The 1,042,393-nt window shown below is 42.1% G+C and overlaps 4 protein-coding genes across 9 annotated transcripts; 2 read left to right on the top strand and 2 right to left on the bottom strand.

Annotated features, from left to right (window-relative positions):
* Positions 1 to 4,237: 4,237 nt before the first annotated feature.
* ublcp1 (ubiquitin-like domain containing CTD phosphatase 1) lies at positions 4,238 to 36,922 on the top strand. 2 transcript variants are annotated; one of them, XM_052014848.1, is made up of 11 exons: positions 4,238 to 4,513; positions 9,507 to 9,684; positions 15,525 to 15,616; positions 20,414 to 20,499; positions 21,049 to 21,164; positions 24,532 to 24,630; positions 26,327 to 26,364; positions 27,959 to 28,057; positions 30,594 to 30,710; positions 31,231 to 31,358; positions 34,217 to 36,922. In XM_052014848.1, the coding sequence occupies exons 2-11, from the start codon at positions 9,531 to 9,533 to the stop codon at positions 34,242 to 34,244; spliced, it is 957 nt and encodes a 318-aa protein (XP_051870808.1). In that variant the 5' UTR covers positions 4,238 to 4,513; positions 9,507 to 9,530; the 3' UTR covers positions 34,245 to 36,922. The 2 variants fall into 2 exon arrangements, with proteins under 2 accessions (XP_051870808.1, XP_051870809.1); XM_052014849.1 differs by lacking the exon at positions 24,532 to 24,630.
* Positions 36,923 to 70,269: 33,347 nt separating this feature from the next.
* Positions 70,270 to 96,461, bottom strand: LOC127569630 (matrix metalloproteinase-21-like). The gene is made up of 7 exons (XM_052014432.1): positions 96,303 to 96,461; positions 91,787 to 92,465; positions 85,922 to 86,061; positions 83,269 to 83,410; positions 75,634 to 75,909; positions 72,307 to 72,479; positions 70,270 to 70,578 (listed from the first exon to the last, which is right to left on the bottom strand). The coding sequence occupies exons 1-7, from the start codon at positions 96,459 to 96,461 to the stop codon at positions 70,270 to 70,272; spliced, it is 1,878 nt and encodes a 625-aa protein (XP_051870392.1).
* Positions 96,462 to 390,343: 293,882 nt separating this feature from the next.
* On the top strand, positions 390,344 to 919,172 carry LOC127569055 (dedicator of cytokinesis protein 2-like). Of its 2 annotated transcripts, none has more exons than XM_052013336.1 (52): positions 390,344 to 390,465; positions 446,379 to 446,462; positions 448,390 to 448,430; positions 449,933 to 449,988; positions 452,583 to 452,679; positions 464,445 to 464,593; positions 471,708 to 471,843; positions 473,472 to 473,626; positions 474,768 to 474,849; positions 478,409 to 478,544; positions 487,764 to 487,839; positions 491,224 to 491,303; positions 497,313 to 497,438; positions 503,220 to 503,344; positions 504,041 to 504,139; positions 511,363 to 511,435; positions 512,187 to 512,290; positions 521,402 to 521,582; positions 526,078 to 526,175; positions 529,762 to 529,851; positions 536,199 to 536,299; positions 541,947 to 542,081; positions 547,165 to 547,273; positions 550,630 to 550,700; positions 556,833 to 556,939; positions 603,611 to 603,750; positions 625,061 to 625,153; positions 738,662 to 738,760; positions 756,110 to 756,204; positions 788,488 to 788,566; positions 794,573 to 794,673; positions 801,164 to 801,222; positions 803,015 to 803,163; positions 807,320 to 807,405; positions 809,901 to 810,057; positions 816,563 to 816,603; positions 832,552 to 832,642; positions 836,059 to 836,178; positions 840,283 to 840,372; positions 842,978 to 843,082; positions 882,194 to 882,335; positions 890,116 to 890,197; positions 894,819 to 894,903; positions 895,586 to 895,672; positions 896,540 to 896,716; positions 902,181 to 902,264; positions 905,776 to 905,913; positions 906,596 to 906,723; positions 909,802 to 909,979; positions 912,084 to 912,201; positions 913,098 to 913,258; positions 918,664 to 919,172. In XM_052013336.1, the coding sequence occupies exons 1-52, from the start codon at positions 390,423 to 390,425 to the stop codon at positions 918,691 to 918,693; spliced, it is 5,469 nt and encodes a 1,822-aa protein (XP_051869296.1). In that variant the 5' UTR covers positions 390,344 to 390,422; the 3' UTR covers positions 918,694 to 919,172. The 2 variants fall into 2 exon arrangements, with proteins under 2 accessions (XP_051869296.1, XP_051869297.1); XM_052013337.1 differs by having other exon boundaries at positions 909,805 to 909,979; positions 918,664 to 919,162.
* Positions 635,684 to 706,313, bottom strand: LOC127569056 (protein INSYN2B-like). 4 transcript variants are annotated; one of them, XR_007956138.1, is made up of 5 exons: positions 705,700 to 706,313; positions 700,046 to 702,101; positions 686,198 to 686,271; positions 677,830 to 677,904; positions 652,374 to 652,450 (listed from the first exon to the last, which is right to left on the bottom strand). XR_007956138.1 is itself a non-coding variant. In XM_052013338.1 (4 exons), exons 2-4 carry the CDS (start codon positions 701,251 to 701,253, stop codon positions 639,510 to 639,512), a joined length of 1,470 nt encoding a protein of 489 aa, XP_051869298.1. In that variant the 5' UTR covers positions 701,254 to 702,101; positions 705,700 to 706,313; the 3' UTR covers positions 635,684 to 639,509. The 4 variants fall into 4 exon arrangements, 3 of the variants coding, with proteins under 3 accessions (XP_051869298.1, XP_051869299.1, XP_051869300.1); XM_052013338.1 differs by lacking the exons at positions 652,374 to 652,450; positions 686,198 to 686,271 and adding an exon at positions 635,684 to 639,696; XM_052013339.1 differs by lacking the exons at positions 652,374 to 652,450; positions 686,198 to 686,271 and adding an exon at positions 639,548 to 639,691.
* Positions 919,173 to 1,042,393: the final 123,221 nt, after the last annotated feature.

The following is a 1,042,393-nucleotide window of genomic DNA, read 5'->3' as shown; positions in this document are numbered from 1 at the left end:
ATGAGTCTACACCTGAGATATTTAAGTTTCCCTTTCCTGTTTGCCACTGCTAGGAAAACAAAAACAGAAAATGCTGGAAACACTCAGTGGTTCAGGCAGCATCTGTAGAAGGAGAAACAGAGTTAATGTTTCAGGTCTGACAAAGGACCTTCAACTTCAAACATTAACTCTTTTTCTCTTCACAGATGCCGTCTGACCTGCTGTGTGTTTCCAGAATTTTATGTTTTTATATCATATTTCCAATTTATTGATTTTCATTCGCTAAGAAAATACTTTTGTAATGGTCACTGAGTTCACGTTTATGTGAAGTAACAAAATAGGCTGAAAACCTTATCTCCTTAGTTTAATGTAGCTATTTTACCTTAAGCAAAGCTAAAAGTTTTTTTGTAACACATCTTAACTACACTTAAAATTAAAGAGGAATCTTGCCAGGAGGTGGAAGTGTTGGTTTAAAACTACACCGACTTTACTTGGTGAATATCATACATTGCATCATATTGTTTGAAGGTTACTTGAAAATTTAACTGTGTGAACGATGGCTTCAGGGAGTGCTCTGGCGCCATTTCAAACCCCTGAAATGATGTAGAAAAGGGAAGAATATTTGAGTTTACTTGGAGTAGTTAAGCCCTAGCAATGGAGATGGAGGAAAACCAGTCTAGGGAGCAACACTTCCCACAGTGGGGAAGTTTAATGAGATGAAGGGAAAATCAACAGCAAAACCAACACATCATCTTCTGTCTGGACATTTTGCAACCACCTAGACTCAATTGTGAATTCTACAACTTTGGGTACCATGTAGCATGGTGTCAAGACAACAACCTCTCCCTCAGTGTCAGCAAAACAAAAGAGCTGGTCATTAACTTCAGGAAGTGGGGTAGAGTGTATTACCATAATTCAATACCATAATTCCAAGCAATCTCATCACCAAACTCTGAAACCTGGAACTCAACACCTCCCTTTGCAACTGGATCCTTGACTTCCTGACCAATAGATTGCAAACAGTTAGGATAGGCAACAGCACCTCCGCCACGATTATTCCCAACACTGGAGCCCCACAAGGCTTCATCCTCAGTCTCCTGTTCTACTCCCCATACACTCATGATTGCGTGGCCAGATTCTGCTCTTAACTCCATCTACAAGTTTGCAGATAATACCACCGTAGTGGGCCGTATCTCAAATAATGATGAGTCAGAGTACAGGAAGGACTTAAAGAGCTTAGTGACATGGTGTCATGACAACAACCTTTCCCTCAATGTTAGCAAAACAAAAGAGCTGGTCACTGACTTCAGGAAAAGGGGTGGTACACGTGCTCCTGTCTACATCAACAGGGCTGAGGTCAAGAGGGTTGAGAGCTTCAAGTTCCTCAGAGTGAACATCACCAATAGCCTATCCTGGTCCAACCATATGCCACGGCCAAGAAAGCTCCCCAGTGCCTCTATTTCCTCAGGAGGTTAAAGAAATTTGGCATGTCCCCTTTGACGCTCACCAACTTTTATTGATGCACCATAGAAAGCATCCTATCTGGATGCATCACAGCTTGGTATGGCAACTGCTCTGCTTGGGACCACAAAAAACTGCAGAGAATTGTGGACACAGCTCAACATGTCATGGAAACCAGCCTCCCCTCCATAGACTCTGTCTATATTTCTCGCTCCCTTGGTAAAGCAGCCAGCATAATCAAAGACCCCACCCACCCCGGACATTCTCTCTTCTCCCCTCTCCCATCAGGCAGAAGGTACAAAAGCCTGAAAGCACGTACCACCAGGCTCAAGGACAGCTTCTATCCCACTGTTATAAGACCATTAAACGGTTCCCTAGTACGGTAAGATGGACTCTTGATCTCACAATCTACTTTGTTATGACCTTGTACCTTATTCTCTACCTGCACCGCACTTTCTCTGTAGCTGTGACCCTTTATTCTGCATTCTGTATTGTTTTACCTTGTACTACCTCAATGCACTGTGTAATGAATTGATCTGTATGAACTGTATGCAAGACAAGTTTTTCACTATACCTCAGTGCATGTAACTAATAAACCAATTCCAATTCCAATTCCATTAAGGTGGATAAATCCCTAGGGCCTGACTGAGTACATCCTCGGACTTTGTGGGAGGCTACAGAAGAAATTGCAGAAGCCCTTGTGGAGATATTTGGTTTGTTGTTAGCCACTGGTGAAGTTCCCGAAGACTGGAAGGTAGCTAACGTAAGAAGGGTAGCAAGGACTAGCCAGGAAATTACAGGCTGGTCAGCCTTACATTAATGGTGGGGAAGTTACTGGAGGGAATTCTGAGGGACAGGATCTACCAGCATTTGGATAGAGAGAGTCTGATTAGGAGGAGTCAGCATGGCTTTGTGTGTGGGAAATCAGGTTTGACAAATCTTTTAGAGTTCTTTGAAGAGGTGAACAAAAGGGTAGCTGAGGGTAGGCAGTAGATGTTGTCTATTTGGACCTCAGCAAAGCCTTCAACAAGGTCCCATGTGACAGGCTGGTCTGGAACGTTAAGTTCAATGGAATTCAGGAGGAGCATGTTAGGTGGTTTCAAAATTGGCTGGGAAGTAGGAAATGGTGGTTGAAGGTTGTTTCTCAGAACAGAGACTGGTGCAGCAGGGGTCAGTGATGGGACCCTTGTTATTTGTTATTTATATAAATGATTTGGACGTGAATGCAAAAGTTTGATCAGCAAGTTTGCAGATGAAACAAAATTATGTGGTGTTGTTGATAGTGAAGAAGGTTATCGGAGATTACGGGGAGATCTTGATCATTTAGGGAAGAGGGCCAAGGGGTGGCAAATGAATTTCAATACAGATAAGTGTGTAAATGCTATGATAATAGTATACTTATACCAGGAAGTGTAATGGAACAGAGGGACCTAGGAGTACAAGTGCATAGTTCATTGAAAGCAATGTCACAGGTAGACAGGATGGTGAAAAAGGCATTTAGCACGCTGGCATGGGCTATCAGTCAGGGCATTGAGTATAGGAGTTGAGATATTATGTTGCAGTTGTATAAGTTGTCGGTGAGGCTGCACTTGGAGTATTGTGTACAGATTTGGTCACCCTGTTACAGGAAAGACATGGTTAAACTGGAAAGAGTGCAGAAAAGATTTATGAAGATATTGCCAGGACTAGAGGGGCTGAGTTTTGGGGAGAGGTGGCCAGGCTAGGTCTTTATTCCTTGGAATGTAGGAGAATGAGGGGTGGTCTTATAGAAGTGTTTAACATTATGAGAGGCCTAGATAAGGTGGATGATAACAGTCTTTTCCCCAGAGCAGGGGAGTCTAAAACTAAGGGGCATAGATTTAGGGTGAGAGAGAGGGGAAATATTTAAAAGGAACCTGAGGGGCAACTTTTTCACCCAGAGGGTAGTGAGTATATGGAATGAGCTACCAGAGGAAGTGGTTGAGGCAGGTGCAATAGTATCATTTAAGAAACACTTGGATAGGTACATGGAGGGGAGGGGACTGGAAGGATATGCGCTGAACACAGGAAATTGGGACTAGCTATGTGGACAACATGGTCGGCATGGACTCATTGGGCTGAAGGGCCTGTATCTGTGCTCTATTGCTCTATGATCACTTGCTGGGAGTTGCACACAAAAAGTGCTGGAGGGACTCAGCAGGTCAGGCAGCATCTATGGAGGTAAATAAACAGTCAACGTTTCGGGCTGAGACCCTTCAGGACTGGAAAAGAAGAGCGCAGAAGCCAGAATAAGAAGATGGAGGGAGGAGCACACACAGGCAGGGGATAGGTGAGTTCAGGTGATGGGCAAGTCCAGGTGAGAGGGGTGGGGGAGGGGTTAAAGATGAACTAAGTTAAGAGAGGATAGGTAGAAGAGGCAAAGGGCTGAAGGAGGAAGAATCTGGTAGGAGAGGGCAGTGGAGCATGGAATAAAGGATGGAGGAGGGAAGGAGAGGAGAGGAGAGGAGATGGGCCCGTCACCAAGGTCATCATAGCAGAGTGGCACAGCGGAAGTGTGCTGGGCCCATAACTGAGAAGTTGATGGATCGAAACCATCCTCCACTATTTTCTCTGTTTTGCTAGGAGTTGCCACCCTTTCAGATCAAAACCCTGCAACAGACCTGAGGGTGGGGGAGGAAGATAATCAATATAAAGGGGAGGGGGAGGAGTGGTGAGTCAGGAGCCAGTCGGTGATTGGTGGATTGAGGAGAGGTGAAGAATGATGGGCAGTTGGGAGACAGGAGCAGGTAGATAATAGATGGAGGCAAACAAGGGCAATAAACGCAGGTGGAGCCAGAGTGAAGGTGGAGACAGCGGCTGGAGGATTGATAGGAAGTACACTTTAAATGTCGTTGCCATTGTCTAATTAAATTAAAACAGCCAGGAGATCTGAATAAATGAGAAGATTTGGACTGGGAAAGATTGTCCGAACGTCGGAACCTTAAACCGTAGAAAACAGCGGAGAGACTGGCGAGGGGGAGCGTTGTGGAGCCACGGACCCAGGAGCGGGAGGGAGTGGTGGGGACGGACGGAACTTCCGGCGGACACGCAGACGGTAAAATCCCAGGAATTAAATCAAATAAAGGAAAATGCTAAAGGGGGAGGAGGGAGCTGGAGGGAGTGGGGGTGTGAGGAGTCGGTGTCTGTGTGCACCGACACTCCACTCCCCAGGCTTTCATTAAACTAGCGCTTTTCAATGGGGCCTATCCACGGACCGGTCCGGGCGGTTGATGAAAGCCAGCGGCTCTCGGGGCCCCTCCCCGTTGCCGGATCCCATGCCCATTCCCCCCTCCCTTCTCCGCCCCCGTTACAAGGCACGACCCTTCCCCCTAACCCCACCTCAACCCAACTACCAACCACCCCCCCCCTCCCCCAACCAGCAGCCGGGGCTACGGCCCCTTCACCCCCTTGGCTGCAGGCTGGCCGGGCCGGGCCTCCCCTTTCCCTCGCCCCCCATCCTCCCCTACCCTCTTCCTTCAGCTCCACCTTCTCCTCTCCTCCCGTCCCTCCCTCACTCACTGATCCCACAATTTGGCAAAGTGTAAAGTTGCCCATTTTATTTTTAAGTACAAGTTTTTTTTAAAAAAGTACATTATCTAAATGTAACTGTCTGCTGGAGGAACACATGAAACAGCATCTATAGGAGTAAAGGGATTTGTCGACGTTTCGAGTTGAAACCCTGTATCAAGGCAATTCCTTTCCCCATAGAGATGCTGTTCAACCCACTGTGTTCCTTCAGCAGATTGTCTGTTGCTTCAGATTCCAGTATCTGCAGTCTCTTCTGTCACTATTATATGGTGAGAGATTAAAAAGGTCTGTGATCTGGTGCATGATTAGCAAAAGGCTAGTGTGCAGTACGACCAGTAATGAAAAAAAATGAAAATGTTACTGTTTGTTGGCAAGAGAACTGATTACAGAAGTAAAACCAGCAAATGCTGGAAAAACTCAGCAAGTCAGGCAGCATTTGTGAGAACAGAAGTTGTCAATATTTCGGGTCTGTGACCCTCTGCTTCTTGGCCTTTTGGCAAAGATCAAATGCATTATCTGTTCTTATCAGAATACAAAAGCAGGTAGGTTATGCTTTAGTTATATAGGCTACTGATGAGGCACATCTAGAGTACTGGGTAAGGGACTGGATGTAAGGAAGAATGTATCTGTTCCAGCTCAGTAGAATCAGAGGAGAATTTGATTGAAACATGAAAGATCCTGAGGGGTCTTGACGTGGTGAATGTGTTGCTTCTTGTGAGAAAATTTCGAACTAGGATTCTCTTTTTAGAGATGATGGTCACCCATTTATGACAGATGAGGTCATTTTTTTCCTGAGTGTTTGGAAGTGCAAAGACTGTTGAAAACAGCCTTTGAATTATTTTAAGGCGGACTTACTTTAAGCTGATAAGCAAGGAGGTGAAAGGTTACTGTGGAGCGAGATTATAGACAGTAATGTGGAGTTGAGGTAACAATCAGATCGGCCATGATTTCACTGAATGGAGAAGCAGACGAGGTGTCATGTGGCCTACTGCTAACTTGTGTATTTGTATGTTACTGAATTCCCAAAACACTTTTAACGTAAAGATGTGCAAGGTGTGAGATTTCTGTTGTACAGAGTCAGATGTTTAATAGTTCAAAGTAAATGCACATAGCTTTGTTTACTTCCTCCTTGCCACCACCCCTTCTACTGATTAGAACCAGGAGATTGCAGGATTTTGAGGAAATTGCTATGGGACCAATGGGATAACTCATTTTGAAGATCACGACCAAGGTCTGACACATTGTTGCTTACACCTTTCTGAAGGATTCAATGACTGTACAAATGAGCAGCACCCTCTGCTGTCTCCCAGATGCTCCACTATTTTCTCTTTGTTCCACTTTTATTAAACAACTGAAGTAGAATCAGAAGGTGCAGAAACTCTCTGGAGACAAATAGACATCCAAAAAAGAAAGCCGAGAAGAATAAGAATCCTTGCTCTTAGTAAGCACGTGTCTCTTCTCAGCAACTGATTAACAATTGGTTTAACAACAGTAGGGATGGCATGTTGTAGAGCTACTAAATTAAATAGAGCTGTTACTTTTGATCAGAAGTTAAAGAACAGAAAGATGCCGCATCTTTATTGTGCCTTCTAAGTCTTTCAAGTTCCTTTCTGTGTATCTTAAACTGCTTTACAGCCAGTAAAATACTTTTGTAACATGGAAATTCAGTGGCCAGTTTGCATATTCAAGCTTCCAGTACATTGTTGTGATAATAACCAGGCCATCTCCTCTGCTGCTGTTCAGTGAAGGATTAGTATTGCTCAGGATACCTTTCTGTTGTTTGAAATGATGCCATGGAATCAATTTTATGTACACCTGAGAGAGCCAGCATGGCATCAGTGTAACATCTAAACTGATTAAAATAGCATCCCTGAAGGTACACTATTCCCTCAGTGTCGGCCTAGATCTTTGAACAATGACCCGAATAGAACTTGAGTCCATGACCTTCTGGCTCACAACTTCTGAATGTGTAATTCCCTGGAAGTCTGAGTATTTAAAGCTATTGCTATGTTTTTTTAAAAGAAAAAAAATTCGGTTTCATAAGTAGTTGTGTGGAATATGTTCATAGATTTGAAAAGGGAAATGATTTTACTACAAATAGAAAATAATATGCAGTTGGTTTTGGGTACCATTTATAGACAGTGTATACAATCATAGTATTCCTGTTGTGTAGACTTATCAGAATGGAAGCAGGGTAAAGGGACCATAGCTACAAAGAGTGGTCTGATATGTTCAGAATATTGAATAGAAAAATCAATGAAGAGATATAATAGTCTTTTAAAATTAAGAAGAAAATACTGAATTTCTCTGAGAAGTAAAAAGTTATCAGTTTAAGAACTGCTGCTGCAGAAGTGAAGCTTGGGGGAGTGTATGCTGAGAGTTGTTGGAGCTTGGGACTCGTAAAGCAGACTCCAGTGGATGCCTGAAAGGAAAAGTGCTCATCTGTTTGAAACGGAATAGTGTGGGACTAGAAGGAGAGAGGAAGGCAGTGAGATCAGCTTTGGCTGCTTGTGGCAAAGATCTGACACCAATATAATGAGATACAACAGCCACAGTGTTTTGTTGAATATAGAGGATTGGTAATGAGTTTCTGGTTCACTAGAAAGGTGTACACCTTTACATATTTGGGAATCCTTGCATCCAAATAGTTTTTTATTCTCCCCACAATCGAGATTCTACCAGTGTACTGCTGCTCTTTGCTCCTTGGTGACTGTTCTTGACATCAAGCTAATATTGAATGTGTTGGCACATCTATCTAGAGAAGCCTTCATAGAAAAACTCCTTCTAACCTCTCCTTCCATTCCCAGCCATGATATTCACAGCAGGATCACTGGATATCATTCATATTCATTTTCACCTACCCTCACCTCATCACTGTCAGGATGTGGAGTGTAGTTGTAGCACCCATTGTAAGCCTGACTGAAATAAACTAAAAAGCAATCAAGAGGGTATTAGCATGATTAAAAGTATTGCAACATGTTAATCGTAAATTGTCCTGAAATGGAAGCCCTATTCCCTACATGAGATCCTGGTAATAGATTGAAGGATTAAGTTAGGACCAGTTCAACAATTTGAGTTGAGTTAATAATAATAGAGCATTGTCTTAGGTTCAATTTCGTGTGACTCCAATTGGTATTGTGTTTTTGTATGAGAGAAGGTACGTTTTTGCACTGTTCCAAAAGCAGACCACAGCTGCAAGTTTCAAATTGTTTATTTTAAGAAGAGTCTATTTGTGATTCAAGTTGCATTTGCGTCACAGCTCCACTGAAAAGTTTTATCGTGAATCAGTGAGGCACCGAACTGATTCTGAGCTGAGGGACATTGTGTCCTTGTCCAGTGAACTTTATTCTGCTTTGTGCTGTTTGGTGGGGTTCGGAGTTCAGACTTCAGGTTTAGCACCTTTAGGATCAATGTGAATGAAACAGCCTCATTGGTTTGTATTTACATTAGAACTGATGTTCCAAAAGTAGCTGTGCATTTATTCACCAGAACCATAGACATAAAAGTATGGAGACGATTGATACTCAGATTCTTTTGAAAATTCTTGATTTAGCAGGACTTTACCAGTAAAAGTTTAAAATAAAAATCAACACTTACCTTCTCATCTAGTCATTTCTATGATGAGATGCAACTTGGAAGTTCATTATGATGTGATTGTTTGTGCAATTTTGAAATATGAACTAAGTAAAATAACAAGTAGTATGTTTGCAAAATTGTCTTTCCCAAATTTGACTTGCATTTGAATTGAGTGTTTGGATAAAGACAGTTGTTTTGTACCCTTTGTGCAAAAAACATACACTTGTTGCATTGGACGTCAACTTTCCTCCTGTTATGAATTGACTACTTATTGCTTATTTCTGGTTTCCCTTCAAAGACTGTGTTCTTGGATTGCTGTAATCTGTGTACAAGGATACTCAGTCAATGGTGAATTGTGTTGGTTTGATTCCAACAGAAGGGCTAACTATGAAGGGCTAGCTAAATGAAGATCATACACATTGGTGTAGGATTGTCATATCCACACTAGACTGGGTAATAGTGGCGAGTTTCAATCCCCAACTGGGTTTTTAATCTAGATCCAACAACTTCACGTAAGCTCTACCAGTGCTAGATTTTAGATGTTTTAACCTGCATAATCATTGCATGGTTGGATTTGAACACACAATCCCTAATCCATCTATCAAATCACTGTCTTGCCCTATGCAATCTTTAAAAAGAAAAATTTTTTAAAGTCTTTTGAAGTCCTCAGATTCTTCATGTCATCACAATGAAATATCCTTGCGCTGTATGCCAATTACAGAATTCACCTACTATATTTCAGTTTAAGATTTAAGTACAAGGCATCTACTTATCCACAGACCATCTGTTGCATTTTTTAAAAATCAGTCCTCAAATCAACAGGCATTCTTCCAGGTGTTTGAAATTCTCTTTATTTTATTTGTTTTTAATAATATTCTTCTTATTGCAGCATTATGAATATTTATTAATTTTGATGCTAACAAACTACTTAATATTCTGTTTAGAGTACAACCACCTTACCTGTGAGGATGTCCATATCAATTATAATAAAGTGGAGTGGGCAAGAATATCCTGTGACAAAACTGACAGAAGAAGATACGGTTCTGGACTTGAAGGAGATGATTAAAACTCTAACTGGTGTGCTGCCAGAGCGACAGAAGTTACTTGGCCTGAAAATCAAAGGTAACATCTGTTAACATTAACTTGCAAACTCAGCTGGATTAGCTTGGGTAGATGTAAAGAAAGCTATTGCTTTCTTTGTCCTTCAATTGATTATTTTTTTTCTAAATCTGTTTGCTCTTTAAAAAAAAAACTATGAAATGAGTAGCAAAGTAGAGATTACCAAATATTTATTATTAATACTTTGGGTTCAGAGACATCATTAGCTCCAGTTAATGGTCTAAGCATTTTAATTGTATGTGAGTTGCTTCTTTCATGATAGTGTGAGGTCCTTGTGACCTGAATGTACATTCATATCTTTTGCACATTTACCTCTTCAGTTGCTCCACAGATTGACCAAGCATGTAGTTGGCGACACAAGTCTAAATGTAAACCAACCAGCTGCAATATTACATAGTAAGGCAAACGTAAAGCACAGCACCTGTGATCAAACTCACTGAATTCAACATTTATGATAAGATTTGTCTTGTTCAACCATTATAACTTATCCTTTCATGAGAACTCATTATTAATGGACTAAAGCATTCTTTTGCCTGAGGTTCAGCAGGGAACTGCTGGCTAGTTGCTGCTCTCAGCAACATATAAGCAGGAACAGCCTGATCTATGTAGAACTGTCAAGCAAGCTGCAGACTACTTCACTAGATTCGGCAATGATTCGTGAGGTAGAGTACAAGTGTACTAAACTGAGAATCTGATACACTTTGAGTCTGGCTCTCCAGTTTATGCCAGCAACCTAATTTATTTGAATAGGGTCACTGACATGGATGGCAAAGGTGTTTTTCTTTATTTTAATTTGTAATAATGTGTTCAATGTACGTTTTTTAAAAAATTAACTGTCTTCATTAAATTTCTACTTTTTTTCAATTATTTAAATCTATTTATCTTGTTTTAAAATGCTCTTGTTATCAGAGGTATTAAGAAATACTTGAAAAGCCATTGACAACACATGCTTGATATTTTTGGGGCTGCAAGAGGTTAATTCAGCCATGGGGATTGTACAAATAAACAAATTCAAAGTTGGAGGGAGGCACGCAGCCCCTCAAGCTTTCTGTGTCCTTCAGTGAAGTCATTGCTGGCCTGCCTGTAACCAGGACACCTTTCTATCTAGTCCTTGTAATGCTTCATCTTCTACTTCTGCTTTAAAAGTATACAACAATTCTTCTTTTATCACCCTTTGAGGAAGTGTTCTCAAAAGACTTGTATCCACCTGAGAGAAATTTTGCATTATCTCTTAGTTAAATGGGTGATCCCCTAGTTCTAGATTCTTTCACAAGTGGAAGCATCTCTCCATCTACATTCTGTGAAGAGCCCTTGGCATCTTGTATGTTTCAATCAAGTTCCCTGTCCTCCTTCTAAACTCCAGTAGATACAAGACTAGCCTGTCCAACCTTATAAGACAACCTGCCCATTCCAGGTATCAGTCTTGTAAACCTTTCCTGAATTGCTTCCAGTGCATTTACATGGTTTCTTCAAAACAGGAAACTAGTACTACATTGGGTACTTTAGACATGATCTCATTAATGCCAAATAACTGAAACATCAACTCCCTACTTTTATATTAAATTCCCCTCTCAATAAACAAAATTCTGTTTGCTTTTCTAGTAACTTTTAGTTTTATTTTTGTTATCTCAGCCTCATTGACAAGCCAGTATTTATTCCCCATCTTATTTGCCCCAGGAAGTGGTGATCAGCCACCTTCTCAAACTACTGCAGTCCTTCTGGTGAAGGTACTTCCATAGTGCTCTTGGCAAAGGAGATGCAGGATTTAAACCCAGTGAAGATTAAGAACAGGCGATATATTTCCAAGTCAGGATGGTGTGAGACTTAAAGAAGAACTTGCAAGTGGTGGTGTTCCCACGCACCTGCTGCCCTTTGTCCTTCTAGTTCAAAGAAGTCGCAGATTTGAGAGGTGCTGAAGGTTAACCTGTGCAAGTAACTTTTGCAGATGGTGCACACTGAAGTCACTGTGGCTGGTGGAGGAGAGAAAGAATGTTTAGGATAGTTGATAGGTGCTAATCAAGTGGGCTGTCTGTCCTGGATACTGCTGAGCTGCTTGAGAGTTGTTGGCATTGCACCTATCTGTGCAAGTGGAGAGTATTCCATCACATTTATGACCTGTGTCTTGTTCGCAGGCACGGTAGTGTAGCGGTTAGCGTAACACTTTACAGCGCCAGTGACCTGGGTTCAATTCCAGCCACTTTCTGTAAGGAGTTTGTACGTTCTCCCCATGCCTTGGTGGGTTTCCTCCAGGTGCTCTGGTTTCCTCCCACATTCCAAAGATGTATGGGTTAGGCGCTGTGGGCATGCTATGTCGGCACCAGAAGCGTGGCGACACTTGCAGGCTGTCCCCAGAACACTCTACGCAAAAGAAGTATTTCACTGTGTGTATCGATGTACATGTGACTAATAAAGCTAGCTTAGCTTGCCTTACCTTACCTAGATCTGGACAGGCTTGAAATGTCAGGTTTGTGAGTCACCTGCCACAGGATACAAGCCTTGGACTACTCTTGTATGGTGTTTAAGTCCTGATGAGTTTCGGGTCAATAGTGACCCACAAGATATCAATAGTAAGGGACTTGGTGATAGTGATGTCATTAAATGCCAAGGGTAGGTGGTTAGACTCTCTATTTTTGAAGAAGGTCATTGTTTGGCATTTTTGTGGTGTAAATGTTACTTGCCACTTATCAGACTATGCCTGAAAGCTGTCCAGGTCTGACTGCATTCAGGTATGGGCTGCTTCATGTACAGAATTAATTGCAAATGGAATTGAACGTTGTCCGATCATCAGTGAATATCCCCACATCTGACCTTCTGGTGGAACAAAGGCCATTGATCCAGCTGCTAAAGATGGTTGGACTTGGAACACTTTGAGGAATTCTTGGAGAGATGTTGGACTGGGAAGATTGATCTCCAACAACCCCAGCCATTTCCCTTGTGCAGTGTACAATTCTAATCACTGGAGTGTTTTCCTTTTTGATGCCCATTGACCTCTGTTTTACCAGGGCACCTAATGCCACATTTAAATGCTGCCATGATGTCAAAGGCAATTATTCTCCTTTTGCGTCTAGATGGGGTCTGGAGGCAAGTGTCCTATGAAACCCACCTGAGCATTGACTAGGTCATTGGTGGATAAATATTACTTGATAGTACTATTGGCGAAGGCTTCCATCACTTTGCTGATAATGGAAGGTAATTAGCTGTATTGAATTTGCCCTGCTTTTGGTGAATAGGATGTATCTTGGTAACTTTCCACATTGTTGGGTAGATGCCAGTGTTGTAACTGAACTGGAACAGCTTAGCTGGAGGCACAGCTAGCTCTGGAATGCAGGTCCTCGGTACTACAGCTGGAATGTTGTTTGGTCTCATAGCCTTTTGCCATGTTCGGTGCTCTCAGTTATTTCTTGATATCACATGTATTGAATTGAATTGACTGGAGACTGGCTTCCATGACAGTGTGGATGTCGGGAGGAGGCTGAGATGGATCATCCGCTCAGCTCTTCTAGCTAAACATGGTTGTGAATGCTCAGCCTTTTCTTGAGCTCCTGCATGCTGGACCTCGCATCGTTTGAGGATGGGGATATTCTTGAAGCCTCCTGCTCCCATTAGTTGTTTTATTCTCCACCACCATTGTGTGTAGATTTGGTAGGACTACAGAGCTTTCGATCTGACCCATTGGTTCTGAGATTGCTTACCTCTACCTATTATGTGCTGCTTTGGCTGTTTAGCACTCAGTATTCCTGTGCTGCATCTTCACTTGTCTGGCACTTCATTTCTATGTACCCCTGGTGCTGCCCTTGGCATGTCTTTCTGCATTCCTCATTGAGTCAGGCATGATCCCTGGATTGATGTGAGAGATGTGCCAGACCATAAGGCTACAGATTGTGCTGGTGTACATTTCTATCGCTGCTCATGTATTCCCAGTTTTGAGGTACCAGATATTTTGTATCTCATTTATCTCTTTTGTAGTGCTTAAAACATGATGGCTCCTTTGGTGTGAAGATAGGACTTTGTCTCCCCATGACTATGTAGTGGTCACTTCTACCAGTGCAGTCATGGATAGATGTATCTGCCATAAATTGGCAAAGAAGTTGGATAGGCTTATCCCTTGTGTTCATTCACTCATTACCTGTCACAGGACCAGTTAAGTAGCTATGTCCTTCAGAGTTGGTCTTTCTTAGTGATGAATCTCGAAGCCCCCACCCCATCCACAATACATTCTGTCTTCTTGTTACCTTCAGTGCTTCTTCCAAGTTTTGTTCTTTAGGGAAGAACATTGATCAGCTGAGGGAGGGCAGAAGGTGGTAATCAGTAAGTGGTTTCCTTGTCCATGTTTGACCTGATACCATGAAACTTCATTGAGTCCAGAGTCGATGTTGATGACTTAAAGGCCAATATGCCATTTAACTTCCTAACTACTTGCAGCACCAGCCTACCACCTTCTTGAAATTTGTGCACAAGAATGCTTGGATCCCTCTGTATTCCACTCACTTGTAGCCTCTTTCCATTTGGATAATATGACTTTTGACTCCTCTTGTAGGTGCATGAACTCTCACTTTCCCACAGTAAACTCAGTTTGTCAAGTTTTCACCCACTCACTCTATCTATATCCTGTTATAGCATCCAAATATCCTCATTGTAACATGCCCTCCCACCTTTTCTCATATCATCTGCACACTTTGATATCTTGCACTCCACCCACTTCAAGTCATTAATATGGACAGTAAGTGATTGAGGGCCAAGAACTGATCCTTGGGGCATTCCACTAGTTATAGATAAAAGCATAACTTGCATGAATCAGATTGTGGATCATATTAGTGGATAAATCTCAGAGGATAATAATAAAATCCTTTTCCAAACGTCAGCCTACAAAATTTGAACAAGACAAACCACCCAGCAAGAAATATTGGTCTCGAAATTGGATCCATTAACACTTGCTTTCTTTTTATGTACAAGTCAAGTATAAAAGCAATTGAACACTGGTTAAATTGCACTAGCAAATACATTTGCATTAAACTACCCTATTGGAAAACTGGCCAAGGAAATTCTGTGTGATATTCACAATAGCACATCATCCGTTACTGGAAGTACTGGTCTGGCATGACCAACTGCGTGGGGTAGGCCAGGGTTCACAGGGCCAGGATGCTTGCAGGAAAGATTTCCTCGAATGGTCCCAGGGCTGATGATTTTGACTAGATTAGTGGATGCTTCTTGGAGCAAAGTGATATGAGTGAAGGCTTGATAGATGTGTACGACATCGTGACAAGTTTAGAAAGGGTAAATGGAGCAAAACTGTTTCCACTAGCTAATGGTTCAAGAAATGGGGACACAGATTTAAAGTGGTGGGCCAAAGGAACAGGGTGTGTGTGAGAATAAATCTTTTTATGCAGAGAATTTTAATGATTTGAAGATCACTACTTGTAAGGATAGTGATAACAAGTTAATCAGGCCATTCAAAAGGGAATTGGATCAGCACTTGGGAGAGTAATCTTCAGGGAAATGGGGGAATCAGACTGACTGGCTTTGTACAAAGAATGGTCTCCTGCGATCCTGAAAGAGGTGGGGTTGAGTTGTGATTGGATGATTCTGTTTACATTTTAACAGCCTATGAATCTGTGGAGGTGGGGAATCTGCAGCAGTGAGGCTGGAAAATATTGAATTTAAGTGGGAAGTTTATACAAGATGCACAGCAGAAGATGACGATCACGTGGTATGCTATATTTGGCACTTAGGAAAGTTCAGGAAAATGCTGACCAAAGTAGTGCAGACGATGTTGAGAATGCTTCATTTTGTCAGTTTCTCCATTTGTAATAAATCTGAATGAATTCTGTTTTTTCTTGTTACAGGTAAAGCTGCAGAAGATGACGTTAAGCTGGGCATGCTTAAATTGAAACCAAATACTAAGATTATGATGATGGGCAGCAGGGAGGAGTGCCTGGTAGGAACCAAATATTCCAAATGTGATTGAATAGTGAAATAATAGTGATCAACATTAGTTGTTAAAAGATGAGTCTATTGGAAATCTGAAGTGCACCAGATTCATTCCTAGCATTTGGAATGGGTCTGGCAGGTTCTTGTATAGGAGAAGATAAGTTAGTGCTTTGACTGAATGAGTTTTGTTAGAACACATCCTTGGTTCAGACTAAACTGTTGACCTGCCTTTTCTTGACCCAATCTGCCCCAAAGCTTAAGAAATGACTGACTAAATTCTTGCCCTACAAGAATCTTTAATCATTTATAACAGAAATGTGAAATGGCAACAGAAAATGCTGGAAGCAATCAGCAGGTCAGACAGTGCCTGTGGAAGCATAAACATATCGGGCAGGATGCTTGCATATGTCATGCTAATTTCCATGTATGTATGATGACATCAGCAAATAGTACTGAGCTGCAATTGGGCACAATACTATTTTCTTAGCACTGCTGAGGAATTCTTTCCTGCTATAAAAAGGGATCATAATTGCTTGAAGGATAGTTGCTGATTTGTTTTCTATTCAGTGTTACAACAACTTCTAGTCTTTAGAGTTGATGTCTACAGGGAGTGGTGTGCAGTGCAGTCGGACATTATTGGAATTTGATTATAAACATTCTCCAATGGCATGCAGAAGCACGAGCAGAGGGACTACAGAGCAAGACAAGCCATGAGAAGAGGGAGGAGGAGGAGGCAGCCTAGAGGCTAGAGCTTAGAAGCTGCCTCAGCACCTTTTAGGCTAGGCTGTCCATTATCAACTTCTGCGACTCTGCCACCAACAAATAAAACCCCTAATCCCTCATTCCTCAGCAGATCCCATCTTGCCTTTCGTGTATTGCTGACCTTGACAGTGTCTGCTTCACTACAATGCCAAAATTAAAGATGACACAAAATAAACAGTCCAAAATAAAGTTGTAAGTCAACTTGTATCTAAATATCAACAAATGATTCTAGTGAATTTACTTAATGCCTGACTTCTGTATGTCTTGCCTATCCTAAAGCTCTGCTACCCCATTTTTAATATCATGGTAAGTGGAAGGTACTGACTTTCTTTGGAGGAGACTGCAGGTCTTGCATCATGACATGGAGTGATTGAGTCATGCAATTGGCAAACAGGCCATTGGGTGCCCCAAGGTTGACCATTAAGCATCTGTTTGCATTAATTCCACTTCCCCATCTGCTCCAACCACCCCACTCCCCAAGATTTTATCACTCACCTACACACTAGGGGTAAGTTACAGTGGCCAATTAACCACCAACCTGCTCATCCATGGCATGTGGGAGGAAGGCTATGCAGTCACAGAGGACATGCAAACTCCACACAGACAGCACTGGAGGTCAGTATTGAACCTGAATCACTGGAGTTATGAGGCAGCAGCTCTACCAGCTACATTACTGTGTGGATGCTGAATGTTAAAAGAAGTCAGGTCTTCATAGTCTTTTATTTCTTGCTGTTCTTTTCCTACTTGGCCATGGTGACATTCTAGTTTTCTTAGGAAGATAAAGCATGTGGTTGGAGTTGTGGATTAAAAGTAGGATATTAAATACTTGCACCATCTGCTGCTTGTAAATCAGAAGCATTTGTGGAATGAGGGAAAGGGGATAATGTTGGGTAGCTTTGGCCTCCTCCTTTTGAGGGAAGCTTATGCAGGCACTCCTGTCACCTACTGACTAACTGCTGATTGTTTGCTCACTTTGTTTTGAGGGAGAGTGAACGTGCTAATGAGCATACTTCGATGTTTCTGGGTGAGATTTCTTGCAGTGGTTGAATAACAAGAAGAAGGTACAAGATTTGGGTGTGAGGCTTGTATACAGTAGGTAATAGACTGAATGGATGGAGACCTATTTACTAATATTGTCTGCTGACATTTGATAGGTTATGGCATCCAAAGACACACTAACTGAGTCATTGAACTTCTTGTGGCATTACATGTGGATCCGAGAGGCTCAGTTCCTGAGTTAACTTCTACAGCTTTTTCTTGCAATGTTTTCTGAGTGTGTATCTGGAAGACCATGTGGCCCATTGCAGAAATGAGACAACTCTCCTCCTCCTCCTCCACTTCTCTGCACCTAGGCCTCCAGTACAGTATCCAAAAATCTTGGACTGTTCTCTCCTGTGAGTCTTTTAACAAGTTGTTACCACCCCCAAATGTGTTTCACTGTGGCTGCACTCCCAATGCACCTCCCATTTAAGGGATGCAGGCTGGGTTTAAGTACTGCTGGCTAGCTTTTAACTGGTACAACTGGGTTCTAGCTGATCGTGTGGTTAAAATTAAGCTAATCAACCACAGGGGTAGTAGTGCAAATATGTTGTGCCTCTACCGAGTTGAAAAGGGTCCTGATAATTGTGCATTGCAATCCCCTTGCTTGATTTTGGAGGTTATCCAAATTGGCTCCAATCTCGTATGTTTAACCATTATGTTCTGTAATAGATTTCTCTGATTATCATTTTCGTGTATCCTGTTACTGATCTGAAGATAATTCCCACACAGCTGCTTCTGTTCCTCAATTATAGCCTTACTGCTGCCTATTTATCCTTTCTGAGTCCTGCTTTCCAATATTGTAGTGTTGTTGATGGTCTTTTTCCAGTCCTTGCAAAGACCTAATAATACCAGCATCTTTCTTTCTTCACACTCACACTCATATCGTGTTTAATCTCCCCCGTCTTCCAACTAATCACTGGTCTTTTCCTTTTGTTCTCTCTTCTCCCTTCCTTTATCTGCATCTTAAACCCTGTTTACTTCTAACTTTTCCCAGGTCTGATGAAATGTCATTGACGTGAAATGCTAACTTATTACTTGTTTGCTGGTTTCTAAAATTAATGTAATTATTTAAAGTATGTGCTCTACTTGGTAGAGGGAGCTAATGATTTAAAATGTGTAAATTATTTGGCTAAAGATAAAATTCAATAAAGCAATTTAAACATGGATTGTTTTCCTCTCACTCAACAAGATTGCTTGGCTTAATGTAAGGAGTTTCACAGCTCTGAAATGTGATTCTTAAAAACAAGTTAGGGTTCTTTTCCTTTTTAAAAAATAAAAGCATAAATGCTGGAGATAGTCAGATTAGGCAACATTTGTGAAAAGATTCAAGGTTATTGAGTTGAAACATGCAAAAATTTTTACATGACTTGGTAGATGCAGGGATGATATTTTGCCTGGCTGGGGTGTCTAGGACCTGCTGAATATTTCCTGCCTTTTTCTGATTTTTATTTCACATTTGCAGCATCTGCAATATTTTACTTTTAGCATTTTATTAGAAATAAGATGATGAATATTTAAAAGACATTGGTTCCATTAGTCAGTCTGAATTAAGGACAAGTGATACAGTGAAATTAATAGTGATTGCAAGGAAAATTGCAATTTACTCTTCAGAAGGCTGTCAAAATATAAATAAGCTATGGTTGAGGCAGAGTCCATAAATTCTTTTAGGCAGGTAATTAGATTTTTCTTGGAAATATTGTAAGATATAAAGAATGAGATGAACATATTATTGAGTAGCCCTGATCTGATTTTTCCAATGTCACTGCACCTCCACACACCGCCCCACCCCCCATTGTCCAATTGTCTGCAAGCACTTGCTTTCGAGGTGGAGTAGCTAAATAGTTGCCAAGGGGAGGAATACTGGTTGATTCTTTCCATTCTGGATGCAGGGATGCAAAGATCGTTCATAGTACCCCTAATCCAGTGCAAATTTTGGAGAATATGATTAGCTATATATTCACTTGGTTCAGTTATTACAGTGAAGAAGATCTATGTCAGTGGCATTACTGAGCGAACCTTGGATCACGTTGGTGAATATTGACAGTCTATTTTGTTATTAGAGGTGTTGTGGGCAAACTATTGAGACCCTGTTATGCGCTATAGCCTGGCAGACATAAGTTGCTTGGTCATAGTTTACTGCCAATTATGATCTAAGCACAGAGACTGCAACATGGGATTATACAGATACTGGACTTTTTTTCTTATTTCCTTGCCTTCAGTGGATGAGTCTTGCTACAGCCTGGTGCCCTCCCCAATCGCACCTCGTCATTCAGGACTTTCCACATAGGGAACTATTGGTATGAACGTCTGATTATGATTGATTTCTGTTAGTAATTTACACAGCTAGTTCTATCAGGAAAGTACATTGGATTTTCTTTTGAGTAATGGATTTCTGTTCAATTATGCCTACATTTCTCTTTTGTTGTTTCATTTATTCCTCTGTAGTCATTGGGCACCTTGCCTAAATGTCAGTCTTCATATGAGCCTATTCCATAAGTGATAGGATGATCAGCTATATGGAGTCAGGCAAAAATGCAGTCTGTGGAGTAAAGGCAAAAAAATGTTGGAAACACCCAGCAAAATGAGAAGCATCTATGGTTAAAAAGAGACCTTTCATCAGCTTAAAACATTTACATTGTTTTTCTTCCTTCACAGATGTTGTGTAACCTGGTTAGTACTTCCAGCATTTTCTGTTTGCAATTTATCCTGCAAATACAAAATAAAGTTGGTTAAAAATAATTACTCAGTGGGGTTTACTGCACGTTACGCTGTATGTGGTACTGAAAGCTTTACATAGATCTCAAGACCAACATTATTCAACTTTAAAGGGAGGGGTTGTGGGATCTGCTGTCACAGCACCGAACAAGGTACAGCTGAACGTGACCTCTACATAGTTTGACTCAGCTGCATTAGAAGAGAGGAGCTTTTGAAGGTATAGGTTCCTGTTTTCCTTTCTGCTTGGGGTTGCCCATTTAATGTGTTTGTTTCCCAACTTGCTCAGGAGGAAGTACTGGCGCCACCCCCTGACAATGAAGATGTTATCAATGACTTTGATATTGAAGAGGATGTTATAGAAGTAGAGAACAGGTACTGACCTCCTTTAAATCGGCTTGTGTGGACAATGGTTATTCACTGGCAGAGTGATTGAATTGGTCACGGTGCCTTTTTTAGTTTAAGCTTGTGCTGATTGGTGTTTCACAAGGATTTGGTGCATCATACAATTTATGGAAACAAAGTTCCTTATTCTGTTTCTTTGTCTCTTGATCTAACGTTTATCTGTCAAATTGTGTGCGCTCCAAATGCCATTCTACCAGTGTGCAGCAGGCAATCTTGGGGTGGTGATGGGGTTGTTTGCTGGATGTGAACTGTGGAGGTGGGACTGGGAGAACTTGTACTGTTCTGAATTTGTTTGACATCTTAATTGTAAAAATCACTTGATTATACATTAGGTACATAATCTAGGTATGTAAACCATGTTCTCTGGGGAGAAAAGAGTGTGCGCGAAAGTAAGAGCTTAAGCAGTGGTTGCCTAATCTCCTACTTAATTGTGCTCTATTTGACTATGCATAGTAAACTTGCAGTCTTCTGTGGCTCTTGGTCCATTTGCAGTAATTAATTTTACTTATTTTACACTAGGGAAGAAAACTTGGCCAAAATTGCACGCAGAGTGAAGGAGTACAAAATAGAAATGCTGAACCAACCCCGGGAAGGGAAAAAGCTACTAGTTTTAGATGTCGATTACACATTATTTGGTAAGCACACTTACCAATTTTAAACAAATAGGCTGACTGTAAATTAATTTTCAGGGATTGCCTTACTTAGACACTTACCTGACTTTCTTTCCATCCTTCATTCTAATATCTTTTAACTTCTTGAAGAATGTTCAGAAAAAAATGTCATTGTACAGTCTGACGCTGTAATCTTCTGTAATCATTGAGGCTTATAGTTTTCAAAGGGTTAACGTAAAGTAGTTGAGTGATTTGAGGCTTGTTCTCTGGCCCATTCCTTCCTCAATTTTAAAATTGTGGAGGAAGTATTAGATGGTTCCTCAAGATTATCCCTCTTTGTTTATTCATCATTTTTGCATCTTACTCATTTTAAAACAAAACGACACTGAGTAGGTCCTTTTGAGGCACAAGAGACTGCAGATGCTGTAATCTGGAGCAAAAACAAAATGCTGGATGAACTTAGTGGGTCAGGCAGTATTTATGGAGACAAAGGGATAGTCAGCATTTCAGGTTGAGACATGTCCTGATTCAGCATCTTGACCTGAGATATCGACTATCTGTTGCCTCCACAAATGCCGCCTGACCCGCTGAGTTCCTCTAGCAGTTTGTATTTTACTTGCAGCAGGTCCCTTTGAGCCTGATCTACCATTCAACAAGGTTGATCTTCTAGCTCAATTCCATGGTGTCCTTTTTTTTCCTTATGTACGTAGCTGTACAAAAATCTGTTGATCACTGTTTTTGATGATCATCATTGAACTTTCCTTGAGCATCTCCTTCAGGTAGACTAAGATGATGGACAAGAACATTAACCCATCAAGCCTGAGCATCATTGCTAGACTCCCCCTATCCCATCCCCCACTGGTAGAGGAAAAATACCCAAGCTATTAAGAGCACTAAAGTGCTCTTGTATCAAAATAATCAGCCCAGAAGATGAAATTGACCATGACTGGCAATTTTTCTTCCCAGCAAAATGTTGACTATGGAAACAGAGGGTAAAGACCTGTTACATATATATGCAAATATTTAAATATTTCCCTGGCCCTCACTGACAGGCAGTATAAACAAGGAATTCTGGCAGTTTTCTAAACTTGAATAATTTCCTTTTTGCTTCCTTGGGAACACTGCAAACAGCTGAGCATCTCCACTGTTACCATGACCAAGGCTGCGTAACTCCTAGAAACGGGTGTCTTGCTGGTCAGCATATCTGAATGGGGAAAATGGGTCAAGCATTGTTTCTGAATACATTTATGAACATCGTTTTAGTATGTGATTGATCTCAATTATAAAGTACCACAAGACTGAAATAGCCTACTAATACCGACTTGCCTGAAAAACTTCTGGGTTTTGTTCCAGGCAGTCGGTACTCCTACCACGTTGTCAAGCCATTGGCTTGAGCCACACTCCATCCCTTGAGCACATGTTCTGGCAGATGTGCCAAAGCTATTTTGAGGGCTGTGTTGTTCCAATGAACTTGAAGTGGAGCTGATGGCTGCCTGTTGTAGTTGGAAGTAAAGATTGTAGCACTATTTGAAGAAGAGTAGGGAAATCTTTTCTGGGTAATAAGTCATCCATCAAAACAAAGTCATTTGTGGGTCATTCAACGAAGAAGGGGAGAAGGTTGCCCAGGAATATAGGTTAAGCGAGTGGGTAACACCCAAGTGTGGTTATAATGTGGGAAAATGGAAAATTGTCTGTTTTGGCAGGGAGTGTATATTTTAAGAAAAAAGCATATTATCTAACTGGGAAAGGATCTGTGTGGCCTAGTGCATGTTCTCAAATAGCCATTATACAAGTACCGTAAGTAATTAGGAAAGTTAATAGAATGTTATCCTTTATCGCTAGGGGAATTCAGTGGAGAAGTAGGACAGTTTGCTCCAGGACATCTTGTGTAGCATATTGGTCTACTTATGCAAGGAAGGATGTTAATACATTGGAAGCAGTTCAGAGAAGATTTACTAGACTGATACCTGGAATGGGTGGGATGTACGAAGAGCTTGTATCTGCCGGAATTTAGAAGAGCAAGAGGTGACATGATTGAAACATAAGATGCCGTGGGATCTTGACAGAGGGGATATGGAAGAATCTAGAAACAGAGGTCACTCTTTTAAAAAAAAGGTTACCCATTTGTCATGTGAGGTGAAATTTTGTTTTCCTAGAGGGTTGAGGCTTTGGGACTCTCTTTGAAGGAGAGTGGAAGCAGAGTCTTTGAATGTTTTTAAGGTAGAAGTAGATGGATCCTTTATAATTAAAGGCTAAAACATTATGGGCATAGGTGGGAGTGTGGAGTTGAGTTTGCAATTAGATCAGCCACTATTTTATTGAATGATGGAGCAGGCACAAGGGGCTAAGTTACTCACTCCTCTTAAGTCATATGCTCAGTGTTGAGGTGTTGCTATTTTATGTAACTGTTGCGTATGGCTATGCAATGGTTACTGCATACCTCAAAGTTATGTGGTCCATGTGAAAAATTTAAGATGCATAATAAAATTCTGTTTTCGTGACTATTTGGACCAATAAAAGCTTAATCTTCCATGAGATTTTTTTTTGCTTTTATGACTTTTTCTCCTGCGTATTCTGTAAATTTTCTTTGCAGAAATGATTATGACTCAAAGAAGGTTTTAACCCACGTGCCCTAGTGGTACTTCAGTTTTCTGAGCCAGATGAAACTCTCTTGGCATTAATTTTGGGCGGTTTAATATTGTGGATGCTAAGTATCTATTTGAAAATACCCAAGCTAGCATAATTTGGGAAGCAGTGGAGTATGGAAAGGTACATCATTACCTTCCTGTAGAGTAGACTCAATTTCTGTGACTCTGTCTCATTGGAAGTATAATATAGTCTAAAAGAAAACACACAACTGCGGATGCTGGAAATCTGAAATAGAAAATCCCAGAAACACGCAGCATCTGTGGAAAGAGAAACAATTTTAACATTTCAGGTTAAAGTCCCTTTGTCAGAATTGGAAAAAAGAGAAAAAGAATAAAGGCTGCAGGGTTCCATAGCAGCTAATATATATGACCTATATGCTTCAACTTCTGTGAGTTATGTTATTATGCAATCAGAGGAAGTACTGAACTTTTATTCATGCCATTTCTTGGAACACCCAGTCTGTCCTTAAAGCAGCAAAATTTGAATAAAGGTGGATAAATTTTCCCTGGTAATCTAGCCAATAATCCCTCAAGTGTCATCAAGGCCAAAGTAGGTTGTCTGGTCATTTATTTAATTACTGTCCATAAGTCGTCAAATTGTTTGCTGCATTTCTACATTGTAACGGGAACTATTCTTGAATGAAGCTGCAGGGTACTGTAAGATCAGGAAGGCACTACATAAATACAATCTTTTTCTTAAATCCTGCTTTGAAGACCATTGATTTTGTTGATCTTGATTTAAGACCATAGGTCCTGTGCTGAGAGTGGACTTGAACTAATGAGGCCATACCTGCATGAGTTCCTCACATCAGCATATGAAGATTATGACATTGTTATATGGTGTAAGTAATGAGGTAGAGTAAATTGATCTGATGCATAGTTCCATTTCTCTTTGGATGGTTATACAATAAATATATTTTGTATGAAAATATGGTTCAGTGTAAACTTGATAGGGAATGATGAAATTAGTTGTAGTAGGCGAAGAATTCTTTTGCGTATACAGGTGATCCTGCATTACACCAGTTTGGGTAATGAAAATTCGCCTTGAGAATTCAAAAATCGCTACCAAAAGATTTAAGATGCAGAATAAAAATTTACTCTTGTGGAATTTATGTGTATTTAAAACACACGCACACAATGTATACTTCCCAGCAGCAATCAAACAGACCCCATTGTCCTTGAATATTGCAGCTGCTGGTTCGCGAGGCGGGGGGCACCTACAGATTTGCTTTTGAAACTGACAAGGCAATCTCTTCTATTGATAATAAGATTAAATTAGTTAATTTCTTAATACTTTCTAGACCCCATCCACTTAGTTGAAATTGCCTCCAAGTGTGGAAAAAGATCATTACAAGTCTCCAGTTTCAGAATTTCTTTGCCTATAGACTGCATACCCACAGGGTCATTACAGTTGACAGAAAAACATTCTGTAGGAACACATCTCCACTTATAACATGGGGTTCAATGGAAAATTGGGGTTTGCATTACAGAAAATTGTGATACGTATAGTTTTCTATGGACACAATCCCCTTTCCCCATCCCCCTACGTAACATGGGGGTCCCCTATAGTTGTAATTTAAGGAAATTGCTTGTAATTCATAGCAACAAACAATCTGCTGGAGGAACTCAGTGGGTTGACCAGCATCAGTGGGAGGAAAGGAATTGTTGACGTTTCAGGTCAAAACCCTGCATCAGGACACCTGCATCTTGTAATTCATACCTAAGCATTCACCATCACTCATGGAAGTTGGATAATAAATAGCATTGTTGCAATTTTCATTAGTAACTGCAGTGGGATTTCTTTTCAAAGCACTATAGAGTCATAGACATATATAGCTGGGAAACGGACCCTTAGGCCCAAATCGTCCATGCCAGCTGAAGTGCCTAACTGGGAAACTTGCCTCTCAGTTCCCTTTTAAATCTTTAATCTCTCACCTTAAATCTATGCCTTCTAGTTATAAACTCCTCTACCCTGGGGATAAAGACTTTGACCATTCACCTTATCTATGCCTCTTATGATGTCATACATCTCCATCAGGTCTCCCCTCAGCCTCTTACACTCCAGGGTAAAAAAGGTCCTAGCCTATCCAGCCTCTGCTTGTAACTCAAACCTTCCAGTCCTCATAATGTCCCTATGAGTTTTTTCTGGATGCTTTCCAGCTTAATGACATCCTTCCTATAGCTAGGCGACCGGAACTGCTTGTAATATTCCAAGTTTGGTCATGCCAACCTCTTGTACAGTGTCCTAACTCCGTGTACTCGATGCCCTCATTGAGTACAAAGTCAGTGATGAAAATCTATTTCTCTCTCCGCAGATGCTGCCTGACGTGATGAGCATTCCCAGCAAGTTGCTTTTACTTCATATGTTGCTGCAGTTGCTATGTAAAATATTTCAGTGTAAATTTCATTAGTCTGGCTAATTTTAGAATTAATCAATGACAGAGCAGCTATTCCCATTTAGTCTGCTTTTGTTTGGCTTTGCAATTGGTATAGTATGTCAAGACTCAATACAGTTTGTTTTTTCAATTTTCTACACAGCTGCCACTAGTATGAAGTGGATTGAAGTAAAAATGAAAGTAAGTTGTGTCTGAGTATCATTCTGTTTTATTGCTGATAATGGTTATTGGTGACAGTGTCTGACGATTTATGGTCTGATTCGATTTGTAGCAGTGACAGTATAAAGCATCCCTTGAGATCATATGATACCAGTGATGGGTATCTTCATCTTGAACTGAGGGCAACATTTCAGACCCAAAGTGTATTGTGATAATGATTTTTTTTTTACTTTTATGTTGCATTCAGTTTTTCAAAGGAGGTGATTACTATTTTTTTTCCCTAAAAGCATACAGCTTTTCAAACATTTCTTTTGACGCAGGGACTGATGCTGTGTGCAGTGAGGCATTGATTCAGTAACTGGTCATGTATCCTTGTGGTAGAAAGTCATTTCATCTTTGCTCTGGGATGGAATTGCAACAGAACAACTGAATAATTGCAGTGTTATGTTGTTCAGTTTTTGCAAAACTTAGAGAAGCTAGTCTGTGCAAGTGCAGTAACATGTTACTGATTTGCTAGTTCCAGCTTTCATGTGGGTTGTGGGGAGGATGATTCTCCGAATGGTAAACCTTTGTTGGACAAAGGAAACTTCCCCTGCCTCAGCCCTAGAAAGCCTTGGTGCCACCCACAGCACTGGCAACTTGATTGCATCCATTAATGCAAGTCTCACCAGAAACACTGAATAAATAAATCATATTTTTAGATCTTCGGTTTTGAACTTTTTGCTTCTATCCCAGGTAACTGCAGGAATTGCCTACACCCTGTTCATAAGAGTAGTGAACCTTGTGTTGCTGTCTGTATCCAACACTTCACCATCCCTGAGCAGTTTCCCTGCAAGAAGTCACACTTCCTTTCTAGCTCTTTTGATTTGTTTGACCTGGAGGAAATAGCCAGGCCTTGCTGGGAATCCCAGGGTTCCAGGCTTGGAATGGCTTTTCTCCTTCGGTTGCTTTTAAGTGGGTGAAAAATGCATGTTCTGCTCTAGCCTTCTATTAGAAAAGACTGGTAACTCTCAGCAAGCATGCTTTGTATTGCTGGAAAGGAGCCCATTTTTTCAGAGGAAAATAATTCCCATTTATATTGTGGCTCTTAAAGTGCTTCATATCGATATATGAACGAGCATAAAGGTGGAGCAGAATTTGGGTTTATGGTCCTTTTTAAGTCTGCCCTACTGCTCAGCTCTATCTGTTTGTGTGTACTTTCCTTGCATCTGGATCCTGATAACATTCAAAAATCCAGCAGTCTCTGACTTGAATGCTTTTACTCTACAACACTCAGCAGTATAGAATTGCAAAGGTTAACAATCTTCTGAATGAAGAAATCTCCCCTCACCTTGATCTTGGCTGTTCTTCCCTTAACCACCATGGTGCTCAGTTTGCAACTCTGCAGCCGAGGAAGTGGCCTCACTGTAAACCATGTCAAACTGCCTTAAAAAGTAATTTCTGCATTTCAATTACCTCTCATTCTCATAAAACCTGAAGAACAGACCAATTGTGTTTTTCTTTGGAGGGGAGAAATTGGAAATATACTCAGAATTCTGTTCATTTTCATATTTTCAGGTGGTTATGCAGTTTTACGAAAGTGATTTATTTTGCTGAGCATTCGCATTTTTTTCAGGAACTGGGAGTCACGACACATGCTAACTACAAGATAACCTTCATGTTGGACAGTGCAGCAATGATCACAGTGCATACACCTAAGCGAGGAGTGGTAGAGGTGAGTGCAAAGTAGTTGTTTAGGAATAAACAATGACTCTTTCAATTTAGTGCAGAACTTGCAAAGAATTGGATCACAGATAATTAATACTATTGGGATTTGATCAAAGAATTATTTCTGAAAGCTTTCTTTTAGTGTGAATTTTGTGCTCATCAAGGGCGAAATATATAAAGAAAAGATATGCCTTACCTCGTGTTAGCTGAGCTGCTTGATCCCCATGTCCTCTGAATGCCTTAAAGACTACTGATCTTAGCCTGAGCTTATGTAACAACTGAGAACGTACAAGCCCTTGGAGAATGTACAGCCCCTTGAGGTGGAGAATTCCAAAGATTTACAACCATCTGCCTAGAACATTTAGTGGAAAACAAAATACTGGGCTCACTCCAGAGGAAGGGTCTCAACCTGAAACTTCAGCTGTCCATTTCCTTACTCAGGTGCTGCCTGACCCACTGAGTTCCTCCAGCACTTTGGTTTTCACTGCAGTTTCCAGCATTTGCAGCCTCTCGCGTCTGCCTAGAACAGTGTCTTCCTACCTTGGTCCTAACAGCCGGAACCTCTACCTTCATACTGTGACTCCCAGTTTAAGATCCTCTAACTAGAGGAAAGAGCCTGTCAGCATCCACCTTGTCAGTCTCTTTAAAAACCTTTAACAGTTCACATAGAATCTATGGAGAGAGGAATAGTTAACATTTCAGGCTGCAACATTGACTATTTCTCACATCACAGATACTGCCTGACCAGCTGAGTGTTTCCAGCATTTTCTGTTTTATTTCCGATTTCCAGCATCTGCAGTTTTTTCTTATTATTTTTCCTTAGAACTTTCAATGTCTCAGTGCTATCACCCTCCATTCTTCTGAACTTTAAGTGCAGGCTGTTGTTAATTTCTCCTTCTACAGGGCAAGCTCCTTGGCTGAGGAATGAACCTAGTGAATCCATGCTTTGCTGAATCCAAGGCAATTATATCCTCATGTATAGAGGCCATGGATGCACAGTCTGCTCTAAATAATGTGTCACCAAAGCCCTGTCAAACTCAGCAAAATGTCCTAACGTACTCCAAGAGCCTTGCGGGGGGGAGAGAGGTGGTTTAGCATACCATATACCCTTGCACTTGGTTACAGTAACTGCATATTTAGTTTCTGTATCTTGTGAACCAGCCTACCAAGATCCCTTTGTACACAAACATTTATTGCTTTATTCATTGTGTAAAAAAAAAAAGTTTTTCTGTTCTTATCGCCAAACTGCATAACCTCATGCTTTTCCACGTTGTATTCTAGCAGCTACTTTTGCCCACTTGTCTCTTGTATTTGGCTCCATCCATTTGCACTCTTTGTGTCTACCTCTCAGCTGATATTTCCCATCCAACTTTGTATCATCAGCAGACTTGATACTTCATTCTTTTTTTCCTTTGCGTCATTAGTACAAAATATGAATAGTTGAGGGCCCAGTACTGATACTGTGCACCCTGCTGGTAATGGTCTGCCAACCTAAAAAATATTCATTTCTTCTCATTTAAGCAATCCCATATCCATGCTAATACATTACCCCCAAGCCCCTTGAATCTTTGTTACATAACACCTTTCTGTGTGGTATGTTATCAAATACTTATTGAAAGTCTGGCTTTAAAACCATCCCCATATATGTGCATCTGCTGGTTTCTCCATTTGTATCATGTTAGTTATGTTCTCAGAAACTTGTATTTGTCGAGCATGATTTTCCATTTTATAATGCTGGAGAATTAGTTCTTGATTTAGGCATGCAGTAGCAATACCACACATTCCTGATTTAGGTTAGGTTCAGAATAAAGCCCTCTCAATACTGTCTGATGCAGAGGTGGAAAAACACCTATCCTCTTTTTTTTCCCTTCCCACCCACCGCCCCCCCCCCCCCCAACCAATCCAATAAACTGTCTTTGCATCCTTGATATATCAGTTTTGGTGCTTTCTTACATTTGCAAGACCAGTTCGAACTGTGGCCATTTCTATGTGATCACACTAGTTAAAGTTGAACTAAAACTAGCTTTGCTGTGGATCTACATCAGCAGAAAGGGATATGAGACAGAGTCAGGCTCACTTCACCAGCTCAATCTTTTTTTAAAACTGGACTGATGCCATTCATTTCTAGTGCAGCTGAAGCTCTCTCTACTCAAGATAGGTTTGCATCAGTATTGATAACTCAAGCTGCTTTAATTAAGATCATTCTCCTCCTACTTGTCATTTTCAAGCCTCCTGCTGCAAATGGAATCGTGTGCTAGTTTTTTTTAAATTTAAATTTTTAAAAAAAATTTTATTTACAGCATGGTAACAGGCCCTTCCGGCCAAATGAGTCTGCGCCGCCCATTTTAAACTCAAATTAACCTTTGGAATGTGGGAGGAAACCGGAGGAAACCCACGTAGACACGGGAGAACGTACAAACTCCTTACAGACAGCGGCGGGAATTGAACCTCGATTGCTGGCGCTGTAATAGCGTCGCGCTAACCGCTACGCTACTGTGCCGCCGTGTTGATGAAAGATATTTCACAAAGGCTTTTCCTCACAGGTCAAGCCGCTGGGAGTCATTTGGGATAAATTTCCTGAGTTCTACAGTAGAAAAAATACGATAATGTTTGATGATATTGGACGAAACTTTCTGATGAATCCACAAAATGGGCTAAAGGTAAGGGCAATCCTCTAGCAATACAAGTGTTCCGTGCACTGTGTCTTACAATGTTCTTTCTTTGATGTATGTTTTCCATGGTATAAGCCACCATTGACTGCTATCCTATTACCTACTTGTTTGACTACGTAACTTAGATGTAACCAAAGGTGCCTTTTATGATCTGTCAGATATTTGTGCCTTTTGAGCATATAATTTTTACTTTTGTGGCTTTCAACAGCAATGTTATTCAGCCTCTTTATTTCACAGAGAAAAAGCATAGTTATATTTAGATTCACTTACTGTAATCAGTGGAATTCAATACTTGCCCATGGTAAAAATGAAAGAAAGCACTGTATTTTCTCATATCTCAAAGGCAATTCCTTCACCTGCAATATTCCTATGTCAGTGGATTATCTGTTATGCCAGACAGGAAAAGACCAATGTGTCCATGTAGTATGCCCACTGTTTTTGAAATGAAGATTGTGCTAACTATCCTTGTGGGATGGCAAGATGTAAACTTATTGCAATTTATTTCCAGATTAGACCTTTCATGAAGGCTCATCTTAACCGAGATAAAGATATGGAACTGATGAAATTGTCGCAATACCTGAAGGAGATTGGCAAGTTAGAAGATTTCACGGAGCTTAATCATAAATACTGGGAAAGGTATGGATACTGCTTGCCCACCCCCTGTGCCCAATGACAAGGCTGTGCTTTAACTGTTGGTACTGCATGAATGTTCCAGCTGTTGAATGATAACGGTACAGCTGCTTCGGCAGGGAGATTTGAGAACGTGTTTCACTAAGAATAGATTCCAACTCTGCCACTTCACATCATGGTTCCAGAGAGTGAACAATGCTTATCACATAAGGACATAAGAAATGGAGCGGGAATCAGTCATGTGGCCCCTTAAATCTGCACTGCCATTCAGTAAGATTAAGGCTAGTGTGATTTTTTTTTTTTGGCCTTGACTCCATTTCTCCTCTCTGATTCCCATAAACTGTGATTGCCCTGTTGTCCAAACATCTATCTACCTCGTCCTTGAGTAAACAGTGACTCAACATCCATAGAGAATTCCAAAGGACATCAATACCCTAAGAGAAGAAATTTCTCCTCAAATCAATTTCAAGTATTTGACCCCTTTTCCTGAGAATGTGCCCCCTAGTTCTGGTCTCCCCATCCAGTGAAAACATCCTCATTTGTTTTGTCATGTTGTGCCTCCTCAAAACCTTGTACACTTCTTGTCTCTTGTTCTTCTAACCCCAAAGATCACTGGCTCATTCTGCTTAATATTACCTCATTTCCTCTCTTAGGCCTCTAAGTCAAGGATAACCTTCCTTAAATAATGAGGCCAAAACTGTGTGCTGTATCTTTGGAAGTGGTCTCAATACAACCCTGTACAGTTGTCGCAAGGCTTCCTTACTCTTACTCCATGCCCCTGCAATAATGGCTAACATTTTATTTTCCACCTTAACTGCTCACTGTACCTGCATGCTTCCATTTTGCTTTCCTTGCATGAGAATGGCCAGATCTCTGAACAGCAACACTTCTTTGTTTCACACCATTTGAATAATATTCTGTTTTTCTATCCTATGTACCAGAGAGGGTAACCTCACATTTTCCCTCCTGGTACTCAATCTGCCGTCTTTCTGCCCAGCCATTCAACTTGTATACACTTGGTATCTTCTTCACAACTTGCACATCTATCAATATATCATCAACAAACTTAGATAACTTGCACTCCGTCCCTTCATCTAAGACATTAATTTAGATTGTAAATGGCTGGGGCCTTGGCACTGATGGCTGGGGCACCCTGCTGCTCACAGTTTGAAAATGACCAGTTTTCTTTGTTCTTCCTTTAACCAAACTTCTATCCATTCTAATATCTTGCACTTTAAAATGTTATTTTCCACCTTCTCTCCTTCCTTTTGAACTCTGCTTGAATCTCTCCACCTGGTTACCTCTTCCCTGTACTATAAAAAGCCTTCTCAGAACTGCTCCCCTTGAGTATGGTTTTGGCTGCTCCTATTTCTGCTTCTGTGTGTGTGTTTGAATGTTTTCTTTGTGAAAGTTGAAGTATATTTACTATTACAATGAATTGTTGCAATCTGCAATTTGTTGCCTGAAAGAGTGGAGGTAACAGATTCAGTGGTAACTTTCAAAAAGGAGCTGGATCTTTGTTTGAAAAAGAGAGATCTGCTAGAAAGTAGAGAGGGAATCAGGCTAATTGTTAGCTCTCTCAGGGAGTAGGGCTGGCCAAGAACTACTTCCTGTGCTGAATCTTATTCTTCACATGGTTTGTACAGCCCATTTAAGCTCTGGGATCTCGGTTCAAATTCTGGCAGGCCTGGTGGTATGTGTATCTCCCTTGGATTTTATGGATTGCAGGTTGTGACCAGGTTCTGAGTGCAAAGTAAATATCAGTCTTGTCTAAAAACAAAGGATGGCTGATGTGGGTGGTTGTGCGTTAGGAGCTACTTTTCCAGATCTGGAGCTCAATCACATGATTGTGGATGGAGCAGACTGAGTTGTCCTTGGTATCCTTCAGTACCCATCTATGATACTGGATTGTGAAGTGGGACAATGTGCCATGTCTGAGCATTGATGCCCTTCTGAGAATGATACATGGATGCATTTGTTATTAATAGGAGGCCAAAAGTAGAATACAGTTAGCAGGTACCTTGTGCACTTGTTCTGTAGGCATGAGTCTATGTTTTTAGGCATTTTAAGCAAAACATTTCTTTACCAAAACAATTTTTATAGCTAATTTAATGGAATCATAGAAAATCTATGACATGGGAAACCATTTAACCCATCTGAGCTAGTCAAAAAAGAGCCACCAGCCTAAGCCCTTCAGGTCACCGCCCTACAGGTACTTCTTAAATGAAGTGAGAGTTTCAGGCAATGAGTTCCAGAGCCCTACCACCCTCTAGGTTTTTTTAAAAAAAACAATCTTTCCTCCTCTCGCCTCAAACCCTTCCATCAATTACTTTAAGTCCATTTTTTTGATCCCTCTCCTAGGGGAAATAGATCTTTCCCATCCACTCTATCTAGGCCCCTTATAATTTTATATAAGTTAGTCTCCCCTTAACTCTCTCTGTTCATCATTATTTTAGTTACCTTAGACAGGATAACTATCCATCCTGATAAAATATCACCAGGAAAAAGAATAGGAAACAAGCTGATTTATAAACCACAGTTTAGTTTTGGGTAACCCTAAGTCTGTAAATAGGTATTAAAATGGGAACTCTGAGGCATTCCAGTTTTGGAATTTCTGGGAAAGCACAAGCAGGTTTTTAACAGTGACTGAAGGAAGGTAAGTTCGGAGAAGAAATGGCCATAGAGGTGTTCATAAAAGTAGAAAAAGACATTTTAAAAAAGTGTCACAGCTGCCTCTGTGACAATGAAGAATTCAAAGTTTACTATCAAAATTTTTTTTATTCATTGTTTGTATTCTTGGAAATGTTCTCTTTTTCAGCATTAAATGCCATCCTTTTTAATTGATCATGTCACCTCTTCTGCAGATATCTTTCCAAGAAGCAAGGGCAATGAGCCCCATGTGGATCTTCCTGCCCTAGGATGTGTATACTTCAGAATTATGTGACAAAACTTTAACTGTGATTGAACTCAGAACAAGTGCTGAGCACTTCGACAGACAAAAACATTTAAAAAAAACACGCCAAAGGGACTTATCAACTGACATACTACCTGCAACTTTCTTTATCCTTTGGTCTTTCACTGTGGAAGAGTGAATTGAACAAAGGACAATATGCTTCAGCAAAATACTGTCACACTGTGTGAATTCATAGGAATGTATTCCAGCTGTGTCGTCATTAATCTACTGTATGTCTAAGTATGGCTTCCTTGCTTTGTTGTGAAGTTGGCAGAAAACAAAAGTGTGCTAATTGCAGGTTACTCTTGTATAGAGTAAGTTGCTTCCATTTGTTTTGTTAAGCAGTTCTTCCCTGTGCGCTGGGTTGGACTACATAAGTGATAAAATGTTCAATTCCCATATGAGCAATTTCAGTTTGACCAAGGTTTTAAGAGAGGGAACATTTTAAACTTGCCTCAGTGGAATTGGCTCCTGTGTATAAGCAGCAGACTGGCAGATGTACCATAGGCCTCCAGTCTTTTGGTCCACTGCAAGTTCCCCATTCCTAAGGAAGGAAGTACTTTCACTCAGTTAAATTGTATGAAAATGTAGAGTGCTTAAGCACCGATGTTGTCCCCAACTGGCTCAGAAGTTTGGATTGGACATTCAGACCAAAATTTTTCCATTCAGACCTGAAGGAACAGTTTTGCCTTCATTCTTGTTCATTCCACTGTCACGTCACATGCCATACGTTAGATTGACAATGTTGCCTGCTATGAGGTGCTACAGATTTCTCCCCAGAGGTTATTCAGGATGAACTGTACTGTAAACTCATTTTCTGGGTGCTATGTTTTATGTGTTTCTGAGATCCAGCTTAATGAATAATTGGCATGACATTAATTATACACTCCAGGGGAGCACTGGCAGTGGGTTCTCTCTGCACTGTAAGGTGCCTGAAGAAACCAGGCTAAAGTGAAAACTCTACATGGTGCAGAAACAAAATAAGCTTCAGCAAACACAGAGATGTGATCTTAAACTCTTATCTCCATATGGTTTCTTGCAGATAGTTTTTTTAAAAAAAAGCATGAATAGAAGTGTGGAAGGATCACTTGTTTCAGAATCTTATGACCTTTCAATTTTTTTTAAAGTTGCTTGCAAGGTATCAGAAGCTTGAGTCTTCTATTACTGACTGTTCCCAACAGTACAAAGGAGGTGGCCTTTGAAGCGTGTTCCAGGACCCAAGGAAGGCCTTCAGTGATGCAGGGAAAAAAAAGCCATCATGTTCCCTTTGTGCATGCTGTCATTGGGGGCACCCTGCAAATACTCAGATTGTAGTTCTTTAGTAATGCTCTTCTATCACCATGTTGCTTGGTGTTGAAGCTGGTATATCAGCATTTCTTGCAGTGAATCTACATGTCATGGTACATAAAACCTGCAAAGAAAATTAACCACCTCTTCCCCTCAATGCCCTGCCCCTCCACAACCTTTCCACAGCCTCTGCCCTAGTGGTGCACTATAGAGTTGGCAAATAAGTGTTTTCTTTAAGTCCACATAGGTTGCCCTGCTGGGAATTGAAGTCAAAACTAATTGGTTTACAGTTTAGTCTGGCTGACAGGACCAGAAATGTCCTGGAATTTTTATGTTGGTTTCTTCATGTTGTATGTTTCATTTGTTACTGCAGTGTGCTTCTCGTTCTTTTAAATAAATAAAACAGGCATTCCAGGTTGAATTCTGTATTTTTAAAAAAGGTTTTGTTTTTTGAGTGGAGCATATCAAAGGTGTAAATATCAAGTAAGGTACCTGTAGGGATTCTTTGGCCCAACATTTTTTTAAATGGCTTTTTATTATTTGAAGCTAATATACTATTTACTTTGAAAATCCAGAGCCAGGTGCCCATGATTGTGAATATAATTGAGGAATGTGTGCAGGGGAAAAAGAAACTTAAAACATGCTTGGGAGCTACCAACCTAATAACAATCCATATGGTTGCTGTTACACAAGTTCACCATTATGTGTTTCGAAAGTATGAGGATCTGCTCTAAATGCCCTCCACCATCTCCTTCACTTGGTATAGTGCTGCACCTTGCAGTCTAGGGAGGTTGCAGATTCCCTGTTGCTGTCGGTGGCTAGGCTGTCCCCAAATCTTTCACCTACAATCAGATATATATTGGAGGGTGATCAGTGACTGTCTTGACACTTGCCCCACTATTAACTACATTAATTTCATTTCCTTGCCATATTCACTTGAAAACCCTTAATTTTTGCTGTTATTAATCTTGATCTTGAATATACTTGTGCATTGACCATCCACCTGTGTTGTAGAAAATTACAAAGATTTTCAAATCGTTTAAAAAAAAATTCTCTTCAAAATGGCTGACGCTTTATCCTAAATCTAAAACTTCTAGTTCTAGACCTCCCAGCTTAGTGAAACAGCCTCTCAGCACCTGTAGTGTTGAGACAAGTATTTTCTATATTTCAATGAAATCTTTGATTCATTGAAATTCTGGAGAATCCATCCTACTCTTTTTGATCTTCCCACATAAGGCAGTTCATCCTGATAATCACTCTGGTGAAACTTCAGTGCACTTCCATTAGGGCAAGTATATCTTCCTTAGGAACAGCTGAAACAGAAGTAAGATGTTTCACCAATTGCATTAAGGCTTTCTTATTTTCAAAGTCCTTGCAATAAAGACTAACATTTATATTTCTAATTGTTTTTCATACCTGCATATTAACTGAATCCTATTCAAGAATGTCAGAAGTTCCTCTGCATAGTCCTTCACCTTGTTAAAACAACTTCTCTGCTTTCCCTACCACATTGGGTAATTTCATATTTCCCCACATTGTTTTTTTTTACACAGAGGGTGATGAGTGTGTGGAATGAGCTGCCAAAGGAAGTGGCTGAGGCAGGTACAATAACACCTTTTAAAAGTTATTTGGACAGGCACATGGATGGGAAAGGTTTAGAAGGTCATGGGCCAAACACAAGCAAATGAGACTTGCTTGGATGGACATCTTGGTTGGCATGGACTAGTTGGGCCAAAGTCCCTGTTTCCATCCTATATGATTCTAACTTGCTTCTTTCCATTTATCTGGAGTGCCACAGAGTGACAAAAGAGAAGCAGGCCCTTTGGCCCACTGAGTCTGCACAGACCACTAAACATCCAGATACACTAATACCATCAACTCCCCCAAGATTCTACTACTCACACTTGAGGTACTTAACAGTGGCCAATTAACCTATCAAAACACATGTATTTGTCATATGGGAGGAAGCAGGACCCAAAGGAAACCCATGTGGTTGCAGGGACAATGTGTAAATTCAACACAGCACCGGAGGTTAGGATTGAACCCAAGTTGCTGGAGCTGTGAGGTAGCCACTTTACTAGCTACGCCATCGTGGTATATGGATGTTGAGGTGCTGATAGCGCTTGATATAGATGGCATTTATGATGACAAAGCCCACCTGTGCTCAAATTGCAAATTAAGGTTTGTGTTATTAAATTAGGCTGGACTGCATTTAAAGTAATGTCCTTGAGTTAATTTTATGATGTTATAATAATTTATCAACTATATTACAATGGCTGGTGCCAAACCCATTAGATAAAGATGGTTATGGTTGGTTTCATGCCACTGATTGCTGAGTGGTCAAGGTGCAGATTGCAGCTACTGTGGCAGAAAAATAAACAAGAGTTGATAGGCATATAAGGGAGTATAAATTGCAGGACCACAGGGAAACAAGGCAAGGGAATGGGTCTGATGGGATTGCACTGTTGTGAGCCACCAGGGACCTGATAGTCCATCTGGCCTCCAGTATTGTAACAAATAAGTAATAACAACCTATATGCTTGAGGGTTGTGAACAGTCTTGCTCAGGTTTAGGTGATAGGGTGGGGTGTGGAATTGGTAACCACAGAATGGAGTTCAAGGTGGAGGTTGAAGATAATGCCTTTGATTTTCTTAGTACTTAACTGGAGGAATTAACAGCTCGCCCAGCATGCTATGTCATACTGGCAACATGATTACGCTGGAGGCAGTGCTCTGCAGAGGTGGTGAGGCAGTACTGGCTATTGCCACGGTGAATGTGGATGAAATCTTTCTGCTTATGGATAGACACTCAGGATTGAACATGGCAATTAAGACATAGGAGGGTATAAAGATAGATCCTTGAGGGACTCCAGGGGTAAATGTCTGGGGGCAAGAAACCACTGCAGCAGATTCTCTGATAGACTGGGTGGCAAAGAGCAAAACAGGTGAGAGTGATCCATTCTACCAGGATAACAAGGAGGTTGCCTCTTGGGGAAGTGATAGTATTGATAGGCTTAGGTAGCAGTAACCAGTGAGGTGTTGCACTTTGACAAGTTAAATCAGGGCAGGACTTAAACATTAAATGGCAGGGCCCTGGAGAGTGCTGTAGAACAGAGAGACCAAGGGGTACAGATGCATAATTGCTTGAAAGTGGAAACATAGGTAGACGTCTGGCACACTTGCCTTCATAAGTCAAGGCTTTGAATGCAGGACTTGGGAAGTCATGTTACAACTGTATAAGTCGTTGGTGAGACCACACTTTAGAGTATTGAGTGCTGTTCTGGTCACCCAACTATAGGAAGGATGTCATTGAGCTGGAAAGGTTACAGAAAAGATGCACAAGGATGTTACAGGCAACAGAGGGCTTGAGTTTTAAGGAGAGGTCAGATAGGCTAGGACTCTTTTCCCTGGAATGTAGGAAGCTGAGAGGTGACCTTATCAAGATATAAAACCATGAGGGGCGTAGATAAGGTGAATGGTCACAGTCTTTTTCCCAGGGTTAGTGGAGTCTAAAACCAGAGACCATAGATTTAAGTTGAGAGGGGAAAGATTTAAAGGGGACCTGAGAGGCAATTTTTTCACACAGACTGGTGGGTATTTGGAATGAGCTGCCAGAGGAAGCTGTAGAGATGGGTACAACTACATTGTTTAAAAGATATTTGGACAGGTACATGGATAGGAAAAGTTTAGAGGGATATTGGCCAAACTCAGGCAAATGAAACTAGCTCAAATAGCCAACTTGGTCGGCACGGACAAGTTGGGCCAAAGGGATTGTTTTCGGGCTGTATAACTTTATGACTCTTACAATGTTATGTACAGTTGTGTAAAACTCAACATTACCACCACCAGATGGCAGTCAGTGCAAGCTGATGGGGTCTCATTGATATCTCAGGGCAAGGATATGAAGGTTTAACATTGATGCTGAGTTGTTGAGCCTTGTGGAATGGATTCTGATTTGTTGGGAGTTATCTCAAGGCAACGGGCATAAAAAGTGCCAGATAGCCTTCAACATCTCATGCCTGAAAGAAGAAAATCAGCCAGAGCTCAGACTTGTTATAACCTGTGATCCTTATTGGAAAGTGGATGTTATGTGAGGACACCATCAGGCTGTGGAAATGCTCTTCCATAGCCAATCAGTATGTCCGTTCTCATCTCCTTGGTTCTCACTGACACACTGGATGCCTGCAAATGATTGTGTCCAAAATAGGAGCAACACCTTGGAGAGCAAGAAAAATGGTTTATTTTTGTTTTGAATATAAGCAAAGACTTAATGAGGAATCCACATGAGTTTCTACCTTTGAATATGTGAAAAAAAACCAAAGCCAGGTTCTGAGGAATTTTGAAATTAAGACTGTGCCTGGGATGTGTTGCTGAGTCTGGATAAGAAGTTGGCCATTGGGACAGGGCTGAAGAAAAATCTGTGAAGATGAATTCTCTACCTTGGAGAGCTGTGGAAGCTCAGTTATTGAGCATATTCATTCTGGTGATGGATAGGTTTTTAGATAATAAAGGACTTGGAGAATATAGGTGATGTGGTAATACTATGCATTACCATCTTCTAGAGAAAACAGATAAAGAGGGAGGAAAGCTTGTTGTGCTAAGGTCATTAGCTGAGAGAGAGATTGCTTTTTGCTGAAGATCTCACCAGTCATCTTCATGATGGATACACAGGGACTGTATTCTTAAGTGTTTAGTTGAATGAGAGGAGATCTCATTGAAACCAATAAAATTCTTAAAGAGCTTGACGGCTAGATGCAGGAAGGATATTTCTGCTAACTGGGGAGTCTTGGATCAGAGGGAACAGTTTGATAATAAGTGATTGGTCATATAGGATTCAGAAGAAGAGAAATTCCTTCTTCCAGAAGGTGGTGAATCTTTGGAATTCTCTGTGCTGGAGTGATGTGGAGGCTTAGTCATTGTGTTCATTCTAAACAGAGATAGATCTAGAGTCATAGAGTCATACAGCTTGGAAACAGGCCCTTCGGCCCAACTAGTCCACACTGACTAAGATTCCCATTTAAGCTAGTCCCATTTGCCCATGTTTAGCCCATATCCCTCTAAGCCTTTCCTATCCATGTACCTGTCCAAGTAGCTTTTAAATGTTAATGTACTGCCTCAAACACTCAACCATTTCTGGGCATTAAGAGAACTAAGGGATATGGATATAGTGCAGAGAAATGGTGTTGAGGTAGAAGATCAGCCATGATCTTGATGAATAGCAGAGCTGGCTCAATTGGATGAATAGGCCTAGTGTTGCTCCTATTATATTCTTATGACCTCTCTAATCTGATGCAATAACATATGAGGGCATGAGAATACGTGATCAGCAGTCATCGGACTCACTCCAACTCACCAACCACTCTTTCAACAGACTTCACAAACTCAGCTAGACTTCACAATACCACACAGAACTGCTCCTTCTTATTTCCAGATGTACTCATCATTGCTTAGCAACCATCTGACCCACCTTCATGCCAAGAGAGCTCACAGAAACCCTGAGCAAGAAAGGAAAAAAAGATATAGAATGTCTTAACGTGTGTTGAGGCACAAAACCTTACAATCACACTGAAAACCATTGAGATCATTTCTCTGGTTGCTCTTGCCTGAATCCATTCTAAACCCATTCTGCTGACCTTGCTTCTAAGCATATATTCTTCAATTTCCTTTTCAAAAGCCTTATACCACAAACTGCCAAATATATCCCCTTTTAAAAAAATCGTTGTGCCTTTCCATTGAGAAATTAGTGGAAAATTTTGTGTGATCTGACAATTGGTGACCTGAGCACTCCTCCTTGTTCATAGCCATCTTCAGACTATTCATTAAGACATTTAGGGGTGGGATTGGGTTAGGATCCAGTTGATTTCCAGCCTCGTACTGGAAGCCAGATTTGCAGTCTCCATAAGGCAGAATTGTATTATTAGAATAGGTTTTGAATATGGCCTTTTACTCAAAGGGTTTTTGGTATCAATAAACCAAAGGCGCTTTCCAGCAATTTGTGGTACAGTAGTCCATGCCCTTGTATTCCTGTGTAACAACACTCTAACTATCCCCATTCTTCTGTTGACGGTTCTGAGCCTACACTGCCCTATTCACAAATCAGTCACAACAAACTGCTGCCATCAACTTTCAAAGCTGTTGGGAGCTCTGGAAACCTTGAGGCCCCTCGATCACCTTTGGATCCAATGGGCCCCGGTGTTTTGAGATTTTCTCCATTATTAGTTCAAGCAATAAGTTGAAAGAGCTCAAACCATCATCTGTAAGATCCTTAGATTCCATATTCAACCCCATCTGAAAGATGGAGAGGGATCGGCCAAGCTGGAAGGACCATCCCTGCTATCAGGCTTCCTTCCCAGTGCAACTGGGAAGTAATGGAGGATGCTACCAAATCCCACATTCCTGTCTTGCAAAGGCCAATACGTGGCATAACCTTTTCTGGTGCTAGTGACGTGCTGCTTGACCTTTTGGGTGTTTCCAGCATTTTCTGTTTTTATTTTCAGTTTCTGTACCCGAGTGAGCTTTCTGAGCAGTTTGATAGAACATTCAGTCAGGGCTGGAACAAGCTGTACTGGAGGCTCGCACCCCATTTTCAATCCAGCAGCGCACACTTCCAGTAGGCGTGGATGGTGGGGGTGGAAATTTGGAAGAAAAGGATCAACAACCCAATCCCAAGGTTCATAGGACTAAAGTGGGAACGCAGGTAAGTCAGGGTAGCTGCTTCCCAGAGGAGCCTTACCAACCCTCAGCCAGTTTGTGAGTGGGCAAAGTTATGCCAAGACATTCACTGGGTCAATGCGGCCAAGTAAATAAAACAATGTTCACTTGTACTAACGTGGACCACAATGTCTACTGTTAAATTGAAACATTGCTTCAGGGTACCTCTGGTATTTCTAGTGAAACAAACAACCTGCTGGAAGAACTCAGTGGGTCAAGCAGCATCTGTGGGAGGAAAGGAATTGTCGACATTTTGGGTCAAACCCCTGCATCTGATATTTCTAGATTTGCCTATTAATGTTGAACAATTCCCCTGATGATTATGTCTCCCAAGCTGCTTTCTTTCTCTCTCTTGAGCTCACCAGATTGCTGGATGCTTGAAGCTCCTAAATCTTAGATATCCAAATCACTCCATGTACCTTCCATAACAGTTCAAGTGATTTAAAGGAGAGTGTTGCAGATTACTAATGCAGAACGTCATGCTCCAAGGATCTCCCTGACTCTTCATCTTGTCAAGTTTCAAGATCACTTAATATAAAACTAGTACGACTGCCTGTAGAGAGCTTCTATCCCCATCGCTCTCAATTATAAGGTACCAGCTGGTGATTCCCTGTTTACACCCTAACTGCTCATTGGTAATGGTCCCATCTTCATACAAATTCGCACCAAACTGTCACATAATATTTTCTAAAGTACCAGCCATATTGGGAGTCTTTAAAAGTTGATGTCGATTAGTTGTAGATAGACTGTACAGATTCATAGAGATACAGCGGGGAAACAGGACCTTCGGCTCACTGAGTCAGTGCTAAAAATCAACCACCCATGTACACAAATCTGTTCAAATTGGGTTTCTTCTACCTTGGTTCACCATTCCTACCCCCACCCCCATCTTGCTCTGTCTGCCCATCAAGATGACAAAAGTTACTGGGGGTGGGGTGGGGAGGTGTAGTTCCCTGCTCAACACCCACAGCCTCATCTTCCAGTAGAACAGAGGAGGAGAGAATAAGTGACTCAGAATATCAGGGGTTCCTGATGCTTGAACGTGGGGGTATTTAATGGGAATATGGAAAGGGGCAAGGAATTAAAAGATGTGTTGATGGAAAACAGCAGTAAATTAGAGGAGGTTTGTGTGAAACATAAACACTCTATTAGACCAGTTAGTCCAGATGGCCTGTTCCTCTTCTATAAAATTCTCCATTATGCTTTGTAATAAATCCCACAATTTGGATTTTATTTCTCTGCTTGATTAAAAGCTGCTTCTGATGAACCCTTGTTTACTTTTTGTGCTCCTTTGGATTAATTCCAAGGCGTGTGGTTTTTTTCCTCATTGACTCTTTGTGTTATTCTTTTACTAAAGCTAAGATTTCCAATCTGAGCTAATTTGACACCAAAGGGATTAAGGTGAAGAATTCTCGCTGGTGAGGCTATTTTAGTGGTTTTTGGATTTCGTTTTATATAATGTAGTTTTGGGATGTTGGAAGCACTAAGCTTTAATGTTTCAGACACCCAATGTCAGCATCAAGCAGACTTCTTGGAGTAAAGCTTCCTCTACCTTTGACATGTGGGTCAGGTATATTACTTTCAAATATGCATTTATGTAATGTTTTTATTAACTGTACAGAATAGGCCTAAAAGCAAAAGTAAATACTCACAGATGCTGGAAATCTGAAATAAAGCAGAAAATTTGGAAATACTCAGCAGGTCAGTCAACATCCGTGGAGAGGAAGGCAGTTGCGTTTCTGGTTGATGACCTCTTATCAGAACTGGGAAAAATGTGAAAACGTGTGTTTTAAGTTGCAGAGGACTGGAGGGATGAGGAGAACAGAGGAAATGTCTGTGATAGGGTGGGAGAATCCAGGTGGCAAAGAGAGAGGGTGGTGAAGTCTTGTTGGTTAGAGCTGAGCTTTGTGGAGGTGTAAATAGAGGGAGATGGAATGTGAAAGGGTGGAACCGTGAGATGTAGAACATAGTAGTTGTTGAAATCTGGAATAACAGAGAATGCTGGAAATAGTCAGCAGGTCAGGTAGCAATGCAGAGAGAGAATAACTGAGTTAATATTACAGGTTGATGACGTTCCATGGAAACTACCCAGTTCTCAGACAGACTGGAAAGGCTGGTTATTTGAAATTGTTGACTTCAGTGTTGAGTCCCGAGGGCTGCAACACATCAAAATGTAATTTCGATGATCCTGGTATGTTTGATAGGAAAACATTGCAAAAGTTTTTCTCTGCAAAGGTAACATACCTGCTTGATGCTGACCCTAGGTGCCTGAAATATTAAAGCTTTGCACTTTCACCTACTACTCATTTTCTTCATAAGAAACAAAAGTCCGATTGTCTCACTGGTTAGCATTCTTCAGTACACGACTATTTGCCCCAACAAACTCACGTTGGTTAGTTTGAGCTTGCTCCCACCTCTTACCATCTAATGAGAGGGATGATCTAATAATGGTCTCTCAAAGTGTGAGAGAAGACACAGAGAGTATTTTTCCACGTGGGGAAAAGCAAAACTAAAGCCCATTAATAGATAACATTCACCAAAACGTCAAAGGAATTTAGCACATAGAACAGCAAACACAGGAACAGCCCTTTGTCCCATGATGTCTGTGCCAAACATGATGCCAAATTAAAATAATCCCTTCTGCCTGCACATGACCCGTACCCCACCATTCTCTGCACATTCATGTGCCTATCTAAGAGTCTCTTAGATACTTCTATCATATCTGCCTCCTTCACTTCCCCTGGCAGCACATTCCAGGCACCTACCACTCTCTGTGTAAAAAAAAGTTGCGCTGCACATCTCCTTCAAACTTTTCTCCTCTCACCTTAAAGCTACGACCTCCAGTATTTGACATTTCCATCCTGGGAAAAAGCTTCTGATGGTCTACCCTATCTATGCCTCCCATAATTTTATAAATTTCGATCAGGTCTCCCCTCAGTGTCCGATGCTCCAGAGAAAACAATCCAAGTTTGTCCAACGTCTCTTTATAGCTAATACTCTCTAATCCAAGTAACATCCTGGCGAACCTCTTCTGCATCCTGTCCAAAGCCTCCACATCCTTTGGGTAATGGGGTGACCAGAACTGCATACAATAGTCCAGGTGCAATCTAATCAAAGATTCAAGGTGACTTTTTTACTCATATACGCAGTGCCCTGATTGATGAAGGCAAGCATGTCATACACCTTCTTTATTACCCCATCTACATGTGTGCCACTTTCAAAAAAAACTTTTAAAGACATTTCTTTAACCAAAGGGGTGAGAAAGGGGAATTCCCTCGTGCAGGGAGCAGTTGAAGTGAATAAGGACATAGAAATAAGGATGTAAGAAATGGAGGCAGGAGGAAGCCATTCATTCCCTCATGCCCATCCTAGCATTCAATATCAGAGCCAATGTTTTATCTCAGCACCATTTTCCTGCATGCACCCCTTATCCTGTGATTCTCTTACTGTAATATCCAAGAATCTATCAACATATATCTTGAATCTTCTCAATGACTGAATCTTCACCCTTTCTTCAGTAGAAAGAATCATCAACCTCTGGGAGAAGAAACCTCAGTCCTAATTGACCGATCCCTTGAGACTCACTGTGAGTTCTAGACATTCTGGCTAGGGGAAACATCAACTCTGCACCCACCCTGTCAACCTGTAAGAAGATGAATTTACGGAGAACATTGATAATGTTAAAAGGAGGAAGCAAATAGAGGGAATATCTGAAAGAGTTAGACACTGAAGGATGTGTTAAGACTTGAGTGAAGAATAAATGTTAGCATGTACTGTGCTGTCTGTGCCTTTTCACTTTATGTGTTATCATCCATCATTAAGGTGGCATCCATCACTAAGAACCCTCACCTTCCGGGACATGCTCTCTTCACGTTATTACCATCAGGGAGGAGGTACAGGAGCCTGAAGACCCACACTCAAAGATTCAGAAACAGCTTCTTCCCCTCCGCCATCAGATTTCTGAACGGTCCATGAACACTACCTTGGTATTCCTCTTTTACACTATTTATTTATTTTTATAACTGATAGTAATTTTTATGTCTTTATGTCTTGCACTGTCCTGCTACCACAGAACAACAAATTTCATGACATATGTCTGATAATAAACCTGATTCTGATTATCTAACTTAAGTTTCACATTTCATATTTCACATTCTAATCACACAATTTTGTTTTTTGAAATTTCCCATTGAATTTGCTTGTGGTTCTTTCATATTTATGGCTCTTTGCTCCTAAGTGGAAATATCAGGCAGAAAATTATTGGGGAATGTTGGCATTGAACTACTGGTATTTTTCCACATAAAGTACCACTAAGGTCAGGATTCCTCTCCCAATTCGGAAGTCCTGAACTTGCCTATTGCCAGTGATTACCTGAATGAACTTCAATGTGGGAGAAAAGCAGTGGAGTGTGAATTCCCTTTATTTTCTAGTAGTTACACTGGGGAATTTATCAGTTGAACCTGAACCAGATTAGAAATGAGAAGGAGCAATGAGCCCATTCACTGAGTGGAGAGGAATGGCTGTGAGGGATCTGGGTAAGTATTAACTGAGTTGAATTAATTTTCATATGTAGTTTTAATTGTTTTAAACTATTTTAAGTGTTACTTTTATTTTCAAAATATAATTTTTTAACATTTTTTGACTATTGATTTATTAAGTAATTTTGGAGTGTTTTGATGTGCCGCTGAATGGCAGGTAAGGGTAGTTCTGGATGGGCAATAAATGCTGGCTTTGCCCACGACACTTACATCTAAAAATGAATACAACTGATTGTGGGAACTGGCAGTCACTTTCACAATCAATGATCATACAGTAATTGAAAGATACTCCATTGACGGTGTATCTCTTTGGGCTGTACTACCATCATGAAAGATGCCTTGTAAATGCAAATTTATTAGCTCTTTCTGGGCAATGCACACAGGAACACAAGAAAATAGGAGCAGGAGTAGGTCACTCAGCCCCTCAAGTCTGCCCCACCTTTCAATATGATCATGACTGATCTGAGCTGAGCGTGGTCTCAACTTCTTCTCTGTGCTAGTTCCCCATTGCTCTCAATACCCTGATTTTTCAAAAATCTATCTACCTTCACATATGTTTCATGACATAGCCTCCACAACTCTGTGAGGTAGAGGACTTGAGAGATTCACCTTTCTTTGCCAAAAAGACATTTCTAAATACCTCAGTTTCAAAATTATCCACCGTAACCATTGTTCAGCAGCAAGGGGTTGATGTTGGTAGGTGTACAACAGGTTTGGATATGCACAGCTGTGACCATACCCTTCTTACTAAAGCAAAATGCTGCAGATGATGGAAGTCTGAGGTAAAATCACTCAGCCATTGTTGGAGAGAGAAATAGAGTTAATGCTATGGATGGTCAGAACCTTTCATCACAGCTGTGCTGCAGTACATGAGCTGAAAATATTTGTGTCAGGGTCAACTTAAGAAAGGGCCTGTGCCTGTAAGCTAAAAATTAAAAAATATATTGAAGCATATAAAATGCTTACCTAAGAGTGTTCAAAACAGGATGTAAGATCTAAGAATGAAAGGACACCAGCTCCCTTGTGTGAAAAGTAAGTGTACTGAGACACATTTCCTGAATGAAGTGCGAATGAGTTGTGATTGACTAATTTGCAGACATACCTTCTGCGCTGGATGAAAGCCAAGAATTAATTTAATTTTAGGAGATGATTTTAACCCTGCACCTCCAACTGTCTCAGTTTACTTTTTTCAGAAAGCCATGAGGATTCTTTGTCTCCAAGCTGAAGTTTTGGGTGTGGGAGACCAACATGGAGGTGGCCCGTGTGGAAATTGTTTGAGAAATCATAATAACAAAGGGTCTATCATGCAGGGGATTATCTCAGATAGCTTCTCTTAGTATGGAGTGTTCAGGCTTTGAATAGTTCTATACATTTGAATCAAAAGGACAGAACAGACCATACAGTCAGTGGATGCAGTCAGTGTATATGATCCAGATACTTATTTAGAACAGTGCTGGTTATCTTAGAAATCCTGGTTTCACACATTTGAATAAGATATAGAAAATGGATGGTACCCCAACTCCCAATCTTTTCGACCTTCAGCCCTCGGCTTTTTAACCTCCGGGTTCACCAATCCAATGAGTTCAACAAACCAATTTAAAGTTCTTAACCACCCACCACCTCCCCACCCCCCGGCCTCAACCATCTCTATCTCTGTAATCTCTTCAGGCCTACAGTTTTCTGAGTAGTTTATATTCCTCCATGGTAGGGCACTGGGGAGTGTTGTAGAACAGAGGGACTTTGGAGTTCAGGTACATGGTTCCCTGAAAGTGGAGTCACAGGTAGACAGGGTGGTGAAGAATGGCAGGCTGGCCTTCATCAGTCAGGGCATTGAGTATAGAAATTGGGAGGTTATGGTGCGGTTGTACAAGACGCTGGTGAGGCCACACTTGGAATATTGTGTTTTTTTTGTGACCCTGATAATAGGTAAGATATTATTAAACTGGAAAGAGTTCAGAACAGATTTACAAGGATGTTGTCAGGACTTGAGGGACTGAGCTATGGGGAGAAGTTGGACAGGCTAGGACTTTTTTTATTGGAGCGTAGGAGACTGAGAAGCAATCTTATAGAAGTGTATAAAATCATGAGGGGCATAGATAGGGGTGAATGCATTCAGACTTTTTTCCAGAGTTGGGGAATCAAGAACTAGAGGGCATAGGTTTAAGGTGAGAGGGGAAAGATTCAATAGGAACTTGAGGGACAACTTTATTTGACACAGAGGGTGTATGTGGAATAAGCTGCCAGAGGAAATGGTTGAGGCAGGTTTAAAAGACAGTTGGACAGGTACATGGATAGGAAAGGTTTAGAAGGTTATGGGCCAAATGGGGGCAAATGGGACTAGCTTGGATGGGTATCTTGGTCGGCATGGACCAGTTGGGCTGAAGAAGCCTGCTACCATGCTGTATGACTTTATGACTACAGATCTTGCTTCTTTCATTGCTGTTTCCTTGTTACTTATGTCTTTCCTTGTACCTGTTCCAAGCCCTGGAATTCTATTGTCTCTATACCTTTCTCTCATCTAAATTAACCTCTTTGAACATACCTGCCTCCTTCTTATACTCAGTGTTAATTTTTCTGCTAAACACCTTGAGCAATATAGTTATTATATAAATGGACTTTGTTGCGGTTTAGGGAAAATACTGTGGTTATATTTTGTTTGATGAGCCATACTTGAACCACACACAAGGTTAACCCTGTATTACACAAATATCTGCCTGCATTGGTTTAAAGGGCAGTGCAAGCATTTATTTTCCAGGACACATTTGACAGCTGTCCACTGTCACCAAGGAGAAAGTCACTGTTGCTGAATTGCTGGAAATGATTGGTGGAGCAATGTCCACAGCTGATGTTAAAGTTGTTGCCCTGGCCAGGCCAAATTTATCCCTCAACTGATATCTAACACAGATTATATGGTCTTTAACTCATTGCTCTGTGAAAACTGGCTGCTCTGTTCCTTGCATTATAAAAGTAACCTTACTTCAAAAAGGCTTCATTGGTGGTGAACCACTTTGGGGAGTCCTGATATTTTGAAGGACACTATATAATGGGGATGTCATTAAGCTGGAAAGGGGGCACGAAAAAAATCACAAGGATGATACCAGGACTGGAGGGCATGAGTTATACGGAGAGACTGGATAGGCTGTGGCTACTTTTCTTGAGTATAGGATGCTAAGGGGTGACCTTTCAGATGTATATAAAATCTCGAGGGGCCTAAACATGGCGAATGGACAGCCTTTTCCCAGGGTAGGGGAGTCTAAAACAAAAGGGCATAGATTTAAGTTGAGAGGGGAAAAACTTTAAAGGGGATCTGAGGGGCATTTTTTTCATACAGAGGATGGTGGGTGTGTGGAACAAGCTGCCAGAGGAAGTGGGAGAGATGGGTACAATTACAATGTTTAAAAGACATTTAGACAGGCACATGGATGGAAAAAGTTTAGAGGGAATGGGTTAAATGCAGGCAAATGGGACTAACTCAGGTAGGCAACCTGGTCGGCACGGACAAGTTGGGCCAAAGGGCCTCCTTCCATGCTGTATACTTCTATGATTCTCCATGATATAAATCAAATGTCTGGTTCCTCCACTGTCTAGGGAATCTCTTAATCTTATTACTTTTTGCTTAGATCATCCTCCAACCCTTAAAACCCAGGGTAATGCAAGAAAACTTCATGCATCTTGTCCTCAAACTGCAAATTTCTAAACCAAAACATCATTCGGTGACTTTGCACTGTACTCTCCAAAGGCTAAGGTATCTATTCTGAGGGATGGTGTTGGAACAGAGCTCAGTACTCCATTCCTGTTATGGTGCACCACCATTATGTCGCCAGTGGCCTGGCAGGATGGTAACCTTGGAGAAGTGTGACAGAAGCAGCAAGGAGTTGGAGGCTGCCTATTCTGAATCAGCTAGTTTTTCTGGAGAGGGGAAGGGAGCTTCCTCTGCTCCAGGTGAAATAGTGTGAATGAGCATCACTTTGATTCACCATCTTACTCCCACTCTGACTCTTCACTATGTTTCAACAAAGCTCACTGCAACCTCGTACCCCTACCAGCCACAGCACAGCCTTCTGTACTCTGTAATTACTTCAGAATATTCAGATTATCTCTATTTCCAGCATTTTTATTTCAGACTTCCAGCATTCACTTCACATTCCAGTGGCAATATCAAATAATTATCCTGCATTTACTTCAGAAGGCTGACCTTTTCCTTTAGTTGTCCTCTTAACACCCTCGTTCACCCCTTTTGTCATTTAGCCTCTAACTGTTCAAAATTTCAATGAAGTGTCATCAGCCTGAAGTGTTAACCCTCCTTCACTCTCCACAGATGCTGCCTGACTTGCTGAGCAGTTCCAGCACTTTCAGTTCTTATTCACGTATCTCGAGCTTTCCTTATAATCACAGCCAACTAGGTGTTGAGACAAAGACAAAAGAGACTGCAGATGCTGGAATGTGGAACAAAAAAAAAGAATGCTGGAAGAACTCAGCAGGTCAAGCAGCATCTGGGGAGGGAAAAGGTCTAAGTTGATGTTTTGGGTTGAGACCCTGCATCAGGAGTTCTTTGGTGACCAATGTTCAAAAATGAATGGGTGTTTGTTGTCTATCAGTGGATGGTCACTAGACCAACATCAATGCTGTCCTCATTAACATTGACACAGAGATCCTGACCGACTTACATGACCAGTAACAGAAGCTATGGTTGATCTTCACTTTTTTTTCCCCCTGAATCTCCCCCACTTTTGTAGAACTGGAGGAGATCGGGTGTACTTTCTGTAGGCAGGCTGATATCAATTGACTCAGACCTGACCGGGCATGACCTTTGTATGTTCTAGACTTTTGCAACTCTGGAGATGGGTGGTGGTTGCACTAGTGGGTAGATAATCCAAAGTCCTATAGCCTCAGTGACCTGGGTTCAATCTTGGAGACACAAGAGACTGCAGATGCTGGAATCTGGAGCAACACACAAGATGCTAGAGGAGCTCAGCAGGTCAGGCAGCATCTATGGAGGGGAATGGACAGTTGATATTCTGGGCTAAGCCCCTTCATCTGGACTGAAAATTGAGGAGAGATGGTATAGAAAAGTGGAGGAAAGGGGTGGAGCAAGAGCTGGTGACCATTAGGTGGATCCAGGTGAGGAGGCGGTGATAGGCAGATGGAGGAGGGGAGGTTGGAAATAACAACAGAGGCTGGGAGGTGATAAGTGGAGGCAACAAAGGGTCAAAGATGATGGAATCTGGTAGGAGAGGAATATGGAGCATGGAATCAAGGAAGGGAGGTGGGGAGGGCAGATGGGACCAGTGGGGGAGGGGACCCAGTGGGAGGAGTGTGTGGGTGATGGCCAGATGGAGACAGTGGAGGAGGGAGGGAAAGAAACAGGATGATGGGGGCTGGGGTGAGTGTAGGAAGAACTGCGTAGATCAGGAGGAGAGAGAAAAGGGACAGAGGGGGAGCAGTTTACCAGAAGTTGGAGAATTCAATGTTCATGCCATCGGGTTGTAGACTATCCAGGCAGGATATAAGGTGCTGTTCCTCTAGTTTGTGCTTAGCCTCATCCTGGCAGTGGAGGAGGCCAAGGACAGACATGTCAGTGTGGGAATGGGGAAGAGAATTAAAATGGCTAGTAACCATTCAATCTTGATATCTGGTGCTCCCTGTGACCACATGGGTTTTGTCTGAGTCCTCTGGATTTCTCCCATATCCCGTACACTGTTTGGTTGTTGTGGGTTGAAAGGTTAATTGACTGCTGTAAGTTACCCCTAGTGTGTAGGTGAATGGTAGAATCTGGAGGTAGTTGTTGGCAATGTGGGGAGAGTGTCACAATGTTGAGCAAAGAGCAAGATCACAGAGAACCTAAATGCAGCACACCGGTATGAGACTGGAGTCAGGATGCTGCCTTGGAACCAAACACAGGCTCGGGGCTCTGAGGCAAAGTCCTGACACAGAAACAGGATATCCTAGGGGAAACAGCAAAACCAGGACTGCTCTAGAGTTGACAGCACTAAGCAACCAGGAGACAAAGTATACCCAAAGGTTAACCAATACTCTGGCAACTAGTGCTAGTGAAACCAGGGATCTTATGCTAGTCTCCTGATGGGGCTCAGGTGTGTGTCGTTATGTGATTAGTAGTGCATGGAATCCATGTGCTGCACAACAAGGCACCATCAATGGAGTCAAATCGAGGGCCAGCACTCGGAACCATGACAGAGGGTGAAAAACGGATTACTGTAAAATGGGCAGTTGATAGTCAACATAGATTCGGCGGGCCGAAGGTCCTGTTTCCCTTCAGTGTGATTCCATACTTAAAAGGACACATGGAGGATTTGCAATCAGTTTTTATAATTATTTTCTATTGATAAAATTTAGCATGAAATTGTCGGATTGTTGTGAAAAATCTCAAGTGATTCACTAGCAGAAGTTTAGGGCATGAAATCAGCCCTTCTCATTCAGTATCTGACTCCATTCTCACACTGAGATGGCAGTCATTGCCTGCGGGATATTTATCGAGTCAGGTCTTCTTAACCACCTCTTTAAAAACAAAAGTCCACCATCTCAAGGCTACTAGGAGTGGCTATGTCCTTGGAATGAATGGAGGGCTGAGGTTTCCCCATTGGACGTACATTCATCCATTCAGTTCATTGGGTGCGATCACTGCAGATCATTTACCTGTGCTGGGAAGCAGCTTGTTTCCTCTGAGCTAACATGTGTTTTGGATCCCTCCTTCTGGGACCAGCAATACTTCTGAGCAGAGCACTAACTGAAAATTGGTAGACATGAGACTGCAGATGCTGGAATCTGGATCAAGACACAAAAATGGTGGAGGAACTCAGCGGGTCAGGCAGCATCTATGGAGGGAAATGAACAGTTGACATTTCAGGTCTGGACCCTTCATCTGTCCAGTCAATTGTCCACTTCCCTCCATCGTTACTCCCTGACCTGTTGAGTTCCTCCAGCTCTTTGTGTCTTGCAACCGATAATTGGTTTATTGGTAATTGGTAATTTATTGGTAATTGTTTACGATCTATGTTGATGATTTAGATGAAGGCATTGTGAATAACATTAGCAAGTTTGCTGATGATCCAAAGTTGGGTGGCGGTGCGACATGTGAAGAGGAAGTTAGGAGAATTCAAGGTGATTTGGATAGGTTGGGTAAGTGGGCAGATACTTGGCAGATGAAGTTTAATGTGGATAAGTGTGAGGTTATCCACTTTGGGAGCAGGAACAGGAAGGCGGATTATTATCTGAATGGTGTGGAGTTAGGTAAGGGGGAAATACAAAGGGATCTAGGAGTCCTTGTTCATCAGTCACTGAAAGTGAATGAGCAAGTGCAGCAGGCAGTGATGAAGGCTAATGGAATGTTGGCCTGTATTACAAGAGGAATTGAGAACAAAAGCAAAGAGATTCTTTTGCATTTGTACAGGGCCCTGGTGAGACCACTCCTGGAGTATTGTGTACAGTTTTGGTCTCCAGGGTTAAGGAAGGATATCCTGGCTATAGAGGGCGTGCAGCGTAGGTTTACGAGGTTAATTCTGGGGATGTCGGGACTGTCTTATGCTGAGAGGTTGGAGAGACTGGGATTGTACACGCTGGAATTGAGAAGGTTGAGAGGGGATCTGATTGAAACATACAGGATTATTAAGGGATTGGACAAGATAGAGACAGGAAATATGTTCCAGATGTTGGGGAAGTCCAGGACCAGGGGGCATGATTTAAGAATAAGGGCTAGGCCATTTAGGACAGAGGGGAGGAAAAACTTCTTTTCCCAGAGGGTTGTGAATTTGTGGAATGCACTGCCTCAGAGGGCAGCGGAGGCCAATTCTCTGGGCACTTTCAAGAAGGAGCTAGATAGGTTTCTTATAGATAGGGGAATCAAGGGATATGGGGACAAGGCAGGAACAGGATATTGATTGTTGAGGATCAGCCATGATCTCAAAATGGCGATGCAGACTCGAAGGGCTGAATGGTCTACTTCTGCTCCTATTGTCTGTTGTCTATTGTCTATTGTCTATTGTCACATGTACTGAGATACACTGAAAAGCTTTTGTTTGCATGCCATCCAGACAGATCATTCCATACGTAAGTATACTGAGGTACAAAAGGAAAACAGAATGCAGAATATAGTGTTACAGTAATAGAGAAAGTGCAGTGCAGATAGACAAATAAAATGCAAGGGCCATGATGAGGTAGATTGAGAGATCAAGAGTTCATCTTTATCCAATAAGAGGTTCGTTCAAGTGTCTTGTGACAGTGGAATAGAAACTGTTCTTGAGCCTGGTGGTGTTCTCAACTTTTGTATCTTCTGCCCGAAGGAAGGGGGCAGAAGAGAGAATGAATGGGGTGGGAGGGGCCCTTGACTATGTTGGCTGCTTTCCTGAGGCAGTGTGAAGTGTAGATGGAGTCACTGGAGGGGAGGCTGGTTTCCGTGACGGAATTTGCAGATTGCCTGCAGAGTGAGAGGGAGCACCTTGGAAACATGCACCTGAGAACAAGGCAGCTACACTCTCAGTGTGCATGAGGATTCCATTCACTTGGCTGAGCTTGTCTGTTGTGCTTTGGTTTTCGTACCTCACTGGCAGAGGAATCGGTCTTGCGTGCACACTAAGAGCCCACAGTTGGAGGTGTCGTCACCAAAAATCACTTGAAAACAGTGAACAAAAGAAGACTGAAAACTGTCTGGTACCAGGCGATAAAGCTGATTGAACCTCATAACGTGTCAATAACATAACGTGTTAAGAGGAATGTGAAACCATCCCTGGGGCAATGCTGTGTAATGCAAATCTAAAACCTACTGTAGATGAAAAACACTATGATGCTGGAGGAACTCAGCAGGCTAGGCAGCATCCGTGGAGAAAAGCAGGTGGTCAACGTTTCAGGTCAGGACCCTTCTTCAGGACTGAAGATAGGAAAAGGGGAAGCCCAATATATGGGAGGGAAAAGCAGGGCAGTGATAGGTGGACAAAAAAGGGGAGGCAGGGTGGACACAGGTGGTGATAGGTAGATGCAGGTAAGAGATAGTGATAGGCAGGTTCGGGGGAGGAGGGGAGAGCAGATTCACCGAGGTAAGGAGAGAAAGGGGGAAGAAAAAGGTAGAAGAAAGAGATAGGCTAGGAAAGGGAAGGAGAGAAGAAGCATGGTTGGGGGGAAGGGGGTTTGAGGAAGGGGGAGTGGGGATTACTTAAAGTGGGAGAATTCAATGTTCTAGATTGCAGCATCTGCAGTCCTCTCTAGTATACCTACCTTGGGATTGGCTTTCCTCAATCATTCAGTTGTCAGAAGACATGTCCATCCCAATATCCCATCTCCCATGTCAGGTAAGCACTGGTAAATGGTTTGCACATGAGTTACAGTCAATCCTGGTATCAGTGGGATAGATACAAGAGTATTCCTGATCCTTGTCAATAGATCCTTATTGGGTATCCTTACTGTGAGGTTCAATGTATGTGAAAGCCATTTGACCCATTTAATCAATGCCAGCTCTCAGATCAGATAATCAATTCCATTTGCCCATTAGTTTGCCTACAACCCGTTCTCCCTCACATGTCCATTAATGCCCCCCTATTGTTCCACCAGCTACTTACACCAGGAGTAATTTACAGTAGCTGAATAATCAATGTGTTTTTGGGTGGGCGGAACCTGTGGCAGCCAGGGGAAACCTTCACAGTCACAGAGTGTGTGTGAACTCCATACAAACAGCACGGGAGGTCAGGATTGAACAGATGGCTGGATATGTGAAACAGTAGCACTACCTGCTGCACCACTGTGCTGCCCAGAGGCAACAAGAACCTTTGTTCAAATCTCAGCTCTTTATATGCGGGATTTTCCTGAGGATTAACTACACTCACCAGTGAAGCATTGCCCCTCGTGAACAAGAAGCCTGCAGGTACTCAGCATCTCAGCACATGGAAGGATGGCCATGTGATCAAACAGCTGAATCCTATTGGCTGTAGCTGTGGAACTGCCACCCCCTTAATGTCCAACAGGTGAAGCAAGGGAAGAAATTGATCCAAGGATAAAAGAAAATAAAACTATATCCCAGTTATATCATTCACCATTCAAAATACAACAGACCATCACATCATGGTGTGAAAATACTCTGCATGGCACATTAATTGTGCCTTAACATAAATTAACTTGATATATTAGTACATGTTCTCAAAGTTAATTTCAGAATCATACAAGATATAGGGACACAGCTGACCTTGGCTCAGTAAAAGTGTGTAAACCATCAGTTCAAACTGCATTGTTTTAATAGGAATGTGAAGAGTCAGTTGAGAATATATAACAGACTGCCTCACTACTTCTGCACCTCCACTACAACAGCTACAGACACTTCAGAAAATGCCTCTTTGGCCTTAAGGTCCTTGAGGACAACCTGAGATTGTGAAAGGTGCCATAGCAAAACAAGTCCTCCTTCTCTTCTTCCTCCTTCCTCTCTTCCTTCTATCCTCTCTCCTCCCTCTCCTGACCACGATTGGTTCTTTCCACCCCCTTCCCCTTCCCCTTCTCCCTCTCCCTACCATGACTGATTCCTTCCTCTCTCTCTTCCTCCCTCTGTCCCCTTCCTCCCTCCCTCTTTCCCTTTCTTCCTCCTTCCATCATCTTTCTCTCCTCGCTTTGTCCCTCCCTCCCACAATCCTTCCCTCACAGCACCATGTGCCATTGACTGGGCACATAAGGGGAGAGAAAGTGGTTTGAGCAAAAAGGTGTTTAATAATGCTTCTATCTTTATGAGAGTCTGGGAAAAGAAGTATGTGTTTGCCAAAGTAGATGATCAGCTGGGTGTGTGAAGGAAAGCCGTGGTGGAATACTCAGGCAGAAACTCCTGTTGGAGTGAAATTGGTATTGGTATTGGTTTATTGTTGTCACTTGTACCGAGGTACAGTGAAAAACTTGTCTTGCATACCGATCATACAGATCAATTCATTACACAGTGCATTGAGGTAGTACAGGGTAAAAACAATAACAGAATACAGAGTAAAGTATCACAGCTACAGCGAAGTGCTTTGCAGGTAGACAATAAGGTGCAAGGTCATAACAAGGTAGATTGTGAGGTCAAGAGTCCATTACATCATATAAGGGAACTGTTCAATAGTCTCATCACAGTGAGATAGAAGCTGTCCTTGAGCCTGGTGGTACGTGCCTTCAGGCTCCTGCACCTTCTGCTTGATGGGAGAGTGGAGAAGAGAGAGTGACCTGGGTTGGTGGGATCTTTGATTATGCTGGCTGCTTCACCAAGGCAGAAAGAGATGTAAACAGAGTATATGGAGGGGAGACTGGTGTCTGTGATGTGCTGGGCTGTGTCCGCAACTCTCTGCAGTTTCTTTGGTCCTGGGCAGAGTAGGATAGCATTTTTACCATCTGAACTCCTTAGCATTCATGTATTAGCTTTGAGATTTCAAATAGAAGAGCTCTTTACTTATAAAGCCAATAATAATTGGAATCATTACCCTCTAACATGGAGCAGAAGGGTCCCAGGTCCAAGCCTGGTTGGTTCTGAGTTTGTCTGTCAATTGGTGGCTGGACCAATGTGACTCACTTCTGAATATCTGTGGAGAGAGAAGTAATCAGCCTAGTTTTCCTTTCACGTACGTTGAATGGTGATTTATAACGGAAAGCATTCTTGGATTTGAAGGAACAATGGGAAAAGCTTGCATATGGTTGACCTTTGCAGCTAGGTATTTGGATGAGGCTCGTGAAGGTTTAGCCTCCTGGATGAAGCACTAGTGAGCAGCTTGTCACCGATTAATAGGCCAGAGAATGCAGGAAACTTTTCCCCATATTAGAAGTAAGTAAAGGCAGAGGATATAGATTTAGGGTAAAGGATAAGAGATTTAGTGAAGATCTGAGGGGGACTTTTTATACGCAGAGAGTGGTGACTACCTGGAATACATTGCCTGAGAGAGTGGCGGAAGCAGAGTCACTGACAGCATTTAAGAAGTGTCTGGATAAGCACTTGAATTGCGGGCAAAGACAGCTGAGTGCTGAAAAACGGGATTAATACAGATGGGTGTCCACTGGTAGGCATGGACATGGTGGGCCGAATGGCCTGTTTCCATGCTGTGTGACTCAATGACTCTAATCATTTGAATTCATGGTGAGTGGGATTCATGACCAGACTGTGAAATCATTAAGTGAATCCACTCACTTGCTGAATGATCTTTTGGTGTTAAATGGGTGTGGTAACCAGGACTGGTTTATTAATGTCTCCCTGGGCCAAAAGCAACTTTTATTTCTGTTGTTGCTAAACAAGTTCATTGTCATCCTATTGCGCAACCAGCAACATGGGAGAAGGCCAACTTGTAAATGCTGGGCATGTTCAACAAGTCAGGCAGCTTCTGTGAAGAGAGAGAAGAATTAACGTTTTAGGTCAAAGACCTTCCCAGTTTCTAGCATTTGCTCTATTGTATTCTTGGACCTATTCTTTGTCATTTCCTGCATTCTTAATTCGCACATAAAGTGGACCAGAATTGTTCCTGGTTCCCCCATCAGCGAAATCTATAACTAGGTGTTTTATGGATGAGTTAGATAATTGATTGTGAATGATTATCAAGGGAGGAATTAGGGATAAACATGAGGGGTGAGGATTACCCTGTCTATACAGGGAGAATTGTCACTGTAACTGCAGAGTGAACAGGATTACACCCACATCTGACACACTCAAATACAGCTGTATTTAATGCCAACAGAAGCCCCACCAAAAAAATTCCCTGAGTCCAGGTTGAAATGGCATTAGGATGGTTTACTCCGAAACATTATCAATGAACCCACATAATGGGACCTCACTCAATGCTCCCTACACATCACTCTGTGGCAATCAGAGACAGGTGTTGGTCCTTAAAGGCAGACACAAGAGGCTACAGGTGCTGGAATCTGGAGCAACACACAAGATGCCGGAGGAACTCAGCGGGTCAGGCAGCATCTGTGGAGGGAAATGGACCGTCGATGTTTCATGTTGAGACCATCATCTGGACTGGGTCCATATGCCCTCCATAGATGCTGCCTGACCATTGAGTTCCTCTAGCATCTTGTGTGTTGGTCCTGAAAAGGCAGATTGCCCCTGGCAGTCAGATATCAGTAACAAACACCTTGGCTGAAGAGGGAGAAGAGGGAGTCTTCAGGGGAGAGAGAGAGGTCTCCCACACTCACTCTATGGGACATACACTTCCTGGTCAATGAGATACATAGCAGGAGTAAGGTGGTGTGTGCTGGGGTAGGGGGTTGTAGAGGAGATTGACTGACAACACCAAAAAATGGGCCTGGCTGGAGGTGGCTAGAAATCAAATCCCTCACAATGAAGCAGGGTGGAGAGGAATACCATGATCCCACAGGAAAGGTCAGCGTGACCGGCAGAGTGGAGATCCTCACGAGGAAAAGTATTTTATGCAGAGGTCTGAGGTGTTTAAGGCAGGTGCCAGTCATGAGGAAATACAGAGCTGGTACAGCAGGTCAGTAACGTAACTGGAGCCAGGCCTCACTCATTCACCTGCGGCATTCAGTGCAGGTGGGCCTGCAGGGCAGGATGTGAGGGGATGTTACGCAGCCCCTGGGCTCTCCTGGGTGAGTATTGGTGCATTGTGTTGCCAGTAAGGTCTGCAGTGTGGGGAAGGGACTTGGTCTGGTTTGGGGACCGTGATCCCACAGTCTCCTTGGCAGAAACCTCTCTGTCAGTGAGTCCCTGTATATCCTGTGCTGGCACTGTTCTCTCCCACACTCAGCGAGGAGTTGAGGCTGTGGGTGCTGAGCAGGGCCACCCCTCCTGATCCCCCGGTTTCCTCCTGCTTCCTCCTGCCCCCTTCCTCTGGCTCCTCTCCCGGCTCCACCTCATGGCCCTCAGGCTTTGTCTCCCCTTGGCTGCTGTCCTCGGTTTATGAGGTTGTGCAGCGCGAGGCACACGAGGGCAAAGTCTCCACATCCACTGGGCGTGAACTGCAGGGTCCCGCTGGACTGATGGGGTCCCATACCCAGGGGGCCATTGGCATTTCCCACTCCTACCACAGCTCATGAGGCTCTCCTACCTCAGCTGCTGTGGTTGGAGAGAGTCCCAGTGTGAGGAGCCTGGATAACTCATCTCCCCCAGAATCTTACCCTTTGGCTAAAAGAAGTCACTGATAATGTCTGGCAGTGCAGATCCCATCAGGATGAAGGAATCGTGTCAACTGCTGGGGAATATGGAATTGCCCATGAGGAAATCTCTCTCATGCTCCACAGACACTTGCACAGTGAAGGAGTGGAAACCTATCCTGTTCATAATAATGCCTGTGCCATTAGAGGAGGCCTTTATTGATGCATGAGTGCAGTCAATGGAAAGCCTGAGATGCCACTGAAATTAAAGTAGATGAACAGTTAACATAGAACTGCACAGCACAGGAACAGGCCCTATGGCCCATGATGTCTGTGGTGAACATGATCCCAAATTAAACTAATTCTCTTCTGCCTGCACGTGATCCATATCCCTCCATTCCCAGCATATTCATGTGTCCATTTAAAAGCCCTTTGAGCGCCACTACCATATCTGCTTGCACTACCTCCCCTGGCATCCAGCCACCTATCACTCTGTGTCAAAAATAAAATTGCCCTGCACGTCTCCTTTAAACTTTTGCAGCAACACAAGAGATACTGGAGGAACTCAAGCGGGTCAGGAAGCATCTGTGGAGGGAAATGGATAGGTGTCGTTTCCGGTTGAGATCCTTCATCTGGACTGAGGCTGAGGAATTTGGGCTCCTTTGTTGGGTAGCGCTCATTGCTAGATGGTCCCCCTCTAGTTTCCCCCATCCTGTGAACCAGCATCTTCTGTGTTGCTCCAGATTCTAGCATCTGCAGCCTCATGTCTCCTTTAAACTTTCCCCCTCTCACCTTAAATGCATGTCCTCAGGTGTCCTTGGGTGATACTAGATGCTGTGGTGAGCAGCAAATTGGGAGACACGGCAGAGCATCTGCTGTGGCCACTTGGGAGGATCCAGGAAGAGGAAGTTGAGAGCCAAGGTGACCTTAACCTCCAAGGAAAGAACAGTTTGGGTACAAGAGTGTGGTTGAATGTCCTCCCGCATAATGCCACATATTTCAGTGAAGACAGCCCAGGAAAACCTGAGCCTGTGAATCAAATGGTCATCAGAGAAATCCAGGTAGGGTGCCACATCTCTGAAGACTCTCTGGGAATAGCTTCTCAGTGATAGACAGGCCCTACCCAAGGTCTTCAACCCATTCGAAGAGACCAGCAATTGGCATAATGATGCCTGCAGTAACAGACAGCTGCCAGTAGTGTCACCACTGCACCACCCATTGAATCAGTACCTCAGCAGCTAAATAATGGAAAAGGTACTTCCTGTTACTTCAAGCAAGCTCTGTGGACTCTAAAGGTGTTTCTAAAGGTGCTCAGCTCACAGTCCCAATGTCAACTGAGTATCTCTTTAAATATCAAGGAAATTAATGAGCATCGTATGCTCCTGGTGCTACTGAGACCCGTTATAGTACTGAGCTTTCTGCTCTACTTTATGTCCGTATGTTCTGTGAATGATGATGTCATTTGATGTGTGCCTGACACCACATAATAATATGACGTGCTCAGTTCCAAGTTTACCTCTGTTACCAGTTCACCCAGAAACGGTCCGAATGACCGTCTACCTTGGGTAAAGAAATAGGATTGTGGTACACCTAAAAATTGGGTGCAACGTGTTAGCGTAATGAGCTTCTATTTGTGTATAAGTTCTTCAGGCTCTGTATTAGTGAGCTCCCTCTATCATTCTCCCAGTGAATTGCCTGTGTATGTGAGTTTACAATACCTCCACATAGCAAGGTTAGTTCCCAGTACTCACTCACTAGAAGTCTACTCTCTGATCCCGTCGGAACAATGCTACACCTGATATCTCTTGTGGCGTAAGGAAACTAAGCTTGCCTGCATTACAGAGGGCTTGTGATAGACGGAGATGAGAGTCTGGCGATTAGGCCCAGCTCAGGCATCGAACTGGAACCACACAAGTAGTGTGAGGAATTTGGGCTCCTTTGTTGGGTAGCACTCATTGCTAGATGGTCCCCCTCTAGTTTCCCCCATCCCATGAACCACCATTGGGTAGAACATGAAGCTTAGTGGTGAATAAAAGCGACTTAATATGGGCAAGATGGTGCTTGCTTTCATTTCTGGAAGGTAGGATGGCCTTTGCAAATTTGTACCAGGCACTGTTCACATCAGCACGCCAGATGTTTGCCCAGTTTCACATAAATCATTATCTCACCCAGATTTTATGCTTGACTGCACATAAAAAACAGACATTAATGGAACAAAAGTCCAGATTTATATTCTACTCAATGGTGCTTCATGGCATGGATGGAACTCGCTTTTTTAGTTGCATTTGCACTTATTTCTGGTGTGACTGACTATTAAAGGTAAAAGGCTTGTAACTCCAAACTGGTTATTACAGTTTAGCAGATTACGAGGACCATTGTGGGAGTAAGAAGAGTTGGAAATGAGATGGTTATTCTTTTGCCAGAGAAAATTGAATCTCTGGAATATATTTCTGATTGGTGTGTAGTGTGTGTGATACCTCTGTTTGCCTTCCAGAATGAACTAGATTAGTTCTTGACTTGGACAGAGATTGCATCTTACAGAAAGTAGTGTGATCACTTGGATTGATTTCAGTTGCCTGAGGAAGTTGGAGAGAAATTACCCTGGACATTTTCCCCAATGTTGGCTTCTCTGTTTCATTGCCTATCTCAGAGATTATCTGTCTGCAGGTTGGGGTGGGGGGGGGGGGGGGGTGGAAATAAGGGGTGTTGTGAAGGAGTGCAGTGGGAGGTGGTGTGGAGATGGGACACATAGGAAAATGTGTTCATGATAAGTCCAGCCATTATGATCTCAAACAGGCTTAATGGAACGTTCAATCTTTTCATAGAGTCATACAGCACAGAAACAGGCCCTTCAGCCCATCATGTCCCTGTGGACCATCAAGTACCTATCTATATTAATCCCATTTACTTTCTATGCACTGGTGATTCATTTCCTCATCTAGATACTTCTGTTGTTCCTGCCCATTTGCTGAGCAACAATGACATACCCAAGCCTAGTAAAGATTTGTGTGGTAAGTGGGGAATTAGAACTTGAAGATCATTGTCTACTCTTGACTTCATATCAAGAATGGAAGGATTATGCCAATGAAATCTATCAACCTCTCAGCCATTGTGTGCTTCATCATACCAAGCTTGGTATTGGGAGGTGGTGGATGTGTCTCATGATAATACTCACCCACCTTGTCTGTCTTAATTGTAAATTGTACTTGGAAGCATGCAACTTAATAGCCAAGATGTTGCAGTACTTAGACTGCTGTGCCAGTGGTCACTATTTGATGGAGATAGCCAATTGTCTCAGCCTTTGTTCTATCCTTTTCCCTTACTTAAGCAATTCCTTTTTTGAAACTATCTTTGAATCTGCTTCTAGCACCAGTCTCTCAATATAGCTTATGGTTTCATCTCCCATATCAGCTTGGAAAATCTCCTTTGCTTTCTGCCGAGGCTTTGACAGCCTTCTTAAGGCAAGGCGCCCTGAACTGGATGCAGTACTCATGTTGATGTCTAAACAGTTCAATGTTAAATTAAGAACAAGCAGAGAATACACACATAACTGTTTCCAGAGAAAAATATTTATAGAAGTCTACTGTACAAAACTTCCAGAGAGCATGACTGATATGTCATTTGTCAGAGAGAGAAATACATTGACCATCTAGCTTACCAAGTTCCTGAACTCAAAATTAATTTGCAGGTTAGAGTCTGGCTTGGTTTTTGTAAATCCTTCTCTCCTTCTCCTTAGAACAGGAGTCCAATGATTAACAGTTCCTCAGCCACTGCCTCACCCAGGAGAAAAATAGTGCCCTACATGATTTCCTCTCCACGGGTGCCTTCTTTCAGTATTCTGGTCACTGAATACTGATAAGAGGCTGATTGATTTAACCCTCCCTCTCCCTCGAGAACTGAACCCAAGTGCATTGCCGCAGCTGAGTATAACTAACAGGCTACAATGAATTCACCACTGCACAGGACAGTCTTTGGTTGATTGAGGGAAAGGGTATTTGGAGATCAAGACTTGGCACTAAACTCACGATCTACTGGGCAGCAGTGATCCCTGCCTTCTTATATGCTTCTGAGACCTGGACTACCTTCAGCAGGCATCTCAAGGCACTATACTATCAATACTGTGTCTGCAAAATCATTCAGATTTACTGGAAGGATAAGAGACTCAGTCAGTGTAATCTTGCAGTCCAACATGCCCAGTATTGAAGCCCTAGGTACGATGGGGAGGGTGTGTTATTCACCTGCCTGACAACATTCTTCTGAAACAGGCACTGTATTCTGAGCTCTATCAGAAGATGAGATTAGCAGGTGGACAGAGGAACAAAAATCAAGGATGCCCTCAAAGCCTCCTGGAAGAAATGCAACATCCCCACTGACCCATGGAGAACTTCTGGCTCAAACTGGAGAAGGATATTTCAGGGTGGTATTGAGAAGATCAAGGTCGTATATTGGGAGCACACAGAAGCCCTGCATAAGTAGCAGAAGGAGCGCATCACCTCACACTCTACAGTCTTCTCCATCAGCCACTTCCTGTCCCATCTGTGGAACAGTCTGTGGGTTCTCCCATTGGCTTCCTCGGCCACCTCAGAACAGAGGAATCAAATCATCCTTGAGACCAAGGCATTGTGTGAAAAGGAGAAGGTTGCTGAATTCCCTGAGACCAGATGTCCCAGTTACTCACAGTCTTATCCACCTTAGCTTTCAGGGAAGACATGTTTATGATATAAATACGTTAAATTTTAACTGGAATGATTAGCCAGCAAGTCAGAGTACAATTAAAGTAAAACTATCTTCTGAAGCATTACATGCCCTCAAATCCATAAATGGTGGAATCCAACTGAGAAAGCAAAAATTAAGAGAAAGAACATTGAACAAGACAAACCGTGATTTAAAAATAAATATCTATTCTTCTCGGCAATTATAAATAACTTCACATTTAGCAGAAGTGGTTGAAAGAAGCCACAAACCCACTGGCACTGCCAAGGATTGGTAGAAATCATTGAAACAATTGGCATCAGTAAGCCAACCAAACCTGTGTTCAACTCAGCACTTCTTTGAAAGAAGCAAAAGGGGAATTACTGGATATGCTATTAGAGGGATATTCATCCTTGCAAAATATTTGCCCCTTAAGCATTTTCTGTCCCTTTCTTTTCATGTTTATTTTTCCGGGCTCTGGGAATCACTGCCAAGACCAAAATTTATATCCATCCCTAATGGCCTCATAAGAAGGTGATGGTGAGCAACCTTCTTGAACTGTAGCAATCCAGCAAATGAAGGTATATCTGCAGTGTTATTGGGGGGGAGATTCCAAGGTTCAGACCCAGCAATGATGAAAGCGTAGAGACGTATTTCCAAGTCAGGATGGTGTGCAACTTGGAGGGAAAGCTGCAGGCGGTGATGTTGCTCTGCACATCCTCCCCTTGTCTTTCTAAGTGGGAGAAGTCATGGATTTAGGAAATGCTGTTGGAGTGGCTTGTATTTTGTAGATGGTATTCACTGCAGTCTCTGGGCACTGGTATTGATGGGATTGAATGTTTAGGGTGGTTGACAAGATGTCTATCAAGTGGACTGCCTTGTCCTGGGTGGTGTCTAACTTTCTGAGCTTTGTTGGAGCTGAACTTATTCAGGCAAGTGGAAAGTATGCCATCACACTCCTGATATGCCTTGTAAATGGCGGAAAGGCATTGGGGGTGTTAGTAGATGATTCACTCATTGCAACATAACCAGTCTCTGATCTGCCCTTGTTCCCAAAGCATTCATGTGGCTGGTCCAATTGGTGACCCCTGGGATGCCGATGGTGAGCAACTCAATGAAGGGCATGTCATTGAACATTAAGGAGCTCAATGCATGAAGTGGAGCATTGACCTCAAAAGAGAATAATGTGCCAAGATGTAACTATTCCAAGCACTTCTGCAATATGAAAAATAAGAGCTCTTTAATGCTTGAGACCAAGGGCAAATTCCTCATTCTCAGCAAGCCAGCCAATCTCCCGCCCTCACATTCCTGGATCTAAGTCACTGAGTTCCGCAGAGGTTCCACAAACCTCGCCCTCTGGTACATTCACTCTACAAACCCAATATCTTCATAAAGTAGTCTTTGGCTTTGCACTGATTGTAAGCTCAGGATGTGAAAATTGTCCTGAACTTGCTTCCAGAGAGAGACTAACCTTTTCAAGGAATTTTCCTTCCCTTTGTCTCGGTCGTAGGTCAGGAACTGCATCAGCACAGAATGTGAAAGTGCCATTCATAAGGGGATGGGAATTCTTGGAGATGCATGTTACTCCAAGGATATATGAAGTAATTCTCCTGAATGGATTCATCCCCTCTGTGCCATTAGAGGGAGAGAAAGACAATATTTAAGCTATGACTTTTATCACCTTAGGATGTTCCAAAATACTTTACAATCATTGAAGTGTAGTTGGTGTTGTAAAATAGCCAGTTTGGTAATATACGAATAGTTTACAAAGTGTGAATAAAAATCAGGAGGGGGTTAAATGGTTGAAGTGTTACGTAGTAAAACTTGAGAATAGGAAGTAAAGTTTAAGAAATATTTGGAGAAGTGTGAATGCTCAGGCGGTGGAAATAAAGGTGTTCAAACTTAAATCAAAAATTAGTGGAATTAGTGGAGGTGGAATTAGATTTAGGGTCAAACATAGGTCGACAACATAAGATGCAGATGGCTACCAGTACAGAAGGACACCAGCAGCAGCAGCAACCTTCCCCTTCCCCTGTCTGTCTCCCTAGAAGTGTGTCTGAACATTAATTGCCAACTCTCAAGAATGTCCTGATGCTTGCAATAATTAAGAGTTACTATTCCAAGCACTTCTGCAATATGAAAAATAAGAGATTTTTTTTTCAAATGTGGTATTCCTTTCCCGCTTACTTTGAGCCTTTTGATTATTAATTATATAAATTTGGAAGTGGCTGCTTGACTGATTTGGGCCCTCGGAACTGGGAAGAGATGAGATAGAAGGTCCATTGAACTAGATTTGCAAACCCTTAACGTGCTGAGGCAGGAGGAAGAGTGTGCAAGTTGGTATGTTTGGAGGAACACAAAGAACCTTTGGAGGACTTTGGGTAACAGTTCACTTGATAGATTAGAAAAGGCTCAAGAAATGGAACCTGAATTCTGTGATGCATTGGAGTGGTCAACACTTTCACCATGGACTGTCCACATCCGTTTGGGGGTGAAGAGGGAGTTGTCGATATCAAGGTCTGCCATTTGTGGCCTATGTGGGCCTGGCTGTGCCAATATTTCTCTTCACAGTGCCTTGTTCCTAGAGCTGTTAAGAAAAGAGAGTGTGTCCTCTTCTTAAGCCATAGGAAAAATGCCATTCAGAAACTGACTGCAGTTCAAGCTTGCTTTCCTTGGCTGTTTTGGTTTTCTCCAGCAGCGAGTCCAGCAGCTTCTGTAAATTATTACTTGATCTTGCTCAAGAAACTGTCCCCTATAATGGCACAGTTACTTACAGGACACAAGGGTGAGCATAGTGTGAGAAGGATATGCAGGTACTTTTCTGAGGCAACTAGTGACTATGCTCTTGTTACAGAATGGAGGTGGCTGTCTGAGGGCCACCTCATGGTCTGGTAGTTCAGACAATATGAAACAACACAAGGTCAACTCTCCTGCAGAAAACAGATAGAACATAGAACGGTACAGCACAAGAACTTGCCCTTTGGCCCACGATGTTGTGCCGAACTAATTAACCTAATGACAACTAATCCTTTCTACCTGCACATGGTCATATCTCTCCATTCTCTGCATTTAAGATGCCTCTTAAACGCTTCTATAGTAACTGCCTCCACCATCACCCCTGGCAGCGCATTCCAGGTACCAACCACACTCTGTGTAAACAAAAATCTTGCTCTGCACATCTCTTTTGAACTTGCCCCCTCTCACCTTAAATGCATGCCCTCAAATATTAGACATTTCTACCATGAGAAAAAGATACTGGCTGTCTACTCTATCTATGCCTCTCATAAACTTCTGTCAGGTCTCCCCTCAACCTCTGCCGTTCCAGAGAAAACAGCCCTAGTTTGTCCAATCTCTCCTTATAGCACATGCCTTCTAATCCAGGCAGCATCCTGCTAAATCTCTTCGGCACTCTCTCCATAGCTTCCACATCCTACCGTAATGGGGCGACCAGAACTGAATGCAATACTCCAGATGTGGCCTAACCAGAATTTTATAAATCTGCAACATAACTTCTTGACTCTTGAACTAAATGCCTCAACAAGTCCCGTGATACACTGTCATGATTTCCTGCAGCCTGTCTCAAGGGAAGGTAGAAAAAATATTAAAAAAAACAACCAAAGAATGGAAGTTTGAACTGCAATATTTTACCAGGTGCACAATTTGTTGGGATTATTCTGCTTCCAAGTGGCACAAAATAAGACTGTGCCCTCTTGATTCCTGGCTCTGGTAACAAGGTACAATGAAGAGTGTTGTTGACACAGACAGACCTACCCAAGGCCACAAATGACCCTCAAGGATCAAATAAATGGTTAAGGACATTAACAGCTCTCCCTACCCTTAAAAGGTAATGTACAGTGAGACCACTGGATCATTCTGTACTGAGATTGATGGATTTATATTGGGTAAATATCTCAAGTGATCAAGAATAAATTTGGGAAATGGGATTGAGTGGATGATCAGCCATAAACTGTTTTAAGGAATGGGCCTTAGAGGTTGATTGGAGGGGCCTACTCATTTCCTAATGTTTCTTTGTGACATGGATGACACATAAGTCCCTTGTCCCCAGTTTTAAGCAACACTGCCTTATCCTGCAAAGCAAAGAAAATAAAAACCTGGCAAAGGTCTAATCACTAGACTCTGTATGTAGATTGATTCACCATCAGAGTGGTTGAGATCAGCCCCAACAGAGTAGGCTGTTTTCAATAAACTCAAGTGCTTGAAGCATGCTGGAATTTTCTGTACAAAAATAAAATTTCTTTTTCAAAAAAGCAGTTTAACTTTCTCTTTTCCAGACAGTTTATTGCAGACTTAAGGTTTGTTCCTATCGTGAGCTGATGCTCATTAGAAAGCACCTCCATGTGGTAAGAGGAAGTAATGTTACTCTGTCCCACCCATGCACTACCTGTGCCACCAATGTTCAGCACCATCAAGTCTGCTCTTGGGACGGTCTTTTCAAGCCTCAGACACCCATTGCTAAATTCAAAGAGAACAGGAAACAGGACTGTGTTAAAATGCTCTTACCTGCCTGTTTAACTAAAATGCATTTAACAAGGGGTATCTAGTGCTAATGTTGGAATTCATTCATAAAACGCAGGTGCAATCCATTCAGTTGCCCACCCACATGACCCGCGCCCCTTTTCCTCACCCCTCCAGCCACCAGTACAGGGGTGACCGAGGACACGTAATGGTTAACCAGACGACAGGCTGAGCATCGATGAATGGACATCGCAGATGTCGAACCACTGCTCGGACACGCTGATGCGGCCGTGCAAGCCTCTGGCCGGCAGCGCGGGGTCAAGTTGGCGCTCCTCTTCGGTCACCACCTTCCAGGAGTACCGGTCCTTCATGAGGAAGAGCGCACGGTGAGTGTAGGAGTAAAAGGCGGCATCTAGGTTGCCCACAGGATGGTCACCGGCCACTGTCGATGGAAAGAAATCCACTATCTTTTTTGGAAAGCCGTTCACCTTCTGGTTAATATCGATGCTGAAGGCAGTCACCTGGAGTGAAAGGACATGTTTAATGAATCAGAATGATGCTTTTACACTGAGCTTGAGCTCACTATATTTCCCTTGTTTCCACTGACCCCAATGTTCCTAATTTCCTTATTTCCGGAAGGAGGTGATTTACTGATAGTGAAAACATTTTATCTGAAGCAACAGCATTTTTGGTTCCTAGTCACTATATTTTGTGTTCAAGACCTGGATATAAGCATGTAGATTCATAGAAAGACATCGGGAGTCTTTAAAGATGGTCTGTATAGAGGAATAGAGTCATGCAGCACAGAAACAGGCCCTTCATCTCACCGAGTAGATGCCGACCATCAAATGGCCATTTATGCTAATCCTTCACTAATCCAATCTTATTCTCCCCACAGTGTGGTTAACTTCCCTCCAGACTCTACCACTCACCTACACAGAAGGTACAATTTACAGTGGCCAATTAACCTACCAATCTGCACTCCTTTGGGATGTGGGAGGAAACCGGAGCACCCAGAGGAAACCCATGCAGTGACAGGGAGAATATGCAAGCTCCGCACAGACAGCACCTGAGGTCAGGGTCACACCTGGGTCACTAGAGCTGTGAGGTTCTGTCCCATAGCAGCTTCAAGCATCTCAGTGAGGAGAGTGATATCTTGTTAATACAAGAACAGTCTGGACACATTGAGGCCTCATTCTGCTGTTCCATCAAATCATGGCTGATTTGTGACTCAATTCTGTTTTCTTGCCTTTGGTCCACACCCATCTACCTGAGGTCAGGATTGAACCCGCGTCTCCAGTGTTGTGAGGAAGTAGCGTTACCAGCTGCTCCACGTCACATGATCTCAGCTAACACCTCAATGCCATACTGAGGAAGCATGCACCTTTAAATTGATTTGTGTTCTTACTCATCTGGGATGTAAAAGACCTCATTCACTATTTCTTGTGAGCAGATAAATAGAAAGAGGAATGGATAATTCATGAGGTAGTGGGTTAGACGATGAGGCAGGACTGTGACCTGGAAGTGGAGACTGGGAAATGCGATAGAGGGACTAAGAGTTGGGGAGTAAGTGTTTGAGAGAGGGGAAAAGCAAAGCCTGGTTCTACATATGGGGTACTTAATACTAAACAGTAGGGCAGATAACAGTGAGTTTGGGAGCAGGAAGACAGAAACCTTAGAGTAATGCACAATAGATAAGATGTCTTTATTAGTCACATGTACATCAAAACACACAGTGAGATGCATCTTTTGCATAGAGTGCTCTGGGGCAGCCCGCAAGTGTCACCATGCTTCCAGCACCAACATAGCATGCCCACAACTTCCTAACCTGTACTTCTTTGGACTGTGGGAGGAAACCGGAGGAAACCCACGCAGACACAGGGAGAATGTACAAATTCCTTACAGACAGTGGCTGGAATTGAACCCAGGTTGCTGGCACTGTAATAGCATTACGCTAACTGCTACACTACCGTGCCTGCCCTAAAATCATGTTCCTGCCCAGGATCAAACTGGGGACCTTTTGCGTGTGAGGCGAACTTGATAACCGCTACACAATAGCTGAGAGTTCAGGTCAGTACCTGACCAGGAGGACCTTAGTGATCTCTGATTTGTGTTTCAGTACCATCTAGTGCAATGGATGCTTCGGATTCTTTGCTATATTCTTGATTTTACGCATGGGCTTTTAAGTAAATTATACCTTCAACTGAACATTGACATGTAGGAATTGTAATTTAAACATGGCAGCTTACCTCATCGCCTTTGAAGAAATAAATGTTTCTGTCATTTCTGTCAAAATAAGCCGTGTCTATTGGGTTGGGGACATTGGGGAACCCTTCACTGATGGGCTTGGGATAGCTGTTGCCATGTGCGTCTTGAGTAAAAGCCACGTCATTAATGGGGTCATAGTGCCAGTACTGTGTCCCTATAAATGAAACGGGGGAATTAAAGACGTCTGATGCTCAAGTACTCCAAGATTCCTCCTCTCTCCAGTTGCACTGGTGAAGGGCCATGCACAAAGTCATACTACACAGAAACAGGCCCTTCAGCCTACTGGTTCCGACCTATTTGCACTCATCACTTTTTTCTAAAGTCCTCTGTACATTCCCATTAATTCCCCCCCAGGTTCTACCACTCACCTGCACACTAAGGAAGATTTAGGATGTTGGAGGAAACCGGAGGACCCAGGAGAAACCCACACAGTCACAGGAGAATGTGAAAGCTGCACACAGACAGGACCTGAAGTCAAGATCGAACCTGGGTCACTGGAGCTGTGAGGCAGTTGCTCTACCAGCTGCACCAACTGTCCCTTAGCAGTTTTGTCCATCTCAGTGAGGAGAGTGATGCCTTTTTAAATCAAGAACAGTTCAGACACATGGAGACCCCACTGAGTCTCTTGAGCCCATTCTGCTGTTCCATCAAATCATGGCTGATTTGTGTTTCAACTCTATTTTCTTGCATTTGGTCCACATCCATTAACATTGTAACCTACCAACGATCTAGCAATCTTTGTCTTGGAGCCTCCAATTGAACCTCACCAATCTCTATGGGGGGAACGGCTCTAGGTTTCCACTACTCTGTGTGAACAGGCGCTTCTGCCTTTGCTCTTAAAGGGTCTAGACCTGATTTTAAGATCATGTGGCCTCATTCTTGTATCTTCCTTCCCCTACAAAGCAGAGGATCCTCTGTAAGAGTCCTTTAATACACCTCAGATGGCCATTCACAAGGGAATAAAACCATTTATGTAATCTGTCATCATAAGTTATGATGGACACATCAACAGGAACTTTGGTGAAGGTTCAGAAACAGAAAATGCTAGAAACGGTCAGCAAGTCAGGCAGCATCTGTGGAAAGAGACGGTTATCAGTTGAGGTCAGAGACCCTTCATCAGAACTGGGAAAGAGAAAAATAACACACACAAAATGCTGGAGGAAATCAGCGGGTCAGGCAACATCTATGGAGGGAAATAAACAGTTGACCTCTGCCCCGTGTAATAATCTCTCTAGCTCCCCTTTTCCCCCTCTTTTGCACTCTATTTATTTATTTATTTATTTATTTATTTATTTATTTATTTATTTATTTATGGTAATTTACAGTAACTTTTGTGTCTTGCACTGTACTGTTGCTGCAAAGCGACAAATTTCATGACAAATGTCAGTGATGATAAATCTGATTCTGATTGCATGCTGTGGGATGCACCAAAGCTCAGTGTAGCCCCAGCAAAGGCCCAATGAGGCACAGCCACATTTGCAGACCTTCCCCCCACTAACCATTGAGGAGACACAAGAGATTCTACGGAAGCTGGAATCTGGTTTAATACACATACAATGCAGCAGGTCAGGCAGCATCTATGGAGGGAAATAAACATTCGACCTTTCGCATCGAGAGCCTTCATCGGGACTGGAAAGGAGGAGGGCTGAAGCCGGAATAGGAAGATCACAAGCAGGCAGGTGATAGGTGAGAGCACAAGCTGGCAGGTGATAGCAGAGAAAGGTAACAGATGCTGTCAAACCTGCAAAGTGTTTCTAGCAATTTTATTTCATATTTCCAGTATCTACATTTTTTATTGTAATTTACATCAGTAAAGGGGCCAGTTTAGCCAATCAGAGAGAATATCGCAGAAGGGTTTGACTTTGGCATCATCTCTTGAGCACAATTATACATTCCCAGCAAGGGCAATTCAATTTGCATTCAGTCCTGGATGTAGCCCAGTGGTAGGACTCTTGCCTGGAGGGAAAAACTGGTGGATTCAAGTCCCACTCCAGAGACTTCACCATATAATCTAGGTTAGACTCCACCTAAGAGAGTGCGGCTTTATTAAAGCAACTATCGTTTAGATAGGCATTAAGCCAACATGGGACAGAGTCTCAGGGTGTTATTCATTGTCGGATGCTGCTGTGCATAAAATGTCTGATTTGTTTCCACTTTGCACGTTACAATAACAAAAAGGTATTTATTGGCTGTACTTTGGCGCTTGTTGGGATCATAAAAGGCATTATATAAATGGAAACTCTTTGCTAATGATTAGGTACAGAAACTAAGACTCCTTGTTTTAACCTCAATACCCAGTGGCACTCTGGGTAATTCGTAGCAACTCTCTGAATTCAGCTAACTCTGCCCCACCTTGAAAATTCACTCATTCCCGGGGAGGATGTGCAAACTCCACACCAATAGCTCAGAGTTGAACCCTGGAGCAATGAGGCAGCACCACAATTTTGCCCCCTATGCCTTTAAGGCAACCGGGAAGGTGGGAAGCCTCACTGCCTCAGTGCTCCAGGGGACAGGATTCGATTCTGACCTCGGGTGACGTTTGCGTGGAGTTTGCACCTTCTCCCCATGACCATGTTGATTTCCTCCAGGAGTTCCACTCTCCTCCTATATCCCAAAAGATGTTTGGATTGGTAGGTTAATTGACTGCTGTAAATTACTACTTAGTGTATGTTAAAAGTGGAAGGAATCAAAGGGACGCTGATTGACAAATGTGAGGGAGAATTAGTTGAATGGAACACATGAGATTACTCCCCTGGGAGCTGGCATGGACATGATGGGTCAAACGGCTTTCTTTGGTGCAGTATAAAATGGAACATTGAATCTTTCTAGCTCAAATTTCACTCCTGGGAAACTTACTACTTGCAACACAGAAGGAGGCCAATCAGTCCATCAGATCAATGCTAGCTCCCATTACAGTAATCAGTCTCACTCCCCCTCTCATTCGCATGTAAACCCCCCACCCCTCCCCATCTCCAATATGCCCATCCTTTCCCATTTAATTCTTTTTGCCACTTACCTACACTAAGGAGTAACTCACTGTAGCCAGTTAACCAACCAGCACGCCTTTGGGATGAGAGACGAAACCGGAGGACCTGGAGGAAACCCATGCGGTCACAGGGAGAATTTACAAACTCCACGCAGACAGCACCCGAGGTCAGGATCGAACCCAGGTCATTGGAGCTGTGTGGCAGCAGCTCTACCAGCTGTGCCACTGTGCTACCTCATTTATCCTTAAGACAACTGGGGGCAAGTTATAATTCTCCCCTGTAATAAACCTTCCTATAAGCAGTGATTGGGTTATATTTTACCTTTGAAGAAGTACTGTACATCTCTCTTCTCCTCAAAATTTCTACTCCAGGCCCAGATATGAACAAAGGCATCTATATCTGATTCAGGAAGATTACGCCATCCAATGGAGATAGGAATTGGATCTCCATAGCGAGTCCTATTGCTCCTGTTTTCATATAGCCAGTACCAGCTCTTTCTGAAGAAGTATGTATTGAAGTGGTAAGTCACAGTGCCGTCTGAATTCTCACGCTGATAGACCCAGTCAAAAACCGTACTGAAGGCACCTTCACAAACACCTAAGAATTGAGGGAGGAACCACATGTTACCAATTCTGACTGCACATAACCAGGATGAGCTCCTTGTCACTGAATGCCGAACATGCCAATGCCTTATGAGGAATAGATCTCAGGTGTATGAGTTCTAACAATGCCTGTGGTGCAAGTTAAGTGGAATTCCAGTAAGGCTGCTCAGTATAAACTACAACACAAATATGTTTGGGAGAGTTCTTTCCTTGTCTGCACTTTTAGTGAGATTGTGAAATGGCAGTTTATTTTTTCAGCATTGTAAGGGATGTTGGCAAGGCTGACACATCCCTGGTAACCCTGAGAAGAGGTGGCTTTCTTCTTGAACTAATGAAAATTAAAACTTTGTTTTCTGAATTTACCTTCTTTGAATGAAAGTCCATCAACCTGCAACATTAATTCTTGTTTTTCTCTCGCCACAGATACTGACTGACCCGCTGAGTGTTTCTACCACTTTCTGATTTGATTTCAGCACCTGCAGTTTGTTGTTTTTCAAGATGGTGTTGGTCACAAATGGGTCAGACTTGGTATGGACAACAACTCTACCTCCTTCATGACATCTATAAACCAGTTGTATTTTTCAACAGTCCACTTGCTTTGTGGCCAGTTTTATTGTACTGATAAAAGCTTTTTTATTTTCAAGTGAATTTAATTTCTTGAACTGCTGTGGTGTATTTCTACCGAACATCCCTTGGATTATAAACTTGACAATATATCCACTACACCTACTGATGCTACATGATGTCATCTGAAATACTGAGAGCATTTCTTCCTAACCCCTCCCCAAGAGCTTTTAATGATTAAATTTCACATTCTGCTCTCTCAGGTATCAACATTTCAATTTACAGATTAGTTAAATGGGAATACTGCTTAGAAAATGACCTTAGAAAATGAAGGACTGAAATTCTTCTCTAGACAGGCACCGAAGCCAATTCACTAAACTAATGTCGCACAGGAGGAGTGCAACCAAAGTGATCCAAGTGTGCTTCTGTCATCAGATGAAACAATCCCAGAGAATACCTGAACCTAATTCCAGAGCAAGGGAAAATGACGTGTGAAAGGGAAAAATGAACAATGTAGATTCAAGGTTCTGATGGGAACAGCCCCAGCTTCTCCCGTCCATCTGTGTAAATAAAGTCCCTCATCCCCAGGACCATTATCAGAAATCTCTTCTGCACACCTTCTCTGAGGCATTCACGCCTTTCCTAAAGTGTGTTCTCCAGAATGGTACACAATATTCCAGGAGTGGCCAAACCTGTGTTTATTATAAACATGCATCATAGCTCCCTTTACCAGAATCATCAAGGTATAGGGGGCTATAGAATTAATGTAGGTGAATGGGATCAGTACAGATGTATGCAACGGTTGGCATGGATGTGGTGGTCCAAAGGACTTGTTTCTGTGCTGTAGCACTCTATGGCGAGATGACTCTAAAGAGTGAAATGGAAACTACAAATAATATCTTTTTATAGTGTTCTATTATTTTCAACACATCTTTCTATTATTTTATTCCTTTTCATTCTTCCCTCAGTAATTCTGGTCCATTTATTTTACGCTGCTATTAAAGCTCCAATAACAGTGGAAAAGAACCAGATTTACAGAAGTGCAAGACCACTTTACAAACTCTTGCTCACTGACTCACAACCCAGCCTGGGTCTAGCATTATTCAGTTGCTAGGCAGTGAAATGATAGAAGTAATGTTTAGGCAATCTGACTAGTGTGTGTAATTTCTGTCAAAAATAGAGCGTACCTTCTCATGCTTTCCAACCCAGACAAGGACTTCTTCTCTCACTCCTTTACTGTTATCCTCAACGATTTATCTTTGGTTTCTCCCTCCCTCCTGACCCTCACCACCTCATTTCTGAAAACCAAAAACTGCAGATGCTGAAAATTTGATATAAAAGCAGACAGTGGCAGAAATACTCTCAAGAAAATAGGAGCAGGAGTGGGACCTCAAGCTTGCCCCACCATTCAATATGGTCACAGCTGATCTATGTTGGCCTCAACTCCTCTTCTGCGCCAGTCCCCGTAACCCTCAGTTCCTCGAACTTTCAAATATTTATCCATCTCCAACTTAAATATATCTAATTATCTGGCCTCCCCCACCCTAAGGGGCAGAGAACTCCAAAGATTCACCACCATCTGAGAGAAGAAACTTCTACGCACCTCAGTTTTAAATGACCAATACCTTATTTCGTAGCTACGTCCCCCTTGTTTGTGACTCTCTCACTCGTGAGAACATCTCACCATCTACCCTGTCAAGCCCTCTTAGAATCTTATATGTATGAATAAGGACACCCTCATTCTTCTGAACTCAAAGGAAAACAGAATGAAATTGTCTAGCCTCTCTTGACAGGACAACCCTCTCATCCCGGATTTAGCCTGGTGAATTCTGTTTGTTCCAATGCTACTCTAGTCTTTTTTTAGATAAGGAGAGCAAAACAGTGTGCAGTCAGCAAAATAAGCAACATCTGGGGGAAGAGAAACCGAGTCAATGCATGAGGCCCAGCATATCACCACAGCAACCCTGGCCTCATCTTATCAGAGGAATTCCTTTTGTCCAGTCCATCCCATCCCTTCTCTGTAACTTACAACTAAATTTTCTTCTCTCTTTCCCAGTTCCGACAGCGGGTCTTTGACCTGAAATCTTAACCCTGTTTCTCTTTCCTCAGATGCTGCCTGACCTGTTTAGTCATAGAGTCATACATTATGGAAATACTGTAGGCGCTTTGGCCCAACTGGTCCAAGCTGATCAAGATTCCCATCAAAGCTAGTCCCACTTGTCTGCATTTGGCCCATATACTGCTAAACCTTTCCTATCCATGGACCTGTCCAAGTACCCTTAGTGTTTCCAGCACATTCTGGTTTCATGCCTCCAGTTTCTCATTGACACACTGCCCCTTAGTTTCAACATTTGAAGATGCACCCGACCTCACCTGATTATTCCCAGGTCTACCTCACCTTTCTTGGTCTGTCTGCTACCTCTGTATTTTCAGAAAGTTTATCTTGTCTTGGATGAATTGCAATTTGCGCTTGTGTGATATTGAGAAGATCAAATCCTTTGGCCTCTGTCATGAGCTTGGTTCCCTTGCATCCATTCTATCCTGGGCTGCTGTCTGAAAATTAACCAGGTTGTTCAAAACCTTTACCTCCCACTTCACTCCAAAATGAACTTCCGATCCCACGTCATAGAAAAGTTACAGGACTGAAGGAGACCATTTAAACCATTGTATTTTGTCCAGTTGAAATAGAGCCACCCACCTTAATCATACCTTTCAGCTCTGGGCCCATGTCCAGTAGGTCTTGACTCTTCAAGTCTATATCCAAGTACTGAGAATTTGTGTCTAGACCCACAAAGTGAGAAACTTTTTTTCTCATTTCCCCTTTAATCCTTCTACCAATTATTTCAGATCTCTTTCCCTTGTTTTTTGACCTCTCAATGAAGGGCAATATGTCCTTATTTACTCTGCCTGGGCCCCTCATTATTTTTTAGGCCTGATTTAATTCTCCCCTCAATGTCTTATATTCCAAGGAAAACTACCCTATCTTATCCAATCTTTTCTCATACGGTTTCCCAGTCCTGGCAACATCCTTGTAAATCTCCTCTGCACCCTCTCCAGTGCCATCACATCTTTCTATGATGTGGAGACCAGACCTGTACACAATACTCAAGCTGTGGCTTAAGCAATGTTGCATACAGTTCTGGCATAACCTCCTTTCTGTTATATTCTGTGTCTTGACCAATAAAGGACTGCATCTGATTTGCCTATTTAAGCATTGTTTTACTCTATGTTGCTACCTTTAAGGGTCTGTGGAGACACTCCTTCACACCACTCAATATCCTTTCCTTTACTGTATATTCCCTTGCCTGTTGCAACTTCCCAAATGCATTATCTCACACTTCTTCAGATTAAATTCCACTTATTGCAGTCTTGTCTATACCTTCTTGCAGCCTGAAGCTTTCCTTCTTACGACCAATTTTTGTATCATCTTGCTTATTTCTCTATTGTGCTGCTGCATTTAATCTAAATCATTAATATATGTTAGAAAAAACAAGGGGCTGAGTAATGAGCCCTGTTGAACTCCACTAGTAACAGCCTTCAAGTCACAAAAATACATATTAATCATTAACTCTTTACTTCCTGCCCTGATCACTGATATTGACTACCTTTCTATATTAATCCCATTTACTAGCACTTGGTCCATAGCCCTACGTGCCTTGGTATTCTAGTACTCATCTAGATATTTCCTAAATATTATGAGATTGCCTGCCTCCACCACCATCCCAGGCAGTGTGTTCCAGATTCCAAACACCCTTTGGTGAATAAGTTCCTTTCTCTTACTCCTTAACCTAATCCTATTCCCACTTGTTTAAGACACGGCCACTATAGGAAAAGGTTTCCTACTGTTGACCCTATCTGTGCCCCAGGTCCTTCCTCAATCCCAATGCAGGGTTTTGACCTGAAACATCAACGATTCCTTTCCACCCACAGATGCTGCTCATCCCGCTGAGTTCCTCCAGCGGACTGTTTGTTGCTCCTTCCTCAGCCATCTCTGTTCCAAGGAAAACAAACCCAGTCGACTTATCTATCTTCTATTCTCTGGATTTAGCAGTCCTACTCCTATGGGAACTTGAAGCCCCTTGAAGCTCCTCCCTAGGTTTCAGCTCACTGAAGATGCTGGTGCAATATTCAGTCTTCCAAGTCCTCCTCAGCTTTCACGCCTGTGCCTTACAGTGGCCCAGTTGAACCTAACTTCCTTATCTTTCTATTTAAATCCTTTCACAGTTTGTCTCTACCATGTCTCTGTAGCCCTCTCCAAACTCCACTGCTTGAGTCGTCTCTGGCTCACTCCCCTCCCTCACTCCCTCATCCCCATCATTCACAGCTGAGCCTTTAGCTGTCCCTCCTTCTTTCCTCTCCCCAAAGCCTGGCACTGCTTAAGTTTTAGTCATGGTAAGCACCTCATTCTTTGAGTAGCTGTTATGGTCCCATGAAGCACTTTAGAATGACAGTCTGTCATTAAAGTGTTGTATTAATGGAAGTTACCTATAGTTCTTGCTGAATGCGGAAAAGGCACTAACTCAAATTTTCAGATGCCAACTCAGTGAAAGACAGTGAAAATACCTTTATCAAAGGGGTAGGGCATCTCAGCAGCAAGTTTAGATTACAGCAGCCAATGAGTTAAATTAACTAGGCCGTGGGTGTGGAGACAAGCAAGTGAAGAATCTAAAGTTAATAACTTTTACTACCATAATGAAGCACCTTCTTTCCAAGATTACTCCAGGATTACATAGAGGATTTTAAATTATAAGGATCAACTGGGCATAGTCTTCAAATCTAACTTTTAATATCATAAAGAAACATCTTTTTTCAAATCTAATCTTGAGATGAGAATTACAAGGTGCATATTAAATCGTGAGGTCTAGTTCCCAAAAGGTTTGGGTGTGATGATTTCCCAGAGATTGGCCAGCTCTGTTTCTTCCTATGCATCAGTCTCCCACAGACTTCAGTGTCACTGCTTTGAGTGGAATAAGAAGTAAATGTACTGTCCTAGAACTGAGGAAGATCCCATTACATGGTCTTCCATAAACAACAACAAGAGCTAAATCTGGCTAGAATTTGTTTCTCGGTTTAATTGAAAAAGGAAGATGTAGACAATCTCAGTAAGAAAGACAACTTTTCATTTCTTCCTTTTGTCAAATGGAGTAGTGTGGAGGAATGGGGCCTGACGGAATATTCCCCATGCTGCTCTGTGAGGCGAGGGAGGAGATTGCTGAACGGTTGGCTAGGATCTTTGAGTCCTCGTTGTCCATGGGAATGGTACCGGAGGATTGGAGGGTGGCAAATGTTGTGCCCTTATTCAAAAAAGGTAGTAGGGATAGTCCAGGGAATTATAGACCAGTGAGCCTTACGTCTGTGGTGGGCAAGCTGTTGGAAAGGATTCTTAGAGATAGGATCTATGAGCATTTAGAGAATCTGGACTGATTAGGGACAGCCAGCATGGCTTTGTGAAGTGAAGATCATGTCTCACAAGCCTGATAGGATTCTTTGAGGAGGTGACCAGGGAGATTGATGAGGGTAGTGCAGTAGCTGTAGTCTACATGGATTTTAGTAAGGCATTTGACAACATTCCACATGGTAGGCTTCTTCAGAAAGTCAGAGGGCATGGGATCCGGGGAGGCTTGGCCATGTGGATTCAGAATTGGTTTGCCTGTAGAAAGCAGAGGGTTGTGGTGGAGGGAGTGCATTCAGATTGGAGGGCTGTGACTAGCGGTGTCCCACAAGGATCGGTTCTGGGACCTCTACTTTTCATAACATTTATTAATGACTTGGATGAGGGGGTAGAAGGATGGGTTAGCAAGTTTGCAGACAACAAAAAAGTCAGTGATGTTGTGGATAGTGTGGAGGACTGTCGAAGATTGCAGCGGGATATTGATAGGATGCAGATCTGGGCTGAGAAGTGGCAGATGGAGTTCAATCTGGAGAAGTGCAAGATGGTACACTTTGGAGGGACAAACTCCAAGGCGGAGTACAAGGTTAGTGGCAGGATTCTGGGTAGTGTGGAGGAGCAGAGGGATCTGGGGGTTCATATCCACAATCACTGAAGGTTGCCTCACAGGTGGATAGGGTAGTTAAGAAACCTTATGGGATGTTAGCTTTCATAAGTCGTGGGATCGAGTTTAAGAGCCACGAGGTAACGATGCAGCTCTACAAATCTCTGGTTAGACCACACTTGGAGTACTGTGCCCAGTTCTGGTCGCCTCATTATAGGAAGAATGTGGAAGCATTGGAAAGGGTGCAGAGGAGATTTACCGGGATGCTGCCTGGATTGGAGAGTATGGATTATGAGGAGAGACTAAGGGAGCTAAGGCTTTACTCTTTGGAGAGAAGGAGGATGAGGGGAGACATGATAGAGGTATACAAAATATTAAGAGGAATAGATAGAGTAGACAGCCAGCGCCTCTTTCCCAGGGCACCACTGCTCAATACAAGAGGGCATGGCTTTAAAGTAATGGGTGGGAAGTTCAAAGGAGATATCAGAGGGAGGTTTTTCACCCAGAGGGTGATTGGTGCATGGAATGCTCTGCCTGGGGTAGTGGTGGAGGCAGGTATGTTGGTCAAATTCAAGAGATTGTTAGATAAGCATATGGAGGAATTTAAAATAGGGGGATATGTTAGTATATATATAACATAGGAAGGGGTTAGATAGTCTTAGGCGTGGTTTGAAGGTCAGCACAACATGGTGGGCCGAAGGTCCTGTATTGTGCTGTATTGTTCTATAGTTCTATGGTTCTGTAGAGTAGTCCACTCTCACTGTAACAGGATCTCTGCTTCCAGTGCCTGTACTTACCATATAAGCGCTGCATAGCCTTCCTGTCTAACCAGTCCAGTTCAAAGTTTTCACCGTGCGTGTTGTAATTTGGGTGCATAACAGAGCCTGTTCGAAGGAGATGGGGCAAGCCGAGTGCATGGCCAATTTCATGGACAGCAACCTGTAGGGAAGAGTGCAAGGAAGCAGTCTGTGAGCATAAAGCTCCACAAGGAGATCAGTTTCTTGGTTACAATGTGTTTAGGTTACTTAAAAGGAGTAAAGTAACTCAATGAAGTTTACTTAAAGGTGCAAGATCCCTTTTCCTTTGGCTTTTTTGAAGGTTCACTGAGATGTTTAACAATGTAAAGGCACGTGATTTCTCCACTACTTCATTCATCTCACCCCAGCTGTCTGGTTGTAACTTTTCTAGTAAACTAATCTGTGCCTGATTATTTCCAAGAAAGTTGTGATTTCTCCCTGCAGGTTTTGAACAAGCAGTGATTATTACATTCGTGTGAAAAAGTACTGTGATTGCACATAATTGGTGGGTCCAGGTAGTAAGTACCATGAGAGCAAAGTGGGAGCTATTTATAGCTGTCACCTGACTCCAAATATTACATTACAGCTTCAAAGATCATTTTGTCTCTACTGTACTATGTTTTTCTTAACTGTTTGGCAGTTTTCTTCCCTTAACTACATCTGAAAGTACTGATTGTAATCAGAAGGCTATTCACTCTCAGAGGATATCAGAACTGGATAGATAACATTCAGGAGAGCTGGCTGATATTCTTTCTCTCTCTCTTTCTCTCTCTCTTTCTCTCTCTCTTTCTTTCTCCCTGACCCAGAGAGGTAACTGCTGGCTAACAATGTGCTGGCCTGCCTGAGGTTACTTCATGAGAATAAAGTGAGAACTGAACTTGGGATGTTCCCATGTGGTAACTCCATGACCAATTTCTCCAAGTGGGAGATCACCAGCAAAGCACTGTGTCACTCCACCAGCCTTCCATCAAAATGGCACGGCCATAAGAGATACGTCTTCATGTGTTCCAATGGGTGTTATCATTCCTCCAATGTTGTTCTGAACACCCGGGGAATTGATAATTAGTAATTGGTTTATTATTGTCACATGTGCCGAGGTGCAGTGAAAAACTTTGTTTTATGTGCTGTCCATATAGATCATTCCAAAACATGTATGTTGAGGTAGTACAAAGGAAAAGGCAATACCAGAATGCAGAATATAGTGGTTAACATTACAAAGAAAGTGCAGAGCAGGTAGACAAATAAGGTGTAAGGGCCATGACGAGGTAGATTGAGAGATCAAGCATTCACCTTTATTATACAAGAGGTCTGTTCAAGAGTCTTATAACAGTGGGATAGAAGGTGTCTTGAGCCTGTTGGTGTGTATTTTCAAGCTTTTGTATCTTCCGCCTGATGGAAATTGGGGAGGAGATAGAATGACCGGGGTGGGGGGGTCCTTGATTATACTGCCTGCTTTCCCGAGGCAGCGGGAAGTGTAGACAGAGTCAATAGAGGGGAGGCTGGTTTGTGTGATGGACTGAGCTGTGTCCACAACTCTCTACAACTTCTTGTGGCCTTGGGCAGAGCAGTTGCCGTACCAAGCTGTGATGCACCCAGATAGGATGCTTTCTATGGTGCATTGATAAAAATTAAGGATTATTATGCAGCACACTGCAAGTTATTTGGACATTAATAAGAATTATCTGCTTTTTAAAATTGTTTGATTATTTTTGGTTATTTGTTGCAGTTGGGAAATAGTCTGCCCGATTTACATTTGCAAAACATCTGATCGGGTCTGCTAACTTAATTGTCATCGGTAGGCAGATCCCTATGAGGAGAGAATAATGGGGGCAGTAGGGAAGTGGGACTGCTGGAGATGGAAGGCCTTGCAATAAAATCCCCAACAACCCTAGTTTTACCAATGTCCAACCAAAACGTATGACAAGGGTTCAGGGGGAATCCCTGTGTCGAGTCATAGAGTTATACAGCACAGAAACCGGCCCTTCAACCCAACTCGTCCATACCAACCAAGTTGCCTAACTGAACTAGTCCCATTTGCCTTCTAAACCCCTTCTGTCCATGTACCTATCCACATGCCTTTTAAATGTTACCCGCCTCTGTCACTTCCTCTGGCAGCTTGTTCCATCTACTCACCATGCTCTGTGTGAAAATGTTGCTCATCAGATCCCATTTAAATCCTTCCCCTCTCACTATAAACCTATGCCCTTTAGTTTTGCACTCCCCCACCCTGAGGAAAATACTTTGGCTATTCACTTTATCTATGCCCCACGTGATTTTAAAAGCCTCTGATAAGGTCACCTTGAACCTCCTACATTCCAAGGAAAAAAATTCCCAGCCTATCCAGCCTCTCCTTATAGCTCAAGGCCTCCAATCTGGGTAACATCCTTGTAAATCTTCTTCTGCACCCTCTCCATTTTAATGACATCCTTTAAGTCTGGATCAGGTGATACCCAAGCTGGTGTTTCCATTCACCACAAGGTCAATGGTGGCACTATTTTTTTTGTAAGGTTAAGTCTGTTTGGATTAACCATGACACCCATTATTCAAAGAGGTGCCATTTTCCCTAAGAGAGAGGAGGGAAAGAGAGAGATAGAAAGAGAGAGAGAGAGAGGGAGATTCATGGTTGCAGTGTAAACATGTAGATAAGAAGTACCGTAAGGAGACTAATGCCTTGACCATTGTTGGTGACAACAAAATGTTCAGCATCATCAAAATGGATATCTGCCAAATACCAGGCATGGGCGAAGATTTGTCCAGTCCCATCAAAGTCCTGAGAACAGCCAAGGTGTTGTCCTGGAACACAAGCACAAAACTACTCAATTAGAACATGGTTTCTAAACTTTTTCACATGGTGAATGTTTCCTGCTCCTGAATAATACACACTGCTAGAAATCCTCAGATCTATGATCAGAAGAGAAATAATAGAAACAATAATTGCAGAAAGCTTTATATAGCAACAGAAATGGGACTTGCTACATTAAAAGGTCAGGTTAAGAATGCTGAGCAAGGGCAGAAAACTATTTAAACTTCAACAGAACTGGCCATCTCTATTTTTGAACCATCCAAGTGTTAAAACCAATTGCATTGAGATCCAAGCTTTTGTGATGTTTAGAGTAATGTTTCCGCAGCAATTCCTATTCATGACTCAGCAGTAAGGCAAACAGAGAAATGTTTCAGTGCGATAAGTATTAGTGTGACCGAAAGGAATGAGTGACTTGAAGATTATCTGGAAAATGATTGAGGATTATAAGATTAATCAGAAATATTATTGGACATTTCCCAGAAACTGATGGTTCCTGAGCTGCAGGAAGATTGAGAAAGTCAGATAGAGAATAGGATGAAAATGCAACCAAAATGATCCCCTCTTTCTCTCTGCTTTCTAATGTCTCTATCCTGTCTATTTCTACCTCTACCTCTACACATGCACACAGGTGGGATAATGAGAAGTTGTTTCAGATTTATAGGATGAAACATCTTGGGCACAGCACATTAGTGGACTGGCATCTTGCCTCCAGCTTGTCTTGGACTTGTGGGTGGGAGTCCAGGGTGAGCTGAGCAGTACACTACAGATAGCACATGAACCATCAGCTCATGATAAATTCAATCTAGGACATGGCTATTCCAGATGTGAATGTCCTCCTAACTCTGTAAACTTCAGTTCCTCCAAAACTCAGTTGTACGTACCCAGCCCTCTTCTGCTAAACAATCGCCCTATTCTCATTCGTCCTTCTCTGCAATGTATCCAGCTAAAAGTCCTGGTGATAGTAATGGATGGATCTTGTGTGGAAGAGATTGCTTACCTCAGGCCTTTTCCTGGCAGGTTGAAGAATAGGCTTATATGTTTTCAATATAGACCCCCTTCTCTGTGAATGCCAAACTTCTTTTGTTAAGTCTCACCACTGTACCTCATCAGCTGTGTGGTGCTTAAGTAAAGGGGACGGTTTTAGGAATAGGGATCTCTAGGTCAGTTTTGGCTTGTGAGAAAGGGAAGCTGTGGAGCATGTTTGTCTGTAAAAGTGCAGGTGTTGCTGTAAATGTTCTGTCCCTTCTTATAGATTCTTCTTTCTGTTGTAGAAATCCCATCAAGTGTTCAACCTGAATCTGTTTGGAGAACATTGGGAGAGGTTACATTGTCTATCAAGAGTACAATACCTTTGCTACCAAGAAAGTAGGTTCAGAACGTAATTGAAAGCTCTTCAATGATTAATTTTAAATTTAGATGTGTGTGTCAGTCAGCAAGGCTCCCAGATACTCTTGCTTCCAGTTATAAGAGGGTAGACATTAACAATTATATAGACAATAACAAGACAGCCATCACGAACTGGCCCTCAGATTTTGGGATGATTGAAAACCCACTTTAGGCACAACTTGTCCGGGTCAAGATATTACAACACCCTCAGTAACAGTCCTGAAAGTTTTCCCAGTTGGATAAAACCCACTCTGGTGATGTTATTGTGTGCCTTTGCTGGCCAGTAGCCACTAGACAAACATTCAGCTGGCATCCATCCCAGGCTGGCTGGGATCCAACACCAAACCATCGACTCCTCATGTGGCAGAGTCAGCGTACCAAAGGTGGAGGATCCTGGTCCCACCTCATCCCAGAAGCCGATGGCCAGGTTAAACATTTTCCTTTAAGAATAAGCCCACCCTTCTATGGCAGACCCAGAAACAGATCACTGCTGATGTCTGTCTGCCAATTTTCAGCCTTTCAGCGAAGCAGCTTAAATCTCAAATGCATGCAAGTGGTCATCTTCAGAGGCTGTGTAGTTAAAAAGTGTTAGCACAATACAAGAGGCAATACAAATAAGGCTGTAGCACTGATGGAGTTAACATGCCCCATATTCTTCAATGATATAGGCTTACAAGGATTGTCAGTGGCTATCAGTCATGTAATATACAATGCTTTGAGAACTCTATGCCTCAAAAGGTTTGCAGGTGGAGTCAACCCATTCTAAAAGTATGCTCTCTCTCTCTCATATTTCCCTGCTTATTCTTTCTTTTGCCTTTTATCTTTTTCCATCACCACCAGTTGTTTAAACTGTAGAACGAGCTTTAGATGAGGATTGCAGACACAGGTGAAAGGTGTCACCTTGTATCCAGTGTGAGCTGTCTGCACAGCATCAGTGAAAGCCAGGCTGACACTCTGGTTCTCTCTGAGGGATCTGCATTTCTGGAGATGCCGAGTGGATCCCAGACACTGTCTTTTCTCTCGGGTCGATGTAATAATTCCCAAGGCTCTATTCGAAGAAGAGTAGTGGGTTGGCCCTGGTATCCTTGCTTTATTTATCTCTCCCTCAGCAATGTTAAAATTAGATTGGAGACTGCAGATGCTGGAAATCTGGAGCAATACACAAAGCACTGGAGGAACTCAGTAGGTTAGGCAGCATCTATGGATGGAAATGGACAGTTGATATTTCAGGTCAAGACCCTTCCAGGTCTTGATCATTTATCTCAGTTCCATTGTGAGTGCTTTCTGGGCTCATATTTGCTGCTGGATTTCCTACAGTACAACAGTACTTCGTTGATTGTGAACTGTTTGGGATGTCCTGAGGTGGTGAAAGATTCATTTATAAATTACTTTCTTATATACCGTTCAGTATAGTAGTATATATTTTTGAGCCATTGGTAAACCTTTAAGATGTGTGTGAAGGGTACTTTAAAGAGACAGCCTTGATCAGCAGTTAAAAATGCTGCTTGTACAACACTACAATTAACAATGGCACATCTGGTAGAGCTGCTGCCTCACTGTCCATGCTCCTGACCTTGGATGCTGTCTGTGTGGAGTTTGCATGTTGCTTCCTCCAGGTGCTCCTGTTTCCTCCCACATCTCAAAGACGTGTGGGTTGGTTGCTGTAAATTTGCCCTAGCATGTAGGTGAGTGGTAGAATCTGGGGGGAATTAACGGGAATGTGCAAACAATAAAATGGGTTTGGACGGGATTCATGTAAAAGTGGTCCTTGATGGTCAGCATGGACACAATGGGCTGAAGGGCCTGTTTTCATGCTGTGTCTCTCTGTGACTCTGTGATGTTAAACAGAACACTCAAACTTACATGCAAATATCCTTGTGGACTGGAAATCTAAAAGAATCTGACATTGTCCAATGGTTCTCTTTTAGAGGGAAACTTTATTTAGATATTCTTTGTGACATGCAGAGTGGGACAAAATATTCTAACAATGCTCTTCCGATAATAGACAGGCTTTTCACAAGAGTTGTTATTCTTTAAGAAGAAATTCATTGCTGGAAGGATTTTGATGCTCTCTAACACAAAAGACACAATCAGGCAAGAGTTAATTGCCTGTAATGTTGCAAAAAAAAACATGTTTAACTGCTAATCATGGCTGTCACTTTAAAGTCACTGTCTGAGTACTCCTCATGGGGATCCAGCCAATTGTAGTTGATAGTGAATAACTGAGATCTATTTCAGGTCAGATTAATCTGCTAGTTAATTTCAGACTGCAGATCAGGTGAATCCAAGCTAAAATGGCCTGGTATCTCTTTTTTTTATAAAGATTGTAACAAATGTGATATCTGGTGTCTGATGGGAAAATGTTAGTTGCGAGACTATTATCAAAGCACAATTATTATTATGCATCATTAAAAAGTTGTTTCATTGGCTATTTATATCTTTATTTGACTATAATCCAAAGCACCTTTACACCGCCATTACATTTTGGGAGATTGCCAGAGAACAAGTATGTATCGTGTGCCAAATTATAGGTAATGGGTGGGGCAGTGGATTAGACACTGGTTTTACACCTTGAGAAATTGAGTTGGAATCATGCCCAAACTAATAGGTTGTCATTCTTTTTTCATGAGGGAAGGGTCGTTCATCAAGATAGTTTAAGGCAGCTTCAAAAGCAGTCCCCAGATAGGCAGCCTTTGGCAGTACGATAAAAACTTCACAGTTGGCACTATTTTGACACCAATTTTCAGGAAGGATACAGAATAGTTGGTGCAGGAAGTGTTGAAGTCTCTGTCAGGGATGCTGTTCTGTGGTTACAGCAAAGTGAAGGAGCTTTGCCTTGTCTCCTAACTTTTAATGTTTGATCAGTTTAGCTGTATTAACACTGAAATGAAAGCAGGAGGAAGACAGTAGGAAATTTCAAACTCAATTTATTAATAACATGCTCTCATTTAAACAGGGCTTTCATTGCTGGGCCTTAACAGCCAAGGACTTTCAAAATTAAGAAATGCTTTGATAAGGTTGACAAAGAAAATGGCTCCAGTTGTAGGTGGGACCAAAGTCAGGAAACACATGCATAAGATGGTCACAAACAAATCCAATTTTCTTTACCCAAACAGTGGTTGGAATATAGAACTCACGAGAGAAATTGAGGTAAATTGTGCAATTTCACTTCAGCTGGTACATCATTCAAGAGAGAACAGAGTAGAAGGATAAGGCAAAAAGGGTGAAATGAGGCAGGGATGAAGGAAGTCAGTGAGCAGTGAGGTAAGTACGACTTGCCTCTGTGCAATTCCCGGTTATTGCCATTTAATTCCTTGAAGGAATATTATTGTGATAAGCTGACAGGGACTTCTACAGGCAGGAACATTTAGCTCTCTTTGTCCTTCTTTCACACTAGACAAGCACATTTATTTATGGAAAAAAATAACTGAATTTCAGTTTCCTTGGAAAAATAGATGATATTGAAGAATTCTAAGCATAAAAATCTGGAAAATAAGCTGGACTTCCATTTAATGTACTCATTGTAGAGTAGGGACTTTATGACTGCATTAAATTATATAGTGAGGATTCTGACGTTATTGCAACCTTAAACATCTCTCCTGATCCGAATTCAAACTGGTACCATAATATCATACACTAAATATCAAAAGTGCCCTGAGTCCCCCACTACCTGCCCCAGTGAACACACATATTCACATCTAAGCCCCAATACCATATGACCATAAGATATAAGAGCAGAATTAGGTCATTCGGCCCATCAAGTCTGCTCTGTCGTTGAATCATGGCTGTCTTTCTCCCCCATTGTTCCATCTTCTCCCTGTTACCCTTAACCCCTTTACAAATCAAGAACCCATCAATCTCTGTCTTAAATGCACACAATGACTTGGACTCTACAGCCCTCTGTGGCATCGAATTCCACAGATTCACCACCCTCTGGCTGAAGAAATTCCTCCTTATCTCAGTTTTAAAGGGGCGTCCCTATATTCTGAGGATGTGCCCTCAGATCCTAGACTCTCCCTACTAATTGGAAACATCCTCTCCACCTCCACTCTATCCAGTCTTTTCAGTATCCGGTAGGATGCTGAAATACTAAGGGTCAGTGGGAATTTGGTAGAATGTGGCTTTTCCAACAAGAACCCATTCACAATCATTTGTTGAGGGGTACTAACAGTAATTGGCACATTTTTCTAGCCCAGGCACTCTGACCCTTCTTCCAGTTCACATCTGGCTGTTCGGACTCACAGCATACAATGCAGATCAATAGTTTAATCTGGAACACTGTTTATAATTCACAAGCATGCACGTAAATGTGTGCGAGATTCTTTTTACCTGTTCCAAAGCCCAATTTGATGTCAATGTCAGCAGGAAGAGAAACCAAATCCTCCTCGAACTGCAGTGGGGTCACCTCGCTCCACATCCGGAAGGCCAATCCCAGGATATTTTTCTGCTGCTCGACGCTCATTTGGATGGTGAAAGCTTCATCCATTAGGCGCCACTTCAGCTTTCTCTTTGAGAAGCCCATGCTGGTGGACGCTCCTCCAAGGGCGTCCAGGCTGTCGCGCTTCTTTCTGGAGTGCTCCACCAGACTGGCAAGGAAACGCTTCTTCCTGATGGACCTCTGCTCTGTGGCAGGCTGGGTGCTCTCCAAGCTACTGTTGATGAACTCATTGCGTGATGTTCTGTTGGCCAGGGAGCTGTTTTCTAGCAGCATCTTATCGGGCACACCACAACGAGGCAGGTTCATTACCTCAAGGGTGGCGTTGTCAAGGACTCCAGTGGGAATCAGCCCGTTAGCTTCTTGGAAATCCTTGAGGTTCTGAATATAAGATGGATTGTTAGTGGATGCTTTCGGAGTATTCCCTGTGACTGCCTCTCCAGAAAGTCCTTCAGTCATGATCTGAGGCACTTCTTCGGGAAAAGAATGCTCCTCCTTTGGAGCCATATCCTTTCCAGTTACTTGTTGTTCCCAATCCACAGGCTGGCCCCAGCCAAACTTTTTCAAGTATTCCTGCAGGAACATTTATACAGTTAGTGGTGCTTAGCTCTCTAGACTGTTGTTAAAGTAAACAAAATGGTGGTGACAGCAAAGAGATAAAGATAACCAGGTCCTATCCTGGTTTGTACAAGGACATGTGTTTTGTTTACATGAAGCTCAGTACTGGGGCCATCATTAAGTGGCTTTTTGATAGATGCTTCTTTCCTGTCTTTTGCTGGTGGAATCAGAGGAGATTGCACATGGATGGGTTCAAATATTCTATCAAGTTCAAACCTTAGACAACTCAGTTACAAGTCACTTCTCATGGCCTCTGTGTGTCATAGAACAGTACAGCACAGGAACAGGCCCTTCTGCCCATGATATCTGTGCTGGCCATGCCAATTTTAACTAATCCCATCATCTACACATCACCCATATTCCTCCATTCCTTGCCTGTTCATGTGCTGTTCCAAATGCCTCTTTAACACCACTGCTGTATCTGCTTCCACCACTTCCACTGGCAGTGCGTTCCAGGCACCTATCAGTCTCTCCATAAAAATAACTTGCCTTGTAAATCTCCTTTAAACTACTCCTGATCACTTTGAACCTCTACAACACAGGAACAGGCCCTTCAGCCAATGATGTCTACACCGAACACAATGCTGAATTAAACTAAATCTTTTCTGCCTGTATATGACCCATATCCCTCCATTCCCTGCATATTCATGTGCCTATCTAACAGCCTCTTAAACACCACTATCGTAACTGCTTCTAACATTACCCTTGGCAGCCCATTCCGGGCACCTACCACTCTCTGTGTAAAAAACTTGCCCTGCACCCCTTCTTTAAGATAAGATATCTTTATTAGTCACATGTACATTGAAACGCACACTGATATGCATCTTTTGCGTAGAGTGTTCTGGGTGCAGCCTGCAAGTGTCGCCATGCTTCCAACACCAACATAGCATGCCCACAACTTCCTAACCCATACATCTTTTGAATGCGGGAGGAAACCGGAGCGACTGGAGGAAACCCACGCAGATATGGGGAGAACGTACAAACTCCTTACAGACAGCGGCCGGAATTGAACCCGGGTCGCTGACGCTGTAATAGCGTAACGCTAACCGCTACACTACTGTGCCTGCCCCTAAAGCTTCCCCCTTTCACTTCAATGCATGAGCTGTAGTATTTGATATTTTAGTCTCCTTATTTAGTCTCCTGAACAAACTGCTATGTAGTGACCCCTGATTTTCAAAGATTACTGGTAAAATTCCAAATAATTTATTGATCTCCTTTATTCCCAAGCAGAAGGGCATTTAGCTCCTCAGGCTTACTCTGCTATTTAATTGTTGTGGCTAATCTCATTTGCCTGTTTCAGCTCCACATTCCTTATAACCCACATCCATCTAAAACCTATCAATCCTAACTAAAGTTAGAAAACCTTGGAAACATTCAGTGGGTCAGGCAGTTTCTATGGACAGAGAAACAGTTAACTTCTCAGGTCTGAGACCCTTCATCAGAACTGGGAAAGAGACAAACGAAGAGGCATAAGAGACGGCAGCTGCTGGAGTCTGGGGCAACGAACAATCTGCTGGAGGAGCTCACTGGATCAGGTAGAATCTATGGAGGCAAATGGACAGTCGACGTTTCGTATTGATCTGAAATGTCAACTGTCCATTTCCTTCCATAGATGCTGCCTGATCTGTTGATTTCTTCCAGAACTTTGTGTGTTGCAAAGAGAGGAACAAGTTAGTTTAGGTAGTGGTGAAGCTGAGGGAGGGGGTGGGTGGAACAAAGGGAATAAGTCTGACAGGATGACTTAATGTGGCAGTAAAGGGGCAGTTAAAGATCAGAATAAGCTTCTTTTCTGTAATGCGTTGCTCATGGTAAGGCTGTGGGACATGCCCAGCAGGCCAATCTATATATAAGACAAGGAAGAGAAAAACTAAAAGAAAATGATGACGAGCAAAAGTTGCCAAAGAGAAAGAAGAAGTTGTCTAAAGTTGTAGAATCCTATATTGAGTCCTGTTGATCTTAGCCTGGAAAGCTTCAACTATCTAGGGTAAGGTGGCACAGTTGTTATTTTACCGGACCAGTATTACAATGGAGTTTTTCCAAATGCATTGAGTTCAAGTCCCACCTCTGCAGCTGGTGTTTTTAAATCCACGTTAATCTGGAATAATAGCTGCTATTAACATTGGTGATCATAAAACAACAGGATTGCTTTATAAACTAATCTGAGCTTTTAAGGAAGGAAGTCAGTCATTCATATCCAGTCTGACCCATTTCTGGCATAGACAAGTCCTCGGAAATGGTCTGGCAAGCTACTTAATTGTACCATTACCAATCAGGAATGGTAGTGGACAGTTAAGCAACTGTTCGGAGGATGAAGCTCGATGAATACGAACATCACCATCCTCAAAGATAGTGGAACGCAATGTGGGAAAGTGAAAAATAGGCTGAAGTAATTGCAATCATTGTACATCTTGGCCTTCACCTAGGATTCTCCTTATCAAAAAAGTCAGTCTTCAGCTAGTGAGGTGAGTTGACTTTACAAAATATGACTGAGTAGATTGCTAGACCCAAGTCTATTGGTCTCATCCACATCCCAGTGTTAAGTCTTTTCACCCTTGAATAGGTCTACAAGTCAATGCCACTGGAGATCCAAAGATCAACTTTTGGGTCACCCCTCTAGTTTATTGGGATAATTGCTCCGTCTGAGCTGGCATTGAACCATACAAGTCCAGATGGCCAAAGCTTTAAGGAGTCCTTATGCTGGAGTACTTGTTTGGGGCATTGCATTTCAGGATGGATTTATTCACCTTAGAAGAGGCATATTAACTAACCAATACAGGTGCTTAGAGGTTTGAATTATGAGAAATGTTTCCTTAAGTGGCTTGTATTCCTTCAATTATTATATTGAGATGACCTCTTTGAGGTGTTTGACATGTTTGACAGGGAATGGCTTTTTTCTGATGTTGGGGCTTACGCTGTTTAAGTTAGAACAAACAAACGTTAGATGTATAATGGGCATAAAGGTGCTCACAATGACTACATCCAAGGAAGGATAGATTGCCTGTCTCTGATTAATGAGTCGTTCTTGGCCAAATGGTTTTAGCGATCTGCCTTTGGACAAAGGGAACTGTCAGGTGGAGTCCAGGCTTCTAGTAACCTCTTGCTGAAATTTTACTACATTGGACATCAGGAGGTGATAGAAACAGTTTTTTCCCAGTGGCTGTCTTGCCAATGAACTTGACAGATGTCTATGAACCTGGACCCTAGCAGGAAAGGAAGCCAAGAATCCCTGAGGGTGGGGATCTTGCATTAAGGTCCTTTGAAATAAATGGGATTGCTACTTTGAAATCCACATCCAAAGTGTGTACGGAATCAAGATAAATTGTAAGGTAAGATTGACAAAGTGTTAGAGATCTCCTGAATCTTGCCAGTTGTTAGGAACTGATTGCAAATGGACACCTATGGGCACCACACTTTGATTTTGCCCCATACGCAACATAATTTCAGCCCGCTGCTCCTGACACTCTGGAGATCAACATCCTGCACTTAAAAGGGTGCTCGGTGGTTAGAATGGATACAGTGGGCCGAAAGGCCTGTTCCCGTGCTGTTTGACTCTACGATTAAAACAACATCTAGATGTCACCAAACTGGAAATGGTTGGATGCATTCACAGACCAACACCTTGCTAAATCAGGGGATGACAAGCAAAGAGCAGACAACAAAACAAATCGAGAAGACCAACGCCAAACTCAGCTTCATGAACAATTTTAAACAAATCGTTAGAGCTTGGCTTCTTGTGGGCTGAGTCATCTCCCATGAAACCAGGGTTGGGAGGAGTGGTCTCTCTTCTCTCACCTCTGCTGTTCGGATAGTGACAATGCGGGGAGCATGCCAGTTGTTCCGCTCCGCGTCGGAGTGATCCCTTTTACTGAAGACCGGCTCACCTCCGCCAGGGATCAGCACAGTGGAGTAAAACAAAACAGCCACAGGTGTGAGGGTGTTGGACAGCTGCATCCCTCTGGCCCCAAGGACTTCTTGTTCTCGCAACTTGTGGAGACGTCTCCTGGCAGCTGGCGTCTGGCTGACTTTTTAAGAATGATTCCGCACTCCCTCCTTCCCTCCCTCCTGGTGACGCTCTGTAAGACCCCACCCACAGTCTTGGACTGACAGGCAGGGATGATTAAAACTCGCAGACTAAAAGAAAAGTCCTTTAAAGCTCACCCTTCCTACTCATTCAAAGAAGAAACTCAATACTCATTCATTTCCAGGGGGTGATTTGGTTTAATTCTTTCTGTTGAAATCCAGCAAATTGCAATTGGATATTTTTTTAAATAATGTAGAACACAAGATGACTCGTTGCAAGCACCACAAGATGGCATAACTAAATCCTGCCCTCCAACAACAATAACTTATGTTGGTAAGGAATCTTTATTCTGGGGAAGGGCTTGAAGGGGGATTTATAGGTGTGGGAAGGGGCAGGAGCTGAGTAGGGTGTGAGGACTTGCAGTAGGTTGTTATAACAACAGACGGAAAGTGAAAGTTGCTTTTAAAGTAGATTTTGAGGTAGGGGTGATGTAGTGAGAGATTTAGAAAGAGCAGCAGAGTGTGAGGGGGTTGGGGCATGGGGAGTGGGTTGAAATAGTGACATTGTCGAAGGTTGCTGAGGGAGAAGGAGAGTGAAGGTTGTAGGGGGAGGGGGGTGTCCAGAGAGAACTAGAATAGAATGGCCAGAAGCTAAGCCTGGAGACAGGGAAAGAATTGCAGGGAAGTGTGGTGCTTTGACAGTGAGGAGGATTTCAAATCCTTTAGGAGTGTGCCATCAGAGAGGCTGGGAATGACAAGCATTGACAAGTCCAGTGAGATGGACCTAATGTGGTCTTCTGTATCAGAGTTAGAACTCTGCATGAATTGAAATCAATCCCTTCACTTCCTTAACACAGTAAAAATTAAGTAATATGGTTTAGTTCTACGCCACAGGATGAATCTCAACATATCCAGCATCATAGTTTCCAGGATTGGTTCTGATTTATGTAGGAGTGCCAAGGTCTGCACAGATTGTGTTTTAATCTTTGAAATGTGACTTCATAGAGTCGTAGAGTCGCACAGCACAGAGATAAGCCTTTTGGCCCATCAAGACCGTGCTGACCTCACTGCACTACTCCCATTTTAGCCTCCACACTCAAGGAGGATTACAGAGAGAAAAATTAACATTCTTTGAAAGTAAAGTCTTTAATATTGCAAAGCTCCAGAATTTTCTGGAGTGGCAGTGGGACTTCTCATGGCAGTCCTGATTAACTCAACACCCCTCAGTTTAAAGTTTAAGCATATTTTCCCCTGTAATCACCTGGAAGTGTGAGCTGCTAATGGAAAGACAAAGGCTGTCTGTGGCCTGCTGAGTGGTGGTGTAACTATGTATTTCCATAGCAAATTAGATGGATTTAGAGACCTAAAATGGGTGTGAAGTAAATTGGGTGAATTTAATTCCAAATCAAGAACAGAAAGAAAAAAGAAAAATAAAGTGGGGGAAAGAAAGATATAATTAAGAGAGAAAAACAGAATCGCCTTAATTTTACATGTTAAGATTTTAAAATAACACCCCACTTAAAATGATGTGTTAGTACCTTGATTGTTCATCTTCTGGGCTGGGGAGTTAATTGCTAGTTACTGACAATTATGGTTACTGTTGTTAAATGGAGATTACATTGGTAGCTATTAAAATTAACCTTCCATGACAACTTTAATTGACAATTAAGCGTGGCAACACTCTGAAATCCTTGAGGTGGTTAAAGGTGAGCTGCCGTTTTTATTTTTATTGGTTCCATGAGATAAAATCAAATGTTAATGGAAATATTAAAGTCTCTGAAAGGAGCATGGATGATGTTTTGAAAGATTATTTCAACTCAGGACCTCCTACCTGGTATTATTATATGGTTAAGTCATAACAATTCTCTCCAGTGTTAGTTAATTATTTTTCCTAGTTTAAACAAGAGCCCCAAGAACAATTTATATTTAAAGGGTCCCTTTAACATAATAAATCTTCCTAAGGTAATTATGGGATTCCCGTGAGAAGGGAATTCACACTGCATATTTAACTCAGCCACTAAGGAAGCTATTATTGTAAACTAGAAGCTTGAATTAGAAATAAGGAATTGGGCAAGGAGTTGTTGCTTCTGGGAAGGAATGGCAAGATCTTGTCATTGGTTCTGTTTGTCTGTCAGTCACACCATCAGGAGTGACAGAAAAGGTGTCGCCAATGAGGATGACCTCTCTGGAAGCATGGTTGGTTTTGGTTTATTATTGTCATGTGTCTGACGTACAGTGAAAAGCTTTCATTTTGCGTGCCGTCCAGACAGAACATGCCATACATAAGTATATCAAGGTAGTAAAAAGGTCACAGAATGCAGAATATAGTGTTACAGTTACAGAAAAAGTGCAGTGCAGGCAGACAAATAAAGTGCAAGGGCCACAATGAGGTAGACTGGGGATCAAGAGTTCATGAGTTCATCGTTATCGTATGAGAGGTGAATTCAAGATACTGATAACAATAGGATGAAAGCTGTCCTTGAGTCTGGTGGTTTGTGCTCTCAGGCTTTTGTATCTTCTGCCTGACGGGAAAGTGGAGAACAGAGAATGACAGGGGTGGGAGGGGTCCTTGATTATGTTGTTTGCTTCCCTGAGGCAGCGGGAAGTGTAGACGGTGTCGGTGGTGGGGAGGCTGCTTGTGTGGCGGACTGAGCCGCATTTGCAACTCTCTGCAATTTCTTGCGATCTTGGGCAGAACAGTTGCCATACCAAGCTGAGATAGGATGCTTTCTATGGTGCATCTATAAAAATTGACATGCAGAATTTCCTAAAGTCATCGGGGACATGCTGAATTTCCTGAAGGAAAGACCCTGGGAAGTGGTTGGGGCAAAATGAGAGGGGGGGTTCTAAACAGAGGTGCAGTTGACGGACAGGGTGTGTGGGTGAAAAGCAAGGCCAAAGAGGCTGGAAAAGAATTGGTTGTCTTTCTCTTCCGGGCTTCCTGCATTCCCAAGAGCTTGGAGAGCTCCAGCAATAGGCAGAAGATCCTGATCTGCCACTTGAGTTGATTAAATAGCTGAGCTACAGTCTATCAGTGTAGCATGTCAGAGAAAGTGCATATTTACAATGACTTGCACCACATCAGTTAATTATACCAATTTAATTTTAACATTCCAAGCCCAGCCAGTCAGCAGCGTTGATCCGGTCAATCATCACAACAGATAATTTGCTGTATTTCATTAGTTACAGACACACGATTCCTGTTCCACTTGTTCAAACTTGGTCATGACTACAACTTCTTATATACTTTCTCAGCTCGCACTGGTTTATCTCCTTGCAACATGCAAAAAAAAAAGTGGCAGCTTCCCATCCACACCCTCTCCATGACTATTGTACTGTGCATTTTTTTTGTTGCTTGTTTCCTTCTTGATAATGTTGTCCCGTCAATCATGGGGAAGGTGAGAAAGATCGGGGACATGTGCCCTCGCTATGCAGATGCACACTGATCACTAGTTTTGTTGTCCTGCAGGCATAACTTCTGAAGTTGTACTTAAATGTAGTTACTGGATTTCCCCAAAGCAGATTCCTTCGGCCGCTCCCTTGTGTCATTACTTCTGCCAATACTTCCACAATAGCTCGGTTGGGATATGGACTACTGATCATAGTAAGTGAGAAACTTGCCTTTATGTAGCATCTGTAATTCCCACATGACATCCCACAGTCAATGAAATAACATTTTTCAAACCAGGATCCCTGTTATGATGCAAGAACAAAATACACAATTTACACAGGAGCAGCAATGAAACATTAATGTAGGACTAATGTGAAATAGGTAGTTGATTGGTGTGGATTTGATGGGTCAAAGGGCCTGTTTCTGTGCTGTATCCCTCAATGACTCCTTGAACAGATACTATTCTGATATGGCCACCAGCACTAAATGACCACTCACTGCACTCGCCTTCCAGTTCCAATGAGTCTATTTTTCCCTTTTCCCATGTACTACCTCAATGCACTCATGGTTTGAAATGATCTGTGTGGATGGCATGCAAAACAGTTTTTTACTATATCTCAGTACATAAACTAATTACCAATTACTATTGAACGGTGCCAGGATATATGCGCTACACTTTTGGCAGACAATTTTGGCAGCACAGTGGTGCAGCAGTTAGCATTGCTGCTGCTCAGCTCCAGCAGCCTGGTTCAATCCTGAACTTGGGTGCTGTCTGTGTAGCGTTTGCACTTTCTTCCTGTGGGTTTCCTCCGGGTGCTCCGGTTTCCTCCCACATCCCAAAGTTGTGCTGGTTGATAGGTTAATTGACCCACTGTAAATGGCCCCTAGTGCAGTTGGGAGGCAGGAGAATCGAGGGAGAGTCGATGGATGTGTGAGAAAAACTAGGTATCAGGGAAATAAGTGAGACGTTGGGAATGATGGGATTACTCTGAACTGGCATAGGTTCTAGACTCAATCGGCTGAATGGGCTTCATGTCATAAGAAAACATGAAAAAATAAAACATCAGAAATAATTTTGCACCCATTTAGTGCTTGCAACCAAATATAAAATTCTCCCCTAATGCTGTTAGTGTTGATTCAAGAATTAATTTGACCAGGACATCAAAGAGATCTTCTCTGGTCTTAGTCCTAAGGTACTTTTTCTATCCACTTGAGAGACAGGATGGGATGTCAGTCTGACAACTCATTGAAACGATGGTACTTCTAGGAGTGCAGCTACTTCTGGGAGTGCAGCTGTCCAGCTGGGTTCTGCACTGAGTGCACATCTAGGTTATGTATCAGATCTGTGGAGTGTAAAGTGAATCCACAGTCACTGCGCCCTGGCTGCCCTCTCACTGAGGCAACCCCATTTGGAAGGTCCTCAGATCAAACAATACCTTTAACACTCAGGTAGTGGAGTTCACCCAGTCAACAGCCAGAACATTGGATAAGCTGGGCTTGTTTTCCAAGGAGCTGATAGAATTATATAAGATTACGAGAGGCATGGATAGGATAGATCATAAAAATCCTTTTTCCCATTGTAGGGTATCAAAAACAAGAGGGCGTAGTTTTAAGATGAAAACTAGGAGATTTAAAGAGGATCTTGGAGGTAATTTTGTTTTACACAGTGAGTGGTTGATATCTGGAACATGCTACCAGAAGAGGTGGTGGAATCAGGTACAATTACTACATTCAAGAAGCATTTAGAGAGGGACTTTAAGGAGCAAGCCATAGAAGGATATGGTCTTAATGTGGGCAAATGAGATACAGTAAGTGTAGATGAGGAGAAAGGCTGGCATGGACATGATGGGCTGAAGGGCTCATTTCTGTGCTGTACAACCTTGTGACTCTATTACACCACTGATGACTAGCAATCCCTCTCCAACAACCCTTTCTCAAAAATATGTGAACATTGTGAGCCTGTGACTGGCTCAGCTGAGGTTACTCCTAGCATTATATAAATAACTCCTTTGCTGCTTACCGTAACAAACATACTGCTGAAAACCTTGTGTTTAGATAGCACTGCCTCAGAGTTACTTTGAATCACTTTACATTCAATTACTTGACTGGAGGAACTGTTAATATCCGAGCAAAGGCAAGAATCCTTTTGTCTGTCACCAGCAATGAAATATACAAGCAGTGCATCTGGAAGTGTTTGGGACACTGCAGGAACTCTTAATTCTTTGAATGAAAATGTCATGAAGAGAAACTTCATCAGAAAAGATGGCAGCTACGCCAGCCCAGTGGTCCCATTGGAATGCCCAAAGTCTACACTCTCTGAATCACTACTGATGCAGCCATGACAATAGCTGCCCTCTGTTTGGGAGGGGTCAGTAAAATGATGATCATGAATTCAACTAGGATGGCTGCACACCCCGTACATTCTGCATGTTAATTCGCGAAAGGTAGTTCTTATATATAAACTAGTCATAGAATCATACAGCATGGAAATAGGCCCTTCGGCCCAGCTCGTCCATGCAGACCAAGATGCCCATCTAAGCTAGCCCCACTTATCCACATATGACCCATATCCCTCTAAACCTTTCCTATCCAATTTACTATAATGCATCATTTTGTTTTAATAAAAGGTTACTATTCAGCTTCTTATTTCAATTTACAAAGTGGAAGAGGAGAAGGGATCGTACTGTGAGATGCTTGGATATCAATATCTAGTATGATTATGAAAAAATAATAATAGTCTATGACTCATTGGGTTAGGAATTTGTTAAACACACATGTGGCAGTGTGTGCTTCTTGTGATTTGCTTCTTAAATTTTGTTTCATTAACTTCAGTGGAGCTGTGTGTTGGAAACTGTGTACCAAGTGCATATGCCACTAAATCAACTGTTAGCACAAGGGACCAAGGACGAGTTCCCTCTCCTCCCTGTCCCACTTACATACCATTCTGCATTGCAAAAAAACCGCAGTACAATCAGTTTTGCATTAATATTATTAGTAACTAAAGTACACTGTTTACATCAGTCTCTAGATGGTGCTGTGTTGTAGGCATATATTAATGGAAGATAGTGTTTGACTTTTAGGATATCCCAAAATGCTTCACAGGTAATGAAATACTTTTGAATTGTAGCCAGCATTGCAATGCAGGAAATAAAAACGTTGCAGCTCACACAACCAGGGCAGATCACGGTTAGTGATGTTGGTTGAGAAATAGAGATTGGTTCAGAAATAGAGAAGGGTTTCCCACCACACATAAGGTTATGGCACTTGTTACATCTGCCTGCAAGGGCAAGTACAGTTTCAGCTTTGAAAGAGAGCACCCCTGGCATCACAGCACCCTCTCAGTACTGCTCTGAAGTGTCAGCATTGTTTATGTTCTTAAATACCTGCTGAGGCAGTTGAGCCTCTAACTTAGAGGCAAGATTAATTCCACTTAGCCAAGCTGACACGTTTGCCACACAATGCATATTAAGTGGGCTTGATCATTCTTATCTTTTGTGAACAGAGCCATGTTGATAGTTTTTACACTATTCATATGATTCCTCTATACAGTTCAGACAAAGCATATTTCAGAGCCCATGGCTTTGTTCAAGATAAAAGCATGAATGTATTAAAATGCAATGTTTAATCTGCTGTGAATGTGGAGCTGGTTTTGTTAGACCAGCTCCTTTAAGGACTAATTGTTCTATTTGAGGATATCCCGACGTCCATGGGACAGTGATTGCTTCTTTGCGATTGGCTGTGGTTCTAAACTAAGGTCAGAAAAATACAGCAGAATGTGATTGATTTCCTTTCCCTTTTAAAAGGGGACACAAAGTCTGCATGTCTGGTAAACGATGATACCATATTTCAAAAGTTATTTATGTGGATAGATAGACATTGGAAAAGAAAGATGGTCAGATGTACGTGTGCATCTCTTTTGTGGATAGATATTCCCACTTTAATTTTCTATTATCTCTCCTGAAGGATCCACCTTGTGCAGTTTTAATGAAAGGTCTTCCACCTGAAATGTTAACTGTTTCACTTTCCACAGATGCTGCCTGACCAGAGTATTCCATTTTTACTAAAGTTCAAAAGGTTTTGTTGGAAAGTAACTGGAATAACATATAGTTTATGTTCTGTGTGTTGCCTGCATGCCTGTGATGCAGCTGCAAGCAAGTGTTTCATTGTACCTGTACCTCACTGTACTTGTGCACATGATAATAAACTGGACTTGACTTGATTTGGAAAATGCTGCTTGACCCATTGAGTTCCTTCAGCAGATTGTTTGTTGCTCCAGATTCCAGCATCTGCGGTCTCTTGTGCTGTCTAACTACGAAATGTGAAACGTTTTTCTGCATCATCTTTATTATTCAGAGCTACAGTGAAAACCAAACCCTGTCCTATATGGAAACTGTTCCAATCAGCTTGGATCCCAGTGCCTCATAATTTGTACATCCCTCTGACCAATGCTGTGGAAACAATTCTTGAAGGGCTGCTGCTCGTAATGGGAAATAGCATTGCTTTGTCAGGGCTGACTGCGGAGTAAAGAAGGCTGCTGGAGGAGGCACACAGCAAGCCTTCTGAGGGCAGGTTTCCACATTGACCATCTCAGAATTCACAAAACCAGACTGGAGATAAGTCATCCTTGATCCCAAAAGACTGCACCCTAAGAAGAATATATCCTGCACACAGTATCAAGGTACAGTTTAGGCCAGCCCCCTCCCTTCTCCATCTCCCTCCCTCCTCATTTAGAAATGCAAAGCACTCCTTCCAGATGAAAGAGTGATTTCCTTAAACTTCTTTTAATCTGACATGGGGGATTTTCACTGCTCATGAGAGAGTTTCCTCTACACTGATTTGGTGAACATTTTTATTCGTTTTTCCAGTATGATCCCAACATTTCAGCAGCCTGATATCTTCATCTTCCACCCATTGCCACTCTGACCTCTGTCACTGGACCCCTGCACTGTCTTGTGAAGTTCAGCGTATGTTTGAGGAAGATCTCCTCAGCTCCCATTGGACCCTTGTCAATCTTCCAGATCAGCACCTAGTCTAAGAAATTCAGATCCTTTTACTTTAGTTAGCAGCTTCAGGTAATGATTTTGAATTCCCATTTGCACTTCCTTTAGATTCAGTTTTTTGTCATTGCCATTACCAATTTTTTTACATTATCATCCGCTTTTTCCCACTGCTCTACACTTTAATAGGTTGTCATTTATGTTAGTTCCTCCTCGACCATCTATAAAGTCTGTTAACTTCTCTAACCTTGTCTAGGATATTCTGACAGCACCTCCAGAATCTGGGAAGTCTACCACCAAGAAGAAGAAGGGACAACAGGTGCAAGGGGACACCATCAGGTCACACACTATCCTTGCTTTAAATATAACGCTCGTCCTTTCTCATCACTGTGTCTAAATCCTGGAACTTTCTGCCCTGCTGCATTATTGAAACACTTTAACCAGAATGATAGCAACAGTTTAAGAAGGTGACTCCCCACTCTTTTCTCAAAGTCAGTTAAAGATGGGCAGAAAATGCTGGTCTTGCCAATCATTCTTTTAATGAGCACAAAAAAAGACAGCTGCGTAAGCAATTCGTCCGCTGTCCTGATAATTATGGAACATCTGCTAGACTCAGACTGTTGTGTCCATCATTGCTAAGTTATTATGATTTCAGATGATATCAGTGTCCTATGGAAAACACTATGTTAATTCAAAGGAAACGAGTCTTCCTGGTAGAGCCATAGGGTTGTACAGCATAAACACAGGTCCTCTGACAATTGACCTTATTTATGCCTCTTGTAATTTTATATACCCCTATCAGGTCACCCTTCAGCTTAACCTTTCCTCCAGGGAAAACAAGCCCAGCCTATCCAATTGCTCCCCGTAACTAAAGTCCTCCATCCCAAACAAGATGCCAGCAAATCTCTTCTGCATTCTCTCCAGCGCAACCACATCCTTCCAATAGGAACCTTGATAGAAGTAAGAATCAAGCTACTTCCATGCAATCCATTGACATTTACAAGCAGTGAATGGGTTTGAAATCATAAGCTGCAGCTGGGTAAACTAACAAACAGCACCAGCTACCATGTCACAGAGCAGGGAGCCATTTGACACAAGTGTGGAAATTGCTGCATATTTATAGAGACAATGTACGGCAGAGAGGGTCTTCAATTGCAAAAGCGTTTAATCATTTTAATGTGTTCATTAAAGCATGTTAATGATTTTAGAACATATGGGGCATATATATCTGAGATTGTGGAGTGCTTTGGAGCTTGTTACATAGGAGAGGGCCTTAGTGATTTCTGTGTTGTTATCCATGGGAAGTCTGTGGTTCAATCCCTCATTGACCTGAAATGTCCTTTTCCCTCCACAGATGCTGCCTGACTCACAGTTCCTCCAGTAGTTTGTTTTTTGCTCCAGATTGCAACATCTGCAATCTCCTCTGTCTCTTCACAAAAGTTAAAATTGTTAGTTAATCACGATAACACTCCCTGCCTGTGAAAAGCCTCCTTAATACACATCCGGCCCAAGATACAATTGGCCTTGAGAGTCTTCTCCTTGAAAATCTTCTCTTGTGACGCTTCCCTCCTTTGATTCTCCCCTTGGGTGATTCTCCTGTCCTTTGGTTCTCCCTTCCTGTGACCCTCTCTCCTGTAACTCTCATCTCCTGTAACATTCTCCCCCCCGTGATCCTTCCTCCCCCAGGTAATCCTCATCTGTACTGCTCCATCCCTCCTCAGATGGTCTTTGAGGCAGGCACAATAGTATAACTTAAGAAGCAAATTGGATAGGTACATGGAGGGGTGGGGCTTGTAGGGATATGGGCCAAATGCAGGAAATTGTGACCAGCTGGGTGGACAACATGGTCGGCATGGACTGGTTGAGCTAGAAGGCCTGTATCTGTGCTGTATTGCTCAATGACTCACGACTCTAACTGTGACACTGCCCCGCCGTAACAATCCGACATGGCCACAGTTAATGCCTGGATGGCACACAAACAAAAGCTTTTCACTGTATCTCTATACATGTGACAACAACAAAAATTATCAATTACATTAGGTGTGTACTGCACACACTAACGTAATTGGTAATTGGTAATGCACGTGCATTGCAGATTCCATGAAGACATGTAACAACCTTTCTCTCTATGGGTACTGCTTGTACACACACTGACTGACTCACCTTGCAATACTAATGCAAATGAAGAAAAGAATAGTTACAATGCAGAAAATTGTCCGGCCTTCCATCCTCCGTATGTTGGATCTCTGAAAGTACCCCTCCTCCGTTAATTCTCCATGGTCCTCTTCTTATTTTTTCCATTCCAAGTGTTATGGACTCAGTGAAAGTCCCTTTAAGATAGAGAGTGTGTGTGTATGTGTGTGTGGGGCGTGCTTACGTCAATAGAAGATAAAGGACGTAATGACGTTGTTGAAGAAGGAAGAAGAAGAAGGAGAGAGAGAGAAGGGAGAGAGACACCAGCCTGCTTGTTTTCTCTATCGATGGATGAGAAACAATAACTGTGTTTGCCACTGAAATCCATGTATGGAAGTTGGAAGTAATCCGGTGGAGTTCACTTTGTTGCTGACCTGTAGAAGGAAACAGGTATTTGTGTGTGGACGACCACAGTTCGGATGCTTTTCGGGGTGAGGAAGTCACTACTGAGTAAACACTGGAGTGTCGTTTGGGTTCCATCATGGAACATTTGGATTTCGTATGTACTCTCTCTATGTTTTTCTACATCTACGTCTTATCTTCAGACAACGGTGGTTGTTGAAGAAGCCCTTGCTCACGTTTCACCTTATGGCTTGCGGAACTGAACTTTAAGAACCATTCAGGAACTTGGAGTTTTGGACTTTGTCACACACACACACGACGAGTTTAGCTTTGGGGTTAACGTTCAAGGTTTAACATTTTTGAATTCTAACATACTAACATTTTTACTTTTATTTTACGTATTATCATAAGTAGTGATTAATAAAATAGTTTTTAACACTAAATCATGCTCAGTGTGTTTCTTTTGTTGCTGGTTCGTGACAAAATTGGGGGCTCGTCCGGGATAGTTCCCAAGGTTAACGAGTGTCGTCTGGGATCGTTTCCCAGATTGACAAGATTTGTTCGGGGTTCAATCCAAAGATTTTTGAGGGAGGTCTGATAAATTCTTTTTAATTGGCTTGTGTGTGTGGAAACCAGCAGCAATGGATATTAAGGCATTTTTGGAGTCACCAACCCAGAAGGGATTGGAGGTGGCGAAAAAGGATGATTTGATAAAGATTGCTACAAGGCTAAACCTTACAGAAGTAAAGCAGTCTATGAGAAAGGCAGATATTCAGAGACTGATAGCTGGCCATTATGTGGAAAAGAAGGTGTTTGAGAAGGAAGTGTTAAAACAGTTTCCTGGCAGTGAAATAGCAATTTCTGAGGCACAGGTGCAGCTGGCAAAGATAGAAGCTGAACGAGAACAAACCCAGTTAAAGATAGAAGCTGAACGAGAGCAAAAGAGATTAGAAGCTGAACGAGAACAAAAGAGATTAGAGGCCGAACAAGAACAGACCCAGTTAAAGATAGAGGCCGAACAAAAGCTAACTCAGATGAAGATAGAGGCTGATCTAGCAATGAAGCAGATGGAATTGAAGAGGATGGAGCTGGATAGTGAGGAGAAGGAGAAACAGAGGCAGCATGAGTTACAAATGAAGCAAGAGAGAGTTTGGAATCTGATTCTGATGATGGTTTTTCAGACAGCAGGGAGGTTCGATTAGTCCCTCCGTTTGAAGAAGATCAGGTTGATCAGTATTTCCAACATTTTGAAAAGGTTGCTGTGAGTTCAAACTGGCCAAGGAAAGGATGGGCTCTTATGGTACAGAGTGTGATTAAAGGTAAAGCTCAAAAAGCTTATTCTGCTTTGTCTGCTGAGGATGCAGCTGATTATACCAAGGTAAAACAAGCTATTTTGAAGGCCTATGAATTGGTCCCTGAGGCTTATAGACAAAAATTCAGAGACTTGAGGAAATCTGCAGATCAGACTTATATGGAATTTGCCAATGGAAAGAGAATATGTTTTGAACGATGGTGCCTGGCTAAAAATGTAGATGGGGATTATGATAAATTGACAGAATTGATACTGGTGGAAGACTTTAAAAGATGTGTTCCAGCTGAATTAACAACATATTTAAATGAAAAGGCAGTGGAAACTTTACAAGAAACTGCTAGGTTGGCAGATGATTATGCTTTAACCCATAAATCCAAATGGGGACAACCTAAAACCTTTCAAAAGAGTTACAAAGACAATCCAGGTAAACCGGAGATTAAATTGGGAGGTAATCAAAAAGGAAAAGATGAAAAGAAGCCAGGGCTGGAGAAACCTGTTGAGCGTACTTGTTATTACTGTAGGAAACCTGGCCACGTGATATCTAATTGTGCCCTTTTGAAGAAAAAGAAGGAAGCTGGGCCCAATGCTTGCTTTCAGGCAATTAAAAATCGAAAAGGTTTAGGAGATGCTGTTAAAGATCAGTCCTTGCAAGAGGTAAAAGCGGAAGAGTTGGAGGAGGTGAGACAGGAATTACGTTCTTATGTATCAGAGGGTTTTGTTTCACTGAATGATGAGTCACCCCAGGTGCCAGTGAAAATTCTTAGAGATACTGGGGCTAGTCAATCTCTCTTGCTGGACAGTGTTTTAAATTTTGGTGAAGAAAGTGACACTGGTGAAGTAAATCTAATACGAGGCGTTACAGGTGAGACCATGTCTGTCCCTTTTCACAGGGTGATTTTAAAGTCAAAGTTCATAGAAGGACCAGTCGAGATAGGGATAAGAGTTTGCCAGTGGAAGGAGTTTCTTTGTTATTGGGAAATGACCTTGCAGATGGAGAAAGTGATCCTGTGGTACGGTTAACGACCAAACCAAGGATTGATGAGTCTGAGAATGATTCAGATGTTTACCCATCATGTGCGGTGACTCGAGCTAGAGCTAAAGAATTAGCCAAGACAGACAGTCCGGTGCAGTCTGATGTAGTTCCTTGTGACAGTCCTAAACAGGAAGAAAATTATGATGCCTTATCTGAGACTTTTCTGTCTTCACTGGAGGATCAACATCCTTATAGTGAGCCTGAATTTAAAGATTTGTCTTTGTCGAGGAAGGATTTTATGGTGGAACAGACAAAGGACCCTGAATTGACAGAATTGAAAGAAAAAGCTCTCTCATGTGAGGAGATTGAAAAAGTGCCAACTGGATATTATGTCAAAAATGGAGTGTTAAGGAGGAAATGGAGACCTCCCCATGTCCAAAAATTTAAAACTCGGTTGGAGAGAGTCTGCCAGCTAGCGAGAGAGAATCTGAAAACAAGCCAGATAAGAATGAAGACATATTTTGATAGACGTGCTCAGCCTAGGACATTTGCAGTGGGGCAAAAGGTGTTGGTATTTTTCCCTAGCCAAAATAATCCCTTGCAAGCTCGTTTTTCTGGACCCTATGTTATTGAATCTCGAGTGACTGATCTAACATATATAATCAAAACACCAGATAGACGCAAGAAAACACAACTCTGTCATGTAAACATGCTAAAACCTTATTATGAGAGGGATTCAGTTGTGGCCTTGGTGGATGGTGTAAAGGTTGTTTCTAGAATGCCTGATGTTGATGTTGAGGAAGGCCAATTTAGACCAAATATTGTTCCATCGAAACTAAAAAACCAAAATATCATGGAGAACCTTGAAACGAAATTGGACCATTTACAAGTTTCACAAAAACAACAGATGAGAGAATTAATTTTAAAATTTAAAAATCTGTTCCCAGATGTTCCAAACAGAACATCGATAATTACCCATGATGTTGATGTTGGGGATGCAAAACCAATCAAACAACACCCATATCGAATGAATGTAGAAAAAAGTAAACTTGTTGATCAGGAAATAAAGTACATGTTGGAAAATGATATTATTAGACATTCTACTTCAAATTGGAGTTCGCCCTGTGTTATTGTACCTAAACCTGATGGAACTGTTAGATTTTGCACAGATTACAGGAAAGTGAATGCTGTAACAAAGTCAGATGCTTACCCTATTCCTAGGGTGGATGATTGCATAGACAGAGTGGGAAAGGCAAAATTTCTTACAAAGATTGACCTATTAAAAGGGTACTGGTGTGTTCCATTAACAGATAGAGGAAGGGAAATTTCAGCCTTTGTAACCCCTTCTGGATTGTATGAATACAATGTTTTGCCATTTGGAATGAAAAATGCTCTGGCAACATTTCAAAGAATGATTAATTCAGTGATTCATGGGTTAAAACATACAGATGCCTACATTGACGACTTAGTGACTGGGAATGATACATGGGAGGATCACATCTCTGCGTTAGAAAGGTTGTTTGAAAGACTTTCCAAGGCTAACCTTACAGTTAACTTGGCTAAAAGTGAATTTGGCCATGCCACTGTGACGTATCTTGGTTATGTTGTAGGTCAAGGCAAGCAAGCTCCTGTTCAGGCAAAAGTTCAAGCAATATCTGAGTTCCCTATTCCCACAGGTACGAGGACTGTTAGAAGATTTTTGGGAATGGTTGGATATTACCGAAAATTTTGTAAAAATTTTGCTGATATTGCTCTTCCCCTAACTAATCTTCTGAAGAAGGGAGTAAAGTTTGTCTGGACAGATTCTTGTCAAGAAGCATTTGATAAGCTGAAAGCCATTTTATGCTACCATCCTGTGCTCAAAACACCTGACTTTGAAAAGCCATTTTCATTAGCAGTAGATGCCAGTGATGAAGCTGCAGGAGCTGTGTTGTTGCAGAAGGGTGACCTTGATGATATTGACCATCCTGTAGCTTACTTTTCAAAGAAATTTAATGAGCATCAAAAGAATTATTCCACCATAGAGAAAGAATTACTGTCGCTTGTTTTAGCCTTGCAACATTTCAGTGTATATGTTTGCACCACTCAGAAACCATTGACTGTGTATACAGATCATAACCCATTGGTGTTTCTGAGCCGAGTCAAAAACAAGAACAGAAGGCTGTTAAACTGGAGTTTAATTTTGCAAGAGTTTGATCTCATGATAACTCACATTAAAGGCAAAGATAATGTGATTGCTGATTGTCTTTCCCGATGTTAAATGGGAAACATATATCTGTACTAATCTGATAGTCTGTAGTTGTGTAGCGTGATAATTATTAACATTACTAACTCTATGCGCGGTTAAGATTTTCTTGGGAAAATTTTTTTTTTTAGGTGGGAGGTGTTATGGACTCAGTGAAAGTCCCTTTAAGATAGAGAGTGTGTGTGTATGTGTGTGTGGGGCGTGCTTACGTCAATAGAAGATAAAGGACGTAATGACGTTGTTGAAGAAGGAAGAAGAAGAAGGAGAGAGAGAGAAGGGAGAGAGACACCAGCCTGCTTGTTTTCTCTATCGATGGATGAGAAACAATAACTGTGTTTGCCACTGAAATCCATGTATGGAAGTTGGAAGTAATCCGGTGGAGTTCACTTTGTTGCTGACCTGTAGAAGGAAACAGGTATTTGTGTGTGGACGACCACGGTTCGGATGCTTTTTGGGGTGAGGAAGTCACTACCGAGTAAACACTGGAGTGTCGTTTGGGTTCCATCATGGAACATTTGGATTTCGTATGTACTCTCTCTATGTTTTTCTACATCTACGTCTTATCTTCAGACAACGGTGGTTGTTGAAGAAGCCCTTGCTCACGTTTCACCTTATGGCTTGCGGAACTGAACTTTAAGAACCATTCAGGAACTTGGAGTTTTGGACTTTGTCACACACACACACGACGAGTTTAGTTTTGGGGTTAACGTTCAAGGTTTAACATTTTTGAATTCTAACATACTAACATTTTTACTTTTATTTTACGTATTATCATAAGTAGTGATTAATAAAATAGTTTTTAACACTAAATCATGCTCAGTGTGTTTCTTTTGTTGCTGGTTTGTGACACAAGTGTATGTTAAACTTTCTATTTAAAGTTAGTTTTTGCCTCTACCACCTTTTTATGCAAGTGGGTTTTATAGAACATCTGAAAGGAAATGAGGAAGTTGGAAGAATCTGGGGAGAAAATTTTAGATCTTAAAAGGTACTTGGACAGGTACATGGATAGGAAAGGTTTCGAGGGACATGGGCCAAATGCAGGCAAATGAGACTCGTTTAGATGGGAATCTTGGTCAGCATGGACCAGTTGGACTGAATGGCCTGTTTCCATGCTGTATGACATATGTTGTATGAGGTTGCAGATGCTGGAATCTGGAGCAAGAAACGAGATGCTGGAGGAACTCAATGGGTCAGGCAGCATCTGTGGATGGAAATGGACAGCCAATGTTTTGGGTCGAGATCCTTCATCTGGACTGAAAGATAGAGGGGAGATAGCTGGCAGTATAAAGAGGTGCAAGGGAAGGGGAGGGGGAGCAAGAGCTGGCAGACGATAGGCGGATCCAGGTGAGGAGGGGTGATGGGAAGATGGAGGAGGAAAAAATGGAAAAAGCATCAGAAGCTGGGAAGTGATAAGTGGAGGCAACTAAGGGCTGCAGATGATGGAATTTGATAGGAAACTAAGATGGAGCATGGAGTCAAATAAGGGAGGTGAGGTGAGCAGATGGGAATAGTGAGGGGAGGGGACCCATGGGAAGAGTGTGTGGGTGATAGAAGTTAGAAGGGGAAGGGGGAAAACAGAGTGATGGGGGCAGAGATGGGTGTGGGTAGGTTTTCACTCTGTCTATCCAAATCACCACTAAAAGCAGGTTAAATAGCCACTTGTCTTATTGCTACTGTATATGCAGGATCTTACTCAGAATTGACTGAATGTGCATTACATGGATATTTCTGGGAAGTGCTTTTGGACATTCTATGGATGGGAAAGGTGCCATGGTAGGATAGCCCTGTCTTATCAACCAGACGTTTTAAGTTTTTGCAAAAGTAGTGTGTGCAAATTATGTGGAAAGGCAGATTTATTTGGCTATAAAATATATAATTAGATCAGTGGGAAAACAAATTCACTCTGCTGATAAGAGTGAGAGAAAGCAAAACAACTCCAACTTTAGCCCATTATTAAGGCAGAAAGAAAAATAAACAGCCTGTGCTCCTTTGAGATGCTCATCAGTCACTGTATGCTCAGTGTCGCAAGCTGCGCATGGTTTAACATTGACAGGGTGAGTGAGTTCACTGTTTGCTGGCAGTAGGTGCCTTGGTTCACATGACAGGGGGAGTCAGTACAAGCACCTCGAACTAATTGAACCACTTGCTTGGAAAATGCGTTTTGCATGGGGGATTTTCACTGCTCATGAGATGGTTTCCTCGACATTGATTTGGTGAACATTTTCATTCATTTCTAGAGTATGGTTCTAACATTTCAGCTGCCTGATATCTTCATCCTCCACCCACTGCCACTGTGACCTGTCACTGGACCCCTGCACTGTCCTGTGAAGCTTAGTCTTCCATTTCAGCACCTTGTCCAAGAACTTCAGATCCTTTTACTTTAGTTAGCAGCTTCAGGTAATGATTTTGAATTCCCATTTGCACTTCCTTTAGATTCAGTTTTTTGTCATTGCCATTACCAATTTTTTTACATTATCATCCGCTTTTTCCCACTGCTCTACACTTTAATAGGTTGTCATTTATGTTAGTTCCTCCTCGACCATCTATAAAGTCTGTTAACTTCTCTAACCTTGTCTAGGATATTCTGACAGCACCTCCAGAATCTGGGAAGTCTACCACCAAGAAGAAGAAGGGACAACAGGTGCAAGGGGACACCATCAGGTCACACACTATCCTTGCTTTAAATATAACGCTCGTCCTTTCTCATCACTGTGTCTAAATCCTGGAACTTTCTGCCCTGCTGCATTATTGAAACACTTTAACCAGAATGATAGCAACAGTTTAAGAAGGTGACTCCCCACTCTTTTCTCAAAGTCAGTTAAAGATGGGCAGAAAATGCTGGTCTTGCCAATCATTCTTTTAATGAGCACAAAAAAAGACAGCTGCGTAAGCAATTCGTCCGCTGTCCTGATAATTATGGAACATCTGCTAGACTCAGACTGTTGTGTCCATCATTGCTAAGTTATTATGATTTCAGATGATATCAGTGTCCTATGGAAAACACTATGTTAATTCAAAGGAAACGAGTCTTCCTGGTAGAGCCATAGGGTTGTACAGCATAAACACAGGTCCTCTGACAATTGACCTTATTTATGCCTCTTGTAATTTTATATACCCCTATCAGGTCACCCTTCAGCTTAACCTTTCCTCCAGGGAAAACAAGCCCAGCCTATCCAATTGCTCCCCGTAACTAAAGTCCTCCATCCCAAACAAGATGCCAGCAAATCTCTTCTGCATTCTCTCCAGCGCAACCACATCCTTCCAATAGGAACCTTGATAGAAGTAAGAATCAAGCTACTTCCATGCAATCCATTGACATTTACAAGCAGTGAATGGGTTTGAAATCATAAGCTGCAGCTGGGTAAACTAACAAACAGCACCAGCTACCATGTCACAGAGCAGGGAGCCATTTGACACAAGTGTGGAAATTGCTGCATATTTATAGAGACAATGTACGGCAGAGAGGGTCTTCAATTGCAAAAGCATTTAATCATTTTAATGTGTTCATTAAAGCATGTTAATGATTTTAGAACATTATGGGGCATATTTATCTGAGATTGTGGAGTACTTTGGTTACATAGGAGAGGGCCTTAGTGATTTCTGTGTTGTTATCCATGGGAAGTCTGTGGTTCAATCCCTCATTGACCTGAAATGTCCTTTTCCCTCCACAGATGCTGCCTGACTCACAGTTCCTCCAGTAGTTTGTTTTTTGCTCCAGATTGCAACATCTGCAATCTCCTCTGTCTCTTCACAAAAGTTAAAATTGTTAGTTAATCACGATAACACTCCCTGCCTGTGAAAATCCTCCTTAATACACATCCGGCCCAAGATACAATTGGCCTTGAGAGTCTTCTCCTTGAAACTCTTCTCTTGTGACGCTTCCCTCCTTTGATTCTCCCCTTGGGTGATTCTCCTGTCCTTTGGTTCTCCCTTCCTGTGACCCTCTCTCCTGTAACTCTCATCTCCTGTAACATTCTCCCCCCATGATCCTTCCTCTCCTGGACAATCCTCATCTGTACTGCTCCATCCCTTCCCACAATTTTCAGATGATGGTTGAGGCAGGCGCAATAGTATAATTTAAGAAGCAAGTTGGATATGTACATGGTGGGGCTTGTAGGGATATGGGCCAAATGCAGGAAATTATGTCTAGCTGGGTGGACAACATGGTCGGCATGGACTGGTTGGGCCGGAGGGCCTGTATCTGTGCTATATTGCTCAGTGACTGACTGTGATACTGCCCCACCATGACATTTGGACATGGCCACAGTTAATGTCTGGATGGCACACAAACAAAAGCTTTTCACTGTATCTCAATACATGTGACAATAATAAGCCAATTACCAATTATATTAGGTGTGTACTGCATGTGTGTTGCAGCTTCCATGAACACACGTAACAACCTTTCTCTCTATGGGTACTGCTTGTACACACACTGACTGACTCACCTTGCAATACTAATGCAAATGAAGAAAAGAATCGTTACAACGCAGGAAGTTGTCCGTCCTTCCAGCCTCTGTACGTTGGATCTCTGAAAGTACCCCTCCTCCATTAATTCTCCATGGTCCTGCTCTTAGTTTTTCCTTTTGAAGTGTATATTAAACTTCCTTTTTAAAGTTAGACTTTGCCTCCACCACCTTTTTATGCAAGTGGGTTTTAAAGATCATCTGAAGGGAAATGAGGAAGTTGGAGGAATCCAGGGATAAAATTTCAGATCTTAAGAGGTACTTGGACAGGCACATGGATCAGAAAGGTTTGGAGGGACATGGATTAAATGCAGGCAAATGGGGCATGCTTAGATGGGAATCTTTTTCGGCATGGACTGGTTGGGCTGAAGGGCCCGCTTGTATGCTGTATGACTCTATGACTCTATCTTCCAGCTTAGAAAGCTTGAGGCATGGGCACCATTAATGGAGTGAAGGGGGTGATTGATTCACAGGAGATTAGAACTGGAGGAATCCTGAGCTCTGAGAGGATTGGATAGGTTGCAGAGATTGTGGGGGAAAGGTGTGAGATCCAAGGACATCAGAGAAACTGAACATCAGAATCTCAATTTGAAGTGTTAAGAGACTGCATGTTAATGTCAGAGAGAGGGTGATTTCTGGAATTTCAGAAAAGAAATGATTTGACAGCATTTAACCTCAAAATAATAGACTCAACTAAAATACACAGATAATTCTAGGAAGTGCTTTTGGACATTCTAGGGTTGGGAAAGATATAAAGATGTCCCCTTTTACCAGCAAGATACTCAAAGTTTTCACAAGAGTAGCCATGTGCAACCAATGTGGAAAGGCAGATTTATTTGGCTATAAAATATATAATTAGATCAGTGGGAAAATAAATTCACTCTGCTGATAAGAATGATGGAAAGCAAAACAACTCCAACTTTAGCCCATTACCAAGGCAGAAAGAAAACTAAACAACCTGTGCTCCTTTGAGATCCTCATCAGTCACTGTAAGCTTTGTCTCAAATGCTGTGCATGGTTTAACATTGGCAGGGTGAGTGAGTTCGTTTTATTTGGTGGAAATAAGAGTCCTGTTTCACATGATGGGGTGTCAGTGCAACCACCTCGAACTACTTGAACCAATTGCTTGGAAAACATGTTTTGCAAAATATATCAGTAGGAACAGCCAGTCAAAAAATGATAAAATACTGGCTGCATTTAAGTCAAATACTAGAGGACATGCATTTAAGGTGAGAGGGGGGAAATTTAAGGGAGAAATGCGGGGCAACTTTTTTACACAGGGAGTTGTAGGTGCCTGGAACGGGCTGCCAGAGGTAATGGTGAAAGCAGATACAATTGTGGTGTTTAGGAGGCTTTTAGACAGGCACATGTATTTGCAGGGAATGGAGGGATCAGAAGCAGATTTATTATCACTGACTTATATGATGTGAAATTTGTTATATGATGTGAAATTTGTTGTTTTGCAGAAGCAGTACAGTGCAGAGACTTAAAATTACTAACAGTTACAAAAATAAATAAATAGTGCTAAAAAATGGAATAAGGAGGTAGTGTTCATGGGTTCATGGAACCCTCAGAAATCTGATGGCGTAGGGGAGATGCTGTTTCTGAATCACTGAGTGTGGGTCTTCAGCCTGCTGTATCTCCTCCCTGATGGTAGTAATGAGAAGAGGGCATGTCCTGGATGGTGAGGGTCCCTAGTGATGGATGCTGCCTTCTTGAGGCACTGCCTCTTGAAGATGTCCTTGAAGGTGGGGAGGGTTGTACCTGTGATGGAGCTGGCTGAGTCGACAACCCTCTGCAGCATCTTGGGATCCTGTGCATTGGAGGCTCCATACCAGGCTGTGATGCAACCAGTTCGAATGCTCTCCACTGTACATCTATGGAAATTTGTAAGAGTCTTAGATGACATACCGAATCTCCTCAAACTCTGAATGAGGTAGAGCCGCTGGCTGTCTTCTTCATGATTGCATCAATGTGCTGGGACCAGGATAGATCCTCCAAGATGTTGACACCCAGGAACTTGAAGCTGCTCACCCTTTCCACTGCTGATCCCTCAATGAGGACCGGTATGTGTTCTCCTGACTTCGCCTTCCTGAAGTCCACAATCAGTTTCTTGGTCTTGCTAATGTTGAGTGCAAGGTTGTTGTTGCGACACCACTCAACCAGCCGATCTATCTCGCTCCTGGGATCATGTGCAGGCACAGACATTGTGGGCTGAAGGGCCTGTTGCTGTTCTGTACTGTTCTATGTTATTTGTTTTGACTGTTGGAAGAAGGGCCACAAGGTTTTTCTGTTTATTTCCCAGCCCTCTTGCCTCCTCCTTTCTTGATGGTATTGTATGCCCTTTGACTGCCTCAGAATGTACAAGGCTCAAAAATAGGGCTATTTGAGCCAGAAGACTTCATAATATTGCATTTCACTGCACTTTGTAGCAGTGAGCAGCGAATTGTAACTAGGAAAGGAAAGCTGATAGCATTGGTTGCCTGCAAGCTGGAGATAACTGTAGCAGTCTCAATGTTGTGCTGAGTAAGGTGGGACAACTCTGTGCAGATCTGGGACTCTCCTTTGGGCCATTTGCCTCTGAATCAGAGGATGTAAAGGAAGAACAATTTATATTATGGGCATGCTATGTCAGCGCCGGAAGCCTGGCAACACTTGCGGGCTGCCCCCAGAACACCCTATGCAAAAAAGATCACTGTGTGTTTTGATGTACCTGTGACAAACATGATACCTTATCTTATCTTATATAACACCTGTCACAACCTCACATTGTCACAAGATGTTTTACTGTCAATGGAGTATTTTTCAAGTGTGGAAATCAAAAATCAGTCACATAGCAACTCTGCTTCTCACAGTGCTCAACCCACATCCAGAGGCTTCTATAATTTGATACCCAAGCATGTTGGGAAGGAGAAACATAATTTTTCAGTCAATTAATTGCTGGAATTTGTCACAAACAGCATAGTGCTGGTTCAGCCTTCTAGCCCTGTTAATAGAAGTACAGCTGGACATTAGTGCACCAGGGTGAGGCTATATAAGGCATTGGTCAGATCTAAGGAAGAATGTGCTGACCCTGGAGACGGACCAGAGGAGGTTCACAAGAATGATCCTGGGAATGAAAGGCTTAATGTATGAGCAGCGTTTGATGGCTCTGGGCCTGTACTTGATGGAGTTCAGCAGGATAAGGGGGGAGCTCATTGAAATCAACTGAATACTGAAAGGCCTGGATAGAGTGGATGTGGAGAAGATGTTTCCATTAGTAGGAGAGTCTAGGATCCAAGGGCACAGCCTCAGAATAAAGGGATGTCTCTTTAAAACTGAGACGAGGAGGAATTTCTTCAGCCAGATTGAATCTGTGGAGTTCATTGCTACAGAGGGCTATGGAGGCCAAATCATTGGGTGTACTTAAGGCAAAGGTTGATAGGTTCTTGATTGGTAAAGGAGTTAAGGGTTACAGGGAGAAGGCAGGAGAATGGGGTTGAAAAAAAATCAGCCATGATTGAATGGCAGAACAGACTCAATGGACCGAATAGTCTGATTTTGCTCCTATATCTTATGGTCTTGTGGTCTTATGGGCAGAGAAGCCTTACAATTCACATTATATTCAGTGTTTTATGTATTGTGTATTGTCATGTAGTATTAACTAAAGCAATTATAAAAAGTGAATTGTTGGGGTAGATACTAAAGGTTTGATTAAGATCAGGAAACTATATATCAAGCTAGAACTGTAATGTGATTGAAATCTCTGAGTTAGTTATATAGAGTGACCAGTGAAACTGGTATTGTTGACCTTGAAGCAGCAATTATTATGGAAAAACTTAACAGAGGCACTCAAAATCTTGGGTTATAACCAAATGATGAAGATTTATGAAACTGGTAAAAGAACCATTGAGGAGAAGAACTATTTTACATTTTTTTAATAATCTGGAACACCCATTGCCTGAAAGTGTGATGGGAACAAATACAAACTGTAATTTTTATAAGGGAAATTATTAAATACTTGCCAGGCTATAAGGAAAGAATTGGATAGGAAGTAATTAGATAGCTGTTACAGGTATAATGGCTAACAGTAGGCACAATTCTATGAATAACTGTGCTTGGTTTGCTCATAAGTAAGTGTATGGTTAGTTCATTAATAATGCATGTGTGTTTTGTTACTGGACCCTTCATAAATCTGACATTTAATGCTGCAAACTTGATTGATATGTAGAGTAATTTATAAGTAAGAATATGTACACTTATCCCATCCCTGACAAGATCTTTCATGAACCCAATTCACCCTGTAACTGTGAATGGAAGAGAAAGAATGGGAACTGTAAATCTCTCATAGTAAGTATGCTATATTGTGTTCTCCCTCTGCCTTGCTCTGTTAAGTGTGCATTGTAGTTTATTTATCCAATACATCCCTATTCCCAATCTCGATACTCACATTGATGCCTGATGGAAGGGTTGTATGCTACAATACAGCCGACCCTGGGTTTCAAACGCCCGACTTATCGACGCCCATAGATACAAATAAGCTCTCATAATATTATTAATTTCAGAAGTCCGATATGCGTATACACGTTTATTCTTATGAATGGCAGAACTAGTTTCCTCTCTCTCCCCACTTTTAGTAATTGTTCTTTCTTATCAGTCTTAAGTGTTTTTGATGCCGTTCACTACAATACAGAGGAGGTACGGTTACTGTATCGAGTAATTTTTGTATATTTGCTGATGTGGACAAAGTGTCTGTAAAAATGTAACCCGTTCTTTACCCTGGGATGGCCTGTATTATGTTCTCACTAGGGTGAATAAAGTAATTAATGAACAACAGAAGGATTCAATGATAAAAAGATAATTGACTTCGGGAACATGAAACATTTAACTTATGAGTTAATTATTGCCATTGGAAAAGGAATAAAACAGCATTCATTGACTTTTCACAAGTATTCAGTGACAAACTACCCTCAACAAGGTTCACTCAGGCTGATGCAAGGCTACTCATCAGTCCAGATTCTGTGGTAGCATCCTTGACTTGGAGCTCAAAGGTTGTAGGGTCAACTTCTGGAAAATTCCAGTTCAGGCTGACTTGCCAGTGCAGTACTGAGGGAGTCCAGCAACATTGAAGTTGCTGTCCTTTGGATGAAAGACTCATCTGCCCCCTCAGATGACTGCACAAGGTTCCCAAGCCATCAGTACAACGAAGAGCAGTGATGCCATCATCTGAATCTAGGGCAACATTTATCTCTTAACCAATGTCAGCTGAAACAGAACATTTGGCCATATTGTAATGCCGTTTGTAAGAGCTTACATTTGGGAGCAGTTACACATGACACCAAAGCACACTGCCAGATTCATGAGTTCAGCTTAAAATGTAGCAGCACTGGGGTGAGCTCCACTGGATCCAGTCCAGTTTGTACAGGCGCTTGGGATTTTTTTAAAATGCTGATTATAACCTTGATCAATGCCACAAGTAGAAATTCTATGACAGAAACATGGACTTAAGCTGCCTTTACAGAACTTCTTTTTGCAAATTCCTAAAGTGAAAATTAATTACTGCAATTCCTACATTGCAAAGGAGACCACACGGTTTATATTCCCAGGTCACAGATTCTGTGGTGGTCAAAGTGAACAATACATAGATGCAATGAAGGGATATCTCAATAAGACAGTCATTGACATTATGAGCAGGTACCAGAGCCAGTCACCAACCCCTGGTAGGGTGGCTAGGGGGAGGAAGGGGGAGGTTCAAGCATGATTGGCTGAATGTTTCCTTCTGTGCCATGATCCCAAGTTAGTCCACTGTGCTGCTTTGGAATCTTGATGGTACTAAAAATGCCATCAAGTAGAAACCTGCTTCAAAGGGAAATGCCTCTCCTAAGGGATAGCTTATAAGAAGGAAAGGAAAAACAGCAGCAGCTGTCAACTGGTTCTCCCACACGGAACAATTGATGCTTTCTGTGAAGGGTTCAGTGGATCTGGGATGGGATTACCGAGTCATTGCAGGATCCACAGTGAACCATGGAAGAGCTCATCCTCAAAAGTCACTCTCAACAAAGTAGCTAGGTTGCAAACAGGTCTTGGCAAATGCATTTGAACAGGAAGCCAGTGTTAAGAAGTAGCCTATAATGCAGTAGTCACTTAATACAAAAAAGGACCAATCTTCAAACTGCATTCAAATGCAACCTACAAATAGTGATAGGTTTTGAAATTATAAGGACAGCTGCATAAACAAACAGCACCATCTGTGAAGAGAGTAGGCTTTCAGCTCATAGCAGGAGGCCACTTAGGAGATATGCTTTGGAAACTGACATGACCTTGAGACATTTTTATATGCATTGGCCAAATGTAAAGACAATGGGACTGTAAACTCTGCAATTGCAGCTATTCCCTATTTTTTTCCCTATCTTCCCTCTAATCCCCTACCAATTACTTTAAATCTATGCACCCCAATTATTGACTTCTCTAATGCAGAATAGGTTGTTCCTATTTACTCTACCTAGGTCTTTCATACACCTCAATTAAATCTCATCTCAGCATCTTCTGCTCCTGAGAAGACAATCCTGGTTCATCCAATCAGAGGTAAAATTTTCCACTCCTTCCTCTGCAGTTGGCTGTTGGAAATCAAACGTCAGTAGAAGCTAAGCTTAAACATTAGGCCTGCAGGAAAGCATGTTATATGAGTTTGTTGTAAAAGCTGGTAAAAATTGCTCGCTCAGTTATAACTTTTCATATGGAGATTACACTGAAGTCTGAACCATGAGGAATCATTTAACTAAATTAGAATTCCTTACAACACTACTGCAACATGTTTATGTCAGTCTAAGCAAAGGGGATATCAACCAAGTTTAGCATTTAACAATCTACGGAAGCTATGAAGTCCTCCCTGGAAGAATGCTGTCAGGAAAATCTCCCAGCTCATTCCTAGCTGCATTTCTTCCCTTTCAATCCAAATAACTCTGGCACCATAAAACATTACATAAAACTGTCATCAGGAACATTTTATTGGCAGCCAGCAATCAATGTGCCTGGAGGTTGCTGGGCAGAGATCCACCACCCGGCCCCAGCATAACATTGAATTACATAGAATTTGCAGCACAGAAACAGGCCATTCAGCCCTATTGGCCTATCCCAAAGTTTATCTTCCACATGAGCCCAATCGTACAGAATGCCTCAAGTACCACAGCATCATTGTTGCCAATGTCATAGAGTCATAGGGAAATAGAGCTGCAAACAGACCCCATGAGCCACTTGGTCCATGCCAACCATCAGCCACCCATTCACACCAATCCTACATTAACATCGTTTTTGTAACTTCTCCTCACTTTCTCATCAACTCCACCTAGATTCTACCACTCACCCACACACTGGGATCTATTTACTATGGCCAATTAACTTACCGCATGTCTTTAGGATGTGGGAGGAAACTGGAGCACCTGGAGGAAGCCCACACGATCACAGGGAGAACATGCAAACTCCACACAGACAGTACCCAAAGTCAGGATTGAACCTGGGTCTTTGGTGCTCTGACACAGTGGCTCTACTAGCTGTGCCACTGTGCCACCCCAAACCATCTGTCAAACCAAGCTGGCATTATGATGGATAGCTGTCAGCATTCTCATTGTAGGAACATTCCCAGCACTTCTGTGAGTCTCCCTCGTCCTCTTTATCCCTCAGCATGTCCTTTCATTCCTTTCTCCCTCACGTACTCATTTAACTTCCCAATGTCAGCTGACAACACACCGCATCACAATCTTTAAGTTGGCACTTGAGGAAGTGCTACGAGTTGTAATTCAAATGGAAAGTTAAATCAAGCCTCCAGTCCATCTTCTAAAGATCAGTAGGAAAGGCCTTGACTGTAAAGGGAGCGGGACCAGACTCTTGCAAGGAACATGCTCAACAAGAACAATCAGAAGTGAAAGCTGCATTGATGTGTTGTCGTCCTAATATTTACCACAGTACAGAGATCACCCGCAGCAGTTAAACAGTCAGGTGTAACGTCAAAGGAATGCGGACCTTAATGCCTCTGGGACTTGCTGTACTACTTTAATTTATTTCCGAGTGAAAGTGAATGGATTACTGGTTTTTCTGCATGGTTTTGTTTTCTCCCTGGCTGTTCTCTTGCCTCCCACATTGGGCCCCTATGTACTGGAGCACACCTTAACATGTACCATCAGATCCTGAAACCCAGTTATCAGCACTGCTAGATTCTGAAGTTCCATTCCTAATACTGACAGGATCTGGGCATTTGTCCATTGTTCCCAGGGCAATCTTCAGTGCTGCTCAATCAGCAGAACATTTTTGAAAAATTACAATGTTATTTCATAGACAGTGAGTTGTAGTGAACTAGATTGTATTACTTGACAGAATGGTTGAAATGGACCAGACCATAAGATATAGGAGCAGAATTTGGCCATTCAGCCCATCAAATCTTAATCAAACCTTTAGCATCTAACCCAACAATTCACTTTTTATAATTTGCTTCAGTTAATACACATGGCAATACACATTACATAATACACTGTATATAATATGAATTGTAAGGCTTCTCTGTCCACAAGACCATAAGATATAGAAGCAGAATTAGACCATTTGGCCCATTGAGTCTGCTCTGCCATTCAATCATGGTTGAATTTTTTTCAACCCCATTCTCCTGTCTTCTGCCTGAAACCGTTAACCACTTTACCAATCAAGAACCTATCAGTCTCTGTCTTAAATACACGCAATGACTTGGCCTCCTACAACCCTCTGTGCCAACAAATTCCACAGATCTGTAGAGAGATGTTTCAGGCAGGTTGTCCTTCCTCAGAGCAGACGAGAAATTATTTGTCCAAAACATTAACTCTGTTTCTCTCTCCACGAGCGTTGTCTGATCCACTGAATTTGTTCCATCATTTTCTGTTTTCTGTTTACACACAATGGCCTATTAGATAAATATTTGAAGAGAAAATAAGTTGTGAGTTTATGGGGAAAAAAGAAACAGGCAAATCATATGAATGAGATAACCCTACCAAAGAGTTAACGCAGCTATATAGAGTCAGTGCTGTATCATTTCATAATTCACTGATGTCAGAACAGGTTGCCCTGGAAAATATTGTATTTTGAATCCACTGCAAAATAACATTAACTTCCCTAAAGTACACCTCTTTATTTTTCATAAGCACTTCTTTCTGCTCTTATGCTGTCACATTTTTATGTCACAATGAATCTTACTTGCCAACCTGCGAGGTTGGCCTTCAAGCTTGGTGGAAATAGTTTCTTGTTAAGTGGTGGAATATGGATGTCACAGGCAATGCTGACAATTATTGTCCATCCTTTACTGCCCCCTAACCAAGGAGGCCATTAAAAGTCAACCACATTGGTGGTCTGAAATCACATGTATAGCAAACTAAGAATGACAGATTTCCTCTCCTTAAAGGATATTAGGAAAAATAGGTATGTTTTTACAAAATTATGGTAATGTTATGGTTATCGTTATGGACACTAGTTTTGTTTATTCATTTCAGATCTATTCAATTACTTGAATTTAATTTCTCCAGTTGCCACGGTGGGCTTTAAACTCATGCCTCTGCATCAGTGGTCCGAGCCCTTGGTCTTTTCTCATTGCTGAGGTCTCCCAGCTACATCTGCAAGATTGAAGTCAGTATTGGGTTGTTGTCTGCACTTGGTACCCATTCCCTTAGAGCTCCTACAGTTGTGCCACAGTTCCATGTTGTCTCTTGCTGCACTCGCCCGGTGTCCAATGACTGACTGAAGCTTGTGTCCCAAGGCCCAATGAAGTCAAGTTCCAAGATCTATCAATATTGATTCTGAAATGCTGGGAAGAATTTTGGATTAGGTTCTAGTTTAGGGCTAGGAATAAGGCTTTTGGCCATGGAGATGGGAAAATCACATGGTTCAAACTGACTTCCATGGTTTTTTTTCCAATATACAAACATATGGAAATGATGGGTTGGGAAGTCCAACTTGCCCATTGAATCCACTCCAGACTCATGGCACTTGCAACCTTAGGACTGGACAGAAGATACCAATTTCTCCATTTCTCATTCATCACATGCCTCTACCTCAACCCATCCTTTCAGAGTTTTCTTGGAGAAACAGGAAAGCGAGAAGAAACCCAGACTTAATGGAATCAAAATCCATCAAATTCCTTTCCAATGAGATCAGCTGATCAATCCCAGTCCTGAAGACCACAAGAATCGTGTGTACATTTACTCTTGATCTAATTACCTTCTGTAAGACCTGATGTCTTTCCCAGCCAAGAATGGGTCTGCCTTTATCTTGAAGATGATATTTTTCCCCACACACACTACACTAGTGCAGAATGTATTTCAGAGACAAAATAATTTCTGGGAGGAGGAAAAACATCTAATATCTGACCTGTTTCTGGCTTTACATAGTTTAAATACACACCCCAAGTCCTTCCTGATCTATTGAGCTTGAATTATCTTGTCCAACAGTTCCATTATATGATATACCTCTATCAGGTTGCCTCTAAACCTGAGCTGTCCAAAGCAGATCATCCCTTTTTTTTCAAGCTAAGTAACTAAGATCTATTATGCTTGGAATAACTGACATGAGAAATAAACTAGGAGCGGTAATTTGTAATTTATGCCCTAAATTATAAATCACCTTGTGTAATTATATGAAGAAAGGCTTCCCAAAATAGGCTGAATTAGTACATTGTCCCGTTGTCAGACAGCATCTTGGCTTGTGGCTGCCTTAGACTGATGGATAATCTGCCCTTCCTAAGTCTCAATATGAGTCAGCAGCTTCCAGTGATCCATTCTGAAAGGGGCACTGGGGCTCATCTGACATGCTAGACACATGTCAGCATGCACCCCGTGCCACAGCAAGAGCCTTTAAGAATGCACTCCACTTAGACCTAAAGTATGCACACTCCTCTTGCCAATTCTCAAAAAGTATTGACAGAAAGCAAAAACTTGTCTGGCTTGTTATGGCCAGAGGCAGTGTCCTTTCATCACTCATTCTAAGTCTTATTTTGAGCTTGAATAAGTGATGTGGGGGCTATGTCCTTTTAACAGCTGCATGTGGAATGCCTTGTGGTGATTCTGAATGATCTTGAAATGTAACCACAAACCATATCATTGCTGAAGTCTGCAGAAATACATGGCACAGTATTGTGGCTAGTGGAGCTGCTTCCTCCCAGCACCAGTGACCTGGGTTCAGTCCTGACCTCCGGTGTTATCACAGAGTCGTAGAGTGATACAAAACGGAGACAAGTTCTTTGCCCACTCATCAATCACCCATTTACACTAATCCTACATTAACAACATTTTTTTGTTCTCCCCACAACTCTCCCCAGATTCTACCACTCACCTACACAAGAGAGGCAATTTACAGTGGCCAACTAACTGACCAACCTGCACGTCTTAGGGATGTGGGAGGAAACTGGAGTACCTGGAAGAAACCCACGCAGTCACAAGGAGAACATGCAAACTCCACACAGACAGCACCAGAGGTTAGGATTAAACTTGGGTCACTGGCACTGTGAGGCAGCAGCTCTACCCACTGCACCACTGTTCTCCCTCTGTGTTCTCCTTGTGACTGTTTCCCCTGTTTCCCATAGGTTTCCTCTGGGTGCTCCTATTTCCTCCCGTATCCCAAAGATGTGTAGGTTGGTAGGTTAGTGGGCCACTGTAAGTTTCCTCTAGTGTGTAGGTGAGTGAAAGAATCTGAGGGGAGTTGATGGGAATGTGGAGAGAATAAAATGAGATCAGTGTGGATGAGTGTTTGATGGTTGCATGGACTTGTTAGGCCAAAGGGCCTGTTTCTATGCTGTATAACTCCATAGCTTTAAGGATATTGGGAAATCTGGGACTCACTCTCAAAATATCTTCTACATACATGGTGGATGCACGTGTATAGATCAGTTGTCTGTGTGCAATCCATTGCACCAGCATTTCTTTTCAATGTAATATCCAGTTAAATGGATTTTATAATTATGCAGAAAGTAATAAGGTAGTTACTTAACATGTCCCCAATCCAAGGAAACAGCCAGGTGATTTCTGAGCCACTTTTTTTACCTGTTAGAAGTGAATTTACTGACAAGAATGACTCTGTAATTTGACAGTCCCAATAGGAAGTAAAATTCCCATTAAATGGATCTCAAGGAATTGTGCACCTGCATTCTGTCATTTTCCTTCTATTACTTAGAAGAGCGTTCATCGATGTATTATAAAAACAGAAAATACTGGATATATTCAACAAGACAGGCTGCATCTGTGGGAAGAAAAACAGAGTTAAAGTTTCAGGTTGAGACCTGCATCAGAACTGGGAAGGAGGTAGGTCCAACAAGTAGTTAAGAAGGCAAATGGCCTGACAGTCTTTGTTGCAAAGGGGTTGGAGTTTAAGAATAGGGAGGTTTTGTTAAAGTTGTACAGGGTGTTGGTGAAACCACACCTAGAATAATGTTCTGGTCCAATTACCTAAAAAAGGATATAGTGGCATTGGAGGCCATCCAAAGGAGATTAATCAGGTTAATTTCTGGGATAAGAGAGCTGTCCTTTCAAGAGAGGCAAGGCAGTTTGGGTTTCTATTCCTTGGAGTTCCAAAGAAAGAGAGTGATCTTATTATAACATATAAGATCCTAAAGTGGACAGGGTAGATGTTGAGATGTTTCCATTAGTGGGAGGGTCACAAACAAGGAGACACAGTTACAAAATAAGATCTGATATCTTTATTAGTCACATGTACATTGAAACACACAGTGAAATGCATCTTTTTGTGTAGAGTGTTCTGGGGGCAGCCCGCAAGTGTTGCCAGGCTTCCGGCGCCAATATAGCATGCCCACAACTTCCTAACCCGTACATTTCTGGAATGTGGGAGGAAACCCACACAGACACAGGGAAGGGACTGCTCATTTAAAACTGAGGTGTGTAGAATTTCTTCTCTTAGAGAGTAGTGAATCTCTGGAATTTTCTGCCCCAGAGAATAGTGGAGGCCAGATCATTAGATATACTTAAGGTGGAGATCGATAAATATTTGAAAGATCAGGAATTGAGGGTTATGGGGAACTGGCACAGAAGAGGAGTTGAGGCCTGCATCCTCAAGAAGGTAACATCCATCATCAAAGATCCCCACCATCTGGCCATCGGGCAGGAGGTACAGAAGCCTGAAGTCCCACATCACCAGGTTGAAGAACAGCTACTTCCCTTCAACCAATCGGTTTTTGAACCAACCGGCACAACCCTAATCACTACAACACTATGACCACTTTGTACTAAAATGGACTTTATGTTTTGTTTTTTCTAATTGTGTTCTTTCTTGCAAAAAACTGGGTATAATTTATGTTCAATTTATGTTTTTCTTGTGAATGCTGCTTATGTGATGCTATGTGCCTGTGATGCTGCTGCAAGTAAGTTTTTCATTGCACCTGTGCATACATGAACTTGTGCATATGACAACAAACTCAACTTTGACATTGACTTTGATTCTAGCTGTTCCTTCTCTAGAATGTTCTGCAGCTGCCACTCAGTGATATCCCTCACCCTGGCACCACCAAGCAATGTACCATACTGGATTCATGTGTGCAGCTGAGAAACATCTAGCTCTTCCCCTAATTATAGGATTCCATAGTACTACTGCTTTCATGACATCTGCCTTCCATCCTCATCCAGCTGAGTCATCCATGGTGCTATATCCTTGGATCTGCCTGCATTCCCCAAGGAAAACCTCTCCTCTGTCAGCATTCAGAACCGAACACTAGCTTAAGAGCAGCATGCATTTGGGGGTTTCATGAACAATCGAACTGTGCTTTTTTGTCCATCATGTCATCACCCATTCTCTGTCTCTCTGCCTGCACTCTGTTGAACTGTGGGGTTACTGTTAAAAAGGCAAATCTGATAGCTGGAAGAATCACTGAATCAGTTGGCAGTTGACATATGGATAGAAGATTTGATCCATCAATCAGTTGGATAGATGAATCAATTGATGTAATTGATGGACAGATCAATGAATGGGAAAACAGATGAATTGATGAGAAGCATTTGATGTCTCTGGGCCTGTACTTGATGGAGTTCAGAAGGATGAAGGGGGATCTCATTGAATCCTATCGGATACTGAAAGGCCTGGATAGAGTGGACATGGAGAGGATGTTTCCATTAGTAGGAGAGTCTAGGATCCGAGGGCACAGCCTCAGAATAAAGGGATGTCCCTTTAAAACTGAGATGAGGAGGAATTTCTTCAGCCAGAGGGTGACGAAGCTGTGGAATTCGTTGCCACAGAGGTCTGTGGAGGCCAAATCATTGGGTGTATTCAAGGCAAAGATTGACAGGTTCTTGATTGGTAAAGGGGTTAAGGGTTACAGGGAGAAGGCAGGAGAATGGGGTTGAAAAAACATCAGCCATGATTGAATGGCAGAGCAGACTCAATGGGCCAAATGGCCTAATTCTGCTTCTATATCTTATGCTCTTATGGTCTTCCAAGGCTCTTCTGATGCAGTTTGCTGGGAAGAAAGAGAGAAACCACACAAAGGAAGATTCAATATAGGATGAAAACAGAATTAAGGTATTTTTAACTAAAAGTTATATAAGAATAATTATATAAGGTCAACGAACATATGACAATTTGGTGTTATGCTACCCAGAATACATAGTGTGAAATAACAATAACCACCATGGCCAAAGTTGAAAGCTTCCTTCTTATATTTATAATGGAGAAACATTTATATAATAAGAATATCATGCTTACTTTTGCAAAGAGAAAAGCTTCTGGTCTTTTTGGGACTGCCCAGTCATACAGTTAAGACCACCCAATTTCAGAATGCCAGTCATAGATTACTGCCCCCTGGACAATTGGATGGTTTTTCCAGTATCCAAACATGGATCTAGGCTGGGACCTTTGTTTGTAAAGAGCTTGACAGGGGATCAGTGTGTAGGCTGCCTCTCTAGACTTAAATGAGTAATAGCTGGTCTCATAACCAGAAGCAATCCTGCAAAGCCCCAATATCATAGCTGTGGTGAACAGAATGCAGGAATATATAAAAAGACTATGCAAATAACTGTGGCCCACAATCCAATTAGATTATGGTTGCACCTCAGCCTCTTTTGCCATCCTTTGCCCCATATCCCTTGGTAGCTCCATTCAATCAAAATGAAATAATCTCGGTCTTAAAGACTCCAATAGATTCCCAGCACCCAAAGACTCCTGTTGGAGAGAGTTGTTTTCTCTTTTGAATCGTTTCACTTCAACTTTAGGGAGCTGAAACCCAATTCTTGATACAGCTACCAGGGAAAAATAATGTCTCTTTGTTTACAACATACCATTATCATTTTGAACACAAACTTGGGTGCTTGGTTCCACAGTGTTAAAGGCACCCCTGTTGTGTCTGGGCTCACCAGTTCGAACTGGATGAAGTTCTGACTCCCCCATTACCAAATACTCTGCTCAATCAAACCCTAATTCATCCAGTGTTCTACTTCCGTATAATTGCAAGAATCTGAAGAAAACAATAAAAAGAACGTTGCAACAACACACAAAGCACTGGAAGAACTCAGCGGGTCAGGCAGCGTCTATGGAGGGAAATGGACAGTCGACATTTCGGTCAAGACCCTTCATGCTGTTCTGATTTTTCTGCTAGATTGCTTATAACAATGTATGTGGAAGCTGAAGCCCAATAGTGTGCCAAGTCTCTGTCTGAGAAAGGAAAGCCAGGATTGATTTTGTTAGCATGTAATAGGCTATATGGGCATATTGAGTACCTGAATAAACTTCAATAAACATTGCTACAAACTGAAGAAGGAACTTCTGTTAATATTTTAGCATTGTAATAGATGGTTCTAAAAATAAACTAATTTAAGTTGCAACAGGGATTTATTTTGGCTCAGTTCTTATATTAATTACTCTGACCTTCCTCAGATGCCAATGATGTTCACTCAAAGGAATTCTTGGAGGGCGGGTTGTCTGGCCCTGTGTTACAATTAATGATCTTCTATTGACTTTTTAACTGGTAGCCCCAGGCTCATTGGTGCATTAGCCTTTAGACATCAACTATACCTTTTGAAAGATGAAAAATGACATTTCCCATGGTGTTTATCACATAGTCTGGTTATGCCAGTCATGTGCAGGGTTTAATTGACCTATCCTAAGTAAACTGAAATAACTAAATAAATCAAGCAGATTGTGTCTCACATTGAATGGATGAATGGATTGATGAACATCATGAAGCAAAGACAATAAATAGAAGGAAAGAAGTATTAGAGCAAGAGAAAAAGAAAGAGATAAAATTATTTTAAAAATTTACAATTTTAACCTACCCTTGAAAAAAATTCTAACACGATTCCATGCTTGATTGGTTGATTTTTGAGTTCAGAGAGGTTGCTTGCCAGTATTAACATTAATAATTTTGTTAAAATGACACATATTTGTTGTGATATGACTTAAATTTCTGTAGCAAGTTTAACAATCAGTGCAGCACGTTCCTAAAAATACTGGGGTAGCTAAGGGTAAAGTGCTGATTTTGTGAAGTCAAAATATTGTGTGTAATATTTTGTGCTCATTCGTGTGACTTAACTTTTAGATATTCTGATTACCCATGAGTCTGTTCCCTTTCTACTATTTGTAACAATAGAAACCATTGGCTTTTCTGTTAATTTCACTGTAAATTCTGACCCTCTGTTTTCGTGATGTTTGTTGAGAGATAAATGTTTGCCCGGAATTTACTTTCCTGATCTTCCCTGAACAGATAAGATCTTTTACATCCACCTAAAAACACTGATAAGGCTTTGGTTTAATGTCTGATTTGAGAATGGTACCTGTTTTGGGTTTACCCTTGAGTATGGCATAGAAACAACAGCCTACATTTTGGCCTTGGTTCTCTGGAGTGGGAATTGAGTCGAAGTGCTTTTGATTCAATGGCAAGTGTACTCTAAGCTAACAGAGGTGTGAGTCAATCCAGACCCATTAACTGGCAGCAATCAGAGAAACTCTGGCCTGTATTAAATCCAAAAGCTGTAACATTTCATGCTGTTGTTTATACACAGCCTCTCTCCCTCCTACCTCCCCCGATTTCCCTCCATTTCTCCAGTTGACCACTACAGGATTCCTGATGTACAAAACCTGTACAGTGAGTGGAATGGAGGTACTCCTAGTCCAGCTGAAACCCTCCACTTCAATTCAGATGAGTCCAAAGTGATCCAATTTAGCAACAGGCAGAAAATTTTGAAATTGTCTGAATTAGAATAACTTGCAGGTCTGAATCTCCCCAGGTGACAGGCAGGGAGAAGAACAACACATCCTGCATGACTTAATGCCATGGCTTTTCAGTATTGCCCCTTTGTTTTTGTGGCATCTAAAATCACCCTGCAGATCAGATGGATTGCAGTCTTGCCGGTTTTAACACCTGCTGTGCCGTGTTGTGGCATCCTTTTTGCTCACTGGTCTATTCTGCTCTCCATTATCTCTGTAAAAATCACCATTCTCATGGATGGTAATTGGGTTACCAATTTCCCCAGGATCAGACTATGATCTGTAACTATTAACAACCAAGCTGTGCAAGGAACCAGAGAAGAAAAAGATTTGTGAATTGAAATGCTATTATCATTTATTTGAAATACTTTAGTTTATCATGTATAAAACTTTTAGAGACGTAATAAAGATGTTGTTCAACAACCAGGGATCATCTAACAAATTGTTGACATTATGATTGGTGTCCTGTGATGATGGGCTTTGAGTTACCCAGAGAAGAATCTTGGGTGGTAGGTGACAGGTGAAGGAGGGAGTCAGTGGGCTAGTGCTGTGTGATGGAAACGTCAAACACAAGCATTTCACAACACTAGTATATCACTAATTATTACTTCTAAACAGGTATTTAGTTTTTCTAACAAGGTTCAGTGACAACATAAATTGTAAAGTATATGAAGGACCAACGCATTTGTTTTGAGTTGTTCTCTCTGCCGTGTCAGAACTTGGGGCATAGACTGCAAAGGTGATTAGGTCCCATCCATTGAGCCAGTTCAACTGGCTTTGAAGATAATTTAAATGTTCTACGCTTTGGGTTGGCTTTGTTATTGACTTACAAGGTGACAAAATGTACCACTTTATCACTGCCTGAGGTCTCTGTGTTATAGCCAAGCTTCTGTCTCATTACAACAAAACAGCATCTTGTGTTCAAACCTATCTCTGTACCTGAGGACAATTGTTACTTGCAGCCAAAAAGATTTGTTATCACTCAGGTTTGCAGAGACTGCCAGTTTCACTGCTTTACAATTGTCTATATGCAAAACTGTGGAATCACAATAGCAAGAAACTCCATGTCTCATGCATAGAAAATCTCACAACTGCTTTTGTAGAAATTCACAAGGAATTAAAAGCGTGCATTTAATAACACCTTTAACAAAGGAAGATATTTAAGGTGCTCCATGGGTTAGGATGGGTGAACCAAAATTTTAGTCAATGAGTAAGAATGGAGGAATTGAGCCTGAGGATAAAGTGATGAAGATGCAGTAATGAGATTGGTAGAACTGCTGCCTCATAGTGACCCAGGTTCAATCCTGACCTCCAATGCTGTCTGTGTGGAGTTTGCATATTCTCCTTGTCATTGTGTAGGTTTCTACCAGTGGTCTGGTTTCCTCCTACAACCCAAAACTATAAGGGTTGGTATTCTATGGAGAAAAACTGGGGAACCAGCATCGGGAAGTCAGTGAAAACGATGAGAGTGAGCCCAGAGAGAAATCATAGGTAAACAATGGATACAGGCTGGAGAACGGGCAGCAAAGAGTCTTTGGGAAGGATAAATCAGAGTACATGCAGAATGAGCATCACTGACATTGAAACTCAAAAAATGTCAGCACTCTGAGGAACAAGTAGATTAGTGCATTAGTTTCATGGAGGTTATCAGCCAGCTTTTTTTTGGGGTATGCAAAGTGGCTGAGATTATGAATTGTCTGCTGGCTGGGTCATCAATTTCCCCAAACAATGAGCCTCCTGCATCTTGTATTCCAGGTGGTCTTCCAAACAATTGTTGACCACACCTGACTCTGCTTAACCAGGTAAGCGTGATAAGAAAGCTAATCCATTGCAACCCACAGCTCAGAGTCCCTGTGCCCTCGAGTGTCAGCAGAATGAGAAACTCATTAAGGGCAGCTCCAAGTACTTAAACAATAGTGTGGCAGAGAGTGGAGCATGGTAGGGTGTCTCTTAAAGGTTTAGACATCAATGAAGAGAGCAGAACAGAGGCAAAGGCAAACTCTAAGTGAATTGGTAAAGGAGGTACCACAGAATGGAAAGGCTCAAGAAAGTTATTCACTGTCACAATGTGAATGAAGGCAAATTGTGACAAATCAGCTTTGAGTCAAACACATTCCTGTGGGGCTGGAGTATCATATAGGCCAGACAAAGTAAGGATGGCAGATTTACTCACCTGAACACTAGCAGTGAACCAGATGGGTTATTACAACAATCCAAATAGTTATTACTATGGCTGGTTGATTTTGTTTTAAGTTACAGATTATTAAATGATTTGAACTCCAGTTTCTGCATTTTTAGGCCAGTAAGTTAACCATTACACCAGGCAGCTTCTTCATGCATTTTTAAAACAATCTAGAGAAAAATAATAGAACTTAATGCTCCATTTATAATGTTATTGTGGAAGGTTGACTGCTAGACCTATCATTGTACCTATACTTTGGAAGGGAGATTAAACATGCTCTGGAAACCATGGACCAGTCTGTTTAATATTGTTGGTAGAATTATGGAATCCCTAATAAAATAAATAAAAGAAGGTCAGCCAGAAACCAAATTCAATAATTCACACTCAGCAAGTACTTCAAAACGCAAAGTCTTGCTTGACCAACTTCTTTGAAGAGTTAACAATAGAAAGATAAGACGAGGTTAATGCAGTGGATTGATCTAGTTTTCCAAAACACCTTCAATATGATATTAGGTAGCAGGTCAAGAAAGAGGTTGGACTGTGGTACAGGTGGCAGAACTGTTATCTGATTGACTGAATGATGTGAAAGAGGGTAAGGTGGAAGAAGGTGGAAGGTGCAGTCCCACAAAAACAATATTGTTCACAATTGATGCTAAATTTGGAATTGAAACACATTTCTAGATATAGGAATGCACTCAATTTGGGTGGAAGGGTTGAAATTATTTGTATAGAGGAGGACTGCAACAAGCTACGGGAAAAGATATATACAACGGGCATAAGTCAATAAGTGAATTTCTACACAAGGTGAGTTATTATGTTTTGAAAAAGGAGGTTACTTATTGGTTGGAGAATAAGCATCTACATGTGGTCGATGAACAAAATGGATTTCAGGGTGCAAATACAAATATCAGCAAGGAGATTAATTAGGACAGGATAAAGGTAAACCAGGCACTAGGGTTTATTTTTAGAGTGTTAGATGTGACAAACAGAGAAGTTACAATATGCTGTTTACTGCACCTTTGATTTTTCAGACTTGATGTACTGTCAACAATTCTGGTGGTCAAATTATAAAAGGGATACAGAAGCACTGGGAGTATGCAGGGACATTGGAGAAGATAAAGAGATACTGGGAGGATAGAGGATTACGGGAAGGTATGGAGACTGGGGGGATATGGGATACTGGGGAGGATATGGAGACTGGGGGGAATTATGGTGGGACTGGGGAGGATATGGAGACACTGGGGAAGATGGAGGGGTACTGGGGAGGATATAGGGAAACAATGGAGGATATAGAGTCATTGGAGAAGATAGAGGCACTGGGATGATACAAGGGCACTGGGAAGGATATGGAGGAAATGGGGAGGATACAGGGGCACTGGGAGGATATAGGGACACAGGGAAAGGTGCAGACTCTTTATAAGTGTGGTGTCAGAAATATGAGGCTATATTTATCAGGAAAGGATATTCAGGCTGGATATTATTGAAAACAAAAATCAGAAGAATGATATAATGAAGGTCTCTAAAATTCTGACATGTTTTGACACATGGAGATATTTCCATGTGTTTGAAGGGCATTACTCGAGGTTATCCATATAGGACAGTAACCAAGACATCAAATAGGGAATTCAGACAAATTGGCTTTATCCTGAGAGAGTGAGTGGAGCTTGCTATCACAACTAGCTGTTGAGGCATACAGAACAGACACATTTAAGGGATGGATAGATAAGTCTTTGAAGGAGAAAGGAATAAAGGATCATCCCAGGATAATGAAATAAAGAAGCACAAGAGTAGGCTCAAATGGAGCATAACAAAACAGCAGGGACTGGCTGTGTTGAATGTGATGGTCTAAGGTGCATATTCTATGTAAAGGAAGTGGCACTTGAGTTTATACAAAGCTTTTCATGGCCCCAAAGCATTCGAGAGCCAATTACGTGTAACTGAATTGTGACAAGGATCGTGATGTGGAAAATGCAAAAGCAGCCTGCATTTACCAGGTTTCCATGAACATCAGTGTGTTAATCTGTTTTCATGATGTCTAATGAGGGACTCCAGTGAGAATTACCCTGCTCTGCCTCTGGGATCCTTTTAGTTACACCTAAAAGTGCAGACAGTGCCTCAGTTTAATGCCTCAGCCTAAGGACACTGATGGTGCAGAAAGGCATCTACACTGCATCAAAGAGCCATCCTCGACATTTGTTTTCCTCACTGAAGTTCACCTTGCACCCAGAACCTTTGAAATTAGAAGCAATGCCTCACGGCAAATAAGGAGGCAGTGAGGTGAAGGGGGTTAACATGAGAGTTTCCAGATCTTACAGTTTCTAAGGTCTCCTAGCCATCAATGTTACATGAATGTGCAAAGATCACAGAGTTTTCAGAAGAGCTTGAGAAAGTTACACGTTCACTACAAGACATTGCATGATGCCAAATCACTCTGCCCCAGTTCTACATTCTTCTCAAGAACCACGTTGATGGATTATAGGGCATCACCTATCCATCTTAACTGGGGAACCTTACACCTCCCAGCTATTGTGCCTTTCACACTTTATTATTTCAGTGTTATTGTTAGGATGTTGTACAAATAAAAGAAAGGCTCATATCACAAGATTTTATGATCTCACGTTTTTTGTTTGTGAGGTTAGTGTTGTAAAGGTGTAATTAAATATCAGTGTTTGTTTCTTGAACTGATAAAGTAATAAATCACCATATGGGACTATCCACCTTTAATGTCAGTCAAAGTCACGAATGATGTAGTACTCCATGAATGGTTATTTGTTGTTGACCTAAATGTGAAACAAGACCTATCATAAATGCTCTACGCATTTAGAGGTGGCTTATCTGGTTTGCCCCAGTTGCTCAGCAGAATAAATAAGTAAATAGCTAAATATGGTGGCAGAGGAAGGTCCCAAGACAGTTAATTTGCATCTGGGTTAGTAGGACAGGGCTGCAATTAAACATTTTATCCTGGATAAGCAAGAATAAACTTCAGTTGTGAAACATTACTCACTCGAATAGCCAAACTCAGTACTTAGTTTCATATATGCACGGCATTTGATGGAAGGCCATTGACTTGAAATGCTAACCCTCTATAGCTGCCGCCTGATATGTTTTCTGTTTTTATTTCACGGTTCTGGAGTCTGCAGTACTTTTTCCCTCTTTTTCAAAAAGAGGAGACATTTGACTGAGGTGCTGGAGGAAATCTTTAATAGTGGAACTGTTTTGTAGCTTAGTGAAAGCTGTGCCTTGCAGGTGTTAAGAAGCAATTTTATGAATTAAAGGAAGAAAATAATAGACAACCTGAGATGTTCTGATGTTGTGTTGTCTTAATAAGATATAAGCACCATGGTGATAGCTTGTACAATTTCCAGTGTGTTTCACCTGTGCTTTATCACCTTGTACCATTTTACTCCTAGGGGCATTCTTTAATTCACAGGGTTTGTTAAGCCTATATGAGTTCTCCACAAGAAAATATATGTGCAGACCATCCAAATCTTGACAAACTTATGTGACAGTCCAGATAAACAGTCTTGCCCTGAAACGTCGACTGTCCATTTTTCTCCATAGTTGCTGCCTGACCCCCTGAGTTCCTCCAGCATCTCATGTGTCACATGAAATGTGAGTAGTTATTATAATTATATTTCTCATCTTCAGAATATCACGTAGCAATTAATGGATAATGAAATACTTTTGAAACATAATCACTGTTGTAGGAAATGCAACAGCTAACTGGTACACAGCAGGACCATGTTGCCAGTAACAAAATACTAACATGACACCGAGGTTTCTAATCGCAATGATTGAGGATAAAGGTCAACCAAAGTTCACAAGGCAGCCAGAGCCCGATCTCTACCAAAAGAGTGCAGCTATCCTTCAGTTTTGGTGGTAGCTCAAATTACATACTCAACTCTCGACAGGGGAATATGAACCCACTGACGACCCAGAGGCATTCAGAGGTCATCAAGGTTTGTGAGTAATGATTTGCATCTTAGAGACATAGAGAAAGACCCTTCAGCCCATCATATCCTGTAGCACCTTTGGTAATGTATCCTCCAACATTTTATCCTCTTGTATTGTACTCTCTGGGTCAAAGTCATTTAGTTCTGTATCCTCCAGCATTGTGTTCTCTAAATCAGTTTCCTCTGGCACTGTGTCTCCTAGCACTGTGACTTCAGTTCTGTAGGACTGTGTCCTCTGCTCTTGTATCCTTTTGTGAACACTAGCCAAGTTCAATAGTCTGTGAGCTCTTGAGATTCTCAAGGCAGGGACAGAATTAATGTTCCTGGCAAATGGAGTGAATGTGAGTAGTGTGAGTGTGAGTAGAGAGTGAATCATTGTTCCCAATGGAAAGAGCGAATTAATCTTCCTAGCATGGGGAGAGATATGTTTGAAGGGAAAGAAAGAAGGGTGAGTAGAGAGGAATAAAGGTTAAGATTGGAATTTCAGAGTCTGGAACCTTGGCAGCTGAAGGCATGATTGCTTAAACTGAAGCAAAGGAAATTGAACAAAACTAGAGTGGAGAACTGAAGGAATATACACGTAGATGTTGGAAGATTGTAGGGAAGGTGGAAATGACACAGATAAGATGTGACCTGACCACAATTTAGGCATTTAAGAGTTGGACTGGAAACTTCTGTAGGTCATTGAGATGATGAACATACGTTTTCCTTAACAGCTATGGCTTTACTGCCGATGAGGAACAAGTGAAAGCCTTTAAACTGCAACTCAAAAAAGTAGTCCATGTGGTGACAGTACTCCCACAGTGCTGTTACAAAGAATGCTCCATAATTTTGAGTCAGGAATGTGTAGCTCAAACATATAAATTCTTACGGGGCTCAACAGATGCAGGGATGATGTTTCCCCTGGTTGAGGTCTCTACAACCCAGGGTCACAGTCACAAAGGGGTAGGTTGTTTGGGGCTGAGATGAGAAGACTTTCTGTTCACCCAGAGAGTAGTGACTTTTTGAAATTCTCTACGCAAGAAGGCTAAACCTATTCAAGACAGAGGTCAAGAGATGTTTGAATATTAGAAAAACAAGGGATAGGGTTTAGTGCAGAGAATGGTACTGAGACAAAATGCCATGATCTGACTGAATGGTGGGTCAGGCAAAAAGGGGTTGATTGGCCTCTTCCTCTTTCTGTTTATTAAGTTCTTATAGATGCCTTATCTTGCTAGATAAAGGAAAGAACCATTACTATAGATGTAGTGGGAAGTGAGATGATTGATGCACAGTATAGGGTGTAAGACTAGATACTTATGCTATTATCATCTTTTGTTAAGACTGTAATTCAGGGAGGAACTTTGTGAAGACACAAGAGACTGCAGATGCTGGAATCTGTCGCAGCAAATATGATGCTGGAGGAACTCTGGATTGAACAGCATCTGTGGAGGGAAATAGATGGTTGACGTTTTGGGTTGAGACCCTTCATCTGGACTGGAACTTTGTGAAACTACATTAAAGATATTTGGTGCTTTGTATCATGGTCTGTGGAAGGACTTTATTATACTCTTATTTGATATTTGTTCCAAATTGTTCATTTCAGGCAACAAACAAACCAAAAATATGATTCAGTTTCAGCGTAAATATCCTAATTCTATCCTGCCAATAAGGAGTTATGATCCAGTAATTTTATGTTGTGGAATTAGGGATTGTGGAATTTTTAGAGTGGATTCCCAGTTCTGTCATTAGAAGCGATAACTAGGCAGAAAGGGGGAAACATTCAATGATGTGTTGAAAGTGTCCTTGAAAATGTTGCAACATCCCTATTGAGTCCTGGGAATTTCTGGCCAAGGCCACATAAAGAGGAGAAGGAACATTCGGAATGGCTTTGAGAACCTCCAGTTCATACGTCATAGCACACAGAAGCCCTGGGTAAGGTGCAGTAAAGGCATGCATCTCACCTCCTGCCCCATCAGTGGAAGAGTTTGTAGTTTCCACATTGGTCTTATTAGCTATCTGAACCTACGGAACCAGAGAAGAAGTAAGTGACCCTCAGTTGCAAGGGATTGAAAAAGAAGAAGATAATCTTGTAAACTGGTCACAGTATGTTAGAAACACAGAAGCACAGAAGCTCTTTTATCATGTTGCCCAGAATCATATTAAGTTTTCGGTGTAAGCCAGAAATCGTGTTTTAAAAAGGAAACAATGCAATGTCATTAACATTTTGCATTATAATCAGTTGGATCCAGATCAAAGGATATTTAAGGAAGTATTAGTACCCTAAACACAACCATAAACAAACTTTGGAGATTAGGAAAGGATAAAGGAGGATAATCCAGTTGGCAGGATAACTACACATTACTTCAACAGCAAGATGTCCGATCATATTACTCATGGGCCTTGCAGGCACAAGTGAAATTTGCACTGACCTGAATTAGTATCAGTTGATCAAGCTTTTCTCATACTTTATAGCAACAATGAAACTTGTAGCTTCATCTGAGACTCCTTCAGAATCAACAAGATATTGGTCATTACGTTGTCCTGGTAAGGACACAATTATAGAATTCAATCATGAGTGTAATATCAATTTAATATCACTTTAGAATATCTGACCCTTTTTGTGATTGGAAAATGAAGCACAAGAAGGGTTTTGATGCAGAAATATTAACAATTCCTTCGCCCCCACAGATGCTGCTCAACCCGCTGAGTTCCTCCAGCAGTTTGTTTTTTGCACCAGAAGAGTTGATTTACAAATCCCTCTTCCTTCCCAGTCCTGATGAAGGGTCTAGGCCCTTAACGTCAACTGTTTACTTCGCTCCATTGATACTGCCTGACCTGCTGAGTTCCTCTAGCACTTTTTGTGTATTGCTCCAGTTTCCAGCATCGACAAAATTTCTTGTGTCTTGATTTACAGAGAAAGTTTTTATATTAGCAGAAGTGAGGTATTATTAAAATAAATCTCTCATTGGAGGACCAAACAGCCTTTGCAGAACTTGGCAGCAAACGAGTAGGGTTTGGCTTGTGTATTGCTGGATGACGGCTGTGGTTGTTGGAGACTAATCTTCTTATCCCTGGAACACTGCCACAATCAGGACAATGTCATGGCCCACCCTCCACCAACTGCAGCACCCAAGCTCTCCACTTTAAAATAAGGTCACAAGTGGGAATGTCCACTGTTTTTTACAATCAGAATCAGAATCAGGTTTATTATCCTAATGTCCAAAGTTTGTTTATGGTTGTGTGATGACATGAAATTTTTTGTTTTGCAGCAGCAGTACAGTGCAAAGACATAAAAATTACTATAAATTACAAAATAAATAAGTAGTGCAAAAGAAAAGATAGCATTCATGGATTCATGGACTGTTCAGAAATCTGATGGTATAGCTGTTCCTTAATCATTGAGTGTGGATCTTCAGGCTGCTGTACCTCGTCCCCGATGGTAGTAATGAGAAGAGAGCATGTCCTGGATGGTGAGGAACCTCAATGATGGATGCCACTATCTTGAGGCACTGCCTCATGAAGATGTCCTCGATGGTGGGAAGGGTTGTGCCCGTGATGGAGCTGGCTGAGTCTACAACCCTTTGCAGCCTCTTGTGATCCTGTGCATTGGAACCTCCATACCAGGCAGTGATTCAACCAGTCAGAATGCTCTCTACTGTACATCTGTAGAAATTTGCAGAAGTCTTTGGTGACATACCAAATGTCTTCAAACTCCTAATGAAGCAGAGCTGCTGTCGTGCCTTCTTCATAATTGCATCAATGTGGTGGGCCCAAGGTAGATCCTCTGAGCTGTTGATGCCCAGGAACTTGAAGCTGCTCATCCTTTCCACCACTGACCCCTCAATGAGGACTGGTGTGTGTTCTCCCAACCTCCCCTCTCTGAAGTCCACAATCAATTCCTTGGTCTTGCTGACGCTGTGTGCGAGGTTGTTGTTGTGACAGCCAATCTATCTCACTCCTGTATGCCTCTTCATTGCCATCTGAGAATGTGCCAACAACAATGGTGTCATCTGCAAATTTATAGATGGCATTTGAGCTGTGCTTAATCATACAGCCATGAGTGTAGAGAGAGTAGAGCAGTGGGCTAAGCACGCATCCTTGAGGTGCACCTGTGTTGATTGTCAGCGAGGAGGAGATGTGGTCTCCAGATAAGGAAGTTGAGGATCCAGTTGCAGAGGGAGGTTTTGAAACTTAGTGATTAATACTGAGGGGGGTGATGGTGTTGAACGCTGAGCTGCAATCAATAAACAGTAGCCTGTTGTATGTTTTGCTGCTGTCTAGGTGCTCCAAAGCAGAGTGGTGAGACAGTGAAATTGTGTCCGCTGTAGACCTGTTGTGGTGGTAGGCAAATTGCAGCGGGTCCAGGTCCTTGCTCAGGCAGCAGTTAATTCTAGCCATGACCAACCTCTCGAAGCACTTCATTACAGTAGGTTTGAGTGCTACCAGGTTATCGTCATTGAGGCAGCTCACCCTGCTCTTCTTGGGCACCGGTATGATTAGTGCTCTTTTGAAGCAGGTGGGAACCTCCAACTACAACGGTGAGAGGTTGAAGATGTCCTTGAACACTCCAGCCAGTTGGTTGGCACAGGTTTTTGGTACCCAGCCAGGTATACCATTGGAGCCTGACGCCTTGTGAAGGTTGTAGGAGTGCTTTGAAGGACATTCTGACATCGGCCTCCAAGACAGAGATCACAGGGTTGCCAGATACTGTGGGGATTTGCACAGGTGTAGTGTTATTCTTCCTTTCAAAGTGTGCATAAAAGGCATTGAGCTCATCAGGGAGTGAAGCATCACTGCCATTTATGCTGTTAGGTTTCATCTTATAGGAAGTAATGGCACACAAACCCTGCCACAGCTTCGTACATCCAACTGTGTCTCTAACTTCACACAGAATTGCCTTTTCGCTCCCACAATCACCTTCCCTAGGTCATACCTGGGCTTCTTGTAGGTGTCTGGATCACCAGTCTTGAACGCCACAGATCTAGCCCTCAGCAGACTGCGAATCTCCTACTTCATCCAGGGCTTCTGGTTTTGGAAAACTCAGTATGTTCTCGAAGGTACACACTCATCCACACAGGTCTTGATGAAGTCGGTGACGACCGTGTCATATTCATTTGGATCCAAAGACGAATCCCTGAATATGGTTCAGTCCACCGATTCAAAGTAGTGCGCTAAAGGTAAACGCTCCATACCTTTGCAGTCCTTACCACTGGTGCTGTGTTCCTCAGTCTCTGCCTAAACACTGGGAGTAGAAGTACAGTCATGTGATTGGACTTGCTGAAGTGTGGGTGCAGGACGGCACATTAACCGTTCTTGATGGTGATGTAGCAGTAATTGAGTCTGTTGGCTCTTCTTGTTCTGCAGGTGACAAATTGGTGGTAGTTGGTCAGAGACTTCTTCAAGCTAGCCTGGATGATGTCCCCACAATGATTGGGAAGGCATCAGGGTGCACAAAGTGTCCTGTTTCATTCATAGGCTTGAGCAAATGAATCAATTTATGCTATTGTGAATTGTGAGCTGTGCTGTGATCTGTGCTGATGATCACTCATCAGGCTTGGACTGATAAGTGGCAAATAATATTAATGCCACAAAAGTCTTGTAAGTAATTACACCTTACAGGAGTGTGTCTAACCACCTCTCTTGACATCCAATGGCATTACCATCAATGAATCCCCAGTCACTGAGGCACGACTGAAATTGCAAGATTTCACAATATCAGGTTTCTACCACAATGAGCCAGATCATCCAATTCGCTCACACTTCTGGGGTTTCTGGTCTACCTCTTGGCCGCTTTCAATAATAATAAACCAAACCAAACAGAATTTTACAAGAGAGACACAATTAAAACAAAAAAAAACCAAAGTCCATTGTAGTACAAAGTGATCAAAGTGGTCATAGTGTTGCTGTACTGAGGTAATGATTAGGGTTGTGCAAGTTGGTTCAAGAACTGCATGGTTGAAGGGAAATAGCTGTTCTTGAGCCTGGTGGTGTGGGACTTCAGGCTTCTGTACCTCCTGCCTGATGGTAGCTGCGAGAAGATGGCATGGCCCAGATGATGGGGATCTTTAATGATAGATATTACCTTCTTGAGGCAGCACCTCATGTAAATCTTTTTCAATCTTTTTATTAGTTTCCAAATTAATACAGATTAATATATAACATCGATGTTTGTACATGTAATACAAAGAGATCAGGAGAACAATCATGGCATAGATAATCATAAAGAATAATAAAATATAAAAAAAATCTGTAGATTCCACGATCTCTTAGTAAATGAATATAATATAAAAGAAAGGAAAGAAAAAGATTTATTGTGTATATAAAAGAAAAGAAAAAATCCCTAAATCAATAAGAAAAATTATAAACAATATATCAAACCAAACTAAAAAAGAAAAATTTCAAAAGAAGAAAAACAAAAAAAAAGAAAAAAGAAGTCTGGACTGAAATTTCTCAATAGAAACAGAGCAATATTATGTCGTCAACTCCGTTCCTCTAAATTGGAAAGTTATTGAAGAGGGATCTATATCATGTGAAAATATTGAATAAATGGACTTCAAATATCTTCAAATTTAAGTGAAGGATCAACAGTACCACTCCTAATTTTTCCAAGTTTAAACATGATATAGTTTGAGAGAACCATTGAAAAGTAGTAGGGGGTATTGGATCCTTCCACTTAAGCAAAATGGATCATTTGGCCATTAATGTAACAAAGGCAATCATATGGTAAGCGGAAGCAGATAAATGGCCAGACCCTATCCTTGGTAATCTAAAAATTGCAGTGATAGGGTGACGTTGTAAATCAATATTCAATACAGTTGAAGTAATGTTAAAAATGTCTTTCCAGTATTTTTCCAAAAGAGGACGGGACCAAAAACATATGTGTCAGAGAAGCCACATTTGATTTACATCTGTATGTAAATCCTACCGATGGTGGGGAGGGCTGTGCCCGTGATGTATTGGGCTGATTCCACTACTCTCTGCGGCTTCTTACGTTCCTGCACATTCAAAATGCTGCACCAAACCATGACACAACCATGCTCTGGGTGTAGGCTATGGTCATAAGAAACAGAATAGCTGAGGACAGTAAGGATTCAACAAACTTGTACATCTGGGATGTTTGTTTATTCACAGAGCCAGCCCTCACAGTGCTATCCTAAAATAAATATGTCTCAGCTTTGTCCCAAGGAGCTTCCAGAAACACTGATAGGAATTGTTAGTTCACACATGTCAAGGGTTTAATTTGGTTCAACAGCAGAAAGTAGGTACTAGGAAATTTAAAAGTTTTTAGTTCCTCATCAAAAATATGCCTCGCTGTAACTGTTGGAATTGCAGTAGATCACCTGGAATGTAATTTGAAATTACGACGTTATCACATTAACATTGTAACCATAGCCAAAACAGGTAAGAGGAAATAGCTGAAATATTGTTAGCTAAGACCATGAGGGGAGATGGGGGGCAATGGTCAAAGGGAAAACTATAATTTCTACTGTCTGTGGCAGTGGGATTTCACATTAAAAGTGGCACCTCTCAGCCAGTTACTGCAGTCAGAGAGAATTGCTCACTCCAAAAGACCACTGAGGTAAGGGTACTGTAGTCAAGAGAGGAGAACTTGTCACTCTCCAAAGGAGGTTGCCTGGGGACCACTGGGACTGGAGCTATGGTGAGGGAAATGAACTGGGGATCTCTGGTAAGTCATTTCTCATGAGATCATTCACGGATTGACCACCAGAATGGTTGTGAGCATGATTCAGACTTTAGCTCTTGGCAGCAAAGGGGCAGAGAGTAAAGAAATCCTCGTGTCCCAGTTATTACATTAAGTTTGCTACAATCTCTCAACCTCAATTCAAGACATTTCACCACAGAATAAGGAGTACTGGTTGGATGTCATTTACTAAAAAATTTATCCTTCCTGCATCTACCCTTCCAATAATTTTGTAAGTTTCAATGAGATCTCCTCTCATCCTTCCAACACTAGAGAACATTCTTCCACAATTTGCTTAATCTCTTCTGATTCAACAAACCTGCCATTCCGGGAATCAATCTGCTGAACGTTTCTTGTACTCCCTCTATCATAAGTATATCCCTCCCTAGGTTGGGCAACCAGCCTTGTATGCAATATCCCAGGTGCAGACCCACTAGAGACCTATGTGAATGCAGCAAAATATCTTTACTGGAGATACAAAAAACTGCAGATGCTGGAACCTGAAGCAAACCACAAGTTGCTGGAGGAACTCAGCAGGCCAGTCAGCATCAGTGGAGGGAAATAGACTGTCGATGTTTCGAGCCGAGACCCTTCATCTGGAGTAACAGAGAGGAAGGGTAACAGAGAGCCCAGTTATAGCAATGCAATGAGGGGGGTGGGTGGCGGGGAGAGAGAGGGTGGGGTATCCAGAGCCATATAGTGATAGGCAGGTGAGTAAATTAGACAAAGGCAGGGTGGAGACTAGAATAAGAGGCCAAAGACAGAGGTCAGTATGGGAGTGAGAAAGAGAATCAGGCTGGTAGGTGGAGTTCACCCTTGTGGACTGAGTGGAGGTCATTCAATCTGCATTCACTTTCTGCAGTGTGGGGATACCCATATCCTGAGCACAAAGCCACTAAATTGGAAGGAATACAAGCGAATCACTGCTTCACCTAGAAGGAATGTTTGGGTCCCTGGATGGTATGAAGGGGACTGGTGAAAGTAAAGGCACCTCCTTGTGATTGCTTGGAAAAAAGGAAGGTGGAAGGGTGAATCAGAGAGTGGTAGAGGGAATAGCCCCTTAAGGATGCTGAAAGGGGAGGGGGAGAAGGGGCAGCTCAATGGTGCAGTTACTAGAAATGCTGCCTCACAGCACCAGAGACGTGGATTCAATCCTGACCTCGGGTGCTGTCTGTGTCAAGTTTGCATGTTATCCCGGTGACTGCTTGGGTTCCTCCCACATCCCAACGATGTGTGGGTGCGTAGGTTAATTGGCCACAGTAAATTCCCCCTAGTGTATGGGTGAGTGGTAGAATCTAGGAGAGTTGATGAGAATGTGGGGCGAATAAAAATTCAATTAATGTAGGATTAGTGTAAAATGGATGGTTGATGGTCAGTGTGGCATGGATGGGTGAAAGGGCCTCTATCCATGCTATATCTCTTGATGACTCCATGACTCTAGCAGAAGATGGTTCTGGAGCAGATGGAGAATCCTATTCTGGCTTTGAGGGTGGTGGGGTGGGAAGGGGCAGAGGGCAAAGGAGGGCAAAAGTAGGAGAAATGGAAAAGATGTAGATGTAAGGCCCATTACCTACACTGGGGGCGGGGTGGGGGAAGCTATGGTTAAGGAAAAGGAAGACATCACAGAAGCACTGGGGTGGTAAGTGTCATTGTCAGAATGGACAGAGACCAAGAAACAGGGAGAATGGGACAGAGTCCTTACCACAGGCGGGGTCGGAGTGTGTGTAGCCAAGGCAACTGTGGAACTTTTACTGATGGGAAGGTATTGAGTACAAATTAACAGTCACCACCCACCTAATACCTCATGAAGGAGGTCTATAATAAACTAATTTTAAAATGATATTATTTTCCCATGTTTTCTAATTCTTTTTCCCATTTAGTACTGCTTGCAATCATCACTTAATATTTGCTTGTACAAAATCATTGCTGCTTCTGACTTTGCCTTTTATTATGATATGACATCCGCCATCTCAATAATTGCTACAGACAAAGTGTTGACAGCCAGGCAGCTTTGCCTAAGGACTATGTTCAAAAAGATGAATACATAATTGTAAGAAGAGTCAGTGATTCCCAAAATGACTCACTCCACTGGAAGCAATCATTGCTGTAACATTATACAGGCATATGTCTAACCCATTGCCAGACTGAAATATCTCATTATGGTTTGCACAATGAGGTGTTCTGAAATGCAATGTGTGTTTTATTCACTCCAGAACTGGGAGCTATCCTTCCTCTGTCAGGGCCTAAGCTTAGGAATTCCCTTCCTAAGTAACTCTGTCCCTCTAACTCCCTCTTCTCCATGGGCCTGAAGATGACTTAAAATGTAACTTTTTGACAAAGCAAAGAGAGCTAACATTTCAGGTCGATGGCCTTTCAGCAATTCTGATAAATAGCGCACAGTCCGTCCCCTGGTTATGAATGCCTGACTTATGGACACCCGGATATATGAATGAGCTCCCATAGTATTATTAAATTCAAAAGTCCGACGTATGTGCATACATTTGTTCCTACAAAAGCTAGAAGTACTTTCCTCTCTCTCTCCACTTTTAGGACTTGTTCTTTCTTATCAGTCTTATGTTCTTTTGATGCCATTCATTAAAATATTGTGGAAGTAGGGTTACTATATCAAATGATTTTTGTGTATTTTCCGACTTGCGGACAAAATCAACTTACAGACATCTGTAAAAATGGAATCTGTTTGTGACCTGAAGTGTTAACTATTGCTCCCTCCATAGACACTGCTTGACCTGCTGAGTACCCCCAGCATTTTCTGCTTTGTTCACATAGTCCAATTTTTGATTCCTAGGAGTAACTGGACCCGTAGCTTTAAGGTATGTTGTGCTTTCTGAATCTATGACCGTCGATATCATTTAGTGTAATATTATAGCTGCATTGACATAGGTCATGTATGCTTTCACACATCTCCTTTCCCTTTAATGGCAATTTAAATAGATGTAGGACGTATGTGCATTTTGTACTTGGAGACAATTTGGAAACAATGGTCCACATCAAGAGTATAGAAAGGTAAAACCATTTAACAGTAAAGCTGATAGTCAATTCTGTTCCATATTCCCTGATGCAGGGTCTTGACCCAAAATGTTACAATTCCTTTCCCCCCACAGGTATTGCTCGACCCACTGTATTCCTCTAGCAGTCTGTTTCTTAGCTCCAGATTCCATCATCTTGTATCTCCTGCAAAGCTCTCACCTAAACTAACAGATCTTTCACAGTAATAAATACAGATACATTGCACATCTTCATTACTCCACCATTACGAGTCATTCTTTTAGCTTCCTGGGCTTTAAACTCTGGAGTTTCCCTCCCTAAATCTTCAGTCTCCTTTTTAAGACTTTCTTTAAGTCCTTTGGCCAGGCCTTTGGTCATCTTCACCAACACCTCCAAAGCAGCTTGGTATTAAATTTTGCTTAATTGGTCTTTCTATGAAGCACTTTGCTGAGATATGAACATGTGCAGGTGTTGATGTAGGACTGAGGGGATTTCCTTACAAAGTGATTTCCTCTCAAGTCATTGTGAGGTAACCTGTATGATCACAGCTGAAACCCATACTGGTCATGCTTACAACAGGCTGGGTATACTGCAATAATTGACTCACCTCATTTTTTTGTATTTCAAAAACAAGCTTTATTCATAATAAAAATATATATAAAAGAATAAATACGGTGCAAAGCACTTTACATTCTTAGTGTTATTTGATCAGTACATATAGTTTTACAGGTTCTACACATAGGACCATTGCTTTGTACATAGCACCATTGCCACTCATGTGGTAGTCCCCAGGGTGATACACCCTTCTGTTGTTTGAGGGCCTTCCCCACTGGACTCAGCCCCTGAATGTCCAGTAGCAGAAGCACCCCAGACTGTGGTCCTTCCCCTCAGAGTCTTTGCATGGGCTGTGCCAAACTTCAGTGCATCCTTCAGCACATACTCCAAGAGCCTGGAATGTGCCTCGTGTTACCCCAACGTCTTCCATCATCTACAAGGCAGAAGTCAAGATTGTGATGAAGTACTCTTCACTTGTCTGGATCAAAGCAACTCCAACAACTCTTCAGAAACTAAACACCGTGCAGGACAAATCAGCTTACTTGATTGACATCCCATTCACCGTCCTATTCAATCCCTCCACCACCACTGTTGCAGTGTGCACCATTTACAAAATACACTGCCGTTACTTGCCCAGGCTGCTCCAACAACACCTCCCACACCTGTGACCTCTAGTGCCTAGTACAAGGACAGCTTTTGCATGGGAATGCTACCACCTGCAGGTTGCCTTCCAAGTTGCACACCATCTTGCTTTGGAAATATCCTGTTGTTTCTTTGTCTTCAATGGGTTAAAATCCTGAAACTCCCTTCCAAGCAGCACTTCACTTGAAGGACTGCAGTGATTCAAGATGGTTGCCTCATCGTCATCTTCTCAAGGGCAGTTATGAATGGGCAATGAAGTCTCATCTTGCCAGCACTGCCCAGATCCCAAAAAATAAACAAATTTAAAAAACATATCAACTTACTACTTTATTGTATGCTTAACTATCTCATATCTAATTCAAGAGAATATCCTGAACCAGGTGTATGTTAAGGACACATTGACACTTCTCTGACATGGGCATGTTCCTTTTGGAGGGACTATGCGTGTATGTAATTGGCTAGTATCTCAGATGTCAAAACTCTCCCTGACCTTTCCTCTGCAACTTCTTCTCATCCTGACAGTCAATGGTTGATGTTTGTTTTAACATTTCAACTGGTTATAATGAAGGGAAATGATAAAGAGATTAGATGGGGCAGATTTGCAAAGATTATGTGTCTTGCTGGATGAATACAGCAAAAGAGGAAATAATATTTTAAAATTAGAAGGGAAATGGTGAAGCACCTTTTCACACGGGGAGCAGAAGAAATCTGAAACCTGGCCCTCCAAATGGCTTTAGATGTTGGGCCAATTTGAGCTTTCAGAATGGAGATAGGCAGGACGAGTAAACCAATATCAGTGTCCTCTCTCAGACTAACATCCCCACCGGTGAGGAAGAAGGAATCATTTTTTAAGGGAAGTGTCATTTCTATCTTGAATGTATGCCTTACATCAACAACTATGTGTGTTCTTAACATAGCAAAATGCCCAAGGTACCTCATAGAAGCCTAATTAAGCAAAACTTAACACCAAACTGCAAAAGAACATATTGGTTTGAACGTTCAATAGCTTGGCCAAAGAGGAGGGACTTAAAGAGTGAAGTAGAGATGTGGTGAGTCTTAGGGAGGGATTTCAAGTTGATACTGAAGGGTAGGTTAAACTGTTTGCATTCTGGATAGCAGACTGCTGAAAAAGACACTCTGTTCTGAGCTCTGTCACAGTAAGGGATTGCCAGTTGGATAGAAGAAATTATTAAAGGATCTACTCAAAGCCTCCTTGAAAATAGGTAATATCACAACTGAATATAACATCCTAACTGCTCAAAATGGAAAAGGACTGTACAGGATGGCTCTGAGAACTTTAAGTTCCTTCATTGGGATGTCACAAAAGCCCATTATAAATGGCAGGAGTTTATCGAATCCCAAACTACCCACCTGTCCTTCCAAGGGTGGCAGCCTCACAGTGCCGCAGATTTGGGTTCAATCCTGACCTCAGGTGCTGCCTGTGTGGAGTTTGCACATTCTCTCTGTGTCTGTGTGGGTTTCCCCTGGGTGTTCCGGTTTCATCCCACATCCCTAAGGCATGCAGGCTGGTAGATTAATTAGCTGCTGTAAATTGCCCCAAGCATATGGATGTGTAGTAAAATCTGGAGGGAGTTGATGGGAGCGTGGGGAGAATTTAAATAAAATGGGATTAAGGTGGGGTTCATGTAAATGGGTGGTTGATGGTTAGTGCAGACTCGTTGGGCTGAAGAGCATGTTACCATGCTGTATCTCTCTATGTCTCTATATCTCTATGGGCTGTGGGTCCCACATCAGCCTGAATAGCTGCCACAGAACCCATAGAACTGGGATCATCTTCAATAAGGAAGAGTAAGGGCATTCAGTGATAAGGAGCAAATGCAAGAAAATGGAATAAGATGAGTCATTATCTTAAATGACCATTCTTGGAATAATAGAGTCATCATACAATTTTTACTCCTGTTCCAATATCCATTGGTCTGTCATATACCTTGAAACAAGTATATGAAACACAACTTGGATTGCAGAGTAACTATCTGACAGTGTCCCAATTTTTATATTTATGAGGAACAAAATCTGAAGCTGATCCTAAGATATGACAGTGTTCAGAATTCCTGGGTGTATTGATAATTGAAATGAGAGGGAATATTCAAAAGATACAAAGTTGTTTTGCATATCAAATTTGGCAAAGCTATGCTGGGAAAGGTAAATGTATTGGAATGAAACAAAAATAAAACGATAACCACACAAGTCAACTTCTGGAAAAATGTCATTCATTCAGACTAAATCTTAATCCATCTCACCTAACCACTCTGCCCTTCCTTCCATTGCCCCCCCCCCCCACCTCAAACTTCCCATCCGCACTCTTTAAAAGCATTTGGCTAAAATTAGATAGGAGTGATAATAGTACATTTTATCTAAACGTTACAGGAGGTAGAACAATTAAAGTGCCAAATGATTCCATACCTCTCACGAAAATTGCATTATGTTGTTTTGGTCTGATACAATAGTAAAGGTTAGAAACAATGAAAGAACTTTGAAAGGCAAATCTATCATTGATTTGTGTTAACACAACAAAATAACAAGTGCACATTAAAGGCTCACATTGAATCAATCATGTTCTGTAGACATATAATTACTCTGCTGCTCCCACAGACAACTAAATACATGGCCGTGAATTAAAATCACTGCCAAATATTGTTTCTGTCACCCACAAAATTGTTCAATTACTGGGCAGACATTAAGTAAATGTAGTAGCTTTACATGGCACATTCTAGATATGCACCAATTATAATCTTTATGGATAGATTTCTCCTCTAAGATTGTTTCTTTAAGGAAATTATCTGAGAGAGTGCAGACACAGTGCCTCAATCAATCTTCATAACTGAACTGTATGGTGTAATGGTGTATTATGTAATGGTCCAGTGAAGTTGACATTGGTGTGATGGCCAGAATATCCAACCCACCATTCACCAACCTCCTTCTCAGGAGTGAAATGGCTGACTGTCATTTGAATCTTAGACACCTGCTGGAGTTCAGCAGTATCTCCTTCTAGTGAATCTCATGGTATTCTTGTATCATGAACACATAGGAGAAGTCATAACCAGCCCTCCTGGATACTGGCTAAGGGTGCAATCCCCCTCCAAACAAAAACACGTTTCAATTTCACAGACAATGCTGAACGCCACTATATCCCACAAACACTGCGATCATTGCCCTGATAATGAAACTGCACAACATAAAGAAGATATTGGAGTCCAGATGAAGGGTCTCGACCCGAAATGTTGACTGTCCATTTCCCTCCATGGATGCTGCCTGACCTCTTGAGTTCCTCTAGCACTTTGTGTGTTGCTCCAAATTCTAATTTGAGTGAAGGTTTTCCTTAGTCTAAATCATTTTGAAATTTCTTTTTATTAGATTGCTTGACATTTGGCAATGCTGGAGGATTCTTATGAGAGTATGTGTCATGGTTATAATCATTTCTGTTTCTTGATGTGACCTGGTCAGAACACATAAGAAAGGTAAATGCTAGTGAGTGACATTCCAATTCAATTCTAAACTCTGTTAACCTTAGCAGAAGGGAAAACAATGCAATTTTAGATGTTTAACCTTGAGAGCATTGGGAAGCAGCGCCACTGGTAGTCTGCAAGTTAACTGAGTAAATATTGATTCACTGCAGATCAAGACTTTTGTTCTGATCTGTGGGCTCATTACATGTTCTTTTTTCCATTTATCCTAACCATCAATGCACCGTCCCATCCCCCTCCTTCCTTCCTGGGGTATCACTCCTAGAGAGCAGCTGCCAATCAGTGAACTGTATGCTCCAGAAGATCCTGTGGAGCTTGGATTTCCACCAGTGAAGGTTGTCCTCTGATGCAAAGGCTGAGAGGTTCCAGGTCCCAGTGACGTGGCAAGGAGTTGAGGAGAAATGAGGTCAGAAGGTCATAGACTCACCAGCTGGTGAAAAGTCTGGCTAGCTCCTATCCTGAAAAGTCATTACAGTAGTGATTGCCAGTGGGTAAGTTGGATGCCTGAGATCTGTGCAAGTATTCAGGAAGTCAGCAATTCGACAGTTCCCCACACACCAAGCAAGGAAGCCCTGGTTACGCTCAGTCAGCTACACTGGATGGGCCTTGTTGCTTGCCCACCTGATGCCATACTCCCAAAACAGGCACTTTATTTAGTGTTCTGCCACAGGAAGAGATCACCAGACAGGGAGAGTGGATGTGTTCAAAACCTCTTGAAGAATTGCAACATTCCCTACTGATTCCTTGGAAGTTCTGGTCAAAGTAGGAGCATTTGAAATCACACTGAGAAAAAAGGGTCCAAGCATCAGGAGCACACAGCAGTCCCGCATAAAAGGTGGAAGTTGCACACTCTCTCACAAACTATTCACCTGCCCACCTCATCGGGCACCTCCTGCCCCATCATAAGGAGAATACAAGAACACAAGAACATAGGAGCAGGAGGAGGCTGCTTGGCCCCTCATGCCTGCCCTATCATTCAATATAATCATGGCTGATCTATGCTGGTCTCAACTCCTCTTCTGTGCCAGTTCCCCATTACCCTCAATTCCTCGATCTATCAAATATTTACCTATCTCCACCTTAAATATATCTAAACTATCATATGATCTGACTCACCACACTCAGGGGCAGAGAATTCCAGAGATTCACTACCTTCTGAAGGAAGAAATTTCTACGTACCTTAATTTTAAATGACTGGCCAACCAATATGCATCTTGAACAAAGCAACAAGTACAGCTCTGGATTGTGTGATCTGTTCTGCTTCAGCAATTGTAGCTTGCAGGAATGAGTCTTCACCAGCTGGGAATGATTATAAGTGAAACCCTCCTAAGATGCAGGATTGATACTGAAATGCTTCTAGAATGATTTGAAGGACTCATTGCAACATGTTTTCCAACTTCACAGAGAGCTTTCTCTCCTTTCCCTTCCTCATTGGCAGTCATTCCTCTGACTCCCCGGAAATATGGCTTGCCCATCTGTGGTCTTATCAACAGAATGCAGATGTTTGAATGCCTGCTCGTGTTAAAACCTCAGTGTCAGGAATCTTACCTTGTATTCTTCAGACTGCCCATGTGAAAATGGTTCAGTTTTACAATATGGTGTTTGGGTACCATCTAGGTTTCGCATGCATACATCAGGACTGACAACTCAGTGGCTTTACAAACATTCAATATCGTTTGCTGACTGATACCTCTGTGCTCTCAGAGTATGTGAAAGCCACTGTTGCCTTGGCAACTCTGACATAATTTCACCATCAATATGGATGGCATCTAACAATGCACTGCTGAGAAAAGTGAATCTGTCTATTGCTTGGAGGCTTTGGTGATACAGCATGATGGACCAGTGTGCACAAGGGTTTCACTCTGCACACTGCACACTGCACTCTGGTCCACTGATCTTCTTGATCTACAGAGAGATCTTGGGGTCCAAGTCCATAGATCCCTGAAAGTGGACATGCAAGCAGATAGGGTGGTAAAGAAGACATATGGCATGCTTGCCTTTATTCGTCTAGGCATTGAGTAGAAGAGTCAAGGAGTCACGTTGCAGATGTATAAAACTATGGTTAGGCTGCACTTGGAGTATCGTGTGCAATTCTGGTTGCCCCGTTACAGGAAGGATGTGGAGGGTTTGGAAAGGGCACAGGAGAGGTTTACCAGGATGTTGCCTGGATTAAGGGGTACGAGCTATAAGGAGAAGTTGGATAAACGTGCTGTTTTCTCTGGACCATTGGACACCTGATAGATGTTTATAAGGTTATGAGAGGCATAGATAGGATAGACGGTCAGTACTTTCCCACAGTAGAAATGTCAAGTACTAACTGATATGAACTTAACGTGAGAAAGGGAAAGTTTAAAGGAGGTGTGCAGGGCAGGTTTTTGCACAGAGAGTAGTAGGTGCCTGGAACATGTTTCTAGAGGGAGCGGTGGAAGCAGACATAAAATGGTGCTTAATAGACTATTAGACACATTAATATTCAGGGAATGGAGGGATATGGATCATGTACAGGCAGAAGAGGTTTAGTTTAATTCGGCATCATGTTCGGTGCAGACATTGTGGGCTGAAGGGCCTGTTCCTGTGCTCTACTGTTCTACATTCTATATGTTCTGTGATGTGATTGTGAGACTGAAGCCAATGGAAAATGAAAAGAAGTAGTCAATACTGTGTTGCAGATTGACGTTGATGAAGTTGTCTTCAGAAAACAGCAGGCCGTGAACAGGCATTTCCTGTAACTTGTCCTCAAATTGAAGAGCATGCTGGCATAAGCAGCCATCTGATGCCATCACGCAAAGGATGTCACAGTGAAGAGCCAATATGTGATCGACAATGGTTCAGATGACTCACCACAAAGTACAATGTTAGTGAGCATTTCATTGGGGAACTGTCAAAGCATCATGATGAATTTGTCCACCCAACTATAACTATCTTCCAAAAGCTGACCGTGAGAAATGTTTCTGTCAGGATAACAGAAGGCACAAAGCTTAGAGTTTAGTTCCTGTTATTTCTCCTGTGCAATGAACTGCTCTCACGTTGTTTATTGTCTTCTGCTGAGGCCACGTTGATTCTTAGGCAGGAGCTCCTGTTCAATGTGTTGCACAGAGCCACTTGGAAGAATCCTGGCAAGGATTTTGTTATCTATTGACATGAAGGAGATGCCCTTGTGGTTGGCACAGGATTATCTGTCCTCACTATTTGTACAAGTGGATGGTAGATGTATCATGGTGCACCTGCGGTGTGGTTCCTTAACTCCACCTTGATAAGAAACGTTCAGCCTATTTCATTGCTAACACTACCTCGAACTATGTCGCATTTTCTCCCTCTCAATCTTGTACTAATGTCATTATGTTTATTTTTGTGGTTTATTTTTGTACACATGTAGGTTATGCATAATTTATGTTAATTCAAGTTTATGTTAACTTATGTTTGTCACGTTTGTAATGCACTGTTGCTGCAAACAGCTAATTTTCATGGCACTTATACCCTGTGTATGTCTGCCTATGATAACAATAACTTTGACTTGACTTAACTTGTTTTGTAGTAATACATGGAACAAGGTTTTTAAGGACGAACTTTAATTCCAGGAAATTCCAGGGTAATCCTGGAAAGTCGGCAACACTGTGGAGGCATGACACTGTTAATCAGATTATACTTTCATCTACTTTCCCTTCCACATATTGTGAATGTCAGCAGATAGCAACATGTCCATAGGTTAATGAAACTTATTCAGAGGACATGGAAACAAAAGGAAAAGGCAACCCCTTTTAGTGCTTTGATTTTCCAACAGTTTCAGATTTTCCTGAAAAAATACAGAACGAAGGGGTGGCAATTTTTTATGCAGTGAGTTACAGAAAAATGCAATTTTCATTTATTTGAAAAGGAAAATTGTGGAGCAAGAGGGAAGAAAAGAATCCTTTTTATTCATTTTTTGGTATCAGGGCATCCCCAGCAAGGCCAGAATTTATTGCCCATCCTTATTGCCCTTGAGAAGATAGTGGTGAGCTACTGTTTTGAACCACTGCAGTCTTCTGGTGAAGGAGTTCCCACAACGGAGGGGGTTCCAGGATTTTGACCCAGTGACAATGAAGGACTCACAATATATTTCCAAGTCGGGATGGTGTACAACTCAAAGGGGTTGGAGGGCTCCCATGCACTTATTACCCTTATCCTCCTTTGTAGTAGGTGTCAGGGGTTTGAGAGTGGTTGTTGGAGTAGTCCAGGTGAGAAACTGCAGTACATTTTCTAAATGGTACACACTGAGCACCTGTGGAATTAAAATATTGGGTGGCTGATGGGATACCAAATCATGTAGGTCACCTTGTCTGGATGGGGTCGAGCTTCATGAGAGTTGTTGGTGCTGCAGTCATCCAGGTAAGTGGAGAGTAGTCCATCAGACGAGATGAATTGAACAGATTTACATCAAAACTCTGGCACAAACTTAGTGTGCTGTATTACCTCCTGCTGTGCTGTAAGATTCTAGAGACGCATGCAACCCTCTTCATTGTCAGAAGACAGATTGGCAGGATAATTAGAAAACATAGTTATGGGGCTGGGGCTGGATTATGAGAGAGAAGCTTTCCGTGATTGCATTTAACGAGTTTCAATTCATTACTGTTGTTTTATTAATTGCAGCCTGACATTGTCCATCTGAGCTTGTAAAGATTCATCTGTAGGTTTTCTGCATTGCGTGCTTCATTCTTCCAGGTTTACACCAAAGAAACTACCCCAAGCTGTGCAGATTTAATAAGTACCTTGGTGTATCTGACAAAGAGAAACAGGGTAACACCTATAATCTTCGCTAATTCACCTTATTTCTAAATAGATCCAATAATTAAAGGGAGATTAGCCGTTCACTTTCAATTATGTTGCCTGTGGTAAATTATGTTTCTTAATCCTAGTGTTGGGTAAATCAATAGGCAGAAATCCCTTTTTGGCTGCCGTGAACTCAGTGCTATAATTAGAGCACCAAATGAGTTGATCCCAACAGCTAATTCATTATTAAATTTTAAACCAGTTCCTCTTTTCCACTCATTAATTTAGCTATAATCCTTGCCCTTTGGCTTTGCTGCTTGCACGGACTGAGGGGAACTTGTGCATTCTTAACCCAAAAGAACAAAGGTGCTAAATTGTTAAGCGCTGGAAAACAAGAGAGCTGGGATCACAGTATGGAATTAAATCCTACTCATTGAACACAGTGGAGGATGCACACAACATTCATGCTGTGTGCTCCCTTGCATGATTTCAGCAACTAATAATACCGCTTAAATAAAAACTGAAAATGCTGGAAATACTCATCAGGTCAGGCCACATTTGTGGGAAGGGAACCAGAGCTAATGCTTCAGGTCGAAGCCCTTTGTCAGAACATCTATTTGTCTTCCTACAGATGTGGCCAGACCTGCTGAGGACTTCGAGCATTTTCTGTTTTCCTTGCACCTTATTGCACTGCACTCTGTAGCTGCGACACTTTACTCTGTACTGTTATTGTTTTTACCTGTACTACATCAATGCACTCTATAATAACCCAATGTAACTGCACTGTGTAATGAATTGACCTGTACGATCGATATGCAAGACAAGTTTTTCACTGCACCTCAGTGCAAGTGACAATAATAAACCAATACCAATACCAATACCAATACTAAGATTACCAACGTCTGCAGTTTTTTTTGATTTTCACTTAATAACACTGCTTATTGACTTAGAGTCATAGAGTTGTACAGCTTAGACAACATCACCGGGCCTAGTTTTGTGAGTGGCTAGCACCAGTTCAAGCTACTCAGTACCAACTAAATCCAGCCTGCACCTCTTAAATCGGGATGTGTTTTGAGTTATGCACTTACATTGCCAAAAGACTTTGTTTATAGAATTCCCAGTTTTATCAGTTGCTCCCTGACAATTTGATTGTAAAGGGTCTCTCTGTCCCTATCACTTTCCTCTGCCTTCTCTGCCTCCTTCTTCTCCTCAGGTAGGTGTAGGGAAAGACCAAGCACACCTTATTTCCAGAATCTATAAGTTACAACAGACAATGAGAGGCCTGCAGTACACAGCAAGGAGTCTTCAAGGTAGTCCAGACAGCTTTCAGGCCCTGGTATTTTGCTCTATGATGTTCCAGGGGACAGCATGGCTCTTGATATTGGAGCATAAAGATTTCTAACTGGTCAGAGGGACAATACAGAGAGAATATCTGTTCCCCCAAAGTAGGCTCCCTTTGTTCTGGCTCTAAAATATAGGCCAAGTGGATTGTGACAGGATGAATTGCTCTCTGGCTATTGGACATTGGAAATGATCCCAGACCAACTATATTTGAGAGATACAGTATATAATCATTGTGTCTTAGAACATGGAAACAGGCTCTTTGGCCAAGTCACCTTCCATCCACAACAATTACATTTTATTCTCCTTACATTCCCATCAATTCCCCCTAGATTCTACCAATCAGCTCCACACCAGGGACAATTTACAGTGGTCAACTAATCTACCACCCACCATGTCTTTGAGAAACCGAAGCATCCAGAGGAAACCCATGTGGTCACAGGGAGAATGTGCAAACTCCACACACACTGCATCTGAGGTCAGGATTGAACCTGGACTATTGGAGTTGTGAGGCAGCAGCACTACTAGCTGTGCCACAGTGTCACACAAGGAGTATGATGCCCTGTGATTCCTGTATCTTTCCTGATTCCCATGTGGAGACCTCAAACCAAAATGAGTGAAGTTGCTGGATCCTTGCACCATTCTATAAGTCCCGTTCATCTGTCACTTGAAAACTACTGAGCACCAGGCTAAGCAATGTTTAAATTTAAATTCTCATCCTTGTATTCAAATTCCACCATAGCTGATCTTCTCCCTCCATCTATAACCTCCAGCTCTGCAACACTTCAACACTTGGCGTATTGTGGTCAGTTTTGGTTACCCTGCTAGAGGAAAGATGCTATTAAGCTGGAAATAGTCCAGAAAAGATTTATGAGGATATTGCCAGGTCTTTGTTATGGGGAGAGGTTGGGTAGGCTAAGACTTTGTTCCTTGGAACGTGAGAGACAGAGGGATGACTTTATAGATTTGTATAAAATCGTGAGGGGCATAGATAGGGTGAATGCACACTATCTTTTTCTCAGGGCTGGGGAATCATAACTAGAGAGCATAGGTTTAAGGTGAGAGGAGTAAGATTTAATTAGGCTGAAGGGCCTGTATGATTCTATGACTCTACAACTCTGTATCTCTGCTCTTCCAGATTCGGCCTTCAAATTAGCAGCTGCTAAGGCCCTAAATTCTAGGGATGTTTCCCCAAATCACTTACCCCTCTATTTCCCTCTCCTTTAACAAGCACCGTTACTACTATTTTCCAAAGCTTTTGGTGAATTCCCCTGATACCTTTTTTTTGGCTGGATGAAAATTTTGTTTAGTAACGCTCTTGAAACAAGCAAGTTAAGTGCAAAAGGTAAATGTAGCCTCAAAATTTCACAGCATTAACATTGACATCACTGTGTTGAAGGCAGGTCTGAGGAAGTTTACCAGACTAACACCTGGAATGGGCGGGTTGTTGAATGGGGAAAGGTTGGATGGGCCAGGTTTGTATCTGCTGGAGCTTAGAAGGGTGGATGGGGTGCTACTTGATTGAAACGTATTGGGTCCTGAAGGGTCTTGGTAGGATGAATCTGGAGATGACAACTCCTCTTGTGGGAGAATCTATAACTGTAGGGTCACTGCTTAAAAATAAGGGATTACACAGTCAGGACAGTAATGAGGCAAACTTTTTCTCTCAGAGAGTTATGAGTCTTTGGAACTCTCTTCCTCAAAGGCAGAGCGTGGTGGGAAAGGGTGGAAGCAGACTATCTGAATATTTTTAAGGCAGAGGGATATAGACGATTGGGGGGCAGTGAAATGTTATGGTAGGGAGGCGGGAATGCAGAGTTGAAGTTACATCCAGTTTGACCATAATGTCATTGAATGGCAGAGCAGCTGATGGGCCTACTCCTGCTCCTAGTTTGTAAGTTTGAACAAGAACATATTAAACCATAAGAAATAAGAACAGAAGTAGGCCATTTGGTCCTTCAAGCCTGTTGCTCCATTTGTCAAGATCAAGGCTGATATTCTATCTCACTTCCCTTATTTTTGAGATTCCTATATTCCTTGATTCCCTTATATCCAGAAATCTATTGCCTTCTGTTTTGAATGAACTCTAACTAAGCGTCTATGGCTCTCTGAGGTACTGAATTCCAGAAAATCACCACCCCAGAGTGAAGAAATGTCTTCTCAACTCAGTCCTAAATGGCCTCCCCCTTATGATGATCCTTGGTGTTACTTTCCAAGTTTTTGTTGTTGTCATTGTTGCAGTGCTTCTGTATTCAGGCCAAAGCTTTACTTTTCAACTTTGTTAATAATAAAAGGAACAACTGCAGACTAATGTCTGACCCTTGATCCTGAGCCTAACTAAATTATTTAAGGAGATCATGTGCCTTTGCTCCATTTACCTTCCTTGGTTCTGTCACTTAACAACCTCACAAAACAAAAATCTATCAATCACAGTTTTATGATTTTCAATGGAGCTTTAGCCTTAATAGTTGTTTAAGGTTTGAGTCTCTGAGCTCCACCACCCTTTGCATAAAGAAATGTTCTGTCAACAGCCCCAAAGCTTTAAGTGCATGCCTCTTATTCTGAATTTCCTTGGAAGTCAGTACCTCAGAGAGCCATAGACGCTTAGTTAGTGTTCCAGATCTGGTCTACAGAGCTTTTTATGACTATAGATGTCTTTTCCTTTTGTTTTTCGGACCCTTTGAGACAAATACCATCACACTAGTTGATGAGGACAAAATCTTTATTGTTTCTATCCATCAGCCTTTAGCATTTTCTGTACACAGTCTCTTAAGTCATATTGTTCCATTTAAGCACTTCATTATCCCTCGTAGCAGTCTCCCAACTCCCAATTGCCCGCTAAGGAAATGAGCAATTCCATACAGGTTCATTTTTGTTAGAGGTTTCCTGCATAGAATCTTATTGTACACATCCTGGAAATTCATACAGTTAAAATCCATAGACATTTGTTCATCCATTGTGCTCATTAACTCATGGAGTCATACAGCATGGAAACAGGCCCTTTGGCCCACTGTGACCACAGCGACCATTGCACCCATCTATATTTTACCAACGTTAGGTCCAAAGCCTTTTTTGCCTAGGCGATTCAAATGCTTGTCCAGATGCTTCTTAAATGTTATGAGAGTATTTGCCTCCACCTAATCCTCAGTCAATGCATTCCTGATTCCAACCACTCATCCTCTGTGTGAACAAATTCCCTCTCAGATCCCCTCTAAACCTCCTACCTCTGACCTTAAGGATATACGTTTTTGCCATTACGAAAATCAGCTCATTTTCTCATTACACACCAATGCTTGTTTTACTTGATTCAGAGTCACTGTCTCTACCAACAGATTCCTGCAGCAGTTATCAGACTTGGGCGTCTTTGATTTCCTGTCTTTTCTCTGGTTGGTCAAATAAGTAAAGTTTCATGGAGTCCTGGGGAGGGCAGGAAATTGGATCCAAAATTGGTTCAGTAGCAGGAAGCAAAGGGCAATGGTTGATGGGTGTTTTTGCAAACAGAAGCCTTTTACCATTGGGGTTCCACAGGGCCCAATGCTCTGTCCCTTCCCTTAGTGGCATATATTAATGATATAGATCTAAGTGTAGGGGGCATGATAAAGACCCTTGTAGATAAGGCAAAAATTGTCCATGTGGTTGACGGTGAAGAGGAAAGTCTTAGACTGCAATTGTAATAAAATGGGAAATGGAATTTAATCCAGAGATTTGTAAGGTAGTGCACTAGGGAAATACAACAGAGAAGAAAATATATAACAAATGGGAGGATATTGAGTGGTGCGGGGGAGCAGAGAGACCTTGGAGTGTACATGCACAAATCCTTAAAAGCAGCAGAATGGGTGAATAAGGTAATTAAAAAGGCATATGAGATTCCATTCCTTTCATAGCCAAGGCATAGAATATAGCAGAAAGGAGGTTAGTTTAGAACTGTATCCAATGCTGTTTAGGCCACAGCTTGAGTGCTCTGTACAGAACTGGAGAGGAAATATATGGCTTCCTCTCCAGTTAGAGAGGGTACAGAAGAGATTAACAAGGATGTTACCAGGACTGGAAATCTGTAGCCATGAAGAAAGATTGGATGAGTTAAGGTCATCTTCTTTGAAACAGAGGACCCTGAAGTGCGAATTAATTAAAGTGTATAAAATTAAAAGGGGCCTGGATGGAGTCCATGGGAAGATTCTACTTCCCTTAGCTGAGAGGTCAAAGCCCAGGAGTTGATAGAAGAAATTGGAAGTGAGGACCAAAGAAATTTCACCTAGAGGGTGGTAGGCCCCTAAAAGGATTTTAGAGACAAGAAATCCTCTTAATATTTAAACAATACTTGGGTGTATACTTGAAGAACCATACAGACCCAGTGCTGGAAGGTGGGATTAAGTTGGTTTGGTCTCTCTCGAAAGGTACAGAGATGATGAGGCAATCGCTTTCTTTCTTTCATAAATTATCTATAATTTTCTGTGATTCTAAATGATTTGAAATGATTCTAAATAATTGATGAGGGCAGTGTAGTAGATGTGGTCTACATGGATTTTAGTAAGGCGTTTGACAAGGTACCGCATGGTAGGCTTCTTCAGAAGGTCAGAGGCCAAGGGATCCAGGGAGGCTTGGCCCTGTAGATTCAGAATTGGCTTGCCTGTAGAAAGCGGAAGGTTGTGGTAGAGGGAGTGCATTTGGATTGGAGGGCTGTGACTAGTGGTGTCCCATAGGGCCTGTATTGTGCTGTATTGTTCTATGGTTCTACGGTTCTAGAGTAGCATTGGCAATTTTCCAGCCATAGGGAACAATATTTGAACCAAGGGAGTTTTTGAAGAATGCATCCTAAACATCAACAACTAAATATTAAATGACCTGTGATGGAAACTGTTAAGTCCTGGAGATCTGTCAATCCTCAGTCTCATTATTTGTTCCACCAATATTTTTGTTGTGCATTAAATCTATTACACTCCTCAAAGTATTTTAATCATTTTTCTTCTGCTGCTGGAATATGATGCAAAGTAATAAGGAGCTTCCCATCTACTTTACTATTTTTAATACACTCAATAAGACTTTTATTCTATCTTTCTCCTGTTGTTAAATGCTTAAGGATACGTAGTTGATGGATGTGTCTAATTAATAAGCATTAGTAGATCCTTTGGATTAGAAGGTCTAAACTCAATTCATTGTGCTCACTCACACCTCATTATCAAGGCACAGATTTCAGGAATATTCACATGGAGAAGGTATACGGTGCTTCGGGATAGGCTGAAATGATATTCCAGCACAGGGCGATCCCTTCATAGTATGAGATAAAAACTTGTATTTATACAGTGCCTTTCACAACCTCAGGGCAACCTGGAGTTGAAGTTCAAATTGAATGACCAGCTAATTTATTCCCCCTTGTGTTGGTTGAGGGAAAGCCATTGATCAAGCTAAATCAGTGGAGGGAATTTTAACTCCTTTACCTGAGGCAGTCAGATGAATAAAATAAATTCCCCTTCCACACACCTGCTACTTTAATTTACTTGACTTTTTTTAAAATGCTCAATCTGAACTGAAAGTCTCAGCCATCTTTATCCGTTGCCTGCAGCATGGTTGCAATAAGTCTCCATTAGCCCAGTCAGGAACTTTTTAAAATGTACTTTATAATCATTTCACTCTTGGTCTGACTGCTCTCTCAAACAGATGTAAATAATCTCATGGCACTGTTCCAGAGAAGAGCAGGGAAGTTTTCCTCAGCGTCCAGGCTAATAGTTATCTCTCAGTTGTTGTCATTAAAACAGACAATCTGATCTGGTTGTTGGGGGATCTTACTATGTGTGCATTTGCTACAAAGATAGCCCATGAACTTGATTTTCCCCACCACCCCCACACTAAGGGACAATCTACAGTGGCAAATTAGCCTAACAACCAGCATGATTTAGGAACATGAGAGGACACTGCAGCACCTGGGGTGAAACGCATGGTCACAAGGAGAACATGCAAATTCCACACAGTCGGCACCAGAGGTCAGAGTCGAACTTGGGCTGGTGGAGCTGTGAGGCAGCTGCACTACCTGCAGCATCACTGTGCCGTTCTAGTGCCACTGTGCTACACTTGGTGGTTTTGCTGGATTCTGTCTTTGGCTAATTTCATCTCACCTACATCTCCTAAAACCCCCCATTGGTGAGTTTGACAGTGAATTAATACACAATGCCTGATTGCTACCAGTAATCTGCTGGAAACTGCGGTTGTCAATCATAGGTTCAGCCTTGGTCATGATGCCTCTTAATGGATTATTAGCCTGGTTGAGCTTGTTAACCCTGGGGATTGTTAGAGGGAGGGAAATTGAGGGTGACGAGGAGTTTCATCATCTTGAGGCCCTGGGAAAGGATAAGCTATGAAGAGAGGATAAGCAATGATTTCAAAAAGGAGACTATTTCAGCTGACACTTTCTTAGCTTGGAAAGAAATGGTGTTAAAAAAAACATAGTGGAGCAATGAGCAGTAAAGAAGAACAAGAATAGTTTTGATGGAGAAAGATTAAAATATATGACAAAAAAATTCATGGTGGCTTATTGAAACAAATTCATACACTCCAGATAGTAGAAATTTCTCAACCTTATGTAACACTGCCACTAAAGACAGAAGAGATTGTATGTTAAAAATTTTGATGCATATAACAGGGTCTAACTCCTAAACTGGGATATGCGTGCTTCTTCCATTGTATGCAGCTTAGCAATACCCTTAAGTACATAATTACCACTACAGCAATAGGGAAAGAACGTATTTTAACAAGATGAAACTAGTGGCCAGGTAATTTTGTTCCACTTTGAACTAGTATTAACATTGAAGGCACATTGCATGTTATGAGAGTGTGTGACTCTGCTCCTTGATTAAGGTGTAAAAAAAATACAAGGTCCTATATTATATGAAACTGGATCATGCTTTAATTGTTATTAATGTTAAAGACTTTGAAAAGTTGATCTAAGATTGTCATTCATTAGCAGTGCAATTTGTGAGATTTATTTACAAGCTGTTGTTGAGGTAATTATGTTTACAAAGATTTTGATTTAACTTTGACTCTCAGCCTAGAGTATTTAACAGATCCCCACCAGGTTCCTCTTCAGTTGCTGTCTCAAGTAAAGCACGTAAGACAGAAAGGTATTGCACACTCACAACCCTTATTCACACTCTATAGTCTATATGGGAAAATAATCATTAGAAGAAGATGTGGAAGCCAACTCAAGCTCAGCAAACAGCAATGGAAATAATCACCAGATAATCAGTAATATGGTGTTGTTTGAGGAATAAATACTGTGCAGGAAAATTGGCAGAACCACTTCAAAATGGAGTGATGGACTCCTTTTCATCCATGAGACAGAGCCTCAGTGCATCTCAAAGTCACCACCCCAGAGGGTGAAACATTTCCTTTCTTTCTTTTTCAATCTTTTTATTAGTTTTCAAATTAATACAGATTAATATATCAATGTTTATACATGTAATACAAAGAGATCAAGAAAACAATCATGACATGAATAATCATAAAGAACAATAGAGTATAAAAAAACTGTAGATCCAATGATCCATTAGTGAATGAATATAATATAAAAGAAAAAGATTTATTATAAAATACAAAAAAAGAAAAAAAAACCCAAAACAATAAGAAAAATTATAAACAATATATCAAACCAAACTAAGCTAAAGAAAAAAAATTCAAAACAAAACAGAAAAAAAAAACTGGACTAAAATTTCTCAATGGAAACAGAGCAATATTATGTCATCAACTCCATTCCTCTAAATTGAAAGGTTATTACAAGGGGATCTATGTCATGTGAAAATATTGAATAAATGGACTCCAAACGTCCTCAAATTTAAGCGAAGGATCAACAGTACCACTCCTAATTTTTTCCAAGTTTAAACATGATATAGTTTGAGAGAACAATTGAAGAGTAGTAGGGGGTATTGGATCCTTCCATTTAAGCAAAATAGGTCGTTTGGCCATTAATGTAACAAAGGCAATCATACGGTTAGCGGAAGCAGATAAATGGCCAAGAAACATTTCCTTTGTATGGCACTGAACTCCAGCCTGGATTTTGCATTCATGTCTTGGACCCACAGGCATCTGACTTAGAAAGGACTAAGTGCACTAAAAAGCCACGTACACAAAGTTCATGGCTTGATTCTTATAGTTACAGAGGGATACAGCATGGAAACAGGTCCTTTGGTCCATGCCAACCATCACCCATTTACTTGAACCCTACATTAGTCCCACTTTATTCTCCCCACATTTCCATCAGCTTCCCCCCCACACAGATTCTACCACTCACCTACACACTCGATGTGGATGTGGGAGGAAGCCCACACAGTCACAGGGAGAATGTGCAGACTCCATGCAGGTAGGACTGAAGGTCAGGATTGAACCCAGGTCTCAGGCGCAGTGAGGCAGTAGCTCCACTAGCTGCTCTACTGTGCCATTCTCTGAGATTATTTTTTTCTTATCTGCCACTTATCCCATTCACAAAACAGTTTGCATTCATCTGTATTGGAAAGATTATCTGAGGGTAAAACAGCTGGTCTTTCTGAGAGACTTGGCTTGTCATTAAAAGATACATTTTGATTGAGTATACCCTTAAAGGAATTGGAGTACCTGGGGGGGGGAACCCATAGGGAGAACATCTAAACTACACAGCCAACAGCAGAGGTCAGGATTGAAGATGGGTCACTGGATCTATGAAGCAGCAGCTTTACCCTTGCACCACTCTCTCTTTCTCACTGCAAGAATTAAAATGTGTGTTCTAATCACATTTATAAACTGGGTTCTGCTACGCTACATATGTAGAAAATAACTTCTAGTTTCCTCACTTTCTCCTCATCCTAGGCAGAATTCGGCTCTTGTCTATCTAGCCTGATCTTTGTACTACAAGGCCCATGCAATAATGGGTCTTCTTTGTGTACAGCCTATGTTAGGGACTACTAACTATTGGCAGCGATCCTGGAAGCAAGAAAGCAGCATGAATTTGCTCTCCTCCCTGCATTGCAGTCAGCAGAACAGGTTAGTATTGTAACACAAACCCTTGGTTCATTTTCCAGATGTTATCCAAATTTAAGCTTCCTTTTTTGCTATGAGCCCAAGTTAAAAATTTTGTAAGACTGCTCAGATTGCACCATTTAGGTTATTGCATCCCCAGAAACTGGCTGTCTTTCTTTGTAAACTTTATTATTTCTCTATACCTCTTATAATTGGAACATTCCTTTGGTATATTTTTTCTTTAAGAGATATGCATTATTTCTGTCTCAGTCTATTTCTGTGTCAGCTACTTATTTGATACATCAATCTATATTTTACTCCATTTATCCACCAAGCATGTCAATTCAACTAGCCATGACCCAGCAATTCAGACTTAGCATTTTAGTATTCGGATCCTGGAACCATCCTTGAAGCACTATAACTGATTGGCATTGTTGTAAAGATGACCAAGATAATTTTGATGCAAATAATTATCAAGGCAGTTCTTTATTCATCTAATCAGAGGCCACTAAAATTAAAAAGTATCCCATCCTCTCCATCAAAAATTCAAACATTCAGAACCATTATAGTCTCATTTATAAATTTACCTCCAATAATTTCCTTTCCTTCCCAAAAATGAAAAAATCCACCACCCTGAAAATGATTCTCCTTCCAAAATCTCTGCAGTGAATAAAAATCAAAAATTTGCAGATACCCAGAATTTGAAATGAAAACAGGAAATGCTGGAAACTCTCAGTATGTTGGGCACCATCCATGGAGAGAGGTGCAGTGATAAAAGCTGTAAGTCCTAACCACATAAAACAACACCCCAAAGATGAAAATCCAATGCTATAGGGTTTGACCATCTTATAATAGGAGTTCACCCTTTGGTTCCCTTTTCATCAGTCAACTCGGTATCCTGACACCCCACTGACCCACTGTGTGACCAACGCTATGATCTTCATGTGGAGGAATTCATATAATGGGCTTGTACTTCAGGGTGACCACATCTCTTCCGAGCCCTATGCTTCCGAAACAATCCAACTGATAGCTAGGTGAGGGCCTGGAGGAAGGATGAGATAAAAGAGAAATATATTGAAATTGCATTCTGATAACAGGACACTTGGTCTAGGTAACCCCTACTGGTGCTTGCCTTCTGCATCTACAGATAGTTCTAATGGTGTTTACCCACCTGTTACACACCCCTCCAACACCTCTTCATCAAATGATCCAATCCAGTCTTGAACATTAATACTACTTCTGCCTCACCTACTAACCTTGCAACTAAACCCACAACCTCTGGGTGACGACAATTATCCAGATATCTTTTCCAAATCTTTTGGAATTAATCATCTTTTCTGGACCTCAAATATTAGGACTGGTGTGTTTCTATCTTTGCTCATCTGTTTGCAATTTTAAGTACACATTTATATTTTTAAAAACCTTCAGTTTCAAGGACATTCCTTATCTGATTATTTCTTCCTACCAGGCACCTCAGTGTGCACATGCGTAAAAACAGAAGGGTAGGAGAATGAAGAGAAGGGAGATGTTCTAATGAAAGGCCGTTGATAGATGCCGGCTGATGTGTTTCCTCTCTCTTACAAGGGATTACAAAGTAGCAGAGACTGATTAAGGGAGGAATGCTTTCATTTAATTTTTTTGCTTAATGAACATGTGATTAACACGGCTGCTTTTATATGGTGAAATAATACAAAATCTTCATGCTCTAAGATTTTCTCTTTGTTGTACACACACGCTATGTCCTTTATTTTGCCTGCAGAGCCTACCAACAGCAATGCTGAATCCTGAACAGGTGCAGGTATCATTGCCGGAGATTGATGGTTATTATTTGGAGCAGGGAGGCTTGTTCGCTCATGTCACTGGAGAGCAGAGAAAGTGACTCGAGAGATTCGGTGTCTGAGCCTGGTACTGATTACTAACTATTCATACACAATGGAACTGAGTGCACCTGAAAGACTCATTGCATGCAAGACACAAATCAAAGCCATTGACAAGTTAAGAAAACACTTTCAGCGGTCAGTAGACTGAGTCTCTTCTGAATGTTATCACCAAATCACTAACAACCTGTAAACAACAGTCAGCATACCCAACCTTACTATTGATTATGTCGCTTATGTCTTGCCTAGGTACAACAGCAGGCAACAATTCAGTCTGTTTTGCCATTCCATTATATCATGGCTGATCTGTATCACTTTGCTTCTACAGAACTTAATATCCTACATAACAAGGATCTATCAATCCATTTTATTCCTTTTTTTTCCTTTTAGTGTCACATGGAAGGTTTTCTTGGACTAACTAATACTTGACCATCTTTATATGGCTGTTGTCAATGTATACTTCAGGTTCTGTTGCAGTGATTATTTTTTGATGGATGCGGAAATGAAAACTTTGTAAAAACCTCCTCCTTTAAGTTGCTGTTTAAACCATATCTCTTTGCCCATGGTCCCCATGTCTTCTTTGGGTTGGGAGAGTTTTTGATTACAATATTGCAATGCACCTTTGAATCTTTTTACTACTTTAAAGGTAATACATGAAGTCTTAGAGTTACAAAGCATGGAAACAAACCCTTCCAATATGTACACTAATCCTATTTTCTCCCCCACGTTCCATCAACTGTCCCCAGTTTTGGCGCACACCTACACACTAAGGGCAATTTATAACGTTGAATTAACTTACCAACACCCACGTCTTTGGGATGTGCCAGGAAACTGAAGCACTTGGGGGAAACCCATGCAGTCACAAGGAGAACAGACAAACTTCACACAGACAACACCAGAAGTCAGGATTGAACCGCGGCACTGGAGCTGTGAGGCAGAAACTAGCTGTACTGCCCTGTACACTGTTGCAAAGCAGCCAAAAGCTGATTAGTACAATGACGATTGGATTATAACATTGATTTCCAGATTAGTTTTCAGTTAGGTCACTATCTCTTGTTTTTGGTGAAAATTAAATTCTCTACAACTCTAAGTTGCCTCAGAAAGGTTTATATGATGAAATATGTTAGAAAGGCAGTGACAGGTGTAATGCATCCAAAACACAACAGCCATTCTGTACCAGATAGTCAGTTACCACAGAACTAATGCCAACTACCACAGGCCATTACAGCACTGAAGGAGCCATAAGGTTCATTCTGCCCACACAATGAGTTCTACAGCTCTTTTCTCAGAGCTCCTTAATTTCTTTTCCTTTCAAAGTATATATCTAATTCCCTTTCAAATGTTACAGTTACACACTTCCTATTTACTTACAGTTCCTGCAGAATAGCCTTCTGTGAATCATGCATGAGAGCCCTCAGATCCGTCTGCATCTCAGAGCTCTGCAATGTCTCATTACTTAACGAAGTGGACAATTTCACTTTGTCTGTTTTTAATGACAGTTTCACAGTATTCCTTATCAGAATTAGTTGGACAGGTACATGGATAGGAAAGGTTTAGAAGGATCTGGGCCAAATGCAGGCAAATGGATTGGCATCTTGGTCGACATGGACCAGATGGGCTGAAGGGTCTGTTTCCGTCCTGTATGACTCTATGCTTCCGCTACTTTCAGGCAGTGCAAGAGATAAATAGTCTCACCTCCCCTCGAGTTCCTTTGTCTATTGTCTTAAATCAGTGCCCTGGGGCTATTAAGCCGCCTACCAATGGAAGCAGTTTCTCCTATTTAGTCTATGAAAACTCCTCATAATTTTGAATATTAAATCTGTTCTGTTACCCACTCTGCTCTAGGAAAAATACTCTGAGTTTTCATTTTCTCCACAGGCCCTTCTTCTTTGATGTTATTTTGGTAAATCATCGGTTTTATTGTTTTAAAGTCTTTAGTTGAGGGCTAAATATTGATCCAGACACCAGGAGAACTCCCTAATGTTATTTGGAAAATACAATTGGGCTAATTAATATCCATTTAATATAGCAGTTTAATTTTCATTTGAAGGATGGTTTCTCCAACTTGCATTCTTTCTGTACTTTGCTTGCATGGCAATCCATTTTATAAACATGTCCTGAAGGGGTTCATGTTCATGATCCTCAAGTTAAGGAGGCCAGAATAGTATCAATTAAACCAAATCAGTTTTCAAAGAATGTACTGTGTGAAGTAACTTTCAGGTAATCAGGATCATCTGAAATTCTTCACACCCATGAATCGCATCCCAATGAACAGTGACTATAACCAAACTAGTTTGTGTCTGTAATAATTCCACAAACAGTAATCAGATACTGATCAATCAATCTGTTTCGATGCTCTTGGTTGAAGGACTGGTGTGGCAGAACATTAAGAATTTCCCTACACTTGGTGCGGAGTTTTTCGCATCCAGCCAGAAGGCTAGGCAGGGCCTCAGTTTAATATTCACCTCCAGCATTGTAGCGTTTCTTCAGTGATGCATTGAAATATTGAATTTGAACGTATAAGCTTCAGCTCAGAAACAGGAGTTCTGCCAGCAATTCAGGTAACAGACCTGGACCTTCAGGTCTGTTCTGAACCTGAACAGGTTTAGGACCTTTTTCCATGCTGTGTGGCTCTATATGCTTCATATATGCTATTACTTTAAATAAGGTCCCGACTTCAGGTCCTGAACAGACTTTCAGGAAAGATCCCACCCACCCAGACATTCTCCCTTCTCCCCTCTCCCATTGGGTAGGAGATATAAAAGCCTGAAAGCACGTACCACCAGGCTTCTATCCCACTGTTATAAGACTATTGAATGGCTCTCTTGTTTGATAAGATGGACTCTTGACCTCATAATCTACCTTGTCATGGCCGTGCACCTTATTGTCTGCCTGCATTGTACTTTCTCTGTACCTGTAATACTCTGCATTCTGTTGTTGCTTTTCCCTTGTACTACCTTAATGCACTGATGTGACGTAATGATCTGTATGGATGGCAGGCAAAACAAAGCTTTTCTCTGTACCTCAGTACATGTGACAATAATAAACCAATTTACTAATAACATATATATCCCTCATTATCAAAATGATATATATCTGGCATTCTAATCAATTTTTCTGTACACAACCCTAAAGCACAAAATGGTGAACTATTGCAGGGATTGAGTCAGGGGATGGCAAGGTTATCTTGATCAGGTAGCCATTTCACAATATGAGCACAGTTTTCCCATCCTGTCCTTTATGAAAATGAAGCAATAGACTGCACCACAGATATGTCAATCTGCTCATCGAAACAGATTGCAGCAGAGTATGGGTACAAAGTGGGGTCAGGATAGAGAATAGGGTGAGGGCTGGGCTGGGTACAGTGGAGGGGACTGGGGACATATATAGGTTTAGGGTAGGCTATTTTGCCTCCACAGCTTGTTCTGTTTTCCCATTACATCCATGTATCCACCTTTGCTTTGTACTTTCTGTAATCCTTTCCTAACAATTTTCATTGATTCACAACCTTGTCATCTGACAGCCCCAAGCAAGGTACACCAATTGTACATTGTGATTGCAAAGGGACACATCAAATAGCAGACAATTACACAATATCACCAGAACAATACATCACATGGTGGAAAAGTCCTTCTTCAAATATATAAATGACAACTAACTTTTTACAGGCAATGTCCCAGACCCTCTGGCAAACCAGAGAATATTGGAAAAACTCCTGCTCATGTAACTACAAAATAAAATAGCATTCATCTCACAATGGTAATTGTCTGTCAATTGTACTTATTGGTCTTGAAGTATTTTAAGGCCCTGATGAAATGAATGTCACTGGATGCATCCAGTTTCATCTTGAGATGGTTTGCTTACGGATGGCTATGAAATCTATCAATAGAAAGAACAACATTAATCCAAAATATGTATCTCAAGTCCTATCTGCTTTCCCCACCTCCTTTATTTGGTTCCATGCTCCACCTTCCTCTCCTGTCAGATTCCATCATCTGCTGCCCTTTATTGCCTCCATCTATCACCTCCCAGCCTCTGTCGCTTTTTTCACTCTTCTCTCCTCCAATCACTCTCCTCACCTGGATCCACCTATCACTTGCCAGCTCTTGCTCCACCCCTTCCACTCACCTCTTCTTTCAGTCCAGATGACGAGTATCGACCTGAAATATCGAGAGTCCATTTCCCTCCACAGATGCTGCCTGACCCGCTGTATTCCTCCACCAGTTTGTTTTTAGCTTCAGATTCCAGAATCTGTGGTCACAAGATCACAAGACAAAGGAGCAGAAGTAGTCTGCTCCACCACTTCACCACGATCTGAACTACTGTCCCATCTAGCCCCAATTCCCAGCCTTTTCCTTATATCCCTTGATACCCTGACTCATTAGATACCTATCCATCTCCTCCTTAAACACCCCCAATGATCAGGCCTCCACAGCTGTATGTGGCAACAAATTCCATAAATCCACGACCCTCTGGCTAAAGAAATTTCTCCTCATCACTGTTCTAAATGGGTACCCTCTAATTCTAAGATTGTGCCCTCTTGTCCTGGATTCACCCACCAAGGCAAACAACTTAGCCACATCTACTCTGTCCAGTCCTTTCAACATTCGAAATGTTTCTATGAGGTCCCCTCTCATTCTTCTGTACTCCAATGAATACAGCCCAAGAGCCAACAAACGTTCCTCATTTGTAAGCCCTTGCATTCTGGGAATCATCCTCGTAAATCTTCTCTGAACCCTCTCCAACATCAGTACATCCTTCCTAAGATAAGGGGCTCAAAACTGCGCACAGTATTCCAAATGAGGTCTCACCAGTACCCCATAGAACTTCATCAACACATCCTTACTTTTATACGTTATTCCTCTCAAAATGAATGCCAACATAGCATTCACTTTCCTTATTGCCGATCCAACCTGGTGGTTAACCTTTAGGGTATCCTGCACAAGGACCCCCAAGTCCTTTTGCACTTCTGTACTTTGAATTTTCTCCCCATCTTGATAATAATCTGCCCATTTATTTCTTCTTTCAAAGGGTACAACCACACATTTTTCAACATTGTATTTCATCTGCCATTTTTTTGCCCATTCTCCTAAACTGTCCAAGTCTCTCTGCAACCTTTCTGTTTCTTCAACACTTCCTGCTCCTCCACCTATCTTGGTGTCATCTGCAAACTTAGCCACAAAACCATTTATTCCATAATCTAACTCATCGATATACAAAGTAAAAAGAAGCGGCCCCAACACTGACCCCTACGAAACACCACTAGTAACCGGCAGCCAACCAGAACAAGATCCCTTTATTCCTACCCTTTGCTTTCTGCCTATCAGCCAATGCTCCACCCAATCTAATATCTTTCCTTAATTCCATGGGCTCTCATCTTATTAAGCAGCCTCTTGTACGGCACCTTGTCGAAGGCCTTTTGAAAATCCAAATACACAACATCCACAGCCTTTCCCTTGTCCGTCCTACTCAAGATTAGCTCAAAAAATTCCAATAGGTTGGTCAGGTAGGATCTCCCCTTCATGAAACCATGCTGGCTTGGACCTATCTTGTTATGCACCTCTAGGTATTCCATAACATCGTCCTTGAGGATCGACTCCAATGACTTTCCAACCACTAATGTCAGACTAATAGGCCTGTAATTTTCCTTTTGCTGCTTCTCTCCTTTCTTAAACAGCGGAACTACATTTGCAACTTTTCAGTCCTCCGGAGCCATGCCGGAGTCTATTGATTCCCGGAAAATCATCTCCAATGCCTCCACAATCTCTAAAGCCACCTCCTTCAGAACCCAAGGGTGCACTTCATCCGGTCCGGGAGATTTATCTGTCCTTAGTCCATTTAGCTTCCTGAGCACCTTCTCTCTAGTAATCTTGACTGTACTCAATTCTATCCCCTAAGACCCCTGACTATCAGGTATATTGCTGATGTCTTCCACAGTGAAGACTGATGCAAAATACTCATTTAGTTCCTCTGCCATCTCTTTGTTACCCATTATAATTTCTCCAGCACTGTTTTCAATTTGTCCTATATCTACCCATGTCTCTCTTTTACTCTTCATATATTTAAAAAAATCTTAGTATCCTTTTGTATATTATCCTCCAACTTCATTTCATAATTCATCTTTTCTTTCCTAATGATATTCTTAGTTTCTTTCTGTAAGTTTTTAAAAGTTTCCCAGTCTTCTGTTTTCCCGCTAATTTTTGCTTCCTTGTATGCCCTCCCTTTTGCTTTTATTTTAGCCTTAACGTCTTTCATTAGCCACATTTGTGCCACTTTTCCATTTTTCCATTCATAATTTTCTTCTTTCTTGGAATATATCTATCCTGCACTTTCCTTGTTTCTTGTAGAAATTTTATCCATTTCTGCTCTGCTGTCCCTCCAACTGGCTTACTTTTCCAATCAATTTGGGCCAGTCCTCTCTCATGCCACTCTAATTTCCTTTGTTCCACTGAAATATTGACACACCTGATATCAGCTTCTCCTTTTCAAATTTGAAACTGAACTCAATCTCACTACTTCCTAAGGGTTCCTTTACCTTTAGTTTCCTAATCACCTCAGGTTCATTACACATCACCCAATCCAAAACAGCCTGGTGGGTTTATCAACAAGCTGCTCCAAAAAGCCATCCCGTAGACATTCCACAAACTCACTCTCTCCTGAGGTCCAGTACCTTCCTGACTTTCCCAATCCACTTTCATGTTAAAATCCCCCATAATTATCTTGACATTTTCTCTCTGACACGTTTTTTTCTATTTCCAGCTGTAACTTGTAGTCCACATCCCATCTGCTGTTAGGGGGCTTATATATAACTGCTATTAGAATCCTTTTACCCTTGCCATTTCTTAACTCAACCCATAAGTATTCTACCTCTCTGATCCTATGTCTCTTCTTTCTATTGATTTAATATTGTAGCTTACCATCATGGCCACGCCACCCCCTCTACCTACTCACCTATCTTTCCTATACACTGTGTACCCTTGGACATTCAGCTTTCAATCACATCCGCCATTAAGCCATGACTCAGTGATAGCCACAATGTCATATCTTTTAATCTGTAGCCGTACTACAAGGTCATCCACTTTATTTCTAATGTTACGTGCATTTGAATACAGTACATTTAGACCAGTATCAACTACTGATTTTGCTGTATTTCTATTGCACAGAAAATTATCCTGTCTTTTCACCTGCCTGTTCTTCTTGCCATCTTTGCTGCACACTATTTTTGACTTGTTTCTATTTTCCTCTTCCTCAACCCTAACACCCTGGTTTCCTTCCCCCTGCCAAATTAGTTTGAACCCTCCCTAACAGCTATATTAAACGTTCCCGCCAGGATATCGGTACCCTTTGAGTTCAGGTGTAACCCATACTTTTTGAGTAAGTCATACCTCCCCCAAGATAGATCCCAATGATCCAAGAATTTGAAGCCCTGCCCCCTGCACCAGTTACTCAGCCACGTATTCATCTGCCTGATCCTGCTATTCTTGCCTTCATTAGCACGTGGCACAGGCAGTAATCATGAGATTACTACCCTGGAGGTCTTGTTTCTCAACTTTCTTCCTAACTCCCTGTAATCTTCCTTCAGGACCTCCTCTCTTTTTCTATCTATGTCATTGGTACCAACATGTACCAAGACTTCTGGCTGCTTGTTCTCTCCCCTTAGAATACTCTGGACCCGATCTCAGACATCCTGTACTCTCGCAACACATCACCCAGGTATCCTTATCAGGCTTGCTGATTGCAGACAGGGTATCCTGTCTGTTCCCCTCACTATAGAATCCCCTATAACTACTGCATTTCTCCTTGCTCTCTGGACCACGGCACCAGGTACAGTGCCAGAGTCCCGTTTGCCACGGTCTTCCTCTGTCAGGTCATCCTCTCCAACAGTATCTAAAATGATATACTGATTTCTGAGGGGGACTGCCACAGAGGTGCTATCTCTCTTTAGCTTCTATCTATCACCTCCTCACTTTCCCTTATTAACTGAAGGTCATCAAGCTGCAGCTCCAGATCCCTAACATAGTCCCTAAGGAGCCGTGTCTCAATGCACCTGGCGCAGATGTAGTCCTCGGGGAGGCTGGAAGTCTCCCAGGTTCCTCACATCTGGCACTCCAAACACAACACTAATCCTAGATGCATACAGCTAATGCTATACTGTCTACTAAATAAATAAACCAGTAACTTACCCCCTTACTATAATTCTCGCCTCTTACCTGTTCTCACCGAAACCTGTTGAGCCAAAGCCTTACCACTCTGAGTCAGACCACTAAGACGACGACTGCTCCCCGACTACCACTCCGCTAGACAATTCCTCCCTTATATAGTGAAGATACTGTAGGTTGCTCCACCAATCAGATCCAAGGTAGGTTGTTCCCGCTCCGCAGGCCGCTCGCTCGTACTCCGATGCTCTGTACACTCGGTACACTAGGCCGCACTCTCACCACTCCTTTTTTAAAGTCTCGAAGTCAAAGTTCCTGCTCTCTTTCTCACCAGTCAGCATGAAGGTAGGTTGCTACACCAATCAGCTCCAAGGTCGGTTGCTTCTGCTCAGCAGGCTGTTCACTCGCGCTCCGATGCTCTGTACACTCGGTACACTTGTGTCTCCATGTATCTCAAGTCACATGCTTTGACATGCTTTGATTTCAGATGCAGTGTTTTAAGAAAGCAGTGGTTTACATATTTCACTGTATTTATTCATTCATTGTACTCATTGCAAGAACAGGCAGTGTGATTTTTTTTCAAATATATTTCATTCATGATGTATACATTAAATACAGTCAGGTATGTCCTTTTATGTACTTCCATTTTGATCAGCAATTCAATACATTCCCTTGCAATGTGTCACTGCCACTAATATTCAACAATGCATCAGTGGAGTGTTAGAGAGGCCCAGTCCCTCAGTGACCTGTGGGGACAGGACCCTAGACTATGGTCCTTCCTCAAAGAGCATGACTTTGTTGAGCTGCTTGTATTGGCCATCACTGGGGCAGATTAATAGCACATTGTGATTACCGTGCCCATTTTCTGTGGCTACCCATTTTAGTTCCCATGTACTTTTTCAGAACATCATTTTCATGCAGCCATTGTTCATAGCCTACATTCTGAAGTATCTCTGTTTGTCACTGCTCACATAACTTATTTTTCACATTAATTGTTGCTGTGCAATAAGGTTTGAAAAGGTGGCAAGATAACTTTGTTGCTTTTGTTAGTGGAATACACACACGGATTAATTTCCAATGACCATCACATGGTCAAGGATAACACAGGTATACTTTCAATAAAGTTTAATAGAGATGTCATTTACAATTCGTAACTACAGGTACATGCTTAAGAGACGTTTGTTTTAGAACATAGAACATAGAACATTACAGCACAGTACAGGCCCTTCGGCCCATGATGTTGTGACAACATTTTATTCTGCTCTAATATCTATCTAACCCTTCCCTCCCACATAGCCTCCATTTTTCTATCATTCATGTGGCTACATAAGAGTCTTTTAAATGTCCCTAATGTATCTGCCCTCACAACCTCTGACAGCAGTGCGTTCCACGCACCCACCACTCTCTGTGTAAAAAAACCTACCTCTGACCTTCCTCCAATCACCTTAAAATTATGCCCCCTCGAGTTAGCTGTTTTCACACTGGGAAAAAGTCTCTGACTGTCCACTCGATCTATGCCTCTTATCATCTTGTACACCTCTATCAAGTCACCTCTCATCCTCCTTCTCTCCAAAAAGAAAAGCCCTAGCTCACTCAACCTATCCTCATAAAACATGCTCTCCAATCCAGGCAGCATCCCGGTAAATCTCCTTAAACCATATTTCTGAGATTTTTCACATCTTTCCTCAACTGGTTGGCAAAATAACTAGATTACTGATTTCTTCCCTGGCGTGTTATAAATATGAAAGCATTAGTTGTTGAAGCAACAATTATGTTTAAACAGACATTGCCATTTTCATTTACACATTGCAACTTACATCAGTGTTCCACATCAGTGTTCAAATATCCAGCACTTTGTCAGCATCACAAAACAACTGAGAGAATGGTGCAACATCTTGTATTTGTAACACGAACAGTACGGAAACACTTGAGACATTTCTTTCCATTGCATTTACCATCCTCCTTTTCTTAAACCATGCTCCTGCTACTTGCTTGATTTCCTTTTAATAATGCTGCACACTGGAGCTGTGATCAGCATTACCAGAGCCAAACCATGCAGAACAGCTGAAAATGAAGCAAAAGCAAATTCAAGGCCAAGGAGGGTAAAATAATATTGTGGCAAGGAAAGAGGAATACTCTCCAGCATCACACATGGCGAATAGTGCAGGGTACATGCATGCTGTTGGGTGCACAGTGTGCAACTTTCCTTTCAAAGCATTCTCAACTCTTGACCCACTCTTCTTTGTCTCGTTTCCCCCTTTTACCCCTCATCACCACCAAGAGTCCCAAGCCCCTAAAGTCTCTGATTTCAGCTTCTTGAAGCTTGGGCCCATGACAGAGGCCCCAATCCCTCGTTCCAACACTCCTAGATCCCTCCCCAGACCCTTACCTGTTTCCTGTTATACCCTATCCAAACTTGCTTGCAGATTTCCCTCCTAAACCACACCCACCCCAAATACATTCCTATCCCATCATTTCCTATCCCCTCATTCCCTATCCCCTCATTCCCAACCCTACCCCAACATCCCAGACCTGGTCACATTCCTGGATGGCAAATTTCTGACACATAAATTTCGTACATTTATGGTCTTGTCAACGGATCCAGTGTGCAATTAATCATAGAAGGTCATCCTTGTGGGTTGGAATATTCTGGCACTGAGTGAAACAGAGGTAAGTGCTCTACTGTGACATCTACCTAGCACACCCTAATGTGTTCTTGATTTCCTAGGCTGCATTTCCTCCCATAGTAGTCATTGTGAACACCGCAGTAAACTAGCCCCATCTGCTGGCCCAACCTCCAACTATAACCTTCACAGTTCATGGCAAATATCTGAGGTGTGTACTTTAGGAGGGCTGCACTATGTGAATGCAGCTCTGAGCTGCTGGTTTAACTGTGCTAGAATGATGGGATCATGATGTGCCCTCTGCTTACACTGGAAACAGTTCATTTCACTGGTGTGCAAAGGGACGGCAAGCAAGGCCACACTCCCACACCCACCTCAACCCCATAATCATCTACAATTTATAGCGTTTCTGCAGATTTTCTCTTTGCCCTTTGTTCATCCTATCATTGGCAAATACACGTTAATGTTAGAACATAGAACATGGAACATAGAATAGTACAGCACAGGAACAGGCCCTTCGGCCCATGACGTAACATAAGGAAACCGGAGCACCCAGAGGAAACCCACACAGTACGTTATCCCCGTGACTGTGTGAGTTTTCTCCGGGTGCTCCCGTTTCCTCCCACATTCCAAAGACGTATGGGTTAGGAAGTTTTGGGCATGCTATGTTGGCGCCGGAAGTGTGGCGACATTTGCGGGCTACCCCCAGAACACTCTACACAAAAGATACATTTCACTGTGTGTTACAATGTACATGTGACTAATAAAGATATCTTACCTTATCTATATTGTGCTAAATTAATTAAGCCAACAACACCTAATTAAACTAGTCCCTTCTAGCTGCATGTGGTGCATATCCCTCCATTTTCTGCACATTCATGTGCCCATCTAAGAGCCTCTTAAATGCCTCTATCACACCTGTATCCACTATCACCCCAGGCACCCACCACTCTCTGTGTAACAAACTTGCCCAACACATCTCCTTTGAACTTTCCCTCTCACACCTTAAATGCATGCCCCCTAGTATTAGACATTTCAACCTTGGGAAAAAGATACTGGCTATCTACACTGTGTATGCCTCTCATAGTTTTATAAACTTCATAATTTTATAATTTTATAAACTTCCTCAGGTTATGCAGGCTATGAATGCACAGATGTGTCTGGCTGTTTTAGCGTCTGGGGCAGATCAGTCTTTTTGTAATCCCTTCCATTTTTCTCTTTACTGTGTCTATAGTTAACAAATACAAAAGCCCAAACGTATTACCAAGGCATGCAAGGCTCCATAATAAAGCAACCAAATCCAACGAATGATTAATTAATGCATACATGTCCATGGATTCTCAGAAGTTAAGAATTGTATAGCATTACTTCTAAGGGCAGGCACGGTAGTGTAACGGTTAGCGTAACGTTGTTACAGCGTTAGTGACCCGAGTTCAATTCTGGCCGCTGTCTGTAAGAAGTTTGTATGTTTTCCCCATGACTGTGTGGGTTTCCTCTGGGTGCTCCGGTTTCCTCCCACATTCCAAAGACATACGGGTTAGGAAGTTGTGGGCATGCTATGTTGGCGCTGGAAGCATGGCGACACTTGGGGGCTGCCCCCAGAACACTCTACGCAAAAGATGTATTTCACTGTGTGTTTTGATGTACATGTGACTGATAAAGATCTCTTATCTTATCTTATCTTCTTTAGACAGAACTGATAAGTAAGTTTCCAGATACTGTTGTTTAAATGAAGACTTCGGACTGAGTTTCTACCAAAGTTCTCCTAATTCACCATAACTTCAATGGAAGCCCCATGGAAAGCAAAGCGAAAGACCCAATAGGAGTTTCTTTGACATTTTCTCAGATCTTCCACTAAAGTTGTGTAGTCTGTGGTGCAGTTGAGATGGTCCATCGCCTTGTGGTCTGACTGTTTGCCAAGATGTCACAGTGGTGCAGATAATGGAGCTGCTGCCTCACAGCTCCAGCAACCCAGGTTCAATCCTGACATCATTCCTGAGTTTGCAGGTTCTTCCTGCAACCATGTGAGTTTTCTCTTGGTGCTCCAGTTTCCTCCCACAATCCAAGGATATGTGTTTGTTGGCCACTGTAAGTTGCCCCAGTAGATGGGTGGTAGAATCTGGGGGTGAGCTGATAGGAATGTAGGTTTGAACAAACATAAGATTAGTGTAAGTGGATCCTCGGTGGTCAGTGTGGAGTTAGTGGACCAGAGGGCTTGTTTCCATGCTATATCGCTCTTAGAGAAAAAGTTTGAACTATAGGCCATTGATAATGAGTTTCTGGTCACAGCTGAAGAGATCATGAGTGATACTGAGAAGCATGTAGCACCATGGAGGTGTATGAATATACTTTAGTTAATAGTTCAGTCCGTTACTGGTATCAGCAGAGACGTTTAACCTTTTTGACACAGAAGAATTATCCGCTCACCAGGGACGCAATAAGTGAGGTCACAAAGCACATCAGACTAGTATTTGAGGTGGGCTTCAAGCTCAGCATCCTTGTGTGGTTCACTTGAGCTCAGTGTGTTTATTTACTGGATTGTTATTAATCAGGACATTGAAGAAAAGGTCAATGGATTTTCAACCTGCCAAGATCATAGAACCCAATCTCTTCAACTTTGCAAGTGCTCTGCAAGTCTGTTTCAGAGGGCTCACACTGACTTTTGTCAAATAGGACCTGGCAACATCTTACTCCTTATGGATAGCCATTTCAGATGGATGGAAGTGAAGCCAGAATGGAGAACACAATGGAAAAATTCCAATCACTTTTTAGCACAAGCATCCACCAGAAGAACTGGGCTCAGGAAGTAGGCTGCAGTTCCAGTCCAATTAATTTGAAGGATTAATCCAAGTCCACAACTCCCTGAAAGTGGCAGCACAAATTGACAGGGTGGTAAAGAAGGCATATGGCATGCTTGCCTTTATTAGTCGAGGCTTTGAGTTCAAGAGTCAGGAGGTTATGTTGCAGCTTTATAAAACTCTGGTTAGACCACATCTGGAGTATTGCATTCAATTCTGGTTGCCCCATTATTGGAAGGATGTGGAGGTTTTGCAGAGGTACAGAAGAGATTTACTGGGATGTTGCCTGGATTAAATGGCATGTGCTATAAGGAGAGGTTGGGTAGACTTGGGTGTTTTCTCTGTAATGGTGGAGGTAGAAGGGAGACATGATGGAAGTTTATAAGATTATGAGAGGCATAGATAAAATACACAGCTGGTATCTTTCTCCCAGGATCAAAATGTCTAATACTAGAGAGCCTCCATTTAAGTTGAGAGGGGAAAGGTTCAAAGGAGATGTGCAGGGCAATTTTTTTACACAGAGAGTGGTGGGTGCCTGGAATGCACTTCCAGGGGTGGTAGTGGAGGCAAATATAGGCATTTAAGAGGCTCTTAGATAGGCAAATGAATGAGTAGAGAATGGAGAGATATGGATGTTGTGTAGGCTGACGGGATTAATTTAGTTAGGTATTTAATTACTAGTTTAATTAGTTCTGTGCAACTTCGTGGGCTGAAGGGTCTGTTCTTGAGCTGTGCTGTTCTATGTGCAGCAACGTCTATAAACATAATCCTGTTTCTCCATAACAGCCAGTCTCAGATACAAAAGTCTTCCTTTTGATTTATAGAACAGCACCTCATTCCAACATGTGGTACTCCCCATGTTGTGATGCTGATGAGCTATTGGCTCAGGGCAAGGCTGAACTTAGTACAGAAAACTTGGAGGGGTGCATGGAGGAGAGGAAGTTGAACCAATGGAGACATTTCCAGTTAAGAGAGCAGGAAAGCCATTTCCAAGTGGGTGACAAGATGTGGGCACTTAAACTCCCTGATCAGACACAGCCATCTGGGAAAAATAGAGGAGGTGTTTGGAGCAAAGAATTGCCAAGAGGAGATTGATGGGAAATTCAGGTTCATTTGCTGTTTATCCATGAACTCCAAGGTATCAGGCTAAATGCCAGAATAGACTCAAGAGAGTGAGGAGATACTTAAAGAGGCCATTATGGTGGAACTTGAAAGAGTTGTGGATGAAATAGAATAGGTGAGCTCAATAAAGACCAGACTATACCCTGTGGTGTTCAGTCAATCAGATCCGGATGGATGCAAGAGTTGTAGAGTCAGACAGCATGGAAACAGGCTCTTCCACCCAACGTCCATGCTGGCCAAGGTACACATCTTAGCTAGTGCTATTTGCCCACATTTTGCCCATATCCCTCTAAACCTTTCCCATCCATGTATCAGTCCAAATGTCTTTTAAATGTTGTTATTGTAACTACCTCAACTACTATCTCTGGAAGCTTGATCCATATAAGCACCACCCTCTATGCGAGAAAGATTCCCTTCAGGTCCCTTTTAAATCTCTCCCCTCTCACCTTGAACCTAAGCCCTCTAGTTTTTGATTCCCCTACCCTGGGAAAAAGACTGTGTGCATTCACCCTATCTGTGCCCCCTCATGATTTTATACATCTCAAGATCAGAGAGACAGACACTGGTGAAAGATCCGAGAAGTTGAGGGGACTTGTGGTGTGGTTGAACTTATAAATTTGTAAATGTATATATGTAAGCATGTGTGCTGTTAGTTTCTTTTCAGTTTGAAGAGGAGCAGTGTGGTGTTTGCAGTTGTTAGGGTTGAAAAAAGTTAATCAGTGTTTTAAGGTTGCTGCCTCTGAAGTACTGTGTCACATAGTTTACTGTTCTCTGGGTTGAAACATTGTTTATGGAAGCTTCCAATATCATCTGCGAGGAGCCAGTGAATAAACAGTAATGTTTGTTGTGGTCTTGAGTCTTGAGTTTGTTCAACTCGCCAGACTTTCATCAGACAGGGAATCCAGATATTGCATGTATGTCTGGGCTTTTTAGAAACAGACGAGTTTACAGCTTGAATCGACAAATTACCTTAAGAACAGATATGAAGGAAATAAGTTGTAGCAGAAACTACAGAAACTTCTGATGAAACCAAGAAGTGAAGATAGTCACATATGTGCATAAAATCAATCTTAGTCATTTATAGCAGTGCAGTCACCATGTTTAATTGACAATGCTATTACCCAATCATTGCTACCGTGGCTGGGAATAGTTTTTTGACATTAATGGCAGCAATGACAAAAGGAACAGATGTCTTGTGATCAGGAAAGAGTTTTTGGTGGGGTTGGTCTGGAAAGAATGTTGATTAGCTGTAGTGAAGACCTAACAGCCTCTGGAAAGGAGTAGATCAAATTGGAGGAACACAAAAGACATTATTTTGTGTTTTAAAAAGTTCCAGCTTGTATTGATTGAGTGAATGTCTACTCTAATTTTTTTGTGCTGAGAATGTTGCCTCTCTTTTTAACCAGCTGCTAATTTTTCAACCAGCTGGAACCATATCATGTAACAAGTTACCTGTTTGCTAAGGACCTTATCCCTTCAAGGTCAAAATAGCAGCATGTTAGTGTTGTGCAGTATAGAAGGGATTCCTGCTTTATCACCTAATATTTGACTACCTTGCTTCACTCTAATTGACTGCTTCCTCCCTCAAGTGATTGACTATCATTTATGACATGTCTGTCAAAATGCTAAATCACCCCTGCAAGACAGCCATTGATATCACTAAGACAGAAAATCTCTCAAGTTTCATAAGCGACATTAAGCTGATAGGGAAAAAAATACATATTAAGTGCTCCTTTCCATTCCTCAAGATATCATTAATTATGTCACTAACCAGCTGAGACATCACTGCATTGATTTCGTCTGGGCTTATGGATGAGGACTCTCCCAGGTTAGATAGGATAACAGAGTTGACACTCCTGTTCTCTTCTTGTTCCTTACGCTGGGCTGCCCAATTGTTAATGCTTCCTTGCAGAAATCCTAGCATCAGATTCCAAGCTGTTTCTTCACTTGCATTCCTGAGTAAAAATATGATGTAAGGAGATGATTGGCTGCTTTGTGTTAATTGTTCTCAGGGACTGTACGCATGAAGGAAATTGTAGCTTTCTAATGTACCCTAGTGCCACATGGACATGTGCACGTAAATACATAGGTGTACACATGCAGACACAGACACACACACACAGATGCACACACACACACACACACACACACACACACACACACGCACACACACACGCAGGCTTGCATATGCATTCTCATTCACATGTATACATAAACATGCAAACATTTTTGTTTGATGCACATTTACACACACACACACACACACACACACACACACACATCTACACAGTTAAGAGTGAAACAAACTTGTATGTATACAAACATATCTTGTATCTTGTATATATCTTTGTTTGTATGTATACAAACAAAGATATGTATCCATATCTTTGGAATAATTTTCAATTTCGTGGGACCTTAGACAAATAAACCAAGCACAGGATTCAACTGTAGAGTGACTAAAAGCAAGTGGTGAGTCTGTGGGGGGGAGGCAGGCAGTGGAGAGCTTGCATTGTTAAAGCCTTGAGTTAGTTTTGGTTTTGATCCTTTTGTCATCTCGAAGCTGATACACAAGTGCTCACTCTGTAAAGACCAAGAAATGCTTATGTTTGCCAAGGAATTGAACAGAGACTATGCTGGTCGTTACTATTTTCAATGCCCTTGCATCATCTTACTTGACTTCAGAGGGCAGATTCTTCCATCCACTGTCCTACGAGAGGTTGTCTCTGACATTGTAGTTACTTTTCGCTGCAGAGCCATTTTCTTTAGCTACACACACACACACACACACACACACACACACACACACACACACACACACACACACACACACACACACACACACACACACACACACACACACACACATTATGTTACATGATTTGCATTTTAAGCACAAATCTTTGAACCCAAAGTGGAAAATTTATGCCAAGACACCTCTCATTCTCTAATACCCATCTTTGGATTTGTTTGGGATAACATTTTGTTCTGCATGAACTAGTGGTGTTGGCTGCATTAAATGACAATACACATTGTTTCCCCCTCCTCTTTCCTTGGTGGTCCTTACTTCCCTCAGATGGACTCTCCAATTTCAAAAGGAAAGGCTGAGAAATAGCTTCCAAATATCACCAGTGACACAGCAATTTCGAAGAAGTTTTTAACACTGAAAACCAAACAAGCATTTCAACTATTCTTGTAAAATGTGCTCCTTGAATAGCTTGGCCTGTCCCACAGAGTAACTTGCATCTATTACATCAAGATAAGCATTCCTCTGAGTGAATGTGATACGGATCCTCTCATTGGTGAGAAAAAAAGCCAATATCCCCTGATATTGATGTCCCAGGAGTGCCTCATTTTTGATAAATGCTGTTAAAATTTCATTCTGGACTTCACATTTTCTTATGACATAGAAGAAGGCCTTTCAGCCCATTCTATCTACGGTAGCTCTCTGACCAATCCAATTCCTCCACTTATTTCCCTCTCAAATGCTCATCAGCTGCTCCTGGATTCTCCTATCATCCACTTGCACCAGGAGCAAGTTACAGTGGCCAATGAATCTACCAACCAGAAGACTTGGGATGTGGGAGGAAACTGGAGCACCCGAGGGAAACCCACACAGTCACAGGAAAAACATGCAAACTTCATATAGACAGCACCCAAGGTCAGGAGTGTCTGGGGTCACAGGAACTGTGAGGCAGCAGCACTGACTGCTGTACCTCTGTGGCACCATCATGGCCCTAAGTTCGTGAGTCACCTCAGCTGCTAAGCCCTCTTTTCATCTCCTAATATTAAGTAGACTAATGGACTCAGTTTTCCATGACTTTCCAGGAAACTGCAACTGCATTGAAGTGATGTAAGTGATGGGATTAGTTGCAGAGACTCTCTGGGATGGCCCAGAAAACCTCAGAGATTGAAGTATAATTTGTAGAACCCTACTTTGAACACAAATCAATTATAAAAATTATTGGAGATGGGATAAAGAGAGCTGGCATCGACACAATGGTTAATTAAACCTTCTGGGAGATCACCCATCATTCTTCTCCCTCCCTGGAGCCATGTGATCTCCTAGTTTCCTGGGAGACACAAAAAGCAAGACAGAAAAGTACAGCCAATAAGGAAGAAAAGAATACACTGGAAAATTCCTCTCTGAAAAACTCAACCAAATGAGATTATATAATTTATCTGTTAAGTACTTCCCTTTTATAGGATGTAAACTCAGTCCCACTGAAGACCCTCTGGAGTCAGGATCTTCACTGATGGGCAGGTATTGCCCTCAAGGTTCTCTGACTGGCCAATCATGGCCTCCAGTCATGGAGAGCTGCCAGTGGTGACTCCACTGAGGAGCCAACCCTACAAGCCCAGTGAAGAGGTGCTAGAGTTCTTTCTTGTAGGAAAGCCAGCACCAACTGCACCAATAGGCAATATGTTCCAGAAGCTCAGTACTGTCCAGGAAAAGAATGGGCTTACATCTCAGCACATTCCTATAATTCTATTGTTTAAACTCTTCACCTGTCTTCCATAAACTGCCAACCTGCAATTATCTATCAATGGACACCCTATCAAGCTCGTTCATTTATTTACATCTGCTGTCCAGTCAAGTCCAAGTCTACCCTGCTCCAGATCTTTACATCAATGAATTGGCTTCCTCTCTACAGATGTGATGCTAGAAATTGGAGCACAGAGCAAATCCAGAGTCAGTAAAAGAACTGTAAAAGAAATCAAAACTTAATGGTCTTTATTTGAACGCACATAGCATTTACAATAAGATAGACGATTTGAGAGCACATGGAGCAACATATGGGTATGATCTAATAGCTATCTTGGAGAAATGGTTGCAGAGTGACCAGAATCATGTGCTCAATGTTCCAGGTTATCTGATGCTCCAAAAGAACAGCCCAAAAGGGAAAGGAAGTGGGGTAGTGTTGTTAATCAATGAAGGAATCAGAGTGGTGTTGAGTCGTGATACTGAGGCAGTGGATATTGATGTAGAATCGATTTGGGTTGAAGTCATGAATAAGGGAAAGAAGTCATGGGTGGGAGTAGTCAATAGACTCCTGAAATGTGACCTCTCGATAGGGCAGAGAATAAATGGGGAAATATCCAGAGCATGTTTGAAGGGAACTGCAATTGTCATGGGATATTTTAATCTACATATCAATTGGACAAACCAAACTGACAAGGATATTGTAGAAGAATTTGTGGGTTGTGTCAGGGATTGCTCCTATGAGTAGTACATAATAAAACCTACCTAGGAACAGGCTATTTTAGATTTGGTCATTAGTACTGAGAAAGTATTAATAAGAACTCTTGTGGTTAAAGATCCCCTAGGGTGCAGTGATCACAATGTGGTAGAATTCAAGCTGCAGTTTGGGTGTGAACAGCAGAGAACCAAAGGACAATTATAATGTATGAAGGTGGAGTTGTCTTAGGCAGACTATGAAAATAAGATGAGGTGAACAGTGGCAGATAATCAAACAGCTGGTCCATAACACTCATTCGGAATTTATACCAATTAAAAAGGATTCCATGAGAAAGAGGCACAATCTGTGGTTAACAACGGACATTAAGGATAATTTTAAATTGAAAAGTAGGGCAAAGGGCTGGTGGTAGGTCAGAGAACTGGGAAGTTCTTAGGATCCAGCAGCAAAAGATTCATAAGAAGGGAAAAAATTGATTTTGTAAGAAAACTTGTGTGTAATTTTTAAAAATGTACATTTCTGTGGATATATAAATAGGAGGAAGATGGCCAAGGTATGTGTGAGTTGTCTAGAGAGCAAGGCTGATGAATTAATATCAGGAAACAAAGAAATGGCAGGTATATTAAACCAATTTTTTTGCTTCAGTGTGGAGAACACTGCAAATATCCTTATGATAACAGATGGGCTAATTTCAAATAACAGGGAGGAACTTGTAAAATTCCCAACTACAAGCAAAAATGTGTTAGAGAAACTTATGGGGCTTAAGATGGACAACGCGCCAGCACCCAATTGCCTGCACCCAAGGATTTTAAAGGAAGTGGTTGCAGAGATAGTGGACCCATTGGTTGATTTTTTTCAAAACTTATTAAATTCCAGGACCAAGTCCAAAATAGCCTGTTCCCAGGTAGGTTCTGTATCATACTACTCTCAAGAGCAGAAGATTAGAAAAAAGCCAATGTGCCTTCCTCGTTCAAAGAAGGAGGTAGTCAGAATGTGGAGAACTACAGGTCAGTTACTTTAACATCTATTGTTGGCAAGGTGCTACAGTCAATAACTGGAGTCAATAACTTGGCTTGAGGGGCCAAGTAGCCGACTCATAGATCATAGAACATAGAGCAGTAGAGCACAGGAACTGTCCCTTCAGCCCACAATGTCTGCGCTGACCATGATGCCAAGCCAAACTAATCCCATCTGCCAGCACATGGTCTGTATCTCTCCATTCCCAGCCTGTCTAAATGCCTTTTAAACATTGTTACTGTATCTGCTTCTACCATCTCCCCCGGCAGCATGTTCCAGGCACCTTTCTCTCTTGGTGTAAAAAAAACTTGCCTCATAAATCTCCTTTAAACATCTCACCCTAAACCTATGCCCTCTGGTATTTGACATTTCTTCCCTAGGAAAAAGACTGACCGCCTACCCTATCTATGCCTCTTATAATTTTATATACTTCTATCAGGTTGCCCCTCAGCCTCAGACACTTCAGAGAAAACTGCTGCTCCTATTCTCTTGTGTCCTTGTGTTCCTGAGTACTGTTTCCTCTGCCACTTAGCTGCTGTGAACCTTATTCAATGGTTGTCTCAGTGGGATCTCTACTGGCTGATCTCCATTACTGGAGATGTCAATGTGGCCATGACTGGCAATTTGGGGCAAGAGGCAAAGACATGACAATTAGTGATGAACCTTCTCCCGGAAAGTCTTCATTCCCTTCAGCTGCTTCAGAGCTTCACAAAACGACATACAGAAATCATGAACAGATGTTATTACATTAACAGAATCAAAGCCAACAGTATGTACATCTATGTACTCGGGAGTCCTGATCATGATCAGTTACTAAACTAGTGACTTCAACAATGTGTGAAAATAAAATTCCTGACGTGTTGCCTGGAACTCAGAATCAGGTTTATTATCACATATGTCATGAAATTTGTTGTTTTGTGGCAGCAGTACAGTGCAAAACATAAAGACATAAAAATTACTATGTTGCAAAAATAAATAAATAGTGCAAAAGTGGAATAATGAGGTAGTGTTCATGGGTTCATGGACCATTCAGAACTCTGAAGGCGGAGGGGAAGAAGCTGTTCCTGAAGCATTGAGTGTGCATCTTCAGGCTCCTGTACCTCCTCCCTGATGGTAACATGAAGAGGGCATGTCCCGAGTAGTGAGGGTCCTTAATGATGGATGCCTCCTTCTTTAAAGCATCGCCTCTTGAAGATGTCCTCAATAGCTAGGAGGGTTGTGTCCATGATGGAGCTGGCTGTGTCTACAACCCTCTGCAGCCCCTTTCAATCCTGTGCATTGAAGCCTCCATACTAGGCAGTAATGTAGTCAGTCAGAATGCTCTCCACTGTACATCTGTAGAAATTTGCAAGAGTCTTTGGTGACATACCGTATTCAGGGCAGGGTATGTCACCAAATGACATTGGAACTGCCTTTGGATAGCTTGTTACCTTAAATATCAAAAATAAATTCAAGTCATTGTTACGGTAAGGAAAGGAAGTTTGGCTCCAGTTTCCAGATGGGAATTTACTTAGAGATTATAAATGAATCCAAATGAATTCTGGAAGGTGCTAAGGGGCTTGATGACCTTTAGGTGCTTGTGGGTTATTTTTAAAGTGAAGAAATGTTGGTTATATACATTTACATCATAAGTCTGCATCTCGCAGCATTTTCAGCACATTTCCTGGCTTTCACATCTCATGAGTGTACTGTGACTCAGCTTTTTCTTTGAAGCCACTGAGTAGCTGCTGTTTGTCTGGTCCCCTTCATTTCTCTTGAGGAAGGTAAAGGGAAAAGGAGAGCAGTGTGGAGTCCAACTTAGTCAACATGCTACAGTCTGATAGAGCAGACGATGACGGACTGCCCAACCACAAAGGGAACAGCTATAGGCTGAGACTCATAGCTGCTTGGGGAACTGAGGCCTTTCTTTGCCCTGGACATACTGCTGGTTTGGTATGATTCAGCTTTTAAGTCTTCCTGCTTTATTTTATGCAACATCAGTGGACTACCAGGCTTCATTTAGTGTTTCCTCCACATAGAGTTGGGCAATAATGGTTTTTCTATTGAATGAAGTAGTGACTTCTCTTTGTGTTTCGTGCTTTCACTCTCTCTGCTATTCCTATCTCTTAGTTCCCGTCTAAAAATGTTGCTTTTCTTTTTCCCTTAAACCAATGCGAATGTAGTGGATCTGGCTCAGTGATAACACTCTCAACTCTGAATCAGTTGTTTGTGGGCTCATTAGTCCATTATGGGGCCTAGAGAACAAAGTCTCGGCTGATACTCCAGTGGGGCAGAAAAGGAGAACTTTTCTGATGGTTAGACCTCACTCTGAGGTCCCACTGCCTACTCAGATGGATGTAAAGCATCCTGTAGCCCTATTTGGCTAAATGTCAGGTGTATTCTCCCTGGTACAATACACAAGCTGTGGGAGGAATTCAGTGGATCAGGCAGCATCAGTGGAGGGAAATGAGCCGTCGACCTTTCAAGACGAGATCCTTCATCTGGACATTTTCTCCCTGGTACCTCACTGGTATTCTGCCAATATTTATCCCTAAACTAATATCATTAAAACACATCACCTAGCCTTTATCAACATTCTATTTGTGGGAGACTGCTAAGTGTAACTTGGTTGCCTACTTCCCAGCAGCAAACTTACTTTAATAAAATACTTCAATTTTTTTTACACTGTAATTGCAGTTCAATTAACATAACAAAAATGTACCCATTAGAAATGAGAATAGAGATCCCATGTCAACCAGAAGGTACAGTTGTAATCCTGTGCACAGGTTGTGTGTTGTACAAACTACATCCAATAATTAGTGTGATGGGCTGTTCATTAAATACTTAAAATATAATAGACAGATCAAAAACCCAGAGAGATTTTGCTGAAATATTTTCCCATAGAGCTGTCTCATAGCCACTCTATCCCTTACTCAAGATTTCATCTTTGTTTCTTCCTTGCAAATGTCATTGTCCTGGATGAGGATTCAGTGTCCACAGAAAGGTGGATGAGGATTACTGTCTGCTTTGACCTTCATCCCCAAGTGCCTTGGATAAGATAGGCATCAAGATGGGCAACTTCTTCACCCTGGGGCAGGAAGAGGCAGAACAGTAAGTGAAAATTGTGTGAGTCTTTTTCCCATCTACAGTATACTAAGCTCATTTACCAGTACCCTTCTATGCCTTGGCAATTCAAGTGCTCATCTAGATACTTGGGAAATGTGTTCCACCTGGCCTCCAGGTGAAAACTTTTTTCCTCAGTCCTGTTCTATCGGGTAGGGGAGATCCTTTTTCCCAGAGTAGAAATGTTGAATACCAGAGGGCATAGCTTTAAGGTGAAAAGGAGAATGTTTAAAGGGAATGTGCAGGGTAAGTTTTTTACACAGAGAGTGGTAGGTGCCTGGAATATGCTGCTAGGGTTAGTGGTGGAGCAGGTACGAGAGTGGTATCCAAGATGCATTTAGATAGGTACATGAATATGCAGGGAATGGAAGGGTACGGATCGTGTACAGGCAATTTTGCATTATGGGCTGATGTTCTATGTTAAGGAGCTTTCATCTCAGAACATTGTCATTTTGTCAAAGCAAGCTTGGTTCAAAGTAACCTCCATAGACCTCTAAGCTCCATTAGTTGACCCATGTTGTGTTATTAGAAATAGCAGATGGGAAAATTGCACTTGTAGCAAGCATGGATTGAGGGAATGGGGTCAAGGAGGAGAATTGCAGTTCTTCCATATTAGGGACTTGAGGTTACTGTGTGCAACCTCTATATGTGACCACAACACTATTCCACAGGAGGAGCTGCCATTCAGTAGCAGCTGTGGCATCCAGATGTGGATGGGTTCAGGGCCCTTTTCAGAAACTTGAGAGCATTAACCCAACCTGATACAATAATGCTGATGGAGCTCTGCACTGTTGGCGGGACAGTACTGAGGGAGCTCTGCACTATTGGTGGGGCAGTACTGGGAGAGCGCTGCACTGTTGGTGGGGCAGTACTGAGGGTGTGCTGCACTTTTGGTAGGCAGTACAGAGGGAGCTCTGCACTGTTGTAGATCCACCGCCGAGAGAGGGCTGCACTGCCACAGGGACATTATGAAGAATCATACAATGAGAGGTGATATTGAGGGAGTTCTCCACTTTCAGGGGTCAATACTGAGGGAGTGCTCAGAAATCGATTAAAAAATGGCAGATGCAGGAAAAATGAAATCAAGTGCTGGAGTTACTTAGTGGGTCAGACAGCATCTGTTGAGAAAGAAACAGGGTTCACGTTTCAGACTGATAACCTCTCAACAGAACTGCTAAAATGAGGAAACAAGCATGTTTATTTGCAGGGAGCAGTAGGGGTGGAAAGAACAAAATGAACATCAGTGGTAGGATGAAGACCAAGAGAATCCAGGCAACACAAATGGTGTTGGTGCCACTGAAGAGAGGGTGGTGAATGCTTGCTCATTGCGGCTGGTCTGTCTGGAGGGGGTGTGAATAGAGGGAGATGAACGTAGGGAGAAGAGAAGGGGAAAAAGTCAAACAAACAACGCTGGAACCGCGAGATGCAGAAAACAACAATTTCTGGATATCTGAAACGAAGTAGAATGGAAGTACCCAGCAGATCAGATGGCTGTTTCATGGGCACACATTGTGCTTTAACAAAATGATTAATATGGCAATAATATGTTGGAAATTAAGTTCCATACATAGATTGAAAATGTTCCCTCTTATATTACCAGTGATGATTTTGAGGCTCATCTTGTACTAACACAGCACAGTGGTCTTGTCTACCAATATTTAACGAGTCTGATGGAGGAGAAGAGGGTTCAGAGTAACCACATTAGGAAAGGACATTCAAATATGTGTAGTTCCCAGTCTGAATAAGATGTGCCCCAAGAACATCTGTGAGCAACTAGAACAGCTTAAGCATCTCATGATACCAAAGGCGCTGCAGAAATACAGACAAGAATACACAAAATAGAATAGGAACAGGAGTAGGCCACTCAGCCCATCAAGCTGGCCCTGCCATTCAGTACGCTCATGGCTGATCTGTCCCAGGTTCTCAACTCCTCCTCTGTTCCAGTTCCCATAGTTCTCAATTCCCTGATCTTTCACAAATTAGTCTTGCTCCTCCTTAAAAACTTCCATTGATCTAGCCTCCACAACCCTCTGGGATAGAGAATTCCAGAGATTCACCACCTTTGGCAAGAAGGAGTTCCTACACACCTCAATTTTAAATGATCGGCCCTTACCTTGTAACTTCATTTCCTCTTTTGAGATTGTCTGGCTAGTGGAAGTTTCTTGATGGAGACACAAGAGACTGCAGATGCTAGAACCCGGAGTAACAATCAATCTGCTGGAAGAACTCAGTGAGTCAAAAACTGACTCACTCGTGTTTGAGCGTTTCAAATACCAACAATTCCTTTCCTCCCACAGATGCTGCTCGACCCTCTAAGGTCCTTCAGCAAATTGTTTGAAACTTTTTGACATCTTTCCTGTCATCCACTTAGGATCTCAAATCTTTCACAGTGAATGATAGGTTCCTGGGGAGTGTTATAGAACAGAGGGACCTAGGAGTACAAGTACATGGTTCCCTGAAAGTGATGTGACAGGTGGACAGGGTGGTGAAGAAGTTTTTTGGCATGCTGGCCTTCATCAGTCAGGGCATTGAGTATAGAGGCTGAGATGTTATGTTATAGTTGTACAAGACATTGGTGAGGTTGCATTTGGAATGCCGTGTTCAATTTTGGTCCCCCTGCCATAGGAAAGATGCTATTAAGTTGGAAAGAGTGTAGAGGAGATTTTTGAGGACTTGAGGTACTGAGTTATGGAGAAAGGTTGAGTAGGTTGGGATTTTTTTCATTGGAGCGTAAGAGAATGAGGGGTGATCTTATAGAGGTGTATAAAATCATGAGGGACGTAGATAATGGTGAATGCACACAATCTGTTTCCCAAGGCTGGGGAATCAAGAACTAGAGGGCAGAGGTTTAAAGTGAGAGGGAAAAGATTTAATAGGAACCTGAGGAGCAATTTTTTCACCCAGCGAGTGGTCAGTTTTCGGAATGAGCTGCCAGATGAAGTGGTTTAGATGGGTACATTAACAACATTTAAAAGGTACTCGGACAGGTATGTGGATAGGAAATGTTTAGAGGGATATGGGTCAAACGTGGGCAAATGGGACTAGCTTAGATGGGAATCTTGGTTGGCATGGACTAATTGGGCCAAAGGGCCTGTTTCTGTGCTGTATAACTTTATGACTCTATGACTCTCTAAATGCTTCAACAAGATCGCCTGCCACTTTCCTAAATGCCAAAGAATACAGATCTAACTTTTTTAGCCATTTTTGACTGGACAACCCTTAATCACAGGAGTTAGCCCAGTGGATCCAATGCCAATATATCCTTTATCAGATGACACCACAATTGTGCATGGTATTGCAGAAGCAGTTTGTTGTTTTTAAGAGGACATTATTTCCACAAGTACCTATGTGTTTCCTGTCTGATTAAAGCACATGTCACAGTTGACTTTTGCAAATTTTTATTCTTGAGTAAAATAATATATTAAGTTAAATAAAATAAATTAAAACTAAATATTTCACATCTTTGTTTAAAAATAGAAACATTTAGCAGATTCCAAGAAATGACATATTCTCATGGTTTCCAGAAATAAATAAACATCACAGAAATCTAGGCATTTGCAACATGCCCTTGTTGATCACCTCAAATCATTAGCACTCTCTTTAACTCCTTAATTTTGAAAGCACCAGTTGTTACCATAGCAACACATGATAAACCCGACATGACAGAACATAAATTGGAATTCCACGCATGTGACAAAAAAAATCTTTGACATGGCACCATTTCACATGTGCTGCACTGGGTCAGAAAGGAGGTCAGACCTGGAGGGTGACTGCAGGAGTGTTGGGTATCTCTGCCACTTGCAAGAAGCTTTGCCAGAGATAAGTAAGAGAGAGATTATCCATCCCTCAGCACCATTGCCAAGCTGCTGTTGCTTAGCAAGTCTGATTGACAGCACAGCTGTGTTGTTTAATCGCTTGTGCACCAGAGGGTTGTAACAGTCAAAAGCTCTGATGAAATGCAATATCCTACATCTTCCATGCAACTCAAGAGTACACTGTGTGTAGAACCCTGGATCATTGACTTAGGGGCAATGAGCATTGAAGTTCCTGAAAGGGATATCAGTTACGACTAATTATTGTACATCATCAAGCAACGCTAAATTTATCTTCGTCCAAACAGAATATAATCATGCATGGTATTCATTGCTTGGTTCTATCGCATGTAAAGAATATCAAGTTAACTGTTCATGTGAGTCTAATATTTACTAAACAGACAATGACATTGGATACTCTGTGAATTCACTTTCAAAGTTCTCTCGACATGGGCCCTCCCCAGTTCCTCTGAGAGGGTAGATATAATGCAACAGTTTAACAGGTTGAATTCAGGGACAGTTGAAAATCAGCAATAATGTGCTGCTAGAATTGGGTATAAACCAGAAGAAAAAGCAAACTGCTGGAGGAACTCAGTGGGTCGAGCAGCATTGGTGGGGGAGAGAGGAATTGTCGACATTTCAGGTTGAGACTGCATCAGGACTGAGAGTGGAGAGGGAAGGTAGGTGGTATAAAGTGAGGGGGAGGGGTGAGACAGGGGCTGTTAGGTGATAGGTGGACTGAAGAGGGGTGAAGGATGATGGACAGATGGAGTCAAGTGGAGGGGTAGAGGGGAGGTATGGAGTTGAGAGACAGAGGCAGGTGAATGTTAGGTAGAAGCAGACAAGGAAAAAAGAAAAAAAGAGAAAAAAGAAAAAAGAGAGAAAAAAAGCAGATGGAGTTGGGAGAGGGGAAGGTGAAGATGGAGAGGCTGGAGAGTGATAAGCAGGGACACCAAACGTACAAGTGCTGGTATCTGATAAGTAAGGAAGGTGATAATGGAAACCATTAAGGGAGAGATGAAGGGCAGATATAAACTGGACAAGGTAAGGAATACTTCTTCCCTTGGAGGATGTTATTTAAGCTTTTGGTGACAAGTTTACTTTTTCTGACACTGAGGATTTCTTTTCAAAAGATCAAATGCTCAGATTGTGGAAGATTGGGATTTAAAATCACAGCCTGCTGAATTATTAAGACAGTCTTTATCTTACTCCATTGGTCCTGTAACTTCTATATCACTGTCCTGTTTATACACTTTATGGGTCTTCCTAAACACATGGGCTGCTCAAAAATCAAATCACCACTGGAGAAAATAAATATATAATAAGCTAATTACCCAGTGTTCCTGAGAGGCCAAGAAATCTCTTCCATTGGAAGTTTTGAAGTGAAGAACCACAGGTTTGCTTATTGTTTGAATTAAAATATGATTGCTATTGGCCTCTCTAGGTACATCTCAATCCTAGATGTCTGGCACATTGGTTACAATTCTTGTCTTCAGTTATCATCTTATTAGTGATTAACCCCCAGCGAAATGCTGGTTGCAAAACAAGGATGTAAATTTGAAATTTGATTCAGGTTCCTCTTGCAGGGATGTAGTGAGGTGGTGGGGGCTGCAGCTCTGTCAACGTAATAAGATTTGAGCTTAGTTTTGCCTTCTCTTGTGCACCATACAGTAACAGGCAGTGGATAGTGGTCAGGACCCTGGCTGAATTCCCTCACTCCTCATTTTCTCTATTCTTTCCCACTTCCCTTTGTCCCCCTTTGACCTCCCCTCAACCCAGACACACTGATCCTAATTGTAGCAAATCTACTTCACTTGTTCCAGATTAAGAGAGAAAAACATTAAATTATTAATTATTAAATATATATATATCATTAAAAAACAAATTATCTCTGAATAAATTAATAATTAAATAGAAAACTATCAATTTTTTTGTAGTTTGTTTCAACAAGGCAGCTCCTGGCAGATGTCTAGCTTATTTGAAGACTTTGATCGATGGTAGTGTTCAGTCTCATTGTTGAACTTAACACATCAGACAGGAACACATCCAGACTTCCATGGTCTTAATTTTTTCCACCTTGTTTTCCTTTTCTGTAAAAAGAACAGAATAAAGTATTAGCAACTGTTTGTGTGTGTGTGTGTGTGTGTGTGTGTGTGTGTGTGTGTGTGTGTGTGTGTGTGTGTGTGTGAGTGAGTCTGTGTCTCCGTGTGAGCATGAGAAAGACAGTGAGAAAGAGACTGAAAGTAAGAGAAGTTTGTGTTCATCAAAGTAAAGGGTGTTGGCATAAACACATTGTGTCATCATGGAGCCCTCCCAGAGTATGTCGACAAAGCATGGAGTAGCATCCTATATTCTGCTTTATTTTCATAAAGTGATGCCTTTCACATTGAATTTAGCTGCTGGATTGAGCTATTGAAGCCTGGACTCTTGCCTAATATTAAGAATATTGGAGTGGGAGTAGGTGTTCAACTCCTCAAATATGCTCTACCATTCAATGAGATCAATGCTGATCTGCACTTTAACTTTATCTACCCAAGAGTGGTGAAAAAGGTACTTAGCACACTGGCCTTCATCAGTCTGGGCACTGAGTATAGGGGTTGGGATGCTGAGTATGTTGCAGTTGTATAAGTTGTTGGTGAGACCTCACTTGGAGTATGGTGTACAGTTTTGGTCACCCTGTTACAAGAGAGATGTGGTTAAACTGGAAAGAATGCAGAGAAGATTTATGAGGATGCTGCCAGGATGAGAGAGCCTGAGTTATAGGGAGAAGTTATCCTGGCTAGGTCTCTATTCCTTGGAACGTAGGAAAATGAGGGGCGACCTTATGGAAGTGTTTAAAATTACGAGAGGCATAGATAAGGTGGATGGTAACAGTCTTTTCCCCAGGGTAGGGTAGTCCCCAAAACTATGGAGTGTAGGTTTAGGGTGAGAGAGGAAAGATTTAAAAGGGACCTGAGGGGCAACATTTTCACGCAGAGGGTGGTGAGCTGCCGGAGGAAGTGGCTGAGGCAGGTACAATAGTATCATTTAAGAAGCACTTGGATAGGAACATGGAGGGGCAGGTCTTTGAGAGATATGGGCTGAATGCAGGAAACTGGGACTAGTTGGGTGGACAATGTGGTCGGCATAGACTGTTTGGGTCAAAGGGCCTGTATCTGCACTGTATTGCTCTATGACTCTATGAATCTATGACCCACCTTGGTTCTGTAACCCTTTAATAATCCCTTGAGGCATTTAGTCAGGCAAATGGACAGGCAAGGAACGGAAGAATATAGACCATGTGCAGGTGGATTGGATTAGTTTAAATTGGCAACAGGGTCGGCACAGACATGGTGGACCAAAGGGCCTGTCCCTGTGCTGTACTGTTCTATGTTCTAACAAAATGTAACCAATCTTATTTTGAAATTTTCAATTGACAAACCTCAGTCTCAATAGCTACTTGAAGATTGATGGGGAGGAGTTCTAGTTTTCCACCACCCTATGTGTTTTCTCATCTCCCTTGTCATGGTCTAACTCTAACTTTAAGGTTATGTTCTGTACTGCCTTATCATCTGGTGGTAGTGAATGCCGGGTGGCTGTTTAACCAGGGGAACCAAAGAGTCATTAAGCCCTTGAGTGCACTGAGTCTACACCAACCATCAAGCCCCCATCCACACTGATCCTACACCAATCCCAATTCATTTTCCCCACATACCCATCAACTCTTCCAAAATGTACCACTCTCCTATTACTAGGGACAATTCACAGGGGCAATTACCTACCAACCCACACTTCTTTGGAACTTGGGAGGAAACCGGAGCACCCGGAGGAAACCCACGCGGTCACAGGGAGAATGCTCAAACTCCAGTTAGACAGCACCAAAGGTCAAGATTGAACCTAGATCAGTGGAGCTGTGAGCAGTAGCTTTGCTAGCTGTGCCACCGTGCTACCTGAGAGTAGTCAGCAAGTCTAAGGGTGACCTTTGAAGATGCAGCTGCCGTCCCTTGCATACCTTTTGTTCATTGTGCAGCTGGGTTCGCTCCAGGTGGAGTTGAAGAAGAGTTCCTTCACTTGGACACAGATGCTGCCCATCCTTTTAAATTGCTTGTGAGTAACTGGAAAAGTCACACTGGAGTTCTCAGTGATGCAGCTAATCCGATGGTGTTTGTTTGATTTGACATTGCTGCACGGAACCAGTACCTGCAACAGGAAGGAAAGCACCATGGGTTGATGTTCATTATACAGGATAGCGGAATCACACGGCATTATACATGGCACCAGGTCACTACCAACCTGAGGAAGGTCTGATTGAAGTGGATTATTCAATCATATTGGGCTTATTTTCAGCCTCATTTAAGGTGAGAGGGGAAATGTTTAAAAGGGACCTGAGGGGCAACTTTCTTCACACAGAGTGTATGTGTATGGAACAAGCTGCCAGAGGAAGTGGGTGAGGCAGGTACAATAACAACATTTAAAAGACATGGATAGGAAAAGTTTAGAGGGATATGGGCCAAACATGGGACTAGCTTAGAAGGGCAACTTATCAGCATGGATGAGTTGGGCCAAAGGGCCTGTTTTCATGCTGTATTACTCTATGAGTCTATGACTCATTTCTTATCAACAGGTTGTTATTGTTTAATATACTTTGGTAACTTTTTGAGCTGATTAAAGCACATTAGGATGCAACATTCTCCAAGTTCTCAGTCTGTGTGAATATGCCAAGGTGCTGCACAGTGGCGAAGCAGGCAGAGAGGCTGCCTCACACCTCCAGTGACCCAGGTTCGATCCTGACCTCGGGTGCAGTCTGTATGGAGATTGTGTGTTCTCACTGCGAATGCATGGGCTTCCTCCGGCAGCTCCAGTTTCCTTTCACAAAGATGTTCTGGCTGGTCGGATAATCGGTCACTGTAAATTGCCCCTAGTGTGGGTGGATGGTGGGAGAATCCAGGGGGGAGTTGATGGGAGAATAGGTTAAAGGGAAATTAATAGGGAATGGGACTGATAGAAGAGCTTTAAGAGCTAGAATGGACTCAGCTGGTCAAGTGGCAGCTGTGCAATGCTTCAGGTCGAGGTACTTCTGGCAAAATGTCCAGAACCCAAAATGTTAACTGGGCCTCCTCACACAGATGCTGCCCATCTTGCTAAGTGTTCTATTTTTGTTTCAGATCTCCAGCATCTATAGTCTTATGCTGACATGGACTTGATGGGTTGATTAGTCTCCTTTTATGAGGTGTGAAATATGAGTTTGGATATAGCCCATCAGCGGCAAGGGAGAGAACGTCACTAAATAATATGTCTGTACAGCTGGGATGGAAGTCACATGACCTAACATACTGGTGCCAGTTCATTGAAACTGCCTCCATAACCCTTATTGTCCTGCTAACTTTACCTTTTGAAGTACCTGTCCAATTGCCTTTTGAGAGTTACTAATGAATTAGTTTCTTCTGCCCTTTCAAGCAGTGCATTTAAAACTAGAACAAGTAGATGTATCAGTATTGTTTTTGCTCTGCTCTGATTCCTTTGCCAATTGCTTGAAATCAGTGCTGTCTGGCTAGTAATTTTTTAGCTTAGGTGAAAAACATTTCTGCTCAATTATCTCTTCAGTACAACTCATTATGATCACAAAAATCAACAGAATGTAACAAAGAAGTTCTGATGCATCTCTATAGAACTCTGGTTAGGCCGCATTTAGAGTATCGCGTACAGTTCTGGTCACCTCACGATAGGAAGGATGTCAAGGCTTTAGAGAGGGTGCAGAGGAGGTTTACTAGGATGCTGCCTGGATTAGAGGGCATGTGCTGTCAGGAGAGGCTGGACAAACTTGGGCTCTTTTCTCTGGAGTGGCTTAGGCTGAGGGGTGATCTGTTGGAAGTGTATAACATTATGAGGGGCATAGATAGGGTGGACAAGCAATATCTTTTTCCCATTATTGAGTGATCCAATACCAGAGGGCATGCATTTAAGGAGATAGAGGGTAGGTTCAGAAGAGACATGAGGGGTAAGTTTTTGACTGAGAGAGTGGTGGATGCCTGGAATGAGTTCCTGATAGGGTGGTGGAGGCAAATTCATTGGGAGCTTCTAAGAGGGGCTTGGATGGGCACACGTATGAGAGGAAAATGGAGGTATATGGGCATTCTGTAGGTAGGAGGGATTAGCTATGTCGGCACAACATTGTGGGCCGGAGGCCCTGTCCTGTGCTGTACTGTTCTATGTTCTAAAGCGCTAATGGGATTAGTGTAGATAGGCAAAACGTTCAGGATGGACATTGTGAGCTGAAGGCCCCCTTTCTGTGCTACATGACCCTATGACTCTACTTCCAGAAACACAATTGCAGCCATGTCTGGGGCAAACCATGCCAGTTTGGAAATTCACTTCTGGTTGCAAGTTACCCTGGTGCAAATTTCCTAGCTGGTCATGCACCAGCTTAGATCATTTCCTGGGTTGCCTGAGAAGTTAGTGTTTTAAGATTATGTCCTTTAATCTTGGTTCTGCTTCACCAGATTATTTAAGAGTTGGAGAGTCATACAAAACAGAAACAGTCTTTTCGGCCCATTGCGCCTATGTCATTTCCACTAATCCAGTTTTTTATTCTCCCCACATTTCCATCAACTCCCCTCAGATTCTACCATTCACTCACACACTAGGGACAATTTACAATGGCCAATCTTTGGGATGTGGGAAGAAACTGGAGCACCCGGAGGAAATCCATGCACGTGCAAACTTCACACAGACAGCACCTGAGGTCAGGATTGAACCTGGATCACTGGAGATGTGAGGCAGTGGCTATTGTGTCTCTGCTCCTGCTTTACCAGATTCTTTTAACATTTTAAGCAGTCTCACTTTATGCAAACATGCCTCGGAAATTGAATATTAGTACTAAGATTCTTAACAGTGGCAAATGAAAGATATGATTTTCTCTCAGGCTTGTTTATCCTGTGGATTGGGAGAGAGATAAGTTTCTGGTTTCATTTATCTATGAGAGTCACCTGTGTGTGTGTCTGTTGCCATCTGGTGACCTCAGGAAGTATTGACCTATTGCATAAAAGTCAGTACTGTTTCATAGAAAGCAGAAGAAGAATTTCATTTGTTCACAAAGTCAGTGCACCCGAAAGAGCTTCCCACACAGTGATGTTCTTTCCACATTTAGTTCCCTAATGTCAGAAACACAACTGCCAGCTACTGCTCTGTAAATTTTCACTGGCGGCACAGCAGCGTAGCAGTTAGCATAACACTATTACAACAGCAGCAATTGGGGTTCAATTCCCATCACTGTCTGTAAGGAGCTTATACGTTCTGCGTGGGTTTCCTCCGGGTGCTCCGGTTTCTTCCCACATTCCAAAGATGTACGGGTTAATGGGTTAACAAAGCTGTAATTGGGTGGCATGGGCTCATTGGGCTGGAAGGGCCTGTTACTGTGCTGTATAAATAAAGTTTAAAGTTTAACAATTTTCACTGCTTAAATGATGATTTAGCAATAATAACTGGTTCAGCTCATTGGATGGATAGCACTGTTATTTCTTTACATCTTGGCTTCTCCTTTTTATTATAGTAACCAGCACACAGTCTTGTACAGATGCACAGGAGCTGGCATGTTGGTCTGGACCCCTGAGATTGTAAGTGAATGAAAGAGGGAAGTCACAAGTCCTCTCCTTCAGACAGCTCCACACTAGAGGAGATGATCTTGGCCACGTCCATGGCTCATACTCCACTGATCGAGGTGTAGTCTATTGGATGAAAGGTCACGGAGAGGCCTGTTTACCTTCTTAGGTGGACATAATTATTTCATTGCCACTACTACAAGGAAGAGCAGGGGCAACCTGACCAAATAATTTTCTCTCAGGCAACATTGGGTGATTTGGTCATCATCTCTTGGCTGTTTGTGGGTAATTGGCTACAGTGCCTCACATTATGTTAGAGGTTATTCAGAACTAATTGGAGGTCCCTCAAGCCACAGAATGTAACTTTTCTCTTTGCTTATTGGTGAAGGTCTGAGGGGTAGATTTTTCACATGGGGTGGGTGGGTGTATATCTGGAGCGAACTGCCAGAGGAGATGGTAGAGGCAGATACACTCACAATGGTTAAAAGGCATTTGGACTGTAATTGGAGTGATATGGGCATCATGCAGGCAAAGGGATTAGCGTAGATGGATATCACAGCTGGCATGGACAAGGTGGGCCTGTTTCTGTGCTGTACGATTCTATAATTCTATGAAAAGGTAACACACATTTTCACTGCACCTGACTTATGATCTGTGCTCGGCGTTTTGGCTTTCTGGAGCTCAGCAAAATGTCAACCTTGAACAGCAGTGGGAAGTAGGAGTGGGGGTTGTTCCAGGAGTCTGGGTATTGCCAATTGACTGTGACTTCCACCTTCGAATCCTTCGAAACATTTTGTGTCTTTAATTCCTTCGGAGCAGCGGGTTTTACTGAAAAGAAGAGTAAGATATGCCATGAGTATTGTGTGAGGATGCCTCCCTTCCCTAGACACAAAGCAACTCGTCGATAATGTTATTGGTGACCCACACAAGAAATAAGATTAACCTATTAATAAGGGTTTCAACTCATTCCTTTACAAATAAACTACTGCCATTACTTATTTCCTGTTTCCCCGTGCATCCTGTCCAGATGTTGACACTCATTAGAGCACAGTTCCTGGGTTCATTATCAAGTGTCTACCTTGATTAGTGAGATAAGGCTGTGCAGGTTCTTTGGGTATTGCTGATATTTTATTACAAGATAGAGAGGCTATTCAGTCCAGCAAGTCATAGAATCATAGAGTAATACAGCACGGAAACAGGCCCTTTGGCCCAACTCGTCCATTCTGACTGAGGTGCCCACCTAAGCTAGTCTCACTTGTCTGTGTTTGGCCCATGTCCCTCTAAACCTTTCCTATCCATGAACCTGCCCAAACGTCTTTTAAATGTTGTTATTGTACCTGCCTCAACCACTTCCTCAGGCAGCTCGTGTCATATACCCACCACCCTCTGTGTGAAGAAGTTACCCCTCAGGTGCTTTTAAATCTTTCCCCGCTCACCTTAAACCTATGCCCTATAGTTTTTGATTCCCTTTCCCTGGGAAAAAGACTGTGTGCACTCACCCTATCTATCAGAGACTAACACGAGGGGGCATAAATTTAAGGTGATTGGAGGAAGGTATAAGGGGGATGTCAGAGGTAAGTTTCTCTACACAGAGAATGGTGACTGCGTGGAATGCACTGCCAGCAGAGGTTGTGGGGGCAGCTACATTAGGGACATTTAAGATGCTCTTAGATACCCACATGAATGATAGAGAAGTGAAGGGCTATGTGGGAGGGAAGGGTTAGATAGATATTAGAACAGGATAAAATGTCGGCACAACATTGTGGGCCAAAGGCCCTGTACTGTGTTGTAATGTTCAATGTTCTATGTTCAAAACCCCTCATGATATTATAGACCTCTATAGGTCACCTCTCATTCTCCTACATTCCAGGGAATAAAGTCCTAGCCTGCCCAGCGTCTCCCTATAACTCAGGCCCTCAAGTCCTGGCAACATTCTCGTAAATCTTGGAGCATTCCCATCGATCTCATTCCGGCCTTATTTTCCTGCAACCTATTTTCTCTCACATACCCATCAATCCCACCCCAATTCTCCTATCATCCACCAACGTACCAGGGGCAACCTACAGTGACTAATTAACTTATCAACCAGCATGTCTTTGAGATGTGGGAGGAAACTTGAGCACCTACAGACAGCACCAGAAGTCAGGATTGAACCCATGTCCTCTTGGCCTAGAAGGCAGCAGTGCAGGGTCACTGAAGCAAATATCATCACTGCTGCTCTGTATTTTTCAAAGGGGTTGCACTGTATGGTAATGGGCACCCCGTTGTGTTTGCATCTACATTTACCAAGGACATCGATTACAATCATAGCCCCATAAAATCAGCTAACTCAGCACGAACAGGAATTGTACAGCACACCCACCAATCCAGGAAATGCCAATCTCCTCCAAGCCATTAGAACACCTGCAATGATTGAGGTCACATATCGTGGCCCAAATTTATCAACAGCTTGTAAACTTATTGTACCTTTAACATACTAAGAAGCCCAAGGCAAGTCACAGAAGTGCTGTCACTTAAAATTTGACAGTGATTCATATGAAGAGATAGTAATTTCACAAACTGGAAATTAGACATATAAAAGGCTCTTAAGCAACACCTTAAGGGGGGGAGAGTTTTGGAATGACTGATGTTTAAGGAGGAAATTCCAAATCTACAACTGAACATTTGAGTCCAGGATGTCTTAGTCTGTTTACATCAGTATTAAAACGAGTGGATGTTACCAGACATCAAGGATCTTTTATTAAAACATAGAGTTAGCACAAGGTTTCCAGGTAAAACATTGAAGGAAGCATTATTTATAAAATTTGATCCAAATAAAAGGATTCGACAATGGCATCAATTTGGTTTCAATGATAGCATGTGAAGCTTAGTCATACGCACATGACAAATCTTACATCTGTATACTTACAAATATCTCTTATGTAGAAATGTTTTATGTTCTTTTCGTATAGTTTACTTGTAGCTGCCTCCATGGTGAATATAATTTGCCTTAACTCTTCAGCATATGGGGAAAAGGTATCGTCTGTGCAGGTTGCTTGGATGGTACACTTTGCATTATCACATCGTGTCAAGACACAGTCCTTGGAGTCTCCATTTCCACCTCTGTAACACAAAAGGAAAAGTAAATGCATAAAGGATCCCAAGGAGGATAATGACTCCTTGAGTCAGTGAGTCCATGTTGATATTACACATGCTGCAGGGAAAAGCAAGTAAAGGGTAGTAAAAGGAACCCTATTAAGGCTGACACATAGACAGAAACAGGATCAAGCTGTGGTCCATTTTTGTAATTAATTCTCAGAATGTGGACAGCTCTGTTAAAACCAGTAATTATGATCCAACTCTAGTTACCATGAGTGCCTTCATCCTGAACCAGTCAGTAGCAGTTCTGACACAATTATGAGGCTCATTGGACCACTTTGGTGCAGCAGTTTAGAATTATTATGTTGATGTGGGCCTGGAGTGACTTATAGACCAAAGAAGGAGACATTCTGGGTAAGATATGAGGAAATTCTTGGAGGGTCTACACCACTAACCCTAGATACCTGGAATGTAATATCTTCACACCAACATCCTTCACATTGAAATGTGTAGAATTTGCACATAAATAAAGTTTAAGATTGACAATGATTGAGGTCCAAATGCAAGGAGAAAAGACTTTAAATGATTTGTTTTGTCATTCTCCTTGTGATCTTTATGGTGACAAGTTGCCAGGTTTCTACCTCACTGGTAAATTTGCTGTGTAACTACAATATACAGGAACGTCCTAGATCCTTCACAACTATTTATTGAATACCCAGCCGCTAACAAAACTGGTCTGACTCTCCCACCTCTCAAGTAAAAGCACTTCTTGAGTTTGTTGGCTCAAAGGAGTCCTTTGATGTTGTGGACTGGATTTTTACTGTTTGTGTTCTTATGACTGAGACAGAGGGCACCTTAGAGGGGTCAGGATTTCACCCTTGCTGCATTAATACGATGTGCAGGAATTTGAAGGGACACTTTAATAGAATGTAAATAATAGGAGCAGGAGTTGGCTTTCAGGCCTTTAAGCCTGAATTTGTCTATGGCTGACCTTCAAACATCTTTCTAGCGCTATCCCCATATCCCTGATTTTCCACATGCCTGCCTGCCTTAATATTTCCAGTGATTACTGGGATAGCCATGCTTCCACTGTCTCTCCCCACCCCTGAACTGGCCCTGATCACCAACCAAAGCTCCATGGATATTATCTTGCTGGAAAACCTGTTGAACGTAATAGGCAGCAATATTGCTACAATAAAGGAACATGACTCTCTTCATATAAAAAATACAGCAATACTAACTAGGCAAAGCAACCAGTGCTGAATCAAAGAATTCCTTACTCTCTGTGAAATCTTGCTGAGAAAATGGCCTTTTCTTTTTCCCTCCAGAGACAGGTAAAGTTCTTGCCGAACCTCTCTGCATGGCATGTGACATAGTTTCCATTTTCCTCTGAATGAATGGAGAGAACAAAATAGTTTGTTGGTAGAATCGATTGCCAAGATTACTCAACAACTGCAGTAACTTTATATTGTGTGACAATAAGGACAGTTGAAGGCAAAACAGATGCCCTGGTAGCTCTTAACCTTCAGCCGTTCCACTCCACCAGAGGATGTGTTTCATGCACTTAGTGTACCTGTGTAGTTTCAGCAGAAATCTTGGCCCCCTACTCCCCATATCCTACAATCTCATGTGCTTCAACTAATGAGAGCTCCTCTTAGCTGTGCTTGCTCAAGTGTGCACCCCTGCTTGTGACTTAAAGACCAAAGGAGGAGATATTCTGTGAAAGATATGAGTGAAATTCTTGGAGGGTGTATACTGCTAACCCTGGGTTCCTAGAATGTAATATAAACCATCTTCACATCAACATCCTTCACATTGATAAATGTAGAATGCACCCCTGCTCAAGTGTGCTTGCTCCATCAACTCTTTGCTGTTGGGTAAGTACCATTTGGGTTCACTAGTGCCTGGAAATCTTGTCTGCAGTAAATTGTTCAACTGTGCCACATGAACAGTGGTATGTCTAGGTGTCACTGGCTCACAAATATCTTAGAACAAAGTTCCCTTCCCGTTGTAGTTCTCTCACCTTTCAGTATTTTATCCGTCTGTCTCCCCACGTCTATCAGTAAGTAGTAGTGTTTTAGTAACTCTGTGGTGCTATTGAGGTGACAGCTATAGTTGCCTGCATCTGGCCGGTCTGTCACTTCTATGTCAAGGATGTTGCTGTGGGCATTCTTGGAGAGTGGCACTCCATCCAGGCGCCAGTGAATGCCGTCTCGAAGCTGATCAGAAGATGCGTTGCAGCTCAGGTGTACTAACTGATTGGTTTTATTTACAATAGTGTCTGTAAAAGTAAGGGTAAAATGTTAAAATAGTGCAAAAACCCCTGAGGGGTTTGCATGTTAAGCCAAATGTTGGTAGAATTCACACCAGTCCTTCAGTTCTAGATATGTGTTAACTCTGTTGTAAATATCGGAAGATGGTCAAAACTTTCTCAGCACAGACAACCGGGACTTCTGAGAGAAAGAACACATTTGTATTTATATTGGGTCTTTCTTATATTGGTCACACTGGAAGACCTCAGGAATTCCTCCAGTGTGACCAATGTATAACCCGACGTCATGCTGTAAGGATATGTAAAGCCATATAGAAAGGAGGGGGTATTTTGCTTTGCTCAGTATACTGTACATGGAGGCTCAATTTACTCTCCCCTTTGTCAGAAAGTTATGGATTCAGTCCTCACTTTAGACACATGAGCACCACACTGAACAACGATGCTCCACTCCAGAGTCCTTCACTGTTGGAAATGTCATCATCCAGATGAAATGTTAAACTTAAGTCCCCTCCTCTCTCTGTACATTAGAAAAGATGATTCTCCACTACTTTGAAGCCAACATGAATAGTATGCCTAGTATCCTACCAATATAAATCCTCAATCACCAATACCAAACAGAATAAATTAAACATACCTTATCATAGCACATTTCCACTGGTGGAAGATTTACTCTTTGTCAATTGGTTACTATATTATTTTTATAAATCAATGACAGTGCTTCTTTTATCAAAGGTGACACATGAAATGAAAGTCTTGTTTAACACTTGAGGCCAAATTCAGGTGATTGTGGCTAACTGCTCGGAGAACGTCACTGAAGCTGCCTTATATATCCCAGGCGAAATCATCTCTCTCCCTCCTCACTTAATGTCCCTCTTTCCTTCCCCAGTTTTTCTCTATCTCTCTCTTCCTTACCAGCTTGTGTTTCTCTTTTCTTCTCTGGTTCATTTTGCTTTCTCCCTGCCCAGTTTCTCCCTCAGCTTTTCCAGAGTTTGGTAAAAAAGCCTTCGTAGGTCCCGAAACTATGACTCTCACAGGCAGCAGAGACGTAGTATGCTCTGAAGTGCTAATATTACTCCCAGTACATCAAGAGTATTTTTCCCAGCAGCAACATTTGGGACACCACTTGCTCATTCTGGCAGTCTACCCACACCCAAAATGAGCGATACAGTTTCACAGTTCCAGGGACCCAGGTTTGATCCTGACATCGGGTGTTATCTGTATGGAATTTGCATGCCCTCCCAGTGGCCACATGGGTTTTCTCCTGGTGCTCTAGTTTCCTCCCACATCCCAAAGACCTGTTGGTAGGTTATAGAGCCATAGAGTCATACAGCATGGAAACAGGCCCTTCAACCCAACTGGTCCATGCTGACCAAGATTCACATCTAAGCTAGTTCCATTTGCCTGTGTTTGGCCCATATCCCTCTAAACCTTTCCTATCCATGTACCTGTCCAACTACTGTTTAAGTATTGTTAATAAGGTTAATTGGTCACTACAACTTGCCCCTATTTTGGGTGGTTGGTAGGAGAATTGGATGGGGAGTGGGGATTTGAGGGACATATGAGAATAGGTAACAGGAAAATAAGAGGAGTGGGATTGGTGGGATTGCTCTGAGAGCTGCCATAGACCAAATGGCCTCTTTGTATATTGTGAGAAATATGAAAGGGGAGGGAAGTCTATACAGGATAGATCTTCCAGGTAATGTCCATGTTGTTACCTCATGGAAGTTGATGTATCTCCCTCTATCCCAGGACTGAAGTAAGACATCTCTCCTTACCTTCAGACAAGTGATAGCAATGATGGTAAAAATGCAAACAGGTATTACTTACACTTCCCTTCAAATGCCATTCTCACTGTTGCAATCAGTGACGAGAACCACAAACAGAGCAGTAAACAGCCAACCATCTGTCAGAGAAGGGATGAGACAGAAATCGGAAGATTAACATACAGAAGAATGTTCTGGCCCTCAGCAAATAAAGCTGAAAAGAAACAGCCCCTGTGCTCTGACTGATATCCTTGCTTGAAAGTTATGAAGTTCCAGGTTGTTTCAGTCTAATTTGATTCAAACACCCCATGTGGAAATGAAAAGAGAAAGAAAGATTCAGGGTTTTTATTGCACTTTCACAATCTGAAGATGTTTCTGTGCCAATGGAGGACTTTTGAAAAGTACTCACTGTTGTTATGCTAGAGACCTCTTCATCTTCCCCTTTCCCTAACATATGGACCGCAAAGGCATTCATTTTAAATTTCTCCTTTTCCTATTCATGTTAAACATCTAACCTAGTCAGCAATGCTAAAATTTCCTTTAAGCAGATTGTGATAGCGTCACTGTGAGAAATGAATATCCTCTTTTTTCAATATCTCTCAAACTAAAGTTGTACATTTTTCACACTGCAGAAATGGATTTGCATTAAACTGCATAACGTAATTTGTTTCATTTATCAAATCCCCAAGCGACAACAAGTGCCAGGACACTTCCTTCTGCCACATTATTGCAATGTAAGTACTCTTTGTAGCCTGTCACACCAAGCACTGAACTGGTGTCACTGGGCAAGTATCTCACCAATCCCACTAAGTGGTAGCATTTTAAAACAGGAATCTGGCTTCTATAATGCAAATGCTGAATGATTTTGTTCATTAATTGTGACTAGCTCGGTAGAATTTAATGAAGGCCTGCCATTTATGTGAAAATAGCTTGATGCTTTTCCTGGCTAGTGTGACAGGCACAAATATTTGAAAATATTATTCCACAATCCCATGCTTATTACTGGGCAGATTTGCTGCAGTGATGAAGGGAAATACTGTTGGTGAATGCAGGACACATATCTCCAACCATAGGCATTCACAGGAAGGGTCTCTCTTCCTCAGGCTTCCTCAGATTAACCCAACCAACAGATGACCAGGTGTGATATCAAGAGTAAAGTCCTGGCATTGGGAGATGTTAAAAGAAGCCCTCATGCGTAAGAAGACGGATAGAAGTGATGCAGTGGTGTAACAGGTGGAACTGCTGTCTCGCAGCTCCAGAGAGCTGGGTTCAATCCTGACCTGCGCTTTCTGTGATCATGAGGGTTTCCTCCAGGTGCTTTGATTTCCTCCCACATCCCAAAGATGTGTGGGTTGGTAGGTTATTTGTCTGCAGTAACTTGCCCACTGTGTGCAGTGTGGGCAGTAAGATTGATGGAGATGTAGAGAGAATAGGTTCTAAGGAAAATTAGAGGGGGAATGGGATTTCTCTGTGTGCCAGCATAGACTTGATAGGTGGAATGGTATCCTTCAATGCCATGTGGATAACAAACAGAGCTGATGGATATACATTCACCCTTTCATGGACTGTAGAATTGGCATTCACAGTCCATGTTTGGCCCCATCCATGTCCTGAAGTTTATTTGATGAGATTGAAGGCCCCTTGACATTATGTGAAGAAAAGTGGGAAGTATATTTCAGTTCCTTGCCCAATATTCCTCCTCCAACGAATACACTAATGAAGGAAGCAGGTGAGCTCATTCTTCTCATTGATATCTGTGGGCCGTTGCTACCTTTACATCAACACATGAAATCATAACATCACAGAAGGAGGCCATTTGGCCCATCAAGGCCATACCATCATATTGTGAGAGCAATACAGTCAGCCCATTCCCATAGCTCTGCAGTTTGCTTTCGATAAGTGCCTAACCAATCCCCTTTTGAAAAGCCTCATTGTTTTTGCTGACAATACTCTGAACAACAGGCAATTCTAGATTGTAACCAAACTGCATAAAAAAGCTTTTCCTTGTGTGTCTTGCATATACCTTTAGATCTATGCTTCCTGGTCCTTGAATCATACACTCATGAGAACAAACTTCTCTCCATTTACCCTGTCTAAACCTGTCATGATCATGAATACATCCATTAAATGATCTCTCAGACTTGAGAAAGGAAAAGTTGCAGATGCTGAAAATCTGCAATGAAAACAAAAAATGCTGGAAACACTCAGCAGGTCAGGCAGCATCTGTGGAGAGAGAAACAGAGCTCACATTGCAGGGTGAGACAATTCTGATGGAGATTCTTCAACCTGAAATGTAACTCTGTTTTACTGCCCACAGATGCTACCTGACCTTCTGGGTGTTTCTGCTTTTATTTCAGTCCTTGCAAACTTCCTTGTTCCAAAGACTACAATCCCGGCCTCTTCAGTTTAACTCCAAAGCTAAAAACCCTCATCCCTGGAACCATTCTAATAATTTCTTTCTACATCCTCATTCAACAGAACTATCCTTCATTCTGACAGCAGTTTGTTTTGACACCTGGAGTAATAACGATTTGATTAATTCAGTAATTATTATCCAGGCAATGGTTTTACTACACTCAAACTATATCTCCTTGAAAACTGACCCAAACTCAGTGAGATCAAACTGCAAAAATTTAGAATTGAAACAAGTTTTACGTTGCAAAGAACAGGAGGAGGGGACAAAGAAACAGTTTGTGTTGGTGGAGCTAAGGGGACATTGTTTGATTCAAGTGGTGGTGGTGTTGGCTGACAGAGTGTGCTAAAGACTATTGAAAAACAAAAGGTATATCTAAAGAAAGTGTAAAGAGGTGAAGATGAATGAATTCTGAACCATCAGGAGAAAACAGGAGAAGAGTGATGGCAGAACAGAATGGCTGGTTATCTGAAATTAATGATTTCAGTGCTGAGTCCTGAGAGTTGTAACATGCTTCTTAACGCTCTGCAGGAATGGCAGACTGTGGTTAAATTATTGACACTGTGTTGCCCATGGATCAGGCAAAGGATAGAGTTTTGCTCACGGACATCCAAATATCACTCTAAGTGACAGCTAACAACATAGTTGGCCAATTGCATCAGTCTAGAGCTACAAAGAGAAATCAGGGTTGTTCAGACCACTGGCGTATTTTCCAGTTCCACCACCTTAATTGTAACATAACCCTGGCTGACCCGACAAACTTCTCTCTAACATGTCCCAGTCTGAAGAAAGTCCATCGACCGAGAACTCCCTTTCTGATCCCACAGATGCAGAAGAACTCTGGAGTGTTCTTTTCATCTGTCATAACATTGACTGTCTCAACATCTCCATTCCCATCACCCACTCTAACCTCACCTCCTCTGAACGTGCAGCCCTCTGTTCACTTCACACCAATCCCAACCTGCTCACCAGTCCTGAGGCAGGGTTTCAACCTAAAGCATCAATTCCTTTCCTCCCACAGATGCTGCTTGACCCGTGGAGTTCCTCCTGCAGATTGTTCGTTGCTTCAGAATATTCTATTTTTACTTCAGCTGTCCAATATCTGCCTTTCTTTTTTGATTTTTAACATCCCCAAGCTGCTGTAATGGTTAACTCCCCTCTCATCCCCCTCATTCTCTCATCTCCCCTCTCCCTTTGGGCAGAAGATACAAAAGTTTGAGAACACGTACCACCAGACTCGACAGCTTCTATCCTGCTGTTATCAGACTCTTGAACATACCTCTAATATTGGTAAAGATGAACACTTGATGTCCCAGTCTGCCTTGTCGTGGCCCTGCACTTTATTTGTCTGCCTGTACTGAACTTTCTCTGTAACTCCAATGCTATATTCTGCATTCTGTCTTTCCTTTTTACTACCTTGATGTAATTATGTACGGAATGATCTGTATGGGTGGCATGCAAAGCAAAATTTTTCACTGTATCTTGGTACAAATGACAATAATAAACCAATTTCAACTCCAATAGAACATAGAAGAACATAGAACAATACAGCACAGAACAGGCCCTTCGGCCCACAATGTTGCGTTGACGTAGCTAATCACTTCTACCTACAGAATGCCCATATACCTCCATTTTCCTCTCATACATGTGCCCATCCAAGCCCCTCTTAAATGCCCCCAATGAATTTGCCTCCACCACATTATCAGGCAATGCACTGCAGGCATCCACCACTCTCTGAGTCAAAAGCTTACCCCTCATGTCTCTTCTGAACCTACCCTCTCTCGCCTTAAATGCATGCCCTCTGGTATTGGATCACTCAATCATGGGAAAAAGATATTGCTTGTCCACCCTATCTATGCCCCTCATAATGTTATACACTTCCAACAGATCACCCCTCAGCCTCCGCCGCTCCAGATAAAAAAGCCCAAGTTTGTCCAGCCTCTCCTGACAGCACATGCCCTCTAATCCAGGCAGCATCCTAGTAAACCTCCTCTGCACCCTCTCTAAAGCCTTGACATCCTTCCTATAGTGAGGTGACCAGAATTGCATGCAATACTCTAAATGCGGCCTAACCAGAGTTCTATAGAGATGCACCATAACTTCTTGACTCCGATACACCAATAACATGTCAAAGTGTAACAGTTGCTTCAGGTTATTTCTAATTCTCATCCATATCATTGAGAACAGATTAACCAAGTGTCACAGTTCTTTTGTTTGTAGGACCTTATTAAATTCCTACAATACAATGGTCACCACTTACCTAAACTGTACCAAGTAAAACAGGTGGGGAAAGGCTCTATATTAATACACATTCCCCATTAGGCAATTTTCAACAAGCATTAAAGTTGGTAGATCTCAATCTTCCCATTCTAGTCCCTTGCATGTTCTGGACAGACCACCACAATGAAATTGTATCCACATTACATGTCTATGAATGCTTCTTTAACCAGATTTTAAATCCCGAGTTATGAGCAGGAATTAAGATCAGGTTAAATGTTAGTTTCAGCACCGTAATTTCACTTTTCATATTATGTTATATTCATTCCTAAATGAAGTAGAACGGTCTTTTTACAAAACAGGCAGAACTTATGAGGAAAGTAAAAGTATTATGATCACGCTTTTAATTTATTTTAAAATACTTTAGTTTTACGACCGTTAAATTAAATCTGGGGCTAACTCTTGACAGTTTCAAAATGAGCACCTAAAACACTGCAAAATAAACGGGTTCACCGATGTCTCTATTCACTCCAACTAAGTCTGGCAACTCAGCTGGATCCTGACACTATGAGTATACGTGTCCGAAAGTGACTCAGGGTTAACTTTAGTAGAGTGTTTCCCCTATGATATCTCACTTTCACTGTAGCTTTAAAACATTGAGTCCACTCACCCCCCACCGCCCCCCATACACGAAAACACTGTCTTACCTTACATAAGACCTTTGCAGTTCATCTCCTACTTTAACATTAGAGCTTCACGTCACTGTCCTTATAAACAATTCTCACCAGAGCTTTTTTGCATAACTATGAGTAAGGGATTCCTTAAGGGGGTTACCGCACAATGAGCCCTACAGGAATTTTCGATACTCTTTTGTCTCTCCCCCATTGTAACGATGTTTTTTTTCGCATAGGTCAATCGTTCATTGGTTAAAACATATCAACACAGTAAACTTCTGCAAAAGAGTTTACAGGAGCGTTTGACAGGTTGAACCACAGGGGCAAAATGTTGAATCATCAAAATTCTATGATCAAAAAGTAATAATGAATAAAATAGAAAATTTGAAGGAACACTGACAATCTGAAATTAAAAGTAAAATGAGATAGGAAATACTCGGCAGATCAGGCATCATCTGCGAACGGAGAGAGAGCTAACCTTTCAGGTCGAAGATTTTCATCGGGTATGCTAATCTTTCTTATCTTTTAAACTATAAACAAATATTTTCGATGCCCGGCAGTTAATTGCGGTTATGGTTATTAAATTTATAAGTAGAAATCTAACTTCCATTCAACACATCAGAAAATAACTTCTCAAGCCCTCTCTCTATCTCATATGCTCCCAGATAAAACACTGCTTTTGACTATGAATTCTTTTAGCACCGATAGCTAAAGAAAATCGAAATATTTGAATTGACATTAATCTGTGAGAAAACATAATATTAAACTGATCGGCGCACAAACCTAAAACACGTCAAATTAAGAGGTGCATGTATCCGCTTCACATACTGCCTCTTGAAACATACGTGTGTCAATGTCAAAGGTTTCGAATCACCAATACTTTTACTGTTTTTATCGAATAATAATTAAAGTTCAATACTATTCCCAGTGGAAGTGTTTAGTTTAAACCTCGATGGCTGTCACCAGCGTCCTTAAAAATTATTTTTTTAAAAAGTTCGAAGTAAAGCAATTCCAAATAACTCAAAACAAATCAGCTCCAAATAACTCCTCTAAGTTTAGTAATACGTTTCCATTAAAATGATTTGGTTGTTAGTCGTTATTAAATAGGCATAGTATTAGAAGACAATGATCACAATATATTGCCTTAAATATGATTGCAGTTCCATCGCATTTACCTTCTATCTGGCAGTGCAGCGATGCTTGTTCTCTCTCACCTGAGTTCGGACAGTTCAGGGTCTTTTTAACCGATCTGGAGCGGAGGTGTGGCGGTGTGGGCGAACGAACTGAAAGTGGAGAGTTCACCAAACTTTTGAATAATGGATATGAAAACAACCGGATCACTCTGCCATATTACTTTGGTGAAAACAATGTTTCAGATAAGATTATTTCCCTGGGAGATCCCCTCACTCCGTTATTATTTTTTGCTTTAAGAAGGCCTCACTTTGTCAGCTGCTCTCCCGCCTCACCTTTCACAATCACCCCTTAAACACTGGGTTGGCAGACTTTGCCCCCGGGAGGCGCTTTCCTTTCCCTCCCACCTGCAGTCTTTGCCTTTTTCAGTGACTTTCCAGAAGTTTTGTTTTTAATGCAGCGATGGGTCCTGGAAACGGAACGAAACCGTGGGCTAATAGGAGACCAGGAGTTTAAAGGCGAGAATCCATGGGATTCAGAACGAAATGGATTGGGAGAGCATCTAAAGATCCACTGCAGTTAGAAGAGGATCACTTTTCAGAACTGGAATAAGAGATGTTTATTCCCACCACCACCCCCCCCCCCCCCAAAAAAAAAGAAATCACTTTATTTATACAAATATATACAGGCAATACAATACAATCAGTGCATGTCTCTCTACTATATTCTGCCATTAGATCAATACATTATATTTACAATGGAGACACAAGAGATTGCAGATGTTGGAATTATATTTACAATGCATCATCGCCACATGAAGTGTTTGGTCACATACAGTAATGGGCAAGCTGCAGCCCTAATTCCCAAAGTGGGACTGAGACATTTCACCATGAAACGTGCTATGAAACGGTATTAAAGGCTGGTTAGAACACTATGGGAATATAATATTTTATATATTTATTTGTAGGGTAATCTACAATGAAGGACTGGTAGGAGACTGTCAGACGTGTGTATTCACACACACGTCAGATCTCCTTCTCCTTTTCGCCGTTGGGAGTTTTCCAAACCGTGTCGCTCTCCTCTTGCTCTCACTCGTTTCTTGGTCACATCACGTATTGGATTATCGCACAAACTGAAGCTCCTCTTCCAAGATTTATTTCCCATAACTTTGCTTAAACCTCGGGGAAATTCACATCCCGGTGACAGACTTCCTTCCCCCCCTCCCTCTCTCTCTCCACCCGCTTCCACATCGGACGCCCTCGACGCTGACTGCTCTTCACTTTCAGTTTCTACCCCGTCCTGTGTGTAAACATGAGACAGTGCACTTATGTAATGCAGAGGGACAACCCCCGTAATAACCCGACCGCCCCGTGTCAACTCCCTGGCTCTGTTGCCTGCCTTAATCTAGTTCCGTATAGGAATATTTGTCGTGTTGTTCATGTGTCAGAACCATATCATACCTAAATTTAACTCCGACAACTCGCTGAGTTTCTCCATTATTTTGCGTGTTGCTCCAGAGTTCCAGCATCTGCAGTCTCTCTTGTGTGTCTAAATTAAACTTCTGCCCTGCAGTGTCTAAGCAATCAGCGTAAACAGAAAGAAAAGGGCCGAAAATTGGAGTTCCGCGTTGGGACTTCAGTGTAGTTCACAGAAGTTGGCAAGTGTAAAGTTCACTCCAGAGTTCTATCCCCTCTCTGTGACATTGGATGCCATTTGACGTTGTTGGTCCGGAGACAAAATCCAATGGGATGACCCTCGACGGGACACCTTCAGCGACGATTCGCATTTACGTGTAACGAAACGTCACGTTGCAGAGGATTGGTAGCAGAAAAAAAAGCCTAATGAAGAGGTGTTCACAGAAAAGGGAGAGGGGTGAAACTTGACCTTTTTTTCTGTGGTAGCTCTTTGAAACAGTTCAGTATCACAATCCATTGAGTCATAATGTCGTATACGACAGAAATAAGCCCTTGGACCATCAAGTCCACTCTTGCCATCAAGTACCCATTTACACTAATTCTCCACATACCCATCAACTCCTCACAAATTCTGTAGCCCATTCACCCACAATTGTCAATCTACAGTGGTCAATTAACCCACCGACCCACACATGTGGGAAGAAACTGGGGGAATTCACACAGTCCTGGAAGGACATGCAAACTCCACACAGGCAGCATCAGGATGAAACCGGGGTCACCGGACACAGCTCCACCAGCTGTGTCACTATGCCATTCTGGAACTTTGCAAAGTCAGAGTTCCTCTGGAATTTAATTCTGCAAATCATTCAGATTGTGCATTAAAAAAATTACCGATCTTCAGTGTGAAATAATCACTGATTTCCTTCTATCTCTTTTGACAATTATTTTAAATCAACCCCTTCTGGCTCCAGACTAACTTGTAAGTAGAATCAATTTGTTGCGAACTGCTATCTCAAAACCTCTATTAATTCAGGTAGCTTCTCTGTTCTCACCAATGCAATCCAAGCAACCCCTCGATGCAACTGCATTGCTTCATTCCTGCTATCATTCTGCACCTTCTGCAGGGCCTTCACATCTTTTCAAAAGTATGATGGCCAAACTCTGCAGGATAGTCTAGCTGAGGTCTAACCTAGAGATTGCAAAAGCGAAGCTTTTTATATTCCACAACATCAGCATCCATTTTCTTTGCTGCTTCACCTGCTTGATCTGTCACCTTCAAAGAACTGTGAATGTACACTTGGGCCCCTTTATTCTTGCATCCCAGTCAATAGATTACTGTAAAGTTCCAATAACCTTCAGGAATTTGTTGGTGCTGGACTACCAGACTTTCTGGATAGTTGGGTGCTGTTCATGTTAATATTCCAACACAATTTTAATTCACTTTTTTTCAAAATGTTAAAAAATAGTGTGATTAATTTTTTGGTGAATCCAGTGCATTTAAAGAGAGCATGGAATTAAAAGGAGTGTGGGAAATGGGGGCCGAGTGAGTTTAAGAGGAGCACGGGAAATAGGGCCTTGGTAAGTTTAGAGGAACGATGGGAAACAGGGCCCCTGTGAGTTTAAAAGGAGCATGGGAAATGGGGCCCTAGTATGTTAAGGGAGTGTGAGAAGTGGGGGAGCTGCTGAGTTGAAGCACAACACGGAAAACAGGGCCTCAGTGGATTTAATTCAAGCACAGAAAATGGGTCCCTGGTGGGTTGGAAGGGAGTACAGGAAGCAGCACTCTATGACCCATCAGGAGTTTTGTGGCCTTTTTATCTCTCTCTTACCAGGTGTCTGTCTACTTTGCCAGCCTTCCACATCCACCTGAAATAACCCGGAATGGGCTGGTGTGGTGGACCAGTTAGAAAGTGGCTGATACTACATTTGCGATATGACTGTAGCATTAATACATTTAAGTTACTTTCACTTCTGCCTGACAAGTTCATTATTACTGCCTGACATTCTATTACATTCTGTTAACAAGAGTTTGATCAGAGTGGTTTGCTTTATCAGTGCCTTTAAAGGAGGATAGAGGGACTTTCATGTGATTACTGTTGTAGTCGAATGTCCCAAGGAGACTTGCTAACCTTACACTGCAGAATGGTCACCCAGAGAGGTTCCCAAGGTTCCTCTGCAGAATTACTTGCTTACAATCCCACAAGATTTTGTTAATGCTGAAGAGACTGCCTAATTACCCATAACTGCAGAGTACAATAGAAATAGGACCAACAAGCATTGAGTTCAGCAGCATCTGTGGGGGCAGAGGAATTGTCGATTTTTTGGGTTGACACCCTCCATCAGGTTCTGATGCAGTGTCCAGACCCAAAGTGTCCACAATTCCTCTCCCTCCACAGATGCCGCTCAATCTGCTGAGTTCCTCCAGCAGGTTGCTTGTTCCTCCAGATTCCAGCATCTGCAGTCTCTTGTGTCTCCAATGAAATAGGAGCAGGCCGTCACCCACCATTACACTGCTTGCCTCCTCAAGGATCTATGGACATGCACTCTGAGATTCTTCCACTCCTCTGCTGTTCTCTGTATCCTGCCTGTTATCATGTTAGTCCTTCCCAAATGCATAAGCTCAGTCCATTTGTCAGCTTTGTGCATTGGTATCTTTCTGTAGCATCACTTCCTTCTTCACTGTTATGCACATCACTATTCAGGCTGCATGGCCACCATTTTTCAGTGCAAACCATTAATACCTGCCCTGAAAATCAGTCTTTGTATGCGGCCTTCTAGTCTCTCCTGTTAATCACTAGCCTTTGCTTTCTTCTGCTAAGCCCATTTATAATCCATTTTACCACGTTCCCTTGCACTACATGGGTTATTACTTCCCTGATTAATCTGACAAGTGGAACTACCAAACACTTTGCTAAAACCTTCGTTTATGACATCAAGTACATATCCTTCTTGACAAAAAATTTGATTAAGTTCATCAGATATGACCTCTTTACAAAGTCCTGTTGACCGTCCTCACTTCCTTAAATGTTGAATTATGCCGTTCCTCAGAATTTTTCCCAATAATTTGACTACTACTGATATTAGATTGCCTGAGCCTGTTGGCTGGTCTGTTCCTTTTATCTTTTTTAAATAGTAATACCACATTAGCAACATTTCAGTCCTTCAACAACATGCCCATACTCAAAGAGGATTGGGAAATGGTGTTCAGAAACTGTGTTATTACCTTTATTTTCTTTTAAATGTTAGGGATGCATTTTATCTGGGGCTGGTCACTTATCCACCTTTAAAAATTCTTGACTTAAAACTCTTCCAATATGTAAAACTGCAATAATCCAGCAATAACCTCAGAACTTTGTCGGTACCAGACTAATAGGTTTTCCGTACTAAAACCCAAACACATTTTATTTTGCTTTATTTACATGTTATGCAGCAGTATAATACATTTTCCAGTTAAATCATGAGTTTAAAGGGTGCTTCGGTTTCCTCCCACATTCCAAAGACGTATGGGTTAGAAAGTTGTGGGCATGCTTTGTTGGCGCTGGAAACGTGGCAACACTTGTGGGCTGCCCCCTGAACACTTTGAGCAAAGATATATTTCACTGTGTGTTTTGATGTATATGTGACTAATAAAGATATCTTATCTTGTAAATATGCAAGCACTCTGGACCCTGGATCTGGCTGCAAACCTATTCATGTTTTGGACTTCAACCCCAGCTCTGGTAGCACACCTCCTGATCACAGGTCTTGACACTGGCCCCAACCTCACTCGGGACTCCCGGCTCACAATCTGGACTAATGAGCGAGACAGATGCCGAATCCTCAGGATTTCTGAACAATCGGATGCTGTATTATCAGAGTATGACTGTACCAATACTCTTCCTCCTTAATGCCATTGTCTGTATCGCCATTGCTTCTGAAAAGAAGGAGGCAAAGTATTCATTATGAACATTATACATCTTCTACTTCACACTCAACTGTGGTTTTGCTAAGTAATATAACTGACTCTTTCTTTTATGTTTTCTTTCCCTCCATATAATTATGGTACATTGTAAGATTTTTCTTGATAATTGGAATTCAATAATACTGTGGATACTGGACATATGAAATAAAAGTTGAAAATGCTGGAAACACTCAGCAGGACCAGCTTCTGTGGAAGGAGAAATAGAGTAAGTGTTTCACAGGGTCTTTGACCTGAAACATTAACTCTGTTTCTCTTTGCATGGATGCTGCCTGATCTGCTGACTGTTTCCAGCATTGTCTGTTCTTTTTTTCCATGCCTTATTTGCCTTTCAAATTTCTTTACTACTTCACCCCTGCACCTTTTCTAGCTCTCTAGGCTTTTAACATTGGCATCTGAACTTTTGTTTTATTTGCTTTATCCTGACCTTTCAGTCCCTCGACATGCATGGGTCCAGAAGTGGGACACCCACCCCTTTTCTGTTAATTGGAACTTACTTGTCTGAACCCCATCCATCTCCTCATTACATGCCTTCCACTGCTTTGATGCTGGTTTACCCTCAAGTAACTGTCCATGGTCTACTTTTCAGAGAATAAGATCTCTGTTTTGTAAGATTATCTTAGTTTAGAATGTTTATTCCTGTTTTAACTTTTCCTTATTCCAAAACTATCAAAGTCTAACTGAATTATGATCACTGCCTTCAAATGTTTTCTCACTGTGACACTTTCCTCATACCCTGGTTCATTCCCTAAGACAAAGTCTAGTGCCACCCCCTCTCATGCTTCGTACTGATAAAAGCAATCTCTTGAATGCATTTAACATATTTTGCTCCTTCTATATCCTTTACACTGTTACCCAGTTAATGTTAGAGTAATTGAAATCCTCCACTATCATTGCCGTAAATTTGCCTGCATAATTTCTCTTCTTCCTCCTTTTTGCGGGCCTTTAATGCACTCCAATCAATGTGATTGTCCCTTCTTTGTTCTCCAATTCAACTCATAAAGCCATATAAAACTTACAATGTGGTGAAGGAGGCCATTTGATCCATCATGCTTGTCCTAGTTGATAGAGAGCTATTCAGCCCAATCTGACTTCAGGCACTGGCTGTGTTGTCCTGCAGAGTTGGCTCTTCAAGTGCACATCCCAGTACTATTTAAATGTGATTAAGGTCTCAGTCTCTGCCATTCTTTCAGGCAGGGAGCTCTAAACCGCTACCCTCTTCTGGGTGAATTTTTCAACTCCCCTCTAATCCTTCAACCAATTACCTTAAACCAATGTCCCCTCATTTTTAACCCGTCTGCTAAAGGAAATAAAAATTTCCTATTCAGTCTCTCTCAGTCCTTCATATCTATATTCACCTCAATTAAGTTTCTTCTCAGCCTCCTCTGTTGCAAAGAAACCATCCTTAGATTATGCAATCTTCACTCACAGATATAATTTTCCATGCAACATCCATCATCAGGGACCCCCACCATCTGGGGCATGCCCTTTTCTCTTTGCTGTCATCAGGCAAGAGGTACAAGAGACTGTAGATCCAACCTCAAGGTTCAACGACAGCTTCTTCCCCACTGCCATCAGGTTTTTGAACCAACCAGAAAACTGCTGTGACGGACTGAACTGAGCCACACGGAAGCTGTAACTGGGAGATAGAAAAGGCTTTATTCAACACAACAGATCTTCTGAAGAGAATCTATTTCTCCTGTCCTCACACAATAAACACAAAGACAACAATAAATGATTAACTACTGTTTCAACAGCTATAATCACCTACTTAACTTTAACATTTTGAATATACACAGGTAACTTTGCAGAATTACATATTTACAATGGTAGTACATCCTATCAAGCAGAACCCCTTTGAATATTCAAATCCTGGTGGCTGGTCTGAGACCTTCTGAGCACAAACTCCAGGCACCCAAAATATACCTCTATTGTTACAGTTGAGGGCTCTGTGAATATTAAGTGACAAAATGGACATATCCTGAACTGTGCTTTAAGTGCATTATGTGTGAATATAGGAGATGGCAGTTAACACCTTCAGATTGTTTTCAAGTTTTCAATAAGCACCAATGACCACCAAGTGGACTCAGCCCAATACATCACAGGCACATCCCTACCCACCGTCAGTAGTATCTACAGGAGGCGCTGCCTCAATGAGGCAACATCCATCATCAAAGATCCCCACCATCCAGGCCACGCCATCTTCTCTCAGCTACCATCGGGCAGGAGGTACAGAAGCCTGAAGTCCCATACTACTAGGTTCAAGAACAGTTACTTCCTTTCAAACATTCAGTTCTTTCTTTCTTTTTCAATCTTTTTATTAATTTTCAAATTAGTACAGATTAATACATATAACATCAGTGATTATACATGTGATACAAAGAGATCAGGAGGACAATCATAACATATATAATCATAAAGAATAAAAAAATATATTCTAGACCCCACGGTCTCTTAGTAAGCAAATATAATACAAAAAAATCAAAAAGGGAAAGAAAAAGATTTAATGTATAAAAAAAACAAATCAAAAAAAATTATAAGCAATAAATCAAAACAAACTAAAAAATTTTTTTTAAAAAACTGAACTGATATTTCTCAATGAACAAAGAGCATTATTAACCATTCAGTTCTTGAAGCAACCGGCACAACCCTAATTGCTAGAGTTTAGCGACACTATAACCACTTTGATCACTTTGCACTAAAATGGATTTTGTGTTTTTTTGTCTAATTGTGTCCTTTCTTGTAAAAAATTACACTCTATTTTTGTTTAATTCATATTTTTCTTGTGAATGCTGCTCATATGATGCTCTGTGCCTGTGATGCTGCAAGTTTTCATTGCACCATAAACTCAACCTTGACATGAACATTCATCTATTGTCTTCCTCTGCGTGTTTCAGTGGGACAGAATCAGAATGTCCCACACCCAATGAGTGGTTTCGATGGCCTAAAAGTTTCAGTTGAAGTTAAATTGTGAACAGGTTTTATTTCCTGAAGACTGGTTCTCATTTAATTAATATCTGTTATCCATAATTTCATAACTTTAGAATAATCCCTATCACAATGCTGTTGCTGCAAAAAGCTAATTTTCATGACATCTCTGCTGTGTGTATGTATGCCTATGACTATAAACTTGGACTTGAATTATTCCTGGCATCACCCTTATAAGTCTCCTCTGCAACCACTCCAGTGCCATCACATCAATTATTTTAACGTGTTGACCAGAACTATAATAAATGCATAAAATGCCGGTAACACTCAATAGGTCAGGCAGCATCTGTGGAAAGAGAAACAGTTAACATTTCAGGTCCAGGATCCTTCATCATTTCAGAAGATTTTGTAACCAGGATTAATGAGCTGCCACTCCTGGCTATCAATGAGTCATTGTCCATTAATGCCCATTATATCATTCTCCCAGAAGTGTGCCTCTGCCCTTCATTCATCACCTTCATTTCCTAGACTCCTGATATGAATGGCAGGTACAGAGAGAATTCTGTTGGTGCAGCGGCTTCACAGCTCCAGTGACCCAGGTTCAATTCTGACCTCCGGTGTTGTCTGTGTGGAATTTACACATTTTTCCTACGACAATGTGCGTTTCCACCTACATCCCAAAGGCAGGGAGGTTAATTGTCCACTGTAACTTATTCCTAGTGTGGGTGGGCAGTGGGAGAGTCAGACAGTGTTAATGGGATGTGTGAGAAAATAAGTTAAAGGGCATGAACTGGGACAATGAGATAGATAGGATTGATCTGAGAGGTGGTGAAGACTTAATGAGCTGAATGATGAATTGGTAAATTGGTTTATTATTGTCAAACATACCAAGGTGCAGAGAAAAAGTTTGTTTTGCATGCCATCCACACAGATCATTTCATCACATCAATTATCGAGGTGGTACAAGGGAAAAGCATTAACAGAATGCAGAATATAGTATTACAATTATAGAGAAACATAAACAGAGAATGTCCCCTTAGAATCATAGAGTCATAATATTATAGCACAGAACAGGATCTTCGGCCCACCATGTCTATGCTGACCATCAACCATTAAGTATCTATCCAGAGTCCTTTAATATCATAAAGTATTTGAGTTGATATGAAGCATAAGCAGTTAAGCACTTGGATTCCCTTTTCTCAGTCTTTATTTCCTCTGCACTTCAGACTTCTTCCTCTGAGTTTCAGATTTGTTTGCTAAATCCAACCTTTCATCTTCTTTTCTGCCTTTTTCCCTTCTGAACCTACTGTTGGGTACTTAACATTTTGCCAAGGTAGCTTAAACCCTCCCAATGGCAATAGCTAATCTTCCCGCTAAGATATTGGTCCCAGTCCTGTTAAAATGCAACCAGTACCGTACAGAGATTGAATCCTCTACCAGAACTGAGTCCAATGTTCCAAGAATCCAAAGCCCTTCCTCCAACACCATCACTTTAGTTACACAGTCGTTTAGATAACCCATCCAGGGGCAGCAGTGTGGGAGCTGGTAAAGCCGCTACCTCATAGCTCCAGCGACCCAGGTTCAATCCTGACCTCCAATGTTGGTGTGGAGTTTCCACATTCTTCCTGCAACCACGTGGGTTTCCCCTGGGTGCTCCAGAATGATTTAAAAGTTAAGTGGCCACTGTTAATTGCCCCTCTCGTGTTGGTAAGTCTGGGGGGAATTGATGGGAAAGTGGGGAAAATAAAATGGGATTAGTGTAGATGGGTGATGAATGATTAGAGTTGGCTTGAGCAACTGAAGGGCCTGTTTTACATGCTTTACATCTCTAATACTCTAGTTTTGTGCTCACTGGCACGTAGCACTGGTTTCTTTTTACTTTTGCCATTCATATCAACATAGGCCACAATCAAAACACGCCACAATCGACACATATGAAAGCCGGAAGAATTCAGTGGGTCAGACAGCATCAACGGAGGGAAATGGACAGTCGACATTTCAGGTCGAGACCCTTAACCTGGATTGAAAGATAAGAAGGAAGATAGCCTGTGTAAAGAGGTGGAGGAAAGGGGCGAAGCAAGAGCTGGCGGGCAATAGGTGGATCCAGGTTGGGGGTGGGGGGGTTGCTGGGGGTGGTGATAGGCAAATGGAAAATGGGAGAGGTGGAATAGTGCCAGAAGCTGGGAGGTGATAGGTGGAACTCAGAGGAATAAGTCCGGAGTATGGAGGAAATAAAGTCTGGGAAGAGGAAATCAAAGTGCTTAACTGTTCATACATCAGATCAAACAAAGTTCCTCATGACATGAAAGGACTCTGGATAGATACTTGATGGTTAATGATTTTCCAACTGTCACCTCCCAGCCCCTGTTGCTGTTTCTGCTCTCCCCTCCCCCATTTGTCTATCATCTCCCTTCACCTGGATCCATCTCTCACCTGCCAACTTTTGCTCCACCCCTTTCTTCCATCTTTTTATACTTGTTATCTCCCCTCTATCTTTCAGACCAGATGAAGGGTCTCGAGCCAAAACATGCATTGTCCATTTCTCTCCACAGATGTTGCCTGATCCACTGAGTTCCTCCAGCAATTTACGTGTTGCTCCAGATTCCAGCATCTGCAGTCTCCTGTATCTATGTTTAGGCCACAATCAAGGCCTGTTCCGCTTCCCACCTCAGAATGTTGTACAGCTGCTCAGTGACGTCCTTGACCCTGAAACCTGACAAGTGACCTGGAACCTTGGGATCATGTTTCATCTTACGGAAACCTTTACCTTTCCCCTAACTGTTGAATCCCCTAACACTGCAGCTCATCGCATACAGCTGTGAGACCGGTGGGATAATGAACTTGTGGAAACAGCACCTTCTCCAGTTTTTAGCGGTGAATACCAGTTAGAAAGGGTGATGTGTTCAGGGACACCTCCTTGGTCTACAAGACCTTCCTGCAAACATTTAAGTTGTGTGGTGACCAAATCCTAAAACACTGATTAGGCGTCATTTTTAGTATTGTGTGCAGTTCTGGTCGGCACTCTGTTGGAAGGTTGTGGTTGCACTGGAGACAGTGCAGAGGAAATTCACCAGGATGCTGCCTGATTGGAGGACTTTTGTTATGGGGAGAGATCAGGTAGGCTGGGCTCGTTTTCCCTGGAGTAAAGGAAGTTGAGGGATGACCTGATTGAGGTGAAAAAGATTGTGGGAGGCATAAAGTGGACAGTCAAAATCTTCTTCCTGTGATTGGGGTATCGAAAACAAGAGGGCATAGGTTTAAGGTGAGAGGAGGGAGCTTTAAAGGGGATCTGAGGGGTAAGTTTTCACAGAGAATTGTTACTAACTGGAATGCACTGCCAGAACATGTGGTGGAATCAGATACAATTACTATGTTTAAGAGGCATTGATGCAGCCATTAAAATAGGCAAGGTATAGAAGTAGATGGTCCTAATGCAGGCATAGAGGATTAATGTAGATGGGCAAAAAGGTTGGCATGACCTTAAAAAGGTTTATAAAATTATGAGGGGCTTAGGTAGGGTGAATAGCCATAGACTTTTCCCCAGCAGAGTCCAAAACCAGAGGGCGTAAATTTAGATGAGAAGGGAAAGATTTAAGGGGGACCTGAAGGGCAACTTCTTCACACAGAGTGTCGTCAGTATATGGAACGAGCTGCCACAGGAGGTGGTAGGGGTGGGTACAAATATGACATTTAAAAGATATTTGGACAGGCACATGAATAGGAAAGGTTCAGAGGGAAATGGGCCAAACACAGGCAAATGGGACTAGCTCAGTTATATAACTTGGTCACCATGGATGAGTTGGGCCGAAGGGCCTGTTTCCGTGCTGTTTTCATAACTGTCCAGGATGTAATAACCATCCTTGATTGCCCACTTGGCATGGAGTGTGGATCATGGGTTTGAGGACCCCTGCAATGGATTTTGTTTTGCTTAATTGAATAAATAATTACATTTGTATTAATTTTTCCATTTTTCACATATTCCCTTCCTTCACCAAATTTCCATGTCTGCCAAAATTCCCAACAACTGCACTCTGTTGAAGTTGCAGTCAGTTAAAGTGCAACTGAGAGTGATGGGGAGTGGAAGGACAGAGTTGGAGACACAGAGTCAAAGACAAAGGGAATGTCTATTAAAGTCGAGAGCTGCCGATGAGGCAATCAATGAAACTGAGGAAAAAATCCCAAGATCAGAAGTACAGGAACTAAATGAAAACAGTCAACCTTGAGAGGAAGGGAAGTTCAATCAGTAGAAAGTGAAGTGAGACACGAAGGGATAATAATAGTAGAGTGTGAAGAGGCCTTGTATGAGTTTGAGAACAAGCAATGGAAGTTTGAATTCTAGGAAATGTAAAAGACAGTGAGCCTATTGGAATGAAGAAGACAGTGCAAAACAAAATGCCAGAATTGGCTGGTTGGATTTATTGCATTCCCAAAAAAGGATTAATTTCTAATATTTTAAAATTTAAACAATTATTTCTTATCTTTTCTGCCTTGGAGGAATTTTGTCAATCAGGAATTACACCGAACACCAGACCTGGCACATAGTCAATCAGATTAAAAGCTACATTGGGATCAAGCCAGGAGCTGGTGGTAACAGGGAAAAGTAACTCTACTAAAGTACAAATTTGACTGCAAAAGACCGAGAGGTTGCCTTGCTATTTTGGACCAGGAAACTTTACTTTGTTTTTGGAATGATGTGTTGCCTTGTGTACTTGCAAACCCAGTGTCCTCAGTGAAAAAGCAAACATTGAGGTGATATTTTTGCTGTTCTTAGGACTTTGAAAAAAACTACAGAACATAGCATCAGACAAGGTATTTTAGCCCCAGTGCAGTAGAAAACTGTTCTACTGTGAATTTAAAGTGAGGTAAGTCACAACTTACCTACAGAAATAATATTTGAATGAATGGTGGCCAATTTATGGAATAGGTATCTTTGGAAGCTGAGAAAACAGTACATCGATTCATTCAAATTCAAATTACATCAATTTCTTTCAGAAAATTACAATTTATGAGTAATTTGAGGCAAAACCTGTGGTAAGTGTAACATGCTTGGGAGGGAAAAGGTACCTTTGGACTTATAGTTCCCACAGGTCTCCACCAGAGGGATTTCCCTTGTGTCATATCTGGTCTGTTGTGTAAATTGTTAAATTGGTTTATTATTGTCACATGTACTGAGGTACAGTGAAAAACTTGTGTTGCATACTGTCCATACAGGTCATTTTATTATAACAGTGCATTGAGGTAGTTCAAGGTAAAACAATGACAGAATGCAGAATAAAGCGTTACAATTACAGGGAAAGTGCAGTACAGGTAAACAATAAAGTGCAAGAGCCATGACAAGATAGATTGTGAGGTTAGAGTCCATCTTATCATACCAGGGTACTATTCAATAGTCTTAAACAGTGGGATAGAAGCTGTCCTTGAGTCCGGTGGTACGTGCTTTCAGGCTTTTGTATCTTCTGCCCAATGGGTGCGGGGAGAAGAGAGAATGTCTGGGGTGGGTGGGGTCTTTGATTATGTTGGCTGCTTTACTGAGGCAGCGAGAAGTGTAGACAGGGTCCATGGAGGGGAGGCTGGTTTTCATGATGTGCTGAACTGTGTCCAGAACTCTCTGCAGTTTCTTGCGGTCACACGCAGAGCAGTTGCCATACCAAGCCGTGATGCATCCTAATAGGATGCTTTCTATGGTTCATTGATAAAAGTTGGTGAGGGTCATGGGAGACATGCCAAATATCTTTAGCCTCCTGAGGAAGTAGAGGCGCTGGTGAGCTTTCTTGGCTGTGGAGGCTACATGGTTGGACCAGGACAGGCTATTGGTGATGTTCATTCCTAAGAACCTGAAGTTCTCAAACCTCTCGACCTATTCAATAGAGCTTAATTGCATGAGTAATCAGCAAATTCATGATGATTGAATGTTGTCACCATCAGGAGGTAGAAAGAGAACAAAATATTTTATGGTGTTTAATTATCCAATAACTCCTATGTTGTTCTGTTTCTTTTGGACTCAGATCCACTCAGGCTTCCAAATTACACTGTATGATGTTTGTGCACTGACAATATGCTGGAATGAAGTTGTGCCCCCACTATTGGCAGAGAACTTAATCGATTTATTTTAACCACATTATACATTAGTATCAACCAAGTCAATTTGAAGGTCTTTGAGACCAAAAAGAACTAGAATTCTGAAACAAAATTAGAAAATGTTAGATTTACATAGCCAGCAAGTTTGATCCTAGAAGAAAAATTCCAATCATTGAATCATGCAGCAAAACAAAAGGTGTTTGCTGGCTTTTTGATAAAACTATTCAATTGGTTCCACTCCCACAATTTCTCCAGAAGCCTACAACTTTTTCCCCAGAGAGCTAATTCCATTTTGAAAATGATTCTTGAAGCTTCTTTCACCACTCTTTCAGCTTATGCATTCAGAGAATGGTGGCTTGTTGTGTAAAATATTCTCCTCCCTTCTTCTTCAGTTGTTTTCCTTGAATATATTGTATATCCCCTTTATTGTAAACAATTTCTTTCCCAAAATATCTCCTGATTCAGCTGAGTATTGATGAAGTATCTTCACCATAGTGGTATTTCAGAGGCATTTAGACAGGCAGATCAACAGGCAGGGAATGGAGGGATATGCAGATAGGTTTAGTTTAATTTGGCATTATGGTCGGCACTGATATTGTGAGCTAAAGGGCCTGTTCCAGTGCAGTACTCTTCTATGTTCTATGTTCACTTGCAATATTACTTTGTCAGACTGGAATTGTTTTTCCAGTGGACTTGGTTTTATTACAAGATAACATGGTTTATTTCAGATCATATTTTGGCTCTCTGGTAGAACTGTGGCCTTTGATTCAAGCCCCTTTGAAGAGTTATGAGCACATAATTCAGACTAGTGCATTAGTTCTGTGCCAAGGGAGTGCTCCACTGATGAAATGCCTTTTTTTTGGATAAGACATTAGACACATGTCCCATATGCCTTGTTAGATGCAAGTAAAAGATTCCATTCCACTTAGTAAGGAAAGGCAGAGAGCTCTACCTTACGTTCAGGCCAATATTTGTTGGCATGGACATGGTGGGCTAAAGGGCCTGTTTCTATGCTGTATGACTCAATGATTAACATTGTTATTTGCCAAGCATTTTGGACCTGACTTTGCTGGTGATGGGCTTTGTCTCTGAAAGGAACAACTAATATCCAGCCATTCTGAGACATACACAGGTCCATAGTCAGTCCAGGATGTGTGGAGTGATAGTGCTCCTGATGTTCCACTACATCAACGGCATCCACTTTGAACCTAAAGGCCAAGACCAGTCGTACTAGAATTCCTAGCATTATGCTGGGAAATCTGCCTCTTCTACACTACACTGGTTTAGGAGAATAGGATCGGAATCCCCACTCATTCAAATGGGGATTCCTGAAGTAAGCAACGAGGAAAAAGGTTAGTTAAATTATTTGATTTTTATGTATTTTAGTTTAATATTTTAATTATTTCTAGTTTTATTAAATAATCAAAAATGTTTCATCAATGTTAATAAATTTTAAAACAGCATCATTTAAAAACTGTTATAAAAATTCTTCCGGGGGCAAGGTTCCACTCCTAGTTTTGCCTGCTCAAAAAGGCTGTCAGGTCTTTCCAGGGAAGGGACCTCAGCAGTACACTGGCTGAACCCTTTTCACCAAGGCCTTGTTACTCCTCACCTGATGACCCCTTGGTATTGAGAGTCACCTCAATTGACTCTTCACATCTATCCCAGAAAAACCCAGGCAAATCTTGTCAAAAGCACATTGCTGTTTACGGGCCCTTGCTGTGGACAAATTGGATGTTGTGTTTCTTACATTGCAACAGTAGCTATGCTTCAAAAGTAATTCATTGGCTGTAAAGCACTATGGGACAAGTTGTGAGAGGCAAATGTTTCTCTTTCATAGCATTTTCAAGGTGTGTTTAATGACAATTATTTTTGCAAAGTTTATCAAATTCTTCTTGTATATGACTCCTGGTTTTCTGAATGGTGGCTCAGGTGCAGATTATCAGAAGTTACAGCTGCTGTTCTTGAGGATGAAATTGGGGAAGGAAGTGATGACCCATGTGGAAGGAAGTGTTAGCCTCAGAGGGGAACATCTCTGGTAAAAGTGATTGTCAATAAGCAGTGTGTCCATTGACACAGTTTCTTTCACCGGTGGTTTGTCATAATGCTAAGAAAGAAAACCCTCACTGATGGCTTTATTATTTGCACAATACATGGTGCTTGTTTTACCATTGTTTAAAGGTAAGTGGATTCTAGAGTTTATGTTAATTTATTTGACTACCAGCAAGAATTGGAAGTAAAATCAAAGGCAATGGACCATGGCCACAGAATGTTAATACATCACCGACCTAAGCCAAGATGTGATGTGGCTTGACATTTCAAAATCTACAAAGAGCAGGAATAGCCCATTCTGCCCCCTCGAGCTTGTTCCACCTTTCAATATGATCAACGTTGAACTCCTATAATAACTCCACTTCTTTGTATTATCTTGATTTCCTTGGTACTTACAAATCTCTCTGTTTGCCCTGAATACACTCATTAACCGAGTGCCACGGCTCCCTGTCTCCAAACTCTATTCCCTTCAAAGTGCTGCTAGGCAGAGTGTTCCAGGATTTGGACTCAGTGACAATGAAGGAACTGCGATATATTTCCAAGTCAGTGTGATGTGTGCCTTGGAGACAGTATGGGTGTCTGCTGCTCTTGTGGTATGGGTTGTAGATGTGGGAAGTGCTGTTGAGATAGCCTAGCAAGTAAAAACAATGAGTTTTATAGATGGGATACACTGTGCCAGTGACAGAGGAATGGATGATGAGAGTGATGGATGAGGTTACCTATTTTGTCCTGGATGGTGTCAAACTTCATGAGTGTTGGAACTGGACTTAATCAGGCAGTTCCAACATTATACAATGAGCTCAACACCACCCAAATTACATTGAGGTAAATGGCAATTGTCTTTGATGTTGGTTGAGGGATAAATGCTGGCCAAGACACCGGGGGGGACTTAGTTTTCATCATCAAGTAGCATCAGCTAATCTTTAAAATATAAGAACGTAAGAAAACAGGGGTAGGAGTAGGCCACTTGGCACCTCAAACCTGCCCCACCATTCACATGATCAGACCCCAGGCCTCTGGTCCTCTTCTGTGCCAGTTCCTCAGAGGCCTCAATTCCCCAATCTTTCAAAAATTTAGACACTTCCTCCACAACCCTCTGGGGAAGAGAAATCCAGAGATTCACCACCCTCTGTGAGAAGGATAACTTAAATGTATATTCATCTATATAACGTCACCCCTAACAGTGTAGCTTTCACTACTGTGCTAAGCTTAAATCTTTCAGTAGAATGGAGCAGGGATGGAGGGATAGAGTTATAAGGAGAGATTGGATCAGCTGGGACTGTTTTCCCTGGAGCAAATGAGGCTGAGGGGTGACTTTATTGAGAGGCATAGATGGGTAGACAGTCACAATCTTTTTCCCAGGGCAAGGGAGTCTAAAACGAGAGGGCATAGGTTTAAGCTGAGAGGGGAAAGAGTTAAAGGGGATCTGAGGAACAAGTTTTTCACACAGAGGATGGTGGGTATATGGAACAAACTGGCAGAGAGGGTGGTACAGGTGGGTACAATTACAATATTTAAAAGATATTTGGACAGGTTCATGGATAGGAAAGGTTTAGAGGGATAAAGGATAAACACAGGCAAATGGGATTGGTGTAAATAAGCATCTTGGTCAGCATGGATGAGTTGGGCTGAAGGGCCTGTTTCCGTGATGTATAATTCTATAAGACTCTATGGAGGTCAAACCAGCTCCCAGCAAAGCCAAGCCAATATATAAACATCTTAAGTACTAAGATATATGGGAATAGTTTCACTTTGCCCTTTGATCAAAATGATCACACAGGAAAATAATCACAAATTGTCACTCTGACTAATTAAATGGATTGAGGGAAAAAAGTCACTGAGTTCCCCCCACTCTATACTTAACCACCTCCATCACACGACTTTTTGCTGCGTGCCACCCTCTGCTGTTTGGCTTGTTCCCAGGTGTCAAGTTATCACATAAAAGTTTCCCAGCTAGAAGCTAAGGAGTTTCCATTAATTTCATTGGGAATCCACAGCCAATCACTCTTTTTCCCATTGCCCCAGCCAATGATGGGGTGGAGGGGCAGGCAGGGGTATGTGACGCTGAAATGGATTGAAAGACTTGGACAAAACTGCAAAAGGAAGAGTAAACTAGTCTGTGAGAAAGTACACTTGTCCTGCCATGTTGATTTAGTTTCAGTTATTTCTCCTGAACAGAAAGCTCCAAAGAGTATGCTTTGGTTACTCCTTAGTTCAATTGTGAAAGACTAGCTTATTTTAATGCAGTCCATGGCTCCAGAATGGAACCACTTCAATGGTGTGTGCCAAGCTGATACCAGTAGACACAGGGTTCAAATCCCAGTGAGGACACAACATAGTCAGTTTGAGAAATGTTAAAATGCTTTGACACAGGGATACTACCCCGATGAGATGGTTCAGTGCTGTGGGATAGTGCTGAAGGAACTGTCCTCTGAGTCCCTGACACAGATGATCTAGGAGTGACTGAAATGCGAGATGATTGCTTTGACTGTGATGGGAATCCAAATGGTTCCTTTGTGTTGATAGTGAAACTGGTGAATCCTCTCGGATACACACCAGTTTGGCATTCCTCCTCCTCCATTTCAACCTCTTGGGATCGAAATTATCTTCCAATTAAAATGGAATGAATGAGAACATTCCATGAGTTGGTTGAGGGATAAAGATTATCCCGAACTTCCCTGTTTATCTGGAAATGCATTCTTTCAGAGATCTTTTGTATTCACCTTAAAATTCAGACAGGACCTCAGTTTGACCTCTCTGACAGTATCCCAACAGTATGGTAACATCAGCCTATATTCTCAAGTCCCTGGAGCGGGACTTGAACCCATGACCTTCTGACAGATGCAAAAATCATCGAGTCATAGAGAGATATAGCACAGGAACAGGCCCTTTGGCTCACTGAGTCCACACCAGCCATCAGCCACCTATTTATACTAATCCAACGTTAACCTTATTTTTTATTCTCCCTACAGTCCCAACAACTCTCCCCAGATTCTCATCCACACAATAGAGATGTGACCACCAGATAACTTTGTATCAGTGGCAGAAGGCGCAATGAGCCCTTTTTCTTCCACAGTCTGAAGGAAAAGAATCCAATTGTGGGAGTGCTTTCATCACCCTTGTTTCCACAAATTTTTAAGAAGCTGAGAGACAAAGGACTGCAGATGCTGGAATCCAGATGAAAAAAACGATGATGCTGGAGGAACTCAGCAGGCCAAGCACATCTGTGGAGAAAAGCAGGAGGTTGTGGCGACTCACCGTCTAGTCGGGCGAACCGGCTCGGCAGTCGGGTCGCGCGGCGTCGGAGCGACGAGGCCCAAGATGGCGGCGGGCCTCGTCTTTCCGAGCGACGGGGAGAACCCGCGCGCGGGGGAAGTCCTGATGACGTAGGACTTACGTCACTGCCGGTGTTTTGGGCGGGAACATTCTCCCTTAAAGGGCCCGCGCAAGGCGGGAAAATAAACCAGTTCTGTTTGGCAATCCTCCGAGTAGAGTCTTGTTTTATTCCGCGGTAGCAACCGCTACAAGGTCAACATTTCACGTCAGGACCCTTCTTCAGGACTGAAGATAGGAGAAGGTGAAGCCCAATATATAGGAGGGAAAAGCAGGGCAGTGATAGGTGGACAAAAGAAGGGAGGTGGGGTGGGCACACGGTGGTGATAGGTAGATGCAGGTAAGAGATAATGATAGGCAGGTGCGGGGGAGGAGGGGTGAGCAGTTCCACTGGGGGATAGGTCAAAGGTAAGGAGAGAAAGGAAAGAAAGATAGAAAAAAAGGCGCTAGGAAAGGTAAGAAGGGAAGTGGGAGAATTCAATGTTCATGCCGTTAGGCTGCAAGGTTCCAAGATGGAAAATGAGGCGCTGTTCCTACAGTCTGCGCTTGGAATTCTTCCGGCAGCGGAGGAAGCCGAGGACTGACATATCAGTGATAGTGTGGGAGGGGGAGTTGAAGTGCCTGGCAATGGGGAGATTCAGATCGCAGTTACTTTGCTGAACTTTGAGAGAAGAACTTGGGGCCTTTATGTCCTACTTTGTCAATGCCACCTTAAATACACCACTTTCAGAAAGATGTATATTTCGCCAACCACTTACATCACTTCACAATGTGCTTTACAGCAAATGAAATGCTTTTGACATCCACTTATTGTTGTGGTGTGGACAAATGTGGCAGCCAATTAGCACACAGCAAGCTCCCGCAAACTCCAGTGACCACATCCAGACCCTCCGATTTTCAGTGTTGGCTGCCTTATCTTTGTCTGTCAGTCAGAGAAGGTACCTTCTTAATGGCAGAGATTATACCAAGAAGCCTCCCTGCACCATTAATCATGCTTTGACCTGGATTCTGGTGAAATCCTGGTGTAGATACTATTGCAACCCTTTTAGTATCTAACATGTTCGAGAAGGAAATACAAACCTTTAGCCAAGAAATTCCATCACTCATGGAGATTATGGGCCAATTATGTTGTTCTTGATGTCTGCAGCTTTCCTTCTGTGCCCTCTGTGCCTGGGATGTACAAATGCATGAACATGGTCAGATATCTTCATTGGTTTCCAATGTATGTCTGGATAATGCTGCTTCACATTTTATTTGTGAGTTCATGGCTCATTACTGTGCAGTCCGCTCACACAAAGGCAGGCTGTCACAACAAATTCAAGGCCTGCTTTAGTGACACTCACAAGGACTGTACATAAACGATCATGGAATCCAACACTAGGAACCACTTTTGGGTAGGTGTCCTTCAAGTTAAACAAATCCACCATCTTAGTTGCCTTTCTGCCTTTTTCCAATCGATTTGTGACTCCAAGTACAATTGAAATGCTGCCTTCATCAGGCAACCATGGCCCTAAGCACCATCTGCTACCCCCATAGATCCCCTGAGACCCACAAGATTCCACACCCCACCACAGGCCTGTCTCCCCAACACCCTACACCCCACATCCCATGTAGCAGAATTGACTCTGGACATTCTATTAATGGAAGACCAGTTCCACTGTGCATGATGTTTCTAGACTTAGTTGGCCTGTAATCAATTGTGTACTTAATGTATCTTTCTATGGGAGGCATGGGAGAATTTCAGGACCCTACCTCTCTGGCCAATAGGTTGTCTTTGAAGTGTGAGTGTGTAGTTTTCAGTTAAACAAATGGAAAGTGAACAGTGATGAGAAATGCTGGATAACATTTCTTTTTTGTTTTTGTTCTTATAATGCAGTTATCTGCATGGTAGAAACTAGTAGGAAAATTACTGAGAGTCCAAATCGAGAATTTAAGGTCATTGGCTAGATATTCTCATAATGGCACAGGGAAGAAGTAGGGATTACGTCGCAGAAGTGAACGTCAATGCAATGGGTCTTCCTGACCTTTAGAAAGAAAATCAAAACTAACCTCAACCACCTGTGTAGGATAAAGAGGAATTTATGGTTGTAAGGGGAAAGAAATGAATCTGAAGCGCAAAATAGTTGAGCACGTGGATACTTCCTGAGTGGCATTCCTAGTAACAAGCACCGCCTCTTAAACAGATACCTGTTTGTATATGTTAAGAAAATATAAATCAGCAGATTTATCAGAGGAAGGGAAAGTAACATAGAATGCATATTATGGTTGTTGAAAATCTGGTTTTTTACTGCTGAAGTACATTCATCAGTGACACAGTTTCTGTTTATTTAAGTGTTTTGTTAATTTGTTCACAAGATAAGGAGACTATCTGTTCCCTGCCCACAATTTAAAAGATGGTGGTGAGTGTCCTTCTTGAAATGGCAGTCAAGCAGTCATAGAGTCACAGAGAAACCAGTCCCAACCAGTCCATGCTGACCGTGGTGCCCATTCAACTAGTCCCAATCTCTTGTGTTCGACCCATATCCCTCTAAGCTCCACCCCTCCATGTACCTATCCAAGTGCTTCTTATATGATACTATTGTACCTACCTCAACCACTTCCTCTGGCAGCTCGTTCCATATACTCACCACCCTTTGTGTGAAAAGGTTGCCCCTCAAGTTCCTTTTAAATCTTTCCCCTCTCACCCTAAATCTATGCCCCTAGTTTTAGACTCCCCCACCCTGAGAAAAAGACTGTTACCGTCCACCTTATTTATGCCTTTCATAATGTTAAGCTTTTCTAAAAAGTTGCCCCTCGTTCTCCTATATTCCAAGGAATAAAGTGCTAGCCTGGCCAACCTCTTCCTATAACTCAGGCCCTCTAGTCCTGGCAACATCCTCGTAAATCTTTTCTGCACTCTTTCCAGTTTAACCACGTCTTTCCTGTAACAGGGTGACCAAAACTGTACACAGTACTCCAAATGTGGCCTCGCCAATGACTTATACAACTGCAACATAATGTCCCAACTCCTGTACTTTGACTGATGAAGGCCAGCGTGTTAAATACCTTTTTCACCACTTTCAATGAACTATGCAATTGTACTCCTAAGTCCCTCTGTTCCATTACACTCCCTAGTGCCCCACCATTCATAGTATAAAGTCCTACGCTGGTTTGACTTTCCAAAATGCATTACCTCACACTAATCTGTATTGAAATCCATTTGTCACTCCTTGGCCCAGTTCCCTAAATGGTCAAGATCCCCCATAATCTATATGGAGAAGATGCGGAGAAGGAGGTCCAAAAGTGAAAAACTGCAGATGTTGGAAATCTGAAATATAAACTGGGAATGCTGGAAACACTCAGCAGGTCAGGCAGTATCTGCGGAGCGAGAAACAGAGTTAATGCTTCAGGTCAATGACTTTTCATCCCACGTTTCATCCTCTCTCTTACCAGATGCTGTCTGACCTGTTGGGTATGTCCAGCATTTCCTATTTTCACTCCCACAAGGCTGTTGGCTCCAGGTCCAAGATTTGTATCCAGTGACATTGAAGCTATGGCAATAGGCCTTTGAGTCAGGATGGTGTGTGACACAGAAGGAAACTTGCAGGCCAGTGATACTCTTGCAGCTCTGTCTCCGTGAGGCAACAAAGGCTGTGGTTTATGAGGTGCAGCCAGAGAAACTAGATGACTTGCTTTACTTTGCAGATGGTGAACTCTTTGACCAGGATACATTGGTGATAGAGTAAAGATTATTCAGGCTGCTGACTGAGCTGTCAATCAAGCAGGTGGTTTTATTTTTGGAGTATTGCGAATGTTTTTGAGCTGTCCTCATTCAGGTAAATGAAGGGTAATCTTGTCACCCTCCTGATTTGTGCATTGGAAATGGACAGGTTTGGGGAAGTCAACAGGTGAATCACTCACTGAAGAATACTCCATCTCTTGCTTACTCTTATGTTCACAATACTTATGTGGCTGGTCCAAATGAGTCAATGATGACAACCAGGATGCTGATAGTGGGGGATTTCTCAATGATAATTCATACAAACTTGGTGACTCTTAGATCTACTGAGACTTTGATCACTTTCCTCTTTGTTCAAAGCTGTTTTAACACTATTTAACTCTATCTTTCCTACAAGCTTTAGTTTGCATTTTTCCGCACTATAGGGTTCTGTTCCTGAGAACAGTTCGTAAACTGGACTGTTTGTAAGTTGAAAATGAACACCAGTGTGTGGGAGAGGATCACAGAAACATCTGTGGTGGGAGAGCGAACAGGCACGGGAAGAGCGGCCACCAGCCGGCCTCATTGAGTGAGTGAGTGAGTGAATCTGCTCAGGGCTCCCGGCTCTGCTCGGCATTTGTAACCCGGAGAGGACATGCAAATTTTAGCTGCCTTTCTTTGGCTCAGCTGCATATTTTGAGAAGCACATTAAGTATTTTCTAAACTGCCTCCTCCAGTTCCACTGTCTCTCCTTGTTTGGCAGCATCTGTCAATCCGACCAATTGGCATTTGGCTTCTCTCAAATTCATTAATGATTTCCGGAGCACCCCCAGTGGTACTTCCTCTCCACACCCCCAATTCTGACATAGCTCCCCAGTCCATCATGTCTCAGTTGGCAATGCCCTTTCCTCACAGTCAGATGGTTGTTGGCTCAAGCCATCTTCCAAAGTACAAAATCTAAGCTGAGATACATGTGCAATGTTGAGGGAGAGGTGCACAGCTCAGTGCTTTGTTTTTCTAGAGAATGGGACCCAGCAGGTTTAATCTCAACTGATGGGGACAAAAGTTCAGTTCTAATAGAATAAATATTTTTACACTTCCTTCATTGCTTTTAAACTCTAAATCAATGATTGGAAACCAGAGATGTCTTCAGTGCTCTAAATATGGTCTAACCAAAGTTTGATACAAGTTGATCATAACCCTTCTTTTTTTCAATCCTTTCAGATAAAATATTCAACAGAGGTGGCATCTGTTCCCTAAGGTGATGTATGATGCTATTTGAGGAAGACAGGTACCGTTCTCTCTGGTGGCCTGACCAATATTTACCCTTCATTAATATTGATAAGATAACAATTTGGTCATTGTTGCTGGTTCCTTAGATATTGGCTCCCACATCTCCTCCAACAAGGACAATACCTTGAAGACATCCATCAGCTGTGAAGTACTTTGCAGCACCTCCCTTTGCAAAATCTACTTTACAAATGCAGATGCTCACTATTTTGTATTCTTCCAACAACTTATTAACGTATCCATTGCTACCTCTTTGATCTCAAGAGTGGAACATTGTCAAATGTTATTTTAAAAGTCTGTGTTCAACACAAAATGCCCAAAGTCGTTTGGAAAATCACTCACAAACAGGAAGGCAACATCTATTGCTCCCCACATTCCAAAGACGTACGGGTTAGGAAGTTGTGGGCATGGTATGTTGGCACCAGAAGCGTGGTGATACTTGTGGGCTGCCCTCAGAACAGTCTATGCAAAAAGATGCATTTCACTGTGTGTTTCGATGTACCTGTGACTAATAAAGATATCTTATATTTGTTGTGTATGTACTGTTGCTTAAAAAAAGAAAATTTCATGGCATTTATACCCTGGGTATGTATGCCCATGATGATAAACTTGACACTTGATTATGAACCTAAACTTGGAACTTGAACTTGAAACATTAAGGAGGTTGGCCATGTGCAATATTAACACTCCGTAATATAATAGACATTATGGTGCAGGTCTTCCTCAAACTCACAATGTGATTATTCATTCCAAAGTTTGAAGTGAATTAATGGGTTTGACTTGGTGCTTTTCTGAAAAGGGGAATGATGTTAACCTCAAAATAATGAGATGTCAACCTGGTGAAGCTACAATACAGGGTGATACACATGTAGCATGAAACAATCAGCTAATTGACTTCACATCTAAGATAATCAAAACACACAGTGAAATGCATCTTTTGCATAGAGTGTCCTGGGGGCAGCCCACAAGTGTCGCCACGCTTCTGGCACCAACATACCATGCACACAACTTCCTAACCTGTATGTCTTTGGAATGTGGGGAGCACCTGGAGGAAACCCACGCAGACACGGGGAGAATGTACAAACACCTTATAGACAGCAGTGGAATTGAAGCCGGGTCACTGGCGCTGTAAAGCGTTACGCTAACTGCTACACTACCATGCCTGCCCATGCACCACAAACATCAATAACATAAACTTAAATTAACATAAATTATACATAACTTACATGACACAATAAACAAAAATAACATAATGACATTAGTGCAAGTTGAAGGAAATATAGTCAGAGGTAGAATTAAGATATTTTAGGTCAGTTCAAGAACCTGATGACAGTGGGAAAAAAACTGTTGTTGAACCTTGAGGTGTGGGTTTTCAGGCTCCTGTAGCTCCTGCCTAATGGCAACAATGAGAAGAGGGCATGGCCCAGATGGTGGCGGTCCTTAACAATGGATGTTGCCTTCCTGTTTGTTAGTGATTTTCCAAACTACTTTGGGCATTTTGTGTTGAACACAGACTTTTAAAATAACATTTGACAATGTTCCACTCTTGAGATCAAAGAGGTAACAATGGACATGTTAATAAGTTGTCGGAAGAATACAAAATAGTGAGCATCTGCATTTTTAGAGTAGAGTAGATCAGATTAAAGCTCTGCAGTTCTATTACATCCTGTCATGGATGGCGGTGGGCTTTTAAACAGCTAACAGGAGAAGAAGGCTCCAATAACATCCACCTCCTCAACAACGACAAGGCCCAACATGTGAGTGCCAAAGAAAAAGCTGAAACATTCATAACTATGTTCACCCAGAAGTGTGGTGGATGATCCATCTCAGCTCCCTCCTGAGATTCACACTGTCACAGAAGCTATTTCCAGTCAAATCAGTTCACTCTGCATAATATTAAGAAACAGCTGAGAAGACCGAATACAGCAAAGGCTTTGACTTCAAGCAACATCCTAAATGTAGCACTGAAGACCTGCACTCCAGAACTAGCTGTGCCTTTAGCTAACCTGTTCTAGGCCTGTTATAACACTGGCATTGATCCAACAGTGTGGAAAATTCTTCACAAAAAAACAGGGCAAATTCAGTCAAGATACCTACTGCCCCAATCAGTCTACTCTCAATGATCAGCAAAGCAATGAAAGCTGTTGCAAAAACAAACTGCTGGAAGAACTCAGGGAAATGAACAGTAGACATTTCGAGTCATGACCCTTCATCTGGACAGAAGCTGTTGTTGACAGTGCTATCAAGCAGCACTTACTCACTAGTAACCAACTCATTGATGCCAAGTTTGGGTTTCTTCAGGACCACTTGTCTCCAGATCTCATTACAGCCTTGGTCCAAACTTGCATCAAAGAGTTGAATTTCACCTCTTTCACAAGTTTCACATCCCCTTCCCAGCAGTGCTGCCATGTTCTCAGACTCTTAACCTCAGTTATTAATTCCATTATAGTGTCATAGAGTAATACAGCCTGGAAACAGGCCCTTTGGCCCAACTCATCCATGCCAACCAAGATGCCCACCTAAGCTAGTCCCATTTGTTCACTTTTAACTCATATACCTCTAATATATGGGTTCATGTACCTGTCCAGGTGTCTTTTAAATGTTGTTATTGTACCTGTCTCAAATACTTTCTCTGGCAGCTCATTCCATGTATGCACCACCCTCTGTGTGAAGAAGTTGCCCCTCTGGTCCCTTTTAAATCTTTCTCCTCTCACCTTAAACCTATGCCCTCTAGCTGTTTGATCCCTTTCCCTGGGAAAAAGACTGTGTGCATTCACCTTATCTATGCCCCTCATGATGTTATACACCTCTATAAGGTCACCCCTCAGTCTCCTGCACTCCAAGGAATAAAGTCCTCCCTGCCTAATCTGTCCCTATAACTAAAGGTCTCGAATATTTATGTTATTGTCGTTATTGTCACTTTAGCATTTCTTTTTGCAATGCTTCAGATTGCACTACAATCCTTACATCATTCTGTTGTTCTGAACTCGTCACTGTATTTATTATTACCATGTATACTGTTTACTCTGTAAGCTTCACATAAACAAGGAACTTCATTGCACTTTGGTGTATGTAACAATAAACTAATCTGAATCTGAATTTCAGAGAGGAGATGAAAGTGAAGGCCCTTGATGTCAAAGCTGGTATCTTTTATTTGGATAGATATGTCCTTAGTGTAGAAGTATTCCGAAAAGTTGCTATTGTATCGTTTCAAGTCAGGAGCATAGTTTACATGCTTCTTTTTGTCTTCTGATCTGCCTTTGTTTCTCTTTGCCCACACTTTACTAAGTCAATAGATCATAGTGGCCAGCTTGCAATTGTCTTCTGTGGTACCTTCTCATGACATTCCAATTCACTCCCAACATTTCAATAGCTGGCCTAGAGTGATAACCAGATAAAACTCTGGAAACTGTTAACTTTCACTGCCAGGAAAAAAAAAGTGACTTTATTTAAACAAAATGCAGCACCATTGAAAACTGGATGAGAAGCTCATCAAAGTGCATGAATTAGAGCATTATGGAATCATAAGACATTGAAGTGTCCATACTGTAAATACTTGCAAGAATGACACCAATTGCCTTTGATCTAATCCATCATAAACAAGCCAGTGAATCATGCTGTGACAACTTCGTAAAATGAAAGAGTTGTCATCAACTTGAACAGCTGTGTATAGATGGAGAGATGTTCTCTCTGTTCTTCTAAACTGAAAAGAAATATTAATATCTAAATCAGGATGAAATTGATATCCAACACTGATATTGAGCATTGGTCAAAATACAGAGAATTATATAAAATCTATGTACAGAAATTGACTATTTGATTGAATTAGCCCATGTTAGTTTTGCACTCCATGTGGTGTACTCCCCCTCTCAAGCACTATCAAACTTTTTCAGTGAGTTTTCTTTTTTTTGCTTCCTCACGTGGATACTTAGCTTCTTGCTAAATACATCTTTGGTATTTGCCTCACTCACTTCAAACTCCAAATACCAATGACTCTCCCTGTAAACAATTTTTTTCCCTGGAATTCGTTCTTAGATTGTTAGTGACTACCTTATATTTATTGACTTCTATTCTTGTACTCTACACAATGGAAATGCTGGTCTAAAAATTCCATTGCATTCAAATGATTGCACTGGATAGACATTTCAATGGAGCGTCTTTACCTGTCTCAGTCATAGGCCTCAGGAACTCAGGAGATTTGGTGGATTAGGAGGAACAGATGGTTGGGGAATATGGAAATTGCACTGGGGTACAAAGGTGATTCATTTGAGCAAGTACAGGCTATCCCCAGGCTTATAGAGACCCATACATATGAATGAATTCCCTTAATATTATTTAATTCAAAAGTCCAATGTATATACATATGTTCATTACTATGAATGGCAGACCTAGTTTCCTCTCTCTCTCCACTTTTAGTCATTGTTCTTTCTTAACAGTCTTACGTGCTTTTGATGCTATTCATTGTAATACTGTGGAGGTGTGGTTACCATAATCTGCACTTTTTATGTATTTTCTGACTTACGGACAAAATTGACTTATGGATGTCTGTAAAAAAGGAAACCGATTGCTACCAGGGGTTAGCCTGTACCCAAATTTCTTGGCCGATGTCCAACAATCTGGAATCAGAATCAGAATCAGGTTTATTATCAGTGACTTACATGTCGTGAAATTTGTTGTTTTGCGGCAGTAGTACAGTGCAAACACATTACTATAAATTACAAAAACAACTTGCACAAAAAAAAGGAATAATGAAGTAGTGTTCATGGGTTCTAAATAAACAAGAGTTCTGTGATTGAATTTTTCGCACAGGTTTACTAAATTAATGCCGTAAAATTCTTGATTTAAAAGCCTTAAATGGTCACCTTACTTCTCTGAAGGAAAGAGACCCAGCCTTTACTGGTAACAACCAACTCCAGTGAATCTATATGATTTCTTATAATATGGAGGCTGGAACTGTGCACAGAATTCTAGCTGTGGTCAAATCAAACTTTTATTGCAACCTCTATATTTTGCAGTCTTTTTCTATAGAATTTATCTCTGGTGAAGAATTTTCATTTTTTCCAGCCTTACTAAGCTATGTTTTATTTTTAATTTCTTGTAAATCCCTGGTCATGTATTTTTTTGCTCCATTACCCCAAATAGCACAGTAGTGTAGCGGTTAGCGTAACACTATTATAGTGCCAGATACCCGGGTTCAATTCTGGCCACTGTCTGCAAGGAGTTTGTGCGTTCTCCCTGTGACTGCATGGGTTTCCTCCAGGTGCTCTGGGTTTCCTCCCACATTCCAAAGACGTACTGGTTAGGAAGTTGTGGGCATGCTATGTTGGCGCCGGAAGCGTGGCGACAGTGGTGGGCTGTCCCCAGAACACTCGACACAAAGATGCATTTCACTGTGTGTTTCAACGTACATGTGACTTATAAAGATCTTAATCTTTAATCTTAATCTTAAATAGGCACCTCTAGAAGAATCTCCTTATTCTGCCTAGCAATGTGCCACTCTTCTCTAAACTGCAATTTATTTAGTAGTTAAGTGCTAATCATGCAAGTTGTGAAAGCCTTCTATTTTTTCTTGCTTTTTACAGCATTGAATATTACCCTAAACTTGCCACCATTCACAATTTTTAAAAATGTGTTCCCAAATCTGGATCATTAAACAGCAGAGGGCCCAGCCCCTGTCCCTGTGGAACACCACTTCCGATGCCATACCACTCTTCAGTACTTGGTGCCACCCCTTCACAGAGCAATATGCAATTAACTACATACATACCAGGACAAAATTCTTAAAGTATATCACTATTAAGATAAGAATTTGGGTAACTGTGAATTATATAGAATCATATACCCACTCATCAGGGGAACACTCAGCCCAGTCCTTGTAAAAAGCTGCCCAATTAGTCCCATCTTTCTGTTCTTTGCCCTCAGCAAGATTAATCTATTTTTTCCTATCAAGCACATTTCCAGTTCCTTTTTGGTGGTTGTTATTGAATCTGTACTGTCACCCTTTCAGGCAATGCATTACTGGCCATATCAACTTCTTCTTTGTGCTATTTTAACTCTGTTGTTAACTCATTATAGCTTGCATTGAACACAATGAATCATGCCAGTTCTAGCCACAAGTTGGGCTATGAGACTGGAACTTAAGAACTATCCTTTTGACCGCATGCTCTGATTTAGTAATCTCTATTTCACTTTGAAAGGTCGAGTATTTTCTTGTACAATCCAGGAGAATCAAGGTCTGAGATACAGGCAAACAAGTTTCTTTCCCAAAGAGTAATAGAAAATTTTATGGGGTGGCACAGCCTCACAGTGGCAGTGATCTGGGTTCAGTCCTGACCTCTGGTGCTGTGTGGAGTTTACACATTGTCTCTGTGACTGCATGGGTTTCCCCCGGGTGCTCCAGTTTCCTCCCACATCCTAAAGACGTGCGGGTTGGTAGGTTAATCAGCCACTGTAAATTGCCCCTAGTGTGTAGGGGAATAGTAGAATTTATGGGAATGTAGGAAGGATAGATAACTGGAAAATTTGGTGAGGGAATGGGTTTCTCTGTGAGTTAACACAGACCTGATGGGCCAAATAGCCTTCTTCTAGGTCATAAGGAAATATGAAGAAGGGCAGTGCTCTTGGATGTTTATATATCTCTGCTAGAGAAAGGATTTTTCCCTTAGTTCTATTACCTGAGCCTTACTCAAGAAGGAAGAATTGGAAAGAAAGTTATAAATAATTTGTAGTATTTGAGGATCCAGTTAACTTTTTTTAAATTCATTAAAATCACAATAATTACTCTCTATTAAATGCTGCAGTATGTTGGGTGATTGTATTCTTAAGAAATACAAGCAACTTGTATTATGACTGATATGTTGTTGTATTAATCACTGCTGTTAAGTGAGTGTTGCAGGTTATCAATGAAGGATGATTGGTTGGAAGCTCTACCCTTATAGTCTGTCTTACTGAACAACAATAAAGATAAGAACCTGTGGACACTGCATTGGTGATGAGGATAGGATATTGTTGCTGAGGAAATATCAAGGCAACACCTGGTATGAGGTGTGCAAGCAATGAGAACAGGATTGAATCCACATGGAATGACGTTCCCTGTGCAATGTTCAGTCAGAGTGTTAGTAGGAGCAATTAGGTTGTGTTGTTCTAAAGCACTCTTGCATTTGGCACTCTCAGCTAACTATGATTTAATAGTGCTGTTTATTCTGCAGTGACCTTAGTTAAATGGGGCCTCCCAGAATAGGTCCTGATGCAGGGTTTCGATCCGAAGCATTGACCCTTCCTCCCACATTGCTCAACCCACTGAGTTCCTCCAGCAGATTGTTTGGAACTGTTTATTTTGCAGTTAAATGGGGTCCCCCTAAACAGATCTCAGCCCAGTGCTGTGAATCCAAGTCAGTTACATTTCCACAGCAGTGCAGCTAATAGAGCCACTGCCTCATAGTTCCAGGAACCTAGTTTGGATCCTGTCCTCCGGTGCTGTCTGTGTGGAATTTACACTTTCAATCTGGCCATGTGGGTTTCCCCTGGGACCTCTGTTTTCTTCTAACACCCCAAAGACGTGCAGGTTTGTAGGTTAATTTGTCAATTTAAATTGCCCCTAGTGTGTAGGAGAGTGGGAGGATCTGGTGGGAGTTGATGGAAATGTGGAGAGAATAAAACTGGAATAGCAGAAATGGATTCTTGATGGTTGGCATGGACTCAGTGGGATGAAGGGCCTGTTTCTGTACTGTATAGATAGTAGTCTATTTATTTTCCATCTCAGCATCTGGAGTGTTGCATTCACTTCTGGTCGCTCCTTTATAGGGAAGAATGTGGAAGCTTTAGAGAGGGTGCAGAAGACGTTTATCAGGATGCTGTCTGGATTAGAGGTCATGTGTTATAAGGACAGGTTGGACATTGTGAGATCCGATGCAGATTGGTTGACGGCTTCGTCGAGCACCTTCGCTCTGTCCAACGCAACAGCCAGGACCTTCCGGTAGCCACCCATTTCAATTCCACATCCCACTCCCATATTGACATTGTCCATCCATGGCATCCTCTACTGCCACGTTGAGGCCAGGTACAGGTTAGAGGAACACCTCATATTCCGCCTTGGGAGTCTCCAACCTGATGGCCTCAACATCAATTTCTCTAACTGCTGGTAACTCCACCCCTTCTTTTTCTTCCCCCCCCATTCCTTTGTCCTCCCTTATTCCTATGGCTCCCTTCTCCTGCCTCGCTGACCTGTCCATCTCCTCTCCTCCCCTCCCCCATCCTTTATTCCATGGTCCACTGCCCTCTCCTACCGGATTCCTTCTTCTTCAGCCCTTTGTCTCTTCTACCTACCACCTCTCAGCTTATTACATTTTCTCCCCCTCCCCCACCCACTACCTTCCCCCTCTCACCTGGACTCACCTATCACTTGAACTCACCTATCCCCTGCCTGCGTGTGCTCCTCCCCCTCCCCCCACCTTTTTATTCTGGCTTCTGCCCTCTTCCTTTCCAGTCCTGATGAAGGATCTCGGCCCAAAATGTCGATTGCTTATTTCTCTCCATGGATGCTGCCTGACCTGCTGAGTTCCTTCAGCACTTTTTTGCATATTGGACAAATTTGGGTTGATTTCTCTGGAGTGGCAGAGGCAGAGGGGAGACCTGATAGAAGTTTATAAGACTATGAGAGGCATAGATAGAGTAGACAGCTGGTACCTTTCTCCCATGGTTGAAATGTCTGATACTAGGGGCATGCACTTAAGGTGAGAGGGAGTAAGTTCAAAGGAGATGTGTGGGGCAAGTTTTTTACACAGAGTGGTGGGTGCCTGGAATGTGCTGCCAGGAATGGTAGTGGAGGCAAATATAATAGGGGCATTTAAGAGGCTTTTAGATAGGCACATGAATGTGCAGAGAATGGAGAGATATGAACATTGTGTAGGCAGAAGGGACTAGTTCAGTTAGGAATTTAATTAATAGCTTAATTAGTTTGGAAGAACATTGTGGGCCAAAGGGCCTGTTCCTGTGCTGTACTGTTCTGTGTTCTATGTTCTGTGTTCTATTTGGGCACCGCATATCCTTCTTACAAGTTTGCAACCCTGGCCCACCTCCTTCACCCACATTACTTGACCCCTGGGCTACAATGACCCCAACATCCTCAAGCCCTGAACAGGAGAGCCAACAACTACACCAACCCCCCAATTGCTAATTACAGGACCCTGACTCACTGCCTGCTGATGTCCAACCTGTGCCCTAACCCTTCTTCTGAGCCATACCCACCACCCCCAATCCCAGCTTCTTTTCCCTGTGACACTGTGTACACATTCGCCCTCTCAGACTTAGCTTCACGCACTCTGCTCTGGTGTCACACACATGAGAAAGATTTATCTCTGTGTAAGCAGATTCACTCACAATTGATACGTTGAATTCCGAGTGGCAACCCTGACCAAAATGGGTCTTGGCATGTTGTGCAGTGACTGATTCCTTCACCCTGGTAGTTTTTGATGAATTTCACACACAAATTATCATGCACGTTAACGGAACATGAACTCTCAAAACCAAGACTGAGAAATTTCTTCAAACATTTGAAATAAATTGTAATCATTATATTCTGAGGATCTTTCGTATTTAGAAAATAATTGAATTTGTATTCAGAAAAGTGATTTTATCGCTGGGACAACCAGACACCAAAGTGCAAGCAGATAGTTTAGGAGACCTCTTATGGGAATTTTGTCTGAGTACTGTTGAAGGAAGAGTTTACTCTGGGGAGCACAGAAACAATACCATAGTAATGTGGGTGGCTCAGCTGTACAGAGAGGAGAAAGGTGAAGAGAGCAATGGATATAAAGCAGTTTATAGTTAGAAGAACTGACAGGCATTTCTGGTTGTGATTCTGGAATGGTTTGCTGCCTCCCTGGTACCAGAGCTTAGGATAACATTGAGTAAATACAAAAAAAAATTGGAGGGGAAGGATGTGCAGTCAAAGTTCATGGTCTGTACTGAGGGGTAGGGAAAGATTTAAAGGATGAGGTCCTGGAGACAGACTTTAATGACGTAGGAAGGAAATTAAATAGCGGTATCTCAAAACTAGTACTCCAGATTACTTCCTGTGCTGTATGTGAGTATGGAAATAGGGCGATAACACAGCTAAGTGCGTGGCTGCAACACACAAGATGCTGGAGAAACTTAGCAGGTCAGGCAGCATCTATGGAGGGAAATGGACAGTCGATGTTTTGGGTCTCAACCCTTCATCTGCTAGCTCTTGCTCCACCCCTTCCCTTCACCTTTTCATACAGACTATCCCCCTTCTATCTTTCAATCCAGATGAAGGGTCTCGACCCATAATGTCGACTGTCCATTTCCCTCCATAGATGCTGCCTGACCTGTTGAGTTCCTCCAGCATCTCGTGAGTTGCTCCAGACTCCAGCACCTGCAGTCTCTTTTGTCTCCATAAGTGTGTGGCTGAACTGATGATGCAGGAAAGAAGCACTATTCCTCAAGGAAACAATAATCATAACATCATCAGGTATACCGAAGGTATGGAGAAGGATATGGACATTCCAAGGTAAAACAAAATATTTAAGTGGAAGATGACCAGTTTCAAAGGGACGATAATAGATCTGGTATGGGTACGTTGGAAACAAAACTTATCAGGCCAAACCGTAATTGAACAACAGGAGATTTCTGAGGTGGAGGTGCTACCAATACAGTCTGTGCACATAACCACGAGGGAGAAGGGTCGGAAAATTAAAGCCAAAGCTCTCTTTATGACCAAAATGAGCAGAACAAAAAATGTGTGACAGATACCAGGTTGATTAAAGAAAGTTAACGTGAGAAGTAAATAAGAAAATAAGGGAGGCCAAGTGAGAACTTGAGAAAAGATTATCAGCTAACACAAAAGGTATTCCAAAAATACTCTATCGTCATGTCAATGGGGAAAGGATTATTGAAGGAGATGAGGGGTTGATCAGAACAAAAAGGAGAGCTGGTAATGGAATCAGAGGCCATGGCTAAGTACTTTATATCTGTCTTTATCAAGGAGTCTGGATTCTCAGCAAAGGAAGATATAGTGGAGATTCTGGTTGGACTAAAAGTTGATAAGAAGGAGGTACTAGAACAGCTAGCTGAACTTAAATTGGATAAGTCACCTGGCCCAGATGGGATGCCTCCTGATGTACTAAGGGAGAAAATTGTAGAGGCCTAAAATCTTCTGAATATCCATAAACTCAGGGGTGATGCCAGTGGACCAGATTAATTGAAGTTGTTATAACCTTGTTCAAAACAGAGAGAGAGATAAACCCAATAAATGTAGACCAGTCATATTAACCTCAGCAGTGGGGCAGGTTCTGGACATAATAATCAATAAGTGAATCCACAGTCTCTTGGACAAGTGAGGATTGATTAGAGAAAACCAGCATGGATTTGTTAAAGGCTGAAGTATTCTGAACTATTCTGCTGAAGTAACAGAAAGGGTTGATGAGGGAAATGCACTTGATGTGGTATAAATGCACTTCCAAAAGATACTTGATAAAGCACCACATAATGAGCTTATCATTAAAATCAAAGCCTGTGGAATAAAAGGGGAAAATTGCTGAAAATGAGCAGAGATTAGTGGTGAAAGGACATGAGGGAAGTGTACAGTGGAGTTCCATAGTGGTCAGTAGGTATTACTGTCTTGGACTTAGGTGTGCAGACCACAATTTCCGAATTTACAGATGACACAAAACCTGAAGGTATAATAAACTAATAATAGACTTAAAGGAGATAGGGGCAGGCTAATGGAATGCAGAGAAAAGTGCCAGATGAAGTTTAATGCTGAGAAATGTGAAGTATTGCATTTTAGTAGGAAGAATGGGAAGAAAAAAACATAAACCACAAGGTATAATTCTACAAGTGGTACAAGAACTGAATCATTTGGGAGTTTATGGGCATAGTTTGTTGAAAGTGGTGGAGCAGGTAGAGAAAGGGATTAAACATGCTGCGACTCCTAGGCTTTATATACAGAGGCATAGAATGCAAGAGCAAGGAAGTCATGTTGATCCTTTATAGATTATTGATTTAGCCACAATGAGGGAGTATCGTTTTAGGAAATAGGTGAAGGGTTTTAGGAAATAGGTGAAGGGTTTAGAAAGGGTGCAGAAGAAATTTACCACAACGATTCCACTGAAAATGAGTTTACATGTTTTGATTAAATGGACCCACTGGGGTTGTTCTCCTTAGAACTGTGTAGGATGCAAAGAGGATCTGATAGGCATATTTAAAATCGTGAAGGGAATGGGCAAAGTGGATAGAGAGAAACTCTTATTCCACTGCCAGAGGGAGTGGTTGAAATGGATTCAATTGTAGCTTTTACTTTGATGAAGTATGGATGATGGGCTGAATGGCCTGCTGTGCTAGAACCATTCTGTGGTGCTATGATTCTGGGAAGCAAGGGTCTCATTAGACCACCAGCGAGAAGAGGAGAGTGCAATAATTTGATCACATCGTGAAAAGCAACAACTTTCCCACAATATTTCAGAGAGCAGTGGAAGAGAAATGAAAGAAAGGAGCCAAGAGAAAGCCTTGTTGGGGAACATTAAGCAGTGGATTGGAGACACCTAATCTGAGACTATTACCTGTCAATTAAGGACACCCTAATGCATCAATTAGTCATGGTAATATCAGCAGTGGGTCAAACAGAAATAATAACATGCAGCTGAAACTCCCTCACAGCTTGAGAAGTGCAGGTAGAGTTACACAATGATGAAGTTAATGATGAAGGTGTGAAGGAAAACATTAACACCAGGAAGTGATGCAACAACTGCTTTTGAACTCTTACAATACCAGATAACCTCAGTCTCTCATTATAACCTGATCAATGGTGTGGCTATATTCTGGTGTCTCCTTTCCTTATTTCCCAATGATCTCTCAGGAGCTGAACTTCATTTTGAACAGATTTGTAACATTGATAAAGTCTAACTCAGAAGTCTGATCTCAATTCCAGGACTGCTGAACATAACCTGGAATTTTGTACTGGTGTTCCTTATTGTTTAAAAAAAACATTCTCAGGGTGTGGATTTTGCTGATGAGGCTGGCATTTATTACACATCCATCATTGCCTTTATACACTGACCCGCTTTAGCATTTGAACATTGAAATTGAATAACAAGGTTCTCTACCATCCGATATTGTGCTCAATAACTCACTGAATGAATCAGATATCAGGTGTCATTAAAATTTCTAAAACATTAGGGCATTGATAGGTTAGTGGTTAAATTACTGGACTGGTCTGAACCACTGCAACCCACCTTGAGAACTGACTTTAATTTCAAGTAATTAAATAAACCTGAAAGTAAACGATGTTATCAGGAATGTGACTGTGAAACTATTGAATTGTTGCAAAGCACAATTGGGTCATTAAAACAGGATTCTTCCCATTTTGAAGGATAGCTGCCTTGTGAGAGGGTCTCAGAGTCATGGAGCCACACAGCACAAGATCAGGCTCTTTGGCCCACCTTGTCTGTACTGATCATTGACTACAGGCAATCCTCATGTTATGGGGGGGGGGGGTTGAGTTCTTAGAAAACAGTCCATATCATGATTTTCCTTAACGTGAAATCACATCATCTGCGCATGTGCAAGAGAAGTGTGCAAGAGAAGTATGTAAGTTGAAAAAAAATCTTGTGTTTACTTATTTACTTTCTTCAGATAAATTCTGTAAATGTGAGTTTTATTCCATATCTCACATTTTTGGGTAGTGATTTGTGAATTCTGTAAGGGCAAATTTCCATTACTCAGATAGCTGTAACGTGGAGGTTGCCAGCACCTATCTATTCTAGTCCCATTTTCAAGATGAAGAGTCTGTTTCTGTGCTGCATGACGCTGCAACTCAGTCCATAGCTTTCTATGCATTGGCACTTCAAGTGCTCATCTATAAACTTTTTAAAAGTTGTGCGAGTACTGCTTCCACCACACCCTATGGCAGCGACTTCCAGAATTCAACCACCATCCATGTGAAAATTTCTTCCTCAAGTCTTGTCTAAATCTTCTGTTCCTTATTGTAGACCTATGGCCTCTAGTTTTGGTCAACATCTGCCATCAGGTTCTTGAACCAACTTGAAAAACCCTAATTTTACCTTGGACTGTATTTTCCTCAACTTGTACTAATGTTGTTATCTTTGTTTGTTTATTTTGTCATGCAAGTTATGTATAAATTTACATTAATTTAAGTTTGCGTAATTTATGTTTGTCATGTTTGTAATGTACTGTGCTGAGGCTGCAAAAAAAGCAAATTTTCATCGCATTTGTATACCCATGACAATAAACTTGAACACATGGACATCTCTGTTAAGGGGAAAGGTTTCTCACGGTCTAACCTATCCCTGTCCTTCATAAACACCTCATGGCTATTTTTGTCTATTTGATGATCAGCCATTCAAACACCTTGTGGGTTATGGACAAAAAAGCTATTAACTTCCTCCTGTGTTCAGGGGCAATTAGGGATGGACAATAAATGCTGGCATTGCCAGTAACTCCCATGTTGCAGTGGAAGTGTGTTGCACCATCCTGGGCTCAGGACTTTATCAGCTAGGTTGACAATATTGATTGGACACACTCAAGTCAAGTCAAGTCGAGGGGAGAGTGGCAATAGCACCAGAAGCTGGGAGATGAGACGTGGAAGTGACAAGTGAAGGAGGTGGGGAAAACAGACGGGGAAAAATGTGAGAGGGTAACCAGTGGGAGGAATGTGTGAGTGATGGGCAGATGGAGTGGCTGGAGAGGGGAAAGAGACAGGGTAACGGGGGCCAGGTGGATCAAGAGGAAAGAGAAGAAGGGACAGCATAGGGGTGTCAGTTTACTGGAGATTGGAGAATTCAATGTTCATGTTGTTGGGTTGTAGACTAACCAAGTGAAATATAAAGACCACATAACCTGGGTAATCTACAACCCGGTGACATGAACATTGAATTCTCCAGCCTCCGGTAAACTGCTCCCCCTCTGTCCCTGTCTCTCTTACTTCCTAGATACATCACTCTGTCTTTTTCCCTTCCTCCACCAGCTCCTGGTGTTATTCCCGCTCTCCCTTCCCCCATCTGCCTATCACCCCTCCTCACCTGGATCCACATATCACCTGCCAGCTCTTGCTCCATCCCTTCCCTCCACCTCATTATACTGGCTCTTTCCCCTCTATTTTTCAGTCCAGATGAAGGGTCTCAACCCAAAATGTCGGCTGTCCATTTCCCTCCATAGATGCTGCCTGACCCACTGAGCTCCTCTAGCGTCTTGTGTGTTGCTCCACAATCAGAGATAAGTCCATAGTAGTGCAAGAGGTGGTCTGTAATCTGCAGATCAGTTCAAAAATCTGATGGTTGTAGGAAAGTAGCTGTTCCTGAACCTGGCAGTGTGGGACTTCAGGCTTCTGTACCTCCTGCCTGATGGTAGTAGTGAGAATTAGTTACGTGAAGTGTTGCTTCCACTTGCCAGCACAATCAAAGAACTGTTCAAAGAAAATTGAAAAAAACCAAATTATTTTTCCATTTATTTTCTAAAGACTGGCATTTTCTTTGGCAGCTTATTTTTTTCCTTGATACTTCAGTAACAGCAAGGTTCTAAGAATCCCCAGAACTTTACATTTATGAAAAAAGCAGTTTACTGATGGTTAAATTGATTGACGAAAATAATTTTTGATTGTGTACAGCAGCTTGTTAAGTCAGAGGCCCAGACTACTGATCTGGACACATACGCTTAACTCCCATCAGAACCAAGGGAATTTATATTTTGTTAATTAGAATTTATCTGGAATGAAAAAGATAGTCTTAGTAATGGTGACCATGTAATTAAAAACATGGAATAGGGATTCAGAAACACAACTGGGTGTGTGGCTGGACCCAGGGGTTGGGAACATAGGTTGAATGTGGGACTGAATACTGGGAGTTTGGGCATGTGTGTGGGTTTGTGGCTGGAGCCAAGGACTGGGAGTAGGACCTGGTATGCAGCTGTGCTTGGGACGTGGCGACCAGATGAGAAGCAATGAGGAAGGTAGATGGCAAGAGCACCTGTGTCTACGTGTGTGTCAGTGTACTTATGAGTGTGTGCGTACGCCTGTGACAGAGCAAGCTTATACCTGTGCTTGTGACCACCTTTGTGTATCAATATTAATGTCCGTGAAGCAGTCTTATCTCCCATAGGATGATGACCTCTCTCTTTCAACCTCGTGTAGTAGCTGGTATACAATAGCTACACCAAATGAAAAGAAGATATCTTTATTAGTCACATGCACATCGAAACATACAATGAAATGCATCTTTTTGCATAGAGTGTTCTGGGGGCAGCCCACAAGTGTTGCCACACTTCTGATGCCAACATAGCATGCCCACAACTTCCTAACCTGTATGTCTTCATAATATGGGAAGAAACTGGAGTACCCGGAAGAAACCCACGCAGATACAGGGTGAACATACAAACTCCTTACAGACAGTGGCTGGAATTGAACCTGGGTCATTGGCGCTGTAATAATGTTACGCTAATCGCTACACTACTGTGCCTGCCCTAAGTGAGACACGTTGGACAGGAGTTGCTGAGTTAAAGAACCAGGTAGTTGGTGCACATTCTTCTGGAGGGGCTGACCAGAAGAGGTACACCGTCTTCATGGAGTGGAACTTTGATGTCAAGAATGCACTAGTCCAATATCCCAGTGACCCTCTTTGCAGAACTTGTAAACATGTTATGAGCCTACAACTCACTCTAAGGTGGAACCAACAAGCTACAGTCAACAGGTCATCCGCACCAACCCAGGAAGCTTCAAATGAGACCAAAGGATCTCTTGTCCAATCTTGAAAAGTTCTGCTCCACATCCCAAAAGAAGACAAAATGATTCTCCTCGATGTCCAACAACAGGGTGGGAAAGGACCCAAGCTTTTGGCAAAGTGAGACCAGGAAGGAAAGATTAGAGAGGACTACCTCCAAGAAATGTGTCTTGATAAGATGACTGGAGCATGGAGTTGTCGTATCAAACACTCTGTTTCCCTAGAGGGATAAGTACATGATGTTATGATTACCACCACTCCAACCCCCCCCCCCCCCTCCCACAATTGGCCCAAGCACTGGCATCTGTTAGATTATATCATCATTGGAGTGAGGGATGACAAAGATGTTCACATCACTGCTGTCACGATTGCTGGACTAATCAACACCTTATCCACGCTATTCTTTCCATCAGTCTGGCTTCAAGACATTAGTTTCAATATAAAAATAAGTCTCAAAGCTCACAAAGGCAGCTCTTCTCAGACAGTGCCTCACAGACAGCCTGTCAACTCCCACCATATAGCAGCCGCAGAGCGTCCACAGGGTAAGGGCTGCCCTGAAGTCTGCCATAATCAGCACCTGTGAAGTGAATCTTGGCAGTGGTTTGACAGCAGGATCAAGGAACTAAACCACCGCAAAATGTAGAGTGCTCCTAGACTGGACATTCTATCTTTATTCTGGGGAAAAGAAACAGCTCTGCAGGCATATGAAGGCCGAGGTATTAGAGAAAACCATGAACTAAAAACGGTGGAGAAACTGCAGGGGTCTAAGCAATTTGCTGACTGCCATGATATGTATGGGTTCTTCAGTGTTGTAAAAGCGACAACTGTAAAGTCACTAGTGTCGGATCTGGATGCTGGGAACCCTCAGTGTCAGATCCGGAAGCTGGGAACCCTCAGTGTGGGATCCAGACGCTGGGAACCCTCGGTGACGGATCTGGACGCCGGGAACTCTCAGTGTCAGATCTAATAATCACAGACTCTCTGGCGCAACACACAATCTGCAGGAGGAACTCAGCGGGTCGAGCAGCATCTGTGGGGGTGGGGGGGAATGTCCTGATGCAGAGTCTCAATTCAAAACGTTGACAATTCCCCCCACAGATGCTGCTCGACCTGCTGAGCTCTTCCAGTAGATTGCTTGATGCTTCAGATATTAGGCTCACTCTCTCTGATGTTTCCAGTGCAACAACAATATCTCAATATCACATCGAGTGAATCAGTTTGGCTCAAACTGAGCTCTTAGATGGTGGCCATGTGAAGGAGGCTAATTTAGATCATCCACTCTGTCATGCTGGCTGACAGTTGCAGTCTCTCCAGCCTTGTCTTTAGCCCTCACTCTCAGGCTCCGTCATCTTTGTTGGTAGAGTGCTACTACTTCTTCCTCCTCCCATTGACAGATTACCTGATTGGCTGATCCTCGCCATTCATAACTGGATGGCAGGACTGTACAACTTTCATCTGACCCTTTGACTGTGATAGAATCACAAATGTAGTTCAGCTGTTTAAGAAAGGAGGGAGGAAACAAAATGGAAATTACAGGTCTATTAGTCTGACATCAGTAGTTGGAAAGTTATTGGAGTCGATCCTTAAGGACGAGGTTATGGAATACCTGGAGGTGCATGACAAGATAGGTCCAAGTCAGCATGGTTTCCTTAAGGGAAGATCCTGCCTGACCAACCTATTGGAATTTTTTGAGGAAATCTCAAGTAGGATGGACAAGGGAGAGGCTGAGGATGTTGTCTATTTGGATTTTCAAAAGGCCTTCGACAAGGTGCCGCACAAGAGGCTGCTTAATAAGATGAGAGCCCATGGAACTACAGGAAAGATATTAGAATGGGTGGAGCATTGGCTGATAGGCAGAAAGCAAAGGGTGGGAATAAAGGGATCCTGTTCTGGTTGGCTGCCAGTTACTAGTGGTGTTCCGTAGGGGTCAGTGTTGGGGGGCCGCTTCTTTTTACACTGTATGTCAATGAGTTAGATTATGGAATAACTGGTTTTGTGGCTAAGTTTGCAGATGACACCAAGATAGGTGGAGGAACAGGAAGTGTTGAAGAAACAGAAAGGTTGCAGGGAGACTTGGACAGTTTAGGAGAATGGGCAGAAAAATGGCAGATGAAATACAATGTTGAAAAATGTGTGGTTGTACACTTTGGAAGAAGAAATAAATGGGCAGATTATTATCAAGATGGGGAGAAAATTCAAAATTCGGAAGTGCAAAGGGACTTGGGGGTCCTCGTGCAGGATACCCTAAAGGTTAACCTCCAGGTTGGGTCAGAGGTAAAGAAAGCGAATGCTATGTTGGCATTCATTTCAAGAGGAATAGCATATAAAAGTAAGAATGTGTTGATGAGGCTCTATGGGGCACTGGTGAGACCTCGTTTGGAGTACTGCGTGCAGTTTTGGACCCCTTATCTTAGAAAGGATGTACTGATGTTGGAGAGGGTTCAGAGAAGATGTACAATGATGATTCCTGGAATGAAAGGGCTGACATACAAGGAGTGTTTGTTGGCTCTTGGACTGTATTCATTGGAGTACAGAAGAATGAGAGGGGACCTCATAGAAACATTTTGAATATTGAAAGGACTGGACAGAGTAGATGTGGCTAAGTTGTTTCCCATGGTGGGTGAGTCCAGAATTAGAGGGTGCCCATTTAGAACAATGATGCGGAGAAATTTCTTTAGCCAGAGGGTCGTGGATTTATGGAATTTGTTGCCACATACAGCTGTGGAGACCCGATCATTGGGGGCATTTAAGGTGGAGATTGATAGATATCTAATGAGTCAGGGTATCAAGGGATATGGGGAAAAGGCTGGGAATTAGAGCTAGATGGGAGAATAGTTTAGCTTGTGGTGGAGCAGACTCGATGGGCCGAATGACCTACTTCTGCTCCTTTGTCTTGTGATCACTCTAAACTTTTCCAACTGCTTTTAAAAGTTGTTATTGTACTGCCTCAACCACTTCCTCTGGCAATTCACTCCATATACGAACCTCCCTCTGTGTAAAAAAAAAGTTGTCCCTCGTTCCTATTAAATCTTTCTTCTCTCACCTTAAATCTATGCCCTCTAGTTCTTGTTTCCCCAGCCCTGGGAGAAAGACTAAGTGCATTTACCCTATCTATGCCCCTCATGATTTTATACACCTCTATAAGATCACCTCTCAATCTCCTACACTCCAAGGAATCAATTCCTAACTTGCCCAACCTCTCACTATAACTCAGTCCCTTGAGTCCTGGCAACATCCTCATAAATCTTTTCTGCAGTCTCTCCAGCTTACTGGCATGTTTCCTATCATGACCAAAATGAACACAATACTCCAAGTGCCTCAACAGCATCTTGTACACTGATAGATCAGATGTATTGATATTCATTCCATTTCCTTGGTGTAAAGGTTGTAGAATTTTGTATCCCAGCAACACTCACTAAACTGGCACAATACAAAAGGTTGGATGCATAACTGGACGTGTCAGATTATCCCCAGAGGTGAAAAATTTTACAGTTTCCTCTATAGGCTGAATTAACAATTTCACCTCTCAGAGATTTTGAGTGTGTGGTACAGCTAGCCTCTTTCCTGACAATCGGCATACGGATACCCCTGGTCATGTAGACTGTAGGCACAAAATGGAGTAGAGAGATGACTTCCCATAGTCTGTCGGAAGTCATCTCTATACTCAACTTGCAGAGATAATAAAAACTATGAAGGGAGCATGATCTTTATGCTCTGTTATTATTTGTGTCCCACACACATCTAATATTTTCCACTCTGAACAGGAGATATCCGTAGTAAGTAATAAGTCTTCTTATCACCCCTATTATTGTAGTGTTGGTCGGACTATCACATCTGTGATAGACTACATGAGTGTTAATTATCCTCATACACAAGCTCTTATCAGGTGAAATTTCTGTCAATCTGTCAATTTTTTAATGTATTCATTACTAATCCATTCAGGTACATCTCTCCTTGAATCTTTTAAGTTGTGGCGGGATTGCTCAATGAACTAAAGTTAGAATAGGATTGGTCACCTTTGCAAAATAGAGAGTCATTATAAGATTTTCGGATAGTTGTGTTAAATATTGCTCTGCTGTAAGATACTCCTAATTCACTGTTATGCTTTGTTTAATTTGTTATTCATGGTTACTAGATTCTATTACTCCATACCAACCCTATTAACTCCCATTATGACATTGTTAATCAAACTCCTTTTCTTCCTCCTCCTTTGTAAACGTTTGGACCTGATCACATTGGATGAAGTTTACCATCTTTCCATATCCTCAAATGGGTTTCCTAAATCTTTAAATTCCCATCAGTCTTCTGTGTTTTCCCCTAAAATCTTTAACCACTCATTGTTACATTTTGTCAGTAAGTCTTTGCATCAAAAACAGAAGTTTCTATTAGCAGGGCTGCACAGATCTGCTTGATATAGGCATCCTTGACACTATGACTCCTCAAGCCTTATCTCCCGCCTGTTCCTTGAGAGACTGAGGCTAGTGCTGATGGCAGTACTGCCGTGGGAAGATCATCTTTCACCATTTCACTCTATTTGTAACAGTTCTTGTTGCTCTGTCTCTTGTAACTTATGAGCACTTGTAACTTGATGTGGAGCCATTTTACCATGTTAGGTAGTTGCATGGCATAAACCATTGGGCTAGCCTTTTCTATAATGTTGCATGTTCTCTTGTACAGTGGTTCAAACACCCCTGTCCGTGCATACTTTTTAACCATCACCTGGTCCCCCATGTCCTAGTCTTTGTGCTTTTGGTTTATGTGGCTCTAAATTCAACTTACTAATTTTATGCTTTCTGCTGATATCCCATGCAATTTGTTTGTTAAGCTCCTCAAACTGTCTTTTTAGTTCCCCTACAAACTGTTCCAAGTTATGTCCTTCTGTCCTATGGTCAGAGTAGCTACTGACAGATGTACTGGTGTTCTCATAGGTCTGTCAGTCATTAACTAGTGGGATGTAGATCCTGTTGTGTGAGACTTGCTTCCCCTGATATTTATTAACACAAATGAAAATCAAAAAAAAACTGCAGATGCTGGAAATAAAAAAATAAAAACAGAAAATGCTGGATATACTCAGCAGGTCAGGTCGCATCTGCAGGAAGAGAAACAGAGCTAACGTTTCAGATGGAAGACTCTTTGTCAGAACTGGGAAGGAGAAGAGAGAAACTTGTAAAGGTGAAGGGAGGGTGGGGGAGGGGATGCCTCCGATGGGGTAAAACTTGTAAGTTGGTTTATTAGTGTCACATGTACCAAGGTACAGTGAAAAACGTTGTTTTGCATACCATCCAAACAGATCATTTCAACACAGGACATCGAGGTGGTAGAAGAGAAAAGCAATAACATAATGCAGAACATGGTGTTACAGTTACAGAGAAAGTGAAGTGCAGGCAGACAATAAGGTGCAAGGCTATGACAGGATAGATCGTAAGGTTAAGAGTCCATCTTATCGTACAAGGGGATCATTCAATAGTCTTATAACAGCTAAATGGAAACTGTTCTTGAGCCTGGTAGAATGTGCTTTCAGTCTGAAGTAAATTCTGCCCAATGGGAGGGGGGAGTAGAGAGAATGTCCAGAGTAGGTGGGGTCTTTAATTATGTTGGCTGCATCACCGAGGCAGTGAGAAGTGTAGACAGAGTCCATGGAGGGGAGGCTGGTTTTCATGATGTGCTGAACTGTGTCCAGTTTCTTGTGGTGTTGGGCAGACAGTTGCCATACCAAGCTGTGATGCATCCAGATCGGATGCTTTCTATAATGTATCTATAAAAGTTGGTGAGGGTCAACGTGAACAATCCAAATCTCTTTAACCTTCTGAGGAAGTGGAGGCACTGCTGAGCTTTCTTGGCCATGACATCCACGTGGTTGGACCAGGACAAGCTATTGGTGATGTTCACTCCTGGGAACTTGAAGCTCTCAACCCTCTCGACCTCAGCATCACTGATGTTAACAGCAGTGCATGTACCACCCCTCTTCCTGAAGTCAATGACCAGCTCTATTGTTTTGCTGACATTGAGGGAAAGGTTGTTGTCATTTCACTATGCCACTATTTCCTCCTTGTACTTCGACTCATCGTTATTTGAGACGTGACCCTCTTTGGTGGTATCATGAGGATGAACTGTAAACAAGATTGTCTGGTCAATGAGTGAACGGGAGCAGTTAGAGATGGAGAACATAGACATAGACAACATGGACAGAGGAATGCAGGAGTTATGAAATGCAGAGCAGGAAAACAGGTCTGGCAGATCAGGCTGAGTATGTACTTCACTCCCAGATGGAACAAAAAGGGAAGAAATAACAGACATCCCCCCCTTCCCTAACCTCCCTGATGCATTAAAACTAATGATCTGGAAAAGGATGCAAGTGTCCTTATTGAAATTCACCCCAAGCAGCTACATAGCAGTGGATTCTCTGGTCTATGGTTCACAGGGACACACACCGAGATATACATCAAGTTCTGCTGGAGGTTCATCAACTCAGTGATAGATGCACCTTGGTCTGCCTGAAACTTGTTGGTCTTCCAGTGCTAAGAGATATCCTTAAGGGAGTGCTGGCACCTTGCACACTCCAGGCTGCAGGATTATGTGCTGAGGGGCACACTGAAGCTTTGTGCAATCAAAGTAAAGGCTCTGTGGGGAAGGACTGCAGTCTAAGGTCTTGCTGTCACTAGACACTGACAGGCCGGGTCCTGTGTAATAGTCTTTTGAACACTTGATGAGTGTATTATTCAAAGAGGCCACATGAGTGGCTTTGATGCATTAGGTGGCAGAGTGAATGTATTGAGTTGATGAAGAAAGACATGTACTGATTATACTGAATTTCCTGCATACAGTATGTTTTTTATGAATGTTTACTTTAAATTAAAGATGTAACTGTAATGTAATGATTTCATCCCATCATTTTTCTGTTCATCTAATCCTTTTCTAAGTCTTTCCTTTGTTGTTCTGTTCATGCATTCAACAATTCCTGATGAGTGTGGATTATGACTCACACGCCACTTCTCTTCAATACCCAACAATTTCAAGGTTGCTTGCATAACCTGTCCTGCAAAATGACTTCCCTGAATTGATTCCACAATCTTTGGTAGTCCCCATCTGGAAAAGATCTGCATCACTGAAGTCTCAGTAATGGTAAGAGCAGTAGCTGCTTTGCATGGAAACACCTCGATGCACTTCACCCACCAAAACTAGTCACTGTATATTCCCTCTGCCAGAAGTTGGAAGAGGTCCAATAAAAACTATCTGTTAGAACTGCCAGGGGCCCTTCTGATCATCAGGAGTGCTGGACAGATGCTTCCCTCTTTAGTGGGTCTGGATTATGAGCCACACAGATTGGACAATTGTGACAAAAATCCTCCACGTCCTCTTTTTGATGGGATCACTGTCCCACCGCATTCACTTCATTCCCCACTTCATCTGCACTAGGATATCCTGCCTGTGATCCACTGTGCACCAGTCAAAGGAAGTCCTCCCTCTGGGCTGCGGATACCACCCATTTATCATCCTTAAAGAGCACCCCTTCTTTTATGTGTACTTCAGGTCTTCCATGGAGTCCCTTAATAGTTTGTCCCTTTTTCCCATTTGTCTAACACTTCCCAAATCATTGGGTCTGTTTTCTGTAGCTCTATGTGATCACTTACTACCACTGACCCAACTGTTGTCTATGTTGTCTTTATTTCTCCCTTGCCTTCCACTGGATTCCAGGGCACCCTTCCACCCCACCAATTTGTCCACCTTCCTAGGACCTTCCCATACTGTCTCTGTTTTTATTTTCACTTTCTCTATGAAATAATTGTGTTTCCTTGCATTATTACTGTCCACTTGCAGAATTGTCTTTAACATTGGACCACTTAAAAGTAGGTTTCCATTTGCTGATTTTTAAACCCTTACTTTTCCCAAAGTCTGTTGGTGAATTACAGACATACGTCAAATCTGAAGAGATAGTGTATGGAGGCGGGAACTCAGTGGGGTGAGTCACTGTGTATAAAACTGGTAAACTGGTTTAGCATTGTCACATGTACTGAGGTACAGTGAAAAATTTTGTTTTGCATGCCATCCATACAGATCATTTCATCACATCAGTGCATTGAGGTAGTACAAGGGAAATGCAATAACAGAATGCAGAATAAAGTGTTACAGTTACAGAGAAAGTGCAGGCAGACAATAAGGTGCAAGGCCATAACGAGGTAGACTGTGAGGTCAAGAGACCATCTTATCGAACTAGGGGACTGTTCATTAATCTTATAACAACGGGATAGAAGCTGTCCTTTGCCACAGCAGGAAGTTCTGCCTGTTGTGTATGCAGATGATTTGGTCATTTCAGTGATGCCTCTGCTTCATTACTTGGATCCCAAATTCCACATCCTGTCTGCCTCACTGCCTGTTCCACATGGTTGGATTTCTTTACAAAGATATCCCTTCCCTGTGGGTAAATGCCCTTCTTAAACCCTCCTCCTGTTTCCTACATCCCTACTGTACATTGATGTAGTTCCCTTGGTGCCACATCAATTCTGCCAGAGTTGAGTGATTCAGTAACTATGCTGTATATAATATGACTCCAATAACATGGTCCACCTACACTGTCCCATCCTTAATCTCCCATTTGCCAATAATTTTGTTGGGGTGTGCCCCATTCTCAAGTTTATCATATTGGTCCCAATAAACACTGCAAAATACTGACCAGTCAGTAGCTAACTGATGTCTTTCGCATGACGTATATGCCATTTCAGGTGGAGATAAAGTCCGAGAGGTAAATGCTACTAAACTAAATTTCCCAAAAGCATTTATTTTCTCTCTCTCTCAATCTTGCATTAGTGTCACTATGTTTATTTTGTCATTTTGCGTACATGTAAGTTATGTAAAATTTATGTTAGTTTAAGTTTGGTATTTGTATTGGTTTATTATTATCACTTGTACCGAGGTACAGTCTTGCATACCGTTTGTACAGATCAATTAATCACACAGTGCAGATACATTGAGTTAGTACAGAGTGCATTGAGGTAGTACAGGTAAAAAAACAATAACAGAGTACAGAGTAAAGTGTCACAGCTACAGGGAAGTGCATGGTAGGTAGACAATAAGGTGCAAGGTCACAACAAGGTAGATTGTGAGGTCAAGAGTCCATCTCATCGTATAAGGGAAATGTACAATAGTCTTATCACAGTAGGATAGAAACTGTCCTTGAGCCTGGTGGTATGTGCCCTCAAGCTCCTGAATCTTCTGCCTGATGGAAGAGGAGAGAAGAAAGAATGACCTGGGTGGGTGGATTCTTTGATTATGCTGGCTGCTTCACCAAGGCAGCAAGAGGTATAGACAGAGTCCATGGAGGGGAGGCTGGTTATTGTGATGTGCTGGGCTGTGTCCACAACTCTCTGCGGTTTCTTACAGTCCTGGGCAGAGCAGTTGCCATACCAAGCTGTGATACATCCAGATAGGATGCTTTCTATGGTGCATCGATAAAAGTTGGTGAGTGTCAAAGGGGACATGCCAAATTTCTTTAGCCTCCTGAGGAAGTAGAGGTGCTGATGAGCTTTCTTGGCTGTGGCATCTACATGGTTGGACAAGGACAGGCTATTGGTGATGTTCACTCCTAGGAACATGAAGGTCTCAACCCTCTCGACCTCAGCACCGTTGATGTAGAGAGGTCCATGTACACCGCCCCCTTTCCTGAAGTCAATGACCTGCTCTTTTGTTTTGCAGACGTTGAGGGAAAGGTTGTTGTCATGACACCATGTCACTAAGCTCTCTATCTCCTTCCTGTACTCTGACTCATCGTTATTTGAGATATGGCCTACTACGGTGGATTCATCTGCAAACTTGCAGATGGAGTTAGAGCAGAATCTGGCCACTCAGTCATGAGTATTATGTTAACTTATGTTTGTTCCCATCTTGTAATGTACTGTTCTGCTGCTGTGAAAAGCTGATTTTTCATGGCATTTATACCCTGTGAATATATGCCTACAACAACAATGAACTTGAACTTGCAGCAGTCCTGCACTTGCGCTATATTCTGAGGCTGCACACTCAGTCAAAGGTTCATAGAGCCAAACAACACAGAAACGGGACCTTCAGTCCATCACATCAATGCCAATCTCTTTTATCCATCTATAGTAATCCCATTTGCCCACATTCGGACCGTATCCTTCTAACACTTGGCTATTTAAGTGTCTGTCTAAATACCTCTTAGACAGAGTGATTGCATCTGACTCCACCACCTCCTCTGACAGTGCATTCCAGATATCAAGCACTCTGCATGTTTTAAAAAAAAAGAACTTACCCCTCAGATCCCTTTTAAAACTCCTTCCTCCCACCTTTAAACCGATAACCTTTTGTTTTTGGTAGCCCCTACCTTGTGAAAAATATTTTAACTATCTACCCTATTTATGTCTTTCGTAATCTTACATACTTTTATCAGGTCATCACTCAGTCTCCTTCACTCCAGGGAAAACAAGCCCTACCTACGCAATCTCTGCCCATAATCAAAGTCCTCCAATCCAGGCAACATCCTGGTGAATCTCCTCTGCACTCTCTCCAGTGCAATCACTCCCTGGCCAGATATCCTGCGTAGGATCCATAGTTCCCACGGCTGTAGCTATCTGCAGCTTTTCCTTTAGTATACAGAAAACTTTCTCCCATTTCTCTGTACAGTCCCATTTAGCTGACTCTATAATCGTGACAATATCCTGTAAATTCCAGGAATGATCTTAAAGCTGAAAAATCCTCAAGTATCAATAGATCCTGCATTGTTTTCCTTTCTTCCTTTTCTATACTTCACTCTTCTGGTCTTAATGTGAACCCCAAAAATTGTATTTCCCTCTATCCTGTCTGAGCCTTTTTAGGGTTGATCTTCAGCCTGCATTTTGCTTGGAGCTGTAACAATTTTTGTAGCACCACCCTGTGTTCCTCAGCCGTGCAACATCATCCACAGACTGAATCAGTCTTTCTCCACTGGAAAATTCTACTAAACAGTTAGCCATTTGCTGATGGAATATAGATTATGGAACCCTTGTGGCAGGCATGCCCAGGGCTATTTAAAGGTAACGGCAAACTTATACCCATCTTCCTTTCTCACTGGACTAGACCAAAATCCACTTAGAGAGATCCGACGCTGTGTAGACAGCTGCAGAGTTTGATAGGCTGTTGATTAAATCTACCACAGCAGCAATGGTTGGGGCACATGCTGGAATGCTCTTGTTTCTTTTTATTTCAAAGAATATACTTTACTCATAAAAATATAAACTGTAAGTATAATACAATCAGTATATATCCCTCTTTACATTCTTGTGCCATCAAATCACTGTCGAAACCCTGCATCAGGATTCCTGAAAGGAATTATTGACCCGAAACATTGGGAATTCCTTTCCTCCCACAGATGCTGCTTGACCCACTGAGTTCCTTCGGCAGTTGATTTGTTGCTCCAGTCTGCTTGAAAGGTTCATCTCTGAAATTGGGCCCCACAGCACCTTGAGATAGGAATTTCAGTAAACTTTTGGTCAGTTTTTGATTCACCATGAGTTATGTATTCATTCTACAGGCCTTCGACCACAGAACCCAGTGGGTTTAAAGGAATGGAGGAAGCAGGGCTTGGTGAATTTAGAAGGGGAGTGGGAATGGAGCCCCTGTGAGTTTAAAAGGAGTGTGGGAGTGGGGCCATGGTGAGCTTAGGAGGAGTGTGGGGAATGAAGCTGCATTGGGTTTAAAGAAAGCATGGGAAACGTTGTCCTGGTGTATTGAAAAGGAGTGCAGGAAGCAGGACCCAGTTGAGCCAGATGCTCAGACAATAAGACAGTGGCGTTTTACTGTATATAATATTTTGCATCTTCAGAACATTTGAAAGTCCAGCAAAAGAGACAAGAGACTGCAAATGTTGGAACATGGAGCAAGCTAAACTGCTTGAGGAGCTCAATAGGTCAAGCAGCATCTGTGGAGGCAAAGAGCCAGTTGATGCTTTAGGTCTAAACCCTGGATCAGGACTGGGAGTGTAGAAGGAAGATAGCCGGTATATAGAGGTTACAGGGAAGGGTGAGACAGAGACTGGAAGGTGATAGGTGGAACCAGATAAGGGAAGAATGATGGGCAGGTGGAACCAGGTGTGGGAGGGGACAAGGGAGGTATTTTTGAATTTCGGTAAGCACCTTACCCGTACCCTTTCCTGCTTCAAAGGCATCGTGTTTAGCAGAGAAGGCAGTTAGGAGTTTTGCTTTAAAAGCCATTGCAGAATTCAGTACCCACTATAATGCAGCAGTTCCTTAGCACTCTTTCCCAGTTCTCAACTCTGTTTCTCTTCTCGCATATGTAGCCTGACCTGCTGATTATTCCCAGCGGTTTCTGATTTTATTGAAGAGTCAGTATAGATTGTGTGGCCAGATCTCTGAAGGTGGCTTTAACTCAGAACTTCCAACAGAGGGGAGAATAAAACTATTAAGGCTAGACTGACAGTTGAGGGTTTAAATAGCAGTGGAGGTGAAGCAAAAAAATGGATCCATTTATTTGAAGGGATATGTTCCTAATATAAATATTACTACGTTTGGAACATTGGGGAGCCAGGAGTTTAGGGCATGGGGCGAATGGATCTGGAATGCAAGGTCTAGGTGGATTGGGAGGTTTTGGGAGTAGAGATCTTTGGAGAGAGTGTGTCTGCTGTGCAATGATGGAACAGAATGGCTGTAAGGCAGGTACAGGGCCTACCTTGGTTGGGTCCCAGTGCAGTAATGCAGCTAGGACCAACTTTTTCTGCCTAAAGTCCTAAAGGGGTGATGTACGGGGTATAACATCACTTTAAGCACATTAGATGTAGAAATCATTTATGATGTCCAACATGATTCACACCAGGAAACACCTAGTTTAATTAAAGGAGGAACAAAACCAACCTGAAAATGGTGAGTATCACATTTCACTTCATGTTAAAGCACACCTTTAATTGTGTAACACTGAAATAAGGTATGCAAATTAGTTTTTCTTATGAAGGCTGGACCATGACTAACAAATCTGATTAAATTATTTGAAGGAGAATGTCTATTGATCTAACGTAATTGGACTTCCAGAGGCATGTGATGAATCCCCAGAGATGCATTTATCAGCTAACTCTAAACACAGCACTTTGCAGAGCACCTGCGTCCAGTCAACAGGAGTGAACCTGAGATTCTGGTTGGCAGCCACTTTAACTCCCCAACCCTCTCCCACTCCAACCTTTCTAACTGTGGCCTCCTGCACTGTTACAATGAGGCCCAACACGAGCTTGAGGAACGACACTTCATTTTCTCTCAATTTCAAATCCTTCAATGTTAAATTCTTTCTTTATTTCCCACATTTTGCCTGCAATTACTTTGGTTAAGCTTTTCCTTTTTTTTTCTTTATTTTTTTTGTATAGTCTGATCTGATGGGCATGTCCCACAGCCTTGCCATTAACAACATATTACATACACAATCAAGCTGAATCGATTTTTAACTGCTCCTTAATTGCCATATTAAGTCATCTTGCCTCACCTATCAGAGATACTCCCTTAGTTCCACCTGTCCATCTCTCACTTTCTCTGCTATCCATACAAATTTGTTTTTTTCCTGGGTCTGATGAAGGCTCAGATCTGAAGCATTAACTGTTTCTCTTTCTACAGATGCTGGCTGAAATGCTGAGTGTTTCAAGCATTTTCTGTTTTTACTTCAGATATATGAAGATCGTTCTTGATTTTCTAAAACTGATGGGATTGAAGGCAATTTGTTGATAAGCCTGGAATATTGTTTAAAGGCTAGGAGAGAATGTGGGCAAGTGTTCATGTTGACAAAGATGTGTAGGGGTGCAGGCATTCGTAATATTTCTAGGTAAGTAGATGATGGTCACAAATCTGGGTTTGCTGTTAACATGAAGATAAGGTGGCATCATAAGTAATGTGGACAGCAACATTAAATTACAAAGAGAGAATAGATTGAGAGGATAGGCAAAACTGTGGCAATGGATTCCAATGAAGGTAAATGTACGGTTGAATTTTAAAGGATGGAAGAGAGAACTTTCTCTACATGCTTCTCCGCTCCAATGACCTTGGTTCAATCCTGAACTCAGGTGATGTCTGTGTGGAGTTTGCATGTTCTTCCTGTGATTACCTGGGTTTCCCCCCTGCCGAGTACTCTGATTTACTCCTGCCTCCCAAAGACATGTGGGTTGGTTGGTTAATTGTCCCCTGTAAATTGCCCCTGGTGTGTTGGTGAGTGGTAGAATTGATAGAAATGTGGGGAGAATAAGTTACAAGGAAAATTTTTAGGGGAATGGGATGCTGTGATCTGGCATAGACTTGATGGGCTGAATGCCCCCCTAATATGTCAGAAGGAAATTCGGAATCTAAAAACAGTGGAACTCTAAAAAGATGTCTGTGCAGCTGCATCGTCAAAATGCCACGAATAGTTAATCAAAGAGACTAATAGAATGTTGCATCCAAGGAACTGGAATAGAAGTGTGTAAATGTGCTACAAGCTTACAAAACCCTGGCCGGACCACATGTGGAATAGTGTGAGCATCTCTGGGCTCCACACCTTTGGACAAATACAGCAGATTTACTAGAATGATACCTGAAAAATTGCAAAGAAAGAGGACACTATCCAGGGTTGGATTCCTTGGAACTTCGATAGCTAAGTGGTGGTTTGATTGAATTTGTCAAGCCCAAATAGATCCTGCACTGGTCCCATTTTGTTCTCCCCTTAGGCTCCCCCTAGGTCCTGCCATTCACTAACACACCGGGGGGTGGGGACAATTTACAGCGACCATTTAACCTCCCATTACACATTTACCTGTGCATAAAGGTATTTTGTCACTAGTTGGGAAATTAGTGACAAAGAGGGGAATTTTAATTGCCCCATGAAAGGTAGTAGTCATCGTGTTGCAGATAGCAAAGACGATTGCCTAAGGCTACAGCACGATGTTGATCAGCTGGTAAGTTGAGTGGAACAACGCCAGATGGAATTTAAACCCCATAATGCTTAAGAAGCAGCTAGACAAGCACTTGAATCACCAAAGCTTCAAAGGCTACAGACCAAATGCAGCTAAGTGGGACTAGTATAGATAAATACAATGGTCATCATGGACCTGGTGGGCTGGGGAGCCTGTTTCTGTGCTGTATGGCTCTATAACACTATGATGTTATGGGGAGCTGATTTGAGAATGATCTTAGAAGCTGGCTGGTGAATCCAAGATCTGGGGGCTAAAATTTAGAAACTGGCTTTTGAAGAGTGAAATTAAGAAACATTTTGACATGTAGGGGGTGGCAGAGGGTTGAAACTCTCTTCAGCAGATAGAAGTTGGATCAGGTCAACTATTCATTTGAAATCTGAGAATAACAGATTTTTGTTAACCAGAGCATTAAAGGATAGGGGAAAAAAAAGTGTGGATATTTATACTTGGTCACATGATATCATGCAGCTAAATTGCCCACTCGATCCAATGCTCTTTCAATCTTCCTCATCTTTTTTGTTGATTTTCAGAGTCTCAGTTGCACCACAGCTGCAGATATAGATTATGAACAGGAACACAAAGAAGCTCTGTCATTAAGATTACTGGAGATTCATTGTCCTGGGTCTTGCCAAGACAGGAATAAAAGAACAAAACAACTTAAAGCTGGACTAAACCATACAGCAGCTCTATCTGTGAGCCAATTCCATACCTGGTCGACACTCTTGCCTGAGCTGAATAACTCTTGATTTCTCTTAAATTAAAAATCTGGCCATATTGGTCTTGAAAGTACTCAACAGCTGAAAGTCCACAATCCTTGGGGCTGGAGAGTTTTAGAAATTCATAAGTCTTTGAGTGAAGAAACTTCTCACCTTAGTCTCATATGTGTGACTTATTACCCTGAGATTATGCAGCCTGTGGCTCTTCAGCCTGAGGAATAACTCCCTCAGCATCTACCCTCACCCAGGATCTTTTGTGACTCAATGGAAACACCTGTCACTATTCTAAACCACTGTAAACACAACCTAATCTAACCCAATCTCTCATAGATTAATTTGCTCATTTCCAGAATCATTCTAGTGAATGCATCGTCTCCAAGGTAAGTTTCTCCTTTCATACGTACAAAGAGCACAGCTATATACAGTACTCTGTGTGAGGCCTCACCACAGCCCTGAGCAACAGCAGGAATATCCTGTTATACTCCCTTGTTATGGAGACCATATAGCCCTTGCTGTCCTAATTACTTTGTCTGCCTGTATGTTGATTTTCAACATTATGAAGCAGCACATCAGAAGATCCTTCTGTACGTCACATTTCCTAGTTTCTCACACTTTAAAAATGATTTAATGACTTTCAAAAACAAATGAAAATTAAGCATGCTATTAAATTTTTAAAGTGATCATAAAATAAGAAAATAAGATGCTTAAAAGAATGAGAAAACACCTAAAGACAATTGCATACAGTTAAAATGACTCGTGACCTGAAAACTATCTCTCCCTTGCCCAGATGTTCTTTTCCATTGAAACAAATGGAGTGGCTGTAAGTTTGTTAAATGCCAGGTCTCATTTGCCATGCAGCTCAGTGACAGGTGTCCCATTGTATCTGCTGGGAAACTGCAGGGACTTCATGCTCCACTATTGAAGTTCAATATCAGGATGTAGCTGGAATGTCTGTGGAGACCAGCTGGGAGGATATGTGGGATTTTCCATGTCCTTACATATCATACCTGTTGTGTCCTCTCCCTGGGCTCGATCCTCCTACAAGGCCCCTGTTATCTGCCTTGGTGATTGTTCCTGGCCACTGGGGTTAATCTCTTCATCCTAATCCTCCTTTCTTTTCAAGTGTGCGTCCTCCAAAATATCCCCATCAGGCAGACCCATCATGTGTGAGCGTGGCTGAAAAAAACTTGCCTCATCTCAATTCTAAACACTGTACCCACTGTGTTCCCAATTCAGCCATGGGCAACATTCTCCCTATATTCAGCATATCAAGCCAATTTAAGAATTTTTATATGTTTTGATGAAATCTTTTCCTTCTAAACGCTAGAGAATACAGTGCCAGTTCATTCAATCTCTCTTCACTGGGCAAACTGCCATTCCTGAAACCAGCTCCTACCACTCTCTGCATAAAAAAACTTGCCCCTCACATTGCCTTTAAACTTCCTCCCTCTAACATTGAAAGCTTGCCCCCTGGTGTTTGACATTTCTACCCTGGGGAAATGATTCTGACTGTCAACCCTATCTATGCCTCTCATCATTTTAAAAAAACCTCTATCAGGTCTCCCCTCAGCCTTCAAAGCTCCAGGGAGAACAACCCAAGTTTGTCCAACCTGTCCTTATAGCTCATACCCTCTAATCCAGGCAGCTTCCTAGTAAACCTCTTCCGCATCCTTTCCACACTCCACATCCTTCATATAATGAGCTGTACTTAATACTCTAAGAGCAGTCTGACTAAATTTTTATATAGCTGCAGCATGACTTCCTTAGTCTCATATTCAACAGCCCTACCAATGAAGGCAAGCATGCCATATGCCTTCTTTACCACCTTATCCACTTGCATAGCCACTTTCGGTGAACTATGGACCTGGACCCCAAGATCCCTCTGTACCTCAATGCTATTCAGTGGCCTTCAAAATGATCTCTGTTTCCTTCATACCATTCCTGCAGCCAAGGAGAATTGGAAAATGATGGTCAGAGCTTTCACAAGATCCTCCCTTGTTTCTTTTAACATCCTGGGGTATGTTTAATCCAGGCTCAGTAAAATATTGATTTTTCAAAGGCCTAAATCTCCTCAATACTTCCTCTCTAACAATGTTTATTCTATCCAATTGTTCATATCCTCCTTATCTACAGTTTCAACATTACCGCATTCTTTTATGTAGACAACTACAAAGTATTCATTGTGAACCTAACCTACATCCTCACTCTCCACATATAGTTGACCTTTTCAGTCTCTGATATGCCTCACTCTTTCCTTAGTTAATCGCTTGGTCTTTATTTAATTGTAAAACATCTCCAGATTTTCTTTTAATTTTATTTGGCAGTATTTTTTTAACCATAGAAGAACCATAGAACCATACAGCACAAAACAGGCCCTTTGGCTCACCATGTTGTGCTGTCCATCAGACCACCCTCACACTACCTAACCCCTTCCTCCCACATATCCCCCCATCCCACACTCCTCCATATGCCTATCCAACAAGCTCTTGAACCTGTTCAATGTATCTGCCTCCACCACCACCCCAGGCAATGTATTCCGTGCACCAACCACTCTCTGGGTGAAAAACCTCCCTCTGACATCTCCCCTGAACCTCCCACCCATAACCTTAAAGCCATGACCTCTCATCTTGAGCATTGGTGCCCTGGGAAGGAGGCGCTGACTGTCTACTCTATCTATTCCTCTCAGTATTTTATATACCTCTATCATGTCTCCTCTCATCCTCCTCCTTTCCAGTGAATGAAGCCCTAGCACCTTAAGCCTCTCCTCATATTCAATACCCTCCAATCCAGGCAGCATCCTGGTAAATCTCCTCTGCACCCTCTCCAACACCTCCACATCCTTCCTATAATGAGGTGACCAGAACTGAACACAGTTGTAAAGTTGTAAACTGTAAAGCTGCATCAACACCTCGCGGCTCTTAAACTCAATCCCGTGACTTATGAAAGCCAACATCCCGTTGGCCTTCTTAACTGCTCTTACCACCTGTGAGGCAACTTTCAATGAACTGTGAATATGAACCCCCAGATCCCTCTGCTCCTCCACACTGCCAAGTACCTTGCCATTTACCCTGTACTCTGCCCTGGAGTTTGTCCTTCCAAAGTGTACCACCTCACACTTCTCCGGATTGAACTCCATCTGCCACTTGTCAGCCCAGCTCTGCATCCTATCAATATCCCTCTGTAAGCTCCGACAGCCCTCCACACTATCCACAACACCGCCTATCTTAGTGTCGTCTGCAAACTTACTAACCCAGCCCTCCACCCCCTCATCTAAGTCATCTATAAATATCACAAAAAGTAGAGGTCCCAGAACCGATCCCTGCGGGACACCACTAGTCACTGCCTTCCAATCCGAGGGCACTCCTTCCACCACAACCCTCTGCTTTCTACATGCAAGCCAATTCCTAATCCACACAGCCAAGCTTCCTTGGATCCCTTGGCCTCTGACCTTCTGAAGAAGCCTACCATGAGGAACCTTATCAAATGCCTTACTAAAATCCATGTAAACCACATCCACCGCACTGCCCTCATCAATCTTCCTGGTCACCTCCTCAAAGAACTCTATCAGGCTTGTGAGGCAAGATCTTCCCTTCACAAAGCCATGCTGGCTGCCCCTAATCAGTCCATGATTCTCAAGGTGTTCATAAATCCTATCCCTTAGAATCCTTTCCAACAGCTTACCCACCACAGACATGAGACTCACCGGTCTATAATTCCCTGGCCTATCCCTATTACCTTTTTTGAACAAGGGGACAACATTTGCAACCCTCCAATCCTCCGGCACCATCCCCGTGGACAACGAGGACTCAAAGATCCTTATCAGCGGTTCAACAATCTCCTCCCTAGCCTCTCGAAGCAGCCTGGGGAAAATCCCGTCAGGCCCCGGAGATTTATCTGTCTTAATATTATTTAACAACTTCAACACATCCTCTCTCTTGATATCTACAACCTCAAGAACTATTACCCCTACCAGCACTCCCCTCCGCATCATCAAGACCCCTCTCCCTGGTGAATACCGAAGAGAAGTACTCATTGAGAACTTCTCCCACTTCCGCTGCCTCCAGGCAAATTCTCCCACCTTTGTCCTTAATCGGACCTACCTTTACCCTAGCCATCCTCCTACCCTTCACATACTTGAAAAAGGCCTTGGGATTTTCCTTAACCCTACTAGCCAAAGCCTTTTCATGTCCCCTTCTAGCTCTCCTCAGCCCTTTCTTAAGTTCCTTCCTCGCTACCCTATATTCCTCATGGGCCCTGTCTGAACCTTGCTGCTTATACCTCACGTATGCTACCTTCTTCTCCCTAACAAGTCATTCCACCTCTCTCATCACCCATGGTTCCTTCACCCTGCCATTCCTTCTCTGCCTCACTGGGACATATTTATCCCTAACATCCTGCATAAGATCCCTGAACATCGACCACATCTCCATGGTACATTTTCCTTCAAAAAGGACATCCCAATTTACACTCCCAAGTTCTCTCCTTATAGCCTCGTAGTTCGCCCTTCCCCAATTGAAAAACCTCTTGTCCTCTCTGCACCTGTCCCTGTCCATGACAATTATAAAGGTTATGGAGCAATGGTCACTGTCCCCCAAATGCTCACCCACCAATAGATCCTTCACCTGTCCCGGTTCATTTCCTAAAACTAGATCTAACATGGCATTCCCTCTAGTCGGCCTGTCAACATACTGCGTCAGGAATCACTCCTGGACACATTTAACAAATTCCGTCCCATCTAAACCTTTGGCACTAAGCAGGTTCCAGTCTATATTTGGGAAATTGAAGTCTCCCATTATAACAACCCTGTTATTTTTGCTTGTCTCCAAACACTGCCTGCCAATCTGCTCCTCTATATCTCTACTGCTACCAGGGGGCCTATAGAATACTCCTAGTAGAGTAACTGCTCCTTTCTTGTTCCTTAATTCCACCCATACGGACTCTAGAGATGATCCTTCTACAACATCCATCTTTTCCACAGCCGTAACAGTGTCCCTGACCAGTATCGCCACCCCTCCTCCTCTTCTCCCCCCTTCCCTATCCCTCTTAAAACACCGAAAACCAGGAATATTCAATATCCACTCCTCTCCTGACGTCAGCCACGTCTCGGTAATAGCCACGATATCATAGTCCCCCAAACTTATCCAAGCCCTCAGTTCATCCCCCTTATTCCTGACACTTCTTGCATTTCAGTAAACACACTTCAGTCCATCTATCTTACTACTTTTATAGCCTGTATTCTGCTTCTCCTTCCCCAAAGCCTTTCTACCTATTTGATCTAACTTTTCCCCATTCCCTTCTTCCTCTGACCTACTCCTCCGGTTCCCTTCCCCCTCACAAACTAGTTTAAACCCTCCTAGTTTAAACCCTAGTTTGTGCCCTCTCTTTGCTTTCCAGATTTCCCCTTTAATTTAACTCCTGAACTTTCCAGGTTTCTGCTCTATTCAGCTCTCATGGATATACGCTTCACTGTTTTTTGCCTTAACCTACCCTTAGTGCACCCTTTCATTAAGGGGCTCCATCCAGAGTCATAGAGTCATACAGCACAGAAACAGGCCTTTTAGCCCAATTCATCCATGATGACCAAGATGCCCATCTAAGATGGTCCCATTTGCCTGTGTTTGGCCCATATCCCTTTAAACTTTTCCTATACATGTACCTGTCCAAGTATTTTTTAAATGTTGTTATTGTACCTCAACTATTCCCTCTGGGAGCTTGTTCCATATACAAACCATCCTACGTGTGAAAAAGTTGCCCCTTGGATTCTTATTAAATCTATCCCCTCTCACCTTAAACTTATGCCCTCAAGATCTTGATTGCCCAACTCTGGGAAAAAGCCAGTGTACATTCATCCTACTTATGCCCCTCATGATTTTATACACCTCTATAATATCACCCTTCACTCTCCTACGCTCCACGGAATAAAGTCCTAGCCAGCTCAACCTTTCCCTGTAACCCAGTCCCTTGAGTCCTGGCCACATCCTTGTAAATCTTTTCTGCACTCTTTTCAGCTTAATGGCATGTTTTCAATAGCAGGATGACCAAACTGAACACAATACTCCGTGCGGCCTCACCAACATCCTGTACAATTGCAACATAACATCTCAACCTCTACTCAATGCCTTGGCTGATGAAGGCCAGCATACAAAAAGCCTTCTTCACCACCCTGTCTTCCTGTGATGCAACTTTCAGGGAACTGTGTACTTGTACTCCTAGGTCCCTCTCTTCCAGAACACTCCCCAGGGCCCTACTGTTCACTGTAAAAGCCCTACCCTGGTTTGACTTCTCAAAATGTAACACCTCACACTTATCTGAATTAAACTCCATTTGCCACTCCTGGGCCCACCTATCCAGCTGATCAAGACCTTACTGTAACTTGTGATAACCTTCTTCACTGTCTACAATACCACCTACTTTAGTGTTATTGGTTTTGGGCCTCACAAATGCACTTGTCACAAAAAAACAGACTGGGGATATTACCACAATTTGGGATAGCTGCATACAACTGACAGATAAATGCCCAGCTCCAGTATTGGATGATGTAAGCAAATGCCCACACTTGAGGGTCTGTCCTGATCCTGGCCTTTCTCTTGTTAACGATTCTCCATTAGTACAACACATGCAAGGATACAATGGTGCTTGTCCAACTGAAGATACAAGTATTGGCAAATGATCAAAAATTGTTTAACAAACAATAGTAGCATCAAAAGCCAGACATTTCGTCACCTCTCCTCTTGTCCCGTTGTCTGTTTCCCAGAGCCGGTGCCTTATGCTGGGCTTGTGTTTCACAGATTTTGGTAACCCTCAATACCCTCTTGGTGCAAGAATATATACTAAATAATATCAAGCATTTTAGCTGCTTCTCACTCAAAGTATGCAGTGAGGATGGAAGTGACAAATAAAGATGGCATGCATGCAGAGATGGAGATATTGGTGCAACTGATCAAGGAGTTGTTTTATCAAAAGAAGCTTAAGGGAGGAGAGGATGATTTATGCAGGTAATTACTGAGATTAGGACCTGGATGGATGAAGACACAGCTATCAATGGTAGTGAAGCTGTAGTTTGGGATATATGGGGTGCCAGAGGAGGAGGAAAGGGGTGTACTTGGATGGTTGAGAGAATGGAGGAGCTTACACAGGGAGATGTGTGGCATGGAGGAATTTGGAAGTGCTGATGAAAATTTTTAAATCAAGGCATTGATGGAATGGGAACCATTCTTGGTCAGTGTACACAGGGCTGAGGGAACATGAAGGATATTCCCTTCCCTGTCCCCTGGAATGCTGAGGTCACTGTAATAGAACCTTCTCCCCTGTTGCAAATAACTAAATTCAGCTGATTCAACAGAGAGCAAGTACCATCGGTGGGACATTCCTGGTCATTATCTTCTGTGGCCTGTCCACTTTCCCACAGAGCCATCATTTGTGTCAGTGACCATGCCTCTGTAAAGGGGAAGATAAACCACAGGGAATACTTTCATTTTAAAGTTTTCTGCTGTCTTGAATAGGAAAATCCTATTCACTATTGAAACAAACAAAGCTGCTAGGATTTGATGAGGTCCACTCTCAGTTCCTGCTAGGTTGCTTGACACATGACCGATGGGAAACATCAGAAAAGATCACAGAGGGGCTCTGTTGGAAAAAAGGATGCATTGACTTTGGACCATTGGTCAAGTAGTCTAAAGATCACCAATTCACATTTATCTTGAAGTTTTATCCCTTGTTCCCAGAATGTTTTCCAGGATCTTCTCAGAATGTTGGCAACATGATGGAAAGATCCAATGGTAAAAGGTAACCAACAGCAAGAGTTCAAGATACAGACAGTTCTTAATAATATCTAACCTGATGACATATTTTTGCTACATATGGATCGTGTCATTGTTTATTTTGCACCAAGGTCTTGTGTTTGCATGGCCTTGATTTTTTTTCTTTTTCACTCTGTGGAATAATTTTATATATAATTTATATTCTGTGTGTCGTCTGCACCTACGTGCCTGTGATGCTGCTGCAAGCAAGTTTACCATTGTACTGCACCTCACTGTACTTGTGCACATGACAATAAACTCGACTTGACAGATCTTAATTTTGTGCAATAACTTAAAAAAGGTGTTTACATGTCTGTGATCCCGTTTACATCTCCACTTTTATTCTAACAAAGTTCATTAGTGGGTCATAAAAATGGTTGCTGATCTGTTATCAAAGACCTTACAGAATTGTGCATTGTTAATATGTAATTCAATTGAGAGGATAAGTATTTTGAATGCAACAAAACTTCCCTGGATTTTACATCCTCTATAAATAATTATTATATATAACAATTACAATAGATTATTTTTAACAATTGTGATTTTGCAAAACCACTGCAAAAAAAATCAGGATATGCAAAAGGGTTGCATATTTTTGATGAACTTTTCCCTCTTCACTCAGGCACAGGCAGCCAAACAAAAAAACTTAACACTGCATTTGATATCAGGAACTTTGGGAATTACCACAAATTTGCAGTTTCAACACATTTTGAAACAGTAATGGTTTACCACCAAATGAATCTGGGTAAAAATTCATCTAATTCCCAGAAGATGTCTCAGAACTGACTCGTAAGTGATAAAAATATTTTTCCATTCTGTTATAAATGAGCGGCAAAGATCACTTCCCCCTCTTCTGCCCACACTCATCCACAGTACAAGAGATCGAAAATAACATTCAATTTATTGCAGTGTCACAAAATGGATACTGTTAATTGGGCCATCCACTCAGTCTTGGATTGCTCGTTCAAGGCAACTTAGATCGGGATGCTCTCACACTGGCACCATACTTTCACTAGTTGCATAGCAGTATTGGAGATCCAATCATAAGCAACTTGTTCTGTTGGAGTGAAAGGATTTCAATCACACCTTCAGCTTCACTCATTGGACCACCAAACTTTTCCACCATTTTTCCCTCACTTACCCATCAGGATGCATGTTCCATGAACTGATCACTTATTGTGTAAAGAAATATTTTATACCGGTTCCCGATTTGCTCTTTGCCGGCAGCTGTCTTAAGTCTGTTTTCTAACAAAACATTGAAACTAAAACATTGAAACATTGAAATTAAGTTGTTTGTGATATATGAAAATGGCTTGGACAAACATGTAGATAAGCTGATTCATAAGTTTGTGGATGACACAAAAATCAGTGGAATTGTGGATTGTGTGGAAGATTGTCAAAGGATGCAGCAGAATATAGATCAGTTGCAGACTTGGACTGAGAAATGGCTGATGGCATTTAATCCGGGCACGTGTGAGGTGTTGCACTCTGGGATATCAAATGGAAAGGGAAAGTATACAGTAAATGGCAGGACCATTAGGAGTATTGATGTATAGAGGAATCTATGGACTAAGTCTGTAGCTTCCTGAGAGTGGCAACACGTAGATAGGGTGGTAAGGAAAGCTTATGGCATGCTTGCCTTCATCAGTTGGGGCACTGAGTATAAGATTCAGGAAGTCATGTTGCAGCTGTTTAAAACTTTGGTTAGGCCACATCTGGAGTATTGTGTGTAGTTCCGATCATCCCATTACACAAAGGATGACATTCAAAGGCTTTGAAGAGGGTGTAGATGAGGTTCATCAGGATGCTGCCTGGACTAGAGAGTATTAGCTACAAGGAGAGGTCGGGCAAACTTAGGGTTGTTTCCTCTGGCTTGTTGGAGGCTGAAGCGAGGCCTGATAGAAGTTTATAAAATTAGGAGAGGCAAGGATAGGGTAGACAACCAGAATCTTATTCCCAGCATAGTAATGTCAAATACTAGCGGGCATAGCCTTAATGTGAAAGGGGGAACGTTTAAAGGAGATATGTGGGGTAAGTTTTTTACAGAGAGTGGTGGGTGCCTGGAGTGCACTGCCAGGGATGCTGGTGGAAGCAGGTATGATAGTGGTGTTTAAGAGGCATTTAGACTGACATGTGAACATGCAGGGAATGGAAGGATGTGGGTCATGTACAGGCAGATAGGTTTAGTTTAATTTGGCATCATGGTTGGCACAGACATTGTGAGCTGAAAGGCCTGTTCCTGTGCTGTACTATTCTATGCCCTAAGAGCAGAGCAGGCCATTCAGCCCTCTGAGTGCATTCCGCCATTCAATGTGATCATGGCTCATCCAAATTTAGTATCTTCTTCTCGCTTTCTTCTCAAATCCTTTGATCTCTTTAGCCATTAGTACTACATCCAACTCCTTTCTGAATATATTTGGTATTTTGACCTCAGACACCTTCTGTGCCTTTACTGTTGCATAAAAGAGTTTGGGATGCTTTTTTACTAAATTGAAGGCATTGTGTAAATAAAAACTGTTGCTCGGGAATCGGCCTTGATTCAGTGATTCACACGTGCCCTTAAGTCAAGAGGGTGTCGACTGAAATTTGCTCCCAGAGACTTGAGGGTGTAACTCAGACAGGATAACCCCCAAAAGTTCATGCAGGGATCATGGGGGCAGTGCAAGTGATGGATTTGGTGTAATGTAAAAGCTTATTGGACAACGTTAACGTTCCTGGGGTTGAGAGTGGTATGCAAGCATGGATGGAGGATTGGTTAATCTACTGATGCAGGGAGTATGGATAAACAAGTCTATTTCATGCAAGCAATGGGGTGTTTCAGGAATTAGCACTGCGGCCTCAGCTATTTACAATTTATATTTACAATAGGTACTGATGATAAAGATACGTCAGGGGAGGTAATTTGGGGGATGGACAGAGGGAGACTGTAAAGGATGAAGATTGATTAAGTGAATGGGTAAAAGATAAAATAAGATGTCTTTGTTAGTCACATGTACATCGAAACACACAGTGAAATACATCTTTTACGTAGAATATTCTGGGGGTAGCCCACAAATGTCGCCATGCTTCCTTCACCAACATAGCATCCCCACAACTTCCTAATTCGTATATCTTTGGAATGCGGGAGGAAACCGGAGCACCTGGAGGAAACCCACACAGACACGGGGAGAACGTACAAACTCCTCACAGACAATGGCCGGAATTGAACCTGGCTCGGTGGCGCTGTAATAGCCTTACACTAACCGCTACACTACCATGCTCAGCAGATGGAGAAAAGAATGTGAGGCTTGGTAGAAAGCATTTTAAAGCAGAATTCGATTGCTGGTGATCAGGGAGATCTGGGTATTGTATTAAAAAAAAGTTGGCTTTCAGGTAGTTACAAATGCAACTGGAGTGATGGTCTTTATTGCAAGAGGGATAATATACAAGGGAATGAAAGCCTTGCAATAGCTGGACAGGGGTTTGGTGAGACCACACCAGTAGTACTGCAAAACGTGCTGGAGGAACTCAGCAGGTCAGGCAGTATCGATGGAGGGAAATGGACAGTTTACATTTTGGGTCAAGACTCTTCATCTGGACTGGGAAGAAAGGAGGAGATAGCCAGTGTAAAAAGGTGGGGCGATGGGATGGAGAAAGAGCTGGCAGATGAGAGGTGGATCCAAGTGAGGAGGGGTGATAGGTAGATAAGAGTGGGAATAATGCCAGAAGCTGGGAGGTGATATGTGGAAGTGACAAAGGGCTGAAGATGATTGAACATGATAGGAGGGGATGGTGGAGCATGGAATAAGGGGAGGGAGTTGGGATAGGGAACCAGGGGAAGAAGTATGTGGTTGATAGGCAGAGGGAGAGGGTAGGGAAGAGAAAAGATAGGATAATGGGGGCTCGTTGGGTCATGAGGAGAGAGAAAAAAGAAGAAAAAAAGAAAAATAGGGGCAAAGGGACAAAGGGGGTGTTGTTACCGGAAGTTTGAGAATTCAGTGTTCATACTGCCCGTTTGGAGGCTGCTCAGGCAGAATATGAGGTGTTGTTCCTTTAGTTTTCACGTGGCCTCATTCTGGCCATGAAGGAGGCTATGGAAAGACATGTTGGTGTGGGAATGTGGAATTGAAATAGCTGGTCACCGGGAGATCTCAGCTGGCACGGAAGACAGAGCAGAGATGCTTGACAAAATCCAGATGAAGGGTCTCGACCCAAAACATCAATTGTCCATTTCCCTCCATAGATGCTGCCCGACTCACTGAGTTCCTCCAGTGCTTTGTGTGTTGCTCCAGACTTTAGCATCTGGAGTGTCCTGTGTCTCCAGAAGTACTGCATATAATTTTGGTCTCCATATTTAATGATACACTCACATTGGTGGCAGTGTACTGAAGGTCCACTCGTTTATTCCAGAGAGGAGGAGTTTGTCTTACAAAGATAGTGGGGCTTGAAGTGAATGGGACTTATTCTGTGGATTGTAAAAGAATGAGAAGTCATCTCAATGCAAAATGTAAGACATGGCAGGGTTTTGACATGATGAATGCTGTGAGAATCTTTCTGCCATGTGGGAGCCCAGAATTAGCAGGTGCAGCTTCAGGATCAGGACTTGTTCATTTAAGGAAGAGGTCAGGAGGACTTCTTTCCTTTTGAGTCCTTGGAGTTCTCTAAACCAGAGGACTGCTTATGTTGGGTAGATAAATTTATTCGAGGCTGAGAGTGATGTTGGACTGTAGGAGAGTAAAGGTTAATGAGGATCAGGCAGGGGAGTGGGAGCTGAGGGCAAAGTTCAGATCAGTCACAATCTTATTGAATGAAGGAGAGGGTTCAATGAGCCCAGAGGGAAACTCCTGCTCTGGTTTCTGAAGCTCCTATATCACAACAAACATTTCACCTGCACCTATTAACCTGCAAATAGGCAAAACATAGTAGGATACGGTCCTAATGTGGGCAAATGGGATTTGTGTAGATGTAAGATAAGAGTTTTTTATTAGTCACATGTACATCGAAACACACAGTGAAATGTAGCTTTTGCGTAGAGTTTTCTGCGAGCAGCCTGCAAGTGTTGCCACGCTTCCGGTGCCAAAATAGCATGGCCACAACTTCCTAACCCGTACATCTTTGGAATATGGGAGGAAACCGGAGCACGCGGAGGAAACCCACGCAGACACGGGGAGAACATACAAACTCCTTACAGACAGTAGCTGGAATTGAACCTGGGTTGCTGGCACTGTAAGGCATTACACTAACTGCTACACAAAAGGTTGGCATGGACGTGATGGACTGAAGGGTTCATTTCTGTGTTGTACGCTGCTATGACTAATGATTGCATCCTGCCAGTACTAACCACAATGTGCCTTGGGTGAATGCCTCAGCAGAGGCCAATAATGTGAGTGGTTAACTCCATTTAAAGCAATCTTCAGTTCCTACAGTTAGCCTGCAGCCCCTTCAGTGCACTGTAGCTGGATCAGCAGGTGTACAGCAGTTAGAGCTGCGACCTGACAATGCCAGGGACTGGTATTGAATGATGTTGGGGTGGAATTTGCATATCCTTCCCTTGACTGCATGGGGTTCCCCTGGATTCTTTGGTTCCCTTCCACAACCCAAAGACATGCTGGCAGGTCAATTGGCTACTGTAAAATTACCTCTGGTTTTATTTCAGAATAAATGGGAATTGATTGACATATGAGAGAGAATGGGCTAAAGGGGCAATGAGACCAATGCAACTGCTCTGCTGGGAGCTAGCATGGATATGATGGGCCAAATGACCTCTTTCTGTGTCATTAACAGTAAAGTAAAAGGAATTTTAATCTGACAAATAATGAATAGCGCTACACAGGAATGTGTGTGATCTAAGGTTTTAGGTCATTCCATCATTCCACTGGGAGACTTGGTGATATGTACCTGGAAAGCCTCATGTTCAGAAGGCAGAGGGAGCAGGTAGAGGCCATTGCCAGGAATCAAGCTCCTTGGACCTGATAGGAGTGTACAAGACATTCTCCCAAGGGTGACTCGTGACAAAAACTGTTTGAGTCTTGCAGCCGTGCTCATTGGGTGAGGGTGCAGTGGAGTATGTGACTCATGTCACCATTCATATCTTCTACCTCATCCTCACACACAGCCCACAGTTTTTGTACTCTGCCAGCTGCTAAACAATAAGAGCCACATAATCCCAACAAATTGCAAGACACCAACTGACACACTTGCTGGGGAAATGGTTGGTTGCCAACTAGAGGGACCAGGTGAAGGATCAACAGTAGGATAGGTGGTGGAGAACAGGCAGATATGCATGTTCTGAAGCTTGACCAAAGGAATGTATTTGATATCAAGAGGATTAGAGGGATTGCACAATAATTTGGCATAGACCTTTGTGTAGAGCCTCGAATCCATTCTTTGCAAGGAGTGTTGACCAATTCTATTTTCATTCTCAGCATTGGAAGACTAATGCTCCACCTTCTATACCAGTTGTAGGTGCCCAACAGCTGACTGCTGTGGTAGAATCTTGGACTGTAATGATGAAAGATTATTGGCCATCATTGTTACTGATTATGCCGGCAAAGGGTCTTGCAAGATTACTTTACTGAGCAATTTGTCCTCAAGCAACTGCCGGCAGAGGTTGTGGAGGCAGATACATTTAAGAGTCTCTTAAATGTCCCTTGATTAGGGACATTTAAGAGATTCTTAGTTAGCCACATGAATGATGGAAAAATGGAGGGCTGTGTGGGAGGTAAGGGTTAGGTAGATCTTACAGCAGGATAAAACATCAGCACAACATCGTGGGCCGAAGGGCCTGTACTGTGCTGTAATGTTCTATGTTCTAAGAATAGACAACCAGGCAAAACTTGCTGTCATTGGTCAGGAAGGCAGGAACCTGGTGCTTCAGTGAATATTAATGCATGCAGATGCATGGATGTGCTCAGTGGTGTCCAACAGCATGGCTCATGTGTTTGGGGAGATGACACATTGATCATTATTTCGGCATTGATGCCAAGTGGGTACTGAGGTTGCCAACAGCTGAGGGGAGGTTGTTGACTGGGGACATTGGTAGTGAAATCTAATGAGTTGGTCACAACCAGAGAGAGGCTCTGCAGGAATCTTCCTCCATCACTCCTCTGCTCTTGGAGGGGACCACAGTAGAGACATTGATCTTACTAAATATTGCATGATGGATTTGTTAGCAAAACTGAACCCATGGGATGAAAGGATTAATGGCATTGTGGATAGGAATTCAGCTCAAGTGCAAGAAGCAGGGAGTTTAGCTGAACCACCTCTTCTCAGCACGGAAAGAAGTGGAGGGAAGTGTGTAACAATGTAGGTTTAAGAGGTGCTGTTGAAGAAGCCTTGACAAGTTGCTGCTATGTATTCATACCCTGTAGTTAGTATAAGGTACATTGGTGACTGCAGGAATGGCTGCTTGAGAGGAGGATGAGAATTACCTGGCTTTAAAAACCATGTATAGTCTTGTTTCATTTATACCCATCCAGGAAAGTAAAGGCTCTTCCATCACAGTCCTGATTTGAACTGGGTAGGGTTGTGGGGACCCTGGAGGTGAGCCACTCACTTAAGGCCATTGACCTGCACTAGCAGATGTGGCATTTATCAAGTTAGATGAACATCAGGGATAATTTCTAAAATATCTGTCAAGGGGAAAGTGATGACAAACATGCTGTTTAAGTATAGAGTCAGCTGCAGATAGCTATTGGAATTTAGGTGGTATGAATATCACTTGTCAGTTATCGTCCCAAGGTTTGGAAGGTGGCCAGAATTTGCTGGTATGCTGACGTGGATGGCTTCACTCCCTGGTGGAGCTGAATGATAAGACAGCATTAGTGAACAGTCCCAGTTTCAATAACAAGAATTCATTGAAACAGACATGAAGATGTTCACAATGTTTTAGAACATAAGGAGCACGTGTAGGCCATTTGGCCCTTTGACCCTGCTCTCCCATTCATTGAGTTTATGGCTGCTCCTCTACCTCAATGCTATTTTTCTGCACTATCTTATATTCCTTGATTTTCTTAATATCCAGAAAGCCATCAATCTCTGTTTTACTGAACTCAATGACAGAGACTCCATCGGCTTCCTGTGATAGAAATTTCCAAAAATTCCAAAGATTCACCAGCCTCCTTATCTCAATCATAAATAGCCTACCATTTTTTTTCTGAGATTGTGACCCCTAGTTGTAGATTCCTCAGCCAAGGAGAAACATCCACCCTGCATGCAGCCTGTCCAGCCCTGTCAGAACTTGGAAAGTTTCAATGAGATGTCCTTTCATTCTTCCAAGCTTCAGAGAATACAGTGCCAAGTCTACTCAATCTGTACTCGCATGACAAACCAATCTGGGAATTCCTTGGGGAATTCTGACAACAGTGTCCTGGGGCTGATACTTGACTGCAAGTAACTAGCTCCTACCATGTTAGGTATGACTCCAGATACTGGACTAATACCTAAGTTCAACCCTTATTCTAGCCAGCTTGAGTTGTACTGGAGATGTTTGTTTCTTCATACAGTCAGGGCAGTCATTCTTATGTCACGACTGAAGATCAGGTATGTCCATTTTTAGACTCAGAAGTCTGGAGCTGAATGATCCTCGAGGAACACAGACTGGTAATCAGTGGACAAGTATTCATAAGTACTTCTTGATGGAATGATGATGATTGCAATGCTGATTAAGAGGAGACCGATAAGACAATAATTAGTTGGCTTAGGCTTCTGAGTGTGAGGCCAGGATACACCCGAATATTTTTCACACTGCAGAATAGTGAGGACACATTAGTGTCACATATTGTTCTACCTTCCTCTCCTTTACAAAAGGCTGATGTATGCATGAGTCTTGATAGTGACTTACCTTTGAATGCTACTTGTCTTTGAAGGCCATCACAGTCAAACCAGATCATGCACTCAATAACTAAATAATAATATTCTAAATAACAATGTCTATAGAAGTTTCCCTTCTCAGTTTACTAGTACATGTAGAGATGACAATTTTAGATTTCTGGTCCACAACCTTGCCAAAAAACAGGAAGGATTTTTAACGTAAAGAGTTTGTGGAGCAAAAGTCAATCTAGTAATGTGTGGATCATAAAATGTGCTGATAACTCATTTGAAAATTTGCAATGAGGGTCATAGATCAATACTTGGCTGACCTTGGTCCCCTAGTGGGAATGGAGTGCTGCTGCTGGTCATGGGACTGACAATAGAACATATCCAATGCACTTCTTTTAAACTTAGTTGCAACACTGGAGCAAATCTCTGCTTATTTATGGGTCCTTGTTTAATGTCTCATCTGAGACATGGCATTTTCAACAACGTAACATTCACAACATATTACTTTCCTCAACAAATTTAGAGCCTTTGAAACAATAGGAAGGAAGGAAGGGGGAGGGAGGGAGAGAGGAAGGAAGTGGCGAGGAAGGAGGGAAGGGGGAGGGAGGGAGAGAGGAAGGGGGGAGGGAGGGAGAGAGGAAGGAAGTGGCGAGGAAGGAGGGAAGGGGGAGGGAGGGAGAGAGGAAGGGGGAGGGAGGGAGAGAGGAAGGAAGTGGCGAGGAAGGAGGGAAGGGGGAGGGAGGGAGAGAGGAAGGGGGAGGGAGGGAGAGAGGAAGGAAGTGGCGAGGAAGGAGGGAAGGGGGAGGGAGGGAGAGAGGAAGGGGGGAGGGAGGGAGAGAGGAAGGAAGTGGCGAGGAAGGAGGGAAGGGGGAGGGAGGGAGAAATCACTAGATCGACTTTTGCTCCACAAACTCTTTTCGTTAAAAATCCTTCCTGTTTTTTGGAGAGATTGCGGACCAGAAATCTAAAATTGACCAGAAATCTGAAAGGAAGGAAGGAAGGGAGAGGGAGGAAGGGAGGAAGGAAGGAAACCAACAATGTTCTGACTCCAGGTGAGAATGCTACTTATTAAGTAAAAGCTGACCACCAGCAGAAATGAGGCAATTTTAAGTATCACATTCATCAAAACTGTACTTTCCTGCAAATAACCCAACAGGAGCTGTAACTTTCAGCTGGTGGGTAGTTGTGACATTGCATCCAAAGCACAGTATTTATGGCAAGGTACATTCTCCTGGCTGTGTGCCAGAATCTGACCAAGATTAGGTGTCAACTTTGGGTTAGTGCATTCCTTCAACAATTCTATGAATGTTGTTTTGATGTAAGTGTTTAATTGTGGAGAACAATTGGATTCACACATGTTGGAAAAACAAATAAAGGAATTAAATAGAACTAGATAGAAGTTTGAAAAAAAAGCCATCTATGAGCCAATCAATCTATTTTGGCACTTTCCTTCGTGAATATTATGTTTTGATTGTACATTTCCTTTTTAAGAACATTGTATTTCCTCTTTAAGTTACTGTGGATCGTTCTGAGCAAGCCCAGTATTTTGTGTGTAACCATAGACAAAACAGCCATTGTTTACATTGTGCTCAGCAGTGAGTTTGTACAGTGTCAAACCATGACAGTTTACACTGGTGATGAGGGTGAAAGCCATGCGAATGTAGTTGCTGTCAGTTGAAACATTTTGTGCATGTGAGTACCACCAAAATTACTTTTTCCTGTTTGTTGAACCAATATGTGGGACTTAACACTACAACTGTTGAGGAGCTAATACATTCTCACTAGTAATCTTATTAGGTTACTTAACTCCAAGCCAGCCAATGTCAAAAATGTAGGTTGAAATGAACAGTAACACTCAGTATGTTAGGCACACCTAGAGTGCATTCACATGATATTGAGATTATGATGGCCATACGTAATGGCATGTCCTTCAACGTGTATTCCGAGCCATCCTCAATCCCAACTCACTGGGAAAAGTGTTTTTTCAAGTTTGAAGAGGTAATGACAGGATTTATCCAGAAAAAAACACCCTGCCCCATGAATTACTGGAGGCGTATGAAATACTACAAGATGGGAGCAGAAATGGCACTGACTACACAGTTTACTCCAAAGCAGACAGTGGTATATGACACAAGGCAAAAAGCAAAATAAATGCTTAATCGATTTGTATTAGAATCAACTTGTAAAAGCTGAATTTTCTGATCTGAACCAGAATGTTACAATGGTGCCACATAGCTTCAGTGATCCAAGTTGGATCCTACCTTAGGTGCTGTCTGTGGAGAATTTGCACATTTTTCCCATGACTGCATAGTTTTCCCTGGGTACTCAGGTATCCACCATCATCCCAAAGTCTTGTTGGTTGGTGGATCAATTGGCTACTGCAGATTGCTCCTTGTATAGCTGGGTTGTGAGAGAATCAGGGTCAAGTTGATGGACACGTGAGAGATAATACATAACAGGGAAATAAGTGGGTGAATGTGATTAATGGATTGTTCTGACAGTCATCACAGACTCGATGGACTGAATGTTATAAGAGAGAAAATATAAGCAGTGAACACAGATCAGCAAAAGTTGCAGATTAATACAACCTCAACAGAGTATCCTTGAAAAACGATATGAAATTGGCCAACCTGTTTGTATTAAGAAGGTTATTGTCATTTGGCAGAGAGTAGTTGATGTAGAAAGATGACAAGATATGGCTATGCACAGAATCAGAGAAGAAAATAAAAGCCAGGGCAGAACTTTTCACACGGTGCAGTTAACAGTGAACAATCATCAGTATCAGTGAGATAAACCAAGCCTGAAATACTCCTATTATTATGGACCCAACTACCCCAAAAATCCAGAAATCCTGCTAAGGGATAATTGTGTAATTCACGTTGGACACCCAACAATTTTTGTGAAAGTTTCTCATTCAGCAGTGTGCAATGAGTGTTGAAGTAGTGCAGAGATCAATAACTATTCTGTTGATTCTGAAAAAACTCTTGTTATTCACAACATTTATCAGAGTACTCAGGTATGGATAGAAAAGAATATTTTTAACTTGCAAATTGATGGCCACTGTTTAAGGCATATCTGCCACCACAATGAATGAACTTCAACAATTTTCACCATCCTCCAACTCCAACACTACAAGGAAATTCAAGGGTATTTCCTTCCAATTGTACTATATCTTCCCTGTTGGTCAGAAGGAATTAAAATCTCCAAATCAGCTAAGTGGAATGAGCCACGGACAGTGGAAACAGACAAACCAAATGTCTTTGTTGTTGCCATGTGGTCAAAGGTATGGATGCTGCCATTTTGTGAGACTGTTCTTGCGGCTACCATTTTGTGAACTGCTTTGTGAACTGGCTCTTGCTCAGGGATGGTTTGGTCAGAACAACTGAAAGTGGGTACAGTGAGGTCCCTGCTGATGGTCTGCTGAACTTGAGATCATTTCCAAATAAGAAGCTGTTGATTTGATTAGGTAGAAATGGCAGGCTTTTGGAAGGAACAGCCTGTGACCTGAAGTAACCTGAGCTCAATGTTTGGCTGACCTGGCTAAAGTGGTTTGAACTGGTCTGTCTCAGTGAAGTCAAAGAAAGTGACATGAGACACAAGTCTGGTGAAAGAGCAATAAAGTAATACTGCTTGTAGCCTTGGACCAGATCCAATGAGAAGCTGACACAGGCTAGCCAGATGAGCCCGAGCCAACAAAATCAAAACACAACAGTTCGATATGATAAGAAAGAGGATAAGAATGGAGGGTTTTGGGTGCAGAAGCAGCAAAACCTCTGGAGACCAACCATCGCAGAAGTGGATGACCCCACGTCGGAAACGTGGAGATCATGTCGGGATCAAGAGGACTGCCTGGCCAGCATGAACTCTTATTCCTGGGTATTACCTCTTCTATTCTTTGACTGTTCAGGGATGGTCAATTATTGTTGTTGAGGGTGAATACCTGCAACATCCCATGTCTGAAAGTGTTTTCATCACAAATAACATACAAGTACAAAAGTGTAAACTCAACATTCCGTGTAATCTCAGATGATTGCAATACTCTTATGAGTTTTGACATGGAATCATGTCTTCGCACTGCAGAGGTCAAAGATGCAGTGACTGCATTCACTGGTCCCTTTCCTGACATTGGAGAGCTGAAAGGTATCAAGTGCATGTTGTATGTTGACCATAGAGTATGCCCATTCATACAATCACCATGCAGGATTTTCTTTTTGTGTTTGTGAGAAAACATAGAAAGAATGTGAACTCAACACTGCTTTAAGAATTCCGGGCCAAAAAGTCAAATCTACCCGTTTACCTGTGTGGTTATGTGTGCATCCAATCTAATGATCAAACGTGAATGTCATATAACACAAAAAATTGATGTAATTATTGTCAAAGTCTGAGTGTTTGCAAAACTAGACACTGATCATCAGATTGAGGAACCTCACTATTTTGCAGTTTTATTTTATGCCCATTGTATTTTCCAATACAAGAAGCTCAATCTCAGAGTGAGCTCAGCAACTGAAGCATTTCAACACCCTTTGCAAAAGCTTGAATGCACAAGGAACATCAGTAATGATGTACTGATTCTTGGCCATGCAAGAAAAGGACTCCAAATGTGATTTGAAACACGCTTGCATTGACTTTGACACTACAGCCTCACAAGAAGCAGATAAATGCTTGTTCGGAAGGTTCATGTCAAATCTTTGGTCATGTCTTCAGCAATGACATGAAATTCATCACTTGCTTGGGCTCATTATCTACCTCAGCTGTTTTTTTTTGTCATCAGGTCCCCATACCAGCTAGCCGGAGCATCAATGGAATGGAGATAGATTGGAACCCACCAATCTGCAGTTTGCTTGATTAAACAGTGATTAAATACTGGCTTACTACAACCCAGAGAAAGCTGTTCTGCTGATTGTAGATGTGAGCCCAGTTGGTCAAAGTGTTATTCTTGTGCAGAAGCACATTTCCTCTTGCTAGTGATGAAGTTTTTGAGTGTGGTTTGAGCTGCCCTCATCCAGGCAGGGATAAACATGCCATCATGCTCCTGATTCATGTTTTGTAGTCAGTCGGAAGAATTCGAAGCAGTCATGTGTCAGATTCTCAAACTGTAACTCCTCCTGTAACCACACACCCCTCTCCCTCCCTAGATGTTGGTGATGGGAGATTTAGCAACACCAAGCTATAAATTGTCAAGGGGATGTTGTTAGACTTCCCGTTTCTGTAGATGACAATTCCTGCTGCACGGGTAGCATGAATGTTAGTAATGCACAAGTTGAACATTGCATGTTGTCTAAGTCATGCTGTGTGTGGCCCTTGGCTGATTTATCATCTAAGGATTTGTAAATGGGACAATGGAATCATTAGCCAGCTTTCCTGCTTCTGGCTTTATGATGTGGGAGAAAATCAGATCTCTCATCCTACTTTGTCATGGCCCTTGCACCTTATTTATCTTCCTGCACTGCACTTTCTCTGTAACTGTAACATTTTATTCTGCATTCCGTTATTGTTTTCCTTTTGTACCACCTCAATGTACTTATGTGTGGAATAATCTGTCTGGATGGCGTGCAAACAAAAACTTTTCACTGCATCCCGGTACATGTGACAATAATAAACCAATTACGAAAGCAGACAGAGCTGATTGGTCCCAGGACTCTGCACTGATGGACTCAGTCCTGAAGCAGGATCTCAACCCGAAAAGTTGGCCATCGATCTGCCTCCACAGATGCTGCCTAACCTACTGGGATCCTCCAGCAGTTTGCTTTTAACTCCCGCGGTGATGTCTGGGGATGGAATGGTTATCTTCCAACCATCTTCCTTTGTGTGGAGGGGTTTCCCCCAGTCCCCATTATCTTCAGTTTATGAATGTCTCACTGATACCACACTCAGTCCCTCTTTGATCTCAAGGCAGGTTCTCAGTCACGTTTGGGATTCAGCTTCTCTGTCCCTGTTTGAACTAAGTTGAGAATGAAGTCTGAAGCTGAGCAGTTCTGGCGAAAGTGGATTGAGCATCAATGGGCTGGTTATTGCTGTTTGATAACACTATCATCAACACCTTATGGTACTTCAGTGAAGAATAGAGTAGACTTGTGGGGCAACTACTGGCTGGATCTGATTTGTTGTATTTCTGTGAATTGTACAACCTGTGTTGTGTGAGTACTAGAACAACTTTGCTGATGGAGAGACTGGCTCTAGGGCACAAGCTGTAAAATAAATTTCCGCCTTCTGTCCTTATCTGGTGTCTGTGTATAACTCCAGCCCCATATTAACACGACTACCTTTCACCTGCCCACCAAATTGCCCTTTATCACCTGGCGATGGGTAATAAACATCAGTTTTGACAGAAATGCACACAACTTTAGGATACAGTAAATATAAACACTAATGCAATAAATAACACTGCAAGTTTATAGTCAAGATATATTTTCAGAATGGTTAAGCATTCAATAACCAATAAAATATCTGTCCAAGAACAATCAATACAGAAACATGAGGTGAGCTGTACAATTATATTTCTTAAGCTTCCCAAATTACATTCTGGGTGTAAAAAAGAACTGTTTTAACCAACAAGTCTCATATCTATTTCAGGCAGGTGCTAGGAGAATATCATTGGATCATGTAATTCTTTAATCAATCTGGTGCTAATTATATCAGCCAGGTGAAAGTAGATAACTTCAGATTTCATCCGGCCAATGTACTCAGCATCAAAATGACTAAAAACAATTCCAAGGGGGGAGAGGATATTCCTCTGCTTGTGTCTGTTCATGGCTGATCTGTCTCTTAACTCCATTCCTCTATCTATGAACCTTAATATCTTTACCTGTTAAAAAATAAACCAGCAACTGTTTTAGAATTGCCATTTTGGCCCCTGCTTCTTTTTGTTTTGGTTGGATGAGGGGAGAACCAGATTTCTGCTAGCCGTTATTGGCTTTCAGACATCACTCTTATATTTGGCTCAAGATCACAAATCCCATGCATGGATATTGTACTGAGTGGAAGCTACTTATTTTATGTTGCACATTTGTGTAATGCTGTGCTTTCCAACCCCCAGAAAAATAATATTTATATGCAGAGGAAAATTCTCTACGTCATCCAGTAAGATTCACCAACTTCTGATAGACACACACATATGCACACCACTGGATAAAATAATTCTCCAGTGGTGTGCAGATCCTATAAACTTGAATCTAAATTATAAAATCACTGTAGCATTGAATCAGAACCTTCTCCTGTAGTGCCAATGTGTAACCCTAATCCCCACCCCAGCTACCCTTGACCTGGCTGCTTAATGTTGCCATTTGCCATCATTGGAGGCAGTTTCACCATGGGCTAATGACCTGAAGAAATCACATCTTTTCTCATCAGTCCAGTTTGAATTGAGCCCAGCTTCTTGAAGGCGACCTTTTTGTAACCCACAGCGCTACACTAATATCTTAATAGTATTGTTTATCATACTTTATCCAACTTTTTGTGGATGGAAGTAAGGGGACTCTTGAGGTGTATGAACAAAGTTTAGTTTCATCATTTATGACTCAAGCATCATTAGATACTTTTTGCTCTGCCAACTCATCATCATTCAGTTCACCAAACAAGGAGTTCACAAATTATGCAGGGGATATCTTTTGAGTGGATTAAATTGAGAACTGGGAATCCTGGGACTTTTACAAGAAACTGTGAGCTGAGCCATTAATTTCAATATCTATCTTGGTTAGTTTTATTTGCATTATTTGAATTTTAAAAACATGATGATGTGAACAATGAAAAACCAATCTCTCTCTGTTCATGCCCCTCCATAAAGTACTTGTGCACGTGTGCACGCACACACATGTGCACACACATACGCACACACACACACGTACACACATGTGCGTGCGCACGCGCGCACACACACATGCACACATACACAGATGCATACACACACACGCGTGTGCGCACAGACACACTACTGGATAAAGTAATTCTCCTGTGATATACAGACCCTTGCAAACTTGAAAACAATTATAAATTATAAAGTCATAGAAATAGGATCTACTCTGCTCTGTCCACACTGACCAAACACCCATTTACACTCAACCCATTTTATTCTCACCAACATCTCATCAATACCTCCCAGATTTTACCAGTCATTCACACACTAGGGGTGATTTACAGTGGGAAATTAACCTACCAAGCCATACATCATGGGAAACTAGAGCACCTGGAGTAAACCCTTGCAGGACATGTAAACCCCACACAGACAGCACCCGAGGTCTGGACTGAACCCAGGTCACTGGTGCTGTGAGGCAGCAGCTCTACCAGCTGTGCCACTGTGCCGCATTAAAAGTCTGTCTGAACCATCCTTTGAGAGCACTACTACAAGTCTTCCCACATTGTCCTGTCTACAACTTCCTTACCTTGTAAAGTCCTTGAACAGATCTTCACTGCTTGGCTTTGAGTCACCTTGCTATTAGTTCAATTTTTGCTTGTTTCCTTTTCACTATAGTTTCACACTGCTCATTGCCAAAGTCACCGTGGAAATCATTATTATTGTGGCCTGGTGTGGTGTGCTTCTTTGTCCTCACTGACCTCTCTGTAGTTCCTACCCTGTTCATCCGCTTCTGTCTTTCTTCCATTCAAAGAAACCAACATTGACTTTGTTACTCTATCCCTTCCATCCAAAGGTCTGGTTCGACACACACCTGCAGCCCAATGTGTGAAGGATACTGATTGCTCCTGAGCTTCCTTTTGTTCTCAGTGTGCATTTCCAAATGTGCCCTTTCCAACGCTTTCTGAGCAGCACATGGAGCAGAATCCTTGGATGGATTCCCAGGAAATCCCATAAATCCTTCTGAATGCACCATAATTAATTTGCCTCAACTCCATCCACCTTCTCTGGATCCATGAACCTTAACTCCTTGCCTGTTAACAAAAAAATATTACGAGCCGTTTGTGTGGCTCAGTTCTATATCCATGTTGATCCTCCCCACAGTTAGCCATTGACTAGCATTTGAGATAAGATGTCAATATAAGGAATAAACAGTGAATTAGAATTAGGGATTTTTACAGATTATAGAGAGAAGTATTTATGCAAGCGAACATTTATCTCTTTACGATAAGTTTCCCTGTTTAGGCTAAGACTGATGGGTCATGTGTAGTAATCACATCAATTTGTTTCATTTACGCATTGGGATAGACTCTGGAAAATGAAGCAGTTTTCACACAGTAAATGAAAGAAAACTGTAGATACTGGAAACCTGAAATAAAAACAGCATATGTTGGAAACATTTAAGTAGTTGACGTTTCAGGTCAAAGATCCTTCATATGATAAAGGGCTTTGGACCCTGAAATGCCAAATCAGTTTCTTTATCCATAGATACAGTCTGACCTACTGAGTGTTTTGAAGTTTATTGTTTTTATATTTTGCTCCATGTGTTGGCACTCCAAGGAGAGATGAGTAGACCAAGCAACTAAGCAGATCGTTGCTGACCTGATACCAATGGGTGGCTGGTTTCCAATCTTAGAAGATGAACACTAAGTGAGATGGTTCCCTTTCCCAGTCATCTTTATGCCCCTTAGAATGAGTACATGCTTGGTATCAAGGGTTATCCCATTCTGATTGAGATTTCCCAAGATGGTCTCACTTATCATCCTATCCAGCCAGGGAAAAATGAAGCCCTTCATCCCAGTAATATGGTTTGGAGTTAAATTTAGATTGTAGGATTGAAAAGGTGTTGTGCTAAACAATTTATCAGCTGGTACCCTGTCCCCTTCTCATCAGTGGCTGAGCTAACATTTATTAGGCCTCAGGATTCAAACCAAATACTGTCTGAACGATAGCATATTGACCAACTTCACAGATTAGCAATTCTAAAGATTCAAAGTAAAGTTCCAGAAAAATCAATTCAAATCTTAACCCCAACAATTGGGGAATTTAAATTCAGTAAAATAATTCATCTGGAATTTTTTTTAGAAAAGTTAGCCTCAGTAACAGTGACCATGAAACTACTGAATTGTTGTAAAAAATCCATCAGGGTCATTAATGAGCTCCAGGAAAGGAAATTTATCATCCTTGTTCTGTCTAGCCGACTTGTAAATCTGTACAGGCAGATCAAATTGGTTGACTCTTAATTAACTTTTGAAATGGCAGTTCAGTTTTCTCAAACCACCATTTAAAAAAAACACAATATGAATAACACTGAATTAATTACCCGGCATGAAATCAGACAACAATTAACTCCTGACATAACAATGGCTCACTTCCACCAGCCAACCTTGCAGAGACATTCTCACAAACGTTAGGGAACTTGTGCCTAAGTCTGGAGAACTCTCCCATAAACTAGTCAAGCAATTGCCTGGCATAGTCTTATACACACGAGTTTTAGTCAATGTCCTAGACTCCCACATTGTGAGATTAGACTGTCTAGGTTCTTCTGTCATGATCCTACAGTAAGGCAGGACTGATTCACCTATGATGGGAGTGCAGTGATGGGAGGTCCAAGGACAGGGTGGACAAGGGATGCTTAATATTAATCCCAACTCTGGTCGAATTGGGTAGGAGACATCTTATCTATTGTTGCCCTTCGGTTGGTGAATCAGTGGTCCTTCATATTGAATGTAAGGAGATGCGGCATCAATGTACTCTGAGTAGAAGATTTCAATCTGCATCACAAAGAGTGCCTCAAAGTTGGATATTGATGAGGCAGTGTGGACCTTCAGCAGCAGCAGATGTGAATCCCTCCACTATCTGTAACCTGAAGGCTTGACACATGCCCCACTCTAACATTACCCATCATGCCATCCTCATTCCATTAAGTACGTGGAAAATCATGGCAAGACCAATGCTAGACAAAGCACAGGTACCATCCCTGGTGAAGCTACAAAAACGAATTACGTGCATGCACAATAGTGGAAGCAATTCCACAAATAACAGATCAAAGATCTGCATTTCTGTTATATTTATTAATATACTGTAGTGTTTATCGCATCCTTTATAATGACCACTAGCATTTTCCCCACTACTGACATTGGGCTAACCTGTTTGCAATTCTCTATTTTCCCTCTTACTCTCCTTTGTTAAATAGTTGGGTTACATCTCTCACTCTCCAATTGGCAGGAACCATTGTATAACCTATGGAATTTTGGAAGATAATAACCAGTGCATCCATTATTTCAATAGTTATCTCTTTACTAATGTGGGACATATATTGTTAGGCTCTGGGGACTCAGTTTTCAGTCCCATTAATTTCTCCAGACCATTTGTTCCTCCTACTAATTCTTCCTTTTCATTAGTATCTCAGTTCCCTTGCACTTTTGGGGAATTATTTGTGTAATTTTCTTCGAAAACAGTATTTGTTTAATTATTCTGTCATTTCTTTGTTCCTCATTATAAATTCTGTTTGAATTATGTTTCTGACCATGAGGGAGCTACTACTGTGTTCACTAATCTTTTTGCATATGTATAATCTTTTGCAATCCACTTTACAAGTTTGCTTTCATACTGTGTTTTTGTTCTTATATTCAATCCCTTGGTTCTTTTACTGATTTGTAATTGCTCCCAATCCTCAGGCTTGCTACCTTTTCCAGCAACCTTACATGACTCTTCATGGATCTAATACTGTTGTTTAATCTCTTTTGTTAGCCATGATTTAGTCACTTTTGCTTTTGTGTTTTTGTGTCAGAAAGGAATGTGTAATTACTGCAGTTCCTCCATTCATTCCTTAAATGCTAATTATTGTCTGCCACTAGCACGCCTTTCGACGATGTTTCCCCCATACATCCTAGCCAGTCCACTCCTCATACCTACTTTCTTTCTTTAGATTTAGGAACCTAGTTTTTAGGTTGCGCCACTTCACTTTTCATCATCATGAAGAATTCTATCCTGTTATGATCACTCTTCTCCACACAGCAGGACTGTTACTTACTTGACAGTGCTTTCACCTAGCACATACTCACCAGTAACCTGTTCACTCAAGTTCATTTTGCATTATATTAGGACCAAACGTTACATGAAGATGCCCTGGAGAAATGAAAGTCACTGGGACAATGGGACTTGCATCTCACTCGATAATATTTGTGGTTGTTGGAGGTCAAATGCCTCAATTCACAGGATATCAGTTCAGAGTTCCTCACAGCAGTGACGTCTGCTCAACCATCTCTTTTAGTTTCTTCTGCCTTCCAAATCCACCTTCTCTTTCCACCCATGCTTCTCCCTTCTAAATCTCTGTCCAGTTTCCATCCCCCTACAAGCTAATTTAAATTCTCCCAAACATCACAGCCGAAACTCCCTGTGATGATATTGGTCCCATTGCAGTGTGGTTCATACTGGTGCAACCTCCTCTATGCAGTTCCAATGTCCCAGAAGTCTAAAGCCCTCCATCTTGCACCTTCATTTCAGCTGGTCATTCGTAGGCACTTTTTCTATTTCACTGAAGGTATTCTAGAGATCACTAACCCAAATCGTACTGTTTCATCTACTTTTTAGCTCCCTAATATCTATCCATGAGACCTTGTTTGTAGCCATGTAATTGGTATAAGACTATAAGATATAGGAGCATAATTAGGCCATTCAGCCCAACGAGTCTGCTCCACCATTCAATCCTGGCTGATTATCTTTTTAACTCCATTCTCCTGCCTCTCCCCATAACCCTTAACCCTCTTACCAATCAAGAACCTGTCAATCTTTACCTTAAATGCACCCAGTGACTTAGCCTCTACAGCCTTCTGTGGCAAAAAATTCCACAGATTCACCATCCTTTGGCTGAAGAAATTCTTCCCCGATTTTAAAGGGTCATCCCTTTATTCTGAGGCTTTGCCCTGGGATCCTAGATACTTTGGCTGAAGAAATTCTTCCTCGATTTTAGAGGGTCATCCCTTTATTCTGAGGCTGTGCCCTCGGATCCTAGATCCTCCTACTAATGGAAGCATCCTCTCCACGTCCACTCTATCCAGGCTTTTCAGTTTCCGCTAGGTTTCAATGAGATTTTCCTCCACGTCCCCCCCCACCATCCTTCTGAACTGCATCAATCTGGACCATGACCTTTGGCTCTTCGCCTTCAACCTTCAGAAAATAATTTAGCTTTGCAGTAACAACTTTGACTCCAGACCCAGGAAGAAAACATGCCATCCTGAAATCGTGTCCATGGCCACAGAAATGTCTGAGTGATTCCCTAACCATTGAATCCCACACCACTTAACACTAGCCCTATTCCCATTGCCCCAATACAACTGAGCAACCAATGACGCTCAACACAAGCATGTCACAATTTCATCACGTGACGTTCTGATGGCGGTAGCAGAGCTGAAACATCAACCGTTTCTCTTTCCACAGATGTTGCCTGACTTTCTGAGTGTTTCTCACCTTTTCTATTTTTTATAACCATTGATGTCGTGGCCTTGATTCTTGCTGTACACAGAGCAACTACCTCACTCAATATTAATTAGAAGTGGTCATCAAACAGTAAGATGCTCTTGGGAGACTCCTTTGCTACCTGCCTGACCCTCCTTGTCCAGCAAGCAGTCATCTATTCCCATTTTTCGTACAAGCTCCTTAGCCCCTCCTGAAATGTGCTTTCATTGCAACAAAAGCCGGCTTCTGCTCAAGCTCTGAAACCTAGAGTTTGAGCTCCTTCATCTGAAGGCATTTCCATGCTAATGTGGGTTTTCCAGGTCACAAGTACACTGGAATTCCCATTCAGTGCATTCAATCATACAGTTGCAGTGGCACAGAAAACTTTGTTGCCACTGAGGTCCCCAACCTGCTTTTATCCTTTTGAGAAAACAAAACTTTGTCAGAAATAAACCAGATTCCTGAGTGAACTAAAGAAAAGCAAAACGATTTTATTTTTGAAAGACAAGTGTTTTGTTTTCTTTTAAACAAGGTCAATCAGTACTAAAATGAATGAGGGGCAGCAGAATGTGGTTTAAGTGGTGTCTTAGTAATTTCCACCACTAATGATGACTGGTCATTAATTACAACACACAGGATGCTAGAGGAAATCATCGAGTCAGGCAGCGTCTATGGAGAGAAAAGGATAGTCGAAGTTTCAGCCCACTGAGCTCCTCCAGCCTCTTGTATGTTGCTCCATATTCCAGCACCTGCAGTCTCTTGTGTGACCATTGCCCAGTGGAAGCAGCTGTCCAGGACACGGACAGATAGTATATGTGGAAGGGCTTGTTTTATCCTTGTAGGATAAAGAGGGAATGAATGAAATCAATTCCAGGAACCAGAATTTTCAATTATGAGAAAGATTAAGACTGATGTTGCCAGTTTTTCGAGGATGTTGCCAGGACCAGAGGGTCTGAGTTTTAGAGAGAGGTTGCTCGACGAAGTGAACCACAAATCTGTGTTAGGTCCCATCAATGTAGAGGAGGCCGCACCGGGAGCACCAGATGCAATAAATGACACCGCTGGATTCACATGTGAATTGCTGCCTCACCTGGAAGGACTGTTTTAGAGGGGATCTGAGGAAGAATTATTCACCTAGAGTGTGATTGCAATCTGGAACGCACTGCCTGAGAAGGTGGTGGAGGCAGAGACTCTCACAAAACATAAAAAGCATCTGAATGAGCACTTGAATTACCAAGGCATATTAGGCTATGGACTGAGTGCTGGTAAATAGGATTAGTATAGATGGGACTTGATGGTCAGCAAGGACTTGATAGGCTGAAGAGCCTGTTTCTGTGCTGTACGATGCTCTGACTCTATGAGAACAATGAAACTCTTCTGGAATCTCTGATGACAAAGATCCTCCCTCGGTTTTACTGTTATTATCTACCCTATCCATAATTTTGTTTACCTCTAAGAAGTCCCCCTCAGCCACATCTGCTTCAAAGAAAACAAACCCAGCCTATCAAGTCTCTCTTTGTAACTGAAATGCCCCATCCCAGGCAACATCCCAGTGAACACCCACGTTCTGGCCCACATTGTATTCCATTTGCATCCAGCAAGATGCTGGTCTGGCTCTGGACTTGCAGACGAGGTAAGTGTAGGATATTAGTGCTTTTCCACAGATGCTAAGCCCTACTCAGCAACATCTGGACCGTAGTGGTCAGCATGATGCTATTATAGTGCCAGCGAACCGGGTTCAATCCCCGCCACTTGTCTGTAAGGAGTTTATGTGTTCTCCCCATGTCTGTGCGGGTTTCCTCTGGGTGCTCCGGTTTCCTCCCACATTCCAAAGACGTATAGGTTAGAAAGTTGTGGGCTTGCTATGTTGGTGTCAGAAGCGTGGCGACACTTGCCGGCTGCCCCCAGAACACTCTACGCTAAAGGTGCATTTCACTCTGTGTTTCGATGTACATGTGACTAATAAAGATCTTATCTTATCTAAATACACCTTATTTTCCCTTAACGTTCTGACCTTCAGAATCCAACTGGGTTAAACAATACCAGACGAAATGTCTAATTTTCCTCTCCTGTCACATTTTAATGGGCAATCGTAATAACTAAATTGGAAATTCATATGTGCAATGACAACAAAATGTGCTGTGAAGTTGCAAGTGGCATTAATGAAGAGAGAAACAATCTTGCACACATCTCTAGATGTATGAGTGCAAATCATTAGCATCCTATGCCCATTGCTGTGTCAGATTTACTTGTTTCCTTGTGTTGTTTGTCTGACATACAGCTCACAAATGATGTCAGCAGTAATGTAGTGTAACATCAATGAGATTATCAACCATGTTGTTTTGAATAACGATGGGCGCTGTTCACTAATAGATCCACCACTTGAAGGCTTATAAGAAACGTTTATCACATTAGATCTGCATTCACGGTCACACCACAGTATATACCCTCAGCTTTCTTTGAGCTTTCCTTGCATCTCCAAACACTTTGTTGCTAACAAAACTGCCTTTGTCTAGACCAAGGCTGACTTATATGTGCAAGGGGAACTTCACAGGCACCACAGGAAGCACACCACAGGAGGAATCAAAGGCCCAGCAACCAACTCTTTATCCAGCTGGGCTTCACTGGGAGCCACTGTTAGCAACACTTCTCAGAGGAGAAAAGCTAGCACGAGGCTATGTTTCCACTCAGTTGTCCTCCCTCACATCAGTGAGCTCATAAAGCCTCAAGTATAAGCTTTGCACATGTACCTGCACTGCTCATGCCGCAGACATCAAGATCACTCCCACTCCTGGCCACAGGATCATTCCAGCTCACATCTCTCATCATCGCTGATGGCTACTGTCTCAGGGAGGTCATTGACACTCTAATACACAAGACCACACTTTATATACTTCTCCGTCAAACCATCGGAACAGGTCTGCCAGCCACAGGCATATGCCTGCACTGACAGCTTCCCCAAAGTTCAGGCATTCTGAGTCTGCACTTGTGTCCTTACAGAGACCTCCCTAGTAACTTCTTGTCTGGAACACTTGGCTGTAGTTTGGAAGGTCTTTTTCAAGGTAGCCAACAGTTTAAGAATGGACACCACATTCTTCAATGGCATATTTTCTGCCACTGTACTACAAGGTATACAATCTTAGCTTTTGAACTACAGTGTTGGTATTGCTAGTATTTCTGCCCCCTTTCAAATAAACAACGACTGTTCCTCCTGTGGGCAGTGTGATCCACCAGTGCCTCGCAGACCTTGTCAATAAACCTGGGAGCGTGCTTCGTTTCCTCGGGAATCACTGGGCGTCCCTGGGGAAGAGCACAGCACTCTCTAGTATCTGGAACAGCACCGGTGGAATTGTGTACCAGTGCCTTTAAGGGCTGGCTGACAGAATCTCTGCTGTGGGTTTGAGTGCCAGCAGCAATGAGAAATGTGATTATTTCCTGAAAATGAGCAATGTCACTTGAGCTGCTTTCCAGCTGCAGCTAGCACATTTTGCAATGATGTTATAACATACAGAAGATGCAGCTGATGAATTTCCAGGCCCCTGTTTTGAATTTCAATAATGTGTTATTGTCAAAAGAGAGTTCTTTTTCCTCACTATCCTTCCAAATAGAGAACTTCCTTGGCCTCAGCGAGCAATCTGATAACATTGTGGTTTCATTTCACATGATTCTCAATGACTCATTCCTCGATGAGTTATTTCATGACCTCTTACTAAGTTTCAATGAAAATCCAATTCTGACCAGAGTTATGTGATGTGAGAGTTCATGGTCCATGTCATGTATGAGTAGGTTTGGGAATACATTCATAATATTTGTAAAAATGCACACATTATTGTTAGTCTATGTATATGTATTTCTGTATGGGCATAGATGCTTATGTGCATGTGTGTATACATGTGTGTGTATGTGGGCATATGTTTGTTCATGTACATGTATATGTGTGTGCATGTATGTATGTGTTTGTGAGCATTTCCCTGCATGTATTTGTGTATCTATCATTTATAGAGATTCATGAATGTGCATGTACACCTATGTATTTACACATGGGTTACAGTGTACATATGTGTACAGATTTAATATACAGTGCATAACCTCAAGGTTTCCAGATGTCATTGGACTCTGAAATCATGAACAATGAGGGGCAACAAACAACCTGCTGGAGGAACCCAGCGGGTCGCGCAGCACCTGTGGAGGGGAAGGAATTGTAGACATTTCAGGTTGAAACCATGCATTGACAATGAAGTCATCTATGGAGTGCAGGAGGACAAGGATAGACTGGTGAAAGGAAAGACATGGCTGAATGAAACCAGCACAAAGAATTTAAAGGAGTAAATTTTGGAAGAAATAGTGAGAGGCTATTTAAACAAAATGGAATCAGGAACAGAGACTTGAAGATGGTGTGTACATAAACTGTTGAATGTGGTTTGATAATAACACAATATAACAATAGGAGCAGGCGTAGGCCATTCTGCCCCTCATATCTACTTCATGGTTGATCTTTGACCTCAGCACCACTTTTCGACTTTAGTCTTATATCACTTAACATCCAAAAGTCTTATCTATCATCGTCTTGAATATACTCAGTGATTAAGCAGAAACAGCCCTCCTTGTTAGAGAACTCCAAAGCTTCATCATTCCTCTTGTTGAAGATTTGTCTAAAACAGTACTGTTGGCTACCTTGAGAAAGACTCTCCAAACTACATCCATCTTATTTTCTGTGCTGTGGGTTGAGTTAATAAAATGTGTTTCTCAATGCACCTTGCCTGCTAACCTGAATCACTTGTTATTGATCTGATATGCCTGATAGTGAAGGAAGACTATAGCCAGTCAGTGTCCTTGAAAATCTCATTAACGCATACAATGGTTTTGCTTCAATTACATAGAAAATAAGAATACAATAATTCAGCAGTGCTGCTGTGTGTTCACCAATTAGAAATTCGGTTTTCATTCCAGTAGAGGGTGATGGGACACTACACTGTGAGAGGAGATGTTAACCTCATGGGTATGAATGCAGTATTCCCTGGAACCTGGTACAATTCTTCCTGTTGTCCCAGTCAATCTTTATCTCATAACCAATATCAAATGGACAGATTAGCTCAGTCATGAAGTTGGTTTCAATAACAGTAGACCAAAATGGGGGGAGCGATCACTCCAACACTGCACATAATGGTCTTGTGATGATCAAGATTTTCAGCTCCCAGGTTCACAGAATAATTGTTTCGTGTAACAGTGCAAGGTATCAGTTCCAGTACAAAGTATTCTTCAAGTTCTCACAATTAGCAGCATTTAGACTCACTGCTTTTTCCTTGGGTTGGGGAAACAAGAACTAGAGGTTGAATACCAATACCAATACCAATAGTAGGTTTAAGGTGAGAGGAGAAAGATTTACTAGGAACCTGAGGGATAACTTTTACACACAGAGGGTGGTGCATATATGGAACGAGCTGCCACAGGAAGTGGTTAAGGCAGGTACAATAGCAACATTTAAAAGACAATTGGACAGGTACATGGATCGGAAAGGTTTATTGGGATGTGGGTCAAACACAGGCCAGCCTAGATGGGCATGGACGAGTTGGGCCAAAGGGCCTGTTTCTGTGCTGTATCACTCTATGCTGCAAACTCTTAAAGTGACAACACAACAAATCAGCACTCTTCCAGCTCCAGGGGAGTGATGCTACTTAATAAATAGATGCCGCAGTGATGGTAGGTGTTGGTAGTGGGAGAATCCTTGTACGGGACCAGAGGGTCCAGGATAGGCTGGTGAAGACACAGGAGGCAACTTTTTATTCAAAGAGAGACTCTTCAGGGCTACAGCCAGGCATTGCTGGTGGGGGAAATCAAGGGCAAGAGACCCTTGGAGCTGACAGCTCCAGAGACCCAGGTTCAATCCTGATCTTGAGTGCTGTCTGAATGGTCTCCTTATGTTTTTTCCCCTGATTCTGTCTGTTTCTGTGAGATGCTCCAGTTCTTCCTGCATCCCGAAGATGTGCTGATAGATAATCTGTGGTGTAGGAAAGTGGCAGAAAGAATCAAAAGGGAGTTAATGAGCAAGTGAGAGAGAATGAGTTGCAAGGCCACAGGGAAATAAGGAAAGGGGGAATGAGACTGATGGGATTATTCTGAATGTACCCAATATGGACCTGATAGGCTGAAGGGCTAATAAGCAAGTGAGAGGTTCTCAGGTAGGTTTCCATACAGAGGGATACTACATGAGAACAGTCTCTGAATGCCTCCACTTTGGAGAACCTTGGGAGTCCCCTGCATCACCTCCACCCGCTCCTGTGGCCTGAAGGAAAAATAGATTACATCTCCTCTCCTCGAGTGTCGAGCTTGCTGGTCTCCTTATTGCGGCAGTGAACAGCAAATGGTGAGGTGTGGCTGAGATCGGCAATAGCAGGCTGCAATGACCTTGAAACTTGGGAACTGAGAATGACAAGGATAGAGCTCTCAAAGAAAAAACTTGTTTCCTTGATGGTAATCAGCAGTGCAATAATGTATCATAAGTCACACCGCATGTGCACATAGATTTAAAGGTACACACATTCATATATCCTACAACCCAATTAAATTCCGGATAAATGGATTAGAAAAGCTTTGTTATGGTGTGATTAAACAGAGTTATTATTTTTCAGGCCAGCAAGGTTAAAAATTCTGCTGGCAACAAACTGTTCAAGTCACACTACTGTTAAAATCATTTTGAGGAGTTTAACAGGAGAATAATAATTTTTACTACCTTGATATACTTATGTATGGCATGATCTGCCTGATGGCACACAGACAAAATCTTTTCATTGTATCTCGGTGCATGTGACAATAATAAACCAACACCAATACCAATAAATCTTCCTGATTTGCATTTTCCAACAAGCACTAAGACATGCAGAATTGGGCTCCTATATTGCTCAGTTTAATTGCACAGTACCATATTCCTTTGAAACTGTGCAAAGGAATTTCCTGGCACTGATCTGTTATCACGTTGCTAATGGTGGGATCCTGCTGAACACACAACGTCAATTGCCTTTCTTGCATTGTGGAAAAAGTGAATCTCTTTGGCTCATACTGTATTTTTTTTTCTGTGCTAATATATTGTTTCCATTCAAATGGAGCTACGGGATTACATGTGAGTCAGAGAAACAGAGCAATAGACCGCACACAGCTGTGACACGTTCATGATGCAACTGGCTTTGTTTGGAAGTTATTTCTGTGCTGACTCTGAGCCAGAGACACACCCACATCTTTAGTCACCTCCTCAACATGGATTACAACACAACTTCACTTCACAGCACTTCACTTCACATAGGTGTAGTTGTGTGTTATTCAGCCCGTAACCTTGTTTTCCTGTTCCCTTTCACCATGTCTGATTGTACTTAATTCCTTTGTCTCATCTATCCAACAAAAACTTATCAGTCAAATTGGCACTGCTACCATTTCACTGAGACCCTCCCACATTTCCATTAATGTTTCAGTTGAAAGGTGATTCACGGTTTCACTCTTAAATGATTAAGATCCAGTTCTGAGATTATTTCTCCTTATCCTGGGGGAAATATGATATTTTTATTGAATACGTCAAAGTGCTTAATCTTCTGCAAGTGATTATATTAGTCACTCCCAAGTCTTCCAAAATCAATGAACTTAAGCCAAGTTTTTGCAATCTCCCCTCAGAATTTGATAACAGGAATCCAACTTAAGACATTTTGGATTCTTTTTGGCAGAATATTACTTATTTATTAAGCATCCCATTTTTCCATAGGTTTGGTAGAAACCAAGCAATGACTCGGTAACAATGCATCAAATGAGTGTTGACAAGTTATCTGCAGTAGCTTTGTACAGCAGCTTATTTATCAATGACTTTCCTGTTCTTCAACATTCCTGCTGTTGACCTGTAATTATCATAGTCTATCCATCCCTTCTGTGCATAGTATATAATGTGAAAAATACATAAAACATAGAACAGTACAGCCCAGGAAAAGGCCCTTCAGCCCACCACGTTTGTGCCAAACACGATGCCTAATTAAACTCAATTTCTTCTGCCTGTACATGATCCATATCACTCCATCCCCTGCATATTCATGTGTCTATCTAAAAGTGTCATAAACACCACTATCGTATCTGCTTCCGCCACTATCCCAGACAGCCTATTCCAGGCCCCTATCATACTCTGTGAAAAAAAACAAACTTGCCACGCACATCTCCTTTAAACTTTCCCCCTCTCACCCCAAATGCATGTCCTCCAGTACTTGACATTTCTACCCTGGAAAAAAGATTCTGTCTACCGTATCTATGCCATTCATCATTTTTTAAACTTCATTCAGGTCTCCCCTCCAATAGAAGGTTGTTTAATTTGATAGAAAAAAATAGAAAAGTGAACTATTCGTTAAATGCAAGAGATTGAAGTGCGTTAGTGCTCAGAGGGACCTGGGTGTCCTTATTTATGAATCACTGAAAGTTAGTGTGCAGGTACAGCAAGCAATTAGGAGGTAAATGGTACAAAAGCATTTATTGCAAGAGAGAAAATCTGCAATTACATTGGGATTTGGTAAGATTGCATCTGGAATATTATGCATAGCTCTGGTCTCCCTGTCTTAGGAAGGACATATTTGTGATAGGGAATATGCAGCTAAGGTTCATCAGATTGATGGGATCAGGGATTTGTTTTGTGAGGAGGGATTAAGCATTCTGGACCTTTGCTCAATAGAATTTAGAAGGATGAGAAGTGATCTCATTGAAATACAGTAATGTCATTTGGGGTTTGACAGATTAGGTGTGGGGTTGATGTTTCCCCTGGCCGAGGCACCTAGAACCAGGGGTCTCAGTCTCAAAATTAGGGGTCCGCCATTCAGGATTGAAGTGAGAAGAAATTTTTTCACCCAGTGGGTAGTGAATCTTTGGAATTCCCTACCTGTGAGGACTGAGGAGGCTTAGTCGCTGAGTATATTCAAGGCAGAGATCTATAGTTGTACAAAACGTTGGTGAGGCTGCATTTGGAATATTGTGTTCAGTTTTGGTCACCACACTGTAGGAAAGATGTCATTAAGCTGGAAAGAGTGCAGAGGAGATTTATGAGGATGTTGCCAGGACCAAAGGGGCTGAGATATAGAAAGAGATTGAGCATGCTGGGACTTTATTCATTGGAGCGTAGGAGAATAAGGGGTGATCTTATAGCGGTGTATAAAATCACGAGGGGCATAGATAGGTTGAATGCACACAGTGTTTTTCCCAAGGTTGGAGAATTGAGAACTAGAGGGCATAGGTTTGTGAGAAGGGAGAGACTTAGTAGGAACCTGAGGGGCAACCTTTTCATCCAGAGGGTGATCCATCTATGGAAGGAGCTGCCAGAGGAAGTGGTTGACATTTAACTTTTAAAAGATACTTGGAGAGGTACATGGATAGGAAAAGTTTAGAGGGATATGGGCCCAAACATGGGCAAATGGGTGTTTTGGTTGGCATAGACCAATTGGGCCAGAGGACCTGTTTCCATGCTGTAAGACTCTTAGATGTTTAGGTATTAAGGGAATCAATTGAGGTCCAGGGGATTAATGCAGGAAAGTGGCACTGAAGTAGCGGGTTAGCCATAACCTTATAGAATGGCAGAACAGGTACAAAGGGCTGAATGGCCAGCCCTGCTTCAATTTCTAATGTTCTCATGTTCATGGTCTTGCAGTTCAAGATGTATTCAGATTTAAAATGCAGACAATGGCAGGTGGATTTGCACGTCTGAGAAAAATAATAGATAATGTTGGTAAGCTTGTGTGGGGAATGTGATGTTTGATTAACCTCTGTCTATTCAACCAGCTAAAGGCTACATGCGGTATTGTGGAGGGCTGGGGCTGTCACGTGACAGCCCTGTCCAGCACCTGGCCGAAAGACACACCACTGTCAATCAAGACCTGGTTCCACCCCCACCCATTAGTGCACACCTGACGATTGGCCTTCTCAGCACCTTTGTACCTGACCTCGGGCCATTGGTCTCCGGTGATCGATTAGCTTCTGCTGGCACCGGGCCATTGGCCCTTTTGAACTACCTGGGCTGGACCACCCCCAGACCTCCAGCGCTATAAAGAGTGCCCCATGTGCTAGTTCTGTCCCTTTGTTGCCCCAGAGAAATTGTGTATCAATGCTGGAGAGACCACTGATAAGCTGTGCACCTTGACCAGGTTTAGAAGCATCTTAAGTTAGGATTCCCAGTGGTGTGGAGCCATGCCTGCACTGAGCCAAGGGGTAGTGGGTAGCGTACTAATTTTCCTTGATTGTTTGTACCCAGTTTGTTGTTTTGTGTGTGTGTGTGTGTGTGTGTGTGTGTGTGTGTGTGTGTGTGTGTGTGTGTGTGTGTGTATTTTACCCCTGTTGCAATTTTTCCACGCTCGCTATCACCGGTGCACGTGTGTGTGTGTTGCTCTGTTACCTTTTCCCGCATTTACCTTCGTAAATAAATCATTTAATTCAAAGGCTGTGTCCAGAGTCCTCGTCCTTCGAGACCTCGAACTTGTCTCACAGCACATGCTATGTTTTTACTCTTTGTCTCCTGATATTGCATGTAGTTTGAGGCAATATATTAAGTGATCTAAGATTTTTAAATGTGGATAAATCACCACATAAATAAAATGTATTCAAGGCTGTTGAAAGAAACAAGAGAGGAAGTAACAGAGAATATGACCATTAACTTCTTTTGACAGGGAGTGGAAGACTACTAATGTGACATTATTGATTAAGAAATTGAGATAGTGCTAGATTGAGTTTTGAAGGGATATATGAGGTGGTGAAATTATTTGAAAAGGTTCTGAAGAAGAAATCTCTGGAAATCAAAAGAAAATTGGGAAAGTTTCAAGAAGGGGATGTCAAGAGAACATACACCGTCTTCATTGAGGGGTCAGCAGTGGAAAGGGTGAGCTGCTTCAAGTTCTTGGGCGTCAACATCTCAGACGATCTGTTCTGGGCCCAACACATTGATGTAATCATGAAGAAGGTATGCCAGTGGCTCTACTTCAAGGTCATGTTAGAAGAGAAGAACAGTCATTAGATTAGAGAAGTATTTAGATTACAAGGCATAGCTAGCTGGAGCAGAGATCAACAAATGGAGGTTGGGATGTGAGTTAAATTCAGGAGAGCTGATCATAAGATAAGCAGAGTCACAACAGAAAGACAAGACCATAAATTAGAGCACGAAGTTACAGAGAGAATGGGGGAAATGGTTGTCTGGCAAATGAAGGCAAAGTCCCATCTGTCAGACAAATAGAGACAACTCCTGCAAAGAAAAGCAGGTTACTGATGAAACTGTGAAATTGTAAAATCCGCATTTAACTGTTGTAACACGAATACTATAAATTGCTGGAAGTTTTTTAGGTCAGTAGAGTATCTTTGAGCTCTCACTTGAAGTGCTCCCCAGTGTACACTTTAACAGGGCCTAAATGAACTGACTTGTCTGAGAATATCTCACCACTGCTGTTTGAGAGATTTTCCTTGTGTACTCTCTTGATCTGACCCGTAATTAAGAGCGTGACTGGGCTCCACATAAAAGCCAGATTCAGGGTACGGGTTTAACACACAAATACGTCCAACAAAATTTCCCAGGTCAATGAGTTTTCAGCTCAATGAGGAAGGACACAATGGTGGGGAATAAAAATTGGACATGTGGGATATGCTTCAATGGGGAAAATAATTCCAATATCATTAGGAATGGAGCTGTGACTAGAAAGGAACATGAAGAATATAGCCAAAAAATATTCAAATAGAGGACAGCCAGTGTCAAGAGGCCTGGCCCAGGTGGACGAGAATCAAAGGTAAGGGCTTTCAACTAGGAAATGGTTGAGAACAGGCCAGTCACATTCCCAGAGGGGAGAAAAGAAGTCATTCAATGTAAGAGCTCCCTAGTAATTAAAGATTTATAGAGTTAAAAATAAAACAGGATATGCTACTTATGATCATTGCTGGACTACTAAATGCGGCAGGAAACTAAGGGGAATACAGGAAGTATGCATTTTTCCACTTTGCCCATCTTAGCAGCTGTGCAGAAGGTTTAGTTCTTGTTTGTGTTAGTTTGTCAGGAGAAAGGGTTTGTACGTGAATGGTCCAATTAATAACCAATGGGCAGGAACTTGGACCTTATGGAGCCACCAATGAAGGCAATAAGGTGTGCACCACAGTTTTGAACTCTCATTCTGAATGGTCAGGTTTTTATCTGAGTGATCCAATCCAGATAAAGGTTGAAGACTATGCATGTGTGGCATGCAACGTATGGACTACTTTGGTGTCTTAGTGCTCATCCACTGAGGTAATGATTGATTGGAATATTCAATTACAGTACTTTCTTCTGATCATCAGGGCAAGGTTTAGGTGCCCTAAAAGATTCATGAGAGACAGGACTGGAGAAACAGTGAAGCAGCACAAAAGAGCAATGAGCTGAGGAAGGTCTGGGGGGATAGATGGAACACAAGCGGCAGAGCTTTTTGGGAATTGTAGCAAAATGATTGAAAATGAGCAATGCAAAGCTTTGAAAAATGCCATTTTGTTGAAATAACAGATGTTTTAAAGAAGTAACCCTCAAAGTGTTTCAGTTTGTCAGTCCAGTCCTCCCTTCAGAAAAAAAAGTAGTCTGGTTCTGTGCTGAGTAATGAACTTGTTAGTAATATTGAAACTTGTGGAAGCAAGAATACTAAGTAGGCTGAGCAGGCAGAAAGCAGAGTGCAGTGGTGTAACATCGCCACTGACTCCTGGGGATTCCTGGCTCATGACTTCTCAAGTGGAGAAGGATCATTTGGGATGGTATGAAGAATCTTAAGTCCTGTGTAAATGGCACCACCTCCTGAATGATCCACCCACCCTTCCCATCAGGCACCTCCTGCCTCGTCTGCAGTGGAGTCTGTGGGTCCCACTTTGGCTCATTAGGAACCATAGAACCGGAGTGGAAGTAAGTTATCCTTGAACACAGGGAACCACTGAGAGACTAAATTTACTGAGTAAACAAAGAGCTGTTTTACAGAGTGGATGAATGTTTATAGTCATGGCACCAGAAGGACAGTGTTAAGACTGCCAACTTTTTTTTGGTGTAAAATAATGAGTTGGACTTGCGACTGGATGATGGGTCAAAATTTCAATGTTTGAAGATAAAATATAACTCAGAAATATCGTGAACAGTGAAGAGGACAGTAAAAGACATTAGGAGGAAAGAGTCTGGTTTATAGGGCAGATAGGTGGCAGATAAAGTTTAATGCAGAAAATGCATTGATTAATTTTGGAAGGGAGATAGAGGAGGGACAATGGTGCTGATAGAGTGAATAAGGCGATTCTGTTTCCTGTGGATCATTAACCAGATGAGCTAGATTCAAGATGATTGGCAGAAGACCCAGTGGTGACATAAAGATAATCAGTACCCATGCAGGAATGATCAAGGATGCATTACCTGAAAGTAAATTCTGTTGTAATAATCAGAAGAAAACTGGGTATTGATGTGAAAAGGATTATTTGCAGAAGTAGCTGGATTACTGGAGACGCAATGTGGCTGTGTGGCCTCTATGTACACTGTACCGCTTTTATGATTCTCACTAAAAACAATGATACTGATGTTGGCTGCAGTAACATCATGACCTTGACCAAAATCTGGATTGTGACATCTTACCCCAGCTGTAGTTTTCCCACCTGCCTTTGTCCTTAAGCAGTCACATACCTTCCAGTCTATGTGAATCCACTCCAGGGTTTCCAGGTCAGCCCAGAAGAAATCACTTACCTTCCAGTCTAGATATATCTTCTCCAGGTCTTCTAGGTCTGTCCTTAAGCATTCACTTACCATCCAGTCTAGGTGGCTCCACTTCAGGACTTCTAAGACCAATGAGTCACAGCCACTTACTTTGGAAATGTGGTAAGAGGGCTGGGCTCCAGGTGAGACAGATTATCTCCAAGACCCCCTCCCAAGCATACTACTAACTAATGCCCAGGCCATTGAAGTTGATGAACTAAGGACAAGACTGACCAACCAAAGAGAACTGAGAGACTGCTGTATGCATGTCTCACAGAAACATGGCTTATACCTGCTTCACTTGACTGCACCATACAATCTGAGGGCTTCTCAATTCACGGAATGGACCATACAGCATCCTCGGGCAAAGCTAGAGGCGGAGGGGTCTGCTTCTTAATCAATAACTCATGGTGCTTGGACTTGAAGGTCCTGGCGAGTTCCTGCTCACCCTGCCTGGAACATCTAATGGTGAAGTGTCGACCATACTATCTGCCACGGGAGTTCACTTCAGCTATCCTGACAGCAGTCTACATCCCACCTCAGATGGACATGAAGCCTGCACTCAATGAAATATACTCTGGTCAACAGCCTTGAAACAAGATACCCTGAGGCCCTCTTCATCATTGCAGGTGACTTCAACCATGCCAACTTCAAGAGTGTGTTACCAAAGTACTACCAGCATGTCTCCTGTCCCACCATGGGCCCAAACACCCTTGACCATTGCTATACAACTATCAAAGATGCACCACCCACCCTCACTTTGGTAAGTCAGACCACCAGGGTTTGCTCCTTCTCCCTGCATACAAACAGAAGCTGAAACGGGAGGTTCTGGTACAGGGAGTCATGCAGTGCCGGTCTGAGGAAATAGATGAGTTTCTACGTGACTACTTTGAGTCAGTGGACAGTCCATGTTCAAAGACTCAGCTGCTGGCCTAGATGAGTATGTCACCTCTATCACGGACTGTATCAGCAAGTGTGTTGAGGTCTGGGTACCGAAAAGGACAATCAATATTTTCCCGAACTGGAAACCATAGATAAATTGGGAGATCCACTCCCTACTGAAGTCGAGAACTGCAGCATTCAAATCAGGTGACCCTGACCTTTACAAGAAATCGAGATACAACCTCCGTAAAGCTATCAGAAATGCCAAGAGACAAAATCAGTCCAAATCGAGTCCCAGACCAGCCATCAGTTGTTGTGGTAGGGTTTACGTGCTATAACGGGCTACAAAACGAAGTCAGGCAGCATCGTCGACAACAACGCATCCCTTCCTGATGAGCTTAACGCATTCTATGCACGTTTCGTACAGAAGGGGATTGGTATGTCACCACCCACCCCAGCAGCGTCCAATGCACCTGAACCCATGGTCACTGCTGAGAACGTAAGATCAGTCTTCTGGAGAGTGAACCCGTGGAAAGCACCTGGCCCAGATGGTGTCCCTGGCCGTGTCCTCAGATCCTGTGCAGATCAGCTGGCGGGGGTATTTGCAGACATTTTTAATCGCTCCCTTCTTCAATCTGAGGTTCCCACTTGCTTTAAGAAGACCACTATCATCCCGGTACCAAAGAAAAACAAGGTAACATATCTTAATGACTACTGCCTGACATCCACGATCATGAAATGCTTCGAAAGGCTGGTCATAGCATGCATTATTCCTGCCTTCCAGAAAACCTCGACCCACTGCAATTTGCCTACCATCGAAACAGGTCTACGGCAGACATCATCTCCCTGGCTCTACACTCATCTCCGGAGCATCTGGACAGTAAAGACACCTATGTTTGACTATTGTTTATTGACTACAGCTCCACCTTCAATACTATAATTCCAAGCAAACTCATCACCAAACTCCAAGACCTGGGACTCAGCACCTCCCTCTGCATCTGAATCCTTGAATTCTTGACCAACAGACCGCAATCAGTAAAGATAGGCAGCAACACCTCCAGCACGATTGTTTCCAACACTGGTGCCCCACAATGCTGTGTCCTTAGTCCCCTACTCTTCTCCCTATACACTCAAGACTACGTGGCCAGCTTCTGCTCCAACACCATCTACAAGTTTGCAGATGATACCACCGTAGTGGGCAGTATCTCAAATAACGATGAGTCGGAGTACAGGAAGGAGATAGTGACATGGTGTCATGACAACAACCTTTCCCTCGATGTCAGCAAAACAAGAGAGCTGGTCATTGACTCCAGGAAGGGGAGCGGTGCACATGCGCCTGTCTACATCAATAATGCTGGGGTCAAGAGGGTTGAGAGCTTAAAATTCCTAGGAGACAGCATCACCTGTTCTGGTCCAACCACATAGACGCCATGGCCAAGAAAGCACACCAGTGCCTCTACTTCCTCAGGAGGCTAAAGAAATTTAGCATGTCCCCCTTGACACTTACCAACTTTTATTGATGCACTAGAAAGCATCCTATCTGGATGCATCACAGCTTGGTATGGCAACTGCTCTGCCCGGGACTGCAAGAAACTGCAGAGAGTTGTGGACACAGGTCAGCACATTCCAGAAACCAGCCTCCCCTCCATGGACTCTGTCTATACTTCTCGCTGCCTCAGTAGAGCAGCCCGCATAATCAAAGCCTCCACCCACCCAGGACATTCTCTCTTCTCCCCTCTCCCATCAGGCAGAAGATACAAAGGCCTGCAAGCATGTACCACCAGACCCAAAGACAGCTTCTATCCCACTATAGACTTCAATATAAGTCTATTGAATGGTTCCCTAGAACGTTAAGATGGACTCTTGACCTCACAATCCACCTCGTTATGACCTTGCACCTTATTGCCTACCTGCAATGCACTTTCTCTGTAGCTGTGACACTTTACTCTGCATTGTGTATTGTTTTACCTTGTACTACCTCAATGCACTGTGCAATGAATTAATCTGTATGAACGGTGTGCAAGACAAGTTTTTCATGTACCTTGGTACAAGCGACAATAATAAACCAATTCCAATTCCAGACCATGAAATGATGGAGTGAAAGACACATTTGGTCTGTCTCCTCAACTCATCTGCCACTTTGCTTCCTTAAGGCATCCCACTTTGATCCCCCTCTGGTCCCTCATTTAAAATCAGTGTTGTCTAGAACCAACCCCCACCCAGGAACAGTAAGAATGGTCCCACTGAGATATATCTTCACTGTTTTACCCCTCACCCTTTGCACTGTGTCTTCTCACACTCAATGATTGTAACCTCCATCTCAGTCTGACTTCATTACCTTTTGTTCCTCTTTCATTCATTCCAACCATGTAAAATCCCCAACCTAGGTCACTATTTGACCTCACTACCTCGGATGGCCTCGTGATTCCCATTGTCTCAATCATAGCAAATTTTCTATCACTTTCCTGGATTGTTGCTTCCCCCACTTCCCACTCCTGACTCTACTTCCTATTGTATCTTCCAATGTGCTTATGTCTGCACTTTCAAAATGTCAGCTGTGTGACTTTTGGCCTCTTTTAGGCATGTTACCTCTAACCAGCAACTGCTCAGCCAAATTCTTGTCTCCATTATAACCATGAACCTCGCTTACTCTGGCCACTTCCCTGGACAATTATTGTTATCATTCCCCATAGTCCAAGGGACATAGACTTGAATGGACGTGGCAGGGGACTTGGTCAACCTTTCACCACCTGATCTGGCTGGACCACGTAAAGCAAAATTGCAAATATTATATCTGCAAAAAAAACTATTTTAGCACAATGATCGTCCTGGACTACAAAGTCATCGCGTGGATTTGTTTCTCTACAATAACCATCTTCTTAAATCTCTCTCCCTATTACCTCCAATATCAAATACAAGAAGTTCATGGGTTCCTTTGTCACTAAGGCTGAGCCTACATGCCTGTGATGTTGTCTAAACCCATGTGCCTGTGATGCGGCTGCAAGCAAGTGTTTCATTGTACCTGTAACTCACCGTACTTGTGCATACGACAATAAACTTGACTTGACTTGACTTGACTTGATGACCTGCTGTGCCACATCTGCCACTTCCCCTCCTTCCTTGGCTCACTGGTTCAACATTGGTCTCCCAGCTTCCACCTTTATTTTGTTTCCCATCGCCCTCATGTCCTCCGCAAATTCATCCCATCTAGACGGCTCATCTCCACCTCCCTTATTCCCACTGAATCAACACCTACCCAACTCCTCTTCCTGGCCTCTGATACTATTAGTGACTCTCTTTCCTCATTTGATGTCCCCCTCACTTCCCCCCTGCTGTCGTCAACCCTGTCCACAGAAAAGTGACCATTGAGTTTTTTATCATTGTAAACTGCTGGTCTCTTTCCAGCTTCCCTTTCTTCTCCCAAGGCCTTAAAAATGCTGTATTCTTTGCCCAATTTGAACTCCCGTTTGAATCTCTCCAATCAGGATTGGAAATGTTCCACACTATCAAACAGCTTTGATCAGACTCACATATAAATTCCCATGTGATGTGTCCTGTAATGCACATCTACAGCCTTTGGCATGATAGGCCACTCCATCCTCCTCCAACATCTTTGATGCCCAGCAAGATGGGACGATACTTGACTGGTTCTATTAATATCTATCCATCTATAGCCAAGAGTCAACAAATCTTCACTTCCCACATCCACATCATTACTCTTGCCCCCTTCTACTTCCCTCCCATATGCTGGTCCTCAGCAACAACACCTAAACCAATATAAGTTTTCACGTATTTGTCGATGACACCTTGCTTTATGTAATCGTTACCTCTCTCGGCCGGCTCTAAATTGCCAGAGTGTTTGTCTGACACTCAATAATGGGCGAACAGAAAGATACTCCACCAAAACATTGGGAGACCAAAATGCTGGTCCTGCAGTCTTATTATAAACTCTTTTCCCTTGCTGCTGACTCCAATATCCTCCTGGCACCTGTCTGAAACTGAACTCGACAGTTAAATCTTGCTGTCACATCTGAGATCTGGTTCTTATGTCTAATATCTGACTATTTTAACTTCTGTAATATTGCCCACCTCAGATTTTTGATACTGAAAATTTCATCCTTGCATTTGCTTTTTCTAGTCTTGGCCAACTCAACATTCTCCTGACTGGTCTACCTGTTGTTCTCCTTAAATTTGAGGTGTTCCAGAACTCTGCTGACAATATGCTAGCTCACAGCAACCACCACCACCCCCACCCCTCTAATTCACTCTTCACCCCTCTGCTTGTGTACATTGCCGAAAGCTCAACTTTAGTATCCTTGTGTTCAAACCCCTCTATTGCTACACCTTGTGCATTGGACCACAACATTTGGAGAAGAATACAGAGGAGATTCTTTTCATCCAAAGGCATCAGATTCACCCTTTGCCAGAGATTCAGAAAATGGTACCCAATTCTCCTAGCACTATAACATTGTAATGGGCTTATTTGACATGATGTTGGAGGGAACACACTGGCTGCACTGTTTGTGAAGTGTTATGAGTACTAGAGTCAAGGGTTATACAGCACAGGAATAGGCCCTTCAACCCAACTTGCCCATGCCGACCGTTCACTATTTGAGCCAGTCCCACTTCCCTGCATTTGTCTCATATCTCACTAAACCTTTCTATTCCACGTACCTGTCTAAATGTCTTTTAAATGTTGTAATTGTACCCACCTCTACCACTTCCTTTGGCAGCTCATTCTATATACCCACCAGTTTGGAATTTAGTAGCTGTTATGGAGATTAGATTCAAATAGCTTTTTTGAGCATTCTTCTCATTTTGTCCTGGACTTGTTCAATAACATGATCAACTCATAAAGTGCAGAGTTTGTTAACATTGTAGTTAGACTGAGAACTACTTTACAAATTTGCACCCTTAGTATCAAAAGGGACATATTAAAAGTCTTTTTATGAAATGCCCTGGTAATCAGAGAGTAAATGTACCATTCCATATAATTTAGGAATACCCGAAATCCAAAGGAGTGGCTTAATGGTGCTGCAGACAGTGACCTCAGTGGCATGCTGTGTGGAGTCTTCAAGTTCTTCCTGTGACTGTGTGGGTTTTCCCTGACTTCAGGAACATCTAGGTTGAACGGCCGCTGTAAATTCCTGTAAGCTGATGGGTATGTGAAAAGGAATGTGTCACAGGGAAATCAGTGGAAGAATGGTTTTGATGGGACTGCATCGGGAACTGCTATCGATCAGTTCAATGGCCTCTATTAATGTTCCAAAAAATTTAATAAATGTCAGAAACAAATACAGAAAATACTGGAAGTACTCAGCAGGTCAAGCAGCATCTGTGGGGAGAGAAGCAGAGTTGACCCTCCAACAGAACTGGAAAAGTGAGAAAACAGTTATGTTTTAAGTTATAGAGAAGAGAGGTGAGAGTCCTCTTCCAATATCTTCCAATCTAGTCATGGAATCATAGGTTTGAACAGCAGGGAAAAAGGCGCTTCGGCCCCTACGTGTCCATGCCGACCAAGATGTATATTCAAGCTAATCCCATGTCCCAGTACTTGGCCCAAGGTTGAGTGGTCTTTTTTACAGAGTGGGGGAATCGAAAACTGGAGGACATAGTTTTAAGGTTAGAGATGAAAGGTTTAATAAGGGCTTGAGGGGCACCGTCTTTTACACAGCAGATGGTAGAGATATATGTAACCAGCTGCCAGAGGAAGTGGTTGAGGCAGGTACATTAGATAATTAAATGTTCACAGTCTGGTCTTCTCCACGTTAGAGAAACCAAATGCAGATTGGGTTATTGCTTGGCAGAACACCTCTGTTCATTCTGGAAGGGTGACCTTGAACTTCCAGTCACCCATTCTCATTCCAATCTCTCTGTCTTCTGCCTCCTACGTTGCTCCAATGGTGTGACTATGCTTTTCTCCTTTCTGCTGGATTGGATTTGTCCTACTTTTATGACACACCTGAGCAATTTTCCACAAGATCTAGTGGTTGCCAGCTTTGAACCTGTACTGGAACAGCTTGGTTAGAGGTCTGGCTGGTTCCAGAACAAGGTCCTTGGTACCACAGCCAGGATGTTGTCTGGTTCCACAGCCTTTGCTGCACCTATTTTCTCTCAGCCATTTCTTGCTATCTTGTGGAGTGAATGAAATTGGCTGGAGACGAGGTCCTGTGACGGTGAGGCTCTCAGGAAGGAGCTGAGGGGGATCACCCACTCGGCACTGTTGTCTGAACATGGTTGTGAAAGCTTCAGCCTTCACATGCAGGATGAGCATGTCCTCTTGTTAGCTGTTTAATTGTCCACCAACATTCACAACCATGTGGCAGGGATGCACAGCTGTGGTCTGATCCTGGTTGTGAGATCACTTAGCTATGTCTATTGCACACTGATTTTGTCATTTACAATCAAGTAGTCCTATAGCCTCCTCAGTCTGATATCAAATCTTTAGGCATGCTTGATGCTCCTGTCAGCATGTTCTCCTGTACTCCTCATTGAACCAATGTTTATCCCTGGCTCAATAGTGAGAGCAGGGGGTGGGGGGAACATGCCAGACCGTGAGGCTACAGATTACATTTCTGCTGATGGTCCACAGTGCCTCACAGATACTAAATTTTGAGTTGTCATATCTGCTTTTACTCACTTCTATTTAGCATGGTTGTAGCACCTCACAACATGATGGGGGTATCCTCATTGTGAAGACAGGACTTAATCTCCACATTATCTCCACTGCAGAGAGTTGTGGACACAGCTCAGCACATCACGGAAACCAGCCTCCCCTCCATGGGCTTTGTCTATACTTCTCGCTGCCTCAGTAAAACAGTCAGCATAATAAAAGACCCCACCCACCCTGGAATTTTCTCTTCTCCCCTCTTCCATCGGGCAGAAGATACAAAAGCCTGCAAGCATGTACCACCAGGCTCAACGACAGCTTCTATCCTGCTGTTGTAAGACTATTGAAAGGTTCCCTAGTACGATAAGATGGACTCTTGACCTCACGATCTACCTCATCATGACTTTGCACCTTATTGTCTATCTGCACTGCACTTTTCTCTGTAGCTGCGATACTTTATTCTGCATTCTGTATTGTTTTCTCTTGTACTACCTTGATGCACTGTGCAATGAATTGATCTGTATGAACAGTATGCAAGACACATTTTTCACTGTACCTTGGTACAAGTGACAATAATAAATCATTCCAATAAGGATTGTGCAGTAATCACCATTGCTACCATGGACAGATGCATCTACCACAGGGAAATTGGAATGGATGAGGTCAATTAGGCTTATCCCTTTTTTTGGTTCACTCACTACCTGAGTCTGGCAGCTCTGTCCTTTGGGACAGGTCAGCTAGGTCAGTCAGTGGTGGTGTGACTGAGTCACTTTTGGTGATGAGCATTGAAGCCCCCACCCCGAGTACATTCTGTGGCTTTGCCACTTTGAGTGTTTCTTTCCTGTGTACAGGAGCACTAATTTATCAGCTGAGGGAGGACATTAGATGGTAATGAGGAGGAAGTTTCCCTCTCTGTGTTTAACCTGATGTCATGGGATTTTGTGGGATTTTGAGGACTCCCAGGGTGACTCCTTCCCACCTGCATGACATCAAGGTTGAATTTGGTTCAATTCAATCTCAGCAGTTGCCAAGGAGAGGTATGGAGACAATGACTGGAGAAGGGACATAATGTGTGGACTTATAATTAGTAGTTTAATGATTGAATGTCTTGCTGAAATCTTTGCAGACTACATCATGTGTGTTATCCTTACCAATTCTCCTCAAGAAGTTTAATCGGTTTAGTCAGATGCAACCTTCCCTTCAAAAATCCAATGGTTCTTGATGAACCTGTGCTTTTCTGAGTGCTGTGTTCCACATTAGCACATTAGCAAATGTCCAATTTCCCAGCACCACACCTGGAGGTTGAAGGGACTGGACTTATCGAGGCCTGTGCCATTTCCTCTCATGTATCTTTCCAGAGCTTGGGTAACTTTTATCCAAGTATGGAAATTTAAAGAAGCTTGACTCACCTCATATATTCTCTCTCTCTATGTTCATCATTTTTAATATTTTACCTTTCTCCTCCTTGATGTCACTATCACTTTGTCTTTGACAAAACAAATTGATGAAGGTAGAGCGGTGGATGTGGTGTATATGGACTTTAGTAAGACATTTGACAAGGTTCCCCATAGTAGGCTAATCCAGAAGGTCATGAGGCATGGGATCCATGGAGACTTGGCTACGTGGATTTGGAATTGGCTTGCCCACAGAAGGCAGAGGGTGGTAGTAGATGGAATGTATTCTTCCTGGAGGTTGGTGACTGGTGGTGTTCTGCAGGGATCTGTTCTGGGACCCCTGCTCTTTGTGATTTTTATAAATGACTTGGATGAGGAAGTGGAGGGGTGGGTTGGTAAGTTTGCAGATGACACAAAGGTTGGAGATGTTGTGGATAGTGTAGAAGGTTGTTGTAGGTTACAATAGGATATAGATAGGATGCAGAGTTGGGCAGAGAAGTTGCAGATGGTGTTCAACCTGGAAAAGTGTGAAGTGATATACTTTGGAATATCAAACTTGAAGGCGGAGTACAAGGCTAATGGTAGGATTCTTAGCAATGTGGAGGAACAGAGGAATCTTGGGGGTCCAGGTGCATAGATCCCTCAAAGTTGCCGCTCAAGTTGATAGGGTGGTTAAGAAGGCGTATGGTGTGCTGGTCTTCATTAGTTGGAGGATTGAGTTCAACAGCCACGGGGTAATGTTGCAGCTCTATAAAACTTTGGTTAAACCACACTTAGAGTACTGCTTTCAGTTTGGTTACCTCATTATCAGAAAGGTGTGGAAGCTTTAGAGAAGGTGCAGAGGAGATTTACCAGGATGCTAACCAGATTAGAGAATGTGTCTTATGAGGAAAGGTTGACCGAGCTAGGGCTTTTCTCTTTGGGGTAACAGAGGACCAGAGGCAACGTGATAGAGGTGTATAAGATTATGAGAGGTATAGTTAGCGTGGACAGCCAGCACCTTTTCCCCAGGGTGGCAATGGCCAATACCAGAGGACATCCATTTAAGGTGAGTGGAGGAAAATTTAGGGGAAATATCAGCGGTAGGTGTTTTACACAGAGAGTGGTGGGTGCCTGGAACACATTGCCGGGGGTGGTGATAGATGCTGATACAATAGGAACATTTAAAAGACTCTTAGATAGGCACATGGATGTAAGAAAAATTGAAGGTTTTAGGCTGTGTAGGAGGGAAGGGTTAGATTGATCATGGAATAGGTTTATATAAGTCAGCACAACATCATGGGCCAAAGGGCCTGTATTGTGCTGTACTGTTTTATGTTCTAGCATCACCCCCTTCTGGGAAGATAGACAGAAAGGATTCATTTAGAATATATGCCAGCTCCCCACAGAGCCTACTGTTTTAGCCTCTAATGGGATCTGCCATTTTCTTTCCTTTCATGTACTGTGCTTATAAAGTAAAATCCCAGGGCTATTGTTGATTTTACCTGCCAATATTTTTCAATACTTTCTTTGTCTTCTTAATTTCTGATACATTACCACTGCCACTCCTTCAGTACTCCTCAAGGGCTTTTGTAATACTGCGTTCTTGGTATTTCAAAGTCAAAGTTGAGCTTATTGTCATATGCACAAGTGCCATATTGTATTCTATCTGTTCTTCAGTATTCAGGGAGGTCTACAATTTGGGGTGCCACAGCTAGTAGAGTTTGCTGCCTCACAGCTCCAGTGACCTGGGTCTAATCCTGACTTCGAGTGCTGTCCATATGGAGTTTTCATGTTTTCCCTGTGACCACCTGAGTTTCTTCCACATACCAAAGATGTGGGTTGGTAGGTTAGTTGGCAACTATAAATTGGCCCTAGTGAGTAGGTGAGTGGTGGGATCTGTATGGGGGCTGGTGGTATTGGTGGAGAGAATGAAATGGGTTTATTGCAGATGGGTGCTTGATGGTCAGCACAGACTCAGTGAGCCAAAGGGCCTGTTTCCATGTTGTATTACTCAATAACAATTAGATGCTGTTTTTTTTAACTTTTCGAGGGATTTTATTTGTTCTGAATCCTTATCCACTCTTCCTTGAGTATCTTCCACTGCTCTGCCAATGATTTACATCCAAGTAGCTGTTTCCAGCTCTCTTTTGCTAAGTATGTATCTGACAGGTATCTTGGCCTTATCCCAACTTAGAACTTTTCTTCCATCTCTATCGTTAACCATTTACTCTAACTCTGCTGAATCCAGCTGAATTATGATCGCTGTCTCCCAAATGCTCTCCCACTGCCACCTCTTTCATTTGTCCATGTTCATTCTTTAAAACTGTCCAGTACCACTCCTCTCTTGTTGGGCTTACTAGACACTGAGTTTAAAAGAAGCAGATGCATTTCAAGAACACTGCACTGTCTACACTGTCTATATCCTTTATTGCCGCTACTGTCTCAGTTGTGCTAGTGTAGCTGAACTTGCAACGCCTACAGTAAAACTCCGATAATCTGGCACCTTTATGACTTCGGTGGTGCTGGACTGGCAGATCTTCCAGACCATTGGATGCTACTCCTATTAATACCCCAACTCAGTTTTAATTTGTCTTAAGATGTTACATGATATAATACATTTTTCATTGAAGCAGGTGAGTTTAAAGAGAGCACGGGAACAGGACCTTGAGAGCTGAATGCTAAACCATTGAGACTTCCAAATAATTGGATCGTGGATTATTAGAGTTTTATTCTTTTACAATTTTTGTTTCCACTTCTCAGAAACATGCATACATATTTGTTCATCCATTTCTCTCTGGCTGTTTGCACTTCTGTAGCACACATCCAACAAGGTGATTGTCATAAAAACAGAAAATATTGGAAAACCACAGCAGGTCAGGCAGCATCCATGGAAAGAGAAACAATTAACATTTCAGGACTGTGACCTTTCATTTGAACCAGTTTTGCCTATTTTCTTTCTCCAGATGTTGGTGTTGTTGTACCAGACTGAGGGATCTAAAGCTGATGATTTAACAAGCTGCTGCAATGGTTTACTGGTTGCCACTCATCCGAATATTGGAGCTGTGTTTAAAGCAGCACATCCAAGATAGAAACATAAGAAATGGGGGTAGGAGCACCTTATCTGGTCCTTCAACCCACTCCACCATTCATCAAGGTCATGGCTGAACTTCTCCCTCAGTGCCATATTCCTGCCCCGTCTCCATATCGCTTGATTCCCTCTATGATATTACTTTTGCCATTATGCGGAAGTGTTCAATGGCAGAAGTATGGAAGCAAAACAGTAATCACCAAGGTTGACCCATGATAATTGTCTTATAACTGTAATCTGTGAGGAAAATGGCAAGCAGCCAAAAGTGTAGGAACCCACAACGTGTTGTAAGCAAGGCCACAAGTTATTTAGCCTTAATTTCCAGGGACTTTTCCCTGTGAATTAGTCCCAATGTTATGGATGCTTTAGTTCAATGGCACAAATATCCTGGAAATGTTGGGTCATCCTGCATACAGAACATCCCAAAGCATTTTACAACTGATAAGTCACTCAGTAAAATGCAGTCATTATAATATTTGTCAAATGCAGCAACCAACTAATACAAATCAGTAAACAATCAGATCATTTCTCATTTGATGTATTAACCAAGGATTGATCAGGGGAACTTCATGCTCCCTTTCAAAGAATCTCATGGAATCTTTTAGAGCTACTGTACCTCATAGGCTGCTCTGCCTTAACTCACACTGTCCTTCTAAGAGTGCAGTGCTCCGTCAGTACCAGATTGGAGTATCTGCCTAGACTTCATATTCAGAAAGGACAGTGTTGTCTATCAGCAAGTGGGTTAGTGGTACTCTGCTCACTAATGAGGAAAGAGTCTTATGATTGATCTAGAGAGACAGCATTTGTGGGAGGAAAGGAATCAGGATCAGTCCTGATGCAGATTTCGACCCAAAATGTCAACAAATCCTTTCCTCCCACAAATGCTGCTCGACCCACTGAGTTCCTCCAGCAGATTGTTCGTTTCTTATGACTGATCTAAACTGCAGCTAGCATAGCTCAAACTAACCTGTTAGTTGTGGTTTGACACCTGCAGTCCTGACCTATGCCACAGATCCAGCATCCTGGTAAAGCATCAGAGTAGAATAATTGGTTCTGTGCTAAATTGTGCAGCTACAGTGGATGCAGTTACAATGGGAGCAGTTTGAATCACCTGTGTCCAAAAGATTATTTCATCCTATGAGAATTGTTTTCACTTGGTGGGGGGTGTAGTGAGAAAAAGCAAGAAATAGCCATCCAGCTGTCTGTAAAAATGAAAGGTTGAATTTACCCTCTATAGTCAATTGTCATCCTGAACTAGATGACGTAAACTGACAGTATGCTCAGAGTTATCAGGGTGTGGATTCAGGGTCAGGTCCAGACTTGGGTTGAAAATTAAGCTAGCACTGATCCAATGCATTGCCATGTGACAGCTTTCGATTGAGACATTTAATGGTTCAGGTCCACACAGTAGAACAGAGGAGCTCTTGTGTCTTGGGAATGGTTCATTCCCCAACCAACATCATCAAAAACAGATTAGTCATTAATTCACTTGTTGCACATAGGACTTTGTTTTCTGCAGATTGGCTGCTGTGTTCATCTACGTAACAATAATGACTAAACTTAAGTGAGTCACTATTTGTAGAATGCTTTGGGACATGTTAAGTGTAAGTTTTTTTACTTCATATTTGCTAGTTTTTACTAGTTTCAAACTAAAGGATCCTTAGCACCACCCTAATAATAAATGTTTCCTTATAACCATTGATTGTGGGTCCATGAATGTGGACTTCTGAATAATAAGATACTCAGACTAATGTTATCCCTTTTATATAACAGGCTATCAAGAAATGCAGTGTGAATAACTTATGCAATCCTTGTGTTTACTCAATTCTTTCTGTAAAGTGATAATAATTTTTCCCCTTACTCCAGAATATGTGTCAGTGTAAAACTACAAGATTTATAATTACATATGACTTTTACTCACCAACAACTTTCATCAGCTTTATGGATGTTCCAGTGTTTGAAACATTGTGCCAAAACCAAATCCAAGGAAGTGTGCATTGGAGGGTACATAGAGCAGATTTACTGATTCTGGTCTTAAGAGGGTTAAATTTTGCAGAAGTTTGCTTTATCTTGGCTTTCATTCCAATGAGTTTCATCACATTGAAACTCGGAATGAGGCAGTTGACCTGTGAAGACAGTTTGGATATTGATTGATACTCACTGGAGTTCAGAAGAATGAAAGGTGATTTTACTGAGAGATTTCAAGAGGGATTGACAGGGTTAATAACTAAGAGGCTGTTTATTTTTGCTAGTTCCAGTTAACACCAGGTGCCATGGTCTTAGGGTAAGGTTACATCATTCAGGACTGAACTGAAGATAAATATCAGGCAAAGGGTTATGAACCTTTGAATATCTCAGGGGTCTGTGGATGACCAGTTTGCAGCTGAGGTGGATCAGGTTTTGGATACCGAGGAAATCAGATGATCTGAAGAAAAGGCATTACAGTAGGTTTTGGGCACTGGTTGCCATGATCTTGTTGACTGTTGGAGCAGGCCCAAGGGGCCTTATGGAATTGTTTTGCTGCTATTCATTATGTTCATATACTTAAAGTCAATGGAAGTCAATTGAACTATTTTGGAGACAGTGTACAACACACTGCCACTTCTATATAACAATGTAAAGAATGTAAGAAATAAAAACAAGATCAGACTCTTTATATCTTTGTATCTGCTCCACCATTCGATAAGGTAATGGCCAATCTTTTGCCTCAGCAGCACTTTCCTACACCATCCTATATCCTTAATATCTAAAAATCTATCAATCTTAGTCTTTGATATAGTCAGTGACTGAGCCCTGACAGACCTCTTTGGTGGAGAGTTCCAAAGATTCATTGTCCTTTGGGTGAAGAATTTTCTTGTCATCTCAGTCCTAAATGGCTGGCACCTTATTTTGAGACTGGGGACCCTTGAATTCTACACACCTCAGCCAAACGAGACATCATCCCTACATCTGCCCTGTCATATTCTGTAGGAATGTTGTACACTTCAAGGAGATCACATAAAGGTCAATCTGTTAAACCTCTCTTCATAGGTCATACCTGCCATCTCAGGAATCAATTTGTGAAAACAATGTGATTGGTATAAAGGTGCTTAGCACTTCTGATTGGCAATGAGTGTCTAGGAGACACAAGAGACTGCAGATGCTGGAACCTGGAGCAAAAAAAACTACTGGAGGAACTCAACGGGTCAGGCAGCATCTATGGAGAGAAATTGACAGTCAACGTTTTGGGTCAAAATCCTTCATATGAATGTTTAGGCATCTGTGTTGTCAAACAATTCTAAATACTCAACAGGCATCAGAGTAAATTGGAAATCAGAAAGACTGCAGATGCTGGAAGTCTGAAATAAAAACAGAAAATGCTGGAAAAACTCATCTTTGGAAAGACAAAGAGTCAACATTTTGGGTCTGCGACTCTTTATCAGATCTGAATCGCTGACTGTTTCTCTCTCCACAGATACTGCCTCACCTGCTAAGTTTTTCAAGCATTTTCTATTTCTATATCAGAGTAAGTTGGCAGCTGCAACTGAGCCTGAAGGGATCGAGGCCGAGGTGTGACAAACAGAAAAGAAAACTCCTTTCCGTTGGCATGGGTGTCCAAAAAACTGAAAGGAAAAACTCCAGTTCTGTCATAGATTTCAGAACTCCAGGATATCTCAAAATACATTGCAGTCAGTGAATTACATCTGACATTTCCTCTCTGTTGTAATGACAACTAAATTACACACATCATGATTGCACAATTACAGTGAGGTAGAGATCAAATAATTTGCCTTCATGACGTTAGCTGAGAGTTGGATATTGGCCAAGAGAGAACTCAAGTACTGTTCTTCTGCACAAGGTCCAGGCTGACACTCTGCATAATCCTGAGGGAGAGCTGAAGATCGTCCTATCTGTTAAATCCTTATAGGTCCCATGGCTATCATTCAAAGAATAGAAATAAAGGCAGGAAGACAGGAGTTTATGTGTCCTGGCCTAATTTATTCCTCAATCAACATTGCTCTGATTGACTTCCAGGTCAATTCCTCTCTGTTGCTCATAGGCAAAATAGCTGAAATGCTTTCAACATGAGGTCACAAATGGTACTTTATAAATGCAAGATCTTCTTCTTTGCTTCCAGAGTGAGATATCAACAGCTGTGATTAAAAAATAGAAGTTATTAATAAAATGTACAAATTATTTATAGACATGTGATGATAGTCCACAGATCTCCCTGACCAACTTTACCTATTAGCCAAAAGAAACTGAGGTTAATGGTAGCATCCCAGCTGATCAAGGGTTAAGCCTGCATTACATTCTCCTGCCAAGTTATGAATTCCACATACTTCTCCCTACCCTGATCTGTGTTTCCAATTTCTTATGAAGGGTCTCGACCTGAAACTTTGACTGTCCTTTCCCTCCACAGATGCTACCTGACCTGCTGAGTTCCTCCAGCAGTTTGTTTTTGGCTCCATATTCCAGCATCTGCAGTCCCTTATATCTCCAGTTTCTTAACAACTTCGTCTCCCAATTGGTTGTAAATAGCTGGAAGCTCCCTTCACATGTGAGGGCATATTTAAACAAAGTAGTGATCACACATTATCCAGCATAGTGAACATAGAACAGTACAGCACAGGAACAGGAACAGGCCCTTCAGCCCAGGATGTTGTGCAGAACTAATTAAACTAGTAATTAAATGCCTAACTAAACTAATCCCTTCTGCTTAATCAATGTCCATATCCCTCCATTCTCTGCACATTCATGTGCCTATTTAAGAGCCATTTCAACGCCTTTATTATATTTGCCTCTACTACCACACCTGGCAGTGCATTCCAGGCACCCGCCACTCTCTGTGTAAAAACAAACTTGCTCTGCATATCTCCTTTGAACTTACCGCCCTCTCACCTTCAATACATACCCTCTAGTATTAGACATTTTGACCCTGGGAAAAGGTACCGGCTGTCTACTGTCTATGCCTCTCATAATCTTATAAACTTCCACCAGGTCTCCCCACAGTCTCTTCCGCTCTGGAGAAAACAACCCAAGTTTGTCCAACTTCTCCTTATAGCACATGCCCTCTAATCCAGGCAGCATCCTGGTGAACCTCTTCTACACCCTTTCCAAAGCCTCCACATCCTTCCTTTAATGTGGCGACCAGAATTGAATGAAATACTCCAGATGTGGCCGAACTGGAGTTTTATAAAGCTGCTGCATAACTTCCTGACCCTTGAACTCGGTGTCTCTACTAATAAAGGGAAGCATGCCTTACGCCTTCTTTACCACCCTATCAACCTGTGCAGCCAGTAGAGGCAACAGCTAGTGGAGCTGCTGACTCACAGCTCCAGCGACCTGAACTGGATTTAATCCCGATCTCTGTTGCTGTATGTGTGGAGTTTTCTACATTCTCCCTGTGACTGTGTAGGTTTCCACCGGGTGCTCTGGTTTCCTCTCACATCCCAAAGATGTGCTAGAGTGTTAAATGGCCACAGTATATTGCCCCTAGTGTACAGGTGAATGGTAGAATCTGGAGCAGTAATACTAGAGAAGCAAAGGACTGCAGATGCTGGAATCTAGATGAAAAACTTGATGATGCTGGAGGAACTCAGCAGGCCAGGCAGCATCTGTGGAGAAAAGCAGGCGGTCAACGTTTTGGGTCAGGACCCTTCTTCAGGGCAGAATCTGGAGGTTAGGGGTCTGGGGGGAAGGTTGCTGGCAGTTGGTAGGGACGTTAGGAGAATACAATGTGTAGGATTAGTGTACAAGTTCAAGTTCAAGTTTCAACTTTAAGTTTACTGTTGTCATAGGTATTCATACAAAGGGTATAAATGCCATGAAAATTAGCTTTTTGCAGCAGCAACACAGTATTAGATATTGGGGTCCAAGTCCATAGCTCCCGGAAAGTGGCCACGCAAGTAGATAGGGTGGTAAAGAAGGCGTATGGCATGCTTGCCTTCATTGGTCAGGACATTGAGTATAAGAGTAAGGAAGTCATGTTGCAGCTATATAAAACTTTGTTAGGCTGCACGTAAAGTATTAGTGTGCAATTCTGGTTGCCCCAATACAGGAAGGATATAGAGGCTTTGGAAATGGTGCAGAACAGGTTAACCAGGATGCTGCCTGGATAAGAGGGTACGTGCTATAAGACTGGGTTGTTTCCTCTGGAGTGGCAAAGGCTGACGTGAGACTTGATAGAAATTTATAAAATTATGCGAGGCATAGATAGGGTAGACGGTCAGAATCTTTTTCCCATGTCAAGTACTAGAGATCATGCATTTAAGGTGAGAGGGGGAAAGTTTAAAGGAGAGGTGCAGGGCAGATTTTTTTACATAAAGAGTGGTAGTTGCCTTAATGGGCTTCTGGAGGGAGTGGTGGAAGCAGATATGATTGTGGTGTTTAAGAGACAGTTAGTTAGACATGTGAATATGCATGGAATGGAGCAATATAGATCATGTACAGGCGGAAGGGATTTAGTTTAATTCGGAATCATGTTTGGTGCAGACATGGTGGGCTAAAGGGCCAGTTCCTGTGCTGTGCTGTACTGTTCTATGTTCTAGATGGGTACTTGATGATTAGGATGGATTCAATCAGCCAAAGGGCCTATTTCCATGCTATATTACTCTATGATGTCCCAGTCTCAATTATTATCACCTCATTTACAGTCAGTGAGAGCCACACCTCAAGTCAGTGGATATCCAGGGATGGAATTCACCAGAGAAAAGGCAGAATTGAACTTAAGGAGAAGAACATGGATACCTTTAAACTTTGCTGAACATTTCTTTCTGCACTGACTGAGCAAGGTTTGTTGGAAAGTGGCTTTTGATATTCAACAGGAACCACCGTTATTCACGACCAGCTGCTAAACCTGATGATGTTTACATTTAATTCCATGCAATGGGGTTTCTTTGCAAATGAAATAAAATCTAACTTAAATATATAACTATTCCATGAATAAGATAATTAGGGGGTTAAAATTATGTAGTTTAACTAATATTACTAATAAAAACATGCACACTGAAAATAAATATGTATATAAAAATTACTTTTAACATAGTTCTCTTTAAGCAACTATATACCTATGTGCAATGTGTAAATTAACTTAATTTCATTGTTGAACTGCTTCAGAATACACTACTTTTCTTTCTTTTGAATCCAGCGTAATAAAATGTATAGCAACGCAAAACCTCAGCAGGGGCCTTACCTTCGTTCCCCCTGCACCTGCACCTCAACGAGTTTCGAGCCCGCCATGACGCCAAGCTCTTCTTCTGTCGCCTCCACCTCCGTGCCAACTTCTTCAGCAAGGATTCCCCACCTCCCATTGATGACCCCTTACTTCTGCCTCAAGCCTTCCTCCTCCTCTTGCACACCCCACTCTGGCCTTCTGCCTGCTCTGGATCTTTTCATCTCTAACTGCTGACAGGAAATTAACTGTCTTGATTTCAACACTCCCCTCATCTATTCTAGCCTCACCTCCACTGAATGCACTGCCCTCCACTCTCTCCACACCAATCCCAACCTCATCATCAAACCCACAGACAAGGGCGGTGCAGCTGTCGACTGCCAGACTGACCTCTGCTTTGCAGAGGCCAGACGGCAGCTCTCAGACACCTCCTCTAACCTACCCCTGAAACAGGACCTACACTCAACAATTCAGAGACAGCTTCTTCCCCTCTGCCATCAGGTTTCTGAACGATCCATGAACCCATGAACACTACTTCATTATTCCTTTTTTTTCTTGCACTATTTATTTATTTTTGTAATTTATAGATTTGTATGCCTTTGCACTGCACTGCTGCTGCAAGACAACAGATTCACGTCATATGTCAGTGATAATAAATCTGATTCTGATTCATCCGGTGCTCCTGGTGCTGCCTCCCCTACATCCGTGAAACCCGACACAGATTGGGGGACCACTTCGTCAAGCACCTTCGCTCTGCCCACCATAACAGCTAGGATCTCCCACGGGCCAGCCACTTTAATTCCCACACCGACATGTCTGCCCACAGCCTCCTCTGCTGCCAAGTTGAGGCTAGATGCAGATTAGAGGAACAGCACTTCATATTCTGCCTTGGTTGTTTCCAACTTGACAGCATGAACATTGATTTCTCTAACTGCTGGTAACCACTCCACTCTGTACCCGCTTTGTTTTCCCTTACTCCACCAGCCCCATTACCTCTCTTCTTTCCCCTCCCCTGCCCTCTCAATCTGCCCATCACCCACATATTCCTCCCTCTGGTTCCCCTCCCCACCTCCTTCCCATTATTCCATGGTCCAGTATCCTCTCCCATCAGATTCCATCTTCTTCAGCCCTTTGTCACTTCAACTTATTACCTCCCAGCTTCTTACATCATTCCCACGCTCCCCCTCCCCCACTTGCCTATCTTCCCCCTCTCATCTGGATTCACCTATCACCTGTCAGCTCTTGCTCCACCCCTTCCCCAAACCCTTCTGTACTGGCTATCTCCCCTCTTTCTTTCCCGTCCTGATGATGGGTCTCAGCCTGAAACACTGATTGTCCATTTTCCTCCACAGATACTGCCTGACCTGCTGAGTTCCTCCAGCGTTTTGTGTGTTGCTCCAGACTTCCTGCACCTGCAGTCTTTCTAGTGTCTCTGAAAAATATATAGATTATTTTTATCTCCAAATCTGGAGCAACTAACAGATAGCTGACCATGGGAAAATTATTGTATTTCAAGATTAAGGCCAATAACTTTTAGTATGGTCCTTGTGCCTTGTCAATGCTAATTTCAAAACTAAGTTGAACATCCCTGATGCAAGATTTTGACCTAAAATGTCGGCAATTCCTTTCCTGCCACAAGTGTTGCTCAACCCACTGAATTCCTCCAGCAGATTGTTTGTTGCACCAGACTCCAGCATCTGCGGTCTTGTTTGTCTCTCTGAGTTGAACAGGGAACTGAAGTCACTTGAATTGAAAAGGTAGATGATATGGTATAATTGGTATCTGAGGGAGGAAGATGTTTTCTTCAATAGCATTTCCAGTCATTATTGAGGCCTCAATTACATGTGGTAGTAATTTTTCAACTAATAATATTGCGCTATTGCATAGTATCGGTGGATCCAAATTCCTGAATGGCATGATTGGCGCTTCTTCCTTTAGTTCAAGATTATGTGATGGTACGCCATATGGTAACAGGGAGTTTAAAAATTCAAGAGGAAACTATGCAGCCTCATCGATGTCTGTCACACTTCAATGGATTTAGATTGTACAGATTTCTCCGGGAAGCTTTGAAAGAAGGTCTTTATCCACGGCCTTCACTGCATCATTTTTTGGTGCTAAACCTGCTCTTTCACACAACCATTGGTAATTCAAATAGTTTTGAGCGATATTTGGAAAAACAGCTTGTAAGAATTCTACCCAATGTTTTTTCATCAAAATCATTGCTATTGAGTCCTTTTGTTTAATTTCCCCATTTCCTAATTTGAGTAAATTCGAAGGAAGCCCTCTCACATGTCAGAAACTCTCTTGCCTGTCAAATGCGCTCACATGTTGGTTTTCAAATATAATCATTTATCATGTCCCCAAATGTATTATGCTTTAATACAGGCTTTCAATTCATCTTCTTTAGTACCTCATGGAATTACTAGTAGCGTTTGATGAAAATCTCCAGCTAGCACTAAATAATTTATGATTGTGTCTAAGATCTTGCAACATTTGATCTGATGCTTCAATGGCTGCTTTGTGAGCCATTGTACATTCATCCCAGACAATGTTTGTAATCTCTTAGAATTCTTCCTTCACATTTCCCTGATCAGAGTTACATATTGGAGTCTCCATATTTGCCAAATTTAAGGGGAGCTTAAAGCCAAATGTGCAGTTTTACCCCTGTCAAAAGTGTTGAAGCAATGCCTGATGATGCCATGGAGAGCGATCATATTTTGTCTTTGAACTCAGATTAGTTTAATGTCATATACACCAGGGTGCATTGAAATTCCTTGCTTACATGATGCTCACAGAGTAAACAGTATACATGGTAATAATAAATACAACAATAAATACAACAACAAGTACAAAACAGCAAAATGGTGCAAAGATTGTCGTGCTTTAGCCAAAAGTAAATTAATAAGGAAAATTTTCCCCATTTCATCAGGAACATCCAGAAAAATGATGCCTTGGTCATTCTAAATGAAAATAGTGTAGCAGCTAGCTACACAATATGAAATGAAGACACAGAGTCGTTGGTTTGAAATCAGAAGTCGAATGAACAACAGGGGCGTGGTGCACCTTTAATATCCGAAAACTTCCCGTGCTACAGTTCCCGCGCTGACGTCACACGCGGGTCACCTGACCTTCCCGTGCGCGGGCTTTTCTAGCCTGACAATGGGGAAGAAGGAGGGCCCCGTGCCATCTTGGATCGGGGCCTCCGACGACGTTCACGATGTCGGGAGCCAGTTCGATGCCGGTGCAGTGAGTCGCTACATAACCTTCCCCTCAGAACCGGCGATACCGTCGCGAAAACCAGAATTAAATAAACTATGACTTGGGTGGCCTGCCCCTGCGTCACGCTTGTTGGACCACCATGGATTGGTCCAAGTCTAAATGAGTTGGCTTCAGCTGGTCAATTGTAAAAATCTCCTCGCGCCCCCCAATGTCCAGCATGAACGTAGACCCATTGCTCCTGACGACCCGGAATGGCCCTTCGTATGGCTACTGCAGCGATGTTTGGTGCGCGCCTCTCCTGACGAAGACAAACTTACAGTCTTGGAGGGAAGTTGGCATACGGGTCGGGGCCTATCCGTGTCGCGAGGTGGGTATCGCGACCAGGTTTCCAAGCCGCTCGTGCAGCCGGTCGAGCGCTGCGGCAAGTTCTTCCTCTGGCCCCCGAGGGGCTGGTAGGAACTCACCCGGGACGACTAAGAGCGATCCGTAGACCATCTCCGCGGACGAGGCATGCAGGTCGTCTTTTGGCGTGGTGCGTATCCCCAGCAGGACCCAGGGGAGTTCGTCTACCCAGTTGGGCCCCTTAAGGCGGGCCATGAGTGCCAACTTCAGGTATCAATGGAACCTCTCCACCGGCCCATTGGATTGCGGGTGATAGGCAGTGATGAGGTGGATCCGGGAACCCCACAAGTCGGCAACGGCAGACCACAGGCCGGAGGTGAATTGAGCTCCCCTGTCTGAGGTGATATGTGCCGGGACACCAAAAAGGGCCACCCAAGTTGACAAAAGGGCCCATGCGCAGGACTGGGTGGAGGTGTCTGCAAGGGGAATGGCTTCAGGCCAGCTGGTAAAATGGTCGACAATCGTGAGGAGGTACCATGCTCCTCAGGAGACTGGGAGGGGATGGACCAGGTCGACGTGGATATGGTCGAACCTCCAGCGGGTAGGTTGAAAATCCTGCAGGGGGCCTTGACGTGCTGCTGTACTTTCGAGGTTTGGCAGTGTGTGCAGGACCGGGCCCATTCGGAAACCTGTTTACGCAGGCCATGACAGACGAACTTGTCGGACTACTGTCCGGATGGATGGATGTGCGAGGCTGTGGATGGAATCAAACACCCATCGATGCCAGGCAGCTGGAACGATGGGGTGGGATCTACCTGTGGAGATATCGCAGAGCAGGGTGCCCTCACCGGGGCCTACCAGTAGGTCTTGCAGTTGCAGGCCCGAGACTGCGGTGCGATAGCTGGGCATCTCCATGTCCATTCGCTGTTCCTCCGCCAAGGCGCTGAAGTCCACCCCCGGGACAAAACTTGGATGGTAGGCCGTTACGGTGCATCTGCGACCACGTTCTCTTTCCCAGACAGATGGCGGATGTCAGTGGTGAACTCTGAGATGTACGACAAGTGCCGCTGCTGCCGTGCTGACCAGGGATCTGAGACCTTGTTGAAAGTGAAGGTCAACGGCTTGTGGTCAGTGAAAGCTGTAAATGGCCTGCCCTCCAAGAAATATTGGAAGTGTCTGATGGCCAGGTACAACGCCAACAGCTCGCGGTTGAAAGCGCTATATTTGAGCTCTGGTGGTTGAAGGTGCCTGCTGAAGAACACCAGCGGTTGCCAACGCCCTTCGATAAGCTGCTCAAGAATGCTTCCGACCGCTGTGTTGGAGGCGTCGACCGTGAGGGCAGTCGGGTCGTCCGTACGAGGATGCACCAACATGACCATGTCCGCCAAGGCCTGCTTGGTTTCGACGAACGCGGTGTGAGCCTCTTCCGACCAAACAATGTCCTTGCTTCTGCCCGACAGGAGAGCAAACAATGGGCGCATGATGCGGGCCGTGGATGGTATGAACTGGTGGTAAAAGTTTACCATACCGAGGAATTCCTGCAGGCCCTTGATGGAGGTGGGTCTGGCGAAATGGTGGATGGCGTCGACCTTTGCAAGCAGGGGCATGGCGCCATGTTTGTTGATCCGATGGCCCAGGAAATTGATTGACTCAAGCCCGATCTGACATTTGTCTGGGTTGATGGTCAGGCCGAAATCCCTCGGGAGAAAAGAGTTGGCGGAGGTGCGTGAAATGTTCCTGGCGGCTGCTGCTGGCTATCAAGATGTCATCGAGGTATATGAAAATTAAGTCAAGGTCGCACCCGATCACGTCCATCAGTCGTTGGAAGGACTGAGCAGCGTTCTTGAGGCCAAAGGGCATCTGGACGAATTGAAAGAGGCCGAAAGGTGTGATCAGCACTGTCTTTGGAATGTCGTCCGGATGCACCGGGATCTGGTGATACCCACGGACGAGGTCGACCTTGGAAAAAATAAACCGCCCGTGCAGGTTGGCAGCGAAGTCCTGAATGTGCGGCACGGGGTACCGGTCCAGGGTAGTAATGTCGTTCAGGTGTCGGTAGTCGCTACAGGGTCGCCAGCCTCCTGCTGCCTTTGGGACCACGTGTAGCGAAGAGGCCCATGGGCTGTCCGACTAGTGGATGATCCCCAAAAATCCCCATTTTTTTGAACTCCTCTTTCGCAAGGCGGAGCTTGTCCGGGGGTAGCCGCCGGGTGCGGGCATAGAGAGAAGGGCCCTGGGTGGGGATGTGATGCTGGACGCCGTGCTTAGGCAAGGTGGTGGAGAACTGGGGCATTAGTATGGATGGGAACTCTGCCAGGATCCTGGTGAACTTGTTGGTCGACGTGGTGATGGAGTCGAGGTGTGGGGCCGGTAGCTTGGCCTCACCCAATGAGAACATTTGGAAGATCCTGGTGTGTACCAAACGCTTACCCCGCAGGTCAACCAGCAGACTGTTGGCATGAAGGAATTCTGCCCCGAGGAGTGGTTGTGCGACGGTGGCCAGGATGAACTTCCAAGTAAAGTTGCAGGTGCCGAACTGGAGGTGCACCAAACGGGTGCCAAAGGTCCGAATGGCGCTACTGTTGGCGGCTCTGAGGGCGGGTCCTGGTGTGCAGTTGCGAGTCTCGTGGTTGTTGGGAGGCATGATGCTGACTTCGGCTCCAGTGTCCACTAGGAAATGACATCCGGAACGCCTGTCCCACACATGCAAGAGGCTATCCGGGTGGCCAGTCACCATAGCCATCAGCGGCGGCTGGCTCTGGTGTTTCCCGGAAACCTGCATGGTGGCTGGCACCTGCGGATGTCAGCGCCCCACCGCTAGTGGTAGAAACACCATTGGTCAGTCGGTGTCTCAGACCTGGTGGTGGGTGGGGTGCGTTCGATTGCCGGGTCTGGCCTGCTGGGCCGCTGGGTACGTGGCGTGGCAACGTGCTCGACGGATGCCCCGCTCTCCTTTTTCGCCTGCCAAAGGACATCCGCCAGGGCAGCCACCTTCTAGGGGTCACTGAAATCGGCATCCGCCAGGACCAGGTGGATGTCGTCGGGTAACTGTTCCAGGAAGGCCTGGTCAATCATCAGGCAGGGTTTGTGGCCATCTGCCAGAGCCAACATCTTGTTCATGAGCGCAGAGGGGGGTTTGTCACCCAACCCATTGAGGTGGAGGAGGCAGGAGGCCCACTCGCGTCGGGAAAGGCCAGAAGTTTCAAGAAGGAGGGTCTTGAACTTATCGTACTTCTCCTCCTCGGGGGGCGCCTGAATGAAGTCCTCGACCTGGGCTGCGGTGTCTTGGTCAAGGGCGCTCACCACGTAGTAGTACTTAGTGTCGTCCCTGGTGATCTGGCAAATCTGGAACTGGGCCTCGGCCTGATTGAACCAGACACGTGGCCTGAGGGTCCAGAAGGTGAGCAGTTTAAGGGCTATTACCTGTACCTCTTGCTGTGCAGACATCGTGGGTCCAAAAATGTTTGGGCCCGTCGGGGTTACCAATGTAGCAGCTAGCTACACACTATGAAATGAAGACACAGAGTCATTGGTTTGAAATCAGAAGTTGAATGAACGATAGGGGTGCGGTGCGCCTTTAATATCCGAAAACTTCCTGCGCTACAGTTCCCGCGCTGATGTCACGCACGGGTCACCTGACCTTCCCGCATGCGAGCTTTCCTAGCCCGACGATGGGGAAGAAGGAGGGCCCCGTGCCACCTTGGATCGGGGCCTCCGACGACCTTCACAATGTCGGGAGCCGGTTCTATGCCGGTGCAGTGAGTTGCTACAATAGTATCTAAGACAGCTTTGGTATCACACTAAATTTGGTTCTTTCTCTTGGATATACTCATCTAGCTGTCTTAAATCGTAGCTGGTCTCCCACAAAAACTCAGTCCACAAATGTTCAGTTTCTTTTTGTGGTTCAGATGGACCAAAAATACTTAGTAAGTTTAAAAGTACTTGTAAAAGTTTTTTTTTAAAGTTGAAATGTAAAAATAAAATGTTTAACTGGGTAAGTAGATGAAGTAGAAAGCTCTATTTACCTTATTCCTAGGATACGATAACTCCCATTGATTGCCTGGGGACCACTATCACCGGCCTGGGATCAACCAGCAGATATCCTAGATTGCGGCAGAGGGAATATGTGGAAGTTCCAGTTGCTTCTCCAGACTCCGTGGCCGAGGAATAGTCCAGTTATGAGCATATCTGCCAGCAGTTCCATGCAGAACTTGGAGGAAAATTGCGCCACACTCCTCCCCACCATCATATTGCCTTTGTGGGTTAGTAAGTGAACAGTGCATTGGAAATGGAAGAAAGTGTAAAGCTTCCAAAAGAAGCTGGTGTGACTCTCGCAAGGGACTGTGATAAAGATGTTTTAATTATTCTAAGGAATAAATAGGGATTTCCCCCTGAATTGCAGGTAACTAAAAATATTTGTTGCCTTCACCTACCACGGGTAAGTAAGCAAACAAACCTGTGATAACTGTTTAAAATACAGCAATCTAGAAACTGGATTTGTGCACAGATTTGAGCATAATTTTTGCTAAGAAATGGTTCTCTGCTTGTTTTGAATGTTTTTGCCCATATCCTGCTGTAAACCCACCCACTGGGATATTGAACCATTCACTTCCTATTGCAATTTGCCAATGCATTTCACCTCCATCAAGTTCAAGTTCAAGTTTATTCTCATAGGCACATATATATAAATGCCATGAAAATTAGCATTTTGCAGCAACGAAATAGTACATTACAAACAAGATGAACATAAGTTAGCATAAACTTAAATTAATATAAATTATACATAAATTACCCAACAAAGTAAACATAACAACACTAGTACAAGTTGAGAGAGAGAGAAAAAGAGTCCGAGGTAGTATCAGGGTTTTTCAGGTCAGTTCAAGAACCTAATGGCAGTGGGGAAGAAACTGTTGTTGAACATTGAGATGTGGGTCTTCAGGCTCCTGTAAACTCCTGCCTCACTGCAGCACTTAGAAGAGGGCATGGCCTGGATGGTTGGGGTCCCTGATGATAGATGTCGCCCTCCTGAGACCTATCAGGAATGATATCAGAATGTTGGAATCAGTAATGTCGATTGTTCGCTCACAGTAAAACAAGGAGTACTTTGAAAATCACATGCAAATTAAAGGGAGATTGTTCACTTTCACTGACTCACATATGGATTTTAATGTGCTAGCCAATGTGAGGTGGGCTAATTGTGGTATGGTAGTGGGGAATGAACTCTATTAAAATCAGGCATGGCATCATCATCCTCTTGTACAAACAGAAGGCGAAAGGAAGATCAGAAATTGTTGATCAATCACAATGTTGTGTGGATAACAGGATTCTGTCCAAGGCCATTACTACTTGAGTGATGTCTGCTCTGGGGTAATTGATCATCCTGGACCAGACTTGTGTGTTACTCAGAGATACAATGTATAGGACAGTGGGGTAGATACCTGCCTAGTCAGCTTGGACCAGGAGAAGAACTTTGACAGAATACATGATGGTCCTTGGGAAGGGAATCCATAATTGGATATAATTGCTGCACACAGTTATCAGTTGTGCAATCCACATTAACGAGTGGGAAATGGGAAGCCTCTCCATCAAGTCTGGAGTCGGACAACACTTCCTGCTCTCTCCTGTCTTGCTTGAATGTTGTATGGAACTTATTGTTGAATCCACCAGGAAGGACATAGGCATGCGTGGGATGAAGATGATACCAGGCAGTGGGGTCACTCAGGTTAAAGACTCTCTGTACATAGACAACATCACCACCTACTGCTTAGACTCATGATTGGTCCACAAGATGCTCTCTGTTGTGGGTGCTCCAGTACTTTATTCCACATGAAGCTAACAAAAATAAAAGCAAGTCATTTTGTGGGGGTGTCTCAGTTGACTGAATGTGCGGAGAGTTCAGGGCAGGCTGCAGGGGCGGAGACTGCTTTCCACCTATGAGGTGCCACCTTTGGGCGGCACAGTGGAGCAGCAGGTAGAACTGCTGCCTTACAGCTCCAGAGACCCTGGTATGATCCCAACCTCTAGTGCTGTGTGTGTGGGTGTGTGTGTGTGTGTGTGTGTGTGTGTGTGTGTGTGTGTGTGTGTGTGTGTGTGTGTGCGTGTGCGCGCGTGTGTGTGCACGTGTGTGTGTGTGCATGTGTGCGTGCGTGTGTGCGTGTGTGCGTGTGTGTGCGTGTGTTTGTGCGTGTGTGTGTGTGCGCGCGCGCGCGTGTGTGTGTGTGTGGGGGTGTGTGTGTGTGTGTGTGTGTGTGGGTGGGTGTTTGTGTGGAGTTTGCATATTCTCCTTGTGACTGTATGGGTTTCTCCCAGGTTCTCCGGTTTCCTCCCACGTCCCAAAGACGTGGGGGTTGGTGGGTTAATTAGCCACTGAAAATTGTCCCTTAATGTGTGGGTGAGGAGTAGAATCTGGGGGGAGTCGAGGGGACTGTGGGGAAAATCAAATGGTGTAAATGGGTGGTTGATGAACTTGGTGGGCTGAAGGTGTTTTCGTGATCTGTGACTCTCTCTATGACAAATTGATCAGCATCTGTGACCAGGATAAGCTGGTCTCGGAGGCCAGAATCAACCGCAGCAAGAGTGAGGCCATGTAGTTTGGCAACTAGCTCTGTTCCCTTCACTATCAGGTCCGACTATCTGAAGGTACCAGGAGATGGGGCATGTGGCAAGAATTGTCCAGAGTGGAGAGCCAAGGTGAAACACAAAGTGGGAGCAGTGCTCCCTCTCAATGGTAGGCAAGAACCTGGTCATCAAGTGCAAGGTGCACTCGAGTGTTGCTATACATGGCGCAGGTGTGGTCCACACCCTGCTCCTGATTTTGCCCTTTCACCATCGATTTCCACACCCTCAGTTTTCCCCTCTTGCTTTATCCCACACCCATCCCATTTTCTGTCCTCACACCCTTCTGTTTCCCTCATCTCCATGGAAGCCTATGTTACTCTTCTATGTTACTATGGGCTCTTCAAGAGCACTGACCTACTTCCCAGCAGGCAATGTGGGAGTGGCTCAGAAGTGGTGAGCTCGTGGAGCAATGATGAGTCAGCCTTGCAAGCTTTTAAGTGGGACTAACCACAGCAATGATTTCTTAAAATGCGGATGTAACAATGCAATGATTTTTTTTTGATGACACCTGATTAGTCATTTGGACGAAATACAACAGGAATAAATGGCTGGAGTCTAATTTCTTGTTTGGGGGTTTATAAGAAAGCAAGAAATAAATTGTTTCCTTAATTTTCCTAATTTACATCTTTTTATGCGATAACATTTTATTTATTTGAATGGGGCTGTTTGGAGAACATAGAACAGTATAGAACAGGAGCAGGCCCTTTGGCCTACAATGTCTGTGCCAACCATGATGTCAACTTAAACTAATCCCATCTGCCTACACATGGTCTATATCATTCCATTCCCTGCTTGTTTGTGCCTGCCTAAAGGCTTCTTAGATATTGTCATTGTATCTGCTTCCACCACTTCCCCTGGCAGAGCATTCAATGCACCCACCACTTTCTGTGTTAAAAAAAATTGCATTATAAATCTCCTTTAGACTCCACCCACCCCGCCCCTCCCCCCCTCACCTTAAAGCTGTGCCCTTTGGTATTTGACATTTCCACCTTGGGATAAAGAAGTGGCTAATTTAAACCTTCTTCCTCCTTGGAAAATTGCAATGCCAGAATTTGTATTCTGTACAGAATAGATAATTTTACCCCTTAAGTATTAACATCAACAAAAGAAGGCAATTCCTTTGAATCTTCAGAACAATTTACAACAAGATTGCACTTTGAAATTTGATATTGTCCCACATGAAACAGAAGATGCTGGAAAAACTCACGCTCGTCACATCCTGAGATTTACAATGTCAAGTGTTGGTACATGAACTCTCTCTGCAATGATACCAATTCACTCTACATCAAAACTGTCATGGTCCACAGTTCTTTATGCTTCACTGCATTCAGTATTGCAACACAGAACTTTTTTGCATCCTTTCAACTGTCAAAGATCACAAACTTCAATAGCTCTTGAATTCCAATGTCCCTCCTGATCTTTCTCTCCCTTTACTTTCCTCTGATCCCATTTGATGTACAGAGGGATCTTGGGGTCCAAGTCCAAAGCTCCCTGAAAGTGGCTGCACAAGTTGATATAGTAGTTAAGAAGGCATATGGCATGCTTGCCTTTATTAGTTGAGGCAGTGAGTTCAACAATCAGGAAGTTATGTTGCAGCCTCTGTTTTGGCCTCATCTGGAGTATTGCATTTAATTCTGGTCACCCCATTAGAGGAAGGATGTGGAGGCTTTGGAGAGGGTGTAGAAGAGGTTTACCAGGATGCTGCCTGGATGCTATGAGGAGAGGTTGGACAAACTTGGGTTGTTTTCTCTGGAGCGGCGAGTGCTGAGGGAAGACCTGATAGAAGTTTATAAGATTATGAGAGGCATAGATAGAATAGACAGCCAATACCTTTCTCCCAGGGTTGAAATGTCTAATAACAGAGGGCATGCATTTAAGGTGAAAGGGGGTAAGTTCAAAAGAGATGTGGGGGGCAAGTTTTTTACACAGACAGTGGTGGGTATCTGGAATGCTGTGCCAGGGGTGGTAGTGGAGGCAAATATGACAGAAGGCTCTTAGATAGGCACATGAATGTGCAGAGAATGGAAGGATATGGACTTGTGTAGGCAGAAGGGACTAGTTTAGTAGTCTGATAATTAATGGTTTAGTTATTTTGGCACAACATCATGTGCTGAAGGGCCTGTTCCTGTGCTGTACTGTTCTATGTTCTATCTCTTGCCCCCAGTTCCCAAGCAATCAGTGGAGGCCTCAACTTCATTTTGCCCTCATCTTAATAAATTCTGAGCATGGTATGATGGTAAGATCTTTCGCTGCCACCCCTTGCGAGCCCATTTCTGTGGCAAGAGATTTCGCCCTATGCTGCGTACCCTTTATCCAGTCTTTTACCTTCTCCCAATCTATTCATTGCAAACTGCCATTGATGGCCTTGATTTTGCCTCTCCCCCCCCCCGCCCCCATAGCGTGCGGCTCACTCAGAACCAATCCTGTTACTGTCATGAAACATACTGACAACCTAGTGCTGTAGTGATCTGGCAAACTGACCTCTATCTCGCAGAGGACAAACGTCAGCTGTCAGACACATCCTCATACCTCTCTTTGGACCATGACCCTGCACTAAGCATCAGGACATTGTCACCCATAAAAGCATGAACCTCATATCCTCGGGAGATCATCACTCGCCCCACAGCCTCCAAGCTTGTAGTGCCCCAGCTTTGCACAGCCCATTTCAACCTCCTGTCCGAGATCCACAAGCAGGACTGTCAAGGCAGACAAACTGTTTCAGCTTGTTCTTGTACTACCAGAATTATTTCTACCCTGACTCCATCCTTTCTGCCCTGGTCCAGTCCCTTCCCATCTACATCCATGTCACCTCTGATACTCTCCACTACTTTGACAGTTTCCAACTCCCTGGTCCCAACCAGTTCATCTTTACAATGCATATACAACCCCTCTACACCTCCAGTCCACTTCAGGAGAGTCTGAGGGCCCTTCACTTCTTCCATGAACAGAGGCCCAACTGATTCCCCCTCCCCAACACACTCATTCGCCTGGGTGAACCTATTCTCACAGTGAACAACTTTTCCTTCAACTCCACTCACTCTCCAGATCAAAGACGTAGCCATGGACACTTGCATGCCCCAATTTACACCTGTCTTTTTGTGAGATATGTGGGTCAGTCTTTGCTTCAGTTCTACTTTGGCCCCCTCCTTCAACTCTTGCTATAGTACATTAATGATTGATTTGGTGCTGCTTCTTGTACCCATGCAGAACTTCAAAATGATTTCACTTTGCTGCCAATTTCCATCTAGCTCGCATCATCACATAACCTGTCTCTGACTCTTCCCTTTCTGGGTCATCTTCATCTCAGAGGTTGGATTATCCACAAATATCCAAGCTTATAGATGCTTACAGCTATTTCAATGATACTTCCTTCCACCTCTTGAACTGACCTCTTCTGCATTAAAGATGAACTCTTGTCCTCACAATCTACCTCGTCATGGTCCTTGTGCCTGCACTGCACTTTCCCCATAACTGTAACACTATATTCTGCATTCTGTTATTGCTTTTCCTTTGAACTACCTCAAAGTACTTATCCTTTGAAATGACCTGTATGCTTGGCTTGCAAAACAAAGTTTTTCACTGTATCTCGGTACATGTGACAATAGTAAACCAATCCCAAAATCAAATACCCTGCCTCCATTCCATTCTCCCTGCTCTCCTCTCTCTATTGTTTTTGATCAAATGATGTAACTCTCTTCTTCCTGAATTATGACTTCTCCTCTACCATCGTTGACAGAAGCCTTGGCTTCATCTCACCTATTTCCTGCACATACATTCCACCCCCAATTCCTCTTGGACAGAGCAAAGATAGGGTTTTTCTGGTCCTCACCTTCTATCTGCTCATCCTCTGCATTCAATGGGTCATCCTTCACATTTCCTCCACCTTCAACAAGTTTCCATCACCAAATACATCCTCCCTTCCACCTTTCAGCATGATGAAGGGACCATTCTTTTCGTGCCTCATCCCCACCAGCCACTCTCCTTCATACCGCCATACAAATGCATAAGTAGCATCCAACCTTTTACCTCTTCTCTTCCCAGTATCCAGGAAACCAAATAGTCTCTCCAGGTGAAACAGCAATTCACTTGCACTTCTTCAAATCTAGTGTACTGTGCTTGGTGTTTACAAGTCCTCTACTTTGGGGAAAACCAAGCACAGATTAGGTGACTGCTTAGTGGAGCACTTGCCTTCAGCTCACAGGGGTGGCTCTGGACATTCTGTTGCCTGTCATTTTAATTGTTCATCCCACTCCTATTAAGGCCTACCTGTCTGTGCCGAGTTTATTGTCATATGCACAAGTGCATGTATGCACGGGTGCAATGAAAAACTTACCTGCCGCAACATCGCAGGCGCATAGCATCAGGTACACGACATTCAGAAGAGAAACATAAATTAAACATAAATTATACACAGTTTTTACAAGAAAGAACACAATTAGAACAAAAAACAAAGTCCATTGTAGTGCAAAGTGGTCAAAGTGTTGATATATTGAGGTAGTGATTAGGGTTGTGCTGGTTCGTTCAAGAACCAAATGGTGGAAGGGAAGTAGCTGTTCTTGAACCTGGTGGTGAAGGACTTCAGGCTTCTGTACCTCCTGCCCAATGGTGGCTGTGAGAAGATGGCATGGCCCGGATGGTGGGGATCTATGATGATAGATGTTGTCTTCTTGAGTCAGTGCCAGTTGTGGATACTACTGATGGTTTTATGTTCCGTCGTTTGTATCCTCATTTTCTAGCTACTCTCATTTCACAGCTTTTGTCATATCCTCTTTCTCCAACTGCCTTCATAAAATTCTTGACCAGAGACCATCTCAACAAATTATCTAGATGGCATCCCACACCTCACCCTGTCAGAGATATTTTGTCCACCCTGACCTCTCTGCGACATAAACCCAACTTTTTTTTCTCTCTGTTATTAGCTCATAGAGTACTGATACCAATTCCATATTGAGTTTCCAGTTAGACAATATATCTCTCTCTAGCAAATCAAATAGTCCCCAACAATCCATATTGCCCAATGTTAGTCATAGTCATGGAGTCATACAGCACAGAAGCGGGCTCTTTGGCCCATCAAGTCCACACCGACCACCAAACGCCCACTTTTTTTACACTAATCGTACCCTAACCCTTTTTAATCTCCCCACGTTCCCATCAACTCTCCCCAGATTCTACCACTCACTCAGATATAGTTTAAGGCCAATTAACCTACCAACCTTCATGTTTTTGGGGTGTGGGCGAAACCAGTAAAGCCAGAGGAAAACCAGGCAGTCACAGGGAAAACGTACAAACTCCACAGTGTGGCAGGAGAGTACAGCATGACAGTGAAACAAAAACCAAACACCAGAGATATCAGAAAACTGAAATAAGAGTAGAAAGTACTGAAAGCAGGTCAGTAAAGATTTGTGGAGAGTGTTAATGTTTCGGGATAATAGCCTTTTATTACAACTGGGGCAATGAAACACCTCTGATACAATAATTGAGTTGTAGATTTGTACAGCACGGAAACAGGCCCTTTGGCCCAACTCGTCCATGCTGACCAAGTTGTCGAACTGAGATAGTCCAATTTGCCTGCATTTGGCCCAGATGCCTCTGAACCTTTCCTACCCATGCAACTGTCTAAATGCCTTTTAAATATTGTTATTTTACCCACCTCTACCACTTGCTCTGGCAACTTGTTCCATATACCCACTACCTTCTGCTTGAAAAAGTTGCCCCTAGGCCCCTTTTAAGTCTTTCCCCTCTCACTGTAAACCTATGCTCTCTAGGTTTGCACTCCTTTGTTCTGGAGAAAAGACTTTGGCTGTTCACCTTATCTTCACCCCTCATGATTTTATAAAAGAGTCACTTCTCCATGTGTGTATTTTTGATGTTTTCTTTTATGAGACTATTTGACCCATCTAATCTGTGCTGCTCTCAGAGCATTCCCATCAGTTCCATTCCCCCACTTATTTCCCTGTGAGGAATTCTCACATGTCTTTCAACTCCCCCAGAACCACAGCCCTGATTCTCATGCCAGTCCTCCAGACTAGGGGTAATTTACAGCAGTCAATCAACCTTCCAGCACATCTTTGGGATGTGTAAGAAAACTGGAGCACCCGGGGAAACCCACACGGTCATAGGGAGAACGTGCAAACTCCACACAGACAGGACACTCCAATAATGCTTGCATTTTTTGTGGATTTCTCCCATCTGTTTTGGACGTTGGACTTTCCAATGATGCAAGACTAGTTGCAAAGCAAAACCCTGGTTCATTTAACATTTAATATATGATAGGGTATAGTTTACAGTGAGATTTAAATCCTTTTTTGTCTTGCTTCATAATATCAGAACAACGAACAACAGAGCTTCTGCACAAACCTACCTTCACACTTGTAGGTGAGAATCCACTAAATTTTCTTGCTTTGACCTTAGAAACAGCTGATCCTTCCCACTGTGGCTGACTCCATTCTCTGATCTCGCTGACCTGATGAGTATTTTCAGCACTTTCTACTCTTACTTCCGTTTTCTGCTATCTCCAGTATTTTGGTTTTGTTTCATTGTTATACTGTCCTCTCCTGTCACACTGTGGAGTCACAGAGTCATACTGTACTGAAACTGGCCCTTCAACCCACCATGTCCATGTCATCTATCAAGTACCCATCTATACTAATCCCTTTTACCAGCACTTGGTCCATAGCCTTCTATGCCTCGGCAATTCAATTGCTTGTATAGAATCTTCTTAAATATTGTGAGTGTTCCTGTCACCACCACCATCTCAAGCAGTGTGTTCCAAACAGTGTGGAAGGGTGGATTAGTAAGTTTGCAGATGACATGAAGGTTGGTGGTATTGTGGATAGGGTGCGGAGCTGGGCTGAGAAGTGGCAGATGGAGGTCAACCTGGTAAAATGTGTGAAGTGATACACTTTGGCAGATTGAATTTGAATGCAGAATACAAGGTTAATGACAGGACTCTTATCAGTGTGGAGGAACAGGGGATCTTGGGGTCCACATGCATAGATCCCTCAAGGTTGCTGCGCAGGTTGGTAGAGTTGTTAAGAAGGCATATGGTGTGTTGGCCTTCATTCGTTGGGGTATTGAGTTCAAGAGCTCCGAGGTAATGTTGCAGCTCTATAAAACTCTGGTGAGACCACACTTGGAGTATTGTGTTCAGTTCTGGTCACCTCATTACAGGAAGGATGTGGAAGCTTTAGAGGTGCAGAGGAGATTTACCAGGATGCTGCCTGGATTGGAGGGCATGTCTTATGAGGATACTTTGAGTGAGCTAGGGCTTTTATCTTTGGAGAGAAGGAGGATGAGAGGTGACTTGATAGAAGTGTACAAGATGATAAGATGCATAGATTGTGTGGACAGTCAGAGACTTTTTCTCGGGGTGAAAATGGATAACACAAGGGAGCATCATTTTAAGGTGATTGGAGGAAGGTGTAGAGGGGATGTCAGAGGTAGGTGTTTTGCAGAAAGTGGTGGGTGTGTGGAATGCACTGCCGGGAGAGGTTGTGGGGGCAGATACATTCAGGACATTTAAGAGACTCTTAGATAAGCACATGAATGATGGAAAAATGGAGGGCTATGTGGGAGGGAAGGGTTAGATAGATCTTAGAGCAGGATAAAATATCGGCACAACATTGTGGGCCGAAGGGCCTGTACTGTACTGTAGTGTTCTATGTTCTATGTTTATTATCAATATGAAAATAAAGCCTAAAATCTTTTCTGGGGAAAATGAAAAATCAAAAAGGCAACATATATAATTTTCTTTTCTTTAGGGATTTCGTCATCAAAATTGAAGAGATTAAGTGATACCTGGTCCGATTTCTGTTTTTAATGCAGCCTTCCCTGATGCAAGGTATTAAGAGGCTTTTAGATAGGCACATGAATATGCAGGGAACAGAGGGATATCAATCAGGTGCAGGCAGAAGGGATTATAGTTTAATTTGGCATCATGTTCTGCATAGACGTCATGGGCTGAAGGGCCTGTTCCTGGCTGAACTATTCTATGTTCTAAGTGTACTGTCAGAGGTCTTGTCTTTCCTGTGTGATAATAATCCAAAACCTCTTCTAACCTCTCAAGATCTCATGGCATTATTTTAAAGAAGAATGTGGGTTCTCCCAATGTCCTGGGGAATATTTATCAAACAATCAATGACATTAATAAACAGATTATCCAGTCATTATCACATCGCTGCTTGTGGAAACTTGCTGTGTGCATTTTTCCAACAATAGTTCTTTTACTCCAAAGTATCTTATTGATTGCAACGTCCTTTGAGGCACCCTGAGCGCTGTAAAGGCACCATATAAGTGCAGGTTTTTCTTCTTTTGCTCTATTACCAAAGTCTTGTTAGAAAATGTAACTAGCCAAACAATGAGAATACAACAAGTAGTTTCAGCTCTTCAGGGCCAGGGGCAGAAGAAAGCATCCAAGATTCCCATTCTGGATAGTTAATTATTCATATATACCCGGGAATCTACATGTTGAGATTCAGCTGAGACTCGGAATTGACTGTAATCTACACTTTCAATATACGGCCAACAGTTTAAAATAGTTACTCATTTAAAACACAAGATAACAAGCAATATACGTTGGACCAGATCTGTAGAAATCTTCTTTTTCAGGAGAAAGATAAATTGGATCTTCTTCAAGGGCTTGTGACTGTGCTCACTCACAGTGAATGAAAGACTGTGAGATTTTGACAGGCACGGTTACTATTGTCTTTGTATCCAGGCAGCTCTGTGTCAGTTTAAAGAGGTTGAGCAGATATCTTGGCAAGAGTCACAAGCAGAGATTTGAAACAAGGAGCAGCTGTTCCCACTGAAGCACATAAGGCTAACAGATTTAAAGGTGTTTTTTTAAAATGAGAAATTATCTTGATAGTGTGAGTATATATTTTTTTAAATTGATGACCTGACTTGAAAGGGTCATCAATGTAAGATGATCACTCAGAGACTATGGACTGAGAAAGGAGAAAGTTTTTTATGTAGAGTGTTGCTGGAGCTTGGGAGATTTTCCACAGGCAGTGGCTGAAACTGAAACAATTGAATTTTTAAGGAAAATTTTGATAGACTTGTGCAGCGGGGTCAGAAGAAACTGCCTTTGGATTGCTTTAGTAAAACATGCAGACACAATGGGTCAAATAGTTTACTTCTGTAGAGAAAATACTTCTTTGTCCTTTGGAGTGAGAGCTAGGGAAAGATGGTTAATGAGAGCAAATTTTGCATTTGATCATTGGTAGAAGTTTATGAATGACAACACCTTGCATGTCCTGGCGAAGGGGGATTGTCTCATTGTTTTCTTTTCTGCTGGGGAGATTCACAATCAGCTCTAGCTCAGTTTTGGAAATACCCAAATATTCATCTTTCAAATCCAAAGTCAGTTGATGAAGAACATCTTGTTCAAGCTGCTAATCAAGAGATAGTGATTAAAGGTAGATTTATCAAAATGAAAATTACTTGGTATTCTAATGCCATAGTTGTGTGAAGTAAGATAAAAAGTGTCATGGTTTAATCATTTTTGTAGTGTTTTGGGCTGTATGACACTTGGCTTCTGCATATTCAGTGTTTTAAGAGTGTGATTAGACTCCACTTTTTATTTTCAGTAATGGGGAATTCAATAGAAATCAACACAAAGGGGTTTTTCTGAGACTTATTGCTGTAATTTTTGCATTCTGCCCTGTCTCATCCCTTTACCCTGAACTACCCCATTAAGTGGCTTATTAGTTTGTCTTATCACTCTCACATCTGTGCTTTCATGGCTAAATTACTCAGAAAATCTCATTCAAGAATTCATCTATAACCCCAGCAATGTTTAACAGTCCATTCCTCTGTGGGGTAGTCACAGAGTCTAATTCAGTCCTGTCATCACCTGATACCCATACACATTCTTTCAAAATGGTGTCTCACCATCACCTGGTTGGGGGCAATTGGGGATGGGCAACAAATTCTGAGCTTACCAGCAATGCCCGTATTCTAAAATATCAATAAATTTTTAAAAAATCTTCATTGACCAATAGTGGTCAAGTAGAAGACCTCCATTGCTGGCCCAGAGGTGCTGAGGCCAATTGCAAAACCCAACAGATTTTGCAACAGACAGCAAATTAGTCAACATGGTCTGGAATCAAAGCTGAGATCTTGTAGACGGAATGGTCCAGCTTCTCTCCAGAGTCTGGATCTCTTTTCTGGGATAGCATCAGGAAAATGTATGTGTGGTTAGTGGTGATGTCTTCCACCTGCCCACCCCCCGCAAACCCGCTCCCATTCCATGGGTTAACTCTGCTGGCATATAGAAACAGTCACCCGATTGACCGATGTGCAGCTATGGAGGGAGAGTGAACATCACACCCTGTCAAGTTTTCAACCTTTTGGGAGGAGGATGCTTGTGCAAAATGATAAACAGGTTATAAATGGAGACAAACATAAAAATAATTCATGCTGAGAGAGTGGTTGATGTACGGTGGTATCCTTTAAGGAAACCTGGATGGATATTTTAAGAAAGTGGTACAGTAGAAGAGTGGAGACACAAGAGACTGGAATCTGGAGAAAGAAAACAATCTGCTGGAGAAACCTAGTGGGTCAAGCAGCATCTGTGGGAGGAAAGGAATTGTTGACATTTTGGGTCAAAACCCTACATCAGGGTTGGAGAGAAAAACTTAGTGTCGACATACCTTGAAGAGACTTTGCAGTGGAGTAGTAAAATGGAGACACAAGAGAGTGCAGATGCTGAAATCTGGAGAAATGAACAATGTGCTGGAGGAACTGAACAGGTCGAGTAGCATCTGTGGGAGGGAAAGAAATTGGGGAGTGGGATTGTTTCTGAATTCCTCTAGCCAAGAGCCAGCACTTGATGGGCCAAGTGTCCTCCTTCTCTGTTGGAAGCACCCTTGGCTGTTTCCTGCTTCCTAGTATCCTCTTCTGAGTAATCTTTTCCATCTCAGGGTTCTCAATTTAATAAAATCACGACTCAACACAGCTTCTCCTACCCCAACTCGTTTCCAACCTTGACAGCCTTGCCTGCATTTCGAAAGTCCTTCCCTGGAGTAAACTGCTGTAGGACATCCTGAGGCTGTGAAATGGATTTATGTTATTGCATGCTCTTTCCATTACCTTAATAATACTCAGAGATTAGTAGCCTACCTCGAGTCAACAACTCTTATGAGAATCAAAAATCAAGATTAAAAGAAATACAAAGCAAACTGGTGGACTGGGTTCCCATGCTCTTTTGTCAATCTGCAGGATTATACAGAAATTTCAGAAGCTTCAATATGTTAAAGTCAATATTTTGATAACTTCAATGACAAAAGGATAACAATGACAATGACAAGTTCCATAAAGTTTATCAGAAGCTTCTTTCTATGCAGTGTTCAGAGCTGGTCAGAGCTCTTCTGCCAGCATTTGGAACACAATGATCGCAGTTCCCCAAGAGGTTGAGGACCTCCTGACAGGGAAAGTCACAGTAGGTGAGATGATTCCTGATCAACCTCATCAACCTCATCTTGAATGTTTCCATCCAGCATTTTAGACTTGTTCAAACAAAAGCTGCAAGAAGAACTCAATGGGTCAAGCAGCATCTGTGGAGGCAAAGGGGTAATCGACGTTTTGAGTCGAGACCCTTCATCAGCACCTGATGCAAGGTTCCTAACTCGAAATGTCGACTATCCCCTTGCTTTTACAGATGCTGGTGGACCCACTGAGTTCTTCTTGCAGTTTTTTTTTCTCCAGATTCCAACATCTGCAGTCTCTTGTGCTTCCATTTTTCACACTTGTGGTTGCCCAGACCCACATCTCCCTCATACGTTGCATGGCTGTGTCACTAAATTCCACTGTGTCTTTCATTGAGATGGACTGTGAGGTGGAATCACTTACTTCAGCTTCTTGTTCTCTAGTAAACATAATGAAATAGTTCTTTATGCCTTTAAAAAACATATATGTGTATCCAATGTAAAGGACACGTGCTCCACCCAGTGGAATCAGCAAGACATGCACCTTGTAACACAGTGGGTTTCTTTGTGACCTCACTTGGCTGGTGATTCCAGGTTGGCCCATGGCTTTGCTCATCTCCCTGGATTTCCTTTCAAACTACATCGGACCATGTGACAAACAATCATCCAATGTGATCCAAGAATCACAGAATATTTACAGCTGGGAAAGAGGCCATTCGGCCTGTCAAATCCATGCTGGCTCTTTGTCATCCAGTTAGTCCAACTCGTCCAGCTTTTCCCCATTAGCCTTGCAAATTCACTCCTTTAGAATCAGAGAGTTATAGAGGCCTTTCAGCCCGGCTCATCCACGCTGACCAAGTTGCCTACCTGAGCTCGTCCCATTTGCCTGCAAATGGCCCATTTCCCTCTCAACCTTTCCTATCCATGAACCTGTCCAAACGTCTTTTATTGGTATTGGTATTGGTGTATTATTGTCACTTGTACCGAGGTACAGTGAAAAGCTTGTCTTACAAACCGATCGTACAGGTCAATTTCATTACACAGTGCAGTTACATTGAGTTAAACATTGTAATTGTACCCAGCTCTACCACTTCCTCTGGCAGCTTGTTCTGCATACTCACCACCCTCTTCCCCCTCAGGTCCCCTTTAAACCTTTTCCCTCTCACCTTAAACCGATACTCTCTAGTTTTAGACTCCCCTACCCTGGGGTAAAGGTTATGACCATTCAGCCTTCTACTCTCCAGGGAACAAAGTCCCAGCCTACCCAGTCTCAAGCCTTCCTGACCCAGTAACATCCTTGTTAATCTTTTCTGCACCCTTTCCAGCATTAGTAACATTTCAAATCATTATCCAGCTCCCTTTTTTTTTAATAAGGTTTCTTTATTAGTCACATGTTCATCGAAACACACAGTGAAATGCATCTTTGCATAAAACATTCTGGGGGCAGCCCACAAGTGTCGCCACATATCCGGCGCCAACATAGCATGCCCACAACTTCCTAACCCGTACGTCTTTGCAATGTGGGAGGAAACTGGAGCACCCGGAGGAAACCCACACAGTCACGGGGAGAACGTACAAACTCCTTACAGACAGCAGATGGAATTGAACCCAGGTTGCTGGCATAGCACTAAGTTAACTGCTACACTACCGTGCCTTTGAATATTACAAGTAAATCTCAACTACTCCCCCTGGCAATGCATTCCAGACCCCATCCACTCACTGTGCAGAATTGTCATTTATGTTATTCTTCTGCCAGATGGTTTTGATTAAAGTTAGGCATTGGTATTATTGCACTTCAGTGCTCTGAAGCTTTGGTCTGTAACTCCTGGCCATACCCCTTTGTCCAAAGAGTAAGAACTACAAAGCTGCTTTCTTTTGGTGATGGTTGTCTGTGCGTTGTAGAATCCTGTGGCAGTGAGTCAGCCGTAATCAGTGGTTACACTCTTCCCTTGGCGTCATCAAATTGTGGGTTCGAGATCCACACCAGAATTTTGAGCACAAAAATCCGTGCTGAAAATCCAGCAAAGGGGTTTGTCCTCTGTGGTTCTGATCAAAGGTGCTAAGAAACTGGCTTGAATGAGAGCAGTGGAGTTTTACTTGGTCCCTATCCAACTTTTGTCCTTCACCTAGCAATGTTAAAATAGTCGATTTCACCGTTTATGCATTGCAAGTTGGTGAAACCTCGCTGCTGTAAACTAGGTGACATTTCCTGTGTTATATGAGCAACACATACATCAAATATACAAGGGTGTATAGCATTTTGTAACCCTGAATCACACTATGTAAATGCAATCGCTGCCTTTTCATGCACGTCTTCAATCCATGTTTTTGTTAGCTTATAGATATCTCAAGTAGCCAATACTGTCAGGTCTTGGTTTTCTCATTCAACACTTCAGTGCTTAATGACTCAGAGAAAGACTTCCAAACTTCTAAATCTACATGTGCACAATATGATTTGAAGGTGAACCAGACCCTTTTTTTTCCCTTTTCCACAGAATCACATCAATAAGATATTACAGTACTTCATGATTCACACTATTTACAGTTCCAAATTATAACAACGTCATTACTATCCAGAACGCACTCGAGCCCCTGTGGCGCCCACCAGTCCCGGAAATCCCCCATTGTACCCATGGATACCTTGTGCTCCTTACCAGACGCCTTGGTTACAAAGGGCCAGAGTGCCACCATTTTTGTAACAAGGCAAACTGGCCTAATACAGCAATACTAGCAACAGCGATTTGTATTTATATGTTGCCATTTCCATCAAAAAAATTCCCAAGCTGACTCCTGAAGTGCTATCAAATATAATTTGACACAAAACCACATGTGGAGATTATAGAACAGATGAACAAAAGCTTGGTCAAAGAGTTAGTTAGATTTAAAGGAGAGTCCAGAAAGATAGGAAGGCTTGAAGAGTTGGGAGAATGAATTCCAGAGCTGAAGACACGACCAGTGGATTACCGGTAAATGGCAGATGAAGTGAATTCAGCAGGACATATTAACGATGATGGAAAGGAAAAGATCTTTCTCCATTCCCCACACTAAACATCCTTACTTCAGACACCAATGAGGCTGTTTTGCAAGAAGGACGTAAAATCACAGAGAATTGCAAAGACGTACGGGTAGGTTAATTTCGGTTTACAATGGGCAGCGTGGACTCGTTGGGCCGGAAGGGCCTGTTACCGAGCTATAAATAAAACTTTTAAAAATTTTTTAAAAAAGACAATAGATCCTTACAGACAACCGGAAGTTACCATTAAATTTGAGGTAATGAAGCTAGAATTGGAGGTGCATGGATATACTGGAGTGTTGTAAACTGTTTGAGGTTGCAGAGAAACGGAGGGATGAGACTATGAAAGGATTCGAAAATAAGCATGAGAATTTTAAGACTGAGGTATCATTGAGCAAGGAAATAATGTAGGTCAGCAAGCATAGGAGCGTTAGGTGAATGGGATGTGTTGAGAGTTAGGTTGGACAGCAGAGGGTGGAATGAGGGAGACTGACCAGGAAAGCATTTGATCAGCCAGACCTCAGTGTAACAGAAACATGGCTGAGGATTTCAGCAGCTGATAAACTGAGAGAGATACAGAGTTAATAATGTTTAATGATGTTACACAAGGGGAATTGGGCATTCTTCATAATGGCAATTATATATGATCAGTAGCAGTTTTCAGCAGTAACCATTATACCAAGGTTGAGAAGAACCCGATTAACCTTCACACAGGCGCCAAGGAGCTGGTGGCTTAGGAAGAGAGCTTGAGATGGGTGTGGGATTGGAGTTGGCAGGGGATGACGCTCAGTATATAATGGCTTCAGTCTCATTCATCTGTGATTGGAGGAAATTTCTGTTTAAACAATAATATATTTCAGACAGACAGTATGTTAATTTAATAATAGTGAAGTGCACGGTTTGCACCTATGTGTATTATAATGGTTGACTGGTTTAGATAAGCATCTGCTCTAGCAGCACCTCTCCTGCAGGATTATGACCAGTTCAAAATGTTTTTTTAATGTCTCTTTCATTTTCTTCCAACTTTTCTCCTGAAAGTAGAGGCTCAGGGTGTAACACAGTTCTACGGGTGACATCATCCACTCTGTAACTCACCCGATGATCCACTCTTCACATCTGAGTCATGACTGTGAATACTGACAGTTTTGGGTATGAATGGAGGATTATAATTAACCTACTCCTGTCCCCATCCTACATCTCTACATGGTAGCCTTCTAGAAGAATTCACTGGGTAGCAACTGGTAGCAATCAGCTCACCCATTGGTGGTACTGAGGTCAGACTGTAAGTTAGCAGCCTGACATTGGTTAACCTGGAACTGATTAGGACTTTATATGGGATCTTCTTGCTCCAGTTGGCTTTGTTTGCAGGATCCTCCCTGTCAAAAGACACATGCTAACCTTAAAGAAAACTATTATGACACAGTAGGGAACTGGGATATGTAAAATTAACTCAGCCAGGACCAATCCTACCTTAATTTTCCAACTACATGGAGGCCAACAAAGCCACGTTTTGCCCTGTGTACAAAGGATTATCAGTTATTGGTAACAGGTGAGGTGAATTTCCCAGGACAAGTAAACAGTAATGGATAGGGGAAAATCCTTTTCCATTCCCCAGTCTGACCATCCTTATGTAAGCACCAACACAGATGTGTTTGTAAGATAAATGTACAATTTTAAAGACCACATTGGACCATTATGGTGAACAAGCATAGCTAATGTTTAGCCCCAAAGTTCAGTGTTGGATTTTGAACCAGGCACTAATGATCAGAAGACAACATCACGCATCATTCACTCTGCTCAGTCCTCACAGTGGTAATGCACTGTGTTTGCTGCACACTTTGATTGGTTAGGCAAATTTATTTTTTATTTGCAATCCGGTATGACAGATGAGTCACTTGTTCATTTCTGTTTCCATTGCCACCTAATAAAACTGCAAAGACATCTTCCACAACATTTACCTATTGCAAGTGAGACTTGACATTTTGCTTTCTGGGTGAAGAAATTAGACTTAATTGTACACAGTTGTCAATAGATGAACTATCAACACATAATTATTCCAATTAGGGAATAATGAAACTGAATGTGGCTTTGCAATGTTATCTCCGCCAGTGAAATTCTCCACCAGCAACTAATTTATTACAATTGAACTTATGTATTTGTCAGTCATTGCTCAAAATTGTTTCAGTGCAAATAGCTTCTGTACTAACTAACACCACACAGAGGTGTACAAATGTTTGTACCTTCCATAGATTGTTGGTTTGCTACCTTGTGAGAGCAACTTGGTAAATGACAACTGTGGAAATGGGAAATGGTTTTGACTTTTTGTCCAGTTTAAACGCGGGCGATTTTGTTGGTTATAATGTTTGTTTAACCAATAAGTATACCATTAAGGATGTTCGTAAGGGTGAATGTTCTCTCCACAAGGTTTCATGCAACCCACAGTTGATTTACTTTTCCATTCATTAAATCTTCTAATAATTGGAAAACTGTTCCATGTATGATTCTTACTCCAATATTCATTCTTGTCATAGCAAGCTATGTGTTGCTGCTTTTGAAAATACTAAATTTCCCTACATTATGTTCATTTTGTTTCTTTGTGACACGTCATCACAGTAACTCCCCAGTGCTCTGAAGGTAGAGACCACACTGGCCAAGAACACTTACTGCTGCTTTATGTCAAACTAGTTATCTTATCATTATCACATTGCTCTTATTACTGCCACTACAAAAATTAGTAATTGGTACATTGGTAAATTGATTTATTATTGTCACATGTACCGAGGTACAGGGAAAAACTTTGCATGCCATCCATATAGATCATTTCATCACATCAGTGCATTGAGGTAGTACAAGGGAAAGGCAATAACAGAATGCAGAGTAAAGTGTTGCACTTATAGAGAAAGTGCAGTGCAGGCAAACAATAAGGTGTAAGGTTTTGACAAGGTAGATTGTGAGGTTAAGAGTACATCTTATTGTACTAGGGGACCGTTCAATAGTCTTATAACAGTGGGATAGAAGCTGTCCTTTAGCCTGGTGGTATGTGCTTTCAGGCTTTTGTATCTTCTGCCCAATGGGAGGGGGGAGAAGAGAGAATGTCCGGGGTAGGTGGGGTCTTTGATTATGTTGGATGCTTTACCGAGGCAGCGAGAGGTGTAGACAGAGTCCATGGAGGGAAGGCTGTTTTTCGTGATGTACTGAGCTGTGTCCACAACTCTCTGCAGTCTCTTGCGGTCTTGGGCAGAGCAGTTGCCACATCAAGCTGTGATGCATCCAGATAGGATCCTTTCTATGGTGCATCCAGAAAAATTGGTGAGGGTCAAAAAGGACATGCCAAATTTCTTTACCCTTTATATTGCACCTTAAGATGCTAAACAAAATCCATGTTAAAAAAAGTATTTCTGATGCTGAGTTGCAGTATATAGTATATAGGATATATGTATGATGCTTAGTCAAAGGAGTGAGTTTTAAGGACCATCTTAATGGAGGAGGGAGAGGTAGAGGTGGGAGGGAGAGCCATAGGAAGGGAATTTTAGAACTTACAGCCACAGCAGCTGAAGGTATGGTTATTAGAGACAAAGAAGGACTGCCAGCTGTTCAATAAGGAACTCAGCAGGTCAGGCAGCATCTGGGGAGGCAGAGAGATGGTAGACATTTTGGGTCGAGACCCTGCATCAGGATGAGAATGTAGAGGGGAAATAGCCAATATAAAGAGGTGAGGGGGAGGGGTGAAGCAGGAGCTGGCAAGTGATAGGTGGATCCACGTGAGGGCGGCTTGATGGACGGATAGAGCCAGGCGGCTTTGGAGCCAGTTATTGGCTTTCTGACACCACGAGAAACACTACATAAGTACATTTTTTTATTGTACCAGTCTATTGTAAGAAAACTTGTTTCTTTAGAATTGCTGCCTAGTTGTTATTCATTTACATGGTTTCCATGTTATCTCAGCTCACTTGCTGGTGATAAGCCTTATCTGGGTTCTCTGTGAAATTCCTCCATTTCACCAGCATTCAGCTCCAATTTCTGAATAATTAGTTTTCACACAATTAAGAATCTTTTGTTCAAATTAGAAAGTATAGTTATATCTCCTTTTAAGGAAGATATCACAATGTTGCAACAGAGCACAAAAATGCCAGCTAATTTTGAGCTTTAAATAAGGACTGTTATTACGCCTGGTTTCCATAGCAACCAGACCTGGTTCACTTTGACTTTATTAGGAGGTGTGCAGATGGAAACTTCAATTTCAAGTTTACATGCATCTGTAATATAATAAAATTGCTATGTGGGCTGCCTACTTTATTAAAAAGAATTGCATTGAAAGTATTACTTCTGGGAAATCCATTGCAAACATTTCCTCACTTACCCACCATGCCACTGGGTGGCGATAAGAACACAAAAACAAAAGAACATAAAGACAGAGTAACTCATGGCTGATCATTTTACCTCAGCACTATTTTCCTGCATCAACCTTGTATCTATTGATATCCTTAAAATTCAACAATCCATCTCTGTTTTCAATATTCATAACTCTCTTGGGTAGTGAATTCACTCTCTAAGTGAAGAAACTCCCTCTGCTTTTGTTCTGAATGGCCAACCTCTTATTTTGAGAGTGTGACCTATGGCTCTAGACACTCCGGACAGTGGAAAAACTAATTCTGCATCCATCCCACTTATTTCAATGAAATCAGCTCTCATTGTTTTGAACTCCAGAAAGGGTAGGCCTAAACTGCTTAATCACTCCTCATTGGCAAGCACCCCATCTCAAGTGTCAGCCTAGTAACCTCCCGTTGCACTCCCTCTATGTAAATATAGCCTTCCTTGGCTGGGAAGCCCAGACCCTTAACACAATGTTCCAGGTGCAGTCTCATCTTGTCCCTACAAAATTACAGCAAGAATTTTTATTTAAATCTGCTTGCAATAAAGGCCAGCATATAATCTTCTTTCTTATTTGCTTGCTTTTTCTGCATTTAACATTAAATTTGCCAAGCTACCCAGGTCCCTTGGAACACCAACACTTTTTAATTTCTTACAATTTAAAAGGTGCTCCGATTTTCTTTTTTCAAGGTGGATAACATCACACATATCCACATCATATTCAATCTGCCATATCTTCACCATTTAATCAACCTGCCTCTTCTTCTTGGGCAGTCCCTCAGGGTTGAGGATAACCTGCTTCTACTTCAGTTCTGAGGAGTGGAAGAAGCCCATGCATGAATTCTTTTAACACAAGCAGTCTTTGCCCACATAGTCTTGGTCCAAATAAAGCCAATTGGGAACCAGGTACTGGTGTACAAATTTAGTACATGAACACAACACAGACACACACAGACACACACACATACACATTTATGCACCTAGCTGCACATACAAGCACATGCATACATGCATATGCACATACATTCACATGCACACACACTCATACACATATGAATTTGCACACACACCCATACACAAATGTGCACACGTAAGTACACATATGTACATGCACATTTGCACATTCACACATACACGCACACACACATCTGCACACTCACATTGACACACAAACATGCCAGCTTGCCCACACCCTCTTCTTCAGCCCTGTTCCTTCACTCCCCACTCTGATCCCTTCCCTGTTTCAGTCTCCCCTCCCATTCAGCCATTCCTTTTTAACTCTTCTTTCCCTTCTTGATTCACTCGCTTCTAAACCATGAGCCCCCCCCCCCCGTCACAACCTGCCCACCCCCAGCTCACCCAACTCTCCAGCTGCCAATCACTCCCAGAAGGAAACCTTCCCCTCAACTGTTCTGCTAGCCCACATCTGTACCCTTCCAACTTGCCAGGACACCGATTATATATGGATGTCGCTTCACACATCAGAACAGGCTATGGGCTGCAGGGCTACTGGGATTGGGGAAGGGATGGGGTCAACAACAGCAGGGGCATAGATAGGGTGAATGCACACAGTCTTCTTTCCCAAGGAAAGAGAACCAAAAGTTAGAGGACATTGGTTTAAGGTGAGAGGGAAAGATTTAAAAGGGACCTGAGGGGCAACTTCTTCATGTAGAAGGTGGTGGGTATGTGGAACGAGCTGCCAGAGGAAGTAGTTGAGGCAGGTACAATAACAACATTTAAAAGACGTGTGTGTGTGTGTGTGTGTGTGTGTGTGAATGTGCAAGTGTGTGTGCACATGTGTACATATGTGTGCACACACGTATATGTGTGGTGTGCATATATGTGTGTTTGGATAAATACATGGATAGAAAAAGTTTAGAGGGATACAGGGCAAACGTAGGCAAATGGAACAAGCTTAGGTGGGCACCTTGATCGGCACGGACAAGTTGGGCCAAAGGGCCTGTTTCCGTGCTGTATTACTCTGGCTCTCAGAATAAGAAACCTGATAAACACTGGTGACATGACCAATATTAGCCAGTAACAGGAAGAAGTATTCCTGTAAGTTTTGGTATGTTGGATTTAATAAACACCAGAGCGGAGTTCCATCTTCCATTGTTTGGTGGACCAATCACAGCATCCATCTGGTGAAGCTTGCAGGATGTCCAGTCAGGCATCTTTGAAACCCTACTACCATTGAACAGCCCCATTATGTTGCTTGTCACCCAGGCAGGTGGCATTTCTGTGTCTCTTCTATGTAGCCGATAGGTAAGCGGATCACATAGAGCTGGGAAAGCTGAAGGGGTCAGAGAGGACCAGCAACATATAAAAGATTTTTGAGGGATCACCTCTAAGGCTCAAAACAGGAGCTGCTGGAAGAACTCGGCGGGGAAGGCAGCATCTGTGGAGGGAAATGGACAGTCAACATTTTGGGTCGACTGGATCCGACCCATCTCGACCCAAATGTTAACTGTCCATTTCCCTTTTTTGCTCCAGATTTCAGCATCTACAGTCTGTTGCGTCACCCCTTTTAGGATTATTGATGTGATCACTCATCATTCACTGGTTAAAACATATTGTCCATCCAGTTGTGCCCTTGTGTTACACAGGGATCCAAAAAAAATGTGTAGGACTCCAACTTTAATACCATAATGCTTTGGCTGGAAATGCTATTTGCCTTTCTCACCAACTGAGTCACTCAGACCTTGTACAGAAAATGAGAAGAAAGCAATTAAAGGAGAAAACACTGGCAAATTTTCAATATGTCCTGTGGAGGGAGAAGCAGAGCCAGCATCCCCAGGTCGATGACCCTTCCTGCTATTAAGAAAAGGTCATCGATGTGAAATATCAGCCCCGCTCTGTCTCCAACATTTTCTGATGTATTTCATATTGCCACAACTGCCTTTTTTTTCTTTTGTAACTGAACCATTTTAGATTGAAATATGGGGTGGGGTGGAAGGGAATAAAAACCAAAAGCAAAAACCCTGTGATGCATTGGTTTAACAACTCATTCAAAATCAGGCATCCGTCACTACGCAACACTGTACTGAAACATCAGCCCAGGGAATGTGCTGAAGTCCTGATACTGGACTATACAGGAGTGAAATGAACTGAAACACATCCAAATCCAATCTTCTTCCATCTAACTAAATACTTAACTCATGCAGAAAAAGAAATCCACACTGTAATTTCAAATCTGATGAATTGTTGTGCCAAGATGGATATAACAGATATTCAATGAAATCCTTCATGCTCCTATATAACAGATACTGTCAAACTGCAGGCTTCCAATTTCTGTCTAAGGGACTGAGCATTCTGTGTACCATTAGATCTGCATTTGAAATTCTTGTCTCTAATTTTTTGCAATTCTTGATTTCCCATCACACCAGAACAACTCTATAATAATAACCTTGTAACCTTTTGAATGTCTGAAACTATATCTGGGAAGTTAGCACATTACATATTTCAGGTGACAGCTTATCGTGATGATCACCAATGCTCCCTCCAGGTGAATTGGATACTTAGATGAACAAATGCAGTTGTACTCACTCTTGGATCTTCCTTTCCCCCTTTAAGTATGAGCAGAGTGCTGAACGTAAAGGAAAGTGAGCCCTCCTTAGCTCAATGCAATGATATGTTCTTGCAAGGATCGAGTGGCCTACTCTGTGGACCATCAGATACTTCAAAAGAAAACCATAACTAGGGATGGTACTGTGGCGCAGCTGGTAGAACTGCAGCCTCATAGCTCCAGAAACCCAGGTTCAATCCTGACCTCTGGTGCTGTCAGTGTGGAATTTGCATCTTCTCCCTGTGACGGTGTGGTTTTCCTCCAGACGTTCTGGTTTCTTCCCACATCCCAAAAATGTGCAGGGTGCTAGGTTTATTGGCTGCTGTTAAATTGCTCCTCGTGTCTCGGTGGGTGGTAGAATCTGGGGAGAGGGGATGGGAAATTGCGAAGAATTAAACAAGATTAGTGTAGAATAAGAGTAAGCAAACGTTTGATGGGCAGCATAGACTCAGTAGGCTGAAGGGCCTGTTTCCACGCTGTATGACCATGACTCTAGGGGCAGGCATGGTAGTGTAGCGGTTAGTGTAATGCTATTACAGCGCCAGCGACCTGGGTTCAGTTCTGGTCGCTGTCTGTAAGGAATTTGTACATTCTCCCCTTGTCTGCGTGGGTTTCCTCCGGGTGCTCCGGTTTCCTCCCACATTCCAAAGATGTACGGGTTAGGAAGTTGTGGGCATGCTATGTTGGTGCAGGAAGCGTCGTGACACTTGTGGGCTGCTCACAGAACACTCTACGCAAAAGATGCATTTCACTGTGTGTTTCGATGTACATGTAAATAATAAAGCTATCTTATCTATGACAAGTGCTGTGTAGACTTCGGATAACAAACATATCGATTACTTCAAATAGGAATGCAATACCTTAGCCATGGTCTAGCAGTACAGTTACCACTGTCATTAACCCTTCCATGTCCCCCTGACTGAAAAAATTCTATATAAATGCAAGTCTTCCCATTCTTTATTACAACTGGAGACGTGATGTGCAATTTGGGTTACTGCTAGAAAATGTATTGTCTGAGTTGAGGGAGAATCCCCCTGAAGCCTCTCTGCAACCTCCTCACAATGCGCACTGCCATCCACCTTTGTGTCATCAGCAGACTTGGAAATATTACAGGTAGTTCCATCATTAAAAGCATTGATATAGGTTGTGAACAACTGCGGACAGGTACCAAACCTTTTCATTACAACTTCTATAACTCAAATAGATTTATCGAACATGATTTCCTTTACATAAATCCATGTTGACTCTGCCCAATCCCGTTTATATTTCCAAAGTACCCTGATACCATTTCCTTAATTATGAATTGTAGCATTTTCCATTGTATCTTAATTCAGACGATACATTTTCTAGTATTAAACTGAATTACACATCACATTTCCAATGGTAATGAAGATCAGAAAGATTTGCAGTTACATAAAACTTTTTCTATCAGTCTTGGACCATTCAGTTACTTTTTCAGTACCGGGAATGCGCCAGCCAATCTACACAGCAAGCTGCCACAGAGAACAATGCAACAGTAATCAGTTTTAGAAGTGTTGACTGAGGGGTAATCATTAGCTGGGACCTTTTAGGCCAGAAAAGTGCCTAAAATCTTTCACAGTGACCTATGAGACCAGGATATTGAAGGGAAGCATCTCCTAACTTTGTGTGCGTAACTTTCTAATCTGGGATTTGAGCCTTCTGATTTGGAAGTAATTGAACTACCAAGACATAGCTGCTAAGAACACACAGTAAGATGACAGGCCATATGTGCCTTTTCTTTTTAAATTCATTTTCAGGATCTGGAAATTGCAGGCAAGGCCATCATTTATTCACATTCTTGATTGCCTTTGGTAATTAGTCATTGGTTTATTATCGTCACGTGTACTGAGATCCAGTGAAAAACTTCATTTTGCATGCCATCCATACAGATCATTTCACAACATATGTAGATTGAGGTAGTTACAAGGGAAAAGCAATAACAGAATGCAGAATATAGTATTACATTTACAGAAAAAGTGCAGTGCAGGCAGACAATAAAGTGGCAAGGGCCATGACAAGGTAGATTGTGAGGTCAAGAGTCCTCCTTTATTGCACAAGGGGTCCATTCAATCATCTTATAACAGCAGGATAGAAGCTGTCCTTGAGCCTGGTGGAACGTGTTTTCAAGCTTTTGTATCTTCTGCCCAACGGAAGGAGGGAGAAGAGAGAATGACCGGGGTGGGCAGGGTCTTTGATTATGTTGGCTGTTTTACTATGGCAATGAGAAGTGTAGACAGAGTCCATGGAGGAGAGGCTGGTTTTCATGATGGACTGAGCTGTGTCCACAACTCTCTGCAATTTCTTGCAGTCTTGGCAGACAGTTGCCGTACCAAGCTGTGATGCATCCAGATAGGATGCTTTCTGTGGTGCATCTATAAAAGTTGGTGAGGGTCAAAAGGGACATGCCAAATTTCCTTAGCCTTCAGAGGAAGTAAAGACACTGGTGCACTTTCTTGGCATCTATGTGGTTGTACCAGGACAAGCTATTTGTGATGTTTATACCAAGGAAACTGAAGCTCTCAACTACTGCCACCTCAGCACCATTTATACGTACAGGGGTTTGTACTTCGCCCTACTTCCTGAAGTCAATGACCAGCTCTTTTGTTTTGCTGACATTGAGGGAAAGGTTGTTGTCTTGACTCCATGTCACTCAGCTCTCTATCCTGTACTCCATCTCATCGTTATTTGAGATCTGGCCCACGATGGTGATATCATCTGCAAACTTCTAGATGAAGTTGGAGCAAAATCTGGCCACACAAGGGAGTAAAGTAGGGGACTGAGGATGCAGCCTTGTGGGGCATCGGTATTGAGGATAATCGTGGCAAGGTGTTGCTGTCTATTATTACTGACTGCGGTCTGTTGGTCAGGAAATCAAAGATCCAGTTGCAAAGTGAGGTGCTAAATCCTAGGTCTTGGAGATTGGAGATGAGTTTGTTTGGAATTATGGTATTGAAGGCGAAGCTATATTCAATAGATAGGAGTCTGATGTGGGTGTCTTTGTTATCCAAATGATCCTAAGATGAGCGTTGGGCCAGGGAGATGGTATCCGCCATGGACCTGTTTCGGCAGTAGGTGAATTGCTGTGGGTCGAGATTGCCCGGGAAGCTGGAGTCAATGTGTGCTGTGACCAGCCTCTGAAGCACTTCATAATGGTGGATGTCATAGCCAGTGGATGATAGTCACAAAGGCACGTTACCTTATTTTTCTTTGACACTGAGGTGATAGTGGTCTTCTTAAAGCAAGTAGGAACCTCAGATTAGAGAAAGGAGAGGTTAAAAATGTCAGCAAATACCCCCGCCAGCTGATTTATGCAGGATCTAAGGACACGGCAAGGGACTCCATCCGGGTAAGATGCTTTCTGTGGGTTCACTCTCCAGAAGACTGATTTGACGTCAGCAACAGTGACTGTGGGTACAGGTGCATTGGAGGCTATTGGGGCGGGTGGTGACATTCCAATCCCCTTCTGTTCAAAATATGCATAGAATGCATTGAGCTCATTGGGGAGGGATATGTTGTTGTCAGCGATCCCTCCCGATTTCGTTTTGTAGCCCATTATAGCATGTAAGCCCTGCTACAACTGACGCTGGTCAGCGAATCAATCTTGGACAGGTATTGTCTCTTGGCATCACTGAAGCTTTATGAAGATCATACCTAGATTTCTGGTATAGGTCAGGATCACCCAATTTGAACGTCGCAGGCCTGGACTTCAGTAGGGAATGCATCTCCTGGTTCATCCATGGTTTCCAGTTGGGGAACACCTGGATTGACCTCTTTTGTATACAGACCTCTACACACTTGCTGATGAAGTCTGTGATGGCATACTCATTTGGATTGGCCATTGAGTCCTTGAATGTTGACCAGTTGACTGACTCAAAGCAGTCACATAGAAGCTCCTCTATTTCCTCAGACCAGCACTGTATGACTTTCTGTACCAGATCTTCACATTCCAGTTTCTGTTTGTATACAGGGAGAAGGATCACAGCCTGGTGGTCTGATTTACCAAAGTGCAGGCAGGGGAATGGATCGGTAGGCATCTTTAATGGTTGTGTAGCAATGGTGGATGGTGTTTGGGCCCCTGGTGGGACAGGAGACATGCTGGTAGTATTTTGGTAACACACTCTTGAAGTTGGCCTGGTTGAAGTCATCGGCTGTGATGAACAGGGTCTCAGGGTGTCCTGTTTCAAGGCTTTTGGTCGTGGAGTATAGCTCTTTTATGCAGGCTTCAGATCTGCTTGGGGTAGGACGTAGACTTGCCATTCGGATAGATGAAGTGAACTCCTGTGGCAGGTAGTATGTATGGCACTTCACTGTTAGATATTCCAAGTCATGTGAGCAGGAACTCGCCAGGAATGTCACATCTGAGCCCCACAAGGAGTTGAGATGAGATATCTTCATTAGTCACATGTACATCATCTTTTGTGCCAAGTGTTCTGGGGGCAGCCCGCAAGTGTCGCCACACTTCTGGTGCCAACATAGCATGCCCACAACTTCCTAACCCGTACAATTTTTGGAATGTGGGAGGAATCCTGAGCACCCGGAGGAAACCCATGCAGATGCAGGGAGAATGTACAAACTCCTTACAGACAGCGGCCGGAATTGAACCCGTGTCACTGGCGCTGTAATAGCGGTAGCTAACTGCTACACTACCATGCCTGCTTGTTTAGTAAGATGACTTCTCCGCCTCTTACTTTCCCCAAGCACACCGTACAGTCCATCCGGTGAATTGAGAAGCCTTCGTATTGTGTGGCTCCCTTTGAGAAGAGAGTGGTGAGCCACCGCCGTGAACTGCTGCAGTCATTCTGGTGAGGGTGCTCCGATCGTCCTGTTGGGAAGAGAGTTCCAGGACTTAAACCCAGCAGCAATGAAGGACCGACAATATATTTCCAAGTTTGGGTGGTGGCTTGAGGGGAGGTGGGACCTGCAGGTGGTGGTGTCCCCATGTGTTTGCTGTTCTTGTTCTTTCTGATGGTAGCGGTCACAGGTTTGGGACTTGCTGTCAGAGCAGCCTAGGCAAGTAACTGCTGTGCATCTTGTATTTGATACACAGTGCAGCCAGTCGCCCTGGTGATGGAGGAAATGAACGTTTCAGGCAGTTGATGGAGAGCCAATCCAACAGGCTGCTTTCTCCTGGATGGTGTCAAGAGTTGGAGATTGTTCTGTCAAATCTAAATTATTTGGACTTAGATTTACCAGAGCTCCTGATGCCACACTAATTTGAGTTCTGCCTTGAAGTCAAGGGCTGTTACTCTCAACCCATCAGGGCAGTGATAAGGTCTGGAGCCAAGCAGTCCTGGCAAAGCCGAAACTGGGCATCAGTGAGTAGGTTATTGGTTGGTAAGTGCCACTTAATGGCACTGCTGATGATAGCTTTTGTCACTTTGCTGATGATGGAGAGTAGCCTGATCAGGCAGTAATTAGCTGGATTGGATTTGTCCTGCTTTCATGAGCAGGACATATCTGACTAATTTTCCACATTGTTGAGTAGATGCCAGTGTTATAACTGTACAAGAACAGCTGAGCTAAAGACACAGCTAATTCTGGAGCATAGATCTTCTGTAATACATTTGGGACATTGTCTCATCTTTGCTGTATCAAGTGCTGTCAGCTGATATCACATGGAATGAATTGAATTGACTGGAGATTGGTTTCTGTGATGGTGTGAATTTCAGGAGGGAGCAGAGGTGGATCACCCACTCAGCACTTTGAACACGTTGTGAATGCTTCAACCTTTTCTTGAGCACTCACACTGGGCCCTGCCGTTGTTGAGGATAGGGTTACTCACAGGGCCTCCTACTCCCATTAGCTTTTTAATTATTCACCACCATTTATAAGTAGATAAAGCAGGACTGCCAAGCTTCGATCAGATCCATTGGCTATGAAATCGCTTGGCTCTGGCTATTGCATGCTATTTTCTCTGCTTAACATGCGAGTTATCCTGTACTGCACCTTCACTAGGCTGACACCTCATAGGTTGGTACACCTGCTCCTGCTCCTGAATTGTCCTTCTACATTCCTGACTGATCCCTTGGGTCAATAGCACTGGTAGAGGCTACAGATCATGACAGTGTACACTTCTGCAGTTGCAGGTGACTCCTGTTACCCATTTTTGAGGTGCAACATCTGTTCTGAGTCTACTCCATTCAGCACATCTGCAGTGCTGCATAGCAGGATAGAATGTGTTCTCCATGTGAAGACAGGACTTAGTCTACACCAGGACAATGTGGTTGTCTTTTGGGATCATAGATTCAAAGAGTAATACAGCATGGAAACAAGCCCTTCGGCCCAACTCATCTATGTTGACCAAGATGCCCATCTAAGATTGTTCTATTTGCCTTCGTTTGGCCCATATCCCCTCTGAACCTTCCCCATCCATGCACTTATCCAAATGTCTTTTAAATGTTGTTATTGTACCTGCCTCAACTACTTCATCTGGCCACTCATTCCATACAGACAGACAGACAGACACACACACACACACACACACACACACACACACACACACACACACACACACACACACACACACACACACACACACACACACTCTGTGTGAAGAAGTTACCCGTCAGGTCCCTTTTAAATCTTTCCCCTCTCACCTTGAAACCTATGCCCTCTAGTTCTTGATTCCCCAACCCTGAGAAAAAAACTGTGTGCATTCACCCTATCTACGCCCTTCATGATTTTATACAATGCTATAAGGTCACCCCTCAGTCTCCTATGCTCTTAGGGACAAAGTCCCAGCCTGCCCAACCTCTCCCTGTAACTCAGGCCCTCGAGTCCTGACAACATTCTCGTAAATTTTCTTTGCACTCATTTCAGCTTACTGACATCTTTCCTATAACAGGGTAACCAAAACTGCAAACAATACTCCAGCTGCAGCCTCACCAACATCTTGTCCAACTGCGCTGAATCCTCCAGCAATGCTATCACGGACAGATGCATCTGCTACGAGTAGATTGGTAAGGATGAGGTCAAGTTGGTTTGTCCCTCATGTTCATTCACTCATTATCTGCCATAAGCCCAGTTTGGGAGCTCTGACCTTCAGGACTTGGTCAGCTCAGTCTGTGGTGGTGCTACCAAGCCACTCTTGCTGATAAGATAATTGGTGGTTATTTCACAACTTTCACAAAGGTTGAGGTTTAGTGCTTCTTTTTGACAGTGGAATTTTCTCAGGTTGTTGAATACTTGCTGAAGGGACAGGTACTTTTGATAATTATTTGAATAAAAAATAAGTGGTAACCTTGTAATAAACACCGTCTTCATTGCTGGAGCTCTGAACAGGGTCATTACCTGGATGTGCAATCAGTAAGGATTCAGTACCATTGGGAAGGTTGGGTCTAGGCTTTCACCTTTGGTTTTATGTTCTGTCAGCATTCAGACATGGACCGGATTTTATAATCTAGCAATTCACAACAATAATTCGACGAACTCCAGAAGATTTCATGACCTGAACTTTCACCCCAAGCTGCCCTCCATGTCAAACAATACTTTTATAAGATAAGATAAGATAAGATTTCTTTATTAGTCACATGTGAATCGAAACACACAGTGAAATGCATCTTTTTGCGTAGTGTTCTGGGGACAGCCCGCAAGTGTCGCCACACTTCCGGCACCAACATAGCATGCCCACAACTTCCTAACCTGTACGTATTTGGAATGCGGGAGGAAACCGGAGCAACCAGAGGAAACCCACGGGGAGAACATACAAACTCCTTACAGACAGTGGCCGGATTTGAACCCGGGTTGCTGGTGCTGTAAAGCGTTACACTAACCGCTACACTACCATGCCTGCCCATCTCTAGTAATTTTTCAACCCGCTGGTTGGGTAAGTACTGCTCCAAAAGGCTTGATACAGAGAAACCAGTTGATTGCACCTCCTCCAACATTCTAAGCATGTTCTCTCTCTACCTGGCACACTGTGTGTACTTATCTGTCATCTACAAAATACTCTGGAGCAATTCATCAAGGCTTCCTTGACATCACCTTTCAAACCAGAGACCTCTACCACCCAGAGAGACAAAGGCAGCAGGCATTTGGGAACATTGACACCTGCAAGTTGTCCTCCAAGACCTATGCCATCCTGGTGTGAGGGAATATTGCCACTACTCCATCACTGCAAGATCAAATTCCCAGAACACCCAAACTCACCAGCAGTGTGGGAAGACATTCACCACAAGGATTGCAGAGATCCAAGCACTTGGTCATTCCACCATTTCCTTAGGGATGTTAGGGCTGGGAAACTGCCTTCACCATGTACGCTAGGGGTAGAGCCAAAAGACTTCTTGTAATTATTAGAATGGTTTCAAAAAGACACTTGTAATGCTAATCATATATTTTCTACTTTGTGGAAAAACATTCAAAATAAGTCATTTTCACTTTGAGAAAGTAAAATTGAACTTTTCTCCGAGTGAGTAAAGATGGGGCAGGCTTTTACTAAGCTTCCTGATTCACTGACCTTTAACACCTGAATTTATTCTCACTGTTTCTGCCACATGCAACATTCAGGCAAATGCAAACCATTGAGCAACAAACAGTCTGCCGGAGGAACTCAATGGGTCGAGCAGCAACTTTGGGAGGAAAGGAATTGTTGAAATTTCAGGTCAAAACCCTGTATCAGGACAGAGTCCTGTTTGTGGATCTTGGGCAGGAGATAGAAGTGGGAAGCACAGGGTTGAGGCATTATCAGGTTAGAGTCTGTGGAGGGGAGATCTCCTGATGTAATGAGATCTGTGACAGTGTGGGAGATGATGGCCTGGTGTTTGTGGGTGGGGTCATTGTTCAGGGGTTGGTGAGAGGAGGTATCCGAGAGCTGTTGTCTGGCCTCTGCAAAGTCTGCCTGCCAGACTACAACAGCACCACCCTTGTCTGCCAGTTTGATGACAAGGTTGAGATTGGTGTGAGGTGAATGGAGGGCTGTGCATTCGGAGGATGTGAGGTTGGAGCGGGTCAGAGGAGTGGAGAAGTCAAGATGGTTAATGTCACAGTGGCAATTGGAGATAAAACATTCAAGAGGGGGTAAAAGGCCTGAAGGGGCTGTCCAAGAGGAAAGGGAGTATTGGAGACCTGAGAAGGGGTCATCAGTAGGGGGGGGGGCAGGGGGGTGAGGTCTTGTGCAAAGTGTTATCTTTTTGCATATTTCTTTTCTCTCTGCTCTTTTGAAATCTCTACTGAAATAAAAAAAATCTCTACCGAAATGAAAAAAACAACTTTTATTAAACAGTTTGGTCAAAATAACAAAAATCCAATATCAAATTTGCATTCAAACCATTTTCCAAATGTACAAGCTGTAATGGTCGTGGACCACTTGGAAAAGTAAATGATAGAAGTATAGTTGAAGCTTACTCAAAAGGTTTTCTAAGTACCTTCAAAGCTACCAGAGCCAAGGAAGGTCCCCCATGCACATATAAATGTGAAGCACAGTAAAAGCCATGTCTGTCTCTCTAGTCATTGTATTCCAAACTGTGGACTATACCTATTTATACATTTCTTTATGCCTCTAGTTTTCTTGTTTTTCTCCTTTTTTTGGTTTATTATCTTCCTGCTGGTTTCCCTCAAACTTCCTGTGATTTGTCTCCCTTCCCTATTGTTCATCTCCCTGTTTTGTGTCTGTCTTAGAGCTTCTCTGTTTATCTTCTTGTGATTCCCTTTGGGCTTCTTTCTCTCTCGCACTTGGTTTCTGCCCAGCACCACTTCTCTCCTCTTTCTCCCTGACACATCGTCTTTCCTGTATCGCTTCATCTCTTTCTTTCCTTCTGTTTCCCTTGCTCGTTTTTGGCAGTGGAGCATTTGGGAAAGGATTTGGGCCAGGAAAAAGATCAACTTTTAATTTAACTTGGCAGAGGAATAAATTGACACTTAGTTTGACATCTAGATTGAGTGTGGATGTGTCCAGAGCTAAAAGATCGGGTGCCAGAAATTCAGAGAACCAAAGAGGAAGTAATGCTGTGTTACAGCAAGATATAACAGGAATAGCATGTTGTGATTCTTCCCATATAGGACACTTAGTTCACATGGAGAGTCAGAATCCGCTGCCATTTTCAGGAGAGGAGGAGTTAGCAGGCAGAGTCAGTCATAGTCACGGAGACATACAGCACAGAAATGGGCCCTTTGTCCCATCAAGTCCATACAGACAATCAAGCACCCATTCTTACAGTAATCTTTGACTAATTTAATTATCCCCACATTCTCATCAACTTCCTCCAGATTCTAACACTCACCTGCACATTAGGGGCAATTTACAGTGGCCAATTAACCTACCAACCTGCACATCTTTGGGATGTGAGTGGAAACCAGAGCACCCGGAGGAAACTCACGTGGTCACAGGGAGAACATGCAAACTCCACACACAGACAAGCACACAACTGTATCCAAATGGAAAAAAAATACTGCAGATGCAGTTAACTTGAAATAAAGGCAGATAATTCTGTAAATACTCAGCAGGTTGGGCAGTGGCTGTGGAGAGATGAATTCTGACAAAAGGTTATCATCCTGAAATGTTAATTCTTTCTCCACAGGTGCTCCTTACCCGCTGAGTTTTTCCCGCATTTTCTGTTTTTTCTTGTGCACAGTTATATGTCAGCCACCTATATTTAAATTACTCTATCAACCAACATAACAATATCTCTTGGAAGCAGGTAATACTGTAATTCTGATTTTCTCAAACATTGTTGATAGAGGATTTACACTGATGCATGGATAATTACAGTGCAACAAGCTCCTGCCAGCAATCTTCATTACAGAAATGGACATAGACATTTAGAATGAAATCAATGAGGAAAATCGCACACTGTTGTAAGACTTCATCATGGTGAATGGATGTAGGGGTGGATGGAGTGTCAGGATTTAATTTGACATTTTAATACTTCTTTGAGCTCCCTCTAACCATATTTGTTGCACATTCTTTTAATTTTCATCCCACATCTATCAATGCAAAATTCTTGTACTGCTCCAGTCGGTTTAAAATAGCTGTCCAAGCTCATGTTCAATTCATGATGGAAGTATCTCAACTATAAAGTAAATCAGTAAATTGGTTTATATTGTTACATATACTGAGGTACAGTGAAAAACTTTGTTTTGCATGCCATTTACACAGATCATTTCATCACATCAGTACATTGAGGTAGTACAAGGGAAAGCAATAACAGAATGCCGAATATAGTGTTACAGTTACAGAGAAAGTACAGTGCAGGCAGACAATAAGATGCAAGGCCATGGCGAGGTAGATTGTGAGGTCAGAGTCCATCTTATCATACAGGGAATCTGTTCAATAGTCTTGGCAGGATATAAACTGTCTTTGAGCCTGGAGGTATATGATATCTTCTGCTCAATGGGAGGGGAGAGAAGGGAGAATGTCCGGAGAGGTAGGGGGTCTTTGATTATCTTGGCAACAAGAAGTGTAGAAGCTCTTCCATAAGTGCTTGAAACAAGCGTAAGGCCCTTTAAAATGCAAGTGAAAGGCCTAATGAGGCTCTCTTTGTAAAATTGGTTCACACATTACCACAGCTAGATGTGATTATATAATAGGTTTATCTAGACTCTTGGAAACCAAACCAACAGCTCTTAAAGAGTTTGTTGGGTAGGCGAGTGGGGTCATTCCTATCTGCTGACCCTCCTTCTGATTGGTTCCCTATTTTCATCCAGTATCCAAGCTGGCCACGTGTTGGGTATGAACCCCTCACCTCCTCAGCTGGAAGTTTCCACTGGGTCATGAGTGGCACCTGTAGGCCACAAGTAATGAGTAAAGGAAGCCAATGTGTCTACCCACTGTAATCGTGTCACAGAACCCATTTGGGGAACAATTCAGTTCCTGGCCTATCCCATTAAGAAAGTATCTGTCACTTGGGAATATGGAGGAGAAAGAGGCTGAAAGCCAATTATTTCCTCCTTTTTTTTATGTCCTTGACATGTCGTTTATTGGCCACTGTTGTGAACTGTAGATAATCAAGCAACTGCTAAGTTACATAACTCAAAACGAGGTTTTAATAGACCTTAACATGCGTCTACTTCTCCTACAGGGATTGCTGGATCTTATGGGGTAGGTCCACCTCATCAGCTAAACCTTGATGGAGCCCCAAAACCCTGATGTCTGAAGAAGATGGCTACAATAAAAAAAAAGCTACCAAGATTATGAGAGAAGCAGTCTTTGCCCCAGAGAGGCCTAAGTCTATGTAGTGTATCCCGGAAGAGAAAGATTGCTACCATGGACTGTTAAAATTGATCAGCCATTGAAACCTTAATGATAATGATCCTCTCCTTATTCTACCTGACATTTTCCATCTCACTAGTCTCTTGTTGTTGAATGATGAACTATGTCTTCTCTCGTCAGCACCAGTACCATCAGATAAGTGTGTGTTGCCAGCTGGGGAATTAGATTTTAAGGATGGAAAATTAGTAAAGGAACAAGCATCACTTTTACTGCCAATCAGATGGTCAACAGCTGATGATTGGGGGAAACATCAACAACTTGCTTTTAAGATTGGAAAACTTGCCAAGAGTGCTGAAGTTGTGTGCAATTCTGGTCGCCATATTATATTAAGGATGTGGAGGTTTTGGAAAGGATGCTGCCTGGATTAGAAAGTATGAGCTATAAAGAGAGGTTGGACAAACTTGGGTTATTTTAAAAATTTTTTAAAATTTTATTTACAACGTGGTAACAGGCCCTTCCGGCCCAACGAGTCCGCGCCACCCATTTTAAACCCCCAAATTAACCTACCCGTATGTCTTTAGAATGTGGGAGGAAACCGGAGCACCCGGAGGAAACCCACGCAGACATGGGAGAACGCACAAGCTCCTTACAGACAGCGACGGAAATCGAACCCCAATCGCTGGTGCTGTAATAGCGTTGCGCTAACCGCTATACTACTGTGCCGCCCTATGGTATCTCTGGATCGTCAGTGGCTGAGGGGAAACCTGATAGAAGTTTATAAAATCATGAGAGGCATAGATAGGGTAGGTCGTCAGAATCTTTTTACCATGGTAGAAATGTCATCAACTCGAGAACATGCATTTAAGGTGAGAGGGGGAAAGTTTAGGGGAAATGTGCAGGACATATATTTTACACAGAAAGTGGTAGGTGCCTGGAATGGGCTGCCAGGGATAATGGTGGACACAGATACAATAGTGGCATTTAAAATGCTTTTAGATAGACACATGAATATGCATGGTATGGAAGGATATGGATTATATAGGGGCAGAAGACATTTATTTTAATTTGGCATTGTGTTCGGCACAGGCATCATGGGCCAAAGGGCCTATCCTTGTGCTGTACTGTTCAGTGTACTATGAAGGGAGGGAAAAGACTGTGCTATAGATGGAGAAGTTTGGAGGAATCCCTTTGGTCAAAGAAGCATTGATGAAGAGAGGAAAAGGATGGAGAGCCAAGTTGGTTGAAAGCACAGGTGATGGTGGTGGCCTGAGGGGGAAGGAATATCTGGGACCAGACTGCTTAGGGGAATGCTGAAGTGAATTTCAGAGACCTTGGAGAAAAATATTCCTTGTCCTGATTGCTCTGGAGTGTGTATCTAACCTATGAAATAATCAGGATTTCCAGTAAGGCACATCCTATTGAAAATTAGCTTCCAGTGATGCACAGCCATTACTCTGTGGTAATAGGATGAAGATGCCAGATGAGGACTTTCTCCTCTAGCTCCCTCAATGTGTCACTGTTGAATCCAGCAGATCACTGAGCCAAACAAACCAGTTCACCGTCAAGTTTTGTTCTTACTCTGAGATTAGTTTCCCAGTCTAAATTAGTGGATCAACTGGAGCCAGCTTGTCTCATTGGCACTTGGTTTGTGGTAGGTAATCATCATAACTGTTTCAAAGCAGGGTGATGCTCCACTATGACACTGCCCACGTCCTCTAGCATGGTCTTGGCCAGGAGATGAAGGCTGCCTGCTTTACATAGGACTTTGCAGAATCCTAGGTCATGAAACTGCAATCTGCCAAGAGTCAGTGAAGGGTGGGGGAGCTGGTGGAGCTGAGTAATGAGGTTAAACAGCACTTCCTCTCCTCACCACTCACTTGTAACTGACATCTTTTCTCTGCTGGTTTGTAAAAGAAGGAAGTTTTCTTTTAGGACCTATTTGCCACAAATTAATAAAGAAGATAAATTTTATGATGCCTGGTTAGTTTTGTTCAACAAATTAAGGAGGAAGCATGTATAATCCCAAATTTAAAAATAACTCACAACTCTGAACAGGTTGGGCAAACCTTCATGATTTTCCTAGAATCCCTGAAGACCATTGTGATAAAGCATATAATCAAACCGCAAACACGTTAAAAAAATGTTATTTATATTTTATCAGTGGTAGAGGCAAGAGGCTGCTTGACGAGGGTGGGGTGGGGGACAGTTAAACATCATGTGTTGAAGCCAATACGGATATCAAGCCAGTGTAGGTAACCCACAGAGCAGAACCTGATATTAACTCAATTTCCCCAAATGAAGGATGATTTGTAGAGCAACCATAAAGTATGCAAAGACTTTATAAATTATATAGTTGTTGTGGAATATTAGAATATCAATACTTCATACATTTGAATCAAATTTCTTTGTTCAGTCTGATTACTCCATTTAATAAGATGGAACCACTGCCTCATAAAGTGTGAATCCCTCTGTGAGTACACATTTACAGGGGATTCAGTGCCCTGTCTCACCTCATGAGGGTTGGACTTGCACATCTGATGATGTGGCCGTGCAAACAGTTTTCTCCAGCCTGCAGCCCATGGTCAGGAGCACATTTCCAGTTTATTTTCAATCCACTTCTTGCTTGCAAGGAGTTTGGATTAGTGTGGGTGTAGGGATCTGGAGTGCACAGGGGTGTAGTGCAGGGAGATTGGAGCAGGGGATGAGTCACCAGGGGAGACAAACAAGATTGGAATGGGGAAGGGGACAGGGGATAGAGAACATAATTGTCCTGCTAGGTCTTCAACCTATGCACCCAACGTCCATCATCCAATTATACTCCGCAATGCTCAGTGCATTGTGAAACCTGTGTTGTGGCATTATTTGTGAACAGTGTCTGAATGTGCTATGACAGTAAAACATCACTGCTGCTATATTTTCTCATTTTACCATTGAAGGAGGCGATTTGGCCCATCACATCAAGGTCAGCTTTCATAGAAATCCCATCTATCCCATTCCCCAACATACTTTCTTGTACCCTAGCCTCTCTCACTTGCCCATCAACTGTGCTCTACTTCTCCCACCCACCTGACAAGTTTGGGTGCGATTAGGCTGGAGAGGGTGCAGAAAAGATTCACAGGAATGCTATCTGGACTGGAGGGCTTGTGTTATATTGGAATTAGATTGGAATGGCTGGGACTGTTTTCCCTGGCGAGAAGGAGGCTGAGGGGTGACCTTATGGAGGTTGATATATTTATGAAGGAATGGATATGGTAGATAGTCAGTCTTTCTCCTGGAATAGGAGGGACTAAAACTAGAGGGCATATGTTTAAGGTGAGAGTGGAAAGATTTAAAAGGGATCTGAGGGGCAACTTTTTCACACGAGTGGTGGAAAAAGCTGTCAGAGGAAGTGGTAGAGATGGATACAATTACAATACTTAAAAGACAAGTACATTTATAGGGAAGATTTAGAGAGATATGGGCATATAGGATGAGGGTACATAAGCATTTTGGTCAACATGGGTGGAATGGGCTGCAGGGCCTGCTGCTGTGCTGTATAACTCTATGGAACCTACACTAGGGATAATTTACAGTAGTCAATTAACCTACCAACCAGCCCACCTTTGAGATGTGGGACAAAACTCATGCGAGCAGGGGAAACACGCACAGTCACATGGAGAACATGCAAACTCTACCCAAACAGAACCTGAGATCAGAATCGAACCCAGGTCACTGGAACTGTGAGGCAGCAGCACTATTTCCTGCGCCACTGGATACAGACAGAACTATTTAGATTTTTGCCTTGTTGTTCTGAGGAGCTGATGTTCTCTCTTCCTGTGCTCCTGCCCTGTGTGTCCCCTGAATTACTTTAGAAACGGAAATCTCTTTACTCTGGTATGTGATTGGTTGAAGATGTCCATGAAGCCTAGATGGATATATTCAGTTGTGCCAATTGTTTACCACTGGAAATCAAAGCTTTTTAGCTGGGCTGATTCCTTGTTCTTGATTAAAGAAACGTGATGGTTTACAGTTTTCCCTATACATTCAACCTCCCATGTAACTGTATGGAGTTTACAAGCTCTCCCTGTGATTACATGGATTTCCTCATGGTATTCTGGTTTCCTCCCACGTCGCAAGGTTAATTGCCAACTGTGACTCTTTCACTCTGTATTCAGTGACTCCATGACTCCAGCAAGACATTTGATGGACCTATATCCAACAAGATGGCCCCGAGGCAGTCTTCAGAGGTAAAATCCCTCAAGCTAAAATGGTTGACTGAGCTCCATCCACCAATATCTGCTGGGCCATCACCTCAAAGAAGCAACATTACCACAGGATTTGCATTATGAAAATTATGACAAACACATTGTGTGGTCTAAGGGAAATTTGTTCTTTGAGTTATTCAGCGTTAATGATTGAATCAATGAGATGGTAGAGCAAAGAGTACAATTCACTTTGCAAGTGGCCCAGTCTGATCAGAGACAGTAATTGCTAGGAGCAATGCTACAATAAAAAATATTGTTGAAAGCCATCAAATTGTGTAGATGGGGTGTAGGAGCACTTGGCTTATATCGCTCATTGTTGCTTGTCTGAAATGCCTTAAGCAGGTCCCATTTAAACCACCACAGCACCATTCATTGTACCTTGCCGCCTTTGTGGTTGAAGCGTCAGCATTGGCTCCTCGTGAAGTTTCCGGAAATACTGAAGTGAAAGCATTTCAGACATAGCTCTGCAAGATCTCAGCTCTGCTAGTTATCAACAGTCTCCAGATTGACGGCCTACAAGGTTAATCAAACCATGCCTTCTTGGAGCAGGACAGTGAGAGAGAGATATGGAGTAGGTAAGGAATGCCAGCTTTAATTATTTTAGAGCTTACATATCATTAAATGAGTGAAAAATTGTTCAAATTTGTCACAGAGTCTCTCTCTGTCAACAGGATGTGGCTAACTTGTTTCAAAACTGGAACTGCTTGAAGAAGCTAAAATAAAAATTGGTACAAGATGGCATAAATCCAAAGTAAATTCCATCAAACACAATATAATAGTAGCTGCTTTAATTTTCTCCATCCCTTCTTTGGTAATGTTCATGGTAAAGTGAGTTTTAAGATGGAATTTTATATCAAAGGCTAATTTCAACTAATTCATCGGTCTAGAGTTTATGTCAAGGCCTTCTGTCTGTTCAACACCCATCCGATGTGCTTAGCAAGTCCTTAAAACAGACACCCATCAGCACTTCGGATAGACACGGATTAAACAATGGAGGAAGTGAGTTGTGTGTCTGATTGATGATGGTTGTTTCCGTGAGATTATTGAGGAACTTGTTCACCTCATGATAATAGCAAGCAAATGCAGATTTACCATCCTCTAAGTCTTGTGCTTAACCAGCCCTTTAGTTAAGGACTTCAAACATTATTTCAACCCCATGTACTTAATCGGGGTACTTGAAAATCTAATATCTACTTCCTGGCAATGATATTGCAATCTTGTCCATGCATATATTACTCTTATCTCTTATCCCAGTAACTTTTCTGATTAGTCTTTACTTAAAGAAATATAAAAGATACATCTGCATATGGTTTTATTGTAGTTAGCCAGTTCAATGTCAAGAACTTAGAAGAAATTCCCTTTTAATTGTATGCCCTTGGCAAGCATTTTCTAAATCCTCTCTGCAATTACTTTCAATTATATTGCACATTAACAAAATGGAAAGTGAGCGCTGACTAAGCTTTATAATCACTTCAGGATGAAATACATAGGCCTTGATCTTTCATTGCTCCAAGAGCAAATCTTAAACCTGTGGCTGTGGCATTGTGTTGCTGTGTTAAAAGTCCACTTGATAACGATGGATGGGGCTTGTAGCCCACTTCTGACAACTTTCTTTTGCTCTTGGATCACACCTACTTGAAGACTGTTATATGGTTACACCCGAAGGCCTAACATATGGGAGGAGTTATGCATCATTTAGTATATATCTCAGAGGTGATTGTATGAACCCTTGCTGTACCAAATAGAGTCCATACATTTATTTCAGTTCAGCATTCAACTCACTGGAGCACTCTCACCTCTTCAGTGTTAATTTTTGATTAATTGAAGATTAATGTAACACTTTTTTAACGAGTAGTATGGATGCATATAGATGGGAAGGGGTAGTTGCATACATCAAACAAGGCCAGTACTTAGAGCTCTTATTGGTCTCCTTGAAGCAGCACAATGTGTGTCGCCTGGATTCTCACTGTTGAATGCAATTTGGGGAAACTGTTGGAAAGGGCCTTCTTGTAAATGGCAGAGCCTAAGAATTGCGTCACTACATTTTAATGGTATTAATAATATTGCAGTGTGGCATACTTCACTGCTATACTGCAAATTCTTGCAGCTGCTGACATGTCACCTTGCATGTGCGATCCCTGCAAACTCTGAAAAGGATGCGTCATAACAGAAGCAAAACTCTTCAAGCTTCAGGGCAGTGTTGTTACTTTGTGAATGGAAGTTGCAGCAAAGGGAGGGTGGGAGAGTACTCTCAGGGGCTCAGATAGGCTGATAAAGGACAGTGCCCAGAGCAGGCATGTTCTTTGTGCAAGGGGATCCTCCAGGGATACAGCCGGGCGACTTGGCAAGAGGTGTCAGGGACTTCTCATTAATGCCACAGGATCTTAGTCTATGTTTGCCTGCAAACAAAGCAAACCCTTGTGCCTATTCCCGTGAGCTGAAGGAAAAGTAGATGAACTCTCCTCTCCTTGAACATAGAGTTTAGGTGACCTCCTTAAAACAATAGTGTGAATCAAACCATGAGGTATGGCAGGAATCAGCAGCAGCCTGGAAAAGTCTTGAGGCTGGGAAGCTGAAAGTAACTGTGGCCCTGACGTCCATGGACAAAGCAGTCTAGGCACACATGACACTGTGATTAAGGTCACAGGAGGTCAAAGATCTCAGCAAGGGGCATTGATATAGTCTGAGGGTTACGTTGCATGGAAGCGGGGGGAATAGGTTAATGGCACCTGGTTGTTCAGTGAGTTAATTAAGAGTTGTTTTACAGACTAGTGATGTCAAATGATCACAATGGAGATGACTTTTGCACTACTATTCCTGTCATTTGGATGAGTTCCTCAATGTGGAAAAGGTACAAGGGCAAACCAAGATCCTGCTGAAAGCTCAGAGGTCAAAGACATTAAGAAACAGACCTAATATTGTTCTGCTCTGGGTTATGCTGATTCTTAACTACACAGCACTGTTTTTTATGGAGTTGTGTGAAGGAATTTCTAGGCCTCTGTATCTGATGAACCCTCACTCACAGTGAAGTCCAGACAAGTTACAATGTGAAAACAAGCTACATGCCCCAATCGATCAATGGTGTCATTTAATCTCCACATTAGTCAATAGCTCTAATGACATTTAGCTATTATGTTGCAATTTTTCTTTAACCCATTTTGTTTCCTTTACCTATCTGAACAATATAACAAGTTGTCACCCTTGCCTTAGTGACAATACTCCAAGTTGTGGATTCAGTGTCTACTCCAGAGACTTGAGCAGAAACTTCTGCACTGACATCGAAAGCATTCTGAGAGAGTGCTGCACCGTCAATGGCTCTGTCTTTCTTTTCATCTGGATGGCACTCAAAATAAAACAGAGAGAATCCTTTTGAATGACCTGACTGACGTTCATGTGTCAACCAATATTCAGAACATCCTATCTTTTCCCATTGCTGTTTGCCAGAGAGTAAGAGTAGAGGTAACAATATAAATGTTTCTCCCTTGCTTGAGACAATTTTGTGTCCATCAAATGACAGATGTTACAGTGGAAAATGGAAGATCCTCCTTGGTGTCAAAAGCCTTCTGGGAGCTGGAAATGAAACTGGATTAAGGAAAATATTATCCCTCATCACCAGGGCTTGCTTCATGTCCCAATCCTTTTGGTTTGGATGACTTTGACATCTTCCCATATCCTTGCAGTAGAACTGTGCCTGACTCCCTCCTGTCATAAACTGAGATCAACTTCCTTCATGTCCACATGTAATGTAAGACCATCACTGCCTTCATCGTTTTCGTAACTTTTCTTGGCCTTGGTTTCCTTCCTACATTTTATCATGAAGAAAGGTACAAAACTTTCAAAGAACACAAGAACATAGGAGCAGGAGTAGGCCACTTGGCCCCTCAAGCCTGCTCTGGCCAAGTCAAAGTCGAGTTTATTGTCACATGCACAAGTACATGTGTGCACAGGTGCAATGAAAAACTTCCCTGCTGCAGCATCACAGGCACACAGCATCATATAAGCAGCATTCACAAGAAAAACATAAATTAAACATAAATTATACAGAACTTTTGCAAGAAAAAAACACAATTAGAACAAAATAAATGAAGTCCGTTTTAGTGCAAAGTGATCACATTGGTCATAGTGTTGCTAAACTGTAGTGATATATTGAACTGTTGTGTTATATTGAACCATTCAGTAGAATCATGACAGATCTATTCTGGCCTCAACTCCTCTTCCATGTCAGTTCCCCATAACCCTTAGTTCCTTGATCTTTTAAATATTTATATGTCTCCAACTTAAATATATATAACGATCTGGTCTCCACCACCCTCTGGGGCAGAGAATTCCTTTTCCCCATCTGTTGCTATTGTTTGTTATTCTCATCATTCAGAGAAGGTCAAGGGGAGATTTGATAGAGGTGGGTATTATGTGGCTTTCAACATAGAACAGTGCAATACAGGAACAGGCCCTTTGGCTGAACTAATTATGCTACTGACACCTAATCCCTTCTGCCTGCACATGGTCCATATCCCTCCAATCTTTGCACATTCATGTGCCTAGCTAAAAGCCTCCCAAACACCTCTATTGATCTGCCTCCACCACCAACCCTGGCAGGGCATTCCAGGCACCCAGCACTCTCTGTGTAAAAATACTTGCCCCATAGATCTCCTTTGAACTTTCCTCCTCTCATCTTAATTGCATGCCCTCTAGTATTAGACATTTTGACTCTGGAAAAAGATATCGGCCATCTACTCTATCTATGCCTCCCATAATTTTATAAACTTCTATCAGGTCTCCCCCCAGCCTCCACTGCTCCGGAGAAAATAACCCCAGTTTTTCCAACCTCTCCTTATAGTGCCTGCCCTCTAATCCAGGCAGTACCTTCTCCAAAGCCTTCATATCCTTCCTATAATGGGACGACCAGATTTGAATGCAATACTCCAGATGCAGCATAACCAGATTTTTATAAAGCCGCATTATAACTTCCTGACTCTTGAACTCCATGTCTTGACTACAAGAGGAAAGCATGCCATATGCTTTCTTTACCACCCTATCAACTTGTGTGGCCACTTTTAGGAAGCTATGGACTTGGACCCCAAAATCCCTCTGTACATCAACACTGTTGAGGGTCCTGCCATTAACTGTGTACTGTCCCTTTACATTTGATCTCCCAAAGTGCAAAACCTCACACTTCGTCGGATTAAACTAGCTTCGGTAAAAAAGAACTTGTTTCCACTCTTGAAAGCCATGGCACATTTGTTATCTGGGCAGCATAGTGCTGAAGCAGGGGGACATGCTGCTCACTGCTCCGACAATCCTAGTTCAATCCTGACCTCTGGTACTATCTGTGTGGAGTTTGCATGTTCTACCTGTGAGCACGTGGGTTTCTTCTGGAAGCTCCAGTTTCCTCGCAAATCCCAAAGATTAATTGGCTACCCTAAATTACCCCTGGTGCGGATGGGTAGCAGGAGAATCAGATCAAGTTGATGTGCTGGTTACAGGGAGATAAAGTGAGGGCATAGGACTCAAATTCAAGTTTCAAGTTGATTGTCATAGGCATACATACCCAGGGTACAAATGCAATGAAAATTAGCTTTTTGCAGCAGCAGCACAGTACATTACAAACATGGCAACATAAATTACATGCATTTAAATTAACATAAGTTATACATATCTTACATGAAACAATAAACAATTGAAAACATAATGACATCAGTACAAAGTGAAGGAAGTGTAGTCCGAGGTAGAATTAGAGTTTTTCAGGTCTGATGGCAGTGGAGAAGAAGCTGTTGTTGAACCTTGAGGTGTGGGTCTTCAGGCTCCTGTAACCTCCTGCCTGATGGCTGCAACAAGAAGAGGGCATGACCCGATGGAAATGCTTTGAGAGCTGACATTAGACCTGATGGGCTGAACAGCCTCCCTCTACATCGTAAGAAAATATGAATATGAAGAAAAGAATTCACAGGAGGTTGCTAAGAATTAGTTTTATTCAGAATCAGATTAAATATCAATGACTTATATGATGTGAAATTTGTTGTTTTGCAACAGCAGTACAGTGCAAAGAAATCAAGTTATTATAAATTACAAAAATAAATAAATAGTGCTAAAAAAAAGGAATAACAAGGTAGCATTCATGGGTTCAAGACTATTCAGAAATCTGCTGGCGGAGGAGGAGAAGCTGTTTCGGAATCATTGAATGTGGGTCTTCAGGCTCCTGTACCTCCTCCCCAATGGTTGTAATGAGAAGTAGGCATGTCCTGGATGGTGAGGGTCCTTAGTGATGGATGTGTCCTTCTTGAGGCACTGCCTCTTGAAGATGTCCTTGATGGTGGAGCAGTTACTAATTATGATCTGGAAGGCTTTGCCTTAAAAGATGAAGGAAGCAGACTCAGTGCTGGTTAGCTAGTAAAAGGAAATTAGTTATTCAGTTGAAAAAAAGTTGCAGGGCTGTGAGAAGAAGGGTGGAAGACTAATTGATAGCTCTTTCAAAGAGGTAGTACAGGCAGGATGGGCCAAAGGACTTTCATCAGTATTAGATCAGGAAAACAGACTTGGAAGATGGTTTTGTGTAAAATGCCTGTCAACTGTGAGGAATCTTAGGCCAGAACAGGGAAGGGGACGGGTGAACAATGGTATCTTTTTGCAACAATGTGTATCTCGAGAAAGTTTATCAAAGCTGGGCTAATTAAAGAAACAACAACAAGAATCCAATCTTTGAATCAGGACAAGATAGAAACATGGCTGTCAAGGATAATTAATGCTGAGGAAGGAAGAGAGACACCTCCAAGGGATACCCAGTGCTTTAAAGTCTCGAGAGGGAATGATTATAGACTCAAAGTCAACAATGGTTGTCCCAGGCTGTAAGTGACAGCAAAATGGTACTTTAATATTGTCAGAAAGGGTTTTAAAAAGCACTGCTTGTACTTGCTGGAAAATAACAGTAATTATAGATCATTGCAGCAAATGGCCTCCATCAGGTTTTTTCCTTATCCTTCTGGTTTTCGTGCACTGTACTCCTGATTTCCAACACAGATAGGACTTTAGTTACAGTTTAGAACCTTGCACTCAACAACTTGTTACTTAAGGCAGCTAAGGGTGTGGTTATGTCAGTAGTCTCATAATTACAAGATCTGAATTGATAAAGCAACAATGTAAGTTCAAATCGCAATATTGTAATTTGAGACACTGAAGTTAGATTTTAAATCTTCAGAAAGGAAGGGATGATGTCAGTAAGAGTGACCCAGATTGTTGAACAAATAAGGTTTAAATATGAGGATTGGTTGCATTTGTTCTATTGTATCATACTGGGTTGGTATTCTGACTTCTGTACCTAAAATTTTCTAATAATTTTATACAGTCTGTAAAAAAAAGTCTGTTTCCTCTAATCAGAAGCAGGAGCTAAAGGATGTGATCTTAAAGTTAGAACTAAGTTTATCTGGGAGTGTAAACAGAACAGTTTAATTCTAAGGTAGTGGAAATCATGCACTCCCCTTCGCCAATGGGTTGTGTTTCTTCAACTGTCAGTCCTGAGGTCAATAGTTGGGTGAATGAGTGGATTCAGGGTTGTGAAACAAGGAGCTGAGGTACAAGTGAATGCTGGTGCAGATGTAAAGAGGTAAATTGCTTCCACCCTATTTTCCTAAACCCAAGGTGAATCCTTGGCCACTAGAATTTTTAAAGAGTGCGGAATCCTTTAAGATGAAGGTGTCATGGGAATTCCTATAAACCATGATAAAATTCTCCTCATTATCTTCAACCAACTGTACATTTCGGGTGTGGCAAACCTTTGTCTTGATGAACATGTTGGGGTTATCAACCAGAGCTCAGATGGACACACAAATGCAGTCCATGGCTACCTGCAGCCGTGGGAAGCCTGAAATGATGGTGACTTCTAATGCCTGAGAAGCCATCTATTCCTCACTAAAATTGTGAGTAGTGAGCCACGGTGACTTCTCGGATGGTGTGGGTAGTCAGTTCAGAAGCATAGCAGACATTTGCTGTGATTACCTGGCATGACAAGGACATTGAGAGGCATTTCCACCTTGAACTTCCATGTAGTGAGCATGAGAACATGGGCAAAGATCTTTCCCTCAGAATGTCACCTACCAATATGATGACTGCCTTGGAAAACTGGAACCTGTTCTTCAGAAAGGTCCAGGCGAGATGTGGAGCTTCATCATTGGTGGACGTTCTTTGCCTCCTACTCCAAAGTCCCCAACGCATCCCTTGTGATTTGCCACACCTTTTCTGAAACCTACAGCAATGGGGCACATGAGAGTGTATCTCAGCAGCTCATTGCTGAAGAGAGCACTGTCGGTGGGCTTTGGGAGGTTTTGGAGAGGTCAGCAGTCAGTTCTGAGGCTGCCCAATGAGGACACCCAATGTCAGATGAATGTCCCTTTAAGCAATGAGAAAGCATCTGGAGTTCTCTTGATTCTTCTGAGGTTGCTCCATGCTGGTCGTTGTGCTGAGATTTGAGCAATTGATATTGGCCTGGATGCAAAAAATGTGTTATATAGCTCACAATGTCATTAGGTTTGCACCTGTTTTCAGGTAAAGCACAGATGGACTAAAATGGATAGTGACTGGAAATGACTGTCTAATTTCACATAGAAGTACTGGTAACGTGATAGAATCTGGGTAAAATTGATTTCAGATTGCGTAGACTTAGAAAAGGTGAGATCTTAATCCTCAGCTCTAATGTCATAGTTCGTTCTGGTCTCCACGTGACTCCAGTCCACCACAAGGTGATTGATTCTTTACTCCCATTTTATTGCCTTTTCCTTGAGTAACAAGCAATGAAGAGTATTTGTTGGCTTGCCGGGAAGATGTGTATCCTCAGAATGTATTGAAATTAGCTGGTTGACAGTGTCTAAAGGATGAGTCGGTGTGAACTGAAGTTATCTTCCCTATTCTGTGTTGTACTTGATGTGATATAGCACAGGTCCAGCAACTAACTTGATTCTCCTTTATTTGCCTTAACAAGGATGTCAGAAGTGGGTTAACATCTCATACTTCTTTGAAAGGTGCACCATTGCACACAACAAAATCACATTATTGAGTGTTGGCAGGTTAATTGGCTACTGCAAGTTGCTCCTAGTGCGGAGGCAAGTAGTAAAATCTGAGGGGATTTGAGAATGTGGGGAGAATAAACAAGTGTAAATGGGTGCTTGTTGCTCAGAATGGGCTTTGTGGGCCAAAGGGCCTGTTTCTCTGCTGTATGACTCTATGAATCTATGACTAATCTCCTTTTGAAGATTTATTTATGTAAATATATCTCCAAATCTTGGACTGCTTTCCTTAACCCTTTCCCTGGATGGATGGGGGAAGTGGGTGGGGCTGTGCTGTGTCTACAGTAGAGTCAAGATCATTATATTCATGCCGACTATTAGGAGTGATCATTCCTGTACTTGAGCATGAATGTTTGCTGAGTGTTCAAGTACTAAGAATGCCCATAGAAATATGGTCTGGTGACATGTCTTCAAATCATTCTATGAACAGCCTGCAAAGATTCAGGGGAGCTGTCTGCAGGCTTTCAGGTTAGAGTGTTCCTGCTGTTTACATCCCTCCTCTATCTTGTCGAGAATGTCCACGTTTAATAGGCTGTTGATGTCCATCAAAGTGTTCTGATTCCTGCAGCCTGGCTTCATGTCCAGGAAGAGCCTCATTATTTCTCGATTCTACCACTGATGACGGTTCCCAAAAGAAAAAAAATAACTAAGGCCAGTCACGACTCCAAGCATTGTGAAGAGTTCAAGATAGAAATCCCCAGTCTTAGCTAATGGTAAGGAGAAGGAGCAGGCAGGAGCATCTATCATTATATATACAGAGAGTGAAGGAAAAGCTCGCAACAAGGCACTGAAAATACAATTAAATGTGCACTCCTGGGCTAATGCTGTGAGAAAATGTAGTTCCCGGAGAGTTAGCAGCTTTACTCGACAACACTTTTGTAAGACTTTCCGGTGAAATCTCTGCATGGTTCCTAATTGTCTGTCATTTTAGTGGAAGTGCAAAAGAATTTCTGGAAGACTGCATGAATGGTTTTGCCACGCAAAGTGGAGAATTTCTGTAGAAGTTCAACCCCTGCAGTCTCTGTACACAAGGACTGTTTTCACCATCAGCTGTGGCAACAGGTTATAGTGCAGTGCCGAAACAGGCCCTTTGGCCCACCACGACCATGCTGACATTTTTGCACATCTACACTAGTCCCATTTGCCTGCATTAGGCCCATGTCCTACTATGCTTTCCCTACTTAAGTTCCTGCCTCAATGTTTCTTAAATGTAGCGATCTGGCTCTGGTGATCTATCAGTCCTTATGCATCCCATAACATCTATCACCTTCTCCTTCTTAATACAGACTTGCTCCAGATCACCCACATACCTCTCCCTGAACTCACTATCTTCTGTGTCCTTCTCCTTGGTGAATACAGATGGGAAGGCTTCAGTAAAACTTTGCCCATATCGCCTAGCTCCACATATAAATTACCACTTTGGACCCTAATGGGATTCACTCTTTCCCTCACTACCCTCTTGATCCTGATATACTTAAAGAATGTCTTGGGATTCTCCTTATTCTTACTTGCCAAGGATACTTTATAGGCCCTTTTTGCCCTCCTAATTTCTTTCTTGTATTCTCTCCTACACAGTCTATATTCCTCAAAAGACCCCATTGATTCCAGTTGCATATACCTGCCATATGCTTCCTTTTTTTCCTGATTAAATCTTCAATATTCTTTATCATCCAAAGTTCCCTAATCTTGCCATCTTTGCCTTTCACCCTTACCAGAACATGTTGGTCCTGAACTTCTACTGGCTCTCTTTTGAAAGACTCTTTTGTTTTACCCAAAATCATCTGCTCCCAATCTACTTTCACAGGTCCTCTCTTTAGCTATTGAAATCAGCTTTTCCCCAAATCAAGATCTTAACTTAAGGACCAACCTTATCTCTTTCCACAGCTACCTTGAAACTTACAGAACTATGGTCACTGTTCCCAAAGTGCTCCCCTACTGACATTTTCACCACCTGCCCAGTTTAAGTTTCTATGCTAAGACCGAGTACTGCCCTGTCTCTAGTAGGACTCTCTATATATTGTTTCAAAAACCTTACTTGGAAACACCTAACAAATTCCGCCCCATCTAAGCCCTTTGCATGAAGGCAATCCCAGTCAATATTGGGAGAATTAAAATCCCCCACTACTGTAATGTTATTGCTCTTACACCTTTCTGTGATTTGTTTACATATCTGTTCCTCTAATTCCTGCTAACAACTGGGAGGTTTGTAGTATAACCCCAGCAAGTTGAGCAACCCTCCCATATTCCTCAATTCTATCCATATAGCCTCACTGGACAAACCCTTCAGGATATTCTCGCTAAGTACTGTCATTATGTTTTCCCTAATCATCTTATCCTTCTTGTGCAGACCCCACCTAACCTGGAAGTGACCCCAATGATTCAAGTACCTGAAACCCTCCTTCCTACACCAGCTCTTCAGCTATGTATTCATCTGTCCTATCCTCCTATTTCTATCCCCACTAACACATAGCACAGGGAGATTATGACCCAAGAGGTTCTGCTTTTTAACCTTCTGCCCAGCTTCCTAAATTCACTCTGTAGGATCTCATTCCTCTTTCTACTTACATCACTCGTACCAATGCTTATTACGACCTCTGGCTGTTCTCCTTCTCTTTTCAGAATGTCCTGTACCCTGTCCGAGACATCCCTGACCCAGGCACCAGGGAGGGAACACACCACCCTGGAGTCTGAGACTCAGCCACAGAAATGCCTGCCTGTTCTCCTCACTAACAAATTCCCACCACTACTGCTTGCCAAGATTTTTCCCTCTCCTGCTATGCATCAGAGCCAGCTGTGGTGCCACAGACTTGGCTTCTGCTGCTGCTTTCCTCTGACAGGCCAACCACACCCCCCTCCCAACTTTATCCAAAACAGTATACCTGTGTGATTACAGGGGGACTTCTTGCACATTCTGCCCTTCCTGGTGGTCACTCATCCTCTCCCTTTCTGTGCCTGTGGTGTGACCAGCTCACTAAATGTACTATATATATTTTCCACATCCCGGATGCTCCATAGCAAGTCCACCCACAGCTCCAACTGCTCTATGTTGTCTGACTGGAGCTGCAGCTGGACACAATTCCATCAGGTATGGTCACTAGGGACATGAGAAATGTTGCTGATCTCCCACATCCTGCAGGAGGATAACACCACTGCCCTGGTTTCCATATTCTTTATGCCCTGCCTCTCTTTTTATACCTCCCGCTCACCACCTATCTCACAGGTACTGCCAGTGCCACTGATGCCTCAAGCCCTTAAATTGGTAGGCTGGTAAATTGATTTATTATTGTCACACGTACCGAGGTACAGTGAAAAACTTTGTTTTGCATGCCATCCATACAGATCATTTCATCACATCAGTACATTGAGGTAGAACAAGGGGATACAATGACAGAATGCAGAATATATTGTTACAGAGAAAGTGCAGTGCAGGCAGGTAATAAGGTGCAAGGCCATAATGAGGTAGATTGTGAGGTAAATAGAAGTATCTCTTGGAAGTATAGGAACACTCCTGCTTTGGAATATAACAAAATTTCTTGAAGATTGCATTTGCTGCCTTAAACACCAAGGCAATAATAGTGCCCTGTGCTGGACAAGAACACTAATCTAACAACCAGTTTAAATGAATCTTCAATAAAAAACAGAAAGTGCTAAAAATATTCAGTGGGTCAGGCAGCATCTGTGGAGTGAGAAACAGAATTAATGTTTCAGGTTGAAGACCCTCTGTCAGAGCTGGCAAAGAGTAAACAAGTTGGTTTTAAGTTGCAGAGAGGGTCGGGGAGGGATGGACAGGACAAAGAGGATATCTCTGATAGGGAGAGGGCAGGGTTGCCCAGGAGACTGCAACATTTACAGAGCTATCTGAACTATCAATTACTGAGGGCACTTCGAGAGAGAAAACAAAGGGACGTGTTAAAGCTGTAAAATGTAGGTCAAAGCTGTTGCTGAACCTGAAGCCAAAAGGACAATTTTGGAAATACCCAGTAGATTGGACATGGTCTGGAGAGAGAAAAACTGAGTTAATATTACAGATGATTTTCAATAATTGGATCTCCAATTTCTTATTACAGAGAAAGGACTGTAGAAATCTGGCAGTTAATTCACTGTAACATGCATACTCCCTAGTTTTACTCACACACTAGCTGCTAACCACAGTTTTAACACCATACACATATATATATGGGATATAAATACATCTCAAAAAATGGTGACTGCTCTTATGTTGGCTTTTGATGAGCATTCTATGATCCTTCATTACAGTGTTAGACAATCTCAGGTGATATACAAACAGAATGTTGCAACTGCTCAATGGAGTCAGTGGGATGGAGAATTAAAGGGGCAGGTAACTTGAGGCTCATTGTCTCTGCTTTGTGAGGTATTGAGCCACAGACATCAGTCTGAATTTAGGCAGCAAAAAGAACAATAAAAAGGTTTCTAAAATATATCTAGCAATGGCATTCCCAACCAGTGTCCATTGATTCTGCAAGCTAGTGCACACTGTTTGTATCAGGTGAGGAAAGGGTTTGTTTCAGGTGGAATGTTGCCCATGAGTAGGCAGCCCATAATACTTACTGGTTAAACTCAGGGCAGGTAGTGCCTCCATTTAACATCTGAAGAGTCAGATGGCATGTTCCATGTGGCGGCCAACCTTTAGTAGTCCGCTGGAGATGAATCTGAAATCGCTGCTAAAACACTGGTGCTCCATTGACAGCATGCCATAGTGTTGAAGATGCCACCTTTCTGCTGAAATTTTAAGTAGGCGTCCTGTCTGGGCAAGCTTAAACAGTTCACAGTTTCTTGAGTGGGACTGAAACCATTGAGTCAGAGATAAAAAAGGTAGCTATTGATCCTTGACTGACATTATCATTAATTTGAAATGAGCGAGATTTGCATCAGTTGCTGTTAAATCAGGAGGAAAGAGTTTTAAAACACAGCTTCTGCCCTCTTGTTAGCTGCCTGTGCGCAGCAGGAGGATGGATCCTCTTTCGTAGCCACAGAGGATGAAAAAATGGTTAGTACGTCCGTTATACCTGTATTTCTAAATTAGAAGGAAAGTCAACTAGGAACCAACACACTGAAAAATACTTTTTAGATCTGTTATACTTAGGTTTACAATGCACGGGGAAATTATATCACATACATCAGACAGATGGTGAATGAGATTTTTACTTAAAATGCTTCTTGTGTATACATTTCCTTTCAACTTCTCACTTCATAATTTCCCATAAATGGAAATGAATGTGCCAACCTATCATTGCTATGCTAACAGCCATTGGTTTGACTTTTGTCCCTGTTTCCCAGTATACATTGCAGGTAGACTTGCATGCTCCAACAAACTCAAGGGCTGCAAAATTTTGTTCTGCAGTGTGGTTTCAAGATTGTATCTAATGTGAGGTCCCATATTAGTACTGTGAGTTATACACAACATCATATTGGTTGGGGCCTTCATGTACACAAAAGTAATGGCCACCAAAAATGTGCGGAATCTATGGGTATCATATTGGCACAGATAGTAGAGCCACTGCTTCACAGCTCCAGTGACCTGAGTTCAATTCTGACCTTGGATCCTCTCTGTGTGGAGTTGGCATGTTCTGCTTGTGACTACATGGGTTTCCTCCAGGTGCTTCAGTTTCCGTCCATATCCTAAAGATATACGGGTTAGTAGGTTAATTGTCTGCTGCAAAGTGCCCCCTAATGTATAGGTTAGTGGTAGAATCTGGGGGGAGTTGATGGAAATGAGAAGAGAATAAAAGACGGTCAGTGTAGGATTAGTGTAAGGGTGGTTGATGGTTTGGTGTGGATTCAATGGGGCTCTATGAGAATCCGTCATCAAACAGCATGCAATGTGATGTGCAGACACGAAAGGTTTTTAGTACAAGTCTCATTCACCATCTTCTTGATGTGTGTGATATAGTTTCCCTGTTTGAAAAACTGGTCATTTTTGCAAGTTGTACAACATGAGTGCGTGTCTTGGGTCTCTGCAAGTTGGGTGAAGATGAGATGAACTTAAAAATGCTGGGTTTGATTCCTAATTGGTAGAGATTATTGGCAGATGAGCGATGGAGTTTGTTGTATTGAGCTGTGTCTGGGGCTAGTGGTGCCATTAGTGGGCTATTGTATTTGACAATCCATTCACTGGCCACACCACATGGATGAGGTCACTGGACCATGCAGCACAGCATCTGGGTCTCAGAGACCATACTGCAAACCTACCACCACACCTGCCTGCTCCAAATGTGTTTGCAGAGGTTTCTCCTGGATGCATTCTGCTCTGCAACAAACAGTGCATGTCCCTCCACATCAACACCTCCTGTGACCATAATTGATGATTCTGTCATGTGCAATGCCACAGGATATATAAATATAATCTGCACACTTATGTATTGAGCCTTATATATACAGGTTCTTCCTATCATACAAGTAATTTCTTTAAACAACGTCACCCTTTTGTCACCACATCTTAAGCCTCTACTATTTCTGTCACTCTTTAGCAAATTGGATCAGAATTGAATGGTTATGATCCAGAAGTAAGATCTTGACAGGAAAATGGTGCTGAAATTTCAACTTGTTTGTACTGTTGTAAACAGAACAGAAGGACTTGCTGTGCAAGGTCAGACAGGGCATTTCCAAAGAAAGCTGAATGTTTAGAGATGAGATGTGTCATAGAGTCATGCAGCACAGAAGCAGGCCCTTCAGCCCACCATGTCTATGCTGACCAACAATTCCCCATCTACATAATCTCATTTATCAGCCCTCTATGCCTTGGCAATTCAACTCATCTAGATACTTCTTAAATTTTGTGAGAATACCTGCCCCCACTATACCCTCAGAGAGTGCATTCCAGATTCCAACCACCACCTGGGTGAAAAAAAAATTCTTCCTTCGATCCCTTCTACCTAAACATATATCCTCGAGCTTTTGACTCTTCTAGGGAAAGTTGCTGAAATATGCTGTATGGGTGATTTGGATGACTAAAGCTATCACTTAAAATCTAAATCTTCTGTGGCTCTGTTAGAGATGGGTTTCTTTACAAATCGGTAGGATGATACAGTAGCACAGATTTTTTTTAGGATATTGGCAGTTGGGCTTGACAATCCACCCAGTGGACCATTTGACACCAAAGCAACACTTGACCTACCATGGCATCATCAATGAAATTGATAGGAATCAAGTAAAACCTTCAGCTGAAGGAGATGGTGGTGGCTGTTGGAGGTCAATCAACCCAGCTACAAAACATCACTGCTGGAATTTCTCAGGGCAGCTTCACAGACCCAACCACCTTCAGCTGCTCCATCAGTGTCCCCTCCTCATGGTGTTAGAAGGATAATATTCACTGATGATTAGAAAATTACAAAATTACAATCCATTTACAGCTCCTCAAATAAAGAAGCAGAATGTATCTGCACAACATCCCTGCTGGATTAGTAAATATCATGGGACATTTGCTTTTGCACAAGTGTAAGGAAATAGTCATCTCCAACAAGAGAGAGTAACTATCTCCCATTAACATACTATGGTATTGGCATTGGCATCATCACCAACCTGGGGGTTACCATTGGCCAGAAACTTAACTGGACTTGCCACATGTAGAATGAGAGGGGTTAAATTGGTAAATTGGTAAACTAGTTTGTTATTGTCACATGTACTGAGGTACAGTGGAAAATCTTTGTTTTGCATGTCATCCAAACAGATCATTTCATCACATCAGTACATTGAGGTAGTACAAGGGAAAAGCAATAACAGAATGCAGGATAAAATGTTACAGTTCCAGAGAAACTGCAGTGCAGGCAGGGGCAAAAAGGTACCGGGCCATGACAAGGTAGATTGTTAGGTCAAGAGTCCATCCTTTTGTGCAAGAGGACCATTCAATCGTCTTATAACAACACTATAGAAGCTGTCCTTGAGCCTGGTGGTACGTACTTTCGGGCTTTTATATTTTCTGCCCGATGGGAGTGGGGAGACGAGAGAATGTCCAGGGTGGATGGGGTCGTTGATTAGGTCGGCTGCTTTACCGAGGCAGCAAGAAGTGTAGACAGAGTCCATGGAGGGGAGGCTGGTTTTCATGATGTGCTGATCTGTGTCCACAGCTCTCTGCAGTTTCTGAAGTTGGGTGTTCTTTGGTTAGCATTGGACCTCCTGACTTCCCAGAGCCAGAGATCAGGAGTACAACAGAATATCCTCTATTTGCCCGGATGAGTGCAGTTCCAAAAGCACTCAAGATTCTCAACACTGTCCACAGCAAAGGTCACCCGATTGTTTAACTTAATGTCCACTCCTTCTATTGGTGGACCATGGCTACAGTGTGTACACATTGTCAAGATCCAGTGCAACAACACAGCAAGGCTTCTTTGATCGCAAAACGCCTGGCTATGGTGGTGGAAAAAAATGACTGACAGATGTGTGGAAAACCTTCATCTTAGACTACACTTACTTAAATATTTCATCATTCTTCATCCTTGTTGTGTTGAAATTCAAGAACATTTTTCCAACCAACACTACGGGAGTAAGTAGACCACACAGATAATAACTGCTCAAGAAGGGGGCTCACTACTAAAGCATCAAGGCAATGAAAGTACAGTGGTAAACACTATTCTAGTCGTGATGTTAAAGTCTGATGAAAGAACAAAATTTGCAGCGTTCCTCTTAATGGAGTAAGGCTAGAAATGGAGAAACAGATATCACTTCTGTTTTTGCCAGTGTCTATTTACAGATGGTTGACGGTTATGGGCTCATGTTTGATTGTGTAAGTGCTTCTGTACCCAATGTGCCACAGCTTCAACTACAAGGTGTAACAGCTTTAACCTTGTCCAAAGTTGTGTCAGGGACACCCATTAAGCAAGCCACATTTTACTTGTCAACATAACTGAGGTGACTGAATTTATACTGAGTTGCAACATGTTCATCTTGAAAAAAAGCAGAAAATTAATCTTGGAACTTGATAAGCAATGGCTGTGATACATATGTGTTCTTGACTTGGAACACAGCATAAATGGAGAAACATGAAGAGACACAGAAAGCTGTCAGAACAGCTGGTTTATTCAACCAATAACTGCACTGTGTGTGTGCTTGCATCATACGTATATATCACACAGCACTGCTGTTCCGTTTTTGAAAAGGAAGAATGGTTCATGTATATCTATGATGTGCAATGTACAGCCCACAACATGGGTCCTTGCAAGCAGGCGCTGGTCAGCTGTGCCCTACTAGATCCAGTGATGTCCCAGATGGAATCACTATCCTGGATGTTGCAACTGTACATAGAACACAGTACAGCACAGTGCAGGAACAGGTCCTTCAGCCCACAATGTTGGGCCAAACTAATTAAGCTAATGACACTTAATCCCTTCTGCCCAAACATGGTCATGTCCCTCCATTCTCTGCATATTCATGTGCCTATCTAATAGCCTCTTAAGTACCTCTTTCTTATCTGCCTCCACCACCAGCCCTGGCAGGGCATTCCAGGCACCCAGCTCTCTCTGTGTAAAAATACTTGCCCCACAGATCTCCTTTGAACTCTCTCCCTCTCACCTTAAATGCATGCCCTCTAGTATTAGACACTTCAACCCTGGGAAAAAGATACCGGCTGTCTATCCTATCTATACCTTTCATAATTTTATGAACTTCTATTAGGTCTCCCTTCAACCTCCGCTGCTCCAGAGAAAACAACCCTAGTTTGTCCAACATTATAGCACATGCCCTCTAAACCAAGCAGCATCCTGGTAAACCTCTTCTGCACCCTCTCCAGAACTGAATGCAATACTCCAGATGCGGCCGAGGCAGAGTTTTATAAAGCTACAGCATGACTTCCTGACTCTTGAATTCAATGTCTTGACTAATAAAGGAAAGCATGCCATACACCTTCTTTACCATCTTATCAACTTGTACAACCACTTTCAGGAAGCTATAAACTTGCTGTTCATGGTCCTGCCATTAACTGTGTACTTTCCCTTTACATTTGATCTTCCAAAGTGCAGTGCTTCATACTTGGCCTGATTAAACTCCATCTTCCATTTCTCCACCCTATCTGCAACCGTGGTGTTGCTAACAATTCACAGGAGTCTCTACGTGACTCCAACTTCTTAAAAGGAATGATCAGTGACATCATTCAACACAAAAACATAATGATCAGGAGGCTAGAGCTGCAGGCCCAACTACCACCACCAGGCATCCACCCACATGAAACCAAGCCCAAGTTTCTGGGACCTAAGTCAACTTGGGACCAGGGACTAGAGTCTCAACTGCAACCAGGACCAAAGACCAGAGACTCGAGGACCATGGCAACCTCAGTCTGATTGACTGTGTCCAGGTTCCTGACTTAACAAAGTTGGAAATATTCATCTGAGATAGGAAGGTATGTTTTTTGTAAAAGACACACTTAGCTTTTATGTATTTTTCTAAATGGCTTTGACAAAATAAAATGTGACCCACCCTCCAAAAATGTTATACGTCATTGATATATTCACTTTATTTCTAGATGTTACCCAATCATTTCTGAGCTGCTTGTGGGGTTGACTTATGATGTTACCTGACTCAGTTCAGTAGAACCTTATGTCACATGGACACAATAAACTGGAGAAGGAGTAGACCATTCTGTCTCTCAAGCCTGCTCGATTATTCAGTATGAAGACGGGGGTGTTGGTCTGATGTTGGCTTCAGTTCCACTTTCCTGTTCCAATAACCCCTTATTCTGAAACTGTGCCCCCTAGTTCCACATCCTCCCCTAGCACCTACCTTGTCAAGTCCGCTCTACATATTGAAAGTGGAAAAAAAAACACAGATGCTGGAAATCTGAAATAAAACAGAAACTGCTGGAATTATCTAATGTTTCAGATCAAAGGTCATTTCAGGAGGCTGGTCCGAGCTGAGTCAGGACACAGAGACCTGGGTCTGATGTGGGCTGGGCCCCAGTACCTTGGAGGATACCTTGGGGCGAAGTCGAGCCCTACCTTGGGTGTGCAGCTGCAGTCACCACATGTCCCAGTGACATGATGTCAAGGGCCAACAAATCCTCTCTGGGAGATGTTAGCAAAACTATAGCTGGAATATTTAGCAAAGTGAGCAACATCCCCTATCATCCTTCTAAACTCCTCTATGTTTTCGTCCAACATGCTTAAACTTGCCTCGTTAGTTGTAACACAATCTCCACTGGATCAACTTCTGGAATGCACACATAACTGCATGACTTTTCAATATTCTCTTACACATCCCTTGTTACATTTAGGTGGTTTATGTACAAACACAGAATCATAGAATTATACAGCCCAGAAACAGACCCTTCAACCCAACTTGTCTATGCCAATCACCAAGGTTGCTGTGGTTGGCATGGACAAGTTGGGCCAAAAGGCCTATTTCCGGGCTGTATAAATCTACATATATACGTAAACCACCTAATTGCAAATATACTTCTGATTTCATCTCGTATTTCCACAAGATCTCTCTGCATTGCATATTTTGACACTTCAACATCCCATTTTCAAACATCAGATTTGGTAGATTAACACAAACTCTATCATGTTGTTTGAACTGTTTCTATCCATGTTTTGAGTCATATTTTTGCATTTGCATCTATTTCCCTCTCTCATTCAGATCTGGCTGAATGAAGCTCAGTCTGAGTCTCTATAACCCTTTGGGTAGTGTGGGATCATTCTGCAGTTCAATAAAAAGTTAGTTTATCAATGTCTCATCGTTAAACTTGAGTACCTCATAACATTCATTTATTTGGAACTTCTTTGACAATTCTCACTCATTACTCTGCTGCATTATGTGATGCTGGTTTCATTAAGCACTGGAGCAGAAATGAATGAAATTGAAGATTGTAATCTGAGAATATTTCCTCTGGTTAGCCATGACATGAAAAATGGATCTGAATCTTCTGTAGTACAAGACCCAACATGAATTACCTCAATCCATTTTGAGTGACTATCTATGAGAATTAAGAAGTTATCAGTCCCCTTCTCTTTGGAACGATCTTGTTGTCCATTTCCAAATCTTTATAGGTATACTGGCAGGCTTGTCCCTGCATTCTTGACAGATTATACACTTTTTCCAATTCTGGCCAACAACCAAAACCTCTGACTATTTCCTTTGTACAATACCAGAAGTTCAGTGTGATTCTCTTTTACAATTTGTCTTCTCAATACACTTGGTATGACACAACCTTGTTTTTCAACAGTTCATATTTTCAGTCACACTGCAGTCTCATGTCTTTTCTGGGCATTTGTTTGATGCAGGCTATCCTTTAGCTTTTTTTCATGTAAGCTATCTTCCCAGCTCCCCAGTAACTATCCTCAATGTGATGATCATGCTTTAACTCCCTATTTCTGAATTCTCAAATAGTAACCTTGACAATGCATTTTGTCAGAGACACAAGAGATTCTGCAGATGCTGGAAATCTGGAGCAACACACACAAAATGCTGGAGGAACTCAGGCAGCATCTATGGAGGTAAGTGAACAGTCGAAGTTTTGGGTCAAGACCCTTTATCAAGACTGGAAAGGAAGATGGCAGAAGCCAGAATTCCGTCTGCTGAGTACCTCCAGCATTTTGTGTGGAATGCATATTGTCTTCAACTTCTATATTCAATCATATAATTACTGTATTTTGAGACAACAGAAAGGCCCACTTTTGCATTGCTGAGGCAGCTGTTTTCAATGTAGGTGATTTAGGCCCAGAAACAGCAAATAATGGAATGCGTGACTGTGCATTGTAGGAACTGATGAAATATTTGCCATCCAAAGAGAATTCTTAATGCCTCCTTTTCCACTTGAGTTTAGTCTTTCTCACTCTTCATCAATGTGACACAAACACCATTTGCTTTTTATTGATCATCATTCATTGCATTACGGATTATAGCTCCTAATCAATAATCCAAAGTATCACACACATTTTACTGTCCGTGTTGTGTTGTAGTGAACCAGTTTTGCTTCCAGTTTCTCTTTGCAGAAGTTGTATTCTCTCTGCTGTTTTTGCCGAAATTCCATTTTTCATTTTTCTTCAGTAGCTAATATCACTCATCAGCCTTGTTGTGGATCCAACAAACATCTAGCAGAGTCCTGTGCCATGTTGAAGAATGAAAAGTTTTACAAGGTTTTCAAGTTTTCTTGCTTTCATTTTTGCTTCCACTTTTTCTTTGAATAGTTCCATTCCTTTTATCTTATCCAAAAGAAATTACTTCTTTTACTATGAATATACATTCTTGAGTTTTACATTGTGTTATGTAGCCATCTGACACTCCCAATATTTGAAGCTTTCCTTCTGGATATTAGTAATAAATCAAATTGATTTCATGGTAAGTGAACTCTCCCTGACGTTATCCTTCTCATTGTTGCTTGGGTGGTGATTTTCAATGGCAAACTCATACCATAAGGTTGTTATTTTTGTCAGAGTAAAGACCTTTATGTGTGCTACATATCACATACTTCTGACTCTCCTTATCCATACTCATCTGAATATCTGCATGTAACAGATCCAGTTCTTGTCAGCTTGAAATAGGTGTAGGAAAATCTTTGTCAACTCCTTTGTTTCGATGTTACTTTGCAAAGATCACATAGACAGCATAGAACAGAAAACAGTACAGCACAGGAACACGCCCTTCAGCCCACGATGTTATGCCGAACTAATTAAACTAGTGATTAAAAGCCTAACTAAACTAGTTGCTTCTGCCTACAGAAGTCCATTTCCCTTCACTCTCTGCATATTCATGTGCCTACCTAAGAGCATCTTAAACACTTCTATCATATTTGCCTCCACTATCACCCCTGGCAGCACTTTCCAGGCACCCACCATTCTCTGTATAAAAACCAGCACTGCACATCTCCTTTGAACTTACCTCCTCTCACCTTAAATGCATGCCCTCTAGTATTCGACATTTTAACCCTGGGAAAAAGATACCAGCTGACTACTCTATCAAGGGAGGGAGTTTTGTCCAGTTTAGGTACTTCGGCCTTTGTGTTGAAACACTCGCTTTTTTTCATTAGAACAATTAATTCTAAGTTATCTAAATCTTCTTCCATATGGATCCTCAATACATATGGGGCAGACTTCAGCTGGCAATAGATTGGTTTTTCAATTGACAAGGAAATGGGCACTGTAATCCAGAATAGCTCTCTAAGTATCCTGGAACATTTCTGCATACTTCCCTATCAATTTATCTAAATCAGATTTTGAAGCATCCTTTCTGAACACCTGACATCACTGTTCAGAGCCAATCTCTGCCCATTGATATTGGTCAAGTCACATAATAAGCAACAGTGTTTGCTGACTATAGTAATGTACTAAACCTTCTTTCTGGTAGTTGAAGCCTGTTGCTGTCTTAAATTGACATTTGTGGTGAATGGCTTCTGTTATGTCTGTAGTAGCAGTCCACAGCAGTCACAGCTAAATGGAAGATATTTTGCTTTCAATAATACTAAACAAAATGCTAAATGAATTTTTCAGAACCCACTTCAATTAAAAGCATGGCTATCATGCACTCCTCCTAAGCATCTTTTTGTGTAGGGACATCCATACTATCCCCATCAATTACTGTAAATGAAACTTTTCTTTGCATCCTATATTTGTACTAAATATTCCACACATCCATCTGTAAGCAGCTTGTGTATGAACAGTCATGTTGTCTGCCTCCATGCTTACAGTGACAGAGTCACTGCTTGAGAATGATAGCGCCATTTCTTGCTATTTCTCCCATACTTTATATCCAAACACCATTGTTTCTGGACTCAATATTGAGTTCTCCAGCTTTAGGTAAATTGCTTTCTCTGTGTCAGAACTGGCTATTCCTGCTGAGTCATTCTTCTGTGAAATTGGCTCAGTTTTTCTTCATTCTATTAGTACAGCCTGTTGGGGATTGGTTCAAAACTTCAACCCATGAACTTTGACTGATTGAACTTAAATCCCTCATAGTACTCAGCAAAGTGAAACACTTTTAAAATTGTGGCAAGTTTTAAGTAGGAAAGATGGCACCATATCAGTTCTAGCAGTTCAGTATTGCTAAATATACATGGTTCTAAAAGGTGTGTGAAGATACAAAGTGAAATAAGAGGACAGACACGCCAATCTCCAGTGGGGTAGGGACAAAAGTGGATGATGGGGGGTTCAATGTAATTTTATCTAATATTCATTCTCAGGAAGTTGACATCACTGACAAGGCTGGTAATTACTGGTAATCTCTTGAGAAGGTGGCAACTGATATTTTCCTAGAATCTCTGTAGTCTGTGAAGCTGTTCCCACAACGTTGCTGGGAAGATTGTCCCAGGTTCTTGACCACTCATTGATGATGGAAAAGCAGTATCTATACAAAGAAAGAAGTTGTGTAATTTGGAGGAGGAGGTGAAGGTAATAGAATCATCTTGTCGTATCACTGCCAAGGACAGCTTGGCAACTTCTGTAGCCACTTTCCCCATGTGCTCATAGATCCAGGTCTGGGAAAAGCAGAGCAAAGGAATCCTGCACCTGCCCCTCCCTTATCACATTGGAGACAGTTTGCGGATTTCCCTTCTACCTTTCAGATGGAGTTGTATTCTGAGCCTCAGTCCATTCTCCCCGGTGGTCCTAAGAAATCCCTTTCTACTATTTCCAAGAAGATTGAGGGAGTTATTTATCTCTCAATTAGTATCACAAATACAGATTAATTCTTCATTGTCACATTGCTGTGCACAATTTGCCTATCACAGTATTACAGTGAAAACTTTTAAAAATATACTGAACAGGGATATCCTGAGGTCATAAAAATCTCTGAATGTTCATGTCAGTCCTTCTTTGACAATTCATCCATCAAATCCATGTCAGGTCTACAGAACAGCCCAGTGAGAAGTTAAAGCACCATCTGCCACTGTAGACAGACAGAGATAAATATCGGCATGACATCATCTTGGTAGTGGCCATGGTGTTGTTCTCCAGGTGACACAAACAAAATTTCTCCAACTAAAATCATCAGATATGCAACAGATCTAATAGAAAACAACACAAGCAACATTTAATCACAAAACATTTGCATACTGACATTGTGATTGTCATTAGCAAGTTTCGGAAAAACTGAAATTAAGAAGTCATAGGGCCATAGCGTGGAAGCAGGCCCTTCGGCCCAACCGGTCCATGCTGACCAATATGCCCTATCCAAGCTAGTCCCATTTTCGAGCATTTGGCCCATAACCTTCTAAACTTTTCCAATGCATGTACATATCCAACTGTCTATTAAAAGTTGTTATTGTACCTGCCTCAACCACTTCCTCTGGCAGCTGATTCCAGATAGTTACCACCCATTGTGTAAAAAAATTTCCCCTCAAATTCCTCTTAAATCTTTCCCCTCTCACCTTAAACCTATGCACTCTAGTTCTTGAGTGCATTCAGCCTATCTATGCCCCTCATGATTTTATACACCACCATAAGATCACGTCTCAATCTCCTATGCCCTAAGGAATAAAGTCCTAGCCCATCCAACCTCTCCCTATAAATCAGTCCCTCAAGTCCTGGGGGCATCCTTGTAAATCTTTTCTGCACTCTTTCTAGTTTAATAATACCTTTCCTATAGCAGGGCAACCAAAACTGAACAAAATACTCCAAGTGCGGCCTCACCAGCGTCCTGTACAACCGCACCATGACCTCCCAACTTTTATACTCAATGCCCTGGCTTATGAAGGCCGGCATGCCAAAAGCCTTCTTTACCACCCTGTCTACCTGTGACTCCACTTTCAGTGAACCAATTATTGTACTCCAATACTCCTCTGTTCTACAACACTCCCCAGGGCCCTGCCATTCACATTGGAAGTCCTACCTGGATTTGACTTTCCAAAATGCAACACCTCACACTTATCCAAATTAAACTCCATTTGTCATTCCTCGACCCACTTACTCAGCTGATCAAGATTCCCCTGTAATTTTTGATAACCTTCTTCATTGTCCACTACACCACCTACAACAAGTCTTGTTGAACTGCTGCTCTGGCTATTGAACTTCCCTATAAACCAACATCTAACCTGCCAATATTTAATGACTAAATTTTTTTGGAATGAGTAAAAGTTATGGTCCTGGATTATGACATGTTAAGATTACAATGTATATCCGATCAATATATTGTGGGCCTAACACAATTAAGTACACTTTATTTACACTAGGGTTAACAGGATCTTGAACTCCAAAGATTCTCCCCTTTCCTACAACCCGAAACTATGGAAATTCCTAAACCATTGATTGGACTCCAGATTCTCTTGTAAAACCTCTAAGGAACCAACGTTTCCTTATCTACTGCTGACCCATAATTCACTACCCCAGCCCCATCTCTCTATTGTTCTATCCTGAGGGAAAATCTGCACATCTTAATTGGCAGTCAGTATCTTGAAACTATTCAGCCACAATATGGTGCCTTGTCTCGGTCATATCAGGACATCAATATACCTGTGGTATAACACAGGAAGACTTCAATAAAGGCGAATTTCCAACATAATTGTCACACACTGATCGGGTGAAACTGTCTAATTTTGGTATGTTGATTGCAGGAGATTTCCATTCAATGTGTGTAAAGTCCATTTTGATTTTACACAAATTTGGAGTATAAAATGACAATTACAGGTTTGGCAAGAGTAAGAGTATAGTACTCTTACACTTACTATAAGAGTAATTGTAACATCACCACACTAACTATTATAGGAAGACAGATTATTGAATCTCCAGGAGCATGACCTCTTAAGGTAGGGCAGGTCCTTTATGAATGAAATTGACTTAGGTTGGATCCATAAATTTTATCTTGGGGGTGGATACATGAGTGATCTTCCACACATTCCCTTCATCAAGATGAAATGTGATGGAAGTTCCCAGGTATTCCTTGAACATTCATCCCCTTTTAGTCTTGAGTGACCATCGGAGAACCATTGCAGGCCATGATCTGCTTGAACCATTCTTCCACAAGAATGGTCTCCATTTTGCTGCTCCACTGCAAAGTCTCATCAAGGTATGCCTACTTTGAAGAACTTTTCCTCCTCTTTTCGACGGGAGACTTGTGAGATCCTCTCTCACTGCTCCTCTTTTGTGGTCTTTGCTGCTGTCCTGCTCTTCAACCATGTGGTCACCCAGAGAGTCCAGATGAAGGATCTCGACCTGAAATATCAAGTGTCCATTTCCCTCCATAGATGCTGCCTGGCCTGCTGAGTTCCTCCAGTGTTTTGTGTGTTACTCCATATTTCCAGCATCTGCAACCTCTTGTGTCTTCCACAAGCCTTACTATTTTATGTTTTTCTTGTGAATGGTGCTTATCAATGCTGGTGCATGTAAGTTTTTCATTGCACCTGTGCATGCAGGTACTTGTGCATTGTCATGATATTGACTGTACGCAATCTAGAGTCCTCAATTTAAGCCAAGACCATATGGTTATAGGTGTCTATCAGTATCCTCAATTCAGGGAGATTATGCCATATCAACATATAATGTGAAGAATAATTTACTTAACTATGTTAATCTCTTTTCTGAAGGGGTTTAGCTGTCAATAGTAGTGAGGAAGAAGCTGTTCTTGGGTCTGGTTGTTTGGGCTTTAACTGTGAAGGAATTACCAATGTTGGCTTATTTGGGCAAGCTATTTTTGTAATGGCATCTTCCATAAGATTAATGCCTGTTTCCAGCCTAGATGCTACACACTAGATATTTGGTATTTTGTAAGTCTAGCTCATTGTGGGCATGTGTTTCTTGCACTTCATGCTGGAAACTTAAGGGACCATCTATGGTAATTGACTTACTAGCAGGGCATATTAACCGTGTGCGAGTAAGACAAGAGGCCTACATCATGGTATAGAAAATACAGACCAGGTGCCGGTAAATGGGATTCATATGGAAAAATACTTGATGATCAGCATAGACATGGTGGGGCAGAAGGGCCTGTGTCTATGCTGTATGACTTGATGACTCTGTCATAAAATGATCAATTTGTAAATGAGCAATTAAAAACATTTGTTAAAACCTTTTATGAGAACATAAGAAGCAGGAATGAACTATTCACTCCTGATCCCTCTCTGCCGTTCAATATTGATATGACTGATATTTTATCTCAGTGTCATTTCCCTGCACTGATTCTTGCCCTTTGATTCCCCCAGTATCTAAAAATCTACCAATTTTTTTTGCTGATCATACTCAGATACTGAATCTCCATGATCCTTGGGTAAAAAATTCCTAAGATTCACTGTATCCTGGATGAAAAAAAAAATTCTCCTGGTCTCTGTCTTGAATGGTGGATTCCTTATTTTGAGGCTGTGACCTTTGGTTCTGGACACACCAGCCAGGGGAACCATTAACTTTGTATGTATCCCGCTGAGCCACAAAACAATTTTGTATGTTTCAATCAGGCAGCTTCTCATTCTTCTGAACACTAGAAGGTACAAGCCCAGTTTGCATAATCTCCCCTTATACAACAAACCCAGCATCCTGTCAATCTCTCTGGTGAATCTTCACTGCATTTCCTTGATCATAAGCATACCCTTCCTTAAATAGAAAATTCAGACCTGCACACAATATTCCAGATCCAGTCTCACAAGTGCTTTAAGTAATTGCAGCAAAAAGTATCTACTGCTGTATTCAAATCCTCTTGCAATAAAGACCAACATTTGCCTTGCTAATTTCTTGCTGAATCTGCATGTTAACTTACAGTGAACTATGTACTACTGAACACCAACGCATTACAATCTCTCACCATTTAAAAATTACTGTGCTGTTGTATTTTTTTCTACCAAAGTGAATAAACGTACATTTTTCCACATTACATTCTATCTTCCAATTCTTTGCTCAATCACTTGGCTTGTCCACATATCCCTGAACCCTCTCTGCACTCTCCACACCACACACAGTAGTCTGTATCATCAGTAAACTTGAATATATTACCCTTGATCCCCTTATCAAATCTTTAGGGGCCTCAGAACTTATCCCTGTGGCACTTCATCTATCACTGGAAAATGATCCATTTTTTTCCTAGCCTCCATTTCTATCCATTAACCAATCCTCAATCTATACCAGTGTATTATCTCCAATCCTATATGCTCTATTTTGTTTGATAATCTCTTGTTTGGCACACATCCATATCAACTGATCCCATTTATCAATCCTGCTGATTGCAATCACAAAAATCTTTAACAGATTGGTCAAAAATGATTATCCTTTCATAAATCCATGTCAACTCTGTCCAATCCTATCATTATATTCCAAGTATCTTATTGCAACCGCCTCAATATTTTTTTCTTCTGAAGTGGCACAGCTCTGAACAGCCAGCTTGTCTGATAGAGATATCAATTAAAAGAAAATGGTCCACTTCACTGCTTTTCAACCTGTCTTTTTTTTCTTCTGTGAACCCCTGAACAACTGTGAATTGAGAAATGAACACCTTGGGGAATTCTGTGTCTGTTTGCTGAGTATTACTTTGCTGTCAAGGTAAATGACATTTTATCACTTGATGATATTTCTATATACCTAAGGAACATTTTAACAGTTGTGTCATTATAGGTAGCTTTGTTGGAGATCTGGAGGTTGGACCCAAAGCCTCCATTGGCAAAAGACACACTCTAACATTGAACTATATCCCCACTCTTATAAAGACAGAGTAGACAATTACTAATGCATGAGACAGCTCAAAACTTAGAAGAGAGACAGGAAGATGCAATTGTTTATTTCTAAGTCACTGTTAACTATGAAATCCTGGGTTCAATCCCAGCCATCTCACAGCCATTTGACAAAAGGTGTTATATGGAGGGGACTCTCAAGGTCTCTCTTTATCTTAAACACTCAAGGATTCACCTTGATAAAAATCTTACACTCGACAGCAAACGTAAGTTTCACCAATTTCCAGGTTGCAAACACAATGGTTAATTTCACAATCGGGCCCAGGGCACTTTAATGAAGTCAGATTCAATCTTCATTGTGCCTTACAGGAATTATCACAGTGCCCCGAGACCTGCTTTGACCTTTGAAATCCCAAATATTTTGAGTCTGAGCATATACAGTATTTCCTCATCCTTCTGCCAGCCTGATACAGGTGGAGGAACAGTGAGATGAAACAAGAAGAATGATGGCAGCTGAGCACTAATTTTCTCAATCCAGCTCTCAATCATTATCTTCATGTTCTTTTCTCAATACCGGGAATGGCAAGGCCTGATATTGGTGTTTACAGAGTTATTGCATCAAGATTGCCAACTTTAGATTTAGCTGTGCAGTTGAAGAAGACATTGAAGTGGTTTCAAGCTGGTATATCATTGGAATAGAAGGTAGTCAATTTCAGATTGATGCGCTGTCACTTATCCTGATTGACAGATCCAATAGTAGCTTGGTCACTGTATTTTCATGATTAGCTTTTCCAAACCCCTTAGACATAGTTAGCAGGGCACTCGGAGTTATGGAGAACAAGTCTACATTAACAGATGATCTGCATTAGTTAAATATTAAGGATCTGATATGAAGGTCTGTCTGAGGGAGTGAGTGAGGATTTGTGTGAAGAAAGCTGGAGACAGGGGTTTAGTGGGGAGAAGAACACTCGGGCCGTTTACTGATACCCTCCCTTCTGCAACCTCTCTTTACATTTCAGCCCAGTCTGTACCTGTTAGTTCTTATGAGTGAAGTACAAATATGGAGCAGTTTCCCATTCAATTGACTAATTAATTACCATTACCAGTTATAAGCAGCCTTTGAGCTGCTTCTGCCTAATAGTATTGGCTGTATAAGGAGCATCAATGAGTTATCATGTGACTTCTTGTTATGAGATAAATCTCTGTGTTCCCAGTATAACTTACCAGTGCAATTTTGGTGAGCCACTACTGTTCCTGATGGAGCTCAATTTACTCTAATTTTTTGGTCGCCACTTTTCATTGCTCATCCTTGGCTTTGCAGGAAGAGGGGAAGAAAGTAGAGTGGAGAGAAGGTTCTTGGATAATGTTCAATAGGAAGCTACATATAATATCTTAGAATAAATTCTGGAGTTGTTTCCAGAGCAAAGATCATACATCTCCAAAGCTAAATATCATGAAATTCAGTGGAGTTTACTGAGTAACAGAGATGAGGAACGAGACCACATTATTTAATTAGATTTGATGTCCTAAATTTTAAAAGGTATTATGGATTTTTTTAAACAAAATTGGAACATTACAAGAAGTCTGCTTCTCCCACATTTTCAGAGGTGAATAATGTCCAAACTACCATGGAGGTTTTTTTTTCTCACTGCATCAAGTGCTGGTCCTGCTCTGTTTGTAATTTAGTCCAAGTTGATACTATGGATTGAGTAACTTGTCTCACCACTGTCACAACAAAGTGACTTGGGAATGATGTCATGTTGGATTCCAGCTGAAACTCAGTTGGACAAAAAAGGAAGAGAGTGGGTAAAACCCTGCTTTGTTACCTTATAATCAAGCAGACAATTGATTATTTTTCTGATTACATGGTTGGTTCAGGTTTCTTACCAGATTATTGGAGAGGGTGTAGGGAGAGTTGTGTGGAATTTCCGATCAAATCATTTTCTTTACAATATTTTTATTAAATCCATGAAAAAAAATACAGAGTACATGCATCAAAAAAAGGATAAAAATACTACTGAATACATTGTGTTAAATCATACTTAAGATCACAATTCTCTAAATTAATAATCACATGTGATAGTTAATAAGGAAAAAAATTGGAATATTTTTATTATAAAAAAAATCTATCTCCACTCCCAAAAACAGAAGCTGTTTGATAGAAAAAAGACAAAGAAAAACCCTTGAAGCATAACAATGTCAGCCAATGTCTGTATTTTAGTCACCAAATCAAAGGTTTTGAAAATAATTCAAAAAAGGACTCCACAGGGTTTGAAAGTCTAAATTAGATTCAAGAATTGAACAACAGATCTTCTCTAGATTCAGGTTTGACATAACATCCCGGAACCATTGAGCATGAGTAGGCAGAGTAACTTCGTTCCATTTAAGCAACACAGCCCTCCTGGCTATAAGAGAAATAAAAGCTAGAATGTGTAGATCAGAAGCCTTCAAAGTTATATCTTTTTCTCCAACAATCCCAAATAATGCAGTTAAATGATTAAGTTTAAAATTTATTTTAAAAAGCACAGAAAAAGTTTGAAACACCTCAATCCAATATTTTTTAAGACTCTGACACGTCCAGAACATGTGAGTTAAAGAAGCCTCTCCATTACTGCATTTGTCACAGTAAGGAGATATATCAGAATAAAAACAGGATAGTTTGTCTTTAGACAAGTGAGCTCTATAGACCACTTTAAAATGAAGGAGAGAATGACGGGCACATAATGACGAAGTATTAACCAATTTAAAAATTTCATTCCAAGTTTCCTCAGAAACTGACATCCACAAATCTTGTTCTCAAGCATTTTTAATTTTATCTAGTGGAACCTTATTCCTAATAACCTGTCATAAATATTAGATGTTGAGCCATCGTGAAAAAGCTTCAAATTAAAAATTACATCTAATAAATTTTTGTCAGGACTCATAGGAAAAGAATGTAGTTGAGATCAAAGAAAGCCTCTTATTTGTAAGTATTGGAAAAAATGAGATTTGGTAAATTGTATTTGGTGGACAATTGTTCGAACGAAGAAATGTTTCCTCCAACAAACAGATCCTGAAAACAAGTAATACCCAATTTGTCCCACTCTTTAAAAACTACATCAGTCACAGAAGGTTTAAAAAAATAATTAGAAAAAATGGGACTGGATAAAGAAAAACTCAATAAACCAAAGTATTTTCTAAATTGTAACCAAATCCTCAAAGCGTGTTTAACTACTAAATTATCTGTTACTTTATTTAAAGGTAAAGGAAGTGAAGAACCAAGCAGAGAAATAATAGACATTTTCTTAACAGAGTTAGCTTCCAAAGAAACCCATACTGGACAATTCTCTTGATTAATGTAATGTAACCAAAACGTAAGATTTCGTATATTGACTTCCCAGTAATAAAACCTAAAATTAGGTAAAGCTAGACCTCCGTTCTTTTTAACCTTCTGAAGGTGAACTTTTATTTAGTCTAGGATGTTTGTTATTCCATATGTAGGAAGATATAATTGAATGAAGAGAGTCAAAGAAAGACTTAGGAGTAAAAACAGGTAAAGCCTAAAATAGATATATGAGTTTAGGTAAAATATTCATTTTAATAGAATTAATTCAACCAATCAATGATATAGAGAGGGTGACCAACTTGACAAAACCCTTTTCACATAATACAGTAAGGTGAGAAAATTTTCTTTAAATAAATGTTTATAGTTCTTAGTGATTGATACCCCCAGATAGGTAAAATGATTTCTTACAGTTTTAAAAGGAATGTTAATATCAAGTCGTGCCAGGTTATTCAAAGGAAAAGGTTCGCTCTTGTGTAAGTTCAATTTGTATCCTGAAAACTGACTAAAACAAGAAAGTAAAGAAAGCATAGGAGGTAACGAGGCTTCAATATTAGATATAAAAAGTAATAAATCATCTGCATATAATGAAACTTTATGGTTAATACCCCTTCTGGAGATAGCAACGATATCTCTAGATACTCGGAGAGAAATAGCCAAAAGTTCTAAGGCCAAATTAAAGAGCAAAGAGCTCAAAGGACATCCCTGTCTGGTTCCATGTTGAAGTTTAAAAAATTTAGAATTTTGAAAGTTAGTAAGAACTCGAGCAGAAGGGGATAAATGAAGTAATTTAATCCATTGGATAAAATCGGGCCCAAAGTTAAATTTCTGTAAAGTTTTAAATAAGTAATTCCATTCAATCTGATCAAAGGCCTTCTCAGCATCTAGAGATATCACACATCCTGATATTTCCTTAGAGGGAGAATAGATAATATTCAATAAATGACGAATATTAAAATGAGAATATCGACTTTTAATAAAACCAGTCTGATCATCGGATATAATTGAAGGTAAAGTGTTTTCCAATCTACGAGCCAGAACTTTAGATAAAATTTTAACATCCACATTAAGTAATGAAATTGGTCTGTATGAAGCACCTTCCATTGTGTTTTTATTTTTCTTAAGAATGAGTGAAATAGAGGCTTCATAAAAAGATTGTGGTAATCTACCCAATTTAAAAGAATCCGAAACAACAGCACATAAATGAGGTATAAGCAATGAGGAAAAGGCCTTATAAAATTATCCAGGAAATCCATCAGGACCTGAAGTCTTTCCAAAGTGTAAAGGTCGTACAACCTCGACGATTTCCTCATATGTAATAGATTGATCCAACTGTTTTCGGTTATCAGTAGAAAGTATAGGAACGTTATATCGGTAGAAAGTATAGGAACGTTTAATTGATCAAAGAAATTATTCATTACAGTATCATCTTCAGGAAAATTAGAAGTATAAAGTTTAAAATAAAATTCTCTAGAAGTATCATTTATTTCTTAAAGTTGTCTTCTCACCATTGGCTTTACAAATTTCTTTAATTTACCGTCTAGCTCTGGAGATTTTTAATTGGTTAGCCAGTAATTTACCTGTTTTATCTCCATGAATATAAAATTGACTTTTATCTTTTAAAAGTTGACCTTCAATTGGATATGTTAAAAGAAGAGCATATTTAGTTTTAATTTCAACTCATCTTTTATATAAAGCCGGATCTGAATCCAAAACGTATTTTTGATCTAATAGTTTCAACTGATTAACTAGATCGGATCTCTCTCTGTTAGCTTTTCTCCTAATGCTTGCTGTATAAGAAATAATTTGTCCTCTAATAAAGGCTTTAAAAGCATCCCATACGATAAGACTAGAAATCTCTTCCAACGTGTTCTCTTAAAAGAAAAGAGTAATTTGTTTCTCCATAAATTTTAAGAAGTCTTTAACAGATAGCAAAGTTAGGTTAAAATGCCAAAATCTGTTTTTCTGAGGGAGATTTAAAGATAGAAGCACGGGAGCATGATCTGAAAGAGCAATCTCTTTATAATCATAGGATTGAACTGATGGAATCATTTGATTATCAATAAAAAATAGTCAATCCTGGAATATGTATGGCGAACATGAGAGAAAAAAGAATATTCCTTACCTTCTGGATGTAAAAAGTGCCAGGCATCAGTGGCACCAGTTTTCATTAAAAACAATTGAAGAAATAAGGCTGATTTATTAAGAGCGGCTAATTTAGTAGATGACCTATCTAGTTTTGGATCTAACCAGCAATTAAAGTCTCCTCCTAACACCAAAGAGTAAAGTTTCAAATCTGGTAAAGTGAAAAAAATCGTTCAAAAAATCCTGGGTCATCTGTATTTGGAGCATAAATATTAGCCAATACCATTGGTCTATTATTTATTTTCCCTGATACAATAACAAAACAACCATCAGTATCAGTTATTACCTTATGTTGATCAAATGAAACTGTCTTATCTATAAAAATTGAAACCCCCCCCTAGATTTAGCTTGAAAAGAAGAATGAAATTGGAGCCTATTCCATCGATTAAAAAATGTGAAATATCACAGTTACAAATATGAGTTTCTTGTAAAAAGATAATAGAGGCTTTGAGTTTTTTAATATAGGCAAAAATTTTATCTCGCTTCACAGGGTGGTTAAGCCTTTCACGTTGAAACTAAGTAAATTATTAACTCGATCCATTATAATATTGTTTAAGTGTAGGTAAAAAAAAGAGTAATGAACAAACCATACTGGAAAGTACAATCAAAATGTACTCCAGTGGAGTTCCAGATAAGGTAACTAAGCAACAGCTTTGGCTGCCAGCCCAAAACAGCTTTCCAGGAAGAAACCCACCCCCCCCCCCACCACCACCCAAAGACAACAAGCCAGCAAAGAGACAGCTGGCACCTACCTAAAGACAGATTAACCCAAATTATCTCTGCTCAATAACTCTCAAGGTTAGTAAAATTCCAACCCAATCATAACAATGAGTTAAAAAAAACTACGGTTACAAATGTAAAAAACAAGTGTCCTTATTTCAAAATGTATTTGAAAAAACAATTAAATAAAAAGATCAAAAAAATCAAAAAACATAAGCATCCAAGTGGTTACCAAAAAAATAAAAAACAGAAAATGTTCATAGAGAGGAGTATGAAATAATTCAGTGGGAGTTTCCAGAAAGAGCTGGGCTTCTCCGGGCGACTGAAACCATTTTTCAGTATAATTCTGAGTCTTGCAGGGTAACGAAGAGATGGTTTGTAACCTTTCTGGTACAGATCCGACATGACCTTTTAAAATTTGACCCGTTCCTTCATCACCTCGAGTGAGTAATCTTCAACGATTCTGATCTGACAATCTTGATAGTCAATCATTCCTCTTCGACGTGCTTCACGAATTAAAAGCTCCTTAGTTTGAAAATCATGGAGGGAGATGATGATTGATCTAGGTTTGACTTACGTAGGGACTTGCGTAGCTGTTTCACAGCTCCAGGGACCCAGGTTCAATCCTGACCTCAGGTGCTGTATGGAGTTTGTTCATTCTTCTTGTGATTGTGTGGGTGTCCTCCCACATTCCAAAAACATGTTGGTGGATGAATGGGCAACTGTAAGTTATCCCTTAGTATAGGTAAGTAGTAATAAAATCAAAGAGGAGCTGTTAGGCATGTGAGAGAGAGAAGGACTACAGAGAAATAAGGAAAGGGAGAAAGGGAATAATAGAATTGCTGTACTGGAAGCCAGTATGGACTTGATGGGCCAAATGGCCTCTTTCTGTAATATTACAAGGAAGTAAGACAAGTAGAATATAAATTTCACAAGGAATATTGCTTCAGAGTTTTATGCCCAAATTCCCCATTCTCCTGACACTTACTGATAAACAACTGGACCCTCAGTGGTTAAGGGCCATTCTTCAACACAGAGGGGTGATGTGCTGGCTAGAACAAGCACCTCATACAAAGTTGGCAAAGTTCACAGTTGGCAAAACCTTGCTTCCATCTTTGGCACCTACCAAGGTTTCTTGATGCATCCGAACACTCCTGATACCCCGAACCATTTAAAACTAATAATAAGGAAATAACCAATTCAAAAACTATGAAATACACCAATGCCTCTACTTCCTCAGGAGGCTAAGGAAATTCAGAATGTCCCCGTTAACCCTCATCAATTTTTATAGATGTACCATAGAAAACATCCTATCCGGATGCATCACACTTGGTGTGGCAACTGCTCTGCCCAGGTCCGCAAGAAACTGCAGAGAGTTGTGGACACAGCTCAGTACATCACAGAAATCAACCTACCCTCCATGGACTCCGCCTGTACTTCTCAATGTGTCTGAAAAGCAGCCAACATAGTCAAAGACCCTCTCACCCCATACATTCTCTCTTCTCCCCCCTCCTTTTGGGCAAAAGAAACAAAAGCTGAAAGCATGTACCACCAGGCTTCTATCCCACTGTTATAAGACTTCTGAATGGACCTTTTGTACGATATGGATGCTTGACCTCACAATCTGCCTCATCATGGCCTTGTACCTTATTGTTTGCCTGCACTCCACTTTTTCTGTAACTGTGACACTATATTATGCATTCTGTTATTGCTTTTCTCTTGTATGACCTCCATGTACTGATGTGGTGAAATGTTCTGTATGGATGGCATACAAAACAAAGTTTTTCACTGTACCTCGGTACATGTGACAATAATGAACCAATCACCGATTTCCAAAACATTATTGCAAACAGAAATAATTAAAAGAATTACATCTTCCCCATAGCTGTACCTTTCCTATTCAAATGATAGACTTGCAGATCCTGCAACCAGGTGTAACCCAGAATCTGGGAATCGTAATGTGGAATCTTAGCAAGGTTTGAAACTTTCTGGCACTTATACTGAGAAATGCCAACAAAAGCCTGAAAATTCTGGACCAGGTAAATTTTAAACAAGGCCTGCTGGAAATCTGAAATAAAATCAGAAAATGCTGAAAACACTCAGTAGTTCAGGGAGCATCTGCAGAAAGAGAAACTAAGTTACCAATTCAGGTCTAAGACCCTTTGCCATTATTTACTGGAGGGTGGTAAAGAATGGGGGTGCTCAGAGATGGGTAACGTAAAGAAGTTGGGAAGTTGATGATGCTTGCCACCACTTAAAGGCATGACCTCACAGTAAAAGCAAAAAGCTGCAGATGTTGGAAATCTGAAATAAAAACAGAAAATACTGGAAGCACTCAGCTGGCCAGGCAGCATCTGTGGAAAAAGAAGCAGTTAATGTTTTTGCTCCAGGATATGGATGAAGGGTCCTAGATATGAGAATTTTCTGTCTGTTCCCTGCCCAGCAGTCAGTCAGACTGAAAGGATAACCATAATTGCTGGGAACACCAGTGGTAGAAAGCCAGAGCCCAAAACCACTGACAAAGGTCTAGGTAGTCCAGACTTCTGAGGGTGGGCAGGAGATGTTGGATGAGTGAAGTGCACATCTGATGCAAGGGGTGTAGGTCTGACTAGCTGGGACTTCTCAGAGTGATGGGACATGTTGGATGTGATATGGGTGAACTTGTATGTGGCTTTTTGGTGCAGGTGGTAATCTAATTTCTTGCAAGTGGTGTTGTGCTGTGATGTTTGATGGAAGGGATGACTTGATGTGAAGGTTTTTGATGCCGATATTGGTTTCGGTAGTTTTTGCCAGAGTTTTAGAGCAGGAAGCGTTTAGATGTGATGTTGAGAAAGGAGTTGTGTTCTCTTCCCCAAGAGTTAGTGTAATGCTTCCTCCCCTACAACCACCTCCATCAGTCCATGCACCAAAGTTGCTACTAAGAGCAAAGGAAGCCTGTCGGTTTATTCTTTTGTGGTTTACATTGATGTGCCTGTGTCAGTGCAAGGAGCAGCCTGCATTACAGACACTAGAGCCTCATTTTTAACAGCAGTGCCTTCTGCCTACTGTCCTCATCATGGTGCACCAGGCCTGACCTGGATGTAGAGGTTGCTGGGGTTCACCTCTGTGCTCGTTCTGTGGATTCCTTGACCTTTATGAATTCAGAACTATGGGTCGGATCTAGGAATCCGTCCCTAATGACAGCTGGTAAGACTTGTACCATTCAAGATATGTGTGATATTCTAAGCATGCCTTCTGCTGTCAGCAGTTCCTATGAGCTTTCACATAAATATATGGACGGACATGCCATAGTGTGAAGTGCCAATTGTGAGATGTTAAGTCTTCCCTCCCGGGTTGGCATAAAAATATCAAAGCAAATTTTCTCAATGAAGAGCAGGGGATTTCTCCCCATGTCCTGGCCAACACTAATCACTCAACATAACACAAAAACTAATGATGATCGAGTCATTACTTTAATGTCACTTATGGGGACTGGATGTCTTGTGATTAGCTGCCAGGTTTCATACTTTAAGACAGTGGATGAATTTCTAAAGCATTTTATCCATTATAAAATGCTTTGGAATATTTGGAGATTGTGAAAGATGCTTTAGAAGTGAAAATTCATTCTAAAGCTAGCAGTGACATTTTATTACATTTTACATTACTTCTCATACAGTCATGCAGTAATACAGAACGGAAACATGATCTTTGGTGAATCTGCGCTGACCATCAAGCACCCATTTTATTAATCCTACACTAATCCCATTTTATTCTCCACATTCCCATCAACTCCCCCACAATTCGATCACTCACCTACACATTAGGGACATTTTATGGTGACTAATTGACTTACTATCTTGGGGATGTGCGTGGAAATTGAAGCATCCAGAGGAAATCTGCATAGTCACAGGGAGAACACTCAAACTCCACACAGACAGCACCAGAAGTCAGGATCAAAGTGGGGCCACTGGTCTATGAAGCAGTAGCTACATGAGCTGCATCACTGTGCCACCCTCTTTCCAGTGCATAAGACCTGCACACAAGGTACAGAGACCAGACCTGCACTTAAGGGCAGGCAAGGTAGTGTAAGGGCAGGCACGGTAGTGTAGCAGTTAGTGTAACGCTTTACTGCGCCAGCGACTGGGGTTCAACTCCAGCCAATGTCTGTAAGGAGTTTGTATGTTCTTCCCGTGTCTGCGTGGGTTTCCTCCGGGTGCTCCGGTTTCCTCCCACATTCCAAAGATGTACAGGTTAGGAAGTTGTGGGCATGCTATGTTGGCACCAGAAGCACGGCGACACTTGCGGGCTGCCCCCAGAACTCTACACAAAGGATGCATTTCACTGCGTGTTTCGATGTACATGTGACTAATAAAGATATCTTATCTTATGATTTTGCTATGGCCCTATATGGAAGAATTAAGATTAGAATGATATCATATGTTTATTAGGCAGTTGCTTATATGTAGTTTGGTTGTGTTTTTTTACTTCTCTTCGGAACCTCTGGCCAGCACTTCTTGCAAGCAATTAAGCAGAGGCTGAGGTGAACTTGAAAGTAATTATTGATGTCTTTGGTATTTTGTGTAAACTGGCTGCCATTTCCTTCAAATTGGCCCAGATTGTCTCAAGGTCAGAAATGCCAGCAGAAAATGAGAGGATTGTTTGTTATATGTATTTTTTATTGTAAAAACATTGTTTCAAAGAACGTTTGTCGAGAAATTCTAGTTGATACCAACAAGTGGACTATAACATTGTTGTGAAGTATACCAGCAACTCTTTCACTCTTGAGCTAGAGAAGGTTGGGCCTTAAACTCTTCTGCAAATAGAATCATAGAATCATAAGATGGGTCTAGTGCCGAATGAGCCCATTTGGCCATCATGTGCATGTCAGCTCTTTATTGGAACAACTCATTTGTTTCACCCACTGGCCTTTTTCTGTAGCCTTGCAAATTTTCCTCCAACATATATTTACCCAATTCTCTCTAAAGACCATGACAGAACCTGCCTCCACCACATCTGCAGGTGATGTATTCCAGAACTGAACCGTGGAAAAGTTTTTCTCGTATCACTCCTGATTCTCTTTCCCTTTATTTTATGCCTGTGACCTCCAGTCCTTGACTCCTCCATCAATGGAAACAACCTCCCTCTGTCCAGACACCTCATTATTTTATATACTTCTGTCAAATCTCCCCTCAACCTGCTTTTCTCCAAAGAACACAGTCCCTGTCTGTCTAATCTATCCCTGTACTATAGTCCCTCATCCCAGTCACCCTTCTCGTTTATCTTTCCCAGATCGTCTCCAATGCCTTCACATCCCCTCTGTCATGAGGTGACCAGAATTGAACACAATACTCCAGTTAAAGCAGACCAGTGTTTATAAAGATTGAGCATGACTTCCCTGTTTTTGTACTTCATAGTTCTATTGATAAAACCCAGAATTGCATGTGCCTTATTATCCACTTTCTCAACCTGCCCTGTCACTCTCAGTGAATTGTGCATGCATAACCCACATCTTCTGGTCCTGCACCCCTTTTAGAAGAATATCTTGTGTTCCAGTATTTTTGGTTTTTGTTTCAGATTTCCAGCACCTGATTTTTTTTTTATTTTTATATACAGTATCAGTTACTGATATACAAGATGGATAGAACTTGATGAACTCAGGTAACAAGATGATCAACACTTTAAACCATAACAAACTACAAAGGAACAGCTTGGGAGCTCACCAACTGGCTAGAGGCACAACATGTGGGGAAACCAGAATGCACTGAGGATTCTTTCATTGAGAATTAACATGCAGAGAAACTTCTCTAATCTCTCTGCTGCTTTGGTTAGTTGATGAGCCAGGCCACATGTACAGAGTCTGGAAAGTTGCAGGTTTGTCCTCCTTTCTGCTGAGTTTGATGACCTCATCTAGGGCGAAACAAATGGCCATAGTTTCCCTGAGAGAGAAAGGGGGATGTAGAGAAACCAGCTGGTTGTGAGTCCTGACTGGAAGCTTGTGGGCTCAGTTGGAGAGTGCATGTATGTTGTTTGGACAATGGCTAGCCTGCAATGAAGCCCACCTTTCTTTACCCTTCAACACAATCTCAAACAGCTCACTGGTATCTACACCCCTGGGCTCTCAGTGTGTTTGTTTGGTTAAGTATCAGAAAGCATTGAAGTCCATAGATCAGTAATACAGGCTGCTTAGGGAGGGTAAATCAGAGTGAGAAGATTAGATCCTGGAGGTGGAATCCAAGGGACAAATCCAGGGGTAGAATCCAAGGGGGAGGGATGAGGAGATCTGGGGGAGGGGCAGGGGAATCCAGTAGCAGGGGAACGAGCGGGGAAACAAGCCCTTTTCAATTACTATTATGCATAAAGCATCAGCCAATGAAAGACAGTGCTCCATTCTCTTTCTGCAGCAGTTAATAAATCATCGCTGGTCCTTTTGGCAATTGATATGCCGTATCCTCCCTGAAAGTAGCTACACAGGTTGATCGGGTGGTAAAGAAGGTGTATGGCATGGTTGCCTTTATTAGTCAAGGATATTGAGTTCAAGAGTCAGGAAGTTACGTTGCAGCTTTATAAAACTCTGGTTAGGCTGCACCTGGAGTATTGCATTCAATTCTGGTCACCCCATAATAGGAAGGATGTGGAGGCTTTGGAAAGGGTGTAGAAGAGATTTACCAGAATGCTGCCTGGATTAGAGGGCATGTGCTGTGAGGAGAGGGTGGACAAACCTGGGCTGTTTTCTCTGGAGCGGCAGAGACTGAGGGGACACCTGATAGAAGTTTATAAGATTATGAGAAGCATAGACAGAGTAGGTAGCCAGTATCTTTTTCCCAGAGTTGAAATGTCTAATATTAGAGGGCATGCATTTAAGGTGAGAGGGGATAAGTTCAGAGGAGATGTGCAGGGCAAGTTTTTTATGCAGAGAGTGGTGGGTGCCTGGAATGAGCTGCCGGAGTGGTGGTGGAGGCAAATACAATAGAGGCATTTAAGAGGCTCTTAGGTAAGCATATGAATGTGCAAAGAATGGAAGGATATGGGTGAGTAGGCAGAAGAGACTCTTTTATTTAGAAAGTTAATTACTAGTCTAATTAGTTTGGTACAACATCGTGGGCCGAAGGTCCTGTTCCTGTGCTGGACTGTTCTATATTCTATATCCCCCTCTCATCATTTCTGGAATAACCCCCAACCCAAACCCAACCTACCACACCCCCTCCACCCCCCCCCCCCCACACACTCCACATATCTTTTACTCGAGAATAGAAATGCAAGTCCCTTCTCTCTCCTCATGAGGTTTTTCAGACTGACAGGAATGCTGAAGATCTCAAGGACAGTCACATCCATGTGCCATTGCCCTCATTGCTACCTTAGCAGTTCTAACATATCAGGTGCCTCTCCGCACCCATTCAATCAAATGTGAGCCGGCATCCAGTCAACAGCCAGCTCATTCCACTTGCCGCCAAACTGAATCATTATCTGTGGTGTCTGCAGCACAATCTCTCATCAGCACGCTTACTGATACTGAAAGGCGGGGAAATTGAAGCTTGCATCAAGAATCATTCAACCTATCATATTTACTCCTTCCATTTCACACATGACTACCTTAATCATGCTTCGGACATGCTCCTTTTCTCTCTCTGCATGCCTCTGAATAATAAGTGAGACAGTGGCCGTTGTCTTTTACTACCTTTTGTACAATTTTATGATCATCATGGATATTAGTGTTGAAATATGGAGTATTTCCCCAACTTCAGAGAGCAACTGTCAGCATCAAACACCACATGTTACATATTCAGTAAAGCTTCCTCTTATACTGTCCCATCAGACATTAGCAGGGCAGGTATAGAACTGGTTAATACAGAGTAACATTGGTATTGTATCTGTATCCTAGAATAAAGCAATCTTTTGATTCATGTTCTAAATTCAAGCTCATTGTGCTTTTCAAAAGCATGGGCATAATGGTAGTGGTTAGTGCTGCTGCCTCACAGTTCCAGAGACCTGTGTTTGATCTTAATCTAGGGCTCTAACTGTATGAATGTTACACATTCTCTCTGTTAGTGTGTGGGTTTCGTCTGGGTGCTCAGATTTCCTCCCACATGCCAAGGATGTGCTGGCAGGTTAATTGGTAGCTGTAAATTGCTCCTTAGTGCAGGTAGAGAGCAAAACAAATCAAAGGGGAATTAATGGGTATTTGAGAGAGAAAGAACACATTGAGGGGTACAGGAAAATAAGGAGAGGAAGAGTGGGGCTGATGGGATTCCTCCCCTGGGAGCTGGCATGATCCCAATGGGCTGAAAGGCCTCCTTCTATATTTCTATCAGTATTAAACAAATGGACTTTAAAAAACAATGGGAATTGGCAGGTCTGAAAGAGAATGCTGATGTGATATTGGTGCCACAGCCTCCTTTGACTATTAATATCCTATCTCCAGCACATTGTGTGAAACTTGTGTCCATCTAACAAGCTGGACCCCAGCAAGAGATGGGAAAAAATTGGAAGAAGTTTTATCATGTTATTTACTTTTTGTTCAACAAGTAAATAACATGACAAAACTTCCCCAAACCCCCAAAATACCTTCAAACCATTTGCTGATGGGACACTGTCACACTGGCTGGGTTTACCTTCTGAAATATTGGTTTATTATTGTCACAGGTACCAAGATACAATGGAAAGCTTTTGTTTGAGTGCCATCCAGACAGATCATTCCACATATAATTACTTTGAAATCAAAAGATCACAAGACAAGGGAGCAGAAGTAGGCCATTCGGCTCATCAAGTCTGCTCCAAAGAAAAGAAAGGGAAACAGAAAAAGAAAAAAGAATGAGAAATGGGGGGAAAAGTCTGGTCCATGAGCTAAAGGAAAAAAAAACAAAACACTATTCCTTTCTAGCCCCAATTTCCGGCTTTATCCCCATATCCCTTGATACCTTGACTAATTAGATACCTATCTATCTCCTCCTTAAATGCCTCCAATCATCGGTCCTCCACTGCTGTACGTGGCAAAGAATTCCATAAATTCACTACCCTCTGGCTGAAGAAATTTCTCCTCATCTCTGTTTTAAACCTGTACCCTCTAATTCTAAGATTGTGCCCTCTGGTCCTAGACTCACCCTCCAAGGGAAACAGCTTGGCCACATCTACTCTGTCCAGTCCTTTCAACATTCTAAATGTTTCTGTAAGGTCCCCTCTCGTTCTTCTGTACTCCAGTGAGTACAGTCCAAGAGCCGACAAACGCTCATCATATGTAAGCGTTTTCATTCCGGGAATCGTCCTCGTAAATCTCCTCTGAACCCTCTCCAACATCAGCACATCCTTCCTAAGATATGGGGCCCAAAACTGCACACAGTATTCCAAATGAGGCCTCACTAGTGCCCCGTAGAGCCTTATCAACACCTCCCTACTTTTATACACTATACCTCTCGAAATGAATGCCAACATAGCATTCGCTTTCCTTACTGCCGATCCGACCTGGTGGTTAACCTTTAGGGTATCCTGCACAAGTACCCCCAAGTCTCTTTGTACTTCTGTACTTTGAATTTTCTCCCCTTCTAGATAATAATCTGCCTGTTTATTTCTGTTTCCAAAGTGTACAACTGCACATTTATCAACATTGAATCTCATCTGCCATTTTCTTGCCCATTCTCCTAAACTATTTAGGTCTCTCTGTAACCTTCCTGTCTCCTCAATACTCCCTACTCCTCCACCTATCTTGGTGTCATCTGCCAGATCTTTCTATTCTTACTTCCATTAGCAGGTAGTAATCCTGAAATTACTACCCTAGAGGTCCTTCTTCTCAACCTTCTTCCGAGCTCCTTGTAATCCTCCTTCAGGACCTCTTCTCTTTTTCTACCTATGTCATTGGTACCTACATGTACCAAGACTTCTGGCTGATCACTCTCTCCCCTCAGAATATTCTGGACCAGGTCCGTGATATCCCGTACCCTGGCACCAGGGAGGCAACACACCATCCGGGATTCATTATCGGGTTCGTAGAATCTCTTATCTGTTCCCCTCACTATAGAATCCCCAATAACTACTGCATTACTTCGTCCTCGCTGGACCACAGCACCAAGCATGGTGCCAAAGTCCCGGTTGCTGTGGTCTTCCTCTGTCGGGTCATCCTCTCCAACAGAATCTAAAATGAGATACCGATTTTCGAGGGGGACCGCCACAGAGGTACTCTCTACAAACTCTTTATGACTTCTGTCTATTTCCTGCTCACTCTCCCTAATCAGCCGAAGGTCATTGAGCAGCTGCTCCAGACTCTCAACATGTTCCTTGAGGAGCGGCATCTCAATGCACTTTGTGCAGATGTACTCATCAGGGAGGCTGATAGTCTCCCAGGGTCCCCACATCTGGCACTCCAAACATAAAACTAATCCCAGATGCATACTGCTATGGCACTGTCCAATACTATACTACTGAGATAAATAAACCAGTGACTTACACCCACTCTATATATCTCACCTCTTACCCGCTCTCGCCAAAGCCCATTGAACCAAAGCCCAACCACTCTGCTCCCTCTCACTCTGCTGCCCGCTGGATATGGCAGTCTTCTTTTTAAATCGTCCCCGCGCTTCCGAGTGAGGTCACGCGCCTGCGCAGTCACTCGCTGCTATCCCGAATGCTAAGGAAAAATAAACACTAGCTCTTTGTTAATTACAGGCTCTCTCTGCTCTCTCGCTGCCGAAACAGAAAGCTGAAGGTTCTGCTCTAACTTTTAAATTGCCCACGCGCTTCCGAGTGACGTCACATGCCTGCGCAGTCACTCGCCACTATCCCGAATGCTAAGGAAAAAAACACTCACTCTTCATTAATTACCAGCTCTCTCCGCTCTCTTGCCACTGAGATGGTGAAAAGAAAACAGAATGCAGGATGTAGTGTTGCAGTTACAGAGAAAGTGCAGTGCAGGTAGATAAATAAAGTGAAAGGGCCACGACGAGGTAGATTGGGAGATCAAAAGTTCAGGAGTTCATCTATTAGTGTGGGAGAGGTCCATTCAAGAGTCTGATAACAGTGGGATAGAAGCTGTCCTTGAGTCTGGTGGTATGCGTTCTCAAGCTTTTGTATCTTCTGCCCAATGGGAGGGGGGAGAAGAGAGAATGACCGGGGTGCGAGGTGTCCTTGATTATGTTGGCTGCTTTCCCCAAGCAGTGGGAAGTGTAGATGGAGTCAATGGAGGGGAGGCTGGTTTGCGTGATGATCTGAGCTATGTCCACAACTCTCTACAATTTCTTGTGGTTTTGGGCAAAGCAGTTCCCATACCAAGCTGTGATGCATCTGGATAGGATGCTTTCTATGGTGCATCTCTGAAGATTGATGAGAGTCATCGGGGACATGCCAATTTTCTTTGAGAAGAGAATTGCCAAAGGTACTAGCTTTAGCTGAAGGAGGCTTGTTCTTCCTCAGGACTGTTTGGGAGAGAGTTTGTTATAAGGAAAGCAAACTAGTAAAGAAAGGACTGGTTGATTGGATGAGCTGTTGCGGGAGCTGATAATCACTGGCACCCTAGAGTCACGCCTCCATATCCTTGCCTGTCATAAGTGTCAAGTGTACATTGAGCTTGTTCACTCACCCAAAGATTTCATAGCAGAGCCTTGTTTATTACAAGCTGTCAGAAGGCAAGATACTTCCTGGCAAGTGCGAATAAACTTGTTAACACTTGCAACACAAATGGGTTGACCGATCAACCTAATCCCACCTCCTAATCAACAGACTTCCCTAGTCCTCTGTTTAAATCACTAGCATACATAGTGCAGGTAAGACAGTCCCAGAACAGTCTTAACTGGACACCACAACCCACACTCAACAATTCAATATTTAAAAGAGTGCATCCAGCCTTTTATTTCTTCCTAATTTTCTCACTCCCTCTTTCTTCCTTTCTCCCTCTTCTCCACTCCAATTGGTGATGAACGTGCCCAGATCCATTGAATTAAGATTCGTTGTTCTATTCGCTAACACCTAGAATCATGTGCGCTGCTCCATCATCACTACTGATTCATCCAGAACAAGGGCATGGGATACAACAGTACAGAAGTTTTGCTGAGATTGGTGAGACCACATTTGTGCAGTTTTGGCTTCTGTGCCTGGGAAATGCTAGAAATTGGAGCAAAAAAGCTGCAGGTGCTGGAAATTTGAAAGCAAAGCAGAAAATGGTGGAAGCACCTAGCAGGTCAGGAGGTATCTGTGGGGAGAGAAACAGTCAATGTTTCAAGTTGAGGACCTTTCATCAGAACTGGTGATACCTACTGGTATTTATACTGGGAGAAGGATATCCTGGTCTTGAGTTCAGTGCACCATTCAATAAGGTCATGGCTGATCTTTTATCTCAGTGCTGCTTTCCATCACTAAACCCATAATCTTTGAGGTAAGGGAATTGTCTTCGGAAGAGCAATTGAGTCATATTTTTCTGTACTCATTAGAGTTTAAAAGAATGGGAGGTGATCTCACTGAGGCACTTATGGTTCTGAGAGTGGATAATGGAGACAAGCTGCTTCCTCTTGGAGTCTGGAATTCCCTCTAGTTAAATAGCAGACCAAACCTCATAGAACTAGAGGGCGTACTCTCATGACAACGGCTTGGCCATGTATGTCTGGGATGACAAGAAATTTATTTCCTTGGTTTTGAAGTTTTGGTATTTTCTATTCCAGAGGACTGTCGATGCTGCTGGGTATATTCAACGCTGAGATCAGTGGATTCAGATTAGTTTATTGACAATAACAGAAAACCGAGAGAGGTAGAATTAAGAGTCTGAGAACATGGCAGCACCACCAGGAAGGGGAATGTGAAAGAGGTGATTGGTTCAGGAGTCTGATAGCAGTGGGGAAGAAGCTGTTCTTAAGTCTGGACGTCCGGGCTTTCAAGCTCCTGCATCTTCTCCCAGAAGGTAGAAGACAGAAAAGGGAATGGCCAAGGTGACAGGCATCCTTGACGATACTACTAGCCTTCCTGCAGCAACGCACTGTGAAGATGGACTGGATGGAAGGAAGTGATGAGCCTGTGATGTACAGTAAGGGGATCAGTAGATGTGGAAATTGAATGGGACACAGCATCAGCCATGATCTCACTGAACTGTGAAACAGGCTTGAAAAGGCACAAAGCCCATTCCTGCTCTTACGTTTATGTTGTTTTGTCTCGTGCACATGCAACCAATGCCTTGTGCACCACAATGTACACATTTCCCATCCCACCTGGCAGATATATTTCTAAGAATTGAATAAAATTTCAAGTTAATTGGAAAAGAAAAATCTGAAATGTCTCTCCTCAACCTCCTCAGCCAATCAATGCTATCGTGATGCCTTTCCCTTTGGGATTCACAGGCGAGTGATCAAGAGTTGGAGCTCAGGCTGGGGTTTCCTGCTTTGTGTCACAGCACCGTCGGAGTAAACCTGAGATCAGCTATCCTGGCAGATTGTCAGTGATTAGGCCTGTAGAGACTCTGGTCTGCACAGAATGTCCATTCAACTCCAGGAAGGTTGGACTTGGGAATGATTGCATCTCTACCTACTCCCCTTCTGAAAAGGATGAGACTTCTATAAACAAAACAGAGTAGATCATGTGGTTGTCGTATCATGAACAGGAACTGAAAGCATCTCAGTGTGAGGACTGAGAGTTAGCTTATGGAAGAATTAGATCCCCAGAAGGTAACTGGGTAAAAGTATGAAACTCTAGATTTCAGTATTCAATCAATGTTAGTCTTTCTCTCAGCACACGAGTTGGGGGAGCTTATTGGTTGACCTCAGTAGTTCTTAGGCCTGTGAGAGGAACTGACTCAGATGGGAATGTAATCACTTTCAGTCACAGAATAGTTTGTGCTGGAGTTGGTGCTTCTGCTTGAGAATGCTCATCCAGTGATCCCTCCTGGAATGCACCGATGAGAACACACCATAGGAACAAGTCCTGACGTGATGTTGCCAGTGGTCAAATAGCGTATCACACCCCAAATGCGGGAAGTGGCCACTGATGGGCAGGCAGTATCAAAACTTAGATGGTCTTTGTCATTCTGCACTGCTGACTTTCCCAGTGCCAGTCCCATGAACTGACTAATGCATCTTTGCAAGCTTCAACCAATTTCTGGCCCCCCAGTGTCTGTCTCAGACACTTCAGTAGAGAAGAGATATACGCACAATAAATCAGAATCAGGTTTATTATTACTGACTTATATGTCGTGAAATTTGTTGGTTTGTGGCAGCAGTACAATGCAAAGACATAAAAATTACTATAAATTACAAAATAAATAAATAGTGCAAAAGAGGAATAATGAAGTAGTGTTCACTGCTGTAGTGAAGCTCCCGCTGTTCTGCGACCAGGCATAAGTCAGTGGAGGCTCTCAGGCTTTGGTTTGATGTCTCCCTCCACAGCCTGAGCAAAAATAATAAATTCACAGTGCAGTTCTGAGAGGATGCTATGACAGTGGAAATGCGATACTTCATCAGGACATTCCTTTCCTCTTCTGGTGAATGTGTAAGATCTCACAGCATCTTTTAAAGCAGATAGTGGGAGTTCTGCTGGTACTGCTCAACTAAGGCCACAGAATATATTACTTAGTTATCATTGCTTGGCTGTAAATAGGCTGCAAGGTTTCCTCAACTGAGGCTGTGGTTTCACTCCAGAACATACTCAGGGGGCTGTAAAACACTTTGGCATGTCCTGTGGTTATGAAAGGTAGAGTAGAAATGTACTCCTTTTTGCTTTTGAAGTGCAGCAAAACAAAACATTTCTATTTCCATTTCATGCCTTGTTGAGCAAAGTAATGGCATTGTGGAGGGCCCATCTATTGCCGGGATCCCCCACAAGGGCTTGAAGGAAGTTGGGATCGGCCAATGGGAATTGCATGCAGTCTGTTGGAAATAATGGGTTGTAGAGTCAGATAGCTTTTTTTACACAGAATTATGGAGAATAAGATAGAAAAATATTTTGAACTCAATCAGTCTGTGTCACTTTTTATGCTTCTGTTGAACATTCATTCATTCTTCTTCCATCTATTCTGGCCGACTATCTTTTCCTTGCCCCCTCATGTTATTCCTTAACTTCACCAAAATGAGTAAAACAATTTGCTTCAGCTACATCCTGCTGTGACAAGAGAGATTCCAATATTGACTCTCTCTTTGGGTAAACAAAGTCTTTTCTAAATTCCCTGTTTAATTTTTTGCTAATTATTTTATATTTCTAGGCTCTGGTTTTAATTGTCCCTCCTCCCTCTTTCTGTTTCTCTTTCTCTGCTCTGTCAACACCACTCATTATTTCAAAGATTCCTGTTAAATTAACACTCGGTTTTCTCCTTTCAGGTGAAAAGAATTCCAGTCCAATTATCATTTTCAAAAAAAACATACCATCATATTTCTTCTATAATGCTTTTAAATCTTTCTTTCACCATCCTTGTTCCTTTATTTTCTTTTTATAAAATGTTCATTGGATATTGTTCTCCATTTGTGATCTAACCAAGGTTCAATGGCCAAAAAAATCAACGTGTGGCCTGAAAGGTCCTGTAGAAGGGCACTGAGTGGACCTCTTGTGCCACCTAACCACTGCTACATTCTTTTTTTTTGTGTGTTCCACAGTCGATATAGCAGATTACAGAGATTCTGAGGTTGGATCTGGAGAAATGGGGGCAGGAAAGGGCCAGTGGTTGGGAGCAAGTGACTGGCATGGATGCTGGTTGGTTGGAGATTAGCTTTTTAACTTGGATCCATTGGAGGTGTGGGGATGGTGGTGAGTTTGGTGCAATCCTGGGCTGACCAGAGATCTGTGGGTGAGATTGTTTGATGGGGTAGGGGTGTTGGTAAGGCTGGGGGAATTCCCAAAGGAAGGAAGGTAAGTATTTGGTCTTAGTAGAGTGGTGTCACAGCCCAGAGCAGAGCTCTTAAAACATGGTTGTTCTGGGAGTGCCCAACAACAGGTGCTCTTGGGACATTGTTGAGTTAATAAAGGGAGTGTTTCATGGAAACTAAAATAATTTGATGTGCACCTGATGCAGGAAACAAGTTAGATGTGTTGGTGCTATCTCAAATGGAAGTACTTTGTTTGAATTTCTAGATGGCACAATTCCACCCAGTGGCAATCACACTCCGCTCTGGAAAAAAAATCAACTTTCAGATGCATGGAATGGAGAAAACAAATTGGCTTTATAAATCTGAATTTTTAAGCCCATATTTTCACACTACTTCATTGCTTGTCAATTCTATCCACTGGAATTAAGCACTGGTGTTTAGTTTGCTTATATTACAGTCTCATTAACTTGTCTACTGCATTTGTGATTTGTATAATTACACAGAGAGATGCTTTTATTCTTAGATTCTCACTTCCCAAATAATATGATCTTTTTGTCTTCCTACTACAAAATTCTTATTTATCTGTCCGGATTAGCTTACCAATCATATCGCCTTCCTTCAAAGCTTTTAATATCTTCTTTAAGTATGTTCCTGTTCTTCTCAGTGTTGACTATCCCTCAATTTGTTTTCGTCAGAATGTAACACTTCACTCTTGTTAATGCAGAAATTAATTTGCCAACTATACACCCATTGTGCAAGAAAGTTACTGTGTTCCTATAATTTGTCACTGTCCTCCTTAGTCGCGACTGTTCCTACCAGCCAGCCACAAATTGGTGTTATCTGCACCTTAAGAAATTATGTTTTTTGATTCCAAGTCTACATTCTTAACATAAATTTTAAGCAATCATGGTCTCAGCACTGATCCTTGTGAGAATACAACTTTCTGCATTCTGTCACTCCAAATTGTCAGAATTTAACTATTTTTTACCTTGAAGCCAACTAACTATTCATTTTGATACATGTTCCGTAATTTTTGCATACTCTCATTCATTAGTCTTTTGTGTCTATTAAACGTTTACTAAACTGCCCTTGTCTACTCTATTGCCTGTTTAAAGAGTTCAATGAGATTGGCTAAACAAGACTTTTCTTTTTGAAGCCCATGTTAACTGTTTTATTTTTGATGTCCATTTGTTCTTCCATTTCATTTTCCATTTTCTTCTTTAACAGAGATTCTATTTCCACAGCACTGATATTAACCTTTAGTTATATTGCTCTTTCTTTCCCTGGGCATCTTATAACTTTTTATTATCTTCTAGTTCTCTGTCTCTACAGCATTTGATAAATAATTATTAAATACGGCTTCTGTTACAAAATTCATCCCAGCAGTTCATTCAGCTGTTCTCCTCTTTATTTTAAATATAGCCCTCTTTTCTAATGGCATTTTCTGGTGCATGTCTCCCTGTCAAATACAGAAGGAAGATAAACTGGAACCCAATAGTGTTCTATAGGCATATAAATGGTAAAAGTGTGACACATGGAGAAATGGTTGCTATTAAGGACTAAAAACTAGGAATTTGTACATGGACGATGAGAACTCTGGTAAGGTACTATATTACTACTAAGGTACACTTTGCATCTACCTTCACCAGGGAAGAGGGTATTTCCAAAGTAATAGTGAAGGAGGAGATATTTGAGTTATTAAAAAAGTTGGCTGAAGTGGGTAAGTCACCAGGTGGGATATATTCTAGGATTTTGAGGGAAGTAAGGGGGGAAATTGTGGAGGGACTGACCATAGTCTTTCAATCCTCTTTGGATACGTGATGGTGCCATTGGAGAATGGGGAATAGTACTCCCTTGTTCAAAGAAGGGAGTAAGGATAAGCCCAGTCATGAAAGGATATTTAGTTTAACCTTGGTGAGATGAAAGCTTTTGGAAATATTGATCCAGTTCAGGATTCATAGTTACCAGGGGAAAAATGGATTAATTAATGCAAGCCAGCATGGATTCTTAAGAGAAAATCGTGTTTAACCAATTTAATCGAATCTCTTGATGAGTTAATGGGCACAACTGAAGAGAGAAATGCAGTTAATGTGTTGTATATGGACTTCCAGATGGCTTCTGATAAGGTGCCATATTACAGGCTTATCAGCAACATTAAAGCATATAAAAGGAACATTGATAGTATGGATATGATGTTGGCTAAATAATGGACAATGGAGATTTGTTTTAAATGGTTGTTTCTCAGACTGGAGGAAGTTTCGCCTGGGATCAGAACAGGGGCCATTGCTTTATTTCATCTACATTATTGACCTAGTCTTGAGGGTACAAGCCACAATTTCTAAATTTACAGATGAACCAAAACTTGCCAGTATTGTGAACTGGAATAGGCAGGTGGAGTTTAATGTGAAGGAGCAGAGGAACACAAATTAGTGGAAATGACAAGGTAGATTAAGAAAGTGGTGAAAATGACAGACATGATTCTAGGCTTTATCAATTGAAGTATAAAGTGAAAAGTAGTGCAGTCACACGAGTTCTTTATAAAACACTGGTCCAGCATGAACTGAGAATTGTGTTTAATTCTGGTGCAGGCGTTAGAGAGGCTCCAGAAAAGATTTTAGAAAGTGGTTCCTGAATGAGAGACTACAGTTACACAGATAGATTAAAGAGACTCAACTGTTTTCTTTGGAGAAGAGAAGGCTGAGAGGAGATTTGACTATATAAAATGATGAGGGTCTGAACAGAGTGGATATTGGATGCCATTCTCATTAGTTAATGGGTCACAGACCAGAGGTGACAGGTATAATATAAGGGACAGAGATTTAGAAGTGACGAGAGGACAAAATCTCTTGACACAGATTGGTTGGAATCTGGAATGCACAGCCTGCAGATGTGATGGAGGTAGATTCCATTGTGGCCTTGAAGAGAGAACTGGATAAGTATATGGTGGATAAAAATTTGCAGGCTACATGAAATTATTGATTTGTTCTGGTAGAGAGGATATGATAGGTCAAATGGTCTTCTGTAATGTAACCACTCTACGCTTCTCCCTTCCCTTCCTCACTGAACTTTGCTCTCTCCTCATGTTCACCAGTCAGTCTCCCCCATTCCACCTCTTCCTTTACCAGCAGCCCTACTTTCCTGAGTCTCTTTTCATCACAGTGTCTCATTAATGTTTCATTTGTTGGCAGAATATGTTGTACAATCTGTCATACTTTCAGTGTGCTTTAATCCGTATAAATACTAATGGGCCACACTTGTGGTCTGTGGCCCAGCTTTCCTTGTTCTGTAACAAGGATCAGAAAGCTAATTAAACCACTAAATCACACGTCTTTGACAAATCCACACTTTGAGGACTCCAATTCCCTGTGGCTGTTTAGAACGGTACTGGTTTTGGCAAAAGGGGAAATGACTCAAGGAGTGGCAGCTCCTCCATCAGTAGAGGTGCCAGGCATGGTACTGAGCAGCTGGGACCTGCCTCTGACTCCCATGGTGTCTGGGAAATGACAGCAGGTGGCTGGACAACTGGAGAAAGAAACTGCCATCTGCTCACTTTGGTCACTTGTAAAAGGTTGTAGTAACTTCACACCTTGCCATTTTGGACTCTTTGAGAAACAGGACTGAATAAAGAATGTCTAAAGCAATAACTTGTCCATCACTGACATAGGATCTACCATTGCTTTAAGACATGTCATCAGCCATTACCTGGCAATTTAAGGCAACCTATTTCTATTTCTATTTTTGATGAGAACATTGTTGTGCTACCTTTGTTAATTTTTTTAAACATTATGTTTAATTTCTGCCTTGGTGTCAGGCATTGCTATGAGTTAATTGGATCATTCATTATTTTATAAGTTTCCCACCATAATGTAATTCAGAATTGATAATTCTACAAAAGTAAACTGACTTCCCTTTAATGCTACAAGGTTTCACTTGTATTCTCAGATCAATGCAATCTCAGTTTTTTTTATCTCAAGCAACTTTGCAAGTTGAAAATACAGTGGTCAAAATTTCTTTCAAAGTCAAGTTTATTGTCAGATGTACAAGAACATGTATGCACAGGCAGATAAGCAGCATTCACAAGAAACTCATAAATTAAGCAAAAATTATACATAATGTTTACAAGAAAACATAATTAGAACAAAAAAATAAAAATCCATTGTAGTGCAAAGTGATCAAAGTGGTTACAGTGTTGCTATACTGGGGTAGTGATTCAGGTTCCCTCTTGTCATTGAGAGCTAAGTACTATTACAGAGAAGAGGGCAGACTAGAAGACAGGTGGGAGAACAGACTAAAAAACACACCACTGCACAGATGGGAGTTCAGCATGACAGACTGCAGGCTCATGCACACTTGGGCATAGATTAAAACAGCGACTTCAGCACAGACTATAGTTCAGTTTAGGCTGCAGAGTGTGCTGCCTTGCAGAGTGCTGTGTGGAGATCAGTCTACAGCATAAACATTACATTCCACTCAGGTCTACAGACATATTGTGATCTTAAAATCTTAAGAGTCTTTCCTACCTGAATGTCTCGGCTTTAGCCTGGATTTGACAAGTCTGCAAAATTACTGAGGGCGAAGAAAAAGTGAAATAAAAACAGAAAATGCTGGAAACACTCAGCAGGTCAGGCAGCATCTGTGGAAAGGGAAACAGAGTTAACAATTCAGATCAAGAGACAATCTGCCAGAAAGAAATTGCATGATCTGAGAATACAAATGAAACATTGTGATATTAAAGGTATACCCCTCTACATTTGCAGATCATCCATTGCATGTTACATGACGGTCAGAACCTTATAGATCAGTGAATAAACCAAACCACCACATGCAATGCCAATAGTATATGGAATTTCTTAATAATTTTATTTCTGATGTAAAGCTGCACCATTTAGAAGTGAATCAATGTAGAGGACTTGCACAAAAAAAATGAAGTGACCAATTTTGTTTACCATGACCATAATCTGATTTTGACTGTTTTTATTATTTCTAGCTATTTCCAATTTTGAGGCCCAGAAGGATCGTCATCTCTCCCTGTACATCGGAGATACAGTGCAAATCCTGGAAAAGTGTGAAGGTAAAGTCACCAGCAAAGAAGGAATAGTAGCTCGATAGATAGTTATATAAGGAACTACAATGGGAAATTCAATGCATTGTTTGCTATTTTTAATAGAAAGAGAAATAATTATTTTCATGGTGAGGCAGCTAAATTGAAGCCATAATATGGAAACCTATCAGCTCCTGATCAATTCTTTTCCTTGCCATTCATATCAATTTTTTTTTATTTTACTCAGTTGTTTTCCTGCCAAGAGTTTCCAGAAATGAAAAGTAAACAGAAATATTTTGGGGGGAAAAAATCACAAAAATGAAATAACAGGGATTCTGGAAGTCTGAAATAAAAACAGGAAATGATGGAAATACTTAGTGGACTAGTCGGCATTTGTAGACTAGGAAACCATTAATGTTTCAGATTGGTGACCTTTTACCAGAACATTACCATTGTTTCTCTCTTCACAGATGTTGATTTATCTGTTGAGTATTCCCAGCATTATGCTCATAAGCAAGTATTTTTTTTCTGGTATTTTCCAATCTGTTACATAATTCAATGATCATTATCAGTTGGCAATGTTTACAACTTTTGTATGAGAGTACAAAAGGTTACTAACTACAGATTAATTTTGCCTCTCTTAAGAATGTTTCAAATTTCTAACCTTTGGCAAATCTTTCACAATATCCCACCTTCTATTTGAATTGCTTATTGCGTTGGAGAGCACAAAAGAAATAGGAGCAGGAATAGGCCACATTGTCCCTCGATCTACCTCCACTATTAAGATCATGACTGATCTGATTTTGGCCTCAACTCTACTTTTCTGCCTGTTCCTCATAACCCTTATCCACCCCACAGACCAAGGAACCACCCATTCTAGCCTTGAACAGGTTCAATAACACATTCTCCAAAGATCTCCGTAATAGAAAACTCCACAGTTTCATGAACAACTGAAACAAATAATTGTCTCTCATGCCCATCTTAAATGAGCTACCCCTTTTTCTGAAACTGTGTCTCCTGAGATTCCCTTCCTCCAGATTCTTTCACCATCCCACTGTGGGTTCCCCATTAATGCTAATAGTCAAAACTTCATTGCAAATAAAGCTTACTTTTCTGTATATTCTTTGGAGGAATAATGTCAGAAAATCAGGAAAAAGAGAGAAATTCAGAAACCAAGCACTATTATCTTTCTTCTACCGAGATGGTGGAAGTTGAAAGAACTGTTTTTCAGTCGGGTAGTTCTCATGATCCAATCACAGACAGAATTCTGAGAGTATTGCAGATCACCTTGGGAGTAAACCGTCACAGTTTTGAAACCTCTGATTAAAATCTTATGCTATTCCTTGCTCCTGATTAAAATACCAATTTGAGAATTTTGCTCATTGATGGCATAAATTCGACCAAAATATTGTGTCCCAGCTGCTTCTGCGATGAGTTGGACTTTTAGTCTTGGGACTAGTAACCATAAGTCAGTCAGAAAATCTGTGAATGAAGCCATAACTCTGAGCAAAACACCCACTAGAGTCAAACTTATAAGTCAGAGAGATATCCAGAACAGAAACAAGCCTTTCAGCCCACCACATTCATGCTAGCCATCAGGCACCCATCTGTACTAATCCTGTTTACCAGCACGAGCTCCATCTTGATCTAAACTGCCATATTACCAGAGCTCTCCACATTGTATTTCCTTATTTTCTCAAGCATTGGATAAACTGTACAACTCAGCTCACACCTCCAATTGTACAATAGAAAGTAACATGGTATTATAAATACACAGATACATTTAGGGGACATTAGGTAAACGCATGAGGCAGAAAAGGACATGGATATGTCAATAGATTTAGGTGAAGTACATTGGGAGGAGGGTCCTGTGGAGCATAACCACCAATGTAGACTGCTGACAGCCAGTGGCCTGATTCTGTGTCCTGAGTTTTACCAATGTTAATCTTTCCTACAGGATGGTATAAAGGATGCTTGGTGAAAAACAAGTCACAACTGGTAAGGCACTATCACGTTTATTTTGAATTTTAGCTCTGGGCTCTTGAATCTATATATGGTTTCAATTTTTAAAGGGTTAAATTCCCATTAATGCAATTGATCTCAATTTAAGCTTTGGATTGACTCAATTATTAATAAAATAACTTGTTCAAGGATTGTATTTAAGTAATACATTGAAAGCCAAAATGTCAAAAAAATCATTGCAGAGAGAATGAATTTCCAGTATTTCAATTACAACCACACTTGTCATTGAGCTACTTGTAAATCCTACAACCTGATTTGTCAAGACATGTAACCCTTTGGCAAACAAGATGTGGTTGAAATCAGTCACTATCTATCCCCTCCTTCCTCCACCCAGAGATGATGTCCTCTGGCCCTCTCACTCAATGCATGAATACATCAAAGCTCATTCAGAAATCTTAGTATTTTTCTGGTGTGGCTAATCATATATATTCATTCTTCCTTTTCCCCATGCTGTGAAATATTCAATCTAGTTTAGGCAATCATATTACAAGACTCAATTCAGAGGACACTGTAGTTTTCATTTGTTCCCTGTAGATGGGTATGTTTCATTAACTGTCAACTAAGACATCAGGCAAAGCTTGTTAGAATAACAGATTGCTCTTTCTGCAGGTGACAAGTGCCTGGTAAAGATCACACAAGACATATAGTAATTATTAAGAGAACAGAATCTTTAGCAGAGATGTTAATTTTTTAGCATTAATTTACATAACATTTTATGTGATGTACACCCCTTCTGGTACTTCTCGTTACAAAATTAGTTTGCCAAATATTATCAGAATGGGCTCTCCTGCTTAAGGCAAATATCATTGTTCAACAGCTATGGAACCTGGAATTTCAATGTCTTGACCTTTCCAGTTAAAGTTGTGCTGAGCATTTTCCCCCAAATGCTGTGTAAATTCACCTTTAAATATGCCACTGCAACCTAGCCCTATAACTGCAAAATAGGGTGAGATGTTGACTAAATCAACTGTATTATTCTGACAGCCCCCATGAGCACAATGACAGCATCCTTATCTTAATATTTTTAGAAAACTAACATAGAACAGCTGCTCCAATGGGTCCCGAAAACAATGTCATCCTTGTTTCATTTGTATTGACTCCTTACTTGTTCCATATCAAAGGCCACATGTTCTTAGCTCCCAGCTAACATTCCATTATCACCATTCTGTTCTGTGTTATTACATCTGGAAAGAATAAAATGTTGCAAAAGAATACATTTGTTAGAGATCAAAAAGCAAGTTCATGCAATAATTATAATGTTGATAATCCATCGTGATGAGGAATATAACCCTTTACTTTGTACTTACCTTCATAATTGTATTTTAATCAGCTATAATCTGATTTCTGTTGATTTTATTCCATAATACATTAACAAAGGTTTGAATGATTCTGCTCATGTTGAGATATTTAAAAAATCTCGAAAGCAGTGTGGAAATCAGTAATTGCATCTGCTAATGAAGATCCTGTTTACTTTGCAGGGTGTGTTCCCAGCATCATTTGTACATGTCAAAGAAGCTATCGTGGAGAAAAGAGGGTAGGAATTAAAACTGAAGTCTATTAATGTCGCCCCTTAACACTTTTTTATATATGTATATATACAATATTCATTCAAGGGATGGGGGCTTCACAGGCGGAGCCAGCATTTAATTGACCAATCCTAGTTGCCCTTATAAGATGGTGGTGAGCTGCCTTCTTGAACCATTGCAGTCCTTGAGGTATGGGTACACCCAGAATGCTGCATAAGGAGTCAAGTGAGTTGCTGCAGTGCATCCTGTAGATGGTACAAACTGCTGCTCCTGTGTGTTGGTGGTAGAGTGAGTGAATGGTTGTGGATGGGATACCTTATCAAGCAGGCTACTATGTCCTGTACAGTGTGGAGCTACTTGAATGTTGTTGAAGCTGCACTCATCCAGGCAAGCGTAGAGTATTCCATCACACTCCTGACTTGAGTTTTGTAGATGGAGGACATGCTTTGGGGAGTAAGATGTGAATTACCTGTTGCAGAATTCCTAGGCTCTGACCTGCTCTTGTAGCTATATTGTGTGTATGGCTACTCCAGTTCAATTTGTTGAAACCTTCACTTAAGCTCTTGGTAGCAAGCTGGTGTGTTGTAAACACTGGTCCAATTACAAAGTATTTATACTGCGATGTATCATATTAATTTGCATTTAGGTTGCATTTTCTTTCACTTGGAGCCCTGGTCCTACATTAGATGAGTTGATTATAGAGCAGTATCTTTTATCGAAGAGTTGCAATGGGCAATTATACTGCAGGGCCCAGTTGTGGATGCAGTGAGATAGAGGGGTGGGAAATCATCACTGTTTACTTGTTACAGGGTTTGACTTTGAAGTATATTTAGCAGTGTCCACCCAATTCATAATGGAATTGAAACCGCCAAGTTGTATTGTTCAAGAATAGACAACACAACTGCTGATTATGGAAATAAACTTGCATTTAATTTAGCCCTTGTTTGATGAGGTGCCAACTGATGTATCAGGCTTGAATCTTTTAATTTCAGCATTAACTCATTGGTAGCATTCTTAAATCAGGATTGTTCCTGAGTCCCTGAGTTGGATTTATTTTTATTTATTTTGCTACAGGATATGTTATCGCAAGCAAAAGATTTATTGTCCACCTCTTCTTGCCCCTAATGATTTACAGGGCAGTTTCAGAGGGCAGTTAAAAGTCAACATCCTACTGGGTCTGGAGTTCTGACAACACTATTACTGATACTAAATTTTCAGTTCCAGATTTAATTACATGGATTCAGACTTAAACTCCTATTCCCTGAACATCCTAGTCTGCATTCTCTGCATCCTAGTCCAATAACATAGCCACAATATTACCCCTTACCATTATAAGTTCTGGTGGCTTGCTCATAAACAGCTACCAAATGCACTCTCATGCCTCAGACAGGGTTCTACAAGTTTCAGGCCATCATCTAAATTAAAAACTAAGGTCATGCTGTCGTAACTGGCCATGGTCATACTGAAAAGTCATCACCATGGTGAAAAGTCGAAGCCATGGTATGTGGAGCAATGTGTGGGAAAGAGAATATATATGAAGGTGAAACAATGTAGGCTCTCTGCAAAAGAATTGTAGGATAGTCTTATTTTGCAGCACAGAGAGAATGATTGAGTTGAAACCAAATGGTCCCGAAGATAGGTTTGGAGGAGATCTTGTGACGTTAACTAGTTTGGATGTGCATCAGGCCAGTTCTTGCCGAAGGCATTGTAGATGTTGAAAGAACAAGTGAGGAGATTTGCTAAAGTTTATGCATAAAAACCTCAGGCAGTTTAAAGTAGGAGCTTGAACTGAGTGCTAAATCTTCCTTGTGACTGATCATTCTAAAAAGAGCATCCAATGCAATTAGCTATGATTGGCAATTTGAAACAAATTAGGCAATTTGTGAGATGTATTAAAAACAGTTGAAAGTTATAATAGAAAATAATAAAGCACAGGAAACAATAAAAAGACTTTGAGATGACACAGTGCTGTCAATAATTGCTGGCTTTCCAGTGAAGTAACCTTCTTTATCCTTCAGCATTGCTCAACCTTGGTTAACAGAAAGACATTTGGTTTATGAATGAAACAAAGGCTTTAGAAAGCAGGGAGTAGATCTGGCAGCAGCTGCAGTTAAAATAGACAGGACATTTGGAGTATGGACCCTTGCTCAGAACTTTTTATTTTGTTATCAGCATCTGCATTATTTGATCTCATATCTACATTGATGTGGGCCCCTCTTGTCTAAGCAAAGCCCTTCCAATTGGCTAATGATGTTGGATGGATTTTCAAATTAAATTAACACAGCAGCAAATTAATACTAGAAAACTATGTGTATAATGAGCATCTTGGGGAAACGGAAAATGGATAGGCTTATAGACGTTGGTGACAAGAGTGGGACAAGGCTAATGTGACAACGAGCAATTGGGCTAAATTACATTTCAGTGCTGTAAATTCCACTTAATTCTATGTAATTCTTTGTGCTGAAACTGCTTGAATAACTCAGTTAATTTTGTGTAGTAGTTTGAAAAATGAAAATTGACACTAACAGATGGTTAACTCTGCAGCCTGCAGTTGCATGATTCCTGTCTCTGTTTATTCACTATGTAACATGTTTCTTTCCAGAAACGTGGAGAATGTTTCCTCTGCTGAAATGCCATTGGTGCAGGAGGTCACCACCACTCTGCGGGAGTGGGGTAACATCTGGAAACAACTCTATACGGTAAGGAGTTGTCATAGTTTTACTACTTGTTTACCCTTAAGCCAAATGGTTTACTAGGCTATTTCAGAGGGCAGTTAAGAGCCAACCCTTCATTTGGTCTGGAGTCACATATATGCCAGATGTAAACAACCTTGTGAAAGGCACTATTGAACCAGACAAACTACTAGTTTCAAGGTCACCATTACTAATACTAACGTTTCAATTCCAGGTTTATTCAATTAGATTTAGACTTAAATTCATATCCTAGGCCTTCTAAGAAAGAGTGTGATCAACTACCAATACAAAACCTAATTATCAGCTCAAACAGCATGGTGAGAATTCTGCAGTGACTTTTCACTACCAAGACTGGAGTTGAATGAAGACCAATCTGCTGGGACAAGTTTGGAAGGAGGCAGGGCAGATATATTAACACCTCCTGACCAAAGGTTGAGTTTTCGTATTTTCATAATGAAGCTCATACAGGGACAGAAGGATGGTTAGAGTGGGAATTAAAAATATTCAGATTTCAACCTCCCAGGAACATAGCAGCAGGTCTTAGTCCCTTGAGTCTATTCTGTCATTCAACTAGATCTGAGCTGATCTGTCTCAATTTTATCTGTCAGCCTTAGTTTCATAACCATTAAAATCTTTGCCGAACAAAATCTACCAAGTTCAGCTTTTAAAATTTTCAATTGATCCTGATTTTCAACTGTTTTCCAATATTCCAGATATTTGCACCACACTTTTATGATTCCTGACATCCTACTTGAACCCCAATGGAAAACACCGTAAATGCTGGAAGTCTGTCCTGACATGTTGACACTGTTTCTCACTCCAAGGATGCTGCCTGACCGATTCAGTATACCAGAATTTTCTGTTTTTATTTCATTCTCAAGTTGTCCAGCTTCATACATTTTTGTCCAAAACTCACTCACTGGTTTCCCCATCAGTTCCTTTAATCGTAAGTACTTAATTAGATGACCACCTTAATTTTCAACACTCAAGTTCGTGGAACTGATCTGGCCAATTAAACCTTTCAGTCCAGCATTATTCTGATTTTAAAAAAAACAAAAGCATAGTGGAAACACTCAGCAGGTCAGGCAGCATCTGTGGAGAAAGAAACAGTGTTAGAACTTCAGGCCAAAGATCCATCATCAGTATCTATAGTTCACCATCTCCAAAGTTAATATACCTATCAATTTCAGAAATAAAGGTTGTTAAATTTCTGGCAGATGTTACAGCCAGTCTGAGAGATCTTGATGCTGGGATTAAAAACTCTTACTATTGCCTAATTATAAAGTCCTGAAGATCTTGCTTCTCTCATCAAAAAAGGAAGAACCTTCAGAGGAATCCTACTTACACTGAAGTATTTCCCAGGAGTATCTCAGTTAGATTTTCTTCCACCAGACGCTAGACAGGTTATTCCCAAATTTCTGACAGTGTAGAAAAAAAAAGTGATGACGATATTCTTTTAAACCTTGCAGTGGGTTAATACAACCATTGTTAGTACAAATCTCTATGCAATGTATCTCTCAATACAATACCAAAGCCTGGAGAGGGGGAGGATTGAAGCAGTAAAATATCAGTCATTGATGATAGAGGGTGGTTCAATCAAGATTATTCATAGATTCAACACTTAGCCGAAAAAACAACAATGTTCAATGAACATCATGACCTTTTTAATGGATACTTTAGAAGGATACTTTACCTATTGTAGCACACATTGAAATTATGTGTGATCTTGTCAGTCTTCCACTCTGACTGAGCCATGCTGAGAGCCTGCTCCTGCAACAGCTGCACTATTGTTTTGGTTGCCAGGACCAAACGAACAGCTGAATCAGCCCTGGTTCAGCTGCTAACCTCGCCAACTGATGGTTCTCATCTGGGTTCAGAAATCCTACACAAGTTGCCCACTGAGTGGTTAGAATATGGAATTTACTTCTGCATGTATTAAGGTAGATAGCACTGATACAGAAAGAGGAATCGAGGTCAGTAAGCAAGAAAGCCTCACAGTGATGCAACTAGTAGAGCTGCTGTCTCAGAGCTCCTGTGACCCGAGGTCAATTCTGATCTGTGATGTCTGTGTGGAGTTTGCACATTCTCCCTGTGACTGTATTCTTTCCACACCCCAAAGATGTGCAAAACGGTTGGTTAACTGGCCACTGTAAATTGTTCCTGGTGAAGGTGGATGATAGAATTTAGATGCAGTTGATGGGAATGTGGGGAGAATAGCTTTCAGCAGAAATTAATGAGGGAATGAGATTGCTCTGCGAGCTTGTATAGACTCGATGGGCTGAAATAGCCTTGTGCTATGTCAAAAGGAGAGATGGAGGGAGAAGAAATCATAAGATAGGCTATCATGGGGTTAGGAAGAGGCACATGTGGACAGAGTCCAGTTGGGATGAATGAAATATGTGTGCTGCAGATTCCATGCAGGTTCCACTTGAGAACCATGGATTACTGTTAAGTAATGTCATGAATCAGCTACTTCAGGAGAGGAGGGATGAAAACTGTTGCTGGCAGTATAAAGACAGATTAAACTTCATTCCAATCAACCCACATACAATCTGCTGAATGATTTTCTTTTTGTACTTTATTCTTCTGGGTTTGGCATCCAGTGTTCTCTCATCTGTGAAGGTTATTCCTTTCTAATCATCACTAATGTATCAGCCTTGCTTGCTTGTCACATCTGTTTTTCTAGGGAAATTGAAATGCAGTAACCCTTCTCTCGCCTGTTCCCTCCCGGAGCCGTGCTAAAGAGCTGTTAAATCAAGGGTTGTCCTGCAGGGAAGATATCTGCACATCGCAGTCAAACTGTGGGGTAGATAATAGGTTCTTTAATTAGTAGCTACACTTCCCTTACAGGTGGTGCTGTCAAAATCAAATCTTCTTTCTGGCATTATAAGATTGTGTGGTCAAACACCATTATATGAAGTGGGAACTTTAGGGTCCGATATTGCACCACAGACTGTGGAACATGAGCTCTTAGCCTGAAAATACAAACCTGCAGATGCCAGAAATCGGAAATAAAAAAAAGAAGGTGCTGGGAAATACTCAGCAGCTCAGGCAGCATCTGTGGAAAGAGAAAGAAAGTTAACATTTCAGGTTGAAAGAATGTTTAATGTTTCTCTTTCCACAAGAAGTCTTTGACCGGAATTGTAAACTCTGCTTCTCTCTCCACAGATGTTGAGTTCTCCAGCATTTTTATTTTTATTTATTATAGCTCTTGACCTGAGTGCTCTGTATCTGCAGCTCAACTCTCAGAACATTAATAGTTTCCCCGAATTACCATGAGTATGGAACTGAGGGGGAAATTGCTTGTTGGAACTAACAAGGTGGTTCTGCTCATTAAGGCTGCTCATCTAAATCCAATGTGGGTCCATTCTTGCTTTGGTTTGGGCCCAGTAATATTCACACTTCAGATAGATTCATTCTTGCAGAATTAGAAAATAAATCGATGATTTAAAGGTCCAGTGGGATTTTTGCACAGGAAAAAATAAGTATACTTGAAGGCCACAAGATCTTATCTGGGTTCTGCCAATCAGTTGCCTGAATGAAAATGGTCAGTCATACAAACACCAGCAACTGGTTGGCCAATGGGAGCAGCAGATAGTTGAAGGTCAGCATGAAGTCAGTGGGCGGAAGGGCCTGTTTCCATGCTGTATCATGCTATGATGTAAACAAAAACTACAGATGCAGGAAATCTAAAATAAAGAAAAGAAAATGCTGGAAATACTCAGCAGGTCAGGATGCACCTGTGGGAAGAGAATCAGAGTTAATGGTTCAGGTCGAAGACCCTTTCTCACAACTGAGAAGGAGACAAAGGGAGCTTGTTAAACTGCAGGGAGGGTTGGGGAGGGGATGTCTCTGACAAGGTAAACCTGGGTCACCATGGGGATAAACTGCAAACAAGGTTATTTGATGAATGAGAAAATGGGAGCAGTTATAGGGGGAGAACATAGATAGAAGAATGTATGATATATAGAAGATATTTATTTATTAGTCATATGTACATCAAAACACACAGTGAAATGCATCTTTTTGCATTACTGAAAATGTGCTGGGGCCAGCCCGCAAGTGTCACCACTCTTCCGACGCCAACATAGCATGCCCACAACTTCCTAACCCGTACAACTTTGGAATGTGGGAGGAAACCGGAGCACCCGGAGGAAACCCATGCTAACATGGGGAAAACATACAAACTCCTTACAGAGTTGTGAAATGCAGAGCAGGAAGCCATGGCTGTCAGTTCAGGCTGGGTATGTCTGCCAGTCCCAGACAAAAACAAAAGAACCATAGAACAATACAGCACAATACAGGCCCTTAGGCCCACCATGTTGTGCCGACCTTTAAACCACGCCTAAGACTATCTAACCCCTTCCTCCCATATATCCTCCTATTTTAAATTCCTCCATATGCTTATCTAACAATCCCTTCAACTTGACCAACGTATCAGCCTCCACCACTACCCCAGGCAGTGCATTCCATGCACCAACCACTCTCTGGGTGAAAAACCTCCCTCTGATATCTCCTTTAAACTTCACACTCATTACTTTAAAGCCATGTCCTCTTGTATTGAGCATTGGTGCCCTGGGAAAGAGGCACTGGCTGTATCTATTCCTCTTAATATTTTGTACACCTCTATCATGTCTCCTCTCATCCTCCTTCTCTCCAAAGAGTAAAGCCCTAGCTCCCTTAGTCTCTCTTCATAATCCATACTCTCTAAACCAGGCAGCGTCCTGGTAAATCTCCTCTGCACCCTTTCCAATGCCTCCACATCCTTCCTATAATGAGATGACCAGAACTGGACACAGAGCTCTGTGTGGTCTAACCAGAGTTTTGTAGAGCTGCATCATTACCTTGCGGCTCTTAAACTCGATCCCACGTCTTATGAATACTAACATCCCATGAGCTTTATTAACTACCCTATCCACCTGTGAGGCAACTTTCAGGGATCTGTGGATATGAACACCCAGATCCCTCTGGTTCTCCACACTACCCAGAATCCTACCATTAACTTTGTACTCCACCTTGGAGTTTGTCCTTCCAAAGTGTACCACCTCACACTTCTCCAGATTGAACTCCATCTGCCACTTCTCAGCCCAGCTCTGCATCCTATCAATGTCCCTCTGCAATCTTCGACAGTCCTCCACACTATCCACAACACTACTGACCTTTGTGTCATCTGCAAACTTGCCAACCCACCTTTCTACCCCCTCATCCAAGTCATTAATAAAAATCACGAAAAGTAGAGGTCCCAGAACCAATCCTTGTGGGTCACCGCTAGTCACAGCCCTCCAATCTGAATGCACTCCCTCCACCACAACCCTCTGCTTTCTACAGGCAAGCCAATTCTGAATCCACACATCCAAGCTTCCCTGGATCCCATGCCCTCTGACCTTCTGAAGAAGCTTGCCATGTGGAACCTTGTCAAAAATGCATTACTAAAATCCATGTAGACCACATCTTCTGCACTACCCTCATCAATCTTCCTGGTCACCTCCTCAAAGAACCCTATCAGGCTTGTGAGACATGATCTTTCCTTCACAAAGCCATGCTGGCTGTCCCTAATCAGTCCATGATTCTCTAAATGCTCATGGAGAGAAGAAGGGAGTCAAAAACAAATAAACTGAGCTAAGATCACCAACAGGTAGTTGATCTGGATAGAGAAATCAAATTACCTGTAGTTGTAGAATTCAACATTGAATCTAGAAAGCTGCAACATTGACCAAGTGGAAGATGAGGTGATGTTCCCCAAGCTTGCATTGGTCTCATTGTGACAATGTAGGAAGCCACAGACCTACAGGTCAGAGTGGGATTGGGATGGGGAATTAAAGTGGTCAGCAATGGGAAGCTCTGAGTCACCCCTGAGAACTGAACACAGCTGTTCCACAATGCCGTCCCCAATCTGTGTTTGGAAGGATACATTTCTTCAGGTATGGAGACTAAAATAGTGAACTGTATTCTAAGTGTGATCAAACCAAAGGATTGTACAGGTGCAAGACGACTTTCTTACTGTTGCAATCCAATCCTCTTGCAATAAAGACCAACATACCACTTGCCTTCTGAATTGTTTGTGGTGCCTATATTTTGCACTTTGTAAACAGCACACCTTTATCACTCTGTACAAAAACAGAGGAGGAAGACATGCCCGGAAATGTGCTAGTTTCTCACAAGTTGAAAAATATATTTTTTAAAGTCTTCCCACCAAAGTGGATAATATTGCATTTCCCCACATTATACCCCATCTGCCACTCTCTCATTCACTTAACCCAGCTGTGTTCCTTTGCAAACACTTTGTCTGCTCCTCACAGCTGCTTTCCCACTTAATTTGTCTCATTAGCAAATCTGAACACAAAGCACTCTTTATTTTCATGTGGGTCATTAATCTAGATTGTAAATCCAGTTGAGGACCCATTACTGATCCCTTGGACACCTCTCCTTTTCTTCTGGCTCAGTGAAGGAATTCCTTCATTTACAAGGGAGAGAGGGAGTTGTTCACCCTTGTTGACCGGCCTTAATCTGGCAAGAATGGAACAGAAGCTCCGCAGCTCAAACCCAGGTTCAAATTCAGTCATAAATAAAAACAGGAAATGTTGGAAATACACATTAGGTTGGACAACATCTGGGGAAAAGATAGTGGTTAATAATTCAGGCCCAGGACCCTGCATCAGAACCCAGAAAGAGAGAAAAACAACTTAGTTTTCCGTAGCAGAGAAGGCAGGGAATGGATGAGTTGAACAGACAGAATATCCCTGACAGGGTGAGACCATATGGGTTAGTAGGGGGCAGTTGGAAATACATTATGCTTAAAGTTCAGTAAGAGCACCACTGACAGGTGGATTTAATTTGCATGAATGCACTGCCTGCATCTGACTGGCTCTTCGGCTGGTGAAAAAATAAGCTGGTGGCCATAAACTCCATGTTTCTGAGAAAGAAGATTAGTTAAAATTGACCCAGAATCTATTCCAAGTATTTACTGAATCTTAAATGTACTGGATGGAGTATCAGAGAGACCATCCATGCTGGATATAGATTATTGATAATCATGAGGTACATGCTGGGCACAAAAGACAGATCAACTTCAACTTTGTAAATTAAGATAAAATTATGAGGAGGATCGAGTTAAATATTGATTTTCATCTTTAGTCTCTGTTGAGAATTAAATAATTATGAGTTTGTTTTACCACAATGCTGATATTATCTTAACCTCAGAAAACTACACACAGAAAACATTAAGGAACACAAATGTGACCCATTGCCCTGGATGGTTATAACCTAGGCATAAGTGAAGTGGTGAATACTTGCCCCTCAGACATTGGCAGGTGTGTTTCAGAATGTACTGTGCATCGTGAGTAAACGTTCAGTTGTGAAGCCAGTGATTACAGCCTTTTCCACAGCTGGTTTGCCAAATCCCAGGACATTTATATCAATTAAGAGTTTGCAGACTTGCTTTGCAGTGGCATCCATTGTGATTAGTTATTAGTCTGTAGAAGCCAATTTTTCTGCAATTCATTTTTTTGGGATGTAAGTGTCACTGACAAGCCCACTATTTAGTGCCCATCCCTAAATGCTCTTGAAGGTGGTGGTGAGCCATCTTCTTGAAGCACTGCTGTCCTTCTGGAGAGACTTTCAGGATGTAGTCCAATGAAGATGCAGGAACTGCGATATATTTCCAAGTCAAAATGGTGTGTTCCTTGGATGGGAACTTGCAGGTGGTGGTGCTCCCTTGTACCTGCTACCCTTGACATTTTTTGTTGCAGAGGACATGAGTTTGGAGGTGACAAATAAGTGCAGAGTACTTTGGAGCGGGGATATTCTGCAACCATTATTCGCTAGTGGCAGAGGGATTGAATATTTAGGATTGTAGATTGGGTGCCAATTACCTGGGCTACTTATGACATTCTTCAGTGTTGTTGGGGTGATACTCCCCCAGGCAAGTGGACAGCATGCCATCAAAGTTTGGACTTGTGCCTTGTAGATGTTGCAAAGAATTGTGTGGTACCACAAGGTAAGTCACTCACCAGAGTGACAGTATTTATGGAGTTGATCCAGCCGAGTTTCTGTTCAATGCTGATTTCCCAGGATGTTGATGTTGGGGATTCATCAATGTCAAGTGGGAGTGGTCAGACTCCCTTTTGTTGGAAATACTGATTGACTTTTGTATGGCATGAATGATGATTATTTCTTGCCATTTAAGAGCCCATGGCCTGAATGGTGACAAGGTCTTGCTGGGTGTAGGCGTGGACTGCTTCACTAGTTGATGAATTGCAAATGGAATTGAACATTGTGCAACCATCAGCAAACATCCCCATTTCTAACCTTATGATGGAAGGAAGATTCTTGATGAAGCTGTTGAAGATTGAGCTTGGAACACATGCACCATGGGACACTTGTGGTGGGCTCCTGTGGCTGCGAAAATTGACCTCCAAGAACCACAACCGTTTGCCTTTATGCAAGGTATGACTCCAACATTGGAGTGTTCCCTTTTGGTGCTCATTGATTTCAGTTTAACCAGGGCCTCTTTATACCACACTTTACGTCAAGGACAATCATTCTTGCCTCATGTCTAGAATTCAGGTCTTTGGTCCAAGTTTGGACCAAGGCTGTGATAAACTCTTGAATTTAAACTGGGATTCAGTAATTAGGTTATTGGTGAGCAAGTTCCACTTCATTGCACTTTCAATGACTTATTTTATCACTTTGTTGATGATTGAGAGTGGATTCATTAGCTGGTAACTTGCCAGATTTTGGATGTGCTGCTTTCTGTAAAGTGAGGGAAAAGCTAGGCCATGAGATTACAGATTGTGAGAGTGCAATATTTCTGCGGCTGATCATCCACAGTGCCTCAAAGATGCTCATTTTTGAGCTGCGAGATCAGTTCTGAGTCCATCCCAATTCTCATGACTGCAGTACCACACATGACAGGTGCTCTCCTCAGTGTGAAGACTGTCTCCAAAATGACCATGTGGTGGTCACTTCTACCAATGGTGTCATGGAAGATGGTTGTCGGAAATTAGCTGTTCCTGAACCTGGTGATGTAGGACTTAAGGCTTCTGTACCTCCTGCCTTATAGTAGCAATGAGAAGAGGGCATGACCTGGATGGTGGGGATCATTGATGATAGATGCCACCTTCTTGAGGTGATGGGCATTGAAATCCCCATCCAGACCCCTATTCTTGCTTGCTACTTGTTTCATGTATTATAAGCATGGAGGAGCACTGATTCATTAGCTGGGGCAGAACAGGCAATGTTGATGCCATGAAAGTTGAAGGCTCTGCAGTCAGTGTTCTTTTAAGATTTTGTTAACCAGCAAAGGCAAATATATCTTTCTCATATTTTTTTCCAAATAGGGAACTTGGTGCTGTTTGGGGTGAGGTTTATATTGTAGAACCACCATGCTGGAAATTGAGACACAATGGATTCTGCAGACGCTGGAATCTGGAGCAACACACACAAAATTCTGGAGGAACTCAGCAGGTCAGGCAGCATCTATGGAGGGAAATAAACAGTTGACATTTTAGGTTGAGTGTCCTGATGAAGGGTCTGGATCCGAAACTCTTTATTTCCCTCCATAGATGCTGCCTGATCTGCTGAGTTCCTCCAGCATTTTGTGTGTGATGCTGGAAACTGAATTGAGTTGACAGCCTCATTTTCCATTAATTTCCTCCAAGGCAGCTTCATTTTAGAGCAATCTATATTTTTTTAATAACTTATCTGATTTAAAGTTCTAAATTTGCAAAGAATGAGATCAGTAGTGACACCTTTTGAAATCCACACAGTATTCTCATTACAACCTACTCCACTGACACAGCACCAGACAACAAATTATATTTTACACACAATTTAAAATATTAATGCCTAGGAATTGGATTTTGACCCTTTTTGTTGTGGTATATGAGAGATGTAAAGCCATTCGGCGAAAAAGATGTCAGCATCAGTGGTTAAAAATGTGTGCTAAAGTGGACCTGCAGTGCTTGTAACAGAACCAGACTCAATTCAACACATATTCCAAGAGTTTGTTCCAATCCTCTAATCAACCCTTAAAGGAACAAAACCAAGGGCTGACCTGAAGGATACAGAGGATGCAGCGGAGAGCAGGGGAGCCTCTAGGTTTAGTGAGAGAGACCTGGACATTCTCATTATTGAGATAAATACCTGATAAGTTAATAAAATATAAATTGCACAAAGATTAAGCTGTCTGAAGGAGATTAATGGAAAATGAGACTGTCCACTTCAACTCAATTCCAACATGGTGGTTGTACATATAAGCCACACCCCAAACAGTACCAAGTTCCCTATATGAGAAAAGTCAAGTCAAAGTTGAGTTTATTCTCATTTGTACAAGTATATGTGTGCACAGGTACAATAAAAATCTTGCTTGCAGCAGCATCACAGGCACATAGCATCATATAAGCAGCATTCACAAGAAAAATATAAATTAAACATAAATTATACACAACTTTAACAAGAAAGAACACAATTAGAACAAAAAACAAAGTCCATTTTAGTACAAAGTGGTCAAGGTGATCATAGTGTTGCTAAACTGTAGTGATTAGGGTTCTGCCAGTTGGTTCAAGAACTGAACGGTTGAAGGAAGTAGGGAAGATATATTTCCTTTGTCATTAATGATCTGTTAACAAAATCTTAAAAGAACACTGACTTCCTGGCTAAACGTCACCATTTGCTGTTCTCCCCAGCTGATGAATGAGTGCTCCTCCATGCTTGCTATACATAGAACAAGTAGCCAGGATATAGAATAGAGTCTGGATGGGAATTTCAATGCCCATCACCAAGGGGTGCCAGGGGTGTTTGGGGTGGAGGATTTTTTTTTGGTGTGGGGCAGAAAAGAGCTGCCCTATGCACCATAAGAAGAGCCTCACAGGAGGTGTTTCCACCTGTACCCTCAGGTGTGAAAATCTTGCAAGTTTATAATTGGTTTTCAACATTACAGACAAAGCGCCACCTCATGGAGATATCCATGGCAACCTTCTGCCACGGCTACCTGCTCTCACCCCTTTTTTTCCCACCAAGAATGGAGTAAATTGCAAGTATGTAGAACTGGTTGAGTGTGATTGGTCCTTTAAATTAGGTTGTTTCTGAGTCTTTACCATTAGTAAGAGCTGGTTGAGGGTAACAGCTGACATTTTTTGGACCAACATGATATAAAATTTCACAGATGATCATTTGTGAGACTTTCCCACCAGAAAGATGCAATGGGGAATATGAAAATTTCATTGAGGAATGAGGACTTGGTGTTAGCAACAGATGCTAAGGGACCCTGGAATACACTCAAAATTGTTTCACTCTATGTTGAGGTGATTTTCAGCAGCAGAAGATTTTTCTTTTGGAACTGGAAACAGACCCATCAAATATAGAGTCTCGTCTAAGACTCCGGATTGCCAGTCCTCTGACATAACCACGATATTATTTCATTACAATTACCACCAATCCAGTAACAGAATACTAGTGAGACACAAGAGACTCCAGATGCTGGAATCTGAAGCAACACACAAAATGCTCGTTGAACTCAACAGGTCAGGCAATATCTGTGGAGGGAAATGGACAGTCGACGTTTCAGGTCAAGACCCTTCACTTGGACGCGAGCCCTATTCAGCACTCCCATTCATACAGACCACAGAAAGGCTGGGATGAACAATGGAGATATGTCATTGGCAGAGCTTTATTGAGGTTTGATCACAGATACGTTGTTGGGGCAGGATGATACATCACCAGGTTTCACTCTCAGATGACACTGATTAATCAATACTTTTCCCCTAATTCAGGCTGGTAAGAAGAACAGGTTCAAGCAAGTCCGCACTATGATGTTCGACTTGATGGAATGGCGATCACAGCTGCTCTCGGGGACACTGCCAAAGGATGAACTGAAGGAACTGAAGCAGAAAGTCACTTCCAGAATAGATTATGGGAATAGGTATGCAAAAGGAATCTCACTAACAACAGGACTTTACCCCACTCCTCCCCCACTTTTCTCTCTCCCCCCTCTCTTTCTCTTTCCCCTCACTCTCTGTTTCCCTCTCTCTACCTCTTTCTCTCTCTCTCCCACTCTCCCCTCACTCTCTGTCTCCCCCACTCCCCGCTCACTTTCTCCCACCCTCTCTCTCTGCTCATTCCCTCTCTCTCCCCCCACACACTCTCACTCCCCCATAAACTCTCTCTCCCTCCCACTCCCTCTTTCCCACCTCCCCCTCCCCCCTCTCTCTGTAGCTCTCTCTCACCCTCTCTCTCACAGCTGCACTCTCCTCTCTCTTCTCTCTCTCTCCCTCGCTCTCTCTCACAGCCACGCTCCTCACTCTCTCTCTCTCTGTCTCTCTCTCTCTCACTCCCCCCACCTTTAGAATTAAGCAGACTTGCCCCCTCTTGGTCTATTGGATGGGGTGGATTTAAGCAATACAATACAGCAGGGACTCTGGTAATGGCCAGTGCAAATCTTCAGTCTTGCCCTTCCAGATTCAAAGCAAGACGTTAACGGAACATGCCCAGATGTAAATATCAGAAAACCTTCCCACAAGTTTATAATCCTATTTCCTTGAATTTGTTCTGTGTTTTAATAATATACCCACAGTAAAACAATGCAAGCAGTCTTTTCTATTTGCAAGCACTTTATTTCAATGCTTAGTTGCAGAATTCCTAAAAAAAAAGCTGCAAAAGCAACCTCAGAGGATTCCCACCAGTCCTTTAAAGTGAAGCAGAAATTCACCGGTACTTCTCCCAATCTCGTGCACTACAGTCAGTGCTCCTCTACACTGGGGAAATCAAGTGCAGATTGGGTGATCCCTCTTGCAGAACTCCTCCATTCAATCTATAAGGGTGACCCTGAGCTGCCAGTTGCCTATCATTTTGACTCTCCTTCTCAGTTCCTCTCTGACCGGTCTTTGGCCTCTTACCCTGTTCCTGTAAAGCCCAATGTTAGCTTGTGGTGAAGCATCTCATTTTCCAACTAGGCACATTACAGTCCTTTTTACTCAACACTGAATTCATCAATAGCTGAATGAACAGTCATCATCTTTTATTTATTATTCCACTGCTTCCCAGTCTGCGGGGTATTTCCAGCATTTATTTTCTTTGATTTTCAGCAACTGTAATGTTTTGTATCTTCCTGTTCCAGCCCTCTCCGTGATTCTGATTCATCTCCTTCCATTTACAATTGCTTCAATCAATTGGGGTTAACAAGCCTTCCCCACCCTCTCTCAGCCAGCACCACCCCCCACCTGTATCAGTCAGTCTTTCCTGGTCTCCACCCCATCACAGACGTTCCCTCTGTTCTCTCCATCCTCTCCATTCTCTACGACTTAAAACGTGTTTCCTTTCTAACTTTTCCTAGTTCTGATTCACAGAGTCATGGAGTAATATAGCATGGAAACAGGCCCTTCGGCCCAACTGCTCTATGCCAACCAAGATGCTCTTCTAAGCTAGTCCCATTTGCCTGTGTTTGGCCCATATCTCTCAACCTTTCCGATCCATGTACCTGTCCAAGTGTCTTTTAACTGTTGTTATTGTACCTCCTTCAACCACCTCCTCTGGCACCTCGTTCCATACACCCACCACCCTCTGTGTGAAGAAATTTCCCCTCAGTTCCCTTTTACATCCTTCCCCTCTCACCTTAAACCTATGCCCACTTGTTTTTGATTCCCTTGCCCTGGGAAAAAGACTATGCACGTTCACCTTATCTATGCCCCTCATGATTTTATACACCTCTAGAATGTCACCCCTCAGTCCCCTATGCTTCAAGGAATAAAATCCTAGCCTGCCCAACCTCTCCTAATGATTAACTGATTCTCTCTCTACAGATGTTGCCTGACGTTCTGAATATTTCCAGCATTTTTTGCTTTTATTTTAAAATAGGTTCTAATCTGCACTGACTTTGGCTGCTCAGTCCCTTAACCTCTCCAACAACTTTCCTTCATCTCTGGTCAATGCTCCTCTCATACTCTCCTTCAAATGACCATTTGTAGTCTTTTCCCAATTACTTTGGCTAAATCTGGTGAGGTCATTAGAAACAGTAAGAGAATTGAACAATGGAGTACACGCAAGGCCCTATGGTCCACCTCTCCCGTGTCCTTATGTTGCCAAGACTCAGATCCTAAACTCCATACCTTCCTCAGTCGACCTTTCCTGAGATACTGCACAGGATTTATTAACCCAGACTGTCATCAGAAGTCCCAATGATCAAACAGATTCTATAAACTGCCCAAGAAACCAGCCATTTGAGTTAGTCAATAAAGGAACAGAATCCTTTGAATGATGTTGAGAAATCATGGAAGCATATCCTTTGGGCTGACAAAATATTTTAATTCTGTGTCTGATGTACTTAGAGGAAGCAAGCCCTTAGCTCAAACCCTACCATCCAGTTCTTTAATAAGTTAGCTTAAAGGGGGGAAAATAAATATATAATTCAGTTTTGAGAGACTTTTAGAACTTCTTTAGTCTGCAGTGTTTACAAAGATCAAATAAGTATTGGTTTCTCTCTTACCAGATCGAGGAAGTTCCAGCTTTTGACTGTGTTGTGTTACAAATCTCACCCAAGGGTGAGATATTGAACTCCTTGTCCAAGACACTGCTCTGGACCGACGGAATCTGCAGACAGTGATAAACACAGCCCGGTCCATTATAGGCTCATCGTTTCCTTCCATCCAGTCCATCTTCACAGTGCATTGCATCAGGAAGGCTAGTAGTATCATCAAAGATGCCTACCACCCTGGCCATTCCCTTTCTTCTCTTCTACCTTCTGGGAGTTGATACAGGAGCTTGAAAGCCTGGACGACCAGACTTAAGAACAGCTTCTTTCTCAATGCTCTCAGACTTCTGGACCAATCACCTCTTTCATACCACTTACCCGGTGGCACTGCCACGTTATCAAACCCTTAATTCTACCTCTTCCATTATTGTCACTTGAGCATTTCTCTCTGCACTACCTCAGTTTGCACTGCTGTACTTTGCACCATTCTGTTGTTTTTGTGCTTGTCATTGTACTGTATGTATTGTTGAATTTATTATTACCATATATACTGTTTACTCTGTGAACTTCACATGTGCAAGGGATTTCATTGCATCCTGGTGTATATGATAATAAACTAATTAACTCAAAACTACAAACTAATAAACCAAACTGAGGGAAGGAAAGAACATTTGGGCTTGTGACTAAAACCTTCCCTGAACAGCTTGATGTGGCAACTTAGATACTGATGGTTTACCTCTGGTTCCTAGATTCAACGTCAGCCCAGACTGACAGGAATGAAAGTCTTTTTCAGGGTCTCACATGCAGTAACTTCAAGAACACAAGAAAACAGGAGCAGGAGTAGGCCACTCAGCCCCTCAGGCCTGTCCTGTCATTCAGTATGATCACCACCAATCTGCCCTGGCTTCATTCACTCTCCTTAACCAGTTCCACTCAATCCTGAACTTACAAAAATTTATCTACCTCTTTTTTAAATATCTCCGTTAATCTAGCCTCTGAAACCCTCAGCAGTAGAGAATTCCAGTGATTCACCGCCTGCTATCAGAAGAAGTTCCCATGTACTTCAGTTTTAAATGACCACCCCCTTATCTTGTAGCTATGTCCCCTTGATCAAGGTTCTCCCACCAGTGAAAGCATCTCAACATGTACCCTGTCATGTCCCCTTAAGATCTTATATGTTTGAATAAGATCACCCTTCATTCTTCCAAACTCCAAAGAATGTGGATCCAATTCATTTAGCTATAAGTGATCAGACAACCCTCTCAGCCTAGGAATTAGCCTTGTGAATCTCTTTTGGACACTAGTATATCCTTTCTTAAATAAGAGGACCAAAACTGTACGCAGTATTCCAGGTGTGGCCTCACCAACACCCTGTACAACTGTAGCAATACTTCTCCATTTCTAAATTCTAACCCCACTGCAATAGAGGCCAATATGTCATTTGCCTTCTTAGCTACTTGCTGCAGCAGCCTGCTAAGTTGTCTCCGATTCAGGCACAAGTACACCTTGATCCATCTATACTCCACTCACTTGCAGTTTGATAATAGTCCGCCTCAGTGCATGACCTCACACTTTCCCACATTAAACTCCACTTGTCAAGTTTTCTCCCCGTCGTTTAGTTTATCTATATCCTGTTGCGGAGCCCTAATATCCCCATTACAGCATGCCCCCCCACATATTTTCATGTCATTTGCAAACCTGGATATGTTACACACTGCCCCTCCTCCTGGGGCAGTGAGCAACTGAGAATCAAGAACTGATCCCTGGGGCATCCCACGAATTACAACCTCCCAGGCCGAAAAGGATCCATTTATTCCAACTCTCTGTCTTCATTGTGAATTGAGCTCCAACACAGTGTAGTCTACAAGACTAAACACTCTAGAACATAGAACATGGAACATTACAGCACAGTACAGGCCCTTCAGTCCATGATGTTGTGCCAACCTTTTAACTTACTCCAAGATCAACCTAACCATTTCTTCCCACATACCCCTCCATTTTTCTATCATCATTGTGCCTATCTAAGAGTCTCTTAAATGTCCCTAATGTTTCTATCCCTACCAGCACTCCTGGTAGCATGTTGCATGCACCAACCACTCTCTGTGTAAAAAACTTGTCTCTGATATTCCCCCTGTACTTTCCTCCAATCATCATAAAATTATGCCCCCTCGTGTTAGTCATTTCCGCCCTGGGGATAAGTCTCTGTCCACTCGATCTATGCCTCCTGTCATCTTGTACACCTCTATCAGGTCACCTCTCATTTTCCTTTGCTCCAAAGAGAAAAGCCCTAGCTCACTCAACCTATCTTCATAAGACATGCTCTCCAATCCAGGCAGCATCCTGGTAAATCTCCTCTGTACCATCTCTAAAGCTTCCACATCCTTTCTATAGTGAGGTGACCAGAACTGAACACAATATTCTAAGTGTGGTCTAACCAGAGTTTTATAGAGCTACAACATTACCTCGCGGCTCTTGAACTCAATACCCCGAGTAATGAAGGCCAATACACCATATATCTTCTTAACAACCCTAGCAAATTGTGCAGCAACTTTGAGGGATCTATGGACTTGGACCCTAAGATTCCTTTGTTCCTCCACACTGCTAAGAATCTTGCCATTAACCTTGTATTCTGCCTTTAAATTCAATCTTCCACAGTGAATCACGTCACACTTTTCCAGGTTGAACACCATCTGCCACTTTTCAGCCCAGCTTTGCATCCTATCAATGTCCTGTTGTAACCTTCAACAACCTTCTACACTATCCATACCACCACCAACCTTCATGTCAGCTGCAAACTTACTAACCCACCCTTCCACTTCCTCATCTAAGTTATTTATAAAAATCACAAAGAGTAGGGGTCCCAGAACAGATCCTGCGGAACACCACTGGTCACCGACCTCCAGGCAGAATACGCTCCATCTACGACCACCGTCTGCCTTCTATGGGCAAGCCAATTCCAAATCCACACAGCCAAGTTTCCCTAGATCCCATGTCTCCCAACCTTCTGAATGAGCCGATCATGGGGAACCATATCAAATGCCTTACTAAACTTCATATACACCACATCCACTGCTCTATCTTCATCAATGTGTTTTGTCACAGCCTCAAAGAATTCAATCAGGCTCGTGAGGCATGACCTGCCCTTTAAAAAGCCATGCTGACTATCCCTAATCAGACTATGCTTCTCCAAATGCCCATAAATCCTGGCTACAAGAATCTTCACCAGTAATTTGCCCACCACTGAAGTCAGACTCACTGGTCTGTAATTCCCAGGGTTACCCCTATTCCCTTTCTTGAGCTAAAGAATAACATTTGCCACCCTCCAATCATTTGGTACTACTCCTGTGGCCAGTGAGGATGCAAAGATCATCACCAAGGGCTCAGAAATCTCTTCCCTCACTTCCTGTAGTATCCTGGGATATATCCTGTCCGGCCCCGGAGACTTATCTATCCCAAATCTAGGTTAGCAACAAAGCCCACAGATCCCAGAATAACTGCTGTGAAGCTTATGCTGAGGCATAATGTTGGCACAGAGTAGTTGGATTTATTCTGGTCCTGACTGCTGGTTGCCCCATTACAGGACAGATGTGAAGGCTTTGGGGAGGGTGTAGAAGAGGTTTACCATGATGCTGCCTGGATTAGAGGCTATGAGCTATAAGGACAGATTGGAAAAATTTGGGTTGTTTTCTCTGGAATGTCAGAGGCTGAGGGGAGACCTGATAGAAGCTTATAAAATTATGAGAGACATAAATAGTGTAGGCAGTCAGAAAATTTGTGCCAGGGTAGAAATGCCAAATGCTGGAGGATATGCATTTAAGGTGAGAGGGGGAAAGTTTAAAGGAGAAGTGTGGGGTAAGTTTTTTACTAGGATGTGCCTGGAAGAGGGTGCCAGGAGTAGTGGTGGAAGCAGATATGATAGTGGCGTTTAAGATGCTTTTAGACAGACACATGAATATGTGGGGAATGGAGGGATGTGGAACATGCACAGGCAGAAGAGATTTTGTTTAATTTGGTATTGTGTTCGGCACAGAATCGTGGGCTGAAGGGCCTATTCCTGTGCTGTTCTAAGTTCTAATTATCTGCAATATGCATGGGCATTCCTCACTTCCTGCGGCAAAGTGAGGAACACCCATGGCGAAGGGTACCTTTCCCCGGACTTTAGCTTCATAAACATCAAGTGAAATGAAAAAAGTCAGTGTCTCTATTTGTAATTTGTGCTGACCACTCCTGTCTCCCACAAGTTCACCTGCTGAGCAAGCTCTCAGTTCCCACCAAAAGCCATGCCACCAATCCCCACTCACCTATTCATCTCGGTACCTCACACAACCAGGAGAAACCTTGTTTGACACCTATAGCAACGGCCATGTGTAAAACAGTGAAATGAAAGGAAAAACATTGAAGTAACAGTTGATTTTCTGTCTTATTAACAATGTAGAATCATATAGTGCAGAAACAGGCCCTTCAGCCCACCATGCCCATGCTGACCGTTGTACTCATCTATACTACTCCCATGTCCTTGCATTTGATGCATAGCCTTCTACATCTTAACGACCGTTTATTGTCTGTGCAGGATACTTGAACTTGACCTTGTGGTCAGAGATGAGAATGGCAATATTATGGACCCGGACAAGACGAGTGTCATCAGCCTATTCCACGCCCATGAGCAGGCCACAAAGCAAATCACCGAGCGGATAAAGGAAGAAATGGTATTAATAATTTTCTACGGGTGATGTATGGTGCAACTCTGGGTAGACACGATAGTCAATGGAAATTCTGCTGGAGTTTACACAGACCATCATGTCTATCTCTGGGTGATGTACAAAAGGCTTTCAGCCAGTGAACCTCATTGAGGTCTTGGGTTGCCCCACTGTTGAATTGTCTCACTAGAAGAGAGTGAGTGGCAGCTCTCTTGCATGGGCTAGTGGACAATCCTTTCACTGACTGCTTCAACACACTTGTTGGAATCTGCTAATGAGTTGAAGTAAATTCTTCTAGAGACTAAAGAAAATTGAAATAATTAGAGATTAAGTTTCATAAATTATACTCTTCATAACAGAGTAAAAGTCTTGTGCCTGACACAAACTTCCTCCTTATTTCACTGGCTTTTTGGTCCTCTTGCACTTTCACAATCGCACTTGGTTGGTTTGCTGAAGTTTCAGCTTTGCTCTCTTCTCACATGAGCTGCAGGGATTGGTCTTGTACCCTCCATGTTCATTAGGAGGTGCATATATTGGTGGGTGCTCCTGGCAGCTACCCATTGCAACACAACTGTATCACAGGAAAGAATCCCAACTGTTCTTGGCGGACTTTAGATGTGTTTCCTTTAAGGTAGTCAAGGGCAAATACAGATGCAATTACTTGAAAAACTTGAATGAAGATCTATTTCCCTCTAAACTGTTGACAAAATTCTCTTTAATCCAGCAGGTGTCTTCCCACTAATGCTGCGAATGTGTAACAGTACACTTCCATCCTCCAGCTTCAGCTTAGCTGGGAACTGCTCTTGTACCTGAATCATAAGGCTCTGGATCCAATTCCCAGTCCAAAGGTTTGAACACAGAATCTAGGATTCAGTATCTGTGTGATCAATGAGATCCTGTAAGGCCATCCTTACCCTTTTTCTTTGGTCACCAAAAACAAGAGTCCACAAATACTTCAGCAGCACGAGGAGAAACATTCATGCCACATGAGGGATTCTCTGTCATTCAATTCTTCACATTCTTCCAAAAAAAATTATATTAAAACCTCTTCTGCTGTTTCTGGAAAACCAAGCCCTGAGATTTAATCTATATAGAGCAGTGGAGGGAGAAACTGTGTGTTTGGGAAGGATTGGGTGGATGACAATTGGGTGGAAAAGATGACAAAATGGAACAATAACTAGGAGACACAAGAGGCTGCAGATGCTGGAATCTGGAACAAATAAAAAAACTGCTGGAGGAACTAAACTGGTTAGGCAGCATCTGTGGAGGCAAAGGGAGAGTCGATGTTTCAGGTCAAGACTCCAGGGTCTCAGCTGGAAACATTGACTATCCCTTTGCCTCCACAGATGCTGCCTGACTCACTGAGTTCCTCCGGCAGTTTGTTTTTTGCTTTGGAACGTAACCACTTTGGTCAGAGGTAGTGGAGGCTAAATGTTTTTGTGAAGGATCAAACGGAGCTAGGGTCATGTTGGGAAGGGAGGAGTGGAGTGGGAGTCAAATCAACCACAGTGTATGAACTTTTGAGTGGCCGTTTAAGGAGTCATGACCCCAGATCTGACTGCTTCCTCAGTCTAAAGTCAATCCGAAGAAAAATTCAAGGGAATAAAAAACACATTTCCTGTCCTTCTTTTCCACAGTCTCAGACCCAAACTGACAGCTGCACCTTTGCCCGTATGGCATCATCCCCAACTCACGGCCTGTATGTGTTTGTACGAAACTTTGTGTGTCGAATAGGAGAGGATTCTGAACTCTTCATGGCTTTGTACGATCCACAGAAACAGTCAATCATCAGGTGAGTCTACAAACAACTGAACAGGAGCTTTTCTTTGCGTACTTCTTATTCCTAGTCACACAGCTTCTGGTATACTACTTACCCACTGAAATTAACTCAATAAAATTCTTTACTTTGGATAATTACCAAGTAAGTTAATGCAAAATAGTGATGAGAGGATGAAGTTTTCAGGCTAAACTCTAAGAAAATCTTCTCTAGGTGCATGTGTGTCTTAGAGTCACAGAGTTGTACAACACAGAAAAGGGTCCTTTGGCCCATCACATCCATGCCAACCTTTTTGTCTATCAACACCAATCCCACGTGCCCACATTAGGTCTGTATCCTTCTATGCCGTACTAATTTAAATGTCTCTTTAAATGTGTCTTAAACATGGTAATTCTACCTGTTTCCATCACCTCTTCTGGCAGTGCGTTCCAGATATCACTCACTCTCTGGGTAAAAAACTTGCCCCTCAGATCCCCTTTGAAACTCCTTCTCCTCACCTTAAACCTATGTCTTCTTATTTTTAATACCGATAGCACGGGAAAAAGATCTTGACATTCTATCCTATCTATGCCTCTATAATTGTACCTACCTTCACCAGGCCATCCCTCAGCCTCCTTTGCTCTAGGGAAAGCCAGCCCAACCTGTTCAGACTCTCTCCAAAATAAAGCCCTCCAATCCAAGCAACGTCCTGATGATTCTCCTCTGCACTCTCTCCAGCACAATCACATCCTTCCTTCCTGATGAAGCTGCCTTGTGGTTCCAGTAGTCTGTCTCTTGTACTGGGCTGCTGATAACTCTGGGGATAATGGGGATAGGGATAATTGGAGGAGAAAACAAAACATTAGAATGGGACCTATATCAGAGACACTGGTGATGAGTGTAAGAGTGGAGACGGTTGTATTTTTCTAAACTGTGTGCACATAAGCAGGGTCATTAAGAGAGGGGATGATTTTTAATTGTGTGTGATTTGTTTCTCACTTGAAAAATACATTAACAATAATCATTCATTGAGATACACAGGCACAAGTATCAGATAAGTGTGCAACCAGCTCATTGCTTGAAACAGACAAAAGGCAGCTGGAATACAACACATGCATCATCCTCAGGACTTAAGCTTTACTAAATTGGCCTTGTTTCACTTCTCCCTCTCTTCCAGTGAGAATTACTTAGTGCGATGGGGAAGTAAAGGACTGCCAAAAGAAATTGACATGTTGAACAATCTGAAAGTGGTGTTCACTGTAAGTATTAAAATGTATATTGGAGCAATATGGTTGTTCTTTAAGGAGAGGCTCAACTAAGAAGCCAGAGGAAGGAAATGATTGGTGAACTGATGGATATTTAGAAGCTTTGTCTGTTGGCTTTGAATTAGGGCATTATATATCATGATACCAAATCATCAAGTATAGAGATATATTTTTGCATTCATGTTAGGATCTAGGTATTGTCCACAATGTCAGCATTTATTGCCCATCCCTAATCGCCCTAGAGAAGTTCATGGTTAGTCCCTTCTTGAACTGCTGTAGTCTGCTCGAAGTTCTCCCATGTTTCTGCTGTGAGATGTACGCCCAGCGACGATGAGAGACCAGTGAAACGTTTCCAACTCAGACCGTGCCTGACTTGTAGAGGAACCTGTAGGCAGTGCTGTTCCCATGCATCTGCAGCCCTGAGTAGTAGGGATCACGGGTTTGGGAGGTGCTGCAGGAGCAGCCTGGCTCAGTAACTGCTGTGAATTTTGTAGCTGGTACATACAGCAGCCACTGTGTGCTGGTGATGGAGGGAATGAATGTTAATTTCCTGTCTATGATGAGGTGAGTGACTTCAGCCAAGACAATGGTTGGAACACCAAAATCAACTTCAGTGACCTTGGCTGAGGAAACAAGAGAGCTCTGACCGTTCCCTGCTTCTAATTACCATCCATTGGCCCTTTTGGAAATTGGGTGAGATGGAATGCCAGTTCTCGATGGATGGCATGGTCTTGTGACATTCGTTGCAATTGATCAGGAACGGTAAATAATTAGAGGGCTCCCATCAGCCTCAGAACCATGCCAAATAAGAATTGGCATCTGCAGAAAAGAGGTAATTATAATAATCAACCTATCATAATACTACACAGCAGCTGATCCTGAGATTTTAACAGTTGTGATGAACTCACTTTAATAACTTCTGTGAAAGGCCTGTTAACAAGCAGGTGATTTACTTAACAAACTGTAGATTAGTAAGGTCACTTTATATTAGATGTTCTTCGCTTCCTCCCAAACCCAGGACCTTTAACATCCAGAAGGATAAGAACAACAGGGGCATGGGAATCCCAAGTTCCTTTCCATGGTGTGCAACAGCATGACCTGGAAATAAAACTTTATTTCTTCCATGTTACTCCGCACCACTACCTTCGTCAATGAGAGTGGAACAGTGGTGCAGTTAATAGAGCTGCTGCCTCGTATATCCAGTGATCCCGGTGTGATCCTGACCTCTGGCACTATCTGTGTGCTTGCAAGTTCTCCTTGTGACCATGTGGGTTTCCTCTGGATGCTCTGGTTTCCCTCCCACATCCCAAAGATGTGCTGGTCGGTCGGTTAATTGGCTGCTGTAAATTGTCCATAGCGTTTTGGTGAGTGTCAGAATCTGGAGTTGATGGGAATATAGAGAGAATAGGTTACATGGAAAAGTAGTAGGGGGGTGGGAAGTGCAGAGGGATTGCTGTGTGAGCTGGCTTCCCTCTGTGTTATAAGGAAATATGGTTCAAGAAGACTGAGCACCACCACCTTTTCCAGGACAAGCAGAGATGGGCAGTAATGAATTTGAAATAAAACAAAGCTCAAAGAAAGGCAAATCTATTGGTCACCAACAACAACTCGTAAACTTGAAACGAAACATGCCCTGCTGAGACTTCCTAATTTTATTCAATCACTTGTGGGACATGAGGGTCACTGGAAAGACTGGCATTCACTGCCAGTCACTGAATGCACTGAAGAAGATAGTGATGAACCTTCAACTTGAACTGCTGCTGTCTATGGTGTAGTGTTCCCACATAGTCCTCTTCAGCTGAGAATCCCGGGATTACACAGTAAAGGGTTGGGAATATATTTCTAGGTTTTGTGTTGTGTAACTGGGAGGAGAACTTAGAGATGATGGAACAAGTGCTACACTGGTAATTCTAGTTAATAGAAATTGCTCCCTGGTTCTGAAAGTATATTAAGATTACTGAACAGATCATAATGCGATTAACCCAGTAACAATATAGTTCCAAGTCAGGATGCTGTTTGACTTGAAGGGGACATTGCAGGTGGTGGCATTTCTATGTCATTGCAACCATCAATAGCATCTTCCCAATACAATAATGCTCACAGGACAAAATGTGTGTTTTGGATTTTTTAAATATCTGTTTTATTGTTAAATTATTAGTCAAGGTTCATAAAATTGATACCAAGAGTTTACGAGCTGCTGCAAGGAGACCTTCCTGAGTTCCTACAGTGCCTTTTGTAGTTTGTGTGGATTGCAGTCAGGGTACACTGGTGGTGAGGGAATGAATGTTTAAGCTGGTGTCAATCAAGAGGACTGCTTTGTCCTGGATGCTATTAAACTTCCTGGGTATATTCCATCTGACTCCTGACTTTTAAATTTTAAATTTAATTTACAGTGTGGTAACAGGCCCTTCCGGCCCAACGAGTCCACGCTGCCCATTTTTTTTAAACCCATATTAACCTACCCGTACGTCTTTAGAATGTGGGAGGAAACCGGAGCACCCGGAGGAAACCCACACAGACACGGGAGAACGTACAAACTCCTTACAGACAGCGACGGGAATCGAACCCCGATTGCTGGCACTGTAATAGTGTCGCTCTAACTGCTATCTTGTATTTTGTAAATAGTGGAAAGACTTTAGGAAGTCAAAAGATAAAGGTCATTCACGACAAAATAGCCAGTATCTGAATTGGTCACAGCCAGAATATTTAGACAGGTCAACACTGACCCACCATTAGAAATTATCATCTGTCTGAATGTCAAGAGGAAGTGGTTAGACTGTCTCTTGCTGCAGTTGGCCATTGCTTTGCACCTGTGAGTTGTGAATGTAATTTGACCAAACCTGAATATAGTTTCAATTTTGCTTCAAGTGGAAGAAGGCTGCTTCATTGTATAAGGAGGTGTGAATGGAACTAAACATGCTGCAATCAACAGCAAATATACCCACAACCAATTTTATGAGAGAAGGAAAATCATTGATGAAGCAACTGAAGATGTTTGCATCCAGGACCTGCAGCTGTGTTCTGGGACTGAGATCGTTAACCTCGAACATGACAACCATCTCTGTTTTTACTGTGTTTGGTTGCAGATAGTCGAGCAATTTTCTCTTGATTCCCATTCACTCTGTTTGTGCTGCTTGTTGCCAATTGCTGCCTTGAATTCATGAATAGTCATTAGTGCCTCACCTTTATAATGAAATTCTTTTGCCCATGTTTGGACCATTATTGCAATATGACTCAAGTGTGGTGGAATCTTCCGTCATTGCTTGGAGAATTACTGCTTCAACTGCACTCTCAAGAAGTCCAATAACATCCAAGACAAAGCAGATTTCTTAATTGGCACCATCTTAAATCTTCATTCCTAGCAGAGCCTAAACAATGAATAAGTATTGGTAAGCAAGTGCAGCTTTGTGACACTCTTGATGACATCTGGGAATTATGCTCTTAAGTGTTATTGTACTAATTATTGTACATAATCTTGCTTCTTTTTTTTAATTCCATTGTGTAAATATCAAAATATAATTTTAAATTAATGTTCTTCAAATTATTTCTGTAGGATCTAGGAAACAAGGATTTGAATCGGGATAAAATTTATCTGATTTGCCAAATAGTTCGAGTTGGGAAGATGGACCTGAAGGAAACAACCCAGAAGAAATGCACTCAAGGGTTAAGACGGCCCTTTGGAGTGGCAGGTAATCAGTGACTACACTACATATTGTGTTCCAGTATTGCTGGCTGGAAATATGACAAAGCAGTCAGTATGATTTATTGTGACTGAAACACTGCTTAGCAGAAATAAGATGTGTGAGAGAATATAAGAATCAGACTTTGAACTGCAAAAAACTATTGATAATATGGTTCTAAAGAGATAATTCATCTGTGAGTGGCAGCTTAAACCAGGCTTGGGGGTTCAAAGCAGACTCATGGAAAACAATTAAATCTCTGATGAATTTTTCTGAAAGAAAGATGTGGATTTGTCTGTCTGATGAAAGCTCAATGTGAGGAATGTTGGTGTTGAGCAAGATAATGCATTGTAATTCAGGAATCGAGGATTACTGGCAAGCATCCCAGCTAGGATTGTTACCTTTGAACCTCCACGACAAGTGCCTAGGAATTCAATAGCATAACCATATCTTTTTCTTCACCATTACGGGTTGAAAAGAATTTCATTTTTCAGTTTGAAACATGATAATGACCATTTCTTGCTTATTTCATATTACTCCAAAATTTTGACCAGGCATTTCCTGTCATCTTGTGACCTTGATGCAGCTTCCATGTCATTAGGATGATGTTGTTCCCCAAGCAACCCCCTCTTTGGAACATTGCCAGGCAACTTGGACCACACTTTCCTGGAGGCAAATCCACTGGACGCTCCCTGGAAAACGTGGCTTTCACTGGTTTGCTGCATAGTATTTATAAGCATTCTTGAGTCTTACCTTCAAAACTGAAATGACCTCCAATTTCCCTCATCTCCAAGGCAAGCACCAATCTCCCAACCTGCATACACCTCACGATGACCTGCAATTTTACAGGATGTTTGCTGCTGATCTTGATTGCCCTGATTCCTCAAAAATGTTCTGACTCCTGTTGATTTCCCCAGGAATTGTTCCAGCCTCTTCTTCCCCCTGAACAAGGAATGTGCCAGTGTTTCCCACTCACCCCAGAAAACATCCCCAGCAAGAGCTCCCCTCCCATCACCTCCACCCAGCCCCCCCCCCCCCCCCCCCCCCCCGCCACCTCCTGATCACAACCTGCCACCCAGTTGCTTGTCTCTGATGCTCTCTACCTCTAATCTGGTGAGTGACCAATTCCCAAGCCTGGCCTTGGGAAGGCAGGGCTGGGTGGCGTATTGTTCCCTGAGAAAATGTGCAGTACTAAGTCTACTGTGATTGAAGCCTTGAGTGCAACAGAAGTCAATGACCACAACACGTACTGGCACACTGCACCTATGTCATACTAATACAAATTAATGGGTACATTTGAAGTTCAAGGCTTACAAAGCTGAGCCCAAAACTCTGAAGAACATCTGCTGCAGAACCAGTGTGATAATTTTTACATTCCTTGCATATGTTGCTCAACATCTATATGTCTATGTGTGAGGTTTGACTTACTTATTACTACACAGAAGGAGGCTACTTGGCTCATTAGCTACCAACTGAGAGATCTGTCTCTTCATTCCAATTTCCCCAATTTATTCTCTCTCACATGCCCATCAACTGCCTTTTAGTTGATTTACCACATACTGACACTAAGGGGTAACTTCAAGTAACCAATGAACCCACCATCATGTCCTTGGGGCAGTGGAGGAAATCAGAGAACCTGGCAGAAACCCATACAGTCACAGGGAGAACAAATTCCACACTGACAGCACCAGAGGTCAGGACTAAGTCTGGAGCTGTGAGGCAGCTGATTAACTGCTGCACCACCTTGCCGGTTGCATGTTGTAGGTATGCTTATATTAAGAAATGAATGGAGACGAAATTCAAATCAGGTAAAGATCTTCATTCCACTTGTCTGGCCTATAATGTGTCCTAGGAATTTAAATGCCATAGTATAGATTCCCCTGAGACTCTGAAGGAACATTTGATGAACAAAGCTATTTAGAGCTGGTTTCAGATTGGATTTCTTTTTTGAATAGGAAGGAATTTCATTGTCCTTCCAGCCTTCCAGACATTAGCCTGTAGTTGGTGTTTTCGTGAGAATTCTTAATTGGTTAGCTTGATCCAATATTTCACAAGTGTAGCTGGATTATAAAAGAAATGAATCTGATGGAATGATTTTTTTCTGTCACTCCATTCTAATCTCTGTTCCACTATTTTTACTTTGTAACTCTGGAACAGAAGAAGTAGCAGGACTTACACATTATGGCAATAGTGAGTTAATAGTTACGTCACTAAGATCCTTCTTTTATATAAGTTTGCATCGCCTGTGTGTTAAAACTGAATCTATCCATTGGATAAAAAGCCAATGTGCTTTGCAATTGGCTCATTAAATCAATAAATATTACATTTTATACTTCTGTCCCTGAGTAGATCGCTTACAAAATGATTCCTAAATTATAATTGTCCTGTCACTTATACTTTTCAGTGTGTTTTACAAACAGACCTTGCACAGATCTTACTCTGAGCAACATATCAACAAGCTCATGATAAGCAACTAAAAAATTGATATTAAGTATAACTACTTCAAATTAATCTAATGGTGGCTCAAGGGAACACAGATCTGAATTGGTAATAATCAAGATTAACACTAATACTACCAAGATCTACACATAAAGAATGATCAGCTCAGCTGATTAAATTGACCTGTTGGGCAATGGATCTGAATAGATTAGAAGCAGAATATTTGCATTGTTTTGGGGGATGAAAGATACTTCTGGAGAGATGAATAATGGTCAGGGATTTGGACATCAGTATTTACTTCATGATTTAATGAAGTGACAAGATTTCAAATGAGCATTGCATTGCTGAGTTGTGGATTTTTCTAAAACCTTTCCTAAGTAACCTTCCATGCAATACTACCCAAATGAGGTTCTACATGGACTTACAATGTAATATGTCAATATTCTGTTTAAAATGCTACTGCCCACTACCTCGACATGGAAAATCTACTGCCCCATTACCAAGCCTCTGCTGCTTCTACTGCCACAATATAATGTTATTGCTTCTGATTTTCTCTTCCAAGCTGCAATAAATTGCAATTTTCAACATTATATTTCATTTACAGTCTTTTGCCCCATTACACAGTAGATGTAAAACTTCCTGAAAAATAGAACTGTGTCCTCCATCATTACTACACTCTGCATTCTAGTAGCTTGCTAGAATATAAGTTTTTGCCCATCAAGATTCTTCTAATGCCAATGCATTTAATTTCAGTGCATTATAAAGTTGCAAAATACGGAGAGTGGTCATTCAGCCAATCAAGCCTATGATGGTTCTTTCAAAGAGCAAGTCATTTAGTGCCCATCTGTATGTTTTCCTGCATTCCTACATTCCACTTCTCTGGAAGAAAGCAACATATTTTGATCGCACTCCAAATATCCCTTCTCACAGAGTACACTTGAGCAGGTCAATTCCCACTTGAAGGCTATTATTAAATCTATATCTCCCATACTATCAGCCAGTTTATCTCAATTTTAACTAACTATTGCATAAATAGTCTTTTCTCTTGTTGATTTTGGTTCTTTTGACAAATACTCGTCAATTTGCTCCCTCTGGTATTGACCTTGTACCTGGAAACAGTTCCTCTTTTTTTAATCTATCTGAATCCTTTTGATTTTAACATTTCCATCAAATCCAATCCTTGATCATCTATTGTAACTGCAACCTTTCTTAACACTGGAGCCATGTTAATAACATAATTGTCAATAACATAATTCTAAGTAAGCATTTTTCAGTGCAATTTACCTCAGTCCTGTCCTGATTGGTGCAATAATTTCTGAAAACGATTGAATAATTTTATTCTTAAATAGTTGAAGCACAAAGCAACTTGTCCATTTCAGGCACCCAGCATCAGAATTGAGCTTTCTCACCACAGATTCACACCAAAGTCTCCCAATATGCGATACAAAAAATCTCCCTCATCCCTAACCATGGATGGTTTCTCCCCTAGCCACTCCACTTTTTCTGTTTCCAATATCCCCTCCATAATATTGCTGTGTGAACACCAAATGCTACCAAGAGGGACAAAACTAGATTGTAGGTCCATACTCAGTAGAAACTAGGTTGAGAATGGCCAAGTTTATATGATTGAGAACTGGCAGAGAGCAAGACTTTCCATCACAACAATCTAGGAGAGGTCTTTCTTTAAAAATCTAATCTCATCTAAACTGATCAGCATAGGATACTTATTATCTAATACACAACCTTTGGAGAGCCTTTGTGGTTATTTTAAAGATCTGCTGCAGGGTTTGGTTTAAACATAATAGCTATTGACTGATAGTGAATTAATTTTCTTTGAATAGACCAGTGACAAGTGATTGTCAGCATATTGAGATCAATGTGGAATATGGTTTAATCCAATGGTGCATCCTTTCACTTTCCTTAATTCTACATATCTGCATTCCATCAGTTTCAGTGCAAAATAAGCTGGCTAAATGTAAATGTTATTGAAATCAAGTCAAATTGACCACTGGTGAAATTGACATTTGGACAAAATTTAGCATTAAAATAATTTTCAAGAATGTAATGGCAGTGTTGCACGCAGAGTGTTGTAGTTTGGTTTGACATGATGATATACATTATACAGTGCATCAAAGTGAAAGAGGGTGTACAGAAGTATGGAACATATTTTCACTTTTATATCCATGGTTGCTGTTTGTTATCTGCTTATTATACTTCCCCTCTCACACGTTTCTCATGAGCAAGCCTTGTCTATTCCATCAACTCTTCATCCACCCAACCATCCCCCCAACTTCTTTTCGAAACCTCCAACCAACCTTTGGGTTCAATTCTATGTCTACCAGCAGCTTCAGTCTCCCTTTGGCTGAAATCCTTTAGAATGAAACATGCCGGGACATCTTTGCTTGGAATATATCAAACCTTGTGCAATTCTGGTCGCCCCATTAGAGGAAGGATGTGGAGGCTTTGGAGAGGGTGCAGAAGAAGTTTACTGGGAAACTACATGGATTAGAGGGTATTAGCTATAAGGAGAGGTTGGACAAACTTGGATTGTTTTCTCTGGAGTGTTGGAGGCTAAAGGGGAGACCTGATAGAGGTCTATAACATTATGAGAGGCATAGATAGGGTAGACAGTCAGAATTCTTTTCCCAGGGTAGAAATGTCAAATACTAGAGGGCATAGCTTTAAGATAAGAGGGGGAAAGTTGAAAAAAGATGTGCGAGGCAAGTTTTTTTACATAGAGACCAGTAGTTGCCTGGAATGCACTGCCAGGGTTAGTGGTGGAAACAAATATGATGGTGGCATTCAAGAGACTTTTAAATAGGTGCATGAATATGCAGGGAATGGATATAGATATTTATTCATTAGTCACATGTATATCAAAACACACAGTGAAATGCATTTTTTTGCATTACTGAGAATGTGCTGGGGGCAGCCCGCAAGTGTCGCCACTCTTCCGGCACCAACATAGCATGCCCCCAGCTCCTAACCTGTACATCTTTGGAATGTGGGAGGAAACCGGAGCACCCAGAGGAAACCCACGCAGACACACAGGGAGAACGTACAAACTCCTTACAGACAGCGGTGGGAACCGAACCCAGGTCACTGGTGCTGTAATAGCGTTACCAAACCACTACACTACCGTGTGCAATCAGAAGGGATTAGTTTAATTTGGCATCATGTTCAGCACAGACATTGTGGGCCAAAGGGCTTGTTCCTCTGCTGTATGGTTCTATGTCCTATGTTAACCTAATCCCATATGGATTCAGGAACTGATTCTAAAAATCTACTCCAAAACAAACTTAAAAGGATAAGGTCTCCATCCTTACACCAAATGTGAATTTTCTACTTCTCTGTTCATTGCTTTTCATGAATGCCAATTTTCATTGCAATTGTTTCATTGCAATGAAGATAAATTTAACCTATCCCAACTCATTTCAAAAGCATTCCTCTCAGGCACCAGAAAGAGAAGCCATATCCTACACCTTTCTGTTTCATTCCATCTGCAGGAAATGTGTCAGCCATTGACTTTCTGTTTATCTAACATCAGAAAGGGGGGAAATTAGGAGCTGGAGTGAGGATGTATTTTACAAAGTGTTTTTTTTAATGGTGCCATTTCATTCTCTCAGCTTCACTAATAGGAATAGGATATGATTACTGATCACTTGGAGTATCCCACACAATCCCTCCCATTTTAATAAAGTAAATCACTTGCTGAAGCAATGTCAGTGCTGCAATTTCCAGGCTCAGAAGCTGAAGAACAGCCAGCAATAGTCCCTAAGGCAGGTGGCAAGGCAGGAACAATGCAAGTTGTCCACCCAGGCTGCCATCTCTCAGCCTGCTTTGGTTCCCACCTACATTAATTTATTTCTGATTCCTCAAAACTGCAGCTGTCTAAGCTGCTGCAGCTGGGGAGAGCAGGAGAGTTAATGGTAGCCAGGTTCTTCCAGCTACCAAAGACAAATGAGAACGATTTAATAACAATAAAACTGGTAATATTTAACCTGAATTCAAGTCCTCATACATCATGATGGGATTTCAGTTTGTGGTTTCCAAATTATCAGCTCTAGATTTCACATCCAGTTAAAAAAAACAAACCAGCATTGAGAGAGATATCCTCCCTGCTACCAATGTGCATCACTCTCAGGCTTTCTGTAATGCTTCTACTTTGACTTCTGGAGTTTACACTCGTTCTGTGTGTCTTCATAGCTTTGGAAACATTAAAGAGATTTCATGGAATCACAGAATCCCATATCGCCAAAGGGATCTATTCGGCTCATCATTCCTGCAGCTTTGACAGAGCATCTCAATTAGCCCCATGCTCCTACTCTTTCTCCAGAGTCTAGATGCCTTCTCTGTTTTAAGATCCTGTGAATAAAAAGTTCCTTGATGTCCCCTGAATGAGCACGCATTTCGAATGAATGGGTCAATCTCCAGGAATTCTTCTTGGACAACTCAGTATAGGAGTGCCTGCTGCAGCTAGCTGCTCCAGGCATCTTAATTTGGCTCACTCCTGAGTTCGAGCCACAAAATAAATGATCATAGATTCCTAAATGGAGGCAGATGCAAACTGAAAAAGGGCAAGTAAAACAGTAACCCAAAATAGTGGCACAGTGGCGCAGCTAGTAGAGCTGCAGCCTCACGGTGCCAGAGACCCAAGTTCAATCCTGACCTCAGATGCTGTCTGCGTGGACTTTGTATGTTCTCCCTCTGACCAGGTGGGTTTCCTCCGGGTGCTCCAGTTTCCTCCCACATCCCCCAAAAAATGTGCGGATTGGTAGCTGAATTGGCCACTGCACATTGCCCCTAATGTGCAGGTGAGTGGTAGAATCTTGGGGGGTAGTTGCTGGGAATAGAGGGAGAATAAAATGGAATTCGTGTGGGATTAGTTAAAACAAAATAAGTGCTTGATGTTTAGCATGGAATCAGTGGGCTGATGGGCCTTTTTCCAAAGTGTATCAGTCAATAACTCTAAGGGATGTGAGGCAATTTTGTTACATAATTCCTCTAATTATATAATATTATATAAGTTATGTATATTTTACTTAAATACATACACCCACACCCACACACACACACACACACACACATATATGTATAATGTGTGTGTAGATATATATGTATATGCTGTATACACACACACATATATATATGTATGTGTGTGTGTGTGTGTGTTTTATATATGTATAATAGATATATGAATTACTTAAACTGAGTGCCTATAATTGCTTCTAATTGTGTCTCAATGCTTTGGGAGTTAGACAGAGAAGGTATCAAAAAACTAGGGAATGAGGAAAGAGTCGGCAGGAGGATGTGGGCCTCTGAGAGAGTGGAAGCAGATTTACCCTATTTCTGCCTACACTTACAAGAGTGAGAACCATTAGTAATTGGACCTTATTGTGTCCATTTTACTCTACAAAGTTGATCAACTTCAGGAAGCTGTCATGCTACGTGCAATCAAAAATCAAGAACTGTTGATACTGGAAATCGAAAATAAAATCAGAAAAATATTGGAAAAACTCAGGAGGTCAGAGGGTAGAAAAAGAAACAGAGTTATTATTTTAGGTCAAAGACCTTCATTAGAACTGGAAATGTGGATAAGAAAGCAGTTGAAATATATCCAACCCAATACAAGTTTCAGCCACTTTGCAAACTTTTTTGGAAATCCTTCAAATGAATTGTCCGACTTCTGTTTCAGTCCCAATGATCACGGTATTTTATTGTTGGACTCAAAATGTTCACCTTGGGGAGATAGATTTTTGCCTGTTTATTGGGACAACAATTTGTCAGGGGGAATAAATAGATTTTCTTGATGAATAAACTATGAAGGAATATGCAGTTTATGTGAGTAAATAATTATTTGTTCACAGTCTCTAATCTATTCATTAGGTTTAAGAAATGATTTATAAATCATCCTGAAGCATATTAGTGAACAGGTTGGGTTTCAGCACAGTGGCTCAGTAAGCAGACCTGCTACCTCACAGTTCCAGCGACCCGGGTTCAGTCCTGACCTCTGGTGCTGTCTGTGTGGAGTTTGCACGTTCCACCTGTGACCACATGGGTTTCCTCCGGATGCTCTGGGTTTCTCCCACATCTCAAAGACATGTGGGTTTGTAGATTAATTGGCCACTGTGAATTGCCCTTGGTTCAAGTGGTAGAATCTAAGGGGATGTGGGGTGTTGATGGGAAGTTAGGAAAATCTAAGGGATTAGGATAGGATTGGTGTAAAAATGGGGGCTTGATTATTGATGGGCTGAAGGGCTTGTTTTTGTGCTCTGTCTTTCTATGACCACGAGTCTAAAACATGTTTTCACAGTGTTAACCAACAAATTAGTAGATTTATTGAATTCACTTTCTGGCACCTGCCTCAGTGGGACTTTCAGATTACTGCTCTGGTCTGTAGTGACAGAAATATTGTACCCAGCTTTATCAGTCTACCCTCCACTTAATAAGAGAATTAGCAAGTTTGTACCTAATCATCAAGAAATTGGTATACAGAGACTTCTCTGGTTCATGTTATTCTTTAGATATCAGACATAAAAATGGTGCACTCTCAGCCAAATGAACAGAAAATCCTTTTACAAAGATGATGGACCTTTTCTATCACAGTCTACAAAAATGCGACCAATGATGTTGCTTCATTATTTCCCTTTAGACAGTCCTTGGTGTATAGTCACAGAATGTTAGACAATGAAATTGGTAAAGCTCTGTTGTACCTTAGCATACACCATTATTACAGACTGTAACAATGCTTCAACTCTGCTACATTGAATATTTTCTGTTTCCTTCCAGTTATGGACATCACTGATATTGTGAAAGGCAAAGCAGAAAGTGATGAAGAGAAGCAGCATTTTATTCCTTTCCATCCGTGAGTCAATCTATCTTATAAATTCTTTGCATAGAATATGTGTGGGCAGTAATCTATTAGTTTGGATAGGACAGCATTCATGGGAATGTTTCATTGGGTTTTTATAGTTACGTCCTTTTGAGCAAGAAATCAAATGTAATGATTTGTTTTGGTCAATAATTTTTAATGGCAGCGCCACCACTTTATGATAATTCCCATTGATCCCTTACTTCTTGTGAAGTCATTCTGAATAGTTCTGTAATCACTCCAAATATTGCTTGCAAGAAATCTTTCCACTACACTAATGGGGTCACAAATTAATTTGGAGCAAGAGAAAAACATTCATTCTTTTCAGGTTTCTAGCCATAAATGAGGTACCTTTGAAGTTCTATCAAAATTTTGTTAACATCAAGAAATCATAAACAAATTTCTAGAAATATTTTTGGACCTCCTGTCACCTTGATTTTAATTATTATTATGGGTTATTGTGGAAAAAAAATCATGGGATATTCAATCCTAATTTGAAATTATATTTTTGAAAATCTCCAATTAAGCTATTTAAAACTGATTACAGAAGTAATTAATTTTTCAACATTCAAAGAGCGAACATGCATCTATTTCCAAAAGGAAAGGACAAGAATAATTTTGCAATAAAATAATGTTTATAAAAAACTTGAAAATATTCCAAAACACTTCATGAACAATAAGTTGCTTTCAAAGTGATATTTGTTACGCAAGTGAATGCAACGGTCAATTTGCACACAGGAGTAGCCCATAATAAGCAAATGATATCAAGGATTGGACAATTTGTTTGTGGTGGTATTGGTTAAAGCAGAAATATTTCCACAAGAGAGAGAAAGATTCCTGTTCAATGTGTAATACCAATGAATCTTCTGCAAAATATAGCACAGCACTCTTGTGGCAAAGCATTAAAAATTCAGCTCAAGTTCTGGATTGTGGTTTGTAACAATAGCCACTTGGAGTGCTATCAGCTGTGGAATCGATAGGTTGAGTGATGTTTTAAATTAAACCTGCTGCTTCTAGAATAGCTCAGTTATTAAGGGGATCACCAATTTTAATTCAAAGTGATGAAACTTGATCTTTGACCTCTGATGTTAGGACTCAGCATGGCCGTTGCAAGTGTTGGTAGGGCTGTTGGTGTGCAGTGTGTGTAGCACTTAGCTTCATCAACTATGTGCAAGAAAGTGAAAAATAATTAAATTTATTTCTGATTGATTACCATTCAGTTATTATAATTAAGTGGTGGATTCATTGATCTTCTGTTTGGCATACTAGTGTTGTGTTTTTTACTCCAGAATTTTGAAACAATGAAGGAGAGACATGTGTTTAAATCCCACCATTACAGCTGAAACTAAGAGAAAACTAGTCACAGTGCCAATGGCCATGAAATTACCTGCTTGATGTAAAAAAACTCATCTGGTTAACAATTGTCTTTGGACAAAGGGAATGTACTGCCTTTATCCAGTTTGGTCTATATATGCCTCCAGACCAATCAATGTGGTTAACTATTAATTGCTCACAAACTGAGGAGGTAGTTAGGGATTGACGATGAAGATTAGCATTGCGTGTGGCATCCGCACCTTATGAATGATTGAATAAAACAAATGTCTTTTAGCACTCATTGCCCATAGGCACCCATTAAGAATAATCTGAAGGTTATCAGGAGGGTCTGCTGTTGCTACCTGTACCTCCTTAGTCAGGAGAAAATGGAACAAATTTAAGAGTGTGACAGCGTAATGCGAAAGTGAATGAGAGTGTGTGTGTGAGTGTGTGTTTAAGAGTGCTGTGTGAGATTGTGTGTGAGAGAGTCTGTGTGTGTATAGTGTGAGGGCTTGTGTGTGTGGTGTGGGAGTGTGTGTGAAAATGCGTATGAGACTGTGTATGTGTAATGTTAGAGTGTGTGACAATGTGTGGGAGTGTTTGCATGTGTGTGTAATATGTGTGTATGGGAGTTTGTGTGAGAAAGCATGTGAGTGTTTTTGTGTAGTGTGTGTGTAGGGAAAGAAAATTCAATCACTTTCCATTGCAATGAAAAGCAAACATTATTTCTCCTCCTACACGTACGTACATATGAAAGCCCTCATTATATTTAATTAAAAATAAATGTTCTATTTATTCAATTTGCAAGTTTGGAATTGTTCTCTGTAGGGTCAGAAATTCAGATGGCAGAGGTTCAATCTGCTATCCAAATCCTGAATATATATAACGGGGTTGATTAATCTTCTCCCCCAGCTGGGAAGGAATAAGAAGCCAACAGGATGGAAATGAGATGGTTACAGCAGAAGGCAACCAACCTGCTCCACCCATTTATTGCAGGTAGTGACTGCAAAGGTCTGCACTGGTCTAACAGCAGCAAAGTGCTTAAAGGAGTTATTTTAATGGCTGAAGTAATAACCAGCCAGGGGTGTACACAGGTGCTCAGAATTTAGAAGGTGCACATGTAGATCCTTAAAATTATGAAACAAGTATGTGCCTCATGGAGACACAAGAGACTGCAGACACTGGAATCTGGAACAACATACAAAGTGCTGGAGGAACTCAGCGGGTCAGGCAGCATCTATGGAGGGAAATGGACAGTCGACATTTCGGGTCAAGACCCTTCATCTGGACTCCATAATCTCATTTTTTTTAGATAATTTTTGAGGGGAAAATTGCTCCTGCTTATCCTCCCACCTTGTGCACATCTGTATTCACCACATTCAACTGAAATGAAATGAAAGACATTTAATGAACATAAAGAGAACGTACAAAGAAAAGTCTAGGATATGGAGGAGAAAGATGCGCATCGACACCAAGAAGTGCTGACCAACCTGACAGTAAGATGTCCCACTGAGGTTGCCAGTGCTCCTGGATTGTCCCAGAGTCTCGAAGATTTATGGATTAATCTTTAGATACTTGCTGGGGAAAAGAATAATCCCTTTCTCCTGTTTCGCTCAAGAGTGCTATGTCCTCTACTAATGATAAAAGAGCTAAGGTGCAGAGAACTGCAGGACTGTAGCCACTATCATTGAAAAAGGTGGTGTAGACTAAGAGGTGGTGGGTGATCTATTATGGGAAGAAGAGGCAGGGGAACTGCTGGTGGGAATTCAGTGGATAAATCTTCCCCTGAATATAACTGGACTACATTTGGTATTGCTAATACCAACCTAAACAAAATGAAACTTTTCAGGCTTGGCTCCCTCAAATGTCCTCAGCAATGAACAGTTATATTTTACATCAAAGTTATTACTTTTTCTTAAACATCTATTGCGCAATGTGTATGACAGTTTCTGAATGTGACCATGACGCATCCAGGTATCTTTACACCCAACCCTTTGTATTAATAATTTGCTTTTAACCTGCAGATGTAACATTTCACTAGTGTTCATTATCATTTCTTTGCAGATTTCTGGCAGAGAATGATTTTCTGCACTCTTTACTTAATCGAGTTATTTCTACCAAAACCGGGGATGAAAAAGGACAAGGTAATCCTTTTGATCATGCTGCCAGTTCTTACTTCCTGTGTTATTTGCACATCAGAATAAAATCAATTTATGTGTTGTCAATATTATCTGCAAATTAGTCATTTTGCTTCTGGTGGCATTGGATGAAGGTGTTGGGCTGGATTTAGACTGTGCTGGGCATGGCAATGGACTCTAACTAGGACAGGGTACCAGAATATTGAAACAGGCCTGAGTACATTACTAAAGCCAAACAGCAAGGTGCATGGGCATGTGCCTCATAATGATGTTATGATGCCCTGTACCTTCTTGGATTATTTATATATTTATATAAGTACACCACAGGAAAAATGTGAATCATAACACTGAGAAAACTTTATGATTTTCTTTGAATAGAACTAAATAACAATGTGGCTTTTTCATTCAGATGCTACTAGGATGTTGTACCTGTGTATAAGTATATATGTATGCCCCACAGTAGAATTTGAAAGCACAAATGTTCTGAATACAAAATGTAATTGAGTTGAATAAGAGTCATTGAGGCTGGAGTTGATCTTAGTTTGTATCCAGTAAGACAATGCCAGCAACTAAATTTGGTGAGATGACACTTTGAAGTATCACTTATTCCCACTATTTGGTAAACCAAATTGAAGATGTTGCATTGGAGGGAAAGGAACAGACTGATGCTGGGCACTAAAGCCCACAGAACCAACAGTTTCTCATTACAAATGGGAGAAGCCTCTAGGATTAATCAAATTTCATGAACAATTGGCCTGTGTGCAATTGAATGCTCCGCATGATTCTTTGAATAATTCCATTTAGATATTGAGAAGATCAAAGAAATAGTTCAGTTTCCACTTTGCAAACTGTTGTCTAGTCAAGGATTCCATCACTCGCCCTCCTCTCACACCTGCCTATCACCCCCCTCACCAAGATCTATTACCTACCAGCTCTTGCCCCACCCCTTCCCTCCGCCTTTTTATACTGGCTATCTCCTCCCTAGCTTTCAGTCCAAATGAAGGATCTTGACCCGAAATGTCGACTGTCCATTGCCCTCCATAGATGCTGCCTGAGCCACTGAGCTACTCTAGTGCTTTATGTATTGCTCTCCCTGGTAGTTGACTGACCTTGGAATCTCAACATCCTACTTGAACCTAAAATGAGCTTTTGAGCGTTATCATGGCCACTTATTTGCTTTTTCATAATATTATTTTCCCCTTCTCTCTCCCTCAGCTTATCTCCTACTCAAATTATCATCCAAGTTTTTGTTACCTCATTCGGTATTCTCCTGGTCCTCATCTTCCACCTTCTCTAGACTCAACACAATCCAAAACTGTTCATATTCTAACTCACACTAAGTCTGATTCATTGATCATCCCTGCTCTTGCTGACCTATATTTGCTCCTGGGCCACAAGAACCACAAATTTAAAATTCCATCCTTCTGTTCAAATCTTTCCAAGACATTGTCCCTCCAGTTTTTTGAACCTCTTCCAGCCACCAGCACCTTCTTCGATCCCCAATCTGTCATGCTCAAAAATCTCCCATGATGCTGCTTTTCTTATAATGTCCTAACGAGGCACTTTATGGTTACTGTTGACATTATTTTCTTATAGTTGCATACCACTGAAAGCTATTACCCATTCAGAAACTAGCTTCACAACTAATTGTTCAATCAATGAACAAATTACCTGAAATGGTTGCAGACACAAACATTTTAACCCTTTTCTTCCTGAGTTGTGTGTAACTCTTTGAAGCGAATCCCCAAACCCACACTCTAATCTAATGATTGCTACTAGCAGTGAGATGATTCATATCAAAAAGTGAATGGATTGTTAGAAAAAGAGTGAGAAAGAAACAAAATAGATGTTGATACATAATAATATAAATAAAATCAGAAGTAGGGCATACAGCTCCTTGAGCTTGCTGCACTATTCTTTAATATCCTGGTACTTCTTGGTCTCAAGTCCACCCACTTCCCAAATCCTCCAAATAAAAACAGAAAATGCTGGAAATACTCAGCATCTCTCTTGAATTGATGACCTTTGTTCAGATCGAGCAAAGATTGGCAATGTAGATGTTTTACATTGCAGAGCAAGAGAAGGGTGGAGAGAACAAAGGAAATATCTGCAATAGGGTGGAGACCAAAACAGACTGAGTGACACCGATGGTGTTGGTGCTGACACAGAGAGGGTGTGAAAAGCGCTGGAGGAGGAGTAAAGAAAAGGAGCTGAATGAGGAAACTGTGCAAGAGAAAACACTGCAGTTGCTAGAAATCTGAAATAAAGGAGAACACTAGAAATGTCCAGCAGGCCAGGCAGCATACTTGGAGAGGGAATAATGAAATCAACATGAGAGGTCAATGACCTTTCATCGGAGCAGGTCAGTTAGAATATAACCTGAAAGGGCTAGGTATCTGAAATTGTTGAATTCAGCGCTGAATTCCAAGGTCAGTAACATTTCCAATGGGACAATGTGGTGCTTTTCTTTGAGTTATGTTGAGCTTTATTGGAATAGTGCAAGAGGCTAAAGGCAGAGAGATCACAGTGGGAGTGACAAGGAGAATTAAAAAGACAGGCAACTGGAAATTCAGAGTCACCCATGTGGACCGAACAGAAGAAGCGGTTACACAATCTGCATTTGATTCCTCCAGTGTAGAGGAGATCACATCATGACTACTGAATGCAATGCACTCTTTGAGTTCAAACTTGCAGCAGCTCCTGAGGTTTGCATCTCACAGTTCCAGCATTTTTTCCTCTCCTCTACCCTCATCTATCTCCTTCTATTTACAGCTCCTGCAGACATATCAGCTGCATTCACTGCCCTCTCTCAACCAGCACTACCATCACTTATCTTGTTTAGTCTCTCTCATTCTGCACCCTATCACAGGCATTTCCCTTGTTTTCTCCACTTGTGCTTCTCTGCAACTAAAAACAGTTTCTCTCAGTGCTCCCCCTCTGTGCCTCCTCTCTTCGATGGGAGTTCTATGAGGCCCTCTCTCACTGCTCCCCCTCTGTGATCTCTGCTGCTCTCCAGGTCTTCGACCACTCCCTCACCCAGACTCAACTCACCTATCACCTGCCTGTCTGTGCTCCTCCCCCTCCCCCGACCTTCTTATTCTGGCTTCTGCCCTCTTCCTTTCCAGTCCTGATGAGAGGTCTCGACCTGAAATGTTGACTGTTTATTTCCCTCCATAGATGCTGCCTGACTTTCTGAGTTCCTCCAGCATTTTGTGCGTGTTGCTCCAAATTCCAGCATCTGCAGAATCTCTTGTGTCTTCGTCTTTGATCTCTAACACTTGCTAGTTTGATCAAAGGCCATTGGCCTGAGACATTAACTCTGTTTTTCTCTCCATAGATGCTGCCTGAACAGCTGAGCATTTCCAGCATTTTCTGTTTTTATTTCAGAACTCTGGCATCAGCGGTTTTTTTTGCTTTGTCTCAAAACCTCTAGTTTCCTTACTATTAAAATATCTACCAATCTCATCTCTGAACATGTTCAACAACAGTGTCCACTGCCCTCTATGGCAGAGAATTTCAGCTTCACAACTCATTTCTCTTAGGGGTGACACGGTAGCGTAGCGGTTAGCACGACGCTATTACAGCGCCAGCGATCGGGCTTCGATTCCCGTCGCTGTCTGTAAGGAGTTTGTACGTTCTCCCGTGTCTGCGTGGGTTTCCTCTGGGTGCTCCGGTTTCCTCCCACATTGCAAAGATGTAAGGGTAGGTTAATTTGGGTTTAAAATGGGCAGCGCGGACTCGTTGTCTGGAAGGGCCTGTTACCACGCTGTAAATAAAATTTAAAAAAACTCTCCGCTAAAAAGAAATTTCTGCTCTTCTCAGTCCTAAATGACTGACCTTTATCCTGAGACAATACCCTCTAGTTCTGTTCTCTCCGGATAGATGAAACAGGTTCTGTATTGTCAGTCTCTCTCAGAATCCCAAAGACATCAAAAAAGTGTGAGAGCCAACCAAAAGTGGAACAATATCACGACAAGAACAAATTGGTTTGATGCATCTTCTAGAGGCATACAGAAATGATAGCTTTCACCCTGGATTACCAAACAAAAAGGTTGAAAACATATGGATTCGTATGAGAATACTTTTAAATGTCCCGAAGGCAGCTCTTGCTGAACTTACAAAACACAACTGCACACAGCCACATACAACTGAAGTGTCAAACCATCACCTGGATGATACAGTGCAAGCTGACACGGTGGTTCTGCCTGCTTTACAATGTCTTTGCCATCCCTGTGTAAATGATCTGTTAGTTAAATGTTTCACCTGTGAGAATTCTTGCCTTTGCAATCCAGTGAGTGAATGTATCGAGGTTCAAGATATGAGGGTGGTCACTTAAAACTGAGTTGCATAGAAACTACCCCAGAACGTGTGGAAGCCCAATTAGTGGAGGTATTTAAAGGGGAGCGAGATACATTTTTGAAAGATTGGGGAATTAGGGCTATGTGTAACAGACACAGTAGAGGAGCTGAGGCCTGAGGTAGATCAGCCATGATTGTATTAACTGTCAGGGCAGGCTTGAGAAGCCAGGTAGTCTAATCTGCTCCTATTTTCTTGTGTTCAGTGTCCCCTCTGCTTTTTGAGATGTAGCAGGGGAAGTACTGTATATAATTGTTTTACAGCTTTCCTGATCCATCAACTTTATCTCATGAAAGCTCTTGGCTTATAGTGTGCTCCCACTCTTTCTAAGTGATCACTGGGCAGTTCAGGTTGTTATAGGGACAGACGGAGAGCTCCCAACACAAACTCACACAAGCAACCACCATCTCCGCTCAGCATTGAGGTTCCACCCAGGATATCAGAAAGACAATTGGTCTTGATTTTCCACTGCTAGGGTTGGGAAAAGGGGGAAAACCTTGAGCTTTCATTCCTTTTAGCTATTGCAACCCTTTTGGATGTTGAATCAATTTAAGCACACATTTGTGAAGCAATATCTTCACATTCGGATGTTTTGTAGGAGCATAATTGGGCAAAACTTCATAGCATTTCAAAGTAGGAAGCTGTAGGACAGTTGACCAAAAAGCTTGCAAAAAAAAAAGATATTAAAAGGCTCTTAAAGGAAAGAGGCAAAAATCTTTGTGGAGGTAATTGCAAAGCTCTTTGCCTCGAGAGTTCAAGGCACAGCTGCAGGTGGTGGAATGAATTGGATGGGTAGTAAGTGGAGGAATTGCTAAAAGCAGACGATAACTAAACAAACAAAACTTTGTCGGTAACAGAAAACTGTGAATATATTCTGTCATTAAGATGGACAATGTTTTGACATTTCATTTAGTGCACTTCACAACCTGAACTATATTGAATAATACGTCATGCCCAAAATCAAATTATTTCTCCATACTATCATTTTTTTAAAAAAGCACTGGCAAAATGTTTTAATAAACTGGAATATAGCAGAAACTGGAAATGCATACATCAAATGTTCCCTCTATAATTTGCTGCCAAACGGAATGGTACATAGTGCCCAATTTTCAAATATTCATTAATGAAACAACGTTAAAAAAAGTTGTTTCTTGTATAATTAGGACAGCCAAGGGAATCATATTGAAAGTCATGTTTCAACGATGTGTCAGCACTAAAGCGGTTTCGGTGTGTTTATATAATTTATGAAGACATATTTGACAAATTACTTAGAGGCTACAAGTGTCAGATGTTAAGTTCTTTCTTTCTGCTCTGACTTTGCTGCACAAGTAATTTTCACCTACCTTCTATTGTTGTGTATTGAATCAACTTATGCAAATTTATACACAACAGTAAGGTCAGATGTGATCATCCTTGAAGAGCCTTAAAGCAGCTTTGCCAATGAACAGGATGTCACATTGACTAAATATAACTTGTGATTTTTATCTAGCTACTAATTATTTAAATATATCACAGACTCCTCTGGGTATAAACTTACAGAAACAAATGGTCTGCTCCAGGTACAAACATCTTCAACCACACAGGGAATTGCCAGTAAAACACCTTTTTCTCAGGTAATATTAAAAAATACTAAACAAGGTTCCATACTTCCTTTTGTAGGTCTCTGGGTGACAATGAAAATGTTGGTAGGGGATGTGTCCCAGATCAGGAAGGATTATCCACATCTAGTGGACAGGAACACAGTGGTTGCCAGGAAGCTGGGATTCCCGGAGATCATCATGCCAGGTGGGTTTACACTGGTTGTCTTTCCTGCAAAAAGAAGCCAACTAAGTTAACAGGAAAGAGAGAAACACGAATTTCCAAAGAAAATCAAGAAAAAGATAAAAAATGTTTGATTTATGTTGTTACCTTCAATAAAAACTCTGTGACTTGTACGATAAAGATGAACTCTTGACTTCACAATCTATCTTGTCAAGACCCTTGTACCTTATTGTCTGCCTGTACTGCACGTTCTCTGTAACTGTAACACCATATTCTGTATTCTGATATTGCTTTTTCCTACCTCAATGTACCTTTGTTTTGAAATGATCTGTATGGATGGCATGCAAAACAAAGTTTCTCACTGAGTATATGTGATAATAATAAACCAATTACCAATTATCTTCAATAAAGATTTAGAATACTAATCTTTAGGTGAATAGAATGGTGAAATGTGAATAGAAATATCTTCTCCCACTGATCAATGGAATGGTTCCACCAAATAGCCTATACCTTATAAATATTTCTGTTTATTTAGTAGCTAATAGTTCAACAGATATTCTTCAGTTCACATTATAAAAATAGATTATTTAATCATTTATGTCACTGCTGTTAGCAGGACCTTATCTTTTACAAGCTGGCAGCCACAGTTATTTAGGTAGTGTCAGCAGCCAGTGTATATGGCACGTCCTATTAGTAACCACATTGGCAAGGGTGATAGCATATGCAAAGTAAATCCACCATTAAGCAGAAGATGATGCAACACCGATTTACCACAAACGCTGACAATCTTTTGTTAACACCACTTAAACTCACGCAGCTGAACTGGTGCAGCTGCTAGAAGGCCCTGTTAGGTTTGTTTAAAAGAATTTGCTGATTGGTTTCTGCAGGTTAATGCTATGACTCCACAAGTGTGTGGTGCTTTCTTGTCTACACCAACCATTGGATCCCAGACAAGGCATTCCCTTTGCAATTCAACATATTTGGGGGAATAAGAAAAAGTTACATAACTTTTGTGTAGGGGGAGAAGAAGGACTCATCTGGAGGTTAAATCTGTCCATGTGACTGCCTGGCTCTTTGCCAAGGCCACATTTGCACCTGGGAGTCTCTGAAGAGGGATGTTCAACTTAAGGCATGGGGCTGGAATGTATTTTGGAATCTGAAGACAATATTTTAATTCATTGATATCTTATTCATTGTGAAAAGAAGCAAAATATAAGATTTAACATTGTGGCAACTGTGGTTGCCATGGCCGTGGACTTGGTCACCTCAGATAGTGGAGGGAATTGGAGAGAATAAGAAGAGAACAGAGAAAAGGGATTAATGTAGGATTGGAGTAAAATGAATGGTTGATGGTTGGTGTGGACTTGATGGGCTGAAGGATCTATTTCCATGCTGTATCTCCCTGTGACTCTATGGACTAATAAGGTACTGAGAGCTTGGCAGTTCAAACAAGACCTCTGACACCAAGGGTGATAGACACAAGGGCAAGATCCAATTTGGAATTTCCCTGCGGGTAACACACCAGCCTGTCTTGGAAATGTTTCACCATCCCTTCATCATTGCAGTAGTCTATATTTAACCATAGTACAAGGACTGCAGCAGTTCATGAAGCCAGCTCAGCAGTATGCCAATGTCTGGCCATGTGAAACCAAGGGATAGGATGTCTTCACCTTAACTGTCTTGCTCTTCTATCACCAACCTATCAGTTTACAGGTCCTGGCTATCTGAAAGGGGAAAAGTCATGATGAGAGAAGGAGGCAAAATAGAGGTCCATGCTTCCATCAGCTGCAGCTTGTCAATCAGATAAGGGTGTGAGATGGTAGGGAAGTAGGACAATTAGAGGTGAGAAGACAGTGCAGTGGCTTCAGCCCCAATGCTGGTCTTTGTAAATGGTACTTCAGTACTAAAGTAAAATTCTGATAATCCACTATCTCAGCGTTCAGAAATCCCAATGGTTTGGCAGCTGGCTCACCAGGTGATGTTTGCCAAGCTCTGGTTCCACTTGCCAAAGCCCCGGTTCTCCCGCTCTCCTTAAACTGACCAGGGTCCAATTTATCCACACTTGCTCTAAACTTACCTGGTTCACTGGGAAATTTATTATAAAACTACTTAACATGAAAAAGAGTGAATCAAAAATGCATTGGGTATTAAATGGAATATCACCCAGTAGTCTGGAAAATTGGCTAGTCTGGCACCATTATGCTCGATTATCAGATTTTTACTGTATCTACAGGAGGAAATTGATATTGAAATGCCAGTTATGTCCCACCTTGTTGTGTTAGGGGGAGGGAAAGCTGTTGGTGAGTTTCCTGCATTAAAGCCGTCATGAACAGCTGATGGCACGCGAAGGCTGTGGGATGTGGGTGTATGAGCACATCCCACAGCCTTCACATTTAGGTATGTGTTCCATTAATAGAGGTTGTGAGTGAAGGAGGAGTGGTGAGGTTACCGGGGTGTGAGATCTGACTACTGAAGATGCACTCACTAACCAAATCACATGAACCCAGTCATGGGCCTTCTTGCAGAGATGCATCTAGATCCTTGGGGCTTTCCTGCTACTATTGACCACTGATCCCACTACCTTCTAAGATTGTGTGTGGAGACCTTCCTGGACCCCTGCAATAGAGGATCTCTCTTGTACTTTGTACTTTGTCCAATGAAGACTCCGTTGCTGGAAACCATGAAGCCGACTCTCTCTGGTGTATAGTAAAGGTCAACATATCCAGGGCCAGAATGAGCTTCCGAACACCCAACAGCTCCTCTTTAAGAAGTGCAGGCCAGCTTTAATTGGGATTGGCTACTCATGGTTGAGCCTCTGCTAAGGAACATAACAGGTCATTGTTGCTGCACCCAAATTCTATGCAAAATGACACAGCAGTGTGAACTTGGGGTGCTGCCTGCATTGGAGGCAAATGGCACAGGTTAATGACCCAGTGCAGTCCATGTGACCATTTTAGTTCCCTAAAAGTCTTCTTCCTTTTCTCGGACTGTCACTCTGTAACTGAGCCCTTTTGCCAGAGGTTGAACACTCAGACCACCATTTTATATCTGCCTGCTCTTCAGGAGAAAGAAAGTGCTTGCGTTTCTATAGCACCCTTTGTGACCTCAGTGTGATCAATGAAGCATGTCTGAAGTGCAGGCACTGACTGAATGTCAATAAACACACCAACCCAATGTAACAAACTCTTAAACAGCAGGGAGATAATTGACTAAATAAACTGCATTATGGCATGGGCTAAGGCCAAATCTTGGTCAGGACATCAGATGAAATTCCATGACCTGTTTTATCATGGGCTCTTTCACTTCTAGTGGTAAACTAGAGGTCAACTCCCTAACTAAAGGTTGCACATTCAGCCACTAAGTTCTCTCTCTGTCCCACACTGACTCGAGATTATCTGGTTGCGTCTCAAAATAGGGATTTAAACCTTTTAATTCTGAGAATGCTGAACTGAATCTCAAATCTCCAAATAGCTCCCTGCTTCCCAAAATAACTGAAACTTTCAAAATAAAGCCATGAGTCATAATGCAAATTTAAAGAACAAAATCAGTATAAATGCAGGGGAATGATTTAAAAATAGGGAATCGTATCATGTCGACTTTCTGCCCACTCTCAAATTCAATTCATTGGACAATGCACTTGCTTTCACTTCCCTGCATATACCATTATTGGTAATCAATTGGTATTTATAAAAAAAACAGAGAACACTAAATGAAGCAACATAATTACATTCAGTAGTTTTTAGCGATGCCTCTTAATTTTTATTCCTTAATCTAACAATGGTTTAAAACAAACCACTCCAGAGTTTAAGGTTGAGAAATATTATCTATTGTTTGTGGTTAGGAGCATTGTACATCTAAGTCTGTGCCTTTTAGAGAGTGCAGTATTTATTCTGATGTTTCTGGGGTTACAGGTGGTCACGGTCCTGCCTGTTGTGATCTTACTTTGAGCAGCTGTGAATTGACGTCATTTGGCTGGCTTCTCAATGCCCATGTGTTTTTTTCTAAACTTTGACAAGGGGATTTATTCTCATCCTCAGGGGACTAGATTAGGTTGTCAAGCACTGTTGTGCTCACAGAGAGAGGACACAGTTCAGGTGGTGATGCTTATTTTCTAATATTGCTCCGAACCAGTCCCGGTCCTCTGGAGAACTAGTAGCTAACACCTTTATATTTGCCTGCCTCAGAGCTTGGCCATTTTCATTCAGGTTCCTCAATGTGGCAGGAGTTTTAAATATAATGAATGAACTTCATGACAACATTGGAAATGAAGGGAAATGGACATGCTTTTGATTCAATAGGACACCAGTGGAATGAACAAAACGGGAATTTTTGTTAACCTGTTGGACAGGTGATGTTAAGTAAAAATTCAAAATAAAGTCTAAATTGATGCATTTGAAAGAAAAAGGGTTCAAAGGGAATTGAGATTGATAGAAACGGAAACAGGATTCCATCCTAATATTGGGAAAGCTATACTGGTCTCATGTTTGAGTTGTTTTTCTCATTGCTCTGCATTGGGAACACTAGCTTACACACTGGTTCAATTTCTATAATAAGGAGCTAAAGTGTGAAGTACGTCTCATAATCAGGGAAGTTTACGATGCACATGGAGGCCACTTGGCCACTATCTCTGTGCTCCCCAAGAAGAACCATCCACCCTGATCTCTCTTCTTATCTCTGGGCCTACTTCCCCTTGATTATGGCACATTAATTCCTAATCCAAGTATGTCTCAAGAGTAATAACAGCTTCTGTCTCTTTCTCACTTTCAGGCAGTGAGCTTCAGACCTTGAGTCATAGGGTCTAGTTAAAAAATTAAATCAATTAGTAAGCTATAACTTAAAAAGAAACAGCTCGTCCTTTCAATGGTGATCCTGGGAAAAACAGCTTGTCTATGAATCCATCTAGTTCACTGATGTTCCTCTGTGCAGCAAACCACCCATCCTTACCCAGTCTGGCCTGCACATAACTAATGTGTTTGACACTGAAACGGCTTAATCAGGAAGGGACAATAAATGCTGGACCAACACACGATAGCGCTGGAGGAACTCAATGGGTCAAGCAGCATCTATGGAGGGAAATGGACAGTGGACATTTTGGGTCGAGACCCTTCATCTGGACAGGAAAGAAAGAGGGAGCTGGTATAAAAAGGTGGAGGGAAAAGGTGGAGTAAGAGGTGATAGGTGGATCCAGGTGGCGGGGGGGGGGGGGGTGGTGACGGGAAGATCAGGGAGGAGGAAGACTGGGAATGATGTCAGAAGCTAGGTCCAGCATCTGCAGTCTCTTGTGTCTGCACAATAAATGTCTGTGATTCCCAGATTCTGACAAGTAAATAAATAAGAGCTTCCTCTGTCCTCTCTAGAGCTATCACATCCTTCTAATAATATGAAGGTCCTACTCATAGAGCTATTGAGCACAGAAACAGACCCTTCTGTGCACCATCTCCATGCCAACCATCAAGTATCCATCTACACAAATCCCATTTACCAGTTCTTGGCCCATAGCCTACTATACCTTGGTGATTCGATTGCTCATCTGGATACTCCCTAAATATTGTGAGAGTCTCTGCTTCTAGCACCTTTTCAGGCAGTGCGTTGAAGATTGAAACCACTCTCTGAATGAAACACTGTATAGTGTGCTCCAACTGTCACCAAATTATAATCTTATATGACTTCTTAACTACCTGGTGCCTTCATGGCTCCTTAGACTTTAGAGATACTCGGTGGCTTTTTCATCATGTCTTCCCTCAAGTACCAAAATATTGTAAAACTACTAATGGAAGAACATTTCTCTCCCTCTTTACTCTGCAGGTGATGTGAGGAATGACATTTACATCAACATTCAGTATGGAGATTTTGACAAGTACAACAAGACCACCCAGAAGAATGTGGAAGTGATAATGTGTGTCTGCAATGAAGAAGGCAAAATTATTCCGGTAAGGATTTCTGTTAGGAAGTAATGGAGGCTGATTAATGGCAGCTGGCAGTCTAAAGCCTGCCCTACCTGTCCTCTCAGTTGAATTTTGGTGTTGGGCTAATCTCAGCCAGCATCACCAACCTGGACTGCAGTGTGTGGGGAAATAGAATCCACCCAAATCCCACTCCAGATTATTAACCAGCATCAACAGCTGGAAACAAAATGGCATGGAAGTGCAATGGGAAAAAGATGGATTTACCCTCGAAGCCATTATCTACAGGGCCACAAGCAGGATGCCAGGTCTTGACCAAGGTATCCTGTGAGATGTTGGATCATTGGTGACCAAAGACTCATTGTCGAGCAGTCAGACCTTCTGGAAGGAGAAAGATACACTGACAGGAGAGGTGGGATTGGTCAGTAACCAGTGGTGAGAGAACTTGGATCAACAGTAAAAGAATGAGATGAGAGTTGAGGAAAAATATTTTCTCTTAGAGCAAGGTTGAGGCTTCAAGGTAGCATGGAGCTTGGAGGAAGGTGGGACTGGTGGAGGAAACAGAACCAAATGAATTGTAATATATACAAACACTTTTAAAGAGATCATGGTGCATTCTGCATCAATATTTGGTTATAGTTTTGCTGTTTAGTTACTTGAGGCTGTGTTATTATGCCTGTGTGCAGGCATCCCATTTTACATGCCTGAACTGTTTTGGTGCAGAATTCCATTTGCTTAGGAGCAGGAGACAAGCTGGTCAGTGAATACCGATCGGTCATCTACTATCAGGTTAAACAGCCGCGTTGGATGGAGACGATCAAGGTCAGTGCAACTATTACAAAGCTGTTTATAAAGATGGGTTACAAGGGAGACATTGCATTTATATAGCATCTTTCATATGACTTCAGGCTATTCTAAAATGCATCACAATCAAAGGAGCATGTTTGAAGTGAAGTCAGTGGCGTAGTGTTGGGAATTAAGATAGTCTAATTTTAAACACTTTGGCATGTTTCGTTGATGTCGTTGTGACATCATCAGTGCTAAGACATTGGACTAGTAATTCAATTAATGTTACTTTATTTTCTGGAGTAAAACATGATAGTAACTATTTCCACATCAGTCTGAGTCACTCCAAAATTTTGACCAGACATTTCTCAGAGTGAGTCACAAGTGGCGCGATTACAGTATCACTTATTCAGAAGATGATGCTGTTCCTCGAGCAATACTCCCACTGGAACATTGTGGTAAAACTTAGACCAAATATTCCTTGGAGCAACCAACCGAGGCTGGTTCAGTGACCTCTGGAGGCTGACACAGAGGCCCTGATGTCTACATCCCACCATCCAACTATCCCCACACTATCTTCGACTCCAGCCACTTACCCAATCAGTGGATCTCATCCTCAGAACCAATTGTCAGCCCCAGATCCCCAGCCCTGAACATCCATTCTTGATCTGCATTGAATCGTCACCCACAATTCCCTCAAGCCAGCTGGTTTCCTTGGCAACTTGACCTCATCCAGCACTCTCTCCTGACTGCACAGCACTGCTGGACCTTAGATATAACAGCAAATGACAGAGGGAAGTCCACATTTGTGGCCCATTGTAACATCCATCTAGTATGAACTAGGTTTTTGAGGTCAATGACTCTGGCCATTGCTTAATTGATTGTGGACCTGGGGAAAATACACCTTCAAGCTGCTCTGACCTGGGGAAAATACACCTTCAAGCTACTTTGGCACAGTTTAAGGTCTCATTCTAATGACTACAGGGCATAGACATGTGACAACCTGACATCTGAGTGTGAAACATGAGAGGAGATATGAATGAGCCAAAGAGAACCTTATTGCTTATTCAACATTAGCAAGATTCAACATCGAAAACAGACAAAGATCACTAATGGCACAGTTCCCAAGAACACAGGATATAATATTTTGATACCTCTGTCACATTGACTATCTCTTTCACAGACCTTCGAACACACATGCAATTTTTTTCAATGCATTGCAACCACAACAACTAAAAGACGTGATAAAATTCAAAAAAAGCTGCAGATGCTGGAAATCTAAAATAAGAACAGAAAATGAGGGAAGTATTCAGCAAGTCAGGCAGCATCTGTGGAAAGAGAAACTGTCAATGTTTCAGGTCTGTGATCACAAAGCACTTTACACTTACACATTTTGAACATAGTGATGTGCCCAGGTGTCAGAACAACAACCTAGCCCTTAATGTCAGCAAGACGAAAGAGCTGGTTGTTGACCTAAGGAAGTGGGTAGGTGAACAGAACCTTGTTCTCATCAACAGAACTGCTGTCGAGATGGTCGACAGCTTCAAGTTCCTGGGCATCCATATCACCAGCAATCTCTCCTGGTCCCTCCATACTGATGCAATGATCATGAAGGTACATCAGTATATGTACTTTCTTAGGCATTCGAGAAGATTCGGCATGTCCATGAGGATTTTTTCGAACTTCTACAGATGCACCGTCGAAAGTATCCTGATGGGTTGCATCTCAGCCTGGTATGACAACTGCTCTGCTCTGGACCAACGGAACCTGCAGAGAATGGTGAACACTGCCCAGTCCATCACAGGCTCGTCACTTCCTTCCATCCAGTCCTACATTCCCAGTGAGGGCTCAAACTTGTCTGTGGATTGAAACTCAAAATGCTCGAAATACTCAGCAGGTCAGGTGGTATTCATGGAGATTCGTGGTCAAGTGGAAGGTCATCAACTTGAAACTTTAACTCTCTTTCTCTCTCCACAAATGCTGCCTGATTTGCTTCCTATTTCCAGCACTTTTTGTTTTTATTTTAATTTCAGATAGTCAGCATCTGCATTTGTTTGCTTTTTGATTTGTGTCTTTGAATTAGTTGCTCAGAACCCCAGATACAAGGCCACTGAATGTAACGAGTGGTTTATGTACAATTGGATGTGTATCCCTTTAAGAATTGTAGCATGTGACCAATAGCACTCATTGTCTATATTGCTGCATTGTAAGTGTTGAACAGGGTGGAACTGGTTGCTTGTCTGGTAGAAGCATGTGGAAAGGAAGATGTTCTGGCCTTCTTTGTAAGTTCTTTTGTTCAATAAAGCATTATTTCTTAGCTCCACTCACTGCTATCCTCCAACATGATAGGAAGTGAAATACTGTAAAAACAGTAAGAACTGCAGATACTTAGCAGGTCAAAGAGTATCAATGGAGAGAGAAACAAAAATTATTTGAGAGGTTGAAGAAGCTTCATCAAAGCATGGATCTCTGCACATTTGCTGCCTGATCTGCTGAGTGTTTCCAGCTTTTTCTGCTTTTATTTTCCTCCTGAAAAGTCTGGCTTTTTTTTTACACTCTGATGCCTCTTCCTAGACTGTGTACTAGAAGAAATACTTTTTTTCCCTTCTACTTTATCAGGTCTATTTTCTGCTTAATTCTATATCTGTAGACAGTCAACTTTATAATTATGCTCTTGGGATATATCAAGACCCAAAGCCTCCGTGAAAGGCCTACCAAAGTCAAGAGGCTTTGCAGATTTTACAAGGTGACTGTGTGGTCATTTAAAACTGAGGTGCTAAGGAATTTCTTTTTGCAGAGGTTAGTAAATATCTGGAACTCTCTATCCTGGAGGGTTATGGAAGCTGGATTACTGGAGGTATTTTAAGAAATATTTTTGAAGTATCAGAGAATAGAGGGCTATGGGGAACAGACACAAGAGGAGGTGAGGTCTGGGGCAGATCATATTGAATGGCTGGGCAGATATGAGGGTATAAGTGGTTTATTGTTTCTGTTTTCTTGTGCTCTTGAATGGTGGCTGGCTTCTACTAATGTCCTCGATAATAGGTGCATGTTGCAGGTGAGGTCTTTGCTGAAGGCTTGATTAGGTGAAATACCTGATGAACTCCAGGCTTATATTTAAAGACCAGCTACTTAAATGGGATATCAGAGAGCTGACTTCTAGCTCAGAAAGAGTTATCAACTTCACTATGGTGAGAATGAACACAGAAATTCTTTATAACTTCACTGCAGTTGTCAAAAAGGCAACTGATATCTGACATACCCTGATTCATTTTATGACATTTATTAATGTTACTCTAAAACTCTTCAAGAATTAATACATCTCTAAGTGGAAGATCAAGCTTCATGCTGACTGCAGCTTCTTAAGAACAAAATTATCATTACCTTCTGTGTACTTGTGAGGAAAATAATCAATAATTAATCACAGCAATTTCAAAGTGAGCAAATGCATGTCAAGTATTTGAATGTTTTCAGTGAACAATCATTAGGACCTGATTGATGGGGGAGCCAGTCACTATGTCAAAATTGGAAAGTTTCGTGGGTCTGAAGGACCAAGCACAGAAACCTTGGCTGGTGACGATTAAACCCGACAGCAACATATAAAATTTGTGTAAACTTAGTAGAAAGCTCTACTTCTGTTTTAGCTGAAGCTGGTTATTCAGCCTTTTAGTGATTAAAGATTAAATCATTAAACAATAACTCAGCGGTCAGTTCATTCTTTGTGTTTGATTACTCTTTTTTCTCCTTGTACTGTGATGAATGACAGGTTAGAACATTGTTTGCTCATCAATTTGACAGACTTGAGTTTACATGCAAGTGGTCACTTTGCAAAGTCCCTAGGGGGTCAGTCTGATGGAATCTTGTAAAACTCCATTGTTTTTGTACTCACCAAATCTATCGAAAACACTGCTCCATTTTTATTAGGTTCAGAGTGGATGACCTCAAGCAATGTTTTTGCGTGATCATTTAAGCATGCATATGAAATTTGAAGTATTGGTTTTGGTTTAATATTGTCACTTCTACTGAGGTACAGTGAAAAACTTGTCTTGCATACCGATCTTACAGGTCAATTCATTACACAGTGCAGTTACATCAAGTTAGTACAGAGTGCACTGATGTAGTACAGGTAAAAAAATAACAGGACAGAGTAAAGTGTCACAGCTACAGAGAAAGTGCAGTGCAATAAGGTGCAAGGTCACAACAAGGTAGATCGTGAGGTCATAGTCCATCTCATTATATAAGGGAACTGTTCAATAGTCTTATCACAGTGGGGTAGAAGCTGTCCTTAAGTCTGGTGGTACGTGCCCTCAGGCACCTGTATCTTCTACCTGATGGAAGAGTAGAGAAGAATGTCCAGGGTGGGTGGGGTCTTTGATTATGCTGGCTGCTTCACCAAGACAATGAGAGGTAAAGACAGAGTGCAAGGAGGGGAGACTGGTGTCCGTGATGCGCTGTGCTGTGTCCACAACTCTCTGCAGCTTCTTGCGGTCTTGGGCAGAGCAGTTGCTGTACCAAGCCGTGATACATCCTGATAGGATGCTTTCTATGGTGCATCTGTAAAAGTTGGTGAGAGTCAAAGGGGACAAACCAAATTTCTTTAGCCTCCCGAGGAAGTAGAGGCGCTGGTGAGCTTTCTTGGCCATGGCATCCACGTGGTTTGTCCAGGACAGGTTGTTGGTGATGTTCACTCCCAGGAACTTGAAGCTGTCAACCCTCTCGACCTCAGCACCATTGATGTAGACAGGTGTATGTACACCACCCCCTTTTCTGAAGTCAATGACCAGCTCTTTAGTTTTGTTGACATTGAGGGAAAGGTTGTTGTCATGACACCATTCCACTAAGCTCTCTATCTCCTTCCTGTACTCTGATTCATCACGGTTTGAGATACAGCCTACAACGGTAGTATCATCTACAAACTTGTAGATGGAATTAGAGCAGAATCTGGCTACACAGTCATGAGTGTATAGGGAGCAGAGTAGAGGGCTGAGGACGCAGCCTTGAGGTGCACCAGTGTTGAGAATAATCATGCCGGAGGAATTGTTGCCTATCCTCACTGATTGCGATCTGTTTATTAGAAAGTCAAGGATCCAGTTACAGAGGGAGGTGTTGAGTCCTAGGTCTCGGAGTTTAGTGACAAGCTTGCTTGGAATTATTGTATTGAAGGCAGAGCTATAGTCAATAAACAATAGTCTAACGTAAGTGTCCTTACTGTCCAGATGCTCCAGAGCTGAGTGAAGGGCCAGGGAGATGGCATCCGCTATAGACCTGTTTCGGCGATAGGCGAATTGCAATGGGCCCAGGTTGTCTGGTAGGCTGGAGTTGATGCGTGCTATGACCAACCTCTCAAAGCACTTCATGATGGTGGATGTCAGAGCCACTGGTCGGTAGTCATTGAGGCATGTTACCTTGCTTTTCTTTGGTACCAGGATGATAGTGGTCTTCCTAAAACAGGAGGGAACCTGAGATTGAAGCAGGGAGAGGTTGAATATGTCCACAAATGCTTCTGCCAGCTGATCAGCACAAGATCTGAGCACGCGGCCCGGGACACCATCTGGGCCAGGTGCTTTCCTCGTGTTCACTCTTCGGAAGACTGATCTTACGTCCTCCACTGTGATCACAGGTTCAGCTGCATTGTTGGCTATCAGAGTGGATGGTGACAATCCACTTCCTTTTTGTTCAAAACGTGCATAGAATGCGTTAAGTTAATCAGGAAGGGATGCGCTGTTGTTAGCTATGCCGCCTGACTTCGTTTTGTAGCCTGTTATGACATGTAGGCCCTGCCATAACTGGTGGCTGGTCAGGGACTCTATTTTGAGTTGGTATTGTCTCTTGGCATCCCTTAGAGCTTTACGAAGGTCATACCTTGCTTTCTTGTACGGATCAGGATTACCAGATTTGTGTGCAGCGGTCCTCTCCTTCAGTAGGGAGTGGATATCCTGGTTCATCCATGGCTTCCTGTTTGGGAACACCTGTATTGTCCTCTTTGGTACACAGTCCTCCACACACTTGCTGATAAAGTCTGTGATAGTGGTGGCATACTCATCAAGTCATATACATCATATTAATCTTAAAACACAGTGGTCCTCAGTCATGTGAACTAAAAGTGCAATGTTGTTCCTGACAAGTTTGTACACTTCAGTGGAACTTTTGGATATGAAGTACAACACATCACTGCTTATTTGGAGATTTAGTCCAAGGTAACAAGGATGTATTTCTACCTCAATTAAAGTCAAGACATTGAGCCACAAATTGTTGCCGCCAGTGGTGAACTGCTGATGTATACAAAAGACAAATGAAAGAGTTACCTCTATCAACTTGCTGGTAAATGTTGTTCTGATCCTAAATGATGAGACCTAAAATTATGGCAAGGCCTTCGGTGATGTAGTACTTCCAAGTGGGTGAAGCCATGACAAGCCCTGACTATGGAATGGCTGAAAAGATCTTTGACAGCTGAGAAAACTGTGCCACTGATTTTGCTGGCTATTGATTGCCAATCAGAAACAGTCAAATTATAAAAAATAAAATTAAATAATTAATAACATAGGAGAACATATTTAAAAAAATTAAACCACAAAACAGAGTTTTAAAAAATCTATATATGTTCAAGCAAACTCAGATAGTTCAGTAAAATATTACTTGTCTTTCTCCCTTGTAGCTGTTCCTCTCCATTCAAGTGAAAGGCCATATGTTGCTATGCTGTGACTATACTGGTGCATGTTCAGTGGAATATTCCTCAGTATCACTGCTGGTGGATTTAGCAAGATCATGCTCTACCATTGGATTCCTTGTGGAATTCACGTCGGAACACAACTGGGAAATCCAGCAAGTTCAGTGTTTCTGTGTGTAATCCCTCCAAGGCATGTTGGTTGATGTTGGTGATAGGATGAGGGGTTGGGGGAAGTTGGTTAAATGCTAATAGTTTGGGAATTCCCAGCAAATTCTGGCCCAGAGTTCCTGGCACTGTGCCCTCCTATACCCCTACTATTTCACCAGACGTAGAGCAGAATTCTGTTTACTTTTGTTTCCAACAGCAGAGGAGGAGGAGGAAATTCTCAGTCAAAGTGTGAACTTCAATTACAATGCCTACTCCAAAATCCTTACATTTCTTCTCAATACAGGCTTGAATAGGCGAATACTGAGGAAATTAAATGAAGGAGAATTGTTTGGAAAATGTGAAAAGTGAAATATAACATTCTGTCTGAATTAGCATGTTAATGAATAACACTGACTGATTTTCTCACACTTCTGCCTTTTACTAGTTGGCTATTCCAATGGAAGAAATGCAAAGAATACACCTGAGGTTTATGTTTAGACACAGATCATCACAAGAATGTAAGTATAGCTTGCGTTTAAGAACCAGTTATATTTATGCACCATATTTCATCGAGAAAGACAGCCAAAGTATGGCAAGGTGGCAAATTGCACCTCCCCTGACTGTGCATGCATTCTCCACCCACTCATTCGCTTCCTGCTCCATTTCCCCGCAGGCACTATTTCCTCTCAAAATCTCTCCCCTCTCACACTGCAGGGAGTTGTGAACACAGCTCAGTCCACCATGCAAACCAGCCTCCCTTCCATTAACTTTGTCTACATTTCCTTTTGCCTCAGGAAAACAGCCAAGATAATCAAGGACCCCCCTCACCCCAGTCATGCTCTCTTCTCCCCTCTCCCATCGGGCAGAAGATAAAAAAGCTTGAAAGCACGTACCACCAGACTGGAGGACAGCTTCTGTCTTGCTGTTATCAGACTCTTGAACAGATGTCTCATGTGCTAAAGATGATCTCCCAATCTACCTCGTCATGGCCCTTGCACTTTATTTGTTTTCCTGCATCTCATTTTCTGTGTAGCTGCTACACTATATTCTGCATTCTGTTTTCTTTTTACTACCTTGATGTACTTATGTATGGCTGATTTGTCAGGATGGCACACAAACAAAAGCTTTTCACTGTGACCCTAATAAACTAATTCCAATTCAGTTCTTTCACCTCACTCTCAGTGTGCTCTTTGGCTTTCCCTGCACTCTGTTGTCCTCCCTACACAGTCTTCAAATTTTGATGAGCATTATTTTCTTTATAACTTACAGCAAAAGATAAAAGTGAGAAAAATTTTGCAATGGCCTTCGTAAGGCTGATGAAAGATGACGGTACGACATTGCAGGATGGTAGTCATGAATTGCTGGTGTACAAGGTATGTGGTCTTGGATTTACAAAATTCGGACAAACATTGATCTCCTGACAGTAGTATATTACCTGAAAATGCATAGAATTGATTTTGGATTGCTATGTCTAATATTTAATTATGTAATACTGAGTTGTATTACTTTGGTGAATGTTTGCAATCAACTTGGGAAGGGATTCTGATGCTGGGAATGGAATGCCTTTCATTACAAGGCATCATGCAACCCCAGACAGGTAGGGAGATCACATGTAAAGGGACATTACACAGTTAATGGCAGTACCCTTAACAATGTTGACGTACAGAGGGATCTTGGGGTCCAAGTCCATCGCTTCCTGAAAGTGGCTGTACAGGTTGATAGGGTGGTAAAGAAGGTGTACAGCATGCTTGCCTTTATTAGTTGAGGCACTGAGTTCAAGGGTCGGGAAGTTATGTTGCAGCTTTATAAAACTCTGGTTAGGCTGCATCGGAGTATTGCATTCAATTCTGGTCATTCTATTGTAAGAAGGATATGGAGGCTTTGGAGAGGCGCAGAGGTGGTTTACCAGGATGCTGCCTTGATTAGAGGTCATGTGCTATAAGAAGAGGTTGGACAAACTTGGGTTGTTTTCTCTGGAGTGACAGGGGTTGAGAGGAGACCTGGTAGAAGTTTATAAGATTATGAGAGACATAGATAGACAGCTGGTATCCTTTTCCCAGAGTTGGAATGTTTAATACCAGAGGGCATGCATTTAAGGTGAGAGGGGATAAGTTCAAAGGAGAGTCGTGGGTATCTGGAATGCGCTGTCAGTGGTGGTAGTGGAGGCAAATACAATAGAGGTATTTAAGAGGCTCTTAGATAGGCATATGAATATGCAGAAAATGGAGGGATATAAACACTGTGTAGGCAGAAGGGATTATCAGATTTATTAACATTGACATTTGACATATGATGAGTTCAGGTCGGTTTTTAATTACTAGTCTAATTAGTACGGCACAACATCGTGGGCCGAAGGACCTGTTCCTGTACTGTACTGTTCCATTTTCGATAGGTATGATAGAGGAAAATTCCCAATATCCACTTCAGGCCTGGAAAAAGGATCCAAGTTCCAATGTTTTCTATTCTGCAAAACATCAATCCACAATCTTTTGAGGCAAGACTAAATTTTAGTGCCAATCAGATCCAGAAGGTAGCATAAGGAATAGGATGGGGCATTTATTTACTGAGTCTCTGGAGGTGACTGATATTAGAAATGTTACATTCATTGCCTTTTCCCGTTTACCCTGAAAAGACATGGTGAGCCTTCTGCTCCAACCATTGCAGGTTCTATAACGCTGGTACTGCCATGATGGTGTTCTTAGGGATTTCAACCTGTTGACCAGCAACAAAGGAGTGGTGCCCAAGTCAAACTCACTACAATATTCACAATCATCTTGGAGGTTAAGTATTGATCTCTACCCAATGCATTTTTATGAAGGAATTTTCCCAACCACCATTTGTAAATTCAGTGTGTCGGACCTGTGTTCTTTTTGGCTATTGCCACAACTAACTTCAGAGTAGAGTTCAGGATTTACGGTATGTTTATTATGCTTTTCCTTTGTCATGTAGCATCAGTAGTAATATTATTCTCATTTCTAAGTGCCTAAACACCCCATTACACTTCCAAATGCTGAGCAAAACATCAAGGCTAAAGATGATATGGGCATTAGATCAGTAGGACAATGTGTAAGAAATAAAGAAAAGGTTGAGGAGGGTTTTGTTTATTTATTTTTCTTCATCACTGGTTGTGAGGCAGTATGCATTGCTCACACCTACTTGTGCTAAAGACATTAACATCTGACCACAGAGTAGTGGGCACACTGGGGTCACCAAAACAGGATGCTGTTTTGGAGTGATATTTGAATCAGTTTGATTTTCATGACAATTCAGCAGTTTATCTAACCTTTTTACTATTTAGCTCATTTATTGTAATTTAAAAAAAATATTTCTCAACACTTCTTTTGGGTCAGAGGGGTTGTGTAGCACTCTTGGAGCATACATTTTCTCAACAAAAAGGGCTGTTGTTAATTGTCAGCCTTAACTTTCTGCATTGTTTGTTTGGAGATTAATGCAGAAATATTTCAAGTCAAGTCGAGTTTATTGTCATGTGCGCAAGTACAGTGAGGTACAGGTACATTGAAAAACTTGTTTGCAGTAGCATCACAGAAATGTAGGTACAGACAATGCATAGAATATAAATTATACAAAAAATTATACCATACAGTTATAAAAGACTGTGCAAAAGCAAGACCTTAGTGCAAAAAAAACCAAAGACACAATCAAAGATAAGTCTGTGGTGCCCAAGGTAGTACAAGAGGTGGTCTGTAGTGCTCTGTTGCTGAGATAGGGTTAGGGTGGTGCTGGTAGGTTCAAGAACCGGATGGTTGTCAGAAAGTAGCTGTTCCTGAACCTAGTGGTGTGGGACTTAAGGCCTCTGTACCTCCTGCCTGATGGTTGCTGTGAGAAGAGGGCATGACCCAGATGGTGGGGAGCCTTGGTGATAGATGCCGCCTTTGTGAGGCAGCACCTTCTGTAGATGCTGTCACTGGTGGGGAGGGCTGTGCCCGTGATGGACCAGGCAGTGTCCACTACTCTCTAAAATTCCTTCACAGTCACAAGGAGGTTGAAGGCTATTAGGAGTGAGGCACTGTAACTTATGGGGATTTCCAGCTGACAGTGTATTGACTAACAATAATGTGCTGCTTAAACTCATGGTTAATATGCCAGGAGAGTCTGGCCCAGTGCCTTGTGGAATAAAGATAACACACAATTTTTTTTTGATAAGTGAAGATAAAACACTGTGGGAAATCTAATTGTTATATTCAAAATGTTTGATATTATTTTGTGTCAAGATAGACAGAAATAAATCTCATCTTATCCTGTCCTGGCTCACTAACAGCTGGTGTGTTATGGTGCAATGGTTTCCCTGAAAGCAGATATCACAAATGGCATTTTATCCATTTCCATCTCTCTCTTCACTCCACTGACAGGCAAATGTACTTTGTGTTTCTTCTTCTGACAACTGGGACTGAAAGGTTCAATGTTCTCCTTCATCATTCATACATTGACCTTCCACAGCTATCAGACTGTGGAAAGTTCTCTTACCTCTTGTGTTTCTCCAAATGAACAAAGTGGGAGTTTCGAAAACAGCTTGTAACTCTTGTCACTATTTTACAACATTTGACCTTAGTCCAGCAAAAGTTTTGACATTGCTAATAAAACCAGGATTGAAGGAGTATTTATTGTACATACAAGTAGGTCCACAGAACCCTTCTAACCACACTGAAAAAGTCACGGGTATAATTAGTATGCCTATAGGATAAATAAAGAGGAATTAATGGACCTGTTGTCTGTGGATTCCTGAAAGGAATTTATTGAAGTGCCATGTGAAAGTATTCATAGTGAAGAGAGTAATCTTCGATGACATAACTGTGTTGGTGAATTGACAAGATGGGCAGAGCTATGGCAGATGGAATTTAATCCTGAAAATGTCAAGTGATGCATTTTGAGTAGATTTGGAAGACTAGGATGTATTCAGTGAATGGTAGGATCTTAGGAAGTACTGAGGGTTCTTGGTATACCTTTCCAAGGAGCCCTGAAAGCAGTAGCATGGGTAGAAATGGTGGTTAAGAAGACATATGGGGTACTTACCTTCATTAGCTTGGGCTTGGAGTATAAGCGTAGGGAGGTTATGGTGTTAAGGTAAATGACATTAGTTTGGCTGGAATGCTGTGTTCAGTTCTGCTCCCCATGCTAGGGTGTGATTGCATGCGAGAGGGTAGATACCCTATCTATGACTTATAATCTTATATACCTCCATCAGGTCACCCCTTGGTCTCCTATACTTCAGAGTAAGCAAACCCAGTTTATCCAATCTTTCGGCATAATTAAAGTCCTCCAATCCAGGCAACATGCCAGTGAATGTCTTCTGCACTCTCTCCAGTGTAATCACATCCTTCCTATAGTATGGTGACCAGGACTGCACCCAGTATTCCAAGTGCGGTTAAACCAGTGTTTTGTAAAGTTGCAACATAATGTCCCAAACCTCATACTCTGTGCCCCAACCTATGAAGGAAAGCATAGCATACACCTTCTTCACCACAACACCTGTGTTGCTACTTTCAGGGAACCATGGACTTGAACCCCAAAGTCCCTCTATTCATCAACATTTCTTGGTGACATTTACTGAATGTCCTACCCCTATTCACTTCGCATTTGTTGAAATTAAGTTCAAAATTGTGATGAGCGTAGATAGTTAAGTATTTTTCCCCTTAGCAGAACAGCTATAACCAGAGGGCAGAGGTTTAAGGTAATGGGTAGGTGATTTAGAGAAGTTTTGAGGAAGAATTTTTTCACCCAGAGGGTGGTTGAAACCTGAGTGGTTGGTGGAGGCAGGTACTCAGAGCGTTTGGATTCAGAGATTCACGGAGAGATACAGTGCAGAAACAGACTCTTCAGCCCACTGAGTCTGTGCCAACCATCAACCACTCATTTACACTAAACCTACAGTAACCCAATTTTTTTATTCTCACATTTTCAGATTCCTTCTCTCAGACTCTACCACTCACCTACACACTAGGGACAAATGACAGTGGCCAATTAACTCACCAACCTGCACGTCTTTGGGATGTGGGAGAAAACCGGAGCACCCTAGGGGAAACCCACACAGTCACAGGGAGAATGTGCAAACTCCACACAAATAGTGGTTGGGATTGAACCAGTGTCTCTGGTACTGTGAGGCAGCGGCTCTACTGGCTGTGCCACTTTGCTGCCCTAAATGTGTAGTTGAAGCAACATGGCATAGAAGACCACAGGCCAAATGCTGGGTAGTGGGATTACTGTAGATAGATAATTGATGGCTGTCATGGTCGCAGTGGGCTGAAGGGCCTGCTTCTGTGCTGCATGATTCTGTGCCTCTGAAATAAGGGTTATTACTCTGGACAGGGATTAGTTAAACATCAGAAAATGAAGGGTAGGGATGAATAAACCATTTTCAAACTTAAAGTAGTGGGATGCTTCAGAAATCAGGGTCCTTGGCTATTTAAATCTGTACTGGAGACTTAGATAAAGGGACTGAGTGTAATACATCTACATTTGTGATGATACCAAGATAGTTGGTGAACTAAGCTGTGATAAGAGTATCTGCCAAGGGATATAGACATGTGGTTCAGCATGTAGGCAAAATGGTGGCAGATGAAATATAGTAAAGGGAAATGTGAGGTTCTCTACTTTGGAAGGAAGAATATAAAAGCAAAATATTATTTAAATAGTGTGAGACTGTTAAATGTTAGTGCTCAGGGAGATCTGGTGAAAACACAGAGAGCTAGTATATGGGTACAGAAAGTAATTAAGAAAGCAAGTAGAGTTCTGGACTATATTGCAACAGAGCTGAAGAACAGGGAGTAAGGAAATCTAGTTACAACTGTATTGGCTGGAGTATGGTGCATCGATTTGTCTTGTTACCTAAGGAAGTATATACTTTAGAAGCAGTACGGAGAAGGTTCACAAGGTATTTTTCTCTGCTGAAAGGGTTGTCTTATGAGGAAAGACTGAGCAGGCTGGGTCTGTACTCCAGAGTTTGGAAGTGTGAGAAGTAATCTCATTGAAACAAACAAGATTCTGAGGGTGTTTGAAGGGTAAATGCTGAGTGGATGTTTCCCCCGGTGAATCCTAGTATTATAATGAAGGCTGAAATGGGAAGATTTTGGACTGCAGGGTTGTGGGGATCAAGCAGGAAAATGTGAGACCAAGGATTAGATCAATCACTATCTTACTGAATGCTGGAGCAACCTCAAGCAGCTGCATGGCTTCATCCCGCTTCTATTTCTTGTATTCTTATTGAAGTACAATGAAGTTTTCACTGTAAAAAAAATTCAAGTACTCAGCATTGGTTCACCCATTTAACTAGCAATTGACTAATTCAGGGAGGTAACATGCTCATTGAATTACTCTTGAATTACCTACCATTACCTGTCAAGGGAATCATTCATTGTAAGTAGAATTACAATGGCTTGTTGGCACTGTCCAAGTTCAGTTTGACACTCGGCCGGACTGATCCCTCTCTATCAGCTGTATTGCCGAATGAGCTGGGAAAGCTGAACATTCCTCTCCGAGCATTGTTTAGCTTTTCCCATTGCCCGCCAGGGTGTGAGGGATTGGTGAGGCACTGTGGGGGTGAATTACGTGTAAAGGGCCTCAGGCTTCAAGGCATCAGACAGCCATTTGAGGCTGAAGGTCTGCTGTTGGATGATCCTTTGCCGAGACTCTGCCCAACTGGACCTGTGCTGCGGCTGGGGTGGAGGGGGAGAGGTAGGGATGGTGCATTGGAGCCCAGAAATTGTGGTGTGGTGGGAGGGACTGCGAGCCTGAGATCATCAGGTGGTGTTGGAGAAGTGGAGAGATGTGCTGGGTTTTAAGTTCTTCTGCGGCTCAGGGGAGAGCTGCCACTTGCACTCAGGACAGGATTGGGGTGGATTCGGGAGGGTGGCATCAGGTTTGAGAGTGGAGGATTAGAACTGGCAGAACCTAGTTTGGGGTATTGGGAAATGGTTGGGAATTGGATGAGGCAGGCTGGAGTCTGTTAATACTTCACTAGTATGTGGAGACAGATATTTGATGCCAAGGGTACATATTGTGGGTGTTGGTGAGGGTCAGTCTACTTTGAGGAGGTCCTTAGAAGAAAGTAAGCAATTTATTTACCTGTAGCAAAAACAAACTGTTGGAAGAACTCTGTGGGTCAGGCAGCATCTGTGAAGGCTGAGAAATAGTTAATGTTTTGGGTTGAGACCTTGCATCAGGGTCCCAGCCCAAAACATCGACGATCCCTTTGCCTCCACAGATGCTGCCTGACCATCTGAGTTCCTCCAGCAGCTTGTTTTTCACTCCAGATCCCAGAATCTATAGTCTCTTGTGTCTCTAATTTATTTATCTGACAGGTTTAGCAATCAGGCACTGTGCTGTACGGTGCATGTTGTTCTGCTAATGCTTACAACAGATGCATCCAGGACAACATGGTCTAATTTTCCTTGCAATGTGGCAGAAGTTGGTATTTTGTTTTATCCCCATGGTTTAACAATCTTCATTTGCATAATGCTGGAAAAAAGAGGTTCAATTAAATTTCTAAGCATTTAATTTGACACGATGTGCATATTTGCCTGTCATATTAGCAGAAATTCAACTACATGCTCCAAGTCAAGAGACAATAATGAGCTTACATAAAACTTTAACAAGGTCACAGTTGCAATAGTGTGCAAAGGATAGAGGGGAGGAAGTGAGGCTTTAGGGAAAGCTGCAAACTCTCTGGGATGCTGCTTGGCACAGCAAAGTATGAACAGAATAAATAAATGAAAGATTGGAGCTTTTTCCATTCAAATAAAACAAATTAAATAGAGATATTCTAAAATTATGGAAATGTGGGACAGTGTAAGCTGAACAAAGGGACACATTGACGAGATTAAATGAAAAGGGCTTAAAACAAGGCAGAAGGAACCTCTTCACACGGAGAGCCGAGATGCTGGGGATTCAGTTCCAAGCTCAGTGTTTCAGGCAAGGATCGTGTGAATTCTCGATTATATCAGATAAGAGAATGAGGGGAAAGAAGTTGAAGGAATATGGGAGTGGAGTTGATAAATGCGCTTGGAAAACTCCTGCATGATGTGAAAATGCCAATCCCAACTATGTGAGTTTAATAACCTGCTTCCATGTATTTCGGTGTGTCCCTGTGGCACCACGTATGACAACATGTCTGCATGTGATTATGAAGAATTGACATATTCCCACAAGGCTATTTGAACAAGCTAATTCAGTCAGAGAGGATCTAATTACATTTAACAGTCTGAACTTAATTTATATTCTTGTAATAAATTGATTCCTGATTATGATTGAGGAGACTATCTCTTGGGGTTTGAAGGCCAACTTTACACCAGTTTTTTTTAATTCCTTTGGAGTCAAACAGCACAGAAGCCACAAACAATCAACATTAACTTGAAAACCATTTTATTCTCCCCACATTCCCATCAACTCCGTTCAGATTCTACCACTCACCTGCACACTAGGGGCAATTTACAGTGACCAGTTAACTTACCAACCCGCATGTCTTTGGGATATGGGAGGAAACTCGGGGAAAACCCACTTGGCCGGAGGTTGGGATTGAACTGTTGCTGAACCTGTTAGACAACAGTACTGCTGCATCATTGTTCTGCCTCTAGTGTTACAAAGGAATCGATTTCTCCTCCTCTTGTAAAATTGTCAACTTGTGCTTTGACACTGTTTCACTGGCCTTATGAGTCCCCTTCCTGCCCAGGGCCTAAGGCTGAGGAAATTCGCCATGTCCCCGTTGATCTTCACCAGTTTTATGAATGCATCATAGAAAGCATCCTATCTGGATGCATCACAGCTTGCTATGGCAACCACTCTGCCCAAGACCACAAGAAATTGCAGAGAGTTGTGGACACAGCTCAGCACATCATGGAAACCAGCCTCCCCTCCATGGACTCCATGGTCTGCACTTCCCGCTGCCTCAGAAAAGCAGCCAACATAATCAAAGACCCCACCCACCCCAGACATTCTCTCTTATTCCCCCTTCCATCAAGCAAAAGATATAAAAACTTGAGAACACGTACCACCAGGCTCAAGGACAGCTTCTGTCCCACTGTCATATGACTATTGAACGGGCCTTTTGTACAATAAAGATGAACTCCTGACCTCACAATATACCTTGTCATGGCCTTGTACCTTATTGTCTACCTGCACTGCACTTCAACTGTAAATTTTACATTCTGTTACTGCTTTTCCCTTGTGCTATCTCAATGTACTTATATTTTGAAATGATCTGTATGGATGACATGCAAAACAAAGTTTTTCACTATATCTTGGTACATGTGACAATAATAAACTAATTACCAATTACCCCCATGACCAGCTCTAGTAACCCCTGCCTGTATCTCTAGGCAACGTTAGTTGACATGGTGCAGTGAGGATAGAATCTGCAAACATCTATAAAGGCCTATAATAGTTCAATCCAACACCAAATGATGCATTTACCTACCCAGATCATGTGTTATAAAATATATTTTATCTCATTCTCGGTTTGTTTGTGGTTACAGGGTGACAGCAAGAAGATGGAAGATGCCAGTATATACTCCAGGCTGCAATCTACCCGTCAAGCCTCAGATTATAAAGGCTCCACACTCAGCCGCAGTAATACAAATGCAGGTCTCTCCAACAGTTTCAGAGACACCTTCGTCATCACTTCACTTGTGTGCTCCACAAAACTCACACAGAATGGTACGCATGTGCTAGAGCTTCATACCAATTTAGTTTGGTTGTTGCTGGAGGTTTGGAAGGGTGGTCAAATCAGGGGCATCGAGTTTGTCATGATTTTAATGCAAAAACAATGACTGCAAAGGCTGGCTGGTTGTTATGTTGTCAGGTGTCCAAAGAGCTACATAAGGAATCCAAGGAAATACTTGGGTTTATATAACACCTTCCATGGTGTCTGGATGCCTTAAAGCACATTGGAGCCAATTAGTTGCCTCATGAAGAGATGCCATTCCTTGGGGAGTTGAAATCAGGTGCTAAATTAGTGCTGTGGTGACAATAAGATCCTGTTGGAAAGTTTGGACAAAGCATGCATTTTTCAGGCTAATCTCTGATTATTATGATTTAAATATTCCTAGCAGCACCAATACTGACAACAATAGTGTTGGCACTCAAGTCTGGAGCTAGAGATGAAGCTCATTTACCTCCACAGGAGGTGTGGAGTGTGGTGGCTGATATAAAGCAGCATGTTTGGAATGGCTAGGAATTGTGTGAGAGGGCGCATGAGTTCCTGCACATGAGGTGGGAACCCCTGGTGGGGGAGGGTAACATAGGAGGGAAGGGGTCTACCTCACCCTCCAGTGCTCTGTTGCTCTCCCATTCAGCATCTGCCTAGTTGTCCACTGCTTCCTCCAGCCCTCCGTTCCCTCCTCCCATCCTCTCTTCCCTCCGCCGCTCCCTCCCCCCATCCTTGGCTCCCTCTTCCCGCCCTCCAGTCCCTCTTCCCAACCTCCGCTCCCTCCTCCTACCCTCCGCTCAAAGTGTCTCCTTATAAGATGCCAATGACCTATCAACTATGTTTCTTTCTCCACAGCTGCTGCCTGACCTGCTGAGTATTTTAAGCATTCCATGTAGTGTTTTGCATCTCACAGCTTTAACTTTGTTTTCCTCTCTCTCTTCTTTGACTTCATTCACCCCCATCTCCTCCAGGCGAATCAGCTGTGATGTCACCACCAAAACTTGTGTCACTCTCTTCATCTCTTCCCAATCACAGACATTCTTTTTATTCTCTCTCTCCCCCACACCCCCCCCCCCCCCCCCCCCCACCCACAACCCTCCTTCTCTGTATCTTAAACCATGTTCAGTTTCTAACTTTTCCCTATTCGGATCAGCAATCATTAACCCAAAACTGTTTCTCTTCCATAGCTGCTGCCTGACCTGCTGTGTGTTTCCAGCGGTTTCATTTCAGACTCCCAGCATCCACATTCTTTTCCTTTACAATCTCTCTCTTCCTCCTGACAACTTCTGTAAGGTACCCTTAGGTACATAAGTACTGTACTTTGGTTGACATTTAAAGAAAGTTGGCACAATAACCATCTTGTTTATGATGGCATAAAAAAACTCTTGATATATTTCTTCATAGCCACCAAGGGTGAAATACTTTTATATAATCTCAGCCATGACTAATTTATCCCCAGTCAGCCATTATTTTTAGGTCAATCACTAGCCACCAAAATGGTGTGTAGTTTCCTCATTCAGAGCTAGTTGGCAACTTTAATGGAAATCTGTTCCTTTTATGATCCTCCAGAGGGCTGAAGCATAAACTCTTGTCAAGATGGCATTTAGCTATAAATACACCTTTTTGGAAACTTTTAAGGAACCTTGGAAAGTTCTTTAACCCCTAGTTTTTGGGCAATATTGTCCCCATGAAGTTTCAACAGCTTTATATGCTCAAAGTCAAAGTTGAGTATGTACAGGTGCATTGAAAAACTTACTTTGAGCAACATCACAGGCACATAGCATCAGATACACTACATTCACAAGAAAAACAAATTAAATATAAATTATACACAGTTTTTACAAGAAATAATACAATTGGAATAAACAAAAACAAAGTCCATTGAAGTGCAAAGTGGTCATAATGCTGCTATACTGAGGCAGTGATTAGGCTTGTACAGGTTGGTTCAAGAACCAAATGGTTGAAGGGAAGTAGCTATTCTTGAACCTGGTGGTGTGGGACTTCAGGCTTCTGTACCTCCTGCCTGTCGGTAGCTGTGAGAAGATGGCATGGCCTGGTTGGTGGGGATCTTTGATGATAGATATTGCCTTCTTGAGGCAGCACCTCCTGTAGATACTACCAGTGGTGGGGAGGGATGTGCCCATGATGTATTGAGCTGAGTCCACTACTCTCTGCAGCTTATGTTCCTGCACATTTGAATTGCCATACCAAACCATGATGCAACCAGGCAGGACACTTTTAACAGTACATCTGTAGAAGTTTGTTAGAGTGTTCAGTGACATACCAAACCCCCTTAACCTTTGAAGAAAGTAAGATAGTGGTATGCCTGCCTGGTAATTGCATCTATGTACTGGGCCCAGGACAGATTATCCAATATGTTAACGCTCAGGAATTTAAAGCTGTTGACCCTCAACACCGCCGATCCCCCAATGTAGACTGGCGCATGTTTGTCCTCTTCCCCTTCCTGAAGTCAACAATCAGTTCTTTAGTTTACCGGACGTTGAGAGAGAGGTTGTTGTTGCAGCACCACTCAACCATGTGTCCTATCTCACTACTGTATGCTGACTCATCACCACCTGTGATTTGTCCAACAACAGTGATATCATCGGCGAATAGTTGTTGGTCAACTTTTTTTTCAGGCAAGCAATTCTTAACATTCTTGTTGGCTAAATTTAAATATGATTGCACCAAAGATGAGATAGCTTGGAACTGTTGGGAACATTCATAAAATCTGACAAGTGAACCTTGTGATGGTGCAATCTGCTGTTACCCATGCAGACAAAAAGCCTGGATAAACGTTGTATATTTTTCACAAGGCTATCCAAGAGAAGATAATTGAGTAGTTCTCAGACCTGCTATGTACAGAGGGGACACCACAGCACAGTGCCCACTGTTGATGTCATAACCAGATGCTTTCCACTATGAAGAAGTTCCTTGCCAAATGTTCTATTTGCATAGTGCATAAAACTCGTCAATAATAACGTTTACTTCAATAAATTTACACAGGCACTAAGTACTCTTATTAATGCTACTCTGAAGATAGAAAGGTGTTGTTTTCTGAAATCATTACCAATCTTAATCTAAAGCTTAGTCCAGAATTGTTTTCAGGCTCTCGACCGGGAAGGACGTCGGTCTTCGTGCTACATGTGCCACAGGCATAGAATGCCATTAATATTTATTTTGAGATTTCTAATAGTGCTATGTATATGTTAATACTGAAAGACTGCAAAAAAATAAATTTTGTAGCAAAAACTAAAATGCATTTTTGAAAAAAAGTGAAGTTGGCATCAATTTGAGCCAGGAATGTCTTGTATTCAAACTCCACTCCAGAACTTGAATACATAATCCATGTTGATGATTTGGTTCAATGCAGAAGCAATAGATTTGCTACAGACAAAACTGAAAACAAAGACTGCTGGAGATTCTCAGCAGGTCAGGCAGCATCTGTGGAGAGACAGCGAGACAGAGAGAGAGAGAGAGACAGACAGACAGACAGAGGCAGAAAGAGAATATTTCAGTTGATAACCTTTCACCACAACTCTGTTTCTCAAACATGCTGAGAATTTCTACCATTCCCTGCAGTCAAAACTACTCTTTAAGCTCAATTTGGTATAACTTCACTACCAAAATCAGAATGACCAGGTAAATTGAATTAAGCAACATAGAGTCCGAAAGTATTTTCTATTTGGACGGGTGTCCACTGGTTGGTGTGAATGAGTTGGGCCAAATGGCCTGTTTCTATGTTGTATGATTCTGTGAGTTTGCAATATTACTTGTATTTGGAGAGGAAAAATGCTTCAGCTGAGATGTTAAGCTGAGTCCCACTCTAGCTGTTCAGATGAGTGTATAAGGTGTTTGATGGCAACATATGACGTTCTCCTCGTGTCCTGGTCATCTACTTAATTACAGCAAACAGTGGATGCTACTTATACCACCACAGATTGATGGCTGCAGTATTCTGCATTGCAAGACACTACAGACAAAACTGAAAACAAAGACTGCTGGAAATTCTCAGCAGGTCAGGCAGCATCTGTGGGGAGAGAGAGAGAGAGAGAGAGAGACTGAGAGACAGAGGCAGAAAGAAAATATTTCAGTTGATAACCTTTCACCACAACTCTGCTTCTCAAGCATGCTGAGAATTTCTACCATTCCCTGCAGTCAAAACTACTCTTTAATCTCTAACACTTTGAGCTGATGTGATAAATTGACTTAAAATTTCAAAAAATTGTCTATATATAGTACAAAAACATTTTTGCCTCACATCTATCAGCTGTAACTAAATGAGAGCTGCAAATTTCAGGTTAAAATTTAAAAGTATAGGTGCTGCCTTCTGATGAAAATTCTTCTGCTTCTTCCTCACAAGTGCTACTTAACCCATTGATCATTGCCAGCATTTTCTCTCTTTGCTCCATGTTCAACAGCATTAGCAGGATTTTTGCCTTTGGCTGAAGGTAAACCTTGTTGACCAGCATGGATAATGATGGGTTGTTTTCTTTCACACAGTGGGCCTGCTGGGCCTCCTGAAGTGGAGAATGAAACCAGAACTCTTGGAAGAAAACCTGGAGAAACTGAAGATAGTGGATGGGGAAGAGATAGTTAAGGTATGACAAGTCCTGTACTAAATCAGAGTGACCTCCCTCTTTTGTGTTCTATACAGCCCCACAGAATTTCTTTTCTCCACTTTTCTTGAATTTTCTTGCAAACCCCCATATCGCATCTTCAAATGGCAGTTCATCATCAACCAAGATTCAACTAGTCGGTACCGGATGGGGGATCATAGATATGTCTGTGATGTGTCTGAGAGTGACAAGGATTCATTGGTTTTCCTTCAGGGAAAGTCGCAGTTTACCATTAAGATTTCTTCCCAAGAAGCTAGACCAAAATCTGTTATTGTGTACAGAGCAGAATGATTTTATCAAGGCCTCTGCAATTGCAGATTAGCCATGACCCAATTGAATGACAGAATAGGTTCAAGGGACTAAATAGAAGCATAGAAACATAGAAAACCTACAGCACAATTCAGGCCCTTTGGCCCACAAAGCTGTGCCGAACATGTCCCTACCTTAGAAATTACTAAGCTTACCCATAGCTCTCTATTTTTCTCAGCTCCATGTACCTATCCAAAAGTCTCTTAAAAGACCCTATTGTATCCGCTTCCCCCACTGTTGCCAGCAGCTCATTCCATGTACTCACCACTCTATAGTAAAAAACTTACCCCAACATCTCCTCTATACCTACTCCCCAGCACCTTAAACCTATGTCGTCTTGTGGCCACCATTTCAGCCCTGGGGAAAAGCCTCTGACTATCTACCTGATCAATGCCTCTCATCATCTTATAAACCTCTATCAGGTCCCCCTTCATCGTCTGTCGCTCCAAAGAGAAAAGGCCAAGTTCCCTCAACCTGCTTTCATAAGGCATGCTCCGCATTCCAGGCAGCATCCTTGTAAATCTCCTCTGCACCCTTTCCATGGCTTCCACATCCTTCCTGTAGTGAGGTGACCAGAACTGAGCATAGTACTTGCTTGTACTTCCTAATTACTTGCTGAGCCTGCACACTGGCCTTTTGCAAATCATGCACTAGGATACCTAGATTCTTCTGCATCTGAGCTCTGCAATCTCTTACCATTTGGAAAATAAGCTTCTTTATTTTTCCTGAGAAAAATAGACAATAACACTTTCACACATTCTGCACCATTTGCTGGATCTTTGCCCATTCTCTTAACCTATATATTTGTACCTTCCTTTTATTTTCGTCACAATTACTTTCCTATCTTTGTCTCATTAGCAAATTTACCAAACTTTCAGTGCCTTCATCCAAGTCACTGAGACCCCAGCACTGATCCTTATAATACACCACTTGTGCGTACTCTCCATTTCTGGTTTGCCAACCAATCTTCCTTCTATCTCAAATGTTACATCCTATATCATAAACACTATTTTCCCAATAACCTTTGATGTAGCATATTATCAAATGTCTTCTGGAAACCTGAGTGCATCCACTGATTTCCCCTCAATCCATAGCATGTTTTCAAAGAACTCTCATAAATTAGTAAACAATTCCCTATTCACAGAACCATGATAACCTTCAACTTTTCTATGTGTCTTGTTCTAACGTCTTAATAGCAGCTTCAGCTACTGTACTCCTATGGCCTGAACATCTTCATAATTGAATCGTTCTTGTAGTTTACTGTCATCTATTGGCACTAAAATATTCAAAATGTCCAATAATTAATATTAAGCAATGTACGTACCTATTAGAAATCCATTGTGAAAATCAGAATGACCAGATAAATTGAACTGAACAACTCTGAATCTAAAGTATTCTGCAATGTCACTTAATAATTTTATGGATTTCCAAAAGCATCCTCCAAATTTGAGGTCAATGACTTCAGAATGAAGCGGAATCAGAAGAAGAAAACTGGGAACTCAGAGCTGGGAAGTTGCAGAGTCTTTCATTTTTGTAGTAATAAACACATAGTAATCAAGATCATTTCAGCTGAGTCCTCAGGCAAACTCATTAACACATCATCTTCTTTGCTGCAGACGTACCTGGGGGCCTCCCATCTGTTAGGTAATGCATTACTTCAATTGATTAGAAAGGAGATGACTAGAATTATAACAAATCTCTCGAACAAATGTACAACTGTTTATTATTTTAATCTAACCTGCAGAGATTTTGAAAACCAAATTGATTAGCTTTTATGTAACACTCCCTTTCTATGGAGCTTCAGTGTAGTTGAGCCCAGTATACACATCAGGGATAAACTACTCTTGAAATGGTGACAGCTCTGGGGGTTACACAGGAGGCCAATAGAGAGTTTCCGGTCAGAGAATTGGAAAATCAGAGGAGAGAATTAGGAGAATGTTACTGATGCAACAAATTGTTGCTGCAGGAATCCATGTCCTGAAGGGAAGGTGGAAGTTAATTAAATAGTAACAAACAATCTGCTGGAGGAGCTCAGTGTGCGGAGCAGCATCTGTGGGCGGAAAGGAATGTTTTGGGTCGAAATGTGGCAAAAAACCCTGAAACGATGAGATGAACTCTTGGCCTCACAATCTACCTTGTTGTGACCTTGCACCTTATTGTCTACTTGCACTGCACTTCCTCTGTAGTTGTGACACTTACTCTGTACTGTTATCGTTTTTACTTGTACTACCTCAATGCACTCTGTACTAACTCAATGTAACTGCACTGTGTAATGAATTGACCTGTACAATTGGTATGCAAGACAAGTTTTTCACTGTACCTCAGTACAAGTGACAGTAATAAACCAATACCAATACCAAATGTCGACAATTCCTTCTCCCTACAGATGCTGCTTGACCCACTGAGCTCCTCCAGCAGATTGTTTGTTGCTCCAGATCCCAGCAACTGCAGTTTCTTGTGTCTCCATTGATTAAATAAAATTAAATGTTTATTTGTAAAAGTCAATGAGGCAACAGCAAGTAAGACTGGCTAGCTCTTTCAAAGTTTTGGCACAAGTACTCTGGGCCAAATGGCCTTAACTTGGTATGATTACATGGTCAATAAGTTGTTGACAGCAGTATCTCTGCAACACCTAATAGAGTCTGTAAATCTGAGGGCTCACAGCCTTGGTGGCTTTCTGCCTGAACTAATTCTGAATACATTTTTTTAATGTGAGTTCATATTGTAGAAACTGTAGCTGGAATACCAAACCCTCAAATTAATGGCAGGAGTTACTGCCGTGTGATCTGTTCAGCTGAGTAGTTCATACTGCCTGTTGGCAAACAGTATATTTACAGGTTTCCCGAAACAGAACCATATGGGGGAGGGGAGTGTTGTGGCTGCGGAGATCTTTGAGGGCATCAGAAAATGGAACCTTATTATGGAAGCTGGGCACATGGGGAGACAACCATGGGAAGATGGGATCAGGAGCAGGCTGGTTAATCTCTCAATATTTTTCCACCAATAAGTGAGACCATGAATGATCTCTGACCTAACTCCATAATACTTCTGGTTATCAAAAACTTTCCAATGACAGATTTAAAATTTACGGTTGGTTTGGGTTCAGTTGCTGTTTGCGGAAGTTCCAAATTTCTCCCACCCTCCGGTTGTTCAGTCCTAACTAAATGTGTGAGGGCATATCTTTCAGAGGTCACTAGGGTAAAAACTATTTACTGTCAAAATAAATCAATGGCTTATCCTTTGTTTTGTATGATTAAAGTTCCTTCAGGACACTCTGGATGCACTCTTCAACATCATGATGGAGCATTCTCACACAGAGAAATATGACATCCTCGTATTTGATGCTTTGGTAAGGCACTTTTATTTTTAACTTTACTAGGACGGCTCTTGTCATTTCCTTATGTCGTTGGATTTTTCCTGTGGAGGGTAAAGAGAAATTGTGGAAGGTGTTTTAGGCTGATTAAGTCTGGATAGGTGTCTCCTTCCATTTCAGTACTCATCCTTATGCCAGCCCATTGGGTTTATTTTAAGCATTTGTGATATTCGGGCATCACTGGCAGGGCCAGTATTTAATGCCCGCCCTTAACCGTCTTTGCAGAAGTGGCAGTGAGACCGTGTGTTATTGTGCTCACTATATACACCAAACGTTGAAGAAGAAATGGTGATAAATTTCCACAGCGGATAGTTTTTTCTTCTCTGCATCCCCCCCCCCCCCCCCCCCCCAAAATCAGGCAGAAGATACAAAAGCCTGAAAGCAAATACCAGCAGGCTCAAGGACAATTTGTTACTTTCTGCTGTTATAAGACTATTGAATGGTCCCCTTGTATGATAAGGTGGACTCTTAACCTCATAATCTACCTCGCCATGATCTTGCACCTTATTGTCTGCCTGCACTGTACTTTCTCTGTAACTGTAACACTTTATTCTGCATTCTGTTATTGCTTTCCCCTTGTACTACCTCAATGGACTGATGTGATGAAATGATTTGTTTGGATGGCATGCAAAACAAAGTTTTTCACTGTACCTCAGTACATGTGACAATTTACTAATTTATGGGACTCAGATGGGAATTCTTAGGTGATCTGTACCTAGCTGTTGCCCATGTCATCCTAGGGGATGGAGGCTGCACATTCAGAAGATACTGCCCAAGGGTAGTTGGGTCTATATTGTGGGCATCACAAACGATAAATTGAAGTGTACCCAGACCAAGTCATTGTGAATATCCTTCTGGATGAGAATCCAGAACTCAGAACTAGAGCTCTAGACTTGGGAGGGGCAAGTTTTGGACCAATTTTTACCAATCATTTAAAGAATAATAGAACTGTGCTTAGCTCTTCCCAAATACTGCGATGGACCACAAATAGGAAAAGCTGTCAGTGTGGAGAGCAAAGTTGAGATATTCCCTCACAGACCTTAGCTTTATTTAATGCTTAAAAGTAAAAACATTGAAATTGAATGTTAGTTCAGTGTTTTTAAGATAAATTTGTTTGCGAGACAGGAAAATGTTTCTCTTGCTTACTAATCTTTGCAACAGAACAATGCTGAAATGTTCTCTTTGTGATGTCAAATTACCAAACCAAGGATGGCCTCAATTAACAGCTCCAGATATTAAGCCATAATAATGCATCAGAACGATTTTGTTTTAACCCTGTGACACAATGTACTATTCTCTGCATGCAAAGGAAGAATTATATTCTGATCACAAGACATCGTGGGCGCTTTAAGCAACAATTGGCTTCTGAAGCAGTTTAGTGAGCAAGTCAGATGAATTAAGTCATATTCTTAGGATAATGCACACATGGTAAGTAACACAAATGACTGCAAATAGTGACACACCCTCAAAGACTTTGCAATTAGTGACACAGCCTCAAAGACTTTGCAAATAGTGATTCACCCCAAAGACTTTGCAAATAGTGACACACCTTCAAAGACTTTGCAAATGGTGACACACTCCCAGACACTTGGCAAATAGTGACATTCCCTCAAAGACTTTGCAAATAATGACACACTCACTACGACTTTGCAATTAGTGACACACTCCCATTGACTTTCTCCATATAACAACAAACACGAGTGGCCCTCTGCAAATACTAGCACTCTTTTAGGGAATCCCCTGAAATGCTGATAGACCCCCAGGGGACACCTTGAAAGTAATGAGTTGTCCTTCAGCCCGTACCTGCCCAACCAGTCTTAGCTTCATGTGCTGTCTGTGGGCTCTGATTGAACCTGCAGAAGGCAGCCTGCGAGGTCTCAAGTGTCAGCCAGTGTCTCTGGGTGTGCTCAGTCTCCTCTGCAAGCACTGATACACTCTCAGGGAAACCTTGTAAATAGTAAATCTCTCCCAACAATCTGTTTTGGCACATATTTGTCTCTCTGGTCATAACTTCAAAAGGAGTAGAAGTTGTCTTTTTATATTCTTATCACAGCTTGTCACAAGGGATTTAAACATGGTTTCCCATTAGTTGCCCGTTTATGTGACCTAGCTTGCCACTAATGGAAGTAATCCTATTTTCAGTGGCTACTTGTAGAGTATATAATGCCTAGAAATGCTGACACGCTCCCAAGGACACCTGCAAAACAATAATGCACTTCCTGGGACTCCTGCCAGTGCTGATATATTTCCTAGGGTCTACCAGCACTGCTGGGGATTACCACTCTCAAAACTCAAGGGAAAACACAACTCTCGTTACACCGCAATAGAAATAACATACCAGCAAGTCAGCAGAAGGTAAGTGTGAGGAACGAGTGACTGCACCATGTGAAGTATTTGATTCCCAATGGACACAACCCAAGGAGTTTGCCAACCCTCAAGATCCCTGTACTATGTGTCATTGTGTCCCAGTAGATTCAAACAACAGTGGACATTGACAAGGGAATGAAAGAATCTTCCACAAATTGCTTCAAACAAGAGGTAGTTGGTTTATTATTGTCACATGTGTTGGTGCCCACTGAAGTTGGCTGCATAACATTGTTGGCTCTACAGATGCTAATCTGCATCCAGTTTGAGGTATGTAGTACTGTTTGTACTAGCCTGCATATTGGAAAGGCCGTTAGAATATACAGCACTTTTGTGCACCAGAAGTAAGCAGGACAGATAGATTTTGATGTCAGTTGGAGGATATTGTGGATGTGAGGTCAGGATTGGAACCTTTGTCATGCAGCTAAAAACTTATGTATTCAATTCCAAGGAATCCTGCTTCTATGCTTTGGAAAGGGACCAGTTATTAGTTGCAACATTGTTGCTGATTGATTTATACAGACTGTTGATTGGATTACGATCATAATTTGTGTTTCCCAGATGAACTCAAAAGTACTTTATTAGTTGCAAAGGGGACTCTGTCATTGGATGACGGGAGGGGGGGTTGGGGGGGGGGAACACCTCGTTAAGGAAAGTTCATCTGAAAGCTTCATAGGCAGTCTCCATGTTAGTACCCAGGTAATCCCTACTCTTGGCTGAGGTCTTAGAGAAGCTAGGAGAGGCTGGGGTAGTGAGTAAGACACAGACTGGGAGAGACTGGGGCAGTGACTCAGACATACCGACCAGGAAAGACTCAGACTCACTGACCGGGAGAGGCTGGGGCAGTGACTCAGACCCACAGAGAAGAGACTGGGGCAGTGACTCAGACCCACCAACTGGGAGAGACTGGGGCAGTGATTCAGTCCCACCGACCAGGAGAGACTGGGGCAGTGACTCAGACATAAATTGGGAGAGACTGGAGCTGTGGCTCAGGTACATGGACCAAGAGAGGCTGAGGCAGTGACTTAGACCCAGGGACCAGGAGACGCTGGAACTGTGACTCAGTCAAAGAGGTCCTGCCACCATTCAGCAGCACAGATGGTCTGGTTGGCATTGCCTGGATTGTTGGCTCCAGAGGTTGTCTGCTGATCAATGGCTGGGAGATTCTACTGATATACTGGGCTGTATGCGGAGCTCAGCAGCAAGGGACCTGCTATTTCAATGGTAGGCAGGTCAGAAGGTAGACAAGTAGTGCCCATATTCTTCCCTAATCACTGGTAAGAGAAGCTACTTGGTATCAACAGTTACTGGAAGGGCTGCCAGTTCCACACTGGATGATCCAGGACATAATATTATGTATGATACAACATTTACAATCATTCATTCATTTGAGTCAAAAACAACAATCACCTGACCTGCCAGACATCTCTTCCTACCCTGCATTTCACAACTCCTACCTTCCTTTGTTCCTCTCTAACTGCTCCCATTCACTCATTGACCAGATGACCTTGTTTACAGCTTACCTCCGTGGTCACCCTGGTTTTACCCTATCAGACATCCCCTTCCCGCCCCCCCCCCCCCACGCTTCTCTTGTCTCCTTCCAAGTTCTGAAGAAAGGACTCCAACCAGAAACATTAGCTTTGTTTCTCTTCCCACAGATGCTGCCTGACCTACTGAGTATTTCCAGCATTTTCTATTTTTATTTCAGATTTCCAGCATCTGCAATTTCTTTGACTTTCATTTGCTTTACGGTCTAGATACTAAAAGACGATGCCTGAAGGAAAGGGGAGAAATTATGTCAAATCCCTTTGTTGAATTAGGTTTTATGCTTCACTAAAATTTTAAAAATTCTGATATATGTGAGTGTTTGGCAGAAATCTTATCACTTTCAGAATAGTATAAAGGAGGTCTTATTTAAAAAGTGGAAGCTAAAGTGTATTGATGGAGCAGTATAGAAGGAGGCTTTCTCTGTTGGACCCTTAATGAATTGAAGAGAGAAATTGGTATAGGTCCAGGGAACCTTAACTTAATAAGGACTCCTTTGGGTGGTATCTGCTTCTTCCAGTGCAATTTACCTGAGGAGAATCAAATCATGAAAAAAGGTCAAGGACTTGATGCAAGTTAGATTTAAGTCTAAACTAATTTTCTAAGCCTTTAATGTCAGATAAAATTTTTTTAAAAATTCTGCTAGAAGCTGGTCTTGCCTACAAAACCCACCCTTGATCAGTCTAATAAGGAGGGCAAATTTCCACCCATTTTGTCCATTTGATGGATTCTTCACGTCAGGTTTGTTTCAGTAGACACCACAGCAGCAGTGGTTTAAATGTCCATCTCCCTTACCATTGCATTACTGGAGACCAGTTTGCAGGTGAGATTAATATTTTCTGGTGCAGCTCAGGCTAAACTGGTGGAACTAATTCTGAAGAAATTCTGAGCCTTTCTCTTCACAATTCCTCTGTGGATCAGTGCAGAAAGATATATAGACCTCGGTATATATTGCCTTGAGCTTGCCTGTATAACCTGACCATGGGGAATGCAAACCATTTTCTCGTGTAATGTGAAGACCTCATCTGGGATAGTGCTGTTGCTATGCAGAGCTTCTGCAATAACAGCAGTTCCTGTTTCTTTAACAACACAGTTGCAACAGTGATAAGGTGATTATAATGAAAGCTCTCTAGGATCCTTCCCTTCCAACTACCTCTATTGATGCAATGCAGCAATTCTTCTTAATTTGATGCCCATCACAGACCCATGATTGCTTCCTTCTGGAGCAAGGGGAACAGGCATGACAGTATAACGATTATGAGACTGGATTAATAAATTCACGGTGAGTCTTATTATGTCCTAAAAGCAATGAAATCTGGCATTCTTGTGAGGTTAGGCCTACGCAGGACTCCAGCCTCAACAACTGGGTTAACTCATAACTGGCCTAACTAGTTACACAGGGCAACTATGGACGCACAATAATGCCAATCAGGCTGTTACTCCCACAATCTACAAGTGACTGTCAATGAATAATTAAGAAAAAAATACAACCACGGAGTGTTCTCCAACTTCCTCCCTGTCCTGACTTCGACATTGATTGGTGCTTCAACACAGGATAAGAATTTTGGAATTGTGTACCCCCAGACTACAATAGGAGTGTCATTAGTGCAAGAACGGCAGCACTTTAAGGAGCAACATGAGCTGCATCTTCCCAGATGGTGTGAGAAGGCATTTAAAGATGTGCTCACTGTTCTTGTCCACCTGTGTGAGATCACGAACCCTTTGTCAGCGCTCCATTCATGTTCTTGACTGCACTCCTAGCATTGGCCTTGACAGCTCCCATTGTGTCTTTTAAGGGTTTTGACCATCTGCAATGAAAGGACCTTTCTCCTTCTCGTTCCCCATCTCCACTTCATCTATCAAGACAGAACATAGAATAATCGAGCACAGTAACAGGCCCTTTGGTCCATGATGTCTGTGCCAACCATAATGCCAATGTAAACTAATCCCATCTGGTTGCACATGATCCATATCCCCCATTGCCGGTCTGTTTGTGTGCCTGTCTAAATGCCTCTTAAATGCCACTATCATACCTGCTTCCGCCATTTCCCTGGTAGCATGTTCCAGGCACCTACCACTCTCTGTGTATAAAAAACTTACCTTGCACATCTCCTTTAAACTTTCCCCTCTCACCTTAAAGCTATGTCCTCTAGTGTTTGACATTTCCAATCTGGGGAAAAAGATCCCGACCATCTACCCTATCTATGCCCCTCATAATTTTATATACTTCTGATTGGGCCTGGGTTTATCATGACTGATTTCAGTGCCTTTCTCTAACTTAGCACCAGTAAAGCACACTGGTTAAATAAAACAAAGCAGGCTCTGTAAGAGAAGCTAGATTAAAAAAAACTCTTGTCCACACTGACCCTGTCATCTATGCTGGTGATTATAATATTATTCTGTATGTTTTACAGATATACATAATAGGGCTGATTGCGGACCGGAAATTCCAACATTTCAATGCTGTCCTTGAAGCCTACATCAAGCAACATTTCAGTGCTACCTTGGCTTATAAGTAAGTTCTGTTGCTGAAGTTAGCAGTGATGTGCCCTTGCCTTTAATTGGATCATCCTACACTGTTGCATGATCAAAGTCTGACAACTCAGAGCCTACAGATCAACTAGATGCTTACATATGGTGCCATATATTTATCTCTCATTAGAAGACCACTGCTGATAAATGTGAATGTTATGGAGTATATATTTACGACCACTGTGAGAGGTCATGTGCCTCAGATCTTCATCTGAGGTAGATTTAGAAACAAATTTCTATGTGGGAAATCCAAAGAAAGACAATAAAAATATGATGGTCACTAATCAAGGCAGTGATAGGTTCAAGAGGGGCATCTTTACCTGAGAGAACTGGACAGCAGAATTTGCTTCTGTATGGATTAATTGCAACAAATTGTACTGATTCATTTAGGGAAATACTTAAAGTAGAGAAGGTTAGGGGGAATAGAACATGGGGAGAGAATTCAGAAATCAGAGGAACAAAAGAACTTGGGAGTCCTAGTCCAGGAGTCCCTTAAGGTTAACTTGCAGGTGGAGTTGGTAGTAAAGAAGGCAAATACAATGTTTGCATTCATTTTGAGAGGACTAGAATATAAATGGAAGGATGTACTGCTGAGGCTATAAAAGGCAATGGTCAAAGTGCATTTGGAATATTGTGAGCAATTTTGGGCCCCGTATCTAAGGAAAGGTGTGCTGGCCCTGGAGAGGGTCCAGAGGATGTTTGTAAAAATGATCCTGGGAACGAAAGGGTTAATGTATGAGGAGTGTTTGGTGGCTCTGGGCCTGTACTCAATGGAGTCCAGAAGGATGGGGGGGGGGGGGGGGGGAATCTCATTGAAACCTACTGAATATTGAAAGGACTGGATAGAGTGGATGTGGAGAGGATGTTTCCATTGGTAGGAGAGTCCAGGATCCAAGGGCACAGCCTCAGAATAAAGTGACGTCCCTTTAGAACTGAGATGGGAAGGAATTTCTTCCGCCAAAGGGTGGAGAATCTGTGGAATTCGTTGCCACGGAGGGCTGTGGAGGCCAAGTTATTGGGTGTATTTAAGGCAGAGATTGATAGGTTCTTGATTGGTGAGGGGTTAAGGGTTATGGGGAGAAGGTGGGAGAATGGGGTTGAGAAAAAGGAATTAGCCATAATTGAATGGCGGAGCAGATTAACTGGGCTGAATGGCCTAATTCTGCTCCTACGTTTTATGGTCTTAATGGACAGGGTTACAATTGGGAGGAATACAGTTGATGCAGAGCTTAAACATGATCATTGACTATTTGAACCAATTAACCAATTTCTGTGTTGTTAATTCCATGTTAATCTATGTGATTGAAGTTTCTTATCCCGAGAAATTATCTCCTCTGACCAACAAATTTCCATCCCCTTCCTCCTCTCTTCCCTTGAAGGCCACAGGTAATTTTACGGTCTTTATCATTCTGAGGGAACCTCTCTTGTGTCTTGCCCAAGAGGTCAATCTTCATGTACGTCTCCCAGTGCTAACCAACTGGAACTGTGAAGAAACCTCTTCTTTCAGATGGTAGTGAATCTCTGAAATTCTCTGTGCCTGAGGGTGGTAGAGGCCAGATCATTAGATTTATTTAAGGTGGAGATAGATAAATATTTGAAAGATTGAGGTACTTAGGGTGATGGGGAACTGGCACAGAAGAGGAGTTGAGGCCAGCATAGATCAGCCATGATTATATTGAATGGTTGGGCAGGCTTGAGGGGCCTGGTGACCTACTCCTGCTCCAGTTTTCTTGTGCTATTGGATCCATAGACAGGAAAAAGCTATTTCCAAAAAGAACTAGGAATGACTGCCATGCAAAAAGTCACATTCTAGCAGGGAGAAAGAGAGAAAATTGGAAACATTGAGTATAAAATAAAGAAAGTGAACTTTTTAGATTATAAAAATATCACCATCATAATGACGGCTGGGTAGATTTCCAAATGCTTAGACCAGGAACACAAAAGGGACTGTGTCTATAATTGTTTTGTGAAGGCAGGGGGCTTGGGTGGATTGATGACAACCAAAATCACAGGGGCTTCTTTGTCCTAAACTTGCATCCATCCACTTGTGGTCCACTGCATTGTGAATTACTGCCATTAGCATGAATACATTGTTGAAGTAAGATGAGACCAGTGTGAGAAATCCAGAATCTCCTGAGTGTGACATCTGATGGGGAATTGATACTAATTAAAGAAGTGAGAATGAATGGCAGTGAAGCAGATAATAATGAAAGGAGGAGGGAAGGGGAAATGGATGGCATTAAAAGGGAAAAAGGAATTGGAACCATGGATTGGGAAGTATTGCTTTGGGATATGGAAAATTGGGATTGGCAGCACTAACTGATAGAAGAATGTCTAGGGTGAGTAGTTGTGAGGACTGGAGGCAGGAAATCGGAATAAAAGGCTGAATAACATTGAGCAGAAGGAATAGACCCAGGAAATAGTTGTGCAGCTCACAGAACCTACTCTACCATTCAATAAGATCGTGGCTGATTTTATAACTCAAGTCTGCTTTCCTGCCTCATCCCCATATTCTTTGATGCCCTTGGTTTTCAGAAATGTACTGCTTGCAGTTTTGGAAATATGCAGTGACTGAACATTCACCTATCTGAGGGGCAGAGATGAAAGCAATTCCTCCTCACCTCAATCCTAAATGGGCAACCCCTTTTCCAGCCAGAGAAATCTTTCTTTCGGCATCAATCTTAAATCAGAGATTTAAAAATAAAGAAGGTATATCTGTGAAATGTTCTTTGCATACTTAGGACGAAAGAAATAATGTACAAGTGAAAGATATTGTGCATGATACCACTTAAATTGGAATTATCTTCAGACATTTCCTTAATTGTCAGTTTTTGAGGCTTTTTTTCACAAGTTGTGGATTTATTTTTGATAATTTTCCAGGTTACAACATATATCATCCTTCTGCATAAATCAGTAAAACATTTCAATATAAACTGCACAGTTCAAAGATTCTAACACTGATTCTGCCTCCTGCACAAGTTGATTATAGATATTTCCTTCATCTGGAACTTTGTGTCTTGTGTCTTTAGGATCAAGTATTGAGTTAATTATCAATTCAACTAAGGAAAACAGATTATGCAGGAATATTGAGTTTGCCCTCTAATAACCTGTTATGAATTCAATGCCATAGGTAGATTCTGGAGTTCAGTGAAATAATTTATTCCTATAAATAATCCGTGTGGCAAATTTTAAATGGTCGTGGATTCTCCAGCGTATAATAATGGGAGTCAGGAGTGTAATAGTGAAATTCTAATGTGATTGGATTTGGTGGCTTCATTCAAACATTTCAAAAGCTTCTACCTGTCTGAAAGTAGGCTAAGTAGAGGGTAGATGAGGCAATGTTCAGTTCAATCAAAACCGATTTTATTACGCAGTAGAACAAATGAACAAAGCAATAGTAATAATCAGTCACCGAGTTCAGTCAGTACAAAATAATCAGATAATGAAACAAAATAAAGAATATTCCACGCTACCCCACAATCTACAGAGTATTCACTCTGTGTCCGGCCCTGCACCTAACTACAGACTGTCTTCCTTTAATATGCTAAAGCCTTTCACTGCCTCGTGCAAAAAAACTGCTGGAGGAACTGAGCTGGTCAGGCAGTATCTGTGGAGAGAAAGGAATGGTCGACTATTCCTTTCCCACCAAAGATGCTGCTTGACCTGCTGAGTTCCTCCAACAGTTTGTTTTTTGCTCCATATTCTAGCATCTGCAGTCTCTTGTGTCTTCCCTTCACTGCCCTGACTGTTTTACAAAACATCATTTTACAGAGAACAGATTCAGATTAGTTTATTGCCATATACAACAGGGCACAATGAAAATCCTTGCTCGCATGAAACTCACAGAGTAAACAATATATATGGAAATAATAATAAATACATCAGCGAATGCAAAACAGCAGAATGATGCAAAGATAGTTGTGTAAATTGAAGTAGTGCAAAAAGAAATGCTAAAGTGAGTTTGATGGCTGTATGTCATCTTTCTAGCAGCCTCACTCACAGTCAAAGACAATTAAAGAGTTTATCCGTACCATGTTAAGAAACATGTTCTGGTTACCAGTATAGCTAGCAATTCACTTATTGTTTGATGCTGTGAGGAGGAACTCCACTTAATCTGTTTCTCACTTCTCAAAAGAATGATTTTGTTTCCAGTTCCTGCACTTGGCTTCTGAACCTCCTTTGCTGAAACTCTTTGGCCAAGCAAGGCTAAAGTCCAGAAAAGGGATGGGAGCAAAGGACAAATCTTAAAGAGACATCAAAATCATGCTGAGTTCCTCCAGCATTTTGTGTGTGTTGCTCCAGATTTCAGCATCTCCTGTGTCTTCAAAAACATCTGTCGTCCTGCTCATCACGTAATGTTCTCAAATGGTGCTGGAGTTTCCAACTGGAAGTACATGTCACATCTTTCTGTCTGAAGAATTTCCTCTTTTAGTTCAATATTTAGCTTTTCGTGCATTGTAAATGTGCTCAGGTCACAGGTTAATCAGTTTAAGATTTACTCTTTTCCACACAATGTACTATTTATTTCACTAAGACTACTTACGATCAATACCTTTTGAGATCTGAAAGCTTGAGTGTCCTCAGTTTTTTCTCAAAGTGGTCAGGTTTGTAGCTCCTCTCTGTGGCATTTTGAGGCCTTTAATGCTTTCCTTGGGTCTCAGTAACCTGAAGGTGTGATCTACAGATCCTGCCCAGGTTACGGCAGGGTTCTGTTCCTATGAATTGTTTGCAAGTTGGAAATGCGATCACAAACAGAGTTCCCACATGGCAGAAGACGCCTGCAGCCCTGCAGCAGCCAGCAACTCCTTCCCACCAGTTTCCCAAACACTTGTTCATATGTACAGGGTGTCCATAAATTGGGCATTCATAAGCTAGAGAGGACCTGTGATCTTCACATGTACTGTAAGGCTGATGGTATAAAAGGCACTTCGATATAATTCAGTATTTTGTTTTCTCCAGTAACTTACAACCTCCTTTTCTCAGTACCATCTCTGGTTCAGTAGCAGCACCTTTGCTTCGGAGTCAAAAGATCGGTAGATTCAAATTCACTTTGAGAGACTTAAGCAAAAAATCTGGGCTGACATGTTGGTGCAGTGCTGAAGGATTTCTGTATCGCTGGATGTGCTGTCTTGCGGATGGATCTTAAAAGGAAGCACTGTCTCCCCTCCCAGCTGAATATATAAGATCTTGGAGCACAATTTCAAAATTCTTACCGGTGCTCTGGACAATGTTTATTTCTCAGTGAACATCTCTTAAAACAGATGTTCTGGTTTTAATTGCACTTTTGTGTAGTTGTCCTTGCTGTGGGCAAATTGACTGTTGTATTTCCTATATTAAAGTATTCCAAAAGACTTGATCATTTGAAGAGCTCTGGGCATATAGATGGTCATAAAAGGCACTTTTATTCAGTATTTTATTTTCTCCAGTAAGTGCTGCTTTATCAGTATCTGGACACCAATCCTACAAATTCTCTTAAATTTCTTTCAATATACTAGTAGATATTTCAAGATTAGTTATATCATTTGACGATTTCAAAATTCTGTGTAGACTTAAATCATATTACTGACAATTATACATCTCTATTTAACAAGCCATTCTTTCACTGTTTCGTTCCATGGCTATCATCCTAGAAAGCTGATGACAGTGTTGAAGACCTACCTGGATATATGTTGTGAAGGCAAACAATGTGAACCAATCTTACGGACTTTGAAAGCACTGGAGTACATCTTTAAGTTCATTGTGAGGTCACGATCATTATTTGCACAGTAAGTTCCAGATATTGATTTAATTCATTTATTAATTGATAATTTAACTTTTTATTACCTGAATCCGGCTGCTTGTTTAAAAAAAATATTTCCAGCTTGATTTTTAATAAGTAATGGATTTTTGAAAAAGATTCAGAAGCAGTCAGTATTTAATAAAGTAGATACTTTGAATGTCAGTCAGTCCAAGTACGATGACCGTTTGACTTAAGTTTTTAGAAGGATGTATGGGTGTTCGATCGGAGTGCTTCAATGAATCCCAATACAAAGAGATGAGAAAGAGATGCCAGAACAAACAGTAACTGGAAGAATTATTGACTTGCCCTCAGTAATGAACAATAAACCTTTTAAATAATGAACAGTTGAGTGTGCTTTTCTCTGCATCTATGCTGACACCTTATGATGGAGAATCATTAGGAAAGTCATTATGCATAGTACATAAAAGGACACAGCTACTCAGAAAGCTGCTGCCTCACAGCACCAGAGATTTGGATTCAATCCTAATCTTGAATACTGTCTGCATGGAGATTGCACTTTCTCCCTGTGGGTTTCCTCCCGGTGCTCTGGTTTCTTCCCACATTCCAAATTCATGAGGTTGGTAGGTTAATTGACTACTGTAAATTGCCCTGAGTGTATAGGTGAATGGTAGAATCTGGGGGGAATTGATGAGAATGTAGCAAGAATAAAAAATAGGAATAATGTAGGATTAGTATAAATGGGTGGTTGATAGTTGGTATGGACCTGGTTGTCTGAAGGGCCTATTTGGCACTGTGGCACAGCTAGTGGTGCCTAGCGGCTCCAGTGACCTGTGTTTGAACCTCGCCTTGGATGTCATCTGTGTGGAGTTTGCAAGTTTTAATTCTGTCTGTGTGGGTTTCCTCCAGGTGCTCCGGTTTCCTCACAAATCCCAAAGACGTCTAGGTTGGTAGGTTAGTTGGCCACTGTAATTGCTAGTGTGTAGATGAGTGGTCGAATATGGGGGAAGCTGATGGGAATGTGGGGAATATAAAAAATTGGGATTAATGTAGGATTAGTGTAAATGGGTGGTTGATGGTTGGCATGGACTCAGAGAGCTGAAGGGCCTGTTTTTGTGCTGTATCACTCTGTGGCTCTATTACCAACAACAATCAACAGATGCTGCATATATTAGCTTCCAAGGAGTCATCTTAGCTCTTGTGGTGGATTTCATGTTTCTGAGCCAAACTTCATAGCAACACCAGAGGACGTTAACTAGGAATGATGCTGGGAGACTGTTGTGTTTTCAGAGGATTAGTTCTGCAGTGATCATTTTATTCTGTAGTTCAGTGACCAATAAAGTAACTATACTAGCTGCAACTCATTAAATAGGAATTATATTGAGATGCTTCTGAGGATTGAGAACTGGTTATCACATGGAGGATAGTTGGAATAAATGGATGTTTTCTTTAAATTCGAAAGGTGTAGCTAGTAGAGTGCTCCAAGGTTCAATTATTTACTATCAATATTAAAGACTTTGAAAGTGGATGGAGTGTAAGGTATCTAGGTTTGCTGATGACATGAAAATCGGTGGGAGGGCAGGCTCGATGAAGATATTAGGACTCTGCAACAAATATAGTTAGGTTGAGTAAGTGGGCAAAAATTTGGTAAATGATGTTCATTGTGGGAAAGTGTGAGGTCAGGCATTTGGGTAAGAGGAATCAAAAGGCAGATTATTATCTAAATGGAGAGAGATTGGAAGTGTTAAGAATAGAGGGATGCAGGTGTTCTGGGGCATGAAACAGAAAAACTTAACAGGCAAGTACAGCAAGTAATTCTCTCCGTGTTGGCATGGGTTTCCTCTGGGTGCTCCGGTTTCCTCCCACATTCCAAAGACGTAAAAATTAGGAGCTGTGGGCATGCTATGTCGGCGCCGGAAGAGTGGCGACACTTGCGGGCTGCCCTCAGCACATTCTCAGTAACACAAAAAGACACATTTCACTGTGTGTTTCGATGTACATGTCACTAATAAATAAATATCTTATTATTAGGAGGCAAATGGCATATTGGTCTTGATTGCTAGATGGTTAGAGTTTCAAAATAGAGAAGTAATATGCAGGGTGTTGGTGAGGCCACACTTGGAGTACTGTAAAGAGTTTTGGTTCCTTTATCTAAAAAAGGATACACCAGCGTTGGAGGCAGTCCAGAAGAGAGTCACTGGGCTAATTCCTTGGATGAGACTGTTGTCCTATTCTGTATGGCTATGAAGTTTGAACTATATTCTTTGACTTTTAGGTGAGTAAGGAGGGATCCTGTTAAAACATAAAAGATTCTAGGGCACATAGATGTTGAGGTGCTTTCACTAGCAGGGGAATTTTGAACAAGGAGACATTGTTACCAGATAAAGAGGCAGTCATTTAAAACTGAGGTGCATAGGAATCTCTTCTTGCAGAAGGTGAGGAATCCCTGGAATTCTTGGTCCCAAAGGATTGTAGAGGCTAGATCATTGGGGGTATTTGAAGTTGAGAGAGAGAATTTTTTGAAAGGTTGGGGGAGTGAGGGCTATTTGGAACTGACCCACATAGAAGAAGACTTGAGACCTGGGAGAGATCAACCATGATCATGTTGAATGGTGGGGCAGGCTTGAGCAGCTAGGCGGCCTAATCCTACTCCTATTTTCTTATGTTCTTGCGTGTTCTTGTATGGTATAAAGATGTACATGAATGCATATCATTCATTAATGAGGATAGTGGAGAAGGCAAATTGAATCTGTTTAGAATTTTAAAACAAAAAATAAAGGCCTAGAAATTCTTCTCCACCACACAAAGATGTACGATGAACCCAATGGATCTTTTCTCCCAAACTCCCCACAGCAAATGAGCCCAACTGAAAATTCCTTGAACACTTCATGGCACATAGGGTTTTCCTCTGATACCTTTGCCTTGGTGGAGACGGCTGAAGAACTTAGGTAGTTGGTGAAGCAGTCACAATTTGGAGCTGGGCGAGGATTTGACGGAGAAAGGCCTGGGATGGGTGAGGAGGAGTCAGAACTTTGGGCAGTGGGTAGTGTGGCTTGTGGATCAGATTAAGGCAAAGATTTGTGAGGGAAATCGCAATTGGCTGGAGGTGGAGTCTGCATCGTAATTGGCTGCTAAGGAGCTGTGATCAGTTTCTCTGAGGCATTTTGGAAGACACTTGAGGGGAGAGGACATCTTCACGGTTTCTAGTTGGAAGCAGGCATGAAGGAAGATAGTACCAGTGCCAGCTCCCTGGGGAGAGGGCTTTGTCGAAGTGAAGGGTAACGGTCTCCTCAACAAAACCCTTAGAGAGCATTGGCAGGCATCCCAAAAGCATCAGCTTTATGCAGGGCCTTGCACAGAGCTTGGAGCCCAATCTTTCCAGCAAAGAGGCAAAGTACAATGTGCTTATGGTACTTATAAAGCATGTTCAGCATTGCTAACCTGGCATGAATTTCCAGGCAAGAATGCCTCAGGAAAGAGGAATCAATTACTGCTTTTAAAAGAATATGGGTAAAAAAAATTGAATTTTAGGTCTTGAGCAAAGAAGAAGGGAATAGAAGGAAATGAATCACACTTCATCTTTGAGTTCTCATTGATTTCCAATACACCATCCACACAATTCTCCATTTGGAGAGGACATAGTACAGCACAAGGACAGGTCAGTTGGCCCATTATGTCTGTACCAACCATGATGCTAATTTGAACTAATCCCATCTGCCTGCACGTGGTCTATATCCCCCTATTCCATGCCTGTTCACTTGTCTCTCCAAATGCCTTTTGAACATTGCTATCTTATTTGCTTCTACCACCTCCCCTGGCAAGGCATTCCAGGCAATTACCACTCTCTGTGTAAGACAAAAACTTGTCTTGCATATCTCCTTTAAACGTTTCCCCTTTCACCTTAAACCTATGCCCTATAGTATTTGACATGTCCACCCTGGGAAAAATATTCTAACTATCTACCCTGTCTATGACTTTCATAATTCAGTATACTTCCATTATGTTGCCCCTCAGCTTCCGGCCCTCCAGAGAAAACACAATCTATGTTTGTCCAATCTCTCTATATAGCTTTTACACTCCAATCCAGACAATATCCCGGTGATCCTCTTCTGCACTCTCTCCAACTCCTCCACATCCTTACTGTAAAACGCAACCAGAACTGGACCAGTATTCCAAATGTGGCCGAGCTAAAGTTTTACACAGCTGCCTGTAACTTCCCAACTTTTATACTCAATGCCCTGACCGATGGAGGCAAACATGCCATCCACCATCTTTACCACCCTTTCCATTTGTATTGCCACTTGAGGGAGCTATGGACTTGCACTCCAACATCATTCTAAGTGATGCTAAGTGTCCTGCCATTTACTGTATACTTTACTCAGGCATTTGGCCTCTGTAAATGCATCACCTCACACTTATCCAGATTAAATTCCATCTGCCATTTGTCCACCCATATTTCCAACTGAGCTATATCCTGCTATATCTTTTGATAACTTTCCTCACTGTCCACAACTCCACCAATTTTTGTATCAAAACCATGGATCCCCTCACTTATTGGTTTTTAAGCTTCAAAAGCCAAAACTGGTGTCACTCTGTTGCTGCTTCTGATTAACACTGGAGCTACTGCCTCACAGCCCCAGTTCGATTCTGACTAGCAATGCTGTCAATGTGGAGTTTGCATGTTCTCTCTGAGACTTCATGGGTTTCCTCTGTGTACTCCAGTTTTCTCCCACATCCCAAGGGCATCTGGGTTTGCGGTATAATTGGGCACTCTGTATTTTCCTTTGGGTATAGGTGAATGGTAGAATCTGGGGAGAATTGATGGAAATTTGGGGAAGATAAGAATGGGATTAGTGTAAATGGGTACTTGATGTTTGGTAGGCGAATGAGCCTGTTTCCATGCTGTATGACTCCATGACTGCATAATAAATACAAAAATGCTTTGCGTTATTAATGAAATTTAGGGCTACAACGAACCATCAAGTTCCTTTCTTAGAAATGCTTTACTTATAAATGTTCAGAAATTATTTTCATTTTGTGAAAGATTGTGTCTTATGCTTTAAAAATGGATTTTTGGTCCCCCATCTACAAAACTTTTCTCTTTGTCTTAGACTGTATGAGGAGAAGGAACAAGCCGAGTTTGAAGAATCACTGAAAAAGCTGTTTGAATCCATCAACAACCTGATGAAGAGCCAGCAAGGGACGACAATTCTGCTGCAGGTCAGGCGGCCTCTTCAGACACTACAGATGTAACTTCTTAGGAATCTAGTTATAAGACAATGAAAGAGATTGCTGAACAATTTACCTTCACGTCATAATCTGCTACAGAGAAATAGTCCACGTTCATGTCAATTATCATGGGTTCACCAAAAAAGTCTGTGGGAGGTTATCATCTCTGTAAGAGCTAACCAGTTAACCACCCCGTTCTGTTTCTCTCTATAATCTTAAAGGTCTTTCCCATTTCATGTCTGCAGCTGTTTCCTTTTCAAAAGTTGTCACTGCTTCCATCTGGAATGCACAGCCTGAAAGGATGGGGTGGTGATCACAAATCTGATAAGTGACGTTCAAAAAGGAGTTGGGTAAAGGCTGGAAGGGAAGACTTTTGCAGGTCTGTGGGGAGAGAGGAGAATGGGACAAATCTTTCAATGAGTCAGTGGACTGATTGACATTCATCCATCCTATATCATTTGTGATGATTTGAATGATTAGTTTTGATTGTCAGTCCCCTATCTTCTTTACCTGCCAACTCTCTGACTGTGACGATGTGTATTGGTAGAGCTTCATGAACATGAATCGTTCTTCAAGATGTTGTTCATGTGTTGAACAATGAGACTAGGTAGATTATATGGCGGTGTGGAATAAGGTTATTAGAAAAGATGAACTTTTAGCCTTTCTAGACTTCAGTGATCCATTGATCTCAATCCTATATCCATGCTTAATGCATTCTAAATTTTCCAAAATGCAATTGCTCATGTCCTATCTTGGATGAAGTCCTACCTACCCTTTACATCATTCTTTGCTGACCGATGCTTCCCCTCCCATCATTCCACACATTTAATAGAAAAAAATTCTCATTCTGAAAGGATGAGAGGCCCAAATGAAAGAAATAAGGAAGGGGAGGGAATGTTGAAAGGAAGAAACAGAAAAGGAAAATAGTTTTGGAGAAACCAAAAAAATAATTTTGGAGACCTAACAGAGACACCTGTTGTGATGCAGGGTTTCTACCTGAAACGTTGACAGTTCCTTTCCTCCCATAGATGTTGCTCGACCTTGTGAGTTCCTTCAGCAGACTGTTTCATGCTGGAAAATAATTTTCCCTTTTACGGCCCTTTATCACATTTCAAAATCTCTCACTCAACAAGTACATATTTCATGTTCTGTAATCAGGGACAGTGAAGCAAATGCACTGCACTTTCTTTGTAGAGCACCATATTCTGCATTCTTTTTACTATCTCAATGTTCTTATGTATGCCATGGTCTGACTGGATGGCATACAAACATAATCTTTTCACTGTATCTCAGTACATGTGACAATCATAAGCCAATACCGATACAAGAATATTCTTAGATTTGCTGGAGGTTTAAAAACATAGAACAGTACAGCACAGGAACAGGCCCTTTGGACAATGATGCCTGTGCCGAACACAATGACAAATTAACTCTCTTCTGCCAGCAGATGAACCATGTCCCTCCATTCCCTGCATTTTCACATGCCTAGCTAAAAACCACTTAAATGCCATTATCATATCTGCTTCCACCACTATCCCTGGCACCTGCCACACTCTGTGTGTAATAAAAGCTTATTTTGCAAATCTTTAAATTATCCCTCCCTCAGCTTAAAGCTGCAGTCTGTTCTCCAGTATTTGACATTTCCACCCTGGGAGAAAGACTCTATCTATGCTTCTCATGGTTTTGAATTCATCTGGCAGAATGCCTCATCACCAGAACTCAGCAACAAGCACCAAGACCTTGCTTGGCTGGCAGTGAGAGGGGCCCTCACAGTCAGATCCTTTCTGTACAGACGACGCATCATCCCCAACGCACGCTGGCGCAGGATGGCTATGATGATGAAGAGACGGTCACCCACCTTTTTGCAGACTGTGGATTTGCTAAGAGGGTGTGGAGAGGGATACAAGGGTGGCTGTCTCAGTTCATCCCCAGCAGCTGCCTAACAGATGACTCTCTGATCTACCGGCTGTTTCCAGGGGCACACACTGAGACAGACATCAGATGCTGCTGGAAGGTCATCAACTCGGTGAAGGACACCCTTTGGTCTGCCTGAAACTTGTTGGCTTTCCAGCACAGTGAGATGTCTGTAAGGAAATGCTACCAACAGGCACACTCCAGGCTGCAGGAGAACGTGATGAAGGATGCATTGAAGCTTGCTGCAGCCAACACATAGGATCTGTGGGGAAGGACCACAATCTAGGCTCCTTCCGCTATCACGTGTGGAGCAGTTGAGTCGGATGGGGAAGCCCCTCAAACAATGAAAGGGTGTATCACTCCAGGGGTTCACATAAGTGGTAACAGTGCTATGGTTTTAGAACATAAGTTAACACTACTGAATATAATGATCATGAATGTAAGAGTTTTGCATTGTTTCTTCTTTTGTATATTTTTTTGTTATGAATGAAGTTTATTTTTGAAATATATAAAAAAAAACTTCTATCAGGTCTCTCTTCAGCCTCTAATACTCCAGAGAAAACAATCTAAGTTTGCCCAACCTCTCCTCATAGCTCAAACCCACTAATACAGACAGCATCCTGGTAAACTCTTCAAAGCCTCCACCTCCTTCACATAATTACCACCCTATCTACTTGTGTGGCCAATGCTTCCCCTCTCATAGATGTACGTAGAAAATAGAACATAACAGCACAGTACAGGCCCTTTGGCCCATGATGTTGTGCCAACATCTTATCCTGATTTAAGATCTATCTATCCCTTGCCTCCCACATAGCCCTCCATTTTTCTATTATTCATGTAGCTATCTAAGAGTCTTTTAAATGTAGTTGAAATAGCACTTCTGAGTGAAAAACAAACTGCTGGAGGAACTCAGTGGGTCAGGCAGCATCTGTGGAGGCAAAGGGATGGTTGATGTTTTGGGTCGAGACACTGCCTGTTTGCAATTAATAAGTTACAAAGGCAGTGAACAAAGCCTGAGCAGAAATTGAAATTCTAGGGCCTTGTTAATCCAAGCCTGAACATTGTGATGGGCATGCAAAACTACCAAGCTTCCATTCTCCAAGATTCGACTGAAATAAAAATCAGTTCACTTAAAATTGGTGTCCGAGGGGAATCAGAAGTAGTAATTAATCTTGGGCTGTTCAGTCCTCCTATTAAAATGGTGAGCACGTTAGAAATGCTGTAAGGATGTTTCGTAACCTTGGAGGAAGAATGTAACAAGCCTGCAGAGGTTTAAAGAATGCTTCAGAATCAGACGAAACACTGACGGCTTCAATACACAAGTTATTGTCAGCCCATCAGTTCTCAAGCTGTGAAGACAATTGATGTCTGTGAACTGTAGGCTTGTAAGGCTTCACTAATTCACTTTTTTTTATTCTTTTCCCTGATCCCAGGTTGCGTCTTTGAAGTACTTACCCTCTGTGCTGCATGATGTTGAGACAGTCTTTGACGTCAAATTATTGAGGTAAGATACAGCCCGCTGAAGAGGCACTGTCTTTATGGAGAAGACATTCCATGTCACTTTTCAGTCTTCAGTCAGAAATGGGAAGGCTTAAAAGGATTTGAAGAGCTATACAAATGCACATAGAATCATTGCGCAATACAGCACGGAAACAGGCCTTTTGGCCCAAATCCTCCATGCCGTCCAAGATGCCCATCTAAGCTACTCCCATTTGCCCGTGTTTGGCCCATATCCCTCTAAGTCTTTCCCATCCATATACCTACCCAAGTGTCTTAAAAGTTGTTATTGTACCTGCCTCAACCACTTCCTCTGGCATCTCATTTCCATATATGCACCACCTTTTACATGAAGAAGTTGCCCCCCAGGTCCCTTTTAAATCTCTCCCCTGTCACCTTAAACCTATGCCCTCTAGTTATTGATTCTCTTTCCCTGGAAAAAGACTGTGTGCATTTACCCTAACAATGCCCCTGATAATTTTATACACCTCTATAAGGTCATCCCTCAGTCTCCTATGCTCCAGTGAATAAAGTCCTAACCTACCCAACCTCTCACTGTAACCCAGGCCCTGGAGTCCTGGCATCATTCTCTTAAATCTTCTTTGCACTCTTTCCAGCTTAATGATGTCTTCCTCTAATGTCATCTCAAAATCCTTATCACAATAGATTTTTTTTAAAATCTGGAGGTGAAGGACGACATATCAGATGAGATATGAGAAATAACATATCAGCCATAGCGTCATAGAGAGATACAGCATGGAAACCGGCCCTTTGGCCCACCGAGTCCATACTCTCATGAACTACCCAATCGGACTAATCCTATATTAACCCATTTTTGTTATTCTCTCCACATTCTCATCAAGTCCCCTTTGTTTCTACCACTCATCCACACACAATTTACTGTGGCCAATTAATCTACCAGCCTGCACACCTTTGCGATGTGAAGGGAAACCAAAGCACCGTGGGAATCCACAGAGTCACAGGGAGAACATGCAAACGCCACATAGAAAGCACTCAAGGTCAGAACTGAATACGGGTTGCTGGCTCTATGAGACAGTGCCTTTACTAGCCGTGTGCCAAGTATTCACCACTAACCAGATCAGGCAAATATCAAAAGGACCTTTTTGAAACAAGATGTTATTGATTCAAAGTTTCAAAGATTCATTCATAGATTCCGAGAACTATGCAGCACAGAAACAGGCCTTTGGCCCAACTTGTCCATGCTGATAGACGTAGATAGGTGCTGACCAAGGCACCTAGCTACGCCATCCCACTTACCTGTGTTTGACCCTTATCCCTCTAAACCCTTCCTATCCATGTCCTTGTCCAAATGTATTCTGAACGTTTAATTGTACCCACCTCTCCCACCTCCTCTGGCCGTTCGTTCCATATACCTGCCACACTCTGCGTGAAAAATCCCCTTTAAATCCCCTGTCACCTTAAACCTTTGACTCTAGTTATAGACTCAATAACACTTCCCAGGCCTCTGCCATTCATGGTGTATTGTCCTGCCCTGGTTTAACTTCCCAAATTGCATCACTTCACACTTGTCCGAGTTAAATTTCATCAGCCATTCTCTTTCCCACTTTCCCAGTTGATCTAGGTCCTGTTTTAACCTTAGGCAATACTATCCTCTGTACCACCAATTTTGCTGTAATCTGCAAATGCACTAATCATGCCACCTACATTCTCTTCCAAAACACTAATATATCTAATGGACAATGAAGGACCCAGCACTGAGCCCTATGGCACACCACTGGTTACAGGCCTCCAATCTGAAAAACAACCCTCCACTACCACCCTCTGATTCTTACCACCAAGCCAATTTTGTATCCAGTTTGCTATCTCACCCTGGATCCCCTGTATTCTAACCTTCTAAAATAGCCTACCGTATGGAATTTATCGAAGGTGTTGCAAAAGTCCGTGTAGACAACATCCACCACCCTGCCAAGTCAATCCTCTTGGTCACCTCCTCAAAAAATCTCATTCAAGTTTATGAGATATGATCTCACATGGATAAAACCATGCTGACTATCCCTAATCGGTTCTTATCTTTCCAAATGTAAATAAGTCCTGTCCCTCAGAATCCCTCCCAGCAACTTCCCCACCAATGATGTAACTCTCACCAGCTGTAGTTCCCTGACTTGTCCTTGCAGTCCTTCTTAAATAAAGCCATCCTCCATCCTTCTGGTACCTCATCCATGGCTAACAAAGATACAAAAATATCTAGCAGTGCCTCCCTTGCTTTCTACAACGTCCAAGGATGCACCTGGACAGGGCACAGGGACCTATCCATCTTTATGCTCTTCAGGACCACCAGCATCTCTTTCTCCTTAATGTTAATATGCATCAGGATATCAATGTTCTCTTCCCTGAACACACTAGTTTCCGTGTCCTTCTCCATGGCACACGTAGTCGAGAAGTATTTATTTATCTCCCGTGGCTCTACACATAGATTACCACTCTGGTCTTTGACGGGACACACTCTTTTCCTAGTTACTCTTTTGCTTTAAATATACATATAGAATCTTTTAGGGTTGTCCTTTACCTTATTTGCCAGGGATATCACATTCAAGACCATAAAGATTTTGAGTGTGGAGGTGAAGCAGCCAGTCTGTGTGCAGGTGATTGCCCTTGTCTGCAGTTTCCCTGTTTGCCCTGAACCCTCTTTATTTTACAATACAAAAATCACACGCATGACAGTTTGATTGATGCACCCTCCCTTTGATTGTGCCATCTTGTCTGTCTGCTGTGAGTCTGTGAAATGTCTCCTTTTTGTGTCACTTCCTAAAGTCCAGACTTAAGGTGAACCTCGAATTGAATTATCACAGTAAATATCACCTGCTCCACTATGATACCCCCAAAGCACCCACTGTCTCTTTCCCTGAAATGTGTTTTGGTAGGAATTTTTGGCTCATCAAGATGAGAGTTGTCACTGTTCCTGAATAGAATCCTGTCCATTTCTGGCGACCCATTGTTGGCTATCTCTCGTCTCAACTCTTAGTCCTGATGCAGGGTTTTAACAAGAAACATCGACAATTCCTCTCTCCCCACAGATACTACTCAGCCTGCTGAGTTCCTTCAGCAGATTGTTTGTGACTTTCCATTGCAGATGTATATTGTCAGAACCAATGACTCTCAGATGAAGCAGAGTTGGAGGCTGAATAACCCTCCCTCTCCTCTACCCCAAACATTGCTCAGTGCTAATGTTGGAAACATCCACTCCCAGCTCACTTGGGAGAGGGGAGGGGAGGGATTTGGGGAGAGATAGTAGAGCCACTGCCTCACAGCTCCAGAGACCTCAGTTCTATTCTGACCTTGGGTGCTGTCTGTCTGTTTGCACATTCTCCTTGTGACCGTGTGGATTTCTCCTGCATGCTCCGGTTTTCTCCCACATCCCAAGACGTGGGTTGGTAGGTTAACTGTCCACTGTAAATTGCCCCTAGTGTGTGGATGAGGGATGGAATCTGGGGGGAGTTGGAGGTAATGTAGGAAGAATAAAATGAGATTAGTGTAAATGGGTACTTGATGGTTAGCACAGATCCAGTAGGCTGAAGGGTCTTTTTCCGTGCTGTATGACTCTATGATATTCCCATTTCTCAGCACAACTTTCACTGAGATTGCCAATTAATTGCATATTAGAGGCAGGCTTTTTGTTTTGTTGTAGTGTCTTTGCTCTTGCGACTTATTTCACAGAACATCCTTTCAGCTAACAGACATTGGGGAGTTTGATTTCATTGTTCTGGGCTGGCTTACAACTCACCTCCCAGTGGTAAAAGTCAATTGAGGACAATTTCAAAACAAGTAGCTCATTTTTATTTCTTTACTCTCAGCTGGTTGTTATGATCTGGAATGCACTGCTCAAAGAGTGGTGGCTGCAGATTCAATAGTAACTTTTAAAAGGGACGAAGAAATACTCAAGTGGTGCATCATTCAAGGATTCTGAAAACATTGTTAGGATTAACGATAAACTCTCAATGTACACTTAAAGTTGAATCATGTGATGAGAATGACCTCAAATATGAATATTTTATGCCTTGGAAAGTTTCTCTCAAGGCTTACAGAGCAGCAGAAAACAGAATTCCTTTAAACGTTCATTAAGAATGAACAAACATGATAACTGAAATGGGTTCAATGCAAGCACTACAAATAACATAAGGCATTGTCAGATGATTATATAACGTAAAATATTACAAAATGTAGTGCTCTAATATAATCTCTGAACCTGTGACCCCTGCATTATAGCTGTTTGAGTAATGGAAATTCGCCTTTCTATAATTCACAAATTATGACCCAAAATTTGAGATATGGTATAAAATTCACCCTCACTGAATTTATTTAAAAAAAAAGGTGGACACAATTTTTTTTTCTTCTTGCATTTCTGGATGGATGCATGCAGAGATGGCGCGGCTTCACGTTCTGGAAAATCGCGATATGGTCTGTTTTCTAGGAATGCAACCCTTCCCGTACTGTTGCCTGTAACTGAAGGTTCTTACACAGCATTAACCTTTAACACTGAATGGCACTTACTCTGAGCACAACTTATTCCAGCAAGGGAGCTCATTTCCAAATGAGCAGTGGAACAGTTCTGTGCACTGTCCCCTTGCACGTTTCTCAAGTTTATCTGAACCCTCCTTATTCTATAATACCAAGATGAAACCAGTGACAATTTGAATGATGCAACCTTCCCTTTGATTGCACCATCTTTATCCTAACCTCCTGCCATTCCTGTATCAGTGAATTAGTCTATCGTCCTTTCAAGAGACGGTCATCCTTTTTGATGTTTTGACCATTGTCGTATAAAGGTGTTTGGCTGGGAGATGTTCTGGATTTGTCAGCATTTTGAAGGCTGAAAAATGGGGTTTGCCTTGACAATTATTTGAGCATTAACATCTCCAGTGGAGCCACGATTGCTGCTTCTCTGTGGATTTGAATGTTTTGTTGACGACCAGGCCATGGGGGTTCAGGGAAGGAAGCAGGCTGTTCATTTCCTTAAGTTCACAGCCTGTTTAAAAAGTTAATTTCAGATCCCCTTGGTTCCTCACAGCTTGCTGAGATGTGAAGCATGGTCAGTTTAAGTCTGCGAAGGCTGCCTGACCCCTCTTACTGCCGGTTTATTTTGAGTTGCAGGTTTGGCTATAAGTGCTAATAAACAGATAGGGTTGCCTGCTGTGCTCTACGAGTTTATGCTGCAATTTGACATGACCAGCATAATCAATGAGTAACAAACCAGAAGTGTTCATAATGTGACCCAGCTGAGGAATGCCCTCCTACCTGAGACAAAATGAGTTGCTCTTTCTCACTTCTTTTAGGTTGATACCATCAGTTGTACCAGCAGGTTTATTAAGTCAGGTAATAGCCAACACTGTCCTCGTTCTTTATTATTAACCTATTCAAGGACTGAATGGACAGAAATATTTATACAGCAGCTTAATGCTTTAAAATCAAGTAGATGAAGCAGCACATTTTAGGTATTGTCACTGTCCTAATGCAGCAAATAAGAACCAGCACATACCAAGGTCCTGCAAGCAGGAATAAGATGAATGGCATATTCTATTTTCCACATTTCCTTACAACATAGAAGGAGGCTATTTGGTCCATTGAGTTTACACCGGTTCACAGAGCAATCCCATCCCCCCACTGATTTACCCTGTACCCTATTATTCTCATATCCCCATCAACCAAATTCTATGACTCGCCTACACACCAGGAGCAATTTACAGCAGCCAGTTAGCCCACTAACCCCGCACATCTTTGGGATGTGGGAGGAAACAAGAGCTCCCAAAGGAAACCCATGCAGTTACAGAGAGAACGAACAAACTCCACACAGACAACACTGGAGGTCAGGATTAAGCCTGGGTCACTGGAGCTCTGAGGCAGGGGCTCTACCAACTGCACCACTGGGTGCCTTGTGTCAATCATTTCTTGGTCCTGTTGATTGAAGAGTGTATGTTTATCAGGGCACCAGCAAATCTCTCACATGGCATGGGATCTTTTCAGTTCACCTGTGCTGGCAGTCAGGGTTTTAGTTTAACAGCCATTTCCCATTCTGCCAGCCTAGCTGTAAACAATACTGGTCTTAATTATATCCTCAAGTCCTACGGTGGAGATGAACAGTGTCTTGTCTCTTTCTCTGCAGCCAGCTCCTATTGGAGTTTTACACTGGTATCCCACCCAATAAGTTACAGAAACAGAAGATCCAGTCCCTGACTGATATTGTACGGAGTGAGCTCTTCAAGAAGAAAGGTAAGTCAGTCACAATGGATCTGAGGTTGGTAGAGGAGTGGGGTGGTGAGGACAGTGGGGTACAGGAGGAGCCGAAGTGAAATTATACTCTGTGGAGAGAGAAACAGTGTTAGTATTTCAGTTCAATGATCATTCACTGGAACTGGGAAATAGAAATTAAACATGTTTGAAATTGCAAAGATTGAGAGGTGGAGAGAATGAAAGGGATGTTTGTGATAGGGTGGAGATGAAGAGATTGGCTCAGGGGGTGATGCTACCAGCTGAGAATGCGTAGTGATAACTTACTACTTGCAGCTGATCTGTCTGGAATGGATGAGAACAGAGGAGAGAAAAAATAAACAGTCTGGAATGGTGAGATGTAGACATAGGAAACCAGGAGTAGACCTTACAGCCCTTTGAGGCCGCTCTCCCACTTGATGCAACTGCAGCTGGTACTCTGTCTCAATATCATATTCCTGCTCTCTCCCTATACCCCTTGATGCCTTGAATGTCAAGAAATCTATTTACCTCATTGTTAAGTACATTAATCAACGGCCTCTGAAGCTTCTGAGGTAGAGAATTCCACATGTTCTCCACCTCTGAGTGAACAGATTTCTCCTCATCTCAGTCCTAGATATCTTACCTCATATCCCAAGACTATGACCTCTGGTTCTAGATTTCCCCAGCCAGGAGGAGAGAAAAAAAAGGAAAAATAGGGGAAAAGGGACAGAAGGGTAGTGGTTTCCAGAAGTTTGAGAATTCAATGTTTCTTTCTCTGCCCCTGATCCAACTGGCCCCCATCACCTTATGTCTTTCCCCCTCCCCACCCTCTCCCTCTCCCTCTCCCTCTCCCTCTCCCTCTCCCTCTCCCTCTCCCTCTCCCTCTCCCTCTCCCTCTCCCTCTCCCTCTCCCTCTCCCTCTCCCTCTCCCTCTCCCTCTCCATCTACCTATCACCCACACATTCCTCCCATTGGTTCCCCTCCCCACCTCCATCCCCTTTATGCCATGTTTCACCATCCTCTCCTATCAGATTCCATCATCTTCAGCCCTTTGTCACTTCCACCTATCACCTTCCAGCTTTTGACATCTCCAGCCCTCATCTGCCTATCACCTGCAAGCTCTTGCTCCACCCCATCCCTCCACCTTTTTATACTGGCCATGTCCCCCTTTCCAGTCCAGATGAAGGGTCTCGACCTGAAACCTCGACTGTCCATTTCCCTCCATAGAAGCTGTCTGACTTGTTGGTTCCTCCAAGTTGCTTCTAGTGAATACAGGCCCAGTTATTCCAATCTCTCCTCCTTTAACAGTCCCATGACTCCAGGAGTCATTATGGTGAATCTTTGTTGCACTCGCTCTATATCCGTTCTCAGGTAAGGAAGCTGCACAAAGCATTCCAGGTGTAGTCACACCAAGGCTCTGTATGATTTGTAGCAAATATGCTTTCTCCTCTCCTCAAAACCTCTTGCAGTAAAGACCAACATATCATTTGCTTCCTTAACTCTCTTCCTTCACCTGCAGGTTGCTTTCAGTGACTTGTATACAAGGACAACTAAATCACATTTTACATCAACATTTCCCAGTTCTGTCACCATTGAAGTTTTACTCTGCCTTTCCATTTTTCTTACCAAGGTGGTTAGCATCACATTCATCCACGTTATACTGTATTTGCCCGCTCACTCAATTTGTCTAAATTGCTGTGAAACCACTTTGCATCCTCCACAAGACTCACAATCCCACCCAGTTTTATATTGTCAGAAAACATAAAATTGTCACATTCGGTTTCCTCTTTCAAATCATTGACATCTATTGTGATTAGCTGCGGCCCAAGCACTGATCCCTGTGGTAACCCATCAGTCAGTGCTTGCAACCCTGAGAAAGGAAGCAGGGTAGGAGGAGGTGTGGTTGAGAGAGTCTGCAATGGAAGTTGTTTGCTAATACCAAAACACTCGACGTTGGTAATTTTATTTTCATTGCATGGCATGGGGAAAATTCATTTATGACAATGTGTGTGCTCTAAACAATGGGAAGATTCCTGGAGAGGGCCAGCTTTTATGGTCACCTGAACTTAATGGCTAGAAAGACCTCCGGCCACATTTAATTCAACACAGGAATTGACTTTCACATTAAATCTCACTGACAACAAGGGTAAAAGACCAGATGACCATAATAGTTGGGGTATAACTAAAGATCAATACAATTCTCCTCTGATTGTGGTTCATGTTTGCTTGCAGTTGTTAGCTGCAGTTCCATCTTTTTATCTGTGTGCAAATTTGACTTGATCCAGTTTTTAACTATCTGCAGAATCTGAGTGATGTGACAGCAGTGACGATATTATGATACAGCTCCATTAACTGTGCAATAATCACTAAACTGTACTGGTCATAGATTTTCTTTCACTACTGCACATGATGTTTTTCAACCTTGAATGTCATAAGCAGTTACATCCAGTAAATACTCTGTTATCCACTGATTATTGGTTTCAATAACATTTCTACTTAGTAAAGTCAACATTTGCCCAGAGCAGTGTACAGTATATTACAGAGAGCAGAGGTGGGGCTTGTGTGCATACTGGCCTTGAATGCAATCATGCATTCTCCAAAATATGAGTTAGGGATAGCTCAGTTCTTTTCTTTGGGCTGGAGCAGATCACACCAATCTAGCCATAATTCAGAGCTAATTTATCTGTTTTGAACAGCAGGGCAGATGGAGGAACTTTGCAGCAAGTGGAAGTGGGAATATTTTGTTCATTGTTATTTTTTTGTTGGCCAGAACAATAGGAGTGTTGCACAGTGACTTAACTCCCAATGCATCCACAGTAATCAACATGGGCACAGGTTTCAAAAGTAGTGTGCTATCAGCATCGGCATAGGAGTCATTGAGGTTGCAAAGGGAAAAATGAAAAGATGCCTCGGGTTAGAAATGCCATCCAGAGTTTATAGAATACACAGCACCAGACATTTTCATCATCCCCTCCAGTCATTTTGAGGTCTGTAGGGATAAATCTGGTCAGACATTAGCAAAGCAGTTTCTGAAATTGTCAGGCAGAATGTTGCATTCACTTCATGAGTCATGGCTCAGTCTGATGTGGCCCAAAAAAATAATGTGGTGTCTGAAAGTATTCTGTAGATAATTCAAGTTGTAAGTATTTTCTCTTCCTTTCCCTCTGCCTGTGAATTGTCATGACAAGGTAATAACACGGTGACACTCACTCACAGAATAAATACAAGCCCGTATCCAATTTGACCATCACTCTCAATGTAATCAGCAATCTACAATTGTGGATGCAGGTACAGCAAATAATTTGGAAAGCTAACAGAATATTATTGTTTATTGCTGGTGGAACTGAATGCAAAAATAGGGAGATTACGATTCAGTTATATAGGGCATTGGCAAGACCACACCTGGGGTACTTTGCACAGCATTGAATCAGAATCAGGATCAAATTTACTATCACTGACTTATATGACATGAAATTTGTTGTTTTGCAGCAGCAGTACAGTGCAAGACATAAAAGTACTATAAATTACAAAAAATAAATAAATAGTGCAAAAAAATCTGATGGTGGAGAGGAAGAAATTGTTTCTGAATCACTGAGTGTGGGTCTTCAGGCTGCTGTACCTTCTCCCCAGTGGTAGTAATGAGAAGAGGGCATGTACTGAATGGTGAGGGTCCTTAATGATGGATGCTGCTTTCTTGAGGCACTGACCCTTGAAGATGTCCTTGATGGTGGGGAGGGTTGTGCCCATGATGGAGTTGGCTGAGTCTACAATCCTCTTCAGTCTCTTGCGATCCTGTGCATTGGAGCCTCCATGCAGGCTGTGATGCAACCAGTCAGAATTTGTAAGATTCTTTGGTGACATACTAAATATTCTCAAATTCCTCACGAAGTAGAGCCACTGGCATGTCTTCTTCATGATTGCATCAATGTGTTGGGCCTAGGACAGATCCTCTGAGATGTTGATGCTCAGAAACTTGAAGCTGCTCACCCTTTCCACCGGTGACCCCTCAATGAAGTCTGGTTCTCCCGACTTCCCCTTCCTGAAATCCTCAATCAATTCCTTGGCCTTGCTGACGTTGAGTGTGAGGTTGTTGTTGCAACACCACGCAACCAGCTAATCTGTTTCACTCCTGCATGTCTCCTCATCGCCATCTGAGATTCTACCAACAACAATGGTCTCCTTATTTAAGGAAGGATGTTAATACATTGAAAGCAGTTCAGAGAGTAATACTTGTCAAAGGTGGGTTGTCTTATGTGGAAAGTCTAGACAAGCTAGAAGAGTGAGAAGAGATGACAGGGTGAATGTTTCCTCATGTGGGAGAATCCAGAGCTAAGGGATCACTGTTTAAAGATAAAAGTTATTTACCTAAAACAGAGGTTACAACATAGAACAATTACAGCACAATTCAGGCCCTTTGGCCCACAAAGCTGTGCCGAACATGTCCCTACCCTAGAAATTACTAGGCTTACCCATAGCCCTCTATTTTACTCAGCTCCATATACCGATCTAACAGTCTCTTGAAAGACCCTATCGTATCAGCCTCCACCACCATCTCCGGCAGCCCATTCCACACACTTACCACTCTCTGAGTAAAAAACTTGCCCCTGACATCTCCTCTATATCTACTCCCCAGCACCTTAAACCTATGTCCTCTTGTGGCCACCAATTCAGCCCTGGAGAAAAGCCTCTGACTATCTACCCTATCAATACCTCTCATCAGCTTATACACCTCTATCAGGTCCCCCCTCATCCTCCATCTCTCCAAGGAGAAAAGGCTGAGTTCCCTCATCCTGCTTTCATAAGGCATTCTCCGCATACCAGGCAGCATCCTTGTAAATCTCCTCTGCACCCTCTCTATGGCTTCCACATCTTTCCTGTAGTGAGGTGACCAGAGCTGAGCACAGTACTCCAAGTGGGGTCTGACCAGGGACCTATATAGCTGCAACAATACCTCACAGCTCCTAAATTCAATTCCCTGATTGCTGAAGGACAATACGCCATATGCCTTCTTAATCACAGAGTCAACCTGCGCAGCCGCTTTGAGCGTCCTATGGACACGGACCCCAAGATCCCTCTGATCCTCCACACTGCCAAGAGTCCTACCATTAAGACTATATTCTGCCAACATATTTGACCTACCAAAATGAACCACTTCACATTATCTGGGTTGAACTGCATCTGCCACTTCTCAGCCAAACTCTGCATCCTATCTATATCCCTCTGTAACCTCTGACAGCCCTCCAAACTATCCACAACACCCCCAACCTTCGTGTCATCACGATTAATTACAAGCTGTAATTGAAAGCTGAGGATAAAATGTGGACCACATCAGGATTTGTAGGTGATAATTTTTCCTCTGTGGGCCATGAAGTAATTGGAACATTCTTTCTCAAAGGCTGGTGGAAGCAGACTCTTTTAATGTTTTTTTTAAGGCAGAGGCAGGTAGATTCTTGGTAAGTGATGGGCTGAAAGGTTACTGTAAATGGATGGGAATGTAGAGCTGAACTTACAATCGGATCAACTGTGATCTGATTAAATGGTGAAGCAGTCTCCAGGGACCTGCTCCTGCTCCTGCTCCTAAATCAAATGTTCGTATGTACAGATTTACTTCTATTGGATAAATCTGTTCCACTGCCTCGCCAGCAGCTCATTAATGCCATACTATCAATTGCAAACTGATCAGTGTCACTTTCCTATAATCCATTCAGCATTGAATTAGAAGCAGTTAATATTTATCTAGAGAAGAAGGCAGTCTTAGAATATGAATTTTGTTTAAGTAAATCTGGAAATAAATTAGTTGAGTGATCCATGAAGCTGTTGGATTGTTCTGAAAAGACTACCCCAGCTGACTGAAGTTCTTTAGCAGAAGAAACCCATTGTCCTATATGGGACTCTAGTCCCCAGTCAGAATGTCTTTCTACTGGGGTGCTGCAGTGGGACAGTTAGTAGAGCTGTTGCCTCACAGGTCCAGCAACCTGGGTTCGATCCTGACCTTTGGTGCTGTGGGTCTGGGATTTGCAATGTTATGCCTGTTATCTGAACTCTGGTCACAGAGTCATACAGAGGCAGGCCCTTCAGCCCACCGAGTTTGTACTGACCATCAACCACCCATTTACACTAATCCAACATTAATCCCATTTTTTATTCTCCACTCATCAGATCCCCCCAGATTCTACCACTCAACCACATAATAGAGGCAATTTACAGCAGCCTGTAAATTGTAAATTAATTTACCAATCCACATGTCTTTGGGATGTGGGAGGAAACTGGAGTACCCGAATGCAACCCAAGCAGTCACAGGGAGATTGTGCAAACTGTGCACAGCACCCGAGGTCAGGATTGAACCTGCGTCTCTGGCATTGTGAGGCAGCGGCCCTAGTAGCTGTGCCACAGTGCTGCCCCACATCTTCCCGCATCCCAAAAACGTGAGGGTTGGTAGGTTAATTGGCCACTATAAGTTTTGTGGTGTGTAGGTGAGAGGTCGAATCTGGGGGGAGTTGATGAGAATGTGGGAGAATAAAATGGGATTAGTCTAAAACAGATGCTTGATGGTCGCTATGGACCTGGTGGTCTGAAGAGTCTGTTTCCATGTGTGACTTGACTGTTCTCTGCAACTGTTATTCTTACAATCCTTCTTAAAAGTCATTTGGTCCAAGGAGAAGACCCTTCAGCACTGATACACCTGTATTAAGGAAACTCAGGCTTGCTAGTAATATTCATGTCCCAGTTATTACTATAGCATTTGTATAAATAGACCATTTGTGCAACATTTGTGTGACATTTTCCAACAATTCCTCTCCCCTAGATATACTTGGGTTAAACAAGGAAGCTAGCTCCAAAACTGTTGGACTCTGCTCACAGAGTGGAGTCTCATCAGTGGCAGAATAGTCTGTCTGCAAAGATCAGTGTGCCAGATTCACAGCACTCTTAATTTTATGGCAATTGATTTTAATCACCAGTCATGGGAATGATACTAATGAAGTGCATTAATCTTTGAGTTGCACTTCTCATGGAGAGATGCATTGTACACTGGAATGAATCTTGCAATTTTGGGGACTGTTAAAGCATCATATAGTTTCCAAATCTGGCAGTGTTGTGCAGATGATCAAACTAAGTCCCTATTACACAGCTTTGACCATTTCTGTCTCCATTTATCATTGTAGCCATGAACAAATGTTGAGTCAGGAGGTTGTAGGTTCAAATCCTGTCTAAGAGTCTGGAACATATAATCTGGGCTACATTCCAGAGCAGTAATGAAACCTACACTGTCCAAGGCACTGCTCTTTAGATGAGATCTTAACCTGAGACCCATCTGCCCTCTCAAGTAGATATGGAAAACTAATGTTGTCCTGCCAAGTATTTATTCTTTTATCAACATCAATTGGACAAATGGACCAGTCATTTTCTCAGTGCTGTTTTCGGTACCTTCCAACATTCAAAGTGACTAGGGCTGCACTTCCAAAATTCTGCATCGGACATAAGGTGCTTTGGGCGATAGAGATAAAATGAGTTAAACAACTCCAACATCTTTCCTTCTATGTTTCAGCCAGTCCCACTTCTAACCACATTGATGGTTATCCCAACTAAAAACAGGCAATGTTGGAAATAGTCAGCAGGTCACTTGGGTCAAGGTCCTTTCATCAGAACTAGGTAAGGTTAGGAATAATACAAATTTAAAGTTGCTGAGTGAGGGGGAGAAGGAGAGAATAAAAGTGAAGGACTAGGGTGGTGGACAGGACAGAACATGTGAAACTAGTGGTGGTGCTGGCAGAGAGAAGGTGGTAACAAACGTTGTGTCTGAGGGAGGTGTAAATAGGAGGAGATGAATGAAATCTGAGAATAAAACAGCGCTGGGAATATGAAATGCTCAAATAATATGCCAGGTGAACTGAAATTGTTGCATTCAGTGTTGAGACCTGAAAGCTGTCATACGGCAAGTCAGATGATGAGTTGCTCTTTCTCAAGTTTGCATTGAGCTTTGTTGGAAAAAGTTAAAAAGGTCAGAGTATGAATGGAATAGAGAGTTTGTATTTGTTTTCCCCCAATGTAGAGGAGACACATTGTAGGCACTGAATACAGTACACTACATTGGAAGAAATACAAGTGAATTGCTGTTCTGTTTGAAAGGAGAGTTTGTGTTCCTTAACAACAGGCAGTGAAGAGGTAAAGGGGCATGTGTTGCATCTCCTATGATTGCAAGGGATGGTGCCATGTGAAAGGTAGTGGGCATTGATGGAGCTGGAAGGAAAGGTCCCTTAGAACTCGGAAGGAGGAGAGGAAAGGAACAGACGTTAGGTGCTGATGTCTTGTTGGAGCTGGTAGAAATTACAGAGAATGGTGGGGTGGAAAGTGAGGAGAAGGGGAATCCTATCCTTGTTCTGGGTGGGAAGAGAGAGTGTGAGAGCAAAAATGCAGGAAATGGGACAGACATGGTTGAGTGCCCAGTGAATTATGGCTGAGGCAAATGGAAGTCGTATTGGAAGCACCAATGGGGAAGATGATGTCTTCGGAACAGATTCAATGGCAGCGAGGAAACTGGGAGAAGGGGATGGAGTCCTTAGAGGAAGCAGGATGGCAGCAGATAGAGGCAGGGAATCTATGGGAGTCTCTGTGCTTGCAGTGGATACTAACCTCTGTCCTGAAATCGAGATGGACAATTCGAGGAAGGGAAGAGAAGAGTGAAATATCGACTGTGTGAAAAGTACGAGCAGAGTGTAAGTTGGCAGCTAAGCTGATGAAATTTTCCAATTCTGTGCAATCAGCACCAATATAGTTCTCAATGTACTGGAGAAAGAAGTGGCAGGGCAGGGTTTGCTGCTGTTTGATTAGTACAGAAACAAGGATTTTTCCACATTTTTCACAAAAAGACATGCATAGCTCAGACCCTGTCTTGGCTAACTTGATAGTTTTAACTAGTTGTTATATAATCCTCGAAGGAGTCAACAATGCTTCATTAAATGTTTAATTTTGTGACCATAATAAGCAGAATATAAAATATAGCATATTGAAGCTAATCTGAAGTATTTCAAGCCAGGGTTCTAAACCTTTCAGAAACAGTTGAACCTCGTTGAGTTATGATGTCAGTGCATCCTTGAGGCAGCGCAGATTTGATGACACATTCACAACTTTTATCGTTCTGCATTGAGGCATTGTGCACAGGCCCTCAGTCCATTCATTCTGGCACCTTTGCTGCTTTCTGATCAGATTCCAGCGCACTAATGTGATGATCCCATTGCAATAATGAATGCAGAAATTTACTTCTACATGCATTGACATTTTCACAAGATCACAAGACAAGGGAGCAGAAGCAGGCCATTCGGCCCATCGAGTCTGCTCCAAGGAAAGGGAAATAGAAATGAGAAATGGGGAATGGGGGAAGAAAAAAAACTATTCTAATCCCAATTTCCAGCCTTATCCCCATATCCCTTGATATCCTGACTATTTAGATATCTATCTATCTCCTCCTTGAACGTCCCCACTGATCTGGCCAATAATAATACTATTAACTATAATAAAACTAATAAAAAAAATTCTACTGAAAGTTCCCTCAGAGGATTTGGATATCGGTGGCAAGATCAAGGCCTATATCCATCTTCTCTCCTCCTTCTCTCCTACTGACAAAGGGTCCCAGACCTGAAATGTTAACTGTTTCTCTTTCCACAGTTCCATTTGACCTGCTGAGTGTTTCTAGCGCTTTCTGTTTTTATTTCGGTTTTCTAGCATCTGCATTTTTTTATTTTTCTTTCAAGACTTCTTGTTGTACCGAGAAGACAGTAAAAGACCACTTCCATGTTTTACTTTGATTTTTAAACTGGGTTAATTCAACTGAGTATGTACAGCACTTTAAAGATGGTTAAGAGACAACCAAATTGGAGTCACAGGTAGATCAGTCTGGACAAATAAAACAGGTTTCCATCACTAAAAAGATGTAATGATTATTGTTTAAGAACAACCCAACAGTTTTGGTGTCACTTTTGTGGATATCAGCTTTTGGGAACTATTCAAATTCACAATCTGCCATGGTTGGGTTAGAGTTTATGTTTTCTGAATTATTGCTCTGACTCTCTAATCAACAGTGTTGTACTGTATTGAAACAAAGTTGAGGTAGAAATGGCAAACAAAGAAGTGGGAATCAGGATTTAATAGAGGTTACAGGACTTAATCGATATCTTAGATGTTTAACAAGAAAAATATTCGCTGCTAGATCTTGAAATGGGTTCTGAAGCAGAACAGATAGGGGAAGAGTTGCTTAGCAAGAGTGATCACAGTGAAGCAAGTTTCAAGATTAGGACCAATGGCTAACACAATAGATTGAAAAAGAGCAAAATATAAAAAAATGGCAGCTAGACTTAAAACATATAAACCGAGAGAACATCTTGGGAAAATGCTGACAGAATAATCGTCAGAAATCTTTGACTTTAATTAATAAAATTGATAAGAATGCTTTCCATTTAAAACCAAAGCCAACCAAGTTAGCTCAGGACACCATGGATGAATAAAGAAAAAGAGGGAAAATTAAAAAAAGACATACTAGAAATAACTAGATAATAAATGCAATGGAATAGAAAGCAAAATGAATAAAAATGATCTACAAATTGAAAATAACTTACAAAAACAAATTATGAAGGAATACATAAAGAGTTAAGAAATTATTATATGTGTCGTATGGAAAATTTTCAAAAGCATTCGAGATGAAAACAGAAGCAGAAATGACTTGCGTTTATGTAAAGCTTTTTATGAGCTCAGATGTTGCAAAATGCTTTACAATCAATGAAATACTTTTAAAATGTAGTTACTATTATAATGTAGGAAAGTTGGAAGACAATTTAGGCTCAGCTAGCTCCCACAAAAACCAAAGTGATAATAAGCAACAATTTACATTTAGAATTGTTGATTAGGTAAAGTGGGGTTGTGGCTGAATATATGTCAGCAATTCAGGGATACCATTTCCTCAAGTGTAGCCAAGTGCCAGGACAGTTGTTTGAACTTAAGTTTCTGAAGCATAAGTTTCTGAAGCATGACTTTCTGACTCAGAGCTTAAGGCGTTACAAAATGAGTCGCATCTGACACGTAGAGAGGAAGGGAAATAGAAAGAAATGCTGAAAGTCATTGATGAAGTGGGAGAATTCTATGGAGACTATACTAGTAAAGAGTGGTTGAGCTGAATAGCCTAATTATGTGCTCTAAGTTCCATGTTATCTGACCTAACGTATGGTTGTAGTAAAATAGAGTTCCAGTTAAATAGCAAAGCATCATATTATATTTTAGTTTACATTTCACTTGTCCCCAAAGAGCAATTGGCCCTGACAGAGAGTAGGTTTCAGTTGCTAAGATCAACTCTCCTGTGATAAACAACAACTGGAGAATAAGGCATAAAAGTACAGCTCCCAATCTGAGTACCATCAGCTTTTCACCTTATTTAAGAAGCTATGACAAAGGGAATCATTCTTCTCTAAGCACAGAAGATTGGATATGTAAGCTGCCAAGAAAAGCTTTCCATTTCACCAATCTGGACTTTAATTTTGAGCTTACCATTAATCTTTATACACAGAGCGCTGACATCAAGATATAAAGCCAGACACACACAGCACATTAGCTGCAAAACTGGGTCATCTAGTAATGTCTTTAGGTGTTACAGGTGACAGTTTTCTTCTTATATAAATCATCTGCTTAGTATGACTTGTGATACTTAGCAAATTAGAGAGGAAGGTTGTGCAGACGTGAAGTATCACCAGGAGTATTTTGTGACACCGGTCCTGGTGGGATGCTAATTGGAGACCAACCTTACCAAACTGGACTGCAATGATCAAACTAACGCTAAGTGCTAACTACATATTTGGCATTTACTGGCCGAAGGGCCCATCCTGCCTACACCGTTAAAAGAGGGGTCCAATTTCTTTCCAGTTTTGTCAGAGATTGAGTAGAAAAAGATTTGGTTGTAGACAACTTTGTTGAGTGTGAGTTTTGCCACATGCTGGACAACAGCGTCTGACACAGCTTTCGCAGAAGGATCTATCTCTGTTGAGGAACAGGGTATTCAGCTGGTGGTGTTGCCGGGACACCTGCGTGATGGGGTGAATGGGGAAGAGAAGGCCCAAAGACCAGGCCCACTGAGGAGGAAGAAGCAGAAGAGACTTCTGTCCTAAAAGGCTTATCCTCCAAGAGCATAGATTCTACATCCATCTTTCTAAGGTGTAATGTGTAGATACTGAAGTTCTCAAGGGAGCTGGCCACAGAGATTTGCCATCTGTGCAGGCGGAGGAGCAGCCACAGGTCTGTTCCTGAACTGTGCTTATTAAGGTCACTTCAATCCCATCTCACAATTTACAGTGAACCTCTGCATTCAGAAGGTGACACTGACTCTTTATTCAAGGAGAGAGTGGAGTTCTCATCTCTGTTTTAAGGGCGGTTAATGATAATAATTAACTGACTCTTTCAGGGATGTCCATATTCCGTAACTGGACAAAAATAAAGAAAGAATATTCTCCTTTGCACATCAGTTTCTATCTTGCCTTTACTCTATTGTTTATCATGAAGGCATGACACAGTGGTGCAACTAGTAGACCAGATTGGTAGGTTAATTGGCCGCTGTGAATTGCCCCTAGTATGTAGGTGAATGGTAGACTCTGGAGGGAATTGATGACATTGTGAAGAGAATAACATATGGGATTAATGCATTGGTGAGTGTGGACTTGGTGGGCTTGTTTCCATGCTGATTCTCTCTATGACTCTAAATCAAATCATAATTTCTTTTCTTTTTCAATCTTTTTATTAGTTTCCAAATTAATACAGATTAATATATAACATTGATGATTGTACATGTAATACAAAGAGATCAGGAGAATAACCATGGCATAGATAATCATAAAGAACAATAAAATGTAAAAAAAAATCTTTAGATCTCACGATCTCTTAGTAGATGACTATAATATAAAAGAAAGGAAAGAAAAAGATTCATTGTGTATATAAAAGAAAAGAAAAAAAAATTCCCAAATGAATAGAAAATTGTAAATAATCAAACCAAACTAAAAAGAAGATTTCAAAAAAAAGACAAAGAAAAAGAAAAAAGAAACTGGATTGAAATTTCTCAATAGAAACAGAGCAATATTATGTCGTCAACTCTGTTCCTCTAAATTGAAAAGTTATTGAAAAGGGATCTATATCATATGAAAGTATTGAATAAATGGACTCCAAATGTCTTCAAATTTAAGCGAAGGATCAACAGTACCACTCCTAATTTTTCCAAGTTTAAACATGATATAGTTTCAGAGAACCATTGAAAAGTAGTAGGGGGTATTGGACCCTTCCATTTAAGCAAAATGGATCATTTGGCCATTAATGTGACAAAGGCAATCATACGGTAAGCAGAAGCAGATAAATGCAATCCTTGGTAATCCAAAAATTGCAGTGATAGGGTGAGGTTGTAAATCAATATTCAATATAGTTGAGATAATGTTAAAAATGTCTTTCCAATATTTTTCCAAAAGAGGACAGGACCAAAACATATGTGTCAGAGAAGCCACATTCGATTTACGTCTGTCACATATAGGATTTATATGGTGATAAAAGCGAGCTAGCTTGTCTTTGGACATATGGGTTCTGTGAACTACCTTAAACTGTATCAAAGAGTGTCTGGCACACATTGACGATGTATTAACTAAATAAAGAATTTTCTTCCATGTCTCTGTAGGTAAAGATGTCTGGAGTTCACTTTCCCATTCATTCTTAATTTTGTCCAATGATTCTGGATGTATTTTCATAATTAAATCATAGATTATTGCTATCAAGCCCTTCTGATAAGGATTAAGACCTAAAATTTTTTCTGTAATTTCAATTTTATATGGTCGGAAAAGAGGGTATAGTAGCTTTTAAAAAATTTCTAATCTGCAAATATCAAAAAAATGTGTGATCTAGGCAAATTGTATTTGTTAGACAATTGTTCAAAAGATGAAAAACAGTTATCAATGAATAAATCACGAAAACATATTATTCCCTTCCTTTTCCGTATAGAAAAAGCTGAGTCAACTCTGGATGGTTGAAAGAAAAAATTAGATTGAGTGGGACTTGACAAGTTAAATTTATTCAATCCAAAAAATTTACGAAATTGAAACCATATTCGTATTGTATGTTTGACTATTGGGTTAATCATATGCTTACTTAATTTGGTAAGTGCAAAAGGGAGTGAAGCTCCTAAAATAGAAACTAATGAAAATCCATGTACTGATTGATGCTCAAGGTTTACCCATTTGGGACATTGAATTACGTCTAAACCTTGTCTCCAAAAAATTAAATATCTGATATTAATTGCCCAATAGTATAATCTAAAGTTAGGCAGGGCCATACCACCATCCTTTTTTAGTTTTTGTAAATATTTCTTATTTAACCTTGGGTTTTTTATTCTGCCAAATATATGAAAAAATTTTAGAATCAATAGTATCAAAAAAAGATTTCAGGACGTAAGTTGGAATCGCTTGAAATAAATATAAAAATTTTGGTAAAATATTCATCTTAACCACATTAATTTGGCCTACAATGATAAAGACAGTGGGGACCATTTAATGAATAATTGTTTAACATGGTCAATTAAAGGCAGTAAATTAACTTTAAATAAGTCCTTATGTTTTCAAAATCATAATTTCAAGCTGTATTTATAAAGCAATCAGGACAAAAATCATATTGGTAATTGGCTTACTATAGTCACATGTACCAAGGTACAATTAAAAAATTTGCTTTGCATGCCATCCATACAGATCATTTCATCACATCAGTACATCAAGGCAGTACAAGGGGAAAGCAATAACAGAATGCAGAATAGTGTTATCGTTACAGAGAAAGTGCAGTGCAAGCAGACAATAAGGTTCAAGGCCATGATGCGGTAGATTGTAATGTCAAGAGTCCACCTTATTGTACAAGAGTTCCATTCAATAGTCTTATAACAGCAGGATAGAAGCTATCCTTGAACCTGGTGGTGCATGCTTTCAGGTTTTTGTACCTTCTGCTCGTTGGGAGTGGGGAGAAGAGAGGATGTCCGGGGTGGGAGGTGCCTTTGATTATGTTGGTTGCTCTTCTGAGACAACAAGACGTGTAGACAGAGTCTATGGAGGGGAGGCTGGTTTTCGTGATGTGCTGAGCTGTGTCCACAACTCTTTACAATTTCTTGTGGTCTTGGGCAGAGCAGTTGCCATACCAAACCGTGATGCATCCAGATAGGGTGCTTTGTATGGTGTGTCTATAAAAATTGGTGAGGGTCAACGGGGACATGCTGAATTTCCTTAGCCTCCCGAGGAAGTAGATGCCCTGGTGCGCTTTCTTGGCCATGGTGTTTACGTGGTTAGATCAGGACAAGCTGTTGGTGATGTTTACACCCAGGAAGTTGAAGCTCTCAACCATCTCCACCTCAGCATCATTAACGTAAGCAGGAACATGTGTGCTGCCCCACTTCCTGAAGTGACTGACCAGCTCTTTTGTTTTACTGATACATACAGTATTACCCTTGGGCAATGTATTCCCCATGTCAGTGGAAAGCTGCCTATCTGCGTTGAAGGAGGCAGCAGACAGACATGAGAAAAGATCCCCAGGCTTGGATGGCCATGATTCACACTGCACTACCTTGCCATGCAGACTGACTGGATTGATCTCGGGAAACGGAATGGTGGCATCATGAATGCTGTCATCCTGAGAGAGGACAACAAATCCATGCTGCTGGGACTTTGCCCCAGTGGTCCTTGTAATTGTTGGCAGATAGGTTGCTGGATTATCACTGCACTCCTTGAGCTTTGATTTGCTGCATTCAGACATGGGGAGCTTATGATATAATGAAACCAATACCATCTGCAATCAGACACTGCATAATGGTTGGGTCCACAGGTGTAGAATTGCACTTTGTCACTTCCATGCCATAAAGGATTGATTCCAGCTCTACACCAGCCCCTGTGCACATTAGGAGCTGTTCCGTCTCTTACTCTTCGACACTTCCAGGTTTCAACTGTCCCATCAGACCTCGGATGCAGTCTGCCGTGCCGAAGTCCTCTGAAGAAAACTTTTGTGTAACCTTAGCCTCTAGGGAGCCTCTTTCCCTTCTGATCTCACTTTTGACTGGTGCTTAACCAAGTAGCAGAACTCAGTTGGTGTTGTGAGTGTCAGATCAAGCGATGGTGTGGCTTTTCCTTGACTTTCTTGGTGAAAGAAGGCAGGCATGAGGGAAGGGTAATGGTGAGTCAAAGTGCAGGGTACCTATTTACACCATCCACATCAAGTCAATGGGATGCAAGAAGGAGGAATAAATGTGAGCATGCTGGCATCTTTCATAGTGCCATGGAGACCAATGGCATGGAAATAGGCTCTTTGGCCCATCAAATCTGTGCTAACCACCCATTTACACTCATCGTATATTACTCCCATTTTTTATTTTACCCACATTTCCATCAACTCCCCCCAGATTCTACCATTCAGCTACACACTACGGGCAATTTACAGCAGCCAAATAACCAACTAACCTGCACGTCTTTGGGATGTGGGAAAAAACTGGATCACCGGGAGCAAATCCACAAGGAGGTTGTGCGAATTCCATACAGACAGTGCTGGAGGATAGGATTGAACCCGGATCTCCGGCACTGTGAGGCAGTGGTTCCACTGTGCCACAGTGCTGCCCACAGTTTTTGATGACATCCACGCACCCTACTCTGTGATGGTTGCTGCAATACTTGCCAACACTCTCCTGTGCAACTGAACCAATGGTGGGGTTGACCTCTGCCTCTTTTCCCTTACAGGTACTGATTGTAAAGCACTTAAACCATAAGATCTAGGAGCAGAGTTAGGCCATTCAGCCCATGGAGTCTGCTCCACCATTCAATCATGGCTGATTTTTGTTTTCAACCCCATTCTCCTGCCTTCTTCCCCTAAACCTAAACCACCTTATCAATCAAGAACCTATCTGTCTCTACCTTAAATACACCCAATGACTTGGCCGCCACAGCCCTCTGTGGCTTTCTCCTGTACATAGTGTGTTGTGGCTTCTGAGTAATGTGCCTGCCCCAGTGGGAGTTTATGGAAGCTGTTGATGTTGGTGTGAGTCAAATACTTAACAAAGTACTGTTAAATGTATGATGGTAAGGTGGGGCTGATGCATGTTCAGCATAAGTCATGGGTTACCGAGGTTATTGAGGGATGAGTGATGGATTGTTTAACACAGAGCAATGTGCGAGGCAAGTGGTATAAGCATTGGAAGACTGGATTTGATAACATCATCATCCACTGTGTCCACTAATGTGAGATCTTTAATCCTTCCCCTGGCACTACATGCACACCATGATTGTGTTATTCCTGCCATTGATTCTGAGGTGACCCAGTCCCATTATCATTTCTTTATGAAGACACAAGAGACTGCAGATGCTGGAATCTGGAGCAACAGACAAGCTGCTGGAAGAACTCAGCGGGTCAATCAGCCTCTGTGCGAGGAAAGGGATTGCTGATATTTCAAGTTGAAACCCTGCAATAGAATCATCACTTTGTCACTTCTTTATGAACCTGGATGGCTTCCTAGGCACCAGGACATAACTTATCTTTGCACCAATACACAAAAAGTGCTGGAGGAGCTCAGCAGGTCAGGCAGCATCCATGGAAGGAAATAAAGGGTCAATGTTTCGGGCCGCAGCCCCTCATCAGGACTGGAAAGGAAGAAGGTAGAAGCCAGAATAAGAAGGTGGGGGGAGGGGGAAGGTAAAATATCAGAATCCCTGTTCTTCGGAGTGGTTTCCAGTGGAATTTCCAAACTTGTACTACTTGCCTCAATTTCTCCATGCTGAACCATCCATCAATCATCCAGTGATGACCTCCATAACTCCTGACTTATACTGGTGTCAGCTTCAAGTGGTGCCGGGATCTCAGAAGATAGCATTCTGTGACTATAGGTCACCATGTGTACATGTCATAGCCAGGGCGTCGCATCCTTGTCAGTTCCTGCTAATTGACCATGTACTATGCATATCTGATGAAAAAAACTTTATTTATACAGCATGGTAACAGGCATTTCTGGCCCAACGAGCCCGTGCCGCCCAATTACACGCATGTTAACCTACTAGCCCATACGTCTTCGGAATGTGGGAGGAAACCCATGCAGTCATGGAGAAAATGTACAGACTCCTTATAGACAGTGGCGGGAATTGAACCCTGATCGCTGGCGCTGTAATTGCGTTATGTCAACCGCTATGCTAGACCATGATGTTTGAGGTCAGCCTCAAATGTGTGCATCCATGTGGGGTTCTCTGGCATCGTCTCCGGTCTCATGGCAGTCTGTCACTGATGGCGTGTTCAAATCATTGCTGGAGTGAAACCCATTCATCAGGCCTTAAGAACACTGATTACTACAGAACTTTTCCCTTCAAAACACTTGTGTGTGATAATGGTTAAACAGCAAACAGAATGACATTTCCTTGAGGATAATGGACTGGCTCACTAAATCGACCAATCCATGGATTTAAAACAAAGAAACAGAACAAAGATTGTATAATCAGCTTTGGGGGTGGGGCTATGAGTCTGAGTAGCAACATAAATTGGGTGCAGAATGCCATGTAGGGTCTCCTGTAACTGAATTGTAAGTCTATTGAATTGTACCAAGGCAAACATGGGATGAACACATAGACAACGTAAAACGATTCAAGCTGAATTCATACATACTTAAGGTCAGGTGGTCCAGACACTTCACAAGCAAAATATATACTTTGTGACTAAGACAGATTGTAGAGAGAGGTAGCACAAATGTTAGCAAGATCAGATAAATGAAAATGGAGAAAGAAGTGAAGCTATGGAGACAGTTGAAAATGCCCAGCAGAGTTTGCCTTCAAAGAACAGCCCCTGAACTACAAAGGCACTGCACTCAGGAAGGGATGAACCTCTCAGTCACAAGAATTCACACACAGGGATTGTCAGTGGATTGATCACTGAAACAGTGGTGAGTATGCAGAGTTAAGTGCATGGCTTTGAGAGAGAGAGAGAGATGGTATTGGAGGCTGTAGTTTCACCCATTGTGTTGTTAATATAATCTCTCAACTCGAAGGTTGTATCACAGAATAAGAGCCATCACTTATGAAATCACCACCTCAGGTAGTTCAGTCCTTACCCATTAGAAATGTGTGTAGGTTTAATGGAGACATTGGTCCACCCGGGTGCTGTGTCCAAAGAACCACAAGCTCCTGGCCCTTTACTCTGAACATGTGTTAATCCAGCTTGCATTGGCTGCAAACATGAGTGAGCATTTAAAGTGCACTGAGTCCCAGAAATGTTTGACGGGCTGCAGATTGCCAGCTGGAAATATATAGTGCAATCCTCCTTTGGTAGAAAATAGGTTTGACCGTAAAGTTAACTGCACAAAATGCCCAACAGTATGGAAGCACCTGACAGTCTTAAACTAGAAGTGAAGCTAACCATTATGCAGAGAGTCAGCCACTCGCACTGATAACCATTCGATCAGGCTTTTCACATCTTACTCGTTGGCCTTATACTGACAATGCAGCATCTGTGGGGGAAAAGGAATTGTCGACATTTTGGGTTGAAACCTTGCACCAGGACCCGAAACGTCGACTATTCCTTTCCCCCCTGCAGATGCTGCTCGACCCACTGAGTTCCTCCAGCAGATTGTTTATTGCTCTAGCTTCCAACATCTGCAGTCTCTTGTATCTCTATACATACTACACAGCTTGCTCACAATGCAGACCCTCTGTAATTAATTATATCAACTGTTTTTTTAAGGATTAATGGGGCCATAGATCCAAGGAAAAGTCATTTTTTTCCTCCAATAGAAGCTGAATAGCCATAATTTAACATGCCATTGAACAATGGCATTTCTCCCCATTTAACCCTCCCTAAATATTGCACTGACGTGTCAATTTGAGTTTATTGTCATTGGCACAAGTACATGTATGCACAGGTGCAATGAAAAATTTACTTGCGGCAGCATCACAGACACATAGCATCAGGTATACAACATTCTCAAGAAAAACATAAATTAAACATAAATTATACAAGAAAGAACACAACTAGCACAAGAAAAACAAAGTCCATTGTAATGCAAAGTGATCATAGTGGTACTATACTGAGATAGTGATTAGGGTTGTGCAGGTTGGTTCAAGAATCAAATAGTTGAAGGGAAGTAGCTGTTCTTGAACCTGGTGGTGTAGGACTTCAGGATTCTGTACCTCCAGCTCAATGGTAGCTGCAAGAAGATGGCATGGCGCGGATGGTGAGCATCTTTGATGACAGGTGTTGCCTTCTTCAGGCAGCGCCTGATGTAGATATTTCCGATGGTGGGGTGGGATGTGCCCACTTCTCTCTGCAACTTCTTACGTTACTTGCCGTACCAGACCATGATGTAACCAGTCAGGATACTTTCAACAATACATCTGTAGAAATTTGTTAGTGTTTAGTGACATGATGAACCTCCTTAATCTTCTGGATTGGACTGTGAAACAATTATCACCAAATTCAGAAGTAAGAATGCTACCACATACCAAACCAAGCCCTCATATTGGGAACTAATTAATTAGATTTTGATTCCCTTTCTCCTCTAGTTTTAATCCAACAGACCCTTCCATTGTTAGCCTTGCTCACCCAAGTCAGATCCTACTACAGTAAGGAGATCAAACATACATACAGCCAGTGCAAAGTAGTGGCAACATTAATGATTCTAAGTCACACACCTATTTCCACTTGGACATGTATTGCTGTTCCCACATTGTCACATGATCAGTGTTTTGGAGTTTTATGGCATATTGTGGGGGTAACTTCTTGTCAACCTTATCAGTGTACCTCCAAACCAAAAATGAATAAGACAAAAACATTTTCTCATGAATCAAAATGGGTGAATTTACTATGCTTATGGATCACATCAATAAGGCCCTTTCTTCCTATTCCTCAAACTTCCCCAAAACAAGGCAATTTCTTCTTCTACCTTGGACCAAATTTGAATTCCTGTATCTCGGAATGGAAGAGCACTCACTGAGGCTAGAAGTGCAGCCACCCATTCCGCCAATGGAGGCGAAGTTCTGTGGTAATTAATAAGACTACTGTTCAAATATGATATCAGGCATTCACTTCCGAGCAAGGACGCACTTGAATTTTCTCTGAATGACTGAGACCAGTGGTTGAATTCATAAGGAAGTAAAAGAGCTTATGTTAAACGGTGCAGAAATGTTAATTTCCCACAGGATTCCTAAAGCTCACTATGGCCAACAAATTTAAACATGATAAATAAAAGGAGAATGAATTTAGAACAGAGTTGTTAGAGAATTGGCCCCAATATAATAAAGCATTACAAGAAGAGTGTGATTTGTTATCAGCCTGACTTCCTGTGTCCCCATAGAATGTGAAGAGTTGGCGGAGTGCACATTTGAGGCAGAGGGGCATGACGATGTACAGAACATTTGTAAGCAAAACTTTACAGTTAAGTAGCAGCGTTATAATGAACTAATGTGAGCTTTGTGACAGAAGTGAAACTTTAAACATTTTAAAGGTCTACTATAACTATTGCTGATGTGAAGATTAGTGTCAACATTTCCCAATAGATTCATTATATAACACATACGAGTTGAATTCTAGCAGAGCCCTCCTTTCTGATGTCCAAAATGATTGCAATGGCACTGAGGTAAAGTAGTTTTTTAAAAAATTTAATTGAAAGAATTATTTTGAAACAATTAAGTTCAGACATAAGCAAATATATTTTCCAATTTATAGGTGCTTAAACAATTAAACATGATAAATAAAAGTAGAATTAAAAAACTGAAGGACATCTGAAATGGAAACAGAAAGTGCTGGAGCTATTTAATTGGTCTGGCAGCATTTATGGAAAGAGAAACTGAACTCTCGTAAAGGGTCTTAGACCTGAAACATTAACTCTGTTTCTCTGTTCACATATGCTGCCTGACCTGCTGAGTCTTTCTGGCGTTTTCTGTCAAATAAATTAGAATGTGTTTCAATTACTTGTCAGCACCTTGCAACCCAGCTACAGATTAAAAAATATGACATTATGGCAATCACTGAGTCATGGCTTAATTACAGATGTGATTGGGAACTGAATATCCAGGGGTACACAGTGTATAGGAAAGATAGGCAGGTAGACAGAGAGGGTGGTGTGGCCCTGATGGTTAGTAATAATATAAAATCAATAGAAAGAAGGGACATAGGGTCAGAAGAAGTGGAATCCTTATGGGTGGAGCTAAGAAATGGCAAGGGTAAAAGGACAATAATAGCAGTTATATATAGGCCCCCTAACAACAGCTGGGATGTGGACTATAAGTTACAGCTAGAAATAGAAAAAGCGTGTCAGGGAGACAATGTCAAGATAATTATAGGGGATTTTAACATGAAGGTGGATTGGGAAAGCCAGGAAGGCAGTGGATCTCAGGAGAGCGAGTTTGTGGAGTGTCTACGGGATGGCTTTTTGGAGCAACTTGTTGATGAGCCCACCAGGGGATAGGCTGTTTTGGATTGGGTGCTGTGTAATGAACCTCAGGTGATTAGGGAACTAAAGGTAAAGGAACACAATCTTTATCACAAATAAAGCGATCACAATATGATTGAGTTCAGTTTCAAATTTGAAAAGGAGAAGCTGATATCAGATGTGTCAATATTTCAGTGGAACAAAGGAAATTACAGTGGCATGAGAGAGGAACTGGCCCAAATTGATTGGAAAAGTAAGCTGGTTGGAGGGATGGCAGAACAGAAATGGATGGAATTTCTACAAGAAATAAGGAAAATGCAGGGTAGATATACTGTATTCCAAGAAAAAAGAAGATTATGAATGGAAAAGTGGCACAATTGTGGGTAATGAGAGAGGTGAAGGCAAAGGGGAGGGCATACAAGGAAGCAAAAATTAGCGGGAAAACAGAAGACTGGGGAACTTTTAAAAACTTAAAGAAGGAAACTAAGAATGTCATGAGGAAAGGAAAGAAGAATTATGAAAGGAAGTTGGCAGAAAACATTCAAAATGATACTAAGAGTTTTTTTAAATATATGAAGAGTAAAAGAGAGACATGGGTTGATATAGGACCAATCGAAAATGGTGCGGGAGAGATTATAATGGATAACAGAGAGATGGCAGGGGAACTAAATGAGTATTTTGCATCGGTCTTCACTGTGGAGGACATCAGCAATATATCTGATAGTCAGGGGTCTCAGGGAATAGAACTGAGTTCAGTCAAGATTACTAGAGAGAAGGTGCTAGGGAAGCTAAATGGACTAAAGACAGATAAGTCTCCCGGACCGGATGAGATGCACCCCCAGGTTCTGAAGGAGGTGGCTTTAGAGATTGCAGAGGCTTTGGTGATAATTTTCCAGAAATCAATAGACTCCGGCATGGTTCCGGAGGACTGGAAGGTCGCAAATGTAGTTCCGCCGTATAAGAAAGGTGGGAGGCAGCAGAAAGGAAATTACAGACCTATTAGTCTGACATCAGTGGTGGGAAAGTTATTGGAATTGATCCTCAAGGATGAGGTTATGGAATACCTAGAGGTGCAAGGCAAGATAGGTCCAAGCCAACATGGTTTCGTGAAGGGAAGATCCTGCTTGAGTAACCTATTGGAATTTTTTGAGGAAATCTCAGGTAGGGTGGATAAGGGAGAGGCTGTGGATGTTGTGTATTTAGACTTTCAAAAGGCCTTTGACAAGGTGCTATACAAGAAGCTGATTAATAAGATGAGAGCTCATGGAATTACAGGTAGGATAACAGAATGGGTGGAGCATTGGCTGGTAGGCAGAAAGCAAAGGGTGGGAATAAAGGGATCCTCTTCTGGTTGGCTACAGGTTACTAGTGGTGTTCCACAGGGGTCAGTGTTGGGGCCGCTTCTTTTTACTTTGTACATTAATGATTTGGATGATGGAGTAAATAATTTTGTGGCTAAGTTTGCAGATGACACCAAGATAGGTGGAGGAGTAGGGAGTATTGAAGAAACAGGAAGGTTGCAGAGAAACTTAGATAGTTTAGGAGAATGGGCGAAGAAATGGCAGATGAGATTCAATGTTGAGAAATGTGCCATTGTACACTTTGGAAAAAGAAATAAATGGGCAGATTATTATCTAGATGGGGAGAAAATTCAAAGTACAGAAGTACAAAGAGACTTGGGGGTACTCGTGCAGGATACCCTAAAGGTTAACCACCAGGTCGGATCGGCAGTAAAGAAAGCGAATGCTATGTTGGCATTCATTTTGAGAGGTATAGTATATAAAAGCAGTGAAGTGTTGATGAGGCTCTATGGAGCACTGGTGAGGCCTCATTTGGGATACTGTGTGCAGTTTTGGGCCCCATATCTTAGGAAGGATGTACTGACATTGGAGAGGGTTCAGAAGAGATTTACGAGGATGATTCCCAGAATGAAGGGGCTTACTTATGATGAGCGTTTGTCAGCTCTTGGACTGTACTCACTGGAGTACAGAAGAATGAGAGGGGACCTCATAGAAATATTTAGAATGTTGAAAGGACTGGACAGAGTAGATGTGGTTAAGCTGTTTCCCTTGGTGAGTGAGTCCAGGACTAGAGGGCACAATCTTAGAATTAGAGGGTACCGGTTTAAAACAGAAATGAGGAGAAATTTCTTTAGCCAGAGGGTAGTGAAATTATGGAATTCTTTGCCACGTACGGCTGTGGAGGCCCAATCATTGGAGGCGTTTAAGGAGGAGATTGATAGGTATCTTATTAGTCAAAGTATCAAGGGATATGGGGATAAGGCTGGAAATTGGGGCTAGATAGGAATAGTTTTAGTTTAGCTCATGGAGCAGACTCGATAGGTCGAATGGCCAACTTCTGCTCCTTTGTCTTGTGATCTTGTGAACTCATGACCCCTATGACCAGGAAAGAGAAGGGTTTCAGGTGCATGGAGTACACCAACCTTGCAGTTTCACTCCAAGTCACCACCCTCCAATTCACACAGTATCTTTTGGATCTAATTCCTAACAGCACTGTAGGAGTCCCTTCACCAGAACAACTGCAGTGGTTCTAGAAGGCAGCTCATCTTTTCAAGGGCAAACAGGGATGGACAATAAATATCAGCATTGTCCAAATCCCAAGTGCAAATAAAAAAGTGTTTATATGGAAGTTATGTGGACATAATCCAACCCATTTAGGTTTACCGAATATAGCAACTACCATTTTTACATGCACTGTAAATTGAACTGATGCTTAATCAGATGCTAATTCAAACAAATAACAAGTAGGATAATGATTTGGAGAAAGGCACTGGACCTGCCCTGCCCTAGTAACACATTCATGACAGTAATCAGTGGATAACAATAACTGAGACAAAGGATTGAAAGAAGTGGAACTTTCTACATTTGCAGTGAGGAAAATGAAAAGCAACATTGTTTGGCTAATAAAGAAACCAACACGGGACTGAAGGAAAAATTATATAACGAAAATTCAAGGAGAGCAGAAAAATACCAAGAAAAATGAGAGCAGCTAACCTGAGGAGAGTTAAAGGAAAAGCAACTGGTGGCCTAATAAAATGGTTTTGCAGTTATTGAAGCTGAGGGAAGAAGCATCAACCAAACTACTAAAGTCTGCTTCCAAAGCCATTGCATCTCAACATAAGCCACACAATCCAGTCCCTGCTCTGTTTTCCAGTATGAATCCCAATGCTAGTAGTAAAATGCTTTTAATTCTCACCTACCTGATAGTATTCTTCATTAAACTATTGGTCAACTAATTAATTAGTGGCTTTCAATCTTTGTTGTAAATAGCTAATACATTTAATGTCTCTTGTGCCTCGATCTATTGTAGAATCATTGCCTTTTGTTTAGAGATTGTAATAATACCCAGAATATCTCAGGATGAAGTTAGGACTCAACATACCAAGATCCATAAGCAACTGCAGTGGATTGCGTTGGGTAATTTAGATGATAATTTTTAGGACCATTATTTTCAGTACATTTAATGACCTAGGATACAGTGACGTTGGTGCTCAGTATTGATATGCAGCAAGTGATATACTGGTGAACGATATGTAGTGTGTTCCAACAAGGACACATTCTTCTTGTGAAGCAATCCCTTGGGATTGAGAGTGACTTTCTTCCATTCCAGTTGTATGAGTTCTGAGGTGGGGGAGGGGTGGATGGAAAATAATAAATATTTCTGAAAGGGTGAGATCAAATGGGTTAAGGTAACAGCTGGAAGAAGATTGTGCTTCTTTGTCTGTGTTACGTGTTGCTAATAGCAGGACTGTGGGACATGCCCAGCTGTCTAGACTACTAAATGGAGAGAGAAAAACTGAGACACATCTCAATATTGTTTTGTCCAACTTTAGGTAACTTACATTTTCTTTCTGTCTGTATCAGAACTGGCCATTTCTGCCAGTCATCCTTCTGTGGTTTTGGTTCAGTTTTTCTCTCTCCAACTACTCATTCTTACAATTCTACAATTACTATAACTCCCACCCCTGAGGAGAGGCCACCCCAATGGTTTGAGGACCTAAGACATGCTCATGGAGTCATCCAGAACAGAAACAGGACTTTTGGCCCATCACCTCTGTGCCAATCATCAAGCTCCCATCCACATTAATTTAGTTTTATCCTCCCTACATTCCCTTCAACCTTCTCTTGATTCACCACTAACCTCTACAGTAAATAGCAGGATCCTGAAGGGCATTGATGTACAGAGGGATCTCGGGGTCCAAGTCCATTGCTTCATGAAAGTGACAACATATGTGGATAGGGTGGTAAAGAAGGCATATGGCATACTTGATTTCACCGGTTGGGGCATTGAGTATAAAAGTCTGGAAGTCATGTTGAAGTTGTATAAAAACTTTGGTTAGGCCGCACTTAGAGTACTGTGTACAGTTCTGGTCACGGCATTACAGGAAGAATGTGGAGGCTTTGGAGAAGATGCAGAAGAGGTTCACCAGGATGCTGCCTGGATTGGAGAGTATTAGCTATAAGGAGAGGTTGGACAAACTTGGATTGTTTTCTCCAGAGAATTGGAGGCTGAGGGATGACCTGATAGAAGTTGATAAAATTAGGAGAGGCAGAGATAGGGTAGATATTCAGAGACTTTTTCCCAGGGAGGAAATGTCAAATACTTGAGGGCAGAGCTTTAAGGTGAGAGGGGGAAAGTTTAAAGGAGATTTATGAGGCGGGTTTTTTTATACAGAGAGTGGTAGATACCTGGAAAGTACTATCAGGAGAGGTGGAAGAAGCAGATACAATAGTAAAGTTTAAAAGGCATTTAGATAGACCTGAACAGGCAGGGAATGGAGGAATATAGACCATGTGCAGGCAAATGCGATTAGTTTGGATTGGCATCATGGTCGGCACAGACATTGTGGGCCAAAGGGCCAGATCCTGGGCTGTATTGTTCTCTGTTCTATGTTGTATGTTCTATAGTATACACTAGAGGCAATTTACAATGGTCAGCTAACTGCAATCCATACCTCATTGAGATATAAGATAGGATATCTTTATTAGTCACATGTACATCAAAACACACAGTGACATGCATCTTTCGTGTAGAGTGTTCTGGGGGCAGCCCGCAAGAGTCGCCACACTTCCAGCGCCAGCATAGCATGCCCACAACTTCCTAACCTGTACATCTTTGGAATGTGGGAGGAGACTGGAGCACCTGGAGGAAACCCACGCAGACACCGGGAGAACGTACAAACTCGTTATGGACAGTGGCGGGAATTGAACCCAGGTCGCTGGTGCTGTAATAGCATTACACTAACTGCTACACTACCGTGCCTGCCCAAAGGAACCAGAGCCCCCAGGGAAAACCCATGCTGTCACAAGGCAAACTCCACACAGACAGTATCTGAGATCAGGATTGAACTCCGATTGCAGCAGCTGGGAGGCAGCAGCTCTACTAGCTGCACTACTGTGCTGCCTGTATACTGTAAGAACCTGAGCAGAGAAGGCCAAAGCAAGGACGTATTGCATAAAGTCTTTGCTTTAAGGTAAAAGATAAAGTAAAACAAAACCGAACAAAGCACACAACGATGCTGATGCTGCTTGATCCATTGAGTTCCTCCAGCAATTTGTTTCTTGCTCCAGATTCCAGTATCTGCAGTCTCTTGTGTCTCCAAAACACTGCACAAAATCATTTGAAAATAATGTATTGATGTGTTGTGTATATATGACAACTCTCTAATAAACACAGATAAAAGTTTTACATGATCGTATTCATGGCTGGGCATATATCTGGGGTCTTTTTCTCAGTTTTGGGTGATGACTTGCTTCTATACTGTGGATCCAGAGCTGACTGTTGACCCTTATGTGCAACCCCAGTGCTCTCAGTTGATTGTTGAATCTGAGGTGTGTGCAAGGGGATGTGGGGACCTGCAGTTTGTGCCACAGGTGGGATAGAAGAGGAGGCAGGAAGGTCCTGATTGGATTACAGCACACTCCCTCTTCTGTCTGCACTTGACCTCAAAGACACTCAAAGCTGTCAGTGTCCTCCTCGTTGCTTCTCCATCAGTTTAAGCCATTCTTGGCCCGGGAGTCCTTGGAATTGAGAAGGATGTGACATTTTTCTGAGGATATTTTAACTATCTCTTTCTTCCTGTTCATCTGTTGCTATAACTCAGAGTGCTTGCCTTAGGAGTTTGGCACATGGATGATGTGGTCCAGCCATTGGAGTTGGTTGAGGGTGATAAGCATCCAGTGCTGGGGATGCTGGTTGGGAGAGAACACTGATATTAGTTCAACACACAAGATGCTGGAGGAACTTGGTGGGTCAGGTTGCATCTATGCAGGGAAATGAAGTGTCAACATTTCAGGTCGAGACCCTTCATCTGGACTATAGATGCTGCCTGACCTGCTGAGTTCCTCTAGCATCTTGTGTGTTGCTCCAGATTCCAGCATCTGCAGTCTCTTGCAGATCCACTGATATCTGTTCACCTATCTTGCCAGGAACAATATTGTTTGGAAAATGCCCAGGCTATTGACCCAATGCCTTGTGGCATCGACTGTAAGTCATTCATGCTACTTGGTAGAGCAAGAGCCTCATGCCAAGTTGGAGGTACTGGCCTTTGCACATTCTCTTCTACAGGCAGCTGAAGACTGTGTATTGGAACGGTGATGGAATTCGTCACCTTGGTCTGTCCTCACTGAGACGTGCATCCTGAGATATGGGAAGTGATCCACATTGAACCTATCCATGTGGACTGAAAACAGAAAATGCTGGGACCGCTCAGTAGATCAGGCAGCATATGCAGAGAGAGAGAGAGAGAGAGAGAGAGAGATAATATTTCAGGTCATTGACCTTACATCAGTACCCGAGTATGTTTAGAAAGAAAACAAGTCAAGTTGCATAGAAAGTGGGGAGGGACAGGAAACAAAGGAGAAGGTCTGCGATAGATCAGGAAGGATTGAATGATAAAGTGGTGGTACTAATGGTCAAAAGATAGTGGTAAAAGTTAATGAATAATGAAAGGTATCCCTAGAGGAGATGTAAATAGATGAAGGCAAATGAAATTTGGGTGGCATAGTGGTGCAGCTAGCAAAGCTGCTGCCTCACAGCTCCAGTGATTGGCTTCATTTCTGACCTCTGGTGCTATCTGGAGTTTGCACTTTCTTCCTGTGACCTTATCAGTTTCCCTGGGTGCTCCAGTTTCCTCCCACATCCCAAAGACATGCTGGTTGGTAGGTTAATTGGCCCCTCTGAATTGCCCCTTGTGTGTAGATGAGTGGTAGAATCTGGAGGGAGTTGATGGGAATGTGGAATAAAATAGGTTAGGGTAGCATTAGGGTAAAAATGGGTGCTTGATGGCTAATCCTGTTTCTGTTCTGTATCTCTCTATGACACCATGAAATCCACATTCTGAATACATAGAGGTTTGTCATACAGTCATACAGCATGGTTCTTTAGCCTTTTACTCAACTCACAAGCACCCATTCAAATTAATCCCACATGAATTTCATTTCATTCTCCCCACATTCCCAACTACTGCGCCTGGATTTTACCACCCAATTACACTCCAGGGCCAATTTACAGACTTACCAACCTGCACGTGTCTGGGACGTGGGAAGAAACCGGAGCACTCGGGGAAAACCCACGCTGTCATGTGGAGAACACGCAAACTCCACACAGACGGCACTGGAGGTCAGGACCGAACCCGGGTCTCTGGAGCTGTGAGGCAGCAGCTCCACTAGCTGTGCCACTGCGCCACCCTGGAATGCTCTCCTTTTCCCAGAGTGGGACAGGAAGTGGTGAACTTGTGTTGGAAATATTTCAAAACTTTAGCAGGGATTTTGTCTGCTTCAGAGCCCTTGTGTGTTTCTGATGCCTTTTGCCAGGCAGGGGTAGCACCAAGGTTGTGGCAGGTCACATGCTGTGGAATGGAGTGAGGACACACGTATCACAGACTGAGTCTCAGTTGAGGAGATCTTTGAAGTGCTTCAAAAATATCTTCAAAGGTACCTGGTGTAAATAACATATGGCTATATTACATCATTCCTCATTCATTAAAACACTGAAATGAAGCTCCTGCTTGTTTCTAACAGGAACATCCTGTACTCGCAATGATCCTCTGTGGAAAACAAAGAAATAAGAATGGAAATTTAGTTCAAATAATCTCCAACTATATTAACACTTATAATTCTTGATGCAATTTAACTACTAACATCAAGTAAATCCCAGTCACTGTCTTGTATTTTGGGCTGCCTGCACATTCTCAGTAATGCAAAAAGATGCATTTCACTGTGTGTTTTGGTGTACATGTGACTAATAAATAAATATCTTATCTTGTATTTTTATCCAACTTCATAGATTTTGTATATTTGCCCCTCACCCACATCCCCATCTACCCGCACTTTCTTTTAATTGTATTTAAGTTGAGGAGCAGGGAGTGCCCAAGGTTGTAAATTCCAGATCTGCAGTCTCTTGTTTCCCTTGGGCTATAAATTTGCCTCTTTTGGATTGGCAGGCATGCAGTCCTTATATGTATGAGGCAGGCTTCTGCGCACCCATTTCTAACATTGCATTATGCAATTTTGGGGTGATTGTTAGGATGGGGATCTATGCCCTGGTTGTCCCCTGCACACACAGGCTGAACCAGTGCCACGATCCAAAAGCAACAGTTCTAGGTGGAGCCTGGTGTGAGGGAGTCATTCAGTGTTGACGGCAAAATGCATCATACTGGAGGAGAGAGTGATTGAGCCCTGGAGTTTATCACCCTGTTATAATATCTCCCTTCCATGTACTTCCAAACTACTTTTCCTCCAGTCACCTCCTGTACCAGTCCCTGGATCAGGCACACTTGTTTTTTGCAGTGGCACATTAAACCACTCTGGAGCTGTTTGAACTCGAACTCCTTGTAAAATCTACTTCTTTCTTTTTCAATCTTTTTATTAGTTTTCAAATTAATACAGATTAATATATCAATGTTTATACATGTAATACGAAGAGATCAGGAGAACAATCATGACATGGATAATCATAAAGAACAATAAAGTATAAAAAAAATCTGTAGATCCAACAATCTGTTAGTGAATGAATATAATATAAAAGAAAAAGATTTATTATAAAATATAAAAGAAAGAAAAAAAATCCCAAAAACAATAAGAAAAATTATAAACAATATATCAAACCAAACGAAGCTAAAAAAATTTTTAAAAAACAGAAAAAAAACCTGGACTAAAATTTCTCAATAGAAACAGAGCAATATTATGTTGTCAACTCCGTTCCTCTGTAAAATCTACTTCTGACAAAACCCCTCTCCCCACCATGGCCTTGTGTCTTGGCCATGCACATGGCTACACTTGATTGAAAATTAATAAACATTGCCACAATGAAGCTTGATGCCATCTAAATCCAAGTGTCAAGTAGCTACTGTTCCACTTTCCCATATAAATACCTTACTCAAATACATGTCGTGGGGCAAGTAGAAGGGTATAGACAACTCTACAAATTTAGATAATATGCTGAACTGGTTCTGAGGGAAACATTGGATGAAAACCTGGCATCTTCAAGCATCTGCTAACTATGTGCTTAATAGAAAATATCGAAGCGACAGCTCAGTTCTTGGTCAAGGTCAGGGTCAGTGGCTCATGGGGAGAAATGCTATTCCGATTACAGAGTTGTAATGCTTTCCTTATTTGAACTTATTATTGCTGATGGCAGGCTGGTATTTGATGCCTTCTGGTATCTCTTGTTGCGATTTGACCAATGTACAGTGCAGGCAGTAACTATCATAAGGTTACTTCACCATCAAGGACCTCACAGCTATTCCTGTTCATTCTGTTATCTGACGTACTTACAGTAGGGTGGGCTTATTATTTGGGGAAACCAATGTTGATGTGTTGAGGACCTTGTAAGTAACTGCGTCCATCCAAAAATTTGTGGAACAGCAAAAAACAAAGCACGGGTTACCCACTGAAACTACCAGGGAATTAAAACAGGTGAAATAAAAATTGTATCAACTTGAAATTCGAAGAAAAAATGTTGGGAATAATCAGCAGGTCAATCAGCACCTATATTGTGAGAAATTGGGTTAATAACCATTACTAAGTTAACTGGGTTCTGATATAAGTTCATCAACCTGAACTTTTAACTCCGTTTCTCTTTCCACAGATGCTGCCTGACCTGCTAAGTATCCCCAGCATTTTCTGCTTATAATTTGCACAGTTTGCCTTGATATTTCTTAGGATAATGTGAGATTTATGTGTGCATTGCTCCACTGAGTGGGTATTAGCACACCTGGGAGAAACAGCCAGAGCCACTTCCTGCTAGAGTCTTGCTGTGGTGGGCATAGTGAGTTTCCTAGAACCCTTGCCTGTCTCTACCCTGGCAGGCAGGACCTTCCTCCTGTCAATAAGCTCACTGATAAGAATATCCAGATCCTTTTCACTAAATCTCACTCCCTCTCCCCTCTAGTCTTTGTCTCCGTCAAGGCAGCCACAATGTGGGGAGTGTGCCTTTAAGGACTGACACCCAACTCACAGATGTGTAGTGAATTGTCAAGCTGTGTTCAGCTGAGACTGATCCTGTTGAGAAACAGAACTGGTCCCATTTTAGCTCCTGATCCTGCGTGTAAATCACTCTGAAGCCAATTTAAACTGGATCTTGGACAATTTTGTGATTTCTTTTTCCCTGGGGCCCTGATTGGGTTCTAGTGCTAAACAGAACGGCACATCATTGAGGGTGAAATCCAATTTCTAGGCAACAGTCTGTACTCCTTTGTCCTCTATTCATGTAAAATAGCAATTTCTATTCCACCTTTCCCTCAAAATGGACAATAATTGTTTAACTCTTTTAACATTGTTGACTTTTAAACTTGCATTTTGAAAGCCTACAGTCAAGCGTTGTGTGGGTGGCTCAGTTAATAACTACACAGAGAGCTGTGATGGAGGGCAAATGAAGTAGGGTGTTCCATGGCCTCATACATGGTCTGTGTAAGTTCACAAGTTTCATCTGGGTTACTGGAATTGCTGGCTGTGATGGTGGTTCAAGCAGGGTAAAAATAAACAGTCAGATTTGTAATATCTCTTGCTTAAAAGTAAATGGACCAGATCTTGTTGCCATGGGCACCCTGCTTGCAATCACCACTCATGGTCATCTTATGCTGTACAGACTAGGTCAGGACGTGGCTGACCTCCTGGACTGCAGCGGTGTGTTCTGAGTTGTGCAAGGGTCTCCAACAACAGATGCCCAATCCCCCATTTCCAAATCTCCCTTAAAGATTCAATAGCTGACAAAGCTCTGACCCAGCTTTTCTAGCTGTCAAAGTTATGAAGACCTTTGAATATCCCTGGCAATCAGAAACATTTAAAAACCGTAAAACAGAAAATAAATAGTTTAAAAGATTAAGCATACAAGAAGAAAAAAACACATAAATAATCAAAAACATTAAATAAAACTTTCAAGAAATGCACCTCATTTTCGCCTTTGCTTTCTTTGTTGCTATTCCATGGTCCTATACCAGGTTTAACCTGTGCAGGATCTGAGAGCCATTTTCCAGATAAACCTTGGGATATCTCAGCAAGATTGAACTCTGTCACTGGACTCTGTCACGAACCAGCAACAAAAGAAACACACTGAGCATGATTCAGTGTTAAAAGCTATTTTATTAATCACTACTTATGATCATACGTAAAATAAAAGTAAAAATGTTAGTATGTTAGAATTCAAAAAATGTTAAACCTTGAACGTTAACCCCAAAACTAAACTCTTCGTGTGTGTGTGTGTGACAAAGTCCCAAACTCCAAGTTCAGGAATGGTTCTTAAAGTTCAGTTCCGCAAGCCATAAGGTGAAACATGAGCAAGGGCTTCTTCAACAACCACCGTTGTCAGAAGATAAGACGTAGACGTAGAGAAACATAGAGAGAGTAAATACGAAATCCAAATGTTCCACGATGGAACCCAAGCGACACTTCAGTGTTTACTTGGTAGTGACTTCCTCACCCCGAAAAGCATCCGAATCGTGGTCGTCCACACACAAATACCTGTTTCCTTCTACAGGTCAGCAACAAAGTGAACTCCACCGGATTACTTCAAATTTCCATACATGGATTTCTGTGGCAGACACAGTTATTGTTTCTCATCCATCAATAGAGAACACTAGCAGGCTGGTGTCTCTCTCCCTTCTCTCTCTCTCTCTCTCTTCTTCTGACTTCTTCAACAACGTCATTACGTCCTTTATCTTCTATTGACGTAAGCACACCACACACACACACACACACACACACTCTCTCTCTCTCTCTCTCTCTCTCTCTCTCTCTCTATCTTAAAGGGACATTCACTGAGTTCGTAACACCTCCCACCTAAAAAGAATTTTTCCCAAGAAAAATTTAACCGCGCATACAGTTAGTAATGTTAATAATTATCATGCTACACAACTACAGAATATCAGATACATGTTTCCCATTTAACATCGGGAAAGACAATCAGCAATCACATTATCTTTACCTTTAATGTGAGTCATCATGAGATCAAACTCTTGCAAAATTAAACTCCAGTTTAATAGCCTTCTGTTCTTGTTTTTGACTCGGCTCAGAAACACCAATGGGTTATGATCTGTATATACAGTCAATGGTTTCTGAGCGGTGCAAACATATACACTGAAATGTTGCAAGGCTGAAACAAGCGACAGTAATTCTTTCTCTATGGTGGAATAATTCTTTTGATGCTCATTAAATTTCTTTGAAAAGTAAGCTACAGGATGGTCAATATCATCAAGGTCACCCTTCTGCAACAACACAGCTCCTGCAGCTTCATCACTGGCATCTACTGCTAATGAAAATGGCTTTTCAAAGTTAGGTGTTTTAAGCACAGGATGGTAGCATAAAATGGCTTTCAGCTTCTCAAATGCTTCTTGACAAGAATCTGTCCAAACAAACTTCACTCCCTTCTTCAGAAGATTAGTTAGGGGAAGAACAATATCAGCAAAATTTTTACAAAACTTTCGATAATATCCAACCATTCCTAAAAATCTTCTAACAGTCCTCGTACCTGTGGGAATAGGGAACTCCGATATTGCTTGAACTTTTGCCTGAACAGGAGCTTGCTTGCCTTGACCTACAACATAACCAAGATACGTCACAGTGGCATGGCCAAATTCACTTTTAGCCAAGTTAACTGTAAGGTTAGCCTCGGAAAGTCTTTCAAACAACCTTTCTAACGCAGATATGTGATCTTCCCAAGTATCATTCCTGGTCACTAAGTCGTCAATGTAGGCATCTGTATGTTTTAACCCATGAATCACTGAATTAATCATTCTTTGAAATGTTGCTGGAGCATTTTTCATTCCAAATGGTAAAACATTGTATTCATACAATCCAGAAGGGGTTACAAAGGCAGAAATCTCCCTTCCTCTATCTGTTAATGGAACACACCAGTACCCTTTTAATAAGTCAATCTTTGTAAGAAATTTTGCCTTTCCCACTCTATCTATGCAATCATCCACCCTAGGAATAGGGTAAGCATCTGACTTTGTTACAGCATTCACTTTCCTGTAATCTGTGCAAAATCTTAACAGTTCCATCAGGTTTAGGCACAATAACACAGGGCGAACTCCAGTTTGAAGTAGAATGTCTAATAATATCATTTTCCAACATGTATTTTATCTCCTGATCAACAAGTTTACTTTTTTCCACATTCATTCGATATGGGTGTTGTTTGATTGGTTTTGCATCCCCAACATCAACATCATGGGTATTTATCGATGTCCTGTTTGGAACATCTGGGAACAGATTTTTAAATTTTAAAATTAATTCTCTCATCTGTTGTTTTTGTGAAACTTGTAAATGGTCCAACTTTGTTTTAAGGTTCTTCAGGATATTTTGGTTTTTTAGTTTCGATGGAACAATATTTGGTCTAAATTGGCCTTCCTCAACATCAACATCAGGCATTCTAGAAACAACCTTTACATCACCTACCAAGGCCACAACTGAATCCCTCTCATAATAAGGCTTTAGCATGTTTACATGACAGAGTTGTGTTTTCTTGCGTCTATCTGGTGTTTTGATTATATATGTTAAATCAGTCACTCGAGATTCAATAACATAGGTCCAGAAAAACGAGATTGCAATGGATTATTTTGGCTTGGGAAAAATACCAACACCTTTTGCCCCACTGCAAATGTCCTAGGCCGAGCACGTCTATCAAAATATGTCTTCATTCTTATCTGGCTGGTTTTCAAATTCTCTCTCGCTAGCTGGCAGACTCTCTCCAACCGAGTTTTAAATTTTTGGACATAGTCCAACAGACTCAAGTGCACTTCTTCGTTAACCCATTGCTTTTTTAACAATTCCAAAGGTCCTCTCACCCTGTGTCCAAATACAAGCTCAAACGGACTAAATCCTATTGACTCCTGGATTGAATCTCTAATGGCAAACAAAAGTAAATGAACGCCTTCGTCCCAATCCTTTGTGTTTTCAAAGCAATACGTCTTCAGCATATTTTTGAGAGTAGAATGAAATCTCTCCAGAGCTCCTTGAGATTCTGGGTGATATGCAGATGATACAATCTGCTTTGCTCCCAGCTCATAGACTAGTTGTTGAAAAAAGTTAGACATAAAATTACTGCCTTGATCAGATTGGATTTCTTTTGGCAAACCAAACAAGGTAAAAAATTTTAAAAGAGCCTTTGACACCGTCTTGGCCTTAATATTTCTGAGGGGTATTGCCTCTGGAAATCTAGAAGTGGCACACATGATGGTTAACAAATACTGATTTCCAGTCTTAGACTTTGGTAATGGGCCAACACAGTCCACAATCACCTTCGAAAATGGCTCACCACAAGCAGGAATTGGCTTCAACGGAGCCACAGGGGTTTTTTGATTTGGTTTACCTACCATCTGACATGTGTGACAGGTTTGACAAAACTTCACCACATCCTTTCTCAAACCAGGCCAATAGAATTGTTTCAAGATCTTCCCTACAGTTTTATTCACACCAAAATGACCACCCAAAGGCATACTATGGGCCAAATTTAAAATCTCATTCCTATAAACTTTTGGAATAACAACTTGATGAATAACTTCCCATTCCTCATTAACAGGAACATGAGGAGGTCTCCATTTCCTCATTAACACTCCATTTTTGACATAATATCCACTTGGCACTTCCTCAATCTCCTCACATGAGAGAGCTTTTTCTTTCAATTCTGTCAACTCAGGGTCCTTTGTCTGTTCCACCATAAACTCCTTCCTCGACAAAGACAAATCTTTAAATTCAGTCTCACTACAAGGATGTTGATCCTCCAGTGAAGACAGAAAAGTCTCAGATAAGGCATCATAATTTTCTTCCTGCTTAGGACTGTCACAGGGAACCACATCAGACTGCATAGGACTATCGGCCTTGGCTAATTCTTTAGCTCTAGCTCAAGTCACCGCACATGATGGGTAAACATCTGGATCATTCTCAGACTCATCAATCCTTGGTTTGGTCGTTAACCATACCACAGGAACAATTTCTCCATCCGCAAGGTCATTTCCCAATAACAAAGAAACTCCTTCCACTGGTAACCTAGGTCTTATCCCTATCTCGACTGGTCCTTCTACGAACTTTGACTTTAAAATCACCCTGTGTAAAGGGACAGACATGGTGTCATCTGTAACGCCTCGCACTAGATTTACCTCACCAGTGTCAGTTTCTTCACCAAAATTTAAAACACTGTCCAGCAAGAGAGATTGACAAGCCCCAGTATCTCTAAGAATTTTCACTGGCACCTGGGGTGACTCATCATTCAGTGAAACAAAACCCTCTGATACATAAGAACAGAATTCCTTTCTCACCTCCTCCAACTTTTCCGCTTTTACCTCTTGCAAGGACTGATCTTTAACAGCATCTCCTAAACCTTTTTGATTTTTAATTGCCTGAAAGCAAGCATTGGGCACAGCTTCCTTCCTTTTTTTCAAAAGGGCACAATTAGATATCACACGGCCAGGTTTCTTACAGTAATAACAAGTACGCTCAACAGGTTTCTCCAGCACTGGCTTCTTTTGATCCTTTCCTTTTTGATTACCTCCCAATTTAATCTCCGGTTTACCTGGATTGTCCTTGTAACTCTTTTGAAAGGTTTTAGGTTGTCCCCATTTGGATTTATGGGTTAAAGCATAATCATCTGCCAACCTAGCAGTTTCTTGTAAAGTTTCCACCTCCTTTTCATTTAAATACGTTGTTAATTCAGCTGGAACACATCTTTTAAAGTCTTCTATTAATATTAATTCTTTCACTTTATCAAAATCCCCATCTACATTTTTAGCCATGCACCATCGTTCAAAACATATTCTCTTTCCATTGGCAAATTCCATATAAGTCTGATCTGCAGATTTCCTCAAGTCTCTAAATTTTTGTCTATAAGCTTCAGGTACCAATTCATAGGCCTTTAACACAGCTTGTTTTACCTTAGTATAATCAGCTGCATCCTCAACAGACAAAGCAGAATAAGCTTTTTGAGCTTTACCCTTAATTACACTCTGTAACATAAGAGCCCATCCTTCCTTTGGCCAGTTTGAACTCACAGCAACCTTTTCAAAATGTTGGAAATACTGATCAACCTGATCTTCCTCAAAAGGAGGGACTAATCGAACCTCCCTGCTGGCTAAAAACCCATCATCAGAATCAGATTCCAAACTCTTTCGCTTCATTTGTAACTCATGTTGCCTCTGTTTTTCCTTCTCCTCTGCCTCAAACTTTAACCGAATTAGTTCCCGTTCCTGTTCAGCCTCTAACTTCATCGAGTTAGCTCTCGTTCAGCCTCTAATTTCGTTTGCTCTCCTTTAGCCTATATCTTCAACTGGGTTTGCTCTCGTTCAGCCTCTATCTTTGCCAGCTGCACCTGTGCCTCAGAACTTGCTATTTCACTGCCAGGAAACTGTTTTAACACTCCCTTCTCAAACACCTTCTTTTCCACATAATGGCCAGCTATCAGTCTCTGAATATCTGCCTTTCTCATAGACTGCTTTACTTCTGTAAGGTTTAGCCTTGTAGCAATCTTTATCAGATCATCCTTTCTCGCCACCTCCAATCCCTTTTGGGTTGGTGACTCCAAAAATGCCTTAATATCCATTGCTGCTGGTTTCCACACACACAAGCCAATTAAAAAGAATTTATCAGACCTCCCTCAACAATCTTTGGATTGAATCCCGAACAAATCTCGTCAATCTGGGGAACGATCCCAGATGACACTCGTTAATCTTTGGATTGGATCCCGGACGAGCCCCCAATTTTGTCACGAACCAGCAACAAAAGAAACACACTGAGCATGATTCAGTGTTAAAAACTATTTTATTAATCACTACTTATGATCATACGTAAAATAAAAGTAAAAATTTTAATATGTTAGAATTCAAAAAATGTTAAACCTTGAACGTTAACCCCAAAACTAAACTCTTCGTGTGTGTGTGTGACAAAGTCCCAAACTCCAAGTTCAGGAATGGTTCTTAAAGTTCAGTTCCGCAAGCCATAAGGTGAAACATGAGCAAGGGCTTCTTCAACAACCACCGTTGTCTGAAGATAAGACGTAGACGTAGAGAAACATAGAGAGAGTAAATACGAAATCCAAATGTTCCACGATGGAACCCAAACGACACTTCAGTGTTTACTTGGTAGTGACTTCCTCACCCCGAAAAGCATCCGAATCGTGGTCGTCCACACACAAGTACCTGTTTCCTTCTACAGGTCAGCAACAAAGTGAACTCCACCGGATTACTTCAAATTTCCATACATGGATTTCTGTGGCAGACACAGTTATTGTTTCTCATCCATCAATAGAGAACACTAGCAGGCTGGTGTCTCTCTCCCTTCTCTCTCTCTCTCTCTTCTTCTGACTTCTTCAACAACGTCATTACGTCCTTTATCTTCTATTGACGTAAGCACGCCACACACACACACACACACACACACACACACACACACACACACACACACACACACACACACACACACACACACTCTCTATCTTAAAGGGACATTCACTGAGTCCGTAACAACTCCATCAGGAATTCAACAAGGAAGTGTTTTGACGGGTGTGATGCCCACCTCTGCCTCATTAGTTGGGGACTTCTGTGTTTGACTTACTCACATGCAGAAGCCTCGGACTTAGTTCTACCTACTGATAAAGTCCAGGTCATTGTGTTTGTGTAAGGCCAAATCTGCTGTGATGCCCTTTGTGGTTGAATAAGCCACCAATTCTTGCAGTCTGTGATCACACTTAACACTGAGCTTGAATCTGGGAAGGTTTAAATTTAAAATTTTTAAAAAATTTTATTTATAGCGTGGTAACAGGACCTTCCGGCCCAACGAGTCTGCGCCGCCCATTTTAAACCCCCAAATTAACCTACCCGTATGTCTTTAGAACATGGGAGGAAACCGGAGCACCCGGAGGAAACCCACGCAGACACAGGAGAACGCACAAACTCCTTACAGACAGCGACGGGAATCGAACCCCAATCACTGGCGCTGTAATAACATTGCGCTAATCGCTATGCTACCGTGCCGCCTAGTTTTCCTTTTTCAGGTTAATTGTTTGCTTGTTGTACTTGCATCACTTGTGCATGATTCATGTGTTATTTCTGTTGTATTACTCAGTCCAAATGAGTTGACTTTGAAGGGCATGTTATTTTCTTGAATACTGTTCTGCAGTGTGATATTGACAATGCATCTCTGTTCCAAATTCTGACAAGAGTGAAACTTTTAGCTTTTGTTCCTCCCCTTTGTTGAGCCTATTTACTCATCACCTATATGTGTTGACTGACTCTCCTTGAAGATGTTGACCATCTTTTCCTGAAGTTTTACCACTCTTTCCTTACCATGGTAACTGTTCTTTCCCAAATGCTTTGGCCATTCTCCTCTGAACATGTTGATTTCTTTCCTGTGAACATATTGACCAATCGTTCATGAAGATTTTGTCCACAGTTCTCTGAATGCATTGACCATCTCCCTTTGTGGTGCTGACTAGCCCCTCCTGAAAATGTTTACTGAATGTGTTTGTCACCTTCCACTGAAGTCAGTCATCTCATAAGCTGTTGGAGAGCCTCCACAGAGCATATGAACCAGACTGTCCTGAGGCTGTTTACCATCCTCCAGTGAAGATATTTATCACCCTCTCTTGAAGATATTGGTAGCTTTTCTAAAAATATGGACCATGTTCCCTGAATGTGTTGATAAGCTTCTCCTAGGCATCTTGACCACTTTACCACTAAGTTGCTAACTCTCCATTGGAAGATGATTCCCTGGATATTCCAAGGGCATGGTCTTGTATGCAGAATAAATGATCATCGTTGTCCGTGGCTCCAAGTTACAAAGGCCAACTCAACATTATCAGCAAGATTAGTCTTCTCTTGTGCATTCACATCTTTTGGTGCTGGTTCTGAATAGTGATTAGGGACAGGAGATCTAGGAGATTTTCTTCTCCCTGGCCAAAGGCACAAAGATCAATTATTGCATCCACCAGCTGCCACCCTCAGGGATTCAGCTAAGACCAGAAATCATAGCCGGTTGGTTTGACTTACTAACTTATTGCTATAATTTGCTTAAAACTCTCAGGAGAATGAAGAACAGTCAGATAACCTAAAGAATGAAACTTGTTATTGTCCAGATTTTTTATAGTTTCATTGTTTTATCCAGTTGTAAAATTTTAGAAAAATTCTGAAGGAACCTGGTCATAAATGCAAAAAAACCATTGCAATTTGAAATGAAATTGGTTGAGTGAATGATTTATGTCCAAAGTATAAAAAGATATTATTTCTTTTCTAAGCTAGCAGGTATTTAAAATCACTTCTTTCCAGTCATCTCTTGGGTGTTGATTCTTGTTGAGGTACAGTTCCAGGGGAGGCAATCAGTGACATTCCCAAATGGTTCTGATTCATGTGTGAATCTAGATTCAGTCATCAGTCTGCTTGGTAATCTGGGAATCTGCTACCAACCTCACCCAATTTTTTTCTTTTTACTGGAGACATAAGAAACTGCAGATGCTGGAATCTGGAGCGAAAAGCAATCTGTTGGAGGAGCTCAGCGGGTCAGGCAGCATTTATAGAGGGAAATAGACAGTCTACATTTTGGATCAAGACCCTTCATCTGGACTGAAAGATAGAGGGGAGATAGCTGGTATAAAGAGGCGAGGGGAAGGGCTGGAGCAAGAGCTGGCATGTGATAGGTGGATCCAGATGAAGAGGGGTGATAGGCAGATGAAGTCCAGATGAAGGGTCTCAGCCCGAAATGTGGATTGTCCATTTCCCTCTGCAGATGCTGCCTGACCTGCTAAGTTCCTCCAGCAGTTTGTTTTTTTATTCTTTTATATTAATCACTCTTGGGCTGTGTATGCCACTGATAAGACTGACATTGACTGTCCTGTAGAAGTTCTAATGGTGGGTTTGCTACTTGAACTGCTGCAGATAGAAGTTTTATTGGCACCAGATATTTTTACTTCTGGATGACTTTTTAAATTGAAGTCAAATTGGTTGGACTTGACATTGTATTCTCTTGATTACTAGTCCATTAACATAAGCCCTTCCTGTATTGTCGGCATGGAAAAGGGAATTGATGGAATTCTAAGTGTTGGCACTGCTGAGCAGGAGTTGATTGGAAGTCTTTTAAGTATTAATCAGAACTTTTTTTAACATGCTCATAAAATTGCAATGCAAATGTGTTGTGAGTTTTGGTGATTAGTTACCATTAGGTAATCTAGGGGGCGGCACGGTAGCGTAGCGGTTAGCGCGACTCTTTTACAGCGCCAGCGAACGGGGTTCAATTCCCGTCGCTGTCTGTAAGGAGTTTGTACGTTCTCCCGTGTCTGCGTAGGTTTCCTCCGGGTACTCCGGTTTCCTCCGACATTGCAAAAGGACGTACGGGTAGGTTAATTTGGGTTTAAAATGGGCGGCGCGGACTCGTTGGGCCGGAAGGGCCTGTTACCACGCTGTAAATAAAATTTTGAAAAAAAAATTTTGAGGTATCTAAAGGAGGTGGTTGGCCCGACTGTGGGTTGGGGGTGGTTGTGGTGAGGAGTCTGGATAAATTAGTAAATTGGATTATTATGTCACATGTACTGAGGTACAATGAAAAACTTTGTTTTGCATGTCATCCATACAAATCATTTCAGCACATCAGTACATCGAGGTACTACAAGGGAAAAGCAATGACAGTATGTGGAATATAGAATATAGTGTTACAGTTACAGAAAAAGTGCAGTGCAGGTAGACAATATGGTGCAAGGCCATGATGAGATAGATTGTGAGATGGCGTCTGATGATGGGGGTGTTTAAGGGGATTAGTAGTGTAGGGGTGCAGTGCAAAAGTACTCCTGTTGCTTCTGACCTACAAGCAGTGCTGTGATGCCTCTTCCCCGAATCTGACCTCACAATCTACCTTGTTGTGACCTTGCACCTTATTGCACTGCACTTTCTCTGTAGCTGTGATACTTTACTCTGTACTGTTATTGTTTTGACCTGTACTACCTCAATGTACTCTGGACTAACCCAATGTAACTGCACTGTGTAATGAATTGATCTGTGCGATCAGTATGCAAGACAAGTTTTTCACTGTACCTCAGTACAAGTGACAATAATAAACCAATACCAATACCAACAACACATCATTGTCCTCACATCACTGCGCTTGTCAGGTTTCCCAATGTTTGGGAGACCCACCTATCAACATAAGACCTGCAAAGCAAGCTTAACCAGAGGTTAGAGGGTCCATTAAGTATTAACATACTTAAATAGTCAACCACACTTCGGAGAATGGGTTGGCTACCTGCTTGGTAAAATACAGTTGGTGGGTAGCCAACTTGCATTGGGATATGTTTGAATTTCTTTTCTGTCTTTAATGTCAAACCTGCAACTGGACCAAGATATCTATAAGCCTAACTAACCACTGCCCTTTGCTACCAATGGTATTGATCTTGACTGTCAGTGAAGCAGTCTTTATTTTAACCTAAGTCCAATATATTTAACAGATAAAAATATTCAAGGTAATGGAAAAAAGCTTTTGTATAATGCTCCTGTGGTTTTTCTTCAAGGTTGTTTGCAGCAGTATCCTGGAGGTTAATCCAGTTGAATGATTATGCAATAAGATACATGCTGGTCATTGTTTATCAGCAGTACTATATATCACACGTTGAACCAAGTGTGGAATGAAACTCCTGTTCACTCTGTCCCAGCAATGTGCTGTAATGCAAAATCACCAGAACACTGTCCCCTACTGCTTGTTTTAATTCCTGCACTGGATGCATTATATGATCACCAGTAGTGGGCAATATTAACCTCAAGGGGTTATACCCTGTAATGTAGTTGGCCAAGTGGAGACCTTTAGTCATCATTCTGACATTGGAGCCCAAACAGTCAGAGGCAATCTAAGATGTGTTTTCCAAGTTGCATTATTTTAGTAGAATAAGCGATTACTTTAAAGGCATTGTTCATTCCCAATATCCTGTGAGGTTGCAGGCAAAGTCGGCATTTATTGCCCATTCCTGTTGAGAAGTTAACGCTGGCTGGTCTTACTGTAGGTTGACATCCCTGAATGGTCATTTCTTGAGTGTGTGATCAGTGACTGGAGCTAAATGTAGACTGGAGCCAGACTGGGTGAGGAGGGTGTGCTTGGTTCCCTGAAGAACATTGGTTTGATTATTAGATTACTGAAAGGACAACAGTTATTAGTCTAGTAATCCAGAGACCAGGAGGTAACAATCCAGAGACATAAACTCAAGTTCCCCCAGAGTAGTTGTGGAATTTAACCTGGGAACTAAAAATAGTCATGAGTAACGGTGGCCACAAAAGTACAGGATTTTGTAGAATCCTTCCTGGTTCACCAATGTGCTTCAGGAATGGAAATCTGTTATCCTTATCTGATCTGGCTAATATGTGACTTCCAAATGCCCCCAAATGCCACAGGGATTGGTGCTGCGTCCTTCATTGTTTGTCATATACACCAATGACTTGGATGAGTATGTAGATGGCATGATTCGTAAGTTTGCAGATGACACCTACCTAGAGAAAAAGGTTGTGACTATCTTCCTTAGCTATGCTTCTCATAATTTTATAAACCTCTATAAAGTTATAAACTTTAGAGTTATAAAGTCATAATTTTATAAACCTCTATAGCCCCTCAGCTTCCTTCACTCCAGGGAAAACTGTCTCAGCCTGTCCAGTCTCTCCTTACAAGAAGCCAAATCGGTGGTATAGTGGACAGTGAAGAAGGTTGCCTAAGGTTACAACAGGATCTAGATCAACTGGGAAAGTGGGCAAAGGAATGGCAAATGGAAGTTAACTCAGACAAATGTGAAGTTAAATCAGGGCAGGACAAACATAGTGAAGGGCAGAGCCCTGGGAGTGTTATTGAACAGCAAGACCTCGGAGTGCATGTTCATAGTTCTCTGAAAGTGGCAACACAGGTAGACAGGGCGGTGAAGAAGGCGTATGGTATACTTCCCTTCATCAACTGTGATGCGTTGAGTACAAGAATTGGGATATCACGTTACAATTGTACAAATCATTGGTTAGACTGCACTTGTCACCAAGCTATAGGAAGGATGTGATTAAGCTGAAAGCAGTGGAGGAAAGATTCACAGGAATGTTGCCTGGACTTGGTGTGTGGGGGATGGGGGAGGTGCTTGAGTTGTAAGGAGAGACTGGAGATAGGCTGGGACAGTTTTCCAAGGAGTGAAGGAAGCTGAGGGATTATAGAGGTTTATAAAATTATGACTTTATAACTGTAAAGTTTATAACTTTACAGAGGTTCATAAAATTATGAAAAGCATGGCTTGGGTAGATAGTCATAACCTTTTTCCCAAAGTAGGGGAGTCTGAAACAAGAGAGCATAGGTTTAAGGTAAGAGAGGAAAGATTTAAAGGGGACCTGAGTGGCAGATTCTTCACCCAGAAGGTGGTGGGTATATGGAACAAGCTCCCAGAGGAAGTGGTAGAGGTGGGTACAATTATAACATTTAAAAGACATTTGGACAAACATGGATAGGAAATACTTAGAGGGATATGGGCCTAATGAGATAGGCATCTTGTTTGGCATGGACAAGTTGGGCTGAAGGGCCTGTCTCCATGCTGTATAATTCTATGAATCTAAGTGTCCTAGCAAACCACTCAGTTCAAAGGCAATGCACGTGATGCCCAGCTCTTGGAAGCTAAATTAAAAATAAATTCCTTCGAACAGCTTTGTGATCAGTCCCACTGGTCGTCACTGCATATTTCCAGTTGTGTAATCACATCCTCAAACCATTGGGCCTTTCTGCACTTGTCAGTTCTCAGTATGTGGCTCCACACCTCTTTTGCAGAATGCCGGGACGTACTGCTCCCCATGATGACCGACGAGCTGAAGACCCTGTTGGTGCAGAAGGATGAGCAGCATCAAGAGCTGAAATACTGCATCGAACTACTCAACAGCATTCTTGAGGTGCTGAGTGAACCCAGTGAGGTAAGTGATTCTAGCAACTGCCCCACCTATTTCATTCTTGTTCTAGTAATAGCCCAACCTACTTCTTTTCTCCCCATCTATTGTGCTAATAGCGAAATCAAATCCCTGAACAATATGAATGTTCTGTAAACACAATGATTCTGGCTGAGGCGGTTGTGGATGGATTATATCCTGCCGCTGTGCTTATGACACATGATAGAGTCAATTTAAACTCCAGCTGGAATTGGGCCTGCAAGCACTGAAATAATTAGTAATCTACCTACACTGCACCCCAAGCCCCACCTCTGTTTTGTCAATTTTGTATCATGAATAGAAAAATCTGAATATACATTGGAAGTGTCTTAAATAATCTGCTGGGCAAGACAGAGTCATAGAATCATATAGTTATACAGCACGGAAAAAGTCCTTCGGTCCACGCCTATCAAGATGCCCACCTAAGTTAGTCCCATTTGCCCCCATTTAGCCCATATCCCTCTGGACCTTTCCTATCCATGTACTTACCCATATGTCTTTTAAAGCTAACTTGGAAGTGTTGAACTATCAGAAGGATGAGGTCCAAGAAAATTAAACCTTTATATCTTCCTTCACCTTTCTAACTGGGCTGAAGAATTTTTGGAATTGAGTTTCTGGAAGCAACTAATCCTGCACGGAGGATTTAATCTTAGCCTCAGATACTCGTTGTTGGGTTGTCAGTAAACAGGCTGTAGACTCTGCCCCTGCAGAGCCTGATTCACATCTTTTATCAATTCTTTAGGATTATGCATTATCCATTATCATAATGGATACCTCCATCCTCATCCCTTGCCTCACCTGCGCAGTGTGTTGAAAACAATGAAAGGCAGCATGAATTTGTGGTTTGTAGAGGATTTTGCGGGTCTGGGAATTTTCTTACAATAACTGACCTTTACTGTCTCTAAGACATGGAGTTAAATGTAAACATGTGAACAAAACTCTTACGAGAATCATCTTAAATTTGCATTAAGTGCAAGAAGGACACTTTTTCATCTTTTACTCATGAATAGCCTTTCCCTGGCGTTACCTTTTGTAAAGACTCATGTTGGCATGGTAACATAATGTTACACTTTTTTTAGACTTTCTGATGGGATTGGGTGCAATATTGGTTTTACATGTCACTCATTCATTGGATGATGGGTCAGTGTAGAACCAAAGTTACACCTGGTCCACTGTTTCTCCTACCTGGTGGGTGAGGTTAAAATCATTCCTATCTCTCCAGATGTAGCATTCCAGCTAAAGGAAGAATACTCACCTGGATGAGTGTGTCACCAACAATTCTCAAGAAACTCAGCACTGACCATGATAAAGCAGCCCATTTGATTGGCATCCCACCCACCCTCTGAAACACCCATTGCCTCTACCATCAGCACGCAGTGGCCACAGTGCATACTGTCTACAAAACACACCCCATCTACTTGCTCAGGCTACCACAGCATCTCCCAAACCTGCCACCTCTTAGAATTAAAAAGAACAGGTGTATAGGAACACCACCACCTGCAGGTTCCCCTCCAAGTTGCAAGCTATCCTGATTTGGAAATATATCCTACCCTTTGCTGGGTCTAAATCCTGGAACTCACTAGCCAACACCAGAAAGGCCACAGCAGTTCGAGCAGTCCATCACCTCCTTCTCAAGGGCTGTTAGGGATGGGCAATAAATGCTAAGCTTGCCAGCAATGCCCAGATCTTAAAAAATGAATTAAAAATGATTAATTGCAGGATGCTTAGTTCTGTCTGTGCCATCTGTCTCAGAACCTACATGTCAGCATGACACCTATCTTAAATTAACAATTAAACAGTTATCCAAAGGGGCTGTGGTACAATATTAAATTACTGATGGGATCAATATTGGTCACTTCTGTATACACTGGAAAGATAAAGCTTTCAAAGACACTGGACAAACTAAGTGAACAGATTAAGGATTTAATGCAGAAACATGCTATTTTAATCCCATTGTCCTGAGGTAGATGAAATTTTCAAGTGGCTGAAGTGAAAGGTCAGTGGGTTAATCTAGCCAATTCGAGCTTTTCCATTTTTAAATGTTCTGTATGCTTTGGGGAGATGCATGTGTTTGAATCTTGAGCACTGCTGAGGGTTTAATCCAATGCAGACAGGACAAACGGTGGAACAGAGGGCAAACTGAAGTGATACTTCCAGTCTCCATTAGAGAGCAGACATTGTTAATCTAGCCTTGTTACATCATGATGGAAGTTCACAATAAAGCTGTGATATAAAGAACATCAGAGTTCATAGCATAAAGCACTGAGAAGTCCCAATACAGGGTCTCACCCTGAAAAGTTCATTATTCCTTTGCCTCCACAGATACCACCTGACCTGCTGAGTTCCTCCAGCAGTTTGTCTTATGCTCCAGGTTCCAGCATCTGCGATCTCTTGTGTATCATTGAAACAGAATAGGTTGAAAATGAACAAGGGAGCACAGTGGCACAGCTGTTAAAGCCAGTGCCTCACAGCTCCAGTGACCTAGGTTCAATCCTGACCTCGGCTGCTGCCTGTGTGGAATTTGCATGTTCTCCCTGTAATCATGTGGGTTTCTTCTGGGTGCTCTGGTTCCCTCCCACATCCCAACGATGTGCGGGTTGGTGGGTTAATTGGGTGCACTAAATTGCACCCGGTTCATAGGTGAGTTATAAAACCTAGAGGGAGCTGAAGGGAATGTGGGGAAGAATAAAAAAAAATTGGATGAATTTTTGGATGAGTGTAAATGGGTGGTTGATGGCCAGTGTGGACTTGGTGGGGCCGAAGGGCCTATTTGGGCCTATTTTCATGCTGTATCTCTCTATGACTTGGGGGGAGGGGGATTTCCTGCAACTGGCAATATTATAGAAAACAACTTCATTTGCAATAAAATGGATACAAATGGGTTGACTTCACTTGTTAATAAAGGTGAAGGTTAGCTAAATTGGATCTGTACAAGTATCAGAAAGAAAGTGGCTACCATTACAATCACACTGGTAAGAAATACCTCTCAGGCATGTAAGTTACTTTCAACCCTATCTGTTAGTTATACCTGTTTGTGGAATGAGTGATTTTAGGAAAGGATTAACGTTTTTTAAATGAATTTATTACAGCCTCAGATAAAACACAATTGGCCAGCATGATTGCAGCTCACAGCCCTCCATTTATCAGGGATTATCTCAGACTGTGGGAGATATAATGAAGCCCTTTTCACACATCAGATCAGTGAGGAGGTGGAGAGAAGGAGGCGGCAAGAATGTCTCTGGCTTTTCTTTTAACACCCCACGTGTGTGCCACTGATGAATTAAAAGAACATTTTACATCCACTTGAAGAGGTTGATAAAAAGACTGGAGTGATCCCTCCACTTGTCAAGCAATGTGTTATCACAGCTCAAAACAGATGAGAACATGGAACATAGAACATAGAACTGTACAGCACATGAACAGGCCCTTTGTCCCACGATGTCTGTGCTGAGTATGATGCCAGATTAAACTAATTCCTTGTGCCTGCACATGATCTAAATCCCTCCATTCCCTGCTCATTCTTGTGCCTATCTCAGACCCTCTTGAGTAGCACTATCGTATCTACTTCCACTGCCACCTCTGGCAGGGAGTTCCAGGCACCCACCACTCTCTGTGTAAATAATCTTGCCCTACACATCCCCTTTAAACTTTCCCCCTCTCACCTTAAAGCAATGCCCTCCAGTATTCGGCATTTCTACCCTGGGAGAAAAGTTTCTGGCTGTCTACCATATCTGTGCCTCTCATAATTTTATAAACTTCTTTCTGGAAGACAGTGGTTTCCATTCTTTTCAGTTATTGATTGCTTAGCAGGCAATTGCAATGGTTCTTGGGGAAGAAGGAATGGGCCACATTTTCTTATATTGTTTACCTGCTGGATCTTGGGTAAGGATGGAGTCCTGAGTTATTAACGTTTCAGGTCAAAGACCCTTCATGAGTTTTCTCAAAGGGTCTTTTTTTTCTTTTCACAAGTGTTGCTTTATCTGCAGGCTGTTTTGAGCATTTTCTGTGTTTATTTCAGACTTACAGCATCTGTAGGTTTTTCTTATTTTCAAGAGTGGAGTCCTGCTTGGCTGTGGCACCTCCATTAGTCAGCCATCCCTGCAATGCAGTTTCCAACATGAATAACAATCGTTGGGATAGAATGTAGTCTTAGTGATGATTCCCACAACTGTCCCTCGGTAAGAGTCAGAAAATATAGCATCTGATCAGCTGTTGTTCACTGGTGACCTTTTATTAGTGAGTAAGAGTTCAAGTCACTCTATGAAGACATACGTGTTATAGCTGAGCTTCCATCTTTCCATCAAGAATGGCCTCTCAGGTTGATATAAAATATCACTTGGCACCTTTTGAAGCAGGGATTTGTCCCCTGCATAAATTGATAAATTGGTTTGTTATTGTCACATGCACTGAGGTTTGCATGCCATCCTTTCAGATAATTTCATCACATCAGTAGATCAAGGCAGTAGAAGGGAAAAGCAATAACAGAGTGCAACATAAAGTGCTACAGTTGCAGAAAAGGTGCAGTGCAGGCAGGCAATAAGATGCAAGGCCATGACAAGGTAGGTCGCAAGGTAAAGAGTCCATCTTATCGTACAAGAGGTCTGTTCAATAGTTTTATAACAGCGGAATAGAAACTGTCCTTGATCCCTCAACAGAAGTCACCAAAGCAGATTATCTGATTATTATCATGTGACCACTTCTGTTTGCAAACAGGTTGCCATTACGTCATTCCCAGCATTATAGTAATGACTCACAAGGGAAGTATTTCATTGGGAAAGAAGTGCTTTCACATAAGAACACAGGAAATTAGGATCAGGAGTCAGCCACTTGACCCCTCAAGCCTGCTCTGCTGTTCAATATGATCACGGCTGATCTGCTCCAGGCGTCAACTCCTCCTTTGTGCCAGTTATCTGTAACCCTCAAGTCCCACATCTTTCAAAAAGTTACCTACTTCCATTTAAAAGACTTCTGATGATGTCGTCTCTGCCACTTTCTGGGGCAGAGAATTCCAGAGAGTCACCATCTTCTGCAAGAAGAAATTTCGACACACCTTGGTTTTAAATGACTGGCCCTTTATTTGAAACTATGTCCCTTCACTTGAGAATCATCCTCTATTGAAAACATGTCACACATGTTAAGGATGTGGAAGATCCCATTAGAATACACATTTTTTTTCATTGTAAAGCAGGGACTTAGAAATTCTATTGCACATCTCAACGTTTATGTGTGCTCTGTAACGGATATTTTAGCTGGAAATTTGACAGCTTTGTCCTTTATTAAGTGAAGAACTTCCTCCTTGCTGCAAGTGTCCTTCTGTTCCCCTTCCACTTAACCCCAAGCCCAGGACATAACGCTGACAGAGCAAGCACTGGGTAGTGGATGTACTAAGCCCAATCCACTGCCCTTGATGCATTGGGTCTGGTAAGCAACAGAAAATGGCAGTCTCATAGAGCACACTTTGCCCAGTGATGCATTGCTGATATAATGTGCCTTTCCTATCAGCCAGTTTGAATTTACAGATTAAATAAAGCTCCAGCTATAATTATAGGTTAAAGATAATTAGACTGTAGATTCGGATCAACCAACACAAGTTCTTGTAGTGCTGAATCATGAAGGAATATTCCGGTATGATTTAGTACCCCTAAAATTACATGGATGTTAATAACAGATGAATCAGTTAATGTTGCCTACTCCATATCCAGCGTCAATCTGTTATTAAAAAAAAACAGATCTTACTCACTTAGCCTCCAGTCTGGTTTCACTTCAGTAATTTCCCCTGAGGGTTTCTAACTTTCAAATAGTTTGTTTAAGATCACAGAACAAACTTTTTTTCTGATTAATTGAGAACACAGGTTCAAGGACCAAGTCTATACCTCTCTAAAAGTGGCAATGCAAGTAAATGGAGTGGTAAAGAAGGTGTATGGCATGCTTGCCTCCGTCACTAGGGGCGTAGAAGAGTCAAGAAGTCGTGTTACAGCTGTAGAAAACTTTGGATAGGCTGCACTTGGAGCATTGTGTGAATTTCAGGTCGCCCCATTATAGGAAGGATGTGGAGGCTTCGAAGAGGGTTCAGAAGAGGTTTACAAGGATTCTGCCTGGATTAGAGGGCATTACCTATAAGGAAAGATTGGACAAAGTTGGATTGTTTTCTCTCGAGCATCAGAGGCTGAGGGAAGACCTGACGGGTTTCTAAAATGATGAGAAGCATAGATAGGGTTGACAGCCAGAATCTTTTCCCAGGGTAGAAATGTTGAATACTAGAGGGCATAGCTTTAAGGTGAGGGGGGGGGGGATATATGGGGATATATGGGGCAAGTTTTTTACGCACAGACTGTTGGAGCTTTGAATGTGCTGCCATGGGTGGTAGTGGAAGCAGATATGATAGAGGCATTTAAGAGGCTTTTAGATAGTTATGTGAATATGCGGGGAATGGAGGGATATGGATCATGTGTAAGCAGAAAGGCTTAGTTTAATTTGGCATCCTGCTAGGCACAGGCATTGTGGGCTGAAGAGCCTATTCCTGTGCTGTACTGTTGTATGTTCCATGTTACTGGGTTGAAGACAGTGATCTTTTGCAGGAAGGCTTGGGATGCAGAGAAATTGAATGGATTGTAAATGCAAGTGAGCAAAGAGATAATATCACTTCTGTCTTCATTGTCATAATAAACTTTTGCAACTCGGATTTCTTTATGTGAACCAAAAAATGCTGCTGCTTTATTCCTTTCTCCCATCATGATTCTCAGTGTCAAATAGGCTTCAATATGGACACGCCGTCATTGTTCCAGCACTCCACTCTGTTGTATCGGGAAGAAGGGCCATCCTCATCTAACTGGATTTTGGTCAAATCCAAATGTGTTGTGTTTGGGTCGGATGCCTACTTTATACCCCATTGATATAAAGTACGTGTGTGCTGCACAATGTAATTTCTGGGTCATTGGCACAAACTGAAACTCAAAACCAGATGATCTTTTGTGTAAATATTTTCTGGCTTTTATTTCTACATCTCCTGTACTTAACCTATTGCTCTGAATCCTTCATCCAATCAGAACTGCTTGTTTCTACTTACCCCCGATCTCTGCTTTCATAACTTCTATTATATTAACCCCTAACAATAAAAGACACACTTTTCAAACATCATTTTCCCAGGGAATGGGAACCAAAAATTAGATGACGTAGGTTTAAGGTGAGAGGGGAGAGGTTTAAAAGGGACCCGATGGGCAACATCTTCACGCAGAGAATGGTGCGCATATGACACAAGCTGCCAGAGGAAGTGGTTGAGGCAGGTACAATTACATTTAAAAGACATTTGGATAAGCACATGGAAAGGAAAGGTTTGTACTGGTATAGGCCAAACATGGGGAAATGGAACTAGCTTAGGTGGGCACCATGGTCGACATGGATGAGTTGGGCCGAAGGGCCTTTTTCCATGCTGTATTACTCTATGACTGCATTTTATTTTTATTTTTACATACAGTGGTGCGGCTGGTACGATCCGGCTTCAATCCTGACCTTGGCTGTTATCTGTGTGGAGTTTGCTCATTCTTCTTGCGATTGTGTAGGTTTCCTCCGGATGCTCTGGCTTCCTCTCACATCTCGAAGATGTGTGGGTTGGTGGGTTAATTGTCCACTGTAAACTAGCGTGTAGATGAGTGATGGAATTTGGGAGGAGTTGATGGGAATGTGGGGAGAATAAAATGAGATTAGTATATGATTAGTGTAAATAAGTGCTGGATGATTGGCATGGACTAAGGCCATAGAATCTGTTTCCATTCTATGACGCTATGGCAACCCAGAACCCTGGTGAGTCTGTCTTGTGCCCTCTCAAAACTCAATGTAGTTTCAATGGTCTGGAGTCCAGTACTGCACACCCTATTCTCAGTGTAAACTTATTAAGATTTTATATGGGCTCATCATTGTATCCTGCGCTTTTATATTCTACAATTTTCATTAGCGTTTTACATCCTTATAAGCCTTCAATGTCCTGTCAACCTGGACCTTAGCTTCCTTTGTTCTTCTGGAGTGATAGGTCCCTGCCAGATACAATTTTATTGCAGTAGCAAGTCTTTAAAACTCCTTGCTAACCTCATAACTGTTATGAAGAATATAATGACCTAAAAATGAACCAGGCTGTTGAAGAAAATGGAAGACTGGCATTTATACAGTGCCTCTCACTTCCCTTTCAGGACAACCCAAATTATTTTAAAGCCAGTGAAGTACTTATGATGTAGCCAACTGTTGCACTGTAGAAAATAAGGTAATTGTGTGTGCAGAGCAAACTCCCTCATCCTCAATGTGGTAATAACCACAGTCCTTGTGTCTTAGTAGCTATGTGTGATGGATGAATATTGGCCAGTATATTAGGAATAACTTCCTTGCTGTTCTTTGAATTCATACAGTGGGATCTCCTGTACTGAGCTGAGAGGGGAGATAGGATTTTGGTTTAATATCTCATCTGAAGGATGGCATTACTGATAGTGCAGCTTGTCTTTGGTACTACAGTAAAATTCCTGCCTGGACTTGCATGTTCAACCCTAGAATGGGACTTGATCCCAAAGAGTTCTAACTCAGAGGTGAGAAAGCTGCCAGCTGAGCCATAGCTGACCACCATTGTGTAATTCACTGGAGATCCTTGGTAAATTACCTACTGGGCAACATTAATGCATCAGAGACCTACAGAGGTAGAAGAGTTAGAGAGTCATACAGCATAGAAACAGGCCCTTCGGCCCACCAAGTCCAATGCTGACCATCAACACTAATCGAAATGTTATTCTCCCCTCAGATTCTATTAGCAACCCACACTAGAGGCAATTTACAGCAGCTAATTCACCTACCAACAAGCATGTTTTTGGGAGATGGGAAGAAACCGGAGCACCCGGGGGAAACCCACGTGATCACAGGAAGAACGTTGCAACTCCATACAGACAGGACATGTGGGGATTGACGTGTTGATTCCAACTATGGCCACTCAAGGCTTGTGTCAGAGCACATGCAGTCCCCATAGTTAAGCTGCTGTCCACTGAATGAAGAGTGGCAAGATCCTTGCTGGTGTTTGTGAGCATCAGTAATGGGGTGTCCTCTTGCTGATATTCTGATAACTCAGCAGCCAGGACCTGAGCAAAGGGAGAGTCATGGCTTTAAAACAAGGCAAGTGTATGATCATAACAAGTGTGATGGAGCTGTAAGACGTACATGCTTATGCCCCCTGCCTCTTGTAAGTCAGAAGGGACTTTGGACTAAGAGGGAAGAGCAATGCGAAGAGGAGAATTAGAAGCGAGGATGTTACCACTGCCTGAACATTTTGTTGCATCTGCTTCCAAAATGACAGCTCTCTCCTCTAGGCTACTGAGCCACTGGAAATGATGTTTGTTGTTGAAGAAATTTCTTCACATAGAGGGTGGTAGATCTTTAGAACTCTCTGCCCAAGAGGTCTGAGGTGGCTCAGTCATCGAGTATATTCAAGACAGAGATTGATAGAATTTTACATATTACTGGAATCAAGGGAGATGCAGTTAGTGCCAGTAAGTGATACTGAGGCAAAAGGTTAGCTGTAAGACGTCCTCCCCAGGTTACGAGTGCAGACTTATGAACAGCCCGTACCTACAAGTGAGTGTTTGAGAGACAGGCGGGATGGAGTTGCCGGCTGCTGCAGGGCTGCAGGCTTCTTCTGCCGTGTGGGAACTCAGTTTGCGACCGCATTTCCAACCTGCGAGCTGTTTGGGTCGCAAACAGTTCTGAGGAACAGAACCCTGTCGTAACCTGGGAGGACCTGTAATCTTATGGAATGGTGAGCAGGCATGAGGGGCCGAAAAGCCCACTCTCCCTCCTCTTTCTTTATGTTCTGATGCTCGTTCAGCGGTAGTTAGCTATAGCTGGTGCCAGACTCCCGAAACAGCACCCTGTGAACATGATAATCAGAGTGGTTATCACTGGCCAGATGCTGCATTCATGATAAAGAGGTGTCAGCACTAATTTCAGCTGTAACCTGTGCTGCAATTCTAATGCAGAGTTTTCAGCATAATAGAGTTCCTCCTGCCAATGTATTCCTGCAGTGTCTGCCAGATTGCTGTTCTTGGATGTCCAAGCTAAAATGGAAAACATGTGTGGGGAAGGGGTTCACAAAGAGATGCTCATACCATGAATAGCTCATAAGTCAAAAGGGTGAGGTGAAATTGGGAAATGAGACTGGGAATTAGTTAAAAGGTGGAGGCATTTCAGAATCAGGTTTATTATCACTGACATATGTTGTGAAATTTGTTGTTTTGTGGCAGCAGTATAGTGCAAGACATAAAGACATAAAATTTCTATAAGTTACTAAAATAAATAAATATTGCAAAAGAGGAATAATGAGGTAGTGTTCATGGGCTCATGGAACATTCATAAACCTGATGGCGGAGGGGAAGAAGCTGTTTCTGAAATGTTGATTGTGGATCTTCAGGCTCCTGTACCTCCTCCCCGATGGTAGTAACATAATGAGGGCATGTCCCAGGTGGTAAGGTCCTTAATGATGGATGCTGTCTTCTTGAGGCACCATCTCTTGAAGATGTCCTCAATGGCGGGGAGGGTTGTGCCCATGATGGAGCTGGCTGAGACTACAACCCTCTGCAGCCGCTTTCGATCCTGCACATTGGAGCCTCCATACCAGGCGGTGATGCAACCAGTCAGAATGCTCTCCACTGTACCTCTGTAGAAATTTGCAGGAGTCTTTGGTGACATACCAAATCTCCTCAAGCTCCCAATGAAGTAGAGCCGGTGGCATGCCTTCTTCGTGATTGCATCAATGTGTTGGGCCCAGGATAGATCCTTCAAGGTGTTGATGCCCAGGAACTCGAAGCTGATCACCCTTTCCACTGCTGACTCCTCAATGAAGACTGGTGTGTGTTCTCCCTACTTCCCCATTTTCAATAGTCACAGAGGCACTGGTGTTCATGACCATAGTAATAAACATCCCAGTGATAGCACGTGAATGTTAGTTATCAGTCTTGATCATTGGTTACTGATTTGAGGTGAATTTGGTGATTGGGCCGCACTGAGCAGTCGGGAGGAAGTGGGATCCATTGACTGACCTTGACTGTTCACGTGAGGTCATTGAACTTCCTGTGCAGTGCACTCAGATTCTCAGGCCTTAAACCTGGGATTAGCCCGTGGGCATGTTAGCTCCCACTGTCTTCAGTGTGTGCCTGGAGTGCATCCTGTCTCCCTCCACCAAGACATCCAGCATAATGACCAGAATGCTTAGGGCCCATTCAGTGCCATATTGTGCCATTCCCTACTGTTTCCAGATCAGATTCCTGTACAATAGTAGCACCTGTTCCAACTCTAAAACATCTCCCCTTTCCATTGTGCATCCAACTTTAAGCAATGCAGTCCAGCTTTAGTTGGAGCTAGACACTCACAGTATGGGATTCCACTAATATACGCATCCAATGAATGACATGTAAGTATTGGCTGCATGCCATCAAATATAGGCAGCAGAACAACGTGTTAATTGCAATGCATCACTTTCCCTATGTCTGGATCGAGACTGTCGGATTTAGATTCAAAATTCAGATGAGAAAGTTGGAAGGATTTTTTTAAAATTTAAAACAATGGGAGCACAAAAGAAATGGGAACAGAATTTGAATATACTAGCATAGGCATGATGGGCTGAATGGCCTCTTTCTGCATCATAAAGTCTTCAAGTTGGCTATTGTTGATCCTTCAGGTGTCCCTGCCAACATTTGATGCAGTCAGCAACTTCATTGCCCTGCTTCACTGCAGTATTGTGATATGAAAGCTGCAATGTAAAATTGCCATTAAATGCACAGTATTTTGGGTGCAGTGCACCTTTGTACCAACCTTGTATCCTTCACTAGTATTATCAGAATCTTAGGTGCTGCTTTTTCCAAAATCATTTGCTCCTTCCTATCTCTATTATTCAGCACCAACTCCTGTTCAGTTTTGCAAGGAGTCACTCACTAAATTGAAAATGTTTCTTCCATCCAGGGCTGTGAGCCAATGTTAGCGGAGGGAATATTTACTGTAATTGCAGACTGCAGTTCTGAAAGTCAGATTCCAAATTATGAGAGGTTTTTGCAGTTGAGGCTGATCACAGAACATACACCGTGCTTGATATCTTAGCAAACAACTGTCACGCTCTAGATATATTCATGCTTCAATCTTCTTTTCCCTGGCTAAATCGCACGCAAATATTGTTAGAATAAATTGATGCATCAAAATGCAGCGATTGAAAAACCACGAGCACACCAGATCTGAGTCAGTCAAATGGTTCTGTCATTCATATTTATTCAGGTTAATTGCATTTGTGAAACAAACATACAAGTGAACCACTACTGGGTTACAAAATTGTTATTCTGACTACAGATTGCCCTAATGGTGAGGTGAGTTTATTTTGGGTGTAACTGAAGCTAGAGATCAGGAAACTTACAAATCCAGTTTCTGGTTTTCTGAACTCAGCTAAAGAAATGATAGAGACACAAGAGACTGCAAATGCTGGAATCTGGAGCAACATACGATCAGCTGAAGGAACTCAACAGGTCGAGCAGCATCTAGGGGGGTAAAGGAACTGTCAATATTTCAGGTCGAAACTCTGCATCAGGACATGTTTCTGAGCTGTACCAAAGGAATTGTCCTGATTTCATGTGATTAGGAATCAGCATGTGTCCTGCATAGCTAAAAAGCATGCAACAGAATCGATTGCAAGGAGGAGAGGGGAAGACTAACTCTTGTGGATCCTTCTCCCGACAAAATGCTTGGAGAATGGGCTTGTCTTATTTAACACTCTGTTTTGTGAGAGAGACAAGCACAAGACATCATGAGTCCAGTCCAAGCATTGGCAAGTATTAGATTATACTAATGTCTGAGCATGGGATTACAAAGATGTCATAGTGTCATATTCAGCACAGAAACAGGCCCTTCGGCCCAACTTGTCCCTGCTGACCAGGGTGCCTTCCTAAGCTAGTCCCATTTGGCCGTGTTTGGCCCATCTAAACCTTCCCTATCAATGTACTTGTGCAAAGGTCTTTTATTCCCGCAGATGGATTGTTCATCGAAGTGTTCCAAGTAGGATGTGGAGATTCCAAAGACAGATTGGCACGTCTCTGCCTACCTGAGGTCCCTGACCAACACACATGACCATTCAGCACAGAGGTATCCATTGAATGAGTTACTCAGCAGCTAAACCTAGAACAGAACTGGCACTGATGACTGCTGGACTGACCACTTCCTGATCTGTTCAGTTATCTCCATCAACCTGACCTCAAAACATCAGCATCAACGAAAGTATTGTCTCGAAAAGATTCATGTTGAAGCTCTCAAGGACCCCACATTGGCAGGTCTTTTCACACAGCTTATAGAAGCTGTGGAGTGCCCACAGCTTATGGTTGCTCTGAAGTGTGCCATAACTGGCACCTGCAAAAAGATTCTTGGTTTCTCCACCATGAAGTATCCAGGATTGGTTTGATGAAAATGACTAGGAGATTAATTAACTACAAATGTAAGGCATTCCCGAATTAGAAGCTCCACCATTCCTCAAGAGAAAAGAAACATTGACCTTTGAGGTCCAGCAGAAAACCTAGGACTTAAAGACTATTTGGTAAATCAAGAGAGCTCAGGAGACTTAGCAACTCACTGAGCAGCCTTAACACTGTATGGGTTTTGTTACAAGGGTTTAGTGGGATATGGGCCAAATAGAGGCAAATAGTTTGGTGGGCATCATGGTCAGCATGGAGGAGTTGAGCCGAAGGGCCTGTTTCCATGCTGTATTACTCTATGACTGTAAAAACCATCTATGACATAAACTCATCAGTGGCAAAGAGGCAGTCAATGTACGCTGGAAGAAAGACTTTGACAATCCCTCAAAGTGACTCTGTTCTTGACCTAAGTGTCCTTAAACTGCAAACTATTCAGGCCACCTGGCCTCCTGACCATCACAAGTTCCTACTGAATGAATTTACCCCAGAATGTGAAATTGCTAAGAACTTTAAATGTGAAATGTGAACTAAAATGAAAGACTGAATAATTATGTGCTAGGCGGTGAGTGTAATATGAAGCGTGAAGATGGAAGAACCAGGCAAAGGTCACAGTACAAATAGAATTGACCGATTGTGTATTCACTTCACTGGATCTGACATTCATTATGTATGACCCAGGCTATAATTAGCTCAAGATTCACTGATGCAGACAACTTGGAAGAGCATTGGCTTGTTTGTATATATGTAGAAATTCTTCCTGTTGGAGTACGTGAAGTAGCAACAGAAGAGAATGCTCAGTTCAAACATGAGGAACAAAAGGCAACCCAATATTGCATCCCACTTGGAGTTTGGTGGCCATGTGGAAAGGCCAGGCTTCTCCATCCCTGCTTTCAAACAGATCATCAATGAGACTCTGTGTACTTCTGCAAGTGCTAGGACTCTCCTCTGTTCCTTTACCCAAAGGGCTATGCTTTGCAGAGTGCACCTGTGACAATCCAGTCACAAGTTACTATTGCAATCAGGTTGATCTTATCCTCAGCAACATCCCACACAGAAAAACAATCTCTGAACCAGCAGCTACAAAAATAGCTGTTATGTTCCCCATCTGAGCCAGGGCGCCAAGGTTCTATTGTAGCTTCCTCATTTTTGCACAGCTGAGGCATATACATTAACAACATTTAAAAGGTACCTGGACAGGTACATGGATAGAAAAGGTTTAGCGGGATCTGGTCCAAACATGGGCAAATGGGACTAGCTTAGATAGGAATCTTGGTTGGCATGGACCAGTTGGGCTGAAGCGCCTACTATGCTGTATGACTCTATGACTCTGTAACTAATTTAGCAGGGTCTAGGAAATGAACACAAATTCATTGGGCAGGCTTGTTTCAGAAGTACACCAACGACTTTCCATCAGGAGATAATTCATACGGTAATGAATTGATTGTGCATTCGCAAACAGGAATAAGGATGTTCATTGTTGGACTGCAAACCCCAATCGGATGAGCTAGCAAATCCTTCAAAGTACCAACTGTTTCAAGGATATTATGTTTGCTTTCAGTTTAGAAGGGAATTAGAGGTGATGAGATTCCCATGCACCTCTTCTTTATCTTCATGGGCAATGAATATCTTAGATTTGGGAAGGCTATCAAAAAAAACATTGGCGCCTTGTTCCAATGCATCCATGCCCTTTAACATCTATGTTCCAAACAAGGCTATGTATACTCCAAATGCTTCAGAAGGTCTGCAGCTGTTTCTAGTGCATACTAACTACACATTCATAAACCATTGTCTGTGGAGTGTTGGCAAAGCCATTATCTTGTTTCCCTCAATCTCTTTTTGTAGCTTGAATAGACTTAATTGTTTCTAAAATTTATTTGCCTATTGAAATAGATGTCACAAAGCACTAAAGGTACTGAGGCTGGTTAACAAGGCCATAAAGAAAGGCAAACAAGGCACCAAGGGTCATTTAAGGGGAAAAGAACTGAAAAACAGAGAGGCTATTTTAAACTGGTTAGTCCATACTTGCAGTGCTTTTGCTATCTGTATATTATGAAGAGATATAGGAGCACTGGGGAGAATTGCAAGAGGGGAGGGGCTTGGAGGGTGGATGCCAGAGCTGAGAACAAGAAAGATTGTAAAAACATTTTTTTTGTTCTCCAGGGTGACCTGATAGTATTTCGTAAGGAAGCATTTGATCGGTAGATGTATGGAGGATGTTTTGCTTGTTGAAAAGGTCAAAACAAATGATAATAAATATCCAGGATTGTTGCTAATAAATCTTATGTTGGATTTAGAATATATTTCCTTACTGAGAGACTGGAGAGACTTAAAGGAGAATAATCTGGATGCTTTAATGGAACACCTGATACAAGCATGAAGGAGAAAGAACTAGAAGAGTACGCTGATAGAGATAGTTGAAGGAAGGTGGTCACAGCCTTTTTGTGCAGACACACAGGTGAAAGTCAGGGGACGTAATGACCTCTTACTGTGAGGTACATTTGATGGGTGACATAACTAAAATCAAGGGACTGTGTAGCATCATGAAAATGAACCTTTACTGTCTGCCTCACCATTGAAACGCATTCAACAGCAAGAGGTGCAGTACATTTGAATTAAACTTGCCACTGAAAGTTAAGTCTCACTACTTTATGTCTAAATAGCCATGAACAAGATGAGTTTTTAATTACTGGCAATCAACCTCTCTGGGGCTAAAACTTAATTATTTCATATGTGGAATTGCATTCCTCCAGGCATTGTTTATCAGCCAGGTTGATTTAACTGCGGGTGGTCTGGGAACTGAGCATATTGCAGCTCTCCCTTCCCTTTTAGGGACTTGTATCTTCCTTTAGGAGTTTTTAAGCATCCTAGTATTTATAATACTGTGCTTATATTTCGTAAGCCCACAACCCCTAGCTCTACCATCCTCTTTTGATGACCCTTGCCTCTTGGAGCTGACACCGGTTTCTCTCTGTACCTCAGTAAAGTCACCAGTTGTTGTGTAGATTTGACTGTCAATAACCTATCCCAAGATGTTGGCAGGGAAAGGAAAAATCGGCCATTGTTGAAGCTGGATGTAGATCGGGAGTTGATCCTCCTCTTATCACAAGGACAATTTTGGAACACAAATTGCTGGCCTAACTTTCTCCCTTTACATAGAACATAGAACAGTGCAGGACAGGAGCAGGCACTTTGGCCTACGATGTTGTGCCAAACTAATTAAACTAGTAATTAAATGCCTAACTAAACTAATCCCTTCTGCCTGTGCAATGTCCATATCCCTCCATTCTCTGCACATTCATGTGCCTATCTAAGAGCCTCTTAAACACCCTTTCACTTTAAATGCATGCCCTCTAGTATTAGACATTTTGACCCTTTCTTAACAGCTTTTCAAACTCTGAATCACTTTACCCTAGAGAGGCTACAGAGAAGAGTCACTTGCCAAATCCTGAGAATTATCATTAAAGTGGGTTGGGATTGTTTTCTCTGGAACAGAGGAGGCTGACAGGAGATTTAATTGAGATGTTTAACGTTATCAGAGGCCTGGAACAGGATGGCATGGTAGTGTAGCGTCTAGCATAATGCTATTACAGCATCTGCAACTGGGGTTCAATTCTGCCACTGTCTGTAAGGAGTTTGTACATTCTCCCCATAACTGTGTGGGTTTCCTCTGGGTGCTCTGGTTTCCTCCCATGTTCCAAAGACATATGGGTTAGGAAGTTGTGGGCATGCTGTGTTGGTGCTGGAAGCGTGGTGACACTTGCAGGCTGCTCCCAGCAGGTTCTCAGATTGTGTTGGTTGTTAACACAAAAAGACACATTTCACTTTGTGTTTCGACGTACGTGTGACTAATAAATAAATAAGTAGCTTGAAAAAACAGAAAGGAGTTATTTTCCTTGACAGAGAAGTCAATATTTAAGGAACAAAGAGTTAAGTTAATTGGCAGAAGGATTAATGGGGATTTGAGGAAAAACCTTTTCAGTCAGAATTCTCTGCCTGAAAGGATGATGAAGGCAGAAGCATTTAAATAAATACTCAATAATAAGTACTTTGAAGTGTTTAACCTTCGAGGCCATGGACTGGAAATGGAATTAGCATACATAGTTTTTTGTGGCTGGTATCGACAATGGTCTCCCTCTGTGCTGCAAATTCTATGATTTAGGAGAATTACACGTTGCCATATTTAAGCAGCATCAAGAACAATGTCGATGTAGCCACTGGTAATTATCCTTTGTTGTAGATCACAGTGATTATAGTCACAGCACAAGTGCTCATCACACACATAGCCAGGTGGAATTAATCAATAATTCTGGAACAATGCTCCTTTAACCTGAACAGAGATCTTGCAATGTTCTTCATTTGCTGTATGGTACAATTCTGACAGGTTAGGCCTGGTTAGAGCGCTTTTTGCAATCTTAAGACCTTCTGAGTGCTTCTTCGCCAATGAAGTACCTTTGAAGGGCAGTCACTGTTGAAGTGCTGATTCATGCACCATGAGCTCCTAAAAACATCAATGAGGTAAATGACCAGATTATGACCAGATGGCTAAGAACAGAAATAAGTTGCATGTTACTTTGTTGTTTAGCATTTGTGCAATTGAGAATAGATTTTTCTATGCTTCATGAGAATGACCATTATCTAGCACCCTGTAGAACCTATTGTGAATTGCTCTCAGGAGCACAATGTGACTTCTGGTCAGGGGGTTCCCAGAACAATGTCATTTCTGGCTAGTTCTCCTATTGAAGCACTGCAAGGGAACTTGGACCAAGCTGCCTACTGGCACCTGTTGCTAGCACTCACAAGACAATTAGTTTAACTGCTGCAGTAGAGATCTGGGAGGGACATCTTGATGAAAATCCTGCCCTGTCCATTACCTGCACTCCCTACACCCTCAAGTCTTCAAGAGGCTCCGATTGCCCCACTTGATAAGTGACCCCCTTACTGACCCTACTACTGACCCTACAGTCTCATCAACCCCAACTCTCACACAACCACTGCAGCTGATTTCCTGGCCTCTGATCTTTACACAGTTGTACCAGCCTGATCCCTTCCCTCCAAACACAGCAGTGCCCCTCCTTCCCTACGTATACATACATACGCACGCACGCACGCACACACACACACACACACACACACACACACACAGCTGGTCCCACTCCTGTACCTTTTCTCTCTCCTCCTCATCTGCCCAGTTCTTCCTACACTCACCACAGCCTCCATCACCCTGTTCCTCTCCCCTCCTCCACCCACTCCGTCTGCCCATCACCCACACACTCCTCCCACTGGGTCCCCTCCCCCACTGTTTCCCTCTGCCCTCCCCACCTCCCTCATTTGATTCCGTGCTCCATCTTCCTCTCTTATCAGATTCCATCATCTGCAGCCCTTTGTTGCCTCCACCTGTCACCCAACCTCTGTCACTATTTCCACTCTCCCGTCCCCCTTCTGCATATCACCGTTCCTTACCTGGATCCACCTATCTCTTGCCAGCTCTTGCTCCTCCCCTCTTTCAGTCCAGATGAAGGGTCTTGACTCGAAATGTCAACTGTCCATTCCCCTCCGTAGATGCTGCCTGACCTGCTAAGTTCTTCCAGCATCTTGTGTGTTGTCCTACTCCTTCTATGCTCTCCTCCACATGCACAAAAGTGCTGACAAGGTCTATCCCAGCACTCCCCCAGGCCTGTGGCTGGCGTCCCAAGCCTGGCCTCAGGAGTGGAGGAACAGGTTCCACATTCCAAATCTGTAAAGCTTGGATGCAACTGAATTCTGATGGAGCAAGACGAAGACCAAAATGACTGTTGACCCGACGCCTCCACATTATCCTGGAGTGTTCTTGGGACAGTGTTGTGGAGCAAAGAATCACGCGCACCGTCTGTTCTCAGGTCATGCAGAAGTTTATTTATTTACATTGATCTCACACCTGACTAGGTGTGGATCACACCCTGTCTCTGATTATATAAAACATGGCATTCTAATATGTATTCAGAGATAAGGTACCACATCTTTGTCTAATGCACAGACATGGAGTTACTGGTCACATGAGTCTGTTATCATTTGTTTCTAACATCATGAACGCTGTGTGATCAGTGTAAGTGGAGACTGCAGACTCTTGTGGTCTCATGGTCAGGTCTCATCTCTGAGATTGCAACTGGTATGACTAGGTCGCATATTTCTCTGGCTGCATCTTTGGAGGCTTTCCAGAGCTATCTCTACTGCTCTCTTTGAACCGGAACCAATATCTCCATACACATTAACACAGAGGTTGTTTAGTCTGGCATCTTCCTGTAGTGATAAATGCATCTCTACCAAAAGACATTCCACAGATGTGCTGTTATGACTCAGTGTCATGTTGTGGAATCTATGTGCATCGTTCCTTGTCCCATACCTGCAAGGCTGTTGCCTACCTTTGTAAAATTGTTAGAGAAACAAAGGACTGCAGATGCTGGAATCTAGATGAAAAACACAATGATGCTGGAGGAACTCAGCAGGCCAGGCAGCATCCGTGGAGAAAAGCAGGCGGTCAACGTTTCGGATCAGGACCCTTCTTCAGGACTGACGATAGGAAAAGGGGAAGCCCAATAAATAGGAGGGAAAAGCAGAGCAGTGATAGGTGGACAGAAGAGGAGAGGCAGGGTGGGCACAAGGTGGTGATAGGTAGATGCAGGTAAGAGATAGTGATAGGCAGGTGTGGGGGGAGGAGGGGAGAGCAGATCCACTGGGGAATGGGTCAAAGGTAAGGAGAGAGAGGGAACAAATGGTAGAAGTAAAGAGGCTAGGAAAGGGAAGAAGAGAAGAAGCATGGTGGGTGGGGGGGGGGGGGGGTTGTTACTGCAAAAAAGTTTAACCAATAAGTAGAAAATCCACCATTCCTGAATGACTAGCTAGAGAGAGCAGATGAATACTGTTGCTGTCTCTTCCTTTGCACTGGGTGATGCCTTGTGCTGATTTTTCTAATGTCCAACTGCCCTCTGGAATCTAAATTCCCACTTCAGGTTGCACTGAAACTTCCCGCATAACTGTTCTAGTTGTTGGCTGAAGAATATTTGTTTACTAGGACACCAGAAAGAATTCCCTCACAGCTCCTTTCTATCCAAATGAGGCAGCAACGTTACATTTACTGATGCATTCAGAAGTCAGAGTCTCAGAGAACACTCCTGAAATACTCTAATGGACTCGTCCTTTGAGCGGGGAGCTTGAAACCATTTGGCCATTGGTCTGTGAGGCAAGAGTGTGGCCTCTAAGTTGAAGATGGGCAGCCGAGAATGCACAGGATCGCAAGAGGCCACAGAGGGTTGTTGTTACTAGTCTTCTTGTTATTACCATCAGGGAGGAGGTATTGGAGTCTGAAGACCTACACTCAACGATTCAGGAACAGCTTCTTCCCCTCCGCCATCAGATTTCTGAATGATCCATGAACACTACCTGATTATTCCTTTCTTTTGCACTATTTATTTTTGTAACTTCGATTTTTATGTCTTTACACCATACTGCTGCCACAAAACAACAAATCTCACGTCATATGTCAGTGATAATAAATCTGATTCTGATTCTGATTCTTGAGTTGTGTCATCTTAACCCAGGGAAGGCGAGACAGAAGTGGAACATATACAAAAGACAGGAAGATAGCAGAGAGAAAAGCCGAGAGTGTTGTTGGTGTATCATAGTTGTTAAATGTACACAATTCTAAACCTATAGCTGTGTTTGGAATTTTGTCCAGAGGTTGCCGATTGTACTGTCCGGTGATTATTGCTCCACACTTAACTAAAAGTAGCTTTCTGCATCTGGTATTCTGCGATCAACCATCTTCCTTAACATGGATCTTTTCTTTTCTCTAGGCCTCAACTCACAGCCATCTTCAGGGAATCATAAATAATTTGCTACGAACTGTGAACCAGACGATTATTAAGATGGGAGACCACAAACTGGTTGTGAGTACTTTCACAGGGGCGAGGGCTGAGGCAATTATTTTCCTTCCGGTTTGTCGGTCTAATTTGTACGGGTGAGCTCTGCTCCACACTGCATCTGGAATGCATCATGTATTCAGAAGGCTTAGTGGCTATCAGGGAAGCACAAGCTGACTGGTGATCTTTTGAAGGCTCATAAACTACAACCAACTCTTACTGTATTATCAAACTCAGTTTTGGAGAAGATCACATTTTCACTGTCTCCACTACCAGTAGGTCTGAGTGTGCTATAGAAAGCTAGCTGGTGACAGGTGTAATGTGGTTGCTGCATTTATATCATATATATAATGAAGCAATATTATGTTTGGTAATTAATTAGTGCACACAGTATGGTTATAATATGAGATTTATACATTCCCTTGAAACTTTGGACCATTGTTTCTTTTATCCTCTTCTACAGCTTGATGGGCCCTGCGATACTGATAAGGTCAATGTCCAAAGGGGCCAACTTCTCAATAACTGGCTAATAAACAAAATGGAAGCTTTATGGTTACACAAGGGAATTGTTTCCATGGGAACAGCAAACATAAAAGTATTCCTTAGTACTTGCTTTTGCTCAAAGCTCAGTCTTGGGTGTAGGGGGTGGGGAGGTGAGAGCTACAATTGCATGTTTATCTGATGTTGTTTCCAGGAGGAAAACTGGACCTTTTCTTATATAAGAAAATGTTTCTCACAGAAGTCTTTGCCACAGGCCTGTGTATGATTCATTGAGGCTTATGTCTTCATGTGCTACTTATGTTTTTCTGGGAGCTGAAAGGCAAGTCAATTAATTATACCCATGTACCTCGACACCGAACAGGACTATTGATGGACAATTGTGCCTTCAGACAAGTCACAGTTAAGGGGCATGGCAGGGATCATTAGTAGTTAAGGTGGGACTGCATTTAACATGGCATGCTTAGCAAGTCATGGTGTCACCCTTAACCCCTCCGTTAACCTCAGGCCCATTTACTTCAGCCTTGATCCTTAGGAGAAATCACAGGGTTAGGCTGGTCAGCAAGGTTGTTGCATTGCCCTGGTGCAGAGGGAGCATCTTGAAGTGATGTTGAAATATCAAAGAAGAATTCCTACAACTTATAGCCAAAACATAATAAATGTTTCCACCAGACACATGGTTGACTGAAAATTATGCCGGTCCTTTGCCGAATTGGTTGGAGGTTTGAGGAGAATGTGGTCTCAAAAATGGGCCTTTAAGAGTGTTGCACCAAATTTATTGTAGGCTCAGAAGAGAAGAGCATATGAATGGGCCACTTGGCCTTTTCAACCTGCTGTCATTTATCAAGATCTTGGCTTATTGCCAATTATCTGCACATTATCCCCATATTCCCTGATTCTCTTGGTGATCGGTAGGTTATTTGGTTACTGTAAGTTACCCCTGGTGTAAGTGGTGGGAGGAAAATCAGGGGAGAGCTGATGGGCATTTGAGGGAGAATAGACTACAGGAAATAAATGGGGAATGGATTGATAGAATATGTCTGGGAGCCATTTAGACTTGATGGACCAACGTTTCTCCTATCTCAAATTAGATATATCCAGAAATCTATGAGAGTCATAGAGTAATACAGCACTGAAACAGGCCCTTCTGCCCAACTGCTCCATGCTGACCACAGCATCCTCCTTTCTAGTCCCAGTTACCCGTGTTTGGCCCATAACCCTCCAAGCCCCTCCCCTCCATGTACCTATCCAACTACCTCTTAAATGTTGCTGTTATACCTGCCTTGATCACTTCTTCTGGAAGCTTATTCCAGGTAGTCACTACCCTCTGTGTAAAAAAGTTACCCCTCAGGTCTCATTTAAATTTTATCTTGCATCTGAGCCCTCTAGTTATGGACTCCCCAACCCTGGGGTAAGACTATGACCGTCCACCTTATCCTTACCCGTCATGATTTTATAAACTTCTATGAGGTCCCCCCTCATTCTCCTGTGCTCCAAGGAATAAAGATCCAGCATGGCCAACCTCTCCCTATAGCTTAGGCCCTTTAGTTCAGGCAGCATCTTCATGAATCTTTTCTGCACCCTCTCCAGCTTGATGTCTTTCCTATAACAGGGTGACCAAAACTGTACACAATACTCCAAGTGTGGCCTCACCAATGACTAATATAACTGAAATGTAATGTCCCTACTCCTAAACTCTATCTTCTGACTGATGAAGGCATGCTAAATGCCTTCTTCACCACTGTGTTTACCTGTGTGGCTGCTTTCAATGAACTATGCACTTGTACTCCAGGTCCCTCTGTTCCACCACACTCATCAGTGCCCTGCCTTTTACTGTATAAGTCCTACCCTGGCTTGACTGTCCAAAGTGCATCACCTCACACTTACCTAAGTTGAAGTCCATTTGCCATTCCTCAGCCCATCTCCCTAACTGATTAAGATCTCTCTACAATTCATTGTAACCTGCTTCAATATCAACAAAACTCCCTAATTTAGTATCATCAGCAAACTTGCTAATCATGTCATGTACATCCATATCCAAATCATTTACATAAATAATGAATAACAGAGGTCCCAACACTGACACCTGGGGCATCCCACTAGTCACAGGCCTCCAGTCGGAGAATCAACCTTCAGCCGTCACCCTCTGCTTCCCATCATTGAACCAAGTCTGAATGCACCTCGTTAGCTCCCCCTGAATCCTATGCAATTTAACCTTCCAGATTAGCCTGTGAAGCAGGACCTTGTCAAAGGCCTTACTAAAGTCCATGTAAGCAACATCCACTGCTCTACCTTCATCTATCCCCTTAGTTACCTCTTTGAAAAACTCCAAAAGATTTGTCAGACATAATCTCCCATGCACAAAGTCATACAGACTATTCCTGATCAGGCCTTGCTTATCCAAGTGATGGTAGATCTTGTCCCTCAGAATTTTCTCCAGTAACTTCCCTACAACTGAAGTCAGGCTCACCAGCCTGTAGTTCCCTGGCCTGTCCTTGCTACTCTTCTTGAACAATGGAACAATTTTAGCCACTTCTGGAACTTCGCAGGTTGCTATTGTTTTGTGTTTTGAAATAATTCAAATGACTTATCCTCCATACCAGTCCAGAGTAGAGATTCACCATCCTCTGTATGAAAGAATTTCTCTTTATCTCACTCCTAAGAATTTTTCTTTATCTCACACCCTTGGTCATAGCCCATTCAGCCAGAGGAAATGTCCTCCCTGCGTCAGTTCAGCTATGTGAGAATTTTTCATTGTAAGAAGGATCACAATTGCTTTTTCTGGTCCTATTAAAGCAACAAAGAACATAATCGCTTAGTGTTTTTATTTGAAAGCCTTCTACTCTAACCTCTAAGGACTGACAATTAGACTGCTCAATGGCAAAGCAACTAGCATGGGAACCTCTGCCATTTTGTTCCTGAGTTTTGCAACCAGTGCAGTCAGGAAGTTCAATGCCTGTTTCAGGAAAGCTTCTTGGATGATCCAAGGTTACCTCAGTTATTATGGCACATCGCACATTTACTGCAATGACCAAGCATGACAGAATTTAACACAAAATTTTGAAGTGTAAACATGACTTAAGCCAGAATCAAAAGCAACCAGGACTTGAAATTTTCTTTGTTGTATCAATCATCATTTGTCATTGACAACCAACTTCTTTTAGAATTGATGTTCTAATTATTCATGTACATTTCTCTGACAAGATTTGTAAACCTTTGATGTGAGTGGAAATGTGTGCAGCAATATGACAAGGAAATTTGCCTCCATAACTTGGGACGAGTGCTGTTACATTGATAAACCAAAATAATCTGGAAGAATAAATCGTTTCTTCTTTCCTCCTCTAATTAGACTGAGGCCATTTGAACAGTTGACTAAGACTTACCAGGATAAGCTGCCCTTGGTCCTTGGTCAGGTTTAATAACAAAGATAGCTCAGGCTGAAACATATTGGAATTAATTTGTTTTTTGAGGTTGGAGTTGAAGCCAAAAGTCACAGCAATTAAGGATGCAGGATCTGATGGCTTATACAGGAATGCTTAATACTTTCAGCAAGAGTACTGGTTTTCAACATAACAAGCAGGTGTACACAACCAAAAGAATGTGCATTTTCTGGATAAGTAGTTGTGTAAAACAGAACTAATGCGATATGTGCACCACTCACATTGAATGCTGCTGTGTCAAAATACTGGAATGTATGAGCTAGCTGCATTGTATGATGAAAGTTCACTGTCACTTTCTGAACAGCAAGTGGCAATGGGCTGTAAATGCCAGCTCTGCCAACAATGCTCGCGTCCAAAGAATTCACACTGAATGTGGATTTTTTTAAGTGTTTATTCATTTTTAAAACATTTGCAGCATTTATAACCCAGCTCTGATACCCCTAAACAGAATGTCCTGGAGGGCCATTTCATAGTCAACCACTGGAGTCACATGTAGGCCAGAATGAGTAAGGGAGGCAGGTTTCCTCTCCGGAAGACTTTAATGCACCAGATGGGGTTTTATTACAATCCAATAGGTTTGTGATCATCATTAGTAAGACTAACTGTTTCTGTTTAGATTATTAACTGAATTCAAAAGGGCAGCATTGTTAGAGCTTACTCTTTTATCCAAGTTCTGAATGATTCTGGTGTGTAAGAAATGGTACTCGATTTTCAAATGAGAAAAAAAAGATTTCCAGTTTGCTTTTCCATAAAGGCCGTAATCTTTAACGCTACATCCACTTGCACAACATGCACATTGAATTGGAAGAGGAATGATAGGTGCTTCAGTCCCAGTGCCCCTTTGACTGTATCCAGCAGCTGCACAACTTTAACAAGTACTTCTGCTTTTATGTATTCCGCAGTTTGCACGTTCTCCCTGTGACCGTGTGGGTTTCCTCTGGGTGCTCCGGTTTCCTCCCACATCCCAAAGATGCTGGTTGTTAGGTTGATTGGCCACTGAGCAGTAGAATCTGGGGCAGTAGTTGATGGGAATATGGGGAGAATTAAAAAAGCAATTAGTGTAGGATTCGTGTAAGTGGATCCTTGGTGGTCGGTGTGGAAGGGACTGTTACTGTGCCGTATGACTCTATGAACTCTTTAGCCATGTTGAACTGAAGCAGAAAAACTTGAGGGTTTAGAGACATATGAGCCAAACATGGGGAAATGGGACTAGTTCAAGGAGACAAATTGGTTGGCATGGACGAGTTGGGCTGAAGGGCCTATTTCTGTGCTTTGTGACTATGATTCTATAACATACTCAAGATGATACTTAAAGAACTAGAAAGCTGAAACATAGCTACGTGCTCCATCTCCATTTGCACACTCACCAGGATGAAACAAAACCATAATAATTGAGACAATGATAATTACTCTGGAGTGTTAGTCATAAGTTCTATCATAAGCATAATACTGTCACATCTTGAGGGAAAAGACACGCTGAATCATCATTTCAGATGACAGCAAACCTAAACCAGAGTTGATACCCCAGCTTAGAGGTTAACTGGGCACAATAGCTGAGTGTGGACCACTGAAATGAGCATTTGTTTCATCCCAGCTGATCATTGTGAGGATCTGGACCAATTTTGCTTTTCAGCCTCATAAGTATTATGAATCCTAACCTACTCGGACGCTGGTGCAAGAGGTTCAAGCTGGTGTGCTGGAGTCACAAAAGCACAACAAAAGACCTGGCTTCTGGGGAATGGATCCTTGGGAAACACAAAACAACCAGTGATTAAGTGCTGGGGTATAGAGTAGCATAGTGATAGATGCATTTGATCAAGGAATTGAAGTCCTGGACTTTAAAAGCAGTATACCTCTGTTGATCCGAAAAACAAGCTAACATGAAGTAACTTACCTTTAGAGTACTCTTCAGGACCACTTCTCCCTTGACTTCGTGGCTAGGTAGGGCAGGCATGGTAGTGTAGTGGTTAGCGTAACGCTATTACAGTGCCAGCGACCCGGGTTCAATTCCCACTGCTGTCTGTAAGGAGTTTGTACGTTCTCCCCATGACTGCGTGGGTTTCCTCCGAGTGTTCCGGTTTCCTCCCACATTCCAAAGATGTACGAGTTAGGAAGTTGTGGGCATGCTATATTGGTGCCGGAAGTGTAGCAACACTTGCAGGCTGCCCCCAGAACACTCTACGCAAAGATGCATTTCACTGTGTGTTTTGATGTATATGTGACTAATAAAGGAATCTTATCTTACTTTTTCTTTGAGGGCAATGAATCAAATTATGCCTCCCATAGAGTGAGGGAACTCAGTTACTTAATGGATTAGTGCATGAGCACACTCCTGGACATATCAGAGAGCCACAGAGCTGGAAAGTCCCAAGACCATTCTATGGTGTGCTGGATTCTCTGATCTCAATAAAATCAGGCAATTCATTAGATCAGAGACACCTTAAGGTTTTCAAGGTCAGCAGGTTATGCAGTGATTGATCACCTATGGTAGTTCAAGATGTGGCATGTTCTAATCCATGAAGATGGCAACTGTGAAATGAATCTGTGAGTCAGGAGAGTCATAATGGTGCAGCTGGTAGAGCTGTTGCCTCACAGCTCCAGTGATCCGGGTTTGATTCTGACCTCTGCTGCTGTCAGTGTGCAGTTTGCACATTCTCTCTATAACTGGGTAAGGTTCCTCCAGGTGTTCCAATTTCCCCCCGCATTCCAAAGATGTGCATGTTGGTAGGTTAATTGGTCACCGTAAATTGTCCCAGATGTGTGTGTGAGTGGTAGAATCTAGAGGCATTTATGGGAATATGTGGAGAATAAAATGGGAGTAGTGTAGAATTAGTGCAAGTGGGTGCTTGATGGCCATCATGGTCTTGTTGGGCCAAAAGGCCTTTTTCTGTGCTCTATCTCTCTCTGACAAGTGACAAAGCCAGGACAGTAGAGTAGTGGATAAATCCTATGTAAAATTAAGCACAAAGAAGTCCATTTCCATTTCACCCAATAGCACGAAGAAAACTTTCTAAGAACTGAGAGCAGTGGTGTCATATCTTTTTGAAAGGTGGTTGAGATAGAATCTTTTACACTGATGGTAGGCAGGCTTCCAGCTGCTAATCACAATTCAGCACGCCTCTGTTAAATTGTACAGCTGCCAGTGATTACAGGACCTGACTAGGCAATGACGTGCCCACACTGAATGAGGATTACTATTTGCAGTTGGAACACAAAAGGTTTTGAAGTTTGGGTAATGGAGAAGTGCAGTTCAGTGCAGTTTCAGGAATACATAAGATGGGGAGCTGGTATGTACAAAACCAAGGGTTTATAACACCTTCTCTCAGAGATGACTATAATTACATTGTCACTGGTTGCCATCAATCACAGGGATATATGAATTCATAACTGAAAAATGTTGTCAGGAAGTGTACATAGACATAAGAATCTTGGAAAGATTTATGATGGAAAGGTAGATTCCATTATATGGAGTTGGATAAAATATAGCACTAATATAGCTGAGGGAACTTCATAGAAGCTCACTGCACAAGTCATTGGCTGAAATTCTGAGCTGGAATTTGCAGTATTGGTGAGGCTCACTGTTGCAATGATGGAAAGCTGACAGCAACTTCTGGAATATGCAGTGTGTCTGTTGCCATTCGGAGAGTGGAGTTGGTCACGGTTTGCTCTTCCAAAATGAGAATGTTTTTGCGGCCTCCTCCTCAGCAATCTGTAGAAATCAGTGAGGTGATGAGAACTTTACAAACTATTCTTGCTCTCAAAAGTCTAGAAAATGTTCACTGTGTTTTTAATGATTTGCTAATCAGTGACAGTGTTCGAAAGGGTGGCAGAAGCAGAAACCTTCAAAGCATTTAAAAAGTACTGGGGTATGCACTTGAATTGTTGTGGGGCCCAGGGCTATGCTGGAAAGTGGATTAGACTGGATAGATCAATCTTAGCCAGCACGGATACAATGGAGTGAATGGTCTCCTTCAATCCTGTGAATTTCTATGCATTAACCCATAATTCTCTAAAACTGATTTTGTTATATGTGTAATTTCATTCGCTGGGATAATTATTTCAGAATTTTCAGAAGCAGAATCAGATTTATTATCACTGACTTAGATGATGTGAAATTTGTTGTTTTGTGGCAGCAGTACAGTGCAAAGACATAAAATTACCATAAATTACAAAAATAAATAGTACAAAAAAAATAATGAGGTAGTGTTCATGGATACATGGACTGTTCAGAAATCTGATGGCGGAGGAGAAGTAGCTGTTTCTGAGTTATTGAGTGTGGGTCCCCAGGCTCCTGTACCTCCTCCCCAATGGTAGTAACGAGAAGAGGGCATGTCCCGGGTGGTGAGGGTCCTTAGTGATGAATGCCACCTTCTTGAAGCACTGACTCTTGAAGATGTCCTTGATAGTTGTGCCCGTGATGGAGCTGGCTGAGTCTACAACCCTCTGCAGCCTCCTGGAATCCTGTGCATTGGAGCCTCCATACTAGGCTGTGATGCAACCAGTCGGAATGCTCTCCACCGCACATCCATAGAAAATTGTAAGAGTCTTTGGTGGCATACCAAATCTCCACAAACTCCTAATGAAGTAGAGCCGCTGGCGTGCCTTCTTCGTGATTGCATTGGCATATTGGAAATTAATTTATATTTTAATTTTAAGAAACTTATGAGGTTTACTTTTATCCCAAATATGTGGCCCAATCTGTATTTCATTCTTTGTAAATTGTTGAAAAAGTTAGTTAGAAATTAAGGTTTTCTAATTATTGGTTTGCTACCTGTGCGATTTCTTCAACTTGATTAGCCTCCTAGCCTTCTGCATGACATCCCTGTGACTGTATACTATAGATCCTGTGGAACTGACACTTGACAATTAATGTTAGGAAATGCAAAATCCATGTCACTGTGATCATTAACGCTTAGTAGGGAGCTTTCCTTGAGCAATGCCATGATACCATTCACTACAAAGTCCAAGCCACCGCATCCTTTTCGTCATTTCAAACTAACTACATATATTGAAGAGCATATTTAATAGCCACCAAAATTATCTGCAGCTAATCCATAACCCCGAGTATACAACAAGGTGCTTTTGTATGGTTGTCTATTGTCATGGTCTCACAAAGGCAAGTTGGCAACTTTATGCTCTGAAGGTTTCATTTGTCAGTTTGTCTCAGCCAATCATCTCTGGGTCTATAGCTGATAAGTTCCAATTCATTAGCTTCAAATTAGTTAAGTTTGTTATATTAAGTAATTCAGAGAAATCCAACATGGAAATAAGACATTCGGCCCACTGAGCCCCCAACCAACCATCAACCATCATCCAATATTAATCCCAGTTTATTCTCCCCACATTCCCACCAGTTCCTCCCAGATTCTACCACTCACCTAGACACTTGGACTCACAGTGGCCAATTAACTTTCTAACCTGCACATTTCTGGGATGTGGGAGGAAACTGGACCACCTATAGAAAAGCCACATGGTCACAGTGAAAATGTGTCATCTCCACACAGCACCGGCAGTCAAGATTGAATCCAGGTCTATGGGGCTGCGCTAATATGCTGCATGATGGCTGATGCTCCAATAAATTTGTGAATAGAGTCATAGAGCAATACAGCATGGACACAGGCTCTTCAGCCCACCAGTCCATGCTGACCACAGTGCCCAACCAGCTAGCCCCAATTTCCTGCCTTTGGCCCATATCCCTAAGCCCCGCACCTCCATATACCAATCCAAGTGCTTCTTAAATGATATTATTATACCTGCTCAACCACTTCCTCTGGCAGCTCATTCTGTATACTCACCACCCTTTGCGTGAAAAAGTTGCCCCTCAGGTCCCTTTTGAATCTTTCCCCTCTCACCCGAAACCTTTGCCCCCTAGTTTTGGACGCGTGGGGAAAAGACTGTTACCATCCATCTTATCTATCCCTCTCATAATTTTAAACACTTCCATAAGGTCGCCCCTCATTTTCCTATGTTCCAAGGAATAAAGACCTAGCCTGGCCAACCTCTCCCTGTCTGGCAACATCCTCATAAATCTTTTCTGCATCTTTTCCAGTTTAACCATATCTTTCCAATACCATGGCGACCAAAACCATACACAGTACTCCAAGTGCCTCATTCTTCAGAATGCTTTTCAGGTGAACATTAAAGATCTTATGCTATTATTTGAAAAAGTTTCTTTAAAAATTTTCTTAAAATCAATCTTTCTAGCCGCATATTAGTCCAGCTCTTGTAATTCATTTCTTTCCCCTTTTGGGTTTGATGCAGACTGTAAAGCATTGAGATTGTGTGTTACATTACCAGCATCATACACGACTGGTAGTGATGATGAGTGTTCTTTTGATATCTTGTACAGCATTCTTTAATGGTCTGCACCACCAAGAACATTAATTAGGGCTGATACAGGGACATGTTGCTACAGTGTAATTGCTCTGTTAACATATAGACCGAAAATCATTGTACTCCCAGCGAAATTCATGCAGAAGTGCTTTTACATCTTGACGTGATCAGATGCTTATCTGTAGTACAAATATTTATTTCTATATGTTGAACAGCAGAAACGGAGACTGATTGTGAGAAATGGAAAGCCATGAAAAGCCAAATGAAAAGTGACACATTTTTTAAAAATATCATTGCTTGAATGTATTTTACAATTATATTCAATGCCGTACAAAGAGAACTTTTACTCCAGTACAGACAGTATACAAATGCTACTGTATCTCATGTGCCTGTTATACAAGTGTGACACTCATTTACTGAGGTAAGACACATATCTTACAGGATCACATGCAACTCTCAATTTTTACTATCTCACTCCCATTCATACTTTTCAAAATAGACTTTCATATTTTCATCTCTAACAACTGATAGCATTGTTTTTTTCCCCTTGGCAAACTCTTTCCCATCTTTTCTGCAGGGTTTCATTGCTAATAGTTGACTGTTCTTTTCTATTGAGGCGTTTGTCCTCTGGTACTTCACTCAATTGTCCAAACTTCATGTGGGCTTGTGAGCCTCAGTAGGTGTTGATCTGTGGATGTGAGGGAAAGGAGAGCAGGTATCACAGTCCAGCTCAACTCTGCTCCACCTTGACATCTACAGACACTGCATATTCCAGCAAGAATGATTGGCAAGCACTCAGGAACAGCATCCAGACTGATGTGAGTGCTCCATATTAACTTGGTTGTAGTTCATTTACAATCAATATGATGGATATCACCTGACTTCACCTTGGTTGACGATCAAGTGGGAAACAACTTTATCTAAGTTTCATATCAATTTCTGGTCATGTACAATCTAATGTGTATGTTTCTCTTGTATGTTAGATGTACGCTCTACTAGCACATTTTTAACAGCATACAATCCAGCCTCGTTATATATGGGACTAGTGATGCAGAAGATAGGTTCAACTCACAGACTGGCAATTTCAGAATGTGAATTCAGTGTAACAGTTCTCAAAATAAAACCATAACAATGAAATGGTTGGCTTGTCATTTAAGTTCAACTGGTTTGGTTATCTCTTTGAAAATCTGCAGTCCTTTCTTTTCTGGTCTGTGAGTTCCAGTCCATACAAATGTGGTTGATTCTTAAATGCCTTCTGAGGTGGCTTAGCAAGCCATAAATCACTATTACTTTGATTAAGGATGAACAGTACATACTGACCTTGCCACAGGAGGTTGCTTTCCTAGAATGCATACAAAAAGTATTTAGATATATTACAAACCCCTCCTTCATTGTTACAGTTGGCTGAATTTCAGTTGCTACTTATGGAAATGTATTAAATGTCTTTGTAATCTTATCCATGAAACCTTTTCTTATGATCTCTCTTCTGGTACTAATCCTGTGTTCTCATTTCTTGTTATTACTTTGGTCAACTATGGAAATAATTGATCACTTGTCTCCTTAAATCTTTTCCAAATTTTGAGCAGTTCTGCCCTCTTCTACATGAACATAGTATTGGTTTTCCAAGTCTCCCACCATAATGATATTCTCTCAACCATGGTATCTGAGTGAATCGTTGTTGCGCTTTCTAATGCTGTGTTAGAGTTTCCATGGTTCAGTATCTATAAAGGCAATATAAAGGCCAGCTTTGCCAGTGACACCTCCATCCTGAAAATGAATTTTAAATAAAAGTAGAGACAATGCTCCAGACAGTAAGTTTGGCACTGCTAGATTCCCAGTGAGAAGCATTCCTCAACGTTTAGGCATTTGGCACCATAGCATTGGAACCGTACTGGGAAGCACAGCAGTGTAGAGCCACTGCCTCACATCGCCAGAGACCCCGGTTCAATCCTGACCTCAGGTGTTCTCTGTGTGGAGTTTGCATGTTCTCCCTGTGACTGTGTGGGTTTCCTCCCATGTTCCAAAGATGTGCAGGATAGTAGGCTAATTGCTCACTGTAAATTGCCCTTAGTGTGTGGATGAATGGTAGAACCTGTGGGGAGTTGATGGGAATGTGGGAAAAATAAAAGAATGGAATTAAAGTAGAAACGGTGGACATGGATGACTGATGGGCGGAGTGGACTCGATGGGCCAAAGGGCCTGTTTCTGTGTTGTGTGACTCTAGTGCTCTATGACTCCAGTATTGTGACCCAAATCTGACTTGCAATCCTCTTGGAATATGGCTCTGTTATCAGAGTGCGGATTTGGGGCACTTGTAGACTAATCAGTGCTTTATACAAATTCATCTTCTCTTCAGTGCTTTTGCAGTCAAATGGCCCTATGTTTAAAACCTGGAATATCTGCTGCTTGCTTGGATTACTCTGCCCTTTTGTGCCAATGAGGGACAATGTGTAGGAAGAATGAAGAAGATAAGACAGGTTTGCTTCCTGGCAATAAATGAGTGTGGGTACAAGAAAGTGTGACACTTTGATTTCAATCATTGTCTAGATCTGTATTAAAAGATGAAATTCTGTTAAACGTTTCTAAAATAGCTTGTTTATGTGGCAACAGTCATAATGTTTGGAAGAATCTGTGTTTCTGTGGTAACCAGTGTCTCTGCAAGCACACAGCCTACCTGCACTCTCTGAAAGAATATCAACCATGCTCATAGGATCAGAGCTCATGAAGGATCTTGTATCTTTAATCCACCCTCTTTGTCAGCTCTCTCTTCCTTTCACAATGCATTGTTTTGCACTTGAGTTTATCTCTCTTTTTTAAGCACCTCTGGCCTTTTTTCTGCATTCTTTACAATTTTGCAAACCCAGAGCCAAACCAGCCCGACAGTCCGATTGATGTGAGACCAGCCCTTAACCTGTAAATGCCGGTTAAGGATGTTAGGGCCACCAACATTCAATGTGCTCATATGACATCTCGCTTTGTCATTGCTGAGGCAGCCATTAACCTGTTTATTTGGGTCATCGTTAGACATAATAATATGTTCCTACACTGTTAGTACCGGAGATTATTCTTATGCTAAGGAGTAATAGCCTACCACACCAATCCCTGGATTCAATATGCTTTTGTTGACATTTATGTCATATCTAATTATGCATCTAGCTTACAAATAAATATTTGTCACCACATATGGTGCTTGAGGTGAATAGCAAAAAATGTACTTAAAGAGAACTCCATGAAGGAGAAAGGATAGAATGAGATGAAGTAAAGTGGGAATAAGTTTGCGTGGAACATAAATGTCGGGCATAGATTTGTTAGGCTACACAACCTGTTTCTCTGCTGTATGTTACATGTAAAGGCAGAACATGCTGGATAAAAGGGCAGCTCTACCAGTGGGAGGGTTAAGGTTCTGGGTGGGACATCATGGAACATTAACCAGGAATCTGTACCACTGCTGCACCCTCAGGTTTCAATTCACCATCCAGCATGAGCAGATTTATTTTTAATGTCTAAAAGAGTCATCACTTCAAGAGTGAGATGGAACTGCAATGCTAAATCTGACATTAAAAAGCAGAAAGATAATGACCATTAAAAACACGTGAATGTGCATGTTTCCTCCTTTGTCAAGAATGAATGAAGCTGCAATCATTATTATTGGACTGAATTGATCTTACTAGCTAACTTGGAAGCTTAAATGCTCCATTGCATCCATTATTGCTGTGTTCTCTTCTGTTCATTAATCAAAAATAAACTCATTATCAGACAGAGTGCTGCATTTACCAAATGTAGCTTTAAAATGATCCATCAGCTTGTACCAAGTGGCCTTAATTCGGCAGATGATGTGGGTCACCTCTACTGTTAAGGTGTTACTTCACTGTGCAGTTCCACGATGCTACAGCATTAGGAGGGGTCTCAGTGCAACTTTTCTGACCTCAACACCCTTATGGTTTGCCCTTTTGCATATATCTGGGGTAACTGCATTATTTTCCTGGCTTAATACAACTGGCTGCAGCTCCCTTGAAATGCAGAAGATATCCCTCAACAGCCCTTGATTTCCGAAAGTCACACGGAACAAAAAAATGCACTATTTTTGAGGCAGTTAATTTGACAGCAGTTGCTCACAGACACCAAAAACAGGTTTTCTTAGGCTTGCGTGGTTTATTCTTCAGCTCCTGTTTCTGGTTAGTCTGGTTGTCAGTATTCCCTCTGGATAGGTGCTGCTGCTGTGAACTTTCATCCTCGCTTTCCAGGGCTCGGAGAACATGATGGAATCTGCCTTCCTGCTGTCTAAAGTCATATTCTACACTGGGGAAAAAAATACAGATAGATCAAATAGAACTGCTGCCAATTAAAAATATAACAGTACCTTAGGTTTAGATGACCAGCATACTACAACTCCCTTTAACTTACGTTTACTTCACTTTTATTGGTAAAATGAGAAAGACACTGGAACCTAAGTCCAAATCCTGTCTAGGCGATTGGGATGAAAGTCTCTTTGGTCTGTTCAGAGCTTGGGCAGCTTTCAGTGGCAAAAGATAAGCAATTCTCCACTAATTGGTAATCTCACACAGGACTATGTGAAGGAAGGGTGGTTGGGAAAGGAAGCATTGTTGCATTTTGTCACAAGGTTGTTCTTCTTCAGTTGAGACTGTACAGAGCTCATGATTGCTTGAAAATACTTTCCATCTCATGCCTTTGTGAGGACAAAATCATTTGCTTGTGTCATATTAACCACATTATCAATATCATTCCATATTGTATTGCATTGATTATGTAAGGAGGATTTTAGAAGTCTCTCCCTTCATCCCCTCACCCTAGTTCTTTAGGACATCCAAAATTCAACCTCCTTCTTCCTTGATAAGATACATGGACTGGGAACTTCCTTGGATAGCTCCCATTTCACATGATTACTGAAGTGAAGAGTTTTCTATCGCAATCCCTGAAATGTAATGCTGGAAGTATGGGAATAATGTAAAGCAACTTCCTGTCCATTAGTACTGAGAACACATCCACGTGAAACAGGATAGCTAGGTGGGTTCCCCAAATATCATTTAAATATGGTTGATGTAGCTAGTTCTGAAAATGCAGAAGCCTTCAATTTATTTGAAGCCCAGTGTAAGAAATCCCTTTTATAATTCTTGAAAGCTAAATACTGGTCTCGAAAATCAAACATACAATCACTCACAAATAGCTTCAGCAGTCCAATAAATGTCTGGCTTTGCCTGTTGAGAGTGTTTTTCCCACAGGGATTAGTTAAACATCAGTCATCTGAAAGATAGGCCAGGGTTAGCACCAAATATCTAAAGCTTGCTGTTTGACCCAACCTGATCTTAGGGAATGACATGTGAGATCAGTTTAAGGTTAGTCACTCTGATTTTTTTTAACATAATTGATGCAGTGTTATGTAAATGTCTACAGTAAGTTAAAGTTGTATTAATTAAATCACAACTAATGAGATTCAGCAAAGGACACAAAAGTGTTAGTGAACAAAGCCCAAAGCTAAATCTCAATTACTTCTCACCAGAAACCAGTTGATGTCTCCCTGAAAAGAATACACCAACACAAGTAGGTATGGATGAAGAATGGCCTTCTTTCATTTCATCTAATTTATCCAGATTACCATTACGGAATCATCAAATTATACTGCGTAGATAAGAGGGCATTCAGCCCAGTGTCCCTGTGCTGATGTGATGAAAGAGCAAGGCAATTTTCCCATTCCCTGTTTTCCATCATAATCCTTCAAATTTGTCCTTCTTCAGTTCATTTTGGAGTATAATTGAACCTACCTTCACCAGCTTGTCAGGAATCATCTTCCAAATTATAACTATTCACCATGTAGAATGTTTTTCCATATCTGCCCATCAAATAGAGTTCTTTCTTCTCTTACTACAATGCCTCAAATCATTGATACCTCCAGGAATGTAATTGCAGATGTGTGAAGTGATGATTCCTGATGTCTGTTTTACACTGGGCCTGTTCAGTAACTCTTGGGCTCTTGAACAGCTGTATTTGTGAGTCTGGGAGCAATCTTCCAGTGTTTGCTTTCCCTATCCTATTATAATAATTTTGGCTAATTTTGCTTTATCATAAACTTTCACTTTGTGATATTAGAAAATACCTCTCCTGTTTGTGGTACTTGCGTTTGACTTCATCTGCACTTTATTATCCTGAACATTTCAATCATCTTGTGGTTCAAGCTCCTTATTAACACGCAAACATTGAGCTCACAAAGTGTATATTAATAACAAAGGAATTAAATTTCTTCTGTTTATTATTCTTATTCAGTGATTTCCATATTTCTATTAAGACCCCACTCGCTCTACTCTAGCAGAATCATTCACTTTTAATAAAGGAGTTAACAACTCTTTTCATATAATTGCCAACATAAGATACAACCAACACATTAATCAATGCATTTAAATAGTGTACAGAGAGAACTTAATTGCAAAATGATTTTCATTATTATTGTTGCTTGATTGTGCCTCCACATTAGTTCATTAATGTTTCTGGGCCTGTTGAGCTTACAGCTCCAGCAGATTACAGACCTTTCCTCATACGAACCAAAAGTACTTAAGCCATGGTTCCAAAATATTCTGCCGATATTTATTGATCTCAATCAATGGTCTTCATTAGGTGGTATTTGTTTAAACCTAAATGAAGTTCAAAATTCCAGTTCAGCTTAGTCATTCACATATCGTTGTATTGATTGTAGGGAGTCTAACTTAAAATGATTTGCATATTATTGTTCAAGGTTATACTGGGTTAAGTATCAATTTTGGATCCTAACTTGGCCTATTCTTTGGAAGACGAATGCTTGAGTATTCCCTCTGGTAAAAGTGCTCTCAATATGCAAGTCAAGATAATTATTAGACTGTTGAGGCTATTTGTATATTTCAAGCTGCTGGCCAGCCTTTAGCTTTCTTTTGCATATAACAAAGTGTACATAAAATATTCCAATAGGGATTTATTGCATTGGGCTTAAAATAAACAGAAGGCTTTTGCGTTTTCAGAATTAACCATGGCAACCATATTTAAAATAACACATTATGATACAGACCTTTTGAGGCACTCAGATAAAAGGAATTGAATCTATATGCAAAGAGCAATAGTAATACAGGATTTTGGGCAAAGAGTGAAGGATTGGGATTAATTGTTTTACTCTTTCCAATAGCCAGCAGATGTATTAAAGGTCAAATTGCCTTTTTCTGTGCTATAAGACTCTCAGAAGAATTTAAAGATACACTAATTGCATAACATCTAGTTAATAAAATGATAATCAAGATCAAAATTCAAACTAGTTTGAGGGGACAAAACTCAGACCAATTTTGATTTATGCATCCCAATGTAAATAGTAGTTCTAGATTGATTGAATCCCCAGTGTTGATGGTTCCAAAACAATACCTTCAGTAAAGTCCTTTCCCATGTAAGTAACAAAGCAATATTGATAGAATAAAACCTCATAATATGTGGCCATCTGCTATGGTAAAATCATGGACATGTTTGTCCAAAGGTTAGTAATGGAGGAGATTTAGGGATTATGCACAAAAATAATTATGTTAGTCAACAGGGACAAAAAAAATTTTAAAAAAGGTGAGTCGAATATTAGTCTTTATCTCCAAGGGGTTTGGAAGATACAAGGATGAAAATTAAATAAAGTTTTACATTATTTAGTGATATAAAGCTCTGCTTCAACCACACCTGGAATTAAAGTCTTAGCATGGAAGCAGGCCCTTTGGACCCAAATCACCCACAAGGACCAGTTCTGCATTCAGTTCTGTGCATTGGATGCATTGATTATGGAGAGGGTACCAGAATGAAACTGGGTCAAAAAGATTAAATTATCAGTGTAAGTTGTGCCGACTAGCCTTGTAGTTTTCTTGTGTTTAGAAAATTAAAGTTAATCTGATCAGAGCTTTCAGGGTGATTAAAAGATTTGGGTGGATAGATAGAGAAGGTGAGTAGAAATCTGAAGGTTAACAGAAATCTTAAGGTTAGGCTGGGTCAACTGAACTGCTGTAGTTAAGTTAACTAAAAATGTGAAAACTGGAATGGATAGATCTTGTCAAGGTAGAGTATCATAGCTATGAATGAATGAAGGCTGAGTGGGATTGTGGCACTGATCAGTAACGATCAAAATGAATGGTAGAACTGGTGTGATGGGCTGAATGGCTTGCTCATGTTTCTGTGTTCCTAATGTCTGTCATTGTTCCTGTGCTGCACCATGAATGCTAAAGTTTGATATTCTCCCAAGGCTTTAGAATATAAGAAACAGCAGAAGGAGAAGACCACCTCCTCCCTCGAGCCTATTCCACTCATCATATGAGCTTTAGTTCTGCTCTCAAACAAATATTCAACCAGTTCTTGTTTTTTTTTAAAAACGTAGGGGTCAACAACACAGTGGCAATTAATTTTGGTTAGAGTTTCTTTGACTATCTACTAATGTGTGGGAATAAAACAAAATTTTTATTGTGGCATGCAACTTCCCAATTTTTGCCCTGATCTCTAGTTGGATGTAGTTAACTTGCTGAGTGAATGCAATCAGTACTGAGTCAACTTTAAAAACCTAGCAATCTTGACGAAGCTCTATCATCACAGTGGTTTATGTCTTAGGTTTAGTCTCCCCACCAATCTCTCAACAAACTGTAGTACATGAGCTTTTGAATGCTGCACTACTTCAGGTAGCTATCTGGATAGTGAATTCTGGTTAAAATGATCCAATTTTAACTTTTGATCCGATGCCTTTTGAGATTCCTTGGATTGTCTTGTTCAGAACTTAACTTCTTCACGTATTCCAAGGCCTTGAATCACTTTCATGAGGCAACGCTGAGAAGGATTGGAGAATATCAAACTAGTGCATTCGTGGTCCTTCTTCACATATGCTAATTAGCAACCTCTGGCTCCACATCAAATTTCATAACAATTAGTGATATTTCACCCAAAGGATCAACATTGCGATTCAGAAATAAGTATATTGGGGACCTCATGCCACTTGCTCAATTAGATTTCAGTCTGCCCTTTAATGGATCTAAAATGGTGGGTCCTGATAATATGAAGCATAATGGCCTCTGAGTGAATATAAATGTTTGTTTTGGAATATGCCACTGGAATCTTCACTGAGTTCACCCCCTTCTACATAGGAAGATCATGTCGTTGATATAATGTCCTTACACCATTTGGACATCAGAGGCTGAATTCTGGGACAGTTTGTGGTGTGAGGTTTGGAGGTAAGACTTCTTTGAGACACCTAGATTCAAGAACCAATGGTGGTGATGCGTAGGAAAGAGTGACTGACAATCATGTTTCCTCAATATCTTCATGCCTGCATTTCAGTCAGTTCATAAGAACAGTTGTCAAATATTCATGAATGCCCTATTTTTGTTTATTGTGGCTGGGGCCTGATAGAACTTGAGGCACTGTCACTTTTGAGCAAATTTAAATATTAGGATATACCTTTGCATAACTGTAACACAGTGTTATTTTGTGAAATCAGATTACTTGCAACTTAGAGCATCCGAGAAGAGTGAGTTGTATTTGGAACCTGAGGAAACCGTGCAAGTGCTCGCTTTGTGTCTGGGAAACTCAAAATATCTGCCTTATTAATTCATTCTGTTTTTTTTAACTTTCTTGCTACTTTGATATTTTCATAGAACTTTGAGAAAACTCCAAATATTTTTCTCTGACATGCAGAACCATTTGCAATATTTTTATAATCAGTCTTTTTGACCATCAGTTGAATTTTGTAAAATTTGTTTGCATTAAGTTTATCAGCCTTGGACACTACAGTAAAACTCTGATAATCTAGCACCCTTGGGACTTGGCAGATCTTCCAGATTATTGAGTGTTAGTCTTAGTAATACCTAAATATTATTTTATTTCATTGCATTACATATTACACAGTAGTCCAATAGATTTTCCAGTGGGAGCAGGAAATATACAAATGACTCCAGAACCTGACTCCGGTTGTAAACCTGTTCCATGTTCCATGGACACCCAGCCCACAGTATGGACCCTGGTCCTGGCTGTATTCTAGATCGTTGGCTCTGGCTGGATACCCCATTTGCACTTTGGATCCCTGGCTCACATACCGGATTAATGAGTGAGCCAAATGCCAAACCATCAGGATTTCTGAACAATCAGATTCTGGATCATTGGCATTTAACTGTAGTTCTTAATGTGTTCAGTCCTCAACAATAGTTCCAAACATGTTGCACATGCTGCCTTTCCAATGTAGTTGGAGGTCTCCTACTGGTCAGATGTCAGGTCTATTTTAGTCTTCACCACATGGCTGGTGACCTGGCAGTGTGAAGCCTCTGTTCATCATTGAGCCTTACTGACTATAATTCCATGGATTGAAATTTGGGGAGGTTCTATAAAAGCACTGAGATCAGCTCCACAAATAACCATCCATGATAGCGTTAGAGATTAACCAAATTGTTTAGTGCCTAATTAATTTAATTAGAAGACAATGAACAACAACGTTTCAAGTTCAGAATCCCTTGATATTGTTCTCTACTTTAAAATCTATACATTTATCACTGGTTATTGTAATATTCTTCTATTGACTAAACCAATTAGCTACTTAACTTCCAACTTCAAAAATCCTCACTTTCATTTAACATAACATTGCCATATGTTAAATGTCTCCGTTAATAGGCATCTTTATCACATTCTCCAATTTTAGACAACTGATACCAAAAATGGTTCTTTAATAGCTTCCTTTCCAGATGTGATCATTCGCTGCACATTATTGTGAGGACAGCTTTATTTGTTTTGAATTCTTCAACATTTTCCCTTTATATATTGAAAGTTCAATGAGAAATTCAAAGCATTTTGGGTCATGGCCTCCCTGTTTATGAGGAGGTGCAGATGATTTGTACCGACATCCAATCATGGCTTGGAATCAGGTTTTCTCCCCTCAGTAGATTTTCCCTGATATTCACTAGTATCTCAACTGATGACTCAATCAATTTGTTTTCATGATGAAGGATCACAGTCTTCCCCGTTGACTTGCAGAAAACCAATTTGAGAAGCTTATCCAATGATTTGCTGCAACTACCTGCTCCAAACTTGCTGTTTGATTTTGGCAATTAGTAACCTGATTCAATTTAATAGTGGTGTGCCTTATCTCAAGCTGCACTGGATAGGCCTCATTATGCTGCTGTGGAGAATTTTTTATTGTATTGAGAAGAAATGTTATCAGGGACACTGAAGTGCTGTCCTCAGCTCCATTTACATGACAAAAGCTTCCATGCCAAGAGCAGCAGAACTAATGTTCAGTGAGGCTGGAGATTGAATTATGGATGGGTTCAATTTTCCTTACGCCTCCATTCTTTGTTCCTTCCCTTTATCCTTTTAAATCACGATTATGTTCACTGAATGATTGCAAAGTCAAGTGTGTCCCTGGATTATAAATTAGACTTGTCAATTAACCCACTTCACCAGGCAGACTTCATGAACTAGAGATTCTTCAGGAAGTCATTAAGATCTGTCTCTGCTGAAGGCTTGTCTCAACCTGTAGATTACTAGTTTTGTTTCAATTTTAAAATAGTATGGAATTGTAGTCAAATGAAAAAAAATGGTGCATTAACTCAATCTGAATGACTGGTTTGGCTTGCTTGGGGCAGATTTGTCTTGGTAACATTACGCCCATGATTACAGGAGTTAGGCTTTAAACCTGACCTCTGTACAAACATAACCACACAATTTCAAATAAAATACAGAGGGAAAGCAGGGAATAACAGACTGTTGGCTGAGCATTTGTCCTTGTGAAGATGGTAAAATCTATTATAAAGGCTAAAAGGACACTTAGAAAATATCAATGAGATTGAACAAAGTCAGCGTGGATTCATGAAAGAGAAACTGTGTTTATCATATCTATTGGAAATTTTTGGAGATGAAATTGAATGAACTGATAAGGGAGAACCAGTGGATGTGGTATATTTGGATTCTCAGAAGGCCTTTGATAAATCGTCAGCCCACTTGAGATAAAGGTTAACAGTTTATTAGCCTCCTTGATCAGTATTTGTGCATACATTCTGGCTCTTGGGACAGTTATCACTCAGCACAATCACAAGTACTTTCCAGCTGAGTTTAATGGATAGTATGATAGGATTGCACTGGAGACAGTGCAAAGGTATTGTCTAGATTTTAAAGAGAGATTGGATAGGCAGGGTATATTTTTCCTGGAGCTGAGGAGGCTGAGGAATGACCTGATTGAGGTATACGAAATTATGAGGGGGAATAAATAAGGTAGATTGTAAGAATCATTCACCCATGGTGGGAGTGTCTAAAACAAGAGGGCATAGGTATAAGGAGAGAGGTAGAAGGCTTAGAGGGAATCTGAGCATTTTTTTACACAGGTGCTTGGTACCTGGACAAGCATTTGAATCACTAAGACGTAAATGCCTATGGACCAAATGCAAGAAAATGGGACTAGTATAGATAAGTACAGATGTCAGTGTGGACATTGTAGTACAAAGGGCCTGATTCTGTACTGTATGATTCTATGACTCTATTAAAGACAATAGGCCCCTGCTAATTCTGTCCCTAGAGCCTTGTGGTGAATGGGTCTGACTGTGATCCCACAACAGTGTAACAAAGTACACATCCCTGTACCCCAAGCTGAGAAGTATTTCAAAGTACCATGCCAGGCTGACTACTTCCCCACTAGTCCATAGACTAAGCTTTTCAAATACCAAAGCTCCAGTTGACTGAAGAAATTTATAACTCCACTGTGGGTTCAGTGCCGAACATAAACCAGCAGCTTCAGTGCAGGAGGAGTACTAGTTAAGGTGAGGGGAAGAAAATAGAATGAAGGGAATAAAATAAATTAATTTATTATATTTGGATTATTCACCCAAAGGGCTGCAGTGGTCCAAAAAGTTGGCTCATCAGCACTTTCTCTGGGGCAGTTGGGGATGAGAATAAATGCTAGCATTGCCAGTAAATCCCAGATCCCGAAAAAACAAATTAACAAAAAAGGGATTTCCTTTACTTCACCAATTGTTCTGAAGCACCCTTTGTCAAACCCCAACTTGCCATACCAGAGACTAGACTCCAATTTTGTGACATTTTATTGTAATATATTCTGGGCAGAATAATGAGACTGCAGTGTTAAACTGTATTCTGAAACCCTGTTAACAGCAATCCTACCAGAAGTTAATTGCGTCAAAGAAATATCTATTTAAATAACTTACTGTTAACAATCCAGTTTTGGAGACAATGCATATAGATGACTGTGCCTAGAGCTCTGAATTCTTTAGTGATTGAAACTATTTGTTCTCCAGCCTGGTTTTCCAACTGTGCTTAGAGTTGTTCATGCACGTTAAATTGGGTGGAATTAATGTTTGTTACAAGTTTAAAAACATATTTTCGTGGAAGGTTAAGTGAGAACCATGGCAGAATTGCAACCACCTTTCTTTCTCTCAGTAATTAATTTCTTTAGATTATAAAACTATCCACCAAATGCAAAAACGGGTCATGATAAAAAAAAAGCGAGTATTTTTGGTTTTCTGGAGAAATGAAAACATTTATACAAAGAAAGATGTTTGTGCAAAAGTTCTGTTGTAGGGCAAAATAGAACAGGTTTTTAATGACAAAGGAATTTTGAAAGCCATACTAGATTTTACGTATTACATGGCTGATCCTTATTCAGAGTACTTCATTATTATTAAAATATTTTCAATTATCAAGGAAAACAATCATCAAATATTAATGCTCTAGTGCTAAGTGCAAAAAGAATCTTCAGGCACGTTTAGAGGAAAATAATTATGCCTCTTCAGCATTGATTACTGTATCAATGGATGGTATTCTGAGAATAAAGTTGAGCCCGGGGGCTAAAGTTATGGATGAGTACGAGTGTCTTCATTGAGGAGAAGGAGGATTACCACTGATGACTTGGAGTGGAAGGTCTAGTGTGGTTATCATGGAAGAAGGTGCCAGGTTGAAGTCCAGCTCTGTGCCGAGGTGGTGGGAAGGGTATTGAGATTGAGCAGTGCACTAACCTTTCTGTAAAGTGAGTTTGAAGAGCCATCTAGGTTTGAGAGTGCAGCCAGATTTTTTGATTAAAAGCCAGAACTATTGGTTTTTATCTACATTGGCAGGCAAATGTTTGAGATTCCTGAGTAAAGGTGGAAAACCTGAAGTGAACTCAGCCAATCAGCAATCCTGGGGCAATTGTACTTTAATTTTGGAGTAATGCTGGATAGTTCAATCTGTAGATCTCCCAGCACTTAGGCTGTGGACAGAAGGATAAGTACCAGGCCATTTACCTTTTGTTGATTTAATTGAGTTCATTAAAATGTACTTCATTGCTTTTAATTATCTCTTTGTGTTTTTAAATGTTCTACATTTTTTATTGTTTTAATATTTTTTCCTAATTTTAAATTTTTAACGATAATTTAATTCTCTTGTTGTTAATGGCACTTTTTAATTTTGTGAGTGCTTTTGAATCCTTGTTAAATTTGGAGACATTCACAGAGATTCAACTTTAATGACTGCTTTGACAGCTGATAAACTGGGAGTGGGGTGTCACCAGCTTCAAAAGCAACTCTGGTGGTGGGGCCTATCAGTTTCACTTGGAAAGAACCTGCACTGGGTTAGGCCTCACTAACCAGCTAGGACTCACCTTCCCAATGGAGGCCTGCACCCAAGGACCCCTTCATAGGAAGAGAGGCACACTTATTGGCCAGTGGACAATCCATGCCATTGTCAGGATGGTATTTCAATCTTTACTGAGTTATGGACATGGTTTGGCTAACTTACACAAAGACTTTCCACTGTGGGAGATTCATAGATTTTCACCAGTGAATCAAGTTGCTTATGAACTTAGCACCTCAATGGTGGAATTGGGATTGGGATTCATAGTTTGCTGTGGTCTTCCAAAGCTTTGGAGCTGAGAGAAGTAATGTGGTGTTTCTTCTAAAGTTGTTCTGTGGTTTCTTAAAATTTGGTTTTCTGCTTCTCTTGGTAGATTGTGGTCCCACAATCTCGCTTTGTATTTAGTTTGAAGGTGTTGTAATGTGGATAGGTGGGAGAGGAATTTCAGCTTTTTATATGTAAGCTACCCTGCAAGATTAGTGTAGAGGGAAATTTACTCTGTATTGAATTCATGTACTTCTTACCCTGGGAATGTTTGATGTGACAGTGTAGTAGAGTAGTTATCCTGTGTGGGAGCAGCTTACTCTTCATTATAACCAAACGGCATACCAGAGATGAAAATGCTTAATGCTGGCATGGTGTCAAGCACCAACCAATGTACCAATGAGTTGCCTTTGCACACATTTTTGGATTTTGATTAAAATGATAAGTAAATGAAAGTTCTTTTAACTTGGAATAAATCATGCTTGAGATCATTTCCAGATAAATTGTGCCAATCCTGAAACTTGACTGGGTACTTCTTGTCATGAGTCGTCCATGTGACATTAGCCCAGTTTCTATGCCAGCACCACAAGCAGTGATTCACTTGCACTTCTTCCAACTATTGTATTGCATTCAGTGTTCAATACATGGCCTCCTCAACAGCAGAGAAAGCAAACGCAGATTGGGTGATCACTTTGCGGAGCACCTACGTTCAGTCTGCAGGAGCAACGCTGAGTTTCTGGCTGCCTGTCATTTTAATTCACAGTCCCACTCCCACTCTGGCTTCCGTGTTGGCCAAACTCTAGCCTGAAGAACAACAACTTATAATCTGTTTGGGCATGTTTCAGACTTCTGGACTCAATATCAAGTCTCCAGCTTTCGGTAACTTGCTTTGTCTGTGTCAGAACTGGCCATTTCTGATGTAAGTCATCCATCTGTGATATTAGCTCAGTTTCTTTCTCTCCATTGAAGCTTGAACTGCTGGGCATGTCCCACACCACTGCTAAAGCAACACATTACACAGGCAAAGAAGCATAATCACCCCCTAACTATCCCCATTCACCCATTTGACCTGTCCTCATCCAATCACAGATATTCCCTATGTCCCATCCTATCCCTTGCCTTCTCTGTAAATTAAAATGATCATTTTCTTATCTCTTTCCCAGGTTTTATAACCTGAAATGTTAACTCTGTTTTTCCCTCCACAGATGCTGCCTGACCAGCTGAGTATTTTTCCAGCAATTTCTGTTTTTCTTACAGATTTCCATCAGAGAATCAGGTTGTTCTCTCAGCAGTGCTCTGGGACTACAAGACTGTGTTGCCTTGGGTGCCCATCATTGGGCATTGGAGGGACAACATGGACTTTCTCCCATGGAGCTGATCTGGAGATGGGAAGGTCAATGAAATGTCAAAGAGTCACAGAGAGATATGGCATGGAAACAGGCCCTTCAGCCCACTATATTCCTGCCGACCATCAACCACCCACTTACTCTAATCCCACACTAATCCTATTTTGTTCTCCCCACTTTTCCATCAGCTCCCCCCAGATTCTACCACTCACCTACACACTAGGGACAAATTACAGTGTCCATTAACCGGCACGTCATTGGGATGTGGGAAGAAACTGGAGCACGTGGAGCAAACCCACACAATCACAGGGAGAAGGTGCAAACTCCACACACACAGTATCAGAGGTCAGGATCGAACTTGGGTCTCTGGCTCAGTGAGGCAGTGGCGCTACCAGCTGTGCCACTGTGCCACCCCCTTGGCCCCTCCACCTCATCACCATACTAACTCCAACCAGTGCCCCACGTTTCCAGCCCCCCCCCCCCTCCCAAGTCTGCTTCCTCTCCCTCCTCCCCTGAACCATCACACCAGCCCTTGCTGGTCCATTTGAAGTGGTATCCATGGAACCCCTTGCCTCCTGACCTCTGATACTCTTCGTGCCATCCCACCCTTCCTGATCTTTACTTTCCTGCTCTGAACCCCATGTTCCTGCTTCCCAAGTACCCTTCCCCATGTCCTTTCTGACCTCGCGCTGAGCCAATTACTGAAGTTGAGCTCCAAGACAGTCCCCTTCTAACTCCGTACCTTTCTCCTGCTGGGCATGTGATCAACCTTTTGAGCCCAGCCTCGGCATATGCGCAAGCATGCAGGGGTAATATGCTCCACTGCTGGAAATCCAGGTCTTGGCTTTCATCTGTAAGGAAGTTGTGATGATGTGAGACAGCAGCCATACAGGTGATTAACTGGTAATCGGGGATCAGAATGAAGGATAACTCCAAAACAGGAGATTGTCTACTCATTGTATATTGTTAATGATTTCAGAGTTGTTATCCAATTAAGTCACACCGAAATAAATTCCTTTTGATGATACCCTGCAATATTGGAATTAGGTTTTGTGTATGTTTAATGACTTGAACTTTGGAGCACTGAAATGAGATGGGTACAGGAATAGACACAGTTGTGGGAGGTGCTGAAGGCCATGTATTTACAGTGTTGGGTTGGAGTCAAGTTGTTGGGATAAAGAACAGGGAGTTATAGTCTGCCTGTATTGGAAATGCATGATGCTGGCACAGTGTGTCTTAAGTGGGAAGCATTAGATTGTCCATCACTGGCCAATGAACAGGAAACTCACAAGTAAATTCACACATTTTTAAATTCTGATTGAGAGGTGCTTCAGAGACTCGAGCACAGAACTCTGAGCTGACGCTGAGGGAGGGCTGCACTCTCATACTGAGGGAAGGCTGCACTCTCAGAAGCGTCATTAGATGAAAAATCAAGTCAAGTCTAGGGTGCTTTCACACTAAGATTCAAATGATGAATCTTCTGCCCTGCTGCATAGGGTCCTCATGCCTATGAGAGAAACTTTCTTAGGAAGAGAATTGAGTGAATGTAGTTAATTGCTTATCTTTTGTGTTTTATTATTTCTAACAGCTAAAACCTTTCTCAGAAGTCAGATTATGGACAAATCTTCCTTTCAGTGACCCTCTTAAAATATAATTTTTTTTCTGGATTCATGTGATGCATCATTGATTTCAGACCACTAAGTATGACTCATTCAACTGCCGCTCATTTAAATGTGAGAGCTGTAACTACTTTGTTATACTGCAACCATTTACCTCCATTCTGCTGCAAGGAAAGCTTTTTCAGGATAATAAATCAAAAGGTTGTGACAGAGATGAAGGAAGTTACAACAAAACCACTGCACTTAGCTGCGATTTTAGAATATCAGCCAGAAAACTTAAGCTCAAAACATTGAAGCCAAGTCCACAATAAGAATGAACTCTTGTCATGGAAAAAAAACATGGGATGTGATCCTGGTAATTACTTTTCAACATCCTCCAGGGTTAAATCTGCTCAAATTAATCAGAACAATGATATTGGGAGGTCATGCCACAAGAAGGCCCAGGCTCACTCCTTTCTTTCTGATATAGAACATCATTATTTATTCATTCACTATTTGGGATTTAGGTACCACTTATTGTCCATCACTAATTGCCCAAAAGAAGATGGTGGTAAGCTTTGGAGATTAATTCAGATAAGTATGAAGTGTTGCATTTTAGAAAGTCAAATCAAGGTAGGACTTTCACAGTGAACAGCATCACTTGTAGTGTCGTAGAACAGAAGGACCGAGGAGTACAAATACATGGTTCACTGAAAATGGAGTCACAGGTAGACAGGATGGGGAAGAAGGCTTTTGGCACGTTGGCCTTCATCAGTCAGGGCACTGAGTATAAAAGTTGGGAGGTCATGGTGCAGTTGTACAGGATGCTGGTGAGGCCGCAGTTGGAGTATTGTGTTCAGTTTTGGTCATCCTGTTATAGGAAAGGTGTTATTAAACTGGGAAGAGTACAGAAAAGATTTACAAGAATGTTGCCAGGACTTGAGGGACTAGTTATAGGGAGAGGTTAGACAAGCTAGGGCTTCACTCCTTGGAGCGAAGGAGACTGAGAGATGATCTTATCGAGGTGTACTAAATTATGAGGGGCATAGATAGGGTGAATGCACTCAGTCTTTTTCCCAGGGCTGGGGAATCAAGAACTAGAGGGCATAGGTTTAAGGTGAGAGGGGAGAGATTTAATAGGAACCTGAGGGCCAACTTTTTTACACAAAAGGTGGCATGTATGTGGAATGAGCTGCCAGAGGAAGTGGTTGGTATGATAACAACTTTTAAGAGACAATGGACAGGCATGTGGATTTGAAAGGTTTAGGTTATGGGCCAAATGTGGGCAAATGGGATTAGCTTGGATGGGCATCTTGGTCGGCATGGACCAGTTGGGCCAAAGGTTTCCATGTTGTATGACTCTACCTTGAAGTGCTGCTGAATTTCTGGTGAGAGTGCTCCCACAGTGCTGTAGCAGATGGAGTTTCAGGTTTTGGATCCTGTACTGATGAAGGAACAAGTTGGGATGGTGTGCAGGTTGGAGGGGAACCTTCAGGTGATGGTTTCCTTTGCCCGTTGCCCTTCCCATTCTTGGTGGTGGAAGTCACAGGTTTGGGAGGTGCTGTTGAAATAGCCTAAGTAGGTAACTACAATACTTTTCATAGATTGTACACCCTGCAGCCACTGGGCACAGGTGGCAGAGGGAATGATTACTTAAGGTTGTGGATGGGGTATTTATTAATCAGGTGGATTGCTTTGTGGATGGTGTTGAGCTTCTTGAGAATTGTTGAAGCTGCACTCATCCAGGCAAGAGGATATTCCATCAAACTCCTGACTTGTGCCATATTCAAAGGCTTTGAATGTCAGACAATGAGTTAATCACCACAGAATACCCAGACTTTGACCTGCTCTGGGGAGGAACTTTAGCAACATCAACGCTTGACCCACTGAGTTCCTCCATCAGTTTGTTTTTCACTTCAGATTCCAGCATCTGCAGTCTCTTGTGTCTCCATTTGATCTGCTCTTGTTTCCACAAATATGAAAATGGCTGGTGCATTTGAGTTTCTGGTCAACCATGACCACTAGAATGTTGCTGGTGGGGAACTCAGTGAAGGTAATGCTAATGAGTGTTATGGATAGATTGTCATACTCTCTCTTGTAGGAGATAGTAACTACCTGGCATTTTATGTGGTGAATGTTGCTGGCTACATGTCAGTGAATGCTGTCTAGGTCTTGCTAGATGCAGGTACGCACTACTTCATTTACTGAGTTGTGAATGGATTTGAACATTGTGTAATCATCAGAGAACATCCTGACGTCTGACCTTTTGGTGGAAGGAAAGTCATTGATGAAACAGCTGAACGTTGAGTGAGCTAGGGCTTTTCTCTTTGGAGAGAATGAGAGCTGACTTGATAGAGGTGTACAAGATGATAAGAGGCATAGATCGAGTGGACAGTCAGAGACTTTTTCCCAGGGTGACAATGGCTAACACGAGGGGACATAATTTTAAGGTGATTGGAGGAAGATATAAGGGGGATGTCAGGAATAAGTTTTTTACACAGAGAGCGGTGGATGCGTGGAACACACTGCCAGCAGACGTTGTGGGGACAGATACATTAGGGACATTTAAGAGACACTTAGATAGACACATGAATGATAGAGAAATGGAGGGCTATGTGGGAGGGAAGGGTTAGATAGATCTTAGAGCAGGATAAAATATCGGCACAACATTGTGGGCCGAAGGGCCTGTACTGTGCTGTGATATTTTATTTTCTATGTTCTATGACTGGGCCTAGGACATTGGTCTAGGGAACTCCTGCAGTGATGTTCTGAGGCTAGGATGATCACCTCCAGTAACCACAACCATCTCCCTTTGTGAAAGGTATGACTCCAATGATTGGATTAATTTCCCCTTCCCCTGATGCTCACCGAGTTCAATTTTACCAGGGCAGCTGCATGCCACACTCAGTCAAATGCGTCCTTGATTTCAAAACCAATTACTGACACGTCACCTCTGGAATCCAGCTCTTTGGCCTGTGTCTGGACAGGGGCTAGTGTGTAATGGTTCTGGTAAAACCAAAATTGGACAACAGTGAATAGGTTACTAGTGAGTAGGTGCATTGTGGGTGATGTGTTGCGTCAGTTTGCTGATGATTAAGAGTAGACCATCACAATCAATAACCATTGTACAATAAGAAGGATTCTTGACCTCACAATCTACCTTGTCATGGCCTTGTACCTTATTGTCTGCCAGCACTGCACTTTATTCTGTATTCTGTTATTGCTTTTTCCATGTACTACCTCAATGTATTGATGTGATGGAATGATCTGTATGGATGGCATGCAGAACAAAGTTGTTCACTGTACCTTGGTACTTGTGACAATAGTAAACCAATTTACTAATCTAATTTAATTGACTGGTAGCTTGGTTAGTGGTGTGCTACTGATATACTCTTGGTGATTGACATTGAAGAATACAGGGTGCAATACTCCATAGTTTCAGTAGATAGGGAATAACTTATGGAATGGGTTTAGATGGTTTTGAAAGATTGTGCACAAGTGAAGCTCACTGCGACGTTTTTCTACAATAAAGGTGCCACATAGATGTGAACAGCATTTGATTTCTGCTGTAAGATGTTTGTGATTGTGCAGAAATTAGCCTGTCACCGTCAGCATGGGATGTTTGGGTTCTGTGCTTTGTAACTGATTACATCTGCTGCTACAGCTGTACTATTACCAGGCAACTGTGTGCAACAGCTTTAAATCATGCTCCTTGAAAATATGACATCGGTCATTAATCAAGAAAGGTTATCGCTACAATCAGTGCAATGCACAAGTCAATGTCTCCTCGACCTTTTCAATGGGCTCCAGATCTCCCCTGTGTCACGTCATTGACGTGCGATGCACTGATTAGTTACTGGGCCAACACCTCTTCATTAGCTGGTCTATCAGGGGTCTAGACACTTTGCTAAAAAAAAATGGTTTTGTTTGGGATGACTTGCAATCATTTTTTTGAATTGAGAAAAGCAAATGAAGGACCTTAGCCACCACGAAATGCTCAAATAACAAGCAAGGATGTTACTCAGTCTCTGCTCTGGAATTCAATTAGATTATAGATGATCTGCACCAGATTTCCATTTACCCAATTCAGCTCCGTCACTATAATATAGCTAGCCCTTAATATACCAATTCCACAAGAGTATGAATTGAGAGCAGGAATAGGCCAAGTGGCTGTTCAAGCATGCTGCACCTCTCAGTACAATCACGGCTGATTCTGTGCCTGGTCCACTTTAAGGCAGTCCATATGTCCACTGATTCCCTATCAGGTCTATCCATTTCATATATTCTGTGAAAGAAAATTCCAAAGTGTTCTAACCCCTCTTCTTATTTCTAAATGTCCAACCTCTTATCCTGAAACTGTGCTTCCAGTCCTAGAAACAGCAACTAATGGAAAGAGCCCATCTGTATCTATCGTATCTCAATCTTGATGGTTTAATTACCCCAAACCCAGAGCATTTGAGGGTCACTTTTCCAATTAAGTTAATTCACATTGAGTTTGGTTTTAAAAGACCATGGGCTGCATGAGAACAACTTGATTGAGGCAGGTAGGATCTCATTATTTTAAAATCTTGGTAGGGATTGAATGGTGTAGAAGAGGATATTTAAAAAGGGGAAGAAAGATCCTTGCTAGGGTAACCTTAAGGTAGACAAGAAAGAAATGTTCGGAACATGTGGATATCAATAAAACAGGAAAAAGGGAAGTTTAAACCTTATTGCATGTTTTAGTTTGAGAAGATTAATTAAGGGCACTACTGTGCCTCAAGTACTTTTTTGAAATGCAAGCTCCTGTCATTTGATTTGCAAATAATTGCCATCACTGCAGTCCGCAGAGTTTTATGTTCACCAGCTTGATGACAAATGGTGTGAAAATGAGGCTTAGATGGCAGCAGTCTCGTCTCTAAGTCAGAAGCTTAAGCATTAAAATTCACTCCAGAAACTTGTGCATAATAACCTAGGCTGATCCTCCAGTTGTTTAGTGAAGAATACTGCATTGACAGAAATGTAGGCCTTTGAAGGACATATTAAGTTGAGGACCTGTCTGTTCATGGGTGAATGTAGTGATACTACTTGTGGGCTAAATGTTGGCCAGGAGGAGAGGAATTGGGCCAAGTGTCCTGGCCTATATTTAACCCACAGGCAACATCAAGGTAAGAGTTTTGGAAAGAAGTTCAATCACATCTTGATGCTTTATTTTCAGCATTATGCAATTGAAAATCAATTTTTCCTGAAGTAAATTGGGACAGTGACAATTTTCGAATTGTTTGGCATCACTCTGGAAATTTGAATCAGCAGTTCTCGGCATGAATCACTGGTGTTGGGTTCATTGCCCATGCCCTGATCATTCTAGGTTACAGTGGTTTGTTTCAATTTCTGCCCATGAAGTAGTCCTAGTCAGGTAACTGTACCTTCCTGTTGTACCTCAGAGGACTTGGACCTTTAGTTAGTAAATGTCCAGAGCAATGAGATGGCATGTCTTTCCCATTGTATAACCTGGGTGCATCTGAACAGAAGGACCATCAATGGAAACCTGGTGACATTTTCAGAGATGCTCCTTTTGTGCATCTATGGGGCTTCTAGGAGCCATTCACAGACCAATGAGATCTGTAGAAATTTCAAGATAAGCATAAGTACCAATTAGACAGGAAGCCTTGGACAATCTTTCAGCATTCTCCACCCACTACTGCTCCCTTCCCCACCTGTCTCACCTCAGCCATTGTCCAACTATCTTTAGGTATTAGATCTTTCTATCTGTGATTACTCTAGAATTATTAAATTTGCCACAGATACAAGAGTCAATATTACAGATCTTGCAGCACTGGGTAGATAAGAACTTCAGTACCTTACATACTTTGTCACAGAGATTGTTTTTAAACTGTTAACATACACTGGGCTATCAGTTACAATTGTAAGCTTTATTAAAAATGCCACAGGGCAGATTCGAAACATCACACAAGTTTAAACCACCATCATGGATTGGTCAACTGTTGAGACAAACACATTATTTTTATTACAATTTAAATTCATAGTATTGAAAATCAGGTGGATTTTGTGATGTCCATCCAACCTTTGATTGCCAATTTACACCCAATAGAAAGGTTCAGAAATCCACCATAAAGTTAGATTAAAGGCAACGGGATACCATGAACAGCATTTAAAACCTTTCTTTATGGTTAATTTCCTACCATGCACAGTGCTACTCAAAGGCAGAATAGGATTCACATGTTAGGGATAGTGAGATAATTTGGGATAACTTTTCCCCGGTTTTCTTCTGAATTTGCTGTGCTCTCTATGGGTTCTGGTCGATTCTGGCACATTGCAAGCAGTGTAGCGACAGGGAAGAGTTAACTATTTGGCCACTGGGATCATTGATGAGCAGAATACAATTTGAATTCAGGGGTTTTGAGCACCAGGGCACACCGTAAGGAAGAATTTTAGATCCTGATAACTTCAGATCCTTGGAAATCTCTTTTACAGACTAGACATATAGGGAGCAGTACTCTGATTTTTTTTTAAATCCTTGGTGACAACTTCTACCAATGTATGAGGTCGATCATGGTCTCTCAAATTAAGGTTATATGTAATCAGGCATGCAGGCTGTGACACATTAGCTTTCATATCCTTTTCTTAATAAAAAAGATATTTACATCTCCTTCATTGGGCCTTGTTTCTTACCCGATTGTGAATACTTATCTAATTTGATCACAGGTAGACAGGGTGCTGAAGAAGGTGATCAGCATACTGACTGTTATCTGTCAGGGCATTAAGTATAGGAGTTGGGATGTTATGTCGCAGTTGTTTCATACTTTGTTGAGGCTGCACAGTATTGTGCACAGTTTGGTTACCCTGTCACAGGAAGGATGTCATTAAGCTGAAAAGAGTGCAAAGAAGAATTGGAAGAATGTTGCCAGGACTCAAGGGCCTGAGTTCTAGGGAGAGGTTGGGCAAGTTAGGACTTTATTCCTTGAGTATGAGGCTGAGGGCTGACCTTATAGAGGTGTATAAAATCATGAGGGGCATAGATAAGGTGAATGCATATAGTCTTTTTCCCAGTGAAAGAGAACCAAAAACTAGAGGGCATAGGTTTAAGGTGGGAGGGGAAAATATGTAAAGGGGAGCTGAGGGGCAACTTCTTCACACAGACAGTGGTGGGTATATGGAATAAGCTGCTAGGGGAAATGGCTGAGGCAGGTACAATAACAACATTTGAAAGACATTTGGACAGGTACATGGACAGAATATTTTCAGAGGGATATGGGCCAAAAGTGGGCAAACGGGACCAACATAGATTGGCATCTTAGTCGGCATGGGCAAGTTGGGACAAGGGGCCTGTTTCCATGCTGAATGACTCTATGACTGACTCTAAGAGGTACAGTGGCTCCAACTATTCCCTGTAACAAGGCATGCAGCATTAAGATTATTTTCCTCTTCCTCATTCCTCATTCTCTTTGTCCAGCTCTGATCTAGAAAACTCTAGATTCAAGTTCCACTTCAGAGTTGTAAATACGTAAAGGGCTGAGCACACTGTGGGAGTGCTGGTCTGTCAGAAGTTTTCTCTTTTAGATGAGATATTAACAGGTTTCCTTGGTATCCTCTCTGGTAAACGTGGAAGATTCCTTGGAACCATTCAAGGAAGGAGGAAGACGGGTCCCTGCCAATACTTATACCTCAGCACAGACATTAAGAATAGATCATCTTATCATCTGCTGTTTGTGAGACTTTGCTGTGTGCAAATTAACTGCTAAATAGGAATGCAATATTTCCAATGCAGTTAAATGGCAATGAATCTCTTTGGGGTTGTGTGTGATCTTCTGATGACCCCTTCACTTTCTCACCAACTAGTTTTATTTTCCCCCCCCGACTCAAACATTTTCCTCCTCAGTCGCCTGAACTGGCAGAAATAATTCCTCAATGCAAATTCTTCAGCCGACAGGGTTATTGATAACAGCCTCGTCAATCATCTCTGTGACCAGGCACGTTGTCTGACAAAAGACTGTAGCAGTTACATGTAACAAGGCCACTGTTCATTGCTGGATTTATTTCTGAAGCACTAAATTCTTGCAGAGGTGGTTGTTCTTTCTAATGGAAAATGTTGGTTTTATTTTCCTTCAAATTAAGTAGTCAGTTGATTTAAGACATCTGCTGTCATTTTGATACTTGACCACTTTTCTTTGGATATGGAGGATTTGAGCATTGACTGTGCACAATGTTTCTTCCTCTGCTGTACCCATCCCTATAGTGCACTATTGATCCGATACAGGGAGAAACTTTATGGGCTATTGCCAACTGATTGTCTCTCCCAACCTCCTTCCCGTACCCATAGCTACCATACACCATCCCAGAATTCACAGCCTGTGTTATTTGAGGTTCAATCCCTGCACCTTCCAATCCAGAGTAGGAGCTGAGGGCCATTTCTCTTGGACTTGCAGAAAGGACAATGGAATTGTTGACCAGTGAGTAAATCGACCACTGTCTCTAAAGCTTGGACCTGCTATATTGAGTTTTACAGTTTTGCACTTCATAAAAGAAAATGGTCAAAGAACAATTTACTTCCTCTGTAGAAAATCATTGATTAATATTTATAATGCAATCGTGAACTAGTTGACAGAAAGGCTGTGGGCAGCAACTTAAAATGAAAATAAAAGACTATAGATGCTAGAAATACAAAAATCATGAAACACTCAATGTTGAGAACCATTTGTGGAGAGAGCTAATGTTTCAGGTGATGACCTTTTCCTTATCACAAATGAGAATAGAGACAAACAGGTTTTACGATGCAGAGAGAGGGCATCTTAAAACTTGCTGACTATTCCTGATTCTGTTGTAAGGTCACCAAACTTAAATGTTAACCGTGCTTCTTTTACCAGAGATGACCCCTGACCTGCTGAGTAACTTAAAAGCCGTTACTGCTTAATGAAGTATCCCCTAGTAGAGTCCATGTGCTTAGTAGTTGGTCAGCTCCAGCTAAGAAGTAATAGATGGTCAGTTGGCTGTGTGCCATTAAATGTTTTTTCAAGGACTTGCTGCTGGTAAAATCAATAGCATCTTAAGCTCAAGGAATCATGTGCGAGTGAACTGGCTGTGGCACTCAAAAACGTGCAGAAATCAAGTGAGTTCAGGGCCAGGTGGGAGAAGTGGGGAGTGGTGGTCATGTGAGAGACATGCTCAGGAGGGGGACAGAGGCAAGGGTCAGAGTCATAGAGTCATACAGCATGGAAACAGGCCCTTTGGCTGAATTGCTCCATGCCAACCATGATTCCCATCTGAGCCAGTCCCATTTGCCTGTGTTTGGCCCATATCCCTCTAAACCTTTCTTTTCCATGTACCTGTTCAAGTACCTTTTAAATGTTGTTAATGTACCTGCCTCAACCACTTCCTCTTGCAGCTCATTCCATAAACTGACCACTCTCTGGGTGAAAAAGTTGCCCCTCAGGTTCCTCTTAAATCTCTCCCCTCTCACCTTAAACCTATGACTTCCAGTTCTTGATTCCCTAACCCGAGGGAAAAGACTGTTTGCATTCAATCTATCTATGCCCCTCATAATTTTGTACACTTCTATAAGATCATCCCTCATTGGAGTGTACTCCAATGAGAAAAGTCCCAACCTGCTCAACCTCTCTCCATAACTCAGTCGTTCGAGCCCCAGAAACATCCTCATCAATCTCCTTTGCACTCTTTCAGAGTGTGGAGGAGCACTCAGAGAGATCAGGGATGGGAGGCACGTTGGTCAGGGTTTCTCAATGATCAGAATGTTTTCAGGTGAAGGTTGGCCATGAGGGATTGTTGAGTAGAATTTGTAATCATGGTTGAATTTCATAGTCCTGGGGCCAGGTTCTGCAAGAGGAGGTTGCGGGGGGGGGGGGGGGGGAAGAGTGGGAAATGTAAGGCCTGATCAGATCCAAGAATGGTGAGTGTTGGGCAAAGGGTTATGAGTTTTGGGAAAAGTGGGAGGAGGTGGTGGGGTGTGGCATTGAAAGAGATCCAGTGAAGCTTAAAGTAGGCCCATCCAACTCAGGTTCCCAGTGCCAGCTTGGGACCTGTTCACACTGAAGCTGACTTCACATTTTTCTTCATATATTTTTGTTTAAAATTGGATTAAATAGCAAACAAATACACGGTGTTATGTATTCTTTATGACCTTGTTTTATAAGTATTGTTGAAATTTTGATGAGTCGTTGCTACTGTAATATAGGGAAATGTTGCAGCTAACTTCATGCTGAAGGATGATAATGAGTGGAGAATTTATCACCATGATGCTGCAGATGAACTTGTAGCTGGAGAGATGGTGCAGGAGGGTGAATATACAGTAGATCCCCAGAGTTTCTGGACCAGTTCTTGGGGGTGGGACCTGCGAAAACCAGACATTTTGTATCTCAACAGGGTCTTCACCCAAACCCTAATGCAATATCACTCTTGTTGGGGAGGGTTTAAACTGGTTTGGCAAGAGGAAGGGGAATACAGGGTTGCCGAAGAAAGGACACAGAACACAGAGATGTAGAAAATGAGTTTGGGAGGCAGGGGGTTGAGGTTGGAAGGCAGAGAAACCAAGTCTGAAGAAAGTTTGGCATTACTTAATTCTGCACAATTTAAAGCAAGTAATCCAGGAAAGACAGCAGGTGCACTGAGACACAGATAGGAAATGGCAATATGATTCTGTGCCCATTACTGAAATGTAGCTTAAGTGTGGTCAGGATTGGCAAGTCCCATTTTTGGTTAAAGGGCTTTCAAGCAGTATTGTAGCAATATAGCAGTATTGATTAAAGACACAACTGCATATATGAGGAGGGATAATATGATCAAAAAGACCACAAATGAGGGAATAAGGGATGAAAAGAGGAGTAAAAACAAAACAATCTCATTACTGGGAGAGTGTACTATAGCCTTAGGGTACCATAGTGTACCTTTACTCTCATATGGAGACAGGTGTAAATAGGCACGATACTGAGATGCAGAATTAACAAGGAAATAATTATTTGGGATTTCAACTACTCTAATGTTGACATGGACAGTAACAGAGCAAAGGGTGTAAAAGGAGTGGAATTCTTCAAGGGCGTTACAGCTCCAATGACCCGTATTCGATCCTGACCTCCGGTGCTGTCTGTGTGGAGTTTGCGTATTCTCCCTGCGACCGCATGGCTTTCCCCCCTGGTGCTCGGGTTTCCTCCCTCATCTCAAAGAAGTTCTGGTTGGTAGGTTGATTGGCCACCGTAAATTATCTCTAGTGTAAATTGCTTGTAGGAGTATTGGGGGAAGTGGATGGATATGTGAGAACAAGTAAGTTACTGGGAAATGTGGGAGAGTGGCATTGACGGGAATGCTATGAGAGCTGGCAGAGACTAGATGGGCTGAATAGCTGCCTTCTATTTCAGAAGAAACATATGAGCATTCAGGAGAACTTCTTTAATTGGTGTCTGGAAAGAGCAATAAGTGAGGGAGCACGACTGGATTTAGTTTCAGGGAATGAAGCCAGGAAGGTAGAAAAGTTGACACTGGGAAAAGATTTCAGAAGCAGTCGTTATAATTCAATCAGATTTGGCATTGTCATAAAAAAAGGACAAAGATCATCTGGGAAGAAGAGGTCAGGTTAGGTCATCTATGTTGCCATAAAAGAAAAGGGGACCTTCAAAATCTAGATTCCATGGATCTCAAAGAACATACAAGGTAGATAAGGTAAACAAAGAAGAGGTGCTTATTATTGAGACCAAATACACAGCAGATATCTAAAGGAGTACAGAAACCGAAGGGGTGAAATCAAATAGAAATTAGGAAGATAAACAGGGTGAGTGTAAAGAGCTTGGCAGGTAACTTAGAGCCATAGAGACATCAAGTGTTCAGCACAGAAATAGGCCCTTCAATCCACCATTCCAATGCCAACCTTTTGCCCATCTACACTAATCCCATTTTCCCGCATTAGGATCATATCCTTCCGTGCCTTGACTACTTAAGTGTTTGTCTAAATACCTCTTAAACTGATTCTACCACTACCTCTGGCAATGCGTTCCAGATATCAACCACTCTCTGTGTAAAAGAAATTTTCCCCTCAGATCCCCTTTAAAACTCCTTCCCCTCACCTTAAACCTATGACATCTTGTTTGTGATACCCCTACCACGAGAAAAAGATTTTGACTATCTACCCTGTCCATGCCTCTGTCTACACTATCAGTGCATTTTGAATTGAATTGATTGAATTTTTGAAGGAACTAACAAGGTGGGTCAATAAGGGAAATGAAAATAAAAAAAGAACAGCTGACGCTGGAACGTTGCAAACACTCAGCAGGTTAGGCATCATCTGTGGAAGCAGAAGCAGCATTTCGAGTCTGGGACCCTTTGTCAGATGAGCATTTGATGTGGTCTACCTGGCTTCTAGCTTGTCATTTGATGGTGTCCCACATGGCAGATTGATTAGGAAGGCAAAAGAAAATAGTTTTGCCTCAGACACCTTGATGTTTCTTTCTTTCCATTGCCTGGCCCTCAAGACAGAGCAGGACAACGTGAATTTCTACTTCAGCGCTCTATGCATTCCCAGCATGATATTCTGTAGTACCGACTGCCAATGGGGAAACCTCACCTCACTCATGAAGAATAAGCACAGTCAAGGGAGTGCTGTGGGTGGAGCTTGAGGTACCATATCTGGCTGTGGGCTGTGGCTGGAGGAGAGAGGGAGAGAAAGTGCTCACACAGCAGAACAATCAGTCCTGTTTGGCACAGTTTTACCAGGTTGTAAGGTGTGGGGTGATTGGTGAGAGTCTTGGATAACTGATCAGATTTGTTTGGATTTATAATATTTATTTCAGTGACTTGGTACTCAAAATGTAGATTGCATTTAACAACAAATTCAGTTAACTTAGCTTGGGTTACTGGTCCCAAACATCTTATTTTTGGGATAGATATCCAATCCCATGTCATCTCCATCTCACATCAGGATGGCATGGGGGTTCTTTGCATCTTTGTTGAACAGAAGCCCTCTCCATCAACACTTCCTTTACCTGCCTATATGTGTTCTCACTTTGGAAAACTTCTCCTTGAACTCCTCTCACTTCCTCTAACTAGAGGCATTCCTATGGGACCCCATATGTATCCAGGATATACCCATATTTTTGTAAAGCGCATGGAATAGTTCTTATTTTGTTCCCTCTCAGGCAACCTCCTTTCTCCAGTACATTCCCCTAGAATACACTGCCTGAGAGATTGGTGGAAGCAGAGTCACTGACAACAATTTTAAGAATGGTCCGGATGGGCACATGAATCGCCTAGGCATAGAATGCTACCATAGAAGGCCAAGTGCTGGAAGTTGGAATTTATACGGATGGGTACCTACTGGTTGGTGTGGACATGGTGGGCTAGATGGCCTGTTTCCATGTTGTATGACTCTTCGACTCTGTTCATGACTATTGGTAATGCTTGCTGCTCTTATCTTGAACGAAAAGGTTATATCATGTTTGCTGCCAATTTCTATCCTCCTCTCACTTTTACACAGTCTATCTTTGAGTCTCTTCTTCATCAACTTCTTTGTCCCCTTCTCAGTGGATAGGTTAGCAACCAGTATCTGCCACAAGCCCAAGGGTTCTCACAGTTACCTTCAGACTTGTCACGTTACAGCTTTCCAGACTCATTGATGGGTTTAGACATGGTGGCGGAGTAGTTAGCTGCCTCACAGCTCCAGTGACCCAGATTCGATCCTAACCTCTGGTTCTGTATGTGTGGAGTTTGCATATTCTCCCCGTGACTGCTGAGCTTCCACCCATTTCTTCGCTTTCCTCCCACATCCCAAAGATGTGCTGGTAAGTTAGTTGGCTGCAGTAAGTCACCCCTTAGTGTGAGTAAATGGCAAAAGCATCAGCAGGGAGTTTTGGGCATGTGAGTCAGAGGAAGTTGCTGGGCTGCAGGGAAACAATAAGAGAGGAAATGGGACTGGTGGGATGGCTGTGATGGGAGCCAGAGTGGACCTGATGGGCCAAATGGTAGATAGTAGTAAATAAGTAAGTAGATTAACAATTTCAGATGTCAGCATTTTACTTCAAATGCTCTGCATTCACTCTCCATGTTCCTTTGGTAATTCTCGATAATTATTTACTCATCCGCCAGGTGATCTTCTGTTCCGCCAACTACCCCCCTTCGCTTGCATAGTCACCCATTTCTCATATAATCCCTCCTATTCCCACCCTGTCACAGGCTTTCCTTCTGTTTTCAACTTGCCTCATCCTCTTCTTTCTGTCTTGATTTATCTTGAACTTTTCCCAGTTCTGTCCCAACATCACTGACCCAAAAGCTTGACTCCGTCTTTCTCCCTCTACAGCCACTGCTCGACCTGCTGAGTATTTCCAATATTTTCTTTTTTTATTTTGGATTTCCCGCATCCTCAATATTTTGCTTTTGCCTTACCAGAACTAAAAGGGGAATGGATTGTTTCAGTCACAAGAAGAGTCTAGACAAGCTGAGAGTTAATAGAGGTTTTTAAGATTATGAGAAATTTTGATGGGGATGGAAAATCTGTTTTCATGAGCAGCGGGACAGGAGCCAAAATTCAGAATTTTAAGATAGTTGGCAAAAGAAGCAGACCGGAAATGAGGTGAAATATTTTGTACTTAACGAGATATTATGGTCTGGAACCCACAGATCAAAAGCTGGTGCAGGCAGATTCAATGCAGACTTTCAAAAGAGATTTCGATCAATACTTAGGAAAAGTGGTCTCAAAATTCATCTATGTGATGAAAGGGGCTGTTGGATTCCATGGAAACGTTGGGTGTTGAAGCAAACTGTGGAAACGACCATGCTATCAGATGACAGTGATTGCCTGCTTACCTGCTAACACACGGCAAAGGTAAATAGAGGGTATCTGGAACAGAACTGGGTCTTGGAGAATTGGGGGAGGGGGGGCAGGGTCAGGGGTGTTAGAGGGTCCTGATTAGAGCCTAAGGGTGTGAGAGAATCTGGAGATCGTGGCCTTGGTAAAGGGTTGGGAGGAGGTAGTGAGGCAATCAGAGTGATGGTGGTGGGGTATGGAGCATTGTAGGCAATGTGTGAAGGAATTGGGGCCTTTGAGGAGGGGATGTTTGAGGTAATTGGGGGGTGCTCCAAGTTCATAGCCTGCATCTAGAGACTGGAGCTTATGGAGTTGGGTCTGGAGACTGGGCTCTGAGGACAGATGCAGAGTCCAAATATTGGGGACTTCGGCCTGGCGATTGGGGCTTGGGTATGATGCTTGGGGCCTTGTGGTGGTGGGGGGGGGTGAAATCAGAGATCAGGAGGTCATGGAGGCATGGATCTCAGCACATTTGAGGGCAAAGTTCCGGGGAAAGTTTGGAGGGAAGGTAAGGATAGAAGCTAAGTCTTAAAAATAGTCCTTGAAATCCCCCATTAATTAGTTCAGCTGCAGATCATGTATCATCGTAAAAAACAGGGTTGCCCTGGGTGCAGCTACCTTTGGATTCGCCTTAGAACAATGTGACCTAATTTCCCAGCTAGGACTGAAATTATCCCATTTACAACTGATACGGAAATCATGTCATTAGCGTCAGGGTTATTCTTGAATTACTAGAGTGGCTTGATTCATCCTGAGAATGATTGCAATCTCTTTCTTCTCCTGGTAAGTGATTTTTAGATACATTGTGCTGAAAAAATAATGCAGATTTGGGCAACAGATTTTCCAGGTTAAAATCACTTACAAAGGGAAAGAGCAGAGTTTGTTTTCTCATTTACGGAGCTGGGAGAGGAAAGATTGGCCAAATGATCTTCCTGCACTGTTTGATTCTTTGAATCCTTCTTTGCAATGGCTATGCATATTTTTCAGAAGAGCAAGGACAGAATCATTGAAAAACAAAACAAAAACACTGCAAGTAAAAACAGAAAATACTAGAAACACTCAGCAGGTGGGGCAGCATCTGTAAAGAGAGAAACTTGCACATGGTCTATATCCCTTCATTCTCTGCACATTCATGTGCCTATCTAAGAGCCTCTCAAGCACCTCTGCAGTATCTGCCTCCACAACCATCCCTGGCAGCACATTCAAGGCACCCACCACTCTCTGTGTAAAACAGTTTGCCCTGCACAATTCCTTTGAACATCCCCCCCCCTCACCTTAAATGCATACCCTCTAATTATTGAAGATTTTGGCACATTAGTGAAGTGCTATGTAACCATTCCCTGGTATCTATGGACTAAACAACAGATCAGTGGCTTTAGGGCTTCAGGGCTAGCCCAGGTCATCTTGGACATTGTTTGTGAAATTAGGTCCTAATCTTAGTTCATTAACACTTAAAGAATTGAATGTCAATATAATTATATACTATTCTGTTATCCCTATATACTTCCTGCTTGTCTACACAGAGTTTGCTGCATTAAAGCAAACCTAGTTGCTGGGTTCTGCTGGAATATATTAGCACAGGGTTTACTTTTATGGTTAAAATATATATCTGTTCATAAAACAGAGCAAATCTTCCAGAATCTATGTTAAAATAATTCACACATCTTAAACATCACCTTAATATTAATGCATCAAATCCTCCACAATGATCCATAAACATAGGAACTCCTCCACAAGTTATCCATCCTCTTCAAGGCAGCTCTTGTCAGGCCTCAGTGGACCCTAGTATCTTTGGGCGAAGGTGTGGGTGGGGGCTGAGGGTGATGATGGGGAGAGGAACTAAGTCATGCTTCATGTTACTCGCTACCAAGCAGTGATGCTGATCACAAAGTGGGGGTGTGTGGATGTTGGGGATAAGCAGAGATCTGACACATCGCCTGGGACTGCTTCCTGACTGAGCCAGTGTTGCTGAATGCTGTTGAAGGCATTATTGGAAATTTGATCATTTCATGTTCTGATCATGTGATATTTGGTCACATAATATCACATGGTCAGAATATTATAATAATATTTTATTATAATTTCTTTGCAGATTTGGGATGTCCTGTCAGTTTAATATTTTTGTTTATTGCTTTACATTAGCAGCTGTTGTGAATGGGGAGACTGTCCATGAGTACGGGGGAAACTGAAGGTGTTGGAATAATTCACCATGGTGGAAATAACTTTGATTATCTCTCGGATACCCTCAGATTTCCCTTTCAACAATGTTATCCCATATGCAACGACAAATGATGGTTGCAAACCCAACAGCACTAATCCTTAATTCTCTGATGTAGCAGAATTGTCCTGCACCGCACAAGATCTGCTCACATTTCCCAGTTGACATCACTTTTAATGAGCCTCATCTCTATTCTGTCTCCTTAGTTTCTGCTCTGGACTTGTGTGAAGGTGACAACTTTAAGCTGGGAATCTTAATCTGAGGTTTGAATTTGAGATGATAAAAATGACCAGGCCATCAATGATTTAAATTTATAGAATGTAATTAAATAGCATTTAACATTAGCCCATGAGGAGATTTTTGGGCAACCTAAAATTTTGTCAGAGGCAGGTTTCATAGTGACTTACAGAATGGGAGAGATAGAGAGACAGAAAGCTTTAAGAAGGAATGAACTAAACAAAGAAAGTGGCAAGAGCATTTCCCTGCACATCTTTTTAATCAATATCTATCCCAAAACTCTTCAAGTGATGGGTTAGTCGGTCTCACTGTATTTACTGCAGTGAAGCATCCCATGTCTAATGGCTCAAAATTTCTTTCTTTATTAACTTTGTGTTGCTTGATTCCCTGTGGGAATGCTGTGTATCCACAGTAAAGATTCCAAGTTTCACAAATCCAGTTACTGGATGCACCTTCCTCTATATTGTTCTCACTCAGTACATTGTTCTTGGCTCTGTTGAAGGTATTAGTTCCCAATTCACAGTCTTTCTTTCCCTCTTGTTCTCTTGACAAGTTCCTGGCTCCCGCTTCTGTTTGGCAGTGCCCTCCCCTTCCCCTCAATCATCATGCCCAATCATCCTCCTTGTTGATCTCCCATTTCACAATCTGCCTTTCTCTCCACAACACCAAATTTCATTTCTTTCTTTTTCTCTTTCCTCTTCGAGTTTCAGAGTAATTCCTGAATCTTCCTCAATTTCCCACCATCAACCTTTCCCAATACATCAGCAAGCCCTGATCTCTGCCAAGGCTGGGCTAACTTCATTGGCAGTAATAAGAAACTGCAATTATAAAGATCTGCATGTACCACTCAATGAAGCTTGTGGGTATTTAAATGAGGTGCATCAACGTGCCAACTGCAGTGTGGCAGTACTCAAAGAGAATCCTTTGTGCTGGCTAAATCTAGCCAGGCACTCTCCTCCCCAAGCCAGAGGTGTGTCCTCCTCGAGAGAATTGGGCACCAGTTTGGCAGCCTGGTACAGTGCAGAGGGAGTGCTGCAGTATCTGAGCATGACTCTCAGCTATGACATTAAACCAAGACCTTCTAAGGCCACTCAAGGCATCATGCAAGATTATGTAGTACTTTTCACAGAACATCAGTGGAATTATCCTCAACAACACCAAATATCAAGTAACTTTTCATTTATCTGCTTGACATTTCTGGCACTTTGATGTGTACAGGCTGTAATTCATTGCTTGTAAAGCATTTTCGGATGTCCTGTGGAAATGAAGGGTGGTACGTAAAAGCAAATGCTTTCTCAGACAAAGCTTTGCTTCTGTCAGAGTTGATTCTGTGAGTGTAGCCACTGGCAAAATGCCCACTAACTGCAACAAGTACTTTCACTGGTATGAACTGCACCCCAGATCATCTTGGAAACCATTCCAGCGGTATGTATTTTGTTTACCAGTGCTGTGCATTAATCCGCAAGCAAGCCATCTGGTTTCCTGTTTTTAAAATAAAACAAGCCTATACTGTGAGCAATCTGTTCATGACAGCAACTAATTAGGTCGCAGTCAAGTTAGTTGTCAGTGTTTACAGTCCTCTATGATTGGAATAGGGCCAGTTGCTTTGCATTCAGGAATAAGAATGAGTACAGTACCTGCCTTAGGGCCGGAAACCTTTCAGGTATCAGTGTATAATGATACAGAAATCAAGTAGCTTTTTAAAAGTTTTTTAAAATTCATTTTTCTGGATGTGTGTATTGCTGGCAATATCAGGATTTATTGCACATCCATGATTGCCCTCACGAAGGAGGTGGTGAGCCATCTTCTGGAACCGCTGCATCTCTTCTGCTAAAGTTACTCTTAGAAGGCAGTGGGGGTTGGGAGTTCCAGGATTCAGACCCATCCAGCCATGATGGTATGTTTGACCCATCAGTAGACTTTTAGGTTGGTGAAGGGGATGCCAATCAAGGGACTGCTTTGTTCCTTGTATGTGGTCAGTCAATGCTGTTGAGATTCTTGAATGTTTTTGGAACTGCACTCATCCAGGCAAGTGGAGAGTATTCCATCATGCTCTCAGCTTGTTCCTTGTAGTTGGTGGAAAGGCTTTGGGGTGTCAAGTGGTGAGTCACTTTCTGCAGTATAGTCAGTCTCTGACTGTGTTTGTAATAATAGTATTAATGTGGTTGATCCATTTAAGTTTCTGGTTAATGGTGAGCCAGAATATTGATGGTGGGGTCTCAGTGATGGTAATGTCATTGAATACCAAGGAAGATATTTAGATTCTCTCTTGTTAGATACAGTCATTGCTATGGTGTGAATGTTACTTGTCACTTCTCACCCTATTACCTAAACATTGTCTAGGTCTTGCATCAGGCAGTCATGGACTGCTTCATTTACTCAGGAATTGAGAACTGGGAAATGAACATTGTATAATCATAAGCAAACATCCCCATATATTCATTTTCTTAAAATCTCTCATTTTTTTCCCACTGAATGCAATTTTTCTTATCAAGTGTGTACCAATTCTCATATGAAAGTTATATCTAAATTTGCTTCCATCACATTTTCTAACAGTGCAATGAAGATCGTCAGAACCTCCTCTGTAAAATGTCTCTCTATATCTTCTGATTCCAGCTTTCTTAAAACTGCATCCTTGGTTATGCACCCACCTGCCAATGGAAACCATTTCTCCCCATTGCCTTTCATCTTTTTGAACAACTATTAACTCCCACTTCACCTTCTCTGTTCTGCATCACAGTGTCTCTGGTCACACCAGGTAGCTGAAGCCCCTCATGCCTGACATCATTGAGTAACTCTCTTCATCCAGATCTTTCTATCCTTAACGTGTGACGCCTAACGTTGGATGTAGAGCTATAACTGCGAACTACCCAATGGTTTCGAAAGGTGTAGCTCAACGACTGAAGATGCAGTTTTACAGAAGGGACAGCTTTTCAATATTTCTCTATTTTATGCCACATTTTCTCTTTGGACATTTGACAGCAGTCTTACATTTGACTGAGGACTTGAACTGAAATCTCTGGTTGGTGGATACTTGCTTTCTGCTCTCCCCACTTTATTTCCATTTCCATTTTAATGGGCAAAGCAGATAGAAGCTCAAGAAGTTTCAGTCCATCTATCTTTAATGTACAAGATGGTGTGACCTTAAAGCTTGTGATGGTTAAATGCTGATACATTTCATACAATGATTTAAAATATACACATGCAATTATTTTGCTATTGTCTTCAGACTAATTACTTGTGTGCTGATGAGTACACAATCACCAGTTGTTCTGCTTATTCAGAATTCATTCAAATCTCATGGACCTCATTAGGAATTTAGGCATAAATATTTCACACAAAGGGGCAAGAGATGTTGATGAATGTCAAGGATGCTGGAGAAATCATATCATTGAGTGAAAGACTGTTGGATAATGTGAAATGGGAGTTGCAAGGAGATCACAGGATCTTCCAAGTACATTGTTAGATTGTTAGAAGTTTCCAACACTCCCCAAGATCGTTTTGATGAGAATATGTTGAACTTTTTGTACAGTTTTGGAGCTTGTGTTTAGATGTCTCATGGCAAAGGTCATATGGGGACTTATGGGCAGTTCCATTGATCCAGGTTCAATCCTGATCTCCAGTGCTGCTTGTGTAAAGTTTGCATGTTCTCCCTATAACTTAGTGGGTTTCCCCTGGGTGCTCCTGTTTCCTCTGCATCCCAAGTATATGTGGGTTGGTAGGTTAATTGGCCACTGGAAATTATCCCTAGTGTGTAGGTGAGTGGTAGAATCTTGGGGACAGTTGATGGGAATGTGGGGAGAATAAAATAGGACTGGTGTAAATAGGTGCTTGATGATCGGCACTGACATGATGGCCAAAGGGTTTATTTCTGTGCTATATGACTCAATGACTCTAAAGGGCTGACAAGATATGGTACACAATGAGTTCAGTGCATCATTGCTGAATGTTGTCTTGATCTAAGATATGGAGCATCAGCCCTGGTAGGTGGAACAGTGTTCATTCTGGTGGAGTTGGCATGAAGCATCTGATGGCCTACTCCTGCTCCTTTCTCTTACATTCTCCACCTGTGCCATATCACACTTCCCATTTCCCAATTCACCTTGCTGGGTGAAGTTGCCAATTTAGTGTTCACTAGTTTTGAACTTGGACCCATGAACACTTGGAATTGTTTGGGAACCAGTCCAACATCATTATGGGGAGTAGGTAGAAGAAGCTATCTTCCAGTTTAGGTTGGGCTGGATTTGGGCACAAGAAGCGGGTCTGGAGGTTTAGATTAACCCACCCACCCATTCTTCAGATATCTATTGGCACTTTTCAGGTGCTCAGAATCTCTGTGAGTCACAGAAAACTGAATTAGAGTATTCCTACTCAGTCACGATCTAACTTAAAGACACAGCACAGGATTGATTGGAGTCCAACTCTGAATAAAGAGAAAACAACAAGTGACTTGGTCCTTTAACCAATCTCAAAAGTGCTAATTTAAGGACACATGGTGTGTCATATTCAGCACAAAGACATTTATTTCTCTGTTTGCCTGATTTCCTGCCAGTAAATCAAACACAATATTGTCAGTCATCTGAGCCTATTTCTCTTGTCAAAGTTAACCTTGACTTTATAACCTCATCCCTAGCTATTTTTAGTTTTGTCGAGGGAATAATACTAAGCAATTGAAGAACATTTATTTTCCTTTAAAGACATCTTGCTCTTATTATAAACCCCCTTTGTACCTGCGTCTGAAACTCAAACACACTGACCTATTTCTCCTAAGATTACCATTTCTTTCAATCCTCCTCTTTGACATAGTTCACATCAAGCAAGCAGTGAAGCTGAAAGCCATTTAAATGCTGTGGTACAGCATCCATTGGGAATTGGTCTGAGATGGTTTGAATTCATATAACGTTGGTTTTTAGTAATTGTCAAGTGGGTTGTGGGTTTGGGTGGTTGAATAACAAAATGAGTCCTTCACTTCATTTTAAGTGTTAACGTTTCAACTCATGGTTTCTCAAAAAAAATTAGTTGTCTCATGTAGCAACGTTTTTGTGATAACTTAGCTACCTTGCATTGGGATAGTCAGCTTTGTTTTTCATAGAGTTGTACAGCATAGAAACAGACGCTTTGGCCTACCACGTCTATGTCGACCATTTTGCCTATCTACACTGATCCGATTTTCCTGATTTAGATCTGTATCCTCCTGTGATTTGCTAGTTTAAGTGCCTGTTTAAATGCTTATTAAATGTATTGAGTGTATCTAACTCTGCTACCTCTGCTGATAGCATGCACCAGATATCAATCGCTCTGTGGAAAAGCTTTCCCCTCAGATCCCCTTTAAAGCTCCTCCCATTCACCTTAAACCTATGTCGTCTTGTTTTTAACACACCTACCACGGGGGAAAGATTCTGTCTATCTTCCCTATCTATGCCCCTCATAATCTTATATCCTTTGTCAGGTGACCCCTCAACCTCCTTCACTCCAGGGAAGACAAGCCCAGCCTATCCAATCTCTCACCACAACTAAAGTCCTCCAATCCAGGCAACATCCTGGTGAATCTCCTCTGCACCCTCTCCAGTCCTCCCTTGTTCTCCATTTATAATGCGAAATTGTGAGTTTCCTGCATGCTATTCGATTGTGGAGCACATTATAGTTCAGCCCAATATATAGACATCACTCAAAGATCTGAGTTCATGATCAGTAACCTTGCATGCAAAAATCTCAATACAGGGTCACTGGAAAGTGACAGAGAACCAGAATGATCAATGTACGCAGAACAAGAACCCAAATTAAGAAGCAGATAATCTGATTTTGTGCTGTTAGTTGTAGCTAAATATTAGTCAGTACATTGCAGGAGACTCCTGCTCTTCCTTAGATTGTGCCAATGCATTCTTTTATGGATATCTGAGAGGGAAGATGGTACCTTGGTTAAATGTTTCTTGAAGGAAAAATATATCTACTTATTAAGCCTAAATGTCCAGAAGTGCTTTACATTCTATGAAGTACTTTTGAAGTATTATCACTGTAGGAACTCAGGAAACACAGCAACCATTTTTCCACAGAAGGTTCCCACAAACAGGAATATGAGAATGATAAGATCACTCCCTCAGCACTAAAGTGCCAGCCTAAAAGAAGGCAGTTGGATGAGAATCCCAGTAACTGGAGGAGGAGTAGAAAATTGCAGCGGGGAGTAGTACTCTTGAACTTTTCATGTGCCTTTAATATAAAGACTCTTAGTTCCATTGCACTTCAGAATTGATCAGTTTCAACAGTAATTTCTTTGTATCTCACTGAAACACTACTAAGAGCTGCCATCCAGAGTAAAGGTGTTCTGAATGATTTAATCTGCCATCCTTAACCTTCAGTATCTCCCCAACCATGGTGTAATTGTAGAGATCCATGTTATACTTCTCATAATAGCAAGACCTTTCAGTTCCAATTTTAACACTTCATTACTCTGGCATGGAAAGAAAGATCTTTCATTTATATAGTATTTTTCACCACCTTCGTTGAAAAGCAAACTACTCCTGATGCTGAAAATCTGAAATAAAAACAAGAAATGCTGGAAATACTTTGCAAGTCAGGCAACATTTGGAGACACAGGCACACAGATGCTGCTTGATCTGGTGATTCTTTCCAGCATTTAATGCTTCACAATCTTAAGATCTCACAAGTACTTCTGAAATGTCACTGTTTTAATGTAGAGAACGTGGCAGCCAATTTTCACAGGAGTGCTTACAAATAGCTTTGACGTTAGCACCAGATCATTTATTAACTGCTGGGACATTATTAGGCAAGGCATTAGGATGGCTTTCCTACTCTTTTTTTGACGTATCATGGGATCTTTCATATCCAGCTGTGAGGGTAGACAGGGCCTGTTTGATATTTCATCTTAAGGACGACAGCTCTGATGGTATGTACTCCCTTAATTCAGCTGAGCAGTGTCAGCCTGGATTATGCATTCATTTCCCTGGTGTGGAACCCAAGCCCTCATCCTTCCAAATATGAGTCAAATGAACAGATTAAGTGAGACATCTTTCGTGCTATGTATCGATCAAGTCCTCTGCACTCTATAATGATGGTATATCATACAGTGCACTATGAACTAAGTAGCCATGTAAGCAGGAAGCTAGCAGTTGCGTAAGCCCTTGAAGTCTTTCTCTAAACTTCTCAACTTCTCTCTCCTCCTTTACGATGCCCTTTAAAACCTCCCTCTTTGATCGAGTTTACAGTAACCTCCAACATCTCCTTACATGGTTATCGAGATGACTGATATCAAACCTGTGGAGTGGCGTGGGATGTTTTACGACATTAGAAGCATTAAATAAATGCAAGTTGTTGTAAACAAACAAGAGAAAATAGTAATAAATGACTGAACTGCTGTACCTGTAGATGATACAGGCGGTGTTCTGACAAGTGCTGCAGTTACTGAGGTCCTGGCCAGTCCGATAGAAGTTCCTCCTTTAATGTAAAGATGATCAGTGTAAATAAAGGAAAACAGAATTTCACACCAAATGATTGCACTGGGGTGGGCAGTAATGTAATGTGGAGACAGGTGCATCATTCAGTCAACACAATCTGCTCACAAACATCTGTTTGAAACAGCCATGGTCCCATTCCAGGAATATTTAATACTTTATAGTTCTTGAGCATCTTTTAAGCCGTTAACATCATTGTAATTTAAAGAATTATGGAGAGAGATGAGTAGTTGCAGTTTGTCATGGAGTTCAAAGGAAATAAAGGAAGGATGAACGTAACTTCTGTACACTGTGTGTGGTGTGTGTGTTTGTGTGCAAGTGTGTGTATATGTGTTTGTGTGCGTGTGTGTGCATGCATATGTGTTTGTGTATATGTGTGTGTTTGTCTATGTGTGTATGTGTTTCTGTGTGTGCACATGCATGTGTGTGCATATGTCTGCATGTGTGTGTTTGTGTGTGTGTGTGTGTGTGTGTGTGTGTGTGTGTGTGTGAGTATTATCGCATTGTGGCAGAGTTATGGCAGTTTTAAAAAGATTGCCACATCATCCCATAGTGGGTAAGAGCAGGGGGATATATAACAGGGGAATAATGTAATAACATCATTCAAAAAACAAATACCTGGTTAGGTTAAGGTTGATTTGGTCATTCCTGTCTCAATGACATTCTGGTGTTAATGACATTAATTAATTTTGCATACATGACTTATATTATATCCCTGTCCTCCACTTTCTCTATTTTATTGGAGAAAATACTCACTTTTATCAGAAGGTGTTGCTATAGTTTTGACCATGACTTCTGTTTGCTGTAGTTTGCTAAGACTGTTCAAACAGTCTCTGTTATTGAGTAAATAGATAAGTTGCTGTAATGGGTAGTTAGAATAAACTCTGACCATTTAGTAATTAGACCAATTGCTGCAAAATGCTGTTCAAATACAAACTTCGGTGAGTAAATAAATTCATTGGCTGACACGCGGGTGTCCATAGATACAGTCACAATTGTGACATATGCTGTAATGAGGTCAAGAAGGACATTCAATGATAATGAATCTGGGGATGATTACACATTCAAGTAGCAAGAACAAAAATGGAGGTTGAATGTCTGACAATAGATCTGAATAAAAATCGAGAGTCCTGAGGAAAGGAAACCACTTAGAGTCATTTATTGGAAGCTTATTGAATACTAAATTCAGCAGCAAAGTAATGTGCTTCGAGAGACTGGGCAAAATAGGAAAAAAAACAGAGTACAGGGCAGACTGGTGCAGGGCCTGAGGGAGAGAGGGTGAGAGTGATGGCAGAGAACAGATTTTTTAAAGAAGAGTAAAAACCAAATTCTGAATTGTTGACGAGCAGCCAATATGTGTGAGAGGAAACAAAGATTAATTATGGGTCATGGGAGAATGGCAAAGATTCAGTCATAACCTGAGGAGAGAGACTGCCGGTGTCTGAGTTTGAGAACACATTGGCACCTCTTCTGTCTCTAGTCAGAACCATAGAACACTACAGCACAGAAATCAGGCCATTAGGCCCTTCTAGTCTGTGCCGAAATTTTATTCCGATAGTCCCATTTACCTGCACCCAGTCCATAACCCTCCAGACCTCTCCTGTCCATGTATCTATCCAATTTATTCTTAAAACTTGAGAGTGAGCCCACATTTACCATGTCAGATGGCAGCTCGTTCCACACTCCCACCACTCTGAGTGAAGAAGTTCCCCCTAATGTTCCCCCTAAACCTTTCCCCTTTCACCCTAAAGCCATGTCCTCTTGTACTTATTTCTCCTAATCTAGGTGGAAAGAGCCTACTTGCATTTACTCTGTCTATACCCCTCATAATTTTGTAAACCTCTATCAAATCTCCCCTCATTCTTCCACAGTCCAAGGAATAAAGTCCTAACCTGTTCAATCTTTCCCTGTAACTCAACTCCTGAAGACCCAGCAACATTCTACTAAATCTTCTCTGCACTCTTTCAATCTTACTGATATCCTTCCTATAGTTAGGTGACCAGAACTGCACACAATACTCCAAATTTGGCCTCACCAATGTCTTATACAACCTCACCATAACATCCCAACTCCTATACTCAATACTTTGATTTATGAACGCCAGGATGCCAAAAGCCATCTTTACAACCCTGTCTACCTGTCAATTCACTTTCAGGGAATTATGTATCTGAACTCCCAGATCCCTTTGTTCCTCCACACTCCTCAGTGCCCTACCATTTACTGTGTATGTCCGACCTTGATTTGTCCTTCCAAAATGCAACACCTCACACTTGTCTGCATTAAATTCCATCTGCCATTTTCTGGCCCATTTTTCCAGTTGGTCCAGATCCCTCTGCAAGCTTTGGAAGCCTTCCTCGCTGTCCACAACACCTCCAATCTTAGTGTCATCAGCAAACTTGCTGATCCAATTTACCACATTATCATCTAGATCATTGATATAGACAACGAACAACAATGGACCCAGCACAGATCCCTGAGGCACACCACTAGTCACAGGCCTCCAGTCTGAGAAACAACCATCCACTACCACTCTCTGTCTTCTCCCACACAGCCAATTCCGAATCCAGTTTACAACCTCTCCATGGATACCTAGTGTCTGAACCTTCTGAACTAACCTCCCATGTGGGACCTTGTCAAAAGCCTTACTAAAGTCCATGCAGACAACATTCACAACCTTTCCTTCATCTACTTTCTTGGTAACCTCCTCGAAAAACTCTACAAGATTCGTTAAACACGATCTACCACACACAAAGCCATGCTGACTATCCTTAATCAGCCCTTGGCTGTCCAAATACTTGTATATCCGATCTCTCAGAACACCTTCCAATACTTTACCTAATACTGATGTCAGGCTCACCGGCCTGTAATTACCTGGTTTACTTTTAGAGCCTTTTTTAAACAACTGAAAAACATGAGCTACCCTTCAGTCTACCAGCACTGCACCCGTGGCTAAGGACATTTTAAATATATCTGCCAGGGCCCCTGCAATTTCTACACTAGTCTCTCTCAAGGTCTGAGGAAATATCATGTCAGGCCCGGGGGATTTATTACCTTTATTCACTGTAAGGCAGCAAACACCTCCTCCTCTTTAATCTCTATATGTTCCATGACACTACTGCTTGTTTCCCTTCCTTCCATATCCACTATGCCAGTTTCTTGAGTAAATACTGATGCAAAAAAAATGTTTAAGATCTTCCCCCATCTCCTGAGGCTCCGCACATAGACGACCACTCTGATCTTCTAGGGGACCAATTTTGTCCCTTACTATCCTTTTACTCTTAATATACTTGTCAAAACCCTTCGGGTTTATCTTCACATTATCTGCCAAAGCAACCTCATGTCTTCTTTTTGCCTTCTTGATTTCCTTCTTTAGTATTTTCTTACTTTTTCTATACTCTTCAAGCCCCTCATTTGTGCCTAGTTGCCTATACCTGCTATACACCTCTCTCTTTTTCTTAACCAGATCGCCAACATCCCTTGAAAACCAAGGTTCCCTATGCCTGATAAGTTTGCCTTTAATCCTGGCAGGAACATGCAAACTCTGCACTCTCAAAATTTCACCTTTGAAGGCCTTCCACTTACTGAACACATCCTCGCCAGAAAACGACTTATCCCAATCCACTCTTCCTAGATCCTTTCTCATTTCTACAAAATTGGCCTTTCCAGGATCCAGAAGCTGTGGAGGACCAACAGTGTCTAAATCAGGGAAAGACTAAAGTAAACCTTGTATCTGCAGGAACATGATAGACTGTATTCAAACCCCAGTTAAACAAAAGTCATGGAGTCCTTGAGAGATACAGCACGGAAACAGGCCCTTCGGTCCACTGAGTCCACGCTGACCATTAACCACCCACTTACATTAATCCTACATTATTAGGAGTCCTTTGTCTCCCAACTGCATCCTTCCCCCTCCCCTACTTGGCTCGATCTGCTGGTCATCCTTTACTCCCCCTCCCTCAGTCCACCAATCACCTTTGGCTCCTGTCTCATTTTTCCTCTTTATACTGATTATCTCCCATTTCCACTCTTGGTCCTGATGCAGGGTTAGACCCAGAGTGTCGACAATCTCTTTCTCCCCACAGACGCTGCTCGACCCTCTGAATTCCTCCAGCAGCTTGTTGCTACATTAATCGCATTTTTTTATTTTCCCCAAATTCCCATCAAATCCCCCCAGATTCTACCATTCACCACACACTGGCGGCAATGTACCATGGCCAATTAACCTACTAACCTGCACGCTTTTAGGAAGACCCATACTCAGCGATTCAGAAACAGCTTCTTCTCCTCTGACATCAGATTTCTGAACAGTCTATGAACCCATGAACACTGCCTCGTTGTTCCATTTTTTTGCACTATTTATTTATTTTTGTAATATATGGTAATTTTATGCTTTTGCACTGTACGCGGCTGCAAAGCAACAAATTTCACGTCATCTAAGTCAGTGATAATAGATTTGATTCTGATTCTGATGTGGGAGGAAACCAGAGCACCCAAAGGAAGTGGATGCAGTCACAGGGAGAATGTGCAAACTCCACAGAGGCATCAACTGATTTCTGCCAATTCATTAAGCCAAACCAATGTATTGGTTTACTTTTTTTGAGATCTTTTTCTCCCAAAGCCGTTAGCAGCTAAGGGATGTGATTCCACTGGTAACAAATCCCTTCATACCTGACCAAACTAGTTACCCAAGTACCAATCCCAACAAAATGTGCCTGCTTCCCATCTCATAGGCAACACATGGTATGGCAACTGCTCTGCCCAAGATCACAAGACATTGCAGAGAGACCCATTGGTGTCTGAAAACACATTCACAATTCTTTGCGAGCTGTCCCCAGCAAAATCTCTCTTTACATCATTTACAATCATTCTGTTCTTTTAAATCTCAATTCTAAGACTGTCAAAATTATTAACAATGTCCTCTGTAGCTGTAACATGATATTCTGTATTCTGTTTTCTTTTTACTATCTCAGTGTATTTACGTGTGGCATGATCTGCCTGGATGGCATGCAAACAAAGTTTTTCACTGTATCTCGGTACACATGGCAATAAACCGATACCAATGATGATTCGATAATGATTCGGTGTACTGAGTCACAGCTTTTGTTTGCATGCCATCCAGACAGATAATTCCATACATAAGTACTTCGAGGTGGTACAAAAGGGAAAAAAAAACAGAATGCAGAATATAGTGTTACAGTTACAGAGAAAATGCAGTGCGGGTAGACAAATAAAGGGCAATGGCCATGATGAGGTAGATTGAGAGATCAAGAGTTCATCTTTGTCGTATAAGAGATCCTTCCAAGAGTCTTAGAACAGTGGGATAGATGCTGGCCTTGAGGCTGGTGGTATGTGTTCTCATGCCTTTGTATCTTCTGCTGAATGGGAGGGGGGAGAAGAGAGAATGAACTCAGTGGGAGGGCTCCTTGATTATGCTGGTTGCTTTCCCGAGGCAGCAGGAAGTGTAGACAGTGGAAGGGGGACTGGTTTTCATGATGGACTGGGCTGCGTTTACAACTCTCTGCGATTTCTTGCAGTCTTGGGCAGAACAGTTGCCGTACCAAGCTCTGGTAACTTAATCCACTTTATCAGTTGCCAGGACCCAGGAGAAGTAGCTCAGATTTACTAGAATGATAGCAGTGATGCAAGACTTCAGCTTAGAGGAGAGAAGGAGAAACTGAAATAGTTCTCCCTGGAGCAGAGAAGATTAAGATGAGATTTAGCAGAGGTGTTCTAAATTACTGTGGGTTTTGACAGAGAAAGGAAGAGACAGTTTCCATTGGCAGTTGGGATGGTAACCAGAGAACACAGTGTTTAAGTTAATGGGAGATAAGGAGATAAACCTTTTGTGGTTGGTTGATTTTGAACGCATTGCTTGAAATGGCAGTGACAGAAGATTCAACAGTAACTTAAAAAAGTTTATATACTTCATAAAGAAAAAGAAATATTGGGCTATGGAGAAAGGGTAGGGGAATGGGAATAATTGGACAACTCTTTCAGAGCTACTTTCCGTGCAATAAGATTCTATGATTAACTAGGGGCTGCCAGTCTTTGCTGATTTCAGCTGGTTCAGCACTGAATGTGAAGCAAAGGAGACCCCTGTGGCCGTCAGGCCCAGCTAGTCTCTGACACAGCCAACTCAGTCAAAGGAGGAAGCTGTCTATTGATTGCACTAATCAAAGAGCAAGGGCATCCTAAACAATGATCTGATCAGTATTCAGTCTCCTAACAACATCAGGGAAAGCAAGTTATCTGGTCATTATCACATTGTTCTATGTGGGATATTACTATGCACAAATTGGCTGCCACAGTGCAACTATGGCAACGTTCCAAAATTGCTTCATTAACCTTTGGGGTGTTCCATTGTTGTGAAAGATGCCACGGTTTTTTTTTTGCCTGAGGTCAGATGACATGTTATTAACTTTGAGGAGCTGCTGTGCCCAATAATTAATTAATATGCAGAGATGAATTGACTCACTGACAGGACTCTGGATTAATGACTATATCTCTTGCCCCATTAATTCAACCACATTACACTGCTACAAGTCAGCTTCCAGTATCCACTACGTTCAGAAGAATGTCAACAACATGGTAAGAAATGGACTGGTGGCATTCTATAAACCCCAAGTATGTTAAAGTGGCATGTTTGCTAATCTGGCAAAATGGGATTCAATTGCTTTTAAAACCTAAAATGGAGCAGCTATAAAGAAGTAGTCTCTGAATTACCTGAGCCTGACCTTCTATTCATTTTGATCATGGGTCTTCTGTATCCTCTACTTTCTCATCTGGGCTCCATATCCTTTGATGCCATTATCTTACAAACATATATCAATCTCCATCTTGAAGGCTTCAATTAACCCTCAGTGTACAAATCCTTTTAGAAGAAGGAGTTCCAGATTTTCACTAACCCTCTGTGTGGAAAAATGAATACGGCTCTAATTCATCCTCAAGGTCTTGCCTTGAAGTTAAGGTTATGGTCTCTCTTGATTATTCTCCAGAGAAAAGAGTTTCCTGTACTGACCTAAATGTATTTGCACGACAATTTAAATCTTTCACTTTGATTAGAGTCTGACAGCAAGAAAACAGATCCTACAGTGCTGACCATTAAGTATACATTTAGGCTAATCTCATTTTATTCTCCCCACATTCCTATCAGCTCCCCCCGTATTCTATCGCTTACCTACACACTGGGGGGATTTAGAGTGGGCAATTAGCGTCCCAACCTGCACATTGTTGGGATGTAGGAGGAAACTGGTACACCTAAGGGAAACCCGTGTGGTCACAGGGAGAACATGCAAGTTCCACACAGACACTGCTGGAGATCGGGATTGAGCCCAGGTTGCTGGAGTTGTCAGGCAGAAGCTCTACCTGCAGTACTGTGCAGACTGATCAACTCTTAATCCCCCAGACCTCAATGGTATTGAAGCCATATCTATGCAGCATGTCCATATGACTTAATCCTCTAACCATATGGTCAGGACATTGTATCACCAACCAAATGGTGTAAGTAATAAAACAGAACACTTTTGAGGATAAAATTACGACTCCTTTCCACAAATAGTTTATCCTGCAGTTGGTGCTGATCATGTTAGTGGAAGAACATGTTATGTGATATTCTTGCAGGGGTGGCTTTGGTGGCGGGGGGGTTTGGTGAGGACGATATTCCAACCAAATTTTTTTTAGAGCGTACAGTGTGTAGTTGAACAAATAAATTGCCATGAACTATGAATCTGTATCACAGTGTGAATGAAGATTTGTTTTTGTAGTCAGTGCGTATAGTCTGAAACAATATTTTTCATGACACACTGGGAGGCTGTATTAAGACAGAGAAGTGGAGTCAATGATATAACATAAAGTAATGGGAGCTGTGGCTGCTTCTCATTCACGGAATGCGGCTGTGTTCTGACCCAGATACTTTGACGTGAGTCAGTGAATTATTGAAGCTCTTCCTATGGAAACATTATGCAAATGAAGGAAGGGAAAACAGAGAAGGGAAGGTGATAAGGAGGGGGAGGGGATAAAGTCATAAAACTCTCATTATGCTAATGATATTACATGAACGAATCAGCGGCCTTTCTTTGTCCAGAGCTTCTCACTGAGCTGACTGACACGACACTCAAGCTCCATTTCACATTAGTGTCTGAATATTTGGACAGACTTCCCTGGAGCTTGCTCCGCGTACTTGCACTATTGGAGGTCAGAGCTGCAGCTCGTACTCTTCGCAGTCTCACAGCCAGACAAATCCTGAATCAAAATGCCTGAGCTCCCACCCAACTCACCCTGATGAACTGGTCATCGCTGAGGTGGAACAAGGACAGAAAATGCTGGAAGCACTCAGGAGGTCAGGCAGCATCTATGGAGAGAGAAACAGAGTCAATGTTTCAAGTCTGAGGCCACTCAATAGAACTGGGAAAGAGAGAGACACGTTATTTTTAAGTTGGAGATGGGGTGGGGGAGGTAAATTAAAACTAAGTTGTTCTCTCTCTTTCTCAGTTCCAGTCTCGAACTTTAAACATTAACTCTATTTCTCTTTCCGCAGATACTGCCTGACCTGCTGAGTGTTTCCAGCATTTTCTGTTTTTATTTCATATTTCTAGCATCTGCAGTTTTTTGTTATTTTCAGCAAGAATCAGTAGTCAGAGAAAACAACACCAGTTTTCCAAGGGCCCATCAGTCAAGGCCCTGACCCCAGTTTCACTTAATGTAACTACTTCACAATGGGTTACACTGGACATCAATAAGAACCTGCACTGGTTTCAGCATTTATGCATCTTCTAATCTGACCCTTTCTTTCTCAGGACTCATTTTGTGGATACTGGATCCCTACCTAAAACCACTAGGGGATGGTGGGGGGTGCTGTGGTGGGGGGGGGGGGGGGGGAAGGTGGTAACCTGCTACAATATAGGAATTATATGGAACAACAATATGTTTCACAAAACTCTTCCTTTGCCATTGAGCCCCAAGCATATGACCTATCCCTTCTTCTTTCTGCACGTTTTTAGCGTCCAGTAAAACAAATCGCTGTTGTTTTACTGTACTTACACCACTTCCCAAGTACAATACAACCTCTACCTTAGTAAGGAACTTTCTCCTGAATCCCCCATTAGAACTAATGGTATCTATCTAATATTTATCGCATTTCGTTTTGATCTTGCCAGGTAGCGACATTTTCTCATTATCGACATTATCAAACATTTATGTTCTACAAAATGTACTACGGTTACTTAACTGGAACTACTCAGACAGCCAGACCTGTTGACCCTACCGCCGAGGAGGACAAGGGCAGCAGGCACAAGGGAACACCACTTCCTGCAAGTTCCCGTCCATCCCTGACTTGAAAATATGAAGCTGCTCCTTTGTTATTGCTGGGTTTAAATCCTGGGACTTCCCACCCGAGAGCACGGTGCAAGTACCTTCACCAGTGGTCCAAGGAAGTGGTTCATCACCAATTACTCAAGGGCAATTAGGGATAGGCAATAAAACAAGACACCATTTGGCATTCTATTTTGAAAAAGGAACCCCAAGTCAATCCCACTCCCTCCATCTCAGGGGGGCACAGTATCATTACCAGTCGTTACCATTATGGTGTCGTGGGATCTTGTTGTGCACACATTGGCTGGTGAATTTCTTCCAGTGCAACTGTGACCAAAATTCAGCAATACTTAATTGGTAGTCTGTCACTATGGAAAACCATGGCATGATGGGTGTTGCTCCAGAAATCCTAGCTCTCTCTTATTTCTTTAGCCACTCTTTCTGACAGAGAGGTGACACTGAGTTTTGTAAAGGATCCAGGGATGACTAGGTAACTCTCTGTGCTCCAATGAGTTTTGTGTGTGTCTCTATTTCTCTGGATCAATATTAGCTGCAAAGAGAATGTCAGCATTGGGAATAGTGCAGTGCTGAATTCACTAATGCATACTCAATTCACAGTACAGGCTGAAACTTTTAAATGGCTTCAGTAATGCTTCCTTTCTTGTACTTTGGGGCATAAGGTCTGTAATATGAAACTGTCTCAGGAAAGTTCAAGCATTCAAGTGCTGAAACCAATTAAGGTATACGAAAGAGCTTAACTCTACCTCACAGCAATACAGACAGTAAGTTCTCTCCTATAACAAAAGCAGAAAATGCTGGAAACACTCAGCAGGTCAGGCACCATCTGTGGAGAGAGAAACAGAGTTAATGTTTAAAGTTCGAGACTGGAACTGAGAAAGAGAGAGAACAACTTAGTTTTAATTTACTTCCCCCACCCCATCTCCAACTTAAAAATAACGTATCTCTCTTTCCCAGTTCTATTGAATGGCCTCAGACCTGAAACATTGACTCTGTTTCTCTCTCCACAGATGCGGCCTGACCTACTTCGGGTATTCAGCATTTTCTGCTTTTGCTTCTACAGTTTTTTGTGATTTTCAAGCTCTCTCCCAAACCACTTCTTCTGACTAAATACCATTATTGGTCATGATCATAAGTAAATTTCTTTTCTGAATATTCATACACCTGCCACGGTCAAATCTTTAACTGAGTGTGGAAGATAGCAAGTGAAGAAAGATAAAGTGCGGGACGCAGATCAGGGCCGCAGACATACTTTAATCTCTATTTTAAATATATAACTTTTATTAATAATTTGATTTTATCATTAAAGTGCTGATAAACCTGTCACACTTAATCACACAGAATCATAGAATTGTACAGCACGTTTACAGGCCATTCAGCCCAACTCATCCATGTTGACGAGAGGGCATCTTCCTGAATTAGTCCCATTGCCCAACATTTGGTCCACAGCCCTCGTATGCCGAAGTGGTTCAAGTGCTTGTCTAAACAGTTCTTAAATGCCGTCATCTTCCTGTCAGCAGTAGCTTCAAATATAGGATGGCTAGTTGTGCAGAGGGAAAATAAAAGTTTCCACTGAGGCAGCACAACAGTGTAGCTAGTGGGGCTGCTGCTTCACAGCTCCAGTGATCCAGGTTTGATCCTGAGCTTTGGTGCAGTCTGTGAGTGCAGTCGCACATCCTTCCTGTGAACGTGCATCAGTTTCCTCAGTGTGCTCCCATATTAAAAAGAGGAGCAGGTCTTTCACACAGAGGGCATCGGGTATGAAACAAAGAAGTGGTAGGGGAAGATACAATTACAATGTTTAGAAGATATTTAGACAGGTACATGGATAGAAAGGGTTTAGAGGGATACAGGCCAAACACAGACAAATAGGACTAGCTTGGATAGACATCTTGATTGGCTGTATATCTCTATGATTGTATGTATGGATTGGTAGGCTAATGGATCACCCTTAATCGCCTCAAGTGTGTGAGGGAGTGATAAAATCTTTGGGAAGGTGGGGAGATGAATGTTGTGAGAATGGGTTACAGTGACAATTAGTTGGGAATAGGAATGCATAGACTTGATGGGCCAAATGACCACCTTTTATGTCAAAAGGAGATATGTATGGAAAATATGGAATGAGTACCCAGAAATCAATATTGGAAATGCAGTAAATAACATTGGAATAAACCGTTCCAGTATTAAGAGTATGGGCTCAGGAATTTACAGTGAGAAATGTTGCACAAAGTAGGAGTTGAGGTCCCTCCAGTGTATTACGTGGGGCTGGCTGGATGAATATACCTGGTCATTGCCTGGTGGCGTCAGTGTGACGGAGCCAATCCTTGTTCTGGGCGAAACTACGTTGGTACAGAAATGGTGTCTTATTGCCAGTGATCAAGGTAAGCCCAAAAGCAATATCAGACCACACCAAAGGAGGTCTGACATCTATGAGAGTGCAGGTGGAAGTGGAGTCTCAGTGGCCTTGGCTGGTTTCTTGATGAACACACTGCTGATCAGTCCAGTTCCTGAAAAAATAGGGAGGAACTTACCAATAGGATTCTCTTTGGCCAGTTCACTCCCAAAATGTAAATTGGACTCCCAGAGTCATCATAAGCATCCCAATTGAAAACTGCTTGGGAACTTCCCCAGCTTTCCTGCAGTAAGCTCGGTGAATGTTACTATGGGAACGGGGATGGCATCAATATGCATTATCTACTAGTCTGAATTGGAGTAAAGTGCTGCAATGCAAATTTATGAGATTATTTCAAACAAACATATTAAAGACAGAGAGGGAGTAACTCATACAGTATATAGGTGAGTGAAAATACTCTGTGCATCTGTTTATTTATATTGATAACTGCAAAACAATCATTACTTTTGTAATTTTAGCTTATGTAGTTAAAATGAGTAAGGAAAACACTGATTGTTCCACACAACTAGCTTTAAGGCAATTCTATCCAAGATTTTTTACTGTTGATCTGAACTGCTGTTCTACTCTACAATACCCATGTGGAACCAACATCAAGCACAAACTTTTGAATGTTTAATGAGGTAATTTTTTTTCACATGAGAAAACAACGTGTTTACCAGGGTTGTTTGTACATGCAAGGTTTATTAAAGCAGTCACGAACTTACTTATTATTATGTTTTCTGGGTTTTATAAAAAGGGAAGACATAAAAACTGGGCAGAAAACAAATATAATATTAAAAGATACAAATTTACAATTTTGCAGAGAGAAAAATAAGAATAAAAATCACTGAATTTGATCCTTATTGAGAAAATACCAAACTGACATATTACAAATATATTTGAATTATTTAGTTGATAGTGGTAGTAGTTTTAATAAAAATACTTTGCATTTTACATTCCACCAAAATCTACATATTGTGCACATATTATCTACCGCCTTGATTTGGATTAAAATGTTGAAGGTTGAATTTAAGAAGTTATTTCAAGCAAATCATTCCTGTTTTTTGATGACAGAGTGGAAGAAGCTCAGAGGTAGATGAAGATATCCCATATAGGGCAAATGTTATTCACTTGTTCAAATAAGTAAGTAAGGAAGATCCCAGCAACTAAAGGCCATTCAGGTTAATCTCGTTTACGGAAAGATTTTCAAAACATTGATCCAGGACTGGATTAATTGTCATCTGGAGGAAATTGGATTAACTGAAGCAAGTTTGAGTTATAGGGAAAGGTTGGCAGGCTAAGACTTTATTCATTGAAGTGTAGGGGACTGAGGGGTGACCTTTTCGAGGTGTACATTGGTATTGGTTTATTATTGTCACTTGTACCGAGGTACAGTGAAAAACCTGTCTTACGTACTGATCATACAGGTCGATTCATTGCACTGTGCAGTTACATTGGGTTAGTACAGAGTGCATTGATGTAGTACAGGTAAAAACAATAACAGTACAGAGTAAAGTGTCACAGCTGCAGAGAAAGTGCAGTGCAATAAGGTGCAAGGTAAAAAGATTTAAAAGAATATTATTAGTAATAGTTAGTGACATAGAGTTTAAATTTAAAAGTGTAGAACGATTATAGTAAGGGTAATGAGTAGATCTGCAGAGAGCAGCTTGCAATGACTCGCCACGTTCCAGCATGAGAGGCATAAATAGGGTGAATACACACAGTCTTTTTTCCCAGGGAAAGGGAACCAAAAGCTAGAGGACATAAGTTTAAGGTGAGAGAGGAAAGATTTAAAAGGGACCTGAGGGCCAACTTCTTCACGCAGAGGGTGGTGCGTATATGGAATGAGCTGCCAGAAGCAGTGGTAGAAGCAGGTACAATAACAACATTTAAAAGACACTTGGACAGATACATAAATAGGAAATGTTTAGAGGGATATGGGCCAAACATGGGCAAATGGGACTAGCTTAGATGGGCATCTTGGTTAGCATGGACGAGTTGAACCTGTTTCCATGCTGTATTGCTCAATTACTCCATGACTCTAATCCTATGTGGTATTATTAAGGACACATCATGTTTAACCATGAACGTTTTGATGTGGTAACAGATAGAGTTGATAGGGGTAATAAAGCTGATGTGTTGTACATCGACTTCCAGAAAACTGTTGGTAAGGCTTATCAGCAAAGTTGAAGCACATGGCAGAAAAGAGACATTGATAGCATCAAACCATTGTTGGCTAAGTAACTGGCAACAAGGGCTGGTGGTGAATGGTTGTTTTTCAGACTGGAGGAATGCAGACAGTGGCATTCCTCACAGATTGGTGTTAGCATCATTTTTTTAAAAAATCCATATAAATGACCAAGACTTGAGCGTGCAAGTTGAAATTTCTAACTTTGCAGATGACACAAAACTTGGCAGTATTGTGAATTGTAAAGAGGATAGTGACAGTTTGCAGCAGGTTATGTATGGCCTGGTGGAATGGACAGACACACAGCAGATGACATTTAGCAAAGAGGAATGTGAGCTGATGCATTTTGGTAGGAAGAATGAGGAGTGGCAATATGGAATAAAGGATACTGTTCTAAAAGTGATGCAGGAGAGGGGAACTTGTGGATACGTGTGCACAAATCGATGAAAATAGCAGGGCAGGTTGAGAAGGTAGTTAATAAGCCACGCACTGTTCTGGGCTTTATCCATTGAGACATAAAGTATAAAAATTGGGAAGTAATGAACCTTTTTAAAACACTGGTCAGTCCTCAAATGGAGTGTTGGGTTCAATTCTGGCCACCTCGTTGTAGCAAGGATGTGAAGGCATTGGAGAGGGTCCAAAATAGATTTACAAGAGTGTTTCCTGGAATGAAGGACTGCAGTTACAAGGATGGATTAGAGGGGCTGGGACCGTTTTCTCTGGAGAAGAGAAGGCTGAGGGGAGATTTGATATAAGTATATAAGATGAGGAGATGTCTGGACAGAGTGGATAGTGGGAGGCTGTTCCCATTGGTGGAAGGGCTCAGCGACTAGAGGTCACAGGGAACAGGGATAAAATGAAAGGGAAGAGAGTGAAGCGTGACATGAGAAAAACCTTGTTATGCAGCGTGTGGTTGGAATCTGGAATGCACAGCCTGCTGATGTAATGGAGGCAGGTTCCATTGCTGCCTTCAAGAGGGAATTGGATAAATATATGGTGATCAATTTGCAAGAAAGAGATGGTGGGTGCATCTGGAGCGTGCTCTGCCAGAGAACTGGTCCAGACATGATGGGCTGAATGGCCTCTCTTGTGTAGTGACCATTCTATGATTGATTCTACATCCACTTTCCCTGCTATGCTAAAGGCCGTGCACAGAGTATGCACTTCCGTTAATGTCCATCCCCTACCCATACCATGTCTCATTCTTCCTACTTGCACAACACGGGGAGTATTGTGATTTGCTCACAACGCAGGTTAAGTAAGAGGTGTAATGGTTTAAAATATAAAATTTCAGCTAAAGTAAAAACAAAATGATCCTGTGGATGGAGAGATTAAGCACAATGGAGTAGTTTTTGCTCTAGTTACCTGTTCTAAATGTCATTGAAAATAAGTATGGTACTCACTTATGGAATTCCAAGACAACAATGGAAACAAATTTCAGAAGTGACGAACAGCAGGCATGCACCACTCTATAATTCATTTAATGCATGTGAACAAGGATGAATTTACATCTGAGGCTTTAAAAGCTGAAAATATAGACAAAAATCATGAGAATTGTGACTGGATGAAAACAAAAGATGGGGAAGGCTAAGAAGGTGTATGAAAAATGTCTAAAAATCAACACAAATGAAAAATAACAAGAGCTTTTGCACTGCCATTAGAACCGAAAAAGAAATCAAGGAAGGCAAAGAACTCACTAAAACGTTAATGGTGCCACCTTGCATATGAGAACAAGGAACTTGATTGATAAGTATCTTAAAGTGCTTTTGACAAAGGAAGGTAAAAGTGGAATTGTAGGAAACTCTTGAGAAGGATGTGAAGGAGGTTTTGCTGGAAACCAATAGTCAGAAGGATGCTGCACTAAAAATATATAACGATAGGCCTGGATGGTATTCAACTCAGAAAAGTGAAGAAGCTAAGGGAGGAAGCAATAGAGACACTAACCATAATTGTGTTAAATGACTGCTGTGGGGGAGCAGTAAATGTTAGAGTCTCTGTCCAGACCAGTTTCAAACCAATGAAGGTAAAAATCGGGACGGACATCTAACCTAGGCAGTCAATATAAACTTTAATTTCATATCTGGACGCAAAATTAATAATCAGCTACACGGAAGGTCATAATTAGTGAACGTCAGGAGCTCACGTGAGAGCAGAAAGGGAGGATTGACAGCAGAGGATTACAAAGTGCAGATAAGCATGACTAATTTGTATGAACTTCTTGGGAGTAGGGGAACATGTGGAATATTATGTACACCTTTTTAGGAGGTTTTTGATAATTAGGAGGAAAGATAGAAAACTCCCTTGCCTTTCACTCCAAATCTGTTGAAGAAAACAGAATAATTTATGTTTAATTTATATTTTTCTTGTGGCTGCTACTTACCTGATGCTCTGGGCCTGTAATGCTGCTGCAAGTAAGATTTTCATTGTGCCTGTGCATACATGTACTTGTGCGCAAGACAATAAACTTGACTTTGTCTTTTAAAACATGATTGCTTTGATGGATTGAAGCACTGAGTCTTAAAACGAGTGCCAGACCCAAGGCCCTTGGATGTGTTTTGTTAAAATGAGAGCCCATGTTAAAAAATTAAGTGACATTGTATTGCTGGAAATTAACTTGTCATCTTTGTATTCAGGCCTTGCATTGTGTTTCTCCTCCCTATCTTTGTAGGTGTCTCCAGCCTTATTGCCCTCTAAAACCTTCATTGTTGGCCTCTTGGCTTTGCTGTGTTTCAGTTCACCATTGCTGGCCAGCAACCAGTTCTGCCCTTGGGCCTCTCTGCTTTTCTTTCCTGGAAGATGCTGAAAAATGAACTGTGTGTCCAAGCATTTGGGTTCTAGCCATAATACTTCCTATTGTGGCTCAAAGGTAAATTTAGTTTTAGCAGAAAATCAGAGCCCTTCTCCCAGGGTGGAAATGTCAAATACTAGAGGGCATAGCTTTAAGGTGAGAGAGGGGAAGTTTAAAGGAGATATACAAGGCAGGTTTTTTACTCAGAGTGTGGTAGGTACCTGGAATGCACTGCTATGTGAAGTAGTACAAGCAGATACAATAGCCCACATTTAAGAGACATTTAAACAGGCACATGAACAGGCAGGGAATGGAAGGATACAGACCAATTGCAGGCAAATGGGATTAGTTTGGATTGGCATCACAGTTGCCACAGACATCATGGGCTGAAGGGCTGTACCGTTCTATGTTCTATGATTACATTCCTATGAAGCCTTTTCGGACATTTAATTACATTCATGATATACATGGGCAGGCACGGTAGTGTAGCGGTTAGTGTAACGTTATTACAGTGCCAGCAACCCGGGTTCAATTCCGGCCACTATCTGTAAGGAGTTTGTACATTCTCCCCGTGTCTGCGTTGGGTTTCCTCTGGGTGCTCCGGTTTCCTCCCACATTCCAAAGACGTACAGGTTTGGAAGTTGTGGGCATGCTATGTAGGCGCTGGAAGTGTGGTGACACTTGTGGGCTGTCCCCAGGACACTCTACGCAAAAGGTGCACTTCACTATGTGTTTTGATGTACATGTGACTAATAAAGATATATTATCTTATGTTTAACACAAGTTGTTGTTATGGTTGCACATATAGGATAGTGCTGAGTAGATGGGGAGATGTGAGGTGAGGTGTGTCTGGCTGAACTTCCTTTGGGTGGGATGTGGGCAACTACTTGCCCAGGCAGCTCTGCTAGTTTCCACTTATAACAACAATGTGAACACAAACATAAAGGAAAAGACATCAACTGCATTGTCTGCAGGGAGAAGGCAATCATTAGTTTTGGATCACATCAATGTAGGGCTCCCTCTAACATTACGGCCCTCCTGTCCTTGGTGATGTCTTGCGCCACAGGCCCACAGCTCAATTTGCTGTGCCTATTTGAGTAAGTTATTTGTCATATTTTCCTACAACAAGAATGTCATTAAATTGGAGGGGGTGCAAAAAAGATCTACGAGGGCTTGGTTATAAGGAGAGGCTGGATAGTCTGGGACTTTTTTCCCTGGAGCGTAGGAGGCTGAGTGGTGACCATATGGAGGTTTATAAAATCATGAGGAGCATAGAGAAGGTGAATGGTCACAGTCTTTTTCCCAAGGTAAAGGAGTGTAACACTAGAGGGTAGAGGTTTAAGTTGAGAGGCGAAGGATTTAAAAGGGATCTGAGGGACAACTTTTTCACACAGAGGGTTGTGAGTTTACAGAATGAGCTGGCAGAGGAAGTGGCAGAAGCGGGTACAATTACAACGATTAAAAGACGTTTGGACAGGTACATGGATAGGAAAGGTTTAGAGGGATATGGGCCAAATGGGACCTACTCAGTTCGGCAACTTGGTTGGCATGGACGAGTTGAGCCAAAGGGCCTGTTTCTGTGTTGTATAGCTCTATGATTCTAACATGGGGAAGGCCATTTAACCCATCAAGCCTGTGCCAGCTGTCAGAGCAATCCCTTCTATCCCATTCCCCCACTTATTTCCCTGTTGCCTATTCTCTCTCATATGTTCATTAACTCCCCCAAACCCCTAATCTCTTGCCATCCATCTGTACACTAGGGGTCATATACAGTGGCCAATTAACCTACAGCTGGCACATCACTGGAAGATGGGAGCAAACTGGAGAGCCTGGGGGAAACTTATGCAGTCACAGGGAGAAGGAAGCTCCATACACACAGCACCAGAGATCAAAATCGAACCTGGGTCACTGGAGCTGTGTGGAAGCAGCAATAATTACTGCACCATTTGCTGCTTCAGTGTGACAGTTGTACTGGATCCCCCTTTCTCGAGATCAGTACATGAGGGGGAGAAATTAAGAAGGACAGGGACTCATATATGGAACGGCAACACAGAGATTTGGAAAGTCCAAATTTGTGAAGCTTTAGCTGAAGGGTTTGGAAGCTTATGGGACAAGGAACAGGGAGTGCGAACAATTTGGAAGCTCTTTCAAAGAGCCAGTATTGTCATAATGGATTGAATGGCCTCCTGCTTTATAAGGTTTCATGATCTCAATTATATTCGGGATGGGTTGTAGCTCCAATACAGCTGTTCTGGATGGAAATGAAAATCAGCCAAGGATCCTGCTTCATCCTCATGTCGGGAAAAAAGTCCTGAACATGCATTTGTGAGGGGTTTAGATCTAATGTGGATGTTTCTCCTCCTTCATTGTAAATCAGCCTGCTGACTACTGATGGTGTCGTGGTGTAAGACAATGTTAAAATGTCTCTCCCAGCCTCAACGCCCAGCTCCGGGAAAGACAAGGTCATGGGAACACTTCACAACATTAATTCAATCATCATCTTCACTTGCATCTAGATCAACAATTCTTCATTATAGCTGGGTCAAATTCCTGAAGCTTCCTAACTTCACCAGATGGGCTGTAGCAGTTTAAAAAGGCTCACTGTTAATTAGAAACAGCCTATAAATTCAGTCAGACCAGCGTTGGATACCTCCCTGGAATACATTTAAATAAAAAAAAAGGAGCAATAAAACAGGCATAGCCCAGATGGGAAAACTAATTGGTTTATAGGCAAAAAAGTCTAATTTTCATAATTACTGTGTAATTATCACACTACACCCTATAATTTCCGGCACTGTCTTTATGCAAATTATTTTATTTTGTCAAATGCTTTTCAGTAGTTACAATGGGGTAGATGCTGATTTTATGTGATATTGTAAAACAAGTGTTGGCAGTCCGTCTAAAGGCTCCTAATTTTTGATTTGATTATAAGTCAAGGATGTAACATGGGTGGCTGAAACTTGCTTTAGCTTGCTTTACCACATAAGTCAAGATCTAACCCATTTCCCTCATTATATAACATTCCTTATCAACAGATGGGGCTCTACTTATAGGAGTTCCTAATAGTACATTGCAGTCAATTGTCTCTGTAGCACATGTGAGAGCAAACAAGAATGATTATTTTGCTGCTGTTAAACTTTCTCTTTTGATGACACACTCCAACTTCCTGCTTCTAACCCTTGCACGCCTCCCCAGCTACAAACCTGACACTCCCAAATGATCCCGAGAATCTTGGGATTGCCCAATGAGTAAATAGAATAGGTGCAGTGAATCACAATCAACACCAAGAGACACTGCAAACACAAGTAATGGAGGTGATACTTTGATCAGTACCTGGAACATGCGAACAAGTGTTGTTCATGGTGAATGGCTCATATACAGACTTTAAACATACCATGCACTATTCCTGAATAAAGATTTTGTCAATTCATTTTCCATACTAAATTGTTCTCCTCGTCACAAAGCAGGCAACAGGGAGTAAATGGTAACACCTTACAAGGAAGATACCAGAAGGGGTCAGAACTTTAAAGGAAGACTAACCAGGGCAGGGCTGCTTTCTCCAGAAACAGGAAGGCTTGGGATCACTAATAAAGGTCTTCAAAATTATATTTTTAAACATAGAAAACATGGTTGTGGGGGAATTCAAAAGTACAGGCCATAATTATAAAGTAACATAATTATCAGAAAAGGAGTTCAGGGGAGGTATCTGAGAAGGATTGATGAGAATTTGCAGCCCACTGTCACGAAGCGTGGTTGAGGGAGTTCAAGGAAGCAATGGAGAAGGTACTAAAGTGATAAATCATTAAAGAAGTAACTTTAGGGGATGTTTGTGTGGAGTTGGCCTGAGTGGCCAGTTTCAGTACCGTACTTTATACCTACTGGACCTTGACTTGAACAGCTTATTCAAAAACAGGTAACTGACAAGTAAAAACAAAAGCATGGAAATCTGAATTAAAAACAGAACACGTTGGAAATACTCAGCAAGTCAGACAGCATCCGCAGAAAAATAAGCAAAGCTAACGTTTCAGGCCATAGATCTTCCATCAGTTTCTGAAAGACTATCAATGGGCAGTACTGTGGTGCAGCAGGTAGCTGTACTACAGCTCCAGTAAATGGGATTTAATCCTGACCTCCGGTCCGGTCAGTGTGGAATTTGCACATTCTCCCTGTGACTTTGTGAGTTTCCTCTGGGTGCTCCGGTTTCATGCTGGTTGGTTGGTTAATTGGCCACTGTAAATTGCCCCAAGTGTAGGTGGGTGGTAGGAGAATTAAGGGGGAGTTGATGCGAATGTGCAAAAGTTGGGTGACAGAGAAATAAGTGTGGTAAGTGGGGTTGCTGGCATAGACTCAGTGGGCCAAATGGCATCCTTCTACGTTATGAGAAAACATGAAACCAGTCTGAAATGTCAACTGTTACTCACTCCACAGATGCTGCTAAGCCTACTGAGTGTATCCATTGTTTTCTATTCTTTTTACAATGTGGGTAATTCATTGATTCATTTATACTGACAAGTTAATTATCACTTATTGCGATTGTTTAACTTCTAAAGGTACATAGACATCTAACCCTCTGTCTCATCCTGGTATTGGAATGCCTCGGTCCTACAAATGGGGTGAGCATTGTATTTTAAGACCCCTAGTGGCCACTTGTTAGCTTATTTTACCTTAGAGTACAAAATAAGAAAGTGACAGCAAAGTTTTACGGCACCTTGGTTGGACCCTTTCTGGAGTATTGTGTTTACTTCTGAGCACCACATCCCAGGATAATATTGACTCAAGAATGGGTGTGGTGTAGAATCACCAATATGGGAATGGGCTTGGAGTGTTAATTTATGTGCGCTGATATAAGAGATTGCATCTCTTGAGCATTAACAGTTAAAGATGATTTAATCAAGCTACTAAAGATATTTATAAGATCCAATGGGCTTGATGCAAAGGATATATTTCCACTGGTGGGGAAACTAAGAAACAAATGATGTTAAACTTAAAGATTAACCAGTAAGACAAGACATCAGGAATCCTCTCACACAAAGTGTCACAGAAATCTAGAACTTATACCCCAAAAGTTTGTGAATGTAGGGTTAATTGAAGCTTATCAGAGCAAAACTGGTGGATTTTTATTAGCCTAGCATTATGAAGGATGTGGAGATAAGGTAGCTGATTGAAGTTGAGCTCAAGAGGTGCAGGATCTGGTAGGTTAGGGAAACAAGTCGAAGGGCTATGGCTTTCTTATTTTCCCCTCTCTCACAGTGTGTTCACTCAGTCATCTCACTGACCATGTCCACCTGGAAAACCTCCAGATCTCAGTCAACCAGGGGACATTGGTTTGTGACTAAATTCCACTTAACCTCTAAATGTTAAAACATTGGGAAAGAAGTGTGTGAGACAAACGTTACGAAGAACTAAAAATGTAATAAAAGCCACCGTACCCTTCATTAAGTGCTTTTGTTTTCTCCATGTCCTGAATTACATTCAGTAGGACTTTGATCTTGTGTTCATTTGACTGCAGGGTGTCCTCTATGAACTGCATCCTGCCTTGTAGATCAAATAGGTCCCCTTGTGTCAGATGGATTTGATTAATTTCCTTAATCCTTTTGCTTGCTTGAGATTTTATTTCCATGTTACAGGAAGCTGTATGATCACCAGTGTTGTCCGAAGCAAGTTCAGTGCCTGTGTTGCCGTCATTTAGTGAGCAGGACGTTGACTTTGACACATCCGCGACTGCTCGTTCATCATTACCGACACATGCGGGAGGAAGGTCTGAACACTCTGGCCAAATTTTGTCCTTGCAGTGACCTGCCTCTCTAGGTTCGGCTGCCTCGGATGGCCGTGTGGTCACTGATTTCAAGTCATGCAGTGTGGAACAATTTAGATGTGAATGATTCCCACCTGGAATACTTCCAGTCAAGGAGGCACCAGCGTTGGAATGGGGATATCCAGGATCTGATGGGTGGTCCGACACCATTAATTTCCCAGAGTTATGTGCATCTGTGGACATATCTGGGCAATGGCATAAAGCTGACACCTCACTCATTGTCTCTTGTGGCTTCGGCTCTGATACTTTTGACGAGGGCTTACTCCTGACCATGCTGCAGGTGCTCGGCAGGGGAGATGTCTTTGCAGCTCCTTTCACCTGGGTTAAGCCTGGTTCAGTCCGTTCAGCCTGCGTTGCAGCATCAGCGACTTTCAAAGCCAGGCCTTCCCCAGCGGGGACAACCCCTGCAGCTCTCGCTGACTCCATCATCACAGAGCCCTTGGCTGATTTGCTGGTGTTCCTCAGTTTACCTTTGAACCTTGGAAGGTGCTTCCTCAGACTGGGCGAAGTCTGAATAGCGATGCTCTTGAGGACCCCTTGCCTCTTGGGAATTGCCAGCGAGCAGCTGGCCAGTCCCTGTGGCCTGGGACGTTGTGCTTTGCCTTTTGGGACAGGTTTGCCTTCGGCCTTCTCCCTCATGTTGGACACGTGTTCTTCTTTGAAGTGCACTTGCTGAACTTTGCTCTTGCGCTCTTGCACTTGGTTGGCAGAGTTGCCCGAATTTTGGCCTTGTTTGAGCTCAAGGGAGCGTGTTTTTGAGTCCTGTAGTGGAGCACTATTACATCTGGAAGGTTGCAAGTAATTGCGTTCTTTACGACCCATTACAGTGCTCAATGACAAGGGGCAAGGTTGTGGTTGAGCATGTGAATTGCAGGTGGAAATATCTCCCTGGCCGAAACAGCTAAAGTCAGTGTATCTCAGACTGAACTACAGTGCAAGGTCACTGGGTAAGGTCTGGAATGTTCATAATGCTAAGTAAACTGAAGGATGTTTAACAGCAGAGAGCAGACTCTTTATCAACACCATTAGCTTTGCTCACAGTGGACTGACAGACGGGAAGGCGGATGAGAAAAAAACATTGTGTCAAAAGTTGAAATGTGCATCAGAAAAGAGACCTTGACATCTCTGGGTTTAATTGAAACTGTACAAACTGTGCTTTGCGGCTTTGCAATGCATCCTGGCCTCCATTGTAAAATGATACAAAAGCTATTTTAAGGGCTGTCACTTGACCACTGAGCAAAAATGTAGAAACCAAAGCAATTCTGTGCAGTTAATCTCAAACAAGAGTTTCTCAAGTTTCTGGGAAGGCTTGGGTTGTGCAAAGGGAGAAGCCACCACAGCTCCGGTGACAAGTTCCTTGGGTGGGCTCCCTTACTTGTGGTGATACGTTCGAGCGGGTTCCACTGAGAACAGTCTCCATCCCGCAAAGTCCTTTCCTCCTCAGCCAGAAAAAAACCCAATCAGCTCCGAGATAAGAGAGAGATCAATGCCGTGCAATTAAATCAAAGCGAGGTTTATTGGAATATATCCCATTGATTTCTGGTGTATGCCAGGTCGAGACTGCTGAGGCAATCTTCAGTAACTCTGAAATTTGGATACAGGCCCTAAAAAACAGAGCTGGAGACTTGAGGATACAGTGGACAATTGGCCGTGGAAAATCACAGTTGTTTCTGAAAATGGAATACAAAAGGAAAACCATTTAATGTTTTGCTTGGGGTGAACATTTCATTTTAAGAAAAAGGATAATTAATGTGCTTTCTAACTCCAAAGCACCTTCTACGCTGCTACACTTTGATTTCCTTCAAAGCCACATCTCAACCCCCAAAGGCTCAGTTGCTAAAGGATTTTGGTTTTCCTCTCTACAAATTTCTAGCTTCCATTTATAGTGTTTGGTAAATTATTCAGGCTCAGCCAGGAAACTACTGTGAGCCCAAGATTTGTTAATCAGCCGGGATTTCTTTGCAGCAACTGCTGTTGGAGATGCCTGTGGGTGCACATCACCTGGGTAAGGACAAGATTGACTCTGCTGCAATGAATTGGGAGCAATACCGAAGGGTAGAATGTTACTGACAAGACCACAGCTGAACAACAGGAGTCTAAGAGGAGGGGAGACGAAAACAAGAACTTTAAAAAAAATAGTCATTTAAGCTGAAGGGGAAAGAGTTAACGTTGGATTCTTCCCTACTATCCACTGTTATTTTATCATAATTCTCGATAGGAATATAAAGAGAGAACTTGCATTAATGTAGAACATTTCACAATTTCAGGATGTCCCAGGGGGTGCATATGCCAAAGACTTCAGTGAAGTATTTTTCTGGTTATAGTAATGCAGGGTAATGCAGTAAAATTATTGACTCAATAGTGAGAACACTGACTGGAAGTTCAGTACATAATAGTAGCTGATCCTCCAAGTCTATCTGCAGGGTTTGGAACAATCCCTCAGAAAATCCAGGATAAAAGTCAAAGGCCATTAAAAATAAAAGAGTTTTTATTTCCATTCCTAGGAACACTTCACTTAATAATTAGAACTGCAGACGGCCCGCTGTGTTATGGCCGTTTTGGTTGTGGAAATTTGCCCTTACAGAGTTCACAGATCACTAACCAAAATTTTGAGATACAGAATAAAATTTACTCTAATTGAATTTATTTGAAAAAAGTAAATAAATAAATACAAAATATTATTTTTTCAACTCGTATGTGCAGATGATGTGGCTTCACGTTACGGAAAATCGTGATACAGACCACTTTCTAGGAACTCAATCCCCCTCCATAATGTAAGTGTCACCTGTACGCTGTTGGACTGGTGACTTGGTTGGAGGCTAGTAACTATGTGGTTAAAATCTTCAGCTGATCCTACCACAGCTGGCAACCCTAAGTATACAGTTAAGTAATATCTGACACTAATGCATGTCCCAAACATGCATTTATCAGTGCTGCACTAATTGGGTAGAAGTTGTAAACCATTCTAGACATATAACTATGTATTTACACAGACTTGTTGTTCTGTTCTCAGTTACGCTGCTGTAGAAAGCACTGAACAGGCCATATCTAGTTAAGACAAGGGGAGATATTAACAGTAGAGCAGCAACTACTAAGGAATTGATAGCCCTTCTTAAAGGGTATTGTTACATTTTGCCTAATTAGGACATCATAAGGAACAGCTGTAAGAAAAACAATACTTAGAATCGTTTACCATTTTATAAAGAAGGTTGATACTGAACTCACACAGTGCATCTCCGACCCTTTTAGAACTGATATTACATAATAAGATAAAGGATATCTTATATATTTTAAAGATTTTTCAATGTGTATTTTCAGTATATAAGCATGAATTGAAAACTATCTTGCATAGGCAAATGCTCATCTGGCCTGAGTGTGCTATTGGATCTTACAACTGGACTCGGTGACCATGGGTTAAGCAAAGAGGTGCTTCTGATCACTATTCACTGACCCCTGCTGGTGTATGGGTATCAGGATAAAGACAGGATGAGACTGGACCATTGCCACTGCTCATTGTCTAGACTTGAAAGGAAGGAAGGATAGCAAAGAAAAAGGCTCCGGAGACAAGTTGTCCTTGATCATCAGGACTAATTTCATGTGAGAATTGTGGCCACAGGTTCCACTCACCTTTGTGCATGCAGTTCCATTGAAGTTTCATATTCTCACACATACTTATTGCCAGTTAACAAAAATTAATTTGTACCCCCTGATCTCTCTGCGTCCCAGTCCCAGCAAAGATTAATATCTCAAGGAAAGGTGAGGAATGGAGACAATAAGGAAGCTTGATTGTGCTGAAACTGTTAGAAAAAAAATATAAAAAAGGTGTGTGAAACCTGTACAGATCTGTCAGCATCTTTGCAAGACCCACATGCTCATGGCTAAAAAAGGCTCCTTAAATTACTATTTTAAAGGAAAATGATATAACACTTCCTTAACCTTTACCAGCAGATGTTAACTGGGACTGAAATCTATCATTAAAAATCTCCTAGAAATGGGTCAGCTCTCAGGAGGATCCATCAAATAAACAGAGATAAGGGAGACCATTTGGCCCATCTAACCAGTCCATGCTATCTTCTCTATCTCCCACCTCTGTTCCTTGTCATGAATTCCAGTTGCCTCTTAAAAGTTTCCAGAACATTTGACAGTGTTTCTCCTGGGAAATCCTTCAAAAAATTACTTGATCTTTTTCAGGGTTCTAGTCCCTGCTTCCTGGTAGCCACCACTTCAGATTGAAAGTAAGCAGGAAAAGGTAAAGCCTGTATCACAACCACATCAGGTCTCATATTTACCCGTCTTCAACAATCTGCAATACTTCAGACTGAAGCCTGAGTGATTGAAATGGGTTTTAGTGCACTATACGTGGCCACACTCCTGTTTCTAAACATCTTAAGAGAAAAAATACAGAGGAAATGTAAAAGTTGGGCACTGCATAAGTGGGTACAGGAATATATCAATTGTTATTCACTTAAACTAGCCATTCATTCTTCCTCCAACTGGCTGCAAAGTACCATCAACTAATTGTTCAGGGCAAGCCAGCCAATATTGCAGACTATGATTCCTGTCTCTCTCACCCTTGATCAAACACCACACTCCCCCTCTCTCCCTCTCTGCATCGCACCCCAACTCTCCCCATCTACCTCGCTTTCTCTCTCTCTCCTTCTCTCTCTGTCTGTCTCACCCTACCAAACCAGCTCCACAGAATCTCTGCATCGCACCCCAACTCTCCCCATCTACCTCGCTCCCTCTCTCTATCTCTCTCTCTCTCTCTCTCTCTTTCTCTCTCTGTCTGTCTCACCCTACCATTCCAGCTCCCCAGAACAGTTCCTCTGGCTAGGCATGGATCATGGGTGTCATGGGTGCATGAAGCACCTTGCGCCTGCCACAGACAGAGCTGAGAGGCTAAGGTGAGACTGGGAGAGAGGCCAGGCAGAGGAGACGGGACTAAACAACCTTGAGCGGGCCACTGTTTATGTGATATATTAGATCAAGCACCAGAATAACTCAGCAGATACAGAGCAGGAAGCAGATGTGAAGATGAAGTGATTAACATGCAGAGCCTCTCTGAAAACATACCTGCCGCCTCATAGATCATTAAAACCGTAGGTTTAACACTGATTTAAGACGCTGATTTGACTCATACAGGGAGGTTAATGCACATTGCAAGGCTGTTTAAAAGCACATAACGAGTTACCCCCTTTTACAAGCCACATGCTTTAGGATTACATGGTAAGTTCTGTGGGCTAATATTGTTACTAAAATGCTCCTCACCTGCTAATTCCCCAGTGTTGTGCGATATCCATGACATGCAATGGGAGCGAACACAGGAGTCCATTTTCAACTCTTCTCTCGAGGAGACCCCTGAAGTTAGCAACATGATGAAACCAGCAAAAGCTTTAGTGAAACCAGTTCCTCAGCCAGCAACCCCTTCCCCAACCTCCAGCCCTCAATTTTTTTCCAAGCACAGGGTAATCCAGTCAGATCATGACTTCTTGTCCTGGTGAAGCACGAAGCAGAAAAAAAAATTCTCGACAGAGCTTTGTTCAATGATACTGAACCATGCCACCAAGAATCAGCTTTAGAATATTTACAATCTGAGCTGCAGCAGTGGTAGCAAATAAAGCAGAGGCAAACTCACAGTGCTGTCGCTCTCTCTCTCTCTCTCTCTCTCTCTCTCTCTGTCTCTCTCTCTCTCTCTCTCTCTCTCTGTCTCTCTCTCTCTCTCTCTCTCTCTCCCTTCCCTACACATTCCACGTGAGAACTATACACCACACTCAGACCAGAGGGGTTTTGGGTTAGGAGTAGAGGTGGGATTTGGGTAAATAATTATCAGTTAGTCAGTCAGTTCATCTTCTCCAAGCCTGCCGAGGTTCTAAATTACTGGTGCTTTGGTAAATACTGTTCCCTCCATCCAGTCTCAATCTGTTTCACAGTCTGCCCATCAGTGCAATCTGTTCATTCCTGTGCATCATTAAAAGGGCAATGGAGCTGTGCATTTGTTTCTGTTGATTCAATGATTACATCAGATCCCGGTTCTCCTGTCATGTCCTCATTGTTTTCCCCAGTGCTTCACAAGCATGATCTATCATTAAACATTTTGCAATGCAATAATTCACACAGGAGAGAGCCTCTGATTTACTAGTCTTATAGCTGCCTCCTGAGTCACTCTGGATACTGAGTGGAGGTTGGATTATGATCTCCAACATAATCTAGTGGGGTTTTTACATTAGCTCGTTGCTGGTATTCCAAGCTGTGAAAGAAAAGAGTTGGGTTTGTGCAGTACTTCAGACATCTCCCAGAAAGTCGAGATCAAGAGTACTGGCACCGATTCCTACTTTAATGTCCAGTGGGATTATGTTTCCAGTGGGTGTAGGTAGACTTTCCTCAGTGTATAAGGAAGACAGACTTTAGGTCTAGCTCACCTCAGAGGAGGTACTCTATGAACTGTGAAGGTGATGAGAATCCACATCAGTTGTTGTCTCGGGTGAGTGTCTCTCCAGCATTTCACATCTCATCTTTAAGATCTTTCCCGCTATCCCCTCCTTATTATCCCTTTGAATTTGCTGTTGAGTGAGGTGACTGAGATAGAGTTCTATGGGCCATCTCTCTCAGCTACTTCTTCATGGACAAAGTTGTTAATATTTTGACATTAGGGCTATAGAATCAAGTTCTATGCAATGTTCTTCCACCACACTGACCTCAGACAGCAGTCTCGCGGAGGATAGTCTAACCTCGGAACTGAGGCCAACTGTGGTGCACCAACTGCTGGCATGACTCAGCTCAGCTGACTCAGCTCAGCTAAGTCAGCATGGATGGTCCTAGGGACTGACATGTCCTGCATGATTCAGTGACTCTCAGAGTAAATATCTACTTACCAGCTGTGGAGTATACTGGGAATCTTTTCTGAACTATTTGGAAATCCATGGAAGTTGTGTCAAGTTTTGATGTGAAATCTTAATCTCAACCTGACAGCCAGACAGTCCCAGCTGCTTGGGGTTGCAGATCAAAAGAATAAAAGAATGGAATTGTTTCTCGTGGTCACTGACGAGTCACTGGCTAGAAAGCATGTGGAAGTCAGGATGACAGCAGTGGGCTCCAATCTGCCCCCCCCACCCCCCAATCCCGATCCCTCTATCTCTCAGCCATGAAGAATTGCTAATTGACTGAGGTGATCAGTCCTTGGAGAACATCCAGGGCTGCCGTTTTCTTATTGTTGGGGGTGGGGTTGTGGGGAAGCGGGGGTGTGAAGTAATACGTAGGTACGTAGACATATCCATGCCCATATACACATAGGGACACACGCACGCATACACACACACACACACACATACACACACACACACACACACACACGCACACACACACAGAGGTATGCACCCAGAAACAAACACACATACACCCACACAGACACCCACAGACCCATGCACGTTTACCAGCACAGACACGCACATATAGGCAGAGATGCATGGATCACAGAGATACACACCCACATAGGTATACATGGAAGCCCTCACATACAGATATTTCCCAGCTGCAGTCCTGCCTTTCTAGGTTAAAGGCAATTCTTCATTCTTGTAGGAGTATGTTATTCTAAATGTCTACATTAAACAATTCCTTTGTGATTTCTTGAAGGCAACCATTGTTCTCTATTTACTCAGTTGCTTTAAACACATTTATTGCTTTATCATAAATCATAAACACTTCAATTAAGCTTAACCAACATCTCTCTTTTACAAAAGCAGCTCTGGACCTATTCGCGATTTATTGGTTATAGCCTGGGCTGCCACATTGATTCCACCTCACACCATTCACTCTCGATTTTGTTTCTGCTAATTATTTGTCTCTTCCTCTCCTGAGGAAAATCATTTTCACAGGGCTAAGAATCTACACAATTATGCTTCCCTCTTCTCTCATGCAACCCTAGTAAAGTGAATGTTGTTTACCTTCTCAACCATTGTGAGCACCACAGCCAAGCTCACAGGAACTCCAGAAGGGCTCACTGATAGAAATCAGAAGCAGGAAATCTCACCCTGCCTGTCCCCCCTCACATTTCCTATCCCCCTGCACTCTTGAGGTTATATTTCTCTCTTCCATAAGTCAGGTTGTCTTCCAACTAATATTAGGCAGTTCAGCACAGAATAAGCATTGAGCTCAATCGGCAGGGTTCGCTCCATATTATGTAATGTATTTATTCACTCAACCATTGGGGAAAGTGGAGGTGGGATAGGAATTCAGCACTTTGTGGGAAGTCCAACCTAAGAACTTGAATTGAAAGAGGGAGGCTCTTCAATTTAATGCTAAAGTAATACTTCACCCTCCCATGTTGGTATAAGAGCTGTTACTGAACTAAGAGTGAGCAAGGCCTGTCTCTTGTTGTGGTCAGTCTTCCTCATTTAACCAAAACTATGTCAAAGCAATTAACAGATCAAACATTTCCCATTTCTGTGTGCGGGATTGGACTGTGTTCTCATTGGCTACTGTATTTGCCCTTACTAAAGGTAAAACATATAGTTTGAGTTGTTTGCCAGTAAAGGGCCGCAAGGTTGTATAAAAAGAAAACAACATTTATTTCTCTAACCTCACACAAAATAAGTTCTTAACAAGCATTTTGGCTAATTATATTGTTTTCTGTCAGTTGATCTGCAGTGGGGTTGCTAATGAACCACAGAGACAGATTTATAATAACATACTTAAAAAGTGTTCAATTAATAATTCAGCTGGAAGTGTCATCATTAATTATAGTGAGGAATCCACAAATCATAAATTGCATTCAAAATGTGGATTCTTTAAATTATTAAAGTCTTCCAATAATTTAATTCTGTGGGCAACCTGTGGCTCAGTTAGTGGCACTCTTGCCTCTGAATCTGGAATTCATGTGTTCAGGCCACACATTGGGGGCTTGGGCACAGAATGCGAGCTGACAGCTCAGTGTTGAGCAAGTGCTAAATATATTGGATGAGCTGATTAAACCAAGCTTACACGTGTCTACGGGATCTACCACTGTACAAGCTGCTTCAAGGTGTGTCTACTTAAGCTAGTCACTGACTTTCACATTAATGTCAAGCTTACCTGGGATGTGCTAGGAAGCCACATGAATACAAATTTAAATATATTTTACTTGGAGCTATTAAATGGAAATAATTCTGTGTGTACAGCATGCAGTGCCCTCATATCCCCATCCATTATGTATACGGAACCTAACAGTTTTATACCAAGGTTTGGAGCCACACTTCTCCTTCAGACTGTGATGTTCTTTTAGTTGGAGACGAGCACGACTCATTACATAGCAGTGTGTTTGACAAGTACATACTGTGTGACAATTGATCTAACGAACCGCAGGTACATTCCTGCTCAACTATGCGATAATTTGTTTTCCTCAAAGCTGTGGTTAGCTGACGTAATGGAGTTTTAATTAGAGGGGTCATAGAAGAAAGGGAAGGTTGTCCTTAGTCATTGTCAAGCCTCTGTGATGTTTATCTCCTCCAAAACTCTGCTGTTCCTTTGCTAACTTGCTCCAACATCCTTTAACCTCAATGCTCACTGGATAGGTGATCAAATTCTTTCTTGTTACCTTGACCACCCTTGCTTGAATGTTATCTGGGCCTTGCTTCATTTGCAGAAGGGTTACAAATGGAATTGAACGTGATGTAACGATCAGCAACCAGCTCCAAGTCCAGCAACCATACCAGCTCCATTCCCTAATGCCTCCATTTTATATTTCTCTTCCCTTCTTGATGAATTTCTTTACAACTTCCTATGTAACTACAATCTTCCACGGTCTTTATACTCCTCCAACTCTTACCCAGTTCCCATTTTCTTCTGAGGTCTATGGCTGCTACAGCCCTCTGCTCAAGAATTCCATCCCTAAAGTCTCTGCCTCTTCACTTCTCACACCTTCTTTAGAACCCCCCTCTGCCCTAGCAATCTTAAAGTCACCCTTAGCTTGGTTATTCTACTACATTGAAGGCACTATGTAAATGCACGATGGCAATGAAAGGTTCTTAGCGAGTTTTGCAAAAACACAGTGATGATCCATCTGAACTGTTCTCCACATTGGCTTGAGACAATGTTGAGGCAGATATTATGAATTGATCCACAACATCTTACAGAGTTCTCCTTTCGTGGTGAGGACCTGCTCACCAGTACATGGAAGCCGTGTAGCAGGGGAGTGTCCTGGTTCTGAGTAGCCAGTTCCAGGATAGGTTAGACCTCCATCCTTTAGCCTCATCCAGCTCAGGTACATCCTGTGGGAGATGATAAGGAAACAAATCTCCAAGAGCCACAGATCACAAATGGGATGTTTGCAGATGGTTACATCATGTTCAATTCCATTTGTAACTCCTCTGCAAATGAAGCAATCCACGTAGCAATGCCCAGATAACATTCAAGCAAGGGCGGTCAAGGTAATGGACATCTCTAACAGGAAAGAATTTGATTACCTACCCATGACATTAAATGTCACGCACATTGCTGACTCCCCACCATCAATTTCCACGAGGTGGCAGGGAGGGTCGCTAGTGACCACAAACTTGACTGGACCAGTCAGACAAATTCTACGGCTACAAAAGCTTGGAAACCTGGAGTAGGTAACTTACCTCCTGACCAGCACCACCTTCTGCATTTGTCCCTCCAAGCCATGCACCATCCTCATTTAAAAATACATTTCCATTCATTTGCTGTCACTGCGTTAGGATCCTGGAACCCTCTGCTCAACAGCCTGTGGATGGACTGGAGCAGTTCAAGGAAATAGCTGACCATCAAATTCTCAAGAGTAATTAGGAATGGGCAATATATGCTGGCCTTGCCACTGATGTCCACATCCCATTAAGTAAGTGAAATGTGCTCTCCTTAACTCTAAAGTGGACTCCATTCAGTGTATGCAATGAGTATTTCTGAATATCCAAACTACTAACAGGAGTATCAAGACATTATTTTTATTTGTATGATACAAAGTATATTATGAAATAATTTAAGCTCACCTTTATCAGAAATGACTTATAATATGAAAATAAATTGGCTTGTTGATGTATAATTGCCTGTGTCACCCATGAGTAATCACCCATCCATCTTTTGGGGAAATAGAAATGCACGTGGAGATTACAACTTTCAGTTTAGATAACAAGGGATTCCTTGATGTTCAGCTACAGTCCAGTTATCTTATCATTAATATTGGCCAATTAAGCTTAAATCCTGCTTGTGAGCCTACCCATTGAAGCAACCGGTAATGGTGAATGGAATGGTAGAGCAAAAATACTTACTCAGTATCGAACCTGAGTCACTAGAGCTGTGTGGTAGCAGCACTAACTGCTGCGCTACTGTGCTGCACGCTGAGGCAAGATGGTCCCATGGATGCATTAGCCTCTGGAAGCTGAGGATGCAAGGAATCCATGAATGAAAGATGGCCCTATTCAGAACAAAAGGAATCCATGAAGACAAAGCTTCTTTAAACATAAAGTTTTAAGCTTACCTAAGACATATGCTGTGTGCAGGTGCATCAGACCACCTTTGATTGTACCCTGAACTGTTTATGACTGAACTAGGGATTCAGATTGCCCACTTCTTCTGAAATTGGATGAGAAACATTTTACTAGGTCAAGGCCAAATGTGATCTCTTACGCTGTTTTACTTTACAGATGGCACATGAATGTGGGGAGTAATTCTCAGAATTAAATTCGACAACTAGATTAATTTATCCATCCATTGGGAATAAGAAACATGACACACTGTCTTATTTAAGGACTCACATGTTTTTCCTTAGCTTTTTTCGGTGCTTGCTACCTTCGGTTTGAGATAAGTGACTCTTCCTTCGCCAGGCCAAGCTCTCTATTCAGACTCAGCTGGCCAGTAGATTGCCCCATGATTTCTGCCTTTTCATTCGCCTGGTGTGCACAGGTAAGTGGCTGTCTGGTTAGCTGAATTGAAGTTCTGCTTATTCAGGTGTACACCTTCACCAGATGCAATTTGAGCTCCTGACTTGAGATAACATTCTCATCAATGTCCCTGGTTATTGTGCAGACTTCCTTTGATACCTAGTTGTCTATCATCTTAAATCCCACCTATTGGTCTTATTGGTTGCAGCCTGCAGATTTTCAGTTGCATTCACATTCACTTTTTTTTACAAAGTGCAATCCTGAATCCAGACTCATTCACATATCCTGTCCATGTGACAGCTTCCCACTAATCTCCAGTTCGGCAGAGGTGACAGACGACAGGGACATCATTCAAAGGGAGTGATTCCCCTAACATAAATAAACTCTAGCATCTAAGGCTTTAGCGTTTGGTGAGCACTTACTGTGAACACATTTGCGAGTCAAGTTGGTAATCTTCTGGCCTTAAAATTCCGTAACGCCGGGCTTCCACGGGGGAAGTGACATGGGGCACAAATAATTGAAATAAATAAATAAATCCACGTAAAATTTACTGCAGTTCCAAATTTGTTGGTTTGAACATCTGTCAGATATACAAGGTTACTCATGTTGGCACCTCGTTAGAATTGAAGTGACAAATATATATACTCACCTTAATGTTATGTCAGATTTGCTTTTTAACTTGCTGCTCAATATGATTCTGTATGTGCAAAAGCCAGTACGATAATCAGTAGACAGACGCCTGCCAAATAGAAATGCTTTGCATCGGCCAGCTCATTCCAGTCAACACATCGACTGACAAACACTTTTAAGAGAAAGAGAAAATTGGGTCTATTTGCACTTGTCTGAATTTTAAAAAATGACAAGAATGACTGAGTGGGAGCCATGGGTGACAGAATGCAGGGAGCTTCATTCAATGTATCTTGACAGCAGTGTAAGTGCTATGAGAGATTTTAGTTAAGATCCCTAGCTCTAGCTTTCTCTGTTATTTGGCAGTGTCACTTTCCTTTAGGTTGAAACAACTTGGGAAACCTGTAAAAATAATTTAATTCAACAGAGATGGTTTATTCTGGAAAGATTTATTCTCTTTCAAGCCCGTAGGCCTTTAAATACCTTAGAAATCCAGCACATTTTCTCTAAAGTGTTTGTATGATCCCATTTCTTTCATCTGGTCCCCTTCTGATATTTGCTCAGCACTCGTTTCTTCCTCAACAAAGAACGGGGCAGTTTTTAACACAAAAGAGACCATCTTATGAGACGACTTGATCGGTTTCTTGCAAATAACGGGGAATTGTAAGAATGATGATTGAGATGAGAATGAGGTCATAAACCCAGTTAAAAAGATCTCTTTTCTGAGGATGTTAATGGTAGCTTGGTGAAGAAATGGTTTTCTCCTTTGAAAAATCACCATCTCCTTGCACCTATGAATTTGACAAATGACGTCCATGCTAATCCCAATGTAAGGCCTATCACTGTAGGCCCCACTTGCTTATTCCCTTTTCTCCTGAGTCAACCCTTACAAACACACAAGGGGATTGCTGTTTGTAGGATATGGCTATGTGTGTTTTCATTGGCTCTTAGGTTACAACAGTAACCACCCTTCAAAAGTATTTCATTGATCATAATATGCGTTGGGAAGTTCTGAGTTAGTGAAAGATGCTTTGGAAGTAAGCAAATCTTTATTCGCTGCAGTATCAGAACTGCCTGCCTTAATGTAACTCTACCAGTGCCCTGCCAAAACAACATGGAAAGCTTGTGTGTGGTCTTAACAAGATCACAGCTGCCTCCACAACATAAAACTTGTTCGGTCTCTCCTTTCACCAAAGATGAGTGTGAACGAGAACCCTGTTATTCCATCCTGAGAAGAGTCCCGTTGTAGAACATTTCACCAACACTCTGCAGACAGATCGCTGTCATCAGAACACAAAGATGCACTCTTCTTTCCTATTAGCAAGTTGAGTCGGCATCTTGCCATACATCCACTTGTTTTTTGTAAGTTAGAAAATTAATTCCAATATCCCAGCTGGTGAATAAACAAAGGATGGTTGATTTTTTTAATCACGTTTTTTTATAGTATTATTCTATTTTCTGTCTAGCTTATAGTTTCTGATCAGGGCTTTTAGTGAAACTTTCCCATTCCATGGAGTGATTTGCACAGTGGGCATTACATGGTGACTTTTCACAATGTGGTGTCAACTGGGAAGCTCGCCAGAAGCAAAAATGTTCAGGCCAGTAGGGGGAGTGAGGGAGCAGCAAAGGAGGGATTGATGTGAGTAAAGGAGGGGTTGGTGGGGGTGGTGTGCTGAGAGGGTTAAGAGCTAAAAGAAAGTGTGAAAAAGAGGAGAGATTACAGCAAAAATAAGAGTGTGTAGAAATGATGTGACCCTCTTAACATGGGTCAATAATTGATATGGATATAAGTGAGTGTGGGTGTAAAAGACTTGTTTTCTTTTGATTGGCATGATCTGAACTGGAGCCACTCAGTTGAAGGAATGTTTTCCAGATTTCACTGCATTAGGAAGCACTGTATGTTGTGTGAGTGGGAAGAGATACATTGAATGTGCAAAGTATTGCAGGTGGAGTTCATTGTGCAGAACTGTGGGATTGTTCGCTTTGTGTTTAAAAAATTTAGATGAAATGTTCCCTAATTGCTAATGTTATGGAAGGAATTCAGATGTGCATGCACACATCTCCTTAAAGGCTAGTACACTAAGTCCTCAAAATCCACAAGGAATAGGGATACAGACTTCCTTTGTATCCAGTGCATCACCCCAATACACATAATGTGCCTTGTAATGTTCTAAAAGTATTAATGAACACATTGGAACGTTTAAATGTCCAAAAGAAAGTTATGCAAGCTACCTCCATTGAAACTTACAGGCAGCAATAGGTTTTAAATCACAAGGTGCTGTTGTGTAATTAAGGACTGCTCTCTATTAGGACAGCATCGGACAGGGAGCCTCTGGACACAGTGGTCTGGAAACTGGAAACCTCAACATCCACATATACATAGATATATTGATACGAAAAAAATTGAGATGGGACCTGCAGCGGACAATGAGGACATTTGTAGGAAAGATGATCTCGGAAAGAAGTCAATAATCTGGAGAGTGTGCAGTGGAGGTTTATGAGGATATTGATGGGACTTTAGGGACTGAGTTATGGAGAGAGGTTGAGCAGGTTGGGACTGTTTTCACTGGAGCGTAGGAGAATGATGCGTGATCTTATTGATGTGTATAAAGTCATGAGGGGCATAGATCGGGTCACTGTGCACAATCTTTTTCCCAGGGTTGGGCAATCAAGAACTAGAAGGCATAGGTTTAAGGTGAGAGGGGAGAGATTTAATAGAAACCTGAAGGGAAACTTTTTCACACTGGGGGTGGTCAGTATATGGAATGAGCTGCCAGAGGAAGTGGTTGAGACGGGTAAATGAACAACATTTAAAAAGTACTTGGGATGATACATGGATTGGAAAGGTTTAGATGGACGTGGGCCAAATGTGGACAAATGCGATTAGCTTAGATGGGCATCTTGGTTGGCATGGACCAGTTGGGTCGATGGGCTCAGTTCAGAAAACATTCAGATAGGTTGATGGAATTTTGGCCATCTCCAACAGGTCTGGACTATCAAAAGGATAAAGGATACGCCATTTGTACAAAGCACTGGTGGGGACTACTTGGAGGACCAGTCCCTCTTCTGGGCACCACTAATCTGAAAGGAAATATTAGCTTTCCAGGAGATATTGTGCAGATTCAACAGAATATAATTTCAGGCCTTCAAAAGTTAAATTATAAGGATTGTTTGCTTGTATTCCCATGAGTAATAAAGGTTGAGATGTTATCTAATTAAGAGAGAAATGAGTTAGGGATCTGATAAGGTAAACACAGAAAAAAATTACTTCCTCTGGTGAAGGAATCTGAAACACCAGGACAGCATGAAGTTAGAAATTGGCCATTTGGGACAGAAATTAGAAGGTACTTAGTCACACAAAGGGAAGTGTGGGAAGTGTATGACAGCTCAAATCTGGGTCAATGGGGGTAAGTTTTGTGCTTTGTAGATAACAGCATTTAAAGGATGTTCTGAGCAAATTGGTCTATAGACTCTTATACAAACAAGTGGGTTGAACCTGCAGTCAGGCACAACAGCGTATCACAATTCTGCAGTGCTGCACACATAGCCCTCTCTAAACGTTTTGTGTGACATCTCTCCTGTAGACTAAACACCCTTCCACAGGCAAAAGAAGATTTAAGGAATGGCTCAGTTAATGCTACAGTTATGGATGTGCTTATTCGAAAAGGAATGGAAATCTCATTTATTAAGATTAACTAATTATCCAGCCATCTGATTAATCTGGTATTAGCTGTGTTCTGAAGACTTGCGGTCCTAATTCAACTCAAGCAGATTCAGCCGTAGTATCAGTGAATCAACTAAGCCCCTTGTTGGCTTATTATTCCTGTATTCATCCAAAGTTATTCATCAACACCATTGGTTTGTACAAATAGAACATTAAAGTAGTGGAGATTACATGCACATGTCAGGATATTTAATTCAGAGTATGGTTCAGATTCAGAATCCCCGAAGAAAGAAAGGTCTTGGGAGTAGGATTGTGATTTCCCAACTGCAGGAATTCTCAAATTGCATTACAGTGGATAAAACGATTTTGAAGTGTATTTGCTGTGGTATTGTTGAAAAGCGGCTGCCAATTTGCACATGACAAAATCCCACAAACAGAAATGAGCTAATGATCAAGAAGAGACGAGCTGGCAATGTGAAACGAAGGAAAGACAGCACAGAGAACAACAGCAATGCAACAAAGAAGACTTAAATCATCACTAAAGTGACCAAAGAGGAAATGAGAAGAATAATTTGTAAGCAGCATATTGTTTTGATCAGGAATGAAGATGCTAGCAAAATTAGATTCAATAATAACTCAAGGCATTATTGGATATAGAAGGGAGTGAGTTAGATTCCTGGGACCATGATGGGGAAGGTGGTGCCTGTGCAGTCCTAATAGGTTCTACCTCCACAGTACAGGGACTACTGTTTGTGTGGACAGGCTTATTAGCATATTTGGGGAGAGTATCAATTAGCTTGACAAGGAATAGGAAACTGAGCAAAGACTCCGAAGGGTGAAAAGCTGACCTGGAAATGGAAGGCTGAAAATTAATGAGAAGGGTTAAAAGGCTGAGAAAACAAAGGTTAGAACAAAAAAGCAGTGTGCCTAATACTATACCTCAATGCAAGGAATACAGTGAACAAGGCAGATTTGGTGAAGACACAAGAAAGTATGATATAGCTATTACAGAAATATTCAGGACTGGCAACTTAACATTCATGCTTACAGAGCTTTCAGATGAGAAAAAGACATAGATAAAAAAGGAAGGGTGGTGGGAGGGGGTGGCAGTGTTGGTTAAAGTAACATTCACAGCTGTGAGAAGTAATGATACAAGGATCATCTAATGAGGCTGAATAGTTTGAATTAAAAATGAAAAAGGGGGCAGTCACACTGTTTGACAGTCCAAGAGAGCTAGAAGGGAAAATATGAGAGCAAATTCTTGACTGATGTATAAGCACTAGGGCAATAATAGTGGGAGATTTCAATTACTTAAATATTAAGAGACAGTGTACAGTATAGAAGGAGCCGAATTCCTAAAGTGCATTCAAGAGATTTCTTTTGGTCAGTATGTGGTAACCTTAATAAGTGTAGAGCAGTTCTGAATTAATCTAGGCAGGCGGAAGGAACATTTTTTTGTGATAGTGGTCATAATTCAGTTAGACCAAGAGCAATTTTGGAAAAGGACAAAAATAAAGCAGACATAAAGATTCTAAATTGAGGTAAGGCCAATTTTATTAGACTGCGAGGTGATTTAGTAAATGTGTATTGGAACCAGCAGTTTGAAGGCAAATTAGTCTCAGAGTAATGGGGGGAATTCAAGAAGGAAATTCAGGGGGTTAAAGGTAGACATGTTATCACAAATATAAAGGGCAAGGCTGACAAATCCAGAGCCCCCTAGTCAACAAGGCACGTAAAATGTAGAATAAGGCAGAAAAGGAGAGCTAATGTCCGAAACAGAGAGCTTTATACAGCAGATGGCCTGTAAGAGTATAGAAAGTGCAGGAGTGAAATTAAGATAACCAAGGGAAGAGTAGGGCAAATTCAGGACTGGAAAGGTGTGTGGAGGTGGACAATATAGACCAGGTTTTCAATGAATATTTTGCAACTCTCTTCACAGAAGAGGGTATGATGCTAAGGTTGCAGTGTGAAATGTTGGATGGGATAACCATAACGAAAGAAGTGTAGGTTATCTTTAATAGTCACATGTACATCGAAACACACAGTGAAAAGTATCTTTTCCATAGAGTGTTCTGGGGACAGCCTGCATTAAGGGATTAATATTTTGAAGGTGGATAAATTGTCAGACCCGGATGAAATATATCCCCAGCTGTTTAAAAGGAAACACTTGAGGGAAAATTACAAAGAGTCTGCATCAATTTTAAAAACCTCCATGAATACATCTTCTTTTGAAAGGGGAAAATTAATCAGGGACATTTAGAATGGATTTGTTGAAGGAATGTTGTGATTTGATAGAATTCTGTGAGGAGGTTACAAAGAGGATCATTGGAGACAATGTGTATGTGATGTAGTCTACGTGGATTTTTTGCAAGGTTTTTGATATGGTCCCACGTGGCAAGGTAGCCAAGAAAAAGAAGTCCAGGGTAGGTGGCAAATAAGGTCTAAATTTGGCTCAATAGCAGGAATATTTGATGGGTGTTTTGAAACAAGAAGGGTATCACTAATAACATTCAACTAGGTTTGGTGCTCTGTTTCCATTGTCTTTTGTTGTAGATATTAATATTTTAGACCTACATTTAGATGGCACGTTAAAGAAATTTGCAGATGAAACAAACATTGGCTATGTGGTTGAAAGTGAGGAAGAAGGTTTTAGACTACTGGGGGATATTGATGATCTGGTCAGTTGGGTAGAGAAGTGGCAAATGGAATTTCATCCACACATATTTGAGGTAATGCACTTGGAGAGTTGCAATATAGTAAAGGGATATACGATAAGTGGGAGGATATTGACTGACATGGAGGAACCTTGGATTGCATGTCCTCGGATCCTTAAAGGTTGCAAGACATTTCTGATGGTATCCCTTGAGAGATCAGTAACAGAATCTACTTGGTTGGAGATAAGGAACAGTAAAGGAGCTATTATGCTGCTTGATAGCTTTAATAGACCAGCTAATGGAGGAAGCGAGATGGAGTAACAAATGTATCAAAGCTGCAGATAGACCAGATAAATGTAGAGTTGGGATAATGGAAGACTATACCTCCATAAAAATTGACCAAAGCTATAATTGTGTCAAGGATGAAGTTTTGGGGTGGGAGAAATGATTTCTAAAGAATGTTCAGGAACTCAGTATAATTCCTGCCTCATAAGAAAAGAGACATTGTTGGATCTGATCCTGAGAAATGAAGTAGCTAACAGGGTGGGGAGCATCTCAAGAATATAAATTTTAAATTTAAATTTTATTTACAGCGTAGTAACAGGCCCTTCCGGCCCAATGAGTCCACGCTGCCCATTTTAAACCCAATTGACCTACCCGTACGTCTTTTAGAATGTGGGAGGAAACTGGAGCACCCGGAGGAAACCCACACAGTCACGGGAGAACGTACAAACTCCTTACAGACAGCGACGGGAATCGAACACCAATTGCTGGTGCTGTAATAGCGTCGCACTAACTGCTACGCTACCGTGCCGCCCCACATTATTATATTATTATAGATTATATTATTATAAATATCACATTATTATAAAGGTTATTGAGAAGGGCAAGGAGCAGCCTAGCTGATCCATCAATATGCAGTCTAAAACTTCTGGGCAGGGTTAATTATAATGAATAAAATGGGATCTGGTCTGGATTTTAAAAAAATGACAAAGACTGGTGGGGAGAAATAAAATGGATCAATCAAAGGCCTATAAAGAGAGGTGGTTATGTTAGAGTGTATTCAACAAGGTAAAAGAGGAGGGCAGCTTGTAATCTCTGCATTATGTTGGGATGGGAGAGTAGAATGCAGTAGGAAAAAAGAGCATGTGACAAACATCACCTGGACAATCTGACGCTGAATATAAGGAAGAAATATGAAGGGAAAAATGATGTACAAGAAGAGATTAGGCATTAACATAAAAGGGAGTCTGAGGTCATCTGTATGCACCTTCACAGTAAGGGGTCATGAAAGGAGTGGAGGGTCTGATTGTGAGTTAAAATAAAGACCTATTAGTTTGAAGTGGTCACTGAATAGTTTGTTTACTCAGGTGGAGGACTTTGCTAAACCTATTTTGAATAGCTATGTTGTCAGGAAATCAGGTCAGATCATTTAAGTAAATTGGATGTCCAGGAAGGTTTGGCAATCCCTAAAGTGGACAAGGCTGTCAGTCTTCTTGGGCTGCATCTCGGAATGTTGAAGAAACCAAGCTCAGAAAACTGCCATTGACACACTTCTAAACATGCTTGGATCGAAGAATTGTGCCAGAGGACTGGAAGTTTGCAAATGTAACAGCCTTAGGATGAAAGAATCATTATATGCAGGGTTACAAATTGATGGCATTAGACATGAAAAGAATGCATGGACAGTTCCTTTTATTTAGCATCTTTCACAACCTCAGCATGTCCTAAAGCACATTACAACCCATGAAGTCCTTTGAAGTTACTGCTGCAACATTAAAAAATCGAATATTCAGTTTGTACACAGCAAGTTCCACAAGCTTTTAGTGGTGTTGGTTAAGGGATAAATATTGACAGGGATACCGGAAAGAAATCCTACCTTGCATGATTTTTACATCCAGTTGAGAGGAAACGTGTACTTGGTTTAGCATCTCATTAAGTTACCTTCAGCCAAACTGCATTTCCCGCAGTACTACACTGGAGTGTCAGCTGGACTTTTAAAAAAGGAAAAGATTAGTTAATGCTGATGTTACAGACTGAGACAGGGGTACTTATGCTGTGGAATAAGGAAATGGCAGAGAAAGTAAACAAATATTTTGTAGTTGACTTGACAGAAGACACAGAAAACAAAAGGAGATAATGGAGAACTACAGGTCAAGAGTAAATGAGGAGCTCCAGAAATTGCGATCAGTAAAAAAATTAGTACTGGAAAAATGAATGGATGGATGGGTAATAACCTCAGAACCTGATAACTTACACCTTAGGACTTTGAAGGAGGTAGCTATGGAGTTAGAGGATGCACTGGTTTTCATCTAACAGAAATCCAAAGATTTTACTGTGGAATCTATAGATTAAAAGATAGCAAAAGTAAATCGGCATTTAAGAAGAGAGGGAGAGGGAGGAATCAGGAAACAATAAATCAGTTGTTTTAGTAGCAGGGAAAATGCTGGAATCTATTAATAAAGAGGTGGTAACAAGGTACTTGGAATGTAATAGATTTCATGGATTTATGAAAAGGAAATCATGTTTGACAACTTTGTTTTTTGAAGTTGTAACTAGCAGAGTAGGTAAGGGTTAAACAGTTAATGCGATATATTTGGGCTTTCAGAAGGCCATTAATAAGGTGCTGCTCAAGAAATTATTAAAACACATGGTATTGGAGATAATATGTTAGGATGGGTTGAGAGTTTGTTAATGAATGACAAACAGAGTGGGAATAAACTTAATTTTGATTTGGGAAGTTGTGACAAGTGCCACAGGGCTCAATACTGATACCCCACCATTTAGAACTGATGATCAATGATTTGGAAAGAGGATCAAATATAAAATATTCAAATTTGCCAATGATACAAAGCCGGATGACAGGTGAGCTGTTATGAGGATGCAAAATGGACTCAAGGGGTATTAGATAGGTTATAAGAATGGGCAAAGATATGTCAGGTGGAGTATAACGTGTAAAAATGTGAGCTCATAACTTTGGTAGAGAAAATAGAAAGATGACGTATTTATTAAATGGTGGGAGATTGAAAGTTATTGACATTCAAAAGAACCTTGGTGTCCTTGTACATAAAATATTGTAAGTTAATAAGGAAAGACAGCAAGCAATTATAAAGGGAATTGGTACCTTCTGTTAGACCTTAGGTAGGTCTCCCTAGCTAAGGGAGGATGTATTTTCAGGAGGGAGAATACAACAAAGGTACACCAATTAATTCCTGGGGTGGCGGCTATATTGTATGAGGAGAAATTAAGCAGACTGGACCAATATTCTCCTGAGTTAAGAAAAATGGGAGCTAAGTACTTCGAAAAGTACAACATTTTTAAGGGGTTTAATAGGGTAAATGCAAGGATAATATTTCCTTTGGCTGGAGTGTCTGGAACCAGGAGTTGCAGTCGCGCAGTTAGAGTTCAGCCATTCAAAACAGAGGTGAGAACAGGGTCCAGTGGTTGTTTGGAATTCTCAATCATTGAGGGCATTGAAGGTTCAGTTGCTTAGTATATTCAAGATAGGGGGCCTTAGATTTTTAGCTATTGCAGGAATCAAGGGATATGCGGTATGTGTAGGTAAGTGTCACTGAGGTAAAAGATCAGTCATGATCTTATAGGCATGGAGGTAACAGATCGATCACAATCTTAAAGGCAACAAACAATTTGCTGGAGGAACTCACCGGGTTGAGCAGGAACTGTGGGAGGAAAAGAATTGTCGACGATTGGGGTTGAAATCCTGCATCAGGACCTGATGTAAGGTTTTGACCCAAAACATTGACAATTCCTTTCCTCCCACAGATGCTGCTCAACCCGCTGAGCTTCTCCAGCAAAATGTTTGTTGCACCAGATTCCAGCATCTGCAGTCTCCTTTGTCCCTGTAATCTTATAGGCTCTGAGGTAAAAGATCAACCATGATCTTACTGAATGGCGAAGAGACATGGGGGCCAAATGGCCTTCTCCTGCTTTTATTTCTTATGTTTTCGGGGCTCTGGACTGGATCTGCAAATAATAGACATTCAGACTCAGCAGTGAAGGTGTTACAGATGAGCCACATCTGATTCCAAAGGAAGGTGGGGTTGGAATGAGAAAATACTTTATCCGCAGTTGAAAAACAAAACAAAAACTTGTAATAAAAAAGTGCAAAAGAAATGACAGAACATTAACTAATGACCCAAAAATACAGATACAGGGACAATAACCCTGAGAGCTGGTGCTCTGTAAGTAATGTTGGTGCTTCACTTAAGTAGCAAGATTAATGAGGTGGAAAGAGGAATCAGAAGGATTGGACAGCAGGAGAACAGTTCAAAGGCTTTCTCGATTATAGTTCTTATTTTTTATGCTGAATTAAGCACAAAGCTACTTTATATCACAATGGGAACGTCAATGTAATAGTATAGTTGAGAGCAAAAGCAAAGTCTGCTTCTATACCCATAAAGTCCAGTGACTCTGGGTCTCTTTGCTTGGGTTTTAATCTGATTTGCCCATTACCTCTTTGCCTGGTGACTGATGTTAGCTCCTGGTCCAACAACAATTGGAATTTTAAATTCTTGCGCTTGATTTTAAATCCCACTCTCTCCTCATTCTCTTGAGTGGTAAGTTAGCCTTCACTGCAATGGCATAGGAGTTAGCATTCACTGCAATGACACAGGAGTTAGCCTTCTTGCAATGGCAAGAAGTGCTTGCAGAATTTTGATGGGACCACATTTGGTTTTGCAGTTTTGGTTTCTGTTTCTTTAAGCTGATGTACTTGTCTTGGGGTGCAAGCACAGTAGATACATTATGTTTATTCATTGGATAAGGAGTTGTCCTATGAAAAGAGAGATGATTGTTCAATACTCAGTGGTGTTTAAAAGGATATGAGCTGATCTCATTGAGAGGGGTTGACACAGAAGGTGCTGTGAGATTGTTTTCTCAGGCTGAAGAGTCTAGCACCCGGGCGCACAGTCACAGGGCATTTAGGACTGAGATAATAAATGCCTTTGTTCAGTGGGTTGTAAATCTTTGGAATTTCTACCTCAGAGATTGTGAATTCTCAATTGTTGAGTGTATTCAAAGCTAAGACAAATTGGACAGCTATTTCAAAGAGGCAGCACCAGCATTATGGTCCTGGAATTGGAATTTAGAAAGATATATTGCCTCCTTTAGCTATTTTCTCAAAACCATTCTTTGGTCTCTGCAGGTGTTTGCATAAGCAGAATATTAGTGTCACATTGGTTCCTTGTTTAAAATGATTTTTATGTATCGGAGTGCTTCATAGTGTGATGGGATCATGTTAATATGAGGTTGTGAGCCACAGCAATCTCTGCAGCAGGCTTGCAAGTTAAATGTTTGTGTTCTCAAGAGGAGTGATTATTGACCAGAGCAGAAGCTCATGACTGAGTTTATTCCAAACTCAACAGAGTCTCAAATACCTGAAGCGCATTTTTTGTCAGGTTGGTGAGGCTTCATTAGAACTGGAAAAATAAGTAAATAAGTATGTTTGACGTTGAAGAGTTAGGGTGGGGGTGGGGAGAATAATTAGTAATTGGTTTATTATTGTCACATGTACCGAGAAATGGTGAAAAACTTTGTTTTGCATGCCGTCCAGACAGATCATTCCATACATAACTATATTGACGTAGTACAGGAGTAAAAAAAAGCAGAATGCAGAATATAGTGTTACAGTTACAAAGAAAGTGCAGAGCAGGGCCATGACAAGTAGATTGAGAGATCAAGGGTTCACCTTTATCATATAGGAGGTCTATTCAAGAGTCTTATAGCAGTGGGATAGAAGCTGTCATTTAGCCTGGTGTTACATGTTCTCAAGCTTTTGTATCTTTTGCCCGGTAGGAGAGGGGAGAAGAGAGAATGATCGGGGTGGGAGAGCTCCTTGATTATGTTAGCTGCTTTCCTGAGGCAACGAGAAGTATGGACAGAGTCAATGGAGGAGAGGCTGGTTTTCATGATGGACTGGACTGTGTTCACTACACTTTGAATGCGGTCTTGAACAGAGCAGATGTCAGGCCAAGCTGTGATGCATCTGGATAGGATGCTTTCTATGGTGTATCTGCAAAAATTGGTAAAAGTCATCAAGGACATGCTGAACTTCTTCAGCCTTCCGAGGAAGTAGAAACGTTGGTATGCTTTCTTGGCATAGTGTCTATGTGCCAGGACCAGAACAAATTGTTGGTGATATTTACACCTGGGAACTTGAAGCTCTCAACCATCTCCACCTCAGTACCATTGAGACAGACATGTACTCCACCTCGCTTCCTGAAGTCAGTGACCAGCTCCTTTGTTTTGCTGACTTTGAGGGAGAGCATAAAGAGAATGTCTGTGATAGGGTGGGGAGCAAGGCTGTCCGGGTGACACACTCGCTTTTTGTTGACTGTTGACTTTTTTAAATCACAGCTGTTCTGTCGGAAAGAGCATCAACAGAGGGAGATGAATGACGGCAGAGGGGAGTAAAGAAAACAAGGCTGTAACTGAGAGATTTGCAGAACACTGCAATTATAGGCAACCTGAAATAATAAAAAGAATGCTGAAAATACCCAGCTGATCAGGTAACATCTGTGGATAAGGTCACAGGTGTAAGACCTTACAACTGACAAGAAAGGCTAGTTCTCCAAGATCATTGAATTCAATATTAAATCTCGAGGGTTGCAATGTACGTAGAAAGAAGCTGAGGTTCTCTCCCTTGAGTTTATATTGGGCTTCCTTGCAACAGTGTAGGAGTCCAAACTCAGAGAGGTCAGAGTGGGGCTAGGATGGAGAGTTAAAGTGACAGGCAACTGGGAGCTCAGTGTTACCCTTCAGGGCTGAATACGGGTGATCTGTAAAGCAACCACCCAATCTGCGGCTGGTTTTCCCAATGTAAAGGAGAGCCACACTATGAGCGTGAAATGCAATACACAGTAGGTCATGTCAAGTTGAGTCGAGCCGAGTTTATTGTCATGTGCACAAGTATGGTGAGGTACAGGTACAATGAAAAACTTGCTTGCAGCAGCATCACAGGCACAAAGATTCAGACAACAGACAGAACATAAAGTATATAGGGCAGTGAAGAAAAAAAAATGACTGTCCAAAACAACACATTAGTGCAAACCAAAACACAATCAGAGACTACTCCATAGCAGTGCAAGAGGTGGTCTGTAGTGTTCTGTTGCTGAGGTAGGAGTAGGGTTGTGCAGGTTGTTTCAAGAACCTGATGGTTGTATGAAAGTAGCTGTTCCTGAACTTTGTGGTGTGGGACTTCAGGTTTCTGTACCCCCTGCCCGATGGTACAGCGCGAAGAGGGCATGACCCAGATGGTGAGGAGCCTTGATGATAGATGCCGCCTTCTTGAGGCAGCTCCTCCTGTAGATGCTGTCAATGGTGGGGAGGGATGTGCCCATGATGAACCAGGCTGTGTCCTCTACTCTCTGTAGCCTCTTGAGTTCCTGTGCATTGGAACTGCTGTGCCAGGCTGGGATGCAACCAATCAGGAAGTGGAAGAAGTGCAAATAAATTGTTGCTTTACCTGGAATGACCACTTACCTCTGTGGGTGGTGGGTAGGGAAGAGAGATAAAGATTGTTATTGCATTTCCCGTGGTTGCATTTGAAAGTTTTGGGAGAAGGTGAGTAATTGGCAGAGATCAAAGAGTGAACCAGGAAGAGTCGTAGACGGATCATTTCCTTCAGAATGCTGAGAGGGTAGGGGAGGGGAAGATATGTCTGGTGGTGGAATCTCATTGAAGACGGCACTTTTAAAAAATCCATTCATTCAATGTAGGCATCTCTGTGAGGGCCCAGTAGTTATTATCCCTATCTAAATGCCTCAAGACAGCTCCTTCTTTAACCACTCCACTCTATGTGCTGACCAATGTCTCACTGTGTTGTTAGGTAGCGAACAGGTTCCATTTTTACAGACGTCCGTAAATCGATTTTGTCCATAAATCGGAAAATACACAAAAATCACTCAATATGATAATCATACCTCCATAGAGTTGTAATGAATGGCATCAAAGGCACATGAGACGGATAAGAAAGAACAATGACTAAAAATGAAGAGAGGGAGTAAACTAGTTCTGCGGTTCCTGAGAACAAACCTGTGTCTATACATCAGACTTTTGAATTTAATAATATTATGGGAGCTCCTTCGTATGTAGGGGTGTCCATAAGTTGGGCATTCATAACCTAGGGACTGCCTGCAGTTCCAGAAATTGACTTGGAGACAATGAAAAGTGTATCAATATATTTCCAATTCAGGATTGTCAGGATTTACAAAGGAGCTTGTGATGTTTCCACATGCCTGATGCACTTGTCTTCTAGGTGATGGATTTTGCTTGTTTGGGAAGTGTTGCCAAATAAGCTTTGTTGAATTTAGGTAATGCATCTTAAGGCTGGTATATACACTGCAGCAATGAGACACTGAGTAGAGAGAATGAATGTCTGAGGGAGTAGCTGAGGTGCTGATCAAGCAGATTACTTTTGTTCTGGATGGAGCTAAGGTTCTTGTCTGTTTTTGGACTTGCCTTCTTCCAGGTACCATGAGGTTATTTCAATACGTTCCTGATGTGTGCCTAGTAGAAGATGCAAAAGTCTTAGAGAAGTCAAAAGGTTACTCCCCAGATTTTTACTTGCTTTTGAAGCCACAGGATTATTGTTCAGTTAAATTTCTGGCAAATACTATCTCCCCTGAGGCACTGTTAGATATCGTCATTGACCTGGAATTTCCTTTTGCTCCTTAGTCATATGTTGTGATGATATCTTGGTCATCCTGTCCTCCTGCCAGTGCCACATACTATGAACTAATCATCACACACATCACATATAACAACTAGACCCAGTAATCATGGAACACAGTATTAAGAATGGAAGACAATTTAAATAGATGGGTAGAATTTTACAGTGTGAAACAGAAGATGAAACATGATCTTAGCATATAATTGAAGATTAAAGTCTACCAATTTGATGAACAATCATTTCATCTCAACAAAGCTGATGTGCTGTTTACACATGAAAGGTATAACTCTTTTTCATGACTGTGGGAATAGTAATTAAGAAACTTGTGTTAATACAGTGTCTATCTCATCAAAGCAATTCAAATTACTTCACGAATAATTAGTCACTTTGGAAGTTCGATGACTATATCAGTACAATTGCCATTTTCCATTGAGCACACTTAGCTGATAGTCATGAGACGAATGACCTATTAGTCTTTTCTTGATAGTTCAGTGGAGACATGTTGGCCAAGTACCAAAAGAAATCTTCCTTGTTGAGGTGAGCCAATGGAACATCTCATCTGAAAATCAGGATCTCTGACAGTAAAGCTTTACTGTCAGAGATCCTGGCAAACTGGATTGTCAAATTCTAGCTACAACATCCCAATTTAGAAGTGAGAATATGACCATTTAATATCACATCAATATCTGATGAAATTCCAATGCATCATTGCAATACATGCAGCCTTCACTCTGAAGCAGAATAAATGATAATCCACTATTTGACCATAGGTGATGATTCCTGTGCTCCCCTGAAACTCACTGGAGCCCTGGTTCCAGCACACTCTTGAAACTGACTGGCTTGACTGGAAAATTTATTACAGTACTGTGTAACACAAAAAAAAGTGAATTTATAGTGTGTTGGGGTAGTAATAGGATAAGCGTCCAATGGTCCAGAAAGTCTGCTAGTTCAGTCCTATCAAAGTCCCAAGTATGTCAGGTTATCAGAGTTTTGCTGTACTCAGTTTGCAAGCATTGAAAATGACAGAAGTGATGAGAGGGAGAGGAAAGAGCACTAATACCTTGAATGGATTGGTGGTGCATTGAATTTCACCAGTATAAAGTCAACTAAATATCTAGAGAATCTGGACTGGTTCTGCCATTTAAACATCTCTGCAGTGCACTGTGGAATTGTCAGACATTAATTACTGAGATTGAAGCTACAATTTTCATTTAGCCTGTTGTTGTGAACAAATTTGGGTCGGACATCCATTTTACAACCAACTGCCCAATGTTTACATTCCGTTGACTTCAATATATTGTTCCCATTGATTAGAGTTTAATTTAAAATCGAGGCTTGCATAAGAACATACCTTTCTACTGAACCCCAGGTTGATTTTTTTGTGTCAGTCATCAATACCTTACCATGTTTTGTGCCTTTTTATTCATCTTGGTAAGGAGTAGGTTTTTATTATGCTCTACAGTAAGAATGGAGAGCTTTGCAAAGAGTTTTTGTGTAGAGAGGATTGATTCTCTTCATGGGATTATCTTCCAATTGCATTTTGTACAAACAAGGTTTCTCCATTACTCCAGTCCATTTGCTTGAAGACTGCAAATCAATGGTGTAGAGAGGGATCTAGGTGTTCCTGTGCATACAAGATAAACTATACTTACTGATGCAGTAAGTTATTAAGAAATGATATATTAGCCTTCATTATTCAGGTGTTGTATTGAAAAAGGAGGGAAGAATTGCCACAATTGTGCAGGGTGTTGGTGAGGTCACACCTGCAGTACTGTGTACTTACTTAAGAAAGGACATACTGGCATTGGAGGCAGTCTAGAAGAGATTCACTCAGCTAATTCCTGGATAAAAGAGTTGTCCTATCATGATTGCCTGGAAAAGTTGATTCTGCATTATTTGGGGTTTAAAAGAAAGGTGGGTCACCTTGTTGAAACATATAAGATCCTAAGGGGAAATGACAGGGTAGACATTGAGATGCTGCAGTTAGTAGGAGACTCAAACATGGGGACATAGTTAAAAGGTAACGAGGCAGTCATATAAAATTGAATTGTGGAGGAATTTCTTCTCGGAATGGATGGTGAATCTCTGGAATTCTCTACCCCAGAGGGTTGTGGAGGCAAGATCGCTGAAAGTATTTAAAGAGGACGAAGATACATTTTTGAGAGATCGTAGAGTTGAGGGCTATGGGGAACTGGCACAGAAGAATTGAAGCAGATCACCTATGATCAGACTGAATGGCAGGGCAGGCTTGAGGGGCCAAGTGGTCCTGCTCCTATCTTCTTGTGCATTCTTGTGTGTGTGTGTGTGCGTGTGTGTGGGTGTGTGTGTGTGTGTTTGCTGAGTAATTCCTCAGGGCTAACAGGCTGTCACCATCTCCATCAGCCTGTTGTTTAGCCAGCCAGGTCATCTGATCCTACTATCGATTTTCCGTTGTGCTTTTTCCAGTTCATATGTTGCTGAATAATTCTGGGATGATTTTTCAGTCCCCAAGCTCACAGTCAAACACTGTTGATCCCTGTGGGAATAACTAAGACAGCACAAGTCAGCAACTCTAGCAAGCTGAATATAAAAGCCTACATGAGATGCATCAAAGTCACTGAGTCAAACGGCATGGGAACAGGGTCTTCAGCCCACTGAGTCCATGTTCACCATTGGGCACCCATTTACACTAATCTGATGCTAACCTCGTCTTATTCTCCCCACATTCCCATCAGCTCCCCCTAGGTTCGTCTGCTCTCTTGCGCATTAGGGGCAATTTACACCGACCAATTAACCGACCAGCCTGCACGTCTTTGACTTGTAGGAGGAAACCAGAGCACCTGAAGGAAACCCTCACAGTCCCAGGGAGAAGGTGCGAATTCCACACACACTGGGTGACCAAAAAACACGTTAAAAGAGATAGGATAAAACTGGGTAAATCAGAGACAAGTGCTAAAGTGGTTCATCCTTCGAAAGAAAGCAAAAACAGTTGGATCTACCCTCATTTTTATGCACAGTCCGTCTATCTGCTGAGCAGGAGATGAGGCAACTGTCCCTGAATTGAATTCCATTTTCCTCTGCCACATACAGTTTCATTCCACCAACTACAATAATTAATGGGGCAGACACAAAGTGTCAGCGCAAATTATTTTTACCACTTAAAAAAAAGATCTTCAATGGAATCAGAGACTTATCTTCCCCACCCACCCAGCTGATCATTGAGAGAGAATAGTGTAGCGGGTTGTGAGGGTGAGAGGACAGATCAAAGCTTGATGAAAAAGCTATTTAAAATTAAAAGAGACCCAGTTAACTAAATGGTGACCATTATTGTTGCTCTGTACTGGAATCCCCCAGGGAAGCCAGATTTTGGAGGTGAAGAATATTATCAAAAAATTTAATTTGAAACATTTCTGGGTTTATGTTACTTGTTACTCTGGGGGTACAGGAATGATATTCTATCGGTTATGTAAGAGAAACTCTCAGGAAGCCAATTTTGAGTTCTTGTCCCTTCTACAAATGAATTCTGGCAAACTCGTCAGAAGTAACATGATAAGTTTTTATCTGCAATTGAAGAGGGAAAAGGGCAAATCAGAAGGGTCAATTTTGCAGTTGAACAAAGGAGACTATGGAGCCATGAGGGAGGAGCTGGCTAAAGTTGACTGGGCGGGCATCCTAGCAGAATTGTCAGTGGAACAGCAATGGCAGGTATTCTTGGGAATAATGCACAAGGTGCAGGATCAGTTTATTCCCCAGAGAAGGAAAGACTCAAAGAGGGGAAAGGGGCCACCGTGGCTGACAAAGGAAGTCAGAGATAGCATTGCGTTAAAAAGGAAGGAGTATGGCAGAGCCAAGCTGAGTGGGAAGATAGAAGATTGGGAAATTTTTAAGGTGCAGCAGAATTTAACTAAAAAGGTAATTTGGGAAGAAAAAATGAGGTATGAAGGCAAGCTAGCCAGAAATATTAAGGAGGATAGCAAAAGCTTTTTTAGGTATGTGAAGGGAAAGAAGTTAGGAACAATGTTGGGCCCTTGAAGACCGAATTGGGTGAAATTATTACGCGAAACAGGGAGATGGCAGTCGAATTTAATAAGTACTTTGGATCTGTCTTCACGGGGGAAGACGTAAGAAATCTCCCAGAGGTAAGGATGGACAAAAGGCAGAGGGTGACAGAGGAACTGAAGTGGATTGACATTAGGAAAGAAATGGTGATGGGTAGACTAATGGGGCTGAAGACTGACAAATCCCCAGGTCCAGATGGTCTGCATCCCAGGGTACTAAAGGAGGTGGCTCTAGAAATTGTGGATGCATTGGTGATCATTTTCCGATGTTCCTTAGATTCGGGGTCATTTCCTGAGGATTGGAGAATGGCTAACGTTATCCCACTTTTTAAGAAAGGAGGGAGGGAGAAAACGGGGAACTATTGTCCAGTTAGCCTAACATCTGTGGTGGGGAAGATGCTAGAGTCCATTATTAAGGATGAAATAGCGGCATATTTGGATAGCAATGATAGGATTGGGTCGAGTCAACATGGATTTACCAAGGGCAAATCATGCTTGACTAATCTACTGGAGTTTTTTGAGGATGTAACCAGGAAAATAGACGAGGGAGATTCAGTGGATGTTGTATACCTCGACTTTCAGAAGGCATTTGATAAAGTGCCGCACAGGAGATTGGTGGGTAAAATTAGGGCTCACGGAATTGGGGGGCGGGTATTAACATGGATAGAAAACTGGTTGGTGGATAGGAAACGAAGGGTAGGGGTGAATGGATGTTTCTCAGAATGGCAGGCCATGACTAGTGGGGTGCCACAGGGCTCGGTGCTGGGACCGCAGCTGTTTACAATCTATGTTGATGATTTAGATGAAGGCATTGTGAATAACATTAGCAAGTTTGCTGATGATACAAAGTTGGGTGGCAGTGCGACATGTTTAGAGGAAGTTAGGAGAATTCAAGGTGATTTGGATAGGTTGGGTAAGTGGGCAGATACTTGGCAGATGAAGTTTAATGTGGATAAGTGTGAGGTTATCCACTTTGGGAGCAGGAACAGGAAGGCGGATTATTATCTGAATGGTGTGGAGTTAGGTAAGGGGGAAATACAAAGGGATCTAGGAGTCCTTGTTCATCAGTCACTGAAAGTGAATGAGCAAGTGCAGCAGGCAGTGATGAAGGCTAATGGAATGTTGGCCTGTATTACAAGGGGAATTGAGTACAAAAGCAAAGAGATTCTTTTGCATTTGTACAGGGCCCTGGTGAGACCACTCCTGGAGTATTGTGTACAGTTTTGGTCTCCAGGGTTAAGGAAGGATATCCTGGCTATAGAGGGCGTGCAGCGTAGGTTTACGAGGTTAATTCCAGGGATGTCGGGACTGTCTTATGCTGAGAGGTCGGACAGACTGGGATTGTACATGCTGGAATTGAGAAGATTGAGAGGGGATCTGATTGAAACATACAGGATTATTAAGGGATTGGACAAGATAGAGACAGGATATATGTTCCAGATGTTGGGGAAGTCCAGGACCGGGGGGCATGATTTAAGAATAAGGGCTAGGCCATTTAGGACAGAGGTGAGGAAAAACTTCTTCTCCCAGAGGGCTGTGAATTTGTGGAATGCACTGCCTCAGAGGGCAGTGGAGGCCAATTCTCTGGGCACTTTCAAGAAGGAGCTAGATAGGTTTCTTATAGATAGGGGAATCAAGGGATATGGGGACAAGGCAGGAACAGGATATTGATTGTTGAGGATCAGCCATGATCTCAAAATGGCGGTGCAGACTCGAAGGGCCGAATAGTCTACTTCTGCTCCTATTGTCTATTGTAATTAGAGATGAATAATAGGCAAAAGCTGTCAAACTGGGTTAAATCAGAGACAATCTGATTTCAGTGAGAAAATGGTTTGTCTTTCAAAAGAAAGTGAAAGCAATTAGTATTGATATGTTCAAATAGAGATTAGACTTCCAAGTAATGAAATCTTGAGATGCCACGTGTACACAGTGTGGAACATGAGCATTGGCCATGTGCTTGGTGGCAATTGATGACTTTGGACTTATGATTCCCAAAGCTCTCCACATAACCTCACAGTATATCTGTGTTTATTATAGACTAACAGAGAGAGATTAAATTCAAGGACATCCCATTTCACTTTTTAACATAAACCCGTCTTCCACTTGGTAGATGACATACCAGATAGGTCATCTTTTATTGTTTAGCAGTTATCAAGCTGGTTATTTCTCTCGTTCAACCTCGTTCATAACAAGATATTAATTTACATTACTCCAATCAACATAATACTGATTACTTAAAGCTACATATAAAAGCTGTAAGAACAACATACAGCTCGTGTACATAATTCAGAATATTAGCAAAAATGAAGGGATTTTGGTAGTGAAATGGTAATGTAAGGAGCCAAGATTTTTATCATCTGAACTCAACAGGTTAAGGATCAATTGAGTGGCCTTCAAGATTTTGAAGGATTATAAAAAGGCAAATAGTGATGTTTTGTCAAATTACTAATTTTAAATTAAAGATGAATATACTTTTGTCAACCAAGGATATGGAGGAATGGCGGGGATATACAATCAGGTAACACATTAGCCACAGTCTCATTGAAAGGCAGAACAGGCTTACAGCTGACTCCTGTTCCAGTATTTCTTTATTCTATGGAGTATACATTATCAATATTGAAGTGCCCTCTTACTGGGGAATTCACCACATGTCAGTCTACTGTCCTTGGTTATCACTTCACAAGTTGTTGCCTGCCAATCAATTATGCCTTCACCTGCTGTGACTCATTAGTAAGATCAAAATTTTGTTTTCTCACTGCGTTTCCCAAGTCATGTCCTGATTTTGCCTCAGCTTCCCTGTCACCTCCCATTGAATTACTCCGATTGAATCTCCAGTGCAAAGGCAGCTAGAAGATCAATTTAACTTGTTATCCTGCTGTCGGCTCTGTGCTGTCATTCTCCGAGCGTTATGTCTCTGCTTAGTAGCTATTGAAGTTACCAAATGAATTATTATAGGTGCTTATTAATACACATTTTAAATCTTTATACTGGAAGGCTTTCAACTGAGTCATGAAACTAAATGCAGACAGGGTCCCTATGAGAGGGTACAGAGTTACAGAAACATGAGAAGAGTATTTTTTTCTCTAATAACTTCAATTCTATTTAATGAAGATATAGATGGGCTGCTGTTATGAATGATTATCAGTGCAGTGTGTACAACCCAAGTAATTCATTGCACTCAGCATTTCTTTATCAGCACCTCCTAATCCATATCTCTGACATCTAGAAGAACAAAGGCTACAGGTGCATGGAGCACAGCCACTTCCAAGTGACACACCATCTTGACTTCAATGATACATCACTGTTTGTTCATTGTCCCCAAGTCAGATTCCCAGAACTTTGGACCTTACAATAATTTGGGAATCCTACCACCCCACAATATTTTGCAATACAAAAAGAGACTAGTTCACCACTACCTACTCTAAACCAATTAGGCTGTGGATGATAAATGCATGTTTTGTTAGTGATACCCACATCGGAAATAAGAATATTAATAAAATGCAACCCTCACACTTCAACCAAGTGTTTGTCCCTCGACAGTGGAGGATTGCTGTTGGCTGCTGGTCATGGATGGGGTCAAGCAGTCCACGGTATTTCAATTGAGCATTGACTTTTCACGTGCACTCTTACATGTTGCATGTTAGCTCCCAAGACAGTTCACAGAGTTCTGACACAGCAATCCAGGCCAGAAAACAGAGGGTACATCATTGGAAGAACTTCTGTGGTTTAACTCTCTAGTGAGGGTGACATTAAATAGACAATACACATTAGCAATAATCCAGTTTCCATCCTAGTCTGGTATCAAGAGAAAAGATCCGTTCATGGTACCCCGTTTCTTCATTGGTGCAGACGAAAAAATTCAACCTCTGTTTCCATGGCCGTGGCTAAACCAAATTGGTAAACGAGATGTATTGAGTTGAAGTTGAGATACAATGCTGGGGCAGTGTAGATGAGATTTGGCTGTGGACTTATCTCTGAAGTTGATGCTGGATGCCTTGAATTAAGGAATATTACATTTCTGAGCTCCAGCACCTCACATATGCATAATCTTTGCTTTCAAGATGTTCAGAGAAACTGATATTCATCAGCTTATAGAGAATGAAAACAGGCCCTTTAGCCCACTGAATCCGTGTTGACTATCAAGTACCCATTTAATCTAAACCAGTTTATTCTCTCACATTCCTATCAACTCCTCCTCCCCCCAGATTCTACCTCTCACCTACGCACTTGGGGCAATTTACAGTGGCCAATTAACCTACTAGTTCATGCACCTTTGAGATATGGGAGGAAATTGGTGGTCAACAGTGTAAACAAGAGAGAGAGAGGTGGGCAGGAAGTGGAGTGTGGGGGGCGGTGGAGAGAAACTATTTCTCTGCTGAAGGAATTTATAATTAAGACTGATGATGTAAATATAAAATCCAGGCCTTCCAGAAATGAAATAAAGAAACACATGTGCAGAATGGCAGGAATTTGGGATTTATCCACAAGAGACAATTGCTGTTAGGTCTGTTGTTAATATTAAATCTGAGATTGACGTGCTTCTGTACACCGAAGTAATTAAAGGATATGGGAAAAAAGAAGAGATATAAGGTTAGGTCACACATCAACAATGAACTTGCTGAATGGTGAAAAAGGCTTGGAGATCTAAATAACTTCTCTTCTTTTTATGTTGCTATTTTCCAAAGTAAGCAAAACAAATCTTGTATTAAAAAATAAGACATTTGATGAAGTGTCAATCAGTAAATAGTGTTGTCTGGGACTGGGCCTATTGGTTTCTTAAGACAGATTTACAGAAATAGAGAATTGTTACAACACAGAAGAGGACCATTCAGCCCATCAAATCTATACCTGTTCATAGAAGAGCAATCCATCACCCCGTTCCCTCTCTCTTTCTCCATAGTTCCTGCAGGTGTAGGACTGTGAAGAATAGGACATTTGCAGTCCAACTTGAGCACCAGCCATGGAGGTCAGCTAAATTGGCTCTCTTTTAGCATTGAAGCTTAATTGACAGGTATCCTATCATTTCCCATGCCTGCTGTGTTAGTACAGTCTGCTGTTTGGAATACCCATCTGCCCTGTGCAGTATTCACCTCTGAGTCCTCTCCACTTCCAAAAATATCACTTAGTTTTAATGCTATTAACTTCTGTGCAGTTGACCCAAATTCCTTTCTGAATACAATCTCCTCCTCATCTCATGATTTGGTTTTAACTACCATATGGGACAAGGGGACATAGCTGTAAAATAAAAATAAGGGGTCGGTCATTTAAAACTGAGGTGCATAGAAAGTTCTTTTCTCATTGTGTAGTGAATCTTTGAAATTCTCTGCCCCAGAGGGCGGTGGAGGTCAGATCATTACATATATTTAAGGTGGAGATAAATAACTATTTGAAAGATTGAGGAATTGAGGGTGATGGGGAACTGGCACAGAAGAGGAGTAGAGGCCAGTATAGATCAGCCAACATCATATTGAATGGCGGGGCAGGCTTGAGGAGTCTGTAGCCCACTCCTGCTCCTAGTTTCTTGTGTTGTTGTTTGTTTTCTGTTGTACCCCTGCTAAATATTCATGCCTTAGGGCTCAAGACACTCCTCTCAGCTCCCAACTAGTCAGATAGCCTATAGCTTCATCACCTCCTGGGAATCAGTGCATGAATGTGAAGAAAGACTGGGAGATTTCACAACACATTGCTATACAGTCATCAAGTGCTGCTGGAAGATCATTAGTTCGGTGAAAGATGCCCTTTGGTCTGCCCAAAACTTGTTGGTGTTCCAGCACAGTGAGATGTATGTGAGTGAATGCTGCTGACTGGCACATTCCAAGCTGTAGGAGTACATGCTCAGAGATGCACTGAAGCTTGGTGCAGGCAATGCAAAGGCTCTTGTGAGGAAGGATCACAGAATAGGCTCCTTCTACTACATCACAAGGAGGAGCTGAATCAGGTGGGGAAGCCCCTCAAATGTTGAAATAGCATATCACCCCAGGGGGCCACATAAGTGATAATGGTGCTATGGTTTTAAAAAAGTTAACCGTGCTGAATGCATTGACCATGAATGTAAAAGTTTTACATGCTTTCTTCCTTTGTGTATATTTTTTATTATGAATAAAGTTTATTTCTAAAATTAAAAAAAAATTACTATACCAGCTGGAACTTTCAACATAGATCGAGCATATTCTCCCAGTCCGGAAGTTTGGGAAATATATTTCTGGCAATTATGAGAATGTTTCAGCACAGTGATGCAAAGCCTGATGATATTTATGCAGTGTTTCCAGAAGCCGTCTAAATTTAAAGTGTAACTTCCATGGGTGCTATTGTCTTTCACATCAATTGCTACTTGTGTTAAAGATTAATTTTCAACTTCCCAGATGGGATTGGTAGGCATGTAACCTGCTCAGTGCAAGAAGAGGAGGGGGCGTTACAAGCAGAAGGGTGCAAGTTGGCAGTGGGTAGGAGAACGTGGTTCTTATCAGACTCTTCATTTTCCACCTGGAGTTACTTTGCCCTCCAATGAAGGCAGAAAGTACCCAGGAGTCAACATCATTGTGATCTTTGTGGTCAGAACAAGAGATGCAGGTTTAAAGACCCATGTCAGAAGTTGCCAATGCATTTATAGAAAGAAATGAAAAGAAAGATATGGAAGCAGGACGAGAAATTATGTAATGTTTTTCATGGTTGATTGTCTCTCTCTATTACAGAGTAACTTTGTGGCATGTATGACTGCAATACTCAAACAGATGAGTAATGAACATTATTCCTGTTATCTGGAATCCTTCCGCACTAACCAAGACTTGGTCGTAAGTAAACTTTCATTTACTGATCAGTGAGCAATAAAGCTAACATGCGGCCTTCCTGCATTAATCCATCAGATATTGCTACCTTGATTCTTTTATAAAAGGAAAGCCACTTCATTTTAATGTGTTATTTCGAGTCAGAGTCATACAGTACAGAATCAGGCCCTTTGACCCAACTAATCCGTGCTGACCAAGATGCCCCTCTGAGCTAGTCCCATTTGCCCACGTTTAACCCATATCTTTCTAAACCTTCCCTATCCATGTACCTGTCCAAATGGCAGGCACGATAGTGTAGCATTTAGCGTAACCCTATTACAGCGCCAGCGACCCATGTTCAACTCCGGCTGCTGTCTGTAAGAAGTTTGTACATTCTCCCTGTATCTGCATGAGTTTCCTCTGAGTGCTCTGGTTTCCTCCCACATTCCAAAGACATACAGGTTAGGAAGTTGTTGGCGCCGGAAGCGTGGCGACACTTACGGGCTGCCCCAGAACACTGTACACAAAAGATGTATTTCATTGTGTGTTTTGATGTACATGTGACTAATAAAGATATCATCTATCTTAAATATTGTTATTGTACCTCCCTCAATTACTTCCTCTGGCAGCTCATTCCATGTACCTACCACCCTCTGCGTAAAGATGTTTCCCCTCAGGTCTCTTTTAAATCTTTCCCCTCTCACCCTAAACCTACGTCCTCTAGTTTTTTTTATTCCCTTTCCCTGGAAAAAAGACTGTGTGCATTTATAAAGCTTTGTGAGAGGAGCAGAGAATTTTAATCACGCTTACTTATTTGCTTATATCAGTCTGAACACAGAAAAAGTGGCATGGATTTGTCATTAACCTCATTCTGCTGACCGTAGTCACATCAAAGAATAACTTTGTAAGGCCAACTCTGCAGGAGCTGCTGATATTGTCTAAAACTAACACTTGGAATTGTCGACATCTTTGGTTGAAACCCTGCATCAGGACTGACAATGGGGAGGGAAGATGGGGAAGACAGTACAAAGAGGAGAGGGGAAGTGATGAGACAGGAGTCCAAAGTAATTGGTGGACTGAGGAGGGGAGTTGAAAGATGACGGGCAGATTGCACCAAGTAGGGGAGGCGGAGATGAAGTTGGGAGACAGTGTCAGGTTGATGATATGTGGAGGCAGCAAAAGGAGCATTGAGAAGACAGTGCAGGAATAAACAGATCATTTTGGTTTGGCAGGCTGTATCAAGCTGGGCCTTGGCTATATGCAGTCTGTAGAAAGTGATATAGATGAGGGACTGAGTGTATGTTTGCTATCTGTGCATACCTTAGACATGAGATTCTGCAGATGCTGGAATATGGAGCAACACACGCAAAATGCTGGAGGAACTCAGCAGGTCAGCAGCATCTATGGAGGGAAATCCACAAACATCGACTGTTTATTTCCCTCCATAGATGCTGCCTGACCTGCTGAGTTCCTCCAGCATTTTGTGTGTGTTGCCACAAATCTTTGGGATGTGGGAGGAAATGGGAGTACCCAGGGAAACCCATGTGATCACAGGGAGAATGTGCAAACTTCACACCGGTAGCACTGCAGTTCAGAGTCGCTGCAATGAGGCAGCAGCTGTGCCGCTGTGCTGCCCTGAGCACAGTGCCTGTTTGAAAGAGTTGCTGCTAAGGCATCATTGTGGTGAGTTCAGTTTGTTTCCTGGTGAATTGTACACTGTTGATCTTTGACGCAGTTTTTTTTTAATTTAAATTTTATTTACAGAGTGGTAACGGGCCCTTCCGGCCCAATGAGTCCGTGCCGCCCATCTTTAAACCCAAATTAACCCACCCGTACATCTTTAGAATGCGGGAGGAAACTGGAGCACCCGGCGGAAACCCACGCAGACACGGGAGAATGTACAAACTCCTTACAGACAGCGACGGGAATCGAACCCCAATCGCTGACGCTGTAATAGCGTTGCGCTAACCGCTACGCTACCGTGCCATTCACGCAATCTTAATGTAACCAAGGCTCAAGAGGTGACTCCTTTGTCAACCCAATCACATTATCCAGTCCTGGATTTCACACATAGAAAGAATATGCTGTGTTAGTACAAATTGCTTGCAACATAAAAGACTAGCATCAGACAGGCCATGCCTGCTCTGACTTTTTTCATTATTCATGAACTTGGAAGATCCTTGCAATTCACATACTTCATTTCCTTGCCGCAAATAAATTATTGCAAGTTGCAAAGTTGATGCATTAAGTCAGCTGACAAAGTTGCAGCTGAAATTCAAAGCAGTCCTTCCGTTTGGAACCTAATAGTGATAGATCAGTTAGCACTGTAAATGAACTTTGGGGGAACAGAGATTTAAGGAAATCACACAGGAATATCACTGAAAGCAAGTGAATAGATTCAAAAAGCCTTTCTCTAAAAGAGATTGATATCTAAATAAGTGGAAGGTAATTACAATTAATTAAATTGGTTAGACCTCAGCTGGGAACATTACATTCTACTCTTTATCGCACTTCAGGAAGAATATTACTCAGTCTAAAGAGTTAAATTTGGAGAGAATTAGGTAATGCAACTGAGGTGCGATATAACTGAGGTTTTTTAAAATAATTAAGTGATTCAGTAAGGTAGATGGAAATGATTTTCTATGACGGGTGATTCAAAGGGTGTCTGTAAAATTACGGCAGAGCTAGAAAGGGGTGATGTCCAAAAATACTTCTGCATGAAGGTTTGTGGAGATCTGGAACTCTCTCTCTCTCTCTTGCTCTCTCTCTCTCTCTCTCTCTCTCTCTTGCTCTCTTTCTCTCGCTCTCTCAGGGCTCAATTAAAAAGTGTGAAACTGAGATTTTTGTTCACTAAGTGTTTAGGGTTTATGGACCGAATGGTTAAAATGCAGATTAGCCATGATCTAACAGAATAGTGAAACAAGCTTGAGAGTCTGAATATCCCAGCGCATTTCCTATGTTTCGATGAAAGTCTGCTCCCTCTGGTGATTGTAAGAATCTGAAGTGAAAGGTGTTTCAAATGTCCCAGCGTGGTCCATTTTAAGAGGTGGGCAGGAAACAGCGTGAGCCTGCAGTACAAGGAAAAAAGGGTAGTGTAGATATCATTCTGTTGGAAGCAAAGCAGAAGAGGAGCCAGTTTGCTAAGTGATTATCTGTGCTGCATCTGACCTGGGAGTGCTGTTTTCTGGGGCTAAGGCTGCCAGCTATGATTGAATCTATTCTTCAAGACTTTGGTGACCTGTTACTCTACACGCCCCTCGTGCCACCCTCAACTGATCACCTGATACACCCATTGTCTTGATTGTAGTACTTTCCCACACCAATTAGAAAGTAAATGTATGGGTTTTCTCCAGATGCTCCGGTTTCCTCCCACGTCCCAAAGACGTGCAGGTTGGTAGGGTAATTGGCCACTGTAAGTTACCCTTGCTGTGTAGGTGAGTGGTAGAATCTGGGGGAAAGTTGATGGGAGTGTGGGGAGGAGATAAAAATTGGATTAATGTAGGATTAGTGTGAATGGGTGGTTGATGGTCAGTGCAGACTTGGTGGGCCAAAGGGCCTGTTTCCATGCTGTATCTCTCTATGACTCTATAACACACTTCTATGCCTAATTAGATGAACAGCTTCTCCCCTCAGCTCCAATATCTCTTCAATTCTGCTCTGATTTTTATTCTGGATTGCTTATATTTGTGTCTGGGATGTTAATTTTTAATTCCTCTCGAGTCCAGTGCAATCCAGTGAGGTGTGCTCCATCCAAATGCTCCAATTGGAAGACAGCTCACCTGGAGATGCTCAGCTGCTGTGATTTCAGGTCCTTGGCCAAATCAGTCAGAGATCTTGTTTTATTCTGGAAGAGGAGCACAGCTGTGCTTGGCTGGTATTTAGATGGGAGGTTGCCTGGAGCTCTATGGGAGGAAAGCAGTGCCTATTAATTCCGTGCACATATAAAAATTCCTGTTCCAACATGCAGTCTCTTATTTTTATCCACTTTAATAACCATCTGGTATTCTTTCTGTATTATAATCCAGAATTTCATGATTAAAATGTTATGAAGTTGCAGAGGAAACTCTATTTGGCACTGGGGGGCTTGAACTGGGAATGGTTCCAGTCTGCTTCTCAATACTGAGTATCCCTCAGCCATGAACTTGTGTACGCACTTGCTCCAGCGAGTTCATGATATTCCAATCACAAATTTCTGGATGACAAGACAAAAAGAATAGCAGATGGCTGCTAAAGTGGATAAAAATAAGAGATTGTATGTTGGAACAAGAATTTTGAGATGTGCATAGTATTAAAAGGCACTGTTTTCTTCACAGCTTGCAGTTCAAGGCAGTTGTCTAAATACCAGCCAATCACAACTGTGCTTAGCTTCCAAAATCAGATAAGATCTCAGGGTGATTTGGCTGTGGACCTGAAACTGCAGCATCTAAGTTTCTCCAAGTGGTCTGTCATTCAAACAGAGTTTGATTTGAATGAGAGACCTTAATCATGGCGAATTGGTGAGGTTTGAAGTGTACATTGTGGCCTTAGTCCAGACATTCTAGATGTGAGACAAGAGTTTCTGCCCTTGACATCAGTGCACCATTTGATCGGGAGTGGCACCAAGAAACACCGATAAAACTAAAATTAATGGATTTCAAGGGAAAATACTCCAGTGGCTGAAGTCATAAACCATGCAAAGAAAGATGGTTGTGGATTTTGGAGGTCAATCCTCCCAGCCCTTGTATATGACTACAGGAGTAACACAGGGCATTGCCCTAGGCCCAACCACAGTGACATCATAAGGTCAGAAGTGGGGATGATTGCACAATGTTCAGTTTGATTTTTAACTCACCAGCTAATAAAAATTTCTGTAAGTGCATCTAGCAAGACCTAGACACCGTTTAGGCTTGGTTCACGATGTCTGTACTGAACATGATGCAAAATTAAACTAATCCTTACTGCCTATACATGACCCTTATCCCTCCATTCCCTGCATATTCATGTGCCTATCTAAAAGCCTCTGAAATCGCCACTATGTTATCTGCTTCCACCACTATCCCTGGCAGCCTGTTCCAGGCACCCACCATTCTCTGTGTAAAATATCTTGCCCCGCACATCTGCTTTAAACTTTCCCCCGTCAGCTTAAATGCATGTCCTCTCGTATTTCTACCCTGAGAAAAAGATTCTGACTGCCTACCCTAATTATGCCTCTTATAATTTTATAAACTTCCATCAGGTCTCCCCTCAGCCTCTGATGCTCCAGCGAAAACAACCCGAGTTTGTCCAACCTCTCCTTATAGCACATACCCTCTTATCCGGACAGCATTCTGGTAAACTACTTCTGTACCCTTTCCAAAGCCTCCACATCTTTCCTATAACGGGGCGACCAGAATTGCACACAATACTTCAAGTGCGGCCTAACCAAAGTTTTATATAGCTGTAATGTGACTTCCTACTCTGATATTCAGTGCTCCAACCACTGAAGACAAGCATGCCATATGCCTTCTTTGCCACCCTATCTACCTACGTGACCACTTTCAAGGAGCTATGGACTTGAACCCCAAGATCCATCTGTACATAAATGCTGTTAAGCGTCCTGCCAATAGCTGTATACTTTCCCCTCACAGGTGGTCACACGGGGGCCACGGGAGTCAGGCAAGTGGGTCACAGTCAGGAGGGGGAAGGGGAAGAGTCAGGTACTAGAGAGTACCCCTGTGGCTGTACCCCTTAACAATAAATACTCCTACTTGAGTGCTGTTGGGGGAGACAGCCTACCTGGGGGAAGCAACAGTGGCAGTGTCTCTGGCACAGAGCCCGGCCCTGTGGCTCAGGATGGTAGGGAAGGAGAGAGGAGGGCACTAGTGATGGGGGACTCCATAGTTAGGTGGGCAGACAAGCGATTCTGTGGACGCAAGAAAGAAACTCGGAAGGTAGTTTTCCTCCGAGGTGCCAGGGTCCGGGATGTTTCAGACCGTGTCCAAGATATCCTGAAGGGGGAGGGAGAACAGCCAGAGGTCATGGTACATATTGGTACCAACTACATAGGTAGGGAAAGGAATGAAGTCCTGAAATAAGACTATAGAGAATTAGGAAAGAAAGTGAGAAGCAGGACCTCAAAGGTAGTAATTTCCGGGTTACTGCCTGTGCTAAGTGACAGTGGGTATAGGAACAGAATGAGGAGGAAGTTAAATGCGTGGCTAAGGGATTGGAGTAAGGAGCAGGGATTCAGATTTCTGGATTATCGGGGCCTCTTTTGGGGCAGGTATGACCTGTTCAAAGAGGACGGGTTGCACTTGACTCCCAGGGGGACCAATATCCTGGTGGGGAGGTTTGCTAAGGCTACTGGGGAGGGTTTAAACTAGAATTGTTGGGGGGTGGGATCTGAACTGGAGAGACTGGGGAAGAGGTGTTTGGCTTTGAAATAGAGAAAGCTAGTAGTAGGTACGAGAGGGAGGATAGGCAGGTGATAGAGAAGGGACGTGCTCAGACCGGTTTGAGATGTGTCTATTTTAACGCAAGGAGTATTGTGAACAAGGCAGATGAGCTTAGAGCTTGGATCGATACTTGGAGCTATGATGTGGTGGCCATTATGGAGACTTAGATGGCTCAGGGACTGGAATGGTTGCTTCAAGTGCCGGGTTTTAAATGTTTCAGAAAGGACAGGGAGGTAAAAGAGGTGGGGGAGTGGCACTGTTGATTAGAGATCGTGTCACGGCTGTGGAAAAGGTGTCTACGGAGTCTCTGTGGGTGGAGGTTAGGAACAGGAAGGGGTCGATAACTTAACTGGGTGTTTTTTATAGGCCGCCCAATAGTACCAGGGTTATTGAGGAGCAGATAGGGAAGCAGATTCTAGAAAGGTGTGAGAATAACAGAGTTGTTGTGATGGGGGATTTTAATTTCCCAAACATCGACTGGCATCTCCATACAGTGAGGGGTTTAGATGGGGAGGAGTTTGTTAAGTGTGTTCAGGAAGGATTCTTGACACAATATGTAGATAGGCTTACAAGAGGAGAGGCTGTGCTTGATTTGGTATTGGGAAATGAACCTGGTCAGGTGTCAGATCTCTCAGTGGGTGAACATTTTGGTGATAGTGATCATAATTCTATCTCCTTTACATTAGCACTGGAGAGAGATAGGAAGAGACAGACTAGAAAGACGTTTACTTGGAGTAAAGGGAATTATGAGGCTCTCAGGCAGGAAATTGGAAGATTAGATTGGAAACAGATTTTCTCAGGGAAAAGTACGGAAGAAATGTGGCAAATATTCAGGGGATATTTGTGTGGAGTTCTGCATAGGCATGTTCCAATGAGGCAGGGGAGTCACGAGAGGATACAGGAACTGTGGTGTACAAAGGCTATAATAAATCTAGTCAAAAGGAAAAGAAAAGCTTACAAAAGGTACAGAGAGCTAGGTAATGTTAGAGATCTGGAAAAGTATAAGGCTAATAGGAAGGAGTTTAAGAAGGAGATTAGGAGAGCCAGAAGGGGGCATAAGAAGGCCTTGGTGGGCAGGATTAAGGAAAACCCCAAGGCATTCTACAGGTATGTGAAGAGCAAGAGGATAAGATGCAAAAGAATAGGGCCTATCAAGGGCAGTAGTGGGAAAGTATGTATGGATCCGGAAGAAATGGCGGAGGTACTTAATGAATACTTTACGTCAGTATTCATGACGGAAAAAGATCTGAGGGATTGTAGTGGGGACTTGCAGCGGGCTGAAAAGCTTGAGCATGTAGATATTAGGAAAGACGAGGTGTTGAAACTTTTGGAAAGCATCAAGTTGGATAAGTCGCCGGGACCGGATGAGATGTATCGCAGGTTACTGTGGGATGCGAGGGAAGAGATTGCGGAGCCTCTGACAATGATCTTTGCATCGTCGATGGAGACAGGAGAGGTTCTGGAAGATTGGAGAGTTGCGGATGTTGTTCCCTTATTCAAGAAGGGGAGTAGGGATCGCCCAGGGAATTATAGATCGGTGAGTCTCACCTCAGTGGTTGGTAAGCTAATGGAAAAGATCCTGAGAGGCAGGATTTATGAACATTTGGAGAGGTATAATATGATTAGGAATAGTCAGCATGGCTTTGTCAAGGGCAGGTCCAGCCTTACGAGCCTGATTGAATTTTTTGGGGGTGTGACTAAACACATCGATGAAGGGAGAGCAGCAGGTGTAGTGTATATGGATTTCAGCAAAGTGTTCGATAAGGTAAAGTAAGGAGGCATGGGATATCAGGGGGCATTGCAGTGTGGATTCAGAACTGGCTGGCCCACAGAAGGCAAAGAGTGGTTGTTGAAGGGTCGTGTTCTGCGTGGAGGTCGGTGACCAGTGGTGTACGTTAGGGATCTGTACTGGGACCCTTGCTCTTTGTGATTTTTATAAACGACCTGGATGAGGAAGTGGAGGGGTGGGTTAGTAAGTTTGCGGATGACACAAAGGTTGGGGGTGTTGTGGATAGTTTGGAGGGCTGTCAGAGGTTACAGAGGGACATAGATAGGATGCAAAGTTGGGCTGAGAAGTGGCAGATGCAGTTCAACCCAGATAAGTGTGAAGTGGTTCATTTTGGTAGGTCAAATATGATGGCAGAATATAGTCTTAATGGTAGGACTCTTGGCAGTGTGGAGGATCAGAGGGATCTTGGGGTCCGAGTCCATAGGACGCTCAAAGCGGCTGTGCAGGTTGACTCTGCGGTTAAGAAGGCATATGGTGTATTGTCCTTCACCAATCGGGGAATTGAATTTACGAGCCGAGAGGTATTGTTGCAGCTATATAGGTCCCTGGTGAGACCCCACTTGGAGTACTGTGCTCAGTTCTGGTCGCCTCACTACAGGAAGGATGTGGAAGCCATAGAAAGGGTACAGAGGAGATTTACTAGGATGCTGCCTGGAATGCGGAGCATGCCTTATGAAAGCAGGTTGAGGGAACTCGGCCTTTTCTCCTTGGAGTGACGGAGGATGAGGGGCGACCTGATAGAGGTGTATAAGCTGATGAGAGGTATTGATAGGGTAGATAGTCAGAGGCTTTTCCCCAGGGCTGAATTGGTGGCCACAAGAGGACATAGGTTTAAGGTGCTGAGGAGTAGGTATAGAAGAGATGTCAGGGGTAAGTTTTTTACTCAGAGAGTGGTGAGTGTGTGGAATGGGCTGCTGGCAATGGTGGTGGAGGCGGCTATGATAGGGTCTTTTAAGAGACTGTTAGATGGGTACATGGAGCTGAGAAAAATAAGGGCTATGGGTAAGCCTAGTAATTTCTAAGGTAGGGACATGTTCGGCACAGCTGTGTGGGCCGAAGGGCCTGAAGTCTGCTGTAGCTTTTCTATGTTCTATGTTCTGTTTGACCTCCCAAAGTGCAACGCCTCAGACTTGCTTGATTACACTCCATCTGCCATTTCTCCACCCATGTCTGTCACTGATCTATATAGTTGAGATTCATTCAGGACAATTGGCCACTTGTGCAGCATTCAGGAAAACATTGGGTAACCCAAGAATGGCACCCAACAAGGGTCAATAGCTTGAGAGCAGAGGAGAAAACCAAAATCCAAAAACTCCCTCGTTAAAGTCCTCAGTTTGCTGCACTTTTCATTGAGCAGTGGTACTCCACAGCTCCCCAATTTGTCTCATCCAACCTCTACAATATACAGCCATCCCCTGTGCAAGAGTTATTCATTCAGAAGGTCACGCTACCACCTGAGGGACAGGTTCTCATAAGCAGAGATACCAGGAAATCCTAATTTGTTAGTAGGAGGTAATTGGTAGCAATTGCACTTCTATTTTCGTGTACTGATCAATATTTTAGAGCCAAAATTTATCACATTCATATCCATGCTGCCAAGGAAAGTGATTTCCACACTCTGAACAACAGGAACATAAGAATCCTTAAAACAAACTTTTCAAGCCAAAGGATTCTCCATAATAATCACAATGATCAGCTTTCAGAAGGCTAATAGCAGTGGAAACTGGACTAATCTCAGTTCATGTCAGGAGAATTTGTTTGATAGGATCTGCCTTGGTCTCCTGACAGTCTGCAATGATGTGTGAATTCGTATAGTACTTCATGAATAGATCTCAAAGTAATTTAATCAATAACTTCTCAGCAAGCTGTGACTGTCGTCAAGTAGGAAAATGGCAAGCTGTTCAGCACACCATAGTGAAAGATATGTATGGTTTGTCCGCTACTCAAAGAATTTCCATTAGGGGAATGAAAAAAATGTGAGTCTTGAAGAGGACTATTGAACATTTTTATTTAACAAAATCTTCTGCATTGAAGCATTCTGTCATGATTGGGCAAATAGTCTCTGGGGAATATTAGACTTCCAAGATATAAAAAGATCAAGGTTCAGCAAATTCACTTTCTACCATCCTGGTACTTTGCACAAAACAATGATAAAGAAATTAGCAATTAATCATTGGAATCCATCTCTATCAACTACAATCCCCCATGAAGAAAATTCTGCCAGCTTTGACAAACCATAGGTTTTTGGTTCTCTGTTCTGCTCAATAATACTGCACCCTCGTTTAGATTTTCTTCTTAGGCAGTCCCGTGGGATCGAGGATGACTTGTTCCCACTCTAGTTTTGAGGATTCTGAGGTGGCTATTGAGGCCAATGTGGGAACTGTAAGAGATGGTTGATGGAATGGGCAGGTGGGTACTTTGAGAGGCAGCCTGCTCCTTCCAATAATTATGCAGGGCTTCTCTGCTCCTGATGCATGGACTCAAAATTCTCAATACCATTTTACAGGCTTCATCTCCACTTTCAGCATCGTGGGCCAAAGATGCCCAGGACTCAGTGAGAATGATCCATTCTTTCCAAGGATTTTTTAAGCACATCCTTGAATCTTTTTCTTCATCTGCTCTGCAATTGCTTTCAACAGCTTGGAATTAGGAAAACAAATGACATATCCTACCCAATTGAGGCGACTGACTTCATCTTGGGACTTGGTACTGGCACAGTTAACCTACAGAAGTCCATCTAATTTACATTTGAATGAATCAATACTAACTGCTTATGCCTTGGAAGCCTGTTTTATTGGCTTAAAGCTGACTTGGAGAAATATCATAATTTACACCTCTTGAACAGTAAGCTGTTTTCTCTGGTTCTGCTGCCCTGAACAAGTTAAAAGAACTTATTATGGACTTAATTATCTTGTTGTTTTAGAATCATGACCAAAACAAAAAGTACATTACCCCTTAACCTTCCCTTTCACCAAGATAAGATAAGATAATAAGATATCTTTATTAGTCACATGTACATTGAAACACACAGTGAAATGCATCTTTTTTTTGGCGTAGAGTATTCTGCGGGCAGCCCGCAAGTGTCGCCACACTTCCGGCACCAACATAGCATACCCAAAACTTCCTAACCCGTACGTCTTTGGAACATACCCAATCTCCTTCACAATCCCATTGTTCCATGCCCTCAGCCATTCTGGTTGCCCTCCTCTGCTCTCTTTCAATATTTATTATGTTTGAGGCAACAATTTTCACAATATTCTAAGTGTGCCACATCAATGATTTATAAAGTGGAACCCTTACAGTAACATTTTGGCTCAATATTGGCCACACAGCGGAATTGTGGAATTGTTATCGGCCAGAAAGAGGTCGTTCAGTCCATTGAGTCTAAGCTAGATTCCAGTAGTACATCCTGTCAGGCCCATTTCTCTGCTCTTTCCACAGAGCCTTGAAAGACACTATCTCTCAGGGGAGAGATCTCTAGATCCTAACTACTCTGGGTAAAACACTTAATTTTAACGCATCTTTTATATCTTTTGCCTAGAATTTTAACTCTCTGTCCCACTGATCCATCCAATAATGACAACGACTCTCTCTACTTAAACCTGTCATGATCTTGCGCACCTCTACTAAATCTCCTTTCAAGGTCTTTTCTCCTAGGATAATAACCCCAGCTTCTCCATTCTACTAGCTGAAGTCTTTCATCCTTGGATCCATTCTTGGAGCTCTCTCCTGCACCCCCTGCAGAACCTTCACGTCCTTTCTAAAGCACAGTGATCAGAACTGGATGCAATCCCCTGGTTGTGGGCTAACCAGTGTTTCGTAACCAGTGATGCAACAGAGCTTCTCTACTTTAGCACTTGTTCATGTCTATATATGAATCACGGGATTCCATGTGCTTTCCTAACCTCCCTCAAAGTGGCCTGTGAACTCCAAGAATTTATGTACCACTAAAGCTAAATCTGTATTCCTGACCACCCTTTATCACTGTCTCACTTTGTTTGCATTGTCTTTTCATATTCTTTCTGCCCAACGTGCACTTCTCCGTGTTGCATTGCCTCATTTGTCTGCCCATTCAGCTAGGTTAGCTTGTAACCTATTAGTATCCTCCACATACTTAAATACTTACAAGCTTTGTGTTGTCTGCAAATGTAGAAATATTACCCACATAGCCTTCTCCAAGTCATTAATATATATCAAAAAATACACTGACACATCCCTCTCCCCTTCCACCAGTAAACTTCACCATATACCATCCTTCAGTTTGAACAATTTAAGCACTCCGGGGTAACTGGAAATCAAAAGCTGCAGATGTTGGAAATCTGAAAAAAAATGGTAGAAACACTCAACAAGTCAGACAGCATCGGTGGAGAGAGAGAGACAGGATTAATGTTTCAAGTCGGAGACGCATCGTCAGAACCAGGAAAGAGAGAAAAACAGTTAGTTTTAAGTTGTAGAGTGAGGGAGGAAAGGGTTTATGGCTGATAGGGTGAATCTGGGGTTGTCTTGGGGATAAATTGTGGAATGGTAAGTTGGTGAATTGGAGCAGTAAAAGAGAGAAAATGAACAAAAGCTATGAAATAAGGAAAGTTAAAGGGGGAAAATACAAATAAAACATCATGAAAAGGTATGGAATGCAGGACTGTGGGACATGCCCAGCAAATTCGGCTGTGCTAATGAAGAGAGAAAAAAAATGAGCCAGTAATCACAGATGGATGACTTACAGCAGAAATGGCCAGCTCTGACACTGAGAAAGTATGTTACCTGAGGTTGGAAAATGTAATATTGAGTCCAGAAGGACTACACACTACACACTCAGGCAGAAGATGAGGCATTGTTCCTCAAGCTTGGACTGGGCTTCATTACAACAGTGCAGGAGGCCACAAATAAGTCAGAGTAGGAGTGGAATGAGGAATTGAAATAGCTGGCAATAGGGAGCTCTGAGTTGCCCCTGTGGACTGAATGCAGGTGCTCAATAAAGAGGTCACCCAATCTCCAATTAGAAGAGACCCACATTGTGAACATTTAATACAAATCAGAATCAGGTTTATTATCACTGACTTATATGATGTGAAATTTGTTGTTCACCAGAATGGAGGTATGTATCTCTGCTTCGCTGGAAGGACCGTTTGTGTTCCTGGGTGATGGAATGAAAAGAGGTGAAAGAACAGATGTTGTACCTCCAGGGTTTTCAAATTCAGGAATGGTCCTTTCAGGACCAACATGAGAAGAAATTTCTTCACCTAGTAGAGAATGAATCTTTGGAATTCTGTACCCCAGACAGCTATGGAGGTTTGGTCACTGAGTATATTCAAGGCAGAAATTAATAGATTCTTGGATATTAAGGGAATCCAGAGCTTTGGGATTAGGCTACAAAGTGGTGCTGAGGTATAAAACAGCCATGATTGAATACTGGAGCAGGTACAAGGGGCTGAATATCCTACACTTGTTCCAATTTCTTGTGTTACATTCTTCTGTTAACTACATTGAATTCCAACTTCTGGTTGTTCAATTCCATTTGAAGACCCCAGGGAAATGTTTTACTGTTATAACTTGTAAACATCAATATTTTTCTATTTTTCCTGAATATTTAATAGAAAAAATGCAAAAGTTCTTTGACGCATGAAAGGTCAAACAAACAAATAAAATACCAAGGCAAAGCAAAAGCATTGGCATAAAGAACTACAAGAAAGTCACACAAAAAAAAATCAATGGAGGGTTTTAAAAGGGAAGGTGAACACTTAAATATGGGAATATGCATATAGAGAGAGACCAGAGCAAAGATTCAGATTAGTTTCTTGCCATATACATGAGGATGCAATGAAATCCCTTGCTTGCTTGGTGGTCACAGTGTAAACAGTGTACATGGTAATAATAGATACAACAATTAATACAGCAATGAGCAGAAGATCAATGGAATAGTGCAAAGTATAGCAGTGCAAGCCGAGGTAGTGCAAAGAGAAATGCTAAAGTGACAACAACAGAAGAGGTAAAATTAAGGGATTGAGAACATGGCAGCACCACCGGGAAGGGGATGTGAAAGAGGTGATTGGTTCAGAAATCTGACAGCAGTGGGGAAGAAACTGTTCTTGAGTCTGGTCATCCGGGCTTTCAAGCTCCTGTACCTTCTCTCAGAAGGTAGAAGAGAGAAAAGCTAATGGCCTTCCTGATGCAATGCACCATGAAGGTGGACTGGATGGAAGGATGTGATGAACCTGTGATGGACTGGGCAGTGTTTACCACTCTCTGCAGGTTATGACGGTCCAGAGCAGTACCTTATGGTCCCAAGGATAATCGATTTTCTATTCAGGTCCTCCCCTCATTATGAGTGCCTGACGTATGTGCCGTCCATACATGCGATCGAGTGTTTGGGAGAATGGCAGTGTGGATTTGCCAGCTGCTGCAGGGCTGCAGGCATCTTCTGGTATTGGTATTGGTTTATTATTGGCACTTGTACTGAGGTACAGTGAAAAGCTTGTCTTACAAACCGATCGTACAGATCAATTCATTACACAGTGCAGTTACGTTGAGTTAGTACAGAGTGCACTGATGTAGTACAGGTAAAAACAATAACAATACAGAGTAAAGTGTCACAGCTACAGAGAAAGTGCAGTGCAATAAGGTGCAAGGTCACAACAAGGTAGATCGTGAGGTCAGAGTCCATCTCATCGTATAAGGGAACCATTCAATAGTCTTATCATAAGACTGCTGTGTGGGAACTCATTTGCAGCAATATATGAATGGTTGAGTTAACCGCCCTAGTTTAACTACGCACCGCCCTTTGTTGGCTGATATTTTTATTTAACTATATTGCTGGGCGCTACATTTCCGACTTGAGAACTGTTCAGGTGACAAATGGTTCTCCAGAGCAAACCCTGTAATAACCTGGGAGGACCTGGGCTCACCACCATCTTAACCCTGTGAGCAAGGAAACATACTGGAATTAAAATGAAACAGTCCAAGAAGAACAGCAATAACAAGTGGTGCTTATATAGTGTCCTTAACAGTGCAATGTATCAAGGGACTTCACAAGAGCGTCAGAAGACAAAATTTGACACTGGAGCCACATGAAGGAAATGATAGATAATCAAAACCTGGTCAAAGAGGCAGATATTAAGGTGATATTTGAAGATGATGAGATTTCCATTGGTTTAATTGATATATTTAGAGACAACCAGCTTCCTACTTTGCTGTTAGAACATAGAATATTACAGCACAGTACAGGCCCTTCAGCCCATGATGTTGTACCGACATTCTATCTTGCTCTAATATCAATCTAACGCTTCCCTTCCACATAGCTCTCCATTTTTCTATCATTCATGTGGCTATCTAAGAGTTTCTTAAATGTCCCTAACATATCTGCCCCCACAACCTCTGCCGGCAGTGCGTTCCACACACCCACTACTCTCTCTGTAAAAAATTACTCCTGATATCCCCCTTATATCCTCCTCCAATCACATTAAGATTATGTCCCCTCATTTTAGCCATTTTCACCCTGGGAAAATGTCTCTGACCATCCACTTGATCAATGCCTCCATCAATGCTGTTAGTGAGGATGTCAGTGCTGGTGAGGATTGGCCTCTTCATTTCCAAACAGGGCTTTTATTTGCTACTTGTCTCCATGTCTTTATGACTTGAGAAAACTTTCAGCATTTAAAGGAATCCCAGAAGGAAATGCAACATGCAAAATTAATTTGTTCCAAACCCATGAGGAGCACACCATCCAAAGAGGACTGAATATTATTCTCTTGGTTAGTCTCAGACTATGGATGATATAACAAGGCTTCAGATTTAGTGTATTCAGGGGAAGCAGAAAAGTTTGACGAGATTTACATTCTAAATTCTGATGCAATATCTTCTTTGGGAGAGTGTGCATGAGCTAAAATTGAGGATGATCATGCTGGAATCAGCTGATGCCTTCTGCAGTTGAATGATCTGCTAGGAAGGAGGGGTGATTTGTTGCTTCAATGCCAGAGATGCAAGCTGCATTCTTCCAGCAAGGTCTGGACTTGTATCTTGCTGGGCTGGAGATCATCTCATGCAAGAAGTAAGTGTCTTGTAAGTGCAAGTCAGAGTTGTCCCATAAACTAGTTTCAATTACCTCAGGGAGTCAGAAGAATTTTCTAGATTTTCTTTCCTTATTTTGCCATTCTTTTTGTCAGATTTTTTAACTTTCCCAGGAGATCACACGGACCAGGCTATTTAGAGAATCTCCATCACGCATCCCAACTATGGGAATGGCTGTATACATCAAGTTCCATCATTTTCACGGGCTTACTTGATTTTCCTCCACACATCCTATTCTATGCAGCCAAACTGCATTGGAACTGTCCAGATGGAAGTTCTTGATCTTTGAGGAACAACTGGTGTGTGATGATTGCTGTGTCTAGGGCTGATTCTAGAGGCAGTATAATATGCAACATACACTGCTGTTTAATGATGATGATGGCCTTTTCAGTGACTGACACTATCACTTATTAACACACTAAGCAAAGGGGGCAATGGTAGTGAGAGTGATCTTACAAATAGAAGGAGGCAGTGTCCAATGAGCCAAGACTGACATCACAGTTATATTAATTATGAATCGTCAAAGATAGACTGCTCACCTACAGTAAGATATGCTGAGCACTCTGTCATTAGTACTCGTCCATTGCCAGATTACCTTCTGCAAAGCCCAGGAATTCTCAAGCACACCATAGTTTAACAATCAGAAGAAATGTAAAGTTTGCCATTGTTCATTTTGTATCATCTTTAGTAGCCCATCTTTGATCATTGAACATACAATACAATAGTGGCACTTAAGAGGCTGTTAGATAGCAGGAAATGGAGGGATATAGATTATGTCCATGCAGAAGAGATTTAGTTTAATTCAGCATCGTGTTCAGCACAGACATTGTGGGCTGCAGGGCCTGTTCCTTTGTTGTATTGTTCTATAGCTATATATCTAACATGAGGTTATAGTCTGTGCTTATATAATTAAAGCATTGAACTCCCTGGCTCAAGGAAAGATGACAATTAGAAAAGTTCCTTCATTTGTTGTGATGCCTTAATCCTTAGATGAATTTCAACCAAGATGATTAGTCAGTTACTTCAGTGCTATATGTAATAGTCAATTTCCTCTTGTTCATGGATCACTGGCTTTGTTACTCGAGTCTAACCAATGAGTTTTGCCCTCAGGATTTCTTCATGGAAACTTTCATCTTGTTCATGGATCTGATAAAAAAGAATGTTTACCCTGCTGATTGGATGGCTATGAGTATGGTGCAAAACAGGTAGGAACTACAATCATTATTACCTTTACATCAGCTATGGCACAGTTGGTTAAACACTTCTTGCCTCTGAGTTAGAACATTAAAAGTTCAGATATCCTTGTACATACTCCAAGCTGCCCTGTCAATGAAGTACTGAAGGAGTGCCTCAGTGTCTGACGTGGTGCCTTTTGAATGGAATGCTAAACAGGGGCTTTATCTGACCCATCAAGTGAATATAAACAGTCTCAAGGCATCATTTGAAGAAGTAAAGGGGAGATATTATCGTGTCTTAGCTGTTACCTTATTTGTGAAATTCCGAGGTTGTGGAAAGTGTTTTAAAAATATAAGTCTTTCTTTGTCTAATTGTATTACTTCACACCTAACTTTGAATTGGTCTAGATGTATTGGTAAGACACAGAAAAAGCAAAGGAAATTAAAGAAGGTTGGAGCTTGTTTTAGTTTGGGAATCTGACACTCCACAGTGTCATCACAGAAATGTCCCCTTTTCGCTCTATGCCTGAGACAGTTGTCTTGAGTTGAAGCACCAGAATGGCATTGATCAATCATGTTACTTCTCTTGAATACATATGGTTAAGCGACAACTAACTTATGCTTCTAATGATTAGCCAAAAGATTTCAAGTACAGATATGGTGTAATTCTGGGTTGTGGGAGGGCAGAAATCAGTTTGCCTCTGAGGGAGTATATAAAGCAACGAGGTGTCATTTATTGCATCTGGTGCTCCCAGTGCAGCCTCCTGTACATCTGTGAGACCCAACGCAGCATCGTCAGCACTTTCACTCTGTCTGCCACAACAGCTAGGACCTCCCGGTGGCTGCCACTTCAATTCCGCATCCCACTCCCATACTGACATGTCTATTCATGGCCTTCTCTACTGCCACGTTGAGGCCAGGTGCAGGTTGGAGGAACAACACCTCATATTCCGCCTTGGGAGTCTTCAACCTGACAGCTTCAACATTGATTTCTCCAACTTCTGGTAACTCCACCTCTTCTTTTTCTCCGCACCCCCCCCCCCAACTCCTTTGTCTTCCCTTATTCCTATGGCTCCCTTCCCCCATCTTGATGACCAGCCCATATCCTCTTCTCCCCTCCCCATCCTTTATTCCATGGTCCACTGCCCTCTCCTACCAGATTCTTTCTTCTTCAGCCCTTTGCATCTTCTACCTATCACCTCTCAGCTTATTACATCTTCTCCCCCTTCCCCACTAACCTACCTTCCCCCTCTCACCTGGACTCACCTATCACCTGCCTGTGTGTGCTCCTCCCCCTCCCCCCACCTTCTTATACTGGCTCCTGCCCTCTTCCTTTCCAGTCCTGATGAAGGGTCTCGGCTGAAACATCGACTGTTTATTTCCCTCCATGGATGCTGTCTGACCTGCTGAGTTCCTCCAGCACTTTTTGTGTATTGCTCCAGATTCCAGCATCTGCAGAATCTTTTGTGTCACAGTTTACAACATGTTTGGGGTTTTGTCTGGAAAGATACAGAGCCCATTATTGTTTGGTGCTTGTGTGAGTACTTGCAGGGAAATTCAGGGAACCATGTCATCCATGGCAATTATGCATGAGTTAATCATAGCCCCAAGTCTGTGAAAAATCTATCAACCCAGAAGAAACAAAACCCATCTTTGCAGAACATAAATTTCAAGAGAAAAATTGGTCCGGAATTACGAGAAAGTCACAAGCCCAGAAGGAGGAAGATGAGCAAAGGAGAGACATTGTTAACTTGAAATTATCCAAATAAAAGCTGGGAAGCATGGGTTTATGAACATTGGGAATTTGTAAAGTAGATATTTATTTGACAGTTGAGATGAAGGTACTAGCCTCAATTAGTTTGGACAAACATTCCTGTGTAATCATGGAAACACACAGATTCAAGGGCTTACTATGGTATGATCTACTCAGCCTTGCTCATCTCAAATGTAAAGCTCTATTTCCCCAGTGTATATGTTATATTTTGTATGGCTTTTAGTGGTTGTATACAAATCCATCAAAATCACTTCACCTTCAGCACCTTCCCAGTGATGAATATACAGTGCCTACATATAAAATTACAATGTCTCCAATGTTGAATTTGTTATTGTAAAATAAAATTATTTCCACTTTTCTCTGAGTTTGGGTGTTGGCCATAATTGTTTAAGTAGCTGTTCTCCTTGCATAACCCTAGACCCGCCTATAGGTTGATGTCTAACTATGGAAGGCATTAGATCAGCACCCTGAATCAGTTCTTGCCAAACCACTGTACAAGCTAACCTTGTCACAGGGGTTCTACTGCAAGTTTACCAATGGAATTGCCCTCTTAGGCAAAGACTGATTCCACCTTCCAGCCTCACCTATCACTGCTACTACTTCCAACTTCCAATTTCAGAGATCCCACTCAAACTACACTGTAAACAAGCATTTTATTTTGAAATCAAAACAATTAAACACGTGAAATTAAAACTGAATATGGTGGTCATCAGTTGGAGAGAGAACCTACAATAAATTTCATTTCCTTGCTCCCTACCACCTTACATTGTTCAACACTGCCTATTCTGTAGGAGAAAAAAAAGCACCAAAAAAAAACAACTGCAGATGCTGAAAACCTGAAAGAAAAATAGAAAATGCTAGAAACATTCAGCAGGTCAGGCAGCGTCTGTGGAAGGAGGAACAATTAATGTTTCAGGTCTGGAACTGTTCATCAGAATGAGAGAAATACAAGTTAGTTTTCAGTGGGATAGAAAGTTTGAGAGGGATGTGCAGAACAAAGGGAATGTCTCTGATAGGGTGAGTCCAAATGAGTTAATAGGGGCAGTTACCAGCACTTTAAGCTTCAACGTCTGTATAATGTGTTGTAAGCAGTGAGGCCGTGGGACATGCCCAACAAGCCAGACACAACAGACAGAATAAGAAAAAATGAGGCAAGGTGATGACAGGCAAAAATGGCTAGTTCTGATTCAGACACAAAGAAAGTGAGCTATGTAAAGTTGGAGAATTTATATTGAGCCTGGAAAGCTGCAATGTGCCCAGACAGAAGATGAAGTGTTGCTCCTCAAGCTTGCCTTATGTAGGTATCAGAAAGAACAATAGTGTATTTAAATATCAGCCTCCTCATGCCCTTTACAATGAAGGGATTACTTTTGATGTTGACTATATTGTTATAGAGACAATTCTAGCCATCAGATATGCACATTCTGGATTTACAAACAGCAAATGTCTGAATAGCTAGAGATGAGTATCAGTTCGGTCCCACGACTCAGTTTAATAAGAGGAATTACATGTATCAACAGACCCAGTGGGGTGCGGAGGAGGGGACAATCATCCTGTTGAATTTTAAACCTAATTTAGTCATGAATAGGTCCAAACTCACACGTTGCCTATATCTGCCCATGACTAATGTTTCTCAGTAACATGTTGTCTCCACATCACTGCTTCACTTGAAAGCAAAACTAAGAGCAATCTGGCTTTGTATCATACATCACCAATGTTGCATTAATTATTGATAACCTGACTTGCCTTGTACATAAAATGAGTCATTATCTAATGAAGGAGTTTACCCCATGGTACTAAAGTGCAACCAACAATGCTGAACTGGGATATTGTCTCCATATGACTCTTTGGTCAAGCTGGTAGATCTTGTGTCTTTAACTGTAAGCCCAAACTGTGTCTGATGGCATGCAAATGCCACTTAGATGCTGAACAAGAATGAGGAGTTGTCAGAACAATCAGCCTGCACTAATACCATAGTTTCATCTCAGTTAAGTGGAGGAAACACTCATGGACAGAGGCAAGGCTAGGGCTGAGGATCTGGGTTGATGACTGGGAGCTGTTACAAATAAGCAGCTTCTCAACAGCAAGAGAATTTTATGGACGAAGTGCTGGTAAATGGGATTAACGTAGATGGGTAATTGATGCTCTGCATGGACAAGGTGGGCCGAATGCCCTGTTTCTATGCTGTGTGACTCTGGGACTCATATGGGACAGAGGGCTGTGGGGGAAGGTGTAGTTGTTGGGCAGGAAAATAGTAAAGAAAGAAACAAGTGGCCTGTAATTAAGTGGAGAGGAAAAGAGTTTTCGATGGAAACTATGATGGTGACAAATGAGGAGAACTGGGAGAAGTAAAATCTGCTGATCCTGTGATGGTGATGCTCAAGTGGTAGCATTGGAGGGTAATGTTGGAAATCTGTAGTTGTATAAAACTTTCGTTAGGCCACACTTGGAGTGTTGTGTGCAATTCTGGTCGCCCCATTATGGGAATGATGTCGAGGCTTTGGAAAGGGTGCAGAAGAAGTTTTCCAGGATGCTGCCTGGATTAGAGGATATGAGCTATAAGTAGAGGCTGGACAAACTTGGGATATTTTCTCTGGAGCATTGAAAGCTGAGGAGAGGCCTGACAGAAGTTTATAAAATTATGAGAGGCATAGATAGGGCAGACGATCAGAATCTTTTTTCCCAGGGTAGAAATGTCAAATACTAATGGGCTTAGCTTCAAGGTGAGAGGGGGAAAGTTTAAAGGAGATATGCGGGGCAAGTTTTTTTTACACAATGAGTTGTAGGTGCCTGGAATGGGCTCCAGAGGTGGTGGTGGAAACAAAAATGATAGAGGCATTTAAGAGGCTTTTAGATAGGCACGTGAATATGCAGGCAATGGAGGGATATGGATCATGTGTAGGCAGAAGGGGATAGTTTAATTTGGCATCATAATAAGCACAGATATGGTGGGCCGAAGGGCCTGTTCCTGTGCTGTAGTGTTCTATGGACAAGACCTCTGTGGTCTGCTGGTGTGCTGCGAGCAAAAAGCAAGTGTAACCATGACTGTGAACCATCGTGCCAGCCAGGTAAGCCCTTTGCCCTACCAATAGCCTGAAAGAAAGTTGGGATTATCAGCGTAGAACTGGTACAGCCAATGTTGAGACTGGAAGGCTGTGGAGTTCTGAGTAAAATAGTGAGGAACTGTCCCTCTGGCTGAATCAGCATAGGAGGCTGAGGGGGAAGAAGAATTGGGTTCTCACAGTGGCACTCTCTCACAGCTCCAGCTATCTGTGTGGAGTTTGCACTTTCCTCCTGTGAGCATGCGGGTTTCTCCAGGTGATCCAGTTTCTTCCCACATCTGAAAAATGTGTGGGTTGGTAGGATCATTGATTGTCCACTGAAAATTATCTTTAGTGTGTAGGTGAGTGGCAGAATCTGGGGGAAATTGCTGGGAATGTGAGGACAATAAAATGGGTTAAGATAGGAATAGTGTAAAAATGGCTACTTGATGGTGGATGCAGACTTGGTGGGTCAGAGGGCCTGCTTCCACGTTGTATCTCTCTCTGACTCTAAGAATTATAGTGAGAGATACTGTAAGAATTAGTGTCACTCCTGAGGGCAGAACAAAGGTGCTGAACCAAACCAGAGGCTAATTTACTCTGGTAGCGCATTGATTAATATGCATGCACCTAATTCCTTGCTGTATTGCTTTAACACAGTCATTAAAGTGAAATAAACAGGCTGACGCCAATTCAGTCAGTTGCAGAAGGAATTGTACACAAACATGATAACCAAACAGAGCACCTGGGGAAATTACACAGCAGAAAAAAATTATATCACCACAGATACTGCAGAGTAGCAGGACCATAAAATGTGTGAGTGCAGTTATTAAACATCAGGCAAATCTCAGGGCCTCGGAAGCACATAATCCAGTCTCAATGTGGTTGAACTATGGACATGTTGATGCATTTTTCAGTCAAAAGTGAACTGGATAAGTATCTGCAAAGAATGTATCTGCAGGGCTATGTGGAGAGGGATGTTCAGAGCAGGGGGCGTGGGACTAGCTGGATTGTTCTTACATGAAGACAGTATAGACACAACTGGCTGAACGGCTGCCTTCTGAGATTAATTAACAATCCCTCCTGATATCTCTATCAAGCCAAATGGCAACTGGTCTAAAAGATTGAGCCTACAGAGCTCAAACTAACTAATTCAGTCATCAATAATGCAAATGGAGAAAGTAACAACTTTCCAATATTAAGTAATTGTCCAGGAAGTGATAATGAAACTATCTCAATTACTGCAGGATGAGGCAGCATCCAATTAGTGAAATTCTACACCATTAACTTCATAATCAATATTTTTAACTGGGTAATTGTAAATGTAGCTGTCCTTGTATTCTCATTTACAATTTCCAAATTCTCCCTGACCTCCACACCCCTCCCATGTGCTGAGTTTCTGTCTTCTCCCCAGTAACTCTGGTAGCTTTTCTTTGAAATTGAGTCTGTACAATGCCAGCAAGTTAATCATGCATGAAGATGTTCCAAGGTCAAGTCTGACCGGATCCAACTGCAACCTCCCACTTGTTTACTCAGCAGCCAATAGTTAGTAGATAATTTTGTTTTAACTCCAAAAATAAACTTTACCCTTAATAAAAATATACACAGAAGAATAAACACAGTGCAAAACTTTTTTACATTCTTTGTGTCATATGGTCAATACATTCAGTAGTGTTAACACTTCTTTTTAAAACCATAACACCATTGCCACTCGTGTAGCCCCCTGGGGTAATACACCCTTTCAATGTTTGAGGGTCTTCCCCACCCGACTCAGCCCCTACGTGTGCCGTAGCGGAAGGAACCTAGGCTGTGGTCCTTTTCCCACAGAGCCTTTGCATTGGCTGCAGCAAGCTTCAGTGCATCCCTCAGCACGGACTCCTGCAGCCTGGAATGTGCCAGTCAGCAGCATTCCCTCATAGACAACTCACTGTGCTGGAAGACCAACAAGTTTTGGGCAGACCAAAGAGCATCTTTCATCGAGTTGATGATCTTCCAGCAGCACTTGATGTCTGTCTCGATGTGTGCCCCTGGGAACAGCTCGTAGACCAGATAGTCCTCTGTTACGCAGCTGCTTATGATGAACCCAGAAGGACCCTTGCATCCTTCTCCACACCATCTTAGCAAATCCACAGTTTGCAAAGAGGTGGGTGACCATTTCTTCCCCACCACAGCCATCCCGTGTGCAGTGTGCTTTGGGAATGATATTTCATCTGTGCAGGAAGGATCTGACCGGAAGGACCCTTCTCACCGCCACCCAAGTGAGGATTGTAGTTGATGTGGAATTGTAGCGTGATCTTTGTCAATCCTAAGTCAATTCAGTCACATTCTACTTTCTCACTTCCACATTCTCATTTCTCAGCTGAGGTGAATGAGAGTGCAGTCAAGGATCGAATCCCTCCTGGGCAGATGCAGTGTTCCAATTACATTATTTGATGATTTTCTCAAATTCCAATAGGCGAGATACAGATTCCCACTCAATATCGTATAAGCTTGGTAGTTTGTTTTGTCAGAAAACAATTTTACATCATGTCCAAAAAATAAATACATACCCTCCCTACTCCCCAAAAATAGAATATATATTTTGAAATACTGTTAGTAAACCACATTTAGTACCTGTTCCAATGTGGATCCTTCATTGCCCAGGAGAAGTTGTAAAGACCTGTTGGAAATAAAATCATAAAATACACTGGGATACAAAGGTCTCTCTATGTATCAAAGGTCGAGAACCTTCATCTGGACTGGGTCCAGATGATGGGTCTCAACCCGAAATGTCGACTGTCCATTTTCCTCCATAGATGCTGCCTGACCCACTGAGTTCCCCCGGTGTGTGTTGCTGGGATACAAACTTGTCTTTGATTCCTTGTGCTATACAAACACTGTAGTATCAGCTGACCATTGTATTCCCAAAATTCAGTTCCATTACATTGTGGTCCCATTGGTAAAGGGATCCATTATTGGCTAATGCCATAGCAACTGTGCAACACTGGAAGACGGGTACCTCACATGAACATGTTTCAAATCAAATTTGTTTGAATGAAAGATACACAAGATAAATTTTGGGTCAGTTAATCCAGTTACTAATTTCTCCTGAGTTGATATCAAGCCCGTCAAGAGAGAGCAGAACCCAAACATTGAGTCAGGGTTATTCCCTTTGGTTGACAACTCCTCATCACAGGATAGGCATGTGATTCAGAGCCTAAAATAGACTTAACTGGAAGGTTGGATTTTCAAACTTCCACTCAGTTCCCTCTGCCTTCATTTGAAAGGTACACAAATAGTTATTGAGAAAATATTATCCTTACTCAGCATAATATTTGTCTTTTCCATTTTGTCACTAATCAATTAATCATACATTGATTCCAACTGCTGTCTCTCTCTCCATACTTTCTGTTGATATTCTTGAGTTGTCTCTCATTTATGCTGTTCCACTTTTCCACTACTGCTGTTTCTTCCCCAGTCCTTAAATCTAATCGGTTAAACAAAGAGAGAAGGCATTGTATTTGTATACTGACTTTCACATTCCTCTAAGCACTTTACATACATAGTTGTTATGTAGAAAACATAGCTGCCAATTTTGGCACAGTGGACTCAATCAGACAGAGATGTGACAGTCAGACAATCTGTTTTATGTAATGTTGGGTGATGAAAAAAGTATTGGGCAGAATACAGAGGATAAATCCTCTGATCTTTTCTTTTGAAACAGTGCCATTGGGAACTTCAATGTCCACTGAGACTGTATCTCAAATCTGTCATCTGTTCCACAAGTTGGCATCTCCAACATTACCAACTTCCTGAGCACAGCAGAGGACCAATTGCTGTGGATCTTTGTGCTGAAGTAATGATAAGGGGCAGGGGCAAGTGAAGGGGATGGGGTGAGGGGGCTAGGGTCCTCCTAATAATCACTGATCATAATATGGACGTGCATGTGTGTAATATGCATCTGTTTAAAATATCCCCTCAAAAGCAGTCAGAATTGTATTTCGGTGCAATGCCTTATTCAAGAGGGATACTGTAATCAGCTTCCACTGCCAACAATTCACAGCTGAATGAAGTCCAAGGCAAAATGTCTAGTTAACAGAACACGCTGTAATCTGCCTCAATTCAGAAAACTCTAGGCAACAAAGTTTGTTGGAGAAGACATCTCTGCTAATTTTATCCCCAAAACTTGCTTCCAAAGAAAATCTTGCAGTTAGCTTACAGCTCAGGATACTATTAAGCATTTTGATTGGCTTGGAATTTCCTTTGTGGATGATGAATCATCTGCTCTTGCCTGTTCCCTGCCCCACTGGATCTGTCTGAACTTACTTAGAGTGAACCCCTGGCCCGAATCTCCTGCACGAAGGGAGTTGTGAACTGACCAGAGCAGAGCAGTGCCTTCTGACTATAGATAGTCCGCTTACAGAAATTATTTAGCAACTTGGTAAGCCATGCCCGCATGCTTTCACAAGTATTAAAACTATTAAAAATGAATCACTTTATTACATAAAAATATTTATTTTGGAAAAAAACTGTTTAAATGCTTAGAGCATTAGAAAACTGAAAAAAATCACATTAAAGTCGTCTTGGCAGTTTCAGTGGCATTTTTCCCACTAACTGCTGGAATATTTTAGGATATTGGGGAGTCCAGTGTCAGAATGACAGTGGCAGGAGCTCTCTTGAAGTTTGAGATTTTGTGGATTTGCTCACTTGGACTCGTGAGCTTCTTGAGAGACGTGAGGAAGTTCCATGTATATTTTCTGAGGGAAACCTGGGCTTTTTATATTTACTGTGGTTTTGCAGGCAATTGTTTCCTTCTCAAATAGGCGGGAGATAAATGTCAGTTAGTTTGGCTGGTGTAAGCTGAGGGATAAATGCTGATCTAGGTTTCAGGAAAACTCTTGTGCTATGCTTCAGATAATACCATAAGATTTTTCATATCCAAATGTTTCAGTCAAAAATTAGCTCCCATATCCATCCCCGAGTGCTGTATTGGGGTGCCAGAGTAGATTATGCCTGACTTGAGTCCATCAACTTATAGCTCGTAGCCAATAGTGAAACACCATGCTAAAGAGGCACTCATATTCCTTCACTTAAATTTGAAGATATTTGAAGTCCATTTATTCAATATTTTCACATGATATAGATCCCCTTTCAATAATTCTCCAGTTTAGAGGAACAGAGTTGACAACATAATATTGCTCTGTTTCTACTGAGAAATTTCAGTCCAGTCTTTTTTTTCTTTTTTTTGTTCTTTTTGAAATTTTTCTGTTTAGTTTGGTTTGATATATCGTTTAAAATTTTTCTTATTGATTTGGGGATTTTTTTTCTCTTTCTTTTCTTTTATATATATATAAAAGAAATCTTTTTCTTTCCTTTCTTTTATATTATATTCATTTACTAAGAGATCGAGGGATCCACAGATTTTTTAAATATTTTATTGTTCTTTATGATTATCTATGCCATGATTGTTCTCCTGATCTCTTTGTATTACATGTGCAAACATTGATGTTATATATTAATCTGTATTAATTTGAAAACTAATAAAAAGTTTGGGAAAAAAAAGAGGCACTCATAAAAACACAGCTTGACAATGATTGTCCTCTTACAGCACCAGATTGTTTACAAGCTGATGTTAGCCGTGCCCTACCAGTACGAGATTATCAATTAATGTTGAATTGGGATCAGCAATTGGGATAGCCAGAACTCATATCATGCATAACACTTGCTGTCAGTGAGCACTGAAGATATTAACCTTTGACCTTGGCTGGAGCTGAAACATGGTCACAAAGTGAAAATCCAGTTTCCAACACACAGTACTTCCTTGTCTGCTAATATCAAATTAATAGGGGCATGGGGGGATCTATACTGGGGGTGGGGGGGGAGTCAAGCCTTATTCTGATTAGAGTTAACTAAGAGGGGCCAACAATCACTTTTATTTTGGCAGAGAAATACAGTTAAACCAAATGTTTACCTTGCTTGCTTTGCAAGGGGTCATAAAATCATTCTACTGCTACGTTACTGCTTTTATCAACATTAGAACACTTGTTTCCACATATTAATGCTAATTTATAACTATGACTTCTTCATGTTCACAGCACTAAAAGTGTACAAAAGCGCAAAAACAAGCAAAGGGCATTAATTTGTTTAATCAATAATCACTGTTCATCATTATTCAAATGAGCCTTCTCTGCCTCCCTTTCATCTTTAAGTCATTTAATGCTTGAATACACAGATCACTTCTTTAGAGGGACCGTGGTCCATGCTCAATCGGCCGTGGCTAGAAGACCCTTACTGTCTTATGCACTCACTTCCCATGCTGCCTAATGAAGACTGAGGGCTATTCACTGAGCCTGTATTCTGTTCTGCAAACCCCAACACATTTACCTCAATTACCTGAACTTAGATAGCAGTCTCTCTCTCTCTCTTCTGTCTTCTCTCTCGCTCTCTTTCTCTCGCTCTGTTTCTGCTCATGCCACACAATAAACCCACCCGTCACTTTGCTTGTCTCTACAGAACTTGCAGTCAGATCTCCATGTACACTGTTAAGCAAAGCAATTGGAATCAAATTATTATTTTCAATTGATGCACAAGCACACTACTTTTCTAAAGAAATTACATTTCACTGTGACAGATAGGACGATATACATCTGGTTTAATACTGCTTCAAGCCTCAGGCTTTTAATATTTGGAACTGGTAACAAGAGTGTGTATTACAAGGAGGATGAGGAAGAGCAAGTGAATGAAATTAAACAAAGGGGAAAGTTATAGATCAAAACCCAACCAAATGGTGCTGCCTGCATCTTCCTACAAGGAGATTTGCAATAAAAGTTGATAAAAGCAAAATAACCCAAATTCATGAGCCCTTTGATAGAGTGATTTACAGAACAATATAATCCATAGAAGCAGAGGGTTTTGCAGCACAGAAGGGGGTCATTAGGCCCATTATATTTGTGCAGGGTATTTGAAAACACTGTTCTATTGACAGCAGTCCTCTGCTTTTTCACCATCAGCCCCTAATGTAATCAATCCAACCACTTTCATTCACTTTTGCCTACTTGGTTTCTGAGGTCTGGGAAAGGCAGCCAAAGCAAGTAAAAAAAAATTAAAGCATATTTTGGCTTAAAAAGGTTTTGCCCAACTTTCTGTGAGTGCACAGGTCGCTCAGCCACCTTTTCCCCTCCCCTCACTGTCTACCATTACACCGTGCTCACACCAGCCACCCAGCCCCCTCCACTCACCGTTCATCCTCCCCACTCTCCCCCACCATCCATCTCCCTTCCCTTGTACCATTCACCCTTCCCCCTCACCAGCCATCCTCCTGACTCTCCCCACCATCTACCTCCCGTCCCTGCACCATTCATCCACCCCCTCCCCCCCACCATCCAACCTTCACCCCCTCCACTCACCACCACCCTTCCGTCTTTCTCTCACCATCCACATTTACCCCTCCTCCCCACCATCCACACTCCCCTCCCCACACTCTCCATTCCACACTCCCCACTCTCCCCATCATCTCCACTCTCCCTCACTGTCCACCTTTACACCTCCCCCCCACCATCCACCTTTCCCTTCCCCCACCAGTCACCCTTGCCCTGACCCCCCCATCCACCCTTGCCCCCTCTCCCTTCACCTTACCCCATGCCCCAAGCTGCTTCTGTTAGACTACAAGCAGGCAGGTTGATATTTAAACCAACCCCCTCTATCCCTGATGTACTGATCTCAGTAAGATCAAGGGTCCTCCTATTGTGCAAGAGATATCATAGTTAAAAAAAGAGACTTATTTTCCCTCACTACAGGTTTTGAAAACTGAGATTGTCATTCCTTCTCCATCAAAGTGCAGAACTTTTATGGTTTATGGCTGAACTCTTACACTGTACATGAGGTAGATTTCAGATTAAAGCCAAGTCCCAAGCTGCTTTTTATTTTTCAAAGTGAGATAGGAGGTGCATATATAATTCGAGTGGAGATGGGCTGGTCTGTTCAATCAGATTTCTGCTTCCCTGGTTCTGTCACGTTCAACTCAGACCACCTGTGCCAATGTTTCATTACACCATTTGAGGAATGTGATAGCATTTGATCACTCCAAATGAAAAGTTCTCAACGTAACTCTATATAGACCAAGTGTTTACCTCTAAGCTTGCTTGACTACTTTCTGGCATTCGTCTGATGTCTGATGCTTTGCTGTTGGATTAATCAGTGAACATTCACTTTGAGATCTGGGTTTGAATCCAGCCTGGACTGGTGGGGGAAAACTATTCCCTGCATTGTCATCTTATTGGGTCTTGTACAAGATCAGCTTGTGCAGTTTCAGCCCAGTTCTTAATGCGTGTGAACAGACTGTGCCAAATTGGCTAATTGGGATGGTGTTAGTATGTCATTAATGTTGGCAAAAGGTGAAAATCAAGAAAGACTACCAACATAAGTTAATGAGGTTCTCAGAGAATTAAGGTTCAGAAATCTTCCCATGTGTTCCCTCTCATTGCTTGGTTATTGTTAATAACTAACCTCATGTTTATTTCATTGTAATTAAACATTATAGCCAGGAGATGAGACTGACACTAAATGGAATACTTGCTATTATAATGTCTTAAGAAACAAATAAGCAACTGAATTGGGGAAATCCAGTTGAATATATCAAATGCTACCATTACCAATATTCCCACTATACTCCAGACTTTCACGTACACAAGATGATCTTAAAGGGAAATGAAGAAATACGACCAATTTATCCCAGGTTGACTCTTGAAATTTAGAAACATCTTATTCCCTTTACCAATCTAGAGATGACTGGATCTTATTAAGAAACACTTAAGTGGTATCCTTAAATGTAGTGGCTGAGTAAGTGGTAAGCTAATACAACCCTGCTTTGGGTCAGGAATACCATGGGAGTGTGAACAGACAGTGCCAGATTGGCTAATTGGGATGGTGTTAGTATGTCATTAATGTTGGCAAAAGGTGAAAATCAAGTTGTGTAGCTCCAGGGAGCAACCCAGCAAGCTCGGAGCCTGTGATCCTGAAACAGCCTCAAAATCTTTAGCTGTCCAAAACAATCAATAATAGAAAGGACCATATTTACAATTCCCAGTTAGTAGTGACTAACAGCTGTAGTTATTCACCCAGCTTTGCCAAAACCAAACAGTGATCTGTAGCCTGATGGAAAAGCCCAAGATCATTCTGAAAGCAAGAATGTCAAGAATGGAAAGGAAGGAGCTGAGTGGCATCAGGTTGTCTCTGAGCCAGAACATAAATTGTTAACAGCACTTTAAGCCTTTACTTGCTTTACATCACAACTAAAGCCCAGATGATCTGACAGACCTCAAAGGTTAAAGCTTTAGTTAGCTTTCTCTAAGGTCAGTATCATCTCGATTCCTTGCAGACTTGCTAAAGTCAGTCCTCGTACATAACTTTCATACTTAGGCAGTCCCTTGGGGTTGAGGATGATTTGCTTCCACTCCATTTCTATGGGTTCTGTGGTGACTGGTAAAGCCAGCGTGCGATCCACAGATTTGGCCGTAGGTAGCTGAGTGGGTGGTTTGTGCGGTGGTGTGCTCCTTCCAAGGTTTAGGTTGAGCGTCTAAGTATTCCAGATGCAAAGACTCAATGTTCTCGGTGCCTTCCTGAATTCTCCTCCACTGCGAGTGCTCGTGGATTGGGTGTTCCCAAAAATTGATAGAGCTGTTGCACATTTTCAAAGAGGCTTTGAGAACACCTCAAATTTTTCCTCTTTCTTGTGGATAATTTCGTCATGACAGATCATTGAAAATCTGAGGTTGCCAATATGAACAGCCCACTGGAGCCTATTGAGCTTAATTAAGGCCTCAATGCAAGGGACGTTGGCTTGGGAGAGGACATTGATATTGGAACTGGAACTTGGAATTGGTTTATTATTGTCACAAGATGCAGTGAAAAGCTTTTGTTTCCATTCCACCCAGACAGATTACTCCATATAGAAGTAAGCAGGGTAGTAAGACAGAATGCAGAGTTACAGAGAAAGTGCAGTGCAGGTAGACAAATAAAGTGCAAGAGTACACCATGAGGTAGATTGGGAGATCAAAAGTTCATCTTTTAGTGTATGAGAGGTCTATTGGTTCACTTATCCCGCCAATGGACTTGAAGGATTTTGCAAAGACAACATTGGTGATGTTGCTGTATCGCTTTGAAGTGCTTGTTGTCCGTAGTCCATATCTTGGAAACATACAGGAAGGCAGGGATCACTGCTGTCTGGTCAACAAAGACCTCTGCCAGGTTTGAAGGCCTGATCTTCAATACTTTTTTCCTCAGTCCTCCAAAGACTATGCTGGGGCACTGAAGGCAATGCTAATTTTGTCATCAGTGTCTCCCTTCACTGAGAGGTGATCTCTGAGATATGGGAAGTGGCCCATGTATACAAGGGCCTTGTTAGAGTGTGGTGTTGTATGGCAAGGAAAAGTAGTAGAGGACCTTTGTTTTGTTGATGTGGCAGCCCATCCCTTGTAAGTTTTAGTGAATGAATAGACAATGACTTGGAATATCCAGGAGATGCTGGCAATACCAAGTAGGTCAGGTAGCATCTGCAGGCAGAGAAACAGTTAACAATTCACGTTGGTCAGAACTGGAAAAATTTAGAAAACTGGCGCTTTTAAATTGCAGGGAAGGGGGAAGGGGGAAGGGAGGAGAGAACAAAAGAAACATTTGCGATTGGGTGAAGATCAAGATACAGATTGGTGCTTTCTAAAAGAAGGATGTGAAAGCTAATCTAAACAGAGGTGTTCTTCCAACTTAATGTGCTACATTGCGCACTGACAGTGTGGCCTGCCTTTGAAAGGGCGTTTAAGGTCAAGGACAGTGGATGGATTTTAACTGGTTTTAGTATTTGAGAATGATGAAGGAAGGGTATGGCTGTCTGCTGATTTAGGAGTGATTGTATAGTGAGGTTAAAGCAATGATTTGATTCTATGGGTGATTTGGTCACTGAAGTCTAATTCAATCAGTACTCAACTGAAAGGATGGAAATTGTTTCTATCAAGGAAACCACTCTGCTGCCACAGGGCATAAACAGCACCTGATTAATCTCCTTCATCCAGCCGCTTCACAAGTCTGGGGTTGAGAAAAATTAATTAATGCAGGCAGCAATTCACATCGATGGAAAGAGGCGTCCAAGGATATAATTCCTGCAATGGAGGACAGGTGTGAAGATTGTTTGTAATGAAACAAAAAAAGACAGACTTGCATTTCTATAGCAGCCTTCTTGACCTCAGAATGTCCTGAGATAATTTACAGTCAATAATGAACTTCACAAATTGCTCCAAGGTGTTGTAAGGTTATGAGTTGCCATTAAATCATGAGGTGAAATAAGGTCATTAAAAATAAAATTACGCTAGGAATGCAGCATATTTGCACATAGCAAGGACCCATAAATGACAAATGGTAATATCTGTTTCAGTGATGCAGTCCTGACAGATAAATAATGCTGAGGATGTCAACGACTACTTCCTTCCTCTTCAAAATAGTGCTGAGTAATATTTTACATCAACCTGATAGAGTAAACAGAGTTACAGCTGGCACCTCCTCTTACCAAGAGTGCTTGTACTTGGAAATAAATTGCTTTAAATGTGATTTACAAAGTAGTGCTGATGATGAACATAAGCTGTGAAATGGTTGCCTGATGTTTTATGATGGCTGATGACAGGGTGAAAATGACACATGCGCAAAGTTTATTTGCATGGAACAACTATTTACATCTGGCTGAAACACATTTGCACCCACAGTGTGGGCCTCGCTTGAATAATATGGCTGGTGCGGTTTTGCAAGCGAATTGTGGAGGCTCACAAGACAGCGATGTGCATTAAACAACAGTAGAGCTTGTCAGATGGGATGTGTCAAAAGCTCATCCATTTGCTGTGATTAAATTAACAATGTCTCTGCACTATGGTGTGAAGTAAATGGTTCAACTACTGGAATGACTTTATCTTATAAATTTGGTGTCTTCCCTGTCTGCCTATGTTTACAATGGGCTGGTAATTGAATTACCTCTGCCTGACTAGAGATTTTAAATAAACAACAGAACATCAGAATTCTTTATAATGAGAGATTATAGTGATTTAAATTTAACAGCTGACACCATGATACATTTCCTTTTCTCTACGCCTCCACACTACAAATGGAACCCCGTGTATTTGCACAGCTGTCTGCGGGGAAGGATGGAGCAGAGATGGGGGTGGGGGGAATCTGGTGATGAACTAGTGAAGAGCAATCTGCTGTGACTGAGCACATCACCCTTCTTTTGACTGCAATACTTTCCTGGCTAGGAGGTCTTATTTTTAAGGTAAAATCCTGCAGACCATAAATAATTGTAATTGCAGCTTCTTTTGATTAACACTTAGTTTTTGACTCCCCTCAACCGTCCACCCCACCTCCTCAGCTGGCCCACACAAACAGGCTTCAGCTCTTTTCTTCTCTCCCTTCTGGTATCTGTTTCAGTGGTGTGATGGAATTCTTAAAATGTTCTAATACTGAATAACATTCCAAGTGCTGAAATTATGTTGATGATGTGATACTTATGACAAGCTTTCAGATGGAAAGGTAGTTTCAATGCAATTCCATGTTCACAGTGGTGTTACATTGGAGGTGGGAAAATACTAACGTCTATATTTCCCTGCATCTACTGTCTCAGTTGTTGAAAGCAACGAACAGCATACTATAAAGTAATGCCATGTATAAGCAAACAAGTCATTCAGACCCAGTGTTTCATTGGTTTTCTGACGGCTTGTAACTCAATTGTTTCTGACTGTGGAGACTATTACTGTCTTGTGAATATTACAGCTCTGTGAACAGTCAAAAACCACTGAGGGTCAGGTACACATCTCCCTCTCTCTGCTTCTCATTGACCTCTCACAGACCTTAGTTCTCTCAGGGAATGCTTGGGTACTACAGCTTTGGCCAATTTCTGAGATTGTGGACCACAAATAGTCTCCACTCTACTGTTGCCTATACAGCCAGCCCTATTAACGTAGGTGCAGTTAGTCACCCTTCCAGCAAATATAACTACAATATCCCTTTTTGTGAAATTTTCATCACTAATTAAAATAAAGGGTCCAGTCTTATGACTTTTTTGCTTACATAGTTTGGTTTGATAATTGTATTAAAATATGATAACTGTATCAAAATCTGACTGCCACATAGTTATCCTTATATTCATGTGAGGTGCAAAGTGCATTATCTTCTGTTAGCTGTCTAGCATGCAAAACCTACAAAGGAGATTTAATTTAGCCTAGATTACACTGACATAGAAGCACATGGAGAAGCTTTATTTACTTTTTCCAAGGTACAGCCTAAAGGGAGACTCATATCTTCCTGGTATTGTACGTGACAATTAAAGTCTTAATAACATGTGTGCCTGTCAGAAATACTGTGTTTACATTCTCTTAATCATTATTGCTGGCCTGCAGTGCTTGACTTTATTGAAGAAGTGTCTGAAAAACAGTCACAAGTCTGATAATTTAGATGAAACCATATATCTTAGTATTAGGGCAACACGTCTTCCTTCAATTGTCTTTTTAAATGTTTTTTCCCCTCAGTGTATTCACATCATGCTGCAGTCAAGCTATGCCACATTTTCCTCCTTCTGCCACACTCCTCTGGCTCCTATTGGCTTCTGAGCATCTCATTACCTTCTCCTTCCTTCCAGGCATCTAACAAGTTATAATTGACTGTTTGGTGCGTTAATTGGCTACTGTAAATTGCTCCTCATGTAGGTGGGTGGGTGGAAGGAAAATCAGGGTACGTTAATGGGTATGTGCAAGAGAAAGGGTTATGGGATAATAAGTGGGGGAATAGGATTGTTCTAAGAATCGGTATAGACTCAGTGGGCCAAATGGCCCCCTTCTCTGCTGAAGGAAAATTTGAAATATACAATAATGTTGACCAATCAAGAAAAATGCACTGAACCCCAAGCCATTGCATGCAATTGCAAAGATAATCAATATGTTATTGATTTGGATGAGAATATATTTGGCATGGTTTGTAAATCTGCAGATAGCACCAAAACTGGTGATTTAGTAGCTGGTGAAGAAGGTTATCTAAGATTATAAGAGGATCTAGGTCAACTTGGGGAAGTGGGCTAAAGAATGGCAGATGCAATATAACTCAGATGAGGTGTTGATTGTGGCAAGTTAAACCAGGGCAGGACTAACACAGCAAATGGAGGAGGCCTGGAAAATGTTGTAAAACAGAGAGAACTCGGGGTACATAACTCCGTGAAAGTGGAGACAGAGGTTGATAGGGTGGTGAAGAAGGCATATTGGCATGCTTTCCTTCTTCAATCAGGGCAATGAGTACAGGAGTTGGAACGTTTTGCCACAACTGTACAAATCGTTGTTGAGACCACACTTGGAGTATTGTTTGCAGTTCTGGTCACCCAGCTATAGGAAGGACGTCATTAAGCCGGAAAGGGTGCAGAAAAGATTCACAAGGATGTTACCAAGACTGGAGGGCTTGAGTTACAAGGAGAGGATGGATAGGCTGGGACTTTTTTTCCCTGGAGTATAGGAGGATGAGGGGTGACCTTATAGAAGTTTTTAAAATCATGAGGGACATAGATAAGGTAAATGCTCACAGAATTTATCCCAGGGTAGGGGATTCTAAAACTAAAAGGCATAGGGTTAAAGTGAGAGGGGAAAGAATTAAAAAGGACCTGAGGGGAAAGGCTTTCACACAGAGGGTGGTGGGTAGAAAGAACAAGCTGCCATAGGAAGCTATAGAGGCAGGTACAATTGCAATGGTTAAAGACATTTAGACAGGTACATGGATAGGAAAGGTTAAGAGGGATATTGGCCAAATATGGGCAAATGGGATTAGTTCAGGTAGACAACTTGGGCTGCATTAACGAGTTGGGCTGAAGTGCCAATTTCCATGCTGTATAGCTCCATGACTCTTTAATCCTTGGTTCAATTGTAAATTCATAGAGGAGAAGCAAAATAAACAAACATGAGGATAGTTATGAGAAAATGTGAGAAATTCCTCTCTCACCCACGTGGGCAATTGAGAACTGGTCCAGGATATCCCTCTCGACTGGTTCATCCCATTCAGTACCTATCTTTTGTACAAAATGGTCTTTGCCCCAGAGAGAAACAGCTCTACAGCTAATGGATTCAAAATACAAAACATTTTTCTCACCGAAGCACTCAACCTTTGTGCAACAAATTCTGCTCTGAGTACATCGTGTGCCACCTGGCTTTGGAAGTAAAACATTATCATTGACGTAAGTTTCCAATTAACAGAGTCAGTGTGGAACTGGTGTGAGACACATCCAGAACATCTCTCTAACATTCTCTCTTAATCAGTAGCAAAGGAAGTGCTAAAGCCCATAGTGAAGGTGTTGCATTGGCTCTGATATACATACTTATTAGGCTGAGCGGTATCGCTCAATCCAGTTACAGTTTGAATATACTTGATTCATGGTAGTCGCTTCAGCCAGATCAATGTTTACTTGAGTGATTTGCATAACAAAGGGATGTGATAGTAGCATTGCCTAGTGATCGAGACTTGATATTTGCATCATTCACATGAATGCTTCTTCACTTTATGTCTTATGCCTTTGCACTGTACTCTTGCTGCAAAACAACAAATTTCATGTCATATAAATCAGTGATAATAAATCTGATTCGCATTCTGATTGCCTAAAATTGCAAGCTAGGCAAAGATTTGGAGGGATGAAGTCTGACAGGCTGTTGTATTCTACAGTATGAGAGACACCATGTTTAGGGCCTGACTCAATGCAATTAGTGTAACTTTCCTGAAAATACAGAGTTTGCAATGCTACCCCACATTATAGGTTATCATTCACTATTAACCGAGATGCCTACAGCACTTGTGAGCTTTCCAGGTGTTTATAACGGCCAGACTGCAGAGATTCCCAGCTGGTTCAGTATAAAGCTAATTGGCTACCTAACAGATAATGGTATTGCTCATTGAGGATATTTTTTTTTACCAATTCTAATATATGAAACACTGTCATTTACTGAAGTGAGGGGCATCTATAACTCCAATTGATATGCCACATTTTGTACAATTGCGTTATAATCTCAAATAAATTTTGGAATTATCCCAACCTAATCTCCTTTTTCTCCTGCACTTTCATAGTAGATATGACACAGTGATGGTTTTGATTTGGCAGGGTGCAAAACCAGGGAAAAAAACAGCTATTCTTTCATCATTGGCATCTCAGTCAACACTTGATTGAGACTGCTCGTTGTAAAAGTCAAAGGTGGATGAGATTGGATAGTGTGAGTTCTGCTCATGCTGGGCACAAGTTTCACAAGATCACAAGACAAGGGAGCAGAAGTAGGCCATTCGGCCCATCGGGTCTGCTCCAAAGAAAAGGGGAAAAAGAAAAAAGAACGGGGGGGGGGGGAGTCTGCTCCATGAGCAGAAAAAAAACCTATTCTAACCCCAATTTCCGGCCTTATCCCCATATCCCTTGATACCTTGACTAATTAGATATCTATCTCCTCCTTAAACACCTCCAATGATCTGGCCTCCACTGTTGTACGTGGCAAGGAATTCCATAATTTGACTACCCTCTGGCTAAAGAAATTTCTCCTCATCTCTGTTTTAAACCTGTACCCTCTAATTCTAAGATTGTGCCCTCTGGTCCTGGACTCACCCACCAAGGGAAACAGCTTGGCCACATTTACTCTGTCCAGTCCTTTCAACACTTTAAATGTTTCTATGAGGTCCCCTCTCATTCTTCTGTACTCCAGTGAGTACAGTCCAAGAGCTGACAAATGCTCATCATATGTAAGCCCTTTCATTCCGGGAATCATCCTCGTAAATCTCCTCTGAACCCTCTCCAACATCAGCACATCCTTCCTAAGATATGGGGCCCAAAACTGTACACAGTATTCCAAATGAGGTCTCACTAGTGCCCTGTAGAGCCTCATCAACACTTCCTTACTTTTATACACTATACCTCTCGAAATGAATGCCAACATAGCATTCGCTTTCCTCACCACTGATCCGACTCAGAATGTCTGAAAACCTTCTCAAATTGGCAAGGTAATTCAGGATGATTGATGTGGAAGACGGAGCAATATTAGCCAAGTGCATTTGGGAGTACTCTTAATGTGACTGAGTCTGGAAAATGTTATGGATGCAGCATGGAACAAGCTGAAGGCTACATCTGGCTGTGATTGATCTGATGTAGAAATGATTGGCCCTGGTGTTAGATATAGAAAGTTAAAAGCAACATTTCTCAGCACTGACTTCCATTGTGATTTGGAACAGGAGAAGGTGATTGAGCCTGCTCAAGCATTTATTAACCCATTCCAGTTCTTTTATTTCTGCATCCAATCCCTCACTCTTTCTCCACATTCCTAAATATTCTTGCTCTTGAAGGCTTGGTCCCATTTCAGAATCATAAATGTTCTTCCAATTATTGTATTTTGATGAAAAATATTTCACATTGCCTCAAACTGCCATGAAAATACATTTTTCCTTTCGACCAAATGTTACGCAGATTACCTAGAATTTCAGGGTCAGTCTTGCACATGTACATTGCCATTGGAATCTGTTCATAATGGATTGGCAATTGTAAGACATAGCATTCTGATATAGAAAGGAATGGGACGATACTTTCATCTGGTCTTAAAACTGGCCATTGTGTCTGTTTGTCCAGGTCCCATTATTGAAGGGAGAAGTCACTCCTTGTGTAGACAATAGATTCCCTTAGTTTATTTTCAGACCCTTCAGTTAGATCACCACCAATCACATCTCCAGCCTCAGCAGCCTATGTCTGGCAACTCATGGAAATGTCTTTGAAACCTTTTCAAAGTCCATTATCGATCCATCTCGAAGCACAGCTCAGTGGCTCCATCAAAAAAAAACTCCATTAAGTTAGTTAGACGTAATCAACCTTTCACCAAACCCTGATGATTCTTCCTAATCAGCTTATACTTTGCTAAGTGCTCACTTACTCTGATCTCGATGATGAATTCTAGCAATTTTCCCCACTACTGATGCTAGACTAATTGGCCTGCAGTCATTTTGCTTTATTCCTATCTTCTTCTCTTTAAACTGAACTTTGCTTTGATGAGCAAAGCTGTGTTTAAATTTGGAACCAGCAGTGAACCTGGGATGTGAATTCTCTGGCTCGTTGAGTTGATGGAAGTATTAGCCTGGGTGAGACTGTCTGCTTTTTGCCTTTGGAATTGTATATAGGGCTCAGTCAAAGAGTCCCTGATGACCTGATTCTTTTCAATAAAGCCTTCTACCTGGGCTCAATGAGATATCAATTTGATGGGCACTGCATCTTGTAATTAGAACATTTAAGGTTCCATTCACCCCATTTTAAGTTTTGGGAAGATCAAGTTATGTATGTGGGACATATTAACATAATTCAGTTTGCTGCAGCATCTTATTAAGAGAATATGTTTATGCACATGTTCATGAAAGGGAAACTAATTTTAGTCTTTGCATGGACCAGGGAGGTCCGGAGTGGATGGATTTGCAAACTCAGTTTTTAAATCATATTTTCAAATGTCTTGCTGCACTTGGAATCAGGGACCAACTGGCTGGTGAAGTTGAGTCGCTGTCTGGTCTTACCCCTCTGGTTGAGGGCATGCAGCTTCCCCCTCTACAGACTGGAACTGTCCTGCTGGATAAGTACGTAGGGCAGTAGTAACCACTTCTCAGAACAATGTGACCAGCTTTACTATGCATGAAAGAGGCAGGATTAAAATGTGGATGTTGACAGTAAGAACAAAATCTATTGCTCCTCCCTAGTTACCCTGAGAGAACTTAGAATTAACTATGTATTGCTATGATCATATCGCACAATCACATGAAACTAGGGAGTGTGTGACTGGATCCTTTATCTGTAGGACGTGATTGAAACTGTTGGTTTTGCAAAAATCAAAATTGTCTGCAATATCATTTTGTTTTGTACCAAACCACAGATTTTAATCTATTTAATTTTTGAACCTATAATGCTGCAATTTGTGTTCACAACATTTGCATTGTTGGTTCAACACCAAAACCACAGGGATATGATATTTTTTGCCCTTTATTATTGCCTAATGTAATGGGCACTGGAAAATAACTTAGATGAGGCTCTTTGAAGCCAGTCCTAGCACATTGTGGCTTAGCTCTTCTGCAGTTCATTGAAACTTTGTACCATCAACCCCAAATTCAGTTCTCTTCAGCAGCTGATAAAGTGTAGTGATAATGATAGTGGCTGATAAAACTGAATGTCCATGTGAAAATCCTTTCTTTTTCAATCTTTTTATTAGTTTTCAAATTAATACAGATTAATATATAACATCAATGTTTGTACATGTAATACAAAGAGATCAAGAGAACAATCATAGCATAGATAATCATAAAGAAATATAAAATATAAAAAAACTGTAGATCCAATGATCTCTTAGTAAATGAATATAATATAAAAGAAAGGAAAGAAAAGGATTTATTATATGTATAAAAGAAAAGAAAGAAAAAAATCCAAATCAATAAGAAAAATTATAAACTATATATCAAACCAAACTAAACTAAACAAAAAAATTTCAAAAACAACAAAAAAAAAGTAAAGAAAAAGTCTGGACTGAAATTTCTCAGTAGAACCAGAGCAATATTATGTCGTCAACTCCGTTCCTCTAAATTGGAAAGTTATTGAAAGGGGATCTAAATCATGTGAAAGTATTGAATAAATGGACTCCAAATATCTTCAAATTTAAGCAAAGGATCAACAGTACCACTCCTAATTTTTTCCAAGTTTAAACATGATATAGTTTGAGAAAACCATTGAAAAGTAGTAGGGGGTATTGGATCCTTCCATTTAAGTAAAATGGATCCTTTGGCCATTAATGTAACAAAGACAATCATATGGTTATATTTGAAATAATGTTAAAAATGTCTTTCCAATATTTTTCCAAAAGAGGACAGGACCAAAACATATATGTCAAAGAAGCCACATTCGATTTACATCTGTCACATATAGGATTTATCTGGTGATAAAAATGAGCTAGCTTATCTTTGGACATACGGGTCCTGTGAACTACCTTAAAATGTATCAAAGAGTGTCTGGCACACAATGAAGATGTATTAACTAAATGAAGAATTTTCTTCTATGTCTCTGTAGGTAAAGATGTCTGGAGTTCGCTTTCCTATTCATTCTTAATTTTGTCCAGTGATTCTGAACGTATTTTCATAATTAAATCATAAATTATTAATATCAAGCCCTCCTGATAAGGATTAAGACCTAAAATTTTTTCCCTAATTTCAGTTTTGTAAGGTGTCGGAAAAGACGGTATAGTAGCTTTCAAAAAATTTCTAATCTGCAAATATCGAAAGAAGTGTGATCTAGGCAAATTGTATTTGTTAGACAATTGTTCAAAAGATGAAAAACAGTTATCAATGAATAAATCCTTTTCCATATGGAAAAAGCTGAGTCAACTCTGGATGGATGAAAGAAAAAATTAGATTGAATGCGACTTGTCAAGTTAAATTTATTGAATCCAAAAAATTTACGAAATTGAAACCATATTCGTATTGTATGTTTAACAATTGGGTTAATCATATGTTTACTTAATTTGGTAAGTGCAAAAGGGAGTGAAGCTCCTAAAATAGAAACTAATAAAAATTCAAGTACTGATTGGTGCTCAAGGTGTACCCATTTGGGGCATTGAATTACATTTGAATCTTGTATCCAAAAAATTAACTATCTGATATTAATTGCCCAATAAGATAATCTAAAGTTAGGCAGGGCCATACCACCATCCTTTTTTAGTTTTTGTAAATATTTCTTATTTAACCTTGGGATTTTATTCTGCCAAATATATGAAAGAATTTTAGAATCAATAGTGTCATGTCCATGTGAAAATCCAACAGTTGGAACATTGTCCTAAGGGTCCTTGACAAAATTTCCAATTCTGGAGAAATATCTGACAAAAGGAAAACTAAAAAAAAACTGCTGGAGGAACTCAGCGGGTCAGGCAGCATCTGTGGAGGCAATGGGATGGTTGACATTTTGGGTCTGATGCAGGATCTCGACCAGAAACCTTGACTACCCTTCTGCCTCCACAAACTGCCTGACCCGCTGAGTTCTTCCAGCAGTTTGTGTGTTGCTCCAGATTGCAGCATCTGCAGTCTCTTGATTCTCCCTTTAACAAAGGGAAAGACCTGATGGTTCATTTCCATCTGTATTCTTGCAGGTTTTAGTTGCTGTGATAACAGTTTCCCCAAATGAATATCTCATACACTTTGGAATCCATTTAAGATGTCTTACCACCTTGTGGGGGGGAGTGGCCGTGGCTTATATTAGATCTTCCTGACTGTCCTTCTTGGTGAATCAGACAAAGGAGATTTGGTTTTGTCAGTAGTTGATTAAGATCCCCAGTAACAAGTGACATAAGAAACCCTTGAATTACAATTTAGTGTTGCAATACAATAGCATCCACATTAACTTTAATGGACAATAAATAATTTAGGAGCTCAAGTTGCAAATATGCATTCTTAGTGTTTGAAGCCAAACTTCTTTATATTTTAGATCATTGAAAAAATCTGCTTACATGCTGATAAAGTGAGAAAGGTTATATAAGTCTCTGTTATAAATAAATAAGAATGTTGGGAGCAGGGGTTTCAACTTTGCCAGAAAAGTAGAAGATAATTTATAGACAAATTTTCTTAATCATTGATTATTCAGTGAAGGGGTAATGGTTTTATAATTAGTCCAAACAACTTAAAGCAGATACATGTGAGAGTACTGCATGAAGAAGTCAATACAATTATAAGTAATGTAACTAAGTGTAGAAGCAATGTGTATTTGCTTAGAACCTCACACATCCTTGAAATTCTAAACTGATGAAACACTTTGCAACCTTAGTCATTATTGCAATGTTGGGGGCTTCACAGTCCAGTCAAAGTATGGCAAAGTCCCACCAATTGCAATGTGACACTGAACCGGATACTTAGGTACTGGTTGAAGGGTGAATGTTGCCTCTGGTGTCAGAAACATAGAAACATAGAAAAACTACAGCACAATTCAGGCCCTTCGACCCACAAAGCTGTACCGAACATGTCCCTTCCCTAGAAATTACTATGCTAACCCATAGCCCTCTATTTTATTCAGCTCGATGTACCTATCTAACAGTCTCTTAAAAGACCCTATCATATCAGCCTCCACCACCGTTTCCGGCAGTCCATTCCACGCACTCACCACTCTCTGAGTAAAAAACTTGCCCCTGAAATCTCCTCTATATCTACTCCCCAGCACCTTAAACCTATGTCCTCTTGTGACCACTATTTCAGCCCTGGGGAAAAGCCACTGACTATCTACCCAATCAATACCTCTCATCATCTTATACACCTCTATCAGGTCCCCCCTCATCCTCCGTCTCTCCAAGGAGAAAAGGCCGAGTTCCCTCAACCTGTTTTCATAATGCATGCTCCGCATTCCAGGCAGCATCCTAGTAAATCTCCTCTGCACCCTTTCTATGGCTTCCACATCCTTCCTGTAGTGAGGCGACCAGAACTGAGCACAGTACTCCAAGTGAGGTCTGACCAGGGACCTATATAGCTGCAACAATACCTCTCGGCTCCTAAATTCAGTTCCCCGATTGATGAAGGACAATACACCATATGCCTTCTTAACCGCAGAGTCAACCTGCACAGCCGCTTTGAGCGTCCTATGGACTCGGACCCCAAGATCCCACTGATCCTCCACACTGCCAAGAGTCCTAGCATTAATACCGTATTCCACCAACATATTTGACCTACCAAAATGAACCACTTCACACTTATCTGGGTTGAACTGCATTTGCCACTTTTCAGCCCAACTTTGCATCCTATCTATGTCCCTCTGTAACCTCTGACAACCCTCCAAACTATCCACAACACCCCCAACCTTTGTGTCATCCGCAAACTTACCAACCCATCCCTCCACTTCCTCATCCAGGTCATTTATAAAAATCACAAAGAGTAAGGGTCCCAGTACAGACCCCTGAGGTACACCACTGGTCACTGACCTCTACTCAGAACATGACCCTTCAACAACCACTCTTTGCCTTCTGTGGGCCAGCCAGTTCTGGATCCACACTGCAATGTCCCCTTGGATCCCATGCCTCCTTACTTTCTCAATAAGCCTCGCATGGGGTACTTTATCAAATGCCTTGCTGAAATCCATATACCTACATCGATGTGCTTGGTCACATCCTCAAAAAATTCAATCAGGCTCGTAAGGCAGCACCTGCCCTTGACAAAGCCATGCTGACTATTTCTAATCATATTATACCTCTCCAAATGTTCATAAATCCTGCCTCTCAGGATCTTCTCCATCAGCTTACCAACCACTGAGGTAAGACTCACTGGTCTATAATTCCCTGGGCTATCCCTACTCCCCTTCTTGACTAAGGGAACAACATCCGCAACCCTCCAATCTTCCGGAACCTCTCCCGTCTCCATCGGCGACGCAAAGATCATCGTCAGAGGCTCCATAATCTCCTCCCTCGCCTCCCACAACAACCTGGGGTGCATCTCTTTCGGTCCCGGCGACTTATCTAACTTGATGCTTTCCAAAAGTTTCAGCACCACCTTTTTTCTAATATCTACATGCTCAAGCTTTTCAGGCCGCTGCATGTCCCCTAGATCCTTTTCTGGATCTGGAATTTTCAAGTTGTAATCAAGAGTTGAGTGCATAAACTTGAGTGCACAGACTTAATATGGTACTGAGTGTGTGCTGCTTGGTAAGAATGAAACACTAACCTGAAGCCCTGTCTGCTCTTTGAAATGGACACCAATGATCCCACTTTTAGAAGAAAGTGTCGATATTTAACACTCACAGTCCCTCATTGACGCAGAATATCTGGTTAGTTACTCATTTTTTTCACAATGATCCAGAAAAGATAATGAATCGGAGGTGCTTGGACAAACATTACAAAGACTGTTGCAATTGACAGAAGTTAAAGTCATCTTTGTTAATCATTTTCTCCATGGAAATACTTCACATTTTTTTCAGTATTTGCAAGCGGCGACAGAGCAGCAATTAAACTGCTCTCTGGGACTATTTTAATTCAAATAATAACAAAATAAATCAATAAACTAATATTGAATTGTCAACATATTAATATTACCAAGCACTTTGTTTTCACATTGACCATGGATAATCTAAAAGCAATGAACGGCAGATGCTGGGAGTCTGAAATAAAAACAGAAAATGCAGGAAATACTCAGCAAGTCAGGCAGCATCTGTGGAAAGTGAAACAAGGTTAAGGTTTCATGTCAACGACACAGAAATTAAAGGTCATTGACTGAAATGTTGACTCTGTTTCTCTGTCCACAGATGCCATCTGACCTGCGGAGTACTTCCAGCAACTTCTGATTTTTAGATATCAAGGGAATCAGGGGTGTAGGGATAGGGGAGGTGCTGAGGTAAAAGATCGGCTATGAACATTGAATAACGAAGCAGACAGTGAGGGAGCTGCTCCTACTTTTATTTCTTATGTTATTAGTGTGCATCATTGTCGTATCAATGAACAATCATAAATTGAGTGGTTCACTCATTTTTACAAGAAACATCGTCATTCTAACTAATGTGATTCTTGATCAATGAATGAGAACCAATGCTGTTTTCTCTCCCACGGTTCCTGTTCACAGCTCTGGAACCTTTTATAGGAAGGATGTCATTAAGCTGGAAAGAGTGCAAAGAAGATGTTACCAGAACTCGAGGGCTGAAGTTATAGGGAGAGGTTGTGGAGGCTAGGACTTTATTCCTTGGACCATAGGAGATTGAGGGGTGACCTTATAGAGGTGTATAAAATCATCAGAGACTTAAGTAGGGTGAGTGCACAGTCTTTTTTCCTGGGAAAGGAGAATCAAAAGCTAGAGGGCATAAATTTAAGATGAAAGGGGAAAGATTTTAAAGGGACCCGAAGGGCAACTTCTTCAAGCAACGACCTGCCAGGGAAAGTGGTTTAGGCAGGTACAATAACAACATTTTAAAGACATTTGGACAGGTACATGGATAGGAGGGGTTGAGAAGGATAGGGGCTAAATGCAGGCAAATGGGACCAGCTTAGATGGGCATCTTGGTTGGCATGGCTGAGTTGGGCCTGCTGTATTGCTCTATGACACTGACACCAACCCTGATTTTATGGCATGGCTTAAGAGGCAGCTGTATGACCCCTTTTTTTATTAAAATCTATGATTGCCATTTTAGCCAGCATTGATCGTTGTCTAGTCAGTGACAGAACAGCTGGAAGAAGAGAGAAGTGCCCTGTACTGTGGGCAAGAACCTCCCTTGAACCCGTGGAGCAGTACACGTGACCCCATGCGTTACGTCCAATTGGGGTACAGAAATTTGTCCTTGCAGAATTCACAAATCACGACCCAGAAATCTGAGATATGGAAAGTGGTCTTGCATTATAGAAAATTGTGACGTGTACTGTTTTCAAGGAAGGCCATCCACCTGTTATGCGGAAGTTGCCTGTACCCTTTACAGCTTATGTTTTTCTGTGTGCCCATACAAGTTGTTCTTGTGGAGACACAAGAGACTTCAGATGCTGGAATCTGGAGCAACAAACAATCTGCTAGAGGAACTCAGCAGGTTAAGCAGCATCTGTTGGGGGGAAAGGAACTGTGGATATCTCAGGTTGAGACCTTGCATCAGGAGTGAGAGTGGAGAGGGAAGATAGACAGTATAAAGAGGACAAGGGGAGGGGTGAGATGGGCTGGTACATGATAGTTGTTTTGGGGGGGGGGGATGTGAAAGATGATGGATAGTAGAAGCCAGATGGTTGGGGGCAGTGGGGGGAGAGGTGGAGTCAGGAGATGGAGGCAGGTGGGTGATTAGTGGAAGCAACTAGGGGCTTCAGATGATCCCTTCCAATCAGAATCCATGATCTGCAGCTCTTTGTTGCCTCCCCCTATCACCTCCCAGCCTCTGTCTCTTTTTCCACTCTTTCCTCCCCAATCCGCCTATCACCCTCTTCACCTGGATCCACCTATCAGTTGCCATTTCTTGTTCCACCCGTTCCCTTCACCTCTTTATACTGGCTCTCTCCCCTCTTATCTTTCAGTCCAGATGAAGGATCTCAACCAGAAATGTTGATTATCCATTTCCCTCCACAGATGCTGCCTGACCCGCTGAGTTCCTCAGTCTCTTGTGCCTCCAAGGAAAAAAAAGAGGCAGATGGATCCAAGTGGGGGTAGTTGACATTCTTTTGGTTCTTATAATTATAGTGAAGGAAGCCATGTTTATAGATGCACCATAGAAAGCATCCTCTCCGGATGCATCACAGTATGGCACGGCAACTGCTCTGCCCAAGACTGCAAGAAATTGCAGAGAGTTGTGAACGCAGCCCAGTCCATCACGCAAACCAGCCTCCCTTCCATTGACTGTTTATACTTCCCGCTGCCTTGGGATGGCAGCCAACATAATCAAGGGCCCCCTTCCTCCCCGGTCATTCTCTTTTCTGCCCTCTCCCAACAGGCAGAAGATAGAAAAGCTTGAGAACATGTACGACCAGAATCAACGGCAGCTTCTATCCCACTGTTATCAGACTCTTAAACAGGTCTCTCATACACTAAGGGATGAACTCTAGATCTCCCAATCTACCTCGCTGTGGCCTTTGTACTTTATTTGTCTTCCTGCAATACACTTTCTCTGTAAATGTAACACCATATTCTGCATTTTGTTTTCACTTTTTACTTATGTATGGCAAGATCTGCCTGGACAGCAAGCAAAATAAAAGCTTTTCAATGTTTCTCAGTACACGTGACAACAATAAACTAATATTAAACTAATTGTAATAATGTGGCCCATCAGGTCAGTGACATCTCACAGAGCAATCCAGTTAGTCTCATGACCCTTCTCCTCATTTCCCAGTACCTCCATAATTTATTTTGTTGCATACATGTCCATCAACACCCCCTGATTCTTTTTGCCTGTAACCATGCCAAGTTATTTAACAGCAGCCAATTAACCTATCAGTACATCTTTGGCACGTGACAGAAAACCAGAGCACCCAGGGAAAGCCCACACAGGGAGAACATGTAAATTCCACAAGGACAGAGGTCAGAATCGAACCCACATCCTTGGAGCTGTGAGGCAGCAGCACTACCTGCTGTGCTTTACTGCACATTCTCTGAATGACACTGCCAGATTATGAGCTGCTTTGTACTGTGGTGACAGCCTCTGTGGGAAATTTTATCATTGCAAAGACTGTGTGGGCATATTGTAAAAATGTATTGTCCAAGATTATAGTGATTAACAGTGTGCAAATGTAAAGATATGGAGGAATTTATATGAATGGGGTCCTGAAAGGGAACAGGAGCCTGGGATGGAAAATTCTACCATTGTTAAGCTCAGACCATCTTTCCTCTTTTCATCCAAGATTGACAAAAAAAGAGGACTTTCATGTTATCTACCTGGGCCACATTTGATCCCTTTCCACAGAATGTAAAGAAGACTAAATCACAGCATTTCTTCAACACCTTGCAAACCGGCTAATTAGTAAATCTGGATTAATTGATTGAACTTTTTTTTTGCAGAGTGTTTTTACGAGCCATCAACAAGTTTGCAGAAACCATGAACCAAAGATTCTTGGAGAACATGAATTTTGAGCAACAGGTAAGAGATTACAGTGCTCAATGTTAGATGTATCAGAGCCTGTTTGTAGCCAAGTGCTAGCTCAAGAACACAGTCTGACTGGAAACTGATTAACATATTCTCAGTATAGAAGGCCTTCTTTAGTGCTGGCTAGCTGTAAAGTGATCAGATTACAATATCGTGAATTTAATGTAGAAGAAAATGCCCTTCACTGCTTTATAGAGGTTTTAATAAGATGATTAAACTAAAGAAGATTGGTTGTACACTCAAATGCTGGGTCAGGGAAGTACATTTTAAAGATGAGCTGAATTTCATTTTTCGAAGCCAACTTTAAGGAATGGAGGTCTTTAGTTAGCAGAAGGGTGTGAGAAACAGAGATTATCCTCCTTAGAACAAAAGACAGACTGAGAACAGATTTAATGGATATTCAATTATGAAAGTATTTGGTTAAGTCAATAAATTGAACCCCTCTCCACTGGCAAGAGGCCAAGAACCAAAAGTCACAGATTTAAGATAAATCTGATTTTAAGACAAGTAAACCAAAGGGCAGATACAGAGTTTTGCTTTGCAGAGTGAATTGTTGCACACTGGAATATATGGCTTGAAAGGGCTGGAATCAGATTCAGTGGTAGCATTTGAAAGGTAATTAGATGTTGAAAAATATTGCAGGGTTTTAGGAGTACCACTGATTGGATAACAGCTCCAAAGTTACACACGAATGAGGTCAGAATGACTTCCTTTGTCCTGTAATATTTTAAGAATCAATGAAGTATTTTCAACCGGAAGTAGCATTCTCTAATGATGTAAGTAGACATTAACATCTGAGGTAAAAATGCCTCATTTAAAGAAAAATGAACAAACTTGCAATTATATAGCATCCTTCACAGCCTTGGGTCCTCCCAAGTCACTTCAGACCCAACAATTTATTCCTTAGAACCTATCCGCAGTTGTAGCATAGGAAACATGGCAGCTAATTTATTCATAGCAAGATCCCACAAAAAGTGATGTGGTAATGCCCAGTTAAACTGTTTTAATGTTATTGGTTGAGGGATAATTATTGTAAAAGGATATCAGGAGGAACTCCCTGCTCACCTTTGAAATAGAGCAGAGGTCTCTGCAGTCCACCAGAGAGGGATGTTGATTCGGAATCAGGGTGGAGTAATGTGAAGAGCTCACTCAGTACTGCACCAAAGTGACACCAGATTATGTGCCCAAGTTTCTGCAGCAGGATCTGAGTCCAAGTTAATGAGGCTGGCGTTGTCCAGGTCATCTGGTTCTCTGAGTTGCTCAACAAAACAGATCACGATGTGGCACTGATCGAGACTAAGAGGAACACAATTTCTCCCTGGCATCACACGCTGGGGATTTTCCTTGTTGAAGTCCAAACATCATCTAATTCAAAATAATTAAGTGAGTCATAGCGTTTAATTGGATTGGACCAAATAATTAGAGAAGATTGCTTCACTGAGATATCAGGAGGAGCAAGACTTGCAAATTAATAGATGGTGACTTCTTTATGGCACCAGACACCTAAGACAAGGAGTAGTAATTCTGGTTAGTTGGTTACTGTAAATTATCCTTGGTGTCAGAAAATTAGGAGGGGTGTTAATGGGCACGTAAGAATAGGTTACAAGGAAGTACATGGAGGAATGGGACTGAGGGAATGGAATTGTTCTGAGAGCCAGCATAGATGTGATGGGCCAAATGGCCTCCTTCTATGTCATGAGAAAAGACAGGAGTATATGAGAAATAGAGCAATGCCACGCTTGGGAAAAGGGATTGATTGATGGTGATGTGGAGCTCTCAGATGTGAAGTTTTGGGAAAGAATGATTTAGGGAATGGTGAGGTAAATGCTGATTTTAATTCTGGAAGAACATAATGAGGAAGACATTTGTTTAACATTATATTTCTCAAGCAACAGGAGAATTAGCAAATGGTTCTGGTCTTTCCAGGAAGGAAATTAGGACAGGGCGGGAGAAGTAATGGCCAGAAACCTTGGACTACAGGTTTCCTGAAGGACCTGAATTAAAATCAAAAAATGTTAGAAATACTCAGCAAACCAGGCAGCATTGAAAAGGAAAGAAATAGACCTTAGGTCGATGACCTTTAATCAGAACTAGGAATAGCTAGAAATCGGGCAAATTTGCAGAGAAAGCAGGGAGGGGCAAAGTGCAGAAAAGGATGGTCTGTGATAGAGTGGAGACCAGGAGAGATGGGATGCGGCAAGTGGTGGTGATGCAATCCAGGAGAGGGTGGTAAAGGCTGGTTAGCAACAAAAAGTGTGTCTGAGGGAGGTACAAGGAGCAAATGAATAAAATTGAAAATACCAGAAGAGGAGAGAGAGCAGAGAAAGAAAAAAAAACAGAATGCTGGAATGTTTCTTAGAGGGCCTTTTGGAAAAACCTAGCAGGTCCTGAGTTAAAACTTCAGTCTGTTTCTCAACCAGAAAGCAGCAAAATGAAGAGTTGATTGATCTTCCAGTAAGTAGATCTGTGGCATCAGACCCCACCAGGGAACTGGAGGGTGATGAGGAGGGAGGGATCATAGTGAAGGGTCGGGTTGGGTATGGCCATGGAAGGATCTGCTGTGGTAAGTTTGGAGAAGGGCTGTGAATACAACAGAAAAAGGTAGGGGATAGATAGTGGAGGGATTGCGGGGAGGTGCTGTGGGTAGATCACTGAATGAGTATATGGATGGATTGGATGGGTGTGCATAGTTCTGTTGGAGGAGATCACAGGTGGGTGAGGGGATGTGGTTAGACAGATCAGAATGGGCCATGGGTAGATTGAGGCGGTGAAAAGTTTTGATTGATGGAAAAGATAAGATCTTTCTTCGTCACATGTACATCAAAACACACAGTGAAATACATCCTTTTGCATAGTGTTCTGGGGGCAGCCCGCAACTGTCGTCATGCTTCCGGCGCCAACATAGCATGCCCACAACTTCCTAACCTGTATGTCTTTGGAATGTGGGAGGAAACCTGAGCACCCAGAGGAAACCCACACAGACAAGGGGAGAATGTATAAAACTCTTTTCAGACAGTGGCCGGATTTGAACCCGGGTCACTGGCGCTGTAAAGCGTTACACTAACCGCTACACTACCATGCCTGCCTGGGGTTGCGGTGGATCAGAGTGGAGGAGGGGAGAGGGTGGATCATGATGGATGTGTGGATAGATTAGGATGACGGACTATACCATGTAGGAGGAGAGAACAGTGTGCAAGAGAGATGAGACAAATCAAAGATGGAGATGAACACAAGTTAAAAATGATAATGGAGAAAATAATGAAACTGAAGACTGACAGATGTCCAAGGCCCTGATGGTTTCCATGCTGGGGTGTTAAAATAAGTCAGAGTGGAAATTGTAGATGCTGTAGTCATAATTTTCCAAATCTCTTACAATTCAGAATTTTCCCCTTGGATTAGAAGGTGGGGGCAGAGAAGAAAACAGTGGATATCATGGGTCTCTTTGTCTAACATCCATTCTGGTGACATTGTCACAAATCTGAAATAAATACAGCAAATGCTGGAAATAGTCAGCAGGTCAGGCCACTTCAGTGGGAAGAGAAAAAGAGTCAACATTTCAGGTTAAACACCCTTCACCAGACCCTTTAACCTGAAACGTTAACTCTGTTCCTCTTCCCACAGAAGCGACCTGACCTACTGACTATTTCAAGCATCTTATGTTTTTATTTTAGAATTCCAACATGTGGAGTTTTAAAAATTTTTTTACAACAAACCTGGTTAGATTTGCTCAGTAAATCGCGAACATGATAGATAATGCAATGCTGTTTAATGTCATTTATGTGGATTTTCAGAGGGCATTCAATTAAGGCTCCAAACAAGACACAATTGAAATAAATAAAAGCAGGGAATTAGACGCAGCCTATTGACGCGAGTAGAAAATTGGGTGGAAGGTGGAGACAGAGAGCGATAAAAAGTACTTACCTAAATTATCAATATTGACCAACAGAGCCTACAAGGGATCGCAGCATTTCAATATATTTATAAATAACTTAGATGAAAGAACAGAGAGATGAAGGAAGATTGAGTCTGCTGTTGATACCAATTTAGGAAGCATAATAGTGCTGTTGAAGTGGCCAGATAGTTGTAAAGGGGAATTGATAGACTGAGTAGGCAAACCTGTGGCAACTAGAGTTCAGTATTAAGTAGAAAAGCCATCCACATTGGACCTTAGAATGATAGGTAGCATCTCAAAATTTTAAAAAATTGTCATGTTACAGAGGAAGGTCTTTCGACCCATTGAGACTGTACAGGTTCTTTTAAGAGCGATCCTGTCAATCCCATTCTTCCAGTCTACTTCGCAAGCCTCACAAATCATTCTTTCTCAAGAGCTTGCACATTTACTTTCTTGAAAGCCCTGATTGACTTTTCTTTTACTATCTCCACAGGCAGTAAGGTCCAAATCATCGCCACAGCTCCTCCTCACCCCCCTGTGTGCCTTTATCAGCACTTTACATCCGATTTAAACATTTTCTAACTTTCAAAGCAAGGGACATAGAGAGTTCAGAATCCTTGTTCAGACAGGAAGCACAAAAAATCCAGTGGATGGAAAGTTATTGAAATCATTTCCAATAATTAATGGAATTTTGTATTTTAATGAGCTGGAATACAAAGGGCAGGAAATTGTTATTTAAACCAGACAAGTGTGAGGTGATGTATTTTGGGAAGTCAATTAATGGCATAGCATGTACAGTAAATGCCAGGGTGCAAAGGAATGTTGATGAACAAAGAGAACTTGGGGTACAAGTCCATCGTTCCCTGAAAGTGACAAAACAGGTTGATCAGGTGGTAAATCAGACATATGGCATCTAACCTTCATAGGTTGGGGCAGAGAATATAAACATAGGGACATTACTTTATAAAACGTTGGTTAGACTTCAGTTGGAGTATTGTGTGCAGTTCTGGTCACCACACTACAGGAAGGATATGATTACATTGGAGAGAGTGCAGAGGAGATTCAGCAGAATTTGAGGACTTCAGTTGTGGGGAGAGATTGGATAGGCCAGGCTTGTTTTCCCTGGATGGAGGGAGGCTGAGGGGTGACTTGATAGTGGTATGTAAAATTATAAGAGGTGTAGATAGGGTTGGTGGTCAGAATCTTTTTCTCATGTTAGGCTTATCAAAAACAAGAAGGCATGTTTAAGGTAAGAGGAAGGAGTTTTAAATGGGATCTGAGGGGAAAGTATTTTACATAGAGAGTGGTTGATGTCTGTAACATATTGCCAGAGAAGCTGATGGCATCAGATACAATCACTATATTTAAGAGACAGTTAGACGGACACTTGAAAGGGCAAGGCATAGAAGGATACAGACCTAATGGGGGCAAATGGGATTCGTGTAGATGGGCAAAAGGTTCAGCATGGAAATGATGGGCAGAATAACCCGTTTCTGTGCTGTACGACTCTATGACTCTTTGACACGGAGGTTAGCAGATATCTGGAAGTCTCACTACAAAAATCTGTAAAAACCAGGTCAATTAAAAATTTCAGAATGAAGACAAATATTTGGCAGGTAATAATGTTAAATATCCAAAGGCACCTAAATGACTGAGATATAAGCACTCATCATTCAATCACAGAGTACATTGGTGTTTACCATTTTTACTGGAGATGTAAGTCTAATTGAAGGGTATATCAGACTGGAGGGGCTGAATGGCTTGTTGTTGTTACTATGCTCCTTCTTGCATTCTGACTACATTTCTTCAGATATCCACTGTTCCACTATGTCACCTCATTATAAAAGAATTATTCCGGGAATAGTTCAAAGTATAAAGATCTTTTATAAAACATATAAAATAGAATTATTGGCACAATTAGGTTGACAGGATCTTGCATATATTAAACATGTTTTATTATATTGTTTAAAAATGCCAATTTTTTCTTAATAATTAAAATGTCAGGCTAAGCTATAACATTGAGGTGTTATTTAAGTAGTGATGGCTTTTGATATGTAGTGACATTTTTATTATGATTCTGTGTGATTTAAAATGTTTTTTCTCTGTAGCTGTGGAATAACTACTTTCTTCTGGCTGTGGTCTTCATTACCCAAGATTCACTGCAGCTGGAACACTTTTCTCAGGCTAAATGCACCAAGATCTTGAACAAGTGAGTGTTGTATTCTAACGGTGTGTTATTCAGTCCTGGATATGACCCTTAATAATCAGAAAAGAAATATTCTTGAAATACCATTCAGTGTCAAGTCTCCCTGCTGACCATGTACAATAGTCACATTGTGCGTGTAAAACACACTCTGTGGAATACAAGGGGCTCTGGAGAATCAGAAACCCAATTCCACTACTTGTGTAGTCCGTAATTTGCTGATTTATCCCATTTTAAGGGTTAGTCAGTGTACTTTGATAAAACATTTTTTTTCAGTGTTTTTGCTTGCTGGTGGATAAAATGCACTGTCTCTTCATAGTGGACTATCAGTTGACTCACCTACCCTGCTCCAATCCTCCACCCTCTGTAACCCCACCTCCTCCAACTCTCTGTTGTCCGTAATCTCTCTTGGTTGCTCGTCACTCCTGCTTTTGGTGAGTTTCACTGGCACTCAGTCCTCCCACACTTCCAGTTCAACATTATCATTCACTTGTTTAAATCCTACCATAGGCTTGTCCCTGTTCTCCTCTTCCATTCCTGCATCATCCTCAAGCTCTCTCTATTTTTTCTGCTTTGGTTTCCTACATCCTTCACTTCGACCCCTCTCCTTTGGAGGTGCTGTCCTCAGACACGTCAAAAGTTTGAAAGTCGAGTTTATTGTCATATGCTGTACAAGTAGACAGAGGTGCAATGAAAAACTTACTTGTAGAATCACAGGCACATAGCATCAGAAACACAACATTCACAAGAGAAACATAAATTAACAACATAACTTATACAAAATTATACAAGAAAGAACACAATTAGGACAACAGAAACAAAGTCCTTCGAGGTGCAAAGTTGTCATAGTGTTGCTCTACTGAGGTAGTGGTTAGGGTTGTGCAGCTTGGTTCAAGAACTGAATGGTTGAATGGCCCACACTTTGGAATCCCTCACTAAACCATGCTCCTTCTTAACCTGTTGTTTCTCCTTTAATAACTTCTTTAAAGCCAGTCACGTTAACAAGTTTTTAATCACGCCCTCTTAATTCCTTCCTTTTGGGATATTTTTGTCTATTCCACCTCTGTGAGGTGAGTTTTAATACATGTTCTTGTTAAATCTAAATCAGAATACTAAGATTTTTCATTTGCAGAAGAATCTAAATTTACTGGCATTGAAGTTCTTTGGTAAACAAGCAAATGAGTCTCACAGAGGGTGGTGAATCTCTGGAATTATCCACCCTGGATGGTTGTGGAGGCTGGGTCACTGGGGCTTATTTAAAGAGAAAGTGGATTCATTTTTGAAAGATTGGGGAATTAAGGGCTGTGGGGACTAAAGGGCGATGGGGAACTGGCACAGAGGAGGAGATGAAGCCTGGGACAGATCAGCCATGATTATATTGAATGGCGGAGCAGGCTTAAGGGGCTGAGTGGCCTACTCCTGCTCCTATTTTCTTCTGTTTTTATGAGCCACAATGGCATGGGTTTGAACAATGTACATGACCTACAGAACACCAGGCTATTATGCTTTAAGGCAGAAAGCTTGGACAGGTGCTTTACTCAGTGATGACTCTCCCCTGTCTGTTCATTCTACATCAGCAGAGTTTTACAAAAATACTCTCTCATTAGGTGGTCAAGCTAAATGTCACAATGTTCATCCCTGCTCACATCATGACTGCGTACTCAGTCTAAAGCTTGGCAGTGCAAAAACCCTCACGCCAGTGGATTATTTATCGTCTCACTTTAAATAATGTGCAGGGCCTCAGTACTGGTACTGCTGAAAGAGAGGAATACCAGGACTGAGGAACTTACAACAATTAGACAGAGGTTTTAAATATTCTATTAATATGATTGCTTACGGAGACAGATAATTGCATCTGAGATGGCAAAGTATATCACCTTCATATTCATGGACTGCACATTGGATCGTTGTGTCTCAGAGTCTGTTCCTGATCACCACATTCCCATGTCAGTGAATTTTTAGCAACAAACAACCTGCTGGAGGAACTCAGCAGATCGAGCAGCATCTGTGGGGTGGGAAAGAATTATCGCCATTTTGGGTTGAAATCCTGCACCAGTCCTGATGCAGGGTATCGACCCGACACGTCAACAATTCCTTCCCCACCTCCCCCACCCCCTACCCCCACAGATGCTTCTCAACCTGCTGAGTTCCTCCAGCAGATTTTATTGTTGCTCCAGATTCCAGTATCTGCAGTCTCTGGTGTCTTCAGGGAATTTTTATTTATACATCGGTTGTGCACACTAGCCATTATTTATGCAGCTGCAGTTTCAGAGATGACAGTAGTCCTTGTGGGAGACCAAAGCCAGGGACTCTGTGTCGGGTGTTTGTTTCTGACATCTTGTGAGCTCCTTTGGGCTGCCTGAGCCTCACCAAGGTTGGAGTTACCTTGCCGGAGATTGAGTGCTTGGATTTAGGCGGGGATCATGGACTTCAAACACTGATAGATGGGCATTGATGAGGTCATGAATGGGAAGGGGTTTATTTTCCTCGATCCGTTGCATTTCACAGAAGGTTACAGTATCTCAGTGTGTTGAGGGAGGGAGCTGCGTTTTCCCTAGCACAGACCTCCTGGGTGTTGGAGTGGGCTGACGTCTTCCACTCTTGCACTATTTTGCAATGCGGAGTCAGACATCAAAAGGTGGTTGTGGCTGCACCTGACCCACACTGGTGCACAGTCCTCCCCGGCTGTGTACGTATCATTGATGTCCACAGCTCTGATGCAGGAGCTCCCTTACTTACTAGTTTCTACAGCAGTTAACTCCTTGCCATCATATTGCTTGCTACTTCCCTTAGGTGGTCCTTAAAGGTTAGCCTATGGTCCAACATCACTCTGAGTCCTGATACCAAGAAGGCAGCAGTCCTGGTAATGATTGCTTGACTAACCAGTACAACAGACTGTATTTTGTGTTAACTACCAGTAAATTCAAGAGATTAAGAGATATGTCAGATTAGTAAATTTGTGATGAACTTGTGCTGTTCTGTCCTTTGCTTCATGCATGTAACACCTCTCATTATTTTTAACATCTTGATGCATTTGCACACTTACACTTGCCAAAAAAGGGCTGAAACTTATCAACATAACAAGCTGTTGATTGATGGAGTGTCAATCAACCGCTCTGTCCTTAGAAAGGACTAATATGAACAGTTCACTGTCCTTGCTGCCTGCGGTTGACTGTTGCTAAGGAATGCCTTTTGTGAACCAATGATCCTAGCTCATATTCGTTCAAGTCCAAGTGCTGAGTAAACACAAACCACTCGCATTTTGTATGGCCACTGAGACTTGAGTGCATTTTCCTGGCCCACAGATAGTTCTGCATGGCTTTCATTCATTTCATTAGGTGGGCAGAACATCACCAGGATTGCTGCAATCACTGACCTGACTCGAAGTTTATTAATGAGTGCTCCAAAGAAAAAGAGAGACTTGGATTTATTCCTTGGCTTTCATCACCTTAGGATGTCCTGAACTGCTTTACTGTCGATTAAGTGCTTTACTTGAAGTGTAATCACTTTAGTAAGATCATAAAAGTGGCAGTCAGTTTGCAAAAACCAAGGTCTCACAAATAGCACTGTGATGATAAGCAGATGATCTGTTTCACTGCCAATGTTTGAGCTACAAATATTGGCCCTGGCACCAGGGAAAACTCCATTTCAAAATAGTACCACCTCGGAGAGCAGATATCTTGTGCAAGGACCCCAGCTCAAACAGGGCGGCACTCTCTCAGACATGTACTGGACTGGCTCATAAACCCAGACTGGGACTTGAACCTCTGAAACTCTGATGCTGAGGCAAGAGTATTACCACAGAATCACAGCTGACTCAAGTCTCGGTTTTATAATTACAGTCTTAAAGCTGCTCTTTAATATTTCGATGAACTGGGTCATATTCTCTGTCTGAGTCAAGTTTAAGAATGCAAGGTTCTTTGGGTGATTGTGTGAGATTAAGAGCACAACATTCAGATCAGCAACCCCTTTTTTAAATGCTGTGAGTGATTGTGGATCCCCAAAATAGTGTCTATATGCTTGTGGACATTTGTGGTGCTAATTGGTTCAGATCCCATATTAGGCTTGGCATTAACATGCGCACACTGGAAGCATACATCGTCTGCAGATCATGACTCCAGTGCTGTCATTTTAGAGCTTAATGCTCCAACCAATCCTTCTCCTAACTTTGAATGACTCAGTACATGTTCAAGAACAGGAAGGATCTCCCTAGCAGCGCTATTTAAAGCTATTATTTATGTTTAGTTGTTGGTTAATTTCTTCTGGATAAGTCTACAACTGTTTCTGATTTTCTACCGTTGTTTCAGAAACCTTCAGGCAGTGATGTAGCTGTCGGATTTTTTGCTGACTTCGACACCTTTGTGTATGTCAGTGTTCACCAATGTGAGTGAATTAATAGGTGTACTGATTCAAACTGTATGGCTTGGAGCAGAAGCAGAGGATTCACAAAGCAAGAAAAGCTGCTGGAAGAGGTGGAAGGAAGACTCCCAACAATACATGATGACAACACACAGAGTTCAGGGAGCAGAGCAGCAAGAAAAAGCTGTGTGAGGTTATGAGCAAGGGACATTCCTGCTGAAGTCTTCCACTTAAGTGCAGCTTCCCCGATATTAATAGATAAAGAAAGCAGGCTTCCCATGACTTTTCATTGACTGAACAAACCACTGTGTGAGGTGCGAAATGTTAACACTGGTCTAGACCAGAACCAAGATGGATTTCACTTCCTCAACACTATGATGGTGGGTGACTGTAGCAGGAAATCCTGTTTGGTCAATGCCCTGTCTTTATTTTCCATTAATTCACTGTGCCATCTACACTTGAAACGAAATGGCATCTTCCGGTCTATGCTTTGACGGTCTACGTTGACCGGTCTTCCGGTCTACGCTGGATACCATGCTGACACAAAACATGGAAGGGCTTATCCATGATGTGCTGAACTATCACTCCTGCTGCCTTGACCAGACTGGAAGTGCTTGGAAGAGGAAGTGGCAATACCCATGGTGGTCTGTTGCATGCTGAATTAACTGACTAGTGTGGGGCCAGTCATAGAGTCATACAGCACGGAAGCAGGCCCTTCGGCCCAACTGGTCCATGCCGACCAAGATTCTCATCCCATCAGTTCTTGGAACCAGCTTTCCAGTGAGGAGTAGGAGCATGATGAAGAGGAAGAAATGGGTGGAAGGAGACAAACTAGAAGACATATTTCTGGCCCTGGCAGCCTGAAGGATCCATGCGAGTGTTATAATGTTAAATCCAGCCATTATTTCACATCACCAATGTTCTTATACCTAACTTGCCCTTTATCATTAACCATCACAGCAACTGCTGGGGCACAATAAAAAGTAAAAGCTACTACAGAATAAATATTTCATGTCATTTATTTATAAATGTCACGCACACTATATTCCATCTGATAATCAGCCTTGTTCACTGTCTTGATGAGAAATGTAAAGGGGATCTGAGGTGTAGGTTTTTCACACAGAGGCTGGTAGTTATCTGGAATGAGCTGCCAGAGAAGGTGGTAGATGCAGATGCAACTATAACATTTAAAATCTTAGGTACTTAGATAGGAAGGATGTAGAGGGATACAAACCTAATGCAAGCAAATGGTATCAGTGTTGATAGGCATCATGGTCGGCATGGATGAGGTGGGCCGAAAAGGCCTGTTTCTGTGCTGTATACTTCTATGATACTAGGATTCACAATGTTTAAGAAGTATCTGGATGAACACTTGAATCACCAGTGCATGGAGGGCTACAGACTAAGAACTGGTAAATGGGATTAGTATAGCCAGGTACTTGATTGTCAACATGGACATGGTTGACCAAAGGGCCAGTCTCTGTGTGGTATGACTCTGTGACTTTTCGTTAATGGAGCATCTTGATCTTCACGCTTGTTTCAGAGGCCATTGAGTTGACCCTCCAAATCTCATCAGTTCTTTGGATAGTTTCCTCTGTCTCACCATTCCTATCTTTTGACTGGGCAAAGAGATTGAGAGCCTACTGTAGTTGAGAGGAAGACAAGAATGGGTGAGGAGAATGTGAAAGTAGGAGCAGGAGTAGAACCATTAACCTTGCTCCTCCATGGTTGATCCTCGAACTCAACTCCACTTTCCCAGCTGATTCCTCCATCGTCTGTCAGCTCACAAACCTCTCAGTCTCAGCTGGAATATGCTCAGCATTGATTAGCCCTCTGGAATAGGAAATTATAAAGACAAGCACCTCTGAGTGAAGAAATTTCCCTTTTTCTCAATTCTAAATGGATGACCTTTTATCCTGAGACTGAGTAGATTTTTTTCCCCCAATTGTCCTGTAAAAAAGTCATTGGTAAATAAATCAGCACTCCAGGGTAACTATCTAGCTTGTCCCCATGTGTTGTTCTGTAATGTTTCCTCCGAAGGTTTGGAGGTGTGAGTGATTATGTGGAAGGAATATTTTTAGTTACAAATTTTGGCTGTTATACAATTTAAAAATAAAAATGCTCCATGTTTTTTCAGGTACGGGGACATGAGGCGTCAGATTGGGTTTGATATTCGTGACATGTGGTACGAGCTTGGTGAGTGAAAGATTATGGCCTAGAAATTCTGCTTGATACAGCTTTAATAAACAAAAAAAAATTGTTTAGCAAAATCAGGGACTTGTTACGAGATGCACAATATCTGTGATATTCCTTACGGATCCACGGTGTAACAGATGTGCTGATGCATGCAGACACGTATGTTGGCACCGTGACTTGCAATATGTGCCTCAAAGCCACTTTTATGACCTTTAATTACACATGCAAAGCCTGGGGATGGTGTTGACCATAAGTCTTCGTGGTATATGTGAGGTCTACTTTGGTCTTTGTTTAAAATGACCTGCATGAGAATGACAGAGAGCACTGAGTCCAGCACTAGAGAGCTCTTTAACTCTTATTTACATATTTACTTACTTAACTGTGGTGATGGTGCTCCCTCCATCAATTCTTCCACCCACCCCACTCTCACTCATCACCCTCACCTTCCTCTGAATGTGACCTCAATGCTTATTGTAAAGTTTCCTTCAATTTTGAGCCTGACCCTCACCCTCAGTAGTCACTCCCATTGACCTAATCCAACCCTTAATGTTTTTATTCCACCACCCCACTAACTGACATCCTGATTCACCCCAGCACCCTGATGCAAACCTCCTTTCCTCTGCACTTTCCAGAAATCTGATCTGTGCACAACATGTGGAAGGTCTGATCTACAACACATGGCAATGTGGGTTTCTTGTGCTAAAGAACTGGGCATCATCTAAACCCTGAAATTGGCCTACTATGCAATGATTGAATGATAGATCTTTCCAACTGGGAAGCCCTGTGGCTTTTCATTGGGCATTCATTGTTGATGCAAATTGACTGTAGGACCTTCCACAGGAACACTCTGTCCAATGTTTCACCGAGTTTGTAATTACCCATTTAGGTCATTTGCATCTGTCACACTAATACCTTTCTGAGGCAGGACATTGATGGAAATTGGACATTAGACATGGCCTGACTGCCATTGAGCTAGAAAGGGGTAAACACTCAATTAGAATTCTTATCTCTGAACCCTTTGGGCTAAGGTTTTTACCCACCCTGGCCATTTTCCACTCCGATTGCTATCTTTCTGGAAAGCATCCTTAAATGGGTATGAGGAGGACAGGATGTGAGTTTGCTGCGGTCTCTCCACACTGATCGTGGTCCTCTAAACTAAATCACACTTGAGGTTTTGTCTCTCAGGCTACCCAGACATTAATCAACCACACCCAGAGACTGAGGCTTCAGGATAGGAGGGAAGAAAGTTAGCAACAAAAAATAAATAGAATAGGCTATTCAAATTAGTTCCGTTAGTGAACTTATTGATTTATTATTGTCAAATGTACCTAGATACAGTGAAAAGCTTTTGTTGGCATGCCATCCAGGCAGATCATTCCATACATAAGTACTTCGAGGTTGTACAAAAAGGTAAAAAAAGAACAGAATGCAGAATATTGTGTTAGAGTTACCAAGAAAGTGTAGTGCAGGTAGACAAGTAAAATGTAAGGGCCATAACGAGGTAGATCAGGAGATCAAGAGTTCAACTTTATCGTATATGAGGTCCATTCAGAAGTCTCATAGCTTGACAGATTCCGAATTAGAAAATTGCTGCAAATACTCAGCAGGTCAGGCTGTTTGTCTGTCCACAGATGCTGCTTGACCTGCTAAGTGTTTCCATTGTTTGCTGTGTTTTTTTATTTCAGATTTCCAGCATCTACACTCTTCTGCTCTTCAGGGTTTGGTTTGCAATAAGGAATATTTTCAGGCATCCACTTCACTAATTAGTTTTTATTTGCATGTTAAATGACAGCACAGAACAAAATCCACTTCATCCCGGAGATGGTCGGTCCAATCCTAGAAATGACCCTGATTCCAGAGGTTGAACTTCGCAAGGCCACGATCCCGATCTTCTTTGACATGATGCTCTGCGAGTACTCTGTGTTCAATAACTTCAGGAAGGTATGCAGGGGGGGATGAATGATCATGCACAAACCTTCACAAGGCAGTAAGCCCAGAGCAGTTTAAACCCACAAGATAGTTAAAGAGGCAAGAACTTTTGCCTGCTAAACAGAATCTTTAGGAGGGAGGTGGGGCTGGTGGTGGGTGGAATAGATGGAACAATGCTCATGTAACACTTATCCATTATAGTTGCAACATAAGGGTGGCTATCGAGAATTAGAATTGGACAAGCACAACATAGCTGGTGCCTGTGGACACAAGAAATAGTGATGGATGATAATGCACTCTACTGAACACATATTTAATGATCACAGGAAGGTGCACAATTTCTTGTCTAAAAATCGTGCAGTACAGTAATATTGTCCTCTGAGATCCATTTCACTGCAGTCAATGGATAGAATTTTGAAGGTGGAATTCAATGCACTGTTGTCATTATCTTACTTAAAGGGACTGAATTGAGGACGTTTTTTTATTCATTCGATGGATGTGGGCAATGCTGGCATTTATTGTCCAACACTAACTACCCCTGAATTAAGAGTCAGTTAGGAATCTGGTCTGAAGTCACATATAGGATGTTAGGGGTCGTTAGGCATGGAGCATCTTTCAGGAGGTTTGGGATGGGAGTAATAATCAATTAACACAAATGAGAAACAGCTTTCAAAGAAACAACTTCTTCCCAATGTAACATCAACTGATACCTTAAGAACATTGAAACCAACCATTGAGTGTGGGACAACCTGGTTTTGCACTATTGTAAATTGCGCAGGGCAAAACAATCAGTGAATATCTATGTTAATCGGCCCACATTGAAACTTTCAGGATGAGGGCAGGGAAGGGATTAGGTAGTCATCCTGTCACTTAATGCATCAAGACCTATTTGTTCTGTCAATCAGTATTTGAAGTGTTTGTACATCCAGGAAACCACCCCTCAACACTAATAAAATAACTATATTTTGAGTGTCTAGGGTATTGTGCTCAGAACCCTTCGGGCCATCCACAGATGTTTGAATATTGAAAGGTGACTTGCCAGTTGAGGTGTGCTCCCATTGTAAATATTCCAGCCTCTCTGTTGTTTTATAGTCACAACATAGGACAGCGCATTTGCTACACTGATGGATATTAGTTAATTAACAGTCTGATAAGTTTTATCATTGCTTTAACTAAGGCCAATGGGTCCACAACAGACCGAGTCTCAGAACAGACTGGAGTGAAGTAAGGCTGCGTCGTCACCCCAACACTTTCCTCAATTTTTCTCACTGGACATCCCCTCCAAGCTTCCTGCTGGAGGGGAGCTACTCTATGGGACTATGGGGAAACTGTTTAACCTGCTTACACAAGGACAGTCATTGAACTGCACTCTATTCCGAACACTGTCATAGGAAGAGATTACCAGGCAGCTTAAGAGAAAGGTTCAAGGATGAACTCAAAGCCTCAAAGAAGTGCAAAATACCCAATGACTCCTGGGAATCCCTGGAGGGGGACCATTTGGGATGGTATTGAGAACCTTGAGTCCAGGCAGTGGGGCATACAGAAACCGTGTGCGGTAACAGGAGTGCATCACTTCACATGCTGCCCACCCTCCTGTCCCATCAATCACCTCTTGATCCATCTGTAGAAGGGTTTGTGCTTCCCACATTCACCTCATTAGCCACCTCAGAACCCATTAAACCGGAGCATAAGCAAGTCACCTTTGATACTGAGGGACCGCTTAAGGAGAAAGATTCAAGAACAACACTTAAGTACACAGAGACCCAGTGCAAGGTCGTCATTGGCTTGTTCACGGAGGTACATGAGAGATTTGGGCTTCCATGCAACATCGACAAACAAAGGTCCTCTACCAGCCTACCTCACTGTTACAACACAACCTCTAACAAAAGTAGTCCTGGGGAATGTGGACTGCTTCCCAAATCTCAGGAGCCACCTCATAATGAAAGTGGACATTGATGAAGAAATTCACCATCACTTTCAGTGCCCCAGCATGGCTTTTGGCCCCCTGAGGAAAAGATTAAGACCTCAAACGCAGCAGAAAGATCATGGTCTACCCTGCATCATTGTTCCCCTTCATCCTGTGCGCTTCCGAGCAACAGGCACCTCAAAGCATCAAAGAGATACAACCAACACCGTTTCCGTAAAATCCTCCCAATTCATTGGCCAGATAACATCAGCGTCCTCTCCCTAGGCCACCTAGGCCCTGGTTACATTCAGTGGGAAATAATGGGCAAGGCATGTCATTTTCATGCCTTATTTCACACTCCAAGAGACATTCTACTTCAAAACCTCCTTGAAAATATGCAAGATCCTCACTGACTCCTGGGAATCTCTGGCCCATGGTGGGTTAAAATAGAGAAGGAGCATTTGCAATGGGATTAGAACTTCGAGTCCCGTTCCTAGTGTAAAGAGCAGAAGGTGTTCACCACTTTGCAGACTACCCACCCACCCATCCTGGCAGAGTTTGCAAGTCCCACATTGGCTCCAGTTGACAACCAATTGCACAGAAACAATGGGCTGAAAGGTCCACCAGTGCTAAGATTTCCAGAATTGAATAAGGAAGCTGTGATCCTGACAGTTGGACAAAGGTTCAAACCAATGATGAATAATGTTTGGACTGATGCCCCAAACTCACAACCAAGGCGGACAAAATAGCAGGTGGATGGGAACACCCCCACCTGCACATTCCATCCAATTCGAAGTCAAAGGCCACCCTGACTTGGAAATACATTGCTATTCCTTCATCATCACTGATACTAAATTGAGAGATCAACTGTAAAGGAAAAGTACATAGTTAGTGGCGGGGCCCTTAACGGCATTGATGTACAGAAGGATCTTGGGGAGCAAGTCCACAGCTCCCTGAAAGTGGCTGCACAAGTTGATAGGGTGGAAAAGAAGGTGAATGCAAATTTGCCTTTATTAGTCGAGGCTTTGAGATCAAGACTCAAGTTACATTGCTGCTTTATAAAGCACTGGTTAGGCTGTTTCTGGAGTATTGCATTCCGTTCTTGTCACACCATTATAGGAAGGATGTGGAGGCTATGGAGAGGGTGCAGAAGAGGTTTACCAGGATGCTGCCTGGATTAGAGGGCGTATGCTATAAGAGGAGTTGGACAAATTTGGGTTGTTTTCTCTGGAGAGGTGGAGGCTGAGGGAAGACCTGATTGAAGTTTGTAAAATTATGAGGGGCATAGATAGAGTAGTCTGCTGGTATCTTTTTCCCAGGATTGACATATCCAATACAAGAGGGTATGCATTTAAAGTGAAAGGGGGAAAGATGTGTGGGACATATTTTTTTACATAGAGTGGTGGGTGCCTGGAATGCACTGCCAGAGGTGATGGCGAAGGCAGATACGATACAGAGGCATTAAAGGGGGCCTTAGATAGGGACATGAATATGCAGAGAATGGAGGGATATGGACCATGTGCAGGCAGAGAGGATTATCTTAATTAGGTGTCATTGGCACAACATTATGGGCTGAAGGGCCTGTTCCTGTACTGTACTGTTCTATATTCTATGTAATTCCTGGAACTCCCTCCATAACACAGTGCAGGAAGATTTTCAGCAGCAATTCAAAAAGGTGACTCACCATTACCATCTCAGGGGCAGTTAAGGATGGGCAATAAATGCTGGCCTTGCCAACAATGACCACATCCCAAAGAAAACAATCCACTGTAAGACCACCATCTGGATATCACAGGGAGCAAGGGAAATTCTGGAATCAATTGGAAATCAGAAGAACCTGTGATGAGTCCAAAAGGAAACAGGGGTTGATGTTTATTCGATGAGGCCTGGATGGACATCTGGTCTTTCTTATTGGTTGTGTGTGTTCAAAGCTTAAGATTTTCCTGCCAATCAACATGACAGAAACTTCAGGACATCTTGATAAGGCTGTCTGGGAAAGTTAAGAAGGGTCTTGGATGTATAAACTCTGGAAACCAATCCAAAAGTAACAGTTGCGAAATACTAGCGAAATATGGGGAAAATCTTAATAGGGACCAATGGAATATAATGTGAGTTAATGAGAAATATTTTTGTACCATTTAAATGTCTTCTACTGGTCAGAATGTGTTCCTCCTTTCAAAAAATTGTTTTCACAGATACTTTTCTTCTACTTTACTCATTGCCATCTGGGATATCCTGAGTAACCAATGATCTTTTTAACAGTTCGAAGATGAGATCATCTTGAAATTGGATCATGCGGTGGAAGGTGGATGTGGTGATGAACAATACATGCAGCTCTTCCAGACAATGTAAGATTTAGTCCATTTAGAAATTTCAAGACATTGAGAGAGACACACACACATGCATCAAGCTAAACAATATGGGCCTGCGACATTTCAGCAAAAAATAAAACAGAACTAGACAGCCAGTATTTCTGTCGATCATTCAACAGCAAGCATTCAGTAGGGAGGGGGTTAGGGAGGGAGGAGCCACAAGCACAGACAACAAGGCAAGATTTGGCAAAGCTTTTGAAGAGAGGAGCAAGGATTTAGAGTGAGCTGATGGTGGAGTGAAAGGGAAGGCATGTGAAGATGGCTGGAGATGAACTTGTGGAAGAGATTGCTGAGGTGGCTATAGAATGAATTGCAGATGAAGGAGAGGATTAAGGATTCAGAATTGGAGGCCATATGAATAAACTGGAGCAAATTTTACTTCTTTTTGAACATAACCTATCTTCTGGCCTTTGATGCCTTGCCTTCCCTATTCCCAAGCTCCTATTTCTCCCCAGGGCTCCTACCCACTGACTTTCCTGTCTTCCATACTATCACCTCCAATCCTCCTTCCCACTCTCCAAAGTGTATCCCTGACTTTTTAACTTCCAACCCCTGATCCATATATCTGGGCCACAGTGATGCAGACTCCTTGTTACTCCTCTGGATGATTCTTAACTGTCAACCAGAAAGATTCTTATCATATTATTAACATTTTTATAACTAACAAAAAATATAAAAAAACAAAAAAAATGTATCCCCAAAGTTAACCAAAGCAGTGTCCAGAGATTAACCTTCATCTTCTGGAGGATCCCAGTCAATCCATAAGTTCTGGCAACTTTAATTTACCCAACTGGATGCTATTCGAGAATCCAAAAGTTCTAAGACGATCTGAAGCTGCCTGCTCATAATGGGTTAAGTATTATGATTCAGTGACCAATAGTGCTGAGCTTCCCATATTCTAGGAATAGATCTTTGCTTTATGCTCTGCTTCTTTGGCTCTGGATTCACCCCCAATTTAAAGCTGCACTGGACTGTAAAACTTACCCAGCTAATGCCTGGCTTCATTGATGGTCCTCAAAATCAGCTTGGTGTTAGGAGTGATGGCAATAACCAGTCATTTGCTGGGGAGATTATCGGCTTATTTTGACTTTTCTGACTACTCCTGCAAACTCCCTCAAAAGTTCAAGTTTCAACCAACAGGCATAGAGACAGACTTACACATGCATCAAGCTAAACAACAATATAGACAGAGGAAAATACTTGAGGTCTGGAAGGCTGTAACTAGAGACAGAGAATGTTGAAGCATTGTTAAGACCAAGTAAAACTAATGTTCTATGACAAAGTCAACAGTGATGAAGGGTCAGCCCTGTAATACTACCATGTCTTTCCCCTTCAGATGGCTGGCATTGCACACTTGGCTCTTGGACCATTGATTATGTGCTTGACTGGTGTCCATGCACATCCCATTAGGTGCTGAATTCCCTACAGGGGTTCGGCTCTTTGCCAGAGTTAGGTCAAGTCAGCCCAAATCCTACACCTGCTGCAGCCCTGGGGAAGGAATGGATGTCAGCGCCATACCCCACTACTCCCTCTAGTGTGTTTCAAATTTGCCTCAGAACAGTCCTGTAAAAATGTAAGATTCCCTGGGCTTCAGACTTCACAAAGACTTTAAGAGTCAGAGTATTGGTAGGTCTTTTACATAATTACTCCCAGCCTCCTCTCCCATGCACCCAGCTGAGGCTACACAGGGCAGATGAGCTGGAAAAAGTTTGAATTAGTCCCATTGTTGTCTTGCCAATGATGTTTACATCCCAGGAATGAATAATGAAACAAATAATACAGACAGACTTATTTCTCACTTTAGCTTCAAGGTAGCTGTTCTGTGCTTTACCAGCCTTAAGTTAGCACAGTAAAGTAACCAGTAGAGCTGCTGCCTCACAGCTTCAGAGACTTGGGTTCAGTCCTGACCTCTGCATGTGGAGTTTGCATGTTCTCCCTCTGACTGCCACACCTTCCTGTTTCCTCCACATCCCAAAGATGTACACGTTGAAAGGTTAATTGGCCACTGTAAATCACTCCTAATGTTTAGGTGAGTGGTAGAATATGGGGAGAAGATAAGGTATCTTTATTAGTTACATGTACATCAAAACACACAGTGAAATGCATCTTTTGTGCAGAGTGTTCTGGGTGCAGCCTGCAAGTGTCACCACGCTTCCAGCACCAATATAGCATGCCCACAGCTTACTAACCCGTACATCTTTGGAATGTGAGAGGAAACCGGAACACCTGGAGGAAACCCACACAGACACAGGGAGAACGTACAAACTCCTTACGGACAACGGCTGGAATTGAACCCCGGTCACTGACGCTGTAATAGTGTTACGCTAACTGCTACACTACCGTGCCTGCGATTAAAATGAGAGTAGCGTGGGTTTGGTGTAAATGTAAAAGATGGCCGGAGCGGACTTGATGGGCTGAAGGGCTTGTTTCTGTGCTGCACCACTCCATGACTCTGTAATTCTTTTCTTTAGCCTTCTGGAATATGCTTCAAAACATCCGAACATTGCAAAGTCAGTGCAACACTTTGTCAGCCTGGTCAAGGGTCTCCTGGAGAAACTACTGGACTACAGATTGGTGATGAGCGATGAGAGCAGGGGAAACCGCATGAGCTGCACTGTCAACCTGCTGGTACGTTCACTGAGCTTTGCTTTCAGCTTGTCTGCTCAATACCTTCACTCTGCCATTTCCATCTCACTCTCTTTGTGTTACTCTTGGCAGCTCTGCTATACAGACCCCAAGCTTTGTAATTCCCTCCTAAAGCCTCTTTGCTTCTTTCTCTACAATACCTCTTTATTCTATCTCTGTGACTGAGCTTTAGACCAACTTCCCTAATTAATTAAAGCCTGCCTTTGTTTTCCCACATCGCCCTCCAGCAGCTGTCTCCAGCTTCAGCCCCTCTCCTCTCCTCATCTGGCTCCATCTGCCCTTCTGTTTTCTTTGCCTGCTTCCACCAATCACTCACCTGCCTCTGTCTCCCAACTCCACCTGTACCCCTCCCCTACCTGGCTCCATCTGCCAATTATCCTTCACTCCTCCTCGGTCCACCAAGCACCTATGGCCCTTATATCACCCTTCCCCCTCTCCTCTTTACTCTGGCTATCTTCCCTCGCCACTCTCAATCCTGATGCATGGTCTCAAACCAAAATGTTGACATTTCCTTCCACCCCCCACAGATGCTACTTGACCTGTGGAGTTCCTCCAGCAGATTGCTTGGTGTTCCAGATTATAGCATCTCCAGTCTCCTGTATCCCTCTTCTCTAATATCTCCTTTTATTTGGTGACAATCTTTGCCCGACTACTCTTGTGTAGGGCATTGGGACATTTTACGTTTGACCACAATGCAAAATCCAAGCTGGTGTTTTGCTTTAGAACAGAATAAAATGTTAAGGTATAATGTATTTTCTGAAAGTGGGACAAGGTCTATAGGGTTCCCTGTGGCATCTGAATCAATGTTATACACTGCCATAGAAGATACCAGATATGTTAATATGGTACTCTCCAAGGATATATTGAGTTTTGATAAGCAGAGATGAACTGAGGCAGAGATGAACTAAGTCAGTGCAGACTTAGTGGCTGAAGGGCCTGTTTCCATGCTGTATGACTCTACGAGCACAGGAGAAGCATTGTGGTAAGCAAGGGACGAAAGAAACATTGCTTAGGAACAGCCCTGCAAAAGGTTGACAATCCTCCTGGAAAGATTTGGGTCACTTGTTCAGGTCCTGCTTGGTTAATGGTGAGAGGATTGATGGAGATTGTCAAAAGGGGTCCAGATCACCTTGTACAATTCTCCAGAAGAGGGGAATGTTTTTTGTTATAGTCTCGGTGATTATCAGCACTCTGTAAGAACTCAATTCTGAAGAGATGTGGAAACTAGTGTAAAAATTAAATTTTGGCAAACATATCATTACAGATGTGTTATACTGATAAGGAAATGGAGCGAAATAGAGTGACATTCCCAACAGGGAAGGAAAGTTGCTTCATTGGCTCATTAGTCCTTATGTTTAGATTCATTAAATCCTGAGGTGAACAGTCAAGTTGTGAGCAAACAATTTACAAGCTTTAGCCTGTGAACTGGTTTTGCTTCGCTGTAACATCATTGGGTCCTCACTAAGAAGAGAATTCTGTAAATCTCAGCTGTCCAAACTGCAACCTGCTGGCCACACCATCCAGTTATCAGTCTGTGAAGCCAAGACACTTCAACCTCAAGGTGTAAATCAGTCTAGGTCAAATCTGGTGCACCTGGAGATAACATTCATTAGCATCCTTGCTTATTTGCTGTTCAGACCCCACCAAATCAGGAACATTGAGGCTTATTAACATTTGCAACTCATAATTTGAGAGAAAATTGCCTGCAACTCATGAAGGTCTGTTGGTTGGATACACAACATCAATGTTGACATGAAGCACTCAGTGACATAGGGAGGCTACTATCAGGAATATGAATGCTTTAGACTTGGATCCTTAAGATTAGTCCAATTAGGACCCTCGACCTGAAACATCAACTGTCCATTTCCATCCACAGATGCTGCTTGACCCACTGAGCTCCTCCGGCAGTTTGTTTTTTCCAGATTCCAGCATCTGCAGTCCTTTGTGTCTCTGATTAGGAGTCTCACAGCTCTAGTGACCTGGGTTCAATCCTGACCTTGGGTGCTGTCTATGTGGAGTTTGTACATTTTCCCTGTGACTAGATGGATTTCCTCTGGCTTCTCCGGTTTGATCCCACATCCCAAAGGTGTGTGGGTCAGTAGGCCATTATAAATTGTCCAAATTAATCCATGCACTTTCCCTTGTGTGGGAAGGTTTTGCCTAGTGAGGACAGACATGCCAGACTACCAATGGTGGAAGTGGGAGGTCATATGATTAAACATTTTCTTAATTAGAAATATCAGTCAAAACTATCATTCATACAAGACTTCGTATCAGCACTCTTGCTAGGTAACAGATACTGGCCTTGACAACATTCTGTATGAGTTGTCCTCAGGTGATGTTGTATCTCACTGACCTAAAATTCATCTTTTTGATACTTCGACCATGCCTCTGCAGCAGAGAGAAGAAATTATAGAATTGTCACAGCTTTACAGGCCATTCAGACCATTAAATCCATACCAGCCCCATGCAAGGGCAGTCCAGTTTGTCCCTTTCCCCTGCCCTCTCCCCATGTCTTTCACTATCCTTTTGGAAAGACTTGGGTGGGTTCCCCAGGGCCCTTTTGATTAGTTGTGGAAGGACTGAGACTGTCTGACATTGACAGGAAGAGGCCAAGATCACTTTGCACAAGTCTTCAAAAGATAGAAATGTTATTATCTAGACCAAGGTCTCAGCAGTTGCACACTTGTATTCAAATCACAAGGCTTCTGCTTTGGGGCAAGGCTGGGCACTTCTAAATTTGGGAGTGGACCTCTTCCTAATTTTCAAAGCCCATGCTGGGCCTAGTGGGGTTTGATAATTAGGCATCATCCAGACTGTGATGGTCAATGTCAAAAGTTGAGTTTATTGTCAGATGCACAAGTACATGTGTGCACAGGTGCAATAAAAATCTTACTTGCAGCAGCATCACAGCATTCACATCATATAAGCAGCATTCACAAGAAAAATATAAATTAAACATAAACTATACACAATTTTTACAAGAAAGAACACAAATAGAACACAAAAACTCCACTGGGTTCAAAGTGGTCATTGTTTTGCCCTACTGAGGTAGTGATTAGGGTTGTGCAGGTTAGTTCAAGATCTGAATGGTTGAAGGGAAGTAGCTGTTCTTGAACCTGGAGGTGTGGGACTTCAGGCTTCTGTACCTCTTGTCCAATGGTAGCTATGAGAAGATGGCATGTCTTGGACCACTCTCAGTGAGGTTGGGGGTGGCAAGGATGTGCCAATTACCTTCATTACCAGTCAGTTCCTAATGAATCATATTGTAGAGTAAGAGTATCTGAGAAAAATTCAGGCCTTCAAGGTGGTCCTTCTCTGCAGGCTGGTCACTTGGTGGCAAGTGAAGACATTTGAAAGTAGCCGAGGTCTGTTGAAGACGGTGTGAGCAAGGCTCAGCAATGGTTGGAAGAAAATATCCAGCCCTTTGGAGCTTTGATCCGTCAGATACTGTCAGATTTTACCACCCTTTCATTTGAGACAAATCATCCCTAACCAACCTTCATGTGAATTGACAGAATGTTTCTGGAGCTTTACCAGCCAGGATTGTACAGTGTATTTATTCTTGTTATTTGCATAACTTAGCATTTCATTATGGTGCTGAATTTCCAACTGGCAATCAGTGAATTAACACAATGAACTACCTGATCTTAATTACCTAGCTGCATGTTTTAATAATGATGCATGTTGGAGGTTTTCTGCATGAATATCTGACATCAGGGAGCTGGTTTGTTTAATTTAATCTTGAGAGGCAACAACTTGAATTAAATAATTGAAGGAGAGTTTAGAATAGCTCAGAAGGTAATACAATCCATTATGTCACAGTGTAATGTTTTACACATTCACCTTTGCTCCCTCTTTAATTTTTCATTGCAGTACAGAAGGGGGCCATTAGGCCCATCGAGTTCCTGTTGGCTCTTAGAGCATTCCCATCAGTGCCATTCCTGCAGTTATTTTCCCTGTAACCTGTTCTCTCTCACATGTCCACCAACTTCCCCCTGATTTTCCTGCTATGTGACTGCACTATGGTAACTTACAGTGGCCACTTAGCCTACCAGACATCTTTGGGTTGTAGGAGAGAACTGAAGCACCCATGGGAAACACACACAGTTGCATAAGAACATGCAAACTACACACAGACAGCACTGGAGGTCAGGATCGAACCTGGGTCCCTTGACCAGCTGTGGCATTTTGCCACTTAAAAGTGATTGGAATGCTAAGAGATGTGTCCCTATTCTCCCGAACTAATCCTTAGGCCAAGACTGGTTAGGGAGAACAGGAACACATATTTTAGGAATCTGATCCCACACACTGAGAATTTGAATTCAGTTGTAATTAGTCTTGATATAATAGACTGGCAGCGGTGAAAGGAGTGTTAAACTTGCTAGAATGTCAAAAAAAAAGCCTAGCCAGTACTCAAATACTCTTTTGGAAAATAGACTGTTGGTCTAGAAATTCATTTACGAAGCATAGTGGTTTGTACGTTGTGCTGGTGAATGTTGTTTCTTGGCCAGTTACAGACATGTGGTTATTTTATATGATTGCCAGGATCCACAGTTTTTCACTGAGCACTTATAGGTTTTATGAAAAGACCCTCTGGATTTTGGAGGGGCCTCTTCCTAATATTTATGGCCACGTGCTGGCTCCTTTCTCTGTGGTGCTTGTCCTTACCCTGTGAGGTTTTCAATTCCTTGTGTGGTCTGTTACTTTCCCATGGGGTTTGTTACTTCCAGCATTTCAAGGGGTCCCAAAGTTCATGGTATTAACTTGGTTAAAGAGTAAGTTTTTATTGGATGCTCCAGTGTGGTGGAGACTCTGTTGCTGTGAAACAGGTGCACAACACACAGCCCATCTCTGGGTTCCATCGGGTCCAAGTTACTGTTACATCAAAGCATAAGAAGCTAAAAATTCAGAACAGCAGTAGGTCATTCAGCCCTTTGAGCTTGTTCCACCATTCATCAATATCATGGCTGATCTACCTCAGTGGTATTTTCCTGCACTATCCCCGTACCACTTGTTTCTCCTCTTCATGAAGGAATTTTCTCACACCCAGATGGCCGACCATTATTCTGAGACCGTGAACCCTGGTTCTGAGCTCCTTGTCCATGGGAGACACCCTCCCTACATCCAGCCTGTGTAGGTATTTTGTAAGTTTCAATGAGGTCTCCTCTCATTCTTCAACTTGACATAATGGAGGCCTGGTATACTCAATTTCTCCTCATGTGACCAATTTGTCACCCCTGGAAGTTGTCAGGTGAACCTTCACTGCACTTCCTCTATGGCAAGTGTATCCTTTTTTAGGCAAGGAGACCAAAACTGTACCTAATATTCCAACTGCGATCTCACCAAGGCCCTGTAAGACTTCTCTACTCTCGTATTCAAATCCTTCTGGAATCAAAGCCAACATACCATTTACCTTTATAATTCCTTGCTTTGGTACTTTGTGAATTGTCCACAAGATAACCTGGGTCCCTTTGAACATCAACATTACCCAGTCTCTCACCATTTAGCAAATAACCTCTTCTTTTGTCCAAAGTGGACAACTTCACATTTTTCCTCATTGTGTAGCATCTGCTGTGTTCTTGCCCACTCACTCAGCTTGTCTGTATCCCCTTAAAGCCTCTCTATATCCTCCTCGCTTGTTTCACAACTCCACCTAGTTTTGTATCACCAGAAAACTTGGAAGTATAACACCTCATCTCCTCATCCAACTTGTTGAGATAGATTGTGAAGAGCAACCGCCAGTCCCTTTGATATCCCACTAGTCACAGCCTGCCGACTGAGAATAATCCATTTATTCCCACTTTGCTTTCTGTCCAATAACCAGTTCTCAATCCATGTCAGTATATCACCCCCAATTCCGTATACTATAATCTTGTTGATTGACTTCCTGTGTGGGACCTTGTTGAACTCCTTTCAGATGCTTTGGGGTTTCACTACTTTTTGTTTTCATAAACCAGCACCTACACCTACACAGTAATGACACTTTCAGTGTCGACCACATAGCCACTGGGATTTTTCCACCATTTCCCCTGCACTGACAGTGGCTTTGTTGTCCCATAGTCTCCTGTCAAACTCGCTCCTTTACCCCTGTCCTTTCTCTTCCTCACCCTTTCTACTTTCAGAGCAATACTCAGAGGTTGAAGTCCCCTATTCGGCTCCCTCTCCCCTCACCCAACATCTCTCTCCATTTGCAAGGGGATGGCAAGAAGTGTTCAGGTTCAGCTTCTGATGAAAGTATCATAGAAAAGCAATAGATTGCCTTCATTATTTCCAGATCTAATCTTAAGACAGGCCATTGTCCTGATCCTGTTGGGTGACAGAATCTTCCTGCAATATTTTGGGGTCATAGTGTCTAGAACACAGAAAGCGGGTCTTTTGGTCCAGTGCACATTGACCGTCAAGCATCTATTTACATTCTATTTTAATGCTATTTAATGTTGTGTGTGTTGTTTAAGTAAACAGATGTTTTTGTTTGTGTCCACAGAATTTCTACAAGGATATTAATCGGGAAGAGATGTACATAAGGTACGTGGGTCCTTGAGACCATGTGATCTTTTTTCTTAATAAGGTCAGCGTTGTAGAGTCATATTTCACTTGAGGCATTTTTTCTGAGGCAAGGTGAAAAGTAAACGTTTGCTGTTAAAGAGCTGCACATTATTTTAAAATGCAAATTTGGGGCAAAGTAAAATATTGAGTAATCAAAAGGAAGTAATCAAAATCTTAGCTGATGACAGACTCAATCATGTACTGTTGCACCTTTGCAGACTGTGACTGAACCTGAAACATGTCTCTTTAGTCCTTACTTGATCCATTGAAATGCAGAATCTGCAAGTGGCATTTCTCCGTGTCTGGAGACTTTTATCCCTGGAGCACAGGAGGTTGAGGGGTGACCTTATAGTGATATATAAAATCATGAGCGACGTAGATAAGGTGGACGGTCACAGTCTTTTTCCCAGGGTAGGGGAGTCTAAAACTAGAGGGCATAGGTTTAAGGTGAGAGGGGAAAAATTTAAAAGGGACCTGAGGGGCAACTATTTCACACAGAGGATGGTGGATATATGGAACAAGCTGCCAGAGGAAGCTGTAGAGGCAGGTGTAATTACAATGTTTAAAAGACGTTTGGACAGGTGTATTGAAGCAACGATTTAGAGGGACATGCACCAAATGTAGGCAAATGGGAATAGCTCAGGTAGATATCTTGGTCAGCATAGATGAGTTGAGCTAAAGGGTCTGTTTCCATGCTCCATACTCTACTGGTATTGGTATTGGTTTATTACTGTCACTGGTACCGAGATAGAGTGAAAAACATGTCTTGCATACCGTTCACACAGATCAATTCGTTACATAGTGCATTGAGGTAGTACAGGGTAAAAGAATAACAGAATACAGAGTAAATTGTCGCAGCTGCAGGGAAGTGCATTGCAGGTAGACAATAAGGTGCAAAGTCATAACAAGGTAGATTGTGAAGTCATGAGTCCATCTCATCATATAAGGGAACCGTTCAATAGTCATCACAGTGGGATAGAAGCTGTCCTTGAGTCTGGTGGTATGTACCGTCAGGCTCCTGTATCTTCTGCCTGTTGGGAGAGGAGAGACGAAAGAATGACCCAGGTGGGTGGGGTCTTTGATTACGCTGGCTGCTTCACCAAGGCAGCGAGAAGTAAAGATAGAGTCCAAGGAGGGGAGGCTGGTTTCTGTGATGCGCTGGGATGTGTCCACAACTCTCTACAGTTCTTTGCAGTCCTGGGCAGAGCAGTTGCCATACCAAGCCATGATGCATCCAGACAGGATGCCTTCTATAGTGCATCAATAAAAGTTGGTGAGTGTCAAAGGGGACATGCCACATTTCTTTAGCCACCTGAGAAAGTAGAGGTGCTGGTGAGCTTTCTTGGCCGTGTCATCTAAGTGGTTGGACCAGGACAGGCTACTGGTGATGTTCACTCCTAGGTACTTGAAGCTCTCAACCCTCTTGACCTCAGCACCATTGATGTAGACAGGTGCATGTACACCACCCCCTTTCCTGAAGTCAATGACCAGTATGAATCCATAATTGTTAATGAGGTTAGTCTGAGCCTTGACTGATGGGATTCAAGTCAGTATATAAAGCATTATTGAAATCCTCCAAAGCCTTACTCATCTTTATCACTGATCTCAACAACCAGGAGGAATAGAACGTGAAAAGTGAGCTCCATTTCATTGCTGGCTCTTTTGGAAGATCCATGCATTGACCTTGCTCATTGAAGAAAGTTTTAAACAGACAAATGCAATATAGGATGGCTGGTTTGAAAAAGTGATCTGAGTTTTCACATTTCCTTACGACGTAGCGTCATAGTGATACACAGCAAGGAAGCAAGCCCTTCGGCCCACTAAATCTGCATTTGTCAACCACCCATTTAAACTAATCCCACATTCCCATCAATTCCACCCAGATTCTACCACTCACTTACACACTAGGGGCGATTTACAGCAGCCAATTAACCTGCCAACCCACACGTCTTTGGGACGTGGGAGGAAACCGGAGTACCCAGAGGAAACCCACACGGTCATAGGGAGAATGTGCAAACTCCATACAGGCAGCACCCGAGGTCAGGATTGAACCCTGGTCTCTGGTGCTGTAAGGCAGCGACTCTACTAGCGCAGCACTGTGTCGCCCCAGGAGGCCAATCAGCTCATGGAATCTATGCCAGCTCTCAACGCATTCCCATCAATCCTATTCCCCTGTTTATTTCCCCACAACCAACCCGCACATCTTTGGGACATGGGAGGAAAGAGCCAGCTCCATTTCAGTGCTGGCTCTTTTAGAAGACCCCACAATTCTCTTTCACATGTCCATTGATTTTGTCCCTATTTCTCCCACCACCCACTTGTACTAGGGGCAATTTACAGCGGCCAATTAACCTACCAAGGAGCATGATTTTGGGATGTGGGAGGACACCCATGCGGTCACAGGGAGAACGTGCGAACTTCCACACAGACGGCACCCAAGGGCAGCATTGAACCTGGATCCTTGGAGCGGTGAGACAGCAGCAATACCTGCTGCACCACTGTGCTGCTGTAGTAGGAAGATGAAAGTTGAGGTCAAGTATGCTCAACAGGGAAAAGAAGATGATGATAAACTCCAAATGTAGCTTGTTGCATTATATGGGTATGGTTGATATAGTTATGTTACTGGAGTAATAATCCAGAGGCTGGATTAACAATCAAAGACGAACTCAAATCTCACTGTAAGAACTCTGAGAGTTTGGTTTAAGAAAAAAAAAACAGAATCAGTAAAAGTGACCCTGAATCTTGTTGGTTGGTCATTAAAACAAAACTAATTAAATAGCATCGGGTAGGAAAGGAACATACTGTTTTTCATGTTGAGGCCAGATGCAGGTTGGAGGAGCAACACCTCATATTCCGCCTTGGGGGTCTCCAACCTGATGGCCTCAACATCGATTACTCCAACTTCCGGTAACCCCACTCCTTCTTTATCGTTCCCCCCCCCCCCCCCCCCCCCGCCACCCATCCACTCCTTTGTCTTCCCTTATTCCTATGGCTCCCTCCCCCGCCTTGATGACCTGCCCATCTACTCTCCTCCCCTCCTCCATTCTTTATTTCATGGTCCACTGCGCTGTCCTTCCAGATTCCTTCTTCTTCAGTCCTTTGCATCTTCTACCTATCACCTCTCAGCTTCTTACATCTCCCCGCTCCGGCACCCACCTGCCTTCCCCTTCTCACCTGGACTCGCCTATCACCTGAACTCAGCTATCCCCTGCCTACGTCTGCTCCTCCCCCTCCCCCCACCTTCTTATTCTGGCTTCTGCCCTCTTCCTTCCCAGTCCTGATGAAGGGTCTCGGCCCGAAACATCAACTGTTTATTTCCCTCCATGGATGCTGCCTGAGCTGCTGAGATCCTCCAGCACTTTTTATGTATTACTGTTTTTAACCATCTAATCTACGTGGGACTTCAGTATTGTATCAGTGCTATTAACTCTTTGCTGTCTTCTGAACTTATAAACCCATTCAGTTCTAACGTTTCCCATTATGATTCCGGAAAGGATGCAGCAACTCATATAAGTGCATCTGCAATAGGTGCTTTTAAATCGCACTTCCAATGTAATGAAACTTCCCAAGATGCTTAATTGGAGTATTATCAAAAAAAAAGATGAAACTTGATGTGAAGCCACAGAGAAATGAGGATTCATCAGCAAGGGCTTGAGGTTTTAATAAGCACCTTAAAAAGATGGAGAGAGGTGGGCATACAGAGGAATTTAGGAAGGGAGTTCTTGAACTCAGAGACAAGATAGCTGAAAGCATAGCTCCCAGTGATGGAGAATTAAATCAGGAATGAGCAAGAGATCTAGAAAAGTTGTAGGGCTGGGGGAGTGGACAGAGACTGGGGGAAAGAGTGTGTGAGGGCACAGAGGGACCATGATGAAGGTTTTAAAACCAACGCACCGTAGAGCAGTAGGCAAAGTATGTGAACAGATGTAGGAATAATGGACGAAGAAGGCAAGAAGCTGAGATATGCACAACAGATCTTTGGAAGGATGCAAGCTTAGAGCAGAGATTTTGTGTCCAGCCACTGCCAGCTCCAGAAACAAACAATCATACGTCAAGGTTTAGCCACAGCTGAACTGAAGCAGAGGTGGAGCTGGCTTTATGTTAATCTGTCATCCTCATAGCAACCTCCCCTCCTGGCAATGTGCTCCTCCATCACAATCCTTTGCACATCCTGTCTCTTTGTCAGGAGACACGCACCATAGACGGCAGGGTACAAGCAGGAAGGAGCATCTCTGGGAGTTCTCAGCATTGACTCTAGACTCCACAAAGTCTCCTGGCTTCAGGTCATGTATTGTCAAGGAACCCTCCTTCTGTTTACCACTTACCAACCAAAGTCAGCTGATGCATCAGTGTGCCTTCATGTTGAACAACACTTGGAAGAGGCACTGAAGGTAACAAGGACCCAGAATATATGGGGGACTTCAATGACCATCACTGAGAGTGACTTGGTAACACCACCATAGACTGATGCCACCATGTCCTGAAGGACAGACTGGGACTGCGGCACGTAGTGAGTGAACCAACACATGGAATAAACTTACTTGACCTCATCCCCCCAGTCCACCAGTGCAATTTGCATCTGTCCATGATAGCAAAAGTAGAAGTGACAACTGCACAGTCTTTGTGGAGACAAGGTTTTGCTTCACACCTCCACTGTGTCGCATGACATTTCACACATGTGCATGGAGTTGATTCAAAACACATCTGACAGATCAAAACTGGACATCTATGAGGTGCAGGAGAAATGTAATCAGCTGCAGTCTGTAACCCCATGGCCTGGTGTATCCCTCGAGCCAGGAGATCACCCTGATTCAATAGGGAGTGCAGAAGAGCACGTTGGGAGCCACGTTAAGTGTACCTCAGAATGAGGTGCCTGCTTGGTGAAGTTGCAACACTGAACTACATTCGTGTTAATCAGGAATTCATAGAACTAACCAATCTCACAAATACAAGATCATATCATAGCTCTACAGTCTGATGGTAGACAATCAAACAGCTCATGGGAGGAGGATCCAAGAACACCTTTGATGATCTTGGCACATGAGTGCTAAAGTCAAGGTTATGCATTCATAACCATGTTCAGCTAGAAGTGCCAAGTGCCTTAGACATCTCTACCATCTGTGAAGCCAGCCTTCAGCCATTTTGATTCACTCCATGTGATCAAGAAATGACTGAAAGCACTGTCTAGAGAAAAGGCTCTGGGACCAGGCAACATCTGTGCTGTAGTACTGAAGACATTCACTCCAGAACTAGCTGCACCCCCTTGCCAAGTTTTTCCATTACTGTTACAACATTGGCATCTACCTGACGAAGTGGAAAATTGCCCAGGTATATCCTCTTAACAAAAACCAGGATAAATTCAGTCCAGCTAATTACTGCCCAATCTGTCTACTCTCAAACATGAGCTGATGGAAGATGTTGTTGTCAGTGCTATTAAGTCCTACATACTCACCAGTGAGCGAAAAACAGACTGCTGAAGGAACTCAGCAGGTCAGGGAGTATTTATGGAGAGAAATGGGCAGTCAGCATTTTGGGTGAAGACCCTTTATCTGGACAGAAAGAGGAGGGATGTTGAAGATGGAGGAGGGGAGAGTGGAAATGGTGACAGAGGCTGAGAGGAGATGGGTGGAGGCAACAAAGGGCTGCAGATGATGGAATCTCTATTTTCTAACCTGGATCCACCTGTTGCTTGCCAGCTCTTGCTCTACCCCTTCCCCTCACCTCACCTCTTTATATGAGCTATCTCCCCTCTATCTTTCAGTCCAGATAAAAGGTTTCAACCCGAAATGCCAAATATCCATTTCCCTACACAGATGCTGCCTGACCCACTGAGTTCCTTCAGCAGTTTTTTTTTGCTTCAGATTCCAGCATCTGCAGTCTCTTGTGTCTCCATACTCTCCAATAATATGCTCTGTGATGCCCACTTGCAATTTTACCAGAAACACTTGGCTTTGGACCTGACCACAGCCTTGGTCCAAACATGGACCAAAGAGCCGAATTCTAGAGGTGAGGTGAGAGCGTTCCCCTTGACGTCAAGGTAGTATTTGACCAAGTGTGATACCAAGGTGCTCTGGTAAAACTGAAGTTAACGAACACCAAAGGGAAACACTCCGGTGGCTGGGGTCATACTTTGCACAAAGGGAGACAGTTTTCGTTGTTGGAGGTCAATAATCCCAGCCCCAGGACGTAGCAGCACAGAACATCCCAGCACAGAAGCAGGCCCCACCATGTCCATGCCGACATTTGTGCCTATCTGCACTAATCCCATTTGCCCATATCCTCCTATACCTTGCCTTTTTAAATGTCTGTCCAAATGTCCCTTAAATGTGGTAATTGTAAATGATTCCACCACGTCCTCTGGCAGAAAGTTCCAGATATCAACCAATCTCTGAGTAAAAAAAACTTACCCCTCAGCTCTCCTTTAAAACTCCTTCCTCACACCTGAAAATGATGCCCTCTTGTTTTTGATACCCCTACCATGGGAAAAAGATTTTGACTACCCTATCTATGCCTCTATGTCACCCCTCAGCTTCCTTTGCTGCAGGGAAAACAAGCAGCCCTAATCCAAGTGGATCTTGCACCAAAAGTACAAGCTATTCCCTAATTTAGCACCAGCTAGCAGCCTCACACAGAGACTCTACAGGAAGCTGAGGTGAGAAATGAAGGGAAGGGAAAAAGTCCCATTGAAAGGTTTGGGTGAGAGAGAGGGTTGAGACAAATTGAAGGAACTTTACCAACCTCTAGCACTGCTGCAACTGACCTGTGAATTTGTTGATCTCAAGTATATTAAAACTGGGAGACTTCCTTTCACCTGAAACAACACAGGGTATTCTTTTATACTTCACTGATCCTTGAGATACACAAAACGACATTGGATAAGGACAACGGAGGGCCAGACCTTGAATGCCCCTTTCCACCACTGACAATGTAATGAGCCAATGAAGCTCACTCTACTGTGAAGAATGGCCAATAAATGAGACATGTGTGAGTGAAATGATAAATGAGCAAGATTTATTATTGGGATTAAAAGAGAAAGGTTTCCATTTATACAGTTTTGAAATTTTAAAATCTCCCCAAGTGCTTTTAAATCTTGAAGTATAATCCTTGTTGACGGCTAACATGTCCACAAAACATTGATGTTTTTTCACTGATGTTTGATAAGAGTTAACTGTTGGCCAGGACACTGAGGAACTTTCATGGTTTTCTTTCAATGGACCATTTCATTCACCTGAGAAAGGCAAGGGTTAACATTTCATTTGAAAATGAGTTGTAAAGACACAGAGAGTCTATAAAGGGATAAATAGATGGATGGACAAGTGGGGAGCCGTGTGAAAGAGTGTGAGGTACTGCACCAGTTATAAGAATTTAAAAAAGTAGAATACTTTTTAAATGAGGAGAGATCATAGTAAAGGGATCTGAGTATGCTGGTTCATGAGATGCAAAAGCATTAGGTGCATCAGTTAGAAAAATGTTGTATTAGCTGTTATTGCAAAGGGTTGGAGTTCAAAAGTAAAGACTCTTGCTGAGATTGTATGGGGCTTTGATGAGACCTCATTTACAGCACTGAAATCAATTTTGGTTGTTGTACCTAAAGGAGGATATACCTGTCTTGCAGTCAGTGCAGAATAGATTCAGTAGACGTGGGTGTAATCCAGTGGGGGAAAAATGAGTAAATATGACGTCTACTTACAGTCATTTAGAAGAATTTAGTGATTTCAGTGAGGCATACAAAGTTCTGATGTGGATTGAAAAGGTAAGGGTTTAGCCTCGTGATGAGAACTGAGCTAAGGTCTGTGGAAGCTCAGACATTCAGTATATTCAATTTTGAAATCAATGAATTTTTTACAGTGAGTGGACCAGGTGGGAAAGATGGCTTGAGGCAAAGGCTCAGCTGTTTTCTTTTTGAATGGTGGAGCGGGCAGGAGAGGTTGTAGTATCAACACCTGCTTCTGTATTTATATGTTCTTATGAAAGATGCACCTTCATCAGTGCATTGCTACCTCTGTACAGGACTGAATCATTACTCTGGCCCATGTGCTCAAATCTCTGAAGTGAGGTTCAGACCCATCATCTTCTGATTTAGATGAAAGCAACAACAACTGAGGAGAGCCTTTAGGAAAGGGAGGGCAGATTTTCCAAAACCCTGCATTGAAAATTGCACGGTAAACTAACCAACCATATCTCCTTCTTGCACTTCTGCTCTCACCCCTTCTCTTCCAAGCCAGAACAAGGACGGTATTTTCCTTCTCTTCACCTTCCAACCACCAACCTCCACATTCAAAGGATTATGCTCAGGGATTTTCACCACCTTCAACAGGATTTCACCACTTGACCCATCTTCCCCTCTCCTCCCCTTTTAGCATTTCAAAGGGACTGTTCACTCCACAACTCCCTGGTCCACTCTTCCATCTCCACCAACCATTCCCCTTCTCATCACATTTGCTCACTCAACTGCAGGAGATGCAACACACCCTCTCTTTTACCTCTTTCCACCATCCAGGATTCAACACAGTCCTTCCAGGTGAAGCAGCAATTCATTTGCACTTCTGCCAATTTAGTGTTTTGCTCTTGTTGCTCATAATGTGGTCTCCTGGACAGTGGAGAAACAAAACCTGGATTGGGTGATCATTTTGTAGAAATGCTGTGAGAGCAACCCTGAGTTTCCTGTTGCCTGTCACTTACCCCATCCTACTCACCCTCTGACCTCTCTGTCTTTGGCCTCCTACACTGTTCCAATGAAACCCAATGTAAGCTTGAGGAACAGCATCTCATCTTCTGTCTGGGAACATTACATCCCTATTGAATTTAACAATTTCAGGTAACCACCCTTTTCTCCTCACGGATATAGTTGTACCCTCCTGTTTCAATTTGTTTTTTCTGTCTCTTTTGTCACTATATTTGGATAGGTACATGGATTGGAAAGGTTCCGAGGCATATGGGTCAAACACAAGCAAATGGGACCAGGACAGATGGGCGTCTTGGTCGCCACAGATGAGTTGGACCGAAGGCACAAGAGATTCTGCAGATGCTGGAAATCTGGAGCAACACCCACAAAATGCTGGAGGAACTCGGCAGATCAGGCAGCATCTATGGCGGGAAAAACTCCTTTCACTCCCCTCCCCCACCCACCTACCTTCCCACTCTCACTTGGACTCTGCCCTCTTCCTTTCCAGTCCTGATGAAGAGTCTCAGCTGAAAACGTCGACTGTTTATTTCCCTCCCTAGATGCTGCCTGACCTGCTGAGTTCCTCCAGCACTTTGTGTGTGTTGGACCGAAGGGCCTGTTTCCATGCTGCATGACTCTATGACCTGCCAGTTTTTAAAGTAATTGTTTCCACGACAATGTTGGTCTGCTCCCTATCAGAGATATATTACCTGTTCTTTCCATCCACCCACTCTCTGCAACACAACACACACTGTTTTCTTAATTTTCCTGTTTTGGTGAAGAGCCCTTTACCTGAAACGTTAGCTCTGTTTCTTTCCCCACTGGTGCTGCCTGACCTGTTGGGTACTTCCAGCATTCATTATTTTGTTTTGAATTTCTACCATCTGCAGCTTTTTTCGTTGCAGTTATGAAGTATTATTGGCTACATAGTTTGTCAGAATTAGGTGGAGAATGTATATATTGTGACTCCAAAAGTTTTACAAATTCTGTGGAGCAGTCTGGATGGATCAATGGATTCTGTTCTACCTGAAAACTTTCACTTGTAAATAAATATTCCATCAGCTCCTGCCACTAAGTTCTACAAATCTCTTAGGTATGTCAGTAACATTGGTGTTGGGAGGGGTTAGCCGACAACTGGAGCCTGCTTTGGTCCAAACTAAAATTGAATTCCCACATGAAGCTGAAGCTGTGTATATTATTCATCAGTAAGATTGCTGTACAAAGACAGTAATCTAATTCTTGCACTCAGGTAGAACGCATTGGAGTTTAGCTGCCATGGTTTATAATGTAATTTGAGCCTTTCAATTAGATTACTGCCTTGTAATCACTCTTAGGTATTAAATCTAAACGAGTGAAATAGTTCTCTAATTCATAATGTTTTTCCAAAGGTTCCTGTGTATTGTTGGAATTGTCTCCTTCTGTTTATTTTTCAACCCAATCCCTCTTGTGTTACTAGCTCTGAGGATCAGTGTTGGCTTCTTGCCCTGAAGATCAGTGGTGGCTCCAGGATCAACTCTATCTCTCCCCTCTCCCATCAGCTTAAGTCTAGGGTTGACCAAACCACCAGTTGTAACCTTTGGGCAGGATAGCCCGGTGTTTCTTCCCCTTGTTGGAACATAGAACATAGAAAAGCTACAGCACAATTCAGGCCCTTCGGCCCACAAAGCTGTGCCGAAAGATCTTTAAACATGGATCTCTTCCAAGAATGCACGCAAGTGACAGGAGGGGCGAAGATACAGTAAGACAGTATAGAGTTGAAGATCCTTATATACATGAAGAAGGTTGAAATCATAGAGGACAGCGCACAGAGTAAGAGTCTATAGCTTCAATGAGAAAGGAGGAAATCCTGGAAAGAAAAGCCTACATTAGTCTGGTGTCCTCTTCGCTCCCTCTTACTGTTCAAGTTTACTCAATAACAAGTCAGAACTTTGATGAAATTTAGCTGAGTTGGGTGAAGGAAGCATAGTTAACTTTGCACAACAAATCCTCAGCTACCAAGTACAACACTATTTATCAGCGTCTTCTGGCAATGATCGTTGTGGCATCCTGTGTTTGTGTCAAATCTGTGTGCGTTCAAGTTCAGTCCAATCTTTGAGCATACATTCAAAGCCAACACTGCAGTGCAGGGTGGAAGGAGTGCAGCATTGTGAGAAGTACTGCCTTGTGCATGACATGCTTAGCCAAACCTTTTGTGCCCTTTCAAGAAGACGCAAAATGTTCCCCACTATTACTTCAAGAGCAGGTGTTCTGGACAACATTAATTCCCTAATTAATTTGATAAGAACATACTTTCTGGACAATATCACATTGCTGAGATCGGTTGCTTGCTGTATGTAACTATCTATTCTCCACTATGGCTCTGCTTGTGGTGCAGTGGTTAAATTATTGGACCAGAGGCCCGGATTACCTGAGTTCAAATCCTACCATAGAATCACAGCGATACAACACAAAACTAGGCCCTTCAGCCCATTGAGTTCTTGGAAGCCATCTAGCACCCATTTTTACACTTACCTTATCCCAACTCATTTTATTCTCCCCACATTCTTATCAACTCCCCCTAGATTCTACAACATCTACACACCAGTGGCCAATTAACTCCCAACCTGCCTGTCTTTGGGATGTGGGAGGAAACTGGAGCCACTAGAGGAAATCCATGCAGTCATAGGGAGAGCATACAAACTCCACATAGACAGCATCTGATGTCAGGATTGAACTGGTTCTCTGACGTTGTGAGGAGGCAGCTCTACTAGTTGCACCACTGTGGCACCCCCAAACCAGGGAAGCTGTGCAATTTAAATTCCATTAATAATCAGGACCTTGGGGGACAAAAAACAACCATCAGTTGTTGCAATGATGACCGCAAAACTAAAACCAACTGGATTGTTGTAAAAACACAGATGGCTCACTAATGTCTTTCTGAGGAGGAAACTTGTCCTCCTTACCAAGCCCAATCTACATGTCGCTCCAGGCCCAGCCTATGTAGGTGACTGTGTATGTGGGTGATTGCTGGTGCAGCAGTGAGCAGCAAATTGGGAGACAGGACAGATCTGTTGTGTCCATTTGGAAAGACCATGTTGTGAGGAAGTTGAGAGTCAAGGTGACATTCACCTCCAAGAAGAAGGAGTTCAAGCATAGGAGCCCTCCCACAGATCGTCACACAACTTCAGTGGTATTAGTCTTGGAAAACCTGCGCCTGCAAATGTCTCATTCATCAGAGAGGGCCTGGTAGGATGTAGTGTCTCTGAAGACCCTCTCGGAGTAGGATCTTCACTGACTTGGTCTCCTGGTCTGAGGTTCCTGACCCACCCAGTATGGCCAGCCGTAGTGCTGGACACTGCGTCAACACAGGAGTACTCATTGAATGGGTATCTCAACAGCTGAATGCCAGGGAAAGCACTCTTAGTAAGTTGTAACCCACACTGCGCACTTTGAAAGGTGTTATCTTCGGATAAAAAACAAACTTGTGCAATTAGCACCTAAAAGGAGAGTGTTACCCTATCCAATTTCCAGACTAAAGTGTTTTATCTGAATAACTTCCCAACCATAATATTTTTACACCCTTAACCTAGATTCTTCAACCCTGCAATCCAGTCAAGACGGACTACAATCTATCAGCAGGTCGACAGTGACAGAGAGTTGGACAATTAGAGGAGCGCAGTTGCCCATTTCTGATGCCCACTCCTGAAGCATAGCGTCTCTCCAGTAGCATGGTATAAACACAAATTTGGGTTTACTAACTTCAGTTTGGACAACAGTTCATAAGAAAATAGGTGCAGCAATAATCCCTAAGACCCCTCAAGCCATCTCTGCCCTTCAGCAACTGAACTTCAATAACAATTCCATTCCCCATATCCTGCAAGACATTTGGAGCCCGTAAATCCATCATTTAACTTTTAATATACACATTGTCTGATCATTATAAGTTCACAGGGAAGAGAATTCTGACATTTTAAATTCTCTGACTGAAGGAACATTTCCTATCTTATCCCAAAATGCTCAACCTTCTATCCTGAGGCTCTGACCCCTTGGACTAAACACTCAGAGTTCTGAGCTCCATTTTATGTTGGTGTGGGAGACAATGGGTGTCACAAGAATAGTGGCATCATAAAATGTATGGCTAACAGGCCAGAGAAACAGCCTTTCAGTATCAAGCCTTATACTTCAAAGTCAAAGTCGAGTTTATCGTCTTATGCACGAGTACATGTCTGCAAAGGTGCAATGAAAAACTTGCTTGCAGCAGCATCACATCGCATTATATAAGCAGCATTCACAAGAAAAATATTAATTAAACAAACAAATTAAATCTTCCTTCTCTCACTATGTATATGAGGAAATAGACCGGTTTTCTCAGGCAGATCATTAGCCAATGATTCTGTTCTAGGGTCTATTTGCACAGGGAAACATATTTTTTCGTCCTTGATCTTAATTGCAGTGGTCTTCCTTTGAATTCAACTGTCTCTGCATTAGCTTATCTCAGTTCTCAGTCTAGGAACACCGACTTTAAAACTATAATTTTTGCTTCCAAATCTCTCCATTGCCTAACCCTCCTCATCTCTGCAACCTTCTCCAATCCATTGGCACCCATGCCTTCAGCTCCCTAGGCTCTAATCGGTGGGATTGCCTCCCTTGCACAAACTCCTCTTCTTGCATTCCACCTTTAAAACTAACCTTAAAATCTGCCCTAATATTTCCTTATGCAATTCAATGTCACATTTTCTTTGACATTTGATAATATTAGAAGTGGTAAATCAATACATAAATGTAAGCATTGTCATGAACATCTGATTCACATTCACTGAAGTTATGTGAGCTAGTAACCACCTTTCGTATATCAAATTTGGAAGCAGTTAAGATCCAGTAGAATTGATCCTTGACTACAATCCCAAAACCTCCACATGTCTGATGAGAACCAAGTGGAAGTGTCAAAATTGAATAATAATTAGAAGATGGTGGAATAACGTCTCCAAGGCCATGAAAGAATGAGCTGATCTTTCTTTTTCACAAGGGTAGTCCCTCCTATGTATTTCCAGAATATTCTTTTCTGAGCTTTTGAACCTTATTTTCCTCTGTACTAAACATCAATCAAATACTTTAAGCACAGAACTTCAGAAGGAATCTGTTGGCCTTGGCAGATTTTGAAACTAATAGTGTTGGATGGTTGAGTTAAATTTTGAGGATGAGTTGTATAAACTTGGCTTATGTTCCCTTGGGTTTTAAGTGGCTGAGCAGTGTTCCATCTGAAGGCTTGATAGTGACTGGGTTGTGGTCCAGTGGATTTTGGGTCGTCTAATACCGGCTGGACAGACACAGTAAATGGCAGAGACTTTAGAAGCATTGATGTACAGAGAGAATTTGGATTGCAACTTCATAGCTCCCTGAGAATGGCAACACAGGTGGATAGGGTAGTGAAGAAGCTTGCTTGCCTCCATAGGCAGAGGTATTGAGTATTAAAGTTCAGACTTCATGTTGCAGCTATACAAGACATTGTTTAGATCACATTTGGAATATAGTGTACAGTTCTGGTCACCACACTATGGAAAGGATGTGATTGTGCCTGAAAAGAGTGCAGAAGAGATTCACCAGGATGTTGCCTGTTATGAAGGGCTTTAGTTATATAGAGAGATTGGATTGGAGTTACACAGAGAGAGTGGCTGGGATTGTTCTCACTGGAGTGTAGGAGGCTGAGGGGTGACCTTATTGAGACTTATAAAATTATTTGGGGCATAGATAGTTTAGATAATCACAGTCTTTTTTCCAAAGGCAGTGGGGCATAAAACGAGAAGACATATGTTGAAGGTGTGAGGGGAAATATTTAAACGAGATCTGAGGGGTCAGTTTTTCCACACAGAGGGTGGTGGGTGTATGGAACAAGCTGCCAGAGGAGGTGGTAGGGGCGGGTGCAATCACAGCTTTTATAAAGTATTTGGACAGGTACAGAGGGATGTGGGCCAAGTGCAGAAAATGGGTTTAGCGTGGATAGGTATCTCCCTCAGCATGGACGACTCAGGCCAAAGGGTCTGTTTCTATGCTGTACAACTCTATGACACTCTGACTCTATGATGTTAGGAGATGAGATGATGCAGCCTGGAATCATAAAAATATCGGTGGTATAAGGGAAAGGCTGGCGGAGTTAAACTAAGAAAGAAGATATTGGATAAAAGGAACATGCAGAGCTGCATGCTACACTGCTCAAGGTTAGGAAGTTCAGTTGTAAATTAGAAATGCACAACTGCTGTCTCAGCTCCGGAAACCTGGGTTCAATCCTGACCTCCCATGCAGTCTGTGTGGAATTTTCATATTCTTCTTGTGACTGCATAGGTTCCCTCTGGGTGCCCCAGTTTCCTCCCACATCCTAATGTGGTTATTGAATTGGCTTCTGTAGATTGCCCCCAGTGTAAGAGAGTGGTAGGAGAATCACTGGGAGTTGATGGGCATGTGAGAGGGAATAGGTTACTGGGAAGTAAGTGGGAGAATGGGATTGCTCTAAGAGCCAACAAAGACTTGATAAGCCAAATAGCCTTCTTCTATGTTGTAAGAAAATAAGAAAAATAAAATTTGAATATGAGAAATTGCTGGAGATACTCATCAGTTTAGGCAACCTCGCTAGAGAGGAATAAAACACTGTTAACATTTCAGGTTGATGTCTGTTCATTAGATTTGATAAAAGGTCATCAATCTAAAACATTGACTCTGTTTCTCTCTCCATAGATGCTGCCTGACCTGTTGAGTATTTCCAGCATTGTCTGATTTTTATTTCAGATTTCCAACATCTGCAGTTTTTTTTGTTTTGTTTTCTTATAACTGTCGAAGTTAATGCCCTTTTGCAGAGACCAAGGGGCTTCCAGAATAAGTAAAGACATTTATCGAAAATTATATGAAGTGATATTATCAGGGAAGCTCTGAATGAATTCATTTTAGATTCCTTTCTTTGCCATTTTAATGCATGCAGAAACCTATTTAAAATAAATGAGGGGAAGATGAGATGAGCACATTAGGCCTTCATACAACAACTTCACTGACAGTAATTTCTAATCGTTAACAAGTTTGCTGTACTGAGCCTTGTTACCAAACATTATCCTAGTCTTGCATCCTTTGGGAACAATTATGTACACTAATGAATGTTATTTTGACAATACTGATCACTGCAACCATCCAAAATCATATAATTTATTAATTTTTTCTGAAGTTAATTACAGCTCAGTAATTATAGGAACAATACTGTAATCTTCAGCATTGCTCAGTGTTTTGTTTGTGCTCTACAGATATCTGTACAAGCTTCGAGATTTGCACCTGGAATGTGACAACTACACCGAGGCTGCTTACACACTGCTCTTGCATGCTAAACTACTCAAGGTTAGAAATGTTCTTTGCAAAATACAACTGCATGGCACCTGCTGTAAAGATATAAATGGAGTCAAAATTAACTGTTCATATCCAAGTTTTCCATTTAATACATCATTGTAAAAATTCGAGCTGCGTTGGGAGAATGTGATGGAGGACATTCACTTAGGGCTCAAGAAAGATAGGTGCTGAAAGATTTAGCTCTGGTCATTAGCACTGAGCACGCAATGTAACTGTGTCAACACATTATATACAGCTCTGGCAGAAGACGACTTTTTGTTGTGACTATATAAGGTGTTAGCAACCAGGCATGGATTTCTAAGTATTGAGGAGAAAGAAACTGTGGAGATCTAGGGGTCCAGATTCTAATAGCTCAGACCCAGAAGCACGTGTTTTGATTCTTGCACATCCCCTCTGTGATTTAACCCAGTGTACATCGGAAAATGGGCCACCCAGTGGTCAGTTGATACCAGCATCTCATGACTGTGCTTCAGTCCAGTCAGGAAGATTATTAAGGCCTTGTCACCAGAGCATCAGTCTTTTCAGTGTCAGTTGAAATTGAAATGACCCTGAAATAGAGATTCATAGTGAATGTGGTAATGTTCGAACAACTATCACCCCATTTATATTGATATCAATTGTGGCATCCATAAGTCATTTAACAGGCATGGACTGATCCGGTGAAGGGCAGAGGTGAGGAAGATCCTTTGGGCAATTTTTGCTTGCAAGCCCATGTGGTGCATCTTGGATCAGCCATTTAGAAAATCCTAGCTATTCCCACCCTAACTTTTATACCAGCATTCAGCTGCTTATTAAATGATTTCAGGATGCTTGGCATGTAAAAATGTACCATCATTAGCAGCAGGCCAAACCTAATCTGACATTGATCTGCACCATGACTGTAGTTATTTGGCTTTGTTCAATATTCCTTGATTTCCTTGCTACAGAACTCTATTGACGTAATTACAGAAGCACAAACTGACCCCTGCCATCCATAGTTTTTTTTAGGGAAAGAATTCCAGGTTTCTGCCAACATTGGTGTGAAATTCCTCTTCCTGGTTTTGCTAAAGAATGGCATTGGTTTGTATTTATTCATTCAACCACTGTGCATTAGCAGGTACTGCGTTCTAACTGCTCACTGAGAAAATGAGTCTCTACATCCTAACAGCTTAATAACTAAACTAAGTATGTTGGATTTTAATGAAGTACTGTTCAGAAGACTTCTATGTGAAAACTATCCTTATAATCTCATCTCTGTTATTTTTTATCCTAGTTTGTTTTATTGTATTTGCACCATTTTCCGCAGCCTTGATTGCTATGAAGATTAGGTTTATAGGGACAGGGTATATGAGAAAGCAGAGTGGAATAACAGCAGCTGTATGGAAGGCCAAATGGCCTAGGAGAATTTTATTTGCCTCTGCAGTAGTTTGCTTTTGACTGTGCAAGAACTGCTACCTGGTGAAGATCATTGATTGATGCCACTTCAAGACTCCACTATTGATTCACTGGTGTACATAAGATATACCAAAATAAAGGAGGGCATTTGGCTTGCTTCTCCCAGGATACCAACCCTGTTCTCTTCCAGAAATCAAATTAGAAAATACTGGAAATTCTCAGCAGGTCAGGTAGCATCTGGGAAGAGAGAATCAGTTAATGTTTCAGGTGCAGGATAAAGAGAAAACATGTTGGTTTTCAGTGGCAGAAAAGGTGGGGTAAGGATTGGGTGAACAAAGGAAATAGCTCTGATAGGGTGAGACCAAATGAGTTAATGTCGCAGTTAGGATCAAATTATGCTTTTAGTCTGCATTGTGTCGCTAAAATTGGAGAATTTGATATTGAGTCGAGAAGGCTGCAACATGCTTGGACGGAAGATGAAGTGTTGTTTCTGAAGCTTGTATTAGATCTCATTGTGACAGTGCAGGGAGCCACATACCAAAGGTTCAAGAATGGGAGTGGGAGTGGGATGGTGAATGAAAATCACAGGTAATGGACTGGTTGCATGTACTCTATCTGGATAAGCTCTGCAGGTACACAAGATATCTCTGGGAGTTATGTGGGAGAAATAGACTAATTGCTCTTTTGAAACATCCGAAATACTTAAAGAAGAATTGAAAAGACATCTCAAGGAATGTGTTAGTATTATGGATATCTCCAAGGACTATGTCAATATTTATAGGGATCTCTGGCTAAAATGTCAGTATTTACAGGGCTATTTAGGGAGTTTGTCTGAATTTACAGAGATCCCCAGTGAATGGGGCAGTATTTACAGTGGTCTCCAGGGAATGTTGCAGTGTTTGTTGAGCTCCACAAGGAATGTGTCAGTATTTCCAGAAATCTCTGGGGAGTGTGTCAGTACTTACACATTTCTCCTGTGAGTGTGTTAGTACATACAGAGATCTCCAGGGAACGTGTCAGTATTTTTAGATATCTCCAAGGAGTGTGGCATTGTGTATGGAGATCTCTAGGCAATTTGTCTGTATCTGTGGAAATCTCCCAAGAGCGTCAGTATTTATAGAGATCTCCAGGGAATATATCAGTAAGTACTGAGCTCTCCATTTAATGTGTCAATATTTACATGGGTCTCCTTTGAAAGTGACAGTATTTATAGTGACCCTTATTTACAGGGCTCTCCAGGGAGTCTGTCAGTACTCACAATGGTCTTTAGGAATGTGTCATTACCCGTGTTTTCTGAGTGGTGTGCCTTGGTTTACAGGAGGGCTTCTGGTTAGAATTTCCTGGTGCTTTCTCCTCCCTCTTTAATATTCCTTCATTAAAATTCAGTAATATGTTAATCGTGTAATTAGTGACAGGTGTGATTCATACTTTAGCTGCCAAACGTGATTGGGTGTAAGAGCAGTAAGCTTCTTGATGGACTGAAAGAATGACAAAGCTTGGGAACAAAGGGAGTGACACAGTGGGTTGGTCACCATTTAGTTTGTACCGGACAGGGTAGCGGTTGAAAAGAAGTGGTGCACTGGGTGATAAGCAGAATGAACTGGGGCAGTTTTAGGATTGTTTTTAACAATCTTAGTAATACCTTCTGCTAATCTCACAATTTATGATTCTTTTAACAATGTTACATTTGAAAAGAAATGTTTATTTATAGGAATAAAGTTTAAATGTGTACAGGCAGCAGGCAGATCTGGAGGAGAGTTATGAGTAAGAAGAGTTAGTGACATCCTGGTCCAAAGTACTAATTTGCTAATCTTTAGATATGGTACAGTGTGGTGCTATGGTGCTGACACATTTCATAAGCAACACTGCCCGAAGAACAGTGCACTCTTGGCTGGAGCTGTTGGGTTGAAATCGAGAACTTGGAAAAAAAGGAGTGAAAATGAAAAGGAATGTCACCTTCAAAACAAATTTCTTACAGGCAGTGGATCCATGATACATATGAGGACTGACCCAGTTTTCATTCTCTGCTTTAGTGGTCTGATGAGCAATGTACATCCCACGTTATGCCAAGGGATTTTCAGATCTCGCAAACGCAGCGGCAGCTGAAGGAGAGCCTGTACAAAACCATCATTAATTACTTTGACAAGGGAAAGGTGAGTGTAAAGTGGTTGTGCTTGAACCTCCCCAGATCAGTAGCAGTTGTTCTGTTGAATTTAAAGTTTGTAATAGTAAGGGATGTTAGTGTTGGAAAATGGATCACTCTGCCATCTCAGACACACAGTCTCAAGCCCAAGCTCTCTCAGGTTGGGCACAGTCAGGTTGGGCACAGTCAGGTTGGGCTGGGCCTTGAAGCTTTAAAACTAAGCAGTATCCTATACTGTATCAATAAAGTTCTATATTTCACTAGTACCAACTGCGGCTGTTGTGAATGTGATCAGGAGTATTTTAATACCAAGCCTTCACCTATGCCGGGACCTGGATTGAGAATGTGCACGTTAATACTGAACAGGAAACTACATTAGATTTACCCATACTCTACCTGTGACTTTGTTTCCACAGGTGATGTGCCTTTTTCTTGGTGCAAGTAGACCCGAGTCCTTAGTAACGATGACCACAAAACTACAAGATTGTTGTAAAAAAAACCCTCTGGTTTATCAATCTCCTGGGGACTGAAGTTGTTGGTGACACAGTGGTGCCATAGTTTGTGTTGTTGCCTCATGGTTCTAGGGAACCCAGGTTCGATCCTGACCTCTGCACTATCTGTGAGGAGATGAACCGTTCTCCCTGTGACTGTATGGGCTTCCCCAGGTTTCTTGCTACATCCTCCCTGGTTGGCTGCTGTAAATTACCCCCAGTTTAAGTGAGTGTTAGCAGAATCGGCTGGGAGTTGACGTGATAGAATAAGTTATAGGGAAATAAATGGAGGATGGGATTGCTTTGAAAACTGGCATTGACTTGAAGGGGCAAATAGTCTCCTTTTATGTTGTAAGAAAATGTGAAATTTGCAATCCTTTTCCAGTTTGGCCAAAACTCCAGACCCACTGATATGGTTGTCTCTTAAATGCCCTCTGAAAATGGCTGGGCAACCATTCATTTCAAAGACATTTAGGGATGGGCAATAAATGCTGACATTTTCAGAAATGCCCAGATCCCCAAAAATGAATATAACAAAAAAAGTTTGTTAGCCTCAGTCTTACTTCCAATCAGTTTCTTCATTCAAGAGTCCAGCAGGATGGACCATGTGTCCCTGAATTCTTCGCTGTAACTAGTACACACCCAAATGATTTAGGTTATGTCTTCACTATGAACATTTCAAAGAAAACAAAGACATTTTGTTCCTCTGGAGCTTTTTCCTTAGGACCTTATAAAGTGCTTCACAGCCAACAAATTGCTTATTATTTTATTGGCGACAGTAGCAGCCATTTCATCCATAAAAAGGCTGTAAGAAAAACTGCTTTAGTGTTATACACTAAAGTGAGGAAGGTTATCAACAACACGAGAACTTCACAGCTCTTCTACAGATAGGACCATGGGACCTTGGTTTAAAGTCTAACCTGGAAGACTGTAGGGCGGGAGATGCGGTGACTTTCTCAGTGCTGCTGTAGTCTCAGAATGGATCAACTATTTGTACTGGGAGTAGACCCCTCAGGCTTCTGACATGGGTGACTGCCACCAATGGGACAAGCTGAAAGTGCATTCCTACCTGCTTTTGTACGCTGCATGGGGATGCTCCTATTTTTATAACCAATCATGCTATTTTGCTTATATTTATTTTTCTTCATGTTGCTTAGTATCAGTTTGTAAAGAATCTCCCCAATCATTGGGCCACCCTGCACATGAGACAGGGAGGAAGAGAAGAATTTTCTAGTCAGATCTATTGCAGCAGAATCAATTCCTTGATCTGTTGATGTAGCTAAAAGAGACGCAAGCCACTCACTAGGTGGAGAAGATGACAAAACAAAGAAATAGAAAAATGCGATAAGGCAGGCTTTTGGACCCAACATCCACCAATCCTCATACAATTCTGGACCAAACATATGCCAAACAGCATGGGTGATACATTTCTGGACCAAGCATATGCCAACCAGCATGGCTAAGACAATGTTGCCAACATGTGCCAGCCAGCATGGGTGATACATTTCTGGACCAAACATATGCCAACCAGCATGGTTAATACAATCTTGCACCCAACATGTGCCTGCCAGTATGAGCAATACGATTTTATGCCCAATATGTGCCAGCCAGCATGAGTGATGCAATTAGGAGTCTCAGCAGTAATTTCAACTTGAGCTAAGTGCTAAGGATTGCTATTCTTGGCAAGCATGACCTTGCATACATGTGGTAATGTAATACATAGAGTTAGGCAATAAATCCTTTTTTTAGGTACACTCACTGAAAACCTTACAGACCAGAAAAAAATGGACAGGCCAAAGCAACAAATTACTTATTCAGCTTTTATTTAAAAAAATGAAAACAATAAATATAAGAAAAAAGTCTTGGAAGAGTAATCTCAACAACCTCAGGACCCAAATTACCTTACAGTCAATTAAAAATGTTTGAAATGCAATAATAAATTCAGCAACTAAATTATAAATCAGTAAGGTCCAACAAAGTGTAATAAGGTGATGATGAGATAACCTAGTTTTAATGACGTTTATTGAGGGATGAATATTGACTAGGATATTGGGGAGAATTCCTTCTCCCTTTCCTTGTTTTTTGATAATTGTTCTTTTAGTGCTTTGAGAGCCTTTACATCTACTTCAGAGGGCAGACATGGCCATAGTTTAACATAGAACAGTACAGCACAGGAACAGACTCTTTGGTCCATGATATCTTTGCCGAACGTGATGCTGAGTTAAACTAAATGTCTGAGGAGACACGAGAGACTGCAGATGCTTGAATCTGGAGCAACACACAGAGCATTGGAGGAGCTCAGCGGGTCAGGCAGCATCTGTGTAGGGAAATGGACGATCAATGTTTTGGGTCAAGACCCTTCATCTGGATGCTGATTGGTCATTTGGATGTCCAGACGAAGGGTCTTGACCTGAAACATCGACCTTCCATTTTCCTCCATAGATGCTGCTTAACCCACTGAGTTCCTCCAGCACTTTGTGTGTAAAGTAAATCTCTTCTGCCTGTACATGATCCATATCCCTCTATTCCCTAGGCACATTCATGTAGCTATCTAAAAGCCTCTTAAGTGCCACTGGCGTATCTTCTTCCACCACTACCCCTGGTAGCCCATTCCAAGCATGTACCATTCACCATGTAAAAAACTTACCCCGCACATCTCCTTTAAACTTCCCCCCTCACCTTAAATGCATGTCTTCGAGTACATGACATTTCTACCCTGGGAAAAAGGCTTTGACTGTCGACCCTATCTATATCTTTCATAATCTTATGAGCTTCTATCAGGTCTCCCCTCAGCCTCTGACACTCCAGAGAAAACAACCCAGGTTTGTCCAACCTCTTCTTATAGCTCATGCCCTCTAATCCAGGCAGCATCCTGGTAAACCACTTCTGCGCCCTTTCCAAAGCCTCCACATCCTTCCTGTAACGGGTGACCAGAATTGCACACAACACTACAAATGCGGAGTAACCAAAGTCTTGTAGAGCTGCAACATGACTTCCTTACTCTGATACTCAATGCCCTATATTTAATGTCACTTCTGAAAGACATCACCTCCTGTCAGGCATCATTCAGTTGGTCATCATTACTTTGGAGTACCAGCTCGGGCTATGTGCTCATGTTATGGACTCACCTCCATCTCCTGATTTCTCAAGTTCCCCTCAACTCTTTCCAATATCTCCAACCATCCCCCACCATGCCCCAAACAGATATTGGCAGGGAGTCCTCCTTTTCCACTGCCCTCCACCGCAAGCGACTCTTCCCCACTTGAGATGCAACTAGTCTCCACAAAAGATGGTGCCCGACCTGCTGAGTTCCTCCAGCATTTCCTGTGTGTTTCCCCAAAATGAAGAGCTGGTTGATGCACACAAAATGTAAACCAGTCATAGAATCACAATACTGGACATCGTACAACTCCCAACACCCACTCTCGATTTGAGAGTAGGCTCTTCATTAGTCAGAAGTAGGTTCAGTCCCAAATATATGAGGTGAAGACATAGAGCAAAAGCAGTAAGAGGAGAGGGAAAAGTTTACTCGAGTGTACACTTACCAGTCCTCCATCGAATCATCCTACCTGGAACGGTCACAGCTCAATGATCTCTTGCTAATGAGACTGCTTCTCTTTTAGATGTGGGAGGAAGCCTTGAACCTCTGCAAAGAGCTGGCAGAACAGTTTGAAATGGAAATTTTTGACTACGAGCTTCTCAGCCAGAACCTGGTAAGTTTTCATGAGCAGCCTGCTGTGACAAAATGCTTCAAAATGCCAATTCTCAAGCTGTCAGATCCAAAAACATTTTTTAAAGCTCTAAAGCTCAACATTTCTCTGGGACCTGTTAGCTGCCAGATATATGTTAGGTAGCATATACTTTTCTCATCATCTTTGCTGTTTTTTGCTAGTTCCATAATCACTGAATAGTGTTGCAGAGGTTGCTAATTCCTTGAGGGAGTTGTGCTAGTATCCACTGTAGCAGATGGCCAAGGATGTTATTGCAGCCATATTCCTGAAACACAGAATCTTCATCAGAGGGGTACGAGAAGCAGGTGCTTGGGAGCCATCATCATATATTACTGCAAAATGCTCATTGCCACCTGAGCAAAACATTGGCACCCCAATAATCCTGCCCTTCAAGGAAACGGGACAGAAGACTTATAAGATCCAAGTTTAAACTCACCTCTCTTCGTTGTAACAGTCCGATCAGTCAATACAACTGCAGGGTACTACTTCTCTTTCTCCAGGGCTAATCAGATGTTGGGGGCTGGTTTCTGCACCATCTCACCTTAACATAATTCCTCACAGGTCAGGCTGGGCAGTGAGCAGACTATTTAGATGTTAAAGGGGACATTTCCCATTGTCGTCAACCTCCAGATGCACTGATATAAGAATTTAACAAAAAGGACCCAGTGTTGGTCATATTGCCTTGATCTGTCATTCAACAAGATCATGGCTGAACTTCTATATCAATTCCAATTCATCTACACTTTCTCCTTTCAATGCTTTGGTGAACAAAAATATCATCCTTAACTGCACTCTGTTGCTGAGGTATGTAGAGAACTGGAGTCGGTAATTAAAAAGTTAACCTTGTTCTGTGTAAAGATATTTACTTTCATTGTGTTGACCCCCCAATACTCTGAGACGATATGAGCATCACTGACAAGGCCAACACTTATTGCCCTGCTCAGTTGTGTTCCAGGATGTGATCACGGGCCTTTTCCTTGAACCCTTTCAGCTTGTGTGATCGTGATCTTTCAGGTGCTGTTAGGTAAGGAGATCCAGGATTTCTGACACAATGACGATGGAACCGTAATATGTTTTCAGCCAGGAAAATGGGTCATCTAGAAGGAAACTTGCAGGTGTTGGTGCTTCCAATTCATACGCTGCCTTTGACTTTGAAGTTTCTTGAGTACAGAGAACAATATGGATAACTGCCTCGGAAAACAGGACCAATCCAATTTGGTGAATTACCTGCACATCAATTCATTCTTCATCATCGGCATTGTAATACCAGGTGCTGCCAAGTGGCCCTTACTCACTAGCACCCTACTCATTAATGCATGGTTTGGATTCACCCACTGGGCTCCAGACCCCATTATGGTCTAAACATGGACAAACGAACCAAATTCACGAGGTGAGGTAAGATTGACAACCGTCAAGAACAGGGCAGGATTTGACTGAGAGTGACATCAAACAGCCTCAGCAAAATTAGGAGTTAAGAGAAACTCTTTACTAGCTGGAATCAAACCAAATCAATCACCTCAGGCTTAAGACATTGCAGGACTTCCTTCAGGTAGTGTGCTACGCCCAACCATCTATTAGCAATTTCATTGATGACCTTCCCTGCATCAGAATTGGGGCTGTTAGCAAATGATTGTGGAAGATTCAGTTCCAACTACAGCTCATTAAATAAAAAACGGAATGTGACAAGATCAAGTTAACATTCAGTTGTAGGCTGATCAGTGGCAAGTAACATTCATGTCATACAAGTGCCAGGCAATGCCCACCTCCAACAAGAGAGAGGCCAACCACTTCCGAGTGAAATTCAGTAATTCTTCCATCACTGAATGCTCTACCAGCAACTTCCTTGGTGTGTCACCATTGACAAAATCTCAGATGGACAAACCTTATAATTTCTGTGGTTGCAACACCATGTTATGATCTGGGTATCCTGCCATAGATGGTTCATCTCCTGACACCGCCAAGCCTTTCCACCATTTGCAAAGCACAACTCAGGAGCACGAAGGAATACCCTCCAGTCGCCTGGAGGAGTGCTACCCCAGTGACACACAAAAGTTCAACACCACCTGGGTCAAAGTAGCCCACTTGACAGGCAGCCCATCTCTCTCTCTCCAAGCATTCACCCCCTCCGATGGCATTGTTTCTTGCAGAGTACACCATTTACAAAATGCATTGTAGCAACTTGCCAGGGATTGTTTGGCAGTACCTCCCAATCTCATAACCTCAACTACTTAGAAGAAGGATATTAGGTGCAAGAGAAAACCATCCCCTGCAAGTCATCCTCCAAGGCATTCTGACATTGATATATGTTGCAAAATTCTCTTACAATCACTGGGTAAAAATCCTGCAACCCCTCCCCAATCTCACAGAAATGTGGGAATACCCGGACCCACAGAGACTGCAGTGGTCCAGCAAGGTGATTCATCACATCTTCTCAACAACATTCTGGTTGGACATAAAAGTCCGACATTCAAATTGACACTGAAGTCCTGATTGTGTGTAGAAAAATTATAAAGATTCAAGCATATTTATTGCAATGTTGTACTGATTTCTTTATAAATACTGTGAGTTTTTGCTTGTCTACCCACAGAAACAGCAAGCTACATTCTACGAGAACATCATGAAAATCTTGCGGCCAACTCCTGATTACTTCGCCGTGGGTTTTTATGGCCGTGGTTTTCCACTATTCCTCAGGGTGAGTCTTTGATTTCAGAATTTTGGGCGTCAGAATGGACATGGTGTTGTGAAAATTGACCCAACAATGGTGAGCAAGAGGGATGGATTTAATGGGTGGGGAAAGAGATTCGCACGGCAATCAGAGACATGCAGTTTGAGCTTGCCAGTATTTAGTTGGGTGAAAATGTTTGCTCACTTAGCAATGAGTGTTAGACAAACAGCTTCACCATTCAACAATTTGTGGAAACGTTAAGTAAATTGATGATGAGGTAGAGGTGGCCGGCAACAATGCACAGAGAGAACCTCGCCTGGTTTCAGATGATAGCACTGAGCAACAGGAAGAAGATGAGAAATTCCAGAGAGTCAAAGTTAGATTCTTGGAACACTCCAGAGATAATAGTGTGTGATCTTGAAGAGAAACGAACTGTGGCTCATCGTCTGACTATGATGGATAGGTAAACATAGAAACAGGTGACTGTGAACCCAACCAACTGAAGAATGGTGCTGAAGCATTACAGGTGAGTGGTACAGTCAGGTATGCCAAGGGCTACAACTGACATGGCCCCTGGAGATGTGGGAAACTTAATGACAGAAAGGGTGTGTAGATTTGGAAGCAAAGTGCTTATAGTGATTGTAGAAAGGAAAGGGAGCTCCATGCTGGAGGAACTCAACAGGTCAGGCAGCGTTCTGTGCAGGGAAATGGACAGTCGACATTTCGGGTTGAGCTTATTCATCTGGACTTGGAAAGGGAGGTTGGACCTTGGCCATAATTTGCAAGGACCAGTGGTTCATAGGTACATTTTCTGACAAAAAGGATGTTGATGGCAGAAACAGGCTTGTGCCTGAAGAGAGAGAATTGGTAACAGTGTTAACTATCTCTAGGGCCAAGGAAGATAGTTGGTGGTCACTGTTTAGGTGGGAGTAAAGTCAAAGGATTAAAAGGTGAGTCTCATGAACAAGATCAGCCAGGAGAGCATGAAGGGACATTAAAGCTAAATTATAAGAAGCATGTCCTGGACTAGGGAGGCTGGTTTGCCCCAAAGGCCATTGGCTGGGAGAGAAATGGAAGAGGCAGCCGATTTGATGATCTGGGTCTTAGGAATAAAGAAGCTTATGAGCTTCTTGCTCATGTTAGCAACATACCTGAAGGACACAAGGGAGAAGGATTTACAATGGAATTTTCTTGAGTGAAAAAAATGCTTTAGGTGAGCAAAATCCAGAAGAGTGGGAGTATTAAAAACAAGAGGACATAAATTTAAAATGAGAGAAAGGAGTTTTAAAGCACCGGAGGTAAGGATTGAACCTGGGTTGCTGGAGCTGTGAGTTGGCAGCTCTACTAACTGCAGCACTGTGCTGCCCGAGTGTCAACGCTCAGTATTCTTCATAGCTTGCTGAAGAGTCTCCATCATCAACCAGCCCACTGAAACAAAATACCTTCTGGATTCTTTTGAGACCACAACAGCTGACTCATTCACTGCACTCTGTGATGTTCAGCTAGAATAAGGGAACTCAGATGATTGTTGGGAATACATTTAATGAGTTTCCTCTCATTCGTCATACACTCGGCCAGTTTACTTTCTAGTGGTGTGAATTTTCCAAGGGGATATAATTGGGAAGTGATGCCTAAAATTGCGCTTGTTTTGAAAATTTATCAGCAAATATCATGGAAATAAAAGGTAAATATCAGATTAAGCATTGATATCCTCATGAAAGGGCCACATTCATACTGCACCTTCCTTATTTAAGTATGAAAATTAAATTTTCAAGCCATCTAACCATTCTTCATGCACATTAGTCACTTAAGAACCTGCAACTGGGAAGGATTTTTCAATTTTTAATGTGAATCATTCTGAAACCATAAAAATACATTAAAAGATAGAAAATTGAGAAGAGCCCTTCATGTGGGTAATTTTTAAAGTTGCTTTCAAATATCACAGTAAAACACCATGAAAAATAACTTTGCCCCTTGATTGTGAATTCAATATCCCACCTTGTAAAGTCTTTAGAAAGGGCAGGGTAAAAGAAGAGCAGAAGAAATGGATTTAGTGTTTAAAGTTAGAATATGAGTGAGGGAGAATATAGCTCAGGGGATGCAGTCATAGATGGTCTGTGGTTGGAAATGTGGAATGAGGGAGAATGTGACACAATATACTCTCAGCAATAGAATATACTTAGACAGATGATAGAAGGGGTGCAGAAAAAGCAGAGTTGTTTAGTAGGAAACTTTACTTTTCATATCAACCAGAAAGTGGGGTGTGACCTAAGGCCGAAGTTGGTGACCTGGAAGTTCTACACCCAGAGGTGTGACGTGATTGGATCTTAATGAAAACTCAGTCGCTTGGTTCCCTCTGCGTAGATATGTCATAACAAAGAGACTGTGAAACATGTTCAGAGACATCAAACAGTGGGCAGTGCTCAGTTTGACACCCCTTGCACAAACCTGTTTTGGGTTGCAAGGCCAACAAATAGCAAAGGTCAGTCATACCGAAACCTGCCTTCGACCGAGTCTGATCAAAATTCTATTTAAAGCGGGTTCAATCAGGTCCACTGCCAGGGATTCCATGGTAGCCATTGTCTTCACGTACATTAATCCCACTTCCCAACCATCTCCCTTGCTGCTGACATCATCAGACTCCTGATCACTTTTCTAACTAACATCCCCACCTTGATACCTGGAGTTGCCTGTACAACTGACTCATTCCCACCTCCACCCCAAACGTTGAGCTGAAAGCCCAATCAACCTTGACATGCAAATCTATCTCTGACCACTCCACGACTCTCAATCCTAGCTAACCTCCTCCAAAAATTTAGATATGTGAGGCAGGATTTCCCATGAATAAAACTATGCTAACTCCTGCTAGACTTCAAATCCTTTCTCTAACCAATGCCCCACTCTCAAACCTAGCTGCAGCCTTCCCCAAGACCCCCATACCATCTCTGAGCAACCTGAATCCTATTTACGATGGACCCCCAGACAGACAATCCTACTGATCCCATCTGACAACAAATCCTTCTGCTACAATCCACCTCCCTACCCCACCTATCCTCGCTAGCTCAACTCACTATCGTACCAACCATTGCGTAGCTACCAAAGGAAAAGACTTACTCCACACAGAGTTTGCAGTGCTGTTGCCTCTTAACTCTAGGGAACCATGTTCGATCCTGACCCCAGGGGTTGTTTGCACAGAATTTGCACATTCTCTCCATGTCTACATGGGTTCCCTCTGGGTGCCCCAGCTCCCCCCCACATCCCAAAGACCAGCTGGTAGATTAATCAGCTGCTGTAAAGTATCCCTTGGTGCAGGTTAGGTACAAAATACTGAAAATGGAGTTGTGAGAGGGAATAAGCTGCAAGGATACAGGAGATTGAAGTTGTGGGATTGTTCTACTGGGAGCTGGCATACACCCAATGGGCTGAACAGCCTCCTCCTGTGTTGTAATAAGTAAAACATTGCCTGATAGGGCCCTCAAGCCTGGATCCCACCCAATGGCACTTTATCAACACTTCAGGTGCTGCAATAATTCTAGGTCTGTGAATGTTGGGAGTCTATTCAAGAGAGTTTCTGCAGCAATATTTTCCAGCAGCAAAGGGCCAGATAGAGCTTATAATCTAATAATGAAACATTAATTAAATCATGAGAATATTATGATTGTATTCAATGTTGGGTTTGAAAAGGAGAATATTGTAACAGTTACTGAAATTTATCATTTTATTACAATAATCTTTACAGGAGAAGACCAAAATCATCAACATATCACAACAGTTATTGGGTAAAAATGCAGAAAAACAGTGGGAGGTGTTCAGAAATGAATTTAGCTTGGTATATATCCAACACATCCCCCGAGGGAAAGATTCCTACTTTGCAAATAAATCAGCCTTGCACATCACAAGAGATGAGAGATAACGTGTAAAAAAAGTTGCATGCAAATTGCAAACTGTTTTGTTGGGGATTGAGAGAAATATAATGAAAAGCAAAAGAGGTGAGAAAGGTACTGAGACTGCAAGATGGGAAGAAGAAAACAAGTTGTAAGGAAAGCCAAAATAAACGTGACCAAATTGCACTCATAGAGTCATAGAGTTATACAGCACAGAAACATGTCCTTTGGCCCAACTTGTCCATTCTGACCAAGTTGAAAAACTGAAGTAGTCTTATTTGCCTGTGTCTGGCCCATATCCCTCTAAACCTTTCCTGTCTATGTCCAAATGCCTTTCAGGTGTTGTACCTGCTTCTACCACTTCCTCTGGCATTCATCTTATTTTAGAGGAAAGAGAACAATGAAAAGAAACATTGGTCTTTGAGAAACGGAGTGGGGAATATTGCAAATGAAAACATGGAAATGAGAGTCTTGTTAAGGACCTAGCCATGGAGTTTACAGCAGAGAAGATTTCATTTCAGAGAAACTAATAATGGATCATGAGCTGCAGCTCACTAAAATTAAAGTTGAGGTTCTGCAACGAGTCCAGCCTGAACCATGTTGGCTGCAATGGGGTATTCTGAACATCGCACCTCAGAAAACATATTATCTCATTGGAATTAACATATTGCAGCTTCACCAGAATTTTAACAGGACTTCAAGGGTTAAGTTACAAAGAGAGATTATCTGGTTGGTATTCCTTGGAATTTAAAAGGTCAGGGGTTGATCAGGGATTTCTTAAATGAATTGATTGGGTAGTTCGAGAGAAAAGTCTTCTGTTGATGGGGTAGTCTGATAATGGCGATCATAATCTTAAAATGGGGATCATAATCGTAAAATGAGAGTGAGGCCATAATGTGGAAAAGTTAGGAAGCTCACTTTCATATAAAAGGGTCTGAATTATGGAACTCTCTCCCACACATCAATGGACACCTGTTCAATTGGTAATACAGAATTGAAGTTCAATAGATTTTGGCTAACCAAAGATGCTAAAGGTCATGGAAAGTGGATAGAACTAGGAATTAGACAACAATGATCTATTGATTAGTGAGCATGTTTGAGAGCTAAATGGCCTATATGGGTTCCTATATCCAGAATCTGCCTCTGAAAGCATTGGTATAATTTTACACCTGTTTTGAATCAATCTAATTGCAACTTATTTATTTGTATTGCTCTTTGATTTAGGGGCTGAACCTGAATACTGTGCTGCTCAGAGACTGACAGGCTGATATAAAAAGACTGAGGAAATTTGCAAGTAGAGCCATTACATTCACAGCACTTGAGCTTCCTCAGCCTTTGATGTGCAATATTTGCTTTACGTCGCTGATTGCATGTGTGCCTTGGGATGCATTATAACACCAATATCATGAGCACAATGTATCAGTTTATGGGAGGAGGTTAACAGGCAGGAATGTGCAGACGAAAGGAAAGCAATTAGCACTGAATTTTTCAAATGAGGTTCTGGGCAAGTTGTACCCCATTCTTTGGGCTTCTCTTTCCTCCCTCTTGTTCCACTTGCTAACTGTACCTCCTGAACTCAAATCCATCCTCAAAGTGTCCAAGAGGCAGGATTTTCACAGCCACTCCCAGCTCATAGGGCAACTACTTAATGATCATACCAACTGTGTTGTAGTTAGTCGAGCTCTCTTACTTTCTTTGAGCACGTATATCTGAAGAACTGTACACAGATGAGGTCACAGCCACACTGATGGAAGTGAGAGAGGCAGAGGAGAGTCTATTGTTGGAGGAAGGAAAACGAAAACATTCGTCTCTTTTCTTACTGATCCCAGTAACTCTATGAGCCACAGAACCTCCCAACTTCCTACTGCTAACACCAATGAAGGAAGAATGCTGCAGCTGTTTAATTGCTTTGGACGTAATGGGTCAGGGCTGATCCTTTACCCAGCTGAATACACAAGTTGCAGCAAGAGGTTATAACATGCTGAAAATTCACTTGTTTCTTCCTTTCCTAGTCCAGAGGCCAGATTGAACCAGGGGTTTAGAGTCATACAGCACAGAAACAGGGCATTTGGCCCACCACATCTACGTCGACCAGTGGGCATCCATCTGCATTAATCCCATCCTCCAGCACTTGGCCCATAACTTTCTATGCGTAGGCAATTTTAGTGATCCTCTAGATACTTGTTAAATACTATTAGCAACTCTGCTTTCACCATTCGCTCCGGCAGTGCATTAAAGGTACTCACCACTTTCTGGGTTCCCCTCAGCTTCCCTCTAAATCTCTTACTCTCCTTCCCCAGTGCTGTAGCAGCTCACGTTGATCCAGCAGGCTTATTTTGCAATTATTTGCAGTCAGTTGTATATCCTGGAAGTCATGTCAGGAATATAATAAAATTCTGTCGTGTTTATATTGTACCAATTTTGTTCCAATCTGAACCTACATTTGTCCCAATAAACATCTTGCATGATGGATGTTATCATTAAAATCACCAGCCTTACCCCTGTATCTTTCCACTGGGGATTATTTACTGGTGTGGAGAACTATAGCCTGCTTCAGCCCTTTATTCTGGCTATTAGAAGGTACTTGCTGACAAATGAGGTATAAAAATGATAATTACTCAATTCAGAACCTTAATGAATAGGTGCACATGCCTCAAAGGAACAACCTGTCTGTAGTGTCTCCACGCAAAAGTTGTGGACTAACATGAAGGATAGGGAGAGAGGAATCAACTGAAGCATTATAATTGCAACATTAATAATCCCCAATGCTGGTTATGCGAGTTCTGGCTTTGATGCAGTTCTCCCCCTTCACCTTCAAAAGCCGAAGAAATGAGGCTTGTTTTGTGGTTGTGTGATTGAAGCCCTAGTAGGTCTTGTGATGGAGGTGCTTTCTTCCTCTTTTGTTAACTAGCCTGAATGCCCTCTTCGGCAGTAACACAGAAGGTAAAATATTGAACAGGAAGACAGACACAATTGCAATTGACCACATGGATTGACCTGAGACTTGGGATTGAAGGAGGGATGAGATGATTGAAACAATGTAAACAGAGTCATAGAATTATACAGCATGGAAACAGGCCCTTTGGCCCAACTGATCCATACCGACCAAGATGCTCCATCCAAGCTGGTCCCATTTGTCAGTGTTTGGCCCATAACCTTCTAAGCCTTTCCAAATCCATGTACCTGTCCAACTGTCTCTTAAAAGTTGTTATTGTACCTGCCTCAACCACTTCCCCTGGCAGCTTATTCCACATAGGTACCACCCTTTGTGTAAAAAAGTTACCCCTCAAGTTCCCATTAAATCTTTCCCCTCTCATCTTAAGCCCTCTAGTTCTTGATTCCCCTGCCCTGGGAAAAAGACTGAGTACGTTCACCCTATCTATGCCCCTCATAATTTTATACACCTCTATAAGACCATCTCTCAGTCTCAAACAGTCAAATATCAAACTGTGCCACCATTGAAACTCAACAGTGATTGTACCCATGCAGTACACTAATGTAAACTGAAGTTACTTCCACAGCCTAAATTTTAATACTGCTTATTTCAACACATTATCATTGAATTCATTAGAACCCAGATTTATGTTTATCCAACTCAAGGATGCTGCTTCCCTGCAGAATCCCGCACAATTCCTGATTATATGCTCACCAATGCTTTCATATTTGTTTTCTTATTGAATCATTACCCTCATCCCCATCCTCTACCAGCCCCAACGGCCCCCACCCTTCTCTCCTGAAGACACCAGCTTGCTGAATTATGGGGTTGGTTCAGCCCCAGGAAAGGGCCTTATCTTGCATCTGAGCCACAACAGAGGACAATGAGAAATTTAGCTGTGGAATGCAACACACAGACAGATCTGTTGTTGTCCCCACTGGAAGACCTTCCAAGCATTGGTGGTTAATGTGGGACAGCAGTGGAAATTTGGACCCCCTTCCAGTAATGAAATGGCAGCTGTGTGTCAATGGTCACACTTTCTGAGGCTTAGAATTATCTGATTTCAGATCTCATTTTGATACAGTCCTGGTACTGGTAAAGGCGTTGTGTCTCAGTTGAGATGTTCATTCCAAGGCTCTTCTTGCTCCCTTGGGTGATGCAAAAGACCATGCCATCATCTTAAAGATGAGTATGTGTTTCCTTCATTACAGCAGTGATTGCAAACTCTCATCAGTTGTCACTTACTTTGGAGGATTCTGAACTTGATAGAGCTCTATGCCACACTTTACAAATGCTCATGCAAGTTGTAGTACTTCTCCCAATGCCCAGATTAGAAACCCAATTGAATGGGAATTGACTTCCTGGTGAATGTAATTCAGGAGTACATTGAGCGGTGATTTTAGCCACTGACGAATATTAGAAGAGAATCAAGGATCTATTGTTAAATTAGACATCATAAGATGCATACCAGATATCAAGACCATTTGGCCCATCTGACATTTTCTCACCATGACACCCAACTATATATTTTTTGAATATTCGTTTATCATCTCATCCATTTTTCAGATGAAACATTAAACCAAGGCCTTATTTTCCATTTCAGGTTGCTTGGCACTCTTCAAACAGGAGCAGAGAATTTCTTAGAAACATAGGATTTTAAAAATTATCCATTGATGGCATGTGGACAATACTGGCACAGTCCGTGTTTATTGTTCTTACTAAATTGCCTTTGGGAAAATAATAGTTGAAACTGTGTGTGCATGGCAGTTTTCTGATGGAAGTGCAAGGATATTTAGACTGTTTCAGTTACGAAACAAACTCTTGTGGGTGTCAAGTCACATATAGGCCAAGTTTATTAAGAGGGCAAATTTGTTCTTCTATAAGACATTCGCGAATCAGGTCAGATTTTATAACAATCTTGCCACCATTGCTGATGTCAGACTTAAATTTAATTAATTTTCTATTTAAATTTCCCAAGTGCCATGTTTTGATTCAAACACTTGGCTCCCATTATTTGTCTAAGTCAGTAACATAGCCATTCTCCCACCATATTCCATAATCACTGCCAACTTCAGAAAATCCAAGGCCCATCTGAGCTACCTTCTGCCAGTTCCATGATATAATCTGTGGTGAGAGAAAAACAGAGTTAATGTTTCAAGTCAATGTTGTTTCATCAATTCTGATGAGGGGTCATTGAATTGATTGTTAGCTCTGTTTCTCTCTCCAGAGGTGCTGCCTGACCTGATGACTAGCCCCAGCATTTTCTGTCAGTAATCTTTACTGCCCTTTTTTCAAATGGTTGTCGGTCTCATCCAGTTTTCTCCTGCCTGAGGCAGGAGGATGGGTGCATTGACAACTGACTACCAGTCCATCTCCGACTCTCAAGTTTCAACATGTAGACATAGAAATCAGGCATGAGCTCGACAGCAAGCTGGAGAGAGCCAGCAAAACGATAAACACATCCAGCTGGACCTTGGAGTTGTTGACCAATTTTGCCCAATGTATTGTAACAGGGAGAATCTAATAAAGCACTTGCAGTACTTTATTAGAAATGGAAAGTGATTCTCCAGAGTAGAGGGGTGGAAATGGGAAAGGGGAGGGTTTGGAGTTAGGACAGAAGATTGACAGCTCTCATGGATTGTCCTAAAATCTCCAGGAATGGAAGAATAATCTCCCAAGAAACTGGAGCAGACCAGGATGAAAGTCACTGAGGCATTCATGCTCTTTATATTCTCATCTATAATAGTCATCGATGGATTATAAAAGTGTTTGAGTTGGGCTAAAAGGTCTTTTGGCTGAAAATCAGGAATGACCAATTTGGTTAACAGCCTGCCTGTTTCCCGGTAATTGTTAAAAGAAACCTAGTGCATCAAGAGCAGGGATGGACTGACTTCTGTTGCAAATCTCTGTTTAAGACTGAAGAAGTTCCATACCTGAAGCAGCTAATTAAGCAGAATTTAGCACATATGGTGCAAAAAAAAATCCGATGTTTCCCACAGATGCACCTGCAGTACAGAGAATTCACTTAAATAGATTTCTCCTTATTCAGAACATATGGTCAAAGATTGTTTGACCTAAGACCGGTTTGGTATATTGGAATTCATGCCACATAGCCAAGGATGAAAATTGAACCTCTATTCCTTGGATTGTAGATGATGAATGCCTGTGCAGAGAAGTTGTAGAAGGATTTGAGGGGCTAAATACGGAGAGATTATTTCCACTGTTCAGTGAATCAACAAACTCAAAAGTAATTCCAGAGGTATCAACAGAAAAGTTAAGAGGTATTATTCAGATGAAGGATTTAGCCTGCGGATTAAGTTAAAGAAATCTAATCTAATAGATCGACTCTAAGTGCCTTAGTGAGGGAGTGTTGCAACATTGGAAGAGCTATCTTTCGGTTAAATCAAGGTCATACAATCCAAGGTCAATTGTGAAAGCTCAGCTTGTGGAAATTGGACTGTATAATAACAATGACTATGCTTCCAATCTATTTAATTAGTTGAGAAGCTTTAAGGATGCCCTGAAGTCTTGAAAGATGCTACATAAATGAAGATGGCTTAGCAATTAGTGCATATTTCAGAGAAATGGATTCAACCCTATCTTCAGGTGTTGTCTTTGTGGAATTTCTACATCCTCCCCATGACAGGGTGGTTTCTGCTGTGTGTTCCAGTTAATTCATAGATCCCAAAGATGCGGGAGTAGGTTAATTGGCCACTGTAAATTACCCCCTTATGGAGGTCATTGACAAAAGAATCAAAGGGGAGTTGGTGAGCATGTGAGGGAGAATCAATTTCAGGAGGACCGGGAAAATGAGATGGGGAAAAGGATTGCTCTATTGGTAGTAGCATGGATCCAATTGGCCAAATGGCCTTCTAAAAGTTAAGGTCAAGTTCATTATAATTTTGAAAAACTTATTTGCAGCAGCCTCACAGGCATATAGCATCAGATAAGCGGCATACACAAGAAAAACATATCTTAAACATAAATTATACACAAATTTTTCATGAGAAAGAACACAATAGAACAAAATAACCAAAGTCCATTGTTGTGCAAGGTGGTTAAAGTGGTCAAGATTTTGCTAAACTCTAGTGGTTAGAGTTGTGCTGGTTGGTTCAAGAATTGAGTGGTTGAAGAGAGGTAGCTGTTTTTGAACCTAGTGGTGTGGGACTTCAAGCTTCTGTACCTCCTGCCCAATGGTAGTTGCGAGAAGATGGCATGGCCCAGATAGTGGGGATATTTGATGATGAATGTTGCCTTCTTGAGGCAGTGCCTCATACAGATCCTTGCACTGGTGGGGAGAGATGCGCCCATGATGTATTGGGCTGAGTCCACTACACTCTGCAGCTTCTTACGTTCCTGCGCATTCGAATTGCCATACAAGACCATGACGCAGCCATGATACTTTCAACAGTACATTGGTAGAAGTTTGTTTGAGTATTCAGTGACATGCCAAACCTCCTTAACCTCCTAAAGTTAATATAACTTAGTAAATCTGTCCCTTTCTTCTTTACTGGGCAGGTGAATTAGATAGGGTGCTTTACAGCTGAGGCTCTGATATGGTTGTCCAATGGTACAAGCCCAACGTAATCTCATTTATTGAGCAAGATTTTAACTGTTAGAACATAGAACAATTACAGCACAATTCAGGTCCTTCGGCCCACAAAGCTGTGCCGAACATGTCCCTACCCTGGCTGCTATTGGTTTATAAAATTTGAGATGTAACAGGCCACAGCCACAAGACCAGACTGAATTTGCCAGCCTAGAACCAGACTGCCAACAATCCTATTGAAAGAAGTGTTTAATCTCCACAATATTCGTAGAGCAGTTGGTCTATGAAGAAATGGCCAAAAGAATCTCAGTGAAGAATACCTGCTTCTTCACCATGCTGCCAGTGCTTGACCCAATAAACAAAGTAGGGCCCACCAATAGCAGCCTCTATTTATATAGCACCTTTAAATGATAACACAAATCAGGGTGTTTCCTTGGTGTGTTTTTCCAGCAAAATTAGACACCCAGATGCATGTTGATAGTAAGAATAGTTGCCAAAGAAAAATATTTTAAAAGGTGTCTCATCAAGGATGAGAGAGGTAGAGAAGCAGAAAATGTTTAGAAAGGGAATTCCAGAGCTTGCCTCCTGGACAGCTGAAGGCAAAGGTGTGAATTCTGGGGAGAAGGATTTGGGATGGACAATGGGCCAGAATTAAGGGAATGTAAAATTCTTGGTGCTGTAGCACAGAAGGAGGTTCCTGAAAATATCAACTTTTTTGTTATCAATTTCCATCCTACTCTACGCTTCACACAGTTCCTTTCCCTTGCCTCTTTATCTCTATTTTACAGGATCGACCAGCAATCGTAATCCACTACAAGCCTATAGACTCCCAAGGCTACCTCAAGTACACCTCCTCCTACCCAGCTTCCAGCAAGAACTCAATTCCCCCAGTTTCTCCATCTCCATTGCACTTGTCCTTCAATGCCAGTGCTTCCAATATGTTTTTCTTTCCATTGCGGATTCCTCACCACCATTTCCCTTGATGTTGTTCATTCTGTTTCTTGCAGTTCTGCTCCCACTCCAAGAAATAGGATGAAATTTTCCCTTGTCCTCATTTTCTCCACAACAATCTTTACATTAGTAATTTCCAACACCTCCAACATCATCTTCACCTCTTCTCTCTGGTCAACATTTTGGGTTCATTTCTGTCAGTACATTTTGATTTAGGCTCCCATCTCCGTCGAATCCTTCTCCTCTTCTGACAACTTTCCAGCAGGAGGTGGAAATTATCCTTGTCCTTTTATCTCCTCCTTTCTCCCATCCAGACCACCAGACACTCTTTTCACATGAAGCAGCAAGTTATTTCGACTTCATTTGATTTGGTAAACAGTATTCACTCATTGTAATGTGGTCTGCTCTACAGTGAGGAAACCAAATGCTGATTGGACAACTGCTTCACTGAACAGTCCTCGATCATAATTCTAAGTTTCCAGTTGCCTTTCACTAAACTTCTCTATGTCTTTGACCTGCCACAAGAGTTCAGTGTAAACTAGAGGAATTGCACCTCACCTTCTGATTAAACACATTACAACCTTCCACACTCAACACCGAGAGCAACAATTTTTGATTATCTGCATTTATGACACTTTTGTATTAGATTTTAAATATTCTGTCCACATTTCTCATGCAATTTCAAATAATTATTCTGCCTTCACACCTCCCCCAGATCTCCTTTTTTTCTGTTTCTTTACTTGACCCATTACAACTGTCTTTCCTCCTTGATCATCACCCCTTGTGTGATTTAGTCTCTCCTGCTGTCCATCCAATCACAGACCATCCCTTTTGTTTCCCTTTTTCCCTATTTCAGGTAACTGCTCCCCCTCTGTCCCTTTTTTCTCTGCTTCCGATTTACCCAGTTCCTCCTACGCTCACCCCTGCCCCCCCCCATCACCTTGTTTCTCTCCCCGCCTCCACGCACTACATCTGCCCATCACCCACACACTCCTCCCACTGGGTCCCCTCCCCCACTGTTTCCCTCTGCCCTCCCCACCTCCCTCATTTGGTTCCATGCTCCACCTTCCCCTCCTGTCAGATTCCATCATCTGCAGCCCTTTGTTGCCTCCACCCATCATCTCCCAGCCTCTGTCACGATTTCCACTCTCCCCCTCCTCCATCTGCCTATCCCCCCTCCTCACCTGGATCCACCTATCGCTTGCCAGCTCTCGCTCCACCCCCTCCCTTCACCTTTTTATGCTGGCCATCTCACCCCTACCTTTCGGTACAGAGGAAGGGTCACGACCCAAAACTTCGACTGTCCATTTCCCTCTACAGAGGCTGCTCGACCCGTTGAGTTCTTCCAGCAGTTTGTTTGTTGTTCCCTTTTATTTGTCCTCCCCTCCGCTCCCCTCTTTCTCTCTTTCTCTGTATCTTAAAAGTTGTTTTATCTCTAACGTCTCTCGGTTCTAATGAAAGGCAATTGACTTGTGTAATGTTAACTCTGTTTCCTTTCTCCATGGTTGCCAACTGACCCATTAAGAATTTCCAACGTAATCTGTTTTTATTTTAGATTTATAGCATCCACAGTACTTTGCTTCTGTATCTCTGAACACTGGGAAAGATGAGGCCATGAAGGGATTTTTAAAATAAAAACAGAAATTTTAAAACTAACCCGGAGACTGAAAAAGCAGTTATGCTTTCTAAAGTGTGATGAAGTGGTTATGCTTTAACGTAATGCCCTAAGCTTCATCCATTCCCTCAGATTGTCTGCGGCACAGTTTAGCAACAGAGGCAACCTCTGCACAAAGGAATTTAACAAATCAAGTGACTCATGAGAATGCCAATTACCAAGCTGAACTTTGCGGTAGATACCAATTATTGTCACTGTTTAAAAATCCTCCTATAAAACTGGCATCATCAGCAGTCAACAGGAGATATTTTCCCCCACAGCTGCTCATAGTTTCTAGCTCACTTACAGCCTTCTGGTTATCTTGGTTTTCACCAACAGAATGGGACTGGTGAAGCAGAGGAGATGGACAGCGGTTTTGATTAAGGTGAACATAATTATGAGGGACGTAGATGGTAAGAAACTTTTCCCCATAGCAGTGATGTCTAGCGGGCAGAGGTTTAAGGTAAAAGACAGAGGTTTAGAGGGGATCAGAGGAAGAATTGTTCACCCAGGGGATGGTTATAATCTGGAATGCACTGCCTGAGAGGGTGGTGAAGACTCTCATGACATAACGTTACATAAGACTAACATAACATTTAAGAAGTATGCAGACAAACACTTGAATCGCCAATGGATAGAACTAAGTGCTGGTAAATGGGAATTCGTATAAATGGATATTTGATGGTCGGTATGAACATGATGGGCCGAAGGGCCTCTTTTTTGTGCTGTGTAACTCTATGTTGCATCTATTACTCTATTGTTCCCCTCCTTGTCAAGTTCACTGGGAAACAGTCTCAATTGACTTGAAATTTAATAACTTCGTGCTGATAAAAATCAATACTTTGTGATCCATTTCTGATTTTACAAAGGATAATCCACGTTACCGATAGTTACAGTAAAACGCTTATAATCTGGTGCCCTCAAGTCTTGGTAGTGCTGGAATGGCAAATTTTCCAGACTATTGGATATTACTCGTAATAACACCCCAGTTCACTTCCTTTTAGATTTTAGACAGTAATATAATAAACTTTCCAGTAAACATGGTGAGTTAAATGGAGCACGGCAACTGAAGCCCTGGAACAACTTAAAGGGAGCACGGGAAATGGGACCCCGGTGAGTTTAAAAGGAGCACAGGAACTGGAGCACTAGTGAGTTTAAAGTGAGTGCAGATCTGTGGCCCTGATGAGTTTAAATAGAGTGTGGGTATTGGGTCCTGGTGAGCTTAAAGGGAGCATAGGAAGCGGGGTTCCGGTGAGTTTAAAGGGAGCATGGATCTGAGTCTCAATGAACCAAAAAACCATAAGGATTTCCAAACAATGGGATAGCCGATCATTGGGAATTTTCCTGTGTTGTTTGAAGGCGGCAGCAATGTGGGAGATTGCTTCACACACTACTAGTCACAGTCCACATGAGCACGTCTTATCTTTCTGCACTGATGTGACTCTAATGATGTCATTATTTGCATAACACTCACTGATGTAGGTTGTAGCTCAACACTCCACACTGTGATCGTCATGGAACAGTTTGTATCAAACTCAGAGCACATCATGCCAGTTTGTTCTTCATTAGTTATTTAAAGGGACATTCTGTTGATATCGGGAGACCTGACTGGGCAGCTCAATCCAGGCTGCTCGGACACCTTCCAGAATGTGCCACTATGAACAGAGAATCTTGCTCTGGCATTTAGCTGCTGAGAAACTTGTGCAACGTGTGCGTCAGTAGTGACACCACTGGCAGCTCTCCATTGTTATTATGGCCGTGACTCAGAGTAGGTCAGTAGCCTTGAAACTGGAGGACAATAAACACCCATCAGTGAAGACTCTACTCCCAGAATGTTATCGCTACAACATCTGAGGACTTCCCTGATGAACAATGTATTATTAACAGGTTGGTAAGTTAATTGGCCACTGTAAATTGTCCCTATTGTGCAGATGAGTGGTAGAATCCAATTGGAATGTGGAGAGAATAAAATGGGATTAAGGTAGGACAAGTGTAGAAATGCTTGATGGTCAGCATGGACTCATAAAACATAGAACAGTACAGCACAGGAACAAGCCCTTCGGCCCATGATGTCTACGCCAAACATGATGCCAAATTAAACTAAATCTCTTCTGCCTGTATGGTGGAAAGGGTGAACACTTCAAGTTTCTGGGTGGCAACGTCTCGGAGAATCTATCCTGGGCCCAAAACATTGATGCAATCATAAAGAAGGCACGCCAGCGGCTCTACTTCATTAGGAGTTTGAGGAGTATGCCACCAAAGACTCTTGCAAATTTCTATAGCTGTACGGTGGACAGCATTCTGACTGGTCGCACCACAGCCTGGTATGGAGGCTCCAATGCACAGGATCGCGAGAGGCTGCCGAGGGTTGTAGACTCAGCCAGTTCCATCACGGGCACAACCCTCCCCACCATCAAGGACATCTTCAAGAGGCGGTTCCTCAAGAGGGTAGCATCCATCACTAAAGACCTTCACCATCCAGAACATGCCCTCTTCTCGTTATTACCATTAGGGAGGAGGTACAGCAGCCTTCTTCCAGACCCACTTCCCCTCCACCATTAGATTTCTGAAGGGCCCATGAACACTACTTCATTATTCCTTTTTTGTCACACTATTCATTAATTAATTTATTTTGTAAGTTATAGTAATTTCATGTTTTAGCACTGTACTGCTGCCACAAAACAACAAATTTCACAACATATAAGTCAGTGATAATAAACCTGATTCTGATTCCATTCCCTGCATATTCATGTGTCCAACAGTCTCTTAAACACCACTATCATATCTGCTGCCACCACTCCCCCCAGCAGCTCATTCCAGGCACCTACCACTCTCTGTGTAAAAAACTTGCCACATACATTGCCTTTAAACTTTCCCCACTCACAAAGTGGACCCTAGTCCAAGTAAAGGGGTTGTGTTGACAGACAGATATTCTGCCAGTGGGTGGAGAAAAATCCAAGCCTTGAAGTCAAGAAGGCAGCATACATACCCATGTGGGTATACCCAAGGGTCATACCCATGTTTTGCGAATAACTGTCATCTCAAACTGACCATATCCTCTGATTTGACTTAAACAGCCCTACTTAGTGTATCATAGCTGGAGGATCCTGGTGAATACAGTCAACGAATTCACAATGTCTTCTATGTATGGTTTGTGCCATGTGTTAGCTAGGTGTTATTCTACTTTGTCTCCACAACCCTTTGTCCTCCCTTCTGTCTGTCCCAATTTATTGTAAAGATGCAGTCTTTACTGATGTATTGAGCAATACAGTGCTGAAAACTCCCAGGTTTGGGATTATGCAGAGTGAGATCATCTCAGATGTGGTGTTGATGGATTACTGCAATTATTGTCACAGAGGGAGGGATAGAGGCAAGGGAGGATAGAATAGAGAGGGGCATAATGTGGAGGACTTAAGAAAAGAACAAGATTGTCACCATGCATTTTATCAGATTCCAGACAGACATAAACATTTTCAAAACTGTTCATTAAAAAAAAATCAAGGTGAGAGAACGGATGTTAATAGTAGAGATAACTACATTGAAAACAAATGATTTATTTGTGAAGCTCTGCAAACTTTTATTAGAAATGAGCTTTGAAAAACATCTCAGATCCTGCCTGCTTGTCTGTCTGAATCACAGGCATGTTTGAAGAGTACAGTACAGGATATATTGCGATCAAAACCAAGGATGTTATTAAATGAATACACAGCATTACATCAGCCTCGAGCAGCAGCAGTTCATAGAGACAAAGAGCAGAGAATGCTGCATTATTTATACAAACATGATGCCTACAATACAAAGCACACCTCTGAGTACACTTCATGAAAGAGGGTGAAGCTTGTGAAAAAGAGTTAAATATCAGGAACCAACTATAATGTAGTATGGGGACCAGAAAAGCAGATTAGAATCCTTGCATACCCAGGATTTATCATCTGTCCATCAACCTCTCCTTATCTGGATCCATCTATCACTTGCCAGTTCCTTCCCCACCCCTCCCCCTCTTTATTACTGGCTATTTCCCCTTTACACTGTCAGACCCAAACGTCAATCATCCCTTTGCCTCCACAGATGCTGCCTGATCCACTGAGTTCCTCCAGCACCTTGTTTTTCACAAGGATTTATCATCACCTACTGTTCTGTCAACAGTTCTGTTATCCACTGTTATTTTTTAAATGTTATATCATTTTAATGTATTCTATTGTTAATAAATTCTATTGTTGAATGATAACACCCTGGATCTTTAATCAGAGCATTACAGTTCAATTCCCATTCCTCAGATTTGAGAATGTAATTTAGGGTCAAGCAGAATTTTCGTCATCCAGTCCATGCTACATCCTTATGAATCTCCTCTGCTCTCTCTCCATTGCAGTCATATCCTTCCTGTAATGTGGTGACCAGAACTGTACACAGTTCACAAGTTGTGGCTTAACAAGCACTGTATACAGTTCTGTCATAACCTCCCTGCTCTTTTATTTATGCCATGGCTGACATCCCACATACCTTCCTAACCATTTTATCAACCTGTTCTACTACTACTAAGGGTCCGTGGACGTATACTCCAAGGTTTCTATGTTCCTTTGCAATTCTCAATATCCTGTATCTTGTATAAAATCATGATGGGCTTAGATAGGGTGAAGGCACACAGTCTTTTTCCCATGGTTGGGGAATCAAAAACTAGAAGGCATAGGTTTAAGGTGAGAGGGGAGAGATTTAATAGGAACCTGAGGGGCAACTTCTTCACACAGAGGGTGGTGCGTATATGGAACGAGCTGCCAGAGGAAGAGTTTGAGGCAGGTATATTAACAACACTTAAAAGACACTTGGACAGGAACATGGATAGGAAATGTTTAGAGGGATATGGGCCAAGCACGGGCAAATGGGACCAGCTTAGATGGGAATCTTGATTGGCATGGACCATTTGGTCCGAAGGGCCTGTTTCCATGCTGTATCTTCCATTTGTTATATATTCCATTGCATTCCTCCTTGCAATGGCCATATTGCTCTTAGACCAGCATCTCACCAAGTGCTATTCCCATCTGCATGCTAGTCTCTACATTCTGTGCAATACAAGGAACTGAATTGGAAGCTGCAATGAATTTAAAGTGCCCCCTCATTATTATACCCTCATCATAGTCTTCCTGCTCTTTCAGCACTGCCCAGAGTTTCTCAGATATAAGAGGGAAAGAAAGGTCTGCAGGTGCTGGAATAGATGAAACACGATGATGCTGGGGAACTCAGCAGGTCAGGCAGCATCCATAGAGAAAAACAGGCGGTCAACGTTTAATGTCAGGACCCTTCTTCAGGACCTGACCCGAAGAAGGGTCCTGACCTGAAATGTTGACTGCCTGTTTTTCTCTACGGATGCTGCCTGGCCTGCTGAGTTCCTCCAGCATCATCGCGTTTCTCGGATATATAAAGGGACAAGCCTTGGGGCTACCGTAAGAAGTGAACGGAAGGGAAGAGGTGTATTTATGTCAGAAGAGATAATGGGATGAAGAAGAAGTAAAATTTCAGGGGAGGATTAGACCAGAAGGCGTCATCATCATCTTCATTGGCTTCAGCCAATAGTGGCCACAGAATCAGCAACACCACCTCCCAGCATGGTTCACTTCACGGGCAGTGGGACATACAGGTGTGCCTCTCTCCTGCCAGTCAGCACCTGATGTTTCTAATTGTCAACTATCTTATCCTGCACAAGAGGGAAAGTCTGTCACAGAATTCTTTGCGGCTGTCCTGGTTGAAGAGCTGTAAGTGTGTGCAAGCTATGAGATGTGGTTAAAAGGCATTTGGCAGTGCTAAGTAGGTGGAACGTTTGAGTTGTGCTAATGGAGGTTGTTGATAGATGTGTGTTAGGGGATGTGGTGAATTGCAAAGTGGCTGTGTGTAGACATGAGGTTGATGTTAAATAGTAGATGAATTCACTGAAGTTAACCACTTGTCCAATCCCATTCACCCCTCACCAACCTCCATCACCATACAACATTCCTAGGGCTATATCCCTGCTATTAACCTGTGTGATTGTTACCATTGCCTTCCCCTTATGTATCTGGAGTACCTCCAACTCTCCTGAGAACACAGGACATCTTCCCTTCCTCCCTCCGCCTCCAGGGCTGTCGAAGGACAGCAAGGAGAGTCTACGTGCTCCCCTGTGTCCAACCGTTCTTCTCTCTTTCTAAGTCAGATTCAGTGCACCTGTTGTGGCCACAGTAGTTCTGCTGTAACCCGTGTTTCCATTGGCCAGAACACAATTGATGGATCAGGGAACACTATTTGCATTATACAGGCCGCATTGGTTATATCGCGATTGGGAATCCCCACTTAAATCTGTGCTTTGAAGCAAACTACATCCAGTTCAGCTATAACACAACTTTCTACAACAGGAGATGTCTTAGGAACGTAACCATTGCATTACAGCAGAACTGCCTGTACACTCTCCTATTAAGAGGTTCAAGCTTGCCATTAGGAGTGCAGTTATATTTGGTGTCCTTCAGTTGTTGCCAATAAATATAATGGGGAGCATCAGCTGCAGGCAGAAATTATTCTCATTGTTAGACAGTTGAAAGCTGGCATCCTGCCTCCACTTCACCTATCAGGTGAACATTGCGATCCTCTTGCCTATATTCTGGAGCTATGCAATTTAACCTCTGCTGACTTTCTCTTCCTGGGGTGGGGACATTAGGAACAGGTGTGCTGAGACTTTGTCCTTTCATTGATAGGCAGGTTAATTTGCAATTTTATTCATCCCCCAGCAGAAGATCCAACATGATTGTCTTTGTGCAGTAATTTGTCTTCGGGCCAGGATTAAATTTACTTTTCTTTTACATTTTAACTGTGTGCAAACACAGATATTTTTAAACTGATGGTGCTGGGGGTGAACTAAATCACAGAACTGATTGTCAGTAGGTGTAGGGGTAATGATGCTAGTGAGCGAACATTTATTTATATCCTCGCTAATAGACACAGAGGCAAAAAGTCAAAGAACATCCAATTTAAAGGATCTCAATGAAACGTTTTGAAAATGTATTGGAATGGATAAGAAAAGAAGAAATAAGACAGGATTCCTTCCCTCAAGACTGCTCTGTTAATCTAACACATTAACTCCACTTTCCTGCCTTTCCTCCATCCCCTGTGGAATCTTTAACCAACAAAAAAATCCATCTCAGTCTTAGAAGCTCCATTTGACTCAGCAACCTCACCCTTTTGGGAAAATATACTTCCTGTATCAGCCCCTGAACAGCCTGGATTTCATAGGATAATACAGCACGGAAACAGGCCCTTTGGACCAATTTGTCCAGGCCGACAAAGGTGCCTACCTGAACTAATCTCATATGTCAGGGTTTGGCCAGTATCCCTCTCAACCTTCCCTTATCTATTTAGGTGGCTGTTTAGTTTTGGGTTTCTTATACCAAGTAAAAGAGTATATTGTTTATTTATTCCTTTTTCACCAGCAAGGCTTACATTTATTGCCCATCACTAATAGTCCTTGAATTGAGGGGCTTGCTGAAACGTTTCAGAGGCTGTTTAAGAATCAATCATAGTGGTGAATCTGTTGTCACATTTAGGTCAGACAAATGAGGACAGCATGACAAAAGTGAACGAGTTGGGTTTTTATGACAATGCGATAGTTTCATACTCCCTGTTACTAAGCAACAATTTTTTTTGTTATTAACGATTATTAGTCTGAGGAATTTGGGTCACTCAAGACGTTAGCCAAGGTCTCTGTATAACTAAACCAGTAAGTTAACCACTACTCCACCACCTCTGATTCTTGTACATTTAAGAGAATGTAGACCCAGTTTGCTTAATCGCTCCTCATGAGGATAATCTCCCCATGTTTTTCCACTTTATGTTGGAAGCGCAATCCATGAATCTTACTGGTGCTCATTTCTCTACAATGAGTTCATTCTTTGTATGTTTTTCTTTTGCCTCTGTTTGTATCCCGTCTCCCTTCCTGCCCTGTCCCTTGTTCACTCTGTAGTCCCAGTTCTGTGCCTTCCCAATAATACTGTATCTTGCTCATGTTGTACGCTTCACTGTGTGTGCAAACTCACTTGAATAATATGCAAACTTGTTTAATTAATATACAAACTCACCTTTAGATTCTGTAGAGATCATGATCTTCCTCCATCTTCTCACCTTGTTCTGTAATCAAATGATTAACAATTCAAACATTGTGACCAAATGGTCTTTCTGCAATATTACCAACAATTTTCTGTCTAATTTGCATCACCCAAAACATTTTCTAATTAATGTTGTATTCATTAATACCTATTAAGCTATGTTTCCTCCAAAATGTTTGATAAAATACCCACCTTGCTTCCTTGCATTTTTTATGCTAGCTTGTGTTCCTGTGCAGCTACATCTCCTAGCTCTGCCATAGTTTCTAATCTTTCACTCGTATAAAAATATTCTGATTTATCTTTCATAGATCCAAAACTGAACTCATACTACCCTGCATTGAATTCCATTTGCAACATTTTACCGACTTGATTTACCTATACCCCTTTGTACTTTTCTGCTCCTATCTGCATAACCCACAGTCCCTTAAAGATAGTGTCATCTGAAAGCACTGATATGTAATTACCTCTACTTTCATCTAGTCATTGATATATTGGATGAAACACTGAATGCCACTGTATGCATTTCTGGGAAAACCAGTCACATTTTCAATAAACTATAAATACATTTTGAAAATCCAGACAGACATTCCTTTATCCAACTTGTTATTGATTAACTTAAATTGTTTGGTCATGCCCCACATCACAAATTCATTCTGGGTTCTTTCAATCAGTTCACACTTGTTTCAATGGTCATTTGCTTGGTGCTGATGATAATGTGATACTTTCTAGTTTCTTCATCAGTGAAGCTTATAAAATGGCAGAGATAAACTTCTTGTTAATAACTAAGTCATTGGTTTTCTCTGTGCTCCTCAAAGGCATGATGAATGAAGTGCCTGCCACATTCTTTTGCTGAGTTTGACACTGTGTTCAGTTCTGAAAACAAACACCTCTCTACCTTACCATCACCTCCCTTGACTCCTCCATAGAATCGTGGATTAGAGAAAATTTATGACACAGAAGGAAGCTATTTGGCCCATAGTATCTATGCCAGTCAATAAACAGCTTCCCATCATAATACTACAAAGAGTCTTTGACCTGAAGCAATAACTCCATTTCTCTTTTCAAAGATGCTGCTTGACCTGTTGAATGTTTCCAGCATTTTCTGTCTTATTTCATATTTCTTACATTTTCTAAATCTTTCATCTAAACCTGCCTAATCTACTGTTTCCAAATTGTCGAATGATCTGTCATTCAGTGTTGAATGGGCAGAATTTTTGTCCAACTAAATAATATCAGGAAGAGCAAAGTCTTTAGTTCCCACAGCAAGCTCTGCTCCTGAACCAACTACTTCCCTCAACAGTTGAAACTGTTGGAGTCTGACTGCATCCAGAGATAAACTCTCAAGCACACATTTCACCATTGCTATGACCACCTACTTTAACCTCTGTAGTATTGACCAACTATGTTCCAGCCTCCACTCATTTACTGTTGAAACATTCATCCATGCTTTCATTACTCCATACTTGTCTGTTCCAACACACTCCTCACAGAATTGCCACTTTTCTCCTTGCATCATAAATTCTGCTGAATGCATCATAACCCCCACCAAGTCCCATTCACCCATCACCCCTTGCCCTCAGACTTACAATGACTCTAGGTCAAGCAGTGTTTCACTTCTAAACTTCTCTTTCTTATCTCCCGTGAAATTATCCCTCCCTATTTTTGCAGCCTCCTTCAGCCTGACAATCCTGTGAGATCGCTGCTTTACTCCATTACTAGCCTCGTGTAAATCCCTGATTTTAATTGCTGGAACATCGGCAGTCCTTTTTTTCAGCTGCCTGAGCTCTAAATATTACCCCACTAAACCCTCTTATTCTCCTTCTGAAATGACACCTTTAACCAAGCTTCTGACCTTCTGTCTTAACGAAACATGAAAAGCAGAAACTGATGGAGATTTTCAATGGGTCAAGCAAAATCTGTGGAGAGAAAATCAGAGTTAACATTTTGGTTTAATGACCCTTAAAGATCATCAAGCCAGCAAATTAACAGTTTCTCTCCCTATGGATGCTGCCTGACCTATTGAACATTTCCATCACGTTCTGCTTTTACCTCAAATTTCTAGTTTTTTTTTAGTTTCTAATAATTTGTTGTGTGGCTTGGTGTCAAATATTATTTAGTCATGCTCTTGTGATGTGCCATGGGAAATTTTATTATATTAAAGGCACTACATTCAGGTTATTGCTGCCTTTATTGCTAAGCAACCGAAATCAGTTTATTCAACTGTCAAACCCCTGTTCTGGCATTTGTTAACTCACGCAATGGGGGCGAGGTGGTGATATAATTGGCCTCTTTAATTGAAAGACCAATGAAGGTTCTTGTTCTCGCAAGCTGTCAACTGTTGAGAAGTGTTTGGTGTCTGTGGAGCTTGATGGAGAACAGTATCAGATTCAGGCAACCCCCATCCCCATAATCTGCCACGATTTAACAGAATTCAGCACTGTCAAATAAACAAGAGGGAGAACTGACCACATATGATTTTAAACAGTTTCTGAATTTATAATACACTTAAATAGAATATAATTTATTTAATAATGAAAACAGAAAGGTAATTTTTGCATCATTTGGAGTTAAAAGCAGAGTACTTAGGAAGAAGTTCATAAATATAGAAGTTTGACAGATCAGTAAGCAGGATTATCAAAAATAGACATGACTTTTATTTTGATTAAGATTCATTCTCTTATATTTATGGAATCAATTCAGCACTGAAGGATGAATCACTGGCTATAGTATGGAGGCCCATCAACCCACCTACAACAATCCTGTGATAGCCCCACTCTTACACCAGCCGTCTGCTCTGCAAATGATTCCCAGGCTGTTACCTCTTACCCTACCGAGGAATCCTTCCTGGGTGCTCATCGGTCTTAAAGTCAAAGAGATCTCATATGCATTGGTACATGCTGAATCACAATTCCCGAACTCTCCACTTGATAATACCATAAGATAAGATTAGACCATAAGATATAGGAGCAGAATTAGGCCATTTGGCCCATTGACTCTGCTCTGCCATTCAATCATGGCTGATTTTTTATTTTGTTAACCCCATTTTCTCACCTTTCTCTAACCCTTACCCCCATTACCAATCAAGAATCTCTGCCTGAAATACAACCAGTGACTTGACCTCCACAGCCCTCTGTGGCAATGAATTCCACAAATTCACCACCATCTGGTTGAAGAAATTTCACCTCATCTCAGTTCTAAAGGGACGTCCCTTTATTCTGAGGCTGTGCCCTTAGATCCTAGACTCTCCTACAGTGAAAACATCCTCTCCATGTTGACTCTATCCAGGCCTTTCAGCATTCAGTAGGTTTCAATGAGATCCCTCCTCATCCTTCTGATCTCCATCAAGTACAGGCCCAGAGCCATCAAATGCTCATCATATGTTAAGCCTTTCATTCACAGGTTCATTTTTGATGAAACGGTGATTGATGGACAGTGGAACAACATCATTCTTGACCTAAAGTTTGGCTAATTCTTCATCCATCACATTAAACCCCTTTGATTGTGCCTCCTGTCAATGGCATATCATGAATAGATGATCCAGTTTCTGGAATCCTCTTAGTAAGTTTAACTTATATACCCTTTCCATCCTCTGATCTTTCCTCTAAGTCGATATCTTATATTTTGGCTTAGAAACGGTTTATCACAGGACCACCTCCAGGGCTTGAATATTCCTTTGGCCACCCTCAAGGCACAATGTGGACAGTCTACATTTCTTACTTCTGTTATGGTTATTGTCTCCACTGAAATAACCAAGAGATAGATGTTCTCCATGTTGCCTATCATCATGGTCTAGTCTCTATTCTGTATGTAAACACGTTGTTAAGTCTACTCTAAACTCATCTTCAATTGAATCATACGATGGAAAAAAACCTGAGCTGCTGTGAAGTCAGATGTAAAGCAAAATGTTGAAGACCTGCCTCTAAACCCATTGATTTTAAGATCTGATGGAAGAGCGAGTGATGGGAAGTGAACCTGCTTCAGAAGAAGGATTGACAGTTTACATGTTTTATAGAGGGTGGCGGTCTCTGATTTAATCTACTCTGCAGGTTGAGCAGTGGGCAGTGGGTTTCCCAGGTGTTGGAAACCAAACAGATGAAGGGTAGTAAGGCAATGTTAGGGGGAAGGGAAGAGCCTTTTCACTACTACTTCTTGGTCTAGCAGAGCAGGAGTGAGTCCCAGCTCATCCTCCTCACTATCAGCCCCGCAACTACACAAAGATCTGAGTGTGTGGGGATTACCCCCAAGACGGGGAATCAGAAAATCCCTTTGGATTGGAATCCTTTTCCCATTCCACCCTTTCCGCCGAGGTCCGAGATCCATCTGTTGCTACTCAGAGGTCCTTCTCTCTTGATGGGAATTCAAACCTATCAAGTAGACACGTGAGCAAGGAACCTGTCAGAGCCAAAGCTGCTTGTCACAGCGATGCAAACTGTAGAGCTGCTCCCTCACAGCTCCAGCAAACCAGGTTCAATCCTGACCTCCGGTGCTGTCCGTGCGAAGTGTGCATATTCTTCCTGTGACTGCAGGGATTTCCTCCAGGTGCTCCAGTTTCTTCCTACCGCCCAAAAATGCATGGATTGGTAGGCTAATTGGCCACTGTATTTAGGCCCTTGTACGTGGATGAGGGGTTGTATCTGGGGGCTGTTGGTGGGAATATGGGGGAGATCACATTACAGGGAAAACTAGTGGGGAAATGGGATTGGTGTGTGACCTGGCATAGACTCAATAGGCTGAAATGGCCTCTGTATACATCATATGGAGATATGGAAAACCAAGCTTTTGAAATGCCCACCCAAAACTCCATAGCCCCCTGCCCAGTGGAGAGGGCTCCAGTTCATTTTGGAAGGCGTATCACTTTATTGTCTTTGGGATGGGATGTCAAACCAAAGCCTTAACTGCTGCCTCTTGTGCTAGTAAAAGATTCCATGGCACTATTTTGAAGAAAATCAGGGGAATTGTCCCTGTGTCCTAACCAATATTTATCATTCAATTAACATTGCTGTAAAATACTACTATTTGATCAACCTTACCATGTGGATATTAGCTATGGAGCTTCCTACATTTTTATGGTGAGTGCACTTCAAAAGTGCCACAGTGGCTGGAAAGCACTTAGAGCTGTCCTGAGGTCATGAAAGGCACTTTATAAGCAGAGTCTTTACTTTCATACTTTAATATCTATCTGGGCTAAATTACATCTGTTGTTCCTTTTCCCTTGCAGACCACACAAAGTATGGTGGAGTTGTGGACAGTGTAGAGGGCAGTCAAAGGATACAGCAGAATATAGATCAGTTATAGATATGGGCGGAGAAATGGCAGATGAAAAATCCAAGCCATTTTTTTTAACATGATGAGTTATGCTAATCAGAAATACCACCTGCAAAGGTGATAAAAGCAGATTCAATGCCGGCACTTCAAAAGGTTATTGGACATACATCAGAGATTTAAAAAAAGCAAAGAAGAAAGACTAAAGATGTGGGATTAATAAATGACATTTTAAGGAGCTAGCATTGGCATTATAAGACAAATGTCTTCATTTTTGCTGGAAGAATCTTTTAATTAACACAGCCAAATAGCTCAGAGGACTGTTTCCCCTTTCCCCTCCTCCACCCACTGCCCATCACTCAGACACTTCTCCCACTGCGTCCCCTCCCCCCACTGTTCCCCTCTGCCCTCCCCACCTCCCTGATTTAATTCCATGCTGCACCTTCCTTTCCTATCAGATTCCATCATCTGCAGCCCTTTGTTGCCTCCACCTCCCAGCCTCTTTCACTATTTCCACTCTCCCCTCCTCAAATCTGCCCATCACCCCTCCTCACCTGGATCCACCCATCGCTTGCCAACTCTTGCTCCACCCCTTCCCCTCACCTCTTTATACTGGTTGTCTCCCCTCTACTTTTTCAGTCCAGGTAAAGGGTCTCGACCCTAAACGTCAACTGTCCGTTTCCCTCTATAGATGCTCCCTGACCTGCTGAGTTCCTCCAGCAGTTTTTTTTTTGTCGCACAGAGGACTGACCTGTGTGGGACTTGGAAGTAACTTTCTTGCAGTAAAGGAATATTTACTAGGAGAAAGTAGTACCCTGAACTTATTACACACTACATCTGTTCTGGGTGTGCTTGTTATGACCAATGAATGCAAAAAGATATAGAAACTGGTTCCATTCACCATCACAAACGTCCCTTATCATCAGAGAATGTAAGAACAGAAGAAGACAGATAACTGGAGGGGAAAGAAAATTGCATTTTATTTGGTTGTAAATAGGAATGGAAAATTTTGGGAAAAGCACATTACTCAAGCACATAAGCATTCTGAACAGTCCTCAGTCACATTCCATTTATCTCAAGTCTTAATCCTCTGTACAATGTTTCTTCTACCTCTTAAAGGATCCTTTTTGCTTGTGTTATAAAGGTTGTAAAACTTAATCCTTTGCTATTTTCTCTAAACTGAATTCTTGTGCTGACTGTGTATTTGCTTCATTTTTCCTAATCCCCAAGTTGGAACACTTTTGCCCACTCAACCTGCCTTTATCGGTTACAGCCCAGAATACCAGGAAAATTTAAGGAAAGAAAAGGATCAACTCCTGTTAGCAGGCTTCAGTGCTTTCATTCTGATTACAGTGTAAGAAAGAACTTGCACTTCCACACTTTTGAGGTGGAGCCATTGTAATAAAGACAGAGTGATGCAGCAGGTAGAGTCATTGCCTCACAGCTCTAACGAGCCAAATTCAATCCTGATGTCTGGTGCTGCCTTTGTGGAGTTTGCACATCCTCCCTGTGACCACATGAGCTCCAGTTTCCTCTGCATATTTGAGTTGATAGGTTAATTGGCCACTGTAAATTACTCCTAATATAGTTGGGTGGCAGGAGAGAGAATGAGTTGTCGGGGAACAGTTGTAGGAATGGGATTGATGGGTTTGCTTTGAGAGCCAAATTAGAGTCAATAATCTGAATGGCTTTCTTCTGTGTGGTATGAAAAGAAACGAGAATACAGGAAATGTGACAGCTAATTTGCATGCAGGAAAATTCCATAACAATTACAACACAACAATCTATTTTTTTTGTGATATTAGTTGAGGGATAAATGTTGGCCTATACACGTGGGGAACTTACCTGTACTTCTGTGTGAAGCACCAAGGAACCTTTTACATCCACCTGAAAGGATGGGCTTCTCAACAACAATCACACCTCCAGGAGTATATTACTTTATACACATTGCTTTGCAAGGTTAGCCTACATTGTGAGTTGTGGGTGGGCAACCCTGAAGCAGGGAAACAGAACCCCAATCCAGGTTTGATATCCTGGTTAGAATCAATTGTGGCCCCAGTCTAATGGCAGTGTAAGTGGAGCCTTGGTTCTAATTCCTTGCTGTAGATGTACAGATAATTAGACCTAGGCATCTCAAAAGAGGAGAAGTTCTGATTTATATTAAGGTAACAATAATCAAGAAGCAATATGTCTTCCTCAGTCCACAGTCTCCAGTGTTGTAAATTTACCATAGAATGCATACTACCATTCACCAATCGAGGTTTTTATTTTATCAAGTCAGATGATTTTGACTAAAGCAGCAAAAGACCTTAAACATACATTGCAGCAGTTTAAAAACCTGTTTCCATGACAACGCAAAGGCCCACAGTGCACTCAATATTTAAATGAACTTTGAGCTCTGAACTCCACTTAGCAATATGCTTCTAAATTTTTTTCAAATGGTGATACCTAGAGAATTGTATCACCAGAAATTTTAACCTTCGGAAACAAGGTAGACTCGGGAACAACGAGAAGTAAAAATGTAAGAAATCTTCAATCCAAACTTACCTACATCTAGTTTGAATAGAAGTGGGACAAGTGGCCAATCCACTCACAAAAGACATAATGCTTGTTTAATTACTTTAATGAGGTTGGGTCCCTTGCACTGATTCTCTGTTCCAGTTTTAATACTAGCTGGCTATGTTCTTTTGGAGCTCTTAAGAACATGAAAGAGTATATGAAACAGAAGCAAGATAATCTCTACAGAATCTCAAAACTTTTCTACCATCCAATATGGTCATGGCTAATCCTGTGTAATGAACACTTCCCTGGCTGTTCCCCATATCCTCAAAGTTCTTTAATATCCAAAAATCTGTTGACGTTGGATTTGAATGTACTCTATGACTGAGCATCCAAAGCCCTAAGAGAGAAATTATTCCAAAGATTCCCAAGCCTTTGTCTCCTCATCTCAATTCTAAACAGGCGACCCCTTATCCTGTGATTATACCCAATAGCTCTGGGCTCCACAGCTAGGAAAACAGCCTCTATTAGTCCCCCTTAGAATCTTGTTTGTCTCAATGAGATGACATCCTATTCTCCTTACCTCAAAACCCCTTGAGTTACGCCAAAGCAAGTCTCTTATCCGTTATGAAGTTCGGAACTGTCACTGAAAATTATGGGAGTGGCAGCCAGCCATTAATAAACATCTCTTCACATGTCATGAGAACATAATGAATAGAAACAGGGGTAACCAATTTGACCCCTTGTTTCTGCTCTGCCATTCAATACAATCGTGACTGATCCTATACCTCAGTCCCACTTTCCTGCTTTGATCCCATATCCCTTGCTTTCCTTAATGTCTAAAAATCTATCTGAGCTCCTCTGTCCACTAGTGCACCATGCTCACAGATGTTCACAAAGGAAAATAGTGGACTTCATGCTCCATGAGCTGAGAACCCAGTGTGAGTTACTAATCAAATTTCTAAAGAAAATCTAATCACACAATGCACGTAAAATATTATGCTCCATGATAGGTGTCTAGGTTCACCTCAGTAAAAATTCATTTTTGTAGCTGGAGAAGTGGTTTGGGAGTAATGGGAACATAAACACAATCGTAGATAGTACCAAGACTGATGGAGACTACCCTTCATCTTTTGCGGCACTGTATTTATAGAGTCATACAGCACAGAAACAGGCCTTTCAGTCCACCAAGCTGACCATCAACCACCTACTTATACTAATCCTACATTAATCCCATTTTTTATTCCCCCCCCACTCTCATCAACAGCCCCCATATTCTACCACTCACCTTCACTAGGGGCAATTCACAGTGGCCAACTAACCTACCAATCCAAATGTCTTTAGGATTCTCCTCCCTAAATCTGTCTTTAGGGAGGAAACCAGAGCACCCGGAGGAAATCCAAGCAGCCACAGGAAGAATATGCAAACTCCACACAGACAGCACCTGAAGTCAGGATTGAACCCAGGTCTCTGGCGCTGTGAGGCAGCAGCTCTACTGGCTGCACCCAGTTTAATAATGGGTTGTTTCAGAGATAAGCTCTGGGCCTCGGTAATGGAGAATACTAAAGCACATTCCCTTCACCCTGGACTTTTTCAAAATGACACAAAGGGAATTTTTACACCATCCTGAGGAAGTAGAAATGAACTTGGAATCATATCTCATTTGGAATTTGGCATTTGCAGCATTCCCTCAATATTGTAGCAGCTTGTAAGTATCGATTAAAGTTCTCAGGTTTCAATGATGGACATTGAATACTCAGACAGCTGATTCAGAGGGAAGAGTGTTGCCAAAATGTCACAAGTGACTCATCATCCAATCATACTCGCTCATCAAACTGACTGAGCTAAATGGGCAGACCAGAGAGGAGAGGATTAATTCGAGAGCATAAGAAGATTCAAACACTGGCTGTGTGGTTGACAGAGAGCAAGAAAGTGTTCGGCTGCAGGAGGATATTGATAGTCTGCTCGGTTGAGCAGAAAAGTAGCAATGGGATTCAATCCAGAGGAGCGTAAGATAAGACATTTAGGGAAGAGCACAAGGACCAGGGGAGACATAGTAAGTGGAAGGAGACTAGGAGATATGGAGGAAAAGAGAGATTTTGGAATGTATGTACACAGATCCTTAATATTGGCAGGACAGGGTACAGAAAGTGGTTAAATACGCAAACATGGGATGGTTTCTATTATTGGCCAACCCATACAATAGAGGAGCAACAAACAAACTGCTGGGGGAACTCAGTGCGTTGAGCAGCATCTGTGGGGGGGGGCGGGGGAGGTGGGGAGGAATTGTCGATGTTTTTCGGGTCGAAACCCTGCACAGGATAAAGGAGCAAGATGGTTATGCCAGAATCACATACAATACTAGTCAGGCCACAACTTTGTACAGTTTAGGTCACTATGTTACAGGAAAGATGTGATTGCACTAGAGAGGGTGCAAAAGAGATTTATAAAGCTGTTGCCAGGACTGGAAATTTGTAGCTGTGAGGATAAGCTGGAATAGTGGAGGCTGAAGGCAGAACTTAACTGAGGTGTAAAAAATCACGAGCAGGCTGAGTAAATAGGAAGGGCCTTATTCCCTTAGTGGAGGAGTCAAAAGAAGCAGGGATAGCATAAATTTAAAGTGATTGGTGGGAGGATGAGAAAGGAGATGAGAAACATGTCAAAATCGAGTCTATTGTCATAAGGAGAAGGATATGTATGCACAGGGGCAATAGCAGTATCACAGGCACATAGCATCAGAGACAAAACATTAACAAGAAAAAACATAAATTAAGCATAAATTATTCAAGAAAGAACACATTTAGGGGAAAAAAAACAAAGTCCATTGTAGTACAAAGTGGTCATAATGTTGCTATACTGATGTAGTGCTTAGGGTTGTGCTGGTTGGTTCAAGAACCGAATGGTTGAAGGGAAATAGTTGTTCTTGAACCTGGTGGCATGGGATTTCAGGCTTCTGTACCTCCTGCCCGATGATAGATGCGAGAAGATGGCATGGCTACCATTGGGCAGGAGGTACAGAAGCCTGAAGTGGGGATGGTGGGGATCTTTGACAATAGATGTTGCCTTCTGGAAGTAGCACCTCCTGTAGATACTACCGATGGTGGGGAGGGATGTGTCTGTGATGTATTGGGCCCAGTCCACTACTCTCTGCAGTGTCTTACATTCCTTTGCATTCAAATTGCCGTATCAGACCATGATGCAACCAGTCAGGATACTTTCAACAGAGGGTGGTGGGGTCTGGAGCTCGCTGCCTGAAGGAAGGTGGGGGAGGGGAGGATGGAGTGGAAGTTGTGGGGGGTGTTGGTGTCAAGGCAGGACCCTCATGACATTTAAAAAGCTCCTGGACGTGTCCTTGAAGAACAGTTACCTGCAGGTCGAGTGCTGCAAGATGGGATGTGGTTGTATAGCTCTTTTCTGGCTGGCACAGTCACAATGGGCCAAATGGCCTCCTTCTACGTTACACATTTTCCATGATTCTGTGGTCCTAAACCACCATTTCTGACTGTGCTTCAACATCAGTTCTCCAGAGTCTGGACAGAATGCATTGCTCACACTCAGTGACACTTCTTTAAGATACAGCATAAAGGAAGCATCGTTTCAAAGACATGTCAACCCTGGCCAGGATTCAGAATATATCTATTGGAGGTGAATCCTTTCATTTCATTCCATCAGCCAGGATCCATGACAAGAAAGATGCAACAAATGGTGTTTCTTTGTGGGAACTTCAACTAAATTAACCTTGATCACTGAATCAAATGGTGTGTGCCAGTGTTAAAGTTTCAACAGGGAAAGAAAATGCATACCTATAATAGTTTCAAAACATTAGCTTGTTGGAGGTAGTTGAGTATAATAGTGGGTTGAGTTAATGTGGCCTTTATTTATAACAAGATTAACCATCTGTCAGTAACTCAAGTAGAATTTATTTTCACACAGCAATTCTCCATAGTCCAATTGACAGACATCCTGACTGGATAATTTGTTGAAGGTATCACCTGGTATAGAACAATAGTTGTGTAGATCAGAAAGAGCACTAGTTTGGCTGCTGCTCAGTGACTTAGTACAGATGGTGATTGTAGACAAGGTGACAATATGTCAAGGATATCAGGAGGTCAGAGTGCTAGGAAGCCAAACATCTGGTAGGTTGAAGCAAATGTCAAGGCTATTTGCATGTGAGAGAGAATAGATTATAGGGTAATAGGTGGGGGAGTGTGATTGATCTGACAGCCACATTAACTTGATGGGCCAAATTGCCCCTTCTGTGGCATAAGGAAATATTAAAAATGAGAAGCGTGCCATTTGGCCCAACTTATCTATGTTAACAAGCTTCCATTCCCTCTTGATCTAACTCCATTGGTGAAAACTCCTATTCCTTGTTCCCTTCCCTACCCCCCTTCCTCACCCACCTACCTTCTACCTCTCACTTGGACTCACCTATCACCTTCCAGCTTGTGCTCCTCCCTCTCCCCCGACCTTTCTATTCCGGCCTTTGCCCTCTTCCATTCCAGTCCTGCTAAAGAGTCTTGACCCAAAACGTCGACTGTTTATTTCCCTCCATAGATACTGTCTGACCTGCTGAGTTACTTCAGCATTTTGTGTGTGTTGCTCCAGATTCCAGCATCCACAGAATCTCTTGTGTCTGTGATTCCTAGTTCTTTTATTGGCTCACTGAAGTATATTAATACCTTTTGCCTCAACTATTTCTATATTTTATCCCTCTCTTGGTCAAGGTGTTTCTCCTGACTTCCCATTGTGTTTGTTAATGATATTATATATTTATGGCCTTTGGTTTTGGTCTCCTTCACAAGTAGAACTGTCTTCTCTACACCCACCCTATCAAACTTGACTATAATCCAAAAAGCCTCCAGCAAGTCATCTCTCAACCTTCCTTTTTATAGAAAGATAGAGCCCACTCCTGGATGTGGCATTACTGCTGTAAATCGTGTTTGGATTTCCTGCACTGCAGTGAGTATGATACACTACACACAGGGGTGACTCACTGCAGTGCCGAAGGGTATACAATACTTTCATGATATCATGTGTAAAATTCTACCATACCAAAGCAGGAATTAACTGCAGGATTGATGTCTGGTTTAGTGTTAGTTAAAGGGTTGCACCGTGCCTAGGCTGCTGGTGGAGAGTCTGAAGTATCCACCTTCCTCCAAGCACGAGCCCTCTTCAACTCTCCATCATTACTGATTGTCCCATAAATTGCTCACTGGAGACGTCCTTAGTCCTGCTCATGACATCATAGAGCCAAACACCCACCATCATCTACCTGAACCCAGTCGTCTGTTTGATGTTCCTCGTTCTCTGTCCAATTCCCCCAGTCACCTTCCTGAACAACCTCGCAATCATTCGCACGCCCTGTTCCCAACGTCTCCCTGACCCGTTCACCAAGCATCTGCCTCGCTTCTCTTCTACATGACCCCATCTCCAATGTACTCATCAAGATCGCCTTCTCAGAAACCATTACTGAAGGATGCCCTTCCACCTTCTAACAAGAATAGACCATGGAGGAAAGCTCTATTCTATTAGACATGACATTTTGGTCACTTGCCGGGTAGAATCCCAGAGATCCTTAGGCAGCCAATAGAAGTGTTACCACAAGTCAACTTTAGCCTCTGGGACATAAATTAGGCCTCTGTGTTCTTTTATAGCTTTTTTAAAATGCATTCTGCCATACCTCACATCCTTTTTTTGTAATGTGGAGACCAGATCTGTTCACAATCTTCCACATGTCGTAGTACCAAGGTTCCAAGAATACAGATGAAAATAGGAGCAAAATCAGGCCACCAGGCCCTCACACCTGCCCTGCTATTCAATACGATGATGGCTAATCTGCCCCAGGCCTCAACTCCTCTTCAGTGCAAGTTCCTCAATTCCTCCATCTTTCAAATATTTATCTTTTTCTTTAAATACCTTCAATGATGCAGCCTCCCCAGTCCACTGGGGTAGAGACTTCCAAAGATTCAGCACCCCCTATGAGAAAAAACTCCTGCACATCTCAGTTTTAAATACCTCTTTACCCTGTAACTATGTCCTCTCATTTGAGAGTGTCCCACTGTTGGAAGCATCATAGTATCTACCCTCTCATGCCCCATTTAGGATCTTGTATATTTCAATAAGATCACCCCTCATTTTTCTAAACTCCAAAGCATACAGATCTAACACTTTTACCCATTCGTGATAGGACAATCCTCTCATTTCGGGAATTAGCCAAGTGCATCTCTTCTGAAATTGCCTCCAAAGCCAGTATATCCTTTCTAATAAGGCGGCCAAGACTGTACACTGTACTCTAGGTGTAGCCTCACCAATACCTTGTACAATTGTTTACAAAAAATATAGCCAAAATGCCATTTGCCTTCTTAACTACTTGTTGTACCAGCCTGCTAACCTTATGTGTTTCATGCACAAGAACTCTGGATCCCTCTGTACTCAACTCATCTACAATCTCTCACATTTCCATTTAAACTTAACACCTCCCACCATTTACCCATCTCTTTGCTCTTCATTCTGCAACTATGCTCCTGACTCCACACCCTCTTTCTCCAATATGATATCTAATAGAAGGCCATTACCTTTCCTTTCATCAATGTATTCAATCAGGTTGGTCAAGTATGACTTTCTTTTTGGAATCCAGGTTCACTAATTTTTACTCTATTTATGCTTCTAGACTTGTTTTCTATTATGTCTTTGAGTTAGGATTTAAGTATCCTTCCTCACATTGATGTTAAGTTAATTGGTCCATAGCTTCCTGGACATTATATTTCCCTTTCCACATACATTAGATTTCTGCCAGTAGACTGACACTATTTTGCTTGTAAGAGTTATAAACTTACATGAATATTATTCCATATCTTTTTGTCATTTAACATACTGGCCCACATATTTCTTCCTTTGCCATTTTCCCACTATTAGGTAGCTTAATTAAATCTCCTTTTATCTCTTATTTCAATCCATAAAGACTAACTTTCTGTTAGTTATGTCTCATTATTTCTACTGTCATTATGTTATCTCTAATTAGTGAAACTATCCCACCCACTTCTTCCTTTCCTGTCCTTTCTATTCTGGCGAGTTTGGCAGCCCATTAAACAAGACCATGGTTTTTAAAACTCTCACTCTTGTTTTCAAATCCTTCCATGATCTCATCCTTTCCTATCTCAATAATCACTTTACACCTGCCAACTCTCTGACTCCCTTCTCTCCTCTAATAGATTGCATTATAATCAGCCTGAATTGAATTGCTCTCCCATCGACACCAGACCCTAAGTTCTGGAAATCCCGACGTAAACCTCTCACCTCCACCCTTCCCTTTGGACTTTAAGGTGCATCTTAAAACCTGTCTCTTTGGCCAAGCTGTTCCTCATCCCCAGTAACATGCATTTCCACGTGTTTCAATTTTTATTTGCTCACACATCCGTGTAGCACCTTAAAATGTGCTAAGTAAATGGAAATTGTTGCAATTGTTAAAACCTGCAATATTTAGTTGCCCACCCAAATCTTTATGTGGCCACTCTTTCTGCATTTGGTTTTTAGTGATGGATTATAGCCTTCACTCTCCCTTTTGTATTTTGTATACTCGGTACATTGCTGCACAAGCAGTTTAATTTATCCTCAGTCACTGGAGTACATCATTATTAATAGTCCTTTCCTGCTCCTGTCTAATAAGTGTATTTGTTCTTTGACAATTGGTGCCTTTAACAACACTCCTATTTATCCTTTTGCTGATCACCACTCCCACTCTGGTTCAACTGAATTCTGCACTATATAGCTCCCTCCTGTCCCAGTATTGGTGGTCAAAATCCCATGAAATTTAACTTCCGTTCTTCATTCCAGTTTATTAACTGTGCATTTTCCTATCTGCCTTTGTCTACACCAATTAGCACAAGGCTGAGACAATAATCCCATCAATGTCACCTGTGAGGTCCTGTTCTTTTAACTTATTGCAGCAAGTCCATTGCAGGAAGTCCTTTCTTTCACTGTGTTATTGGTCCCAACAACTGGATCAATTGTTTGTCTCTGGTTGCTCTGAGATTGGTTTTACCTTTGTACCAGTAGCATGCTCATTCTTAACTGTAGGGTACACTCTATCAGTTCACGATGCCATGTTTAGCATGCTGGATAACTGCCTGCACCCTACCTTTTAAGACATCTGCATGTGCAGGACTTCCTCCTTTGTCTCTCATTGGTTGCCCAGATTCTCCTGGATGTCAGTCACACCTACCTTTCCCGCTCCTGCGCTCTCCTCTGAGGTGTGACAGCAATCTGGAAAACAATCCAAAAATTCCTCTCCATATTTCCTTATGGCAGAGAAGGAGACCATTCAGTCTGTTGAGTCAATGTCGGAGTAATCCCATTCTCCCAGTAATTTTCCCCAAAACCTATTCTTCCCACATTTCCCTCAATTCTGCTGCTTACTTACACTAGGGGCAATTTTACAGTGGCCAATTTTACCAGTGTGTTGTACAAACACACAGTATGTACTGCAGCTTTGGTCTTTATTTGTTAATTATTTACAGAATGATAAAATCACTTAATCTCTAGCATTAATTTACTGATAGCTTAGTGTGATTTAAATGGAATTTTAATTACTTACTGGTTATACTTGATGTATGATGGATATATAATGTTTACTGTTTATTTTGGCAAGAATAATAAAAGGCAGAGTACAGGGCAGTGGTTAATCTGCAATTAAAATCACTGTGCGGTTTTATTATCCCATTATAAATGGGACTTAAGATCATAGAGAACACATAAAGTGTAGAATCCACAGGTCCAGCACATTTCCGAAGAGGTGCTTGAGATACTAAGACCATTCCCGACAGAAACACAAAGAAGGGAATTAATAGATGGTTCCTCAAGCCCAGGAAGTTTCTTTCACCATCCACTCTAATCCATTCTAAAACGTTGACTACAAGGGATTTAAGTGGTCATTTCGGTCACTGGTGTTTGTTGGACCAGGTTGTGCTATGCTTGGCTGTCTAATATTCCCACTATTATAGCAGCAACTATATTTCATTAGCTGTGAAAGGCTTGGGGATATCCAGAATTATAAAATAATCCACACAAATACCAAGTCTTTCTTTTACTGTGAGTGGTTCATTTTTCTGCTTCCCACTCTGGCCATCATGTGGTTCCTCTGAGTGACTTTGCTGCTAGTAAATATTGATACAAGGCAGCTCTCAGCTGCAGACTCATATCCATCAAGATCAAGCGAGACTGACCAATTTCATGTAACTAAGCAAACAGACTAAGAAAAAGTCTCCTTTTGTTTCTTCCCACAGAACAAGGTATTTATCTACCGTGGGAAGGAGTATGAGCGGAGAGAAGACTTTCAAAGTCAGTTGATGACAGAGTTTCCAAATGCAGAGAGGATGAACACAACATCGCCTCCAGGAAACGACATCAAAAACTCCCCGGGACAATGTATCCTTTAGGTTCGCCTGCAATATAGCAGCTGGATAACAATCAGCTCTTCACCCCGTAGCTGAATGTCTCTAAGAAGAGCTGTTCATGGGTCTGTTATTGCTGCTTTTGTTCGAAGATGATTGAGGTTGTTTATTAGCTATCCCAATATCCCATTGTTGTTCTTATTATAAAAACAATATAATGGTGGATTCATATGTCTAATTTTATGGGCAGCAGAGTATTTAGTACAGCTGCCTCACAGCTCCAGGGACTTGGCTTTCATTCTGACTTTGGGTGCTGTCTGAGTGGGGTTTTCACATTCTCTCTGTGACCAGGTGTCTGTTTCCTCCCACGTCTCAAAGATGCACTGGTAATTTTATTGGCTCTTGTAACTTACTCCTAAATAGTGGATGTTAAAGACAAAAAGAATCAAAGGGGAGTTAGGCATGTTTGGGAGAGAATAAGTTGCAAAGGTACAGGGAGGGAAGGAAAAGTAAGGAATTGTTTTGCTCCAAGTCAACATGGACCTGATGGGCTATTTCTGTGTCATGAGAAGATAAGAGTTATTATTGCTCTGTGGTGCTAAATCCACAATATAGTAATGGCTACACTTAGAGTCATCAGTGCAGCACAGATACAGGCCCATGCCAACTATGGTGCCCACCCAGCTAGTCCCAGTTTCCTGCATTTAGCCCATATCTCTCTGAGCCCACCCCTCCGTGTACCTATACAAGTGCTTCCTAAATGACACTATTGTATCTGCCTTAACCACTTCCTCTGGCAACTTGTTTCATATACTCACCATCCTCTGCGTAAAAAAGTTGCCTCTCAGGTCCCTTTTAGGTCTTTCTCCTCTCATCCTAAACTTATGCCCCCTAGTTTTGGACTCCCCCACCCTGGGGACAAGACTGTTACCATCCACCTTATCTATGCATCTCATAATTTTAAACATCTCTGTAAGGTCACCCCTCATTCTCCTATGTTCCAAGGAATAAAGACCTAGCCTGGCCGATCTCTCCCTATAACTCAGGCCCAGTAGTCCTGGCAACATCCTCGTAAATCTTTTCTGCACTCTTTCCAGTTTAACCACGTCTTTCCTGTAACAGGGTGACCTAAACTGTAAACAGTACTCCAAGTGCAGCCACACCAGTGACTTATACAACTACAATGAAATGTGCCAACTCCTATACTCAATGCCCTGACTGATGAAGGCCAGTGTGCTAAACGCCTTTCTCATCACCGCGTATACCTACGACACAGCTTTCAACAAACTATGCACTTGTACTCCTTGGTCCCTCTGTTCCATTACACTCCCCAGTGCCCTACCATTCATTATATAATTCCTATGCTGGTTTGACTTTTCAAAATGCATCACCTCACACTTATCTCTATTGAAATCCATTTGCCACTCCTCGGCTCACTTCCCTAACTAATTAAGATCCCCCTGTAGTCTACCATAACCTTCTTCACTATCAACAACACTTCCTAATTTTGTGTCATCTGCAAATTTACTGATCAAGCTTTGGGCATTCATATTCAAACCATTTATATAAGTAACGAATAACAAAGGTCCCAACACTGACCCCTGCGGCACACCACTAGTCACCAGCTTCCATTCTGAGAAACAACCTTTAACCACCACCCCCTGCTTCCTACCTCTGAGCCAGTTTTGAATCCACCTAACCAGTTCTCCCTGGATTCCTTGGGACCTAACCTTCCAGACCAGCCTACCATCCAGGACCTTGTCGAAGGCCTTGGTAAAGTCCAAATAGACAACATCCACTGCCCTGCCCTCATCTACCTTTTTGGTTACCTCTTCAAAAAACTCTAAAAGGTTTGTCAAGCATAATTTTCCACGCACAAAGCCATGTTGATTCCTCCTGATCAGGCTCTGTCTATCCAAATGCTGGTACATCCTGTCCCTCAGAATTCCCTCCAGTAACTTCCCCACTACTGATGTCAAGCTGACCAGCCTGTAGTTCCTTGGCTTGACCTTGCTACCCTTCTTAAATAACGGAACAACATTAGCCACCTTCCAGTCTTCAGGAACTTCACCAGTGGCTAATGATGAAGCAAATATCTCCGCAAGGGCCTCCGCAATTTCTTCTCTAGCCTCCCACAAAATCAGAGGATTTACTCAGTCAGGCCCTGGGGATTGATCCACCTTAATGCGCTGTAAATCTGCAAATACCTCCTCTCTGGTAATATGAATGTTCTCCAAAACATCTCCACTAGTTTCCCTTATCTCTTGAGCAACCATGATTTTCTTCTCAATAAACAGCGAAGAGAAATATTCATTAAAAATTTCACCCATCTCCTGCGGCTCAAGACACAGGTAGCCCTGCTGCTCTCTAAGAGGACCTGCTCTCTCCCTAGCCACCCTTTTACTCTTAACATATCTCTAGAACCTCTTGAGATTTTGCTTAACCTTACCTGCCAGATCCATTTCATACCCTCTCTTTGCCCTCCTGATTTCCCCCTTAAGATTATCCTTAATCTTTTTATAGTCATCAAGGGATTCACTCATCCCTGACCTCCCAAACCCAATGTATGCTTCCTTCGTTTTCTTGACCAGAGCCTCAATATCTCTTGTCAGCCAAGGTTCCCTAAACTTGCCAGGTTTACCCTTCACCCTAACAGGAACGTGCTCTTCCTGGATTCTTGATATCACACTGTTAAAAGCCTTCCACTTGCCGTTTGTTCCTTTCCCTTCAAACAGGCTCATCCAATCGATATCTACTAGATCCTGCCTAATTCCCCCAAAGTTATCCCTGCTCCAGTTTAGGATACTTTCAAAATTCAGCTCCATTAAAGTTACATTGAGTATATCGTGCATTGAGTCCCACTGACTGAGGGTGAATTTCTAGCCACATGAAACAAATAAATATCACAAATAAGTGCCCTACATTTTATTCAGAGTCATGTTGATAAATTTTGTGAGCTATAGCTCCCAGGGAGAAAGCCTCCTGCAGAGTGAGTAGTTGATGAAGGCAATTTGGCACACAGTCAGTCGCTGGATTCATGGTCAATGAAAATCGGAAAAACAGCTGCAGATGCTGGACATCTGAAATAAAAACAGAAAATGCTGGAAACACTCAGCAAGGTTAGGCAACATCTGTGGAAAGAGAAACAATTAATGTTGCAGGACTGGGACCCTTCATCTGTCCGTTAACAGTGTCTCTTTCCACAGATGCTGCCTGACCTGCTGAGTGTTTGCTGTTTATGCTCCGGATCCATGGTCTTGCTGGTCTCCAGTGACTGCTCTTTATAAAATTGGAAGTAGGACCACTGCAAGTTGGACACAACCAACCTCTATGTGATTCCGCCCCAGTTAGTAGGATGAGAATGTGGGAAGAATAAAAATGGGATCAATGTAGGATTATAAATGGGTGCTTTGGTCAGCAGAGACTTGGTGGGCTGAAGGGCCTGTTTCCATCCTGTATCTCTCCATGACTGTGCACTGGACTGCAGCCATGCTAAATTCACCCTGTATTCTGATAACTAAATCATTATTCTGCAGATACACTGTGTACGGACCAGCAAACCTGTGTAATACTGAGTGTGGGAAATGACACACATACATCTGGAGGTTTCAGGTCGAATCCCTGGGTAGTTTCTGACTCAACTGATCACATCCTGAACACTAATAAGCGAGCCACTATCGGCAATCACAGGTAGCTGTAAATAGAAGGCAGCTTGTTATTGATATGAAGGAACTGTTTCCACTTGTGGGTGAATCCAGAAAAAGGCAGCATTAAAATAAGACAGATGGTGACAGATCAAATATAGAATTTTGAACAGTGCCGAGAACATGAAACGCATTGCTGCGTAGAATGTTGAAACAGAGCCTTGCCACGTTTAGCTGAGAGCTTGGTACACATGTGAGGGGTATGGAAAAAGACGGAGATGGAAAGAGGAAGGGAGGAGAAATTAATCAGAGTGATAGAAACTCACAAGGAGTAAAATCACCATCTCAAATCAATTACGCCAAATGGTTGCTTCTGTGCCCCAGATTTTCCGTAGCACTCATTGTGCCAGGACCCTGCAACTTATATGGATAAGCCAATACCAATATCATATCAATATCTATTCCCCCTTTCATTCAAGACTGAAAGACTCTCCAGATCATTGCCCTGAGGTCCTTTCTTATCTTCCCTCCTCTTTTAGAACCATAGAACCATAGGACCATAGAACAATACAGCACAATACAGGCCCTTTGGCCCACCATGTTGTGCCAACCTTCAAACCACTCCTAAGACTATTTAACCCCTTTCTCCCATATATCCCTCTATCTTAAATTCCTCCATTGACCATTTTCACCATTGACAACTTTGTCTCTTGCCTAGATATGAGGTGTTGACCAAGCCAGTATTTGGTGTTCTCCCAAATAAAATAGTCTTGTAGGAAGAGGAACCTCGAGCACATGCAAGTGATCAAAAAGCAAAAGACCCCAGATGCTGGAAATTGAAATAAAGACTGAAATTTCTGGAAATGTTCAATAGGTCAGGCAGCATCTGTAGAGGGAGAAACAGAATTAATGTTTCAAGCCAAGGACCTTTCATCTGATACAGCAATGTCCCAGCTAAGATGACAACTTAATCAGAGGAGCAGCACCTCATATTCCACCTGGGTGGTCTACAACCCGACAGCATGAACATTGAATTCTCCAACTTCTGGTAAACTGTGCCCCTCTGTTCCTTTTCTCTCTCCCCATCATCTACCCAGTCCTCACCCCAGCCCTCGTCATCCTGTCTCTTTTTTGTCCTTCACCTACTCTATCTGCCCATCACCCACACACTCCTCCCACTGGGTCCCCTTCCCCACTGTTCCATCTGCCCTCCCCACCTGCCTCACTTGATTCCATGCTCCACCTTCCTTTCCTATCAAGGTTCCATCATCTTCAGCCCTCTGTCACTTCCACTTATTACCTCCCAGCTTCTGACATCATTCCTACTCTCCCCCCTCCCCCATCTGCCTATCACCCCCCCCCCCCCCACACACCTGGATCCACCTGTCAGCTCTTGCCCCACCCTTTACCTTCACCTTTTTATACTGACTATCTCCCCTCAATCTTTCAGTCCAGATGAAGGGTCTCAACCTGAAATGTCGACTCTCCATTTCCCTCTGTAAATGCTGCCTGACTCGCTGAGTTCCTCCAGCAGCTTGGGTTTTGTTCCAGATTCCAGCTTCTGCAGTCTGTTGTGTATCCATTGGACACAATTAATCGCTCTCATTTCCATGTCCTTTGGGGAAAGTATCTGCCCTTCCACTGGGCAAACTCAATCACCTCAGTGCAAGGGAGATCGCAGGTGCTGAATTCTGTGCCATCACTCTGTATATTATGAGAAAGAGCAGCCACTGGTCAATACCTCAAAAAAATGCTTTGTCACAGCAGTCTAAAAGACATAGTGATCACCACAGCAGTGTAGCGGTTAGCGTAACATTATTACAGCGCCAGCGACCCGGGTACAATTCCGGCTGCTGTCTGTAAGGAGTTTGTGCGTTCTCCCCCTGTCTACGTGGGTTTCCTCTGGGTGCTCCGGTTTCCTCCCACATTCCAAAGACGTACAGGTTAGGAAGTTGTGGGCATGCTACGTTGGCGTCGGAAGCGTGGCGACACTTGCGGGCTGCCCTCAGAGCACTCTACGCAAAAGGTGCATTTCACTGTGTACATGTGACTAATAAAGATCTTATCTTATCTCAGCTTACAAGAGCAGAAGCGGGTGGACAGAAGCTGATATAGATCAAACAAGAAGGATTAACCTCTGCCTTTGTAATTCATTCAACGATAATGCAAGACTATTCATTTATGAGAAGATATCATTGGTTTCCATGGAGTGCCCATTAATCTCCAGTTACTTGTTGCTAAGCAAGCACTAATTATGATGCTTAATGTTTTAAAGAGGTTCTGCTATTTTGGGAATTTTGCAGTAACAAGGACCACAGTGAAAGACTTATTGGCATTGATGAAGCAGTCCAGCTCACCAGTTGGTTCAGCTCCCAGATGGAACCCTGCCCTCAGGTAGCCGGCTGCTGACGAAAAGGTTGCAAAAGCCAAATGCCACAGATGCTGTACATCTGCACTAAAAACAGGAAGTGGGACATGTATTCGTCAGGTCAGGCAGCATCTGTGGAGAGAGATATGTGGTTAATGTTTCAGGTCGGTGGCCTTCCATCAAAACTGGCAAGGTTTAGAGGTGTACCAGTTTTAAGATGCAGAGAAAAGGGGAAGGGAAGGAGAATACAAAAGGGAAGATCTCTGATAGGGTGGAAGGCAGGAGAGGTCAACGTGAGATGAGAATGCAAGGTAATGGGACAAGTAAGTAAAGGAACTGGGGGCTCAATGGGTGAAGGTAAAATTGACCATGGAACTTCTGTGGATCCTAGGAAAATATCAGTGACCTAACAACAACAACAACAACAACTAGAATTTATTGGCACCTTTTACAAAACAAAACCTACTGAGGTTTTTACATAAAAAAATGACGTCAAAGCATGTGGAGACATTTGTTCACATAGCAAAATGTTTGGCTAAAACTGGAGATGTTAACAAGAGTAGCCAGGTATCATTACTAACAATATCTTGTATCTCCTATGCATAGAAGGAGGCCATTCAGCCCATCATGTCTAGGTTGGCTTTCAGTGCCATTTCCCTGTAAACAATTCTCTTTCACGTTCCCATGCACTCCACGTTGATTTTCCAAACACCTGCCTACACTAGGAATAATTTACAATGGCTAATTCACTTAGCGACATGTCCTTGGGATGTGGGAGGAAACCGGAGCACTTGGAAGAGAGCCATGTGGTCACAGAGAGAATGTGTAAACTCCACACTGACAGCGCTGAAAGCTTTACCGGGGAGGGGGGGAGGGGGGGCTTAACTGAGGTGTATAAACGCTATGTCACCTTTCTCCCCTTCAAAGTAAAGTAATGGAATTAATTATTGCTTCCTTCTGCCCTTTGACCTCAGAATCCGCCAGCCAAATCATTCTTCGGCGCGCTCTGTAATAGTGGGAACCTGTGCACGTTTAAACGTACAAGGCCACATCTACCATGCAAGTTGCCATGGGGTGTTGACAAAGCTCTCTTAGCTTGTTTAGTCTACTTCCTCAGGCATACATCAATGTCAAGCTCATTATGACTGAATTTATTGAGTGAGCTGGTATTCTGCACAGCTGCTTTTAGGTACAAAGATCTGAATTTTTACACTTGTTTGTTACCTTCAGATAGGTCATGGAGTCAAACAACAAGGAAACAGGCCCTCCAGCACACTTGAATTCATGCCAAGCTTGAAACACCCATCCATAATGATCCTACACCAATCCTATTTTGTTCCCCCACATTCCCATCAGCTCCCCCCGGATTCTACCACTCATCCACACTAGGGGCAATTTACCGTGGCTAATTAACCTACCAACCTGCACGCCTTTGGAATATGGGAGGAAACTGGAGCACCCAGAGGAAACCCACACAGTCACAGGGAGAACACAGACAGCACCGACGTCAGGATTGAACCCAGGTCACCGGAGCTGTGAGGCAGCAGCTCTGCTAGCTGCACCACCTTGGCACTCTTATTAGGCTAGTCATCATTAGAACCCACATGTGCATAAATAGAAACCTGTTGGATCACAAATACTGAGTAGCCTTGTCCACTGGCAACCAGCACCCCACCTCCCCAGTGCCCCTTCCCTCCCCATTGCTCCTTCCCCATCCAACATCAGAGCAGGAGTCAAGAGGATTATTAACTAGAACTGTTACACTGTGCTGCTCACTGTATCCTTAACCTGCGTTCGCACAGTCATTCAGTGCTTCACTGTCCAACCAGTCCTTGAGGAACAGTCCCGTTTCAAGAACAAACCAGTGCCTGACCAGGTTATCAAGTAAGTATGGCAGTCGCTCACTGGCAGATACATTAGGGACATTTAAGAGACTCTTAGATAGACACATGAATGATAGAGGAATGGAGGGCTATGTGGGAGGGAAGGGATAAAACATTGTGGACCGAAGGGCTTGTACTGTGCTGTAATGTTCTATGTTCTAATGTATATGTTTCATTCTTTTAGATCATTCCCTGACCATCACTGTCATCTTGTTAGCTCTGTCCTGGCAGGTGATGGATGGGGTATGATATACCTATGACAGTTCTAACTGTGGAACAACACTAGATTTGGGATTCAGGCTTCTCCCTCTCTGGTTCTTATTCTCTGCTGAGAAAAGGCATTGTCAGTGAAACTTTGAGATCCCACTTCACCACCTTGGTGGATCTCAGAGATCCCATGGCAGAACCTTGAAGAAGAGCACTGTTATTCTTCCCATCCTCATCCTCAGCACAGCCTCAGAATAAAGGGATGGCCTTTAAAACTGAGATGAGGAGGAATCTCTTCAGCCAGGGGGTTGTGAATCTCTGAAATTCATTGCCACAGAAGACTGTGGAGGCCAAGTCATTGGGTGTATTTAATGCAGAGATTGATAGGTTCTTGATTGGTAAGGGGGTTAAGGGTTACAGGGAGAGGCGGGAGAATGGGGTTGAGAAAAGAGAGAGAAAAAACAGGCATGATTGAAGGGTGGAGCAGACTTGATGGGCCAAATGACCTAATTCTGCTCCCATATATTATGGTCTTATCACCAAGCTAGGAACATCTAGATAGCTCTCTAGAATCAGAGAAGACAATTAAAATATTTGTTTTGTTATTTAATTTGATCTTTTGCCTATTAGCTCTAACATTGGGGGAACAGGTTGCTTTATCAACTGAGAATTATTATCAACCCAGACTCCAGTGCAGAACTATTCAGCCAGATATAGAAGAGGATGCTTCCCGGTTGGTGCAGGGAGGGAGAAACAATAGAAAGTGCATGGGGTTGCAGAAGATGAAAGGCCATGTGGTCTTTATAATTGAGGTCTTCAAGCACCCAGTGGTGTAAGTGCAAGATTTGAGAGGGCATTAAAGGGAGGAGAGGACTGGTGAAGATACTATCCACCAAGCAAGGAGAGAAAAGGGAGGACTGATTATAGGAGACTTTCAGAAGCAAGGTGGAAGGTGATAGATGGATGGGTTGAGTAAGGGACTTCTTGAGGAAAGGTGGGCACTGGATAAATGAGTGGCCAGAAGATTGGAATCAGTATCCATTTGTACTACCTACCCCACATTTCATGTCCATCTCCAGGCCTGATACATACACTGTATTTCCTTTGGCTGTGTGTTTTACCAGTACCCAAGTCATCCTCCACCCCAAGGCCTCAGCGTCACCTCCTTGGGTGATGCTGGAGCCTTTACTGCAGGGCCAAGAGGATTGTGTTTGGTGGATCAAAAGTTTTTGCATGCACCTCCAGCCCTCTGTACATGGTTTCTGTACCAGGACCTTGCCTTCTCACGGGCTGTGATAGAACAAGCCAGCTTGACATTTAGAGCAGGGAGTTTGAGCACAATGTTCTGGTACTCTTATCACGAGGGATGCTTCCATCTTTTAAAGCTGTGCTGCCCCCTTGTGCTCATTCTGTGAAATATATTTACAAACTCTTCACACCATCAAGGGTTGGGGGTGGATGGGGTGCCTCTGGTGGTTGTCCATAGTGAACAGTATTGGAATGACTGCCCATCATTTGGCAGAGAAACAGTTATGCAGAGTGACTGCCAGGGAATTGGATGTCAGACGTCGCATAAAGTGGGGTACCAACCTGAAACCAACCATTGTGCAAAGCCACCAAACAAATTCCAAACCATTTTATTTCAGCGAAAAGTCACTCAAAAATTGTTGTTCAATATTTCCCAAAATGTTTGTGGGACCTGCTGTAAATAAATTAGCTTGATGGAAGAAATTACATCTGCCATGTTACATGGAGCCCAGTGAGGCCTCTGGTCTAATCCTTCAAGCTTTTAGACAATAGTCTTGGGGAATCTATGAGCTTTAAACCACTGAGGAACATTATGGTAGTGTTGCTGACTAGGTGTAAAAGGGATATGTTATGCCTGTCTGTATGTAAAGTTGCTGTGTTTTCCATGTCCTTGTGTAAAGGTACTGCGTTATCTCTGCTCATATGTAAAGGGCTTTGTTGTCAGAGTCCCTATGTAAAGATGCTGTGTTATCCCACACTGTTTATAAAGTTCATTTAGTGAAATTTTCTGCCCCAACAGTAACTCTATTTTAAGTTGCCACCCTAGGGAAAGTAGATTAGGCTCTGGCTACATTGCATATTTTATCAACAGTACCTTCCCTTGGCAGTGTAGTAATGCACACACATTAAAATCAATCATGCTGTTCTAGCCTGCAGCCAACCCATCCCATTGAAACAGTTGTGAAAGGGAAGATTTGCAATGGAAATTATTTCTCATTACAGAAGACTTAAAATCTGTTGAAAGTTGATCGATGTTTAACAGTGTATGTTGGGTGAATGAAACCATATGTAATAGCAGGCAGTCAGCTCTGGGGAGTGGATGCAGGGAGTTTATTCCATGGGGCCAGAGGCAAAACAGTGGGTTGTATCCAGCATGGAGATGGACATGAAATGTGGAGTAGGTAGTACATTTGGACACTGATTTCAATCTTCTGCCCACTCATTTATCTAGTGCACTCCTTTCCTCAGAAGTCCAATCCTCTTTCACCTTACCTTGCTTCTGAAAATCTCCTGTAGTCAATCCTCTATTTTCCATCCATCCCTGCTTGATGGATAGTATCTTCTCCAGTCCCCTCCCCCCTTTAATGTCCTCTCAGATCTTGTGCTTACGCAACTAGTGCCTGAAGACCTCAATTATTACCTCAATTCTAAAAATCGATGAAAGTTAGTGAAGCAATATCCGCCCACAACAGCATCTCAGGAATGTAGATGCTCTATTAATATTCAACAGGCTCATAACACAGTTGACCAGTTCCACTGCCCCCGAAGCTCAGATCTGTCATTGCAGATAAATATGTGGTGTGCTTTCTTGTTGCTTTATTTCTGTATTTATTGCAATAATGAGCTAGTTTGAATGCAGCTGAACTGTGTTAACAAGCATTAACATAACATATGAATCGGAGACAGCAACTCTACAGTTGCAGAAAATTTGACAGGATTAGAACAGTGTTTCCAAATATGATTAAATTGCAAGAAAAAAATAAAAGTTTGAGCCTTCTAATATTATAAATTTTCTATTTTCTTCATATTTAGCTTTCGTAACTCTTCAGTCAGGAAACTGAAGCAGGTCATGTTAATAAAATACAAATTCACTACCCCCCCCCCCCCCCCACCCTTCACTACAACTGTCCTTACACCTAGATCTGTAGCTGGAAAGTAAGACAGCAGAGAACAAGGCAAGGTTCCCACAAGTGCCTTCCCTCCACTGGTCCCACATTTCTTCAATTGAACTACTGTAGGAATATTCCAGCTTCAATGTTATCAAAAAAGGTTGTACAGTGTTGATCCATCCTTGTCAATCTGATTGTACTTGCTTCAAAAGTACTCAATGCTCTCCAGTGGGTTAATGGATAACTCTCCAATAATCAATGTATTTCCCGTCTGCTCTAAAAAGATCTATGCTGTCATTCCCTGTGGTCACTTCTCATCCATAGACTTAATAGCGAAAAACATTTATTCCATAGAAAGCAACTTATCAGAAACATCACAGCTTGATATGGCAACCGCTCTGCCCAAGACTGCAAGAAATTGCAGAGAGTTGTGGACACAGCTCAGTCCATCATGAAAACCAGCCTCCCCTCCATTGATTCTGCCCATACTTCCCACTACCTTGGGAAATCAGCCAACATAATCAAGTACCCTCCTACCCTGGTCATTCTCTCTTCTCCCCCATCCCATTGGGCAGAAGATACAGAAACATACCACCAAGCTCAAGGACAGCTTCTATCCCACTGTTATAAGTCTTGAATGGACCTTCTATACACTAAATTTGAACTCTCAATCTCTCAATCTACCTCATTATTTGTCTACCTGCACTGTACTTTCTCTGTAGCTATAACACTATATCCTGCAGTCTGTTCGTTTTCCTTTGGTTCAACCTCAACGTACTTGTACATGGAATGATCTGTCCAGATGGCACACAAACAAAAGCTTTTCACGGTATCTTGGTGCATGTGACAATAATAAACCAATTACCAATTACTTTATTTGTGCATACACTAAAGACATACTGCTTAAAATACCCCATTCATACAGAACTTCTACTGAAGAAGTCCTGGGAGAAGTAGAATTCAGGACAGCAATTGATTGAATAGACAAAAGGAGTCTTGTTTTGTTCTTTGTTGTATTACCTTCCCACCCACGGGCCTATGTGTAAGGAAAGTCATGGTGAAGGGAGAAAATAACTTTGAATTTTATCAGCATGATTTGGTTCAGTTTTCTAATACAGCAGCTATTTATCCCATGTATTAATAATAGATGGGAACTCATCCATTAGTAACAATAGAATGCCTGGTTAAGAGGTGAAGGTACAATGTGGTTAGTTATATATTGTTCCTGCAGCATTGTGCTTCATTGTGTGCATCACTTCATATCTTTGGTTTCTACAGCTTCTACAAGGCAAATTATGTCCAGAAGTTTCAGTACTCAAGGCCAGTCCGGAAAGGAGTAGTGGACCCAGACAATGAATTTGCTGTAAGATACATATATTTATTATGTTAACTAAGATTAAGCAAATCTGTAAGAAAACATGCAAATATTACATTTTTTTTAGGTAGATGAGAGGCCTTTGTTTCTTGTACCAAATCTGATCTTCCCAAATAGAAAGATTAAGTACTGAGCACAAAGCAATGCTAAGACAAGGCAAAATTATTCTCTCTTCTATCCTGTTGGGGTTATCACATGTGTATATTAATTTTTCCTGAGAGTACTCTTATACCGTCATCAAGTTTATGTAATTTATGTTTGTCATGTTTGTAATGTCCTTTGTGGTGCTGCTACAGAAAGCTAATTTTCATGGCATTTATACCCTGGGTATGCATGCCCATGACAATAAACTTGAATTTGGACTTGAAGTATGGTACCACTCTGCACCCAAATTTCTATACATTGGACTGGGAGTAAAACTATGGTTGGCTTAATGCCATCTCTGTCCTAATGAATCCATGTCTCATGTCAAAGCACTATTGGTCCCTCTACCTGTTGCTACTGCAATGGTATAACAACTACTTGGTCTACAGTGAAAGAAACCTCTCGGATGCTTCACTGTCAGACCGTCACTTGTACAAAAACTCTGCATGTGTCATTCTGTCAAGACAACAGTCACATCCATAACTTGGAACAAGTGGTTAATTTATCATTAATTTATTTCTTACAGTCCATGTGGATTGAGAGGACCACCTTCCTCACAGTTTATAAACTACCTGGCATTCTCCGTTGGTTTGAAGTCAATTCTATTTCTCCTGTGAGTACAATATTGCTCAGATCAATCCTCTTGTGAATGTGTCCTACAGGCTTCATGCTTGACAGGTAACACCACATTTACCTGGTAATTAAGCTCAGAAAACCGCACTCACTTGGTAACTGTGCCTGTTACACCACACTCACCTGATAACCCTGCTTGTAACCAACAACCACCATCCCCCCAGTAATGACACTAGATAAGCTTCAAACTTTTACACGATATCCAAGTACACTATATACCCTGGGGAACATACGCACCAATATTATGTTAGTGTGACTATACGCAGTAGCACATAATCAGTGTGAGAATACAAGTGTCATGGTTAATTCCTAAATTACCAGTGCAGATACAAATCACCTTTCTCCTGGAGTCTATTCCATTAAAAATGTAAAGCTGGGATATTATTGCAAGTCTGCTGGTTGCTGTTATATGACAGAAAGATTTGCTCTTACAAGCTGACATCAGATGCTCTGCAAGGTAAATAGTCTCCAGCTTTTAGTACAAACTCTTGCTGTCTGCCTGAGATCACCGTTGTTTCCCACTATGGTAAAGGTCTGAACCAAGTGCAGTACACTTTATGCAAAAGTGAAAAAAAAGGCGCAGATGATGGAAATTGGAAATAGAAACAGAAACTATTGGAAACAATCAGCAGGTCAGACAATATCTGGGGGGAGAGAAACAAGGCTAACATTTCAGATGGAATACTGTTCATATTGCCTCTTTGATAAGTACACAGAGCACAATTCAAAACACCAAAAAAGGCTGGCAGGAATGAATCTTGTGTAATTTTGTATCAGTCCTTGCTTCAGTCTAGCTTCCCTGATATACCAATGAAATCCCAGTGGCAATTTTTTTTCTGTGTTACAGAGCACCATCAGCCCCCTGGAAAATGCAATTGAGACAATGGAGAAAACTAATGAGAAGATCCTAACCTTGATCACCCAGTACCAAGGGGATGACCACCTCCCCATCAACCCACTCTCCATGCTGCTCAACGGTATTGTGGATCCAGCAGTCATGGGTGGATTTGCTAAATATGAGAAGGTAAAGAATTTACTGGTTTATTCAGTCATCCCTCCAGTGACTAAAAGAATAAATTGTCCCAGGGAGATAGTACACTCTCAGAGGGTTAACTCCAAAGAAAGAAACTCACGAGAGAGGAGAGTGAAACACAAAAGCATGAGAATTCAATCTGTGAGCTATCATCTCAAATTTGTTCTGCTTTACTGGCTGTTTGAGAATACATACCTGCTTGGTGTATTACACACTTTTTAAGATTGTGTGCCTGTGTTTTAGAAGTGGCTACTAGAACGGAGAGACCCATAGATGTCTGTTATATATCATTCATTGTGGTAGTCTAAGTTGAATAGTTATTGAAAATGCACATGGTATACTCAACTTTATAACAAGTCAAGGAAAGTTTACTGAAGATCTGGTTTGACCTCAGCTGGAGTTTTATGTTTATTTCTAGCCAGCACTTTAATGGGATGTCCAGAATGCAGAAGAGTGTTGCAGCTTTGGCACCAGGGATGACAGACTTTGGTTATGAGAGTATAGTGATGGGCGGGGAGGGGGGGGTGGGTGGGTGGGTGAAGTGATGGAGGGATTGGCAAACAAGGATGGGAATTTCCAAATCAAAAACTGATCTTCAGAACTGAATGAGCTTGAATATACACACACTGACACAGACACATGTGAACACACACAGACACAGTGTACACACACACACATAGCACACACACACACACACACACACACACACACACACACACACACATAGCACACACAGGCACACATGTACACACAGATGCGCACCTCACATATTTACTCACATATGCAAACACATACACATGCGCACATGCGCACGCACACACACACACACACACACACATAGACACACTCAGGTATGATGCACATAGTCTGGGATAAAATGTATTTCTTTCACTGTGAGCTATTAAATGCCACATAGCATTAGATGGGTATACCCACATAGAGATGGATGAGGTCAGAGCAACATTAATTTCCTTCATGCTTCATTAAGGAGAGAATAAGATCCTATTATAGGTGATAACAAAAATGTAATGTGGAAATGTAATAGAGTGCATCAAACGTCCTGTTAATGCTCAGGGTGCAGGTAGTATAAGAGCACTGAAGGAACATGATGGTGATTGGTCATAGAGTCATCTGTGAAGCATGGTTTATAGGACACTGCAGTGCATAGAATGCATCTGATCCACAGCACTCGCTAATAAAATATATATGAACCCAAGGAAGGACACTGGCTTTTAATACTCTAACCAATTATGGGCCACAGCAAGTAATACCTTTGAACTATGTTATAGCAAAAGAGCTGGTTGCATCTACAGATTCATCATCCATGGTAATCTAAAACTCCCAGTGTTTTCACAAATAAAGTTCAGACAAAATAAGCCAATGGTTTAGCCATTGTCCTGAGTGTAGACTCAAACAAGTCACTACAATCCCTGTTGGATGGAGACTTTACATTTAGCTGAAGAAATATCCAACATTACTACAATAATTTTGAAAGAAATGATTCCTGTGTTGGAAAAGTTGAATGGAAGATACAGTGTTGAAAGGCATTACATGTTGGAGTGTAAGAGGCATAGGATGCTCCTTTCCCCCAATATTGTTTATCTCTAGTAACATGGAATGTGTCCATAAGGGACAAGTGCTAAATTTTATTGAAAATCACTCAATATATGCTCCTTTGCGAATCAATCCCTTTGTTTGTTTTCAGACTTTTATTCTCTTGGACATGCTGATAAAAGTTCAAAATACCCTTTATTTATTTAAAGCACCTTAATGACTAATCAACAGTTTGTACATTTAATCTACCCAATGATCATCCAGTGAGGAATGAAAACTTTAACACACAATCAGGCAGGAGGTACAGGAGCCTGAAGACCCACATCTCAAGGTCCAACAACAGCTTCTACCCCACTGCCATCAGGTTCTTGAACCGACCTGAAAAACCCTAACGTTACCTCAAATTATGCTTCTTTCTCTCTCTATCTCAGCTTGCACTAATGTTGTGTTTATTTTGTTGTGTATAATTTATGTTAATTTAAGTTTATATTATGTTTGTTATGCACTGTGCTGCTGCTGCAAAAAGTTAATTTTCATGGCATTTATACTCTGTGCCTATGACAGTAAACTTGATCTTGAAATGGATTTGAAATGTACAAACCTTCCCTCCCTTAGATTGACAGTCCATTTTAATCCAGCCTGAATATGTTTTCATGTTAACAGCAAGAGAATTATTATACGTTGATCTTCATCTGTATAGGAGAGTGTAATGTCCTACTGAGCACCTCAGTTCAAGAACACAACTCATGACCCCCTGCAGGGCAGCTAGCAGTGTGCAGCAAGTACTAGCATTGCCAGACATGCCCACATTGAAAAAAAAGCATCCAAAAACTGAGAATTTTTATTGCTTACTGCTCATTTTTAATTGCGAACCACAAAAAAAATTGATTTGAGCTTATGTAGTTTACAATAGTTATCAATTCGGGGTGAATCTGTCCCAGTTGTGAAACTGCATAGGGCACATATTCTTGTTAATTTGCCTGACCATCTTCTGATGTCAGGTGCTCCCCTTGATATCATGAGTCACGCAACACCAGTCTCGGACCTTAATGATATAAATTGGAGCAGAAAGCTTCAAGCAGCAACTGTCATGGAGCAGTCTCACTCAAACTCAGAGCATGTTGAACTGGCTAGGTGCTACTCTCCCTATTTAAAGAGATATTGTATGGAGATCTGACTGGGCAGCTATAAACTCATAGTAGGATGCTCAGTTCACCTTCCAAAGTGCAAAGCGTGAGCTTCCGTCATATAGCTGCTGAGATATAGCTGCTGGATGCCCAAGTGGTAACTCTTGCTGGCAGCTATCCACGACTGGGAGTATCATTATGGCCATGACAGGACACTCATGGTCATTTGGGTACCTTGGCCCAGGAGGCAGAGACATGCCCATCACCCTCAAAGGGTCTCCAGAGACACCACATTCTACCTGGACCTCTCTGATGAACAATGTATTTGCAGACTCAGGTTTTCCAAGGTTGTCCTCACCGAGATGTGATGTTCTGCAAGAAGACTTTCTGCCACACTCTTGGGCCTGGACTGTTCCCTCCACAGGGGTTGAGTTCTCTGTCAATTTCTTTGCCACTCGATCTTTCCAAGCCGCTTCAGCAGATCTCTGCAGAGTCTCCCAATCTGCTGCTCACCACAGCATCTGAGTTCACCCAGGCATTATACCTGAAGAGAAACAGTTTCTACTACTTTAGTGCAATGGCATCTCATACATTGGCATTTGCCAACTTTGTTGGGTTCCTATTAGTATAGACAACTATTGATATCACTCTTGCTCCAATAAGGATCCCTAGCAGAACCCAGACCTTTTCATCAACAGGAAAGTTTTCCAGTCCCATAATGTGCAGCTCGTTGTGGATTATGAGAATGCCTTCATTGAGAATACCATATTTCCAGGAAGATCCTCATGCTGAGGGAATCTGCATTGCTGGACATGTTCAACATCCAACATTGCCCAGAGGGATGAATACCAGGGGACAAGGACTACCTTCTACTTTCCTGGCTCTTCACACCAATATGCTCTATCACCACAGCAGCCAAGGGGAGGTACAAGAGCCATGCAAGTCTTCTTATAGGAGGGGAGAGGTTATTAGATTCCTCAAGATGAGATTGTGCTGCCTGTATTGTTGGGGGTCAGCCTGCAGTACTCACCAATCAAATCTGGAGATCTCATTGTTGTGTCCTGTACGCTGCCCAACTTTGCAAACTATAGGCAGTGCTAGAGGAAGAGCAGCAAAGGAAACTGAGAGCCTCAGGGTCATGAGATGAAACCTAAAACTGGAGCAGGAGGAATAAGATGGCTGGCAAGGGATGGCCCTGTTCAGTATCCTGTCAACGCTGACTATAAGGCACCCCAACAGACAGTGAGGCTTCTCTTAAGGAACCTACAAGTTAATAGTCCCCATTCCAAACCAAGAGGATTATAGACCACATGCAAACAGGTGTGCAGTTTAATTCAGCATCATGGTCGGCACAGACATCGTGGGCTGAAGGGCCAGTTCCTGAGCTGTACTGTTATATGTTCCTGTTCTAAGTGATCCTGTTTCTACTCTGTTCAATGCCACTAACAAGGTACATTCATAATCAGGCAGGGGAGCCCAGATGATGCACAATTCCCCTCACATCCTGCACTGAATATAAAGTGAACAAATAAATCCCTGCCCTGATTACCACCATGACTTGTTAATAAATTGATAAATTGGTTTATTATTGTCACAGGTACCAAGGTACAGTGAAAAATGCATACTGTTCATATAGATCAATTCATTACAGCAGTGCATTGAAGTAGTACAAGGTAAAACAATAACAGAGTGCAGAATAAAGTGTTACAGTTACAGAGAAAGTGCAGTGCAGATAGATAATAAGGTGCAAGATCTCAATGAGGTAGATTGATAGATCAAGAGTCAATCTTATCATACTAGGGAACCGTTCAATAGCCTTATAACAGCGGGATAGAAGCTGTCCTTGAGTCCAGTGGTACGTGCTTTCAGGCCTTTGTATCTTTTGCCCAATGGGACGGGGAGAAGAGAGAATGTCCGGGGTTCGTGGGGTCTTTGATTATGCTGGCTGCTTTACCGAGGCAGTGAGAATTGTAGAAAGAGTCCAAGGAGGGGAGGCTGGTTTCCGTGATGCGCTGAGCTGTGTCCACAACTCTCTGCAGTTTATTGCAGTCGCAGGCAGAGCAGTTGCCGTACTTGCGATGATATCTCTGCTTCTCCTGAAGAGTGGCATCTTACTTAAAACACTCAGTTCTCCACTCCACTCTGCATCTGTGCGCAGTGGTGTGCAGATCACGACAACCTATCCTGTGGGGACATGAGGTTTTTGTTTGGAGTTGCTGTACAATGGGTGATTCCCAATCCTGGACATATCTGTCATCACCTCCTGCCGGGCACTTCTTATGGTGGATCCGTCAGGCCTCCTGACACCCCACCCACCAAACCTCTCGGGCAGCAGAATCTTACACCAGCCGTGTATCTCATTGAACAAGGCTTGCAGGAACTCTTCCTGCCCGCATCCTCTGTCTCTTTCATGGCAGCCATAGTGCTTGCTGCAGCAGTGTGGTTGCCATGGGGAGTGTGCCTTTAAGGCCTGTTGCCCTTCTCTGGTTACTATGCAGCAAAGTGTAGGGAGCCGTGCTGAACTAGAAATTCTACATGTCTTGTTTCTGCATGCAAATCACCCTAATGTGGTGTCATAATGGATTTTGGTGAATTTTGGCATTTTTCACGGGCCTTAGCATAATATGGAACAATACTCTAGCACACCAATAACGTGCCATCCGTTTTCTGGTGGGAGTGTTTAAACTGTCTATCTTACTCAAACAACTGGATGTTATTTCAGTGGATGGAAGTGTATGGTTGTGACCCCATGCTTAATTATTCTCCCCTTTCAGGCTTTCTTCACAGAGACTTATTCAAATGAGCACCCAGAAGACTGGGAGAAACTGGCTCGATTAAAGGATCTTATAGCATGGCAGGTAAGAATGGAGAATAGACTTCAGTATGTCAAATCCTTTTGTATCTTGTACAAAATCCCAACTCATAAACCCACTCATGCTTTCCATGTTGATTCTCCTCACAATCTTACACTCTTCACAAAGGATTCCTCACACCAAACCCATTCACAAGCTCTGCACAGAGTCTTTGTACACAATTCATACCCTCCAGATAGAATTGTTGTATGTGTAAACACGTTCACACTTCTCATATAGGAATCTCTGTTCACCCAAAGCCATTTACATTCTCTGCATAGAATCTCTTTACAATCAGCATCAAACAATCTGCTGGAGGAAGTCAGTGGGTTGAGCAGCATCTGTGGGGGGAAAGGAATTATCGACATTCTGGGTCGAAACCCTGCATCAAATCCTGATGCAGTGTTTCGACCGGAACGTCGACAATTCCTTCCCCCCCACAGATGCTGTTCAACTTGCTGAGCTCCTCCAGCAGGTTATTTGTTGCTCCAGATTCCAACATCTGCAGTCTCTTGTGTCTCCTCTTTACAACCAAACCCATTCACACTATCTGTATAGAATTGGTGTACATCCAAACCCATTTGTACTCTCCGTTGAGAATATTTTAGATCTAATCCCATTCAGACTATTTGTGAAGGATCTCTGTTGACCCATCTCATTCCTATTATAGAATTTCTACACACCCAAATATCTAAACGCCAAACCCGTTCAACTGTCCATATGGAATCCTAACTCCCAATCTCATTCTTACTTTCAGTGTTGGATATTTGTTAAAAAAACATGTTTGTATAATCCTTGCATAGATGCTGACATGTTACAAATTAGAGCTGGTTCTCATTGCCTCAAGAAGACTTGCTGTTAGACTGTCAGCTCACAGGTTGTTGCTCACCAGTTTCATTGGACTAGTTTGTATTTACATCCTTTCACCTGCAGGTTTTTTTCCTTAACAATGTCATTACATTGATCCAGCAAACATTCTCAATGCAATAATGTTATTGTTTTCAATCGCCCTATATTTCTATTGGTGATGCAGCATCACTGGTAAGGATTTACCGTCACAGATATTACATCTAATTATGCAACAAAGTAGCAGTGATTAGGAATCAAATCCTCTTCCAAATCAATAATAAACAGGCGATAAGTGGACAACTGTCAACTACTAATTCTGACTGGTGTCATTCTGGAATTCTCACCAGACACGTTCTGGTCTCCCAAGCAACGTTTTTACCTCACTCCTAAAATCTTTATAACCAATAAACAAAACTATTATAGAACAACCATAGAAAAAACAATTTTTTTAATACCCTCCTGAGTTATTTCCAGATTGCTAGTCACAGTATTCAAAAGATTAATTCTCAGTTCCTGAAAACTCCAGAATAATCCCAGAGCGTTGCCTGATCTAAACCTTAATCCTCGAGGCTTTGTGAATGGAAGCAAAGGACACAGATTTTGGGCTGCAATTTTAAAGCCCTTTCTACAGAAGCTTTGCTGATTTTTCTTTCTTTTGTCCCTAATCATATCTATAAAATGTATTTTCCTAAAAAGACATGTACTATAGTCCACCCATCTCATGCTGAATTTTGCAGTGAATGATTCGACATGATCGTGAAATAATAGGAAAGACAGCCCAATGGTCTATGACTCTCAGTTTTAGAAAAGTGAAAACTTAAGCTTATTTCTGTACATATCAAAACAGAACATTTCTGGATCAACAAGTTTGGCCCTGAGCTCTGTCGCTGCCCTTCAATATACAGCAGTAGCATCTACATTTCACCAGGTGGCAGATGGTGACTGTGGTTGGCCATTATAAGTCCCCAAGAAAAAAACCTCTCGTGTTGACGGTTCACAGCTGTTACCCAGTAATATTCAGTCACAATCTTGGTCCAAGCTGCTCTCTCAGTGACAAGACAGCATTTCCACAGGTGGGATTTGATCCTGCGCCTGTGATTCTTAACACATTGAGCCCCACATTTTCCCTTTGGCACTGAGAGCAGTTCACCAGGCTTTTCTGCAGTGGCAATGGTGCCAGACTGGCTCCACAGAGGTATAGAGTTCAAGTCCAAGGACCAAGTTCTAGAAGTGTGGTAATTTGTGGATGGAGACCATAGGGGAAATATTGTGCATAAAGCTATCAGATTCTCAAAATAAATCCATTTGGTTCATAAATGTCTAAAATGGTCTGAATCACACTGGATTTCATTCACTCACTGTGGTTAATGTCTTCTAAAATAGTCTTACGAACAACCAGTCTCGCTATGATTTAAACCATCATTTCAAGACAAGAGCATCAAACAATCTGCTGGAGGAACTCAGTGGGTTGAGCAGCATCAATAGGAGGAAAGGAATTGTTGACGATTCGGATGCAGTTTCAACCCAAAACATCAACAATTCCTTTCCTCCCACAGACGCTGCTCAACCCGCTGAGTTCCTCTAGCAAATTGTTTGTTGCTCCAGATTCCAGCATCTGTAGTCTCAAGACAGGAAATGGTCAACTATTCACTGATGAAGACAAGTCTCAAGGCAACCAGATATGATCAGTTAAGATATGATCAAATCCAGATGAAAAGTCTTGACTTGAAATGTCGACTGTCCATTTCCCTCCACAGATGCTGCCTTACCCGTTGAGTCCCTCCACCAGCTCATTTTTTACTCCAGCTTTCAGCATCTGCAGTCTCTTGTGTCTCCATGATCAATTAATATAAGCCCTTGTAATTGTCCCCCCGCCCCTATTCCCAAACTAAATAAAAGTAAATTGGAGGTGAATAGCTCTGCTTCCACAAGCCATTCACAGAACATAGAACACAGAACATTACAGCACACTACATGCCCTTCGGCACACAATGTTGTGCTGACGTGTTATCCTGCTCAAAGATCTATCTAACCCTTCCCTCCCACAGAGCTCACCATTTCTCTATCATTCATGTGGCTATCTAAGAGTTTCTTAAATGTCCATAATGTATCTGCCCCCACAACCTCTGCCAGCAGTGCGTTCCATGCACCCACTACTCTCTGTGTAAAAAACTTACCCCTGACATCCCCCTTATACCTTCCTCCAATCACCTTAAAATTATGTCCCCTCATGTTAGCCATTGTTGCCCTGGGAAAAAGTCTGACTGTCCACTCGATCTATGCCTCTTATCATCTTGTACACCTCTATCAAGTCACCTCTTATCCTCCTTTTCTCCAAAGAGAAAAGCCCCAGCTCGCTCGACCTATCCTCATAAGACATGCTCTCCAATCCTGGCAGCATCCTGGTAAATCTCTGCACCCTCTCTAATGCTTCCACATCCTTCCTATAATGAGGCGACCAGAACTGAACACAATACTCCAAGTACACAATACTCCAACTTCACATGAATATTGCAGAGCTGGGATATCTCCTCCTCCTGATTAACCCCTTCCTCAAACCGGCACCAATCCCTCTCTGATAGTTGCAATATACTGGGCTGAAGAAGCTTCCAGTGCTGCACTTTGAGTACCAGTGTGCTGAGAATCTTCCCCTCTTCATTTTCACCAGCTGCCGCTGCTTGGAGCAGGGATAAAACTTCATGGGAAGAGGGTGTTGGATGACCTTCGGCCATTCCATGATCGGATGGAGGAATGCTTCAAGCAGCTAAAGATCAAAGTAGAGAAGGAGTATGGAACAAGGGAGCTGGTAAGAGGACTCGAATCAAGGTAACATGGTTCATTTCTGGCAGAAATGAGCAACGTCCCAGGACTTTTCCTCTGCTGGATTTTCTGTCACACACCAGTGGTGGAGAGGGGGCTGAGTACATGAGGCAGGGGACATTGCTCTTGGGTCCTCATGCTGACCCTGTCCTGACAGTGGAGATTGTTATAGCACCACAGCTTTATAATAACAAGCTCTCAATTCTTTTTATATATTGGCCAAGGGACATGATTTAAGGTGCCCCAGTAGTCCACAACCCCATTGCAATCTTGTTTGGCTCCACTTTTCAAACATCTGAATAGAGCTTTGTGAATTTTGTGTAATGAAGGTGCTGATATGTTTGCAGAGAATTCCCCAGCTCAGTATCCCCACTTTTTTGGTCCGAGGCTGAATATAGACCAGGACACCAGGAGGTGCTCCCGCTCTTTATCAATTAGTGGAGCACACATTTTTGCAGCCAACCTAAAGGGCCAGGCCATGTCTTGCTTTATTGAGATGTATCACCAACAGTGTGGCACTCAGTCAGTACTGCACGGCATTGCCAGCCAAGATTATGGGATCAAGTCTCCAAAATGGGAATTCTGACAAAGAGATGACAGTCTTATCAATCCAAAGTCGACTACCCCAACTTCACACAGCTGCTTTCTCTCCTGGATTTGTCCTACAGCCAGATATGGATGACAAAAGGACAAGTCGGCCAAGATCCATGCTGAGGTCCTACCGACAGGTGTCCATGATCTCTCTCTGCTCCATCAACATCGAAGGCAGCACGTCAACCAAAGGGAATGCCGACGGGTAAGGCACAGCAATGACTGCATTGCCATTTCTGCTATTGGCAGTAGTTGATCATCACACTATTAAATGTTAGCTTTGAAGAAACTCAGCCTCTTTTTGGCTATGTGCATTCATATTCTGAAAATATAAGATTGCAAAAAGACTTGTCAGAGTCCTCAAACTCTGAAAATCGTGGATTAATATCTATAAATTATTGAGAGAATCAGACGCATAGAAGCCCTAGAATTTATACAAAGGACAATGGGAGAGAAAGACATCCTTCTGTAATCGGACCCATCTATGTACTCTCACCATGTCCTTCATTCACCATACCTTACACTTCCCCAACCTGTGCCTCACTCAGAGATCACCACAATATCCTTCCTTCCCAGCCCCCAGTCTAAAACGACACCCCAGCGTCTAGACCATCCCACATTCCGCCCACCCTATCCCACACTCTCCGCCCCATCCCACACTCCCACACCCACCCCATCCCACACCCTCCCTATCAACACTTCCACACCCTCCCTATCAACGATCCCACACCCACCCTATCCCACACTCTCCACCCCATCCCACACCCTCCCTATCAACACTCCCACACTCACCCCATCCCACACTCCCTGCACCACCCCACACTCCCACACCCACCCCATCCCACACCCTCCCTATCAACACTTACACACCAACCCCACACTCCCACACTCACCCCATCCCAGACCCTCCCTATCACCATTGCCACACCCACCCCACACTCCCACACCCACCCCATCCCACACTCCCACTGGGCACAAATTCTGCCACTCCCACCCACTCACCTAATCCTTCACTTCCACACTCCTCTCACCCCACACACCCAGGCAGTTCCACACCCCTGGCCCACCCTGCCATCCTAGCTTCTCATCCGGTCACTCTTTTTATCTTCAAATTCATCCAATTATCTCTTGAGCCCATTGAAATAATCCACTTCTAACTGCTCTCCCTACCCTGCTCCTGAATTCCCTACTCAGCCCAGGTTCCCTAACTCCTGACATTGCAGAACAGTTTTATCACAGCTCTAGTTCCAACATGTGATCGAAGGTGCAGGCCAACTTCTGAACTGTAACTGATGGAGTCAAGGGGCTTGGAGTCTGCATTTTATGACAAGCCACCTGTCCACAAAATGTGTAGCTGCTTCCCATCGGTTCTGGCAGGGAAGGATTATCCATGTCCGCCACCTCCTAATGGTCACCTTTCCTGAACTTGGACCTGGATGGTGCCAGGTATCCAGGCACTATCCACAGCTACAGGAGGATTAATATTATTGATGATGCTCTGCAGAGGCAAATAGCCTGCTTGTGTTCACCAAATGGTCTCACAAAGCATTTTACTGGCTAGCCCAAGTAAAATTGTGTGAACAGGAAATAAGGTTTTGTTGAGAGCAGGAATGTCCTCAGCATATGCTTAGTGAATTATTGCATTAGATGTCTTCCAAATAATAGCACCAAATATTTTAAAGTATCCACAGGGCTAACACAGTGCAGATACAATTGGGTCTGAATTGACAGTGAGTGAAAACAAGAAAGGTTTGTTCCAAAGCTACATGTTCGTCCACTGTATGTGGCCTACACATTGAAATTTCAACAATCTAACACCTCACAACATAACTACTTTCTCACTACCAGTACCCATCCCCTCAAAGCTAGTAACCACTCCTCACAACCAATAATCACCCATTCACAGTCAGTAACCATACTTTACTACCAGTAACCATATCCCACAACCAGTAACCACCCTACACAACCAGTAACCTACCCCCTTACAACTAGTAACCATGCCTCACAACCAGTATACAACCTTACAACCAATAACCACTCCCACAGAGGCAGTAACCACCCACTTACAACCACTAATCACCCCTCACAACCAGTAACCCACAGCCTCATCACCAGTTACCATCTGCTCACAGTCAGTAACCATACCCTCACAACCAGTACCCAACCACTTACAATCAGTACCCAACCTCTTATAACCAGTAACCATATCTTCACAGCTGGTAACTACCCCAGCTCCAAACAACTCAACATTTTGAGAACTATCTGGAAATTGTGATAATGTGGGACAACATTTTTGTCTGGTCCTCAGTTCAGTTTAAATAAAGAAATATCTAGTTAAGGAGATGTACTGTGAGTTGGACCAAGGTTGTGATTTTCCTTCTGTATACCTGTGTGCGTCTGATGCGCTGATGTGGGGAGAACTCCGAACACACACAGTGGGATACAGCAGCCACTTCCTGGACTATGGCCCACACATGAACGGTCCACATTGTCCATGTGGAAGCAGACTTCCATAGTGCCTGTGACACTTGCTTTAGTGATGCTTAAAGGAGACTCTCCTGGGATCTCAACCAGTGAAAGTCAGCGTTGGGATCCTGCCTCAGCTGGATATCTGTCATGCAATGTATTTACCTGGCTCTCCCTCACAAACCCACCCTCACTTGACGTGCCTGTAACCATCCTTCATGACTAGTAACCACCCCTCACAACCAGTAACCCACAGCAGGAGCAACCTCCATTCAACCTCAAAGCCTACTTCCCCCTCCCACAGGTCTGAGTGTCTGCCCCCACTGCTCCCAATTACTGACATTCATCCCAACCCTGCTGTGAACCACCCAGACCAATGCATTTATTGATCTAGTTTCAGCCTCTCAATCAATCATTCCTGGACCCTCTTTGAATCCCCAATCCTAACTCCTACAGCTAGGCCTTTCAGCCCATAACCCCCTCAATTAAATGTTGGTTGACCAACTGCAGAACTGCAGAACTCCTATTGAGCAAACCTAACACAAGTATCTTTCAACTTCTAGTCAAGGTACATGCATCACAGTGCTTACAGGTCTCATTTGCTTCTTTTCTGTGGAAGATGTTCCTTTATAATATGTCTTCAATATAACGCCTGCCATTTTCACTCTTGTCACCTTGAACTCCAAAAAGAATATCCAAAGCATCATGACTGTTGAACTCTTAATCCATTTGATTAACCAGTTAGGTGAAGATTAAATGTTTATTTGTACAATTAAAATCAACCGAGTAAGCTTGTGTGTTGCTTGTATCCTTCCAGCAGTATTAGTCCAGACAGCCCGAGACCAAAGACACCAATCCTGAAGGTGGAAGAGAAGGCATCCGATCGAGCCATCAAGGAGGAAGGGGAGATCAAACTAAGGAAGGAGAGAAAGCGGCAGAAGAGGAGCAGTGTGGTGTTTGCAGATAGCAAGACAGAGATGACAGAGTCAAAAAGGGTAAGCAGTACAGGCAGCTTACATTTCTGAAGAGCCACAGTGCAGGAAAGAGAAAGAGAAACTAGCTTTACATAATCCTGTTCCTCTATCAGGTACCATGCTGAGCAGTGTCAGCACACAACCATTGAAGTCTACACCACTGGAAACAGGCATGATATAATCCAACTTGTAGGCAAAGAGATTATATTTTTGAAAGGAGGCATCCAGTTCATATCCTCAACTGTTACACACAGTCCAAACTCCAATCAACGGCAACTCAAGGTGCCAGCAAAATAATTCACCCCAAATCTTCATAAACCCACATCCATGCCGTCTGCCTTGAATCAACATCAGTTGAATTTCACTCCCTGTTCTGAGTACCTGTCAGTCCCATACATCTACAAGTTGAAACCTCGTACAGTAACTCTGTGACCATGTATTTTGAATCAGGTCCAAGCTGCCCATACCAATGAGCCTTCACTTGGCACCTATTGCACACTGGTGTGGGAATGGAAGATGCTACAAAACTTCTCGTTTAATTTATGAACTAAAATTGCACTGATGATGTGGAATAAATTGAGTTGATGTCCTTATTGAAGAGATGATCAAGAAACAATATAGTAGTGATGTTTAAATTCATGCACAGCTGGAGTAACTGAGGAGAAAGGTTCCAGTGGGTTTGGGGTTGCTAACCAGAAGGTATGGACTTTAGTTGATTAGCAGAAGAATCAGAGATGATATGAAAACCTTTTCTTTGTAACGAATCGTCAGTTAATCTCTGGAGGAAGTCAGCAGGTCGAGCAGCATCTGTCACTGGGTAAGGAGTTGTCCTGATGCAGGGTTTTGAGCCGAAATGTCAACAATTCCTCTCCCCCCACAGATGCTGCTCGACCCATTGAGTTCCTCCAGCAGATTGTCCAGATTCCAACATTTGCAGTCTCTTGTGTCTCTATATAATGAATGATTTGGATACTATGCCTGACAGGATGGAGAGTAATAATTCAATAGCAGTATTCAAAAGGGAAAAGGACACAAATGTGAAGGAAAAAATTTGGTATTGGTATGAGGAAAGCACTGTTTGCGAGAATAACCAGACTGGTCTTCAGCAAGGGTATACATTCAATGGGTTAAGTATCCTCCATAGGTGCTATTGTTTTCCATAATCCATTGCTGACTTCTGTCTGGCCCTATGGGTCTGAAACATTGCCTGGAAGAGATACATGCTGTTGGGAATCATCAATGGAACTGAAAAGTGGAAGTACGATTTATAGACAGGACAAAAGTCCCAACGCTAGCTGAATATGAACTGGATTATACAGTCTCATTGACTCTTCCATACCTTAAGTTTTCTCAATTGACCATGTATTTACTTGGCTTTTACTTGCAAACCTACCCCCACTCGACATGCCATTTGTGTGTATAGTGTTAAATAAAAGGAAAAATACCAGCACCAATGAAAAGCAATGATGAGTTTCTAACGATCTCAACCAGTTCTTACTGCTCGAAAAACTGGTTTACAGTTCAACATCACTTGACAATACCATCCAAAGGCCATGGCTTGGTTGCTATGGGAACCAGGGAAATGTTGTTTTGCTGCGACATAGTGGACTATTGATGAGGATGGGGCTGGAGCACATTGCAAAGTAAGGCTTTACTCTCTGCCCTTGGAGTGTTTGCCAGGACAATGTAGAGGGGGCTTTACTTTGTATTTCACCTGTGTAGTGAAGAAGTTTAGTTGTACAACCTGACAAAGAGTCACACACCTGGAACGTTGTCTAGTTCTTTTTCCACACATGCCACCTGACCTACTGAGCCTTCTCAGCATTTTCTGTTTTTACTGTATTTCATAATTCTGTCAACTGCAGTTTTTCTGAAAATTTCATTTACTCAGCAATCTGCCTTGGCACATTGGGTGGCACATTGTAGCGGGAGCTTGCTTTGCACTTAACTGCAAAGTTCTTGATCTTGGATCATTTGATATTGGGACTGATGGATTGAGATAAAAAAGGGCCTCCTTTAACATGACTGTATATATTTTCTCTAATGAACACTGTATTCATAACAACCCCCACCCTATCTACCACACCCCTAACCTCTTGACATGAGTGTCTTTTGTCATTTTTAGCTGTCAAGGAAGCAGGAGTTTATGAGTGACACAAACCTGTCAGACCAGGTTGAGAAGCATCCAACTTCAATGCTGAAGCAGATGAGTTTTGCCAGCAGATCGATGCCAACAATCCCAGGTACTGTATAGAGAAATAAAAGCACTAACAATGTGGCTGTAAATAAAAAACCCACTGTCCTCTTAGTTAAGCACCGTGGGATTGGTGGATGAAAAACAACCAAAATCCATCTAATTTGCTTTCTCCTATCCCACCGGTCGAAACAATGCAACAATAGTGAGTTGGCAACAAATCACAGTGCACAATCTCAACTGATTCATCTGCAAGAGCTGTTGAAATGAAGCTGGAAAAGGTCAGTGGTGGAGAGCATTGTGAATTCAATCACAGGTCCAAAGTGACCAGACCTTCCCAAAAATGCTATACTTAGCAACTAATGTCTCAAATTAGTCATGTACAATTTCATGGTGAATTCACAAGGTGCTCCAAGGCCAAATATACTTTAAATGAAGTCAGCCCTAAATTCCAATCATCTTTATCCAGATATAAATGCCATCAAACAATGTGGTGTGTAATGTTTCAGAATAATCATTGGCCTGGCCACTGAAGGAACCATCCCTGATCTTCAACAAACTAACTCGATGGTTTAAATGCTCAACAGGTTAAACAATTGCTTAATTTAATATCACATCCAACTGATGGCATCTCTGGCAATGCAATGCTCCCTCAATGCTGCACTTTAAAATCAGGCAGCAGTTCACCACCATTTCCCTGCAGTTTGAACCTTCAAATTCTGATTCCAGGGATCCCAACTAAGCCAGAAGTGACAAAAGAAATGACACGGCAAAAGGCACAGTGATAATACCATTCCAGAATCCAGATAGCCAGCTCGGCTGTATGCTTTCAGGTTTTTGACAACCATGGCAATTGGTTATTCATGTAGAACTGAAGGCTTTTCACCAATTACTTCCCTTTAACAGAGGTCAGATTTCCATGATTTTTTAAAAATTCCTTTCCAGCTCTAATTTTTGCTGTGGCAAATGGAGGCGAGGAACAAAGCTTCGAGCAGAATGCGATGAAGAGGATGAGTCAACCGATGTTTGTGTTGGCTGCTGAGGAGAATGAGGGAGACAAAAAGGGCACCCTCAAAAGCAAAAAAGCTTCATTTTTTAAGAACCGGGTGAGTTGTTGCAAACTCAGACTGAATTTCATGGAATACTCATTCTTTGGCAAGTGATGTGTTATTGAGGAACAGGGCTTGTCACAATCAACTTCCATCACACTGAACGTAAGCAGCATCATGAACTAAGCAGGGTCTAGCCACATTAATATAGCAGGAGAGGCATCTCTAAGGCTTAAGCTCTCTATGTGCTTTGATAGAGAGTCATAACGAAGAAATTGTCAGACAAGAATAGAAGCCTGTTCAGCCATTCAATTAACTCATGGCTTATCTGTGTCTCGATACCATGTATCCATATTTGCTAATGCCCCTGGTTATCTTAAGAACATAAGAAATAGAAGCATGAGTCAGTCATTTGGCCTTCTGAACCTACTCCAACATTCAACATCATCCTTCCTGAGCTTCTACCTCAGTGCTATTTTCCTGCCTGTCCTCAAATCTCTTAATATCTGGAAATCTATTCATCTCCGTTTTGAATGAACTCAATGATCAGACCTCCACAGTCTTCTGGCGTTGATAATTCCAAAGATTTACCTCACAAGAAACCACTGATCTCAGTGTCAGTGGAGAGAGTCCCAAGTTGACATTTTGTGTGAAGAAATGATTCCTAATTATACTCCAGGGGTCTTCACATAGATAGCTGTGACTGGGTCAAAACTGCCCAAACTTCCCATCTCCAGCACCAAAGTGGCCACCTCAGGAATTGCCTAGATTTTATTTGTAACTCATATACTTCCTCACAACGCTGCGGCCATTCAGTCCATCACACTGTTCCCATCAGTCCCATTCCCCCATTTATTTTCCCTCTCTTGCATCAACTACTCTTCTAACTCTCCTGCCACCCACCTATGTTGAGGGCAATTTACAGTGGCCAACCAGCCAACCAACACGTCTGTAGGATGTGGGAGGAAACCAGAGCACCCAGAGGAAACCTACATGGTTGCAGGGACAATGTGCAGACAGCACCAGAGGTCAGGATTGTATCCTGACTCCTGGAGCTGTGAGGTAGCAGCAATAACTACTGTGCCACCTGGGAAGTTTTCACCTTTTGTGGGTATCCCAGCCCTTCCATTTTAGCATGTCCAGGGCATTTCACAGACACGTTCAGATGAAGGTACATTCACTGTGCTTTTGGGTTAGAAATTCCAGGAATAAGGCCTAGCAATGATGAAGGGCCAGCAATATAGTTCCAAGTCAGGATAGTGTGCGGCTTAGAAGGGCACCTGCAAGTGGTGGTGTACCAATGTGCCTGCTGGCCTTGTCCTTTTTGGTGGAGCAGCCAGCATAATCAAAGACCCCAGCCACCCACGTCATTCTCTCTTCTCCCCTCTCCCATCAGGCAGAAGATACAGGAGCCTGAGGGCACATACCCCCAGGCTCAAGGACAGCTTCTATCCCGTGATGATAAGATTATTGAACTTATACGATGAGATGGACTCTTGACCTCACAATCTAACTTGTTTTACCTTGCACCTTAATGTCTACCTGCAATGCACTTCCCTGTAGCTGTGACACTTCTGTTATTGTTTTTACCCTGTACTACCTCAATGCACTGTGTACTACCTCAATGCACTGTGTAATGAATTGATCTGTACGAACGGTATGCAAGACACGTTTTTCACTGTACCTCGGTACAAGTGACAATAATAAATCAATACCAATAGAGGTCACAGGTTTGGGAGATGCTATTGGATAACCTCAGCAAGTAACTACAGCCAATGTGTGCAAGTGGTGAAGGGAGTGAATGCTTAGAGTGGTGGAGGGAGCACCAGTCAAATAGCTTGGTTTGTCCTGTATGGCATTGAGATTCTTGAGTGCTGCTGGTCAAGTGAAGGAATTGCCTTAGAGATTCCTAATCATGCCTTTTGGATTGCAGGTAGATGTTGTGGGGGTCAGAAGCAGAATAACTTCTGCAGGATTCCCCAGTTTCTAGCCATGATGTTATGTGGCTGATTGAGTTAACTTTATTTTCAGTGATGACCATCAGATTGTTGATGGCGGGGGATTTACCAGCAACAGTATCTTTGAATGTCAAGGGAAGATGTTGGAGATAGTCATTGCTCTCATGTGCATCACACATTATCAGTTCATTCTACACAAGTGCCAGGTAATGATCTCTTCCACCAGAGAGGGTTCAACCATTTCCCCTTAATATTCAGATGTATTGCCATTGCTGATCCTCCACTACACTCATCCTGGGGGTCACTATCGACCAGAAGCTCAACTGGACCAGCTACATGAAAATGATAGCTACAATAACTGGTCTGAGGCTAGGTATCAACACACAAAGTGCTGGAGGAGCTCAGTGGGTCAGGCAGCATCCATGGAGGGAAATGGACAGTCGACGTTTTGAGTTGAAACCCTTCATCTGGACTGAAATAAAGAAGGGAGATATCCAGTATAAACAGGTGAAGGGAAGGGGTGGAGCAAGAGCTGGCAGGTGGATCCAGGTAATGGAGGAGAGTGGAGAGTGCAGTTGGGGGAGGGGAGAGTGGGAATAATGTCAGAAGCTGGGAGGTGATTGGTGGAAGGGTGAAGGGTCACATTCTGCATGGAGGTCAGTGACCAGTGGTGTACATCAGGGATCTGTTCTGGGACCCTTACTCTTTGTGATTTTTATAAACGACCTGGATGAGGAAGTGGAGGGGTGGGTTAGTAAGTTTGCGGATGACCCAAAGGTTGGAGGTGTTGTGGATAGTATGGAGGGCTGTCAGAGGTTACAGCGGGACGTAGATAGGATGCAAAGCTGGGCTGAGAAGTGGCAAATGGAGTTCAACCCAGATAAGTGTGAAGAGGTTCATTTTGGTAGGTCAAATATGATGGCAGAGTATAGTATTAATGGTAGGACTCTTGGCAGTGTGGAGGATCAGAGGGATCTTGGGGTCTGAGTCCATAGGACACTCAAAGCAGCTGCACAGGTTGACTCTGTGGTTAAGAAGGCATATGTGTATTGTCCTTCATCAATTGTGGAATTGAATTTACGAGCCAAGAGGTATTGTTGCAGCTATTTAGGACCCTGGTCAGACCTCACTTGGAGTACTGTGCTCAGTTCTGGTCGCCTCACTACAGGAAGGATGTGAAAGCCATAGAGAGGGTGCAGAGGAGATTTACAAGGATGCTGCCTGGATTGGGGAGCATGCCTTATGAAAGCAGGTTGAGGGAACTCAGCCTTTTCTCCTTGGAGCGACAGAGGATGAGGGGGGACCTGGTAGAGGTATATAAGATGTTGAGAGGTATTGATCGTGTTGATGGTCAGAGGCTTTTTCCCAGGGCTGAAATGGTTGCCGCAAGAGGACATGGGTTTAAGGTGCTGGGGAGTAGGTATAGAGGAGATGTCAGGGGTAAGTTTTTTTACTCAGAGAGTGGTGAGTGCGTGGAATGGGCTGCTGGCAACAGTGGTGGAGGCGGATACGATAGGGTCTTTTAAGAGACTTTTGGATAGGTACATGGAGCTGAGAAGAATGGAGGGCTATGGGTAAGCCCAGTAATTTCTAAGGCAGAGACATGTTCGGCACAGCTTTGTGGGCCGAAGGGCCTGAATTGTGCTGTAGGGTTTCTATGTTTCTATTTCTATGGAAGTGAGAGAGGGCATAAGGTGATGGAATCTGATGGGAGAGGAAGGTGGAGCATGGAAGAGTGGGGGGGGGGGGGGAGGAAACACCGGATGAGTGTATAGGTGATGGGCAGATGGAGATGGTGGGGGAGGGGACAGAGATAGGATGATGGTGGCCAGTTGGATCAGAAGAAAAGAAAAAAAGAGGGAAAGGGGCAGAGGGGGAGCGGTTACTAGAACTTTGAGAATTCGATGTTCATGCTGCTAGGTTGGACACTGCCCATTTGGAAGATGAGGTGTTGTTCCTCTAATTTACGTCTAAATCAGGTACCTTGCTTTGAGTGAGTCACCTCCCAAGCATGCAAAACCTTTCAACCATCTACAGATCATGTCAGGAGTGTGATGGCATACCCTCCACAGGATGAGTGCACTTCCAACAGCAGTCATCCATGAAAAGCAGTCCGCTTGACCGGCACCCCTTCCACCCTGCCATCCCTCCTCACTGACACTCTGCAGTTATGGTGTCTGGTATTTACAGGGAGCATGCACCAACTTTCCAACACAATTTTGACAACTCCATCCAAGCCTGGGATTTCCACTACCAAGGACAAGGGCAGCAGGTGCATGGGAGCACTTCAACTTACGGTTCCCTTCCAAGTTTCTTGATTTGAAACTGCATCACCATTCCCCCAAATCCAGGCCCTGGAACTCCCTTCCCAACATGACTGTGAAAGTACCTTCACCAGATGGGCTAAAGCAGCTCATGAATGTGGCTCACGGTCATCTTCTCTGGATGAGTTTGGGGATGACCATAGAATACCATTCTCTGCCAGTGATGTCCAGATCCCATCAATAAATAATTGAAATCACAGTAGCTCCATAGAGTTATACAGCATGGAAATAGGCCCTTCGGCCCAACTCACCCATGCTGACCAAGTTGCCTACCTGAGAAGGTCTCATTTGCCTGCATTTGGCCCATATCCTTCTGAACCTTTCCTATCCATGAACATATCCAAATATCTTTTAAATATTGTAATTTTACCTGCCTCTACCACTTCCTCCAGCGGCTCGTTTCATGTACCCACCAGCCTCTGTGTGAAAAACTTGCCCCTCGGATCCCTTTAAATCTTTCCCCTCTCACCTTTAACCTATGCCCTCTCGTTTTAGACTCCCCTACCCTGGGAAAAAGACTGTGACCTTTCACCTTACCTATGTCCCTCATGATTTTATATCTCTATAAGGTCACCCCTCAGCCTCCTACACTCCAGCGGAAAAAGCCCCCACCTATCCAGTCTCTCCTTATAACTTAAGCCCTCCAGTCCTGGTAACATTCTTGTGAAACTTTTCTGCACCCTTTCTAGCTTAATGACATATTTCTATAGCTAGATGACCAGAACTGCACACAATACTCCAAGTGCAGTCTCACCGGCATCTTGTACACTTGTAACAAGATGTCTCAAATCTTGCACTCAGTGCCTTGACCAATGAAGGCAAGCATGTCCAATGCCTTCTTCCGACCTGTGTCACCACTTTTAGGGAACTATGTACTTGTACCCCTCGGTCTTTCTGTTCTGCAACACTTACCATTTACTGTGTAAGTCCTGCTCTGGTTTAACTTGCCAAAATGCAACATTTCATACTTGTCCCTCTGCTATTCCTTGGCCCAGTTTCAGTTGATCCAGATCCTGTTGTAATCTTAGATAATCTTTTTCACTGTCTACTGCACCACCAATTTTGGTGAAATACAAATGTGGAGGAAATGCTATAAAGGAATGAAGAATTCAAGCTGTTGTGTCTTCCACCTTAATCGTTTACTTCAGAAATATGACTGATTTTTTTTGTCTTCTTGCAGCTGAGCTCAAAAAGCTCAGAAGACAAGTAATCCAGGGATAAGTTTCCTCTACGGGTCCATGAATGGGGTTGGTTAGTATGGCCTGCCTGATTCCAAGGAAACATAGCACTTGTCACAGTCGTCTCACTGCAAACAGAAAAACAGTTCTAAACCTCATTGGTGCATCTTTCATTCAACCCACTGAACTTTATTTTTGTTTTAAAAGCTCGTGTTCAGTAACATTAGCCCAAGTCTGCTGGGATTCTGACGAATCAATCGTGTTGAAAGATTCCGGCGTGGTTGGGCCTCTCATATAATATTCATCTTCCAGAGGAAACAAGGATTACTATGGCAACACAAAGTCAGCAATTATTTCAGTGGTACACTTGGACAAAGTCAATTCCCAAAGGCTTTGGGAATCTAAAGCATGAAATCCATGTGAGTCCATGTTGTTTCAAGATCTAAGCTGAGGCCAAAATTTGTTAATTTCACATTATTTCTCGGTACTGATTAAAATCATACTGTCTGATCACAATGTCTCTGCTTCCAAGAGTTTGTAACTTGTGGCTGTCGGTTAGGCTTTGGCAGATGGATGGGACATTTCTCAAACTATGAATGGTGCTACGTCCAATTTGTGAAAGGCAACTTCTGTGCCTTAATTGGCCAGGTAGCAGGTCAGCTAAGAACATGGAACATGGTGATTGGTGGAGGCCATTTGGACTTCATTCCTTTAGATCACACCTGGTCTGCAGCTCAATCTCATGTTCCTGACTTTGTTTCATTTCCCTTAATGTCAGCCTGAGAAATATCCAGGAATCTCAGTCCCAACAGCTCAGACTGATACCCAGCATCTGAACCTTTAAAGGAGGAGAGCTCACCATTCCCCAGACAAAAGTATTCCCTGTTTTCCCTCCAGAATATTCCAGCCCTGATTATCATCTTATTCTTGAATTTTTTCCCACAGGCAAATGGATTTCATTATGTTCTCCATCCAATCCTTTTAACATCTCATTTTGATCATCCCTCAGTTCTCTTTACCATAGTTATGCAACCCATAATCATAATTTTAACACTTTAAGCACCAATATCATTCAAGTGATGTCGCTTTAAATTGAGAACCTTCAGATGTAAGCAGCTGGTCCTAACCCAGAATCACACTTGCACACAAGCACATATTAGTACATTGGATTTACTGCTGCCTTCTGTAAGCTGGAATTGTTTATCCAGGGCACTGCGGACAAAGCAGGGAAATCCAGGTACAACAAAGCTAAAGCTTACAAGCAGGTTAAGGTTGTGAAGGTCCTTACACCAGACAGGTTTCATGGGTCAGCTGGAGGCTTTAGGGGCTTAAATCTGAGCTAGATGAAAAAAATGGATTTGTGTAGAACTTCTTAAAACACACCAGACCTGCAGAAGTCACTATTATAATGTTAGAGGCAAGCATATCCAGTTTTCTTGAATGGTACCGTGATTCTGTTTTTAACATCCAGAGGAGTTCTCTGAAAGGCAGCCCCTCCAATAGTGCAGCACTCCCATGGTACTGAGATGGTGCATCAGCCTGAATTGTGAGCTCTGAAATGGCTCTTGAATCACCAAAGTTTTCAGGAATGTCAGTGTTACTGTTGAGTCACCTCTGATAACTGAGGTTTCATCTTCACTGTCCCTGGTAATTCACCTTGAACTATTAAATAGTTCTCTTCTTGCTTATTTTCCCAACAAATAGCTTCTATCTGATTGGGCCATTGGAAATTACATCCTCTGATGTCATGGCAACCAATTTACTCAAACACATTGAATGCAGCCAAGTCTGGTATTTGAAGTTGACCTTGAACCCTGTTGAATCAACCTTTTTTTTGGAAGGTGCATTCGCAGAAGAACAGGTCAGCTAACACACTCAGCACAAGAATTGGGAAGGGATGAAGGGAGGGGGAGGAAAGTGGAAATGAAACAAGACCCAGCAAGAGTGACACAATTGGTAATTGTGGGGCAACTAGACTTGGGAAGGAAGGGCCAGAGATAAAACAGGCAAAGGTAATAAACTATGGGGTGTGACTTTGGGAAGGACAACTTAAAAAAAGAAAATGTTGGGCATAAGAATACAAAGTAGGAGTTATTGGGGTATTGGAGAAGGAGGCAAGAAAGAACTAAAAGCCCAAACAAAATAGAGATTTGAGTCTGGAGGTTATTAATGGAGAGAACAGGGAGTGCGTATTTTTGGATTTCTTTAATGTCACTTTCTTTGTCATTAATGTCCTGGCTAAAATAACAAATAGAGGAGGCTTTATAGTAACTCGAGGCAATGGGTCTTGTGGGAGAGATGTGTTTCTTCAGCTCTGTGTAATCTTGCGTGATGTGCTGTTACACACCCCAGGGTGTATGTTTTCATCACTTACACCTGTTTGCCTTTGCAATCGTTTTTCCACACTAGGATTGCTGTTGTTAATGGTCACTGACCACTAGCAATCTGACTTTTTAAAAAAATGCTGTTTTTTTTAACCTCTCCCTTGTTTTACCAAACCTCTTCTCACTGTGTCTCATCTTTCCCACTTTGACTTGCTGTCCATTTTGAGATAATGTCTCAGTGAAGTGTTTGGAGATCTTTTCCATGATAAAGACGCTACTTAAAAGGAAAGAAGTGGCGTTGGTGTGTGCAAAGTGAAGGTAGTGGCGATTTCTTTGTTTGGGATGGGGGAAGGGTGCATACAACTGTGGTTTATGACCTTTGGCAATGCACATGGAATTTAAACCTGCTCATCCTGAAAGCAAAAATATTTTCCATTGCAAGAGCTACTGGGTGATATCAGGATTGAGTTGCCAGTATCGATGGAAGAAAGTCATCCTTGGTCAGGCTGTCACATCACTGCACTTAGAGTGTTTGTGTGAAAGTCACTCAGAGGAAATAGAGTGGGCTCAAGTGTCAGACATCAAGCCACCCATGTCTTGCTTCACAGTGGCTAATTCCTTTCCTACCTCCCTGAAAGAATAGGCTGAGATTGGGTAACTATCATAAAGACAAGATGTGTGGCCTACTGAAGGGAAGTCTGTGTATTTAGCCCAGCAAACAAGGTCACTCATCACTTGATTGTATCACAGTTCATGCTGGAGCTGTAATCGACTTCCAACTAGAGTTGTCTATCACCCCTTCAGTTCCTAGAATGGGCTGTGCTAACCAGTTGGAAGAGCTATCCAGTTAGTTCCAGTCTCTTTCTGTTGCCCTGCAGAGTTCTACCATTCTGCTAAGTTAGCTTTTTCCTTTTGAAAGTTCCTATTGAATCAGCTTTCACCACCCTTTCAGAGATTTCATTCACATTACCTGAAAGCATGCTCTTCACCTCCCTCTGGTTTGTTCCTCCAATCACTATCGTCTAGTTACCTGAGCCATCTGTTTGTGAAAAGATTTTTCTTTATTCACTCAAATATCAGCTTTCAAATGCAGAAACACAGAAATATGGAAAACAGGAGCAGAGAGATTATCTGGTCCTTCTCTATCATTCAATATGATCATGGCTGAGCACCAACTTCAGTATCCTGCTCCCACCTTCTCCCCATATACCCCGATCTCTTCAGCAGCAAGAACGATACCTATCTCCTTTCTGGATATATTGTAGAGAATTCCACAGGTTCACCACCCACGAGGTGAAGAAATTTCTCCTGATCACAATTCTAAATGGTACACCCTCTGTCCCGAAGCAGCGATCCCTCTTTCTGGATCTGTCAACCATTAGGAACATGGTCCCTGTGGCTAATCCTGTTCGAATCTGAGGATATCCTGCCCAATGTTTTATTCATATATTGTACCAAGGATAGAATAGCCAGTAATTGCAAACTGAATGGATGCTACACTTGTACTACTTCCAATCCAGCGTACTGCATTCAGTGTTCACAATGTGGTTTCCTCTACAATGGTGAAACCAAACACAGATGAGGTGATCACTTTGCGGAGCACCTACACTCAGTCTGCAGGGTCCATCCTGACCTTTTGGTTGAATGTCACTTAAATTCACCATCCCACTCTCAGTCTGACCTTCCTTTCTGGGGCCTCCTGCAATGTTATAATGAGGCCCAACATAAGCTCACATGAAACTTTATTTGAACTTTTATTTGAAACTTCCAGTATCTGCAATTTTTGTTTTTGATTTTCATTTGAAGGTCATGATATCTGTTTTGTTCTGGCTAATTCTCGGTCCATTTTGATGTCCAGATGAAATTGAATCAGGTTGTGATCCTTTGCAAAGTTATGGTCTCCCAGCGATGTGAAGGGTGTCCATCCGATGCCTTGTATTGTGCAGGTCCTCCCCAGGTTACGAACACTCAACTTGTGTACAGCCCATACATACGAACGAGCATTTGGGAGACCAGTGGGATGGAGTTGCCGACTGCTGCAGGCACCTTCTGCTTTGTGGGAACTCGGTTCACAATCGCATTTCCAACTTGCAAACTGTTCGGGTTATAAACAGTTTGCAGGGAATTATCTCTGCTGTAACCTGTACACCACATTGCCTAATTAATGACAGAAACTGTTTGACCTCATGGACCCTTGTTCCTACTGCCATCCTGAGCAGCACAATTTGATTCAGCCGAAGGACAAGAGCATAAGCATGACCCATCTAACCTGCACTTGGTAGCAATTTTACTGAATGGACATCAGAAGGGAATGAGTTACATTTATTCTCAAAATACGAGGTAGAAATTCATCCTCTCTATAAACTAAACGCATGACAATACAGAGGCTGTGTGTTGTACTGCCCCTCTGACATTCAGTCCATTTGACTCCTGTAGGACCGAATTTTGGAAATGGTTTAGAGTTACTGATCTCAGATAACTCTTCCCATATTGATCAGAAGTTGGTTCAGCCTCAGTGAACAAGCTGCCAGACAGAACTATTTACAACACCTGATCTGGTGCAAAGAGTTTGGTCAGTTCCCATGCACCACACAGTAATTGGCCCCAGTATGATTAAATTTTTTAAATTTTATTTACAGCATGGTAACAGGCCCTTCCGAGTAAATCTTTGGTCCACTGACTGTAGCCACCATATAGGGATCTGATTGATGTTGTGTTATTCCACAATGTTATTTCTCTGACTGTGCCGTGAATAATTAATACCAGTGCTTCCACATGCTGTATTATTAATTTCAAAGTTCACCTCATTGTTTCCTTTTAAGGGCATAAATAATAGATACAACAATAAGCTCCTCTCACTGCGCAACCAGATAAAAAGATCATGGTCAACTTTCTACCTTTTCTACCTGATTCCCATTTCGTTTGGTGTCAAAAATTCATTGATTTCAACGTGGAAACAATCACTGAGCATCCATAGCTCACTCGGGCAGAGTTTTCCAAAGATTCACAGCCTTCCAAGTTAAAAGATTTCTCCTCATCCCATTACTAAATGGACAACCCTTCATCCTGAGTCAATACCCACTGGCCTACTTTACCAGGGAAATCAAACTCTCACTATTTATGCTATAAAGAGAATGTATCTCATTCTAAATTCCACTGAACAAAGGTTAATCTTCTTTAATCACTCCTCATGGGGCAACCCCTCCTCATCCAGGAATAAGTCTGGAGAACCAAGTGGGCTGTCCCTGAGAAAAGTTTATCCTTCTTTTGGTGCAGAAGCATGGATGTTGCATTGCATGTTGCTTATTTTGCAAACCATGCATAATTCAATCTTACCTGGATCAACAAACCATCTGCTGGAGGACCTCAGTGGGTCGAGCAGTATCTGTGGGAGGAAGGGAACTGTCGACGTTTCAGATCAAAACCCTGCATCAGGGCCTTGCATGAGTCCTGATGCAGGGTTTTGATCAAAAATGTCAACAATTCCTTTCCTCCCACAGACACTGCTCGACCTGTCGAGTTCCTCCAGTTGATTATTTGTTGTTGCAGGTTCCAACATCTGCAGTCTTGTGTCTCAATTTTACCTGGAGTAGGTCATGCAAGTGAAATACCACCAATCTTCCCAAACACAGCAGGGATGAGACCCACAAATGGTAGAATGCCATCGGTCGCCACAAGATGAGATTTGCCACTTGCCTCAGGACAGGAGATGCCTGTAGGACAGGCCAAGCAGGTAAGATACCTCATCATCATGGGCTGCATACTGCACAACGTAGCAATGCATGGGGGAAGAGCAGCAAGGAGTCCCAGAATCTGAGGTGGAGCATGGAAAGCAGATAGGGCAAGAGGAGTAGTGGGAGGTTACAGGGAGAAGTCTCTGCTCAACACCCACAGCCTCACCTCGCAGCTGAGTATAGGAGGGTAGTGTTGTCAGCACAGATTATAAGGTAACTCCTGATAGAAAGCTTGCAAAGTCCCCACTGCAAGCTGAATGACCATCTTCACACTCTAATCGCTATACCCAATGGAATGCACCAATAATCAAGTGGGAGACCCCAGATGTTGCTCATAAATCTTTCATTCAGTGTTGCAGGTTCACCTCCACTGCATGCAACATGTATTCCTGCACCAAATACTGAAAAAGCTTGCTGCAAAATCTTTTATCCCCCAAAGATGACCCTTTCTCCAACACCCCCCCCCTTCCTCTCAGACACCCCCTTCTGGCGTTTTACTCTCTCTCGGCCTTTCCATGTCCAACTGCCAATGGGACACCAAGCTTCTTGACTTCTCCACTCCCCTCACCCCCTCTGAATGCACAGCTCGCCACTCACTCCGCACCAATCCCAACCTTTAAAATGCAGTCCAGATGAAGGGTCTTGACCCGAAACGCTGACTCTCCATTTCCCTCCACAGGCACTGCCTGATCTGCTGAGTTGCTCTAGCTTCTTATTTTGTTGCTCCAGATTCCAGTGCCTGCAGTCTCTAGTGCCTGCTTGCTAGAGAGGGCAGCACCTTCCCTGTGGTGTTGTGAAGAGTGAGGTGTGAAGCACCTTGGCATACATTGTGACAAAATGGCATTTCTTTCGGCACTGCATGTTTGCAAGGAGATACCAGAGGAGACGGCTGTAGCCAGTTCTTATCATGCTGGAACTCATATAAAACCCTGCAGATGCTGGAAGTTAATATAAAAACAGAAAATTCTGGAAATACTAGGCAGGCCATGCCACATCTGCATTTTTTTTTCCATTTTCAGTTGCTTGTTGAATTCACTGCCACTTCTCTTCCAGGAATACCAAGCCTGAAGAAGCTCTGCTCTGCTCTCCAATGGGATTTCCGTCTGTCTCTCTTGTTCACCCTCAGTTACGTCTGTTTCCCTCACTGTGCCCCAGAACACACAAGATCTTCCTCCTGCCACTTGTTACATTGAGTAGGATTTGTATGTCCCTTTTGAGTGAGTGGGAGAGCTCTCTCTCCCTCCCCACTGGAGCCTCCCTCTCCAGCATGACAGACCCATTGTGTGTTGCTGTCACGTGGAGTGTGCCTTTAAGGACCAATGTCCATCTCTGGTTGGTGCACTGTGAGGTGTGGGCAGCTGCACTGCAGTTGGTGAAATCCCACCAGGGATTGTGCAGGCTCCAGTTTAGCGCCCAAACACCATTCAAGCCATCCTAACACTATTTTATTCTATACTTGCAAGGGACCTGATATCTCTTTGTCATTAGACACAACAATCCTTCAGCACATCAAAAATAAGTGCAGTCCCATTTTTAGGTCAAAGAGTAAACCTTACTCTAGGTGTGCTCCCATAGAAGCTCTATACAACCACCACAACGCTTCTTCTGGTATTCTAAACCTCTTGCATTGAAGGGTAATGAACTATTTGCATTCCTAATTATTCTTGGGGAATTTTCAGCCAAACAAAGATAACATACCAAGGCTTGAGCCTGTTTCCTTATTGGCTGCACACTAGCTACTAAGTTTTATGTCAATAACCACTAGGCAAAAGCGAATTTGCTGCTTAACTTTGGCTCCTCAAGGAGAATAATATTTTGTATTCTTTTGGTTCGAGTCTCATGGCATATTAAAGGACAGAAAATGAGATGATATTTCAGACAGGTGGCTCCCTCCAGCAGCTACATTTGGATGGATCTTTTGCCTAACACAGCACACCCCAAAATATCTTGGTGTTCTTTGAAAGGTAGAGGGGTCAGTAAATGCTTTGCAAATTTCTTGTAGTTTTAGATGTGTTGTGGTTTCATTTGCCCTGAAGGCAGCAAGAAACTATTACAAAACAAGTAGCCAGGAAATGCAAATTCTCTAAACATTTCCATTCAAAAACCACACAAAAAGACAAAAGGAGAAAGTTTTTCAATTTTACCTCTCTGTTTATCTCCGCATTTTGGGGACCTCACTGATTTAGCTCATAACTCAATTTATTTAAATGCTGCAGTATTTTTCCATCTGCTCAAGTTTACAGTGGAACAAGAGACAGAGGAACTGAAAGGTATGGCAGGCATTAATCACACAGCGTAGTAGACAATGTACATAGACCTCTGCTTTTGGAATTTAGTTATATTGAATTCGATGGATTTAATAACTGTGTTACAACATGCTTGCAACCAAGAACAAGCTTCTAAATTGGTCTATTATTATTGTCATATGTACACTACACATATATGTCATATAACTATATGTCATATGTTATTATTCACTGTACCCTGAGGTACAGTGCAAAACTTGTCTTGCATACTGTTCATACAGATCAATTCATTACAACAGTGCAATGAGCTAAGACAAGATAAAACAATAACAATGCAGAATAAAATGTTACAGTTACAGAGAAAGTGCATTGCGGGCAGACAATAAGGTGCAAGACCATAACGAGGTAGATTGTGAGGTCGAGTCCATTTTATCATACTAGGGGACCGTTCAATAGTCTTAGAACAGCAGGATAGAAGCCCTTGAGCCTGGTGGTACATGCTTTCAGACTTTTGTATCTTCTGCCCTACGGGAAGGGGAGACAAGAGAGAATGTCTGGGGTGGGTGGGGTCTTTGATTATGCTGGTTGCTTTCCATGATTTGCTGAGCTGTGTCCACAACTCTCTGCAGTTTCTTGCAGTCACAGGCAGAGCAGTTGCCATACCAAACCGTGATGTATCCAGATAGGATGCTTTCTACGGTGCATTGGTGAAGGTCAATTTCTTTCGCCTCCTGAGGAAGTAGAGGTGCTGGTGAGCTTTCTTGGCTGTGGCATCCACGTGGTTGGATCAGGGCAGGCTACTGGTGGTGTTCACTCTTAGGAACGTGAACCTCTCGACTTCAGCACCGTTTATGTAAACAGGAGCATGTGCATGGCCCCCCTTCCTGAAGTCAATGACCAGCTCTTTTGTTGACATTGAGGTAAAGGTTGTTGTCATGACACCATGTCACTGGGTTCTCTAGCTCCTTCCTATACTCCGATTCAAACTTCTCCAAAGAGATTTGCCTCCTACTACATAATGGACCAAATGCAAATTTGGGAGAATTTGACCTGGCTGTGGTGCTTCACAAGTGTGTGTTCTTTCGTTCCCATTCAGTTATTCCATACAATTTCCAGCAGGTGGCAGTGAGGGTCCAGAATCCTAAACCCTTAAACTGATAAAATGACTAAGTGATGATTCAGAGCAAGGCCAGTTTTGATGCAGACAGTGAAAGAGTGAGTTAGCTAAAGCTGTAGTATTTGATATTGAGTCCTGCAGGCTGCAACATGCCCAGATGGAAGATGAGGTGTTGTTCCTCAAGTTTGAGTCGGGACTTGTTGCCACAGGTCAGAGTAGGATGATGAATTAAAGTGGCGTGTTTCACAGCGTCTGCCTGAAATCAATTAAGTGGCTTCTGCAACAAATGGGTTAGATGATTGCCTGTTGATGGAAATCCATTGGGGGAAGCCAATGCAGAACAAAAGCACTCACAATCTGTCACCTAACAAAGAAGTCCAAGTCTCAGACAGGGAATCAGATAGGGTAGAGCTGACTGAGGACACTAATTCTCAGTACAGGAGCCATTTTTCTCCCTTAGCAATCCCCACCACCACCACCCATTTCCCCCCTCTTTCACTCATTTGTTTCCATGAGTGTTTGTGCCTTGCATAACCCCACAAATATGGCCGTTTTCACATACGCCACCTCAGGAGCTAACATTCAGGCTGGTCAGTCATCGAACATAGAACAGTACAGCACAGGAACAGGCCCTTCAGCCCATCACGTCATGGAGAGCTTCCCAGCCAAAGTATAAGTCTGTCCAACGGTGACTTTTCCTACCAATTGGGATTTTATTGTAATCCAACAACTTCATGGTTTCTTTTACTGACACCAGCTCTATGTCCTGTTTTTATTCCCAAACTTCCCCGAATTCTCCAGCCTACCACCATCTTCCCTCCCCTGGCCATCTTCAGGAGTATAGCTACCAGATGGGTGCAGAAAGGTGATGGCCTGGACCACCATTCAAACCCCACCATGGACGGTGGAAACATTGAGAAGCTAATCTTGGTAACAATGATCATGGAATTCCCAGATCATTGTAAGAAGGTATCTGGTTCACTAATGTCCTTTGGGAAAGGAATTGGAAGGGTAGCACATTGGCACAGTTGGTAGAACCACTGCCTCACAGCACCAGAGGTACAGGTTCAAACCTAACCTCAGTTGCTGTCTGTGTCATGTTTGCACATTCTGCCTCTGATCGTGTAGATTTCCACTGGGTTCTCTGGTTTCCTCTCGCATCCCAAAGACTTGCAGGTTGGTAAGTTAATTGGTCACTGTAATGTGCTCCAAGTGTATGAGTGAGTAGTAGAAGCTGAGAGAAGTTAATGGGAATGTACGATTAGTATAGGATTAGTGTAAGTGGGTGGTTGAGCACCGTCTGTGAGGAGTTTGTATGTTCTCCCCGTGACTGCGTGGGTTTCCTCCAGTTGCTCCGGTTTCCTCCCACATTCCAAAGATGTACGGGTTAGGAAGTTGTGGGCATGCTATGTTGGCACCGGAAGCATGGCACCACTTGCGGGCTGATTCCAGAACACTCTACACAAAAGATGCATTTCACTCTGTGTTTCAATGTACATGTGACTAACAAAGAAATCTTATCTTGATGGTCGTTGCGCACTCGGTGAACCAAAGGGTTTGTTCCCATGCAATATCTCTGTCTCTAATACTAATGAAATCTACTGTCTTTGTATGTGATTCCAGGCCAACTAGAAAGGTTGATTCTCAACTGCTGTTTTTTGTGACCAAGCAGGGCACTAAGTGTGGGGTGATTAAGGATGGAGAATAAATGTTGGCTCAGCTGGTGATCACCAGATTCCATAAATGAACATACATTTTAAAAAAGACAGTCAAATAAACCTCAAACTTTCTCCATGATATTCACATAACTTGCAGCCTCTCGTGAAGCACACTGTCAGAGGATAGCTGAAAACCTTGCACATGAACTTCAGATGGATTGAGGACCTTCAGAAGAGGAGACACTAAGAGGAATGTCGCCAACAAGGTCGTGATTCAGCAGTCTACAAACTCCCTCAGCTCCCTACTTGCCACTGTCTATCAACTTCACTCCACTGCCCTCCCATACCTGGCGCAAACTGCCTGTCATCTTTCATCCTTCCTCAGTCCACCAATCACCTCGGATTCCTGTGTCACCACTCCCCCCCCCCCCCCCTTTATCTCCTCTCCACTCTGTCCTCATGCAGGGTTTCAACCTGAAACATCAACAACTCCTTTCCTCCCATGGATGCTGCTCGACCCACTAAGTTCCTCCAGAAGATTGTTTTTGGTTTCCTCAGTGTATATTGCTGCATGCACAGTCTGAGCATTTTGTTTCTCTGCTGTCTTTTTGGTAAATGTCACCCTGTTGCCTCGTTCCTGCATCCCACTGACTAGCTACCGAGTTGTGCAAAATCTACACTTTTGTTCCTCTTACTGATTGCAGATCCACTGATGAAGGTTCAATTATCCATGGGGGGATTAGTTAGAATGCAGATATACGGCCAAATCCTCCATCAGGCAGTATTAGGACAAACAATTCTACCAGTATGATAAGGGAAAGGGCACGTACACAGTCAGAAGAGGACAGATTCTGCACTTAGATTCTACATTGATAAAATTCTGTACAGTGCTCTCTTACAAACTTTCATACTTTCACTTCTTAAGCCAAGAAACTGGACTAGAAAAAATAACTATTTGTGTGTTTTTTTATGCATGCCTCATGCAATAAAACTTCATTCATATGCTTTGCACCTAAATCCTGTTGAAGACCCACCCATCAAGAAGTATCAAGTGTATAATGTGGTATCACTTCCCCATCATATTACATGCATTTGATAATATCATTATAGTGACACTTATTGGATCAAAAGATGCACTAGAACTTTTGGCATTAACTTGTTTGAAAAAGGAATCAGATCACTTCCCAGGTTGGAATTATTAGTAAATTAACCTGCTGGGACATTATTTTTTTATTTTAATGCGCTCCCCACTTTGTTTTTAATGTGCTGCCTTTTGCCAACTGTAAGTATTTATAAAGGCCATAATCTCTCTGAACCAGGTGCTGTGATCTACAATCCCAGTGAGTGCTATGAAATGCCCTGATTGGGCCGTTCTATAGTAAGGGGTCCCTCTTGAGCTGATCCATTTAACCACCCTTTGATTTTCTGCATCTTCCCAAATTCCTCCCTTCTCTCATATTTCCTCTTCATCTCTATTTCTGCCCCTTTCACCCCCACTCTTCCCCCATCTCCATGGCAGCCTATGTTGCCACCACAGGGAGAGATCTTTACAAGCACTGACCTGCTTCTCAGCAGGTAGTGGGGGAATGAGGTGACAGCCGTGAGCTCGGGGAGCTGTTGTTAGCTGTGAATATGCCAGTCTGTCTCAAAGCCTTTTAAATTACCATGTTTAAGAGTCATTTATTCAGATAATTAAACAGGCAAGGCAGAGGTTACGGTTCTAATGCAAGCAAATGGCATTAGTATAACTGGAAGAAAAGGTTGGCATGGACGTGGTGGGCTGTTTCCGTGCTGTACAACTCTAACTTTCCGACTCGAAATAGGATAAAAGCACAGTAACAGAAAATGATGGAAACACCCATCAGAAAGGCAACACCTGTGGAGAGAAAAACAGTTTCTGTTTCAGGTCCAGGATCACAGACAGGATGAGCCTGGATGTGAAACGTTAACTGTTTCTCTTTCCTCAGATGCTGCCTGACCTGCTGAGTGTTTCACAACTTTTTATTTCTGATGTCCGGCATCTGTGATTTTCCAAACCCACTATATCAATTTCTTAAAGTGAGGACATTCCAATTTGTGCTCTTTGGCCACACCTGATGACTCAACGTAATCCAGCAAAAATCCAACTTCAAGGCTTTCGTATCCTCCCAGCCCTCTCTGCTCATAACATGCATTTCAACTGCTGTGGTTCAGCTACTCTCTCACCTCCGAGTCAGAAGGACGTGGCTTCAAATCTCAATGCAGAAACTCGAGCACCAGTTGACGCCCCTGCCAGATTTGAGGAAGTACTGCATTGTTGGCACTCTATGCTTCGAAGGCCCAGTATCCATTAACGTGGATGTCACTCACTAAAGTTCTTGGGAGATCTCCTTTGGTATCCGCACAATATTTATCCAACAATCAGCAAACAGTTCACCAAGTCGTTATGGTATAGCAGTTAATGAGACCTTGCTGCTTGCAAATTGGTCACTTTAATTCCTAAACCATTAATGTGACTGCACTTCACAAGTGAGTAATTAATTGGCCATAAAGCACTTTTGGATGTCCTGAAGTAATGGAGGGAGTTAAATTAAAGTAATTCTTCTTGCAGCCATCTCAACCAATCTGTACCACAAATTTACAACCCTCAACCTTTATGAACAGTTCACCTCTTCTCTTCTGAACTCAGGAGGATTAGTCGAGTAAATATTTTGCTTTTCAACCTACCTTGTTTTAAAGGCAGATTTGTTTGGCTTAGATTCCCATCGAAGTTTGGCAAACACAGGCAAAATTCCGTCTTCGACACTCTTGCATTTTAACTCCCTGTTGGTTCTACAGCTCAGGTACATTTGTGATTAACACACATGGATAATTTAAAATTTTAGCTGCTGACCATAGTTGGAAAACGTAGCTTGTTACCTGATTATATCATTCAGCTCCTCCTGTAACAGTCATCATTACTATCTGGGGTATCTCTATAAGCAGGTAAATAAGCCATGACTGTTGACAATGATAATATTTTATTCCAAAATATTCTTTTTCCTGTATTTTCTTGCATTATATAAGACCTCCAGATGTTAAAACACTTTAGTTCTTAGTGACTTAATTTCCTCAATGAATGAATAACAACCGTAAATTTGTGGATTATAATGCTCCAGCAGGTTAACATGTCAAAATTTATCATCACTGTCTAAATATGAAGACAAATCATAAAGGTGTGAATCAATAATGGTGAGCATAATTTCAAAAGTAGAATTATTTTTTTCTCACAGCTTGTCTAGTTTTGTTTCAGCTTCCACCAGTAGAGTAAAATGTTGTTAACTGGCTGCTTAATGGCTTTGGTTTAAAGCACATGATCCAAGCCTTATAGGTCCATGAATAATCTCTGCACTGCAACCATGTTGTTCATCGCCACCAAGGTAATGATTGCTGACCAGAAGAACAAAGATCAGCTCCAGCTCCCCTCCATTTCACCCTCTGGTGGCTCTTGCAAATCAGTATGGATAGGTGGATGAACACTGGGTAAGGGCAGGATTGGATATTTGGGCAAATTCCTCAGCTGGTCTCGGGAGCACATGAGCAAAGAAGTGGATCTGGCACTGGATGTCCATGCGTGGCTATGAAATTATTCGGCAGCATCCATGGAACTGTATCCCAGTGACTTGGCACTGAGGGATTGGCATCTAGGGCCCACATCCCAGGGAGACTCAACACCGAAGGAATTGCCACCAGAGTGAGTGTACTGCTGGGCACTTGGAATCTACCTGAGTAAAAGCCAGCACTGAGGGAAGGGGTCAGAAGTAAAGTGTTTTTCTAGTTTACTAGATTCCATTTTGCCTGTTACGTTACCAAACCTGGATGATTAAAATGTAACACACAAGATGCTGGAGGAACTCAGCGGGTCAGGCAGCATTTGTGGAGCGAAATGGACAGTCAAAATTTCGGGTTGAGACCCTCTAGATCAAAGATCTCAACCCGAGACATCGACTGCCCACTTCCCTCCATAGATGCTGCCTGACCCGCTGAGTTCCTCCAGCATCTTGTGTGTTGGTCCAGAGTCCAGCATCTGCAGCCTCTTGTCTCCATTGATTAAAATGTAAACCTTCCCCATGAACTTTAACAATGGAGAGTAGCAGGCTGACAAAATTGTCATTAGAATTCATAAATATGAAGTTCACAGCTTGTTTTGTCTCCCTTCAGCTGCTGGTACTTATAACGCATCAATCCATATCTGTTTGTGTGTAACAAATGTCAATGTTATTCCTAGGTTCAATAGCTCCCCCACTAATTGCTAAGCTTTAATTTCTCGGATTGACATAGCGAGATATAAATTCATGTCCTCTGGATTATTGATCATGGGTCCAGTGACATTAATGCAAACTGTACCACTTCTAAGTAGGTTAAACTTTACTTGCCTGTTTAATTATTTTACCTTTCCGTAAGGAGGATTTCCATCACATGGGAACTGTAGGTTGCCCTATCTTTGCGTTCCCAGAGCTAACATTCAGTAACATTAGATGTACACTTTCTAAGCATCATAACGGACAGGTACAGTGGGCTTTCTCACCTTTGGGGGCTATTGTCTTGGTGCCATTGTCCATGATGAGTGATATGTTTAACAGAGAGGCCTCTTAAGTTGTTGAACATTATTGTGTCAAACTCTGCAGTTCCCTATTGGTGAATGTACCAGCTAGAGTGTGCAGATCACCATTCATTGCACTCTATATAAGGCTCATTAAAAGTCAACTGAAGTATATCACAATTGAGTATTAATGGCCCTGGACAGGCAAGGAGTGAAGTACTTGTCCAACTAGGAAATTTAGATGTGGAGTTGAACCAACAACTTAAAGGTTGTCAATAGCCTAGGAGCAGAAAGAGACCATTCTGCCACTCCAACCTGTCCTGCCATTCACGTGGATCAGAGCTTATCTCAGTTCCACCTGCTTGCCTTGACGCCATGAAGCTCAATAATCTTTCTTATAAAAATTAGCTACCAATCTCACCACTGACATTTTTAGTTGGTGCTCAGTCTCAGCTAATACATGATGCGAAAGTTCCAATTTTTCACCAGCCTTTGTGTGGGGAATATAATACATACTCAGCTCAAACTTGAGTGGCCAAGCTCAAAATTTAAGGTTATACTCATTTTTGATCAGGGCTCCATATTTTTTCACTCCTTTTACATTCAATTTCCAAGGGCTCTCAGATCCCACTAGGGAATGTTTCTGGGGAAGGGAAATTCCAACAACAGCAACACTTTCCACTGATGATGGTGGTGAATCTCTGGAATTCTGTACCCTAGAGGGTTGTGGAGGTACTTCAAAACAAAGTAGATAAATTTTTAAAAGATCAGGGAATCGAGGGCTATAGGGAACTGACACAGAAGAGAAATCGAGGTCTGGGGCAGATCAGCCATGATCAAATTAAATGCCAGGGCTTATTTGAGGGGCCGAGTGACCTACTCCATCTCCTATTTTCTTGTGTTCTTATGTAGATACTCTTCTGCTGGAAGTATTTTAGTAGAGGGGAAGATTAACGGAATGGATACTGAGCCATTATATAAAAGGCAGAAGAGGTGACTTTTGGAAACTTTTTTTTAAGTCCGAGAAGGAATTGACAAATTGGAAGGGCTTGAGGCTGGAGGAGGAAGTTAGGGAATGCAAAAGATAGAGGCCAAAGAATGGGATTGTTATCATTCCACTGAAGGGCATAGGGAAGAAGGTGCAGTTACATAAAGATCCCAAGAAGATGGTATAAGGTTAAAAAGGGTTACAGAAACCTAGAGAAGCAGGGATTTGAGGACAAGGGTGAGAGATTGGGCTCAGAGATAAAGGGCCTAATATGTCATCAACTGAATTTTGCAAAAATTGCAGTTTATTTTGGGGTGGGTGATGTGGAGCAGGAGAATGGAAAGTTTCAGTGACATCAAAGGCCATGAGTAAGATTCCTTAGGCAGTGAGGGGGGAAGGATAGAAATCGGCAGTCTCAAGCAAGCTTTGAGGTTCCTGTCACAGTTAGTCAACTTCCTTGCTTGTTCCGCTTCAACCTTGGATTCAATGTCTACCATTCAGCCTCCTCATTACTGAGGAATTAGAGAGGGATTGTGATTGGTGGGATTGTTCTGAGATCTGGCATAGATTCAATGGGCCAACTGGCCTCCATCTATGCCTCAGGAAATATGGAAATCTGAAATCTGCAGCCCTAGCATTGGGTGTACGAGACTACTTATGAATTGTCTGACCAGGGTTGTATGTTACCATGCAGTGACATTGATGAAAATCTGAATGAAAACTTGTTCCTTAATCACAGACAAGCAAAATGATCTTGGCTTCAACAGGAATCTGCAATATTCCCTCCATCTCAATGGGAAGCAACAATGCAGTGATGTGATACTGGACAAGGTCTGAGGTTCCACACCATCGCGATGGATCCCTACAGCAGAAAGAAATTCATGCACAGGCTTAGTTAGAGCAGTGGAATTGAGCAATCAGAAGGTGCTGAGTTAATGGTCAACATAGCTGCAAAGTTTAGTAAACAGGCTGCACCCAAGAAACAGCTGACGGACTGTTGGAAATACATTGGCCTTTGAAATGGAAAATAACGTGTGGAGTGTTTGTTACCATAACAAAGAAGACAAGTTCAAAGATACCTCCATTGACCTTTAGAAAAGAATTTCTGGGGATTTTCCATTCACTTGAGTACTTTCTTTCTCTCATTCACCTAAGATAACTCCAAAATAAAAGATACCTCTTTGGAACTTTAATCACTTTTCAGCAAAGCATTTATTTTTGAGCACTAGGGAAGAGATGGGGAAAAACTTGCCTGTGATCATCATCACCAAGTGTGTATAAGAACCTTAGCTGCCTCATGTACTCACCTTTGTATATTCAGCTGTGTTGATTTCAATAAAATGCGACTGAATTGATGGTAACATACCAGCGTGGATTGAGAGTTGGTTAACAGAAAAGTGACAAAGAATGGGCTCTTCTTGGATTGGCAGGCCGTGATTAGTGGGGTGCCACATTGGTGCTTGCTCCCAATTATTCACAATCTACATCAATGATTTGGCTGAAGGTCCAATTATTCACCAACCTCCCTTGTGAAATTTTATCAAAAGCCTTTGGGAAATCCAAAAACACCACATTGATTAGTTTCTCCCCCCACCGCCCCCTCTTCAAAGAATTTATATATATTATTCATACATGATCTCCCTTTCATAAACTCATTTTGACTCTGCTCAATCATATTACTATTTTCTAAGTGTCTTGATGTCACATCCTTTATTATGGATTCCATTGTTTTCTCAACCACCAATGTCAGATGTGGTCTATTCCTATCCCTGGTGTGTGGGTTTACTCTGGGTATCAAAAATTCATTTTACTTCTACCAAAGCTAGTTTGTTTAGTCCAAAAATAGTCTTCCGATAATGGTTCTAAACAGCAAGTACTAAACTCACTTGGGTTGTGCTGCCTGGTTGGTCTGAGAGTCAGACTGGAGTGGATGATCCCTGTTCTGACCTCCAAGTAGTTGAATGTTCTGAGCTAGCTAGCTATCACCTTAGGGAGTATCTTGTCATTTAACCCACGTTGGGCTAGCATCCTGTGTGATCAGTCCCTGATAGGTCGATCCCACTGTCCAGTCCTTGCTGATTGGTCAATAAACCATTGGCAGGCATCAAAAGGGTGTCACATCTAACATGGCTGGTTGATCTGACACCATTTCAACCTTTGCTTGTTTTCAAGGCATTATTTTCCTTGACTCTCTTGTTTGATTCCTCTGCTGTTTCCTCGTTCTCCATTAAAAATTCTCCTGTCAGTAAAGGGCACACATTTGTGCTCACTACTCTTTTCCTTTTGACACACCTGTAGAAGCTCCTACAATCTGTATTTGCATTTCCTACTAGTCTACTCTTACCTTCTATTTTCCAATTATCAATTTCTTAGACATCCTTTGCTGAATTCTAAAATATTCCCCCAATCTTCAGGTTAATTGGCATTTCATAGCATTTCATACATGTACTTGTGCATATGAATTCGACTTTGACTTTATTTTCATTTTCTTGTGTAATCCCTGGCTGGACTACTTTTCCTGTTGTGTTTTTGTGGCTCAAAGTTCAAGTAAATTTGTCTATTATTTCTTTAAAAACTCACCATTTCTTGCCAACTGTCATACCTTTTAACGTAGTTTCCCAGTCTCCCCAACCAACCTGCCCCTTACAACTACATTGCTTTCCTTTGTTTAGATGCAACATTAAAGGCCTTTTCCCAGTTTGTCATGATGTGTTCACACATGCAAACATGCTTCACTTCAGGAAGTGCGGTCAGTTTATCCAGGATACACATTTCACCAAACACGCACAGGCCACGCACTGAAATTTGGAGCTGACTGCTTATGTGCCTTGAGGTAGGTAAACATTCCATTGCCATTCAACATATTTAAAAGATGGTATTTAACACACAGCTATCAAATCTTGAGGTGAGTGACATTCCATTCCATCATCAGCTGAGTCAATGCAACCTCTTATCTAAAATTCCTGAGAAAATTCCTTAATTATCAAAAAAATATTCCATTGATTATAAAGTTGTCATGAGGTACCTGTCAAGAATGTGCCACCTGCAGAATCAGATCTCTCAGTTTTCTCTTAAAGCCTCCATTCATCACCGAGCAAGTATTCTAAAATCAGCTGAGTTGCCCAAATATTTTTTTTCAAACTCTTTCCACTTTCCAGTTTCCTATTTCCCTTGGGTGCATGGGTCAACTCTCAAAGATGCGTCATCCCTCAGTTCAAATCTACTGCCCTTCTGGCAGTGATGAGTTCTGTCACTATCAGCTGAAGCAGAAAAATAAAGTCCTGGCTATTTCCCTTGGAGAATTTCAGACAAGGAGAGCCATTCAGCCTATCTCAACAATTCTGTATTGCTCCAATCACAGCCTGTAATTGGTTATTGAGTTACTCCAGAGTTTCTGGTTCCAATACTCTGCATGGGTTCCAGTCTATACGTCCATCCCTCTAACTAAAGAAGTTATTGATATCAGTCCCAAAAAAAGTCATAGAGTTACACAGCAGGGAAACAGCCCATCCTGTCCATACCAACCTTGGTGCCTTCCTGAGCAAGTCCCATTTGTCTGCATTTGGCCCACATTCCTCTAAAGCCTTTCCATGTACCTGTCCAAATGTCTTTTAAACATTGTAATTGTACCCGCCTCTGTCACTTCCTCTGGCAGCTTGTTCTGTATACCCACGACCCTCTGTGTGAAATTCTTGTCTTTCAGGTCCCCTTTAAATATTTTCCCTCTCACCTTGAATCTATGCCTAAATCTTAGACTTCCCTCATCTGGCAGGCAAAAAGATTGTGACCCCTGTTAACCACTGCACATCTATTATGTCAAGACCCCTCATGTTCTTGTATATTTCAGTCGTCCCCTTTACCTCTCTATGCCCCTCATGATTTTATAAATAGCTATAAGGTCACCTCTCAGCCTCCTTTCCCCTAATACCACACCCCACCAAATGAAAAGAAGCATTTCCATGTCATCAGGTTGAAAAACATGTGTTTCCAGTCTTTCCTCATGAGCAAATCTCTGTTAGAAAAACTCAGCAGGTCAGATAACATCTGTGGAGAGAGAAGCAGTTAATATCTCAGGCATTAACCTGAAACCTTATTTCTCCCTCCATAGATGTAGCCTGAGCTGCGAAGTATTTCCAGCATTTTGTGGTCTTATTTCAGATTTCCAGCATTTGCAGTTTTTTGGTTTTGTGGTTTCTCAAATCTACAATTTAACCATAACCTTAGACATGTATTCTACACAATTGATGATATATTTCCATGTCCCTGGGGCTTTGCTGATTGATGTTTCAGATTGGTTCGACAAGATGAGTTTGCCTAAGCAAACTGTAATCTATCTAGAATGGATTATTGTCAGCAATGGGCGGTGTTGGATTTGGTGCAGAGTTTTCACTTTTGCCTGTGAAGTAGATGTGTATCAGTCCCAATCTCACTCTGGAGAAGAGCACTCTGTTAACCATATTGAGTACAGGTGTTGGGACGTGATGTTGCAATTGTACAAGTTGTTGATGAGACCACACTTAGGAGTATTACGTGCAGTTCTGATTGCCCAGCCATAGGAAGGATGTCATTAAGCCGGAAATGGGTGCTGGGACTGTTTTCTTGAAGTGGAGGAGGCTGAGGGGAAACTTGTAGGGGTTTATAAAATTATGAGGGGCATAGATAGGGTAAATAGTCAGTCTTTTTCCCAGAGTAAGGAAGTCTAACCAGAGTGCATATGTTTAAAGTGAGAGGGAAAGGATTTAAACAGGGGCTGAGGGGCAAGTTTTTCATACAGAGGGTGGTGGGTGTACACAACGAGCTGCCAGAGGAAGCTGTAGAGGTGGGTGCAATTACAATGTTTAAAAGACATTTGGACAGGTACATGGATAGAAAAGGTTTAGAGGGATGCTGACCGACCTGAATATTTCCAACATTTTCTGTTTTTATTTTACTCCAGGTAATAGCCTAATAAACCTATTCTAAACTGATTTCAATGAAATAATATTCCTTCTTAAATTAGAAGATCAATATTGTACACGGTACCCTAGATATGGTCTCACCCATGCCCTATATTACTGAAGCATAGCCTCCCGACTGTGTATTCAACTCCTGCAGTAATAAACAATAATATCGTTATCTTTTCCCACTAATAACTGCACACTAGCCTTTCATAAATCATGCACTTCAGAATTCTGTCACCATTTACATAATATGCTTTTTTTATTTTTCTTGCCAAGATGGACAATTTTACGTTTTCCCACATTTCATTCTATTTGCCAGATTGTTGCCCACTCATCTATATCCCTGTGTAGCCTCCTTATCTCCTCTTCACATCATTACGTTTAACACACTTTCTGAAAGGGCATATAAATGCCATCATTCCTTGTGCTATCTAATGTCAACTCCGATATGTTTTTGCCCCAACAGGACTGCGCCAGTGTTTAAGGTTCAGAAGAGCCAATTCCCACCTGACATCAGCACATCCCAACTATATACAGAGGGCGGTGGGTATACTCACATAGAGGGTTGGCAGTGTATTTCATACAGAGGGTAAGATAAGATAAGAAATCTTTATTAGTCACAGGTACATCAAAACACATAGTGAAATGCATCTTTTGCGTAGAGTGTTCTGGGGGCAGTCCACAAGTTTCGCCACGCTTCCAACACCAACCATAGCATGCCCACACTTCCTAATCCTTATGTGGGAGGAAACCGGAGCACCCGGAGGAAACCAACACAGACACGGCGAGAACGTTCAATCTCCTGACAGGTAGTGGCCGGTATTGAACCCGGGTCGCTGGCGCTGTAAAGCGTTATGCTAACCGCTACACTACCGTGCCTGCCTGCATGGTGGTGGGTATATGGAACGAGCTGCCAGAGGAAGTGGTAGAGGTGGGTCCAATTACAACATTTAAAAGACATTTGGACAGATACATGGGTAGGAAAGGTTTAGAGGGATATGGGTCAAATGCAGGCAAGTGATACCAGGTTAGGAAGACTCCCTGGTCAGCATGGACGTGTTGGGCCAAAGGGCCTATTTCCATGCTGTATTACTCTATATCTTTCTGGAAGTACTCAGGAGACAAGGCAGCCTTTGGAGAGAGAATGAGATTTTTTCAGGACTGGGAAAAGGTGGAGCTTAAAGTTGCAGAGAAAGTGGGGAAAAGTTGAGGGAACGCGGAGAGAAGCAAGTGATACGGTGGAGGGGCAGGAGAGATTAATGACATGAAATGGTGACGGAGTCAGGTGAAGAGTGGAAAGGCTTTGGTGAATTACAACAGGTGGTATTAAATAGCAAAAAATATACATTCTGAACTTACCAGAAGAAAAACTAGGAACGTCAGAATAGTGAAACACAAATTCTGAAATTGCTGATTACCTAAGATTACCAGTCTCAGAATCCAGTGTCCTCGACGGGCGGCCGAGGGTTCCAGCTGGTCCGCCCGCCTGCCCGTCTTCCATGCTTTTGTGCACCCGTAGATGTCCTTGGAGAGGGACCACGTGGTCTCCGCGGGCACCCTGGTTGAGTTCCGCGCTCGGTGAGCCCCTCGGGATCACATGTGTCGTGGACAGTACAAATGCGATTCTTATCTGAGTGTTGTGTGTTGCGTTAGCAGGTGTAGTGTTGCGTGTGTGTTTTGCGGGTATTAGTTCGCATTATTTTACTGTAGCTATGTAGTTGCTTAGTTGTTTCTTCTCTTCTGTATTAGGTGTAGAGTATTGACACTGGTTGTCCTTTTTGTAGAGCCTTTAGTTAATAAACGTTTAAATTAAAAAAAAATCCAGTGTCCTTGTACAGAAGGTGGAGTTCTGTTCCTTGCGCTTGAGTTGACTTTTATCAGAACACTATGGAAGACCCAAGACAAGGAGTGGAAGGGGGGTGGTGGATTAGTCACTGGGAGCTGAAGTTTAAAGTCATGCTTCCAACTAAACAGAAGTGTTCTACAAAACAGCCATTCCATTGTGTACAGGATAGCTCACTGTGAGCACTATATCCAGTTTACCAAATCGGAAGTGAATTGTTGTTTCACCTGGGAAGAGTACTGAATCCCCCCAAAGTAGGTGGGAAGGAGGTGGAAGAGAAGGTCATTCACCAACCGCTCCCCACCCCCCCCCTCCCCCCAGTTTTTGTATGGGAAGGTGCTCTAAGAATGGAATGTGTGTTGGTGACCATGAAGCTGTAGACGGAATGCTGAAAAAGGAAGGAACGGGAAGATGTATTTGGTGGTCACATGATGTTGGAGCTGTTGGAAAATGTAGATTCATAGATTCATAGAGGCCTAGTCAACTCAATCTCTTCTCAATTGACAGACCCACTTTTCCAGGAATCAGTCTGGTGAACTGGGCCAGAGATGGAGCAGGGGCTTTGTACACAAACTTTGATTGTTTCTTGAACCTAGGAACAGTTAATTGGAGCAATAATAATATAAAATTTGTTCAAGGTAAGTAAAATAATTAAACCAAGTAATCAGAGAGTAGTCAGCCTATCACTGGAAGTGGGAAAGATTAACGATTAATTTAGCACTCACACAGGAGAACACAACCGTGATTGAGAAGATTGAAGACTGCCTAATTTGGTCTTAGACTGCAAATTTAACCAGGAACTGATGGCCAAGAATCAGACTTAAGCCTTGAAGTGATTTCCACTTGAGAAGCACATGGGGTGATTCGTTCTCCACACAGCACTCCTTTTGGGACACTACAGGGAAAATTAAATGAAGTTATCCTAAGAGTGACCACGTCTTAATACTGCAACACTTGTGATTGGGTGGGGAGAGTTCGAGATAGGGAAAAGTGTCCATGGTCTGTGGGAGGGAATTTAGTGGGTGGATCTCATGAAAGGGGAGAGTGCCTCTGCACTGTGAGAGGAGATTTCACTGGGTGGGAAGAATTGATGAGAAAAGTAACTCCATTACTCACCTTTGAACCTTCAAGTTCCCTGCACCAACACCTACTCCTTGATTCACTGATCTCACTGCCAAATATTGAGATCCAGACTCTAATCCCCTGCCCAGTTTCCTGATCCCCAGCCCCTGGATTCTCCAAGTTCCCCAACTACTCCTCATGACCTCTCAATCCTCCTTGACCTCTCTGATCCCTTGATCCCTACCCTGATCCAACACCCTAAGATCTTTCTAACTACCTTGAGGGTCCCATAAAGCCCTGATCTCCCCCCTACTCCCAGACCCACTCTACCATCTGGTCCAACACAACCCCTCACCAAGGCCACTTTCCTCAATGCCATTCCTCAATCAGACCTGATGGCCACCAAATTTCCCCCCAACTTTTTCCCATGCCCTCTTTAGGCCTTTAGCTGCTGGCCTCCATTCCTTACCCACTGAAGCCATCTTCAGAGTTGGATGGCACTTCTTCATTCCCACTAACATACAATGCCTATTCAGTTCTAACTAAGGCCTTCGAACAGACTAGAATTACTTGGCAATTGGCTTTGATCTTTCTGATTTTTAACTGGAGGGAGTTCTCGTACATCCTGTACAAGAAGACAGATGAGTAGAATGACAATTGGTGCAAAAATGCCAGGTGTGTCTGATTGCAAACAGTGGTGAAATCAAACTGCATGATAAATTTTAAAAAATGAGGGAAAATATTTGAAAAATATTGTTATATTGAGCATGGTAAAAATGAATAGTAATTTTTCAGAAAGCTGAGACAGACACGATGGCCTCTGTCTAGAAGATAGAATGTGAGCACTCTTTAAGCATTCTTTCCTCCCTGTGGCAAATGGGAACATTATTGGAGACCTTCTGATGGATCAAGTGTCAGCCCAGACTTTTGTGCATAACTTCCTGAATTTGGTGATTCAGAGGTATAAACAGAACCAAAGCTGAGATAAACCATTCAGATGCTGACTTTGGGATCTTCCTGTGCATGCACTGACTGCTGTTTTTACCCATGTAGAATAGCAGTCACTTTTCTAAAGGAGCCATAAGTATTGGGAGATCCAGTGACATGTTCTATATTAATGAGAGTGCTTCCTTGTACTTCTGTAGTTTACTAAACATACCATTTCCTTACGAGAAAGGATGATATTTTGCCACATTTTGTCTTACTGGCTTACAGTCCCCCATTTTCCCATTAACTTAGTCTCCCTGCATCCCCATCAACTCCAGCACCATCCTCTTCTTCCTGAAATTCACCTACTCACTAGAGGCAATTGGGGGACTCGGAGCACACAAGCGGTGAGTGTAATGTTATTACAGTGCCAGCAACCCGGGTTCAATTCCGGCCACGTCTGTAAGGAGTTCGGACGTCCTCCCCGTGTCTGCGTGGGTTTCCTTAGGATGCTCTGCTTTCCTCCCACATTCTAAAGACGTACGGGTTAGGAAGTTGTGAGCATGCTATGTTGGCACCGGAAGCGTGGCGACACTTGAGGGCTGCCCCCAGAACACTCTATGTAAAAGATGCATTTCACTGTGGGTTTCGATATACATGTGACTAATAAAGATATCTTATCTTATCAATTTACACCCGTCAATTAACCTACCAATCTGTGTCTTTGGAATATGGGAGGAAACCCACAGGGAGAATGTGTGAACTCCATATAAATAGCAGCAGAAATCAGTAATGATCACTGGGGCTGTGAAGGACTAATTGCACCATTGGCCACCCCCCTATTTCTGTTTAATTTAATGATTGCTCAATTCCATGTCCTTTGGTTTCTCTGCCGTGACCTTCTTGGACTTGTTCTTTCCAGTCAGGAACAGAACACTCGTACCAAATGAATATTATTAGAACTTACTCAGTTTTCTGATGTTTTATATAAACATGCATCAGTAAGCATTAATTTGGATGCAACCTAAATGACATAGGCAAGGTGATTCAATCACATAGTCAAGAGTTTTCAAAGTAATGAGGACCTAGTCCACGCCAGTCTGATATATTACAGCACTGAGACATCTCCCATGATATTGTTCACAAAATTTGAGATTTTAATGTTTATAACAATTCTGCAATAATTTAGCCACTTTTCCTGACTCCTGCAATGCAATTAAATTGCTGAATAAATCCTACAAATGGCTGAACCAGTTAAAAGCCTTCCACACTTGACTGATCACAAGCATGGCTCGGGGATAGAATATTTTTAATGCTACTTCCCTACCGCTGAACTAAATCTACCAAAGTTTATTTGCTCCTGGTCATTCAGATCAATGTTGTCACTTGATAACCATAGCTTTCCTTTCCTTCTAAGTTGCTTACCTACATATCAGCAGCAACTTTTATTTCCTTTTCTCTCTCACAGCATGTTTGCAGTTCAAACCGTAGATGTCACTTGCGGCATTGCTTAGCTGAAACCTCTTCTCTACCTACAAGTATCCAATGATGACTTCAATCAATATGGCCGGAGTAAAATTTTCTTACAAATGAAATGTCAGTCTGAGCTCCCATCTGCTCTCTCAATTCCCATGATACAATTTGGAAGAAGAACCGGTGTCCTGGCAAGCACTTAATGGTTGGTCAACATCACTGAAACAGAATAGTTGTTTGTGATCACATTAATATCTGTGGCACTTTACTGTCCATGTTAAGTAAAATAACTTAAATAAATGCAGAAAATGTCGGAAAAACTTAGAATTGACCTGAAACGTTAACTATGTTTCTCCATAGATGCCGCCTGACCCGCTGAGTGTTTCCGACATTTTCTGCTTTTGTTTCGGATTTGCAGCATCAGTTTTTTTTGCTTTTCATTTGAAGTACTGCATTGCCTTAAAGTGCCTTAGGATATCTGGAGGGCATGTTGAGTGCTATATAAACAGAAGCCTTTCTTTTTCTTTCTAATTAATTCCCCTGTTTATCTGTTTTAATCAAAGCTGTAGCTAACATCTAATATTAATCTAAATTTCTATGGTTCTATTCAAGGAAGTATTGTCCTGGCCTCCTGCCTCAAACATGCTCTGATAAAATTGGCAATTCTTTTTCTACATTACAATAATGACCTCATGCATTTAAATAGCATAGGAAAATATTTCACAAGAGTATTTTTAAACAAAATTCAACATTAAGCCACTAGATATTGGGGAAAATGACCAAAACCCTGGTCAAAAAGCACAAGTTTTACTGAACATCTTTATAGAAGAAAGATAGGTTGTGGGGTGGAGAGGTATGGAGAAGGAATTCCTGACCCTAGTGCTTGCTAGTTGAAAGAGTTAGAATGATTCAAGTCATGGATGTGCAAGAGATTGAATTTGCAAATATCTCAGGCTGGAGATATTGGGGGGTGGGGGGGGTGAGGGGGTAGGGGGAGGTGAAGTGGGGTTGGTGACGGGAGAGATTTCAAAGCGCGGATGCAAATTTTAAAGTTGAGGCATTACTTGGCTGGGAGCCAATGTACTTGGTTGCACTGGTCTAAGTCTTGCCAATTTTAAGGTATCCCTTCCTTCCCTTCCCATCTGTGAAGGTGCCTTCAGATGCCTAGGCCCACTCTACAGAAAATCCTCCACATAACCCTCCCTCTGTACTTTTAAAACCCGATTATAATTTGCCCACTCGACGGAGTTTTTATCCAAACAACTTACATTTTTTTTTGTATTGGGCCTATTGTATTGGGAAATCAAATGAGGGTAGGACTTTCGCAGTGAATGGTGGGGCCCTGGGGAGTGTTGTAGAACAGAAGGACCTAGGAGTACAAGTACATGGTGTCGCAGGTGGATAGGGTGGTGAAGAAGGATTTTGGCACGCTGGCATCATCAGTCAGGGCAGTGAGTATAGAAGTTGGGATGTTATCCTGTAGTTGCACAAGACGTTGGTGAGGCCGCATTTGGAATATTATGTTCAATTTTGGTCACTCTGCTGTAGGAAAGATGCCATTAGGCTGGAAAGAGTGCAGAGGAGATTTATAAGGATTTGCCAGGACTCGAGGGCCTGAGTTATGGAGAGAGATTAAGCAGGTAGGGACTTTTTTCACTGGAGCGTAGGAGAATGAAGGGTGATCTTATAGAGGTGTATAAAATTATGAGAGGCATAGATAGGGTCAATGCGGACAGTCTTTTTCCCAGAGGTGAGGAATCAAGAACTAGAGGGCATAGGTTTAAGGTGAGAAGGGAGAGATTTAATAGGAAGATGAGGGGCAACTTTTTTACCCAGAGAGTGATCAGTATATGGAACGAGCTGCCAGAGGAAGTGGTTGAAGCATGTACATTAACATTTAAAAGGTACTTGGACAGGTACATAGAAAGAAAAGGTTTCGAGGGATATGAATGAAACACAGACAAATGGGACCAGCTTAGATGGGAATCTTGGTTGGCATAGACCAATTGGGCCAAAGGGCCTGTTTCCGTGCTGTATGACTCTATGACTCCATTGATATTTAGCAATACTTTAATGGAGCTTCCTTGTTATTTTCTCTGCATTAAAATCATCATATGAATATTTTGTTGACGGTGCTTCCCTAGGTTTATGACCAGATACTGAAGGGGGAGATTTTCTCTCCACCGAACTTATCCTGTACCTGCCCTAGGAGTACCTAATGTGACAGTACATAGAACATAGAACAGTACAGCACAGGATCAGGCATCAACCACAATGCCAATTTTAACTAATCCCATCTGCCTGCACATGGACCATATCCCTTAATTTGCTGCCTGTTTATGTGCCTGTCTAAATGCCTCTTAAATGTTGCTATTGCATCTGCTTCCACCACTTACCCTGGCAGCATGTTCCAGGCACCAACTACGTTCTGTGTAAAATCTCCTGTAAACTTTCTCCCTCTCACCTTAAAGCTATGCCCTCTGGTTTTTGACATTTCCACCCTGGGAAAAAGACTCTATCTACCCTATCTATGCTTGTCATAATTTTATATACCTCCATCAGGTCGCCTCTTGGCCTCAGGCGCTCCAGATAAAACAATCCAAGTTTGTCCAATCTCTCCTTATCGCTAATATTCTCCAATCCAGGCAACATCCTGGTGAATCTCTTCTGCACCCTCTCCAAAACCTCCACATCCTTCCTGTAATGCGAATTACACTCGCTGCTCCAAATGTAGCCTAAACAACATTTTACACAGCTGCAGGAAAGTTTTATACAGCTACAATTAGACGGAGCTTTATTCTGCATATAAACCATCCTACTTCTTAGGTAGTCCCTCAGAACCAAAGATGACTCTAGTAGAGTAGGATGTCCTCTAGAATCTAGGGGAGTTGATGGGAACCTGGGGAGAATAAAAATGGGATTAATGGAGGATTGGTGTAAATGTGGCCTTAATGGTCATCATGGACTGAGTGAGATGAAGGGCCTGTTTCTGTGCTGTATGGCACTAGTATCTTTTACCACAAGGTCAAATTTTATTCTGCATGATGTAAAACATTCCAGAGAACTTCATGGCAAGTTTATCAGACAAAATTTGATACAGAGCTACAGAAAGGGTTAGGCTCAAGTTTTAGCCTCTAAGTTTCTGACACCAATGTGAGACCCTCAGACTCTGCCTCAGTGGAGACAGGAAGTGCTTGACCGGGCAGGTAGGTGGGTTTTTGGAATGTTTTGTGTTCCTTTTGACATTTTTGCCTGGCCTCCACATGCCATCACTGACTATGCAAAATAGTGTTAATGATGAGCCTACATTTCTTCAGGAGAATTAGGAAACAGAGGAGCACAAGAAGGCCATTCAGCCCTTTGAGTCTGGTCCATCATTCAACAGAGTCATGGCTGATCATTCATTTCAGTACCCTGTTCCCACCTTCTCCCCATATCCCTTGATGCCATTGGCAGTAAAAAAAAGTCTCTTCCTTGGATATATTTAATGACTTGGCCTTCACTGGTTTCTGTGGTAGAGAATTCCACAGATTCACTACCAACAGGCTGAAGAATATGCTTAAAGCATTTCCTTTCTCCTCCTGGAAATCTTTTAGTGTAATGGAGCTCAGAGTAGAGGTTTCTGTCAGACATGGCTTGTCCTTTGGGGCAGGTGAGCATTTAATGCTGTTATTGCTGTTAATACTGGGGATGTTGGCTTGGGAGAGAACATTGACATTGGTTGACTTATACTGGTAGAATATAGGTGTACCTTGTTCTGTTTCCAGTCCATGCTGTACTTGATTGATGGGCAGTGTTGAGATAGATTTATTGAATCCTGCTATATATCCCCTGGGAATGTTTCATGAGACAGTAGATGGAGCTTTACTCCACATGAAACCCATGTTGTACCAAGCCTTTTAATGCTTAAAAGAACAGTAGAGGGAGTTTTATTCTGTATACTGTAACTGCACAATGTAAGGGGAACTTTACCAGTAACAGTGAGAGCTATACCTGACTAATACAGCAGGGCAAAGAGAGATTCGTTCTTTTCATTTGATCTACCAAAATGTGGTGTTAAAAAAAATATCCTACTCTGCTGCATTAGAATTAGTTAACTAACAACATGTAACATTGATTTGTTAACAACTAAATCTTGCAGAAAACCCATAGAACTTTTAATACCTCAATGCACCAATTCCTTTGACTCAGAGCAGTGCATACATTTATTCATTCATCTGTTTCACTTATTGTGACCCTGAACAAAACACACCAATGGATTTACAAAATGCCACTTGTCTGGATTTTTGCAGTGACATGTATGATTGTCAATTGGATTTGTTGTCTCCTGGGGCTGCCATTTCTGTGCATGCTTTATTGAGACAAATTGGTTGCAAGCTGCACTTTGGCTATTGGGAAACCAAAGAGAACTGATCGCATTATCAGTGGCCATCTCCATGTCCATTCCTACCAAGATGTTCTGTTCAATCTCATCCAGTCCCACACATGCCTGCCTCACAGTGACAACATCTTCCTTGCTTAGACTGTGACCATGATTGTGAGAGCACAGTCTTCCCCCAATGCCCTGGTTCTCCACATCATTTAGGATGACCGTTTTCTGCTGTTACTCTTTTCCTGGGCTGCCAGCAATCTGGTACAATTCCACTCCCATCTCCGGACTTCTTTTAATCCTCTGCATGTGGCTCTTTGTGTATCACCACTCCACTTAACCATCACTATAAAATGGGGACAGTGAAAAAAATGGGATGAGTGTAGGATTAGTGTAAAAGGGGGGTTGATAGTCAGCATGGAGACCGTGGGCCGAAGGTCCTGTTTCCCTGCCATGACTCTCTGACTCTCTATGTCTAAGCTATTAGCCATTGCAATCCTGTTATATTTCAGTGCTTCATTACTGATTGTCGAGTTAAGTTACACAGGACTACTTAAGGTAAAGCTAGCATGCACATCTCTACATTGATTTCTTGTGCCTTGAAACTGGAAGTTGATGCCTGATGCCTATCCTATACACCCAAACCTCCCCCTCCCTGCACTCCCAAATTTCCCTGCCTCTCTACTTCACTTTTCTCCTCTAAAATGATCCTTAAAAGCCACATCTGTGCCAATAACCCTTTATGTAGCTTAGTATCAAATGTTGTCTGATAAACTTCCTGTGAAGTTCTCTGGAATGTTTTGCTTCATTCAGGATAAAATTTGACCTTATGGTAAAGGATATTAGTGCCATACAGCACAGAAACAGGCCCTTCATCCCACTAAGTCCATGATGACCATTAAGGCCACATTTACACTAATCCTACACTAATCCCACTTTCATTCTCCCCAGGATCCCATCAACCCCTCTCAGATTCTAACACTCACTTACGCACTAGGGACAGTTCACAATGGCCAATTAAAACACCAACCTGCAATCTGTGGGAGGAAACTACAGCGCCGAGAGGAAATGCATGCAGTCACAAAGAAAAGATGTAAATTCTAGACAGACATCACTGGAGGTCAGGATTTAAGCCAGGTCAGTGAAGCTGTGAGGCAACTGCTCCACTACCACTGGCAATGTGCAGCTTCGTCTGGGTATATATGACAACTGGACAGTATTTGGCTTAGAGGAAGAGTGTTCATGAGGCACCTGCCCTATGGCCTTCAAGAAAGTCACTGCAACAGCCCCACTTAGTTTCCCTAAAACTTCACTACTCCCATTTGCAGGTGTTACCAAGTCCTGTCACCCCTGGACTTGCTGATCTGCACTGCCCAGTTCACCGATGCTTTGGCTTTAATGTTGTTATCCTGGTGTTCAAATCCCACTGCAATCTCACCCACCCTATCTCTCCCCCCATTACCATTGAACAGAGGGATCTCGGAGTACAAATACATGGTTCCCTGAAAATGGTGTCGTAGGTAGACAACAATGAAGAAGGATTTTGGCATCAGTCAGGACATTGAGTAAAGAATTTGGGATGTTATACTGCTGTTGTACAAGATGCAGGTGAGGCCACATTTGGAATATTATGTTCAGTTTTGGTCACCCTGCTGGGAAAGGAAAGATGTCATTAAGCTAGAAAGAGTGCAAAGGAGATTTATGAGGATGTTGCTGGGATGCGAGGGACTGAATTATGGAGAAAAGTTGAGCAGGTTGGGATTGTTTTCACTGGAGCATAGAAGAATGAGGGGTGACCTTATAGAAGTGTATAAGATCATGAGGGGCATAAATGGGGTTAATGGGCACAGTCTTTCCCAGAGTTGGAGATAGGTTTAGCTGATAGGGCACAGGTTTAAGGTGAGAGGTGAGAGATTTAATAGGAACCTGAGGGGCAACTTTTTCTCCCAGAGAGTGGTTAGTTTATGGAATGAGCTGCCAGAGGAAGTGATTGAAGCAGGTACATTAACAACATTTAAAAGATACTTGGACAGGTACATGAATAGGAAAGGTTTAGAGGAATACGGGCCAAATGTGCGCAAATGGAACGAGCTTAGATGGGAATCTTGGTTGGCGTGGACCATAGAAAGCATCCTACCTGGATGCATCACGGCTTGGTACGGCAACTGTTCTGCCCAGGACTGCAAGAAACTGCAGAGAGTTGTGGACACAGCCCAGCTCGTCACGGAAACCAGCCTCCCCTCCTTGGACTCTGTCTTTACCTCTCGCTGCCTTGGTGAAGCAGACATTGTAATCAAAGACCCCACCCACCTGGGTCATTCCCTCTTCTCTCCTCTTCCATCAGGCAGAAGATACAGGAGCCTGAGGGCACGTACCACCAGGCTTAAGGACGGCTTCTATCCCACTGTGATAAGACTATTGAACGGTTCCCTTATACGATGAGATGGACTCTGACCTCATGATCTACCTTGTTCTGACCTTGCACCTTATTGCACTGCACTTTCTCTGTAGCTGTGACGCCTTACTCTATACTGTTATTGTTTTTACCTGTACTACCTCAATGCACTCTGTACCAACTCAATGTAACTGCACTGTGTAGTGAATTGACCTGTATGATCGGTATGCAAGACAAGTTTTTCACTGTCCCTTGGTACAAGTGACAATAATAAACCAATACCAATACCAGTTGGACCGAAGGGCCTACTTCCATGCTGAATGACTTTATGACCATATAACCATCCTAAAGCTCTGTCTCCTCCAGCTCTGCCCTCATATGCATCCTGAATTTTTTTCGTCCCACTACTGGCAGCTGTGCCTTCAACATCTCGGCCCACCCCAGAACTCTTCAGCTCTCTACTTCTTTCTCTAATAGGCCGCAACTTGTTTTCATGTCTGTCTGCAAAGCATAAATTAGGAGTGTGATAGAATGCTCTCCACTTGCCTCGACGAACACAGGCTCAACAACATTCAAGAAGCTTGACACCATGCAGGGTGAAGCAGCCTGCTGGATTGTGACCCCACCTGCTAGCCTAAACATTTGTTCCCTTCACCACCAACCTACAATGGCTGAAATGTGTATCATCTACATCTGCCATTACCTGCCCAGATAGTAACTCCCAGACCAATGACCTCTACCATCAAGAAGATCAAGGACAGCAGCTGCATGAAAATACTACCATCTATAGGTTCCCATCCAAGTTGCACACCATCCTGACTTGGAAATATATTACAGGTCCTTCATCATTGCTGGGTCTAAGTCCTGGAACTCCCTGTTCCAGAGTATTGAGAGAGAACCTTCACGAGATAAAGGACAGTGGTTCAAGAAGATGGCTCACCTCCACCTCTGGAGGACAGCTTGGGATGCATAGTCATTACTGGCCATGCCAGCTAAACCCAGATCCTGAAAAACGAATAAACATAAACAAAGTGGACTGGCTCACAATGAACAGATTTAAAACAAAATCCGAATGAAAAGGAAGGTTTTAACAAAGGCAGGTTGTTCAACCTGCAGGATACTGACACATGCACTAAAAACTGCTCTGCATGTACTAAGCATTAATAGACTGGCATCTTGTGAAAAGCACGTGGTAATATTTTGTTTCAAGCTTCCCCTCTCCATATATTTGCTTTTGGGCTCTCTTGCTCTGATTAATAGGTTCTGGGCAATGCTTGTATTGAGCACAGGGACGGAGGTTGCTGCAAAGTGCCAGCTCAGAGCTTGGAGCCGCCAGGTGTGAGACATCTGCCCAAACCAGCCCCCGACAGCAAGACCAGCACACGAGCTGTGTTTCCATGTAATCTCCGCAGGCTGCTGCAACCAGGTGAAAACCAGTTGCAGCTGCACAGCATAGACTGAGAACCCCACCTCCAGAGTTTTGTTTGGTAACAAGGCTGCTCCCTCAGAGTCTGAGCTGTCAGCTTCACATCAATCACTTGTAGTTATGACAACTTTAAAGTTATCTGGGTTAGCCTCAGTTTTCTCCACTTGAATTGTTTTTCTTCCTCTACTCATATAACCTATGTTTAATGCAAAAAGAATAGATATTTCAAATGTGCAGGAATGTAAGAAGTAGCAGAGAGTAGTGGACTCTGCTCAATACATCATAGGCACATCCCTCCCCACCATCAGTAGTATCTATATGAGGCGTAGCCTCAAGAAGGCAATATCCATCATCAAAGATCCCTACCATCCGGGCCATGCCATCTTCTCACTGCTACCATCGGGCAAGAGGTACAGAAGTCTGAAGTCCCACACCACAGGGTTCAAGAACAACTACTTCCCTTCAACCATTCAGTTCTTGAACCAATTGGCACAACCCTAATCACTACAGTTTTGCAACACTATGACCACTTTGCTCTGAAATGAACTTTATTTACTTTTGTTATAATTGTGTTCTTGTAAAAATTGTGTATGATTTATGTTTAATTAATTTTTTTCTTGTGAATGCTGCTTATCTGATGCTATGTCCCTGTGATGCTGCTGCAAGTTAGTTTTTCATTACACTTGTACATAGAACATAGAACATTACCACACAGTACAGGCCCTTCGGCCCACAATGTTGTGCTGACATCTTGTCCTGCTCTAAGATCTATTTAACCCTTCCCTCCCACATAGTCCCCCATTTCTCTATCATTCATGTGTCCATCTAAGAGTCTCTTAAATGTCCCTAATATATCTGCCCCCACAAACCCTGCCACCACTCTCTGTGTAAAAAACTTACCCTTGATATTTCCTTTATATCTTCCTCCAATCACCTTAAAATTATGTCCCCTCGTGTTAGCCATTGTCACCCTGGGAAAAAGTCTCTGACTATCCACTTGATCTATGCAACTTATCATCTTGTACACCTATATCAAGTCACCTCTCATCGTCCTTCTCTCCAAAGAGAAAAGCACTAGCTCACTCAACCTATCCTCATAAGACATACTCTCCAATCTAGGCAGCATCCTGGTAAATCTCCTCTGCACCCTCTCTAAAGCTTCCACATCCTTCCTATAATGAGGTGACCAGAACTGAACACAATACTCCAAGTGTGGTCTAACCAGAGTTGTATAGAGCTGCAACATCACCTTGCGGCTCTTGAACTCAATACCCCAACTAATGAAGGCCAACACACCATACGCCTTCTTAACAACCATATCGACCCGTGCGGCAACCTTGAGGGATCTAAGGACGTGGACCCCAAGATCCCTCTGTTCCTCCGCACTGCTAAGAGTCCTGCCATTAACCTTGTATTCTGTCTTCAAATTTGATCTCCCGAAGTGTATCACTTCGCACTTATCCGGGTTGAATTCCATCTGCCACTTCTCAGCCCAGGTCTGCATTCTACCAATATCCTGCTGTAATCTACAGCAACCTTCTACACTATCCACAACATCACCAACCTTTGTGTCATCAGCAAACTTACTAACCCACCCTTCCACATCCTCATCCAAGTCATTTATAAAAATCACAAGGAGCAGGGGTCCCAGAACAGATCCCTGTGGAACACCACTGGTCACCAACCTCCATGCAGAATATGCTCCATCTACCACCACCATCTGTCTTCCATGGGCGAGCCAATTCTGAATCCGCCCAGCCATGTTTCCCTGGATCCCATGCCTCCTGACTTTCTGAATGAATCTTCCATGAGGAACCTTATCAAGCGCCTTACTAAAATTTATGCACACCACATCCACTGCTCTACCTTCATCAATGTGCTTTGTCACATCCTCAAAGAATTCAATCAGGCTCGTGAGGCACGACCTGCCCCTCACAAAGCCATGTTGACTGTCCCTAATCAGCCTATGCTTCTCCAAATCCTGTATCTAAGAATCTTCTCCAGTACTTGTACTTGTGTATATGACAATAAAATCAACTTTGACTTTGAACTATGAACCTTTCAAATTTCAAAATTCAAGTTCAAGTTTGCTGTTATTGGCATATATACCCAGGGTATAAATGCCATGAGAGTTTTTTGGCAGAAGCAGCACAGTTCATTATAAGATGAAGACAAACATAAGTTAACATAGAACTTAAATTAATCCTAACGCTAACCTTCTCTTCATTCTAAGGGGAGTTTAATAGAGGGGCTACAATAACAGAAATGATAGACCAGACCGATATTTTTATGTGCGTTAGTGGGATAGTCACAAAGAAAGAGACATAGCCGTAAGGGGCCAGTCATTTAAAATTGAGGTGTGTAGAAATTTCTTCTCCCAGACTCTGGAATTCTCTGTCCCTAAGGGTGGTGGAGGTCAGATCATCAGGTATATTTAAGGTGGAGATAAATAAATATTTGAAAGATTAAGGAATTGAGGGTTATGAGGAACTGGCACAGTAAAGGAGTTGAGGCCAGCATAAATCAGCCATGATCATATTGAATGGTGGGGCAGGCTTGAGGTGCCAGTGAGCTTAAAGGGAGAGTGGGAACCAGAGCCCTGATGTGTTTAAAGGGAGTTTAGAGACCAGGGCGCTGGTCAGTTTGAAGCTTGTATCTGCTGGAGTATAGAAGAGTGAGAAGGGATTTGACTGAAACATGCAAAATCCTTTTTTCTTGACAGGGTGGGTGTAGTGAGGATATTCCCCTTGTGGGAGAATCTAGAACTAGAGTTAACTGTTTAAAAAAAGGGACATCCATTTAAGACAGATGAAATACAGTTTTTATTCTCTTAGCAGGATATGAATCTTTTGAACTCTCTTCTTCAAAGTGCAACGGAAGTGGAGTCCTTAAATAACTTCAAGGCTGAGGTAGATAGATTCTTGATAAGCAAGGTGGTGAGTAGAAGGGAATGCAGAGTTGGGTTACAACTAGATCTGAATAAATGGCAGAGCAGGCTAGGTGGGTTGCATGGTCCTACTTTGTATGTTTGTATTTAGAACATGGATGGTAAAGCTTAGATGACTGCTAGTTAACGCAGAATAAGTGTGTCTGGGAACGCATTGGAATGGTCAAATCTGCAAGTTATAAAGCCATAGGCCGGAGTTTCAGCCACAGACAGGCAATGTTATGGAGCTGTAGAAAGCAAAGATACAAGGTCCAAAACTCTTCCCAGGGACAAATTTGAGAGAAAGCTTGCAAACACTCTGGTTCAGTTTCAGATACTTGCAAAGGAGAGGGAAATGGAGTAAATGATGGAGGCATAAGAAATAGAAACAGAACCAGGCTATTTGCCCCCTCCTGCCTGTTCTCCCATTCAGTTAAATCCTTTACCTAAGTGCCTTTTCCTGCACTAACCACATTGCCCTTGATTCTTTTAATAACAACTTTGACTTTTCCAATATTTCACTTGGGAGCATTTTTGCACTCATGACCACATGTTGGGGAAACAGTCTGACAACTTAGTAACAGTGGAATGCTCAAGAGAAGTGGTGGCAAGGTAAACTTGAGTATCATTAGCGTCATGTGGAAGTAGATGCTTGAGTTGCTAGGGGACAGTATGTAGATGAAAAATTGGAGGGGACCGGGAATGGATCATTGGAAGAGGGCTGAGGTAATGCTGGGGGACACAGGAAAAGACGGGGTTATTCCCTGGATTGAGAAGAACAGAAGGAGGCAGCACAATGGGGCAGCTAGTAGAACTGCTGCCTCACATCTCCTGTGAGCTCAGGTTCAACCCTGACATCTGGTTCTCTCTGTATAGAGTTTGCATATTCTCCCTGTGAACACATGGGCTTCCCTTGGGTGCTCTGGTTTCCTCCCATGTCTAAAAGCCGTGCGGGTTGGTAGGTTAATTGGCCACATTAAGTTGTCCCTAGTGTGTACATGAGAATCTGGGGGGAGTTGATGGGAATGTGGGGAGAATAAAATGGGTTAGGGTAGGATTAATATTACTGACGACCAGTGGGATGAGGGGCCTTTTTTCTGTGCTGTATCTCTCTACCGCACTATGAATCTATGAGAACCAAATGCATGCAGTCAGCTGGGTGATGGCGGAAAGGTTTTAGAGAAGAATGGTTTAGTCAGTTGTGTCAAAGTCTGCAGGCTGAATGAGAAATTCAAAGAAGGATAGGTTAGCCTTATCTCATAGAAGTTATCAGTGGCTTTGGTCAAAGCAGTTTAATATTAAGGTAATAATAGAACTATGATTGTGAGGAGCTCTGTGTTTTAGAAACTGATAAAATTTTCAATAAGTCTGGAGAGGTAAAGGACGCTGGTGATTATTTGTAAAGATAGAAGATTGGAGTGTTTTTAAACAAAGGCTGTGATGACAGATTTGAAGGAAAGAGGGTCTTTCTGAATGAGAGGGTGTTGTCAACCTTACCAGCTGAACTAGAGGCCAGGAAGGGAAGTTGTTAGTTTATTGGGAATACGACTGAGGGACAGCTTTGCAGAGGACATGAAAGGAGGTAAGAGAGAAAATGGAGAAAGATACAAGTTCAAGGCTAGTTTGGGCATTAAAAATTTGACCCAGTGAGCTTGGGAAAGGAGGGGAACCTGACAGAGGAGAGGGTATGAGAAGTTGGTTTTGCAGCAGAAAAATGTATTTGTGGAATATCCTTGCAGTCCTCTACAACTCTGGAATACCGAGCTGTTTGGCAGTAAGGAGCAGAGCTCAATATTGCTTTTATGGTCAAGACAATTCTGACGGTGAGAGGCCAAATCAGATGGTCACCAGGCGCAGATGAGAACCATTGCAGGTGGAGTGTTGAGCTTTGAGGGATGAATGGATTTAATCAGGAGCACAATATCAAAAGTGGAGGTGAGGGTTCAGGTCTGCAGATGAAGAGCTGTAGAAAAGTGGCAGTGACCAAAGATCAGCAGTGCAGATGTAAGTCAATTTGGAGATAACTTTTACAGAGGGTGGAACAAACACAAAAGGATGAGATAGAAAGGATCTTGTGAGTGCAAGGTGACACAAGGAGGTTATCAGAGACAGCCTTGATGCAATGCTAATATTTCTTGATCTCTCTTTAGCAATACTGATTCAACTCCCAGTTTTCCGTCTTCAATCCATGGCAAGTACTTCTCTTGATCCCTGGGTTCCCAATCTCCTGTGACACCTTATTAAATAACTTCTAAAGATCTATTCTTTTTTGGAGTGAAATGCAAAGTGTAGCGGTTAGCGTAACGCTTTACAGCGCCAGCAACCCGGGTTCAATTCCGGCCGCTGTCTGTAAGGAGTTTGTATGTTCTCCCTGTGTCTGCGTGGGTTTCCTTTGGGTTCTCCAGTTTCCTCCCACATTCTAAAGACGTACAGGTTAGGAAGTTGTGGGCATGCTATGTTGGCGCCGGAAGTGTGGCGACACTTGTGGGCTGCCCACCAAATCACTATGCAAAAAGGTATATTTCACTGTGTGTTTCAATGTACATGTGACTAATAAAGATATCTCTTAAAATATCTCTTATTTTCAGGGTGCTTTGCAGTCTTTCTGGATATTCAACCAGGCATTTTGGGGAGGGAATCACCCTGGTGTGGGATGGCATTATTCCTCTGACAATGAAGTCTCTGACTCAAAGAATAGTCCCCGATCTCCCTCCTCCTCATGAGGTTCCATTTCCTCTCCATTGGACCCCTCCTCATGACACCCACAGCACAGAAGCACAGACACCATCGGGCTATCCTGACCCTTCAAACCCAGCCTTGCGCCACATTACCGGACAGCACCTTCTTGATCTGGAAACTCTGCAACCCCCCACCCCCCCAACACCTCCAGTTACCCAGACACTACTAAAGTCTGCACTGGTGGGAAAGCAGCAACTGCCATGCTGGTTAGTGCCCTGTTGCAATGTCCATCCCGCACCAGGGTCACTAATACCCTGTACAACTGTAACAAAACTTCCTTATTCTTAAACTACAGCCCTTTTGCAATAAAGGACAACATGCATTCTCAACTATTTGTTGGACCTGCCTGCTAACTCTTTTGATTCTTGCACTAGAATACCTAGGTTCCCCTGAACTTCACTCATTTGCAGCCTCTCTCCATTGAGGTAATAATCCGCCTTTTGATTCCTCTTACCCAAGTGCATGTCCTCACACTTCCCCCACATTAGATTATCCATTTGGCAGGTTTTCATCCAATCACTCAATGTCCCATTGCAGAATCACAATGTTCTCGCTACAACAGACCCTTCCACCAATTTTTGTATCATTGGCAAAGCTGGAGACCTTACTTTTCGTTCCTTTCTCCAGGTCATTAATGTAAATTGTAAAGACAAACTCTTACAGTTTTAAATCAAAGATCTTCATCAGAGCTAGGAAGGAGAGAGAATAAGTTAGTATATAATTGTAATGTTACTGATTGGTTTTTCTGTTGAATTTAAAGAAAATGTTAGCTTGCAAGGCACCTTAAAAAGCAATGCACTAACAACCATTAATTAGGAACAAAATTCAGCAGTGCCCAAGACCCAAGTTGTCAGGCATCAGAGAAAGCCTTTTACACATCTTTCTTCACTAGAGCGTTCAAAAGAGAACAACTATTAGAGAATAGCTATTTCCTGGAACAAGGCCTGGTCTAGGAGGGCAGAGGAAGTGGATTCAGGAATCTGCAATCTGCTGTAGCCTAGATTGGCGGTCAGGGGTTTATTGGGGCTGTCAGTGCTCTAACTATGGCTTGTGGGAATTGGTAGTCTAACTAGAGCCTGTTTCGGGGAACACTATCTTATTAAGGCCTGGGATGGGGGTTGGTGTTCTGACTATGACCTTGGGGGGAGTCAGTATGCTAATTGGCCCTGGGATGAGGGGCATAGAAATCTGAGTGCAGCCTGGGTTGTGTGGTCTGAATAAGGCCTGGAATTGAGGCCAGAGATCTGAGTGGGGGCTGTGATGAGAGTCAGTGGTGTGACCATGCTGGCATACAAATCGGTGACTCTCAGAAGCAGCAGCACTACTGATATCCTTTCTAGTGAGCCTAACAACAGTAGCACCTCGGAACAACATGACCTATTTTCCCAGGCACTGCAGTGACAAAATCTATTTATGAGCATGTAGCTTTGAAAAACCATCATCCATGCAAGTGGAGTTGCAATTGGAAGTGTACTGCTTGAAGTTTCTGAGTGCAAGATTGGACTAGGAATTGATCACAATTGTTTAAAGCGTTTAAAAAAATCTGAAATACAACATTAGCCAACTTTGGCATTGATACATCTCTCAGAACTGTTCTTTCACTGTATGGTTCTGATTTCCTAACTCTTGTCAGTCTCCAAATCCTCTTTTATTTGGCTCCATTGAGTTTTAATTTTCCCTTCTCTTGTTTGTTCATCGATGACACTATTGAGGTAAAATACAAACATATAAAGGGCAGAGAAAGGGTAGATGTTAGGAAAATTCTCCCACTTTAGGTAATCTCCACCCCCCTTCCCCACAAACACCCCCTCCACTATGCTTCTTCTCTTCTTCCATTTCCTAGCCTTTTTTTCCTTTCTCTCCTTACCTTTGACCCATCCTGCGGTGAATCTGCTCTCCCCTCCTCCCCGACACCTGCCTATCACTATCTCCTACCTGCATCTACCTATCACCACCTTGTGCCCACCCTGCTTCCCCTCTTTTGTCCACCTATCACTTCTTTGCTTTTCCCTCCTATATATTGGGCTTCCCCTTTTCCTATCTTCAGTCCTGAAGAAGGGACCTGACCCGAAACGTTGACAGCCTGCTTTTCTCCACAGATGCTGCCTGGCCTGCTGAGTTCCTCCAGCATCATGGTGTTTTTTATCTGGATTCCAGCATCTGCAGTCCTTTGTTTCTCTAGATGTTAGGAAACTTTTTCCCATCACACAGGTGTCTAAAACTAGAAGGCATATGTTTAGGATAAGGAATAAGAGGTTTAGAGGGGATCTCAGGGTGGATGGAATTGGGAACTGATTCAGGAGACTGAGAAGGTGGTGGAGGCAGGTACCCTCAAAGCATTTAAGGACTATCTACATAAGCACTAGAACTGTCAAGGTGTGGAAGGCTATGGAACGAGTGCTGGTAAATGGGATTAGTATAGGTAGATATATATGATGGGTGGCATGGACATAATGGGCTAAAGGACCTGTTGCTGTGCTGCTTGATTCCGTGGCAATCACTGTACACTCTGGAACTAACCAAGTACCATTTGTGTAGAGCAGGAAAGAAAGGGTACTTAATCGTGAGACCACATTATAGTTTAAATGTCATGATATTGTTTTCCCTCCTGGGATCCTTGTAGACGAGCTCTGCAGTTTCAGCTTTAATTCTGTGGCACTTCTCAAGAACTGGCAGCCCTAATGACAAGCTCAAGAGAAACAGCTGTGGGATCACACTTGCAAGTCCCAAGCAGGCGAGATTCTCAAACATCGGATTTATTATTGTTAATATTTAAATGTTATCTACCGGTGCAACATGTACTCAGCATCTTGTAAACGGACCATACAGTTCAAGACTTCCAAGGTAACCCAACTGGTTAGCAGCACCTGCTGTATATATATCTACTGTATCTCTGAAGTCACCACACACCTGCTCTTTTGTTGTGAGGAACTGCACCAGAACCACAAAAGATTGATTAGGGAGCTCTTTAATTCTGACATTCTGTCTATTGACCCTCAAGGGCTGGCAGTAACTTCTGACAAGAAAAACTATACCCATAGCTCTTTATCCTAATCTATCTCATTGACAGATTTAAAAGTAGAAAGATAGTTTGGATCATATTTTAACTGCTTTCTCTTGTGGCAGATGGGAGAGATTTAAAATCATGGTGGGGGGATGTCACTTGCTGTTTCTGTCTCTGTCCTCTGTTCTTTTGAGGGGAGTGGGGATTGTCTTAAGGATGCCGACTGGGCCTGATCATGCTCACTGAGTGCAAGGTATAAGACCCATACCCTCCTTCAAGAGAAACCTCTTGGCGCGATCTCCTTGGCTTCACTTAAGTAGTTCAGATTTGTGTTAGACTTTATAAAAGCTGAAAATGACACAAGGTTGGCCTGTAGTGAGTAGGAATCAGGCTGAGCGAGAGTCCTGACCAGGTGAAGGAGCACAGATCAAGTCTTAGGCTGAAGTCTCACTCAAAATACTAGAGGAATTTTATTGTTTACTGCTAAGGGAATTGAATACAAAAGTGGGGAGGTTATGCTTCAATTACATGTGGAATTAGAACATAGAACAGTACAGCTCAGGAACAGACTCTTCAGCCCCCCGCATCTGTACTGACCATGATGCCAAGCTAACTCATCCCATCTGCCTGCACATGGTCCATATCCCTCCATTCCCTACCTGTTCATGTGTCTGTCCAAATTCCTCTTAAATGTTGCTATTGTATCTGCTTCTACCACCTCCCCTGGCAGCATGTTCCAGCACCTACCACTCTGTATAAAATCTCCTTCAACTTTTCCCCTTTCACTTTAAACCTATATCCTCTCATATTTGAGCTTCCCACTCTAGGGGAAAAAAAACTATCTATCCTATCTATTCCTCTCATAATTTTATAAACTGCTATCCATCTGCCCCTCAGTGAAAACAATCCAAATTTGTCCAACATACATTAGTCAATGTACAGTATATTGACTAATACATTCCAATCCAGGCAATATCCTGGTAAATCTCTTCCGCACCCTCTCCAAAGCCACCACATCCTTGCTACAGTGAGGCGACCAGAACTACACACAATACTCAAAAGATGGTTAGACCAAAGTTTTATACAGCTGTGGCATGTCTTGTCAACTTTTATACTCAATGACCTGACCGATGAAGGCAAGCATGCTGTATGCCTTTTTTATTACCCTATTCACTTATATTGGTGAGACTACACCTGTACATCTGTACATTATTGCTTTCCTTATCAAGGATGTTAATGCACTGAAAACAGTTTGGAGAAGGTTTACTAAACTAATAGCTGGAATAGTTAGGGTTTCTTTCATGGTTGGACAGGCAAGGCATGTATTTGCAGGGGTTTAGAAGACTGAGAGATGACTACTGAAACGTTTAAGATCTTGAGGGGTGTTAACAGGGTTGATGCAGAGAGGAAATTCCCTCTTGAGAGAGAATTTGGATTTTAAAATTAAGGAATCACCCATTTCAGGCAGAGGTGAAATGATTGTTCTTTTCTCAGATGGTCATGAGTCTTTGGAACACTCTTCATCAAAGGAGAGTGGAAGCAGAGTCTGATTAAGGCAGAACTGGACAGATTCTTGATGATCAAGGGGATACAAAGTAACTGCAGGTATACAGGAGGGAAGAGTTGTTACAATCAGATCAACTGTGATGTTATTAAATGGTAGAACAGGCTTGGGGGGCTGAGAGGCCTCCTGCTGCCCCTAGTTTGTACGCTTGCTGCACAAAATCAAGATGGCTGCTCCAGCACAGTTCATAAGTTACTAGTTAAATTACTGGACTTGTAATTCAGCGATCTGGGCTACCAATCCAGAGACTTGATCTAAAGTATCACCATGGTAGTGGTGGAATTTGAATTTGATTTAGACCCTGGATTATTTCTTAATCTTGTCATTTGTAATGACTAACATTGTAAAACCTATCTGGTTCACCAGTGACTTACAGGGAAGGAAACCACCCATCCCTTTCCCAGTCTAGCCATTGTGTGATTCCAGACCCACCAATGTGGTTGACACTGAAGTAGCCTACCAAGCATTTCAGTTGAAGGCAATTAAAGGTGGGTAATAAATGCTGGCCTTGCCAGTGATGCCAAGGTCCCCAAAAATTGAATGTTAAAAGAAGTCCATTGTTAAGCTGGCAAATTCATAAGTTGATGTTATCAATGTCAAGCTGTAATGTAATTCTATGGTCTTGGACCTCTCTATCTTTGAAATGTTCTGCAGTCTTATACTTACCTGAGATCTCTGCGTTCAACCATCTGTGGGCTATGTAATCCCACATCCATTGTCTGGCCATTGGACCTACATATTTAGTTGTCTGGGCCCAAAGTCTTGGGATCCCCTCCCAGAGCCTTCTCCAGCTCCATTAAAATGCTCTTTACATCTTATCTCTTTGACCACTCACAATGATATACAGTGAACATTTATGATATTTATGATGAATGTCCATGAAATGCAGGAAGAATAGGGAGACGTTGGTGGCGCAGGAAAGAAACTGAAAAATAATTCTGCAATTATAAAGATGTCATCAGCGGAACAATGAAATCCAAGGAATTACAGCTGAGCATTCAACACTACGCGCAATTTAAAAGTGATAGATTTTAATTTGTTACTGTGTCAGCTGTGGTTCTGTCAATGACATCTCATGTAGTTCAGGTTACAAAGCTGCTGCTTCACAGCTCCAGTGGCCCAGGTCTACTTGTGACCTTGGGTCCGTGTGGAGTTTGCACGTTCTCCCCGGAATTGTATGAGTTTCCCTCAGATGTTCTGGTTTCCTCTCACATCTCAAAGGTGTGTGGGTTGGTAGGTTAATTGGCTGCTGCGAATTGCCCCCAGTGTTGGAGAGTGATAGAGTGCTAGGAGTATTGGAAGGGGGGGGGAGTGTTGTTAACAGGCTTGTGAGGGATAATGAGTAAGCAAATGGAATTGGTCTAAAAGTTGGCATAGACTCAAGTGAGCAAATGGCCTCCTTCTGGGTCATAAGGAAATATAAGAAATAACTCCGAGTCAGATGTTTCTTGGTTCAAGTCTACTCTAAGGTCTTGAGCGTGAAAATCTAGGCTGACACTAATGTAGTACCGGGGGAGTACTCCACTGTTAGAGACGGCAGCTTTCAGTGGAGACACCATAATGAAGTTTACGGGAATTACATTGCTGCCTTGCTCAATATTTGTTCCTCAGTGTTACGGACTCAGTGAAAGTCCCTTTAAGATAGAGAGTGTGTGTGTATGTGTGTGTGGGGCGTGCTTACGTCAATAGAAGATAAAGGACGTAATGACGTTGTTGAAGAAGTCAGAAGAAGAAGAAAGAGAGAGAGAGAAGGGAGAGAGACACCAGCCTGCTTGTTTTCTCTATCGATGGATGAGAAACAATAACTGTGTTTGCTACTGAAATCCATGTATGGAAGTTGGAAGTAATCCGGTGGAGTTCACTTTGTTGCTGACCTGTAGAAGGAAACAGGTATTTGTGAGTGGACGACCACGGTTCGGATGCTTTTCGGGGTGAGGAAGTCACTACCGAGTAAACACTGAAGTGTCGTTTGGGTTCCATCGTGGAACATTTGGATTTCGTATGTACTCTCTCTATGTTTTTCTACATCTACATCTTATCTTCAGACAACGGTGGTTGTTGAAGAAGCCCTTGCTCATGTTTCACCTTATGGCTTGCGGAACTGAACTTTAAGAACCATTCAGGAACTGGGAGTTTTGGACTTTGTCACACACACACACGAAGAGTTTAGTTTTGGGGTTAACGTTCGAGGTTTAACATTTTTGAATTCTAACATACTAACATTTTTTTTTACTTTTATTTTACGTATTATCATAAGTAGTGATTAATAAAATAGTTTTTAACACTAAATCATGCTCAGTGTGTTTCTTTTGTTGCTGGTTTGTGACACTCAGTCAACATCACTGAAACAGATTGTCTTAGGAATTCAATTGCATTGGTTGGCTGAAGATGCAACTGACATTGGACAACCTTGACTAGGACTTCCATGCTCACAAAGCACAATGGGGAATTGAATCCCTGGTTCCTTGCATGTGACTTAGGATGTGATTGTGCCGGAGAAAATGCAGAGGAGATTCACCAGGATGCTGCCTGAATTTGAGGGCTTCAGTTATGTTTTTCCCGGCGCGAAGGAGACAGGATGACTGAAAGGAGTAAATAAGATTATAAGAGGCACAGAGACAATAGATAGTCAAAATCTTTTCCCATGGTAGGGATATCAAAAACAAGAGGGTGTACAGATCGTCCCCAGGTCACAGCAGGGCTCCATTCCTGTGAACTGTCCGTAACCTGGACAGTGTACAAGTCAGAAATGTGGCCATGAACTGAGTTCCCACACAGCAGAAGATGCCTGAAGCCCTGCAGCAGCCGGCAAATCCCTCCCACTGGTCTCCCAAACACTTATTCATATGTACAGGCTGTACGTAACTCAGGATTTGTAAGTTGGGAAGGTTCTGTTGTTTTAAGGTGAGCAGTGGGAGTTTTAAAGGGGATCTGAGGGGTGAGTTTGGTAGAGCATGGATTTATGGGGCTTTAATCCTGATATCAGTACAGCAGTCGCTGACAGGTGTGTGGTATTGAATAATTGAGCCTGTGCATTTCCGATTTAAAGGCTACATGCACACTCAAGATATGTTTAGATATTTTCATGAAGATGACAATTGTACTCATTTCCAGCTACACTGGCTTGAATAGGTGAAGGTTAAACTGCCTTGTGTTCATGTTTAGGGGAGATCCAATTTCTCAACCTAAGTGTGTAGGTTTACGAAGTACGTGTCTGTTTTAAAGGTGAATATATGTGGATGTATTTGTGATGAATGTATGCTTATTAGTGAAATCAGCCTTAACATTCAATTACAGGATGCTTGCCTTTGAAGCTTGGTTGTGGCAGTTGCTAGAATGTGCTTCACATCTGTGTGCAAAGATGGTTGGCAATATAGTAGTGATGTCAATTGTGATACCATGCATTTTTGAAATTACTGGAAGGCAAATGTGTGACAATGAAACCCTGGGGCCCTGGAGTAAGAAAGGTGGTTCCAACAGAAGAGATGAGGTCTGTGCAAGAGGATTTCTAAAGGGATGGTCCTAATTTGGTTGAGTTGAGGTCTTGACCATAGAGGGCAACCATTCTACTGCAAGGCACCAATGGACGGGGTGTCTCTGAGTTTTACAGGTGAGTCCTTCTGCTATCTTTGAGAAGACGGGATGGTAAAATGCTCCAGTCCTTGTTACAGGTGTCCCCCTCTGTTATCAGGAGGCTTTGATGAGTGTTGGAGAATTTGAGCACTTGTTCCCATTACCACACACCCACCCCTACCATTAAGTCACCCAATTTCACCCACCAACTGAGATCAGTTCTGTTGAGAACCGCCAGTTTGAGAGCTTCCAGCAAGGAGGACATCCAGCAGGTAATTTTGTACTTTGTTTGCAGTTATGCATTGTTGATTCAACTGTCTGGGAAATGTGCATCATATGTGCATTATGCTTTGCATGTGATAACCACCTCCTCCCTGTCACCCTGGTTGAAACTTGCTTAGGTCCCTCACTCAATGCCACTTCAGCATGCATTTCTATGTGTGGTACAATTTCTGTGCTGCTGTATTTATTTGTCATGAATGCATGCTTGTACTTTTATATTGGTCTGAATTGCCTTATTCTGTCTGTTGTCATTATTTATCTCTACACATATTTTTGAAAAATCGATTTTTATTAAGTATGTATTTATGTCAATAAAAATGTTCATGGAAAATGATTTTGAGCTTATACATTTTTGATTGTATATCTGTGTGTGTGTGTGTGTGTGTGTGTGTGTGTGTGTGTGTGTGTACATTTGACTTGGTTTATGTGATTTTGCAAACTGTGCATGTATTTTTGGTGAAGTGCGTGCATTGCATTTGTGGATAAAATATGTGTATTTGTGATGAAGTGCATTTGTGATGAATGTGTGTTTGTATACCTCGCAGAAAAGTAGTCAGCACAGGTTTTCACTATGGGGAGTGCTCCACAAGTCCAGAACAACTCAACAATAAATCATCTCAAGGGCTTGGTAACTAAGTAGGCTATTTAAGTAATGGCCCGAACAATGATTTGATTCTGTGTCTTTTGAACTAGAAGTGGTGACAGCTGGGGAATTAATCTTCAAACCACTTACTACAGGTTTTTAAAACCAGAAAGGTTTTCTCAATTTGTTGCACAATAACTCTCAGCTGGAGTTTTGTTGTTGCAAGCTTTCCATTTACCAGCAGTGATCTGCAGGGATCCATCCACAGCCAGCCAGTGCCTGCCTGGTGTGATCCAACATATGCATGTAAGTCACTAATCCTGGTGCAATCAGCTCAAGTTTGCAGACAACAATCATGACAAATAAGCAAAATAGGCTGGGAATTATACCGCACACAGAGGCATGTAGTGAAAGTGCAGTGTGTGGGAGACCTACCCTGTTCATTTTAGGGCTGTGGAGAAGTGAGTTTCATAGGTATAATACATACACAGAGTGGTGTGCATTAGCAGTGTGAATCTCTGTTTCCTTTGATACAACACTCCTTCGCACAGAAACCTAGGCACCAATGATAATTGTTTTGAAATGCACAGGAAATATTTACTTTCAAGGTAATAGATACTTCAGGGCCCCAGCCCTGATCCAATTCAACTTGCAGCAATTTTATCAGACTGACTTTAACTGCAGTTTTCCCATCATCCAGAAAGTGACCTGCAATGTCCTCTCTTCCCCACCCCCTCTCCCTACCCCATCTCCACACCATTATCCTTGGAGTTCTGCAGGCAGCTATTCTTGTCTCCTGTGTTCCTCATTTATTTTGTCTCTCGGTGACAACAACCAACACACAATGGGTGCACATGTCCACTAACAACACACACAGCTATCTCTTTTAACCCAATCAGCCATACATCTCTCTCCCTGAAGGTGAACCATTCCTTCTGCAACCTTGCTACAATTATTGCTGCTGCCTCAGAGATCCAGGGATTTGGGTTTGATTCTAACCCCAGTGTCATCTGTGTGGAGTTTGGATGTTCTGACCGTGACCTCATGGGCTTCCTCCCATAGCCAAAAGGTACGAAGGCAAACTAATTAACTACTGCAAAATACCCCTTAGAATAAGGAAGTGACAAAAAGATTGAAAGGGTAGTTTGTGCCATTGCATGAAAGAATGTTGAACGGTTAATAAGGAAAGGGGAAGTAGGATGATGGGCCAACTGGTGGCCTCCTGAGCTGTAGAAATTGTTTCTGGCTGGAGGCAAATTTCTGATCACATATCCATTCCATCCTGTAAATGCTGACATCCTCTTCTGCTCAGCTCCTCTTAACTCGCCAGTCATTTCCGTGTCTTTGTTACCTCAGTCCCCTACTCTCCTGGCTGATCAGCCATCTTGCACCCTCCATAGAGATCATCATCCCAAACTCTGCTGCTGGTTGTACTGTGACTGTTCCACAGTGGTGACACAAGAGACTGAAGATGTTGGAATCTGGAGCAACAAACAATGATGCAGGGTTTTGACCCGTAAAGTCGACAATTCCTTCCCTCCACAGATGATGCTCGACCGGCTGAGTTCCTCCAGCAGATTTGTTGTCATTCCACAGTGGTGGTAGGTTGTAGTTATAAGCTCCAAGTTATGTTAGGAAGAAAGGAAACATGTGTTGCACATCAGTGGCATCACTAGATGAACACATAATGTCAGGAAAAGTCAGCCAAATTGACACGAACTATGCACGTAAGTGTCCAATCCTGAGCAACAGACAATCTGCTGAAGGAACTCAGTGGGTCAAGCAGCATCAGTGGGAGGAAAGGAATTGTCGACGTTTCAGGTTGAAACACATTGATGTAATCACGAAGAAGGCACACCAGTAGCTATACTTTGTTAGCAGTTTGAGGAGATTGGGTACGTCACCAAAGACTCTTACAAACTTCTATAGATGTATGGCGGAGAGCATTCTGACTGGTTGCATCACAGCCGAAATGGAGGCTCCAATGCACAGGATTGCAAGAGGCTGCAGAGGGTTGTAGACTCAGCCAGCTTCATCACGGGCACAACCCTTCCCGACATCAAGGACATCTTCAAGGGACAGTGCCTCAAGAAGGCAGCATCTATCATTAAGGACCCTCACCATCCGGGACATGCCCTCTTCTCTTTACTACCATCAGGAAAGAGGTACAGGAACCTGAAGACCCACACTCAGTGATTCAGGAACAGCTTCTTCCCCTCTACCATCAGATTTTTGAGCGATCCATGAACCCGTGAACACATTATTCCTTTTTTCTTGCACTACTTATTTTTGTAACTTATAGATTTTTAGTCTTTGTACTGTACTGCCACCGCAGAACAACAAATATCACATCATATGTCAGTCATAATAAATCTGATTCTGATTCTGAAACCCTGCATCATTGTTTGTTTCTCCAGTCCAATCCTGTTTACTGGTAGGTACTATTTCACTGAAACTATTTGCCAAAATTCCCTAACTTGGGTTAAATTGCTTTCAAACATGATTTGCACTAACTGATCTAATCAGGCACGTGCTTCACCGGCACCTCCAAATTTACTGCCCTACCTGTCCCACTGCCCAGAAATGGTTCAGTTTCAGAATTCTCGTTCTTGTTTCCAAATCCGTCCAGGTCCTCACTCCTTACTATACCAGTAAACTCTTCTAGCCCTATGGACTTCTGGCATCACTGCAATCCATTTGACAACATCTTGTGTATCCATAATTTTAATAGCACTGCCATTGGCAACGGTGGCCCTGGCTGCTGAGATCTTAATCTTCTCCCTAAATCTATGCATTCTCGGTCTCCTGTTTCAAGCCTGAAAATCTCTCATTGAGTAAACAATTTACCACATTGTTTGTTCCTCCTGTAGATCAGTGTCACCATTTTAGAATAGATGGGTGTTGTTTCTGTGCTCTGTTACTCATTGATACCAAGATTGGACTCATAAGCCACTTGAGAGCCCATAAATAGATCAACGGAACGAAGACCATCATCCTCGACCTCGAGGGATAGCCACGACGATGACTCATTGTTAACTAGCTTATGATGTTTCCTGAGACAGTCTGCCCAGTTAAAAGTTTCATATATACACACAAGTCATTCATGTTTTGCAAGGGAATTAGGAGGTTAAGTTCAGGAACAGAAAATATTTCTTGCATTTAATTATCATTGCTTTGTTTCAGATGTTTGTAGTTTTGGATCGGTGTACTGTTAATGTCGACTGCAAACACAGGAGAGCCACTTGAACAGGTTTTCAATCACACTGTCAGTTGTTGACAACTACCTGCAGTTTTCTTTCATATTACCAAGGAACTTAAATAACCATGACGACGTTCCTAATAAATCAACATTTAAGCAGACAGTCTGGTTCTCACGTAATGTGTTTGATGTTAATATTTCTGCTGCATCAAGTTGAGCAGAGTTGGCTTGAGCACACTTTTCTACATGGCAAACTGAGGGATTTTTCAAATTGAGGGAAGTTGAGAAGCCCAAATTCAAACTGAACTGAATGGACGAATGCCAATTGGACCTGAGAGGTGTTTGCAAATTCAAACGAAACCACAACACCTCAAGCATGTGGGGATGACTGCAACCAGGGGGAGAGGATCTAACGTGAGGGAACACATGCAAAGTATAATCCTGAGGCATGTGAAGTGGCCATGCAACCAATGGCCAACTCAGAGCAGTATCTCAGCAATAAGACTCCCTCAGCAACCCACCAAAGCTAAAGACACTGTGAAGATTTATTCAAGTGGTATTTGAAATTGGATAGGTTGCCTTGTGAGGAAAGGTTTGACAGGCTGGACTTGTATCTGCTGGAGTTTAGGAGAGTGAGAGGGGCTTGCTTGCTTGCAAGCCCCTCTCACTCTCCTAAACTCCAGCAGATGCAAGATCCTATTGGATCTTGACAGGATGGATGTGGAGAGGATGTTTCCTCTTGTGGGAGAATCTAGAACTAGGGGTCACTGTTTAAGAGTAAAGGATTGCACATTTAATACAAAGGTTAGGCTTTTTTTTCCTTTCAGAAGATTGTGAATGTTTGGAAGTTTATTTCCTCGAAGGAGATTCGTTGAATGTTCTTAAGGCTGAGGTAGATAGTTATTGGATAAGGAAAGGGGTGATTGGGTGGTAGATTGGAATGAGGAGTTGAGGATACAGGTCAGCTATTATCTTATTAAATAGTAGAGCAGGCTTGAGGACTGAGTGGTCTACCCTTGCTCTTGATTCATTTCTTATATCTTCATATGTTCAAAAACAAAAAGACACCAGAGGTGTTGACATCTCTGAATCAATCAGTTGTGGCAGGAAGAAGGAACACCACTCTACTGATCTAACCTCTGTCCATACACCCATTGGTTGTCCACTAACCCATAACTTGCAATGTGCACAGTGGACAAAATTGCCTTGAAATTGAACAGCTTGAAATTGAAATTGCTAAGGCTACTGGGGGGAGTTTAAACTTGAATTGTTGGGGGGTGGGATCCGAACTGGAGAGACTGGGGAAGAGGTGTTTGGCTCTCAAATAGAGAAAGCTAGTAGTAGGTACGAGAGGGAGGATAGGCAGGTGATAGAGAAGGGACGTGCTCAGACAGGTTTGAGATGTGTCTATTTTAACGCAAGGAGTATTGTGAACAAGGCAGATGAGCTTAGAGCTTGGATAAATACTTGGGGCTATGATGTGGTGGCCATTACAGAGACTTGGATGGCTCAGGGACTGGAATGGTTACTTCAACTGCCAGGTCTTAGATGTTTCAGAAAGGACAGGGAAGGAGGCAAAAGATGTGGGGGAGTGGCATGGTTGATCAGAGATAGTGTCACGGCTGCAGAAAAGGTGGACGTAGTGGAGGGACTGTCTACGGAGTCTCTGTGGATGGAGGTTAGGAACAGGAAGGGGTCAATAACTTTACTGGGTGTTTTTTATAGGCTGCCCAATAGTAACAGGGATATCAAGGAGCAGATAGGGAAGCAGATCCTAGAAAGGTGTGAGAATAACAGAATTATTGTGATGGGAGATTTTAATTTCCCAAACATCGATTGGCATCTCCATACAGTGAGGGGTTTAGGTGGGGTGGAGTTTGTTAAGTGTGTTCAGGAAGGATTCTTGACACAATATGTAGATAAGCCTACAAGAGGAGAGGCTGTGCTTGATTTGGTATTGGGAAATGAACCTGGTCAAGTGTCAGATCTCTCAGTGGGAGAGAATTTTGGAGATAGTGATCATAATTCTATCTACTTTACGATAGCACTGGAGAGAGATATGAACAGACAGACTAGGAAGGCGTTTAGTTGGAGTAAAGGGAATTATGAGGCTCTCAGGCAGCAAATTGGAAGCTTAAATTGGGAACAGATGTTCTCAGGGAAAAGTACGGAAGAAATGTGGCAAATATTCAGGGGATATTTGTGTGGAGTTCTGCATAGGCATGTTCCAATGAGACGGGGAGTCACAAGACGATACAGGAACCGTGGTGTACAAAGGCTATAATAAATCTAGTCAAAAGGAAAAGAAAAGCTTACAAAAGGTACAGAGAGCTAGGTAATGTTAGATATCTGGAAGAGTATAAGGCTAATAGGAAGGAGCTTAAGAAGGAGATTAGGAGAGTCAGAAGGGGGCATGAGAAGGCCTTGGTGGGCAGGATTATGGAAAACCCCAAGGCGTTCTACAGGTATGTGAAGAGCAAGAGGATAAGATGCGAAAGAATAGGGCCTATCAAGTGCAGCAGTGGGAAAGTGTGTATGGATCCAGAAGAAATAGCGGAGGTACTTAATGAATACATCAGTTTTCACTACGGAAAAAGATCTGCGGGATTGTAGTGAGGACTTCCAGCAGGCTGAAAAGCTTGAGCATGTAGATATTAGGAAAGAGGAGGTGCTGAATCTTTTGGAGAGCATCAAGTTGGATAAGTCGTCGGGACCAGATGAGGTGTACCCCAGGCTGCTGTGGGAGGCGAGGGAGGAGATTGCGGAGCCTCTGATGATGATCTTTGCATCATTGATGGAGATGGGAGAGGTTCCAGAAGATTGGAGGGTTGCGGATGTTGTTCCCTTATTCAAGAAAGGAAGTAGAGATAGCTCAGGAAATTATAGACCAGTGAGTCTTACCTCAGTGGTTGGTAAGCTGATGGAGAAGATCCTGAGAGGCAGGATTTATGAACATTTGGAGAGATATAATATGATTAGGAATAGTCAGCATGGCTTTGTCAAGGGCAGGTCCTGCCTTACGAGCCTGATTGAATTTTTTGAGGATGTGACTGAACAAGTCGATGAAGGGAGAGCAGTAGATGTAGTGTATATGGATTTCAGCAAGGCATTTGATAAGGTACCCCATGCAAGGCTTATGAGAAAGTAAGGAGCCATGGTATCCAAAGGGACATTGCAATGTGGATCCAGAACTGGCTGGCCCACAGAAGGCAAAGAGTGGTTGTTGAAGGGTCGTATTCTGCGTGGAGGTCAGTGACCAGTGGTGTACCTCAGGGATCTGTTCTGGGACCCTTACTCCTTGTGATTTTTATAAACGACCTGGATGAGGAAGTGGAGGGATGGGTTAGTAAGTTTGCGGATGACACAAAGGTTGGAGGTGTTGTGGATAGTATAGAGGGCTGTCAGAGGTTACAGCGGGACATAGATAGGATGCAACGTTGGGCTGAGAAGTGGCAGATGCAGTTCAACCCAGATAAGTGTGAAGTGGTTCATTTTGGTAGGTCAAATATGATGGCAGAATATAGTCTTAATGGTAGGACTCTTGACAGTGTGGAGGATCAGAGGGATCTTGGGGTCCGAGTCCATAGGACACTCAAAGCAGCTGCAGAGGTTGACTCTGTGGTTAAGAAGGCATATGGTGTATTGTGCTTCATCAATCGTGGAATTGAATTTAGGAGCTGAGAGGTATTGTTGCAGCTATATAGGACCCTGGTCAGACCCCACTTGGAGTACTCTGCTCAGTTCTGGTCACCTCACTACAAGAAGGATGTGGAAGCCATAGAAAGAGTACAGAGGAGATTTACAAGGATGCTGCCTGGAATGCGGAGCATGCCTTATGAAGGCAGGTTGAGGGAACTCGTCCTTTTCTCCTTGGAGTGACGGAGGATGAGGGGGGACCTGATAGAGGTATATAAGATAATGAAAGGCATCAATTGGGTAGATAGTCAGAGGCTTTTCCCCAGGGCTGAAATGGTAGCCACAAGAGGACATAGGTTTAAGGTGCTGGGGAGCAGGTATAAAGGAGATGTCAGGGGTGACTTTTTTACTCAGAGAGTGGTGAGTGTGTGGAATGGCTGCCAGTAACGGTGGTGGAGGCGGATACGATAGAGTCTTTTAATAGACTTTTGGATAGGTACATGGAGCTGAGAAAAATAGAGGGCTATGGGTAAGCCTAGTAATTTCTAAGGTAGGGACATATTCGGCACAGTTTTGTGGGCCGAAGGGCCTGAATTGTGCTGTATGTTTTCTATGTTTCTATGTTTCTAGCATAGCGTTCTTCAGGTGACATTGCACAACTCACAAAATTAGGCCGGGCACTTCCGATCACAATCCCTGCTCTTGAATCCGATGTTTGCCCAGACTGGGCATACCTCTGTTTGAAGTCTTCCTGGAGCTTCAGAGAGCTATTGGCATTTAATAGTCACAGACAAAATTGCTTTCGTCAACTCCTTATATGCCATATTGCGCCTTGGGATGATTTACTGAATTAAGGGTGCAATATAAATGGAGGTTGTTGTGGCCTGGCCCCTCGCAGTTTCTTGGCTTTGTGACATTGCCATGAACAAGGGGGCTGTCATACTTCCCACTCTGCATTCATAGTGCATAGAATAGTACAGCACAGGAATAGGCCCTTTGGCCCACAATGTCTGTGATGAACACAATGCCGAATTAAACTAAATCTCTTCTGCCTGAACATGATTCATATTCCTCCATTCCCTGCATATCCATGTGTCTACCTAACAGCCTCTTAAATGTCACTACTGTATCTCCTTCCACCACTACCCCTGGCAGCCATTTCCAGGCACCTAGCACTCTTTGTGTAAAAAAACTTACCCCACACATCTTCTTTAAACTTCCCCCTCTTGTCTTAAATGCATGTCCTCTAGTACTTGACATTTCTACCCTTGTAAAAAGATTCTGACTGTCTACCCTATGACCCTCATGATTTTGTAAGCTTCTATTTGGTCTCCCCTCAGCCTCCGGTGCTCCAGAGAAAGCAACACAAGTTTGTCCAGCCTCTCCTTATAGCTCATACCCTTCAATTCAAGTAGCATCCTGGTAAACTTCTTCTGTACCCTTTCCAAAGCCTCCACATCCTTCCTGTAATGGGGTGACCAGAATTGCACTCATGACCACTTCAGCGATGGTACTAAAGCACTTTTAGGTCCTAAAGTAATTTAAAGCATAATTGTTCTTTCTTTCTCTCATTCCCTCCCTTTCATTCTTTCTACCTTTCTTTCTCTTGCTACAGAAATATTAGGTTCAAGAAGATACCTCGTTCCCACCTTCTCATGTATAGGCATGGTAATGTAGCGCTTAGCATAACACTATTACAGCGCCAGTGACCCGGGTTCAATTCCGGCCGCTGTCTGTAAGGAGTTTGTAGTTCTCCCTGTGTCTGCATGGATTTTCTCTGGGTGCTCCGGTTTCCTCCCACATTCCAAAGATGTACAGGTTAGGAAGTTGTGGGCATGCTATGTTGGTGCCGGAAGCGTGGCGACATTTGTGGGCTGCCTCCAGAACACTCTATGCAAAGGATGCATTTCAGTGTGTTTCGATGTACGTGTGACTAACAGAGAAAAATCTTAATCTTCAAGATCAAGCAGCAGTGGGCAATAATAGCTGGTCTTGCCAGGGAAACCCACTTTCCAATAATTAATGCAAAATTCTCTAGTGTGTGGACAAATGAGCTTCCTGCATTTCCTCCACTGAAGCAATCCACTCTCCAAGGCACCTGCACCACCACTGCAGGTTGCTGTTCAATTCAGTGTGAGCGATACCCTGCGTCAAAAGTTACTTGTTTACAGCAGCAAATAAAAGAGAGCTAAAAACAGGGTGCAGGGTCTCGACCTGAAACGTCGACCATCCCTCTGTCTCCACAGATGCTGCCTGATCCATTGAGTTCCTCCAGCAGTTTGTTTTTCACTCCAGATTCCAGCATCTGCAGTCTCTTGTGTCTACAAATAACAGTGATTTTCCTTTCCATTTGTTTGAGAAATATAAACACAACAGCAGCGGGCTGCAGGCTCAAACAACCCATGTTCTGTTTACACTATATACAGATTTCCACTGACTCCTGTTGCACTAACTCTTACCATTTGTTTGGTCACAGAAATACGAGGATCGCATTGATCTATTGGAGGCTCAGCTATCAGGTGAAGGGATGTGGGGCCATTAAAAGAAATTCCTGGCACATTAGTGCTTCAACTTGCAACCCAAAACTATCATTAGGATCTTTGTCTCTCTCACTCTCTGTTTGCTGCCCAATCTTGTCCTGCCCTTTCTTTCTCTAACGCCTGGTGGTAATGTCTCATTCTGTCTGTCTTTCCATGTTAGTCTCTTTCTCCCACTCTCTCCTTCCCCACTTGATCTTATCCACTCACTCTTTATTTTTCACTCTCTTCTGCATTTGCTATATCTCTTTCTCTATCTTTCTCTCTCTCTACATCTCTCTTACTTCTCTCTCGTGCCACGTCCTCTCTTGTTGTCTCTACTGTCTTCTGTTTTCTCTTTCTTCCCTGATCTAGACCTTCCCCCTCTCCTGCCTTGTTGTGTCCTCTCTCTTTCTTTCTACATCTTCTCTTTCTCTCTTGCCTACGTTGCTGTCCTCTCTCTTCTGTCCACTTCACTCTCTTGCTCTCTCATGCATGCTCTTTCTCTCTTTCTCCCTTTCTCTCTCTTTTTCTCTCCTCTATATCTCTCTCACATGTGTGTTATTTTCTCTCTCTCACTCTCTCTCTCTCTCTCTCGGTATCCACTCCAGCTTGTCTCCTTCACCCTTGGTTCCTTTGACTGGTTTGCCTGCAGATTCTCCTAATGATGCAGCAGATCATTCGTTTCATAGTTGGCAAATGTCATTCAGAATAAAATATATCAACTGACTTTATACTTCCTCTTGTACCTGGCACGAGGACAGGATTTGAAGTGACTGGCAGGATTCAGCATTTGGTTTGCAAAGCTGATTATTAAAAAAAGTTTTTTTGGCATGTCTGAGCCATACTCCCATTTGTACATGAAGTTTTGGAAAAAGGCATTGTGCCTGGGAAATGCTTATACTCTATATAGAGATGAGCAGCGACGGATTAACAATGCAACCTTTAAGTGATATGTGGACAAAATGGAACAGAGAAGAGAGAGAAGGTCAAACTTGGGCAAGAGAGAAGGGGAAGATATAGGAAGAAAGAAAGAGGGGACACAGTAAGCAGGGGCTGAGAATGAGAGAGAGAAGAACAAGATCAGGGAGGAAAGAAATAGAGAGAAGACAAGTTGTAAGTATGAGAGAGAAAGACATAAGGCAGGAGAGAGGTAGAGAGAGACAGAGAAAGGGATATAACTATTGGTAGAAGAATGTGCTATTCCTTTACTACTCCTAAGGGCAGACACGGTAGTGTAGCGGTTAGCGTAACGCTATTACAGCACCAGAGACCCGGGTTCAATTCCGGCCACTGCTTGTAAGAAGTTCATATGTTCTCCCTGTGTCTGCGTAGGTTTCCTCTGTGTGATCTGGTTTCCTCCCACATTCCAAAGATGTACGGGTTAGGATGTTGTGGGCATGCTATGTTCGTGCCAGAAGAGTGGCAACACTTGAGGGATCCCCCAGAACACTCTATGCAAAAGATGCATTTCACTCTGTGTTTCGATGTACATGTGACTAATAAAGAAATCTTGCCTTGGTGGGAAAATAAAGAGAGAGAATAATCAAATGCATTGTGTGTTGAGTATCAGAATGAAGGTGTAAACTGTTGAGCTTAGGATGGCTTGCTCAGAGATGAGTCCATGTTTTCTCCAGGGACCAAGTGGACCAGGTAAAGGATTGTGTAGGATCACAGAGCCTGCAGTCCCAAGGGTATCAATCTTTTTAGGGGCTTATTAAGGAAGTATTCCAGGTTCCTTAAACCCCACCCGGCAATTTTATTTTAAGCAAGCCATACAATGAAATCCATGACAATTTCAACCTTTTTGTATTGAAGTGGAGGCCATGTCATCACTTAAGGTCAGAGAGATGGTTGAAGGAAGTCGGAATGAATAGATAATGGGAACAGAGCAGACCACATGGGATAAGAACTGCAACTTGTGAAGAGGACCAACACCCAGACAGAGCGGTTGGACTCAATAGATTGGTTTTGTATTGTAATTGTGATCTAACTCCATACATCTTTGAGTGGTAGCTCTTTAAGAGCATTAGGTGTTGTGGTTTAAACCCCTTGCATCTTCAGAATTTAGTTAGATGAATAGAGAACTCGTTCTCTTCATACTGGGCTCCAATCTGACGCCAGAGGAAGACAGCTTTCGTCCACCCAGACTTGCAGCTGCCAAAACTGATTGGCCAATGGAAGCCACCAAATGTGTGTCTCCTCCTGCAATACCCTTACTGCTGGGGATGCACTGCACATTCTCTGTAACTGCAGCACTATATTCTACATTCTGTTTTCTTTTTAGTACTTCAGTGTGCTTATGTATGGAACGTTCTGTCTGGATGACACGCAAATCAATACCAATATCAATACTAATACTTCATGCAGTTGGCCAGGAATGGGTTTGTTATTGCAGGGGCGAGTGTTCGCCATCAGCAACCAAGTAAGCAAATAGAACTTTTCACTGGCCCCTTCAAAGCTGAGAGCAAGAGACCAGATTTTGAGCAATGGTGAGAGTAATGGCCAGAGCTTCATTCTTCACCTTTCACTCCCACCACCACTGACAAATGGTCATGATGCACTCACCTTCTTCATGATCGGCTTCCTACTTATTCGTGTCCAACATCTGTTCATAGCAAGCAGAACATCCTTCCAATTAGAAAGTGAGAAGAACAAAACCATAACCTTTAATATCCCACCACAAACTCCCAAGCCATAAATTCTACCCCTCTCCCTGGCAACTGCGTGAAGTCAAATCAGACTCCAACAGGTGCCACATTTCTCTGCTCCATGAGCTTCTGACCACATATGCTGACCATCACTAAGACTGTCTGTTTCCACATTGCTAGACTTCACACCCAATTCATCTATTGCTGAAACTTCTGATCTAGCTCCTAATCTGACTATTCACTGTCTTGCTAGTCCTTCCTCCATAAACCTGAAGACATCAAAAAGTCTGCCTCAAGGATTCTACTCATAACATGTACATTTTACCCACCACTCATTCATGTGGTCACTGTCATATTTTGGTTCCTAGTTGATTGTAAGATTGTTATCCTTGTTTTTAAATCCTCCCCTGGCCTTACTCATCTGTATATCGATAACCTCCTCACTTCTTACACCCTCCAACACTTGAATTGCTTCACCACTCATATCTTCAGTTACCAAAGTTAGAATGTTCTGGAAATCCCTACCATAATCTCTCTAGATCTCTTTCAGTCTTCACGATGTTATTTAGAACCTACTTTTTTGACGAAACGTCTGGCTTTTGCATTTTGGGATATTTTACAGTGTTAAAGGTTTTATATAAGTTCACATCATCTTTGGCATTGTTGAGCTTCCTGCTCATGTCTGGAAAATCCACCTGTCCTTTCTTCAAGGTGTTACTTAGCTAAGAACCAAAGGCAGATGGACTTTAATCCTGACAAATGTATGGAAAGTGATGCATTTTAGGAGATCAAATGAGGGTAGAACATACACATATGTAGAGCCCTAGGGAGTGTCAATGAACAGCGATCCCTGGAAGAATGCATCTATAGATCCCTGAAAGCATCTGCAGAGGTAGATAGGGCGGTGAAGAATGCATATGGGACATGCGCGTTCATCAGCTGTGGTTTAGAAGATAAAAGCTGGGAAGTCATATTTATAAAATACTGGCTACACCTGATATAGTGTGCAGTTGGCATTGCAACACTATAGGAATGATGTGATTGCATGGTGAAGAGGAGATCCACCAGGATATTGCCTGGATTGGAGCATTTCAGTAATAGGGAGAGACTGGACAGTCTGGTTTTGTTTTCCCTGGAATGGAGGAAGCTGAGGGGTGACCAGATAGATGTGCACAACATTATGGTGGAGATAGATAGGGTAGAAAGTAGGAATCTTTTTCCATTGGTGTAGGTCTCTAAAGCAAGAGGACATAGCTATAAGGTGAGAGGGAGGAGATTTAGAGGGGATGTAAGGGGGATTTTCATTTACGTATTTTCACTCACATGCCCATCCACTCCCACCCCCTCACCCCCCGATTCTACCACCCGCCTACACTAAGGATAATTACAGTGACCAAATAACCTATCAACCTGCAAGTTTTTGGGATGAGGGAGGAAACCGGAGCACCCGAAGGAAACCCATGTGATTGCAGGGATAATGTGTAAACTCCACGCAGACAGCACCGGAGTTCATGATTGAACCTGAATCGCTGGAGAAGTGAGATTGCACACTGTTGAGAGAAAATGTGTGGAAACAGATAGCCTTAAAGATACTTAGGTTGCATCTCCTGTGAACATCAGTCGATGGACAAACTAGATGGGGTGAATTAGAGAAACAAAGGACTGCAGATGCTGGAATCTGGATGAAAAACACCATGATGCTGGAGGAACTCAGCAGGCCAGGCAAATCTATGGAGAAAAGTAGGCGGTCAATGTTTCGGATTAGGACCCTTCTTCAGGACTGAAGATAGGAAAAGGGGAGGGAAAAGCAGGAAAGTGATAGGTGGACAAAAGAGGGGAGGCAGGGTGGGCACAGGATAGTGATAGGTAGATGCAGGTAAGAGATAGCGAGGAAGGCTTTCAATGCTTGCAGAGGGATCTGGACCAACTGGAAAAATGGGCCAGAAAATGGCAGATGGAATTTAATGCAGACAAGTGTGAGGTGTTGCATTTTTCGAAGGACAAATCAAGGTAGGACATACACAGTAAATGGTAGGGCACTGAGGAGTGTGGAGGAACAAAGGGATCTGGGAGTTCAGATACATAATTCCCTGAAAGTGGTGTCACAGGTAGACAGGGTTGTAAAGAAGGCTTTTGGCATCCTGGCGTTCATAAATCAAAGTATTGAGTATAAGAGTTGGAATATTATGGTGAGGTTGTATAAGACATTGGTGAGGCCAAATTTGGAGTATTGTGCGCAGTTCTGGTCATCTAACTATAGGAAGGATATCAGTAAGATTGAAAGAGTGCAGAGAGATTTGCTAGAATGTTGCTGGGTCTTCAGGAGTTGAGTTACAGGGAAAGATTGAACAGGTTAGGGCTTCATTCCTTGGAGCATAGAAGAATGAGGGGATATTTCATAGAGGTTTACAAAATTATGAGGGGTATAGACAGAGTAAATGCGAGTAGGCTCTTTCCACCTAGATTAGGAGAGATAAGTACGAGAGAACATGGCTTTAGGGCGAAAGAGGAAAGGTTTAGGGGGAACATTAGGGGGAACTTTTTCACTCAGAGAGTGGTGGGAGTGTGGAAGGGGCTGCCATCTGATGTGGTAAATGTGGGCTCACTCTCAAGTTTTAAGAATAAATTGGATAGATACATGGATGGGAGCAGTCTGGAGGGTTATGGACTGGGTGCAGGTAAATGGGACTAGCGGAATAAAGTTTCGGCACAGACTAGAAGGGCTGAATGGCCTGTTTTCAGTGCTGTAGTGTTCTATGGTTCTATAGTTCTATAGTTATTGGCAGGGGCGGGGAAGGAGGGGAGAGCAGATCCCTGGACCCTTCCAGAGAAAAAAATGGGTTAGAAAAAAGATAGGCTAGGAAAGAGAAGAAAAGAAGAAGCATATTTGGGGGTTGGTGTGGGGAAGGGGTGTGGGGGTCACTTGATGTGGGAGAATTCAATGTTCAATGGGGTGAAATAGTGACTCTGTTCTGCAGAGACTTATTCTCCCTCTTGCACTCTTGACATTTGTGGAGTACAAGGCTGAGTAATGCAAATTGTAATGTTAGATTAATATCGTTGAGGTTTGCTGAGATGCCTTGGGCTAAGTTTTACTCACAACCAATTAAATGAGGTATTCAAAGGCAACGTGTGTTGGACAGGTTTGTGTGTTCAGGGAGAATGGGAACCACCACCAGGCCTCAAGCAATCCTTTTGTCTCCATGCAAATGTTAAATTAATTGTTGGCAGCCTGATGGATGCACCAGAACCAGGCAGCCAGCATCCTAACAGTATTCAAAAGGGGATTAAATAAACTTCACCAGCTGTTGCCATCAAAAGGAAACTAAATCAGTTCTGTTATGCAAAGAAGAATGATACCCAGGCCAAGTACAAGCCAAGGCTAGTACCACCGATCAGAAATGAAAGACTGTATATTTAGGAAAGGAACCACAGTTGTTGTGAATTATGTTGCACTCAATGTTTTCTTGACTCTCCCATAAACTCATTCATTGAGAAGAGCAGGAGACTGGGAATGGGAGTCATAGAGTCATACAGCACGGAAACCAGCCCTTTGGCGCAACCAGTCCATGCCAACCGAGATGTCTATCTAAACTAGTCCCATTTGCTCTTTCCTATCCATGTACCCATCCAAGTTCCTTTTAAATGTTGTTAGTATACCTGACTTAACCACGTCCTCTGGCAGCTCATTCCACATACCGACCACCCTCTGGGTGAAAAATTTGCCCTTCAGGTTCCTATTAAATCTCTCCCCTCTCATCTTCAACCTGTGCCCTCTAGTTCTTAAATACCCTGCCCTGGGAAAAAGATTGTGTGCATTCACCATATCTATGCCCCTCATTATTTTTTTACACCTCTATAAGATCACCCCTCATTCTCCTATGAATAGACTTTGACTTTATGACTCCCATTCCCAGTCTCCTGCTCTTCTCAAAGAAGGAGTTTATGGGAGAGTCCAATGAATAAAGTCCTAGCCTGCTCAACCTCTCTCAATAACTCAGTCCATCTAGTCCCAGCAATATCTTTGTAAATCTTTTGTGCACTCTTTCCAGCTTAATGGCATCTTTCCTATAGCAGGGTGACATAAACTGAACACAATATTCCAAATGCGGCCTTCCCAAAGTCTTGTACAACTGCAACGTAAATGTGGCCTCACCAACATCTTATACAACTGCAACAGAGAAAGAAGAAAAAGAATAAAAAGAAGAAAGAAGTCTGGGAAAGAATCACAACCATTCCAGTGTATTGTACAGTCTTGCTTTATTTTTCTTCACCAATGTACTTGTTTTACTTGATTTTCCTTTCCCTCTTCCTGCTTCTCCTCTGCTTTCCAACTGCTGGGTGTCCGATCAGACCGTTACTTGCTCACTTCCATCTTCCAGACTGATTGTTTATGTCTTTTCCTGCTGTTCCATTTATGTATGTTCCTTGCTTGGGTTCTGGATTACTTATTGGTCATTTTTACAAAAACAATCTGCATTTGTTTAGCATCATTATTGCAGCAAACCATTCCAACCAGGAAACATGAGATACAGCTGGTATGTTATCAAATAGAAGTTGACAGTAGCCGAAAAGAAGAAATTAGGAGAAGTGACAGGATGGTCTAAATAAGCATCTTGAAGGAAGTGAAGTGGCAGAGAGATTCAAAGGACACAGACAATTGATGACACATTTGGAAACAGAAAGAAGAAGGAAATCAGTGGTACACAAGAGAACAGATTTGAAGGATAGTTCACAGAGAGGTTACTTGCTCTCTCTTTCTCTCTCTCACTCTCTCTCTCTTTTGCTTGTCTTGTTTTCTCTTTATCTCTTTCCATCCACATGCTCTGATATAGTATTGGTCCACCTCAGACCAAATAGTCCTGAACAACACCCAGAATCAGTAACACTCTGGTTCTATTCCCCAGTCCCATCAGAGCACAGTTACACAATTATTGGAAGCAAACAGACCATGTGTCAACCCAAGTGGAGTAATGTGTTTAATTTACTGTGGAAGAATAAGTCATACTCCAATGTAGGCATAACGAGAAGCAAGAACAGCATGCTGGCAGTTTTTCTCTCTCTCTGAATAATCTTTATGAAGGGTACATTGATAAAGCTGTTAAAAACTATAGAAGGATTTTAGGTTTGGCAGAGAAACAAAGGACTGCAGATGCTGGAATCTAGATGAAAAACACGATGATGCTGTAGGAACTCAGCAGGCCAGGCAGCATCCATGGAGAAAAGCAGGCGGTCAGCGTTTCGGGTCAGGACCCTTCTTCAGGACTGAAAATAGGAAAAGGGGAAGCCCAATGTATAGGAGGGAAAAGCAAAGCAGTGATAGGTGGACAAAAGAGGGAAAGCAGAGTGGGCGCAAGGTGACGATAGGTAGATGCAGGCAAGAGATGGTGATAGGCAGGTGCGGGTGAGGATAGGAGAGCAGATCTACCGAGGAATGGGTCAAGGGTAAGGAGGAAAAAAAAGATAGAAAAAGATGTAGGCTAGGAAAGGGAAGAAAAGAAGAGGCATGGTTGGGGGGAGGTGTGGGGAACTGCTCTGCTTTTCCCTCCTATATATTTGGCTTCCCCTTTTCCTATCTTCAGTCCTGAAGAAGGGTCCTGAACCAAAATGTTGACCGCTTGCTTTTCTCCACGGATACCACCTGGCCTGCTGAGTTCCTCCAGCAGCATAGTGTTTTTCATTTTAGGTTTGGGACACAGAACAAAAGCTAAGAAGCTATTTTGAAGTTATTATAAACTACTGGTCACACCTCAACAGGAGTATGGTTTCCTATTGTAAATGGGATTGCCATCAGTCTCGCATTGAATGGGATACCCTGTATTTAAATGGGAAATCGGCTCTTCTGAATGACATCAGAGACAGGGAGGAAAGAGGGGAAGATGGAAGGAAAAAAAGTGGAGGCAATGTAGAAAGGTGGTGGAAGTAGAGGCCATGAGGAAGAAAAGGGAAAAGAGGGAGGAGAGGAGAGAGAAGAAATGGAAGGGGTGGGGATGCAGTGGAGGAGGGATGGATGGTGAAGATGTTAAACCAAAGCCCCACTGTGTTCTCTAATGTGGATGGCTGGGTGGCATCATTTTACAGAAGAGCAGAGGAGATTTGCCCATTTTCCTGACAATATTTATCCTTCAATCCAAATCTGGTCATTAGTGCCATGTTGGGACCTTGCTCGTCAATGGCCTATCTTCATCTTCTTGGGCAGTTCTCAGAGCTGAGGAGGACATACTTCCACTTGAGGTCTGTGGGTTCTGAGGTGACCAATGAGGCCAGTGTGGGACCTACAGACCCTGTCACAGACGGGGCAGGAGGTATTTGACAGGTGGGTAATTTAGATTTGTTTATTTTCATATACACCAGGGTATAATGAAATTCCTTGTTCACATGAAGCTCACAGAGTAAACAGTATACATGGTAATAGTAAATACAAATACAACAATAAATACAATGTTGAGCACAAGACAGCAGAATGGTTCAAAGATTGTAGCGCAAAGATTGAAGTACTGCAGAAAGAAATGCTGAAGTGACAAAACCCGAATAACAGAGAGACGTAGAATTAAGAGTTCAAGAACATGGCAGCACTACCAGGAAGGCGGTGTGACAGAGGTGATTGGTTCCGAAGTCTGAGAGCAGTGGGGAAGAAGATATTCTTAAGAGGTGGGAGGTGGCACACTCCTCCTGCCATTTACACAGGGCTTCAAAGCATACCTACCTATGATATGACATCGCTTCTACAGTGTTTTGAGATGTCCTGGGGGTATGAAACCCATTAAAATAAACATATCTTAATTTTTTTATGTTCTTACATCAAGGTTCAATGTGTGGTCTTATTAACTGTCATTTGTTATTAAACACATGAATGAATTGCAATGCTTTTGAGTCTTGAGACATTTATTCTGATTAAGAAAACTTTCACACTGCAGTGTGTAGCGGCTATACATTTTTTTGTTGCACGGTTTAAAGTATGATTCTGTGCAGTTGCATGTGCCAAACACGTCTGTGCATTGCAGTCTGCTTGAATCATGATACCAAATTTGAAAGTGGAGTTCAACAAGCACATGTTTCTTAGTGTGCAATTTTGAGTTTTTGCCCTGTATTTTTTAAATTTCAATCAATTTCTGGAACTGTGATGTTAATGATTTAAAGTTCAGAAACTGGAACGTTCGGCACCCATTCTTTGGTCTGGGCACTTCTGAATGCTATTTATTTTAACACATCTCATGTTTTTCTTGCATTGAAATTAATGATGTCACCATTTGCCCAAAGCCCATTTACTGACATAAATTGGAGTGTCAGGGTGCAATTTACAGCTGTGGTGGAGCAGTCTCCCTACAGACAGTCCTATTTTGTTGCTTTTCTTTCTATTTAAAGTGACACTTATTTGATGCTGGGAAACCTGGTTAGGCTTATTGCAGGATGCTCAAACACCTTCCAAAATTCACAGAATGTGCTACAATGATCAGAGAGTGTTCCTCCAGCACTGAGCCGCTGAGGTATTCAGTGGGTGACACCACTGACAGTTGTTCATGGAATGGCTATGCATGGTGGGACGAAGATCTCAGGGCAGGAAGCAGAGACATGACCATCTGCAAAGATCCTACTCTCACCAAGTCTTCAGAGACATGACGTCCTACCTGGGACCCCTCTGATGAACAATATATGCACAGGCTCTGGTATTCCAAGGCTGTCATCACTGTAATATGTGACATTCCACATGAACTCTCATGTTGGGCTGCTCTCCACCTGGAGCTTGAGATCTCTTTCAACTTCCATGTCATACCATCTTTCCATGTGGCCTCAGTAGATCTCTGCTATGTCTCTGCAATTTGTTGTTCACCATGGCATCGGAGAGGTCAACTAGGCATGCTTATTTGGGCCAAGATCATTTCATTTAATTTGACTTCAGAGATGACCTGTGACATCTCAGGCATCGGAATTTGTCAGTGTTGCAGGCTTCCTACAGGTGCAAACAGCCATTAACTATGAATGCCTGGAACACAATGCCAAGGGTTGTGGTGGAGGCAAATATGAGAGAGGCATTTAAAAGGCTCTCAGATAGGCAGATGAATGTGCAGACAATGGAGGGATATGGACATTGTGTAGGCAGAAAGGATTAGTTTAGTTAGGCATTTAATTACTAGTTTAATTCGTTCGGCACAATATCATGGGCAGCCGGGCCTGTTCCTATGCTGTACTGTTCTATGTTCTTTTATACTACATTTGTGAACCTAAGAGGTTACTAATGTTACATTTTCCAGGACAGGAAAACTCCCTTGTAGTTTAGGTGGCTATGAATCATCAGAAGATTTTCCTGATGGTGAATGTTATGTTTACCAGGAATTACACATAGCACCTTCATCCTCAGGCATTTTCCATGTCCAGTATGCAAGTGGGATGGATCCTGGGAACAAGGGCTGGCCTGCACTTCCCCAAATCCTCATGCTAATTCATAGCCCCACCACGGCTGCTCAGTGAGCTCCAGACAAGCACAAGAGAATCAAAAAACTGCAGATGGTAGTGGTAATTGGTTTATTATTGTCACATGTACCTAGATACAGTGAAAAGCTTTTGTGTGCCAACGAATCAAATCATGCCATACATAAGTACGTCAAGGTAGTAAAAAGGAAAACAGAATACAGAATATAGTATTATAGTCATAGAGAAAATACAGTGCAGGTAGACAAATAAAGTGCAAGGGCCGTGATGAGGTAAATTGGGAGATCAAGGGTTCACCTTTAATGAGTGAATGGTCCGTTCAAGAGTCTGATGGCAGTGGGATAGAAGCTGTCCTTGAACCTGCTGCTATGTGCCCTCAAGCTTTTGTATCTTCTGCCTGATGGCAGAAGGAAGAAGAGATAATGGCCTGGGTGGGGGGGGGGGGGTCCTTGATTATGCTGGTTGCTTTCTCAAGGCAGCGGGAAGTGTAGACAGAGTCAGTGGAGGGGAGGCTGGTTTGCGTGATGGACTGGGCTGCGTTCACAACTCTGATGCTGGAAATGTAGAATGAACTCTGTCTTTATCAGAACTGGCCACTTGTGCTGTGGAACATCCATCTGTGATATTGGCTCATTTTTTCTTTCTCCACTAGCATGGTCAGACCTGCTGGGCATTTGATACAGCTCTACATTTCACAGGCTTTACATCCCTTTGTTCATGTTCTCCCTAACTTCTCTCATTAACCTATCAACCAGTTGACTTAATCTAAAGCTTATCTCCATGACAACCATTCTATCAGAGTTATTCCTTTTGTTGTATCTATCCTTCCCCAATTGTCTCCACAATTGGAACTAACTTTTAGGGTCATATAGCACAGAAACAGTTCTGTCAGCCCACAGTCCACACCAACCATCGAACACCCATTTACACTACTCCTATTTTATTCCCCCCATGTTCCCATAAACTCCACTCACCTACATACTAGGAGCAATTGACAGTGGCCAATTAAACTCCCAACCCTTTGAGTCTTTAGGATGTGGGAGGAAACCAATGCACGCAAGGGAAATCCAGGCAGTCATAGGTAGAGCGTGCAAACTCCACACAGGCAGCATCTGAGGTCAGGAATGAACCCAGGTCACTGCTGTTGTGAGGCAGTGGCTCTACCAGCTACACCACAGTACAACCCCATGATTTGGAGGAGTGTTGACCTTGAACAGTTACCCACAATCCAGGTATTATTCCAAATTTTCCTTGTCTCACCACTCCCTTCAGTCTTCAGATAAATAACAACATTCGAATCCATAAAAATCAGGAGCAAGAATAGGATATCAGTTCTATCAGACCCACTCTGCCATTGAATAAGATTGTCACTATCTACCTCAACCACTTTCCCACTTGAGCTCCAATCTTTGTGTCCAGAGATTCATCGTTCTCAGCCTTCAGTATCAATGGTCAGGTGAGAAATGATCCCCTCAAGACAATGTTCTGAGAAAAAGAAGCTCTGCAGGAGAAGTGGTCTGTCTATGGCTAACTTGTAGAGATTAAAACATGTTTTACATTAAATGAAGTTTAGAGTTAGAAAATCAAGAACAATTTGATTGTGAGGTGACTGGATACCCCCCTCCTACACCGATCCTGTTCTGTCAAATATCGAAGATGTGTGCATTTAAAATCCTAACAACCAGCCATTGGAAGATACCAGAGGTGAGTAACAGGTAAACATGAATGACTACCAGTTTGCCTCAAGCATTCTATATCAGCACTGATAAAATCTCAGGACAATCAGTTGGTTTGGAGCCAAAAGACAAGGCACATAAAGTAATTGTATAACTGTCATTACCACATATTTATTTTGAAAACCAACACTCACCAGAGAAGCTCCACACGCTGCACTCTCCCAGGGTCTGCAGCTAAATTTTTTATAACAACAGTCTCCCCCTATCTGTGTTTATTGGCTGGAACCAATTCATGTTCACATCAGTCTAGCTTCAGCTGTCTCAAAACCCAACATTATTACTGGGTCAATGTTTATACACTTTGTGTAAAAGTTATCCACAACGTTTGTTTTCTTTAAAACTGGATTTAAGCAGCATTTAAGCAGGTCATTGACTTCAGGAAAGGAGGCGGTGTACATACACCTGTCTACATCAATGGTGCTGAGGTCGAGAGGGTTGACAGCTTCAAGTTCCTGGGAGTGAACATCACCAACAACCTGTCCTAGACAAACCACGTGGATGCCATGGCCAAGAAAGCTCACCAGCGCCTCTACTTCCTCAGGAGGCTAAAGAAATTTGGTTTGTCCCCTTTGATTCTCACCAACTTTTACTGATGCTCCATAGAAAGCATCCTATCAGGATGTATCACGGCTTGCTATGGCAACTGCTCTGCCCAAGACCGCAAGAAGCTGCAGAGAGTTGTGGACACAGCACAGCGCAACACGGACACCAGTCTCCCCTCCTTGGACTCTGTCTTTACCTCTCATTGTCTTGGTAAAGCAGCCAGCATAATCAAAGACCCCACCCACTCGGGACATTCTCTCTTCTCTACTCTTCCATCGGGTAGAAGATACAGGTGCATGAGGGCACGTACCACCAGACTTAAGGACAGCTTCTACCCCACTGTGATAAGACTATTGAACAGTTCCCTTATACAATGAGATGGACTATGACCTATGACCTCATGACCTCATGACCTCACGATCTACCTTGTTGTGACCTTGCACCTTATTGCACTGCACTTTCTCTGTAGCTGTGACACTCTACTCTGTACTGTTATTTTTTTACCTGTACTACACCAATGCACTCTGTACTAACTTGATGTAACTGCACTGTGTAATGAATTGACCTGTAAGATCGGCTTGTAAGACAAGTTTTTCACTGTACCTCGGTACAAGTGACAATAATAAACCAATACCAATACCAATACCAAGGTATGAAGATTTGCAGGAGAGGAATTAGAGAGGCGTGGGATTTGTGAGGGGTGAGATTTGGGACGTTTGAGGAGTTTATTTGAAGATGAGGTTTTTGAGGAGACGTGGGATTAGGGGAGTAAAGGGAAGGGGGAGGATTCATAGAAAGTAGATTTGAGGGGTGGATAACTAAAGGGGAGGGGAGTTGGAGTTGTGGAAGGGGAAGGATCTGGAGGAGGTGAGTGATTTGTGGGAGGTGAGGGGTTTGGTAGAGAAGATATTGGGAGTAGTGAGGGGATCAGAGAAATGAGGGGAGGGGCATTGGGGAAGGAAGTTGGGGGTTGAGGAAGGTGAGGGGGTTTGTGGAAGGGAGAAGATTGGGGAAGGGAAGGAGTTAGGGGATGTTTAGGGATGTGAAGGGGATCAAGGAGATGAGAGGTTTATGGAGGGGAGGGGACTGGGTGTGAAGAGGTTTTGGGGGGTTGGTTAAGGTATTTTTGGACGTCAGTGAACCGCCCATTTCTATGCTTTCTCTCAGTTCCTTCACCTCTGCTACATCTGTTCCCCTGATGAGGCTTTCCGCTGCAGGACATCAGAGGTGTCCTCTTTTTTCAGTTAACCGGGTTTCCCTTCCATCACCATCAATGCAGCCCTCAACTGCATCTCTTCCATTTCCTGCCCTCACCCCATCCCCCCTCCCCTGATATAAGAGGGACAGGGCTCCCCTTGTCCTCACCTGCTACCCCACCCAACACATCATTCTCTGCAACTTCTGCCATCTCCAAAGGAATCCCACCACCAGGCACATCTTCCCCTCCCTCCCACTCTCCACTTTCCGCAGGGGTCTCTCTCCACGTGACTCCCTGGTCCACTTGTCCCTCCCCACTGATGAACCTCCCGGCGTTTATCCCTGCAACCGTACAAAGTGCTACACCTCCTCCCTTGTCCCCACACCTCCTCCCTCACCACCATTCGGGGCCCTAGACAGTCCTTCCAGGTGAGGCAGCGCATCACACATGAATCTGAGGGTGTCATTCATTGCATCCGGTGCTCCCGGTGTGGCCTCCTCTACATCAGTGAGACCCGACGCAGATTGGGTGACCGCTTCGTCAAGCACCTTTGCTCCGTCCTCCACAAAAGCAAGGATCTCCTGGTGGCCAGCCACTTTAATTCCACATCCCAACCCTAATCCTCATATTCCGCCTTGGTGGTCTCCAACCTGATGGCCTCAACATCAATTTCTCTAACTTCCAGTAACCCCTCCTCTTTTTCTCTCCCACGTTTTTCCCCTTTGTTTTCCCTCATTCCTGTGACCCCCTCCCTGCCTTCTCTTTCCCCTTTCCCCGCCCTCATGACCTGCCCATCGATTCCCCACCTCCTTCCCTTTATTCCATGGTCTATTATCGTCTCCTACCGGATTCCTTCTTCTTCAGCCTTTTGCCTCTTCAACCTATCACCTCTCAGCATCTCACATCATTCCCTTTCATTCTCCCCTCCCCCACCCACCTACCTTACCCCCCCTCACCTGGACTTATCTATCACCTGTCAGCCTGTGCTCCTCCCCCTCCCCAACCTTCTTATTCTGGCTTCTGCCTCTTCCTTCCCAGTCCTGTTGAAGGGTCTCGACCCAAAACATCGACTGTTTATTTCCCTCCATAGAGGCTGCCTGATCTGCTGAGTTCCTCCAGCATTTTGTGTGTGTTGCTCCAGATTCCAGCATCGGCAGAACCTCTTGTGTCTCCATGTTTGAACTAGAGCTGTGGCCTGCAGTTCTGACACATCATAACACCTGACCAGGAAATCAATGTCCTGCTCAATCCCAATCTAATGCAAACAGTCTCTGGGCACCATCTTGACGTGGATGATTTCCATATCTTGAGTATAGACATCCTGTGGAACATCACTCAGGCAACCTTAAAGTTTGCAAGAACTTATGTTGCCTTCTTCAAAACACTCTGATCTCCTCACACATTCCCATCTCTGACACACTCCACACTGTCAAAGACGCAAAAAGAAGGTGATTTGGCCAATCAGATTCATTCTGGCTCCCAGTGGAGCAACCTCATTGGTTGTACATATCCAGTGGTTCCAGTGCTCCTCATTTCTCTGTAAACCTGCAATTTATTCTCTCCTATGACTTCCTATTTTCCATTTGTCTACATGAGAGACAATTTACAGGAGCCAATTAACCGACTGGAATTCTAATGAAGGGTCCTTAACCTGAAATATTAAGTCTCTTTTTCTTCAGACAAGTGCTGAATGACTCACTGAGTGTATTCAAAACTTTCTCCTTTAGTTTCAGATTCCCAGCATCTGCAGTTTTTTTCTATTTTAAAACAACTGGCTCATCTTTGGGATGTGGGAGGAAACCGGATCACCCTGAGAAAACCTCATGTGAATTATGCGTCAGGTGGCTCTGTCTCTGATTCACACTCAACTGGCGAGAGGCCTGAGACAGGTCAAGTTCACTAAAGAATCAAATGCCTGCCAATTCTGCAAACATATTTGGAGAGGTGGGCAGTGAATCCTCCTCACCATCAGCTGCTTTCTTTAGAGTTCCTTTGTAGTCTCTATATAATCCTGTTTTTATCTGGAGCAACAGATAAAGTTCCAGCATCTGTAGTCTCCTGTGTCTCCCCATGGTTTTATCTGTCGTGGTGACCACCAAAAATGGGTTCTCATTTTCTAACACAGCATTCTGCTCTAAAATGGCCACTGATGCAGAAGAGAGAGGTCTATAAACAGCCAGGAACTGTTGGAGCTGAGCTTCAGCTAATGCCAACAGAAAGATCATGTTGGAAGTTCAGAGGGGAAATTGGAAACTGCTGGCAATGAGACAATCCACAGGGCAGGAGATAAGCAGGGAAGTATCATGTGTCTTAAAGACCAAGGAATTCCAGATTCAGCTTCCAGTTAAGTAGAAAAACTGGAAACCTAATTAAAACATAAAACAATGATGTGACAGATGCATGAAAAATGTAACCAGCACTGTTAAAACAACAGTTACAGGAAACCAGTGTTTTGGAAATCAACAAGTGCAGGGACATCAATTCTGTTTACATATAGGAAAGAGCCAGACTTGGTCATCTAGCTGTGACAGACTCAGTTTTTCTCTCTCCATTTGCATCTGCTTGGCATATACCACAGCCCTGGATTTTCCAACTCTTCCTTTGTTTCTCTAACTGCCCTCATTTTACAACTTTTATGAAAAAAAAGGCCATGTTCTTCTTCTCTGTCTGCCCCATAATCCATTCACCAAATGATCTCATTTACAGCTTACCCACATAGCAACTTTGGCCTCCCCCCTATCAGGGATATTTCCTTTTTCCTATCCATGTATCCCCCATCTTCCCTGCAGTGTGATGCTGATTTATTTTCTCTCCAGTTCTGACAAGGTATCTTCAATTTGAAACATTGGCTGTTTCTCTCTCTGCAGATGCTGCCTGACTCACTGCGTGTTTCCAGTATTTTGTGCTTTTCTTTCAGATTTCCAGCATTTTTTTCATTTTCAAAGAACCAAACCATTGCTTTTCCTTTGAAACTTGATCCATTAGAAATTATTCTCATGGAGTGATATGTACATTTATATAACACCTCACACATCCTTGTCAGGGTATCCCAAAGTGATTTATACTCGACAATGTACATTCGAAGTGTCGCAGTGTAGGGAACACAAAGAGTTAATTTGCACCCAACAATCTCCCACAAATAGTAGTGTAATAATTCCCCATAATTTGTTTTAGTAATGTTAAAGAAGGGATATAAATAACATCCAAGCCACCAGGGATAATTTCCCAGTGGTTTTTTGATTCAGTGCTATGGAACATTTGGTGTCTGGTTGAAAGGACAGGCAAAGCCTCAGATGTATTATTCCAACCTCCACACATCTGACAGTGTAACACACCCATGGGGTATTCCACCGGAATGGTGTCCTCAAATTTCATGACCCAGGTTCCGGAGTAATTCACGGACAAGGGTGCTGACAACGGTTCCATACACCCAAATGCAACTGAGATGAAACATTATAGTATAACTCCTATTACAATAAAAGTTTTTTTTAATTTCTATTCGCTTTCATTACAGTCCATAATGATGGCCAGATTATTAGATATAGTTAAGGTGGAGATAGATAAATATTTGAAAGATTGAAGAATTAAGGGTTATGAGGAACCTGCACAGAAGAGGAGTTGAGGCCAACGTAAATCAGTCATGATCATATTGCAGAGTGGGGCAGGATTGAGGGGCTGAGTGGCCTAATCCTGCTCCTAATTTCATGTATGTTCTTTCTAATCTAAAATAAATACAGACAATGTTAAGCTTAACGCAACAGAAAGTACCTATGGATAAAATAAAACACCCAGATTATCTGGTTCAGTGGTGTATCATAGAGTCATAAAGCATGGAAATAGGCCCTTCAGCCCATTAAATCGGTGCTGACCATCAAACATCCATTTACACTAATCCTACACCATTACCATTTTATTCTCCCTATGTTCCCATCAACTTCCCTCAAATTCTATCACTCACCTCCACTAGAGGCAATTAACAGTGGCTAATTAACCTGCCAACACTTATGTCTATGAGACGTAGGAGGAAACCGAAGCCCTTGAGGGTACCAAGTGGTCACAGGGAGAACGTGCAAACCCAACACAGGCAGCACTGGAGGTTAGGCTTAAACACAATTGCTGGAGTTTAAGTCTAGAAATAGTTGGAGATAATTGGTATATAATAAATTACTGAAGGTTATCAAGTGGTTAAGAGATTTAATCACAATTAAAATTATGATTAAAATGCAGGGAAACTTGGTTTTAACCCCTAATTAATGTAAGGTTGAGATATAATCCAGCTGCTGCCAGCGTTCTAACAGAAAGTAATGAAGGCTTCCAAGATGTAGTTGTCCCTTTGGATTTTATTCCTGTAGGTGTTGGAATATCCCATTCTCAGATCAACTGGTTAATCTCCCCTTAACCTTTTTCTTCTATGGAGAATAATCTCAATTCCTCCAGTCTCTCCCCTAATCAAAACCAATGTATGAAAGATTACTGGGTGCAAGTAACAAAATAAATTTAACTGCAATCACAGCTATAATTGGATTATCTCAATTAATCATGGATTCAAACCATGTCATTTAGGATTAAATACTGTAATTATGAGTTTAATTATGATTAAATCTTTTAATCTCCTCCCAGACCTCATTAGTTTATTATATACTAATTATATCTAACTTTTTCAAGTTTTGATGAGAGGTTATTGACTTAAAACAGAAAATCTGTTTTTTCATTATCTGGGCCGAAGGGCCTGTTTTGTGCTGTATGGTTCTATGGTACCGGTGCCTCCTAGCCGCTTGAGTCTTTTGAGTTTTTATTTATTTTATATTTCCAGCATCAACAGTATTTTGCTTTTGTATTTCATTGTTTGGATCCTTTTCTTAAAATCTAAATTAACCACCTCTACTTTAAAAAAATCCTATCTAAAACACATTTGTACTTACTTTATAGAGAAATCATGTACACAAAAGATGAAAAATAACTGGCATTTACAATAGTCAAGAAAAATATAAGGACCCAGATTTCAAGAGTATGGATGTGTGCCAATTATTCATTTCAGCTGTCCAATTAACCTCAGAAGAGCAGTGTTGTGAAAATCTGATATGAGATCCTGTGCCTTGTATAATAGGAGTTTTATTAAGTTGTGTTTCCATTTTGCTTTGTTCTCTGAGTCTGGAATTCACTGCCTTAAATAGTGTTGGAAATGGAAGCGCACATTGTGTGTATAAAGAAATAAGATAAAAACAGTAAGATGCAAAGGGATTAGTGTTGATAGCTCTTTTTTAGACTGCACATACTTGAGGGGCTGAATAACATCTATCTGTATCTTGATTCTTAAGAAGTTGGGGGAATTTAGTCATATAGAGATGGAGAGAATGCAGAACACTCTGTAAACTGGGGGTGATTGAAGAAGGCAGCATTGGTGCATTTAAGATGAGGTGTGATGCTTACGCATGGGAGAGGAATCTGAGGGAAGGAAAGGATAAGGTAACTAGAGTAAGAGAAGGGTTGTGTGGAGTATAAAAGACTATTTCAGCCAAATGGCTTGTTTCTGTGTTGTTGTGAGATGGTTAGCGAAAAGTGGATTGCCTGTGTCTTCTTCTGTCCATAGGAAAACTCAATTCAAATGATGCAGTGAGATTTATATCCATAGATGGTGCTGGTGCAGGACTGTAGTATGGGTTTCACAACACCAGTTCAAGAAATATCTCTGCTAAAATAAATGTGATGGATCTATCCAAGTTTCAAAGTCAATTATTGGTTATTCAGAAATATATTTTTCTTCCACCTTATTGAAAGCTCTTTGAGGAAGGAACCGGATATTCTTTGCACTTTATCTATCAACTTTCCTCATGCCATTTATATGGCATAGGATAGGAAAGATTGAGAGGGAAAAGAGCCAAACCAGGCAAATGGGACTAACTTGGTTTGGCACCTTGGTCAGCAAGGTTGAGTTGGGCTGAAGGGCCTGTTTTCCATGCTGTATAGCTTTATGACTCTATGAATTTATCTTTTCACCCTGTTTTTTTAGGATGGATTAATTGGCAACTGACACTTCTCCTCTCCTGTCAACAACTGCACCCCCACAGAGGAGATGGTGCTCTCACTTGTGACAATACCTCACTGTCCAATGAGCTATACCTTTGGATACGTTGTTCCCCAACTTCATCTGGATCTAACAACAGGAAAAAATCATTACATTTCTACTCAGTAAGACATCCACACATCATAGTATCAGGCAGAATGCTCAGTGATCTGCCAATATAAAAAGGAAGGGGGGTTTGAACTGGGTCAATTCACCCTAGGTATCTTCAAAAGCATCAAAAAATTTGAGAGAATTTGTCTGTCTTACAGTAGAGAAATAGGAAAATGTGAAGGATTATTGAGAAGAATGCTGCAGAATTTTAACAGGAAAGAATAATCAGGTTTTGGAGGGTGGAGAGTAACAGTTTCCACAAAAAAACGGCAGGTCAATTCCATTCCCTTGCTCAGCCAAGCTGAAGTCTTCATCTAATGCAAGGTTCCGAAACAAATCTCTCTAACACACTATTTTCCCAAGCTTTCCACTCCTCAAAAAGCAATCTGCTGGAGGAACTCAGCAGGTCGAGCAGCATCTGTGGGAGGAAAGGAATTGTCGATGTTTCGGGTCAAAACCCTGCATCAGGACTCCCCCTTCTCCTTCTCCCCTTAGCTTTTTCCATTCTCTCTTTCCTCCTCTGTACTTCCCATTCATTCCTCCCCACCCTTCCACCTTGTTTCTCTTCACTCCCTTTCTCTTCTTCCTTTCATCTTTCTTACTAGTTGGCACTGAAACTAATTGTCTCATGACAGACGAACTCCACTGCATCAACAATATCTGGCACGCAGTGACCCATTGCAATTATATTACAACAACGCCTCCATTAACCACCCATGCCAAATCATTCTGAAGCATAAAAAAGAAAGCAGTTAGCATATTATCTGTATTTGTCATCAGCCTTGTAGAGGAGACATCGAGAGGGCTGAACTGTAAACCTATAGCTGAGAAAGCAAAGTGACCTTCGCAAACTGACAATATGATTGATTACTCCTCAACACCTATCATCTAAAAAAAATAAACTGTTCATGTAAAGCTAAAAAAAAATCCAGACATTGCCTTTTGAAATTCAAATTTATTTGGTTAAAGGAAAAGTCCCTTTTGAAACGGACTGTCTCACTTTTTTGTAAACATGAGGGTATTGCCAATGTCCTTGAACTTGCAATCACAGAGTCAAAGGACAAAGTAAAAAAGCTATAGCTGTGATGAGACCTCGACAAAGTCAAAGTAAAAAGATTCAGATCACCAATCAAAGGAGTAATTGCTGTTGGAAGAGCTTGTTTATAACAATGAGAACTTATAAGAAGCAAAGACAAAAATTATATGTTTGCCTCAATATATCCTGAAGCATTTTGCAGCCAATTTGGCACTAAATTGTTGTCTCTGTTGTACTATAAAGAAACATAGCAGCTAATCTAACAGCAAGATTTCACAATCAGCCAAGTAATAATGTAATTGAAGAAAGACACATTGGTGCAGCACTTGATGACTTCTCTCCTCTGGTTACAACAACTTGCATTTGGTCACTTTTGGATCATTTGAATTATGCTGTTGGATTGAAGTCCTGTGAGTTGTGCCCACAATTGAGAAGGGATTCGTCTGTTATTTCCTTGTTCAGTTGTTTGGTTATTTTCTTTTGTAGATTGGTTGAATTGCATGGAGAGAATAGTTTGATGAGGTGAATGGCTTGTTTTCATTTTGTTCCTTAAAACTCGACTCAAAGACTCCAAGATTTCTTCTTTTTCTCTCACCTTAGTTCTAAACTACTTTGCTTCCAAAATAAAAACTGAAAATGCTGGAATGGCTCAGAACGTCAGGCAGATTCTGTGGAAGGAGAAACAGAGGCAATGTTTCAGGTTAATGTTCTAATGTGAGCAGGGATAATGGTGCTGCCAAAGTATCCAGTCTTGGAGAGACCAGACCAGTCATGGAGAGACCAGACCAGTCACAGAGAGATCAGGCCAGCTTGATGCTATCTGATTCCACCTTCCCTTAGAATGCTGGTGGTGGGAAACACTTACTCTTCCAAAATGGAATCCTTGTGATGATGTTATGAGGCAGTAAATTTTGGGATTCTTGCTGAGCAATGATGAAAGAAGTGAAATGTCTGAGTCAGGATAGCAAGTGACTTAGTGGAAAATTTTGCCATTCCCACTAAAGTGTTGATCTTGTACTTTTTAATTGGTAGAAATCACAGAAAAAAGAAGTGCTGTCAAAGTGAGTTCACCAAACTTGAACAACCATCCACATCTCCCTTCTCCATATTACACACAGGATGCAAAGGGGCTGAGAAAATGCCAATAACTGATGTGATTAAGCCAGAGACAGTGTAGAAAAGATTCACAGGAATGTTACCTGGACTTGAGGGCTTTACTTATAAGGAGCAATTGGATAGGCTAGGACCATTTTCCCTGGAGTGTAGGAAGCTGAGGGGTGACCTTATAGGGGTTTATAAAATTATGAGGGGCATAGATGAAGTGGATGGTCACGGTCTTTTTCCCAGGGTAGGGGAGTCTAAAACCAGAGGGCATAGGTTTAACTGAGAGGGGAAAGATTTAAAGGGGAACTGAGGGGCAGGTTTTTCACACAGGGGATGGTGGGTATGTGGAATGAGCTGCCAGAGGAGGTGGGTGTCATAGAGTCATGGAGCACTACAACACAGAAACAGGCCCTTCAGCCCATCTAGTCCATGCTGACCTGATCTTCTGCCTAGTCCCATCTACCTGCTCCTGGATCATAGCCCTCCATACCCCACTCATCCATGTACCTATCCAAACTTCCCTTAAATGTTACAAATGAACCCACATCTACCACTTCTGCTGGCAGCTCATTCCATACTCATAACACCCTTTGAGTGAAGTAGTTCCTCCTCAGATTTTCCTTAAATATTTCACCTTTCACCCTAAACTTATGAACTCTAGTTCTAGTCTCACCCAGTGTGAGGGAAAAAAGCCTGCATGCATTCACCCTATCTATACCCCTCAGAATTTTGTATACTTCTATAAGATCTCCCCTCATTCTCTTGTGCCCCAGGGAATAAAGTCCTAACCTATTCAACCTTTCCCTATAACTCAGGTCCTCAAGTCCCGGCAACATCTGTGTCAATTTTCTCTGCACTCTTTCAAACTTATTGATATCTTTCCTGTAGGTAGGTGACCAGAACTGCACACAATACTCTAAATTTGGCCTCACCAACGTGTTATACAACTTCAACAATCCAACACAGTACAACTTATACAACACCAGCATCCCAATTCCTGTACTCAATGCCCTGATTTATGAAGGCCAATGTCCCAAAAGCTCTCTTTATGAGCCTACGTACCTGCGATGCCACTTTCAAGGAGCTATGGACCTGTATTCCTAGGTCCCTTTGTTCTACCGCATACCTCAGTGCCCTACCATTCACTGTGAAAGTCTTACCCTGGTTTGTCCTCCCAAAATGCAACACCTCACATTTGTCTGCATTAAATTCCATCTGCCATTTTTCAGCCCATTTTCCCAGCTGGTCCAGATCACTTTGCAAGCTTTGATACCTTCCTCAATGCCCCCAATCTTGCTGTCATCTGCAAATTTGCTGATCAATTTACATTATCATCTAAATCATTGATATAGATGATAAACAACAACAGACCCAGCACTGATCCCTGTGGCACACCATAAGTCACAGGCCTCCAGTCAGAGAGACAACCATCTACTATCACTCTCTTGCTTCTCCCGCTAAGCCAATGTTGAATCCAATGGACTACTTTATCCTGAATGCTAAGCAACATAACCTTCTGAAGCAGCCTCCCATGCAGGACTTTGTCAAAGGCCTTGCTAAATTCCATGTAGACAACATCCATTGCCTTCCCTTGATTAACCTTCCTGGTAAGCTCCTTGAAAAACTCTATTAGGTTGGTTAGACATGACTTACCACGCACAAAGCCATGTTGACTATCCCTAATCAGGCCCTGTCTATCCAAATACTTGTATATCCTGTCCCTCAAAATACCTTCCAATAATTTACCCATGACTGATGTCAGGCTCACTGACCTATAATTTGCCGGCTTCTTCTTAGAGCCTTTCTTAAACAATGGAACATTAGCTATCCTCCAGTCATCCGTGACCTCACCCATGGCTAAGGATGGTTTAAATATCTCTGCCAGGGCCCCTGCAATTTCTGCACTAACCTCCCACAAGGTCTGAGGGGACAGCTTGTCAGGCCCTGGGAATTTATCCACTCAACTTCACCTCAAGACAGCCAACACCTCCTCTTCCGTAATCCAGATATGGTCCATGACCTCACTACTGTTTTTCCTCATTTCTATAGACTCTGCGTTGGTCTTCTGAGTAAACACAGATGCAAAAAATCCATTTAAAATATCCCCCATCTCTTTCGGCTCCACACATAGATGACCACACTGATCTTCAAGAGGACCAATTTTGTCCCTTGCTATCCTTTTGCTCTTAATATAGCTATAGAAACCCTTTGGATTCTCTTTCACCTTGTCTGCCAGAGCAATCTCATGTCCTCCTTCAGCCCTCCTGATTTCTCTTTTACGTGTTCTCTTACATTTCTTATATTCCTCAAGCACCTCATTTGATCCTAACTGCCTATACCTGATACATGCCTTTTTCTTTACCAGGGTCTTAATATCCCTCAATAACCAAGGTACCTTAAACCTTGCCTTGCTTTTTATCCTAACAGGAACATACAAATTCTGTATTCTCAATATTTCACTCTTGAAGGCCTCCCACTTACCAAGCATCTCTTTGCTGGAAAACAATCTATCCCAATCCACGCCTGCCAGATCCCTTCATGATGCCATCAGAATTGGCCTTCCTCCAGTTTAGAATCTTAACCCCAGGACCAGTCCTATCCTTTTCCATAATTATCTTGAAACTAATAGAATTATGATTACCAGATCTGAAGTGTTCCCCTACACTCACTTCTGTCACCTGCCCTGTCTCGTTCCCTAAGAGGAGATCCGGTGTTGCATTCTCTCTAGTTGGGACATCTGCATATTGATTAAGGAAACTTTCCTGAACACATTTGACAAACTCCATCCCATCCAGTCCTTTTACAGTCTGGGTGTCCCAGTCAATATGTGGAAAGTTAAAGGTTCTGTACTCTCAGTATTTCACTCTTGATCACCAATTATCACTTTAAATTTCCTGCAAATTTCTCTACAAATTTGCTCCTCTAAATCTCGCTGACTATTGGGAGGTCCATAATATAGTCCCATTAATGTGGTCTTCCCTTTTTTATTCCTCAATTCCACCCAAATTGCCTTGGTAATTGAACCCTCCAGTATGTCCTCTCTGAGCACTGCCGTGACATTTTTCCTGATGAGTGATGCCACTCCTCCCCCTTTAATACCTCTCCCTCTATCATGTCTAAAACAATGTAACCCTGGAACATTGAGCTGCCAGTCCTGCCCCTCCTGCAACCAAGTCTCACTAGTCACTAATTTCATGTACAGATCCATGCTCCAAGTTCATCTGCGTTACCTACAATGGTCCTTGCATTGAAATAGATGCAACTCAGAACATTAGTCCCACCTAACTCCATGAATTCACTTTGCAGGACCTCGTCACTTTTCCTGCCTAAATCATTGGTACCAAAGTGTACCACGACCTCTGGCTGCTCAGCCTCCCCCTTAAGAATGCTATGGACTTGATCCGAGACATCTCTGACCCTGGCATCTGGGAGGCAGCATACCATCTGAGAGTCTCGTTCTCATCCACGGAGCCTCCTGTCTGCTCCCCTAACCAATGAATCCCTTATCACTACTGCTTGCCTCTTTTCCTCCCTTCCCTTCTGAGCCAAAGAGCCAGAATCAGTGCCCGAGACCTGACGCTGTGGCCTTCCCCTGCTAGGTCCCCCCCCCCCCCAATAGTATCTAAAATGATATACTTGTTATTGAGGGGAATGGCCACAGGGGTCCCCTACACTGACTGCCTGTTCCTTTTCTCTTTCCTGACGGTCACCCAGCTACCTGCCTCCTGCAACTTAGGTGTGACTGCTTCCCTGTAACTCCTATCTATTAACCCCTCAATCTCTTGAATGATCTGAAGGTCATTCAGCTCCAGCTCCAGTTCCCTAACACAGTCTGTAAGGAGCTGCAGCTGGATGCACTTCTTGCAGATGTAGTCATCAGGGACACTGGAGGTCTCCCTGACCTCCCACAACATACAAGAGGAGCACACCACTGCACTGGGTGTCATTCCCACTGCTCTACCTGTGCAATAATAAAGAAAGAAAGAGAACTTAACAGAACCTCACCTTATCCTCCACCTCTTCTCACCTCAGCCTCTTGAGCCAAAGCCTCAGCTCCCCACTCTTACACTGGCCCACTCACACAATGGCCACTCCAAAATGGGAGAGGTAGGTACAATTACAATGTTTAAAAGACATTTGGACATGTACATAGATAATAAAAGTTTGGAGGATTTGGGCCAAATGCATGCAAATGGGACGTGTAGATCGGCATCTTGGTTTGTGTGGATGTGTTGGGCCGAAGGGCCTGTTTCTGTGACTCTATGAATCTATGAGTGTAAAATCAATTTCAAAAACAAGATGATAGCTCATTTTTCTCAGGAAGAATTGAATAAAGAAAGGAATGAAAAATTTACCCAACAGAGATCTTTACAAACGTGCTGCTGCCTTATAGGTCTAGTGATCAGGTTCGATCCTGACCTCGGATGTTGTCTGTATGAAGGTTACATGTACTCTCCATGATGATGTGTGTTTCCTTCATGTGCTCTGGGTTTGCCCACACCGGGTGGTGGGTTAATTGGCTTCAGTAAATTATCCTTTAGTGTAGGTGAATAGCAAAAAGAATTAAAGAGGAGTTGATTGGTATTGGTGTTGGTTTAATATTGTCACTTGTACCAAACTTATCTTGCATACTGTTCATACAGATTAATTGATTAATTGATTACCTCAATGTGTGCATTGAGGTAGTCCAAGGTAAAAACAATAACAGAATGCAGAGTAAAGTGGGAATGGGTATCTGAGACAGAATAAGTTGCAGGGGTACAAGGAAATAAGGAGAGGAATGGGACTGATGGGATTGCTCCCCTGCACTACAGCATGGATCAACTGGGCCAAATAACTTCCTTCTGTGTTGGAATAATTAAGTATATATAAGGAAGGTATTTCTGCTTGTAGAGGAATTCCAAACCAGTAAGTAATTAATAGTTCCAATTAAATTCACTGAGGAAAATGCAGGGGAAATGTCTTTACCAAGAGCACAGTCAGAAAGTAGACGGTGTGGGGTAGCTGATGAGATAAATTTGATGAAGCTAAGTGAATGTATAAGGGAAAAGAAAGAGAAGAATGTGCTGATTAGATGTAATAGAATGGGAAGAAGCACATGTGGAGCAACTGAGAGGAAGTCCACTGGGACAACTGACCCAATTCATTGTGCAAATTTTATGTGATTTGCTGTGTCGCTGGAGTGCATCCACATAGCATACACATCGTAGCCATAGCAGCACAGTGGGGGACGGAATGAACCGCTATCCCTGATCAGGTCTTGCTACAGTTATAACCATCCAGGTGTGTGGAGAATATTTCACCTCACTTCTAGCTTGAGCTTTGCAGATGGCAAGGACGTTTGAATGTGACAAGCGTCAAGTGCTCAATCACAGAATACAAAACCTCCGGCCCATTTTTGGTGAGCCTTCCCTGAGCCACGAATACTGGCCAGTCAATCAGATTGGGAGGTTATTAGGTTAGATTGATGCTTCCATGAAGAAGTATCACTGGATTCTTGTAAATACCACATTTCACAATAAAATGGATGCAAGCTGTCCCCAAGTTATGAATGCCTGACTTATGGACAGCTCCTATGTATGAATGAGCTTCCATGATATTATTGAATTTAAAAATCTGATGTACATACATGTGTTTGCTCCATGAATGACAGAACTAGTTTCCTCTCCCTCTCTACTTTTAGAAATTGTTCTTTCTCATTAGTCTGATGTACTTTTGATGCCATTCATTACAATACTGTGGAGGTGTGCTCACCATACCTCTTGAGATGGACTCTTGACCTCACAATCTACCTTGTTGAGACCTTGCACCTTATTGTCTACTTGAAGTGCACTTCCCTGTAGCTGTGATACTTTATATTCTGTTATTGTTTTTACCTGTATTACCTCAATGCACTCTGTACTACCTCAATGCACTGTGTAATGAATTGATCTGTATGAACAGTATGCAAGTCAAGTTTTTTGCTGTACCTCAGTACAAGTGACAATAATAAACCAATACCAATACCATATTGAATGATTTTTGTGTATTTTCTGACATCTGGCCAAAATAATTTTCTGGACATCTGTAAAAATGGAACCTATTCATAACCCAGGGACAGCCCATATATAAGAAAGGATTCTTCCTGTTAAGTAACATCTGTGGAGGGAAAAATAAGAGTTAAGGTTTCAGGTTAAAGACCTTTTATCAGATCCAGGATAGAGAGATATATAAAGGCAATTTTAAGTTGCAGGGAAGGTGGAGATAGGATGGGCAGGACAAAGGGAATAGCCGTGACAGGGTGATACCAGGGCAAATGGGTTAGTAGGGGTACTTGGATGATTTACTTCTTTTTCTGTGTTATGTATTGCTAATAGCAGGACTGTGCGACATGCCCAGGAGATCAGGCTGTGCCAATGGAAAATGTAAAATGGAGTCAATATAACAGATAGATGGCTCACAGCAGAAATGGCCCGTTCTGATACAAACAGAAAAAAAGAGATCACTGACTAAAGTTGGAGAATTTGATATTGACTCCTGGCAACTACAATGTGCTCTGACAGAAGATGAGGTGTTGTTCTTCAAGCTTGCATTGAACCTCTCTGTAACCGTGCAGAAGGCCACAGACTGATCAGTCCGACAAGGAGCTGGATAGGGAATTAAAGTGGCAGACAACAGGGAGCTCAGTCTTGCTTCTGAGGACTGAATGCAAGTGCTCTGCAAAGCAATCACCATTGAGCTCTCCACTGTTGAGCAAGCCATGTTATGAACAGTGAACCCAGTCAACTGGATAGGAGGAAGTGTAAGTGAATCACTGTTTCACCCAACATGGTGGGAGGGAAGAGACGAAAAGAAAAGTATTGCATTCACTGCAGTTGTGTGATAAAGTGTTGTATTTTCAGCGGCTACAACTTTTTTTTCTGTTTTTGATGTGCAGTGGTGTAAAGGTGGAGGCAAAGAAAAACACAAATACCAATTTGAGGAATGCAAACAAGGACAGTAGAGAGGTGGAAACACATTGGGAGAGAGAAACATAGTAATAGAGGAAAGACAACCCTAACCCTACCTCAGCAACAGAACACTACGAACCCCGTCTTGCACTACCATGAACCTGTTTCTGCACTAGTGTCTTTTTTTGCACTAACGTCTTGTTTTGCACTAATGTCTTGTTCTGCAGTTTTTCTTCACTGTCTTGTGTAATTTATGTATAATTTATGTTCTATGTGTTGCCTAAACCTAATACCTGTGATGCCACTGCAAGCAAGTTTTTCATTGTACCTGTGCATATGACAATAAACTCGACTTTACTTAGATGGTCCACAAGAATAGGGAATATGTAAAAGTTCCGTTTGGTTGAGTAATTGTGAAGGTACATTGATGCCACTGGTGGGAGGGAAATCTTTCAAGCTTGGGGTATAATGGACAACTCTACTCCTTCCTGAGACACTCTATGATTGATGTTACCTTTTCTGCTCAGGTCCATGTGAGCCTGAAAATCATTCAGCAGATAAACTATTTATGGTAACAGTCTTGATTTCCAGAATGTTATGTGTTTGGTGTTTCAGGGCCACCCATCTGCGATCCAAAATTTGATAGTAATCTTCATTGTATGTCCCATTTAAATTTAGTTTTTGAATGTTTATCACAAAATAAACATCACCCTTTCCTATTTTGTTTGAATTACCTTCTGCCCCATCCCCCACCCTTCGTCCTCCCCTCACTGAGCAGGTCTCTTGGATTTAGCAGGAGTCACATGGGGGTGGTAACAGCAGCCAAAGGTCTCCAAAGCTCCTTTTATTTTGGGATTGCAAGATTATTATGAGAACAACGTGTGACTAAACTTTACAGGAGTCTCAAGTTGCAAGAACCACGACTGTTACACCATTTTAGGAAGAGAAAACAAACAGAGCCTCCCAAAGACTGAGATAAGAGTCTAGAAAGATTGGTGTTGTGCGAATCTGGGTACAGCAGGCTGGCATGCTTTGTCTATTTACAGCAAACACTTGCCACAGGGTGAATTGACAGTCAATACCTGCCAGCTTCATTGAGAGCTCCTTCTCACTGTAGCTCTTAACATTACACACGGAGCGCACGAACACCTGGATGGAGTTTAACAAAGATTAGAATTTCCCTTTGAAACAGTTAATATTTCAGGGTTGTGGACAAATAGTTTGGAAGATGTGAGTTTAAGTCTATTATTGTCATGGGCATACGTGGGGTATAAATGCCATGGAGATTAGCTTTTTGCAGCGGCAACACAGCACATTATAAGACGAGGACAAACATAAGTTAACATAAACTTGAATTATAAATTATACATAACATGTGTGCAAAATAAATAACAAAATAAATCGAATGACACTAGTGCAAGATTGAGAGAGAGAAAGAAAAAATATAGTCCGAGGTAATGTTAAGGTTTTTCAGGTCAGTTCAAGAACCTGATGGCTGTGGGAAATGTTTTATCATGTCAATAATGTCTTTGCTGCTTCCTGATTATTCTGCCTCTAGTTGATTATCCCCTGGGTATTTCTTTCCTTGGCTAAGCTGAGCAAATTTTTGTTGCATGATGCTTGCAACTCAGAGGATGGAGAAAGATATATCTTGGAATGTGCAGTTTCAGTCGTGGCTTGGAAGAGTTTTATGCAATTGTAAATGAAAATTTTAAAAAATGTAGATAGAGGAATAATACCATGAGATCTTTGTTTCCACCTGGAAAGATAAAAACACCTCAGTTTATTAAAGATAAAAACACCTCAAGGTGTGTGGATTGCTAGGTTAATTGGCTTCTGTATATTGCCCCGAGTGTGCAGGTGAGTGGGAGAATCTGGGGGGAGTTGATGAGAATGTGAGATTAATGTAAGAATCGTGTAAGTGGGAGGTTGATAATGCAGAGTCAGTGGGCCGAAGGGCCTGTTCCTATGCTGAATGTCTCTGACTCTATGACAGTTGTATAAAATAAAAAGAGAAAATGCTGGAAACATTCAGCAGGTCAGACAGCATCCGTGGAAAGAGAAACAGAATGAACATTTCAGGTTGGAGACAGTTCTGATGGCGAGTCGTCAACCTGAAATGTTAATTGTTTCTCTTTCCATGGACACTGCCTGACCTTCTAAGTGATTCCAACATATTTTGTTTTTATTTTATACAATTGTGATTTGGATGGCAAATTAACTTAAGGACTTCTTTACCTTTCCAGGTAAAAACAAAGATCTCATGCTACTATTTTGAAGAAGAACAGATGAGTTCTCACTAATATCCTGACTCAATCAACATCATTATTACATTTGTTCTGGTTATCTTCAGCTGGCTATAGAATTTGGTGTGTGGAAAATTGCTGCTGAGTTTCTGAAATTACAACAGTAAAACACACTTCTAGAGCATTTAAATAGTTGTAAAATAGTAATTAGTAATTGGTTTGCTGTTGTCACATGTACAGTGAAAAGCTAGATACCATAGATAGTGAAATGCATTAAAAAATGCAAGTTGCTGACGTGCATTCCAACTTTGGTTTTCCCTGAGATATATGTATTTTCCCCATCTCAGCTGAAAGCAATGATGTCTCATCACAAGGACCAAAAGTTTGCTAAGTTTAGCCCAGGGACAAAATACCAGGAAGATAATCAACTATGACAAGAGAAAATAATCAGGAAGAGAGAAGCTAATGAAGCAAGTAGGGTTGATTCACCTTCACCTTATCACTCCTACACATTCATTCTTTATAGAAGTATCCACAGCAAAGGAGTCATGTAGGGGGACAATGACTTTCACTCTCCTGACCCAGAACACTGAGGCTAATAGAATGGTCTACCACCAATAAGCCATGGTTTGAGGCAATGTCTTTTCTGGTCTGTATGTTATCTCATGTTATAAACTTAATGAGGCACAAGCACAGAAGATTAGCTAAATTTATTGGCAGACATATTTTCAGGGGTTATTGAGCAACTAATGACTTAGGCATATGAGAATCCAAGTATATCTCTCTACAGAGCTCGCTACCAATTCTCAGAATCAGAATCAGAATCACATTTATTATCACTGACTTAAATGACATGAAATTTGTTGTTTTGCAGCAGCAGTACAGTGCAAAGACATAAAATTACTATAAATTACAAAACTAAATAAATAGTGCAAAAAAAAAGGAATAACGAGGTAGTGTTCATGGTTTCATGGACTGTTCAGAAATCTGATGGCAGAGCAGAAGAAGCTGTTTCTGAATCGTTGAGTGTGGGTCTTCATGCTCCTGTACCTTCTCCCCAATGGTAATAATGAGAAGAGGGCATGTCCTGGATGATGTGGGTCCTTAGTGATCGATGTTACCTTCTTGAGGCACCGACTCTTGAAGATGTCTTTGATGGTGGGGAGGGTTGTGCCCGTGATGGAGCTGGCTGGGTCTACAACCCTCTGCAGCCTCTTTTGATCCTGTGCATTAAAGTCTCCATCCCAGGCTGTGATGTAACCAGTCAGAATGCTCTCCACTATACATCTAGAGAAATTTGTAAGAGTCTTTGGTGACCTACCAAATCTCCTCAAACTCCTAACAAAGTAGAGTGCTGGTGTGCCTTCTTCCTGATTGCATCAATGTGTTGGGCCCAGGATAGATCCTCCGAGATGTTGATGCTCAGGAACTTGCTGCTGCTCACCCTTTCTGGTTCTGTTGTCAACATTTAGCCTGGTGCAACATTTTTGGTTACTCCTGTAATAGGACCCCAATGTCCTTTTGCCTTCACCTTCCCTTTATCACATAATTCTAAAGATATTATAATATGATTCAGTCCTATGACAAAGAAACCACTTGTAGGAAAAATGGAAAAGACTGGAAATACTCAGCAGATCAGACGGCATCTGAGAACAAAATGATGTTATCTTTTCAAGTCAATGAGCTCTCAGTAATCCCAATATTTTGGGTTCAGTAAAGGCAGCTGTCCTCTTGAGTGAGAATAAATGAGAGATACTGTAGTACTTTAAGGTAAAATAAGGACGAGAGGAAGGGATTACTAATACAGTCACAATCATGCATGAGATTATTTATGATTTTGGTTAGGGTTAAAGGATGGGCATGGATCTGCAAGGGCAGCAAGACTTTTGAAGTGAGTGGAAAGGAATGTTAAAGATATCGAGAGTGTGGGTTTGGTGGGTATTTAGTGTCTAAGACTCTGAAACAGACTTCCCATACACTAAAGATGAACTCTTGATCTCCCAATCTATTTTGTCATGGCAGTTGCACTTTACTTGTTTAACTGCACTGCACTTTCTCTGTAGCTACAACACTATATGCTACAGTCTGTTTTTCTTTTTACTACCTCGATGTACCCCGATATGGCAGGATCTGACTGGATGGCACGCAAACAAAAGCTTTTCACTTTATCTCAGTACATGTGACAATAATAAACCAACACCAATATCAAAAGTAAAAGTTAAACTTCTGAAAGAGAGCAAAAGCTCTTGATATGAGGGTTGATAACATGCAGGCTTGGATGAGACATCACAATTTAGATGTAAGTAACTAATGCAAGAAAAGTTGCTTGGCAGTGATTAAGTCTTATTGCACTGCTAAAAATGTACTTATATTGAAATGGACAATGTTTACCTTCTTCTGGTAAGTTAAGTGCGCATCTTATGAAAGTATTGTAACTTCATGGCATTTGTTAGTTTCAGTCTCACGCCTCTAAATGAGTTACACATTGATCCTGTTCCCTTTACCCACAAATCTAACTGTCCAATCCTATCCTGCCACTTCTACCTACCCTAACTTTCCATCACCATTTTTAATCCCCATCCCTCCATTTCCACCCCCAACACTTTCACTGTGTCAAACTCCACTCGCAAATTTTCCGGCCTGATTTCCTTTGTATATTTTACACTGGGAAAGCAGGTGAATGAAAGGGCCTTTCCTGTGTTAAGCCTGCTCAGTAGTGCAGAGTACCGTGTACTTTGTGCACAACAGAATTTCCCCACACCAGGCCCTCAACAATATGTTGGTTGGTCTGCCACATATTTAAACCAGCGCCTTTCAATTTCAAGGTTTCCTCATTTAACTGCACGTATGTAGAAGGTAGATATCAACAACCTCTAAGTACTTGGACTTGGTTTGGGTCTGGATTGGCTCTAGTTGTGCTTGAGTAAATGTTTAATTTTATGCACCTAGTGGGCATCTCACAAGTGCTTTAGATGATCCACATTTGCTTGTTTCTATGTTGCATTATTTCATATTTCTAATTGTAATAAGTTCCAATGCAAAAGCCCTTTGAACTCTTTGGGCAAGAGTGTGAAAAATAGTGATTACTAATTATTTATTGCCAGAGCTCAAGCTGGGCCAATGTTTTCTCATTTTGAGCTTAGAACAGACAAATAGCTCTGAAAACTCTTGTTGGTCCTATAAAACTTCGCTGATAAGGTCCTCCAGGTCTGGATTTCAAGCCCATAAAATATAACAGGTTTTTAATGATTCGTGGACAGTAGGAATGATTAATAAATATTGTCTTGCTGATAACTCCATTGGTGGAAAGCTTTGGAAACAATAGGTCAAGACTGCTGTTTCTCCCGACAATGCAGCACACGCTATGTGCCTTGTCTCAAATTACTTTTTATACTACATTCCTAGTTATTTTATGAAGGGAATTGTCTGATTTGTATCTGGCGGGTTTATAGTGGTTATATTTTGTAAACTTTGGAAAATGCACTGATGTTTCCTGTGTTTATTTTGACAAATAGAATGACATCAGCTTTTTTAAAAATTATTAGTTGAGCACCATAAACGAAATGTCTTATGTTCATTAAGGTCCAGAATTTATAGGTGCTGTCTGTGGTTGGTGGCCCATTATGTATTTTGGCATTACACTTTTTCCTTCAAACCCTACAATGGAAAATACATCTCTTCCTGGGACCAAGACTTGCTGGTGGGGAGTCATTGACCAATGACTGAGGAGAGAGTGGAATGTGGTAGAAATTGGAGATACAGGGGACTGGAAGGTTGCAGGATAGAGAGGACTTTGAATTGTGAAGTTCTGTGCCCCTCCCACCGCTCCCAACATCCAGCGGCCCTCTGGTCAACTACCACACTGAACCCTCTAGCGGGCTAAAAAAACTTTAGTGGTTTACCAGGAAGTGGTAGCTTCCTGCTTTAGTGGTTTAACAGGAACAACTGTAATGAAAAACTTACTGTGATGCTGCAAGTAAGTTTTTCATTGCACCTGTGTGTACATATACTTGTGCATATGACAATAAACTCGACTTTGACCTTGATTTTGAACAGAAGAATAATTTCTTCCCCTTTGAATTCTAAGTTTCTTGAGATACATGCTGCCAGTCTGTTTGCTTTTTGACTGAAGGCTTAAGTGATTTGTGTACTTTCAACTTTTGTTGATTTTTCAGCACTCTCATGATAGAAGTGGATAATTTTACATTTGCATAATAAAAACAGAAAATGCTAAGAAGATTCAGCAGGTCAGGCAGTGTCTCTGAGAAGCCATACAGAGTTAACAACACTAAAGACCCTTCGTCAGAACTGGGAAGGAGACAAAAGAAGCAGGAAGGGTGGGGGGGAGGGTGTCTCTGATAGGGTAAAACTGAGGTGACCATGGGGATAAGCTGCAAACAAGGTTATCTGGACAATAAGTGAATGGGAGCAGTTAGAGAGGGAAAACATAGACAAAAGAATGTGAGAGTTGCAAAATACAGAGCAGGAAGATATACACTCTCATTGGTTTAGCCATTGTGTCTAAGTTTATCTGGAAATTTCTCCCATCACCACTGCTCTTTGTCCCTATTAATCCAGCATCAGCTTGAATATTATTCACCTGTTTGTATGGCTTAAGTAAATTATTTTCTAATTGTCCTACTACTAAACATTACACTGCTAAAATAGTTTCTTCTTGTTTTGGTTTATGTCATGCAGTCTAATTATAAAGCAGGTGGACAGAGGCTGCAGGAGTGCAATGATGAGACAGTTTGAAAATGCAATTGCAACTTTATTGGGGAATACTTGATTCAGCACTTCATTCCTAGAATACTGTATTGGCCCAGGTACTGGCTCAGATATCAAGAGTGGGACCCAAAAGTAAGAACCTTCTAACTCGGAGGGAAGAGTACAACAGATTGGCTACCAATAGGTCGGACAGTGGAGATATAATGTGCACGTCTGCTTAAGTCTGGGCTGGATATAACCACCCAGGAAATTATGTCTGAGGTATTAGTGGACAGCCCAATTTGCCATTTGTTGGGTAGGCAAGCCTATCAATCAGCCCAGTGCTTCATACCAGAATCTTAAGGTCACCCCACATCTACCATGCAGGGATAAAACACTGGGCTTCTCTTCCACTGTCCCACAGAATAAAGGTGATGAATTAACAACTACAGTTGAATCTAACAGCCAACAGTTAAGTGACAAGATCTTAGATTTCCTACCTGGCAGCTATTAAAAAGCATGATCTCCTGACAATCAATTAACTCCTTTTGCCAGCTGCCAAAATGCAAATATGGCACGTTTCACATTTCTTGTACTGGTAATCCTGCTCAGATGTGGGCTAAAAGATATGCAAATGAATCAGATTTACAAAGTGGAAGAGGATCATTTCACTTCTATTCATGAACCCAGAGCTTTGACTTAATTCTACTATTACACTCCTTTTATTACACTCATTACACTTCTGTAAAGTGAGAGTGGGAGAGGAAGACAACAACAAATTGTGTAACCTATGGCTCTCCCTCAGCTCCTGAGTTTTGCTTTTTTTATTTAGATTAAGCATGGGATAAATTAGAACAAAACCAAATTGTTCTAGAAGTACAATCGTTAGAGGGCAGTTGGAAGAGTTTACTTGAGCTGTGTAAATAGCTGAGTAAATTTGAAGTTGCTGCTAAATAAATTGGGAAAGAGAACAGGAGGAGGAGTAACAGAAGACAAACAAGCAAGCAAAAGGGCCTGTTCCATCCTGTACTGTTCTAAATGGAAGGAGATTGTGTAAAGAAAAAAAATAAAGAGAGACAGTGAGGGAGAAAGAAAAAATAACAAACGCATATCAACTGTAGGAGTGTTAACATGTTGAAACTCTTCATTATCAAGCAGGAACTGGCAAATATAGCTCTGTCACGTGGGTGTGCAAGTATGCCTATTATACTCAAAGCGCATGTGTGTCCTTTATACTCAAGGACACAAAGAATAGAATTGGACATCGAATTCATTGCTTCCCCTGAATGGCTACTTCTGTGGATGTTTATAAAACACCCTTAACAGACCACCGTTGTAACATGCCTGAAATTTTAACTGGGCCAAATCCAAAATAATCATTGTTAGAGAAAATACTAAACTGGCAAGAAAATTGCAATACAGGAAAAGGGTGGCTGATCATCAAAACATCCTGACATCCAAAGATTGGATCGGGAGAGTAACATTGGAGTTACATTATATAAACAGGCAATTTCACCCAGTGAACCCCCGTTGGTGTTTTCTCATCTGTATATGCTATAATACTAATCGCATGTCTCTGTCCTGTTCCGGACCCTTTACCCACTTTCTTTCAATCATCTCTTTACCTGTCCATCCATATACTGGTCGGCTCAATTCAGAGTATTAGTATTCAAACTATTAAAGTAGATGGCAGCCATGTAACCATATAGGGCACACTGTCCACGGGTTCAACCAGTGCCTCTTGAGTGAAGTAGCAACCCTGTATTTGGGCTGAAACTGTGTCATGTATGATGCATGTCATCCTGTAAACCACGTCTGATAGGAAGAATTGCTCTGGTAGCATGCAATCCCAAGATCAGCCAATCCCAATGTGCTTTGTCTTCCTGTCTGTAATTCCTTTTCTTTTTCAATGGTAATGGAATAGGCTTTGAGTCTTAACACAAAGCTATCAAGAAGGACATTTACATAGTGGCCCAGGAATTGTTGCAGTGAAGCGCTGTGATGTGACAGACTAACAATCACTTCAGTTGCAGGCTGTCTGCTGAAAAATCCATCAGGTGCTGGACTGCAGCCAGAGCTGGAAAGGGAGTGGTACCCAGAGGTCAGAGCCCAGAGCTCAGTGATTGGACACTTGATGTGGAGGGGTTCCTGGGGAGGAGGGGAAGTTGTCTGTGTTACAGCTATAGAATCATAGAATAATACAGCATGGAAACAGGCCCTTTGGCCCAACTGATCCATGCTGACCAAAATGCCTAAGTTAGCCTCATTTGCCCACATTTGGTCCATATCCCTCTAAACCTTTCCTATCCATGTACCTGTCCAAATGTCTTTTAAATGTTGATATTGTACCCACCTCAACCACTTTCTCTGGCAGGTCGTTGCGTGAAGAAGTTGCCCCTCAGGTCCCTTTTAAACCTTTCCCCTCTCACCTTAAACCTATGCCCTCTAGTTTTTAGTTCCCTTTTCCTGGGAAAAATTATTCAAGAGTTATGGAATTATGCGGATAGCAGGCATTAATTAAAATGAGAACCAGTCTTCAAAAAAAACTCATTCACACTTTAAGGCCATCATAAACAGTTGTCAGGGGTGGGACATTCTATTCTGTACCATTGTAATGACACAGGGGAAGAAAATAAATGAACGTTCATGTTAATCAGCTCTCACTGAAACCCTCACAATGAGAGTCAGAGAAGGCATTAAGTGGCCATCTCCTGTTTTAACACATTGTTGAAGACATATCCCTGCCACTTAATACACAGTTCAGGACCTGTCTGTTTCAGCACTTAATGTTCTGGCTATTTGTATATCCAGGGAGCCATTTCTCAACACTGTAGCAAAAGTTAGTATATTTTGGGTGTCTGGAGTTCTGTGCTCAGAACCCCCTCAGGCCAGTCATTGGTATTTGAATATTCAAAGGCGTCAGCCATTTGAACTGTGTTCCCATCGTAAATATGTATTTCTATAAAGTTAAAGTTAAGTAGATATTTATAGCCATCAATTGTTAATCAGTTATTGTCGTTTTTGTGTTTAAAAAGTATAAAATGTTACCAGAGCCACAAAAGATGCTGGAATCTAGAGCAACAGACACTTTACTGGAGGAACTCGACGGGTCGAGCAGCATCTGTGGGGGGAAAAGGAACTGTCGATGTTTCAGGTCAAAAACCTGCATGAGGACCAGATGTAGGGTTTCGACTCAAAACATTAAAGAGGAGAGGAAGAAGGGGGAAGGAAAGATGAGAAACAAGGTGGAAGGGTGGGGCAGAATGAATGGGAAGTACAGAGGAGGAAAGAGAGAATAGAGAAAGTAAAGGGGAGAAGGAGGAAAGGAGTCCTGATGCGGTTTTGGCCCAAAATATTGACAATTCCTTTTCCCCCACAGATGCTGCTCAACACACTGAGTTCCTCTAACAGATTGTTTGTCGATAAGTATCACTATAAAGCTGAGTGTGGGGAGAGGAGAAATAGATTCTCCAGTAGGCCTGCTAATGATGAAAAGAGACCTTTTATGTCTACATGCTTCCATTCTCCAGTGACTTAGTCACAGTCACAAGAGTCTAGGGTTGGGAGTCAGCGCTGTGGGAGGACGGGGGAGGCAAACCTGAGGAGAGCAGGAGGGCTGTGAAATTTGGAAGCTGACGGGCCTGGGGTGGGTGATGGGCTGGGGCAAGCTTCAGGCGGTGTCTTATATGAAGACAATTGTTCCAGGAGTGGGAGCCTAGTTTTCTGGGCAAAGCTTGTACATGGAATGATGATAGCTTCAAGCAGAACTAATGCAGAAATTGAACCAGAAATGCAAGGGTGTGTCACAATGGAAGGTCACCAGTTTCATTTCCAGGTGAGGGGATTGCAATTCAACCCATGATTATGACTATTCAAGTTCCACTTGGAAATAAGTCATTTCTCAAACACATAGCCAGCAGGGACAAGTTGGGCTAAGGGGTCTGTTACTGTGCTGTATGACTCTGTGTGCTGAGAGAAACCTAGTGCATATTAGGTCCTGCACAAACTCATGATGTCTCAAAGGGCTCCACAACCAATAAGGCATATTTGAAGCACTCTCACTATTGTAAGGTGGCAGCAACTCTGTATAAAGCATGTTCCCACAACAGCAAGGTGACAGCCAATAGATACACTATTTTTACTGACATTGGATGAAGGATAAATGTTAGCCAAGACAGCAAGAGAGGTCACCTGCTCATCATGAAAATGGCGCTGTGGGATCTTAGTAATGTCCACTTGAGAAGGCAGATGGGGCCTTATCTGTGAGGTGAACAAAAAGGTTTTCTCATGCTGACTCTTGATAAGATAAGATTTCTTTATTAGTCACACGTACATCAAAACACACAGTGAAATACATCTTTTGCGTAGAGTGTTCTGGGGACAGCCTGCAAGTGTTGTCACGCTTCCGGCGCCAACATAGCATACCCACAACTTCCTAAACTGTACGTTTTTGGAATGCGGGAGGAAACCAGAGCACCCAGAGGAAACCCACACAGACATGGGGAAAATGTACAAATTCCTTACAGACAGTGGCTGGAATTGAACTTGGGTTGCTGGCACTGCAATAGCATTACGCTAACCGCTACAATGGACAATAGTGCAACTAATTAATAATCCAAAAGACTCTTGCTCAATTGTTCCCCTTGGTCATTGAGTTGAAATAAGACACTAACAATGGCTAGGATGACATAGATTCATAGAGTCATACAGCAATGGAAACAGGCTATTTGGCACACCATGCCTGTGCCAACCATCAGGCACCCCTCTACAGTAATCCTACTGTAATTCCTTTTTCTCACAGATCTATCAACTTCCCCTCTTTCCCTCTTCACTCCCTTCCCACTGCGTTTCTTGTCAATTACTGCACTAAGGGTAATGTACAGTAACCAATTAACTATCAACCAGCATGTCTTTGGGATGTGGGAGCGAATGGGAGCATCCAGAGGAAATACACCAAGTCACAGAGAGAACGTGCCAACATATAAGCTCTGTACAGACAGCACTGGAGGTCAGAATTGAACATAGGTTGCAGGAGCTCTAACCACTGTGCTACCCTGCCTTGTGCCATGAATTAGCCACTGATAGGTGATCCCATTGGTAAGATTGTGACTGTGAACATTGGGTGAGGAAAAGACTGGGCTCAACTGGCAATGCAAGTAGATCGGGTAGTAAAGAAGGTGTATGGCATGCTTGCCTTCATCGGTCAGTGTATTAAGTATAAGAGTCTGGATGACATGTTGCAGCTGTATAAAATGTAGGTTAGGTCGCACTTGTGTGCATTTCTGGTCACCCCATTACAGGAAGGATGTGGAGGATTTTGAGACGATGCAGAAAAGGTTTACCAGGATGCTGCCTGGAATAGAGGGTATTAGCTACAAAGAAAGTCTGACAAACTAGGATTGTTTTCTCTGGAGCATCAGAGGCTGAGGGGAGAGAAGATTTTAAAACTATTAGATAGGGTAAACAGTCATGGTCTCTTTCCCAGGGTAGCAATGTCAAATACTAGAGAGTATAGCTTTAAGGTGAGAGGCGGTATGTTCAAGGGAGATTTGCAGGGCAAGTTTTTTCCACAGAGTGGCAGGTGCCTGCAATGGACTGCCAGGGGTGATAGTGGAAGCGGATACGATAGTGGCATTTAAGAGACATTTAGACAGACACATGAACATGAAGGGAATGGAGGGGTATGGATCACATGCAAGCAAGATTAGTTTCATTTGGCATCATGGTTGGCACAGACATCATGGGCTAAAGGGTCTGTTCCTGTTCTGTAATGTTCTACGTTCTCTGATTTCACTTTGAAAATATGTGTGGAGCCACAAGTGGTTCTTCAGGGAATGAAACCAGCTATCATTATCCAGCCTAGCCTACACGTGACATTGGTCCTACACTCATATCTGCCCTGTTAGGTGGCCTAGAAACTCGTGTAATCAAATTGTTAGAAAGATCAATAAATGGCTTACAAGCTAACTTCAGACGTGTGGAGAGCGGTCACTTGGATGAGGTCCAGAAGGTAAGCAGGTGGGATATTGCGTGGATCTCAGTGAGAGTGAGCATGAGGGTGGTACTGGGTGCATGGCTGCGGCAGTGTGTGACAAAATAATGAAATGATGCTGCAATGATATGACTCAGAGAATAAATCTTCCACTGCTGATGTGCCAGTGGAGAATGGGGTCATGTGTCCAGAGGGTGCAGAGTAATGCAGAGTGGTAGAAAGTGCCCCCTCACAAAAAGGCTTCTGTACACTGTCCAAGACATCTTGTGCAATACTCAATGAACGGTTGGTTTCCACTATAATTAAAGTATCACTTTATGTTGAAAGATGTCAAACACCAGACTTTCCCTAATGAGTTATTGAGAAACCAACAGGTAATTGGCAGTCAAATCAATGCAAATATTTTTAGACAGTTGCCTTTTACAAAAAGAATGTGCAGCCTAGGAACTGCATGTAGTTGCATCCATTCTTTAGGCAAAAATCAAATGGTAAAGGAATTTTGTGCACATTATTTTGGGCTGGTAATCAATTCTGGGTGGATTGGTGTCCTTTGGTAAATTGCCTCAAACCCCTCTGGGCTTGTTTTACCTCAGGGCAGCTGATGTTTGCCCAGTGTTATTTGTGGGACTGATGATGTCATCGGTCACGGAAGTCACCTTGCTTCCACTGATGGCAGACATTTCAGCTTTTGGGGGAAATCTATGCTGTGAACTCACTAAACAAAGACAAGGAGCACATCATGTTGGGTCCAGGACCAGAACAGTACCTTAAACATTCTGCACCATGACATCATTGCCTGCATCTCCCAGCCTCAGTCTTCAATGGCCAGCATTATGGTAGATAATTTACTGAAGCTTCCTTCACTGGTTACAACCTTAGTTTGAAATCAGTGTTCAGTTGTGCACTGCCCCAACATCAGTCTGTAGTTAGGATATAGGAGTTGATTGGACTGGTTCATCATGTGCCCAGAACCAAGAGAGAGTGCTGCGTTGCTCCTCCTCTGGGTTTTGTCTCACATTCCTGGTAATGTTTTCTGCCGCTGTGCTACAGCTGCTATGGAGAGAGTACTTTAAACACTGATTCCCTTCCCAGCCACATATCACTGCTCACTACTGGAGCTGCACGGATTCTGATTTCATGAATCCATGTGCTAACTCCATTGTGCTTCTTTTAATAGACCTTTGCCCAATTCTGCAAACTTTTTCAGGAGATTCAAGTGGGCACTAACACCACACTTAGTACATGTTTAGCTCAGCAAAACAAAGTGAACTCCAAATCCTTGGTATACATTTTTAAACTATGACCTCCTACACAATCTCTTTATAATGAGCACGTTGTCAATTTCAGGTCACTTTCTGTACTTGTAGAAGCCTTGAAAAGTTAGAAAGGTCAATTGCAATAAAGGCTATATAAAAACAATTGTTTTCTTAAAAGAAAAGAAACTGTCATCTCTCTCCAAGTATGCTATACGGTAAAATATTATTAACGTGCCATTGATATGGAGGCAAATGGAGAAGCCATTTAGCACAAGCATAATCCACCCATTGTCAAGAGTATAAATACCCAGTTGATGTACTGGGTGACACAGTGGTCTAGCTGGTAGAGCCACTGCCTCACAGCTCCAGAGACCCGGGTTCAATCCTGCCCTCCGTTATCTGTTTGCATGTTCTTCTTGTGATTGTGTAGACTTCCTTTAGATGCTCCAATTTCCTCCCACATCCCAATGACGTGTGGGTTGGTAGGATAATTGGACACTGTATATTGCCCCTAATGTGCGTAGGTGAGTGGTAGAATCTGGGGGGAGTTGATGAGAATGATGGGTAGAATAAAAATGGGATTAATGTAGGATCAATGTAAATAGGTAGTTGTTGGTTGGTGTGGACTTGGTGGGCTGAACAGCCAGTTTCTGTGCTGTATCTTTCCATTGATTTTGGTATTAATGACTGAGGAAGGAGTGGTGGCCAGGACACTGACTAGACCTCATTTGCTCTAATTTAGAAAGTGCCAAGTGTGTTAATTGTTCAATGAAGCCACTAATAAACAAGAGCTCAGTTTAACATCCCACCTGAAGAATGATACAACACCTTGATGTGAAGTTCAGGAGGATGACATCAACTGATTACTGTCCAGTAGTTCAGTAATTATGTCACTGGATGTAATCCAGAGAAAATGACTTCAAATTCCACCAAGTCATTTCCCACACCTGGGAAAAAATAAAATAAAATTCTTTGGTTTAGGACTTCTAAGGTTTCATGATACTAACAGGGATAAAGAAGGTGTGTAGATTGTGGACCTAGCATTTTCAAGGCTGCATTTAAATATACAAAGACTGGCATTTCGCATGAACAGGAGGACTGCAGAAATGGAGAAGTCTTCTCAACAAAGACTGAAGAAAATCCATTAAAAGGGTACTGTCTACAATATCAAACACCAGTTTGTCAAACTTTAGCTTGGTAATTGGTTTATTATTGTGACACGTACCGAGATACAGTGAAAAGGTTTTGTTTGCATGCCACTCAGACAGATCATTCCATACATGAGTACATTGAGGTAGTACAAAAGGAAAAAAAGAATGCAGAATTTTGTGTTACAGTTACAGAGAAAGTGCAGTACAGGTAGACAAATAAAGTGCAACAACTATGACAAGGTACATCGATAGATCAAGAGTCCATCCAAGAGGTCTGTTCAAGGGTCTTGTAACAGTGGGATAGAAGGGTCTTTGAGCCCAGTGGTACATGTTCTCAAGGTTTTGTATCTTCTGCTTGACAGGAGAGGGGAGAAAAGAGAATGACTGGTGGGGGGGGGGGGCGGGGGGGAGGGCAGGGTGTGGGAGGGATCCTTGATTATATTGGCTGCTTTCCCGAGGCAGCGGGAAGTGTAGACGGAGTCGATGGAGAGGAGGTTGGTTTTTGTGATGGACTGGGCTGCGTTCTTGTCACCTGCTACAATGAAGCAAAAAAGATTGGTGAAAGAAAAGGCCAATATTGAGAATGTTAATTAAGGTTTGTTAAGTTTTGGAGGGTTTTGAATCTGGATCGATGACTTAGAGGTGGGAGTCTTTGATGTGAAGTCATTAATTTTAAACATTCACAGAGGTGGAGGCAGAGAGCATTGAATTGTCTCAGTAAGGACCAGACAAACATGCAAAGCAGAGGAGGTGTCTGCTTGCAAAGATGCAAAGCTAGAGAATGCCATTCATTGGATGAACAGAGTTGTTTCTTCAACACTGAAAATAGTTACGCAGCTTATTCACATTTTTGACAAACGGAACAGATTTCACAGACATGAGGAATTTGCCAGCTAAGCTTCCATGACAACAATCCTGCTCTAAAGCTCTGTGTAATTCCTTATTTCACAGTAAGTCAACTTAAATATAACCCAATATCATAAAACAGCTAATGAAATCAGTCTGCACACTTTGAACATAATGTCTTTGCACAAATTCTCCCTTGAGGCTCAGAAGGCTGATAGGAGGTACACACAGCAGGACTAATCAGTAAGCTTCAATAAGATGCAAAATGCTTTCTCATTTCCTTAATCTCCTTGCTCTGACTGTAATACAAGTTTATGTTAGAGAAAATGTCCAGAATTTGCGTAATCCTTTGGCAGTGGCAAATTTTAAAACATTGATTCCAAGGTTATAATGAAATAGTCAGGCCTGTACATGGATCAGTTCAAACAGTTGCCTTAAAGACATATTCAAAGCTTCATGATTCAAACAGCCCTTAACCAGCCCCTCCTCTCCTAATATTATTGCTTCTCACTTGCGGTATGAATCCACAAGCTTGCAGTATTTCATGTGACTGGCTATTCGACACGTTAGGGCCTAAAGATTGTACCATTGGGCTATTTGATCATTAAGGAGGTGTGCAGTCAAGCCTGATCATGTACCCTTTTGATTGTCTCTTGAACCAAACACCAGCTTGGCAGCATAGAGACCAGTTGTGTGTCCTATGACACTGCACATCTGAGACCTATATACTAGAACGCAATTCTGTTTTTCTGTGAATTAGCACTGAAATCAAATAGAATTTAACCTCAGTAATGCTGGTCTCCACTCCCCTGCACTTACTGGCAATGTTGACTTAGCTGGTCTGTTAATCTACTCAATAAATTGTTGACTATATGCTAAAGAAACATTTTTCTTTGTAAGCTGGTGTTCCTAACTTTGTTGGCTGATTCTTACACATCAACCTGGTCTCTTCCAGTGGTGTTTATATACCCTACAAATTAACATAATTAAAAATCAGTGGATAGCACAACATGCAGTGTTTCTGCCTCACCGTTCCAGTAAGCCAGGTTCAATCCTGACCTCTGGCACAATCTGTGTGGAGTTTGCATGTTCTCCCTGTGTTCCAATTTCCTCCCACATTCCAAAGATATGTTGGGAAGTTAGTTGTCCACTGTAAATTACCCCTTGGGTGATCAAAGGAAATTGATGGGCACATGAAAGAGAATAAATTGCAAGAGGACAGGGAAATAAGGAAAGGCAGAATGGGGCATAGGATTGATGTGCTGGATGGATACATGCTAACATGGATCTAATAGGCTGAATGGCCTCTTTCAGTGTTGTAGTAGGTAAGTATTGTGTTGCAAAGAGGGAGAGGGGAAGAGAAGATGGGTGGAGAGACCAAAGAGAAGGGTCATCAACCTGAAACGTTAATTTTGCTGCTCTCCTCATGGATGCTACCTGACCTGCTGAGCACTTCCACCATTTTCTGTTTTTATTTCAGATTTTCAGCACCTGCTTTTTTTTTGTGTGCTTTAATTAAGCTCATTGGGCTTTGTAAGTAAATTTTTCCTCTCTGCAGAGATGAATTCCCAGCTTTGAGACATGCTTGGCTTCTCTTGAATCACTTGAAAGATTTTGTACTTGGCTATTTTGCTAAATGGTGCAAGGTGAGAAGAACATAGAAATGACATACTCCTGCCTGTTGCATTCTTTTAACTACTTATTGTGCCCAGTTTTAACGTTTTGTTTTTATTTTTCTTGGTGCCAGCATTATATTTTGATGAAGAAGGGAACTGATATGTAGATTATTTCTGAACACCAAAGTAGTCACTCAGCATTCTTGACTTGGCTCTTGAATGTGTTGTTACCTCATTACTGATGTGATCAGCCTTGGATAACATCTTCTCCTTACATTTTCTGGCACTTGCGGAATCATGATAAGGGATTTCTGAGTTTATGGTGGCGTTTCTTCAAGATTCCAGAATCGGCTGCACCTGCATTGGTTTATAATTTAGTGCTCAGAATGTGTTCCCAGGAATGAGATTGCTAATGGAAGCAGCAGTAAAGGAGATCATTGCTCCATTGTGTGTATAAAATACACCACTGACTTCACTGTTGTGCTGGGAAGCTGGTGCAGATCCTTGCCTTCTATTGGTGTTCTTGCATCAGTGAATCACCCCACAACTCAGTCAGGGCTGATATTGGCTGGACTGGGGCAAGCGATGTGGCCGCTTGGTGCAGAGATGTGGGGGTCCAAGCTGCACACCGGCCAGTATGATGATTATGGGCCATCGCTGGGGACAATTCCATGCATTAATGGACTGATACAGTCTCCTTCACCACCTCCTGTGGATCAAGTCAAGTCAAGTTTATTGCCATGTGCACAAGTACGGTGAGGTACAGGCACAATGAAAAACTTGCTTGCAGCAGCATCACAGGCATGTAGGTTCAGATGACGCACAACACATAAATTATACAAGACAGTGAAGAGAAAGAAAGACTATGCAAAACGAGAAATTAATCCAAAAAACTCACAATCAGAGACAAGTCCATAGTAGTGCAAGAGGTGGTCCATAGTGTTCTGTTGCTGAGGTAGGGTTAGGGTTGCACAGATCGGTTCAAGAACTTGATGGTTGTAGGAAAGAAGCTGTTCTTGAACCTGGTGGTGTTGGATCTGGTGGAAGCTGCTGTCGTTTTTCTGCATCAATCTCTCCAGCCCAGTGATTTCTCTGTGATACAAGTTCAGCAGTGGTCACTTTCTATTTATCATGTTACTATGGAGACAACTCCGGAAAAGGAAGAGCTATACCACCATACAAGAAGATAGAGAGGTGGCAGCTTCCATCACATCCAACAGGAGGTGATCAGAGAGACCATAGGTTCCGCTTGGTCTGTCAGCACATGGAGCAGGTGCTACCAGTCCCTTGCAATGGCCCACAGTCACCGTTCCAGCCAGTGTGTAGTCCTGAGCCCCATATCTCGACGCTGAGTGGCTGCAATGTTCACCATGGAAACCCCACCCAGGCACTCAACACAAATCCTCGCCAGCAGCCACTCCGCAATAACTGGTGGAGTGTCACTAGGTGGCAGAGATCCACACAAGGTTCCTGGCACAACAACCCTATGAGATCCCTCTTTTAAAGTACAGCTGAGTACTTAGCTGAGAGTGTTTGGTCAGGAGCACCAGGAGTGCTATAATGAATCAGAGTCATAGAATAGTACAACACCAAAACAGGCCCTTCAGCCCACCATATCCATGCCAAACTTTTTGCCCATCAACCTTTGCTCTGCTGGGTAGCATTAAATGGGGTACCAATGTATTCAACAAAGAATGCCAGCCCCAATGGACAACCCTACACAGTCAACCCTCCCAGTCCAGATGAAGTGTCTCAATTCGAAATGTTGACTGTCCATTTCCCTCCATAGATGCTGCCTGACCTGCTGAGTTCCTCCAGTGCCTTTGTGTGTTGCTTCAGATTTCCAGCATCTGCAGTGTCTTGTGTCTCCTACACATCTTTACCCTGAGAGGGGCAAGAGCAATTATGAAAAGATTTACATTCTATGCCTTTGCTTACTAGTCCTCATCATAAACAATCTGGTTCTGATCCACTGATTGTATTATAGAGAGTCATAGAGTCACATAGTACAGGAACAGGCCTTTCGGTCCACCAAGGATGCACTAACCAGCAAGCACTCGTTAACATTAATTCCACACTCATCCCATGGTATTCTCCCCACATTCTCACTAACTCCCCCCAGTTTCTACCACTTACTTGCACACTAGGGGCAATTTACAGTGGCCAATTAAATTAGGAAATAATAACACATCAGTGTATTTACTTTCTCAGGCATCCGAGAAGATTCAGCATGTCCACGAGGATCCTCTCAAACTTCTACAGATGTGTGAAAGAAAGTATCCAGACAAGTTGCATCTCAGCTTGGTATGGCAACTGCACTGCTCTGGATCAATGGAACCTGCAGAGGATGCTGAACGGAACCCAGTCCATCACAGGCTCGTCACTTCCTTCCATCCAGTCCATCTTCTCAGTGCATTGCTTCAGGAAGGTTAACAGTATCGTCAAAGTTGCCTGCCACCCTGGCCATTCCCCTTTCACTCTTCTAACTTCTGAGAGAACATACAGGAGCTTGAAAGCCCAGATGACCAGACTCAAGAACAGCTGCTTCCTACTGCTATTGGACTTCTGAACAAATCACCTCTTTCACATCTCCTTCCGAATGGTGTTGCCATGCTCTGGAACTCTTAATTCTACCTTTTTCGGTTATTCCACTAGCATTTCTTTTTGCACTATTTATGATTGCACTACAACCTTTGCACCATTCTGCTGTTCTGTGCTGGTCGGTGTATTTACTATTACTATGTACACTGTTTGCTCTGTGAGCTTCATTAGAACAAGGGATTTCATTGCATACTCGTGTATATGACAATAAGCTAAACAAAACTAAATCAAACTAGCCCACACATCTTTGAGAGTATCCTGAAGAATTCCACGCATTCACAGGGAGAAAGTGAAAACTCCACTTAGACAGCACCAGAGGTCAGAGTTGAATCCGGGTCACTGGAACTGTGAGGCAGCCGTTCTATAACATCTGCACCACTGCGCTCTGGTCAATTTTGCATTCAACCCTAACATTCTATACAACTCTGAAGTGAGTCTCCAGTCACATAATGATCCCACCACCAAGACCATTTACTTCCACATTCATAAGAGGCATAGATCGAGTGGACAGTCAGAGACTTTTTCCCAGGGCGACAATAGCTAACATGAGGGGACATAATTTTAAGGTGATTGGAGGAAGGTAAAGGGGGGACATCAGGGGTAAGTTTTATTACACAGAGAGTGGTGGGTGCATGGAACACACTGCCTGCAGAGGTTGTGGGGACAGATACGTTAGGAACATTTAAGAGACTCTTAGACACATGAATGATAGAGAAATGGGGGGGGGGGGCTATGTGGGAGGGAAGGGTTAGATAGATCTTAGAGCAGGATAAAATGTTGGCACAACATTGTGGGTCAAAGGGCCTGTACTGTGCTGTAGTGTTCAATGTTCTATGTTCTATAACATCGTGCATCACCAACAAAACTTCAGCCCCTTTCTGGCTGAGACCTTTATCTGAAAATATGCCAAATAATTTAACAATAATCTCAACAGGAGAAGATATTCAATGAACGCTGTTGAGATTGAATCACAGGAGAAGGTACTCAGGCAGATAACCAAAAGCTTGGTTGAAGAGATGTATTATTGGTCATTTTGATGGAGAAGGAGAGATTGAGCGACAGAGTTTAGGAAGGCAAATTCTGGAGCTTGTTCAAGACAGCTGAAAGCACAGTGCCCGACTGGAATATGAACTGGAGGAATGCAGAACTGTCAAAGCCTTGAATATTGGGAGGGCGACAGAGATAGGGAAGGTAAAGGACATGCAGGGATTTTATGAGTAAGGATGACAATATACAATTACATTTTTCTCAGACTGGGAGGTAGCGCAGGTCAGCAGACACAGGGTGATGGGTGGATTAACTGGTGCAAATCAGGATAAGGAGTGAGGAACGCTGAATGTTTATGTAGGATTGAAGACGGGAAAGCATTGGGATAGCCAGAGATAAGAAAGAAAGGTTTCCGCAGTAGATGAACTGGGAACTGACAGTGTTGGGTGATGTTACAGAAATAGAAACAGCCAATCTTGATGAGAAAATGAGTGTGTGGACTTCTGAACTCTCCCAGTTGGCTGTTCATCCTTCATAACCTTTGAACTTGACTAAATCTCTGCTACTTGTATCCAGGTTCTATTCAGCCATCTCATCTGCACTCCTGGTCTGGTAACGCCTTTTAAATTTACCTTCCTTCATAATTATAATTACTTTAGTCCAACATCTCTCTAGATCACTGCAGCCTCTGAATTCTGCCCTGCTCCATATCTCTGACTTTAATTACTCTACATTTACAGGCCATACCTTCAACTGTCTGGGCTCTAGCCTCTAAATTCCACCCCCCACACCCCCCGAGCTTCTCCAGTTCTATATAGCTTTCTATTCTTTAAGGATGTCCCTTAATACATATTTCTTTTACCGCGTTTATAGTCAAATACAATTAAACATTGGCCGACTGTGACTCCTGAATGACCTGGTTCTAATTTGAAGATGTTAGATATCCCCTACAGGGGAAGAAATGCTCTCACATACTCTGTTATTTTCTTTAGTTCTCTTAAACCTTATCAATATGATCAGCTATTATTATGCCCACTTTATGAAAACTGTTTTCACAATCTAATTGTTTCAGCTTCACCTCCTCCATGTTATTCATCAGCTACAGTACCCAATATTGAAGACATTACTCCATCAGGGATCTGGTCAAAGCTGTATATAACTGTAGCATAACATCTGTCCCTCTGTATCCTTAGGGGTGATATGGTGGTAGTGCAGTTAGTCTAGCTCAAGGGACTCTGGTACATCCCTGACCTTGTCATAGAGTCATAGAGTTATACAGCATGGAAACAGGGCCTTCGGCTCAACTCGTCCATGCTGACCAAGTTGTCTACCTGAGCTAGTCCCATTTGCCTGCATTTGGCCCAAATTCCTCTAAATCTTTCCTATCCATGTACCTGTCCAAATGTCTTGTAAATATTGTAATTGTACCCACCTCTACAGATTCCTTTGGCAGCTTGTTCTGTTTTCCCACTGTGAAAAAGTTGTCTTCCAGGTCCCTTTTAAATCTTTCCCCTCTCACCTTAAAATTATGCCCTCTACTTTTAGACTTTCCTACCCTGGGAAAAAAAAGCGAACATTCACCTTATCTATGCCCCTCATGATTTTATATAGCTCTATGAGGTCACTTCCCACCTTCCTACATCCCAGGAGAATCAAGCCCCAGCTTATTCAGCCTCTCCTTATAACCCAAGCCCTCCCGTCTGGTAGCATCCTGGTGAATCTTTTCTGCACCTTTTCCAGCTTATTGACATCCTTCCTGTAGCAGGGTGACCAGAGCTGTACACAATACTTCGTATGGTCTCAGCAATGAATTGTACCATTGTAACATGACATTCCAACTCCTGTATACAATTCCCTGACCAATGAAGGCAAGCATACCAAACGCTGCCTTCACCACCCCTGTCTACCTGTGTCTCTACTTTCCAGGAACTATGTACCTGTATTCCTAGGTCTCTCTGTTCTGTAACGTTCTCCAGTGACCTGCTGTTTGCTGTGTAAGTCCTGCCCTGGTTTAACTTATCAAAGTGCAACATCTCACACTTGTCCGAGTTAAATACCATCTGCCATTGTCAGTGTGGAGTTTGCGCTTTCTCCAAGTGACTGAATGGGTTTCCTCCAATTTATTTCCACATCCCCAAAAAATGTGCTGCTAAGTTAATTGGCTCCTGTAAGTTACCCCTGAGCGCAGGTAAGTGGCACAAGGATAAAAAGGAAGTTGATGGGCATGTGCAAGAGAATAAGTTGCAGGACTTCATGGAAATAAGTGCAGGGGAACGGGACTGATGGGCTTTTTCTGTTGGGAGGCAACATTGGGCTAACTGGCTCATTCTCTGTTGTAGTAAGTAACTCCTTGAGATAAGGACCAACTTTCTATTAGACTTTGTAAATGAACAAATGTTTTTTTGGGCAAGCGTTTTCGTGTTGCATGACATATCCTTCAACACTTGGATGTCCACAATTATCATGATTTGCTTGGCTTAGAACCACAACTTTGCATAAATAACCCTGGAGGCTAGTTTCTAAGCTCTAACACGGTTGATGCAACAAATAATTTATCTCCATTACTCCCCAATCTTATCCACTCCCTTCTAAATTGCTTTCAACTTTCACCTGCTGTTTTTCATTAGTAATAAATGATCACCCCAAAACACCATGCAAAACAATGGGCGATGTTTGAGTGCAATGTTTTTGCAATTAGATTTTGACACCACTAAGAGTACTTTCACTACTGAAAGTTTGCAAGATGAGCTAATACTTTTAAGAAAATAGAACAATTAAAAATAAAATGCTTTGTGGTTGCTGGACAAATCCTTTATGTAGACTTGCATGATATTTTCTGCAAAGAAACAGCCCATTCAGGCCAACAGATTTGTGCTAGTATTTTAACTCCTCCACCTGTCACTCAGTTCACTTTATCCGTGACAGGCAGGTGAAGGGAAGGAGGGGAGAGCAGATCCACCGGGGAATGGGTCAAAGGTAAGGAGAGAAAGGGAAGAAAAGAAGAAGCATGTTTGAGGGGGAGGAATGTGGGGGGCGGGTGGGGATTACTTAAAGTGGGAGAATTCAATGTTCATGCCGTTAGGCTGCAAGGTTCCAAGATGGAAAATGAGGTGCTGTTCCTCCAGTTTGGGCTTGGAATTCTCTTGGCAGTGGAGGAGGCTGAGGACTGACATATCTGTGATAGTGTGGGAGGGTGTGTTGAAGTGACGGGTAACGGGGAGATGCAGATCTTGGTTGCGGACAGAGCGCAGGTGTTCTGCGAAACGGTCACCTAGTCTGCATTTGGTCTCATCAATCTAGAGGAGGCCACACTTGGAGCACCGAATTCAGTAGATGATATTAAAGGAGGTGCAGGTGAATCTCTGTCTCACCTGAAAGAACTGTTTGGGTCCCTGGATTGAGGTGATGGAGGAGGTGTAGGGGCAGGTGTTGCACCTATGGTGGGGGCAGTGGAATGTTTGCGGAACCGAGTCTGAGTGAGTCCATGGTCAAGGAGCTCTGAGTGAGCACATGGTCAAGGAACTACTCCCAAGATGAGGCTTTCCACTCCAGGACATCCAAGATGTCCAACTTCTTTTCTAACTGGGACTTTTCCCCGACTGTGGTCGAGAGAGCTCACACCTGTATCTCTGCCATTTTCTGCACCTCTGCTCTCACCCCCACCCCTCCCAGATCCAACAGGGATAGGGTCCCCCTTGTTCTCACATTTCATCTCACCAGCCTACGTATCCAACACATCATGCTTTGTCACTTCTGCCATCTCCAATGGGACCCCACTACCAAGTATATCTTCCCCTCACCACCCCTTTCTGCCTTTTCCAGGGACCGCTCTCTCTGCAACTCCCTAGTTCACTCCTCTCTCCCTACCCATCCCAACCCACCCCGGGAACTTCCACTGCCCCCGCCATAGGTGCAACACTTGCCTCTACACCACCTCCATCACCTCCTTCCAGGGATCAGAATAGTCCTTTCGGGTGAGACAGAGATTCACCTGCACCTCCCTTAATATCATCTACTGCATTCGGTGCTCCAAGTGTGACCTCCTCTACACTGGCGAGACCAAACGCGGACTAGGTGACTGTTTCGCAGAACACCCGTGCTCTGTCCGTAACCGTGATCTGCATCTCCCCATTGCCAGTCACTTCAACTTCCCCTCCCACACTATCACTGACATGTCAGTCCTCAGCCTCCTCCACTGCCAGGAGAATTCCAAGTGCAAACTGGAGGAACAGCAGCTCATTTTCCATCTTGGAACCTTGCAGCCTAATAACATGAACATTGAATTCTCCCACTTTAAGTAATCCCCAACCCCCTTCCCCACCCCCCCCCACACCCCCCCCCAACCATGCTTCTTCTTTTCTTCCCTTTCCTAGCCTATCTCTCTTTTTTCTACCCTTTTTTCCTTTCTCTCCTTCCCTTTGAACCATCTCCCCACCTCCCCCTAACCTACCTATCACTATCTCTTACCTGCATCTACCTATCACCACCTTGTGCCCACCCCGCCTCCCCGCTTTTGTCCACCTATCACTGCTCTGCTTTTCCCTCCTATATATTGGATTTCCCCTTTTCCTATCTTCAGTCTTGAAGAAGGTTCCTGACCCGAAACATTGACCACCTGCTTTTCTCCACGGATGCTGCCTGGCCTGCTGATTTCCTCCAGCATCATAGTGTTTTTCATCTAGATTCCAGCATCTGCAGTCCTTTGATTCTCTAGCCCATCAATTCCCCTTTGATTCTTTTGCCATATACATAAACTAGGGTTAAATTATGGTGGCCAACCAACCTACCGGTGCACCTTTGAACAGTCAGAACAGGAACAGGCTCTTCAGCCCATGATATCTGTGTTGACCATGATGCCAGATTAAACTAAACCTATCTGCCTGCAAATGATCCACATTCCTCCATTCCCTGCATGTTCATGTGCCTGTCTAAATGCCTCCTAAACACCACTACTGTGTCTGCATCTGTGACAACCTTGACAGTGCATTCCAGGCATCTACACTCTGTGTAAAAAAAACTTACCCTGCACATCTTTTTTAAACTTTATTCCTCTCACCTTAAAACTATGTCCTCTTGTATTTGACACTTCTATCCTGGGGAAAAGACACTGACTGTCTACCTTATCAACACCTCTCATCATTTTCTCAGCCTCTGATGCCCTAGAGAAAACAATCCAAGTTCATCTAATCTCTCCTTATAGCTAAAGCTCTCTAATCCAGGCAACATGCAAAAGGAAACCGGAGCACCCGGAGGAAACACATACATGGTCACAGGGAGAATGTGCAAACTCCACACAATCAGCACCGGAATTCAGAATTGAACCCAGGTCACTGATATAAAACAGAAGATGCTGGAAACACTCGGCAGGTGAGGCGGCATCTGTGGAAAGGGAAACAGAGTTAACGTTTCAGGTCGGAGACCCTTTGTCAAAACTGTTCTGATTTTAAATGTTAACTGTTTCACACAGATGCTGCCTGACCTGCTGTGTATTTCCTTCATTCCTTGGTTTGTTTTCACATTTGAATCAAATTGCCTTTGTGCCACAATGGATAGCAGCCTGAATTTAATAAATTTAAAACAGCCTCTCCACCTTCTGCCACTTTCTGCCCAGAAATCCGTGAACTTTTAAATTTTATATGTTACTTTCAAGCTACATGATCGGTAGCTTTTGAACCAAAGAGATTTACAGGATTGCAAGAGGCATCATGTTAAATAGAGAACAGGAACATAACTTTCAAAAGCTAGAACTCGGCACCCCTTCAGGTAGGCACCCAGAGGAGGTATCGCCCCTGCAACTCCTCCCTCTCACCTCTGGCTCATCCTGCTACACTATCTGCTTGATGTGTTCTTCCTCAGTGACATCCCACTTCACAGTACTGCTTCATTCCAGGATTAATCTCAGTGTTCCCATTTTTACGTGGTCTGCAGGGTCTGGAACTTGAAAGATTTGGGGAAATAAGCATCTGGTCATTCAGGGGCTACATGGAATTACAAGGAAGCATGGCATCATACCAACATCCCATATTGGTGGGATAATGCCATCATAGAACACAGAACATTACAGCACAGCACAGGTCCTTCAGCCCATGATGTTATGCCGACATTTTATCCTGCTCTTAGATCTATCTAACCCTTCCCTCCTACATAGCCCTCTGTTTTTCTGTCATTCATGTGGCTATCTAAGAGTCTCTTAACTGTCTCTAGTTGGTCATGCTACACTATTTGCTTTCAGAGGGAGAGGCAGGAGTTGCAGGGGCAATATTCAGCATAGAAGATTATTCATAAAAACATAGAAAACCTACAGCACAATACAGGCCCTTCGGCCCACAAAGCTGTGTCGAACATGTCCCTACCTTAGAAATTACTAGGCTTACACATAGTCCTCTATTTTTCTAAGCTCCATGTGCCTATCCAAAAGTCTCTTAAAAGACCCTATCGTATCTGCCTCCATCACTGTTGCTGGCAGCCTATTCCACGCACTCACCACTCTCTGAGTAAAAAATTTACCCCTGACATCTCCTCTGTACCTACTTCCCAGCACCCTAAACCTGTGTCCTCTTGTGGCAACAATTTCAGCCCTGGGAAAATGCCTCTGACCATCCATATGATCACTTCCTCTTATCATCATATACACCTCTATCAGGTCACCTCTCATTCTCCGTTGCTCCAAGGAGAAAAGGCTGAGTTCACTCAACCTGCTCTCATGAGGCATGGTCCCCAATCCAGGCAACATCCCTGTAAATCTCTTCTGCACCCTTTCTATGGCTTCCACATCCTTCCTGTAGTAAGGTGACCAGAACTGAGCACAGTACTCCAAGTAGGGTCTAACCAGGGTCCTAAATAGCCGCAACATTACCTCTTGGCTCCTAAATTCAATTCCACAATTGATGACGCACAATACACTGTATGCCTTCTTCACCACAGAGTTAACCTATACAACTGCTTTGAGCATCCTATGGACTTGGACCCCAAGATCCTCCACACTGCCAAGAGTCTTACCATTAATACTATATTCTGCCATCATATTTGACCTGCCAAAATGAACCACTTCGCACTTATCTGGGTTGAACCCCATCTGCTACTTCTCAGCCCAGTTTTGCATCCTATCTATGTCCTGCTGTATCCTCTGACAGCCCTCTGCACTATCCACAACACCTCCAAACTTTGTGTCATCAGCAAAATTACTAATCCATCCTCCACTTCCTCATCCAGGTCATTTATAAAAATCACGAAGAGTAAGGGTCTCAGAATAGATCCCTGAGGCACACCACTGGTCACTGACCTCAATGCAGAATACGACACGTCAACAACCACTCTTTGCCTTCTGTGGGCCAGGCAGTTCTGGATCCACAAAGTAATGTCCACTTGGATCCCATGCCTCCTTACTTTCTCAATAAGCCTTGCATGGGTTACCTTATCAAATGCCTTGCTGAAATCCATATGCACTACATCTATTGCTCTTCCTTCATCAATGAGTTTAGTCACATCCTTCAGCCCATAGTTTCCATGCTAGCAGAACAGGGTGTAGCTGTTTTCAAAGCATAGGTTTAAACAAGTTTACCCGATCATGCTGTAACCAATGTGGCCCACGTAATGCAAATAATGTTCCTTAATCCATCAATTGTGTTATAACCAATTCACGTTGTGGAAACAGACCTGTAATTGTTACCCTGACAACTTTGGTCTGCACCTTAAACACTGATGTTCCCTTCTTTCTCTCTACTCCTTCCCTCTTTGAAACTTAACACATTTGTTTCCTCACTTTGTTTAGTTCTGACACATGGTCCTTGATTTAAAAATATTGATTGGTTTCTCTTCCCACTGATGTGGCTTGAACAACTGAGCGTTTCCAGCAGTTTGTTTTATTTTGGTCTTCCCCGTTAAAGTTGTCCTGCATTCAGGATTGGCCACAATGGACAGTACATGCTCTTCTCTTTGTTACACCATGCATGACATTTGCCCTAATGTCTGTGATGGTTTTTCGTCTGACAATGTATTTTGTCAAAGGTATATGTGACTGAACAGGCATGAGTAAATATTTTGACTCATTACTAAACAATGTGTGGCAGTATCAGTTCACTGGTTGTTAATCTACACCTTTACTCAAACACCTGTCTACTTGCTGCCACTGCTGCTTGTGGCAAAAGTACTGTACAATCCCAATTCCTCGTTGCCTGAATGAACTCTCACACTAAGAAGTCTCCTTTCTGCTGTTATGTTAAGTTGCCACTAAAGTTGCTTCTGTTGCTTGCCTTAACTTTGAATCTGCAGGCTGTTGAAGTGCCAAGAGTCCCTCAACCTTTTCCTCAACTGAATCACTTGACTGTGGTGCATGTTGGCCGATGTAACACAAACAACTAATTTGACTGGTATCACCAGCATCCTACGGACTCAGTTTCATAGCCTTGGACTTTGCTGTGGTGCTTTGATTGTAAATAGCAGATGAAGAGTCACTTGTGTTGGATAAAATTCTCAAGCATTTTTGGATGCCATTCCATTGATCCAGCAAAGGAACATGCAAGTTCACAACATTCAAAAAGAACTAAGAAGTATTTAGATGAGCATTCAAGTATTTCAGTGGGCTGTATCTCAAATAACGATGAGTGAGAGTACAGGAAGGAGATAGAGAGCTTGATAACATGGTGTCATGACAACAACCTTTCCCTCAATGTTAGCAAAACAAAAGAGTGGCTCATTGGCTTCAGGAAGGTGGACATTGCGCATGCTCCTGTTTACATCAACAGTGCTGAGGTTGAGAGGGTTGAGAGCTTCAAGTTCCCAGGTGTGAACATCACTAATAGACTGTCCTCGTCCAACCACTTGGGCATCACGGCCAAGAAAGCTCACTAGTGCCTCTACTTCCTCAAGAAATTTGGCATGTCCCCTTTTACATTCACCAATTTTTATCAATACACCATAGAAAGCATCCTATCTGGATGCATCACGGCTTGGTATGGTAACTGCTCTGCCCGTGACCCCAAGAAACTGCAGAGAGTTGTGGACACAGCTCAGCACATCAGGGAAACCGGCCTCCCCTCCATGGACGCTGTCTATACTTCTCGCTGCCTTGGTAAAGAAGCCAGCATAATTAAAGACCCCACCCACCCTGGACATTCTCTCTTCTCCCCGCTCCCATCGGGCAGAAAATACAAAAGCCTGAAAGCACATACCACCAGGTTCAAGGATAGCTACTATCCTGCTGTTACAAGACTATTGAAAGATTCCCTAGTACGATAAGATGGACTCTTGACCTCACAATCTACCTTGCAACTTATTGTCTACCTGTACTGCCCTTTCTCTGTGGCTGTTACATGTTATTCTGCATTCTGTATTGTTTTACCTTGTACTACATCAATGAATGAATTGATCTGTATGAACGGTATGCAAGGCAAGTTTTTCACTGTACATCAGTATAAGTGACAATAATAAACTAATTGCAATTCCAATGAGCACTTGAAATATCAAGGCATAGAATGCTACAGGCTAAGTGCTGTAAAATGGGATAAGTAGAAACAGATACTTGATGGCCAGCACATGCTGTGGGCTGAAGGGCCTCTTTCAATGCTATCTGACTTTATGACTTGATGAGTGTCATGTTATGCGCACTCAGCAGTTTTGACTGAATTCATTAGTCTTCCATTCCATGCCCAATCCCATTGATAGGGTATGATCTAAAAAGGCATCACGTTCAATACAAAGCTAAGTTCTTTAATGACACAATGTCTTCATCAAGTGCCTCTGTTGCTGCCTCCTTGTCCCCATACCGACAGCTTTTGGCTATCTCTAAAGGTTTCAAGTCAAATTGGGTTCCCGTTTCTCCCCAACATCTTTGAACAAGATATCTTTCACCTTGCATGGCACACACACATTTGCCAAATGCCATATGCCTGTGGTCCAATCTCCATCAGTACTGCTTATACATCACATAACTTTGAGTTCTTTCAATACCACCTTCTCTTTCAACCTTTAAGATATATTTTGCTTTAAAGAGTATGAATGTGCAAGCTGAGTGGTTCTTAGGCTTAGTCACTCATGCCTAAGCTACCAAAGAGCCAATCAGGTAAACCTGTTGTCCTACTCCTATTCAGCAGTGACATGGATAATTTGGTATGTGTGAGACAGTCTACTGGTAGAGTATCCATTACCTCTGTGGTTTGCTATATGATGCACTCGCATTGGTATGTAAGGAGGCCTTCAACATCCAAGTTTCAATGTGAATGATCACAGGGAAGCACTGTGAAAAATCAGTGTTGGTGCTTCAAACTCACTGAGAAGTGATTTGCAACTTTTGTCTCTTGCAAGCAATAAATAGATTCACCAATTAACATTACTTAAGGCCACTATCTGAATTTAATTTTACCTCTTTGAGCCTGAAGGAAGTTATCCATGGGGTTGCAGTCTGCACTGTGACTGTCATTTGACCACAGAAGGCATCTCTCCTCACTTGATATCCACACAGTGGCATCCAACAGAAAATTTTGGACAGCAATAAAAAGGAAATCTGAGCTTATTTCTTCCCTATGTGTAGGGTGAGGTTATTCACACTAATCTCCCTGTGGACCAGCTGAGATGAGTAAATCAACACAGGTCAGTGCTTTCTAGGCCTCTGTGATACAGTGTAATTTTGTGCTGTAAATTTACTTACTGAAGTATCAAGAGATTTGATGGAGTCATGGAGATAAAAAGCACAGAAACAGGCTCTTCGGCCCACTGAGTCCATGCTGGCAAATAACCACCCATTTACACTAATACTACATTAATTCTTTATTTATTCTCCTCAAATTCCCATCAACTCCCCCCAGATTCTATCACTCACCTACACACAAGGGGCAACTTACAGAGGCCAAGCAACCTACCTATCCGCACATTTTTGGGACATGGAAGGAAACCAGAGCACCTGGAAGAAACCCACAGGGTTATAAGGAGAACAGGCAAACTCCATACAAGCAGCACTAGAGGACAGGATTGAACCCAGGTCTCTGGTGATGTGTGAGAGCAGTTTTACTAACTGTGCCACTGTGCTGCCAATGTGCTGAACTTCAGTAAGTACCTTCTTGACCATCTTACTCTCCTGCACCATCACAGACTTCTCTCCCTTTTAGATAAACATTTAGCTTCCCTATGAGTCTCTCTCAGCACGTTGCAAAGAACTCTTCAAGGAACTTGTTGATGTCATCTTATGAGCAGATCCACAACTCACTGCTCCATTCTTTTGCCAAGTTCACTGCATGAAAAATCAAGTCAAATCGAGTTTATTGTCATGTGCACACGTACAGTGTGGTACAGGTACAATGAAAAACTTGCTTGCAGCAGCATCACAGGCACGTAGATTCAAGCAACACACAGAACATAAATTATATATAAGTTATACAAGGCGGTGAGGGAAAAAAACGCAATTGGAAACAAGTCCATGGTAGTGCAAGAGGTAGTCCATAGTGCTCCATTGTTGAGGTAGGATTAGGATTGTGCAGGTCAGTTCAAGAACCTAATGGTTGTAGGAAAGTAGCTGTTCCTGAACCTGGTGGTGTGCGACTTCAGGCTTCTGTACCTCCTGCCTGATGGTAGCAGTGAGAAGAGGGCATGATGCTGATGGTGGGGATCCTTGATCATAGATGCTCCCTCCTTGAGGCATCACCTCATGTAGGTGTTTTCAGTGGTGGGGAGGGCTGTGCCTGTGATCGACCAGGCTGTGTCCACTGCTCTGAAAGTTTCACCAGCCTTTGTTTTACAATTCACGTAAACGTCTTCAATGAAATCATTGAATTCAATGAAGGTTGCTAAATTTGCTGATGACACAAAGATAGATAAGAAAGTAAATTGTGAAGAGGCCATTAGGAGGCTAAAAAAGGATGTAGGCAGTTTGACTGATTGGGTATAAATCTGTCAAATGGAGTAAAGAGTAGGAAATTGTGAAATTGTCCTTTTTGCAGGATGAACAAATAAAGAAGCATATTTTCTATGTGATGAGAGATTGCAGAGCTCCAAGATGCAGTTGCATCAGGGTATCTTTGTGTAAGATTTGGTAAAGGCAGGTGCAGCAAGTAATGAGGGAAGATGACGGTGTTATCATTCATTATTAAGGGAATTGCATACAAAAGGGAGGGAGGTTATGCTTCAGTTATGTAGGGCAGTATTGAGACCACACCTGGAGTATTATGTGTAGGTAGGAATTTAAGGAAGGACGTAAATGCAATGCAAACAGTTCAGAGAAAGTTACTTGAATAATACTTGGAACAAATGGGTTGTCCTCTGAGGAAAGATTGGACAGAGGTAGGCTGTTACTTGCTGGAGTTTGAAAGTCAGTTTATTGTCATATGCACAAGTATATGTATGCACAGGTGTAATGAAAAGCTTACTTGCAGTAGTATTGCAGGCACATAGCATCATATAAGCAACATTCACAAGAATGCTTGTGAATTCCTGTGGGAAGAGTGTAAGAGGTGATTTGATCGAACATATAATGTCCTGAGGGGTCGAGACAGGGTGTGTGTGGAGAGATGTTTCCTCTTGTGGGAGAATCTAGAACTAGGATTCGCTGTTTAAAAATAAGGAGTCACCACTTAATACAGAGACAGACAATTTTTTTTCGCTCAGCAGGTAATGAGTCCTTGAACTCTCTTCCTCAAGGATGGGGAATGCAAAGTCTTTGAATATTTTTAAGGCAGATGTAGATAGATATTTGATAAGCAAGGAAGTGAAAGGTTACTGAGGGTAGAGAGGAATGTGGAGTAGAGGTTACAATCAGTTCAGCCATTAATTTATGAAATGGTGGAGCAAGCTTGAGGGGCTGAGTGGCCTACTCCTGCTCCGAGTTCATCTGTTTGTATATTATCTTGACAATGTCTTTCACCTCCAACTAATCCTTTCCAAGTGATTCATCTTCACCAGTCCTCTTCACATTTCCCTCCACAATCTCCAATCACCAGTGGACTAGCCCTTGCTCTCCATGAATGGACACTACAACACCATGGCTTTGAGGAAAACTTGGCTGAAAAATGGTGATATCATCCTCCTAGATGGAATATCACAAGCTGACTAAACATTCAATCTTCCAGCTGGTCACTGAGACAGAGTAGCTCACCACCAACTTATACTTCCATTTGTCCTGAACTCTTTTACCATGCAATCCTACTTTTCTTCCACCCCTCCTTCTTTTATATGAAGCCCTCATTCTCTACGCAAGTACCATAACAGTTGTATCACCGAGATATCATCACAACATTTCACATCATGTACTCTCTCACCATCCTTGTATCTTCCCTTCTTCCATATAAATTTCTAACTCATTCTCATGAACTTGGCCTTTCTACCTGAAGTGTCTCGATCAGAGTCAGGAATCTCTGATCGTTTCCCTTCATGGCCCAACATGTATAAAACTACGTGATCAAAATCTCAAGTGTGTAGCTTTGGCCATCCAGTCACCACATTTTCTCAGCTGTACAT

Source organism: Pristis pectinata, chromosome 4, assembly GCF_009764475.1.
Source record: "Pristis pectinata isolate sPriPec2 chromosome 4, sPriPec2.1.pri, whole genome shotgun sequence".
NCBI classification, from domain to species: Eukaryota; Metazoa; Chordata; class Chondrichthyes; order Rhinopristiformes; family Pristidae; genus Pristis; species Pristis pectinata.
Note: the sequence above shows the minus strand (reverse complement) of the source record. Positions and strands in the feature narration are given on the sequence as shown.

Excerpts from the sequence above, each read along its gene's own strand:
- LOC127569055 (XM_052013336.1), top strand. The coding sequence starts at position 390,423 with ATGCCTTCTTGGAGCAGGACAGTGAGAGAGAGATATGGAGTAG. Across the intron at positions 625,154-738,661 it reads TGGGAGACCACAAACTGGTT|AGTAACTTTGTGGCATGTAT; the intron begins GTGAGTACTTTC and ends TCTCTATTACAG. Across the intron at positions 836,179-840,282 it reads ATTACTTTGACAAGGGAAAG|ATGTGGGAGGAAGCCTTGAA; the intron begins GTGAGTGTAAAG and ends CTTCTCTTTTAG.
- ublcp1 (XM_052014848.1), top strand. The coding sequence starts at position 9,531 with ATGTCCATATCAATTATAATAAAGTGGAGTGGGCAAGAATATCCTGTG. Across the intron at positions 24,631-26,326 it reads TTATGACATTGTTATATGGT|CTGCCACTAGTATGAAGTGG; the intron begins GTAAGTAATGAG and ends TTTTCTACACAG. Across the intron at positions 26,365-27,958 it reads GGATTGAAGTAAAAATGAAA|GAACTGGGAGTCACGACACA; the intron begins GTAAGTTGTGTC and ends CATTTTTTTCAG.
- LOC127569630 (XM_052014432.1), bottom strand. The coding sequence starts at position 96,461 with ATGCAGCTGTCCAACACCCTCACACCTGTGGCTGTTTTGTTTTACTCC. Across the intron at positions 92,466-96,302 it reads TCACTATCCGAACAGCAGAG|GAATACTTGAAAAAGTTTGG; the intron begins GTGAGAGAAGAG and ends ATGTTCCTGCAG. Across the intron at positions 70,579-72,306 it reads ATTTCTTCAAAGGCGATGAG|GTGACTGCCTTCAGCATCGA; the intron begins GTAAGCTGCCAT and ends CTTTCACTCCAG.
- LOC127569056 (XM_052013338.1), bottom strand. The coding sequence starts at position 701,253 with ATGGGTCGTAAAGAACGCAATTACTTGCAACCTTCCAGATGTAATAGT. Across the intron at positions 677,905-700,045 it reads ACAAAAGCACTTAATGAAGG|GAGGAACTTCTATCGGACTG; the intron begins GTACGGTGGCTT and ends TTTACATTAAAG. Across the intron at positions 639,697-677,829 it reads ACCGCCTGTATCATCTACAG|TGTAGAATATGACTTTAGAC; the intron begins GTACAGCAGTTC and ends TTTTTTCCCCAG.